The sequence below is a fragment of the Chaetomium tenue genome (assembly GCF_020726465.1).
Source record: "Chaetomium tenue strain MPI-SDFR-AT-0079 chromosome Unknown F5144scaffold_2, whole genome shotgun sequence".
NCBI classification, from domain to species: Eukaryota; Fungi; Ascomycota; class Sordariomycetes; order Sordariales; family Chaetomiaceae; genus Chaetomium; species Chaetomium tenue.
Genome location: NW_027117330.1, coordinates 2,967,483 through 3,803,126, shown reverse-complemented (window position 1 = coordinate 3,803,126; position 835,644 = coordinate 2,967,483). Strand labels below are relative to the sequence as shown.

General features: G+C 55.9%; 299 protein-coding genes and 9 non-coding genes across 308 annotated transcripts; 156 read left to right on the top strand and 152 right to left on the bottom strand.

The window, feature by feature from the left end:
• The first annotated feature begins 2,390 nt into the window (after positions 1 to 2,390).
• F5144DRAFT_132163 (uncharacterized protein) lies at positions 2,391 to 3,249 on the top strand. The gene has a single exon (XM_066782307.1). It carries the CDS (start codon positions 2,488 to 2,490, stop codon positions 2,983 to 2,985), a length of 498 nt encoding a protein of 165 aa, XP_066646963.1. The 5' UTR covers positions 2,391 to 2,487; the 3' UTR covers positions 2,986 to 3,249.
• On the top strand, positions 3,250 to 8,343 carry F5144DRAFT_132162 (uncharacterized protein). Its single transcript, XM_066782306.1, has one exon. The coding sequence runs from the start codon at positions 3,514 to 3,516 to the stop codon at positions 8,152 to 8,154; it is 4,641 nt and encodes a 1,546-aa protein (XP_066646962.1). The 5' UTR covers positions 3,250 to 3,513; the 3' UTR covers positions 8,155 to 8,343.
• A 650-nt stretch (positions 8,344 to 8,993) lies between these two features.
• Positions 8,994 to 11,641, bottom strand: F5144DRAFT_132160 (homoaconitase). The gene is made up of 2 exons (XM_066782305.1): positions 11,511 to 11,641; positions 8,994 to 11,458 (listed from the first exon to the last, which is right to left on the bottom strand). The coding sequence occupies exon 2, from the start codon at positions 11,284 to 11,286 to the stop codon at positions 9,127 to 9,129; it is 2,160 nt and encodes a 719-aa protein (XP_066646961.1). The 5' UTR covers positions 11,287 to 11,458; positions 11,511 to 11,641; the 3' UTR covers positions 8,994 to 9,126.
• Positions 11,642 to 12,375: 734 nt separating this feature from the next.
• On the top strand, positions 12,376 to 15,061 carry F5144DRAFT_506641 (Metallo-dependent phosphatase-like protein). The gene is made up of 4 exons (XM_066786475.1): positions 12,376 to 12,843; positions 12,922 to 13,818; positions 13,875 to 14,401; positions 14,459 to 15,061. The coding sequence occupies exons 1-4, from the start codon at positions 12,829 to 12,831 to the stop codon at positions 14,721 to 14,723; spliced, it is 1,704 nt and encodes a 567-aa protein (XP_066646960.1). The 5' UTR covers positions 12,376 to 12,828; the 3' UTR covers positions 14,724 to 15,061.
• Positions 15,062 to 15,188: 127 nt separating this feature from the next.
• F5144DRAFT_131729 (uncharacterized protein) lies at positions 15,189 to 17,591 on the bottom strand. Its single transcript, XM_066782302.1, has 3 exons — positions 17,162 to 17,591; positions 15,974 to 17,064; positions 15,189 to 15,774 (listed from the first exon to the last, which is right to left on the bottom strand). Exons 1-3 carry the CDS (start codon positions 17,346 to 17,348, stop codon positions 15,352 to 15,354), a joined length of 1,701 nt encoding a protein of 566 aa, XP_066646959.1. The 5' UTR covers positions 17,349 to 17,591; the 3' UTR covers positions 15,189 to 15,351.
• A 921-nt stretch (positions 17,592 to 18,512) lies between these two features.
• On the bottom strand, positions 18,513 to 20,438 carry F5144DRAFT_131733 (uncharacterized protein). Its single transcript, XM_066782303.1, has 7 exons — positions 20,126 to 20,438; positions 20,051 to 20,076; positions 19,963 to 19,999; positions 19,837 to 19,907; positions 19,760 to 19,782; positions 19,434 to 19,697; positions 18,513 to 19,325 (listed from the first exon to the last, which is right to left on the bottom strand). The coding sequence occupies exons 1-7, from the start codon at positions 20,274 to 20,276 to the stop codon at positions 18,614 to 18,616; spliced, it is 1,284 nt and encodes a 427-aa protein (XP_066646958.1). The 5' UTR covers positions 20,277 to 20,438; the 3' UTR covers positions 18,513 to 18,613.
• Positions 20,439 to 22,416: 1,978 nt separating this feature from the next.
• F5144DRAFT_545454 (uncharacterized protein) lies at positions 22,417 to 24,445 on the top strand (the record flags this gene model as incomplete). The annotated part of the gene is made up of 3 exons (XM_066787365.1): positions 22,417 to 22,685; positions 22,808 to 24,230; positions 24,440 to 24,445. The coding sequence occupies 3 exons, from the start codon at positions 22,417 to 22,419 to the stop codon at positions 24,443 to 24,445; spliced, it is 1,698 nt and encodes a 565-aa protein (XP_066646957.1).
• A 2,463-nt stretch (positions 24,446 to 26,908) lies between these two features.
• F5144DRAFT_563436 (glutathione S-transferase) lies at positions 26,909 to 28,282 on the top strand. The gene is made up of 7 exons (XM_066788377.1): positions 26,909 to 27,172; positions 27,229 to 27,264; positions 27,339 to 27,527; positions 27,596 to 27,633; positions 27,692 to 27,711; positions 27,769 to 27,936; positions 27,989 to 28,282. The coding sequence occupies exons 1-7, from the start codon at positions 27,011 to 27,013 to the stop codon at positions 28,201 to 28,203; spliced, it is 828 nt and encodes a 275-aa protein (XP_066646956.1). The 5' UTR covers positions 26,909 to 27,010; the 3' UTR covers positions 28,204 to 28,282.
• A 202-nt stretch (positions 28,283 to 28,484) lies between these two features.
• Positions 28,485 to 31,159, top strand: F5144DRAFT_563432 (uncharacterized protein). The gene is made up of 6 exons (XM_066788376.1): positions 28,485 to 28,764; positions 28,816 to 29,026; positions 29,082 to 29,299; positions 29,494 to 29,717; positions 29,776 to 30,102; positions 30,162 to 31,159. Exons 1-6 carry the CDS (start codon positions 28,575 to 28,577, stop codon positions 30,801 to 30,803), a joined length of 1,812 nt encoding a protein of 603 aa, XP_066646955.1. The 5' UTR covers positions 28,485 to 28,574; the 3' UTR covers positions 30,804 to 31,159.
• Positions 31,160 to 31,635: 476 nt separating this feature from the next.
• On the top strand, positions 31,636 to 35,291 carry F5144DRAFT_131608 (putative zinc metalloprotease). Its single transcript, XM_066782301.1, has 4 exons — positions 31,636 to 32,119; positions 32,168 to 32,422; positions 32,476 to 33,393; positions 33,447 to 35,291. The coding sequence occupies exons 1-4, from the start codon at positions 31,827 to 31,829 to the stop codon at positions 35,134 to 35,136; spliced, it is 3,156 nt and encodes a 1,051-aa protein (XP_066646954.1). The 5' UTR covers positions 31,636 to 31,826; the 3' UTR covers positions 35,137 to 35,291.
• Positions 35,292 to 36,463: 1,172 nt separating this feature from the next.
• F5144DRAFT_600034 (uncharacterized protein) lies at positions 36,464 to 37,163 on the top strand (the record flags this gene model as incomplete). Its single annotated transcript, XM_066791046.1, has 4 exons — positions 36,464 to 36,748; positions 36,812 to 36,911; positions 36,968 to 37,019; positions 37,082 to 37,163. 4 exons carry the CDS (start codon positions 36,464 to 36,466, stop codon positions 37,161 to 37,163), a joined length of 519 nt encoding a protein of 172 aa, XP_066646953.1.
• Positions 37,164 to 37,332: 169 nt separating this feature from the next.
• F5144DRAFT_563426 (mediator complex, subunit Med11) lies at positions 37,333 to 38,423 on the bottom strand. Its single transcript, XM_066788375.1, has one exon. The coding sequence runs from the start codon at positions 38,305 to 38,307 to the stop codon at positions 37,576 to 37,578; it is 732 nt and encodes a 243-aa protein (XP_066646952.1). The 5' UTR covers positions 38,308 to 38,423; the 3' UTR covers positions 37,333 to 37,575.
• Positions 38,424 to 38,577: 154 nt separating this feature from the next.
• Positions 38,578 to 42,070, top strand: F5144DRAFT_563423 (TAF5-like protein). The gene is made up of 4 exons (XM_066788374.1): positions 38,578 to 39,016; positions 39,532 to 39,714; positions 39,778 to 40,583; positions 40,646 to 42,070. The coding sequence occupies exons 1-4, from the start codon at positions 38,864 to 38,866 to the stop codon at positions 41,811 to 41,813; spliced, it is 2,310 nt and encodes a 769-aa protein (XP_066646951.1). The 5' UTR covers positions 38,578 to 38,863; the 3' UTR covers positions 41,814 to 42,070.
• Positions 42,071 to 42,101: 31 nt separating this feature from the next.
• Positions 42,102 to 44,597, top strand: F5144DRAFT_131517 (Vps5 C terminal like-domain-containing protein). The gene is made up of 4 exons (XM_066782300.1): positions 42,102 to 43,091; positions 43,191 to 43,571; positions 43,622 to 44,224; positions 44,281 to 44,597. The coding sequence occupies exons 1-4, from the start codon at positions 42,354 to 42,356 to the stop codon at positions 44,431 to 44,433; spliced, it is 1,875 nt and encodes a 624-aa protein (XP_066646950.1). The 5' UTR covers positions 42,102 to 42,353; the 3' UTR covers positions 44,434 to 44,597.
• A 164-nt stretch (positions 44,598 to 44,761) lies between these two features.
• F5144DRAFT_545447 (mitochondrial 54S ribosomal protein bL31m) lies at positions 44,762 to 45,493 on the bottom strand (the record flags this gene model as incomplete). Its single annotated transcript, XM_066787364.1, has 1 exon — positions 44,762 to 45,493. One exon carries the CDS (start codon positions 45,491 to 45,493, stop codon positions 44,762 to 44,764), a length of 732 nt encoding a protein of 243 aa, XP_066646949.1.
• A 320-nt stretch (positions 45,494 to 45,813) lies between these two features.
• F5144DRAFT_627419 (flavin reductase like domain-containing protein) lies at positions 45,814 to 47,168 on the top strand. The gene is made up of 2 exons (XM_066792290.1): positions 45,814 to 46,131; positions 46,216 to 47,168. The coding sequence occupies exons 1-2, from the start codon at positions 45,960 to 45,962 to the stop codon at positions 47,055 to 47,057; spliced, it is 1,014 nt and encodes a 337-aa protein (XP_066646948.1). The 5' UTR covers positions 45,814 to 45,959; the 3' UTR covers positions 47,058 to 47,168.
• Positions 47,107 to 47,922, bottom strand: F5144DRAFT_130988 (uncharacterized protein). Its single transcript, XM_066782298.1, has 2 exons — positions 47,689 to 47,922; positions 47,107 to 47,581 (listed from the first exon to the last, which is right to left on the bottom strand). Exons 1-2 carry the CDS (start codon positions 47,759 to 47,761, stop codon positions 47,307 to 47,309), a joined length of 348 nt encoding a protein of 115 aa, XP_066646947.1. The 5' UTR covers positions 47,762 to 47,922; the 3' UTR covers positions 47,107 to 47,306.
• A 574-nt stretch (positions 47,923 to 48,496) lies between these two features.
• On the top strand, positions 48,497 to 49,604 carry F5144DRAFT_642558 (uncharacterized protein; the record flags this gene model as incomplete). The annotated part of the gene is made up of 4 exons (XM_066792801.1): positions 48,497 to 49,038; positions 49,135 to 49,309; positions 49,359 to 49,446; positions 49,511 to 49,604. Exons 1-4 carry the CDS (start codon positions 48,835 to 48,837, stop codon positions 49,602 to 49,604), a joined length of 561 nt encoding a protein of 186 aa, XP_066646946.1. The 5' UTR covers positions 48,497 to 48,834.
• A 1,553-nt stretch (positions 49,605 to 51,157) lies between these two features.
• On the top strand, positions 51,158 to 53,899 carry F5144DRAFT_506618 (heat shock protein 90). Its single transcript, XM_066786474.1, has 2 exons — positions 51,158 to 51,760; positions 51,824 to 53,899. Exons 1-2 carry the CDS (start codon positions 51,503 to 51,505, stop codon positions 53,672 to 53,674), a joined length of 2,109 nt encoding a protein of 702 aa, XP_066646945.1. The 5' UTR covers positions 51,158 to 51,502; the 3' UTR covers positions 53,675 to 53,899.
• A 1,140-nt stretch (positions 53,900 to 55,039) lies between these two features.
• Positions 55,040 to 57,310, bottom strand: F5144DRAFT_590699 (kinase-like domain-containing protein; the record flags this gene model as incomplete). The annotated part of the gene is made up of 3 exons (XM_066790180.1): positions 55,040 to 55,629; positions 55,690 to 57,000; positions 57,115 to 57,310. The coding sequence occupies 3 exons, from the start codon at positions 57,308 to 57,310 to the stop codon at positions 55,040 to 55,042; spliced, it is 2,097 nt and encodes a 698-aa protein (XP_066646944.1).
• Positions 57,311 to 59,455: 2,145 nt separating this feature from the next.
• On the top strand, positions 59,456 to 61,718 carry F5144DRAFT_130701 (MBOAT, membrane-bound O-acyltransferase family-domain-containing protein). The gene is made up of 3 exons (XM_066782297.1): positions 59,456 to 59,725; positions 59,789 to 61,316; positions 61,477 to 61,718. Exons 1-3 carry the CDS (start codon positions 59,562 to 59,564, stop codon positions 61,501 to 61,503), a joined length of 1,719 nt encoding a protein of 572 aa, XP_066646943.1. The 5' UTR covers positions 59,456 to 59,561; the 3' UTR covers positions 61,504 to 61,718.
• A 1,234-nt stretch (positions 61,719 to 62,952) lies between these two features.
• F5144DRAFT_130693 (uncharacterized protein) lies at positions 62,953 to 64,990 on the bottom strand. The gene has a single exon (XM_066782296.1). It carries the CDS (start codon positions 64,829 to 64,831, stop codon positions 63,041 to 63,043), a length of 1,791 nt encoding a protein of 596 aa, XP_066646942.1. The 5' UTR covers positions 64,832 to 64,990; the 3' UTR covers positions 62,953 to 63,040.
• A 4,772-nt stretch (positions 64,991 to 69,762) lies between these two features.
• On the bottom strand, positions 69,763 to 71,845 carry F5144DRAFT_563372 (Metallo-dependent phosphatase-like protein). The gene is made up of 3 exons (XM_066788373.1): positions 71,396 to 71,845; positions 71,254 to 71,314; positions 69,763 to 71,198 (listed from the first exon to the last, which is right to left on the bottom strand). Exons 1-3 carry the CDS (start codon positions 71,543 to 71,545, stop codon positions 70,228 to 70,230), a joined length of 1,182 nt encoding a protein of 393 aa, XP_066646941.1. The 5' UTR covers positions 71,546 to 71,845; the 3' UTR covers positions 69,763 to 70,227.
• Positions 71,846 to 72,701: 856 nt separating this feature from the next.
• F5144DRAFT_130282 (uncharacterized protein) lies at positions 72,702 to 74,927 on the top strand. Its single transcript, XM_066782295.1, has 2 exons — positions 72,702 to 72,950; positions 73,080 to 74,927. Exons 1-2 carry the CDS (start codon positions 72,870 to 72,872, stop codon positions 74,649 to 74,651), a joined length of 1,653 nt encoding a protein of 550 aa, XP_066646940.1. The 5' UTR covers positions 72,702 to 72,869; the 3' UTR covers positions 74,652 to 74,927.
• A 5,555-nt stretch (positions 74,928 to 80,482) lies between these two features.
• Positions 80,483 to 80,800, top strand: F5144DRAFT_545437 (uncharacterized protein; the record flags this gene model as incomplete). The annotated part of the gene is made up of 1 exon (XM_066787363.1): positions 80,483 to 80,800. The coding sequence occupies one exon, from the start codon at positions 80,483 to 80,485 to the stop codon at positions 80,798 to 80,800; it is 318 nt and encodes a 105-aa protein (XP_066646939.1).
• Positions 80,801 to 80,905: 105 nt separating this feature from the next.
• F5144DRAFT_130276 (uncharacterized protein) lies at positions 80,906 to 82,268 on the top strand. Its single transcript, XM_066782294.1, has one exon. It carries the CDS (start codon positions 81,011 to 81,013, stop codon positions 82,025 to 82,027), a length of 1,017 nt encoding a protein of 338 aa, XP_066646938.1. The 5' UTR covers positions 80,906 to 81,010; the 3' UTR covers positions 82,028 to 82,268.
• A 1,255-nt stretch (positions 82,269 to 83,523) lies between these two features.
• Positions 83,524 to 85,295, top strand: F5144DRAFT_563362 (uncharacterized protein; the record flags this gene model as incomplete). Its single annotated transcript, XM_066788372.1, has 1 exon — positions 83,524 to 85,295. The coding sequence occupies one exon, from the start codon at positions 83,524 to 83,526 to the stop codon at positions 83,860 to 83,862; it is 339 nt and encodes a 112-aa protein (XP_066646937.1). The 3' UTR covers positions 83,863 to 85,295.
• Positions 85,296 to 87,545, bottom strand: F5144DRAFT_563361 (eukaryotic and archaeal DNA primase, large subunit-domain-containing protein). The gene is made up of 4 exons (XM_066788371.1): positions 87,278 to 87,545; positions 86,649 to 87,199; positions 85,984 to 86,591; positions 85,296 to 85,843 (listed from the first exon to the last, which is right to left on the bottom strand). The coding sequence occupies exons 1-4, from the start codon at positions 87,447 to 87,449 to the stop codon at positions 85,666 to 85,668; spliced, it is 1,509 nt and encodes a 502-aa protein (XP_066646936.1). The 5' UTR covers positions 87,450 to 87,545; the 3' UTR covers positions 85,296 to 85,665.
• Positions 87,546 to 88,311: 766 nt separating this feature from the next.
• F5144DRAFT_600018 (uncharacterized protein) lies at positions 88,312 to 89,253 on the bottom strand (the record flags this gene model as incomplete). Its single annotated transcript, XM_066791045.1, has 1 exon — positions 88,312 to 89,253. One exon carries the CDS (start codon positions 89,251 to 89,253, stop codon positions 88,312 to 88,314), a length of 942 nt encoding a protein of 313 aa, XP_066646935.1.
• An 858-nt stretch (positions 89,254 to 90,111) lies between these two features.
• Positions 90,112 to 91,034, top strand: F5144DRAFT_600017 (Clp protease-domain-containing protein; the record flags this gene model as incomplete). The annotated part of the gene is made up of 4 exons (XM_066791044.1): positions 90,112 to 90,252; positions 90,304 to 90,322; positions 90,382 to 90,407; positions 90,462 to 91,034. 4 exons carry the CDS (start codon positions 90,112 to 90,114, stop codon positions 91,032 to 91,034), a joined length of 759 nt encoding a protein of 252 aa, XP_066646934.1.
• A 505-nt stretch (positions 91,035 to 91,539) lies between these two features.
• F5144DRAFT_563352 (dihydroxy-acid/6-phosphogluconate dehydratase) lies at positions 91,540 to 93,739 on the top strand. The gene is made up of 2 exons (XM_066788370.1): positions 91,540 to 91,812; positions 91,886 to 93,739. The coding sequence occupies exons 1-2, from the start codon at positions 91,733 to 91,735 to the stop codon at positions 93,603 to 93,605; spliced, it is 1,800 nt and encodes a 599-aa protein (XP_066646933.1). The 5' UTR covers positions 91,540 to 91,732; the 3' UTR covers positions 93,606 to 93,739.
• Positions 93,740 to 95,330, bottom strand: F5144DRAFT_506599 (uncharacterized protein). The gene is made up of 2 exons (XM_066786473.1): positions 94,997 to 95,330; positions 93,740 to 94,934 (listed from the first exon to the last, which is right to left on the bottom strand). The coding sequence occupies exons 1-2, from the start codon at positions 95,025 to 95,027 to the stop codon at positions 93,952 to 93,954; spliced, it is 1,014 nt and encodes a 337-aa protein (XP_066646932.1). The 5' UTR covers positions 95,028 to 95,330; the 3' UTR covers positions 93,740 to 93,951.
• A 1,668-nt stretch (positions 95,331 to 96,998) lies between these two features.
• Positions 96,999 to 99,011, top strand: F5144DRAFT_130086 (P-loop containing nucleoside triphosphate hydrolase protein). The gene has a single exon (XM_066782293.1). It carries the CDS (start codon positions 97,090 to 97,092, stop codon positions 98,788 to 98,790), a length of 1,701 nt encoding a protein of 566 aa, XP_066646931.1. The 5' UTR covers positions 96,999 to 97,089; the 3' UTR covers positions 98,791 to 99,011.
• Positions 99,012 to 99,654: 643 nt separating this feature from the next.
• Positions 99,655 to 101,952, top strand: F5144DRAFT_506594 (FAD binding domain-containing protein). Its single transcript, XM_066786472.1, has one exon. The coding sequence runs from the start codon at positions 99,839 to 99,841 to the stop codon at positions 101,729 to 101,731; it is 1,893 nt and encodes a 630-aa protein (XP_066646930.1). The 5' UTR covers positions 99,655 to 99,838; the 3' UTR covers positions 101,732 to 101,952.
• A 1,217-nt stretch (positions 101,953 to 103,169) lies between these two features.
• F5144DRAFT_130066 (Alpha/Beta hydrolase protein) lies at positions 103,170 to 104,447 on the top strand. The gene has a single exon (XM_066782292.1). The coding sequence runs from the start codon at positions 103,513 to 103,515 to the stop codon at positions 104,344 to 104,346; it is 834 nt and encodes a 277-aa protein (XP_066646929.1). The 5' UTR covers positions 103,170 to 103,512; the 3' UTR covers positions 104,347 to 104,447.
• A 1,435-nt stretch (positions 104,448 to 105,882) lies between these two features.
• Positions 105,883 to 107,295, top strand: F5144DRAFT_129996 (uncharacterized protein). The gene has a single exon (XM_066782290.1). The coding sequence runs from the start codon at positions 106,049 to 106,051 to the stop codon at positions 107,072 to 107,074; it is 1,026 nt and encodes a 341-aa protein (XP_066646928.1). The 5' UTR covers positions 105,883 to 106,048; the 3' UTR covers positions 107,075 to 107,295.
• A 929-nt stretch (positions 107,296 to 108,224) lies between these two features.
• On the top strand, positions 108,225 to 109,163 carry F5144DRAFT_129998 (Cerato-platanin). The gene is made up of 4 exons (XM_066782291.1): positions 108,225 to 108,389; positions 108,492 to 108,624; positions 108,683 to 108,776; positions 108,843 to 109,163. The coding sequence occupies exons 2-4, from the start codon at positions 108,564 to 108,566 to the stop codon at positions 109,102 to 109,104; spliced, it is 417 nt and encodes a 138-aa protein (XP_066646927.1). The 5' UTR covers positions 108,225 to 108,389; positions 108,492 to 108,563; the 3' UTR covers positions 109,105 to 109,163.
• A 58-nt stretch (positions 109,164 to 109,221) lies between these two features.
• On the bottom strand, positions 109,222 to 110,502 carry F5144DRAFT_627400 (Alpha/Beta hydrolase protein; the record flags this gene model as incomplete). Its single annotated transcript, XM_066792289.1, has 1 exon — positions 109,222 to 110,502. Exon 1 carries the CDS (start codon positions 110,263 to 110,265, stop codon positions 109,222 to 109,224), a length of 1,044 nt encoding a protein of 347 aa, XP_066646926.1. The 5' UTR covers positions 110,266 to 110,502.
• A 3,747-nt stretch (positions 110,503 to 114,249) lies between these two features.
• On the top strand, positions 114,250 to 116,705 carry F5144DRAFT_129972 (uncharacterized protein). Its single transcript, XM_066782289.1, has 2 exons — positions 114,250 to 115,154; positions 115,232 to 116,705. Exons 1-2 carry the CDS (start codon positions 114,355 to 114,357, stop codon positions 116,595 to 116,597), a joined length of 2,166 nt encoding a protein of 721 aa, XP_066646925.1. The 5' UTR covers positions 114,250 to 114,354; the 3' UTR covers positions 116,598 to 116,705.
• A 1,484-nt stretch (positions 116,706 to 118,189) lies between these two features.
• F5144DRAFT_563330 (uncharacterized protein) lies at positions 118,190 to 118,576 on the top strand (the record flags this gene model as incomplete). Its single annotated transcript, XM_066788369.1, has 1 exon — positions 118,190 to 118,576. A coding segment is annotated over one exon (387 nt), but the record flags the coding sequence as incomplete, so codon positions are not given.
• A 1,713-nt stretch (positions 118,577 to 120,289) lies between these two features.
• On the bottom strand, positions 120,290 to 123,159 carry F5144DRAFT_129957 (Endonuclease/exonuclease/phosphatase). Its single transcript, XM_066782288.1, has 2 exons — positions 121,809 to 123,159; positions 120,290 to 121,745 (listed from the first exon to the last, which is right to left on the bottom strand). The coding sequence occupies exons 1-2, from the start codon at positions 122,884 to 122,886 to the stop codon at positions 120,538 to 120,540; spliced, it is 2,286 nt and encodes a 761-aa protein (XP_066646923.1). The 5' UTR covers positions 122,887 to 123,159; the 3' UTR covers positions 120,290 to 120,537.
• Positions 123,160 to 124,783: 1,624 nt separating this feature from the next.
• F5144DRAFT_590683 (uncharacterized protein) lies at positions 124,784 to 125,411 on the top strand (the record flags this gene model as incomplete). The annotated part of the gene is made up of 3 exons (XM_066790179.1): positions 124,784 to 124,843; positions 124,875 to 125,303; positions 125,337 to 125,411. The coding sequence occupies 3 exons, from the start codon at positions 124,784 to 124,786 to the stop codon at positions 125,409 to 125,411; spliced, it is 564 nt and encodes a 187-aa protein (XP_066646922.1).
• Positions 125,412 to 126,920: 1,509 nt separating this feature from the next.
• On the top strand, positions 126,921 to 129,011 carry F5144DRAFT_484759 (uncharacterized protein; the record flags this gene model as incomplete). The annotated part of the gene is made up of 1 exon (XM_066785464.1): positions 126,921 to 129,011. The coding sequence occupies one exon, from the start codon at positions 126,921 to 126,923 to the stop codon at positions 129,009 to 129,011; it is 2,091 nt and encodes a 696-aa protein (XP_066646921.1).
• Positions 129,012 to 129,186: 175 nt separating this feature from the next.
• On the bottom strand, positions 129,187 to 130,075 carry F5144DRAFT_563319 (LYR family protein). The gene is made up of 4 exons (XM_066788368.1): positions 129,778 to 130,075; positions 129,549 to 129,692; positions 129,415 to 129,427; positions 129,187 to 129,311 (listed from the first exon to the last, which is right to left on the bottom strand). The coding sequence occupies exons 1-4, from the start codon at positions 129,830 to 129,832 to the stop codon at positions 129,260 to 129,262; spliced, it is 264 nt and encodes an 87-aa protein (XP_066646920.1). The 5' UTR covers positions 129,833 to 130,075; the 3' UTR covers positions 129,187 to 129,259.
• Positions 130,076 to 130,085: 10 nt separating this feature from the next.
• Positions 130,086 to 131,784, top strand: F5144DRAFT_129737 (thioesterase-like superfamily-domain-containing protein). The gene is made up of 3 exons (XM_066782287.1): positions 130,086 to 130,786; positions 130,872 to 131,042; positions 131,150 to 131,784. The coding sequence occupies exons 1-3, from the start codon at positions 130,415 to 130,417 to the stop codon at positions 131,507 to 131,509; spliced, it is 903 nt and encodes a 300-aa protein (XP_066646919.1). The 5' UTR covers positions 130,086 to 130,414; the 3' UTR covers positions 131,510 to 131,784.
• Positions 131,785 to 133,900: 2,116 nt separating this feature from the next.
• F5144DRAFT_545422 (uncharacterized protein) lies at positions 133,901 to 138,783 on the top strand (the record flags this gene model as incomplete). The annotated part of the gene is made up of 12 exons (XM_066787362.1): positions 133,901 to 133,945; positions 133,998 to 137,085; positions 137,444 to 137,483; positions 137,520 to 137,551; positions 137,640 to 137,642; positions 137,725 to 137,742; positions 137,977 to 137,984; positions 138,124 to 138,215; positions 138,329 to 138,381; positions 138,446 to 138,516; positions 138,557 to 138,593; positions 138,743 to 138,783. The coding sequence occupies 12 exons, from the start codon at positions 133,901 to 133,903 to the stop codon at positions 138,781 to 138,783; spliced, it is 3,528 nt and encodes a 1,175-aa protein (XP_066646918.1).
• A 1,355-nt stretch (positions 138,784 to 140,138) lies between these two features.
• Positions 140,139 to 140,822, top strand: F5144DRAFT_545421 (uncharacterized protein; the record flags this gene model as incomplete). Its single annotated transcript, XM_066787361.1, has 2 exons — positions 140,139 to 140,358; positions 140,425 to 140,822. 2 exons carry the CDS (start codon positions 140,139 to 140,141, stop codon positions 140,820 to 140,822), a joined length of 618 nt encoding a protein of 205 aa, XP_066646917.1.
• A 471-nt stretch (positions 140,823 to 141,293) lies between these two features.
• F5144DRAFT_481666 (ATP-NAD kinase-like domain-containing protein) lies at positions 141,294 to 142,718 on the bottom strand (the record flags this gene model as incomplete). Its single annotated transcript, XM_066785298.1, has 1 exon — positions 141,294 to 142,718. One exon carries the CDS (start codon positions 142,716 to 142,718, stop codon positions 141,294 to 141,296), a length of 1,425 nt encoding a protein of 474 aa, XP_066646916.1.
• A 1,208-nt stretch (positions 142,719 to 143,926) lies between these two features.
• F5144DRAFT_563303 (acyltransferase-domain-containing protein) lies at positions 143,927 to 145,611 on the top strand. Its single transcript, XM_066788367.1, has 3 exons — positions 143,927 to 144,273; positions 144,336 to 144,784; positions 144,848 to 145,611. The coding sequence occupies exons 1-3, from the start codon at positions 144,097 to 144,099 to the stop codon at positions 145,224 to 145,226; spliced, it is 1,005 nt and encodes a 334-aa protein (XP_066646915.1). The 5' UTR covers positions 143,927 to 144,096; the 3' UTR covers positions 145,227 to 145,611.
• A 1,543-nt stretch (positions 145,612 to 147,154) lies between these two features.
• Positions 147,155 to 149,596, top strand: F5144DRAFT_483102 (uncharacterized protein; the record flags this gene model as incomplete). Its single annotated transcript, XM_066785372.1, has 6 exons — positions 147,155 to 147,361; positions 147,582 to 147,938; positions 148,566 to 148,685; positions 148,749 to 148,818; positions 148,882 to 149,138; positions 149,270 to 149,596. The coding sequence occupies 6 exons, from the start codon at positions 147,155 to 147,157 to the stop codon at positions 149,594 to 149,596; spliced, it is 1,338 nt and encodes a 445-aa protein (XP_066646914.1).
• A 3,009-nt stretch (positions 149,597 to 152,605) lies between these two features.
• On the bottom strand, positions 152,606 to 154,012 carry F5144DRAFT_482888 (uncharacterized protein; the record flags this gene model as incomplete). Its single annotated transcript, XM_066785360.1, has 5 exons — positions 152,606 to 153,134; positions 153,217 to 153,386; positions 153,437 to 153,519; positions 153,574 to 153,804; positions 153,856 to 154,012. 5 exons carry the CDS (start codon positions 154,010 to 154,012, stop codon positions 152,606 to 152,608), a joined length of 1,170 nt encoding a protein of 389 aa, XP_066646913.1.
• A 1,819-nt stretch (positions 154,013 to 155,831) lies between these two features.
• F5144DRAFT_563288 (DHBP synthase RibB-like alpha/beta domain-containing protein) lies at positions 155,832 to 157,160 on the top strand. The gene has a single exon (XM_066788365.1). The coding sequence runs from the start codon at positions 156,163 to 156,165 to the stop codon at positions 156,889 to 156,891; it is 729 nt and encodes a 242-aa protein (XP_066646912.1). The 5' UTR covers positions 155,832 to 156,162; the 3' UTR covers positions 156,892 to 157,160.
• A 35-nt stretch (positions 157,161 to 157,195) lies between these two features.
• F5144DRAFT_451726 (uncharacterized protein) lies at positions 157,196 to 157,468 on the bottom strand (the record flags this gene model as incomplete). The annotated part of the gene is made up of 1 exon (XM_066784950.1): positions 157,196 to 157,468. A coding segment is annotated over one exon (273 nt), but the record flags the coding sequence as incomplete, so codon positions are not given.
• A 4,112-nt stretch (positions 157,469 to 161,580) lies between these two features.
• Positions 161,581 to 163,986, top strand: F5144DRAFT_484590 (uncharacterized protein; the record flags this gene model as incomplete). Its single annotated transcript, XM_066785452.1, has 6 exons — positions 161,581 to 162,378; positions 162,440 to 162,955; positions 163,029 to 163,128; positions 163,187 to 163,506; positions 163,565 to 163,778; positions 163,835 to 163,986. 6 exons carry the CDS (start codon positions 161,581 to 161,583, stop codon positions 163,984 to 163,986), a joined length of 2,100 nt encoding a protein of 699 aa, XP_066646910.1.
• A 464-nt stretch (positions 163,987 to 164,450) lies between these two features.
• F5144DRAFT_563282 (uncharacterized protein) lies at positions 164,451 to 165,561 on the top strand. Its single transcript, XM_066788364.1, has one exon. The coding sequence runs from the start codon at positions 164,718 to 164,720 to the stop codon at positions 165,345 to 165,347; it is 630 nt and encodes a 209-aa protein (XP_066646909.1). The 5' UTR covers positions 164,451 to 164,717; the 3' UTR covers positions 165,348 to 165,561.
• On the bottom strand, positions 165,562 to 166,949 carry F5144DRAFT_618907 (uncharacterized protein). The gene is made up of 2 exons (XM_066791950.1): positions 166,475 to 166,949; positions 165,562 to 166,358 (listed from the first exon to the last, which is right to left on the bottom strand). The coding sequence occupies exons 1-2, from the start codon at positions 166,517 to 166,519 to the stop codon at positions 166,050 to 166,052; spliced, it is 354 nt and encodes a 117-aa protein (XP_066646908.1). The 5' UTR covers positions 166,520 to 166,949; the 3' UTR covers positions 165,562 to 166,049.
• A 2,361-nt stretch (positions 166,950 to 169,310) lies between these two features.
• On the bottom strand, positions 169,311 to 169,934 carry F5144DRAFT_484336 (uncharacterized protein; the record flags this gene model as incomplete). Its single annotated transcript, XM_066785433.1, has 2 exons — positions 169,311 to 169,495; positions 169,589 to 169,934. The coding sequence occupies 2 exons, from the start codon at positions 169,932 to 169,934 to the stop codon at positions 169,311 to 169,313; spliced, it is 531 nt and encodes a 176-aa protein (XP_066646907.1).
• Positions 169,935 to 173,279: 3,345 nt separating this feature from the next.
• Positions 173,280 to 174,120, bottom strand: F5144DRAFT_590668 (uncharacterized protein; the record flags this gene model as incomplete). The annotated part of the gene is made up of 3 exons (XM_066790178.1): positions 173,280 to 173,535; positions 173,707 to 173,866; positions 174,090 to 174,120. The coding sequence occupies 3 exons, from the start codon at positions 174,118 to 174,120 to the stop codon at positions 173,280 to 173,282; spliced, it is 447 nt and encodes a 148-aa protein (XP_066646906.1).
• A 3,853-nt stretch (positions 174,121 to 177,973) lies between these two features.
• Positions 177,974 to 179,717, bottom strand: F5144DRAFT_599993 (uncharacterized protein; the record flags this gene model as incomplete). The annotated part of the gene is made up of 6 exons (XM_066791043.1): positions 177,974 to 178,204; positions 178,261 to 179,113; positions 179,194 to 179,310; positions 179,370 to 179,500; positions 179,568 to 179,638; positions 179,696 to 179,717. The coding sequence occupies 6 exons, from the start codon at positions 179,715 to 179,717 to the stop codon at positions 177,974 to 177,976; spliced, it is 1,425 nt and encodes a 474-aa protein (XP_066646905.1).
• Positions 179,718 to 180,098: 381 nt separating this feature from the next.
• Positions 180,099 to 182,158, bottom strand: F5144DRAFT_484130 (Alpha/Beta hydrolase protein; the record flags this gene model as incomplete). The annotated part of the gene is made up of 3 exons (XM_066785423.1): positions 180,099 to 180,953; positions 181,004 to 181,256; positions 181,308 to 182,158. The coding sequence occupies 3 exons, from the start codon at positions 182,156 to 182,158 to the stop codon at positions 180,099 to 180,101; spliced, it is 1,959 nt and encodes a 652-aa protein (XP_066646904.1).
• A 1,169-nt stretch (positions 182,159 to 183,327) lies between these two features.
• On the top strand, positions 183,328 to 186,765 carry F5144DRAFT_129084 (Retinoic acid induced 16-like protein-domain-containing protein). The gene is made up of 4 exons (XM_066782285.1): positions 183,328 to 183,464; positions 183,581 to 183,694; positions 183,748 to 184,682; positions 184,731 to 186,765. Exons 1-4 carry the CDS (start codon positions 183,456 to 183,458, stop codon positions 186,625 to 186,627), a joined length of 2,955 nt encoding a protein of 984 aa, XP_066646903.1. The 5' UTR covers positions 183,328 to 183,455; the 3' UTR covers positions 186,628 to 186,765.
• A 1,324-nt stretch (positions 186,766 to 188,089) lies between these two features.
• On the top strand, positions 188,090 to 189,195 carry F5144DRAFT_470101 (glycoside hydrolase family 10 protein; the record flags this gene model as incomplete). The annotated part of the gene is made up of 2 exons (XM_066785007.1): positions 188,090 to 188,447; positions 188,510 to 189,195. Coding segments are annotated over 2 exons (1,044 nt in total), but the record flags the coding sequence as incomplete, so codon positions are not given.
• Positions 189,196 to 189,773: 578 nt separating this feature from the next.
• Positions 189,774 to 191,674, bottom strand: F5144DRAFT_642400 (uncharacterized protein; the record flags this gene model as incomplete). The annotated part of the gene is made up of 3 exons (XM_066792800.1): positions 190,907 to 191,674; positions 190,302 to 190,836; positions 189,774 to 190,244 (listed from the first exon to the last, which is right to left on the bottom strand). Exons 1-3 carry the CDS (start codon positions 191,389 to 191,391, stop codon positions 189,774 to 189,776), a joined length of 1,491 nt encoding a protein of 496 aa, XP_066646901.1. The 5' UTR covers positions 191,392 to 191,674.
• A 2,439-nt stretch (positions 191,675 to 194,113) lies between these two features.
• On the top strand, positions 194,114 to 195,141 carry F5144DRAFT_129067 (cutinase-domain-containing protein). Its single transcript, XM_066782284.1, has 2 exons — positions 194,114 to 194,443; positions 194,517 to 195,141. The coding sequence occupies exons 1-2, from the start codon at positions 194,237 to 194,239 to the stop codon at positions 195,000 to 195,002; spliced, it is 693 nt and encodes a 230-aa protein (XP_066646900.1). The 5' UTR covers positions 194,114 to 194,236; the 3' UTR covers positions 195,003 to 195,141.
• A 298-nt stretch (positions 195,142 to 195,439) lies between these two features.
• Positions 195,440 to 195,533, top strand: F5144DRAFT_t53. Its single transcript has one exon. It is a non-coding gene; the product is annotated as a tRNA-Ile (tRNA).
• Positions 195,445 to 197,059, top strand: F5144DRAFT_506531 (uncharacterized protein). The gene has a single exon (XM_066786471.1). The coding sequence runs from the start codon at positions 195,806 to 195,808 to the stop codon at positions 197,015 to 197,017; it is 1,212 nt and encodes a 403-aa protein (XP_066646899.1). The 5' UTR covers positions 195,445 to 195,805; the 3' UTR covers positions 197,018 to 197,059.
• Positions 197,060 to 197,063: 4 nt separating this feature from the next.
• On the bottom strand, positions 197,064 to 199,157 carry F5144DRAFT_563256 (uncharacterized protein). Its single transcript, XM_066788363.1, has 4 exons — positions 198,429 to 199,157; positions 198,088 to 198,371; positions 197,899 to 198,023; positions 197,064 to 197,837 (listed from the first exon to the last, which is right to left on the bottom strand). The coding sequence occupies exons 1-4, from the start codon at positions 198,700 to 198,702 to the stop codon at positions 197,108 to 197,110; spliced, it is 1,413 nt and encodes a 470-aa protein (XP_066646898.1). The 5' UTR covers positions 198,703 to 199,157; the 3' UTR covers positions 197,064 to 197,107.
• A 91-nt stretch (positions 199,158 to 199,248) lies between these two features.
• Positions 199,249 to 201,450, top strand: F5144DRAFT_618893 (cytochrome P450). The gene is made up of 5 exons (XM_066791949.1): positions 199,249 to 199,294; positions 199,393 to 199,541; positions 199,617 to 199,767; positions 199,827 to 201,075; positions 201,130 to 201,450. The coding sequence occupies exons 3-5, from the start codon at positions 199,619 to 199,621 to the stop codon at positions 201,163 to 201,165; spliced, it is 1,434 nt and encodes a 477-aa protein (XP_066646897.1). The 5' UTR covers positions 199,249 to 199,294; positions 199,393 to 199,541; positions 199,617 to 199,618; the 3' UTR covers positions 201,166 to 201,450.
• F5144DRAFT_610138 (glycosyl hydrolase) lies at positions 201,310 to 203,058 on the bottom strand (the record flags this gene model as incomplete). The annotated part of the gene is made up of 1 exon (XM_066791652.1): positions 201,310 to 203,058. One exon carries the CDS (start codon positions 203,056 to 203,058, stop codon positions 201,310 to 201,312), a length of 1,749 nt encoding a protein of 582 aa, XP_066646896.1.
• An 854-nt stretch (positions 203,059 to 203,912) lies between these two features.
• Positions 203,913 to 204,011, top strand: F5144DRAFT_t54. Its single transcript has one exon. It is a non-coding gene; the product is annotated as a tRNA-Ser (tRNA).
• Positions 204,012 to 204,108: 97 nt separating this feature from the next.
• Positions 204,109 to 205,079, bottom strand: F5144DRAFT_563253 (uncharacterized protein). Its single transcript, XM_066788362.1, has one exon. The coding sequence runs from the start codon at positions 204,970 to 204,972 to the stop codon at positions 204,259 to 204,261; it is 714 nt and encodes a 237-aa protein (XP_066646895.1). The 5' UTR covers positions 204,973 to 205,079; the 3' UTR covers positions 204,109 to 204,258.
• A 1,160-nt stretch (positions 205,080 to 206,239) lies between these two features.
• Positions 206,240 to 207,694, bottom strand: F5144DRAFT_482831 (uncharacterized protein; the record flags this gene model as incomplete). The annotated part of the gene is made up of 3 exons (XM_066785357.1): positions 206,240 to 206,623; positions 206,676 to 207,521; positions 207,575 to 207,694. The coding sequence occupies 3 exons, from the start codon at positions 207,692 to 207,694 to the stop codon at positions 206,240 to 206,242; spliced, it is 1,350 nt and encodes a 449-aa protein (XP_066646894.1).
• Positions 207,695 to 208,346: 652 nt separating this feature from the next.
• Positions 208,347 to 210,097, bottom strand: F5144DRAFT_128996 (uncharacterized protein). The gene is made up of 2 exons (XM_066782283.1): positions 209,895 to 210,097; positions 208,347 to 209,822 (listed from the first exon to the last, which is right to left on the bottom strand). The coding sequence occupies exon 2, from the start codon at positions 209,747 to 209,749 to the stop codon at positions 208,523 to 208,525; it is 1,227 nt and encodes a 408-aa protein (XP_066646893.1). The 5' UTR covers positions 209,750 to 209,822; positions 209,895 to 210,097; the 3' UTR covers positions 208,347 to 208,522.
• Positions 210,098 to 210,758: 661 nt separating this feature from the next.
• Positions 210,759 to 210,831, top strand: F5144DRAFT_t55. Its single transcript has one exon. It is a non-coding gene; the product is annotated as a tRNA-Trp (tRNA).
• Positions 210,832 to 211,288: 457 nt separating this feature from the next.
• On the bottom strand, positions 211,289 to 212,252 carry F5144DRAFT_485341 (uncharacterized protein; the record flags this gene model as incomplete). Its single annotated transcript, XM_066785492.1, has 3 exons — positions 211,289 to 211,537; positions 211,652 to 212,026; positions 212,133 to 212,252. The coding sequence occupies 3 exons, from the start codon at positions 212,250 to 212,252 to the stop codon at positions 211,289 to 211,291; spliced, it is 744 nt and encodes a 247-aa protein (XP_066646892.1).
• Positions 212,253 to 215,091: 2,839 nt separating this feature from the next.
• F5144DRAFT_465693 (uncharacterized protein) lies at positions 215,092 to 215,594 on the top strand (the record flags this gene model as incomplete). The annotated part of the gene is made up of 2 exons (XM_066784992.1): positions 215,092 to 215,123; positions 215,213 to 215,594. Coding segments are annotated over 2 exons (414 nt in total), but the record flags the coding sequence as incomplete, so codon positions are not given.
• Positions 215,595 to 218,037: 2,443 nt separating this feature from the next.
• Positions 218,038 to 219,539, bottom strand: F5144DRAFT_563217 (uncharacterized protein). Its single transcript, XM_066788361.1, has one exon. It carries the CDS (start codon positions 219,327 to 219,329, stop codon positions 218,178 to 218,180), a length of 1,152 nt encoding a protein of 383 aa, XP_066646890.1. The 5' UTR covers positions 219,330 to 219,539; the 3' UTR covers positions 218,038 to 218,177.
• Positions 219,540 to 220,158: 619 nt separating this feature from the next.
• F5144DRAFT_599977 (uncharacterized protein) lies at positions 220,159 to 221,034 on the top strand (the record flags this gene model as incomplete). The annotated part of the gene is made up of 1 exon (XM_066791042.1): positions 220,159 to 221,034. The coding sequence occupies one exon, from the start codon at positions 220,159 to 220,161 to the stop codon at positions 221,032 to 221,034; it is 876 nt and encodes a 291-aa protein (XP_066646889.1).
• A 1,567-nt stretch (positions 221,035 to 222,601) lies between these two features.
• Positions 222,602 to 224,384, bottom strand: F5144DRAFT_506501 (uncharacterized protein). The gene is made up of 2 exons (XM_066786470.1): positions 224,003 to 224,384; positions 222,602 to 223,917 (listed from the first exon to the last, which is right to left on the bottom strand). The coding sequence occupies exons 1-2, from the start codon at positions 224,044 to 224,046 to the stop codon at positions 222,843 to 222,845; spliced, it is 1,119 nt and encodes a 372-aa protein (XP_066646888.1). The 5' UTR covers positions 224,047 to 224,384; the 3' UTR covers positions 222,602 to 222,842.
• A 1,593-nt stretch (positions 224,385 to 225,977) lies between these two features.
• Positions 225,978 to 226,676, top strand: F5144DRAFT_545393 (uncharacterized protein; the record flags this gene model as incomplete). Its single annotated transcript, XM_066787360.1, has 3 exons — positions 225,978 to 226,237; positions 226,539 to 226,569; positions 226,602 to 226,676. The coding sequence occupies 3 exons, from the start codon at positions 225,978 to 225,980 to the stop codon at positions 226,674 to 226,676; spliced, it is 366 nt and encodes a 121-aa protein (XP_066646887.1).
• Positions 226,677 to 228,522: 1,846 nt separating this feature from the next.
• On the top strand, positions 228,523 to 228,916 carry F5144DRAFT_527695 (uncharacterized protein; the record flags this gene model as incomplete). The annotated part of the gene is made up of 1 exon (XM_066786863.1): positions 228,523 to 228,916. The coding sequence occupies one exon, from the start codon at positions 228,523 to 228,525 to the stop codon at positions 228,817 to 228,819; it is 297 nt and encodes a 98-aa protein (XP_066646886.1). The 3' UTR covers positions 228,820 to 228,916.
• A 399-nt stretch (positions 228,917 to 229,315) lies between these two features.
• Positions 229,316 to 230,996, top strand: F5144DRAFT_618884 (FAD binding domain-containing protein; the record flags this gene model as incomplete). The annotated part of the gene is made up of 4 exons (XM_066791948.1): positions 229,316 to 229,339; positions 229,395 to 229,640; positions 229,754 to 230,388; positions 230,468 to 230,996. Exons 2-4 carry the CDS (start codon positions 229,401 to 229,403, stop codon positions 230,994 to 230,996), a joined length of 1,404 nt encoding a protein of 467 aa, XP_066646885.1. The 5' UTR covers positions 229,316 to 229,339; positions 229,395 to 229,400.
• Positions 230,997 to 231,287: 291 nt separating this feature from the next.
• Positions 231,288 to 232,040, top strand: F5144DRAFT_599974 (uncharacterized protein; the record flags this gene model as incomplete). Its single annotated transcript, XM_066791041.1, has 2 exons — positions 231,288 to 231,792; positions 231,850 to 232,040. 2 exons carry the CDS (start codon positions 231,288 to 231,290, stop codon positions 232,038 to 232,040), a joined length of 696 nt encoding a protein of 231 aa, XP_066646884.1.
• Positions 231,883 to 233,426, bottom strand: F5144DRAFT_128865 (uncharacterized protein). Its single transcript, XM_066782282.1, has 2 exons — positions 232,477 to 233,426; positions 231,883 to 232,415 (listed from the first exon to the last, which is right to left on the bottom strand). The coding sequence occupies exons 1-2, from the start codon at positions 233,183 to 233,185 to the stop codon at positions 232,207 to 232,209; spliced, it is 918 nt and encodes a 305-aa protein (XP_066646883.1). The 5' UTR covers positions 233,186 to 233,426; the 3' UTR covers positions 231,883 to 232,206.
• A 689-nt stretch (positions 233,427 to 234,115) lies between these two features.
• F5144DRAFT_563204 (uncharacterized protein) lies at positions 234,116 to 235,894 on the top strand. Its single transcript, XM_066788360.1, has one exon. It carries the CDS (start codon positions 234,404 to 234,406, stop codon positions 235,562 to 235,564), a length of 1,161 nt encoding a protein of 386 aa, XP_066646882.1. The 5' UTR covers positions 234,116 to 234,403; the 3' UTR covers positions 235,565 to 235,894.
• Positions 235,895 to 235,898: 4 nt separating this feature from the next.
• On the top strand, positions 235,899 to 237,102 carry F5144DRAFT_563196 (Alpha/Beta hydrolase protein). The gene is made up of 4 exons (XM_066788359.1): positions 235,899 to 236,027; positions 236,108 to 236,396; positions 236,464 to 236,526; positions 236,589 to 237,102. Exons 1-4 carry the CDS (start codon positions 235,951 to 235,953, stop codon positions 236,988 to 236,990), a joined length of 831 nt encoding a protein of 276 aa, XP_066646881.1. The 5' UTR covers positions 235,899 to 235,950; the 3' UTR covers positions 236,991 to 237,102.
• A 74-nt stretch (positions 237,103 to 237,176) lies between these two features.
• On the bottom strand, positions 237,177 to 238,576 carry F5144DRAFT_563194 (uncharacterized protein). Its single transcript, XM_066788358.1, has one exon. It carries the CDS (start codon positions 238,482 to 238,484, stop codon positions 237,231 to 237,233), a length of 1,254 nt encoding a protein of 417 aa, XP_066646880.1. The 5' UTR covers positions 238,485 to 238,576; the 3' UTR covers positions 237,177 to 237,230.
• A 1,492-nt stretch (positions 238,577 to 240,068) lies between these two features.
• On the top strand, positions 240,069 to 240,368 carry F5144DRAFT_454816 (uncharacterized protein; the record flags this gene model as incomplete). Its single annotated transcript, XM_066784960.1, has 1 exon — positions 240,069 to 240,368. A coding segment is annotated over one exon (300 nt), but the record flags the coding sequence as incomplete, so codon positions are not given.
• Positions 240,369 to 240,611: 243 nt separating this feature from the next.
• On the top strand, positions 240,612 to 240,703 carry F5144DRAFT_t56. Its single transcript has one exon. It is a non-coding gene; the product is annotated as a tRNA-Glu (tRNA).
• Positions 240,704 to 241,015: 312 nt separating this feature from the next.
• Positions 241,016 to 244,773, bottom strand: F5144DRAFT_590647 (uncharacterized protein; the record flags this gene model as incomplete). The annotated part of the gene is made up of 10 exons (XM_066790177.1): positions 241,016 to 241,072; positions 241,147 to 241,406; positions 241,478 to 241,547; positions 241,612 to 241,755; positions 241,792 to 241,981; positions 242,015 to 243,630; positions 243,667 to 243,848; positions 244,080 to 244,179; positions 244,256 to 244,568; positions 244,679 to 244,773. The coding sequence occupies 10 exons, from the start codon at positions 244,771 to 244,773 to the stop codon at positions 241,016 to 241,018; spliced, it is 3,027 nt and encodes a 1,008-aa protein (XP_066646878.1).
• A 497-nt stretch (positions 244,774 to 245,270) lies between these two features.
• Positions 245,271 to 246,186, top strand: F5144DRAFT_128798 (uncharacterized protein). The gene has a single exon (XM_066782281.1). It carries the CDS (start codon positions 245,416 to 245,418, stop codon positions 246,121 to 246,123), a length of 708 nt encoding a protein of 235 aa, XP_066646877.1. The 5' UTR covers positions 245,271 to 245,415; the 3' UTR covers positions 246,124 to 246,186.
• Positions 246,187 to 248,007: 1,821 nt separating this feature from the next.
• Positions 248,008 to 249,889, top strand: F5144DRAFT_642352 (Glucanosyltransferase-domain-containing protein; the record flags this gene model as incomplete). The annotated part of the gene is made up of 2 exons (XM_066792799.1): positions 248,008 to 248,091; positions 248,141 to 249,889. The coding sequence occupies 2 exons, from the start codon at positions 248,008 to 248,010 to the stop codon at positions 249,665 to 249,667; spliced, it is 1,611 nt and encodes a 536-aa protein (XP_066646876.1). The 3' UTR covers positions 249,668 to 249,889.
• Positions 249,890 to 249,965: 76 nt separating this feature from the next.
• Positions 249,966 to 252,625, bottom strand: F5144DRAFT_128723 (lipoxygenase). Its single transcript, XM_066782280.1, has 2 exons — positions 252,033 to 252,625; positions 249,966 to 251,969 (listed from the first exon to the last, which is right to left on the bottom strand). Exons 1-2 carry the CDS (start codon positions 252,410 to 252,412, stop codon positions 250,097 to 250,099), a joined length of 2,253 nt encoding a protein of 750 aa, XP_066646875.1. The 5' UTR covers positions 252,413 to 252,625; the 3' UTR covers positions 249,966 to 250,096.
• Positions 252,626 to 253,863, bottom strand: F5144DRAFT_128722 (uncharacterized protein). Its single transcript, XM_066782279.1, has 2 exons — positions 253,455 to 253,863; positions 252,626 to 253,391 (listed from the first exon to the last, which is right to left on the bottom strand). Exons 1-2 carry the CDS (start codon positions 253,784 to 253,786, stop codon positions 252,839 to 252,841), a joined length of 885 nt encoding a protein of 294 aa, XP_066646874.1. The 5' UTR covers positions 253,787 to 253,863; the 3' UTR covers positions 252,626 to 252,838.
• Positions 253,864 to 254,677: 814 nt separating this feature from the next.
• Positions 254,678 to 256,006, top strand: F5144DRAFT_545381 (uncharacterized protein; the record flags this gene model as incomplete). The annotated part of the gene is made up of 2 exons (XM_066787359.1): positions 254,678 to 255,001; positions 255,056 to 256,006. The coding sequence occupies 2 exons, from the start codon at positions 254,678 to 254,680 to the stop codon at positions 256,004 to 256,006; spliced, it is 1,275 nt and encodes a 424-aa protein (XP_066646873.1).
• Positions 256,007 to 256,038: 32 nt separating this feature from the next.
• F5144DRAFT_642334 (NADPH dehydrogenase) lies at positions 256,039 to 257,706 on the bottom strand (the record flags this gene model as incomplete). Its single annotated transcript, XM_066792798.1, has 5 exons — positions 256,039 to 256,112; positions 256,179 to 256,538; positions 256,663 to 256,764; positions 256,990 to 257,378; positions 257,520 to 257,706. 5 exons carry the CDS (start codon positions 257,704 to 257,706, stop codon positions 256,071 to 256,073), a joined length of 1,080 nt encoding a protein of 359 aa, XP_066646872.1. The 3' UTR covers positions 256,039 to 256,070.
• A 634-nt stretch (positions 257,707 to 258,340) lies between these two features.
• Positions 258,341 to 265,853, bottom strand: F5144DRAFT_527668 (uncharacterized protein; the record flags this gene model as incomplete). Its single annotated transcript, XM_066786862.1, has 10 exons — positions 258,341 to 259,740; positions 259,814 to 260,296; positions 260,376 to 260,567; positions 260,647 to 260,919; positions 260,998 to 261,184; positions 261,241 to 262,481; positions 262,558 to 262,853; positions 262,921 to 263,101; positions 264,717 to 264,926; positions 265,239 to 265,853. 10 exons carry the CDS (start codon positions 265,851 to 265,853, stop codon positions 258,517 to 258,519), a joined length of 4,902 nt encoding a protein of 1,633 aa, XP_066646871.1. The 3' UTR covers positions 258,341 to 258,516.
• A 3,403-nt stretch (positions 265,854 to 269,256) lies between these two features.
• On the bottom strand, positions 269,257 to 275,121 carry F5144DRAFT_482102 (uncharacterized protein; the record flags this gene model as incomplete). The annotated part of the gene is made up of 6 exons (XM_066785322.1): positions 269,257 to 269,411; positions 269,539 to 271,406; positions 271,495 to 271,639; positions 271,741 to 273,892; positions 273,947 to 274,234; positions 274,549 to 275,121. The coding sequence occupies 6 exons, from the start codon at positions 275,119 to 275,121 to the stop codon at positions 269,257 to 269,259; spliced, it is 5,181 nt and encodes a 1,726-aa protein (XP_066646870.1).
• Positions 275,122 to 276,742: 1,621 nt separating this feature from the next.
• Positions 276,743 to 279,280, bottom strand: F5144DRAFT_563160 (P-loop containing nucleoside triphosphate hydrolase protein). The gene is made up of 3 exons (XM_066788357.1): positions 278,466 to 279,280; positions 277,265 to 278,406; positions 276,743 to 277,197 (listed from the first exon to the last, which is right to left on the bottom strand). The coding sequence occupies exons 1-3, from the start codon at positions 279,096 to 279,098 to the stop codon at positions 277,071 to 277,073; spliced, it is 1,902 nt and encodes a 633-aa protein (XP_066646869.1). The 5' UTR covers positions 279,099 to 279,280; the 3' UTR covers positions 276,743 to 277,070.
• A 1,686-nt stretch (positions 279,281 to 280,966) lies between these two features.
• F5144DRAFT_642323 (uncharacterized protein) lies at positions 280,967 to 282,236 on the top strand (the record flags this gene model as incomplete). The annotated part of the gene is made up of 3 exons (XM_066792797.1): positions 280,967 to 281,266; positions 281,331 to 281,563; positions 281,626 to 282,236. 3 exons carry the CDS (start codon positions 280,967 to 280,969, stop codon positions 282,080 to 282,082), a joined length of 990 nt encoding a protein of 329 aa, XP_066646868.1. The 3' UTR covers positions 282,083 to 282,236.
• Positions 282,237 to 283,048: 812 nt separating this feature from the next.
• On the bottom strand, positions 283,049 to 284,241 carry F5144DRAFT_482076 (uncharacterized protein; the record flags this gene model as incomplete). The annotated part of the gene is made up of 2 exons (XM_066785319.1): positions 283,049 to 283,113; positions 283,179 to 284,241. The coding sequence occupies 2 exons, from the start codon at positions 284,239 to 284,241 to the stop codon at positions 283,049 to 283,051; spliced, it is 1,128 nt and encodes a 375-aa protein (XP_066646867.1).
• A 1,925-nt stretch (positions 284,242 to 286,166) lies between these two features.
• Positions 286,167 to 286,611, top strand: F5144DRAFT_484099 (uncharacterized protein; the record flags this gene model as incomplete). The annotated part of the gene is made up of 2 exons (XM_066785422.1): positions 286,167 to 286,390; positions 286,446 to 286,611. 2 exons carry the CDS (start codon positions 286,167 to 286,169, stop codon positions 286,609 to 286,611), a joined length of 390 nt encoding a protein of 129 aa, XP_066646866.1.
• Positions 286,612 to 286,773: 162 nt separating this feature from the next.
• On the bottom strand, positions 286,774 to 288,259 carry F5144DRAFT_127854 (Spherulation-specific family 4-domain-containing protein). Its single transcript, XM_066782274.1, has one exon. It carries the CDS (start codon positions 287,812 to 287,814, stop codon positions 286,879 to 286,881), a length of 936 nt encoding a protein of 311 aa, XP_066646865.1. The 5' UTR covers positions 287,815 to 288,259; the 3' UTR covers positions 286,774 to 286,878.
• Positions 288,260 to 288,755: 496 nt separating this feature from the next.
• On the bottom strand, positions 288,756 to 290,636 carry F5144DRAFT_610113 (uncharacterized protein; the record flags this gene model as incomplete). The annotated part of the gene is made up of 3 exons (XM_066791651.1): positions 288,756 to 289,860; positions 289,894 to 290,543; positions 290,596 to 290,636. 3 exons carry the CDS (start codon positions 290,634 to 290,636, stop codon positions 289,232 to 289,234), a joined length of 1,320 nt encoding a protein of 439 aa, XP_066646864.1. The 3' UTR covers positions 288,756 to 289,231.
• A 1,160-nt stretch (positions 290,637 to 291,796) lies between these two features.
• On the bottom strand, positions 291,797 to 292,983 carry F5144DRAFT_128058 (Manganese/iron superoxide dismutase). The gene is made up of 2 exons (XM_066782277.1): positions 292,223 to 292,983; positions 291,797 to 292,170 (listed from the first exon to the last, which is right to left on the bottom strand). The coding sequence occupies exons 1-2, from the start codon at positions 292,847 to 292,849 to the stop codon at positions 292,063 to 292,065; spliced, it is 735 nt and encodes a 244-aa protein (XP_066646863.1). The 5' UTR covers positions 292,850 to 292,983; the 3' UTR covers positions 291,797 to 292,062.
• Positions 292,984 to 293,636: 653 nt separating this feature from the next.
• On the top strand, positions 293,637 to 294,245 carry F5144DRAFT_618869 (uncharacterized protein; the record flags this gene model as incomplete). Its single annotated transcript, XM_066791947.1, has 2 exons — positions 293,637 to 293,860; positions 293,951 to 294,245. 2 exons carry the CDS (start codon positions 293,637 to 293,639, stop codon positions 294,243 to 294,245), a joined length of 519 nt encoding a protein of 172 aa, XP_066646862.1.
• Positions 294,246 to 294,459: 214 nt separating this feature from the next.
• F5144DRAFT_128487 (meiotically up-regulated gene 113-domain-containing protein) lies at positions 294,460 to 296,149 on the bottom strand. The gene has a single exon (XM_066782278.1). It carries the CDS (start codon positions 295,830 to 295,832, stop codon positions 294,627 to 294,629), a length of 1,206 nt encoding a protein of 401 aa, XP_066646861.1. The 5' UTR covers positions 295,833 to 296,149; the 3' UTR covers positions 294,460 to 294,626.
• F5144DRAFT_127899 (uncharacterized protein) lies at positions 295,920 to 296,657 on the bottom strand. Its single transcript, XM_066782275.1, has one exon. It carries the CDS (start codon positions 296,396 to 296,398, stop codon positions 296,006 to 296,008), a length of 393 nt encoding a protein of 130 aa, XP_066646860.1. The 5' UTR covers positions 296,399 to 296,657; the 3' UTR covers positions 295,920 to 296,005.
• Positions 296,466 to 297,339, bottom strand: F5144DRAFT_483142 (uncharacterized protein; the record flags this gene model as incomplete). The annotated part of the gene is made up of 2 exons (XM_066785376.1): positions 296,466 to 297,059; positions 297,130 to 297,339. The coding sequence occupies 2 exons, from the start codon at positions 297,337 to 297,339 to the stop codon at positions 296,466 to 296,468; spliced, it is 804 nt and encodes a 267-aa protein (XP_066646859.1).
• Positions 297,340 to 298,132: 793 nt separating this feature from the next.
• On the top strand, positions 298,133 to 298,836 carry F5144DRAFT_545369 (uncharacterized protein; the record flags this gene model as incomplete). Its single annotated transcript, XM_066787358.1, has 4 exons — positions 298,133 to 298,150; positions 298,188 to 298,280; position 298,577; positions 298,643 to 298,836. 4 exons carry the CDS (start codon positions 298,133 to 298,135, stop codon positions 298,834 to 298,836), a joined length of 306 nt encoding a protein of 101 aa, XP_066646858.1.
• Positions 298,837 to 299,733: 897 nt separating this feature from the next.
• Positions 299,734 to 300,695, bottom strand: F5144DRAFT_599947 (uncharacterized protein; the record flags this gene model as incomplete). Its single annotated transcript, XM_066791040.1, has 2 exons — positions 299,734 to 300,074; positions 300,167 to 300,695. The coding sequence occupies 2 exons, from the start codon at positions 300,693 to 300,695 to the stop codon at positions 299,734 to 299,736; spliced, it is 870 nt and encodes a 289-aa protein (XP_066646857.1).
• A 555-nt stretch (positions 300,696 to 301,250) lies between these two features.
• Positions 301,251 to 302,773, bottom strand: F5144DRAFT_127713 (uncharacterized protein). The gene is made up of 2 exons (XM_066782273.1): positions 301,960 to 302,773; positions 301,251 to 301,905 (listed from the first exon to the last, which is right to left on the bottom strand). Exons 1-2 carry the CDS (start codon positions 302,649 to 302,651, stop codon positions 301,380 to 301,382), a joined length of 1,218 nt encoding a protein of 405 aa, XP_066646856.1. The 5' UTR covers positions 302,652 to 302,773; the 3' UTR covers positions 301,251 to 301,379.
• Positions 302,774 to 303,997: 1,224 nt separating this feature from the next.
• F5144DRAFT_481947 (cytochrome P450) lies at positions 303,998 to 305,889 on the top strand (the record flags this gene model as incomplete). Its single annotated transcript, XM_066785312.1, has 5 exons — positions 303,998 to 304,154; positions 304,216 to 304,301; positions 304,464 to 304,719; positions 304,844 to 305,280; positions 305,524 to 305,889. 5 exons carry the CDS (start codon positions 303,998 to 304,000, stop codon positions 305,887 to 305,889), a joined length of 1,302 nt encoding a protein of 433 aa, XP_066646855.1.
• Positions 305,890 to 309,816: 3,927 nt separating this feature from the next.
• F5144DRAFT_545365 (uncharacterized protein) lies at positions 309,817 to 310,299 on the top strand (the record flags this gene model as incomplete). The annotated part of the gene is made up of 3 exons (XM_066787357.1): positions 309,817 to 309,919; positions 309,990 to 310,133; positions 310,199 to 310,299. The coding sequence occupies 3 exons, from the start codon at positions 309,817 to 309,819 to the stop codon at positions 310,297 to 310,299; spliced, it is 348 nt and encodes a 115-aa protein (XP_066646854.1).
• A 347-nt stretch (positions 310,300 to 310,646) lies between these two features.
• On the bottom strand, positions 310,647 to 311,205 carry F5144DRAFT_127536 (uncharacterized protein). The gene has a single exon (XM_066782272.1). The coding sequence runs from the start codon at positions 311,045 to 311,047 to the stop codon at positions 310,742 to 310,744; it is 306 nt and encodes a 101-aa protein (XP_066646853.1). The 5' UTR covers positions 311,048 to 311,205; the 3' UTR covers positions 310,647 to 310,741.
• A 5,069-nt stretch (positions 311,206 to 316,274) lies between these two features.
• F5144DRAFT_599943 (uncharacterized protein) lies at positions 316,275 to 316,717 on the top strand (the record flags this gene model as incomplete). The annotated part of the gene is made up of 2 exons (XM_066791039.1): positions 316,275 to 316,401; positions 316,641 to 316,717. 2 exons carry the CDS (start codon positions 316,275 to 316,277, stop codon positions 316,715 to 316,717), a joined length of 204 nt encoding a protein of 67 aa, XP_066646852.1.
• A 3,041-nt stretch (positions 316,718 to 319,758) lies between these two features.
• Positions 319,759 to 321,532, bottom strand: F5144DRAFT_590630 (histone acetyltransferase ELP3-like protein; the record flags this gene model as incomplete). The annotated part of the gene is made up of 2 exons (XM_066790176.1): positions 319,759 to 321,185; positions 321,241 to 321,532. 2 exons carry the CDS (start codon positions 321,530 to 321,532, stop codon positions 319,759 to 319,761), a joined length of 1,719 nt encoding a protein of 572 aa, XP_066646851.1.
• A 618-nt stretch (positions 321,533 to 322,150) lies between these two features.
• Positions 322,151 to 323,494, top strand: F5144DRAFT_484026 (succinyl-CoA synthetase-like protein; the record flags this gene model as incomplete). Its single annotated transcript, XM_066785416.1, has 5 exons — positions 322,151 to 322,317; positions 322,454 to 322,482; positions 322,564 to 322,690; positions 322,753 to 322,841; positions 322,905 to 323,494. The coding sequence occupies 5 exons, from the start codon at positions 322,151 to 322,153 to the stop codon at positions 323,492 to 323,494; spliced, it is 1,002 nt and encodes a 333-aa protein (XP_066646850.1).
• Positions 323,495 to 324,115: 621 nt separating this feature from the next.
• F5144DRAFT_563095 (ubiquitin-conjugating enzyme/RWD-like protein) lies at positions 324,116 to 325,775 on the bottom strand. Its single transcript, XM_066788356.1, has 3 exons — positions 325,060 to 325,775; positions 324,677 to 324,948; positions 324,116 to 324,565 (listed from the first exon to the last, which is right to left on the bottom strand). The coding sequence occupies exons 1-3, from the start codon at positions 325,318 to 325,320 to the stop codon at positions 324,391 to 324,393; spliced, it is 708 nt and encodes a 235-aa protein (XP_066646849.1). The 5' UTR covers positions 325,321 to 325,775; the 3' UTR covers positions 324,116 to 324,390.
• On the top strand, positions 325,776 to 327,842 carry F5144DRAFT_563090 (P-loop containing nucleoside triphosphate hydrolase protein). The gene is made up of 4 exons (XM_066788355.1): positions 325,776 to 326,177; positions 326,233 to 326,304; positions 326,394 to 327,203; positions 327,253 to 327,842. The coding sequence occupies exons 1-4, from the start codon at positions 326,175 to 326,177 to the stop codon at positions 327,757 to 327,759; spliced, it is 1,392 nt and encodes a 463-aa protein (XP_066646848.1). The 5' UTR covers positions 325,776 to 326,174; the 3' UTR covers positions 327,760 to 327,842.
• A 190-nt stretch (positions 327,843 to 328,032) lies between these two features.
• Positions 328,033 to 328,136, bottom strand: F5144DRAFT_t46. The gene has a single exon. It is a non-coding gene; the product is annotated as a tRNA-Met (tRNA).
• A 3,159-nt stretch (positions 328,137 to 331,295) lies between these two features.
• On the bottom strand, positions 331,296 to 332,991 carry F5144DRAFT_563084 (60S ribosomal protein uL13). The gene is made up of 6 exons (XM_066788354.1): positions 332,889 to 332,991; positions 332,778 to 332,817; positions 332,457 to 332,592; positions 332,241 to 332,294; positions 331,924 to 332,182; positions 331,296 to 331,843 (listed from the first exon to the last, which is right to left on the bottom strand). Exons 2-6 carry the CDS (start codon positions 332,796 to 332,798, stop codon positions 331,705 to 331,707), a joined length of 609 nt encoding a protein of 202 aa, XP_066646847.1. The 5' UTR covers positions 332,799 to 332,817; positions 332,889 to 332,991; the 3' UTR covers positions 331,296 to 331,704.
• Positions 332,992 to 333,401: 410 nt separating this feature from the next.
• Positions 333,402 to 334,841, bottom strand: F5144DRAFT_126967 (BAG domain-containing protein). Its single transcript, XM_066782270.1, has one exon. The coding sequence runs from the start codon at positions 334,650 to 334,652 to the stop codon at positions 333,573 to 333,575; it is 1,080 nt and encodes a 359-aa protein (XP_066646846.1). The 5' UTR covers positions 334,653 to 334,841; the 3' UTR covers positions 333,402 to 333,572.
• Positions 334,842 to 336,577: 1,736 nt separating this feature from the next.
• On the top strand, positions 336,578 to 336,976 carry F5144DRAFT_590623 (thioredoxin-like protein; the record flags this gene model as incomplete). The annotated part of the gene is made up of 2 exons (XM_066790175.1): positions 336,578 to 336,629; positions 336,702 to 336,976. The coding sequence occupies 2 exons, from the start codon at positions 336,578 to 336,580 to the stop codon at positions 336,974 to 336,976; spliced, it is 327 nt and encodes a 108-aa protein (XP_066646845.1).
• A 235-nt stretch (positions 336,977 to 337,211) lies between these two features.
• F5144DRAFT_590621 (chalcone-flavanone isomerase-domain-containing protein) lies at positions 337,212 to 339,501 on the bottom strand (the record flags this gene model as incomplete). The annotated part of the gene is made up of 2 exons (XM_066790174.1): positions 337,212 to 338,407; positions 339,483 to 339,501. 2 exons carry the CDS (start codon positions 339,499 to 339,501, stop codon positions 337,212 to 337,214), a joined length of 1,215 nt encoding a protein of 404 aa, XP_066646844.1.
• A 516-nt stretch (positions 339,502 to 340,017) lies between these two features.
• Positions 340,018 to 342,927, top strand: F5144DRAFT_126998 (uncharacterized protein). The gene is made up of 4 exons (XM_066782271.1): positions 340,018 to 341,026; positions 341,087 to 341,815; positions 341,873 to 341,984; positions 342,045 to 342,927. Exons 1-4 carry the CDS (start codon positions 340,205 to 340,207, stop codon positions 342,662 to 342,664), a joined length of 2,283 nt encoding a protein of 760 aa, XP_066646843.1. The 5' UTR covers positions 340,018 to 340,204; the 3' UTR covers positions 342,665 to 342,927.
• A 635-nt stretch (positions 342,928 to 343,562) lies between these two features.
• On the top strand, positions 343,563 to 347,224 carry F5144DRAFT_642285 (glycoside hydrolase superfamily). The gene is made up of 3 exons (XM_066792796.1): positions 343,563 to 344,559; positions 344,697 to 345,606; positions 345,676 to 347,224. The coding sequence occupies exons 1-3, from the start codon at positions 343,720 to 343,722 to the stop codon at positions 346,941 to 346,943; spliced, it is 3,018 nt and encodes a 1,005-aa protein (XP_066646842.1). The 5' UTR covers positions 343,563 to 343,719; the 3' UTR covers positions 346,944 to 347,224.
• Positions 346,988 to 348,679, bottom strand: F5144DRAFT_126907 (CMGC protein kinase). Its single transcript, XM_066782269.1, has 5 exons — positions 348,626 to 348,679; positions 348,249 to 348,570; positions 347,870 to 348,195; positions 347,512 to 347,813; positions 346,988 to 347,451 (listed from the first exon to the last, which is right to left on the bottom strand). Exons 2-5 carry the CDS (start codon positions 348,494 to 348,496, stop codon positions 347,032 to 347,034), a joined length of 1,296 nt encoding a protein of 431 aa, XP_066646841.1. The 5' UTR covers positions 348,497 to 348,570; positions 348,626 to 348,679; the 3' UTR covers positions 346,988 to 347,031.
• Positions 348,680 to 348,926: 247 nt separating this feature from the next.
• F5144DRAFT_t45 lies at positions 348,927 to 349,014 on the bottom strand. The gene has a single exon. It is a non-coding gene; the product is annotated as a tRNA-Ala (tRNA).
• Positions 349,015 to 350,055: 1,041 nt separating this feature from the next.
• Positions 350,056 to 351,817, top strand: F5144DRAFT_527613 (general substrate transporter; the record flags this gene model as incomplete). The annotated part of the gene is made up of 2 exons (XM_066786861.1): positions 350,056 to 351,534; positions 351,761 to 351,817. 2 exons carry the CDS (start codon positions 350,056 to 350,058, stop codon positions 351,815 to 351,817), a joined length of 1,536 nt encoding a protein of 511 aa, XP_066646840.1.
• Positions 351,790 to 353,229, bottom strand: F5144DRAFT_126838 (uncharacterized protein). The gene is made up of 3 exons (XM_066782268.1): positions 352,651 to 353,229; positions 352,253 to 352,584; positions 351,790 to 352,189 (listed from the first exon to the last, which is right to left on the bottom strand). Exons 1-3 carry the CDS (start codon positions 353,011 to 353,013, stop codon positions 352,084 to 352,086), a joined length of 801 nt encoding a protein of 266 aa, XP_066646839.1. The 5' UTR covers positions 353,014 to 353,229; the 3' UTR covers positions 351,790 to 352,083.
• A 911-nt stretch (positions 353,230 to 354,140) lies between these two features.
• Positions 354,141 to 356,367, top strand: F5144DRAFT_126799 (Sodium:dicarboxylate symporter). The gene is made up of 6 exons (XM_066782267.1): positions 354,141 to 354,800; positions 354,892 to 354,954; positions 355,032 to 355,767; positions 355,835 to 356,009; positions 356,075 to 356,108; positions 356,183 to 356,367. The coding sequence occupies exons 1-6, from the start codon at positions 354,509 to 354,511 to the stop codon at positions 356,332 to 356,334; spliced, it is 1,452 nt and encodes a 483-aa protein (XP_066646838.1). The 5' UTR covers positions 354,141 to 354,508; the 3' UTR covers positions 356,335 to 356,367.
• A 121-nt stretch (positions 356,368 to 356,488) lies between these two features.
• On the bottom strand, positions 356,489 to 357,719 carry F5144DRAFT_545349 (uncharacterized protein; the record flags this gene model as incomplete). Its single annotated transcript, XM_066787356.1, has 2 exons — positions 356,489 to 357,278; positions 357,355 to 357,719. The coding sequence occupies 2 exons, from the start codon at positions 357,717 to 357,719 to the stop codon at positions 356,489 to 356,491; spliced, it is 1,155 nt and encodes a 384-aa protein (XP_066646837.1).
• Positions 357,720 to 358,130: 411 nt separating this feature from the next.
• F5144DRAFT_563049 (uncharacterized protein) lies at positions 358,131 to 359,538 on the bottom strand. The gene is given in 3 exon segments (XM_066788353.1): positions 358,131 to 358,149; positions 358,160 to 358,930; positions 358,990 to 359,538. The coding sequence occupies 2 exon segments, from the start codon at positions 359,130 to 359,132 to the stop codon at positions 358,252 to 358,254; spliced, it is 822 nt and encodes a 273-aa protein (XP_066646836.1). The 5' UTR covers positions 359,133 to 359,538; the 3' UTR covers positions 358,131 to 358,149; positions 358,160 to 358,251.
• Positions 359,539 to 360,200: 662 nt separating this feature from the next.
• F5144DRAFT_590612 (uncharacterized protein) lies at positions 360,201 to 361,477 on the top strand (the record flags this gene model as incomplete). The annotated part of the gene is made up of 2 exons (XM_066790173.1): positions 360,201 to 360,450; positions 360,570 to 361,477. The coding sequence occupies 2 exons, from the start codon at positions 360,201 to 360,203 to the stop codon at positions 361,475 to 361,477; spliced, it is 1,158 nt and encodes a 385-aa protein (XP_066646835.1).
• A 35-nt stretch (positions 361,478 to 361,512) lies between these two features.
• F5144DRAFT_126778 (putative cyclase-domain-containing protein) lies at positions 361,513 to 362,902 on the bottom strand. Its single transcript, XM_066782266.1, has 3 exons — positions 362,495 to 362,902; positions 361,793 to 362,439; positions 361,513 to 361,723 (listed from the first exon to the last, which is right to left on the bottom strand). Exons 1-3 carry the CDS (start codon positions 362,680 to 362,682, stop codon positions 361,548 to 361,550), a joined length of 1,011 nt encoding a protein of 336 aa, XP_066646834.1. The 5' UTR covers positions 362,683 to 362,902; the 3' UTR covers positions 361,513 to 361,547.
• Positions 362,903 to 364,005: 1,103 nt separating this feature from the next.
• F5144DRAFT_482007 (uncharacterized protein) lies at positions 364,006 to 366,115 on the top strand (the record flags this gene model as incomplete). The annotated part of the gene is made up of 3 exons (XM_066785313.1): positions 364,006 to 364,967; positions 365,032 to 365,346; positions 365,413 to 366,115. 3 exons carry the CDS (start codon positions 364,006 to 364,008, stop codon positions 366,113 to 366,115), a joined length of 1,980 nt encoding a protein of 659 aa, XP_066646833.1.
• A 2,013-nt stretch (positions 366,116 to 368,128) lies between these two features.
• Positions 368,129 to 369,195, top strand: F5144DRAFT_126666 (uncharacterized protein). Its single transcript, XM_066782265.1, has one exon. It carries the CDS (start codon positions 368,355 to 368,357, stop codon positions 369,045 to 369,047), a length of 693 nt encoding a protein of 230 aa, XP_066646832.1. The 5' UTR covers positions 368,129 to 368,354; the 3' UTR covers positions 369,048 to 369,195.
• A 65-nt stretch (positions 369,196 to 369,260) lies between these two features.
• Positions 369,261 to 372,013, top strand: F5144DRAFT_590608 (Swi5-domain-containing protein; the record flags this gene model as incomplete). Its single annotated transcript, XM_066790172.1, has 7 exons — positions 369,261 to 369,895; positions 370,136 to 370,429; positions 370,544 to 370,881; positions 370,976 to 371,045; positions 371,108 to 371,519; positions 371,692 to 371,777; positions 371,848 to 372,013. 7 exons carry the CDS (start codon positions 369,261 to 369,263, stop codon positions 372,011 to 372,013), a joined length of 2,001 nt encoding a protein of 666 aa, XP_066646831.1.
• Positions 372,014 to 372,106: 93 nt separating this feature from the next.
• Positions 372,107 to 373,372, bottom strand: F5144DRAFT_527600 (Ribonuclease/ribotoxin). The gene is made up of 3 exons (XM_066786860.1): positions 372,933 to 373,372; positions 372,676 to 372,862; positions 372,107 to 372,534 (listed from the first exon to the last, which is right to left on the bottom strand). Exons 1-3 carry the CDS (start codon positions 372,939 to 372,941, stop codon positions 372,320 to 372,322), a joined length of 411 nt encoding a protein of 136 aa, XP_066646830.1. The 5' UTR covers positions 372,942 to 373,372; the 3' UTR covers positions 372,107 to 372,319.
• An 821-nt stretch (positions 373,373 to 374,193) lies between these two features.
• On the bottom strand, positions 374,194 to 375,126 carry F5144DRAFT_590606 (uncharacterized protein; the record flags this gene model as incomplete). Its single annotated transcript, XM_066790171.1, has 1 exon — positions 374,194 to 375,126. The coding sequence occupies one exon, from the start codon at positions 375,124 to 375,126 to the stop codon at positions 374,194 to 374,196; it is 933 nt and encodes a 310-aa protein (XP_066646829.1).
• A 655-nt stretch (positions 375,127 to 375,781) lies between these two features.
• F5144DRAFT_126603 (glycoside hydrolase) lies at positions 375,782 to 377,259 on the bottom strand. The gene is made up of 2 exons (XM_066782264.1): positions 376,271 to 377,259; positions 375,782 to 376,190 (listed from the first exon to the last, which is right to left on the bottom strand). The coding sequence occupies exons 1-2, from the start codon at positions 376,836 to 376,838 to the stop codon at positions 376,042 to 376,044; spliced, it is 717 nt and encodes a 238-aa protein (XP_066646828.1). The 5' UTR covers positions 376,839 to 377,259; the 3' UTR covers positions 375,782 to 376,041.
• Positions 377,260 to 377,415: 156 nt separating this feature from the next.
• F5144DRAFT_481706 (uncharacterized protein) lies at positions 377,416 to 380,448 on the bottom strand (the record flags this gene model as incomplete). The annotated part of the gene is made up of 3 exons (XM_066785302.1): positions 377,416 to 377,557; positions 377,658 to 377,844; positions 377,976 to 380,448. 3 exons carry the CDS (start codon positions 380,446 to 380,448, stop codon positions 377,416 to 377,418), a joined length of 2,802 nt encoding a protein of 933 aa, XP_066646827.1.
• Positions 380,449 to 381,111: 663 nt separating this feature from the next.
• On the bottom strand, positions 381,112 to 382,171 carry F5144DRAFT_545339 (uncharacterized protein; the record flags this gene model as incomplete). Its single annotated transcript, XM_066787355.1, has 2 exons — positions 381,112 to 381,546; positions 381,623 to 382,171. 2 exons carry the CDS (start codon positions 382,169 to 382,171, stop codon positions 381,112 to 381,114), a joined length of 984 nt encoding a protein of 327 aa, XP_066646826.1.
• Positions 382,172 to 383,541: 1,370 nt separating this feature from the next.
• On the top strand, positions 383,542 to 384,020 carry F5144DRAFT_599916 (uncharacterized protein; the record flags this gene model as incomplete). Its single annotated transcript, XM_066791038.1, has 2 exons — positions 383,542 to 383,620; positions 383,701 to 384,020. The coding sequence occupies 2 exons, from the start codon at positions 383,542 to 383,544 to the stop codon at positions 384,018 to 384,020; spliced, it is 399 nt and encodes a 132-aa protein (XP_066646825.1).
• A 1,043-nt stretch (positions 384,021 to 385,063) lies between these two features.
• On the top strand, positions 385,064 to 388,954 carry F5144DRAFT_610086 (Endonuclease/exonuclease/phosphatase). The gene is made up of 2 exons (XM_066791649.1): positions 385,064 to 388,419; positions 388,850 to 388,954. Exons 1-2 carry the CDS (start codon positions 385,426 to 385,428, stop codon positions 388,925 to 388,927), a joined length of 3,072 nt encoding a protein of 1,023 aa, XP_066646824.1. The 5' UTR covers positions 385,064 to 385,425; the 3' UTR covers positions 388,928 to 388,954.
• Positions 388,955 to 389,753: 799 nt separating this feature from the next.
• Positions 389,754 to 391,748, top strand: F5144DRAFT_527584 (beta-lactamase/transpeptidase-like protein; the record flags this gene model as incomplete). The annotated part of the gene is made up of 4 exons (XM_066786859.1): positions 389,754 to 390,280; positions 390,369 to 390,731; positions 390,786 to 390,964; positions 391,030 to 391,748. 4 exons carry the CDS (start codon positions 389,754 to 389,756, stop codon positions 391,746 to 391,748), a joined length of 1,788 nt encoding a protein of 595 aa, XP_066646823.1.
• A 1,501-nt stretch (positions 391,749 to 393,249) lies between these two features.
• Positions 393,250 to 394,650, top strand: F5144DRAFT_126570 (FAS1 domain-containing protein). Its single transcript, XM_066782263.1, has 3 exons — positions 393,250 to 393,774; positions 393,831 to 394,258; positions 394,339 to 394,650. Exons 1-3 carry the CDS (start codon positions 393,319 to 393,321, stop codon positions 394,628 to 394,630), a joined length of 1,176 nt encoding a protein of 391 aa, XP_066646822.1. The 5' UTR covers positions 393,250 to 393,318; the 3' UTR covers positions 394,631 to 394,650.
• Positions 394,651 to 394,840: 190 nt separating this feature from the next.
• F5144DRAFT_618840 (uncharacterized protein) lies at positions 394,841 to 395,296 on the top strand. The gene is made up of 3 exons (XM_066791946.1): positions 394,841 to 394,908; positions 394,955 to 395,004; positions 395,079 to 395,296. Exons 1-3 carry the CDS (start codon positions 394,851 to 394,853, stop codon positions 395,253 to 395,255), a joined length of 285 nt encoding a protein of 94 aa, XP_066646821.1. The 5' UTR covers positions 394,841 to 394,850; the 3' UTR covers positions 395,256 to 395,296.
• A 6,586-nt stretch (positions 395,297 to 401,882) lies between these two features.
• Positions 401,883 to 403,104, bottom strand: F5144DRAFT_563006 (uncharacterized protein). Its single transcript, XM_066788352.1, has 2 exons — positions 402,666 to 403,104; positions 401,883 to 402,617 (listed from the first exon to the last, which is right to left on the bottom strand). Exons 1-2 carry the CDS (start codon positions 402,733 to 402,735, stop codon positions 402,178 to 402,180), a joined length of 510 nt encoding a protein of 169 aa, XP_066646820.1. The 5' UTR covers positions 402,736 to 403,104; the 3' UTR covers positions 401,883 to 402,177.
• A 950-nt stretch (positions 403,105 to 404,054) lies between these two features.
• On the bottom strand, positions 404,055 to 408,426 carry F5144DRAFT_563005 (uncharacterized protein). Its single transcript, XM_066788351.1, has 7 exons — positions 408,115 to 408,426; positions 407,795 to 408,062; positions 407,502 to 407,744; positions 407,341 to 407,447; positions 406,890 to 407,233; positions 406,209 to 406,836; positions 404,055 to 406,156 (listed from the first exon to the last, which is right to left on the bottom strand). The coding sequence occupies exons 1-7, from the start codon at positions 408,330 to 408,332 to the stop codon at positions 404,524 to 404,526; spliced, it is 3,441 nt and encodes a 1,146-aa protein (XP_066646819.1). The 5' UTR covers positions 408,333 to 408,426; the 3' UTR covers positions 404,055 to 404,523.
• A 1,542-nt stretch (positions 408,427 to 409,968) lies between these two features.
• On the top strand, positions 409,969 to 410,595 carry F5144DRAFT_463765 (uncharacterized protein; the record flags this gene model as incomplete). Its single annotated transcript, XM_066784988.1, has 2 exons — positions 409,969 to 410,247; positions 410,383 to 410,595. Coding segments are annotated over 2 exons (492 nt in total), but the record flags the coding sequence as incomplete, so codon positions are not given.
• A 620-nt stretch (positions 410,596 to 411,215) lies between these two features.
• F5144DRAFT_642232 (uncharacterized protein) lies at positions 411,216 to 413,073 on the bottom strand (the record flags this gene model as incomplete). The annotated part of the gene is made up of 2 exons (XM_066792795.1): positions 412,530 to 413,073; positions 411,216 to 412,466 (listed from the first exon to the last, which is right to left on the bottom strand). Exons 1-2 carry the CDS (start codon positions 412,725 to 412,727, stop codon positions 411,216 to 411,218), a joined length of 1,449 nt encoding a protein of 482 aa, XP_066646817.1. The 5' UTR covers positions 412,728 to 413,073.
• Positions 413,074 to 413,707: 634 nt separating this feature from the next.
• F5144DRAFT_590595 (uncharacterized protein) lies at positions 413,708 to 415,886 on the top strand (the record flags this gene model as incomplete). The annotated part of the gene is made up of 7 exons (XM_066790170.1): positions 413,708 to 413,711; positions 414,365 to 414,537; positions 414,602 to 414,836; positions 414,907 to 415,059; positions 415,108 to 415,225; positions 415,289 to 415,384; positions 415,448 to 415,886. The coding sequence occupies 7 exons, from the start codon at positions 413,708 to 413,710 to the stop codon at positions 415,884 to 415,886; spliced, it is 1,218 nt and encodes a 405-aa protein (XP_066646816.1).
• A 2,055-nt stretch (positions 415,887 to 417,941) lies between these two features.
• F5144DRAFT_126417 (glycoside hydrolase) lies at positions 417,942 to 418,882 on the top strand. The gene has a single exon (XM_066782262.1). The coding sequence runs from the start codon at positions 418,121 to 418,123 to the stop codon at positions 418,850 to 418,852; it is 732 nt and encodes a 243-aa protein (XP_066646815.1). The 5' UTR covers positions 417,942 to 418,120; the 3' UTR covers positions 418,853 to 418,882.
• A 414-nt stretch (positions 418,883 to 419,296) lies between these two features.
• On the bottom strand, positions 419,297 to 420,741 carry F5144DRAFT_126415 (nucleotide-diphospho-sugar transferase). Its single transcript, XM_066782261.1, has 3 exons — positions 420,346 to 420,741; positions 420,117 to 420,272; positions 419,297 to 420,046 (listed from the first exon to the last, which is right to left on the bottom strand). Exons 1-3 carry the CDS (start codon positions 420,661 to 420,663, stop codon positions 419,519 to 419,521), a joined length of 1,002 nt encoding a protein of 333 aa, XP_066646814.1. The 5' UTR covers positions 420,664 to 420,741; the 3' UTR covers positions 419,297 to 419,518.
• A 694-nt stretch (positions 420,742 to 421,435) lies between these two features.
• Positions 421,436 to 424,506, bottom strand: F5144DRAFT_590592 (regulator of volume decrease after cellular swelling-domain-containing protein; the record flags this gene model as incomplete). Its single annotated transcript, XM_066790169.1, has 5 exons — positions 421,436 to 422,242; positions 422,307 to 422,785; positions 422,917 to 422,996; positions 423,512 to 424,168; positions 424,229 to 424,506. The coding sequence occupies 5 exons, from the start codon at positions 424,504 to 424,506 to the stop codon at positions 421,436 to 421,438; spliced, it is 2,301 nt and encodes a 766-aa protein (XP_066646813.1).
• Positions 424,507 to 424,720: 214 nt separating this feature from the next.
• On the top strand, positions 424,721 to 425,905 carry F5144DRAFT_527566 (uncharacterized protein). The gene is made up of 2 exons (XM_066786858.1): positions 424,721 to 424,909; positions 424,965 to 425,905. Exons 1-2 carry the CDS (start codon positions 424,897 to 424,899, stop codon positions 425,705 to 425,707), a joined length of 756 nt encoding a protein of 251 aa, XP_066646812.1. The 5' UTR covers positions 424,721 to 424,896; the 3' UTR covers positions 425,708 to 425,905.
• A 158-nt stretch (positions 425,906 to 426,063) lies between these two features.
• On the top strand, positions 426,064 to 427,719 carry F5144DRAFT_562977 (splicing factor, Prp19-binding domain-containing protein). Its single transcript, XM_066788350.1, has one exon. The coding sequence runs from the start codon at positions 426,131 to 426,133 to the stop codon at positions 427,688 to 427,690; it is 1,560 nt and encodes a 519-aa protein (XP_066646811.1). The 5' UTR covers positions 426,064 to 426,130; the 3' UTR covers positions 427,691 to 427,719.
• F5144DRAFT_562976 (DNA polymerase alpha subunit B N-terminal-domain-containing protein) lies at positions 427,720 to 430,012 on the bottom strand. Its single transcript, XM_066788349.1, has 3 exons — positions 429,416 to 430,012; positions 428,016 to 429,354; positions 427,720 to 427,962 (listed from the first exon to the last, which is right to left on the bottom strand). The coding sequence occupies exons 1-3, from the start codon at positions 429,877 to 429,879 to the stop codon at positions 427,792 to 427,794; spliced, it is 1,974 nt and encodes a 657-aa protein (XP_066646810.1). The 5' UTR covers positions 429,880 to 430,012; the 3' UTR covers positions 427,720 to 427,791.
• A 106-nt stretch (positions 430,013 to 430,118) lies between these two features.
• F5144DRAFT_618831 (CRAL-TRIO domain-containing protein) lies at positions 430,119 to 433,623 on the top strand. The gene is made up of 4 exons (XM_066791945.1): positions 430,119 to 430,357; positions 430,420 to 431,450; positions 432,345 to 432,718; positions 432,969 to 433,623. Exons 2-4 carry the CDS (start codon positions 430,496 to 430,498, stop codon positions 433,422 to 433,424), a joined length of 1,785 nt encoding a protein of 594 aa, XP_066646809.1. The 5' UTR covers positions 430,119 to 430,357; positions 430,420 to 430,495; the 3' UTR covers positions 433,425 to 433,623.
• F5144DRAFT_126351 (uncharacterized protein) lies at positions 433,592 to 433,901 on the top strand. The gene has a single exon (XM_066782260.1). It carries the CDS (start codon positions 433,640 to 433,642, stop codon positions 433,856 to 433,858), a length of 219 nt encoding a protein of 72 aa, XP_066646808.1. The 5' UTR covers positions 433,592 to 433,639; the 3' UTR covers positions 433,859 to 433,901.
• Positions 433,624 to 440,345, bottom strand: F5144DRAFT_610071 (uncharacterized protein). Its single transcript, XM_066791648.1, has 5 exons — positions 440,016 to 440,345; positions 439,780 to 439,956; positions 439,528 to 439,588; positions 439,348 to 439,370; positions 433,624 to 438,821 (listed from the first exon to the last, which is right to left on the bottom strand). The coding sequence occupies exons 1-5, from the start codon at positions 440,283 to 440,285 to the stop codon at positions 433,923 to 433,925; spliced, it is 5,430 nt and encodes a 1,809-aa protein (XP_066646807.1). The 5' UTR covers positions 440,286 to 440,345; the 3' UTR covers positions 433,624 to 433,922.
• A 584-nt stretch (positions 440,346 to 440,929) lies between these two features.
• On the bottom strand, positions 440,930 to 441,703 carry F5144DRAFT_610070 (uncharacterized protein). The gene is made up of 2 exons (XM_066791647.1): positions 441,293 to 441,703; positions 440,930 to 441,233 (listed from the first exon to the last, which is right to left on the bottom strand). Exons 1-2 carry the CDS (start codon positions 441,566 to 441,568, stop codon positions 441,030 to 441,032), a joined length of 480 nt encoding a protein of 159 aa, XP_066646806.1. The 5' UTR covers positions 441,569 to 441,703; the 3' UTR covers positions 440,930 to 441,029.
• Positions 441,704 to 443,377: 1,674 nt separating this feature from the next.
• F5144DRAFT_484728 (uncharacterized protein) lies at positions 443,378 to 445,374 on the bottom strand (the record flags this gene model as incomplete). The annotated part of the gene is made up of 3 exons (XM_066785463.1): positions 443,378 to 444,645; positions 444,700 to 444,905; positions 444,965 to 445,374. 3 exons carry the CDS (start codon positions 445,372 to 445,374, stop codon positions 443,378 to 443,380), a joined length of 1,884 nt encoding a protein of 627 aa, XP_066646805.1.
• A 4,736-nt stretch (positions 445,375 to 450,110) lies between these two features.
• Positions 450,111 to 450,951, bottom strand: F5144DRAFT_562951 (Alpha/gamma-adaptin-binding protein p34). Its single transcript, XM_066788348.1, has one exon. The coding sequence runs from the start codon at positions 450,828 to 450,830 to the stop codon at positions 450,417 to 450,419; it is 414 nt and encodes a 137-aa protein (XP_066646804.1). The 5' UTR covers positions 450,831 to 450,951; the 3' UTR covers positions 450,111 to 450,416.
• Positions 450,952 to 452,437: 1,486 nt separating this feature from the next.
• Positions 452,438 to 454,985, bottom strand: F5144DRAFT_590583 (uncharacterized protein; the record flags this gene model as incomplete). Its single annotated transcript, XM_066790168.1, has 4 exons — positions 452,438 to 452,453; positions 452,690 to 453,810; positions 453,890 to 454,342; positions 454,773 to 454,985. The coding sequence occupies 4 exons, from the start codon at positions 454,983 to 454,985 to the stop codon at positions 452,438 to 452,440; spliced, it is 1,803 nt and encodes a 600-aa protein (XP_066646803.1).
• A 1,506-nt stretch (positions 454,986 to 456,491) lies between these two features.
• F5144DRAFT_481896 (IPP transferase-domain-containing protein) lies at positions 456,492 to 457,998 on the bottom strand (the record flags this gene model as incomplete). The annotated part of the gene is made up of 2 exons (XM_066785310.1): positions 456,492 to 457,823; positions 457,876 to 457,998. The coding sequence occupies 2 exons, from the start codon at positions 457,996 to 457,998 to the stop codon at positions 456,492 to 456,494; spliced, it is 1,455 nt and encodes a 484-aa protein (XP_066646802.1).
• A 230-nt stretch (positions 457,999 to 458,228) lies between these two features.
• On the top strand, positions 458,229 to 460,486 carry F5144DRAFT_618825 (protein transport protein SEC61 alpha subunit). Its single transcript, XM_066791944.1, has 3 exons — positions 458,229 to 458,419; positions 458,561 to 459,905; positions 459,958 to 460,486. The coding sequence occupies exons 1-3, from the start codon at positions 458,410 to 458,412 to the stop codon at positions 460,031 to 460,033; spliced, it is 1,431 nt and encodes a 476-aa protein (XP_066646801.1). The 5' UTR covers positions 458,229 to 458,409; the 3' UTR covers positions 460,034 to 460,486.
• Positions 460,487 to 460,519: 33 nt separating this feature from the next.
• F5144DRAFT_627292 (uncharacterized protein) lies at positions 460,520 to 461,561 on the top strand (the record flags this gene model as incomplete). The annotated part of the gene is made up of 4 exons (XM_066792288.1): positions 460,520 to 461,102; positions 461,176 to 461,327; positions 461,417 to 461,451; positions 461,538 to 461,561. The coding sequence occupies exons 1-4, from the start codon at positions 460,597 to 460,599 to the stop codon at positions 461,559 to 461,561; spliced, it is 717 nt and encodes a 238-aa protein (XP_066646800.1). The 5' UTR covers positions 460,520 to 460,596.
• Positions 461,562 to 463,072: 1,511 nt separating this feature from the next.
• Positions 463,073 to 468,996, top strand: F5144DRAFT_506344 (uncharacterized protein). Its single transcript, XM_066786469.1, has 2 exons — positions 463,073 to 463,510; positions 463,630 to 468,996. Exons 1-2 carry the CDS (start codon positions 463,419 to 463,421, stop codon positions 468,758 to 468,760), a joined length of 5,223 nt encoding a protein of 1,740 aa, XP_066646799.1. The 5' UTR covers positions 463,073 to 463,418; the 3' UTR covers positions 468,761 to 468,996.
• Positions 468,997 to 471,395: 2,399 nt separating this feature from the next.
• Positions 471,396 to 472,001, top strand: F5144DRAFT_125959 (uncharacterized protein). Its single transcript, XM_066782259.1, has 2 exons — positions 471,396 to 471,455; positions 471,511 to 472,001. The coding sequence occupies exon 2, from the start codon at positions 471,548 to 471,550 to the stop codon at positions 471,908 to 471,910; it is 363 nt and encodes a 120-aa protein (XP_066646798.1). The 5' UTR covers positions 471,396 to 471,455; positions 471,511 to 471,547; the 3' UTR covers positions 471,911 to 472,001.
• Positions 472,002 to 472,855: 854 nt separating this feature from the next.
• On the bottom strand, positions 472,856 to 475,641 carry F5144DRAFT_618823 (uncharacterized protein; the record flags this gene model as incomplete). The annotated part of the gene is made up of 3 exons (XM_066791943.1): positions 475,146 to 475,641; positions 473,416 to 475,052; positions 472,856 to 472,908 (listed from the first exon to the last, which is right to left on the bottom strand). The coding sequence occupies exons 1-3, from the start codon at positions 475,496 to 475,498 to the stop codon at positions 472,856 to 472,858; spliced, it is 2,043 nt and encodes a 680-aa protein (XP_066646797.1). The 5' UTR covers positions 475,499 to 475,641.
• Positions 475,642 to 475,785: 144 nt separating this feature from the next.
• On the bottom strand, positions 475,786 to 477,078 carry F5144DRAFT_618821 (uncharacterized protein). The gene is made up of 6 exons (XM_066791942.1): positions 477,036 to 477,078; positions 476,906 to 476,976; positions 476,637 to 476,848; positions 476,494 to 476,575; positions 476,141 to 476,429; positions 475,786 to 476,085 (listed from the first exon to the last, which is right to left on the bottom strand). Exons 1-6 carry the CDS (start codon positions 477,067 to 477,069, stop codon positions 475,823 to 475,825), a joined length of 951 nt encoding a protein of 316 aa, XP_066646796.1. The 5' UTR covers positions 477,070 to 477,078; the 3' UTR covers positions 475,786 to 475,822.
• Positions 477,079 to 477,367: 289 nt separating this feature from the next.
• Positions 477,368 to 478,304, bottom strand: F5144DRAFT_562927 (uncharacterized protein). The gene has a single exon (XM_066788347.1). The coding sequence runs from the start codon at positions 477,833 to 477,835 to the stop codon at positions 477,608 to 477,610; it is 228 nt and encodes a 75-aa protein (XP_066646795.1). The 5' UTR covers positions 477,836 to 478,304; the 3' UTR covers positions 477,368 to 477,607.
• Positions 478,305 to 478,313: 9 nt separating this feature from the next.
• Positions 478,314 to 479,553, bottom strand: F5144DRAFT_125934 (uncharacterized protein). The gene is made up of 2 exons (XM_066782258.1): positions 479,519 to 479,553; positions 478,314 to 479,408 (listed from the first exon to the last, which is right to left on the bottom strand). The coding sequence occupies exon 2, from the start codon at positions 479,254 to 479,256 to the stop codon at positions 478,765 to 478,767; it is 492 nt and encodes a 163-aa protein (XP_066646794.1). The 5' UTR covers positions 479,257 to 479,408; positions 479,519 to 479,553; the 3' UTR covers positions 478,314 to 478,764.
• A 4,184-nt stretch (positions 479,554 to 483,737) lies between these two features.
• Positions 483,738 to 484,529, top strand: F5144DRAFT_642161 (uncharacterized protein; the record flags this gene model as incomplete). Its single annotated transcript, XM_066792794.1, has 2 exons — positions 483,738 to 483,882; positions 483,936 to 484,529. 2 exons carry the CDS (start codon positions 483,738 to 483,740, stop codon positions 484,253 to 484,255), a joined length of 465 nt encoding a protein of 154 aa, XP_066646793.1. The 3' UTR covers positions 484,256 to 484,529.
• Positions 484,530 to 484,971: 442 nt separating this feature from the next.
• On the top strand, positions 484,972 to 485,355 carry F5144DRAFT_483321 (Apc13p protein-domain-containing protein; the record flags this gene model as incomplete). The annotated part of the gene is made up of 1 exon (XM_066785384.1): positions 484,972 to 485,355. A coding segment is annotated over one exon (384 nt), but the record flags the coding sequence as incomplete, so codon positions are not given.
• A 146-nt stretch (positions 485,356 to 485,501) lies between these two features.
• Positions 485,502 to 486,727, bottom strand: F5144DRAFT_562921 (NO signaling/Golgi transport ligand-binding domain-containing protein). The gene is made up of 2 exons (XM_066788346.1): positions 486,180 to 486,727; positions 485,502 to 486,106 (listed from the first exon to the last, which is right to left on the bottom strand). The coding sequence occupies exons 1-2, from the start codon at positions 486,383 to 486,385 to the stop codon at positions 485,656 to 485,658; spliced, it is 657 nt and encodes a 218-aa protein (XP_066646791.1). The 5' UTR covers positions 486,386 to 486,727; the 3' UTR covers positions 485,502 to 485,655.
• F5144DRAFT_506330 (SGS domain-containing protein) lies at positions 486,728 to 488,613 on the top strand. The gene is made up of 2 exons (XM_066786468.1): positions 486,728 to 487,715; positions 487,778 to 488,613. Exons 1-2 carry the CDS (start codon positions 486,873 to 486,875, stop codon positions 488,393 to 488,395), a joined length of 1,461 nt encoding a protein of 486 aa, XP_066646790.1. The 5' UTR covers positions 486,728 to 486,872; the 3' UTR covers positions 488,396 to 488,613.
• Positions 488,338 to 490,506, bottom strand: F5144DRAFT_125785 (uncharacterized protein). Its single transcript, XM_066782257.1, has 2 exons — positions 490,232 to 490,506; positions 488,338 to 490,158 (listed from the first exon to the last, which is right to left on the bottom strand). The coding sequence occupies exons 1-2, from the start codon at positions 490,339 to 490,341 to the stop codon at positions 488,655 to 488,657; spliced, it is 1,614 nt and encodes a 537-aa protein (XP_066646789.1). The 5' UTR covers positions 490,342 to 490,506; the 3' UTR covers positions 488,338 to 488,654.
• A 480-nt stretch (positions 490,507 to 490,986) lies between these two features.
• Positions 490,987 to 493,670, top strand: F5144DRAFT_125773 (uncharacterized protein). The gene is made up of 2 exons (XM_066782256.1): positions 490,987 to 491,044; positions 491,438 to 493,670. The coding sequence occupies exon 2, from the start codon at positions 491,460 to 491,462 to the stop codon at positions 493,575 to 493,577; it is 2,118 nt and encodes a 705-aa protein (XP_066646788.1). The 5' UTR covers positions 490,987 to 491,044; positions 491,438 to 491,459; the 3' UTR covers positions 493,578 to 493,670.
• Positions 493,671 to 494,208: 538 nt separating this feature from the next.
• On the top strand, positions 494,209 to 495,476 carry F5144DRAFT_562913 (uncharacterized protein). The gene has a single exon (XM_066788345.1). It carries the CDS (start codon positions 494,487 to 494,489, stop codon positions 495,246 to 495,248), a length of 762 nt encoding a protein of 253 aa, XP_066646787.1. The 5' UTR covers positions 494,209 to 494,486; the 3' UTR covers positions 495,249 to 495,476.
• Positions 495,477 to 495,766: 290 nt separating this feature from the next.
• F5144DRAFT_125641 (uncharacterized protein) lies at positions 495,767 to 496,467 on the bottom strand. The gene is made up of 2 exons (XM_066782253.1): positions 496,310 to 496,467; positions 495,767 to 496,250 (listed from the first exon to the last, which is right to left on the bottom strand). Exon 2 carries the CDS (start codon positions 496,214 to 496,216, stop codon positions 495,821 to 495,823), a length of 396 nt encoding a protein of 131 aa, XP_066646786.1. The 5' UTR covers positions 496,217 to 496,250; positions 496,310 to 496,467; the 3' UTR covers positions 495,767 to 495,820.
• A 1,067-nt stretch (positions 496,468 to 497,534) lies between these two features.
• Positions 497,535 to 498,605, top strand: F5144DRAFT_125647 (ankyrin repeat-containing domain protein). The gene is made up of 2 exons (XM_066782254.1): positions 497,535 to 497,603; positions 497,673 to 498,605. Exon 2 carries the CDS (start codon positions 497,700 to 497,702, stop codon positions 498,465 to 498,467), a length of 768 nt encoding a protein of 255 aa, XP_066646785.1. The 5' UTR covers positions 497,535 to 497,603; positions 497,673 to 497,699; the 3' UTR covers positions 498,468 to 498,605.
• Positions 498,606 to 498,742: 137 nt separating this feature from the next.
• On the bottom strand, positions 498,743 to 499,746 carry F5144DRAFT_618813 (uncharacterized protein; the record flags this gene model as incomplete). Its single annotated transcript, XM_066791941.1, has 2 exons — positions 499,414 to 499,746; positions 498,743 to 499,331 (listed from the first exon to the last, which is right to left on the bottom strand). The coding sequence occupies exons 1-2, from the start codon at positions 499,437 to 499,439 to the stop codon at positions 498,743 to 498,745; spliced, it is 615 nt and encodes a 204-aa protein (XP_066646784.1). The 5' UTR covers positions 499,440 to 499,746.
• A 135-nt stretch (positions 499,747 to 499,881) lies between these two features.
• Positions 499,882 to 503,748, top strand: F5144DRAFT_125726 (uncharacterized protein). The gene is made up of 7 exons (XM_066782255.1): positions 499,882 to 500,002; positions 500,069 to 500,361; positions 500,422 to 500,484; positions 500,552 to 500,791; positions 500,860 to 501,025; positions 501,083 to 503,536; positions 503,601 to 503,748. The coding sequence occupies exons 1-7, from the start codon at positions 499,993 to 499,995 to the stop codon at positions 503,666 to 503,668; spliced, it is 3,294 nt and encodes a 1,097-aa protein (XP_066646783.1). The 5' UTR covers positions 499,882 to 499,992; the 3' UTR covers positions 503,669 to 503,748.
• A 79-nt stretch (positions 503,749 to 503,827) lies between these two features.
• F5144DRAFT_590568 (uncharacterized protein) lies at positions 503,828 to 505,645 on the bottom strand (the record flags this gene model as incomplete). Its single annotated transcript, XM_066790167.1, has 3 exons — positions 503,828 to 504,688; positions 505,166 to 505,204; positions 505,640 to 505,645. 3 exons carry the CDS (start codon positions 505,643 to 505,645, stop codon positions 503,828 to 503,830), a joined length of 906 nt encoding a protein of 301 aa, XP_066646782.1.
• An 869-nt stretch (positions 505,646 to 506,514) lies between these two features.
• Positions 506,515 to 507,828, top strand: F5144DRAFT_590567 (uncharacterized protein; the record flags this gene model as incomplete). The annotated part of the gene is made up of 4 exons (XM_066790166.1): positions 506,515 to 506,622; positions 507,044 to 507,271; positions 507,367 to 507,445; positions 507,773 to 507,828. 4 exons carry the CDS (start codon positions 506,515 to 506,517, stop codon positions 507,826 to 507,828), a joined length of 471 nt encoding a protein of 156 aa, XP_066646781.1.
• Positions 507,829 to 508,163: 335 nt separating this feature from the next.
• Positions 508,164 to 508,788, bottom strand: F5144DRAFT_545297 (uncharacterized protein; the record flags this gene model as incomplete). The annotated part of the gene is made up of 2 exons (XM_066787354.1): positions 508,164 to 508,268; positions 508,336 to 508,788. The coding sequence occupies 2 exons, from the start codon at positions 508,786 to 508,788 to the stop codon at positions 508,164 to 508,166; spliced, it is 558 nt and encodes a 185-aa protein (XP_066646780.1).
• A 657-nt stretch (positions 508,789 to 509,445) lies between these two features.
• On the top strand, positions 509,446 to 510,731 carry F5144DRAFT_484444 (pectin lyase fold/virulence factor; the record flags this gene model as incomplete). Its single annotated transcript, XM_066785444.1, has 3 exons — positions 509,446 to 509,738; positions 509,799 to 509,891; positions 509,945 to 510,731. 3 exons carry the CDS (start codon positions 509,446 to 509,448, stop codon positions 510,729 to 510,731), a joined length of 1,173 nt encoding a protein of 390 aa, XP_066646779.1.
• A 1,209-nt stretch (positions 510,732 to 511,940) lies between these two features.
• On the bottom strand, positions 511,941 to 515,812 carry F5144DRAFT_482650 (uncharacterized protein; the record flags this gene model as incomplete). The annotated part of the gene is made up of 2 exons (XM_066785348.1): positions 511,941 to 514,486; positions 514,600 to 515,812. The coding sequence occupies 2 exons, from the start codon at positions 515,810 to 515,812 to the stop codon at positions 511,941 to 511,943; spliced, it is 3,759 nt and encodes a 1,252-aa protein (XP_066646778.1).
• A 2,595-nt stretch (positions 515,813 to 518,407) lies between these two features.
• On the top strand, positions 518,408 to 521,435 carry F5144DRAFT_125430 (fungal-specific transcription factor domain-containing protein). The gene is made up of 3 exons (XM_066782250.1): positions 518,408 to 518,682; positions 518,748 to 518,785; positions 518,909 to 521,435. Exons 1-3 carry the CDS (start codon positions 518,520 to 518,522, stop codon positions 521,303 to 521,305), a joined length of 2,598 nt encoding a protein of 865 aa, XP_066646777.1. The 5' UTR covers positions 518,408 to 518,519; the 3' UTR covers positions 521,306 to 521,435.
• Positions 521,436 to 521,462: 27 nt separating this feature from the next.
• Positions 521,463 to 523,518, bottom strand: F5144DRAFT_125440 (uncharacterized protein). Its single transcript, XM_066782251.1, has 2 exons — positions 523,151 to 523,518; positions 521,463 to 523,062 (listed from the first exon to the last, which is right to left on the bottom strand). Exons 1-2 carry the CDS (start codon positions 523,235 to 523,237, stop codon positions 521,620 to 521,622), a joined length of 1,530 nt encoding a protein of 509 aa, XP_066646776.1. The 5' UTR covers positions 523,238 to 523,518; the 3' UTR covers positions 521,463 to 521,619.
• Positions 523,519 to 524,024: 506 nt separating this feature from the next.
• F5144DRAFT_125584 (uncharacterized protein) lies at positions 524,025 to 526,373 on the bottom strand. Its single transcript, XM_066782252.1, has 3 exons — positions 526,087 to 526,373; positions 525,734 to 526,031; positions 524,025 to 525,675 (listed from the first exon to the last, which is right to left on the bottom strand). The coding sequence occupies exons 1-3, from the start codon at positions 526,215 to 526,217 to the stop codon at positions 524,092 to 524,094; spliced, it is 2,013 nt and encodes a 670-aa protein (XP_066646775.1). The 5' UTR covers positions 526,218 to 526,373; the 3' UTR covers positions 524,025 to 524,091.
• Positions 526,374 to 527,335: 962 nt separating this feature from the next.
• F5144DRAFT_642131 (uncharacterized protein) lies at positions 527,336 to 530,513 on the top strand. Its single transcript, XM_066792793.1, has 6 exons — positions 527,336 to 528,672; positions 528,744 to 528,929; positions 529,006 to 529,065; positions 529,129 to 529,176; positions 529,269 to 529,424; positions 529,491 to 530,513. The coding sequence occupies exons 1-6, from the start codon at positions 527,364 to 527,366 to the stop codon at positions 530,474 to 530,476; spliced, it is 2,745 nt and encodes a 914-aa protein (XP_066646774.1). The 5' UTR covers positions 527,336 to 527,363; the 3' UTR covers positions 530,477 to 530,513.
• Positions 530,514 to 530,722: 209 nt separating this feature from the next.
• On the bottom strand, positions 530,723 to 533,587 carry F5144DRAFT_627269 (uncharacterized protein; the record flags this gene model as incomplete). Its single annotated transcript, XM_066792287.1, has 3 exons — positions 533,266 to 533,587; positions 533,043 to 533,163; positions 530,723 to 531,762 (listed from the first exon to the last, which is right to left on the bottom strand). The coding sequence occupies exons 1-3, from the start codon at positions 533,530 to 533,532 to the stop codon at positions 530,723 to 530,725; spliced, it is 1,428 nt and encodes a 475-aa protein (XP_066646773.1). The 5' UTR covers positions 533,533 to 533,587.
• Positions 533,588 to 534,005: 418 nt separating this feature from the next.
• On the bottom strand, positions 534,006 to 535,967 carry F5144DRAFT_125396 (general substrate transporter). Its single transcript, XM_066782249.1, has 5 exons — positions 535,154 to 535,967; positions 534,823 to 535,085; positions 534,629 to 534,754; positions 534,440 to 534,558; positions 534,006 to 534,378 (listed from the first exon to the last, which is right to left on the bottom strand). The coding sequence occupies exons 1-5, from the start codon at positions 535,776 to 535,778 to the stop codon at positions 534,042 to 534,044; spliced, it is 1,470 nt and encodes a 489-aa protein (XP_066646772.1). The 5' UTR covers positions 535,779 to 535,967; the 3' UTR covers positions 534,006 to 534,041.
• A 2,123-nt stretch (positions 535,968 to 538,090) lies between these two features.
• On the top strand, positions 538,091 to 538,807 carry F5144DRAFT_125384 (uncharacterized protein). Its single transcript, XM_066782248.1, has 2 exons — positions 538,091 to 538,430; positions 538,526 to 538,807. The coding sequence occupies exon 2, from the start codon at positions 538,584 to 538,586 to the stop codon at positions 538,779 to 538,781; it is 198 nt and encodes a 65-aa protein (XP_066646771.1). The 5' UTR covers positions 538,091 to 538,430; positions 538,526 to 538,583; the 3' UTR covers positions 538,782 to 538,807.
• A 685-nt stretch (positions 538,808 to 539,492) lies between these two features.
• F5144DRAFT_t44 lies at positions 539,493 to 539,587 on the bottom strand. The gene has a single exon. It is a non-coding gene; the product is annotated as a tRNA-Ile (tRNA).
• A 2,476-nt stretch (positions 539,588 to 542,063) lies between these two features.
• F5144DRAFT_562857 (uncharacterized protein) lies at positions 542,064 to 543,318 on the bottom strand. The gene is made up of 3 exons (XM_066788344.1): positions 542,878 to 543,318; positions 542,716 to 542,826; positions 542,064 to 542,657 (listed from the first exon to the last, which is right to left on the bottom strand). Exons 1-3 carry the CDS (start codon positions 543,169 to 543,171, stop codon positions 542,265 to 542,267), a joined length of 798 nt encoding a protein of 265 aa, XP_066646770.1. The 5' UTR covers positions 543,172 to 543,318; the 3' UTR covers positions 542,064 to 542,264.
• A 2,381-nt stretch (positions 543,319 to 545,699) lies between these two features.
• On the bottom strand, positions 545,700 to 547,694 carry F5144DRAFT_506286 (uncharacterized protein). The gene is made up of 2 exons (XM_066786467.1): positions 547,169 to 547,694; positions 545,700 to 547,102 (listed from the first exon to the last, which is right to left on the bottom strand). Exons 1-2 carry the CDS (start codon positions 547,562 to 547,564, stop codon positions 545,894 to 545,896), a joined length of 1,605 nt encoding a protein of 534 aa, XP_066646769.1. The 5' UTR covers positions 547,565 to 547,694; the 3' UTR covers positions 545,700 to 545,893.
• A 1,558-nt stretch (positions 547,695 to 549,252) lies between these two features.
• F5144DRAFT_642120 (uncharacterized protein) lies at positions 549,253 to 550,587 on the top strand (the record flags this gene model as incomplete). The annotated part of the gene is made up of 3 exons (XM_066792792.1): positions 549,253 to 549,311; positions 549,376 to 550,404; positions 550,464 to 550,587. The coding sequence occupies 3 exons, from the start codon at positions 549,253 to 549,255 to the stop codon at positions 550,585 to 550,587; spliced, it is 1,212 nt and encodes a 403-aa protein (XP_066646768.1).
• A 1,440-nt stretch (positions 550,588 to 552,027) lies between these two features.
• F5144DRAFT_562851 (Chloroperoxidase) lies at positions 552,028 to 553,401 on the top strand. Its single transcript, XM_066788343.1, has 4 exons — positions 552,028 to 552,395; positions 552,455 to 552,695; positions 552,761 to 553,032; positions 553,087 to 553,401. The coding sequence occupies exons 1-4, from the start codon at positions 552,308 to 552,310 to the stop codon at positions 553,266 to 553,268; spliced, it is 783 nt and encodes a 260-aa protein (XP_066646767.1). The 5' UTR covers positions 552,028 to 552,307; the 3' UTR covers positions 553,269 to 553,401.
• A 184-nt stretch (positions 553,402 to 553,585) lies between these two features.
• Positions 553,586 to 555,076, bottom strand: F5144DRAFT_642115 (uncharacterized protein; the record flags this gene model as incomplete). Its single annotated transcript, XM_066792791.1, has 6 exons — positions 553,586 to 554,039; positions 554,144 to 554,316; positions 554,384 to 554,443; positions 554,538 to 554,779; positions 554,849 to 554,889; positions 554,949 to 555,076. The coding sequence occupies 6 exons, from the start codon at positions 555,074 to 555,076 to the stop codon at positions 553,586 to 553,588; spliced, it is 1,098 nt and encodes a 365-aa protein (XP_066646766.1).
• Positions 555,077 to 561,264: 6,188 nt separating this feature from the next.
• Positions 561,265 to 561,655, top strand: F5144DRAFT_618802 (Conidiation protein 6-domain-containing protein; the record flags this gene model as incomplete). Its single annotated transcript, XM_066791940.1, has 2 exons — positions 561,265 to 561,482; positions 561,553 to 561,655. 2 exons carry the CDS (start codon positions 561,265 to 561,267, stop codon positions 561,653 to 561,655), a joined length of 321 nt encoding a protein of 106 aa, XP_066646765.1.
• Positions 561,656 to 562,458: 803 nt separating this feature from the next.
• F5144DRAFT_545281 (uncharacterized protein) lies at positions 562,459 to 564,342 on the bottom strand (the record flags this gene model as incomplete). The annotated part of the gene is made up of 4 exons (XM_066787353.1): positions 562,459 to 562,479; positions 563,131 to 564,112; positions 564,203 to 564,243; positions 564,337 to 564,342. The coding sequence occupies 4 exons, from the start codon at positions 564,340 to 564,342 to the stop codon at positions 562,459 to 562,461; spliced, it is 1,050 nt and encodes a 349-aa protein (XP_066646764.1).
• An 8-nt stretch (positions 564,343 to 564,350) lies between these two features.
• Positions 564,351 to 566,529, top strand: F5144DRAFT_506277 (uncharacterized protein). The gene has a single exon (XM_066786466.1). The coding sequence runs from the start codon at positions 564,471 to 564,473 to the stop codon at positions 566,340 to 566,342; it is 1,872 nt and encodes a 623-aa protein (XP_066646763.1). The 5' UTR covers positions 564,351 to 564,470; the 3' UTR covers positions 566,343 to 566,529.
• Positions 566,530 to 568,034: 1,505 nt separating this feature from the next.
• F5144DRAFT_590553 (uncharacterized protein) lies at positions 568,035 to 570,918 on the bottom strand (the record flags this gene model as incomplete). Its single annotated transcript, XM_066790165.1, has 7 exons — positions 568,035 to 568,155; positions 568,576 to 568,882; positions 569,049 to 569,124; positions 569,583 to 569,702; positions 569,743 to 569,831; positions 570,015 to 570,857; positions 570,888 to 570,918. 7 exons carry the CDS (start codon positions 570,916 to 570,918, stop codon positions 568,035 to 568,037), a joined length of 1,587 nt encoding a protein of 528 aa, XP_066646762.1.
• Positions 570,919 to 572,650: 1,732 nt separating this feature from the next.
• Positions 572,651 to 574,417, top strand: F5144DRAFT_618799 (SGNH hydrolase-type esterase domain-containing protein). Its single transcript, XM_066791939.1, has 2 exons — positions 572,651 to 572,774; positions 572,836 to 574,417. The coding sequence occupies exon 2, from the start codon at positions 573,140 to 573,142 to the stop codon at positions 574,400 to 574,402; it is 1,263 nt and encodes a 420-aa protein (XP_066646761.1). The 5' UTR covers positions 572,651 to 572,774; positions 572,836 to 573,139; the 3' UTR covers positions 574,403 to 574,417.
• An 834-nt stretch (positions 574,418 to 575,251) lies between these two features.
• F5144DRAFT_590551 (uncharacterized protein) lies at positions 575,252 to 576,417 on the top strand (the record flags this gene model as incomplete). The annotated part of the gene is made up of 4 exons (XM_066790164.1): positions 575,252 to 575,344; positions 575,815 to 575,868; positions 575,914 to 576,103; positions 576,284 to 576,417. The coding sequence occupies 4 exons, from the start codon at positions 575,252 to 575,254 to the stop codon at positions 576,415 to 576,417; spliced, it is 471 nt and encodes a 156-aa protein (XP_066646760.1).
• A 1,204-nt stretch (positions 576,418 to 577,621) lies between these two features.
• F5144DRAFT_125204 (uncharacterized protein) lies at positions 577,622 to 579,492 on the top strand. Its single transcript, XM_066782247.1, has 5 exons — positions 577,622 to 578,032; positions 578,094 to 578,130; positions 578,188 to 578,255; positions 578,310 to 578,683; positions 578,765 to 579,492. Exons 1-5 carry the CDS (start codon positions 577,856 to 577,858, stop codon positions 579,414 to 579,416), a joined length of 1,308 nt encoding a protein of 435 aa, XP_066646759.1. The 5' UTR covers positions 577,622 to 577,855; the 3' UTR covers positions 579,417 to 579,492.
• A 223-nt stretch (positions 579,493 to 579,715) lies between these two features.
• Positions 579,716 to 581,815, bottom strand: F5144DRAFT_484532 (uncharacterized protein; the record flags this gene model as incomplete). Its single annotated transcript, XM_066785449.1, has 1 exon — positions 579,716 to 581,815. The coding sequence occupies one exon, from the start codon at positions 581,813 to 581,815 to the stop codon at positions 579,716 to 579,718; it is 2,100 nt and encodes a 699-aa protein (XP_066646758.1).
• Positions 581,816 to 583,211: 1,396 nt separating this feature from the next.
• Positions 583,212 to 589,148, top strand: F5144DRAFT_618796 (OPT oligopeptide transporter protein-domain-containing protein). Its single transcript, XM_066791938.1, has 7 exons — positions 583,212 to 583,667; positions 583,798 to 583,926; positions 583,988 to 584,069; positions 584,133 to 586,273; positions 586,410 to 586,503; positions 587,161 to 588,367; positions 588,431 to 589,148. Exons 1-7 carry the CDS (start codon positions 583,578 to 583,580, stop codon positions 589,107 to 589,109), a joined length of 4,422 nt encoding a protein of 1,473 aa, XP_066646757.1. The 5' UTR covers positions 583,212 to 583,577; the 3' UTR covers positions 589,110 to 589,148.
• Positions 589,149 to 589,890: 742 nt separating this feature from the next.
• Positions 589,891 to 591,016, top strand: F5144DRAFT_506265 (acyl-CoA N-acyltransferase). Its single transcript, XM_066786465.1, has 2 exons — positions 589,891 to 590,425; positions 590,483 to 591,016. The coding sequence occupies exons 1-2, from the start codon at positions 590,146 to 590,148 to the stop codon at positions 590,821 to 590,823; spliced, it is 621 nt and encodes a 206-aa protein (XP_066646756.1). The 5' UTR covers positions 589,891 to 590,145; the 3' UTR covers positions 590,824 to 591,016.
• Positions 591,017 to 591,983: 967 nt separating this feature from the next.
• Positions 591,984 to 592,941, top strand: F5144DRAFT_482178 (uncharacterized protein; the record flags this gene model as incomplete). Its single annotated transcript, XM_066785326.1, has 2 exons — positions 591,984 to 592,108; positions 592,179 to 592,941. The coding sequence occupies 2 exons, from the start codon at positions 591,984 to 591,986 to the stop codon at positions 592,939 to 592,941; spliced, it is 888 nt and encodes a 295-aa protein (XP_066646755.1).
• Positions 592,942 to 593,058: 117 nt separating this feature from the next.
• Positions 593,059 to 595,447, bottom strand: F5144DRAFT_125126 (uncharacterized protein). Its single transcript, XM_066782246.1, has 4 exons — positions 594,845 to 595,447; positions 594,374 to 594,779; positions 593,417 to 594,313; positions 593,059 to 593,349 (listed from the first exon to the last, which is right to left on the bottom strand). The coding sequence occupies exons 1-4, from the start codon at positions 595,186 to 595,188 to the stop codon at positions 593,176 to 593,178; spliced, it is 1,821 nt and encodes a 606-aa protein (XP_066646754.1). The 5' UTR covers positions 595,189 to 595,447; the 3' UTR covers positions 593,059 to 593,175.
• A 1,716-nt stretch (positions 595,448 to 597,163) lies between these two features.
• Positions 597,164 to 599,588, bottom strand: F5144DRAFT_125099 (uncharacterized protein). Its single transcript, XM_066782245.1, has 5 exons — positions 598,748 to 599,588; positions 598,561 to 598,666; positions 597,698 to 598,503; positions 597,411 to 597,636; positions 597,164 to 597,345 (listed from the first exon to the last, which is right to left on the bottom strand). Exons 1-5 carry the CDS (start codon positions 599,504 to 599,506, stop codon positions 597,233 to 597,235), a joined length of 2,010 nt encoding a protein of 669 aa, XP_066646753.1. The 5' UTR covers positions 599,507 to 599,588; the 3' UTR covers positions 597,164 to 597,232.
• A 5,446-nt stretch (positions 599,589 to 605,034) lies between these two features.
• F5144DRAFT_125067 (uncharacterized protein) lies at positions 605,035 to 605,429 on the bottom strand. Its single transcript, XM_066782243.1, has one exon. The coding sequence runs from the start codon at positions 605,341 to 605,343 to the stop codon at positions 605,083 to 605,085; it is 261 nt and encodes an 86-aa protein (XP_066646752.1). The 5' UTR covers positions 605,344 to 605,429; the 3' UTR covers positions 605,035 to 605,082.
• Positions 605,430 to 605,438: 9 nt separating this feature from the next.
• Positions 605,439 to 606,007, top strand: F5144DRAFT_125073 (uncharacterized protein). The gene is made up of 2 exons (XM_066782244.1): positions 605,439 to 605,849; positions 605,901 to 606,007. The coding sequence occupies exon 1, from the start codon at positions 605,534 to 605,536 to the stop codon at positions 605,846 to 605,848; it is 315 nt and encodes a 104-aa protein (XP_066646751.1). The 5' UTR covers positions 605,439 to 605,533; the 3' UTR covers position 605,849; positions 605,901 to 606,007.
• A 1,376-nt stretch (positions 606,008 to 607,383) lies between these two features.
• Positions 607,384 to 609,082, bottom strand: F5144DRAFT_642058 (erythromycin esterase-domain-containing protein; the record flags this gene model as incomplete). The annotated part of the gene is made up of 3 exons (XM_066792790.1): positions 607,384 to 608,164; positions 608,224 to 608,668; positions 608,765 to 609,082. 3 exons carry the CDS (start codon positions 609,080 to 609,082, stop codon positions 607,530 to 607,532), a joined length of 1,398 nt encoding a protein of 465 aa, XP_066646750.1. The 3' UTR covers positions 607,384 to 607,529.
• A 2,527-nt stretch (positions 609,083 to 611,609) lies between these two features.
• F5144DRAFT_483121 (phosphatidylethanolamine-binding protein) lies at positions 611,610 to 612,814 on the top strand (the record flags this gene model as incomplete). The annotated part of the gene is made up of 4 exons (XM_066785375.1): positions 611,610 to 611,755; positions 611,810 to 611,838; positions 611,934 to 612,327; positions 612,685 to 612,814. The coding sequence occupies 4 exons, from the start codon at positions 611,610 to 611,612 to the stop codon at positions 612,812 to 612,814; spliced, it is 699 nt and encodes a 232-aa protein (XP_066646749.1).
• A 715-nt stretch (positions 612,815 to 613,529) lies between these two features.
• On the top strand, positions 613,530 to 616,707 carry F5144DRAFT_642046 (uncharacterized protein; the record flags this gene model as incomplete). The annotated part of the gene is made up of 7 exons (XM_066792789.1): positions 613,530 to 613,721; positions 613,827 to 614,634; positions 614,695 to 614,818; positions 614,849 to 614,936; positions 615,000 to 615,045; positions 615,106 to 615,532; positions 615,614 to 616,707. 7 exons carry the CDS (start codon positions 613,530 to 613,532, stop codon positions 616,365 to 616,367), a joined length of 2,439 nt encoding a protein of 812 aa, XP_066646748.1. The 3' UTR covers positions 616,368 to 616,707.
• On the bottom strand, positions 616,549 to 621,019 carry F5144DRAFT_124949 (ankyrin repeat-containing domain protein). The gene is made up of 3 exons (XM_066782242.1): positions 619,404 to 621,019; positions 618,252 to 619,348; positions 616,549 to 618,198 (listed from the first exon to the last, which is right to left on the bottom strand). Exons 1-3 carry the CDS (start codon positions 620,894 to 620,896, stop codon positions 616,730 to 616,732), a joined length of 4,059 nt encoding a protein of 1,352 aa, XP_066646747.1. The 5' UTR covers positions 620,897 to 621,019; the 3' UTR covers positions 616,549 to 616,729.
• A 1,056-nt stretch (positions 621,020 to 622,075) lies between these two features.
• Positions 622,076 to 623,920, bottom strand: F5144DRAFT_599837 (major facilitator superfamily domain-containing protein; the record flags this gene model as incomplete). Its single annotated transcript, XM_066791037.1, has 5 exons — positions 622,076 to 622,261; positions 622,348 to 622,490; positions 622,545 to 622,866; positions 622,921 to 623,438; positions 623,491 to 623,920. 5 exons carry the CDS (start codon positions 623,918 to 623,920, stop codon positions 622,076 to 622,078), a joined length of 1,599 nt encoding a protein of 532 aa, XP_066646746.1.
• Positions 623,921 to 624,979: 1,059 nt separating this feature from the next.
• F5144DRAFT_545266 (ASST-domain-containing protein) lies at positions 624,980 to 626,768 on the top strand (the record flags this gene model as incomplete). Its single annotated transcript, XM_066787351.1, has 2 exons — positions 624,980 to 625,547; positions 625,642 to 626,768. The coding sequence occupies 2 exons, from the start codon at positions 624,980 to 624,982 to the stop codon at positions 626,766 to 626,768; spliced, it is 1,695 nt and encodes a 564-aa protein (XP_066646745.1).
• A 531-nt stretch (positions 626,769 to 627,299) lies between these two features.
• Positions 627,300 to 628,379, bottom strand: F5144DRAFT_527439 (uncharacterized protein; the record flags this gene model as incomplete). Its single annotated transcript, XM_066786857.1, has 2 exons — positions 627,300 to 627,580; positions 627,653 to 628,379. The coding sequence occupies 2 exons, from the start codon at positions 628,377 to 628,379 to the stop codon at positions 627,300 to 627,302; spliced, it is 1,008 nt and encodes a 335-aa protein (XP_066646744.1).
• A 1,194-nt stretch (positions 628,380 to 629,573) lies between these two features.
• On the top strand, positions 629,574 to 631,023 carry F5144DRAFT_527438 (Gtr1/RagA G protein conserved region-domain-containing protein). The gene is made up of 2 exons (XM_066786856.1): positions 629,574 to 629,889; positions 629,955 to 631,023. The coding sequence occupies exons 1-2, from the start codon at positions 629,690 to 629,692 to the stop codon at positions 630,997 to 630,999; spliced, it is 1,245 nt and encodes a 414-aa protein (XP_066646743.1). The 5' UTR covers positions 629,574 to 629,689; the 3' UTR covers positions 631,000 to 631,023.
• Positions 631,024 to 631,492: 469 nt separating this feature from the next.
• F5144DRAFT_467870 (uncharacterized protein) lies at positions 631,493 to 632,728 on the bottom strand (the record flags this gene model as incomplete). Its single annotated transcript, XM_066785000.1, has 3 exons — positions 631,493 to 632,111; positions 632,174 to 632,601; positions 632,666 to 632,728. Coding segments are annotated over 3 exons (1,110 nt in total), but the record flags the coding sequence as incomplete, so codon positions are not given.
• Positions 632,729 to 633,303: 575 nt separating this feature from the next.
• Positions 633,304 to 635,764, top strand: F5144DRAFT_482468 (60Kd inner membrane protein-domain-containing protein; the record flags this gene model as incomplete). Its single annotated transcript, XM_066785337.1, has 5 exons — positions 633,304 to 633,576; positions 633,888 to 633,974; positions 634,295 to 634,337; positions 634,469 to 635,205; positions 635,270 to 635,764. 5 exons carry the CDS (start codon positions 633,304 to 633,306, stop codon positions 635,762 to 635,764), a joined length of 1,635 nt encoding a protein of 544 aa, XP_066646741.1.
• Positions 635,765 to 636,263: 499 nt separating this feature from the next.
• On the top strand, positions 636,264 to 637,202 carry F5144DRAFT_124752 (carbonic anhydrase). Its single transcript, XM_066782241.1, has 3 exons — positions 636,264 to 636,585; positions 636,726 to 636,877; positions 636,988 to 637,202. Exons 1-3 carry the CDS (start codon positions 636,406 to 636,408, stop codon positions 637,166 to 637,168), a joined length of 513 nt encoding a protein of 170 aa, XP_066646740.1. The 5' UTR covers positions 636,264 to 636,405; the 3' UTR covers positions 637,169 to 637,202.
• Positions 637,203 to 639,798: 2,596 nt separating this feature from the next.
• F5144DRAFT_641991 (uncharacterized protein) lies at positions 639,799 to 641,410 on the bottom strand (the record flags this gene model as incomplete). Its single annotated transcript, XM_066792788.1, has 3 exons — positions 641,009 to 641,410; positions 640,284 to 640,941; positions 639,799 to 639,956 (listed from the first exon to the last, which is right to left on the bottom strand). Exons 1-3 carry the CDS (start codon positions 641,237 to 641,239, stop codon positions 639,799 to 639,801), a joined length of 1,047 nt encoding a protein of 348 aa, XP_066646739.1. The 5' UTR covers positions 641,240 to 641,410.
• Positions 641,411 to 641,799: 389 nt separating this feature from the next.
• F5144DRAFT_124711 (S-adenosylmethionine decarboxylase) lies at positions 641,800 to 643,810 on the bottom strand. The gene has a single exon (XM_066782239.1). It carries the CDS (start codon positions 643,383 to 643,385, stop codon positions 641,841 to 641,843), a length of 1,545 nt encoding a protein of 514 aa, XP_066646738.1. The 5' UTR covers positions 643,386 to 643,810; the 3' UTR covers positions 641,800 to 641,840.
• F5144DRAFT_124722 (uncharacterized protein) lies at positions 643,637 to 644,663 on the bottom strand. Its single transcript, XM_066782240.1, has 2 exons — positions 643,823 to 644,663; positions 643,637 to 643,769 (listed from the first exon to the last, which is right to left on the bottom strand). Exon 1 carries the CDS (start codon positions 644,554 to 644,556, stop codon positions 643,942 to 643,944), a length of 615 nt encoding a protein of 204 aa, XP_066646737.1. The 5' UTR covers positions 644,557 to 644,663; the 3' UTR covers positions 643,637 to 643,769; positions 643,823 to 643,941.
• A 334-nt stretch (positions 644,664 to 644,997) lies between these two features.
• On the bottom strand, positions 644,998 to 645,411 carry F5144DRAFT_454434 (ankyrin repeat-containing domain protein; the record flags this gene model as incomplete). The annotated part of the gene is made up of 1 exon (XM_066784958.1): positions 644,998 to 645,411. A coding segment is annotated over one exon (414 nt), but the record flags the coding sequence as incomplete, so codon positions are not given.
• A 383-nt stretch (positions 645,412 to 645,794) lies between these two features.
• F5144DRAFT_641977 (uncharacterized protein) lies at positions 645,795 to 649,036 on the bottom strand (the record flags this gene model as incomplete). Its single annotated transcript, XM_066792787.1, has 8 exons — positions 645,795 to 646,196; positions 646,453 to 646,895; positions 646,950 to 647,210; positions 647,272 to 647,377; positions 647,429 to 648,004; positions 648,060 to 648,371; positions 648,477 to 648,708; positions 648,767 to 649,036. Coding segments are annotated over 8 exons (2,602 nt in total), but the record flags the coding sequence as incomplete, so codon positions are not given.
• A 783-nt stretch (positions 649,037 to 649,819) lies between these two features.
• On the top strand, positions 649,820 to 650,680 carry F5144DRAFT_484811 (kinase-like domain-containing protein; the record flags this gene model as incomplete). Its single annotated transcript, XM_066785467.1, has 1 exon — positions 649,820 to 650,680. The coding sequence occupies one exon, from the start codon at positions 649,820 to 649,822 to the stop codon at positions 650,678 to 650,680; it is 861 nt and encodes a 286-aa protein (XP_066646734.1).
• A 116-nt stretch (positions 650,681 to 650,796) lies between these two features.
• On the bottom strand, positions 650,797 to 652,534 carry F5144DRAFT_527419 (cytosolic Fe-S cluster assembly factor CFD1). Its single transcript, XM_066786855.1, has 2 exons — positions 652,123 to 652,534; positions 650,797 to 652,057 (listed from the first exon to the last, which is right to left on the bottom strand). Exons 1-2 carry the CDS (start codon positions 652,153 to 652,155, stop codon positions 651,179 to 651,181), a joined length of 912 nt encoding a protein of 303 aa, XP_066646733.1. The 5' UTR covers positions 652,156 to 652,534; the 3' UTR covers positions 650,797 to 651,178.
• Positions 652,535 to 655,051: 2,517 nt separating this feature from the next.
• F5144DRAFT_590528 (uncharacterized protein) lies at positions 655,052 to 657,343 on the top strand (the record flags this gene model as incomplete). Its single annotated transcript, XM_066790163.1, has 4 exons — positions 655,052 to 655,283; positions 655,348 to 655,399; positions 655,467 to 655,527; positions 655,667 to 657,343. The coding sequence occupies 4 exons, from the start codon at positions 655,052 to 655,054 to the stop codon at positions 657,341 to 657,343; spliced, it is 2,022 nt and encodes a 673-aa protein (XP_066646732.1).
• Positions 657,344 to 657,970: 627 nt separating this feature from the next.
• Positions 657,971 to 660,058, top strand: F5144DRAFT_124655 (cytochrome P450). Its single transcript, XM_066782238.1, has 2 exons — positions 657,971 to 658,481; positions 658,533 to 660,058. Exons 1-2 carry the CDS (start codon positions 658,174 to 658,176, stop codon positions 659,755 to 659,757), a joined length of 1,533 nt encoding a protein of 510 aa, XP_066646731.1. The 5' UTR covers positions 657,971 to 658,173; the 3' UTR covers positions 659,758 to 660,058.
• A 402-nt stretch (positions 660,059 to 660,460) lies between these two features.
• Positions 660,461 to 662,089, top strand: F5144DRAFT_527412 (uncharacterized protein; the record flags this gene model as incomplete). The annotated part of the gene is made up of 1 exon (XM_066786854.1): positions 660,461 to 662,089. The coding sequence occupies one exon, from the start codon at positions 660,461 to 660,463 to the stop codon at positions 662,087 to 662,089; it is 1,629 nt and encodes a 542-aa protein (XP_066646730.1).
• Positions 662,090 to 662,223: 134 nt separating this feature from the next.
• F5144DRAFT_124634 (uncharacterized protein) lies at positions 662,224 to 663,007 on the bottom strand. The gene is made up of 2 exons (XM_066782237.1): positions 662,598 to 663,007; positions 662,224 to 662,540 (listed from the first exon to the last, which is right to left on the bottom strand). Exons 1-2 carry the CDS (start codon positions 662,837 to 662,839, stop codon positions 662,252 to 662,254), a joined length of 531 nt encoding a protein of 176 aa, XP_066646729.1. The 5' UTR covers positions 662,840 to 663,007; the 3' UTR covers positions 662,224 to 662,251.
• On the bottom strand, positions 662,905 to 663,940 carry F5144DRAFT_484841 (uncharacterized protein; the record flags this gene model as incomplete). Its single annotated transcript, XM_066785470.1, has 2 exons — positions 662,905 to 663,067; positions 663,192 to 663,940. The coding sequence occupies 2 exons, from the start codon at positions 663,938 to 663,940 to the stop codon at positions 662,905 to 662,907; spliced, it is 912 nt and encodes a 303-aa protein (XP_066646728.1).
• A 2,752-nt stretch (positions 663,941 to 666,692) lies between these two features.
• F5144DRAFT_641951 (uncharacterized protein) lies at positions 666,693 to 667,189 on the top strand. Its single transcript, XM_066792786.1, has 2 exons — positions 666,693 to 666,865; positions 666,939 to 667,189. The coding sequence occupies exons 1-2, from the start codon at positions 666,755 to 666,757 to the stop codon at positions 667,119 to 667,121; spliced, it is 294 nt and encodes a 97-aa protein (XP_066646727.1). The 5' UTR covers positions 666,693 to 666,754; the 3' UTR covers positions 667,122 to 667,189.
• Positions 667,190 to 667,439: 250 nt separating this feature from the next.
• On the bottom strand, positions 667,440 to 667,528 carry F5144DRAFT_t43. The gene has a single exon. It is a non-coding gene; the product is annotated as a tRNA-Tyr (tRNA).
• Positions 667,529 to 668,072: 544 nt separating this feature from the next.
• On the bottom strand, positions 668,073 to 669,854 carry F5144DRAFT_124620 (uncharacterized protein). Its single transcript, XM_066782236.1, has 3 exons — positions 669,351 to 669,854; positions 668,190 to 669,285; positions 668,073 to 668,128 (listed from the first exon to the last, which is right to left on the bottom strand). Exons 1-2 carry the CDS (start codon positions 669,552 to 669,554, stop codon positions 668,377 to 668,379), a joined length of 1,113 nt encoding a protein of 370 aa, XP_066646726.1. The 5' UTR covers positions 669,555 to 669,854; the 3' UTR covers positions 668,073 to 668,128; positions 668,190 to 668,376.
• A 266-nt stretch (positions 669,855 to 670,120) lies between these two features.
• On the top strand, positions 670,121 to 671,411 carry F5144DRAFT_562746 (transcriptional regulator PAI 2-type). Its single transcript, XM_066788342.1, has one exon. The coding sequence runs from the start codon at positions 670,448 to 670,450 to the stop codon at positions 671,210 to 671,212; it is 765 nt and encodes a 254-aa protein (XP_066646725.1). The 5' UTR covers positions 670,121 to 670,447; the 3' UTR covers positions 671,213 to 671,411.
• F5144DRAFT_484561 (uncharacterized protein) lies at positions 671,300 to 672,328 on the bottom strand (the record flags this gene model as incomplete). The annotated part of the gene is made up of 2 exons (XM_066785450.1): positions 671,300 to 671,828; positions 671,913 to 672,328. The coding sequence occupies 2 exons, from the start codon at positions 672,326 to 672,328 to the stop codon at positions 671,300 to 671,302; spliced, it is 945 nt and encodes a 314-aa protein (XP_066646724.1).
• A 1,620-nt stretch (positions 672,329 to 673,948) lies between these two features.
• F5144DRAFT_641945 (uncharacterized protein) lies at positions 673,949 to 674,582 on the bottom strand (the record flags this gene model as incomplete). The annotated part of the gene is made up of 2 exons (XM_066792785.1): positions 673,949 to 674,481; positions 674,504 to 674,582. The coding sequence occupies 2 exons, from the start codon at positions 674,580 to 674,582 to the stop codon at positions 673,955 to 673,957; spliced, it is 606 nt and encodes a 201-aa protein (XP_066646723.1). The 3' UTR covers positions 673,949 to 673,954.
• Positions 674,583 to 676,302: 1,720 nt separating this feature from the next.
• On the bottom strand, positions 676,303 to 677,453 carry F5144DRAFT_506199 (uncharacterized protein). Its single transcript, XM_066786464.1, has 2 exons — positions 677,206 to 677,453; positions 676,303 to 677,127 (listed from the first exon to the last, which is right to left on the bottom strand). Exon 2 carries the CDS (start codon positions 677,117 to 677,119, stop codon positions 676,373 to 676,375), a length of 747 nt encoding a protein of 248 aa, XP_066646722.1. The 5' UTR covers positions 677,120 to 677,127; positions 677,206 to 677,453; the 3' UTR covers positions 676,303 to 676,372.
• Positions 677,454 to 677,860: 407 nt separating this feature from the next.
• On the top strand, positions 677,861 to 679,268 carry F5144DRAFT_527393 (uncharacterized protein; the record flags this gene model as incomplete). Its single annotated transcript, XM_066786853.1, has 5 exons — positions 677,861 to 678,152; positions 678,234 to 678,389; positions 678,452 to 678,740; positions 678,824 to 678,951; positions 679,031 to 679,268. 5 exons carry the CDS (start codon positions 677,861 to 677,863, stop codon positions 679,126 to 679,128), a joined length of 963 nt encoding a protein of 320 aa, XP_066646721.1. The 3' UTR covers positions 679,129 to 679,268.
• Positions 679,269 to 680,794: 1,526 nt separating this feature from the next.
• F5144DRAFT_618771 (S-adenosyl-L-methionine-dependent methyltransferase) lies at positions 680,795 to 682,201 on the top strand. Its single transcript, XM_066791937.1, has 3 exons — positions 680,795 to 680,993; positions 681,049 to 681,366; positions 681,467 to 682,201. Exons 2-3 carry the CDS (start codon positions 681,114 to 681,116, stop codon positions 682,120 to 682,122), a joined length of 909 nt encoding a protein of 302 aa, XP_066646720.1. The 5' UTR covers positions 680,795 to 680,993; positions 681,049 to 681,113; the 3' UTR covers positions 682,123 to 682,201.
• F5144DRAFT_562737 (major facilitator superfamily domain-containing protein) lies at positions 682,202 to 684,345 on the bottom strand. The gene is made up of 5 exons (XM_066788341.1): positions 683,797 to 684,345; positions 683,607 to 683,720; positions 683,386 to 683,518; positions 682,904 to 683,333; positions 682,202 to 682,840 (listed from the first exon to the last, which is right to left on the bottom strand). The coding sequence occupies exons 1-5, from the start codon at positions 684,242 to 684,244 to the stop codon at positions 682,292 to 682,294; spliced, it is 1,674 nt and encodes a 557-aa protein (XP_066646719.1). The 5' UTR covers positions 684,245 to 684,345; the 3' UTR covers positions 682,202 to 682,291.
• A 1,548-nt stretch (positions 684,346 to 685,893) lies between these two features.
• On the top strand, positions 685,894 to 689,870 carry F5144DRAFT_590513 (P-loop containing nucleoside triphosphate hydrolase protein; the record flags this gene model as incomplete). The annotated part of the gene is made up of 10 exons (XM_066790162.1): positions 685,894 to 686,104; positions 686,163 to 686,396; positions 686,452 to 687,126; positions 687,299 to 687,415; positions 687,466 to 687,648; positions 687,696 to 687,720; positions 688,293 to 688,372; positions 688,445 to 689,057; positions 689,117 to 689,578; positions 689,648 to 689,870. 10 exons carry the CDS (start codon positions 685,894 to 685,896, stop codon positions 689,868 to 689,870), a joined length of 2,823 nt encoding a protein of 940 aa, XP_066646718.1.
• Positions 689,871 to 690,333: 463 nt separating this feature from the next.
• On the bottom strand, positions 690,334 to 691,330 carry F5144DRAFT_124404 (P-loop containing nucleoside triphosphate hydrolase protein). Its single transcript, XM_066782235.1, has one exon. The coding sequence runs from the start codon at positions 691,199 to 691,201 to the stop codon at positions 690,380 to 690,382; it is 822 nt and encodes a 273-aa protein (XP_066646717.1). The 5' UTR covers positions 691,202 to 691,330; the 3' UTR covers positions 690,334 to 690,379.
• Positions 691,331 to 692,296: 966 nt separating this feature from the next.
• F5144DRAFT_124388 (glycoside hydrolase family 64 protein) lies at positions 692,297 to 694,654 on the top strand. Its single transcript, XM_066782234.1, has 2 exons — positions 692,297 to 693,808; positions 694,170 to 694,654. Exons 1-2 carry the CDS (start codon positions 692,643 to 692,645, stop codon positions 694,345 to 694,347), a joined length of 1,344 nt encoding a protein of 447 aa, XP_066646716.1. The 5' UTR covers positions 692,297 to 692,642; the 3' UTR covers positions 694,348 to 694,654.
• A 635-nt stretch (positions 694,655 to 695,289) lies between these two features.
• Positions 695,290 to 696,085, top strand: F5144DRAFT_562729 (uncharacterized protein). Its single transcript, XM_066788340.1, has 2 exons — positions 695,290 to 695,435; positions 695,501 to 696,085. Exon 2 carries the CDS (start codon positions 695,517 to 695,519, stop codon positions 695,820 to 695,822), a length of 306 nt encoding a protein of 101 aa, XP_066646715.1. The 5' UTR covers positions 695,290 to 695,435; positions 695,501 to 695,516; the 3' UTR covers positions 695,823 to 696,085.
• On the bottom strand, positions 696,075 to 697,321 carry F5144DRAFT_527379 (uncharacterized protein; the record flags this gene model as incomplete). The annotated part of the gene is made up of 2 exons (XM_066786852.1): positions 696,805 to 697,321; positions 696,075 to 696,480 (listed from the first exon to the last, which is right to left on the bottom strand). Exons 1-2 carry the CDS (start codon positions 697,056 to 697,058, stop codon positions 696,075 to 696,077), a joined length of 660 nt encoding a protein of 219 aa, XP_066646714.1. The 5' UTR covers positions 697,059 to 697,321.
• A 493-nt stretch (positions 697,322 to 697,814) lies between these two features.
• F5144DRAFT_482748 (uncharacterized protein) lies at positions 697,815 to 698,234 on the bottom strand (the record flags this gene model as incomplete). The annotated part of the gene is made up of 2 exons (XM_066785354.1): positions 697,815 to 698,126; positions 698,193 to 698,234. The coding sequence occupies 2 exons, from the start codon at positions 698,232 to 698,234 to the stop codon at positions 697,815 to 697,817; spliced, it is 354 nt and encodes a 117-aa protein (XP_066646713.1).
• Positions 698,235 to 698,907: 673 nt separating this feature from the next.
• Positions 698,908 to 700,454, bottom strand: F5144DRAFT_599807 (uncharacterized protein; the record flags this gene model as incomplete). Its single annotated transcript, XM_066791036.1, has 2 exons — positions 698,908 to 699,014; positions 699,068 to 700,454. 2 exons carry the CDS (start codon positions 700,452 to 700,454, stop codon positions 698,908 to 698,910), a joined length of 1,494 nt encoding a protein of 497 aa, XP_066646712.1.
• A 410-nt stretch (positions 700,455 to 700,864) lies between these two features.
• Positions 700,865 to 701,778, bottom strand: F5144DRAFT_124261 (formyl transferase). Its single transcript, XM_066782233.1, has 2 exons — positions 701,269 to 701,778; positions 700,865 to 701,216 (listed from the first exon to the last, which is right to left on the bottom strand). The coding sequence occupies exons 1-2, from the start codon at positions 701,675 to 701,677 to the stop codon at positions 700,945 to 700,947; spliced, it is 681 nt and encodes a 226-aa protein (XP_066646711.1). The 5' UTR covers positions 701,678 to 701,778; the 3' UTR covers positions 700,865 to 700,944.
• A 402-nt stretch (positions 701,779 to 702,180) lies between these two features.
• F5144DRAFT_124252 (uncharacterized protein) lies at positions 702,181 to 703,165 on the top strand. Its single transcript, XM_066782232.1, has 2 exons — positions 702,181 to 702,453; positions 702,513 to 703,165. The coding sequence occupies exons 1-2, from the start codon at positions 702,283 to 702,285 to the stop codon at positions 702,945 to 702,947; spliced, it is 606 nt and encodes a 201-aa protein (XP_066646710.1). The 5' UTR covers positions 702,181 to 702,282; the 3' UTR covers positions 702,948 to 703,165.
• A 218-nt stretch (positions 703,166 to 703,383) lies between these two features.
• F5144DRAFT_599805 (uncharacterized protein) lies at positions 703,384 to 704,723 on the top strand (the record flags this gene model as incomplete). Its single annotated transcript, XM_066791035.1, has 3 exons — positions 703,384 to 703,666; positions 703,721 to 703,886; positions 703,943 to 704,723. The coding sequence occupies 3 exons, from the start codon at positions 703,384 to 703,386 to the stop codon at positions 704,721 to 704,723; spliced, it is 1,230 nt and encodes a 409-aa protein (XP_066646709.1).
• Positions 704,724 to 705,466: 743 nt separating this feature from the next.
• On the bottom strand, positions 705,467 to 706,846 carry F5144DRAFT_590503 (uncharacterized protein; the record flags this gene model as incomplete). Its single annotated transcript, XM_066790161.1, has 2 exons — positions 705,467 to 706,314; positions 706,381 to 706,846. 2 exons carry the CDS (start codon positions 706,844 to 706,846, stop codon positions 705,467 to 705,469), a joined length of 1,314 nt encoding a protein of 437 aa, XP_066646708.1.
• A 636-nt stretch (positions 706,847 to 707,482) lies between these two features.
• Positions 707,483 to 707,908, bottom strand: F5144DRAFT_599803 (uncharacterized protein; the record flags this gene model as incomplete). Its single annotated transcript, XM_066791034.1, has 2 exons — positions 707,483 to 707,810; positions 707,877 to 707,908. The coding sequence occupies 2 exons, from the start codon at positions 707,906 to 707,908 to the stop codon at positions 707,483 to 707,485; spliced, it is 360 nt and encodes a 119-aa protein (XP_066646707.1).
• A 1,460-nt stretch (positions 707,909 to 709,368) lies between these two features.
• On the top strand, positions 709,369 to 710,250 carry F5144DRAFT_124211 (uncharacterized protein). Its single transcript, XM_066782231.1, has 2 exons — positions 709,369 to 709,750; positions 709,876 to 710,250. Exons 1-2 carry the CDS (start codon positions 709,415 to 709,417, stop codon positions 710,050 to 710,052), a joined length of 513 nt encoding a protein of 170 aa, XP_066646706.1. The 5' UTR covers positions 709,369 to 709,414; the 3' UTR covers positions 710,053 to 710,250.
• A 1,682-nt stretch (positions 710,251 to 711,932) lies between these two features.
• On the top strand, positions 711,933 to 712,757 carry F5144DRAFT_545235 (uncharacterized protein; the record flags this gene model as incomplete). Its single annotated transcript, XM_066787350.1, has 2 exons — positions 711,933 to 712,357; positions 712,493 to 712,757. The coding sequence occupies 2 exons, from the start codon at positions 711,933 to 711,935 to the stop codon at positions 712,755 to 712,757; spliced, it is 690 nt and encodes a 229-aa protein (XP_066646705.1).
• A 134-nt stretch (positions 712,758 to 712,891) lies between these two features.
• On the bottom strand, positions 712,892 to 713,709 carry F5144DRAFT_562712 (uncharacterized protein). Its single transcript, XM_066788339.1, has 2 exons — positions 713,173 to 713,709; positions 712,892 to 713,119 (listed from the first exon to the last, which is right to left on the bottom strand). Exons 1-2 carry the CDS (start codon positions 713,285 to 713,287, stop codon positions 712,977 to 712,979), a joined length of 258 nt encoding a protein of 85 aa, XP_066646704.1. The 5' UTR covers positions 713,288 to 713,709; the 3' UTR covers positions 712,892 to 712,976.
• A 9,251-nt stretch (positions 713,710 to 722,960) lies between these two features.
• Positions 722,961 to 723,063, top strand: F5144DRAFT_t57. The gene has a single exon. It is a non-coding gene; the product is annotated as a tRNA-Met (tRNA).
• Positions 723,064 to 723,258: 195 nt separating this feature from the next.
• F5144DRAFT_124100 (ammonium transporter AmtB-like domain-containing protein) lies at positions 723,259 to 725,198 on the bottom strand. The gene is made up of 4 exons (XM_066782230.1): positions 724,965 to 725,198; positions 724,577 to 724,896; positions 723,821 to 724,498; positions 723,259 to 723,767 (listed from the first exon to the last, which is right to left on the bottom strand). The coding sequence occupies exons 1-4, from the start codon at positions 725,058 to 725,060 to the stop codon at positions 723,431 to 723,433; spliced, it is 1,431 nt and encodes a 476-aa protein (XP_066646703.1). The 5' UTR covers positions 725,061 to 725,198; the 3' UTR covers positions 723,259 to 723,430.
• A 3,132-nt stretch (positions 725,199 to 728,330) lies between these two features.
• Positions 728,331 to 732,411, top strand: F5144DRAFT_545233 (uncharacterized protein; the record flags this gene model as incomplete). Its single annotated transcript, XM_066787349.1, has 6 exons — positions 728,331 to 728,490; positions 728,563 to 728,685; positions 728,768 to 729,184; positions 729,421 to 730,647; positions 730,730 to 731,504; positions 731,547 to 732,411. 6 exons carry the CDS (start codon positions 728,331 to 728,333, stop codon positions 732,409 to 732,411), a joined length of 3,567 nt encoding a protein of 1,188 aa, XP_066646702.1.
• A 389-nt stretch (positions 732,412 to 732,800) lies between these two features.
• F5144DRAFT_506155 (cyclin-like protein) lies at positions 732,801 to 734,657 on the bottom strand. Its single transcript, XM_066786463.1, has 4 exons — positions 734,072 to 734,657; positions 733,855 to 734,008; positions 733,435 to 733,797; positions 732,801 to 733,355 (listed from the first exon to the last, which is right to left on the bottom strand). Exons 1-4 carry the CDS (start codon positions 734,518 to 734,520, stop codon positions 733,062 to 733,064), a joined length of 1,260 nt encoding a protein of 419 aa, XP_066646701.1. The 5' UTR covers positions 734,521 to 734,657; the 3' UTR covers positions 732,801 to 733,061.
• Positions 734,658 to 734,834: 177 nt separating this feature from the next.
• On the bottom strand, positions 734,835 to 736,739 carry F5144DRAFT_124024 (uncharacterized protein). The gene is made up of 4 exons (XM_066782229.1): positions 736,423 to 736,739; positions 736,076 to 736,362; positions 734,988 to 736,019; positions 734,835 to 734,875 (listed from the first exon to the last, which is right to left on the bottom strand). The coding sequence occupies exons 1-3, from the start codon at positions 736,547 to 736,549 to the stop codon at positions 735,093 to 735,095; spliced, it is 1,341 nt and encodes a 446-aa protein (XP_066646700.1). The 5' UTR covers positions 736,550 to 736,739; the 3' UTR covers positions 734,835 to 734,875; positions 734,988 to 735,092.
• A 545-nt stretch (positions 736,740 to 737,284) lies between these two features.
• On the bottom strand, positions 737,285 to 738,484 carry F5144DRAFT_562669 (uncharacterized protein). The gene has a single exon (XM_066788338.1). It carries the CDS (start codon positions 737,990 to 737,992, stop codon positions 737,360 to 737,362), a length of 633 nt encoding a protein of 210 aa, XP_066646699.1. The 5' UTR covers positions 737,993 to 738,484; the 3' UTR covers positions 737,285 to 737,359.
• Positions 738,485 to 738,497: 13 nt separating this feature from the next.
• On the bottom strand, positions 738,498 to 739,751 carry F5144DRAFT_562667 (BAR domain-containing protein). The gene is made up of 3 exons (XM_066788337.1): positions 739,676 to 739,751; positions 739,411 to 739,617; positions 738,498 to 739,341 (listed from the first exon to the last, which is right to left on the bottom strand). The coding sequence occupies exons 1-3, from the start codon at positions 739,734 to 739,736 to the stop codon at positions 738,947 to 738,949; spliced, it is 663 nt and encodes a 220-aa protein (XP_066646698.1). The 5' UTR covers positions 739,737 to 739,751; the 3' UTR covers positions 738,498 to 738,946.
• Positions 739,410 to 740,325, bottom strand: F5144DRAFT_562665 (uncharacterized protein). Its single transcript, XM_066788336.1, has 4 exons — positions 740,041 to 740,325; positions 739,926 to 739,976; positions 739,676 to 739,853; positions 739,410 to 739,617 (listed from the first exon to the last, which is right to left on the bottom strand). The coding sequence occupies exons 1-3, from the start codon at positions 740,051 to 740,053 to the stop codon at positions 739,762 to 739,764; spliced, it is 156 nt and encodes a 51-aa protein (XP_066646697.1). The 5' UTR covers positions 740,054 to 740,325; the 3' UTR covers positions 739,410 to 739,617; positions 739,676 to 739,761.
• Positions 740,326 to 740,378: 53 nt separating this feature from the next.
• Positions 740,379 to 741,663, top strand: F5144DRAFT_123971 (uncharacterized protein). The gene is made up of 2 exons (XM_066782228.1): positions 740,379 to 741,081; positions 741,151 to 741,663. The coding sequence occupies exons 1-2, from the start codon at positions 740,496 to 740,498 to the stop codon at positions 741,603 to 741,605; spliced, it is 1,041 nt and encodes a 346-aa protein (XP_066646696.1). The 5' UTR covers positions 740,379 to 740,495; the 3' UTR covers positions 741,606 to 741,663.
• Positions 741,664 to 741,735: 72 nt separating this feature from the next.
• On the top strand, positions 741,736 to 743,080 carry F5144DRAFT_562661 (peptidyl-tRNA hydrolase). Its single transcript, XM_066788335.1, has one exon. The coding sequence runs from the start codon at positions 742,071 to 742,073 to the stop codon at positions 742,785 to 742,787; it is 717 nt and encodes a 238-aa protein (XP_066646695.1). The 5' UTR covers positions 741,736 to 742,070; the 3' UTR covers positions 742,788 to 743,080.
• Positions 743,081 to 743,656: 576 nt separating this feature from the next.
• F5144DRAFT_483882 (uncharacterized protein) lies at positions 743,657 to 743,956 on the bottom strand (the record flags this gene model as incomplete). The annotated part of the gene is made up of 1 exon (XM_066785409.1): positions 743,657 to 743,956. One exon carries the CDS (start codon positions 743,954 to 743,956, stop codon positions 743,657 to 743,659), a length of 300 nt encoding a protein of 99 aa, XP_066646694.1.
• Positions 743,957 to 745,784: 1,828 nt separating this feature from the next.
• Positions 745,785 to 746,615, bottom strand: F5144DRAFT_562658 (uncharacterized protein). Its single transcript, XM_066788334.1, has 2 exons — positions 746,563 to 746,615; positions 745,785 to 746,500 (listed from the first exon to the last, which is right to left on the bottom strand). Exon 2 carries the CDS (start codon positions 746,427 to 746,429, stop codon positions 746,172 to 746,174), a length of 258 nt encoding a protein of 85 aa, XP_066646693.1. The 5' UTR covers positions 746,430 to 746,500; positions 746,563 to 746,615; the 3' UTR covers positions 745,785 to 746,171.
• Positions 746,616 to 755,693: 9,078 nt separating this feature from the next.
• On the bottom strand, positions 755,694 to 756,569 carry F5144DRAFT_123937 (uncharacterized protein). The gene has a single exon (XM_066782227.1). It carries the CDS (start codon positions 756,369 to 756,371, stop codon positions 755,799 to 755,801), a length of 573 nt encoding a protein of 190 aa, XP_066646692.1. The 5' UTR covers positions 756,372 to 756,569; the 3' UTR covers positions 755,694 to 755,798.
• Positions 756,570 to 757,865: 1,296 nt separating this feature from the next.
• On the top strand, positions 757,866 to 758,759 carry F5144DRAFT_590491 (uncharacterized protein; the record flags this gene model as incomplete). Its single annotated transcript, XM_066790160.1, has 1 exon — positions 757,866 to 758,759. One exon carries the CDS (start codon positions 757,866 to 757,868, stop codon positions 758,757 to 758,759), a length of 894 nt encoding a protein of 297 aa, XP_066646691.1.
• Positions 758,760 to 759,103: 344 nt separating this feature from the next.
• F5144DRAFT_482616 (uncharacterized protein) lies at positions 759,104 to 759,746 on the bottom strand (the record flags this gene model as incomplete). Its single annotated transcript, XM_066785346.1, has 2 exons — positions 759,104 to 759,269; positions 759,325 to 759,746. 2 exons carry the CDS (start codon positions 759,744 to 759,746, stop codon positions 759,104 to 759,106), a joined length of 588 nt encoding a protein of 195 aa, XP_066646690.1.
• A 1,486-nt stretch (positions 759,747 to 761,232) lies between these two features.
• F5144DRAFT_618747 (uncharacterized protein) lies at positions 761,233 to 762,925 on the bottom strand. The gene is made up of 4 exons (XM_066791936.1): positions 762,464 to 762,925; positions 761,744 to 762,396; positions 761,484 to 761,653; positions 761,233 to 761,425 (listed from the first exon to the last, which is right to left on the bottom strand). The coding sequence occupies exons 1-4, from the start codon at positions 762,614 to 762,616 to the stop codon at positions 761,388 to 761,390; spliced, it is 1,014 nt and encodes a 337-aa protein (XP_066646689.1). The 5' UTR covers positions 762,617 to 762,925; the 3' UTR covers positions 761,233 to 761,387.
• Positions 762,926 to 763,917: 992 nt separating this feature from the next.
• Positions 763,918 to 765,184, bottom strand: F5144DRAFT_484641 (uncharacterized protein; the record flags this gene model as incomplete). The annotated part of the gene is made up of 2 exons (XM_066785457.1): positions 763,918 to 764,081; positions 764,140 to 765,184. The coding sequence occupies 2 exons, from the start codon at positions 765,182 to 765,184 to the stop codon at positions 763,918 to 763,920; spliced, it is 1,209 nt and encodes a 402-aa protein (XP_066646688.1).
• Positions 765,185 to 765,703: 519 nt separating this feature from the next.
• F5144DRAFT_123770 (uncharacterized protein) lies at positions 765,704 to 767,037 on the bottom strand. The gene has a single exon (XM_066782226.1). It carries the CDS (start codon positions 766,893 to 766,895, stop codon positions 766,029 to 766,031), a length of 867 nt encoding a protein of 288 aa, XP_066646687.1. The 5' UTR covers positions 766,896 to 767,037; the 3' UTR covers positions 765,704 to 766,028.
• Position 767,038: 1 nt separating this feature from the next.
• Positions 767,039 to 769,077, bottom strand: F5144DRAFT_123769 (glycoside hydrolase). The gene has a single exon (XM_066782225.1). The coding sequence runs from the start codon at positions 768,987 to 768,989 to the stop codon at positions 767,193 to 767,195; it is 1,797 nt and encodes a 598-aa protein (XP_066646686.1). The 5' UTR covers positions 768,990 to 769,077; the 3' UTR covers positions 767,039 to 767,192.
• Positions 769,078 to 769,667: 590 nt separating this feature from the next.
• F5144DRAFT_123758 (chromate transporter-domain-containing protein) lies at positions 769,668 to 771,504 on the top strand. Its single transcript, XM_066782224.1, has 2 exons — positions 769,668 to 769,950; positions 770,027 to 771,504. Exons 1-2 carry the CDS (start codon positions 769,819 to 769,821, stop codon positions 771,443 to 771,445), a joined length of 1,551 nt encoding a protein of 516 aa, XP_066646685.1. The 5' UTR covers positions 769,668 to 769,818; the 3' UTR covers positions 771,446 to 771,504.
• A 434-nt stretch (positions 771,505 to 771,938) lies between these two features.
• Positions 771,939 to 774,051, top strand: F5144DRAFT_609982 (uncharacterized protein; the record flags this gene model as incomplete). Its single annotated transcript, XM_066791646.1, has 5 exons — positions 771,939 to 772,590; positions 772,673 to 772,794; positions 772,869 to 773,529; positions 773,602 to 773,940; positions 774,019 to 774,051. Exons 1-5 carry the CDS (start codon positions 772,258 to 772,260, stop codon positions 774,049 to 774,051), a joined length of 1,488 nt encoding a protein of 495 aa, XP_066646684.1. The 5' UTR covers positions 771,939 to 772,257.
• A 948-nt stretch (positions 774,052 to 774,999) lies between these two features.
• F5144DRAFT_618741 (fibronectin) lies at positions 775,000 to 776,554 on the bottom strand (the record flags this gene model as incomplete). Its single annotated transcript, XM_066791935.1, has 5 exons — positions 775,000 to 775,493; positions 775,564 to 775,711; positions 775,775 to 776,137; positions 776,189 to 776,333; positions 776,403 to 776,554. The coding sequence occupies 5 exons, from the start codon at positions 776,552 to 776,554 to the stop codon at positions 775,000 to 775,002; spliced, it is 1,302 nt and encodes a 433-aa protein (XP_066646683.1).
• Positions 776,555 to 777,478: 924 nt separating this feature from the next.
• Positions 777,479 to 778,228, bottom strand: F5144DRAFT_562631 (uncharacterized protein). The gene is made up of 2 exons (XM_066788333.1): positions 777,769 to 778,228; positions 777,479 to 777,693 (listed from the first exon to the last, which is right to left on the bottom strand). Exons 1-2 carry the CDS (start codon positions 778,108 to 778,110, stop codon positions 777,685 to 777,687), a joined length of 351 nt encoding a protein of 116 aa, XP_066646682.1. The 5' UTR covers positions 778,111 to 778,228; the 3' UTR covers positions 777,479 to 777,684.
• Positions 778,229 to 779,943: 1,715 nt separating this feature from the next.
• Positions 779,944 to 783,230, top strand: F5144DRAFT_641863 (uncharacterized protein; the record flags this gene model as incomplete). The annotated part of the gene is made up of 2 exons (XM_066792784.1): positions 779,944 to 780,192; positions 780,496 to 783,230. 2 exons carry the CDS (start codon positions 779,944 to 779,946, stop codon positions 782,872 to 782,874), a joined length of 2,628 nt encoding a protein of 875 aa, XP_066646681.1. The 3' UTR covers positions 782,875 to 783,230.
• Positions 783,231 to 783,427: 197 nt separating this feature from the next.
• F5144DRAFT_527311 (uncharacterized protein) lies at positions 783,428 to 784,651 on the top strand. The gene is made up of 3 exons (XM_066786851.1): positions 783,428 to 783,672; positions 783,732 to 784,099; positions 784,171 to 784,651. The coding sequence occupies exons 1-3, from the start codon at positions 783,586 to 783,588 to the stop codon at positions 784,460 to 784,462; spliced, it is 747 nt and encodes a 248-aa protein (XP_066646680.1). The 5' UTR covers positions 783,428 to 783,585; the 3' UTR covers positions 784,463 to 784,651.
• Positions 784,652 to 792,912: 8,261 nt separating this feature from the next.
• Positions 792,913 to 793,122, top strand: F5144DRAFT_467556 (uncharacterized protein; the record flags this gene model as incomplete). Its single annotated transcript, XM_066784999.1, has 1 exon — positions 792,913 to 793,122. A coding segment is annotated over one exon (210 nt), but the record flags the coding sequence as incomplete, so codon positions are not given.
• Positions 793,123 to 794,559: 1,437 nt separating this feature from the next.
• On the top strand, positions 794,560 to 795,703 carry F5144DRAFT_590478 (uncharacterized protein; the record flags this gene model as incomplete). Its single annotated transcript, XM_066790159.1, has 3 exons — positions 794,560 to 794,771; positions 794,838 to 795,091; positions 795,141 to 795,703. The coding sequence occupies 3 exons, from the start codon at positions 794,560 to 794,562 to the stop codon at positions 795,701 to 795,703; spliced, it is 1,029 nt and encodes a 342-aa protein (XP_066646678.1).
• A 555-nt stretch (positions 795,704 to 796,258) lies between these two features.
• Positions 796,259 to 798,795, bottom strand: F5144DRAFT_618736 (uncharacterized protein; the record flags this gene model as incomplete). The annotated part of the gene is made up of 5 exons (XM_066791934.1): positions 796,259 to 796,747; positions 796,807 to 796,884; positions 796,955 to 796,999; positions 797,054 to 797,804; positions 798,764 to 798,795. 5 exons carry the CDS (start codon positions 798,793 to 798,795, stop codon positions 796,565 to 796,567), a joined length of 1,089 nt encoding a protein of 362 aa, XP_066646677.1. The 3' UTR covers positions 796,259 to 796,564.
• Positions 798,796 to 799,239: 444 nt separating this feature from the next.
• On the top strand, positions 799,240 to 802,881 carry F5144DRAFT_527301 (P-loop containing nucleoside triphosphate hydrolase protein; the record flags this gene model as incomplete). The annotated part of the gene is made up of 4 exons (XM_066786850.1): positions 799,240 to 799,473; positions 799,557 to 799,609; positions 799,682 to 800,045; positions 800,145 to 802,881. 4 exons carry the CDS (start codon positions 799,240 to 799,242, stop codon positions 802,659 to 802,661), a joined length of 3,168 nt encoding a protein of 1,055 aa, XP_066646676.1. The 3' UTR covers positions 802,662 to 802,881.
• Positions 802,882 to 803,880: 999 nt separating this feature from the next.
• Positions 803,881 to 804,546, top strand: F5144DRAFT_483065 (cyclin-like protein; the record flags this gene model as incomplete). Its single annotated transcript, XM_066785369.1, has 1 exon — positions 803,881 to 804,546. One exon carries the CDS (start codon positions 803,881 to 803,883, stop codon positions 804,544 to 804,546), a length of 666 nt encoding a protein of 221 aa, XP_066646675.1.
• A 95-nt stretch (positions 804,547 to 804,641) lies between these two features.
• On the top strand, positions 804,642 to 807,834 carry F5144DRAFT_527298 (uncharacterized protein; the record flags this gene model as incomplete). The annotated part of the gene is made up of 5 exons (XM_066786849.1): positions 804,642 to 805,567; positions 805,644 to 805,979; positions 806,037 to 806,078; positions 806,159 to 807,164; positions 807,236 to 807,834. Exons 1-5 carry the CDS (start codon positions 805,001 to 805,003, stop codon positions 807,832 to 807,834), a joined length of 2,550 nt encoding a protein of 849 aa, XP_066646674.1. The 5' UTR covers positions 804,642 to 805,000.
• Positions 807,835 to 808,035: 201 nt separating this feature from the next.
• Positions 808,036 to 808,461, top strand: F5144DRAFT_562593 (uncharacterized protein; the record flags this gene model as incomplete). Its single annotated transcript, XM_066788332.1, has 3 exons — positions 808,036 to 808,217; positions 808,248 to 808,355; positions 808,407 to 808,461. Coding segments are annotated over 3 exons (345 nt in total), but the record flags the coding sequence as incomplete, so codon positions are not given.
• Positions 808,462 to 809,261: 800 nt separating this feature from the next.
• On the bottom strand, positions 809,262 to 810,565 carry F5144DRAFT_562590 (high mobility group box-domain-containing protein). Its single transcript, XM_066788331.1, has 4 exons — positions 810,204 to 810,565; positions 810,005 to 810,150; positions 809,789 to 809,947; positions 809,262 to 809,738 (listed from the first exon to the last, which is right to left on the bottom strand). Exons 1-4 carry the CDS (start codon positions 810,362 to 810,364, stop codon positions 809,524 to 809,526), a joined length of 681 nt encoding a protein of 226 aa, XP_066646672.1. The 5' UTR covers positions 810,365 to 810,565; the 3' UTR covers positions 809,262 to 809,523.
• Positions 810,566 to 813,091: 2,526 nt separating this feature from the next.
• Positions 813,092 to 813,445, top strand: F5144DRAFT_482746 (uncharacterized protein; the record flags this gene model as incomplete). The annotated part of the gene is made up of 1 exon (XM_066785353.1): positions 813,092 to 813,445. The coding sequence occupies one exon, from the start codon at positions 813,092 to 813,094 to the stop codon at positions 813,443 to 813,445; it is 354 nt and encodes a 117-aa protein (XP_066646671.1).
• Positions 813,446 to 818,887: 5,442 nt separating this feature from the next.
• Positions 818,888 to 819,494, top strand: F5144DRAFT_562577 (uncharacterized protein). The gene has a single exon (XM_066788330.1). It carries the CDS (start codon positions 819,099 to 819,101, stop codon positions 819,447 to 819,449), a length of 351 nt encoding a protein of 116 aa, XP_066646670.1. The 5' UTR covers positions 818,888 to 819,098; the 3' UTR covers positions 819,450 to 819,494.
• Positions 819,495 to 819,500: 6 nt separating this feature from the next.
• F5144DRAFT_465336 (uncharacterized protein) lies at positions 819,501 to 819,941 on the top strand (the record flags this gene model as incomplete). Its single annotated transcript, XM_066784991.1, has 1 exon — positions 819,501 to 819,941. A coding segment is annotated over one exon (441 nt), but the record flags the coding sequence as incomplete, so codon positions are not given.
• A 3,986-nt stretch (positions 819,942 to 823,927) lies between these two features.
• Positions 823,928 to 824,359, bottom strand: F5144DRAFT_641835 (uncharacterized protein; the record flags this gene model as incomplete). Its single annotated transcript, XM_066792783.1, has 1 exon — positions 823,928 to 824,359. A coding segment is annotated over one exon (432 nt), but the record flags the coding sequence as incomplete, so codon positions are not given.
• Positions 824,360 to 824,390: 31 nt separating this feature from the next.
• Positions 824,391 to 827,187, bottom strand: F5144DRAFT_641834 (uncharacterized protein; the record flags this gene model as incomplete). Its single annotated transcript, XM_066792782.1, has 3 exons — positions 824,391 to 824,417; positions 824,474 to 825,844; positions 827,164 to 827,187. The coding sequence occupies 3 exons, from the start codon at positions 827,185 to 827,187 to the stop codon at positions 824,391 to 824,393; spliced, it is 1,422 nt and encodes a 473-aa protein (XP_066646667.1).
• A 4,545-nt stretch (positions 827,188 to 831,732) lies between these two features.
• F5144DRAFT_641832 (uncharacterized protein) lies at positions 831,733 to 833,259 on the top strand (the record flags this gene model as incomplete). Its single annotated transcript, XM_066792781.1, has 2 exons — positions 831,733 to 832,718; positions 833,148 to 833,259. Coding segments are annotated over 2 exons (1,098 nt in total), but the record flags the coding sequence as incomplete, so codon positions are not given.
• Positions 833,260 to 833,600: 341 nt separating this feature from the next.
• On the top strand, positions 833,601 to 834,892 carry F5144DRAFT_545208 (uncharacterized protein; the record flags this gene model as incomplete). The annotated part of the gene is made up of 6 exons (XM_066787348.1): positions 833,601 to 833,622; positions 833,670 to 833,695; positions 833,739 to 833,862; positions 834,040 to 834,132; positions 834,494 to 834,639; positions 834,788 to 834,892. The coding sequence occupies 6 exons, from the start codon at positions 833,601 to 833,603 to the stop codon at positions 834,890 to 834,892; spliced, it is 516 nt and encodes a 171-aa protein (XP_066646665.1).
• Between the last annotated feature and the right edge of the window lie 752 nt (positions 834,893 to 835,644).

Genomic DNA, 835,644 nt, shown 5'->3' with positions numbered 1-835,644 from the left:
CAGCGCTGCCAGGGTTTGCGACCGAACCCGGAGACCTGGGCTGTGGCGGAGCCTGCAGAGATTCGCGAACTCCTGTTGGTGTTGGACGTTCCAATTCCAACGGCCTTGGTTCCTCGGTAACGCACTCGCCACAATTGAACGACCCAACAAGCCGGTCGGTCCTGCAGGAATCCAGTCCATCGGAGTCGCTCACCGTCGGCCGACCCGGCAGCACGTCGCTCGATCCAACCTATTTTGCAACGTGCTGATTGAATCCGCCTTGCCCTGTGCTCAGTAGGCTCACAACGACGCCCTCGTGCCCTCGTGGTCCCGACAACGCAACGCCAACTCATCCCCTTTCAGCTCCCGAGCACGCCGAGGTTTTGGTGATCCTTTCAGACCGCGTTGCGTTGCACAGCTTTTGTCAGATATCCAAGTTTTCTCTCTGCAGAGACGCGGACCTGCAGGTAGACCGAACTTGTCGCCGATCAACCACATTGGCGCCAGCAACCCCGCTCGCAGTGCGGCTCATCCATCTTGCTCCATCTTGCTCCATCTAGCTCCATCTAGCTCCACGGTTGTCGATCACCCTCGTCAGCCAGATCCAGAGCAGGGCGGTACACCCTCCGTTCGCACACAGCGCGCAATCCTGCAGATGGTTCGCATGCCAGAGTGAGACATGCATGCATGCAGCAAGATCAAAACGACCACGAGATGGTGTCCAATATCCCGGGAAAGGCGATTTCTAGTAGGCTCAGGTGGAAGAACACGATTTTGATCTTATGCAGACTGCCGAATCCAGCTTGAAAAGGAGTCTGCGTTGAGATAAATCAGGGGTTTCTCTAATCGCTTGCGATGAGAAACGCCGTTGGTTGGCCAGAAATGCTAATATTTTGACCAATCAAAAAATACAAACGACTTCTGGCCAGCCGCCGCGGGGCAACCATGCTTCGGCCGACAAATCAACCAGCAGCAGAGGCGGCTGTTCAACCTGAGCACCTTGTTGGTCGGTTGGGTGGGTTTACGACTCTGAGAGAGAAGAAGGGGGTTATCATGTTGTGTTTCCCCAAAGAAGAATCCCGCTCAGAATCCGCCGAGGACGGAGCTGGAACCCCCGGAAGTCTCCAACTCCCGTTGTCGTCTTTGCTCGACCAAAAAGGTGATGAGAGTTCAATTGTGATTTAGGAGAGGCACGGCTCCAGACTCGAGCTCACTCATACAGGAACGATGAACTGGTCGGCCGAGTACGCCGTTGATGGCGTGTCTTTTTTGGAGTTTCGACGTCTCGGCCTCGTGGATCCCCACACTTGATAGAGGGACTTTCCCAAAGCGACCTTAGCTTCCGGGGGATCGCCGCCATGGGTCAATCGTGACGAGTCGATACGCTGCAGCGAGACTTGCCCACCATGCCCGCCTGAGACAAATGGAGGATTCAAGCAAAAGTCCCGAACCCTGTCATTGGATCATGTCAACCTTCATGAAGATGATCTGTCGTACGCCGAAAGGCCCGACCTGGAGAGGTCGATGAGGAGGTCAAAACTACCTAACTAAACTAGAGCAAACGGCCTTTGGGCTCCGGGCCCGCAATCAGAGTACCCGAGACACACCCCACTGCCGCCGTTCGACTTGCCCGTTGGCGCCGCCCCTACCCGGCACGAGTGGCGAGAAGGCATTCCGTTTCCAACCGCTTTTCCAAGCCGGCCCCTGGTTCATCATATAGCGGGAGCCATTAAGGGCATCGCTTCCGCCGTTTGTTGGTCTCTCTCACCTTGTTGGTCTCTCTCACCTTGAGCCATATTGGAGATCCACGAGCCACCGACGGACACCGGAAATCAGAGCGAGATAGTGGATGATGTCTTCATCCTGAAGGCACCAAATTCAGAAAGTGTCCCGCTGGGCGTCGAGGGTCTGCTGCCCAATGACACCTCAAAAAGTGCTTTTTGGGCCCTCATAGGGCATGTCCCTCCTGCAGCATCCAGGGCTGTCTTGCGCGCATGGCGGCGCAGCGCCAGTAATGTCTTGTGGAGCAGCCGCCCTGGCAGGGAAGCGACAGGGCCTGAGGGCTTGATGAACGCCGACCGGCAGGAGGAAAGTGGGGAGCTGTCTTCCGCCCTGTTCCCGGGCCCCACCGCGCGTGTACCGATTGCTCCACTTCCATTCGCACCGCTCTGGTCGCTCTGGCTTGTCCTGCTTCGCTCCTGCCGCGGGCTGCCTCGAATCCATCCTCGCAGCTTCCTGCATTCCATGCTTGCACTGCATTGCATGGCTCGCCTCGCCTGCGACTGGCTTTCCACCGCTGTCTCGCCTTCCCGCATAGCGTTTCCCGTGGATGAGTCAGTGGTTGGCGTGCCTGTCCGAATCCCCCACCTGCATCTTCCCGCCCAATCGACCTGCGTCTCCCTCCCCTGTTCTTTTGCACCAGGGCCCACATGACTTTGCCAACGTCTTCTCTTTCTGGCCAGCGCGGCCTCGGGCGAGATGACTACGCCACCCACTTAGGCCAACCGAATGATGTTGGGATCGAGTTACAAGGTGTACATGCAATTTTTCAATTGGGCTTCTTCGTTGGCAGGGGGGTGTTCGTCCCCTTGTCGTGTCCCTCCTCGGTTGTTGGGAGACAGGGAAAAAACGTCGAGGTATCTTCTCGCCGCCTCATTAATATATTGTTACTTCTCCCAAGTCTTTCACATGAACGGGTGCCCTCTCTCCCTATTCCCTCCCACGTTCTCTCCGCTTCTTAATACCAATATCAGGAGGCAAATTCCCCTGCGCCTCACTTTGCCTGCCAACCGTTCCACGACCTCCACATTCTGCTTACTTTTCAACCATATCTCACTGCTGGGCGGTACATCGCAGGGGAGGCCAGATCCGAGCAAAGACCCACGACGGCGCCAGCGCTTCCTGCCGCCGCCCCCCACCTTGTTTCCCGCGGGTGTGATCTTTGCACCACACACCCTCCCGTTCGCAACCCCTCCACCCCTCCCGGCGGGCCTCTTGGCCTTTTAGGGTTTCGATTGATAACTGAACTGGGGTCCTGGAGACTCGTCACTTTTTGTGTTTTTTCCCTCCTGTTTTGGATTCTTGATCTTTTCTCCCCCCCCTCCCTCGGATACTTCCTTCTCCCCGGCTCACCGGGGTCTTCTTGTTTTCCCCTGGGGTCTGAAGGGAAACAATAATCATCCACTCCCACGGCTGGACCATTAGGCCGCAGGACAGGCCAAACTAATAACTCTGACCTTCAACTTCGCCTCTCGACCTGGGTCACGTTTGCGGCCCATACACAACCACCGAGGCACGCCGTAACGGGTTTCCGTCTGCCAACCACCCGGCCATAGAATAGACCACAGTCTCGCGCAGTGTGGCTCGAGGTTGCCCTCCTCATTCGCCACTAACCTAGCCTCTTCCACTAACGTCTACTCCAGTAACCGAAATCGCCTGTGTTAATTCATACATTGCCTCCGATGGTCATGGGTCATTGAAGCTGGGTGATTATGGTCGAGACGTCCAGGGTCCTTCAAGAGAATACAAATAGCAATGGCTTCCAGGAGGCCAGGAGGACAGTCGTTTGGCTGGTCGGGTATCAGCAGGCCCAGGGATACACGGGCCGGAGCGGAACCTCCGCAAGAAGAAACGAAATTGAGACCCGGGTGGAAGACCAAGAGGGCGGCCGAACCGAGTCACCAACCTTCGAGGACGATTCCGCAACCGAACCCGTCCAGCCGACTGCCACAGACTCACCATCGCCGGCCTTCTGATGGCCAACCAGAACAAGCACGCTCAGCAGCGCAACCATCCCGGGTTCGGAGCTCTGTCGGGAGTGTCAGCAGTGTGGTGGTGGGGAATTCACATGGGTCATCTTCGATGGCCCCGGCTCCGAGCAGGCTTCCGGCCCCAAGCCTGAAGCCCCGGAACATTCTCCGCCGCAAACGTTCAGGATTATCGCAGGACACGGCCAACACCCATAGCGAATCGCGGAATGACTCGACTGGAACCACCTCCTCCGACTCATACCCCCGTTGTCAAACACCTCTGGACCCCTTCCACCTCGACCGCGAGCTGACCCAGAGCCCTATGGAAATCCGGCTTGCTCAGCAGATCGAGATCCCGATGACCAAGGCGCAAACAGTGACAATATATCCCGAACTGGATAGGTATCGAGATGTGCAGTTACCACCTCGATCTGAGAGCCCGGGTTCGAACCTACCATACCGCCTTGCGACCCACGACCTTCCACCCCCCACGCCCCTTTTCTCCGGAACGAGCAGCCAGGTTAGTGCCTTCAGCGGCAGTCCATCCACGAGATGGTCGGAGTCGCCGGGGCCGGGGCCATATAGCCGTGACACCACGCCCACCTCCATGTCGTCACAGTCCCCGGGCTTGGTCGCCCCAATTCGGATACCTCCGCCTGGAACAAGGCGACCTCCCGTCACCCGAAGAAGAGCTGAGAGCATATCAAATGATGCCGGCCCTGCAGCCACCGACCCCCAGGGTTTGGCAATTGTTAGGGAGTTGTCGACCTCGTCATCTTCCAATTCCACTGTCCGCGCTGGCGTCAACGCGAAAGACAAGAAGAAAAGCAAGGGATCATCGCATCGTGCGCCAAGCCCACCACCAAGGAAGTCGTCACACAATCCCAAGGAAAGCCGAGATGAAGTGGTTGCGCCAAAAGCCTCCCGTAAGGCTCCCCCAACACAGGCCGCATCGCCGCCCACCGTGAAACCCACCTCGTTCTCCCGTCCTCGGCTTGTGCAACCTACGCCGCCCACCGGTTCGTCTAAACTCGCGCCGCCTCGGCGGCCCAGCCGCGATGGGACTGCCGACCTACAATCTCAGAGTGGGCAAACCATCCCTGTCATTCACAGCAATCTGTCCTCGACCTCCCTCTCTGAAAGACGGCAGAGTGGCCATCTGGTCCCAGGCCCGGCCAACCGGCCGATCGTCTCAACGGCTGCCCCGGAACGACCAAGCTACCTATCTCGACGGCCCCCAACTAGGGAGCCTACGCCGACCCCCAACCCTGCTGCCTCTCGTGATGTTGTAGGGACATCCAAACAAGAACCGGCGAGGCCGACACGAACGCCAAGCCCTAGCGTGTCGTCGACCTTTAAGACCCGGTTTCCCATCTTTGGCCGACGCACGAAAACAGTTCCCGACCCAAGCCAACAAGATAAAAAGGACAAACCTGCGAGAAAAGGGCCAGCAGCTGGAACGGGCCACGAGGGTTACGGAAAGCTGGGCTCAGTGCGCCGGAGAAGCAACAGCCTCACGAACACGGCACGGGCTATCCCGGGGACTATGTCCTCGCAGGAGAGCCTGAGCAGCCTATCCCGCGACTCGTTCCTACTGGAAAGGATGGCTCCGGTCGTCATTGCTGGTGGCGAAATAATCGAGAACAAAAACGCCAGCTCGGAACTAACCCGCGTTGAAAGCAACCAGAGCTCAACATTCAGACGGCCCAGCATCGAATCCCGAAACAGCTCCCAAGTTTCGCTCTCTTCGTCTCGCGAAGTCCCCCGCAAAACCCTGTGGCCGTCTCCTTTCCCGCGCAACGCTTCGCAGACACCTTCGCTGAACAGGAGGCGCCCGTCTGAGAGCAGTGATTCCGAGGCCGTCACCATGAAGCCGACCCTAGCCCTCAGGAGATCCATGCAGCGGCTTAAGGCTGGCGAACAGGAACCCGCAAAATTACCCAAGCCAATCATCACCCGACCCCAGGCTGTGTCGCCCGCGATGGGTAGCCTGGACGCTAGCATCATGTCCGATGACTCTGTCTTCGACCCTTCAGCTGAACCGGCCGTAGCAACCAAGGAGCCGGCTAACCCGGCGGCCACCTCGGGACCGAAGAAGCTGATAAGGCGAGCTCGCTCCCCGCGCAAGTGGAACTTCTTCGGTCGCTCGCACAGCCAGGCACCCGTGGAGAAAACAACGGATACAGCCAAGACGGTGGCTGCCACGGTCCAAGTAGTCCAGAGCAAGCCGGTGGCGTTTTACACTATGATTGACTCATCAGAGCAAGATGATTCTGACCCGGTTGACCTGGAAGAAGTGCTCCGCGAAGCTAGGGGTATCCCTACTACGACCCCTGAATTTCCCAAAATGGAAGACCCATCAAGCAGAAGACCGTCCATTACAAGTCAGTCACCACCAAGCGAGCCAACACCCCAGCAACCCGAGGTCCAACGCCCCTTGAATACGAAGAGAGCTTTCACAAGCCAGACTGCCTTGCCCGTCTCTCCTCGGTCAAAAGTCGAGCCGACGCCAGCTCAGCCGCCTGCACCCCATGCCCCGATTCGGCCGAGCAGACTCCCTCAAGTCGGCCGCATTCCCAAGGTGATAAGTGCGAGGGCCGAGCAAACCTCACCGAAAAGCTTCTCGAGGCCTTTTCACCGGCTGAGCGTCCAGGTGCCTCCCGTCGTCCTTAAACCCCAGGACCAGGATTCGGTCGCGAAGGGGCCGAGCCCGCCCAAGCCTTCCACTCCAGAGGCTTCTCACGATGACCCAATGGCGGAAAACAACTCCAATATCTCGGCTCTAATTTATGGTGTGCCAAGGTTGCTCCCACCAGCCTCCAGCCAGCCTGGGCAAGAATTCCTCTCGTTCTCGCCCCGCAAGGACTCACAATGCACTATGACAACATCGTCCAGCAGCTCCGGTGGACTCATGACCTTTGCCGATGCTACCGCTGTAGTGCCGTCACCCTGTGCCCCGCTTGCCGAAGACGAAATTTGGGACGAGTACAACGACCTGCTTGGGGAGGAAACAATCAAGCTGTCAAACCTACAAGGGCAATCCTGGCCAAAGCCGTTGCGGCTCGATGGGTCTACGCACAAGAAATGGATCGAGCCGGCGTTGGAATCACCTACGCTTAGCCCGCCGCCCCTACCGAGCTTGGTCCAGGCGTTGCGAGCGGGGATGGAACACACGTCGTTGAGCGTCCGAGGCTCGGATGTTGCTTTGGAAGTCAAGCGGATGCTCGACTACGAACCCACGCCGGTAAACTCGATTGTCGTCCCCGATACGCCATACAGCCAAGATGACGAGGTTAACCGCGCGACTCCGGGAAATCCGAAGGAAGATGCGCCATCCGCGCAACGGGATAGCTGTTCTTCTGCCCTCCAAGTGCGACGGTCGAACGCCAGCAGCAGTACTCAGTGCTCAGAAGACAACTCTCCCCTATCGCAGGTCAATCTACGAGTCGGCTCCATGACTGTCAGCAAATGGCTTACCTTTGGCCATGTTCTCTTCAGCCCCGTTCGGGACGAGCTGGTTGCCGAGGTCGGCTCGCTCAAGCGCCCCTCGATCCTCGTTGTTGACGGCCTCGGTAACGACGACTGGTCGTTCTACGCGGCCGAGACATACCCGGCCGCTACGTTTTTTAACCTCTCGCCCCGTGCTCCTCTCCCGACCGAGTACCAAAACGAATCTTCCTTCCCGCTCAGCCCTCCTAACCATCACCAGGTTCAGTACTCGTCCAACACGGCAAAGTTTCCCTTCGGCGCGCAGAGCTTCACCGCGGTCGTCGTCCGTTTCCCCTCGGCCGCTCCCGAAGGACACTACCGCAACCTCATTTCCGAGGCTCGTCGGGTGCTGAAGCCTGGTGGCTACATCGAACTGTCAATCCTCGATGTCGACCTGAACAACATGGGCAACCGCTGCCGCCGCACAGTCCGCCGCCTCAAGGAACGCATCCACGCCCAAGCCCCCGACACCAGCCTCGCGTCGGCCTCGGACCTGATCCTCCGTCTGATTGGCCGACGAGGATTCACCGACGTCAAGACCTGCCGCGTCGGCGTCCCCATTGCTAGCAATGTCGCCCGATCTCCACGCAGCAGCGGCAACGAAACCGGAGGCAGCGGCGGGAAGAGGCGCTCGACGGGCGGCGCTGCGCCCGGGACCAAGCACAAAAAAGACGAGCGCAGCCTGCCGGAGATGATTGCCGACGAGGGCCCCGTCGCGGACGAGAGCATCGCGCAGTCCGTGGCGAGGGTTGGGCGGTGGTGGTACAGTCGGTGCTACGAGAGCGCGGCGGGGCCGGGGATTGGCCCGTCGTCGAAGGGCAGCATCTGGCGCGACAAGGCGCTGCTCGCCGAGTGTCAGGAGTGGGGGACCAGCCTGAAGCTGATGGTCTGCCACGCGAGGGTGCCCGATGGGAGGGCGAGGGTGGCGAGTATTTGAGGGCTCGCTTCGGTTTGGTGGTGGTGTTCTTTTTTTGCTCTCGACATTGTTTGATGGAATGGACGGAAGAAGGAGTTGTGCAAACAACACGACATACGAGGATGACATACAACAACATACAACAACATGGCGCATACAAAAGACCAAGAGGGCGCGAGCCCGAGGGTATCATCCACCCATACATACACCACTCTTCACGACCATCGCATTCACCACCAAGGCGCGAGCCGGTATTGGTGCGAGGGCGGCTTCAGGCAGCCGTCTTAACTATTTCTCCTTCTTATTCTTCTACCAACCCTCAATCGACAGGAACGAAAGCGGGACGGATTCTAATTCTTTTTTTCGGCATACATATTTCTTCTTCGGTTCTTTTCGATGGTCATCCTGGGGAGGACACACACTTAATAATAACGCCACCTACCACGACAGGGACCCGCTGGCTGGCTGCAATGGTTTGGATTTTGGACAGTTTTTTTTTCCCGGTTTGGGAATTGGGGTTTTTTTTGGATATCCCTTCTTCCGCGAGGAGATGCTTGGGACGAGATGATGTGGCGTTGGCTTCTTTGGTCCATACTTTTTTGGTTCTTTTTTTTGGTTTACTTGTTCTTGTTGGCGAGCGAGCGAGCGAGCATCCGTGAGATACCCCCCCACCGGTCATTTTCCAGCTGGGCTTTATGAGATGGGATGGGAGGATGGAAACGTACATAGTATGAGTGAATGATGAATATGAGATGTTGAAGTTTTATCAATGGGCGAGGCTTGGAACGTGATGATTTCGGTGAAGATAAAATGATATAAGGGTTTGTCTTTGTTGACATGTTGATTCTATATGCTTCTATTCAACGTTTCGGGGAGCATTCCGCCGACCTGTATATACATGAGATGAGCAAAGTTTTATCTGGACCTGCTCAAGTAGATATTCCACACATCATTCCTTTCCCCCAGGGTATCCGTATCCAACGACCAACCAAATCACGCCGCCTTAGCCAACTCAGCCTTAACCCAAGCCTCCAACCCCCCAGCCGCAATAATCTCCTGCACATTCGCCGGCAGCTCCCCCACCTTCTCCGTCCACGTCTCCCCGCCCGCACCCTCCGTCACCTCGACCCGACTCCGCCGCACATCCCACGTCAGCGTCCACCCCGTCCGCCGCGTGAGAACACGCCCTTCGGCACCACCGCCCCCAGCCGCCGCCGGGAAGCGCGCGCGCAGCCGCTCGACCAGGCGCGGGATCTCGAGCCCCATCAGGGCGTTGTTGATGCTATTGCGCGAGAAGACATTGCCAAAACTGGCGGCGACGACGAGGGGGATGTCGCGGGCGAGGATGGCGGTGGCGCTCTGCTCGCGCGACGAGCCGCAGCCGAAGTTGAAGCCCGACACGATGATGTCGTTGGGTTTGGCGATGCTGTTGAAGGTAGGGTCGTAGTTGGAGAAGCAGGCGCGGGCCATGTCGGCGCGTGAGACGTTGTCTTGGTAGGTCAGTTTGCCGGGGTAGATGGCGTCCGTGTCGAGGTTGTCGGCGTCGCAGAAGATGATCTCGCCGCTGATGCGGGAGGGGAAGCCGGGGAGGATTTCGGTGGTGTTGTTGTTGTTGTTGTTGTCCTCGGCGGGTGTTACGGCGGATTCGACTCGGTCGATGAAGGAGTCGAGTTGCTGGACGAGGCCGGAGAGCTCGGTCTCGGTGGTGGGCGGGAGGCCCATGCCGTATCCTGCGTCAACGCCGGTCCAGTCCTCGGGGACCTGGTAGATGCCCGGGCCTGTGATGATGCCGCTGAGGGCGCTGGCGGCCACAACCTCGGGACTTGCGAGGTAGGCTTTTGCGTCGCGCGATCCCATGCGCCCCTTGAAGTTGCGGTTGCTGGCGCTGATGCCGACCTCGCCGGGCTCAAGCAGCCCCGTGCCGAGGCCGATACATGGCCCGCAGCCGGCCATCAGGGGCTGGGCCCCAGCCTCGACCAAGATCTGCCAGTCGCCCGTGGCCTCGGCGGCCTCCTGTTCTGCCGCTGAAGCCGCGGCGACGTAGAGCTTGACGGTGTCGGCGATCTTGGGGACAACGCCCCCGTTGGCGTCGGCGGCGTCTCTGAAAACCTTGGCGGCAGCCCTGATGTCGGAGGCTCGGCTGTTGGTGCAGGACACAATATACGCGCGATCGACCTTGATCTTCTGCGGCGCCAATTCGTGGAGAGGCGTTGCCACTTTAACCGTATCTGGGCCAGAAACGTATGGTGAGAGGGTAGAGAGGTTCAGGTAGAGCTGCTTGGCGTATACCGCGTCCGGGTTTGCGGTGACTGGGTTAGCGAAGAGCTTGTCGACCGTCTCATGCGTGATGCGCTCCCGTGTAGTTCGGTCTTCAAACATGGCCGCTTCGGTCGCCTTGTACCGTAACCAGCGCTCCAGGGTTTGGTCGATAGGGAACAGGCCAGCAAGGGCGCCCCATTCGCAGGACATGTTGGCAATTGTTACGCGAGTGTCGACCGGTAGGGTCTTCATCGTCTCTTCGGGTCCTGTGAACTCAACCACGTGGTTTAGAACGTCGCTCTTAAAGATGCCGCACAGAGCCACGATAACATCTTTGCCAGTCACACCCTCTGGCAACGTTCCCGTAAGCGTGACACGCGCAATCGGCGGGGCGTTCCACCATGTCCGACCTGTAGCCCAAATACTGCAGGCGTCGGTGCGTACAACGGGGGTTCCAAGGCAACCGACGCCGCCATAATGGGTGCTGTGGCTGTCCGAGGCAACCGCCATAGTTCCTGGCCAAGCGTGACCCTCCTCGACCATAACCTGGTGACCAATTCCGTGACCGGCAGGGTAGAATGCTGCCCCTTGAGCCTTAGCGAAGTCTTGGATATGCGCGTACTTCTTCAGGTTGACCTCGCTCTTGTTGGAGACATCATGATCCAATGCCATGACCAGCTGGCTGGGGCGGTGGACTTTAGTTGCCCCTATCGACATGAAGTTCGTCATGGCTGGGAACGAGTTGTCGTGGGTAAGAATCGTAGCTGGCTCAATACTGATGTAGTCGCCGCTCCGGACGAGCTTTGCCTGGGGGTAGGCCAACAGCATAGCGTTGAACGATCTTCTCGGTGAGGGTTTGGGGTGTCCGTTTTTCGTGGGAGGTCGTCGTAGCATAGCCACGATGTTGCGCGCGAAGGCACTGGGACTGAGGAAAGGCAGCCGTAGGCGTATGAAGGCACCGGAACGTCGGGGCTGGCCTCAATGACTGGATCGTTCGTATGCTGGCCTGAGTGGCAGGATACCAACTGGTGGAGGGGCGCATAGCCCGCCTGCTCATGGGGCAGAGCTTGGTAGGGTTAGCTAAAATGTTAGGAAGAAAAGAGTACTGTTGGACTTACCCCTCTTGCTCTGTACGCCATGTTGTCCCGGGAAGGCGTTCGCAAGACCTCAATGCGTACCGAGGTGCCTTGGTGTTGACGGACAAAAGTTTCGAAACAGAGTCATAAATGTTACAAAATCTCGGCATCGATTGGCTCAGGCACCGCCCGCAGGGTTGGACGGACGGGCCTGGGTAATTTTTCCTGTCACATTAGAACCCTGACGGTACGGTTCCTGGGCCTTTGTTAACTCGATTCGCCGCCGAATTAAGGGCAATATGATTGGCCTAGTGAGCGGTGGTCAGGAAGCGGGTGTATTTGAGACTTGACTTTTGTGGAGCACCGTATTATACATAGGATTCGGATGGAAGAAACAAGGTTCTGAAAAAGAGAACGGAGAGAATAGGCAAGAGGAAAAAAGAAGGAAATAAAAAAATGAAGGTGGTGCAGTTTTACTTAATGTGTAAGGTAAGTAATCAGTACGAAGCATTCATGATCCATGTTACCCCTTCTACAGTGGGGCACATATTTCCATCCTCTGGCAGGTGCTCCCGAGAGATATCCGAGTGCGAGTAAACGGGACTCAACGAGGCCAAAAATCAAAACGGGGCCAAGTGCATCAACTGATGTGCATTCATGTGAGGATAATCCGGAGCTGACCTCCCATATGAGTTGGCTGGACGGGTGGCGGGATTAAACATCAAATGCCAGATACTTTACAAATTACGAGATACGGATATGTCGGGTGTATTTGCCCCATGGAAGGCATGCACGCCGCCCGGAGGTGTGCTTTGTTCCAACGGCTTGGGTCTTGCTTGGCGGGGTCGCTTCCCCGGATTGGCGGCCGCCTGGCGGGCCAGACCTCTCCGATCTCCGAGGAGCAACAGCAAGACTTTCTAGTGCTCCGAACCCCTGTCCCCGAGCATCTCTCTGCACAGGACCATCGCAGAGCATCCTTCTCCATCGCACGCACACATGCCGTGTTAAACAGGCGGAACGACACCCCTTTTCACCAAGCAAGGAAAGCGCAGGGTTGCTTTCTGCTAGGTACCGATTCCACCTGCCGTGTCCGAGACATGGTCGATCATGGGCTTTGAGCTTCGATTTCGTCCACTCCCTCCTATAATTCATCAGAGCCGGGTTGAACACGCCTTTGTTTTCTTGAACGACTACTAGCTTTTTTTGGTTTTGGAGTAGAGCTAGTCACCCCACTAGACCGGACGACGCGACACCAACAAACACATACACCCGAATTGCACGACTTCGGTTAGACGAGGGCGAGCGGTAGATAAATGCCTGGCGACTCTCGCGCCCCATTACCCCCCGCTCCGAGTCCACCATGACGCGGCGCATTGTACGATCTCCTTCCCCCTTCCCCCTGGTGATAGAAGTATGAGACTAACCAGCATCCCTCCTTTCTCCCGACGTACAGGTCCGCACCATCGTGCAAACCACCACCGCTGCCGTCTTCACCTTCATCGTCATCTTTTTCCTCGACCGCAATTATCGTGTCCTCCCTCACTCCATACACGGATACCTACCCTCCCACCACACCGGCACCGTCGTCACCGACATCACCCTGAAGAAATGCTCGTCCCTCAACGTCTTCTCGTCGTGCAAGCTCGACGCCACCGTCTGGCACCGCATCGATAAGGACTTATACCTGGGGCACGGCATGTTCTCATCCGCCTACCTACACATTCAGCGCAAGCGCGAGGAGGAGCTGACGCCCGAGGACAAGGTGGTCATCGACGTCAGCGTCGGCCGCCTAAATCCCGATGTCATGGCAGCCAAGAGCAGCGGAAACAAAGTCGCGAGGGGGGCGCCTGAGAACGGCGACCATGCCAGCGGGGAGGAAAAATGGGAGTTACGCGACGGCGGCCTGTGGATCAAGCGAAGCAACAAGCGCGGCGTGAGCGATTCCAAGAGCGCCGTTACGGGGGTCGACGTGCTGTTTGGGGATGATGCGGTTGAAGCGCGGCCTGGGTGGGAGATCACAACAGGGACGGCGATGCTTCTGGATGGGGGGTCGGGAAGTTTGCCGGCCCACGTCACGATTCGGCGCGGCGCTGAACATGAGCCTTATCAACCGGCGCCGAAGATTATGGACAACGGCCGGTTCAAGATCATGCAACTGGCGGATTTGCATCTGAGTACGGGAGTAGGGAAATGCAGGGATGCAGTGCCGGAGGACTGGAATGGGGGGAAGTGCGAGGCCGATCCCAGGACGCTGGAATTCGTGGAAAAGATTTTGGAAGAGGAGAAACCAAATATGGTCGTGCTCAGCGGGGACCAGGTAAACGGCGAAACTGCGCCAGATGCGCAAACGGTGAGTCGGAGATATACTCGGCCCCGTGCACCAGGCACCGTGCTAATCATAACTAGGCTATCTTCAAATACGCCCAAATTCTCATCAAGCACAAGATTCCTTACGCTTGCATTTTCGGCAACCACGATGACGAGGGCTCCATGTCGCGCTCACTGCAGATGGAACTCATCGAAAAGCTCCCCTACTCTCTCTCCAAGGCGGGCCCCGCGGACATCGATGGGGTAGGCAACTACTACGTCGAGGTTCTGGCGCGCGGCGGCTCAGGCCACTCGGCTATCACTGTGTACCTGCTCGACTCACACTCGTACTCACCCAATGAGCGCAAATTTAAGGGATACGACTGGATCAAGCAGAACCAGATCGACTGGTTCCGCAAAACCGCCCAGGGCCTCAAAAGGAGCCACAAGGAGTACACACACCACCACATGGACGTAGCGTTCATCCACATCCCCATCCCGGAGTACACGTATCCAAACCTAACGCTGGTGGGTGAGTGGAAGGAGCCGAGCACGGCGCCAGCTTATAACTCAGGGTTCTATGATGCACTCGTCGGCGAGGGGATCTCCATGGTTAGCTGTGGACAGTACGTACCCTTTGTATATCACCCCAGCTTCGCAGGTGTACTAACTTAACTCCGCAGTGATCACGTAAACGAACACTGCGGCCTCTCTTATACGGAAGACGCAAAACCGGCCCTCTGGATGTGCCACGGTGGCGGCGTCGGGTTTGGCGGCTACGCGGGTTACGGCGGCTTCTACCGCAAAATCCGCATCTTCGACTTCAACATGAACGAGGCCCGCATCACCACCTGGAAGCGCGTAGAGCACGGGCCCGACGTGAACAAGAGGCTCGAGGAGCTGATTCTGGTGGACGGGGGGCGGGTAGTGGCGCCGATGCAGGAGTAGCTCACTCCACGTTCTCACCCGCCCCAAGGGGGGTAAGGTTCGGCATAGTGTAAAAAGAGGGAGGGGATGGGTGGCGACATATACCACGTCTTAGTGTTTTGTATTTTGGGAAAAGCAACAATATCCTCAACTGAGTTGATCGGGGACAGGACATGGCATGGCAGGCGTTTTGGGTTATGCCTTGAGGTTCGGTGGCTCGGTTTCTTATTTTTGGTTGCGCGTTGAGTAAGTGGTTAGGATATCCGATACGGCGCAAGTTAAAGCAGATTTTGTGGTTGTGGTTAGAAAGGTTCATAGCAGAGATGAAACTATCATGGGAGTACCGGCTCTCGAAACCAGTTTTTGGTTCATTGCTAAACCGTTGAATGTCGGCATCTGGTTGAGTTGAAGTCGCCAGCGGGTATTTACCGAGTTCAGCCTGCCCCCTGAAAAAAACCACACCCCGTTTCTATATAAGGGGGCCCTGTTTTGGAGGAGACGGCACCTTCGGTACAGCGCTACACGCCCACCTCGCTGCGAAAGGTCCTCGGAGGGGACTTGAGGACGGAGAACGAGTTACCATACATTGGGTCGGACGGTCATCCTCATCATTATAGTTCTATTAGAACTACATAGTCCCAAACAGCTGTCACTCGATCTCGCCGCCGTCGCTGCCCCTGCTACCCTCGCCGCCGCCCTTGCCGCCCTCGCCGCCGCCCTCGCCGTCCTCGTCATAAGCACTCCTCCCCAATGCGCTTACAACCAGCTTGCTCGCATCGAAGCCTTCCATCTGCCAGAGCAAGAGTGCCAATACTAGTTGGGATACTAGCCGCAGCTCTTTCTTATCCGTTATGTAGAACGGGCCGAACTCCTCAATCTTTAGTAGCTGGATTACATCGAGAGGAGTCGTTTGTGGAATGACTCTGGTGGAGTCTGGCGACGAGCTAAACAAATAGTCGAGGTAGGCGTTAGTGTAGGTGCTGAGGCTGAAGTAGATCTCGGTTGCGTTCTGAGAGATGAGAAGCGTGTGGTAGTGCTGTTGGGAGGAACTGACTGAGCTTGTGTTGCGGGGCTGTAGTCGATTTAAGTACCTGAATCAGCTGCCTCGTAATAAAAAGAGAAAGAGAAAGAGAAAGAGAGAGAGGGAAAGGGAAAGGGAAAGGGAAAGGGAAAGGGAAAGGGAAAGGGAAAGGGAAAGGGAAAGGGAAAGGGAAAGGGAAAGGGAAAGGGAAAGGGAAAGGGAAAGGGAAAGGGAAAAGAAGCTAGCCCACCAGTTCCCTACTATGCCGTTCCCAGATGATGGCACAATGTTCCATGGTCTCTTGTGCCCGGATCTCAACGTCATCCTGGCCTCGATAGCTACGCTTCACCTCGAAAGCGACAAACAGCTCACCATCCACCTGGGGCTTGCAGCAGGGTATCCCTCCGTCGACTCGGGCGAGAAACGAGGCAACTGGCTGCAAGGGCCGTCCTCCGGCGCCCACCTCTTCGCTCGGCGGCCCCTCTGGGAGGTTTTTCCCCTCCTGCTCGTGGTGTGCGGCCGTGGAAGTTAGTAGTGAATCTGGCGCTGGACCCGGCACCGGACCTGGTACGGGACCGAACCGAAAGTTCTGCTCAAACGCGTCGGCTATGCACACCGGCTTGCGCCCAAATGGTTGGATTTGGACGGCGATGGCAGCCAGGAAATTGACAAGGTAAACAACCACCACTGTTTCAGGCGGTGCCCGAGGCGACGGGAGGGGTGGGCCCGCAGCCTCTCTCTCGCTCCCACCGCCTATCGTGCTTTGGCTTCCCTCGAGTAAGTCCTGTGAGGCACGGGGGTTGGGATGGCCGGTGGTTGAGGCCAACCTCTTAACGCCCTCCTGAGGCTCTTTTCCCGTTTGCAAACTGAGATTCGCAACCGCTCTGCCCAAATTCAGCATGTCACTTAGCGGAGAGGGGGGGCTACCACCGCCGGGGAGCCTGGCATCCCGAAACCGTTTTGTCAGTGGAGCGTCCATCACTGGCTGTGTCTCTTCGAGTGGAGGTGTAGCGGCCACCTGTTTCATCAGTCGGTTGTATAAACTAACGAGAGAAGCGAATACACCGAGAGCGTCCCCTAGGCTGCCGGCGATCCTCTTGGGGGTACGGGGAGCCTCGTCCGGCGACAGCGGGCAAATAAGATCGAAGAGCGTCTCCAACTTGTCCATGCCTAGCAGCTTATGCTCGAGGATATGCTGTGCCTGCTGAAAATGAAGTGGTGTAAAGAATTGCTGGGTTTGTGATATGGCTTCCGCTGCATCCACAGGTGGCCGTCTTGGAGACCAGACAGGCCTCATAGTGAGGAGCGAATCAGCGGGGACGGTAGACGCAGAGAAGCCCCCTACGGAGGAGGGGTGTGAGTCTAGAACCTAGTTTGACTAACTAGGTAGTCACGAAGCAACCAAGGGGGAGAGAAAGAGGAGGGAGCAAGACTATACCACGGCGACAGAGGTCGGCGAGGGTGCGTGCGGCCAACCCGTGGAGGGTTGCACTCTCAAGCCACTCCTCGGGCGACTGGGGCATCCTCCGCAATCCTGCGCCCGCCTTGCCCTTGATCCTCCCGGTTGTTGCTGAAATGCTGGGCTCAGGAGGCTTATGGTTGGCTAGGTGATCCGCCGGCCCCATGGTTCCAGTTGTTATAGACCAGTTGTTATGGAATTGAAGTTGCAGTTGCGGGCGAAGTCAGTTGCGGGCGGAGTGGGTTGGATGACCGCGCAAGAAGGCTACCAAGGCTGCAAGGCAAATCACTATAATAATTATAATAATACCCTTCCACCTAACCTCGCTGGCACCCATTTCGGCGGCCTGAATAGTTATCGCGAGGAATTGCTCGTTGATCTTAAATTCGACTGGGATACGGACATCCAGTGCTGCATTTTGCATAATAGCATGTGTGGCTTTGTTGCGAATAGGTACCTACCTAGGTAGGTAATTTGCTGCTTACTCGCCAATACTGTCCCTCCTAATGTATAATTCTGTCCATCCCAACATATAATACTGTCCATCCCAAGGTATGGAGTCTGTCTCATGATAACGTCCGTCTTAAACCCTGTTATCAGTCTGAGGAAGCAGGGTTGGTGGGCTGGGAACTGATGGCCAAGCGATTTTCCCTGAGCGCCTAGCCTACCCTATAAAGCCTGGCAACGGTCAAAGGTTCACGGCAAGATCTAGGCCGTATTTATCCTTGACCTTCATTACCCCAACCTGACGAAGGTGTGGTTCAGCCTCCTGGTTGCGAACGGCCCTCCGGACCACTTCATTCACAACCATATACCCTACCATGACGACAATCTCGACTAGCAACATGCTGGACAAGTCCGCCTTTACCCATCCGACCCTGTTGGCTTAGCTGGCTTGCCAAAAGCTTATTGCCGCCCCTCAGCCGCTGGGCCGGATGCTGGACCACTGGCAGAGTTCCTCGCTCTAGGTGCTCTTCTACCTATACAAAGAGATAGCCCTTAAATGATATAGTAGGTACAGGATAATAAATGTAAATAGACATACATCCTATGGTAAGAAGTTCCCCTCACTAGCCGGCGAGCCAGGCTAAAATTATGTAGGTGATGATAATAGGTATCCAATATGGGGGTAGCCACGACCCTCTGAGCAAATCCTTGATGTTCCATTGTATGTATTTTTGTTGTTTTACTCTCCTGTGGGGTACCAGAACCTACTTTTATAGGCGACATTTGTGTACACACCTGTCACATACGACCATATCCACAAGAGAACTCGGGATCCCGTCCGCTCTCCCCTCGATAAACTTGTGAGAGCCGGATCAGTACTCAGGTCGGTGACGACTGGGGAATCCCCGGTGTTGTATGTTTTTGTCTGTTTTGTTTTGACCCCGAACTCCAAGTGGGCCCCCCCTGACCATTATTTACCCCCCTTCAACTCCTCGTGATAACAATATCAACCTTTTTCGTAATGCCCCCCGGCGTCGCGCACCGATCATGACGGCTCGCCTCCACATCCATATCCCCGGTATTCCCACCACCAACCCTACAAATCTCTAACAGCACGGAATCCTTACTCCCGTTCTTCCCCCCATTACCACCACCACCACCCCCAGCAGCAGCAATACCCCCACCAGCCCGCTCCTCGTCAAAACTCCCCATCTCAGTCGCGTTACTCGCCAACGTCTCCATCCCATCCTTCGCCCGCGACCGCCACCCCCCATACCACGAGGCCACCTTCCCCCCCTCTCTTCCCCCACTTACCAACGTTGCCGTCCCACCCCCACTACTACCACCACCACCTCGACCCCGACCCCGACCCCGACGACGCGCAGCAGCCGCACTCCCACCACCACCACCCCCAGTAGCGCCGCCGCTGCCCCCCCGCGAGGTACGCTCACTGTAATATTTCACCAGCGGCGCGAGGGTGGGCACGTTGGCGACGATGAGGCCGAGGTTGTTCTCGACGGCGGACCACAGGATCAGCGGGGCGGAGTCGGTGTAGTCGGCGAGGCGGGCGACGGTCTGGATGCGCACGACCTGGATGACGGTGATGAAGATGCCGAGGCCGAAGAGGCCGAGGAGGATGAGCTTTTTGCGGGTTTGGATGTGTGATTTGAGGAGGAGCGGGAAGGGGAGGAGCATGCTGTTTTTTTTTTTTGGGTTGCGTTAGACAAGGGGAAAAGGGGGTGGGTTTGTTGGGTGGGTTGGTTGGATGCACGGTTGGTGTGTAGGAAAGGGGGAGGGGACGTACACTGTCACATCAAAGACCATTGTTATCGAGGCCATGGAGGTATAAAAGGGCACGCCAGGGAGACATGAGCCGTAAGTGATTGCCGGATCCCACTGTTTCCGGGCGGGCTGACAGAGGTTAAGTTGGACGAGGAGGAAGGATAGGTGGAACAGCACACAGGCTGTGATAACGGTGAGCAGCGTGAGGCGGTAGGCGCCGATGGGGACGAAGCGGCGGTAGGAGAAGAGGAGGGCGAGTTTGAAGCCGAGGATGCTGGTGATGTAACTGCATGGGGGTGTTAACCACCACGGCCATCTAGAAGATATGGGACCGCTTGAGATACTTACAAAGGGGCACCGATGTACTGGAGCTGTAGTGTGGTCAGTACATCGAGTTGCATATATATCATCACACTCTCACTCACAAGACCAAAGTTGTAGATATCTTCAGGTGGTAAATCTTTAATATTCAGCAAGCCAAGGCCCCATTTCGTCTCTATCACAGGCAGTCAGTCTTATGGCGCATATCCCAGCATGGATCTGCTACTAACGGACGATGCTGATAATGGCAAACCCTGCCGCACATATCTATTTTTGTCAGGACTCGGGGATTGCCCATTCATGTTGGATAGAACCTACCCATGTCACCAAAATAACCCAATCATCTGTTCACCTTGTAAGCCTCAATTTCGCCGGAAAGAAGGGGGGGTTTACCAATCCCAAATGCCTTGATCAAGCGCGCTCGGACATAGGTCCGAAGGCAGACAGTGACGAGCGAGAGGAAGGTGAGGGCAGTGGCAACACCCGTGATCATGGGCCCGATTGTGGGGGCATCGGGATCTTTGGTGTTGTATGTCCAGCCCATATTGACGATCTATCTGGTGGTAGATGGGATGGGAATTTTCGGGAGTATCATAGATGGACTCGGAAAATCCGATGATAAACAATTGTTGGCTTCAAAGCTGCCCCGGACTCAGGGTTTGGCGGGTCATTTGATCTTATGCTGAGTGGCTGGCCAAGGGCAGAGAGGCCCTCTTGAAGAGACTTTTACAGCCCACGGGGGGACTTGAACCACTGATCCATGGATGGCAAAAGTGATTCTACGATACGATTTCGATTGCGGCCGAAGGGGTGAAATATGGAAAAAGAACCGGAGGGGGCCACGGTCACCATGGGAAGTTGGGACGTGAATGATAATACATCGACAGGTATATCACATGTGTTTGTGGAAAGGAGGCGGTTCCATTGAGCTGGGATCCCCGATGCAACAATGGGCAGACCGGCCACACGGAAGGTTGATATCCAACAACCGTGACACGGTGGCGCTATACCACTCCCGGCATGTCGTATCCAGAACGCCCGTGCGGGTTGTATATGCCGATGAAGGTGAACGAAGAAGCTAGGAAATCCCTGTGGCGGCCGCAGGAAGGGTACGGCGATCAGACGAAGATGCCCTCTGAACCCCGAATTCGAGTCAGGGAAATTTAGGTGGGATACAGTCCACGATATTCCGCAGCGTCGGAGCTCCCACCTGACCGGCGAGCCGGAGTGGAGTGACAATAGACATGTACCCGAAGGCGCAAGGATGGGAAAGGGATGGTCCCTGTGTACCCTTCGAGAGATCTGCAATTGCCGAGCACGAATCCAATTGTCACATGGTTAACCTAGCAGAGGAGAGATGTCGACATGCCTTTACCTTCCCCCTCGAGCAACCTCGAGCAACCGCATTCTCCCATTGCCCTGACAGGCCATTGATAGCTAACTGGTGACCGCAGGAGGTCGTTTGTAGGGGTCTGTTTAGTTAGACGTCGTTGTTGGGCAACACCCAACTCCTAGCAAACCAAGGTTCGGGTCCCGTTCTCTACTTCGTGTTCAGGGGTTGTTATGGTGATTTTTTTTTGTTGCTCAACCCTTGAATCGTTGCAGTTTGCTGGTACCAGACAGACCCCGCGCTGCATGGACGTGTCGTCTCGGGACCCATGCAGCCAGGAACAGGAGAAGGATGAAAGTGACATACCTAACGGGAGACAAGGGACCCAGGCAACCAGACGGGAAAGATCGAAGATCCAAAGGCAAGCCGTCAAGGTCCCGAGTGGGTCTTTCCGTTTTCGGTATTTGTGAAGGAAGACGTAACGTCCTTCCTAGTCGAGAACACAAGCCTGCCGATCGAGGAAAGGGCGAGCAGGTTCTTTCCCGGTTCGAACCGATGCCCTTCAAAACACGCCGGCCGCCGCCCTGCGTTCGACTTACTGTGTAAAAGCTCCGTGTTCAGCAATGGCATCCAATCGCCTTTTTACATCGTCGATATCGAAATCAAAAAAGGTTCCCAGGACCTGATGCCAAGAGCAACTGCCGCTTTAATCTGTCGGTTCGGCCCCACTGCCCCACAGCCCCGAGACTCGGAGCCGGAAGTTGAGCGGAATGGGGCTCCCTTAAATTTGATCCGGCACTGAACTCGACTCCCACATCTTCATTCATCTCGTACTAGTTAGGTGGCTAGGTCTCGTTTGGCCGCACAATGACACCATGGGGTTGGAGACTGCGATGGACGTGGCTGTTAGCCCCCATGCGCGTATATCCTCCGATGCCACGTATCGCTGCTTACCGGCCGATCCAAACCCAGGAAAGAGCGAATAGGTGAAACCGGTGCTCACTTATTGCCATGGCCTTCCCGGTTTTTGAACAACGGAATCCCGGTACTAGCTGCAGGTGGTGGGGAAGTTCAGTGGAGAGATACTTCCTTTTCGTCCTGTTATTCCGAACCCCGAAAACCTCCTCCCCCATTTCCGCTGCCCCGGGAACTCGTCAGGGTTCTCCTTCGATGGCCATTCGCAAGGGGAATAGCGCCGTTGATGTGCGAGGCTGAGGCCGGCGGAGGGTCAGTTGCCTGGGGGTTTCCTCTTCGTGTAACGATGATGTTTCTTTAGGAGATTCTCCTCCAACACCTTCCCCATGTTCGTTATTGTTTTGATAATCTCACCCTTCGTCACTCTTTTGTAGAAACTATGAAGGCGCCCCTTTTCGCCGCGGGTCTGCTCGCGGCCAACGCGCTCGCCATCGACGTGGATGTCTCGGTATCAGTCAATCTTTCCAACTGCAAGTGCTTCCCGGGAGACGCGTGCTGGCCATCAGCCCACGACTGGGCCAATCTGAACCAGACGGTCAGTGGCCGACTGGTTGCCACGGTTCCTTTGGGCCAGGCTTGCCACGATCCCGACTACGACCCCGTGAGATGCCAGGCTCTGCGTGATGGCTGGCAGAACCCGGCGACTCAGTAAGATATGCCTCTTCTGCTCCTTTGCGAGCTTCTTTTCGAAGCGCGGGGTTGTGTGATGACCAGGATCGACAGGGTTGGAGGATTGTATGTGACGATCACTAACCGGGCCCTCGGCATAGCATGGACGACTCGGCTTCAGTCATGGCCCCCTTCTTTGCCAACCAGAGCTGTGACCCTTTCACCTCACAGTCGAAGCCCTGCACCCTAGGCAACTACGTGGTCTACGCTGTCGAAGCAGAGTCGGCCGCCGACATAGTTGCTACGGTAAAGTTTGCTAAAAAGAACAACATTCGTTTTGTCATCCGCAACACTGGCCATGACTACCTTGGCCGTTCCACGGGTGCCGGGGCACTATCGGTGTGGACTCACAAGCTCAAGGGCATCGAGTTCAAGGAGTGGGACGACGAGAAATACAGTGGTAGTGCCGTGAAGCTCGGCGCCGGCGTCCAGGGCTTCGAAGCTATGTCGGCGGCTCTCGCAAAGAACCAAGTTGTCCTTGGCGGCGAATGCCCAACCGTCGGTATTGCCGGTGGCTACACCCAGGGCGGAGGCCATTCCGCTCTGAGTACTTCCTTTGGCCTGTCCGCCGACAACACGCTCGAGTTCGAAGTGGTTACAGCTGCCGGCGAGATCGTCACGGCCTCACAAACGCAAAACACCGATCTGTACTGGGCGCTCTCCGGGGGCGGCGGGGGCAACTATGGCGTCGTGGTCAGCATGACGGTCAAGACCTTTCCTGACGCGCAAGTCGGCGGCGCCACCCTCTCGTTCTATGCGAACGAGAACCCGACTGAAACCTTCTACGACGCCATCGATGCCTTCCACGCTGCCCTCACCGCCATGATCGAAGCAGAAGCCATGGTGGTGTACTACTTCACAGCGGACTTTTTCACGATCGCCCCTTTGACAGCGTACAACAAGACCTCCGCCGAGGTCGAGGCCATCATGGCCCCCTTCCTCACCACCCTCACCTCGATGGGCGTCAAGTACACCTCCGCCTCCAGCTCGAGCGCCACCTACTACTCCCACTACGACAAATACTTCGGCCCGCTCCCCGTCGGCAACATCCAAGTCGGCATCGCGCAGTACGGCGGGCGGCTCGTCCCACTCTCCACCTTCCAGACCAACGCCACCGCCATGTCCGCCGTAACGCGCTACATCGCCTCCCAAAACGTCACCTGGATCGGCGTCGGCACCGACGTCTCGCAGTTCGGCCGCGGCGCATCCCAAAACGCCGTGCTGCCCGCCTGGCGCGCCGGCCCGCTCGTGCACGCCACCCTTACCACGGAGTGGTCGTTCGACCCGGCCGCGTGGGACCGCATGCTGGCCAACCAGCGCCTCATGACCGAGGAGATCATGCCCGCGCTCGAGGAGGTCACGCCCGGGTCGGGCGCGTATATGAATGAGGCGGATTTTCGCCAGCCGGGGTTTCAGGAGGTGTTTTTTGGGGAGAATTATGCGCGGTTGGAGAGGGTTAAGGGGGTGTATGATCCGGAGGGGTTCTTTTACGCTGCGAAGGCGGTGGGGAGTGAGAGGTGGGAGGTGAGGGGGGATGGGAGGATGTGTGAAGTTTCTTGAGGGGGGGAGGGGGGGGTTGGATGTGGAGGGGTGGTGGTGATGGCTGGATGAGGGATGATGACAGCGAGTTGCTTGCTTTGATGGTGGTTGGTTGGCAGCACATAATCTTCTGTTTACATTCGTTTCTCAACAGGTTTTAATATAATTGCTGAAAATTTATTCTTTAATTATAGATCTAAAATCAGAAAACCGAAAGCACGAAAGAAGCAACAAAACGCCTGAAACTACCACCAGTCGATCGAGCTCAGAAAGCTCTAACCGCCGACGGTAGTTTCCCCGTTGCGGGATCTGTCGCGCCTCGTCGCGATGGCTCGCAAAGGAAAGGGCAAGACCGCGCCCGGGGCTGGGAAAAATGCTGCACGGGGGGAGCCTGCCCCACCTACTGGAGGAGCCGAACCAATCACAACGAAGGACAGCGACGAAGTGATGGAAGATGACATCTACAATGGCCCCAACCCTCTACACGACGAATCAGACGAGGTACTTGCAGGGACAATAGTCCACTTGGCCAAGGAACCAAACGAGGCGGTCTCCCAAGTAGTGGCGGATGAGATCATGACACGGCTGCGGAGGCTGCGTAGACTGGAAAGCGGAAAGGCATCAGAGACGGGAAACGAGGGAATCGACGTTGCGAGGATTCAAGGAACCGTCGTGGACGCCGTGGTGGACGGTATCGGACAAGGGACAGGGAGGGCCATAGAGGAAGTGAGAAAACAGATGCAGGAAGTCCGGAAGGAGATGCAGGAGGTCCAGAAGGAATTGCAAGAGGCCCGGAGGGAACTGCAGGATCAGAGAAAGAAGCAAGCTCCTGCACCAGCAACAACGGTAGCCCGGTCGTGGGCTGCAGTGGTGGCTGGGGAAGGAGAGCTCCCGAAGAAGATCATACCGGGGCGGCTCAACAAGGAAATACTGGTGAGGGGATCTATAGAGCCGTCGCTGACCCGGAGGTCTCCACAAGAGATCGTCCAGGCGGTCAACGGGGTTTCCGAGAGGAAGGGAGCAGTGGCAGCACGCAAGCTCCCTAGCGGGGATGTTATCGTCACTTTTCAGGATGCTGAAGCGAAGGAATGGCACGCGAAGAACGGAGGATGGATCGGAACGGCGTTTGGAGAGGTGGCGAAAGAGGCAAAGCGGACATTTGCGGTTTTGGTAAAAGGGATGTTGAAGAGAGACTTGAGGGACGTCACAGAAGCGGCATTCGGCAAGCAGCTGGGGCTGCAGTCGGTGGAACGAGTCAAGTTCCGAATTCCAACGATCGAGGGAGTCACGAGAGCGACGGCACTGGTTACCATGACCAGTCAGGAAGAATCCAAAAGGGCCTGCGAGGAGGGAGTGGTTTGGCGGGCCCAGATGCTCAACTGCGAGCCGTACTGGTCTGCACTGCAGGCTACCCAGTGCTATAGGTGCTGGAAATGGGGTCACACCCAACGGTTCTGCAAGAAGTCTGCGCTGTGCCCGCGCTGCGGCACAGCGGCCCATGGGGGAGGCGGGAGGGCGGGGGAAGCCCAATGCCCAACCCACGGCAACGAGATTCCATACTTTTGTCCGTGCTGCTCAGGGAAGCACCCGGCCTGGGTACGGTGGTGCCCGGAAGCAGTAAAAGCCCGGGGTGCGGCGAGGGAGGCATACCATTTCCGGCCTCGAACCTTTGAGCTTGCTTTGCAGCAACAAACACAACAGCAGCAAGAGAGACTACTACCGAGGATGCGGAGCGTCACATTCCGGGGTGCGTCCACCCTGGAGGAGGCCGACGATGGCTTCCAAGAAGGGGGAAAAAGGAAGAGACCACGGGGCCGCCCCCCCGGCTTTCTCATAGCCCAGGAGGAGGCTGCAAGGAGTTCGAGGCAAGGAAAGCTGACCTTTGCGAGGAAGGTTGATACGGATCTGACCGGAGACCGAGGAGACGGTGTTGGGGGCCTAGGGGTTACGACTCCAGAGGCCGCGGATACCTTGGAGGCGGACGGTCAGGATGTCGGAATGCAGGGAGCTGGGTAGGCTCCCTTCAACCGTAGTACGACGGATTCTGAAGAGACGGGCCAAGGTAACATCGGTACAGGTTTTTAGTCCGACTGGGAAACCAGGACGGTTTTCCTGTACAACTAGCTAGATAGTTGGACCGGCGAGCCCAAGGGCATAGCGGTGTAGGAATAATAATATAATTGCTGACGTTCATGTTTTCCGTTTTCCCTTACTTTTTTAGTAACAACACCGAGGTACCTGTGGTGGGTACGGACGCCCAGGGCAATTAAGCCTATTCGAAGTACAGAGTGATTGGTGTAAGTGTATACCTTTTGATTGTTATATGCTGCTTACTGATCTTGAGTCTCAAGTGCAGCAAGGGACATTCAAGCCAGACGTTTGATCTCTAAGAGGATGGCAAGGGGTTGGAGTTGCACTCGCATCATCCCCATGCTAGGTGTCGATAGCTGTTCTTAATCCGTCCACAAACAACCTGGGGATGTCAACAAGCTTTCCGAATTGATACTAGTAAGGTACTATCCAATGCAGCACACCATCGGCGGGACTACTAAATTCGTCCCAGAGTGCCGGGGAATCTCGCGGGTGGTCTTGGTCTTGGTTTTGGTGTGTTTCCCCTCCACATTGCGGAGTAATCGACAGAAAAGGGATTCTGATTTCTAAGCCCCGCATCGATGATGTATGCTCGTGCTCCGTCCCTGCCGTACGCACCAACTCATTTATAATACGAGGAGAGCGCTCACAAGTATTTAAACCATTGGCCTCCAATGCAACGAGTGACCCTGTTAGCATCACACTTGACATCAAGCAACGACAACACATCCAGCAAAATGGCCGAGACCAAGTCCGATATCCACCTCTACACGGCCCAGACGCCGAACGGCATCAAGGTGTCGATGCTCCTTGAAGAGCTCGGCTTGCCGTACAAGGTATTTCACCAAGCAACGCCATTACGTAGGTGGGCCTCTAACACTGACTTGACAAGGTGACCGCCATTGAGATCAGCAAGAACACCCAGAAGGTAGGTTCACCGCCCCTCACCAGCCGGACGGGACTCGGCCACCTTACCACAGACCCGTTGACTCTCCCGTGAAGGAGCCCTGGTTTCTTGAGATTAACCCCAACGGGCGCATCCCCGCGCTGACCGACACCTTCACCGATGGCTCGCCCATCCGCCTGTTCGAGAGCGGTTCGATCATGCAGTACCTCGTCGACCGCTACGACACCGAGCACAAGGTGTCATACCCGCACGGCACGCGCGAGTACTACGAGGTGAACAGCTGGGTATGTATCCCCTCATCTCTAGGCGGCATGAGTAGGAGAGACGGCTAATGCTGGTGGGCGGGGAACAGCTGTTCTGGCAGATGGGCGGTCTTGGGCCGATGCAAGGGTGAGTGTGCCTGGAGGGTAGAGTGAGGGTCATGATTGGGACTGACTCAAGGGATCAGTCAAGCAAACCACTTTGCCAGTAAGTCGACAGCAGGTAGTATGCTTTAAGGTCCTAAACCTGACTAACAGCGACTAGGATATGCTCCTGAAAAGATCCAGTACGGCATCGACCGATACCAGAATGAGACGCGGCGCCTGTACCGTGTCATGGATGATCACCTGAGCAAGTCCAAGTCGGGCTACCTCGTTGGTGACAAGTGCACTATTGCCGACCTTGCCTGCTGGGGTTGGGTCGCCGCTGGCTGTGAGTGTCCTCCACCTATTCTTGAGAGGCGATGGAGGCTAACTGTGTAAAGCTTGGGCGGGTATTAAGTTGGACGACTTCCCTTCCTTGAACGCCTGGGTTGACAAGATTGTGTCCCGACCTGGATCGGAAAAGGGTAGACATGTCCCGAGCCCACACAAGGCCCTGGAGAACCGGCACAAGACTGAGGAGGAACTGGACAAGGCTGCTGAGCAAACAAGGGCCTGGGTGCAGCAGAGCATGCAGGAGGATGCAAAGAAGAAGTGAACGATAACGTAAAACATGTGGGATTACCGCGTAAATAACGTTCCTGATGAATTTAAAAAAGAAATCACAGATTACTTTATCCCTCGTTCAATCTTCGCCCATGATTGTTGTTTTGAGGAACGGTACAGTGCCAGGGTGTGAAATGTGAACGGTGTGAGCCTTGGCACAGTGATCCACCACATTCAGCATGATCCATGTAAGGGTCCATTTAGTTATCACGTGAGCGCGCCCTCGAGCCTCAATAGGGTTAGTGGCAATGCTTCTTGTTCTTCGCCTCGTCACCTCGGTTTCTTTGCAAGTCTTACAGTTATCGTTTTGCGATATCCACCAACACCCATTTTCCCGTTCAAAGACCAGAGCCAACCAAAAAAATGGCGTGGAGAAATCAAGGCATCACTGGATCCAACAACATCCCGCTGGGAAAGCGCCGATTTGGTGGTGACGACGGCGAAGACATTGGCGTCGCGAACGGCGCCTCGAATGGCATTTCTAATGGCACCGCATCGCCAAATGGATTTTCGAGCAGCGATCGCGATGTCAAACGCGGTCGCAGCCCTGAACGTGTGTTCAGTTAACCACTCCATTCTCTATCATGATGCTAACTGTCCATAGGATCCGAGCAAGATGGACCGAGACGTCGCAAGAAGCGCAACCGCTGGGGCGAAGCAACCGAGAACAAGGCTGCCGGTCTTATGGGCCTACCAACGGCCATCGTGGCCGACATGACCAGCGAGCAGCTCGAGGCTTACACTCTTCATTTGCGCATTGAGGAAATTACTCAGAAGCTGAAGATTGACGATGTCGTCCCCGCCGACGGAGACAGGTATGCCCATCCCCCCGCCCCCATCGCTATCGCGATTGCTGACGCGCCCGGCTAGGTCACCCTCGCCGCCCCCTCAATATGACAACCATGGTCGTCGTGTCAACACCCGCGAATACCGTTACCGGAAGCGCCTCGAGGACGAGCGTCACAAGCTGATCGAGAAGGCTATGAAGACTATCCCGAACTACCACCCGCCCCAAGACTATCGCCGGCCCACCAAGACCCAGGAGAAGGTCTATGTGCCGGTCAACGATTATCCAGAGATCAATTTCAGTATGATTGCTAACCCTCTAACCTTTCTAACCACTCTGAATTTCCCCACCCCCCGTAGTACTTTGCCGGGCACTCACTCGTGGCAGCATCCCGCCGTGATGCTGTGCCTTGCGGGCTGACCTTGCTGGGCTCTAACTCACTCACCGTTCCATTCTTTGGCCCAGTTCACTAACACCTAGCTTTCCCTACTCAAGTTGGCTTACTCATCGGACCCCGTGGCAACACGCTCAAGAAAATGGAATCAGAATCCGGCGCCAAGATTGCCATCCGTGGAAAGGGCTCCGTGAAGGAGGGCAAAGGACGCTCGGATGCTGCCCATTCTAGCAACCAGGAGGAGGACCTCCACTGCCTCATCATGGCCGACACTGAGGACAAGGTCAACAAGGCCAAGAAGCTGATCCACAATGTCATTGAGACGGTTCGTGTTCCTTCCCCCTGCCATTCACTCGCGCCACCCATATTAACAATGTTCCCAGGCCGCGTCTATTCCCGAGGGCCAGAATGAATTGAAGCGTAACCAGCTTCGCGAACTTGCTGCCCTCAACGGAACGCTCCGCGATGACGAGAACCAGGCCTGCCAGAACTGCGGTCAGATTGGCCATCGCAAGTATGACTGCCCCGAGAAGCAGAACTACACGGCCAGTATCATCTGCCGTGTCTGTGGTAACGCTGGGCACATGGCTCGTGATTGCCCCGACAGACAACGGGGTGCGAGCTGGCGCAACGACGGCCCTATGGGCCGGCCCGGCGCTCCTCGTTTGGGCGGTGGTGGCGGCGGCGATGCGGTGGACCGCGAGTACGAGGTATGTTTTATTCTACTTCTGGGCCACTCGACAAACTCATGTACTAATTCCCTTCACAGCAACTCATGCAAGAACTCGGCGGGACGGGCGCTGCTCCCGCGCGCATCGAAGCAGGGCCTGGATCTCAAGGTCCTCCCCCCGCTGGTGGCGCTGGTGGTGCCGATGCTCGGCCCTGGGCACGTGGCCCGACCGGCGGTCCTGCTCCCTGGCGTTCTCGGAACAACGACCGCGACAACGAAGGCGGACCCCCTGCCGGACCCCCTGCCGGCCCCTCGGGCGGACCTGCGCCCTGGGCTCGGGACCGCGGCGACCGCGATAGGGATCGTGGTTATCGCGGCTCCGATGGTCGTGATGGCGGCGATAGCTACTATCCAGCCCAGGCCTCGTACGGTGGTGGCGCCCCTTCAGCCCCGGGTACTGCTCCCTGGAACCAGCCAGCAGCGGCCGCAGCTGGGTATGGTGGATACCCGGGCTACGGCGGCTACGGCGCTCCTGGTGCGCCCCCAGGAATGGGTGGTGCTCCTCCTGGCCTGCCTCCCCCGCCTCCTCCTGGCGGTGCGCCGCCTGGTCTCCCAGGCGGACTCAATGCCCTCATCAGCCAGTACGCCAATGCCGCCCCGCCCCCGCCTCCACCGCCGTCGGGAGATGCTCCGCCGCCTCCTCCGCCCATGGACCTGCCGCCTCCTCCCCCCGGTGCTTAGGGTAGACGCTTAGCGAACTAACTTTGCTACAATGCATTCTGCATTGGGCAGTGGGATGCTACTGACCGATAGGATGTTTGTTGTTTTATTTTGCGATGGCGCGCCTCTCCCATAGCCTAACACATCAACCAGATTGATAATAGCTTGAGGTCTGCTGGCTCGGCAGCGGCGCGAGCGCCAGTGGGCACTAACGGTACAAGTTTATAGAGAGAATACCTATTTTAACCCGTTTGCATCGTGTGTAATCTGTGCAATGTAAACTTGAGAGTGTTAAGTAGCTCAAAGAGGCAGTAAATATGCGTCGAGTGCCATCAAGATAATCTACTGCTTGTTGTAAATGGGCAGGTCAAATGAAGTTCTGATGCATTGTTTCATTCGATGGTTCGGTCTTGAAAGCACCGAGCTAGGGTTCCAATATCAGCCAGGGTCCTGTGACATCACATCACATGGGAGCTTGGGCCACGCATTTGCTGCGGCCTGCCCCAAATGCTTCCTCAGCTGCTCCCCGCAGCTTTCCCACAGCGGCTCACTCACCGGCCCTTCCCCGTTCACAACTCTAGGTGGCGTCTCTTTTCAGGCCGGAATAATCGAATGGGGCATATGCTGTATTATGTTTAGTTTACAGCATTGCTATCAGTGACGGAGAGACACAGAGACACACAGATACACGCACACCTCAGAGCTTGCTCACTCACCAACCTCCCGTCAATTGCCGACATAAACAAGCCGTAACCTACCCCAACAAACGCCGAACCCTCTGAGACATCACAGTTCGACTCGCCCTTTTTCCTTGCCTGATATTCCTCTTCAGAGTTGTCTACGCAATACCGCTACAATTTTTCCCGGATTTGCACTTGTTTCGTTCTTAATCTCCGCCAATTTCATTTCATGTCATCTCAAAACCATCCGCTTTGTTCATGAGCAGGTGTAAATTCCCGGTGCCTCCCGTGCTCACCTAGGTGGCTTCGCATCAACAACTCACGGGGGGTTTGCAGCTGGGCGGCATCCCCTGAATCGGCCAATATGGTCAAAAACCCTTTCTCGTTCCGGTCAGCCCCGGTCACCTTCTGGACGACCGTCACATACCTTGCCCTCCTCATACCTATCATCATCATCAATGAGGAAACGCCACCAGCGCCGAGCGAGGAGTCACCGATCCGCGGCACCAATCTCACCGAGGCGTGGCTCGATCTCGGCACACTTACCAAAGGTTATCATCCATACAACAGTCACTACAATGACGACCTTCGTGGATTCCTCCTCAAGCGGATACGCTCGATCCTCGATGGCAACGAGGTGGCCTGGGCAATGGATGGGTGGGTAGTAGAGTCTATCGATCTAAACCTTAGCTGACCATGCAACAGGTCTGGTTCAGACAACTCGGAGGCCGCTGTCACCGTGTTCGACGACCTGAGCTCCAACTGTACTTTTCTTATGTCGTCGGGTGTCGCCCCGGCCCCCAACACACCCCAGGTTGCCGCATACTTCGAGGGCACCAACATCCTTGTTTACATCAGGGGTAAATCCGATGACCAAGGCAGGTGGTGGGACACGGCAGGCGTTCACGATTCTAAACGAAACGAGAAAGGCTTGACGCTGGTCAACGCTCACTACGACTCGTGAGTCTCGGTCCTGTTACAATTAGCTTTGGGGTGACTGACAGCGGTATCAGGGTCTCGACCGGATACGGTGCCACAGACAATGGTATGGGCGTCGTGAGTTGCCTGCAACTGATCCAGTACTTCACACGCCCCGAGAACCAGCCAGAGAGGGGTATCGTTGTCATGCTCAACAACGGCGAGGAAGACTATCTCTACGGCGCTCGAGCCCTTGGGCAGCATCCCCTGAACCCATACATCCACACCTTTTTAAACCTTGAGGGAGCTGGCGCCGGTGGCCGAGCCATCCTTTTCCGCACCACCGACCGTGAGGTAACCGCCGCCTACGCCGGGTCCCCCGACCCCTTCGGTACCGTCATCGGCTCCGACGCGTTCGGCCTCGGTTTTATTAGGAGCGGCACTGACTACTCGGTTCTCTACGACGTCTTCGGCCAGCGCGGTCTCGATTTGGCCTTCTTCAAACCACGCGCGAGGTACCACACCGACCAAGATGACGCTCGACACGCATCCAAGGGCAGTCTATGGCACATGTTGTCGGCCTCCATTCACACGGCGACTCGGCTGTCGAGCGATACTGGCAATACTTTCATCGGCCCCCGCTCCGATGGTGCGCCCGGAAAAGTCCACAACGGCAGTCCGAGCGACGGGGTGTGGTTTGATCTTTTCGGCAAGGGATTCGTGCTCTTCGGTCTCAGGGGAATGTTTGCTTGGTCGTTGACTGTGCTTATCGCCACGCCGCTTATCTTGATGCTGCTCAGCTACCTGCTGCACAGGGCGGATAAGTATTACCTGTTTAGCTCGAGCGTCAAGCCTAGTGACCAGCCCGACGATGAAGCATTGCCGGTCGGCGGATGGAAGGGCTTCTTCCGGTTCCCGTTTGCGCTTGTGGTCGCCGGCTCTTTGACCATTGGAGCGGCGTTCCTGATGCGGAAGGTTAATCCCTTCATCATCTACAGCAGTCGGTATTCAGTGTAAGCTTACCCTTTTCCCTCGATGCGGAGAGCATTAACTGACAAGCGCACAGTTTGGCCATGATGGTCTCATTGTTTTACTTCTCCTTCTGGGCCATTATGCGCGGTGCCAACTTCGCGAGGCCCAGCGCTCTTCACCGAGTTTATGTCCAGATCTGGCTCTTTATCCTCGGATGGGCCATGCTCGTCGCGGTCACTGTTGCCGAGGACCGCCTCAGGATCGGTGCAGGGTACATGTTTGTCTTCCTCGAGTCCAGCGTGTTCCTCTCACTCTTCATCGCGCTTTGCGAGCTTTTCGCGTTGCCAAAGAAGACCGCATGGGCCCAGAAAACGCGAGACGAGCAGGAGGAGAGAGATTCCCACCGGGGCCGTCTTCACAGCCCCCTCTCGTCGTCTCAACTCCCGCCCCCAGTCCCCAACCAGGAATCAACACCCCCCGGGACGAGACACTCAAACCACACCGCATCCACCCCAACAATCCGAAACGACGACGACGACGACGCCGCCGCCCCAACCGAACGCACCCCGCTCGTCGGCGGCAACGCCGACCCAACCCGCACCACCTTCGCCACCACCTACCGGCGCTCCATCTCCGCCCTCGTCACGCGCGCCCGCCGCTACAGCGACAGCGACGGCGGCGGTCTCAGCGGCCCGCACCACGACCCCTTCCAGCGCGAGCAGGCCTGGTCGGGCCGCTTGCCCTCCTGGACCTGGATCCTACAGTTCCTGCTGCTCGGCCCCTTCACCATCACCCTCGCCGCGCAGACCGCCCTCATGCTCGTCGACGCCGTCCACCAGACGGGCGCCGACGGGAGTAGTTTGCTGATGCCGTATCTGATTGCCGCGCTGGGTGTGGTGGTGTTGGTCTTGCCGCTGGCGCCGTTCGTGCATCGCGTCTCGCATCATGTGCCGGTTTTGTTGGTGGCGGTGTTTGCGGCGACGTTGGTGTATAATCTGGTGGCGTTTCCGTTTTCGGCGGCCGCGAGGTATAAGGTGTATTTTGTGCAGACGCTGGATTTGGAGACGGATGCGAATCGGGTGTGTTATCATGGCGTGGAGGAGTATGTTAGGGCGGTGGTTGAGTCGCTGCCCTCCGCTTCGGGGAGGGAGGTCGATTGTGCCGGGGGGTCGAAGAGGGCGGGGTTGGTCAGCTGCTGCTTTGATGGTGTGGCTACGCCGCCGCGGCTTACGGCTGGTGCTTCTGGTGGCGGTGGTGGTGGTGAGCAGGAGGAGGGGTATGGGCATCTGGTGACGGTCAATGCCTCGCGTACGGGGGAGCATGCCGCGAGGATTGAGATCGACGCGAACAACACCAAGGCCTGTTTCCTGGAGTTTGACGAGCCGGTGTCGGGCCTGAGCGTGTATGGCAGCTCGGGGTGGGACGAGCGCTTCGGGCAGTACCCGGAGGCGGGCGTCAAGAATGTCCGGCTGTGGCATCGCCGGTGGGATGAGAAGTGGGTGGTGGATGTGCAGTGGAAGGATGCCGAGGGAGAGGCGGTTGCTTTGGTCAACGGCGCCTCTTCTTCTTCCTTTTCTGACGGGGATTGGGAGGTGCTGGGCGACGAGGATTTGAGGAAGCGTGGGGAGGGACTGAAGGGTACGGTCGTTTGTATGTGGAGCGATGCGAATGTCCCGGGGACGATACCGGCGCTGGATGAGGCGCTTCAGTTTGTGCCAGCGTGGGTGGCGGTTACGAAGTTGTCCGAGGGGTTGGTGGAAGGGAGAAGGCGGTTTGAGGTGTGAGTGGCATGGTACAGGAGCTGTGGAGGGTTGTGTATCTTGGGGAGAGTAATACTGGGTTCCTTTGTTCTGGTTTGGAAGCATGGTGTTGCTAGTGGGTAGTTGGGGGATTTTATTAGTAGCTTAGAAGCATTTGTGCGTAATTGTTCTGGGTAAGCGTCGAGTGCCTTGGAGAGTTTAGTGGGGGGGTAACACCATGTTGAGTATCAAGGTCTGCGATATACCGCTGTATACTCCTCCTCCCCTAAACATGATACTTGCCCATTTTTCAGATCTCGCACATAGGAGTTTCCCGGTTGGGGTGGTGTAAGTGATGCTTCGTGCGAAAGCTATCATTTGGGTAAATCGACTTTCTTTCACTTTCAACTTAGTTTGCCCCCGGACTGCCCTGGTTCACTTCAAGAGCAGGCATTTTGGAGGGGCTTGCGTCAGAATGTCTCGCTTGCATTGTCCTCCTGCTCTGCGGTTACACGAACCGCCCTTTGATCTGCCGATGGTGCAGTTACCCGTCTTGCGTGACAGGATCTAACACAGAGGTTCGAGTTAGGGGTGTGTTGGACAAGTAGCTTTAAGAGTCCAGATGCACTCATTAACCGGAATGTCTGTTACTGGCCGTGTGCCTTGTTGATCTTGCCTGGCTGGTATGGATGGTTGTGTCGGAGATGGGCGGATAATTCGGGATTGATATTGAGCAGCCACCCACTCCTACACACCTTTTAGAAACCCGTCCGGGGTAGGTGAGGGACGGATCATGGTCATCATGGTTGCTCACCACTGCCTATCTGAAACCCAGAGATCATGTTTCTCTTGATGTGGTACCTAGTACCGAATGAGCTATCATGTTGTACATATAAATGCTTGTGACAAGATCGAAATTGACTCGCAAGGTAAGGTAAAGGGGTAAGTAAGTCCAGTGGCTGTTTGGGCCCCGATGGGGCTCTAGATGACCAAAGAATCCGGTTAATGAGAGAGGTTGTTCCCGTTCTCTTGCTGTTTATCGGCTTCTTGACAAGGCACAGAAGCAGCAAAAGCAGGGAACGCGTAAGCTGAAGCATTCACGCGTTTGATGAATAGAAGCTTGGAGTTGGAAGAGCAGCGCGTAGCTAATCTACCTAGTTATCGCTCCTTCCGTCCCATTCTAACAGTGGAAATTTTCACTCTTGTTAGCGAAGCCATTTCCCTCGCTCTCCTCAACCCTTCCGACCTTCTTTCTCCTTCCTTTCCCTTTTACTTCACACCCATTCTCACCGTCAACCGTCTTCCTTTACAAAGCTACCTTGAAATTGAAACTCCTAGTCTTCAAAAGCTCCACACCCTCCTTGTTTATAAGATGGCTGTCATGATGAAATTCATCTCCTCCCTTCTGTTGGCGACCTTCGCTACAGTGTCGCTGGCCGCGCCTCCCCAGGCCATGCACCATCCGACTCCCGCTGCCATTTCGGCAACCCGGACTCGCGATGCCATGGCCTCGGTCTGTACCAATGGCGTGCCGGCTTCCAAGCAGTACCCCAGCTACCCGATCTATGACTACACTCTGGTGACTCCGGGCGACAACTTGACTTCGTACAAGATCAACCAGGACTGGTACAGCGAGCACTTCGTCTCTGGCCCGCACGTAAGTATTATACTTTCACTATCTTGACGAGAAATAGTAGAATATCCACTAATCGGGCGATAGATCATGAGCTTCACTCACCAGAGCGATCCTTATGGTCCCTTCAAGTGCCAGTATAGCTGCAATGCCGATGTCAAGTGCGCTGCCTACTTTGTCTGGTATGGTGAGTACAATTTCCGAAGCCTCTCCCAATTCGAGCTTAGGTTAACCGGGGTGTAGGGAATGCCGGCACCAACAACGAGCACCTGAGCTGTGTTTTGTTTGATGCTGTGTAAGTACCCAGATCTCATCTCTTTCATGGTCTTGCATTTCCTAATCGTTGACCACCCACAGCATTCCCACCTCGGCCTTCGTCAAGACTCAGGGTGTTACTGCGTCAGGCGCCTATGACAAGCTCTGCAGCGACTCGTACTAGAGAATGCTGTAGAAGGCGTCGCATGGCCTGTTCTGGCTTGACCTAGAGGGTTTCGGAGTGGTATTTGAGGCGGGAAAGGGATTCGCGATGGGAGCCTAGGCATAATTGAGGAGGATCCACCTTCCATTGTAACTGAGGTAGACCGAATGACCAATCTCACCTGTATACACCGCTTCACGCCCTTTGTATTGGAGTGTTTGTGTCAGATCAAGGGGAAAAATAGACGCTGTTGACAATGATGCATACCGACTACTTTCCAGGGTATATCCATCGCTTCCGGGACCAACCCAGCCATGTCGTCAACGCCAGCCGTAGTACCTCAAACCCATCCAACAAAACGCCAATCCATAAACGCCAAAGACCAACTTCCCTCCCGTCCACCCCACGATCAAAGAAACAAACAAGCCAAAATCTACTCCTCCATCCGGTCCCCACCCCCACCCTCCTCCCTCTCCCCCACAACCTTCCCAAGCTCCTCCCTCGCCCGCTGCCACAACTCCCTCTCCATATCCCTCTCCACCGTGCTACTAGCCATATTCAACTTCCCCACATCCAGCGAGCCATACCGACCCATACCATCCGGCTCCAGCCGCTTCGGCCCCGCAGCCAGCGCCTTACCGGCACCGCCAGCCTCGCCCCCACCAAGCTGCTGCTGCTGCTGTTGTTGTTGCTGTTGCTGCTGGCCGAGGCCTACATCGGTTCCTTGTTGGCTGTCGGCGCCGGCCGCCGCGTTGTTACGCAGCGTGATGATGCCGGCTTCTTCGAGCGCGAGGATTTGCCGGGTTAGGTGTTTGTCGATGCGGTCGACCGTGTTGAAGAAGGTGGATTGGGCGGTGTTGAAGGCGGTGATGGGGTCGGTGGCGGCGGTGGTGGCGTCTGGGGATGGGTTGAGGTTGGAGGGGTGGTTGTTGTTGTCGCTTGGGATGTGGCCGTTTGTTGTGGTGGTTGTGGTGGTATTTTGGGGGATGATGGTACCGGGGGGTGTGGCGAGGGCGCGCATGGAGGATGAGAGGTGTACGAGGAGGGAGGCGATGTCTTGGTCGATTTCCCCGAGTTGTTGGATGCGCTCGCCTGAGGTGAATGGTTTGTGGATGTCGATTGGTCCTCCGCCATTAACGCTAGGTGGTTGTGTTGGGTTGTTCATGGCGAGGGTTATTGAAATTGATAAGGGAAATTGTTGGTTGGATGTTCTTGGTGGTTTTCCTTGTTGATAATCCTATCTTCTGCGGTATAGTTGTGGTTGTGTTGGGGAGTGTTGCCTTGATGGTGATAAAACCAATGCCTCGAGATCAAATCGGGATGTGCCAAGCTCCCCTCCACAAATTGGGCTGCGGGACGCACAGACCACTGTGCAGCAACTGCTGTGTATGAGCCTGGCAGGGTCCGTTCTTGGCTTGGGTCTTCACAACCGCATCCCACCTGCATTTCTAGGGTCAGGTATGTACCAGCGAACAACGAAAACCGACATCGTCATCAATATTCCATCAACTTTAGGACGCCATATACATCTACGCAAACTACGACTTCATTCATACCTCAGAACTTATATTTCGTGAGAGCAGAGCTCAGGGGGACAACGCGCAGCAGGCCCTTGGTTGCTCCTTCACAGCGCCACACCACGCGTTGATAGAGGTGAGAGCTCACCAAGACCGCGACTGCCGCTCTACCTTGTCGAAATAAACGCACTTCGGCCAACCGAAATGTCAAACCAAACACCCCAGGGCGGCATGCCTGGATCAACTGGAGGTCCTTATGGTGTCCAGCCTCAGTCGGCAGGAGGTCCTGGCACCAGTAATGCGGCAGCGACGACGAACACAAACAACGCGCCCTCTACCCAGAATCTAAACCAAATTGTGAGTACCTGGAAGAAACCTCATCTGCTGTTGTCTGTTTTCCCTTCCTGGATTTCTCCATCTCTTGATTCTCGTCCTTAAAAACAATCCATCAAACGTCCTGCAAAGCCAAACCAAAACCATGGGCAGCCTCAACCACAGCACCACCTCCATACAATACAAAAAGTCCCCTCAACTCAGGCCTCACAATGGACTGCCTAAACTGCCTAAACTCACAAAAGTTTTGTCCGATAAAAACGATCGGCGATTGGTGAGCCGTTTCACCCTGCCGGCCGGATTCCCCCCGTTGTGTTGTTATTGTTCTTTCTACTCAATACACACACACGGGCACAAAGCCTTCGCCCGACATACATGTTCTCCAATTCCAATCCCCCCCTCATTCATCCTACATCACTATTCCGACCAGCACCGCCAGATACCCCAACATGCCTCCCAAGTCGAGACCTCACCCGCCCGCTGCTCTTCAGCAGGGCCCCGCCAGATCCACGAACCATAACTCACTAATGTCCAACCAGGTCACCGATTACTTGAAAAAGAAAGGATTCACCAAAACCGAAGCTGTCTTTCGGCAAGAAACATCCTATCTGGGCCCTGATGGGAGACCAGCCCAGCGAAACGATGACCCCGGCCCGAAGAAGTATCTAAAATCCTTTGCATTGCTGAGGAACTGGATCGAGAACAATCTCGATATTTACAAGGTAAGCATTCCGACCGTCATAGCTTTATTCTTTTTCCCTGGCGATTGATTGAAAATTCTCTAGTTTGAACTCAGAAAGCTCCTCTGGCCCGTTTTCGTTTACTCCTACCTGGAACTCGTCGGCCAGGGCTACGCCGATGATGCAAAGCATTTGCTGGATACGCTGCGGCCGCAGTTTGATGCGGTTCACCAGGATGCCCTGGCATTGCTGGCCACGGTCACGCTGCCCCAGCACGTCGAGGAGAACCAAACCACCCGGCTTTACCGGGAGAACAAGTACCGAATCCCGCTGAACCAGTCGCTTTCTGGCAATCTCTTCCACTTCCTCGAGCGGGAGTCGGACGAAGGCGGTGCCACCATTACCTACATCCTCCAGACCTACTGCAGCGTTGAGACGAGCGCGCGGGGCCCAATCGAGCCTTACAGCTTTGAGGCCATCTATCGTCGCGCCCAGAATCTCGATCTGGACGAGGTGGACGCACAAGAGGGAATTCCGGGCGTTTTCACGGGAGTGTCGAACCGTGACGTTCTTGATACGAGTGCTAAGCTCAAGCTTGGACCGATGCCGATGGAGCTCGATTTGAGAGACGATGTTAGGGCCGAACTCGAGGACGAAGACCAGCGGAATCCACCGGCTGACGGCCGGCCATCCTTGGTCGAAGAGTTTGACAAGCGCATCAAGCGTGAGGAAAGTGCCGACGCGCCTTCGCGAGCGGACCTACCACTTCCTCCTTCACGGGCTCGGGACGTAGTGATGGAGATGCAAAAGGTGCGCGAGAATCGCGATAGGTTCCAGATTGAGGGTCGCACAGGCGGTGTTGGCGTTCCGGTATCTTCTTGCATGTTCACTTTCCACAATACGCTCGGAAGGTTTGTTGCGTCTTCTTCTTTTTTTGCACCCGTTAAGCTAGTTGGGACTGACAGTTTGTTAGCGTGTCATGCATGGATTTCTCCAACGATCACCAGCTCGTGGCTGCCGGTACCATGGATTCTTATATCCGCGTGTGGTCTCTCGATGGCAAGCCGCTCCCGACCAGTGTCGAGAACGAGAAGGACCTCAAGGTCAACAACCGGAAGCTCATCGGGCACTCAGGCCCGGTGTACGGGGTGGCATTCTCGGACTCCATCGCCAACTTAAGCCGCAACATCTATGGCGAAGGTGAAGACAAGAAACCCGACACTGGCACGAAGCTGCTGCTGTCTTGTTCCGCCGACGGCCAAATCCGCCTTTGGTCTTTGGATGTGTGGGCCTGCTTATGCATCTACAAGTCGCACTACGGACCAGTTTTTCGTGTTCTCTGGAGTCCCCATGGACACTACTTCGCTACGGCGGGATGGGACAAGACCGTCCGTGTCTTTTCCCAAGACCATGCCTCGGCGCAACGCCTCATGGTCGGTCATGACACCAGCATCTCGGCCTTGGCTTGGCACCCGAACGGCACCTACATATTCTCCGCTTCGGACGAGATGGACAAGTCGATCCGCATGTGGTCCATCACCACGGGGAACTGCGTACGCGTATTCACCGGTCATGCCCACTACATCAGCGCTCTCGAGTGTGCCCACAACGGCAAGATATTGGCGAGCGCCGACGCAGGAGGAAACATCATCCTCTGGGACATCGACAAAGGCACGCGCATCAAACGATGCCGTGGACACGGTAAAGGCGGAATCCCGTCTCTCAGCTTCAGCGCCGAATCGAACGTCCTCGTATCCGGCGGCCTGGATGGTACCGTCCGTGTCTGGGATGTCGAGCTACCGGCAGATCCCAGCAAGGCCAATCCTCTCACAGCCGGTGTTATCCAGCCGGCCCCGCAAGTGGACGGGGCAGTGGCTGGCGACAGCATCGCCGTCGGCGGCCCTTCGGATAGCCGCAGTATCACGGTAGGCGGCCAGACAGCGCCTGCACCTGGCGCGAGCGCATCTGGGGGCGGCGTCGGAGCTGGCGGCGGCGGTGGCGGGAAAAAGAAAGGGAAGGAGGTCCAGATCACACCGGACCAGATCAGCGCCTTCGCGACTAAGAAGACGCCGGTTATGAAGGTCCAGTTCACACGCATGAACTTGATCGTGGCGGGCGGCTGCTATGATTCTGAGCGGTAGGACCACCAGTATTAGGCAGTTATGATTCCCGACTGGGTGGACGCGGAATGGTTGCTATTCAAGGATCGGACGGTTGATTGTAAGCTTTTAGCTGGGCGGCCGGGTGAGTCTGGAGTTTGGGATATGTATAGTACAAGGGTGCAACAAGGCTGAGATATCCACGGTTACATAATTTGACATTTTTGCTATGACTGTTGTAAATATTCGATGATGGGGTCTATCTACATTACCTTGGGCAAAAAAGGCAGATGACAGCCAAAGAGCTCTTCAGAGGCCGAGGGGCATCTTGCATCCCGCGAATAACCCCACATCGATCGGCTGCCAAGAAAGGCTTAGCTTAACGTCCGCTTCATACGTAACGCAGCAACAGCAGAGAGCTACTCCCTCCATCCACAAACACCATCCACCCAGTATCCCGCAACCTACGCCAGGCCCCATAACCTGGTCGGGAATTGCTGCACAACGCGTCTAGCTTCGGGCCCCTCCAACGCGACAACTGAACAATCAATTCACATCCATCTAAACCACTCGCCGCCCACAATGGAAGACCCCTGGGCCGACTCGGCCGCCACATCGGACCCTCTCGGTTCCTCCACCCAGCCGAGCGCCGACGACAACAGCAGCGGTACCGCCCCGGCTGGCTCCTCCAACGCCCCCTCCTCAACCACCGCGCCATCCTCCTCCTCCGCCGCCCGCCCCTCGCGCACCACCCCGCGCCGCTTCGTCGCCCAGCCCACCCGCCTGCAAGCCGTCGAAGACGACCCCCTCGGCCCCCTCGGCGCAGCGGCAGCAGCAGCAGCATCCACAGCCGCAGCAGCAGGCAGCTCACCCCTCCCCACCACCGCCGCCGACGATGCCACCGCCGCCCTCCACTCCCCGCTCGGCGCCCTCCCCACACCAGGCCAGGAAGGCGGGCCCCCCGTCCCGCCGCTCAAGGAGAACAACCTCCCGCTGCGCACCACCATGGGCCCGCCCACCCCGGGCTCGGCCGGCGGCAGCGGGAGCAAGATGCTGCTACAGCGTGGTGGGCCGCCGGATCCGCATCGTATTGATGATGATGAGGATGAGGGTGGGGGCAGTGGATTGGGCGGTGGGCGGTTGGGTGGGAGACAGCCGCCGCCGGTGCAGGCTGCTCATCCGAGCCCGGTGCATTCGGCGACAAGACCGAGTGTCAGTGTGGAGCAGGCGGCGCGGCCGAGTTTCCATATTGCGGTGGGCGATCCGCATAAGGTGGGGGATTTGACGAGTAGTCATATTGTTTATTCGGTGCGGACTACGGTATGTGTTTTTTCTGTTTCTCTTTTCTGGGGCCTGGGGTGGTCTGGGGTGGCGGTGGAGAGACGGGCTGATGGGCTAACGTGCTAACTTCGTGGGCAGACAACGTCCAAGGCGTATAAGCAGAGCGAGTTCGAGGTCAAGAGACGGTACCGGGATTTCCTGTGGCTGTACAACACCCTGCACGCGAACAACCCGGGCGTGGTGGTGCCGCCGCCCCCCGAGAAGCAGGCCGTCGGCCGGTTCGAGAGCAATTTCGTCGAGGCGCGGCGCGCGGCGCTCGAGAAGATGCTCAACAAGACCGCCGCGCACCCGACGCTGCAGCTGGACGGGGACCTGAAGCTGTTCTTGGAGAGCGAGGCGTTCAACGTGGATGTCAAGCACAAGGAGCGGAAGGAGCCCAGTCTTGGGGAGAGCAAGAGCGTGCTTGGGTCGCTGGGATTCGGTGTGGGCAGTGGGAATAAGTTCGTCGAGCAAGATGATGTGAGTATGCCAGACTGATGGTTTTGGGAGTGGTGGCTGACAACCGGCAGTGGTTCCACGACCGCAAAGTTTACCTTGACGCCCTAGAAAACCAGCTCAAAGCGCTTCTCAAAGCCATGGACGGCATGGTTGCCCAACGCAAGGCCATGGCCGAGGCCGCCGGCGATTTCTCGGCTTCCCTCCACGCCCTATCCACCGTCGAGCTCTCGCCCACCCTCTCCGGGCCCCTCGATGCACTCTCCGAGCTGCAGCTCACGATCCGCGATGTCTACGACCGCCAGGCGCAACAAGACGTGCTCACGTTCGGCATTATCCTCGAGGAGTACATCCGCCTGATCGGCAGCGTGAAGCAGGCGTTCACGCAGCGCCAAAAAGCCTTCCACAGCTGGCACGCAACCGAGTCGGAGCTCTCCAAGCGCAAGGCCGCACAGGACAAGCTGCTGCGCCAGGGTAAGAGCCAGCAGGACCGGCTCAACCAGGTCAACGCCGAGGTCGCCGACGCCGAGCACAAGGTGCACAAGGCGCGGCTCTTGTTTGAAGATATGGGCCGGCTGATGCGGTCTGAGCTGGACCGCTTTGAGCGGGAGAAGGTGGAGGATTTCAAGTCGGGCGTGGAGACTTTCCTTGAGAGCGCCGTCGAGGCGCAGAAGGAGGTAGGTCAATTTCTAAGCCGAATCGTTGGAAGTATTTTTGGCTGACGTTTTTCTAGTTGATCGAGAAATGGGAGACGTTCCTCATGCAGCTCGACGCCGAAGATGACGAGACAGTCTTCTACCGGCCCCCTGTTATCCAGTCGAACAAGCCGGCCGGTGACACAGCTGTGGATCGGGCGAGAGCGAGGATTCACGAAGATTCGGATTAGGGGTAATTAGTTTGGGAAATACCCTCAATTTTGTCACGGAGTAGATGGCACGGTCGCCCGAAGCAGCCGTGCCAATTGATCAAGGGATGTAGGGAGGCGCGAGGTGTTGAATGGAACCGTGCGGTATTCAGTTAGACAACTTAGATGCCTGGATGGCGTTGTTGTCATTGTATTATACACAGCCGTATCCGCATGCTGCGGTAGCCTTCTCCGGTTTATCAATCCATCCACCCATCTATGAAGGGACATCGGCTCCCCAAAATACACAGATTGTTTTCTATGTTACAACGTACACTACTCCCACAGAACCCCCGACCTTTTTAAGCCCTTATTTCTTCTTCTTCTCCTTCCTCGCCTGGTCCTTGGCACTCAATCCGCCCTTGATGTTCTTGTCCTCGGTTGCATACGTGCTGATGAGGTCGACAAGCGAGTCGAACGGATCCTCCGCCGGCGCCGCGGCCTCTGCCGGTGCCTGTGCCGCTGCTGCTGGCTTGGCGTCCTTCGCATCCACCTTCTTCTTGTCGCCCTTCTCCTCCGCACCCTTCTTCCCTACCGCCGCGGCGCCCTTCTCCCCACTTTCCTTCGAGCCATCAGCAGCAACCGGCGCGGCGGCAGCCGGAGCAGCAGCACCAGCAGCAGCCGCAGCTGGAGCAGCAGGCCCGTCCAGATCCCACGAGCTGCCGTAGCGCTCGCGGAAGGCGGCGAGCTTGCCGGCCTCGTCGACCTCGACGTTGCGCAGCGACTTCTCGGTCGGCTGCCACAGGATGTGGTTGCGGCTGTCCTTGGCCGACTTGTACAGCGCCAGCGGCGACGTCGTCCGCACCGTGAACGTCGACCCGTCGCTCAGCTGCACCAGCTGCGTGAACTGGTACGGCCGCCGCGACCGCGGCACGAACGTCGCGTGCCGCACCTGCCCGGCCGCGGAGGTTGTTGTGCTGGTTTGTGATGTGGGGAGCCTGATGCCCGCTGCTGTGGGGGTGTGTGGGAGGGCCGGTGTTGTCGAGGGGAGGTAGCCAGCCAGGGATGGCCGCCGGAGGAGTGTTGAGGGGAGCTTCCCCATTTTGGAGGAGGTGGTCGGGAGGGGTGATGTCGGTGGGTTGGTGTGGGTGGTTCGGGCGCCAGGTGGGGATGTTAAAGGTCGAGGACGGGTGAAAGGGGGAGTTGGAGGTTCAATTGGTAGGCCTCCGTTCCTTGTCCACGTCGTCGGGGTTGTGGTGTTGCCCGGGTTCGTCTTGTCGTCGGCTCACGTTCGGTGCTGGGGCTGCAATTGGGACTTCGCCGGGAATGAAATTTTGATACGGTGGGCGGTACAGCCAGCTGTGCAAGTGATATTGCGGTTCACAGCTAGGGTTCTTATCGGGTCGCTTATCGCCGGCAAGGTTCCGGCCGGGTTCGCCCTCGCCCCGGTTCAAGCTTCGTCAAAATTTCGGCCGCCCGAAGCCGATCACCACCGGGTTGTCAGCATAACAACTCCGAAGCAATCCAAGTGGTTTCAAACGAAAGCTGTTGGCGTTGATGGGGTTGAAATGAACAGTCCCCGCGTCCTGGTGGGCTTGGCCGCCGAACGCGCCCCCCTAGCCCCTCTCGTTCCCCGGCGCAATCATGCTTCCTCGGCCTGGGCAAACCCGATGCAGCGGCCCCGAACCGCCGCCGCCCAGCCGCCATTAGCCTTCGGGAGGGTATACTGCTACCCCGAACGTACGCCAAAGAACATATCCCCACCCCCAACCACCCTCACCATCTACCTCGCATAGCGCTGACAGCTTCCCCTTTCCCTTCTAGACCCTCCCCGCTCCCCACGAACCCGACGATGCTTCCACAGCACTCCCCAAACCCACCGCGACCGGCACCCACGAACCTTCCACCTCACCGACCCCCAACCCCCCTCCATCCACTCACACTCCTCCTCGCCCGCCTCGCCCCCCCTCCCCGAACAATTCCGCAGCGTCATGCGCCTGCTCACGCACCCCGTCGTCGTCTGCACCTCCACCCACCCACCACCACCCACACCCACACCCAACCCCCCCAACTCACCCAACCCCCCACCCCCACCACAAGGCACCCCCCGCGGCATGACCATGTCCTCCTTCACGTCCCTCGCGCTCGCCCCCACCCCCGTCGTCAGCTTCAACATCGCGACGCCCAGCCGCACGCTCGACGCGGTGGCGGCCAGCGGGCGGTTCAACATCCACGTGCTGGCAGACGACGCGGCGGGGGCGCGCGTGGCGGATTGGTTTACGGGGGGCAATGCGGAGGGGAGGGGCGCGTTTGAGAGGTTGGTTGGGAAGAAGGGGGAGGAGGGGGAGGGGGAGGGGGGTATGGTTGTTGTTGGTGGTGGGGCTGGTGGTGGTGGGAGTAGTGGTGGGAGTAGTGAGGAGGCGCCGGTGCTGAAAGGGGAGGGGGTGTTGTATGTGCTGAGGTGTAGGTTGCTCGATGACGAGCCTACGAAGGGGTTGGTGAAGGTGAGGGATCATGTCATTGTGCTTGGGGAGGTGCTGGAGATTGTGGAGGGGCCGGGGGTGCAGAGGGAGAGGGAGGAGAGGTTTGGGTTGTTGTATGCCGATAGACGATACAGGCAACTTGGGGGCTGCATCACCCCCGAAAAGGAACTTATAAAGTCATAGATGGGGGATAGAGGACATGTACAATTGGGTGTATTCTACTCTAGATTCATTGGCGCCGGCGTTGGTTAGGACATTGCACTAAGAAGCGAAACATGTACGAGGGGAAATCAAGCGATTTTCAGAAATATTTCGGTTCGGATTGTCGCAACTCAACGAGCCAGTGTCATTGCTTCTATCTAGGCTTAAATGCCCAAAGCCGACTCCTGCCCGGAGGCATCTCATCCATAATATCAAAACTTCGTCCACCATTTACTTGATCTGAACGAGCTCCGTCTCGAAAACCAGGGTCGAGTTGGCCTTGATGACATTGCCGACAGCCTGGCTGCCATAGGCGAGGTGAGGGGCAATGGTCAGCTTGCGCTTCTCACCGACCTTCATGCCCAGAAGACCCTCGTCCCAGCCCTTGATAACCTGACCGGCGCCGACCTTGAAAGCGAGCGGATCACCACGGCCAGGGTCACGGCTGGAATCGAACTTCGTGCCGTCGAGGAGCGTGCCGGTGTAGTGAACTTCAATCTGGTCGCCTAGGTCGAGAGTCAGCTACTGTGTAAGGCTTGCGCAAATGCGCAGGCACCTGGAGCTCCTCGTAGGGGCGCTGGAGACGCGGGGTAGGTAGATCGGGAAAACTTACCGCGCTTGGTCTCAGGGCCCGTGCCCTGGGCCTGGACCTCCACCGTAAGACCCTCAATATCCGGAACGGTCATTTTGGTTGATGATTGAATTTGGACTGGGTTCCAATTGATTGATTTTTGGAAAGAGGTGAAGAGTTTGTTGTTTGTTGAGGGAGAAAGAATGGGAGAAGGGAACCGAGTTAGGTATTCAAGGTCAATGGGGGGAATGGGGGAGGACTTGAGGCGGGGTTGCGGGGTAGCTTGCAGGTTGGTTTTGTGACGCAATCGGAAGGAGGTGCGGATCGACGGCACCTTCTATTTATTTCAACCAACTAACGCACAGGATGGGGGATTCAGGTACGCCATCTCAGCCCATCTACCCGCAAACACTGCATGTTTCACCGCTCCGAACTGCATGGGACTTCCATCTGCCTTGTTTATTGAGGGGCAGTGCATCGAACCTGATGTTGTGCCAAGCGCTCGGGTGCCACGCAAGCCACGATGGATTTCACGATTCCCGCTCGCTGCTCACAGGGTTAGGGTTTCAACTGATTCCTTACTTCCCCTACCACCCTCTGGCCAAAAAAGCCGAACTCAAAGGGGGAGGAAGAAATTAAGAAAAAGAGAAAGAGAAACAGAAACAGAAAGAGAAAGAAAAGGATAAAGAAAAGGGGCAAGAAGACAAAAAAGAAAAAGAAGGAGGAAAAAATAGGGTAAAATAAAAAGTCAACTTTGGGATTCCGAATTGGTTTCTTTCAGTTCCTCTACCTCGTCAAAGTTTCAGCTACATACCTGCTAAGGTACCTAACACTTTGGAATTCGGCTTTTGTTAAGTGCCTGCTTGTAAACCACTCAACAGCATCCGTCAGACTTGCAAGCTCGCGGGGAGCGCATGGAAACACCGTATAGGGATCGGGCACTATAATTACTTCGACCACTTAAATTGCAAATCGCGGCGGAATTACTGGATTCATCAGCATTATGGAGCTGCCGCTTACTCACGCCAACCCATGTTCAGGAGCACAAGGTATAAAATCATCACGATGCGAGTTTTATTAGGTATATAAAAATGAGTAGCTGTGGACAGAAACAGAAATGTTGTCGAGGAAGAACCAAGCGAATATACCTATGTTGCGACTCAAGAGACGCCGGATACCAATAGTTCGATGCCAGCTCCCTCCCTGACCCCGCCACCCACGGCAAAGAAAAGCCAATCCAAGGTGGCAGACTCACGAGATGTCGATGGCGCATTCGAGGGCTCATTTGCTGGGACTGGGCGGGACATTGTCGTAGTTCGCCCTCAGCCGTGGTATTATCGACGAGAGTACTATCTCGATGGTTGGGCGGATCCCGTCATCCGACGAACTGCTGTAAGTGTGACTCCTTTTAGAGCTCGTCTGTCACTGACAAGCACCTAGTTTGTTGAGTGTGTTGCTACCACATGTTCAATCTACATTTCCTCGCAGTTTGGCATGACACTGGTTAACACCGGTGTCACCCAAGTCACTGCGTATGTGGGCATTTACAACGCCGTTTTCCTCACCCTCTTCGTATACGCAACAGCTACTGCCACGGGCGGCCACATAAACCCCATGATCACGTTTGCTACTATGCTCTGCGGCTTGGCGCCCATACCAAGAGGTAATAGCAACCAAACTTGCCGACATAAAGCCGATAACTGACAAGCAAGGCGTGGTGTTGATGACGGCCCAAATCCTCGGCAGTGTCCTTGCCGGAGGTGTCCTGCTGGGTTCCTGGGGCCGAGACATGGCTATTTCGTGAGTAGTTTTGTCAGTGAATCTCTACTGTGGTGAAGCTGACCGTTGGTGTCCATGTCGGCAGCCGCATGGGAGGCGGTAACTTTTTTGATCCAACGACGATCACGCCCGGCCAGGTCTTGCTAATTGAGGTCATGTCCTCGATGACGATTCTGTAGGCCCCCCCTTTGTCGTCTTTTCGAAAACCCCTCGGACTGAAGGCTCATGCTCAACGATTCCTTTCATAGCTACTTGGCAATCGGAACGGGGTTGGATCCACGGCAGCAAGTCTTATACGGGCGCCAGCTCGGGCCGCTGCTTGTAGGCCTCAGCTTAGGGCTCGTATCCTGCTCAACGACAGGTATTGCCCCAGGGTACACAGGCGCTTCGATGAACCCTGCGCGAGCACTCGCGCTCGCCATTGCAGGACGGAACTGGCATCGTGAGTATTTCTTCTTTTCTTGTATCGCTGTGAAGAAGCTGACTGGGGTAATTTAACCAAACACGTCTAGACCATTGGATATGGTGGGTAGGGCCGGTAAGGGCCAAACTCCTCGTCATCAAGCTCCGTGCGCGGTACTGACGCAACAACTACGCAGGCTCTCGCTTCGATCTTGATTGGGCTGATGTACCGTTTTGCCCCCCCGTCTTATGCCGAAAGGGTCAAACACAAGGCAAAGGAGGTCGAGTCGTCCGGACAGCAAGAAGCACACACAAGTGTTTGAGATGTCGGGGCACAACATTGTCAACGGCGCAGGGGGAGCAAGGAGTGGGGGCAGGCTGGGAGGGAAGCACATTCTGGCCAAAAAAGCCGAACTCGAAAGTCGAAAAAAGAGAACAAAGAGAAGAGAAAGGATAAAGGAAATCAAGAAAAAGAAGAGGTAAAGAAGACCGAGCAAAATGAATCAAATAACAGAAACCAAGTCAAATAAAAAGTAGACTTTTGGCTTTCGAATGGCTTTCTTTTCGTTCCTCTAGTCGAAGGTTTCGGCGGCACCTGCACTTGGAGTTCGGCTTTTTTGGCTAGACAGTGCCGGGCTGTGGGAATCAAAGAATTCACGCCGACTGCCCATGGTTACCTACCTATCGCCGTATTCACAGTTGTTTGCAATTCACGACTGCCCGCGGTCACTGTTTGGGTTGCAGGTGGTTGACCGCCTGTTAGAGGGGCAACTGCGGGGCAGTTGGGCAACCACCAGCCTCGTTTCAGCCTCGTAGGCGGGGTTGTGGTCGAGACTCTTCTGGATGATTCCGAATTTCTATGCCTTGTCACAGGCAGTGCTTGCCAAACAAAACAATGGAAACATCACCTGCTTCTTGATGTTTGTAGGGGCTTAGTGCCACATTCCCGATTCCGGACGTGCACTTCTTTCATGATCTCGAATCTACCCTGAACGTTTGATAGAATCCAATCCCAAGCTTGTGATTCCATTGCAGCCTTCAGTGGGCCGCTGCCTGAGCGGACCTTGCATGCACACGCACAGCCAATCAGTGGTATCCATTGGTTGCTGTGGAGGCGGGGAGAGGCGAATCAAAAGAAGGCCGCAGAATTTGGGCGATAGAATCCCGTAGAAACTCCCTGAGCACAGCCCAGGAACAGCCCGCAATACATTTTAGCTGCCACGGCTCCTCCTCCCCCAACTCTTCCTCCTCCATCTTCTCCATCGCTCCTCTTCTTCTCGTTTTTCCTCTACAAACCCACAGAAAGGTCTTCGAGGTGTAGACCGTTGATCATCTCCCACGTCTTCATCTTTGGTAAGTGCATCTGGGTTCCTCGCCATCGCTCTCGCCTTCAGCCTTGCCAACGGCCTTCCACTGCCCCCCCAACGCTTTCCCCAATTATTGCACTTTTCCTCCCTTGCCTTTCACAAGATCGTGGCCTTGAAGTCGCATTTTCTTGGATCTCAATCTTCCAAGATTCGTTTTCTGCTGCACTTCTCGCTGCGGCGACGAACAAAACCACCCCGCACTTGACACGAACGGAGCTTGCCCCGCGGCCGACCGACTTTTTTTTTTTCTGCGGTGGTACTGACTTTCAACCACCAGATACCCCACAGATCATACAAATACCCTCAAGATGGCCGAGACTTTCGAGTTCCAGGCTGAGATTTCTCAGCTTCTCTCGCTCATAATCAACACCGTCTACTCCAACAAGGAGATCTTCCTGCGAGAGATTGTCTCGAACGCCTCTGATGCGCTCGACAAGATCCGCTACGAGGCTTTGTCCGACCCCAGCAAGCTGGACTCGGGCAAGGACCTCCGCATCGACATCATCCCAGACAAGGAGAACAAGACCTTGACCATCCAGGATTCTGGTATTGGCATGACCAAGGCTGTAAGTAACCCTGCCTTTTGACTCTTACCCTCGTGCGGGGGCATTCGCTAATGATCATCGCAGGACCTTGTCAACAACCTTGGTACCATCGCTCGCTCTGGCACCAAGCAGTTCATGGAGGCCCTCACCGCCGGTGCCGATATCTCCATGATTGGCCAGTTCGGTGTCGGTTTCTACTCTGCCTACCTCGTCGCCGACAGGGTCACCGTCATCTCCAAGAACAACGATGACGAGCAGTACATCTGGGAGTCAAGCGCCGGTGGCACCTTCAACATCACCCCGGACACCGAGGGTGAGCAGATCGGCCGCGGCACCAAAATCATCCTTCACCTGAAGGATGAGCAGATGGACTACCTCAACGAGAGCCGTGTCAAGGAGGTCATCAAGAAGCACTCCGAGTTCATCTCGTACCCCATCTACCTCCACGTCCAGAAGGAGACCGAGAAGGAGGTCCCCGATGAGGAGGCCGAGGAAGTTGAGGAGGGCGATGACAAGAAGCCCAAGATCGAGGAGGTCGATGACGAGGAAGAGGACAAGGAGAAGAAGCCCAAGACCAAGAAGATCAAGGAGACCACCATCGAGGAGGAGGAGTTGAACAAGCAGAAGCCCATCTGGACCCGCAACCCGCAAGACATCACCCAGGAGGAGTACGCTGCCTTCTACAAGTCGCTCTCCAACGACTGGGAGGACCACCTCGGCGTCAAGCACTTCTCCGTCGAGGGCCAGCTCGAGTTCCGCGCCATCCTCTTCGTTCCCAAGCGCGCTCCCTTTGACCTCTTCGAGACCAAGAAGACCAAGAACAACATCAAGCTCTACGTCCGCCGTGTGTTCATCACCGACGATGCCACCGACCTCGTCCCCGAGTGGCTGAGCTTCGTCAAGGGTGTCGTCGACTCCGAGGATCTGCCCCTCAACCTGTCTCGTGAGACACTCCAGCAGAACAAGATCATGAAGGTGATCAAGAAGAACATCGTCAAGAAGTCCCTGGAGCTCTTCCAAGAGATCGCCGAGGACAAGGAGCAGTTCGACAAGTTCTACAGCGCCTTCTCCAAGAACCTCAAGCTCGGCATCCACGAGGATTCGCAGAACCGCTCTATCCTCGCCAAGCTGCTGCGCTTCAACTCCACCAAGTCTGGCGATGAGCAGACCTCGCTCACCGACTACGTCACCCGCATGCCCGAGCACCAGAAGAACATGTACTACATCACTGGCGAGTCGCTCAAGGCCGTCACCAAGTCGCCCTTCCTCGACTCTCTCAAGGAGAAGGGCTTCGAGGTGCTCTTCCTGGTTGACCCCATTGATGAGTACGCCATGACTCAGCTGAAGGAGTTCGAGGGCAAGAAGCTCGTCGATATCACCAAGGACTTCGAGCTCGAGGAGACCGACGAGGAGAAGCAGCAGCGCGAGGCTGAGGAGAAGGAGTACGAGGACCTCGCCAAGGCCCTCAAGAACGTCCTCGGCGAGAAGGTCGAGAAGGTCGTCGTCTCCCACAAGCTGGTCGGCTCTCCTTGCGCCATCCGCACTGGCCAGTTCGGCTGGTCTGCCAACATGGAGCGCATCATGAAGGCCCAGGCCCTTCGTGACACCTCCATGAGCAGCTACATGTCCTCGAAGAAGACCTTCGAGATCTCGCCCAAGAGCCCCATCATCAAGGAGCTCAAGAAGAAGGTCGAGGCCGACGGCGAGAGCGACAAGACCGTCAAGTCGATTGTCCAGCTCCTCTTCGAGACCTCGCTGCTGGTCTCAGGCTTCACCATTGAGGAGCCTGCGGGCTTCGCCGAGCGCATTCACAAGCTCGTCTCTCTCGGCCTGAACCTGGACGAGGAGCCCGAGGCTGCCGAGGAGGCCCCGGCTGCTGATGCCGGCGTCCCTGCCGCGGAGACCGGCGACAGCGCCATGGAGGAGGTCGACTAAACGATAACATGACTGGGAAATGAAAAAACGGCCTTGGGAATTCGGAGTTGGACGGTTCATTTTTCTCGGTTTATTGGCACCTTAGTTACCCATCTGCATTAGTTGCCGACCTTGCCTAATTCCTTACAGTCTCATTGCTCTGTAACCTTAGTCGAGGACGGGGATGGTCACGATCTGACGTAGACATGAATACAGCAATTAGATGGAATAAGGCCTTGATTTGCTCTTGCGTAGTGTCTGTTTGTTCAATGTGAAACTGCCAACCAAGTCATCCGTTGCCACGTTCTCATGTCCGGCCTACCTACAAACTGGAGGCTTCCGTGATATCAGAGACGAGAAGACACATGATATTGTTTGATTCAGTTTGTGTTTCCTTTGTCGATTGGCTCCGGGCTGGGTATGTGTAGCTAAACTTGAAGTTCCACACTCTACTAAACAAACTGAGATTGGGCAAAGTAACTAGCCCAGAACTCACTACACTTCCTCGGGCACTTCACTCCTCCTCAGTCTAATATTAGCCTGGGGATGCTGGTAAGATGCATACTCTTCCCACCTCCGGCAACCTCGTACCAGGGCTTCGAGGTGGGAGTAGGTTTCATGAATAGAAGAGGACGAAGGTGCAAGAAGGCTGTGGCATGACCTTAGCGGATAACATAGAGGGCCCTTGGGGAAGAAACTGCGAAACCACTAACACACGGCAACGCCGAAGGTTGAGACACGATGTGGATATTTTGGTATTTATTTTTTACTTTTTTAATTCTAACGTAATGATGGGATGCCCCTCTACGTACAGGTGGCTATCCAAAACAATTCTACAGTGCATGGCTGGCTGACTGACTGACTGATAAATAACGATGATATGATGCGACAACCCAGCCGTTCCCGCCTTCCAAAATAAATACAATGCATATATAAACCCCCGCTGGCCCCGAGTCCTCGTACTTTGAAAACGCCGTATCCTCGTCTTGCATCGTCATCATCATCATCGTCTTCTCCTCTTGTTGTATCGTCATAAGTTAGGTAGTGAGAAGAGGAAAGGGAGAAGAAAAAAAAAGGATATGCTAATTTACATCGCACAGCAGAATGAAGTCAACCAGCCACGAACCCCCGCGACCTCTCTCTCTCCCCGTCTCTCGTGGTCAACTGCCCCCGGCCTTGCAGCGCGGAAAGAAAATTAATAATGGGTCCCCCGGGCCCAAGTCCAACCTTCGCTCTCAAAGATGCATCAAAAATTACCTCCTCTCACCGCCTCTTCCCATTCTCCGCCTCCCACAAGCGGGTTTGACCGCTCGCACTTAATTATACCAACCCCCTCCCTTTTCCCGGCTGGTTTGCAAGATAGGTGGCAGGTAGAGAGGTACAGGGTCATACCTCCTCGCCCTCCTCCTCCTCCCTAAACCTGATGCCGCCGTCGACCGCAACACCGCCAGCGACCCACTTGTTCTGAGCCACCGTGCTCAGCGGCCACCTACTCCTGGCGCGCTTGAGCAGGCCCTCAACAACCTCCATGGCGCCGAGCATACCCTTCTCCTCAAACTTCTTGGGCTCGGCCTCGTGGTCGCCCTCGCCGTCCTCACCCTCCCCGGCACCGTACTCGAACCAGCGCCACTCGACGCGGGCGATGCGGTGGCTGGTGCGACTGCGCATGCGGATCTGCATGGCGTGATCGACGCCCTGCGGGCCGGCGGGCGGCGGGTCGAACGGCAGGCGGGCCTCGAGCAGGGCGTAGAGGAGCACGCCGAGCGACCAGGCGTCGGTCGCGCGCCCGTCGTAGGGCTGGCCCATGATGACCTCGGGGGCGGCGTAGTCGTCGGATCCGCAGCGCGTCTCGAGCTTCTCGTCTGGCGCGATGCGGCGCGAGAGGCCGAGGTCGGTGAGGGTGGCGACCGAGTAGGGGTAGGTTGTCCAGTCGGTTTCCGGGGAGAGTTCCGAGGGAGGGAGGTTGACGAGGACGTCTGCAGGGAGATGTTAGGTGGGGAGTGGTACGGGAGAGTGGGAAGGGGAGAACAACTCACTCTCGAGTTTGATATCCCGATGGACGATGCTTTGGGCATGGAGGTAGGCGACGGCGCCGACGAGCTCGGAGAAAATGCGGCGGATGAGGGATGGCGTGAGAAGGGTGCGATGACGAGTCGCGACGTCAAAGAGATCTCCGCCGGGGTGGTAACTGAGAACGAGGATGGCGCGGGATGGCTCGATGTTCCATGCCTTGAGGTTTACGAGCGATGGGTGCCGTACTGACTTCATGATCTCGAGCTCTCGCTTCAGGCTCATCTCGATGCGATCCTCGGATGCCCCTCCCCGGGGCCCGTGCTCGCAGACCTTGACGGCCACTAGGGATCGGCGTTCGTGGGCCGGAGCTTGATCCGAGTTCTGGACGGTGGTACCTGGACTGCAATCTTCATCGTCGGAGGAAGATGAAGATATTTGGCTGGTGGCCAAGTAGACTTGGCTAAAAGTGCCTTGGCCGAGCACCCTGACGGCCCGCCAACGGCGACGCTTCCGGTCGTATCGGCCATGCGCCTCGAAATATTCAGCACTTGACCGTTTGCTGCCACTAGTCGCCGAGGCGGCGGGCAGGGCCAAGTCCGTCGTGCTTAGTGATGACTCGCTTGGGGGTGGTGTCGGCGGCTTCTCGATGGGGGTTAGACCCCTTGCTTCGGAAAGATGGGGTTCCCGCCGCAAGTGCCCCTCGCCGGTGCTCTTCAAGTCCTGGCTGACACGGGTCCCAGACACAGTCGACATGCGCTTAGGTATCAACATGGGGTCCGGGATATACTCGCTAACGCTCCGATTCCTGGTGTGGTGTAACGGGGGCCGCGCGAGTCTGCCGTTCTGGTGTTGGCTGGCCCCATCGGCAGGCGCAGGGCCGGACGTAAGACCTGCGTAGCCTTTCTTCGCATACCCCGAGACATGGTTTTGATCGTTCGAGTCGAGTGGGCCCGAAGCTGGTGGGGACATGGCAGCCTCGCGCGACATCCTCCGACCCAACTGTTTCCAGGGGCCTGGCGAGTCGCCTGCCAAAAGAGGCGATGGAAAAGGAGTGAGATCGCCCATGGCAGCAATTATCGGACTCGCAACGGTTGAGCTGGCGGCCGAAGCGGAGCCGAAAGGGCCGTAGATGCCGGCTTTGAGACTCGGGGTCCTCGAAACTGGCCGGAGCGACTGAGTAGATGATTGATTCCGCAGCGAGACGGCTGGGCGCCTCGTGGACTTAACAGGCGTTGCGTAGCCGTAAGCTGGGTGCGTAAGGTCGGTCTGCAGGTTCAAAGTGGTCTCCCTGGCGTGGGGCAGGTGGTCGGGAGAGTGGGTGAGGCGATTTGAGTCTTCAAGGGCCGCAGTTGAGGGAGACCGAGGCCGGTTCGAGGGGGCCAATACGGGGGGTGACGGAGCGATGGTGTAGGTGCGAAAGGGGATGGTGTCTCCAGATGTTGTGGTACCCGGGGTATCGGACACGTCAGAAACTGGAGAAGCGACAAAATCAACATCAATTGTCGAGTCTTCTTGGGTGCTGCTGCGGTTGTCCAGGGCCGCGACAGCGACTACCGCAGCCGATGTGTCCACGAGATGTGCATTGTGACCACTTGGTTTGTCGCTTCTGTCGGATGATAGCGATTGGAGAGACGTCGAGGTCATGGCTGTGCGCACTTGCGGTTGAGAGGACCTAAGCCTGGGTAGAGCGGGCGACAAGGTGGGAGCGGGCGAGTGTTGAGACCTCGCCGGGTCGGCGTAACACGAGCGGGTGCTGGAGCGCTGGAGGTTATTCCAGCAGGTTGTGCGCGGAGCAGAGCCCACCCCAACTCAGTGTTCTGGCTCTCTGGGCGCCCTCTGACTCTGAGACTTGGCGGCACTTGTGGTGGGCGGCAAGTGGGGCTGGGCCAAACCAGGGGCGGGCTTTCCAGCTTTCCACAGTTGCACACTTGCAGGGGCTGGTAATTGCACACCAATTGTCCACCAACAAACAACCTGGAAGAAGGCCCGGGGGGCTGGAGATAACAGGAGGAAACAATCGTCGCCTACCTGAACGAAGCGGGATTGCACGATGATACACTTTGTTTCGAACGTTGAGGTTTGCCAATGAAGGATAAAGAAGAGTCGACAAGTACGAATAGGTAGTTTCAAGCCAAAAAGGTGATGGCGCAGGTGATGCCTAAGAATACACAAGTAACGTTAACTAACCAGGAACGTGGGTCGTGGGTGGTTAGGTTGTCTGTCTGTTGGTTGCTGTCCGTGGGCGGTTATCGGCCGGAGTGCGGTACTTGTATTTATTGCAGTTGCTCAAATCTCGAGCACAGACGTCGAGATAAAGAGAGACCCTTAGCCGCCGAGATAAAGCGAGATAAAGAGTAACACCACGCCGAGTCCGAGTTTAGAGCACGAAGAAGACAAGCCGCAGTTTGCGCGCTTCGTCAACCGCACTCAAAAGACTCAAAAAAGTGCCAAGACGATCGGGAACAATGGAAGCTTCGGTTGCGTGGGTCTCAGGCCTCGTCTAGCCCGCTTCGAGCCCGCCTGGTTTTGGCTCGAGTTTGTCGAGGACGTTTGCTGATGTTCAAAGCCGCTCGGCCTTCTTTGCTGTAGGTGACATTGCGTGGCCTTTTTGAGTCACGTACTGAGGCGCTGCTTACACGTAGTTATCCCGTGCAGGTTCCGCCTCGCTTGCGGCCGGTTATCAGTGTATCAACTCAACCAAGTCTGTCCAACGTCAAACTGCCCAAGATTGGTGATTACTGTGTAAACTGGCCCCGCGTAGAGCTACAAAGGGATGGACGGCAAATTCACCTCGAATGTTACATCAGATCAGACGAGGATCATCGAGGACAAGCAACCCCTCGCTGGGCTCTACAACACCACGATGGCCGATCCTCGACACCAATTGGTCGCACTCTTTAGAACACAACCAAGCTGCGTCTGGCCTGTCTTCCAGACTTTTTGCTGCGGGCAAGTTGTGCGGCACGGACTCGGCGTGCAGGGAGGACGATGTTTGCCGCAAAAATATCTCAGCCATGCGGTGGCAACTGCATTAAATGCAAGAGCCGCGAATGCCGAGTCCTAGTGCTATGCTGTGCAGTGAGTGCACCGAATAAGCTGCGAGGCAGCACTGGGGTCAGCTTCGTGGTAGCTGTGAGGTTAGTTTTAGCTTTAGGGGATGTTATCCGGCCACATTCCTTGCATGGAAGAGCACCCGGCAGGGGTTTGATTGCAAGTACCCGGACGCGACAATCGCTGCACTTGTCGAAGACAGAGTTGAAATGAATTTATAGTCAGGTGCCCCGCCGAATTCTTCCTGGGGAAACTCCCTATCTGAACCCCTGTCGTACCTGGGGACAAGTTGAAAAGACAGGCTAATCACGTGGCGGTGACGTAGTTGGCTGACGTTCCCAAGCCAGGAAGAGCAGCAGGACAAGCTGACAACTTGCCGAAATGCGCCGTTGGTCAGATGGAAATGGAAATGGAAATGCGCAGAAGATGGATGGATCCGTCAGAGGCAATGCGCCGCGCCCCTGATGGATGGAGGGCTAACAACCGAACATTGAGTTTGGTGAATCAATGAATGCATCAGTTGATCTCATCATTTTTATCATTAATTTTATCCCATCAATTGATGCCTGCCGACTCGAAGAAGCCGATCCATTCCCGATTCGACTCCGATACCCGTCTTCTCCAATACCCATCTCCAATATCCATCTCCAGGTGCAACACAGCAACGGCCTTTGCGACCTGCTGGATCAGGAGATCGTGGAACTAGACCAGCCATAATCATTTTGCCAGGAATTGGCCGTTGGCACTACCATTGGAGTTGTTCAACCCCCGACAAAAAGGAGTGAAAAGGCCCCGTGCCCGGTGGAATTTCCGACTGCGCTCCTCCTGATCCATCTCCCGCACCATGGCTTCTACCTCGGCTGATGTCTTAGATGCCACCGGCGAGTACCTCGTGCGGCCCCGGCCTCGGAAGCCTCTCCATTCCCAGCTGTCGCAGATTAGCAACGTATCCGAGACAAACGGCACACTCGAGCCCCCTAGCAATGGCCACGGTACTGGTTCAACAAGGTAGGTTTGAACGAGTTATCGAACGTTTTGCAACCGAAGTCTCACTGTTCCTCCCGCTCACAGTGGCCGTTCCACGCCGGTACCCCTCGATGCGCCACCTTCGGTCAAGTCCCTCTCGACAGCTCGCAAGCAGGTCCGCGCAGAGCAGCGTCGCCGTCTCTTCCCAACGATCGAGTTCGCAAGCCGCGTGTCGCACTTTGATCCGAACAGCGACTACCGCGATTTCCGAGGCTTCTTCAATCTCTTCTGGATTGGCCTTGCCATTATGGCCATAACATCGATGCTGCGGAATATAAAAGATACTGGATACCCCTTGCGCGTCGAGATATGGAGTCTGTTTACCGTCAAGCTCTGGCACCTAGCCATTGCCGACTTTCTGATGGTGGCCACCACTGCCGTTTCTCTCCCATTACAACACCTTGTCCGCGCTGCACCGAACGGTGGTCGATTGACGTGGGCCAAAGGCGGTATGGCCATCATGAGCGTATACCAGGTCTTGTGGTTGGCCTTTTGGATTGCCGTGCCGTTCTTGCTGGGCTGGACGTGGACTTCCCAGGTCTTCTTTTTGCTCCATACCATGGTGCTCTTGATGAAGATGCATTCCTACGTCTTCTACAACGGCCATCTAAGCGAGACCGAGAAGCGTTTGCGCTCCCTTGACGACCCCTCCACCGCATCGCGGGGACCGGTATATCTTTACCCGACCCCTGACAACCCCATGGGCACCATGGCCAGCCCTAAGAGATCCGGGGCGGGAGGCGAGGTCGAAGGCGATGGCGAGGGTAAAGAGGATGCGCCTGGCGACAGCGATGAGATTGCCCAGCTCCGTGAGGACTTGGCCCGCGAGTTGACGAGCCCCATCGGCACAATCACGTATCCGGCCAACCTGACGTGGCCCAACTATGTCGATTACATCTGCTGTCCAACCCTGTGCTACGAGATCGAGTACCCGCGGAACGACAAGATCGATTGGCAGAATCTGTTCTCCAAGATCGCTGCCATATTCGGCTGCATCTTCCTCCTGACCATCATCTCGGAGGAGTTCATCCTCCCGGCCCTGGTCGACGCCTCGCAGAGGCTCGACCCGGCGCTGCGGACGGCTGACTCGGCCCTGACTGCCCTCGAAGTGCTCCTCATCCTAGCCGAGACCATCTCCTGGCTGCTCTTCCCCTTCATGCTGACCTTCCTGCTCGTCTTCCTCGTCATCTTCGAGTACGTGCTCGGGGCCTGCGCCGAGATCACTCGCTTCGCCGACCGGCACTTCTACAGCGACTGGTGGAACAGCACCGACTGGATGGAGTTCTCGCGCGAGTGGAACGTGCCCGTCTACAGCTTCCTCCGGCGCCACGTCTACAGCGCCAGCCGCCCCCACATCGGCAAGGCCAACGCGACCGTCATCACCTTCCTCATCAGCGCTCTCGGCCACGAGATCGTCATGGCCTGCATCACCAAGAAGCTGCGCGGCTACGGCTTCATCTGCCAGATGCTGCAGCTCCCCATCGTCATGCTGCAGCGGACCAAGTGGGTCAGGGGCCGCAAGACCTTCAACAACGTGTGCTTCTGGTGCAGCATGATCCTGGGCCTGAGCCTGGTAAGTCCCCGTCCCTGTCCCGGTTCCCCGTCCCCATCCCCGTCCCGCCCTTTAACGTGTCCCTCTTCCGCCCGCATTAAACAAACAAACAACAAAATCACAACCACGTGACCATTGTTGGCTGACCGAACGTAACAATAATTTCCAATTCCCTCTGCAGATCTGTTCACTCTACGTCTTGGTATGATGAAGGCAGAACAAAAAAAGAGCCAGCCAGTGGGATTCGCGGGGGGTTGAGGTGGAGGAGTGGAGGGTCCGGCATACGGGCACGTGGTACACCTGCGCCCCAATCCCCCCCTCCCAGCACACGCCTTCCCTCCACTCCACACACGAGTCGCATGCGCATTGCCCCCAACCGACCTGCTGCGAGCTTTTGCTGCATGGGCCGAGAGATCCGACAGGGTAGGGCATTTGGGCGGACGAGGCGCACGCGAAAGGGCAGGGCAAGGCGGACAGGTCTTCCCCCTGGTCTGGTCTGGTCGGGCGCCCTGTTTTTTTTTTGTTCTGTATTTTGCAATTGCCCCCTTGCCGGACTCGGAGGTAGGCCCTGACGTGGCTTCGTGAGCAACATCCGTGGCGCGATGATGCAGCGAGGCGGCAGTTGGTTCGACGACGGATGTGCGGGAACTGGATACAAGGCTACATTTGGCAGAAATATATTGGAATGGACGGGTACAGCGGCGCGGGAGACAGACCTGTAGATGCACATATTCGGCGCTTATCCATGATACCAGTGGTGCTACATGAGATTATGACAAATAGAAATCAAACCTCATATTTGATGTGTACGAAGTAAGGAAGGGAGGGCATTGCGAGCTGGCTAGTTTCAGATTCATGTGATGGCTAAGTTTGAAGTGATTGCTTCCACCGGCACGAGACAGTCCTCGGGAAATCATGACTGTGAACGAGAACACCGACGACCGAGTTTGCATCACTTTGTCTTTGTATTTATTTGTATTGTGCGTAGCGGGGCATTCATCACCCAGTCGTAGCTAACTAAATACACCCAAAAAGGGGGTAAGGAGGAAAAGGGAACCAAGACAGACGACGAAATAAGGATCCAGAAAGATGCTCTCATCCAGTCATTCCAAATTCCCTTCCTCCCATTCCATGCCAGGTGCCCCCGAGGTAGGCATTCATTCCGTGCCGAAGATGGCAAGCGAGGAAAAAACTTCAACTCTTTCGAGGTTTGAGTCTTGTCCATAGCTCCCATCCCAGCTCCCAAGTGCCCTCGTACCATCCTCAACCCTTTCCCATCTGAACCCGTCCGTCCGTCCATCCATCCATCCATCCATGCTAGCCCGCCCGCTCAAAATGCCATGACAGCCCCCAAAAGCCAATTCCTCATGATGATGAGAAGACCCATAGCCAAAAGGAGAGATAAAAACACGACTGGTTCGTTACTGTTTTTTTTTCTCATGACGCTCCTCCATCGTTCATGTCAATGCTGCGTAATGAACCAAAAAGAAAACCAAAAAGAAAAACCAAAAAAAAATGAGCAAAGGGCCCAAATACTCCGAATCTCCCCATCCGAGATCCCTGAACGCCTACGACAAGTAGAGAGAAAAGGAGAAAGAAACATAAAACTCATCATCATGACCTCATCTTTGACACTTACCATCATCCGCTCATTAAAGATTATAACAGAAATCAACAAGCAGATGGGAGAAAATACACCGAGAACGAAAGGAGCGCCTCTCGCCTCTTGATCGGCTGCCAGGTGCTCAGGCCTTGGCGGTATATGCGTCCCCGCCGTGCGAGCCGTAGTACGCTGGCTGATCGTAGTGAGCGAACATGACATCGTCCGGCCCGTAGCTTTTGGTTTGTTTGACTCGGAACTGGGCACCGGAGTAAGTCGCCGACGACGGCGAGTGCGCGAGGTGCTCGGTATACCCGTCAGCCGCATACCGCCTTGTCGAGGATGGCGATTCGCCATATGAATACTGCGGCTCCATCTTAGACGTCTTGACGCCATCGACCTTGTACCGGGTGGACTGGCCCGACGGCGAGCGTGTGCGGCGGCTCCGGCGGCGGCGGTCGCGGTCGTCTTCAGACTCGATATCGTCATAGTATACAGGGGTAGAGTTGCTGCTGGGGGCCCATGTCTGAGTGCGGGACAAGGACGGTATCGCTCCGTAAACAGCGTGCGGCGCCGTCTGCGACCGACTGACGCGCGGGGGGGATTCCGGAGCCGTGGGAGGAGTGCTGTACGACTTGGAGAGAGAGGGGATCGGCCGGCTCTTGGGGGTCCCCACGTCGCTCGCTTCGTATTTAAGCTTCTCCCTCGACCTCGCAGGGTCGTTAGAGGCACGGCGGCCTGCTGCGCGGGCTGCCGACTGCCGAATGCTGTCGTCCTCAAAGTCACCACCAACAGGCGGAGGAGGAGGCGGAGTTGGCGCGTGTGGCGCAATATACGAAGTCTCTGGCGGGGTTTGCGACTTCCAGAAGGCGCTTGAGGCATGAGTAGTAACACCCGAGTTTGCCAAGTAACTCGCAGCATGCTCATAAAGGTTGACATGCTTCTGCTCGCTGTTCACGTGCGGCGATTTGGCCCGTCGCGAGCTCGACTTGTCTCGTTCCCGCTCGCGATCCCTATCACGCTCGCGCTCACGCTCGCGCTCGCGTGTCTCGTCGTGCTTCCTGCTCGAGGACCGTTTCTTTTCCGGTTTGGACGTGGACGTGACATACTTGGTGTCCTCGAGGATCATCTCCTCGATGTTGAGATCGATGTCGGCAGTGTAGGCATCGTAGTGTTCTACGTAGGGCTTGTTGTGACGGCGGGCCTTGTCTTCGGCCTCCCGTTTCCTGTCCTTCTCCCGTTCCTTCTCCCGCTCCCGCTCCAGCCGCTTCTTCTCGGCTTTGCGCTCACGTTCCTCTTCCTTCTTCCTCTCCCTTTCCCTCTCCCTGTCACGTTCGCGTTCCTTCTCTTGTAACCTGAACGCCTCCTCATCTCTTCTACGTCTCCGCTCGTCTCTGTCTCGCTCGCGCCTCTCGTCATCTCGCTTCGCGGGTTTCTCGTAACTCGCGGTCCTGCGAGCCTGCTTATCAACCTCTTCGTACATAGGGTAGCCGCGGGAGGACGGCATCTCCTCGTGCGAGCGGGTGTGCGCCGTCGCCGTGTATGTGTACACTTTCCCACCCGACGGGGAGCTCTTGTACCGCGAGGCCGGCTCGGCAGTGCGCACCTCGTAGGCGGCATATTTCGTAGACGAACGCGGAACCGAGGTGTTGGGCGAGTTCTTTACATCCTGCTGAACCTTGGCAGCGCGCTGCAGCTCGGCGAGCCGCAGCTTCTGCTCATACTTTGCCTTCTCAGCATCGTCATTGAGCAGTTCCCACGCCTGCTGGACTTTCTGGAACTCATCGGCCTTCAGTGCCTTCAGCGTTGGATCCTGGATCTTGTCCGGGTGGCACTTGAGCACCAGCTTCTTGTACGCAGTCCGAATTTCCGACTTGTCTGCATTCCTCTCGATACCGAGAGCTTTCCAAGGATCGGGGGGGAGAGACGAGGTCATCTTGGGATAGTGTCGAGATGCGAGAAAAGCGGATCCCCGTCAAATACCAGCGCTGGGCGTCTGATAGAGAGCGGGAAAAGGAGAGAGAGCCGGTGAGGCAATTAGACGAATGTTGTGTAAGAGTCGTATGCGAAGGCAGTAGCAGTCGATAGTCGACTTTTGGGGGTGGCTATTGCATCGGATGTGCGACGAGATGGCCTTGGCTCCGGCTGAAGGAGCGTGGGTGGTGGTGGTGTTGCGGGGAGGCGTGTGCGGCGGTAGAATGAGAGGAAGGCTGGCTGCTCGCGGGGGTCCAAGGGTCGGCGGCCGGCGGCACAATTAGATGTACAAGAAATGCAGTGCTGAGATGGTTTTGGGGGGTGCGTGTTGCAAGGTCGTAGGACAGCAAGCGGGGGGGTGAATGGGGACTAAAAAGGGAGCGGTGGGAAGAAGGGGGCGTATTGTATATGGGATGAACAGGTCGGCTGGTGGAGTACGCCCCAGCACCAAGCAACCGTCGTTGCCGTCGTGGATGGATCGTGGCTCGGCTGTTATTCCCTCGGTATGGGGACTCGATGACAAGTGCAAAACAAATGGGCAAAAGTCGGCCTGTTTGTTGGCCCGCTGGCAAAAGATGGTCAGGACCAGCCCAAAATCCGGCCTGTTATTCGAGCTCAGGTGGTGGCTGTCGTGGTGTAAGGTGATGGGAGAGAGGGAAACAGGCGATGAGATCACCCGGTTCAAGAGGGTCGGGACCTGGCACGCCTGGGAAAGGCGGGATGGATGGATGGCTTGTCGGGCAGCGGGCGGCCAGGGCGGGTGAGGGGGGGACCTTCCACGCATCGGCCAGGGCGGTGGGGCACTTTTTGGGGGGGAGACCTTTCGGCGGGTGATGGCTGATCCCCGGGCCCCGTTCCTGCCAAAAGGAGGTCGATGGAATCGATTGGGGGGCAACAGAGGCCGCTGCCAGTGAGAGCCCAGCAGATGTCTTCCCTGTGGGCACAAGATGGGGCCAAGGGGGTCCGCTGCGGGTGGTTGTGGGGAGAAGGTGGGCCAGCAAGGGTTGCGTTGAGCATCTTCGATTGGCTTCTTGTACCTTGCTTTTCCCATTTGGGATGGCTTACGGCATCTCCTCTGTGCGGACAAGCCAAGAGGTTCCCTCTCGGTCGTCCCTTCAGTTCTGTCGGCTTCTGTGCCCTCAGCTTTCGTTCTTGCCGCTAGCGATGCAGCTGTTCCGGGCGTCTGCACACATGTCCCTTCAGAGCGCGCGAGCAAAAACAGCCAAAATGCACCAGCCTCAACGGCGGCGCTGCTAACGTTAAGCTGACGCGACAGGTGCCGCATCATGGATGACAGACCCGCAGCCACCGGCAGGGTCTTCGATGACAAGACCCAAGACCTCCATTCATGCCGCGCTGGGATAGGGTATGAAAACAACAACACTGTCTGGGCGAGGCCAAAACGACCCCTGCACAAGCGGCCTCCCACCCGGGCTTCGGCAAACAGCAACGCTGCGAATGAATCACAAGCCACAGCCAAGCTCCACAGAAGAGCAAAGTCGCCTTCCGTGGCAACGTGGAAGCTGAGCGCTGGGATGACATGAAAACCTTTCCAAGGTCTACGAACCCGGTATAGGTAGTTACGTGGACTTTGACTAAGCTCCTGGCTCCCAAGACTCTCGAATCGGACGGCTGGCGTCTGAAGTTTCAGCCGTGCCACAACGGCAGGCGCGAGGTTCCGAGGCTCAAACCCAAGCACGGGTGGCTTGGGCTTTAACTTTGCCGGGGCTGTGGCGGTAGACGAGGCCTGAGGAACGGGCTGCCTGTGGATTTTTCTATCTTGGTGGTGGCAACGCTCAGAACGACCGACGACCTCCAGATCTGCATCCTACCACAACCGATCATGCCTAGGTTCCTCGGCTCGGAGAGAGCGTTGACGAGAGGCCTGGGCACCATCAAGACGGAATTCGAGCAATTATCGACGCCGGACCGATAGCGGACGGTGCGCATCGGGAAGCAGAGGCAGCGGTGGGTGTTTCATGCAGCGCAAGAGAATCGGCGGTGAAGATGCAGCAGAGGTCTTCACCCGGCAACGAGGTTCTGGGATCATGGGCGATGGGTCATCCCCATCAATCAAGGGCGGGTCGAATGTTCGACTGCATTCCAAGTGCAGTCCGTCCCAGACTGCTGGATGACCGGGGAAGGCGGCCGTAGTTCCTTCTTCTTCCCGTCAGCCTCAACAGCCGCCAACTACATAAGTAGCCCTACAGATCACCAACTAACTACCTAGCCAACACGGCCTGTCTTGTTTGTTGTGCTGTGTTGGCGGGCGGCCCCTCTTTGCCTACCTTACGCTCCTTTTGGCAACCCTTTTGGCAACCCTTTCTGGCATGCCGCTCTGAACCTATCTGTCAGGCGCTTGTATCACGAGTTCGTCTCGTCTCCTCATACTGGCTGGGCAACCCCGCCTATCTCGTCTCAACCCATGCGCCGCTACGCCTTTTGAAGCACGTCCCCAAAGCGCACTTCATCGAGCAATGGAAATGCAAGATTGGGCGCCATGTCTCGACCAGCTGCAAGACCCCATCGTGCGGCAGTTCGCAGCCAGGCCATCTCCCGTCGAACTCCCGCTTTCCATCCCATCTGAAGTGTCAGCTAGCGTTGCACTGCTGGAGAGGGACCAAGCCGCTCCCGAATCCCGATTCGATTGTGAAAGGGATGGCCGGGGCGACGCTGCGCCAGTGTGGTGCAGCCAGCGGACACACGCAGCCATGCGAGGCGACTTGGCTATCGTTTTGTGGCTCTCGCCAACCATTCCCCTTCGGTTGTGATGTCCTGCAGGAGACGAGCCATCACCCACCCCTTCAAGAAAGCCCCGCGCCTATTTCATCACTTTGAGGCTTCCTCATGACTTTCAAGGCTCCTCGGAGCCGTGGCACACAAAGGGAATTGACGAACCATGTTCGAACACCCACCAATTGGCCCAGATTTCATCGTCAAATCGGCGCCAGCCGCGGACTCCCAACTGTCTCTTCTCGACCGTAGATCGGCTTGCAAAAGTCAAGGCCCACTGCGAGGTGGGATTCGTAGCGGGTGTTAGGTAAAAGTCTTTCTGCAAGACGGGGCTCAATCCGCTGCCGTTGCCCTAGTGAGAGTTCCAACAGAAGGCTTTGTAACGCTGCCCCCCTCACAAACATGGCGCGGGGCGAGACACCAACTAACACCAACACCACCACCACCACCCACCCCCAAGACCGCCCCAGCCAACCGCCTCTGGCCCATCCGGTCGACCTCGAAGCAGGTACGGTGGCACTGCCGTGCCTCCTGCTCACCTCACAAGGCAGAGGGCCATGCAGCACCGACACCTCGGGACGGCAATGATTGGGGCGCCGTGAACCCGACGGTGAGCCTCGAGGGGAGCACTGCACACCCTCACAACGAACCATGCGGGCCACCCTTTGGGGCCCGACCACACAGCAGCAGCCGACAAGTCGATGACGCGAGTCATTGGCGGGTTGCTTCCATCTGGCCTCCCTTCCCCCCCTTCCTCGGATTGGCCAGGGTGAACCTGCCAGCGTATCAGCGTTGCGTGGTGCGCCGAGCGAAACGGTCTGTGAATGGACGATGCATGTGCTGGTGATGGTCCTATCAGCGGCCAACGCGGGGCAGATTTGTGGTGTGGGGGCGCTGCCTTCGTCTGCCAATCACCCGCGCCCGAGGCCGAATATGGCGAATATGCAGGGCGTTCAGCGGCACTCGATGGGCCTGTCTCACCGGCCGCCGCGGGGGAAAGCGGGCCATGGGGCACACAAGCCCGATCGGAACGCTGGGCTTGCGCTTTTCCCCACGGATCAACCCGCTGTCAAAAACTAACACGGGAAGGTGGTGCCTGAGGGGGATGAGGGGCCGCTGACTGTGCCTTGTGCTGGTGTGGTGTGTAGGTAAGCAACGGTTCGGACGGCTCGGACGGCAGCCGTTGGTCAGGCATGGTCAGCTGTTGAGACTTGAAGGAGACACGCACTGTCTCTGTTTCTTGTTTTCTATCTTTTTCGACCGATGGCATGATGGTCATTCCTGTCCACGTTTCGAGATCAGCGTGAATTGCCGGTTCCACGCTACCTCTCAGACCCCCATCCTCAAACTGAGACTACTGTCTTTCGCAAGACTTCCTTTCCCGTAACAGGATCGTATTTCCGATGGTCGACTGGAGCTTTCTGCACCGCTCAGGAGACCCACGTTGCGTTTTAGCGAGTCGGAGGTTAGAAGCTGCGACTTTACCCCGCCAGAAACGCACGTTACCCCTCCTTGCCCGCTTCCTTCACCAAACCTCGAGAGACACCATCCATGGATTCATCGATGTGCAGAAGTTTCGTGGGAGCGGCAGAATGACTGGTACCGGATTATTTTCTGCCGCGCGGATCGATCACAGAACCCACTCTCCTGCCTTCTGATGGGGGCGGAAATCCTCGTCCGATGAACCCAAGACTTTGTGACACACAAACCCACCTTGGTAAGACGATGCGGTCAAGGAAAAAAAAACGAGAAGCAAACTCTTGTGTAGTCCGCGTTCTGCGATTCGTCCGTTGGCCGATGCCCACCGAGTAACACATGTCACACGCAGTTGGCCGCTCTGTGTGCCCTCGTGTGCATGGCGGTGAGCCGCCCGGAGTTGGCTCCAATTCGTGGTCTGGCCCCTGATCGAAAAACTTCCGCGTCTTCTATTTGTCCTTCGGTGCTTGCGCCATCCTATGGAGAAAAGGGGACGGGGGTACTCGGCAGCCCCGGCTGCTTGCGTCGTTGCCGCCGGGCTGAAAGGCTAAGCGTGGTGTCTGGCCTCGGTTTCTCAGCTCGAAACGAGGGTGGTAGTACGAGGTGACCGCGCAATACGGCGAACGGCTGTGTCATGGAACTAGTGCAGTCACCGGTTGATTCATTCACTATACCAAACGCCCTCGCGTAGTGCACTGGGATAATCATCCGCATGAAGGGTTGTATTATATCAACGTACACCACCACATCGAGGCTGAGTTCTGAGGTGAGATGACGCAAGTATTGGATGGATCCTTCGTGTAAGTCCAAGAGGAAGCCTACGGGTTACGTAGATTGTTACCGTATGCCCTTGTTCAAGCTCGACCTATGGTTAAGTTACGGGGATCAACTTCGGCAATGCTCGACAGGGGATCAGTGAGTCGTTTAGCACGTCTCGCTGTTTCGCCAACTTGGTGATACCTGTGCTCCCCTTTTCAACGGTATACTATTACGAGCAAGAACGAGGAGACCAGCCACCTGAAGCCCGGGCCTCTTCTCATCGATAAGGGCTATCTGTGTAGCGATGCGTTGAGATATGTGGAAGTTATCATGAAGCAGCGAGAGTCTGCCTGACACGGACATGCACCGGTGCGTCTAAGTTGATACACCTCAGCTCCACACCGGCAAGTCAAGGTCAACCACGATCGGCTTGTTGAACCGCTTCCCCCCTGTATGCGGCCAGCCCGTAGCAACAATAGCGCAGTTGACAACGCACGTTTCTCGTCTGCCCGTGCGGTCCGTCGCGGCGGCGGCGGCAGCAGGCTGCCCCATGCTTTCGGAGATGGCGCCCCCATGCTCAACCGCCAGAGCTGAATCAGGGTTCCCGACCCGCGCTTCCGGGTCCCCCGGCCCCACCCTATCCTGGGCCCCGGGCCCGGCATGGGACGAGGCGCACGGGAACCGTTGGGCTAGGGGGTCCGGTAAGTGCTCGGGCATGTCCCCGACTGGTTGTGCGGCGTTTGTGAAATCGAGAGGGCGCTTCCCCCCGCGCGCGGTGAGGTCGACCAGGCTGATCTTGGCGGATGATGGATCCGGATTGGGATCTTCCCATGCTTCCACGGAGGCCTCGGCGGCAGCCTCGTCTTCGGTGGTGAGGCGGTCCGTGTCCCATCTCACCCGCTCCGCTCCTCTGCCCTGGTGGACGTGGCCGCACACGTGGAGACGGGGTCGTACTTTGGCGAGCGTCTTCTGCAGCTCTCCGCAGCCGCACGCGTCATCGCAATGTGAGTAGGGCGGCGTGTGGGTGACGAGGATGTCGGTGGTTGGGGGGATGGCTGCCCATAGCTCTGCTGCCGTGTTGGCCGAGTCTGCCGATTCTGGTTCTTGACTTGTTGAATGGGGGTACATGAAGGCCCATGTGCCATATTGGGGGCTGTAAGGAGACCCGAAAATGGTGAACTCGGTGCCGGGACCGCCAGGCTTCGTTAGTCTAACGGTAGCGCTCTCGTTCTGGAGATATGTGATGGTGCGGCTTGAAGTAAACAGGGATAAACACTTTGCCGGATCTTGAGGGGTTTGGTTGTGGAAACTTGATCCGTGCTTCAAGTAGAAATCATGGTCAAGTGTGATATCATGGTTCCCTACGCCGTATCAGTCCTTGCCTTGTAGACACTATGCAAGTAAACTGGTTCCGACCTGCAATGACAATCTTGGCTTCAAAGTCGGCCTTTTCGAGCCATTGAACAGCCTTGGAGAGCTACACGGATGTGTTAACCATCCCATCTCATTCTAGAATGGAAAGGCTTCGAGGCACGGCGATATCGCAGATGGTGCCTACCTCCGAGTAGCTCCCCTGGTTCGTGAGGTCGCCAGCGTGTATTAGGACATCGCCTTTTGGCAGCTTGACAGTGGAATTATGGGTGTCGCTGATACACACGATCCTGGTCCGGCGTGTGGGACGAGGAGTCAATGATGAAGAAGTCGACATAATTTTTTTTCTTCAATCTCGGCTTAGATTTTCCGATATTAGGTTTTTGGGACTAGGGTTCCTCTGCCCGACCAAACCCTCATGAGTTGTTACCCAACACACAAAATCGACTCCGTTGTCAGGACAATTGACTCTAAGAGATGAGGTGAATGTGAATAATATTGTGTGATAAAGGTGATGAAGGTCGATCTCGTTGAATTTCATGCCCCGTTATGGCAAGGGAGGTACGGGAATTTACCGACGATACGGGCATCGCCAGTGGCGGCGAGTCCCGCTCCATGGTGTTGGCGGAATGGCGGTTGATGGCTGGCAAATGGCGAACCGAATAGGGAAGCAAGACCCTGTAAATCCGCGTGACCCACATCATTGGCGAATAAAGTTACGAAGGCAGATTAATGGAGCTGGTACCCCTGTCAGATCCAGTCGACGGGCGCCCCCTTGAAGCGAATTCTCGAAGCTCTTCACGTTGGGGAAAACAGAAGGGCCATTCACAGGCCGCCACTCTCGAATCTCGCTGGAGTTTCTGGCTGGCCTTGGATCGCCTGCAGCAATCGACACCAGACTAAACAAAAGAGAGAAAGGCTAGTCGAGTGATGCGCTATCTAAGCCATCAGACGCCCCTCATCTGTTAGCTGGCAGGCGTCAGTGCTGCTGCAGCGATCGAGCCTCACTTTCGGGCTCGCATCATCCTGCCTACCCGACAAGTCGACTGCACCTCCTGACGACAATATCCCCGTGATCTTTGCCAGAAGGCTGCAGCAAACCGCGACGCCGGACAAACAAAGGGTGGCAGATAAGAAGGAAAGCTTGGAACCCGCCAATGCAAGGAACGAGAGTTGCTTTTTTAGGAGGCAGGATCTGGCACCTTTGATCCACGAAACACCAGAATACCCACGATTGGCAACACACCGCCACCACCAACCGACCCGATCCCCGACCGACGCTGCTCAACCCAGCAGTAGTACATACAATTCGCGGGGCTGGCATCGTAGCAAAACAAATCGGTCACATTTCCGGCGCATGCGTATTCTGGAAATTGTTCTGCCGAACCTCTGAGAATCTGTTGGCCAATTTTGGCCCGCTGGAGGCTGGGCCGGGCGCGAGACCAACCATCGTCCCACCCTCGCCGACAGCCTCAAGCATTCGACCCTTTCAACACTCCATTCTCTGTACCAAAAAGGACGACGCCTCTGACGGGGTGGATTGAGATTTACAATCTTGCCTCGTCATCGCCAGATTTGAATACCCCGAGCCACCATTCGACGCAACTTTGCCGACATCGCTCGGCGTTGAATAGCAAGCGGGGTGGCTCGTTAATGAAAGGATGGCGACCGTTTCTCAGACTGCGACGGCTCTGACGTCGTCCCCTTATTTATGGGAAGACACTCTACCGGCCGAGACCGAGGTAAGATGCCATGCTGGCTCTGTTTGCTACGCCCCTCCAGATCCCAACAAAGGCGATTGACTATCCTTTCTCCCCACACGCCCGTGCCCCGCCCATGTACTCAAGGCTAACGCGTCTCTGTCTGTGCAGAATTTCCAGAATGAAAAAAACCAACTGAATGAGCACAGCCTCCCTACGTCTGGCCGCCTGCCGCTGGCATCTCAAAATGGGAACTCGACTCTGCGCACTGCTACGAACCCGGAATCCTTGCCGCAAGCCTACAGCGGTGAGGGCCAAGGCGTAGTTCATTTAAACGCCCAGGGCGTCAATGGAACCCACCCTCCACTCCTCGATCACAAAGACATGATGACCCCACGGAGCATCAAAGAAGATGGCACTCCCGAGAGCTCAATGGAGCAGCAGGACGCCGCGAACGGGGTACAGCCTAAGGATGCACCCAGGAAAGTGTCGGGTAAGCGCTCGCCGGATTCAGACAGCGATGAGAACTCGAAATGGATTCACCGAGACAAGCTCGCCAAGATAGAGAGCGCGGAGCTACAGGCCGCAGGGATCTTTGTCCCCCGTCAAAGAGACAGGGCAAGGTCAAAGAGCCAAAACAGGCCGAGGCGTGATCAGAGCCAGGATAAGATGAATGGGTCGGGTAGGTCGATCGGAGGCTCAGAGTACACAGTCTCAAGGTCGAGGAAAAACTCGGCGGCAACGACGACAGACGTAAGGCTCTTTGAACAACCGGCTACCCCTAGCTGGGATTTGCGGCGACCTGAAGAGATTCTTGAAGAAGGGGACGGGCACGGGATGGCGAATGGTAACGGGAAGGGCTCGTCCCGAATACCCGTGGCAAAGACCAGTCCTGTGCCTCTACCGAACGAGCACCTCGCACGAGACACGCGACTAGCGCGGAAACGGGATGGCAGCCCCGGCGCAGAGGAAACTATAACGTACCCTAAACCCCGTACGAGGAGTGGTAGCACAGGCAACGCGCTGGGGCTTGCGAAGCCCGCAGGCATGGCTTCGACGCCACAACCAAACAAACGGCCTGATTCCTCCCCGAAAAAGCCCGGCGCAGGCACAACGGCGAGAAAGCCAAAGCCGGCCAACGGGGCTGCGGGACGACCAAAGACGCGAGGCGGCCCGAGCAAGGACTCGACCAGCAGCGGCACCGGGACTCGGCCATCCACCCGATCCGGCGAACGCGAGTTCTCTAGCAACAACTCCAAACCGATGGAGGGTGAGCCTCCATGGATGGTTTCGGCCTATCGGCCCGACCCACGGCTACCTCCCGACCAACAACTACTACCGACGGTGGCGAAGCGGTTGCAACAGGAGAAGTGGGAGCGGGAGGGTAAATTCGGGAGCATTTACGACAAAGAGTTTAGGCCGCTCACTGACGAGGGCTTCCTCAAGCCCCCCGAACCCGGCGCCCAGGATAAGGAGGAGGCCGAGAAGCAAGTCGAGGAAGAACAAAAAGAAGAGCAGGGAGACTGGCCACTCAAAGCAGAACCCAAGAGCCCGACACTTCCCGGGAGGACGAATTCTTACTCCACCATGCCCAGGATTTCCGACGCACCGGCCGCCAACTCTATATCGAGTCCCAGGACGCCCGCGCATCAAGCTCAGCCGTCACAAACACCAGGGGTGCCAGAACCCACCGATGAGCCCGAGGATAAGAAAGCAGGCTGTGGTTGCTGCATCGTGATGTGAGCCAGCCTCGTTGCCCTGGCCACAATACGAGGCGTTGGTCGTCACTCCCGGCGTCCAAAACCCCATAGTACTGCAACCAAGCTTTGCGCCAGTCAGAGGATAGACTTGTCCCCCGTACCACCATTTCCTACAACACTTCCGGAAAGACCAGCCGGCTTATGACGAGACGACTTTTTCGGTTCCAGGCGCCGTTCCCATCCCCCCGCCCGACCATCACACATGGCCTACACTTTACCTTTCCCCCAGGCCTCGTCTTGCTTCCTTTTGTTCTCCTATTTCATACCCGCTTTGGCCCATTGCTGTACCTATCTAGTTCGTTGAGTCCAACATAACATCCCAGCGGAGCCCGATACGCGCAGCAAGGAGCCGAAGCACCACCGCCAGTACATACACTCGTGGCCAGGAGCCACGGGGACCTTTTAATACAGAGGGGAGGATTCCTTATTTAGCCTGCGCTGTTTCTCAGTTTCTTTCGTTTATTTTTGGCGTGTCCAGTTCAGATCTGTCCGACTTGGGACTATCGCAACTGGAGATACCTACCTGCTCGCACCGTCATAACCACACATCAAAACGAGGGTGACCCCATTTTCCTTTATTTTCATTGTCTGGGTGACTGAAGTGATCTTGGCTTATTGACAGAGGGAAGGGGGAGAGTGCCATGCCCAACCATGTTGACCGGCGTCGTTGTTTTTCCCTTGGGCTGTACATATTAGACCGTCGAGGGGGGTTCGTTCTGAGTGGCTCCCTGCTTTTTTTGTTGGCAAGCAGGGGAAGGGGACGGGGCGCTTCCAGCCGGTTCGTTGGGGAGTTGCGGTTTTCGAGGGTAGCATAGCTGGGCAGCAAGATAGAGAAGCTCGAGATATCTTGATGTCAAACACGTCTACGATCGTGGGTGAGTGCTGATGCCGGTGGTGTTGTGACGAACCTGGTGTGATTCTGTGCGCCCCTGAAGCAAAGCGAGTGCAAGTTGAGCCGACCAGTCAACGCCGCCCAACAAAGCAGCACTTCCTGATCAACCTTCCCATTCCCTCCCCATCTCACTCTGCTGTTCTCGCTAGCACGCAATGCAAGGCCACGTGCTCGACAGCAACCTGCAATGCAAGCAAACAAACAACCCAAACGGGCGAGAACGCCGTCCGCATGCAAGAGCCCAACCCTCAGGCTACCCATCGAGGTGCTCGCGGGGTACGTACCGGCCTAGGTTGGCAACAACCAACAACCGCCGGAGAAGGCCGCCAACATGCCACATCCCGCTCTCTCTTACACACACAACCCCCGCCGTCCTCCGCTCCTTTGCCCATCTCTTGCCATTTTGTGTCCCTTCACCGAACGGTCTGCCTACGCGTCAGGCAAGGATGGAGCAACTTCGGCGTCTTTCTTTTCCCCCGCTCGGTCAAACGATCTCGGGCGTCTTCCCCCACTCGGTCAAACCGGACGGACGGTCTAGACAGCATGGTGACGTGGGTTGGGGAGGTAGGTGGTGGAGTGAAACACTTTTTTTTTCGCGTTTGTTTGCCATCAGATACCTAGATCACTGGACGCCTACGCGGAGTGGAGATGGGACGGGGAAAACCGTTTGGAGGTGAAAGATGGAAACGGGGGATGGATAGAGATGGAACGTGCTGGAAGCGGCGGCGAGCCTCGTCTCGCGAGGCTAAGGTTATTGTGGCGGGGAGGCAACATGCCATGCCCATCCTCAGCAGTTACGATCATGACTCGGAGGTGATGGTGGGGTTGGGACCCCCGAAGTGTATCGGGCGGTTTCGGCGCGGGCTAGATGCCTTTCTTGAGCCGAAGTTGGGAGAGTGTTCGGAGGGGGGCTCAATGCGGCGGCGGAACCCGCTCATGGTCTGATGTCGATGGGAAAAGGGTCAGATTAGAGAAGGTGCATCTCTGGCGAGAACACACCACGAAAGCCCCCACGGTGATCATCGCGGGCTCCCGCTGATAGCGGCCGTTACAGATGACTCTCGACACTGGGATCGTCCGGAGTCCTCCACAACCAGAGCATATCTGATGCACATGCTCTGAAGCCTTGAGGGAGATTACCTTCATTCTACTCTTGTTTCAGCCAACAACCCGGATGCCTGGCGTTTTCTCCTGCGCCAAGGACAAACTCCAGCGATCATCCCATCTCGTGCTCCGGCGGGTGGTGTAATAACCGTAACGCATCGCGGAAGGTTTGAACAAAGCCAGCTACATCTGTTTCGAATACACGAGCTCCGGGTATGTTTACCTTTTCTGGGGAGATAACACCTCGAAGGCCGGTTACGGTCGGTCCTAGAACTCGCAGTATGCTTTGTCGACCGATTGCGGGGCGTGGTGAGTACGCGTCAAAGATGACTCTGTCCTCGGGCCACGTACCTCGAGCGGGATAGTTCACTCTCTTTTGGGTCGAATTGATGACTCAGCAGAGGTTGTGTTACCTTATTGTTGTTGAAGACCTTGACTGAGAATCAAGTAAACGGTAAGAACCGCATATACGCTTACTGTTCAATATTCCATTTCCCAATCCCGTTTCATATTCATACTAAGACGGAAATATCAAGCTTCACATCACTCCCACTAGGCAACGGAATAGGGAAGTGAGCTTTCATCATAATGTCCGACCCACAGTCGAGGAGAGACAACTTTGCGACGAGAATTCACTACCTACTGACCGGTGTTGAGCATAATGAGGACCAGCCAATAAATACCAAAAAGAGAGAGAGTCCAGTGTTGATTATTCCAATTACTTCCACTTACATCATTGTTGTTTGGGAAGCTGTTTGGTTTTCAAAAATGTGGACACAGGTGTGGTTCGAACCTGAGAACGAGCAAAAAACAGGTAGCGTCTCTTTGAGTAGGTCTTCTCAGTTCTAACCAAATGGCCAAATGGCCAAATGCCTGCTTTGTCCGAAGACGAAATACCATCCACTTTCATAGGCTTATATTTGACGGGCTATGTCTGTGCTCTTCGCTAGCCCCATTTCACCAACATCGGGCACCTCACAGCTTGCATCATATTTGCGATGTCCCTCAATCACCATCACATAGCTGCGGAGGAAAATCGATGGTTTCCTTCGGATTGAAGTTACGACACACCGACAAGGTCAAGAGGGACTAGGCAACAACCCTAATGTTAACTATCTTTTGACTTTCAAGTACCTATTATTCATGTTAGTTTTCAGACAAGCGTGGACAAGACGGTAACGGTGGCAAGTAGAAAAAAGGTGGCAGAAAGATAGGCTTAGTTTAGGTAGTCTATATATCTATTGTGCTCCGCTGGCGTGCTTTGAGCAACTAATGGCTACTCGTTACCCTCCTGCCCCCATAGCGCTGCTCGAGCAACCCCCGAGGATGTAGCGCATTAGCGCTCTCCTAGTACATTTTGGAGAAGCGTAACTACCTAGTATTGTACCGCTGTAGTGAGCTAAGGAGTGCGCTACGAGTAGAAAGAAGAACGAGAAAGCATAGATGGAGAGGAAGCAAGGCTACGATGGTATAAGTGAGCGAGGCCAGCACCTAGTAGCCTCGAGGCTCGAATGTAGTTGGCCCGCACCCCTGTCTAGGGGACGGGAGCCTGATGCCGAAAATGTATCATCGCCAATGTGTGAGATGTGTCTTGGAGGACCTCGATGGGCGTGAACGACGTAGAATGAGCAGCGTTTTCCGGCCTCCGTCGGCGCCGCTTGTCGTTACGGAGGCGGCCCCGGTTTGGGAACGTCCAGGACAGGATCTCGTTTGGCAAAATATCGGGCGAGCGTCGGGTCAAGCTTGCTGGTGAGCGACCGCAGCTGTACTTCGTTCGGTACAGCGCCAGAGACTTTTGCTTTTTGTTCGTTGCACCTTCTCAACAAGTGTCAGATCTGCAACAGTTTTGACGATGGTTGGCCGGAAGCGAAAATCCGATCGATCGGTCTCGAACCTCGCACTCGCATGCCAAGCACGGGAGATGGCTGAGACGGCGGGTCCTCCGGAATAGGGCTGGATAGGCCCATGTCGCCCGGTCAGCGCCTGATCAACTAGTTTTTTCCTGCATCAGGCCGGGAGATTGGGCGATCGGGCAAAAAGCGTTTGTGAACCGTAAAAGATGCATTTCCAGGTTCGCGGCTTGTTTGGCATGTTTGGCATGTTTGGCTTTTCTCGGTATCCACCAAAGTTGTTTCCTCGAGATTGAGCACATTGGTAGGTGGGTCAGAGGTGAAACGTTCCTGCGCCCCACAGGATATTAAGGTCGGATGACGGGTCCCGCTAAGGAAAGAGCCCGCATGAACGAGATGACTTCTTTCTTTCTTGAGTCCAATGAGCTGATTTGTTAAGTTGTTCATCATCGGGAAACTAAAAGAAAAAAAAAGGGGGGGGGGAGGGGGGCGGTGGATGGGAAACAGCTTCTTGGGGCAAACGGAAGTTTCTAGCATCGGGAATTGGATGGAGGGCGCCCATCATGGCCCAAGTTCCTGACGACTGGGAATCGCCGATCAAAAAGCAGCTGCAAGCTGAGAAAAGTGGGGTGGCAACATCCAGTTGAAGTTTCATTGTCGGAGCTTCATTCCCCGTCCTCGGTCAATTCCCAGAAGGAGCGCCAGGAAAACGCTTTGCTTCCCCGTCCCACGCCTTGTCGTACATGCGAGTTTTGACCGACCGAATGGCGGACAAGGCTTTAACTAACTATGGTTTGGCGACGCTGGACGTGAATTCTGCAGTGTCCCGTGATGATATTTACGCGGAGATGCTGGTTCCAGTTCTCTTGGCGCAAGTTCTCTTGGCGCAAGCTCTCGTGGCTTTGGTCCAGACTTGGCCGCACTGACACTTAGGTAATCGGTCTACTGGAGCCTGGACTTGCTAAAACGCGAGCCCGAATCGAGGGAGTCGGGCGAAATCGCGTTCTGGATTGCGGACACAAATTTGAGCATCGAAGCTTACAAAACCAAAATCTAGACCGACAGACTGGTCTCCGCGCTGATGATCTGGTGATTGTGCGATAAGCAGCTTCTCGAGCTAGCCGCAGGATCAGCAAAGGTCGGCGGCCATCACTTGGCCCTGTATTTATGTCGATGACAGCGCCACTCGTCCGATCCCCAGCCGTGCGGGAATAACTAAGGTATCAGAACACTCTCGCGCTCAGGCCGTGCGCTTTGGACGCGCGAGGCGATGGAGTAACTAGCGATGGTGCCTGTCTGAGCCCGATTACACCACCACCCGGCAGTCAACCACTGCAAACGGCACGACTTGTGAGTCAGCCCTCATCACGTTCGCCGGGGCTTCTCGAACGAGCGTAAGACCGAGGAGATCGAATGACAATCTTCGATTTCCAGTCGCAAACCCCGATCACCGGGCTGCGTTTGTGGAGAGGGTGTCGAAACGGCAGGCGATTCTGTCCAATCGCAGTTGTCTCGGCATGCTCGCCGTTTGGATAACTTTCCAGCATGCGCGGCCCCGGCTGTACGCATGCAGCGTAATTTTCGGAGGAGTTGGTTACAAGGTGAAATCACACCGGCATGGACATCCTTGGCTCCTCGCTCCCTGACAACCTGGACACCCCTGGCTTCCCAAACGGACCCACATTGGCCAGACCCCAGCCCTTTTCAGTTGGTGGGACCGAAACCAAGCCCCAGGCCTTGGTCTGGCCCAGCCCACCTCCCGCAAATCCCACTGCTCCCCCGAATAAAGCAGCGACACACCCCCCTCCAACTTTTGCACCCTGACATCTAGAACACGCCCAGACTTCCAACAACCAGACTTGCAACAACCAACGCTTCCCTATCTATCTATTCCAATGGTTCTCTCCTGGCTTCGGCCTCAAATCGATAGATAAACCAACGCTCCCCGAGGCGACCATTTCGCCCACAATGCCCGCCACTGCAACACGCCCACCACAAGTCCCATATACCGGCGGTGCCTCATCCTCGTCTTCATCATCTTCATCGTACTCGGCATCCGACTCGGATCTCCCGTCTTCGGACACCATGAGCTCGACAGTCGCCGTCCGGACCAGCATGGAGTCAGCATCCCGAACCCCGGTTCAGGTCGCCGTCATTCGCTGCCTAAGGTGCGCCCGCGCTGAAGAGCTGACCTCGACCGACGACCCGAGCCTGTCCGGCATGGTCCAGATTGGCACCAACATCTACTATTGCAACCGCTGCGCCAAGATGGTTGGCTACACTTGAAGGGTGTCCCCCAAGGGGGGATGCTTAGAAATGAACGGGACGGACGGACGGTGAACCATGGATTTCCTGGGGCAGAATGGAAGAAGTCTTCCCCTAGGACGAACATTATGGCCAACCGCCCAACGCCCGAATGTTGCAGCCACCGGTTTTACCGTTTGAGGGTTTTGCGTTACAAAACCAGGACGGTTCCATCCATCCCACAAACATGGGATGAGATGTGGTCAGAACTGGGACCCTTTGGATCGTGCGGCCGAAGCCGAACCCCAGCGACACCTGTATCTCCGGATCGCCGGACCCGCCGATTTTCTCGGCCGACCGAGGCTGAGCCGCGAGCCGCAGCCGTTTGCTTGTCGCGGGCCTTGTCCAGCTCGTCCGGCTTTTCCGGCTATGCAGGCTTGGCTCAACACCGCTGACGAAACATCCCGCCAACGCAGGAGGTGGAACTCTCCCAACCGACCTCCGCTTGCGACTGGGCCGGCCCTTCGCATCCGCGATCTTGGGTCCGATAACAGACTCGGCCTTTTGCTCGCCAACCTTCTTGGCAATCATCAGGCTCGGTTTTTTTTCGAGGAAAGCAAGAGCGTCGGCAAGAGCGTCGGCAAGAGCGCCGGCCGCATCGCAAAAGCTTCACTTCCCTTTCCTGTCATTCCACAACACAACGCGACACGACATCAAATCGACTCACCCACAGCCCTCAATCTCTCTTGTCGCAGCGCGGTATCATCATCGTGCGTCAGGGCGCTGCAGGTTCTGGACCCTAGACACGCCATTGGGCGGCACCGCTCGCCTCAGCTTGCAACATACCCTTTTCCGCCAATCGTGGGGTTCACGATACCACCCCCTGGGCTTTGCCAAGCCGCTGACGTCGACGTGCTTCAACTCATCCGCACCTGGCTCATCTTGGTTAATAAAATCGAGAGGGGTCGACGCATGCGACAACACCATGCAACAATACACTGCATGGGCGGCTGGACCCAGGCCCGGAAGGGGACGCCGGCGTCTTGTTTTGAGGCCTTTTTACTCTTCGTGGACACTTGTCGCTTTCACACACACATGCATCTCGAAGGTGTTTTGTTTACCCGGCCTGGCGAAGGTCACTTTCTCCCCTCTTTTTTTTTTTTTTTTTTTTTCATTTCTACTCGAGCGCTAGGGTATTTGTGGGTTGGCCTGTTACTTTGGGGTTGTGATCTTTCAGCGACGGCGTTTTGGGAAAGGAGGTTGGGGTAAAGAGGGGCATCACCAAAAAAACGGGAGGGACGGAATATACGGAATGAACACCGCACCACATGCGGGAGCCACGGGATACCAACACTATCGGGTTACGTTTTGGGTTGAGTTGTGGACATGCGGGATTAGATGCACTATACCACCTTGTCGTTTGGGTCATTCTTTAGCTTAGCATCCTCACTGATAAGTGATGGAAACACACAAATCGAGAAATGGGTTCACCACCTTGAAAACTGCTCCGTTCCATCACTGTTTGTGCCATGTTCGCTGTCCTGAATGATCTGCTTCCATCGACCCAGCGATCCGTCTCTTAGCAACCATTTCGTGCTTGATTGAACGAAAATCTGGGGTCTGCAGCGAGCGTACATGCAACCTACACACAGTCAGACTGCGCTAATAAACCACACCCAATCGCCTCGTTTCGTTTCAGCGTCTCATGTGCCGTGCTGCCAACTGAACCCGAAGCGGAAAGAGGCCAGAGGGCCAGCAGCTTGCAGCAGCAGCAGCTTACAACCCCAGCGAGGGAGGGCGCGCCGCCGCCGCCGCCGCTGCTGCTGCTGCAGTGCCAGCTCACCACCCACCCATCCACCTCCAACGCCGCGGCGGCCGTCGTTGGCCCCGAAACTAGGTGGGATGGAACCAATCGCACCCTCCCCGGCCTCTTTTCAGGGCTTCCCCTCTCCCTTGGGGATGTTTTACTACCTACCATCTCCGGACCGCCACCCATCCCATCCCTCCCCCTCTCCGCTGGTAGTTTTCGCCGGTCTCTTTTGTCCCAGGTCCCACTGCACACCCACCCTGCTTTCTATGCATAAGGATGGCGGGGGAGGCTGCTGTGTGCAGTGGCCGGTTTCGATCCCTACTCCTACTGCAGGCGGGGAAGGGGGCTGCTTCTCGCCTGGCGAAATTTTGGCTGAGCTGACCCTGCGAGGCGCAATGCAGCGCATTCGTGTCTGCATGTCTGTGATACCCGGCGTGAGTGCTTTCTGTGTTGGGGAGATGTTCGACTTAACATGCCATGCGTGCGGCTGGGCTGGGGAAGGATCGCCGCGCCGTGGCGTTCCGCGCGCCCCTGATCTGGGGTTTTATGGTGTGGCATGTAGGGTATGTATGTATGCACATGCCAGCGAGGGAGGTGGTGGTAGTACAGTGATCGAGATGGGTGTTGTGTTTCTTGTTAGGCTTCAACAAGACTAGGCTGGGACTGTTCCTACGCCTTCGTGATTTTGAGCCAGTTACTCCCTAAGGTTAAGACCTCAACACTAGGAGTTGGCGAGCTATTCCTGATGTTGAGGAAGACCTCTGTACCTAACTTGTATGTATACAATATCCATCCCACGGGTCAACCGTTACAATGTTGTACTTGTAATGGACACTTGGCCAAACGGACAACCACCAGCCATCAGTGACCGTAGCGTAGCCTGAGTCCGCTGTGCAGCAAGGGATGACCTACAAAATGGACCTGTAACCTATCAAGGGAACGGCACTTTGTGACTATGGGATGTGTCGTCTTGGCTCGGGCCCGCTCACAGGTCTCTTACAGCGCCTGGAGGGTCCTCGCTTTCGGAATGCTACTGACTCTGGGCCCCGTGCCTCTCCGTGCCTCCCCACCGAAACACCGCGTCCATTCCAGGTCCTTGGCAGGCGCCCCGCCGCTTCCACGGTCGGCATCGGTCGGCATCCGTGATTCACAACTGGTCGCCGATGACGTTCAACAAGGGAGAAAGCATTCCCTCTCCCCTCTAGCCCGTTCTAGACCAGGGACGGCCTCTTTGGCGATGATCGACACACAGCTCCTTGGTTCATGCCTGCTGGCCGACGGCGTGCTTGGCTAGGGCCGGAACGGTTACACTAGCGAGACAAGGCCACCATGGACAACACTAGTTCACTTAGTTCACTTCCCCATCCCGGGCATGGATGAACTCAGGTTCGTCAGGTCACAGACAAGGCCGGAAAAAAGGGACACGGCACCATGGGGACCCATCAGCCAGAATCCCACCCTTCGACCCTTCGACCCTTCTTCCGTGACCCGCCAGATGACCTCATGTCGCATTCTGCCCTGCGTCCGTCGTTGCTTCGATGTTAGCGCTCCGGTAGTTAAAAGCACCCTGAGACGGCGCCCACTTGGATACGTGATATGACGCGCGTGGGACCGCGTACTCCATTCACCGCAGTTCTCGATCGCCCCGATCATCCCGATTCAGAAGGCTAGACATCATTACCGACGTCAACCCGAGACCCTGCCGTGTAAGACATCATGGCCAGACATTGCAAGGCGTCAGAAACACCCCCAGGTCTTGGTTGGTCCACAGCCTAACACAATTCGATCGTCACACGAGCACAGCATTGACAACAAGGTCTCGCTGGCAACTGGCAAAGGGATGAACGTCAGGTTGGGATAACCACGGCCGTCCCCTCTTCATCGGACCGGATGGTCAACAATGACTTCCCGAGGACGGGACGGGGTGATGAACACAATGACAGACTCGGCCCGATTGTCCTCGGGAAGCCTTTGAGAATAAAAGTGTGAATACCTTCAAAAAGTCATAAAAATGAAGCCAGACCAGACAACATAAAAAGTGCACAAAGCAGGGCCAAGAGCAGGCAAGAAACCCCATCGGACGTTTTGATCCGGCCTCACATCAACGAAACAGACAAAACCAACAAAACCCAACCAGAAACCTGGCAGAACTGCATGCAGTCGTTCAAGATCCTCGTTTCGGACGGCGCCGAGCGGACCGCTACTGGAGCCACCCACAAAAACACCAGGATTTGGGTAGGCTGATGGAGCCCGAAAAACCGTTATGAGTTAACATTTCCTGCTTTTGTCTTCCTTGTGTTAAGTGAGGCTGCTAGGCAAGGGTAGCGTTTCCACTCTAACGGTCTAAAACCGGTATAGCGCTCTTGCCAACCCCCGAGGGGATCATTCTCCCTGTTCTCCCAGCGTCGCACCCGATCCGTTTTTTCGATGGCCGTCTGTTGCAGCGCGCTTTGAATCGACGCAAGGGGTGAGGGATCGAAAAACCGATCACACTTCTCGATTTGTCGCTGCGACTGGGAGTGAATTGTTACCGTAATTCGTTACATCACGTATTTGCTGGTCAATCGAAGATTGCGACGGCGGACGCAACGGAGCAGCGAACGGTAAACCGTTTTCTTTTTGGGTTGAGAGGCTTCGCTGCTTGCTGTTCGTTGTGGATGCACACCGTTGAAGTTGTTTTCACTCGCTCGGCGCACCAATTCGGGCTCGGTGTGCCAAGGTGAGGCTGCCACGACCTCCGTAGGACCGATTGGAATCTGATAAGTATCATTTGCAAACGCGTGAGGTAACGCCTGACCCTTCCCTCGTGCTTACGCCCTGCGCATTCACATGCTAGGCTGTTTGTTGCATGTGAAAGCCCAACACCGGCAGCCTGGGACGGGCGCCAAAGCCAACCAAATCCGACACCACAACACCACCATCCCGAATCCCTTCACCTGCCATCCCACGCCCTTGAGACACAACAATATATAAAGCGGTGGGGGTCAGGCGTCGGCGCAGCTGACCCTCCCACCTGAGCCCACCCGGTCTGGACTCTGTCACTTTTCACTTCGGAGCCATCCTATTTCGTCTCATCCCGCCGTCTCATCACATCACATCACCCTTCCATCTTGACATCCGCCTTCTCCTGTTTCGGCTTCCCGTCCATGTTCTTCAGCAGGTAGCTCCTCTTGAAGTACTCGTTCGGGTGCACGATGGTCTCGAGCTGCGCCGCCGTCATGATGCCCTCCTCCTTGGCCCGTTTGATTTCCCTCTTGTGGATATGTTCAAACACACTGCAACCCCCCCCCCCCCCGGACTTGCGTTAGCTTACGTACTTTCCCCCTAAGAATAAAAATAGAAAAGGGACGAAACGCGTGTGCATGACGCCGCGCAACGTGACGTGACATGGGATACAGATAAAAAAAAAACATACCGGTTACATGCCATGTGAAACTTCTGGCTCTCCTTGTCCTCTTTCACACCCTTCAGGACCGTGTTGTCGGCCACGCCCGACGCGCGGAGCAGCGAGGTCAGGTTGTCCAGGCTGAAGTGGCGGTACGGGCAGCCGTGGGCCTCGCCGGGGCCCGGTGCGTGCTCGGTCAGGATCTTCTGGCAGCTGTAGGGGCTGTAGCCGCCGCCGCGGCGGTTCGAGTCGCCGCCCACGTCGCCGTAGACGTGCCGCACGTTGTACCGGTAGTTCTTATTGAAGGTGTCGTCCGTGATCTTGCTGAACCCGGACCGCCAGAAGATGAGGCACTCCTCCAGGTTGAGCCCGATGCCCTTGAGGAAGAGCGTGTACTGCAGCCGCCCGAAGTGCTTGAGGTGCGCGTCGCGCCGGAGCGACCGGTGCAGGTGGTTCATGCACATGGGGAAGTGCTGCGAGAGGTTGTCCATGTTGCGCGCTGTGATCTCGGCGCCCTCGATCGCCGCCCCGGAGCCTGTGTAGCTCGCGTCCGGCGTGGTGAAGTTCTTGGAGAGATGGTCGAGGATGGGGGCGAGGCGGTCGTCTTCGTCTAATCGGGGGAGCGCGCGCGCTGTGAGCTGTGGGATTTGTCAGTCAAAGTCCAACCCCCCAAAGTATCTCAGGTGTATGCCCACCTCCAACGCCTGCCCCAACCGCTTGCTGAACGCATTCAACACCATACTCTGCTGCTCCCTCCCAGGCACGTACGCCATGCCCGCCTTGACAAACACCTTGCGGCCCTCCACCAAATCAGGCACGCGCGTCCAATCCACCTTACACCAGTCCTCATCCAGCACCTGCTGCGCGCGCTTGCCGTACCCAAACCCGACAGTCGTCGCCAGGCGCGGCGCCAGCTCGCGCTTCTCCTCGTCCGACACGGGCTCCCAGTCGAGGTTGAGCTTGCTAACGAAGGCGGCGCGCTCGCGCGAGTCGTCCGTCTGGAAGCGCAGGCGGAACAGCATGGTCTCGACGCGGGCGAAGCGCCGCCGCAGGTCCTCGGTCGACGCGAAGGCCAGCCGCAGGATGAAGTGGCTGTAGTGGTCCTGCTGCCGCTGCAGGTGCAGCACCGAGCTGTTGGAGCTGCTGGCGTCGAGCGGGAGGTACTTTTCCAGCAGCGGCTTCATGTGCAGGGCCGTCTCGGCGAGGGTCTTGTTGCGGAAGGAGCACGCTTCGAGTTCGGCGAGAACTGGAGTATCATTCATGGCTGGTTAGTATTGGGAGCTCGGGAGAGGGGTTTGTACTCCGCTTATGTTTGTACACTAACCTCGTAGCCTGTTGATGGCCCATTGTTCAAACTGTTCGAGGGTGATGTCGGCGGTGGGTGGTGTTGCGTAGAAGTTCAGGCGGTGCGGGTACTGCGTCTCCTTGTACAAAGGACCCGCGAACTGTTTCTTTCGGTGGTCGAGGACTCGCTTTTTGACATCGATACGATTCATCGTGAAAATTATGTGGCTTGTCCGGCAGGATTCCTGAGTCTTGCTTGGGTCGTCGTTGGGGATGGACACGGGCAAAAGGGTCCCGCAGTTGGGAGACGCGCCTTGACGCGCTTTCTTTTGACACAATTAAAGATGCCCAATCGTCGTGTCGCGCAAGCCGGATAAGCAACCCTAACCCTGTTACGTTACCAACTTCCCCCACCCATCGAGCCATCAGCCTTCAGGAGAAGTCGTGCGTACCACCTGTATGCTCAAGATCAAGATGAGAGGTGTATTATTGGTATTTCACCTTTCTTCTTCCCAAGCGGGCTGTACCGTCCTAATATCATACAAGCACCAGTTTTGACCAGCATGCCAACGCCTCATTCTACCGAAACGTCGCTATTACCATGACCTGTACATGCCTCGAACATCCTCGCTGTGGTCTAGAGTCGCAGAGATAATGGAATATCGCTGATGTACAAATATCCGAGGTCTCCACGGGGCACCGCTGGAGTTAGCACTCTCAGTTTCTGATGCCAACCCAGGCGGGGTCCCGCCCTGGGTATAAGATACAAGTCTGTTTGTCACCGATGCGTCTAGCCCGGACCGTGAAGCCAAAGGTGTTATTCTGGCGAGCTGAACGAGCGTCGAAATGGCGTTGCTCTCACACATCCGGGTTGGTCCCGGGCACGGAACTGAACAATTTCAGGTCGAGTGGCCGTAACTGGGTTTTGGATCCCCTGGACCGGATTTGGATTTTCTCGGAGGGTGGTCGAACTGAAAGCCCATTTCGTTGATTGCGGTATTGCTGGAAATGGCTGGACCGGTGTGGTTTCTTCCAAGGAACGGTCACCTCCCGAACATGACAGTCGCGTGTTTATCATGCTGAGTCGCCGTCTGGATTTGTGGCGCCTTGTTGTTTTTCCCACGCCATATACCCCTGGAGCTTCCATAGCATCATCTGTAGGGGACTGGTCGGCATCCTCCCAAGAAGATACAGAGACCCGTCCCGGAGCAGTTCGGCCTGCTGCCTCAACTGACCGAGGTGCTTCTCCCCCAGCAGCTCACGCATATTGTGAACCGCGAGCTTTGCCCCAAATCGCACAGGCCCCATATCCATTGTCGACAACCTCGGCGGAACATACTCGGAAATCGACTCCGAGGACGCACTATTATCCGGGGGTCCCAGATATAGCAGACATCCCCGATGGTCGAGTTCCTTGACATCGTCCCATTTCTCGCACTTGATGAGGTAATTCCGGTCGAGGCCCGTAACCATCTTTGAAAAGTAACCCAGGCGTTCAACAACGCGCCTGCGCATGATTTCCAGCAAGACCGCGTCCATATCACTGCGCCAGTGGGCACGATTCAGGAGGGATCCGGAGTTGGATTGCCCATATCGGCTCATGCGGAGGAGTCTTTTCTGACCCCTGAAGTACGGCGACTTGTCTCGCTGCAATTCCTGGAGCAGCTGTTGACGACAAAGAGTGTACGCGGCGGGGCCCACCTTGTTGGAATCATTCAAGTACGTGGCTGACTTGCCAGCCTTTGGCCCTGCCTTGGCCGACTCCGGTTGGTCGCGCGCCGGTTCGAGTGAGGGGGCCCCAGCCTGTTCGGACACGGGGTGGACTTCAGGCTCGGCCGTTGTGGCATTGGTTGGTTCTGGCATCGACTGGGCTGTTTCTGAAGGTTCAGGTTCGGCGGTAGTGACAGCGGTTGGTTCTGGCGTGGACGGGGCTGCTTCTGAAGGCCCAGGTTCAGCTGTTGTAGCCGCTGGCTCTGACGCGGATTGGGCAGCTTCTGTTGCTTTGGAATCCGGCATGATGGAGGAGGCCGGTACCTTCGTCTCCAGGCCGTGAGGCACAAACCAGGGGTCACTTGTCTCCGGGTGTGCGATGAGATTGAAGCGCTGGAGGAAGAAGCTGGGAAGGGCGGCACCGGTAATGGGGCATTTCCGTATTGGTGTGGCCAGAGCTTGGGCTAGGAACAAGTTAAAAGAGAATAGGTATATAGACTCGAGAACGCCGGGAGAATTACCGTAGGGATTGCGGGCCAAGTGCCGTTGCCATTTAGTTGGGCTGTGTTCAATGTGTCGCGGTTTAGGCTTGGTGAAGCGCTGCCTGGCTCCGTGGAATGTTGGGTCCATCAACGGGGATAACGGTAGTTGGCCGAAGGGCGTCTTGAGCGTTTTGTCTTCTGGATTTATTGGCACATCCGAATAGGTATCATTTGAGATAGAGGGTGCATCTTGTGAGGCCTCTGGTGGTTGCGCATCATCGCTATTGTTGTTTCTGTTGACATTGCTGCTGTGAAAACCTCGAGCGCCGAGGGCCCGATATGTCCCATGATATACCAAGCATATTGATGGGCGATACCAATTTCTGTGTACAGCTTTCATGACGAAGCCGGGATCGAGATTTCAAGACCATCGACAATTTGAGTTTGAAGCTGATCGAGATTAACCCTGATTCGATATTCTGAGACAAGGGGAATATAAAATGCCCAGACATCTTAGTGGAAATAGTGGACCACCCCCGAGGTGGGATTTTTGGATATCTTGGCAACGCCGAACCAGTTCCACCCGGCCATTGATTTCGCCGGCCGTCACGGTGCCTGCCGTGCCGCCTTTCCCTCATCCCACCGCGTCGGCCGGATACTCTGAACCACCCAACTCACCAATATGAACACCCAAAGAACAGCATTCCGCCTTCTTAAGGGGATAGGCACGCGGCAATGCCGGAGATTCTCCCAATTTGGCGCGCCCGCGGTGGGAATGCCACCAACAGGCCGCATCCCCATGCCCTACATCACCGAGGTCACAGTAAGCTGTCTCTGGCCCTACCTCCGTGTTGTCGTATTGCTAATAGACTAGTCCGGTGGCTGGCGGACTTGTGAGTTCTAGTCCCGCAACGTCCTCGAGCTTCCAATTGTCGCTAATTACACCCCGAAGCCGACATCTTCTCCAAGTTGCTGCAAGTCAGTGTACACCCCAGTCGACACCATCGGCGCAACACCGACTGACCTAATCAGGAACGCATAGTATGCCTTAACGGGGTCATTGACGACACCGTATCGGCAGCGATTGTAGCCCAATTACTGTGGCTCGAGTCGGACAACCCTGATAAGCCCATCACAATGTACATCAACTCGCCCGGCGGCGAAGTGAGCTCGGGACTCGCCATTTACGACACCATGACCTACATCAAGTCGCCCGTCTCGACCGTGTGCGTGGGCGGCGCAGCATCCATGGGCGCCATCCTTATGATCGGCGGCGAGCCCGGGAAGCGATACGCCCTGCCGCACAGCTCCATCATGGTGCATCAGCCCCTGGGCGGGACCCGCGGGCAGGCCGCCGACATTTTAATCTACGCCACTCAGATCCAGAGGGTACGGGAGCAGCTCAACAGGATCGTGCAGAAACATATCAACAAGTCGCTCGGGTACGAGAAGTACGATATGCAGGCCGTCAACGACATGATGGAGCGGGACAAGTACTTGACTGCCGAGGAAGCCAAGGAGATGGGGATCATCGACGAGATTCTGCATAAGAGAGAGAAAGGGGACGACAAGCCCGGTGTCGGCGACGGGAAGGTGAAACCATGATGCAAGCAGTCAATGACAGGGCGCGGCATGGAGGGGTGCCCAAGGCCACTTCGCGTTCCGAGATAACAGCGAAGAGCGGCATGCATGGAGGGCACCAGGATCCCACTCCATTTTAGCCATTGCCCTGGTCTTCGCGCTGATCAAGGTACCTACCTATCTGCCTACCCCAAGAGTAGATGGACGAGACCCCTCATGTTGCTGAAGGTGATGAATGGGCTGGACCAGACAGTGAGTTTGGCAGAAAGAAAGTGGACAGTGGAACGCCTAGTACCTTGTACGGCGGGAAACAGAGTCCTTTGGCTTGACTTTCCGATGGGGTTGAAGAGCTGCCCGATGTGCTGAAGTATACTTTCCTCGTTCCTCTCTTATGTCGAGTCACACAGAAAGGTCAAAGCTCCTTGACACTTTTCTCACAAGCCAATGGGGAAGCTTGTATTTCGACGTAGCTGTTGCGGGGATCTAGCGGGGACCCCTGTCTCTGTCCCTGTGACTTGGGAACACAACTATTATTTTAGCTCCGACTTCGCCCAAAAGTTCGACTCAGATTCCATTCCCAAGACAACTCACTCTTCAGATATTCCTCGAAGGCCAATTGACTGGTCTTTGTGGCTTTTGGTCCATTCAGATACGCCCTAGTTCCTTTCTATCTTGACCAATTGGTATTTTTGTCTCTTCGTTGCTTCTCTCTAACGAGCGTCATGCTCTCTCCGTCTCTACTGCGCACTGGCGCTCCCAGGGCCCTGGCCATGAGCCGGGCCTTGCCTATTAGGAACCAGTTGTATGTCAAGGCCGCCCTGCAATGTCACTTCTCATAGGAGCACAAGCTCACCCATACCCCTACTCTACTCTAGCCGTCTCCTATCCACAACACCCCGCCGATATGCCGACGAGCAGCTCAACCGGATTTCCTCCAAGATCACACAACCGAAGTCGCAGGGTGCCTCCCAGGCCATGCTCTACGGTACCGGCTTGAGCGAGGCAGACATGTCCAAGGCCCAGATCGGCATCTCGTCCGTCTGGTACGAGGGCAACCCCTGCAACATGCACCTGATGGAACTCTCCGGTCATGTCCGCAACAGCATCGAAAAGGCCGGGCTTGTGCCCATGCGCTTCAACACCATCGGTGTTTCTGACGGCATCAGCATGGGCACCACGGGCATGCGCTACAGCTTGCAGAGCAGAGAGATCATCGCCGACAGCATCGAGACGGTCATGCAGGGCCAGTGGTACGACGCCAACGTCTCGCTGCCCGGCTGCGACAAGAACATGCCTGGTGTCCTGATTGCCATGGGTCGTGTCAACAGGCCCAGCATTATGGTGTATGGTGGCACCATTAAGCCGGGCTGCACCATGAAGGGCGAGCCCATCGACATCGTCAGCGCCTTCCAGGCGTACGGCCAGTACATCTCGGGCGAGATTGATGAGAAGCAGCGCTTCGACATCATCCGCAACGCCTGCCCCGGTGGCGGCGCCTGCGGTGGCATGTACACGGCCAACACCATGGCCTCGGCGATCGAGACGCTCGGCATGACCCTCCCCGGCAGCAGCAGTTTCCCGGCCGAGGACCCGCGCAAGAAGGCTGAGTGCGAGGATGTGGGCGAGGCCATCAAGAACCTCCTCCGCGAAAACATCCGGCCTAGCGACATCCTGACCCGACAGGCGTTTGAGGACGCCATGGTCGTTGTCGGCGTGCTGGGCGGCAGCACCAACGCCGTGCTGCACCTCATCGCCATCGCCGACTCGGTCGGCATCAAGCTCACCATCGACGACTTCCAGGCCGTCTCGGACCGCATCCCCCTGCTCGCCGACCTGAAGCCCTCGGGCAAGTACGTCATGGAGGACCTGTTCAAGATCGGCGGCACCCCGGCGCTGCTCAAGTTCCTCCTCAAGGAGGGCCTCCTCGACGGCTCGAGAATCACCGTGACCGGCAAGACCTTGAAGGAGAACGTCGCCGACCTGCCCGGTTTCCCCGCCGATCAACCCATCATCCGGCCCCTGAGCAACCCGCTCAAGCCGACGGGCCATATCCAGATCCTGCGCGGGTCGCTCGCCCCCGGCGGGTCGGTGGGCAAGATCACGGGCAAGGAGGGCCTCCGGTTCGAGGGCACGGCCAAGGTGTACGACTACGAGGACGCCTTCATCGAGGCGCTGGAGCGGGGCGAGATCAAGAAGGGCGAGAAGACGGTGGTGGTGATCCGGTACGAGGGCCCCAAGGGCGGGCCCGGCATGCCCGAGATGCTCAAGCCCAGCTCGGCCATCATGGGCGCCGGGCTCGGCCAGGACGTCGCCCTCATCACCGACGGCCGCTTCTCCGGCGGCAGCCACGGCTTCCTCATCGGCCACATCGTGCCCGAGGCCATGGAGGGCGGGCCCATCGGCCTGGTCCGCGACGGCGACAAGATTGTCATCGACGCCGACAAGCGCGTGCTCGACCTCGAGGTGCCCGCCGACGAGATGGAGCGCCGCAAGGCCGAGTGGAAGGCCCCCGAGCCCAGGGCCAAGCGCGGTACCCTGAAGAAGTACGCCGCGCTGGTCAGCGATGCCAGCCAGGGGTGCGTCACCGACAAATAGGGGTATGATGAGTAAAGGGGATTGGTTGAAGATGTGTTTCGAATTTGTGGCTGTACATATGTTTTGGGCTGGAAAAGGCGCTTGCAATGTTTCCGCTTGGCCGGTGCTAAAAGGGGATACCGGGTCAGCGGTTTATGATTTAATCGTCATGTTATTGATTTTCGTGTTGAAACAATCGTCTCCCTACAGGCGTACTTGCTGTGCTTCACGAACCACAGCCGCCTTGAAAGTTTAACAGATGCACCAACCAGTCTGAGCATGTCGCATTTTACCGTCCATGGGACACAACATACAAGTCATCCCTTGCCCCCAACCAATGTTTTTCTCTCCCCATTACCACATCACATCACCTCTTCGCCCAAGACGCCAAAAACCTCTTCTTATCCTTCAGCGTCAACCCAACCCTCTTCACCCTCCCCAACCTTGCCAACGCCTCCCCAACCCCATCCAACAACTGCTGCTCCTCCACCGTCGGCTGGTCCTCCGCCCGCCCCTCCCAACCACCCCCACCACCTACCACACCCCCCACCGCCCCCTCCGGCACCCCATTCGGCGCCGCCGTGGTATTATACACCGCCTGCGCAATGCGCACGCGCACACAATGCGTCGGCCGGCCCAACAACTTCCACACGAACCCCGCCCACCCGGCCCAGCCGAGCACGGGGGTGGTGACGTCGGGGGGCGCGTAGCGCAGACTCAGCGGGAAGATGGCGCAGTCGGCCGGGGCGGTCAGCAGGCTGGGGGCCAGCGGCAGGATGCCCTTGCCGTTGGTGGTGCCGCACTCCGGGAAGACGGCGATGACGCGGTCCGGGTGGCGGGTGGTGAGGGCGTGCAGGGTGGTTAGGGTGGAAGGGGGGTGTTGGGTTTCCCATTCTTGGAGGGTGAGGAGTTGGGCGCTGGGGGAGAGGGCGGAGGCGATGGCGGTGAGGAGGGAGATGGGCCGGACTTTGCGGGAGGATGGGTGCGAGGCGACGAAGATGGGGTCGAAGACGGCGGCGAGGTAGAGGGCGTCGATCGGGGAGGTGCAGTTGGCGGCGATGATGGAGCGCGCGTGGGGCACGCGGGAGCGTGGTTGTTGGCTGAGCGAGCCGCGCTTGACGCCGTCGAGTTGGAGGTCGACCCACCACACGCCTGGGATGGCGAGGAGTGACCAGAGGAGGAGCTTGCGCGCGAATGTGGGGAGAAGGGGGAGGTGGTGCAGGACGAGGAAGTACGCCGTTGCGTAGGTGAGGAAGAAGGGGAGGCGGGTGAGGAAGAGGATCGCGTGGAAGATGGTGGCCGGGATCGAGGACGGTGTCGTCACCGGGAGGAAGGGGGAGATGCCGGAGCCTGTTGGGTAAGTGTTGGTTGATGATATGGATAAATAGGGGGGGTGGGATATGGATAAGTACCTCTGTCGCGAAACTGGGAGAACTTCTCCATGATGGGCGTTGTCTACCTAGGTAGCTTCCTCGCTTGGTGTTGACCGTCGATGTCCAAATGCACTCAAAGAAAATATGGCGTGCAGGCCGTTGCGTTGATTTTATGGTCGCATGCGTCTTCGGAGGTGCTGCAATAGCTGTTCAGATAAAAGCTACCCCGATGTTTCGGATGGCCGGACAAAGATGGGTTGCCCACTTCAGCGTTTGGCTTGACAGAGACAGCTGTCCCTGGGAATGAATTCCTTCGATTGGAGTCTGTGGGGTCCATTGCGTGCCTGCTAACATGTGAAGGGATCTGAAAGAGCCAACCCTAACCCCAAACGTAACGCGAACTTCTCGATATGCATGTCGTAATTGGACCCCCCTGCTCTGGTTTGGTTGCCGGGGTGATGTTGATAAACCGAACTTTAAGCAAGCAATCTACGCCACACCCATTGCGGAGAGAGGAGCAAATAACTGCGACAAGAACCCCCCCCCCCCATTATTCACGACGTCACCAACAACCACATCTGCGCAGGGGGCTTTGCTCCTCTCCTACTTGCTCGTGCACTTTGTCGTCCCTCGAATGCGCACGCTCAGCATGGAACCCTCCGAGAACGCGAACGCGGTATGTGCACCTCTCGACAATCTTGAAGCGCTGTCGCCCAATTCGACCTTACTTGCTAACCACAACACATCAGACCCTCCGGTCGGGGCTGAGGCCTCCTCAAGTCCGCGCCGGGATAGCTGGCCCAGCAGCAACCGCAACATGTCTCCAGGAGATTACCGATTCTCAACACAATTCGCGGGTGCAACAGACCGGAATCCCCCAAAAACGTACACACAAAGGAAGCGGTACGCATTATGTCCTCGCCCGGGCCTCCAATGCTCTGTTGATAACTAACCTGGAAGGACCCGAGCAGTATCATACCCAGAACAGAAGCGCAAAACATTAGCAGAGCAGGCGGGCGAACCTTCGAGGCCTAGAATTCCTCCCCCGGCTGCCGGTCTATCGCGGGCTACGAGCGTTAAGGGCGCCTCGATTACCAGCCTTGCCACCAATCCCACCGCCCAAACATCACGATATGGACATGGACGCACTGGCAGCTTCGCAAAAAGCGTCGGTCCCACAACATCTCGTCCCCCGGTGTCGATGAGAGCTCCGACCTCGCTAGGCTTCAATCAATCCTCGATGACCCGACCACGTGGGAACACGAACACGCGGACACGGCCAGCGACTGCTATGACGAACAGAGAACTTGAGGATGAACCTGAACCGGCCAACCAGAAGAAGGGTATGCAGATCCCCGTTTTTTCAAATCTCCGTCTGCGGGATTCTATGTTGCGACAGACCCTTTCTCAGCAGTCAGCGCCTTTGCAAACGCAGCAACAACGTAGGGATATCTCGTTGCTCGGCAGGCAACTCAAGGCTTTGTCGCTTAATGATAAGCCCAACGAGAACTCAAAAGGGGGCCAAGTGGTCTCTAACCAATCCCAGCAGCCTCCGTCCCGGCCATCCCAGTCAGAGGTCCAGACGGAGATCATAACTCCTACCGCGGTTCAACAAGACGACGCAGCCAGAGGAAACCCACTCGGGCCTGCCGACTCTCAAAATGCGCCTGTGCCAGTGCCAGCAACACCACCAGAATCCAAAAAGTTCAACGCGGCGATGGACACAGTGCGCAAGGGCCTACAGAGTCCTTGCAAAGCGTCCCTTTCGCCGTTCAAGTCGTCTTTTTCTCCGACAAAGTCGTTTCTCACTAAAGACTCGAATGTAACATCTTTTGCAGGTTGGGACGTCGACGGCCGACTAAACGAGTTCGAATCGCAATTCAAGGTAATGAAGGAGACCTTCGAGGGCACCATGACCGACAGGAAGGTCTTGGAGGAAGCGATCGACATGGCCAAGAATCGAGGTATATACCCTCAAGCCGCGAGTTCTTAGCTTAGATACTAACCACAGGGGGGTAGCGAGCGATCTCGAGAGGGAGCAACAACGGCTGGTAGACCAAAACACACATCTCCAGGGCCAGCTTGACCTTCAACGACAGGAGAACCACTCACTACAGCAGGAGAAGCAATCGATGGTCCTCGAGATGGAGGCCGAACAACGAAGACAAAAGTTCGAGATCGAGGACAGACAACGGGGGCACAAGCACGAAGTCGACGAAATCAGGCGTGAGTTCAAGGGCGAATTCGACCAATTGAAGAGGGAGCATGCGCACGCCTTGGAAGCTATGGAAAGGCGCTACCGGGCGGAGCTAGCCGAGGAGCAGGCGCAGAAGTCCAGGGAGCTGCAAGATCTACGCTCAAAGTTGGGTGCAGAACAGCAAGACATGAATTTGGATATCCTCAAGAAGGAGCGGGAAGTCCAGGAGATGCGGTCACAGGCCGAGATGCTCAGATCCGACCTCGACCGCGAGCAAACAATCAAGGCCACTCTCCAGCAGCAGATCGCCGAAATGACGGCCACAAACATGACGCTTGAGGACCGGATGCGCGGGCTGCGGGCCAAAATCGACTTCCTTGAATCCGACAGCAAGCAACAATCCGATTCGTACGCGAACATGGAAGCGCGCCTCCAGGAAGCCCTGCGTGTTGCCGAGGAAGCACGGCAAAAGCTGATCAAGGAAGAAACCGAGCGCCGTGTGCTCTTCAACAAGTACCAGGAGCTGAAAGGCAACATCCGCGTCATGTGCAGAGTGCGACCCGTCCTCGACTCGGCAGAAGGCGAGGTCGCCAGGATAGCCTTCCCCGACGTCAAGACCTCGTCACAAATCGACGTCACCGGCCCAGAGGAGAAGAGCAGTTTGGGAGCCATCAGCCGCAAGGTGCTTCCCTTCGAGTTCGACCGCGTTTTCGACCCGCCGGTGCAGAACGAGGAGGTGTTTGGCGAGATCTCGCAGCTCGTGCAGAGCGCCCTCGACGGCTACAACGTGTGCATCTTCTGCTACGGCCAAACCGGCTCCGGCAAGACGTACACCATGTCCTCGGCAGACGGCATGATCCCACGGGCCACGCACATGATCTACGACACCATCACCAAGCTGCAGGAGAAGTCGTGGACGTACACGATGGAAGGCAGCTTCGTCGAAGTCTACAACGAGGAGCTGCACGACCTGCTCACGCCCGGGCGCGAGGCCGACGGCCGCAAGCGGCTCGAGATCCGGCACGACGACGCGCGCAAGCAAACAACCGTGATCAACTGCAAGACCGTGGCGCTCGACACCCCCGACAAGGTCGAGACCATGCTCAAGCAAGCCCAAAACAACCGCAGCGTGGCGGCGACCAAGGCCAACGAGCGGTCGTCGCGGTCGCACTCGGTCTTCATCCTCAAGCTGGTGGGCGAGAACAGCGCGACCAACGAGCGCTGCGAGGGCACGCTCAACCTCGTGGACCTGGCCGGCTCCGAGCGCCTCAAGCACTCGCAGGCCGAGGGCGACCGCATGAAGGAGACCCAGAACATCAACAAGAGCCTGGCGTGTCTGGGCGACGTCATTGAGGCCCTGGGCCGCGGGTCGGGTCATATCCCCTACCGCAACTCGAAGCTCACGCACCTGTTGCAGTACTCGCTGGGCGGGAACTCGAAGACGCTTATGTTTGTTATGGTTAGTCCGCTGGAGGCGCATCTGAAGGAGACGATTACGAGTTTGCGGTTTGCGACGAAGGTGAGTTTTTTTTTCTTATGGAAGGAAGGGTTGTTTACCCGTGGATTGGGGCTAACATTGTTGTGTGCTAGGTGCATAATACCCATATTGGCACGGCCAAGTCAACCAAGAAGTTGACGGCTGGGTCGCCCGAGTCGGGGCGCTGAGTGTTGAGTCGAGTGTGTGTGTGTGTGTGTGTGTGGTGTGGTGGTTGTGTTGCGAGGCGGTGTTGTGAGAGTGTGTGCGGTTGTTGATGGGAGGCGTCGGGCGGCAGTTTCAGTGTTTATGATACCATGACTCACTCTATAGTATTTACCCCGTGGATCGCGCAGCGGGTAGCGATGTCGAGTATTGTTTTTGTTTTGGGAGGGGGGGTTTGGTTCGGTTTTCAGGGGCTGACTGGTCACCGCTGTGTTTGGGTTGGGGTTAGGTGGGGTTGTATCTTGGGAACGGTGGCTAGCTGTCCTTTTTTCTTTCGTTTATTATTTTTCATTAACTTCCCTGAATGTGGATATCACGTTGATACTTGGCGATATGGCTGCGAGTCGTTTGGTTTGGCGTTGGTGATACTTTGCTGTGTATGATCTCGTCATTTTCTCTTCGTTCATGGCATCAGGATCTATCTCGTATCTTCCTGGCAAGCACAGCCGCCTCTCTGGTCAATAGCCGTTGGATGGTCAAGGAAGCGGCCATGTTAAAAGGAAAGCCAAGCCCCGATCTTTCGCGGTTGCTGGGAAATCTTATCAAAAACCTCCGATGCGGTCGGTAAAAATTGAAAGACATTGCCGCCCTCGTAAAAACGTCAGCGCATCCTGCATCCTCCCAACATTAACACGACCTACCTCGGACGTCGGCGCAGCGCGCAAACCGGGATCCTCGACGGCGGCCCGCTTCTTTTGTCGGCCTGCTGAGTGGCTTGGCGCTTGGCTCGCGCTCCGGTAGCTCAGCCAACCAGCGGGGTCGGCAAGTGGCGGCTCCGACTTGACATGCCACAATGGAACCCACTGTTGCATTCAAGTCCCCCGTCTTACACAACCAAGACAACTGCCGGAACGAACAGTCAAGATGCTCCGACCATCATCGTGGATTTGGGATTATAAAGGATCTAGGTCCGCGCGATACTTTTCTCATCTTGTTCATTGATCTCTCTCAGCATCATCTACCTACCTGAAGAAAGAAAACTACTATGACGTACGACTGTGACGTCCTCATCGTCGGCGCAGGCCCGGTCGGCACCGCTCTTGCGCTGGAGCTCGCCTTACACCGTGTGTCCTGTCGCATCATCGACCGGGAGCCGATCCGGAACGACAAAAGCCGGGCATTGGTCATGCAGCCCCGGACGCTAGAACTCCTGAACCGCCATGGAGCCGCCGACGCCATGGTGAAGCGAGGCCGCATCCTCCGCGGCATGCAAGTGTACATCAAGAAGAAGATTGCCTCCAACGTCACTCTTGATGACCTCGGCACCACCGACACCGAGTTCACTTTACCCCTGAACGTCTCTCAGGTCGAAACAGAGAGATTCCTGGAGACATGTCTCGACGAGTACAACATCAAGGTCGAGCGCCCCGTTGCCGCCACCGGTATCATCCAAGACGATTCGGGAGTTACCGTCACCCTCGAGCGGCCCGATGGGAAGGTCGAGACAATCCGCTCCAAGTACGTTGTCGGCTGCGATGGCGCCCATAGCACCGTGCGCCACGCCTCCGACAAGATGACTTTCCCCGGCGGCGCCTACCCCCAAGACTACGTCCTCTGCGACACGCGCCTGCGTGATTCCTGCATCCCGCTCGATCGCCTATCCCTCGCCCTCAACAACAAGGGCATCGTCGCCGTCTTCCCCATGGCTAACGACGTCATCCGCGTGGTCGCCTCGCGCAGCTCCATCCGCATGCAGAACCAGGAAGAGCAAGCCACGCCGACCCTCGCCGAGCTCCAAGCCTACTTCACCACCATGACCCCCGCCGGGTCCGGCACGCTCGACGAGCCCACCTGGCTCACGCGCTTCCGCCTCCACCACCGCTGCGTCAGCCAGTACCGCGACGGGCGCCTCTTCGTCGCCGGCGACGCCGCCCACATCCACTCCCCCGCGGGCGGCCAGGGCATGAACGCCGGCATCCAGGACGCCATCAACCTGGGGTGGAAGCTGGCGCACGCCCTCGCCCTCCAAACTCGGGCCGGAGCCCGCGGCGACGAAACCACCACCCTGGCCGCGTCCGCCACCGCCGCCGCCGCCGCCGACGCCCTCCTCGACAGCTACGACCTCGAGCGGCGGCCCGTCGGCCTAGCCCTGCTGCGTGGCACCGACCGCCTCTTCACCTTCATGGCCACCCCGGGCCCCTTCCTCGTGCACGTCCGCGACTTTGTCCTGCGGCATGTCGCCCCGCGCGTGTCGCGCAGCGCTGCGAGGCGGAGGCAGATGTTCCTGTTCATGTCGCAGTTTGGGGTCAACTATCGCGGGTGTACGAGCTTGGTGGGGGAGGCGGGTCGTGGTGGTGGGTGGTTTGGGGGTTGGTTTGGGGGGGCGGGGATTAGGGGCGGGGATCGCTTGCCGGATGGGGTGGTGCGGGTTGTTGGCGATGGGGAGAAGGCGAGTCTGCAGAGGGTGTGTGTTGGCGCGCCGCATCATCTGTTGCTGTTCTCGGGGGATGCGGCCAGGGGGGGGCGAGGGGAGGCGGATTTGGCTAGGGCGGCCGAGAGTGTGGTGCGGGCTTGCTGGGCGGAGGTCAGGGTGCACTACATCGCGGGGGATGAGAGGGCCGCACAGGGTGAGGACTGGTATACGGACCCCCGCGGCGAGCTGCACCGCTTGTTTGGGTTTGGGAAGAAGGCTGGCTACGTGCTGGTGCGGCCGGATGGATATGTGGCGCATATCGGGCCGCTGGCCAAGTTGCCGCAGTTGCTGTCGTTTTTGGAGGGGTATCTGGTCTCGTCTGTCGTCACCCCCCGCCGGGCACGCTTCGGGTTTGTGTATCCCCTTGCGTGGGCGGTTGCGGGTGCTTGTCTGGCCGTTAATCGGAAGTGGGTGACAGAGGTTGCCCAGAGGCTTTGGCATCTTGCCTCTGGTCGGACTTGGTGATGGACTTGTCTATTTTCTCGTCCTTGCTTTTGTTTTTCTCTGCTCATTGTATACCCTGTAAGCTAGTTGTTTGAATCCATCTTGGGCGGCGGATAGCGTTTGCTTTTATATTCCATGTACAATTACAAATCGGGACTTCTTGGAACTACCATAGCCATTTGGATATTCTTAACGTTCCTCACTCACACGCTAATTAACAAGGGGTCAGGTTTTGGTGATGGCTGCAAAGTCCCTTTCATCCCATGTGGCCCCTACACCCGGCTACCGCACTCCTCTGTCACCCACTCCCCCAGGTGCCCGATGCCGCTATGGGTGCCGCAGCGGTTGACTTGGGTCAGTGTGGTCCACATCCGGGTCCGAGATGTGCTAAGACAAATCCCGTCGGCGTTTTCGTAGCCGCCTACCCCTCAGTTTCGTGGTAACTACCTAGGGTTAGACGGTGAGCCTCTTGTATTTGTATTATTTCTTTAATAGTCGCCCTAGAGCTATGAGTTTCTCCTTCCAAAAATGAGGCCACAACAACTTTCAATCCACTATCACGGCATCGTGATAATATCAATTTGACTCGTCTCGCTCATCCCCTCACAGTAACCAGATACAACCCCAACTGCATTTCTGTGAAATCGGTATTGCCAAATTTGTTGCTCTTTTTCTTTTCCTCTTTCAATGGCGAATTATGAAGGTGCCGAGACTCAGTTCCCCGACGTCTCCTTCCCCAACTCCAACGCACTCAACATGGCACCCATACTCCTTACCACCGGCTCCAGAGTAGTTGGCTGAAAACCCGGCAACGAGTAAAACTCCATTTCCATGAAATTTCTACCTTACCAAAGGGCACTGGAGGAAGCGTGCAAAACTCTCAAAGACGTCCGTTTTCAACAACTCTCGGATGCTGTGAAACGTGAGAACAGTGGGACAAAACCCAGCAGACCGGTTCAAGTTCGCGTTACGGGCACCTTAGGTAGTGTCGATACTCGGGAGGATGAAAAGACCCGCTGTGTGTAACACTCGTCTAATTTTACCCCTTTTCTTACATCTCTATCATTGTTCATCCACCAGATACTGCTGATTCCGCCCTTTGATTTATTTTCCATGCCGGTGAAACCGCCGTTTTTAGAATGTTTGTGATTAATTGAAACAACGTCGTTATACCGCAGCTAGGTTTTGCATTCCATGTCGAGGCTGTGGTTGCGGTGGTCCTGGTTGGATGTTCCGGCCATGATTTGGTGGGGATGAGGGTGCTCTTAATATCCGCTCTTATCTGCAGCTCGATTCGGCTGCCAATGTGACAATGCCATACTGCGGTGGTAATCCCGACGAATGCCCTCCGAACCGGTCGGCATAATCGCCATCCGCGCCACGAAGCCAATTCAAACAACAACCCGGTCCTCGCCGGCCAGTGAGCTCGCCATCGCCGATCGCAGACGTTCCTCACCTCACCAACACAAATATTTTGATCATTGTTTTCCTTCCCCGATTAGCGCCATCATTTGCGAGGTCATTGGCTTTTTACGCCGATCCCTGCCCAACCTTTTGCGACATCGAGAACCACAAAAAACCTTATCACCACCATTCGAGCTGAAACACGTCCCAAACCAACATCGGTTCTTCACCCTCACTATGTAACCCCCATCCACCCCCAGATCGCGCTCACACCAAAGCTCTCCCTCTAACCACAATCACAGCCCGCCAGCCGACCACCATCACCCACCCCAACCCAACTCCCAACCCAACCCACCAGCCACCCACAACCCACGGCACCAACCCAACCCCCCGCCACCATGGGCAGCCACAGCATGTTCGACGAACAGCCCAGCCTGATCCAGATCTTCGACCCGGACACGGCGCCCACCCCCACGCCGCCCACCCCGCTCGTCCTCATCCACGACGGCGGCGGCACCATCTTCTCATACCACTGCCTGGGCGAGCTCGGCCGCACCGTGCACGGCATCGCCAACCCCCACTACGAGTCCGCCCAGCCCTGGACCGGCGGCATCCCCGAGATGGCCCGCCACTACCTGGCTTTTGTTGAATCCGTCATCCCGCCGGGCGGGGAGGTGATCCTGGGGGGCTGGTCGCTGGGCGGGCTGCTCGCGCTGGAGATGGCGGCGCAAGCGGCGGCTGACGAGAGGGGGCAGCGGATCCGGGTGGTGGGGATTCTGATGGTGGATTCGGTGTGTCCGCTCGCGGAGGGGGCGGTGCGCCCGGCGGTGGTGGTGCCGCACGCGGTGCAGTGGCATGAGCATACGCGCCCGGAGACGCGCGAGAAGGTGACGTGGTGTTTTGCGGAGGCGGTGCGCATGGTGGGGGAGTGGACGCTGCCGGCGTGGGAGGGCAAGGCGGGGGGTGGGCCGAGCCCGCCGCCGGTGGTGATGCTGCGCGCGCGGGAGAGGGTGCCCGTGGGGGAGGGGGTGGCCAGGGTGGATTTGCATAGGTCGGATCGGCTGCTGGGGTGGGGGGGTTATAGGAAGGATCTGATCAGGGAGATCATTGATATCCCGGGGCATCATTATAATGTTTTTGATACAGAGGATAACTTGGATGCGGCTACGGAGGCTATCATGACGGCTTGCTCGGTGATTGAGAGGTTAGATGGCAGCCGGGCGTTTTGCTGAGTTTGGGTTGGGTGGAGGGCCCGGGGGTGAGCGAGTATGTGGTTTTCAGGGCTGGAGCGTGGTTGTCTTTGGAGCACGACGTGGACAGGCTGGGACTGAGCGGGAAACAAGCGATGTTGGATTTCAGTATAGACCGTCTTTGATAGACCGAATGGATACCTACATAAACTGTCTTTCTTGTACAGCGCTTCTACACCGGACTCTAGTGGTATCGCTGCCGTCTTGTCACTGGCGTCTGGTTCAAGGTCTGGTCACTTGTGTGTTGTGCGTAGTTCATCACTGGCACATAGCCCCCTCTGTGCGCAACATTTGAATAATAGCGAGATGATTATGGGAACCACAGTCTGCTTCTACAGACTATGTACATACCAGAGTTTCTAACAACCATGTTTGATTTTCACCCGGTTAGATCAAATCTTACTCGTTACCTCTTCGAGTCCGCCTCCATCTTCCACTTTACTAGTAGGGCTAGATGTATCTCGTCATCCATGTCGGCGGTATAGATGAGATATCCGTGGTAAATTGCCATACTATTCACCAAATCAAAAAAATTTAGTTGTTGTTATTTGGTCTGAGTGATCAGATCATCATCAGCGAGGTAATTTCTCTCAACCTCTCAAGTTAGTTTAAACATCCTTTTTTGCTTTATTACCCGGGAGGGATAACTGCACGGTGAGTCGCAACGTCGAATAACAAGCTTGAGAGCAGTTCACCAGGCAGTTAGGTACTTGAGCCTGACGAGCCTGAGCCTCAGGCCCTGAGGACAGGGAGTGCCAAGAGAGGATCGAACATTTCTGTGACTCCACAACGGTGGCGGCATCGACCGAGCTGGAGTGGGACTCGGGAAATCGGCAGTTGGGGAAATCCAAGTGTTGATTGGTGGAGATTTGAGGACCGACTCGGAGCGGAACGGCGACTGGATGTTGCGTTGCGAGGCCACACTGATGACCTAATGAAGTCCGAGCTCCATCTCACGTGTGTGCAAAAGCTAAAGTGGGGCTATGCAGATTGCAGACGTGCACAGACCAACAACACACACCTATATATTCTTCGCCTGGCCGCCAAATTCTGAAACTCTTTTCTTTTCTTCTTTAGCTCTCTTTGCCTTTTGGCTTAGATCAAGTGTAGTATCTGTTCTTTTCAGTTTAATCTCTGAAACTGCTCTACGGAGTAGATTTATTTGATTAAATTAATTTTTGTCCCTCGGGACTCAGTCCACTCGGCTTGCCGAGCCTGAATCCCACCGTGTCTCCAGTATTACACTGTCTCTGGACGACGCAAACCTCTTTTTCATTGCATTCTCGGGCTCTGCTCGGGATGTGGGGAAGAAGATTGTTGAGCATGACTCTTACGGTTGCGCATGGCGGCATGCCACTGGCGCTGATGTTAGGCTGACTGAAAAGGGTTTGGAACAAGGCGCAAGGACAGAAAACGCCTCGGCTCGAACCCTAAATTTGACTGTTCCAACACAACCCAGCCATGCATTCAAAGCATACGTTTTGTTCAGCTGCCTCGCGATTTTGTTCGGTATGAACAATCCCATCTTCGACGCCGGGTGAGCGACCTGCTTGTGACGTCGGTGGAGCGCGGGCAGCCTCGACCATCTATTTCTCGACGCGATTCGCGATCTTCGACCGGCCATTTCGAGATGCATTTTACGAATCACCTACACGTTCATTGATACCCCCCATCTATTCTTACCATGGCGGGCCTCGCGGCTTCACGACACGCCACATTCTCGCGACGGCCGACACGAAATGGCGATTACGCAGCTGCCGCCAACCTCACGGTAACCCCGGCCCCAACGGGGGACAACGCCAACAGCCCCATCCCCCGCTCCCCATCCCCATTGCCATCATCAACAACACCCCCACGACCCCACCACGCGACAACCACGCCCGCTGCCACCGCCACCGCCGACGCCAAACGCGAGGTCGCGCGCCGCGAGCTGGCCCGCTACACCAAGATCGTGCGGCGGCTGCAGTGGAAGCTCCCCTTCCTGGCACAAGGCTACCGGCTCGCCGTGGACCGGGTGGGCGCCGACCCGCTGGCGGTGTCGGAGGCGGAGCTGATGTTCAAGCTCGACTTCTTCGAGTACTACATGCTGGTGGAGCGGGCGCTGGTGCATTTGTTGGGGGTGTTTGGCGTGGAGGTGCCAAGGTTTGGGGTGGGGGTTGGTTTTGCGGGGGTGGGGGATGTGATGGAGATGGATGTGGATAAGAGTAGGAGTAGTGGTAATAACAACGGCGGGAGGGGGCTTGGGGCGAGCGTGTGGCGCGAGGGCAGGCATCGGTATCATGCCAATGTGCTGGCGATGTTGGACCGGGAGGAGAACCCGCTGCACGACGCGCTCGGGACTGGGGAGGTGAGGGCGCAGTTGGGGAGGGCCAAGGATTTGCGGAATAGGTGGAAGACGGCGGCGGATGAGCCCGAGCATGACCAGGGCCCCCGGGGCAGGTCCCCCGCAAAGGGCGGGGCGAGCCCGGAGAGGGAGTGGCGGTCTAGGAAGGTCGCTGCGCCGCTGGACTCGTACCGGCTCGAGCACATGCTGGAGGTCATCTTCCAAGGGTTTGACAAGGGGTTTAGGATTGCTGAGGAGTATGTGAGGGGCGACCAAGATGCGAATATGCCCGACAAAGATGCGAGGGCGACGGATTGGACTGTCATTGGGGATGAGGAGGATCAGTGGGAGTTTATGGTGGAGGCTATGGACTGGGAGGCGGTTTGAATCGCCGGCCTCCTTTTGGTGACTGAAAGTGTTCTTTTGGCTACGGCTAAGCTATGTAGATGACATATTTAGATCGAGCATATTTCGGGCAGGATAGTCTATACCCAACCGCATCATCAGATTCACCCGTTTTCCCACAAAGACTGCTTGGGCTTGGCCCGATATCTGGTGTTGATGCTGCGGCTCTATGGCCTGAATATCGAGCCCTGGTCACAAATATGCCACAAATAACCGCTCCCTTGACACCCGGACTTAAGTTAGGCAGCGGCCCGACCATGTTTCCCAAGCTGACAGAAGGAAGCCGCCGCCGCCCAAACACGCGCCGATCATACCAGTTACAACGGCCGCGAGATCCTTCGCCGAACAACTTGTCAGCTCGTGTCTGCATGTCTCGACGATTTCGTGGCTCAAGTCGGCGCGCGTGGTGCTCACCAACTCATCGTCATCCCGTTTTCTGTTTTTTACTGGTGACCAACAGGGGCTGGGCATCCTCCGTACAGTTCATAGTTAGTTGACCAAAAGGGGAATTATTTCCCAGCAATGACATGTCGGGCCTCCCGTAAGTAACGTTGCTGCGAAGAGCCCGCTCCTTCACGTAGTTCTCCGTTGTTTTGTTTACACGGTGTAAATGGAGAATCCGATGCCTGGCAACTGGCTTCACTGTGAACCGGTCTAAATTAGTTGACGCAACGGTTGAGCACGGCATCGACCGGAAATGTGCCGCCTCTACCCTATAGCGACGGAGCCGAGCCGACCGGGAGGTGCTGTTCGGCATTCCGACGGAAGCACCGGCCCCGCCCCGCCGGTGCCCAAGCCCAATGTTTTGCAGTGGACGTAAATAACACTGGCAGTGCTGCGGTTGTCTCACTCTCAGTGACAACGGGGGCCTATAGGTGCCATCACAGCGAGGCATCGGCTAGCCGGTAGATGATCGGCGCTCTGCCGACCTCGTATTGCAACGGTTAATTCTCCGCTGTGCCACTTTTTGATGGAGCACAAGGGAAAACTGGAGACCCCGCTGCAGTGTTGGCAGTGCCCCGAGTGCGCATGTGCTTGTTGGAATACGAAGACGGCAGGCATAGCTGCAGCTGCATCGGCTTCTTGCTGTGCGCATGCATTTGCGAGGAAGTCACGATGGCGCCGGAAACAGAATAAGGCGATGGATGCAGCTTGGCAGCCTAACAGCCTACCGTTCGGGGGTGTGAACAGGGTTCAATGCCGGTTCTCGACTTAGACCATGACGACACGGGAAGGAGCTTGTCGTATCGACGGCAACCACGGTGTAGCGGGGGGGAAGGCATGAAGGGCATGAAGGGTAGCAACACCAAATCCATGATTTTCCTATAAATGAAGAGCTTAGAACCTCGTTCAAACTGCTCTTTTCTCACCATCATCAGCTCACATCTTGGATTACCAGACTACTATCACTCACCAAACATCTTCAAACATCTTCAACAGCCTACCCACCAGACTCAACATCACCATCACCATGCAGTTCTCCAAGATCCTCAGCATTTTCTCGCTCGCCGCTGCCACGTCGGCCATTACCGGTTAGTTAACACCCGTCCTGTTCGCTCATAGTCACGCAAACAGCTAACACCGGCGTAGTGAGCTACGATGAGGGCTACGACAGGGCTGATCGTTCCCTTACGGAGGTTGCTTGCTCGGACGGTGTTAACGGCCTGATGTGGAAGTACAACTGGTAAGTCAGGACCGGCTATTTCTTAAATGGATCGCCAAAGAGACCACAAGGCTGACATCATTATAGGAAAGTTCAGGGTGACGTCAAGGGCTTCCCCAACATCGGCGGCTCTGATTCCATTCCCGGCTGGAACTCCCCCAACTGCGGCTCGTGCTGGTCGGTGAGCTACAACGGCAACACGATTTACGTTGTGGCCGTTGACCACGCCGGCGCTGGCCTCAACCTTGGCCTCAATGCCTTCAACAAGTTGACGAACAACCACGGCGTCGAGTTGGGCCGCATTGACGCTGCGGTGCAGCAGGTGGCTCTCAGCAACTGCGGTCTCTAGGGGGTTTGAGAAATGTACGAAGCATCAAGGGTTTGCATCATTGGGTGGGTTTGGATTCATTGCATTAGTATCATAGACGTTTAGCCATGATCTCGGATTTATAACGCAGTAATGAGATTAAGATTCTTCATTTCCATGTCCCCAATGAGTCCGAACTGCTAAGAATGAGGCCATATCGGCGAGCATCGCCGCCGAGTACCAGTGACCGAGGCCTTCATACGCCTTCCATTCAGTATCCATATCAACAGCAGCCAAGCACTCGGCCGCCGCCCTCCCACGGTCAACCGGGACCTTGTCATCCTCAATCCCGTGGCCCAGAAACACCGGCGTATCGAACGACGGCGGACGGCCAACCGGCGGCTTCCCCTCCAACTCCAACATCTCCCTCAGCACCCTGACCACCTTTCCTTCCACAGAAACCTCCTCCCCCTCCCCCTCGTCCTTCTCATCCCTCTCAAATGGATCAAACCCCCCATCCCCACCTCCATCCTCCCCCTCCCCCTCCCCCAAAACCCCCCTAACCCCCGCCTCAAAAACCAACCACCCACACATCCCCCAAAACCCGCCCAACGCCGGCCCCTCCCACAACAGCAGCGCCACCAACCCCGCCGCGCACCCCTGGCTCAGCCCCCCCAGCACCACGTTGTGCGGCCCGCCCACTGCCGCCGCCTCGGTGCGGATGAGGTCGTGGAGGTGCTGTACGGTGTCGTGCAGGCCGGGGGCGCAGCGCCATTCTTCGGTGGTGGTGTTGATGCTGGTGGTGGTGGTGGTGGTGCTGGTGGTGGAGGAGGGGGGAGGGTTGAGGTGCCAGCTGTCGAACCATTGGTGGATGATGCTGCGGGCGTAGATGGTGGCGCGGTGGCGCGGGGCGAGGGGGAGGAGGAATTTGGCGTGGGGGTGGAGGGTGCGGAGGGTGGTTAGGGAGGGGGAGGGGGAGGGGGATGGGGATGGGTCGGTGGGCTGGGATATTGATGGGGATGGGGTTGGTGTGTCTGATGGTGAAGTGGGTGGATATGGAAAGGGGGTTGAGATGAAGTCCTGGCCGAAGGTGTCCCAGCTTAGGCCGCGGCCGTGGAGGAGGATAAAGGTTTGTCGGTGGGGAAGTGAGAGGGGCGGTATGGAGCGGGCGGGCGGGAAGAAACCTGGTGGATCGGGGGCCATCTTGTCGGTTTCGAGGTAAGTTGTTGATGGGATGCCGTGGTTATGGTTTTGTGGCTGTTAATGGGGTTGGTTGTCAATGCCCTTGATGATGTTGGGAGTCGTCAAATAATAGAGAGTGAAGCCCACAAAAAGTCAAGATGTTTTAGTGCTGTGATGTAGGCCAACCCCCAGGGAATCTAAGACTCCAAATATCCCACGAGCCTCATAAACCCATGACGTGACTTCGGTCTTTTGGTGACAAGATAGTAATGAGTCGAAGCCAAGAAGTGTTCCTGCTGCACGATCGCCTATGGCTGCCAAGCACTCACCATCCAATCGCATGTTTACTGGCTCAGCCCACAGCGAGACATCAAGGCTCCCCATTCCTCGTCCTCAACTTCGCCATCCAACGTCGCTGAGGACGGATTTTCCATCGATCACACCCGGCAAGGTTTCGACTTGGTAAGATATGGGGGCCAACTTAAATATGCCTCCGTACCTAGGCAAACTGTCTCGAGCTAGCTTCAGTATGGCAACTTCCGCACCGAGCCCCTCGCATCATATGCCAGCAGCTTCGTTTCACAATTACCTTCCATCTTTACGAACTTATATATGACTTGTTATGCGGATCCTTTAGCGTCTCCCCCAGCATGTCTCCTCGACGGGCTCATGAGCTGCCACAAGAGTCTGCCTGTGGCCGCCGACCCGTGCTATTTCTCTCCCGAGCGGGTGGATGTTGCCCACCTAGCTCGCTCTAAGACCAGAAGTTGCACGCTAAGGGGATTCGCCATTGCACGAGCTGTGGTAACTAGGCTAGGACCCTACCTACCTACCCGTCTGCTCCTGCCCCTTACCCCTGAGCCACCCCATCCCGTTCTTGGCCGCCCAAACAAACCCGCACACCCAAGGACGAGAAGCAAAACAGGCTACCTAAGCAGCCACCACGAATAGGCCCGACCTCTGTGCAGCGGCACCGACGACGCATATTGTACGTAGCATGTCACCACACTACACCAACGCCGCCTCCATCCTCCAAGACCGTGGTTCAAGACAAACCGCTCGATTCCTCGAAACGACCCTGGCTAGCACCACGTGCAGACGGGCACTTCACCCTCCTGCTAAGCCTAGAGGGAATGGGGATGTGGGAACCGTGATCGCCGACTAAGATAGGTGAGGTGAAGTATTTGCCCAAGAGGAAGGGAGAGGTTCAAGAGTTTGTTTGGGTGGGATGGGTTTGGTTCGGCGTTTTCGGTGCATCTTATTCACTGTATAGGGAGATCCATGGGTGTCGGAGTTCAAGCGGAGTTCGTAGCGAGTTCGGTCTTTCGTGGTTACTGGTGACGACGATCTCTTCAGATCGGACATCTCAATGGCTACGACGTTGAGGTATTGGGGTACAGCAAGCTGAGGCTCTAATGCAGCACAACCAGCATGCCATGCATGACGGGCCGACTGCGCAAGCGACACATCTAAACAACAACATCGGGTGTGACCGGCCGCCCACTTCCCTACCCGCACGTGGAAGCGGCCTCTCGTCTCAGATCCATCTCTTTAGCATTCCTGGCCAATGACCATGTCTGAGATTCGCGAAGGGTGGTGTTCATGTAAGGATCTCGACCAGTGTTGACTAGTGCGACGCAGGCACGCCAGGGGCAAAGGACCGACTGATGATGCGCGTCAACTACTAATAGCGCACGGGCGCGGGAGTAGTGTATAGAATGGGAACAGTTGTTGTCGTTCGCCGAAGTCGCCGCCCGGCTTGGTTCCCCTTTCCGGACAGGAGCGACACCGCCCTGCAACCGAGACTTGCTCCGGGCTCCGGACGCCGGCATTCCCCGCGCATGTGTTGAGATCAGGACCTTATGCTGCCGACCGTTGGGGGCTCCGGGCGGTCCTACATGAGGATCGCGGAGAAATAACCTGGAGAAAACAAGCCGCCTAGCACGAAGATCGGTCCGAAGGACCTGGTTTAGTAGAACCTACAGGTTAGCGTGGTGTAAGAACTGGTGGCAGCTCGTTCGGGCAAGCTTGGACATAGTTGTTGTCGTGATAATAGAGTAGCGAAGCAACCCCGCTCTCATCCACTTCGGCCCTACGTGATGTGCAAACGGTTGAAAAGCTTGCTTGACGATGCTGGGTTGGGGGTTGAGGCACAGGATAACCACCCCACAATCTGGCCGAAGTCGAAATCTGGGGTAGACTGCTGGGAGAGGGTGTGCCTGGACAGGGCCGCGATGCAGCACTCAACGGCGCTTTTAAAACTGTGAGCGCTAATGCATCAAGGGATCGAAAGGTTGCGGGGTTCCGTTTCGAGGTTGGCATTCATGTGAAAGCACGAATACTTCGGAGTCGAGGCCGAATGGCCAATTCGAGTCGCAATCACAAGGCTGGAATCTAGGCTCAGCCCTGTTGCTGGATTAGCGAGGGCGACAGCGAGTTTTAGGCCGCCGAGCGAGGAATGCGTAACACGGCATGATTTTGAAACTCGGAAGTTTAATGTTGCAGTTCAGCTTGCATCTTCAAATGGAGGCCAAGGAATGAGGCTTCGATCTTACTTTTTCGGGTGCGTTTTGATGCGGGGCGGTTTTTAAAAGGGCAACGGACTGAAATCGAAGCCTTGTCGGCCCTATTGTGGGGCCACGGGCGAGAGAGCGCTGTCATCCTCCGCATTCCACGCCCACACATCGAGCAACCCCAGCTTTCCCGCACTCCGATGCGACCTGCTTCCCGTTTCGCCGTCTTGTGTGCCGGAGGAAACGGCTGAGTTAATATTTATCTTTGTCCTCGCACCGTGCATCATCCAGATCCGATGGACATGTCTCAGAGTTTACCGCAGGGCTGGGTTGTCGCCGCTCGCCCTGTCCTGACCCCTCATTCTGGGTCCTTTGTGTCCATTTGAACTCGATGACACGGAGTGGACACCGGGGATCCCGTTCGTGTCCGCGTCCAGAGGCAAAAGAGAAGTGCTTCGGCAAATGCGGAGTGGGCCAACACCACCGCCTCGGCAGCTGCGCGCCAAGCAGACAGACGGTGCCAAAAAGGGCGCAGAGAGAAGAAACGGAGACGTCACATTCTGTTTGCGACGCGAGCGACTCTCGACCGCAGGCCGAACCTGCGCAAGCTGCGGCTTGTGATTCCCAGAAGCCGCGCCTTCCCGTTTTCGGGACGAGGAATCCGTGTGATGAGACCCTTGCGGCGCCCAATCCCCAGCGATTGAATCACACTCCAGACGACTACAATTTCCCTGGAAGCTACGAAGTAACTGCCTACCACCCATCTCGCAGTCTGGTTGGCGATGGTCTGATGCGGGCTCGGAACACTGGTATTTGTAGCTACCTATGTATGTATGTATTAAGCAAACTTTGGGCGCCTGGAAGTGGTGAAAGCCAGACACACTGGGACGAGAACGAGCGCTTCTTTCCAAGCAAGCAGACCCATCTCCCAAATTTGCGAAGTTTGTTTCGAAACTGGGACGTTCATGCGCCAGCGAGCCAGTGAGCCAGTGAGCGCGAGCGGAAAATAAGAGAATGGGGACTCCGTTTTGGGTGAACGGCGCGCCATTATTGGTTCTACATATAACTATGCGCACAGGCAAGAAGTCCAGCCGTCCCTGCCGTCAAATGAGAGAGGACCCTTGGCTAGCCCCTTGCGGCTTTCGCCCTGGCTCAGTGTGTTCCCCAGAGCTTCTTTCATTTCCGTCCCTTCCAGGTTCCTCTCCTTCTTCACACCCATCCCGTCGCCGTGCCTGCTCTCCGACAAGCACATATCATCAAAACCCAGCCCACCTCACGACATTCTCGACGACAAATGCTGCGCCCGAAACACGAATTTTGGTTTTAGTCCTGGACTCACTGAGGGGCTGCCGTCTTCAGAGCGCGGTCCCTTCCTGGGGATCTTAGCGACCACTCTACCGGGCCGATTCAACCCCAGACCGCCTGCAATTGACTCTGGAGTCCCCACGATTGCGCACCGTCACCCCAGACCAACCGTTCCCGACGCTCTGGATCTCGTTTGAATAAGGCTGTGGATGCGGCACTGTCACACGCGTTCCCCGCCCTTCGCGTTCAGCAATTCAAGGACACCGACGGTAACACGGCACAGTTGAAAACCATGACGACGGCGGCAGTGAAGCGGGCGTGCGACGCCTGCCACCGTCGCAAGGTGAAATGCGACGGAATCACGCCTTGTCGCAATTGCTCGGCCTCCCAGCTGGCCTGCACCTACAATGCGGTCCCGCAAAAGAAGGGACCGAAGGGGTCCCGAGCCAAGGTCATCAACGAACTGAAGGAGACGCAACGCCAAACCAGCCTCTCGGCCAAGTTGCAGGGCGGCATGAACGGCGGCATGTCGAGCGCGACTCTCGCTCCGACGCCGGGGCTTTTGACCAAGGAGATGCTCAAGACGTGCATCGAGTTTTTCTTTGCCCACATGTATCCGACTCTCCCGATTCTCGAACGCCAGCGCCTTGAACACGACGCCATGTACATGGACCAGAATCTCGATACCTATTGCCTTCTGACGTCCTTCTGCTCGTTCGTCTGCCTCCAACCGGGCATGGTGATGCCCGGCACCATGCCCGGTGCGGGAATGAACGACCCCTTTGGCTCCGACATGATGATGTCCGGCAACAACATCGTCACCAGCACGCATCTCATGGACGAAGCGATCCGAGTTCGTAAGGGTTACGACTACGTGGCTTCCCCGACCGTCAACAACCTCTGCACAAGCTACTTTTTGTTCGCGGTACACCACGGGTTGGCTCTGCACGACAAGGCGTGGTTCCATTTGCGCGAAGCCACAACCCTGACGCACATGGCCAAATTGAACGAGGAACAAACCTATCTGCAGTACGACGGCAACGACGCATCACGACGCAGGCGCTTGTACTGGCTCCTTTTCGTTACCGAACGGTTCGTGACAGTCCTTTGCGGTCGATTCATTTTTTGCTCTATTTCCCGAACTTGCAAGCTGACAAAGAAACCCACAGTGCCTATGCTCTGCAGTATCGTCGCCCGTTGACACTCCAAGCCAGCATCAACCCCTCAACCCCCCAGGAACACCCCGCCGATCCCTTTGTGAACCACGGCACGAGATCTTTACGCATGATTAACCTCTTCCGAGGTTTCGACGAAAGCTTGACCCCGCTTTGGACCAAGTCAAGAGCCGAGTGTCCTGATTCATACCTCGCAAACCTCGACAAGCAGCTTCAGGAGGTCATGTCTCCGTACGCCAATGACACGCAAGCTCAGCTCGGCGAAATGCTCGACAACCAGCAATGGCTGAAGCATAAAGCTTGGGGCCTAAGCGCAGCGACCGGCAACGGAAACAACTCCGAGCCTTCGTATATTGATAACATCCAAGACCTTCTCCCGATGGTGTCACACTTCCATGGCAACTTGGGTTTACAGGGCCTCAACCTATGTGAGCATTTGTTCAATGTCACTTGCACCGTGACCGACATCCTCGCCATCCTTCCAGTACCCCGCACACCCTTCAGGACTCAGCTTGGGCCCCAGGACGAGCTCCGCAAGATTTTGAACATCGTAACGGTTATCCGCAACGGCGACCATCGATTCCTCCCGCTATTGCTGAGCAAGGTCGCCTTGGCTCTTCCGAAGCTTGCCAGCCCAATGCTTGAAAACGAGCCGGAGAGTGCCATCCCCTGCAATATGGATATGGATATCTTTGACGGGTTCGGCAGCAGCAGCATGTGCCCGCCGCCGGTTTATTCGTCGGCAGACTACGACAATAAGTATGCCGTCTCACGCTTTGATGAGATGAGCTCGGATTCCAACAGTCCCAACGGGCCCTCTTCGAGCAGTAACGACATGAATTCGCCATTCGCCAGTTCCCCAGCGATCATGTCCCCTGGTGTGGAGATGCCTCGTAACCTGCAAACCGAGTTCACTCCCATACCAGAAATGACGGTTATGAGTCCGATAACCCACGCCCCGCCCTCGTTGGGCACGCCGGGAGGTATGAATCACCAACCGCATCACCATCCACACACACCGTTGTCGCCGTATCCAAACTCGAACCCTCATATGCAGGGTTTGAATGCCAATAACATCAACCCGCCGCCGAATATAAGCCTCGCCTCTCAAATGCACCCCGGCCAGGGCCTCGGCGGTGGGATAAACAACGGCCTAGGGCAAGGAGTCAACAACAGTAACTTGATGGGGAGAGCGCCTCCGCAACGAGCGAACAGTTATGCCGTGAACTTGACCCAAATAACGGTCGGGGACTTCCATGCACTTCAAAGGTCTAATACGGACATGAACCATCCCATGGGCTCGCTTGCGATGAGCCCATTAGAACCCGGCATGGACTTCAACTCCTTGTCAAGGCAGTGACGCTGAGCTACCCAATGTTCGCTTATCTATTTCTTTTGTCGGCTTCAAAAGGTCCGTCAGCAAGCATTCAGCATCTATTTTTGGAGTATGCCTGGGTTTTTTCCGGAAGCCTTTCCTATCTATCCCCTTGTCATTTGACCTTTTTCCTTTTTTTTCCCTTTTTTTGGATTTGGGGAGGAGGTTCTATCTGGATTCCGAAGTACGAATGACGAATCATCAGGGGAACAGTACCAGAACGGGCAGAATTCTCGCGGCACAACACCACCTTTCTTTTGTCTCAGACCCAGCAGTTGGTGCGTTACTCTCAGTATTTTGGATGGGGGCCATTTTGTATAAAGATTCTTTAGGATATGGAAAGCGGGACGGGTGTTTGGGGGTTCTAATCACTGGAGGGCCAGCGTTTTGGGAGGTTGAGTCGGCGAGGCATGCATGAGCAAACATGACAGCCATTGGAACAAGTTTGTGACAGTTTCCTAGCTTCCCAACTTACCGCCGACGTGCAAGTCGTGCTAGCTGGTTAGTGTAACAATAGAAATGTGATATAGTATGGCCGTCCCCGCTTTCTCGTCCCTTTTTTGGTGGCAGACTTGGTAGTGACCGAGCTACACCGTGACCTTCGACCCGCCTCTCGAGTTTCTTCCGTCCTCCCCGGTCGGACATCGGGTGTCAAGTGCGTCACACGGGACAGGTGACGTGTTGCGGCGGCAAGGAGGGCCAGACTGCATGTCCAATGCGCGCAACGGGCCCCTCGGTTCCGGCTGCATTGACGCCGGAATTAGAGTCAACGGAGCACAAGGATGGCACACATACGTACACAGCACATCACGACCTTTCACTCCTGGGTAACAAATGGAAGCGGATGTACAGGAGGAAATGTCGGGAGAGAAGGGCGGATAATACGTTGAACGAAGCAACTAACAGACACGTGGGTGATCGGGCTTTTCCCAACACAACGTCCATCCATCTTCCAGTTATGCCGAACAGTCTCAATTTCGTGAGTGGCGTCCGTTGTTGTATAGTTCGGATAAAGAACTAACAATTAGTCGTCCGACGTCACCCCTCGTATGATTGCCTGATTCTAGATCGAGGCGGAGGCTCCAAAGTTGTTGGGGTTTACATCCCCTTATGGATGGCATGGCCAACATGTATCTACACAGGGCAACACAATCCTCAACGCCATCCTTCGATAACGGGTCTGCGCTGGTGTGAGCCACCACAACACGCGTCTACGTCATATCGGCGTTGTAGGTGGCAGCCTGGCAAAGCTAAAAGGCTGCGGACCTCACGCTCACCTGTCATGACACAACAGCTGTTTGCGAAGTTCGGACGTCTTGCTCAGACGAAGCTAGACGATGGTCGAGACTTTTGCAAAACGTCATGAGTAGACCTTAGAATGGGGCGCTTTGACGGCCAAAGGCTCTGACGGGGAGTCATGATAGCTCATAAAAAGATGGATGTAAAGGTTGGGAAAAGATGTTGCGCTTTTCTTTTTCATCACACCAGAACGGTAGCGTTGTGACTCTCGCTGTCTCGTCATCGACACACTCCAGGAGTCGATTCCTTACATTTTGTGTCACCCACCCTTGGCGGACATGAACCACACGACGCCGATTCCCGTAGCCCTTTGCTGCAAAGACGCCCGGCTCGCCCAATCCGTCTGCGAGAGGCTCCTACCCGATCTTGATGGTACATCACCATACTTATCCTCCTTATCCTCCTCCCCCCTCGCCCCCCCCTCCCTTCTCTTTTACCTCTACTCCTCACTTCGTTGTTCCCCTACCCATCGACTAACACATCCCCGCAAAGTCATCCACGTCTGCCTGGACCTACCCACGGCCCTCGCCGAGCTCCCGTTGCTCTTTTCGCCCATGACCGGCGAGACCACCAACCCCACAGCCACCCCGCCAACCCAATCGTCACCACCACCACCGCGGCTGCCAGCCTCAGGCCTCGGCAGCAACAGCACCCACCGGCCCCCCAGTTCCGCCACCCCCCGCCCCGCCAAACGCCCCCAAGCCGTCCTCTTCAGCAACAAGTTCACGCGGGACGAGGCCCACGCCGTCGCCGACGCCGTCCTCGCCGCCACCACCGGCACCACCATCCCCGGCACCATCACCGCCACCACCGTCATCACCATCATCAGAACCACCACCCCCTCCACCCCCTCCCCCCGCCTCCCACAATTAACCTCCCCCCCCTCCCTCCCCCTAATAACCCCCACCACCACCACCACCACCTCCGGCACCACCCCCACCACCACTAACACCTCCGCCCCCTCCTACACCACGCACCTCCCCTCCCCACCCTGCTCCCCCTCCTTTCAACACCACACCTATCACCCGCACCACAACCCCCATTTCCCCTTCCCCTCCCCCTTCCCCTCCTCCTCTGTCACCGTAGCCATCACCAGCGGCCCGCCCGGCGGCGTGCTGTTTGTGCGGGCCAGCCGGCGCGATGTGTTCGTGGCGGGGGGGTTTGTGGGGGGGAGGGCGGGTGGGGAGGCGGGGGCGGTGGGGAGGGTTTTTCGGAGGAGGGTGGGGGCGGAGCTGGGGTTATGGGGTGGTGGGGGGGAGGGTTCATGGAAGGGGGGGGAGGGGGAATGGGGTGAGGGTGAATGGGGTGGTGGGGAAGGGGGGAAGGGGGCGGTGGTGGTGGAGATGGGGGGAGAGATGGAGGGGGAGATGGAGGGGGCGAGGGTTGTGGGGGGGTTAGTGGTGGGGGTGGGAGTGCTGGGGACGGTGAGAGTGAAAATGCTAGGTGCGGTGGTGTTGTTAGCGTTGGTAGTGTTGGCGGAGTTGTTAGGGATGAGAGTCAGAGTGGAGGTCTGAGCGCCAGTGATCGAAGCGAAAGTGGTGATGTCAGAGTCATGAGTGACGTGGAGGATAGCACTAGTGAGGTCAGCGCAAGTCATGCGGTTGGGACTGCGGCTGGCCCGGGTGCCAGTGCAATGAGGATTGGGATGGACGATAGCAGGCGTAGTAGCAGCAGCATCATCAGTACCGTTTCTTTACCGAGGGTAGCCGCCGGCCCTTCGCTGGATTCTGTAGCTAGATCGAGGTCATCGAGGTTTGGGCTCCCAACAAGGTGGTCGTGGTCAGGGGCCGAGATTGGATCTAGATCTAGATCTAGGAGGGCTTCATTGCTCTTTGACGGTGGCGAGGCGGATGATCGGGGGTATGCCCGATCTAGTTGGTATAAGCGGAGTTCGGCAGTAGTTTTGGGATGGCGGCGGGAATACATGGTACTTTTCGAGGAGGGCGTTGGAGGCGAAGACCACGAGACGGAAAAAAGCGCGTGGTGGGAGGCGATTATGGTGGGTGTTGGGAGCATCTCAAACTTGTATGTTCCCGTCGGAGATATCTGCGAGCTAGAGCCAGGCTTAGCACCCCAACCAGGCCTTGGGGCGATCCTCGAGGAGGAAGGGATAGAATTGCTGGAAAGGTGAAAGTTATTGTTTTGGCCCACTTAGCAGTCATCTCGTCTGTTCTTCAGTCTGTGAGCACCCACGTAAAGGAAGTAGGTGGCAAGGAGCACATACCATGACAAGCGTCAATAGATACCCACAAGAGATGGCGGCAAAACAGATACACGTAGGAACGACAAAAACAACGGCAATATATTCCTACATGACCCCTCAGAACCCACGTCCATATTGCACCTTTCCCTTTCCCTCCCCCATCCGAGCTGCCAAGCTTCGAGACAAGCCGACCGGCCGAACTGCCTCTCCCACATCTTCCCTTTAACTGACTGGCCCACCAGTCATCCAGCCCGGCGAACCCAAACCAACCCATGTACTGTGGACGCGCCCCCTTCATTGCCCGCATACCATTCCCGCCAGCCAACCAAACGCTCAAGCCAAACCAAACCGACCAGACCCAGGACACGGAAGGACGAGGAGATTGACGTCGAGGAGAACGGCGACGCACCGGCGGGACTACGGTCAGCCCCTCCGATCGCCGCTCCCCGAGCCAAAGTCGGGCTCCTGAACCATCTTCTTGTCCTTCCTCGCCTTGATGACTAGCTCGGCCATGATCTGGATATGGTCCGCAGGGAAGTGGTAGTTCGGGAACCCAGGGACGCGCTTGAGGTGGTCGCGGTCTGGCGGGCCGAGCAAGCTGACGACCTCGAGCGTGTTAGTCGAGTACCAGATGTAGTCGATCACCTCGGCGAAGCCGGGGACGTAGTTGGTGAAGGGCAGGTCCTCGGGAGTGCCCTTTAGGTGGACGTATGCGGAGCGCATGCTGAAGGGGTGCTCGATGCCGTCGCGCGTGAAGCTGCCGTACTGGTGGTCGCCAAAGTCGCTGTGGTTCGGGGCGACGCGGCCCATGGAGAGAAGCTCGTACACGCTGCTGTCGTACGTGGAGTTATAGTCACCGCAGACGACCAGCGGAATGTCGGTGTTGTTGCGGTATTCTTGTGACGGTCCGGGTTCGGGCACGTCGGCGCGCTGCTCTCCCTCTTCGAGCGGCAGCTGGATCATCTTCTTATCCTTGAGAGCGGGCCACCTCGAGTATTTCTCGGCGAGTCGCGTAATGTTTTCCATCATGATGGCTGTCTGCACAAGCTTCACATCAGGAAGCGTCGGTTCCCAGGCCAGGTGGGTGTTGGCGACGATCATCCGCGCACCGGTCTGCCTGCTCTCGAACAAGCAGATCAGGCCGATGTTGTCCTTGGGCATTACCCGGTTGAAGATATCGTGCTGGTTCTTCATGTCCGGACGATTGATGGCGATGTTGGCGTAGTCGAGGAGCTGCTTGTCGAGCAGAATCCACTTGCTGGACTTGTAGAAGACGGCGCAACCGTCGACGGCTTGGGCGTCCTTCTCGGCCATCGTCTTGGCCTTGGGCCTCGGCCAGTGCACCCCCTTATAGCCGTCCTGCGCCAGTTCCGGACTGAAGAAGTCGCGGAAGACATCGGTCGCGATTTCCTGCAGGCACAAGATATCCGCATCCCTCTCGTGGAGCTCCTGTAGAATCCTCTCGCTGCGGTAAACCCAATGGAGCGCCGGAGGCGGGGTGTAGCCGTATAGCGTAGAGGTGGCGAATTTGTCGCACAGGATATTCCAGGAGAGGACCTTGACCCGCTCGAGGGTCGACGACACGTCTTCTTGGATAACGATCGGCTTTCTGTCGATGGGGGGGATCGGAACTGTGCAGGTACAGAAGGTCAGTGACGAGGCCCGGGGTATCTTATCGGGAGGGGTTGGCTAACCTGGGGCGTCCGTAAGGAGCTTATGAACGAGCTTCTTTGTGTCACCCGCCATGATCTCCTGCTTAAGGGACGGATCGAGGGGATTCCCTTCGATACCGAGCATATCCAAGAGGTACAGGGACCCAAACTCATAGGGTAGGTTGCGGATTTGGTTATTGAACAGGTAGAGCGACTTGAGGTTGGTGCACATGCCGATCTCAGGAGGCAGCTCCGAGATGAGATTGTTAGACGCGTCCAGGTGCCGCAGGTGGCGCAAACGGCCGATCTCGGCGGGGAGATAGGTGAGTCGGTTGGACGCGATGTAGAGTTCCTGCAAGAACTCGTAGGCAAACAGGGGCGGCGCCAGGACGCGCAATCCCTGGCCGCTCATGTCGAGGTTGTACCAGTCCTGCCTCTTGTTCGTCTTTTCCAAGCTCCACGGCCTTCTCCTGTCGTCCTCGCCGTCGACCGAGGGCCCGGATTCACCGCTGCCTAGAGCGGCGCCGCCGATACCGCGATTCTCGGCCGCCTTGAGGCGCGCATAGAAATGCGGTTGGTGTTGCTCAGTCATAGTGGCATGCGCCCGTTCCGCTTCCTTGTGCAACCGCAGCTGCTCCGCCCAGTGTTCGGTAAATTGTTGTGTTTGCCCTCCCCGGGAAGCCGACGTGTGGCCGTTCTGCAGGTTGTTGGAGAAGGGACTGGCGTTCGGTAAGACGCCGCTCGAGAAGGCCGAATGGCCCATGATGGAGGCGCCGCCATGGTCCTGCTGTATGCCCTGGTGGTGCTGCGCATGGGCCTGGTGGGGGTGAGCCGACTGCTGCGGGAAGTTGTACAGCATGGGCATGGCCTGCTGCCGGCCCGGCGCCCCATTAATGCGGGAGTTGTGCCCTTGTTGGTGGTTCTGGCCGTACATGCCGCGCGGATTCTGGCTCGCGGAGCCGTGGGGGGGTGTTTTGGAATGTGAGGCTGGCGGGGCGGTGGCGAGATGGGTCAGTAGAGAATTTAGAAAGACCTCGTTGGCGATTTGGTCGCGAGAGGCGCCGTTGGGAGAAAGCGGGTTCGAAAAGGCGTGTGACAGAGGGCGGTGACCATCTGCCATCTACGATCCAGGGTGTAGCGGGTCTGAGGGCGGGGAGGTGGGGAGGCGGGGAGATGGGCTCGAAAAAGGTCGAGGATATGGGGGACGCGGTGGGTTGATAGCTCGAAGCAACAGAGTTCGCATGGGGCACAGCAAAGGGTTTGTCGTGCATAGATGCATGTGCTGGTCGCGCTGCTGTTGCACCCGGTGTTGTGATGTTTGCAGCTGGCTCAGAAGGCCATGCGCCGGCACGCGAGAGATGCCGATAGTAGACAACCACCTTGAAGTGTGGAGGGGGCCGGTCGAAGATAGATCGTCGTCGTTCGGCTCTTGGGGGGGTTTGTGATGTGGTCGCACACACTTGTTGGGAGAGGAGGAGGAAAAGATGCTCGCTGTCCGAGTGGGTTTTTTGTATTTTTTTCGTTTTCTTTGTTTTCGGTACTTCGGGCTACAAGTCTAGGAAATGAATGGGGCAGGGCCGTGAGTCAGCGGATTGACCATGGAGTTCAGAAGATATTCAGTGGTGAGGGTGTTGGACGTGCTCGTGATGTGGTGGTGGGAGTAGGGGGAGTGGTGAGACTGAATGTGGGCCCTGGGCACGATCGACGGATGGAGACAAAAGGGCGACGGGCAGCAGCAGCAGCTGAATCGCCGAGACGACTAAGTCGTGCTCTGCTCCCCCAGGTCCCAACGAAATTTACACCGCTGGGTTTCTCACCTATGGAAAACAACGTGTAGCAACCTTTGATGGCAATGATGGCAATGGTTTAGAGCTGGAGAATGTATACTCTAGAGGAACGATATGGCGTGGTGGTGGATAACCAGTGTAACTAGTGGCCGGGTGGGTGCTCGCTCAATGCGTCAACCACCTCCGTTGGTTGTGGCCTCCTTTCGTGCCAGCCCAGCTCCCCAGTTGCAGCCACGGGCCATGGAGCCAGGCTGGCTGGCCTGACGCGGGTTCCACGTGATGCGTGTATCACCATCTTCAGCCTCGCGCCTTGGCAGGTGCCCCTCTGTGGGATCTGTGCCTGAGTCTCTGAACATACCTAAATTGACCTGGGAAACAAAAAGGAAAACGGTGAAGGCATCAGACCAAGCAAGGACAGATAGTTAGCCACAGGAGTCACATTATTCAATAAGCGTATGCCCCATCGGATAAGTTATCCTGGGAAGTCGCCAACTTGAGATGAATATCAGAAATGGGAAAATAACTGGGTCGAGAACATGATTTCATTTTGAGACGGCCGTTTGGGACGATGCGATTTTGGCGTGCGGCAGGCGCAGGGTTGGGCGCCTAGGAGCAGCGCTAGTTGAGGTTACGTAGCTGAAAAAAGAAAAAAGAAAAAAAGATTCTGTAGGCGTCAATTTGTAGTGCGTTTTTAAGCGATTCAGAGGCTCCCGGATAGTAAATTTAACTACATTGACTGTTGATTAAATTCGATTGAATTGATGGATCTAACAGAGGAAAAGGAAGGAGTTGGTGCCAGGGTTGGGGTTATATATGTGGGAGAAATTATTAAGGTTGGGGTTATGTACGTGAAAAATCATGTATCATATCCCATTGTTGAAAATGACACACCCAAGCGACCGTCTGTTCATCTCTAAACGAGCGACTGTGTCCGTACCTGTACCGTATCTCCCCACCCCATACCCCACGTCTCATTGTCAAGGGATGTTTGCCTGTTTACCCCTCCCCTGTGTGCAACGCCTTGGAAGTGTCACATTCTTCTGATATTGACCATGGCTATAACTCCTTGGATAATACTCCCACGAGAATCATGTGCTCTCGTTCAGGCCTTCGCCGACCACTCTAGACTTCGGTTGGTCGAGCTATTTCTGGGGTTATCGTTGCCATGCATAAACTTGCATAGTGGCAAGGGACTTGTCAAGTCTCCCCACGTCTGCCCAGAATGGAGAGATGGCATTTCCTGGAGCCATGGCATCCGACACCAGCGAACTCCATCATTCACCGAGGGCCGTCGTTCCAGAACGATGCAAGCCACCGGTAGTTCTTTGGGCTGTTCGGAAACATTTCCGACTTGGCTCCAAACTTGGAAATAACCGTTCGCATCTGCAGCTCTCGCACCTTCTCGTGCATACCTCGCACACCAGTCACGGTGAAGGATCATCAACCGCAGGATGGCGGCCGCCGAGCCTCGAAAAGAGTATGGTTCGCAGCGTTTTGGGCACGATGCCCGCCGGTGCAGCGACCGGTCAGAAGCTCGGCGGTCCAAAAGGCCAGCTTGATGCCTGCCAGAGCCATGGCCTCGCCCCTCAGGAGCATGTGCTTGGCTAATAAAGCCAATGGGGGCCACCGGATGGCGTTCTATCCAGCGTCCGTGGCCTCCTGGCACCGGCGCCGAACAGGGGAGAGACAGGCAATGGTCTTCCGAAACAGCCAATCCACGGGGAGCAATGGCAGTGCGGGGAAGGTGGAAGTGCCCTCACCACCATGTGCTCCACACCACTAGGTTGCGGGCGCTGCAAGGGATGGCCCAAGTGAAGCTGGAACGGCCAGAATCGGGGAAAGTCTGGGGGAAGGCTAAGAGACCATCATGGGGCCATCTCGAGCAAAATGCTCGCATGGCAAGGAATAAGATGAATGGAAAGGCCGTGCCATCGGCGACTTTCATCGATCGAACTTTCTGGCGTCCGTGTCGTGTTCCTAAATGTTGGCTTGCCCATCTTTGGTGTCTCGCCCTCTCGCGCCCCCGAATCAGTTTTCCTGGATCTGTCCTACGTGCCTAGGTACCAACGAGACTGTCTAGACCAGCCAGGTTGTCAGGCGCTGCGGTCTTTTTCGCCTCCTTTCATTTCGACTTCCGACAATCTCCAAAAATAAACTGCAAGTACAGCCAACCGCCCGTGGGATATCGCGAGTTTTACTTGCTTCGGACCGTCACGGCCGCTCGAGCCCCACTCAGAAAACAGAAAAGAGCTGAGGGTGCCCCCGAGACCCTCCCGCTGTCGCTCCTTTAGAGCCTCGGCCGGGTCGCGGAGCCAGACAGCCGACCGTGGCCGCGAAAGCGTGGAGTGTTAAAAAGTCTGGACTTGCCAGTTCGCGCTATGCGTCACGACCTCCAGCAACTTGGAAACTTGCTGTTTTGCAGCCGTCGAGGAGGTCGCTGAATTGGCCATGACGAAGCTTCTGGAGAAGGGTGAAAAAGCCAAAAGAGTCGAAAGAAGCACTTACACACGGGACAGCAACTCCTAATCAGACAACCGACAGCCCAGGCCTCCCCCCCACCAACGGATTCGCTCCAGCGGGTGACCCCCAACTGCGAGATACCACCCGTTGCACCTCTTTGGCCGCCCATTGCTTTTGTCAGTTCCAGTTCCACCCAGTTGGGACGACCTATCACCTCAGCCCTTATCACAGGGAGTGCTGTCACAGACAAGAGCTGCAGCCGGGGCTGAGCGAGTGGGAACGACGGCACGCACACGGGCGAATTGACGAATTGGCGAGTTGGCGAGCTGGCAAAGTTGCTAATCTCGACCGATTGATCGCAGGGGCAGCAGGAGAGGGCGGCCAGCAATTCCGCCAAAAAAGCGAGCTCTCACCGGTTGAAATCCAGGCGAGCAGGCAAGCCAGGGCAGGCGCCGGAGGTGACAGGGACACGAAACCGGCCCAAACGCGGAAAGCTTCTAGACAGGGGCGGTGTCCAAGTCGGCATCCCCGGTACCCCGTTGATCGGCTCGGGGGGTTTCTCAGGAATCCAAGGCACGGTGACTGGGAATCCTGGGGCATTCGGGCGGGTTTTAGCTTTGAATGCGGAAGGTCTGACGTCGAAGGGGATAAAACCAATTTCCGCGCCTTTTTGCCGGCAGCGCGCAGGGCCCCAAACGAGGCGGCCGGAGGGTGCTGCAAGGAGCGGCTTGGTGCGTGGTTTTGGGTTTTTGGGGCGGTTGAGCGGCAGCATCCCACTGGAGCTGCAGCACCCAACGCACCGGAACACGCGCCGCGGACAGCCCGGGCGGGGCACCTTTGACCCCCGTTCCCGGCCGCAGCAACCCCTGGCGGGTGGCATTGAGGAAAAAAACCGCTTGGGGTCAAAATGGAGTTTCTCTCGGGATACGCAGCCGCCAAGGCCCCTTACCTCACTTATGAAGTCGAGGGCTCGCCGCATTCGCGCTCGAAGCCGACCCGTTCCAATTCGACATCTGCGCCGGCGACCAAGAAGCGCTCGCGCATTCCGGGCCACGCCAGGACCAACAGTGCGAGCACTAGCAGCAGCGGCGGCGGGCGCACTGAGCACCAGGCACCACCGCCGCACGGCAGCAGCGCTGGGTGGCTGCAGCAACAGTCGTCGGCCGGTGCCGACGGCGACTCATCAGGGGCAGCAGCAGCAACAGCAGCAGTGACGTCGACAAGCTTGGGAGACCGTGCGGACTCCATCGCCGAGCACCACCAACACCACCCCGCGGCCCGCCGTAATTCGACCCGCGAACGAGAACGGATGCATTCGTCATTCAAGTACTTTCAGGACAAGCAGCTGCCGGCGACGCCCCGACTCAACACAGCCGAAACAATCTCCAAACACTTTGGCGCCGGCAGCAACTCCGAACCACCCTCGGCCCGCACCCCGGCTTCTGCAACCGCCGCCACGGCCGGCCATACCTTCGGCAATCCCGGCGCGGTTGTCGCCGCCGTTGCCTTTCCCGACCGCCGCGCGCAGCACGGCGCCATGCTCTCGTCGTACGCAGAGTCCGGCCCGGGCAGGATGCCCGGGAACGGCGGCGCTCGGGCCGAGAGCATATCCAGCGTTTCCGGCGCCACCACGACAAGCAATCGCACCATGTACTCGAGCGAGCATATCGACTCGGCGTACCTGCAGCGACCGTTTGTCGTCCGCAGCGGGCGGACCTACCTCGCCGACCCCTCTCTACCATACCCCCTTCCCGTCGATCTTGAAGAACTGCACCGCCAGAGCCTCAAGACGATGCTCCTGATGCAATTGTTCGGCCGCCCGATCTGCGCCCCGGCCTTTGCCAACAAACCGCCACCGCGGATACTGGAGATCGGCTGTGGGACGGGTTTCTGGAGCACCATGTGCTACAAGCACTACGAAGCGCGCGGGCAGCACAAGGACATCGCTTTTACGGGCCTCGACATCGTCGCGCTGCCACCCAACGCAGCCTCCAGCGACGCCGCCGCCGACACGCGACCAGACAAGTCCATGAACTGGCGCTTCGTGCAGCACGACCTACGCAAGCTGCCGCTCCCCTTCCCCAACAACAGCTTCGACTTCCTCATGGTCAAGGACATCACGCTCGTCACGCCGACGCACATGCAGCAAGCCTACATGGAAGAATACATCCGCATCCTCACGCCAGGCGGCACGATCGAGGTCTGGGAAACCGACCACCTGGTGCGCATGCTCCGCCCGCACGTCCCCGACATCGCCACCACCTCGGGCCCAACCGAAGGCGACGACTTCGACCTCACCGCCCCCTCCCCCACAACCACCACCGCCTCCTCCGACCCCTACAACAACCACGACACCACCACCCCCACCAGCAACGGCGACTCCGACCCCAACAACCCCCCCAGTAACAACACCATCGGCGGCGCCTACGTAATCACCACCAACACGCCGCTCTCCACGCCCCTCAACAACTTCCTCGTCGAATACAACGGGTGGGCGTCGCGCGCCCTCGAAGTGCGCGCGCTGTGCGCGGTGCCGTGCACCGTGGTCGGCCCGCTGCTGCTGCAGGAGGCCGAGGTGCTGGCGGGGCTGGGGTCGCGGCGGCTGGCCGTGCCGCTGTCGGAGATTCGGTGGGAGAGGGAGGGGGTGGGTGGTGTGGTGACCAAGGATGGGAAGAGTTATATTGAGACGGGGGCGAGGAGGGGTGGTAATGGTGGTGGGGGGAATGGTGGGGGTGGGGGTGGGGGGAGTGTGAAGGATGGTGCTGGTAATGGGGGGAGGGGGTTGGAGCCGGCGGCTGCGGCGTTGAGGAAGACGGCGCTGGTGACGGTGGTGCAGATGATTCAGGCGATGGAGCCGATGCTGCGGGAGGCGAGTGGGAAGAGTCAGGATGAGTGGGATGCGTGGATGGGGAAGATGATGAATGATTTGGTGAGAGAGAATGGCACGAGTTGGGGGGAGTGTTTGGAAATTGGGGCGTGGTGGGCGAGGAAGCGGTGATACAGATTGTGTGGTGGTCCCCGTGTACTTTTTTGTTGTGTGTAGGAAAGAAAGGCTGGGTTTTGTTACTGTTTGTACCTAGGGATGTGGCTGGGGGTCTGGTGGCTGGTTCATTGGGCTCCTTGCTGCTTCGTGGGAGCAAGGGACGGGTCATGAGTTCGATGTATACATGGATCTGTGAATGTTATACTACCGCTTGTACTTGCTTGCTGTCTATTTACGGTTTGGTCGTGGGTGCGCTCAATATCCTATGCTCCGTCGTATCTCTTTCGCAGTGTGCGGTAGCGTTTGAGGTAGTACCTGGGCATGGTTGATCAGCGAGAAACGGATGAGACGGTAGGGAACGCTCAATTATGCATGGGGGTGTGTTTCTTGGGATCGCGAGAGAGCTTCAGTAACTTACAGTGCTTCGATCTCTGTCATGAGGGCTCGTGCTGTTAGCTTCGTTCCAATTCCAATTCCCATCAAAATACTTCATCCCATCCCGCTGGTTGCCAGAAAGTATGAGGAAGAACCCCATCGCAATGGCCACATTACCTTTCCTTACAAAGTCGGCTCTGGCGATGCCCTCCCGGATAGCCCCCTCATCGGTGAGGTTCGCGTTGGCCATGAAGGCTCGGTGCAGTCGCGGGCGAAAGAAATCGTAGCCCTGGGGGTAGTCACGGCCGAGATAGAGGAGTTCTGTCGGCAACGAGCGTGTAAGTATTGATGACCCCTTGATATCCTGGGTGGATGCTGAGAGCATGGAGGGAGAGGAATGACTTGCGCTTGTAAATGGCAATGACCTGCCGTCTCAGCTCGGGATTTGGGGCTGGAGGCATTGTGTTGGGTGGGGTGTCGATGCTATATCCTGTTCATGGCTTGCAGTCGTGGCAACGTTTGATATATTGTATCGGTTCAACGCACGGATGTTGACATTTGGTGTTGAGTCTCGAGGCTTCTTTAGAGTTGCAGCAGTTGCATGAGTGACGACATGCTCAATTGAGTCTTGGCGCAACACAACGCTGCAGAATTGCAGCTATGGCCATGCTCGAGCATACCTATAATCTCACTCCATGTATGTATGTACAATAAAGAATTTGCAATTTACATTATCTGGTCTTCGCAATTAACTTGAATTTATTTCCCGCCTTCGCAGCCTGCAGTGTGAAGTTCGATGGTACGAAGTAACGCCGGTTGACATGACCCGGAGGTTAAGCCCCACCTCCACTCGTCCTCGCTCTCCGCCCTGCCGAGGGCCCGAAGCCGATGATGACCGACGACGGATAGCCGGACGACACATTGCGTGCTTGCCTCAAGCCTGTAGTTACGCACGTTGAGACAGGCACCTAAAGTCGTGTTACCGTTCATTCTGTCCCATGTAACGACAATCGGATCAATTGACCCACCAGCTCCTCCAAATCATGGCCGCGCGCTCAACCACCACAAGGCTCGCGGGGAGCGCATGTCGCCGTGCACAACAACCCCTCTGCATGCGCCGGCCCTTCTCCGCCGCCACCACCTCGCCTGCCAGTGCCCGCAAAACCACCCCCCAACCCCGGGAAACAACCTCACTCTCGCTCCCTCCACCACGATGGACCAGCGAGCTGCCCGCGCGCATCGGCAAGTGCCTCGCCTTCGGCTGCAACGCCCAGCAAGTCTCGCAGGCGGCCGCCGTCCTGCGCGTCATAGCGGCCGAGTGGAGGGACTTACTAGCCGGCGCTGAGGGGTTCCTGACGGGCGGCCGGCGCGGGTTGGAGGCCAGAGAGATCGCATGGGGCGAGATGGACACCTACGTGGGTACATACCTACCTATCCCACCCCCCTCGTCGTGTTCTCTTTTGTTGGGGGGCAGCGGGCTAACATGTCTTGCCCGACCAGGCGCACGTTAACAATGTTAACTACTACCGCTTTGCCGAGTCGGCGCGCATGAACTGGATCACCAACTTCGCCGTGCACGTCGACCCGGCGCACCACAAGCAGTGGCGCGAGCTGATGGCACCCATCTCGACGGGGCTGATCATGCGCAGCCTGAAGGCGGATTTCAAGTTTGTACGTCTCACCCGTCGGCTCTTCTTCTATCTGGCAGATAGTTATCAGGCCTATCTATACCCAATGGCTGGCTGAGGGGGCTAGGTGGCTAACCCCGGACTTAACAGCCGATGGTGTACCCCGACAGGATCTCCGTCTACCACAAGCTGCGGACCCGGCCCGAGGGGGAGCCGGCGCCGAGCTCCTTCTACCTCGACTGCGTGGTGCTGTCGCACCGCCACAGGCGCGTCGCGTGCCGGCTGGAGGAGGACATCGTCGTCTACGACTACAAAAAGGCCGGCAAGATGAGCATGCCCGGGTTTATGCTGGAGAGGTTTCAGGAGACTTGGGAGCTTCAGGAGCAGGCCATGCTGCAGGCGAGGTCGCGGATATTTGGGCTGTACACGGCCGTGGATCGGCTGGAGAGCGAGACTTGGAATAGACCAGACGCGGTCGAGGATATGGGGGGTCCAAAGGGGAGTCAATGATGGATGGGTCCAATGGGTTGAGGCGGGTGGTTGTGTGTGTATAGACGGCGTAGACTCTTAGAATAGAGCAAGCCTGCCTTTACTCGTTTGGATTTGTGTCGTGTCTGGAGAGACAAAACCGCCATGGAATTTCTAACTACCGGGAATGGTGTCGTCTCCGACCCGCTGGTGGTGATGGTGAGACCCGGGAGTGGCTCGTCCAGCCGGAAAGCACAATGATTCGCACGGTTGGACGCCTTGATGGCTCGTGCTAGGGAGGGGGTTGATAAGCCCCTCTTATGCTGGGATTGATATAGGTCAAGGGTGCTTGATAGCTTCTAAGCGGCGGTAAAGCACGCGATCACCCACGTGGCTCAACAGGGAAACGTCATTGTCCGAGGAGATGTGATATAGTGAGGAATTCGGTACCGGCGACGCCCACCCCAAGCAGTCCCATGATAACTTCAATTTGGTGACTGTCGGAGAACGAGCGGAGTGAGCTCGGCGTCTTGTTGGAGTGAACGAGAAAATCTGGACGCACAAGCACTGTGAAGATCAAGCCGTCCTCTCGATGCTACCCTGCACTCCACAATCCAAACGGCCAAAACCAATCACAGTGGGACGAAAGAAGAGAAACTCGGGCGGGTTGCATGCGAAAGCTTGGCTCAGAGACGATCGCCAAGCTCCGCCCCGTGGTCTGACTGCGGGATTTGCGGAGCAACAACCGCTGCACTGGTCTGATGTTTGTCGCTGGGCGAAAGGGAACCACGCGTGAGCACGCGAGTCGCCTGGGTCTGCGAAGCTGGCGCCACGGGCTTCCATCGTTTGTTTCCTCTCGTCCAAGGACATGTCGCACTTGGACCGAGAAGGAAGGTGGTCATCCTTAATGCCGGGGTCAGTGGGCCAAGAGATCAGTCTGGCCAATCCGGGCGGCCGGGCGTGGTTCAAATGCCGAAAGAGATCGACGACTGCGTCTGCGTGCTTGAGTTTCGAGATGAGGTCCTCCTCACTGAGGGGTTTGTGAGGGTTGCCTGGGCATGTGGTGCGATGCTCATGTCGATGTGGTCACAACAGAAAGCCCTCCTACATAGGTTGCAAGACGAGCCAAGAAACGCACAGCGCATCTCTCGTGGTTGCCATGGACGAGGATCAAACCTTGGCCTGAGTGGTTCTGGGCTTGAAGTCTCTGTTGAAGGGTCTTCGTCGATGTGGAGTCGCTTTTTTGCCTTGTGGGCTTGCGCTCAAGGTCTACTATGGAAGGATTCCGCTTCCAACGCCGCCTGAAAATGTCATGTACAAGTCTGCTAAAACCAGGAGATACCGGCGGCTGCGCGGGGAGCCTGAAGGCTATTTGAATTATCGGCCGATATCAAGCAGTGATCGGCGTGGTGAAGTCGCTCCCCCGCATCCCGCCATATGGATTCGGGGTTGGTTCGCTGCGTCTCATTCGGCACTCCTTCCGATAACATGCTGCTTGCCTTTGATACTGTGTACTGTGTAGTTGGTGTAAGAGATTGATTTGACGGCTGCGTGAATCGGGAGGGAATCGAGCAGAGGTCTGTGGGGGTCGCATACTTTTCTCACCCGGTTTGGGGTCGTTTCTTGGGTAATGGTTACCACCTTCGAACAATTCGACTCCCCAGGAACCTTGCGATTGGTGCATGTCCAGCCGCCCGGCGAGAATGCCGATGGCCGTTTAGAAAATTGAAGCGAACTTGAAATCCACCAAAACCGTCTTTTTCACGATCCACAAGCAACTTCAAAATCAAGGTGGCCCCACCACTGCCCGGCAAAGTCCATTCAAGGCTTACTTCCATGGAAGCATGGATTGCCCGTAGGATCAACGGCCCAACAAGCCGGGGAGGTCCTTACTGTGTGAGACTCGAGACTCGAGACTCGAGCACTCGAGCACTCGAGGCGTCGAGGTCTCGGGAGGCGTTGCAAAAGACATCCGATTTCACTGCCCCGGTCGATCAACGTTGGAGCCTCACTGGGCTGCTCGGATTGGGTTTGCTTGGTTTGACCCGATGTTCCTGACTCACTTTTTTATGTCGAAATGGGACGCTGCATTTTGTACTGCCATGTACCTTGCATCGGCGCTGAACGGCTTGCCACAGGCCCACAGTGCTGGAGCGACCTTGTAGAGACTCATTTCATTTCCTCGACCCGCACACGCCGCAGCACCCGTCCCAGCCAAGGTGCGCTGGAATGGAACCGACACTGTGCTCGAATCGTCCCGTCAGCCGCCAACCCAAAAATCCGCTTTTCTCCTTTTAAACACAACCAACCGACTGCATCGCCTCGATTCGGACCCCCCAGCATTTAGCACGGCATTTCCTTGGGTCCCGCCGCCACGACTACTGTGTCAAGGCGAAACCTCCCCGCTACAAAGTATATACCCTCGAATCCCACATGTGCGATCCCAGGCCGACTGTGATCGTGTACGACTTCTTGGCCGTCACCCGAGGAGGAAAGGAGAGGACGTGATCGCTTGGAATTTTGGGGAAAGTTAGCCTCTGTGCACTCCCTCCCTCTCCCCCACCACGCCCGCCGCCTCGACCCCCCAACCCCCCTCGTTGGCCTGGCCCAGAACTCGCTTCTGGGTCACTGGATGCGCATGCCTCGCGCGTCAAATTCAGCAAAGCGACACCAGGCAGCGAGCAATCAGCGCGACACCCGCCACGAGAATGGCCTGGTAGGCCCCGGCAAGCGCGTCATCAAGCGAAAGAGCCAAACCCAGCTTGATGACGGCTCCAAGCTCGCCGTCGACAGCGCATCGGTGCCGCCCGTCCCCCCTCTTCCCACTACTCTGAATGGTTTCGCCACACATTTCGACGACATGCCCCCCGAGCACCGAGCCACCGAGCTGCTGCGCCGCGGCTCTCTGGGCACCTATTCCGAGTCCTCGTCCACCGATTCGCTCCCCGCCCCTTCCGCGCATGATGTCTCCGAAGCAACCCATCGGCGGATCGATGTCAACGATGCGAAGAATACCAATGTGCACCGCGATCCGGGCCCCCTGGATCTTGCCATCACCGTGCTCCGGTCCTGCCCCCTCGCCGACACCATTGCCATCTTGATCATCCTCATGCAGGCGTCGCCCGCTGTCTTGGCCACCATTTACATGCTCTTCACTGTTCTCACTTTTGTCCCTCCGGTGACCACCAGCTCGGGTCTCAGTTTCACCGAGATCTTTGACGGCAGTCAGGGCATCCCCTCCCTGTGGACGTTGATCTGGATGGATGTTATCATGTTGCTCATATGGTTGTTTCTCTGGGCGCCGGTCCAGCAGTTCATACTGGATCTCGCCCAAGTCGTCATCTCGTATACGTTAGGAGGTGGAGGAACATCTCGGCAGGGAACGACCCCCGGTATCGTGCTCTGTGTTGGCCTTGTCGGCGTGACGCATTGGATTCAAAAGTGGAATGGGCTGTCTCGGTTTACAACAATATTTGGTTCGAGCCGTCTTCTAACTTCCGACGCCGAGCCGAGTTTACGGATGTTCGATAAGAAGGGCCCCTACGGATGGGTGAGGAGCGTCTTGGCGATCCACATCCTCACGCAGGGCATTGTTCGATGCATCCGGGAATGGTATTTGCGCAGGGAACGACGGGACTTGCAGTCACAGGGCCTTTTAGACCCCGAGTCTGGCAAGACGGTGTCGTTTCCAGGAGAAGGATGTTCCGATGTCGCCCTCATGGCGGCCGACAGCGATGCTCACCTACAGACAAGCGCAGCCCATCTCACCAGCAAGAAAAGGAGGAAACAGAGCGCCCAGGTCAGGATCAAGCAGCCGCTCTGGGCAGCACTTGCTAGCACCAAGATTGTCATGGTTAAGGAGTATGAGTTGTCGCACGCAGCAAGCGAGTCGGCCGGCTCCAATGCCACGGACATTCACAATCTTGGAAACGCTCCCTTTCACACCCAACCCGAACAAGTCTGGATCTGCTACGTCGGTTGTGACGAAGTTTGTTTTAACACCAGCCACTTTCCGGATGTTGAGGATGACGACGTGCCGCTCGAAGAGAGCAAGCAGGGGATCGACGCTTCCAAGCCATTCTACGTCCGGGTCAACAAGGCGATTTGGCAGCCGACTCGAATTATCCCGATTGAGAACCCAGAGGAGGAAAATTACGAGGGCACGCGCTGGACCGGCGACATTTATGGTCTGACCCCTCTATCCAACTACGAATGCGAGTTCATCAGCACACGGACGGGTGAGGTGCTGTTTTCGACAAGCATTCGAACCGTTGCAGCGAAGAGCAAGGACACTGAAACTGCGCCCACAACCAAGCCGCGGTCACATTCGCGCCATGACTCCCCCGCCACAACGCTTCGAGCCTCGATCGCGGCAGCCGAGGTGAAGCTGGCCGACGAAAAGGCCCGCCTCAAGGCTGTCCGGAAGGACAATAACCGGAAGCTCAATGCTACCCGGAAAGAGATCGAGAAGCTCACATCAGCTGTTCAAACAGCCGGTGGTGACGACGAGAAATTGCGACAGAAGATCGCCCAGAACAAAATCCAGGAGAAACGTGCCGAGGAATCTACCTGCGAGCTGGAGGCCCAGCTCAGGGAGCTTGAGGCAGTACCAGAGAAGCTTGTCAAGGAGCACCGCGCGAAGCATGACGAGTGGGCGTCGGAGAAGGCCAAGTTTGACAAGGCCCGGGCATCGTTCAAGACTTTCAAGTCATCGATCGACAAGCAGATCAAGGCTCTGGATGAGGAGAAGGCCACCCTGCAGGCGAAGAGGAACAAGATCGCTGCTCGTATCGCCAAGGTTGACGACGAGCACGCGCGCATAACGGATGCGAATGCCCGGGGGTTAAACGAGGCCGAGCGGCGTCGTCAAGAGCGCGCCAACCTCGCCGCGGAACTGGCGCGAGCCGAGCAGAATCTCCGAGACAGAGTCCAGGCCCTGCGCCTCAATAACGCCACCAAGCAAGCCCAAGTCCACGCCATGGCAGCCCACATGCAGGAGTACCTAGCCAGCTTCCAAAAGGAGCCCTCGTACGACATGGCCCCGCAGCCGAACCACTTCACGTCCGCCGGGCCGTGGGCAACCATCCCGGCCCCCCAGTTCAACCCGCAGCCCGCATGGCCACCGGTATCGATGCCCATGTCCACCCACGCCACGCCGCTCATGGCCCACGCCCAGCTCTCCACCTTCTCGACTCCGATGCAAGCCGCCCTCAGCACCCCGCCGCGGCCTCACCGCATGCGCGGCCGCTCTTCTTCCATGCTCAGCGACGTCTCGGGCTTCACCCAGTCCACCGACGAAGACGACCACGACAGCGGCAACAGCCTCAACAACGCGAGCACCGTCGTCGGCGCCCCCATCGGCGCCGCCCACCATTACCCCCGCCGCGGCGGACTCCTCGGCGGCAGCAGCAGCAACAACAACAACCCGTACGGCATGCCGACCGGCACGGCCACCACCACCACAACGCTACGGGGCCCGCCCCCCGGCTTCCACGTCAAGAGCGGGTCGGCGTTTGGGTCAGGATCGGGGTCGGGGTCGTTGGGCTCCGGCTCTGGCGGCTCGGGCTTTGGGTCTGGCGGCTCGGGCCGCAGTAGCGTGCGCTCAGGCAGTGGTAGTGGTGCGTCGTTGGGTGCGGCGGAGGCCGTTAGTCCGATTTGAGGTGCCCGTGGCGTGGTCGTGGCGTGGCCGTGGCCGTGGCCGTGGTGTTGGGGAGGAGGTTGTGATAGGTCTCTTCTCTGCGTCGGGCTAGCTGTCTGTCTGTCTGCTGTGGATGGGTTGGGGTTGGATTGGCTTTCTCTGTGTTTCTGGTGTCGTGAGCAGCGCTGGGTGGCTTGCTTGTGTTGGGGCGGCGTGTTTTTTTTTTGTTGATTCGTTCGCCCCTGCCGAGTAGGTGGTCCGTAGATGATGCATTGGATGTACCTAAGCGTTGGTCAATGCTAAAAGTTGCTCTTTTTTGCCTTACTTTACCTTGCAAGGGGCTGATGCCTTCTTGCTTTCCGTCGGTCAGCCCATTTTGTGTGTGAATGTTGCTTTGTTGCGCCCTTCTGGCAGGCAGCAAGGCTGTTTGTTTGTGGTTGTGTTGAGTGAGGGAAGGAAGCTTTACCCCGCCCTGTTGCTGCTTGTGCCTTTTTGAAACATGGTTGCTTCCTGTGCTGTTGTGGCCCTCCGAAGACTGTATGTAGAAGGCTGATTCACTGTGTGTTGCTTTGACTGAGTTGTGACGGAATCTGTGAGAGGTTGGACGAGTAATGCACAGTAGACATCCTGGTCAGGGGTAAGAAGAATGGTCGGGTTGTGACCCTGAACACATGTTTAAGTTGTCTCACCCTCGCCTTTTTTTCTTCATTGGGTTGCGTGTGGTTCGCTGTGCCACAGGGTCTTGTATGCAGTCGGGTCATGAGTCGCAGCCATGGTTTATAGGCTTGTCTTCTCAAGTGCAGTGGCCAAGGCGCCATGTTGTTTATGACGCTGGATGGCTGAGCAGAGTCGGGTCTCTAGCTTGCCACAGGCAAGGGAGTAAGTATTTAGTAGGGTGTTAAGAAAGGGATACAATGGATATTATACACCCCGGATCCTCTTCAGAATAGTTACTTGTGTAGTCGAGTCACATGATGGGTTTCCTGGAAGACCCCTTGCTTTAAACCTTGAACAACAGACTCAAAAGTGCCTCAACGCTCGCCCGGAAGTCCCAATAAATGCTATGAGTTATGAGTACAGACCCTTAGTGTCGTTCAGCGAGCAGGCCCAGTATGTGACCCGGCCAGGGAACCCCATCCTGCTTTGGCATGCGGGCTCATCAGCCCCGGCTCCCTCTTTGACACCGTCATGACAACACCCAGGTTGTCAATACATTGAACCAGCCCGGCAAGGCAATTCCAACAAAACCAGGAGTGCCGGTGGCTTAGTGGCAAGTGTCAACGTTGCCATGAAAGTCCTTGTCCCCCAGCTACTACGCAGAGGCTAACTGTTCAATCCAGCAATCAACGTGGTGGTGGTAGTTTCGTGTGATTTCGTGCATTTCTTGTGTGAGCCCGGCCGCATGAGGTGGGTGCGTGTTTCAGGACAAAATAACAAAATAACAAAAATAGAGGAGGGAAAAGCAGAGGAGAAACACAGCACAAGATTGTAAGTGTACATATCCTCTTCCTGGCACTGGCACTGGCACTCCAATTTTTTGAATCACTTTTCTCTCTCCTGTTTCTTGGTTGCTGTATCGTGCTCCAATCTCAAAGGAGTTATTGGACTTTGACATGAATTCTATAATGTTAAATAAGGTGTGTTCTCAAGCGTCGTCACTGTCTTGTCCTTCATGTAAGGTACCGAGCAGCACTTCGCATCAATGCCATTAATAAAGCTGAGCGCCAAACCAGGGCAAGCAACCAACAGCGAAACCGAAGACACAAGCAAACATCGGAGCCCCAACACAATCATATGTCTCTTGGCATCGCCTTGGTGGTCGGCCTCGGCATCGGGCAGCTGCAGCTGGGCGATGTCCAAGGACAGGAAAGGCAGGAAGTGGATGCGGGGAGACAGATGGGGCAGGGGTGCAGGGGCTGGCTTCCCCGCAGAATTGGCCTAAGCCCCTGTCTCTCATCGGGACGCTAGCTGGATTTGGGGTTCACGGCCCGCTTTGCATGTCAGGGGAAGGAGGGAGGGAGGGGGGTGGTTGCCACTTCATTCGACCTTCTTCGTCTCCTTGAGTAGCCGTGTTTCTGATGAGAGGATGTTCTGTTGACGAATTGATGCGCGGGTATGGAAAAGGGGTTGTCAGTATGGTATTGATTGGTGACGGTTGAGTTCAGCAGGGCATCCTTGGGTACTTTTTATGTGAATATTCCAACCAAGTCATCGAACAGGGACACCGGCAGGCCGGCAGGCCGGTCACAAACATTGCCTCATGTGCTTCTATGGAGGGGGTTGGCCGGAACTCGGCCTTGTTGGTGGACAATATCGGAGCATAAACAATCTTAGCGACCAACCCAACAGACCAACACAAACTAGGGTCATCCTGTCCAACACGGGCAGTTCCCACCACGCCACTGTTGCAGACGGAAGAATTAATCTCAAAATAGGACTTCCTCTGTGTCAGCTTGAGGAACCGGAGGTACGCTTTCGAGCTACACAATCAGCTGAAAGGTCGGGGAGGACAACTGTTTCGGGCAGTCATTAAAAAACCAGACAGCCACACCGCGTATTGGGGCCGAGGTTCCCCTTCCCACGATCATATGCAACGTCCCACTTCCCCGGATTCGATCCTTCGACTTGGCTGACGGTCCCTGTGGCGCTCAATCTGGGGGAAGTTGCATTCAGGAACAGGGAACCCTCTCGCCTCCCATCGGGTTTATCCCGACCAGCCAATGAAGGACTTTCATGCGGCCATCTCCCAACATCGTCACGGAATGTTGGACACAGTGTCTCCACCCATCCCCAGCGCCGAGCTGGATCATGTTCGTCTGGTCTGTCATGACACGGGAAAGCGGATTCTTGGCTGTGATGTAAGGCAAGACCTTGCCGTATAAAAGACCGTCCGCCGTCCCTAGGCTCGCCTTGTCCTCCCTCTTCTCTCCCCATCACACTCGTTACGTGACCAGACCAGGTTATAACCAGACGCTCGTTGTCTCAACCTCTTTGCCTTTTGCACATAATACCACATCCCTCCAAACCGCCACGATGAAGTACAGCACCGTCGCCCTTGCCCTGGCCGCCGCCTCGGCCTCGGCCCAGGACATCTCCATCTTCCCCGAGTGCTCCCTGCCCTGCATCATCGACGGCATCGGCACGACCTCGTGCGAGGCCACCGACTTTGCCTGCGTGTGCAAGAACATGGAGGCCATCAAGCAGGCCGCCACCCCCTGCGTGGTGGACAAGTGCGGCATTGATACCGCCTTGAGTGCGTCCACCTTTCCCCCTTCCCTCTCCACCACCACCCCACTAACACCTCCCCCCCCCCAAACAGACAAGGTCCTCCCCGCCACCGAGAAATTCTGCGCCGACGTCGGCAACGGCGACGGCGGCGACAGCAGCAGCGAGGCCCCTCCCCCTCCCACCACCACCCTCGCCACGGTCACCACCTCGACCCCCTCCGAGACCGAGACCCCCGGCGGCGGTGACGACGACGACGACGATGGTGAGGACGACGGTGATGACGACGACGATGAGCCGACCGAGACGGCTTCCTCCGGCGGCTCCATGGTCACGCCCGGCCCCACCGGCAGCGCGATTCCCTCGCCGACTGGTGGTGATGATGATACCCCGCCGCCGGCGACGTCGTCGATCCAGACGGCGGGCGCGGCCGTGGTGGGTGCGGTGGGCAGCTTTGGCATGATGTTGTTGGGTGCTGTTGCGGCGCTGTGAGTGGGTGAGTTGGGCTAGCTAGCTCAGCTCCCTGGGATGAGGATGGGGCTGAGGTGATGACATGCCATCTTTGGGTGGTGGTATGTAGTAGGAATTAATGAGCTGTGATGAATGGAATAATGGCTTTTTTGAAATGCTGAATTTGTGTCCTTTGAATCGTGGTGCTGTTTGGTGATTTCTCTCTGGGAGGTGAAGTCGGCACTGGGCCTCAATCATTCTGTAATAAGACCGCGTGCTGTTCCATACTGTGAGGGCCTCTGGGGCTGCGTGGGTTTGGTTCAGATCGACTTATACTGGCGGGCTAGAGAGCGTTGGCTATAGTTTAGGACAAGGTCCAAATCGGAGTCGGCAAAGTCATCTCAACACCCACCGAACCAGCAGACACGCCGGCCTCCATATGCAAAATTTATTTCAGGGTATCAAGTTCTCTACCATTCCAGCCCATGCCATACAAAAAAAGCCCATCCCCTCCTACGGCTCCTCAGGCGGCTCCCCAAAGGGATAGTTAAACTTCAGCAGCCCATTCAACCCGCCCACCCACGAATCATCATCCTCCGCAATACCATCCCCCTCAGCCCCCCTCGTCGACGACGCACGAATCAGACACGGCACGCCGCCGCGCCAGCCCTCGCGGCCCTTCTCGAGGCGCTCCCCCTCCACACGCACCTCCATGCCGATGGTGACGCCGACGCGCCGCTTGCCGTCGATGCTGACGGGCAGCTCGCGGCCGCGGTTGCGCCGGCTCAGCTTCAGCACCACCTTGGTGTGCAGCGGCAGGACCAGCGGCCGGAAGCTGAGGCTGCGCGGGCTGATCGGGGTGATGAGTAGGGATTTGACGAGCGGGTGCACGATGGAGCCGCCCGCGCTGAGCGAGTAGGCTGTGGAGCCGGTGGGGGTGCTGATGAGGATGCCGTCGGCTACCGCCTCGGTGAGGAAGTGCCCGTTGACGTAGATGTCGATGATGGCTAGGTGCGGGTGCGAGCCGCGGTCGATGGATACCTCGTTGATGGCGTGGAGGTGGGGTGGGTTTGTGGTGGTGTCGGTGCCGGTGCTGCCACCGCTGCCGGTGCTGGTGCCGAGGTCGGGCTCGGCGACCGTGGTGGGCAGGAGCTGTTCGTTGATGTTACGGCCTTCGCTGTCGTAGATGCCGACCCGGAGGCGGTTCCGGAGAAGGACCTTGGAGGTGCGGCTCAGGCCCATGCATTGTCCGTTGCCGCGGACGTTGTCCCAGCCGGGGAGGGGGACGAAGCCAGACGTGGCTCCAGGTTGCGTGCCTGGTACGGCTGCGCTGGTGTGCTGGTCCCCGAGATCTTCGATCGCGACGGAGCAGCCACTCATGTAGCATTCCCTCCAAGCACGCTTGTATTCGCTGAACTTCCACTCGCCTAGGAAGCCGAGGGTGCCCATGCTGAAGGATAGTATCGGCGGCACGCTATTGTGCATGGAGAACAGGCTCGCCGCGCGCAGGATTGTTCCGTCGCCACCCATAGTCGTGACGAGATCGATCTTTTTCGCAAACAGCGCCGGGGCATCGTTCGGATCGGTTGTGTAGATGGGAAACGGCAGTGTTTCGTGGATGTCGTTGGCGATGTGGCTCTCGAAAATGAGGTTGAGCCCCGGGTAGTTGTTGTATATGTGCTTCGCAAACTCGATAGCTCTGGTCGTGACTCGGGGTGCATGCAGCTTGGGCATCAGCAGGATGTTCTGGGGCGGTTGTGGCCAGTGTAGCGAAAGCAGCGACGAGGCTTTCGTCTGTTGGTAATGGGGAACGGTCCGGTCGGGGAGTGAGGCGACATCGAGAATCTTCCTATGAGCGGCCGAGATGGAGAACAGCCGGTATCCTCCAGCTGTGCTTCTTCCTCCAAGCCTCCAACAACTGCCTCTGAGGGCGACCATGGTGGGGTATTTCAAGGCCATGGCGGTGACAAAACGGGAGCGGCAGTTTCGAGCCAGAAATGAACCTGGCATCCCGACATGGCGCTGGTGACGGTTGTTCTCTCTGGTTGCGATGTCGGCGTGGTGTTGAAGCTCTGGGTCAGGTTCCGTCTGGTATTTTGGCGGCGATATCTCCGAAGCTCGCGGGTTCAAGATGGGGTCGTTTGGTGGATCTGATTTCCAGTGACGAGCAACGGAGTTGTGCCCTTGTGATCTGAGCCGACAGTACCCACGTAGGCCGCTCTAGACCCAATCACGGCGCACGGAAAGCAACCAACTCCGACTGGGCCCTGCAAGGTGCGGGAATGGAGCAAGTCAAGCTCATGACAGGCTGCCAGCAGTGGTCGGCATGATGGTGGTGGGGCTTGCTGCAGGGGACATCCGCACACTCAGCAGCTTGACAGCAGCAATCAGCAATGGAGCACATGCATTGTTCTCCATCACGCAAGTTGGTCAATCCCGTCACCGACCGACTTGGAAAATGCCCACCTGATCAACCTCACATTGTTCCTCGAGTCTTTGGTTCCCTCATGGGCTAAGTGACATTGACGATGCCGTCATCAGCAGCTGCGCCACACGAGGTTTAAAACCGTTGGGCTTTTTTTGCTGCAAGGCTGTGGTTGTGTACTCGTTGGTGAAATCTGTGACGAGCTGCCCGAGTCTTTGCCTCTTTGTCTCTTCGTAATTCGTACATGGTACAACACGGTAGTTTCCATCTCACCGGAAGTGTCGGTCATCGACCCTGCAGCAGTGGTGCACCAGCTCAGCTTGCGCCGTCGGTGCCTGTCCTTGTGGCTGGGTACCTCCCTTGACCTGCCTTGGGTTCCATGTGGTCAACCGCTGCATTTAACTCGACCTACCACAAAACCCGGCCCACCATCCGCCCGTCTGATCTGACCGCTCTCCTCCTCGATCGACCTTGAGTTTCGCAATCTCGTTTTTGCCCCTCCGCTGGCTGACCGACGCCTCCCTTGCTTCGCTTCCCCGGATCTCGACCCGAAAGCTTGGCACTCATCGCTGCAGACGAGGTCTGCGTCATTGCGCGCCGAGTCAAAATGACGGCCCAAGCCAAATCGTTGGCTACGGCGGTTCCGACTACAGACCACCCGTCGGGTCGAGAAAAATATGGCCAGGTAGTGCAAGTCCTCCGGACTGTCTCGCTTGCGCTCTACTTCCTGGCTGGCGCCACTGCGTATGCACCTCCTACCGACCCGCCCCTCCCCCGATGCTGCTTGTGGCCTGTAGCTGACCTGGATGATGATGGAACCACAGTATCCACGCAACCCAGCTTATCGGCGCGCCCCTTTACTGGATCAACCGCGAGCTCTACTATGCCTACATGTCCCTCACCAAGCAGTCCTTCGGGCTGCTCATCACCACCATGACCCACTGGTGGGGCCCGACCACGATACGCATCAGCGGCGATGCCTCGGTGGCCGATCAGATTCGCAAGACGGAGGATGGCTTGGTGGAGTTTTCGTTCCCCGAGCGCATGGTTATGATCGCCAACCACCAGGTGCGCAACACGGCTATGGGTTTGGGTGCACAGCTTGCGGGGGGCTAACATGACATGTGCAGATCTACACCGACTGGTTGTATCTGTGGTGGGTCGGCTACGCGAATGCCCCCAAAATGCACGGCTCTCTCTTTATCATCCTAAAGGAATCCCTGAAGTACATCCCCATTGTTGGGCCTGGCATGATGTTTTACAGCTTCATTTTCATGTCGCGGAAGATGGCCATCGATCAGCCCCGGATGGCCCACCGTCTACAAAAGCTCAAGACATTGCACACGGCGCCCGACGGGAAGAAATATCTTGATCCGATGTGGCTGTTGTTGTTCCCCGAGGGCACCAATGCGTCGCAGAACGGGAAGAACAAGTCCGCAAAGTGGGCGACCAAGATTGGCGTGAAGGACCCGGAGCACATGCTGCTCCCCAGGAGCACCGGCACCTACTTTTGCCTCAACGAACTCAAGGGCACCGTTGACTACGTTTACGACTGCACCGTAGCCTACGAGGGGGTCCCGTACGCACCCTTCCATCCCCTGTTGACTTATGAGCGTACCAGCTAACAATCCCTCCTCCCCAGCCGTGGTAAGTTCGGTGAGAGGATCTTCACCCTTGCAGGAACCTACGTCAAAGGACAGACACCCAAATCGGTCAACTTCTACTGGCGCCGCTTCCGTATCGACGACATCCCGCTCGACACCCCGGAGGAATTCGACATCTGGCTGCGTGAGCGGTGGTACGAGAAGGACGCTCTCATGGAGCAATATGTGTCGACCGGCCGCTTCCCCTCGAACCCTGCCGAGGCCGTCACAAAGGGCCAAGAGCCCTTCCTCGAGACCGAGGTGCGGACAAAGTACCCCTGGGAGTTCCTTCAGATTTTCAGCGTGCTCGGCGCGTTTGGTTTGATGATCAACTTCTTCCTCAAGACCTGGAACCGTTTTGTTTCGGTGCTATTCTGATATCCTGAGCTTCGGCGTTTTGGCACGAGATACCCCTCCACTCTCACCTGGATTATGCTTATACGGACGCGATGCGATTTATGAGGAGGGGAAGGGGCGGGCATTGGCGTTTGCACTTTGGTTTGCTGAGATCGAGATTGGTTTTGCGCAGGGACTCTTGGAAACGGGATTCCTGCGGTTGACCCAAGAAATACAGCTGGGTTTGCATTCGATACCTTGGGTTGGCGTTCTAACGGGCGGAGGAAATGGATCATACGGGGAAGAACGAGTTTGCCGGTGGTATATCCTTTTTAGAAACACTACCTACATGGTATATGGAGTATGGATTTTAACGCACCTCTCAATCCTGAGGATCAGGAAACGGTTCGGCCTCTTTTCCTCCGTGACTGACCTCGGCGTATTTAGTGATAAGTCTGCTCAAGTTCGAAGCGTCGCTTAATGTCGGCCGGCACCGCTCTCGAGAGTCGGAACGGTACCGGAGCCATGGGTGGAGATATCCCGGTTCGGCATCGTGACAACCGCTCCGATACCAGACACCGCTCGGCACGGGAGAGAATGGACGTCGACATTCTTCAACGGCCATATGACCTCGTGCATCTGTCGGGAACCAATCGGGTTCATGCTCCCTCCCCCGGGGGTAGCGGACCCACGGGGCGACTCCAGTTCATGCACAATGTTGGCCTAGATTTGGAAGGACATCCCTCACTTCTCGTGTTCTGCATGGAAGCTGCGGCTCTTGTTACCCTGCCTTGTTGGGCAAAGGGCGTCTGGGCCCGGCCGAGGGAGCTGTTGGAGGCGTTCTCCTTGGCCAGGCACCTCGTCGGCACTCGTTGGTTACACCGCTTCCATTGTCGAAACCTGCAGCATGGCCCGGGTATGGTTACCGGGACTAGAGAGTGCCAGTCTGGCCAGCCTATAGGTGATATTGGTTTGTCAACCCTCGACCGCTGGCTCATGCTGCTGTCGTGATGCGACGAGAAGGCAAACTTGCGACTTGGGAATGTTCCAGACCGCCAAAGGGGGATGAATGCTTAGAGCGTCTTGGCTCCGGACTTCGACTTACACACAAACCGTATTCCCGGAAACCGTCTCCACTTGAGGTCGGCATTCACGCCGAGCATCATGAGCATGTTGAGCAATGAAGTCAGTATCATGCTTCGTTCTCATACATTCTGAGCATGCTGGTTGCTGCCCTCAAACCTCCGTTTGGATGTGCATCGAGCATCACAGCCGGCACGGGAAACAGGACCGCTTAAGCGACTGAGAACCCACTCTCGCCGATGCCCTCCAGACCGGACGATCTCTAACCAGGGCTAGACCTTGACCCACGTTCGCCGATGAAACCGGAGGGCCATCGGACCCCTCGGGCCCGGCGCTACGGACCGTCATCGGAGGGCAATGACACATGGACTTTTCGAGACGGGAAGGCATTCAGTCAATGGCAGTCCAGCCAGAAAGGGGATGCCGACCAAGAATCGTGCAAACTGCACTGTATGCCCTCAATGGGGCCGATTGTGTGCTTGACTAACAGGGAAGAGGACTGGACGGCGGCTGCCATGCCCTGCACAGGATGCCATTGTGCTAGCCGCAGACATGGCTTTCGCAGGAGCGCAGAATGAAATGGTGATCTAGAATCCTTCAAACTGCGCTCTCACCAGAAGTTGGCCAAGCCTAACAATCCCCTACTTGTCGTCATATCGGAGGCCAGTGTCGGATCCTTGCCAGAGGAGGGTGAACGGATTCCCAATTCCGAGGACGGTATAAAAGGGAGCTGCCATGCTCGAATTGTATCTGTACCAAAAGCTTGTTATCCATAGCCCAGCGCCCCTGAATCGCCGATACAAACACCTTTGCCGTGCCAGTCACCACTGGTGTTGACTCCGCCCTTTCCCATCGGTCATCATTTGTTGCCCTCTCCTATCACAACCATGGAGAAGGCGATTCACGATGAAGGGGCCGAAAAGAAAGGCCCCATCGTCACGATCTCGAGTAGTAGTAGCAGCACGAAAAGCGAGACTGCGCCATCCTTGACAGACAATCACCGACGCTCGTTCTCGCCGGCCTCACCACAAATAGACTACACCGTCGTCTCGTTCGAACCCAACGACCGTACCAACCCCCACAACTGGTCAACAGTAAGCTCCTTTCGTCTTCTCCCTCGACAATACCCACTCACCTGCCTTGTCCTTCCCCCTTCCCCTCCCCTACCCCTTTCCAACCCCCAATTGCACCCCTCAACCAACCCCGACCGACCTTTCTATCACTCCCTAACCCCTTTATCCCCCCAAACCTCACCCCCAACCCACCACACCACACCCAAGCTAACACCCTCCCCCCTTTCCCCAACGCCAACAGCTCACCAAAACCCTCATCTTCCTCTCCGCCTTCCTCTCCACCACCACCACCTCCTTCTCCTCGACCCTCCCCTCCAACTTCGCCCCCTCCCTCCCCACCATCTTCGCCATCCCCCACCCCTCCGGCCCGCAACGCGTGCTCCCCGCCTCCCTCTACCTCGCCGGCTTCGTGTTCGGCCCCCTCGTCTGGGCCCCGCTCAGCGAGTCCCCGCTGGTGGGGCGGTGGCGCGTGTTGGTGACGGGGGCGGGGTTGTTCGTGGTGATGAGTTTGGGCCAGGCGGCGGTGAGGGAGGGGGATTGGGTGGGGTTTTTGGTGTTGAGGTTTTTGGGGGGGGTGGTGGCGTCGCCGCCGGTGAGTGTGTTTGGGGGGGTGATTGCGGATTTGTTTGAGGGGGAGGTGGTGAGGGGGAATGTGATGATGTGGTGGTGAGTTTGGGGCTTCTTTCTTTCCCTTGTTTGCTTTCTGGTTGTGAGTGGAGGGGAGGGGAGGTGGTGTGTTGGAACTTGATACTTGGGGAGGCTTAAGCTTGTTCCTAGGGATGAGAGGCCTTGGTTGGTGACGGATGGAGCCGAACAGCTCAGTGAGACTAACACCATCATCAGGTCCGCAACAACATTCGTTGGCCCACTGGGTGCCCCGATATTGGCCGGCTACGTGAGCACCGCGCTAGGATGGAGGGCCGTCTTGTGGTAAGCATGCTTTTGTTTGCTTTCTCTTTCCCCTTCTCGGCGTCGAACTGCTGCTAAGTTGTGTCTCAGGATTGCGCTGGCTCTGGCCGTGGCCTCGTTCATCGGCGTTCTCCTCATGCCCGAGACACTGGCGTCTACTATCCTCAGGAGAAAAGCGGCACGGCTGAATAAGGAGCTCCCAGAGACGGGGAAGCTCTTTGTAGCACCGTCAGATCTGAAGCAGGAGAGCGCTTGGTCAGAATACGTGAGTGAGACTCGTAACAAGACGGGCGACCCCTGGATGAGGTGATTGAAGAACCCGACTGACATTAGCACAGAAAACGACCTTATCGAGGCCATGGCGTCTGCTCTTCGGGGAGCTGGTGGTCTCACTCTCATGCGCGTACCTGGGCTTTGTCTACGCCGTCTTCTACATGTAAGTTCATCGTGGACCCCCTACCGCTCCGCCCCGTCACTAACACGCCCAAGGCTCCTGCAGATCTTCCCGCGCATCTTCCAAGGCGTATACGGCTTCACCCCCGGCATCTCCGGCATCATGTTCACCATCAGTAAGCCCACCACCCCCAAGCCTCAACCCCCTTCCTTACAATACTGACACCCGCCCGCAACAGTGGGCCTCGGTACGGCCATCGGCAGCTGCCTCTTCGTATGGTACGACGGCGTGGCGCCACGGCTGAGCGCAAAGCACCCGACCAAGCGCGAGGAGTACCTGCGGCTGCCGCTCGTGTGCGCCGGCGGGCCGGTCTACGTCGCCGCCATGCTGTGGCTGGGCTGGACCGCGCGCGCCGACGTCCACTGGATGGTGCCGCTGTCCGCTATGATCCCTTATGGTTTGGCTTATCACTTGATCTATGTGGGTATTGTTAACGTGAGTCAACCCCTTTTTGTTTTGACCACTTAACCTCTTTGACCCCCATCCCTTTCCCCTAACCCCCACCCACTCACCCCCTTAACCCACATCCTTCCACCACCCCCCAATAACCATCCATCCACCACCAGTACGTCGCCGACGCCTACGGCATCTACTCAGCCTCCGCCCTCGCCGCCATGAGCATGACGCGCAGCGTGCTCGGCACCCTGCTCCCACTCGCCGTCGAGGACATGGCCGACGGCTTGGGGATTGCGTGGTCGTGCACGCTGCTGGCCGGGGTCAGTGCCGGGCTGGCGCTGGTGCCGTTTGGGTTTGTGGCGTTTGGGGGACGGATTCGGAGGGGGAGTCGGTTTAGTGCGGCGTTAAGGAAGGGGGGGGTTGAGGAGGGGGGTGAGGGTGCTGGGGTTGGGGTTGGGGTTGGGTTGGGGAGGGTGACGAGTTTGTCGGCGGTGTGAGGCATGGGGTGGTGGGCGTTTCCGGGAGGTGTGAGGGGAGGGAGTGGTGTTTCGGGGCAAGACTGATACGTGAAAAGCTGGTATGCGTGTTACGTGGGGGGGCATGGAGCTCCGTTTTGAAAAGATAGACGGTCTGGAAATAGAAAAAAGGATATTTACGGTTCAAAAGTTACCTCATCACCCGGAATACGTCACGGAACAGGATCGGGCATAGCCGAGACTGACGCAGGATATCTCCGGGAACGGGGCCAAGTTAGGACCCTTCGGTCTTCTGACTTGTCTTGCACCCTCAGGGACAGCTTGTCTGTATGTAGGAAGTCAAACTAGGTAAAGCAAACACGCACGTGTGCGGGGGTGGGAGAGTGGGTGCCCCACGACGGCAGTAACTTTGAGTAAATATTGAATAATGGTGACAGGAGCGGAGTCCGGTGCGCCGGCTAGGAAAAGGGGTTGCTTGGAGGGGGGATGCGTGTAAGAAACCCACGGCGGCCCATCCATCCACCCCCACCCAGCCATATTGGAATCGATATTGAATTGCGTGTCAATGTACACTAGCTTCCGCGCCGTAGCCGCGGCCCTGAAGAGTGAAATTGAATGTTGCACTGGCTGCGTCGTCGTCGACTCGTTGGGGGCATGGGATCTCGCTCATCTCGGTAAGAAGCTGCACCATGTATCACTTTCGATGTCGGAGATTTTGCATGTGCGGGGTTTCCTGCATTCAGTTGTGTAACGTGGCATTCGCTACTGGTCCTTTTCAAGTCCTCGAGTCGCATGGGAGGATCTGTTGGGTGATGCAGCTTCCAAACCGTTAGTCAGGGCTTGTAAAATATGCTCGATCGCCAACTGCATGCAACTAGCTTTCAGGTATCACCACGTCACGCGTATGTGGCCGTTTAAAGTATAGTAAGTTAGTGGTGGCTGGATTCGTACCTACGAACTCCTTTCCTTTTGTCTCAGAGTTCCACCAGACGGTGTTAAGGCCCTTGAGCACTTTGCATGTCATTGTCAGATATGCCCTTGCGATTGAAGGTACAAGTGGGGTCTGCTTGAACCAACTCGTAAATCTTGGGGATGGCCCGGGGAACAAACAATAAGTGAGGGGAGTGACGGGGACGGGTACGTGCCGGGAAGGGTGTGGTAGTAACCGTATCAGCCTTTGTGTCCGTCGATATTATTCGCGATATCGGCAGTTAACGAGATGTTGGGTTCGATCTATCAAAGGCCAAGGCGTGATAGGAGGCACTCCTACCCCGGAATACGCCGCTGGTGGAAACAAACCTGGGGGTGCGGTTAAGGGAGGACCAGGGGTAGGTGAGGAAACACTCGATATCAACGAATAGGGGCTTCGAACACATTTGTTGTACCGGTATAGGACTGCGGAAACAAACACCAAGCGGCCTTTATTTGGGAAGAAGGATTGGTTCAACCAAAACCCTGTACGGAAGGGTTCATGCTCGCTTCCAGGCCTCGCTCGGCCCGAAACCCTTCGGTGCTTACGCGCGGGCCGCGATTGCATTAGACCAGAGTCGGTACCAGGTATGTCACAGTATCTCAATGTCCAGGCTGGGGGGGGGGGGGGGGGGGGTTCAGGAACGGGCGATATCCCGCGGCGGTGGACAAGGTCAGCAGTGAGAGATGAAGGTATTCAACGGTATGGTAGTGACATGGAAAGGGACTCTCTACCTTGTTGTTCTACATAGTCAAAGTGATTCGGTAACTTCGTTCAAGGCGATATCATCCACCCATCGCGACGGGAGGACGGGTTAAAGACTCCCCGCCGGCTCCTTGGATGTTAAATTAGAAGGGCGGCGTCCGACCAGTGCTGCCACCGGAGGATGCCCAAATCAAGTAGTGCCCGGCGGTGTAACCAGGATTCCTGCAAAGGATTTGACGCGGAGCATCCTGTTGGTTAGCGAAGTATTCGAGGAGGGTGTCCTGACGCGGATTAAAAGGTCTGGGTGCCGCGGCGAGCCTGTTCAGATGACTCCTGACCTTTGGGGGGCTGTACCTCATAGGAGGAAACTAGGCGTTTGTCATCCACACGGTATTCTGATTAATCAGAGCGACAGCGGTTGATCTGTTGTTTGTTTGATGTCGACAGGGAATCGTCAGTGGTGGTTGGGCCTCGTCACCCAAAGATGCCCGACATAAACCCCTTAACCCCGGCGAGGGGGGTACTTTGGTACAGACAGCGGTTCCTCCGTGATAGTCCGGTTGTGGCAGTGGGGTTGAAAAGATGTGACCCTCACTTATCTTCAAAGCCGAGCCCAGGCTGGATGGATCATTGGTTGATAAGTGAGCGTTAACGGCGGCAACTCTTGAATATAGCTCATGCCTGCCTTAGTCAATATGGCGCTCAACTTGCCAAGTATTGGTTGGCGGGAATGGAAAGGTGGCGAGGAAGAGGTGGCCCGGCAAGGGCACCTACTGGAAGATCTACGGCTTCGCTATCCACTTGCGGGAAGCCAGGATATAGACAGGGGGCCGGCTGTCATGTCGTAAACCCGGGGGCATGTCGCGAGAGCCGAAGCCGGGGCAATGTGGCCACCGGTTCGTCTGGTCCTTACTGGAGAGTGGGGTGGGTGGGAGCTCACTAACACCGGACCGATGATGCAAGCTAAGATGCGGGCATATCATTATGGGTACCCAAAGCTAACTGGTACGTCGTAATCATGATTTCTGCGCTTAGGCCGGGCGGAGGATCTCCATTCCCCTGCCTCCCTCGCACCCACTCCCTCCGAGAACGGGCCGCAGCCCAAACACATTGCGTGGTGGCAAGGATTTGTAGCCAGGTGCAAAGAAAGGACATAATAGTCGTAAGAATTGGACAGAAATGCAGTGAGATCGTCATCTGGTGCCAAGTCTTTGACTGGTGCGGCCGTGTCGTTGAAAAAAAAGGGATGAAGACAAAAGTCTGAGGACAAAAGAACGCAACCTCTGCTGGCAATTTCGGACGTTGTGAACTGGATGCAAAAGTACGTAGAGATACGGCAATATCCGCGGCATGTGTCAAGAACTCACATTGTTGACATCACCGCCGTCGTCGAGAACGAAAGCCGCCGAGCCGGCTGTGTATTTGGGTGGCTTGTACACAGGGGTCGGCTTCACCGGATACTGTTTCTCAAGCTCGGGAAAGCCGTTGCCGTCAGGGCCAAATGCGGCCTCCCAAGGCACCCGCATCGACTGCGGGATTGTCCAAGCTAGCTTTGAATTCCGCAGCCACAAGCGGACAAAATGACGGCCAGGTCCGTCGCTAGGGTCGACATATGAGTCGCGGGCGTGGAGAAGGCTCAGGTTGTTGATGAAGACCATGTCGCCCTGCTTCAGGTCCAGACAATATTGATGTTTAGATGCCAGGGCGGAAAGAATCTCGAGAGAATTGAGTTGTAGAGGGCTCAGAGCCGGAACACAGGATTCGGAGCCCGTCTTGGCGGTTGCAGGATGGAGTCCCAGCCGGCCTGGGTCGACGCTGATCAGGATCTTGTCCTCGGAAACATGTAGCAGGGGCGCAACGATATATCGCGGTGGGTTTCCCGATCTGTGTTTCAATGGTTAGAAATGTCTCGGACATTGAACAAGATGTGTGACAGAAGTCAAAATCAAAACTGGCTCAGACTTACACTTGAATCGGCCAGCTCGGGTGACGTAGCGTCTCCAAGGCTTCCGGATACGACGCGGCGAGCTCTTTGTAAATGGTCCACGACGATGCCACGAAGGTATTCCCGCCAGTCTCAGCCAGCGAGCGGGAGTGCAGCGCGAGGATATCGGCTCCCATGTCACAGTGCCAAGCCTGTTGCCGCGTCTAGTCAGCGAAATGAGGCTCTAGGATGTTTCCAAAACCGAACTTGCCAGGCTGGTAGTTGTGTGAATGCCATGGCGCATCTCGGGGGGCGTGGTCCAGATCTTGGACTCGGTGACATGAGCTATTGTAATCCAGTCAGTATCGGAGTTAGATACCAAGGGAGACAACAGCCTACTCAGCATGGTGCCTTTCTTGTCTTGGATGCCCCTTTGCTCGCCAATGTAATTGGAAGTTGCCAAAAAAATGATCATGTTATCTTCGGCATTGTACTCCCGTGGGTCGATCCCCCTCACGATGGAGAAACCCCGACCTTGATGGATATCGATGCAAGCACGGGTAAGCTGCGCTTGGATTGTCGGAAGGGGGAAGCTCTCCTGCGTCACGGCATCTGGGCTGAGCCCAAGCTCTATTCGCAGTCAGTTGTTGTCCGGAGCCCCAAGAGTAGGCTGTTACCGACCTCTGAACTTTTTCAAGGCATTTCTCACTTCGGCGGCCCCTCGGTCGCCAACTTGCGTGACGTGCTGAGCTGGGCCGGCGGAATCTTGGGTGTTGACCAAGTCATCGGGCGTCCAAGACATTGGGTGAGAGTCCATGATCGAAAGCCCTTCAGCCATTCTACTAAGGCCGCACGAACTGGTATCAAATTTGGGTAAAAGGATGATATTGTAGGGATTCGTAGGACAGCGATGGCTGGATGACACTCGAAGTGTTCTGGGATGGGGGGACCGCGACTGGTGTGGGACACTGATAACTGCTCCATATTGTCGGGAGACGACGAGATCAAGTATTTTGCACCTCCCACCGCGGTGGGGTCATCGCGGAAGCGACGATGTGAGAGCGTGCGGTTGGTCGGCCTGGCATGTCGTTCTCTTCTCCTCTTCGGATGGGTTGTAGCCCAGAGGGAGGGGGCGAAGGATGGAGTGGTGGGTTGCCCAGCAGCGTCGAAAACGGCGATTCGTTCTGATCGTTCTCCGTCGAGGGGATGGTAGTGCCGGTTGAGGGGTTGGGGGGTTCGTGTGAATCCCGTTATCGCGCGGGGGACTCCGGTATCGTCGTTGTCATCGCCACGGTTATTGGGGCTCGGCAGGATGGCAGGAGAGCAGATGGTCAAGAGGGAGTTTGGGTGGGAGGACAGTTGAAGCAGCCAGGAGTCCGAGAACGAAGGGCCACCTGACACACTGAGCGAGCGAAGGGGCCCCAGGGGGGTTGACAATAACTAACCACAGCAGTGCAGCGGCACTCCAGTACCCGCCGCCAAGGGGGGTTAGGTACACCCCTGGCGAACCCGGGGAGAACAACGAGCTCATGGTTCCTGTGACTCGCTTCGGACCAATGGGTCCCGCAGGACGCTGGAAGCACTCCTCGAGAACACCGCGAGTCTCTCGGACGAATAGACAGTGTCGGTTTTCGTCGGGGTAATTGTTCCCATCGTCGGGGGAGAATCGGGGGATGCCATGCGGATAGAGTCAAGCGATTTCAGGTTTGAGCCCATGCCAGGATACGGATTGCATGCTTACCTCGTCGTGCTCATAACCATCCAATAGCGGCGCCCTAAGAGACCGGCGAACCCAGAACCCAGATTCAGTTGAGCCAGTTAGTTTCCAACCTCCTTTACTAGCGCATCGAGCAGAGCCGCGGGGGTTGAAGCGTGGCGGATCCCCAAGACCCAAGCGCGAAACACATAATCAGATGATGCCGCTGCTCTTTTACTCGTCGCGCTCAAGTGAGGGCCCCAATTCCGACTCACGGCCTTGCCTGAAGGAGGCCAGCTCCCGGGGAGATCTTGCCGGATCGGAACGGTCCGCCCGCGGGGCCCACGTCTTAAACTCGCGATGGATCCTGCATTCATCCAGCATCACACACATGCATCGCGACCGTCGCCGTCTTCATCTTCGTCCATGATGTTTGTATGTAGGACGTGATGGGGTAGTTTTGTGGCCAGCTGATTGACCATTGTCGTGGTTATGGTCATGATTCATGAAACTCATGCTGCACGAGTCCGAGCCTCGTTAGTTATCTCATCGCCCAGATTCCTGCCGATCTTCAGTTTGCAGTTCCACTGATTATGAACCGGCGTGACCGGGGATGCTCCCGAGACCTGACGTGATGGGGAAACATGGATCTTCGGAACTTTTACTCCACACTGGCTGTTGGCCTTCTTCCGAGTGGCTTTGTGTAACCTAACACAGAACCATCTTAGCGACATTCCATGGGCTTGGCAGGAATGCGAAAATGCAAAAATGAAGAAACAAAATGAACTTACGAAAGAAACAAGAAATACTTGTACAACAAAGTCGTGACGGGGCCCATATCAAGAAAAGCCACGACAACAGTTCGTGTTGGCGTGAGGGGATTGCATTCCAATATTTGCGACTGGGTTTTGCCAGTGCAAGAAACGCGGAAACGCGTGGCCCTGGGCTCCGTACCTAATCTTCTGCTTGATGGTCCAGGCCATGTTGGCAGGAACGACTCGACAATTGGCTGGGCGCTTGGGTTCCGTTGGGCTGCAATACACATTACATACCAAATACAATACGAAACCCAGGGTACGTAATCGGTAACCAAAGCTTCTCTCAACTACAGCCACTCAATGTTGTTGATCGGAGTTCCGAAAGTAACAAAATACCTTGATCCCGACCTTCTTTCGGAACGCCGACTCCAGCAACACCACTCAGGTATTGTATTTAACACATGTAGACCAACCACTTTCGTTTCCAACTGTAACCATTATTTTCATTTTTGAATTCAAATCCTCACCAAATAAATGGCCCCTCGCACAATTCCAGAACCAGACAGTGTGTCAAATGTCTCCCGTGACGCCCAACAAGCGTATGAAACTCTCAAATCCGGCGGAGTCGTCGTCGTCCCAACCGACGTGGGCTACGCGCTCTTGACGAGCACCCAAGCCGGAGTTCAGAGAATCTTCACCGCCAAAGGCCGTCGACAAGGCCACAACCTCGGCATCATTGGAACCTACCAACAGCACCGAGAAATCCACGTGTTGCCCGAATCTAAGTTTGAGTTCACTCGCGTCCTAACCGAGGACATGGGCATGATAATCAGCATCATCGCCAAATACGACCCCACTAACCCGCGCCTGGCAGCCCTGGGCCAAGCCACACTCTCCCAGGTCACCAGGGGCGACACAATCAGCGTCGCCATCCCAGAAGGGCCGTTCTTACGCGAGCTCGGCCGGCTTTGTGATGCGGACCCGCAGGGCACGCTGATGTTCGGTTCCTCAGCGAACCTCACAGGGCAAGGGCAGCGGTTCCGCGTTGAGGATATTGAACCTGCCGTGCTGGAGCATGCCGACTTGGTGGTGGATTACGGCCTGCAGAAATGGCACACGTATGGCTTGGGCGCCGTCAATTTTGATGTTGAAAACATGAAAGTCTTGAGAGCGGGGGCTGGATACGAGGTTTTCAAGGACAGAGTCAAGAGGTGGTTCCCTAAACTGTTGGAGGAAGCAGGGGTAAACCTAGACGAGGTCTGAAGCATGTCACTAAGTTGTCGAAATTGGCCCTCCCTATCGAACTGAGAATCAACCAGGCTGGCCACGTAAAGAGAGCAAGAAAAGTCTTAAACTAGAGAATTGGATAAGCAAATGCGTTGGTTGCAGAGGGCAAAGAGCTATAGAATAATTAATGTAACTAAGTTCAGAGATAGAAGTTGTCAAGTGGCAACCCATCTAGGATTTCGAACTTCTGCCTTACAACTTACAGGCTTGTCTGCGAGCCAAAGCTGCAAGAGATTAAAAAGAGCATAGTTGCCTGCCATACTGGAGGCACGTGTTAGTCAAGATCCCGAGCCAGCCGTACTAGAATAAACGGAAGGCGGGCTAAGACAAGAAATATAAAACCCGGGGTGCTCGAGGCCCGTTCGATGCCGAGTGCCCGGAGCATACGTGTCGCAGCCAAGGGGAGCACTCCTCCGAATGAGCTCCTGAAGAAGGTGTTGCCAGCAAAGACACTTGCCACATACCTCAGATATGCCTCGCCGAGGTAGTTGAGGACCGACTGGAAGGTGAGGTAGAACCCCGGTGCGAAGAAGGCGGTTCCAAAAATTGGCACACAGCCCAGTGCCGCGGGTCGGCCAGCACTAGCCAGTTTATTGAATGTCTGCGTCGTTGGATACCATCAATAAATTCGAAGGAATTGCGAGCAGCATTTTCTTTCCAGCCGAGAATGAAACCTGTGGGTAAGTGTCTTTTGTGTCGGGGCCAGTTTAGGGGGCGGCCAGAAAGACTTCCACGAAACAAGACATCCATAGTGTTGTTGATATGCGAATTTCAACGGAGCGGTCGATGGCATCAAAGATAGTCAAGTTCTGCCATGTTAATGACAATCCCATCGGAATTTTATATCAACCTACCTGTGCCATGGTAAAACAACGACGGGATTCGGGACTCCGAGTCGGCAAATGGGTACCTTTGTACTTAAGGGGTTTCATTTGTGAGCCCGAAGAACGAACCTCGTCACGCAGTGGACACGAGGCCCGCGTGAATAGAAAGTGAGCTCCTTTCCGGCATTTCGATTTCAGAGGCGATTGCTTTCCATCACCTTCGGAGTCCGAGCCCACAGCAGTGGAGCCAGTATCGTTCGAATCATGAACAGTACGAACTCTGCCTCGAGATGCTCCAGCTTCTCTGACAACGCCGAATGTCATTTCTCGGCAAAGCTTGTCACCGCTCCAAGGCATCGCGACACCTATATCTCTTCCAACAACTTGATGAACTACATGGATACTGCTTCTGAGAGTTCGGTGGTGGATAGGTACCTAGTCAATCGATAGCCACACGTTGGACTGGCAACTCCTCGGACCCCCACGGTACATGTACAATTTCCGACGTCCGAAAATCGTGGGGACAACCCTTTAGACTTCTCAAATTTGAACCTCTTACCCCTTGCCGACGCAGAACAGATTCATCTCCGATGGATGCGGCCGTTCTTCGCCGTCGGGGACTAGCGTGTTAAATCTCACCTTCTGCCCGTTGAACGTGTACAACGCCGAGAACGGCGCTCCCAACTTCCTCGCCGAGGAACTGAGAGATATGTTTGGGCCAGCTACGAAATCACTTTGGGGAGCAAAGGCTCGGCTTGACTGGGAGAGGATCGGTCGGTGGGTGGAAACTGCTGACGAGTTTGGTATGATGCTGTGTGCGCTTTGCATTCACCGCCACGGGTACCAGGCTTGCATTAATAGCGGAAATGGAAGGCGAATTATTATATCCGTCAAATCGTTATCACGGTGATGATAGGTGACCCAAGGTTGCTCTTCATAATCGAGTATGGCTAGCCCGGCGTTGTGTCATGTGTTGAATTTGGTGAACTAAGACAGAGACATTCAGGGGTAAACCGTAACGACCTACTGATATTTACAATACATGGAGACATAACCGTGTATGGTTGCGGTTGAGAGCCGTTATACCAATCCTGACAACGGTATTTCGCCATTGAGCTTTTGATCTGTTGCTGACTCTGCCTTTACAAGTATACATCCACGACAAGTTCATTTGTCAGTTTGGCTTCTTAACAACTCTAACCCTCCCACCCTTGAGCATTATGTATCCAAGTCAATGTTCTGGGACTCTCTAACAAGCTTGTCTTCCTCAATTTTCTCGAGCTCCAAGAAGGCCACTTTAACTTACACGCTTGACAAGGATAGCATACAGCCCGCGAAAGTGACGAAACGAGGCGAGGTTGCATATAGAATTGACCATGTGCATACTTAGTACCTAGGTAGTTTGCACGTGGGCAGCACGCCGAATAACGTGCGGCATCCCTGTATATTTAGGGGCCATGGACATGTGTAGACAGCGCGCCATGTTGGGATCGGCTAGAGATGGTATATGATTTAGATATCTTCCAAAATGTTTCATGTTGCGCTCTAAGCCAGTTTTCGAGATGTTTAGCACGGGAGAGCATGCATATCTCCGTCCTCCATCTTGTTAAGCCATATGAGCTTCCATATCGATCATTGCGATTTTGGCTGCGCCGGGGGCTGGTTTTGCCAATGCACTTCAACTTCCAGGTTGTCAAATGGCCTGTCAGCGCTCGACTCTCCCGAGAGCTAGAGTTGCGCCGAGCTGGTATTTTTTGTATTGTTCCTTTTTCTGGAGGCGATTTGTCCAAATGGCAATTGCTGGTCGTGAGTATTAGGTAGTCTGGTAGTGTAACTTGGCTCTGCTTATTGACCCCTGGCCCCACCCAACCCTCTAGGTGCTTGGTAGGTATGCATACCATCTTCCTTCATTCATCAGTGAAGGTGGGTTGCGTCGGAGGCGGGGAGGCAGGATGAGATGGGATTTGCTATCGGAATCGGATTATCGCTGACTGAGAAGTGAATTTACCCCGCATGCCCGATTAGTCGGCAACTCGAAGTGGGACCACAAACGCGCTTGGTTCGCATGTGCTTTGCGCCCGTTCATGGAACTCGTGGGAATAAGGAATAAGGCAATGTTAAAATCACACCACGGGAAACGGAGTCTGGAGCTGTAAAATGACCTTAAACTGAGCGGGTACGCGTTCCCTACCGTTTTACTCTTCACGAGTGTCTTAATACAGCTCATTTGTCATCCTCAGCAAAAAAACGAAGGTTAACTCCCTAAATACTTAGGTCCGGATTCACTCTTTTACCCTGCCTCCGACACCGACAGCTTGTGGTTTTTATTGTTGTTGCTGTCTATTTTTCTCTTGTTTTTATGACCGCCTCCAAGTTCTGAGCAAGCGAAGAATTCTGAGGAGCACAACACCCCTCAAAGTGTGATTTTCTCTCAGCTCAGCGGGCAGGAGCGGCCCATGCGCCCTTGTCAGCCCAGAAGCAGCAGCCTGCATGTTCACCGGTCGATCGCATCTTCTGGCACTTCCGACCCAGCGCACCTTCTCGACTTACCGATAGACATCCCATCCAATTCTTAAATTTCATTAGGAAGGCAGGTGCGGGCGTGCATCAGCCACGGTACCACAAATCCAACGTTTGTTTTTCATCGCCCATGGCCCCGATTCGCGAGTCTTTTATAATCTTGCATGCCGGAAGGATTCGAAGGCGGGGGAGTGCCGAGGTGCCGTGTCTTGGATTCGGAAACGGTGCCACCTTGTGTGCTGTCGGGTTGAGTGATAGCCTTGTGCAGGGTTCAGATCGCAAGTTCCTTGCGTGAACGTTTCACGTCACCGCTCCGGCCCTGGGGAGACGTTGAGGGTTTATCGCTTGGCAGCTTTTCGACTCCTCTCCATCCTCTCTCGTTGGGTACCAACCTGGCGGGTGGTATCTGTCTGGCCCGTCCTTCCCCAAAACCCCGGTCTCACCTCTCGAAGCCTGCGCCAACTCCCCCAGTCCACCAGCGCTTGCAGGTTTGTGACCCCTTGCGCCTGCGCAGTGGCCCGTCAAACACGCCGTTGGGCCACGGCATGATTCGCGCAGACTTTCCCGAGAGAGAGAGAGAGCCCTTGGCCGGCTCGGGGCCGTTCGCCTCATTTGGATGTTGAGCTCACCACCCTGTTCCGGTTGTACCACCCACACCGGCTGCGAAGCAATTCCAGGCCCATCCACCGCGACCTTCGACGACCTGGATACTGTTACCCACCTCCAATCGGAGAGAGGAACCGCCTCGATCCAGAGCCACGGCACCGGGAACGACACATCCTGCGGTGCCTTGCCCGTGCCATGCCTGGCGCCTTTTGGGGTTGGACAACCCGGAGGCCCCGGAGGTGACGCTTGGTTGGCGGTTGTTGGACACGCGCCGTCCATGGAAGCAATGAGTGTTGCAACGCCATCGATGTCTCCACATGCAGCTGTAAATGCACCTCCAGTTCCTTCATTTTTGCTTTTACTCTTTGAACCATCCCTGAGCCCTCATTAACCTTGCGTTTTCTCAACCTAGGCCGCTATCCCTGTGGTACCAAACAACGCCTCGCATGCGGATTCCCGGCCATCCAAGAAACGTCGCACCAAAGCCCCCCAAGCGCACGTCAGCCCCAGCCAGGTCCAGGCCGAAGCATTGATTTGGCCCAACGAGCCATTGTATGGGCGGGTGACGCATGGGGCGGGGACGGGCAACGCCCACGGTATCGTCAGGTTAGCGGTGCCAAGCCTCCCCCCATACTCCCCCGACAACGAGTATCCATTCCGCCACTTTGAACCGGCCTTCGACCAAACCCCCCACCCATCACGAGGAGGGAACTGGATGCCAAACGAGCATCGATTTGATGCAGCCCCACCGCCACCATTGGGCCCAGTTACCTCGGCGCCCCCCGGTCGCATGCTGTGGGACTTTCCTCCCTCACCGGTCGATCAGGCCGCCGCTGGGCCCCTACCCTATCATTGGCCCCTGACTGCGCCAACCATCCAACCGCCAGGACCATATGATCAGCTCCCTTCTCTTCCAACCCCGCCAATCCTCACTGGAACAGATCCTCATTCGTTTGCTGCCTTTCCCTCGGACAGCGGGTGTCCTCCTCTCGCAGCAGAACAGCTAGCAGGTCCGCCCAGAACGCTAGGTGATCAGGGTCCCTATCTGCGTTTGTTACAGGGGCCAGTAGACGCGATACTTCTTCCGAATAGCGCCGAACCTGACCAGGTTGGCGGCTACGGTCCCCCCACTGTGTTTGCCTTGTACCAAGAACCTGCCACCCTCCACCTTGCACCGAATGGCAGCCCACCTGCACGGCTCAACATCGGGAGTTTGAGGCTGTCTCCGCTGTATGGCCAAACTGTCGAGCGGTTGGAAGATGGAAATTGGATCAAAGAAGAACCCCCGACCCCGGCCAACGGGGATTGGGGTGTACCCACTCCCGCGGGAGTCCCGATGAACGTTCATCATGCCAACGTAGGAGAAGGGCCACCGAGACCCGGAAACGAGGTAGATGATGAAGAGGCGAGCAACCGGAAGGAGCGGCGTCGGCTCAATGAAGGGTTGCGCACTGAGACGTCAAATACCCGACAAATCGGCGCCTGCATACGGTGTCATAATCAGCGGATCCGGGTGAGTGATACTCCCCTATGACCTTTGCATAGTTATGCTTCCTAAAACTAACATGTCGCAGTGCAAACCTAACAAGCTAGACCCCACAAACCCGGACGCGCCGTGTGAGAGCTGCCTCTTGGTGCGAAAAACCTCCAAGAAGACCATCCATTACATCTCTTGCCTGCGGTTCAAGGTCACCTCGATGGTTGTGTACCGTGCGGGTGGTTTGGGCTACACCAAGCGGTTCGACCATACCAGAATCGTGAATATCGACGGCTACAGCGACGGCATTACTTACGACATTAAGATAACACAAGGCCTTTGCAAGGCCCCCATTCTGCTCCAAGTTCGACGGTTTCGTCCGAACCAAACCGACAAGACGCACTGGAGTTATCGGGTTGATGATACTACCTGCGCCCATAGGTACCAAGACACTGGTGCGTTTTGCCTGGTCGACATTAAGGAAACAGCCAAGAAGTTCAACGACTACATCGATTGCAATGCTGCCGATGGCCTGGCGGAGGCGGTAAGGGACTCAGATGACATGGTCAAGGAGGTCTTTGCGATGATCGAAAAACAATGTCGCTCGCTCCCGGTATGGACCTCCAGCCCCTTCCCCTCCTACCCAACCCCCGAGGCTCGCTTGAATACTGACTACCTCTCCCAAGGTTGTCATCGAAGCCCAAGGTCAAGGAGCAAAAGGGGCGAAGAGACAACCGGACCAGAAAGAATTTCTGCTCAAAATGGTCCGTCTTTGGTTTGCGATACGTAAGTATCCCAGCTTTTCAGTCAATGTATTGTTTGCATCACTCACAGTGCCGTCTAGGGCATGGGACAGGTTCGGCATGGCTCTGTGGCGACGAGCGGTTAGGGCTGAGCCCGATATCTGAGCCCAACCACCCTTTTCGGGGTCGGGTTCTCGTATCACGCATGATCGTCGCTCAATTCGACAGCATACGATATGAGTGTATTTACAAAAAGCTCGCGCCGGATGTGCTCCGAACAATCGACGCCTTCCTCACATCGTCCAACAAAGAAGCCTGGTTCACTGTCTTTCTAGCCACATTTTTGCTTCTCCATCTTGCCGCCTGCACGTCCCAAGACCGGTATCGCCATGCCAAACAGAACGCGGGGGACAAGCGGCTCGTACGTGTTTATACTGATCCCCATTCCCCCCGCGGCTACCTAGTTAACAGGTTTCTAGGATACACGATACGGAAACCTCCATGACCCCCTCACTGGTTTTGTCGAGGAGGTTCATCATAGTGCCGTCATGCTCTTGGCTCATTGGCAATACTTCAAGCGCTGCGATCTCATGAACTTCAATTGGAACAATGTTGGAGAGTCAGCATTGATGTGTCTTGAGCCGGACCAGATCGACTGTATCAAGAGCGTTGTGGGGCATCTTAAAGAAAGGTGTAAGTTGAGTCTTCGTTTCCTCCAAGAGCCAAATGGACGCTGACGTCTACATAAGTGCCTTTCATTCCCACCACACCGGATGCAGGCTGCTGGGAACATGAGCTTTTCTGGATTTCCAAGATGTTTATATCCAGCCCGTCCCCGAAAACAGATTGGACGCCACCAGAGACGTTTACAAAAGCCAAACCTGGCGTTGGCAGGGAATAGCTTGGTCGGATAGAGTGGGATGCGCCTCAGAGAGAAGAATTTACATTCGGTAATACGGGCATAGGGTCGCGGTCTGGGTATGGGGTGGAATTTTGCCAAAGGTGGGCGTTTGCGGGTTGGCTTGGATGGCTCGCTCTGATCCATGGTTTACATACCCGAAGCCGCTGGTTTTGGGTTACAAAAAAGGTTGTCCTAGATATCATATTATACCCCAGAGTGTATCCTCCGTTTCTGCCGTCGAATAGCGTCACTCGATGTTTTTGCGGTAGTATGCATAGCCCGAGCTACCTGTGGGCGGGCGATCAAAGCGAAGGAGGGCGTTTTGTTGACGATGGACAGGGGTAAAGTGGGCCCCACGGCCCCGTCAACTGGCTGGCTTAGTCATTTACTTTTGGTCGATAAGATAAGAATTTACTGGGGTGCTGGGGTTGCACGGTTGACAGTTCAACTCACAGCTGTCCTTTTCTGGCAACGTGAGCGCCTCCATTGTTCAGCATCAACCCAATGCAGAGGAAACAACCACTCCTCCACACGCCACATCAGGAATACCTCGGGCTTTATTACACCAGAAGCCGCTGATAGTTGCTTGTGCTCCTCTACTGCCGCAGAAATTCCACTGATCGTTGGATTGTCACGATTTCTTGAACCCCCGGCCAACACCATTACCACCACCCAGCCATAACCACCAGCACCACCACATCCCAATCGCTCTCACACAACCCACCGCCACAATGTCCGACCTCGACTCCTTCGACTTCATCCCCCTCCACATCGACCCCAAATCCAAAGCCATCAGCGCGGCCGCCCAAACCCCAGCAACCCGCGCCCTCGAGGCCGAGCTCGCAGCCCTCAACACCCTGCACCGCTCGCTACACGGCCTCGACCCCCCGCACCTGGTCCCCCCGCCCCCCGTGCCCGTCAACCCCAAACGCAGCGCCAACATCGGCAAGCTGCGCGAGTCGGGCAACGCCGAGTACCGCAAGCAGCGCTACGGCGAAGCCGCCAAGTTCTACACGCTGGGGCTGCAGATGGCGCTCACGCGCGCCGCCTGGGAGCCCAGCCAGCTGGTGCGCGAGGAGCTGCACGCGCTGTACAGCAACCGCGCGCAGGCGCACATGCACCTGGGCTTGTGGGCCGAGGCGGCGTCGGATGCGGAGGCGAGTGTCGAGGCGAAGAGGCAGGGGAATGCGAAGGCGTGGTTTAGGAGGGGGCGGTCGTTGGTGGAGATGGGGCGGTTGGCAGAGGCGAGGGAGTGGGTTGCGAGGGGGCTGGAGTTTGAGGGCGAGGAGAAGGAGCTGATTGAGTTGTTGAAGGAGGTGGATGCGAAGATGGAGCAGGAGAAGGTTAAGAGGGATGCTTGAGGCGGCCGATCAAGGAGGGGCCGCTCTTTGGGAGAGAGGTGGGCGAGATAGGAGGTGTGATATAGCGACGACGGCGTAGAGGAGTCGTGTGGGGGAGAGGGGAGCATGTTTATTATTTCGAGTTATGGTGGTCATTCAACCTTTAGGCCAGGCGTTAAGGGATCTTTCTGCACCAGGAATGAAAGGATCGTTCAAGGAAAGATGTAAATGGAATTGTTTTGAACGGTGAGCAGAATATTGACCCAACTCATGACCACCTGCTCCCGTCGTGCAACGACCTCATAAACTCCGGCCCCCGCTGGGCGTTGCATCCTTTCTTTCACTCAATCTTGTACTTCCGTAATTCCGCTGCCTCGTTAGATCCTCCTATGGACGCCCATTTCCACGCCCCGGTTATCTTCTCCCAGAAACAAGAACGATGCCAATATGATGATGCCCAAATACGAACACGAAAAAAAAATCGAGGCAGAAAACCCAATCATGCAGCTAATGAACTAGCCTTCCCACTATCCTCTCTTTCCCTCGTGCTTCAATCCGTCGTACAACTCGTGGCCCAGAGATCCTCCAACGGGTAGATTGCTCGTCAAGAGAAAAACGGTGTGTGCTTCCAAGACCGATGCCGCCTGTCGTAAACCATGGCACCGAATGCCACGCCTGTGTTCGTCGGCCGGATTGCTCTCCCCCATCACTGTCGTGTTTGCTTCACATCTTCTCCTTCTCCGAAGTGACCTCCAAAACCGACGGCTTCCGCGGTCGCATCACGGCGTCCTGGCTGGTCATGCGGCGGTCGAGGGCGCGCTCTAGCTTAGCGCCGAGGGCGAGCTTGGCGAGCTTGGTTGTCTTTTCCTCGTTGAGGAACACGCGCTGTTCCGAGAGGTGCGGGTTCTTGAGCCGCTCGAGCCCGTCGACGATGGGGCGGATTTCGGCGGTGACGCTGTCGGTGCTGAGCACCGTGGGGGAGACGGATGGGGCGGTCATGCTGTAGGTGGAGAAGCGGACTGAGGTGCGGGTCTGGGCAGCGAGGATTGGTTTGGCCGTGGTTAGTGACGATTGGGTTTATTTCAGATTTGTTTTGGGGGTGTGTGAGTTGGAGGTGAACGGGGCGGGCATCGAGGGAAAAGACGAACCGAAGGGGCCATGATCGGGCGCGAAGACTCCAGCGAGGCAGGCATTCTGGCGGTGGTACGAGCGTGTGTTCGGACTTTCCGTACTGGCTTTGTTGACGAGGAGCGTGGCTTGATGACGCTGTCCGATTTGAAACGCCGGAGCAAGGCAAAGCCTGTTGAGAGCAACCTTGGCCCAGGGGTGGAAATTCGCTGGCTCCGCTCACAGTGGCGGAAACCCTGCCAAATCGTCGCTTGCCGCTTATCGCTTTCGCCTGTCAGCCTGTCGGCGCTGTTGTTTGGTCAATCGTTGTGGAATGCCACACGGTCGATTCGGGTATGGGATGAACGAGCAAAAGGGGGGCGATGAATCAAAGGGGAAGATGCCGGGCGGGAGGGAAGCAGGAAGGTGGCACCACTCAGAATGACCCGGGAAGACTGGCGCACCGCCGCACACCAGGACGCCCATGTGGGAGGGCTGCAGCTGCCGCGGCAGCGCGGCCAGGCCGCAAAAAGCGTCAACCCCCAACTAAAAGTGGGACTCAGGGGTTCGTCAGAGCAGATCATCGCCCAAGTGCGCCAGTGCCTAATCACACCAGTCATTCCTAGTTACCCATCACAAACGTTATCAACGAGAATTTACCTGGTCACATTTCAACAATATATCTTCTAATTCTTTTTACAGTAAGAGGGTATATTAATACGCTCATTGGGCCTCATCCCATGTTGTTTTACGTTCCACAAAGTACACAGGTACTTCCTGGGGCTAACAGCGGAGCAGAATGGTGTACGCCCGTTGAGGGGGCAGAGATTGGCGGTTCGGCCAGGGTTTCCTAGGCGCTGCTGCTTCCTTCTCGGCAAAATGTTCCTTGAAGATATGAAGCCAGTTATCCTTTTGGTCAGGCGTGCGGGGAGCCTTTCTCCGACAGTATGTTGCTCCATTGGCCGTCAGGCCCTCCACCCTGGGGTCCGTGGGCTTAGGGGAGACTGGGGATGCTTCGAGTAGTGCCACCTGTGGATATGGATACGAAGTGTACCATGTTGAACGGTATTACAAAGTAATCATGTGGTCTTCCCATATAAAACCCCCGCCGGATTGTGTTTTGCCTCATGGCTCAGCGGGATCCGACGGACTGGACAGCGGAAGATGACCTCTGCAGTCATGTAGGGATTTGAACCTTGCTGGCGGTTCCGAGCATGTGAGCAAGCAACACTGCCGAAGATCTGGTGCGACGCCCCGCTGCGGCGAGCCAAAGAACGCACGTGGCATTTTTATCAGGTCACCATCCAGCGGGGACAAACCCGGCTTGGCGATAAAAGTGTCGGGACAACGCCAAGACCGAGGAAAGGCATCTCCAGCTTGCGATCTGACGCCTCTTCTCATTCTGCAATTTCCGAGCCAGACGGCTGAGGGAATAATCTTCACACACGGTCTGTTCTCCCTGTACGACGTCCATCTGCCAAGCCAGCCCACAGACGTCTTGCGGCCTGGCCATCCGTATGGCTACCTCTGGTCATTCATTGCGTATTACCTCGGTGAGTAACTACGCTCCACGGTAGGTACCTAGGAAGTGTGCCATACTCCACGTATGACTCGTTCTATATAGCCACTCGGCGAATTCGGGTGCCGACGCTTGTTAGTAACCAATGCAGAGTAGCTGGCTTCACGTTCATGATTCAGGTCGTCTGACTCGTCCCTCATCTTGGAAGCTTACGATGCATTGGCTGGACTACAGATTATGGCAAAGGCCGGAATAATATTTCTTAAAACATGACCGCGTTGAGAGGCTTGTCCTGGGCCCGCCAGAGCGGGCAAGTCCAGGGCTGGCATGCGCCCGCCCGAGGTTGGTCCGGCAGGTCTCGAACTGAAACTCGAAGAACACAAACACCAACGATTCACAGTCCAAGGGCTCGAGATACCCGTGAGTTTGGATGGGTGGCTGTGGATCGCCAAGGCCGAATTGATTTGTGATACGACTGAATTGCAAGGATAAGGCCACCACATCTGCGCATGAACCGGTTCTCTGGCTGCCTCCGGATTCTGGATTACCTATCGTAAGGTTCATATTCGGAAGGGGATCAGAACACGGGACTTGAAAGTGCAAGCCGCCTGTGCCGGCTCATTGCGAATGGATCGGGTAGCCGCTGGACCTCTCTGCCTTGCCCGGTTGTCCCTTATAAGAGGCCAGAGACCATGACCTTGTTCCTTCTCCGATTTGCAATGCATCTACCAAAGCACCGCCCGCACCTTCCTCAAGATTTAGCATACTACCGCAGGAGTCACTCACATAATAGAGGGGCACCGATCTAAGCACCTTATCTGCCACCTCTGATTCTTTCATTGTCCCCATTTTCAATATCCCTTCCCTCCCTTTCAAAGACGACGATGGGGAATTCCACACAAGCCCCAAATCGGGTCGACCAACTTTCATGCTTCGAGTTTATCCCGAGTATTAGGATTATTTCTACAATCCCCAATACACCTGCAACAATACTTCCACCACCATAACCCCCTCTAAAGGCATTTGGGCGCCGATGTCTCTCCGTTCCAACCAAAAATACAGAGACGTCCCAGCCCCCAATCCCCAAAACTCGATCAAACCGCCGCGGACTCTTGCGAGTCTTCCCAATCTTTTGACCATTGCGCCGCCCCGGAAAGGAAATAACTAACAAGACTTAAACCAGGCAAGCCTCCGATTTCCAAGTTCATTCCGCCGTCGCTCGTTGCCCTCCCCCTTCGCTCGTTGAGTCCCCCCTCGTTCGTTGCGTCCCCCTTCTCTCAAACACTTAAACCCCGCTGCAGATAGGCCTCCCCGACCAACCCTCTGTTGTCCAGGTGGCTGACTGTGGTAGGCCATTTTCACCTTCTCCTGTGCGACAATTTGGACGATCTGTCTCCGTCATTCCCGCTATAGTTCAGCTCGATATTATACGAAGCAACTGAATCAGAGCTCGGGGAGCTGGATGACGTGTTTTGTCGGTGTCTCCTGGATTCTTTTCCTTTTCGGCCCTCTTTGCGGTTGACGTCACCAGAGCTAACCTGAGCTGAGAATGTGTTAGAACCGCCCAATACACACGCTAAGGGGAGGAAAGGCGACGACCCAGTCATGCGCGTGCGGTCATGGGAGTTTTTCTTACGATCTTTGGTACAGCTGCGACAACACCCGTGGTCGCACCTCTCCATCCACTCCCACTCATTTGTGATAGAGTTCTTCTCCCATTTCGGCTCGGGCGACGCGTTCAGGCACCATCCGCTACTGTTCCGCCCTCCGCATTTGCAACAAGTCCACCCGCCTCCCCCCGCACTACGAAAGTCGCAGTTTGCCAGTGGACACGCTGCTGTCGACGATTGGGATGCGGCAAACGTCATATTCGGGCATGGTGTCTCATACCCCGTTTCCAAGTCGATGAGTGCCGACGGGCAGTAGTGCCACGTCACCGATTGGTGGCCACACGAATGGTAGTGAGGATGCCCGTGACACATAGCTGGTTTTGAAGGTTGGAAAATCGAGGGTGCTTAGATGCTGAAGAGCCAAAGAGGCCGTGCTGATCAAATGGCTTCCCGCAAAGTGTGGGTGTCTGCTGAAAGTTGCCGGACTGTGTTGGCTGGACTGACATGAGGATCTCAGATAACGGCTTGTACGTCCAACTCAAAGCAAGCGACGTCGGATGATTATTTATACGTCAATCATTCGTCATCTCAGCAGCTAGACCCTTCCGGACCGCCCCGGTTGTTGTCACCGAGGCCGAGCGAGGCTAGTCGAGCCACCGCCCTTCAGCTACCCCTCCTGGACAGGGTGGCTTGACACGCGAGTTCTCAATGGAGATGGGAAGCTCCTTCTGGATTTCACATAAAGCGGCCGATCTGCACTGACGGGCACCTCGCTTCCCTGGTGATGGACACAACTAATATCCTTGATAGGCTGCCGAATGCCCGAGGAAACGCGGAGCGAGCCTCAAGAAATCACCATCATTGCGCCGTCTCTTAGTTATGGCGCAACCGCCTTGTTGGTAAGATATTTTGCGGTCCATCTTTCCCCTCAGTCATTTCACACTGTTATGGGTGTCGTTGGCGTGTGCGATGCTTTTGTGATCCGAAAATCGATCGGCCGGCCGATCACATCGAGGTGGCTTCTCGACAAATCAGATCCCTGGAGAAATACCCCGAGACTGGTTCGCCAGGACCCTGGTTGTCCGATTCCTCGGTAGTGATCAGATTGGGTTTCCACATCCAGGTTGATCGACGCGCCATTGGCACCACTTGCTGCTGCAGCAAACCATTCTTGACCACCCGCTTCCTCGCATTCCAGCCTTCGTTCACCCAAAAGCAACACCCCTTCCGACGAGAGGATTTCGGGAGATGCCCTTTGCGGGTGATCGGCACCGGGGTAACAATGCCCGGTTTTTATTCCCAGCAATTTCCCTTGTTACGCTACTCTTGCAGGGTTCCGGGGTCAACCACCAAACATGAGGATCGGACTCCAGCAGGATCTCCGCCCACAGGTATGCAACACAAGATCTGGCGAGCCAAAGCCACAAGATTACCGGGCATGTCTACCATGGGACTGGGACGGCCGCGATGCCGCTAATCTGAGCTCCGGCGATTCGCGGCCTCGATCGAGAGCTCGGTTCAGCAGTTCATTGCCGGTTTCGTCGCTGGTCGCCCGACGACCCAGCTGGACTCAACCTGCGCTGGGCACCTGGGCTCAGCTGGGACAACCCACTACCCTAGTCCATGGTGTTGGGGACAGCCTCAGCGCCAATAAAGTCAAGCATTAATTATCAAGACGTGGGGGCGTTTACCGAGTCGGGCTCGACCGCAAGTCAACATCACGCAGCCTCGCAACTCAACAACACCGCGTTGCGGCACCAGGTGTGTTTCATCTGTTCACACCGCCCCCCCGGCCCCCACCGCATTGTTGCAAGTGAGAGCGCACCCGGGAACGACGGCTAGGCCCAGCCCACTACCGCTTTTCCTCATTGATACTCTTGAATTCGAGACAGTGACGCCACCGCAGCCTCACTCACCGCTACCATGTCCGCGTGCATGGGGATGACCCCCGACGGCCTCAATCTATTCTTGCTTTGATATCCCTCATAGTTAATTGGACGGGCGGCATCGGGAACGCCTGATCTTCGTCAACCGAAGCGATGGCGTGGCTAACACTAGCGTAAGAGCGCTGGCGGAAGATTAGCCCCGAGGCGAGTGAAAACGTGGGCTTCGTGTGTTTGCGTGCGTGGTTTGCCGTTGACATGACCAAGAGAGAGCCTTTGCTTGGTCAGCTGCCCCAAAGACACCAGGGCCGATACACCCATCCACCGAAACCAGCATGATTGGCATGCACCGCGACGAGAGGTACATATGTCGCCGGGTTTCGGACCCGTGTGACCCATGTCCACCCGAGGAGTTGTGTAATCGGCACCCAAATTTGCTGAGAGCCTGACGTCGAGTCGACACTTGACGTTCGAACCCCTTGTAGGAATACCGGATCCCCTCGCAACTTCCACCTGACCAACGAAATGGTTGACGGAAGTGAATTGGCCGCTTGCCTGCAGCACTATCCGTGGGGCCCCATTGGTGTGACCAAAGGAGGAACCGGGGTGGCAGTTGATACTCTGAAAATCTAGTGTAGGATAGGGATGGTGGGCTTGTGGCTTTCCTGCATGTCATCATCCCGCCTCCTGAGCTTCAAGCTTCAGATCCTGGTGGCGATCTCGGCCGTGATGGCATGATCGCAGCGGTATTGACACGCCGGGCTTGTTGATATACCCTGCAGTGTGGAGGGCGGAAAGCTCGGAGCGAAGCTAAGGTCACCCCAGGGAGCCATATCTTCGGGCCGTGGAGCGGGAGCTAAGGTAGCGGGGACGCTGGCTCGCAGTTCCGCGGCCCCAGCGCAGGGCCTCCTTGTCGGGGGGGTGGACCAGGAGTGAGTGGGCAACAATTGGCTGGGGGTACGGGGCGAGCCATGAACGCCCGTCACAGGTGGCTTGGTCTTGTGGTTGGCGAGTCCAGGAAACATCAAGAGCGGCTTCTCCCGAGGTGTTTGAATTTCTCCTGTCGGCCGCCACCACCACCCCCCGAGCGTTGATTACTGAACCTTGATTCGCCAACGTTACACGACGGCTGGGTTTGCGTTGAGAAGCCAGCTGAACGGCTCATAGGACGCAGAGGACGGTCAGAACACAACCGTCCATCATGAAGAACTTGGAAGCAGCTGAACCAAGGATTTAACCCCTGTGAGGCCTTCCACTCGGGCCCACGATAGGCCGCTGCAGGTGATGGAGATGCCCAAAATAAAAAAGATCATTGTTTAGCGGATCTCCAGCCAGGTGTCTCAGACAACGGGTCAACGCCTCGACGACTCACGGATGACTGGTCGCACTACTCTGAGACTTTCGCCGGTCTCGAACGTTAGTCGTACCCGAGCAATGGCTTGGGATTCTAGAGAAAAAGAAGACAAAAATACAGACAAGAAGATAAGCAGGCAAAATCAAGGAAGGTCTGCTCCGAGCCCGATAACTGTCGGCACAATCTCTGGCCCCTGCTAGCAAGCTCTAGCGAGAGGCCCATGCCCCTTCCCGGCTTCGATGACCGCACAGGGAACTCTCCTCTCCCGACCGGCAGCAATGCGGTTCGTAGGTACCTCGGAATGAGCCTAAAACTTTAAGGACCCTTTCCTGCCCCTCCCCCAGAGAAAAAAAGAACAACAACAAAAACCCCAGAAGAAAAGCCTGCCCCCCTTTCCACAACAACCCCCCCACCCCCTTTTCTTCTCCCCTCACACACACACACCCACACCCACACCACCCACCCACACACATCCAGTTATCACCTCCGGCTCCTCCGGGCGGAAGCAGAGGAAGAAGAAGAACCCGCCGCCGCCCCACCCCCCGGGTCGGCCCTGCACCCCTCGCAGCAGGTGTGGTAGCAGAAGGTGTCCGGGCTGGTCCGCAGCCGGTGCTGGCACCAGCGGTGCTCGTTGGCCCGCCCCCCGCACTGGCAGCACGCCCAGCGCCCGCCGAGCTGCGACAGCCGGCACCCGCCGGACTCGCAGTCGGGGGAGATTAGGCAGCCGCCGGTTGCGCTGTGGTGGAAGGTGGGTGTTAGTTGGGTGGGTTTGGGTTTGGGGTTTTCTTGTTTGGTTCTTGCTTTGCTTTCTTGCCTGCCTGCCTGCCTTGTCTAGAGGGAGGGAAGGGGTGGCGGTGGATGGAAGGGGGGTTGCACTGCTGGGGGGACCAGGCTGCGAGTTACGTACCATGGATCATTGTAGTCCACTTGGTTCATCGGCGAAGCGTTGTCGCCACAGAAGGCGCGGTCACACGGCTGCCTCTCGCCCGTGATTGGGTCGGCCATGGCCCATTGGCAATACTCGTAGTTGATGATGATCTCGATTGGCCGCGTGCAGGGTGGGAGGTCTGGAGCCAAGCGGTTGTGTCAGTCAGCGTGTGCGTGTGTGCGTGCGGTTACAACCTGGAAAGGAAAGTGGTTTCGGCTTTGGCTTGGTTGGTTGGGCGTGGTCGGCGCGGCGGCGTCTGCGAAGAGGCCGTGATGCGCCGGTGGCAAAGACATCTGCCAGAAGTTCCCGAGCCAGCCGGGGGGGAGGGGGCCAATGGAGTTAGGGGGCTGGGGTTGACGTACGGTGGTGGTGGGAGTAGCTCCAGAAACACATCTTGGTGAGTTTTCGTCCTTTTCCGTTCTCACACTTTTCTTCTTTACTTTTCCCTTTCTTTTTCTTGCGTCGACCTTATCTCGGCCTCGGAGCTTGAAGTCGTGGTACGTATGGCCGTTCTTTTGTCAGTCCTTGGTGTTCCTTAGTGTTATTTCCTTCGTTTTGGCGGGCACAACCGTCAACGCAGTCACACGGCGGCCAGTGGCACGTTGTTGGGTCGAGAGGGTGCCAAGTGATGGGTTGTTGTGTCGTGATGCCCAGGGTCGAAGCTGGCGATGGGTGGAGGGCGATGATACCAACGGGAAGTGTTCCCTTCGCGGCGTGTCGGTCAGGGTGAGGAGGCTCAACTAATATACCGAGTGGTGATATCGTTGTTTGGAATGATGGACTAGCGGTTGTGTATGGCTTCTGTTTCGCAGTGTAAGGGGGTACAGTACGGTTGACTTCAAAGGCTCAAGCCCAGTTTCAAGCTGGTCGTCCCGGGCGACCGTACTGGTTCACGGGCTCAGCGATACCCTGGAGATTCGGATGGGACGTTCAAGTGACGGCGAGGCGTTCGAGTGACGGACCTTGGACGGATGGTCGAGGCTAAACTCAAGCGGAGGGGGGAAGAAGATCTGTAAGGCGAGACCACCAAGTGGTTGCTGAAGGACGATAAAGCTGGACTGTGGTAGGGTATTGTTGGCGCCGACTGCGGAAAAGGTTGATAGGTGAGGTTGAATAGAGGAGGAGTCCAGCACGGCTCGAGCCAACGGCAACGTCCTCGATGATGTCTACACGGCGGGATGCTGGTGTTGCCCGGGTATTTCAAACAAGGAACTCGGCGACACGGTCCCTTATATATCAACCCGGCCGGTCGAGGGGAGACGAGGACCGCAAGGCTGTTGGTGTTGACGAAGCCTGGTACGGACCGCCAGCTGCGGCATCGATGAAAACGGTGTGACCGTGTGTCTGACTTCCCAGCCGTCCGCAGCACACCGGGCCTCTTCAACCCCTCCTCCTCTTGCTAGGCGATTGGGCTTCGTCGTCATGAAGCCTCCCCCCGGTGGCTAAGCTCTGACTCCGAAACCTTGGCAATATTTTGTTCTGGGGCTCTGTGCCATGAGGCGGGGGGGCCCGAGTCGTCATCAAAGACGAATGGGGAAACCATAGGCGCCCGGGGGCCCCAATCTGTCTCGTCACTTGGTTGGCGCCCATTATTGATAGCCATTGTCCAACATAACGGTGAAAGCACGTGGCCCCGGGGTAGTCCGTGAGCTTACCTGCCCGCAGGGTATGGTAGAAACGTGGTACAGTGCGGGTGTGGGCTCGAGACAGGAGTGACACAAAGCTGAGACATGGTCTTCTCTCACCCCCACGGTGGCACGGATGGAGCACTCTTAGCAACTTTGGGCTCCGAAAGAGGTCGGACAAGGCGTTTTCATTGGCAGTAGCTGACATCTAAGACAAGGTTGGGCTTGTTATATCACCTTATTTGGGTATTTTGGCGTCGGTTGCCTCGGTTCAGCCCCATCATCCAGCACCGAGGGCTCGGGTCCGCCGGAAGTCGAAGCCTTGTACCAACGCGGGACCCCGGAACTTGCCATGAAGAACATTCTATTAATATTCCAAGCCGAATCTGTCGGAGCTGAAGTCGCCTACAGTACCCGGGCTTGCTGTATCTCATCACATCCCAGCCCCCCCTCGAGGTTCGGGCACTTTCTTGATTACCGCCCACTCCTCTCACTGAGACACGGAGAGGCGCGATGGGGAACAAATTCAAACCCGGTGTGAAGCACAAATCTCCACTGCCACTATTTACAGCAACATTGACAAGAATTGATGAGAAAGCAAAAGGTGATTGATAAGATCCCGCCCGCCACAGCTGCCGATTGGACAGTTTGACTTTTCGAGGTCGGACTCCTCACACACCTTGGATACGCTTCTGAGGGGGTAAACCATTGACGTCTCATGTACAGGGGGGCACCAAGCAGGGGGGGGATGACAGTTCTAGAACGGACCCCATAAACCTTCTACCAACACCCATGACTTCCAAGTTTCGTCCTTGATTTGACGGACACTTGCTGGGGATGAAGTCGAGGTTGGAGTCTTGGGGATGATGGGGAGCGGGGTTGAAGCGGCTCTTACACCGCACAGCCACCCCCCCCTGGATCCCTGTAACCTGTTCCATCTTTTTGACGTCTCAACGGTTTTGGAGGCGAGATCAGAAGATCTGCACCGACGGCGATCACCCAGACCAGATCGACTGCGCAGACGCGGGCCATATCACGGCATCGGACTGTATGGATGGTAATCATGATCAATGGCATGTTGCTGCCGTCGATCACGAAGGCGTGGAAGCTTCTATAAAAAGCAATGCATCCCCTCGAGATACAAGAAGGGCTGTTGCCAAGCCGGGAGCTACTCCGAGCTGAGACGGTTTTCTTGCGTCAACCTTCATTCACTTTCCATATGCTTTGGAATTCGAGATGCTGATGAAGCACGGATTCCCCCCTCTCCAGTCTGGGGCGATGACGGCGGGGCTGTTCTCGATCTGCCTAGGGTGTGACTGAAACCCTAGCGATGGAGTCTTGATACACCAAGCGGGAACCCCGTCCCGATCCCCGGTCGTATTTCTCCGCGCTGGCCTGTCGATCAAAGATAAGGTATTCGCGAAAAGGCCATTAGAGAATTCAATTTGTGTTCATCAAAGTATGCCCCGCCATCAACCAGGAATTTTCAGACAGTTTCCCCGCCATGTGAAGGCTTGACGTGCTTGACATGCTTGGCCCTAAGACACCAAGAAACCAAGACTGAAACGTGTCAAAGTTTCAAACAAAACGCCATTCTCATAGGGCAACACTAGCCCTCCTTGTCGAAAACTCAGATCTAGATGCCTCGGCACTTCTTTCCAGCCACACGCGCCGAGCCTTGTTGACCGATGACCGGACGAGCAACCAGTTCGGACGCTTTGGTGACAATTCCTCCCATCAGCAATCTATGGAGGTAGTCAGTGAACTGACTACTGTAGCTTCCTTCCCTATCACTTCCTATGATAACAGCTCCTCTCTCATAAGCCAGCTGGAACAGTGAAACTAATCATGTCTCCTACCAAACATTACCCCCAACATCGTCCGAGAACGCCGACGGGTGGTCTTTGCATCTGTAAACCGTTAATTCACCGTTTTGTCTGATGCCGCCCAAACCTATGAATAGAATAGAGTAAACGCCAAACATGGGCTAAATGTGCAGTTGAAACACCAGGCGGCTAGCTGGTCAGAGGTTGAAACAGGATGGGAAAACAACAGTCAGGAACAGCAACCCACCCATGGGTGTTTTGTTTCTGTTTTTAGAAAAGAAGCCCCGGGGAAGAAAGAGGCTATCAGATCGTTTGGCTGGAGTTAGGTTGCTCGTTATTATGGAAAGGGACTAAAGAAACATACTTGATACAAAACGGTACCGATTCCGAGACACTCATGACGACGGCTCCTGCTTGTGCTCCCACCGCTTTGCTTTCCCCGTGGACGTGTGTGTGTGTGACAGTACAGGGTGCAATTGCGACGTAGCTTTTGCGACAACGTGGAAAGCAAACAAGTCCTCGAATCCTTTCGGTGACAGTTCCAGCTCGATATCCGAGGTACCACAAAGAGTCACGAATCCTCCGCCCGAGACTCCCGACGCGTGTCTACGACCGAGGACACAGCATGTAACACCACCACAGCCCTGCCAGTGACACCCTCCGCCTGCATGCAAGGATCTTCATATATCCACGTGAGAACCAGATCTGTCTGTCTATATGCAACTAATCATCATAGCCCCCTCGACACTTGGTGGTGGGCCCAGCCAAACAACCGAACAACCGAACAGCCAGCCTTCAGGTCCCCTTGGAGAAGGACACGACCGCCCACTTCCCGTTCCACGCCCACTTGCGCGCGCCCGAGTCACCGCCCCCATCCTCCATCGCCTTGAGCTTCTCGTCCTTGCCCGGCTGCAGTCCCACCACGACATCGGCCTTGCAGGTGCGCAGCGCCAGCACGTTGAGCCCCGAGCCGGGCCCGAGCGGGCCAATGGCCTCGGTGAAGGGGGTCGTCGGGTCCCAGGCAACCTGTCCAGGTCAGTCATCAGCCCAGTATTCACCGCAATGAAAGGAGGGTTACTCACATCGCCCACCAGCTTCCGATAGTTCAAATCGCCCTTAAACACGACCAACTCGCCCTCCCTCAAATCCTCCACCAACCCCCCCGCCTCACCCGGCAGACGCCAAAAGCTCCCCGGCCCCGTCCACACACGGTTCGGCCTCAGCACGAGCTGGCCCTCCGCATGGAAGCGGCTCCACTCCGCGAACAAAAACCCCAACTCCTCGACCTGCGCCTCGCTCAACCGCGGCGGCTCGACGCCCTGCAGGGTATCCTCCTCGGTGGGAGTTTCGTAGAAGGTGCGGGGGTCGGCCAGCGCGGTCAGCAGCGAGGCAAAATCGGCCGGCAGCACGTCCGACACGAACCAGGGGATCGACTTGGGATGCAGCACCACGGTGGTGGCCAGCCCGGCGGACAGCAGATACCCGGCGAGGATCAGATCGACGTACAGCTCGAAGCCGGCGTTGTCCAGCACGATATCCACGCGGCGCTGCTGGCCCCCCGCGGGCTTATCCTTCTTGACGGCTTGCAGGTGAGCATAGACCTGGGGCAGGTCGTTGACGAGGATGTTCTTCTCGGCGGCGCGGCGGGCCTCGGACCCCTGCAGCTTCTGGATGTCCTCGTAGGTCAGGCTGGTGAGCAGCGAGAGGTCGGTGGCGTTGCCCCACAGGCAGACCTCGCACATCTCGGCGAAGAGGAGGGCGTCGGCTTCCGGGTCGTGCGGGGCCTGGGCGCGTAGTTGTGTGACTAGGTCCTTGTAGCGCGCGGCGAGTTCGAGGACCGCGGGGCGGGAGGACCGGAAGGTCTTGATCTTTTGGCGGGCGAAGACGTCGTAGGATTTCCAGTGCGTGGAGAGGGCGAAGGAGGTGGATATGCGCCTGGGTTGGGGGGAGGAGGGGTGGTTAGTAAAGGGAGAGGGTGGGATAGTAGGGGGTGTGATGGAAGGGGGTGATGGTACCGGAAGAGATAGCACTCGGTGAAGAGCCAGGGGGCGTTGTGCCAGGTGATTTTGCCGAGCTGCTCGAGCTCCTTGTTGTATCCGGCCACGTCGGGGTGGCCATCATCGCGGATGGGCCTGTAGTGCCGTATCTTTAGCCGCTGTTCTTCGTCTCGAGAAACTGTAGGCATACCCACGTCAAGGCTCGGTCGTGTTGCACCTCGTACTTGAGCTCGGCGAGCTCGGCGACGATCTTCTTGCCCTCCTCTTGCTTCTCACCGGCGTCGCAGGAACCCACGGTGCGGTAGGCATCGTCAATTGCTTGGGTCTAGAGGTGTAGCATCATTAGCCGATATCCTCGAGGTTCGGATAGAAGCTGGCAAGCGGTAACCGACGATGATGATGGGCCATCGCTGCCGGGCCGTCTGCCAGGCGAACGATGTTGGGTCGGCCGTCGAGTACGGCGCTGCAAGGATAGGAGCTAGTCAGTCTTGCGCTGAATGGGTAGAGAGAACTCCCGTACCGAGCTTGGGGTCGAGATCCATCTTGGCGGTTGGTTGGCAAGTGGTCGAGTTGTTGCTTGGGGGGATGGAATGGGAATGTTTATTGGCGGGGTAGCTTTGGAGGGGTCAATTCGGGGGCGCGATAGCGATATCGGGCTCGGCGGACAGGGGAGTTGGAGCTTCCTTGCCTTCTCTGAGCACCATACGCTGGGAGTGATGTTCACAGATAATTTATGTTTGGCAAGAGAAGTTGAGTTATATATTTGTCGTCATCATCATCATTTACATTCTTGAGTTGTGTCTAGTCGTTAATCATCACGCCGGATATCACACCCCTGATAACCCCGGCCCGCCCCCTAAAAAACACAAAACCCAAACCAGAACGCCATGGTATCTCTCCCAAACAAACGAAAATGAACAACTTCAATACCCCATCCCCGTAACAGCTCCCACAGCCAACACCTCAATCCGCCCCGCATACAGCTTCATCATATGCGCGACAGGATCCCCCCAAACAACATTGCGCAACTGCTCATCCGTCACAATTTGCGCGACGACACCCTCGTGCAGCCGCTCCTCGACCGTCGTCTTACCCCTCCGCAGCCGCGCCTTGGGATCCCCCGACCGCAGCACCACCACGCGGCCCGCACAACTCAGCGTGCTAGGCGGGACGTTCCACGCCGGGCCGGAGGATTTGGATGATGACGAGGACCGTGAGGTTGTTGTGAGTGCCGATGATACGGTGGTGGAGGATGATTTGCTGGAAGCTTTCTCGCTGCTGCGCCGGGATTTTTTGCTGTTGCTGTTGCTTCGCGAGGATATAGACTTTCGCGAGTCTGTGGTGGCCCGCGGTGTGGGCGCGGCGAAGAGCTCGAGAAGGCTCTTGACGTACGCCTTGTCGGCGCGCGTTACGGGGTCGCCTTCGTTGACGAAGCTGAGGAAGACGCTTTTCCTGAGGTGGGGGCGGCGGAGGTAATCGCTGGGTTTTGCTAGCGGGACTAGGCTAATGGGTGGTGTGCCAAAAGTGATGCAGTGGATGCGCTTGAAGCAACCGGCGACGATGTTGAGGTCCGTTTCGGCTTCCTTGGAGGTCGCGAGCATGTGGCTGTAGAGGAGAGCTGCAACTGCACCGCCAGCGCTGTGGCCTGTGATGAGGAGAGAGTAAGATGCTCGCCACGGGTCCTCCTCGAGAAGTTGGCGGAGGCGGCGGGCGACTGGGGCCACCATCTTGCGGGCCACAGAGAGGAAACCAGAGTGGCAGAGGTTGCCCGGGTCATCCTGATTTGAGTTAGTATTATGATGTCCTCGGGGAGAAGACAATAACATACCAGGAAGCCTGCCGGTGATGTTGGCGTCATATCTAGGTTCACCGCCCAGTCCATAAAGGTTGCCGTACCGCGAATGGCAAATACAATCGTGTTCATGGAATCCATGGGTATCGATTTGATAACCATGGCCTTGGTACCCGTTCGCCAGTCGGCGTCAACGTGGGCATCTCGCTCCGCGCGTGCAGTTGGCGGTTCATACACCCTCTCCGAGTATTGTGCCGCTAGACAAAGAAGGGGGTACGTTGGGATGTATCTGAGACCTTGTTAGTGAAGGCGTTAGACGGCTCGGCGTTGGAACCCATACAGTTTGAGCGGCGGTAGGTTCATCGGTAGCCTCGAATTCGAGTAGTGGTCCACCTTCGCGAAGAAGCTCCCGGAGACAACTGCAGCGGCAGCAGTTGTTTGGCCCTTTGGATGCGCTTTGCCATGGCTCTTCCTACTAGACTTGGAAGCCACTTTCTCAACGGCTGGTAACTCGGGTGATGGTGGGTGCCCGGAGGTTTGCGCAGATTGCCACGCAAATATGTCGTGTTCTTTCCCATTGTAGCCGCCACAATCGATTTTGGTCAAGACGTTGTCGAACCGGTGAGATATCTCATCCACCATGGCGTTGCTCTGGCTGACTAGCTCTCCCCCGCAGCTCTGCCATGACGGCGGTAGCATTCCATCTAGCAATTGCTGGGTACCCTGATGGACGCGATTCGAAACCTTCTCTACCACGTTGTTGCTTTGGCTGACTAGCTGGTTCCCACAGTTGTGCCACGCCGCGAGGCTATCGTCTAGTAGCTGCTCGGTGCCCTGATATACCTCCTTGGCCAAGTCCGCTGCGGATCCGAGATTCAGTTTGCCAAAGGATGCGCTGGGTGCGTATGATGGTGGCGGGGCCTCCCTAGGCGGCGGCGCACCGAGATAATAGTGGTTTTGGTTCACCACTATGGGCGGATATGAGCCATGGTGGTGATACTGAGGTGGGGATTGCGCTTCACCATTCCACCCAGGCGGTGGAGGAAGCAGACCTGCTGGCTGGAAAGGGGTTGGCGGGACTTGGATTGGCGATGGCGGCGACGGTCGGCTCTGCAAAGATGACCTTCGACCCTTGGACTGCGAGGGCGGTGAGTCTTTCTTCACCTTCTTGGATCTGAGGAAGAACCCCATGTTGGCGGAGGGTTCAGCATCGATGAGTCACCCTAGAAGTTGCTTCACTTGCAGAAATAATGGGACCGAGTGAGGGTACCCGACGCGGTAGTAGCAGAAAAACAAGATGAGAGGCAAAAGTCACTCGAGCTCTGGTCGGTGATGTTCGAGGGAGAGATCGAAAAGGCCAAGAGACAGCGGCCCGATCAGTCTAAGAGGTCTGGTGACACCACGCAGTTCAACCCGAGGCAAACGGCGGTCCTCCAGGTCCTCGAGGTCGGGGCGGGAGTGCCTTGCTGCTTCTGCAGCCAAGAATGACTCGACAATCCCAGTCCCGGCAGACTGTGTGCTCCCATTCGCTGTTGTGGCATTGCTTCGCCTCGAATCGCGATCCGCGGTGGCGGGTTGGCAGACCCTACCGACCCATCTCCGGCCAACTACCGGGCTCAGAATTATGGTCTGCATGCGAAAACCCCAGGAAAGGTTCCATTGTTCTCTCGTAGCCGCCAAGCTAGTGTCGCGCGGGTGGGGGGGGGTACTTGGGATTTGATGGCGACACTTCACTCAGCATGTGGCCCAACGCCAGTTAGCGTGTTCCTGGTGCAGAGATGCAGATGCCCGCCTGCGGCCTGCGGGCCGTGGGCCAGTAAACATGCGGGCCAGCCGTTAAAGAATGGTACTTGTCAGAAACACTGGCTGTCGTTTGACCCCTGAACTGCGAGATAGCCTCGACTTTTTGATAAAGCTGCGGGGGATGCGTTGGCTTTTCCCCATCCCCCAGATTACGTAGGTTGTAATCGGATGCACCAGGAAGCCACCCATACCGCCCGGCACGTTACAATGGGGTTGTGAGGAAGTGCATGATTAGGTTTCGGTGGTGCCCAACCTGGTGTCTCTGAAAATGGTCTGATTCGAAAGAAAGGGATGATGTTCGTGGGTGGAAGAAGGGCATTGGTGTTCCTGGATGGGGAGTCAGGGAGTGCCCGTTGGAGATGGAATGCGATCCGGGGATTATCGTGGGGGAGGGAAAAGCTGCAGGTGGGCCCAACCTCCACTGCTTGGTAAATGGCTGGCACCATTGGCTGTAATGCAGTGAAATGTCTGTGCTCTCAACCCCAGCAGCTGCTGCCGGCCGAGGAAGCGACAGAGGGGCCTGGACCTGCAGCTGCAGGGCAGCCCGATGCTTCAACGGCCAAACAATTTCGCGGCACTTGGAACACGACAGTTCATGCATCACCGAGCAGGAGCTCCGGACTAGCCCGCCGAGGTAACCGTCTACACCATTTGGATTCTCTCCCGAGATGAGTGCAGGGACGCTATGGATTTTGTAAGTGATTGTCCTGTCAAATCTAGGATCAGATGGATGGACGGATGGATGAATGGATGTTGCGAGGTGCTCCAAACAGTGACCGGATCCGCTAATTTAACACCCCCAACTTCCAGTGGTCGCGCCTCCTAGCACACACGCCGCTGTCGTCGGCTAGTTCCCGCAAGGACTTTGCAAAGGACCCTGCCCGTCGCCTACATCGGTTCGAGAAGGAGTACAGCCAGTTGTTGGTGAGCATGGTCAGGATCATGGAAAACGGCGACCCCCAAGCTGACGTTTCCAGCACGCATGGCGCAACTCGTCCAACCTTGCCCACGATGATGAAGCCGCTGAACATATCGAGATCCGCCTCCAGGAACTGACGAACCTACTTAACGACGAGTCCCGCCGACCGCTACCCCATCCCTGCATCTCCTTCGCCGCCGCTAAGCAGGTCTACATCCCCGTGGCCAAGATCGCAACGAGCTCCTTCAACGAGTGGATCATCAAGGAAGCCGTACTCTTCTTTGCGAGCCTGATCGAGAGCGAGGAGGAGGCCTTCGTCGAGAATGAAACCTTCGCCGCGAGTTTGACGAATCTGCTGGTCCGGATAACTGGCGCTAACAGCATCCGTCTCGGAGCCGATACCGAAGCCCGCGTCGTCGAGTTGGCTTTCAACATCACTACCAAGATCCGCCTCGACCCAGAGATCCTGACCGCCTGGTTCAGGTCTCAACAACATGGCCCGTCAGACACAAGGCAGCTGGACCACCGCGAGAAGTTTGCAGGGAAAACACAGAAGCAGGACTTCCCCCTGTTCTACTTGTTGATGGACTACATTCACCACGAGGGCAAGATTGGCGACTTTGCAAGGACTGGCCTGCTCTACATCATCGAAGCTGCTTCAAGCTCGGTTCCTCTGGAACAATGGATCGTGGAAAGCGATCTATCGACTCTGATGGCAACAGGCCTGGGTGCTTTGTATAGTCAACTGAGCCGCAAGCTTGTGATCGACCACCTTCCCAATGAACTCCCCCCTATCCTCGCCTTCTCCGACTACCAACATCCCAAGTCCAACTACGAAGTTGTCAGCTCTTGTTCTTTCCAGTTCCAGTCCCATCTGGACACATTTCTGTCCCACCTTCTTTTTTGGCAGGATGTCTTGAACCACTGCAGGTCCGTCGAGGTCAAGTCAACTCTTCTGGAGCACTTCCAGGTCATCTTCTTGCAACAGCTATTGTAGGTTTCCTTGTCTGACCTGCCGATCTACTGCTCACCTCTTCTCAGATACCCCTCTCTCCTCGAGTCTTCCGATGTCGACGGCGGCTCCTCCGTTGCTGTCTTGACTTACCTCCGCCGTATCCTGGAATCGTTGGATCACCCTGACATGGTCAACCTTATCCTCCACTATCTGCTCGGCCTGCCTGACCTTGTGGGCTCCGTCAGCTCTAATACCGTAGATGTCGTGAGCGCCGCTCGTAAGCGCAAGTCGATGGACCTAGCCACCATGATGGCCTCCAAGGGAGAGGCCGCCGCAGACCCGTTGCTGTTCAATCTTGTCGATCTTATCCTGGCTTGCCTTCGGTCGCAGAACAACCAGACAGTTTACGTCACTCTTCAACTGGTGTCGGTGATTCTTAAGAGGCATCACCGATACGCAGTGATCACTTTGCTCTACACCGAAGGCGTCCTGGGCGAGTCTCATCACAGGACATCAGGTGCCCACCAACAAGAGGTCGAGTACTTGATGTCCTTGGCAGGAAGTATCGGAGGAGAGGATAACTTTGACGAGATCTACGATAATATCCTGAAAGACACCCTGTTACGGTTGGAAAACCACCCCTGTTCCATCAAGTTGGTTACGCCGAAAACGTCAACGCACAACCACAAGCTCCCCGCGGTCCCCGATTCTCTCCCCGGTGCGCCGAGGGATGTCCGGTCACACACCCTTCATCCGAGTGACCCCCTGCTCAACATCGTCTTGGATCGACTGGACACCTTTTTCCTCAATTCGGTCGACACGAATCTTGCCTTGACGGAAGCCATCTTCGACCTCGCCGTGTGCGGTTTCATGCACCTCGAAGGTTGGTTCATGCGGAATCCGCTGAACTACGTTTACGAAGAGGAGGACGACAGCCCGCCATTACCCGAGCCCCCGCTGGACCCCGAATCCCAAGAGTACATTGAGTACAAGCAAATGCAATCGATGCAGGAAGCTCGCCGCCGCCCGAGGTGGATTCAGTCGGCCCTACCTCGCCTGCTGAAGATACTGCAGACGCTTTGCGACCAGGTCGCCGGCTACCGGGAAACCGTCCCGCGCTTTGACGATCTGCTACAGCAACGCCGCGAGGCCTTCCAAATAGCAGATTCTGCTAGCCAACCCCTTCCCCTTCATCCTCCCCGGGCCAGAACCCCGGTCTCTTCAACGGCCGGCACCGCCACCCCCAGTACAGAACGGACAGTTATTTACAACGACGAAGGGCGTGAGACGTCCCGTGAGCGGCCCTCCGGCCTCGAAGGTTTTGCCCAGCGCCTCCTCTCCGAGCTAAGCACGCCTACCCGTTCCGGCAGTCCGCAGAGCCGAAAGGAGGGAAAACGGGCAGTATCGGACCGCTCCACACCCATTTCCTTCCCCTCCACTGACACGCCTTTGCACCTACCGCCGCCGCCGCAAATCGGTCGATCTTTCTCGCCCCGAAGCCCTTCCCCTGCAAACGGTCCTTGGGATAACGGCAAACCCGACGCCTTCGCAAGTCAAGCGAAAGCATTCCAGGCCGTCGACCAGAGCATCCTTGCCCGGCGCGTCGGCGTCCCCGACGTCAAGTCCTCCGAGAAGTCAATCGAGCCGATCGGTTTAAGCTTTGACAGACAGCGCACAGCCGGCGGCGTATCCTCGGCAGACGAGAAATACGCTGCCGACGAGGAGGAGGCCAAGGCGGAGGAGGGCGGCGGCGAGGACGCGCTTCTTGCGCCGTCAGAAGACGGGGAGCAGACGGATGACGACGATCGTGATGGGGGTGCTGCGGGGGCCGGGGAGGGCGAGCCGGGGACGCCGACGATCGACCGGTCGGTGTCGGTGTCGCATGTGCTGACGAATGTTATTGTGCTGCAGGCGTTCTTGTTTGAGCTGGCCAGTGTGGTGCAGGTGCGTGCTGGTTTGTTTGATGAGGTGCGGTTTGCTTAGGAGGCGGACGAGGAGGGAAGTGATGCGTTTGAGGATGGTACGTGCGAAGATGCATCAATGGGGAATGTGGTATCGCCGTTTGTTGAGGATGGGGGAGATAGGGACTGGTTAGGCCCTGCGTTTGATGCGAGGGACGTTCTAAGGGGGCTGCTTGGGCTCTACTCGTGAGCACTGAGCCAGGATGCAGAGAAGAGAGAGGTAGGCTTGGGATTTTGGGATGCATTGCTTGGTGTTAGTGGACTGCTCGTATTGTTGTTGACGCGGAGTTAGTGTTACATGACATGGTGCTTGCATACTATTGAGTTGAAGTTCCCCGATTCCCTTTTTGCGAGGGGTTCACGTATCTCGGTCATCTCATCACGTTGCCAGGCTATGCACATGTATGGAAGGACCTCAACAGGATCAAAACAGCTTGGGGAAATGGGCATTGGCCGCGCATCGCAGCCAGCCGTCAAGTTCACACGCAGGGAAGACCTCTATGAACGTCGCCGTCTAACGCTCTTTTTGTAAGGCTGCGGCGCCGACTGACGGTTGACCCAAATAAACTTGGGGCTCATTTTGAAGCTTCGAGAAGATTTCGCGCGTCTTCTAGAAAACACTCTGGCTGCATTTGACGCACACCCTTGCCCCTGAGCTTCGGAACTGGAACCGAACCCGGTTTCACCAACGACCATCACCATTCACGCAACACCACGAGGTCGCATATTCATCAAATACCCGCATAATGTCGCAGGGCTCGGCAGGTGTATCTGAAGGCTAACTAAAGAATGCCAAACTTCAAGCCAATAGCGCATGATGGTGCATTGACCAAAGCCATATTTACAGCGAGGGAGCGTGGTGGTTGCGTGGTTCAGGGGTAACAATCCCGCGCTGAAACGCGCAAGATCGACGACAGCAGATCGTCTCGCCTGGACACCGACCTGTCGAACGAGCTGAAATAGCATGGGAGTGCAGGCCCGCGTGGATGAGGCTTCACGGAGAAACGGATGTGATCAGCTCATACGCGGCCTTGTCTCCTTACGACTAGGGGTATTTTGGTGATCCGGGGATAGATATAAGCTCTGTTCCCCTTTTAGGAAGGAATACAAAGAGTATTAGTTCAACGATTGGCCATCCAACCATCCAACCATCCAACCATCCAACCATCCAAACCATCCAACCATCCAACCATCCAACCATCCAACCATCCAACCATCCAACCATCCAACCATCCAACCATCCAACCATCCAACCATCCAACCATCCAACCATCCAACCATCCAACCATCCAACCATCCAACCATCCAACCATCCAACCATCCAACCATCCAACCATCCAACCATCCAACCATCCAACCATCCAACCATCCAACCATCCAACCATCCAACCATCCAACCATCCAACCATCCAACCATCCAACCATCCAACAGCACCACGACTTCTGAGAGCATCGCCAAGAACCAAACCACAGGAAATCTCACAATGGCGAGACTCACAGCAGCCTTGCTGCTGACATCCAGCCTAGCATCCAGCGCAACAGCACAGAACCAGACTCAAGGCGAGGGCCTGCATTCACTTATGGTGGCAGCGGGCAAACTCTACTTCGGTACAGCCATGGAGACCAACAACTTCAACGACGCCGCCTACCAGGCCATCGCTAGCAACAAGAACGAGTTCGGCATGTTCACGCCCGAAAACTCCCAAAAATGGGAAGTGACAGAACCCACACAAAACAAATTCTCCTTCACCCAAGCGGACAGCGTCGCAAAGAAAGTCCAGTCCAACGGCCAACGCTTCCGCTGCCACACCCTAACCTGGCACTCCCAACTCCCCCCTTTCGGTAAGCCATCCCCCAACCCCCCCAACCCACACCCTCACCACACCTAACCACCACCAACCCAGTCTCCAACGGCACCTGGACCCCCGCCACCCTGACCGCCGTCCTCACCGCCCACATCACCACCGTGATGCAGCACTACGCCGGCCAATGCTACGCCTGGGACGTAGTCAACGAAGCCCTCTCGGAAGACGGCACGCTGCGCCCCTCCATCTTCCTGACCACGCTCGGCGCCGCCTACATCCCGCTCTCCTTCACCATCGCCGCCCGCGCCGACCCCACCGCCAAGCTCTACTACAACGACTTCAACCTGGAAACCACCCCCGCCAAAGCCGCCGGCGCCCTCGCCCTCCTGCGCACCATCCAAGCCGCGCGCGCCCCCATCCACGGCGTCGGCTTCCAAGCCCACCTGACCGTCGGCCAGACCCCCTCCCGCGCCAACCTCACCGCCCTGCTGGGCCGCTTCGCGGCGCTGGGCGTCGAGGTCGCGTACACGGAGCTGGACATCGCGCATGCCGAGGGCACGCTGCCGGCGGATGGGGCGGCGCGGGAGAGGCAGGCAAGGGATTATGTCGCCGTTGTGGGGTCGTGTTTGGATGTGAAGGCGTGTGTGGGGGTGACGGTGTGGCAGTTTAGTGACCGGTATAGTTGGGTGCCGGGGACGTTTCCGGGGAAGGGGGAGGCGTGTTTGTGGACGGAGGGGATGGAGAGGAAGGTGGCGTATGCGAGGGTCGTGGAGTTGTTGAGGGGGGCGGCACAGGGGGGAAATGGGTCGAGGGGTGTTGATGGGGGTGCTGGTGTGGGTGCGGGTGGGAGTGGGAGGGGGATGGGGTCGAATCGGACGAGTGGTGCGGGTGAGGCGGGACGGCCGGTGTTTGCGGCGCCGCCGGGGTTTAATGGTGCGGTGAGGGTTTGGGGTGGGTTGGTTGGGTTGGTGGTGCCGGCTGTGGCGGCGCTGGTTCTTTTGTAAGTGGTGTCTGTCTTGGGCTAGCGCTGGCGTCCTGAAAAGGGGGTGTTGATCTGGCGTTATGGTATGACGTGGAATGGGTACCGAGCGAATTAACTGGGTTTATCCAAATCAGAGTGGCAGTTTGCGTACAGGCGAAGCAGTATACATCGTGGCAAGGTACGGGAGGATAGGGGTTGGCTCAGCCAGGGGTAAGTTGGAATATGTCTTGTGGTGATGTGTACAGGTCTGACGACCAATTCCCTCATTTACAGCTTTGTATCCTATGCCATGCAACCTTCTAGTCCCTTCATCTTCTATAATGCCCCCTTTCCCAATGTTTCCATGCAACAGCTCGCACCGCTTTCTGAACCAACCGTACCCTACACGGCAGGCATGACACCCTGCGGGAAGTGGAACACATCCTCCGGATCAACGTCCTTCTTGATGGCCTGCAACTTGGGCAGGTTGTCACCCCAGTAGTTGACCTGCGCGTCCTTCTGGTCGAGCCTCGAGTTCGGGTAGTTGATATACATGCCCCAGTCGCTCCGCTCCATGCCCTGGGTGATGTTGCCGGCAAAGTTCTCCATGACGGTGTGGCCCTCGGCCGGGTACTCGCCCTTGTCGACACGGTCGTACAGGAGGTACATCAAGAGGTAGTCACGGTGGGCATACGACGTCGAGTCGGCCGCGGGCGCCGACACGGCCGAGTTCTCGCCGCCGTGAAGGTCGATCTGCACGTACCAGTCCCGCGTGTTGTTCTTGGCCTGGTTGAACCAGTACCCGACAAACTTCTGCAGCTGCTCGTCGTTGAGCTCCTTGGTGTACAGGCTGGTCGAGTAGAAGGTTTCGTGCTGGGCGGGCAGGTCAGTACACTCTCAGTTAGGGGGGTCGATCAACCAGAAACTCACCTCCTCATAACCATGCCCCTGATCAATATTCGAACCCCCACCAAAATGCTTAATCTGCTCCATCCAATCCCCCGTCGTCGCCAACGCCAACGTAGCATTCGTCTTCGCCACCAACTGCGCCAACGCCGCCTTCAGCCCCTCCTTATCCCCATAATACAACCCCTCCAAATTCACAAACCGCCTCGCAATAAACAACCGCATATTCAGCTCCTTCGGCATGGTCTTCGCAAACTCCTGCACCGCGGTAACCCCCACCAGCGCCCGCGCCTCGGTGGGCCACTGCACGGGCGCCACGAAGTAGGTCAGCTCGCCGGGGGCCTCGAACGTCTTGAGGCGGAACTCGGTCACGATGCCCATGGACGCGCCCGCCCCGCGCAGCGCCCAGAACAGTTCCGGGTGCTGCGTCTCCGAGCACTCCACCACGCTGGCGTTGGCCAGCACCACGGTGGCGCCGATCACGTAGTCGAGCGCGAGCCCGTGCGTGTGCGAGCTCATCCCGTACCCGCCGTGCAGGAGGTGGCCGCCGACGCCGACGCTGGGGGCGTGTTAGTGGATGGTTTCTTGTATTGCGGGGGGTTGGTTTGGCTGTTGGTTGGGTCACTTACCCCGGGCATGTCCCGTGGCTGATGGCCCTCTTTCCCTGGGTGTAGAGCTCCGTGGCGAGATGGCCCAGACGGGTGCCGCCCTCGGCCGTGGCGATGCCCGTGACATTGTCCAGAACAACCTTGTTCATGCGGCTCATCTCAATGACCAGATGGCCGTCCTCACCACCCAGACCGAAGGAAGCGTAGCTGTGCCCGCCGCACTTGGCCGTCGGCTTGATGCCGAACTTGTTGGCGCACACGACGGCATCCTGCACGTGTTGGGCCGTCGAGGCGGCGACGACGGCCGCCGGGGTGTAGTTGAGCCGGAGGTTGAAGCTCGCGACGTCGATCTTGTATTCGGGCGTCCCGGACTCGCCGATGGGCACGCCGGCCTTGGTGAGACAGTCGGTGAGGGTGCCTGTCTCGTTGGAGAAGCGGGCGAAGGAGGCGGCGTGCGAGGTCACCGCCAGGCCCAGAAGGGCGAGGAGGGGTGCGAGGGTCTGCATGGGACGGGATGGGGCCGGACGTGTGACGGGGTCTGGTGTGACGAGAGACGTGCGGCAAGCGGGCTGCTATTATTGGGGATCTCCGTGTCTCAGGCCGCGGTCTGGGGTATGACCGTGGGGAAGAAGTCTGGGGAAATGCAAGCCGATATATAATTTATAATTCCACGGCCGCGGGATGGGCCGACGAGTCGGTGTCTCGGGCACTTCCTCGCCCTCGTTGTTCAGGAGGCGGTAGAGACAGACGGAGACGATGGTGCCATTTCTGGATCCAAGTCGTACGGTGTTCTCACCTCCCTTATTATACCATCATCTCGCAGTCTCCTCGCTCCGTCGCCCAGAGTCCGTCGTCCCAGCGGACCCATAGAATCGGATCACCTACCCTTTTGCCGGCTCTGCTTTAATTTACAACCAGCATGTGTTCGGAGCAACAATGCCCTGGGACGGCTGATCCCGGGAATCCTCTTCCTGCCGCGCCTCGCCGGAGGCTGAGAACCGTTGGGGGTACGGGCGGCAAAGGCCAGATTAATCCGGACCTGCAGCATGGTTTAGTCGCGCTTAAAGAGAGGATCTTCAGAAGCGCAGGTTGCCGAGCTCGTTAGGGGGTTCGGGCTGACCACCGTTGAGGCGTGCAGCAGGAGGGCGATCTTGTAGACGGCTTGTCGGGAAGGCATCCGAAGACAAGAGACGATCCGCGCTGTCAGGTGGGTACCGACACTCTACATATTGCCGGGCTCGTTGGTTGAAGCCGTCAATGTCATTCGCTTGAATCTTGAATTCTCTCCTATGAAGCTCTTGGCGATCTTGACATGGCGCTTGCCTGACCGGGGAAACAAGCTATCCAATGCAACAGAATGTTCGACGACTATTCCTTACTGGCGGGCAGTGGTGTGTGTGCGACATGTTGGGACGACTCGATCAGAACGTCAATGATCGGCGCCCTTCCCTCGGGCGCGGGATGATATGAAGGCCCCTGAAAACATATATTGCGCGGCTTGATATTATCCGGCAGTCAGCCTCCGAACAGCATGGATTGCACCGAGATCTCAGGGGGAGGCCTGTCATATTTGGGGGCGATTGTGGGGTCAAAGGAACGGATCCGGGTGCAGCAACCAGGAGAATGTGATGTGATTGCCAATCATGATGCCTGAAACAGCCCAGCTGCAGAGGGAACTGGTTGCGAGACTGGCACCATGTTATGTTGGTGAAGAAAAAAACGTCCAGACGACATGACAGTAGAATGGTCCACCAATCATGTAGCTAGTCGCGACAGATAAGCTTAAAACCCACTGCTCATGGACGACTGTGTGGGGGTCTTGTGCAAAAGGAGGCTTGAATCAGGCTGGCGGGTCAAAATATGGCGGCCGAATTTAGCCAGGGGCCAAAGGAAGAAGGTCCGATATTGAGAAAATGACAGTTGTTTTCCGGCTCTTCCTTCCGGATCATTGCTGGGCTGCGAGCTGCATTCCTGAGCCGAACAGAAAGTCAGCAGTTTTGATCCGTGGCCTGACAACAGGTAAAGTAGGACAGGGATGTTGCTGTTCACATGCTTTCATGGCACACCTCCGATATATCCTGCCCTGGGCAGTAACCGTATGCCATGAAGGACCGTGCTTCCACTTCTCTGAATATATAAACTGGGCTCGCGTCTCCCGTCATTGACAGGCACTCAATCTCGAAGTCAAGTTACCTATCTGCTATCAACAGCAATAAACCTCGGCGCAGAGGGGAAAGCGGTACCTGATCCTTATTCATCAGTCGTAACATCAACAGAGGGGTGTGATGTAGCAGACGAATGGAGTTGGGCCTCGTCGCTATAGCTAGAACGTCGATAACGAGAGGCGTCTTGCCACAGAAAAGCAGGGATGCTGAAAGCTGTGAGTGATAGGCGATGCTGGTCGATGGCTATTGCAAGCACAAACAGGAACCGGGAAACGTCAAACGTGTCGGAACGGACATTTGATATATCATGTTCTCCAACAATGACTAAGGGGTTGGTTTTGGGGTCGATGAGGTCAATGGAGACCCGGTGAGCGGGGCGAAGGGCACAAAGAGGGCGAAAGCACCGAGGCTTGCCGAGGTTCGGTCATAGGGAGCGTCTCGCAACAATAACTGTTTTAGTTGGCAATGTTTCCGTGGACGTGTGATATGATCCGAGGTCATGAGAGAAGAGGTATGCCATGGACGTTGTTGTGTACTCTCCTGTCTAATAACTAAGGTGTCCCTCAACCCAATGTTAAGTTATTCCCGCCAATCGCAAGCTACACTCGTTATGGCAAGCCTGCCCCAAGCCTTGTTCCTGAGTCGTGTTTCACTAAGCGGTGGAGCCCGGCATTTGACACCGGAGCAACCGGGGCACATGGGATGTGGGACTTCTCCGGATGTCCCGAAGCAGCATTGGCGCCGGCACCGCAGATCCTCATCCAATCGGCGGGATTCGATGCTAGGATTCCCCATCCGAGGAATTCTTGGACCTACTACGTTGGGAATCACAGTATCATTGGCAACTCCTCTGGGCCAGGAATCAGAATACCTCTCCACCTCCACCAGTCGCAACACTAGAGATGGTGAGGTTCTTGGCCGGGGATCGACGCATGGCTAGTACAATCGTAGAATGGGTTGGCGCCCGGCATTGGGACTTACCCCACGATCCGCCGTTTTGACAGTCAGATGAGGGAAGCATCGAGGTCGCCAAGGGGTTTTGAAGGGTCAAGTTCGGCGCATAAATAGGGGTCTGGAGGCACCATCGTTATCGTTCTTCAACTTGCTGTGCTAGTCCTCCACTCACTTGTTCTCTTCGACGCAGCCGCGCCCATCCCTCGTTTGACAACGTTCGCCCACCGCAACCATGAAGTTCGTCCAGCTCCTCAGTGCCGCTGGCCTCGCCGCCGCTCTGCCGGCCGCCACACCTGCCAACGACATGGCCGATGTTATGGCCCGTCAGTGGGGCGGTTCTATCGGCAGCACCAAGGACGACCTGCAGAACGGCAGCTCGGCGTCTTGCCCGAGTGTCATCTTCATCTTTGCCCGGGCTTCGACCGAGCGTGGCAACATGGTACGTTTCCCCCTTAAGTTACCCCCTTCTCATCTTTCTTGGGTAGCAACTTACACGGGTACACTCCAAACAGGGCTCAAGCACGGGACCTGCGGTCGCCAACGAGCTCGCCAAGACGTACAAGGACATGTGGGTGCAGGGCGTGGGCGGCCCCTACGACGCCACATTAGGCGACAACGCTCTCCCCGCGGGCACGTCCAAGGCAGCTATCGACGAGGCCGTGAAGATGTTCACCATGGCCCACGACAAGTGCCCCGACGCGGCCGTTGTTGCCGGGGGTTACAGCCAGGGCACGGCCGTCATGTCCAACTCGCTCGGCCAGCTGCCGGCCGAGGTGCAGGACCAGGTCAAGGGCGTCGTGCTCTTCGGCTACACCAAGAACGCCCAGAACGGCGGCAAGATCCCCGACTTCCCCGACAACAAGCTCAAGGTCTTTTGCAACACGGGCGACAGGGTCTGCACCGGCTCCCTCGTCATCACCGCTGCCCACTTTGCCTACGGCGGGGTGGCCGCGAACGAGGCGCCGGCGTTCCTCAAGGAGAAGATTGGCAGCGTGTAAAGGGGAAAGGAATGGCGATGATTGGTTTGTTTCGATATAAGCTAGTCCATTTTGTAAAAAGGCAGCAGCCAAACATACTTACCTGTCCAATAGGCCCTCGGTTATCTTAGTACAATGTAACATAACAATGGTATAGCCGTTAAAGTCAATTGACGTCTATCCTAGGTAACTTTCACCTGTTCTCGTCTAGAGTCTTAGATCTAATTCACTACCTGTAGGTATACAGTGCCACCAAAGCAAACCCTTAACTGTGTAATTAGAAACGTAGTAACCTACTAGTAGTAACCTAATACCGAGTGTAATGAAAAGAAACGGATAGAAAGAAGAAGCTAGAAAGATAATGAAAAAAGGGGGGGTTTGGTGGTTGCCCCTTTTCGAGATGCCGGTTCCGAGTACTACTAGTCTTCCACGAAAACCCACCAACATCCAATCAAACAGCCCGATTAGCTCAGCTGGTTAGAGCGTCGTACTAATACCGGGAAACCCGTATAAGGTATGCGAAGGTCAACAGTTCAATCCTGTTATTGGGCATTTGCTTTTGCACTTTTGTAGTCTTTTTGTTTGGTGCATATTTGTACAACTCAGCAAACAACATGGTTGTGTCTGAACTCTGAACGGCGACCTTCTTTTGCACTTGATAAATTGTGCTGGCTGTTGCCTAATTATTACCATCGACCCGGCCCGCAACTTGGAATATTATTTCGCCCACAAACCACTTGATAATCGACTCATCGAGCCTTGACCGCTTCCCACATTTAACAACAACATACAACACCAACAAAAACTACCAGACAACACCAACAATGAAATTCGTCAAAATCAACACCCTCCTCGTCAAAGCCGCCGAGCGCCACCACGACACTCCCCAACAAGCCTTCAACACCTCCTTCCACCCCGCCGCATCCGCACCCGACCTCCCGCGACCCGACGAAGCACCCTACTCCTTCAAGCGCTGGCTCCCCCTGATCCTACAAACCCGCCAACGCCCCCTCCCCGTTCCCGCCCCCAAAACCCCCCACCCCTTCCACCACTGGCTCCCACGCCTCACCCAACCACCCACCACCACCACCACCACCCCCCTCACCACAACCCCCACCACCCCAACCACAATCCCCCCCCTCCAAACCATCACCCTCACCCCCCCGCAAACCCGGCTCCTCCTCGCCGCCACCAACGCCTCCCTCCCCCGCGGCGAGCTCAACCGGCTCTTCCGCGAGGACCTCGCCGAAACCATCCTCCCCGCACTACGCGCCCAGCTGGTGTTCCCGCCCGAGGGGCTGTTCCTGCGGCTGGCGGCGTGCTCGCCCAAGGATGGGGGGAACGGGCCGTTAAGGACGGTGGAGGAGGTGGTGGGGCGGTTGGTGGTTTCGGTGAGGGCGAGGAATGCGGTGGTGGGGTGTTTGGAGCGTGCTGAGGGGGGGGGTGATGGGGATGGGGGGGTGGAGTTGTTCTTTTTAAGGTTTGATGGGAGGATGGCGAGTGAGAGGGAGTATAGGGTGTTTTGTTGTCCTGGGGATGGGAGGGTGGTCGGGGTGAGTCAGTATAGGTGGTATAGTCCGTGGCGGTTTCAGCGGGTGGATGTGGAGGAGAAGGAGAGGTTGGTGCGGGGGCTGGTGAGGGCGGCGGAGGAGGTGAGGGGGTTGATTTTGGGGGTGGTGGAGAGCAGGGGGGATCGGCTGGATCGGTTGATGATGGAGCAGGGGTTTTCGTTTGACTTGTTCTATGACGAGGAGTCGGAGAGCTGTGAGCTGGTGGAGCTGAATACGTTTGGGGTGAGGAGCGGGTGCGGGTCGTGCCTGTTCCAGTGGGTGGAGGATCGCGGGGTGTTGTACGGCGAGGAGGAGCCCGAGTTTCGGGTTTCGGTGGACATGTTTGGGCGTGGCGTGCCGGGTCCGGAGATGGTGAGGGTGTCGAGGCTACGGGAGGAAGGGGAGAGCGGTGCGCTCGAGTCAACCAAGTTTTGTGGCGATAACTGGCGGGCTTCTGTTCGGGAGTTTGACTGGAAATTTCCCTAGATTATCCCTCGTGGTAGCTTACGGAAAACATCACATTCACCCAGCTGCTGGTACGGGTTTCTCAGATTTACGGTATTATGAACTTCTTTATCATATGAACGCCGCGCTGGGGATATTTGGTGATCTATGGACCGCCAGAACTGACGGCTGTGGGTACTCCGTCCCGTCGAAAATAGCATCCCAATGCGGGCGAAAGATGCTTTCCCCCTGCCGTGTCTCCAGCCACAACATGCTCTTGATGTGAATTGAGGCGTCGTCCCAGGCCCCCAGCTGTAATGGTACGGCTATGGCCCTTGCTGTGTCCCTGAACCAGGCGTAATGAGGAGTTCCGGTGGATGCCACCATCCCAACTGCGAGAAACCAAACATCGATTGGGTCTTGGGTGTCCTGTTCGCGCCGTTGTAGGTGCCCGGCGAACCGGCCAAGAATGTGGCTGAATATTACGACGTGTGTAAAGTAGGTGGGGCCCTGCATGATGAACATGTAGAGGATGATTGCGTAGCGCACGCATTCGGTCAATGGCTCTGTTTCGTTTGCCATATCTTGAGCCGAAGGTAGCAGCCGATGTATGACGAAACCCGCCAGGTCATGGAGCCGGGTGGATGTAAATGGTGTCTGCTGTGCCCTCTGGAAGACACTGCGCAGACGGATGAAAACCTCTTTGACTTCCTCATCGATGTCAAGGAGGGTGAGTTCGGAAGGAGCCTCTAGGATGGCATTCAAACTTAACTGCCACTCCGGTGTAGGGGGTATGCCGTTTCCAGTGCCCATATCATCTTGCGTCTCAAACTGGGGATGGCCCATGATGAGCATCGATACCCTGACGTGTGTAAGTGTTGCCATATTGTTAGTGGAGCAAGGTTACTTGGCTTGGTACTCACCAGCTGACCATCCTTGCCGTGAGCGGGCTAGTTTGCCTCACCGAGTTGATGCCGCCCCTTAACCCGACTAGCCTTTTTACCCCGTCGACATGCATTTTGGCGACTTGTATGTTGCCTTTGCCAAACTAGGGGCGGGGGGGGGGGAGTCAGTGATTATTAGCCGGAATCTTTAGTGAGAGGTTCACTCACCTCAATAGTTGCTAGAGTGATGACCGAGTTCATGGTCCCGTCCTGCACAGCCAGAGACTCGTTCTCAACCTTCCGCCGAAGTAACGCGACGGAATCGGCCATGAGGATCTCGGAGTTATGGAACCCCTTTTGAGCGAGGAGTTCCTCATCTAGACATGCTGTTTGAAGAGAGACATGGAACAAAGCTGGATCACCGAGGGCGAGTGGCCACCAAGACACGAGGAAGGGATTTGTGGTTGCGTTGAGATCGAGAGGGTAATATTGGAAAGCAATCTTGTGGAGGACTACGCTTGATGAGTGACGGGCCGGGAGTAGTGATGGAACTTGGAAGAAGCACATACAGCTGTGGATGAGACGCTGGACGTGTGCCCGGGGCAACCTCGTTGACGGATATGATTCAAAGGGGTCGACGGGTGGAAACTTGTTGTAACCAACCAAGGGTCCGGATGAGCCGGATTCGTCTGAAGGCGGTAATAGGGCCGCGGTTAGGGGCTCGTTCGCGTACACGCACTGCACTCTGCGCTTGGTGCAGCGAGAGCAACGGGGTGTACCGAGATCGCAGCTGTGCTTGGACTTGGCACAAGCAGCACAAGACCGCCGGAGAGTGCGACGCATTTCGGGAGGGAGGGGAGATGGTGTTGGAGATGGCGCCGGGTTGGTTCAGTGGTCCCTGATGAAAGTTGGCACCAAGGAGTGCAAGGACTTCCAGACTAACTATTCGTAGTGCAGGTAACAGTGGGTTGAGTGTGTGAGTGAACAAGCTGTAACCGGGGTGTCGTTACCAGAAAAGGTCGAAAGGATGGAGACGTTTCCACTGTTGTCCTAGTCACACGAGACGAGGGCTTGGAGATGATCTGCGGCTTGGTGTCGTTTCAAACTGGCCACCGCTCGATCAATGGCAACCCAGCGATAAAACGACGCAAATTTGCAAATTTCGTGGACGTTTCTGAACATTTGCTTCAGTTTGTCAATGAACGGAAGCGGGTCAGGAACGAAGGTGTGGATGAGCAGACCACGAAGAGGCGAGAACCATTCCAACCTGGCCATAATAGGACTAGTCTCCGGTTTCTTGGCCTTGGCATTGAATTACACGCAGTATTCGGAGTCTAGTCCTACTTCGGCAGTTTAAATTGGAGCTTCTCCAGCGACCCGGAGGGCCAACCCCGATACCCCTATCTCGGGGCCGAAAAGTGTGTAAGTCAAAAAGGTATGAAGCGTCCTGTTTTCCACAATTTGGCGGTGGGAAGTTTGTCTCTTCAACCCCAACTTCAAGATGGCCGCTGATCTCGTCAATGCGTCCAGCAGTCTCCCCGAGCGGCTCCTGAGCTCTTCAGGGTTGGCTTCTGGGAGTTCATCATGGCAGTTGCGAGATGGTGTTGTGGGCGTAACTGCAGGATGGTCTGCATGGCAGTACGTTATCACGGCTTTACTCGGATTGGTGGTTTATGATCAAGGTATGTGACCAAGCGCTGGAGCTCCCTTAGCTCACCCATGGAATCTAACTTCACTAAGCTAACACCTCGTTCAAGTCATGTACTTGTATCGGAAAGGCTCTATAACAGGTCCTCGGTTCAAGGTCCCCTTTACCGGACCTTTCATTCAGGCTTTGCATCCGAAATTCGAATCATATCTTGCACAATGGGCAAGCGGGCCACTCAGTTGCGTCTCTGTCTTTCACAAGTATGTAACATGTCCCAACCTTTCCCTGATGCATACCAATCTAACGCCTGTTGCAACAGATTCGTTGTCCTCGCCTCCGACCGCGACCTCGCGCACAAGGTGTTCAAATCCCCGACCTACACCGAACCGTGCATTGTGCCACTCGCAAAAGACATCCTTGGCCATAAAGCATGGGTGTTCCTCCAGGGCAAGACCCATGCCGAGTACCGGCGGGGACTAACTCCCCTTTTCACCAACAAAGCCATGGCCACCTACCTGCCCGCCCAGGAGAAGGTCTTCGCCGACTACTTCGACAAGTTCGTCGCCACCAGCCAGGCCAACGCCAACCAGCCGCTCCCCTTCATGACCCTCTTCCGCGAGATCAACTGCGCCCTCTCCTGCCGCACCTTCTTCGGCGACTACATCTCGCCGGCAGCAGTCAAAAAGATCGCCGACGACTACTACCAGGCCACGGCCGCCCTCGAGCTCGTCAACGTGCCCTTCTCCATCTACATCCCCTTCACCAAGCCCTGGCGCGGCAAGCGCACCGCCGACGCCGTGCACGCCGAGTTCGCCAAGTGCGCCGCCGCCTGCAAGCGCAACATGGCCACCGGCGCCGCCCCGACGTGCATTGTCGACCATTGGGTCCGCCACATGTTCGAGTCCAACCGCTACCGCGAGCGTGTTGCTGCGGGGGAGACGGACGTGGAGAAGCCGTCGAACCTGATCCGCGAGTTCACGGATGTGGAGATCTCGGAGACGCTGTTCACCTTTTTGTTTGCTTCGCAGGACGCTTCCAGCAGCGCTACCACGTGGTTGTTTCAGATCCTTGCCCAACGTCATGATGTGCTGGATAAACTGCGCGAGGAGAACCTTGCTGCGAGGGGCGGGGACAGGAATAGGCCGTTTGACCTGCCGATGCTGGAGTCTCTGACCTACACCGCGGCCGTGGTCAAGGAGCTGCTGCGGTACAGGCCGCCCGTCATCTTCGTTCCGTACCTGGCGACCAAGGCCTTCCCCATCACCCCTGACTACACGGTTCCCAAGGGTGCCATGGTCATCCCGTCGTGTTATCCCGCGCTGCACGACCCGAAGGTGTATCCCAACCCGGACACGTTTGATCCGGACAGGTGGATCACTGGCGATGCTGAATCCAAGACCAAGAACTGGTTGGTGTTTGGCGCTGGGGCGCATGATTGCCTTGCGAGGAGATATGTACCCCTTACCATGGCGGCCATGATCGGGAAGGCGGCTCTGGAGTTGAACTGGAAGCATGTGGCTACGGACAAGTCGGAGGAGATTCGTGTCTTTGCGACACTGTTTCCGATGGTGAGTGTTTCTTCCAAGAATTGTGATGAATGGTTGTGCTAACGTTTGTTGCAGGATGGTGCGCAGTTGGTGTTCGAGAAGCGCCCGTGATAGGAAGAACCCCTGATGGCCAGGTGAAGGAAGGGTTAGGACAAAACACAATGGGGCACTCATACGCAATACAGGCGTGAAACTAATACTATCAGTACCTTAATTTGTATAAGCCGTTTGCCGGTCCGTTAATACCAATTACCATCACAGAATCAGGCTATTTCTCTTCTTCCCCTTTCCCTCCTTGCCTTTGCCCTTTCCTTTGCCCTTGCCTTCACGAGGAGCCAACTCGGTCTCTGTGATGTACTGCCCGTCTCCCGTGTACCTCCACTTCGTGAAGTACGCATTGGGCGTATCAGTAGGGCAATCAACACCCACCCCAGCACCATTGCAGGTAGCATACACTCCGATCAAGGTCCCGACGAACGATCCCGAACCACCACTCAACAACTTCGCCGAGGCTTTGCCCAGCTCAACCGTCTCCTTGGGGTCAGACGCCAGAGAAGCCGAGAAGCTGTACTCGGTAGGCTCGGCCATCTTGATCCCCAGCTGGACCTTCTCGCCCGCCCACGCCTTCGGCACCGCACTCTCCTTCACCTCGCCGGACACATTGAACCTAAAGCTCAGCTGCCCGTCCACCTGCACCAAACCCAACTGCAGGTTCGCATTCTGCGTCAAGAAAGCCGTCACGCCCGCCTCCTGGCCATCAGCCAGCGGCTCGAAGTCTAGATCCACGCTGAACGTAAACAGACTATCCGTCTGGCGGCGCCCAATAAACGAAATCGCCCTCGCCGCAGGCTCAGAACCACCCGGCAACCCAGCAAGCGAATTCCTATTCAGCACCACCTGCAACCCCTTCCCCTCCTCCGCCACAGAGAACGCACCCTCCCTCGGCACGCGCCAGTACACCAAATTCCTCGGCAGCGCGGCCCCTGCCTCCTTAAAGTCATACACATCCGGATCTGAATTAAACGGCCCCGTGCCCGGCACATCGCGCGACGTCGGCGGCAGCGCCCACCCCTCCATCTTGCCCCTGACCGGCTGCAGCACCGGCCAGTCGCCGTCTTGCCACGTCACAGGGAACAGCACCGTCTCGCGGCCCATCGGGTACGACTCGTACGCGGGACCCGACCGCGTCGCCAGCGCCGTGCCCCACCAGTTGCCGGCGGCGTCCTGGAAGAGGTCGCCGTGGCCGACGGTTTGGAAGTACTCGTCCGTGCCGCGGTTGGTGAGGATCGGGTTGTTGGGGGACGGGGTGTAGGGCCCCGTGAGGGCTTTGGAGCGCGCGATGGTGATGGCGTGGTCGGTGGCGGTGCCGCCCTCCGCGATCATGAGGTAGTAGTAGCCGTCGGGGCGTTTGTAGATGTGTGGGCCTTCGGGCCAGACGCCGCCCGTGCCGTTCCAGAGGGGGATCATGGGGCCCATTTCGCCAGTGTCGAGGTTCATTTCCTGGAGCTGGCAGCCCTGGGTGGCGACGTAGGCTTTGCCGTCGTCGTCCCAGAAGAGGTCCGGGTCGATCTTGGGGGCGGGGAAGGTGACGGCGTCGCTCCAGGAGGCGTCGTCGAAGGGGTCGGTGGTGCGGAAGAGCACGCCGGCTTCTTTGCCGCCGACGCCGAGGTATTCGCAGATGACGTAGAAGGTGCCGTCGCGGATGCGGATGGTGGCTGCGTACATGCCGTTTTGCTGGCCGAGGGTGGCCCAGCTGTAGCCGGGGAGCTGGGACTCGCGGTTCCAGACATGGCTGATGTGCTTCCAGTTGATGAGGTCTTTGGAGGCGTAGATGGGGAGGCCCGGGAAGGAGATGAAGGTGGAGGTGACGCAGTAGAAGGTGTCGTCGACGTGAATGCAGGATGGGTCCGAGTGCCAGCCGGGGAGGATCGGGTTGTAGTAGGTCGAGTTCGCCGCCGCTGCTGACCCGGCCAGGGCCAGAGTCAAGCCGGACAGGAGTCTCATGGTGGAGTGGGATAGACAATGGAGTGACTACTGACTAACAACCCACGAGTTCTGGATGAGAGAACCGTGACGCACTTAGAGCCAGGGAACGGGATCCGGGTGAGAATATATATCCCTTCCTACCCTTCCTACCTTGCCATAGCCTCCTGCTTGAATATGCATGCCTGCATCATCACCGCTATGCCAAGACGGCTGATCGTTGTTTACGCTGGCGGTCTTTTAGTTGATTCGGGCGCATCGATACCAACCGGCCGGTAAATTAGATGGCTAAATCGTTATTGTGGCCCCCAGTCGCAGTACCTGACATGGCTGAGATATCGACCGACCCGGTTCCCGGATTTAACACTTCCGTCAATGGGCGCGAGGGGAAACCTGGAGGAGCGAGTAGCGTTGGCAGGGTCGTATGGAGTGGGACTAGCTAATGGGGGAAGTAACTCATTTAGGTAACTTGGTCGAGATCAGGAATAGAGTCGGTGGGTTCCTTGCATCCTTTACAAGGAAAGCCGTTGAAGTTCGACATAAATGCCTTTCCATCCTTGAGACGAAGGAACATTTACGTTTATCCAGCTTCCGGGCCTAGTTTAGAGGCAGGGATGAGAGGCTTAGATCTCGACCAAAGATCAACGTTTAGTCAGGCATTCTATACATATCACTAAGTATGATGCAGTATTGAGAGTATTAGCAGACATGCCCCTATAGTTGGATTTTTAGTCTTGACTCAATGCCTGGTTGTTGTAGTTTAAGCCCTTCAACTGTTTTGGGTGGATCAGTTAGCCGGATGCCTCGCTGGCTGCCGATGGAACATCAGGCATGGCCATACGTCAAGCAGCTATACTCCACTATATCTCAGAACGGTCACTTTGGCGGAGTGGTTAACGCGCTGCCCTGCTAATCAACAGTTAGCATGTTAGGCAGTTCCTTCGGGAGCGTAGGTTCGAATCCTACAGGTGACGTGCTATTTTGCTGCAGGGGGTGGTTCACCTTTTTGCCTTATGGCTATGTTTACTTACTTCTATTGAGATCTCTAACACGATCAAATAACGGATTCGCTGGGGGTATTACAGTTATGTTAGCTAGAATGGAATTGAAATTTATGAACTGCTACTTTGCGAGCGGCGACAGAGTGCGAGAGTGCGTACATCTAAGGGCTTTGGTTTCAAACGCATCAGTCAGACCGTAGCGTTTGGAAGTATACGTCTCTCACTTTCCGCCGCTCTTCTTAGCTTCCTCCCTTGCAACCCTGCGCCAGTGCTTGGGATAGCCCCTTTCGATCCTCCACTCCTCCACCTCCTTTTCCACCGCATGTAACAACCCCTCCCTCCAAGTACCGATCATGTCCTGCCTCCAAGTCATGTCACCCCCAAAAGACCACGAGATGACGCTCTCAGCTCTCGCACCATCGGGTGAGTGCAGCAACCCGATCGCCACATCAACGATGTCGGGCCGCTCATCCACAGCATAGAACAAGGTTGCAGAGCACCGGCCGCAAAAGTACCGCTGAACGTCGGGCGAACTGGCGTAAAACGTGATGGTACCGAGCCTGGGATCGCGCCCCTCGCCCTTTTTTGCCTCAGCAGCCGCTTTCAGCTGCAGAGTGTCAGCAGGAAAGCCCTCCTGGTTGGCCCCCGCAAACGAGATATGTTTGAGCTTCGCAAAGGTCCAGTTGTACACCTCAGACCCGGCCGCGGTCCGGCACGAGTCGCAGGCATCCAGGGAGCCGAGCCCCTTGTGCGTGGTAGGGTCAACAAACCACGGCAGCTCCCCACCCCGCCTCTGCGTCTCCTCGAACTCCCTCTGCGCCTCACCCGCGCGCAGCACCAAATCGATCCCACCACAATGGCACCGAATCGGCACATCCCCCTCCGCCCCGGCCTGCTGCTTCAACCCAACCTCATACCCCTTCACCCCCTCCATCCCATCCACCGCCGGCCACCTCACCCCAGCCGGAACCTCCTCACTAACATCCCTTCCCCCCAACCAAACCCTCGCCGGCGACACCTCCCCATCCCCACCGACACGATCCAACCCCCCCCTCAACCACGGCAACGCGCCCCCATCCTTCGTATCCCCCACAAAAATATGATCCACACACCTCACCACGGGCCCCATCCCCCCCTCCCACCCCTCCACCCCCAACACCCCCGTAAACACCATATACTCCACCCCCTCCCCTGTTTCCAACCACCCCCCGTACCCCCCAGGCTCAGGATGCTGCTCACAAAACAACTCACTCCCACACCGCCCACAGAACAAGATATTCATCCTCTCCGTCTGCGCATACCGCCGCAGCAGCGTGCCCTCCCTAGTGGCAGCTTCGAGGATGGGCTGGGCGGGCCCCGGCCAGGGGGCGTCGGAGGCGCGCAGGGCGCCGGTCAGGTGGCGGCAGGAGGTGCAGTGGCAGGAGGAGGTGGGGAGGGGGAGGGAGGTGGGGGGGAGGGGGGTGCTGAAGGTGAGGGTTTGGCAGAGGCAGCGGGCGTGGAGGGTTATTGTTGGGGGGGTGGTGGTTGACATTTTGATGGGTGGGCGATTGGATTTGTGGAAAGTTGGGTTTTGTTTTGTTGATGAGTCTTTGGTGGATTGTTGCGGTTTGTTGTGGGGATGGTGGCGTGTCGTGGAGTTGTTGTTAAATACTTGGCTGTTTTGCCCGGAATGAAGGCGGAGATACGGACTGGTGTTGTTGTCGGCCCGGTTGTATCGGTGCGGTTGATGACGGTTGGGGAAATGAGGGGTTGCGGGGGATGAGCATCATGGATCATGGATCCGTCACATCGTGCCGGTCTGACTCTTGATCCTGGCCACGCCCTTGACGGTATTAGGAAGGTGGTTGTTGATCAAGGGCTGGAGAAGCCCTGTGTTACCTAAAGGGCGTCCCATCAACGTCTTTGCAAAACTGCATCATCAGGGGGGGGTGGGATCCATGAGGGCCTGCGGACGAAGCAGTATCCTTCGATTGACATCTCGGCGCCGCCATAACGCGAAAGGTTTGACCGGAGATAAACCCAGAATAGCACTACTATTGCTGAAACTTCAATAACTATTATCTCAAACTTTCGAAAAAGGAATGACCACACCGCTCTCCAAATCGGCAGCCCAAACTCCCAACCCAACCCGACCAAGCCCACCATTAGTAATGCAGAGGACGACAAAACAGAACAAAACACGCTCTTCCACCCCCACTCATCTACGCGACGCGATCACTATTCCTCCCCACCGTGCTCGGGCTGCTCGGCCCATCTTCCTCCTCCAACCCATCATCCGTCAACAGCTTCCGCCTCGCAGCGCGCTCCTCATCCTCATCCTCACTAACAAGCCCGTCCAGCTCGAACTCGTTGGCGTCGCGCAGGCGCGCGTCCTCGCCGCCGGCACCGCGAGTCGTTTGCCCTGTCTTGGGGACGGGGTTGGCGCGGTCGTAAACGTGGATGAGCGTCATGGTGAACAGGAAGAGCAGCGACGCCAGGCTGTACAGGATCATGACGTAGGCGACGTGGTCGATGCCCGAGCCGGCCAGGAGCAGCATCTGTTCTTCGGTGGCGCCCATGAAGAGGAAGCCGGCCGCGTAGAGGAGCTGCCGTTCGTGTTAGTCTCTTCTGTGAGGGTAGCAAAGGTGGGGCACTTACGAAGACGGGGATGAACTGGAAGCTGTTGTACTCTCGGCCGCTTTCCGAGACACTGGCCTTATCCCTGAGGATAAACGAAACCTCGATGATGCGGGTGAGGCCGGCCGCCATGAGGGTGTAGCCAAACATCTGGTGGGTCATGGCGCTGATCATCAGTTCCTGCGGGTGCGCCGACATGCCCCAGCCGGTGATAAGGATGACGAAGCCGGGGATGAAGTTGCGCTTCGGCGCGCCGTCCCTGTCCCTGCTGAGCCACACGCCCACCAGGCCCGCGCTCCACCAGATGATGCCCATGGTTGTGTGCTGCCAGTCGTTCCGGACCCACTCGGTGCCCCAGCGGTGCTCGGTAAAGGTGTTGACGCAGCCCCACGCCGCGATGACGGCGCTGTCGAAGAACTCCTGGCTGCGCCCGGTGCGGCGGAGCCAGATCTGGCCGACCAGGAGGAGGATGGTGAGGAGGACGCCGTACGCGATGAAAGCGCCGCCCATGATGAAGTGGGCCAGGCATTGTCCCAAATGGTCGCCCTGGCAGAAGCCCAGCGCCGTGATGCCACCAAAGATCATTTGCACCCATGCGTAAATCGGAAATGCCTTCCCGTTGATGCTGTGTACCAGGCGGAAAAAGGGTCGGATGCGGCCGTGGATCCCTTTCTCGAGGTGCAGCTTCAGGTAGACGCCAAAGACAACCTGGGCCACCATGAGGAAGAAAAGGGGCGTGGCGGCTTTTGCGTGGACGTTGTCCGGCTGGAACTGGCGGCCGCGGTGTAGGTGACCAAGGGCGTAGCCCAGCAGTGCGAGCGCGGTGCTGAATATTTGCAACGGAACGTGCCATCGGCTCTTGATTATCTAGAAACAGACCCGTCAGTCCTGTACCACTTTTGAGCCGGCGGCCTACTCACCCCTAGGACCATCCCGAGCGGGAAGAGGATGCCAAAGGCAAGCATCTGAACGAAGATGTGTATCCATAGTATCGTGTCCTGCGCCTTGTCAGCCAACTGCTGGCCATCTCCGTTTAACATGACGCCAGCATACCATCGGCTCGAGAGAAATAGCCTCCCCTTCGGGAATTTTGTCCGCATTGTGCCCTCCGTGCCCGAGCACCGTCGGTAGGAATGTCGCCGCCAAAAGTATCGTCGCAGCCGGCTGTGAGATTCGAAGCCGGAGTGGTCGCACTGAGGGGTCACTACCCCGACCCGCGTGGAGGTGCATGGCGACGTCGGGCGGACAAGCAGCGTACTTGTCTTTCGAGGGGCAGATTCGCAAGATCGGGCGATACTACGGTCGCCTCGTGTGACGGGAACGCAGCACAATTGAATGCCTGCTGTGTAGGTTGGTGAGACCGGTCGTGGGTTGGTTGGGAAGAATCGGAACAGAACGAGCGAATGTTCGCGGAGAGCTGAGATTCGGCCTCGTCGGAATGATGGCTCGATCCTTTGTCGTGAGAGGCCAATATCTCCTGAACTGACCCGCCCGGTACGTACCGATCCATGCATCATGCGAAAGAGTTCGTTTTGATTGGGCTGGACCTGGCGAAGGTGGGGTTCAAATCTCTCCCTCTTCTCGGGTTTCCACAGGCAGAGCTTGGCCTGGAAGAGACAACCAAAATGAGTTCATGCTTCTTCGTATCAACGGAGGAGAGTATGAGAGGAAGTAATCCGTGAATAGCAGAAACACTTTGACAAGATTCGATCGAGCCTAACATTTTCTGGTTCCCAACGGATCGGGCGGCATTTGGTGACTTGAGCACTCTCTTCATTACACTTGCGATCTCCTTTTTTCTCGCCTCCAGGACCTTCATCATTTCAGCGATTCAACCTCCCTGCACACAACTAGTTATTTATGCCAACTCATGACGCAACCTTCCCCTCCGCCGCCCGCTGCATATCTTCCTCCCATTCCCTCTTGACCTTTTCCGCAAACGCATCATCACTCAACACCTTCCACCCCACCGCCGCCATGCCCCGCCCGCACTCCAGCGCCCGCTCAAACGACTCCGGCGTCCCAGCAGCAGCCGCAAACCCCTTGGTGTGGTTCGCCTCGCCCTCCTTGGTGTCGATGCCAAACACCCCATGAAACCCCGGGCACTCGTAGCACACATCACCCATATCCGTACTCCCCGCCAGGATATCCGCAGGCTCGTCCATGCTCACCGTCCCCTCAGGCATCGCCTCAATATACGCCTCGCACAACGGCTTGCTCGGGCGCACATCAGCGTACGAATTCAGCGGCTCCAAACGCATCGCACACCCCGTCGCGATCGCGGCCCCCTCAAAGCACTTCTCCAACCTCCCCCACAACGCCTCCGCCCCGCGCTTCGTCGCACTACGGCAGTAGTACTCCACCGTACAATCAGCGGGAGTAACATTGGGGCGGTCCCCCGCGGCGCGGAACACCCCATGCACGCGCTCGTAGGGGCGGATCTGCTGGCGCAGCATGCTGATGGCGTTGTAGGACAGGCAGACAGCATCCAGCGCGTTGACGCCGTCCCAGGGGGCGATGGCCGCGTGCGACTCGCGCCCCGTGTAGTGCACGCGCGTCTTGATGTTGGCCAGCATGCGCACAAAGGCCACGCCGCGGGTCCGGGGGGGCAGGTTGTGGCCCGGGCCCGGGTGCACCATCAGGCAGGCGCCGGCGCCGGCGAACGCGCCGTTGGTGATCATTTTGAGTTTGCCGCCGCCGCCTTCTTCGGCGGGGGTGCCGAGCAGGCGGACGCGGCCGGGTTGGTGGGGGGAGGTTTTGAGCGCGGCGGCGGCGCCGAGGAACGCGGCGAAGGAGGAGGATGCGATCAGGTTGTGCCCGCAGGCGTGCCCGATCCCCGGGAGCGCGTCGTACTCGGCGTTGTAAATGACCAGCCGGCCGCCGGAGCCGTACTCGGCGGAGAATGCCGTCTCGAGGCCGAAGGCGTGCGGGGTGACCTCGAACCCGAGGGATTGGAGGACGGAGACAAAAGCATCGTGGGCTTTGTATTCCTCGTAGGCCAGTTCGGGGTTGGCGTGGATCTGCTCGTTGATGGACGAGATCTCGGCGTTGCGGCGCTTGATCTCGTCGTTGATGACGCTGGTCAGATTGGCCATGATGGAGGTGAGATGTTGACTTGAGCTGCTGGTTGTGTGCAAGATCTTGTGTGCAGATTGAGGCCGGTCTTGGCTTCAGTCTTCACCAATGCCGCAAAGTTATTGAAGGTCCTTAATCACTTGTCAACTCAACCAAAATCCCTACGTTGCATTCAACCGGGTACTTGTGTCTCAACCACGTTGGGTACGGATCCGGACAACATTGGGTACGAATTGAGACAGTAGGTGGGTGGGAAGCTGCATGCAGCATGCTCGTCTGAGTCCGGCGCACTACCCCGCCGCGCGCCGGCCACCGACCCCGCCTCCGGCCGAGATCATGACGCTTGGGTGCAGTAGCTTGGCCGCCAACTAAGGGGCTTCAAAACAGTTCCTCAATTGAGTCCAGGCAATAATACTGCTCTGTCCGCATGTGTCGACAAGTCAACGGCGACACCGAATTTTGCCATCCACCGTACATCCAACTGTTCAGCACAAAGGCAGATTCGACAAGTCGAGCGAAAATTCCATTCCGCAGCATTTTCGGGTTTGGAACCCCCAACTAAACACCAAGAAGAAAACATGTAGTAGACATCCGGGCCACAGCCCCGAGTCATTGCAGCGAGTTCAGCTGAGCCGCATCCAAAATATGCAGACCTTGCCCGGAATAAGCGAGCGGGAAAGTCTTCATTTTATTGATTTGGGGGTTTCTAAAGCACTCCCAAGGGGTACATTAGATGGGGGAGTAAAGGGGCGAACCTGGAAGCCACGCCTTAGGAATCTCGTAGATCGAACGATAAGTCCCTCACAATATGCACATATCCACAACGGGATCTATCCCCGCTCCGACATCTCCTCCGCAAGCCGAACGCAACAGCTAGAAATAGTAAGACCATTAATTAAATACCAATAGTGGAATAGGTCGTATTGAAGTCGTCGAAGTAACTGCTTTGATTTACACCGAGCACATTGTTATCCATGGGCAATACGATATAGGCTTGCGCCTTGCTCGTTTCAAAGTATCCAATAACAGGGCCCTATGGCGTAATTGGTAGCGCGTTCGACTCCAGATCGAAAGGTTATCCGTTCAAGTCGGGTTGGGGTCACATGTTCTGTTTCTTTTTTTGATTATTTTTAATAACATTCTTGCAACTCCACTACGAAAAGGGGGATGCTACCTTAGATGAAGTAAAGATATTATTCAAGCTTTACTTGATGAGCAAGAATGGTTTATTTTAGTTGTTCAAGTATTAAAGGATGCCTATATTAGAGTAGGTTTTCTTTCCGCTGTGATGGGCCTTGTCCGAGAAAGAGACCACAGCTCACTTACCGAGTTTACAAATCAAGCCATATAAGCGCTTGGGTCATGCAAATCTATTTCTACCGTATTAACCCCAGCCAACCTTTTCAATAGAGGCATGCCGCTTTCTAACCTCTGTGGACTTCGCCATTCTATCCTCTGCCCTCCCTCACTCTCACTCAAACGACCGGGATTACGAGCGAGTGCTTCTCCCGGGCCGTCGGGGTGGAGACGTCGGCTCCCGCAGGCCTAGTCTTCCGTTTTCACCCATCACTTGTGTTAAGGCTCGAGGACGATGCGCCTGCTGTTGCCGTGGTGGAGGGCGAGGGCGAGGGGGCGAGGGGCCACTTGGACGGGAGCGCATCGCCTCCGCCGGCGTGCGGGAGTGATAGCGGGAACGATGGAGCCTCGGGGCGGATCGTGCCTCCCGTGTTCATCGCCCCGACTCCCGCCTCTTTGCCCTTCCGGGGCTGTCTCGCGCTAGACTTGGAGCCCCGACCGCCCCGGACGGTCTCCTAGGTGTCCGCGTTGTCGAGGGCCGAACCCGCGCCAGAGTGCGGTGCTGATGATGCGTGCTCGCTGTCGCTCTGCTTCTCGTCCCGCTTCGCGCCCCGCTTGTGGCTTACACCCCTGGATTTTGGCCGGGCCGGTCCACCTGGATTGGCCACCGGCGGCGGGGCAGGGGCGGGGAGGGCGGGATATTCGGCGTCATACCGAACGCGGAGGTCCCGGAACTCCCGGCGACCAATGACGAAAGCCGTCTTGAGTGCTCCGTAGGCTAGGCGGCCGAGGCAGAATGCGGCTATGCCAAAGCCCCAGGTGCACGAGGCCATGCAGAAGGTGACGACGAGGACCGGGACCAGGACGCAGAAGGCCAGGCCCACCCAGAAAAGAGTGAAGAAGAGGAAGCCCGCGACGAGGGCGAAGAGGACGAACAGGCCGAAAGTCAGGAAACAGACAACCGGCATTGATGCAAAGAATGCTTGGGCGAGGTAGAAGGTCTGTTGCAGCGAGGTTAGGGCTGCACCTGGTCCGCTCATGCATTGGGGCAGGGGTCATGTCATGCATGGTATGTATGTATGGACTATGGAGCAGTCTAGAACTTACGAAGCGCAAGGGCTGCTCGGCATAAAAGGTTTTGGTTCTGATCCACACGTCCCGCCGAACATTGGGAGGGGCGAGACGGTCGACCTGGCGATGTGCGAACTCGAGCACATCGTTTGCCATTTTGCCTAGAACCATGATGACGGTGGGCTTGATGCGATTGCGTGGTACGGTGTTGCAGTGTTGGGATTCCCGGATGCTGCTCTTGATGGAGTCTGTCAAGGTTAGAATGCACAATGAAACGAAGGGAATGGAGCAAGTTAACGCAAGCTGACCGCTGAAGGGGAGATTTGGGGGCATTGGTGGGAATGGGGATTGGGGAACGAGCACATCAGCACCTCGTGGCTGCCGCCAACGCGTTGAGGCAAGGAACATCATTGCTTGGGTTGCTTGGGAAGGGGCGTGGCTGTAACATTGCTTGGCGCTTTTTCCGGGACCCCGAGCCTCGGGTGCTCAGCCAGGAGAGTGGCAGGGTCGAAACCCGCCACGCCGGCCTGCAACTTACATTTAGGTACCTTAAGGTAGGTACCTACCAAACCTCATCGCCCCAGGCCCCTAACATGGTGGACCTCCTAATCATCTTCAATGCCCGAAGAATGGCCTATCTTCGCCTGGAAGGGATCTCGGGTATGTTACGGCCTCATGGTGACAAAGAGCTCTCTCATGAGTCTCATCATCTAGGGATGACAGGTGATGGTCGTCTGCTCGCGATTCGCCCAGAAAACGAAATGCTTTCACAATAGGTAATTTCCATCTCTCCCACCACTGGGAGTGGTTTTATAGGTAAGGCACCGTAGGTAGGTAGCCAAGCTAGGTACCTATGCCTTACGCAGTCTTTATACCCATCAGCTCGTCTCCTCTTGAAAACAAACTCACCCTGAAATGCATGCCGAGCTCACATGCCACAGCGGTCAGCGGACCCTTGCCGCCTTAGTTTCCGTGTAGGGATGGAGGGAATCCCCGGGCTTCGTTTGGCATACTGAACAATGCAAATAACTTGAGCATGTCAATATTTCTTAACAAGAGATTCCAAATGGGCACCTGGAAAAAGGCACATGAAGCATCTCGCAATGTGACCAGCCCGAAAACACGATGCAGCCACCTCTTCTCAGCCCTGGAGCCGCGTGATCGACTCATTTTCCAGTCCTCTTCGCATTGCGAGATCCAGCACCCTGGAGGTTGAAGTATACCGTAAAGTATATATATAGCCCTACAAGAACCCTGGGAAATATATTCCCTTTTCAGCAGAAACCTGAAGTTACTCCGAGCAATATCCAGGATACTAACACCGACTCATACCAATCACTTCAATACCATTGTCTCTAAGAGCCACGGCACTTGCGATACCTTCGTGCAGATTCAAGGCATCCTCAATACCCCTAGGGATATAACTAGTCCGCTAGCAGCCAGTTTGGCCATGTGTCTTCTGCATGGAACTATCGACTACTCCTGCCCACACCGGGAACTCGTCAACAAAGTCAAATGCGCCAAAGAGTTTAGGTGGGTGCACGTGGGAGCAGGCTCCCCCTGCACCCAGCTCCAAAATGCGGACGGCTATACATCTACGAGGACCTGGGTTCGCTGCGGTGCATGCCATGACACCTGGATCACTCAATGGCGCGATTATTGGGTGGGCACATGGACGGTTCACTTGGACAACGCGGAATCCAATGTGCTAGTGCACGACCGGATATCGAAATTAAAGGCGTCGTTCGATAAGCGGGTCACGGCTACCTTCAACAGATGGTTTAGCTCTGCTGCCAACGTTGGCTCCCCAGAGCTTTATGTGCAATTTGAAGTAGAGGTAGATCGTCTGTTAGCCGAGGCTCAAAGGACAGTGGGCGGAATATTTTGAACCCCTTGTCTACGCTCGAGGGACAGGGCCTTTGGGTGTCGATAAGTAAGCCGACCATTACCGCCATTCCAGCCGCTGGACCGGTGAGCGATAGGAAGTCGCACAAGAGCAGATTTACCGAAATAACGGTGAGCTTGGCCGTTGAGTGAGGGGGCAAGAGAGGGGGGGGGGGATAGATTCGCAGGCGTGGGTGGTTGGTACCGCTAAGTACCAGACCTTACAGGTAGTCATCCCTGGACTTTTATGGGCGGGATTATTGCTAGGCAGTGAGCAGGCTCTTAGGGAAGCAATAAACGTTATTATTCATACAAATAATCAGGGAATGGAGGAATGGCGCTGTTTAAGAGTGTCTCGGATGGATGCAAATGGATATATTACATGCAGGTAACGGCCACCTCGTAGTATGACTGTGGCTAGATATGTTTAGCAATGTATATAAGTGTCTAATCACAATAGATCCGCCGTGTTAGAGTGTCTCTCCCATGTTAGACGTTTTGAATGAGGTCATTAGCGTTTCACGCCTGTTTATTCTTGGTTGTTGGTATGATCTATGCGTCGTGGTAACTTGCCATGATCCGTTTTCAATGCCGTAGACTGTTGTATAATAATAGACGTTGACTTGAACTGAATGAACGATGGAAGGATAATTACCTACGTCTAAATGGCCCTTCTGTGCGAATGTCGCGTGAAGCATGCATCAATTCATTATTTAAAGCTGCCTGGAAACTATCGGCCGTCCTCATGCTCTGGTGCTCGATGTCTCTTTCTCCCTTACTAAGAGCCACCCTACATCCTGCGTGACACAAGGCCTTGAACCAGTTCCTAAACAGGATCGTTGACTCATTTACACCTGCAGGCTTGAATGGACGCAGGGAATGTTCATCAGGCTTGGAGGGGGTGACGTCCCATAAATCTATGCGTTTCATGCGACATTCACGCAAGCATGCTGGGATTGGGGCCGGATTTTGGCGCTGCGCCAAACAAAACGGCAATTCTTCTTCACTGCAAGGTGGGCTGGTCTTGATTTTCATCACACATCGCACCATCGAACCTGTATCAGTCTGATCCAGCATGGCAACTCCAAGTGAGACACCAGGGCTCTGCCCGGATTGGGTGCTGGCGAGCGGCTCCAACGTGCAGTAGGTTCCGATTCGCAGCGGAGACCGGACGGGAATCGTGGGGTGAACTTGCTCGGACACGAGGAGGCTGATGCTCCCCTTTCTTCCAGTGTTGCGCGTGACCGTGCTTGGTTTTCCACGTACACGGCGACCTCATATGTCATGACGAGCCCGCTGGAAGCTCTCGGCATTGGCGACGTTCATCTCCCAGTCAAACCATTCCCAAAGCGCTCTGGCCCCAGAGCTTACGGTTCTCTTCATCTGCGGAACGTCCTCCACATGCCTACCTCCGTCTGCAACATTGTCGGCAATCCGGGTACTGGCGATTATTCCGACATTGTGCTCGCGGGCCTTGGAGGCGGCGGGAAAGATGCGGTGATTACCGCACAGGATGGTCGACGGCTCGGATACTTTGTCAGTCGCCACCTCTGGGTTCTTAAGCTCAGTGGGCCTCCTATCGGCCCTATTGTTGGCCCTTTCATGTTCGAGCCAGGGACGCGCTAGGTATGTGATCAACGCACCTGGCCTGACTCGGAGCGCCAGAGATGGGCCGCAGTACGGGCTGGTCGCTTGGGTTTGGATCACGGTACCAACCGGGAGGTGTCGGATGGCGGCAAGGTAGACGAAAATGGGGACACAAATATGTAGACACAAGGCGTCTGATGTTCGGATTCCGCACTGGACCGTCGAACCGGCTTCTCGGCCGGTCTACCTATAACATTCCTCGCAAGATGTTACTCTTGATTGCAACGGGAAGATCGCGGGACGGGTGCTGTCCGGCAGTCTTGGATGCTGTGCAGTGCAACTGGTGTGAGCAGGTGATGACCGTAATACGCTATAGTATCTTACATCGGTTGGCAGCGAGCCACCTCTCGTGGGAGGGAAGGCGATGGGGGTTGTGGTCGGGAATATTGAAGGTGGGTGGAAGGGGTAACCAGCTACGAACCTCTACTGTCCCAAGACTGAGCTCCATCGACAAAACCCAGACCTGCAACGGCTGCACGACGCACCGGCCCGGACCACGGCATTGTCCAGCCCCCCAACTTGTGGTGCAGCACTCCCCTTTGACTGAAGACGTTCGTTGCATGGGGTTGGGTTTTGCAGCTCTCGGCGGTGGCCACGGGGTGGTTGAAGCTCATCCGGCAGTGTCAGCTTCGTCGTTGCTGTGACCACCCTCCCACTCCCGATAGCTCAACCGACGGACACCCTAAGACTGAGCTTCTGAGATGACCAAGGCCAGATCAAGGAGGTACAGTAAATTATGCTCCAGTGGGTGAGGTGGTGCTGCGTGGGTTCGTTCCAAGAGAGCGGCTCCCGGGGTCACTCCAAGAGTCCAAGCCGCCGCGCCGGAAAGGGCAAGGGGCTTGTGACGTTCTCGGCCTCCTTCCACCAGTGGATGTTCATGTCCGCTGGCCAAGCGCGCCACCGGCTGTGGTCCGCACTAGGACATTCACGCCACCTTGCCACCACCTAGAGTTGGGTCTGAACATCTCGAGACGGCACAGTTTGCAGGACCGGAATTACCAGTTTCTGGGCATTGGCCAACAAGCGTGGACCGGCTACAGAAAAGCTCGGAGGTAACCGTGGCAGTCCATAGGTTGGTAAAGGATCCATCCCCCTTGTTCTCGACACTCCTTGCATGTCAACGCTACGCGGGGACCGCAACGGACCAGCCATTCTGATTGGGTCTATCACCAATGACTGACAATGATGCCCCGCAACAGCACAGCCATTCCCTCTCATTCCCAGCGGGGCTGGGACTTTCTGGTCCTTACACGCGTGCCAATGCGAAGCAAGTGCTCCCGCACATCACCCATCACCATGCCTCCCTCCCATCACCGCCCGTCCATCTGTCCGCCTTCACACGCTGCGCGGCGCCTGCCCTGCCCCTTCCTTCCCGGAGGAACGTCAACCTAACCCCAACCCCCCCCCACCCGCCTAACGCCTCGCCGCAGCGAAGAAGTCAATCGGTCGAGTGGGCTTCTCCGTATCCTTATTGAGGATCCTGGGCGGCGGGGCGACGTCCTTCTTGACGAAGGGCAGCCTCTTGTAGGCGGCTAGCTTCCGAGTCGCGGCCGCGTTGGCTGTTGGGCCTGGAGCCGTCTTGTTATTTGGGGCCAGCGGGCTGGGGGCCGTCCTGTTATTCGCGGCCGGCTGGCCCAGAGTCGGCTGCCGAACCGGAGTCCTGCTGTTTGTAGACGCTGCCGGTCTGGTCGACATGTTGAATGAGAGATAAGTAGCTGATTGGGTTGGGAAGCCGGTGTGGCGGGAGAGAGCTTGGCAGATCTGAGGTGATGAAGTAGGACTGGTTGGTTGGCTGGAGGGTGCGGGATGGGGAGCTGTGGGGGTGGAGTGGAGGGTAATGCGAGGGCAGGGCCCGGTCTTATATATCGTGAAGAGGAAGTGACTCGACTGCGGGTATGATGATGCTCATTGACACGGCCCTCGGTGACTGGCGTGCTCAGAGCGGGTTGAGACGGGGAGAGGCACGGCACTTTGGATGAGGACGACCACGCCGCCTTAGGTGAAACGATCACGCCGCATCAGATGAGACGACCGCAATTTAGCTCATGATGGAAGTTTCAAGGTTGAAAGATATGAATAGATTCGACCGGGTTGACAAATCCCGAGCGGTCGCTACGCCGCTTTGGACGGGCCCGACCACGGCAAAGCGAATACAAGAGCAAATCAGCTCGTGATGGAAGTTTCAAACAATGAAAGATATGAAACAGATTCAACCAAGTTGACAAATTCGGGCAGTCCCTACTGTAGATAGCTGCTGAAACGTTTCGTCTGTCTTCAGTTTCTGTGCCCGTCTGCCGCCGAGTTACAGAGCCTGAAGTCCCTCATGTTCACACACATGCTGTGGCTTATTGCCAGTGAAATGTAGAATCCGCCAAGTGTTGAGGGCAAAATGGAACCGCCCCAAGCTGTGCAAACTAGGTGGCGCTGCAGCGCATGTGAAGAGACTGAGAAAATCATGTCTAGTTGACGCTATTGCTACCTGAGATCTCGCGCTCTTATTATACACCAGCCACAATTTGCAGGTCGCCACCTAGCTCATGTCGGCTTCGCTTACTCGAGCTTGTCCGGGACGGGGGCATAGCTACGCACAGTATCCTTGCCTCCAAAGCGTTTCCTCAACCACTCCTGGCGCAACCTGGGTTTTCTTTGCCACTCGTCCGGGATCCAACCCCAGAACTCCTGCAGCGGGTCGTCCCAGTGAAGCCACATGGGATTTGGGGGGAGTGTCATGCCATCACAAGGTCCACGCCCGCGAATGGTCTTCGCGTAGACGACCGATGAGTTGTAGTCAATCAGAACGAGCCGGGGCATCGTTTTTGGCTGCGCTTCCTCCGTAACACCAGAAGGGAACTTGAGAACAACGTTGCGTGCAGCCAGATCGCGCTGGTCGATCCCGCTGAGCCGCAGCTTCGCGTCGCCATCCAAGACTCTTGCGAGCACCTCCAGGCGGTATGCGTCGTCAAATCTAGCGGCGGAATAGAGCTCCCGGAGGCTCGGCCCCTGGATATACTCGATAAGGATGAGGCGCACGGGGCGGGATTGTATCGTGCTGCCAATCCTGATACCGATGGTAAAAGTCCAGGAGCCAAAATACCTGGGAGCAAAGGCGCCAGTTTGCTTGACGTTTTGCAGATGCTGGTACGCGGCGGCCTCGCGGCTGTAGTCCTGGTCGGCAAGCCAGGTCACATCGCAGGGCACGCTCTCGGCGATCTTGCTGGCAAAGGAGTAGTACAGCGGATCGTAGATTTTGGCCACTGCCTGGAAGGGGGCCGGAACGGCGGGCGCCTGCCCGAGGGCCTGTCCGGGGGAGGGCTTTGGAGGCATTGGCGCGATGGTGCAGACGGCCAGCTGGGCGCCTCGCCCATCGACGACAGCGAGGGGGCGGGTCACCAACAAGGTGCAGGTGCGCGGGGTGGTCGCGGCGGTCGCGGAGGTCCCAGCGATCGGGGTTGCCGGTTGCAGCGGTGGGTTGGCCATGACGAGCTCGGTCTGCTTGAGGGACCGCAGGGCCTGGTCGGTCACGGCAACCCGTGTTCCGGGGCCGTAGTCTCGCCCGCCAAAAGGGGCGGGCGGGATGTGGCTCGTGATGTTGACAGTGAAGTCCTTCTGGTAGGGGCAGGGCAGTGGTTTGTTCGGGTCCGCAGGGGGCCTCCATGTCTGCAGGGGGGGCTGCGAGACGATGGTTGTGGGCCGTGGGGGCATGGTGGGCGGGGAGTGGCACGGACAAGGGCGACGGGCCTGGGAGACTTGGTGTGAGCGAGGGTGTTTGGTTGTTTGCAGACTGGAGCAGGCTGCGGGTGGACTCGAAGAGAAGGTGGTGCCGATGGGCGGCGAGCCGGCTCGTTAAGATGTAATTGGACTCGGGAATGTTTGATAATTGATGGTGCAAGGTGCTCGTTGCGGTTGGTTGATTTGGTTCCGCGCAGCCTGTCTGTTGGCACGCACGAAGGCGGAATTCATCCAATCAAAGCGCTGCGTGCCTCTCTTATTTTTAGTCTCGACGGATAAGTAACTAACTACTGTGTAACCTTGATCTGTCCTCAGAGTCACAGCCTTCACGACTCAGATTGGGCCAATGGGGCCTGGTTTCACCGTTTCAGCCGCCTGCGCCAGTCCGCTTCCCCTTTCTTCGAGTCCCAAGACAGAGAGACGTCACCCGTGGCCTCGTCGCGACTCGAGACAGAGACCTCAGACATGGCGGCACACTGCCAACATCCCAAAATAGCCCGAGGGCCCCGAGATGGCGATGCATGTGTAGGTGGAATCTTGACTCAGTTCAGGTGCGTGATCGATCTGATGGTCGAACCAAGTCTCCCACCGGACCAGGTTGCCAGCCCGTGACAGCGTGACTTGGTATTACCTGCTTCACGCTCAACTTGCCACATATAAAATGGCAGCTTCCGCCTGCCCTCCAACTCCAAGACCGACTCTGCATCGCCTTCAAATCAGTCCCCAAAGCCGTTTCAGTTCATACCTACCTAGGTACCTACCTTAACCCACTCTCAAGAGCATCCGAAAGGCCAAAGCCAAGATGGCCGCGCCCGCCCTCCGAACCATCCGCCAGTCCTTTGACGATGCGCTCCCTAACTATCCCAATCCCAACCTGGGCGTTGCTGCCCATGCCAGCATTTCGGGTGATTCAACACTCAACACCGATCCTCCCCACTTCTCCATCGCCGCCCAACAGAACTGGTTCAACCTCGGCAGGATCGTCCTTGGCCACGCCAACATCGCCGGGCCCAACCACGCAGTGAACCGCGAATGTATCTATTTCAACGAGGTGGGCACCTACCACAACAGCGAAGGCGACGTCGTCCGTTCTGCCGCCGAGTATCTGCTTCACCCCGTTAACCAGGTCATCGGTGGCCTCGGTGCGCCCATCCGATGCCAGTCCGAGGCCACCACAAACCGGATCCGCAGCGACATCACCTACTACCGTGGGCCCCTTGCGCCCGTTGCCCCCACTCCCGGGAACCCCGGGCACGGGGGGAACCCAGAATACAAGGCCATTGCCGTCGTCGAATTCAAGAAGCGCGGCGTCATCAAGCCGAACGAGTTCACCACCGCCAACCGATTCGCAAATCCAGCCACTCCACCCACCCAACAGCAGCTTGATGACGCCGCCATGGCCGCCCAAAACAGACCCAACCGGAGCTATTTTGCGGGCGACGCTCTCATCCTGATCAAGCAAGCCGCCTCGTACGCCATCGCCCACCGCACCCCTTACGTGGCCCTGTTTGATTGGGACTTCCTCGTCCTCGTCCACTTCACCCAATTAAATCTTAACAATAAATACGCCGGCGACTTCTGCGAGGTGCAAGTCATCCCATACGCCCAGTCGCAAACGATGCGGGCTGCCCTGCTAGGATTCATGGCCCATGCCCACACCCATGCTCCCGTCGTCTAGAGGTCCATCTTTGTGTAAATAGCAGCGGGAACTGCTATTGAGGTCTGGTGTTTACGTTGTTGCAAGAGGTGGAAGGGGGGATGCCCACCTAGGTAGATAAAGATAAGTGGTTGAAAAATTCGACTTAAAGGTAATGAAAGTCGAAGAAAGAAAGGCGATAGAGGTAGAACAAAGAAAGATGACGGCGAGCTACATTCCATTAGCCCGTCCCCTAATTGCATACTCGATCTCTTCTATCACAAAGGGCATCGAGGACTATCTCCTGTAAAAGTCTTCGCTCCTCTAAAGCCTAGCTTTGATGTAAGAGCGTATATCCTCGTTGATAGAACTACTACCTATCTACTAGGATCCTATTATCGTTGTAAATCTATTTGCTGAGACCGGATTCGAGCTCCTCTTCTTATCTACTTATAGCAACGAGGTGAAGATATATAGAGAGGGAATTTTGGGACTGTAGACACTGGTCCCCGCGGACTGTACTACGTGACCTTTTCTTTTGAGGCGTACACTTCCAGTTCGGACTGTGGCCCAGACCTTCCGGATTGTACCAGGGGCCACAGCCCGAAGTATGCCGCACCTGGAGGTCATCCAACAAACCTCAAAGCCTATAAGCAGATCTTAGATGTACGTTACAAAACACCTCGCAGTGACCGGGAGGCTACAATGTAACGGTACGTTGCCGGCTTGAACCCTCCGATCCGCTCGATCTGCAACCCACTCCTTCCCTTAAGCAAACAACCGTTGCTACCTACCTACCTTCCAAAGCGGTTATTCAATGGCTTAGAGTAAGGAAGGCACGGCTTCAACAAAATAAGCCTGATAGGCTTGTGGGCTGGAGAGGGGAGGTTCGTTGCCACGAACTGATCTTCCGGCTTGTGGAGATCTGCTTTGAACCGCTAAGAACCACCACCACTGAGTCACTTAACCAGCATGTGTGAAACAATTAAGATAAAATATTCCTGCGAGCATCACGAGGAAATCGATAATCCATGTGAGAGAGCCAAAGCAGCAGAAAGCAACAACAAAAGCACACCATGCACGGAACGTTACGATCCAAACCATTACACGCCTAGCGAAATGCTGTGCAATGCTTGCCACTCCGCATGGTTTGCCAACAGTTATAACGAAGGTTGGGAGAAGAAATGGAAGCCCTGGCTCGATGGCTCGGAGTGGAATGCGAACTTGCACAATCAGATCAAGCTGTTGAAGAAATCATATAAAAGCAGGATCAACGGCGACCTTGCGCGGTGGGAGGCTGAGAACGTTGGTTTCGCAATATACGCCAACTATTCAGCAAAGCTAGACGAGCATTGGACCGCGGTGCAACCGACACTCAACATGTTCTGGGACGCGGCGGACCCGAGTCACCCTGCACCCTTTGAAAGTGCCAGTGGTTGATTGCTCAGATACTGGTGGCCGTAGATCCGGTTCCCATCGAACATATTCATGAGTCTTGCAGGGAGGATAGCAACGTGGACAGCAGGAGCAACAGCAAGCGGTTGTGGCAAGAGAGCACGCTTCGTGGATACGGTGGCTGTCCACACAACACACATGTGGGCTACACAATTTCGGACGGCGGAGATCGAGAATTCATTTTCTGGGGTTCAGGCGGGCTGGGATCACCAACCTTGGGGCCTTTCGGCTGGCCGATTACCGAGAGCAGCTCTGGGCGGATTTGAGAGATTACCTAAGATACAATACAATTCTTAAATGCCAATTTTCCATGCCTTTGAGGCTGCTCTGCGGCCGTGATATGATGAAAACTCTGGGTAAAGAATCTGCGTAAGTGCTGTCTAAAGTCAGAAGTTTCAAGGAGCAACCTCCCTCCCGGTTTTCGCACTCTCTTTCAGTGCCTCAATGATTCTCAGCACTTGGGCTGCCTGCGTTGCCGGTACAGGCACATCCTCCTCCTTCCCGCTCTCCACTGCCTTCGCGAACAACTCATAAAACTTGAGGTAAGTATCCGGCTCAACAGTCGGGTAGGCGCGGTCCACAACCACCCCATCCCCCCCAAGGACAGAGAGGCGCCCAAACTCGGCCTCGGTCTCCCTGCCAAACCCGGCATCCGTTGCCTTCCCACCGCCCCTGAGCTGTCCCTCCTGCGGATCCAACCCCGTCTTGTGATAGCTCCCCTTGCTCCCCCTAACCCAGAACCTCACCTGCTCCGACTCCACACTCACCACCCCAATCCTCACATACACCACCAGCCCCGTCTCCTCATAACTCAACATAGCCGTAACACTATCCGGCTCATCCCCCTCCCCCTCCACCCCCTTCACCAACCTCCCCTCCCGCTGCCTCACAAACCGCCCATACACCGCACTGGGCATCCCAAACAACACAAACACCTGATCCAGCAAATGCGTCCCCAAATCAAACACCACCCCCCCCCCCTCCGCCATCCCCATCCCCGCCTTCCACCCCCCGGCCACCGGCGGCTGAATCCGCAACCGATCAAAATGCGTCTCGAACTCCACCACCCGCCCCAACACCCCGTCCTCCACCAACCTCCTCACCGTCAAAAAATCCGAATCCCACCGCCTATTCTGATACACACATAACACCCTCCCCTTCTCGCGCGCCAGCGCCGCCAGCTCGTCGGCCTCGCGCGCGGTCGGCACGAAGGGCTTCTCGACGAGCACGTGCTTGCCGGCGTCGAGGGCGGCGCGCGCGAAGGGGGAGTGCGTGTTGGGCGGGGTGCAGAGGATCACGATGTCGAGGGCGGGGTCGGCGAGCAGGGCGTCGAGGGTGGTGACGTGGGTGATGGTGGGGTGGTCGGCGGGGGCGGAGTTGGTGGGGGTGGGCGTGCGTTGCAGGATGGAGTGCAGGCGGAGGGTGGGGGTGAGCGCGATGAAGGGGATGTGGAAGACTTTGGCGGAGAGGCTGTACGGGGTTGGTTAGATTGGGGATGGGTGGTGGGTGGTGGGTTGTGGGTTGTGGGGTGTTTGGGGGGGAGTAAGAGACTTACCCGTAGCCTACGATGCCGACGTTGAACTGCTTCGGGGAGGACATGTTGTTGGTGTTGGATGGTGTTGCTGGTGATTAGGGATTGCCGTGATTGCGAGTGTGACGACGAGACGATCATATAGCGGATGAGGGATATATCATAGGTTCAGCGCATTATTAATACAATGAAGTGAAGTCATTGCCTGAGTCAGGGTCTTTCGTGTCGTTGCGGGGTAATAGTTGAAAGTTCCAGTCTCGTATGGCTGTGGGCCATTTGGACATCGGGCCGACCACACTGGAGTTGCTTGGCATGACGTTTCCTCTGGGAGTCATCAAGCGATCAACATGGGTATAGGTGAAGACAGCAATCGTGCTTGGTAATACCCTCGTGTATTTAATCTTAATTCACAGGCAATTGTTTACTTCTCAAGTTTACGGTACAAAATCTAGGCTTGTAGCTGTCCTTCTCAAACTCAGGGGTTGGAAAGGGGGTGGCCTGTTTCCAGGGTTAGGGTTAGACTGCGCTTGTGTTGACAACCCCCTGAACTTACCCCTGAGCCCAGAAACAAAACAGCGTCGAAAGCAACTTTCGCTGTTTGTGAGCTTTGAGTCCAACTTTGTTTGATGATACTCGAATGTCTGAAAAGGTGAAGTATGGGTGACTTTGTTGTTGGAATACATAGCCATACGAAACCATAAAAGCCACATTGACAAACCCAACCACCTTGGCTGACTTACAACTGCGTTAATTCATGTTGTCAACCAGGGTTCCGAGGTTATTGGAATATCACCCATTAGTATTTTGGTAGGCTTATTATTGTCCAATTCCTTGTTATTAACAATGAACTCTGCAAGTCCTCCACCTTCTGCCGAACCTGAAGAGTAATCTGTTTCGCTTAGTCGTCACCAGCCAGGGCCGGGGCTCAGCCCTCTTTCATTTTCCATCCAACCCTGTTGGCCTTGTTGTTTGTTTATGAGGACAATTTTCACATCCCACTGCCATTATGGGCTCTTAACCTTGAGGCACAGTGGCTTCCTGCACCGAAACACTCGTTTCCACCCAAGAACACAACCCATTATTGTATCAATGTCCATGGTCCCTGTCGTAATTAGTTCAAGTCCTCTGAGACACAAGACCAACCACCAGACTTCCAATACCATTGTTGCCTTGTCTCGACCAGACTCTTACCAGTTTCAGATTCCGCTTGCTGCCAGGTGAGGACCTATGGCCATGACACTCCATAATATTCAGAGTGACTATGAATCCCTTGACGTGTGAAACATGTCATATGCGTGTATGCTTTTGGTGCTTCCTGAGACTTTGAATTGTTGGTATTTCAGCATCAAGACATGACCTCCTGATAAAGATAATTCACTTCCCCACGCCCAATTTCTTGTTGGAAGCCCCTCCTTGTGCAACTTTCTCTTACCACATGCTTCCAAACCAAACGACATCAGAGCATGAACGACTTTTCGGAATCGAGCCGCGTTATTCGCCGCCTGTTAAGAGCGGGTCTGTGGTTACCAGGCCGGCCAGCCATTTTCCCACAACAGCCCGCTTTCGATTTTGGTTCTCACTTCCCTTTCTCCCCTCCTCCCACAAACCAAATTCTTCCCCTTCTACTTCCTTTCTGTGCTCGCTCCCTCTGCAAATCTCATCAACATTACCATGATCATCAGAGCCATCTGAAACGAAGGTTCGCTCTACTATTAGCTCAGTCTTGCCATCGACAACTCCCACTCCAACTTTGTTGGCCGACCGATCGGCTCTCCCTCCAGGCACCGGTGGGCTGAAGCTCCGGGCAGCAGTATCGCATGTTGTGGCAACAGTAAGTTCTGATGTACTCTTCCTCCCTCTTCCCCTGGCCGCCTCATCCACACCCCATCATTTCCACCTCACTTGTGCTAGCAATGCTTTGGGTGGCATTGGCTTGCTCGATGAACCTACTGTCACCTCATCACACCTTTCCCGCCCATGGCCGTATTGGTGGCCAGCGATGGCAACAACTCCGGCTTCCAACCTGGGCCTGGGCATTGCTCTAGTATCTTGGTTTCGTTTTGGTGATCTCGTCGCTGACTTGGCAACCGTCTTCTTGCAGAATCAAATGGCGGGACAGTCTGCGGACTGGATTCCCAGCGAGCGGTATTGTTTTGGACCACCTTTGGCGTGGTGGTTGTCACCGAAACTGCAGCGAGAGACACTCGACTTTCCCAGTTATGCCGGTGCCAATCCGGCCTGCGCATTGTTGACCTTGAGGTAAGCTCTTCAACTCTGGCATCTCGATCAAGTCTCATGCTAATCTCCTTACCTCATTCAGGTGCCAGACAGAATGTGCCCGATTCATTTCCGTGTTGGTGGGGTCCGTCAATCTGGTACATGAAGCAGGCAAGTCATTTTTACGACACTCCAGTCCTAAGACACCATGATGACACACACCTCAAACTTTCTGAGCGGCTGAGGCCAGATGACAAATCTCTTTCTGAGTCCAAAACCGACGCTTCATCATTTCCTGTACTTCGGTCAGGGACTTCGCTGACTTGATGCTTCACACAGACAGATCTGCCTACCTTCCACCACTTCATGTCCCAGTAAGTTGCCCCCCTCCCCTTCCCCAACAAAGATCCCGCCGGCGATGATGAGTCTACTCTCCTTCCGAGTAACCGTGGGGAAATTCCGCCTTGGTCTGAGCCACTGAATCCTCTTCGTGTTAAACATACTCACTTCAAATTATTGCTTGCTAACGTTTCTTTTGATCAAAGTCAATAAATCGACACCTCATGCCATCCCGATGGACTTCAAATCGGACTTCGAACCAACGACCAGTTTTACTATCAACAACGGGCTCGGAAATGCACAATCCCCAGAAACGAGGCAAGTCCAAGCACTCTCTTCCAGTAACTTGGGGATGATGATCAATCCTTTTGTCCTTCTTTTGAGAACACACATGAGAACAACTCTAAATATCTGACCCCCACCTAAAATCGCCTTAACAACCTTCAACGTCGAGAACCATCTTCTGATCTTTTTCTCCTTCAGGGATACAACGGACACAAGCTGGCGTTCTTTTCTGGCCAACGGTTTCCTGTCAACCCGTCCTTGGTTGCCGGAGAGAAGTCTCCGAGGCATGGTATCAAGTAAGTGTTCCGGCTGAAGCCCTCATTCCCTCTTTGGTAATGATGATTCACACTCTCGTCTTTTTGAGCCTCAAAGGCATGATAATAATCTCCGTGTCTGAGCCATCCTTCCCGCCCCCGTCTTTGAGCTTATGGCCCTCGATCCGAGCTGACTCGCCACGAGCTAGGAGGGTTTCCACCCTCTCAGATTTCAGCGTCCCCGGGAGCATGAAAGCTAGCGCAGGTTTCTTATCGAGGAGTTCAGTGGGTACCGCTACTCACCCTGTTCCCACTGGCGCTCTTCAGTGACGAGCACCGTGGGCTGTCCACACCAGGCAAGTCTCACCATGGCAGCAACCCCCACAGCGATGATGACCAAATCGATGTCTGTGATCTGAAACTACAATTGATGACAACTCCATTTATCTGAGCTGCTCCCCTTATACATGCGTCTTTATGCGACTTTGCGGTCTTGGTCAATTTGGCTAACCTTTCCGCTCTCTAGGCGTTGTTTTGGCCGCAAATTTCCCCATGACCTGTCCGCGAGTTCGACCATCGCGGCAACCATGACACCATGGCATGGCAACAACGACAAGTGAAGATATTCGACACTTATCTCCTAAAGGGCCGCCCAACGCAGCGCCAGATCCTTTTGGCGGCTTGTTGAAAATCTCGGTGCAAGGCATGTTCCCCGTTCCCAAGGCCGAAAGCCCCTGATACCCCCTTTTTGGCACATGATGAAGACTTTGCCTTTGCTCTTCGACGCGAAGAATGAAGATTACCTTGTCGGTCTGACTGCCGATCACACCTGTTCTTTCCCGTCTTTTCTTTTGGCAGAAGTAGCGGCTGACCTGAGTGATGTTCAGACTTTCCACTCGAGCTGGTGTTCGGCTGGCCCGTCTTGGCCAGCGGTGCCTCTCCATGATGTGACATCAGGGGTGGCGGACCAAGGCGAGCACCTTTCTTCGGCGAGAGTCGGCGATGCAGCATGTCGACGCCACCACCCTCATAGCGAGCAGTAAGTTGTGATTCCCAACCCCTCGCTTACATGAAGTCTCCGTGATGAAGAGAACCCTCTTTCCAATGGCGTAAGAAGCCATATGATGACACACAAGGTTATCTGACCGAGGCTTCCTTGCTTTTGATCTACTTCACAATCCGATTACTTGACGTCGCTGACATGGGCATTGCCCAAGCAGGGATATTTATGGGTTATTTCTCGACAAGATGCTTCCAGCGGTATACAGGATATTAGCAGGCATTCACATCCACCATCCAACAGCTCCAGCCAAGACAGGAAGCAAGCAGCGAATGACGTCCGACAAGAACAGTTGCTGGCTTGGGCGGGACGAGAGAGAAAAATGATTCATACAATATCGTTTGGGTTAGCCGCCTTGGGACACGAGTGAACGGAGATCAGTATCTGCCATGCAGGCCTTGGTACTTGAGGCACCTCAGCCGACTGCTCAGGAGAACCATCTGTTCTATTCCGTCATCCAGAACACGAAGGGCAGGCCCGAGATCGACTGGGACGGCGTCGCGGCCGCCTCCGAGTCCAAGAATGCGGAGACCGCCAAGGTTGGTAGACTTTCTTTCGGTTTCAGTCCCAGGGATTGGGTCGTTACATCAATCCGAGTCAATCCGACCACTTCCGCAGACCGCCATATGAAAAGTCTTGGGTCATGGGAATTTGTGGCTGAGCCTGGCGGGTTCAATGCTATTTAGGTACCTACGAATACCATTAAGGGGATCAACGCCAGTGTCGGATTCAATCCGACGGCGACGTCAGCAGCCCAAGTTAGGCCAATCAACCGCCCAAAACCACCTTTCAGTCATCTTATTCATCTCGGCGCCATCAAGGTGAATACTGTTGGCGAAGCTGCGCATGGGCGAGATCGGCACGATTCATAGCCCGAGATGTGATCCGTTGCGTGGCTGGAGCTTGGCGGTAGAACTTCTATAATAATGCCCATGGATGGGTTGTTTTGTTCATAAATAGACTGGCTCACGCTAGAAACAAGTCATTCAACAACCTGATTCGAACTTCGAGGCCCGTATCTGTTTGCTTCGTGAGACGCAGTTCAGGTCAATACTTACTCAACACTCAACACTCAACACTCAACACTCAACACTCAACAGGATGGTGAAGTTAGGGTCTCCATTACTGGGCGCGCTCATGGCGGCGGCTAGCCTCTATGACACTGCCGTCGCAAAATCATGTGGCCCATCGCCGGCCGCTAAATGCGTCAGTTTTATCTCTCTCATACTCGGGCTGGTTAAGCTTGCTGAACCCTTAGCAGTGTGGAATGCTCAGCGGAGCCGGGTTGGGAGACAAAGTCCTCCTGCCCAACCAGACCGAATACACGGCCCGGCTTGGTTCGTACTGGTCTGTGAGCGCCGCTTTGAGTCCATGGTGCATGGTGCTCCCGTCCACGGCCGAAAATGTCTCCACAATCATCAAAACCCTGGTGTCGGGAAACTGTACTTTTGGCGTCAAAGGGGGCGGTCATGGGTCCTTCGCTCTTTCGAACTCGGTTGAAGACGGGGTCACCATCGACTTCGGCATGTCTTCCCATACTCTAATCCCCACAAAGACAGGACCTAACGGTTGACCTCAACAGCAAACATGAATGGAACCACATACGACCCACAAACCGAGATTGCGTCCATCTTGCCTGGCGGCCCGTGGCAAGAGGTATACGAAACACTGGCGCCGCACGGGGTTACAGTTACCGGTGGACGAGCGGGGTCGGTTGGAGTTGGCGGCTTCTTGACTGGCGGCGGGAATTCGTTCCATGCAGCATCCCACGGCATGGCCTGCGACACGGTCGTCAACTTCGAGGTTGTCCTCGCAGACGGGTCCATCGTCAACGCCAACGCCGAGCAGCACGCAGATCTCTGGGTGGCACTGAAAGGGGGATCCGCCAACCTGGGCCTCGTTACCCGATTCGACTTGAACGTCATCAAGTTCCCCGATGCAACAAAGCCGGATATCTGGGGAAAATTCATTGCTTTCGATCTCGCAGACGGCGACAGCGTCATCGACGCCATGGTCAATTTCACCGAGCATGCCCACCTGGACCAGAACACCTCTTCCATCATGTTCTTCGGCCACGTCCCGGCAGTCGGAGGCATGGTTCTCCAGCTCGGCCTCGAGAACACCAAGGGCATCGCCGACCCTCCCGCCGCGGCCGGCTACCTCACCGCCGGCAAGATCCTATCCACCACCTCCTCCGTCGTCCCCATGCCCGACCTCGTCCGATCAGAAAACCCAGCCCAACCAGCAGGCGTCCGGTAAGCCCTCCCCCCAAAAACCACCCAACCCCAACCCCAGCCCCCACCCACCCACTAACACCCCCCTCCTCCTAATTAGCAACATCTGGTTCACGCTCACGACCGCCAACGACCCCCGCATCCTCAAATACGCCGCCGCCCGCCACACCGCCGCCGTCGCCAAACTCTCCGCCGCCCTCCCCCCCGGCAACTTCACTACCATGTGTGCCTTCCAACCGCTCAACCACATCATCGCGCAGCATGGCGTCGCCAATGGTGGGAATGTTATGGGGCTGGACTACTGGATGCAGGACGGGGACGGCGCCGCCCGGGACGGGATGCTGTTGTTGTTTGAGGTGGGGGTGTATGGGGGGGTGGAGGATGAGGGGAAGGCGGATGTGGTTGTGAAGGCGTGGGCGGAGGAGGTGGAGAGGTATGCGGAGGAGCTTGGGGTGGGCTGGGGCTGGAGGTATCTGAACTATGCGGGGAGGGAGCAGGATCCGTTGGGGACGGTTGGGCCCGTGGCGTTGGGGAGGTTGTGTAGGGCGGCGAGGAGGTATGATCCGGAGGGTGTGTTTCAGAGGTTGCGCGGGTCGGGGTTTAAGATCCCGGAGGGGGCGTGTGTTTGATGGTGAGGACTGGGGGGTGGGGGGGGCTAGGATGTGCTGGTTGGGTACATGTAGGGAGGTAGGTAGTCTCTGATACCTAGTTACACGACGGTAGCACAGCCACCCAGCTTTCGGGTTCTTGCAGCCGAACAACACAGAGCTCGATCTTCACATTGCTGCCCGACTGACGGTCCTGAGTCATGGCCGGCCTCCGATTCTGGCTTATGCGCTCGTTTTCCCTTTCCCTTTCAGCGTCAGAAGTGACTCCGGCCCATGAACAATACATACCGTACTGCCAGAGCTCCTTGGTCAATGGCAGAACCGTTTCCCCTCGACGAATACAGGTGGACCGGCCACCCAAGAAAACTTTGGAGGGTCACACACGGCAACTCCCAATCTCGATGGGACCATGGAGATCTCCTCGCAGCAGACGACTCGCGCGTGTTCCATGACGAGGCTGAACTGAAGGAAGCAGTCGAAGATCATATCAACTGGTATAGCTCCCAACCAAGCTGTTTCCTGTCGGTCTTCAACGACGAGAACCACGCCGTGAACTGGGCCGCACAACGCGGGCGGAGGGATCCCCCCGCTTACATCCACGAGATCGACACGGCACGGCTGCCAATAGACACCGAGATCCTGGACATGGAGCTGCTGATGGACAAGTTGGGGATCGAGAACCCGTACTCGGCCCATGAGCTGCTGTTCCTGCACCGCATCCCATCCCAGTGCATTGTGCGTAGTAGAGCAGTGTCGGGGACCCAACATGAAACAAGTTCCTCTGAAGATACGTGGTGGCAAACCACCATCGAGCAAGGTATGCGCATCGTGCTACAACAAAGCAACGTTCCTTAAGCTGATGCTTTGGATTTAGAGGAGACAACTGGTTTCGACTTTTCAGAATTCCCGCTTTACGATTCCGATGAAGACTATTATGATTCAGAGGGTTTGGAGTACGGCTATGGATGGGGGGGTTATGACGACCGTTATGATTCCGATGAGTCGGCTGAAGAACGGAATCGAAACGACGATCTGCTCAAGATGATCGATGGCTTGTGGGACTGATGGTCGGGTAGGGGTTCATGTCTCAAGTCTGGAGATCATGGGTAAAATTTTCCGTTTCATTATTCATGGTTGTCACATTAGGATACTGCTGCGGGGAGATCCGTGGGGGCCGAGGAACAGAGAAAAGGTAGGTGTATTGAGTCCGATCCCTGTCCAGTCCAGACTTCTACCGCCCTCCGAGCGCATGGCCGCCGACGTAGCGTGGGAACCCCGAGTAGCCCACCCACAGCTCGCCAGTAAGAGGCGAGGTACCAACGATCTCCTTCTCGCGGCTCTTGAGCTCATCGACGTCCCAGGCGGCAAATACAACCTTACCGTTGAGGAACTTGGCCTCGGGCGATACGACCCAGACTAGGAAATCGGCGGGAAGGGAGACTGGAGAGAAGCATAGGTAAGCGCTGTATCCAATCAATAACATTAATAGGGTGAGCCTTACTATCGTCGAAGCTGAAAGGCAGCTTGGTGGTCTTGGACAGCTGGGCAGACATGGCTGTATCAAGGAAGCCCGGGTGGACGTGGTGGATGCGAACGTGGGGGTTCTCGGCGCCGAAGGCCTGCAGCAGCTTGACGGCGGCCATCTTGGAGCTGACATAGGCGCCCATGCCGGGGAAGGGAGGGAAGAAGATGCCGGCCGTGGTGAGGTTGACGAGAGTCGCCTCCTTACCCTCCCCATTGCCCAGCACCAGCGCCTGCGCCAGGGACAGCGTGCCTACCACGGTCGTCTTGTAGCCGTCGAGGAACGTGGCCGGGTCGGCTTCGACGAGCGGCACCACGGGCGCCAGCACGCCCGCCGCGTGGATCACCACGTCGACGGCACCGTGGGCGGCCGCAACGTCGGCGAAGACTTGGCGGAGTTTGCTGCTTTCGATCAGGTCCACGGCGTGTGACTCGACCGTGAGAGAGTCGTGGCTGGAATGGACCAACGCCATCGTCTCGGCCAGCACGTCCTCGCGTCGACCGAGCAACACGAGTGCCTTGGGGCCCGAAGCCGCAAACGAGAGCGCTGCCGCCCGCCCGATGCCGCCCGTCGCACCCGTGATCACCACCACCTTGCCGGCGGAGGAAAGTGCGGGGAGGGTCGGGTTGATCGCCGGATAGGTGGCCGAGTGTGTCACCTTGGTGTATGAAGGCTGTGGTGCTGCCATGGCTGATGCTGCCTTTTAATTCTTTCCGTGTTGGCCCTCAAGAGACTGGAATGTAGGGAGAGGCAGACAGGCGGAGATGTGCGGGGAAAACGAGAAAGAAAGAAAGGAGGCACACATAAATTGGCCACTTCCAACCTTCTTTATAGGTTCGAAACTGTGCCTCCCTCCTCCCGTCGAACTAGCTAGGTACCTAGGTAATTTTAAAGCCGTCCTTAATCCGGGTAGCATAAGCGAATTCCGCTCCAACGCGATGGATTCGAGGTCTATACCTCAATTTCATTGGACATCACTAAATGATTGACTCCATCTCCCGTACAAACCAACAGCACGGAACTTGTGTGTGACTTTTGAAGTGGGCGTACCTTATATGCGTTCACGGCCTTGTGCCCACCCTTTCTCTCGTGTATCCAGCTCAACTGCGGCTGCAAACTCCACAGGGCCAACAAGCAGCTCTAAGACCAGGGCCTTGCTAGTATTTTTGTGGCCCAAGTCAAACCGAGATCTCGATCAATTGACGAGTACGGCATGCCCAACGACCCCCCCCCCCCCCTGCTTGTTTCTTGCTAGATACCTACTTAGGTACCTACTTAAAGATTTAACCTCTGGCGCCGACTCAGTGGTCCCTAGTCTTCTTGGCCAAACCTCAAGGACAAACCAAAGGGCTAGGTCATAATTGTTGAGTGTGTGTGAGTGTACTGGCCGTCCTCCTGGTGTTTGTATGAGTCCTTCTACCGGCGACACAGCTACATACGTACCGGTGCCGATTGGACCATATAAGCCGTTACATAGATGTCGTGAATGTGGATTTCCATTTTGTTGTCGTATGTTTTCCTGGTTTTCTTTTTTCTTTTCTTTTTTTTCGCCTGCCAGTTGATAAGCCCGGGCTCTCCATAGCAACACAACAATCAAAACCCTCATATCCATATCTGACGGATCTACGAACAACTATCTGTTTCTCCGACTTGGCACTTGGCCCTCGGGCAAATGGTAGAGACCTCGGTGTCGGGTTACCAGCCCCCTGGGTCAACTCCAGTATAGTGCGTCGCTGAATCGGGCAGGTCGGCGTGATGTTGCATCGAGCATTACGACCCAGGCCGACGCTCTCCTCCGTCTTATTTTACCTCCACCACCGCAGTAAAACCTGCCCAAACCCACTCCCCTCCTCCCCGTTCCTTCATCTCTAAGCTCTCCCAAAACTCACCAAACCATCCCACTCCGATGAAGCTCACCCACCTCCTCCCCGCCGCCCTCACCGGCGCCGGCCTCATCCAAGCCACCGTGATCCCCGTCCCAGCCTCACCCTACAAAGTCCAATGGACATCCACCGAGCTCGTCGACCCCGCACGGCCGGACCCCTTCAACGCCACGCACCCACGCCGCATCATGATCTCGCGCTTCACACCCGTGCGCCCCCGCGACTGCCAGCGCACCTGCCGCGTGCCCTACATGAACGCCTTCATGTCCGACGTCGAGGACGCCATCATCGACGCCTTTGCCGGCACCGACATCGGCTGGCCGCACGGCGTGCTGGGCCGCATGGAGCTGGAGGTATGCTGCGCAGTCCGCACCACCACCAACACCAACAAACCCCACCCCCCCAACCCCCTCCCTGGTAAATTCCCCACCATCCTCTACGGCACCGGCCGCAACACCTCGCGGCTGCTCTACTCCGCCGCGGCGCAGCACCTCGCCAGCGTGGGCTACGAGGTCGTCGTGATGGACCACCCGTACGAAACCGACGCGGTGCAGTTCCCCGACGGCAGCGTGATCTACGGCGGGCTGGTGCCGCGCGACCCCGACGCCGTCGAGGCGCTGGCGGCCGCGCTGGATGTGCGCTCCAAGGACGCGGGCATGGTGCTGGATTATTTGGGGGTGCCGCGCGATAGGAAGGGGGTGGTGGGGTTTGTGGGGGATTCGTTTGGGGGGCCGGCGGCGGCGGATGTGATGTTGAAGGATGGGCGGGTGGGGGCCGGGGTGAATATGGATGGGATGATGTTTGGGCCGGCGGTGGAGGAGGGGGTGCAGGGGCCGTTTTTGACGTTTGGGTCGCCGGGGCATAATTCGTCGAGTGAGGAGACGTGGGAGAGGTTTTTTAATGCGACGAGGACGAGGTATCCGCGGACGTGGCTCAAGGAGTTGAGTGTGAAGGACTCGGCGCATGGCTTGTTGATTGACTTTGGGTTGGTGGCGGATGTGGCGGATCTCAGGGGGGAGGACAAGGAGGTGGTTGGGAACTTGGTGGGGGTCATGACGGGGGCTAGGACTATGGAGATCTTGCGGGCGTACTTGTCGGACTTTTTTGAGTTCACACTCGGAGACAAGGGTCAGGGGTTGCTTGCCGGGCCGAGCAAGAAATATCCCGAGGTGTTGTTTCTGTAGCAATGCATGGTTCCGCCTCAGAAGATAACATGTCTCTAACAACGATATTTGGACATAACCTGAAGTAGCCCGACTCCTGGCTTGGTTTAGCTTGGTTTGATAGCAAAGATTTACTCCTAGCTGAATGGTATAATGCCATGGAAAATTGGGCGGCGGTCGCGGCGGCGGTCCAGTCACCCACAGTGGGCAATGATGTTTCGGAAAGAAATTGTTAGGTACCGCACATGTACCTAACTTGACAGTAGTCTCATTGCTGCCCAACCGGGTCTGACCTCTCAAGTAAGAAACAGCTTTTAAAGCTGCGAACCTGTCCCTCTGCTTGGGGAGCGCCCCTCTTCAAACCTGTAAGTCGCTTTGTTGTGCTCATCTTCGGCGGCCACATTAAGATGGCACCAAAGGGCGGTGGAATTCTTTACACCATCTATGACCCCGAGGTATCCCACTCAAGGGTTGCAAAGTTAGAGTAAGCACGTTTTGTGTTCTCGTTTACCTACTTAGTCAACCGTAATCAAGTCACCCGAGGCGCTACTGACTCCTAGGCAGTCTGGTTTTAGTACACGGATTGAACGGCGACCACATCGAGTCCTGGACGCACCAGGAGAGCGGAATTTGCTGGCCCAGGGACCTACTGCCCGAGCAACTACCCGGCATTCGCGTATTATCTTTCAGCTACAGTGCCGACATCTACGCCAACACATCTGTTGCCGGCATACGGGACAATGCCCAAAACTTGCTGTCCAGTCTCCGCGACTTGAGGGAGGAGGGAGCTGAAGAAGAGAGCAGGCCCATTGTTTTTGCCGCTCACAGTCTTGGTGGCATAATTGTAAAACAGGTGAGTGTTTAAGTGGCCTTTTTCTTGTTGGAATTGGGCTGTAACCGATCAAAAACGCACCTGACAGGCCTTACGCATGGCTCACAACGATGGACTCTTCAAATCCTTGGGCATCTTGACGCGAGGTCTAGTACGGCTCTCCGATTCCGGCTGTCATGTCACGTATTCGCCGACACTGATTCTTGGATGTAGATCTTCTTTGGAACACCGCACGCCGGGTCAGATCATAAGCGCTGGTTGGGCATGGCAAAGAAGTTTGCACCGCTTGCTCCAGGACCCCGGTTCTTCGGCTGGAGCAGACCGTCGCCATTGGTAGAGTCGCTGACGAGAAACTCCCGCGAGCTCCAAGCCTTGTGCGATGACTTCCGGCACTTGGCTAGCGAGTACGACATCGTAAGCTTCTACGAGATAGCATTCTTCCCCGGTTCTAAAAATATCATCGTCAGCCAAACAAGCGCTGTCATGGGGCTGCCGCGCGAGGAGCCGATTCCACTCGACCAACATCACATGGACATGGTCCGCTTTGAAAGCGAGAGTGACTCTGGTTTTATCATCACTTGCGGACGTCTTGGGCGTATCATGGGGAAAGGCTGATTGGAATGATGAGTTTGATACAGGCTAGGTACCTACATGTATGAATGCTACCTAGGTAGGGATTGATTGTGACGAGTACTAAATTTTAATTACAAAAGAAAACTAAGCGATAGTGAGAACTACATAGAAAATAAATGTTAACGACAGTACCCAGTGCTCCCAAATCCTCCATGACTTGCTCAAATGCACCGTTCCGCCACCAGTTGAAACCCCAAAACTCGACCAACCCCAAATGCCAGCCTAATGGCAGCCCAGTGCTTCCAGACGGGCGTTACTCTTCTTGAGGAGGTCGATCACGTATGTCTGCCTCTTCCGCGACGAGAGTTGATACTCTTCGTACTGCTTCTGTAGCGCCTTGAAATTGTGTTCCAAAGCGGCAACCGCGCTGAGAGCTTTCAGATGCTGTTCCTTCTCCTTGTTCAACCGCTTCTCCGTGTCCTCCTTCTCCACATTCACGGCCTTGAGCTCTACCACAACCTTCTCCCAGTCTATCCTGACACTGGTAAGTTTGACCTCAAGTTCCTGCCTCTCCACCTTCACAGTCGTAAGTTCGGTGGTAAAGTTGTCCTTGTCTCCCTGAGCAGTTGTGAGCTGTATCCTGAGCTCCTCATTTTGTGTCTCAACAGTTGTGAGATCGGCCGCAAGTTTGTCCTTCGCCGCCTTTACGGTCGTAAGTTCGGCGGCAAGGTTCTCCTTGTCTGTCTTGACAGTTGTGAGTTCGGTGGTAAGGTTCTCCTTATCTGTCTTGACGGTCGTGAGAGAGGCCGTAAGTTTCTCCCTCTCCTCCTTCACAGTCGTAAGTTCGGCGGCAAGGTTCTCCTTGTCTGCCTGGACAGTTGTGAGTTTGGCGGTAAGGTTCTCCTTGTCTGTCTTGAAAGCCGAGAGTTGTGCGGCAAGGTTCTCCTTGTCTGCCTTGCCAGTCGTGAGCTCCGTCTTGAGCACGTCATTTTCTTTTTCCATGCCCGCAAGGTCGAGCTCGAGTCCCTCTATCATCGCCTCCATCTCCTGAATATCGGTCTCCAATCCTTCCCCCTCCTTCTGCATCTTTGCCAGCTTGGCTCTCGCGGCTTCCAGATCCGAATTGAGTCGTTTCTTCAACTCATCGGCATCCTTCTTGTCGGCCTCGGCGCCGTCGAGTCGCTGATCGAGCTCTTTGACAAGTTCGTCGATTTCGTCGCTACGGTCGACCAACATATTGGGGGGAAAGTCAAGGCCGCTATAGGGGACGTTCGTGATGGCGTTGAACTTGTCTTCGTTGTGCTTGACTTGCTGCTCTAGTTGCTTCTTTTCCCGGGCAGCCGCCTCGCCTCTGGCGGCGGCGTCTGCGAGACCTATCTGCAGTTCGGCAAGTAGCTCGTCGAGGTCCTCATCCTCGGCAGAGACAGAACGAGGCGGGGTGTTGACGGCAGCGAGTGGCGACTGGACGGGCTCAAAGGTGCTGGCATGTCCCCATCCGGCACCCTGGTAGGGGCCCATGACCGCGGCGGATGACATGATGAAGAAGGAGTTGATGGTGTGAGTGTGTGGTAACGTCTGCCAAAAATGTAAGAATGGCTGGGAAGAGCGCTGATATTGGGATATTGTGTTGGGGGTTGGAATGATGCTGCTGATGGAGGCAAAAGAGAGAAGGCAGATGAGGTTATATACACAGGTAGGTATGTACATGTACATACTTGTAGATAGGTACATTTACATGCACTCATCAGCCGAGCACTTGAGCCGCACGCACACTCGAAGCCCGCGGACTCCTGCAAGACACAAACCCAATTCCATTTCCCCTCATTGCTTGCTAATCACTGACGATGATTCCATTTGGGCTTCTGCGTCTGCGACCCTACGATCAAGAGGCTGCCATCCTTTCGCCCGCAACCTGTTGGAATCTTGGAATCTGTGCCATGCTGTCTCCCAGCAACCAAGCCTGGCGCGAGTGTCGTACCAAGAAATGAGTCACTTGAAGCCCAGTCCAAGGAGTTGTGATCTTTCCACCCATTCAAATTCATTGAAATTTCTTCAAATCCAACTTTACTGTTGCTCGTGATGTAGTTGGGCTCTCCGCTGTCGTGTTCCCTTCGCCCAACCTTAGATCATCCCGCGAGACAGCGGAAGGAAACCAAAACTACGACGTCGGTGAGCCAGCTCACACTTCCGCACTGTGCTTTCAGCTCAGCCACAGTCGGTGAGTCCCATTGATGATTGCAATAAGACGGGCGATTGGGCATTGGGTTGCATTGAGGCTTCCTTTCCTGGCCCTGTCAAAAGCTGGCCGCCAAACCCACGAATTGACGGGCAGAAGCCCCCATGGCCGGAAACCAATAAAAATAGTACACATGGAAAATCAGATGGATTCAAGTTTGTTTCAAAAACTTGGTGTTGCAGAGCTATCTCTCTGGGCTGGCGATCTGTGAGTCCAATGAGTCTAATCCCCTGGGCCCAACATGAACCTTGCCTCAACCCGCAGGATTGGTGCCAACTTGCTTGATGCAAGAGCCGTACGTGCCTGCCCCTCCCAATCGTATCAAAGGTGCGGGATGGAGAACCCTGGGCTCAAAGGGACAATGTGCGGCTCAAAGGTACATTGTGCGGCTCAAAGGTACATTGTGCGGCTTAAAACTCTTCGAGAGCCCCGTTTTCATGTTTTGCAGGACAGCCACTGCCGCCCAACCGTGCCCAACGTGGATCGGCTTGGGCAGCCGAGAGACCGACGGTATACGCTGAGCACGTAGCAGGCATCTTGTGGTCTCTGTTTCCAAGACTGTCGGTCCTTGCATTCAGAATGTTGTCATCCCCCTCGGGTTTTTTTTCCTGCCTGCCTCACCTCCTCACAAGTTGATAATGCCCACACTCTGCCATTAACACCTTCACGTGCCCCATCCGCCTTCACCTCTTGGTCCAATATGCCGTCACTTCGCTCCCTGTTGGGCCGCGGGTGCCCATCACTAAAACCCCAGCCCCTACCAAGAAAGACCGGGTTGAATGTCCTCCACGAGCCAGGAACACCAGGCTCCGGGGTGAGTATGGAGTAGGCCCAAAGCGACCCCCGCCCTCCACGAGGGCTTGTCGTCCAGCTCATAACCAACAATTCTCAGCATTGTTTTTGTGCACGGCCTGAACGGGCACTATATCCACACCTGGGAGGAGTCCTCGGTATGTTGGCCCAGGGACCTGCTCCCTAGCCGGATAAAGAATGTCCGCGTCCTCTCCTTCAGCTACGACGCCGACATCTACAACAGCGCGTCCGTGGGGAGAATCCGAGATCATGGGTTGAACCTGCTCACCCACTTGATTGCCAAGCGTCCTCAGACGGGCCGAGAGAAGTTCACGAGGCCCATCGTCTTCGTGGCTCACAGCCTTGGAGGACTGCTTGTGAAAGAGGTATGCAACCTCGGTTTAACATTTCATTTACACCACGTATCTGACGCCAAACAGGCACTTCGAGAAGCCAGACAGCATTCGGAGGATATGGGCCGCCAGGCCATTCTTACCGCTACCCGTGGATTTGTAAGACAATAGCCCCCCCCCCCGGCCCCCCTTTCCCCTGACTCCACAACGAAAATTCTGCACAAAGAAAAGCCCACTCCCGCGACCCCGTTTCCAACAAATCGGGACCACACACGATTCAAATCGGGTATGGTGTAGCGGTAACATCGTTGACTCTCACTTCTCAGGAGTGACTGCTCTCTCAACAGCCCCGGGTTCGACTCCCGGTATCCGAGTCTCTATCTTTTTCTTTCCAGGGCCACCTGGTTTCCTTTTTTGTTCAAATGCAGCAGCATTGGAGGAGAACGAGAACCATCCATCCACCCTCCGCATCGCAAGACAAGACCAAAAGCTAACCACCCCCAAACCAGGTCTTCTTCAGCACCCCCCACGGCGGCAGCACCAAAGACGCCTGGCTCCAAATCGCGGACCGCTTCGCCCCTCTCAGCAGCACCACCAGCGGCACCACCACCACCCTCCACCGCCTCGGCCTCAGCCGCGGGCGCATCTCCCCCCTCGTCGAAGCCCTCAAGCAAAACGCCTCATCACTATACGACCTGGTGCAGGACTTCCGGCACCTGGCCGAGCACTATGCGCTGATCAGCCTGTACGAGACAGAGGCCTACGACAGTAAGAGTAGCAGGCCGGCGGTGATTGTCGACAAGCTGTCCGCGCTGACGTACCTGCCGCATGAGGAGGCGCTGGGGATCCCGGCGTCGCATACTGAGATGTGTCGCTTTGCGAGTGCGGACGATCCGTGGTTTGGTAGGGTGGTGAAGAGGATTGAGAGGGCGGCGCGGGGAAGGGGGGGTGCGGTGGCTGTGCCTGGGGTGGGGCGCGGCGGGTTTGGCTTTGGGGGGGTGAGGGTGGTGGAGGAGTTGGTGGAGGCGCCGGTGGTGTTGGCTGTTGGTGGTGGTGATAAGGGGTTGCGGGCGCCGGCTGTTGGGGTGAGGGAGATTACTGATGGGTCGGAGACGGATTTCAGTTTGTCGGCGGGATTTTATGATCACTGGGGACAACATGTATCGAAGGAGGCGCTGGCGTATCGGAATGTGAAGGTGGTGGGTTGATTAATAGAGGCTAGAGCTTTAATAAAATGAGATATCCCGACTTGATCTGTTCTCGTCCATCACTGAGCTGCTACATTCGTGCCTGTCTCTGCCTGTCCCCCATCCCTCTGAATAGGCTGTGACCCAACGACGCCGCCGACTGCACCGCCAATAGTGATAAGGACGAGTGCGCACAGGGCGAACCAAACCCGCTTTTGGCGCCACCATGACTCTTCTTTCTCGTTCGGCGATGCAGAGGGTGGGTTGTCTAACACGGGTGGTGGCTGGTTGAGCAGCGGTGCCTCCTCGCTGGGCTTCATTTTCAAGGGGAACAGATCCCAGGGAAAGCTCTCTTCAGGATACCCGACCCCTTCGTCCGCCTTGGTCCAATACCACAACACCTCGGTCCAGTTTCTCATGTATCCTTTCTCAGGGTCCAGGAGCTTCCGGAACGGCGAGCCTTTCCTATAGCTCGTATGGCGCGGATTAAATGCAAACCCAGACCTCTCAAGGTGCTCGATCCAGCGAAGCGATGCGTACCGCATGAACTTGTTCCCCTTCACCCGGTCGTGAACTTTATCTTCCCATTGGTCTCTACCCTGCTCAGTTACCCGGGGGCCGGGATTTCCGAAGCGTCGAAGCAGTAAATAATCCACACAAAGCCGGCTAATAACCTTATCCGCCTTTTTCTGGGAACAGCGGTAGTCGCGATGGATGGATGTGTCAGTGCTGCTCGTGAGATACTCCCGAAAGGAATCATGAATGAGACACAGCCTTCCAGGCCAGACCTTGACCAGGTCACCACAGTTTCGGACAGCCCGCACCAGGGTGCGGTAATCAATCCTCCTCACATCCTCTTCCTGAATGCGCTTCTTAGGACGTCCATCTCGGGGACCATCTCGTCCGAACCCGGTCGCCTCAAGCATGCTACACCCTGCTCGTAGTTCTTCCATATTCATGGTACCAATGTGGTGCATCATCCAGAAAAGCACGTTGAGAGATCGCGTCGCCAGCCCACCGGTCGAAGAAATCCGTTGAAGGATGGTGCCATAGAGCGCATCAAGCATGCCGCCATCGGAGCTACTGTTGAAAGACTCGAGGAACGCGACCAAGGATGCCTTGTCAGAAAGGTCGGCCGTCTCGATCTCACCCACGAGAACAGTAGCCCAGAGGTGTGTCTTCTCCCCACAGGACGATATTGTTTTCCACAGCAGCTTCCCCAGTTCACTGTCCCCCATCCGCCCGGCCTCTCCATCACGCTGTTGACCTTGTTCTCCGTGAGATTGCCCCTCCCCAGAGTGACGGCGCAAGATCGCATTGACGCGGTCTCTTAAGGCGCACTCGACGTCGGGCTCGAAGCTGTCCGTGGTGAGCTGATACGACGGAAACTGATTGAGATGGCGAAGGTCCTCCGAGTCGTTGGAGAACACGAGGACCTGAAACTCGGCCCTGCCACCACTGCTAGCTGCTTTTGCGGCCGCCTGCGCTACCCAATCCAGGAGGGTGGGCAGGGCGCTTGGGTCGCTACACTTGTCCATCCCGTCGGCGATGAAGACGAGAAAGTCTACCTCCTTGGACACCGCTGCAATCACTTCCTGCCAGAGGTCGACGATGCGATCTTCATCCCAGTCGCAAACGTGAAGGCCGCGGTTATCGGCGGCCTCCCTGTCGTATATGCCTGTCAGGTGGCGGATTAGTATGGGATAGGCATCGAGGACCTCGCGGAGCCAGCATATGGCCACCGAGGTAGCGATTCTGTACTGAGTGATGATGTCGTTGACCGAGCAGTGGGCTACGATGGCCGTAGGCCGTGGTTTAGGAGAACCAGGGTCTCTGGTTTGTTCCCATTTCTTGACCATGTCTTCTTCCCAATTCTCGGCCATGTATTTGGCGAGATGAGCCTTCCCACAACCTCTAGGCCCTTTAACCCATAGGGTTCTCAAGTTACCATGGCCGTCCTGAGGCCCAACATGCCATTTGTCGAAACACTTTTGGGCTACGGACTCACAAGTGCCCTTAGCAGGCTCGATAGGCCGCTTGCCAGGTTGCATCTTGACCACGCCCAGCCACTCCAGGGTTAGACGTTTCTTGTCTGCAAAAGCTGTTTCCCGGCCCTGTCAGGAACGGGTCGTTATGCGAACTCATGAGACAGACTCACTGGTTGCCTTTGCCGAACCGGTGATGATTTTCTTAGTCTCCTGTGCCAGCAAGTTCCCCGTATTATCGGGAGGGTCCTTGGTTCCGCCGAGCTTGCACATGCGAATGTGATCCGCCGTATCCACCATTATTACGGTTTCTGTTGTCCAGCCCAACGTTCCCGAGGTCTTGTCCACTACCTGCCATATTACACCCAAGTTAGTCAGCTACTGGCGGTTACGGCGAGGGCAACCACAAACACGCACCAGTTCGCGCATCCCGGGGACGAAGGCGCCTTCGAGCAAGCTGATGAAGCTGAGATCGTTGACATACTGGAAGCGGCCCGGGAGATCGCCGATCCGGTTATCCGTCTCATCCATCTCGTTGAGCAGTTGACTGTTGAGCAGCTGACTCGGCGCGCTGTTACAGAGCCCGGCCAGTGGGTGTCGGTTGGCCATGGCGACTTTCATGACGACTTTCTTGAACACGCTTGCGTTGAGGCCCCCGTGGGGCGTTCCGAAGAAGAACTGTGCCAAAGAGAAACAAGCCGTGGTAAGCGTCTGACAATACTGGCTGACTGGGTGCCCTCCGGCCGTCACTTACAACACCGCAAGTAGAATAATAAATGTCTCGATGTTCGCCCCCGGATCTACCTTTTTCTATCACAAGGGCTTCTTTGATGATGTTTCCTCCTAGGTTATGCCCGGCCAATATGAGAGGGCGATATTTGAAACGGGGCAAGTCCCGCTCGTCAGTGAGAAGACTAAGGAAGTCAACCGCGATGCTATGGACCGTCGCTCTGTTGCACGCGCTTTTGGGGGTACCAGCATAGCCATATGCAAAGACCCTGAGGTTACGAATGGATGACGGCAGGACATCCCTGGCCCAAATGATCCGGTCCTCAGTTTCCCATGTGCTCTCTCGGCCACCACCCAGCCCGTGTACCAGGACGATGCTGGTGATAGAAATGTTAGGTTAGGTACCCAGGAACAAAATAATGTACCTTGTGTACGCCAAAGCACTTACTCGAGACACTCCTCTTCGGGCTTCCCCTCGTTGGATTTATCCAACAGCAGCTTCAGCCCCCAACCGAACCTCTCGGCAATCGTGTCTTGAGCCATGTTTCCGCACCTCGAACGGCGGCGGCGCAGGGCCGGATGATGAGGGCTCAGCCGCTCAAATCAAAAAAAATTGTTGCTGGACCCCGGCATATGTGTGCTGGCGTGGCGGATGGGGCTAGCCAGATTCAGGCCGTTTTCGCCCAAATTGGCCCAGCAGAGCCGCAGCCTCGCCTGAAAAAGCAAGTGAGACACGGCCCCAGTGGGTTGCGAATTGACTGGCAAAGGCAGGGGTGGTCCCCAAGATCAACAACCACCCGAGATAACGCGTCCGTCTTAAAACCCCAGCCCCGAGGGAGAACCGCCCAGGTCGAGTCAGCGTGCCTTTTCTCTCACAGACGCGGCTGTCGCTGAGTGGGAAGATGGATACCAGGTGAGTTTGACAATGGCGCGACGGAGACTCGTCGGAGAGCCAAGCTCTGACCATCTGTTTGCTTCTGCTAACGAGACCGGAGCAGAGCCTGACCTGTTTGTGGCCATCACCGCCTCTTTGCGCCCCCCCGCAGCATCACCCAAAGGCCACTGCCCTAGAAAGACCTACCGCCGCCTTAGCGCTTCTGAAGTCGCCTCCGAACCGCAGTGCCGACAGTCGTGATTGTCGGCGATATAGCGACGAAACGCGCAAGTCACCACGTCTCCGAAGTCATGGAGGGCTCGCGCGGAGCAGATGGCCACAGCGTCGGCATTGCACTGGGAGACAATCAAATGCCTGGTACCGAATCGGTTGAAAAATCTCGGAAACAGCTTGAGGAAGAGCTCGACAAAGAGATCAAAGAAGAGCTCGACAAAGAGCTCGAGGAATTGTCTCGCAGAGTCGGGAAGTCGACCATACCAGAGCTATACGATGAGGTTAAAAAGCTAGCGACCAAGGTTGGGAGATTGGAGGCACTAGCAACCAACGTTGAGAAGCTGGACATTGAGAAGCTAGAGACACTGCCCACCAAGGTTGAGAAGCTGGAGGGGCTAGGGAAGCTGGATGTTGAGAAGCTGGAGGCGCTAGAGAAGCTTGATGTTGAGAAGCTGAAGGCGCTAGAGAAGTTGGATGTTGAGAAGCTGGAGGCGCTAGAGAAGCTGGATGTTGAGAAGCTGAAGGTGCTAGAGAAGCTGGATGTTAAGAAACTGAAGGCGCTAGAGAAACTGGATGTTGAGAAGCTGGAGGCGACTGTCCGGGAACTGGAAGAAAAACTCGCGAAGGCTGAGACCAAGACAGGGGAAGCCTGGGCCACGAATAACAAGAAGTTGGACGACCTGCTCCGGGAGGTGATGCTGGCACGGCAGCGGAGAGACATGCCCGGTGTCTCTAGCAAGGAGAAACCGGCTAGCTTTTTCAAGAGGTTTTTCTGTGGGAGTTAGGCATTTTGAAGGGGGTTGATAGTGTGTGTAAACACAATTTGACAAGAGGAGGGATTGGGGATTTCCCGAACCGACGCCTTTGGCATCGGTACTGCGCATTTGCACATGTACTTGTATGGAAAACTTTAGTGGTTCTGCTTGACAGAAAAAGGCCCGTACAGGTAGTTGACAGTTGAACGGGCGGTGAGCCAATTCCTTTGGTAAGGGACATTCATGTGTTGTGGACAAATGTGGAGGGGCGACGTTGCGACCAGGGAGGTTCCATTGAGTGCTGACCAAGAACCCCGAGGGTTACAGCACTTCATTAAAACCCCCGACCGTTCGATACAGTCGGTGTGGATGTTCCCCTTGCTGGCGCATTGGAGATCGAGGTCAGATCGCCAAGGATTCTGGATGCACCAAAAGAGTAAGAGCGAAATGTGACATGGACCTCGAATTAACGTAAATATTCGGAAATTTGGGGGCGAGTCGGTCTCGCATGGAAGCTTAGGTGAGGAGCGAGAGGAGAGAGGAGGTGAGGAGCCATTTGGAGCAGCGGGGCAGTGCACACAATCATCCACATGAATCTCTTTGAGACCTCGAGCCAATTTGCCAATCTTCATCGCCGCCATCCAGCCTTTCCAGCCATCCACCCATCGCAGCGAATTTGGCAAACCCACCGTGTTCTTGTCGTTTTCTGGTGTTGATGAACAAAATGGTGGGGCACCTGTTGGGGCTGTGCATGCCGAGCTACAGGGGTTAGCGCCGAGCCAACCGTGTCTTCTGGGCAAAGTCTTGTTTCAAGAACCAAGCATTTTTCCAAGAGCACCAAGCATTTCCAAGGAAGCCATGCCGATCCCGAACCTGCATGTCACCAGCATGTCATTGTATCGCGCGCCAAGGGGGAACAAACCTCAATCGACAAGAACAGTGAAACCGGTCACTTGGGAATGCCGGTGTGCAGCTGTAGGCGTCTCGCCCAGCCCGGGGAACCCTGCCAAGCTCATCAAACCTCGGCCAGCCGAGTGCGCCATCGGATGGGTGGTGGCATGGTGGCAGCTCGCGAAACATAGCACCACCACCAAATCCTTTCGTGTTAATACGACAATTTCCCAACCCGCAAACTAGTTAATGCTCGTGTCATTTGAGGTCACCACCCACACATCCAATCCAGGCGCATAATGGACGTAAAGAACCAAACAATTACATGCTCTCTGGTCCCATGCTTCAGCGTTCCGTTTCTTTGTGATTGTTACCTCGGATGCTCCAGACGGTTCCCCTGAGCAGCACGCACACCGAGATGACGATGGAACGACTGCTCGCTAGCGCTCCCCGAATGGAACCCTGTTTGCTGCAGCATTTGGAACTGTGCCTGCAGATGGGTGGATGCTCGCGATCTGCAGGTATCTCCGTAGCCCCGACGAAAGGGGTGCGTCAGCTATCTCCTGCCGACCAGTGACCTTTCCAAATCCAGACTGTCAACGGCGAGAACCCTGCCCACAGTTCCACATCAAGTTTCGGCTGGATCCAGCACCCACGCACAACCGTTCGGTGTTGGTGGTATTTGTGGGGACACCCAAGGGGTACCTTCCTCGCTTTTTAGCAACCCCGTCCCCTGATTCCGCCGTGCCCGTGCCGCTGTCTCTCCAAACATTCCAGCCTTTTTCACCCTTCTTGTAATCTTGGCGGAAGGGAGCTGCATTCTCGACCTTCGCTACACACTCTTCTCATTCTGACACTCGTTGATAAACAAGCCTTGATCTTTCTTTTTGACTGTTTTTGACTCGCGCGTTTTCCATTACGTCAACTCCAAAATAGAACCACATCAACAGTCACTACGCTGCTCTTCGACTCGATAACCATCAACCAGCAAGAAAAAGAACATCGCCCGAGGACGCCGCCAAGATGCGCGCCACGACCGCGTCCATTCTTTCCGCCTCGCTCCTCCTGGGGCAGGCATCCGCCGCTCTTCCGCCCATTATCATGAAGGTCAATTGCGCCGGCCCAGCCCTTGCTAATCACGCTGACTGGTTCACAGGGCAGCAAGTTCTTCTACGAAAATGGCACACAATTCTTCATGAAGGGCATCGCGTATCAGCAAGATGTGGCCGCTGGGGGTGCCTCAACCGGCAGCACCAAGTATTCCGACCCTTTAGTCAACGAGGCGGCTTGCAAGCGCGACGTGCCTCTTCTCAAGGCGCTCCACACCAACACCATCCGGACCTACGCCATCGACCCCAAGGGCGACCACGACACATGCATGAAGCTGCTGGATGATGCCGGCATCTACGTCATCAGTGATCTTGGCGAACCCTCGCTGTCCGTCAACCGCGACACCCCGGCCTGGAACGTCGAGTTGTTCGAGCGCTACACGGGCGTGGTCGACAACCTCAGCAAGTACAGCAACGTGATCGGCTTTTTCGCCGGTAACGAGGTGTCCAACAACAACACCAACACCCCCGCCTCGGCCTACGTCAAGGCGGCCGTCCGCGACACCAAGTCGTACATCAAGAAGAATGTCGACCGCTGGATGGGCGTCGGCTACGCCGCCAACGATGACCCCTTCATCCGCTCCCAGATCGCCGAGTACTTCAACTGCGGCGAGGAGAGCGACGCCATCGACTTCTGGGGCTACAACATCTACTCGTGGTGCGGCAAGAGCAGCATGTCTGACTCTGGCTACGACACCCAAGTCGAGTTCTTCCGCAACTTCTCCGTCCCCGTCTTCTTCGCCGAGTACGGCTGCAACATCCCGAACGGCGCCGACGGCCGCATCTGGCAGGAGACCACGGCCCTGTACTCGAAGGAGATGACCGACGTTATGTCCGGCGGCATCGTCTACATGTACTTCCAGGAGGCTAACGACTACGGCCTCGTCGAGCTCTCGGGCTCATCCGTCTCCACCATGAAGAACTACGACACTCTCAAGAACGTCATCGCCAAGGTCGACCCCTCGGGCACCTCGATGGATGAGTACAAGCCGACCAACACGGCCGCCGCCTGCCCCGCCATCGGCAAGGACTGGAAGGTCAAGGGCGGCACGCTGCCCCCGACGCCGGACTCCTCCCTCTGCGACTGCATGTACAAGTCCCTGACCTGCGTGCCGGCCGACGACCTCAAGCCCAAGGCGTACGGCGCCATCTTCGACTTCATCTGCGACGCCAGCAAGGAGAGCTGCGCCGGCATCAACGGCAACACCACCTCGGGCGTGTACGGCGCCTACTCCATGTGCGGCGCCCGCGAGAAGCTGGGCTACGTCCTCGACCAGTACTACCAGAACCAGAACAGCGCCGCCGACGCCTGCGACTTCAAGGGCCAGGCCACCCTGCAGAAGGCCGCCGACGAGAGCACCTGCAGCGACGCCCTCGCCAGCGCCAGCTCTGCCAACGCCGTCGCCGCCACCGCTACTAGCGCCACTGATACCGGCTCCAGCGACGCCGAGGAGAGCAGCAACGCCGCTATGGCTGGTGGGCCGCTCAGGGGCGGCTTCGCCATTGGTGAGCTGGCTGTTGGCCTGTACGTTGTCGTGGCCATGGGTGTGGGTGCGTCGATGGTGCTGTTGTAGAGGGGGATTTGGATAACGGATAACGGAGGGTGTGATACGGGGTTCGCTTTTTGTTTGGTGCTAACTAGTTGGGGGGTGTTTTAAACTATGCTTTCGGGCTGCTTTGTTTGGGTTATATTGGTTGTACTTGAGTAATGCCGACTTTTTTGCGCAAGAGATGAAGCTTAATGCTGTGTGATGCCTACGGGGTACTCCTACCTGTGAGGGTGAGTTAAGACTGTGGTGACCATTGAGGTTCATGGACGGCCATTTGGGTGTTCCAGGTCACTTCGGGTCCGGCTTCCGTGATCAGTGAAAACGTCATTCAACACTGTAAATTTCACTAACTAAAGTATCCTAAATATCCCCCCATGTCATTCATTCTCAAGACCCCTTCACCAAACAACCCCCCCCTCCCTCTGTCTCTCCCTGGACAAGAATCGACACCCCCTAAATAAGAATCGACACAGCCGTCAACCCCGGATCCAACACCATATACGGAACACTCCCCGCATCCATGCCCACACTATTCCGATAAAACCACGTCTGCAGCCTCTTCAGATCGGCATACAGCTTCGCGCTCGCCTCCTTGACCCTTACATCCCTCTCATCCGTCTTATGCCGATACACGCGCCACTGGCTGGCCGCGTAGTTGAGCAGGCTGCGGTCGGGCTCGACCTTGAAGCTCAGCAGCCAGGGGACCTGGGCGGCGAGCAGCCACTGCCGCTGGCGGTTGATGGGCAGGGCCGCGACGAGGTCGCTTTCGGTGTACCCGCGGAGCTGGTCGAGGGTGGTGGGGGGTGCGCTGCAGAGGGCGGGGGGCTTGGCGGCGACGAAGGCTTGGTAGAAGTTTTGGAGGTAGTTGATGGCGGTGTGGAAGGGGGAGGCGATGAAGATGCACATGGTGGCGGCGTCGATGAGGCCGTCGAGGGTGGTGATGGTGGGGAAGGTGGGCATGTGGCCGGCGGTTTGGATCTCGGTGGCCCAGCGCTGGATGGCCTCGTCGGCGGCGACGTTGCCGTCGGTGGGGAAGGCGATGCGCAGCATGGATTTGGTGTAGGCGCGGAGGGCGGTCCAGAGGGCGAGGACGTTCTTGGCGTAGGGGTAGTTGCGGTAGCGCGGGTGGGCGAGGCCGTTGAGCGTGCTTGGGAAGCCGCGCCGCTTGAGGTCGTTGGGGACGTAGCTGGCCACGAAGTCGTACGTGTCGTAGGCGTCGCAGAGGAAGTGGTAGGTCTGGTCTGGGCTGAGGCCTACGATGTCTACGGCGATCTGGGGGACCAGCGTGGAGCGTCCGGCCGCGTTGAGCGACAGGGTCTTGTACCAGTGGGGGTAGAGCAGGCGGTACACGGGGTGGTCCATGGGAATGGTGCGGTTAGTTGCGACGATGATGGCTTCCTCGACGAAGTGCGAGCACGTTAGATGCACAGCCAGCTCATGGCGCATCCAGTCGGTCACCTGTGCGCATGTCTTCGCGTACCGCCACGGCCAGTCCTGCTTTTCGCTTCCGGTAGAGTCGCTAGGGCACATTCGTTTGTTGAAGATGGTGACGGAGTTGTCCAACGATCCCCTGTAATCGATGCAGATAGCAATCGGGTGTAATTTCCCATCCTCGTGCAGCTGGAAAAGGGTGACCGCGCCTACAGTCCAGCACTCGTCACTGCCCGGTTGCTTGTGGTGGAGGATCGTCGCAGGGTCCGACACACCGGCGGCCCTCCGGAAATAACTGCCATCCTGTACATAAAGAGACTTCGGATTTGCTCTGGCGAGAGCACCAACCCATGCACGGTAGTTTCCAGCTTGAGCCGCCGCGGTGAAGTCAGCGATCCAGGCCGGGGTGGCGCACGTGATGGTAGTCGGGTTGGTGCCCGTGAGTTGTTGATCTGCGAACCGGCGGTCGCCGAACCAGTCATCCAGCAGGCCAATGTTGCCGCCGTGTTCAATGTCGGTCCCAAATTTGCGATGGTATTTGTTGTAGTCGACAACATCCTGGATGGTGATCCCCTTGTCCGGATCGCCGCCGAAGGCCGCAGCCTGGGCCTTGTCAAGAAGGAATTCCCTCGTCCGGCCCTTGATACCGTCCTCCTCGGGTATGATCTTCTGCAGGAGGACACTCGTCTCGAGCAAGCCCCCAACGTTGAAGATCCTGAACACGCTGACAGATTGGTCCTCGGGTACGTGCTGGATGTGTGGCGGGTACTGAGCCGGGGTTCCATCGCCGTTTGTTGGATATGCCGAGAACTGATAGAGGCCCTTTTGCTCCTCAAGCGTGCGGTGCCGCGGCAGCGTCGCTTCGATCCCGAGAACGTCGAACAGCGAGGCGAATCTGGTACGGGGAGTGAGCATATTTCTGGGATCTACCGATAACCGATGGATCAAGCACGCTTACCTTTGCTCTATCCGGGAGTAGGCCTGAGTCAGGGCTACCTGTGTACCTACGTAGGTCCCCTCCACGATATTCCCCTCGGGCTCTCGCACGTTAGACGGGTCATTGGGGTCGACGGATGGGTACAGCTTCTGTTTCATCATCTCATTGTCGAAAACGCCGGGGTCAAATGACGGTAGCGGAACATCTTCGACGGCATCAGGCAGGGTCTGGGCCAAATACTTTGTTTCCGGTAGATGTTTGAGTATGGTCCGCTGGTTAGGACGGCCGGCAGCTAACTTTGCGGGAGGGGTAGGGAGGTTCTTGTTGACGGGCTTCTGGAAGAAGCCCTGGACGAAAGCAACTGCCCGAGTGGGCCACCACGGGCCTCTGTCACTAGGCATGGCGAAGTATCGGCGATGAGCTCCTGTGGTTTAGAGACAAATATGCAGGTGCCAGATAACCACTGTCGGAAATGAACTGCAAGCTCGGGGACGCTTGAGGGAAATGTGCAAGTGCATCAATGCCACGAAGCATTGCAATTCTGCCCACATACCGTGGATCAATGTGACATGTGACGTGATGAGGGGGTGTCGTCGTCATTGAGTCAACGGGAGCTGACGCTAGCCGTCATCCCATCTTGACAAGCAGTCTAGCTGAGTCGCTGGGGGCCCCCGGGGGTCCGAGCTAGGAATCCGGCTCAGCATGTGCTCCAGCGGTCCTTCGGTAGCACCCGAATACTGGCCCTACCGGTCGGAGAAGGATGAGTATCAAGAACATCAAGGATGAGGATCAAGAACATCTGGGCATCCATGTTCCGGAACGTTAACTCAATGTCCCCGGGGTAGGTAGAATATCTGGGCGGTGGCTGGCCCCGGTGGCACCAGCCCTGAGTCATGGTTAACCCAGGAGATGCGGTACTGGCCCCCAGTATTGCGGGCCATGAGGGATTCCCACTCGTTTGCGCCAAAGGCAGAGAGATACGATCTTGGCATCGCGACTTCGCACACTCTGAGGCTTCTCAGACGCTGGATGGGGCCCAAGTAAAGGTCCCGTAGTTCAAACGGTTGTGAGTTCGGGTCAACTTGGGGACACGAAGGCATCAAGAGGGCGATTCGTAAGCGGGAGAGGGCGGGCATCTCGGCCAGAGCATCCCAGAAAGCCTCGTAGGCATCGCGACCGCACAAGTGCGGTACCATGTTAGCTTGGTTTCGATCAAAAGGAGCCACCTCCCATTTGATCTCGAGAGATTGGATGAGAGGCCAGTGCTTGGGCATCTTGGCTTGGAGGCTGCGGATGTCATCGACGGGCAGCCTCCGACTACCGCTATTGATGACGAGAAAGACGTTGGAGTGGTACAAAATAGGGATGCCGTCCATGAGCCTATACTGCTTTAGTTTATGACATTAAGCACGTCGCCGTCTATGGTGGCAGATTCGGACTTACGCTCGGTAGCATGTAAAGAGCATGGAGATATCGAGGACTCGGCGACGGGCAGCAGTGAGACAGTTGTGCTGGCGAGCAATTACAGAGGCAAAAGACGTCTGCATGGTATCTTCGCAAATACCATGTCGCCATCTCCGCCTATTGCCCACTTTATCGGCGCGCAGGGGATGCGGCATGAACTCGAGGTGGACGCGGCGGCCCCCAAAAAGTTCAGTGAAGATCATGGCGCGTAGCTCAATGGGCAGCCTCGAAAACAGTGGCGATGCCAGCTGCTGGTCAGGCGCAACGCATGGTTTGCGATGCCCAGAATTAGGATTCATGATAATTTCCATCGCAATTTGGCTCCCATGAAACCTAAGCTGAGATGTTGGAAAGAACGGCTGGGGTGTGATGTGTGTTGGTGTTGTTGTGTGTGGGCGGGAGAGGCAAGCTGCCAGCAAGCGCGAATCGTGGGGAAGTGGGGCCCCCGATGGTGGGGCAAGGCCTAGCTGTTTCAGGAGATTCTTTGCAGCACCTGCTCGCCCAAGCAGGCCCGGAACCCGGAACCTCAGCTCAGGTCTCTTTCAAGCTGTATTTTCCTGACCATCTCGACAACTACCTCCCGGGTGCCTACCTTGTTTTATTTTGAAATGCATCCATGATATGCCCCGAGATGGATTGTCGCTTCGACTGCAGCTCAGTTCTCCTGTCTAATAGTACCATCAGCGATTTAACTTGACTCCTGTCATCATCTTGGCGGCCAATCCCGAAACATCCAGGAAGCACTTCTACATAACATCAACAACAACAACAACACGGCTGCACTTCACCGTACAACGGTTGATGACGGCCGTGGTCCTACTGGCAAATGCATGATGTCCATGCTTTTAGGCCTCAACCACCAGGCTTGTTGTTCTTCAACGCACATCGTTACCTAATAGCTACCTCAAGTCCCCAAATGAACTTGGATTGCTTGCTTTACTCCTCCATTGCCCAGAGCGAGGTCCACCTGCTTCCTAGCTTCCAAGACTATCCTATCCACCTACCCCATGTAGAACGTTACCCCCGGATAACCCGGGCGAACTTCCCCGCCTACATCGTAGGACCGAGGTTCGGACTTTCCAAAGGCCCACTTCTTAATAGCATCTCGCCACGGGTTAAGGATCCCTTAGCATGTTCCTTTACCAAAAGAGGGCCGTCTCAACCTTAAACTGACTGATACACAAAACGTGGAAGACGCGGTCATGAGATCACTAACATTCTCGCTCTTTGGAGCGTTGCTTGCCTATGTGCTCTACACCGTTGGCCCACTTGTCCACCGAACAGCCGTCGTTCTCGGGGCACTACGCAACTATCCCAATGATGCCACCGTCAAGGGCGAGGTGATTGCGATCCCGGACACCGTCCACTGCGAGGACCTCCATTATCATGCCCCGAGTGGGACACTCTTCACCGCCTGTGAGGACAATGCCGAGACGAGGTTCAAGTGGTTTCCCCCGCTAGCCAACTTTGAAAGCCTGGAATTGGCTAGCAAGAGCCAGGGCTCTCTTCATGTCATCGACCCCAAGGTATGCCGGTCCCATCTCATAACCTAGGTAGCCGACACTGACGCACGCGTCCAGTCCATGAAATCCCGGAGGCTCACATTTGAGAACTTTGACGGGCCCTTCATTACCCACGGCATCGACGTGATTCCAGACCAGAAACGGCCTGACGGAGAGGCCGTGTATATTTTTGCCATCAACCATGTTCCCGAGACCCAACCTTCGGGAGAAAAGGGGCCGCACGCAAGTTCCCAGCTCGAGCTCTTTCACCACGTCATCGGGTCATCGTCCGCAAAGCACATCCGTTCTATTTGGCATCCCTTGGTCATTACGCCCAACGATATCTTTGCCCAGAGCGTAGACTCGATTTACGTTACAAACGACCACCGTCACCGATACCCGGGCTTCAAGCGCGCGCTTGAGGACATCTACTCTGGCGCCAAATGGACCGAAGTTGTGCATGTTCAGCTCGACTCCTTGACCGTGACGGAGGCGGCCGCGGGCGTCACTGCTAATGTTCCCTTGTCCAATCTGCACAATGCGAATGGTCTCGGGCACGGCCGGTCAAACCGCGAGATCCTCGTCTCAAGCTGCACCAGTGGGATACTCCATATTGGGCAGCTCCCCGCCGACGGAGCGGGCAACATCACAGTTGTCGAGTCTGTCACGGTTGACCATGTCGCCGACAACCCTTCTTATTTTGCTGACCCCTACGCCACCCCTGGCGACGACAAGAGCGGGTTCCTTGAGACGGGCCTAGCACGAGCCATCGAGCTCGGCGACACCCACCGCGACCCGGCCGCCAAAGACCCCGTCATGGTCACCTACCTCAAGCCAATTTCACCTGGCCATTGGGAGAAACGGGTTCTATTCCACGATGATGGTACTACTCTCAGATCCGGCAGTGCTGGCGTGCTCGTGGCCATTGATCCAGCAGCGGGGGGAAGTACAGGCGGAACAAGACAGGCATGGCTCTTCGTGACAGGCTTTATGTCCAAGAGCATCATTGCAACCAAGGTTGACTTGTAATGTACATTAATCGAATCAACTGGGGACTCTTTGTTATTATAGCCACTACCATAACCCCTCCTCCTCACGCCTTTGCCATCTCGTGGATCTTGTTCACGTAAAATTGCTACCCCTAACGTCAGTATTGACTTTTTTGTGGTATCGGCCTGGAAGTATGGAACTCGCCACGTACACTATCCATTCCCGCGCCGATAACCGGGAGCCCGAGGAACTTGGCGAACCACGGTGTTTTGTGCTTTCTTCGGTACACTCTGGCGTCCTGGTCCTTGACCTCGGAGTTGAGCACGAGGTTATTGGGAAGCAGAGGGTTGAGGACGGCCGGCCTCGCAAGACCGATCAGATCGCAGTCGCCGTCGACGACTGCCCTTTCCATCCCGCCCCGGCTGCTGAAGCCGCCCGTGACCATGAGCGGGACGTCGGGAAACTCCTTGCGGATAAGCCGGGCAAACTCAAGGAAGAAAGCCTCGCGGGCCTTGGTGCGGTCCGACTTTTCTTCCTGGGCGCCATCCGGGCCATCGTTGCCCCATATCATCTAGGTCGCCAGTCAGTCAGCCATCGGACCATCCACCACAACAACCACATGTACACCCAAACACCTAAAAAAACAACCAACACGACCCCAACAACAACCCCAAGTAAACAACACCACAACTCACCTTCGGATCCTCATAACTCCCCCCACTAACCTCCACAAAATCCACCCCCTCCTCCACCACCGCCCTCACCTGCTCCACCCACTCCCCGACCTCCCCCTCCCTCTGACAATCCACACTATTCAACTTGACCCCCACACAAAACCCCTCAAAACCCCTCGTCGCCTCCCTCACCGCCCTCACCACCTCCACCAACACCCTCCCCCTATTTCCCCCCCCATACCCATCCCCCTCCCCCCTCTTATTAACCGTGGGACTCAAAAACTGCGCCAACAAATACCCATGCGCCGCATGCACCTGAACACCATCCAACCCCGCCTCCGCGCACACCCGCGCCGCCCTTGCAAACTGGCCCACTACCCCCTCAATCTCCGCGACACTCATCGCCTTGGGCGTGCCGAAGGCCAACACGCGCAGGGCGCGCGCGAGCAGACCGGGCCCGAGGGAGAGCGGCACGGCGGAGGGGGCCAGGGCGGGGGTGAGGAGGCTGCGCGTGCCGGCGCCGCGGGGGGATTGCCGGCCGGGGTGGTTGAGTTGGATGATGGTGGGGGTGTGGCCGGGTTGGTTGCGTTTGGGGGGGGATGCAGATTGGGGGTTGGTGGTCTGGCTGGCGCGGGCGAGGGCGGAGTAGGCGGTGATGAGGGTGTCTGAGGGGAGGGAGGGGGAGAGGGCGGGGTCGGCGGGCGCGCCGAGGTGGGCGTCGTCGATGTGGACGTGGCCTGGGGAGGGGGGGTTAGTGTTGGCGTGTTTGATGGGGGAGGTGAGGTTGCTGAGGTGAGGGACGTGGGGGGTTGTGTGGTTTGGTTCAAGGGAAGTTGTGTGTCTCCTGCCACTCTATCTCCGTGTACGTATGTATATACCTGTAATGATAAGCCCCCAGCCGCCTTGCGCCCAGTGCTTGTAGAGCGTCAACATCCGCTCGTCTGGGAGCTGGTTGGGCCCCGCCATTTGCTCAGCCATGGCGGCCTTGACCAGCCTGTTCGGGAGCGTGAGCCCGCATTTGAGGGTCAGGGGCTGGGCGATCTGCAGATCGGATGGTCCACCCATTGTGAGGGTTGTGGCTGATAAGTGAAATAAATATGATGTGAGGCTTCAAAAAAAGGGGTCGTCAAAAGGGGCGTCTCAAAAAGGGGCGTCTCAAAAAGGGCTTTAAAAGCGCAGTACCAGCGATCTGTGGCGACGAGACACTGAGGAAAACTGTGACTTCATTCAACACAGCATCACCTGGGGGCGGCGATCAATATTTTATACATTGTTAATTTGTTGACCTCGCGCCTTGCAGACCCCAAATCCCGAAACGCAAGATACCGCGGCAAGGTGACCCCTGGATGCTGGCCAAGAAAATCCCCCCGACTATATGCTCCGCCGGCGGGACTTCACTCCGGCGCAAGAATATGTTCCCGCTAGAAACGTAGCGTCACAATTTGGCCAAGCCCGGAACGTTTTGACGGACGGATTGATTAATCAACAATGTTGTGGGGTGGGCGATGCTAGAAGCCAACGGACGAGTTTTGGAGTAGTGTTTTGCCGACAAATTGTTGTTACTTTTCGTAACCGAGACATCTGACAAGAAAATCAGCGTTATATGCTGAGGTCGTCAGCTACGTACATGGATTAGTTTCACCACAAGGCAAGACACAGGGAACGAAGAAATTAGCACTGCGTATTGGGAACAAGACGCATGACGGTACAAGCGGAGACCAAGAACGCTGGCATTGTAGCAACATCGCCGAACCAATGTGCAGACAGTGCAGGTGGCTAAACAATCCAAATGGGAGCACTTTCTTCTCAGATGCGTTACCACAACACAGTTCCCGCACCATCAGTACCTTATCCAGCACCACTCCCCCCTCTCCCTCAGTTCTTCGTCATCTCAAATGTCGACGGCGCAAAGTGAGCCCCCGGCCTCATCTCATTCACCATAATCACAGTCGTCCCCTCCTTAGCACCCATAGTCCCGTTGATGCGAATCTCAATCTTCTCGCCGGGGGCCAACGCCGCGCCCTGCTGCCCCGCCTTGTCCCTAATACGAACCACAAATTCGGTCGAGGTCATGCCGGTGCCGTGAGGCTTCTGCAGCGCGATATCCCACGCGCCCGCGTCGCCGGGGAGGGTCGGGCAGCTCCACGTCCCGTCGGTCGCCGCCGCCTTCTGGTCACCCTCGCGGGAAAAGCCCGGGTTGGCGAACAGGGTGTTGTCGTCGGAGCCGCTGAAGAAGTTCAGCGTGACGCTGTTGACGGTGTCAGTGGACGGGGGCATGTCCTTCGTCGCCGGGGCCGCGTCCGAGAAGGTGATCTTGTTGGCGGTGTCGTTCTTAAGCGTCAGGGTGAGGGACCAAGGCGAGTTCTTGGTTCCCGAGGTGGGTGACACGGACGTAGTGAGCAGAGGCGGGGGCGAATCTTCAATCTGGGACAGCCAGCCACCGGGGGCACGCATTCGGTCGACAAACTTCTCACCCGGTGTTTTTTGGTGCTCCGTAGTGCCGAAGACGGTGATAAGGATGCCGACTATGATGACCGCGATGAGGAGAATCTGCCCAATGACTGGGATGATGCTAACCGCCGGCAAGATGAGCCCAAGGATCTCAACCACCACGATAGCGACCTCGAGAATGATGTTGATGATACCGAGCGCCAGCTGGCCCTTACTCATGGTCTTCCCATGAACGGCAATGTCCCATATCAGGAACCCGATGAAGGCGATGGCGATAACGGTGGCAGCGATGCGTATGAACTTGGGCGACACGCTCAGCTTGCCCTTTAGGCGCGACATGAGCCCCGTCTTGGCCGTAGTCTTCTCCAGCTCGAGCGATTCCTTGCCAAGCTTTTCCATGAACTTGACCTTCTCCTTGACGAGTGCCTTGCGCCGCCAGCCGAATGGCGTCTTGCGGACCTTGTCGTTCATAAGAGCCGTCTCGGCGTGTATCTCGGCAGCCGTTCGCGGGCCCGTTTTAACAAGGTGCGGCCCGACAATGTCCATAATATTCTTTGCCACATGGCCACCCACGACGGCAATTTCGGAGGGGCTGAGCGAGACTTTGCCGAAAACGAGAGACGTGATGTTGGCGGCGAGCGCGAGGAGCTGTCCGTCATGCCACATATCAGCTACTCGGCGCATCTTTATTACTTTCGCCGTGTGTTTCTTCTTGACGTACCTTGATCACAGTCGCGAGTTTGCCGCCCGTCTTGGTGATATCGTTGTTCCTGAGCCACGACTCCCCCTTAACCACTCCGGTGCTCCGGTACCACAGTCCCTTTGCAAAGATACTCGCTGCGCCGAACGCCTTGGGCATCTGTGAGGCAAGCCGGAGTTGCCCTATAATCACAGCCGCCGCCTGCTCCCTGTTGTTGCGGTCAAACTCGATCTGTTGCGATGCGCAAAAGTCCGTAAAGTCCTTCATAAAGGCCTTCCTGACGTCTTTTGAGATGGTGTTGTTATTATCATCCAGCAGCGCATCGGTCAGAGACTTTATAGCGTCATTGAGCCACGGCGTCTCGATCGAACCACTCCAGGTAGTGCCCTGGATGACAGTCGTGCTGCCAATGTCGTGCACGATGTCATCAAACATCGTCTTAGCGTACATCGTGTCCGGGTCGAGAACGTATAGAATGTTGCAGTACTTCTGGAGCGGTTGTTTCTGTCGAGCCCAAGTCAGTCCAAGGCTCGCAAAGGAGATGGGGAAATGGAAAAATGGAGAAAAGGGGAAAGCATGTTACGTTGCCGGCAACTAGTTCCTCCTGAGCGTAAATCTTGTTTTCCTGGACCTCTTCATAGTATTTTTTGGCCCACCCGGGCCCATCATCAGAAATGAACTGGCCGAGAACCGGATACAGGTCCAGCATGGCCTGTCGGACGGCGAGCCTATTGAGCTCTTGGTACTCTACCGAGTTGGGGAGACACTTGGGGCCCTGATGAAGAGAATAGGCCAATCAGTCGACCTGTCAAGGTTCGATAATGTTCGCCGTGTTCAGTGCAAGCGAGACTCACATTGCCGGTCCAAAAGTATACAATCTTGTTGCGCTCCTTGTTTGTGAACTTGGACACCCAGCTTTTGGTGTTGAAACTGTGTGCAACTGTGTACGCAGTGAAAGCGGGAGAGTAGGTGTCCCTAATCCAAGTCCGGAGGTTGCTCTCCAGGTTCCTACCGAGGCGGTCTGGGAGGCTGTACGGCCGCTCCTTGCCCATGATTTCGTTGAGGTCACTTTTATCCATATGGAAGTACATCATATTTTCGAGAACGGTCTTGGCCTTCTTGTCAATCTGGTTAAGGTACGGTCATCTGGTTAGCCTGTCGACCGTGTTTTGATACCAGACGGGGGTGCTTTGGCAAATCCTCACGTCTTCATTTTTGTAATCGATTGAGTCGATTGTCGTAACGTGATAAGCCCCACGGGGTCCCATCCGGGTAGGGGTCGCAGGCTCCGGCTGCTTCACCACGTTGCCTGGATTTGTGGCTTGGTCAGGCAGCTTCGGGTGAAGGGGTTCTCTCGTGGCATTTTCACCAGGGTTGGACAGGAAAAGGTGCCTGGGTCGAGGTCAGCTTTCTATTGGAACGTTGTGGCGTCCTTCAGCAGCACATACTTTTGTCCTTCGCCCGTGAACGAGTCAGAGTTGTACTCGGTGATGGTGCCCGTGGCCGTCTTCCCATCTGGTCCAAGCGTGATATCAATCGTGGCGAAGGGCACAGCGAGCTTGACGTCAGTGTCGAGGCTCTGCTTGAATGTCCATTCCAGCGAGTACTCCTTGTCGCTGTCATCCTCATCTCCGGCTGGCTTGTCGCGGTACTCTCTTAGTAACTCCTGGCCATTCGGCGTCATGGTAATGATGACCCTGATGCGGCCGTCCTCCTCGTTGGTCAGTGTGCTGCTATAAAATTTCGCCAGCTTGCCGAGCGAGCTGTCAACGTGCTTTTTCGTGATGATGTCGTGCAGCTTGTCTAGGTCGGGCAGAACAGCCTCTCGCACCGCTAGGCCGTCGGCCTTCTTACGGCCGACGGGCAGGGTGAGAGGACCAAATGGCACCGCGTCGCCGGGGATGAGCTGGTTCTTCTTGTATCGATTCGCATCGTAGATCATGTTGAATTTCAATGGTGGCAACAGCGGCGTCCTCTGATCAGGTGGAAGGAACAATGGATCTTTGTCAGCGCCATCTTCCGCGGCAGGTGACTCTACCGGCTCCTTCTCTGCCATCCTTTCCACGGTCCCTTCTGTTGCCATCATCGCATACGCAGGAGGGTTTTCCTCAGCAAATGCTTGGTCGTAAGATGGGGGCCCGTCCAGCTCCCCGCCCATGGCGAGGTAGTGTATGCACCCAACGGGAAGAAGCTTCTGGCCCTCGGCGTCTTCGCTGTAGCACAGCTCGCCCTGCGCTGACAGCAGCAGGGGGTCAACGGTCAGCAGTCCATGCTCAAACAGGACGTCCCCGCCCCGGTTCGTCATCTCCCTAGACCACCTGATCTCATTCTTCATGTTGGAGATGGTAGACCGCAAGCAAGCCTCTCCTTCGACATGGACGATGCCGTCAACGACAGAGACAAGAGGCAGTGAGCGGGGAAGGCCCGAGTAGTCAACTCCTGGAATCCACTCGGGCGGGTACTGCAGCGTCAAGTTGCCAGGCCCGGTGAGCTTGTTTCTGGACGTCTTGTACAGCCGCATGCTGTTCTTGTCGCTCTCCAGCTTTACTTCGGCCTTCAACAGGTCGCTGATAGCGCCGATGCCAAAGCGCTCAAAGAGCGGCCGGAGCTCGTCGAAAGCCATCATCATTCTGGTTTGGTCCTCAACGGGGACGGTCCTCAGCATTTTGCAAATGCTCTTCATGGTGATCTGTCAAGTCTCGTCAGCAAACCCTGCTCTGGTGGTTCCATGATTCGTTCTCCTTGCGAGCGCCAATAGCACGGACCTCTGGGTAGTTGACAGCCACAAGGTAGTTGTTGGCATGGTAGCTGCGACGTCCCTCTCGGAGATGGACGCCGTAGACGTGCGTTAGGCTGTCCATGATATCGGTCGAAATGCTCCTAATTCCTACGGGCTCATAAGAGCTGTTCTCCGCATTGAGCCGGAGTAAGACGTGGCCGTTCTCCAGCCGGCCAACATCCGCCCACGGGTTCTCTTTCATGGCGAGAGTCGGGTTCAATGCCCGGAGTCCCGTGGTCGTGTGGAAGATGTGGCCGGCCGTGAAGAACGGGGCTTCATCATCTAGTGGTGTGAATTAGCTTTGCATAGCGCAGGCAGCATCCGTTGCGTTTGTGTTTCATCAACTTACTGAAGCCGTGGATATGGGGCGCGTCCACGGGTACCTCGACCCTTTCATCGGACACGATCCCCCACTCGCCAGAACCACCGCCCCTGGTCAACACCATGTCGTGCTCAGCCAAGTCCTCAATGTTAGTCACGCCGGATCGTGTGATGATCTGGGTACCGGGTATGAAGCAAGATCCAAACGGCTTTTCCATTTCCATTTTCCAGTTCTTCGGCGCGTCCTTGACGATCAGCCTGGGGTAACGTATATTATAAGCGAATGACCCATATAAGCGAGTGACCCACTTTCTACGCGACGCGATACCTTTGCACCCAACATCAATTTCCTCAACCATCTGAGATGCCACCTACTTTAAGAGAAGACCGGATAGTCTTGGCCCTCGAAGCTCTTCAGAACGACAAGAATCTGACCGAACGAGCCGCAGCTAAGATATATGGCGTCGACCGTAGAACCCTAGGTCGTCGTCGCGCCGGCAAGCCTGCACGACGCGATATGCCAGTCAACTCGCGTAAGCTCACAGATCTCGAAGAGCGTACGATAGTTCAGTATATACTTGAACTGGATGCGCGCGCATTTCCCCCTAGACTGCGTGGTGTGGAAGATATGGCCAACCACCTGCTCCGCGAACGCGATGCGCCCCCTGTCGGCAAGCTCTGGGCCCACAACTTCGTCAAACGCCAGCCACAGCTCCGTACACGTCGTACACGTAGATACGATTACCAGAGGGCCAAGTGCGAAGATCCAAAGGTTATTGGCGATTGGTTTACGCTTGTGCGGAATGTGAAGGCCAAGTACGGTATCCTAGACGACGATGTCTATAACTTCGACGAGACTGGGTTTATGATGGGTATGATCTTCCCAGGTATGGTAGGTACGACCTCAGATGGCCGTGGCAAGGCAAAGCTAGCCCAGCCTGGTAATCGCGAATGGGCGACTGTGATCCAGGGGGTTAACGCCCTTGGCTGGGCCATCCCTCCATTCATCATCCTGGCCGCGCAATACCACCTCGCCAACTGGTACCGCGAGTGCAATCTACCACTCGACTGGCGCATTGCGACTACCGACAATGGCTGGACTACCAATGCAGTTGGCCTTGAGTGGATCAAGCACTTCGACTACCATACGGCGCCCCGGACAAAGGGTATATACCGGTTGTTGATTCTCGACGGCCACGAAAGCCACCACTCCACCGAGTTCGAGCTCTACTGCCGGGACAACAAGATCATCACACTCTGCATTCCTGCACACTCCTCCCACAAGTGCCAGCCACTTGATGTTGGCTGCTTCGGGCCACTGAAACAGGCATACGGTCGCCTGATCGAGGAGCTGATGCGCGCACACTTCAACCATATCACCAAGCTCGAGTTCCTTTGTGCCTTTCGCGAAGCCTTCTTTGCTTCCATGACAGAGAGGAATATCCAGGGCGGCTTTGCAGGAGCTGGCATCGTACCATTCGATCCAGAGAGGGTGCTTTCTAAGCTGGATGTCAAGCTTCATACACCAACACCCCCAAACTCCCGGCCTGGTACTGCACAACCTTGGGTCTCTAAGACCCCGTATAATGCCCAGGAAACCCACTCGCAGTCAGACTTCATCAAGACCCGGATTGCCAGCCATCAAAATAGCTCCCCAGCTTCGGCGTTAGTTGCAGTTGACCAGCTTGCCAAAGGTGCAACGGCTGTAATGCACCAAGTGGCTCTTCTTCAATCGGAGGTCTCTTCGCTCCGTAAGGCCAACGAAGCACTAAGCAAGCGCCGGAAAGCCAAAAGAACACGTATACAGCTTGGAGGGGCACTTACTGTACAAGATGCACAGGATCTACTGGACCAGAGGGATGTGGGTAAGGGGGCACTGCAGGAAACACAGCCGGATAGTAGTGGTACAGGGGGGGCTCGTACGAAGGTTCGGCGCTGTGGTACATGTGGCAAGCCTGGCCATAATGCGCGCACTTGCCAGGAGGCTGTAGAAGTCGCTGATACAGCTATTTCCGATGTAATTGTAGTTAGTTCCTAGGGCTGTTGTATTGTAATTGTAGATAGTTGTTGCAAGGTAGTGGAGACTGGGTCACTCGCTTATATGGGTCATTCGCTTATAATATACGTTAGGCGGAGCGAACTAAACTCGACTAGTTAGTCCCGTAGTCTTGTCTCATCACCAACTGGCAACGATGGAGGAATCACGGGATCGAACGTACCCTGCTGGATCCAGTCCTTGACCCTCTGGCCTCTGGTTGTTGTAATGGTCCCAAACGTCGGCCCATTGTACGGTGAGGGGGGTGCAGGCTCGTAATGCGCCGATTGGGCAATGGCGTAGCTGCGCACTCCTGCTTCGTATTTGGCTGCCACGTCGTCCCAGAGAGTCACCATAGTCTCACCGTAGGCTTTCCAGTCGCCGAGATTGAGATTCTGAGCGCGATGGTTCTCTATCTCCGTCTTCACATCCTCGGGCACGTCCATCCCAGCCAGGGGCTTAAGAATCTCCCCGGACGAAGGCGGTCTGAGGAACTCCTCGTCATGGCTGTCTCGCCAACCATACGAGATGGTGAGCGCCTGTGACATAATGGATACGATGGACAACAACTTGTCATTGTTGGCGGAGCCGACTTTCGTGAAGCCGGCTAGGATGTTGACCCTGGTAATCTTCCCAAAGGCTTGAACCCAGATCTTGCTGTGCTCGTGCAGGCGTGGCGTAGCCTCGTGGGCGAGGTAGTTTGCCACGAAGAGCAGATTCGCGCTGTAGTTATAATTGGACACTGTGACGTCTTGCTCTATCTGATCTAGGATGAAGTCTTCCGTGAGGAACATGTCGAGGAACTTCTTGACGAAGTCTGGGTTCGCTTGGAGGTCTGCAAGACTGGAGATGTCCAACGAGGCAAGGTGCTCGTCGATCATGTCTGCGTAACAGTATCCCATCAACCGGGTGAGGGCATCGACCATTGTAAGCTGGGCGATTGTCTGTACATGTCTCTAGTCAGTTCCTGTTCGCAGTTCTGTTTGCCTGGCTTTTATATTCACTTGCCTCGTCCGCACAAAACCGAAACCCGTGCGGGTCTTCATTCGAATTCAGCTTTGATAGCCCACGGGCGGCCGTGGGCTGGGCCAGTGTCGAAATGAGAGCCCTGGCCTCGGGGCTAGTAATGTGGCTTCCACGCGACATGCTCTCAAGAGGCAGCCCCTTTCCCAGAATCTCTCCTATGAAGGAGAGGCCTTGAGCCACCCGGGCGCGTTCCAGCAACTGATCCATCCATGCTGAAGTGATGAAGGGAGGGGCGGATTTGAGTGCAAAGCACAAATCCCCGGGGGTTGTCATGGTGAATTAAAATCTAAACGTCGGCAAGAGCAAATAAGCTTGGAGACGGAGAGATGAGAGGAAACTGGAGAAACGAGCAAATGGTCGGCGTTGTGGCATCCATTCCCCTGCTCTTTATAATGATGCCATCATGCCCAAACCACTACCGATGGAACCACCTACGCCTGAGGTTATTGGAGTCGGCCTCTCCAATCCTTAGCCCTCCGCTTCATTCTGCGTCGTGAAGCCACTTTGGGTTAAAAGAGGGTACCTAGGTGGGGGTGTCCGCAGTGCCGGGAGGGGCAGTGATGCAAACAGAATGGATTGATTTTGTGGTGATGGGACCCGCAGGCTGCTAGGTTCAGGTAAAAGATGCCCCGGAACGAACCCCGGAAGGAGAATTAGAGGAGTTCTGGGTCTGTTGCCCAAAATTTGGTATCTATCCACACCTAGGGTACCTTAGGTAGTTCCTTCCACAAGTGCAACCTAACAGCCTACCTTGAGAACCGCGGCAAGCGCTGGCCGATCAGAGAACCACGATAAGCATCCCCAGGTTCCACTACTGTGCAGCTCAGCTGGCGATCCAGACTCTTTTACGAGGTACCGTCATTCTATCCCTCATGTCTCTCGATGAAAGGTGCCCTGGCAGCCTCTGGCCAAAAGAAAGCCGATGTCGAAAGGGGAGCAAGATCTACACTTGGAAGTTGGGGTTCGGCTTTCTTTTTGCCCATAAAATGCCTAGCAAGACGATTCCTCACAATCATTTGTGCTATGCATGTCTCACTCTTTGGGACATGCATACCTGCAACTGGGCTGCATTTTGACATCGGCCCAAGCAGCGCGCCGCGCCGACCGAAGGACCGGCAAATAGGTGCATGTTGTGAAGAGGGGTTTCATGCAATGCACCTCGACGATGATGGCGAGCCAAGCAGCCTATGCGCCAAGAGCTCAACCGGGACTGGACGCTCTCACTCCTGCCACAAGTGACAAGCGGCTCTGTCTCTCTGTTCCCGAACAAACCCTGCTTGTCCGGGATACCCCCCCATCCCCCCGCAAGATATACGCAAGCGCGAAAGGTAAGATGTACTGTGATGAAGAGATCGGCGGTAGCCTATTCGGCGCCTGCAGCATAGCTTTCTTGATGAGGCAAAGGTAATTCCCAGAGGCTTGTCGTGCATCAGCTGAATATGACTCCTCCCAACCCCATCTCCTCTATTGCTGGCGACAGCAGGTTTGTTGATACGGGCCCCGCCGAAACAGGATATGCGCCATTTCCATGCCTTGAAAAATCACCTCTCTCAAAACTTTGGCAAGTCCTTGAGCCGATCCGTCCTCCAACCCCCGCACGGTGACCTCCAGTCAGCATCGCCCGCATTGTTTCTGGGCCGGACAAGCAACATGCAAAGGCTGACAAGCAGAGTGAAGGGCCGCGGCTCGCGGGGGTAGATGCCCAATCTGCCCAACTCGACCCCCAACTTCCATTGCTTTGCCCATCTACTGAACTGACAACCAATCGACTGTGTGAACCGATGAAGGCCTGGAGTCGTTGATGCAACGGTAATTGGTGTTTACAACAGCCGACGGCCAGATCGACCGGGGGTTTTACTCCGGAGATGAGGGAGGTTGATATAGGTACAGTAACAGAAGTGGCGAAAGAGCGAGTGAGCCAAACCAATAACGCAGAGGGCCGTCTCTGGAACTCCACCGCGATCCTCCTGTCGTTCCCCTGGTCTCTCAAGTCCCGATCCCGTCTGCTACTTGCGTTTCCGTCTTCAACCTACCTAATCCCCAGTCACTTCCATTGTAAGCGCAATACGGCCGTAGGGGGATGATCCCGGGCACACCCGAGGGCCGATAGGGAGCGCGTCCACCCCACCTCGGTTACTCTACGGCTTAGAGGGAGGACAGCTTTGACAAATAAGTCGTTCAAGTTTGTAAACCGAAGAGAAAGGGCTGACTGACGGAAGATGATAGTATCCGGCGCATGGGAAGAAATTAGGAAAAGAGAAAGAACTAAAGAAAACCAAGAGAAGAGAAGAGTGGAAGGAGAGAAGTAGAATTAATTAAGAAAAGAAAACGAACTAAACAACCGAAATAAGTAAACTTCAGGCCTCCTCGTAGCTTTCTTTGAGTTAGTTCCTCTCATCGAGGGGTGTTCCTAATAGGCCCCAAATAATACTCCAGCTTTCTAAATAGTCCATTATTTTCCATGCCATATCTGCCAAAAGTTATTTTGTAAAAAAAGTAGCAGGGCAGTGAAACGGCTCAAGGACTTCTCCTAGCAGCAGGCTATATAACGATCAATTTGCATTTGGTTTAAGAGGCATGTGAGAGGATGCTGGAGAGGTTTGTGGATCGCCTTAATGATTCAATGCCTGGGTGTCTGGTGGCCTGGTGCGGGTAATATTGTTTAATGGCTTCGTTTTCTTGTATCTAGGTAGCAAATGCATTTGTTTCAATGGGGTCGTGGTTGTCAGAATGGTGGCGGTGGTGCGGGTGGATGCCGAGGTCTGGAGATAACAACACTTTGGACACGAACTTTACATGCTCAAATGATGTCTATACCAGCTCCTATTATAAGCTAAGCTAATAAAAAACGGCCCACACTCTGACACAAGGAAAAGGAAGTTCTCGCAAGTCGCCGCGCTGTGCATTGCCGTGCTGTATGTATGCCCCATCCCCGCCCCTTGGTTCTCCTCCCAAACATGCCACACGCCATTCCAAATGATCCTCCATCCTTCCATCCACCTGTCTCTTTGTTGCTAAGAAAAGTTGAGAGCCCCCGTGGTCTCATTTTAGCGTTCCCGTGCCTTGTCTGTTTCTGGCTGGGTTTGGCAAACACCGTATCGCCAAGCAGAACCCGAACAAGCGCACACTGGTGTCCTTTCTCCGTACTCGTACAATGCAGCCCGGCCCGACGGCCATATTTTCTTCACAAGCTGCGGGTAAAATGTGTTGCGTCTCTGGCGTTGAAGGCCAGGATGGACGGGAGGTTGGTTCTGAAACACGAGTCATCATCCCCACCCACCACTGAGCCCGGCGGCAAGGGGACTAGATCTCGCCATCCGCGATCGCCAGCCGCTGCTTGGTAGTCTTGGCTTTCTTGCTGCCCATCTTCTTGCGCTTGCCACCACGCCCGTCGTCACCGCCGCCGCCCGTGGGTGTCGCCGTGCCGGAGCCCTTGTTGTCATCAAAGTTGCCTTCACCTGTGTGCATCAAAATGCTGCGTCAGTTTACGTCGTTTCTTGGCTACGCCAGAGCTAGAACCGGAAACAGATAAAGAAAACGCGTTGGACGGATTAAGAGAGTCGCAAACAGAAAAACCGGGCTCACCCTCATGGTACATCTCGTCCAGGCTGACGGATGCTGCCGCAGCCGTGGCCGCAGCTTCGCCACCACGTTTGCGCTTGCCACCGCTGCGCTTCTTTTGTATCTTGTCGTACTCGCCGCTCTCGAGCAGCTCCTTCTCGCGCCGTTCGATGAGCTCGGCCTGCTCGTCGTCCGCGAGCCACATGGCAATGTCGCGGTTGCGGTTCTCGGGCGCCCTACGGCCCGAGAAGTCGACGCCTCCACCAGCCGCCGAGGACCCGCCGGTGATGACGACGCGCTGAACTTCTTCCTTCTGCATCGCCCGCTTGCGGATCCGCTCCTCGATCGTGCCGCGCGTGATGAGCCGATAGACGGTGACTTGTTTGGTCTGACCAAGACGATGCGCGCGGTCCATGGCTTGCGAGTCGATTGTCGGGTTCCAATCCGAGTCGTAGAAGATGACGGTATCGGCCGTCGTGAGGTTGATGCCGAGACCGCCTGCGCGAGTCGAGAGCAAGAAGATAAAAATCTCGGGCCGGGTTTGGAAGTCGGCGACCGTGTCGCGTCTGTCTTCGAGTTTGGTGGAACCATCCAGCCGGCAGTACTTGTAGTTGCGGTATGTCAGGTACTCCTCCATCATGTCGATCATGCGGGTCATCTGGAAATACAATAGGACACGATGCCCGCCTTCCTTCAACTGTCGCAGGAGTTCGTCCAGCTTGGCAAGCTTGCCGGAGTCGGTGACAAAGCGGCGCATAGACGGCACCGTAATGCTGGTGAACTTCTGCTTCTCGTTGTCCGGTGCCGGCAGCAGAGCAGGCGTCGGGTAAAACTCGACGGGCACCTTTTGCGTGACAAAGGCCTTCGCCTCTGGAGGTGTGGGTCCATACAGCGCCTTGCGCATCTGAGGATTGAACAAGATATTCTCATGCTCGATAACGGAACCGCGACTGTTGCAAGAAACTTCAATCGGTGGAGCCGTTGCGCGCGAGCGCGCAGCTTGTTCAAGGCGACTGAGCCCAAGATCATCGTACGTTGAACGGGCCACGTTCATGAGGCTGCCAAGCACACCTTCCTCGGTAATCTCAGCCAACGGCCTGCGATCTTCGCGCTTGCAGATCTGGAACAGGGCATGCGAGGGAGTCCAGTTCCGGTCCTCGGGCTCGCTGTAGACAACCTTCATGGCCCCCAGTCGGTCCTTCTTGGTGGCGATGTCCGTTGCTCTGGCGAAAACATCCTGGTGACTGGCTTTGTAGACTTCCTGCGGGCTGGTGTTGGCAAAGCGGAGCCACGTGAAGTTGTCGGTTCCGCCCAGGCTGTCCTGGATGTTCTCGGGCGTCCAGATATTCATCATCTGTTCCAGATACCTGCTGCGGAAGCCAGCAGTAAGATTGTCGGGCCCGGCCTTGTTTAGACGTCCACCGTCTCGCCACACGAGACGGGGTAACTCGTACTCGATCAGACTCCGCGTCGAATAACCCACACTAACATTTGTGCCCTCCCGAACAAACGAGGCCGTCTCTGCAAAGTAACCGCAGGAAAAGGGCGAGGAAGTATCGGCACGCTCGAACAGGTCCGGATGGTTGCAGACCTTGCGGAACTGCATGACGAGATTCATGAGACTAGCGGAATCGTCGTCGCCAAGGGTTGCCTTCTCGATCAGGTCCATGATGCTGATCTGGTTGCGCAGGTTCGAGTACATCGCCCGCTGGCGGTAGGTGAGATCGCAGAACACATCCAGCTCGATTTTGTCACCCAGTTCCTTTTGGACATGCTTCTTGACGCGACGAAGCATGAATGGCTTCAGGATCATGTGCAGACGCTTGAGCTGGTCCTCGTTCAGTTTGGTGTTGCTCTGCGCATGCGACTCGATATCCTTGGAGAACCACTCGCTGAACTCGTCATGGGAGTCGAAGAGGGACGGCATAATGAAATGCAGCAACGCCCATAGTTCCTGCATGTTGTTTTGAATGGGCGTACCCGTCAGAAGCAACCTGTTGCGGCAATGGAAGCCCAGCAGGCATTTCCACCGGGAACTTTGGGAGCTCTTGATGGCCTGCGCCTCGTCCAAAATCATGTACTGCCACTTCATCTTTTGGAAGTATGCGACATCGGAGACGACAAGCTGATACGAGGTGATCATGACATGGAAGGGTGCATCCTTCTTGTACGTCGTGTGCTTGCGGTCCCAAAATTTCCGCAGCACCTTGCGATCTGCTGCAGTACCCCAGTAAGGGAGCACCTTGAACTCGGGAACAAACCTTGTGATTTCCTGTTGCCAGTTGTGCAAGGTCGATGCAGGGGCAACGACGAGGAAGGGGCCCCAAATGTCGTACTTCTCTGCCAGGTAGGCCATGACCGAAATGGATTGGACTGTCTTGCCGAGACCCATCTCGTCGGCGAGGATGCCGTTGATGCCTTGTTCGTACAGGTTGACCAGCCAGTTGAGGCCTTTGAGCTGGTATTCTTTAAGTTGACAGTTGAGGAGCTTCGGCTGCTCGATTTCGACGTCGCCCATGCCAGTGGGGTTCTGGAAATTCATCTCGCCATCTTCGTCGATGTTGTTATCGTCCTTGTTGAAGTCGCGTGCCTTCTTTTGTGCCTCGGCGATGGCATTCTGGGCATTGGCCATGGCGGCAGCACGGAGGGTCGACTCGTCCTCGGCATCGAAATCCAGGTTCTCGAAATTTGTGACCTTGCTGCCAACGGGCCCTGTGGGCTCCTCGACATCCAACTCCTGATCCGGGATTTTGTCCTTATCGTCCTTGGCGACATCGGGATGGTCGGTGCTGCGTTCGACCTCGTTGGTCTTGATCTTCTTGCCGATAAAGTGAGAGTACAGCTCGGTCTGTGAAATCAGGAAGTTGAGCTTCCTCTTCTGGCGGGCGGCTTCGCGGTCGGCTTCCTCTTTACGAGCGTTCTCGAGCTCCTGCTTCTCGGCAGCCTTGCGCAGGTCACGCTCCTCGCGCTCATTCCGTTTCCAGAAGCCCATCATGTCACGCATGACACGCTTGGCGCGGGCTTGCAAATCCTTGGTGCCCTTGTTGGTTCGGAGTTGCCATCGCTTCGCTTCCTTGGACGCAAGAATAGCCGTTTTCTTAAGGTTGGATGCCTTGGTCGAATACGAATCCGTCGCCAGCCTAAAGACCTTGTTCACATCCTTTCGAGCCAGGTCACGCCAGATCTGGTCGTAGATCTGGTTGAACCCCTTGGACTGGAATCTCGTCTCGAGCGGGTCCTTGGGCTCCTCCGTGGCCTTCTCCTTATCTTTGGAATCCTTGGGCTCCTTGTTTTCCTTGTCGGCATCGTCCTTCCCGCCCTTCGACTTGCTGAACTTGATGCGGATCTTGGCAGTTTCTTCCCTGCTCGGGAGCTCCTCGCCGGCATCCAAGGCGGCTTGTGCAGCCTCGGCCGATTCCTTCTCCGCTTGCTTCTGTTCCTTTGACTTCTTGAGCCTGCCTCCAGAGCGACCTTTGCCCTTCGTCTTACCCGGCTCCATGTTTTCGGCCGAGAAGGTGGCCATGGTGCCGCCCTCGAGATTCGGTTCAATCGGGCCCATATTGCGAGCGGGGCCCTTCAGCCCCTTCTGCAGGATGTACTTGGTCTGCTGCACTTTCTTGTTTGCACGCTCGGCCTCCCGCATATACTTCTGCCTCTCGGCCTCGTCCTGGGCAGCAGAAGCTCTCGCTAGGGCCGCGGCCCGTTGGTCCATCGTTGTCGCCATGGATTTTTCACGCCGCCTCTTACGCTGCATATCTTTCTTCCGCTCCTTCTCGGCGAAGAGCTCTTGCTCTCTGACCTCGTTCAACGCTTCATCGTAATTGATCTCGTAGTACCGGCCTTTGCCGAAGTCGGCATGTGACTGGAGTTTGTCGGCCTCGAGCTGAGCGTAGTCATTCCGCCGGGCTTGTCGGTGAGTCATATCTCGCCGATTCATTTCTTGTCGGCGGCGCTGGGCACGCTCCTTCCAGGCGTGCAGCTCGTCCTCGAAATCGGTTGCATCCACGTCTTCAAAGTCAAGCTGTTCCATGAGCTCTCGAATCTTCTTTTCCTTCTCAGCAGAAAAGACCTTGTGCTTCGGGAGGCCATTTGCCGATCTCTTGGCCGGGACTCGTGTTGAAGAAGGGGTGTCGGCCTTCGGTTGGGCAGGCCTACGGGGTATCTTGGGGGTCGACTCGATGCTCCTAATGTCCGAGATGCGTGATGTCTTCATGCTCTTTCGGTGGTGCTTCTTCTCCTTGTCCGTCCTCTCCAACTTGTCGACGGTGATGACAGTGTCGTCGGCAGGGACCGGTGAGGTCGGCCGGGGTTTAGAGACAGGCTCGGAACTCGAAAGGATGTTGGAGAAAGACATGACGCCCGCAGCCCGACTAGGGGTCTGTGCCAGACCGTCAGTAAATGGGATATGCACAGTAGGTTCATCGAGACTTACACCCGAAGCAGGGGTTTTAGAGGCAGGTGCCGGAGACTCGGTCCGTGCCAGGGCGGGTAGGACCGATGTCCCGTTGGTGGTCGCGCCGGGCATCGCGATTTGCCTTAAGCTGGGTGAGGCAATGGCAGGCGGTCTGATCGATGGACTGGTGGGCCCTACCGCCGGTGAATGGCGAGGGTGTGCGGTGGGACTGCGCGGACGATAAGGTGCTGTCGTCGTTGGGGATGCGTAGGTCCCGTTATTGTAGTATTCTGTGGAAGATTGCGAGTAATTGTAAGGGTCGCGGGCCTAACGTAGAAGGGAAAAGGTTTCGCGTCAGTGAGTTCGTCGGAAAAGGAAAGGCCGGTTTGGCACGTGGAAAGAAGATAAAGTCACGCTTCGCTGCGCGCTAGAAAAAAAAAAAGCCGCCGTGCTGTGGTGATGGCGTGTCGATGATTGAAGAGCGGCCACAACCGAAGTGAAGGAGGAAACTGATGATCGGTGGTAGGTGGGTTGATGGGTTGATGGGGCAAGGGATGGGTCGGGGACAAAGGAAGGTGGGCAAGGCTTGGTGCCTGGCAATGGATGGCGTTGGAGGGTTGCCCAAAATTGAGATTGCTTACCTTTGGCGGAGAGGCGTGCGCACTGGAGCGCCAGGAGCCGGTTTCTGAAACCCTGCGTTCACGGTCTCGATTGCCGTCGGTTGTCGGGTCGTAAAAACTGCTGGTTCTCGATTTCTCGCGTATCTGATCGCGATCGCGTATTTCTGTTGGGTAGTATACCGTCGGCGCGTGCAATGGTGACCGCGGCGGATGCTGCAAGCCTGATGTCGCCGCCGAGACAATGTTTGGTGGAGCTTGCAATGGTGGCGGCAATGATGACGAAGCCGCGGATCCAAATGGGTTGTTTAGAATGGAACGTGACCCGGATGACTGACCCGTGGCCGCCGATGGTGAGGCGGCATAGGTGTTCGGATGGTGGTAATCGGATTGTTGGGTCGGGGATCGTAAGTTGAATGACGAGTGCGGTCGAGGCGGCGCAGGTGCCCCAGGCGTTCCCGGCTGTGTTGTCGAGCTCACCGGGTTCAAGATGTCGCGCAGACCCCCGCGAGGACCTCGATCTTCGCCCACGGCCCCATTGCTCCCATCCTCATCAAAATGAGGCGGTCGCTGCAGCACCGTGGAAAAATGATCCATTGCTAACCGGCCACTTCGGCAACCCTGTTCCGCAACAAGTTACTCGGTGGTTTTTACAAATTATGTGAGCCCATCGAGCTCTCGGCCGTCGCGGATCACGTCGGAATCACGGCGCTATTCGACACCTTGAATCTAGTTGCAATGCAAATGCTGTCGACGGCGACGTGGCCAGGTTAATCTATGCAGTACCAAACTCCAGGCACCTGTGAGCTCGATCTGGCGCGGGTCGAGGGGTGCCGGGAGCGCGCTGTCACCGGAGAGCAACACGCCGATTTCGGTGGTGGTCGAGTAGACGTCAGGGTCGATGAATGTATCGCGAATAAAATCGGACGAAATCGATCGAAATCGAACAGTCGGCAGTAAGCGCGATGCCGCCTCGGGTTTACGTGGTCTTCTTTCGGGCAGGGGGTTGGAACTGCTGGCATAAGAGAAACACGAATCACTAAAATGGACAATTAAGGAATTCGGACTCGGGCGCCGGATGTTGGAGGGCGGCGCTGCCGACGATGTTGTGATGGAACGCAGCGGCGGTGATGACGGTGATGCGAGAAAGAACGTGCGACGGGGTCGGTTTTGGTGGTTGGGAATCCATGGGCCAGGCTGGATCGCGCTCCTCGATTTGGCCACATCCGCCTCGCTGCGTTGGTGTGCCGCGCAGAGTCTTTCCCCCAAAATGCCCCTTTGACACCCGCTTCCACGCACCTCTCGCGAAGGTGATCCATCCAGTGGCCCACCTGGCCTACCGATTGAGCAAAGTGAGTGCCACTCCACCAAACGTCAGCCCCCTGTTATGTATACCCCTGGCTACTGTTAGCCCTCGGCTTTTCAAATCGCCCTTCTTGTTGCCAGAGCCAATGCTTGGAATTTCACAAAACATCGTGAATGAGTTCCTGTATGGTTGATATCTTGTAATTCATTGCCCCTTAGGCAACTAATGATACCACGAACGTCTTTTACTCCCCAACACTAGCTTGCAAAGATCTCGCCAACATCCGCAAGTAACCTAACACCCTAGCAACACCCCCTCCCTGCTGGTCAGGTACAGTCCATCTCAGCCCTGGTGCCAATTACCCGCCGGGGCTGGCCGCTGGTGCGTGCGTCAAACCATGCTTCCACAAAGCCCTGCTTCTCCCGCGCCCCGTCGGTCCGGGGCCTCGAACCAACCAGAATGGAAAGCAGCCCAAACCAAGACCCTCGCCTCGCGGCCGTCAGAGCTGGATGATGGATTTATTGGTGGATGACCACCGCTGACGACAAACGGGGATTCTCGCGCAAGAGGCTCAAGATGTCACTTGAACTGATTGCATCCGAAAGACGGCGTACACTTCTCCGCCCTTCTGTCGGCATCGCGCCAAATGCGGATGCACAAGTAATTAACCAACAATGGACGCATTTGAGGGTGTGGGATGGGGCAGGCCTGGACCCAGCTTTTGAGGTTGGGGAAAGAGGCACGGAGGCGGGTCGGCGGGGTTCTAAACGGCGGTCCAGCAACTCCACCGTTTTCGGGTATCACTACTTCGTACCTGACGGTTCCCTGCTTTGGCCCTGGCGAAATGGGACGGTGATATCATCAAGTAACAAAGCATGGCTTCTATCACGGCGTCGTGGAAAGAACACAAATAATCCATTCTGAATTCCGTCATTACTCGGCTTTCTAGCTCTCGAGATATGCAACTCACGAATGGCGGAATCTGTGGGTAACGCGGAGCAAAGGGTCACAATCTATCCCATCCCAAAAGCATCATGGCCGCGCAAAGGACCGCCGCCATACCGATCCAACACTCTCTTTGCCCCTCGGCCCTTCCCGTGCTATCTTGGGTGCCGCCGGGGCGACCCCCTTTTCCGCCAGGCCGCCTTGCAGCGTGGCCTGCTGTGTAGGGCATCTGCTGCGATGCGGCCTGCCGTTGTTCTACTCCTCTCGTACATGCGAGCCGTCTTGCTCAACCACTTCAAACGGCGCCAGCGGAAATCATCTTCTTCCGCAGGTAGTTCTTGTAGTCGGAGATGCTGCCATCCCATTGCTTGATAGTCCTGTTCTCGCACACCAAAATCTGCTTGGCGATCTTGTCCAATAACCTACAAACGTGTCAGAATCGTCACCTAGAATGCATCTAAACCGGAGATGGGGGCGCGGGGAGCTTACCTGAAGTCGTGACTGACGACAATGACACCACCGCTAAACGCGTTGATCGCATCCGCCAAACTGTCGATTGTGGGGATATCCAAACCGTTGGTGGGCTCGTCGAGCAACAACATGTTCGGTCCCTCGATGGCGAGCATGGCAAAGACGATACGGCTCTTCTGCCCGTCGGACAAGGTGCCGATCAACGAGGTCTGGGCCTCTCCCGTCAGGCCGTAGCGGCCGAGCTGCTGCCTCCAGTACTGGTAGTCCTGCGACTTGTCCTTGTGCTTGTCTCGCACGAAATCCAGCGCCGACTTGGTGAGGTCGAGCTGCTCGGCGGAATGCTGTGAGTAGAGGCCCAGCTTCAAATGGGTGTGCCTGGTCACGGAACCGCCGGTGGGAGACAGCTTGCCGGTCATGAGGCGCAAAAGTGTGGACTTTCCGACACCGTTCGGGCCAACAAGGGCAGTCCGCGAATCCATGTCGAAACCAAGGTCAATGTTACGGTACAAGTCGTCTTTGGGGTCGCCCGAGTAGGAAAAGGTCACGGCATCGAAGGAAAGAACCGGCGGGGGAAGCTTTTCGACATCAGCGAAGCGGAAAGTGAAGACCCTGTCGGCAACGACAGGCTGGATGAAGCCATCCGCCTCCATCTTGTCGAGAATCTTTTGACGTGACTTGGCTTGTCTGACTAGGTTGGCGTAGGTACCGGCGCTGGCGATAAACTTCTTGATATGGGCAATTTCGTCTTGCTGCTTGTGGTAGGCCTTCATCTGGTTCGTCTCCTGCTCGGTCCTGGTCTTGGTGTAAGTGTCGTAGTTTCCGCCGTAGTAAATGAGCTTCTTGTCCCTCATGTCGATCATGTTTGAGCACACGCCGTTTAGGAAATCCATCGAGTGGGAGACAAGAACAAGGGTACGGTCCCATTTCTTGAGGTACTCCTCCAGCCACACGCAAGCCTCGAGATCCAAATGGGCGGTGGGGTCGTCAAGGAGCAGGAGGGTGGGCTTGACGAAGAGCGCCTTTCCGAGAGCGACACGCATCCTCCACCCACCAGACATATCCTTGGTCTTCTTGTGGATGGTTTGCTTGTTGAAACCCAGACCCGTCAGAATGAGCGAGGCGCGAGTTGCGAAAGTCGAGGGGTCCATCGTTTCCATGTGCTAAAGGTTTGGTCAGTGTTGACTGTCACGGAGTAAGACCGAGAGCGGTGTCTACATACGTCGTAAAGATCCATCAGGACGGGGGACTCGGGGCCCTCCTCCTCAAGCAGCTTCTCAGCCAGCTTATCAAGGCGCTCCATCTCGCGCTCGGCTTCCGTGACGACCCACTCCAGGGCGCCCATCTCACTCGGGGGGGCACCCTCGTTCAGGAGATAGATGTCTACGTGGTCGGGGATCGGATACTCGCGGGCGGCGATGGCCTTCAGCAGCGTACTCTTGCCGCAGCCGTTCTCGCCCAACAAACCGTATCGGCGGCCCAATGTGAGTTCGAGAGTGGAATCTGTGATCAGCACCCGACCATGGAACACCAAGCTCACACTGGTAATCTTCACGTCTTTGCTGGCGGCTGTTGAGGATAGAACACCGGTGGTGACGCGGTCCGAAAGACCATGCTTGTCCAGCTGCTCGGCCAGGCGCTTAACCTCGCCCATCTTGTCTGAAGAAGTAGCGGGCTCATCAGGCTCGACGGGGTTTCCGAAAGCGTCAATCTCGGTTGGAGGCGTCTCGTCGCCGTTCACAGATGCGGCGGCGCTGGCAGTCTTAGAGTTCGCCTTGGACCGCGAGGCGACAGTCTTCTTCCCCTCAGCAGCGCGCTTGGCGAGGCGCTTTTCCTTGGATGCTGACGGCGCCATGATGAAGGTAAGGAATAAAGAAGAAGAAGAGAATTAAAAGTCTCGAGGTTTAATTTCCGGAAACTGGGAGCAAGAGTTCTGCCCTCGTTTTGTTGTCCCCGATCGAGATGATGAAAGAGGCGAAAGTTAGCGGCGGCGCCTGTGGTGGGTTGTGGTATCAGAACATGGAAGGTGGGGGAGTTGGGTTTGGTGGGGCAGCATATTTTCGAAAAATTCTGATAACAGATAGCGGCCTTAGTTTCCAGCAGGCACCAAGGCATCCATCAATATTCCCATGATTATTTTGTGGTGTACGGGATTTATTATGGATCCAGCATCTGACAAGCCAAAATACCTTCAAATTAAAACCTTAAATGGCCCACTGACATCTAACACAAAAATACTGACATCTGCAACTTTGTGGGAGCCATACCCGGTCGGTTTGTCGGGCTCGAGTCGAGGGTTAGTCGATACGACGACTGACGTCACTGCCCTTCTCGCCAGCTTCGCCAGTTCATCACGTGATGGCGCAGTTTTGGAATTGGATTGTTTCATGGAGAATTTGTGAGTTTGGATCTTGGCAGAAATGCGGTGCAAGTTTCAGCCACACTTGGAGCTTTCGAAGAATCCGCCAGCGCCGCAATGAGATTCATTCCCTGTACGAATACCCCGAATAAGACCAATACCAATAACTAATGCAACAGCCTGTGGAAACATCCACACGCCGTATGCTTCGTGCTGGTCTAAAATAGTAGTAAATCCTCCTCAAGCTACGCCAGCACCCCGATCGCGGATGTGACCAATTCGCGATCTGCGACCAGTCCTCATTAACAACGCGTCAATAACTCGTTGCGAACTTGGAACTTAACTTGGAAGCATCTTGACTTCCCGACGCATCCTTTTGACACGCATCTCGCAATTACCAATTTAGATGCAAGCTGCAGCCTTAGGGTTAAGCGTCGGCAATGTTTCACCCTACGCGGCGTCTTTTTGGGGCTCATCTCCAATCCCAGACAGGCAGAGAGAAGACGGAGCGGGCTCAGCATTTTGAGCCGCAGAGACCGGGACCGAGTGACATCCACCGGGGTGAAGGAGGATGCCTCGAGGATGCGCACCGGGAGATCGGCACCGAAGGTCTTGACGGCCCGGGGTACCAAGGGATGTGAATTACGGAGGCCGCGGGAATTGGCCACCTCGGGCGGCGGAATTCATCCCGTACTTTGGGGGTCGAGATGGCGCCTTTCTACACTACCTATGTAAGTTCCCTGCAGGTTACGAGTGGCAAAAGTTCTCAAAAGCAAGACCATGAGAGGCACGCGGCTCTTTCGGCTCTTAAGATTGCTTAGGACACGGGGGAGCGCGAGGGAATGTGTGGGACGGGCATCCGCAGCCCATGACAGGGGGTCGTTATTCGGGTGCCTAAAGCCTATTCCACACACCAGGACAAGCGCACCAACATCCCAGCGGATTCCCAACGGGTTTAGCAGATTCGGGTCTCCTTAAAGAGTCCAACAAACGCAGCCTTGGTATTCTGGGTTCCATTGAAGCTATTGCTATATACGACCAAACCAACAATCTCGTTGGCAAGTTGATTCCGGGCCTGGAACGTGATGGACACATGCGGCATTCCCCCGAGTTGACACGACCGGCCCACGGGAAAGGGTTCCATTCCAACCAACCAAGGCACCCCATCCATCACCCAACGGACACCTGCAGCTGGGAGACGAAGTCTGGCGAGGCCGCATATCCGCCAAGTTCCAACAACAGGGCTTTCCTAAATCATCCTTCAGCCTTACACTCCGGGAAACTCGACATGCTGCGCGACAGCACCCGAAAAAGAGTCGATTCTGCTCTCCGAACACCATCATAGGTCGTGGACCATCCGCTCAATGTGGAGGATCAACTTGCGGTCACAGCCGTCTCGGCCAGCTCCCCCTTACGATCCCGCCGTCGAAGCTTGGCTGGATTCACTCCCGCCGCCAACAGCGAAGCCCTCGTCGAAAGAGCTCCAGCAGTGGAGGCTCACCGATTATCATGGCCTGGGCTGGAGCGTATTCGTTACTTGCAACGTCCTTCGGACCGCATCCTTGCTCGTTGCTCTCTCCGTGATAGGCATCATCGCTTCCGTCGCCGCCGGGCGGCAAGGTCCCTTCGGCGCCGTCGAACGCTTGGTCCCAGTTCTAGTAGTGGTCAGTTGGCTCGCGGCCTACCGTGCCTGCTGAAGGCCCCTTATGCTAACATAACCCTAAACAGTGCCCCGTGGTTGCTCTTTGGAACACGGCCGAGCTGGTTGTGGCAAGTCTCCGCCGGGATGGCGGGATTCCGCCCAAACTCCACATTGGGGTCGACGGCGTCCTCTTCCTAGGTATAGCCACCGCGACAGGCACACTGCTAGTGGATGTGATCTGCGGCATCACTGACTTTGGGGCCATCTTCGACACGGCGGGAGAAGAGATCGCCAGCATCTGCCTCTTGATTGTCATGATGTGAGTTATTTCCAAGACGAGAGGCTTCAGATTTGGACGCAGCAACTAATACGACGCGGCAGGGTGATCCACTCGTTTCTCCTATTCTTCTTCATTTGCCACTACGTCGAGAGCATCCGGAATAGGGCGACAACCCCAGCGACGACTGGCCCAGGCGTGGTGCCACAGTACGCCCAAAACTCCGGGCCATGGCCTTCCGCTGAATATACAGCAAGCAACACAGTGCCGCACGCTACGCCCGAAGCCCTGAAGGCCCTACCAATGACCTCGACTTTGGAGCTGCGAGACTCCTACCAGAAGCCCCATTACAAAACACAAGTATTTGACGTCCCCTCACAACCGGGACCAGCAACTGGGCTGCCCCCAGCCGCAGTCATGGAGGGGACTGCGCTAGCACAGGCGATGTCGGGGTTGTGGGACGTGGAAGCGAAATCACCTCATCAAACTAGGTGGTCCGGCAGCGACGAGAAGACTCTCAGCGGCAACGCAGTCCAAAGCGTGGGCCGATATTGGATGTAAAGCAGTGGGTAGGGTCACAGGCGTTTGGGTGCAGTGTTACAAGACATTAGAGGGCACTGGTGGTACTGGAAATCAGGGAAACGATGGCGCTGACTATCATGGGCACCCAAGCTGCGGCATGCGGACGGGAACTGTACTGTGGGCTTCTGCATGCATGGAATGACTGAATCAACGGGTTTGGTTACGGCGTTCTCGATAGGATACCCAAATGGCGATTGATTTTTCCTCAACGCATGAGACAGCAAGAGACCAGATTCTGTCACGCTGCACCTAACCGAAAGCCATCGGACTGCCCGATTGGGAAATAATGGTTCCCAATGATGATCACGGCATGCTGCAGTTGAGAGCTGAACCTTGGAGTTTTGTTCTTTTGGTGGAGCTGTCGCGGCCAATCTTGGGCCAGAGAATTCGGGTGCCTAAACTTGGCTGTCACCACCGCTGCTCTCCCGCTCTCCTGGATCGCGGCTGCTCCACTAGCCACGTTGAGAAGCGAAAGGTCCGCCATCCCATTGGGTCGATCGTAAAGCAGGTTGTATCCCTTCGATGCCTCGTTGCGGTGTCGGCAGTTGGGCGGTGGATATCACCTAAACAGTCGACGTCGAGATGGGCTTGATGGGCCGGGATGGGGTGCCCCTGTCCGGTCCGGGCCGGCCCCAGGTTGAAAACCACACCGGCTCCCCTTGTCGTTGGATGAATCATTCAATGAAGATGCAGGGTGCTTGCTTGCCACGGAAGTAAGACGGCCTCAACAAGCTGAATCCGGCTCACTTAGGTACGTTTGGTTGCTCCATGGCCTTTGATGCGGACAAACCTGGCGGCTCGCGACGGAATGCTTCCGCCCAGAAGACTCAGCGTTGTGAGGTGGTAGGGTAGCTGTGGCGGCCACAGGACAGCGCAACACGGTCGCATATCGAGGCTCTTGGCCGCCAGGAGGGCGTCTGGGTGGTCGCGTATCCGGCCTTCCCCTCACTGGCGGCCGGCAATCTCCTCGATCCAGCCTTTCACCCTCTCCGCCACCGTTTCACTATGATCTGTAGTTATCCATCCATGATTAGCCACACATCGACCACACAAAACAGACAGTAAGTAAACTCACGAAGACAAAACGCATGCGGAATACCCGACCCATCCACGACCACCCTCGTCCTCCCCTTCTCATGCCTCCGCCTCCTCTCAATAAACTCATCACGACACCGATCCGCCACCCAATGATCCCTCTCCGCAAACCACAAATAAAACTTCTCCCACCCCTCCCCCCCTCCCCCCTTCACATCCCCCTCCCCATCATCAACCTCCCAAACCCCCCTCCCCCACCTCTCCCCCCCAATCACCCCCATCTCATCCACCCCCAAAAACAACCCCTGCCAAATCCCATCCCGCTGCCCCAGAAACCTCAACGTCGCCTCCGCCGCGTGCGCCGGAAACCCCAGCACGCGGCGCACCAGCCCGCCTAGCGCCCACGCCGGCCACAGCGCCACAAACCCCTTGGCTATGTGGGGCGCGGTGCGCTCGAGGAGGGGCAGGCTGCGGAGCAGGCTGAGCTGCCGCCCGCTGGGGGATTGCGCGATGTGCGTGATGGTGGGGAAGAGGAGGATGCTGGAGCGGAGGGGGAGGGTGGGGAGGTTGGGGTGGGGGTTGGGGTTGGGGGGGTCTGTTGTGGTGTTGGTGGTGGTGCTAGTAATGGTAGAGGCGGTGTGGTGGCGGTGGAAGGTTTCGAGGGCGATGTAAGCGCCGACAGAGTGGCCGATGAGGATGACTGAGTCAAAGGTTCGTCCGTTCTGGAGGGTGGAGGTGTGGACGGTGTGGATGTGTGAGCAGACGCCGTTGATTTGGTCCTCGAGGGAGAAGGGCTCGGTCAGGGTGCCGGAGCTGGTGGTTGTTCCGAACGGCGGCTCGTGGTCCTCGTCATCGAAACCTAGGAGGTTGCGTCCGTAGATGTGATAAGCGTAATGGTAGTCCTGTCGGACTTCTATCTCGTCGAGCAGCTGCCGCAGGGTCTTGAGGAACGGCTCATAGTAAGCGACGAGCCCGGGGTTGCCGGGGATCATGTAAATTAGGCATTGCTGGCGGTTAAGGTCGTCTTGATTCAAGGAGGGGAATTCTAAAAAGGGTACTTTATCTTGCCGAACTGTGGCGGCGCTCGTCCCGGTGCTACCCATAGTGGTGATGTTTGTAATTTGGTGATGTTTGTAGCTCGGTATTTCAGAAAGCGAAGCTGTCGGTGAGAACCGGGTTACCGGGTTCATCCGAGTTCAGATATCGCTGAAAAACAGGGCGGCCAGTGAGAATGCTGCTTCGGTTCAGCGGGGCGCCACCTGTGGACGGGCCGAAAATAGATTCTGACAACCGCCCTCGTCGCCTGGCTGCTTTGGCTGGACGCTCTTCATGATCCTTCTCAAGTTTCGCTTTCCAGGTTTCAATTTCCAGGTTTCAATTTCCAGGTTTCAATTTCCAGGTTTCACTTTCAACCTCAACGCTGACGGCCAAGAGAGAATAACCACCCACCAACACAACCACAAGTGACACAATTCATCCCAGTGAAGAAGCCCCGACCATCTTCATACAAAAATGAGGAAAGGACAGACGTCCAGAGTCAAACAAAACTACCGGCTGCATTGAGGACTCTAGGAGCCACCCTGAACCCTCTCCTTGTGAACTAAAGATGTTGGACCTTTAAACGCTAAAACATCAATTCCTATCTCTGTGAGCTAATACAAATATCGAGCCAATGTCTTCAGTTGTTCCCGTGACCCCGGGAAACAGATGGTCGGCCGAGGGGCCGTATTTTCTTCATGGAAAGGATCGCCGATGGGAACTTTCCATGGGTTCCAACCTAGGATTTTCCACATTCCGGACGCTGTTGCTCCGAGTGTGCAGGCCACTGCAACCTCTGCTTCGAAACAGCCGGGCTAACTTTGCGCCGAATACCCTCCCGCAAGAACCATGGCTTGTGTGGGAGTAAGACAAGTCCAAAACTAGAACTGTCATCTAACAGAGTATATTAGTTAAAGATCTAGATCCATGAAACATATACACCTTTCTTTTACGCAGCCTACACGAGGTTTACCGACAAGCTAAAGTAGGCAATAGGCTAACCAAGTCAGTCAACTGCCTGGGAGTCTGGGAAAGGCTGCCGACAGTTTATCATCTGCGATGCCACCATCGTGATCGATTTGTGGTCAGCCATTCTGCTGGTTTGGTGCGAGATATGGCACGGGGCTGGCGGGTTCCAAAATCAGATTGCCATCACACCGACCAAGGCCAGGGGCCGAGTTTCCGCGGAATTAATCAGCGCAATCAGTTGTGTCGGATTGATATCGTTACATCGGCATCTGCAGCACTCTTTGAGCAATATAACATCCCAAAGGCCGGCACCCCAACCAGACGTACGGCACCTGGTATGTCGTTTTCTCTGGTGACCTCCGTCCGGGCATCTGGGTTCACATATTCAGAAAGAGTCTTGACAGTCGCCGCGAGAGACTTTTAAACATTAGCAAGGCCTCGGCCCCCTTTTCAGGATTTGTGCCGCGTCTCTTAGGCTCAACCAGCAGCATATTGCCAGCCAATCGTCTACAGTCGCTATAGTCCTTCTACCAACAACGAGGGTCCGCAAAGTTGATTTACCCGGACGTGGTTTATTAAACTATCAAGATAGCAGATAAATGCTCTATAATTAGGCTCACTATCGCGGGCTTTGCTTGGGGGCCGCTTGTGCCTGCGACGGATATCAAGCATATCCCAAACGGCCCTTGTCACCGAATTGCACACTCACCGAGCCACCCAGGAAACTGGAACCCGGTTTGCCTCCCCGATCCAAGCTTCCAGGTGACAGCTCTAATGACGACCTTAATATCAGCGGCTACCCCTCTCTCAAACACGTTGTAACCCTGGGTTGCTTCCAATTGCCTCCAGCACGGTTCTCATCAATGATCCTCCGGCCCATAACCCCCAGAAGCTCCAGATTCCTGGGCTGACTACACCGCTCTCCGCTCCAGACTCCGCTTATAACAAGTCACACACCTGGCACCCCAATCGGGATCTGATCAACAGGTACTAGATCTTCACACGCAAACCTGTAACCGCCATGAAGTCCATCTTTTCCATTCTGGTCCTTGGCCTCAGTGCCTCCGGCGTTCTCGCCGCCAACTTTGCCGGATCTTGCGAGACCAATTCGATCAAGGTTAGCGGTAGGACGTTGACGGCCAACTGCAGGAACATCTTTGGGCAGTACAAGTGCTCCAAGCTCGATCTGAACCGGTGCCTCAAGAACAGCTACGGCACTCTGCAGGCCGATCCAGCTGGAAATGGGTATGCTCAGTGTGCTATGACTTGATCCCAGATCAGACTGACAAGGGATCGACAGTGCCCATCTGGGAGACCAATGCATCCAGTGCACCAATGGCAAGCCTGACAACGGCCTGATCGTCGACGCTGGACCGTCGCTGATGTATTGCAAGTGCAATCCTGGCACCGGCGCTGCCCAGGCCAACTGGCCCACTGCCATTTTCGACCTCAGTCAGTGTCCCTGAATCCTTGAACTGTAACCCTAAACTAATCAGACCACTCACTCTACGTTTAGACACCATTGTCGACAACCGCAACGGCGCGCTGGAGTGCTACGGCATCAAGTCTACAGGTTGCTGAGCGTGTTGGGAGCCACATGTGGCGATGCCAACTTCTATTCAAGTACCACACTTATATCTAGCGGTACCCACATGCCCATATCATACTGTTTATCTACCACGAGTCCATGACTATCCCACCACACTTTCCGTCCGTCCCATATCTCCTCCAACCTATGCCGCGTTCGCTGCGTTCAGAACCCCCGCGAAACTCTCAAACGTCGCCGGGCCATCCTCAAACGCATGATATCCCCTCGTGTTAAAAAACGTCGCCCCAATGCCCCTCTGCACCACCGCCCCAACCAACTGCTCCAGCACCGCCGCCGTAGCACTCAAATTCGCCGACGGCCCATTGAAATCATGAAACCCATGCACCAGCACCGCCGTATTCGCCGCGTTCGCCGCACCCACACTCGGCAACAGCACATTATCAATCGAGCTGCCCACCCCATCATGATCATACCTCTCATACAACCCCGCCTTCGGACACTGATCATAATCCTCCCCCGCCAGCTCCGGCACCGTAAAGCACGTCTCCAACGCCACAATCAGATCCGGCCCCAGATCATAAAACGGCTGCAACGTCCCCGTCCCCCCCGGATTATACACCACCACCGGCCGTGGCCCAAACCTCTCCACCAACTCCACATCCGTCCGAATCAGCTCCGTCAAATTCCGCATATACGCCACGCAGTCATTCCCACTCCCATTCGGCGCCTCATCAATAAAAACCCCCTTAATCGCCACCCCGCGATCCACCCAGGTCGCCCACTTGCGAATATCCGCCGTGATGTCCGCCCAGGGCACGTTGCAGCGCGTGGCGCCAAAGTCGGTCGACGTGTGCACGTAGCCGAGGAGCTGCGCGTTGGCGTGGGCGGCGAGCGCTTTCGTGCCCGCTTCGTATTGCGGGTCGTCGATGCCTTGGTTGGGACCGCCGGGGCCGTTGTTGGGGTTGATGATGATTTTGGCGGTGAGGGAGGGGTGGGCGGTGAGGGCTCTTTCGATGGGGTCCCAGATGGCGCCGTTGTTGGCGGGGTATTGGTAGAGGGGGAGGAGGATTTCGGTGGCGGTCGCTGTGGCGGCGAGGGTGGTGAGGAGGGTGGGTTTCATGGTGGGTGGTTTTGGGTGGTGTAACTTGGGTTGTGCTGTGTTGTTGGAGACAACCTGAAGCTGCTTGGAATGTGAACCGCGAGGGTGGTGGCTAGGTACTCTTCGAATCTTATATGTGTAGTCGTCACCCACACTGGATATTCTGTGTAACTACCCCTGAGGCTGGCTATGGGGTGCTTAAACCAATATATGAGGGGGGTGGCTGGCTGACAGACGCAGGATCCCGGGACCCGAGTAAAGAGGTCTCGTCCTCTTATTTGCTGCAATAGTCCCAGGGACAAATCAGTTTCCACGCCGCGCTTGGCGACGGAGGGCAGCGCTGAATGGGAAGTTTCAGGCGCTCCTTTTTCTCCTTTGAAGCGGTAACCAATGGATTCCATGTCTGTTGTCACGCTGACGGAGTAAAATAACCTTAACCCCTGCGCCGGCTCCTCTTCCTGGCTGCGCCGCACGCCATGGTCTCATCCTTCAATGCGATCCGCTGCCGGATGCTCCGAGAAATCCGGCCGATAGGCTTAGATTTGATATTCTCATAAGACCGAGAATCCTACCCAACGTACGGGTAGTCCGATCTGGTAGTGATTGTTATGCCGAGGAATCTCGAAACTCACGGTGGCGTGGTCATACACGTCACTCAAAGCTGCTTGTAAAGTTTTAATTGCTGGGAGTATTCAAGCAAAGGCTTAGAAAAAGAAGAAACAATGTAGAAGGAGGAAAAGTCAAAAAGCTCACCACCAAGCCCCATTCGCCGGTCGAATGGAGGTCGGTGGTTACGAAAACTCTGTTTTTTCAGAGTTTTGCGCCGCGAGGGGGAGTCGAACCGGTCCTCTTTCGATTGGTGTCCAACCGGTCCTCCTCCCAATACCGCTGAGCTAAACCGGTGTTCAACTTCAATTGGGAGGAGGCGGTGACAGTGTGAGCTGCGGACCTAATACATATAGTGCTGGAAGGTGCGCGGTGGCTTGTGCGAGCCGAGGCTGGCATGAGATCGGATGGAAGGGTAGTAAGGGACATGAAGTGGTGCTCCTCGATGGGCCACTACCGCTGGGGCCAACCACTGGTGTGAACCACATCTCTTGACCGTCTATGTTGCCGTTGATACCTCCAAAGAGCTTTGACCCGACCAGAGTGGACATCGTCTACCGGGAAACATCTCATATTTGTCCCTGCATCAACTACCTACCTACCTACAACAAACAAACCAAATAAATACACTCCAGAAGCGAATCACACCCCAAATTTCTCAGCCCCGACCTCCAAACCCCCAACCACTCCCCAACCTTCCTCCCCAAACACCATTTTGACCTCCACCTCCCCCTACACAAAACACGCGCCCACAACCCGCCCCTCGGACTAATCTCCATCCCCCATTTCACCAGACAGCCCCACTCCTCCGTACACACCCACCCCTCAACTCTCAATAACCATACCCATACCCATACCCATACCCAGGCTGCGTAAAATCCGTCGTCGTCGACCCATCCGCCGGCCTCGAGGACGTGACAGTCAACAGCGTCGTCGGAGTGGACAACAGGGACGAAGCACCACCACCACCACCGCCGTCGACATCAGTGCGGGTGAGGGTGAGAGTGAAAGTGGGAGTGGGAGTGGTGGTGGCGGTGGCGGTGGCAGTGCCCTCGATGGGGTCGACCAAGTCCACGGTGCTGGCGGATGAGGACGGGGAAGGGGATGGGGACGGGTAGCTGTAGCTGCCGTAGTTGCCGCCGGCGTCGTCGTCGTTGGTGGTGGTGGTGGTGGTGGTGGTGGTGGTGGGTGTGAGGGAGATGAGGGAGGTTGTTGGCCAGGGCGGGGTGAGGGTCGTGTTGGACCAGGTTGGGATGGGGGAGGATGTGGGGTCGGTGAAGAGGGGGTCGTTGGTTTCGGCGGTGAGAATGGTGTGGGAGGTGGTGTTGGTCGGCGTGTTGGAGATGGTGCTGGTCGGCAAGTTGGAGATGGTGCTGATGTTCCAGCTGGGCGGGGCGGAAGGCCAGGTGTTGGTCGCGGTTTCGTTCGTGGGTATGCCGGATGGTTCCGTGGAAGGGTTAGCTGTGGACATGAGGACGCAGGTGGCCAACTTACCCCGAGTGGTGGTCTGGTATGTCAGGCTGAGGTGGTAGGACGGCGGAACTTCCGAGGACTCGTGGCCGGGGAGGCCAGTGCCAGTGCTGAAACCGGAGCTGGGTGCGGAGTAGCCCGAGGTCATCGTCGCGTTGGCAGTGATCATCGCAGAGGAGGTCACTGTGAGAGTAATGACGCTTGTCCAGTCCTCTTCCGCGGTCGAGCTCCGGGTTGAGTTTGCCCAGCGGACGGACGATGTGCCGATGGGGTCGGCGGTCTCGATGGTGGTGCCAGCTGTCCCTGTCAGAGTTGGAAGTGAGGTGGCTGTCGTGTGGTTCCAGCCCATAGAGCTGGAGAAGTTGCTCGGCACGGCGGTGGAAGTCGATAAATCATGGGTGCAGGGCACATCCGAGGTGAATGTGGCGTTGATCCAGGGGCCATGGCTGCTGTAGCTGCTGAGAGGCAGGCCAGAGGCGTCTGAGGTCGAAGAGCAGCTAGTGTAGACAGTCACTGTCGTCGGGGTGTAGACAGCATCACAAGTGTTTCCATCGACAGTCACCGTGGAGATCTGGGTTGTCGTTACAGTGGCCGTGACGGTAGGCTGCAAGAGAATCGGGTCGCCATACCCATAGTCACTATTAACGTGACCCAGGGCAGGCGCGAAAGTGCGGCTAGAGGATCATTAGGCGCTGAACTGGTGCCCGCAGGGCATTGTGGCCATACCTGAAGCTCAGAAGAGCCATTAGATGATGGACCTTGGTCATGGTGATGCTGATTCTTGGTACGCAAGGGACTGTGTCGGTTCCGTAAAGGAAGCGTATGGGGCGACGACAGCCAGAGGATGACTTCAACCATCTTATTAACCTTGGTTGACTCGTTGCTGCCTCGCCGTGCTGGGCTTCCTTCGTTCGCAACCGCGACCCCTGGATCCCGTCGGCTCCACAGCGAGTGTGTTTGCACTCAACCACCCAGGAATACCTCCTCCCATCAATCTCATTTGATCCACTGCTAACGAGGGTATGCCGGGTTGGGTTCCCGTGAGCCAGGCTGGGTGGCGGAGAACATCTTGTTGCTTGCTCGGATTGGATAACGGAAAGAAACAAACAAGACTCGGGGGCTGTTCCGTCGACATCACCAATGCCAGCTAAGCGTTTGGTACTTTGCTGGCGGATGTTTCTGCACTAATCCGGTTTCCCCTCCCCGCGGCTGTGTGTTGCCGACGGCACCAGACCTGGCCCTCGATGGTCCCGTCGGGGTTATGCCAGATGCATCAAACACATGTCCCAAAAGGCGGCCGTATTTGCCAGAGCGCACCGAAGATTACGGTCCTCCCATCTGGGAAGGTTGTACAGAGCCATGGGACACGGCGGCTAGCGGCTGTAGTTGAGCAACTTCGGAGATTTAGCTGTCGTTGCGTTTCTCGTGCTGTGCCAAGTGTGAGCATGGAAGAGCTGCCGCGGGCAAACAGTCCCTGCGGATGTTATGTGGAGGCCCATCCCACCAAGCCGAGCTGTATTTGGCTTCGACCAAAGAGAATGCGCTGGCGAAGACACCTGACAATGTTGGCGGCCCGTGTGAGTATTAGCAGTTTTCGATTCACAGGCTCCGCGACAGCAAACAACGCCGATACCCTCGACATGCCGATGACCCGAGCATAATAAAACGGCCTCAGACACGCTGGGATCGGCAAGTCGCACGTTTACGAGTTGATTCCGTTCTGCTCAGTTCCTGCAGCGGCTGAGCTGCAGGCTGCCGGTGGTACCGGTCGAGATCTGGCAAACGCAGCGTATGCGTCACACCGAGAGAGCAACACCGAACACCGATGGTCGGTTTCATGGTGCGCAACACAGTGCTTGCTCGGCCGGTGGACTGGTGACCTCGTGGCTGTGAGACCGATCTCGCATGTTGCTCGCTTTGCAGTATGGGGAGAGCCCGTGTTGGTCCGGGAGCGTGCAGAAGAGGCGCCCGATGGAAGCAGATCATGTGTGCCAGGTAAAATGACTTGCACAAGATTCGAGGAGGATTGTCTTTGACGGAGTTGAATGAGCCGAAACTGGCTGTTGCTGTTTGCCGTGTCGCCCGCGGCGTGGGCCGACAAGTTTAACCGCAGATGTCACAGAAATCCACAGCCACCCGTGTTGATCATCAGCGCAAAGCAATAATATTTCGCTATCATCCAACCGTGTAAGCCTAAAGTTCAGTTTTCTCATCAGAATTTCCCGAGAAGCGTTCCTGGGCGGTTTGCCAGTTGATAACGTTCCAGATATTCTCAACATACGCCGTCTTCCCGTTCAGATACTAAAGTCCAGTCAGCAAATGTCGACATGATCAAACAGCAGGGGGGACCAACCTGAAGGTAATATGCATGCTCCCACATGTCGACCCCAAAGATGGCCACATCCCCGCCGACGACAGGGTCCTGGTCCTTGGTCGTGACGATGCGCAAGCCGGCCCCGTTCCCGGCCTCCTTAACCAACCAGCCCCAGCCACTCCCTTGAAGCCCCAGCAGAGCCGTGGAGAAGGCCTTCTTGAAAGCGTCAAAGCTCCCCCACGTCTTCGCAATCTCGGCCACTAAGCTGCTCGCCCGGTCCAGGCTCGCCTCGTCGCTCCCCGCCGGGGCCAAGTTCTTCCAGAACAGCGAGTGGTTGATGTGGCCGCCGCCGTTGAACTTGATGATCTGCTGCAGTGCGATCTGACCGGCCACATCTTTGGATGCGACGGCGGCAACGTGCGACTCAAGGGCCTTGTTGAGGTTGGTCACGTAAGCCTGGTGGTGCTTGCTGTGGTGCAGCTCCATGATCTGGGCTGAGATGTGAGGCTCAAGAGCATCGTAGGAGTAGGGCAAGGCCGGGAGAGTGTAGGCGGTGAGGCCCATCTTGGCAAGATTGAGAGTGGTATTGCTACTGTCCGTGATGGTGTCGCCCGAATGCGGTGATTGCAGGGCGAGATACTGGAGGAGGTTGCCAAAGTTGACCATTTTGACTCTTTGCAGCCTGGTGGGCCGTCTGGTGCAGGTTTTAGTGTTCGGACGGGATGGGAATGGCGAAATGGCGAAACGTGCTCATCAAGGTGCGCAGTAAGTTACGTGAGTGAGCAAGTTGTCTGAGTTGCACTTGCCGTGGAGTCCGTCGCGTCAGGTCAGGGCTGCATTTGCACGCGTCAGGTGTGTGTTGAAATGCCCCGCAATTTACCCGCGCAAATGTGCTCAGTCAGGCCTGGTGAGGGGCGAGTGGCCAGGGCTAAAACTAAAAATCGAGTGCCAAGAGGAATAAACGACAAAAACGGCAGTTTTGGCATGTTTCAGCGGGCTTGATTGGTTTGTGGTGGTCCCTTGTTGGGGCGATCTGGGCATCTTTAGCAGGTCTGGATGCAGGCTCAAACGAGACGACGGGCCGCTGATCAGGCACCTTGAGGACTACCTTGTTGGCCACCAACTCGCAAGGTAGGCCACGACTCAGGCTCATGTTCCGAGACAGAAAGTGGAATGGAGCGTGGAATGGAGCAAGTCATCTTAAGGGGTTAAACAAGATACATCAAATAAAGCCCAGAATGTCCTGCCCGCCATCTCAAATCCGAATATTCACTTTCTCCCACTCGATCACAACGTCGACTTGACTTGCCAGCCCATATCATCCATACATTTCCCTGGGGCTTTTTCGACTTATCCTCCATCACCCACAACTTACCGACGTACCTAGATACCTAGATACACACATCCAACCCACCCAAACCAGTACTACCCACCTCCCCACCAACCACTCAAGATGTGCGGCCCCGAAACCCCCTCCTCCACTCCCCGCATCGGCGCCCGCGTCGACCTCTCCTCCCCCAGCGGCCGCGGCAGCCTCGGCAACCTGCTCTTCCTGAACCCGACCTCGCCCTCCAGCGCGCACGCCACCCACGTCCGCTTCTTCCAGCCTGCCACCGCCAAGCCCACCACCAGCTGCAAATCCCCCTTCGACGACGACAGCCTGCTAGTATCCATCCAGTACGCCCACCCCCCCGTTTTCCCCCTCTCCCATCCCCCTTCCCCCCGCATCACCACCCACCCAACTAACACACCCCGTGCACCCACCAGCCTAACAGGCGATCTCACCAAACCCCTCGCCGACGCCGGCCTAATGCAGCAGTTCACCCTCCGCAGCCCCCCCTCCTCCACCCCTTCCAGCCCCATCAACAGCCCACACGACGACGGCGTCCCAAACGGGTATTTTGAGGAAACGGCACTGGGCGCCGCACTCTCGCTGCAGGTGGGCAGCGACGGCATCATTGGGCGAAGGGTGTCGATGCGGCGGGGGGAGGAGCTGCTGGCGGATGGGATTGTGGGGTTTAACTCGTTGCCGGTGGTTTTGGGTGGTGGTGGTGGGTTGTGATGTAAGATGGGTGGAAGGTAGGTGTGGGGAATGGGTGAGGTGTTGAGGTGTGCATAGATGGGTTGGTGTTTGGCGTTGCGTTTGATGGGGGGGATGGTTGGGTTGGGCTGGGGGCATGGCCGGCGTTACCTACTTTGCTGGTTTTTTTTTTGTTAGTAGAACATTCTTACTCTTACTAGCTACATCAGGTACCCTGGGTTGGGCACGCATATGGAGTTCAAGCCTGGGAGTGCGAGATTGTCAGCGACATGGCGTCACGTCTCGCGAGATCAACGCTGTGATATTGCCGTCATTAAATGCCTACGATGCACCCCTTCAAATACCCCCCCAAAATGCACAAACAAACACCAAAGCAATGCCAAACACCACAACCCCCCTCCCCTAAAGCAACCCCTCATCCCAATCCGACCACCGCCTCACCACCTCATCCACATCCGCCACCGCGCTCCGCGACGCCTCCACCTCAAACCACTCGCGGTGCTCACGCCCACACGCCTCGCACTTCTCCCTATCCGCCACGCGCAGGCCGCGGCCCGTCAGCTCGATGTGCACCAGGCGCTCGACCTTGTGGCTGTGCGGGACCTTGCGCGGCGCCCCGCCGCTGCTGCCGGGGCTGCTGGAGGGCACGTAGGGGTAGTAGCGGATCAGCGAGAGGTTGTAGCCGCACTGCCGCTGCCACTCGTTCAGCCGCCGCTGCACGTTGGTCGCCCGCCCGATCTTGAGGAGCACCTTCTTCTTGGGCTTGTTGGTCTTGTGGTGGCTGCCCTGTTGGCCCTGGCCGTTGTCGTTGTCGCTGTCGTCGCCGATGGCTAGTCGGGCGAAGGTAGAGAGGACGTCGCTCGGTCGGCGGCCGCGGTCGGAGGTGGAGGGCGGCGACAGTAGAGAGCGGGCTGCCTCGGCGGGCGGCGTGGCTGGCTCGGATTCGGGCGTCAGCCAGAAGATGTAGATGTATCCTGCTTCGTCTTGCTGCGAGACGGTCTTCTCTAGTTCGGCGACGAGCTGGGCGGTCGTCTCCTCCGGAAGGTCGTCGGGGATGAGCGACGAGGCTTTGCGTCGGCCCGAGCTCTTCTTCTTGCCCCCCGGCCGGTGGGACGTGGACGCTGGCTGTACCGGGTAGGGCTTCGGGCGCGGGGGGAGCTCGACCTCGTCGAAGGAGGGGAGGCTGAAGCAGCAGCAGAATGTGGTTTTCGATTTCGGCCGGGCGGAGTTGCCTGAGGGGTTCCCACTTCCCCATCCATACTGCGGTTTCTGGGACTGTGTGCGCACGAGCCCGAGGCGTTCGGCAAGCGTGTCTATGCTAGTTCGCCCCTCCAGGATGGACGTATGAGACAACTTCGGCCCCGGGGTCGACTGCGCCGAGGCGCTCGCCTGGTCCTTGTGCTGCCAGCAGTACAGGCTCTCGTCTGCTAGATTATCGGTGCGTTTTTTCGCGGGCCTCAAGCGCGAACTGGCCGGTGGCTCGTCATCTGCAGACAGTGCACGACGGCATGGGCGGCCGCCGCCAGTGATGCCTCTGCATGTCGTTGACGGGTCTAGCGAATCTGCGCGGCCCAGTCGCGCCTCGGGCGTGTTGGCGTAGAAGGGCATCGTAACTAGTTACCCAGGGCTCGAGTTGTCGGTGCAATGGCAAAATAGAAAGAAGGGGAAAAGCCCTAATAACCCTCACCCGAACCGCGAATAATCCATGGGGAAGAAAAGGGGCCCAGTGCTCCAGCGCACGAGAACTGGCGCGCGCAAGCGTGACCAGCTGTGGGCCGCCATCATGGCTGCATGGGTTTCGAGTTGTGGATGACTCGGCCACGATTCCGGGGGCTGAACTGGGGTGTGTTGTGTTGGCGGCGCGAGGCTGGCTTGGCTTGACAGCATTTTGAACACCGGAACGTGGGGCTGTTCAGGCACAGCCACGGTTTTGGCAGGTTGTTGCAGGGTGTGTCAGCCACGAATCCCCGCTTTTCCAGATTTGCAGCCCCGCACCCGGCAGCAATTGGGTCTCGGTGTCTCGGTCCCAACTCTGCCACTGACGAATCCCCAAACACGCTGGCAGTGAAGTCGCTGGGCTTCTGACTGGCCCTGCACACGTAGACACCTCTCAGCCCAATACACCCGCTGGCCACGCGACCAACGCAATACGCTGCAGCCCGCCGCCTCGCCATCGTTCATCGGGTGCAACGTCCATGCGAGGGCGTTCGTTGTTGCCGATTTTCCGATGCCGCCTGCGCCCTACACCTGCCGATTCCTATCCAGCCGAGGGTCTAGGGAATCCCTTAGACGAAATCTTGTCGAGTAGATCGCTTCCGAATATTTCGGGGTCATCCTCGCAACCTTCCCCCGGACAACCCGTGCCCACTCCCTCCTTGCATCAGGGGCTAATGAGAGCGAGGCCATGAGGCCAGGAAGACCTGGCCGGGACTCGCAGATCAACTCGTTTTTGCGCTTGATATATTCGATCGGCACTCGATCCAAATCGAGGTTTGCGTAGCCCCATTTTTCGTCCAAGTCCATGCCGTCGACGAGGTCCTCCAGGCCCGCGTAGTTTTGCGTGTCGAGCAAACTCTGGGCCAAGTGCTCGAGTTTAGGGTACGGGATCCCGTTGTAGCTGCGCTCGCGCTCAGCGGCATCGCAGTCAATGAACGGCTCAGAGGCCGGCACGAGGAAGAAGGTGAAGGCGACATGCTTCAGCTTGAACAGCGGGCATGTGTGGATGAGAGACTTAGGCTGCGGCATAACGGGTTGCAGTGTCTCATAGTCGTGATTCTGGGCGAAGACGAGCCGGGCATGGTCAACGAGCTCGTCTGGGACGGTGACTTCCCAGTCCTGGAGGCCAAAATTCGTCAGTGTCACTTCCAGTACAGTCAGTTATACCTACTGATATGGACCGACTTACTTGAGCAACTCTGCCAGCGCCATAGTACACTAATGCCTTGGAACCGGTAACACAACTGGGGATGCTCCCGTGCTCGAGTATTTGAATGACTCGGAGTACTTCCGGGACACCCAGGCCGCAGTTTCGGTCGCCCGAGCGGCCGAGACACACCGCTGTGTGTTGGTTCAGGGGCTGCTCTGAGTTTGCATTTTTGAGGTCTGTGGATGTCATGTGGGAGGGGTGGGGGTTAGTGGTGGTAACCTTGGTTAGATGTCAATAACGGGTTGAGCACTTGGATAAGGAGGGCATGTGCCTTTGACTACGAGAGGCCCAGCTGCTACATTTAGGGACTGGTGCACGAGCGTAGGTTTTAGGTCGTTGTGGTAGGTGTATTTGCCCCCGTCTGACCCCGTTTTGCCCCGAGGAGGGTTGGCCGCCAAAAGGACTCGGCCTGATTGGCAGGTTTCCGACTGCTGAGTGGGACAAGCCCGCGTCTGTCTGTCGACGCACGGCTGGAAAAAGGTGATAGGCAGGTATATAGGTACCTAATCAGCTCCTAGAGACTTTATCAGCAGCCACTATGGGAAATAACGACCGTTCTTCGATAATATTACCAAGTAGGATCTCACCTCAACCGGCCTAACCAAGCTCAGTTATATCCCAGCCATCGCTGCGGAGATTCTGGAGGGTAGCCTGGATGTGGCCGTTCACGTTTGTGGGAGGGGTCAAACACATTGTATACCTACCTACATCCTAGGTCCGAGCTTCAAGTTAGAGAATTAAGTTCACTGTCGGACACGAGAAGGTATCATTTGTATAGCGTTCAATTTAGCCTGCCTTTATGATGGAAAGACAGAAAAAGCAGTGTTGCAGAGAAGTGAAGCGAGTAAATGAGTACCGTTTTCCGGTCCCAACTTGGAATGAAAATGATGGAATGTTTGGGTACTCCCATACGTGCATATCCCAGCAGCTTCTCACGGCGGGAAAGGTACGAGTTCTAGCCTGCTAGGATGGTTAGGTAGGAATGGCTGGTGGCTCAATGGTTAGTGTTTAGCTGTCGGTCCCAACTCATAATGTAGGTACCCAGGATGGCCACACAAGTGGTGTGGGAAGAAAGACATGGGACGAGAATACCTTCGCTGCCCGTGCACACAGAAAAGAGATATCAAGAGGTAGGTCGTTTTGACATCCCTTGCACGTGATATTTGTTGACATTGTTGTGTTGTGTATATTATGAGGTTGTCTCTGACACGCCAACCCACCATCCACGAACAACAACAAACTCCATACCTGGAATATCCGCCAGGACAACTGACAACCTAAATCATTTCACCATGGCCAACCTTCACAACCACAATTCCTCAAACAATCCATACTCTCAACTTGACCGTCCCCAACGACAAAATGGCTATTGAGCGCCTTTTTACATTTTTATAACATCGCCATTGACTGCCATCCTGTCACTAAGGGTAAGAGCATTCGGATCCCCTATTCTTGAGATAGCGTTCATTCTTACCATGCTCGATTTAATCAGTGGCATCAGAGGATGCATTCAACATTGTTGTGCACTCCATTGTCAAGGCCAAGACGGTCGAAGAGTCAATCGCGGCCGCCAAGTTAGCATCGGCCATCACCGAACAACAGATGCGCGCCCGGGCCGCGTACATGCGGTCCCTTCGTGTACCGGTCATCACGGCCGGCCTTGTCGTTGCTGGCGTTGCCGTCTAGGTTACAGGCGGCGCAGACATGGTAAAGGCGGCATGCGGTGGTATGTATTCACCCGTCATTACAATTTCTTCTTGCATCTTGTTGGATCGTCTTGCTGACCGCTCTCTCACGCAGTGCCGGATCGCTGGGAGCGCAAGCTTTAAGCAAGACGAGAAAATGCAATGCACACCCGATAGCCCACCCACGACAGCAATGTTACCGGCAGCCGCCACGGGCTTTAGACGGCTCCTAGAGTGATCCCAAACGGAAAGGGTATACCGGGCCGGCCATCATGGGCAAGGAGAACAGGGTGCAGAGCACAATTAGGGGTTGGATGGCTTGCTTCACTTGGGGTGCAAACATATGACGACACCTGCCTTGAGCGGTATTCATCATATAGACTGAAAAAGAAAACTACGTACCCATCAATTTCTGCTTGGCCTCAAGTAAATTAACAACCAGGCTCTTCACAGACACAACCCAGGTTTCACTCCAACATCCACTCCACTCTCGTGCTAGTTCCCAACACGTCAGGTTCAAGCTCTCGTCGGACATTAAACCGCCCACAATGGCACCCCCATCAGCGCCTGACCGGGTAGCAGCAGCACGTCAGTAACGGCAGCGTAGTGTAGGTCGGCGGTGGGTGTGAGCGAAGTGAACAAGGGGACCGGACAAGTGAGACGAAGCAGTGTGTTCTGGGGGATGCAACCCCCCCGGGACGCAGCCTAACCTCGTTAACCTGGTCTGAATTCCAATTTCCCGCAGTAGCCTTGAATTCAACACGCCCTCGGAGATTGAACAGCTGCCTTGTAAATCCCACCACACAGCGATGTAAATACGACAAGCCAATGGAGGATCAGCATCCTTTTAGCTTCCTCTCTCTTTCAGACTCGCTGCTCGGGCCCTGGTCACACATAACTATTCCATCTCCCCTTCTGGTCCCAACCTCATCATCGCCATCAATTCCTTGATCATCAGCTCCTGTGAACCGGAATGCCTCTCCAGATACTTTGCCACAAAGTTGTTCCGCTCGTCTTCGTCGAACGTATCCGCCGCCTCGGTAACCTCGCCCGTGAAGTTCATGCAAAGCCACTCCAGATCGCCAAAGTCCCGCTCCGCTTCCCGCTGGTACAGCGCATGCAACTTGGCCCGACACAGGTGCTGCACAGAGAGAACACTGTACGAACGCATCCCCGCTGCCGTCTGCGCCGTTTTGGTGGTCGTCGCACCAACAAGGGATCTCGGAGCACCGAGATGCCCTAGCAAGAGGTCAGCCACTCCCCCTCAACACACACACACAAACAAATCCCAAAAACCAACACGAAAAGAGACACACAACCCCGGAACTCACCCGCCAAAACAACATCCACCTCCACCACCACCCTCTCTCCCCCAACCCCTTCTCCCCCATCACCCTCCCCCTCCCCCTCAAGCAGGACATAAAACCTCCCACACCCACTCCCCGCCACGGACAACAACGGCGGCGTATACACCCCCACAACACCACCACCACCACCACCACCACCACCAACCCCGCCACCACCCAACCCCCCAACAACCTCCCTCGCCCGCACCCCCTCCCCCACCGCCACATCCACATCCCTCGTCGTACGATTGCGGTAGCCATGCAGCAGCAGCGCCAGGCCGCCCATCAGGGCCCAGGGGATGCCGGCGGCGTCGAGCCGGGCGCCGACGTGGTCGAGGGCGCGGACGAGGTGCGTTTGGGAGACCAGGAGGCTGGCGCGTTCGAGGTGCGGGAGGGTGGCGAGGGTCCAGGGACAGGGCGCGGGGGGTGGTGGGAGGAGGGGTGGGGGTCCTGGGGGGGGAGATGGGGAGGAGGGAGTGGGAGATTGGGGGGAGGGAGATTGGGGGGAGGTCATTTTTGGTTGGTTGCTCTGTCTTGGGCGGTCGGTATGGTTTAATGGTGGGGGATATTGGGTGGTGGTGGCCTGGGCTGTGTTTGGGTAACGGTTGGGCTGGGTGGGCGGATTGGCGTAGGCAACAGATAGAGGATGAGTTTGGGGGCCAAAATCGGGGGCCTGTATGAAACCTTCCAGGCGGGGATCTTCCACTGCTGCGTGGGTTGGAGGACGCATAGCGAGTTACGAATATAACCGACTGTTCTTGCCCGTGAATGGAAAGATAACCTCGGGGGTCATACTCAGGTTGACTTGACAGCCCCTATTTGTTGCTACGGCAACCGTATTGTTTAATAACTCCTGTCGACGAACTGGCTCGAGGTTGCGTGGATGGTTAGAGCCCGTCGCTGAACATATGTGCAATGGGCGGCGCAATGACCTGTCTTGAAAGGGAAACAATATCTAGAAACATAACCTAGTTTATCCAAAATATTTTGCTTTCTAATCGCTGATCCAGCGTACCTACTGAAATTTGAGGAAAGGCAAGTTGACAGAGCCAGTAAGGTCGACACAAAGATTGGGTATCTGATCGTGAACTCCAGCAAGTTGAAACATGAAAACCATCGTAAAAACATTCGCTCGCAAAACATAATATCCGCACCGCCTTCGAAGAGAGAAAGCAGCAAAGGACCCCGTGTCGGCTCACTACCAGATAGCCACCTCGTCGTCAACGTGTGCCGGGGTTGAGGAGCCCCTCGTCTTCTTATCCTTCTTCCCCACCACAACCTGCTCTACCGAATCAGGGCCCGCAGATCCAGTAGCAACCGCGGTAGTCGTGCTTGGCGGTCCCTCGAACGGCGCGTCAGGGTCGTCCCTATACCGGTCACGCTCGTTCTGTTCATCGTCGATGAAGAGGCTGGCATCTGCATTCCTACCCCTCATCCAGTTCGGAGCCTTCCACTCGCGAGGTCCCTTGAAGCCGGATAGTTTAGGCACGCTGATGGCTGGGAGCGACGGGCGGGAAATGGACGGTGCCGTGATCCGCGGGAGCGACACCTTGGGCCGGGAGACAGTCTCGTACCACGGAATAGGGGGCAACGCGTCGGGCCGCAGCCGGTGTCCGCAGTGTGGGCAATCCGCAGGCACGACGCGCCACGCTGTGTACTCAACGAGGCCCGGGATGGCCAGGCCAGCGACAAGCTCGCGTGCGGCGAGGTACGAGTGGATCAGACTATACCAAGATTAGCAAAGCACCGCCCCCCAACCCCGCCATCCCCAAACTCACAAGTTGGCCAACAACGGCATGGTACTGTAAGCCGCGAGCATGGCCAGCTCAGGGCGCCTATCCCCAACGTGTCCGGTCCGGATCCAGGTAAACACCAAGACCACCATCAACGCAGCCGCAAGCACGACATCCACGACAAACACCAAGATCCGATGCGTCAACACCGACCCCCGACGGCCCCCACCCCCACCATCCTCATAATCCTCCTCTTCCCCTACTCCAAGCCCACTCTCCTCTCCCCCTTCCTCCTCCCACTCATCCCCACCCCTCCCCCTCGCAGCAGCAGCAGCAGCAGAAGAAGCAGCAACCAACCCTTCCAACCCGGCTTCACCCCCCAACCGCCTCGACGCCCCCTTCCCCTTCCCCCCCTCACCACCAACACCACCAACCCCCCCACCATCTTCACCCCCACCCCCATCAGAACCCGACCTCGACCTCCTCCGAGCACTCAGCACCAAACCCAACGACACCGCGGATGAGAAAAACAGCGGGACCAGCCCCAGGGCGGGGACGATGTCGCGGGAGAGGGCGCCGTGTGTGATACATAGTGGGAGGGCGGGGACGAAGGTGAGGAGGGCGGTGGTGCGCAGGAGGGGGGCGGGGAGGGTTGTTGGTGTTGGGGTTGGTGTGGTGGTGGTGTGGGGGTCATGGTTGGGGTTGGGGTTGAGGCGTGGCATGGTGGATGATGCCATTGTTGTTGGTGTTGTTGGGTCCGTTGAGGGGTTGGGTGTTGGGAATAGGGAGGTTATCGTTGTGGGGGATGGGTTGCGGTGTTGATGGCTTGGCGCGTGGGTGGGTGAAATAGCGGTGGGACGCGACACACACAAGGTAAGAATGGTTGAACAATGGTTCGGGATGAGTTGGACGTCGACAATGGGATGGGATGATGCTGACTGCCCGGCGACTGGTGTAATGCCCGCGCGTTCAACGACGCGGGATGGTCCCAGTGAGGTGCGTGCCGGAGGGGAAGAAGACTGAAACGCCGAGGGGCCTATTCTGGGTTGTTTGGGATGGTGGGGTTCTCTCGGACACTTGGCCAATCAAAGAAATGAACGAACGGCGAGTCAGTCACGTGCATATCACGCGCAGGCGTCTTGGGTTATCGAGTCAAATGCCATCCTAGCCCGATTTTGGTCCACAAATGTGAGCCACGCTCCCACGGGAGTGAGGAAGCAAGACGAGAGCGCGCCGACATTCCTCGCTTGACTCCGCGGCCCGCAACACTAAGGACACCCACTTTTCTCGGATCCCGGTCGAAGTGATGCGCTAACGAACACAGCAGGGTATTTCATCAAAAAAGAGCGGGGGGGACGGGCTGGGACGCTGGGTGATTACTCAAACCATCGCCATTGGCAGGATTACATCACTCCATAGGAATGGTGGGACATCTATCACGTTAGTAAGTATCTTTGGCAAAGAAACGCTCGTGGTTGGGATCATCAGTGAGATGTCTCGATGTGTTGTGAGTTGTCCGAATCGAAATCGGCAGGCATCCTCGAACCGGGGCAATGTGCGGTGTCACAGTGTCTCACTGCAACCTTGGCAACCCTGGCGTGTCGGAATGGAATTTATGGGGACGGCTGCAGGTGTGTTGGGTTTTGGACTGATCCGGATATCTTATGGATACCACCGTAACCGTATGCGGACTGGCCACGAACCGGTGCCGGTACTTTTGCTCCTGTTGGCGCGGGGATGTCATGGGAAAGACTTGATATGAACATGTCACATCTCATGTGTCTGGCGTGATTGGCTACCCAACGCCGAGCCGCCTGCAGGATAGTTAGCGGACACCATGAGGGTGTGACCCCTGCAACAGGCCAACAACCGAAAACTCGAGACAAGGGATTGACTATTCCGGAGACGGGCAGCACAGCCATTGCTTCCCCGCTTCAAATACTCCCTGGTGACATCGAGCCTCGTTCCCGGGCTCTCACCTTGCAGCGTCGCACCAAGGCCTTATGACGGCCCACCACCGAGACACGGTGACATCAACAAACACCAACGAGAGACTCACGGTCACTGTGACCCACGGGCAAAGATGAGCGACCACCTTCTAGTCCTCATCCCGGGGCAGATACTCGAAGCAAGTGGGCTCACTAAATACCTGCTGGCGACTCTGGGAGCCCTTTTTGCCTACCTCCTAGCCTCCTACCTCGCTTCTCCCCTGAGGCAATATCCAGGTCCATTCCTGGCTAGTAAGTAACTGCAAGCTCCCAAACTCCAGAAAGACCCTATGATCTGACCGATGGTGCGTAGAATTTACCAATCTTTGGCGAACGTACCACATCGCCCAGGGCAGCTTCCACCACGTCCTGGTCCGTCTTCATGAGAAATACGGACCAGTTGTACGCATCGGACCAAACGTCCTCGATGTGGACGACCCCTCGCTGATTAAAACCGTTTTCAGCACCAAGGGGGCTTGGAAAAAGGTTCCACGCGCATCCCTTATCACCACACGTACCATTATGTAGCTCCTTTGCTGACAAAACATCATTGATAACAAGACCACCTACTACAGCTCCGGCAGCTCCCTTATCGACGGCCACATTGTGCACACCCTGTTTAGCCAGGACGACGAGGAGAAGCACGCGGCCGAGAAAAAGCCCATCGCCAAGTACTACTCTCCCGCCAGCGTGGCCACTCTTGAGCCCCTCATAGACAAGACGATCGCGCAGCTCTGTAGCGAGCTAGACAAGAGATTCGCTGCCACTAGCGGAGCTACCGGAAGGGCCTTTGACCTGGGCAGATGGATTTTGTACTGTTAGTAGGCCCTTTTCATTCTTCCCCCTCGGTAACCCCCCCCTTGCCACAGAAAAAGGGAGGAAACCAGAAGATAGGTATCTAACGAGGCCTGCGCCCCCATCAGATACCTGGGACGTTGTAGGTTCCGTAACCTTCTCCCAGCCACTCGGCTACCTCTCCGCCGGCGCCGACTTTGACGGCACCCTCCGTGCGGCCGAGAAGATCCAGGACTACTTCGCCTGGGTGGGATGCGTACCCTTCCTCGACCGCGTGCTGGAAAAGAACCGCATCGTCCAGCTATTCAAGCGCCCCGGAGAGATAAACGCTCTCGCGGGAAGCTGCGTGGGCCGGCTCATCGCGCGGTACCAGGGCGCCGACGCGTCACAATCCGAGAAAACCCCCACCGCTGCGCCGCCCCAGCCCGACTACCTCGACCGCTTCATCGAAGCCAAGTCCGCCAACCCCACCATCAGCGACGGCCAGATCGTCGGCTGGCTCATGATCAACATGCTCGCCGGCGCCGACACCACCGCCATCTCCATCCGCTCCGCCATTTACCACGCTCTACGCACCCCCGGCGTCTGGGCGCGCCTCCGCACCGAACTCACCTCCGCCGGGCTGCACCCCTCCCCCACCACCAAAAACCAACCCCCCACCATCGTCTCTTACAAACAAGCCCGCCGCCTGCCCTACCTCGACGCCGTCGTCCGCGAAGCCATCCGCTACCTGCCCGGCGTCGCGCTCGGCCTCGAGCGCTACGTGCCCGCCGGCGGCCAGCGCCTGGGCGTAGACCCTGCCAACAACGCCGCCCCCGTGCCGCAGGGCACGGTCCTCGCCTTCAACCCCTACATCATCAACCGCAACGCCGGGGTGTGGGGCGCGGACGCGCACGCCTTCCGGCCGGAGCGGTGGCTGCGCGGGGCGGGGGAGGGGGAGGGGCAGTTTGCGGCGCGGTTGCGGGCGATGAATGATGCGGATTTGAGTTTTGGGGCGGGGTCGAGGATGTGTATTGGGAAGCATCTGGGGCTGATGCAGGTGTATAAGGTGGTGGCGACGGTGGTGCTGGGGTATGAGGTGGAGCTGGTGCGGCCGGAGGGGGAGTTAAGGGTGGTGAATAGTTGGTTTCCGAGGCAGGAGGGGCTGGAGGTGAGGATGGTGCGGAGGGGGGCTGATGGCGGTGACGAGTAGGCTGTTTGTAAGGATGGGTTGTTGAAGATGCTGAAATGGGAGCTGGTTGTGGACCTACCTTGGCAACACCCCTCGCTTCTTGATAGGTATTTGTTGTGGTAAAGAAAGTGTGCCAGATTTTGTACTCCGGGATATACGCCTGCGAGGGCCCATCCGTAAAACCTGCTTTGAAGGGGGAGTTCAGGAACTATTCCCACTCGCTGTTCGCTTAGCCAACTCAGAAGAAGGTATCATGCCACTTGGGTTCCACACATAAACTACTAGCAGCTAATGAACCATGGGGATATCGAAGCTGCCAGGCCAGGGCCACCTTGAGCAAGGAGAAGGGCTGGAAATGACGAGGGGATGTGACGGGGCAACTCTATGTACGAATACCCACATGGTGACCCCTGAATAGGTGGTCTGCACGAACGTATGTTCCCAGAATTCAGGAAAATGTGTTTGCATCTCCTCGCACCCAAACTCGGACTGTCTTCTTATGGACAACATAGATCGGGGGAGCGGTTTGAGTCGACCTCAACCCAGGTTCAACACAGACAGCAGCGCACCTCTCCACCCTTAGAAATAGGACCGGGATTCGGGAGCTTCCCCTTTCCGTACTTGCTTTCTTCGGGCAACGAGAGCCACGGGACATGGTGCACCGCATCACGCAACGTCCCGCTCAGCCACGGTGCCGACCACTGGCCAATAAGATGGGCTACCAACTCCTCGCGAGATGCAGCCACCTCTTGCTTTTCAGCGGCAGGGGTGGGCCGGCCATGGGCCTCCTGTGTGGAACGTCCAGCGGCAGCCGTTTTGCGGAACGGCAGGGTATCTGGAGAGGAGAGAACTTGAAAAGGAAATTGAGGAGAGAGCAGACACGGTGCGAAAGACGTTGGGAGAATGGGAGGGTTGGTACGGAGGGGCGGGGACGTCGCAGATGTGACATATGCCTTGCTTCGACGCAAAGATCCCGGTTTGGCAGCTGGTATGCTCGATAGTCAGAGATCTTAGGTGTTGTCTGGCCGCCGAGTGATTAATGCCGTTTGATCGCCTCAGACTTTCGCAGAAAACTGGATGGCGACGGGGAGAGAGGCGTCATCTAATTACCGAAGCCGAGATTGCTGACGCCGGTACATGTAGTTCAAGCTGCATGTTCAAGTAAGGCGGTGGCATGCTAACTCTTGCTGCTGAGCCAACCTAGAAAAGTGCGGCGCCTATACAGGTATACAGTGATCGGCTAGCCGTCAGCTTTGACCGTCTCGCAACTGGGCTTGATCAGTGGCCAGGAGAGCGAGTGGAGTAAAAGGCCAGGCTGGTGAGAGTGTGAAACAGACGACCAAGGCCCTGATTGGTGCTCCAAGGAGGCATGCTTAATCAAGCGGGTAGCCGCGAGTTTGCTTTTCGAGTTCGAGTGTCAACAAGATGGGGAGCGTCCGTCCCAGCTGCAGGTATATGCCATGCGCAGGTCGAGAATGGGAGTTCGAAGGTCATCCCAACCAGCAAAAGTCCAAGACAGATGCTCCCGACTGCCTGCTGGACGATGGCAACCGCCTTCCACGGTGCCATGTTGTGTAGCAAAGCCCAAATACCAGCGAGGTCATTGACTTCAAGAGCAATGTGATTGTAAAATCATGCGTTGACTGGCAGTGATTTAACAATCCCGGCTTGACGAACTCCTTCCACGCCCAGTGTAACAGTCTTTGTGGGTAGATCTCGTTTATGTTATTCCGACGGCACACACGCCGTTAGGCATGTGTGCGACAAGCGTGAATGAAGTTGAGGTATTAATGGTATCCTGCCCCAAGGAGGTTACCTAGGTAGCCAGGCGGAGCGCGGACCCGCAGATAGAGATGGGTTGAGAGGCATTCGGTGCCACATAGGCAACCAGGATATAAAGCACGGTGGGCAAAAAGCGGCTCAAGGACGAGTGAATGCCCGTCGGGCGTTGCTAATTTGAAGGTCGCGTTGTCGGGGCTTTAGGGCGTGTTCGGAAGCGCTCGTCAACGATATACCCGGCGGGAAGCGAATCCAGTGCTGCGCCCCTGTGGTCTCGGCAGAAAGGGGGCGGCAGGCGCTCTGGAATCCTCACTTAATGTTCTGTCCAAGAAACCCAAAGTTAGCAAACTGTTATGAGGACTCGGGAACAGGCCACGAGGGAGAACGATGACGAGACACGAACCGAAGTACCAGCATCCACGGTCCACTCTCATCCGATGATAAACAAAAGCCCGACGCGTCTGTAAGCTCGGGCGTCGTAAGTCCGCTCCCACTGCTACACGACATCCACAATCAACGCGGCTCAACGAGCATTGGGACTCCGGGCAATGGGGTGTCGGAGGGGCCTCGAGATTCAAGGAAGAATTGGGGCGTCGCGGTGCCTGGAGAATAGCAAAGTCACAAGGGCGTGGGAGAAGGGGATGCAAGTCATCGGCTATCGGGAGCTCACCGCATTCATCAGTGGCGGCCTCGGAGAATGACGGGTGAAGAGACTTCAGGGCTTCAAGGTTCAGGGCTTCAGACTTCAGCGCCAGAACACTGAACAACCGTTTTTCCTTGTTTCTTCCTGTGTCACGCCCACCCCGGCTTCTTCTTCTCCTCGGTGTGCGGCCCCCGGGTTTTGGTGTGTTGCCATTGGCTCTGGACGCTCCCCTTGAGTCCACCACGCTGCGAGGCTGCGGCCAACAGAAGATACATGATACATTGAGTCTCCCCTATTCCCCATTCAGGCCCAACCAAATCAAACTCTGCAGGTTAACTGAGACACGAGGGCATTGCAACACATCCAATGTTACCCAAACAAGGCGGCATCTTGATCTGGACCACTTCGCGCCCCCATAGCTATGGCCCGCATCCCCGCCCCCCCCCCCCCCCCCCCCGTACCGGGGCGGCTTCAGCCGCTCCCGGTTCTCCCGCTCTTTTCATTTCGGTAAACTTTTCTCTTTTGGCCGCTTTTTCTTCCCTTCACCTGCCAAAGTTTTCCTCTTTCGGCAGAGCCGGCCGCTTTCGGGTCCTTAGCCTCCCCGGGTCGTAGCCCATACAGGTAGCGTACAGCGGCGAATAGCTAAACTTAGCTCCGCCCAGTCAGCCTGGCTTGGGCGTTTTAGCATGATCGGCACGGAAGTCAGGGGCCAAGGAGGTGCGGCTCGGCCACCACCACTTCCCCGCGGTTGGAAAACTTTGTTTGGGGTTGACGAGACACAGATGACGCCCGGAAAAGACACTAAGCTTCCGCCGCTGTGGATCGGAGCCGTCCCCCGGAAGTGGTCCGGAATGATGGGCAGCTATCAAGGTTGCCCACTTGGCTGTTTCGCCGGTCTCGTTGGTTTGCCACATCCAATTCCTTCTCCATCCCATGCCCATGTCAGCGGGCTCGGCATTTATTCCCCGGTATCTCGATGATACCGCGACGCTAGTGTTGTTCCTACACCTCGCTTGTTTCCCGTGGAAATGTGGCTTGCCAGCTTGAAATGTGACCTGTCAGTTTTTCCACTGCCGAGTCAGAAGCTTCAGATCCGCCGCTGCAAGCCCCCCGGGGAAGCAAGCTTTCGGATGCTTTCCAGATCATTGGAGGTCCCTTTCTTTTTTCTCCGACCATGAATCATTTTCTTGTTCCCAGGGCCCCTGGTTTGCCACTCGCTTGACATGGGGGACTATACGTTAACCGTTATGCCAAAAATTGAAGTCTTGTTGGCATTACTGAAACTATTCGCGCCTCCATGGCTCGCTGTCGGTTATGTGTTACCATAATACGCAGTTAGGTACCTACTGTAGTTACCCGGTAATGTGGCTGTACAGCACATGAACCCGACTGTCGTGACAATAACCATGGCAACAAAAGCAACAGATGCTGCATCAGAGAATCTGCAGTCAAGTCCGGAATGAGGCAGCTGATCTTCGGCGACAAGAGTCGAACCGTCATCTATAAAGAGGTGAGAGGACTGAATGATGGTTCTTGCCGATTTCCCCTTCATTCGCAACTCCGGCGGCGGCGAACTAGCAAGGACAGCAACCTTGGAGATCACCATCACCATCCGTGTCAGCAAGATGTGTAGGTCCCCTCCTTTGTCTTTGGTGATTGAAGCCACAAGGCCCTTACTCATCTGTTATGGTTCTCACAGGCAGGGAGGGTAACGCGAAAATCGAGGACGCAATTCGCACCATGGACAGCGTTTCTTTTCTCGGGATCGGTTCATGGACACAAGGCGTGCAAATCTTCGCCACCGATGGCTGCGAGATAATGCTCCCGACTCCTGCGTTGTCAGGTAAGTTCTGAGACAAGAAAGTCCTGCTTATACCCTCTCCCACATCATCTGACAATCATTATCAGCCTGGACGGCCTTAGGCCGTGAGAACACCTGGTATTGGTTTTCAGCTTATTCCGATCCGTGGTCCCCATTAAGGGTGCATCACCTGTCGAACCACGACTGAATCGGCAGCCGAGAAAACCCTGGCTTGAGCGGAGAGGACTCGGATACCGACTCGTCGTGGAGCTGCAGGTATCTAGACCCATCTTCCCGTGAATGAGAGGGAGTGGGATCGTTTTTGTTGGACACGTGGATTCTGAAAAATGGCTGGGGCTTGAGTTTCGCGCGGGGGTAGCAAAAGTACCTGGGTAAATAAACTTGTTTCTGCGGAAGACCGCCGCCGCCACCACAAGGTCCGACTGGCGGAATGGCTTCATCGCCACCTAGAACAAGACTTTTGTCCTCGTATTCAAGTCTCCTCTCTGCACGATGCAAAGAACGGAAATGGTGGGCAATAGTGTTGTGATTTGACCAGGAGTAGCCATGTTCACTACATGTATTAGCGCGTCATGCCAGCGCATCCGACGGTGAGAACGACAGAAGTGGCAGGCCGACTGAGCGATCATTCATGGCGAGCGAGCCAACCAAATGGGCGCTGCGCTGCCCCAGAACAATGCGGCGCGCCCTAATTTCGACACGTCGGGATGGCACGGGGGATGGGGGGCGCTGGCTGGCCCCTTAACGACTCTTGCGGCTCTTCCGAAAGGCTGGGCACAAGATGGTCCGAAAGGGGCTGAAAGACCATCGGCCCGGTATCGCAGAGTACCCGGGTGACCACCGAGGGCGCATGAAAACCTGGAAGGCTCCAGTGCTCCCCGCCTGAATGCCTGAATGGTTGGGGAGAGAACAAGAAGGAGGGGAACCTGGGCCATTCCAGATTTCCAATTCCCTCTTCTGGTTTGGGCCCCGACAGAAAAGTCTGATCGGTGAAATCGAGTGGATGAGCCTGTCCCAGGAGTCAAGCCCTGAGTGCTGGATCCGTTATGTTCCTGTTGTGGAATCGAGCGGTGATTCGGGTCAGGGCCAAACTGCCGCCAACGACTTCGTTTGATGAGTCTGATCCTCTCTGCGCGCCAGGGTTTGTGATTGCCTTGGTCAGACAAGTCGGAGGAGGCGTCGTATTTCTCGTTGCCGAGCTCACAAACTTGCTCCAGCGTGCTCCTGCAGTGGTCGGGTCATTCCGATGGCCTAACCTCGCCAGACCTCGCCAGCGAACACGATGGGGGACTCTTTGGCCTTCAATTGCACCAGTGTCCCCGAAGGCGCAGTTGCGCTAGGCTCTAGCCTCAGCGTAGCCCTTTTGTCGCTGAGTCGTGAGCTGTGGTATCGGGAGGCGTGAGTAGCAAAGGTAAAGGAGTTGTTTGGATCATATGGCGGATTAATTAGGTACCTTATCCATGGTGTCTGCTTGGGACTGCAATCGAGGAGGGCCCGCACATGCTGCATGCATGTGCATGCAAAGTAGAAGTGAGGTGCCTTGTTGCTCCGGTCCGCATTATCTGCTCCGTCTGGAAGACGAGTTTGACGCGCTGCGAGCAAAAAAAAACACCTTTGCCAGCAATCGGAAAAGCGTACGGCCAAGTTGAAACGGAGATAAAAAATGAAGCAAAACATACAACACCAGGGATTCGCTGGTCGTCACCGACCCAACTACTGGTCTGGCTCTCACGAGTTTAACGAGGGGAGAGCGGACGGGATCCCGTGCTTTCTCGTGGATATGGTCGTATGTGACGGTTGAGTGAGATTGTGTCGTTGATGAAGGTGCGCTCTGGTAGTCTACAGAAAGGTGCAAAAATACATACAACACCGAGGATTCCCCAGTCGTCACCGACCTGAGTACTAGTTCGGCTCTCACAAGTTTATCGAGGGGAGAGCGGACGGGATCCCGAGTTCTCTTGTGGATATGGTCGTATGTAAAAGGCAGATGGGTAAGCGTTGTTAATAAAATCGAGGTCCAGTACTCCACTCTGAATTCATCGTGGATGTAGCATAAAAGAAATGAAAAAGAAGAAGAAAAAAAAGTTACGCTGGTGAACGGGAGCCTCTCGCTAGAAATCGCTGCGCTCTACCGATCTGGAAAACAACGCTGTTGCCCGAAGGCGAAAGTGAGTATCCAAATTCCTTCTTATAAACCCCTTGCGCACAGAGCGAGCACGGGCTGATCGTGCAGGAGCCAAGACAGGCGATCTTGCCCCACAGATTTCAAGGACTCGCGAATAACCAAATTTGAGGCCCAACAATGAGCCAGAACACAGAGTCTGAAGGGCAAGGATTTCATAGGCAATTATATAGAACAACCGAGCGGTTTTCACGTTACGAGCACACCCGGAGCACGCCATTGACTTCTGCGCAAGCGTGCATGGGCGCATCGGCCAGCACTCCCCCTCTCCGACCCCAAGTTTGAGGCTGCTCAGGTGCATCTGCATATGGATGAGACTTCTCGCCTTCCCTTCCACGCATTACACTTAACGCCGTGAAGCGATCTTGCTGGACCAACGTTGAGGATTCATCTTCGCTATGTTACCCTGACTGGTCGGCTTCCTAGGGGAAACTGTACGAATATCCACACGAGCCCTGGATGATCTGCACGAACACATCTTGCTGTGTCGAGGAAAGTGTGGATGCATCTGTACGCAGCTAGACCCAAACTTACTCCTCATGGACAAGAACGGCTGAGATTCAAGCCCACCTCGCTTCAATGCAGTGCACTGTCTTCATCAGGAATGGTGCCCGGGCCTGAAGCCCGTTCGGCAGCTTCCCCGAACCCTCTTGTTGCTTCTTCTGGGGCCTAGGGGTGGCCGCCGGTGGCGGTTCGCTTCGATTGCGACAAGTCACTCCAGTCATTAGTCTCCCCCAATGCAAGCGTTCGATACCGCCAAGATGGCAAGAGACACGGAATATTGCGCAACGTCCCGCTCGCAGCTCCAGTCAGCCCCGATGCTGGATGCCCGCCGTCGACCAATGGGATAGGCAGCTAAACCCTTGCGAGATGCATCCACCCATTCCCCATCCTGCGGCAAGGGTGGGCGATGGAACTCCGCAAGTATGGGGCTGACGGTAGTTGCCGTTATGGAGGAACGACATGTCGTCAAGACATGGGAATCTGGTGATGCAGAAGGAAGAGCAGCGGCGCTCAAGGAATTGCCTGGGGGAATGCGAGGCATAGAGTGCGCTAGGAGCCACTCGGTGTTGCTAGTTGACCACTTCGAAGTCGTCGACGCACATTTACGTCCCCAACTCGCGGCTTATTAGCTGCTTGAGTGCTCGGCGTCGTTGATAGGCTTTGAGGTCTGGTCGCTGGTCAATTGGTTGGTGCCATTGAAATTGCATCACAGTTCCCGTAAATTAGGCCCGTCAAGGCACGAGAGTAACCAGTATCCGCTTACTTACGCAGGGATTTCCCCAACCCCGGCAGCTGCGTGCGTGCATGATGTGATCGAATGCCGATACACTCAGACGCGTTTGTGATCGAATTTGGCGGCCTCGCCCTGAATCCGATTGGCAAGCCCAACCTGAAGGAAAGGACGCAATTAAACGACGGCGAGCCTGCTGAAGATGCTAAGCCGAAAGCTGAGCTGTCTCGTTTCTCTGACCGTTGATCGATGCTGGAAGAAGGCGTGACTATGCTGCATCCTTTCTTAAACAAGCCGCAAACGAGTAGCTGTGAGTTTCCTCTTCGAATATCGACAGGGAAAGGGGTCGGCGCAGCAGGCTTCGTATGCCATACGACATGCGCAGCCACCCGGGGATAGGGGGGAATGCGCCCGTCATGCCAGCGAGGAACAAATCGGCAACCAGATTGGAAATGTCGGCTCAACTCAACGTTAGGCGTCTTGATGTGTGTTTGGCATCTACCCTGTCATGTTCTGACAAGAGGAAGAAAAGGTCGGCATCGCATATGTATACCATGGACGAAGGTATCGCAGCCTATCCTTCCAGTCAGGTATGTTGTCGATACGCAAGCACCGACGGGATTGGAGAGCGGAGGTAGACCGATGGACGAGTCGACGAGCGCCGTTGGAGCTAGTTGACACTCATGTTGCCAACACCTCGATTAAGCGGCGAGGTCTAACGAGCAAGAGTGAAGTCGTTCGGGGCGTGCGTATCTAGTGCGAAGCCAATTTGCTGCTGTCGGCACGAGTTCTTTGAGGAGGGGTTATGCGAGGGGCCCGCACTTAGCCCTCGCTCTCTATTGCGAAACGCAAAGTTAGCCAACAGTTAACAGTTGCCCTGCGGTGTTGGAAAGGAATGAAAATACAAAAGAATAACCAACTTTCCAACATGAGTGATCCATCATCAGTGAATAAACAGGAGGCTGTCTCAATCGTAACCCAGGCGTGGCGAGTCACGGAAACCGTCCATCAACAAATGGGTATCGCGTTTTGGGGAACGCGACGCAACGCGAATAAAAGCCGGCAGTTGCCGTTTCCAAAGAGTTGGCAGACTCGTGGGCCCGTCACGGGCAAGAGAATGGATCCAAGCAAAATAAAAGAGACAGGAGTCAGTCGGCTCGCCGCAGGTAGCTGTTGCATCACAACGAGTGATGGTCGCCAGGAGCTCGACATCTCAAACGGGGCGCGAGTGGGAGGAGGGATGGCTTCAAAGGGCAGGCAACCAGACATGAAGGCTTGGCTTCGGCCGCTTGGCGCCAAACGTTTGAGTCGGCAGTCGCGTTTCCTTCTTGCTCGGTGTGTGCGGTTTGTTGTCTTGCTATTGGCCGACAGCTGGCTCGGGCCGTACGGCTGCAGAAGGGAACATTCGACGACAAGAATCATGAGCTCTTGGGCATGCACGGCCGGGCAAGAGGGCCGAGACATGCCAACCAACCCACAGTCCCACATCCCAGCCACACCCCTCTGCATTGCATTTGCATGAGACTTTTTTATTATCCAGTGAGGACCTGGGTTCCTTTCTTTTGCTCCTCGCTTTGAATCTGTTCAATTAAATCCGCAGGGTTTACCCCTTTCGACAGACACCCGGGAGCCAAGCCGAGTGTCGGCTCTCTGAGATCGGCCCGCCAAGTGGCTGTAAAAAAATCTTCCGACCACCGAACACAGAGCTGAACTGAGAACCATGGTCGAACCAGTCGGGACCTTGTCTTCCTGACAACGATCGACATGGGGCTGGCAGGGGGCAGTGAACTCCAGCCGACATCTTCCGCGAAGTGCCAAAATAAGTAAAAGAATAGATAAAAGAAGGCGCCCATCTACTTGGGGGGGTACCTTGGAAGTTGGAGGCGTCACTTCCAACCCAAGCCCCTGGGGCTTGGCCTGGCCGTTAGGGATGCGGCATGCCTAGGCATGGCTTCGCCCGCCTAACCTTCTTCAACCAAAAGCCCCGAACCCACGGCACCGGATTCGATTGTGCCGGTTCAATATGCAAATCGGCTGCGAGCCGGTGCTTCCGGTCGATAGTTGCCCCTTTGGGGCCTGGCCTCATGAACCCCAGAAGCTCAAAGCATCGAGATGAATACTAGGTACATATCTAGATTTATGGGATACCCCTGCCGACTCAGAGTTCTTGGTTGGCTCTAAAAACCTTTCGCCTGAGGTTGAGGCCTACCACCATTCATGACCTGTGTGCTTTCCCACCCCACGGGTGACTTTCAGACCACCACGGTTCCTCCCGGCTTCTCCTCGCCGTTGACCCCGGGCGGGAAGTGCGTAAGATATTCCCGATCTAAGTTAGCGTCAAGAAAAGACCCTGGGCGACTCTCAGCTATAGGTATCGCCCGCATAATGGATGGCCCGATGGTACACACATCGCGGTGACAGCACATCGGCGATGGGAAAAGCAAAACATGACTGGGAGTGCATCTGCACGAGATACCGCAAGAGGGCAGTAACCCAGTTGGAGAGCTTTTGGGCGATTGTGCTTCGTCTATAAGAGGGGAGGGTAAGACAGGTAGCCGGTATCGAAATCTCGTTCATCCACAATCTCGAACCTCAACAATTGAGCCCAAGCAGCTGAGATCACCAAGTTACAACCACCCGCTGCACTGTTGACACAACGTGTAGGCCCTCCCACGCCGCTCAAGCATCATTGATATCACCGGGCTCGTACTCGTGTATTGTGCTTGCAGCCGGCGGAACTACCCCGATGAACGACAACGAGGACGCAAGCCCCATGATGGACGACGTGCTTCTCGGGATCGATAAGCGGGTGGGGTCACTACTCGTCTATGCAATCGATGGCCCGGAGATAACGCTGCCAGATCCGGTGTCAGGTAAGTCCCTCCGAGACAGCACATTACTTACCCCCGTCCCGGCTTCCCCTGCGTTAGATGTTTTCAGATTTAACCACCACTCTCAGCTTCGGAAACCCTGAGCCTTGAGAATGTCTCGAGTTATCAGTTTTCAGCTCACTGCCTTCCGTGGTCACAAGGGCTGGTTCAAGGTCTACCGGAATCGTATGGTTGGTGGTGGGTCGACAATGGAAGAAGCGGCTGTGCTCTCGGTGACACAGAAGATCTTGTGATCAACAAAGACGAAACCGCCTCCTCGTGGAGCCGTGGTCACCTGCACCTCTCTGCCTTCGAATAAGCAAAGCAGGATCCTGAGATAATACTGCCCATTTGACGGGTGGTGGGATCGTGAAAAAGAATGCTGGGATCTCCGATGTACGAGCAGTGGAAAAATAAATGGATGCCGAGATCCGACCGGCACCAATGGCTACCTACCTATTCGCCCCTTCAGAGGCCTGAAACAGGCTTTTGCCCTCGTATAATAAAGCTTGCTTCTTTTGTGTGCTGGAGATAGCGCTGACTGTGGGGAAGACCGTTGTGTTTTGATCGACGAACGAAAAGAGTTGGTCCTCGCGCATCGCATCCTGCATTTCGGTGGAAAAGATGGGGGAGGGAGGGGAGTGGGGGTCCCACGGCGGAGGGCAACCAGCCCGTCGCTACCCAGCTGCTGAGAAACCCCGTGCGCCCCGGGTACCTAATCTTGACATGCCTGGAGGGCGGTAAAGAGCGTTGCTCTTGTGGCTATTTCGAAGGGCCAGTGGAATCTTGAGGTGATCCAAAAACTAACAAGGGATGCCTTGGGTAGGGGATTGCAGCGGCCGGTCGTTGCTTTTCCGCCTTGATCACAGGCTTCCATCCCGGTGACCCGGTTTCACCGTTCACCGTGTTTGCAAGCTGTAAATTCACAGAAATGGAGAAATAGCGCGTGTCACTCTGCCCCGCAAGGCTCTGCGCAAAGAAAGTGCACATGAAATTGATGAGAAGTCGGAAGGCCTCCAGGCTCCAGGCTCCAGGCTCCAATGTTTTCCAGTCTGCCCGCAGCCCGGTCGCCTGAAGCCGTTGGTGGGCGAACCACCCACCATGCTCACCAGGCGCCTTGCGACAGGGTCAAACGGGGAACGCCAATTGAAGAATTACATTTCCCTCACTCGGCTTAGCCTTCTGTTCAGTGGAATCGAGTGGAATCGAACGGAATTGGATGGATGAGTGTCTCACAGGCGCTTTCTGTTTGGGCTCTTTCTTAATTCTCACCGGGCACAGAGTGACCCCAAAATGGAATGTTCCGACGAGCGAGCAGCACATCCAAACCCAAGTTCGACGGTGCCCGGGCGTTTGCCCTCGAGCGGGCTCGACGGTGATTTCCAGCCTCCTCAGTGGCAACCCGTCCCCCGGAAACAACCGAAGCGCCTAAATCTCCAGGCCCTACTGCCCCGGCGTGCAGTTAGATGCGGCAGTCGAAACAGGGCACCCGTGCCTCGTCCGTTCGAAACGCACCTATTGAACCATTCGTCCCTGTCATGGCAGCGAACCGGCATTTGAGATCATGCGCAGCGGCATCTGACGTCTCCATCCAAAGCGCTGAGTCTCTTGTTTCTTATGCCCATCCTCCTGCCCCCGAGGATCTTCTGGAACCTGTTCGGTTGCTTAAGTGACCTCGTCTTCATCAACCGTAACAGGCCAACGCAGAACAGAAGCACAGCCGTCCATACTAACGTCACCTAAACCGCAGGTCTTGCAGCAAGACTCTTCAACCCGCCTACTCCCACGCCGGGGAACATAGTTACCGACAATCTTCATCACTCCCACCGACCCAACCGTTGAAGACAACAAAGTTATCCCCACTCTCTCCCACGCCAAAAAAAAAAAAAAAAACGTTCCCGGGACCGTCGGCTGTCAGAGGGGAAGGCCCTTTAGCAGACTGAGAAGAGAAAGGGAAAAGAGATCAAGATGGACAGCTTCTAGTCCCGGGTCGTGCCGGCTCTAGCTTTAGGGCCGCTGTTATCTCTGTCGCCCCAAGACCCAGCGACGGTGTTGTGCCGCCGTGCGCTGCAGTCGAAGCTGGCATCGAGTCTATGTGCAAGCCAACATAGACTCGGCAGCCGTGCAACTCAGCATCAGGCCTTCCGCCCTGCCGGTGCTGCGGCCCTCCGGTGTCGGCTCACTCGACCCTCTCTCTAGAAGGTGCCGAAAAGAATGCCGCCTCGTAACGCAGCAGACACGGAAGTCCGGGTCATTGACGACGAATCACGCAAGTGTGTACAAACAATGTCGAAACACAGTCAATCGGGCTTGATAAGGTGACTAAGTGGCCGGTTATTCAATCCCTCGTGCCCTTTGGGTTGTTCACCTTCCATGGCGAGATATTAAGCTTGAAACTAGTTGCCATCGCCGGTATCGAGGAGCGACCGGACGGATTGATTGAACTGCCGCGGCGGCGCCCTCCTGCTGGAAGATATCCATCCTCCCTCAGGATAGACGCCTGCCCGCCCCTTCGACAGTCCTCATGGCCCTTCTCAAGTAAAAAAAAAAAACCGTGTGCTATTAGTTGAGCTAACTTACAACAGGTCGAGCAAAGACGACTCCATGTGACGTTCTCAGTCCAAATACTCACGTGCTCACTACGACCCGATAGAACCGATTCGACGGAATTCGCGGCTGGGGTCCGCTCCAGATATGCAAGTTGCAGCCACTCAGAAGCTGTCCGCACCAGATAGGTAGCTGAGCAAGTAGGGGGTAGCTAGCTACCTGCCGTCCGATCTTGTGCTGCGGGGCTAGAGGGTGGGATGCTCATGATTCGTCGTGGCCGTTTTCGAAGGACATCGGCCCAGAGACTGACCCTCCGACCTAGGTAGGAAAGTCTTTGTGGTTTTTTGCCATCGTTTACTCGGTACCTCCCTCTCCTTATTTCTCGTGTTGGGCATGGCGGATAAGCTGACTGGGGTGACGAAACACCCTGGTCAATGGTTTCATTACTTACCCCGGCAGGATCGTTAGAGTTATGCAGAACGGCACTAGGATGTGGTCACTACGGCCAAAAGGCGAGCATAGATACCTAGCTATGCTTGTTTTACCTAGGTTAATTCTCTTCAGGGGTGCAATATTGTCCCTCACCGTGGCCCCTCCTAGGCTCAAGAATGATGAGAATGCAACGGAGGCTAGAAATCCATATTCCATGCACATTTTGAACTATCCAGTCATGGCAGATGATGCTTATCCCCGCGAACGCCTCCCAAGTTATGCATGCTCGTGTCGTGTCACCCAACGCCAAGTTGTCCGTGAAACAGCCAGCCCGAAAAAAACATTTTTCTGACCAGCTTCCATGCCGCCTGCCGTTGCCATCTATTCCTCCGGCCCCGGCCTCCCATCGAGCCACTTGCTCATGTAAGGACCATCCAGCCAGTACCCTAACTTGGCATAGTAACTCCGGACGCCCACCCCCGAGATAACACTAATCTTCTCACTCCCATGCTCCTCCCGCGCGATCCGCTCCGCCTCCTCCATCAACAACGTCCCAAAGCCCTGGTGCTGGAACTTTCTCGGGTCGCGCGCATGCACGGGCACCGCCATGCCATACACGTGCAGCTCGCGCACCAGGCTGGTCGGCTGCCCGACCAGCTCCTCGCGGAACGTGTACTTCTCGCTGCACTTGCGCAGCCGAAGCAGCGCAACCAGGATATCCTGCTTGGGGTCCTCGTAGGCGAGGAAGGTCTCCCAGCCGCCGTTGGCCGTGTAATCCCTGCGGACGAGCTCGATCTGGTTGGGGCGGATCTTGTGCTTGACCTCGTTGACGCCGACCTCGCGCGTGCGCACATCGCGACAGGTGGTGCCGAAGTCCATCATGCGCGCCAGCGCCAGCTCCCGCAGGTTGCCATTCTCCACGCCCGACGAGACGAGCGGCATGGGGATGTCGCGCTGGACCCGGTAGATGCGCGTCCAGGGCGGCACGAGCGCGAGGATGCGCGCCACCAGGTCGATGAGCCCGTTGGGTGTGTAGTTCTGGTACCGGCCTGTGCGCCAGAGCTCGTAGAGTCCCGTGCCGCGGATCACTAGCGTCGGGTAGATCTTGAGGCCGTCGGTGCGGAAGGCGGGGGACTCGAAATACTCTTTGAACTGGTCTAGGTCGCGCTCCATGCCGACGTTGGGAAGATCGGGCATCATGTGGCTGACGACCTTGAAGCCGGCGTCCTTGGAGAGGCAGAAAGTCTCGGCCACGGCCGCTACGGTGTGGCCACGGTTGGTGTCGCGGGCGACGTCTTCGTACAACGACTGGACACCCACTTCGAGGCGGGTGCAGCCATACCGAAGCATACTGGAGAGGTGTGGTTGCAGGCAGTAATCCGGCCGCGTCTCGATGGTGATACCCACGCACTTGATGCTGCTCTGCTCGCCAGCCCGGACGGCCTCGTCCACGTTCAGGGTCCCGTATCCGCTCAGCGCGTTGTGAAGCTGTGATATGAACTCGTCCCTATATGATTCCGGCAGTGACAGAAATGTACCGCCCATGATAATGAATTCCACTTTATCCACCGAGTGGCCAAGCGCCTTGAGCTGGTCGACTCGCCCGCGAGCCTGTTCGAACGGGTCGTACCGAGCCCGGATGGCTCTCATGGAAGTTGGTTCATAGCCCGTGTATGATTGCGTGCTATATTCGAAGTCTGAGTCCGGTCCGCCGGGGCAGTAGACGCAAATGTTGCCTGTGTACGCAATGTGAGGGCAACGGTGTGGCTTGCACATCACAGCCACGACAGCGATACCGGAAGATGTGCCTAGCAGGTGTTAGTGGTCGGAAGCTTTCTTATCTTCGAGGACGAGACAACTCACGGATCGGCTTCGCGATGAGCCTCGGGAGGATGTACTTCTTGTAATGCTCGGGTACCGCCGCGATAATGGCAGTGAGAGGAGGTACATTGTTGATCTTGTGCTTTTTGGCTAGTTTGGATCGGAGGGTGTTGAGATTGATGTCTTTTCGAGGCCGGCTCGGATCCCTGGCCGCTTCGTGGTCTTCGATTAGGGCGCTAGCAATATCCGCACAGCATCGGAGGAAGCGCTCGTTTTCTGACGGCAGGTTTGCGTCCTTCTTTCGAATTGTCGCCGTTACCGTCGTCGTCGCCATCGCGGCTGGAGGCGAGGTGGAGGCCCTGTCGAATGCCTTGTGTGATTTGTTGCTATGCTAATTGAAGGGCGCGGATGCTTTTGGCCGTGTCGCTTCCCGGTGCCGTCCTGATGCGTGATGGTTTGGTGTGACGATTCAAGATCTGTCTGGTAATTTTGGCGGGGTAAAACCGTTGTAACGTGAAATTGTAATACCATTTAGCTCGGCTTAACACACGGCTGCTGTCTTGGTATCCACAAAAAATAATCTGCACACTTTACCACTTACATACAGCACGTGGGGTCAGACCCCGGAAGCTCCCGATCTTGTGCCGCTAGCCAAGGCCGGCGGGTTTCATCGGAAAAATACTACCGCCGCAATTGCCGAGACTTTGCGCCTGGACCAATGACCGCAGCCTGGCCCTTGCTTGTCAGATGGAGAGGAGCCCTGTTGGTTGGAGCTGGAGACAATTTTGGCCATGGTCGCGGTTTGGAGAGAAATGACGAAGGCCGTTGCATCCCGTTAGTTAAACGACCCTCAACCAAGCCATCACTATCCTGCATTGGCCGCCCTCTCCGCTCACCTTGCCCCGACGACATCCTTCCGACTTCTCCCTTGCTCACTTCAAAACACAGCACAATGCAGGCGTTCTCGAGGCAATCGCGGCCCGCGGGCGCTCTCCTGCGACAGCTTGCCCAGAGGAACTACAGCTCCTCCGTCTCCCCCTATGCCGCAACCATTCAGAACCTTCGCATCAACGGCGACACCAAGGTCCTCTACCAGGGTTTCACCGGCAAGCAGGGAACGTGAGTACCCAATATTCATCTGTTTCTTTCGCACTGCAACCTCGTTGTGCGACTTATCGCGGCTCGCGGTTTACCCCCCCGGCGCAGAGTTAGGGGTCGTAAAAAGAGTCAAGACTAACGGCGAGTGTTATTACAGATTCCACGCGCAACAGGCGATCGATTATGGTAATTTTACCTAGAACCGAACGAGGACTATCCAGACAGCGCCGGGGCGAACATGGGATCTAATACGCGCGATTTGTTCAGGCACCAAGGTTGTTGGCGGGACCAACCCCAAGAAGGCCGGTCAAACGCATCTCGGCCTCCCCGTCTTCGCCAACGTCAGCGACGCCGTGAAGGAGACGGGCGCGAATGCGACAGCCATATTCGTGCCGTAAGGAGACCTTAAAACAACTCACCCGAGGCAAGCCGCGCTAACAAGCTGCGGATCAACAGGCCCCCACTTGCGGCTGCTGGTATCGAGGAGGCTATCGCCGCCGAGGTCCCGCTCGTTGTGTGCATTACGGAGGGCATTCCCCAGCATGGTCAGTCGCGAGCAGGAGAATGAATCGGCGCAGATGTGGACAAGGGTTTTGACATGGTTTCAGACATGGTGCGCATCACCTCGATGCTCAAGTCGCAGAGCAAGACCCGCCTTGTGGGACCCAACTGCCCTGGTATCATCGCCCCCGGCCAGTGCAAGATCGGCATCATGCCCGGCTTCATCCACAAGCGCGGCCGCATCGGCATCGTCAGCCGCTCCGGCACCCTGACCTACGAGGCCGTCAACCAGACGACCCACGCCGGCCTGGGCCAGTCGCTCGTCGTCGGCATCGGCGGCGACCCCTTCAGCGGCACCAACTTCATCGACTGCCTCAAGGTCTTCCTCGAGGACCCGGAGACGGACGGCATCATCATGATCGGCGAGATCGGCGGCTCCGCCGAGGAGGACGCCGCTGACTTCATCCGCGAGAACAACACTGTCAACGGCGGCAAGCCCGTCGTGTCCTTCATCGCCGGCATCTCGGCGCCCCCCGGCCGCCGCATGGGCCACGCCGGCGCCATCGTCTCCGGTGGCAAGGGCGGTGCCGACTCCAAGATCAAGGCCCTCGAGGCCGCCGGCGTCATCGTCGAGCGGTCGCCCGCCGGTCTGGGCAAGGCCCTCCGCGACGAGTTCGTCAGGCGCGATCTGCTCTAGGCGCGAGCACTGTAGTATCATGGTAATGCTATCCCGGTGCTGGCCTTGTACATGTTGGTCCTTTCCTCTTTTTTTGGTCGCTGCGAGTGAATGCGGAAGTGACTAGAGATGAGGCGGCGGTTGTGAGAGTAAGGAGACTACGCTCGGGGAGCGGGGTGAACCTAAGGCATTAGCAAACTTATAGACTAGGGGGGACTTGGTGGTTTGGCATAATACGTTTGTGCATTATGAGCCTCTTGTTGTTTTATCTTGCAGTTCACCACCCTTCTTCACGGCCCATCTGCATGTTGGTGCATGCAAAATCGTTGTCCTCCTCGAGGTTGCGTCCGAAAGCGTGGTGCATGAGTTACCGGATAGCATCGCCGATGGGGGTGGTCGGCCAAGCAAATGTGGTTATCTTGCGGGTTCAGCTGAGCATGTTTGCATGCGGGAGACTCGATGTCGGCTCCCGTTTCGACGTAAGCAACACAGAGCCGGAAAAGCGGTTGCCGTGCGAAAGAGGCAGTGCCGTCCTACCCAAAATAAGAACCACGCTCGGCGGCGTTTAGAAGGGCTGATCTCACGCCGTTTACTGTGCAGATTCAGCCTGTCCGCCCCTGGACGACGTGGTAATTGAGAGACATGTTGGAGGCAAGGTGTTCCATTTGGATTTCGTCTAAACACTAAAAGAGAAAACAATCACAAAGTCCCATAAAGTTATCCGCCGATGCGCCATCCATAAACTCCTTTCCTTATGCGTGTAGGGACAAGTAGGATCGGCCTCTGCCCGCCGGCGACGCCTAACACCGCTCGTCTCCCCCCCGTGCCCGCCGCAACCGTGTGAAGTGGCGCTTTGGAGTGTAGCTAGATACGCCGCGCTCAATCCACTGATTATATGGGACGTCGGTTTGGCTATACTACTGCTCGCCGAGGAGCCGCGCGGTGATGTCGCCCATGTACGCTTCCTCCAGTTCGTAGTCCTCGCCCCCGTTGCGGTCGATACCCACGAAGATGAAAGCGTCGACTACGGCATCAACCTCGAAGCCCATGTTGACAAACCGATCCACCAAGTCCTTATTATAGCCTTTGTATCTGCAAGAAAGACGAAAACAATCCTCCGTTGTTAGCATGATCCCAGTCCCATGGCTGCTAATGATGTCCTCAACCCCAGTTAGACCTCGCCATATCTAAAGAACAACGTACCGCGATGGATCGTCCTTGACAACAGGTGTGGTTGACTTTTCGTAGTTGTGCGTCAGCGTTTCCCTCCGTGGGGCGCCGGCATGCTTCACCGCCCAGTCGTGAGCTTTGGCGGCAAACTCGTTCGGTTGCTCCATCATCATCTTCGCGACTTCGGCGTCTTGCGGGTCTTTGGGGTTCGGCGATTCGAGGAGCATGCGTAGCGAGATGAGCGCCATCTTGATGGTGCCGACAGGGGACCACCCCGAACCGAGTGTGTCGAGGCAAATGGCTCCCTAGTAACGCTGCGAGTTAACCTCTGTCGTCTTGCCCTTGATGCCCGAGCCCCGTCTGCCTTGCCCCGCTCTCCGTTTGCTTCCTGCCTTCTCTGCGACGCTCGGACCTACCGTCACACTGCTGACGTTTGGGTGCCAGATCTTGGTGTCGAATTTCATGATGGGCGACTTGAAGGGGTACATGTCGGGGACGACAATATCGATTTGGTAGGTGCCTCCGGCATAGGGTGTGTCGGGTGGCCCTGGGAAAGTTCCCTTGAGATGCGTCAAGTTGGAGGGGTCAACGGGGTTTGCCAGGACCCCCGAGTTATCCTTGTCATTGTGAATGTCGGCTAGTTCCTTCGCAATACGTCGCTCGCGGGTGGTGGCCATGACGGTCGACGATGTCCAAGGAAAAGAGTCGGAGCGCTGATGGTTGTGGTTCGGCTACACGTGGTTGAGGCTGCGGTTTCGCGGCAGAAGACGATAGAGTGGGTGTGGGGGAGATCGCAAGGGGGCGAGTACTTAGGTACTTCTTGGAGGGGTAGCGCTGAAATGTGGTTCGTTCTCGCCAAATTTAGGACAGCGATAGAAACTCGTCTATCGTCGATGGGAATGAAGGTGGTTTGGTAGAAATAGTATCGCTACGAAATTGAAACAGCCTTGTCAGGTGTCTAAAGCTTTCTCGGATGGTCTTTCCCACTAACAAGCACTCCGTCATTGCGGGTCGCGGCCAGAACTCAGCCGACGAAGGGCAAGGCGCTTCGCCTCCAGCTCTGGAATGGGTGTTTAAACACGGGCAGCCTTGGTATTTTGCCCAAGCAAGTCTTCCAGGCCTACAACTGCATCGCTGATAATAACCAGTGCGTAACCTAAGAAGGATCTCTCAGACTGGTGGACAACACAGATTGCATCCCCATTCTCTCTCCTGTGCCATTTACGGATTACACAAAGCTGGTGGGCTGATTTGATGTCATTGGTGGTGCAACATCTTTGGACCCACTCCCTGGTTGGCGCGTTCCTCTGCCGCCTGGCGGCTCCCAACAAAGCTCGCCTCAAGCTCGCACCGACCATCGACATCGCACCTCGACCAACAAACCTAGACCCGCCGCCAGATCACTCATCGTCCGCATCACCACACTACGCACTGGGAACCTTCAGCAACGCACCTTGTGTGTCAATAAATCCCGTAGCACCAAAGCCGATCGTTTACTCCGTCGCTTCGACCAAGGTCGCACACCAGCACCATGGTACAGTTAGCTCAGTCGAACATGACCGCTAAGTGGGCTCTGACGGTTCTTCTAGGGTCAAAATCAATCCGGCATGGGCGGCGGTATGGGCGGTGGGAAGGATGGGCGAGATGATAAGGACAAGAAGGTTCGGCTTCCTAGGGGTCGCGGCGGTCATCTACCATCGCCAACCAAGGCGTCGCCGAGTACATCACTGACCAGCCTTGCCACGAACAGAAGGACAAGCCCAAGTATGAGCCACCCCCGAGGCCGACCGCGCGCATCGGCCGCAAGAAGAAGAGGGCCGGTGGCACTAGCGCGGCCGCAAAGATGCCTCCCGTTTTCCCCACGAGCCGATGCAAGCTCCGACTGCTGCGCATGCAGCGCATCCACGATCACCTGCTGTTGGAAGAGGAGTTTGTCGAGAACCAAGAACGCCTTCGGAAAGCAAAGGCTGTCAAGGACAACTCGGCACCCACTTTAGAGCTAGAATCCACAGACCGGGTCGCCGACGAACGCAGCCGTGTTGACGACATGCGGGGCAGCCCCATGGGAGTTGGCACGCTCGAGGAAATGATCGACGATGACCACGCCATCGTTTCCAGCACAACTGGGCCGGAGTACTACGTCAGTATCATGAGCTTTGTCGACAAGGATCTGCTGGAGCCCGGCGCCAGCGTACTGCTGCACCACAAAACCGTCAGCATCGTCGGCGTCCTCACAGACGATACAGACCCGCTTGTGAGCGTCATGAAGCTAGACAAGGCGCCCACGGAGTCGTATGCGGATATCGGTGGCTTGGAGCAACAGATCCAAGAGGTGCGAGAGTCGGTCGAGCTGCCCCTGTTGCATCCCGAACTATACGAGGAGATGGGCATTAAGCCACCCAAGGGTGTCATTCTCTACGGTGCACCTGGTACCGGAAAGACGCTTCTGGCCAAGGCTGTGGCCAACCAAACCTCTGCCACGTTCCTGCGCATTGTCGGAAGCGAGCTAATCCAAAAGTACCTCGGTGATGGTCCCCGGTTGGTTCGGCAATTGTTCCAGGTAGGCTTCACCGGACTAATCACCTCGAGCTTCCACTGACGTACTTCAGGTTGCCGCTGAGAACGCCCCCTCGATCGTGTTTATCGATGAGATCGACGCCATTGGCACAAAACGTTACGACTCCACCTCGGGTGGCGAGCGCGAAGTGCAGCGGACCATGCTGGAACTGCTCAACCAGCTCGACGGCTTCGACGACCGCGGTGACGTGAAAGTTATCATGGCCACCAACAAAATCGAGACACTTGATCCGGCCCTCATCCGACCTGGCCGTATCGACCGCAAGATCTTGTTCGAGAACCCCGACCAAAACACCAAGCGCAAGATCTTCACGCTGCACACGAGCAAGATGTCCCTTAACGAGGACGTCGATCTGGAGGAGTTTATCGCCCAGAAGGATGACCTTTCGGGCGCTGACATCAAGGCCATCTGCTCCGAGGCCGGTCTCATGGCTCTCCGGGAGCGCCGCATGCGCGTGCAGATGGCCGACTTCCGCGCCGCCCGTGAGCGGGTGCTACGTACAAAGCAGGAGGGTGAACCGGAGGGCTTGTATCTGTAATTCCGTATATAAGGAGAAGCTGGCCGCTTAGCGGAGAGCTAGCCGAATGCAAAGAGACAAGCGATGCTGGTGCATAACATTTGTGTTTTCGGCCCCTTGAATGATGAGGCTGTGACCGTCGCAAGTGACCGAAGTGATAATGTAACCAACAACCAGCGCCCCACCGCCCTTCGTGTCCCACCCTCTGTCCCCCCTTTCGTCTCCCGACGCAAAATAAATGTTCTTTGTCAGTTAGAGAGATGTTGTAAAAAAGTTGGTTGAAGCAAAAGGAAGTGGGAACTGTGAGGCTCGAACTCACGACCTCAGGATATTTTCGATTTGACACCGAATCATACAGTAGTATGAGACCTGCGCTCTTCCAACTGAGCCAAGCTCCCGTTGTGATTCGTTGTTCCAATGGGTTCGAATCTTTCCCTGATATCAGCAAGTTTGCTCTGTTCACAGTCGTCCCGGCAACGACATTGTTTGGATCACCCCTATACTTCCTCCTCACTCTTGCTTTTGGTAATTTCCATAGTCTATAGGCCCGTTCTCGCAAATAAAGTATTTTCCTTCCTAAATTCTCTTAGCATTACAGCGATGCCGGCTTGGCCTGTTGAGCGTTTGTTGGAATTTCTCTTCTCACATATGACATCCACTAAACTGAGTCTGAGACTAGATTCCGGAACTAGAGGACTATTAAGGCGCAAATACAAGACGATAGCAATTTCTTTTAGGAAGCATAGAGCAGAATTAACTATCAAGTCTTAAAATGGCTACTATGAGAGTCGGGTTAGTAGAGTTAAAAATTTAAAGCCGGTCTCGTTCTTTGCAGTGCAGCTTTTGTTCGACATCGGCTCATACTAGCGGGCGAGGTAGGGGATAATCCTCAATCAACTTTTTTATTAGGCTTGAATTCACACTCTAAACATCTAGGTAGATAATTATAAAGCACTAAGGAAACCTTGGTTTAATACCTTGGACTGATAACGTTCTCCAGCCTCTGCTTCTCAACGACTAGAGTTAATTAGTGAGAGCAGTCAGCCAGCATGTGTGCCGCATACAATAGCTTCAAGGACTCGGCAAAGTTGAGATGCTAAGTAGTTGTCACAACCACTGTGCCGGATGAAGTGGGGCGCGGGACGCCCCGAGCCAATCGTTAGTATAACCAATTAGCAGTTGCTCAGTGTGCTCGACGACTGAGCAAGGTGAGCAGCGTGCTCAGTGTGCTCGACGACTGAGCAGACTGAGCACCCAGGAATTAGATAGGTATATAGTCACCCGTTCTGGAGAGCTCTGGGAGTTCTCCAGTTAGCAATCACAACTACAGTTCGCTACAAGCTCACAAGCCTACTGTTGAGACAAGTCTATTGTTGTGCACCCTTTGGCTGCACCGAACCTAAGCATCCTCGAGAGATTACCTTCAACGAAGCTGAACCCTAACAGGATAGGGTCCTGAAGTAGGTTCGTCACAGTAGTTCAACGCGAGCGTAATCTACGCTTAAGTATTGATACACTCTATCGGATAAGTTAGGAAACTAGGCAAGGTATAGTTAAATTGAAAGTCTAGATACCCTCCTAGATACTTAATAATATGCGTATGTTTAGTTTTCCAAGTTAGGTTAGGTCTACAAAAGACAACCTCTATTGATACTAAAGCTAGCCCCCCTATATTACCTATCTAAACATGAAGTCAGCTGGCTAAGGAGAACTAGAGGGCTGCTCTATGGCGCGTGCGTACGGGTGGTGGTGTGCGTTATCATTAGGAGAAAGATCGGTACTTAACTTGAAGGTACAAGTTACGCATAGGGAGATGATTGAGGATAGACTATGGGAAAGTACCAATGACGACATCAAAAGGGGGCAATGCTTGCCCCATGGGAGTGACCTGCCGCCCAAATTGAAGAAAAAGATCATCTTCACACATAGCAGAGAGCGGAAAGCTAAGTACGGCAGGGATCCCGTCAGAATGTCTATCTAATCATCTCGGAACCTCATTATGTATGTACTTGAGTTCCAACCCAGCTCAAACGTCGCCGATTTTTGAAAATACATACCACCACGTACCGAGCGTTGTAGAGTTTATACAAGCACATTTGTTTTACAGCGATTAGGAGAGATAAGACATCAAGCCTTTTACCCGCGACTTTTCGTCGAGGTCAGTGAAGGGCTTCTAGATATAGCCAGGGAGGTGAGATCAAAGAACGAGGGATTGAACATAAAGCTTGAGTGCTCAGGTTGTTGGTGTAGATATACCAGGCCCCTCATCACCCTCTGGACGGGCAGCTATCCATGATTGAACTCGAGGGCCTCACAACTGTCCCGCAGTATTCCAGATTGTTATCATTTAAACGAATCTTATGTATTCTTCGTATGATGGCATCTGGAACGCTGAGAATCCGGGTCGAAGCAGTGCAACGATGGAACAATGATACAATTTGAAGCAGTGGAATTGGTCTGCCGTACACTTTCACGGTAATTTATATTCATTCGGAGCTGATCGGTTGGGTCGTGATCTCCCAGGTTACGGAGAGCGTTCCGGAGGTTCTCAAGAAAAGTGGCACTAAAGAATAATGACGAGGGGATACCTTGATCATGGAAACCCCTAATCACGAATTAAGCCCCGACTAGCGACTGGGGTGGATGGCGTCCCGCGCCCTGAAAGCTGTTCACCCCATGTCCGAGCCGGCCCCTTCGGTAAAGGTCATGAGCTTGAAACCCATCAGCTTATCAATGAAACGTAGCAAGTGGTGGTCGAGCTTCTTTCGACTGGCACCTAAAGTTAGTGAATGCGATCCCTTCTATTCAGTGTATGCAAGTTCCTGGGACCAGGGGGAGTACTGGAACTAAGGGGGGTACCATCTGAACCCAGCTTCCACAACTTGAGTACCCCTGGGTATCGTTTTTCTCGTAACCAGTCCCAAGGCGGCGGCTCGGGGAACATGGAAAGGCGCATAGGTGTATGATGATGCATCCTGGGATGAGATGGTACACTCGGGCGGCTTAGTTCTTTGCGGTTGACTTTTTGGCTCCGAATGAAGAGGTAGAAGAACTGTGATATACGAACTGGATAGGTAGGTAGCCAGCTTGTTGGACGAGTATCTGAGAGAACACCAGTACCCAAAGTGACGCAACATGAAATCACCATGATGGAAGCCTTCCAGTCCAACAGCAGGGTAAGGCTACAGAGAACAACGCCGTGGCATCTGAGCTTAAGGAACCCGGAAGGGCAGAACCGTGGCATGGGCACAGAACCTTGATAAGGTGAAGAATGTAGAAAGTGACATCGGGGTTGCTGGGGCTGTTTGCAGAGTGACCGAGACATGCTGTTGGGCTAAGGCTTCCAGTTTTGGGTGGGCAGTTCCTATTCTCAGCACGACTTACACCCTCCAGGGGCGGTACGTCATCGTACCCACCACCTCTGTAGCTCCCGGACTCGTCTCGATGATCTCGGAACCACATCAAGGGATATCACATCCGCTGCCTGAATCTGTGCCTTGTGTGCTGTAAGCAGCTCGAACGGTTTCCGAGATTTGGCCACAAAAGACAGTCAAGACATTGCCAAATGGTTCACCAGCCCACCCGGGCTCGTCCCTTTGCATTCACAACTAACTGGCGCTGGTACAGATTATGGTCATTTATTCAGCATGAGCGAGGCACTGGCCGAGGCGTTCGGCGGTCATATCGAGAGGCCTGACTTAACAGCGCCTCTGCCCAACAACATCACGAAGCCTTGCCGCCAGCACCGGGTATTTCGTTTTGTGCTGTCTTCGTCCCATGCAACCTCGGTCTCCATTGGTTGATCTCATGTATTTATGAGGTCCCAAGCCTGGGACGCACAGCGAGTCAGATAGCCATTGCCTATCCCCACCATCCACGCAAATGAAGTTGATGCCCCGAACCACCGCGCCAATCTAGAGTGAAATCGCATAAAGGACAAGGAGGTGTGCGAGTCGGCCACTATCTCTAGTAGCCAAAGGCCTGGAGGGCCTCGGTCGTCTTCGTGTCGACCTTCGCGGTCTTCTTCGCCTCGGAGAGCTGCCTCGCGGCGAGCTTCTTGCGCTCGTAGTAGGCGGCGCCCTTGGCCTTGCGCCTCTCCTCGAGCCTATCACAGAGTCAGTATTCCAGCGTTTCCCCTCGACCCGCAAGAGCCGGGCCCGTTCGGAGATCCCATGAGGAACATACCTCTCGACAACGTCCTGGTACTTCCAGCCGACCTCGTGGCTGAGACGACCGACGGTGCAGTACTTGCGGCCGGGCTGCAGTCTCAGGACACGGAGGGCCTGGGGAACAACCATCTTCTTCTTCTTGTCGTACGGGGGGGGGACACCCTCGAAGACCTTGAGGCGCTCAAGGGCGGCGGCACCGCGGGCGGTCTTGTGGGGAATCATGCCGCGGACGGCCTTGTAGAAGATGCGGGAAGGGGCGCGGAAGTGGAAGGGACCTGTGCGCGGTTAGATTCGCCTGGTCGCGGAGCCTCTGGCCGTGCATGTTCGACTTACCACCGCGAGTGGGGTTGTACCGGGTCGCCTTGCGGAGGTAGGCGTGGTACTTGACTGTTCCCAACAGTTAGCATCCTGTCCTCAATCCCGCCATGATATTCCCCCATCATCCGAGCGGCCAAATCCCAAGTGCTCCCTGTTCCCGTCCCAATGCCCCGCCTTCACTCTGACCACCGAAATCCCGCCCAATGCCGAACAATGAAAGGTGGTACGTACGCTTCGCGCGGAAAAATTCGCCGGAGATGTTGAGGTCCTCGCAGCGAACGACGACAATCTTCTGGCCGCTGAGGAGCTGCTTGGCGACGATGCTGGCCAGGCGGCCAAGCAAGTGGCCCTTGCCATCGATCACGACCTGTTGCGCATCGCTGTTAGCATTCTTGAACTCCTGAATCCCAATGTCCCACCCCGATTGTGCCGCCCTCCAGCCGTCCGCCGTTCCCGCCGCTGTCTCCCGTGATTGCATCGCGAACTTGGAGCGGCCGGCATCTCGCGCGGCTTTCGAGGTGCAGGTGTTGAGGGAAGCTGAGGCGTACGTACCACAGACTCGAACGAAGACATTTTGGCGTGATGACCTAGGCTAAAAGAAAGAAAGAAAAGGTTGATCAGTCACAGTCCGGCTGATCGAGTAGCAGCTGGCTGCTTCCTTACCCTTGTGATGGTTGATGGTCGTTCTTCGACTTTTTTGTGTGTGCTGAAAATTGGCCTTGTGCAGCCAACCCGGCGAAAATGCGCTAGGCCGAATTCGGAGCGAGTGGAGGTCGGCAAGCGAGCGCTGATTGTGGCCTGAGGCAGCGTGCGATAGGGTTAGACCTACCGCGCCCGCATGGTGGGGCTTCGACTCTTTCTTCCCCAGATCCACCAGCTGGTTTGGCGACAGATGGGCAGCTGCCAGCCATCACGACCCATTTGAGCCTTAAGCTTAGGTTTTTTGCAGTCACCCCTTATGCGAAACTTGAAGTCTAATCGTGGCTCATGGACGTGAGCTGGCATACGCTTCAGGAAGCAAGTTTATTATTCCATTATGAGGAGAGATATTGATCACTAAGGGGAGGTCGAGAGCCAGTTGACCTCCCGAAGTAAAGAACAGAACAGAATGATGACTAACAGAAACAAAGTTTGGGCTCTCATGCTTGAAGTAGAATCGGAAATAACCATCTGCATCTCGCTATGCTGTCTGTATTAAAAAAAAGTGGAAGAAACTAACTACAAGGGAACAGGCAGGAAAGGGAGGATGGAAAAGGCGCAGAAGGAGCGAAGACGTTCAGGCTGGGTTTGTCCCAGAAACGCGTCTGGAATTAGGACTGGAGTGCCACATGTCGGGAGCACAAGTCACTATGATGCTGCATTCTTCGCAGCATCCATCTTGTTCAGGACGCCCTGCACCTCGACCACTAGCGCTTTCCTCATAGCCCGCGCGCCCTGTTCTGTGGATGTATCGACGGCGTCAAGCTTTAACAGGGTCTGCTGCATGACGGTTTCGGAGATCTTGCGATGCTCATCGACGCGCTTCTTCGGGTCGCTAGGAGTTCTGGCGATGTACTCAAGGCAGAGGGGGAGCCATTTGCCGTTGAAGTCTGCGGAGATCCCGTTTAGCTTTTCGATAGGGCCTCCGGGCTTGCCAACGGGAGTGGCGGCAGGAGCACTGGCGGTAGACACCCCGGATCCAGGGGATTGAGTCCGAACTCTCGATGCAGCTCGTTTCCTGTTGTCGTCCACCGGGACATCAAGACCAACCTGCGACCCACTGCCACGCGGACTGCGGTCGTCCCACCTACCCGACCTGCCGACTCTCGGAGAGCTCGCCTGGGTCTCATAGCGTTCCCGCTCGTCTCGGCCCAGTCCCGCGACTTCCTCGCTGGTCTCACTGCCGCTCCCACGACTCGACTCTCCGGGAACCATGAGGATCTCGCTGTTATTCTTGACACCATACTCACGTACCGGCGCGTCAGCCTTCTTCAAGCGGCGGCCTTTGTAGTAGAGTTTGATCCGTCTCGCCTGGCGATCTGACAGGTCCATGACTATTCTGACACGCTCGCGGAGATCGCTGACTAAAAGCTTCCCGTCGCCGATGGAATACGCTGGAAAGTGCTCGGGGTAGTTGACGGCCTTGTGCTTGATCAGCAGGACGTCGTCCTCGGGTCGTTGTCGGCCGTACGTTGGGGGCGGCGCCGAATGGGGATGCGAGTCGATGTGAGAGTGAGGAGGGGCGTAATGGGAATGCGGAGGTGCGAAGTGAGAATGCGGTTCGACCACATGAGAGTGAGGGGCATATGGCCGGGGCATGTCGATGCCATGGTCTTCCAGGTCTGCCGACGTGATGTAGCTGTAGTCATCCGAGGTCACGTCGGGCACGCCCTCCTGAGAGCTGAAGGGCGAGACGGCCCAGCGATTTGAGAAGCCATAGCGCGCCATGATCCCGGATTTCTTGTTGGTTTGTCCGTTGCGTGACGCGACGGCCGGTATCGCACCGAGCAACAGGATGACACCGGCGGTGGTGTAGAGTACTGTGGGCGAAAAGCCGGTTGTTGATTGGAGATACTCGGTTGCACCAACCAGGCGGTCCGCGGTGGTATCCAAGTAAGGCTGGAGTGAGGCAGGGAGACTCCGTAGTGCTGAAGTAAGGTTGCCAGCAATGTTGGCGAACGAGGCACCTGGTGATGCCCAAATTTCCGAACCTGAAGCCACCTTGGCGACTTTAGTGCGGTCTTACGACAGGATGCCGTCGACCTGATGAGCGAGAGAGAGGGACCGGTAGCCGGATTATATCAGCCGGCTCGTCGCCTGGTACGATGAACGCGGAGACGCGGGGAATCGCGAAACTTGCTGGGCTGATGCATCAGTCGGAGGGAGAGGACTGGTCCGTCAATGACCACGTTTGGGCTAAAGCCGTCGCCCTTGAAAGGGGAGCACAAGAGTTGTGTTGTCCTCACACCAGAATTCCGGAAAAGGAAACAAAACAACGCCGTTTGGTCGATCACAGCCTTGGGGGCAATGTGCGGGTGACGTTGAGGTTGCTGGCCGTTTGAATGTCTCTGCTGTTCCCGACCGGTCGATTACTTTTGGGTGGCGGTCATGACTGACGGCAGGGCTGCAAGGGTGCCAGTTTTTCAATGTCCTGGAACGACCCCGTGGCCCGAGACCCCGCCTTAACCCGGTAAATGTGGATCAAACCCCTCCCATCTGGTTGGGATCCGCTTGTTCACCATCCAGCTGCGATTTGTCCACAGTCGAATTTCTGACCAACCGTAACCCAGGTTTATTGACCCTGAGTCGTCTCGATGCAAACATGCTGCACAACCACAGATCGCTGATAACCCGATGCGCATCCCGCGGAATTCAAAAATGGGAATGAACTGGTTGGGGGATCAGCGGTTGACCGGATAGGCTGCCCTGTTGAGAGGTTCAATACGGGCTGGACACGCCTGATGTTGCAGTGTGTGCCTGGCCCCAATCTCAGATCCCCATCAGGATGGCGGTATCTGATGTTGAACAGAATCAAGATGCGTATCATCCCATCTAAGCCGCGCAGCCGCTTCGTTCTAGACGACTGGTTAGAAATCCACCACGAGACAGGCGCGCACGATCGTCCCAGGCCCAAGAAGTTTGCCTCTTGACATTGCGTGCTCTGCAGTTGAATGGGGGCAAATTACAGAATGGAATTCGAGACAATGAGGTCATCCACTGCTGACTGGACCTCGGCCGCCTTGAGACGGGGATGGCCTTTGCGAATAGCTTCGCTTTTAGCTCCACGGCCCTTGGTGCATTGCTACCTAACTCTACAGGATTTACTGGGCACGCCTTGCTTCCATCCTTCTGATCGAGTTCAGTCTCACTTTTTCATGATACATTCCACCAGGAGTGCAGGAGCAGCCATGGAAGACCACGGGCTTTGCAATGCACGGACCATTTGCGTCATCGGCTTTGGAACCAGTGTTCCGTGCAGGGAAAGGCGGATCTCAAATCCAGGGGCTTGGCAAAAGACAAATCTGTTTCCCGAGATTCGGCTCCAAAGAGAGCGCAGAGAAGCATTTTGGCTCACTCATCGCGACGGTTTATATTTATAATCCCCCTGGCATTTGGTCCCTGCTGATTCCAGTGTAATCCCGCCATCGGCTAACTGCGGTTGACAAATCCGTCGCATCGGCATCTTTTTTGGTACCTGCCTGGGTGGTAATTCGTACCTTGCTGGCTGTCCTGCAACCACGACCCGGGCCATTAAAAGGAGTCCGCTTTGCCCCTCACATCCGTCGCATTCTTCTTTCGCAGGTCACCACCCCGCATCGACTTCCATGTCCTTCATATTCCGCAGACTATTCGGTTCAGCCCCATCAATCAACATGGAAGCCGCACAGAAGAAAGCCCAGGCTTTGATCGACGAAAATGCCGTCAGTACGTTAACCCCCGAGACAGCTTCCTTCTCACGCAGACCTCGGACTCTCGCTAACCACTGCCACCCCGCAGTGATCTTTAGCAAGTCGTACTGCCCTTACTGCCGCGACGCCAAGGGTGTCTTCAGCAGCCGGGACGTCAACTACAAGGCGGTCGAGCTCAACGAGATGGACGACGGCGACGATATCCAGAACGCTCTGCAGAATATGACCAAGCAGCGCACCGTCCCCAACATCTTCATCGGTGGCATTCACATTGGAGGGAGCTCGGATCTAAATAAGGTCGTCGCTAACGGCAAGGATGACAAGTCATTCGAGGTGCTGTTGAAGGAGGCTGGTGCTCTGTGATTGTGGCCGTTCCGAAGGGTTCATGCATGAGGAAAGATACCCATTGTTCTATAGACGGGCGGCGCTGTCTAACATTCGTGATGTATACAAGCGTTTAGTTGGAATGCAGCGTGCGGAGTAGTATTTAAGAGTACATGAGTTGATGTGTGTTAGCATAACTGCGCAAGCTCTCGCTGCTCTGGAGGTATTTCTATTCGTACAAAACCAAGATACACGCGCTTCAACCCCCCCCCCCCTACACCCTCGAACTCACAACCGGCACAACTTGCGCTGCAACAGTGCCGATGGGTCGCTCCACGAATTCCATGATCCCCTCCACAATGCTCTTCCTCGCGGGCTCACTGGCGACCTTCTTACCCGCCAGGTAATTCAGCCACAACGCTCTCGACACGCGCTCGTCCTCCACGACGCCAATTAGCTGCCGCCCCGCGGCGCGCCCCTCCTTCTTGTTCGCGCCCGCATCATACGAGATACTCATCCTCCCCGTCTCGTCCCGCACGAGCAGGAGCTCCTTGCGCTTGGGCACGCTGCCGCGGTTGAAGACAGCCCTAAACTGGCGCATGGCCTCGCCAAACGCATCATCGGCCGCGGTCTCGGGCGTGGCACGCGCCTGGACGGCACGCACGAGCCCGTCGCGAAGGTGGTGGAAGTCGGTGTCGCGCACGGGCACGACGCGGAAGGCGGACCGGGCGGGAATCCCCGCCGCGAGCAGCTCGTCCCACGTGCGCTCGCCCTCGGCCGGGTCCAGCAGCGCGCCGCGCAGCTCCTCGCGCTCGCCCGCCACCAGCGTCGTCGCGATCGGGTTGATCTTCTTGGTGAGTGCGCTCTGCAGGGCGGCGATGTCGGCGGTTGCGACGTAGTAGCCGACCACGTAGACTTGCAGGTTGATGAAGGTCACTGTGCGCAGGCCGAGCCCCACGAGGGTGTACTCGGTTGTGTTGCCGGAGGGGGTGGTGAGGGCTGGCGTGAGCGTGTCGGTTTGGGTGGTTGGGGAGGGGGTGGTGATCGGGGCTGTGAAGGCTGGGAGGTCGAGGGTGCGGGGAAAGGTCGGGACCGTGCTGTTCCCGGTTGCTACGATCTCGCGGCCCTCTTCGTCGTGGACTACTACTTTACGGTCCGCGGCGCCGGGTGATGCGAGCGGATTGGAGGAGGGAAGGTTGGCGTCGAGCTTCACGGGCTTGGACAGCTCGACCTTGAGCTTCCATGCTGTGTATATGAAAGAGAAGACGCCGGCGACGACGCCACACCAGAGAAAGGTGCGCCGGTTGCGGTGCCACTCCTCCGACTGTTTCGAAATGCGTCTGATATCGAGGTTGTCTTCGACAGCCCGGCCAGATCTCCTGGTGCTCCGCGGGGAGAAGAGTAAACGGCGGGGAACATGGACTCGCAATGGCGTTGGAGCCCCGGGAGCCACGGTGATTCGTCGTAGTGCTGATTGTCGGAACATGGTGATGCTCCCAAACTGGTGCAATTTGGGCGTTTTGTTTCTCTTCTTTTTCAACTTTGACCGTCACTCATAGTTCGAGAGGTGATGGTTGTCGGCGACGGCCCCGCTCTCCGGCAAAGAACTGAGCTGGGGTCGGGTCTCTTGTTTGTGGACCGTCCCGGCCGCTCCGCCAAAATTGACATCATGTTTTGACTCGGCCCTGCCAAGAACCATCGTTCATCACCCAACCCTCGCTTGCTGCAAACCCAGTAAATCACGTCCTGCATGTGATCGGCTGCAGGCGGGGTTTTGCGCTGCAACTTCAGTTCCATTCAACAACGGAGGACCTACCTACCTTCAGGCGACCTACCGATCATGGGTGTTTTTGTTCGACACAACCTTTGCCTGTTCGTAGCAAAGTTGATGGATCGGGATGAGGGCGAAGGTTTAGAGCAACTGTCACCAAAGCTGTACCGGTTTCGAACTTGTATGTCCTTCCTGGAGAGTGCATGTCCTTCCTGGAGAGTGCATGTCCTTCCTGGAGAGTGTTTCCAACCCAATGAGGTCATTCGCTAACCGGGAGTGTCAGGTGCACGGCGGACGGGCCCGGATCGACAAATATAACTCGAAGCTGACCAGTTGTAGTATCCGGATGCTGTGTCGGGCGCCGTCCCTGAAATTTACTCCGGTAACTTGACTCAGATGGACTGTGAAGACGTTGTTTTTCTGGCTTCCGTTCCCGGGACGCGTATTCACATTCGTAAACCCATTACGACGACGTCGCAAAGCCATCACTGCTGCTGGGTATTGAGTGGTTTGGCACGGGACTTTTGCCCCCCGAACGCCGACCTCGTTGACGATGGCATCCCGGAAGATTCTGACTGCTAAGTACTTGCGATTTTAATAATAATAATTAAGCTGAGCTTCGTGGTGATGCATGGTGAGAGGCATTTTCGATCCTCTCCAGGAATGATCGATGCACCCCAACTTGGAACCGCTGCACTCCCCATAAACTCGCATATTTTCATATTTCGACTAAATCCCCAGTTCCGATATGACGAGCGAACTAAGCGCCTCGACTTGACCGCAAACAAAGCATAGCGGGGGGCGCAAGTAATCCTTGAGCTCTTGAGCCTGACCTCAAGCCGGTGTAGCGCTGCGTGGGATTGTTTTGGGACCCACCCAATCCCGCCGCCGCCTCGTTCCCAGAGCTGCCAACCGTCGTCCTGGTGTGTAACTATTTAGTTGGGCGCATGACAAGGACACGGGCAAGGCAGCGAGCGACCTTCAACTCGAAAAACCTACCTACGTACCTAAGGCAGGTAGATAATCTTCTATCGTGCACCCACCAACCTTCGAGCAACCAACGTTTGAGCACCCAACCTTCCTGGTCGAAAAACCCTACGTTCCAAAGTCCTACGTTCTAAAACCCGACGTTCGAAAAAACGCTCCTGCCCGATCTTACCTTGCCCGGGCCATGCTTGCTGTTTCATGATTGCCATTCAAGCAACCGAGCTGAAGACTTGTGGCGCTGTGCCGACAGTGCCGCCCAAACCTGCCAAGCCTATAACTATTTCGGGCTTAGGCCATTCTCAATCAGCCTGGGCCCCGCTGGTTGACTCGTCGTTAACTGAAGCCCTGCATCCCGCCAACAGCCCACCCTTGCTCTCGACAACCACAACCACCGCCATCGACCGCCATCGATCGCAACTTTCAATCAACCTCCGCTGATTTCCCAAAACATTCACAACAACCTGCGCATTGCGCCACGAAACCTTTACAAACCCTTTCCAACTACCACGATGAGACAAGCGGCATCTCTCGATGCCATCGCCGATGACGGCGGGCCACAAGCCTACTTCCTCAGTAACCCACCATGGGCCCGCGTGACCGACCGCCCGTCTCAGGAAGACTCCCGCACGACCTCGTCGACCAGTTCACCCGTTCCTCCCGACAATGAGGAATCCGATTTCTTCCTCGCTACCAACGACTCACAGTCCTCGCTCGGCGTGCCCAACATCCAAAACATGCAGGTCTACGACGACGAATGCCTCCAGCCCATCCAGCGGCTGCCGAACGAGATCCTGATCGCCATCTTCGCTAAGCTTAGCACTTCGGGAGACCTTTTTAATGCCATCTTGACTTGTAGAAAGTGGGCTCGAAATGCCGTCGAAATCCTTTGGCACCGCCCTTCATGTTCAACATGGCCGAAGCACGAAACTATTTGCCAAACGTTGACCCTCCAAACACCTTCCTTCGCGTACCGCGATTTCATCCGGCGTCTTAACCTAGCCGCCCTAGCCGACAGCATCAATGACGGCAGTGTCATGGCCTTGGCTGAATGCACACGGATAGAGCGCCTTACTCTCACCGGCTGCAGCAACTTGACAGATTCTGGGCTCATCGCCCTCGTCTCGAACAATAGCCACCTTTATTCTCTCGACATCTCCCTGCTCCCCGCGACTGCTACGGCGGGGGGCTTTCGCGACAATATAACCGCTGCCTCGATCGACGCGATAACCGAGCACTGCCCTCGCCTACAGGGCCTCAACATATCAGGCTGCCAAAAGATCTCGAATGACAGCCTCGTCCGACTCGCACAACGTTGTCGGTACATCAAGAGGGTAGGTCGCACCCTTGATTGCCAGGGGCCGGTAAACATGTCGGCTGACACACCAGTATAGCTCAAGTTCAACGAATGCTCTCAAATCCAGGACGAGGCGGTTCTTGCCTTCGCCGAAAATTGTCCCAACATTCTCGAAATCGATCTCCAGCAGTGTCGACTCATCGGCAATGAACCAGTGACTGCGCTCTTCTCTAAAGGCAACGCGCTACGTGAGCTTCGCCTTGGTGGTTGCGAGTTGGTAGACGACTCTGCTTTCCTAGCACTCCCGCCCAATAGAACTTATGAGCATCTCCGTATCCTCGACCTGAGCAACTCCCCTGCAGTCACCGACCGCTCCATCGAGAAGATCATCGAGGTTGCGCCGCGACTTCGAAACCTTGTACTCCAAAAATGTCGCAACTTGACGGATGCTGCCGTCTATGCTATTTCGCACCTAGGGAAGAACCTACACTTTCTTCACATGGGCCACTGCAGTCAAATCACCGACGATGGCGTGAAGCGCCTCGTCGCCAATTGCAACCGGATTCGTTATATCGATCTTGGGTGTTGCCAGAACCTGACAGATGACTCGATTACCAGACTTGCCACTCTTCCGAAGCTCAAGAGGATTGGCCTCGTCAAGTGTACTAGTATCACGGATGCCAGCGTCATTGCCCTGGCGAATGCGAACCGCCGACCAAGAATGCGCAGGGATGCGCATGGCAACCACATCCCGGGCGAGTACAGCAGCAGCCAGAGCTGCTTGGAAAGAGTCCACCTGAGCTATTGCGTTCATTTGACGCAAGCGGTACGTTCCTCCGTGTTGGTAGCCTGCCACTAGGTATCCACTAACGTCTTCTTCCAGAGCATCATCCGGCTCCTCAATTCATGCCCTCGCCTGACTCACCTCAGTCTGACCGGAGTCCAGGAATTTCTGCGGGAGGATCTGGAACACTACTCCCGCCCCGCCCCGCCTGGTAAGCATTTCCCGTTTCCTCGTCCCAATACCGAGGGCGTTGCTAATAACCCTCGTTTAGAATTTACCGAGCACCAGCGCTCAGTCTTCTGTGTGTTTTCCGGACAGGGCGTTGTTGGCTTACGCAGGCACTTCAACCGCCTGATCCAGGCCGAGGAGACGCGGCGCTCAGCACGGCCCGCCCCCGCGGATGCTCCCATTTTCCCACCGCCACAAGGGACCTCTCCGCTTATTGAGCCTTCGGTCGACGGGGACCAGGACGGCGTGGAAGACGACGATGTTCCAGAAGACGATATGGTCATTGACACGCAGCCACTTCTCAACCAACACAACATCGGTCTTGCCGCCAACCCTACAGCTGCAGGAACGATACCGGCACCCCCACCCCCACCGGCGGCGCCGCCATCCGCCCAACCCCAGGAGACGGAAGAAGAAGAAGATCCTTTTTATGTCGCCGGGTATGAGGTCATACGTGACGAACAGGACACCGGAGCCTCCGGAAGCGGTACGGCCGGACAGAGCTCGACGGCCGGACAGAGTTCGACAGCCGCCGGTTTACTGAACAACTCCAACGATCGCCCCAGACTTATCTATGCATATGCCGACATATCAACCGACCTTGAGCAGTACCTACGTGATCACCCTGGTGGGGTGCATCCTTATGGGAACCGGGAACGCTAACGACTCTACGTCCTCGGTTCAGGTGATCTCTAAGATGTTCCACCGGGTTATTGTGTGTCTCTTGCTGCATGGATTGAAGAGGAAACGAAGATTATGGATACCCCAAGGCAACCTCATCTTCCGTGTTTTGAAGCAGAAGGATGCGTTGCTATTTTCTGTATGGCTTTTTACACAATGTTTCTCTTCAATGTAGTGCCAACCGTATCGGGCTTTTCTCGGCCTGCTTTTGGCACAGCGAGTTGTATGTTTGTCATTGGCCGCAAGGCATCAACTTAGGTATCACTCGTCCCTGATTTTCTTTATTTCTTTTTTTTCTTACCTTTTCTTTCTCTCTCTTTTCTTACCCTTTATTTCTCTCTCTTTTCTAGCCTTCTGTTCCCCCTATGGCGTTACAAGCGATCACATCTGCATTTCAGGGACGGGGAAACGGGCTTTTATGGGATGGGCCCTGAGCGAGACCTTCTCGGGCTTCATGACGAGATGTGCGATGGATCATTCGGAATAGCATCGAAGATAATGACCTGGGATGTTTCGCTCGCCCAGGAAGGGGAACTCGTTGCCCTATGTAATGTATTACGCATGTGATGGACAGAATTCAGGGACTTTTACCCCCCGACACTATTCCCATCCTGATATCCGCCCCCTCTCACATTGGCCAAGATCCACATTCCCCAAGCCATGCCGGCTCGGTTGGTTAGTCCGCCCTATCCGTACTCCTTGATGATCAACAGTCCCGAATGTTACGGTTCCCCCTCTAGTTTCCTCTCGTCGAATCTTATTGGTGCGCCTTGTTAATTATCCGTCGCCCCTGGATGTGCCGGCCAGTCGACTCTAACAAACAAATTGCTTACATGCCCCAAGTTAGCCCGCTCTTATGGCAGGGCAAAGAAATGGTGCATGATACTTTATCTTCCCGTCCGCTGCCCACATCTAAGTATTACTTTTCAGTCGGTTCACGCACCCAGCCTTGGCCCCCTCTCTTCACATGTGGTAAACGTCAATAGTTGCCTCCGGTGCACGTCTTCACAAGAAGCGCTTCGTATACCTCGAGTACCATGATCTTCTGGTGCCCCATAACGGGCCACTTTCGTCACTTCGGACGGTTATTTGGACCCCTTTCTTATCTCTTGTTTCTTTCCCTCCTCTTCCAATGCGGCCTCTCCGCCAACGCTTCCTCGCTATGGCCGATACTCGACAATGGACTCCAGAAGGAAATTCAATGGGACCATCACAGCATCATTATTAATGGCGAACGCCTGTTTCTATTTGGGGGAGAGATGCACCCCTTCCGGCTGCCAGTCCCCGAGCTGTGGGAAGATATTCTCCAAAAGATTAAAGCCTCGGGCATGCGGATGGTCTCGATCTACACGCACTGGGGATTTCACGCCCCAACCCCGGATACGGTAGACTTCAGCACCGGGCCCCGTAACATAACTCGGTTCCTCCAGATGGCGAAAGACATCGGCTTGTATGTGACGGTCCGGCCGGGGCCTCATATCAATGGAGAACTGAATGGTGGGGGCATGGCTTTGTGGGCAACAACGGACGAGTACGGTGCACTGCGACTCAACGGTACAGCCTACACGGAGGCTTGGACGCCGTATCAGGATGGCATCTCCCAACTCACGCGGCCATATCAGTTGACTGAAGACGGGACCGTTCTCATGTATCAGATCGAGAACGAGTACGCGAAACAGTGGAGAGACGAAAAGGCCCGGGTTCCCAACCTAGAAGCCGTGTCCTACATGGAAAAGCTCAAGGAAAACGCTAGGACGAACGGCATTGTCGTGCCGCTCATACACAACGTGCCGAACCGCAGTGGCCCCTCGTGGTCGAAGGACTATGATACCGTTGGTGCCGGTGGAAACGTGGATATCTACGGCTTGGACAGCTATGTAAGTGCGAGGGGAGACAACCGTTCTGTTTCAAGGCACTGACATCTCCCCCTCCCACTTAGCCACAATGCTGGTCCTGTGTCCTTGAGCAATGCGGCCCCATCACGCCCTGGGCCGTGTCCAACTACTCAGACCAGTTCCAATACGCTTCACCCAAGCAGCCGTCCCTCATGCCCGAGTTCCAAGGCGGGGCCACGACGCCATGGAACGGTCCGCTTGGTGGGTGCCCGGAGAGAACGGGCGTGGACTTTGTCAATTTCTACTACCGGGACAACATCGCACAGCGTGTTACCATGCTGACCCTGTACATGATATACGGCGGCACCAACTGGGGCTGGCTCGCGGCGCAGTTCCTCGGCAGCAGCTATGATTATGGCGCTGCTATAGCTGAGGACCGGAGCATCGGTGACAAGTACTATGAGATCAAGAACTTGGGCTTGTTCACGAGGGTTGCCGACGAACTTGCGCACACGGAGCGTGTGGGTACGGGTCTCGATTACACCAACAACACGGACCTCTTTACAACCGAGTTGCGGAACCCCGACACAGGAGCCGGCTTCTACGTTATTCGGCATGCTGACACGGCTTCGACGTCAGAGGAGTGGTTCGCCCTGAAGGTCAACACCAGTATTGGAGAGTTCTTTGTGCCCAAGATTTCCAGCGCCGTGATTCTCAGCGGGCACGAGGGCAAGATCCTGGTGGCTAATTTCCACTTTGGAGATCACACGCTGTACTACTCGACCGCCGAGGTCCTAACGTACTCCATCATCGATGGGAGACCGGTATTAGTGCTGTGGACGCCCAGGGGTAGGTCGGGAGAGTTCTATCTGAAAGGTGCGAAGGAGGGAGCCATTTTATCAGGGCCACCCGTCACTATTGTTGCGGTCGAACACGGAATCATCATTGGATACTACGACCAAAAAGAAGATATGACGGTTCTCGACTTTGACAACGGCGTCAGGGTGGTACTCGTGGACCGGAAGACGGCTTACAAGGTCTGGGCTCCGGCGCTGACGAACGATCCCAAGGTCCCCGTGGATCAAACCGGTACGTCCCCATTCGTGCTCCCTACCCCTAAATTGAACTTGAACAATGCTAAAATTCTTGCCCCCGTAGCCCTAGTCATCGGCCCGTACCTCGTCCGCTCCGCCCTCCTCACCGACAACACCACCATCTCCCTCACGGGTGACACCAACCGCACCACCCCCCTCGAAGTCTTCACCTCCTCCAGCATAACCCGCATCCTCTGGAACGGCATCGCCCTCCCCACCACCCAAACCAACCACTCCACCCTCCTTACCACCATCCCCGCCCCCCCATCCACGGACTCCTTCCAACCGCCTAAAATCACCTCCTGGAAATCCCACGACGCCCTCCCCGAGCGCCACCCCTCCTACCCCGACACCGGCCCCGCCTGGTCCCCCCTCAACACCACCACCACCACCACCAACACCACCACCTTCCCCCTCTCCGCCGACCCCCACGGCTTCCACACCGGCACCCTCCTCTGGCGCGGCCGCTTCCCCACCACCCCCAATATTACTGCACCAACAGGCATCCGCCTCGCTATCCAAGGCGGCGCCGCCCACGGCTGGTCCGCCTACCTCAACGGCGTGTACCTCGGTTCTTGGCCCGGGCGCAGCGATACGACGGTTAGCAACCTGACGCTGGCCTTTCCTGAGGGGGCGTTGGTGCAGGAGGAGAATGTGGTGCTGGTGGTGCAGGATGATACGGGGCATGAGCAGGGGGAGGAGGCGGGGAGTTTGCGGGGGTTGGTGGGGGGGTGGTTGGTGTTTGATGGTGACGGGGAGGGGGATGTGGGGGAGTGGCGGGTTGCGGGGACGGCGGGGGGGAAGCGGGGGGGGTTGGATGTAATGCGCACGATATATAATGAGGGGGGGTTGGTGGCGGAGAGGTTGGGGTGGCATTTGCCGGGGTTTGATGATAGTGATGGGGAGTGGGAGGAGGGAGAGGGGCCTGGGGAGGGGTTTGAGGGGGCGGGGGTGCGGTTTTATAGGGGGAAGCTGCCGCTGGATGTGCCGGAGGGAGTGGATGTGTCGTTGGCGTTTCGCTTTACGCCGGCAGAGGAGGATGTCCAACGGGAGACGCTGGCTTACAGGGTGCTGCTGTTTGTGAATGGCTGGCAGTATGGGCGGTATTATCCGTCGATTTCCCCTGAGAATACGTTCCCCGTGCCGGTTGGGGTGCTAAATTACAACGGGGAGAATGTCGTGGGTTTGGCGGTGTGGGCGTTGCAGGAGGAGGGGGCGCGGGTGGACGTCGAGGTTGTGGTGCGGTACGTGTTGGGCTCGTCGTTGGATGTCAAGTTTGACAGCAGCTATTTGCGGCCTGGGTGGGAGGCGGGTAGGCTGGAATATGCTTGAGAAGAGAAGAGGGTATTTTTATGATGGGAGGAACAACACGGGTACCTCATCGCTAACGAGGTAGTGGAGGTGTATCAAGACCTGTGTGCTAGTATCTATTCAACCATGGGTCCTCCAACAGCTCCCCCGCCGTCATCCTATCCTCCGGGCGCCATTGCAGCATCTTCCGCATAAAAGTCAAAAACTCCTTCTTATTATCCCCTTCCAAGTTTTCTTCGGATTCCTCTAGGCTTCTTCTGCCTTCGGTAATAGGAATGTCGGCCTTCCATTTCCCTAAACCAGCGCCGCAAAACAGGTAAATAACAGGGACGCGGAAAGGTACGGCAAGCGGGTGGGACTTACCGTCTTCCGTGAAGAACTCCGGGCTTCGTGACCCTCGCTGAACTAGATCGAGGGGAGGTGGGCCGAGCAACTCGATAACCTCGGCGAGATGCGCCCGTGTGGTGTAATATTTCTTCTCCCGATCGTACCCGTAGAACATATGTTTGTCTTGAAACACGTCCCAAATCTAGCATTGCGGTTAGAGATGTCTGGGTACCGAAAGAAGCTACTGAACACGAAAGCATACCATGGCTCCGACATTCCAGATGTCGATGGGGTAACTCCAGTCCATTTCCAGCATGACCTCGGGTGACCTGTAAACATTCGGCTGACAGTCGTATTTCCTTTTCTCATCGCCATAGACAGCCGATCCAAAATCACTCAGAACGACGCCGCCGAACACCTTTGGCAAGTCGAAACCGCGTGATTCATACACGGGCACACCATTGACGAACTTCCTCCTCGATGGGGTTTCTAGCTCGGCGGTGGTAAAAGCTTCAAGAATCTGCTCATCGGCGATCTCATGCAGAATGTTATCGGCTTTGATGTCTATTTTATTATCATTTCAGCCGAGATAGCTCCACAAGGCATGTATCTGGCCTCACCCGTGTGGACCACCCTGCATTCAGTGTGTAGGTAGTCAAGGGCGAATAGGAGCTGTTGAAGTGAGGTCTTGAGTAGAATCTCGGTGTATCTTCCGGCTGAGTTGCGACGGAGAAGGTCCTTCCAGCTATCCCACATGGGCATCTGGACAAGACATTGGTGGTCACTCCCTTGGCGCGAGAGCGTGAACAGGTCCAGTGCAGTTCGAACGTGATGACGGCCGGGATGATGGGAAGTGGCTGCTTTACGTATCTTCTCATAGATCTCAAACTCGTCTGCGCTGCGCCCATCTCGAGTGAAGACTTTTAACGCAACGTGCTTGTGCTTTCTGGGTCTATTATTTAGTTCTCGTTTTCTTTACCGGACAGAAGGCCTACGTACTCGAGATTGCGAGCAAGCCACACAGTCGAAGTGGTTCCGAAGCCGAGTTTCCCGAGCACTTGGTACTTAGAAGCGTACACATCCCCAATTTGTACGGGATAATACTGGCCTGCTGCAAACTCAGTGAACCGTTCTTCTTCCAGTATCTCGGAGTCATCCACGACTTGAAAGCCGGCCGTCGGAAACTTCAAGGGCGTCAATGGGGCTCTGCGCAGGAGTTGTTTGGTCCATTTGATGAGTGATGACATGGTTGCGGCTCGGCCAGGGGCATGAAAGATGATCCAGATGGGAGGCCTGAAGCTTGGAAGAACCAACGGCCGTGCTATGACAGGGGGTAAGGAATCGTTGCTACCTGGACGGGTCACGTGTTTGCTTGCCTTGCCCGTTCCATCCTTTTTGTTCCTAACTTGGTTTTGCTTTATAAAACCTTTGGGGGTGTGGTAATTTTGACCCTCAAAATGGTTGGTGATGTTCCATGTCCATTATTCCATATCGTCAAAAGGAGAAAGAGGTTCGCTCCCAGAGCCGCGACTACTCTAGATCATTGTTTTAGGGAGAATATATACCTCTGGGATTTGATACACTAACATCACATACCTGTACATATTATGAATCTCTACTATGGTAAGCACCTATTCACCGACAGATCAAACAAAAAGGAAACCCACAACTCTGTGCTGGATATACCCGGGATCGAACCGGGGACCTTTCACAAGGGCATATTCCAATATGCGAAGCGAAAATTATACCACTAGACCATATACCCAATTAATGGTTGTTGAGGGTCTGGGAAGAGAATGCTACAGAGTTGCGTAGGCCCGCAAAACCTGGGAGGTTGTGACCGCGGCACCAATTCAACAACCTGGATCCTTACTTGGTTAGCCTCAGTGCTTTATCTAGATAACTGATTCCTTTGAGTGCTATCGGACCTCGGACCCCAGCCCCCCCCCCTAGTTTGTACTTGGTGTTAAGGTTTAGGTTCAACCTACCCTGAGAATCCAGCGACTTTAGTCCTTCCCTATCTACCTACGTAGTATCATAGATTCGTTGAAGTCCCACAAAGGGCATTTCCCGTTAGCTACATGTACGGGAACCCTCCAGGAACATATGAGAATTTCCACCCTGAATGTTCAGCATATGACTTTAGCCCTCAACCCTCGTATCAATATCTCGTCGAGGGCAAATAGGAGGCCGTGAGAACAAGCCTGAGTACAGCAATATTATCACCGCGGTGTCATTACAAACCACCCCTATCCCTTGACCCTATTTGTGTTCTGTAATTTGGCTGGACTAAACACAAAGTATTCCTTGTTGTTAAGATTGGCGTGGCCTTGCACGACCTGCCGAGGACCTTTGACAATGCCGCATTCAGCCAACCACGCCCTAAAGGCTAATCATACATATAAGTAACCCTGAGTCCTCCGAGCGGTACCGTGGCCCAACGTTGCATACGGGTATTATAACCGATGCGAGGGCGTACGTCCCGCACAATAACATCCCGGCATTACCAGCCATTGCCGCAATCTCGCCAATTAAGTGGCCAGGGGCGTGGTGAGGGGAATTCGGCATATAGGGGTTGGCATTTGGCTAACGTGGACCCCAACCAATTCTGGATGGCTGGTTTTGATGCTGAATTCTGGACCATTTGTCTAAATACGATTGCAATCTAGGTACCTCTTTTCTTCTTCTTCTTCAACATGGCCTTCTCAGGCCCGCCTCCCCTCCCATTCCCATAACGAACCACACCATCCACCACCACCACCACCACCACCATCACCGCACCCACAACCACTCCATCCTTTTTACTATGACAACCCCCACCCCACCCACCCCTCCCCCCGCGCGCAGCCGCCTCCTCGCCGAAAAGCGCGTCGTCCTCATCAGCTTCCTCATCGCGCTCGGCCAATTCCAGTACGGCTACGACTCGGCCGCCATCGCCGGCTTCCAGAGCATGCCGGGCTTCCTCGAGGTGTACGGGTACGTGGACGCCAGCAACCCGCTCGGGCTCAACATCAGCACCGACGTGCAGCGGCTGATCCAGTCGCTGATGAACGTGGGCGGGTTCGTGGCGGCGGTGGCGATTTATTTTGCGCATGCGCGCGTGTCGCGTCGGGTGGGGTTGTGGGTTGGGTGTGGGTTTGCGGTTTTGTCGGTTTCGTTGCAGTTGGGGTTGCATAGTTTGGGGGGGTTGTATGCGGGCAGGTTGTTGTTGGGGGTGTCGAATGGGTTTTTGGTGCCGTATTGTGTGACATATATGACGGAGGCGGCGCCGTCGATGTTGAGGGGGCCGATTGTGGGGATGAGCACGTTTCAGACGTCGTTGGGGGCGTTGTTTGGGATTTTGGTCGATAATTATTGCCAGCCGTATGGGGGCACGGCTTCGTGGAAGATCCCGCTGGGGGTCATGTACATTGTGCCGGCGTTTCTGACGGTGTTGTTGCTGTTTCTGCCGGACACGCCGCGGTTTTATGTGACTCAGGGGCGGGAGGACAAGGCGATGCGGGCGATCCGACGGCTGCGCGGGATCAAGGATGAGGTGCTGCTCCGGGCCGAGGTGGAGGACATCAAGAGCGCGTTCTTGATGGAGCAAGAGATACACGCCGGGGTGCATCTGACCGATATGTTCAGGGGCTCGGACCTTCGACGGACACTGCTCAGCTACGGGGCGAATATTGCCGGTATTGCCACTGGCGTCACGTTCATGGCTGGGTTCTCGGTGTACCTGTTCGTGCAGGCCAGGGTCGGTTCACCCTTTGCTTGGGTCATGATATCCTTGGCGATCGCGTTGACGGGCAACATGTTGGCGTTCCCGGCGATGCGTTACTTTGGGCGCCGCGAGCTCCTCGTCGTCACCTCGGTGATCTCGTCAGCCATGATGTTTGGCATGGCCATTGTCTACACCGCCTCGGGTGGGCACTCGTCTGCCGCAAGCAAAGCGCTCGTCGCCTTGAGCATCGTCTACACCTGGGTGTATGGTGTCGGCCAGGGACCGGTTTTATGGGCGCTTGGGACCGAGATTCCCTCCCAACGGTTGCGTTCGCAGACTGTGGGTACCGCATCGGGGCTGAACTTCATTGTCGGCTGGTTGGTCTCCTTCTTTACCCCCTACTTCATCAACCCGGACCATTTGGGATGGGGGCCAAAGTATGGGTACATCTGGGGCGGGAGCAACTTAGTTGTGGCCGTGTGGGCGTTTTTCTTTGTTCCCGAAACGAAGGGGAGGAGCTTGGAGCAGCTGGACGAGTTATTCGAGAAAAGAGTGGCTGCGCGGAAGTTTTCGTCCTTCGTTCCGGAGCGGCAGCTTGTTGATGATCACGTTGGAGAAGCGATTCACAGGAGAAACCGGGACATGGAAGATCAAGAAGCCGTTGCTGTTGAGACAGAAGATTTGGAGAAAAAGTGATTGATGGGGGGATGAGGCCACTAGCCATGTACTTCTTTTGTCTAGATTGTTTTGATATCACTTTTGATCGGTTATCAACTTATGGAACATGGGATGGACAAAACGTTAGCATAGAGGACGTGCCGGTGCTACCTTGCAAGTTTGCCCCTGGAGTAATGTTTCCTGACGATCAGGTGGCAACCTAAAGGTGCTTGCGAAACTTCCCTTATGTTTGAAGCAGAGTTAAGTAACATCATGGGAAGGCCCCGAAGAGTCGCCAAGGCAGCCACTCACACTGCGTTGATACTGCCGCTCTTTTCTGGTTATCCTCGTCTATAGTCCTATTAGGGGGAAGCAATGGCAGAACCAAACTCGGCTACGGTAGATGATCCACTAGGGATGAATGGTATCAATGTTGGAGTATCCTAATAACCCAATTTCTCACGACCTTTCCTAGTCCTTCCAAAGCTCATAGTCACTAAAGTATTGCTCGTGAATCCTCCTCGCATAATCCACAATGACGGGAAAGCTGCGGACTATCTGTTCTGTAGCCGGTGCCCTAGGACGGTCGTTAACACTGGCTATCACTCCAACGTTGACATCTCAGGAAGGGGAAACCTACTGTGCGCAATCCAGAGCCGCAGCAATAAAACCAAAGACGGTCGCGTCAGCCTCGGTGGGATTGGCGCCACCGAGAATCCAAAAAGGACCGGCCTTTTCGGCCTCGTAGGCCTTATTGCGCGAATCAACCAACAGGGCGTTCACGTTCCCCCAAACCTCCAGCTTCGTGTTCTTGGCCTCGTCATCTGTAAACTGGAGCACGCCCTGGCCGAGGAGCCTAGCTTTTGTGGAACGGTAGGCCAACAGACCGATGAAGAACCTCACAAAGAAGGGCATGGCGCTGAGGGCGTTGTCCCGCATCACGTAATAGTTGTCAATCCACCGCTCACGGACCTGCCGAGGTTAGCCGGTCGGCCCCTTTCCCCTTTTCTAGGTACCACCCGCGTCGGCCGTCCTCACCTGATAAAAGTACAACTTATCCTCCAACAACGCCCTCACCGCCAAATCCCTCGCCCTCTCCACCGGCGTCAAACCCGCATTCAAATCCTGGAGATACCCATCCCCAACCAGCCTGCGCGTGATGAGCGTCGAGTCGGCCAGCTGCTCCGGGGCCGTGCCCGGGGCTCCCTCGACATCGAGGTAGGGGATCTTGCCGCGGGGCGCCTTAAACACCGACCCCGTGGCGACCTTGTAGGTGACGCCGCCGAGGCGCAGGCGGGTCTCAAGCTTGTTTACGAAGGGCGAGGCGACGTGCCGTCCGCGTGCGGGGAAGCCGCTGTAGAGGGTGAGGGATGGGACTTGGATTTCTGGTTGGGATGTCATGTTTCTTTTGGGTTGGGGATTTAATACGTAGGTGACTGTGGATGGGTAGGAATATTAGGTGGAAGTTAAATTTCAGTGTGTGGAAACTGGGAAGGATGCGTTGTGTACAGATTAAATTGAAGAACAAAGAGAATAAAAAGAATGATGCTACATGGGGATGAATGCTGTTTGAGATGTTCAATAAATGGAAACGCTCAAGGCAGAAGTCATCGCTGGCTCCGGAGCCGTCAAGTATTTCCGAACACTTCCGAGTCTCCGAGGCTGACTCGATCGGCGTCGATGAGCCCGGAAGCGGCGCCGTTGGGGGCCGATTTAGGTTTTCAGCCCCCAATTCAACGTTTCTCATGAGAGCTGTTCCAGGCAGCAGCTGAGGGGGCTGACTGCAGCGGTCTCAGGTCGCGTGCCCAAGAGCGAGAAGGAAGGTGGGGCCAAGATGCCGCCTTTCCCTTTTGGATTTTTAACTTTTTACGGCGAACCGCGAACCGCGACCCCAACCCAACAATCTCGAGCTAAAAGAATTAGCTTACGGAGGAGTTCCTTGGAATTGCGCCGACATAGCCTAGCAAGGGGCATGCTATCTTGTCTGGCCATGTTCCCCGCAAGCGAAGCCGAATCCTTCACCGACAGGCGATAAGGCTCAATGGCCAAGCTCTGCGAGGGGCCATCAGGTGGTGCCAACTTCGGTATCAAGCCTTGCTTATCTTGGTCAAGACTGCCGACGAGGTCGGATCTGCGACCGAGAAACGTGCGAGGAGGCTCAAAGAGCCACAAAAGCACGTAAGGGGTACCGTACCTTCTCCACTACCTTAAACGTTACCGGGCTTTAGCTCATCAAGCTTGTCAGGTTCCCCACATTGTCTCTCGGTTTCCAAGACAGGATTCTCGGGCCAAGAGATGGGATTGTTCTCCTCGGTGACTGCTTCCAGCTCTTCGCCGGCTAGAGACAGGGATTACACCCGATCCAGCAGCGCGAGCAACGTCGGCTCATAGATGAGAATCTGGGGCGGGTAAGCCGTCCCTTGGCTCGCGCCGAGCCGCCAAGTCTCGGTTGTCTTCCTGAGTTCTGGAGATTTTCCTTGGACCTTCCTAACGTTGTCACTTGGCACTGGGCAGCGGCGAGAAAATCCTCAAGGATTGGTCCTCGCGAGGGTTTCCCCGCCAAAACCATGGCACCCATGGCAGACCAACAGCCCCTTTGTGTAACCGGATGTGGCAGGTCGAAGGACGCCCGAGGACGCCTACCCCCGGTCTTGGTGGTGTGTATCTCTGACCAGTGGTGGCAAGGTCGCAACATGGCTACCAACGGGGCCTCTGGGGCGCAATCAAGGTCGGGCCGAAGCAGAATAATATTAAGGTGAACCCACCCTCCTCACTTGGTGCGGTGCGAGCCTCATCGGACCTCTCCTCTCCCACTCGGTCGCGCTCTATCCAGGCCCGTCGACGACGCATCACCACGCACGTCTGGAGTCGCGAGAGTCCCATCACCACCGGCACAATGTCAGCAGAAAAGACGGAAGCGATGCAGGACGACGTGCGCCGCACGCCCACGTCGACGAGCTCCCCGCCCCAGACGGCCGAGTTCGAAACGGCCGAGCTCGAAACGAAGAAGAAGCCATGGTGGAACTCGGTCCGTGAGGCGGGCTCGGCCACACAAATCGTCATTGCCGCCGCCCTAGGCATCGGTATCGGGCTCGCCGTGAGCTCGACTGTTGACGATATTCCGGCGGCGGCGACCACCATTGTGGCTATTCCGGGCAGGCTCTGGTTGCGGGCGTTGAAGGCTGTCGGTATGTGGCCTACCACTAGGGGTTATGACAACGGCACCGTTGCGTAACGTGGTGGGGCAAAGGGGTTGAGCTGACAGCCGGTGCCTTTTAGTCTTGCCGTTGATTGTCACAGCTATGATTTTGGCTGTCCAGCGTCTTCGCGTGATGACCGGTGGTAAGTGCCTGCAACAATCTACAATATCAAATTAAATATGTACGAACAATGGCTGACATGGCGGGCTAACTAACCAGGCGGAAAAATCCTTGCCCGCTGGACTGTTGGCTACTATGTCCTGACCACGCTCTTGGCCATCGTTATCAGCACCATCCTAACGGACCTCGTCTGGGGCCGACTGATGCAAGTGGTTAGCGGCGACAGCCTCGCAGTGTCCGAGGAAGACGCCAAGACAATTGCGGACCGCGAAAAGCTTGAAATCGCAGACGTAGTGTCTCAGATGTTTGACTCGTTCATCCCGGCCAACGTCGTCAACGCTCTGGCCACCGACAGCCTGCTTGCCGTCCTTATCACCGCTATCGTTGTCGGCTACCTGCTCAACCCGGCGTCGGCCATCGTTCGCGTTCTGGAGGAGGTGGAGGTCATGATCACCAAGATCATCACCGTCCTCATCAAGCTCGCCCCCATCGGTGTCTTCTTCCTGATCCTGCCGAACCTCTTCAAGCTCGATATCGCCGAAATCGGCCTCAACCTCGGCATCCTGATCGGTGGCGGCGTCGCCAACATGGCGCTTCACCTGTTCATCGTGCTCCCCATAATCTTCTTCGCCATCACAAGGACCAATCCGTACAAGTACTGGTTCAAGTGTTCGCAGGCGTGGATCACGGCGTGGGGTTCGGCATCGTCCGCGGCCACACTCCCCATGACGATGAAGTGTGTCACCGCTCAGGGTGTGCCCCTCACCATCACCAAGTTCAGCGTCCCGCTCGGCTGCCTGGTCAACATGGATGGCACGGCCATCTACTTCCCACTGTATGTCCAAGCCTTCCTCACATTGCGTTTGGGGATTACGATGAGGAGACTAATCGGCGCGGTTTAGATGCGTCGTGTTTCTTGCAGTAACGCAGGGAATCAAGCTCACGCCGGTTGACTATGTCATTATCTGCCTGCTTTCCACGCTCGCCAGTATCGGCACCACTCCGATCCCCAGCTCTTCCCTGGTCTTGACCGTCATGATTGCCCAGAGCGTCAATGTGCCCATCACGGGCATGTACGTACGTATTATCCTGCCGTTGTGTGGCCTCCATGCAGTACAGTACCTGGCTAACACACAATACAGGCCATTATCATTAGCATCGATTGGTTCTTGGACCGTATGTGCCCCTTATCTCTTTGCCCACACCACCCCCTGGCCCCTATTTAACATGCAACTAACACCCCTCGATAGGCTTCCGGACGGCCGTCAATGTATCGGGCGATATGTATGCTGCCAGAATTCTCCAAAAGCTTACTGGGATCCAGGACGACCCCAGTGAGATGTCGAGCGAGGATGAGGAGCACGTCGTGGGCCGGGTCGAGGAGAACTCCCAGCGAGTTTGAGATACTCGAACATGAGGGGTGGGATACCTCGGGCGCGTGGTTAGGTAGCGTTAAAGCAATGGAATTTTATGATGTCATGCCAGGCAAACCGGCCGAGACCGAAAGAGACTTGGCATTTCCACGCAATGCGCGTTCACGCCAACTGTGAGGTTCCTCATCCATGATACGGGGTTGTGGGGGTGTGGTTGTGACTCCAACGACCGTTTCCTGTTGGCAACTCGACCGGTGGCCCCGCGAACCCGCCATGGTTCGGCATCTCGACGACGGCTGATTCGCTTCCGACCTCGACGCGGCTCGGCTGGCTCCAGACCTCGGCAGGAGTCTGCTGGTTCGGGGAGAGCATCGTGCCCGCGTACTTGTGGTCGTACTGCGGGTGGTAGCCATACTGTTGCTGGTGGTCGGACTGCGGCTGGTGCCCCCCGGGCGCTCCTTGGGCATCCATCTCCGCTGCTGCCTCCGCCTGCTTTCTTTTCCTGTTCCTGATAAACCACAGCACTGCTAGCACGCCCAGCAAAATGCCCCCCAGCGCCGCACCGACAGCGATCCCGACGATTGCCCCTGTCGAAAGCCCACCTCCATCTGCGGCCGCCCCAGAAGAACCGGGTGAAGCCGCGCCTGAGCCGGTCGACTGCGAAGCCACCGACGTTGTATCATCCGACGCTGAGGATCGCCCTGTCGTGGACGGAGGTGCGGTGGAGGATGCGAGATCGGAGGCGCGATAGTTCAGCTGGAACATCGGGGCGAACAGGGTGAATGGTGCCGAGGTTTCGACCGTACCGGTCGACGTGTCGTCGGTCACGGTCGCCGTGATGTCGATGAAGGCCGGGTTGGTGACCTGGGCGAGGTTGACCAGCACCGTGCCGGAACAGGAGCCGGTCTGGGCCACCAGGTCGGGTGCCGTGGCGATGCAGGTGTTGCCGTTGTGGTTCGTGCACTCGAAGCCCCTGCGACAGACCGGTCAGCGCCAACGGGGACTTGTCAGTAGAATATGGTAGGTAAGTAAGGTGGGTGTGTACGGACGTGGGACAACACCCGATGGCGGTCTCGCCCGCGATCAGGGGGAACTCGATCGCCCAGTCCGATCGGCCGCTATATTCGGCCGTGCAGGCCGCCGTGTAGCCCGTCGGGCAGGCCAAACCGGGGGAGTAGAACCCCCATCCGTTGAAAGCGGGTACTGGCGTCCCGGCGCGTTGGATCGCAGGAGGCCAACAGGTGGTGTGGTCCTGTGGTATCCCTCTCTCGTCGCTTATCACGCATTGCTGACCCCTGTAACCCTCCACGCACGTTATACAGTCGATGACATGGATGGTGCAGCTGTCGGGCATCGACCATGTTGTGGTTAACGGCCCGAGCAATGTGCCTTGCACGCCCCTGAACTCGGCCATTGCGTTGAAGGGAAAGTCAAAAGCGCGACGAGATGCGAAAACGGTTGGGAATTTGACGCCTCTTTTTTCCATCCTGGAAAACCGGGGGGAGTTGGCTTATTTATTCGTCAGCCCCATTTCAGCTTTGCATTCGAGCCCTCCATGTCAGCCATTCAGCTCGTCTCCCATGTGCCCCTCCCCTGCTTTTGTCAAGTTCATTGGCACAAGGCTTCGGGAACAAGGGGGCTTGCCAATATCCCCGGTTCAACGGTAAAGCTGAGCATTTTAGACGGTCACTGCGCCTCTGAGGTTAGGGGTCTTCATCCTTTCACATGGACTACGCAGTACGCACCCCTGAGCAAAATACAGGTCTCACGCCACATGCATAAGTACTTCACAGCCGAACCAAGCCCGAATTTGCAAAAAAAAAAAAAGAAGAAAAAAAGAAGAAAAAAAAAGGAAAAAAAAAGAAAAAAAAAGAAAAAGGCAAAAAAGACGAGGTGCAATATAATCCTTCATTATCATTATTGCTTAAGGTTACTTAGAGTTCAGGTTACCTAGGATTTGGATGGTGGTTGTGACTCCAACGGTCGCTTCCCGATGACAACTCAGCCGGCTGAGTCCAGAGCTCGGTCCGGTACGGTTGGTTTGAGCCAGGCATCTCCGCTGGGTACTTGTAATCGTACTGCGGTTGCTCGGGTGGTTGGCTTTCTGCCAACTCTGGCGCCCCGGCCCTCCTCTTCTTCCTGATAAACAAAATCGCCAACACGCCTAGCAAAATACCCCCAAGCGCGGCACCGACGGCGATCCCAACGATCGCCCCCGTCGAAAGCCCGTCTTGCTCCGGGGCACCCCCGGGATGGCTGGAAAAGGAGGAATCGTCTGGGACGAACGGGTCCGAGGATATCGGCGGTGAATTTGAACTTTCCGAGGGCTGGGCTTGGGCCGTGGGAGGCGTTGTCGTTTGTGCGAGGTCCGATGCCTGGTAGTTCAACTGAAACATGGGTGCCAGCAGAGCCATCTGCTTTGAGGCTTGTGTTGCCAGAGGGCCTCGCCCGCCGGTGGAAGTTGCTTCTGTTATGGTCGTCATGATATCGATAAACACCGGGTAGGTGACCGGGGCGACGTTGACCAACTCTCTCCCAGAACACCGACCGGTGGTGACGGTCAGCTGGGTGTTCGCGGCGGCGGCGACGCATGTCTGGCCGTTGAGATTTGTACACCTGAAGCCCCTATGATAGTGAACAGTCAGTCCCAATAAAAAGTGTTTAGTTGGCGGGAGACAACATACTCAGGGCAACATCCAACTGCTGTCTCGCCAGGGATCAGAGTGAACTCCACTTCCCAGTCCGACCGCTTCCCATATTCCGCCGTGCAGGCCGCTGTATAGCCCGTCGGACACGCTAGGCCAGGGGAGTAAAAGCCCCATCCCATGAAAGGGAACTTTGGTGTCCCGGCCTCTGTTAATGCAGGAGGCCAGCAGCCGGTATAGTCAAATGGAGCCCCTGTCCCTTCCTCGTCATCTTCTCGCACCTCACATCACTGACCACTGAAACCACCATCACAAGTTGCGCAGGGGACGATATGGACGCTGCAGCTACTGGGCATGGACCACGCCGTGGTCAACGGCCCCAGCAATGTGCCGGGTCTGCCAGTGATGACCATTGGATAGGTTGGGTTGGGTTGGGTGAAACCGTGAAAGAGAATATGGTAGGGATGGGCGGGCGATACTGATAGAATGCAGCAGCAATACTGAGATTCAGAAGGGTTTACGGGTCTCACTTTGGCAGGCCGCGGGTCATTACTGCACGAATCGATACTTTACCGCACCGCCCCCACGGCGTTGCATGTTTAGACCGTTGCAATGGCAGGGAGAGCGCGCTTAATTTCCGAGATTGGTAGGGTGCGGGCGGCCTGTCACAGTGTGCTTACCGTACGACGGAAAGAGATTACCTTAGTTAAGAGAATAACATAGGTACATAACATGCACAAGTCGATCCATAAATCCCTTACTTTTGTGCTATTACATATAGGCTCTCCCTCAATATGTATACTGCGTAGAGCACAACAGACACGGCGGTAATCTATCAGGGATATTCTTCTCTTTAGGTACATTCCCCGCCACGCTGAGAGAGATATTCACATCTGCGTCCGATACCAAGTGTACATACACAGTGCTGTGGCTTGAAACAGCGAACACGGCCCCCAAATGTCGCTTGGCGGATCGTCTCGCCTCTGTTCTTGCCAATCGGATTTGCTTGCTCAGACACACCCTTGCTGAATATACCCAACCACTTGGGCGGGCGGTTAGGGAGGTTACACGACGAATGCAGTTGGTTGATAAAAAGAAATGACGAGGCCATGATTCCTCGCCCCTGTTGATGCGTCGGAACGCGGAAGCAACCGCAGCCCATTTCTGCCTCGCCAACCCTCACTCAACCTTTTCCGTTTCTCGAGACGAGCTGCTCCTCACCGCCGCGTTTCCTCCCCCGATCGTTATCCATGTTGACAGCAGCAAAAGCCCTCGTTCCAACATCTTGGGGCCGGGTGCCCCTCCGATATGTGATCGTCGGCGCGACCTTTCTCTCGCTGATTCTACTTCTCGCAACGAACCACACGCGATCCTACCTCCCATCATGGCCATCACAAGGGTCAACGCCAGCATCCTCAGCGGGCGACACAATCCCTAACACCGTCCACCTGGTGCACATCCTCCCGGAGGACGCGACCGACTTCACCTTTCAGTTCAGCCGTAAGTACCAAGCACCACGCGAAGCATCCAACCAACCCCCTCCACATCCACAGAACGCCATCACCCACCCATCCAAACCTCGATCCCTCCCACTAACCCATGCCCCCCCAACCCACCAGACTTCCTCTGCATCTTCGCCGCGAACCACCACCTCCGCCCGCACACCATCTACCTGCACACCAACACCGACACCCACAGCGGTGCCTACCTGCGCGCAGCCAACGGCACCACAGGAAAATGGAACCGCCTCATCTTCACCCACTTCCCGCACCTCCAAATCCGCCAAGTCACCGTCCCCACCCACGCCAGCAACGGCAAGGCCCTGCAGAACATGGAGCACCGCTCCGACTTTGTCCGCGTGCGCGCCGTGCACGACCTCGGCGGCGTATACCTGGACTGGGACGCGCACGCGCTAAGGGATCTGGCGCCGCTGCGGCGGGCCGGGTTTAAGGCCGTGGGGGGAAGGCAGTTGGGCGGGCAGGTGAATAGCGGGACGTTTATGTCGGCGGCCAAGGGGCGGTTGATTCGGTTGTGGATGGAGCGGATGGGGCAGGTGTACACGGGCGGATGGACGGATCATAGTAATGCGGAGTTGACGCGGATTGCGGAGCGGTTGGTGGCGGATCCCGCGGGGAGGGAGGTGCTGATTATGGAGAGGGAGGCGTTCGCGCCGGGGAGTTGGCAGACGGGGGATACGGATATGCTGTTTCAGGTGCATGAGGAGGAGGTGTCGGCGTTGGAGGGGAAGAAGCAGGGGGATGGGCTGGCGGAGTATCGGGAGGGGTTTGCGGAGCGCTGGGATCACCCGGAGAGGTTCCCTGAGTGGGTGAGGGACTGGTCCGCTACGTATCTGCTGCATGCGTTCTCGCCGCATCGTTGGGGGCATGAGGTGCCGGGGTTTAAGCAGATCACGCCAAGGTATGTGCTGGAGAGGAGGAGTAACTTCGCCAGGGCTGTGTATCCCATGGCTAAGATGATGTATGATCTGGGGTTGATCGAGATAGACGATCCATGGTCGGGGACATAAATAAGGTTTGGTATTTAAAATCAAATTTCCTTCTGAGTTACCCTATTGCATTACTTCCTACCGCCGTGGCTTAGAACAAAGCGATGGCGTTGGGCGGCGAGGCGACCAGGCCGGGATGGTTCAGGGGCGCCGAAGTCAACAAGAAACTGTATCTCCCCGTCTTTTTGGCATATTCGCCCAACGCCTTGAGATCCCACAGCTCGCCGATGGACATGCCAAACTGGTTGAGGAACCAGGGGTGGAGGACTACGCCAGTGGTTAGCACTATTCACCGTTACTGCTTTCTAGTCTGGCTAAGAGTTAGGAGAAACTCACCCAGATCCGACACACCACCCGGTGTTCCGTCAGGTTTCAGCGCCGGGATGGCCTCGAAACCGTGGGCATCGCCCGCCACGGCCGCAAACCGGTGATTCCACACCCAGCGCGCCGTATCCGCATGCCCGTGGACACCCGACAGCGTACCGGCCTGGAACTTGGCAAAGTCGGCGGGCGTCGGGGCCTCGAGCATCTCGGTGTACCCGGTCCGAATAATGAGAATGTCGCCGTGCTTGAACTCGACCCCCTGGTGCTTGGCCACCTTCTCAATATCCTCGACCGTGATACGGTACCCGTCCAGCGGGTGGTACGGTGTTCCCGTCGTCTCCTCGTGGTACCGCTTCCAGTCAATGAGGACACCGCGTCCGGCGAGGGCCCCGCGCGAGTGCCAGTGCTCAATGGTCGGGAGGGAATTCTCGGCGGTCGACTGAACCGACAGGCCTTCCGGCGTCGGCTTGAGGCCGTTGTAGGTGGTGCCGTCGGTGGTGACGTGGCAGAGACTGTCCCACTGGCTGCTGAACTGCGTGTTGAACTCGAGCTCGTCGTCCCAGCCCTCGCAGTCCATCCCCAGATCCCTCAGGCGGTGCGGACGATGAACAGGCGGCTTGCGGCCCGGTAGCGGGAATTTGATACCGTTCAACGGCCAGCTGCGCCTCGTTAGCTCTATTGTGATCGTCTGTCGGCGTGGCAGAATCAACCTACTTGAGGGAGATGGAAACGCCATCCTTGACCTCCGCCGCAGCTTCGGCAACAATCTTGGGCGTGAGAAAGTTCAGAGTGCCAAATACATCTTTCTTGCCGTCTTTGTCAAAGATGCCCCAGGCGCACCCCTGAGGTTGTCCTTCGACCTTGGGGAGATCGTCAAAATCGGGAACTGAACTCGGGTCCATGATGAAGAGAAATGTCTATAAGTGCCTGAATGGTGTTCGGAACCTGAATCGCCAGGACACAAGTTTGCTCGAGATCTTATAAACCTAGGCTGCCCCGCAGGAATGGGGCGGTGAGTTCTATCGGCGGCTTTGGCCATTGCGACATGTGAATAGGGGTTGCAACCTCAATGCGGAGGACCCTCCATGGTCCGTCACTTGGCATATCAGCCCCCTCTTTTCACCCGCAGGGACGGGACTGTGACGACACTTCGACGCCTGATGAATTGTCCGAGGGCCCAGTCAACAACCCCGCTCGGACAATGACCCCAGTTAACTCCAATACGCGGAGTCCTCTCAGTTCCACGCCGTCAGACGCCAAGTAGACCTACTTGGTCGAGTGCCGCCCACCCGCCGTCCTCGCAGCCGCATTAAAGTTGCCCGAATGCGGAGTCAAAGCCGACATGTCCACTAATATCCAATGCCCTGAGGCCAAGCGGCCGCGGGAGCTGCGTCTGTGGGGAACTTCTGGGATTAAGCTAGCCAGCGTGCCAGTGGGGGTGACAGAGAGGAAGAAGGTCTGCAGATCGAGGAGGATTCCCCTTTTAAGATATCCTAGTATTAATCATCTTGGGATTGCCGGCCGGCAAAATGACTCTACGAGTCTCGATTTCCCAACCTGCCAGCCTGCAGCATGAGATATCCTGATCCGACAGGGATACCACGCATAAATTTGGTGGCACGTTCGCATTCCTCTTGGTTCCTGTATCAAGCAAAGGCGGGGAATCAAACCTCATCGATCCACTTGCTTTTGCCCCTCGGTTACATCCTCCAGAGACATATCAATATCCCTTCCCCGCACGCCACGTTGCCGCAGCTGTTCGTCCTATGAGCTCGAGCGATCAGATAGGTCCTCCGCGTGCGTTGCTACTTCCAGGTTGGGCCTGCAACGCTGAGCAGGCACGTACGATGTGGCCCTGTAGGAACGGGAGCGGCTGATTCACCACCCCGAGTTTCCGTGGTCGTGTTCGGCGCATGTACTTCGTATGCAACATACACAATAAACGAATGCGAATACGACGGTAGCATTCGTTTTCGCTCCCGACCTTTCGTCCATCTTTGGGCTCGCTAGGTCCAGTCCCTTCCCTGTACTTTCGGGCTTTGATGCATCCCGAACCACCCAGAACCACGTCCCGAGACCGAATATCAAACAAGCCCTGCTACCCTGTGCCTGTCCAGCCCTCCCACACCGCCGCCGTAAGGAGAGCCATATAAACCACTCCTTAGGCCCGCCCCCAAGTATCGTGCAATAATCCATAACCCCCCATCCCAAACACCACACCCAACATGGCAGCACCAGCCGAAACCGCCAGCGGCACCCCCGCCGCCCCCAGCGCCGAAGACCTCAAAGTGTACGAGCTGACCCAAAAATACACCGCCGAAGCGGCCAAACGCTTCCGCCCCGAAGGCCTCGACCAATTCGTCCGGCTCCGCGAATCGGGCAGCGCTCGGTTCCGCGCGCTCGCCGAGGACCCCTGGGTCGACCACGCGGCGCTTAACACCAAACCCCTCGTCCCGGACGGCGCCCAGCACAAGTTCATCATCCTGGGCGCCGGGTACGGCGGGCTGATCTACGCGGTGCGGCTGATCGAGGCCGGGCTCGCCAGCGGGCCGGATGACATCCGCTTCGTGGACGCGGCGGGCGGGTTTGGTGGTACCTGGTGGTGGAACCGCTACCCGGGTTTGCATTGTGATATTGAGAGCTATAGTTACATGCCGCTGCTGGAGGAGACGGGGTATGTCCCGAGCAAGAAGTACGCTACGGGCGCGGAGTTGCTGGAGTATGCGGAGCTGCTGGCGAAGAAGTGGGAGTTGCATGATAAGGCGCTGTTTCGGGCGACGGTGAAGGCGACGAGGTGGGATGAGAAGGCCCAGTTGTGGGATGTGGAGGTTACGGAGGGGAGGGGCCCGGGTGAGGCGAGCAGGGAGCTGACGCTCAAGGGCCAGTATGTGCTGGTGGTGTCGGGCATTCTCACGACGCCGCATGTTCCCAAGATCCCGGAGCTGGAGAACTTTGCTGGGCCTATCTTCCATACGGCGCGTTGGGATTACAACGTCTCGGGTGGGACCCCGAAGGACGCGACGCTCACGGGCCTCGAGGGCAAGCGCGTGGGTATTCTTGGTACCGGCGCCACGGCGATTCAGGCCGTTCCCAGGCTGGCCAAGTATGCGAAGGAGTTGTATGTGTTCCAGCGCACGCCGTCGGTCGTCTCGTGGCGTGGCCAGCGTGAGACGGACCCTGAGGAGTGGTGAGTTGATTCCCTGGAAGATGCCACATGTTGGATGGTGACATGACTGATTCTGGGCGCACAGGAAAACAAAGATTGTCAGGGGTAAGGGTTGGCAGCGGGAGCGGAGGTTGAATCAGGATTTGTACCTGATGGACAGCGTTGAGGAGGGCCAGGAAAACATGGTGGGAGATGGATGGACCGAGTTCCGCAGTTTCTCTGCCGTCGTCGGCTCTTCAAAATACCCCATCGTTGAGCCCACGCCGGAGAAGATTATGGAGCATGTCGGGCGTCTGTACAAGCTCGACGCGCCCCAATCGGAGAAGATGAGGGCGCGCGTGGAGAGCATCGTCAACGATCCCGAGACGGCCGCCAAGCTCAAGGCATGGTACCCAGTTTGGTGAGTGTTTTCGTTTTTTTGATGACTGAAGGGTTCGATAGAAGACAGCGCTAATCTGAATTCCAGGTGCAAGCGACCGACCTTCAGCGACGAATACCTCCAAACCTTCAACCAGCCAAACGTACATCTTGTCGACACTGACGGTAAGGGCGTCGACGCCGCGACCACCAGTGGATTGGTGGTTGCTGGGAAGGAGTACCCTCTCGACATCCTCATCCTGAGCACGGGCTACGTGACGCCGAGCATTGGCGGCGGCAGCCCGGCTGTGCGCACCGGCATCGACATCTACGGCCGCGGCGGCAGATCTCTGGACGAGAAATGGAACACCCAAGGGGCCTCCACGCTCCACGGCGTAGCCACGCACGGGTTCCCCAACCTCTTCTTCGCGCCCCTTTCCCAGTCCAGCCAGTCGTCCAACAACGCCTTCACCCTCGACATCGGTGGCGAACACATTGTCCACATCATCGAGAAGGCCGAGGCCAAGGTCGGCGGCAATGCCATTGCCGAGGTGACGAGCGAGGCCGAGGAGGCGTGGGCCCTCGAGATCATGAAGCGTGCGGGGTGGTTCGCGACCGTCATGGGCTGCACCCCCGGTTACATCACGTCTGAGGGCGAGGCTCTGCGGCAGTCTAGTGATCCGATGGAGATGGCCAAGAAGGCTAGAGGTGGCAACTGGAGCCAGGGTATCCATACTTTTCTGGCCCTGTTGGAGGAGTACCGTGCCGATGGCCAGATCAAGGGAATTGATGTTGTGTCGAGGACTGCTTAAAATTCAAGGCTATTTATTACATTGCCTAAGCGGCGTCTTGCGTAAGTTGCGTTTTGTGGCTGCAGGATTTTGTATTGTCTGTTGTGGTCTCATAAATTCAGCAGAATGAAAATGGATAAATACAGATGGGGCAGCGCAATAGTTTTCGCCTGTTCCTTTTTCTTTTTTTTTTTTTTATGTGGGAGAACACATTCATTGTTGTGGGTTGATTTTGGTCAGGTTAGTCAAGATATCAGAGGATCCGAGTTTCGTCTGGTCATATAGCGGACTACCCGAGGTGGCTGGTCCTCTGGACGAGAGACTGGTTGACTGGTCGAGAGGCCACCCTTCTTTTCGACGGCAAGACGGCGGCACCGACGGCAATTCGGGCAGGGGTCCCCCAAGGCTCACCCCTTTCCCCTGTTCTCTTCATCCTCTATATTTCCTCATTATACAAGCAGCTAAAAGACGAGCACCCTCACTTGGCTATAACGGGGTTTGCGGATGACACCAACCTCCTGGTGTTTGGTCGAAACCCCGAGGCCAATGTCCGGCAACTGGAGGCGGCGTGGGAAACATGCATGCGATGGGCGGACAGTCGGGGGATGAAGTTCGCCCCGGAAAAGAGCGAACTGATCCATTTCAACAAGGGACGACGGCAGTGGACAAACCAGCTGGAACTCACTAACCCAGGGGGAGGCACCAGCCCCGTCAGACCGAAGGAGTCTGCCAGGTTCCTGGGAGTCTGGCTGGACCGGAAGCTCAACTGGAAAGCCCACCTTGCGGCGGTGGAGAAGAAGCTGAGGACCCAGAGCTATGCCCTGTCGAGGCTAGCGGCATCGACGTGGGGACTGGGTCTAGCCAAAGCGCGAGAAGTGTACACAAAGTGCATCCGGTCAGCGCTGGCCTATGGCGCATCGTCGTTCCACATTCCCACGGATGTGGGAGGCGAACCGGTGAAGAAAGGCATCACCAAGGCCCTCGGGAAGGCCCAGAACAAGAGCCTGAGGATTGTGGCGGGAGCCTTTAAGTCTACCCCCATCCGTAACCTCGAGACAGAGACGTGGGTACCACCGTTGGACTTATACCTAAACAAACGGCTTGCAGATTTCGAAAACCGACTCCAACAACCCGATCTGGACGACGGCCAAGGCGGCAAAAAGACGGCGGGGAGCGTTATCCTTACCGCCTGCCGCAAGATACAGCAGAGACTCAGCTCGAGGAGGGGCAACAGGGGCCGACCGCGAACCTTGAGACCTCAAGGGCCCACGGCGGTAGAGAGAGCCGCGGGCACGATCATGCGCTGGACGGGGGGAACCATAGACACGGACAAGGCAGTAGAAGAGGCCTGGAGAGCGAGGTGGTTAAAGGAACGGGACGGCAGAGCAATCACCAGGCCGGCGGACGACTTTGACCATCAGCGGGAGACGCTATTCCGGAACGAAACCCTAAGGAGGCATGACGGTCTCAGCAAGGCGAAAAGCTCACTGCTCATTCAAATCCGGACGGGAGCAATAGGCTTACGGGACTACTTGTTTACACGGGAAGTCCCGGAGGTTCTGACGCCTGCCTGCGAGTGTGGCGAGGGACGAGAGACTGCCGAACACCTGGTAGTGTGGTGTTTGGCCCCACCGTTGACGCGAAGATGGGAGAGAACTGGAATTCGGACACGACGGGACTTTTACTCAGTTCTACACGGTATCAATCCCACGACTGCACGGCTTGCGAGGAGGATCCTCGACTGGCTGATGGACTCGGGGAGGCTGCCGATGTACAGCTTGGCCAGGAGGCTCGAGCTGGAAACGGCGGCCTGAAGCGCCCCCGTTCGGAGGCCAGGAGGCCTCCTCTCTTTGTATACGTAGACTCACCAGAACGCATCGTTCCTTGATTGTTGGTAGGGGTTTTTCACCCGGCCCGGGAGGGCACGGTTTTCCTGTACACTAAATAGCAGAGGGTCCGGCACGCCCTAGGGCATAGCGGAGTATGAATAATATACATATAGCGGACTTTGAGTGTATGACGCAGAAAGTGGCCTGTCATTGTACGCTATGATGCAAAGCACGGTCGGGGGCGGTACGAGACTGTCTGGCGAAGTATATAAAACGGTTCTCCCATCAAAGTTCCCGAAGCGATTTTGGAACCATCTCCAATTACTGTCTTTCCTTTTCCTTTTTTTCGTTCTTTTTTCTTTCTAAATCACCCCTTCGTTTATTTCACACTTCGCTTTTAAACTTTTAAAAGATATCTGTTCACCTGAAACATGAATCTCGATGAACGCATCGACCTGGTGCGCAGTGTGGAGGTAGATGTCTGGGTAAGAAGAGTCAACGATGCCCGGAGGGACGGTCGCATGGCCTCGTGGATATCCTCTCTCCATCCCCGGAGACTTGGCTGCGAACTGGTCACTGGCTCGATGAACGGAACCTTCAACCTTTGCCAGAAAGTCATCTTCGATGACAAAACCACGGCGATTCTGCGCATGCCCATTGGCGGCCGTAACCACCCCGATTACGCTGACGAGAAGGCCGTGGTGGAAGCCGCGACGCTGTCGCTCCTTCGAAGGCAAACTAGCATCCCAGTGCCAGCCGTGTACGTCTGGGGGACCGCAGACCACAACATACTTGGGCTCGGCCCCTTCATCTTGATGCAGGTAGTCGACGGGGTGTCCGGCAGCGATCTTCACTGGAACCACGGTCCCGAAACAAGACTTCTTCGCGAGGATATTAGCGAGGCCAACCTCGAGCTCTTGTTTCGACAAATCGCCCGGTACCAGCTCGAGCTTTTCAGTCTCAATTTTGACACCCTGGGCAGCCTACCATTGTCAATCGGCGGTGTCGACGTCCCAACACGACCCTTGACATGGAAAGCACACGCAAGTCTCCATGGCAGGGGGATCGACACGATTGGTCTGCCGTCTCCCCCTTCCTTCCTCCCAGAGACCATTTTATACTAACCGGAGTTCACAGGAGATCGAAATCGAGGCTGGTCGTCGTCAGCCGATTATTTCAAGCACATCTTTGAACAAGACTACAAGCACTTGTTTGAGCAACTCAATTCTGTACCCGATTCCCGTGATGCGAGGCGGATATTCCGATCGTTCAAAGCACTAGAAACTGTGATCCCCCGATACCTGGTGAACGAGCGGTGGGACCGGGGCCCGTTCAAGATGACTTGCGATGGTTTCAGGTTGGATAATCTGATGTTCAAGAGCGAAGACGACTTGACCGTGGTCGGTGTCGTGGATCTGGAATGGTCGTACATTGGACCGCCACAGCTCGCGGCCTCGGCGCCGTGGTGGTTGCTTCGGGATTGCCCTGTCCACGTCTTGTGGGACTATGTCAACGGGGAGCCGCCCGCTTTCACTGGACGGTACTTCAAGAACCTTGAACTTTACAAGCGCCTTCTCCGAGAAGAAGAGGCTATAAGACAAGGGCCGGAAGACAAGGCCTTCTCCGAGCTTGTCCAATGGTCCGAGGATTCAGGGGCCATGTGGCTCCATATGCTCTTCACCTTCGGAGTCGGGGGCCCCGATGCCTTCCCGCTTGCAGAACTGCGTCGCCACGTGGGTGTTGAAGAATGGAAGGCATTGGAAGAACAGGTTGACGACGACGCGATGGAAGTGTTTGCCGAGGAGAAATCGATGGACCTGAAGCAGTACCATGCGGATCTAGAAGCGATTAGAAGGGACAAGGCTCAGGTGGACAGCGGTGAGTTGAACGCGTCGGTGTTCCTTGACCGGTATCGTCGGCTGTCAAGGTCGAGGTTAGATTGCCGTTGGCCTGCGGGCGGGAGTATGGACAGGTGTGTTAGCATGGAAACCAGTGAGGGACAAACCAGCGAGACAGTGCTAGAATAATAATTAATACTGGCCTTATCCTCTGGCATCATTGATTCGAAGTGGGGCTAACTTTGTGGAACGGGCACCTTCGCGCCCAAACAACCTCGCCCACACAACCTGAACACCCGAACACCTAAACGCCCAAACACAGCTTCCAGCCTGCTCGCGCGCGCCAACGGAGAACGGACCCGAACAAATTGAAGCATAGCCCAGCAGGCTCCATCCCCCAAAATGAGCCGACAGACACCCCGCAAGTCGCGGCACCGCCACCACGCAAGCAACAGCGGTCCCCGCCAAGTGGCCGCCTCCGACTACGAGTCCGATGCCGCCCAGTACATGGAGAACCGCGAGACGATGCCGCTGTCCAACGCGCAGCCGGCCCGCGACAACACCGAGCTTAGCCTGCGCGTCCTGCGCCGCTACCAACCGAGCATACGGTCCATCATGGCCATCGCCGCCAACGCCGTCGCCTACAACTTCCTCGAGGCTACACAGGGGTGGGAGAAGCACGGCGCCGAGGGCACCATGTTCATCTGCGAGCAGGAGCCCGTCATGGCACCCACCGGCCAGACGCTGCCGCGGGTGTGCGTGTTCGTGTTCAACCGCCGGAGCATGGAGAACCTCGTCATCGACCTCTTGCGCGTGACGGATTGCGAGGTGGTCGGGGAGCTCATCGTCTTTCGGCTGGAGGACGGCGCTGTCAGCGGCAACAGCCAGGGAGCGGACGGCACCGCAAAGAAGATCCTCGGGCTTTGGATCCACGCCGACGAGAGCAATACACGGGAGGTGCACGCGAGCTTGATCCTGGGCGCCTGGAAGCAGGGCCGCCAAGCTTTGGACGCGTACATTCAGGCGGTGACAGTAGAGGCAATGGAGAACAACGGCAACTTGGCGCGAGAGTCGTATGCAGTTGCCGTCGCGGGGGATTCGGCCACTGGGAAACGGCTGAGTATGACGGAGCTCTTTGGGAAGAACAACGGGGCATGAGTAGGGATTTTACTGTCGGCAAAGCACTTAACCTGTGTTTTGGAGGCTGCACGCAGCGGCAGTTCCCCACCACATGCGATCGCTCGACCCCGCGCTTTGCCAGGCTTCGCCCAGCATGCGTGCACAGTGTTTTATTCCCGACCTACCCACTGTGCATCCTACCGTTTTGGTGGCTTTCAACCTCTGAGTGCTTGCTTCCCCACTGAACCTTCCATCAAAATGGCGACCGACAGCAACGACGTCAGAATTGGCGCCTCGTCATCGTACGATAGCGATGATGCAATTGGCATTGCGATACGCACTCAAACATCCCTTGCCACGTCATTCCAACAATGGCTAACCCCCAAAAAGCACGACGACGGGGATCGCCACGAAGTTATCGCCAGGGTTCAATCACGATTAGACAGCTACAAGCAGTGGCTTCAAGAAGTCAATACCGTGCCAATCAACGTCCTGGGGGATGTCGAGCCATGGGACATGAGTGCTCGTGTGCAGCCTGGGGACGAGGATGGGTCAGTCATCCTCGTTACGGGCCCGGGTTCGGGTGAACCCATCGAGATCGCAGCCAAGAACGAGCGGGAACTCAGATACCTCATGAGTGTATGAACTTAGATTACAGCGCTGAATATCTGACCAGGTAGCTAATTCACTTGGGCAACGTAGGAGAATTACCTCGGATACATGACCAAGATTGTGCGTACCTTACCTGCGTTGAAGTAGTGCCCCGGGCTACGTTGGCAACCACTTGTTTAACTTGTTCCCCTGACCTTAGTGCAACGCCTTCGCCAAATCCCAAGACACCTTGCGATTACTGCTCCGCACGTCAAGTGAGCTTCAAGACGCAGAGTCTGAACTGAGGTACATGTGACTGACTCTTCCCCGTAATTTTGCGTAGTGCCAATACGGTCCTGTTAACACTTCTTGTCAGTCAACCACCCGACGCCACAGTCAAGACCTACATCCGCCGTCTGCAAGAGTACAACGACATCAAGGACATTGGCCAGCAGCTCATCGGCTTCATTGCCGAGAATCGGGGCGTGTCTGTTCGGACCATCTACGAACAGGGGGAGTTTGGTGTCAGTTACCCACAATAGCCTTCTCGAATTCAATTCAGTCCATGAACTGTTCTGTTACTTCTCGTGACCATCTTTCACGTTTCTATTTGATGATCCCTATAATCAGCAGCTACAAAACATGGGCAGGTGACAGGCACGTGTGGGTTCACTGGCAGGCGTTGTCTTTACTCTTATTTCATTTCCGGCCAAGCGCCCAACTTAGGTCGCAATTGACATGCTACTACGGTAAACAGAAGAAGTCACCAACCCATATATACCATACCACCAACCCGACTCATCCCACAACCCCTCAAGACATCCATCAACCAACCACGTGCAACGCCCTCAACCAGCGCGGCAAGCCAAAAAGTTGTTGCCGCTCGCGCCCGTGTGGGTGATGAGCAGGTCGAAGTTACCGTTGCCGTCGAACACGACGCGGTCGGCCCCCGGCGACCCGCCGTTGTACACGCTGTGGCTGGCCATGATGGGGAACTCGTACCAGGGGCCCGGCGTCGGGAAGTCGAAGCCCTCGTAGTTGTTGTACCGGTGGGGGTAGTTGTCTGGTGGGTGGGGGGAGGGGGGTGGTGAGTATATGTGGCTGGGTAGGTAGCGTTGGATTTTGGAGAGGGGAGTGGGGGTGTAGAAGGGGAGGGAGATGGGGAAAGGGGGTATTGGTGTGAAAGATCGTGGATGCGACTCACTGACGTCGCCGCCGCTCTGCTGCAGAGAGTAGCCCTTGTTAAGGGCGGCGGTGATGTGCGTGGTCTGGTAGCACACGCTGCCGCAGGTGTAGGCGCACGCGCGGGCCTCGAGGCCCTCGACCTCGGCGCGGAGAGGCGCGGCCGAGACCGAGAGGACGCTCACGAGGGCGAGGAGGGCGGGGATGATCTAGCTCCGGCGTTAGTGATTTTGGTTGCGCACTCGGGCGTTAACGATGGAGGGTTCTTATGTTTCTTACCCGGACCATTTTGTCTGTAGGGAGACTTGAGTGTAGGGTTGATGCTGGGAGAGTGGTTGCGTGTGCTGGGAGTTGGCTATGTGCGAAGTGCACCTCACTTATATGCTACTCGAGTTCTGGAGGAGCCCGCGGGTGTGTGTCCAGAAACGGAAGGTTCGATAACTCGATGGTTAGTTGATGCAGATCTCTTCTATTATTCGCTTGAACCCCATTAAACAATGTAACCACCCCACGGTATCAGCATATCTATTTCTCTTACTTGGAGACCTTCTATTTCTGAAGACTGAGGCACGTTTAGGACTCTTCGACCCGCTAACCCTTAAATCTCACCGAGACAATGGAGTAACCCCTGGTATCCCGCTTGAATGGCATGCAGATTCGGTGGCTGTTGCTGTCCCGTCTGGGGTTGTTTCAACCATGCGTGCTCCTGCCCGCACGAGTGAGATCTCCAACACTGATTGGGCCGAGGTTTGCCAAAGTCCCGCGCGGAGCTTCCGCAGATCGGCATCAGGGCGCGGCACCCTCGGCGAATCATTGTCCGCAAACTGCCGAAGAGAGGAGCTGCCCCTGACATCGGGACTTTCCGAAGCGGGAAGCTGCTACTACAAAGTACTGCAGTAAGGGACTGTGTAATGCTGCTGCCTGTCACGTTGCCGCTTGTTTGGCTCGAGTTGGTTGTTATCAGTCGTCTTGTCGCCTAACGCAGACTCAAGCTACTTCTACCCCCACGCCTAAGCAGCGCCACCGCTGGAGTCCCATATTTAGGTAGCATTTCAAGCTGCTAGCCTTGATAACTCCCCGAGTGCACGGTAACGCTATCATATGGGATAAAGCACAAAAGATTGCGCCGGCTATCCAAAGCTCAAACATGCCCGCCCCCCGACACTTCGGGGTTTGATGTTATAACTGCCATTCATCTAGCCACAAGTAACTCGGGCGAAGCTATAGTGTCTTTTATCGTTATCGCTATGGAAACTTTTGGCTTCGACGCTAGAAGCGCTCGCTGGAAATACGGGCAACTCGAAACGTTTGAGCAAGAGGATCGTCAACTTTGATTCAGCCGATGGGAATATTGATCTCAACAGGAACATTGACAGAACACATCTCATTGAGCGAAAAGTGAAGTTTGAAACATAATATGAATTTAGACGAGAACAAAACTTAAGGGAACAAGTACCTATCATCACTGCCAATCCCCATCATCCAGATACGCCTTTTTACCAATCCGGTCGCTTCTTTGAAAACTTTCCTTCCTCCGCTTTTAAGAATATCTGTTGAACACCGCTGGTCCGAGAGTCTGGATGACCACCAGCGGCGTGACAACCATGGGCGGTAACTGGGCCAAAGGATTGGCCTCGGTCTGTTGGGGGTTGTTGGGAACTTGAAGCTTGATCCATTCAGATAAGGCTGCCTGCCAGTGAGCTGACTGCATGTTAATGGGGTATTGAGTTCCAAGTGGTGGATTAAAGAACTGGTTCCCGTTCATGCCGAGAAAGAAGGGCTGAGAAGGATTGAATTGCCCCTGGCTCTCCATATAATCGGCAAATTGCTGACTATCAAATTCCTGGTTATCACCCAAGTCGTGAGAGACCGGGCTCTGGGCTGTCGGCTGGGGATCATCCTGACATGTCTCATTTATGTCTGGGACCAATGGCTGGTGTGGGTTGTCAGACTGATGAGGGACCGAATCGGAATCCCTTTGAACTGAGTCTTGACCTAGAAGGAAAAAACAGTCATCCACGGTATCGGCAAGCATGGCCTCATAGTCATCAGCTATGATTTCAGGAGTTAGGGCAAAATATGCGCCGGGATCGTAATCGCTAGCTTCAACCTTGGGCGTTAAGGCAAGGGATTCGGGGTAGTTATCGCCTGAACTTTCAGTGCCATGCTGTTCGTCCGTCTTGTCCGTCTGCTCGACCACGTCTAATTCCTTTCCTGTGTCCGCAATGATGTCAACTTCCTCGCCCACTGTTAGATCGGCCGGCACGAAGTCAAAACTATTCTCAAAACCATAGTCATTGTCGTTAAATGTATCAGACATAAAACGCCAGACTTCTTCTTCGTTCATCCTGTCCAGCTGTTCGCTTAGTTCGGCCGAGGATTTCCACCTGAAAAGCATATCAATCGCCTCTTCTGTTGTTTCCGCCGACATCTCCAACTCCATCGACGCCAGGTTAAGGATGTCCTGAGCCATGTTTCTAGCAGCCAAGAAATGTAGACAATTGCAGTCACAATAGCGATGGATACAGGTATCGATTTGCCGCCGGATGGAGATGAGGATGTGTGGCCGTGAGATCAAATTTGAACTGGGAGTCTTTGAACAAATAATACGTTTATATGGAGATATCGATTTCAAAGAAAGTTTGGACCGGTAAAGGGGTGTCAATAAACGTACTGAGTGTGGCCAGTACATGGGATGCAGTTATTTCTTTGTGCCGTCCTGGGAACCAGAACGGTATTGTTTGGCCGAAAATGTGATCATTGTCATGGTTGATAGGTTCCTGGGTGGACCGTTGGACACTGATCAGCACCTAGCTGCCCATTTTTCAGCAATAGGGGAGTTAGTGAGGCCAAAGTAGGAACACGGTGCGGGAATAGCGGAAGCTCAAGCTAAAGTCCCATAAAGGTAGGCGTTGATCTCGCATGGCACCAGGACTTGAGACCCGGGATATCTTTACACCCGCATAATTACCTGCTTTAGAGTACTAGGACTACCGATTGTCCATTATTCTACGATCAGATTGCTCCGAAACTATGGGGAGGAGCGGGGATACATGGATTAGTAGGGATTCGCATCGTCGAGGCAAAGTCAAAATCACCGTAGCAACGGGGAGAGCACACAGTATACGGTGAGAGTTATACAAATCATGTACAGTCATGCGGGGGCCACTCCGATGTTCAGAAGCTGAACAGACCGGAAGTGATCCCCGGTGTTAACGCTAGGTATGTACAAGAAGCCACAGGGTGCCAGGAGGTGCGAGGGCGACCAAAGGGGCTGACCATGGCCGACCACCTCCATGGATGCAATGCCACCGCCACCACATCATGCAATCAATACCGCCACCGTTTCCCACATCCCATCATTCCATTACCACATCATCGAAAGCGCTTAGCAGGTGAAGACGCTGGGGCCGGGGATCTGGTAGTTCTCGACCGGGGGCCAGTAGATGCTGATCTTGACTCCGGGGTCGGTGCCCTTGTAAGCGCCAGGGAAGCTGACGGTGTTCGAGGGCGTCTTGCTGCCGGAGCCGCCAACGACTATTGAAAAGAGTGTTAGCAAACTGCTTACTTCACACTCTTCCTCCCCCTAAGGGAGATGGGGCTTTGTAACAACTTACCATTAATCTGAGCGCACTCCATGTAGAACTGCGCACCCGGGTAGTTCCCGGCGCCGTGCAGGGCGATCATCTCAGCACGGAGGAGGTATTGGCCCGGGGCAATGCACTCGGGGATCTTGATGCTGTGGCGGCCCTGGCCGTTGATGACCTTCTCGGTACCCCAGACGCCGTTGCTGTAGCCGTCCTGCTGGATCTTGAACCAGCCGCCGCCGACGCCCGAGTCGGAGGTGGCATCGCCGACCTTCTTGAGGTAGGCCAGGGTCGGGCCCTTGTGGCTGCTGTCCATGACATCGTTGGGGGCCGTGCCGGTGGTGCTCAGCATGTAGCGCCAGACGGCGGTCACGCTCTGGCCCGCCTGGACGGTGATGACCTTGGAGGTGGACGAGGTCGGGTTGGGGTTGCCGTTGCAGGCCATCGAGTTGGACGTGACGTCCTCGATGGGGCCGTTGTACGAGGGCACGCGGACACCCTGGCCGACGCCCTGGTTGACGCCGCCGACCTCGAGCGACGAGAAGATGGTGTGGGCGCTGGCGGCGCCAGCCAGCATCAGGGGGGCGAGGACCTTCATGGTTGTGGTGGAGATGGGAGGAGGAGGATAGGGATAATGCACTCGAAGTTGCTCGCCACGAGTCAAGGGGAGAGACGTTATATAGGTAGCACTGGGCTCCAAGACCCCAGCTTAGACGCCGCTTTCAAATTTCGTGAGCCATGTTGCTTTCCTGCCGGCACCTGGCTCCCTCCTCGCCCCCGGATTACGCTCCCGCGTGAACTGCTCGAAGTCTGGAGTGCATGTGGGGAGCCGTGCTTGGCTGGCGGCTCTCCGGGGACGAATGAATGTAACACTTCGGGCGCTATACCGAGTCGGTGCAGGGAGTTGCCGATCCGAGGCTCCCTCCAGGGGGTTGGCGGAGGGCAACGGTCCGGTTAATATATTACAGGGGGTCCGGCAGCCTTACCGTTAATTCCTAGAGCGGGCGAGCCAAGCCTCTGGGCTCGGATCTGCAGGGTTGTCAGGGGGTTCCCGTCGTCTCTTTGGCCCAGGCGCAACCAGTTACCCGGTTTCACGACTCTGTTGCCCCACGCTTCCCGCGCCGTCGAGCAAACACCAAGAGCCCAAGACGGAGAATCCGCCCCCGGGCAGTTGCTCACGAGCGCCCTCCCTCGGCATATGAGGTGCTTTGGCCGGCGCCATGTTCGGTATGCTCCTTTGGGCTGCCGCCACTCCCTCTCGGTACCGCTCTCGAGGTTCCATTGGCCATCTCGGAGGAGATGCGGGATGATGGATGTCTCTATGTTTTATGAGCTGACGGCACCCAAGACACGTCCCTTATCTCCCACCTGCTTTTGTTGGGAATGAATGAGGGAGTAAAAGAAAATGCCGCGAAACACCTGCTGCGGCTTGAGATGAAGACGAGTTCTCGCGTTTTCCCAGCGTAGTATTCCGATAGGGATGGCGGGAGAGTTGAAGGCGTGCTGTTGAAGTCTGATGATGGTGTTGCTCGGCCACGTTCTTGACCCCTGAAAGCTTCGGATCTCACGAGAGAGAACAGTTGGGTTGAGACCGCGGAACGTACCTACAAATGCAATAATGATGTTGTTCATCCACCATGTTTGTCTAATCTCTAATGTTTTCCAGCGAAACCTCAGATTAAGGTTATGAATTTCCGGTAGAACGGATGCCTGGCATTCTCGCCGTACATGCTACCATGAATATAGGCCTCCCCGACAACTCGATAACGGTCACCCTCTTCGTGTCGTAAGATGAAGGGGACATCAGCACCTTCCAGAATCCAGACCTCGTCTTTGCACCCTGGTTTATTACCGATTGATTTAGGCCCAAGGCCAAGACGCCCGCGCCATGTCCTGAAGAATGACCTCCCTTCGGTAGCTATCCGCATCCTTTCCTCGAAGCATGCCGCGCTCTTTCGTTCTTCGGATGTCAATCGGGAGCGGGCGTTGGCTCTATAAGCCCCGCAAAGATTCTCTGGGACAATCTCTGCATCCAATTCGTCGACCCTATCGTGTACACATTCCATCAGCCGGTTGGCAGTGGGAAAGTGGCGGATGCCAACTGTAGGTTCCGGGATGCCAAGGTGGAGGTCGAGCTGGTACTGTTCGCGTTCGTCTTGCCTTCTGTGACGGAGTTTGCTGATGGTGAGATCATAATACGAAAAGTTGGCCTCGACCATCCCCGAATCTGCCGCGATCTGGTTGCCATCGTACATGGCCGACCACAGGGCAACTTTCGATGAAAGGTACTCCAACCCAAGACCTCGCACCCATTGCTGCTTGGTTTCAGCAAGTGCGTGAACGGCGACGCGTGCCTCCAAGATGTCCCGAAGCACCCAGCTGGCGAACCCATTGCCCAGATACTCAGCGAACTCAGCCGGAGAGTACCCTTCCGCTCTGACGTTGTCCGCCAGTAGAGTTCGCCATAATGCCTCGACACGACTCACAGCCCGTGGACGGAGCTGCTCGGAGGACTTCCCTTCGTTTGTCTTTACGAGACTCCAAGTGAGGGGTTCGTCGGGATACCGCACTGGTGAACCAAGGGCCACCTTCAGGATCTGAGGCACGGGATCGAGGTCCATATTGGTGGCGGCACACACTGTATCGACGCGGATGGCCATGACGGGTAACGTCCCGTCAGGACGGACCACATAGTTCCATAGAGTCTCTCCACAGGGGCGGAAATGGCATTCCTTAGAATTTCCCCTGTCAAACGGCACTCTACCGAGCCGGGCGCTGAAATCCGGGACCCAGCTTAGGAGATCTGGGATCTTGGTATTCTGAGCATCTTGGACTTGGGAAAGAAGGCGGAGAAGGTGCCTTTCCTCTAGCATGGCCAGGGCGGCCGTTCTATACACATCCTGTACGGTTGCACCATAGTCTGGTACGATACCTAGGTCGTTGTCAACAATACTGAGGAAGGCAAATATTTTATCCCTGGGATCAACAGCGTCGAGATCACGGAGCGCTGAGAGGACAGACGTGAGCCGAAGCCGGTCGGATCGTCGTATGTAGTGGAAGCCACGTATGAAGGTGAAAATGTCGTTCGGTTCAACCACAAGCGCCGTCGTCTTCGAAACAGATGAGTGCTGTCCGCCTTTCAAGTTGACCGCGGCAATGACCTTCGTAAGGTGCCTGAGCGGGTCTGAAACGGTCTCGTCGGCGAGGAATGTGCGGCCAAAGGCACAAAACTCTGAGCTCAAACCTCGGTTGTCTAGAAATGACAGCACCCGAACAACGAGAGCCATATCCAGCATATTCTCACCACAGATCAGGTACGTCTTCTGTGCGAGGATGACCGCAACCGCAGCCCAAGCTTGACGGAACCAAGTTCGTTGGAAAAAGGCGAAGAGGCCAAACCAATGCGCCGCCGTCATCTCTATGATGCTCGAAAGCGTAAACATCTCCGATAATGGGCGGTCTAAGGCAATCCCTAGACGATCTCCCCCCCGGAGCGCTTGAGAATGCATGTAGTCGAGGATAATGTTCACCGCCTCGACGGCCAGGTCCCCTAACCTGTCACTCGGCCCAACCCAACCAAACACCTGCCGCGCCGACTTGAATACCGCTCTCGCTCGCTTCACATGCGCGGCCTTCTCGTCCAGGTCGTTTTGATTGACACAAATGGTATCAATCCAGATGGGCAAGCGCAGCGCATCCCTCGCCTCGAGCAACTCCGTGGCTTCCAACGCCTCCTCCGACATCCGCTCCCTCAGATCTCCAAGCGACGCCAGAAACCGCACCAGGTTCTCACCGACCCGCACCGCGCAGCCATTGACCTCGATAACAAACGGGGTGCTGTCATCATCATCGACGCGCTCGAACGGCATGTTCTGGGCATGCTCGGGCGTCTGCTCGTAGTACTCGCGGCGGGCCTCGTCGACCACGGCAAAGACCTCCGGCACCGCCGGGTCAGAAGGGGTTGGGTTGGAGACGGAGCGCTCAAAGGGGGCCTTGAAATTGTCTACCTCTAGGTGGTCCAAAACGAAGGGGTCGGAGAGGCTGCGCTCGTGCACCGTGATGGGGTTGCGGGTTGTGTAAGACAGCACCGTGTATGCGGGGTTGTGGTCCAGGTCGACGACGTGCATGGTGCAGCGGATTCCGTTTGCGGTCGCCTCGAGGAGGTCAAGGACCCGGATCGAGGTGGCGCTGGGGAGCGCATCGTACATGAGGTCGGGTAGTAAGGTGGGCGCTGGGTGCTCATCCTCGGGTTGTGTTGGTGATGACATAGCGTGAATGTTGGGATCGTAGGTGAAGAGGAGTCCGTGGTGGTTTACCGATGGAGTGGGATTCTCTCGTTTCTGGATTCTGTGAATGTAGTTGAATAAGCAAAGTTGCGGAATTCGTTATTGTTGAGTTTTGCAGCTGTCTGCTTCAGGAAGCGTGATGGACAGTAACGACTAGGCAGCAATGCATGAGGGGGACATGGGGCTACTATGCCAAGGAGGGCGATCCGTTGGGAGTGCTGGTTGGATGAACATCACATGGCAAGCGCTGCAAGGCTAAAAGACTTAACGGTTGTTGGTCGAGGATATAAGACGGGTGGGTGTTTTCCATAGAAACAACTTTCCGAACTTGGGAGCAGGGAGCACGGGATGGGCTAGACAGAACAACAGAACACAGGAAGGAGAAATGCTTGGGCTGGGAGGGCCCCTGAATGGTATGAATGCATTTCATAAACCTCCTGCCTTACTAACACCGTCCACCGACCTGTAGAGTCCCAACTCTCATCTACATCCTATCCAACCCCGCCTATTGCCCGCAACAGACAGCTAAACAACAGCAATCACTCGCCAAGGCGATACCCAACTTTTCCATCTCGTGTACCGGTATTAGGCGGTGGGGTTCATCTTGTTGATGAGCTTGGGGTTGCCCCAGAGCTCAACAGCGGCGGCGAACAAGTGATCGCTGAAGTTGTTGATGCCGTCAGCCTCCCACTGTTCGGGGCCATTCGGACCGCCATAGTTCTTGATGAACTGTTCCAGCTCGTTGACGCACTTCTCCAAATCGGCGTCGGTTCCGGCGCCGGCCTTCGTCTTCCCCCATTGAATGACGAGCTTCTCCTTCTTCTTCTCCTTGCTGATGTTGGGGACCATCTCAATGCAGCGCTTGTACGGCATCCAGGACACCATGCCGTGGTAGAGGGGCTGGCCCTGAGCGCTGATGCTGCGGAACAAGGTGGGGATGCCGAACTTCACGCCGGCTTCCACGCCCGCCAGGCACAGGTACATGGCCTGGGCTGGGCTCTCCAGAGCGTAGGCCGCTGCCTGTATCGTTTCAGTTAGCACAGTTCGTTATAGAATATCTCCTGAGGGAAAGGAATGCGGCTCCAGAATAACGTACCACCTTGCCGTCAGGGTTACCATCTCTCTCGAACTTCGACTTGGACTTGGGCTCGGACTTGAACTTCCAGCTGGCCTCAGTCTTCTCGAACTTCTTCCACTGACCCTCGGGGAGAACGAAGGCGCCGCCGGGGGTGGTAGAGCTGGAATCGATGACAACCTCCGTCTTCAGGCAGCGCGCAACGCGGTGGCCCGCCAAATCGTAGGTGGCAAAGTTATACACCGGCTTCTTCTTTGAGTCGACCTTTTGAGACAATATGGCAGTGGCCTTGACAGCGAAAGATGTGCAGCGGCCAGTCTTGCTGGCCCAGACGGGCCGCATTTGCTCAAGGCTGTGCTTGCCGACGATTTGGTTCTTCGTGACATCCTTGACGGTTTCGACGGGGTTTGCCACGAAGTTCGGAACATTCTGTCCGCCTGCTTGAAGAATGTATTCTACCATCTTCAGCGCCGTGTACGGCCCTTCGGAAAAGATGCCTTGCCACGTTGCCACGGCCTCGGGCGGCGGCGGGGGAGGGGGAGTAGAACCGCCGCTGTTAGACTTAGACATGGTGTAGTTTTAGAAGACGGGGAACGCAGAAAAGGGAGAGGGGGAAAGTAAGGGATATATGGGGAACGAGGAGATGTGGATGAGATGGAGCTGCCGTGACGGATGAGATCAGACTTCAATGTCGAGAACCTAACCAGAGGTGAGAGTGAGTAGCCAGATGTTGGATGGAGGGAGAGTTGGCAGTCGATGGTAGGATATCATCTTTATATCCTTCTGGCGGCCGACGGCACCATCAAGGCCAGGGCCTCCTTTACCGTCCCTTGATCTGGAGTCACTGACGGGCTAGTTTCCACGTCAGCACAACGGACGAGACTTGATGCCGCCGCTGAGACCAACCGTAAGGCCATCCGGCGGTGCCGCGCTATACTTGGTTCTTGCTCCCAAATCTGAGTGTCCAACGGCGTGGGAAGCTTCCAGCTGGGTGCTGACAACGGCCGCAGGATTCTCGAACTCAGAGTTTGGGGGCTGGAAAGGTGTGCTGACCTTCCATGAGTCCTAGGGCCTCATTGAAACTCTCCGCAAACCTTCTGTGGTTAGCCCCCGAGTTTCAAAGGGTTCGTGGGGCATGGCCATCATGACAATGCGGCGAGGGAAGGCCAAGGTCAACTACGGTCAGCTAGTGGGGATCCAGCTTCCTTTCGCTTGTGATCGATGATAACCGTAAATCCTCCGAGAAAGTGCGGGTCAAATCGCCCCTCTGGTCCCATCTATGTTCCATAAGGTTTGTGAGCTTCATCTCACCATCAAAGGATGTCGGGTGAAACAGTAGTGCCCGTTCTCTGCTTGGCAGAACTGCCCAGTAGTGAGCCCTTACTGTAACCGGTCTTAACCCCACAAGATAGTAAGCCCTTGAGCCCTATGAGATCTGGTTATCGTGAACTGCGCCGCCTTGGCCTCGCGGGGCTCCCACAGGAAAATTACGCAGTTGGTCGCGCGTAATTGTTCCCCATCTGTCTCAGGGGGTTAGGTTGTGCGCCCGCCGACCATCTACGCACGCCGCAATCCGCCACTTTGGCAATGTCAGATCCCGCCGCGCCGCATCTGAGTCGACACAAACGAGTTTCGTCTGGGATGACCGCAGGATTTCCCTCACCCGGTCGCGTAAGCTATGACCCCGACGGCAAAATGCCGCTCATCATCGCTAAGAATGACCAAAGCAGAGGCGGATAGTAAAAAGTGGCGGCCAGGCCCTGAGGCTGTACCTGCCGTTGTTTCCCATCTGTATAATAAAGGCCTCGTCTCCCGCCTCTCAAAGACAGCTTAATAGCGCAAGCAGTCGAAACACAGAGACATACCGGTCTCCTCTTCCGTTATTACCAGAACTCAATCGCAAAACAACACTCATCCCCCTCATCCGCGAAACAATCACCATGTCGTCCCAGACGCAGAAGAACGTGTTGCTGATGCTCCGCCAGGCGCGGGCAAAGCCCCGGAACACAAACATCACGAGTAAGCCTTTCCAGCCCCAGCCCATAAGATTTGAGCCGTGAGCCCCCTCTGTCCGAGAAACAGACTGACAAAAGTATCAGAGGTCTGCGGCCCACCGGCGCCGGTTTCCTCGCAGGCCGCCCTGCCAATGCTGTATGAGTTGGAGCATGGTCCGGCTCCGACAGCCGCGCCCGCCGCGACGACCCTGCCCGTTAGGCCTGCTGCCACCAAAGCTACTGCCACTGCCACAAAGGCCACTGCCACAAAGGCCAACGCCACAAAGGCCAACGCCAGTACCACGAACACTAGTACCACGCGGACTACTACCACCACCAATGCCACGAAGGCTACTGTCACGAAGAGTGCCACGAAGACCACTGCTGGTGCTGGTAATGGTACCAACACCACCGCCTCGAGGTGATGGGATGAAGATTGCGGGAGGCAAGCAAAGTAGGCGAGCTCAACGAGACGGCTCCTTCCCCGTTTTAGATGGGGCGCTTGTACTGGGCGCAGAAGAAGAATGGGTACTGGGCCTAGGCGGAAGCTGTCAGCATGGGGGCCAGGCTGATTGCGAAGGGTAGAATCTTGGCTGGACCAGGAGGAGGTAGCTAGATGAATAGACTCACGCAGGGGGTTCAAGCGCTCTGATCATCTCCTGCCAACGTCGCTGCGTCTGTTGATGGACCTGCATTTCCCTGTCGCCGTGTCAGTCCAGGGCCCGTCATTCATGAGCATCCGAGCCATGGAGGTGGCCGTACTCTAGCCGCTGCCTAATCCGGGCGCGCTCTTCTTCGGTGGTTGAGGGGTCCGCCAGGTCCTCGCGCATCCCCTCCGCCTCCATGTCCAGTAATGCTTCCATGGCGACAGCTGGGGAGACACCATTATGGGCGGGGGCCGCTAGTGCCAAGCATCAGTGTCCGGATTCGAACATTTTGAACGGAGATTGACTAACAAGAGGCGTGGTTGCTCGTTGCCCTGGCCGCCTCGAACATCGCATGTATCTGTTCTGAAGTGACGTGGCTGCCGGTAGGTGGCTGCGGGTTGTTGCTTGCACCGCTGTTGTCCTTGTCTGATGGCGCTTTACTACTCTCAGCCATGATACCACAACCCTGGGACTTTATGTAACGATGAGATGATGAATGCCGTGGAGATTTTCGGGGTTGTTGCGTTATTAGAAGCGCGGGTGCCTGATTAAAGGTTCTCAATGTTGATAAAAGAGAGAATAAAATCCGAGACTCGAGAAAACGGTTTGATGGGGGAGAAGGGTTCTTAATCAAGGCCGACATTTGGTTGCCTGGAGTGGCCTCAGCGGCGACGGCGAGCTGAATCGGGGCAGAAGGTCTGGAAAGCGGCCAGGAGGCGACGATTCCCCACACTCCCCACCATCAATCCCCGCGCACAAGGGCCCGACCAGGGGTCCAGTGCCCACCATGCCCCAAATCTGCCAAAAGCCCCTGGGCTTGAGGGATGTCGGTCGCTTCCAACTTCCATCACAACTCTGAGAGCCGCGCACAACCGTTGCCACAAGTTCACAACAACACGTTGCCCATTCCAACGGCAGCCATGATGTCTGTTGTTATTTATTTGCTACCTTTTTTATAACACCGCCTTCCACAAATCTAACGAGCGTTTCTCTGTACCCGGCGTTGTTTTACCGTTCGCTGTGCTCCTTCCTGCCCCTCCACCAATGACCTCCGAGGGTCGGGTTGTCGAGTCCGCAAGGCGCACGAATACATACAAAAGTTGCCCGCCGTACTCATTGTTACGCCTGCCACCCGAATACACGACAACCCCTCCGGGTCGGCCCGCCCACCTTAGATGCCGTGATGGGTTCCTCAGGGACGCCCCCCGGTTCCGCGACCGCCGAGGCCATCGATCTATCATCCACGAACCCGTACTCCCTCCACAGCGCAGTTCACGGTCGCCGCTCCGAATATGTGCGCCCCCATCGTATGCGCATAAAAGTTGGAACTTGGAATGTCGCCGCGTGCCCGGGCACGGATAAAGACCTTGCACAGTGGTTCATCGACGAGGAAGGGCTGGACCCCGCTCTTGGGTCCTCGAAGCCGCCCGATAATGGAACAGAGCAATGGGGAGGGAGCCAGGACGGGTCCCATGACATTGGGGAACCCATAGAGCTATCGAACAAGGGAAGGATCGGGCTTTACGTTCTCGGGCTTCAAGAGGTTAATGTCCTAACGGCCCCGAGCCAGTACATGTCCTGGATCTACACCGCCGACGACACGACGATGGTAAAGTGGAAGGCGGCTATCGAGGCTGCTCTGCCAACCGACTACCAACTTGTTGCTGCCGAGCAGTTGGCGGGTTTGCTGTTGCTGGCTTACGCTTCGCCGGAGATTGCCCCGACAATAAGCAATGTTAGCACCAGCGCCGTCGGCACTGGCGCCCTCGGATATTTGGGGAACAAGGGGGCAGTTTGCACCCGCATTGTGGTCGGAGAGGCCACGCAGTTATTGTTTGTTAATTCCCACTTGGCGAGCGGGGTCGAGGACTATTATCTGGAACGTCGAGTCAGCCAGGCGCAACAGATCATATCTCAAGCACGATTCGAGCCCATTACCGTTTCCGGTGTTTCTGAAGACGAGAAAGGCAAGATTGGTGACGAGGACTTTGCGTTTTGGTTTGGCGACCTCAATTTTCGCTTGGATCGCTTGCCTGGCGACGACATCCGGCGACTGTTGATGCTGCACACCCGAGGCGAATACGATCTATCCAAGCGGGAGTTGCGCCGCGAGAGCTCGCTCGAAGGAGAGCCCATCGTGGTCGATCGCCTATCCGATAGTAGCGATGAGGTTGCAGACAGGGATCCCGGCGACCAACCTCAGGAAGCAACTGAGGCCAACGCGGCCGCCTCCAAAGGGTCGGATGACGACTCGATCAACCTGCCGGATCCAGAGGAGTTCCCTGAAGACCCGCATGGGGATCCCGCATCGCTTCAAGCCACGCTTGATTCTCTCCTTCCACACGACCAACTCAAGCGACTCATCAAACAACGCAAGGTTTTCCACGAGGGTTGGCGAGAGGGCACAATCACCTTTTTACCGACTTACAAGTATGACGTGGGAACTGTCACGCTCTTCGACTCCAGCGAGAAGCGCCGGCCGCCTAGTTGGTGCGACCGCGTTTTGTATCGCACACGTGAAGACATGCAGAGGTACGAGAACAAAGTCAACGAAGAGGAGGACACACGCAAGAAAGATGAGGAGATGAAGGCGCGAGGCATGGAAGAGGGCGTTGACGACGACGTCCTATTCTCGTACGATCCCGACAACGATGGTGAGGAACAGCCAACTTCAAAGATCCTAGAGTACGACGAATACGACGAAGCCGAGGACGGAGGCGGCGACGAAAATCCCAGTCAACCTGGCCACGACAGGTTACGACTTGACCTTTACACCTCCCACCAGCGGATTACGTCGTCGGACCACAAACCCGTTACGTCCATTTTCACGCTTGACTACGATGCTGTGGTCCCCGAATTAAAGGGCAAGGTGCATGCCGAGGTTGCGCGAGAGCTGGACAGGGCGGAAAACGAGGGGCGGCCGGTAATCACTGTCGTAGTTGACCGCCACGATCCTCGAGATCACCCACGGCTTGACGACTTGGATTCCCCGACGCACATTGACTTCGGGGAGATTCGAATCCTTAAAAAACAGACCGCTACATTGACGCTGGCGAATACCGGCGGCGTCCCTGCAACGTTATCCTTCATCGAGAACCAGGCAACAAATGATTCAGAGGGCGACGATTCAGCCCAAATACAATGGTTGATGACCTCTTTTGTGCACCCGGAGGCCGCAGACGATGAAACCGAGTCTGTCGACGTTGGGAAAGAGGTCACGCTACAACCTGGCGAGACACTCAATGCGGTGCTCGATGCCCTCGTTATCGAGGTTGCGCACGCCCAAAGGCTTAACGCAGGACAATCGATCTTGGAGGAGGTTCTTGTGCTCAGAGTAACAGACGGCCGAGACCACTTTATCCCTGTTCGTGCGTCTTGGTCGCCCACCTGCATTGGCCGGTCCGTTGAGGAGCTCATCCGGGTCCCCGATTGTGGTATCCGAGCGTTTGCCCAGTCCCTCTCGAAACAAAAAGGCAGCACCGGCCCGATCCCGCATGATCTCCCTGCCCACCGCCCAGCTCCCAGAGAGCTTTTCCAACTCACCGAAGCCATCGAAACTGTAACCCAACGAGTGTTAGCCGACTCCCAGATGCTCGAAGACTGCACCATCCCCTCCGACCCCGGCTGGCCCTTCGACGAAGCCTCCTGCAAATCCACCGACATCGACACTCGAACAACCCACATCCTCTCGCTCCTCTCCGCCCTCGACCAAAACACCCCCCTCCCCTCCACCTTCCCCCCAGAAACACCCTCCCTCCACCGCCTCGAAGCCCTCTCCCAAACCCTCCTCCTCTTCCTAGGCGGCTTAACCGACGGTATCGTGCCGGCCCCCCTCTGGGCGCGCATCGAAGCCGCCGCGCCCTCCATCCCCTCCCTCGCCAACCCCACCACCACCACTAACACCAACCCCACCGCCGCCGGAACAGACGACGCCGCCCTCGACTCCGACCGCTCCACCCTCCTCGACATCCTCCAGTCCGCCCCCAACCACAACATCTGCTTCGTCTTCCTGACCACCACCCTCGCCCGCGTCGTGTCTGAGCTGGCGCCCCTGTCCAAAACGGACTTGGAGGCTATCCGGAACGATGCCGCCGCGTTGTCGTCGTCTGGCGCGGCGGCGCGGGGCGCTGGGATTGGTGGCGTGTTGGGTGGGGTGGGAAGGAAGTCGCTGAGTTTGGTGAGGAGGGGGACGATTGGTGGTGGGGGGTTGGTGGGGGAGGCGGTGGCGAGGTTGGAGAGGAGGAGGGTGAGGGAGAGGAGGGTGGCGGAGGTTTTTGGGGGTGTGGTTTGTCGTGGGTTGGGGGGTGGAGAGGGGGTGAAGGAGAGGAGGGTTGGGGAGGCGAGGAGGCGCGCGGTGATGGAGTTGTTTTTGAGGCGGAGGGGGGAGTGAATGGGTGGAGGGGATTGGGTGGGCGGTGTTTTCAGGGAATGGTTTAGATTATCGGCTGGAACTGGAATCATGGTGTTTGGCTTTGGCGGATGGCCTCGGCTTTGGGGATAGACATATCAGACTGGTTTGCATTTCGACAATGGCGTTGATACTCGATTCCTCCGGGGCGGCTGCTCATGGCGCTGAATCAGCGGTGGTATTCTTGGACTTTGTAAAGGAAGTCGTCGCCATGTTCGTTTCCTTTCTCATGGCCCAATGCAATGGCCCCCTATACTCCGATGTAATGCAGCCCTGATGCCTGAGTATATTTCACTTCTCCTGATCCACGCCACCGCCTCGATCCACTGGGCAGTGGGAATGAGCCCTCGGCTACTGACTTTTCGTCTGCTCAACACCTACCAACCAGGAACACGGCAACGTAACTGAAGTCGGATTCCATGTCGATCCCTTATATCTGGGGTATTATGGGTTCATTTACGCTTGCATCGGCCCCGTCTATTTTTGCCTCGTTCGCTCAGCCTAAAGTCTGTCTCCCTGTCTCCGACCCAAAGTCCTTCGCAGACTGCCCAAAAGGACCCGGTCTTGCCGATCTCGAACCGGCAGCCTGGTTCTCTTTAAGAAAGGCTCGCCGTTAAAACTTGATATCCCTTCTTGGCATAGCATAATTGCTCCAATATTCCTGATATGAAACACTCTGCCTAAGAGTCTCAAATGTGACGCTAGAAAGGGGCTGGTCGGGCCTCGACTTTCCGCAATTGTTTCGAAGACGCATAGAAGCCTTAAACATAGCTTGTAGAACCCAAAAGTATTGCCGTCTTTGCTAGCCGTCGGCCAGATCCGAAGGTCCCTTGCATGGCCCCATTGCGCGGCAAGCCACCCGAACCACATCCCGAGTTAAAGTAGAAGACACCTGACAGTGTTCCTTGTCAATGGGCTATGACAGAGTGCTACCGGGGTTAATTATACTACTACTCTTTTGCGGGGCTTCCGGGTTTATGAAGACTGATCTGCTCGGATAATTAATACGTAAATAACTGCGCTGGGGTGTTCAACAATCGCGCCGTGTGAAGACGGTTCCCGGTTCCAACTCCATTCTCACGCAATTCAAGACGAGAATCACGATGCATTTCGCTACCGCCGCTCTCGTGACGTTGGTTTCACATCTGCCCCTTTCGGCAGCCAAGCAGAATTGCCCTCTCTATGGCCCCTTGCTTCCCCGGCCGACAAACCTTGCAAAGAGTCCAGTGATCGCCAGCGTGGCCAAGACTCTGGACGACGTCTTTTTCAAGAACATCGACAATGATACCAGCACTGGCTCGCAATACTTCTCCTATGCCGTGGAGGTGTTCACCGGCAGTGAGGACTTGCCGTTATGGTCTCGTTATTGGACAGCACCAAACTTGAACACGTTCAACTCGAGTGGCGTTACCAAAGTGGACGGCAACACCGTCTTCCGGATCGGCAGCGTCACAAAGATTTTCACGGTGCTTACTTTTTTGGCGACGGTGGGAGACGGGATCTGGAACGACCCGATCACAAAGCATCTGCCCGAGATAGCGGAAATCGCCAACAATGCCTCCAGCTCGCCCATATTTACTCCTGATTGGGAGTCTATCACAATCGGCTCACTCGCAAGCCAGATGTCCGGGTTGATCCGAGACTGTACGCTCTCCAATGAATTAACATCTGTAATTACATGCTAACCGGAATCCAGATGCCTTACTCGGCGAACTCAGCTACCAAATCAACATGACCACCCTGCACAGTCTGGGCTTCCCTCCTCTGCCTAACGGTACTTTCCCACCCTGCGGTACCAACCCGACCTGTGATCGGGAACAGCTATTTGAGGGGTTGGCAAAACTGCCGCCGTCATTTGCGCCCTACACAACACCGGCCTATTCTGATCTTGGCTTCGTGTTGTTGTCATTCGTGGCGGAACGTATTACGGGCAAGACGTTCAAGTCTCTGGTCACGGATGCGGTGTTGACGCCATTGGGCCTTGAGCACACGTTTTATGACGAGCCGGTAGAGTCCGTCAGCATCATTCCAGGGACGAAGCGGAAGACGACATGGGGAGCGGAGCTGGGCGAGGAAAAGGCGTAAGGGTGCAACCCAATTCTTGCTTTCTAATTTGAGCTCACTGGTATTGCTAGGACTGGCAACATGTACACCTCAACCGGTGATATGTCATCCCTTGGTCGTGCCATATTGCGGTCGTCCCTGATCAAACCGGCTATGACCAGACGGTGGCTTAAGCCGACATCGTTTAGCTCGGATCCAAAAGCGGCCGTTGGCATGCCATGGGGCATCCGGCGGATCGAGCTACAGAAAAGTCCGTCTCCAAGCCCTCGGAAAAGCCCCGTCCGTCACAACTGACAAAATAAAATAAAACCGCAGACCAAACCTACCAGTTCGTGCACACCTACAACAAAATCGGCAGCATCGGCTCCTACAGCTCCCTCTTCGCACTCATCCCCGAACTCGACATCGGCATCAGCGTGCTCGCAGCGGGGGACGCACCCGCGGGAATCACCAACGCCATCGCCGAGGCCCTCACCAACACCTACATCCCCACCCTCTCTTACATCGCGCGGGCCCAAGCGAGCCTCACTTTCTCCGGCCACTACCGGCACGCCAGCCTCGCCGCCCCGAACTCCACCGCACTGCGCTCCGCCCCTTACAGCAACACCACCACGCCCCCCCTCAACTCCTCCCTCACCATCACCGTCGACGCCACCGCCCCCGGCCTCAACGTCACGCACTGGCTCTCCAACGGCACGGACATGGCGCTCCTCAGCGTCGCCCTAACCAGCAACATCTCGTCCTCCCTCTTCCCCTACCTCAAGCCCTCCGTCCGCCTCTACCCCACGGGGTTGGAGGAGGCGCGCCCGGACGGGGGGCGGCGCGTGGCGTTCAAGGCAACGTTTGAGGAGGTCAGTGGGGAGGATAGTGAGGGGGGCGTGTTTGTGACGGATTGTGCGACGTGGGTGGGGGTGACGGCGGTGGTGTATGGGTCGGTGCCGGTGGATTTGTTTGTGTTTGAGGTGGATGGGGAGGGGAGGGTGGAGGCGGTGGTTAATGAGGGGTTGAGGGTGCGGTTGGAGAAGGTTAGTTAGGTAGTTGGTTGGTTAGGTGGTGGTGGTGTGGGGTGGGGGTGCGTGGTTGTCAGGTGGGCTGTGTGGGGGTCGGTGGGGGTTTGTTTTGGTTGGAAAGGGGAGAGTTGGAGAGGGGTCAATGTAACAAGTTTGAGCACGAATGATTTACTGAAGATAACATAAGTTGTGGAAATAGGCAGTAGTTATTCCCTTATAATTCCCGCCTACTTCCATGATGGGTAGGGACCAGCCAATACAAGTCTAAGAGACTTTACCGGTGATCGTAAAGACTACCTAAGATCATTCAGTTTAAAATCAGATAAACTAAGGAAGGGGACGGAACCTCTATCTGCTCCACGAGGTTGTCCTCAACATCTCACAAAATCACATTTATTTATTTATCTTCAGTTATCATCTTCAATTCCATCATACACTTCATTACAGGATAATCCGATACCATTAAAATTCTACTTCCCCCTTTATTTTTCACATCCTCGACCGCCTTTCAGTCAACACAACAAACCCGCCCCTGAATCAATTCTCAATACAACTCCTACCATCACCATCATCGCTATGGCTCCCAAACCCAAAGCCCGCCTCATCCCCTCCAAAAAGTCTACCACCACCAGCTCCTCATCCCTACCCTACGCCTTCCAACCTACCCCCGCCGCCCTCCAACCCTTCTGCGCCACGCTCCTGCCCGGCCATATCTATATCACGCACGTGGACCCGCGGCCCTCCGCCGCTAAGCGCAAGCTCTTCCTGATCCCTATCGGTATCAACCTAACCGTGGTCGCGCTCTTCGTGTGGCGTGTAGGAAGTCACATTAGGGGTCCGTTGGTTTGAGTTGAAGTCTACATATTGAAAGTTTCTGGTTCAGTAGATACTCCCAGTTGTCTTTTGTTATTTCATGAGTAAGTCACATGTCGGTGTCTGCCCATAGCGGTTCCTACTGTCTCGAACGGCCTCAAACCTCGATGGTGATCTTGCTAGGATTACTACATGTACATGAGTTATGTGATGGAGAACGCTTGCAGTTTCAATGAGGGAAGTCTCGCCACCCTTCATGACGGAACTTCTTGTGCCCCGACTTCCCGAGGCCGGGACCCGGCCCCGTGACCCGACTCCCCGTGAGCCGAGCCCCCGTGACTGTTTTCCTGCTTTCCTCTTCTGGACAGGGGCAACTTGCTGGTTGATTGTTGACTGATTACCGTCCAGTGGCTGTGTTTACCTCCTTTCCTCTTCTGGACAGTGGCGACTTGCTGGCTGATTGTATCTGTTTACTGATTGCCGTCCACTGACTCTGTTTTCCTCCTTTCCTCTTTTGGACAGTGGCAACTTGCTCGCTGATTGTTTACTGGTTATTCACTGATTGCCTACTGATTGTCTACTGATTGCCATCCAGTGACTACGTTTTCCCCTTTGGGGAATTTCCTTTTTTGGCTGTGGCGACTTCTTTACTGATTGCATTGTGCTTTTATTCTTGTCTTCTCTCCCCCCAAACCTCCAGCCGCCTTCCCATCAAGAACCAAGAAGTCCGATCAAGTGATGATATACTTTTTTTCACTTTCTTTTATCGGACACCTTCACGATGCGGTTCTTTCTCTTCCTCTTCTCGTTGGTGGCAGCGACTCTCTCCTTCGCCCAGTCGCTGCCAGAGGTCATCGCCGCCCAGAGCGGCAACCTCTCCACCTTGGCCGCGTGGCTCGCCTCAGAGCCACTGGTCAACCAGATCCTGGGCAGTGCGAGGGGTATCACCCTCCTCGCCCCAAGCAACAACGCGCTGGCCCAACTCTACGGCAGCGCGTTGGCCACGGATCTGGCGGTGGATCCAAACCTCCTCGCCGCCTTCTTGAGCTACCACGTGCTCGAAGGCGTGTACCCCCTGGCCGACTTTGCCAACGTCACGGCGAAGTCGGCCCCGACATTCCTCAACCTGGCTGGCTACTCGAACGTCACTGGCGGACAAGTAGTCCAGTCACGGTTCCAGAACGGGGGCGTGGCCTTCCTCTCGGGGAAGGGCGTTCTGTCCACCGTCACGGCCTGTGTATGTCCCATCTCTCCCTTCATCCCCATTGCTGCTCTCAACTGACATTGACCTAGGACTTGAACCATACGGGTGGAACAATGCACATCATCGACACCCCGTTGATGATGCCCACCCGGATGACGGATACGCTGGTCGCCGACGGGTTTACCGGAGCTGTGGGTGCACTCCGGCAAGCCGCCATTGAGGAGCCGCTCAACAACGCGGCCGACATGACACTGTTTGTACCCAACAACGATGCCTTCAACGCCATCGGCAGTGTCATCAGCACCATGACGATCGACCAGCTCACGACGGTGCTCAACTACCACGTCGTGCAAGGCCAGGTCTTGTACAGCCAACATATGGCTGCAGGCACCCAGCGGACCGCCCAGGGCGCCAACCTCAACTTCCGGGCTGTGAACGGTTCACTCTTCGTCAACAGCGCACGAGTCATCGCCACCGACCTGATCATCGCCAACGGCGTGGTTCATGTCTTGGATGGGTAAGTAACCTTGAGGCGTCCTCGCGCCCAAACCCAACCCGGGCAACTTGCACGATTAGGTGCTAACGAGCTGAAAATAGAGTGCTCAACCCCGCCAACACCACGGCTACACCCAATCCGAGCGCTGCCACACAGGTACCGGCGTTCATCGGGGCTAAGACCACGACCGGCGGTGTACCATTCACGTCTGTTGTCGCAACCCAAACTGTCACGGCGCCTACCCATTCCCCGACCGCGGGTGGCCCCTACACAGCGCCTGCCCCAACTGCTCGCCCCACGGGGCCGCCTACAGATGGGGCCGCGCCAAGGGCCAATCTTGCTCTGGGCATGGTGGTAGTTGCTGGTTGTGCTGCAATGGTTGGAAGTTTATGAGGGTTGAATCTTCACAAAGATAATTGGGAGCTTGGTTAGATGTTGGATACATAGATGGCTGGTCCGGAATTGTTAAGATACCCATTAGTGCTACTCAAGTATAAGAGTTCTAGTACTATTTATTCTACTAAAGTACACTGTTAAAAGTATGAATAACTAGGTACCTCTCTAAACATCCATCATGTTCTCGTATAATTATGTATTATTCATTGTCACGGTTATGGCCGCATGCAGCCGGCCGGCGGGGTACGCTGGCAGTACCCCGGTCCAATCACTGCGTACGAACGCGCAGCCAATGAAGGAACAGCCCTGTTGCTCATAAAGGGCCGTGCCAAGGGAATGAGCAGGTGCTCATTCTGCTCGTTAAGGGAACTGTGAGCACCCTGAGCATCCTGTGCTCAGGATGCTCAGAGCTGAGGCCCTGAGCACTCTGAGCACCCTTAGATAGCTAGTATATAGCCACTCGTTCTGGAGAGCTCTGGGAGTTCTCCAGTTAGCAATCACAACTACAGTTCGTCACAAGCTCGCAAGCCTACTGTTGAGACAAGTCTATTGTTGTGCACCCATTGGCTGCACCGAACCTAAGCATCCTAGAGAGATTACCTTCACCGAAGCTGAACCCTAACAGGATAGGATCCTGGAGTAGGTTCGTTACATTCATACTCCGCTATGCCCTAGGGCGTGCCGGACCCTCTGCTATTTAGTGTACAGGAAAACCGTGCCCTCCCGGGCCGGGTGAAAAACCCCTACCAACAATCAAGGAACGATGCGTTCTGGTGAGTCTACGTATACAAAGAGAGGAGGCCTCCTGGCCTCCGAACGGGGGCGCTTCAGGCCGCCGTTTCCAGCTCGAGCCTCCTGGCCAAGCTGTACATCGGCAGCCTCCCCGAGTCCATCAGCCAGTCGAGGATCCTCCTCGCAAGCCGTGCAGTCGTGGGATTGATACCGTGTAGAACTGAGTAAAAGTCCCGTCGTGTCCGAATTCCAGTTCTCTCCCATCTTCGCGTCAACGGTGGGGCCAAACACCACACTACCAGGTGTTCGGCAGTCTCTCGTCCCTCGCCACACTCGCAGGCAGGCGTCAGAACCTCCGGGACTTCCCGTGTAAACAAGTAGTCCCGTAAGCCTATTGCTCCCGTCCGGATTTGAATGAGCAGTGAGCTTTTCGCCTTGCTGAGACCGTCATGCCTCCTTAGGGTTTCGTTCCGGAATAGCGTCTCCCGCTGATGGTCAAAGTCGTCCGCCGGCCTGGTGATTGCTCTGCCGTCCCGTTCCTTTAACCACCTCGCTCTCCAGGCCTCTTCTACTGCCTTGTCCGTGTCTATGGTTCCCCCCGTCCAGCGCATGATCGTGCCCGCGGCTCTCTCTACCGCCGTGGGCCCTTGAGGTCTCAAGGTTTGCGGTCGGCCCCTGTTGCCCCTCCTCGAGCTGAGTCTCTGCTGTATCTTGCGGCAGGCGGTAAGGATAACGCTCCCCGCCGTCTTTTTGCCGCCTTGGCCGTCGTCCAGATCGGGTTGTTGGAGTCGGTTTTCGAAATCTGCAAGCCGTTTGTTTAGGTATAAGTCCAACGGTGGTACCCACGTCTCTGTCTCGAGGTTACGGATGGGGGTAGACTTAAAGGCTCCCGCCACAATCCTCAGGCTCTTGTTCTGGGCCTTCCCGAGGGCCTTGGTGATGCCTTTCTTCACCGGTTCGCCTCCCACATCCGTGGGAATGTGGAACGACGATGCGCCATAGGCCAGCGCTGACCGGATGCACTTTGTGTACACTTCTCGCGCTTTGGCTAGACCCAGTCCCCACGTCGATGCCGCTAGCCTCGACAGGGCATAGCTCTGGGTCCTCAGCTTCTTCTCCACCGCCGCCAGGTGGGCTTTCCAGTTGAGCTTCCGGTCCAGCCAGACTCCCAGGAACCTGGCAGACTCCTTCGGTCTGACGGGGCTGGTGCCTCCCCCTGGGTTAGTGAGTTCCAGCTGGTTTGTCCACTGCCGTCGTCCCTTGTTGAAATGGATCAGTTCGCTCTTTTCCGGGGCGAACTTCATCCCCCGACTGTCCGCCCATCGCATGCATGTTTCCCACGCCGCCTCCAGTTGCCGGACATTGGCCTCGGGGTTTCGACCAAACACCAGGAGGTTGGTGTCATCCGCAAACCCCGTTATAGCCAAGTGAGGGTGCTCGTCTTTTAGCTGCTTGTATAATGAGGAAATATAGAGGATGAAGAGAACAGGGGAAAGGGGTGAGCCTTGGGGGACCCCTGCCCGAATTGCCGTCGGTGCCGCCGTCTTGCCGTCGAAAAGAAGGGTGGCCTCTCGACCAGTCAACCAGTCTCTCGTCCAGAGGACCAGCCACCTCGGGTAGCCCATTTCTCGCAAAGTTGCTAGCAGTCGGGTGTGGTTGACCGTGTCAAAGGCTCCTGAGATGTCCAGTTGCAATAGGGACGCCGCACCCTTCTGTCTCCACGCCTCCTGGACCTGGGCTACTACTAGCCGGACAGCCAGCTCTGTGAAGCGGTGTGCTCTGTTCCCCATTTGTTCATCTGGTAAGAGGCCGTTGACTTCTGCAGTTTGAGTGACCTTCCTGGCGACCACTGACTCTATTACCTTCCCTAGGGTTGGCAGCAGAGCAATGGGCCTGTATCCCCCCGGGGTCTGATACACCGGCGGAGCCTTTCCTGGTTTCGGTAGTACTACAGTCTTCGCCCTCTTGAAACGGTTCGGGAACCATCCTAGCTCCAGACACCTTGTCGCCAGAAGGGCCAGCACTTCAGCTAACGGTGCTCCGCACGCCTTCAGAAGGCCCATCGGGAGCAAATCCTCGCCTGGCGCCTTCCAGGGGCTTGCTCTTCCTATCGTTTCCGTGATCTCGGTCGGCGTCACTGCTTGTACAACGTCGAAGCCCGGGTTCCAGCTGCCCAAAAAGGTTTGATCTTCCACATCCGTTAGGTTGGCCGGTGGATCCGGGAAGAACCTCTCGGCCAGTGCGCTAGCCTTCTGGTCGTGCGTTTCGGCCGTTACCTGCCCGGACGAGTCCTTAAATTCCGGCAGCCTCGGTGGTTCTGGCGGCAAAAAGCTCCGTAGCCTGGCCCATCTTTCCAAGCTCCACATCTGATCGGGCTTCTTTGCCTCGTTTGCTTCCTGCAGGTTGTTCCTCCAAGCCCTCGTCCGTGCTTCGCGCGTTGTTCTGGCAAGGTCCTTGAGCCTTTCGCCGAGCTCCTCCCAGCAGTACTCTGCCCGCGTCTCCTTCGCCAGCCTCTCGGCTTTCCTGGCCTTCCGGGCGGCCTGCTGCACTTCCACTGTCCACCAAGGAGAGCTGTAGCCACAGCTCGCCTTCCTCCTTGGAGTGCTTTCCCCCGCGACCCAGGTGAGCCACTCGACCAGGCTGCCGAAAGCTTTATCAAGACCCTCGACTGTTCGGGTCCTGGCCAGCAGCCCGTCCGGTCCCGGGTCTGTAAGTCCCATGGCCTTGCATAGCAGCTCTGATTCAGCCTTCACCCTCTCCCTGTCCATCTTCTTCCAGGCCCAGCCATCCGGTTGGGTTGGTCTCGGCCCATGCCCTTCCCCGACCTCGAGCACTTGTGGGTAGTGGTCTGACTTTCCACGGCATTCTTCCCCGTAGTATACTGTTTGGAGGTTTTCCGAAGTCCAGAACTGGTCGATGGTTGACGGGCGGCCTCGCTGCCGCCCCTGGGGAGCTCGCGTTGTCGCCCCCCTTGGAGTTCTGATGGTGAGGTCCCACAAGGAACCCAGCTGCAGTAGGTCTTCCGATTTCCTATCGTAGCGTCCGAACTTGTCCCACAGTGGGTTCTTTAGGTTGAAGTCTCCTGCTAGAACCACCGGGTGGCTTGGCCTTGGCCGCCCTTGCAGGGCTCTCGGTACGTTCTCGCCGCCGGGAGGGTTGTATATGGACCAAAGCTCGAATCCGGGGTCTTCCCTTCCGAGGTCCGCCTCTGGAAACCACACGCGGCACCAATTCTCCGTGGCTTCGGAGTCCCACTGCCTGATTTCAAATCTTTTGCTTACGTATATCGCTGCCCGCCCCTCGAGCTTGTGTACCAGGTGGTATCTGCTGCTCCGGGGGCAGTATGTAGACTTCGTCTCCTTGTTAATCCACGGTTCCTGCACCGCCAAGAGGTCGTATTTGGCCTCCTCCAGCAAGACTTCCAGTGTTTGCTTGTTTCCTTCGGTGTTCCAGAGTAGGATTTTAATTTTCATTGCCTGCGACGGTGATCGAGTCCATCGTAGTGTCCCCCTCGGGGTCGCGTTGGTTCGGAGTAGCAGTGACCGCAGGGTTGGCGGCGACGGCAGGCGTTGGTCCGGTAGCCGGTTCGGGCGCCCGGGGCGGCGGAGCGGCGGTGTAGACACCGTTGACTACCGGGTTTGCGAACTGCACTCTCGGAGCCTCGAAGTTGATCCTGGTCTGCTGGGGGTCTAAGAGAGCCTGACGTTGGGCCGCAGCCGCATTCGTCGGTCTTCCTCTCAACCTCTTCCTGCCTACCACCTGATAGCTGTTGTCGTCCCTCTCCTCGCCCTCGAAGTTAAACGCGGGAGCGCTCGTAGGGGCCGTGCTGGCAGAGTTCGCCGCTGCGGTCTCATAAGTCCGTGGCCGGAACTGGTAGGCCTCCTTGGCCTTGGCGAGGGTCCTCGACTTCTCCGGGCACTCTCCTGACCACGCCGGATGCCTTCCTCCGCAGGCCGGGCATCGGAGCGGAATTTCGTTTTTGTGAGTAGGGCACTGGTTCTCGCCGTCCCTGCCGCCCTCTCCATGGGCTTTCGTCCCGCAGCGCGGGCACAATGGGGTAGCCTTGCAATGATGTTGTGTGTGTCCGCACTTCCAGCACTTGTAGCACTGTGTTGGGCTGAGGGCAGCCCAGTAAGGCTCGCAGTCCAGTAGTTGAGCCTTCCAGATCACTCCCTCGTCGCACGCCTTGCGTGCTTCCTCCTAGGAGGTTAAAGCAACCAGCACTGTTGCCCGGGTCGCCTCCCTGTGTCTCGGCACTCTGACCTTCACTTTATCGACTGTGTGGAGGCCTGTTTGTTTCCCGAATTCCTCCTCGGTGACCCCCTGGAGGTCCTTCTTCCACACGCCCTTTAGCAGGACTGCAAAGGTTCTCTTGCTCTCCTCGGCCTGCTCTCCGAAAGCCTCCTTGATCCAGTTGGTGTTCATCGAGTGCCAATCTCTCGCGCCTGCGTTCTGGAATGTGACGATTGTATCGCCGCTGGGGAGCCTTCGGGCCGCAACTGCTCCCTTCTTGATAAACACCCGGTTGATGGCCTGTATGGTTTCTTGCGGGGTGCGTTTGGCGAGATCGGCTGGCATTCCTCTGCCTCTGACTAGAATCTCCTTGTTTATGCGGGTCGGCACTATCTTTGTCGGCGTGTTAGGCTGCGGCTGAGAGGGGGCAGCTCCATGAGCGGCCACTGCGGCCCAGGATCCTCTGTCCTGGGCTCCGGTTCCGTTGACGGCTGCCTTCATTTCCTCGGCCACCACCTTGCGGAGGTTGGCAAGCGAGATGTTTCCAGTCTGTGACTGAGACGCGTTGTGCACCTTCCGGACGGCTGCTAGCAGGTCCTGTCCCATGCCTCTGGCTGTCCCTTTCTTCTCGGGGTCTGCTAGTCCCACCAGCTCGTCAACCATCTTCTTGATAACCTCTATGTCGGAGGGTGGGGGTGAGAGGGGCGGGGTGGGGGGCAAGTGTCGGGACTGCTCTAGCCCACTTCTTCCCCTTTGGACTGGGGCAGTAGGGCCGGCCATCCCGCCTCCACTCAGGGGTTCAGGGCGTGGTCGTCTGGGTAACTGTGGGTGGGTCGGGTAGCTCGTGGGTCCGTGCGTGGGCAATAGAGATTTCCAGGGCGACTGCGTGTCCCGGATCGCCCTTCTTTCCACGCCCACTGCGGCCGCGCTGCGGATTACGCGTCGGTGCACGTGGTGTGGCTAGATAGGGCTTTGCGAGAGCTTTCGATCAACGCAAGCTTTGGGACTTTTGGGGCCGAAATTCAAGGACGTTCAGCTTGACCTAAATATTGTATGTCCCTGGGTTATGTTATAGGAACCTTGTTCCGAGAACAAACTGCACACCCCCTATACAGTGTGACGGGAGACGCTCGAGCACTGACGGAGAGTCAATCGATCGGCCGACGATTGGCGCGGTGGGTTGAGGAAGTATCAAGGGAGGTCTGATTGACGATGCCCTTGATGGCAGAATGGCCAGTAAGTAGTTACCACCACAGGCAGGTTATTGAGATGAGTGGACCATCGTCCTCAATCTCTTGATTGCCTAGAAGAGCAAGCGAAGCTCTGCCTTCCCGAGGCAGCTAGGAACACCACGGGCGCCATCCCATCGTAGCCGTTGGCGAGGTGGAAAGCAGACTGTCCCAGGATGGCGGCGCGAAGGTGGTTCAGTCTCATTATCCTGGCAGCGTCCTCGTTCAGGCGAAGGCTTGTCACTAGTTCCGTCGAATGACATTACGCGAGCCCGGCCGCGACTGAAGTGTGCGACTGACAAGACCTTATGCACATCATCCCGGTGAAACAGAAACATATCCTCGACCTTGGGAACAGTGCACGCTGTAACGTCGAGTCCCTGGGTGTCGAGCAGGGCGAAAAACGCCTTGTGGTTGCGGTAACGGCGGTTGAGCCAAGCAATTAGCAGTGTCATCGTCTCCGCGTCGCAGTGCTGATCGGCTTCGATGTCGAGCTGGTATTTGGCCTTGGCCCTAATGCGATTGAAGTTCACTCTGTCGATCTAGATACATTTCTTGTCAGCTGCGTTGCTGAACGCGATTCTGAGTCCTTGGGCTACTCACGCCAACCAGAGGCGCCGCCATGATGCATGCACGTTGGTTGGAGGCTGAGCTGTGTCGTTTTATCCGTCTATCTGCAGGTAGTTAGCTTGTTGGGAGAGGTATACTCTGGAGAGAGAAATCGTGGATTGAGCGACGGAAAATTGCCTTGAGGTGGTGGCGGTGAAAGCATGGTGAACAGAAGGCTTTTTCTACGACCGGAAAACGAAAAGTTTGGCGGTTGCTTCTACGTAACAAGCCGGGCAACGTTACGTGGTGCGAGTGCGTAGGCGCGTACGCAACACATTCATCAACGTACGTGTCGAGAAACCCAGCATCACGGTCATCGGGTTCAAGGAGCACTTGGTAGTGGACACCCCACCCGGCTAATGATTGGCCGGCCGGTCTGGTCCGGTCCGAAAAAACTTGCGGCGCTCACTGCCATTCCTGGCGTGGTGGCCGAGGACGGATGCGATGAGCAACCAACACTGTATGTATCTAATTTTAGTCGTCTCTATGGATTTCTCTTTTCTTAAGACCAGACTTCTCTATGCAAAATACCATATCTGATATCTGATAATGGCTCACCATCGCATTCTAGCCAATCATCTTCATCATTAAAGCGCGCGTCTATTGGGACCAACGTGAAGCGATCAATTTGGCGCGGGCTAGTGCATGGGATGGTATTGTGATAATCACACGCGTTGGTCGGATCCGCGGTTCCGAGAGCCACAACTCTCAATGAGAATTCTGCATAAAATGCTTTTTACATTATTGTACCGATGCACTGTCTTGGATAAAATCAATCATGACACTCCTACATCTCCCTATTATTGCCTTCAACTGCTTATTCTGACGTTTCTGGACCCGGTACTGTTGTTTAACACGATAGAACATCCGCTCATGCTGCTTTAGTCGAAGCGAACTCTCTTCTGCCAGGCTCTCGAGCTCAGAGTTCGCGAGTCTGAGTGCCTGGATTTCGTCGATGGGACTGCTTTGTATGGCTTTTTCCTCCGTTGACGGCCGCTTCACGGCGTGGAAGGAGCTCCCCACCTCTCGATACAATTCCATAAGGGGGCCGGTTGAGAGCTTGCTGAGGTGTTTCTCAAAAAGATGCCCTTTCTCAGGAAGCCACTGCCATCGATATTGATCATCGTCGCCTGGGGTCAACCGGACGTGTAGAGGGTCTACATCTAACCCTATCGTGTCATCTGGACCTCATTAGCTGCTTTGCCAGACAGACGCTTTGGCTATCGTACGTATATGTTGAGATAATCTGGTCCTGCATTTTGTTCTCCATGTCGTACGTTCGACGTTGGACTTTTTCATTTTGTTGCAAATGTATGAGAAATGCAGTTGTGGAGTACAAACCGCGAGACAGTTCTACATAATGCACATAACATTGTAGCAGTCTGTTTATAGGAAAGTGTTTATAGAAAAGTGCTTCCTGGTCAACGGTATTGTCCTTGACCTGAATCTCTCTTTTGGGTTCAGCGGATTTATGATGGTCAGTTTTACTATGGCAGAGGACAGGGGACGATAGTGGGAAAACAGGAGTGAGAAGGCGAAAAGGGGGCGAAGTCCACAACCTCAAAGGATGTCACATGACACGACAAGATGGAAACACTAAGGGCAGGGTCCGAGAAAGAGAGAGCCGAATAACGACTTCGACCTAGGCGAAGTCCCGGGGAACGATGGGGATGCGTAGGAGGCGTAGGCGTTTCACTGTCACGAATATGCCAACAGGTGGGACCACGGGGCGCAGGACGCCCGGACCAATCGGTTGGAAAACCAATCAGGGAGCTAGGGAAGTGATCAGGGTGATCAGTGAGCTCAGTATGCCAAGTCCAGGCTGGACAGACTGAGCACACTGATCACTAAGACCTCACGCCAATCAAAACACGAAGGAGGGCTCAGTAGGAGTAAAGAGACCAGTGAGCTCGGTGCCCACTGATCTCCTCAGACGGACTGAGCACACTGATCACCCTAGAATCAGACATGTATATAGTCACCCGTCCTGGAGAGCTCTGGGAGTTCTCCAGTTAGCAATCACAACTACAGTTCGCTACAAGCTCGCAAGCCTACTGTTGAGACAAGTCTATCGTTGTGCACCCTTTGGCTGCACCGAACCTAAGCATCCTTGCAAGATTACCTTCACCGAAGCTGAACCCTAACAGGATAGGATCCTGGAGTAGGTTCGTCACATTCACAAGGGCAAAACTGCTTGTGGCAAAGGACGGGCGCCCGCTATCGACGAGAGCTTTGATATAGTGGACGACCTTCGTCAGGTCGGAGGGACGGTCTTGTGTGCCTCGTAGTGCAAGGGCTTTCTGTCGGTGTTCCGATCGTGCCTGGCTGCTCGGCTCCCTTGGGCTCGAGGTCTTCGCCCCTGCGGCGTAACGGTTGGAAATATGGGATTCGTTAGCAATCCTCCCGCTTGAATGCGGGTCCGAATCGCTGCTTTCTCAACTGGTCTGGCGGGCCGGTATGTTGCCGTGCGGCATGCGGCTCAACCAATCGGAAATCCCGGGTCTTGCAGAATCGTGATATCTCGCTGCCTCTCAATGGCAGGGGTTTTGCTCGGTCGTTTCCTTATTGGCAACGAGGCGATTGACCAGAGAAAGCTCATCGAGGTTTTAGATAGATGTTCTAGATATTAATGTAACTAACTGTTTGTGCCGTATGTATACCCAGCCGTGACCGAGATCTGAAACAACTCTGCTACGCCATGTTGACCTTCCTGGGTCTACTCCTCTAACGAGTTGACTAACTACTTATAATAGTGACACGTTTTAAAGGTTAATAACAATAAAAGTCATTGCAGTATTGTCAGACAAAATCAGAGAGCAAGTGAGCAGGAATCACAACCAGGCCGAGCAGGCCTACCGCCCACACTATAGCAACCCAGCCATGTTGGCCCGCTTCCAAGCATTCACCGCCCTCCAGCCCTACCCCATTAATCGTATTGCCTGGGTTAAATCATTGGCCTAATCCGGATCTGCCTTGAGTAGTTCGCCAATACTCCGGAGGGTTGCATAATGCCCGGCATACAGACCGGGCGGCAAGTGGCTCTGCTAGACCCGACGTGGTTACTGACCTTACCCATTATTCCCTAGTCTAATGAAGTGCAACTATGATACAGGAAGCCTCAAACTCGGGGCTTTTTGAGTCCCTATCTCCGCTGGAAGTACCCTGAGTCCGGTCATTGTTAGTCTTAGCTTCAGGGACCATAGTACCCCTGAGGCCAATCTTCTTCATCCGTTTGAGTGGCCGAACATCCTCCAGGCCGCTCACTGCATTGGCCTTGCGTCTTTTGCGAGCTTGTCGAGTTGCAGGAGCGGAGGCGGCGGCCGCCGCCGATTCACTGGTTGGTGATACTAGAGAAACAAGCACGCTGCCGCTGCGGCGCAGGTGTGGCGTACCCCCGCCGTGCATCCGCCCTTTTGGGGAAGCGTCGACGCCGCGATCTTGGTCATCTTGACAGCGTTCGTCTGCCCCCGAGAACCTGGTCGTTCCAGCCGGAACCGCAGAGGCATGAGGGTACACATTGTGCTGCACAGACAGGCACTCAAAGAGACTGTCATTCTCCGAGAACAAGTCTAGATTGCGACTGTCCTTGTCGAGAATCCGCTCCTCGGTGCTCCCGTTGTCAACACTCAAGGTTGATGTGGCGTCATCGGACGGCGAGGGAAAACAGAAAAAGTCCTCCATAAATGCGTCTGAGGTTAGTGAGGTCGCTGGGCTGTAGCTCCGCAAATCCGTTTCCGGCTTTGGACTTTCGTGTTTCTTGTAGCCACAAGTTTTCAACCACTCTGCCCATTCACCGACGATCCTGATGCGCGTAGATCGCTTTTCCGAGACAAGCGTCCTGGTAATGTCCATGCACTTAGTTCCGCCGAGATCCGCGGCCTGAAGAGATGCAGAATACGCCTGGTTGCCTTCAAGCGTGGCATGATCCGACCACAGCAGGTCATTCGGGGGCGGCGGCGGCGTCAAGGCTAAAGTGGATGGGGACAGGGGCGGATTCCCCAGTTTGTGCTCAGTCCTACCGCCGTCCGGAGACGACGGGAACGGCGTGCTTGTGGCGGCAGGGCCTTCGTCTCCCCGGATCGGCCACTGGAGGAGCTGGGGGTCTAAGTATGCCGGATCACTCAGGATGACGGCAGCGACACCGGAGTCATCAGATGGCGGCCAGGTAGAAGCCAATGACGGCAACTCAAGGTGTTCTGACCCGCGCACCGTCGAAACTTTGCTGCCGCCGCTTTCGCCGCCAGCCCATTGCTCGCTGGTGCACGTGTTCAGGGGTGCAATGCTCTCTGACAACTTGCCGGTCTGGGTGCGTGGGGTAGAGTAGCCGTGGGCGTCGTGCAGGTGATCAAAAGAGACGCTCTGGACATTGCATTGGTGGCATTCCGCAGGCAGTCCGTGAGCTTCCAGCATGTGACGGATGGCATCCGCGTCACGTTCCCAGTACTGCATTCTCTGCGATGGAGTGAACTTCTCGGACTGTCGGCAGAAGAGACAAAACGCGGGTAGGATGATCGTGTGGCGGTATGTGACTACGCCGTACTGTCTCAAGGGCGGTCGCTGTAGTTCAACCCGGCAGTGTTCGTCCCACTCGCTGCCGTTTTGGAACCACTCCGAACAGAAGAAGCAGTATATGAGGTCGCGAGACCTTGCGGCACGGCTCTTCGCCTCAGCTCGTCTTTTGCAGTCGTGGATATGACGCCATCGCCGCTGTTCTTTGAGTCTGTTAATTGTCAGCATGTGCGTACCTCGGAAAACTGCGCTCCTCGCCTTACCTCTCTAAGCTCTTGTTGCATTCAGGACAGCACCCGTCTCTTGGTCTCTCGCCGGGCCGGTACAGGACCGTCCAGTCTTCCTTTAGAAGAAAGAGCACATCCTCCATGGCAGCCTGCAGGTCTGCAAACGCTATGGCTGAGTCGTCGGCCATCAGAATGGCGAGCCGGCCCTTTTGGGGTATCAACTCGTTCAAGGGGTGCGGGTCTCGCTCCGGGCATTGCGCAAGGCGGCCACGGCTAAGGACCTTCTCCTTCCTCCTCTGGACTAGCCAGTCCCATCGATAGGACTCGAGCTTCTCTCGGCGGAGTTTCTTGAGGAGATTCTTCTTTTCGGTGAGAATTGCCACACGTTCAACACCGGTAGCTACCGACATGGCCTGCTCGAGCGCGAGAACCTCGGGATTCCGTTTCAGGGCCGTATCCAATGCCGTAGGAAGCTCCGTGGGCACGCCCCGTTCACGGAATTGACCTATGCCTCGGAAAAATTCTGGGACGCTGTGGTCTGGGTCTTCGTCAAGGAAGGCGGCGCCTCCGTCGCAGGAAGAGATGTTCCCGGCGTAGAACTCGTCGAAAATCCCGGGATGGAAATGCAGGATGTGCTGCGATCTTTCAGCCACTGTGTATCGCTCTGCCAGCCAGTCAGCCTCCGTAAAACTCGACCTTCGGGACCAGGTGAATTACTATTGAGTTTTCCAGCGGTCTCGCGACGGATCTGATGAACACTCGGCGTGATACCAACATAGTCTGAGCCTCGGATGACTGCGTCAAAGATCGTTCTGAATCGTTTTTCCGTCATAGGCTCGCGAGAAACCTTGCCGTTCTCAATACGGCGCGCGATCGGTAGGGTTGATGCTGAGTCGTTCCACAACAAGTGCGTCTCATTATCCCCATCTGGGATCCGTTGCTGCCACAGGTCATCCGGAGAGGAGATCCCAAACAGCGCGCCGTCGGCGATAGCCATCATCACAAGGAGAAATCCGTCGTTGTAACGCAGCTTGTTACGCTGCCTTCCGGTCATACTATGACTGCAAGCGGTTCAGCGTGAGATAATCAGTAAACAAAGGAGAAAAAAACAAGGCGGGAAAGAGGGGCTAGAGCGGAGAGATAGACTGGACAAGTGACCAATTCTTACGCGATGTCATCTGGATGAAGCGCATTCTTGACATAACGTTGGTCAAGCTTCCACATCAGAGCCCACTCGCCTTCCTTATTCGTACGTCGGAGCACGAGGGTGGTATCCTTAAGCGCTTCAGCAAACAGTCCCCACGGTCAGGGCTGCAACATACCACTTACCTTATACTTTAGGCCCCCACCCTCGAAGAAGGCGCCACTCCTGCCGCCGCTCCAGCAGAAGGATTCGAGGATGAAGTGGAACTGGGCGCGCTCCCTCTCGTGGATAAATATAAGATCCCGGCGGGTCCAGAGGGTAAGCAGTACTCTGTCCAGATCTGCTACCCCGAAATTGTACTTCGGCCGCTCCGCCGCCGAAACTGTCCCTTGAGGGTTACGTGTCCCCTGTGTGATGCGTTTGATGTGCTGAGATATGGTAAGTTACAACCTTAGTAGCCAAGGGAAAAGCAGTTTACCTTGTTTACCAGCGATACCAACTCAGCCGGCATCTGTATCCCCGTCCTCCTGCTAAAACCCCCATTGAACCTCTTCGCACTCATCCGTAGCGACTTCATTGTCGCGTACGGGTTCTTGGAGCCTCTGATTCTACCTTTGGAGCGCTTGTGGTAGAAGTCCCAGAAGTCCCTGAGTTCCTCTATAGTCGGAATTTCGGCTCCAGGTCCGAGAATGGAGACTTCGAGGGACTCTATGTCGTCTGTGCAACCCCGTGCGACCCATGACCAGCTGGTTGACGTCAGACTTCGCGAGGTTGAAACTATCACATGAAAACACTCACTCCACAAAGTTCTTGAGGACGCCGTCCTGCGCCTGTACAACTTGCGGGCTGTAGTCGTGATTAGCTCCCTCTTCGTGACACCTCCGGCTCGCTCCTCTTTCGTATCCATTTTTCTTCGCAGCGAGAATGTTCTTTCGGGCTTGTTCTTCTCTTGACCGAAGACCGCGCTCTGTGGCCACTGCAGGCGGCGGCGGAGGAGAGGGCGTTGTCGAATGCATCCTGGAGACGGAAGTTGGCAGGGCACAGCAAGGGCCCGGCGGTCGTGCCCGCCAGGCCGGACAGGACGCATTTTAATACAGCACGCTCAAGCGGCGCCATGCCTGCAGGGGTCTGTTTTTTTTTGGTTTTTTTTTTTTGGTTTTTTGATTTCGTGAACTGGGAATTCACGAAATAAAACCACTTTTGGTTGCTTGGGGGGAGGGAGAGGAAAAGGAGAGTGGTGGCGAGAGGCGGTTGGACGGGTTGCCTTGGCGCCTGCAGCTCAGGCTGCTCACCCAGGCTCGCGCGACTGGATTTGAGGGTGAGCTGCATTTGCTCACCCGGGCCACTTAAAGCGGCCGGAGCCTGGGCGGAGCCAACCGCGCAAGAGTAGACTATAATTTGGGGATCAAGCTACTCTTGCGTGCATGGCTCAGGTGAGTAGGGTAGAGCCGGGTGAGCCTCGCCGCTTTACACAGTAAGCCCGCGCGAGCGGGGTGAGCAGGCTCGGCAGGGTGAACCTGTAGCTGAATGCGGCGCAGCCAGGGCCGCTTTGGTGGTGGGCCTGCATGCAATGCAACCTCTTTCGAGAAAGGTACCTACCTACCTAAAGACAAACTCCAAGTGTGGGCAGCGACGAAACCTTTGACTCGAGGAACGAAAAAGAAAACTATTCGGAAGACCGAAGTCTACTTTCTACTTTACTCGGTTTCTTTTATTTGATTAGTTTTGTTCGGTTTCCTTTACCTCTTTCTTTTCTCCTTTTCTTTTTACTTCTTTCTCTTTTCTTTTCTTAATTTCTTTCTTCATTTCGAGTTCGGCTTTTTTTGTTCCAACCTCGAAGGACCTTGTATATCGGTTGACACTTTACTCTTTATAGCTGAAGATATATGGTGTATTTGTCACGGTTATGGCCGCATGCAGGGTCCCGATGGAGGGCGCGTAGGAAGCGTCCCCAGCCAATCATTAAAGATGGGTCCCGGACCAATCAGCAGAGGAACGAGGGGAACGGCTACCGTTCCTGAGGTTCCTCTATAAGGAACAAGAACGACCACCGTTCCTCACGTTCCCAAGGGAAGAGGTACGAAGGTACCTAGGGGCCTAGATAGTATATAGTCACTCGTTCTGGAGAGCTCTGGGAGTTCTCCTGTTAGCAATCACAACTACAGTTCGCTACAAGCTCGCAAGCCTACTGTTGAGACAAGTCTATTGTTGTGCACCTTTTGGCTGCACCGAACCTAAGCATCCTTTGCAAGATTACCTTCACTGAACCCTAACAGGATAGGATCCTAGGCAGGTTCGTCACAGTATTACGCATAGTCAGTTAGGTAACTTTGAACCGCAGAAGTCGGGACCGTAGAACCGAGTCCTGTTCTGGAACATATATGGAACTAATAGCATGTCGTCATTTGGAGGAAACCGGCCATTCACCGGCACCCCGTATGTGCGTTTGTAGTCCCAGTTTATACGCTATAAAAAGGTAACAAATTTCCCACGAACCAACTTTAAATTTCTCTGCTAAGCTCCCTCTCCAAACCCAACATCCATCAACCTTCAACCCAACACCCAACTGTCTCAAAGACAATGCCCACCACCAACCAAAACCGACCCTTCCCGCGGGCAGACGCTTTGATCGACTACTCGCTAGAGCCGGGCAAGCCTCTCCGGGTCCTGGTGCAGACCAAAACGCACCTCGTGCCGGGGGACAAGTCGACGTACTCTCCGACACGGATGACCGAAATGGAAAACCGGATCTGCCGGCACGTCTGGCAGCGCGACCAGCAACAGGACAGCGAGCGCATGTTTAGCTACAACACTTATCTGATGATTGACAACTTAGACTGCTGGTTCCTCGTCGACCACCACGGCTTCGACCCGCGCCCGGATGTGGACCCGCCCGTGCTATGGTATAAGTGGACCGGGACGGAATTGTACGTCGAATTTCCTTGCCGCAACACTATTAATCTTTAACTTGGCTAACTAACGACGGGTGCTTCTCTGCGTACTGTTGATATAAAAACCCCGCTCCCTCGCAAACTATGCCGCGCGCTGCGATATTATCCGTTCCAGAAAGTCGTGCCATTGCACCTTCGGGACCCGAAACCGGAGAGAACGCCCCTATCGCCGGCCCAGGAGATACTCCGTCAGCGCGGCAGCCTTTGGAGGACATTGGCTATGGGATTAGGCGTGCTAGACAGACATATACAGTTTGTGAAGGAGCATCCGGACCATGCGGAATGGGTTAAGACACATCTTCCGGCGGAGCTTTGGGGGGAAGTGGAGACCTTGTTGGCGAGCTCAGTGAATCAGTAAAGGAGTCCGTATGGCGGGGTTTCTTGGGCTACTGTCATGAGCATATACTTTATTGAGGTCAATGGCTTACATGTAGACTACCTACATTACATGTAGGTACCTTATTAGTGGAGTTATTGAACACAAAAAGAGAAAGAAGCAAAGGAAACCGAGTTAAAAAAGCAAAGAAAAAGAAGGCGAAGAAAAAAGGGAAAAGAGAGAGAGAGAGAGAGAGAGAGAGAGAGAGAGAGAGAGAGAGAGAACAGCAAAAAGAGTGAACACATTTTCTGTAAACTTCCGGATAGCTCTCATTTCACCTACTACAAGTCAAAGCCACGTGCCCGCCAAAAACAGCAGTTCAAACCGCGGAACATAGAGTCTGGGTGGGAAATCAGTATGACCTCTGGTTCACCGTAGAACGACAAGAGCATTCAGAGTCACGAGTGAGACAAGGGGGTTCGGCGTCTCGTATTAAGGGGCTAGGACCGATGTTCGAAGTAGGGGGGAACCGGCGCGGTAGACCCCTGCTCAATTCCGATGGTAATTAGTTTTGTATTATATATAAAAATGAAACAAACAGCAAAGGCACTCCGGCCCGTGTGAGCCCTAACTTAGAGCCCCTCAACAACGCGAGGCAGGAGCACCTTGTTGTACTCCCACAAGACAGTGGCAAAGCCAGCCGAGAAGGCAGCGCCCGTGTAGTAGGTGCTGCGGCGGCCCTGAAGGGAGTTGAGCTTCTGCAGGAAGCCGGCGCGGAGCTCGTCGGCCGAGACGTGGGCGTGCATGTGGCCGTGGTTGGCAAAGATGTTGAAGCTGACGCTGCCCTCGGACGCGGGGAGCGTGCCGGCCGCAATCATGTTGTCGATGGACTTGGCGATGAGCGCCTTCATGCTCTCCGGGGTGTCCTGAGAGGTGCCGACCGCCGTGAACTGGAACAGGTCCTCGGTGCCGCCGAGGTAGTCGATGCGGCCGACCTGCGGGGCGACGGGGAAGAGCGTGTAGTTGTACGACGCCGGCTCCGGCGACCGGTCGCTGTAGGCGTTGAGGGTCTGTAGCGAGGGGTGGCGGAGGATGCCGGCGTAGACGGTCGGGTACTTGAACTTGCCGAGGATGGCCTTCTCGGAAGCGTCGAGGTCGAAGGGGGCCATGTTCTCAGGGGTGGGCTCGATGGCGAGCAGGAGGCGCTTGGCCTGGATGTAGGTGGTCTTGCCCTTGGGACCCTTCACCTCCAGGATGACGTCCTTCCGGGGGTTCGCGTCGTTGTACCGCTTGGCTGAGACGACGGTGCTCGAGTACAGGACGTCATTGCCCAGGAACTTGGCGACGCTCTCGAACAGGTCGTACAGGCGGCCCGAAGGCGGGACGGCAGCGGCGCCGATGCCCAACAAGGCGCGGACCATGGGGATGCCGGAGGCCTGGATAACCCAGATGGTGGGCACGTTCATGGTGTCGCCGAGGCCTTGGGCGGTGGAGTCCCAGATTTGAGGGACAGCGGCAGCGAGGTCGTACTTCTCGACAAAGTCGATGAAGGGCATAAGTAGGTCCTCGGGGATGTTGGCGGGGTCGGGGAAGTTGAAGAAGCCCGGCAGCAGCATGTCCTCGTACTTCTCAATCACGTCGAGGTACCTCTGCAGGGCGCCATACATATCCGCGGCCTCGGGCGCCTTGTAGTCGGGCACAGGCTTGCCCGTCTTGTAGTCGATAAACTTAGCCGCATTCGGGGTGAACGACATCGACCCACTCGTCGACACGTTCATGCGCTTGGGGAAGTCGAAGGCATCCTTGTACTCCATCCAGGCCTGAACGCCAACGTTGATGGCCTTGCCCGTGGCAGGGTCACTGTAGAAGTCGGTGTGGCCACCCTAGGAATAAGAGTAAGTATCACGGCAGAAGGGACGGGAAGAAGCGGGATAAGGGCCACTCACAAGCTGATCAGCCTTTTCAACGACAACAACGCTGTGACCATGGTCGCGTAGCCACACAGCGGCGTGGGCACCAGAGGCGCCGCCACCAACGACGACAACATCGCGCTGGATGCACTCGCCACGGCACTGAATCGAAGCGGCTGCCACCGTTGCTGCAAGGCAGCTGAGGCTCACACCGACACGCATGATGAGCTGCATCTTAGTCCGAAAAATGCCACGAGGCACTGCTGCAGTGTGGTTCCTAAAATGTAACGGCAACGGATGCAGCGCACGGTGGAGGAGGAACTTGGTGCATTTTAAGGGCGGACGCGGCAAACGACATCCTCCCCTTTCCCATCACGGCTAGGTTGTCCGGCGAGAAACGTGGGCAGGGTGCACCGTAGCAGTCAGGACTGCCGACGGCGGCGCAGTGGCATTCCCGGTCTCCGTGGGAGAAAGTGTCGTACCATAAACAATAGTCCCAAGGGGCTAATCAGGGGCGAGGGGCTTCCTCGAGATGGGACCAACACATCAGGGCGGATATGGCGAATCTGAGGGACCAAGCTGGCCGGAGAAGGGGCTACAAGTTCGAGCCGGAAATTACAGCAATGCAGTCGGCATCCACAATGTCGGCCTAAATGCTGGTTGCAGGAGACAATGCTACTCCATGGAAAACTGCCCCCACCCAACTCACTGACCCAGTAACACTCGGTCTCCACGTCTTTCTCAACGCTAGTGGAACGAAGGATGCGAAAGAGATAGTGGCTCCTCCTGGGCAAACCCCACAAGCCCCTCCCTCCTAGGCTCCACGATCTTCGATCGTTCTCAAGGCCCGGATCGACGGCAACGGTGGGCGCCGCTGATCTGATCTGCTGAGTGGGTTTCTCCGCTGCTGATCGAAACCAGAGAACGTAGTTCGAAGTCTGGAAGAAGATATAAAGAACACCACCAGCCATGTTACTAAACATGAAACTTTATTTTTTCGCTGTGGTGCTGCATAGACCAAACCCATGTTAATATGTTCCGATCTGAGACCCCTGTTGCAGGCAAGTTTCTCGTCTCTGGCTCACATGCGGCGACCAGGTTGCGTGAAACTCCGAGCGGACGGATCTCACTGGCCTAGCCGGTCTTCCCAAAAACCGGGACATACCCCTGATAGTAGAAGGGGCTCGGCGAGTCCAGTCGGGTAATTCGATTCGATGAGTAGCCCCAAACAGAAACTTCGCATTCGCCACATGCACTAGCAGCTCCTGCAGCGTCCAAACCAGTCCACTGTTTTTCCAGGTGGTTACCCTGGTTTCGGTGCGAAACCCGAGAGGAGGCAAAGCAGCCCGATGTAATCATGCGAGAGCTCTCGCTTCCGGCAGCCAGGCCGGCACAACGTGCAAACCAGGATAGGTGCCGAAGCGAGTGCTCCCAAGCAAGCAGGCGATGTGCCCGTTGCGGACGTCGAGGCTCGCGAATGTCCTATCGAATGTAGCCCGATGCGTGCCGCCGAGGTCGTCAACGATGCCCCCTGTAGAGGTCTGGGCGCTACTGCGCTAGGATTCGAGATCTATCCTGTATCGAGCAAGTGGGCACCGAACGAGGTGTCCGTCGGAAAATCCCCCAGCGCTTTGTCTCACATGCCAGCAGGTTCTTCGTGCTTGTCGGACTGGAGCACCGCCCTTTAAATAAATCCCGTCGGACCCACCGCTGGGCACCATGGCTCCGGACGATAGTTTGCTGTCGGTGTTGGGAAAACTGGGCACCATGTTCAAGCAGCGGTCGTGGTGATTCTCCTGCCCGCCGTGTCCGCCTTTCTTGACCGTGAGACTCCGAATCCAACACCATGAACCCCTCTCTCGCACCGCCAGATCCCTCCACTTTCCCGCCAGAGTATGTCAACGCGAGCAATGCGGGTCGGATCGTGGGGATCGTGGGCTTTTTCCACTTCGTCGCCCTCACCTTTGTCTCCTTGAGGCTCTACGTCCGAGTGTTTATGGTCAGGGCGTTTGGAGTTGACGATGCGCTGATTCTTATGGCTTGCGTAAGAACTGTCGCCCGGTTACCGATCGAGGAGCATGATTTACTAATTCAACAAAACAAACCAGGCTCTCGCGCTCATGTCATGGATCTGTTTGGTCCTTCAAATACCTTACGGCCTTGGCCGCCACGGGCTGGTGGTGCCCGTCGAGGATAGGATAAAGTTCGAGGAGATTACCTTCTGGAAGACGGTCTTCTCGGACGGCTTTGCCATGGGTTTGCTGAGGATATCCATGGCCATCAGTCTGCTACGGCTCAAAAAGGACCTCCAATGGTATCGGTGGTCTCTCTTTGCCGTCATGGGTAGGTCACCTACGTCCCTTGTTTCAGTTTGCATCCCCTCGCTGGATACATGTACTGATTGCCCTTGAAGGTTTCGTCGTGGCGTATTCGATCCAAGCCATTGCATGGCTGTTTGTTTACTGTACCCCCTTCTCAGGCTGGTGGGAATTTCAATGGATGAACCCCTTTGACCCGAGGTGTCACGACTTCAACCTGTTTGTCAATCTGGTGTACTGGAACATCTGTGAGTCTATATGCCCCTTGCCCAACAAGCAATTCTAACACCAGCCAGCTTGCAACATCTTCACCGACGTGGTCCTGGGCGCTCTCCCCGTCCCCATCATCTGGAGCCTCAAGATGAAGCTTCGCGTCCGGCTCTATGTGATTGGCATTCTCAACCTGGGATATCTGTAAGCTGACACAAACTCGACCCCCCAAATTATTATCCGCTGACCATGGGCGACGTCCTGCAGCTCTGTCCTAATGGGCGTTCTTAAAGCAATCTACATGCTCACGACCGGCGGCGACCCCGACGCCATCTTTGATTATTGGGTCCATTTTTGGCAAAAGTAAGTCGAACCACACAACGCCAACCATCGAGGCTCCCATACTCACCTACCTTGCCTTCACAGCCTCCAACTCAACATCGGCATCATCGCCGCGTGCGCCTCCTTCCTCAAGCCCCTCGTCGGCCGCCTCCTCAAGATCAACAGCTCGGTCGGCTACTCGTACCCGAGCACGCCATACGGGCGCAGCGGCGGCGGACGCAGCGGGCGCACGCCCATGGGGGTCGAGACGATCGGCAGCAAGTACCCCAACCGGCGGCGGGCCGCGGACCAGAGCCACGCGGACGAGTTCGAGCTGCACACCAAGAGCGGCTCGCCGACGGGGGAGAGCCGCGTGGTGACGAGCGTCGAGGGCGCCCCCTCGCGCAGGCACTCGCCGGACTACTCGGCGGAGCGGGTTGCGCCGGATAATAATAGTGAGGAGATCATTCTGCAGAAGCAGGATACGGGTCATGGGATTATGATGACGAGAGATGTTAGTGTACGGTATAGTAATAAGGGATGATAAAAATGAATATGACGCAGAGTATTTCACTATAGCCAAGTACAGTTGTCCATTGTTCCTGAATCGCTCATCCTTTTCTTTTAAAAAAGAAAATACATACCTAACCAACTACAAGTGCTGATCATCCAAGTTTAGGCTCAGGGGCCTCTCACCAGATATCGATATGAGCCCCTAAACACTACTTTACGCGGGGAAAGACGGCAAGTCTTCGACAAAACAAGTGCGTGGCAGCGACTCAGATAGATGGACGAATGATGCCCCGAGATTACGAAAACGCCATGAGTTTCCCTCCCTGCGGATGACCTTGGCGGCTTGGCTGCTGATCTCTTGGCGGCCTCATCGCCGCAAAGATAACGACGACGACGACGAGCCGTTGGCTGCTTCCTGACGCGACAACATCTTCAGCCCAGCGACACCTTCCTTACAAACCAACGCCAGACCCCCCCTAACATCCCGTAGCCCTCCAACCCCAACCAACACGAACATGGGCCAACGCGCCAAAGGAGCCACGGACTCCTCCTCAACCGTCCACAACCAAGAACTAGACACCACCATCGAGCTCCTCCCCCCATACGAACCCTACCACCCCCACAACTACACCTCCACCACCTCCACCGCCCCCCTCCTCCCCCCCAACCCCTCCCCCTCCACACCCTCCAACACCCCCCCCAACAACCCCCCCGACGCCAGCATCGCGCACGACAAAGCACGCATCGACGCCGCCGTCGCCGAGGCCTCCCGCCTCGCCGCCACGCGGGTCAGCCGCCAGCTGCTGGTGTGTGGCGCGCTGCTGGTCTCCGAGGCTGTTGCGGTCGGGCTGGTGGCGTCGGCGATGGGGGACTGGAAGAGGGTGAAAGCGTTGCCGGAGGAGGTGCGCGCGCCGGTGTAAGTTGCTGTTTTTTTTTTTTTTTGGGTTGGTTGGTTGAGGTTGGGGTTGGGGCTTTGCTAATTTGATGGGTTGGGTTGGGTAGGACGGTGGTGATGATTCTGGTGATTGCCGAGGCGATGTGGATTGGGCTGTGGCTTCCGATTGTGCTGCGCTGCTTCCTTGTTTGGCGGCATCGGATTCTTGCTGTCACGGTTGGGATTCTGGGGGTTGCGGCGGGTGGGGTGTCGATTTACATGTTGGCTGTCATCGGACCCTATCTCGGTAATGGGACGTGTGATACGGATAAACACCCGGATGCATGCGCCAGGGGGCTGGCTAAGGGGGTTGCGGGGGGATGTGTTAGGGTTTTTGTTACGTGAGTTCTGGAGTCAGAAAGGGGGTACCGTGATCTGTGTTACTGACTTATCCATTGAATAGTGCTCCTCTGTGCATTGCCCTCGCAGTTATTGGTTTCATGGCTGGGAGGAGGCATCCTCCACCTAGGGGGCCATGGACGAGATTCGTTTACGGTATAGGGGCACTTATGCGGCCGGTTCCTTCTTGAGATCTTACCACACTCAGGAGCGGGCATTTTGTGTTACCAGGGCCGTCCACTTACAAGACCAGCTCGGACTCGGAGGTGTACCGGACCTTAACCCGGGTCTGTGTAATGTTCCTGATCCGAACAATTTGAGTGGCGGTATAATTGACGGGCTGGTATTCCTGCGGGGCATCAGACTTTTAGACCCCATTCTCCATTCTCTGCGGTGGTGTGGCCGCCGAAACCCGGGCGCTGTCAGCTGTTTTACCCTTGTTTGGTGGGGCCGGGTCGCGCCGTTTCCACCCAGATCTCGGGTCTGCGACCGGGTCTCCGGCCCCACAAAACGGAGCTCATGCCGATCACCCGGGGAATCATCTCATCTCTCCCTTTTTGAAACACCCATCCCATTGGACTTGTTGAAACATCTGAAGCTGCCCACTCGTTGCGGCGCAGGTCTAGAGGATTAAGACCACCAGACACGCCAATTAAACCCTCTGATCCAAGCCCACGAGGGATGGTCGCCATCCATCAGATGCAGAGTATTGTACTGAACTGGAATGTGCCCGTTGCACAGGGCGGGGGGCTGACCCCGTTGCCCCTAGGGAGCTAGTATGATGATAGTCCGAGCCCATCTCTCCGAACCGCGAAACCCAGTATCATCCCTGGGACGAAGTATAAGATGGACCACCGTCCCCGGGCTCCATAACTGCTCAGCATCACTTACAACCACAACTCCAGTCCTTAGACAAACAACAATACACACACTCCCTCAGACACTCCTTCAAACACTCCTTATCATCTTTCCTTCATTACCACCCACCCACCATGCTCGTCCTCACCCTGACCACCGCGCTCCTCGCGCTCGCGCACCACGCCTCCGGCCACGCCACCGTCTTCCGCGTCTCCGTCAACGGCCAAGACCAAGGCGACGGCGTGAACAAATACATCCGCACCCCCGCCAACAACAAACCCATCCGCGACCTCTCCAGCCCCTTCCTCGTCTGCAACACCGCCGGCGGCACCGAAGTCGGCTCATCCGTCAAAGCCGCCTCCGGCGATAAGCTCACCTTCCACTGGTGGCACTACAACCCGGACGACCCGGCCGACTACCCCTTGGACCCCTCGCACAAGGGCGCGATTCTCACCTGGATCGCCAACTACACGTCGTCGGACGGCACGGGCGCGCTCTGGACCAAGCTGGCGGAGGAGGGGTTCGACGGCGGCAAGTGGGCGACCATCAAGATGATTGAGAACAAGGGCGCGGTGGATGTGCAGCTGCCCAAGGCGCTGGCCAAGGGGAAGTACCTGATTCGGCAGGAGATCATTGCGCTGCATATGGCGGATGGGCGGGGGGATGACCCTGCCCGGCCGGATCGTGGTGCGGAGTTCTATCCGAATTGCGTGCAGTTTGAGGTGACGGGGGATGGGACTGCTGTGCCGGATCAGGAGTTCGACTTCAACAAGGACTACAAGTACGATGATAAGGGGTTGTTCTTTAACATCTATATCCCCTTTGACAAGTACACCCCGCCGGGGCCGAGGCCGTGGACAAAGTGAGGTTGCGGTGGACAGTTGCGGGGGTTCGAGGTTTGGGGTTTAGGGCTTGGTGTTTGGGGGGTTACCCTGTTTTGTTTCTGTTGTTTTCGTTTGATAGAATTGATACCGTTGTTATTCCAGCGTCCCTGGCCCAGAGCTCCACGTCTATGATCATCTTCATTACAAGTTGTAACCACGCCCGTGCTCTCATCCCAAGTGAGCTGTCCGTGTTTGCAGGGCGCATGCCCTAGGTACATACAGATGTATGTGACTCGCTATTCGAAATAATATGAAAGAAAGGGGTATCCTGAACGAGATAATAGCAGTAACATGAACTGTTCGTATCGACCGGAGTGAGGTCGGTTAGACGTTAGGGGAGTGAGTGCGGTGTGTTTGGCTTCGGTGCTGATCATGGCGCCGTCGATAGACAGCCGTGCCCAAGATTGCTTTTGCCCTCGACGACCGGTTGAAACGCCCAACGGGCAGCATGCTCAAATCTTGGGAAGCATAACATGCGGCAGGGCCGGCTCTTGAGCCTTCACTGGCGGAAACCGCCCCCGTTTCGAGCGTGACCGTCAACCCAGACGGGCACAACTGGCCAGGTGGTTATCCAGTACCCGCGTCTTCGGCCAGCTAGACCGGGTGACTCCGCGGCACCCGGGAACGCATCATAGCCAACACCAATCGTCAAACCACATTGCCGGGACGGTTCTTCAGCCGGCTGTAGCCACCCCTACGGTACTTGCGGAAGCACCGCAGACCCACCCAGGAGACGACCCCGATGATGGCAAACAACACAGTAAAGAACAGCAGCAGGTGGTCGCCGATGCCCGCAAACAGCGTGTTATCCCAGTTGTTCCACGTGCCGCCGCCGTCCTCCTGGTGCGAGAAGAAGACCCACGGATCAGCGCCGGGGGCCATGTCCATCATGATGCGGTACAGGCGGTGCTCCGACTTTTGCCCGTCGGTAGGCTTGGGGAGCAGCGCGTGGTACTCCTCCCACATGGCCGTCAGGAACCACTGGCCGCTCGCGTACATGATGGTTACGTAGGGCAATGGCCACTTCCAGTCGTAGGTGAGCAGCGACAGTGTCATGCGGTGCCAGAAGGGGTGGTTCGGTCGCGCGCCGAGGATGTTGTTGCTGAGGGCGCCGCGGCCGCCGTCGGTCACCCAGGCGGGGTAGTAGAGGAGCGGGGTGAGGTCGGTTTTGCAGCCCTGAAACAAGACTTCTGTCAGCATTTGGATGGTATTGGTACCACGGTAGCCCAGCAGGAAGGGCACCTACGTTGTCGAGATCCATGTAGATGCCACCGTAGAGCAGCATGATGAAGTACCGAACCGCATCAACGCGCTGAACCGGGTAGCGATAGCCATCGTAGGTGCGCAAGAACCAAGGGTATTCCGCCTCAATAAAGTCTCGCGATGCTTTCTCGGTCCAAAGCTGGAATGGTCCGATGTCAGCGTCGATCTAGGCTACAGCGATAGGCATTGTTGGAGGGACAAGTTGGGCGCACCTTGAACTCAAAGTCTGGGTTCAAATTTATGCAATTCTGCCGTATTTCGGCCCAGTCCGCCGGCAGGGTATCATTCCCAGGCACGCGCCAGTTGTGGAAGACATGGTGGACGAGTTTCGGGATCTGTTGGACGCGGGCGGGTGCTTCAGGACCAGCCTTGTCGACCGACGCGGTTGCTACTTCGGGCTGCGTAAGTCGGATTCCGGCATGCTCGAAGAAAAGGGACTTGAAAAATAGCAGTCTCGAAATGGCGTATCCAAATAGTGTCACGAGGACAATTGCCCAGAAGACGAGGGATACTCTAACTGGGATTCGCATCGTGGATTTGCGCTGGCGGCAGCGGTAGGAGACGTGACGAAAGGAAAGAAGTTGGGACCCCCAAATTCGAGGTTAGGTTGACAGGGGATGCAGGGGATGCAGGGGCTGTGGCAAGGCTGACCAGTGGGTCCACTCCACCACACAAGCCGTTGGGACTTCAGAACGAAGGACTTCGTGACGGCATCCATTAATTTATTCCATCTTTTGACTTTCGCTCTGGAATCCCGCTATCGACGCTATTATTGTATTACGATGTAGCCTCTGTATCCCCTCCCTCAATGTAAATTTGATGCTCTAATCCACCACTAATTAAGGGAGGCCGGATGCGCGCCGACCAGCACCCGTGCCACCTCGGCATCTACGGTCGCCGAGGGGGCCAACACGCCAACCTAGGCACGTAATGCGCCGGTTGAGCCTTGAGCCTTCCATAACATACTGTCCAACCCCAGTAGGGTTTCCCCTGCGGCCCTAGGGTCGGGTGTAGGCGGCACGCGGCATCGCACACGCTCCAAACACCCGCGCTAGGTCCCCTTCCGGATTTATGGGAGGCCACTTTCTGCCTGTGTCGACGAAAGAACCCAGATTGTAAAGCCCTTGTGTGGCCCGGCCGTTGGCTCAGACAAGACCGGCCACACGACGGCCGGCCCTGCTGTTTGGCCAACGGCATCCCCCCGCTTCCCCGTTCTCATCCCAGATAGCCATGCGCCGTAGCGCTATAGTAGTGTCAGAACTCCGTAGATATCGCAATCTCCCCAACCATCCAACTCTCGAATCAGTACTGGATGCAAGTGGTCTCCAGTGATCTCGCCCGCGGAGCATTGACGGCAGAAACATGCCCAGCCGCTGCCCGGCCAAGAATCATCCAATGGCTGATATAGCAAGTCTCCGTCTGGGGGTCCCACGACCAAGCCAGAGAACTCCGAGACCTGCGGTTGAGCTGCTTCTCGCACGCCTCGGCAGTCTTGACCTTCGAAATCGCAAGTGTGGACTCATCCGGCTCCCCCACATAATCCCAATTATGGTGGAACGCACCGTCTGTCTGCCTCCACGGCGGCGTCTTGCCGTAGATTTCCCACAGGTCGTTCCACATGACCGGCTTGCTAACATTCCGGAAGTACTCGCCAACCTCCCGCATAGCCGAAGGCGTCGGTAGCTTGTGGAAGGAGATGAGCGGCGAGCAGAGGCGGTCGGCGCGGATCTTGCTGAGCAGCGGCGGCTCGCCGTTGAACAGGTGGCTGTACGCCTCGTCGAGGTGGATGCCCAGCTTCAGCAGCGCCTTGGCCAGCAGCCGGTCGCCCCAGGTCTCGTCGAGCGAGTCGACGTAGACGGACGCGAGCGCGCGCTGGTTCTCGATCAGCATCCGCATGGCCGCGTGCGAGAGGATGACGGCAGATCCTCCGTGCGCGAAGCGAGCCTTGAAATCGCCCACGGCGTTGCCGAGGTAATGGGGTTGTTGGGGGTCAAGGTGCTCGAGGAGTGGTTTGAGGGAGGGCTGGATGATGAAGGTGTCGTCGTCGACGAGCAGGTACCACCGCTTGTGCGGGTATTTTTGGTAGGTCATTTCCAAGCCAGAGATGAACTATAAAAATGAGTTAGCTCTTAGTACGTGACTAGGCTACGGAACCCGGAAACGCAAAATATACCTTCATCGCATCCAGTTCCCATCCAAAAGCCCTGCAGTGATTTTGTGCCAGTGCCTCATTATTACTAAAGATGGCCTCGGTCAACTGGTTGTATTTTACAACCCTCGGGTGATCCCCATAGCGGCGCAGGTGAAGCCTCAAGGAGTGGCCCACAGCGTCATGAACATGCAACCCCTTATCGTGATATTTGTCGTTAAAGTCAATGTGGCCCTCCGAGTCGGCGATGACGAGAATGTCTCTAAACTCATTCGTGTCGCTCAGAGCGTCAAGCCAGGCCGGCACCCGCTCCCGCGTGCCATACCCCGTCTTGACGATCACCACCAAATCCTGGCCCAGGTCGACAGGGTGCTCAGGGTGCGCATACACCCACCGCTCGCTGGAGCGCGAGAAAAAGGCCGCCTTGAGCCTCTTGGCATTCCACCGGAAGGCCAGCCGCACGGCGTTGTCATATGGCAGGACCAGCCACAAGAAGAAGATGGCTAGGGCAAAACCAAGGGACGGCCGTATCCCGATCCGAGGACGGGATCGAGGACGCGTCTTCGGCCCCAGACCCACGCGGTTCCACGACGTCATGCTCGCGAGAGTCGCTAACCGAGTCAGTTAGACAGACCATTTCCGGATGAGGGAAGCAAGTCGCGGGTACAAGCAGCGATCAGACGGGACGAACCGGTGATGGGTAGGGCGATACCCCTGAGATTTGGGAAAATCGCAAGTTTATGGTCCGACCCCTGTGGATTTCTGTGTTATTGTTTTGTTACGCCCTCAAGTTGCAGCAGCGGAAGCCGAGAGTTTGCCGTGAAACAAACACTGCAAAAACCAGGAACATAACAATACTACTCAGGATGGAAACCTAGGAAAGGAGAATGGCAGGTTTAAAACCACATGCTTCGCCATGCGCGCAGAGGCTGAGGTACGAATTGTCAGCGAAGGTTTTTGTTGGTTTCAGCGACCCCGGCCCGTTATGCTAGCCCAATGCCGTTGCAGAGTGGTGGTTCGGCCAGCATGTGATGACAGGGTTAGGGTTAGGCAACAAGGGTCAGCCATCAACACCATGATCTTTATGGACATTCAGAGCTTGGGTGGTTCGTACGGGAACAACTCGTCCCTCCTTTTGATAAACCGATCAATCGATATCCATCCCACGAAATAACCCCAGACCAGATCTCCAAGCAGTTCATCAGCCCCAGCACCAACAAAACATCTACTCCCTCCTCGTCCTCTTCACCTCCCCCTCCGCCACCCCCTCAGCACCATCCCCCACAACACCCTCCTCCTCCTCCTCTCTCCCATGCACCGCCCCCGCCCCCTCCCCAAGCTCACCACTCACCCCCTCCTCCCCCCCAATCCAATTCCCCTCCTCATCAAAATACTCATGAACATTCTCCGCCGTAATCCACCCCCCACTCCCCGGCATCGCCGGCGGCAGCCCGCCATCCCTCGCGCCCGCAAACACACCACTGAACCCCTCGACCGCCTCATAGTCCCCCTCGAACAGGATCTGCGCGCCCCCGTCCTCGTCGGAATCCTCATCATCCCCGTCCTGCACCGGGTCTGGGTTGAGGTTGGAGCACTCCGAAATGGCTTCGAAGAGTAGGGTGGCTTCGGGCTTGGGCGCGGTTGTGGTGGTGGTGCTCGCGTCAGGGGCGGGGGTGGTGGTATCTCTGGGTTGCGGGATGAGGGTCAGCTCGATGGTGTCGAAATCGTCGTCGCCCGCGCCGCCCTCGGCGAGTTCGAGCTGCAGGTATACGGCCGGATGGGCGGTTTGGTTGCTGTCCTGTAGGGTCTTGACCGCGTGGATGCTGATTTGTTGGTAGGGGATGGAGACGCCGGATTCGGCGGAGGGGCAGAAGATGGAGAGGTTCCTGGGTGGGCGCGGTTAGTTGAGGGGAGGGGGGGAGGAGGGGCGGGGTGGCGGCGCATACTGTGAGTTCACGAAGATGTCGACCTTTTGCTCGACGCTCTCTTCGGTCTGGCCATTCAGGGCGCTGTTCTCGGGGGGTGTTGGCTCAGAGGAGAGGTCGGCTGGGAAGAAGGGCAGCTTGCCCCGCTGCGACTTGGGGATCCAGGCCTTTGCGCCGGTCGCATGGTAATGGAGCACCGGCTTGCCATCGTAGAAGCTGTTGGGGGTTTGCTCCTGGTGCTCGGATAGCGCAGTGTAATCGTTCAGGAGGAACGGAGACCTGACCGTTTGGAGGCTCATTTTGGCGATTTAGGGACAATGGATGCACTTGACGAGACAATGTTGACTCGGCGGGTCGTCGAGGGGTGTTGGTTGAGCTTCGAGAACTTCGGTGGGGTCAAGCTCTTATCGGCTTATCGCAAGGAGGGCGAGTTGCCTGCCGGCGAACGGAGCGGCGGTTTCTATCCTTGCACGACGTTTTCTATCCTTGCACGACGTTTTCTATCCTTGCACGACGTAATCGATTTCGAGAAGCTCCCCGCAACTCTCCCCATATCATCTGACAGCCAGGACTCGACCCATTTCCCATAACCAACACATTCACATCTCGCACACAACGTACCACATTCCCTTCTCGGAATTACAACACAGAACATTTACATCTTCCATCACAACACTCCGGCATTCACAATGCACGACAATCGTAAGCCGCTTAACCCTCTCCTCGCCACAACCAACCCATCAACTAACCAACCCAGGCACGCACCCCCTCCTCCAACAACTCCCCTTAACCGTCTCCCCCTTCGTCAACCTCCCTACCGCCACCACCCTCCCCTACCGCTACAAACCGATGCCCTCGACCCTCCCACCCTCCACAACAGGCATCACCGCAACAAGCACCACCAACCCCTCCGACACCGACCCCTCCACCCCCAACAACCCCACCCCCAATAATACCAATCCCCCCAAACCACGCTACGTCGTCTCCCCCTCAGGCTTCGCCGCGCACCCGGACGAGATCCTGGCGTCGTGCCGCGCCCTGCACGCCCACGTCACCGAACTGCTCGCCTCGGCCGAGGCCGACCTCGCGCGCTTCGACGAGCGTGTCCGTGCGCGCGAGCTCGCTGAGAAGAGGCGCGTGGCGCCCGGTTGGTTGGATAGTGAGGCAAGGCTGTTGGAGCCGGAGCGCGCGGCTGGGGCTGCGGGGGCTACGGGTGGGGTTATGGGTGGGAGTGGGAGTGGGAGTGGGGGGGTTGTTGGGGCTGGGATGATGGGGATGAGTGAGGTGGGGGATGGGCAGTTGGGTGGTGGTGGGGGTGGTATTGGTGGTGGGCAGGGGGAAATGTTGCTGCAGCAGCCGGTGAGGAGGTATGGGGAGGGATATGGGAGTGGATATGGTGATGGGCATGGGCATGGCCGCGGAGGGGCGAGTGAGATGGCCGTGCCAGATGAGGGGGAGGAGTTGGACAGGGCATTTGGGATGCTGCAAATGGGGAAGTGAGGACCAAACAGGGGGCCCATTACATAAAGGGCCCATTTTTGGATACATTGGATGGATGGACACCAAACAAGACTGTCGAGAATGGGTGTCCCATCTTCACATCCACCATTACCTACACACTCCAGATGTGTCTAGTAATTCGGTGACCAAATGTTAGTGGACATAGAAATGCAATGCCACAACCATTCAGAATTATAAGCTAGCCCATTTTCATGCAATCAGTATCTCCTCTTAACTAAATCCCTACAAAGGGACATTCTTCAGGCGGACCGGCTCAGGTACCCGGTGGCTTGTGGTCCGTGCTTTGCGCCTCGAAAACGCGTCCAGCGGCCAATTCCTGAAATTCAACCCCGAAACTCGCTTCAACTGTCGCAAACCAACCAACACTACCAACCACCATCACCTCCACTTCCACCCGCCAAAATGCCGCCCCAAAAACGCATGACGGCCAACCCGGTCAAGCCAGCGCGTCATCGTGCTGGCAAAGTCGCCGCAGCCGAATCATCATCCGAATCCGACGCCAGCGGCTCCGAGCAAGAAAATGAAACCAAAAAGGCACCGCCCCGGAGGACAGCACCGCCACCCAAGTTTGCCAGCGCCGCTGGTGCGGGTCGCGTCATCAGCCGTGGCGACGGCGCCAAGATCAACCTCAAGGGCGTCGGGTTAGCAGATGCCGAAGAGGAAGAGGCGCGAAGGAAAGCCGCCAAGGTGGCCAGACTGGAGGCGGAAAAGAAAGCGAAAGAGGAGGGTTTCGTGACCGAAGAAGAGGAGGAAGAAGGCAGCGATGAAGAAGGCAGCGAAGGGGAAAGCTCAGAAGAAGAAGAGAGCAGCTCCGAAGAGGAAGCCCCACGCCGGCTGATGATGCGCCCCAAGTTCATCCCCAAAAGCCAACGACAAAACAACGGCACCGCACCCACACCCTCAACCACCACAACCACAACCACCTCCCAACCCCCCGCCCCCTCACACGACAACGACGACGAAGCCGCCGCCGCCGCCGCCGCCGCCGCAGCAGCAGAAGAAGCCCGCCGCAAAGCCGCCGACGAGCTCGTCGAAGAACAAATCAAAAAAGACCTAGCCGCGCGCGCCGCGGGCCGCAAGCACTGGGAAGACGACGCGAGCGGATCCGACAACGGCGTCGACGACACGGACGACGTGGACCCGGAGGCCGAGTACGCGGCGTGGAAGCTGCGCGAGCTGAAGCGGCTGCGGCGCGAGCGCGAGGCCATCGAGGCGAAGGAGCGCGAGCTCGCCGAGATCGAGCGCCGCCGCAACCTGACCGAGGAGGAGCGCCAGGCGGAGGACGATGCCCATCTGGCGCAGCAGCGCGAGGAGAAGGAGGGCCGCGGGAAGATGGCGTTTATGCAGAAGTATTTTCATAAGGGCGCGTTCTATCAGGATGAGAGTAAGGCGGCGGGGCTGGATAAGCGCGATATTGCGGGTGCGACGTTCGTGGATGATGTTAATCGGGAGCTGTTGCCTAAGGCGCTGCAGATGAGGGACATGACCAAGATTGGTAAGAAGGGCGCGACCAAGTATAGGGATCTCAAGAGCGAGGATACCGGGCAGTGGGGAAGGCTGGACGATGGCCGGGGGGGGCGAGGTTTTGACCGCAATGTTGATGAGAGGTTCCAACCGGATGACCACCGCCGGGATTGGGAGAGGAGCGGCGATGGTGCCAAGGGTGCGAATGCCATCCCTCTCGGCGAGCGGTCACAGAGGCCGCGTGAAAGCCGTGATCGGGACAGGGGGTACGACCGAGACAGGGGCGGATACAGTGGGGGCAGAGAACAGCGCGGAGACGACCGCAGGGACTCATACCGACGGCGTGATGACGACCGGGACAGGAGACGTTCGAGGTCACCCTCCAGGTCTCGGTCGCCCCGGCAAGACCGCGGTGATCGGCGGAAACGGTCGCCTTCCCGAGAACAGGATCGGGACCGGTATGAAAGCGACAAACGGCGGAGGGTGGACACCCGATAGGCGGTCCATGAATTCCAAACCGCTCCAGTATGTAACTTGTAATATAACATGCTTGATACCCACACAATCCTCATGAGTTCCCCAGCCCACGCTCGCAGCCATCAAATCTTCGTTATTTCCACCCTCGCCCTCTCGAATATCATATGCGCAACCATGCCTCCGCTTACCGTATTATCCTGGGACGGCGGGTAGAGAGTCATCTTCGCGTAGGTCCCAGCACCTTTCCGCTTGGACAAGCTGCCAGGGTTGATGACGAGCACGCTGTCCACAACCTACACCCGATGTCAGCAAACGCCACAACCAACAAAGCAGAGACAAAACATACCTTTGCAAACGGCGGCATCGCACTCGGCACAAGCAACACATCCGGCCTCACCTCCACCATCTCCCCCAACTTCAAATAACTCACATCCAGCATCGCCCCCGGCGGCACGCCCCCACCCGGCCCATCCACCGCGCCCGTCTTCGGCAACCTCTTCCTATCCACCGCCGGAAACAGCGGGAAAAAATGCCTCTGCTCCACCAAATACCGACTCAGCCTTGACAGCGGATCGCCCCCCGAGCCCGCCCCGCCCACCAGCTCCTCATGCCGCAACTGCCACAGCACGTCCTGGCTGCTGACGCCCAGCACCATCTCATTCATGCTCAGCATCATCGGGTTCCCGATGATGCGCACCGCCTTGTGCAGGCCCAGCTCCCGGCGGGGGAAGGCGTCCTGCGGCCAGGAGACATGCTTGGCGAGCACGTCGCGCACGGAGGGGACGAGGAGGATGGTGGCGGAGGGGTTGGAGGCCGCGAGGCGGTTGAGGGCGGGGGTGACCAGGTATTTGAAGACGGTGGACATGCTGGCGGTGTCGGCGTCGTAGGAGGCTTCGGGGGGGAGGTCGAAGTCGCCTGTTGCGAGGAGGGGGTGCTCCGCGTCGAGGAAGGGGCCGGTGAGGACGACGGCGTCGGCGTAGATGTCGGCGGCTTCGCTGCAGAGGGTGTGGAGGGGTTCGAAGTCGAGGTTGTCGTCGGCGGTGTAGGGGCCCGAGGCGAAGAGGATGGTGAGGGGGGGGGAGGAGGTGTCGTCGGAGTCCATGGCGTCCGGGCCGCCGCGCAGTCGGGCGAGGTGTGCCGAGAGGGTGTCCGGGTCGGAGGCGGCGTTGGGGAGGAGCGGGATGTCGAGGACTTGGTGGACGGTGAAGTCCCGGCCGGAGGTGTTGATGCCGCGGAGGGCGACGATCTGGCCGGGGAAGAATTGGTAGCCTTGGAGTTTGCTGAGGTTGAGGGGCACGCGCAGGCCGTTGCCCAACCGTCTTGAGGACTCTAGTACTAGCGAGGCAGCGTTGAGTTTACCTTCGGGCGAGTCTGATGCGATGCGCCCGACGGCGACGATCTCGGCGGTTCCTTGGCTCGCGGGACTCCCAAACGCCGAGTCTTCGAGCTTGTGGTGTTCCATCACTAGGTTGATGAAGTCGTCTATCCGGTCGTCCAAGATTTCGGATGCCTCTGACAGTTTCATCACCAGCCCTTTATAGCCAAGTTTCTTTTGGTCTGATGTGGCCGTAAGTTTGATACGGGGTTCGGGGAAAGGGGAGATCGGGGGTTCGGCGGGCTCGAGTTTCTCGTTGAGGATCTCCAGTACTTCGCCGGCGTTTGGCCTGTCGTTGAAGGATGACGGACTGTGTAGGCACGGGATATTAGCCAGGCACGGTAGCCCTCTCGAAGAAAAGAGCTACATACGGGATTGCGCCCAGGGCGTTTAGTTGGTCTTCCATTTTCAGGGGGGAGCTGGTTGGCTCGGCCTTCACCCGCGAAACTGCAGGTGTCCTCCTGGCAATGGTCTTGGTCCTCCCGGCACCCGGTGTTGCAAGCCCATCCAGCATCCCAAACACATCACCGCCCCCCTTGGCTACCCGCGGGGTGGCACCCCCTCGCTTCTCCGTCTTGATGTGCACTTGCGACCGGTTGCTCCGCACAAGTTCGTCCTGTAGGTTCTGCTTGAATGCGCGGAGATTGTCGATGGATGCCTTGAAATCGTCCATCCCCATCTTCATGCCGTAAGACTCCCATTTGAAGAACAAGTCCTGCACCGACAACTGGTGCATGCCCATGATGGATTTGAGTTCTGCCACCACATCGGCCTCGAGATCCTTGGTCCCCGAGCTGAACCGCTCGTTCAACTCTACAATGGTTTCGTCAGCCATTGTGTAATCGTGGTACCTTTGTTTGTGAAGTTGTCGTGCTGAAACTCGCCGGCTCTCGAATACCTAAATATCCGATCTCTTGGAGGGGTTCGTTCTCGATATTTGGTTAGTGGGACGCGGTTGTGACGTGACGCGCCAGGAGCACTTAACGCGAAAATGCCAGGCTGCCCAAATCGGTTAGGTTGGCCATGTGCTGGCCCCTGCAGGGGCCTGTGGAGCTGACAGGGAAATTGACAGGGGCTGGTTGATACCTTCCACCTTGCCCAACACCGGTTTACAGATTACACTTGCTGTTTCCTGCTTCAAGCTCTCGCAAAGTTGGGGCCTTTGGCGGTTGAGCTCGGATAGTAATCTTTTCACTCGGCTTTATTTTTCTGGTTTTACCTCGAATTTTTCACATTCAAATTTATTTCGTAGAAAGAAGCAAGCCCGAACAAGTCGTATCTTTGGGTGTTTAGCGGTGTGTAAATTTCATAAAGTGCATACCTTTCCTCCCGACCTAACCTCTGTTCCCATGACATGGTGCTGATCATTTTCCAGCATTCTACACTCTCCAAGCCCAACACTAAGCCCAACAACTAGTTCGCTTATTTTCGCTACGCTCCGGAATACAATCATGTCGACGACTGTTGCAGGCCCCGGCGCCGACCCGGTGCATGAGAAGGAGACAGCAGCGGGTCCCCTTAAGCTCCCGCTGCTTGCTCCCACCCCCGAGAGCGCCCCCAAGGAACGGGTAGCCCTCACGGCTGAGCAGCAAACCAAGTACGACTGGCTACTCCAGCAAGCAAAAGCCTGGACTGAGGTCCCATCCACCAAGGACAAGGCCGGCCCGCTGACCGACAGCGAGAAGTTTTGGCTGACCAGGGAATGCCTCTTGCGCTACCTGCGGGCAACCAAGTGGAACGAGAAGGATGCCGAGAAGCGCCTGCTCGAGACGCTGACCTGGCGGAGGGAGTATGGCGTCGAGGAGCTGACGGCTGAGCACATCTCACCCGAGAACGAAACCGGCAAGCAGATCATCCTCGGCTACGACAAGGAAGCCAGAGTCTGCCACTATCTGAACCCCGGTCGCCAGAATACGGAACCGTCTCCGCGCCAGGTGCAGCATCTGGTCTTCATGGTGGAGCGGGTCATCGATATCATGCCTCCGGGCCAAGAGACCCTTGCCCTCCTCATCAACTTCAAGCAGAGCAAGTCGCGGTCCAACACGGCGCCCGGTATTGGCCAGGCCCGCGAGGTGCTGAACATTCTGCAACATCACTACCCCGAGCGCCTTGGAAAGGCCCTCATCATCAACATGCCCTGGATTGTCACCGGCTTCTTCAGGCTCATCACGCCCTTCATCGACCCCAACACGCGCGAGAAGCTCAAGTTCAACGAGGACATGAGCCAGTACGTGCCCACCGAGCAGATGTGGTCCGAGTTCAGCAGCGGCAAGCTCGACTTCGACTACGACCACTCGGTCTACTGGCCGGCCCTGCAGAAGCTTTGCGCCGAGAGACGGGAGGCTCGGCGGCAGCGGTGGGTTTCTGGCGGCCAGCAGCTGGGCGAGTCGGAGGACTATCTGTCGGGTGCCGCCGAGGTTGGCGTTGCAGGGTCGAAGTCTGACGGGGCGGCGAGTAAGAAAGAGGGCGAACTCAGTTAAGCTGGCATCGGCTGCCCAACCGACTCCGGTTGCTACAAAGCAAAAGACACCCGAAGTCTCCGTGGAGCCTGCCGCGGCCCAAAACGCCGTTGTCTGGAAGAAACTGGGCCATGGGCCTACCTCGGCCACATTTGCCCCTCTTGTTAGTTTCAGCCGCAATTGGCATGCAAGTCTACGGGAATGGCCGGATCCATATGATACCACCTCATAATCCATCTTTCTAATAACTACCTACCCCCCATCATTCTGTACCCGTGACTGAGCCTAACCTCCAAGTGGCCTTTGCTCCGCTCGGCTTAATTCGCGACCGTTAGCTGCAGGAGCTGAACAGCGACACGATGGTAAATCGTAGCCCAACGGTTGGTTCACTGGTCTCAAGCCACATGCTTGGCCCCCTGAACACGGGACAACTGACGCGGCCACCACGACTTTGGGGTCGTGCAAACACAAAGAGAGACGTGGTAACATTGGCAAATCGTGACTCCATGCGGTAGTCGGTTGGGATAAACATGTTTGTAACGCCTCGAGGTTGACTGAGAATCGTCTCACAATACTCGGCGCATCCATCCAGTTAACGGATACTGACTGAGCCTTCCGTCTCATTGAATGACCACCGGCTCAGCCTCATCCGTACCTATCATTCACAGCACCAAACCAACACCCAAAACGATGTCGTCCTCATCACCACCCCCACCCCCCCAAACATCACCAACAACAACCAAAGCCTGGACCTTCCACCGCCCCGGCCCCTACCGCCAAACCCTCTCCCTCACCACCACCCACCCCCTCCCCACGTTCCCACCCCCAGCCGCAATAACAGACAACGAAGAATACCTCCTCCTGCGCGTCTCCCACGCGGCCCTCAACCCCGCCGACCTGGTCACCCTCTCCATCCTGCCCTTCCTCCTGCGCTCCCACCGGCACACCAACCCGGCCGCCGTCCCCGCCCTCGACTTCACCGCCACGGTCCTCGACGTGTGGCAGCCCTCAGGCGCAGCCGCAGAACCGGCGCGCTTCACCCCCGGCGACGTGGCCATCTGCTTCCCCACCTTCGCTTACACCCTCCGCACCGGCGTGGGCGGCTTGCAAGGGGTGGTGGCCCTGCCGGCGCGGTATGCGGTGCGGTTGCCGGCGGGACGGACGGCGCGGGAGGCGGCGGGGTTGTTGCTGACGGGGTGCACGGCGGATGTGCAGGTCGGGGAGTGTGGGGTGGGGGAGGGGCAGAGGGTGTTGGTGGTTGGGGCGAGTGGCGGGGTCGGGAGTATGGTGGTGCAGATGGTGAGGGGGAGGGTTGGGGGGAAGGGGTGGGTGGTGGGGGTTTGTTCGGGGCGGAATCGGGGGTTGGTGGAGGGGTTGGGGGCGGATGAGGTGAGTGCTTGTGTCTACTTACTTATGCTGAATGGTTGGGTGGTTAATGGGGTGAGTTGGGCTGACGGTGATGTAGGTGGTTGACTACACGCAGTACAAGGACCTGCCGGGGGAGTTGGCACGGCGGTTTGGCGACCGGCCGTTTGACAACATCATTGATACGTACGGCAACCAGGAGGTGTACAAGCAGTGTGCGCGGTACCTCAAGCCCGAGGGCATGTACAACGCGGCGTCGATACACTACTCGGAGTATACTTTCCGGGCCTTGCTGAAGAGCGTGTTGACTCTGGCTGCCAACACCATCTGGCCGCGTTCGACTTGGCTTGGTGGCACCGGCCGGACCTGGCGAGCCGCGAGTATGATGGATCCGGGATTGGAGATGATGGAGCGGGTGGTGAAGCAGTTTGGTGAGGGTAAGCTGCGCGTTGTTGTCGACAGTGAGTGGCCGTTTGAGAAGGTCCATGAGGCTCTCGATGTCGTGAGGAGCGGCCATGCCGCTGGTAAGGTTATCATCAAGGTTAATGAGGATTGAGGAGGTGGGTTTCACTTGGGCGCCTGTATCATATGTTTATACCCAACTCTAACGCATCGTTCACTCTCACCTTACCAAGCATCAAAGCATCTCAGTGCCGAGCCGTCAAGGCACTTATTCTTGGTGACTTCAACGGCAACTACACTCCTCCCACTGACAAACCTCATTTTTTGTTGGTCCAGTCACTAGTCACTTTATAGTCTCAAAAAAAAGCCATGCTATATTTGCTCTCGACTTGGGTATCTCCCCTCTTTTTGACAAGGCCTCAGCCGACAATGAATGTGATGCAGTTAGTCCAAAATATCCCAAAAAATGCCGAGATATCCAATGCGAAAATGCAAGACCAAATGCCCAAGACGCCCAACAACCCATGCCGCCTGATAAATGCCCAGATATACACAGCGGTATATATACGTCTGTATCGTCCCTTGTAAAAGCACGATAACCAACCCCCATCCAATGTATCTCATCCCGTCATAAAACAAATGCCGCCTCAACTCAACCCCGCTGCGCATCCCCCTTACCCTCCGCACCCACGCTCCCACCCTTCGCGCCCGCACTCTCCATGGGGTTCTCGCGCTCCTCGGCGGGCGGCGTGAACTGGCGGCGCACAAACTCCCCCGTGAGGCGCGCACCCCCCGGTGTGCCCGCCGCCCCGCCATGCCCGTACTGCGCGGCCTGCCCCTCCCACCGCTGCCAGCCAGGCACCGTCTCCAGCTCAGGCGCCTGCGACGGCGCCGACGCCGACGCCGACATGGACGTGACCGTCTTGAGCGAAGCCCCATCACCGCCCACCCTCACCGCCGGCGCCGCACCAGCACCAGCACCACTACCACCCCCACCGTCCGGATCAACCCCCGCGCCGCCATAAGCGAGCCCCGCCTCCCCACCATCCGCATGCTCCCTGAACACCCCCTCCACCCCCTGCACATGCTCCACCTCCTGCATCAAATCGCGATCCGTCGGCCACAGCGCCTTTCTCACCGCCGACACCCCCAATTCAAACACCACCAGCGCCGACAGCACAATGAAATGCACCAGCCACCACATGCCATCACGCCCAAACCCCTCCAGAAACGCATCCCGCACGACATACGGCCCGATGGCGCCACGGAACAGGGCACTCAGCAGGATATTCCACAGCCACCACCCCAAAATGGACAAGCCCATCCCCCCCAAGATGACCAGCGTACGGTCATGGACCTCGAGGAACATGAGCTTGAGGTTGATGAAGACGACGGCGAGGGAGAAGGCGAGGGTGCCGACGGGGTAGAGGTCCGTGGGGGCGGTGCCGTGGGTGGCGAGGGCGTAGACGTAGTAGACGGCGTAGTAGATGATGGCGGACTCGGCGACGGCCATGAACATCCAGCCGAGGTACTGGGGGAAGTTGAAGCCGCGGTTGCGCTGGCCGAAGGTGTACAGCTCCGGCACGGCCAGCAGCGTGGCGGCCGACAGGTCGCGCTCGAAGATGCCCGGGATGATGACGGACAGGGACGTGAAGATGGTGTTGAAGACGGTGAGCGAGGTGGATTCGAAGAGGGAGGTGCCGGTGTAGCCGTTGTAGCGCTGGTAGTGGGCCTGTAGGAGGTAGAAGACGACTTCTTTCCAGAAGGTGCCCAGGATGTACTTGCCGCTGCGCGCGTAGTTCCAGCGGCCGTGGACGAACAGAAGGCGCTGGAGGAAGCGGAACTGGGCGACGGAGTAGTCCGAGATACGCGCGGCTTGCAGGCCCTCGCGGCCGGAGATGCCGATGCCGACGTGCGAGGCCTGTATCATGGCGATGTCGTTGGCGCCGTCGCCGACGGCGAGCGTGACGGCCGAGGGGGACTGCTGCCGGATGCAACGGACGAGGCTGGCCTTTTGCGAGGGCGATGCCCGGCAGCAGATGACCGAGTCGACTCTAGCGACCAAGTCGAAAAACAGCACGCGGAGCGCGGGGTCGTCCTCTACCACCGACAGCGTGTGTCCGTCGATGACGGCGAGCGAGTGTGGGACCATGCCGCGGCACACGTCGGTGAGCGTCATGGCGAGCCGTTCCTGGAGATCGCCCTGCGTCACATCCATAATATAGACTTCGGAGAAGGGCTTGCAGATCCGGGCTGAGTGGGCAATGTTGATGGCCGTCTCCCGCTTGTCGCCGGTCAGCATCCAAACTTTGATGTTGGCGCGCCGGAGCTTGTCGATCGTCTCGGGCACTCCCTGCTGCAGCTTGTCTTCGATGGCCGTAGCCCCGGCGAGCTCGTAGTCCTGTTCGATGAGCTCGGCCGCACTCTCAATGCGCTCCTGGCGCTTTACGAGACTGGTAGTGGCCTGGAGGTACACGTCCTTCCACCTTCGATAATCGTCCTCCTCCAAATAGCGGTACGCGAAGATGAGCGTCCGGAGTCCTTCGGTGGCAAAGTCGTCGACGTGCTGGAAACAACGCTCAAACACGGCGCCCTCGTTAAGCGCCAACGACTCGTCCACCATTCCGTCGTAAGGGTCGGCAAGACGGGCGAGCTCTAGCGACCGGGCACCTGCCATGGAGCGGCGGGGGCTCTGGTAAAGATCGGGTTCGCCTGGTAACTCGTCCACGCCCCCAGCCTCGCGGCGAGAGAGCCAGTGATCGACTTCGTCGGTGATAGCCATAGATCGCCGCCAGCTATCCCTCCGGTCTAGCGTCCGTCTGATATTCATGCTGTCCCGCTTGTAGCTTTGCATGCTTTGTCGGCGGAGGGCCATCTCCTGCTCGACACTCCTGCGCATGCTCGCCCGTCGCTCGACGGCGGAGGCAGTCTGGATGGCGAGTTGCTTTTGCCTCAGACGCGGCAAAATGACACTGTCGGCGCCTTTGGTGAAGATGCACAGCCTGCCGTCAGGCATACGGATGATAATAGACATGCGCTTACGCTTGCTGCTAAACTCGATAACGTCCATGATCTCATACTTCTCAGTGATGGTTGCGCCAGCAGAGTTGCGCATTTGCAGGGTCATGGACTGCGATGCCCTGTCGACAAGCAGGAATCCCAGTTCCTTCGCGGCCTCTACCAGAGCCAGCTCGTCGGGAGACGCAGCCTGGAAGCTGATTTCGCCGTCTTCTCCCGTCTCGGGGAGACAAGTATGGCACAGCGCTAAGCAAAGGATGAACTGCCGGGTTTTGCGCGAGAACTGAGAATGGGGCTTGTTGGTGAGATAACGAAGCAGATCCTCGGTATTGAGTTCGGGTTGGTTTTGAGCCGGATGGACGGACGATTTCCATCTCGAAGCAGTACTCGTCCGCGGAAGACGGCCGCTCTGGGAGCGACGACCCTCAACGGGAGACGAGTCCATCATTTCCGTCTCAGCTGGACGCACCGATACCCTAGGGCTCGAAACCGGGCCCTTTCCGGTCTGTTCAACTGCCTCCTTGTGCGGCACGGCCCGGCCAAATTTCTCGTCCTCTGCGCGCAGATCCGCGTCATGGAGCCATGCAGTTCCAGCCACGCTCATTTTGCGAAATTTCATCAAGTTCTCAGTTAAGGTGCCAGTCTTGTCGGAGAAGACATAGCTGACCTGACCCAGGTTCTCTAGAATCGTGGTCGTGTTGGCCACCATGGGCGTATCCGTAACCGGGTCGTACATTTCGATATCGCTGAGTAGGAACAGCTGGCCGAGCTTCACAATCTCGAGACTGACGTAGAGGGAGAGCGGAATGAGCGTATTGTAGGCAATGACGAAGGCGATAAATATTTGCCCTAGCGGTACACTCCCACGGTTGAGGTACCACGCGCGGGACTGGTACTCGCGACGCCACACGATGTAGCCGACGGTGCAGCCGACGCTGAGGATGATGACGAAGAATACCAGCATGAGGACTATGCGATTGACAGCATATTGCAACTCGGGGGCCTTGGCTCGGACGTTCTTGTTGGCGTTCATGCGAATCTTGCATTCCTCGCCGCTGTTGATGACCAGCCCAATGGCATAGGTCGTGTTCCGTAACGTCGAGCCCCTGTAAACGACTTCATTCAATGTCAGGGGCATGGTTTCGCCGTTGATGGTGACTCTGCCCTCGAAATTGTAGAGGTCGAGATTCGGGTCTTCCGACACAACCTCGGCCTCGCTCTCCCCCATCCCGGCGATGGATGAACAGTGTTTGGCGAGTAGCGGGCAGGCCTGTTTGCTTTTTAGGTTCGTCTCGCCATCCAGCGCCATCGTCTCGATGAATGCGACGCCATTCGGGCCGGTTGCGTGAAGCAGGACGATGTCGGCGGGCACGTTTTCGTCGCGGTGTAATCGAATGATATCCCCCACTCTCAAATCCTGCCACTCCACCTTCGCCCACTGCCCGAGCTCTGCACCCTCAGCACACGCGGATTCTAACTCGGTCGCTGGCTTCTCCCTCTTGAAAAACCCCTGAGGTGCGCGGCGCTCTATCCTCGACTGGCTCTTGACGGTGCCTTCCGGATCCAGCACAGAAACCGAACTCCTATTCTCCAGCTTGTCGAGTCTGTATCTGCGGTAGTCGTCATATCCTTCCTTTGCCATGCTAAGCGCCACAAATGCGATCAGGGGCCCGATTGTCGTATACGTGCCCGTCGTGCTGAGGCCGGGTATCATCTGCAGAATACCAATGATGAGGAAATAGAAATTGGCGAGTTTGCTGAACTGAAAGAACAGCTGCTTGGGCAGAAAGTTCCAGACAGTATATCGGCTCGACCGGATGAGATTGGGCACGTAGGAGTGGCCCGTCCGCTCGTCCTTCAGCGGCTTCCGTCTCGCCAGCCCCGGTCTCAGCGGGATATGACGCCCATCCTGGCTCGGTGGGATCGGTTTTTGCCTTAACAAGCCCTCCACAACGTACCGATTGTACGCCTTCTCTGCAGCCGCCTGGGCCTTGGCCCACGGGCGGCTAGCAGGCCCCCTCTTGCGATCCCTTTTCCACCCGCTCCAGCCGAGCTGCGGGAGCGTGACAGTGTTCTTTTCGACATCGGCGGAGATTTCGATGTTGTCTCGCAATTCGTCGAATGTCTGGCGGGGGCGGGTCAACGAAATTCTCGGCTCTTCCAGACGAAGGCGAGCAGGGACGGCAGGGGCGGTCGAAGGGCCATCGTGCCTCGGTGGGGGCGGAAGCGTGTGCGACTGAATGGTGTAGAGCTCGGGAGTTCTTATTTGCAGCGGTGAGTGAGGTTGCCGAGCGCGGGGCGACCTGCTGCCGTCAAAACTATGGGCACGGGCGCCGGCGCGGGCAGGATGGAGTCTCAGTGCTGGGCGCGAGCGTGCTCCTCGAGTCTCACCAGCCTGCGAATTCCCTTGGGCGACGCCAGCGCTCGAAGGCAAGCTGGAACTCGAGCTCTGGTGGCGCAATTCAATGTTCTCGAGCCGGTTCCGTAGCTCTTCTGCGGCATTTCCCTGGCTGTTCTCTGCCATGCCGCGAAACTAACCAGGTGGCCGGCACCGGACCAAGTCACCTCACCCAGTCAGTCCTCCGGACCAAAAAAAACAAAGTACCTTAGTCGAGGGAAAAGCGAGAGAAGTGGTTCTGGTATTCGGGCTGCATTTCGAGGTCGGACAAAAAAACAACTACACAACGAAACGAAAATAACAATAATTTGGGGGAAAGTTGAAACGAGCGACTCTGGCTTGTCTGTCGCCAAGTTGGCAGGATATGGATCAAAGTGGGTGGCTTCCAGTGGCAGTGGGTGGCAGGAGTGGGTACATACATGTACAATCCACGCGCGTATGCAATCTGTCGACTCTCGGAGCCGGAACGAAGCGGCTGTCGAACGGCTGAAGTCCTGGTGTGGGCCTGCAACCTATCAGGGCCTGTCCCAAGCTGGAACATTGTGGCTGTGGAGACGGAGAGACCGCCCAATGCCCCTCCGTCTCCGATCCTGGCAGTGCCCAGGCGCCAGGGCAGGCCTGGATTCCCAACAACCTTACGCCCCTCAACCCCGCTACCTACCCGCTTCAGCGACTCCGACGTGTCTGGATTGAAAGTCTGCGAAATCCTGGTTTGCATGTACACGAACGACAATGCAGAATATAAAAGTACGCTCATCATCCCATGGTACTTGTCACATCGACTTCCATGAATGGACGTCTGTATTGATGATGTGAAGTTCACGAGTCACGAGTGCCTTACATTCCAGATACGATCTATGCCACATGATGACATCTAAAAAATCTACCCAGCGGAGGGGAGCCTGGGGAGGAAAAATAGCTACAAACGATCAACATTTCCACTGTGTAACATCCATAGGTGTATACCTAGGTACATACCTAGACAGGTGTTAATTGCCGAGACACAGGCCGGATAATATGTACAAAACCTGATGTCACCCCCAACCTAACCCAGTACGTTACTTGTCTATAAAACTATAGTCTCGATCGTTACATTCCGGATGCACTTCAGATTCGTGTACTCAGCCTCCAGGCCACCCAGAACAATGTCCAAACCGGCGCTGTGATCATCACCACACAAGTACCATATGAGCTCATCCTCACCTCCGTACGTGACCTTCTGATTCTCGACTCTAAATGGCCCCGTGATAGGCGGCTGTTGGTCGGGAAGCTGTATATGCATCAGTATCACGTCATATGTGGTGTCGTGTAGAAATGGGGGAAATGTACGGGCACCCTGATTCCCTTTCGCTCTAAGCGCCACATGTCCTTGATGAGGTTGATGAACGCGATGTCGGTGGACGCCTCCAGATTACCATCGGCATCCAAGGAGAAGTGCGCCGCCTCCTCAACGGGGGGGTCGTAGAACCCGACCCGGTAGTCTTGGAAGCCGGCGAACGCCCGCCTGTCGACCGTGTTCTGCTGAGATCCTAGGTAGTAACCAGAAGCTGCCTGCGAGAGGAGCGTTGTGGCCGCTAGGAGAACAGATTGGAGCTTCATGGTCAAGGATTCGAGGAGTGAGAGCAAGGTCGGTGAGTTTGATTTTCCGTTTTGGCGAGTGCTGGCTGGTTGAGAATGGAGAAGAAGGTCGAGAAACGACAGACGGGCAAGTAGCCGACGTATATAGAGTTTTGACATCATCACCTGTCAAGGCTTGATTCTAAGATCGTCAGAGCGCCAGAACAACGAAGTGACTATCCTGGGCTATCTTGCAGCATGTTTCTCCGTCGTCTTTCCCTGGAGGAGATGATCGGCCCTGATCGGCTCACCGTCACACCCAAAAATCGCTCTAAATCTACGATAATCCCGTTAACCGGGTCCCGAGCCAGCTGGAGTTGGAACACGTTGGTGTTTTTGTTCCAGTTATGTTTCAGGTAACTAGCTGACAACACTCCAACATGTGTCTCCCAATGATCGGGGGACTTCTGCAGACCCGATGTCATCCGCCCATCTTTCCTCTCTCCTCATGCCTGATGAGTCTCAGACTTCTACCTACCAACCTCAAAACACCAAGACACGGCGTGGATGTAACTAACACTCAGAGACAACCACCAGATTTCCTGCCCAATCACGTTGTTGAATGCGGCAAAGTGATGGAGCGAATATAACCCGAACCTAGGTAGTCTTCTAGACTGAACGGAACACGCCCATTGCCTCGAAATGACATAGGTGTTAATTACTTAAATACACGCAGGATGGTGTATGCACGAAGTACAGACTGTACATTAGATCAAACGTGACATATTACACGCCCTGCTCCAGCTCCACAGCCTCGATCGTGACATCCGAAATGCAACCCTCGTCCTCCCGCCCGGGGTGAGCCAATAAGATGTCCACACCAGATGAATTACCACACAAGAACCATACTAAGTCTATTTCGCCTTTGTATAGAAGCTTCCCATCTTCTATCGCAAATGGCTGGTCAAAGGCCGGCGGTCCTTCGTGTTCCTGGATATATATCAGTATAACATCATACGTGGTGCCATGTAGAAATGGGAGAAGCGTACCTGGTAGAACTCCGGGGTCCCCTGCTGAAAACACCAGAACCCCGGGCCTTGGTCAACAAAAGAGGCCTGTTCCTGCTGCCCCACCAGCTTCCCATTTACATCCACCTCGAATTCCAGATCCGTGGGATCGCTATCATTGTAGAACCCAATCCTCGGGAACCGCATACTGGCGTATTTTCCCGGGGTGACCACATTCTGGGGCGATGACAGGAAGAAACCAGAAGCTGCCTGCGCAAGGAGCGCTGTGGCTGGGAGGAAAACGGATGAAAGCCGCATGGTAAAGGATGTGAGGAGCAAGGCCGGCGGGTTTGATAAGTTTTTGGTTTTGGCTGGTACGGGCTGAGAGGGAGGAAGAGAATCGACAAACAAGAAGCGGGACAATCGGCCGACTTATATAGTTAGGTATTCAGATCACCAGGAAAATAAATTGAACATCTTGAGCTATGGACCCTGCAACAAGCATCTCCGCTACCTCTAGCCCCGTAAGATGATCAGCCCTGACTCGAGATCGGCTCACCGTCACGTCCAAACATGGCTCGAAATCTGCGATGATCCCGCCAATCTGGATCCGAGCCAGCTGGAATTAGAGCATACTAGCGCTTTGTTCTAACTGCTTTTTGGCTAGCTAAGACAACGCCTTAATACGTGTCTCCCAACAGTTGAGTGACGACTGCAGTGACGAGAGACCTGATGCCGCCCACCCTTTTGTCAGCTCTCCCCACCATCCCGCTGAGTCGCAGCCTTTCACCCACTAACCTCAAAGCACCAAGGCAAAATGTGAATCCAACACCCAGCGACAATCACGCAACCTCCCTTACTTGCCTACCCAGTTGGTTTGTTGTTGTATGCGGCGCATGTAACTAGCGAATACAACCCGAACCCATCCATCCACGCCGTTCGGTTGTTAGCGCCCGCTGCTTAACTGTTGTGGTCGGCTTGGCAGCTTGGGTTGGGTTGTCAAGACCCGGCCGCCCATCAATCAGCCGCACTGTCGGAGCATGCTTGGCTGCTGGCTATCCCTGTGGTTTGGCCGATCCCGGAACAGTAGGTGGCGCGACGATATGCTTCAGGTGATGCCGCGATTCCATTAACTAGGCCCTATGCTGAGCCATAACCACCGTGGCGGCAACAACCTCGCACCCAACTCCAAGTTCCGTCTGGAGAAGGCCTCGACTCGCATCCTCACTCGCTTCACACCTCGACAGACCACCCTGCCTCCTCACCACGCAATAGAAAGGGCCACCATCACCGTTCACAGTTCTCATTCATTGCTCCCTAAAACAATGGCAAGCCAGATATCAAACTCCAAATTCCACCAAGCCAACCATCCCTAGTTATTGCGAAACGCAAATGATGCTCCCAAAACCCCCACAAAGATAAATTAGAAACACATTACCCAAAAAAAGAAAAGCCTCCTGGGCTTTCCTTCGCCTTTCATCCTTCCTCCCGCAGCCAACGAAACATCCCATCTCCTTTCTCTAGAGATCCTCTCCGGGTGGGGTTTGGGAGACCAGGTCGCCAACGACTAGGGAAATAGATATTAAAAGGCTTCTTCCCCGTGAGCGTCGAGTAAGGTGCGCCCTTGGGAATAGCGGCAGGCGGAGAAGATCCGCATGCAAAAACGGAAAAAAAGCAACGCAAGCAAGCAATTGCGAGAGATAGGGTGAAAACAAAAACCGAGAAACGGGAAATCCCGAGTCACTGTGCCAAGTGGGAGCACAAATGGCGGGATATCGTCATGGTATATTCGTGGCTGATGGATGAAATGCGATACGAAGTCGGACTGAAGAGGTATTTGTTTGTTTGCTGGTGAATCGGAGATGGGTTGGATACTGTCGCAGCCTTTGGTTGGTCGACATGGGCAAGAGGAAGAGAAAAGACGGCAACCCGAACAGGCTTCCTGGTATATACACTAACCCTTTAAACGCCGCAAGGAAAATTCGAGCCAAGAAAAACAACTCTCGATGGGGGTATATTGCACGTCATGACGCCGTCCATGCTTTTGTCGAGAGCCAAGTCGGGAGGCATCGCCCGAGTCAGATTTGCAGAACACGAGGCGAGAAGCGGGTGATCGCTCCCGGCCAGTTACTGGGCTTGGACGCTCTCGGGCGAGAGCGAGGCTTGCTCCGCATCGAAGCGTTTCAGGTCCATGAACTGGTTGAGCTCCATGTCGGCTTGGTTTGGCTCCACAAACGGCGAGTGTGGGTGCATCGGAAGCGTCATGGTCGGCTTTCCGGTCTGGTACATGTCGTTCAAGTTGGCACCGTCGTCCGAAATACCGGAACCCTCACAAATCGGAGGCATCGACATGGGTGGTGATTCTCCCACAATCGCCGGGTCAGGGTGGTTGAACGAGAGCGGTGAGATCGACGGTGGAGGGACGCCCAGGTTTGCCGGGTTGACCAGAGGAGAAAATGTGCCGCTGTATGGGGTGAAGCTGGGCGCCGAAATTCCACCGTTGTCGGGTGCCTGACTAGCAAAGAAGTTGGGACTCGAATAGTCTGACGGCGAGGGAGCCGTTGTCGCGGAGAGCGGGTATGCTCGCATGTCCAACGCACCGAAGCCAGCCCGGGTATCGATCCGCAGGTTCGGTCCGACAGGGCCCAGCATGTTGGGCTGCTGGGGCACCGGGCTGAAGATCTGGGGGTTGTGGGTCGGCGCCTGGTTTTCGGGCTGCGTAATGTGGAAGCTCGGGGGGTGCTGTAGCATCTGCATCGTCTGGAAATCGATGGGACCCGGCACACTGCGGCTGCGCTGCCTCTTGTGGCCTGGTCCACGCATCATCATGGTCTGGTGGTGATGAGGCGCAATACCCCACTGCGATTCTTGAAACATGCCAACGTGTGGCTGTGCGAAGTTGGGTTGCGACGACGGTCGTGCCGGCGAAACCGGGGCCGACATGGACATAGGGTGAAGCTGGTCGAAGACGGGCGCAGGGGCACTGTGACGGTGAATGAACGCTTCCAAACTGACCAACTTCGCCAGCTGGCCGCTCAGCACCTTAGGGTTTCCACCAAGGTGATGCGTCAGCACCCGGGAAGCCTGAAGATCCTCGGTGAAATCGTTGACCTGGATGAAGGTCGCAGTCGTCGACGAGTCCATGAAGAAATTGGGGGAGTTCAGGAGCTCAATCGTGATGCCGCCAAGCTGATCCCCGCCCTCAACGTTGTTCAGATAGATGTTCTTGATGTAGGAAAACGGGTATTCGATCTTGTAGCCGGCCTGGTCGTTGTTGATGTAGTAGGTCATGGTGCACTTGTCAGGCGAGTAGAAGATGATCAAATCCATCGCGTTCTGACCAACCCGCATCCACCTCCCGATGGTTAGGGAGCGACAGCTCAGGTGGTGAATCACTGTACAAGTTAGTGCAAGCCCTTGGGTGTGCGCGTTCATCGGCTGTCACTTACAAACTTTGCCAGGCCCAGACTGCTCACCACCCATCATACCTTGGTGGCCGTAGGGCATGAGGCCGGTACGACCGAAGAAGCCCGGGATGCTCTTGCCCGACTCCATAGCCTGCATCGCAAGATACTGGCGCATCGACTCGGGGATGGAGTCCATGTCTTCGCCGCTTTCGAGGCTCTTCTTGGCCAACATCTTGATCTTGGCGCGCCTGCGCGGGGTCAGCAAAAAGCCCTCTCTCATGAGGGAGGGGCTGGGCTCTGGACTTACCGGTTCTGGAACCAGATCTGAACAGACCTCTCGGTCATGTTGATCTCTTCGGCTATCCTGTCGCGAACAGTGGCGGTGGGCGTCGGGTTCTTGTTGAATTCCATCTCAAGCGTCGTCAACTGGTCCTGCGTCGCCCGTTGTCTCTTTTGGTTCTTCTGCTGCTGCGTGAGGGTGCTCTTGCGGGCCGGCCGCCTGGACCCGGAGCCTTGCGATTTGGATCCATGGGCCGGAGACTTCATGATTTTGCTCGGAGTACCGGACTTGGGCGTCGGCAGAGGAGACTTGCAGGGAGACGGCGAAGCTGACATGGACGATGCTGAGGCGGCGAATCCGTCCTCTTCCTGGATGTCCTCATGGAACTCATCCCTGAACTCCTGCTTGAACTCGTGCTTGACCACGTCGGTCGCCATTGTGGGCTGGTGTGCTGTCTGGCGCCTGGGTTCGGTTTGTCGTTCCAAATACTGGTATCCTTCCCTTCACGTAAAAACTACTCCTACCACTACCGCGTCGGGTTTGCGGTGTGCTAAGTTTGTCGACGCCAACGCCGCAAGGGTTCGGGAGTGTCGGGATTCGACGAACTCGGAGGAGTATGAGAAAGAATGATCGAATAAGATATGGGAAAAGGTGCTGTGTTTCAAATGAGTGTCGTCCTGTGCGAATGATCGGACAGGAGGTTTGAGTTGGTTGGTGTGATGGGTAAGGGGGGGTTGACAGTCGGCGCTGCCTGGGAAAATGTAGCGCAAGGCAAAAATGAGGTGAACTGGAAACCGGAAAGAATGAACGGGTTCCGATAAATTGGTTGAATGGATATTCCAAGGGAGTGACTGTGGTGAGAAAAGCGAAGGTAGAAAGTGGGGGGAAGGAAGGGGAAAGGCGGTCGACAGGAGACGACGACGTGAGGCGATCGAAGATGGACAAAAAGAGAGACTAGGGGGGAAAACGAGAACGGGGACATGGGGGGTTCAAGAGGGAAAAGCAAAACGAGCAAGGAGCAGCGGACCCGAGTGGGCGCTCCCACACTGGGCGGGTCCATGGGGTCCCTGCCGTCAAGCGCTTTTGGTACCCTCAGGCACCACAGTCCAACGGGCAGAACAGCGAATTAGCAGGCGCCGTGGAACAGCGATACGGTGCGATTAACTGTGCGGAAAGGGGAACGCCTGGGGTATTCGTCTGATGTGCCCAATCACCGCAGCGCTGCCCTGCAGCTGACATGCAGCCCAAACGGGATGGATTGCGAACCTGCTGCCCCTCGTGCCACCCATCGCAGCCTTGCAGAGCACACGGGCGCGCTCTTTTTAGACAGTACGAATACACCAGTACATACAAAAATTTGGAGGGTACGGAACTGCGGCCGTTGGAGAGCGGGTCCCTGGATAGGGACCAGCAGAAGCGGTCGCTGGGGGCGGCGACATGGGCATGTGTCTCCTGGCCAAACGGCTTGTGTCACCTTCGGTCGGTATGTCCCTGACTGGGGTTTGACAACAGCGTTTGCCGAAGCTGGAAGAAGGGGCAGGGAGGGGGGGGGGGGGGGGGGGGGTCCGCACTGAAAACCATGAAACTGACCGTCAATTCTCAGAAACAGTCCAGCTCTGGAGTTTCGGGCAACGGGACGATGCTGCATGAATCTGATGAACACGCGCCGCGCCCGGTGGAGGGGACACGCAGCGGCAATCATGGCCGTGCACCGCGGTAATTCCCGCCCGTTCTTTCTAACCATCCGATCTTGTGAACCATGTGGGAAGGAACCTCTCCTCGCAAAATAGGTCGCTGCCTTGAATAGAAAGAAGGAAGAAAAAAAATCGTAAATTTTTATTCACAGAATTTAGTTACCAGGTACATCGAAAACTCGACTCAACACATACCACATCCGGACCTCGAGATCCTTGAACTCCGTTGGAACGTCGTCGGCCTTGATTGATGCGCAGCACATGCGGATAGTCTGGTGGTCTCCCACTCCCCCGATCCACTCCAAGTTGTACCCCCAGTTGCCGACATGGTCAATCCGATCGCCGAGAAGGGCACGCATGCACAGCCTCCTGATGGGCGCTCAAATGCCGCTTCTCGGCAAGCACGAGTCGGGTTGTGCAGCCTTTCCAGCACGCGCCGCGACATCGATGTGGACCGAACACCCGCTTGCCCCTGGCTTGGCAGGGCCAGGATGGTGCCCTGAGGCGCCTCGGCGCCCGCTGCTGCCATCCTCTCCGCGACAAGGAATACCACGGGACAGCGAAGCCGGCCCTCGTCATCGATTATTGCCGTCCAAACAGTGACCAGGCCGTCGGGTTCTGGCGAAGTTGGATTCGGTCTAGTCTGCCCTTCTCCCTTTTTTTTCCAAGGCAATGGCGCTTTCTGCTTTTGCTCTGGCTGATTCTATTTAACTGACCAACTATCGAGCCAGCACCCGTTTCTTCCACGGTGTCGACGGGGGCGAAAAGGGGGAGCGCTAAATCCAAAGCAGTGCGACAGTCTCTGTCAAGCTCGACAACAACAGCCTAGCCCCCGGATCGGCCACGACGGCAGACAGTTGCCTTCCCACACAAATACGTGCACCGCACAAATGCGGTAACTATGCGACGCCTTTTGGCCTCGCCGGTGCCAGCGTACGAATGGTATACATAGAACCGGCCGAGGAACCGCCCCTTGAACAGACAAACATTACCAAGGCATTGCCACCTCCTATGGCACAAGACATCTGATGTTTCCCGTGGTGTGGTGCCAAGGTGCATCCCACCTTGTGCGGCGGACAAGAACATACCGTGCCACTGGCGTCCTACAGTACACAGTGTTCTCCCCCTTGTGGTGGCCTTCGGTCCGCGGGGCCTTGCGGCCGTGGAGCGCTGAAGGGCCGGTCGAGGCTTTCCGTGGTGCTGCAGGCCGGACACTCCAGTCGCGAACCAACCATGTCCCTTGCGTCGGGCTGATGCTACCCAACCTGTCGCCCAGTCACGAACGGAGTGCGCGACGTCCACGGGTCCCATTCAGCCGTGTGCCTAACCCCTGCGCTTTGCCTCGCACAGGCAGGTACTGGATGTTCTGGCGGAAGCAACACCAAAGAAGGTCGGCTGAGGTCCGATAACTCGTTAACTAGTCAACGGCAAAGCACCATGTCGGATATCAAAACTACAGCTCCGGTTCTTTCGGTCGAGACTGATGGCAGATCCCGCCTGGTGTGCCCACCGTGTCGGAGGCACTGTCTCACAACCCCACCCACCCTAGAGAGGGCCCGCTTTACCCCTGAGAGGACAGTGGGTCCAGATGCAGGAACACCTGGGAACAAGCTTCAGCAATTGGCCCTCCGGCACCCCCTCCAGCAATCCGAACCAGGGTTCTGATGTCTGGCCCCCAGTTCTCCTTTTTGGGACAGACCACGATTTTTTTTTTGCACACCACACCACCGAAACCCATTTTTAGTCCACCTCGAAAAAGTTGGCCCGTCACGCACGATGGGCACAGTCACTTCCGGCCTCGTGAAGAAAAGAAAAGTTGGCTGGCCGGGCAGATCAACCCCCACGCCGGGTGATCCGTCCCATGTCTCCCACGCGATCAGGAGGAAACGCCGAGTCTTGTGCTCCAGTTCTGTTCAATGTCAAGTGGTTATTTGACTACCTACCTATGTAGTTACACAACGCAGGGCCGCCCTGGCAATTCTCAGCCTTTTCGGCATTACCCCCAATGAGCCGATTCCGGGTGCTCGACTCACAACATTGTGGAATTTGAAGCGTGCGGGTTTCAACGTGTGAGAGCGCCTCGGACCCATTGGGCAATGCGAGACTGCGGTGCGGGTTCATGCATCGATGCCAAAATATGCAACGATTGGCTCCAGCCAGACGCTGTTCATGCAGAGTCAGCAACAACACGCCCACACACCAGGGCTAAACCTTCCAAGGCTACGAGATTCGAGGGCTTGCTCACGAGAGCGGGCCATGTGGCCGCCAAATCCCTTCACCAAAGGTCATGTCTAGGTGTGGATTGGCCGTTCACGTCGCAAGTGGCTTGCGGACCGCGAACTCACCCGGTGCCAGCCCGCCCATCCCGGTAAAAGTCGGCCTCAGCTGTGGCGCTCTCGTCAGCCCGACAAAGACAACGCTTCTTCCCGCACCCACATTCCATGGCTACTCCTGAAGAGCAAACATCAATACTCAGGCTGGGATCATAATTCCATGTTTGGCCAAGCCGCAGTAACAACCACGGGTCACGGGCCCTCGGGCCGTTCTAGAATTCGAGAAACAACCGCGTCTCGCGAACCCTCCTTTGCAGTGTGTATATCTCGAACTTCGATGGCGCTTCGATCGAACTTTTTCCCGTCTTCGGCCCCCTGTCGATAGGCGCATCACTAAGAATCCTCCCCCGGATCTGACGATCACCTCTGGGGACGCAGCCACGTCACTTTATGCGGCTCCTGGCTCCCGCGTCAAGGCCGAGACGTTACAGCAGGGGAGCCACCGGCGACTCTGTTTGTGACAGTCCCCACTGCTTGGTCGTCAGAAGTGTTGCACAACTCCCCGCTGTCTTTGCTCCCGTTTTGGCTGCTCGGCCGACATTCCCTGTCGATCTGTAACAGTCAACCATCTGAACATTTATGCCTGCTCGGGGGGGTTCCGTCTGAACTAAAAGTCAACAACGTCAACTAGCCGATCATTTGCTTGGCTCCTTCTCCCGGCTCAACATCATTGCATCCTGGATGCACCCTCCCATTCCATTGCCTCCCCTATCCTCCCCCAATTTGAGTGACTTGAGTGGTTAAGTTCCAGATCCGCCTGGTCAACGGACTGATCACCCGTGTTTATTTATGCCTGGATGGTTATTTTTAGATTGCGACCCGTCCCGGCCGGTCGAAGCGCTCGATCGAAGCCAGGGTGCGCGGTACACCAAGCGCCGTCAGGTCACTGTCACAGAATCGGGTAGATCCACTTGCAGGTCGTGTCGGCGTGTTGGAGTGAACCTGGCGAGGGCTTCCAAAAGCTACTGATGTCTCGTTTTATCCGGGACCAACCCAGCAGCGCGGTGTTTCAAGTACCGAGACCGAGATGGAACCACTTGCTTAGCTCTCGTGGGCAAGATCTGGCTTGAGAACCTCGGGAGTTCGCGTTGTTGCATCATAGTTATCTTGGTAATTTCCTTGGTATAGGAAACTTTAACTGCTGGTTTGCTTGAAGTAGAGATTGATGTATTTCGGGCACACGGTTTATAGGCGTACCTGTCACCCCTTATGTCTCTGCCCCTGCCAGGATGTTCGTAAACGTCATGTTTGTGAATCTTCTATTTGTTCTTGTTACTGACCGCATCAAGCCACTGTCCCTCGGCCCATGCGACGGAAGCATCGGCCAAGGACTGTTGTGCTTAGGATAATGCCCTGGGGCTAAAAGAAAAAGAGTTATCCACAGCTGTAGCTTTGGTTGGTTCTTTAGTTTGGTTGTCTAAGGCAAATCGTAGGCAACCGCTAGACTTTTGATCATAGCTCTTTCATGACCTCGCCAACCGCCCGCGCTGCCATCCTCTTTCGTTGCTCCTCTGGCAACCCGGCGCTCGCGTCTCTCACAGCCTGTAATTTCATCATCATCCGTTCCAGCTGCTGAACATCTTCCTCTCCAACCTCCCCATCTTCGCCACCGCCCCCTTCAGCGCCCTCACCCCCATCTCCGGCCCCAGACCATATGGCTTTCCTCAGCCCGAGAAAGTCCTCCCGATCAAACCCAAAGTCGAGCTTCTCCGGGTCAAAATCATCATCGTCGTCCCCGCCCCGCTGCCCCTTGGCTTCCACACCGGCCAAGTCATCGTCTCCATCCTCTCCATCCCCTTCACCCCCCATTCCCCCGCCCGACCAGTCATTCGCCTCCAACGCCTCCATCACCCTCGCCAACCCCATCCTCTCCCCAAACTCATTCCTCTTCCCCTTCTCACCCACCTCACCCTCCCCGCCACGCACGCCAGCCTCAGCAACATGAACAAACTCCAACCCCCACTCGGCACACAAATCCTCCCACTCATCCAACCCCTCCCCATCCCCATCCCCAACCCCCTTCCCAACTCCCACCGCCAGCCCCACCCCATCCCACTCCCACCCCCCCAGCCCCTCCCTCACAACCCGCCCAACCTCCCCCACCAACTCCCTCGCCCGCGCCCTCTCCGAACCATCACCACCACCACCACCACCACCACCACTCCCCGCCCCCAAAGAAGAAGCACCGGAAGAAGAAGAAAAAGAAGGCAACGCAAAAACAACCACCACCCCGCCCAGCACCCCCAGCACCTCGCGCGCCTCGGGCGTGAGGAAGGACGCGGCCCACTCGGTGGGAGAGGAGATCAGGTCGAGCCAGATGGGTACGGAGGCGGTGTAGTAGGCGGTCTTGAGGGGGAGGGGGTGCGTGGTGCCGGCGAGGGTGGTGGGTTCTGGGTTTGTGGCTGTGGGGGGTTGTGCTGGTGGGTTTGTTGGGTTGGTTGGGTCTGTGGTGGTGGTGGTGGTGGTGGTGGTGGTGGTGGTTGTTTTTTGGTCCTGTTCTTCCTCCTCGTCAGGGGATGGTATGGGTTGCGGTTCGGGATGGGTGCCGGTTAGGTCTGTTTTAGCGGGGATGAGTTAGTGGGGGTGAGAGTGAGATAGAGGAAAGTCATGAGATATAAGATGGACTGATAAGAAAAAGTTTGGATAAAATTGGCGCACCTTTGATGACATTACTTAAATGCTGCACCGAATCACTTAGTGAGACAGCAAGAATCCGGCGGGGATTTGAGACTTCCATTTTTCTTCTGTTTGAGTTTTGCTGTCTTGAGTTGATGATGGTGGGGTGAATGAAGTTCTGAGGGGTCGTCAGGCTGGGAGAGTAATTCGTGCATAGAATACATGATTTACGATACCATACGCAACATGTGTAATCCTGGAGAACCCTAACCCGGACATGTCTTGCCTGTGCAGCATCTGGGCTCCATCCGACTCAAGCACTCTCTCCAGACATGTAAAAAAGCTTATCTCCACCCAGTTCCTTATTGTTTCTATCCTACGCGTGACTTCCAATAAAAACAAAAAGAAAACCATTAGGTAGCCCCGCAGCTCCGATTCAATATCGGCGATACAATGTGCTGGATTTCAGCCCGGATTCCCCAGAGAAGAGTGAACCTGTAGATATTGGACGCCGAAAACAAACCGCAAACCAACCCGAAAACTTATCCTATACTCGACGCCCCCGGACTCGGCCACCTATGGACCCCTCCCTCCTAGCCCAGACCCAGCGTCATACCAACTTTCTTCCCCACCGCACATTCTCCGCTGAATGGGAAACGCTTTCTCACGACAGCAAGACGAGCAAACCAAAGCGGATACCATCGGAACCCCGCCCCACGCCACCGGGATCGACACCGGAAAGATTGTCTCACCCGCCCTCCCGCTCGGCGACTTTCAACTCCACGAGAACACAGCGTCGGCCCAACTTCGAGGCGCACCAACACCGCACAGCCTGGCAACCTGGAAACCCTCCCCCATTACAGGAAAACCACCCTGCACCAAAACAGGGCTCAGGCAAGACAAAAAAAAGACGCCCCACCAGCAGGCGAGCAGCCCTCATTGTCATTCTCAGACACAGGGCACAGGGACTCAGACGGGGGGCCTATCACCACTCCGGCAAAGGCGCCATGGCAAACGGCCCCAGCCCCGACACCCCCATCCCAGTACTATCCAGATTGGCCGGCTGCGAGCCAAACCACTCCATCTGCCCAATCCAATCCTCCAGCGACGCATGCGGGTCCATGGCAAAATCGAGGGACTCGGCGGGGGCAAACTCGGGGGCGTCGAACGGGATGGTGGTGGGCGTGGCGATCTCGGCGGGCTCGGCCTTGCACTCGAGGTCGGGCAGGCAGAGGCGCAGCTTGTCGACGTAGAAGGGGGTCGGGACGGGCTGCTGCTGGCCGGTCTTGGCGAGCAGCAGCTGCTCGCGCATCTTCCAGGCCTGCAGCACGTAGACGGCCAGGGTCAGGTAGTTCTTGTTGGTCATGTCGAAGAGCTCCGGGTGGAACGAGTAGACGACGCCGACCTGCCGCCACGCCCGCTCCACCAGCGACCCGCCCACCAGCGTGCCCTCGGTGCGCCGGCACAGCTGCCCGGCCATGTACATGAAGATGTCGAGCTGGAAGTGCAGCAGCGAGAACCAGGCGAAGCCGTGGTTGGTGGTGGAGTTGTAGTTGGCCTCGTTGTGCTCGAGCGTGCTGATGGCGATCTTGAAGGTGTTGTCCGACGCCGACTTCACCTCGCCCCCCCAGTCGAGCTGCTCCTTGGGGGGCGTCATGAGTTCGTCGAGTTTCTGAAAGAGGTGCTGTTTCATGGCGAGTGCCATCTCGTGCACAGGCCCCGCCGACGAGTCGCAGTGTTTGTCGAGAATCGCCCCAAGGTCTTCGCGGAGTCGCGCTACCCCCCGTCGGTACGTGGCCAGCTGCTCTGCTGTGGGTGCCGCCTTGGAGCCCGTCAACGCCGACTCGTCCTCGGGTATCATGACCACTCCTTCAAAACCGGGCATCTCCATAAGAAACCTGGCAAATCTGTAGGTTATTAGGCAGAAGATCATCTCGGTAGGGCCCTCGCGGTCCTGGAACGGCTCCTCGGAGGTCGGGAAGATATCGGCGTCGTTAACGTTCGAAGGCGACTGCGTGTCGCTGTTCCTCGGCAGTAAGTTGTGACTGAGCCCGGAGAACATGGCGTATTTGGCGTCCGTCATGATGATCTGCCACCAGACGCGTCGTCGCATTTCGGACTCGAAGGGGGAGAGGCCTAGGGTTGTGCCGTCGCGATGTAGGCCCATCTTTTGGGCGATGCGAATGGCAACGCCACCCAGGATCCAGACGGCATGCCGGTCGTACCGGCCCTGGAGGGATATCTGTGCACCAGCGTTAGCGGGGAGCGGCTGACGCGGGCTCTCGGAGGGTTCGCACCAGATAGATGACGAGAGCCTGGAGGATGATCATGTCGTGAGACCTGAGAAAGCCCACCCTGACCAGGGTTAACCGGACCCCCGACGAGTATCTCTGGAGAGCTTCCTCTCTGGCTATCCCGAGGAGGCTTTTGCACTCGTCAGGTGTCATGGCCACGACCGCCATGACAAAGATGGAGAACAGGAGCGCCTCGACGTTCCTGGGCAGTGATTTCGAGTCGGTGATGACGGCCGCCATGTAAGGCTGCACCGACGGAACGTGGATGATCTTGGTTAATGGGTTCACCCTGTCTAAATACACTTGCCACAAGGGAAGTATCTGGGCCGGGGCAGGCCAGAGGTCGGCGAGGTTGACTTCCGGGCTGTCGCCGCCGAGCAGCATCTCGGCATTATCGTCGGGGGTCATGCTTTCCGGGCTTGTCTCGTAGGAATCCTCGTCGTCCATCATTTTTCTCATGGTTCGAACCTGTCAGATGGGCCTACTGTGTAAGTATGCATCAGATGCAAACGGACCGAGGCACGTGGACGAACTTCCTCGTAGATAACCCCCAACAACGGGCTGTCCACGAAGCGGACGTTTCCGTCTTCGTTGACAAGCTTCCCCGTCGGTTGCCATTCTGAAGTATCGGTCATGGAGGTGGGCTGGGCGCGTATTAATGACTGCTGTTCGGCCAGCATTTTAGCGTAGTCCTTGATCATGACCTCGCAGCGAGCTAGCCGGTCAGTCAGGTCCTGGTGAGGCCGTCTGCGCTTGCGCGGTTCCGCGGGGGTGCTTGGCGTGCATTTTATGTTCGCCTTCAAGAAAAGTCAGTGAGGAACCAACATGATCAATACCCTCCCTCCCTATACATCAATACTCCTGGGACGGGCGACGATGTGCTTGGCGCATTTCGTACCTTGGTGCAGTTAGCGCATGGGAAGTGTCTGTCGCATTTGATCTTGCGATGCTGGCAAAGTTCGCAGGCGAGGATACGGCGCGGTGGTTTGCCATGATTCGGACCGCCCGGATTTGACGCCGTGTTGGTCGTGTGACTGTTGTGGTTGCTAGGAACGGGAGTCGAGGCTTGTGAGGTGGTGGCCTCTGAAGCCGGGGTCATTGAAGCATCCATGGCCCGCTGATATGTGGCGGTCGCCGCGGGGACCGAACGTTGGCGGGGTGCCTAGCGCCTTTATAAAGCTACCAGCGAAGGAATACGCGGAAACAGGTCGAATCCTCAGGTGCATGTAACTGCAGACACCTGGGCATGCACCCATCCAGTTGGCATGGGACCTGAAAAGTCAGTGACCTTACTTCGTATGCACAGGTAGGTAGGTAGGTAGATAGGGTAAGGCGCCCTGTGCAGTAGGTAGCAAAAGTCTTGTTCATAACTGCGGACTGCCGGCTACGTAATGTTCCGGGGCTGGCTGTCTCTTTTTGTTTCGAAACCCGCAGCAGCATCGGACGTCGGCGCACATAATCTCCCTTCTTGGTCCAGGTTCTTGCTCCCAAGTCCGCAGTCCCCGGCTATTGGTTGGTCGAAAAGTCTCCAGGCTGACAAGGGTGGGTCAGCTCCACTGATCAAAGCGCAGCGGACCCAGGCGAGCCCAGGAGAGAGTCTCCCCATGGCACTGGGAAGGTGATTCTGGCTGTCCACGTTCCACAGCAGACGGCACATGCTTGTGAATGGTGTTCTTCGTACGAGCCTGCATCCAAGCTGCTTCATGCCAGGCATCCAGTTTTAAGGAGGTGAGGGTTCATGGATACATGGTTATCTATTGGTAGCGAGCAAAGCCGGGGAAATAGGTAGCCATGGGGGGGGGCTTCATGTCTACCTCGTAGTAACTCTAGATTACTGTGTGATTGATAACGTTGCCCTGATGTGATGATGCGAGGGGAGCCAGGCAGCTCAGGCAGGGTGCCCAGGCCCGCGCCTGGTAGGGATGCAAACGGGCCATGTTGCTCAGGTGGTGGTCTCCATTTGTTTTGGTGCTGATTCACCACCTATCTCGGACAGATGCCAGCTTGGACTGCCGTTTGCGCTCCGCAATGACGGGTTGATGAAAGCGGACACTGCTGTGATCTGACTAATTGCGGTCCTGGTTCCGGGCAATTGCTCATCGCCGAATGGGGGAGATGTAATCTGTCAGCCCGTTTTTGGTCTTGTTCTAGGAATATGCCGGTTTTAGATGTCAAATGGTAACTAACGCGCCTCGTGCAAAATATTCGGATAGGTCGGGTTGAGTTCAAACGAAACCGAGGACCATAGAGTTGGGCCCCAGATGTTCCAACCCCTCGGTTCAGGCCTGGAATTCGGATGGAGAGAAGCCGTATGGTCAGTTTACGCACAGACGGCTCTCGCTGCATCGCTGCCTTCTCAGGCAGTCGATATCGAACTGGCCAATAGGTATGTCAAGTGGCCAAGAACGGGACAACCCGCCCAGGTTTGACTGCCGATCTTGGACTCAAGAGACACAACATAATGGGCACCTCCTTAGGCACCTACAAAATTAATTTGTGTTGTGGTTTGGGAACATCATGACCGCTAGTTTCAAGCCGAGGCGGACGTGAGCTGGCTGCGGACGAGGGCACCGAGAGGTCTGGGGTTGACAAGATTGAGAAAAGAAGCGTCGCTGGGTTAAAGATGATCTATTGTCGGCGCAGTATCTTGTGGTTCAGGTACGGTTGCTATCAACGCTCTTGACGGCACGGCATGGGCCGGGATGAGCTGCCGCTTCTTGGCGCCACGCACCACTTTCAGATGCTTCCTGCTCGTGATATGTGCCTGCCACAACTCTTCAGTCAACAATGTCTTTTTGCAGATCTCGCACGTCTTGCGGCAGGGCGTGTCTTGGCGGTTGCTCCTTTCAACGGTCCCGGCCAAGACCTCCTTCGCCATCTCGGACACCTCGGTTGGCAAGGGCAGCGGTTCATGGGCGAGGAACTGCCTCGTCAGCTCGACCCCTTTGTCCAGCACCTCTGCGTTCCAGCGTTGGACGTCCGAGCTGTCGAGGAGATAGAGCCGATCCAACAGCTTCTCCTCCTGAAGGGACGAAACAGTCTTCATGGTCATCCAGCGCACTTGGTACTTGGCGTACTGGCGTGTCGCGGACTTGGTGTCTTCAATGCCCGCCAGCTTGAGCTTATCCAGCTCGGGGCCGTCAGGGGCTTCCTTCTTCGCTGTGAGGTAGGGCTCAAACTGGCGAAAGCCAATCGACTGCCAAATCCCCTTTGAGCGGTCGACCGTTTCACCGGCCGCAAATTTCTGGTGGAGGTGATCATAGACCTCGGCGGTCTCGCCAAGCAGGCCATTCTGCACCATCCTGTCTACGCGCTTGTCGAGCCGCTCGTTGAGCACTTCCCGCTGGGCATAAAGCCAGAACAGAAGTATCTCGCCGAGATCGTGGTCCCGCGCGCGGCTCTGCGATGCCCACTTGGACTCTTTCTTGCTCTGCTGCTCAGCGTAAATATCAGATGCGCGACGGCCAGTGGCAAAGTAGATTTCCAATGACGTCCGGATCTTGCGTGCATCGTTCGGGTGCCATTTCTCCGCCATCACGGGATCGACTTCGCGCAACTTCGCCAGCATTGCCTCTGGCGAGTCTGCTAGGATCGGGTGCTTTGCAGCCAGCTCATCGCGGTTCGATGCGCCACCGTCCAGTGCTGGTTGGTCGTCCACGACCCTTCCCTCGAAGAGCAGCCCATCTAGGTAGTAGGATGTACCGCCTACCACAATCGGAAGCTTTCCTCGGCCGCGAATCTCGGATATTATTCTTGTGGCCTCTTTTTTGAACCTTGTTACCACCCAAGGATCCTCGCTGAGTTCGATGTTGCCAAGAAGGTGATGGGGGATTCCACGCTGCTCCTGGGTTGTGAGCTTGTTGGTTATGATCGGTAGCCCCTTGTAGAGTTGCATAGCATCTGCATTTATAATTTCGCCATTGTATCTCGTCGCTAGTTCAACCGCAAGCTGCTCGTTGTCAGCTACGTTTTACGCCCGCGCAAATGGAAAAGCGACATACGTCCGACTTGCCAGTCCCGGTCGAACCATAGATGATGATGAGGGGCGTCATTCTTCTGACTGCAGCTCTGCCCGAATGTAGCGCGGAACTGAAAAAGGGGACAAGGCCAGATAGGAAGCCCATCGGCATCGCCTAGCGCTGGGTTGCAGCGGCATCTCGCAAGGCTTCTAGACAGTTCTTTCGATTTTTGGAGCAGGTGAAGCAACCCCACAGTCCGATTGTTGGGGAAGACCTTGGCGTTCAATGGCTCTCCAGCCGCAGTCGCTGGCGCACGGAGCAGCCGCTGCTTGTTTTGGATTGGGTGCACCTGTCACGTGTGGACCCATTTCGAAATTGGACACATCACAGAATAACTCTGAAGCCAGATCTTTAAGGAGCGCTTTCTCCAGTGACCTGCCTCCTCTTCCCCCTTTCTGAACCCCATTGCGCCGACGACAACTCGCTCCCTTTGCAGAGTCGTTGTCGCTGACTTCGCCATTTCTCTTTTTTCTTCTGGATGATTTAATATTTGGTTTTCCCTTCCAATTGCCCAACATGAGTTCCTGTAAGTTGCAGCGCGGCGCGTCCCGAGCTCGTGTGGCTGCTGGAGCTTGCGCGACTCGTGCAGCTCTTGCAGCTCCGGCGAGCATGGTGTTTGTCCATTGATGGTCGCGACAATGTGCTAACCATTTTCCTCGTCCTGCAGTACGGTTCCTCGACCTCGTCAAGCCCTTCGTGCCGTTCCTCCCTGAGGTTCAGCAGCCCGAGACCAAGATCCCCTTCAACCAAAAGTTGATGTGGACGGGCTTGACCCTCCTGATCTTCCTGGTCATGAGCCAAATGCCACTCTACGGCATCGTCTCGTCGGACACATCGGATCCGCTATACTGGTTGCGTATGATGATGGCGAGTAACCGAGGTACCTTGATGGAACTCGGTATCACGCCCATCATCTCGTCTGGCATGGTCTTCCAGCTTCTCGCTGGTACCCACATGATCGACGTCAACCTCGACCTTAAGTCCGACCGCGAACTGTACCAGACCGCCCAGAAGCTCTTCGCCCTCATCCTCTCCGTCGGCACCGCAACCGTCTACGTCTTTACCGGTCTCTATGGCCCCCCGAGCGAGCTCGGTGCCGGCATTGTCTTCCTGCTCATTCTGCAGTTGGTCATTGCTGGCATGATCGTCATTCTTCTCGATGAGCTTCTCCAGAAGGGCTATGGCCTTGGCAGTGGTATTTCCCTGTTCATTGCTACCAACATCTGCGAGTCCATCATGTGGAAGGCCTTCTCCCCGACTTCGATCAACACCGGCCGTGGCCCCGAGTACGAGGGTGCCGTCATCGCCCTTTTCCACCTGCTCATGACCTGGCCCAACAAGCAGCGGGCGCTCCAGGAGGCTTTCTACCGCCAGAACCTGCCCAACATCATGAACCTGCTCGCGACCCTCATTGTGTTCGCAGCCGTCATCTACCTGCAGGGCTTCCGCGTCGAGATCCCGGTCAAGTCGTCGCGCCAGCGTGGTGCTCGTGGCTCGTACCCCATCCGCCTGTTCTACACCTCGAACATGCCCATCATGCTGCAGTCGGCTCTGTCGTCCAACATCTTCCTGATCAGCCAAATGCTGTACTCGCGCTTCTCCGAGAACCTCTTGGTCCGCCTCTTCGGCGTCTGGGAGGCCAAGGATGGCTCCTCGCAGTTGTCGGCCGTTTCCGGTCTCGTCTACTACATGTCGCCTCCCCTCAACTTCAAGGATGCGCTGCTGGATCCTATCCACACCGCCGTCTACATCGCCTACATGCTGACCGCTTGTGCCATCTTCTCCAAGACCTGGATTGAGGTGTCTGGCTCGAGCCCCCGCGATGTTGCTAAGCAGCTCAAGGATCAGGGCCTCGTCATGGCTGGCCACCGCGAGCAGAGCATGTACAAGGAACTCAAGCGCATCATCCCCACCGCCGCCGCCTTCGGTGGTGCCTGCATTGGTGCTCTGTCTGTCGCCAGCGACCTGATGGGTGCGCTCGGCTCCGGCACTGGAACCCTTCTTGCCGTCACGTAAGTTGAACCTCGCAACCAACAACTCACAGCACGAGCTAATCTGAACTAGAATCATTTACGGCTACTTCGAAATTGCTGCTAAGGAAGGAGATCTTGCAGGCATGAAAGGCATGATCATGGGCTGAGAACAGTTAGACATATTTCTCGGCAGCTTGCTGCGCCCCTCTGCCCATTCACCGGTTACGCTTCGTATCCGGAATTTTGTCATGTCGATTTAGTCTGTAATTGTTTGGGGAGTCAAGCGCTGGCTGTCCTGTATACTAGCAATGAAGCAAGGTCATAAAGGGAGGCTTCCTAAAAGCCAGCGGGTTATTTTTGCATCCAAACGGGCAGTCAATTCGGGAGTCTTCGATAGTGAATTAGAGGACTTAGGCGCTCAGGTTGCTCATCGAGTTGTTTCAACCGTTTTTCTTTCCTCTGGTCGTGCACGAAACGGCGAAAACAATCCAGTCACGGACGGGTCTTGCCGGCAGCTGTTGTTGTTCCGATGGTGGCAGTTTCCCAGTTTATACAGTTCCACGGCTTTACGAGCACGTGAAGGTCAATAAACAGATGGTGAATAAGTTTGGTTTGCGCGGCACCCGGGGTCCCAATCTTCAATAAATCACACAAAACCATCGGGGAAGTAACGAGAAGCCCACACAGACAGACATAGACACGCACACACGAACACCCTTGCCGACTTACAATGGCTGCGCCCGTAGCCCCCAGTCCGTCGACTGATTCTGATATGGTATCGGATTCCATGGATACCGTTTCGCTCCCGCTTCGACGCCGCACCAACCTACCAGCTCTCGACAACGACCCGACGCAACAGATAATCAATGCTATCACCCAGGTAGGGGCACAACTCATCGCCCGCATCGATCGACTAGAGACACGGCTCGTCAACCGCATCGACCAGCTGGGAGAGAGCGTCGATCGGTTAGAAGGGAGTGTTGGCCGGTTAGAAGAGAGTGTCGGCCGGCTAGAAGGGAGTGTCGGCCGGCTAGAAGGGAGTGTCGGCCGGCTAGAAGGGAGTGTCGGCCGGCTAGAAGGGAGTGTCGACCGGCTTGTCAACCGGCTAGAAGAGAGTGTCGACCGGCTAGGAGAGGGCGTCCACCAGCTGGAACAGAGTTTCAACAATCCTACCAACCATATCGCCTTGCTAGAAGGGAGTGTCAACACCCTTGCGGATATCAAGCAAACAGCAAGGTCTGCCCAACCCCATCCCTCACTTATAAGTTATTCTCAACCTATGGTGCACTGTGGGCTGACCGAGTTACAGCGACACCAACGCCCACGTATGTGTGCAAAATGCCGAGGCAGCCGGCCTCGTTAGGGGTGTGTACAGCTACTTGGTACCACTTCGTTCGCTGCGAGATGGCAATGTTATCGCCAATTTCCCCACCACTTTCAAAAATATTGACAACCTCCAGGGTACGTGTATACATGCTTGTATAGGACGCATGGTTTGTCACTATGTGGTATACAAAGCAGATAGCTAACACGAGGTTACTACCGAATAGATCCTGACGCCTACGCTGTCTTCTACGAGCTAGTTGTAAGACCGGGGTGTGTCGAGTACGAGTGGAGGGTGATCCGGCTTTGTTGCGGAATCATTAATGAACTACTTTATATGGGTGCCAGAGGGGCAAGGCGATGCCCACTTGATGGATGGTTTCCTAAACGAGTTGATAGATGAGGAAGGTCTGAATATCGCAAAAATGACGTCGCAATTGCACCTTGTTATTGTCATAAGGTGATTAGGCAGAGACTTTCGTTGTTCCGATTCTTCATTGCCTGTGATCTCCCTATAAGTGGACCCTGGCCTCCCTTTGGCCAAAAAAAGCCAAACTGAGAAGAGAAAGAAGTATAAAAGAAAGAAAACGATAAAAGAAAAGTAAAGGAAACCGAGAAAAATACATTTAAATAAAATAAATGGAGTAAAGTAAAATTGGACTTTGGTCTTCGAAATGGCTTTTTTTTCGTTCCAAAGGTCTCGTCGGCGCCTACAAGTCCACTTGGTGTTCGGCTTTTTGTGTCCACCGGGCGCTCGCGAAGCACGTCAGGGACAAAACAAAACTGCGTCGACCGGAGGACGAAACGAAAGGCATCCATCCACAAGCCCCATGGGAATTGAACTGTATTTATTTTGTTCAATCTTTATTTACTCCATTTACTTTTTTTCTGAATTTCGACTATTTTAATTATTTTGTTGTTCGGTTTCTTCTAACTTGTTTCTATTTTCATCATTTCTTGTCTTGCTTTCGGGCTGGGCTTTTTTTAGCCAGAAGGTGAAGGGGCATGCAATTTACGACGTTTTTCTCGTACTCGGAGGAGATGCTTTGTTTTAATAAAGTGACAGTGTGTCAGTGGCCCTCTGGCCGGAGGGCTAATAGGTGCTGACGGGATACCGCAATCGTAAGACTGTGAGAGCATTTACGAAGGTTACCGCCAGAGCCATCTCTTCTTCCCCGTGATACGACGACAGACACGATACGATCAAGCCGTCTTCGGCGTTTGGGTGTGTTTGCGAGTGCGCCCGGAAGCTGCACTTCGCGTCAGTGGGCGCATTAGCTCCCGTCGGTTGTGAAAGTGAGTGGGACTGACTTGGCGGTGAAGACGACACCGTTCTCAAATGTTTGCCATCACTGCATACATTACAAACACCATACGGGTAGCCAGGGAAACGAGCTGGCATGCCTTCATTGAATCGTATGCAGGTGGCGTCTTGCGAAACTTTCCTGCTGGGTGTCTGTCTGACATCATTGAGCAGCTGGGCCAGATCTCGAGCTTTCGGCCCCTCAGAACCTCTCGAGGCAGGAGCTCCTTCCCAAAGCGGCAAAAACGGTCACGTCAGTTCTTGAAAGCTGAGGGAATGCTGGGACAGTGATGACTCTGTTCCACAATTTAAGTCAGACCTTTCTCGTTCCGCAAACTAGCCTGGATTTGGAGATGATTGTGCCATTGTTTTCTGACTTCTTAACTGCTGTGTTCATTGTCGTGCTCATCGTTCTCGGGCCGAGCAGGGCCCCATCTCATGGTCCGAACGCGGGCCTGTCTCCATCTTCTAAGCACCCGACCCCACTTCGCTGACCGGCGTGCCGGTCTCGCCGTTTCCCGGGCCAAGCGTGATAAGCGCAACCCCCAGACAGACCCGCACCAAGAACCTGCATGCTGTGTCGGGAAGGCAGAAAATCTTAAGAAAGACGACCCCAGGGAGCCCACTTCGGCGAAGGGAATGCGGCAGGTGCAGCAGATGCAGCAACTAGTGTATGCAGCAGCAGGGTTTCCCGTTTCTGGACCGCTGCAAAGCTTCCCAGGCACCGAAACGGTCTTCCGCGATCAACAGGAACCATTCATCATTCGTTCCGCTTTCTCTCTCTCTGCTTCATTTTCCAAATATTTTCATCGGCACCGTGCCGCACACCGAACCCGATCCCCCAAACCACCCGTGGCCCATCCTTCCGCTGGTCTTTGCCCCCCCTGCTTGGAGACCTGCAGTCGAGATTTGCGTGCCGACTTGCCATGCGCCTCGACGACGCGGGTGAGACGGGCTTTGCGTCGTGTCCCTGGCCAATATGGCGGACCGATGACTTCACCCGCTGTTTTCAGCGAGAGTAAGTAGCAAACCCCCAAACCCACCCCGAAGCCACTCTGCCGTGCCGTCGGTGTGCTTTTTTGTGACGCCATGGCGTTCTGCAAAACCGTTAAACTAATCCGTAAAACTGAAACACAGCTATCTCAAGGTCTTGTTGCCATTGGTCGTTATCAGCCTATCGTTTCTCCAACTCGCCGCCCAGAACATCATCAAGTTAAAAGCTTCTCGAGGATACGAGCGGATTGGCGAGGGCCCGACGACGTTATCCCCACCCACACATACGGAATTGCCACGAGAAGAACAACCGATCAGCGAGAGCGATGAGGAGGAAGACTTGGCCATCAACGGCGGCCGCCTGGCGCTGGCAAAGACGACAACGAAGGGCTCGATCGTGCAGGCCGACACCCCGCCCGGCCAGGCACTTTCTGTCTTCGTCGAGGAGCTCGCTGTTGCGGGGCTGGTCGCCGTGAATGGCGTTGCGCTGGCTACCGGAGCATATGGGAATGAGTGGGGAGGCATTGCTGCCACCGCCGGCTTGACCGTCTGGGTCTACGTCCTGATGCTCACGTCGCTCCGGCTCTTCCTGGGGAACACGCAGTGGCGTGTCCCGTATATCTGGAACCACACCGCTGCCATTTACAGCTGCCAGTGGTTGTTCACTGTGGCCATATTCCGCTCCGTTTTGATCCGCTCCAGTTCCCAATTGGCGCAGACGTTGGTCATTGTTGAGTTCGCGCTGACATCGCTGCTCTTTGGTATGGCTCTCACCACCCGAAAGGGGAACAAGACCATCCTCTTGGAGTGGGAGGACGGCATCGAGCCCGGCCGGGAGAATTTGGCGTCGCTGTTCTCGCACTACACCTTTTCCTGGGTCGACACGATCGTCTATTCCGGTTGGAAGGAGCCTTTAAATATCAAGAGGGTCTGGAACTTGCTTCCCAAGGACAAAGCTGCTGCCGTCCTGTCCAATTACCGTCTCTTCAAGAAGACCACTTCGCTGGCCGTCCATCTTTTAAAGTATTTTAAAGGGATCCTGCTTGCGCAAGCTGCCTGGGCTGTCATGGGTGGCGCGCTCACCTTTGCCCCTACTCTACTCCTGAGAGCCATTTTACAATACGTCGAGGACCCCTCGATCGCCCCCCGAAACGTGCTATGGCTGTACGTTATCCTCCTTCCTTTAACTGATATCCTCCGCTCCGTCTGTGACGGCCAGGCCTTGTGGATAGGCCGCAAGATTTGCATCAACATTCGTGCTATCCTTGTCGGCGAGATCTATGCCAAAGCGCTTCGCAGGAAAGCGGCGGCTGGTAAAGATACCAACCTCGGTGGCGACAAGAAGGATTCGGTTGAGAACAAGGAAAAAGGAGGCATCGTCGCGCGGGCCAAGCGGCTTCTGGGGCTCGGAAAGGCATCAAAGGATAGCGGGTCAGCTGCGAACAATGCTACGGATGCGAGCCCGGACAAGGACAAGGCGGATGATTCGGACGAGCAGGCCAACCTGGGCACTATCATCAACCTGATGTCCGTCGACAGCTTCAAGGTGTCCGAGATTACCTCATACATGCACTTCCTCGTTGCGGCAGCCCCGACCCAGCTCATCGTTTCTGTCGTCTTGCTTTACCAGGTCATGGGCTTGAGCGCCATCCCTGGTTTTGTGGTCATGGCGCTGCTGCTCCCTGTCAACATTGCCTTTGGGAGAGGTTTCAACTCGAGCCAGAAGAGGATTATGGCTGCTACGGACAAGCGTATTCACACGACCAACGAAATTCTGCAAAACATCAGGATCATCAAGTACTTTGCTTGGGAACACCGATTCGCCGACATCGTCGACGAGAAACGCCGCGCCGAGCTGAAGGCGTTGCGGTGGCGATTCATGATCTGGGCCGCGGCTGTTGCGGTATGGAACACGGTACCGATTCTGATCACCTTCTTCTCCTTCCTCATCTACACCGTTGTTGAGAAGAAGCCGCTGTATCCGTCAGTTGCCTTCACTGCCATTTCTTTGTTCATGCTGCTTCGCTATCCGCTCGACCAGCTTGGCGACATGATTGCCCATGTTCAAGAGTCCCGAGTGTCGATTGACCGTATTGAGGAGTTCCTCTCCGAGGAGGAAACCGAGAAGTTCGCGCAGTTGGGTGTCGACAATGTTGACGAGACTGGCAAACGGGTGATTGGGTTCAGGAAGGCCACCTTCGTCTGGGGCAGCAAGACGACTGTCGCCGATGACGGGTCCATGGCTTTCCGCCTCCTCGACCTCGACCTCGACTTCAAGCTCGGAAAACTGAATGTCATCACTGGTCCTACTGGCTGCGGAAAAACCTCGATGCTCATGGCGCTCCTCGGTGAGATGACCATCATGAAGGGCCGCGTTTTCCTCCCTGGTGGCCGCAGCCGTGAGGACGTGCGCCCCGATCCGGAAACGGGGCTTGCTGAGACATGCGCTTATGTCGCCCAGCAGGCCTGGCTTGTCAACGCCAGCATCAAGGACAATATTCTATTTTCGGCACCGCTCGATGAGCAGAGATACCGGGACGTCATCGTGGCGTGCGCGTTGGAACGGGATCTGGAAATATTGGACAACGGGGACGAGACTTTGGTCGGTGAAAAGGGCATCACCCTCTCGGGCGGCCAGAAACAGCGCATCTCGCTTGCGAGAGCTGTTTACTCCAACTCAAAGCATCTGCTCTTGGACGACTGCCTCAGCGCCGTTGACTCCCATACCGCGCTGTGGATCTTCAACAACTGCATAATGGGCCCCTTGATGCGCCATCGGACATGCATTCTCGTCTCCCACAACATCCCTCTGTGCGTGCCGCCCGCCGACTACGTTGTCACCATGGCCAACGGTCGCGTCACCGGTCAAGGCACACCGCAAGAACTCATTGCGGCTGGCACGCTGCCGGAAGACGCTGCCGTGCAGAAGTCTGCGGCGGGCTCCGCTCATATCTCCCGTGTACCCTCCCGCGTTTCCTCGAGTGTTGGGGAGGAGAGCGGTGCGACTCTAGTAAACGAGGCGGACGGTGATCAACAAAAGACAAGGAACGAGACTGCCAAGAAGAAGGAAAACAAGAAGCAAGACGCCATGGAGGAGACCAAGGCAACGGGTGCCGTCAAGTGGCCCGTGATGAAGCTCTACCTGCGGTCTATGGGAAGCTGGTGGTTCTGGGTCATTGCTTGTGTCGTCTTCGGGACGCAGCAGTTTTCCGGCGTTGCTACCAGTCTGTGGATTAAGGAGTGGTCCAACCAATATGCCGCCGAGGAGACGGCCAAGATTCGCTTCAACATGAACTCGCACAGCTACTCGGTTCAGACCCTGTCGCCGACCTACTTTGCATCCATTGCGAACTATGTTAAGGGCAACTCGACAACGGTCTCCACTTCGGCCATCCCCGAAGTGGACGTAACTTATTACCTGACCGTCCTGGCGGCCATTGGCATAGCGGGAACGGCTGCCGCTCTCTTCAGAGACATGTGGATCTTCCTTGGTTCTCTCACTGCCTCGTGGAAGATCCATAGCCGTCTGATGAGCACAGTGACTGGCGCGAAGTTCAAGTTTTTTGATGTGACGCCGCTCGGGCAGATGATGAACCGGTTTAGCAAGGACTTGGAGGCCGTCGACCAGGAGGTTGCGCCCATCGCTATCGGTGTCATGACGTGCGCGTTGGGCGTTGTTGTGACCGTCGTTTTGATCGCCTACATCACTCCGATGTTCCTGATCGCCGGCATCTTCATCGCCCTCGCTTACGTGTTCCTCGGGCAATTCTACCTCCACGCGTCGCGTGACCTGAAGCGGCTGGAGTCGGTCGAGCGGAGCCCGCTCTTCCAGCAGTTCGGCGAGACCCTCAGTGGTGTCACAACGATCCGCGCGTATGGCGACGAGAGGCGCTTCATCCGGGACAACCTGGCCCGGATCAACACGCAGCTGCGGCCCTTCATCTACCTCTGGGCTGCTAACAGATGGCTCTCGTTCAGGACCGACTGCTTGGGCGACGTCGTGGCTTTCTTCGCTGGCGTGTTTGTCATTGTCGGCCTCGGCAAGATTGACGCCGGCTCGGCTGGCATCTCGCTCAGCTACGCGATCGGATTTGCCGACAATATCCTGTGGCTGGTCCGCCTATATGCCATAAACGAGCAAAATATGAATTCGGTTGAGCGGATCAAGGAGTACCTCGACGTGGAACAGGAGGCGGCGGCCATCGTGGAAGAGAATCGGCCGGCCGCAGACTGGCCATCCAAGGGAACGGTCGAGTTCATCAACTATAGTACGCGATACCGCCAGGAATTGGACCCCGTGTTGCGCAACCTCAGCTTCAAGATTGAGGCCCGCGAGAAGATCGGCATCGTCGGGCGGACCGGCGCCGGCAAGAGCTCGCTCACGTTGGCCATCTTCCGGGCGCTAGAGGCTGACGAGGGCAAGATTCTCATCGACGATGTCGATATCGGCTTGATGGGTCTCCGCGACCTCCGCGAGGCCATCACGATCGTGCCGCAAGAGCCAACCCTCTTCATGGGCACCATCCGCAGTAATCTCGACCCCTTTACTATGCACACAGACGAGCAAATCTTCAACGCGCTCCGCCGCGTACACCTCATCCAACCCGACGAACTCGCCGCCTCCACCACTCTCACGCTACCGGAAGCCACAACCGCCACCACCACCATCAACAACACGAGCCAACCCGAAAGCCCAACCGAACCGTCCAGCCCGGCCTCGATCGTCAACAAGAACATCTTCCTGGACCTCTCCTCGCCCGTCACCGAGTCCGGCAACAACCTCTCGCAGGGCCAGCGGCAACTCCTCTGCCTGGCGCGCGCGCTGCTCAAGAACCCCACGGTGCTGGTGATGGACGAGGCCACGGCGTCGATCGACTACGCCACGGACTCGGCCATCCAGGAGACGATCCGCGAGCTGACCAGCACCATCATCACCATCGCCCACCGCCTGCAGACCATTGTCGACTACGACAAGGTGCTGGTGCTCGACAAGGGCGAGATCGTCGAGTACGGCCACCCGTGGGAGCTCATGCGCCGCAAAGGGGCCGGCGCCGTGTTCAAGGGCATGTGCGAGATGAGCGGCGATTATGGCGTGTTGGCGGCCGCGGCGAAGAAGGCGTGGAAGGGGAAGCAGTTGGTGGATGTGGATGATGAGGAGGGGGAGGAGGAGGAAGGGGGGGATGGGGGGAGTGCGAGCGCTAGTGGGAGTGCGGCGGCGGCGGCGGCGGCGGCGGAGACTACGGCTACGGCTGCCGAGGGGACGCAGGAGTCATAGGGGTGCTTTTGTGGAGATGTAGCAAACTGGGTGTGTGCCCTGGAGGGGGTGGAAGTAGTGAGTTGAGGAGGGTAGGGGGATCATGGGTATCGAGTTGGTGTACATACGTACTGGACATTGTGGCTATTCGGAGTATCTAGTAGCCGATCTCCCCGAGATAGGAGATCCGGGCAGAGAGCGCATAGGCTCATCGTGTTTGTTTTCCGGTTGGGTAAAAAGAAATACGTTTGCATTCTGTTACACCAAGAAAACCGTCGGTGAACGTGCTGTGCTGTAAAGGGGTTAAGAAACTGGTCCCCCACACCATGTGCCCTTGGGAAACCCGAGGGTCCCCTCCGCTTACCGGAGTACCCAACATGCGCTGATGTTATGGTAGCTAGTTCCCGGGGGCAATCGGCAATCGGCATTCGGCGTAGTCTCATCTCAAACTGCTTGTTATCAGGGTTCGTGTGTGATTGCTTCCAGGGGTGGTCAGGGGTCACACAGAGATGGTATTGCCATCTGAAGGCGACGATGGGGGTTGTATGACACCGTAATGACTGGCCGACCACGTGGCTGCCTCCTGGATATCTTTTATAAAAGCTCATTGTGCCACGGTTGAAGGGGCCGTTGAGTTGTTGATGGTTTTCCAGGACTGTCACAATCCATAATAGACAGGCCAGCGAGATTTCTTTACCAACCAGGTCTTGGAGGGTGCTATAGGTGGGTTAGGATATCACAAACAGGCAGCTTTTAGGGGGATTGGAAAAGTATGCTAACGTGTATGTGCAGCACAACAAGACGTTTTGGGTGATCAACGAGTAGAAGAGTATTGGGGGATTCATCGACAGTGGTATAGACTCGCCCTTCGTTCAGTCTTCCCAGCAAGGATCACCAAACGCATCATTTTGTTGATCGTGGAACACTACGATACGACCCCAAGATCACAGTCAGATGGGGCGGGTTTGCTCTCATTCTTCAACTCCCGTCATGGCCCCTCAGCAAACGTTTTATAAGTCAGACCACGGCAAAGGGAACGACTCCCCGTACGTAGCTATTCCTCCACCTCACCTTCTTTCTATCATCACCAAATCGCTAACTTACCCAGCCCGCCACCTCCCGCGGACTCCCCGGACCCGAATCCCGACCCGCCTCCGTCTCCGTCTCCACCTCCTCCTCCCCCTCCAACGACGACCCCCGATCCACAGCCCGTATCAAACGCCAACCCACCTCCGGTCCCCGATCCCACACCATCGCCCGCTCCCACTTCCACAGTTTACCTCTCCGTCACAATCACATCAACAACCACCAGAACAAAACCACTCACGCCTCCAGCCACAACCCTCCAAACCCTTACAATACCAACCACCACCCCAATCAGAACAGAACCAACAACAGAACCAACCCCCTCACTCACCTCACCGACCTCACCAACCTCACCAGCCGACCCCGCCGACCCCAATATCACCAACAACCAAGGCCTCAACCTCGTCAAGATCGGCGTGCCCTCGGTGGTGGGCGGACTGGTGCTGTTCGGGGCGGTGTTTGCAGCGGTGTGGTGGGTGGGTGTGGTGCGGGTGCGGCGGCGGAGGGAGGAGCGGAGGCGGATTAAGGGGAAGGGAAGGGATGTTGGGAGATTTGGGGGGGAGGGTGCTGGTTTTGGGGTTGAGGGGGGTGGGGGTGGAGGGGAGGATGGGGGTGTTGAGAAGGGGGTTTGGGAGGGGGGTGGGAATGGACGGGAGTGGGGGGCTGATGGGGGGGAAGATGGGAAGGGGGGGTATGGGCGTGGGCGGGGAGAGGTGGTTCCTATCGTTATGGTGAGAGATGCAGCGTATAGCAGTGACGGTGCAGTTCTAGGGAGGGGAGATATCAACCAAGGCCGTGGCCCGGCGGTGCCAGGTAAAAGTCCAACTGGGTTGGAGAGGGGGTACTGGGGAGACAGGCACTGGATGGGCGGGTAGCCTTGACGGTGATGCCTGGGTTGACGCTGGGAAGGTCCGTGGGCGTGCGTTATCTAGTTTGATATGGGGAAGAGGCCACAGATTAGGCCACCCCCAGAGTTTCTTCCTGCTTCCATATTATCAGCGAATCCCAGTTCATGGCCGAGCGCTGCGTTTTGGCACATCGCGTGACCTCTCCCGGACCTCCTCTACTCCAACACGACGGTGGCAAGCTCACTTTGTGACTCATATTTTCCGTCCGTGCCTGGAATCTGGCGCATAAAGCGATGTCCAGAGTATCCTCCCACTCTTCTTGCTTCTTCTCACTTTCATCCCTTTTCTCCCTTTGCTTACTCGGACACTTCGCGAGGCTTTCTCTCAAATAGCCCGATCAGCCCGATACCGCGCAGATTACAAGGTACAGCCCGGACCGCTTAGTCCATTTCGACACAGCCCGGCGCAGCCTCGTACAACCTGACCCGAGACGCGCGCATCCGTTGGGCGGAGGCAGAGCTTTACTGTATGTGGCTGTGCTCCCCTCTCCCCTTTGCTACCACAAAGCGGCTGTTGAGTATTTTGATGTTGTTCATGAATCAATCCTGTCTTAGGCGGCATCATCTGCGCGGTCGATACCGAAGTATTAAGAATCTGATATTCAACGAGCCCATTTACGCCGTGTTCTTTGTTCGAATTTCAGCAATATCGTTGGTGTTGCGCCCGGTGATCTTGATAAAGGGGTTTCTAGTACCGGAGATATTGAGTGCCGCGTCCAGCAAGTCAGTTTAGAGAGGGTATTTATAAGTTGCTAGAAGTGCTAACTGTTTTATTTAGTATCTAGTATCAACACATATCGACCAGCCATCTCGCCATGCCTGTCGTCCCCACCACCCGCACCGCCCCGGCCCAGACTCCCCCGGCGGGCGACGTCCTGATCATGAAGCAACAAAAAGCGATCATGATCTTTTTCTTGATCGCCTGTGTGCTCATCATCGGGTTCGTCATCCTGGGGAGCCGCCAACCCGCCAGCCCACCGTCGACACCGCAGTCTGGTCCCGAGCACGGCGACGGGGTCAAGGCCAAGGAGGATGAGCCGACGGAAACGACCTCGTTGCTCTCGTCCGAGTCCAGCCTCACCGACTCCGAGTACGGAAGCTCCGACAGCTCCAGTTCTTGGGGTTCGAAGGTGTCGGATGGTGGAAAGTGGTATTGGTATTGGCAGCAGGGAAAATGATGGGCAGCATCATGTGTGCATGGGTACGGGTTAGCGGTAGTGATTCTTTTTAAATAACAAAAACATCAATAAAATACTCCAGTCCACCACTGAACCTCATCTATATGAGTAACAAGAACCGTCTATGTATTGAATACACTCATCTCATCCTCATCTCTCACACAATCCTCATATAGGTACACATGCCCCGGCCCCCTGCAAGCCCCATCCCAACTCACGTTGCAACAACACCCACCCATCACCTCCTCATCCTCCCGGTGTCTGGATCAAATAGACCCCTCACCACCACGGGCTTCTTGAATCCCGTCAGCCACACCCCGAGGAGCTGCGTCCCCACTAGAGTGCCAATCATGAGCCCCGAGATGATGTAGAGGTAGATGGGGATGTCGGGCATCGCCATCTCGTGCCCGTCGTCTGTGGCGCCCATCTTTGCGTTTGTGTGCTTGTGAGAAAGAATGGTAGTGCGGCTGAGACTATAGGGGCAATGCTAGATGCTTGGGGCACTGCTTGGGGCACTGCTGAATGCCTGGTCCCTTGCTATCATTTGATTAATGTCGGTTGTGAGTATCCAAATGTGGCTCGTACACACCGATGAGAAGCGACTGGCCGACTTCAATGACGTCGAAATACGCAGTGAGGTCAGCTTCTTTGAGGTTGCCGTTTTCTGTCTGTGCCAGATCACCACACTTGCCGGACGCTCCAAAAGACCAAACCAGTAAGCTCAAGTGCGGCTGAGGCTCAGCTCTGCTTTCGGTTCCAGCCCGCTTGTTGAGCAGATCGGGTTGGATGTTTGGAATTTTCCCTAATTATGTTATGGTTGGCTGGTAGTCTCCTCCTGTTGCACCGCAAGTGTTGGTAAAAGCGATGGTGAGAGAGATGGTGCCCATCTTGGATCACTGGAAGGGGTTCGGAACTTGAAGGATCTCAGTTGGAAGCCTCGGACTGTCAGGGGTACGAGTTCACTAAACCCAGATTTGTCAAGTTTGTTCTCTGTCCGACTTGGCAGCGGGACCCCGTGCCGTCAGCGAAGAAGCGACATTGGTTGTGTTTCAGGTGAGGCTTGGATTCTGCCATGTCAGCATGTGCGCTGTAACAGAAAGAGGGTTGGCGGTGCAAATGACGAATTGGGCTACCTCAAAGACATATGCCACGAAAAAACAGTAGTCGTAGAACTGTCTAGTGCTGAGGTAGGGTATTCAGCATTCAAGCTGGGGCTACAGTCTGTAACTTTGTAAGTGACAGTAGGATTCTTACATGCCACCTCGCTTGCTTGTGCATGTATGGCAAATTATCTACCTACCTACTAAGTACCTCTATGAATCACCTGCCCCTTTCGAAGCGGCACGCCTTAGAACTTCAAGAACCCCCATTCCCAACCCATTCTGCCCACTGCTCTTCACCGAATACACCCTCCCCTCCGCTCAGCCCATCCAAGACACCCTCAAACCCCCCATCCACACCACCCAACGCCGCCCACTCCCCATCATCACCACCCACCACCTCACCCAACCCAACCACCCCCTCATCCTCCACCCGCTCAACCACCACCACCCCAAAATGCGGAATCACCAACCTCACCATCCGCTCCCCTTCCCCCACCCCAAGACCAGCACGCCCACCACCACCTGTAGCCCCTCCAGCAGCCGCCGGCCACGACCGAACCCTATAAACCCCCCCTCCCCCCGCCGCATCCTCCTCCATCCCCAACAACCGTCCCAACACATCCACCATCCCCTCCACCGCCACCACATCCCCATCCCCATCACCACCACCCCCATACCCAACCCCAACAAGCCTTCGAAAACACCCCAACGCGCGCTCAACCAACCCCCGGTCACTCATCCGATGATGCGCCAGCAGCTGATAGTTCACCCCTCCCCCTCCCGCATCATCACTAGCATGCTCACGGTCGCACCGCCGCCGCCGCTGCTGCCAGCCCTCGATGTGCGCAACACACAGCGTGGCGCTGGCAATGAAGGCGAAGAAATCCATGCCGCGGCAGTAGGGTGCTGTGGGGCTCAGGGCGCGGAAGGCGAGGAAGCGGGTGAGCATCTCGCGGGTGGCGGAGGTGGTGGTGAGGTGGCTGTAGGTGTGGTCGTGTTGCTGCAGGGTAGTGGTAGTTGTGGTGGTGGTGGTGGTTGTGATGGGGGGATGGAGGAGGTAGGGGAGGTGGAGGCGGGCGACGAGGTGGAAGTGGACGAATTGGTCCATGAGGATGGTGCCGGTGGTGATGGCGGTGGTGGGGGTGGAGGGGTTGGTGAGGGAGGAGGAGAGGAAGTCGGGGGTGAGCCACCACTGTGGTGGCATCGCTGCTGCTGCTGTCTGTAGGAGTGCGTCGATCTCGCGGGTGGTGGTGTAGTTGTTGATGTCGGCGGGCGTGCGTTGCAGGATTCGGCCCGCCGCGAGGCAGTCGAGCCGCCGCATCTTATCCAGGGAGGTGCAATGCTCGAGCGCCACCGGGCTTGCGAAGACATCGTCGAGCGAACTCTGGGGTAGGTCTAGCATCAGTGAGGTGTAGCGGTCCGCTTGGAGTAGGCGGAGCCATAGGTTTTGTGGGTCAATGAAAGCTCTAGACTCGGGACCAGATATCTCGGGCGACCGAGTGTCTACGTCGGTTCCTCGGTGTAGGCCCATCATCTGTGCCATGGCTATTGCCCGGCGAATGGCAACCCATGCACGGCGGAGGTTACCGGTAAGATCGTGATATAGACTCTCCATCATGATACACTCTATCCCCTCGATCGAGTTGGCGAGCTCATCATTGCCAGTTACAAGCCTAGCTGCCTCGATAGCCCGAGCCATGAGATTGCAGCAACTGGCGGCATTCCCAGGGGATGTCCCGGCCATTGTTCCCTGTAAGAATATCCCGAGAAGTAGGAGTTTCCGAGCAACAAGGACGGGGTGGGATCCGGGCGGCGGTATCCGTAGTATATCTCGCACTGATGCGGAACCAGCATACGGCATGCCCGATGCTTTGAGGACAAGAGACTCGGAGGACTCGGTCTGATCACGTAGAAGGTAATCAAGCTCGCGTTGACTGGGCCATGCTTCTGCGAGTCTCTGAGAGAGATCCCCGAGCTTGGTGCTAGCCGCCACTCGTCTATCAGACGCCCATGTAATGGATGTGGTTGGTGTGAGTGGCCTTGAGAGCGGCATTGGGCTGGTTAGGCCTTCTCTCCTGAAGATGCCCGTATGAGACGTGGGCCCAAAATCAAATAACTCATCTCCCAGAAACAGTTCAGGGGGCCCGTTGACAGTATCTCGGGTCATCTGCTCAACTAGCGTTTTGACCAATGCTTCCATCCGACCCAGCCTGTCATGGAGTTCGACTTGGTTGCTGTTGATGCTAGGGATTGCAGGTTGTGGAACATCAGGCAACTCCTGGCTCACACATGCCATCCCGCGGCGCTTACAGGGGTTGCAGATAGTATCCTCGGGCGCTGCAAACACGCACCGGACCTTTCGCCGTTTACACTCCCAGCAGCTCCTGGTTCCTTTCCGGACCTTCTTCCTTGGCCGTTCGGCTTCATGTTCTGCCAAAAGGGAGTCGGGTAGTTCATCGTGGGTATGAGAGGTTATTCCCGCCATCTGCGGCTCAGATGCACATTATTTGGGCAATGATGGTGAAAGTCGCAGACAAATCACACATGTATGTGGGTCGGCGACAAAGGGGTTGCAGCACGGTAAAGCTCACCGCTAGACATGGATTCGGGAATGGCGTGAGGAAGAGGGTTGGAAGGATTCCGCCGAGCCTCGGCGGACGAAGTCACGAACCCCGTGTTAGTCAGCATCTAGCCTGGCTCCAGCTGCTTGGACAGTGGCATGCTGATATGTTGAATTTAGGCCTATCAAAAACATGCCCCTGATAAGTTCAACAGCGCCACACCCTTACTCGAGGATCCTTCACGCCCCCTACGGCTTACCACGCCAAAACTCAGCCAGAAATTCCTCCGCTTTGGTGAACCTGTAGTCCGGCAACAGCTGATTCCACTCATCTGAAACACTCAAGGCGCCGGCCGAGATGCCAAGCAGTATCCCGGCCGTCATATACTCCGTAAACTCGGTGACTTGCTCCGGCGTAAAAGACGGATGGTCAGGCGTGGGGAGCCAAGTCGACTTCACCCTTCCAGCTTTGAGGTCATCTGCCTTCATTCTCTCGACGTTGAATGTTCCCCCTAGCAATTTCAAGTTAGAAATCGACAATAAACAAGGTAGTCTCAATAAACTAACCGCGAATTCTCTCGCCCATCTTGATGACCTCCTCCATCGTCAGGTCGTCCCCCCTGATGCCCCCAACAACCGGCCACTCGCCTTCGTACTCGACGGCTTTGACTACAACCTTGGCAATGTCCGTGACCGTGGTAAGGGTAATACAGAAGTCGTCGCTGTCCACCATGAGAAGTCGGCAATTGACAAAGTCGAAAGGCGTCTGCATCGGGTGGATGTGCTTGGTCGATTTGTACGGGTGGGTGAGGTAGTTGGTGAATAGTCCGGGCATGAAGAGGGAGTACTCGAGGACCTATTCTCGGTAAAGCATCAGCACTTTTGAACGGAGCTTGGTTGCCATCATTGAGAAAACCTGCCTTCTTGTTCTTGTTCAACTCCTTGAGGTACTCGCGGATCACACCTTTGCCATCGTTCCATGGCATGTGGTCGAATTTGGACCTACGAGTTCCGACCCGAGTTAGCAAGCGTTGCAAGAGGCTGTGGTAATAATACAACATACGAGGCCCATTCACTCGGCGCAAAGCGTTTCACACCAGCCCGAACGGCCGCGTCGATCAGGCCTTTCTGTGCCACACTGCCGGGATCCATATGCGCCGTGATGAACGAAAGAACCGTGTGGGCTCCCCTCATGATCTCGTCAAGCTGTTTTGCATCCTCGTAGTTGGTCTTAACCCAGGTCACACCAGGTGCAAGCTTCTCTGCGGGAGCATCCTACAGGCCAGTTTAAGTCAGTGACTTCCGTATGGAACATGTTGGGAGAACCCGAACCTTTCGAGACAAGAGCAAAATTTCATGCTTTTTCGTTGCGGCAAGCACGTCGATGATCTCTTGGCCAAGGTCTACAAAAATGACATGTTAGTGCCCCGTGACCGAGATTGTTAACAGGGAAACAACTCACTGCCAGAGCCGCCGGCAACCACAAGCTTGACCATTTTGTCTAGATACGAGGGGCAATGAATACGGAGTGGGCGTTCGGATTGTTGGTGGAGGGAAAACGTTCAAAATCAACGGCCCTGCATCGTTACTTATACCCGAGCGAAGGGTGCTCTATGCATTATTTCAACCGAACCTCGGCGGAATAAACAGACATGTCAATCCTTCGCCAAACTCCAAACCCTGAGGCTAAGAGTCTACCATGCTGCTTCGACCGAGCCTCGGCGGAGCAAGCAACTCAAGGCCTTCGACCTGGACCCAAAGGATATGAGGTTTCGTTAACTTAATAGTCTATCTCAAATTTTTTTGCTAAACAAAGGTGTTATGGGCGCATGTTTGCGGTCTAATATACGATGCTTCCTCTATATCACTCTGCTAGTTTGTCACTCCTCCTGTCGGTTGGCACAAGGTCCCAAGAGAGATCATCATGTCCCCTCTGCTCTCCGCCGGCATCGCCTTTGCTGTGAAAGACGGAGGTAAAGGTAGCCAACGCCTCGCCCACAGCCGGAACATTGCCACAGTAGCTCATCTGAACGCTCACAAATTGAACCCCTTGAGTTTCCCTGTTGTCCATTTGGACACCATGTGCCTGTGGAAGTCGTTCAGCCCGCCCGACCAGCCGTGAACTCCTCTCGAGACACGTATCTCCGCGGTCTGTGTGTACCTTACTTTGTATCCCCGTCTCGGTTCACAAGACCGTAAACTAAGTACCTCCGAACTGAGTGCCCGGTTAACGAACAAAAGAAGAAAAGGTTGCTCCGGCATTGAGAGTACTCAGTATCCCATCAACAGAAATGGGATGGTGTCATGGGCGGTGGCGATGTGGTCCGTTGTTGTATTCGGATACGGCCGAAAGAACCCACCAAGCCCGGACTGGTCCATCTCACACCGACGTTCGTGAACATGTCTTAAAACTGTGACACATTCCAGGCACCGCACCAATGGACACCAACTCAGTGGACCACCACAACTCAGTACCCGAGACAAACACGCACATAGCAACCAAAAAAGACAACATCCAAATGGTACGACGGACGGCAACCCTGCCACCGCCCCAAAACAAGTCTGAATTTCATCGTCTGGCACTACGTCGTACCGGGCAACCTAACACAGCACAGCGCCACCGCCTTGCGCTGGCAGGCCCGCCGCGCGATGAGTAAACTTCAACAAGAAAGTTGCACAAAAAAGCCCCTAGTGTCTCTCCCCCCCGTACTATACTCTCGACAATACCCCATAATCGCCCATCCCTGGCATGTGATTATTATGTATCTATGCACCTGAATCCCGCCTCTTCTGCCTGCTGCTGCCCGACGGCCTCCAACGAAACCAAAAGTTTGCCGTGGTGTCGTGACGTGAACCCCCCCAGAACTCCATGCAAATGCTTCGCAACCCAATGAAAAGAGAAAGGCAATAGAACGCCGAAACTGCGCGCCGTAGAAAAACCAAGGCCAGAAGGCTATGCGAGAAAAAAAGTTGGCCGATGACGGTGGCACCCTGGGGGTGATGTTGTCCCGTGGATGCAAAGACCTGCGATAGAATCGCCCAAGAATTGTTGTTGATGTGGAACGCCGTGCTGAAGAAGTCCGCCGAGGACAAAGGAAACCGGTTGGTGGGGTAGTCGTGCCAACAGGATGACTCGCGGTAGGCAAAGGGAGGGAAATCCAACTCTCGGGCCCTAGGTCGAGACGAAACGCTCAGCTATTCTGCGTCTCGCTGCGCCAAATGCCCGCGCCGAGCGGCTTGCTGACGCCAAAGCCGACGGCGACGGCGATGCCGACGATGAGGATGATGATGAGGATCTTGACGGTGATGCGGTTGCGCTTGCTCATGCTTGCGAGGCAGTTGCAGCTGTGCTTGTTCTTCCTGGCTGCCTTGGCCTTCTTTTTCCAATGGTCTTGCCCAGGCCAGGCATGGCAATCCGTCCCCCCCTTGGTGCATTCGGCCGACTTCCTGCTAGAGTCCTGTGTGATGACGTGCATCGCCTCGATATCGGTGTCGAAGGGGTTCGCGCGTGCGGTGGCGGGGGTCGATAGATCGGACGGTCGCGGGTATGCCGAGTCCTTTTCTTCCAGTGTAGGGAATGGTTGGAGCGTTTCTTGCGAGGGTTTGTGTTTGAGGGTGGTGGTTGTGGTCTCGACGGTGAGGCCCGGCTTGTTAGCCGGGTCGAGGGCGTCGCCTGAAGACATGGTGGCGAGATTGTGTGGTGTGATAATGTCGTCGGTAGGTAATTATATCATCAACAGATGACTATATGTGCGATTTTCGTCTTGGTGCGAGAGCGAATAATTGAACTCGGTATTGCGTATTTAAAATGGCAGAGCTTCTGTCACAATCGAAGCTGGGAGTTGTTAGTCTTGGGTAAGATAAAGTCGGACAGAACAACATGCATGTTCGGTCACGTTGGGCAGGGACAATGGCGTCCGTAGCAGGAGGATGGGACGAACTGACCATCAATGATAGCAAAACTTGTTCGCTGTGCGCCTCAAACAGCGGAAGCGACGCGCGGACAACAGCTGCGTACAACGGACGAAGAGAAACAGGCGGGTCCGTGACCCCTTCCCAGCAGGAGACGGGCGCACTCGATACGAAAGGAATGACGGGCAAATCGATTATCGGCGGGGGTTCGAGACGATTCGGTACACCGCAAGCGCAAAGAGGTTATCGTTAACGATCGGCACCTTCTGTATCGTTCCACCACGAAGAGGGAGCGGTGAGTCGAGGCGAGTTGGACCACGAAAAGGGAGGGAGGGCCTGGCAGATGAATTGGCAAGAGAAATGGGAAATGGGAACACCACTGACCCTGGTACGTACCTTGAAATCAAGGTTGTGGGGACCCAGAGGCGCAGCCAATCCGGCCCACGATTCGGTTGGGAGCTGCATCAATTGTGGTCCACATCACTCCCATGCTCGCCCCTGACCTGCAACCTTGTCGGCTAGCGTGGGCCCCACTTACTGTTCCTGGCCATAGAGCAGAACCTTGATTGGCTTCCTCCGAGCTTGCCCAGCTGCGCGAATGGGACTCTCCTTTTCGCACCGAAAACCAAAAGAGCCAAGGAAGATCGTCGGCGCATCAAAAGAGCCCAGCACACGGCCACGGCTGCATCCACGGTTTTGAGTCCAAGACAGACCTCACTCTCTCTGTCGCCAATCAAGCATAGGAAATCTCGACGCGCCGATGATGCGAATATCAACAGGATCAACAGACTAGGCCGCGAAGAGGGGTCACAGATGAGTACAACTACGCTGTCGGCCCGTTGTTCGTCGGAACCCAACACAGCACCCAACGCAGGCCAGACGGGCCCCTTCTCCGGTGGCCTCTTCGGCAATCATACCGAATGAATCGGCCTCTTCTTCCGCGGGCTCGTTTCGAATTGATACGCGCATTTCAATAGCGGCCAGTTTTAACTCAGCCTCACAACGGGCCGTACCTATCTCTGGACTTTCTGCCCCGGCGCCAGGTCCCAGGTTTCTCACCGGGTGAGCGGCTGCATCCCACCCTCCACGCCGCGTGGTTGCACATCCGGCGCGCTGGTGCGCTTCTGCAGGTCCATTGAAGCGCACGCGATTGGAACGCTGAGGCGACTTCAGAGTTGTGGGCTCGTCGGATCAATTCCCGGCCCCCCATACATACCCTGACCGTCACAGACTCACAGCACACATCAAGGGGGACTGCGCTTGTTTATTTTTGTTCGACGCCAAAATCCCCGATTCTTTCGGTGTCGTGCGCCGAGCATCCAATGCTGATCGTCTGAGATGCTGACAACCAGCTTTTTCCTCGGCACCCCGTTGCCTGGGCCCCTGTTCGTTCAACGTCCCGTCCCGACAACCAACGGTCCAACACAAATCGACAAGATGGAAATGAACCGTCGCAAGCCAACCCGCCCGCCATAGCATAGTATTTATCGCCTCACCCATTACTCCCGTATCATGGCTGTCGCGGCTTTTATCCGCCACTAATTACTATCAATCGATATTCCCTCGAGCCTTCTCCTCCCGACTCGCCACCATGCACGCAGCACGCGGCGCGCATCAATATTTGTGTAGTGTAAAAAGCCAGCTCCAACACCGAACCACGTTGCATCCCGCCGTCCGCACCATTGGCCTATTCGGTTTAACTCCCCAACCCTGCGGGGTCGTTTTCTCTCAGAAGTCTAGAACCCCCTGCCAGCAATGGCGGGGAAAGGAGCGCAAGCGCACCGAATCTGTCCCGTCCCCTTTCGCAGCTCCGCTCGGCTGGGTTGCGCCGCCCTCAGCTGGGGCAATCCTGCACCGCACCAACTGGTGCCGGAGTGCATTCCGAAAAAGCCTACCCCTCTAGTTAGGCGGAGTCGTCCAACGCATGTCCATCTACTGTGTATCTGGGCGCAGGGCCTGCCTGTGTCTCAAAGCATGTGCGCCGGGTGCTGTCCTGCCTCCGTCTCCGCGTCCTCCACAGTTTGTTCTGCGCGATATTTCGTGTCTCAGACTGCCAAGTCCGTCCATCGGCTGTTTCTTTGTCGGCGTTGGCCCTCTTCGGCCAGCGGTGTCAGGGGCTGAAGTCTCAATTCAGTTCTTGGCTACGTGAGTGCTGTCAGGGGGGATTCATTGGTGGACGACTGGACCCCACAACCCACAACCTCCCTTGCTAGGACTTTGAGAGAACCCCTCTTCGTTGACTCGTCGTTGTTGAACATGATCAACTTGAAGACCCAAATAATGGTGCGAAGCGCCGCTGGTCCGGTATTTTGCCTTCTTTGAGATGGGTTTGGCTGAGTACTGCAGTCATTATTGGCGCCGGATTGGTTAAGATTGTGCTTCGCCAACCAGCTGATCGATATGGCATTATCGAAGATCACGATGTTGTGCACCGTTTCGGTCAATTGATAATTGTCTCGAGCCCCGCAGGGCAGATCAAAGGCGGGGTAGTATTGTGTCACCGACAGAACACCGTGTGCGTCTTAATCTCCCATCCCCAACCGCCACGCCGGCATATGCTCTCCAAGATGTCCCACCCCGCAAGCCCCGGCACAACGGACGGACTGGTTCCATGGCACCGGCGCGCCATTACCAATAACCAGAGGGGTTCGGGGCCGAGGCGCTTCGGGGTGGCGCGCTAGCGGCGTGATACCAAGGGCGACTAACTGGGTATGTAGTTACTGTGAAGTAAGCAGCCGAACAACGTGAGAACGCAAGACATCATGGAGCCAGAAGCTCTGTCTTAGCGGGGAGGGATTCAGACTAGCAAGCACATGAACAGCCCAGGTGTTTCAGACCCCGCCCGTCCGGATTTATCAGGCAACGGGGTTATCGGTTTTAGGGTGTTGGTGTGACGAGGATCATCCGAAAGATGGCGGAAGGGTTGTGATATCGCACCGTCATGCGGGTTGGAATCGGTTGAGAAGTCGAGGAAGGCGTACTGATGTGCGCTGTAGGTGAGTGACGATATGGTGATTGCCTCGCATTGGGCTGAATGCAAGGGATGTCACTGCGGCGGATCCACGGAAGTGCACAGTAAGAGAATGTGTCTTGGACTTCAAGTGCGAGTCCTGGAAGTCCAAGTGGCGATCTGTGAATGTCTTCGTAGTCGCGTCTGCCCTGGGATCGAATCACAATGTCCGGGGCATAACGGCAGCCATCACACTACCTACGAGAGTTTCAATTAGGTAAGATAATTCAGCACGATAAAGCAGCTTACCCATCAGGGACCCAGTGACCTCAACTCGACCGACTGGCATTGTTCAAGTTGCTGCCTGTTACCCGTTATGTACGTCTGATGCCATTCAACGCTGTGAATTTCCAATTGCTCGACCCGCATTGGGGCCCATCCTGTAAGCTGCCATCCGTCTGATGGCGGTAGATACCGTAATGTTGAATTCGGAGCAGGGAACGAAGTTGAAGGAAGCTCGTGATGTTTTCTGGGTTGAGAATGAGAAGGAAAACCGTTCAGACCGAGAAGGAAAATTGTAAATTGGACCAGCCCTGCTTGTGGCACTTTCGAACTATTCCCGCCTCTGTTTGCTTGCAAGGTCGAACCATAGAATTGGTTAGCAAGTGGCGAGCTACTAGAAGTTTAAAGTCCATTCGGTTGGGATTGGTTTAACCGGTTGTATGTAAGAAGGTGCAATTTGCTGTTGCCACTTTCTGGCCGTCACATTGAAACAAGATATTTCGGGCTCTGCTTTGGTTTCACACCGTGGAAGCAGGATGGTTGAGAACGCTGGTCCGTTTCAAGAGATGATGTGTTGAGTTCCAAGTTCTCTTCCTGACTCGGGGACGATGTGCCAGGTTTCGCGTTGCCGCCACAACTGCCTGGTGACAATGAAAGCGTTGAATAATAAATACAGTGTAGAGACAGAGTTAGGTCTTGCAGCAATTCAGTCGAAAATCCACAACCAGCTATTGGATGATGGGGTATTCACAACTTCGAACAACATAGGTATGTTCGCCCTCCTGAGTGCCACAGATTCACTTGATGCAGATTCACCAGCACTGGGCCTCTTGCCACGATTCACTTGTGGCCAACTCTTCCCCAGCTAGAAGTCCTATAAATTATGGCATACCTTTCCATCATGAGCACTTCTTTCAATTTACACAACTTACTTCGACTCCCTACCAGACACTACCTGTGCAACAATACGACAGCAAACAAACAACCACTGAAAACATTATCACATTGCCTTATTCCAGAATGATTTTCATCGTTCTGTTTCTCGGTTTGTTTCTCCAAGGAGTCTTTTGCGGACCCCTGTCAGAGCAATTTAACACGGGCTGCTTCGTTATGCAGATGGCCCCTGTTGTAGACGATTGCCGCCAAGTCATCAATGCCTTCAATCGTGAGTATCCCCAGTACCTCTTCGACTGACATCGTATCTAACAATTTGAACAGGCTGTGACCCCACAGGCTACATTACCGTTCAGGGAAATCATGCCTTCAGGATCACTCATGGCAACTGCATGGGCACACTGAGCAACAAGTCTGGTTCTCCGACCGCAGTCAACCAGGATACGCTGGCGGTTATGATGAATAATTACATCATCAACCCCTGCGTTCTCTACAGGCAATGGGGGTTCTATGAAACCGACAAGTATGTCATGGAGCTGGAGTTTTCGGGAGCTGATGGCGATGCCAAGGACGGAGGCACGGCGACAGTCGTCGAGGAGAACATGGAGCTGTCTGGTGACCGAGCCAAGGCCAGCCACGATTGAAGCATACCACAACCGCGCTGATTAAGAGTCCATGGAAGAACGGAGGTTACGCTTAGCTAGAGAGAGAGGACACACTACTTAGGTACCTCTTGCCTGTACCCAGCATTAGGGTGGCTGCTACAGGGCTAGGCAGTTGGGCACCTCAATGGCTCAGGATGTTCTAGACAGAAGCCACACATACTATGGACCCCATAACCCCATCGGTAACCGCAAAAGTGAAGTTTTGTAATGTAGGTGGTGCTGGGTGGAAATGATGAGCAGGAGAGGAGAGAGGGTGGTGGAAGTAGCACTGGGTTAGGGTTAAATTAGAACTTCCTCCAGCAAGAACAATCCTTGTCACATGCCTCTTGTGCTTGCAGAGCCACAAGCGCCACAAATACCCAACCCAGCGCGCCAAGATGGAGGTCGCCAATGGCTCGCGATCCAGTGAGTCGAGCCGTTCCTTGACGCCTCCACAGTCTCGGATTCCACTGAGCTCCAGCGAAAGCTTAACTGCGACCTCATCAACCGACGACCAGCTCTTTCAAAACATCACCCTCCCAGACTCGTTCTCTCGAGCTGCCATTCCCGCTACGATGGTCAGTGCTTAGCCCCTCCAAAACACCCCACTAATCCATCAATCCCCCACCCAACCAACCAAACAAACCCCCCAATCTCATCCATCTCACCACCCAAACCCCCCCACCTCACACCTCCCACCCACCACTAACCCCCGCCCCCAGAACAAAGACGCCTGCTTTACCTACACGCACATGCACCGCTCCCAACACGCGGAGCTCTTCGAGGAGTTCTGCAAGGACCGGCTGCCCAAGGACGACGTGCTTGTCCCCCCCGACCTGCAGCCCGTCAACCCGGAGGAGGAGGACGACGTGGTGCCGGACCAGCACGCCGCGTACGGCGTGCAAAAGGCCACGCAGCGCGCCCGCGAGCCCGCGTGGCGGGACTTGGGGCTGAGTGAGCTGATGGCGCGCGGGCCGGTGGTGGGGGTGCTGCCGAAGAGGAGGGTTGGGGCCGGGGGGAAGAGGAAGGGGGGTGCTGGGGGTGGTGGTGCGGGTGCGGGTGGGGGTGGGGGGGGACAGTATCAGGGTTTGCCGCGGTGAGATGTTTGTGCCGGGTTATTCGTTGGTTTTGCGTTGGGAGCATTGCTGGGCGTTTAGTTGGCAGTGTTGGCATGCCGACGGCATATTGGGTGGTCATGGACAAGCGCATTGTTAAGGCGTTAACGTAGAGTACTCATTTCTCAGACACTGATTTCTAGCCGACTTCCCTTAGAAGTGATACCCAATGGCCCACGCCGAACACAGAACCCGGACGGACTGTCCCCGAACCCCAAACGCCAACCCAATGCCAGAACCCGCCCCATATATCCTCTACTTGTATTCTCCCATCCCCATCCCCATTCAAGACTTGCCAAGCAACGCCTCCCGCTCCAAAATCTCCGGCTGGAACTTGACCAAAAACACCGTCTTCCCCGGCCACATCTCGCCCTCCTCTTTACCCCCCACACTATGCGCGGTCACGCGCGCGGGAAACATGGCGCCGTCGCACACGCCCTCGATGATGCCCGCGACGAAGGCGGCGCAGTTGAGCTGGCTCATCTCGCGCGGCACGCTGATGTAGGCGTTGACGACGGGCTCGTTGTCGACAATCATGTACTCGTCGGGGGTGTCCGGGTTGGAGCTCTTCTCGAGCCGGTCCGCCTGCCGCCCGAACAGGTGCGTCCACAGGTTGATCTTGATGAAGTGCAGCAGCGCGATGATGGTCAGCGGCCGTGTCTGCGTACGGGGCGGCTCGCGCATCAGCAGCAGGTCGAGGAGTTTTAGCCCGATCGGGTGGCCTTGTACGTTGAGGCTGGTGTGAGGTTCGTTGTTAGTTGGGATGATGACGCAGGGGAAGGGCGGGGCGTGGGGGCGTCGGAGCGTACCGCTTCTCGAGCTCTTGGATGCCTGTTACCCGCCGCTGTGCGTAGGTCACCATCTCGGAAAAGAGGTAGGCAAAACTGGACTGGCTGAGCTCGGCCGTCTTGGTGCGGTTGAGTGGCCGGTGGTAGATGGTCTTGCCATTGGACGGGTAGCGCAGGCCTGTCTGCTCCTTGCTGCTCGCCGTCTTGCCGGGGCCTAGGTGCGCCATTGTGGTTGCTATGGGGATTCGGCGGATTGGGCTTCTGTTGTTAATTCTACGGTACAAGGCGCGGCTCAAACGCGGTTCAAACGCGGTTCAAATTCGGGTCGGGCAGGGTCCGACGCTGACGTCTTGGGCAGAATGTCAATTCTTTGGTGTTGCAGCGGCGCTTCAACTCATGCCGAATCAAAGATCTGGTCTAACTGCATCTGGAAACGGGCCTATGCCTGTCAGAGAAAGCGGTGACTTGCTTTTGGGTTCAAGCTCAGGGATCCTGGACTCCAACAGCGGCAGAATCAGCTAACTACCCCGCCACGTTCGCCACCGGCCGCGCCATGTGAGCTGCAGCTCGGGTTGCTTCTGTTGATTTCCGCCATCATCTTTTCCTACCCAACAACCGTTTGCACTTCTTGACACTCCTTCATCAACTTCTTAAAAACCTTCAAATCTTCGGATTCACTCATCAAAATCACTACATTATCCGATTTAAATCATCATGTCTGCAACAACGCTCGGACACAAGGGCGTCGAAGCTGTCCAGAACAGAGACTATGCGGCCGCGATACCACTCCTCGACAAAGCTCTCGCCTCGTCGACTTCTCCAGCCTGGCTGCTTGCCCGCGCTCAAGCACACCAGCAGCTGAAAAACTACGATGCGGCCCTCCATGACACTGAGCTGGCCTATCACACCGCGGCCGAGCGCGGTTCGGGGAACTCTCGCAAGCAAATGATCGAATCACAATACCGTCGTTCGGTTCTCTATTACAAGCTTGGCCGCCATGCAGACGCCGACTGCTGCGCTAAGTGGTGCATGCTCTTGGCTGAGGGGCGCCCGGCGCGCGAGGACGACGGCGTTGAGAAAGCGGTCGACGGTAATGGCAACTATACTGTAACCTACGAGGTCGGTGTTGCTGATAAGGCCGGCCAACCAGGCCAGAGCGGCGATTCTAAGGGAAACATCCTCGCTGGTATTATGGGAGGCAACGGGGGCATAGGGTCCTCGGCAAAGACAGGTTTTGAGGACGATTGGAAGCGCGCATATACCTGGAGGAGTCAGGTGCTCGGTGCTTTGGACAAATTGCCAGAGGATCACCCGGGCCGGAAGATCACCATCACCAAGATTCCGGTCAAACCTCAGGCGAAATCCGCCAAGCCGGAGCCCAAACCGGAGCCGAAGCCGGAGGCGATCAAACCCCCTGCGCCTACTCCAGGCAGTGTCTCCGACGAACAGCTCAAGCTCAAGGTCGACTTCTATCAGAGCAACGACAAGGTTTCCGTGACGCTGTACGTGAAGGATGTCAAGAAAGAGGAACTTCAGGTGGAGTTATCAGAGACCCAGGTTAGTTCAGAGGTTCCCTTAGCAGCTTGTTGTCCGTCGGAATGGGGTCTAACCAGCTACAGGTACGGCTTTCACCACTTCCCCGCGCCGCGGCTCCCTATGTCAAGGCAGGTGACCGTGAAGCGACATCTACCCTTACTTTGGACGGGAAGATCGATCCTTCGAAATCTCGATACACCGCCTTCCCGCGGAAAGTCGAACTTACTCTTGCCAAGGCCGCCCCGGGCATCAAATGGGGTTCGTGGGGCAAAGAGGCCATTGGCCCAGACGCATGGAACAACGATGCCAACGGTGCTTCGGGTGTGACCAGCGATTCAGCCTCTGTACCCGTCGTCGAGGCCCAACAGAAAGACCAGTCCCCAGCAATCCCGGAGCCGGCTCCGAAGATCACTACCTCGGCTGCCCCCGCCTACCCGACGAGCAGCCGCTCTGGCCCCAAGAACTGGGACAAGCTGGCCAATTCCGAGGCAGAAGGAGAGGACGACGACGCCAGTAAGGGGGATCCCAACTACTTCTTCAAGCAGCTTTACAAGGGCGCCACTCCTGAGCAGCAGCGGGCCATGCAGAAGAGCTTCATCGAGAGCAACGGCACCGCCCTCAGCACTGATTGGAATGACGTCAAGGCCCGCACCGTGGAGACGTTGCCGCCTGACGGCGTCGAGGCGAAGAAGTGGGACTGAGGTTGCGCAGGAACTGGGTGTCTTTTTCGGGTTGCTTTTGTCTATTTCTTAATTTCCTTGTTTCATATGTCGGTAATTTTTCACCTTTGGAGGCGTTGTTGGAAAAGGCTGTTGCTGCGCTGGCATGCGCTCGGGGGCGGTGTCCCAAGGGGCGTCACCAGGAGCAAAGCAGGTAGAGCCTTGCAGGCGTTCAGGTAGTTTAATCAACGAGTATTATTATGGACGTCTAAGGGTATACTTCTAAGTTGCCGCATCTAGTCTAGTCCACGCGGTCTTTATTACGAGAATTAGGACGGCTGTCTTCCGCCGAGGGCGCCGACGCCAGCGGCTGGCTGCCCTCGACCTCCACAACGCTCATGTCCATGCGCACCAGGAACTGCTTGCCTCTCCAATTCACCGTAGCGCCCAGCAGGACCGCCCACGTCCAGATGGGCAGCGCCAGCACCTCCCTCCCCAGCCAAGCCGCCAGCCACTCCAAAAACGGCCGCTGCTTGATGGCCCCCTGCCTGCCCGCCCCACGCGCAAAGGCGGGCGTGTCCTCATCCACCTCCACACTCTCCAGCCGCCGCATCCTGCTCGTAAACCACCGATCCAGCACCATCCACGCCGTGACCGTCGCCGCCCACACCGCCGCCATGGCGGCCCACGTGGCCGGGAGGCCCAGCGCGCCGCGCGTCCAGGGCAGCGTGGTCAGCGCAAAGGACAGGTGCACGCTGCACAGCAGCGGCTCGATGCCCGGCTCGACGAGCGTCGCCAGCAGCACCGTCCACTTGCGCACGCGCAGCCACCGCACCCGCCGCGCCACGTACGCCGCCACCGACATGCCGGACATGGGCTGGATGGCGACCTCGCCGAATACGAGCGCGTGGTTGCCGATTCTCGGGGTTGTTGTTGTGGTGGTGTCTGTGGGGGATGATCGCCAAGTCAGGTCGCCGATTAGGTGGTCCTCGCAGATGTAGGAGGAGAAGAAGTCGAGCCCGCGCCCGCGGGTGGCGTCGGAGGCGGGGAGGATGGGGTTCTGCGCTGGGTCGGTCATGGTGTCGAGGTGGGCTTTGCGGAACATGCTGCTCTTGCCGACGATGCAGGGCGCGATGCCGACCGTGTTGATGGCGCTGTAGAACTTGGCGTGCGTGGTCGACATGAACATTTCTTCGAGCCGGCCGCCGTGGTCGAGCAGGCTTTTGGGCGCACGCGGCTGTTTTGTGTCGTGGGAAAGGAGGCCAAGCTCTTCGGCGGCTTTTGGTTCTTCGATGTCGACGACAAGTGGCAGCTGGTGCACTAGCTTGTAAGGGGTTGTTCTCGCGCCGTCGGGATGGAACCCGCAGAGCTTGTCCACCATCCTCCCCGCAGATCCAGTCCCGACCCAGACATTGCAATCGACAATCCATACGATTTCCCCTTTCGCCTCCCGATATGCGCGGCTCATGTTGCGGATCTTGGGGTTCGGGCCAAGGTTGTTGACATGGCCGCCGGTCCCATGCAGCAAGGGGTCATCCTCCTCGACCAGCACCCTTGCGTCGAAACCGGGGAAGTCTGCGACGACCTTTTGCAGGAGCGGGTAGGCCGGATCATCGGTGGATGAGACGCAGAGGTGGATGGTCAACTTCGACTTAGGGTAGGCGAGCCGGAAGGTCGAGGCCAGGCACTCGTAGAGACCGACTTCGACGCCCTTTACGGGCCGGATTATCGTGATGTGCGGGATCTCGTCATGTTTTAAGGAGGGAGACACTGGCTTCGGACGCGTCGGAGTGTGGTTACGGAGGCTGGAGCGGGAAAGCGGGCAAAGTCAGTAACAGGACAACACGTCTGTACAGACGGAATAGGGGAGGATCGTACAGTTGGGTGATCCCGATGGTTTGGACGAGGAAGACAGCACAGCTCCAGACCAGGCTTACCAAGGCCGCGCCTTGGACTGCTATCGACATCGGATCATTGCCAACCGTCATCGCTGTGTGAGCGAGAAAAGAGGATGGTGGACCAGAGAAATCTGGCGCGACGGCAAGTTCGGCGATTTCAGAGAAAAGGGACTCGCGAGTGACCGCAAATCCATGTGGGTCGCTGACAAGTAGTCCGACCAGTCCAAAGAGATAAACATCACTAAGTTAAAACGAACACAGGGGTTTTGAGATCACAATATTACGGACAAGGGCATATATTGCCTAAAACACAGCTTGATTGACTAGTTCCCTATTGGCGACCATGGAAGGTTCAGCTTTTGTCGGACATGCACAAAAATAAGACGAGCATCGCCTGCTGCTGGGAGGTTTGAAACTGGAGATGCACAATTCGCTGGAGGCCAACCAAATTCGACGGCGGGTGCGAAAAAAGGGCCCCACTCGCCTGTCCCATCCACTCTGCTGGATTTCCAGGCCTGCTCCACTGGTGCCTCAATCAACAGGCAGCATTCGGTTTCTTCGGCCTCTGCAAAATCTGCAGCCGACGCGAAAAAACTGCACCACTATTTTTCACCAAGCTTCTGGCAAGCTTGAGCACCATGCCAAAACAACATAAACTCGAAGCTTCCCAGATGTGAGAAGAAGCTTCAGGACAACAGCTCAACCTGCCTCGCATCCCCAGCGACCTTGATCAGTACGCCGGAGGGTTCGATTACTATTGCTGCCCTTGATTGGGTTCAGTTTTGGTCATTGGGTAAGTCGGTCGGCCCCTTCGGCTTTTCTTTCTTTTTTTATGGCTTTCGTTCGGAGTCATGCGCGGCAAGCTTGTTGGCCCAATTCTGCCCTCGCGCGAGGATGTCTTGGGTCGTGAGAAGCGCAAGACTAGCGACATCGCTACTCGTCTCTTCCACACACCTACCCGTCGATACGATGGAGGGGTGGAGGAGGGGCTCGAGCAGCTCGATGTTCCTCCCCCAATTGCGATGATGACACCTAAATACCTGTGCTTAGAGCAATGTGCTTCAGTGTACGCTCGATGAAAGCCCTCTATTTATAGACTACAACGGTATCTGAGCAATAACTTCGCCGTGCTTGCACTTGTTTGGTTTTCCCTTGGCTGGTTGGAGACTAACAAACGCACTGCTAGGCCGACATGAATCATCACAGCTATGGCTGAAACCTCGACAATCACCACACCTGCTGCCGGCAATGATGCCAAGGTCGTTGGAACGGGCTCGCTGGGCAGCGCCCCGAGTGCTCTAACACCCGCAGAGCAGGCATCACCTCCTCGGCCACCCTTGAACCAGATCTACGCTCTGCCGGCCCCGATCCGGACCTTCCCTCTCCCCACCTTTTATCCGAATAATCCAATCTCGCTTTTGCACCTTGTCTATGCGTGGTTGAGCCAAGTCTTGCGACCTCCATCCCAAGAGCCGTCTGTGGTGCATATAGGAGTCTGGAATCCCGAGACGCGCTCGGTACACATTTTAGACGAATCTTCCATCCGTGCTCTCTGGGAGCAAGGCTTCTATGGGAAAGGAAGCCTCAGTCGAAGCGAGCCGAACTGGTTGAAGCGAGAGCTGGCACGACGGGGCTCGCCGGAAGGCAAGACCGTCAGTGAGGCACGCACCGAGCTGCGGCGAGAAGAGCGTCGCCTTGCCAAGTGGGAGAGAGCGAAAGTTGAGCTGGAGGCGCTCGAGAAGCAGAGGCTCGCCGAGACCGTCGCCAAAGCTGCTGCCAGCGGAACAACCGGCCCTGACGGGGCGCTAGACGAACCTGTTAAGGCGGCAGAGCCCTCGGCACTTCCTGGTCCTGTCCCCCCCGTCGCGGCAGAATTAAAAGAAGCCGAAGAAGCTGAGGAAGAAGAGAAAACCGAAGAAGATGAAGAAACCGAGGAAGATGAGGATGACGAGGAAGAATCTACGCGGCAGACGACGCCCACTTTCGGGGCTTCCCATCCTCAAAACCCTGACGGCCGCCAAACGTGTCAGGTACCCAAGCCCCCCGTTGGCCCAGCAGAGTTGCCCGCCCTCCCAAACTCGTTACCAAAGCTGAACGACCTGCTGAACGGCCCATGGCTTGGTCGACCTTTCGAGGACAACCATGAGGTGAAAGCGCCAGTTGGCCCAGCGGAACTACTCCTACTTCCGAACTCGCACGCGGACGTCGTCTCAAGGCCCGTCAGCGGGCTCGCCATCTTTGAGATTGGGCAAACCGCTCCTAGTCAACCGACTTTGCAGGCAACGCACGACATTAATGGCCATGCGGAAGACTCCGATACCCAGCCCAAGGTAAATGGCCACGTCAACGGGCAGGCGACCAAGGCAAGTGCCTTGACTGTCAGCAAAGAACTCGATGGTGTGTCGAGTAATGGTGTGTGCCCGAATGGGACTGGTAAAACGCCCGTCACGCCTCCATCGTTGCCCGCGGATGGTCCTGTTTTGTGCCCCTCGGCTGCGGATTTGGAAGGCGACCTAAAACGTCGGAAGAGCGTCCGCTTCTCGCCCACGGTTGAATCAACCACCTTTTTGCATTCCGATCCACCGAGCCCTGGTCGCTCGGCCGGCGCCCAGTCGAGAAGCGCTGCCCCTGCCCCCGCGCCCCCAAACGGTGGGACGGTCCCCGAGGAAACCCTCCCTAAGGAAAGCCCCGTTTCCGCTCTTCCTGAGAAGATCTCGACTCCGGGCCCAGATTCTGCGGCGGAGATTGAGAACAAGGAGCATTTCCAACTCGCTCCCGAGGAAGCCTTTTTCTTGGCGTTCTCTATCGGCGCCTTGAAGGTCGTAGATCCTGTGACCAGGTCTCCAATTTCTACTGAGAATCTCCTGTCTCTCTTCCGCTCACACTCCTACTTCACTCCTCGCACAGCCCCTTCCAGTCTCAGGCCAGACGACCCCTTCCTCGTTAACTACGCTGTGTACCATCATTTCCGGTCGTTGGGCTGGGTTCCGCGCCACGGTATCAAGTTTGGGGTAGACTGGATCATCTACCAGCGCGGGCCGGTCTTCGACCACAGCGAGTTTGGTATCATGGTCATGCCTGCTTTTTCGGATGCTGCCTGGGAAGGACATGAGCATGAAGAGCCGAAGCGGTCGTGGTCGTGGCTGATGGGAGTGAACCGAGTGCTTTCGCACGTTCTCAAAAGCCTGGTGCTTGTTTACGTGGATATTCCTCCACCTACGGTGTTTGATGGAGAGATGGAGCGCGGCGGCATCGCGGCGGCGTTGAAAAAGTACACTATTCGAGAGGTTATGGTTCGGCGCTTCTCAGCAAACCGTAACCGGTGATGTACGAGAGCATGATGCATGGAAGGCGTTGGGGATTATGTTACTGTACGAAGAATACCGCATGGGCAACGGGGCCGGCGTTTATATGCCCGAAGAATTGATTAACACTTCACACAAACCTCGAGTTGTGACTGCGACCTAGCCAAATATGAAAGGCTGAGATTATTCTACATCGGGACACCATTTCTAGCTCGTGGGGGCTAAACTTTCTGTGATGTGGTTGTGATTGAACCCTGGGTAGGAATGGCCCCCAACAAAAGGCCCGGGGACAGTGACTCCTTTCGGGTACTCGCCCAATCCTCGGCAAACAGGCTCGTATTCAGGGGTCATGCATGTGCATACCATACCAGCTGAGGTGATTGCGGGCTCTTGTTCCATTGTACCATTCGTTCAGATTACCTCTACCCCTACGGTTGCTCCTGTGTGGTAGCAACCGTGAATCACCTGTAACTACTTAAGGGAGAACCACGGTTGACTGGGACCCAGAGGAAGGAAATGGCAACTGTTGAGGGGTCAAGAATTTAAGTGCATTATGGGAAAGTCGAAAGCATGTTAGCGTCTCTAAAATTTCCTCCTTCAAGCTTTCGATGATTGGTCGTAACGACCCGAATATCAGGCCAAAGCCTAATTTATCCAGGGGCACGGGAGACACAAGATCCTACGAGTGGGTTTTTGGTCTTGGCAAACGGCTCAAGTGACAGTCTTGGCCGGTTTAAAATGAAGGAACCAAAAAAAGGCTCGGTCATGTAACGTGGGATGGGAAGGTGCCTAGATATAGTGTAGTGTATATATCCCCGGCTGTTGGTCCTCAATTCCAGTTCGGACGCCGTCTTGTCTCCCCCTCCCTCTCCATTTTTACACCACCAACCAAGGCCAAAGAAGAAAAAAAAAAAGAGAAAAGCCGCCGCCATGGTCCGCTCCGTGCTCTCCCTCGCCCTCGCGGCCCTCACCCTCCTCCCCTCCCCCACGGCCGCCCAGGACGGTATCAAAGACGGCCCCAACGTCCTCGACGAGTGCGTCGCCTGCCCGTACCTGTACAAGACCTTCTACACGTGCGCCCGCAGCAACCCCGGACCGACCCGCACCAACGTCAGCGACTGCGTCTGCCCACCCCGCCCTTCCGCCGGCTCCGACAACGGCTGGTACCCCTACATCGAAGCGTGCGCCACCTGCCTGCCCCGGAAGGAGTCGGGCGACTTCTGGACCAACGTCGCCACCGTGTTCTGGCAGACGACGAATGGCTGCCGCGGGTCCCGCAACGTCACGACCGACGCGGACGGTGTGCTGTGTATAGGGTCTGCCAACATGGACGCTTGCGTGGCGCTGCGGGACGCGTCCGAGGGCCCGTCATGGGCGTCCTACCGGCTGTTCGAGTACGAGAAGAACAACAGCAACAAGACCAAGGTGCTGAATCTGGCGGCGTTCAAGCCCAACACGACGTCGAGCGAGGCGGCGGCGGCGGCGTCGACTACCGCTGCGCGCGGAACTGCCACGGGACTGGAGAGTGTGTCGGCGAGCACGACGGAGCCGGCGGGGACTGCTACTGGGCCGGCGAGCGCCGCGACGACGACGACCGACTCGTCTTTGGCGGCGGCGCGGTTGGGCCAGGGATCGCCGGCGGGGTATGCTTTGGGCGGGCTGGTTGTTGCTGGGATTGTTGGGCTGCTCTGAGGAGAGGGAGGACAGAGAGAAGAGGCTGGTGGACGTTTGACGATCGCGAGCATGTAATGTTAATGTTAATGGACAAATAGTGGCCGGTTTTAGAAGTGTGGGACTATGTCATTCTTTCGCATGCATTGCGCCGATTACATTCCGTGTCTGAAGATGGCCTCCTCTGCGTCTTCCACGTGCTTGGTGATATAACCGGCATTAAACGTGTTTGCATATTTTCGATTCGAGTACTTGATTGGATTTTCCCATAACCTACCACCCCTCGCTTCAGCGTAGAAGGTGTGCACATGGTGCTGCATAGGGCGGGAATGAAGTGTTGCACCAGGTGCCTCCCGTGCGTGCGCAGTACTGGTGTAAGTCGTCGAGATCCGTCTGAGATAACACAAGATCTGTACCGGTATACCACCACTCAGGGTAACAAACAAGTGGATGCCCGGCCAAAACACTACAGCTAGGGACCTTTCGTTAAGACGCTACCCGTTGGCGATGAACTCAACGTCCGACCGCTCACATCAGCACATCACGTTCAGTTTGCACAGTCACATAAGTATTTCATTCCACCTAAGCGCGAACTAATAAGGTTGGATGTCTTCCTCCTTCTTACACCAATCGTAGGGATCGCCCTCAATCAACAAGAGAGCGGGATGCAACGTGTTGGTGTTAGCCGTCACCAAGGCCTCCTTGGTTACCCTGAGCTCCTCTCTCAGTACGGTTATCTCTAACTTCAGGTCCCTGACAGTCTGCTTGAGCTTGTTAACCTCGTGGACCAGCTCGCACACCCGGTCTTTCGCCTTCTTGAGATAGGGCTGTAGCTCTCTGTGGAGCTCGAGGGCCACGTCTCGCGTTGTCTTGTATGCATTGCTAAGGTTCTCGGTGTGGAGGCCCACATCGATCTTGGGCGTCTTCTTGTAGACGGGCGGTTTGTTGTCCGGGTAAGGATGCTTGGCGGCGACGACTTTGGTTGCCATTGTTGATGTGCCAAGCCAGTTGAACGTGGCGGCGCTGCGGCATCGTTAACATTTCTCTTTCGTTTTTCGGCCCTCTCCATGAGCACTTCCTACCTCTTCGCGACTCCCAGGAGGTGGTGGAGCAACAAGGGGGATTCCGGCTGGCGAGGGGTGCTATCGTCGGGGCCTGGGGCTAATCTCAGACACGAGGAACAACACCGGGACTTTCCCCTAGGACTAGACTGGCTTGAAAATTGGTAGCCAGCGGAAGAGACGTATTAAATGCAGCGTTCTGGCGCCACCAAAAGTGCTATAGTGACATTAGCAAGCCCTATCCCGGTGTATCCCGGCTCTCGTCGCATCACATCACGCATAAGAGTGCCGAGCCCCATAGTTCGCGTCTTGACCATGTGAGCCTCTGCAGCCTGCCCGTCGGACGCACCTATCCCGTTCTTATCACACGCCTTGGGTCACCGTCCACGGCCGCCCCGGCCTCCCTTGGGGACGGCCATTCAGCACTCTCAACCGTGATGTGATGCAGGACGTGACGACGTCTGCCTGCCCGACTGGTTGTCGCCCGACGGCTCTATTGACTCATGTCAGTGTTGAAGCTAAGAGCCCAGGCCGGAAACGTGTCAATCTCCCAAGACCGGTGGTTTTCGGCATCCTTGTCCAGATTGCAATCAATGTTTCTCATTGGTGTCTTTAATCCCATGCATTCAGAGCCTCGTGAAGAAGGGAACATTGGTGCCCTGGTTGCATTGACCCTTGCTTCGGGATACCTTTTTGGAAGCGGGTTCGACCAGCGACCCCCATACTTTGGGCAGCTTTGCCTCCGTTTTTGAGACAAACAAATCAATTGAACACCAGGGTAGTCGTCAGGCCTCAAGGAGATGCAGCTGTCTTGCGAATCAAATGCAGGCAGACGGATGCAATGGTAAGTTAGAGAATCAGCTGAATCACCCCGCCAAAAATGCCGCAATCAAGGCCCAACCAGAGACCTTTATCCACTATGAGGCTCTCGGAATGTCGTCTTATCTGGCTCGATAGCTGTGGTTCTTCTTGGCATTTTCACACGGTAAGGGGCTCTCGAAAATACGGGAGTGAAGGAATGTTGGTTGTAAAAGTACCACCTACCTGGGTAGGTACCTGTGTACTTACCACCAGACCTTTGCCATCCTTGCGGCTCTGCGTCCCCCACAAGGTGATTGCGAGTTGTGCCAGGCCGAAGTCTCAAACATAAGCCACATCCTTCTCCTCGTAAGCGTCTGCTGTCCATTTAGGGCATGTGTTGAGCCGAGTACCTATCCATACCATACCACTCTGAGGCCAACCACAACTGCAACAAAAGACACAAGTTACCTACCCAACTTTGCAAAGCTTGTGTTTCATTCGTTACGTTATCGAGGTAGGTTTACTGCTACCGTGATTTGTATTCTGAGTCTACTCGCCTCTAACACACATCTGTCAATCCCAGTAAACGGATTTGAAAGCGGACTTCAAGATGAACAGGACACAACTCAGCGACGACTTGCTCTCAGCAGCCACCAACGGTTACGCTGAGGTTGTTGAACTCATTCTTGATGAATCTGAGGCGATCACTGTGGTGAATGAGACCGACAAGGATGGAAACTCACCTCTGATCCTGGCGGCAACCGGCGGCCACGTGGACGTCGTGGATCTGCTTCTTGAGAAGGAAGCCGACGTGAACTTCTTAGGTCACGAGAAAATTTCGCCTATTCGTGCGGCTTTGGCTGGCGGACACCCCGAGGTAGCCGAACTGCTTCTCAGACAGCCCGGATTCAGAATCGAAGCCTGCGAATGGACGCCTTTAAACTCAGCCGCCTCGCAAGGTTTCTTGAGGGTGGTGAAGGGTCTTCTTACCCAAGGAGCCGATCTAGACAAGCTAGACGATGACAACTCCACCCCGCTGCATCTCGCCTCTGCCAACGGCCATGCAATGGTGGTCAAAAGGCTGCTCCGGAAGTCCAAGCGCCAGGGCGTGGATAACCCGTCTCTGGAGAAGCGCTCCGGGAGTGGTTTGACGCCTCTGATTGCAGCTGCGACCGAGGGCCACTCACGGGTGGTGCAGCTTCTCCTTGACGAGGGCGCCAACCTTGATGCTGTTGGGAAAAACAACGAGACAGCGCTCAAGGGCGCCATCAAAAATGGCCACGCCGCTGTCATCAAGTTGCTATATGACAAGATGAAGGAGGAACGCTCGGAGCAAAGCCAGCCGGCCAGCGACGATGAAAAGGATCTGTTTGGGTAAAGACATCAAACTGATCCTAAGGGAGCATCATGTCCCTGAAGGAAACACCCCCCGGGAAGAATGCGGCTTGAACTCTGCCGAGAAAGTATCTGATGTGAATGGGGGAATGCTAGCAAGCGGGCCAGAGGCAGGGGAAGACGAGAATGAGGAAACCATTGAATGAGTGATTGAGTACCTACTTGGAAGACGAACGGGAAAATACCTAAGAATGAGAGTGTAGAGGGAAAGATTCTTGCTTGGGAGCGACTTTCCTAATTTTGCATTTGTTTCCTAGTTCACATTGATCTAGACCTGCTTCTGTTAGCCACTCGCCTATCGCCCTCCTTTAGTCGCCGAATCTGTTTTCCCAAGGCGTCCTCCAGCGCTGTTTTGGGCTTCAGCGAGGGCATTTGTGAGTCTTCGGCCAAGACACTGTTCCTCAGGTGCTCCTTGAGCCACCAGATTTCTCCGGCTAGGTCCCTGCATTTATATTCCAGCTCCCAATTTTTTGACATGGCATTGTACAGCCTCTCCGCCATGTCCCAATGCCTTTTATGCAGTTCCTTGATCGTCTGGGTCAACTTTGGGACGAGATCTTCCTTATCTGCCTCGAGCGCGGTCCTCAGCGTATGGAGTGGCTTCCCCCAGTCCTCTAGCGTTATGCTGTTATCCAGTCGCTCTCTCAGTCTCACATTTTCATCTCGCAGGTCCATGCACTCGTAGAGTCGTTCCCAGCTTTCAGATGCAAGAATGGCAAGACGGTTTATGAGTTCTTGCACGAGCTTCAAAATGCGGCGGGCCCCGCTTTGGAGCGAGATGCAGGTTTCATGATTTTCATGATTGCAAGATTCTGATTCGAAAGGAGAGTGCATCTCTGCAAGAGATCTATCAGATATAACTGTTATTTGAGCTCTGTGTTCTGGCGCGTCCCGAGTCCGTTATGGAGTGAGGACTGATTACAACTTACTGTAGCAAAAGATCTTCTGCGTCCATGATGCGTGAGGGGGAAACCGTGAAAATGTTTGCGGGTAGGGTGAGAGCAATTGGCTCGCCACATGCATAATTAGTTGATTACTTGCCTAGGCACAGCAGTGGGCACTGCAAGGGCCCCGGCCGTGCTGTTCTGCGTCACTCGGCGGCTGGGAGGCCGAGTCACAATGATAAGCGCGTTGGAGAAAGAAAAAGGCTGAGTGGTTGGGCAGGACCCGGGTGTTCCTATCAAACGAATACTGCATGTGCCCACCAAAACGTTCCTGCCCAAGGGTAGGTGGTCAGGTGGCATTGCGGACGCGAGGTCGCTTGTGTTCGCCCCCGCATGATGCATCAGCAAATCTTCCGCCAACACTTGACTTCAATTTTGAATGGTGTTCCACAGCACAGCAAAGCAGGTCTCACCCATTTTTCGCCCCCCTTTTTAAAACATTCAACGCCGTGACACAAAGGGGCCCCTGGCACGATATGGATACCGAAAACAAGACCTTTTTGGAAGAGCTGCCCGCCGAAAGCCCAGATCTGGATGCAAAGCTCCAGGGCTTGAACACGGACTATGATGCGGAGTATGTTTAGAAACACTGAGTAGTACTGACACCTATGCCGTCATTGACGCAATAGTTATAGCGTAGTCTTGGTCGCTGGTCTTGGGGGTGACCCAGTTGACACCTGGCGGGCGAACGATAAACAGAACACATTATGGCCGACTTCCCTCCTTCCATTCAACATTGGCGACATCCGTGTGCGCGTCTGGACCCTCAGATACAATTGCACCCTGCAGGGTTCAGCGAGCGCAGCTCGTATTCGGGATCATGCAAACGTGCTTCTGGTACACCTCAACGACCAAAGAGAAGACGACGACGAGGCAAAGTCGAGGCCCATTGTCTTCGTCGGACACAGCTTGGGGGGAATCATCATCAAGCAGGTAACCAGCTTCCTGGCCAGCCCTTGTTCTACGGGTTCATAGTACTGATAACATCAATAGACCATCATGTTTGCTTATAAGAATCCAAGATACAAGTATTTGTGGGAAGCCACTCGTGGGATAGTGCGTCTTCACCTCGGCGGCTTTGGTCAAAGTCTCGGCAATGAACAACAAGTTGATTGGCATCTAGATGTTCTTTTCGACGCCTCACTATGGCATGTCTCCTGACCTGTGGTCCGACTTTGTCCGCTACGTGCTCCAGCTTGACGAGCCCTTCGAAGGTGCCGTACCTACCGATGGTATGCTTGCCGCTATTAGAGACAGCAAAGACGAGCTGTCAAACATCTCCGAAGACTTCGAGAGCCGGTTACAAGACATGAGCTTTATTACGTTTCTCGAGACGATGCCGGTTCCACAAATGAATTGCGTTGTATGTCCAAACCAGTGGCGAAAGAAATGTGTAGCGCAGTATCATAACAACTTACACTGAGAGCCCAGTTCGTAGACAAGATTCACGGCCGAATGCGTGCTCCCACGGAGGATCACAGCTTCATAGAGGGCGACCATGCCAGCATATGCAGATTTGAGTTCCAACACGAAGACCCCTTCCTGCCTGTAGCGGGAGGCATAAAAAAATTGATAAGGGCCAAACCCAAGGAGATAGGTAGGTACCTAGGTAACTCGTTTTGTTTATGGGGTATCCATGTTGATTTCCTACCAGACCGGCTCAGCCACGAAGAGAAGAAGGCGTATTATTCGCTCGCAAAGGATGAAACCCACAGCTTCTTTCTCAGCCGTAAATCTACCCCGGGAACATGTGGCTGGACGGACGCACAGCCGCACATTCAAGCCTTCTTAGATGGCGTCCGAGGTCACCAAGACCTGTGGATTTGCGGTCCGCCAGCTTGTGGCAAGACCTTTCTGGCGAAACACATCATAAATAAGTTGAACCCCCTGGATAGAAAGCTGTCGGGCCAGGGGCAGGGGAGACCCTCAACTGTCATCCACTACTTTGTCAGTGGCTCCCTGCCTGATCGGGGCCACCTCCAAGGACTTCTGCGCGCGACAGCGCATCAGGCCCTGCGGCTTAAACCATCGCTGATGAGCCGAATTCTCTCATCCAGTCTCCAAAATTGGAATTCTGAGAGACCAATGACAAGGGAAAGTCTGGAACGAGACCTCTGGACCGGAGATATGCTGAAGTTTATCTGGCCCGCTATCATGGCCGAGGTGACTGAGAACCACGCAATCGTGGTCGTGATCGATGGCTTTGATGAGCTCGATGTGGAGTCCCGCGATTCATTTCTCGCTTGTGTACAGCGGCTTCGTGGCCAAGCTGAGAACCCGGGGAATTTGCGGCTACTTTTTCTCTCGCGCGAGCTCGACGGGCTTGATGTTGCGCCGGCCCACCAAGTGGCCTTTCAGCGATACAACATCGGGCTCGCCGAAAGTGGGAGTGATATTAGCAGAACTGTCGACGAGGCGGTCGATCGTTTGTGGAAATCAAGGAGATTTGCCCCCAGCGAGTTTCGCGAGAAGGTAGGCAACCAAATCCACCTCCGATCGGATGGGACATACCTGTGGGCGGCACTGCTTTCTCGGGACCTAGACCGCAACCGGACCATTACCTCTCCATCTGATGTGAAAGCCATAATACAAGAGCTGCCATCTAAAGCACATAGCATCCAGGGGCTGTACGACTACATTCTCGACAGACTTGCCACCATACCACACGTCTCAGGTATCGTCCGACAAGCCCTCCTCTGGGCATCAGTCCAGAGAGAAGGGCTCAAACCAGCAGAGTTTAACATTGCGCAAGCTATTGGGCGAGCAATGGAGGATCATAAAGGGACACAAATCACGCAGGAGATGCTGAACCAATACCTGGACGAGAAGGTTGCCATAACCCTAGACTTTCACTGTGGCCACATTGTCAAGTTCCAAGATGGCCGCCTCGAGCTTGTTCACAGCAGTCTTAGAGAGTACATCATGAAAAATGGCATCCGGATAAGGGGTCCTGGCCCTCAGCAGTTGACACCTGGCGTCACCATGGCAGAGCGTTTGCACGCCGAACTCGCTCGCACGTGCGTCACGTATCTGACACTGCCACCGTTCCAGAACTCAGGCCCGCGTCCGCAGGCCTCGACGCCGCACGCCTGGGAGGCCAAAGTTCGTACGAGACTGGACCAGCAAAAGTTTTCGCGGTACGCCTCGCTCTATTGGGACCAGCATATTCGCGACGCTGGCATGTCATGGCGCTCTGAGAAGGCGGCTCAAGCTGCGCAACGGCAGCTCAAGGACGACAGGACAGAATATGCGAAATGTTGGACCGAGGTTTGGTGGCTATTTCGGTTGTGGCCCGCAATACGGTTCCCCTCAACCTCAGTATCCCCAGTCGCTGATATCCTCCCTGTGGATTCTTTCGAGGACAGCATGGCTACCGCTACGGAATTTTCAGGGCTGAAGCTATTGGAGGGATCTGACGGTGGCCGTATAGACAGCAGGGCCACCACTACAGGACTTTTAGCCCCGAGGGAATTGGAGGGCTCTGGAGGTGACCGTATAGACAGTACGGCTACCGCTACGGAATCTTCAGCCCTAAAGCCATTGGAGGGTTCTGACGGTGACCATATCGACAACGTGGCTATCGCTGCGGAATCTGTAGCCCTCAAGGCATTGGAGGGGTCTGATGGTGACCGTACAGACAGCGCGTCTACCACTACAGGATTTTCAGCCCCAAAGGCATTGGAGGGATCTGACGGTGAACGTATGGATAGCGCGGCTACCGCTGCGGAATCTTCAGCCCCCCAAGCATTAGAAGAACACGACGGTGAACGTATTACCATCGCAACGTCGGAGGACGGCTCATTCATATCTGCAGAAGGCAGGGAGTCCGAGGAGCAGGCATTGCCCCCGCCCGATCAGCCTCAGACTACCAGCCGGGGGACGCGCCGGAGTAGAGTCCGCCGCCTTCTGGGAAGCGCGGGGCTCGCGGCCGGGGTCCAGCCGGGACAGAACACTGAACCGACTGACTTGGGCTTGCGTTCGCCGCCGGGCGGAGGTGAGACATCTCCCGAAAACCAGAAGAAGGAGACTCCGCCTGCTGCGCCTGCTCCGCCTTCAAAACGGAGGCTTGGGTGGATGAGGAGGGTGAAAATGGCGGGAGCGATAATAGGTACGTATAAATATGTTGACACCCTGCCCAGTCAGCCGGCGTGTATACTCATCAAGATTCACAGTTGGAGGATTCTATGAACCCCGGGACGATGAAAACCACACTCCCCACGCATCTCGGGGCGAAAAATAAGAATTGTGATGACAGTCAGGATTTCTTGTCAAGCACATGTGAGCTTCACATTTCCACGGTAACGGTTAACTTCCACCCATCTTGTTTAATCATGAGGACTGGAATCTTTAACCTAAACGAATTACACAATATTCCTACTGCATCCCCTCAATGCTGCGGTCACCCCTTGTACCAAATCCTGCCTCCCATCCTCCGAGAGAAGTGGGACCAACGCGACTGCTTAACCACCTTCTCCGATTCGCACTCAACGGAAACCACGCGAGGAACTGGGATATCCTTCTGCAGTAGCTTAACCGCATCCTCCGATTCCCACTCAATGGGAAGCACACGAGGAACTGCCATGTCCAGACGCAGTGTTTGTGGTGTGGGGGCCGGGAGAGCTAACGGAATCGTCACCGGCTGGGCTTTGGTGTCGAGGTTGCGGCTTTCAGGGGCCGGGAGAAGAGGCCGTTCGTGACTCGACAGAATGGAGGGCAACTCATTCATGTCGCTCCGGGTGTTTCTGGTAGGGTTGACGGACCCCTGGTGCATGGGAGGAGTGTCGATATAGATCGGCCGGCCCAGGATGTTGCCGACCTGAGTCTTCGGAGTTTGGTCCATTTGAATTGGCCATTCTGAAACTCGGGGCTCAGGCACCTTCTTGATGGCCTTTCGAATGAAAGAACAGACAATTTCGAAACCCGGATCGTCTTTATCACTGAACTGACACATGGAGAGGTGGTCGGCGTCGATGGGCATTTCCTCCTGTTGGAGGCCAAACATGCGTGTGCTCATCATGGGGACAACCAGCTGGCCTGTGCTCTTCATCTTTTTCGTCTCATACACCGTCTTGATGGCGTAATTTGGCGCGACGTGGACGAAATCCTCGCTGATGTCGACCAGGCCCCGCGAGTTCTGCGTCATCGCCTCGACCAGAGTCGACGGCTCGCCCTTGGCTTTACTTGACACCTTCCCCAAGGCCTTCGCAATGGAAAGCCACTGGTTTTTGTCGGCACCAAAGTGTGGAGTGCCAAAGAAAATCTGTGGTGGGGAAAATGTTAGCGACGCGGCAAGACGGAAAGGAGAGTTGGCTTGAAACCTACAAGAGTGTCTGTCACCGAAGCGATAGTTTCATACTCGTCCATGTTGTTGGCGTAACACATGGCTTGCTTGACAATGAGTCCGCCTAGACAATGGGCGAGAAAAATGACGGGGCGTCTCTCATCCAGATCTTCTCGCCGCAGGTTGAGGTGGGTAAGGAGTGCTTTGGCGTTCCCCCTGATACCGGCGACGGAGTCATTCTCGTAGATGTCGCCACTATACCCAAAAGATAGAACTCTGATGTTCGGTTGTACCTCTGGTAATAAGTCCTGGGGCCAGCAGACTGCCACTTTGGGATCTTTGGCATCGGTGTAAGTCCAGCTCCCGACGGGGTCGCCGTTCAGGCCATGGACGAGGACAAGACTATCACAGTTCCGTTAGCAACGCAGCTGTTGGAAGGTAGAGAGGGCCACATGCTCTGCATGACTGTTGCCAGGGTCGTGTAGAACCTTCAAACTCATGTGTTTTCTTTGGGAAGACATGATGGCGGTTGTCGAGCGCGGGTTTGACTGTTGTCAGGACGATGGAGTCGGGCTCGGGGGTTCCGAACCGGGAGAGCTTTGATTGCTTTGAGTGGAGAGAATGTTGGAAAGGTACGACGCTCAACCTGACTACCCGGCATTCAAATATATACTGGAAACGCAAAGAATAAGAGACAATACAGAAGAAGTACGGTTGCTGTTCTGCTCCTAGCACGCCGCTGGCGGTAACTGGAAATGTCCAGAACTAAACCCAGCGGCCCCAACACATCAAGTGAAAAGCCCAACCGACGCACACCCCACGTGCCCGTGACGGACGGCTATTTGTCAAGGCCCTAAGGTGCAGAACACTTGATCACCCCCACAAGAGGCTCAAAATTCCATCTCTTCGTGTCCGAAAGCGACAGGCTACAGCCATCGTGTGTGCGCCAGATCAGACCGAGTACATGCATGATGAATCAAGGAGATAAGGCTATCCATAGAGAGAGAGACGGGTGGCAGACAGGTTGTTTGATTCGCACTCACTCCCCCACCCCACTCAGACCCAACTTGAGCCCGACCGTGATGCCGTGCCTGATACCGAGGTACTTGGTTGGGTACATGTACGTGTACCCTTTGGCAAGGCTTCGGCACTTGGACGGTTGGGCTGGAAACTGCATCAAACTTTACTGACTCTGTACCCTACCTACCTACCCAGCCCTCTTCAGTACCTGTAGTTTTCTGTGAAGCCAGCCGAATATTCAAAACATCACAACTCGTTTGTCGCCGTTCATCCCTTCCGATCACGTACCAATCTTTACAGTTACCATGGGCTGGAGAGACAGTTGGTTTCCTTGGCGTCGGAGGGCGCCGTCGGCTCCTGCGGCAGGCGACGACCAAAACCGCCAGGAGAGCCAGGGAGATGTGAATCACGAGGTACTACGCAGCGAAGGCCAACCGCAGCAGGATTCAATGCATACTATGAAGCACTCTTCTCACATTGACGACGTACCCCCGGAAGATGTGAATCACGAGGAGCCCCACGGCAAAAGCCAACATGGGGAGGCTATACTACACACTATCAAGCTTCCCTCAGACATTCACGCAGCACCCCTAGAGTTTGTGTTCCACCACTCAATACATAAACCATCGTTGACTTCAGGCCACTAACCACGGACCTGCGAGAGCAGTATTGTGGCCATCCACGGATTGAATGGCCACTGGGAAAAGTCTTGGACGAATCCGCAGGACAAAACCTTCTTGTGGCTGAGGGACCTCATACCGACCAAGTTTCCGGGAGCCCGCATCATGAGCTTCGAGTACGACGCTCAAGCCATCGCTAGTATTTCTCCCGCCGGGGTGCGAGACCACGCCGCCAATTTAGTTAAGCTTCTCGTGGACGAGAGGGAAGACTTGGTAAGGAGTCCAGCCCGCGCATGACTGAAGCCGTGCTTCGGGTTTGCTGCGTTGCGGTGGGGGTAGGACCAGATGTGCTGACGTCTCCATTCCATGTACACAGGAGGACAAAAACCGCCCTATTCTTTTTGTCGTACACAGTCTCGGAGGCATCGTCGTCAAACAGGCAAGACCGCTTCCACGTCCCCCCCACACAACCCATAAAACTGGAGCGTTCGTTGCTAACGCCTAGGCTGTTTTGTCTCCCACCACAGGCGTTGAGGAAAGCGGCCAACGATGGAAAGAAGAAGGGTCCAACCCAGGCACACGCTTTAGACATTTCCAACTCGACCAAAGGAATAGTCAGTCCCTCTCCCCATAACCAAGTAACCATTGATCGTGCCGGAAACTGGCTACCTACTAACGTAACATGAACATACAGGTCTTCTTCGGCACCCCGCACCGCGGCTCCGAAGCCGCAAAATGGGCAGGTGTCGTCGCCGATGTTGCCTCAGCTGTCCTCAACCGACCCAAGGCCCAGCTGCTCGAAGAGCTGGAAACAAACTCGGACGACCTCACGAAAATCTCGGAGGATTTCAGCCCGCTCGCGTCGCGCTATGCTATCGCGAGCTTTTATGAGTCGAATGTGCATCGCGGCTTGGGAACAGTTGTGAGTGCCCCCTTTTAAATTTGTTTGGGTATGTGGGTAGGTGTTGGAAAAGCGTTTTGTTGACCACGGGCTTTATTATGTTGGGGGTTTAATAGGTCGTTAGTAAGGCCTCTGCGATTATGGCTCTGCCGCACGAGGAGACTTTCATGCTCGGTGGCGACCACTCGTCCATGTGTAAGCTGGGGAGGGACGACCGAAGGTGGAATACGGTATGGAGGGCGATGCGGCGGTGCGCTAAAGGGGTTGATGGGTGAGGTGGATTTGGACGTGGATGGGTGGCGGTGGGGTGGGTGGCTGGGACCAAAGGGAGGCAGAAGGAGAGGGATATCACTCGTTTGACCAAGATCTCATATGTTTGACGCGACAACATTTTATCACGGAAGGCCAGACCCTGTACCTTAACTCTGTTCTCCCGGAGAGCTTACAGTTACAGACCATATCTTGACTTGAGATTCCTCCACCAATCCTTCATCATCCAGAAGTCAAACTCGGTAATAACAGTCGAAGACCCGGCATTCATGATGAAGTTGGTAACCCCTGTGGGAGTCCAATCGTAGAAGTCTGCAGTCGGATGATCAGTCATTGGACCCTTTGTAGTGGAATCTTGGGAAGGGCTGAGGAGAGTTGTGACTCTAGGCTTGGGGATGAGATGAGACTGAGATTGAACGAACCATCAAGAGCAAATGTATGACCAATCTCGTGAAGGAGGATATGAATGGAATCCGCGTTGAGATTGTCCATGAAATAAGAACGGCCGATTCTCTGACCCCAATCTCCGCCTGCACCCCCCTAGAAGCCTTCTGTGAGCCAAAGCGATTGGTCTATTGTTTTTTGGGTCGATTATTAGCATGTGCACGCGCGTATCTTCATAAGAGGGATTGACGTTTGGTAATTAGGTATTCACCATAATGTCTAGCAGCACCGCCGGGGCAAGATTCATAGTTCCCATCTTGATGGAAGAAACGTCCACAACGGGGATCACATTCTGGGGCTCCAGCTGAGTCCTTCGTGGTATACACATCAATCCCACTCGTTGCACCTTGCAGCAAGCTTGTGCTGCTGACTGCCCACCCGACCACTTTGACCGGTACCGACGAGTACGGGAACCCATCGAAGCCTGTGAGGCTGTCCATCCACGTGTTGACGGACTGCTGCAAGGCCTTCTCAACAGCCGCACGTTGGGCAGCAGTGACGGACTGTGAGCTTTCCCAGCGGACACAGAAGTTGAGATAGCCTTTGTTGGCCATGATCTGGTCGTAGCCATAGTTCCTGAAGCCGAGTGGGTCGTTGTATGTCGACATTTGGTGGTCCCATACCTGTTGGAGAGGCGTCACAAGGTTCGGGGGTGGGTTCCATGTGCTTTGACGCTTGGATAGGGGATTCGTTGCCTCAAGGTCTCCAGCGTCGGCATGCTCATCAAAACGGCACACGTTGGTCGCGACCGGAACTGGGACTGGATTGGCGGATACATGAAGTACCGCTGTCACCAAAGCGAGGGCGAATGCCGAGCTCTTCATAGTGGTGGGTATGGTGAAGGGTTGACTGGTTAAGTTTGGAAAAGTGGCACGCTCCAAGGCTTTAATATTAGTCGCTCTGGTATTCAGAAACCATTATCCCACGCTACCTAAACCGGAGGCACGATTAAGAAGGTAGATGTTGACGCGAACATAGTACATATCAGGGGTTCTTTCTACAAGAGCTCACAAGTTAGTGGAGGGTACACACCCCCCGGCCAATGTGCCCTTGGTTGATTCGTGGACACCGACGATGGTTGTTTTTAAGAAGAAATTTGACCGGTTTCAGTACCCTACAAAGCAAAAGACGGGCATCAATCGCTCCACACTGGGGTGGGGAGTGTATCGCTTGGCCGGAGCACGTACTTCCGGGGGGATCAAATCCACCACTAGGAGGAGATCTTGACCTCAGGTTCGGGAGACCAACCTAATCGGGAGGATAACTGTTCCGCCGCTGAGTCTAGGGCATGTGAAGGACCACGGACGGAACCGATTATCATCCCGGGACTTCGGTATATAGAACCGCGAAATAGGGGTCAACCAGATCAAGGAGGTTATAAATCGCGAATGTCCAAGTTGCGCCGAATAATCAACGGCGACTCCAGGTTAGTTCTAACTCCTGTGCTATAATTATTACTTCATTGTCTCACTCTTAAGAACATGCGAGTTTCTCAAACTCTGGGCCTCGCTCTCAATCTTCTGAGCGGCGCCACGGCCAAAGACATTTACGTTTCCCCGACAGGCAATGGCTCGGGGACGCTCGAAAGCCCTTATGGATCTATCCAGACGGCCGTCAACGCCGCTGCTGCGGGCGACACTATTTTCCTTCGGGGAGGCACATATGCGCCGTCTGCCAATATCCAGGTCGGGAAGAGTGGAACCAGAACGAAACCCATCTCAGTTCGGCCCTACCAGAACGAGAAGGTGATTATCGATGGGGATAACATGCCTGGGTAAGTCAACGAGCGCCATAAGCAGAGATAGTTCATCACATTTTGACACACACCACCTAGGACTCCAAAGGCGCTTGACGAAGCACTGCCAAATGCTGAACGGGGAATCTTCCATATCCAAAAGGCCGAGTACTGGGCGTTCTACAATCTCGAGTATGCTAAAACCCGGCCCCTGACAGTTTCAACGACTCACACAATGATTCCAGGTTGATCAACGGGCCCTACGGAATCTACGCCCGTGATGCCTCGCACAACTACTACGAGGGGCTTTCGACGCACGACAACTACGAAACAGGCTTCCAACTCGAAGGCGCCTCCTCAAACAACACCGTCCTAAACCTCGACTCCTACCGAAACCGGGACCCGCGCAAGAACGGCGAGAGCGCCGACGGTTTCGCCTGCAAGAGCGGCTCGGGCGAGGGAAACGTGCTCCGCAACGCCCGGCTCTGGGACAACGTGGATGACGGCCTCGACCTGTTCATGTTCGGCTCGCCCGTGGTCATGGAGGAGGTCTACGCCTGGGGCAACGGCTACAACCGGTGGGGGTTCACCCCCTTCGAGGGCGACGGCAACGGTTTCAAGCTGGGCATCACCGACAACCCGCCGGCCAACCACGTCGTGCGCAACTGCATGGCCTTCGCCAACATGAAGAAGGGCTTCATCGACAACGGCAACCCGGGAGCGCTGACCATGGAGCGCAACACGGCGTGGAACAACGGCGACCTGGGTTTCCACATGCGCAGCTCGTCGTCTGCCCTGCGGAACAACATTGCGGTAGCCAATGTCGGTAGCGCGCAGGTTAGTCTCGTCAGCTCCGTTTCTGCGTCGGGCAACTCGTGGCAGTCTGGTTCCTGGTCCAACAGCTCGTTTGCGAGCCGGGATCCCGCCACGCTCAAGGGTGCTCGTGGTTCGAATGGCAAGGTTAAGCCGAGTGACTTTCTGCTGCCGACGTCTGGCGCTGCCATTGGGGCGTCTACGCAGCAGGAGGTCTGAGGGGGTTACATATAGGGGAGGGGGTTCAAAGTGATAAGGCCGGCTGATGTTGAGGAGTTGAAGAACGGATGGGGCGCTGGGTTGTTGTGCGGTGTCCTTAGGGGGGTAGGTATGCGGTGGATGGTCAGGCTCAAGGGCCATGGCTTGACCACGCACGCATTCATTGTCTAGGAGGTGATACCAACCTGGAAATTCCTCTGCCTGAAGGCATCTAATACGGGCGGAGCTCTGAGCCTACAAAGTATGTGGCTTCGAGGACCCAATGTAGATTTACCCGAAACGGCTGGAGGTAGATGGATGGCTACTAGAGTTACTTATGTAGTAGCCGGAAAGAAAGGAAAAAGTGATCTCACAGCGACAACGTTAGGGAGTTGTAACAGGCATGTTTGCCGCATGTGATTCCGCCCGCTGGGGCACCAGAGCCGGGCCCCCAAGCACCATCGAGGTTAGGTACCTGGGTATTTCTCCCCTTGCCTTGATAAACCACAACAAAACACAACCCTAGCACATACGACCATACCTGCCAGAAAACACGGGATCCCGTCCGCTCTCCCCTAGTTAAACTCGCAAGGGCCGGATCAGTAGTTGGGTCGGTGACGACCAGCGAATCCCCGGTGTTGTATGTGTTTTGCTTTTGCCTTTTTCGGATGAAAATTGTTTTGAGGGCCTTGGGATCCAGCCTTCAAAGCAATACGATTAAGATACTTAAATGCTTGAGTTAGGCCTTACTATTCAATACGGATTGACAGGGATATTGAAAATATTTCACCAACCCTGAGCACTGACCGACAATACCAGCGATAGCGATATCGAGATGATGCCGGTGGAGTTGGTGGAGCTGGTGCCAGGGCAGCACAGCGTGCGCGAGTCCAAGACGTCGCCGATGGCGGCGTTCCTGGCGGCGGACCCCACGCGCGGCCCGGCGCTACGATCGATATTTGAGGCCGGGATATCCGCTGGGGTGGTTGGTGAAGAGTGTGGCGTAGGGGGATATGTGTGATGCGAAATGATAGTGGCTGCTTGGGCGTATGAGGGACAGGCGGGACGAGGAAGGTCGTTTGTATTATCATCCGTATTCGTGTACCATCATGCCCGAGGGGGCGTTTCTTTTCTAGCTGGTGTTTCGACTGTACTTTACTGATAAATCGGTAGAACAACTTGATGCGATGTTAGTACCTTGCTTCACCATCTCTGGTTTGACAAGTGCTGTCAGTGCCACTTGCTGAGGAAGCGTCGTACAGAACGACCCAAGGACCTCTTTTCCGTGGTCGGCGGTCCGTCGTTCGTCGTGAACGCAGTAGGTGGCAGCGGCCATGCTGGGGAAGCAGCCTCCTTAGGCACTGGTTTCGGTTTCTTTTGACGGTCCTTCATCTCAGCCAAGGGCTGCAAACCGGGCGGTAGATTCGCCGTGTCAAGACCGGCGCGCTGAAAGTATCGAAGCGCAGACTCCCAATTCGCTCTCGACGCGACTTTCCTCCGCCCGCCATGGTCGATGAGGATGATGGCGACTTGGCGAATGACGAGGAGATAGGTCTTTTCAAACTCCTTGGACTGGTCGTCCTGGCAGTCTTGGCACCGCCGGACCCGGTCCAGCATGAGAACGTCGAGCGGCGTTCGCCCAAGACTGTCGAGCTCGTTGGGATTGATGCCATGCCCCAGAAGCCAGGTGGTCGTCGTGGGAAGCCCCAGGTGGATGGGCCGGCACGTGTCGGTTCTTGACTTGTTATTCCTGTTGCCCCAGACCGGAGAGTTTGCACCCCCCGGGTCGTGGTCGAGCAGCAGGGCCGTGAGTCGGTCTAGGCCGTCGATGCACTGCGTTTCCCACGGCTCGTACCAGGAGTGAACTTTCAAGGGATCGAGAGTGTCTGCGAATAAATCCGACTCCTGTGATGCGTTGTATCCGTTGTCGAGGATGAAATTCGCCGTCAGCAGCCGTTGGTGCGTATGTGTCTCCCGTGACCCGAGGGCGAGCGCAGTCAGGAGGAGAAGCTTGTTGCACGCGGGCGACGTAAAGTAACTTTCTTGGTCTCGCAGGGAATCCCGCAGATACAAGCGAAGTCGGAAATACGTCGCAAAGGCCACGTGTGATCGTATCAAGTCCCTTCTGAACTTGTCGTACAGGTAGAGGCCCGAAAACTTCAGGATGTCCATCAGGCCCACTCCGAGACCAATGATGACGTGGTCCGGCACGCTGTCGAGAAACGCTTGGCAGCTCGTCCCGGTAGTCTCCTCGGCTTCGGCTCCGTGGTCCATGGACGGCCGGAGCGCGTCGAGCATGTCCATGTGGTGCACTCGTATGAGCTCCTCGGTCAGCCTGAAGCTTACCAGAGACTTGAAGTGAAATGTATGGCCGTTCTCATACGTCGCCTTGGCCATGGACCCGAGCACCTGGTCCTTGAAGTCGAGCTTGACGACGAATTCGTAGACGGTTTGGTGCATCAGCTGCACCGTGGGGCTGGATGGGTCTGCCGTGAACAGACCAAACGACATGGACACCAGGCCCCCGCCCCATTGTAACACGCTTCGTTGAGGCTCGTTTGTGCTTGACTTGTGACCGCGCGTGTTTAGCTTCTTCAGTGTTTCCAGTGCGGCAGGGTATGTTGGCGAGTCCGAAATGAGCGTCGTCTTCCAGAGATAGTGCAGGCTGAGCTCCTTTGGGTTTCGGGCCCGGACGACCAGCTCGAGCAAGGCATAGGTTTGCCACCGGAGGCTTTGCGGGATTCGCTGGATGATAAAGTGGTAATAGTCGGAGAGTTCCGTAGGCACAGAATGCAGCAGCCTCAACAGGTCTTTGAGAGAGGGGACCTTGTCTCCCTCAAACGCTGCCATGAGTTCCTTCAAAATCAAACTGGCCCATAAAAAGACACCGGATGCGCGTAATACAATTTCGTCCGCTATGCGCGAGACGGGGCCATGCCGAGAATGATCTAGCGATTCGATCAGGTGCGTGGTGCAGAAGTACCGAATATCCGATTTCGTGAAATCCTCGACCGACAGGCTCATTTCGCCGCCAAAATGGGATACGAACTCCTCCCAAGGACGGCTCGAGAAGCACAGCTTGGTCGTCGTGAGCGACGAGTCGGGTCTCTTGGCGAGAAAATTGAGAAAGCGGCACACGTAGGCAGGCGGGCCGTCAAACTCATCCAGGGCATCAAGAAAAAAGATGATACGAATCTTGACTTGGCTTTGATCCAATATCGACCGAAGCGCCTCTTTCAAGCGGTCGATCGGCCACGACATCTGCTCCATGCGACGAATGTACCGGTGGGCCTCGTGCAGTTGATCCGAGTCCTGGGGAAGCAAGGCCGGTTCTCCACGGCGGGACTCGCGCGACGACGAGGTGTCTTGGATCCGGAATGCGGGTGTTTCAAAGAGAGAATCTAAAAATGCCAGGGTTCTCTTGTTGTTCGAGAGGCTCTTGATGATCTGCCGAAGCACGCTTCTCATCAGGCCTTCCAGCGTCTTTTGGATTACCGTTCCGCGATAGTTGAAGAAGAAGCCGGCTGAAATCTGACAGGTTGAGTCCTCGAAATCGTGCGAGTACTGCCAGGTCCGCTTGTCGGTGTATATGAGCTTCATGAGGGTTGATTTTCCCGAGCCGGGCTTGCCGTTGATCCAGAAGATGCCGTCGTCTTGTCGGAGCCACGAGGTGAAGGGCTCGTGTTCGTAGATCCACTCGCATGTGTGTCCGAAGCGGTTGGCGATCAAGGCCTGGCGCAGGTCCAGGTCGGGGGAGTCCAAGGCGAGGAGAAAGCCTGTGGAATGGTTAATATCGTAGACTGGTTCTTTGATATCGGTGGTGATAACTTGCTGTTGACCCGATGTCCGCGGCGTTCTCGCCGAGCGTCCTCGTCATCTCGCTCCGTACCGCTATCGGGATCGTCCGAGCGGAACTTTGCAGAAGTCATCAGCTTGGCCAGCGAGTCCGATTGGGCCCCGAGGTCGTCAGGCTCTGTCGCCGCGTCGGAGAGGCCGCACACTCGCCGCAAAAGGTGAATTATCGGGCCGGTATTCGGGTCGGCGCGGCTGAACTTGACCATTTCAGAGTGGTTCCTGGCAATGGGGTGCACCGACGGCGCGGACTCCTTGATTCTGTGCGCGGTAGCAGAGTCCGGGTCCACCAAAATGGCGGACGGTCCGGTCATTTTACGCGTCTTCGCGTCAAAGATGGGTGATTTGTCCGTTTCGAAAACCCAGTAAAAGGTCATTTCCCCCAGGTTGGAAATGCCGGCGAAGGAGCGCTCCAGGCGGCTGAGGTATCCATATGTGGCCGACTCTCGGGAGAGGTCTTGCACCAGATGCTCGATGGAATGGCCTTGGACGAGGGTGAGCAGATGGCTCTGTTCCATACCGAGGTTGGGGACCCCAAACATGATGGCGCCCTTGCACCTCGTCAGGATTTTGCGCTCGAGCGAGTTGTCCTGCGAGTTGGCCAGCCTGCACAGGGCGTCCTTGAGCACGATGCCGCCGAGACTGTGGGCGAGGAACACCAGCGGCCTCGCGTGGTCAAGGGCGCCGCCGTTGGCCCTGATCTGTGAGATGAAGCCGAGGGCGAGGTGTGATATGCCTTGGAACGAGTGGGAGCCTGCGAGTTTGGTATCGTAGCCGTACAGGATGGTCCTCAAGCCGGGGACGTACATAGGGGCCACGTCTCGTATCCACATGAAGGTCTTGTCGTCGCCGCGGGGCTGCCAAGAGCCAAAGGGGTGACTCGCCAGGCCCGAGATGGCGATGCAGTCCGCAATGTGTTTTTCGGGCTCGACGTCGTTGAGGGGAGTGAGCCCCCAGAAATGGCTGTCCAGCACGGGATACTCGTCGGCGTCGAGGACCCACTCGACTTGGCCTTCGTCTGGGCGGCCCAGCATCGCAGGGGGCTTGAGGAACATCAGGGTGGCCACTTTGGAGGGTGGCATTTCCCAGGGGGTGAGGCTGGTGGCCAGCGAAAAGACCTTGACGCTCTCGGCGGGTATCTCCATGGCCTTGGCGACCAAGGCTCGGACGGCGCCATGGCTGCGGGTGCGATTCGGAATTTTGGAGAGCCGGAAGACGGTCCGCCTCCAGTCGGCCGTTGTGGTTCCCATGGTTGTTGTGGGCAGTGTGTCGTTTCGTCAGCTCATCGGGGGATATCCGTCACAGTAATTGCGGAGCGAAGTGAGGTAGAGGTCAGATGCGGAGTTCCAGGGCATCCTTTGCGTCTACCTACTCAGCCGCACTGGGCGGCGTCACAATTGAGCGCAACGCGGCGTTGCATTGTAGGTACCAATCAGGATTGGCCCTAAGCGCGCGGACATTGGTCTTTGAATTCATCAACCTAAACATTTCAAAGTCAACATCCCCTTACTATCACGGGTTGAATCGCCGAGGTAGGAGTTAGTCTGTATACTATATGGTTGTATAAGGTAGCGCCCGGAGTTAATACTGTATACCGCGCACGAGCCCTGATCTCCTACAACCCTCACGCTTATATGGAACGGGTTATATCCGTAATACTACCTACCCTCCGCCAAAACTAGCCCCCGGCCGTCAAATGCGTGCACCTTCTCTGTGGCGATGGGCTGGTGAAGAGTCTGTTGCTGCGTTGCCTGGATATAGGGAAGAGTGGGTTGGATCTGGGGTATTCTACGAGTCCCAAACCGACAGCTAGACTAGAAATTTGCATTGTCTTGCAGTTTGCTGCAGTCCTGTACTCCCAGTCGGCAAGGGGGGGGCTACGCCGCCAGAGGAAAAGAGGCGCCCGTTTTTGGGTCCCAAGACTCCCTGTTTTTTTACCCCTCTTCTCCTAACTAGGGGCCGGAGCAGTAGTTGGGTCGGTGACGACCAGCGAATTCCCGGTGTTGTATGTTTTTGACCTTTTTGGCTCCGGGGTTCAGTGGACTCGGCGGACACGGTGCTGTTTTGCTAGGTACTCTGTAGACTTTCCTGAGTGATAACACTTGTTTGGCGTCTTCTAAGGTACTCTGGCGTGGTAGAGGCATGTTGTAGATCGAACCAAAAGACACAGAATCCAAAGGCATCGGACCCGGGACTTTTGAAGGCGGGAAGTGGGAGGGATCCTTGGTCTAGGCGGAGATACATGTACTGGCTTATCGGGGACCTCAAAACGGTAACCGTCTCTCGTTGGGAGACCTTTCGAAATGGCATGCTCATATACCCCACTACCACCACCTCCGACATGTCTGTCACCTACATATAAACAAAATTCTTGGTGCCGTGGATCCCGATGTTGCTTTTCCACAGTTTAGCCTTGGTAGTCAAATGGTGACGTCAACAATTCTGGAGGAGAGAGTCAAAATGGGCCTCGGGGCAAGCCGTCCCGTCTCAATTGGCTTTCTAAATAAACTAAGTAACGACTAGGTAGGATAGGCCGGGTCGGCCCGACGTTAGTTTATGTGTATGTAGTAAAGTCATCGTGGTGCCACCCAAACAGAGCTACTTGAAAGAAGCATCCCGCTAAATCGAAAGCAAAGAAGGGCCCTCATACCGGGGCTTCTCAGTACAGGTACTGAAAAGCTCAAGATTTCCTCCGTGTTAGTACCTAGGGAGCCAGGCCATAGCCTGTTCTGCAACTGAACTTATTGAGGTATCAGTGTGTTTCAATGGATACGAGTGAGTCCAGGAGGCACTATGTTGCGACCAAAAAATCTCTTCAAGCCCTCTCGCTTGTACCCAATGGGATATCCTGACCACCCGCATCACAGGCTTCGGTGAAGTCTCATGCCAACATGTTGAACTGGAGACGGCTTAGGGTTAGGGTCAAAGTCAACAAACTTCATCATCCCCCGCTTCGGCAAAGCAGCGGAAGTCGAGATCAAATCCGAATGCTGTAGAAGGAACCAGATAGGTAATCGCATCCCACTTTGCAGGGTTGGAGTGGGAGATGATACTCGCCCGGGTACGGCGGCTGCAATTGACGTTTTCTTTTTATCAGCCCTGCGAAGAAGGGAAACGACAACACCTCCGCGGGATTTGTCTTGGCTTCCGTTTGACCCGCCGTGCTTGCTGCCCACCGCTGCCTTCGAGATTTTCTCTTGTCCTTCGCTTTTCTGGTTCCGCCAATGGCTCCCACGCTGTCCCTTACCTGAACCGAACATTTGCACGTCGAGACCCTGGGTTTGAGAACCCCCACGCGGCACAGGGGCTCCTGCCAAAAGCTCTCTCCGCGTCGAGGCTTACCCCGCGCCAACACCCAAACGGCCAACCACCTCATACTCCAAATTTGGGGGTTCCCCTTCTTTCCCAACACCTCTTCTCCCTGGTTGCTTGGTGTTTCCCTTTGACCACTTGGTGCTTTGCTTTCACGACCAGGACCCGTGCGCCTCACTGCCCGTTGCTTCCCAGACCCTCTTATTATTATTATGCCGACCGACGAAAAGGACAGGGGTATTATTCCATCCGTAACAATTTGCCGGTTTCGAGGGGACAGCCGCACCTCCCCCTTGCCCACACGTGGAGGGCAACGAGCTCTTCAGCGGTGGGGTGTGGAGATGAGCGTGGGGGCATCCCGCTGCTTGGGCGCATCTGGGCAATCTGGGGAAGCTTCCCCTCTGAGCTTTTTGCGCGCATGGGTTCAGCTTACGGAATTATTGAACTCGACACCGAACATCGCCCAATCTGCAACGACCTGCTCCTCGGGCCCAGATTTCCCAATGTCCTTCTTTTGCTGCGGAAGGGTGCGCGCCGCTGCCTAACTTTCCAGATTCTTCTTGCACCCGCACGGGATTGTGCCCGAATGAGTTCCGCATCCCCCGAAGCCGGCGTGGCACTCTCACACTTCGAAACACAGAAGCCATGGAATCCCAAGACGCGGCGCAAGCCCAGAACCGCGCTGCTGGGCCCGGCCCTTACAAGCGCGCGAGCCGAAAGGGAGCGCCGCGCCGCTTTTCCTGCGACTACCCAGACTGCGACAAGATTTATTCGAGGGCCGAGCATCTCCAACGACACCAGTTGAACCGTGCGAACCCCCCTCCCGCGACGGAGTATGCTGCTCTGGAGTCTGGACTGACGAACGGGATCTAGATGCCCCCAAGGAGATCTATCGTTGCGACATTGCCGGAGTATGCGCGCACTTTTTCCCACCCCATTCCAACTCCAAGCACGCGCCTGCCCAGGCGCCTCCCCTCCTTTCCCAGTCTTCCACAATATGAAGAGGCCCAAGATCCGCTGACGCCGCCGAGCAGTGTGAGCAGAAGTTTGTGCGCGCAGACCTCCTAGCCCGCCATAGGAAACGGCACTCCTCATCCTACATCCCTCGGAACCGCATGCCAAGTTTCAGCGCAACTACGGACTCGTCCCCCCCAGCCACCGCTGTGTTGTCGCCGACTACCACAACCGAATCTCGCCCGGTCCTACCCCGGGTGCCCCACGACGCCGCCATCTTGCTCGGCCCCGACTCGAATTCACAGCCCTCTCCGTCCCTCCCGAACCCGGACCCGCGCAGGATGCACCAACACCCCGGCTGGCATCCCCAACTGCCCGATATGGGGGCCTGCAACATCATCCGCCCGAAGCCGGGCTACTACCCCCAGCAGGAGCAACGAGTTCCCGAACAATCCACCCCTATGCCCTACCACACAGCCGAGTTCCAGCCAGACGACATATCGCGAGAGAACTTTGCAGTGTGGCTATTCAACCCTCACGCTCCCTATGGCGAGTTCAACGTCTCGTCCCACGTGCCCTTCGTCGACGGCGGCCTGGAGTCGACGCTCAACAACAACATCCACTATGACTACGAGTCCCTCACCAGCGGTCGGTCTCAACTGGAGACCCCAACCCGCTTTGTCGAGACCGATGAGCTCATTTCCGAGTTTCGTCGCCAGGAAATACTCCGATGGTTCCAGGTGTTCCGCCAAAAGCAGCCCAAAGCGGAGCCCCTAGTCGCCAACCTTGCTCATGACGGCAGCGGGGACATTCCCGCCCTGGGGCTCGAAATGATGCGTGACTGTTTGCAGGAGTACTGGGACCGCGTGTCACCGCGGCTCCCTATTGTCCACCAACCTACTTTCTCGTGCAATCGGTGCTCCATCTTCCTCCTCATGGTCATGGTTGCTCTGGGCGCCGTTTCACTCCGCACTAGGGACTCGACCGGGAACCTAGCCGACTACGGTGGCTTTGCGGACATGGTGATACTTGGTGTGAGGTCCGAGATTCTTACCGCCGAGGATGCCCAACCTCCGGTTTCGCTTTGGGTATCCCAGGCCCTCCTACTGCTCGAGTTTTACGAAAAAATGTACTCCTCCCGTCGCCTTCACGAACGCGCCCATATTTATCACGTTGTCGCGCTCAACCTTCTCCGGCGTGGGAGCCCTCTTATTGGCCGCTCTGGAAGCGAATCACCCCCTGAAGTGCCGTCAGCCGAGCAACCACAGGGTGTCTCCCTTGATTCCCACACCTGGTGGTGCCGATGGGCCGAGACCGAAGCCATGCACCGGGTCGTCTTCGCAGCATTCATGACGGACACCATCCACGCCGCTATGTTCGGGCACGCAGCCGACATGGCGCCCCACGAGATCAGACTTCCCCTACCTTGTGATGATAATATGTGGACGGCATCAAATCCGGACACAGTACGCCAGCTTGATCAAAACTTGCGCATGTACGGCATCAGGCCCATATCCTTCCTTGATGGCTTGAAGCGTGCGTTGCACGGCAAGGAGGTTAAGACCCATTCCTTCGGCCGCATGATTATCATGTCTGGGCTCCTGAGTGTCGGATGGCATCTCAGCCACAGAGAGACTCATGAGAAGTGGCTGGACTTGACCGCACCGGCCACCGAAACCCACGAGGCATGGAAGAAAACCCTACTGCGCGCCTTCGACGACTGGAAGCGCAGCTTTGATGTTGCCCAAGGCGCGGCGGGGAACTCTACCCTCGCCGACGCGCCAGGCTCGAATGGCCCTGTCCATAGCGCCGCCATCCTCTACCACTTGGCGCAGATCAGCTTGCACGTCGATATCATCGACTGCCAAGTATACAGTGGTGCCAAGCGGTTGCTCGGGAGAAAGGTCTCTGTTCGAGACTACACCAACGTGGTTGCTAGGATGCGAGCATGGGCCGCTCTGTCGTCAACTCGCCATGCCATTTTGCACGCCTTCAAACTCCTTCACCGCGTCCTGGTCGACCCCCGACGCAATACAAACACTGCTGACCGCGAGCGGTTGGATATTGGACCTGGCGTCGTGAGCCTGCCACCGATCGAGGTTCAGACGTACTCGTGTCGCAACGAGCCAGATCCCCACCGACCCTGGGTGATGTACTATGCAGCCCTGAGCATTTGGTCCTTCGTGAGGGCGATTAGCCGCCAGGATTCGCTTCAAGAACCGACCGGCCATGCGAGCAACCCGTTCCGTCCGGGAAAACCATCCCCTATCAACTACCGGCGTGTGGCCGCCTACCTGGGTAATATTGCGACTCTCCCCGAGCTTACTGAGAGCGCCGCGACGGGTCTAGGGGAGGGCTTGCCCGATTTGCTCGACACCTTGAGCTCGGTGCTTGCTGAGGCGCATTCCGAAATACTACAAGAAGCGCATCAACGGTTGGAGGTGTGTAAGGAAATGCTCACCAACTCTAGTGGGTGACATTATCATGAGATGTTGCCAATTTGTCGCTGGCCACACGGGAACCGGGATAGTGATGGTCCTATCCCATGATCGAGCCCCTTGTCCCTTATACCCTAGGGGGCTCCCCCGAGTGAGGGATCACACGGAGTGGGAAGGAAATGGTGTCTGAACATCGCGCGTCCTAAGGGCCAACTGTGTGGCCACAGTCGTGCCTAGTCTTGCCAAGAATGTGAGGACGACGGAATCCTGTCAAATTGCCGCTCCCCTGCTAACTCGACCCCAGGTTCGATAGAAACCATCACAACGTTGTCCACACCCACCCAGTCCTCATCTCAGACCTTGAAATATCCCTTCCACAGATCTCGGAGCTCTCCCCTTGGATCATACTTTTTTGCCACGTGCCTCAGTTTCGCATGACTTTGCTTTCCATACCCTGCAAATACGTCCTGCGTCTTTCCTGCGTAGTTCATGTAGATGTACCCGTTCTTAGAGCTCTCCCCGCGCGAGTCTGCGAGCGCGTTGATCTTGTCTATCAGCTCCTTGGACCCAGTCTCCACCGCCTCGTCCATCCCCGTGCTCGTCCACGACAACGTCAGCTGTACGATCATAAGTGGCCCATCTTCGGGCTTCAAACCCAGCGCGTTGCCGCCGTTGACCTGCATTGCCTCCAGGATGTTGGACGAGATAGGGTGATAGATGAGAAATGGCGAGACGGTGGAATTGTCCGCTGCGGCCGCGGCGATAAGACGGGCCACATATTCCTCCCACAACGGCACGATGTCCAGCAGTAAATCGGGCGTCGCGGTCGCAGCAACGCTGGTAACCCACCACGTCTGGCGAAGCCCCGGTGCCTGTTCAATATCTCGCGAGAGCCGCGAGACATTGCTGAGCCGGGTGTTGATAGACAGCGTCGGCAGCGCCGCGTCATGAAACCCAGCAAACACTTCCGGCGGTGATGCGAGATCCGAATGCGTGGCGTGAAACTCATCACTCAGCACCACGTACCCCCCCAGCTCAGCCGCGTACGTCATAACAAAGTAGGTATGCGCCGCGTGATCCTCCGCCAACCCCTTAACCAGCAACTCATGCATTAGCGGAATCAGCGTCCTGTTCGTCGCCGCCCCCGGATACACCCGCGAACTCGCCCACAACTCCCCCTGCTCGAACGCCACCAGATCAAACCGCGTCACCACCCCAAAGCTCGACCCGCCCCCGCCGCGCAACGCCCAGTACAAATCCGCATTCTCCTCCACTGACGCCTCCACCACCTCCCCCGACGCCAGCACCACCTCATACCGCCGCACATTATCACACGCCCACCCCCTCCCCCCCGAAAAATACGATATCCCCCCGCCCAGCGCCAGCCCGCTCACCCCGACCGTCGAGCTCCGCCCCGCCACCACCGCCAACCCCAGCGGATCCAACACCTCCGACACGTTAATCCACCGGTTCCCCGCGCCCACGGACACCGTCCCCCGATCGCCCGAGACCACAACACTGTTCAGCCCCACCAAATCAATCGTCACCCCACCGTCGTCGGCGTTAGACCCGCCCTCGAAAGCGGTGTGCCCGCCCCCCTTGACGGAGAACGGCGCGCGGTGGGTGGTGAGGAAGCGGATGGTCTGGGCGACTTCGGCGGTGCTGGTCGGGGAGACGAAGCAGGCCGGGTGGAGGGCGGTTTGGCGGGCGGACCAGTAGGTGTTGTGGGTGGGGTAGAGGGGGGAGGAGGGGAGGGTTAGGGGGAGGTGCGGGTGGTGGTGGGCGAGGGTTTGGCACTGCGGCGGGGAGGGGGGGTTAGTGGTTGGAGATGGGGGATGGGGGATGGGGGTAGGATGGGGATGGGGAAGGGGAGGGGGAACTTACGATGTTTGAATGGTTGTGGTCATGGTTGGTGGTTGTGGCGGCGGCTGGGAGCGCCAGGGCGAGGAGGATAGGCCATGGTCGTAACATGTTGATTGAATATCGAATGATGATCTGTATCTGTACGCGCCTGGTACTCGCATATCCTGTGCTGGTGGGAATTCGATGTTCTTAAGCATCCAATATCCACGACAACGCAGCTGCGGGTCCAGTCTTCAGACCCCCTGCTGTCGTACGACCCGGATCGGCAAGGAGCCGAGCGTGCCACGCCGCTGCAACTGCAATTGAAAAGCACTGTCCCATGCAAGAGATCCGCTCGGATTCCAGGCATCGTCTCCCGTAACTGTCACTGACTTGCCAGGGAGAGGACACACCAATCACACCGACGGCGTATCCCCCCGAGAGCCCAAGACTCGCCTCGCACTCCCAACTCAGACGGGAATTGGCAGATCCCGGCGTTAGTGCTGACCGGACTGGCTGCCGAAGACAAATCGTCTGCCATTTTGGGCCGTCTCAACGTTATTTGCTGTCGTATCTCTCGGGAATGATGGAGCCGGGCCGAAATAGATTTGGGCGAGCTGCGGGAGGTCAGGTTGTGTAACACCACTCAGCCAACTGGAAGTTGGTACATGAGCCTCGGACTCGGCTTTGCATGAGTAGAGGGATGAACAATTGTCCTTCGGCCGGGTGGTGCGGGCGGCATGGGGTTGGATTTCTCTCTCTCGCTAGACTACAGCCCACAGTCTCACCCGTAGGACGACACATTAATGTGCCAGATAATCTATATCCACGAATGCGGACGGAGGCGTAAAAAGATAAATACATGGTCCGTACGTACTAACCGGCAGGTACCACTTTCGCAGGATGTTTTCGGATGAGGTTCAGACTGGGGGCCGTCATCAACACCCACCTAGATAAAGCGTGCAAAAAGAGTATTCCACTAGTTATTGTAGGTTGAGACAAACGTTTAGATCCCCCTCCCCAAACCCCTGAGCACCCATCAACATACTCCCCGACAGATACAACTCCTCCTGGCCTGGGAACCAATCCCTCGTAAACTGGCTCGTCATAGGGTTCGTAACTAATAATTTGAACACTAGCCCCGTCTGGCTTTGCTCGACGGCCTGGACCAAACTGTTCAAGTAAAGCATCACGGTATGCAACCCCTCCAGAAACGCCGGCTCCTGCTCGAACCACGCCACCCAGTCCACCACACACACCACCACGCCCACCCCAATCTGCTTCACCAAACCATCAAACACCAAACACAGCGCATCCAGGTCCCCGCACCGGAACGCCTCCGCCTCGGCCACCCCAATATACGACAAATCCACTTCCCCCTCCCCCCTCCTCGTCGCAAGCAGTAGCACAACCTGCACGATCAGAAAACGCATCATCCCCACGGGGCCATTAAATCCTTCTTCACTGCCACCGTCACCACCACCAACCCCGTGAAACCGACAATAAAACCCCACCGGATACACCCCGCCACCGCCCTCATCCGCCAACCTCGCCAACCCCCTCAGCAACAACGCACAGAAATAGCTCGTAACCGGCACCAAGGCCGTCGATGTGGAGGTGGTGTCCATGTCATGGATGGTGAGGACACACGACGAGAGGGAACGCAGCCAGGTTTGGAACTGGTGGGAGGCGGCGGCGAAGTGTAAGGGGGATTGTTGTTGGGGAGGGAGGGTGGCGCGGCCGAGGAGGAGGGTGAGGGTTTGGTCTTGGGTGAGGGGGTTGGTGGTGGTGGTTATAGTGTTGGTGATTGTGGTGGTAGGGTTGGGGGGGAAGTTGAGGAGGGGGAGGAGGGAGGGGATGGTGAGTGCTGGTTGGAGCGGGGTGGGAGGGAGGTAGAGGTTGAGGAAGGTTGTGTTGGGGTGGGGGATGGTTTGGAGGGCTTGGAGGTGGAAGTTGCGCTGGCGTTCTTCAAGGCGGTGAATTTGCCCTGGGGGGCGTTGGTTAGCATCGCCGCGAGACCTGTTAGGGGAAAGGTGGGAGGGCTTACACTCGATGTCCTTGGACATGCCATGGAACTGCTCCTCCAACGAGCTGAGAGCCTCAAACCTTAGTGCGGTGAGGTGCTCGCTCACTTGTTCGACCCTTTTGCCCACCGTGAGGACGTTGTGATGAACGGCCTGTACCACCCTGTGCAGGCAGCGCGAAACACAGTCCCCAAACGACGATCCCTTGTCCTGGAGATTTGCGCTGAGTTTTTCTTCGAGTTTCTTCCCGTAATCGCTTTGTTCAAAGAGGGCTTTGAGAGATTCGCCAACTGGATGGAGGGTTAACTTCTGGCACTGGGATAGATAGACTGATGACAACAACATACGGGATGACTGGTGCAGCCATTCTGTCAACGCCTCTATAGCCTCGAGGATGGCGATGTACAAGTCTTCGGTCTTTTCCCGAACATCCTCATCCCAAGCGTACATCTTGAGAAACGCCTTAGTCCCCTGAACGTGCTCAGAAAGGGAGTCGAGGGTCCGGATGATCAGCTCTTGGATGTCTCTTTTGCGTCTTGCGGCCTGTATATCGCCCCCCTTTTAGTACTATCCCAAATGGGTGTCGAATCACTGAGCTCACATTGTAGATCAAACACAACCCCCCGCAGAGAGCGCCTGTGAAGTCTCCATCTGGAAGCAGCACAATGAGAAACTCTATCCGGCAGGCCACTGATCCGAATAGCCGCTGGGTGCTGCGGAACGGATGTCTCCAGCTGCGACCTCGCTTGGTGTAGTCATCGAAGGCCTGTGTCGCCTCCTCAAGGACTTGAGGCCATGTGGTGTTTTCATCAAAGGTGACTTTTCCCGCGCCCGCGTCGTTGTACTTGGAGAGAAAGCGTTTCATGAAGTGGCGGAAATGGTCCTTCCGCTGCTCAAGCCTACATCAAGTCAGAACCCTATCGCACTCCTACTAGTTATGGTGTCAAGGAGTACCTTTCAGACGCTGGCGGAGCCATGTACTTGCCCATGGCCTGCTTGAACGCCCATGCCGGGTCATGCTCCGGAGCGTTGAAGGTGATCCATGGTCCCACAACACTTGCGTCCTCCTTGGTTCTCTGCGCCATCGGTAAAAGTAATTCTGGCGATCACTGATGTTTCGATCGTTGTCCGTTTGTGGGGTTATAATTGCGAGTCTTGTCCAGCCCTTCAGTCTTGAGGTAGGCATGGAGAGATATAAGAGTTCATGGACGACGTCGTTCGGTTAAAGCCCCGTGTTCGGTGAATGAAGACAGATGACTGAGATGAGTCCACGTTGGTGATGCCTTGTACATCCTTGAACGGCTTATCGATATGAGGAGCTCGCCTGCGCCTGGTAGGCAATCTGTCCGAGGCGGGACCCAGCATCGTGTATCATGCTGTGTTCTCCTTGCCCTTGTCGAAAGGGACAGCACAATCAAAATCCACGGCCGAGGCCACCAATAGGACTCGAGGTCTGCCTGCTGGGTCGTACACTTCCTCATCCTCGCATTTGTGTTGCGTCACTCTCGGCCGCCTTTTTGCTACCAATCCCCGAATGCCATGGGCTAGAATGACTCAAGTTCGGCTGCTGTCAACTTGCTTATCCCGAGCTCTCAATAGGTATCCAAGCTGGTCCAACGCACACAATCTACGACAATCTATTGAACAACATCCTTTTCCATTTGGCATGATTACGCTTCTAACTCGAGTACTTGGTGCTAGCTTTGCTATTTCCATTGCACCACTAACCGCCTCGGATCCATCTTGACAACGCCCCCTGGTGCGGCTTCAACATACTCAAAAACAAACATCCAATGTCAGACGTCAGTTCGGGGCTGGGGGGGCCCCACGATCAGCATGAGGCTGGAAAACCCCTTTCTAAAGGCCCTTCTTTGGATAGAATCGACTTTCGACAATGGGACAACGAGATAAGGAAAGGTGTGACCAAATTGATGACCGTCAGAAGTTCCGCTGCCGAGGTTAGAAACTGGAGCGAGTGGCTTGAGGGTGTTGGACCGTCCATCTTTGACCAGGCAGCCGAAAGTGAAAACACAGATTCAGGGGGCAACCACAAAACGGTCAAGTGGTCTCTGATAGCCCACCTGGACTCCGACACAAACAAGGAGCCGTCACCACAACACAATGGAAATCCTTCGCCCGAAGTCATGGCAAGCAACGACTTTCATGGTGCTGGTAGGCTGGCTTCGTTCTCGATACCAACGCTTGCCGTGATACCATGGAAGAAGGCGAAGATGCCAGAGAGCCCAAAGCCGCTGCACTTTGCAGTTGAGGTGGCTTATGACCTGCCTTCGCTGAACTCGCTAGTTGAGGAACATATCGAAAAGGCGTATGCAGACGCCAGCTCGCCTCTGTGTCCTATAAATGATGAGTGGCCGGAACGGGTCTTCCTCAATTCCAGACGCCTACGGGACTTCATCGAAGCGGCGTTTTGCAAAGGACAACCGACATGGAATGGGCACGGTCCTTTCCACATTCTGAGGCCGTACAAGATGTTGTCATTTCTTGAAACTGGAATCCGGAAACGCATCGCCGACTTGCATCAGGCTCGTCGAGTCATATGGGATGCACATGAGGATGAGTACATGGCGCTCTACCAGCGCAACCCGGTCGAGGACGGAGAGGGAGTGGATTACCAGCAAGAATCTAAGATGACATTGGAACAGTTGACGGCCCACATCTTGGATCTGAGATGCCTAGAGCGGGTCATGGACGTCTTCTCACGGCCCGAGTTCTGTGACCCGAAGCACATGCCCTCCCACGTTCCGTTTAACAATCTGTGGTTCCTATTTCCTGTTGGTTCTCTGATATACGTTAGAGACCCCAACATACCGCAGAACATCTGGAGGGTTATTCAGCGAACCGGTGGTCGAAAGTACAGGATGCGGCCTGACCACGTCCCTCTCGGCGAGTACGAGCATTTGTTTTCGGACTTTGTGATCGACAGTTACCATCTGGACTACGATGGCATTCGCTACAGGCCCACCTTCCACCAATTCAAAATCAGCAGTTTCGACGGCGCCCAGCTCATGTCCTCGCTCCCGGTTCTTCCGTTTCGCTATGTTGAGTATGTGGACGAAAGAGTAAACCGAGACGACTTGCTTGAACGAGCCAGACAGTTCAAGTCCATGACCCGGATCCGCCATCAATCCTACAGTGGCCGCAGCTACGACAGAACCCCGAGTGGTAAGCGGCTGTCTGATCTCGAAGTCGGGTCCCGAAAGAATGTCACTCGGTACTCGGAACGGATCGATAGTGAAGTCGTTGTCGATTTCGAGCGTGCTCTCCAGGACATCCCATCTTGGATTCCGGGTGGGGAGGACTTCAAACCTTACCAGATGGACACGAAAGAGCACGATTTGATCTACGTTGACCAGGACGAAATGTGGGACAGCCGTTTCACTGAGGATTTCATGGAAGCCGAAACGAAGAAATGGAAGAAATGGGAGGAGGAAGCGTTACTATCCGGTCCCACCGAAGAGGAAGACCTCCTGCTACTGCCTGACCGTGTATTTGCCTTTGTCTTGCGGACCAGGAGTTGGGGTGAGCCAGCCCCCCCCCCCCCTTGAGCAATCGAAATGGGCGTTGCTAACGAGGGTTCCTCCGTTTTACAGCCTGCCTGGAAATTGGCAAAGACATGCACGGCAACCAGAGCTTGACTGATGTTCAGTTGCGTGATGAACCATGGGAAAACTTGGAACTCCCAGTCGGGCACAAGGAGATCGTGCATGCCTTGGTAGACTCGCACTTTTCCAAAGACAAGAGCAAAAACATCCAGTTTGACCTGGTCAGCGGCAAAGGTTAGTAGTAGTTGTTCCTTTTTGGTGTGGGTTTTGGTCGAAGATAGTATCAGCTATGGTATTAACAAGGAAACAGGGAACGGTGTCATTATTCTCCTACACGGCGTGCCGGGGGTTGGCAAAACATCAACAGCAGGTAAGGATGGCGCCCAAAAGCTAGGGACCTACACAGGAAAGACTTCTGACCTTGACCCAACAGAATGTGCCGCACAGAGTTACGGCAGGCCGCTTCTGCCCATTACATGTGGTATGTAAATGTACTTCCCTGACAAATGTTATCTTCGCCCATTAGTAAGATCCCCAGTTCGGGATCAGCCTTGCTAACAGGGCTCCATTAAGGTGACCTAGGACTGACGCCTGCCGAGGTGGAATCTGGGCTGCAGGATATATTCAGGCTTGCGCAGGCGTGGGACTGCGTCATGTTGCTTGATGAAGCCGACATTTTCCTTGCACAACGAACACCGACGGATATCGAGAGAAACGCCTTGGTCTCTGGTACGTATAAGCATGCCGATATCCCTTTCTTAGCTCTTTGACATGCTGACATAAATTCGTTTTCAGTCTTCCTCCGGACTCTGGAGTACTATGAAGGCATCTTGTTCTTGACCACCAACCGGGTAGGGGTTTTCGACGAGGCCTTCAAATCACGCATCCACCTGTCTTTGTACTACCCTCCGCTCACCAAGGACCAAACAATCAGCATCTGGCGCTCCCACATTGCTACCGCTAAGAAGGAGAGCCGCATTGAAGTCAACGACGTTGATCTCGTGCTATACGCACAAGAAATATTCCAACGACAGAGTGATCCCCAGTTCGGTCCTGTTTGGAATGGCCGCCAGATCCGGAATGCCTTCCAGATAGCTGTCGCGCTGGCGGGCTTTCACAGCAAGGGTAACAGGTGTATCAAGCTGGAACCTAAACACTTCAGCCAGGTCTTTAACGTTTCGGACCAGTTTAGCAGTTACGTTTGGCTGGTCAAGCAGCGCAACTCGGACGCGCAGTGGAACGCCATGCAGATGCTCCGACGGGACGACTGGGCTTATGCAGGACCTCCGGGGGTAAATCCAGCGACTAATAATCAGCAAGGGGCCCATGTGCCTCCTCGCTTTAGCAATTTCCCACAGTCCAGCTTTGGGCAGCAAGCTGGTCCTTCGAGATCGACGGCCCCTTTCAGCAGTGGGATGGGCACGGGAGGCATGGTCACGACCGGCGGCGGTGCTGTCAACCAGTTTGGCAACATCCAAACAACCTCCAGCCAACAATGGCATACCGGTAACATCCACTACCCTCTGCCGGTCGGTCAAAGCAACGCGAACCTCCGGCTCCAACCAACGCCCTCAACAGGCATGGAAAACAGCCAACAAAGACTTCACTGCCAAGAACAGTCCCAGTCATACGCGCAACCAAACCCCAGCCATCAGCAGGGCCTAGTGCAACTGAACCAGCTGGTTTCCCAACAGCGGCAGCAAAATGAACAACAGCAGCGGCCCGACGCTCTCAGCTTCACAAACCCGACCATGCTCAACCTGAGCCACGAAGTTCCATAGCGAGGACAGCAACAGGGAGTTGATGGTTCTCACCGATGATTTGTTATTGTTCAATTCGGCATCAACTTTAGGTCATCTCGACAGAAAAAAAAAAAAAGGGACAGAATGTAACGCGTAACGTTAATTAGACTTCTTAATTTGAAACTACACAGCAAAGACAAAAGAGACAGTTTTCCGGTGGTTCGAACTTTGAAACAATATCTGCGTGAGAGGTAAGCAAAGTTTAACTTGAGGACTGGTTTACCCCTAAAAGCGTAACCAATTGCTGTAGTACCCCTGATCTCCTTTCAAGTCCTTGTTATTCAACCGAGCCGACTCTTTTGCCCGATACTCCTGCTCATGGCGAGCATCCATTTGCCTGTAGTCCTGCAGGTCCTTCAAGCTGGCATCCCCCTTTAGATACAGGCCCAACAGCCTCAACCAGGCGCAGGCTTGTAGGCTAGCCGGGTAGCATAGAAACAAATGAACCATGTCCAACCACACACGGCCGTGGTCTGCATGGGGGATCCTAGAGCGGCACACACGGCTCAGCACATACTTCCACTGCTCGTCGTCCGGGTTGCACCCGTGGGTGATGCGGGCGTACTGGAACCACTCGGGCCAGTACCCGGCACTCTCCCAATCAATAATGGCCGTAACTTTAGCACGGTCCGGATCCACCATGATATTGCCCACGTACAAATCACAATGCGTCAGAGCCAGTTTCCCCTGACAAGGCGGCATAGTGGCCCGCACAGCGTTGATAATGTCGCTGTGAAGACCCGTGCGTTTGAGGGCGGGGCGGAACTCATGATCAAAAATATCGTCGTCGGTGCGCCAGCGGCCTTTGAGGAAGCCGCGGGCCTCGTCGGCGTCCGGAACGAAGCAGTTGATGGGCAGCCTCTGGCCGGACACGCTCTCCATGCGGCGGCCCCGGAAGCGGGACGCCAGCTTGGACATGTAGTCGGCCACCTGCTGCGCCAGGTAGATTTTGTCCGCCGCCGACAGCCGCGGCCAGCACTCGCCCAGCGTCACGCCCGGCGCCCGCTCCTCGATCAGGAAGTGCTGGTCCCGTTCGCGCGACAGCCACTCGCCAAAAACACGCGGGCAGGGGACGGAGGTGTTGGCCGTGATGAAGCGGTGGGTGGGTGCCTCCGAGTTGATGTTGTACTGTGTCCGTTTCAGGATGTAGACGTCGTTCATGGTCCAGACGACGCGGTTGCCGCATCGGTAGATGATTTTGGCTTTTTGGAGTTCCCTAAACCACGACGGAGGGTAGGTGGGTAGCCTGTGAATACTTGACGACGCTGTGGATACATTCTTTTTGGTTTTAGGTGATGAAAAGAATATCCTGAACATTTTTGTATATATATTTCCTTTAACCCCGCGATCAACTATAGACTTGCCCGTCGATGGTGTATGTACAGTTACTTGCACTACTTTACATGCAAGTGCGGGCCCAGATATTTCAGGTTCGAACGGAGAAATCAACGCTTTATTCGAGACATCGGGTCGGATACATGACGAAACTACTTATGATAAATACTAGTGCTTATATATTTCTCCTGGCACTCTACCTATCTTTGTGCATTTCATAACCGCATTGCATTGTACGAATACACCCTGTACGAAAACAAAGTATTGGTGGCCAAAGCCGGTCTCTATACGGGAGAACAAGTCAGCCTTTCCAGCGATCGAACGGTGGGGCCCAAGGCCCTGGTAATAAGGATCAAGTTTACGTACTTGTCTACTGTCTTTTTTATGGTGTAGTCGTGGGGCTACTGGGACCCTCCGGCACCGCTCGGGGTGAGATGGGGGGGGAATGATGAGCGTATGTTGACTTTCGACCAGAGCTCCAGGAGAAACCCGAGAAGTCCGGCTTGTTGGTGCATGCTTTCAGTTCAGCCTGGCGGTGATAGGCTGGTTGTGTGGGGTTGAAGAGACAGAGGGCTTTCGACCCATTTGCGAGCTTGAGATGTCTGCCATGGACAGCCTGACGGCGGTGGCGAATGGCAGAAATGTGTGAGCTGTTATCCATTTTGCAGCTTTGTGGTGTAGCAGAACTCGGGTAGTTGAAATCGTGCTGTGAAAATGAGTGTTGTGTGCTGGGGAAGTTGCTTCAAAGCATGAGCATGGGGCGATGAGGGATCTTATGGCAGGCTGAAGTGACATGTACGGCACTCAAGACACGGCTTTGGGGCTGCCATGTTGGATTCCAGCACCCGTTCACTACTCCCTGTAACAATGGCTTCTTTGTCTTTGTTGCGGCTAACTTTGGTTGTATTACCCACTCGTGACAGAGACCAATCAGCTAGGCGTGTCAGAGTCTCCGGTGTCTTTGTTCCTTTATTTCCCCTGGCATTGTACATCGAAGAATCTGTTTCATACACGGACCCCCGTTACCAATTTTCTCTCCACTCGCCCATACTCGCAACAGAACCGTCCCAGTCACAACCAACGGACTGCACAAACTTTCGGCGCCGTCCACAGTCTACTCCTTTATCTCCTTCTTGTGAAACATATCTTTCGCGCAGCGTTGAAGCCTCAGCCAGCCACAACCCCCCATCATCCACGGCTGGGCACATACCTTGAAGCTCGGGCATCCAGTCCGTCCTGTTCTTGCAAAAGAACTCTCCCTTAGGCGGCACCTTTTCAGGCTCGTCAAGCGAACCCCACACGACATAGCGGAACTTATCAGCCGCCTCTTCCTAACACACAACGCATCATTAGCACCCGACGACCACTCCCTCGACCCCCGTCCCCAGCCCCCCACAACAACCCCCAAAACGAAACAAACAAAGAAAACGCACCCCAAACTCGCACACATACGCCCCACACACCCCACAAAACTCCCTCGTCACCCCATTCTCCTGCTTATACCTCTTCGGCGGCTCACTGCCCGGCTTGTACTGGAAGGCCTCGACCGGCACCTTGGCGGTCAGGCCGTAGTTGGCCCCGAAGGCGCGCCGGCAGCTGTGGCAGTGGCAGAGCGTGGTGCGGGCCGCGTCGGCGGAGGGGAGGGAGAGTGTGTAGCGGAGGCGGTTGCAGATGCAGCGGCCGGGGAGGTGGAGGGTCATGTTGATGCTGATGGGTTGTTTTTATATGGTTGTGGGTTGATCAGGTAGGTTCAGGAATGGGCTGGTGATTGGTGGCGCGTGTTGGGGGCGATGGGGTTCATGGAGTCTTTGAAAGGGTAGGTGGTGACGTCAATGATTCCAAGTTTGTAGGTCATCGCCCATCGCCCCGTCTCAGCCGTCATTCCATGGTTGTGAGATGCCGTTGCAACTCATGATATCTCTTTGGTGTGCAAATGATGTCTCTTACCTTCCCCTTTGTCTCCCACAAGAACATCACCCCAAAACAATAAGCACCTGGAAAGGAGAGATACACATCTCAACGGAATGCCCACGCAGCTATTGTTGCTACGAAGAATAGATGGGTGGTAATTTACAACTTTCAATGTGTCGAAGAGGGCATATTAATGCCACGCCATAGGCACAAACACAGTTGGTAGAGTCTGATTGTCCATCAGGCTGAACGGCCCTTGGTTCGCCTCTGAATTCCACACTAGCAACTCTACTAAAGATTACACCAAATACCTGAATCCCTTGTTAAACTTCTCGGGATCCCTCTCGCCGTCCACCGGCGCCTGCGGCACCGCCTCGGGGCGCTCGCTCTCTTCCAGCTGCTTGTTCATGCGCACCAGCACCATCTTGAACATGAAGCAGCCCACAATGGTGACGCCGAACATGGCCGTGACGATGCCGTAGCTCTTGCGGAAGCCGTTTTCCTTGAGATCCCACACGTAGGACCCCGCCACGTTGCCCAACTGGCTGAAGGCGTTGATCATGGCGATGGCGACGGCGCGCTTCGCGGGGGGGCGGGGGAAGGAGGAGGAGATCCAGGAGTAGAAGACGATGAAACTAAGGGAGGAGGTTAGGGTCTGGCCGTGGGGAGTGAGGGGTCGGGACCGTTAGAACTCACCCGGCGTAGCTGCTCGCTTGGAGGAAGAGGGCCACGTAACGGGCTGCCACGTTGGATGTGGCCATGCTGATGATGAACCCAATGAGACCAAGGCAAATGGGGCCGACAATGTGCCAGAACTGTGAGGACAGGTTAATTTCACGTCATGTTGGTCGGCGAGGGTTGGGTAAGAAGACGGGGTAAACAAACCTTGTCTTGGGTGCGATCCGAGTGCCACGCGTTGATCACCGAAACCAAGCAGGCAAAAGCCCAAGGCGGTGCGCTCATGAGAAGCGTAGGAATGGGGTCGAAGCCCAGGGTGCCGGTGAGAGTGGGCTGTTGTTGCGCAAAAAAGTACTCGTAAGTTCATCTGGGGGTAATGTAAGGGGCAAGGAGGCGCTTACGAAGAAGGCGTTGAAGGACAAGCCAACAACATACGCAGTAAGCGTAAACATCATCAAGTACACCTTGGGGTCCTTCAGGGCCATGGTCAGACCGGTGAAGACGCCTTGGCCAGGCTCGTCACTGTCGGCTACGCCGACGTCCTCAGTCATGCGCAGCTGCGCCACATAGCGCTCCTCCTCGGAGAATCCGCGCGTGTTGTGCGGCAGGTCGGGCAGGATGAAGACGGCAAGGACAGCAACAAACATGGTAGCAGCACCCTCGACTATTGAAAACAAGTGTTAGCGACTCTGGGAATTCATGTCAAGAAAGCACAAACATCGGCTGCCTTACTGTAGAACAGCCATCGCCAGGCGGCATGGCCCAAGACGCCCTGCATGTTGGACAGCACACCAGCTCCCACCAGAGCCGAGAATGCGTTCGAGATAAGGTTACCGCAGAACAGCAACGCGTTCCTCGTCGTCAATTCGCGGCGCGTGTACCACTTCGACAGGATGAGAAGGGCGCCAGGAAGGAATGTGGCCTCGACGAAGCCAAGAAAGAACCGGATGGCGACCATGCCACCAAAATTGGTCACAATACCCGAAAGGGTGGAAACCAACCCCCATAGCAACATCGAGCACCCGATGTAGAGCGAAGGCCGCGAAACGAGGTTGATCATCATGTTGGAGGGGACCTGCATGAGAATGTAGCCGACGTAGAGAATGCTGAGGCAGGTGGCGTATTGGTTGTAGTCGAGGTTCAAGTCCGCTTGCAGTCCCTTGAGGCGGGCGGCCGCGATATTGTTGCGATCCAGATAGTTCAAGATGTACAGCAAGATGAACAAACTGCAGCGCGCGTCCAGCTTGCGCTTCAGACTCTTCTCGACCTGGATGCGGCGTTGAGGATCCATGGTGGTCGTCGGGACGCCGCCCGTCACCTCGTTCTGATGGGCCTCTGTCTTCTCGGCCGAATCCATGGTGGTGGTGATGTGGGGCGTAGGTTGACTTGGGGAACACGGGAAGTCACAGCAAAAGGCGGCGGGAGAGGCCTAATATATTATTATTTGACCCTGCGAGTCAAGTTGCCCCATGGGGATGTCATCAAGGTGGTATTGGTGGATGCGAGGTACTTTAACGTTGCTCACTCAGGGGTGGTGGACCCAGTTGACTTTGATGTGATCCGTCACGGCGTCGGCGTCTTCTGAGGCTGGTCAAGCGTGTCAAGCTTGTCAAGCTTCGTAGCGCTGGAAGACTGCCGCTGCAGGGTAGGGCCGAGAGAGCCGGCATTATCGGGCCAAACGCTTGTTTCTCCCCGCCGAGCCCAACCCGCCTTTCGCCCCCCTGTCATCACATGCTTAAAAGGGTAAAGGATCATCCCATGGGGCGACCCCGGCTACCCAGCGATTCGGCCCCATCATGATCTCGTCCCATTTACGAAGTGCCATTGGAACGAGAAAAAAAGAAGGGGCCCCGAAGGGGAAAAGGCAGGTGATGCGTGGGGTTTGAGACAGAACGGGGATTCCGGAGATATCAACAAGGGGAGGAGTGGAACTGATTGCCTGCCGACTCTTCTCGCCGTGAAAACTCTGAATGATTCTTCCCTGGTGTGCCCTGGTGAGACCATGAAAATGGAGAAATGCTACTAAAAGTTGTGGGGTGCGGTGAGAGTGATCGGTCCTTTTCCATGCCCACTGATCCTGGCGGGACCTCGGGACCGACTTGCTTCCCCGCCCTCGCAACTCCGCCCTCCGCTTCCCCGGTATGCAGGTGGAGAGCTGCTACACGAGGGTTGGGTTTGACCCCCACAGGCGAGAGAGGACAACGTCATTCTCGCAATAAGGAGCCAATGATACCAGAGTTTTTCCGAGGTCCGGTCTTGAAAACAGATTCAGGGGCGCGCGCTGTAGATGCTTTGAGCCCCAAGGATCGTACTTTAAGCACTAACAACCCGAAGAAAGATTGAGGAACAAAAACTAAAAAACGAAAAGAAGAAGAAAAGGGACAGAAGAGAAGAACAAATAAAAAAATAAAAAAATAAAAAGGAAAGAAAACGTGTAACATCGCTATAAGTCCTTAACATGTCCTTCTTGGTGATTTTCCTTTGGTGCTTTTTGCAGTTAACGTTTAGGACGGGCTCACCAACATCCTTTAGAGCAGTCGAGCTCCTTCTGGGCATATTATTATCTCGGCCCGAGAATCCAACGGCCATCGGTTGGCTCATTGAAGTTACATGTACGTATCAATGGCGTACGTCCCACTTGATTGAACAACATATCAAGAAAAAGATTGACATTTCACCTCCCGCCCTTTTCTCGTCTCACCTTCCGTTCCTCAATGACGGGCAATCGGTCTGTTGGGTGTTGACGTATCGTTAGTTCAGATTGTTGGTCATGTCTCCCTTTCTGATGGCCAGCCCACAAGTTTCAGAGTCATGTTAGAGCTTCATCAAGTCTCACAACCTGGCCGTGGGATGCCAACCGGTTGATGCCATTCCTACTGATAGCCCGGGGGTAATTAAGGAGTAGGATCGGAGGAAGGCAGAGGTAGTTGGGTCGTAGTAACCCCTGAATCATTCAGCCGTGGCCAGGGGCCCGGCGTCGAGGAGGGTGACAGGGTTGAGTCCCCATGTCGAGGTCGACCGTAAGCACAAACTACCTATATTCGAGGTACTATCAACAGGACGGTCGAAGCATGGGGGTGTTGTTGGTGGGTGGCTGTGCCGCAGCCAATACAGAGCAAGGCGATGCATTCTTTCTACCAAATTGTATGAGCGGTACGATAATGATCCTTTATCATTGGCTTCTAAGTACCGAGAACATGTGCCTCTTGGATTATAAGCTTAAAATTGCCGAAACGGTCTACCCCGGACTTGGGAATGGGTTTCAGCCCTGCGAGGCCGTTCCCTCAATCGGCATTATTTCCCGATTGGTCTGTCCAGCCACGACATTGTGATATCAATTGGCCAGCGCTACCCGAGAGGAAGGTTTCAAATCCCTTAGACTTGTGTTACCTTGGCCCCCAGCGACCAGCATCGTTCACGGGGAGGATTGACGCGGCGGTGCTGTTGAAACTGGGCGGCGTAACCATCACCCAATAACCACAGGCCATTCACCGTGGGGGCGGAATCGTGAACACGACTACAGGGGATTCACGAATCCCGCCAGCGGCGGCGCCATTTACTCAGGAGCACACCCGTGCAAAGTGGCGTCAAGGGCGGGATCAAGCACACCCGGAAGACCTCGTTTCAACCCACGATCCGTGGCGGCACACTTCACACACGATCCATGGACTAGGGCCATGGCCGCCGCCATCGCCATGTCTGCGTCGGGCTTCATGTTGCAGGACGCAAGTGCTAGTTGCTATTTTAGAATGGGCGGTGGTCTGTTGACCCGGCGCCGTGTAGAGGGGCTGCGACCATGGCCCCGTGAGGAACTGCGAGGAATTTAGGGCTAGGGAAAGGAGGCTTGCGTTGTGTCTGCAGGGCGACGAGCGCAACTATAAAGGACCGAGGGTTTTCCCAGACTGGAGGGAGAAAGAAGAACATCATCACATCAACAACACTTCCAGCTCATCAAGCTTCAACCGCAACATCTGATCAACAGACAGCCGGTTTACCAGACCACCACAACGTACGTATCCAGGTTGAGCGACGCGGAGATCCAGACTCTACCAGCCCACCCCTCCGAACAACAACCCCTCACTAACAACCCCCCTCCCCTCTTAGCAGCCGACAACCAAACCCACTTCACTTCACCTCACTCCCACCCCCACAAGCAATCATCATGTGCTGGTACCGCCACTACAACTACGCCTGCGGCCACCCGGCCCCCGACGGGTTCTCGCGCGCCTGCGAGGCCTACCCGACCTGCAACCGCCGCACCTTTGAGGGCGGCACCTTCGTGCTGCGCACCGACTGCCCGGCGTGCATCTACGACAGCGCGCCGAAGAAGAGGTCGGGGAAGAAGAGCTCGCACCGCTAAGTGTGGCAATACATGTGTGCACGAGGAGAGGGTTGGTCAGGAGGTGGGGAGAGGGGGAGGGGTGTCAAGCTGGTTACTTGACTGACCTGGGGATGGATGGATGGGGCCGGGCTGGTATTCGGCAGGGGGTCGGTCGTTCTGAAGCTGGGATTTGGAAGACATGGTTGTTGCTGGTCGAAGCTGGACTTTGGCTGTACTAGATCTTGGCTGTTACTATAGCTCCGTGGGCAGTCGTCATGGGGCAAGACCCGTGCTACCTTGAACATGGTTCGTTTGGCCCAGTCATGAATCTGTTTTCCGTTCTTCGAAAATGCTTCTCACTTCCTCTTTCCCTCACCGAGATTCTGAAGATGGAGATCGCTAATGTACCTGGTACTCCCCATTTCGCGCTCCACAGATGAAACTAGCACCTGATCCCGGCCTGAAATCGTCGCAAGGTGTAACCCTGTTGGCCACATAATTAGCTCGTTCAAGTCCTCATCTGAACACTACGATGGAGTTGCCATGTGAACACCGGTAAGTTCCATCTGTTGTGAGTTGGCACCACCCTTGCTATTGCGAACACTAGGGGGGATACGATTTCAACTTGAAAACGACGAAGCAACTAAGACTATTTCTGGTTTTCTTCTTCTTTGGGCTGTTTCCTAATGATGCTTTGAAATTGACACGGCGAGGCAAAAAAGTAAGTGAATACCTGAGTGCAAAAGGAAATGCCCAGTAACAGGATTGAACTGTTGACCTTCGCATCACTTGATATAGCAGGAACTATATTAGTACGACGCTCTAACCAGCTGAGCTAACCGGGCTGTTGTGATTCGATGCTGGGTGGGCAAGCTCCCCGCCTTTTGAACTGTTCTCGGACTGTTCACCCGCCTCCTTACTATTCACAGGAGTGACCGTGCCCGCTGCGCGCGGGCACGCCAAAGGAGCCTGGAGGAACTTGCCGGTTGCAGGTAGGCCCCATAGCGGAGTTAACGATGTAATTGTATATTTTTTTTCCATTTCATCATGGTTATTTACGAATGCTGGGAAAGTAAAGAAAGGTGGTTTCTCCAGTCAGACTAGCGTCTAATCGTACAGTCGCGCCCTCTTTTTTCCTGCTGTAGACCTCTTGCTTCTGATCGGCTCGGGAGAGGTTTGCTTTTTTCTCTTTTTTGTTGGGGTGGTGTCAACCGGAGCGCGTTGATCTTCCAACAACTGCTCTGTGTCTGAACCGTCGTTGGTGTGATAGGTATCTTCTTTGTGGTTAGCCTAGTTGGTGAGCTGGAAGGAAGTCATACCTGAGCTTGAAATTGCAAGCACTGGCTCGGCGTTGGTTGTGGTCGAGTTCGGTGGTGTTTCAAGGACATGTTCCGTATGAAAGACGGCCTCCACACGCTGCTCCTGACGGGTGCCAGCGGCAACGCGGCCGCGCTGATTGGCGGGGTGACGCTGCACTCGGCGACGAACATTGGATTCGAGGGCAAGAACGAGGTGGCAAGGAATATATCGGAAGAAGAAAAGCTGCGTTGGAAAAACATGGTCATGTTGATCGTCGACGAGATTAGCCAGGTGGGCGGGCTCACGCTCGCGGCGGTAGACAGCCGTCTGCGGCAGTACAGGGACGACCAGCATCGCCCGTTTGGTGGGATCCCAATGGTCCTGTTCTTCGGCGACTTCTTCCAGTTCGACCCCGTTCTGCAGACCAGCCTCCTCTTGCCAATGCCTAGGGACCGCGGCGGACAGAGACCAGAGAGCGCTGCAAGGCACCTAGCTGCACATAAGCTGTTCCTCCAGTTCACCACCGTTGTCATCCTCCGCGAACAGGTCCGCGCAGCCGGCTGTCCAAAGCTGCGGGGCTTCCTTCGGCGCCTGCGCAATGGCGAGCAGACCGAGCTAGACTTCCAGCGGCTATGCCACCGCGTCTATACACCGTCGTGCAAGTCCTCCTTCGTAGATGGTTTGAGAGCCATTACGCCTCTGAACCAAGACCGGTGGGACCTGAACATGGCCGCCGTTGTCCAGTGGGCTCGTGCCCACGGCAGACACATCTCCATCTTTGTGGCCAAGCATGACACCGATTCGGGGAAGCGACTAAGTGTGGAAGAGCTGTGCCGCGTGCTTCGCTACGGAGACGATTCCCAGCTGCCAACCCCGGGCCTGTTCTTCTACGCTCAAGGGATGCCGGTGGTGGTGACTCGGAACCAGTTTGTCGGGCTAAAGGTGGTCAACGGCGCACCTTTCAAGGCCGTCGACATCTTTCCCGACCTTGCTGCCGGCACCATTGCCCTCGCCAGTGACGTGACTCTTCATCTTGGACCGCCGGTGGCCGTCCTCCTTCAGTCAGACGATAGCGCGGACCTCGCCATCCCCGGGCTCCCTAACGGCACCATCTTGATCAAGAGCAAGACGGTCGCCATCCCGAGCCAAATGCGGGGGAAGGAAGGCAGATGGAGGGGCAAGCCGGGTTTTCGGCGGGTTACCCATAGAACAGGACCTCTTTGTACGCCGGCCTTCGCCATGACAGATCAGAAGAGCCAGGGAAAACAATTCTCGGACGTCCTCGTCAACCTCAAAGGCGTCCACTTTGGCGGCACGGCGACTCGACCTAGCTTCATGAGCCTGTATGTGCAGCTGTCGAGGGCGCAGAGCTGGGACGGGCTGCATCTGTTCCGGAAGCCGGCGCGCGGTGACTTTATCGAGCCGAAGAACGTGCTTGATAAAGACATGAAGGCGGCAATCCTCAAGCTGGAACGACAGGGCGAGGAAACCAGACGGCGGTTCGAGCAGGACCACAGGCACGAACCGTGGTTCCAGGAATGGGACGCCATGGCCGAATTAGCGCAGGCCACTGAAGCAGCTGACGAAGATGCGGGTACGTCGCTCTAGTAGTAATAGTCAACCCATAATAGATGTCGACCCTAAAACCTCATTTTCGCCACTTTTTGACAGAAACTTGATATCTTGGTTCGTGATTGTCGAGGATTGCGCGACGGAGGCACACAAAGGCACGAGTGAAGCAGCGAGTCACAGGGGCCCTGATGCCAATGTGGGGGTAAGCGGCTTTTTTCTGGCGATCTGATTGGCCAGATCAAAGCAACAACGGTCCGTGCACCTCCACCGCCAAGTCCAACCGCGAGATGCTAATTCGATGAAGCAGAATGCAGATGACGCCAGACGTCGAGATGCTCGAGAGAGAAGTCGAAAAGGAGAAAAAGCCAAAATTCTACAGTGAGAAGTCGACAGTACAGGTTAGAAATGACACCGTTTTTCAGGCTTGTTTTAGTGGAGAAAAAACTGGTCCGTGCTTAGAGCAGGCCATGGCATTTTCGCCCTAAGGAACCTGGAGTTCCTCCAGGCAAACCCCCTTTTTTCGCTTGCCAAGATAACTTACTATCTGTTTTTGGGACACTCAGTACCTGGGTAACCTCATCTTTCTCGATTACAGACCGCCTTCCCTAAACTCCTATCAACAGTAGAACTCCGCAGCTCGGACATTACACACTAGACATTTGCATTTCCCGCGGGCTTATTCGCCTCCACATCACCTCCCCTCTCCCTCGAGCCCCTCCATCTCCACCGCCGCCGTGGCTTCGGACCCGGCCCTGCCAGGAAACTAGACCAAGGCCCTGATTGCCCGTGCTTCTCCCAATCTGCGTCCGTTATTTCGGTCGGTCTCTCCGAAGTGGGTTTATCCTTCCCTAGAGCTAGACGGGCGGGAACCAAAGATCGGAAGAGCGCGGCAATGTATGGAATGGCCTTTCGACGGTCCACAAACAAAATGGAGCCGATGACGACCATGTAGGTGACCAATGATACCACGACCATGGTTATGGTGTAAGGTCTTTTGAGGCTGGCGAGGTCGGTGTCGTGCATGAGGTCCATGCTGAATATGGCCTGGAATCGAGGAGGGTTAGCGACCATCTATCCGATATTCTGGATTTGTTGAGCTTACCGTGACAAAGCCTAGGGGCAGGTAGAAAATAGTGATTGTTGTGAAAATGATGATGGACCGGTTCATTGATGTCGCTTTGTGCGCTTCCAGCAGACTGCTTGCGTTGAAAAGCTACAAGTATGAAGTCAGTTCAGGTAAAGGGGGCAGGGAAATCGTACTTACCCCATCACGCAAACCCCTGATCTCATCCGTTTTTGCATCGATGCGTCTGCAAAGTTCGCTTTCCAGCTCGTGGAAATGAAACATCATCGCGTCCCAGTTCTGGTGCACTAGCCCGGCATATCGTAAGAACGGGTGATGGTCTGCCCCCTGAATGGGGTTGCAGATGGTGATGTTACATTCGTGGCGGAGTTTCTCCAGATCGTACTTCGTCTCCCGTATCCACAACGGCATGATCCGGAGGAGGTGGAGGAGTTGGAAGTAGAGTTTGGAATGGGCGAGCGAGTCGCTGAGCATGAGGTTATCAGCAGATTTCGGGTTGAGCACATCCGTGGGCTGTAAATAGTTGCAGGATTAGCGGTGAGGGAAGTCAACGAAAGGCAGCTGGTGAAATGCTTGTGGAACATCGAAGTACACCTACCTGAACCTTGACACAATCGTCAATCTCGTCCAGAAGACACATCCAGCCTTTGTACCAAGCATGCTCGAGCATGCTGTCCAAGGCGAGCTGTAGGACGCTGATGCTACTCTCACCGATGACGTGTATCCGACGAGACGTGGAGTCAAACAGCTTTGGGCCTAGGTTGGAGCGGTCCACTGCGAAATCTTGGAGGATGACTGTGCTGAAGATGGGAGGAATGCTCAAGGAGCTCACAAAACGGAGCGAGATTCGCCCTTCTCTTACCGACACCGCCGGCCGGCTGCCGGGTTTCGGTAACAACCCCCATTCTCGCTCAAGGGAAAAGCCCACAAACCCTGGCAACGGCTCGATCGGGCAGAGCCAACGCATGGAAAAGTGAATCATGACCATCCGAGGTGCCCCGGTGAGTCGGAGGACGCAAGGGTGTAATAGCCATTCGCGGGCAAGGCGCCAGGAACTGAGATACGAAACTAGGAATCTGTAATGATAACGGCGGTCGGCGTCCAAGGCCTGGAATTGTTGTCGCACTTGCAAAGAGAGAATGAATGCGGCCGACTTCAGATCCATAACTTCCCGGCCTACAGTGATCAACCTATTGCCCGAGGGATGGGTGTTAGCAAGCCTGAGTTGCGGCCAGGTGCCAGGGGTTCTAGGTTTCACTGACCAGATCTGCCCGATTTGCATTTCTCCGGGATCCCGGGGTAGGTTATTGGAGATGGGGTTCACTCGGAGATATTGAACCGACTGTACTCCTTCGTCAAGGCGATATGACATCTGCGGTGCCTGGAGCTGAAACCCTGCCCTGGTGGGACGTACATACAGCTGGTGAACAAACGTGCTGTGAAGACTGGATCCGCGGAAGCCCCAGAATGGGCAGCCGTCTTGGCCGGACTCGAGTGGCTCAGGAAACGTGCTCCAGGTTGCCCGTATAATGCTCGAAGGCCATTCCCTTTGGATAAAGTTCCAGCAGATCTCCGACAAGCTTGGAGTTGTTTTCTCGTTCGGTGAATTGTCACGGATATGCCAACAGGTGGAACCTCGGGGCGCGGGACGCCCCGAGCCAATCATTGAAGGAACCAATCGGAACAATGGATAGAAACGCCGGGCTGCAGAATGCTAAGATGCTATGATGCTAAAACCGGGCATAGCACAATAGCAACATAGCACCCGTCAACCTGTTGCAAAGGTACGAGGATACCTAGGAATCGGGCATGTATATAGTCACTAGTCCTGGAGAGCTCTGAGAGTTCTCCAGTTAGCAATCACAACTACAGTTCGCTACAAGCTCGCAAGCCTACTGTTGAGACAAGTCTATTGTTGTGCACCCTTTGGCTGCACCGAACCTAAGCATCCTTTGCAGAGATTACCTTCACTGAAGCTGAACCCTAACAGGATAGGATCCTGGAGCAGGTTCGTCACATGAATGTAGAGTGAATCTGAACGGTGCGGATGGGGCCAAGTCTGTGAACATAACCAGGATGGCATTCCGAAACGTCCAATGCGTCCCATGGGTAGTTCGTGGGTACTCAACCATGGAAAAGGCGGAGACTGGCTCGCCCCCGATCTTGCAATCGCATGGACTGATTGCACTCTTGAGCTCTTGGAGGATCAACAGCAAAAGATGTGGGGTGGGGAAGCATTCTAGCATAGCCAACTCTTCTTCTGTAGGGTGACCTAGTTGATTGGCATGAGTGAGCGAAGCCACACCGGCCTCGCTGTTGGTTGAAATTTCTTGAGCAGTCTGCTGTTGTTCATGCGGGATGATCTGTGTCCCGGACTGGTGGAAAAGTTGTCCGGGTCTGTGGGCGTTGAAAATGCTGACGTTTTGAACGATCGTTTCGACTCCAACCACGAGCTTTTGCAAGAGAGCAATCATGTTGTTATCAAGGGTGTCATTGTTATCACGTTTGTTGGTCTCCATGGCAGCACCACTGACTTGGGCAGGCTGGATACTCATTAGAAAGACAGAAAGGGTTTTCTTCAAAAAAGGGAGTGTGGGTGGTGAATTTCGTCGGGTTGACGGCTGGGACTCATCCCCCAAACCCGAGAACACGTCGACTGATATAACAGTTTGCGTTGAGGGACTGGGGCGTGGTACACAAGCTGTAGAACTCGATACTGCCGGTATTATTGTCGCCTTGTCATGTCGGGAAACCTTGCATACGGCAAATACCCAACGGAATCGCTAGTATCGCGGCTTGTGTCTTGTTATTCTGCCTTGTCTACCCCTGTGACGGCTGAATACGGCATGCGAACCACAGGCTTCCCTCGAGGTGGAGTGGTTACGAGGAGCGAATGAGATACAGCAGGATGCGGAAGCCATGGGCTCGGCCGCACTGACTACCTCGGTGGACTTTGTATCACGCTCACACGGCAGGGTACGTCTTGGGTGCAACGAATGTACTACGTGATGCGGCTATCTTCTGGGCAAGGCCGTTCGAAAATCAAAGCATTAACACCGAGCTTACCAGTCGGGGATGAATGGATGGCCACCATGGCCCGTCCTTGGTTGGGAGATCTAAGCACCTGTCTCACTCCTTCAGAGGGCCTCCTCTAAAGTAATCGATGGCGTGAAGCCCTCATGGAAGCCCCTTAGTATTATGCGCCCCAGACCTTGCAACTGTCTGCCAAGGGCTTGATCACATTCTCGCAATACCTCTTCTGAAACTCGCCATCATCCCATCCCCACTTCCTCCCAGCACAGATGGCGAGGCACTTTTCTATTGCATCCAGATAATCTGGCAGAATCCGGTGCGTGGTTTCTTGCAGCCATACTGTGGCGGCAATCTTGCGGTGGTCAGGAGTCATGATCTCCCTGTTCGCGCTGGCTGCCCAGGCTTCCAGGGGCTTGTGATTCCAGATCTCAAGGAGGAGGATGGCGACTTCGAGGAGCGCGGATAAGGGGTCTGGATCCGATAACGCTGGAGGTTGCAGGCCTGGGGGCTGGAGTTCTGCTTCGACGAATGCGCCCGTTGATGCTGGCACAAGTTTGATGCTCTTGCTGCTCCAAGGCGCGGTGAGCCAATTCGTTTGGCGAAACTGAAGGACCGAAGAGGCAACGTTGAGAGCAAGAATGGTTTGTTGTTTAGGCGTGAGACGAACAGTTTCGTCCTGGAGGCCACGAGCGAGGATCTGGTCTAATGATTCTGGTATTGACGGCCTTTGCATTGCGATTATGGCGCTGTCGACGTGGAACAAGGAAAGCCTCCTCTTGCCCACGACAACCTGGAGACCGAGGTGGCTGCCCTTTTGCACCGCGCCTCTTGTGATCTGACACAAATCTCGTATTTCCGTGCCGGGTTGCGAGATCGTGGGCTTGGTAGCTATGAGCTTGAAGCGCACCGTGGGTTGATCGGAATATTCTTCCTTTTGCACCATGCTGACGGAAGCCTGCTGAAGAAAAGTTCGTTCTCCTGCTGCTGTTAATTGAAGCATCAAGCCAAAGGTGGTGCACCCCTCTTCTTCCTGTGTCAACAACCGGCTGTCCAGCCGTGTCATGGCCGTCCTTTTCGTCCGTCCCCGACATGTGCAAGTTCGGGATAGTGTAGGATAGAGGGACAATGCCATGCTCTGCACCTGACCTAACCGGCGCACGATTTTGAGGGCTTGCCGCGAAGCCTCCCGAGGAGCGTATTTGGCCTGCTCTGTGATCACGTAGCTCAGAGATAAACGCTCTTCCTTCAACTCTTCTAGTAATTCTTTTAGGCTGCCTCTATCGAGGGTGAAGGAGATGCGCTCCTGGAAAGCGAAACCGCCACTGGCTCCCGGGTTGGCTAGGAGCAGTGCTTTCAGGTCGTCCTTCTCAGCCTAGCGTCCAGTTACCCGGGTCAGTGTCTCGTCTTAAAATAGGGCAAGTATCTAGAACTATCTCACATCAGGCAGTCGTTGAATGTGTCGGATCTTCCGAACGATCCTCTTGAGGCAACTCTCATAAGCCTTGAGGGTGTCGAGAAACAGTCCGTAGAAAGTGGCAAGAAAACTTCGTATTTTGTTCTCGGTTCCTTTCTTGGAGAGGAGTTCGACACATTCCATTTCCGTGTAATCAACTCTACCATCTGGATCATCCACATTTGCTACTACCAGCAGCTTTCGAGTGTCAAACGAGAAGAGCATATGTTGCCGCTTGAGCCTGCTGATGAGAATATTGAGGTCGCCACGCCACTTAAGGAAAGCCCTGGCAGCTCCCTTTCCACTTCGGTAGTTCTCGAGGGCGGAGATAACGAGCGGGATTGCCCCGAGGACAACTCCCGCAATTTCGAAGCCCGACATATTGGCCCCTGGTATGATCAATGATTCGATTACATGTGGTGAATGACGGCTGGCAAAGGGATCCTGGATGGGCGACAACCAACGTAGACCACCGCCGAAGTTGAGTTCATGGAAACACACAGAAGCGGGGTTGGGCTTTGCTTCGGGGCAATCTGGTGCCACTTGGAGAAGGAAAGGATGGAAAGTCACTTTCTAATACGTTCGGATGTTTCCGCCGCAAGCTGCAGCCCCAACTCCGCATCGGCCTGGCGTCTTCCCATCTCGCAGCAAGTCGAGGTTGTCGATTTCATGACGGCGGTATCCAAGTCCCCTGTTTAGGTAGTCCACGATCCGGTCGACGTCTCCCTCCGGTCCCTTCATACACGGAATTTGAAGGGAGGCCACCAGTTATGGCAAGGCTCACATCGCTTCTATCTAGGAAGGCAAACGTTGATCATGGGGCGAAACCGACGGCGGGAGGTTTGCGAGGTTTTTACCATGGTGCCGTACGGTTCTTACATGTCCGCCCGTATATCCTTTTCGTTTTTCTTTCTTTTTTTTCGTTGTGCTACCCCTGACTGACCCTTTCTAACCTGGATACATGTAGTTTACGGCCCTCGCAGCAATTATCTTCGAATCCGAGGACCCAAACAAGTGGCGTAACATTGCAGTCTGGGCGAGAAAACGCGGTCGATGTTTTGGGACTGTCAAGTTCTGAATCAGATATCAACGACGCGAGTGGTTCCAATGCACCTGAACCCGCAGCAGAAGGAGATTCAGTAGTGCAGCTTCATTCTATCGGGACACGAATTCTTCAAAGTTTCCACGAGATTACGTCACTCCAAGATACTCGTTGGCCGGATTCCCAACATCAACTCACCCTTGAAGGACAAATGTTTTTGTTGTGGGCTCGGAATCTAGGGCTCCACCGACAGGGCCACGCATCGTTAGACTATAGAGTACGGGATGCAACCGCCGTTAAGGGGAACGCCAAACATGCCACTCGACAGGGCGCCGCTCCAGAAGTACAAATGCCCAGGATGCGGTCGACAACCCTCAACGTAGCACGGTCCAAGAGAGGCAGCAGCAATCACCTGCCAGACAAAGTCGGAGCTCATTCCAAGCGAGTCGACGCAGCACTACCAGGGAAACACACCCAACTGCTGTACGATCATCTATCTCACAAGGAGGCTGCCAAACTTGCCCAGCTCAGAACAGGCATGGCAAGGCTCAACGGTTACCTCCACCGAATCGGAGTAGCACCGTCAGACCAGTGCGCATGTGGACAAGCAAAAGAGACAGTGGACCACTTCCTATTCCGATGCACAAAATGGACAGCATACCGAAGAAAGATGCTCGAATGTACAGACACTCAGAGAAGCAATATTTCCTTCTATCTAGGAGGGAAATCGCCGTCGGACAAGAACGACTGGACTCCTGACATGGCAGCCGTTCGCGCAACCATACGGTTCGCAATGGCGACGGGCCGACTCGACACGAACGAACCACAGGCCGACTAAATCACCTAACCCACCACACCCGACAACACCGACCCCCTCACCTCGTGACACAAATAGCAGGCACCGCTTCAGCCGCCGAAGATAGGACGTTGAACACTTGGAGAATCGCCTTCAAGCCAGCCTACTAACAGCCCTACTAAACCCACGAGAATCCGCAGAAAAATGGTAACTGTCGAAATATGAACTAGAATGAACTTTACGGGCTTCAAAGAGATTAGGACATATCTTGGGAAATGTATCGTCAGATTGTAATAGTTGCCCTTTCGGTTGACCCGCCGGGCGTTAATAAACTACCTACCTACCTACCTATAGAGTACGGGATGCAACCGCCGTTAAGGGGTATCTCGCCGACGTCCTCACGGAGCTGCAAGATAACCTCGACAATATCCCAGCCGTAATGAAAGGAGAGCGCCCGCCATTTGAAGAGGGGGAAGCTGGCCAGAGCAAGGTTTCGGATTCCTCCAGTGATGATTCAGATGACGATGGCCAAACCAGTCGCAAAATGTACCAGTCAGATAGCTCTTGGTCTTCTGACTTGCTTCATGAAGTCAGCTCCCGTCAACGCAACACGACGGAGACAATCGACTCCTTGTACAGTCTTGCCACAAGGCTTCGAAACCCCCGGAACAGACCTCAGCGGACAATCCGGGAACTTTTCAAACATATCCCGGCTTTCCGCCGCACCGAGTACATCAGGGAACGAGAGGCGCTGGAGACTATGGTTGTGTCATACATCCATAGCGAAGCTCTCGCCCAGTCGATAGCAAGGGCTGCCAGCGAGCAGGCAGACTATAAGCGGGACGATGAGCTATTGGCCTCTCAAGCTGTACTCATCGACAAATACGCATCGCCGTCCCACTTCCTCATCAGACGAACTGGTGCTGCCAATGCACGAAGGAAACAACAGTTTATCTACTGGAAAGAACACGCTACTAGAATTGGCTACGACGCGGCGGCCGCGCAAAGTCTCAAGGACCAAAAAGGCAAGCAAATAGACACCTTGGCAAATGACAATACCCCTTTTGGAGCACCACAGCTGCCGTACGAAGTCGGCGTGGATGACCCTGCAGCCCCATCTTCGATGCAGGATAGGTCACTGGCAACGAGTGCAACAAGAGTTGAAGCGGACGTCTTTATGCTGGAGGATCTCAAGTCAACCATTTCCCATCAGAGCCGAATCACAGCAGTATCCGCCGCCCCGACCTGGGCAGGGCACAAGCTCGACTGGCCAATCCCACCAGAAAAACTGTCGAACGAAGATCCTCCCCCTAAATACTTCACCTGTCCTTATTGCCACATCATTTGCTCTCGCCAGTACCTCGAAAGCAAGAACACATGGAGGTATGCCTCACAGAGAGCCACAAATATGAGGTGTAAGAGTGACGCTAACCGCATGACAGATCCCATCTGATCCACGATCTCCAACCCTATCACTGCACCTACGAGAACTGTCCGGACCCCAGCCGTCTCTATTGCTCTCAGCAAGAGTGGATCGATCACGAGAACCAGCACGTCAGAGTATGACACTGCTATGAACATGATGACGAGTTTGAAACGCAACGCGACTACGTAGAACACCTCGAGGCCGAGCACCCAAACGAGGAACTCAAGCATTGTTCACCTGAACTAATCTCCACAACTGTTGGACCTTCAAACAAACCGCGCGAGTGTCCCTTCTGCCCCACTGAGTTTGATACAAGCACGGAGATGTACAGGCATCTCAAATATTATTATTATTATTATTCATACTCCGCTATGCCCTAGGGCGTGCCGGACCCTCTGCTATTTAGTGTACAGGAAAACCGTGCCCTCCCGGGCCGGGTGAAAAACCCCTACCAACAATCAAGGAACGATGCGTTCTGGTGAGTCTACGTATACAAAGAGAGGAGGCCTCCTGGCCTCCGAATACCACCTCCAAAGACTAGCGCTCCTCGTGCTACCTCGTGATGAAGAAGATGGCGGCGATGACGCATCTGGAAATCCATCGGATAGTCACCAAATTATGAAGGGGCGTGGTAGACAGGTTTCGCTAAACGAGGATTTTGATGGCAGATCAGAGTTCTCGTCGTTTTCGTCGCGCCAGACCGAGATGGATAAAACACACAGAATGGGCGAGCCCTCAGGGGAAATAGCTGCCACGTTGGAGTGGAAGAGGTTCTTGGAGAGCAGTCAACCCGTTGAGGATAAGCAATCCACTCGACTTGACGAGTGGATGAAAGAGGCCTCCAGTTTACCGCCGCCGTCAGATGTCGATAGCACACTAAGCGAGCCGACTTCAATCCCCAACCTCTTTTCTAGGGAGGTACTCTCCGCGAGTTGTTTTCTGTTGAGTATCTTGTCTAATTTGATTATAGACTCCTGCGGCGCGGGAAACGAGACCATGCCGTGTAGCCACCCTATCTCGAATCTTGTGACTCGGTGCCATCTCTTTCGTGTACAATATGGTCCAGTCATGCTCGTATCTCTCTCTACACTTACCACTGGTCCTACCACTCAACCACCGGCAAGGCGGTGCGCCTCATTACCCCGACCATATCATAGCCCAACAAGAGGGAGATACCCAGCCCACGATACAGTCGGCAGCGGTCAGGTCTCATATCACGACGCGGCCACGCGGATGGCTGGTTTCCCTGCCCCTTTTTCTTTACAGATCGCCTATCCGGATCGACATACCAAAGATGGCATCATGATAATGTGGTTGAAACGCATGGTTTTCGTTATACTTCCCTTTTCCAACTGATGACAACACGATGAGTTGATCTCATTGGGTAGAGGCTTCATCGAGCTCGCTTTTTATGCGACGTTTACGTGCTGCTCCTGCCCCTGGCGAATGACGTCCCGTGTTGACAACATACCCATGCACCCCCGGAGATTTGCCAATCTGTTGACAATGCCACCCCATGTTTTCCTACCACGGTGACGCGGCTCCAAAGTTGCGCCTCTGCGCCTCGCCAACCGGGGAATCCGAGCCCGTGGCCTCTCAAATCTCTTGTTTCCAACATCATCGTGTCGGGGGAGGCTGTGCAAGGAGCTGTCCCAAGTGAGTGATGAGGTGGAGGTCGTCGCAAAGGATTGGGAGGGCGCAATTCGGGTCATCGTCGCTCGGCTTCGTGGCAGCCAGGACGCTGAAGCTGTAGTATATAAATGCCAATGCACCGGAGTTCTGGGTTCCCACGGTAGCTATTCCACTTGTCCTCTCCATCTACTAAACCCTACATCACTCTGAGCAACAGAACGTGTCAACATGAAGACCTTGTTTCTCCTAACCTTCGCGGCCTTTACCCCGGTGTTTGCGGGTTTCGGCACCTGGGCACCCCCGGGACCATATGATGGTAACGACGGACAGATGGAGCATCACAAACCCGTTGCTAACCAGTACCTCTACGCGTAGTGCGAGCTCCGTGCCCTATGCTCAACACTCTTGCGAATCACGGCTTTCTCCCCCACGACGGCCAGGACATCACCAGGGAGCAGACCGAAGACGCGCTGTTCGATGCCCTCCACATCGACAAGATGCTGGGCAGCTCCCTCTTTGACTTCGCCATGACCACCAACCCAATCGCCAACTCGACAACATTCTCCCTGAACGACCTCGGCAACCATAACGTGCTCGAGCACGACGGAAGCCTCAGGTATGATTGCGGCGCTAACTTCTTTACGCTTATGCTCCGGCCCCCGTACTAATGCTAGTATGTAGCCGGTCCGATGCTTACTTCGGCAACGCTCTCACGTTCAACCAAACCGTTTTCGACGAGACCAAGTCATACTGGACGGACGAGATCATCACCATCGAGATGGCCTCGAATGCTAGGCTGGCCCGCATCAAGACCTCCAATGCGACGAACCCGACGTATTCCATGTCGGAGCTGGGATATGGCTTTACCAAGGGAGAGTCGGCCGCCTACGTCGTTATTTTCGGCGACAAGATCTCCGCCACGGTTCCGAGGGCTTGGGTGGAGTGGTTGTTCGGTGAGTTTCGCCCAGTCACCTAGCGAGAAAATCGAAACTAACGGGGCCTGAAAGAGCACGAACAGCTGCCTCAACACCTTGGTTGGAAGAGGCCGACCGAGTTGTTTCGGGACGGTGACCTGGACAAATACATGGACGCGATGCAGAACACCACAGTCAGTGATACCCCTGGATGCCCGGCAGGCAAACAGCAGCAACGCAAGGCCCGTCGCACACCTTCCCACTTTGGTTGGTAATCGACGGAAGTGTCCAGGTAGTCGACAAGGTGTCAGTAAATACCGGTATGATGTATCAAAGCATGAAACCCCAGAAGACCGTGGATCTTAGGCTATCGTACTAGGGATTCGACCCCCTGCCAATAAACTTGCCTCTTTAAAAATTCCAACATATTGTCACGTTCATTGTAAAGAAGATTACACAGCATGGGCAATTTTACCATTCATAGAACCGCGAGTGTAAAGTCCGCAGAAAAAAGTCTCGGACTGGACGAACAAGGAGGGAGGCCCCGGGCTGTCTCACAGAAATAGCACTCAAAACACAACCTTCCACCCCCTCAATCCTGCCCATTCAGGCTCCAAGCCCACCGACACGGCTCCTCCCGAAACGTCTCCGCCGACGAATCATGCTCATAGTACTTCGCCCAATCCGCCTTCATATGCTCCGGAATACTCCACCCCTCCGCCTCATCACGGAAGATAAGCCGCGTGAGATGGCGCCGCACCTGCCCGTCCTCGCCGTCCACAAATGGGCTACGAGCATGCAGCAACGCTAGATTGTTGAAGAAGTTGATATCGCCGACCTGCTGATCGACGGATATGGCGTTCTCAAAGGCCAGCTTGTCCACGACGCTCAGCGCTTCCTGTTGTTGGAAGGTGAGGAGTTTGAGGCGGGGGTCCCGGGGTTCTTCCTTGGTGCCGCGGAGGGGGCGCTTTTGGTAGTCGACGACGAGTTTGCCGTCGTGGAAGTTGAAAAGGGGGACGTTTTTGGATTTGAGGTCGTCGTCGCCGCTGGGGTGATGGGTGGGTTAGGTAGCATCCGTTTGTGGTGTGTGTGTGTGTTGCGTGGCGCGATGAGCTCAACAGGAAGAACAAATGGAAAGGGAACGTCGTACAGGCGGCTGATCTGGGACAACCAGGGCTCTGCGAGGACTCGCACGACATCTTTGCGGTGGGTGGCAAGTTCGTTGTAGATGGTCCACGTGCTGGAGAGGTAGAGATCACCGCCTGATGTGGCAACCTGCCTGCAGTACAGCGAGACGTTATCGCCGTTGTCGCTGTGGAATCCCTGTTGGAAAATAAAACTCGGTACGAGAATTCTTGATCATGTAAATGGAAAGTCTCATGCCACCCACAACCCCAATACTCTGGTTTCCTGGGGCGAGGAAGGGATCCTCCCTGATGTTGGAGACGTCCTGCTTGATATCGCAGACATGGACTACAAGTCACCACGAGCTCTCCATGTCAGTGCCCGGAGGCGTACCACATCAGGACGGCCACTCAACATACGGATCGCATCAGCTTGCGGCCGGGAAAAATGCTGCTGCAGCGCCCGCTTGTTGCCAAATAGGAGGCAATTCCCGCATGAACGATGACGTTCTCCCGCGCGTCCCGTTTCCCTGGGGTTAGCCCCCGGATGGTGAAGAAGCCAGGGCCTTCGTGCAAGCAAGACTTGTAAGCGGCGAATCGTTCGACAAGCCCGGGAAGAGGGAAGGTTTCAGGAGACAGCTGGTACAGTTCGGGTTCGGATTCTGATACGGGGCGTCTTGGTTAGCCGACAGGCTGGCCAGCAGCGAATGTTGGGGCGGAAAGTGACCGACTTTTGAACCCGGCAATGGCAGTGCTAATCTCAGCCACGTCGCTTGGTGTGAGCTGTAAGATGGTCTCCCCCTCCTCGCGAGAATCTTGTCAGTCTTCCACGCAAGGGGCGACACCAGGGTGGCGGGGAACCCGTTGGGAAGTTCGGCGCGAGACTTGTGCGATTCATGGCAGCCTGGAAGGCCGAGAAGCGCTTGGGGGTCGACAGAAAGTCCGAAAACATCAGCCATGGTGTAGTTCTTTACCTCTATGGCGCAGTATGGAGTTTCTGTCAGAGTGGGCTCGAGGGTTGTGAAGGAGGAGAAAAGGGGGAGCATAGCGAAAACCGACCAATCTTCTGGACCGGAAGCAGGGTTGCTCTGAGGTATTTAGTGGTCTGGTGAACCCCCCCCCCCCCCCCCCCCCCTATGTCCCCCCCCACGCGGAACAACGGACGTCGTTGGCGCCTTGGTTCGCACTATTCTCGGTGCTTTCCATCTATCCAAGAACTTTGCCGAGTTAACAATGATCCTGTTACACAAGACCTGATGCTAGGTGTCGAGTTCGGTTGCGGTCTTACTGGTCAGGTATCCCATTACACAAGACCCGACGCTGGGTGTCGGGTTCGGTTGCGGTCTCACCGGTCAGGTTGCCAAAGACCCTCTGTAGCACATGATGCCTTGCATTGGAGAAGGGTGAGACAAGACTGATGGTCACTGGCTGGCTTGCTGCACTTGACCACCATCGCTAACACAGGCGAACCATTCGACTCGCCATGATGTTACGGCTCTGCGGGGGCGGGAACAGTCTCCCGGCAGCGAGGTGCAGGATCTTCAACCTACAGGGGCCTGGCTTCGACCATAAGCCCTAGCAGCCACGGCGCAACCGCCGTGACAATAACTTCTCGATGGTAACGTGTCCATCCCTGCAGAGGCCTCGGCGACCCTCGGCCGAGCCCCTAAACGGCCGTTCCCCAGCCAACGGCGCCATCACGAGCTACCCCATCTGTCGCAGGCACAGCCATGGCTGCGTCATTTATGTAGGGCCACCTGCAGAGACTTATTTTCTGCAGCTGTGGGCTTCTGAGTTGCCTTCATCGCGCAACCACAAACATCACACACCCACCACAAAGTTGATCATCCCATCCCAAGTCAGCCGATTCGCCCCAACCCCGGCGACATGCAGCGTCCGACCTTCTCCAAAGCCACACTTCAGTCTCTGTTGAATCTTCGGGCAAAGACTCCCAGCAGCAAACTTGTCGTCAAACTCACAGAGAACGCTAGACTGAGATACAACGCTGCATGGTTCACTGCAACGCTAACCTACCTTCTAGAACCGAGGCTATCGACTCTGCTCCTGCAGGCTGGAGCAGGTTCTAACCGAAGAAATGAGATGGGTGGGTGCACATGTGAGAGCGGTAAAAACGGGGCTCAAGTTAAGACGAACACCTATAGTGTGTGGTAGAGGGAAGGTTCAATTCCCGAGTAACCATATGTTGGGGTATACCTACTTCAAAGGCACTGACAAGGGCCTGCATGTGGTCCGACAGACGTTTTCACGCTCTGTTTGGTCGTTCAACCCAAGTCCTGACGACAGCGCCAAGGGCATTGTTTGTTTATATGAAGGCATCGGTGAAAATAATGAGATAAGGTTGTCATCCACTCGATTTGCAGCTCGCTCCTTCCCTTAAGCCGAAACCCAACCGCTCCTACCTTCCAAAGGCGGTCACTCTACAGCGTAGAGGAAGGAACCGCTTCAACAAAATGAGCGATCAAGGTCGTGAACCGAATAGAGAGGGCTCGTTACCTAGGTACTGTACCTAAGCTAATATTTTCTGGCTCGTGGATATCCGCTTTGCACCGCTAAGCCTCTTCGCCAGGCTCTGGCAGTTCCGAGGTCACTTGTGGCCACGCCAGCCGTGAAACCAGAGAAACCCGCTCCAGAAAACCACACTGGGTAACCCGTTTCATCTAACTGCCCAGGTGGTGAATCGAGCCTCAGCGCTCATGGAATTAACCGACCGGCGTTTTAAGCAGTGAGCTCGCACCCAGAGCATCGGTCCAAAGGTTCAAGGCAGTTTATGATTCCTCTTTTGCCAATCCACAATAGAAGACCCGATAATTCACATCATGGCAATTCGTCTCGCCAAGCCCGCCGACCTTGCAGCGACCTCTCGCATTGCCTTCCGGGGCTTCAGCTTATCGCCATGGAATCCGTTTTATCGGCCCCGCGCCAAGCAGTTTCCTGAGGACGTCCAGAACTCCTACCTTCGCGAACAGCAGGAAGCCCTAGGCAACGACAGGAAGATCTTCAGTGTCATCGAAGTTCCAGTGGGAGAAAAATATTCCCAGCAGCAGATTGTCGGTTTTGCCATTTGGAATCTCACGGCAAGCCAGCCAAGCAAGGGGGCTCCTGTCAAGGTTGACGATTTTGTACAATTCGAAGGTTAGCTGGGAACCTCCTTTACCCCTTCTCCCCCCCCCCCCCCCCTTTTTTTTTTTCTTTTCCTTTCTGTTTTCTTTTGATTTCTGTTTATTGCTTCTCTCACTCAACTTTTCCTTTTTTATATATATATTATTCATACTCCGCTATGCCCTAGGGCGTGCCGGACCCTCTGCTATTTAGTGTACAGGAAAACCGTGCCCTCCCGGGCCGGGTGAAAAACCCCTACCAACAATCAAGGAACGATGCGTTCTGGTGAGTCTACGTATACAAAGAGAGGAGGCCTCCTGGCCTCCGAACGGGGGCGCTTCAGGCCGCCGTTTCCAGCTCGAGCCTCCTGGCCAAGCTGTACATCGGCAGCCTCCCCGAGTCCATCAGCCAGTCGAGGATCCTCCTCGACTGGCCGTGCAGTCGTGGGATTGATACCGTGTAGAACTGAGTAAAAGTCCCGTCGTGTCCGAATTCCAGTTCTCCCCCATCTTCGAGTCAACGGTGGGGCTAAACACCACACTACCAGGTGTTCGGCAGTCTCTCGTCCCTCGCCACACTCGCAGGCAGGCGTCAGAACCTCCGGGACTTTCCGTGTAAAAAAGTAATCCCGTAAGCCTATTGCTCCCGTCCGGATTTGAATGAGCAGTGAGCTTTTCGCCTTGCTGAGACCGTCATGCCTCCTTAGGGTTTCGTTCCGGAATAGCGTCTCCCGCTGATGGTCAAAGTCGTCCGCCGGCCTGGTGATTGCTCTGCCGTCCCGTTCCTTTAACCACCTCGCTCTCCAGGCCTCTTCCACTGCCTTGTCCGTGTCTATGGTTCCCCCCGTCCAGCGCATGATCGTGCCCGCGGCTCTCTCTACCGCCGTGGGCCCTTGAGGTCTCAAGGTTCGCGGTCGGCCCCTGTTGCCCCTCCTCGAGCTGAGTCTCTGCTGTATCTTGCGGCAGGCGGTAAGGATAACGCTCCCCGCCGTCTTTTTGCCGCCTCGGCCGTCGTCCAGATCGGGTTGTTGGAGTCGGTTTTCGAAATCTGCAAGCCGTTTGTTTAGGTATAAGTCCAACGGTGGTACCCACGTCTCTGTCTCGAGGTTACGGATGGGGGTAGACTTAAAGGCTCCCGCCACAATCCTCAGGCTCTTGTTCTGGGCCTTCCCGAGGGCCTTGGTGATGCCTTTCTTCACCGGTTCGCCTCCCACATCCGTGGGAATGTGGAACGACGATGCGCCATAGGCCAGCGCTGACCGGATGCACTTTGTGTACACCTCTCGCGCTTTGGCTAGCCCCAGTCCCCACGTCGATGCCGCTAGCCTCGACAGGGCATAGCTCTGGGTCCTCAGCTTCTTCTCCACCGCCGCCAGGTGGGCTTTCCAGTTGAGCTTCCGGTCCAGCCAGACTCCCAGGAACCTGGCAGACTCCTTCGGTCTGACGGGACTGGTGCCTCCCCCTGGGTTAGTGAGTTCCAGCTAGTGGTACATATAATGTTCCCTGAAAGAGGGGTGGGCCCAAGGCTTCGGTAAAGAGGGCTGGTCGCTCATCATTTTGCTGGTATCAAAGTCGCAGCAAGTAAGTACCTAATTACCCCTGAACCCCACATCACATGCGTGACTTCAGCTCCTACTTGTTCACGCCATCTTCATTAGCTTCCCGAAATCAAGAGCCTGCCTTTGAAATAGGTACCAGGTACCTATCTATTTCTGAGTGGCCGTGTTCAACTAGGTAGGGAACTGAACCTGGGAAGGGAAGCTGTTCTCTGAGTACCGCTCAAAATGGGGGCCCGCCACCTATACTCTGATATATACGTCTTCCGATTACATGCACGGTAGTGTACAATTCGAGATAAGGAGCGAAGACAGCTCATCCTCGTTCCACGCTTTGACGGTTCCAATGCCATGCACAATTGACTCATGTGGGGAAGAGTTATTAGTTCTATTCATTAGGGGCATCAATTTTTGGATCTCATCTGCTAGGTTATTTCTTTTTAATTCACAGCACTCATTGCGTCATATCGTACGATGTCCGAGTATATGTGTACGGAGCTTGGGTGAGGTGGTGGTGTGATGAATGCTTTTTGACCTTTCGACCTCCACCGGCGTACCTAGGCTCCAGGTACCCAGGTATGTACCGAAGGTACATGAAATTACCCTAGATGGTATGTACCTGCCTACTTCATTACGTCACAGCCCACCTTCCTTCAATTGTTCATTCGATGAGGGCAGACATCAGCCGCTTGGCAACATCAAACCACGCGCTTGTCACGGATAGTCTCCTAACCATTCGCTTACCACGTGCTTCTCGAAAACCCATGACGCCTTTAGTGGAAACACCACGACAGCAGGCCAGGCGCCAAAGTCCGAGAGCACTCCGCATCTCCAAGCCTCTCGAGCCTCTCCCACACGCTATTTCACGAGATACTGTTGGAAGACCAACAGCCACGATTTCAAAGTTATTGCACATATGATGAGAGCTTACAACAATAATTTGAGGTGCTCATAAGCCATTCAGAAGTGATTAATTGATCTCTGGTTCTATCTTTTTCTCCTCTCAGAGCTCTTGAGAGCAGGTGGCTTTATCCTAAATCTCTCCTTTGTCTCCTTAAGTTAACCCGTGGTTATCCGGATCTTTGTGGTGCCAGATGCCATGAATCCGTTTCCGGTACCTGTCCGTTTCCGGGTGTCATGACCGTTTCCGGTGCCATGACTTTCCAACAGATACATCCGGCCACATCTTGACAACCGCCAATTGCCTGCAAATCTGGTAGGATTACGCGACTCGTAGGGTCCCATGTATATCCTGTATCCCAGACTGGCCCTTTTGACAGCAGGGAACCCGTTGGCCATCAATATCGTCGGGGCCTGGGAGGTGTGGTTTGAGGTACGGAGAAAAAAGAATATGACGGTAGGCAGTGAGGTTCTGAACGAAGGCAGCTGAGGAAGATGATCTTCTCGCGAGAGACGAATTTGGGGTTTGGCGCAGCTTCCTCTCTCATTCATAAGTACCTACCTAGGCGTGCTTTCTATTGGCGTGGATGCTCAGTTCAGCTGTCTTGATGGCTCGAACTCTGCGTATTTCTTCCTGAAGGGGCGCTTGCCATCGCATTGCAGAACACGCATATTGCAGATCACCGCTTCTACTTTTGGGATGCTTCGGCGGAAGCAAGATCGCCTCTAATGCGCGTGGGGATGTTTGACATAAAACAATCCGAAAAGATTGAACTGTGCAGACATTGCCCTAATGTTCCTGTCGGACTTATCCAGGTAATTTTGAGTAATTAAAACACATTAGGGATCGCGGTAGATACATACGCTCGCCCAAAAAATACTTTTATTCCGATACGCTTTAATAACTTCCTACATGTATTATACCAAGAAGCACCAAGCTCCTGCGATGATGATAGGCGGCGTTCTCCCCAAGAACCCTTAACGCAACTTGTATTAGGCCAGGAATGGAAATCACAGCTTTTACTTCTTCAAAAAGCATTTGTAGCCGGTCTTCTTTCCTCTACCCCTGGAATCATCTGTTGCTAACTCAGCTCAAGCGAAACGACTTTGCGCTTCGATGGTGGATTCCGGTTCAAGTTACGACTGACTTGTTCAGATCCGATGACCCGGGTTTCCTGGATGGTGTCCACCGCGGTGGCGGTTCCCACCCCGGAACGTATTACTTAGCTCGAGCTTAGGTAGGGAGGTAGGTCGCCTCCGTAGTGCAGGGTGCAGGTAGAGACGGGAGATCGATGAGGGAATTGCGCCTTCAATACGTCATAAGATTCGTGGGCCGTAGTATGACTCGCCTCCATATATCGATTTGGCTTCCCATTTGACTCGCCCCTCTTTGTTTGCCTTTTGCTTCACTCCCCAACCTAACTGCTATTTCTCCCCACCAACAACATTCTTAATATGGCAGATGCAAGGAATCGTGAGCGAGGCCTCAAGGCCGCTCTTCATAACCCCAGGGTGTCTGAAGAAGCCAAGCAACATGACCGCGACCTCCTAGCGAGCGAATTTGGCGAAACCATGGAGGAGCCGGAGGCGGCACAACCGAAACGGCGTTCCTCATCTAACAAAAAGAGTTCGTCAACGGGCCCGCACTCTCACTCGACTGGGAGCCAGGCTCCACAAGCCCACTCGTCGGGTGTCGAAAAAGGGCAGCCCGGTGGAAGAAAGGCAAGAAGGGCGTCGGTTGGAGAATCCGGGGGTGTACAGATGACCGAGGAGAAGGATAGGGGCAATGTGTAAGTCGTCTCGTTGAGTTGGTCTTATCAAAAGATGACCCAGCTATCACTGACATAATGCTACTCGAAGAATTCGTGGGCTCAAGGCTGCGTTGAAGAATCCCCATGTCTCGGAACAGGCCAAAGAGGCGGACCGCAAGAAGTTGAGGGACCTGGGAGAAACGGTTGAGTGATTGTATGTATTGTATGTCACGGCAGAAAGGCACATCAGGGTTGTTTCCTTGTTTTCAGTAACTGGCGATGAAAAATTGGAGCTACAAGTTGATTTTTATCTATTCATTTACACATTTTTATGGCTGCATCTGTTTGCGCTGAACTCGCACCACCCGATCACATCCGGTGACCGAGCCCCGGCTCCGGAATTTAGCTCCAGCGGTTGAGCTGAAGAATGACGAGTTTAAGCTGGTAAATTAAACCTGTGAACGTGGGGATGCTTCGGCTATGGGATCCAGAGTGGCGGTAGAATTGGATCATCGCCAGAAGTGCATACCCCCTTTTCCCCAAAGGTTACGCCATTTTCAGACGACGAAGGATGTTGTCATAATCCAGAAAGCGGGTCCACATTGAGGTTAAATAAAACGGGCCTGTGCAACAACAGCAGAGATCGGACGACGTTCCATCGGATGATGGCCAGGATGAGGTCAGCACGAACTAGAAACTGTAAAATAACGTACGCATCACTACGCCGCGAGGCTAGGTGATGAACGCCAGCGCACCTGACATACAACAAAGACTTGAACGATCACAGGATTCTTCTCCTCGAGTTTCTCGACTATTGGTTGGCAACGACTTAAACTAAGACACTTAGCAGACAGGTCCGGAACGTGAAGCAGAAAGGATATCAAGAATATATTGTCTCAGCTAGCATACCATAGCGACACCCGCGAGTACAATGTTAGACTCGTTGGCAAGATCCATGATAATCCTCCCCAGTCATAAGTTATCAGTACAAATCCAGAATCACACCCCGTATGGTCTAGGCCAGAGCTATCTCACGCTAGACCGCCGTGAGATATATTCTGTCCCTCTTCCCGTCGATATAGAACTGGTTGTGCCCCTTCGAGTAGGACACCGCGTGGTGGATATCGGGCTTCCGCGAATCAACGTGTGACGAACCTGTCCAGGATCCTGTCCTGTTAGGGTTCAGCTTCGGTGAAGGTAATCTCTGCAAAGGATGCTTAGGTTCGGTGCAGCCGAAGGGTGCACAACAAATGGACTTGTCTCAACAGTAGGCTTGCGAGCTTGTAGCGAACTGTAGTTGTGATTGCTAACTGGAGAACTCCCAGAGCTCTCCAGGACGGGTGACTATATACATGTCTGATTCCAGGGTGACCAGTGTGCTCAGTCCGTCTGAGGTGATCAGTGGGCACCGAGCTCACTGGTCTCTTTGTTCCTACTGAGCCCTCCTTCGTGCTTTGATTGGCGTGAGGTCTTAGTGATCAGTGTGCTCAGTCTGTCCAGCCTGGACTTGGCATGCTGAGCTCACTGATCACCCTGATCACTTCCCTAGCTCCCTGATTGGTTTTCCAACCGATTGGTCCGGGCGTCCTGCGCCCCGTGGTCCCACCTGTTGGCATATTCGTGACACAACGCCTTTGATAAAGGGCTTGCCGCTGCTAATGCCATGCACAGTGAAGGATCCGTTTACCTTGGAACTGTCGAGCCTCACCCGGCGCGGCGGCTGCGGGGTCCCCTGGGCGGAGGATGGATTGTTCGCCGCCGCCGGGGGCTTGCTTGGTCCGCCGCCCGTCAGGGGCTTGCTTGGGCCGGCGCCCGACGAACCGCTCTTGGGGACGGGAGGCGGACCCTGGCCAGTGCTGCCGCGGCTGGAGGGGCGGGACTCTGTCGCGTTGTGGTAAGCTCCCGCGTTGCGATCATGGGTGGCGGGCCCGGTGGCGCCATCCCGACTGGACGGGCGGGAGGCAGATGCGTTGTGGTGAGTTCCTGGGTGTTGGTTATGGGCAGTGGTCCGCGGAATGGATGTGTAGCCGGAGGCGGCGGCGGCACCATCTCGGCTCGAGGGGCGAGTGGTGTACGCGCCGCCGCTGCCGCCGCTGCTAGCAGTGGAGGGCCTGTAAGGGGTATTGGGGTCATAGCCATGGTATTGGCCGACGTTGTCGTAGGCGGGATAGGCAGCACCCGCGTGGTCATAGTGGTGGCCGCCTTCATACGCGGGTCCATCGTGGTGGGCTTTATGATAGGCCTGCGGAATCGGGGCGGCGGCCATCTTGCCTGAATAAAGCTTTTTCTCCAGCTCGTACAGCTTCCCTGAGATCTTGGGGTTCGGATCCTTACTCGGCACTTTTGGGGGCTCGTCAAAGACGTTCCCGTCCGAACCGACACAAAAGTATGGAAGTTGCTTGACGACCACACCATGGATGTTGACAGCAACACGCTTGACGGCTTTCCCTTCTTTGGTGTTCACAATACCGTAGTACACCGGATGGCCTTCTTCGTCGAACCTTTCCGCGCCGATCGCGTCGAGAGCCGCAACGACATCGTTCGAGGACAGCTTTCCCTTGGAAGGCCCGCCTTGCTTCGCCGCGCTCGCAGACGGCTTGCCGGCGCCGATGTTGAGCTGTGATATGTGGTCGGTGATGTTGTGGGAGGGGTTTGACGTGTAGCTGCTGCTGTAGTCCAAAGCAGTTGTGCTGTGGGTATGTGACCCCCACCGGAAAAGTAGGCAGCATTCGAACCCCCCTGAGGCGGCCGGAACTCACGTCCGGTGCCGCTGGATCCAGTGCCACCGTGACTGGTGCCGCTCCAGGCCCCAGTAAGGGTGAATTGTGTTTCAACCCTAACCCCGCCCGAATTCGAACGCTTGTCCAAACTACAACAGCCCCAGGCATCCCACATTCATGATTCCACCGCCAAAATCCCATCCACATCCCCAAAGTTCGACCCCCATCCAATCCCCTCGGCTTATTCCTGTCCTCGGCCCATATCCTCGACCCGACCTCATCGGCCGTGTCGAGCACTGGTCCGAAAATGGCGGCGCAGTTGCATGGCTCATCTCGCCCCGTCTGTTTCCTTCTACGCCTTCCCCCGTCCGTTCGACGCCGCATTTACCAACACCTTGGTGTAGCGCGTTGGGATGGTTTGCCCATGTCGTTCCACCTGGACGGCCCCGTAAACCGACCCAACCAACTCGCTTTTCGAGGCTTGTTGGGGTCCTGCCGCGTTATCTACAGCGAAGCATCGGCGCTCTTGTTTTCCTCCAACCGATTCGTCATCCACTATAGCCCCCTGCGCGGACATGGGAACGACGTCGAACCGTCCCTTCTGCCGCTGCGGAACCTTACTGCTTCGTCGCTTTCGGCATTGGCCAATCTCAAAATCGTGCTGAGCCAAACCTCCTGCCATCACCGGCGCGAGGAAGAGGAGTTCGGACAATGCTGCGACGACATAAGGTATAACGGTAGCCGCGATGCGGGTTACTGTCGGAATCATCACGCAAACCACCACGACAGGCCACTTCGAAGCTCAGACTCCATGACTGGGCCGATGCTGGACGAGTGGATCGAAACAGCAAATTACCTATCCTCAAGGATCAGCCCTGGAACCCTTCGGCTCTCCCTGGTATGCGACCTTGACCAGGAAGAGGCTGATACGGATACGATAACAAGGATTGTCGCACCACTTTCTTTGCTTCCGGAGCTAAAAGACTGTGACGTTCGGCTTTGCAAAAGTCCCGATGCCGAACTCACCAAAATCGCAAGAAACGCGGCCCTACAAGCGTGCCGCAGGCCAGAACCCTCTCCGAGTTCAACCGGCCCTCGCCTCCTGGACCTTCCCCGGGAGCTACGGCTCCAAGTCCTAGAATACACCGACCTGGTCGCCCCCTGGAAGGAAGTTATGTGGACAAGGCTACAACGCGGCTATCAACACCCCGCCGAAGGATGTTACCCACAGGACAGTTGCCCATGCCCCTCGGACTATCCCTGGCATTACGGATGTCAGTTCCGGGGATGCTACCACCAAGTACGTATACTGATAGATACGGACGACGAGCTTGAGATCTATAATGGTTCCATTGGTTGTTTCTGTCGTGTTCGCCACGCCGCCTTCTCCTCCGCGTTCGCCTGCCGATGCTGGGCGCCGCCTACACCCTTGTTTCTCATCTGTCGCGCTCTTTCCGAGGACGCGAAATTCGTCTTCTTTTCTTTTAACCGGTTTCTCGTCAGCGATAGCCTATCATTCAACCCTTGCACCACTTTCAGCGTTGATGGCCGTTACCCGGAGATGGCTGACTATCGCGAGGCACAACCTCCGCGTTGTTACCCAGCCGAGCGTTTTGCGGCAAGCGAATTCTTACGGGCCGTGGTTCCCGCCGACTGCTTACCCTACCTCCGTTTTCTCGAATTAATCTTTCCGCCATACAATCACAACTGTTGGCCCTCCGACGAGCATCCGGCCCTGCAGGACTGGAGGGAAACCATCAACTGGGTCAAGACCAAGATCCGAACCCCTGCCATGACATTACGGTTGACCATGGCCGGCTCGCTATCTCATAGGCCCCCACAGCCTGACAGTCGCCGAGAAGTCTCCCAGGGGGAAGGGGACAACGTGCTCGCCGGATACGACCGTATCCTGGAACCGCTAGCCTGCCTTGGGGGCGAAGATGGTCTCGCACAGTTCTATGCTGATTTTGCATGGCCTTGGAAATGGACCAGCTGGGCATCCGAGACGCGGCGGGCTATGAACCGTGACACTGCTCGGGAATGGACGAAGTCAAGGGAAAACGTGTTGAACGAACGTGCTGAGCGTTTGATTTTAGGTGGCCGCTATGAGTGGCTCTCTACGAACGAGGGGAGACTAGAGGAAAGGCCTTGGAAGGAACAGCACTACATATCTGATTAGTGCTACCTAGGTACCTAGCTTAAATCTTCACGACGGTCTCGGTTGCCACGTGCCATAGAGGGGCATGGCCCAGTTGTAATACCTTATGTAGATCGGACGACGTCAGTCTAAGCTTTATCGGGCGATCAACCGAATGAGACCATACAAAAGTTAGGCCAGGGAATACGTCAGCACTCTACAACATTAAGACACTGGGTCGATAGACCTGGATCCCTAGCCATTGAGGAATATGTACCTTGCAAGGCCCACGAAGACCGCATTAAATTACCGTGCCGTTATCCAACAAACACAATGCAACACGTCGACGTCTTCCACATCTGGACCGAGAACAACCTCCCACCGCCCACCACCACCGCCACAAACACAAATACCACTCCCCCACCACAATCCCACAATCCCAACCCCGCAGATCCAGCCCCTGCCACCGACGACGAAGCAGCAGCGCCAACAGCCTCCGCGCGTCCCCCCACTACCATCACCACATCACCAACACAAACCCAGACACCACAGCTACAACAAACACCCCCAGAACCACCTCCCACCCCAACCCAGCAAAACCCCCACGCAGCTCTCAGGCGTGGGAAGAGAAGGAGAAGCGGGCTCATCCCTCCTGTCCCGCTGGAGGCGGAGCTTGCCCGCGCGGAGCAGCTCGGTGCCTAGGGTGCCATTGAGGGGTGCCCGGTCACGCAGTCCGCCGGCTTTGTCGTTACCTGTGATTAGGCCGATGTGATGTGACGTGGGTGGGTGGGGGGTGGGTTGGTTGCTGTGGTGTATGGTTGGTGGGGGTAGCTGATGGGGGGTCTTCTGGGTGTTGGGGCGGGGGGGGGGGGGGTTTGCGGTTGAGGAAGTTGAGTTGAGTGGCGGGGTGATGATGGGGGGGGGGGGGGTGAGGTGGGTTTCGATGACAACCAGGGTTAGAAGAGCATTCGGGATGGAAAGACGAGCCCGGTGGAGTGGGCTGTGTCAGTTAACATGTAGTGAAATCTGTATTGTCTGTATGGTATGCAGCCTGTGTTTAGCGTGTGAGCTTCTTGTTGAGTCATGGTTTTTGTATGATCACTGAGATAAAAGTATGGATAATGGTTAGGAGATTGCACGACTCTCTTGTCGTGCTGTACGTCATTGTGTTACATGGTAGTCAAATATGCTGGGTCAAGATTTGTCTTAGAAAACTACCTACCTAGGTAGGTACCTAGTAGGCTTTTTGGTACAGAGAGTGGGTCCTCAACAATTCCTGAAGTCATGATGTTACTGTGACGAACCTACTCCAGGATCCTATCCTGTTAGGGTTCAGCTTCGGTGAAGGTAATCTCTGCAAAGGATGCTTAGGTTCGGTGCAGCCAAAAGGTGCACAACAATAGACTTGTCTCAACAGTAGGCTTGCGAGCTTGTAGCGAACTGTAGTTGTGATTGCTAACTGGAGAACTCCCAGAGCCCTCCAGAATGAGTGACTATATACTATCTACTATCACCGCCCTCTCGGTGACAATCTTCAGTTGTCACTGACAACTGGTGATAATCGTCCGTTATCACTGAAACCCGGTGATAACTGTTCCCATTGGTTCTTAAGCGATTGGCTGCCGGCGTCCTGCGCCTTCGGCTGCGACCGCCCCGGGCCGCCTCTTGGGTCATTCTGTGACAGTTACGGAGAACACCGAGTGATACCATAAACTATCCCGTCACCGCTACGGCTCAAACGTACCTCATCGCGTACCCGTACACAACGGCCGGGGCATACCAGATGGTCCACATCCTCGCGGCGGTCTTGACGTCGGCATCGAGCCCACTGTCGCCAATCTTCCAGGCTCCGATACTGACCCATACCAAAGGGACGAGCAAGTAGACGATACGGAAGGTGGGCATTTTGTCAACATGCAATCTCCACCCGATATCTATGCCGGCTACCGGGAGCCAGAAAAGCAGGGGAGCAATTGTTGCTTTTACTGCTGTTTGCGCACCGCTGTCATCAAGTTTCCATGCCACGACAGCAAGCACAGCTACAGCCACAACCCCAGCCGCAGCTGCGTGAACCAGACGCATTGCGTGGAGCCGCGGGCCGGCCCACACTATCTTGCGAGGATAGGCATGAAGAGCGCGCACGCAAGCTGTTAACAGCCATGGCAAAACGGAGGATATGCCTACCTGCACGCCAACAGGCAAGGCACTCGCACGAAGTCCCCAGATAACAACGGTAAGCCCTGTTGTTGCGCCAGTCGCGATGAGATTAAGACACTCCTTGAGCGCCCGGTCAGCCACTTTTGGATCATGGGATCTTTTGGTTTTGCGGATTTGGTAGCAGAGATACTTGGCGACGCCGACCAGGTGGAATGGAACAAGAAAGATTAGCGGCCCCACGGCCGCCTTCGCCCAGGTCGGAATGAAGACGCTGTCGGCTAGCCTCCATTCCGCGGTGCAGAGCCCTCCGACAGTAAAGACGACCAATAATTGAAGAACAACTTCGCGGGCACTGACGTAGCTCCAACAAGCAAAAAGGAGCAAAATCGCGGAAGGAAGCCATATCACAAAGACACTGATGATGCCTTTTGCGGGGCTCGGTAAGGAACTCAAGGAGAGCTCCCACGTCGCGACGGAGAGACCTGCTACAGCCGGTATAGATGCCAGCCTGATTTTGGATCGCCTCGGTAGTGACTTCATGGTGTTGTAGATGTCCCCCCAGTAGAGTACTAGGTACGTGGCAATGCTTACAGCTGCGGACGCCAGCACCCAGTGCCACCAGAGGAGCTGGCCCTCGAATTCCTGTGATGAGATCAGTTAATAGGCACTTAGGACATGGTTAGGGACAGAACTCACGTTGATGTTCATCCCAAATGCACCAGCCACTAAGCTAAGGGGAATAAAGAAGAAGGCAAGCTGGGTGAGTTTGGTGACCTGTTCGGCCTGCCTGATGGCCCTGCTGCTCTCCACGATGGCGATGCTTGACATGAGGGACTGAAACGTGGATTCCACGCGCTGCGACAGGCGGCCTACCTTAATCTTGACTCGGGAGAGGCTTTGGGCCCGATCGACAGTTGCCGCAGATGCCCCGGTTTCTGGATTCGGCATCAGGGAAAGCCGTTGGAGTAGCTCGCTTTGATGGTAACATATATTCCGCCACGTGCCGAGGAACGCCCTCCAAGCCGGCATCGCGTGCTGGAGAACGTAGTCGTCGTGGAGGCTCAACTCGATCGAATCGAGAACCAATCCGACGCTCCGGAGGAGATCTGAAAGGTCTTGGCATACCATGTGCGCGATGACGGACTGCACAAAGTTTTGGGGGCAGTCATGTGGTATGGACTCGACTTGTGCCAGCGCTTTAACAAACTGAGAGAGCCGAGTCCCCGGCGTGGGTTCCTCCTCGTTCTCGACGGGTCTTAAATCCGGGGTGCGAGTTTCGCATAACCATATTATCGATGGTCTCCTGTGAAGCAACCTTCCTCTCCTTATCCGCCTTTTTGCCTCGTTGTCGTTGTTGTTGTCCGTCATCCACGACTGTTGCCAGAAAGCACGATATAAAACGTGGATCCTCCGGCAGCGCAGTCTCAAACCCAAAACCATCACTCTTCGTGCGACGGATCTTGTACTGGGGTATCATATCAGCGAGCAACACACCTGCAGCATTTCAGCAAAACCGTTGGTACGTTACGGTATAGGGGAAGTAGGCACCAGACTCACCGGTCTGGATGCCGTCCACCGCAGCCCAATATAGAGATATGCACTCCTGCGCGGCATTGATCGCCACCCCTCCCTCTTGGGACGTTGAGAGCAGGTGATAAGGCCTGTGGGTACAAGCCGGCCAGGGGGAATAACGGTCAAACGTGCGGTTCAGCGGGGTAGAATCGTCATCGGTGCTCCAAGGTCTCCCGTCGGCAATCTTTCGCTCCACGACAAAACTGGGGAGATCCTGCACCCTCCGCCTCCACCAAGAAATAACGCTGACAAGACCCGGCATCTTCCCACCAGCATCCTCCTCCTCCTGGTGTAGTCCATCATTATGCGCATGTATGTGCGCCCTAATAAATCTCTCAAGATCCGCTTTGGGAAACCCTATTTTCCCGGCCTCTCCTCCTTCTTCCCTGTCTTTGACCATCCAGGGCTTAAGTGCGCGCACAATCGTATCATCGCCCACCACGATAAGGATACGAGCAAGAAGTCCCGAGACTTCAGGCTTTGACAGGGATATGGCCGAGGGAAGCACGGCGGCAGGCCCCAGGAAGTTTCGGTGCGTTAGATATGTTATTTTCGCTGGCTCCCCTCCTCTTCCTTCTTCTTCTGCTCCATCGGGGGTTCCTTCCTCTCGTGTCACCACTGATGGCATTCCTCCTACTCCTCCTTCGTTACGGTCTTCTTTTTCTTTCTCTCGAGGTTTCGGGGGTGGAGACTCAAGAGACTTCGGATGGTACTCCGGAAGCTTGGGGCCCGGCAATGACATCGCCGACGGGTTGGCGTAAAAGCGCGCCGTCGTTGTTCCCTCGGCATCACTGATGGACTGAATGAGGAGAACCTCGGCTACTCGTACTGCAGAAGTCGAAGAAGTAATAGCGGGACGTCCATAATCCGTGAGCTCGAGCTGTTCCATGACCGATACCGATAGATACCTGAGAATTTTAAAATCAAGTGATTAGGTATTCACGGTATATGTTATGAAATGTTGGGAAAAAATGCGAATTCGCGCGTGTCTCCCAGAGGCTGCTAGTCTTGGCTTCCCGGTCGAATACGGCAAAACAGCCTTTAGCGAAAACTTCACAGACAAGGTAGATGACGAGGGGACAAGAACGATAAAAGTGATACGCGGGTGATGAGTTGGTCGAAAGTAGTGCCTAGAAGACTAAACGAGAGGACGATTTGCATTACTACCCCTTCTAAAAATACGGCATGCCGAGATGCTCCAGTCTTCTTCGTACACATTGAGCGCGACTTCTCATCGAGTTTTTTTGCATGGCATGATTGGCTTGTGATGTCTGCAACTTGCGCTGGCCATGCATAAGGTAAGGTAAGGTACTTATGCATATGTGATCAGCGGGGGCTGGGCTTTTGGACGGTGATGCCAATTTTCCTCTGGTTCTAGTCGCCGATGCCAGTATCCCGACCAACTCTGGCATCTGATCCCGAGCCGTGCCTGGCACCGACCAAAGCAACCCTCGAGCAGCCATGTTTGGATCAATCAGCGCTAAAACCGCGGGATTTGTGACCCCCTTCTGGCCTTGTTCCGCCAATGCCCGCAACCAGAGGAACGGGAGGCTCCGCCGGAGCTGAAGCCTGACCTAGAAGCTGTCGGCCTCATGCGGAAAAAGCCGTTTCAGCAATGGAGCATTGACTATGACCAGCTGAATGACAAGGATGACGGCGTGAAGCCCGTGAGAGGTGACGAGTATGTTGTGGGTAAGGAAACTCGACAACGACTCCCCAGAACTCTTGACAAGATACCGGCGACAAGGAAAGTAGAGAACCAAAGGTGAGGAAGGCCGTCGAAGATGGCATGGCTCGCATCGAAGCGCCCTGTGCTATTGACGACGCCAAGGAGACCACAAGAAAGTCTTCGATGCCGTGCTGAGTGCCTAAGACCTTACGAGGATAAAAGGCTCCGAAGAAGCACGAGGATTTGTTGATTGACTTGTGCACGAAAATAATCGCCTTTTAGTTCCGAAGTGGGGACTGTGTGCTACTTCGAAAACTAAGGTAGCTGAGGGCCAGATGCCATTCGTGGAGGAAAGAATTCGCTAGCGTGGGAAGGGATGGCGGGAAAATGGCGCGCAGACGACGGCACGGCGTTGACGGCTTAGTAAATCTCGTCTTGGCTCCTTTAGCCCCTCCAGTCGCCCCCAATCAGGCTGTGTAGGTATGTATATACGGAACAGTCCGTCCCGGTACCACGCCCGACAACGCCCTGCCTTTGCTTGGATTCGATGGATCGCTGGAGAGAAATACAAAGGCGCGGCATTGTCATGAGAGGCACGGCGTCATAACTCAAGCACACAACGACTTCACCGCGGGTCCGTGTCCACATTCAGGTATCAGGGCGCCTGTATGTTTTGAGTCCGGAGGCAACAGCTCCGGAACCCGCCGTCGCTCGCCGGTAAAACAAGTCTGGCCCTTACAAGGCACTGCCGCTGTGGGGGCAAAACGGACGACCTCGAGCTCCGCCTACCAGGTTTCCCGCGCAGCAACGTCCGTAGGACAGTAGGCTACGGTACTGGGATAGTCTACGGGACAGATGCCGGGACCTCCGAGATCCTGCATCGGACCGTTGTGACCGCTGGGCGGCATCTAAGCGAAGCGAGCTTGCCCCACCCCAAACTCCTAGTCGTCCTACTGCTACTTCATATTTCGTTCTGTCCCGTGCATCCGACGGTCGACACACAGTTTTAATCACCACGATAGCCTGTGCTTGCAATCCGCCGTAGTGGATGTGCCTTGACTGCTCTTGTTTTCTCGGTAAGGGTTCCATCCTTCTAACGGTTGTCGATCACGCCTTTCGTAAACTGACCAACCTTAGTGGCTGTCGTGTTCACGCTGGCCTATTTCCGTCGCCTCTGATTTCCCTTGGTCCGGGGCTGGCTCGTGGTTTACCGCAACCCGTGGTGTTGTTGACCTTGAGAATCGTCGACAGTGGAGAGTTCTCGGATTCACTTCGCGAGATTCCGTATTGGACTATTGGTCTACTATCTTGCCTAGGTATTCAGGGGTTATTATCGACCCAAGGGCGAGCTCTATAAAGAACCCGGTTCTCCCAGCAGAGTTCTCTCTTGCCTTCTTGCTTCCATCGACAACCGCCAAGCATTGATTCGAATCCCACCAAGATGAAGTCATTTGTCGTCGCTGGGGTCCTTGCTTGGGGTGCCGCCGCTCAGAGCGGTGCCTGGGGGCAATGTGGTGGAATTGGCTACACCGGTGCTACCAGCTGCGTGTCTGCGTATAGCTGTGTATACGTTAATGATTGGTACAGCCAGTGCCAGCCCGGCGCTGCTGCGACCACTCTGAGGACGTCGACCACCCCTTCGCCGCCTGCTTCGAGCACGTCTACCACCCCGCCCACCTCGACAGGCACTGCCGGCGTTCGCTATGTCGGCCGCGTCAACCCAGACACCAAGGAGCTGAGCTGGCCGGGCTCCGGCGTCTCCTTCACATTCACCGGAACCTCGGCCTCCATTGGCATCGCCTCCGTCAGCGGCACCAACAGCGTGGACCTCGTCGTCGACGGCGGCGCTCCCATCGTCATCACCAACTTCGGCTCCAGCATCACCACACCCGCCGGTCTCTCCCAGGGCACGCACACTGTCACCCTCCGCAAGCGGTCCGAGCCCCAATACGGCACCATCTTCCTCGGCACCATCACCACCAACGGCGCTTTCGTAGCCAGCACCATCCCCACCCGCCAAATCGAAATAATCGGCGACTCCATCTCCGTCGGCTACGGCCTCGACGGCACCAACCCCTGCGCCAACAGCGCCGCCGTCGAAAACAACCCCAAAACCTACGGCGCCCTGGCCGCCACCTCCCTCAACGCCGACTACAACGTGATCGCCTGGAGCGGCAAGGGCCTGGTGCGCAACATCGCCATCGGCACCCCCGACACCAGCCCGCTCATCCCCCAACTCTACGCTCGCTACGGCGCCGCCGACCCCGACAACAGCTACCCCTACCCGGCTTCCTGGTCCCCCGACGCCATCGTCATCAACCTCGGCACCAACGACTTCAGCTACATCTCGTGGGACGCGTCCGGCAACCCCTTCAACGCGCGCGAGGCCCTCGACATCCCGACGTACACCGCGGGGCTGGTGGACTTCGTGCAGGACCTGCAGACGCACTACCCGGACGCGCACTTCTTTTTGGTGGGGTCGCCTATGTTGAGTGATTACTACCCGACCGCGGAGGACGCGCAGAAGACGACCCAGATGGGCGCGTTGAAGAGTGCGGTGGAGACGTTGGGTGAGAAGGCGCACTTTGTGGACTGGCCGACGCAGGGGAGTGAGGTTGGGTGTGATTATCATCCGAATGCGGATACGCATGCGGCGGAGGGGGAGGTGCTTGCGGAGGCGATTAAGGCTGTGTTGGGGTGGTGAGCTTGAGAGGGGGGGTTGTGGGAGGGGTGAGGCGGCTGGTCGGTTTGGAGTCGCTTCGGGCCTGTCTGTGCGAGGTCAGGAGACCACTCAGTCGTTAGGGTGGGAGAGTCGTAAGATGTACTGTACCGGGGAAAGTACGTCAATGCCAACAATGGGTCGAGGCACCTTTGAATAGGTACCTAGCTTAGTGCCGCAAGGACTGGTTGTGTTGGGGGCTGACAATTCAAACCTTTGTAGCCGTACATTTACCTGTGTACCTAGATATTCGATGTTCAACAATGCTTGCCGTGCCGAGAACTGCCTTGGTCCCCGTGTTCTCGCTGCAAACCAGCTGCGCCAATGTCCCCATCCCACTTACTGTCAGCAACCTGCCACGCCGATATGTCCAGCCGTCCGTATTTCTCCTGGTTTGATTGCAACCACGCCTATCGCGACTGGGAAGCGCCCTCAGTCGGCGAATGCTAAGCCTATAAGCCAGAAAAGGATGCCGCACGGGCCTTGGGAGACCAGGATCCGTTTGGGAGCTCTTAATAGACGTGCATAGCCGCCCTGTAGGGTGAAGCCCGCCGGATAGGAGAGAAGCCCAGCCAAGCGGTTCAGTGTAACCATACATTATGCCTTCGCCAACCACCAGTGAAAGAGCGCTGGTCCACCTTTCAACAACTAACACCCATCATTCCGCCACGTCGGCTCCTCCCGAGCCCCCCGCGCGGGGTATACGAGTGCGGGACGGGACGGGGCAGATGGCATGCGTGGTGTTGGGACTGCTGCCGTAGAAGACACCCGCCGCTTCACCAATTGACGCCAAGTACACACTACAGACTCGTCCTATGACCATTATTGTCGAACATGGCCGGCTTCCTCGACGGTCCTCCACTACCCCCTGACCCGCCTACACAGGTCGGACGGCTCCAGATCCCCTCCCCAGGACAGCCGGCATCCGTGTCTCGCCGCTGGCCCTCGGCGTCGGAAGCACCAGCCAAGCGCGAAACGCCAACTCGGATCAGATGGATAAGGAGCGAGCATTTACGCTTTTCAATGCGTATGTGGAGGTTCGCCCATCGGCCCCGGCCTCCGAGACTCTTTGCCGTTTGCATCTACTAACACAGCCCGCCCGGCGGTGACTTCATCGATACGGCGAGTACCTACCAAGACGTGGAGTCCGAAGTGTGACTGGGCGAGTAGATGGCCAACCGCAAGGCAACCGTGCGCCTCGTCGTAGCCACCAAGTCCACGTACGACCGGGGCCTATACGACGCCGCCAACCCTCGGGTGCCAAAAGACCAAACGGCGAACCACGACGGCAACTCGCACCGCAGCTTGCACATGAGCTTGCACCGACGGCCGCGGTGGCTGCAGACTGCCTGGATCGACATCCTGTACATACCTGCACTACACGGCGTCCATTGAAGGGTCGTCGACTCAAGCTGCTCTACCCGGGGATCTCCAACACCCCGGCGTGGATCGTGAGCGCCGCCAACACATACGCGAAAGGGTAAGGGAATACGCAGTTTAGCGTCTGCTCGGGCCAATGGAGCGTCCTAGTGCGCGATCTGGAGCGCGAGATTATACCCATGGCTCGGGGATTTGGCATGGCGATCACTCCCGGGGAGGTCCTGGGGGTAGGCAAGTTCCAGATCGCCGAGGAAGTCGAAGAGAGGGAAAAGGTTGGTGAGACATTACGGCCTTTCGGCGGCGGTCGTGAAGTTAGAGATGAGCGAGGCCTTGGCGAAAGTTGCTGCCGTGCACGGGACCAAGTCGGTCGTGGCCATCGCAATCGCGGAAAGCAGCGCTCCTTGGCATGCATCGCGGACAGAAGATCCAGCAGTTGAAGGACAACATCGCAGCGTTGGACATCTGGCTCACCGAGGATCAAGTAAGTCGCGCTTCTCAAGGTCAAGAAATTTGGCCTCGGCTATCCGAGCGGCAACATCGGAGACGATCTCAACCAGGGCGTCGTGAGCGTCATGTCATCGAATTCCGACAGTTCCGTAGGCGACTGCCAAATAGCTTGAAATAACTAGCGTTTTGCTCTTCCAAGTTTCTCTGTTGCGAGAAAAGGGAAAAGCCTCCGCATGCGGAAACTCAGGCTGCCATCATGTCTGTTTTTTCCAGTTCTGGGAAAGAGCGATACAACCGTCGAGTCAAGTTTTGCAGGGCCTCCCGCACGATTCATGTTTCCGATCTCGTTTCCTTTTTGACCCTTAGCGGCAGAGCGGGTTTCAGCGGGCCTCTGGTCCTTCCACCTGCCACCCACCTGGCACCTCCCCAGTCGAGCCAGTTAACGCTTTGGCTTTGTCGATCACCCTTGGATCACCAAAATTCCGACTTGGCATTTGTGGTTCCTGGGATCTCCCAACATGACGATTTGCATCTCGTCTCCGCCTCGGTTAATGTCCACGTTGCCATGAACGATTGTCGCAATTGTCCAGCATGCCCTGCTGATCGATTTGCAGGCTCGCGTGTGAATCTGGGAATCTGAGACAATCACCAGGAACCCCATCGACATCCACAACAGGATGCCCTCGTACGGGGTGCGTCAGATAACCCCTCCTTGCCCTCCAAACCTCGAGACCGTGAGTGTGGCGATCCCCCCAGACGCCCAGACGTTTTAACCTGCCAAGCATGCAAGCCCATCCGTTGCAACACACCGGTTCCCGGTCGGGCGGTCGGACCGCTGACATGGACGAGTCCTGGGCGTCCGGTTTGACACTTTGTTATTGGGTACCAAGCCACCTCGGGAACCTCGTTTTTGTTGATGATCGCTCTACCCTCGCTTGCCTCGGTCATCCCCGGCCTCAGCACTCGTCGCCAGCCGCTTGGACGACAATGATGGGAAGCGTGATTGGGCTCAGCCCAAGCCCGCGCTCAAGGCTAGACACGAGCAAATTTGCACAATGCTGCAAACTGTTCCGACGTATCACAGAAACGCATCCTCTAACAGGCTCCGCAATGGGGACTCGTGCAGGGAATATCCTCACTTAGCCACTCCAATCGCCGGCTCTAGCGAGTCTAGGTGCTCGGACACCCGAGTCAGATGTCAGACTGTCAGGGCCAAATCGTTGACAGCAAAACCTTGATCCCTTCTGTCAAAGCCCATCCCTAGCCCATCCCTGTAATCGGGTCATCACCCCCAGCCAGTTCGCTGCTCGTCGCGTGGTGGCTCGAGGATGGCTGCACTTGTCTCAGGGGTCGTTTGCTGATCGCCGGCTCCGCACTGCAAACACGGCGTTGCTCACTCGCCATCTGCCTCGGGAAACGAGACTTGCAGTGTCGTCAACTCTCCACACTGCTGGGACCGGTTCGTCGATCCCCGATCGACAGTTACACTCTAAAGGGCAGCTCAACCCCATGTGGCCCCGCGAGCGTGCATATAGCTCCCAGTCATCCGCATCATAATTTTCACGGATTTTACGGAGCCTTCAACCCATCGCCGTCAACCTTGCCAACGAGATGGCAGGCCCGAGCCCAGATCCCGCCCTGGATGGCGAGTCCAGAGTCGGCGAAATCATCGCTATCCTCTCCGTGGCGAGCATCCTTTCCACCCTGGCCGTCACTTTGAGGTGTTATTCTCGTGCCGTCATCCTCCGGTCTTTTGGGTTGGACGATGCCATCATCGTGCCAGCACAGGTACGGGACGCTGAACTCCAAACGAGTTGCAGGACAGTCATATCTAACGGAGATTTCCCAGATCTTAACCCTGGCTTCAGCGGTGGCGATCGGGCTCGGTAAGCCCCCAATGACTGTGGGGTGGTGTTACAAAGGCGTCAACTGACCACAGACAGAGTCAAAATATGGCCTTGGCCGCCATATCTGGATGATGCCTGATGAGCATTTCGTTCCATACATGAAAGTACGAGCTCCCTGGCCTAACTAACCCTGGGACTGCGGAATTAACAACGGATAGTCCTTCTACAGCTCCATCGCCGTGTACAACGTCGCGGTCTGCTTGACCAAGATCTCCATCCTGCTCCAATACAAGCGCATCTTTTCGAACACGATCCTCAAAAAGATCATCCTTGTCGGCTTGTGTTTTCTGACATGCTGGGCCATTACGCTCTCCTTCCTCCTGCCCATGGTTTGCATGCCCGTTGCTGCCTTTTGGGACCCGAACGTCAAGGGGTTCTGCCTCGACAATGCCACCATCTGGTACGTCATGGCAGGCGTCAACGTCGTAACGGACTTTGCCGTCTTCACGATGCCCATCCCGGTCATTAGCTCGCTCCAGCTGCCGAAAAAGCAAAAGGCGATGCTGCTAATCGTCTTCACCCTGGGAATCTTGTAAGTCCCAACGTCCCGTCCCGCAACCCCCCCCCCCCACCCCCACGCGCCACACCTTTACTAACAACCCCCTCCCCCTAGCCCTTGCGCCGTCTCCATCTACCGCATCAAAACCCTCAGCGCCGCCGCCAAATCCACCGACCCCACCTGGGACAACGTCGACGCCGCCACCTTCTCCTTCCTCGAGCTCTCCGTCGGCGTCATCGCCGTCTGCCTGCCCACCATCCGGCCCGTCCTCGTCCAGACCATGCCCCGTATCTTCAGCTCCCTGCTGCGGTCCGCCGGCCACTCCGTCGGCACGGGCGGCCCCAAGAGCGGGCCCCGCGCCAGCCGCACCCCGTTCGGCGGCGCGGGCAGCGCGGCCGGCGGCACTGGCGCGGGGTCCTCGGCGGCGCGCGCGTCCATGTTCAAGGGCTCGACCCTGCGCGATACGGATAGCACCGAGGAGCTGCGGTTGGGGGATGAGGAGGCGGCGCTGCCGCGCAGTGCGCTGGGGAGCGATATTGAGTTTGCGGAGTTGGATAAGGGGGTGCTGACGCAGAATCCGGGTGGGAAGAGGTATAGCGTCAGTGTGGTGGCGGGCTGGGAGCCGTCCAGCTTTAATGAGGTGTCTGTGTCGGGCGGGGAGGGCATCAAGACGACGACGGTGGTGACACAGAAGGTGTCGTTTGCGGGGATGCTGGAGGAGGAGGAGGAGGGCGCCAGGAGGCTGGCTGATAAGGGCATGCTGTGAGGATATGATCAGGGATACGATTACTGTGTGAGGTTTACGAAGGCGCTTAATACTTCAGAGATACCCAGGGTTAACATAGACATTTTAATACTGCCGCGTACAGAGAGAAACCACTACCCAGCTATCCTGAACTGAAACCAACGAGCGTTGTCTACATTGACCAAAAAGGAAAATCCAAAACAAGACAACAAGACCATCTCCCGCCCAAACCCATCTTCAAATCGTACAAGGAGACACCTGCCTCCCGTGCCAACCCACCCATCCCGCCCAAACATAACCAACCCCCACTCCCCAATTCCTTAAAAGCTCCCCGCCTTCCTCCTCCCACTCCCGCTCCCACTCCCACCACTCCTACCCCCATCCCCACCCCGACCCCCACTCCCCGCTCTACCACTCTTCCCACCCTCACCACCCTCACCCCCATCACCCTCACCACCTCCCTCCCCACCCCCCTCCCCACTCCTCCGCCTCTTCCTCGACCCCATCCCACCATGCTCATCCTCCAGAGCCTTGCGCTTCGAGCCGGCTGACGCGCGGTCCCTTGACCCCACCGCTGTCGTCGGTGTCGGGGCCGATCGCGGCTTTGTCGCTCGCGCGGATGGTGTGGTTGCGGTTGTGGTTGTGGCCGGGTTGGAGCGCGCGCTGCGGCGTTTGGATGAGGGCGGAGATGAGGGGGGCTTGGTTGTTGATGGGGATTTGGGCTTTGTTGGTGGGGGTGCGGTTGCGGCTGTGGGTGATGTGGTGGTGTTGGCGGTGGTGGGACCGGACTTGCGCGAGGTTCTGCTGCGCTTGGTGGAGACGGGGGTGTTGTCGATGAGGCCCGGGGCGCTGCCGATCTTGCGCTTCCTGCGGGAGGTGCCGCTGGTTGCGTCCTCCTGGTGCTGCAGGTCGGCGGCGGTGGGCACGGGTTCCTGGCTGATGGCGCCGCGTCTGCCTCCGACAGGCTTCTTGCCGACCTTGGCGGCGTCGGCTGCCCATGCATCCCGCTGCCTGGCCCTGATGGCCTGGCGCGCAGCTCTCTTGGCCAACTCCTGCCTCCGGAGGGCCTGGCGGGCGGCTTTCGCTTCGGATTCTTGCTGTTGCCGCTGCAGGTAGGCGGCCAGGCGGTTGGCGGTGACGAGGGCGGCTGCTTGGGCTTCAGCGTGGGTTGCGTTGACCAGTTCACGGCCCAAGGGGACACCGCGCACTCCGAAGGGCGGGGGTGAAGTACTTTTGGCCTGCCGCGTCGCCCTGGTGGCGGAGTCTGGTGGTGCTGTCTTGCGGGGGGACCCTTTCGTGGCCGTTTCGGCTGGAGATTCCTTTGTCGGCGTCTTGGGGGAAGGCTTCTTCGGCGACCCCTTGGGGACAGAACCTGTTGTGGCCGCCTTCTTGTTCGCCGACTGCTTGGCGGCGGACTGTTTTGCTGCCGCCCTCTTCGGCCTCGGCTGTCGATAATCTCTCACTCGGGGTGCGGTGGGTGACTCTCCAGGGATATAGTCGAGCCCCATAAGCCGGTGCAAACAGGCGATGAGTTCTCTGCGCATCGGTCTCGACTTTGTCTTTGTCCAACCTTCAATCTTGTCCCAGCCAAGTGACTCGTATCGGAGGAATGCCATTGCATTCACTACGGCATGCAGTCCACAGCTCCAAGCGTCCTCTTGGCTAGGAACTCGCACTAAGACATGCTCCGCCCCTGTATGAATGTCCTTGTCTGACGCCTCCAGCCATTCCTGGAATCCTTCAAGGGCCAGGTCGCTGCGATCACGCCGTCCAGCGGGCATAGAATCAAGGTAGAAGGTGTTGCCGTTTGAGGTTTGGTAGATGAGTACGGCCCAATGATTCACATGATGCACCATGTGCACAGTGAACTTGGCCTTGTCGAATTTGTCGTGAAGTTCGATGTACTCCTCCACATCTTCGTCGAGGAAGTGGCCCAGAGGTGGTGACTCTTCATCTCCAGCCAGGCGGAGGTGATAGGCGTCGGGGATAATCCACCAGTCCTCCGAGTTGCGATTGCCCAGGCGTGCCCTGTCTTGATCCTGACACCAGGTAATAAGGCGCTCGGCGAGGTGGTGGATGTGTTCGTCATCTAGCCACTCCTGTTCCCGGACTTTCCAGAGACCATTATGGCAATGCTGCCAACCCTTCAGCATCTCATCCTCGAACTCAACATTGAGATCGAGCTCTTGGTGAGTTATGCGCGTGTATGTTTGTTTGAGGAACTCGCGGCTCGCGGAATCCATCTTCGTGATCTCGAAGTCATACTGCCCGTCCGTTGCGTCGTACAGGTCGTCATCAGTAAGGAGTCCAAACATGAACTTTGGGTGGTCCGGTAGGTCCAGCACCTTTGTTGCCGGTGGAGTTGGCCAGTCTCCAAACTCAGCAACCATATCCAGCTGGTATTGGCGCGGGGGAGCCATGGTGGGCTTCTCGTGACAATTAGGTCAAGTTGAGACTCAGTCGGCTGGATATCTTAACTATTGTGTACAGTTGTAAGCTGGTAGCTCGCGTTGGTAAGGTACTAGCTCTCTTTTTCCTCAAGTTTTGCTCTTAAAACTCGCGACCAGATAAAGCACGCACAAATATCGGTGCAGTTGCCTTTGTCGTTGCTCCCAGATTCCCCGCATCCGGCATCTCCAACTCACCCTCATTGAAAGAAATAAAGCAGTGAACATTGAAGCCAAGCATCATAGTTTGGTGGCTTCATGGTCTTCTACAATCTCATTGAGCTTGAATGCTTCTACCGGGTTGTGGTGATAAGTACATGCAGCTGAGTGTAAAAGGAGATGGGAATCCGTGATACAAGTGTTTACCTCTTTACGAGGAGGAGCCTCGGATGATGGCTTGACGAGCGAGGTCAACCATAGTCCATTCGGTTCATTCCTTAGTCCTTACCATCCTCATGCCCATGTTTTCACCCAGTCCCTCTCCAGCTCGCCGTTTCCTAGTCAAGGCCTATCGAGTCCATGGATGGATGCCCTGGATGATGACACAGCCTAAGGTAATACCGCAATTCGTACTTCGTATCCAAATAACGAGTGTTGCACCTTGATCATTGATAGCCCAAAATGGCTCCCGCGCGCTTCGGTCTGGAGTGCCGCATTGGGTTAGCGTGAAATCAAGTGGCGAAGACCTGGTCTCAAACTCAGACTTCAAGATACCACGGCCGAGATCGACATCAAGGTGTCGTGTGCATCGATATACAATCCAGGTGCAACAGCCAACAGTGCATGAGAGGTTTCACCAATGATTTATCGGATTCCCTTGAATGGGCTGCCCCCGTCGTGTTGCCACCCTTCATGATTGAAGAGGGTACACAATGAGGAATTTTCGGTTCAATTTTAGATACCTGAACTTGGCCACTTCATCAACGCAAGCGAAATGTTACTTCAAGGTGTAAGGTACTTAGGACTCACTGGAGCCAAGTCGTGTGTATCCTGAGTGAGTTGACAAGGGAAAGCTTGTTACTTGGTTGTGGAGTCACATAATGCCAGATAGCGAAGCGAGTTGACATTGAATGGGTTGCATGTAGTTAGCTGCATTTTTATCCTCGTTTCCTCAAGGGTTCCTGTGGTTGTCACTGGCTGATCGTCACGTAGAAGATACTGGGTTTATTTTTATGTGGAGCCAAGATGAAAGCATGGAAGCAACCGGAACGCACTAGTACTCTTGGTACTGTACTCAACGCTGACCGTTATTTTGATGATCGCAGCCTTAGTAAGGGAAAGGGGCATTGCCGAGACTCGAAAAATACAAGTGGCAAGGGCAGGGTAGGACGCACGCGCTTGCCAAACTTTCATCGAAACTCAAGAGGAAGGAGCGCCGATGTCGTGCGAGTCGGTGCGACAGGCCTTTTTCGCCTAGAGACAGGGAAATCGCGATGGATTGCAATAAGTGCCCGACCCTCACATTCGCTGCGCCGTCGTCGTCGTACGGCATGTAACAAATGCCATCGAGACGAAGGTCGGACGAGCGAAGGTTAATGGGTGGAAGTTGCAACTTGCAACACACTTAAACACGGAGACCCTGCAACGCCGTACACAACCTGCCAGCGGTAGCTCTTTTGTTCTCTTGATCGTTTTATCCCCAAATCGCCCATCCTGACCCCCAGCCAGCACCACGGTTCTTCTGGAAGTTCTGGTATATCTTGCCAATTGCCATCTCTCATTCCATGTGTCGACCATGACAGACCCAACCGAGAAGATCGAAATAAAGGACCCGGTGACTTGTCAGACCAGCGACGTTGATGTGGGGCAGGTCGATAATCTCGAGGTATGTTGACACGCTTGAATCAATTCGTTGTTCCCGTCACCTCTGGTCTGGTTGTTGCGGGGGGCGTGTGCCTTTACCGGGCTACAGTCTCTGGGGATTTACATGTAGCTAACGAAGAACATGACGGAAGCCGTTGAGCTCGGGTGAGAACCTGCCGGCAGAGCTACGCGAGACTAGCGAGTTGCTCAACGCCACTTCGAGGGATTTCATCGAGGCGAAGGAAACTGCCGGAAGATTCACTCTCGACGACACGAAGCGCGTAGGTGGCTGAATTCCCAAAGACTCGAACTGAGTGCTCACGGACCCTCGCTATCACTTAGCTGATGGTACAAGTCCATAAACAATATTCTCGCGACCCCAATTTCCCCGTTCGAATCATTGAGAAAATCGACGAGTTTCTCCGTACGTGCCCAACCCGTTCGATGCTTTTTGTGGAGGAAGGTTTTTGACAGGGGGTGGGAGAAGACAATGAAGATGTCTTCAACAGCCCTGAGAAGCACGAGCGTCTCATTGAAGACATGAAGACCCAGGCCGCCCTCATCACGAATAACTCACCTTACGCCGAAGTGCGGTCCGTCGTCGACAACCATGACGACCCGTCCTTGCCGGTATCGACCATCCGAGCCTGGGTAATTGGAACATTCTTTGCTTGTTGCATTTCCTTCGTCAACTCCTTTTTTGATGTGCGTCTCCCGAGCATCATTGTCATATCGACCGTTCCTCAGCTTCTAGCCTACCCGATGGGCAAATTGTTCGAGCGCATGCTTCCGGATGCTGGCTTCACTTTGTTTGGTGTCCGCCACAGTCTCAACCCGGGCTCGTTCAACAAGAAGGAGCACATGCTTATCACCATCATGTCGAATGTGGCTAAGAGCGTCCCATACACCAACTACATTGCTTGGATCCAGGTACTACCGCAGTTCTTCAACCAGACATGGGCTGTCAGCGTGGGCTACCAAGTACTGATTGCCCTCTCGACCAACTTCATCGGCTATGGTTTGGCCGGGATTTGTCGCCGGTTCCTTGTCTATCCAGCATATTGCGTCTGGCCAACTTCCCTGGTCACCATTGCCCTCAACTCGGCCTTTCACGACGCATCAAACGAGACGGCAAGAGTAGCGGGCCCTTTCAAGTCCATCTGGAAACTATCACGTCTAAAGTACTTTTGCTGTGCCTTCGGGCTGATGTTTGTGTACTTCTGGTTCCCCAATTACATCTTTGGCGCATTGAGCTTTTTTAGCTGGATGTCCTGGATCGCCCCAACCAACATCAACCTCGCCAACATCACGGGGAGTTCCACCGGACTCGGGCTGAACCCATTTTCGAGTTTCGACTGGAACGTGTGGACATTCAACGTCGACCCGCTAATGGTGCCCTTCTTTTCGACCTTCAACCTCTTCCTCGGCATGTTCTTCTCCATGTTCATCATCATCGGCGTCTACTACACCAACGCCTTCAACACAGCCTACCTTCCCATCAACTCGAACCGGCCGTTCGACCACTTCGGTCAACTTTACAACGTCAGCTCCATCATTGATGAGAGGGGCATTTTTGACGGCAAAAAGTACGAAGCCTACTCGCCGCCGTTCCTCGCCGCCGGCAACATCGTGGTGTACATGTTTTTCTTCGCCGTGTACTCGGCCACCGTCACCTACGGCATCCTTTACCACCGCCACGAGATCATGCTCGGGTTCCGCGACGTCGGCAGAACCCTGAAACAGTGGCGTGCACGACTCAGACGCCAACCGGGCGGCTCAGCGGACGACGCAACCAACGCTACCGAGGACGCCAACCTGCTCGACGTGCACAACCGTCTCATGCGTGCGTACCCGGAGGTGCCAGAGCTGTGGTATATGGTCTGTCTGGCTATCGCCATCGCGCTGGGCATGGTGGGCATCGCCGTGTGGCCGACCAACACGACGCCCTTTGTGGTGCTGTACGGGGTCGCGCTGTGTCTCGTCTTTGTCGTGCCCATCGGCATCATCACCGCCATGACGGGCGTGCAGGTCACGCTGAACGTGCTGGCGGAGTTTATTGGCGGCGTCTCGGTCGAGGGCAACGCCATCGCCATGTGTTTCTTTAAGTCTTACGGCTACGTCACATGTGCCCATGCAATTTCGTTCAGCGCAGATTTGAAGCTGGCGCATTATCTCAAGATCCCGCCGCGTTTTACGTTCTGGGCGCAGATGGTCCCGACGCTGGTGTCGACGTTGATCAGCATCGGCGTGCTGCAGTACCAGGTCCACATCGAGAACATCTGCACCCGCCATGCCCCGTTTCGGTTCACCTGCCCGGGCCCAAATACCTTCTTTACCGCTGCCGTATTTTGGGGCACCGTTGGCCCCCGCAAGATATGGGGCGCCGGTGGGCAGTATGCCGTCACGCTACTCGGTTTCCCGTTCGGGATCGCCCTGGTCGCCTTCTTTTACATGCTGGGCAGGAAGTGGCCCAAAAGCCCAATCATTCGCAACGCACATCCCGTCGTCATGATCAGCGGAGCGCTTGCATGGGCGCCGTACAACCTGACTTATCTCTGGCCGGCCGTCCCCGTCGCAGCCTTTTCGTGGCTGTATCTGAAGAAACGGTATTTGGGGTTGTGGTCCAAGGTACGTGAGACCCACATTGCGGTGATTCCTCAGGGGCAATGAGAAACTAACCTGTGCAAAGTACAACTTTGTCACATCGGCCGCATTCTCTTGCGCCATTGCCCTTAGCGGCATCGTGATTTTCTTTGCGCTGCAGATCTTCGAGATTGAGTTGAAGTGGTGGGGGAACACCATTGTCAATGAGGGATGTGATGGCAGCGGCGATTGTGTTTTAAAAGTGCTTCCGGACGGTGAGTACTTTGGGCCGAGAATCGGAGAATTCCATTGAAGCGAGTTGTTGAGTCTCTTGCGACGAGAAGAGCATCTATTACAGTGCGAGTAGTTCTGACTTGCCGTGCAAGCATCGGATATTGGGCGGTAAGAAGCCGATCTTGAGTTTGAACCAGTATCAGCTAGCTAGAGGAGCGGTTAGTTGGTCATTACGTGACCTCAAAATAAAAAATCACAATTTCTTTATGTCGACAACCCGGGCCGAGTGTGCCGTTCTCTTCGAGTCTTTGAAAAGTTGAACTCAGTTATTTATGGCCCAGCGAATCGAAGGAAGTCGCTCCTGGACGGCTCGACCTGCGAGCCAAGCCTCGCCCCACTTCCGATTAGCGTCTGGCCGGGGCCCCTGGTTGGCGGTCAGCGACGCAAAGCTGAAATTTCAAAGGAAGTTTCAGTTCACTTGCCTCTTTCGCCAACCACAGACATCCGGACGGAATTACAAAGCTGCGCCTGCTGTTCCCGTCAGCATCTCAAACAAACGCAAAAAGCTGCGTGTCTTTGTTAGGCACCAATGCTTTCCCTGGCGCGCCTTTTCAGGACCGCCACAAACTTTCCGTTTCGCCTGCACAACCATCGCAACCATCCCAAAGCACTCAAAACAATTCTCACTCGCACGCTAGCAACAATGGCTAGCGAGGATACTCGTGTTGCTTATGCGCAACTCGAGGGCAGGCTGCAACCGCAGCTACTCAAGGCACTCGAGAACCATGGCTTCAGATACATGACACCCGTCCAAAAACAGGTTTTGCAGCTGCCCTACTTCACTCAGGACTGCCTCGTGCAGGCCAAGACTGGCACCGGCAAGACCCTCGCCTTCCTCCTGCCCGCGCTGCAGAATCTCCTCTCTGTCAAGGACCTGGACAGGTCATCTGTTGGTCTCCTGGTGCTGGCTCCGACCCGTGAGCTGGCCCAGCAGATCAACGATGAATGTGACAAGCTGACGAGCGCCTGCAACCCGCCCCTGGAATGCCACATCGCCGTGGGCGGGAGCAAACGCAAGACGCACATGGACAAGTTCTTGAAGGGCAAACCCACCATCCTAGTCGCCACCCCTGGCCGCCTCATCGACTACCTCAGCGAGGCGGCCGCGCGCCAAAGGCTGACCAAGATCCGCTGCGTTGTGCTCGACGAGGCCGACCGCATGCTTGACGCCGGCTTCGCGCCCGCGCTTCGCCAGATCCTCCAGCAGATCCCCTCCAAGGCCCAGGCCAACTGGCAGGGCATGTGCTTCAGCGCCACCGTGCCCCCAGAGATCCAGAAGATGCTGCCCATGGTGCTGGCCAAGAACCACGTGCGCCTCTCCACTATTGATGAGAACGAGGCGCCCACAGTGGAGACCGTCCCGCAGACCGTCTACCCCGTCGAGTCCGTCGACGACATCCTGCCCACTGTGCACTCGGTGCTCGCCTGCGCGCGCGCCGACAACCCGTCCCTGAAGGCCATCATCTTCTGCCCGACGGCGCGCCACGCCGCCCTGCTGTACCACGTGTTCGGCCACACGGGGGGCGCCGCGCCGCCGAAGCTGCCCGTGTTCCAGATGCAGTCGCGCATGTCGCAGCCGCAGCGGACGCGCACCGTCGAGGAGTTCAAGGAGACGGACCGCGGCCTGCTGTTCGCGTCCGACGTCGTCGGCCGCGGCATGGACTTCCCGGATATCAACCTGGTCGTGCAGATCGGCGTGCCCAGCGAGAAGGAGCAGTATGTCCACCGCGTCGGCCGCACCGGCCGCGCGGGCAAGGTCGGCGAGGCTGTTATGATCACCGCGCCCGAGGAGATGTGGTTCGTCCGGAACAACCCGGCCTTCCCCATCAAGAACAACGGTCCTTTGTAAGCCCCCCTCCCAAACCCACACCTCCACACACAGACCAGACACTAACCCCCTTTCCTCAGCGCGCACCCCAAAGCATCCACCTACCCCTCCGCCGAAATCATCCGCGCCGCCCTGGAGAAGGTGCCCCTCCAGGCCAAAGAACAGGCCTACGTCGGCAACCTGGGCTTCATCAAGTCGCTCATGCGCCGCTACTCGCTCGAGGCCGACGGCGTCGTCGAGCTGGCCAACCGCTTCGCCACCGCCTTCGGCTGCGAGGAGATCCCCTTCCTCACGCCCCAGACCGTCGGCAAGATGGGTCTGAGGGGCGTGCCGGGGTTGTTTGTGGAGGGGAAGGGGGAGATACGGGGGGGGCCGCCGGGGTCGGGCCGGGTTACGGGGGGGAGGGGTGGTGCTGGTGGGAGGGGGGGTGGTAGGGGTGGCGGATCGAGGGGGGGAATGAGGAATGGGGGTGCGGGAGATCGATTTGGGGGGACTAAGTTTGGTGGGGGGGAGAGGGATGGCGGGGATCGGGTTGGTGGTGACAAGTTTGGTGGTGATGCGAATGGCGGCGCTGGGCTTGGTGGTGGGTTTGGTGGTGGTGAGAGGCCTGCTCGTGGCGGCGGCCGGGGCGGTCGTGGCGGCAGGGGTGGCCGAGGCGGTGGCGGCAACCCTGATGGGCGCAGACGACAATCGCAGTGGGGCGGTGAGGATGCGGGAAACAATGGTGAGGAACCTAGCCGGAAGCGGGCGAGGCGGTGATCGTCGAGCGGGTGTATGTGTGTGGTTGGGCTAATGTGTGTGGTTGGGCTAATGTGTGTGGTGTTAGGTGATCATGGATTCCGTCGGGGCAGGGGACCTCGCTTCTAGGTTGTTCGCATCTCTGTTCATGGCTGGGTAAGATGTATGATACCTCTTGATGACGGATACGCACGGCTTCGGCGGGAGTTGGTGATAATCGGTTCGGCATAGAGGAGTGGGTTTGGGTTTTGGCATGTCATAGATCAAGATTTTCTTTCCCGGGACTAGTTTGGTAACTGCTTCGTGTGCGTGTGCGGTCTTGCTTCGCTCTGGCTGACAGCGGTGTATGTTACCGTCTCCCGGCTGCCGAGGGCCCCGAGTTTTCCTCGCATTTTGCCCGGTGCTGCCAAGTCGGAGATCCGAGTTGGACGGCGCAACTTGCGTACCATGGAGACTTTTTGTTTTGCCTAGATCCGAGTAGAGCCTGAAGGAGCGGTTCGGCTTGCAGCCCTTCCGCGGCTATGGCACTGATTTGTACGGTAGGTGCCGTGGCCGGGCTCCGCGGCGCCCGGGACTTGCACCACTCCATTCCCTGGAGACGCGCGCTTCATGGGGTTAACGTGACCTCAAGATGGATCTGGGCCCCGGTATCGGTTTTGGTAACTTGGCTTGGAAGTTTCCGAGCCTCGGGGTGACGTTGTGCCTTCTCGGGTTCGGCGTCCGCGGGTCGAGGTCTTGGGATGCCAAGATCTGGGGCTCAGCATGGAGCCACCGCTTACATTAGCGGGTTACGCGTAGCCTTGGGTGATGTTATATTATCATGTTGAAGGTAGACGGTATATAAAAGGAGCTTGTATGTCTCGAAATGAAATTTCCGGGCGCAGAAATCACCTCAGCAAACCTCCAACGTTCTCCAACTGCCCACACATCGTCTTTCTCCCCATCAAGCCTACCCTCACAACTATTAGTTCCAATATCAACCTATCACCACTCAATTTCATCCTAACAACCCTCGCACAAACTAAACACCACCAACATACTCTAAATCACCAAGAAAATGGCACCCCAACCCACCCTCCGCCCCAGCACCCCCGCCGACATCACCCCCTGCGCCGCCATCGCGTACGCCGCCTTCCAACCCTCCGCGCTCATTCGGCAGATGGCCCCCATCTCGGACGAGGTCGAGCTCGGCTTCTGGACCGCCATTGTCGCCGCCGCCTTCAAGGATGCCAACACGCATCTCGTAGTGGCTGATGACGCGGCCTCGGGCGAGGTGTTGGGGTTCGCGAAGTGGGTGTTTGTGGGGGAGGGGGACGCGCTGCCGGGGATTGCGCGGAGTGCTGTTTCGGGGCTTGGGGGTGCTGGTGATGAGGGGGAGGGAGAAGGGGGGGAAGATGTGTTGGGGGGGTTGGTGGGGGATAAGGAGTTGGCAAAGGCGTATTTTGGCGCGCAGGCTCAGCAGCATGAGCGGTTTATGGGTGGGCGGGCACATTGGTATTTGGAGTTAATCTCTACGAAGCCGGAGATCAAGGGGCTGGGGACTGGGAGGAAGTTGGTGCAGTGGGGGGTGGAGAAGGTGGACGGGGATGGGGTCGAGGCATACTTGGAGGCTTCGCCTCAGGGGAGAGGATTGTTTGAGAGGTTTGGGTTTGAGATTGTGGAGAAGCTTGTTTATTTGGACGAGGGTTATGTTGAGTGTTCGATGGTGAGAGCTGCGAAGGGAAAAGGGGAATGAAAGGGAGAATGACTTGGGAGTGGATGGCCAGTTGGGTCAGTGTGAGGATTTTACACCGATGAATAACGTACCACCTACGTAGGTAGCTTAGTGTATCTGGATTATGCTCGCACCGGCTATGAAACCTTGGCTTTCGCCGAGTCGCCTTTTGCTCTTCAACAAGGCAGATTTCTCAGTAAGTTCTGAGATTGGTCGTTTCCCTCCCTTAGTACCGGCCCGACCTCCCTCTTGGTTGAATTGTAAACCCGGGCCGTTGGGCATCCCCCACCCATGCGTCATGCACGAACCAGCATGGGTAGATTCTGATCCCGCGTCTTAACCCGTAATCCATGACTGCATGCGGGGGTGATTCCCCGGGCTGAGTTTGATCTGCCCTGCACAGCGTATTGGACGCAAGGAGGGCTGGTTTTTTCTTGATAGAACTCACGCCCACCCAATGGGCCGCGAACCGCGGCTCTTCCGGGGCAACCTGCAGCAGAGCCTTGAGTTGTGCATTCTGCACGCGAATGGTGGTGTGTCAACCTAACCACTCACAATTCGAAGCTGTTGTTTGTTGGTGGCAGTGTCCCGTTAATTTGTGGCGCACGCTGAGGGGTCATGGCACCAAACAGTACATATTCGAATGCCCAGTTCATCTCCGCCGCCTTGATATCTGAGTCAAGAAGACTGGACCATTTGAAGCCAACTCCAACAAGTACCCGTATATTACGCCGCTGCTTTGGAAACCACAGAAGCTTTCGACATCTTGAGCAGCAATTATGGCCGAGTTTCTAGCGATTGCGGGTGGCATGGCAGCTGTCGTGCAGCTTGCTGGAACAGGAAGACGGTTCTTCAAAACACTGCACCGGTTCGCTATGAACGCCGGTACGGCTGGCGCCGAGGTGGAACGCTTTGCGAACCAAGTTCGAACGTTTTCAGACGCGGTTGAGCTCGCTGAACAAACCTTGTCCACTTACTGTCGTGAGCATCCAAAATCTCCCCTTGTGGCTCACATTGGGAGCTGCAACATACTCGCCAACATCGATAGTGAGGCAAGAACTGTCAGGCTGCATCTTCGAGTTATCCGGGCTCGAGTTGCCAAAATGGAAAGCAGATCAATACTGTGGGCCAGTATCAAATGGACTATCAATAAGTCGTCGATATTAGAGTTGTACCCGGAGATGGAGAGTGTCAAAGCCAGCCTGAATCTGTTGATGACCACGACCCAATTCGAGGCCATGGTTATGGGTGAAACTAGGATGCATGGCGGGAGTGAAGAGTCAAACAAGGAGCTACAAAAGCAAATGTGGGTTCAATCCTTTCACATAAGGAGGGCCAGGGCCCATGAGCGCTGACAATCTCTGAACCAAATGCAGACGCAGACTACGACGTGTGATAAAACACCATCTCAATACGGTGCAAGATTTACGAACACAACTCAACCATATCCGTCATCCTGAGCGCAAGGCGTTATTCGACTCCCTGGACCACGAGTTGATGGGGGAGGATGCTTTGACCGAGCTGGGTTGGAGTATATATGAACGTGGAACGATTCCCGTTTCTCCTAAAATCTCACCCTCGAGCTCCGTCCAGAACCATCCCAGCCAGCGACTCCCGTCGGCACGACGTCGCCTTGCCACCACACCACATCCCGTCCATTCCCCACGCCAAGCTGCTCCTGAACCGCCAGATCCCCCAACCAGTACCAGCCCAGTGCTCAGTTCTGACAACATTCAAGAGCCACCGTCACTCAACCACAAGACGTTACGATATGAAGAAAAGGATGTGGTCGCAGTCACGAGCGGTTACGTGAAGAACATAAACGGCTTCTTTCCCTGGCGTCAAACCACGGCCTCCGTGGTTGAGTCCCTGGACGGAAACTTCATCTCCATCAACAAAGCCAGGGAATTAAACCTGGACATTGAATCGCCGAATTTGACCGCGAACGTTATGTTTGACTTTGGGACCGGGAAGCTAGAGAAGAGTTTCGGGAAGACAACTTTCAAGTGGAGGTCCCGAAATTACGTCGACGCACGCTATCCGCCGCTAATTATTACTTGCGATGTGTGCGAGAACTCCAGGATTGGGTTAGTACTGGGGAAGACGTTTCTCGACGTAAGAGGACGCTTTTGGCCTTAGAAGGGTTGCCAGACACTCCTGATAAAACTTCTTGGTGGAGGTCGAGATAGTTTCCCTTCTAATTAAGGCTTTAACAAGGTTGTGAGAGATGGTTGTGGCGCAGAATAGGTTAGCCCATTGTCAACCATCCTACTTCCCGCTGATCCAAAATACCTACCCAACTGTCTCAAAGTCATGCCCCAGCATATTAACGCATGTTCTCGATCAACATTGCTATTCTCTCCCACCCCGCGCTTAAAGCTTCCGACAGAGGCGAGTGCCCGTCTCAATTTGCTCCCAGTCCTCGGTGCCCGGCGTCGAAACGGCATAAAAGACCCCGTTAGGGTCATACTTTTTCCTGAGCTCCAACAACCTAGGATAGTTGTCACCCCAGAAAGCCTCCTGCCAGTTCGGCTCGTATGGGTCTGCCTATTCCCACACAGTTAGCACCCTTTCCTAACCAGAGGCCAGCCCCCCAAACCAACACCACACTCACCTCATTGACATAAGCACACCCATTCGGCGCGGCCTCCCTCAGCGCCCTATCCACCACATTCGTCAGCCTCTCCTGCGCAGCAGCCTTCTCCGCCAGCGGCGCGTTCCCGGCCACGGGCACCAGCGTGATAATCTTATCCACGACATCCCGAAACCGCGGATTCACAGCGCTCTTCCCCCACTCCCCCTCGGGCACCCCCCGCCCAGCACTCCACATATGCCCGATCATGAACGACCCCGCGGCCAACACACTCTTAAACGCCTCCACCACCCCGTCATGATTCTCCTCCACATCCCTTCTGCCCAGCGCCCACCCGCCCGTGAGCGCCGAGTTGCCCGCGCCCTCGCCCTCGAACATGGCCTGGTACAGGCCATAAAACGTAGCGTACTGCGCGGCGCCCGAGGTGGTGTAATTAACGCCGAGCGCGTCGAGGTCGTCGAACAGGGGCTGGAGGACGGCTTGTAGCTGGGCGAGCGTCTTGCCGACGCCGACGAAGGGGTGCACGTGCAGGTTCTGGCCGGCGGTGCCGAGTTCGTAGTACACGTACAGGTCGTGGTCGATGAAGTGCGTGCTGTAGCGGTGGAAGGTGCGGATGGCCTGCCAGAAGAGGGTCGGGTTGTTGGCGGTGGCGGTGGGGGGGATGTCGAGGTTGAGGCCCGCGCTGGGTGGGTCGGGGAAGGTTTTGTAGGTGGCTTCGAGGATGACGGCGAAGGTGGCGGGGCCGCCGCCGCGCAGGGCCCAGAAGAGGTCGGGGTTGGTTTTGGCGCTGGCGGTTTTGAGGGTGCCGTCGGCGGTGATCACTTTGAACTCCAGGGCTGTGTCGGCGAGGAAGCCGTGGAGGTTGGTTAGGGGCCCGTGGCCGCCGCCTTGGACGAGGCCGCCCGCAACGCCAACTGTCTGAGTTTGGGGTTAGTTGTGGATCTAGTGGTAGGCTGAGCGTCGGTGGGCTCCACTCACAGCGCACTCTCCGGCCACCATGATCTTGGGAGGGTTCAAGGCATTGGCCCGCTTGAGGACCTCGAAGGCTTGAACACCAGCGCCAACGGTCACGGCAGAACCGTTGTAGCCGCAGGTTCCACGCCATGAATCCGAAAACTTGATATTTTGGAAACTATGGGTGTTAATGACGAGGGAACCCCAACCAACACTGCGGCCAAGGAAGTCATGGCCGGTGTTGCGGATGATTAAGCGCAGGTTGTTCTCCTGAGCAAAGTTGATTCCGGCCTGAATATGAGCGGACGTTTTGGCCATGATGACGAGCACCGGGTAGTACCCCAGAGTGCAGGTGTCGGTTGGAGTTGTTGTCGGGCGGCATGTGTCATTAGTGAAGTAGGTCCAGAGACCAGCGGCGGGCAGCTCAATCCTTGGAACGATTAGCATGATAGTTAATGATAATATTACGAAAAAGTGTTGTTAAGGTGGCCTTACTGAAATTGCTCGTCGGGCCAGTTGGAGGTCACCTTCTCGCATTCCGCTTCATCGTACGTCTTGAGTTCACCCAAAGGTCCCTTAAATGTGTTGTAGCACGGAGCTCCAGGGGGGGTGTTGACCTGGAGGTTCCCGTCCACCGTGCTGTTGAGCTTTTGCCATTGACCCTCATTGGGCCAGCAGTTATCGCCGGGATAACATTTGCACTCGTAATTCGTGCCGCCTTCCCGCCGCAACACCCATCCTGAAGATTTAGAACCTGGGGATGGCTCGGGCTGCTGGGCGATTGCATCCTGAGCCAGAAGAAGCGCGCCGTACAACACGCTGAAGATGCAACTCTTCATGGTGTCGTTGTCTCTTTTTGTATGGGGTACCAAGACAAGGACTACGAGACGGCCTGGGAAACAACCACGGTGGCACCAAGGCGCTGCTGAGAACGGGAGAGAGGGAAGGTGGACTTTATACCAGCAACATTATAGGGTAGCGTGTCGAATAGGGCCGCCAACTGTGGTCCTGTCTTCTGCAAGGTTCGCCAAGCCACAATGGTGCGTATGCAAGCTGACAATGATCTCCATTGGTTCCAGCTCCTGCAGATGGACGGCTCGAGTTTGTGGGTATTCTCCCCCGAGCCATTCCAAGACCACCAGTCAAACAAACACGGTTGGGGGGAGTACGGGGCAGATCCCAGGCTTGTTCATACAGGCCAACCACTTTTGGGCAAAGGACCAGGCATTGACATTAAACGGTTAACCGCTTCCTGCTTTTCAAATTAGCCGTTACCCCGGGAGGTGGGGACGGACTGCCGGGTTGGGGGCCTTGAGCATTTGAGGTTTGGGGGCCATTCAGATTGCTGTCAGGGATGTCACTCAAACAGAAGCTGCCATCTGCACCAACATGGCTGGGCTAGGAATGGAGCTGTAGCCTGCCAAGTAGATTGCCTCAATGTAACGCCCAACAGCTGTCTTGAACCAACCATATAGAAACTAATCTTTAACCCTAGTCCTGTCATCGAGCTAACAAACTACTTCATTCTTTGCCTCCTCTTCTAATTCCACAGTACTTCGTCCCCTATTTTGCCCCAATGGACGGATGCTGCCCTAGGACACTTAATTAGTCTTAGGACATCCCGGGGTTCTAAGACGTCCACCGATCCTAGGACGCTGTCAGTCCTGGGACAGCATTGGTCTGAGGATAGCGTTAGTCTTAGCACATTCTGTTCCTAGAACGCAGTTGATCCCGAGACATTTTGTTCCTAGCGCGCAGTCGGTCTTGGGACATCTTTTTCCAATTAGTCAGTCCTGGGACATCTTGTTCTATGGCACATTTGGTCCTAGGACTAACTCGTTGGTTATCAAGCCTGTAGGAAGCTCTTGGTATTAGCGATGTCCATCCCCCAATTAAACTGTTCCCGAAGCACTCTGACCCTGGAGCTCACGGTGGGCTTTATCTGCGGAATGTCCTCCACCTGTATCTGCAACATTATCGGGAACCCGGGTGCTGGCGATTATTCCGGCATTGTACTTAGGGGCCTTGGAGACGACTGCAAAGATGCGGCGACCACCGCACAGGATGGTCGACGGCTCACCTACTTTGTCAATCGCCGCCTCTAGGTCCTTAAGCTCAGTGGGCTTCCTATCGGCCCTATTGTTGGCTATTTCATGTTCGAGCCAGGGACGCACTATGTGATTAATGCAACATGGCCTGAATCAGAGCGCTAGAGATGGGCCGCAGCACAGGCTGGTCGCTTACCTAGGTTTGGGTCAAGGTACTAACCAGGAGGTGACGGATGGCGGTAGGGGGAGGAAACTGCTGGATGCGGCGGGAGACCCACGTGGAATAACATAACTACTCTAACTTTATCTCTTTTCTTTATAAGTCACTTTCCTTATAACTCTTATAAGTACTACTATTTACTCTCCCGTTTTCACTTTACTTGAAATACTCACCTCTACATTTTCTCTAACTTTACTCTTATAACATGCCACGCCGAGGGCGGGCAGGGCGTCCAATGACAGTAGCATTCAGCTAAGCTACAATCTGGGCTCTCGTCCGTCGGGTACGGGCAGGTTCTATTGTCAAGATGTACGGAATAGCTCGAGAAGCTGCGAGATCTAGGAGAAATGCAAACAAGCCTCTTCGAGAGTCTCCGCACTTGGGGTCGGCAGTTGATATGTGGATAATCTGATCCATCCTTTACCTGGGAAGATCCACGGTACATCGGGATGCCAGATCCGTCAACACACAGGCTGGGCTTGTGAGCGGTGAGCGGGGAGGGACTCCTAGTAGCCCTCTCGCCTACGACGAGTTACCTAGAGTTTTGTGGTCAATGTGGTGTGTCCATTCTGTACTGTTCTCGTTGTCGTTGCTGCCGTGTAACAAAATACCTAGCTACGCTCCCTCCGATGAAGGGCCAACATCAAGGAACAACTGCGAAAGCCAGAACATGTCACCTTCAAATTCCCCCTGTTCTGTCCGTGCGAAGTTCTCTTGGAATTCCGGCGCTGGAAGTGCCCGACAACGGTTAGTTAGCGCGGGGAGGGCCAGCCTGATATGAAGGGCAACTTACTTCTGCGTCTCACATTCACAGAAATGTACTTCACATACTTGACAGCATCGCTATCGATGTTGCCAAGCTTCCCTTGCTTCTCTTGATCCCAATCTAGTGTGAAAGGGACTGGGCCTTTCAAGCAGTATCGGAAGTGAGATATGATATTGTTCGCCGAAAAGCGGTATCGCTGCATAAATCGGTAGGAGATGGAGCGGTAGGCTTTGCCGATGGCGTTATCTTTGCCCTGTTTGAGAACGGCTCGTCAGAAGGCAATGCTATGCTGACCGACTTTGAGATGGACTCACCGTATGGAAGTGCATTTTCCACCACCTCTCCTGCGAGCGGTACACGTACTGAAGATTGGAGAGTAGCACAAAGCTGGTGAGGTACAACTCGAACCAGTTGTGCCGGTTGCGGGATTCGATCACCTTCTTGTATCTTTTCAAAAGTACAGCGTTCATCTTGGCCATCTCCACAATCATCAAGACATCCAGCTGGTGGTCAAGAACAGGGGGAATAGGACACTGCCCGTTATGGATCGAGTTCAAGTCCTGCACAACCTCGATACCGAAATCGTTGTCCTCCACCACGGAGAAGAACTCTTGGGCCATGCGGACGCCAACCCAGATTTTTAGGGCTATTTTGACGATGCTGTCCTGTACGGTGTTAGATCTGGGTGTACTAGAACAGAATGGATGAGGATTTGGCACTCTGACCGGATACTTGGCCGCGTATCGAAGAGCTTCGTCAAAGGTGGCGCCGATGATGAAGTCCCCTGGCTGGGATACCATGTCTCTGGCGTAGTACTCGAAATTGTCGTCGACCCAACGAAGAAGGGCCGCGGTGACCTCCTCGTTGTCAGCCGCGGCATAAGCGGGGAGTTCCAGGATCACCTCGTTCAGGCCACTACGCCACCTCTCCGTCGTGATATCTGTGGGCCCAGGAGTGAACTCTTGCACTTGAATTGTGAGGTTCGGGCAGTCATCTCCCCTTGGCCATCGCGTACTTGCGTGCCTGGGCCGGATTAAGGTCATCACCCGTGGGGGTTTCCCTGACGCCCATATTGGATAGGGTCTGACGAAGGCGTCCTCCTGGTTGAACTTGGAGTTCCCTGTAGTGATTGTCAGTGTCAGCTCCGCTACGTCGACCGAGGGACGCGGGAACTTGCCTTTTCGAAACGCATCTTCAATTTTGAGCCTCTCACAAACGCTGCGGTAGAGCCGAGTCTTTCCCTGAACGCGGACACATTGTCCGCATGGAGTATTGCCGTCACACTATTTACCTTGAACATCAAAATTTGTTGCTACGACTCAAACCTGGTGAGGAACAGTAAAGTACGACTAGTAAGCACTTACGGATAACTTCTGCAAATGACAACGGAGGCAGGCCTTCTTGCGTCGGACCTCCTGCACCTTTGTCCTCTCGAAGGCCGAGAGAACGCCTCGGACTTTCTTAGTCAGTCTTTCCGCTACGGGCTGTTGCATATCTATTTGGAAGCATGATGTGGAGCCTGCGACTTTCTCCCAGATGTTTGCTGGAGACGGCGAACGCTGTCGGTGTCGGGTCAGCTCAGTGACTCTTGCTATCCCACTCGCGCCGGCAACGCCAAGGTTCAATCTTGGTTCGTGGAGTTGGCGGGCGCCCGGAGGACTAGGTCCTGAAGAAGAAGAACGAGGTCCGGATGGACTGGAATCAGACTCCGGTACGCGGGCTGGAAAATCAGAAACTTTAGCCTTCGCCAGGTCGCAGAGTTTAAGCGAGTTGGTGAAAAAACCTTCGTTGGGGGTGCTGTCGGATGTGGCTCCTTCAGAAGTGGATGAACCGCCCGCTTGCGGTTCGCCCTCACAATGCGAGAGATCAAAGCCCTCAGGAAGGGCAAACGACTCCGCGTCATCGTCGAAGGGGAACAGAAATTCGGGGCCCAGAAAACTCGGGTCCGTCCCAAATAGCCACAAAACATCCTGTTCGAAGTCCAGGAAGTCCTTGAAACCATCTGGCCCCAGCGATAGGGACGGCATGTCGGTGGTTAAGATGATGTCCCACTCTCCTTCTGAGCCCGGTGGCGAGGACTCAGCGGGCGTGACCGCGGAAGGGCTGCTCGAGCCAGAAGACATTTTGCCTTGGCAAGACAGTGCCCGTGATCACAATGGCTGCCTTTAAAGAGTAAAAGGGTGGGTAAGACAGAGCGGTCGCAGGGGTGCAATTAATACCAGGCGTTTCCTATTCGCAAGGCGCTGGCACTCCGGAGGTCAATTGTGGCCACACCAGCCGCCGTGAAACTACCTAGAGAAACTCCACGTCGCCTGTCCCGCATTGTCCGACCATCCGGCAAGTTCGGTGCAGCACACAGCTCTGTTGGCCTGACGCCCAGCTGCACTGATGCTGGGGCCAAACGGAAACTGCGAACTGCGGTACCCCCACATCTCCGCTCCTCTCGCTGGACCCGGTTCCGACACGGCCTGGAATATGCCCGAAAAGGTCCCAACTGGTTCATTGAATTCCCGAGTAACCATACATTCCATAGTTTCTGGAGAGATCTTCCCCTCCATCGCCTCCCTGCCACTAGCAGTTCGAATCATCTCCTTCATCCAATTTCTGGACCCAGAAATCCACGGTGGCTTCCTTCCCAGGGCGCGGATCTGTCAACCTGACTTGCACCTTGGTTTTGAATCCCAATGATAGGTACAGATAAGTCCCTAATTTGGCTGCAACGATGCCAATCGGCACTTTGTCTCGAGCCGCAATGTCCATTCCGTGCTTGCAGAGAAGGCTCCCATACCCCTTGCGGAAGTGATCAGGGTCAACGGCCATGTTGTCGAGCTCCATGTGGTTCTTGAAGCATTTCTCCACCGCGCTCTCGGTCGCCCCCCAGAGAAGCGCCGCGCGGTACTTGTCGACACTTCGGTCTAAAAAAGAAAAAGAAAAAAATAACAGGTCAGCGTTTCCTATCTTCTATTTTTGTTTGATGGACTTTTCTTTTATCATGGGTTTCAACAACACCATCCGTAACCTCGAGACAGAGACGTGGGTACCACCGTTGGACTTATACCTAAACAAACGGCTTGCAGATTTCGAAAACCGACTCCAACAACCCGATCTGGACGACGGCCAAGGCGGCAAAAAGACGGCGGGGAGCGTTATCCTTACCGCCTGCCGCAAGATACAGCAGAGACTCAGCTCGAGGAGGGGCAACAGGGGCCGACCGCGAACCTTGAGGCCTCAAGGGCCCACGGCGGTAGAGAGAGCCGCGGGCACGATCATGCGCTGGACGGGGGGAACCATAGACACGGACAAGGCAGTAGAAGAGGCCTGGAGAGCGAGGTGGTTAAAGGAACGGGACGGCAGAGCAATCACCAGGCCGGCGGACGACTTTGACCATCAGCGGGAGACGCTATTCCGGAACGAAACCCTAAGGAGGCATGACGGTCTCAGCAAGGCGAAAAGCTCACTGCTCATTCAAGTCCGGACGGGAGCAATAGGCTTACGGGACTACTTGTTTACACGGGAAGTCCCGGAGGTTCTGACGCCTGCCTGCGAGTGTGGCGAGGGACGAGAGACTGCCGAACACCTGGTAGTGTGGTGTTTGGCCCCACCGTTGACTCGAAGATGGGAGAGAACTGGAATTCGGACACGACGGGACTTTTACTCAGTTCTACACGGTATCAATCCCACGACTGCACGGCTGGCGAGGAGGATCCTCGACTGGCTGATGGACTCGGGGAGGCTGCCGATGTACAGCTTGGCCAGGAGGCTCGAGCTGGAAACGGCGGCCTGAAGCGCCCCCGTTCGGAGGCCAGGAGGCCTCCTCTCTTTGTATACGTAGACTCACCAGAACGCATCGTTCCTTGATTGTTGGTAGGGGTTTTTCACCCGGCCCGGGAGGGCACGGTTTTCCTGTACACTAAATAGCAGAGGGTCCGGCACGCCCTAGGGCATAGCGGAGTATGAATAATATATATAGATATATAATATATATAAATAGCAGAGGGTCCGGCACGCCCCAGGGCATAGCGGAGTATGAATAATAATGGCAATTGATAGGGGGGCAGGGCGGAATTGATAGGGGGGCAGGGCGTTACGCGGGCAGGGCAATCTCAAAGCTCCTATTGGCCCAAAATTTCTGACAGCTGTCAGCATTTTCCCCTAAAAGCGGTGAAGGCCAATTCGCTAACACTAACACAATTTCCTACTACCTTCCATATTGGCTTCAAAGCGATGGGTGTCAAGTATTCGCAACGGTTGACCTAGCTAGCAAATATTATACACGGCCTCTACGTCGAGTAAGTCTCGTCTCACGCAAGACCTCTTGGTCATTACTGTTCAGCAAGAGCTCCCATTGAGATCTCCGTCTCCGTACGCTCGGTTGAATCTTAGGACCACTGGCGAGTACGCCTGCTGTCTTTCCTGCACCGAGTGCTGCATTTCGGCCGCCAATTGCATTCCCATGAGTCGGGACAGGAATACCGCCTTCCCTCTGGACCGCCGCCTGTGCTTCTTGCCGAGCAAGTGTTGACTTATTCTTGCTCCCGCGCGGCCGGCCTCTGCCGCGCCGTGGTTGGCTCCCATCTGGCAGACTTGCCCCTAGACGCTCGTCCTCCTGTCCGTTCTGGTTCTGGGCGCTCAACCGGTCGATGGATAGGTGGAGAGGAACCGGCCGCGCAATGTTCTTCGGCCTACCACGAAGTGATGTGGCAATCTTAGGATCAAGGATGCAGCGATAAGGGTCGGCAGATGTCGATTGCCGTAAGTGCCATCTCGGGTGGACGTCCCATTTCGCCAGTGGGACATTACCTTCCAACTTCGATAGGATTGTATGGCGACACGGAATGCCTAACTCTATAGATGGCGTACAGTCGTCGCTGCAGAGTCCGATGCCTTGTGGCCGGGGGTTCTTCGGACTTGGGATTGCCGTCAGAGCTCTGCGGTACTCCGGTGTAATGAGGTGAAGGGCCTTTTGAGAGATGACTCGGGGAAGCTCGCCTAGATACTCGGCACCACGTCCGGTATACTCGCGCAAAGTCAAGACCTCGTCCCGTGCACATGCATCGATGAAATCCCTCTCCTGGTCGTGTAGCATGTCGGTAATGGCCTCAACAAGACGGTATAGGTGACTCATGCCGTTCAGGAGGTAAGACTTGACGTTGTTGTTGCTCGCTTCCGTCCCAGAGGTGACCCGGCAGCCGAAGTTGCGATACTTGCGGATAAAGCAACGGGCCCATTGCTCCCTTACGGGCATATACGTCCTGTAAAGGTACAACAAGATCGCCTTCTGGTCGCCAAACTCTTGACAAAGGTGTGCCCATGATCTATCATGCTCCGCCTCGGTCTCCGCAAACATAACCAGCTTCCACAGCATCACGACGCCCTGGTAAGTGTGTGGAACGGGCTTGGAAGACTGGCTAGGCCCAGAGTCGCGAACTATCGCCCTATCCTTTGCTGCTAGGGCTGCCTGGTCCTGGGCGTCTTCGGTGGCACTCTCCTGGTCACTGCCATCGTCTGTCTCTCCTCGTATCCACTTCTGTTTTGCCTTGAGTAAGACATTGGAGATGATGTGGTGGATGCAGATTTGTTGTTGGCTCTTGGGGAACTGGTCGTCCAAAGCCTTTTTCATGTGGTTATCGAAATCTGTGAGGATGGTATCGGGTAGCCTGATGCTGTGTTGGATGGCTAATTGCCGGATGCCGTCAGCGAGAAACTGGAAGCCTTCTAACCGCTCATTATCGATAAGGCCAAATGCAGCATTGAAGACAGTCCCTAGGCAAGTCTGGCCAGTGGCTTGGAAAAGAGGGAGTTTGAAGCGGTTCGTGTTGTACGTGTTGTCGAAACTGAGGACTTCTGGGAACCGCTGCCACATGCGGATACAGTACGGGAATGTCCACACTAGACCGACAAGACAACTTGGCTCCGCCTCCGACCATTTCACCCTATAAGGGATACCCTTCTCGTCGAAAAGCTTGATCAGCGCAGCCGTGGGGTTGTAGTTGTCTAGCTTCTGGCGGTTGATGAGGGCTCTGGCGTTGTAGATGTCCCTGCGAGTCAGGACAGAGTCTGCATGTTGGTTTTTGACGATGTTTCTAACGTCTCGTGCTCGGATACCAACTCGGCGACTTGTCGCCTCAATAGTCTCCTTGACGGGATCAGTGAGCTTCCGATGGATGGGATGGGCAGAAGGGTCGGTACTGGGTGGGTGATTATGCTCAGCATGAATGGCATCTGTAGGCCAACGCAAGACCCATCGATAATCATTCTCCGGTAAGGATACGGCGAACACCTTCCATTTGCAACCGCATTTCCGGGATTGTCGTTGTCGAAGTCCAGCGCCTCTGCCTTTTCGAGGTTCCCCGTATCTGTCACACTCGAGGGTATAACGTGATAGCCGACCCTTAATAAAGTAGCCTTGCCGTTTGACAATGCCAAATCCGTTGGCTTTTGCGAAAGTATTTACCCAATCAAAAAGGGCCTCAAATGTCAATTGGAGATTGCCTGGGACTGGGGGGTTTTGTATCGTCTCCGGCCGGCTAGGACTTGAGCTCGTATCTCGACTTTCGCCTTGCTCTTCCTGTTCGCGCTGGGGCTGGCCACTTGGTGATAGACTCGATCGGGAGCGGGAGGAATGGCTGCCGGTTGGAGATTGACTCCATACGACTCGTTCTTGAACGGTCCGCTCTCGTATAATGGTGGAACCATCTCGCGAAATAACCTTCTCTCGAGACATGGTGGTCTTCTCTCGCGTGACGGTTGAGTTAGGAGACGACCGATGGGACGAGCATCCAGGCGAAGTTAGATGTGACTCCGTATCCTCTTCCCTGTAGACCTCGAGAGCGCTACGGAATCCGGTATCAAGGCCCCTCAACTGCATTCTTCGTTCCTTCTCTTGCGCCTTTGCATCTCGCCGCGCTTGCATTCGTTCGCTGAAAACCAGGCCTGGCAAAGCTTGCCTGACCCGGTGCATCGGCCTCCGGGGGGTCGGGAAATCGAGGGAGAGAAATATCTCGGAGTCGTTGCGCAGCCCCCACCAGGGCTCGTCCAGCCCTTTGGATCCATGGGGCCGAGGTACTGTCGTAAAGTACGCTGGGGGGTCGGTTGCGAAGAGATTATATAGGGCATCGTCGTCGCCATAGCCATACCATTCCCCAGGGTCCGGTCCTGAGCCGCTGCTTGAAGATCCACGCCTGCGCTGCTCGCACGTATCGGAACTATCGCGTCGGAGTCGCTTCGTGGGTCGGGATTGCGCTTCACCTGGATCAGCGCTATCGTATCCAGACCGGGATAGCCTTCGGGAGCTTTTTGGACGGCGGGCCATTGCGCAATGGATAGGCATATGGAAACTCAAGGACGATGTTTTGACGTCAATTGGAGTTGACAGACTATTGGCAGCTGGTAAATCTGGAAGGGGACGCGGCAGAATTTTGATGGAGTATGCCCTGCTTAACAGAAAAGTTTTGGGCCAATAGGAGCTTTGAGATTGCCCTGCCCGCGTAACGCCCTGCCCCCCTATCAATTCCGCCCTGCCCCCCTATCAATTGCCATAATAATATATGTACCACTCCCGTTTCTCCCCGTCCCTCCCATTCTGCTGTCGTCGATCTGCTGAGTAGGTAGATGGACGAAGCTTTAAGATACGTGCGCATAAATCCGGTTCCATCGCATCCGCAGGGGGAGCCTAACGTCCCAGGCGAGGGGCAAAGCGTTATGTCAAATGACGTGCGATGGAGAGGTTTGAGGGCCTTCTGCCGCAATATCCGCTAAAAAGCAGCGGTTGGACGGTTCGTATCGCGGGAACGTGTCCAGGAGATGGCTGTCGAACGTCGATAGGGCCAGCCGGCAGGGCAGATGCGGGGCCAGCTGAAGCTCTAGTGTCGGTACCCAACCTGGAGCCCAAAGGGACTAGAAGGAGGCGGAAAATAATCAATCTAGCCGCCAAACGCGCCCTCAAGTGAGCGATAATCATGGCCGTACGGTGCCTGGCAAGGGCAGCTTTGGGTATAAAGGGACTATAATCCCACGAGAGTGTTTGGGAAGAACCCAGTCGAGGACTTTCACCCCAAAACCATAAACGTTGACCCCTTCATAAGTCTCATCAAACTCAGCGATAATATTAGCACCCCTACCTGTTGAGTTGATCACATACAAACGCTAGAATGAGTACCACCAGGGGAGCCTTCATCCGCAACAGTCCCAACAGCATCACGGCGATATTTGTCATCGACGATATTCAAAGGACCTTCGCAGCCACTGTCTCGCCGTCCGTCCCGCCGTTCACCGCGAACTCCGCAACACTTACCTATGATGATCCCGACCTGCTGACATCCACGCGTTCGTATTCCGGCCACATTGGACCCAACACGTATGAGTTGAATATCGCCAATGGGCCTAAGATAACCGGCGACCTCATCATCCCTGGCGTTTCCCCTGCCAGCATTGTTGATGGCAGTGGCACATGGGAGGAAAGCTGAGGTGCGTGATTCCATCCCGATCATTAAACCCAGTCTCTAAGTTTCGATGCAGGTGTTCCGGGACGGAGCTGGGTATTGCTCGGGACGTAGGATATTATGGGGAAGCGCAATGAAACCAGGGTATTGGTCACAGTCAGGTTTCGCTCAACACCGTGCCTACGCAACCGACATGCAGTCCAGCCAAAGACGAGGCCAACTCCACCACACGCTCTTTCTAGATACGAACTCGGAGATTGTTTTTTAGTTCATGTTGGCCTGAATGTGAGCTAGCCATCGGTGCGTGTTACATCAACAAACCAGGAGATCGCGTCGATGGCCGGTGTTTGCTCAAAAGCGCGCCACACAAAAAGTATTACCAGCGTCAACGTACTAAGCGAGCGTAGCAAGACCTTACCGGCGACACTGGCGTAGCGAGTAAGCATAGGCTCCCTGTCTCGACAGCACCACCAAACCGCCTTGCTCTACTTCCTTAGCCATGCGTATCCATTCCTTATAGTTTGAAACCGGGTTAGATCCAAGCAAGCCGGGCGTGAGCTAGCCGAGTTGAAACAAGAGAGAGGAGGGATGTGGAAGAGGCTGGGAATCCGCTTTGGTTATACTGACGGCCGACTACGGCATCAGACCGACTAAGTTGCAGGTCTATCAAGAGAACGAGACAAGACGGCCAGTAATAGCTACATCAATACACTACACGGCGTCAATAACCTCGTCGTGGCCAGCCGTAACCCTATACCGAGAACCAAGGAAAAGAGCATCAAATGCCGGCAGGTAATTCTGACCCTCGAAATTGCCTCCGGTCCTGGCCCGACTCCTTCGTCAAAATCGGATGGCGCGCCCCCAACGAAGCACATCATGCACCGCAGCACCTGGGTTAAGATGGTCTTCGAAGCCGCCTACCCCCTTGAGCATTCCGACCACTGAGACATCATCGAGGTTGACTTTGTCCGCTTTGTATACTTTAGCGTTGGCGAAGCGATATCAGCAAGGTTCTCCGGCGCCATTCATATAGAAGTTTCAGAACCGGTGGCCCACTTTGATGCCAGCGTTCAACAGCTCAAGGCCAGCAAGTTGGTCCACCTTGCAGACACTTCACTCTTCTAGGACGCTGGTTTTGCCCGCGAAGAAATCGCGCACATTTCAGAAAGTCCCTGCTTCAAATCGATTGTCACCACGGCCTTGGGGTCTGATGTCTTGGGGTGGCTGTTTGAGACCGGCAAGACATTTTAGCCACGTTTGTGCAGCAACTAGCGGTGCCCATGGCAGAAATGCATATCTCCTTGGCTAGGATCCGTACGAGATGGGAATAGATGTATGGAGCTAGGACGAGTTGTGGTTAAGGAACACGTTGGGGGTTAGATGAATACCGACTTGGCAGAGTATTTTGACGCGAATATACGAGGGAGCATGACAGGGGAAGCGGGTTAATATAATGAGAGTCGGAAGCATTATAGCCTCACTGGTAGGGTAGGCAGTATATCTGGGCACAGCAAATAGTGCCGAACAATGTAGGGACAAAGGACGTTCACAATTAGGTATTCTTGTTTCCCATGTCTGATTACGATTACCCCTGAAACCAGCCCGGCTGGCATCTTTCAGCCCTGACAGTCTATACCATAACTTCATACAACAATTACAGTATCATCAGGCAATCTCAGCCAGATCCACCCCCTTTGGGTCCTAATTACAACCCAAATGGCCAAGTCTCGCCATATTCCAAAGCCACGTGGGGCTGATGGACCTCGAGGGCGCCAACATGGCGGGTTTCGTCGAACCAAATGAAACCGTCAAACTGCTCCGGTAGGACCGCGGAGGAATAGTGTGATTGGAGTTCCGTATGTGGCACGTAGACAACACCGATGAAGCGCTCTAGCCGCTTCTTGCTGAGCGCCTTCCGCAGCTTGCCGTCGCAGTGCCCTTCCCGGAGGTCAAGCGCAAAGCTTTTGACTTCCGTGGCGTGCATCAACTCCTCGTAACTGTTGGAAAGGCCCGGCCGAACTTGCATCACCTCCATATCGGCGCCCCAGCGACGAGCGGCCGCAACTGTGCCCGTATTACCGCAGCAGCCGATGCTGAGGGCCTGCTCGCCAAACGTCTCCTTGCATAACTGCCCGATATTGAACTCCTCGCGAGACCAGCTCATGCTCGTGGCACTGGCGTCGCCGATGTGGCTGTTGTGCGCCCACACGACTGCCTTGGCCGGCCCCTTCTTGCCCCGATGCTTCAGCACACGGGCGAGCGTGTCGAACATGTGCCTGTCCCGCGTGTTCCAGGACACGTCACGTCCATAGTGCATGGATTTGTAGTACTGTTCGGCGTCTACACTCTGTCAGCAGCCCCTCTCGCAAAAGGAACCCTCTCAAGCAAGGCAAACTCACCCCTCACCAGCCTAGCATTCTGCTCAGCACTATGAAACTCCTCCCCATCCACATCCAACGCCGCATACTCCAACTTCTTCTCCAACAAATCCTTCAACACCCTCACCACATCCTTCTCGCACCCCTTTAACCCCTCCCCCAGCACCTTCATCCCATACCCATGCGGGTCCTCCGCCCACGCCATCATCCTACTATACCGCTTCGCGGCGACCTTCGCCATCTCCGGATCGACCCTCTCCAAATACTCCACCACAGCCTCCATGGACGCCCTCAACGAGTACAAATCCAGGCCATAAAACCCCACCTCCTTCTCCCCTCCCCCCCCCTCGTCCCCATCCCTAACCCCCCTATTCCACCCCCTCAACCACTCCACAAACCCCTGCACCTCCCGATTCCGCCACATCCACGTCGGGAACCGCGCGAACGCCGGCTCCCTTCCACCTACCTTATCCCCTACTATAGGCGCCCCATCAACCATTCCCCCCGCCCCCGCCCCTGCCCCCACCCCTGCCCCTCCCCCAACCCCATGCCGCGGCCGCACGTAGCGATCGACGGCCTCGGCATCGGGCCAGTCAGCCTCCGCGGCCACGACGGTGAAGCCGTGGTGCGTGATCAGGTGCTTGGTGAGCTCGGCGCGGACGGCGTAGTACTCGGAGGTGCCGTGGGAGGCGTCGCCGATGAGGATGACTATGGGGTCCGGGGTGGGCATGCTGGGGGTGGGGGCGAGGAGGGTGTCGAGGAAGGTGGTGAGGGCGGTGGTGGAGTCGGTGAGCGGGGGGAGGGGGATCAGGTGCGTGCGGAGGAGGGCGAGGGCGGGGTCGAATTCGATGGGGTCGGTGGTGCTGGTGGTGGTGGGCATTTTGGTGTGGGGGGTGGGGGGAGGTTTGGAAGGGGTTTGTTTGAGGGTGGTGGTGGTTGTGTGGATGGTTTGTTGTTGTTGTTTGTGGTGTTGATGCGGTTGGCGTAGGTGTAGGTTGGCTGATTGTGAATTCGGTGAGAGAACGCCGCGGGCTAAGGCGGAAGACATAGGGGCGAGTCGTGATGCTCGGCCTGAGGTGACGACAAGGTTCATGACGGCTTCTTCTGGATACTCGCCAGTCCGTGCGCGTTCAATGTGTCCAAACGGCCAACGGTAATAATAAACGATGACGAAAAGCGGTTGTCCGTGACTCGGGATAGGATGATTTGACGTCAGGGCGGCGAAACTGATAGGCGGATGACCAGCCAAGCATCTCGATGCGTTTCATAGGCCACATTGACAGCGGCAGATTTGTACTGTCATTATATACTAATAGAAGTAATTAATTGTCTTTATGTTAGTTTCTGGTGTCAAGGGGTCCAGAACTTAACCGTCCGGGATATGAATGGCAACAACGCCTTGAATGTCAACGACTAATGCTCGAAATACTGACTCGTGAGCGCCCTGTGGGTGTTACGCCGATGACCCTACTTATGACGCGTTTCCTATCCCATCCCACCCCCGTGCTGGTAACCCAACCAGCAGCGGAACTTGTACTAGCATGCCCAATTCCCAATCCAAACGACCACGGAACGGGGCGGGACGGACGAATCTCCGCCCTGAGTCCCCATGCTTAGCGCCCTTTTGGTAGTACGCATTGTTGCACCTTGTTGAGACACTGGCCTGGCCTGTGTCGTTGCGGGAACCGCAGCGTTGCAGACGTTGGCGTACAGGTAACTGTTCGCGGTGGTGGAGTTACAGGTGCAATGGGTCTTATACCTGTGGCCGATCCTGCACACCTTGCTTTAATACCCAACAAATAGGTACTCTCTGCTATCCTAACACCAACCAACGTGCCTGCTGATTCAAACGTAAAGTGTCCTAGGGACAACTGGGCGTCGACCACTAGCCAAACCTATACCATTCAGTCGAATTGCGACACCTGCAACGGCACCAGAAGGTTGTTTAACTTAGGAGGCTGAGTTGAGGCTGTTTGAGTCCTGTCAGAACCTACATGTAGACAGGTCTGAAACTACTACCAACAACCATGGCGTCCAGCATACAATCGCATCGCCGTTGAATGCAATGACCACGGGTATCTCACCAGCTGGTTTAGCCCACCGTCCGGTCACTCTGGTGTGACTCACGTACGGTCGTTCGGCAGCAGGAAAGCTTGGATCTCGTGGATCAAAGAAATGGGTGGGGTTGGGCGCAGGACAACGATGAGTCCGAAGAAACACGCACGCTAGAGGCAACAGGTCAATGAGCCTAGCTACCTAGTGTTACGTCTTAGTGTTGATTGACAACAGCTTCCTCGGACCTAGTCGAGATGTTGGTAGCAGCACCGGCAAAACAGCTGAGGGTGCTACGATCCCGTCCACTGCGATGCAGGGCCTATGGTCTCTCTTCCTCTCCACGCATACAGCTAACCTAGACCTGAGGCACCTGCCCAACATAGAGAGAAATACGGAACCGGCCAAGATACCAGGAGGCGTCGGCAATGGGATTCGATGCCGATATATTTGCCGCCGAGACAACACGGCCCGAGTCCCGGCCGAGCCGCCGACACAGGGCCGAGTACGTAATAATATAGGTTACGTTGCTTGGTATTTGTATGGGGTATGATGGAACATTTGGAAAGCTAATGGCGATAGTTGGCGGGAGGGAAGGCAACGGCAAACCGGAAGCTACCCGGTTGGCCAACTCCTAGGTCATGTTGAAAGAAGGTTCAAGTTTCCGTGCCGCCGTTGCCGGTCAGTGCCTGTCAGACCCGCTCGCTTCTCGCCGTTGTTTCAAAGATAGTGGGACGCAGGCCAGTACATTCGGCGTTTACACTAAGTACCTTTACGCGTGTGTTATTTAGATCACTGACCTGAGTTGCCATCGACGGCTGCCAATACATGAACACACGTGGATGGATGGATATCGGGAACATGGAAAGTAGGTCCTTTCCCACAGGCGTTTTTTTTCTCGGCACGATCCTGCACCAGCTCATGCCCTGCAATGCAACGCTACCTCGGTCCCGAGCGAGAAACTCAAATGCGAACCCCGGTTGGTTTCCCCTTGTCACAACCGAAGGTCAAGACTCCTCCATCCTTCGTCTAGGGGATTGGAGTTTCTGTGAACATCCCTAATTCGATATCAATATCATACACCGAGGAGAAAAACTGGCGGCCTACCCTATGTAAAAGTGGCCAAGTCGGGGCCCTAACTTAATTTGATTGGCTTCCACGACGGTAGTCATGCCCGGGAAGAGGTACTTAGGGGCGAGGGGCATGTCATTTGACGGTTGATGTCAATCATGACATCATGAAATGGAGCTGGCTGTTTGTACAGGAGCAGAGGATGGGATCCCAACGGCAGCATCACAGTAGAATCGTTTATCCACAAACTCCAAAACACCCCGAAACTCACGGCGTGCCAGACAATGACCCGATATTCATTTTTGCTTGTGACGCTGGGCTGGCTCTCCATCGGTGACACCCAGGGACATCCCCAGCAACATGTTCTCAGCGACGATGTAGTAGCGGGGCCTAAGCCCCTACCGCAGGCCGCCGAGTTGGTTCGTGATAGGTGCGTTCGAAGGGGTTGCTCTCGCGCCAGCTCATGTGATTAACACACCCACAGGCTGAAGGCGGCTGAAATCATCCCCACCGGTATGTCAGACTGACTGAACCAAGAGAACAATTCACTCCTAGCCGGCATAGAGACGCCCATCAAGTACTAACAGACCATAACCACCCCCTCCCAGTCATCGACGACTTCCTCCCCTCCCTCGGCCTCCACGCCACCTGGCCATCCGGCTCACGCGCCCAACTCGGCAACGCCCTCTCCCCCCACAACCTCGACTCGGAGCCCTCCATCGCACTCCACGACATGCGCGTCGCCACGCCCCCCTCCCCGCAAAACAAGAACAAGAAGAAGAAACGCGCCCTCACCTACGCCATCACCCTCACTGACCCGGACGCCCCCACCCGCGAAGACCCCTCCTGGTCCGAGTTCTGCCACTGGATCGCGGCGGGCGTGCTGGAGCCGGCGCTGTGCGACCCGCGCGACCCGGGCCCCTGCGCCCCCGTGCTGTCCCACCTGCGCGAGATTGTGCCGTATAAAGCGCCGGAGCCGCCGGAGGGAGCCGGGTTTCACAGGTATGTGTTGTTGGCGTTCGTGCCGCGGAATGGGACGACGGATGAGTTGCAGCTGTCGAGGCCGGGGGGGAGGAGGCGGTGGGGGTATGGTGAGAGTGAGACTGATGGGGAGGATGGGGATGCGGGGAAGGGCGGGACCAAGGGGGTTAGGCAGTGGGCGAGGGAGAATGGGCTTGCGCCTGTCGGTAAGTCGTTACGCTAGGGGGTGGACTATTTGTTTGTTTGTTCGGTTTTGGGACGTGGTGCTGATGATCGGGTCTAGGGGCCAACTTTATTTACGCCAAGCACCAGAAGCAGTGAGTGGCTGTCTGTTGGTATTGTGCCTTTGCATGCCTTGGCTTTTTGGGGAGAGGGGAGCCGGGAGCAGGGAGCTGTCGATCGTGTCTGCAAGATCGCAGGCCACATGTTTGCTACCCAACCGAGCCAACCCTTGGACGAACGAGACGTCTGTGTCCTCCCTTGCCTTCTTGGCCGAGTTCGCACATAATAAATCCGATGGGCTGCAGATTACGAATACAGGTGTCCGCATCCTATCAAACATGCATTTCACCCAGTATCCGCTTTTGGTCCATCGGTTAACCTTCCTTGACCCCGGAACCAACCCTCGTCGACCCGATTCGGACACACCAGCGTCGAATTCAGCCCAGTCCAGCTGAAGAGAGCAAGTGAGCGGCAGCTTGACGTTAAAAATCGTGTTATTGGTCGACATCGGCATCTGGACGCAGCCATGAGAGGTCCGCCGAACAATCCCGGTGAAGAACTGACCAGTCTCGAGCCAGTCCGTCTTGGTTCGAGAATGCAGTTTCTTGTTGCTTTTTCTGCAGCTCAGCCCAGCAAGCTCGACGCCTGAGCCCCCTTGTGCACCCCCCTGAACACCCCCCTGAGGGCCTCCCGAACCCCCCCACGCCAGGCCGGCACCCAAACTCTTGGGATCAACCCTGTGCCACCCCCGCTAATTAAGAGGGGCTGGAGCTCCCATCGCTTTTGCCATGTGTGACCCGAATTCCCAAGACCCTTCGTGCAAAACCAGCTGCTTGCGCTCGTGCGCTCGTGCGCCCGTCCACTCATTTCTCGAGAACCAGTCTGCGGGGACGCGCCAGGGGTGGAGAGCAGAACAACCCGACGAAACGAAACAGAGTTATTAGTCCACAAGGTATCATTCAACTGCCAACGGGGGAAACCTAACCAGGTATCTATTTACCATGAGCCCACCGTCATACCGATCCATTCAACCAGCACCGGCCAGGGGGGCGAGGTCGGGCAGCGGCGCCCCCTCTGGCTCCTCTAGCTCCTCCGGCTCCACCGGTTCGGGCTGGTTGAGCGCGAAGGGGCTCACAAAGAGACTGAAGGCAGTCACACAAGCTTGCCATACATGTCGTCGCAACAAGGCCAAGGTAAGAGCACATAGCTTCGGACGGTTGGACCCGGACTACCGGAGCCCGCCACCCCACGCGCCCGCCCCCAAGCCAACAGGCAGTTAACATGACCACCCCCACCAGTGTGACGGCGTGCGACCGAGGTGTGGCGCTTGCACTGCGAGAGCCTCCCCTTGTGGATACGATGGCGAGGCCGGACAATCGCGACAAGCCGCCCTCAGGGCGCGCCTCGAGGAGCTGGAGAAGATGGTGAAGGACCTGCAGTCCATGTCCGACGCCGACGCCGAACAGTATCTCCGCCGCATCAGGTCCTCGGCAAATGAGCCGTACATTACCCCGCTGCTCAGCACTGAAACCGACAGTCGATCCGCCAGACAAACCACCGTTGCAACTTCCTACACGTCTTCCGAATCTTCTTTTCCCGGCCGCTCCCCGGAATCGTCGACCTCTCCGGAGGCCTCTGGAAGCAGCGTGGTTGCCGTCACCACTCTGTCGGACGATGCGTCCTCTCCACGCGCAACCCAGCCGCCAGCCGATGACCTCGCCGCCCTCTTACACTTTGACATCCCTCTCCCCAGCGCTAAAACAACATGGGCCGGCGTCCAGAGTTTCTTCAGCTCCACCGGGAGGCTCTTCCACATCTACACTCAGCAGCAGATGCAGGACTACTACAGGACCGTATTTGGCGTCGACGGCAAGGCCGATACCTCTCAGAAGCTGGCCATATGCTGCCTGTATGCATTCGCCGCCGTCGGTATCCAGTACAACGCCGGCGATTTTAAGGAGGGCCTGGAGAAGACGTTCCATGACGTCAGCCGCCGCTTCTTCTCCGAAGTGATGGAGGACAGGCCACTGGACACCATCAAGGTCTGCACGCTGTTTGCCATGTACAACATTCTGGACAAGGCGACAGTGGCGCTGGCGTATGTGGGTGAGTTGTCCCTTGTCTGTGGAGTACCCATGTGACAGCAGGGCTGACGGTGCCCCGTAGAGGTCGGTCTCAGTATGTCCAAGAGACAAAGCTCGAGTACCGGAGCATGCCATCCCTCCATGGTCTCGTCCGAAGAGTGGATAGACTTCCGGAGGACGTGGCGAGCCTTGCTATTCTTTGCTAGGTGCGTCCCTGCAACAGTCTAGTGTTGTAGCTTGCTGTTGACGTTGACTAGCTGGCTGTCCTCGACACTTGGATACATCTCCGGCTCAGACGACTCCGAGTTTGCGAAACTCCTCCCGGTATGCCATCGAGATGACTGCTGCCCGTAACCACTCTTTGCTGACCACCATCACCCCACCCAGATAGCTGAGCAGGACCACGACAGCTACAGCGCGGAACTAGGCGAGCGTACGTGACCCATCCGATCGCCGTGCAAGCCCACCACCTAACCATGTGTGTGCCTCGCAGTCGTCCAAGCCGAGATGACCAAGATATCCCTGCTGCAAGCCGGCATCCTGCGCAACCACCTCGCGGTTCAAGAACTCACCAAACTCGGCATGGACGGCGCCATCCGCGAGCTGCAGGACTGGCACGGGCAGCTGCCCGAAGCAATGCAGCTGCAGAGCCTGTACCGGACCGACTGGCCGCCGCTGGTGCGCTGGTCCATCTACCACCTGCACCTGCTCTACCACGGCGCCTTCATGCTGGTGTACCGCCGCATCGCCGCCCACTGCGTCCGCCTGCAGCGCATGGGCGGCGACCTCGCCACCGCCGGCCAGGAACCCACCCTCCGCAGCCTCGTCGAGCAGGGCATCACCTCGGCCCGCGACACCGCCCGGATTGTGAGCCTGCTCCTCGGCGAGCAGGGCGTCTTTAAGCGCTGCTGGATCGTCATGTAAGCTCCCCCTCCCCTTTCCTCCCCCACCCCCATCCACTCCCACCCTCCCCCATCTCTAACCCCTTTCCCCTTTTCCAGCTTCGCCGCCCACACCGCGTGCGTCGTAATCCTGCACTCCGTCGCCCAAAAACAGCTGCACCACTTCCCGCCCTCCGCCTGGGCCGACGACATGAAGCGCGCCGCGCAATGCATCGACGTGCTCGGCTACTGCGGCGCCGCCGACCCCGTGGCGCTGCGCTTCCGGGTGCGCCTGTCCGGCATCTACGACAGCCTGGTGTCCGCGGCCGAAGCCAACACCACCGCGGCGACGGCGCATGATGTGCGCATGCAGCGGGTCGCGGATTGGGTGCCGCCGCATCCGGATCATCATGGGGATGGGACTGGGGATGGGGGGGAGGGGGAGCCGCATCCGGTGGAGTATCTGTTTAGTGTGGGGGCGCAGGCGCAGGCGAGTCCGGCGTTGGCGAATTTGGCGTTTTCGTTGTTGTTTGCGCTGTGTAGGCCGTGGACGGATCCGGCGAGTTTGGCGGGGGTTCAGGGGACGGGGGGTGGTGGTGGTGGGAAGGTGGGGAGTGGTGGGTTTGGAGGGGGGCAGGTGGCGGCGCCGCCGTTGGAGAAGCTGGAGTGGGATTTTGAGAAGGTGACGCCGTTCCGGTGGGATACGGATGGGATGGGGATGTTGGGGGAGGGGGAGGTGGCTGGGGCCGGGGGGTGTTTCTTGGATAGTGAGGGGCCGAGTGGCTGGAAGGAAGCGGAGGACTTGGAGGAGGGCGGGCAGCCCGAGGTGAAGGGCGAGTGGTCGGGTTCGGACGAGATGGTGCTGTGTTCATGATATTTTCTTAGTGGTGGCCGTTGGAGTTGGGTCGGTTACGTCTGCGACATGTCAGCGGTGGTGTTCTCTTGCCTTCTTTTCACCTGGGTTATTGGGGCCTATTCTAAAGGGTTTGCCAACAAATGAGTCCAAGGTATAGCTATTGGATACTATTCTGGCCGGGAGAATCTGGGACTGGTTGTACACAAGAAACAAATTGCATTCGAAGAGAACCAAAACCCATGCCGTCCTCGGCAGCTCTGTCCGTCAAACGCCTTAACCAACTGAGTGCCCAGTGGTCTCCCCTCCCGTTCTGCACCCGAACGCCTATCCCATAAATACAACTAAATAACCATGATCAAATTATACCCATTCCAGTAAAGTTACGCCAACAACCGCCCCTGCCCTTCCGCCGGTGCCAACCCCAGCTTCATGTTCTTCTCACTCTCCTGCCACCGCCTCAACTCCTCCAGGTTCACCTGCCCGATGATATTCCCCCTCTGCGTCTTCAGCTCCGTCATCTTCATCTCGTGCTTCTCGCGCGCCCCACTCAGCTTAGCATCCCGCTCGAGCTGTTTCCGTTTGTGCATCGCCTCGTACTCCTGGATCATCTTCTGGTTCTCGTACGTCAGCTGCTGCATGTTCTTGGCCTCGCACCCCTGGAATTTCTGCTGCTGCACATCGCGCAGGTGCGCCAGGCTCCGGGCGTGGCGGAGGTCTTTGGCCTCGTTTTCGAGCGCTATTTTGTCGCGCCGCTGGTCGAGGTGTTGATGGTGGGAGTGGTATCGGTGGGAGAGGTCCGCCTCGCGCTTCTGGGCGAGCATGGAGAGGTCGTCCGTGTGCTTCTGCCAGCGGATGCTCGAATGCACATTGGCGGCGCCGAGTTTAATTTGGGAGTCGTTGTGGTGTTTCTCGGCGCGCATTTGGATTGTTTGGTGATGTTCTAGCCCGCGGTGGCGCTGGCGTTGGACAGAAATATCTTCATGCTGCTGGATTTTGCGGTGGTGCTTGTCTTCGTCGAGCTGCGCGAGGGCGATCGCCTTTTCGCGTTCCCGTCGGATCGTGTTGGCGTGGTCTTCCTCTATTAGACGCTTTTGGCGCTCGCGGGCACGCCGGTCACGCTCGTATTCCCGGATTTCCTCAGGAAGCCCGACCGCGTCGTGGGGCTGGGCTTCTTCGATCGTGGCATAGAATCGATCCTCGGACCCGTGCGCCATGAGAAGTTGCAAGAGGGCCTCGGACGGTGTACCCAGAAGAATCCCCTTCGCGACATACATCGTGGGTGAGTAGTGCAGGGTGCCGTGTTGATACGTGTTTTCGTGGCTGTTCAGTGTTTTGTAGAGCATTCGCTCCAGAAGAAGTCGGGTGATGGCTTCATTGTGCTCGTTGTCCAGGGCAAGGAAAATGACCGTTTTGCCGCGGACTTTGAGCAGCGGGCTGGCCTCCACAGTAGAAAGAAGGTCAAGCGCTTCCTCGGCCGCGGCGATGTCGGTTGGAGGAGTAGCCTTCAAGGCAATTTCTCCAAGGGCCGTCCGACCGCCATGCTTGGTTGACCTGAAGTTTGCGTCATGACCAGACTCTAAGAGAAGCTGCATTACGGGAACATGGAACCCGCGGGCGGCCTCGTGGAAGCTTCCGTCGTTCACGACCGGCTTACTCTCCAGCAGAAGCTCCACAAGGTCGGTATTCCCAGACCGCGAGGCGTAGAAAAGACCCGAGTGCCCAAGAGCATCCTTGGCCGAGACCCTTGCGCCCGATTCTATGAGTATTCGCACAATGTCAACGCGCCCAGACTTCGCGGCGACCAAAAGTGGCGTGGTTCGTGACCGTGGCGTGGTGTACGAAATATCGGCTACAGCCGTTTGTTAGCATGTACAAGTTGCGCGGGACCATAGATATGCTTACCACCGTGATGGATCAACGACTTGAGGACGTTCAAGCTGACGAGGCCTTCTTCTTGAAGCAAGACCCACATGAGAACCGAGGCGGGCTCTAACTCAGAGCTGACCACCCTGTCCTCCCTGTCGCGCGCATGATGGGAGAATACATGCATGGGAACGGCTGTCTCCAGTCGGCAGCCAGCTAAAACTAAACTATCCAGTACAGCTACGGAGTCGCCATATGACTTGAGGCACTGAAAAATCGGGGGTGGCATCCCCGGGATCGACTTGTTGAAGTCCGGGGTTGTCGTGCGTGCATCCGCAAAGATGCTGATTAGTTCCAACAGTCGTGACTCCTCGTGATGCGCCATAACGGCTGCTGTAAGAGCGAGGGTTGCTGAAGAAGAGGTAGCGCCATTGGTTAGTAATAGCGTCAAGAGAGCCGGGTCACCGCGGCTGGCTGCAATGCTGATAGCCTTGCCGTTCTCGTAATTGACATCGATGTTGGCGGCGAACATCCTGCGCAAGAACGTGTCTGCCAGCTCGGCTTTGGATTCCTGGCACGCGAGATGGTCGACGATCTCCACCATGGCTTTGCCCGCGATGGGCCCCGAAGCGCCGTGTTGAAGGAGAATGTCGATCACTTCCACATGCTCGAAGGAAATCCAGTGTTTCCCACGATTGACGATGGCTGCCAGTGCTTGGCCGTAGATGGTGCTATGGTGGCCCAAGTATGCTGACAAAAGGCTGAGCAAGTCGTGGTCGAGGGTAGAGGCGGCGTACTTGATGCACAACCCATCCTCGAGCGCCGCTTCCGCGCCTGAGTCAAGCAGCAACCTCACCATGTCTAGGTCCGTGTCGTCTTCGAGCACAACGTGCTTGAGGGCTGTGTTGAGGTGATCAAGTTGCAGTCGACTGAGTAGATCACCGAAAAGGAGGCGGCGATCTTCCCTCGGAGCCTTCAGCGACTCTAGGACAGCGGTAAAGAGAGCCTTGTAATTAAGCCCCTGGCCGAGCAGCAGATGGAATGTTTCTTGCCGGAAATTCCGGATGGCGTAAATGAAGACCTCGCCGTTGTTGTAATTCACGGACGCACGGGTTAGTAGCAACTCAACGATCTGCCTGTTTACTTGTCAGCTCATGGGAGAGGATGTGATGAGAAGACTTTTAGACGTACGCTTGGTCTGGTTCCGTTTTCAGGATTGTTACAAGCGCCTTGCCAGCTGCATCCTCGTTGATCTGGCGGCGAACAAGCATTTCGACCAGCAACTTCTTTTTGTGCGCATCTCGGACATCCATCGCCCATCCCAACGCAGTACCCAGTGAGTCGGGCGAGGGCTCTTTAGCCAAGATCTCGTCAGAGACTTCGACAGACCCCGATCGGACCGCGATCTGCAAAGCCTCCCCCTTCCCGAAGTTGACGTCTGCCTTTCCTTCGTGGAGCAGGAGGTAGAAAAGCCGCATATCCCGCTCAATGCCCATCTTGTCCCGGCGTTTCATGTTGGCCACCAGGCAGTGAACAGTCTTAACCAGTGCTTCTCCGGCACAGGGGCCTTGTGCGCCCGACTGAACAAGGAGGCGAGTTGCTTCGTATCTGAACTGTGGGCCGCCGACGCCGACGGTTTGCGAGATTGCAATGGTGAGGCTTGTTTGTGATGGTTTGAACTCGAGTAACTTGGCGACAACGTCGAGTTGCTCGGCGCGGATCGCCTCGATCAAAGCAGCGGCTTCGTACTGACTCGGAGACTTCTTGTACCGCAGGATAATACCAATGAGGTCGATACGCCGTCGCCTTACAAGGTCGATGAGACCTTCAGTTACCAAACGGACCGTCTCAGGCCCGGTGGCCCCTGCAGCCAAGCATAACTCGAGCATTTCCTGGTTCAAGCCAGTATCGTACTCTCCGAGCAATGGACGGAGCTTGCCCACGGCAGCATCGAGGGACCGAGAGGAGGGCTGAACCGCACCGGATAAAAGGAGGGCGACGAGATCGGGGCGGGATATTTCGACGGCCCTTGTTAGTGCAACGGCGTCGCCGTAGTTGACATCGGCCCAGTGCTCCAGAAGCAGACGCACAACCTCGACCGAGCGGTTTTCGACGGCGATCCGGAGGCCAGTCGAACGGCAGGCCAGGCAGGGGAGATGGTGGCCGGAGAGAAGAACCTTGAGGAGGTCCTGGCGATCATGGAACACTACCTCCTGAAAGTCGTCGTGGAGATGGACCGGGCTCGCACCATGCTCTAACAATGCAGCCACAACCGCTAAATTTCCCCGGGTTATCGCTTCATGAAGGACGCTGTCAAGATTGGCTTGGTCGGCGTGGGCAGCAATCGCATGGACGGTCTCGGGTCGACATCGAATGACAGCTCGGAGGAGGATGTTGTTTCTCTCCCCGGGCATGTTGCGCTGGGTAATTTTGGTCCAGGTCGTCGAGTGTCTGCGGCGGACAAAATTGACGTCGGCGCCGAGGGCCAGGAGTGCCTTCACGACACCGAGAGATCCATCGGATTCGACGACCTCGGAGAGGACTTTGTTAACCTCGCGGGCCGTGTATACGGTGCCGGCCTGGGACGACAGGCGGTTCCGGACCCATGAGAGCGGTTGCCCATCGCGGTCGAAAGCCCGCTGGGCTTGGAGGAGCTGGGTCGCTTGCTTGATCTCGGGCTCCATGTCATCGCCTGGATGATGAATGCTGGGAGACTCAAGTGAAGCTAAGAGCGAATGTTGGTGTCTGTCATCGTTGGGTGGAAGACCAGTCGCTGAATGGGGTTAGGGACAGTGTCCCCTTTCAAGCGACGCCATGGAGGTGGGCGTTTTGTCCTACATACAGATCGCTGCTGCATCTCAGAACCAACAGCATGCCAGGGCCTTTCACTGCCCGGGGGCGGCCGACTTGAAACCGCATGGCTGCAGCGGTCAGCGAGCAGGAAAGCAACTGGATGCACATTGTCCTCGCATGATTCGCGATTCTGGCCCGGGAGTGCGGAACAGCCTTGATAGCAAATTGAGCTGCGCCGCTCCCGCGCTTGACTGGCGATTGTTCACGGTTCCATTGGGTGCCAGTGGGGCCATGGAGTCTCCAAGCAGATCCCATGTGTCGTCGCCGGAGCGATGCTGGCCATTCATTTGGTTGGTTCCGGGCTGCCGAGTCTGCATCAGTAGCCGCTGAAACAATCGCGACCCCTGGCACTACCGCGAATCTCCAGGGGCAATTAAGCGCTGTGACCCGCAGGTTCTTGTGCATGCGGCCCCCGATGCGACCATGGACCAAACCTCGACCGCGGCATGATGGCGAGGCGACCAAACGTTGATCGAAGGAAGAGAAGAAGTCGGTAATTGCCTTATGCGGCCAACACCAGGGTGCCACGACATGCATTCAGGCTACTGCCCAATTCCGATTCCACAAGCGGTCACTTCAACTGGCCCCCCATGCATAGTGATTGTTAGGTTGGCTTGATAGCCGGGGCCTTGTTGGAGAGAAAGTTGGGACGATTATCCCAATTGGGAGGGGTTTTGGAGTTTGCCCACTCTGTTTGGTCAGGCAAGCGCCTTCTTTCCAGCTCGGGCCAGCAGTTGAGGCCCAAGGCCGTTCCTGCCAGATGCGGCCCGAACCACCGACCAGGCTTCAGCTTAACATCAATGGATCCATTGCAAACTGGCAAGCACGACCACAAGAACTTAACGAATGGGAAGCAAAGCCCTTCAATTTTCAGCTTGGTGCCTAGCGCACGGCCGCTTGTGTTTTTGTCACCCACCTGCTGGGGTTTACCTGTGTTATCCTTGATCTCCCACCAGACATCATCCACACTCCGCCGAATACCCGGAATCGTCTCACCGCCGATACGGAGTTCATTTGGTGCTGCGGAGCCCTCGTGCCCGGGCAAGCAGAGCAGTGCAGACGGCAGCCGCCGCGACAGCCGTCGACACGGCAAAAGAGTAGCGGAGCCCGTCATAGTAAACAAGTCGTGCCTTGAGTTGCACATCCGGAGGAAGCGTCTTGATGGCGGATACCGAGTGTCGGATCTCGTCGATAACCTGTGTCGTGCCCTGGTGTAAGTATCTCGCTTATCCCCGGTTCCCGACAGACAAAGGAAAAAAGACAGCAAGGAAAAGGGGCGTACTCTCCATTTATCTGGTATCTCGCCCAAAGCATCCGGAAGCCGGACGCTGAGCGTGGTTTGCACAATGGCAGATGTGATGGCAACGCCGTACACAGTTCCTAGGGAGCGGATCAAGTAGACCGTTGACGCGGTCACAGCATGATCTGAAGTTGGTCAGCAACCGCGACATCTCCAGTCGGAATGTTCCTGTCGCTCACCTGCGTGATCAAAAGTGGCAAGCGAAGTGAAGAGAATGCCCGGATACACAATCCCCTGGCCCAGGTTCGCAGGAAAAATGTACACGTAGTACTTCCACACCGAGTCCTCGAAGCCAAGCGAGGTGACCAGGGCATTCCCGACAACCATGAGAATGGCGCCGACGCGAACCAGGGTCACCAACTTTCCCCATTTCGACATGACGATGCCGGCAATGAGACCACCGATAGGCGTCGCGAGTGAGGGAATCGCGAGGCGCCCACCGGCAGTCGTGGCAGAGTCCAGGAGGACCACCTGGAAGAAAAGGGGAAGGTTGAACAGATACTACCGACATGGTCAACTCCTCTTCCAGGGTCTTGGGCACACGCAACCACTCACCGCATATGCAGACGTGCCAACACAGATGTTGGAAAACTGGATCAAAGCAGGCAGCTTGCCATAAAGCAGGCGGAGAGGAATGATGGGAATGGCGCGAGTCTTCGCTTCCACACGCAAGAAGAGCCCGAGAAGCACGAAACTCCCCACGAGCGAACCGATCACCCACGGGCTGCTCCATGGAAGCTCATTGCCACCGAGGCTCAGACCAACGAGTTGCAGGGAGATGGCAACGACCAGCAACAACGAGCCCGTGAAGTCCACCCTGGACCAGGTCTCTCGGAAGCTCTGGCCTAAGTGAAAGCCCCCCTCTGGATTCTTGATGACCAATGCGCCAACAAAGAGCGCAAAAATTGAGATTGGGACCTGAAGGTTGAAACACCACCGCCAGCCGATGCTGTCGGCGATGGATCCGCCGAAGGAGGCACCACAGATAGCGCCGAAGCCAAACATGCCATTCTGCAAGGCCTGATACATGCCACGCTTACGGAACGGGATCATATCCGAGTTTACAATGGTTGCTTGGAGAACGTCAGTTGCGTTTCCACGTTGGTGGGCTCAGAATACACATACCCATTGTCATCAAACCGCCACCCCCGAACCCGGTCAATGCACGCATGCAATTGAGCAGCACAATGTCACCAGCAATACCACAGCCCAGGCACCCAAGCGCAAAGGTGATGGTCGAGATGAAGAAACACACCCTGCGCCCAAAAATATCCGACACGCGCCCATACAGAGGCTGGAATGCCGTGCTCGTCACCAAGTACGAGGTCGTCAGCCACGACGCCGTGTTGGCTGCGTCGAACTCGGAGCTGATGACCGCATATGTCGCAGCCGTGATGGTCCCGTCGAAGCCGTACAGAAAGACGTTGGACATGATGGCCACTTGGATCCACAGGAACCCCCGCGGCGGTTTCCAAGAGTCCTCCTCAGGTGCTCGGAGAAGCGGTTGGTCTTCTCGGGCCGGATGGACCCGATTTTCGGTGTCCGGAGACGTCATGATGATGTTTATTGCGCTCGTAAAAAGAAGGCTGGTACTCTGGAACGTCTTGAATGACACGGCGAGTAACAGACAAAGACAATGGCTCAGAAGATGCCGGGTTTTGTTGAGGCGGTGTTGGTCATCTCAAATTTTGTGGATGGTTTCATTGGCGGTCGCCGATCGGCACCGGTCAATACCCAATTCATGCATATTTCGGATATGTCCATATTAATACCCCTGAGTCACGCCGCGGCCGACCGGCGATTTGCGGGGCCGGGGAATTGCGGGCCTCCTGCCGTCCCCCTCGCTCCGGTCCCGGCACCACCCCGCACCGCACCCTGTTCTCAACCAACTTCCAGAACGTGGTCGAGGGCCAACAAGGGCCTGACACGACCGTTTTGTCGCCATCCATAGCTCGGATGGTGAATCCAGGCCGGCACTCTGTTATGTGCGTTTCCATTGGTCAATTCGGGGTTCTCGAACAGACGAACACTCCAGTGCCACGGGTCAACGTCGAGCTCCCAAGTGGTTTCACCAAGCAGGATGTCCAAAAGTCCCCCACGGCTGGCCACGGTGTGAGTCAATTTCACTGGTACAAGGTACTACCACGGCACTTTGTTGGTCGAACTTGCCGGTGCCAGAAAAATTGGGGGCATTAAAGGGTTGGTTGGACGACAAACCTTGTCCATTCGTCAATGACGTCTTCTACTCGCATGATTATGTGCAGCAACAGGAAGGATAACGGTCCTCGCTCTCAACTCAAACCCATGAGATTCCCTAATGACGTGATCTACCCGTTAACTTCGCCATTTGTGAGGCCAGTGGGCATCAAAGTTAAAACCACGCGGCATCCGCCATATTAGATATCTCGTTGCTTTGCTTCAATACGCTTGAAACGAGTGACCGTCAAGCGTATACCAAATTTGCCACCTCAATACCAGGGAAAACGTGGAGGACTTTAAAAAAATTCTTTTCTTTAGGAGCGTATACTAGCCAAAGGTGAATGTACCTATCGTTCAGCAAGATGGGGGTGTCGGTAGCTGACGCACCTAGTTCAACTTTCGAAGTGGCACCGCCATGAAGACCACGGCCTCCCTCGCTGCCGCGTTTTTGCTGGCTGGGCCGGTGGCTGCCGACTGGCAATTCCGCTCCCGCACTGATCTCGCGCCGCCCCGGCTGAACATCAGCATCCCGGCCACCAAGGACGCCGCAGAGGGATACCTCTTTGTGGCCCCTTTCGCCGGGTTCCCCGACACGCCCAGCGAGCAGCATGGCCCTCGCCAGGCTGGCCCGTACATCTTCCGCGATGACGGGGACCTGATCTGGTCCGGGTACGGCATCTACAGCATCTGGGCGACGAACTTCCAGGCCGCCCGCTGGAAGGGCAAGGACGTCTTGTTCAGCTTCGAGGGTGACCACAACGCCGGCTATGGCCACGGCCACGGCCACATCACTATCATGGACCAGCACTACGAGACCATCCGTGAGCTGCGCGCCGGAAACCACAAGCTGGTTGACAAGCACGAGTTCCACGTTATCAACGAGGAAACCGGCCTCATCCAGATCTACCAGCCCGTCCCCCGCGACTTGAGCAAGTGGGGAGGCAGCCCCGAGCAGCAGTGGATCGTCGACGCCATCATCCAAGGTCAGTCCCTCCCTATCTACACGGCCATGCAGCCACCTCAAACCATCCCACCACCCCTACCCCACAACAACCAAACTAACCCCCCTCCCCACAGAACTCGACATCGCCACCGGCCGCCTCCTCTTCGAATGGCACAGCCTCGACCACGTGACCCCCGCCGAAGCCGTGCTCCCGCTCAACCCGGGCCAAGCCGGCTCCGGGTACAACTCGTCCGACGCGTGGGACTACTTCCACGTCAACAGCGTCGACAAGGACCGCGCGGGCAACTACATCGTGTCGGCGCGCGACGCCTGCGCCGTGCACAAGATCAACGGCACCACGGGCGAGATCATCTGGCGGCTGAATGGCAAGGCGTCGGATTTTAAGATGGGTGAGGGGAGTGAGTTCTGCTTTCAGCATCATGCGAGGTGGTTAAAGGAGGATGAGGGTGATGGGGTGGAGGTTATTAGCTTGTATGACAACTCCGCGCATGGCACGGAGCATGGCGGGGGAAGGGAGGTGCATACCGCGGAGAATAGTAGTGGGAAGATTCTGCGGCTGGACTCGAATGCTTGGACGGCGGAACTGGTGCATGGCTACTACCCGCCGAAGGGGTATAAGTTGTTGTCGAAGAGCCAGGGGTCGACGCAGGTGCTCCCTGGGGGCAACGTGATTGTCAACTGGGGGTCCGAGGGCGCTGTCACGGAGTATACTGAGGATGGCGAGGTGGTGTTCCATGCCGAGATGGATACTGGAGCGCTCAACGACGGTGTCGAGAACTACAGGGCCTTCAAGTTCAACTGGACCGGGCTGCCGAGCGAGGAGCCGGCGGTGGTGGCCTTGGAGGGAGAGGAGGGGACGTCGGTCTACGTGAGCTGGAACGGCGACACCGAGACGGCGACGTGGCGGTTCTTTGAGGTGGTTGATGGGCTCTGCTCGCGGTCCTTCCTCGGCGAGGCGCGGCGCAAGAGCTTTGAGACCAAGCTTGATCTCCCCAAGGGCAAGAAGGTTGGCCGTGTTGCTGCCGAGGCGGTCGACAAGAGGGGCAGAGTCCTGCGGACGACGCGCGAAGTTGGCGTCGAGCCTGAGATCCTCCCCGCTGGATCCCGCAAGACGAAGTCTAGTGGCTCTGGACCGTCCGTTGTCAAGACGCAGACGGGTTTGGACCTCAACTCTTCTGCCGACAGCCGCTGGGAGGAGTATGCTATTCTCAAGTTCTTCCGCCTCTCGAAGGACCTTTGAGTAACGGCGGCACCTCCTGGATATCTCAAAGCCATCGACAGCAACTGCTACGACCATGTCACATTTCAGTGGTACAGCAGCCTCTGCTCATTGCATTCCATTTCTTGGCCGACGTCCCTCTTTGCACTCCGACCCTGGCCTTTCCTTCCGACACGCTCTCCGACAAGCTCTCCGACAATCATTTGATCATTCACGCGGGCAGGCAACGATGGTAGGATAGTCAATATTATAGCAATCACATTCTTTTGACATAAGATATTTTCTGGATGTGAGCCACATCGTTAAAGTAATTCGAAGTGACATACATCATTCCTCACACAAACCATAATAATCTGTGGTGACAACATCCGCCGAGTAGAAACGAAGTGAACATACATGGGTCTCATTCCTTCAAGGATCAAAACTGCATTTGTTTGAAGCAAAACGCATCTCATTCTTTACACACCATACTAGATACAGAACCAAGTACTTGGTACCTATGAAACCACTTCTAACCCCTCCCGAAAGCCGAACCTGCCATTATGATTCCGCTCAGGCCAGCAGATATGCAACTATCATCATCCAAACGGAGACAATCAGATAGACAGGGCCCAAAGCCTCGGGGGTGTCAGACTGGAACCAGTCGGGCCAGTCATTGCCGGGCGTGTATCCTGGAGTAGGGCCGTCAGTACCTGGCAGCTGAGTAGGGTCCGGCGCAGATTCGCACTCACCAACCGTAACCACGGGCCTGGCTGAAGTCGTCGAACCACAAGGAGGGAGAACTTGGGTGGAAGGAGGGGTGGGGGGTGTTGGGATGGAGGCGGAGTTCTCACCTGAGTTTTCACCGGAGTTCTGCCCGGAATTCTGCCCAGCGCCTTGTCCCGAGCCAGATCCAGCCCCTGAACCAGAACCGGAACCGCTGCCACCATCACCCGAGGAAGAACCACCACCACAGCTCCCCGTCGGCGGCGTCGCACCCGCACCCGCATCCACATCCGGGCCCGGATCCGGAAACTTGACATCCGCCGAGTCCACCGTCTGACACCCATTCCCAATATTCGCCGCAAACAACCCCGGACGACTCGCAAACGCCACCTTCGCGCTGCTCCCCCCTGCACCCCCACCACCCACAATATCCACCACCGCACAATTCATATACATCTCCCGATTCCCAATATGATTAAACCACGTCCACGCAAACACCGCCCCCTCCGTCCTCGGCGTATCCCCCGGCACCACAAACCGGAACGAGCTCTCCCCCTGGCCCGGACAGCCCCCCTCATAGCTATGCACCACGCGAAACGAGGCCCCGCCATCCACCGAAATCGCTGCCTGGCACGACCCGCCGCCGTGCGCCGCGCCGCCGGTGATGGTGAAGTTGTAGGTCTGGCCGGGGGTCCAGGACGCCACGGCCTGGCCTTGTGGGGTGTGCAGGAGGGGCAGGTAGCCCTTGCAGGGGAAGTCGGAGCCGTCGGCTTTTAAGGGGGAGGTCATGCTGTAGTCGGCGCCGCTGGAGCCGGTGTTGGGGTTGGCTTGGGATTTGAGGGGGGGTGGGTAGCTCATTTGCATGTGGGCGGTTGTGGTGCCCGCTGCGGCGAGGGTGAGGGTGAGGAGGTGGAGGAGGTTCGTCATGTTGGGTGGTTGGTGGGTTGGTGTTGTTAGGTTTGTTCTTTCTGAGTTGGGGATGGATGTGAGGGATGATATTAGGTAGGGGAGCGAAGAATGGAGGGAGTTGGGCTGGGAGATGTGGTTGTGGGTGTTAAATATGGTGGTCATATTCGTCTGATGTGGAACAATAGGATTCAACAAAGTTGCCATTATTGACAACTCATTGTCGCCATGTAGAATGGTAGGGCCATTGAGAAACGGGTAAGGGTTTGTGTTTTGCTGTGTTACCTTCTCTAGAACAAAGAGCCCAAAGGGCACCCTTCTCCTTTGCATCGTTGGTATGATGAGACGGAACGAGATGGAAACTTTTGGCAGGAAAGCACTGCCAGCAAAAGGGCGAAGAGAAAGACACGATGTATCCCACATGAAGCGCGCGTTGGTTCATGCAGGTCCACAGCTATTTTCCAGGACGTTATCAAACTTGTGACACTCAGGGTGATGCAAGATACAAATTACCTGCCTAACAGTGCATGATTTTGGCGACATTCTTTCTCCTTCTCTTTGACTCATTCTCATTCATTATTATCTAACCTTTGATGATTCATGCGGTGTAACTGGCACTCAAACAAGGTAAAACTGCAGTTTTTACTGAGAAACTGAGTTGAAGGGATAACATCTTGACAGGTTCTGTCCGTCAAGCTCAAATAATTGAACCCAGTCATGGATATCAAGCAATCTCAATATCTGCGAAGTAGATCTGAGCAATTTACATCACTCGAAGCCTACTTTTTCGGAATACAGATATCTCCTTCTCTTTTCTCCCCCCTGTTTCCCCCAAATAGGGAGGTAGATTCAACTTCTCGCACTTTGGAGGCAACGCGATTCCAGATTTGGGGATTGAGTAGGTAGGTCAAGAAAACGTGGTCGAACATGTGTCTGTGACCGTCGCTTATAACAACCCCAACCCTGACATACCACTGACATCCCATCCCCCTTCCATCAAACACGGATCCAGAACAGTTGCTGTTGGGGATCAATCTGGAATAAACGCGACAAGGCCATGGAGAAATACATTCTTACTTTCGTCAAGCTCTTTTACCTAGAGCAACGTTTTAAAATGGTGGTGGTTTCGGTGGTCACGTGGGCGGGTCATGTCTCCCGCCGTTCCACAAGCCAGCCCCACTGTATGCCCACTGTGTGCCTGCCAACCTCCAAATCCGTTATCTCAACACCAACACCAAAGCCGTCTGAGCAGTCACCCCGCCACGTTATCTGTACTTGCCTGAGAATTTTTTGAATCAGTAACCTCTTTCTCCGATGAGCTAACAGGCATCATGTCGGAATATGACACGAATATGGGCGCCTCCCCGGCGACGGCGGCTGGCGGTGACCCGATGAGTGCGTCGGCTGCCCATGCCCAACTCAAAAAGGTTAAGAAGCAAAAGGTGTTGCTCATGGGAAAGAGCGGTTCGGGGAAATCCAGTATGCGTAGTATCATATTTAGTAATTACCTCGCCCGAGACACCCGGCGACTGTGAGCCCTCCTCTTCCCTTTTCCCTCACTCATGAGACATGGGGCTAACCAGATTCTCACACCAGGGGCGCCACCATCGACATCGACTTGTCCCACGTCAAGTTCCTGGGCAACCTGACGCTGAACCTCTGGGACTGCGGCGGCCAGGAGGCGTTTATGGAGAACTACCTCTCGCAGCAGCGCGCCCACGTCTTCAGCAACGTCGGCGTGCTCATCTACGTCTTCGACATTGAGAGCCGCGACGTCGAGCGCGACCTGGCCACCTACGTCAACATCATCAGCGCCCTTGTGCAGTACTCGCGCGAAGCTAAGGTCTTTGTGCTCATCCACAAGATGGACCTGATCCAGCCCATGACGCGCGAGGACGTCTTCGACCAGCGCGCCACCCTCGTCCGGCGCAAGACCGCCGAGGCCGTCGCCATCATGCACAAGCAAAAGCCCGAACAGGGCGCTAGCAGCGGCAGCAACAACCAAGCCCTCCAACCCTCCTCCTCCCCCACCCAACCCACCAGCACCCCCACCCCCACCACCTCCGAACCACCCATCAACCTCCAACTCTTCGCGACCTCCATCTGGGACCAATCCCTCTACAAAGCCTGGGCCTCCATCATCCACGACCTGGTCCCCAACCTCTCCGTAATCGAAACGCAACTCGCCAGCCTGGGGCTCGCCATCGACGCGGACGAGATCCTGCTCTTCGAACGGACCTCCTTCCTCGTCGTCTCCCGCTGGACCTCACGGGAAGGGGAGCGCAACCCGTACGGGGACCGGTTCGAGCGCATGAGCAACATCCTCAAGAGCTGGAAGCACACGTGTTCCAAGTACACGGGCACGCCGCGCAACGCGGAGCAGTTCTCCGACTTTGAGTACAAGATGGGGGCTACGTTTAGCATGTTTGCGACCAAGTTTACGACCAATACGTATATTCTGGTGTGCATGCCGCCGGGGGAGGCCAGGTTCAATAGTGCGAAGCTGAATGTGGCGGCGGCGAGGTCGTGGTTTAAGTTTCTGGATGGGCCGGTGGTGCCGACGCAGCAGGCTGGGGGGGCGAGGGGGATGGGCGCTTCGTCGGGGTATGGGGGGGACGGGGTGGGGGCGCCGGAGAGCTGAGGGGTCGGCTTGGGTCAGAGAGCTTGGCTGGGCAAAGGTGGCTGGGATGGGACGCAGATGGAGGGTTTGTTTCGCAGCAGGCTGTGAGATACCGCGGTATTTGGCGTTTACGGTGTTAAAAATGGTTGGAGTATGGGCTAGCAGTGAGGAGGCAGGGTACATTTTCTTTCGGGGCAGTCGGCATCATTAGGCTTCTGGTAGATGATCGTGTTGTAGGCCATTCACGTTACAGTACAGCCCAGCAAGTAGCAAAACCCGGGTGCGGGATCGTTCCCTCTAGTATCCCTCTTGGTGAACCGTCTAACGCCAGTCGCCCCAAGGTCCCAATCCCGTCACAAATGACCCATGTCAGCTTATAGCCTCATGATTACTTCCACTTAACAACCGCGGTACCGCCCCTCTTGAACTCAGCCATCTCACCCAGAACCAGGCCCTTCTCCTCATGCTCCTTGTTGGGGAAAGTCGTTGACAGCACCCACGGCCGGTTGCCAATGGAAGGCGAAGAGCGCTGAATAAAGGCGTAGACGTCACCAACCGTCTGAACCGTGTTGAAGCGCGCGGGGAGCCGAGTCCCATCAGGAAGCTGGATGCGAAGCATCAGGGTGGGCTGTGACTCGTCCACCCCAGTGGACGGGCCCTGGCTGGCCGTCGTGGCCGCCGGGGCGGAGGTCACAGGTTGCGGGGTCTCGGGCTCGCCCGGAACAGGGCTTCCCAAACGCCGTCCCTCGCCTCCGAATGGGCGGTACACCTTCGGCAGCGGCCTGTATTCTTCGTTATGTTGCTCAAGCTTAACATCGACCCGCTGGTCCATTTGGATGTTCATCAGATGGACCGGTGCCCGTCCTTCCCGAATCATCTGCAAATCGGCCCGGTTTTGGGGGTCGTCGAAGCGTCGCAGCTCCCCGTCGTCGATGCTGAACCCGTCGGTCCAGATGTGCAGGACGCGCTCCTGTACTGGGCCTTCGTTGGTTGCGGTCGGAATGGCGTTGCCGCGAGGGTCGGGGATCGTGCGGCTCTCGACACCGTCGCCGCCCAAAGTTTGGCCTGCGCCACGGAAACGGGCCCGCGAGGGCCCGGCGGCCTCCTCAGCTTCCCGGTTCTCCCGAGCGCTCCTGTTGAAGGACGAAATTAGCTGATGTGCATGAGGGGCAATTGTGGGTCGCCTAATGCTTACGATCGAGCTTTGTTCATGATGTCACCGAGGATCCTGCGCGAGTCAGACTGGCGCTGGCTAGGATCTTGGACGGCCAGACCAGACTTCTCTCCGCCTGCAAAGAGGTCCCTTGGGCCACGTCGCTCATCCTCTTCATCGTCGTAGTCTTCGTCTTCCTCCTCATCGTCGTGGTCATGGCCCCCACCGAGAGAGCTCAAGGTGGCCAGGCCCGTTCGCTTTTGTGGTTTCTTTGCGGTCGATGAGGAAGGTGCCGTGGCATATTGCGGCGCTGGGCGACCATCCAGTGTCCGGGGACCGGTGTACTCGGGTTCGGTTGCCGTAGCTGAAGCAGCAGGCGCAGAGGCTTGTGCACTTTCTTCCATGTCCGCGTAGTATGACGTAACGGCGGAGTCAATATCCCAGTTGCTGGCACTGAGATACTCGGCGGCCTACTCTGGTCAGACACTGGAACACACCGGGGGCAGCATGGAATGGATGGGGGGGGTTCGCTACCTGCTCCGTGGAGGAACTCGTCAGCTCGCAAAAGTTGCTGATCAATGTGTCATGGTCTGCCATCTTGAGAGTCGAGTAAATTGCCTAGTCGCGGTTAAGTTGGTGGGAATTGTAAAAAAAGAAGGGGGGGTGTTGGAGGAGGGTTTGTTGAAAGTTGGTTGGTGGTAGTTTGCACATCAGGCAGCTCAAGGCGACGAGTGCCGCAGCAAGGCACCTTCGACCTGCGAATGCTGAGTGCCCCGCGTCATTATGCCCCGCCAACGACATTGAATTACATAAGTACAAAATCGACACAGTCCCTTTAGTTACCATTCCTTTCGACGTCAAACTTCCCCAGTTCATCCTGTTTGTTAAATCTCAAATACAAAGATATAATTATCAGGCAACTGTCTCGGGTCATCTTTCCACGTGTTCTGGAGTTCAAATTTGCTCGAAGCTGCTCGGCTTGCCGCACGAAGTCGGATCAATTTGACCCGGCCACCGGTGCTGCAGTTTCCAGCTGTCGGGGCCAAGACCGTTGCCAACCTATCCCTGCCACCTTGTTCAGGCCGCTGCATCTTTGGAGCTCCGGGCGCCGGCGTAAGGCATCCTGTTTACCAGACAAATACCTACACCACAACAACACCTTCGCCTCTACCATGGCATCCGAAGAGCCGCCGAATCCTATGGCCGAATCCGGGGTCACGATCCCTTCTGATAGCGAACAGTATTCCCGGCACGGAGACCAGTCAATCTCACCCCCGTCGTTTTCATCACCAGCCGTGATCCTCTACCAGCCGCCCACTATCTGGTCTATCATTCGCGGCGCAGCTATCAACCTGTTCCTTCCCTTCGTCAACGGCATGATGCTTGGCTTTGGCGAGTTGTTCGCACACGAGGCGGCCTTCAGGTTAGGATGGAGCAATACGAGGGTATGTCACGGCTTTCCCCCTCTCTGGCCGCCAACCTTCCAAGCGCACGGTTAACCCGGTTCTAGATCTTTCCCTTGTCGAGACGAGAAGCGCATCCGATCGGTCCCGGGATCGAAGCCGTAGAGAAACCGACACGGCGGAACGAGCTCGATGACTTGACGAGCTTGGAATGATGGCAATACTTCGTACATGCTTGGGTCGGAATTACCGCTGATATCCGCAATACCTTGGAAATATCCAGACATATTTTGAGGGAAGGAGGCAAGATTTGTTTGTAGGGCGTCCCTGGAGGAGGAGACAGCCCGTCCTAGCGGGGCAACGGAAAGAATAGAACAAAACGAGGTGCTGAGGTCGATCGCTCTCTTTGTCCGTACATATGCCAACGCAACTCGGCCCGCGTAGCACCTGATCTAGGCCCCAAGGGCCCCTAACGGGCTTCTAGCTGTTCCATACTCGAAACAAAGATGGTTCATCCAGCGTGCTGAAATCCTCGAACCCAGAAGCTTCCGGGCTCCTTCGAATGTGCCCCACTTGAATACCCGACCATGTGCCAAGGGCTTCGGCCTCTGCCCGCCATCGGACCCACTCAAAACTTTTGGGGGAGTGGTCGGGGCGCGAAACTGTAAATTTTGGCCAGTGTCGGCAGCTTTCAAGGTTGCGACGCAGCCATTGAACTGTGTACCAACACGGAACAGCCAGACAAGATGCTTCCCAGTAGGAACCTCCTCCGGCCAAGCCCCGCACTGGGGCTTGTAAGAGCAGTAAGTCATGGACTTTATCATCCCGAATCCACCGAAAGCTTCCCACTCACGCACGTCACTCCAGGCACTGCCAAAACCTTCGACCCGGCTTCTTTCCCGGCGGTTCGGCACAGCGCTGCGAAACAACGGAGTGACTCTGCATGGGGCATCGACGGCTAGGAGGATAGGAGGCCCGTTGGCTTTTACTCTGGCTTCACAGCGACCCACATTCGCGAATCAGCAATCCCGCAATGCCTCGACTCAACCAACGATCCCTCCGACCTCTGCATCCGATGCCTCGAGTCTCGCCGACATCACAGGGACGCCGGTGAACCTAACCGGCAGCGACCTTCTCAACATCCCGGAACAGATCGGTTTCCTAAAGACACTCGGCCTCGAGTTCGGCTGGGGGCCGACCTCGCTGATGCAAACGGTATTGGAATCGGTCTACGTCTACACTAGTCTCCCGTGGTGGGCATCGATTGCTGTTGTGGCTGTTGGCCTCAGGTTGGCACTTCTGAAGCCCGCACTTGACGCATCCGAGAACACAGTCAAGTACCAAAGGTTGTTGAAAAATCCGGAGTACGCGGCCGCGATGGAGGACATGAAGAGCCTGATGATCACCGGCAACCATATGGCCGGCGCCCAGGCACGAGCCAAGGTTTCCCTCATGAACAAGGAAGCTGGTTATTCGCTATGGAAAAATTTCACCCCCATGCTCCAGCTTCCCTTGGGCTACGGCATGTTCCGCCTGATCAAGGGGATGTCCGCACTCCCTGTGCCCTCGTTCGAGACCGGTGGGATCCTTTGGTTTACCGATCTAACCGTCGCCGATCCGCTCTTCATTATGCCCATCATCACAGGCCTCGTCGTGATGGTGGGCATGAGGGTATGTTACTATCCAACCGCTTAGCTGTGGGACCGATCCCTGGATGCTGACCCCGCGCGCAAAGATACCTCTCCCCTACATGGCCCCCCAGCAACAGCAGACGATGAAGACCGTGGCTCTTGTCGTAATGCCGCTTTCCACGGCCGTTAGTTTGTTCTTCCCGTCGGGCTTAGCCCTCTACTTCCTGCTCTCGTCTCTCTTGCACACATCTCAGACATACATGATGCATCAGCATTGGTTCCGGCGGATGATCGGGTTGCCGCCACTCAACCATCCAGCGGGGGCGGGCGGAATGACCTGGCAGGCGCCGCGCATCGTCGACATGACCGCCCCCAGGGTCACACCAATTCGACCCAGCGCCCCACCGGCTTCTGAGAGCGTATACGCGAGCCTCCAGTCCTCCATTGCGAGCGCCAGAGAGAAGCTGAACCAGCGTTCTGACAATGATGCGGCGAAGCGTGCCCAGAAGGCGGCTCAGCAGTACGAGGAGAAGCGGGCTCTCGAAGAGAAGGAGAAGATCATTGGGCGCCTTCAGAAGCGTAAAGGGAGGCAGCACTGACGAACATGATGAATGATACTACCCCATCGGGTCGGGATGCCACGACACGGGAAAGGCACCCACCCATATCTGACTCAGCAGCGGAAGGGTTGCCCTCCTCCATCTGTACATTAAACCCCACGACCCCCGCCCCCGCGTTACCCGCATTCAGCATCTAGCGACGATTCAGCCTTCATCTGCAAGGCGCAGATCACTGGGATGGTGAGATGCGGTGGCTTTGTGAGGCAATGCCATCCCTCGACAGATCGGGGCTCGAATGAGGGGGTCGCGAAGCACGCCATGCCGACTGGTGATCGCTCCGCCAAGCCGCCTTTGTCTGACAGGATCGGATTGGACAGCCTTGAGATAGCAAGCTGACGGCGGCGGCGGGTTTGGTTTGGCTATATAATCTTCGCCGTGTATTTGTCCTGTACTTTCTCAAACCAAGACTTATTCATTCCCATCTTCCACCTCACCTTGGCAATCTGTATTGTTTCACCCTCAACCCCTGAAACCACCCTTGAGTCGTTTGTGGCTCACCCTTTAACTTGCAACTCCCCCTCCTCTCATTATCTCAAGTAACAACCCAACAACCCCAACAACCCCAACTACCCCTCCAACCCTCCAATTCACCAACTCAACCCCAACCCCCAACCACAAACATGTCCACCATCCAAGAAACCCTCCAAACCGCCTCGGCCGCCTACGCAGCCTCCTTCACCCAGGGCCATCTCGCCCTACCCCCCGCCAAGCAGTACCTCGTCCTCACCTGCATGGACGCCCGCATCGACCCGGCCCGTGCCTTTGGCATCGACCTGGGTGATGCACATGTCATTCGGAATGTGAGTTGAATCTCTTAGCCTATCTCAGTTGTGGAGAGGGGGGTTGGATGGGGATGCTGGGAGAGGGGAGGGGGGTTGTGTGATTCTATGAGGGGTTGTTGTTGTTGGGATTGGTGTGCTGACAATGGATGGTGGTTTAGGCTGGCGCGTCGGCGGTGGATGGCCTTCGGTCGGTGGTCATTAGCCAGCAGCTGCTGGGGACCAAGGAGATTATCTTGGTGAAGCATACCGGGTGCGGGATGCTGACGTTTACGAATGAGGTGGCGTATGGGCTTGTGGAGGAGCGGTTGGGGTGAGTTTTTGCGTTCCCCTTTCTCTCCTTGCTTGGGGTACCCGGTTTCTGGGTGGGTGGTATAAGTTTATGAGTGGTGTGACTAACTGCTTTTCTTCGACGGTTTACAGCCCTGCGGCGGTGGAGGAACTTCAGGAGAAGAACCTTGATTTCCTGACTTTCCCGGAACTGGAGGCAGCTGTTGTTAAGGATGTGGAGTTTTTGAAGGCGTCGAAGGTGGTGCCGGATTCCGTGACGATTAGCGGGTGGGTGTATGAGGTTGAGACGGGTAAGACGAGGCGGGTGGTTTGAAGCGGGTATTTGGACTTGACGACGAGCTTTGGTGTCTTCTTATGAGGAATGTTTCCCCCGACGATACCCTATACCTTGGAGATGTTTCTTTGTTGAAGTGGGTCATGAACGTTTCCTATTTGTTCAAGCCAGTTCTCAGTAATATAGCAATATCTCCCCAAACACGTCATTTTGTGATTTTAGCCCCAAGTCGTCTAATTGTACTAACATGGCGCCCACCTTTGCGTTCGGGAAGCCCAGGCTTCTCAACATGCAGGTCAAGGGTGGAAGCAAGGCGGTGGTCACTGGTGGAGGCGTCCCTGCCGTTTGGATGCGTTTGACGAACCAGTTGTTCCTGCCAACAATACCGGGAAATCTTTTCAGGGTAGGGCCAGACTTGCTATCTAGGTATTAGGTACCTGGGACATTAGGTTCCATGTTGTTCATGGGCTTCCCGCGTATTTCCTCGGCCGGCTCGGAAGCACGCTTTCAGAACTCTGCCGTCCAGTTTTACCGTTTTGTTCAATAATCTAGTTTCAGTTTTACCCAACTTAGACCTAGGCTCTGGTATTGATACCATGGCGACCCCCGAAAAGCACACCATCTCGCCAGCAGCCCCGGCATCATTGACAAGTTTGCCTACCGAAATCCTGGAGATAATCGGATCTCACCTCACCAAACGCACAAAACACAACGAACCGCCTCCCTTGTTGGACCTCCACGCTCTCGCCGCCACTTGTCGTCGAACCTATTGGGAATTTAATGAGACACTGTACTCTATCGATGCCGTCGATCCCGGCGGATCGGTTGCTTTGCTGTGGGGCGCAGCTACCGGTCAGATTAAAACCATGGAGAGAGCTGTGCGATGCGGTGCTGACATCAACCGGGAAGATGTTGTTGGGGATTTGGAGCATGATCCTCGAATAATGCCTCCCGGCGGCCGAATCAAGGGATCCGCGCTTCGCGGGAATCGCAGACGATCGCCGAGACGCCGGGGTACAGCGCTGCATTTCGCTGTCAAGATGGGCCAGGACGAGGCTGTGAAGTGGCTCTTGGATCGTGGGGCGAGGCACGACATCGCGTCAAGGGGCTTGTGCCACTGCCGCTAGAACGGCAGAAGGCCATGGCAAACGTGGCGGCCCGTGATTGATTATCCCCAATGGTACCCATTACATATGGCCATCTGCTATGACCGTTTCTCGACATTCAAAATTCTCGTGTCGAGAGGGGCATCGTTGGACAAAATCTGTCGCGGACGTTCGTACAGATACAAAGTGTACCCAACAGCGCTGCAAAACGCCGCCTACGCTGGAAATTGGGATATTTTCAGCTACGTCCTCGATCAGCCGGGTGCCGATCGTCGGTTGCATGCCAACTGCTGGGACTGGAGCCTTAGCAACTTGTCCCATTTCGAACCGAATCTTCTTAATCTCGTATACATGGGATCGGGCCTGGGAAACAGGGACAGCCGCGCACAGATCATACGGGAGCTCGTCCGGAGAGGAATACGGTCAGGGACAGGCGAGGAACCCAACACATCGTTATTGTTCCGTGCTTGCAAGGGCGGGGCATTTGGGATAGCCTTTGACCTGATCACTGCCGGTGCGATCCTTCAGTACGTCTATGAGAGTTCGCACACATTGTTCTATCACGTCCTCAAAACGCCCAAGGACCTGGGTTACCCGAGGCTGGACGCGGACGACGCCTACGTCGGTAACTACTACGAAAGAAGGCCCGGGCATCACCAACGCGAGCGGCTTGATCTTGTTAGGCTGTTCGTTGAAAGGGGCTACGTCAACATCAACCACATGTGGGGCGAGGGAGAAGCATCAGAAACCGTTGCCATGCTTGCTGCGACTCCGGCAAGAACGGAGAACGGGTCTGTTGAAACCCTCGAGTTAGTCAGGGAGTTGGGGGCGAATTTGCAACAGGTGAACTTGATGGGGATGAATGCTCTCCATTACTTGGTGAAACGATTAACCTCTCCGGGGCCCGATGGCACGCCGCGTACCGAGGCTTTCAACTCCTCGTCAACCATAAAATACTTGCTCCAGGACGCGGGACTGGCACTCGCCTCTATGGATGCGGAGGGCAGGACGGCACTTGACTATCTCCACGACGAGGTTCGCGCGATAACCAGGAGAGAGTTGAGGAGTCCAACCCGATCGGAACGTAAACTTTATTCCTGGGATCTGTTGACGGTGCAATTGGCAGAGACTATGTTGGATCATTCCCTTCTGTCGCCCGCGTCACAGTGGTTTATCGCGGAAACCGTCCGGCTGCAGGTGGCAAGGAGTCGTTTACAGGCGCAAAAGCAGCTGGTTCATGCCGTTAACACATAGATATTTTTATAACGGGTGGGGCCGAGGATAGAGACATCAGTTGGCCGGGGCAATGGCGTGTTAGATGTACAACAGCGTGGGGTTACGGATTGGCAGGCATGGGTTGTATAGTTGGCCTTTGTATTTGATGTGACGTACAACCGGTAGACCAGTCTCGGAGTTTACCATGATGAGCGCTACCAAACATCCACCAACCCGAGGTAGCACGAGCGACACTAGGATTATGAAAAGAACCAGTTGCTGGACTCAATTACAATAGCTCAGCTCATGAAAGCCCTACGTCTGTCTCTAGAAACCGACGAAAGAACACTAAGCATCTATCGCGACGACTTCGCCAGACTGCCGTTGAGGAATCCAAGCCCCAGGCATGTAATACGTCGGTGGTGGTGGGGGAGGTGGAGGGGGAGGGGGCGCCGTAGGTACCGTGCTCTGCTGCTCACCGCCACCACCACCACCACCACCACGAGCTGCAGAACGCTGCACACCAACCCCGCCCCGAAACCTAAACACCGGCACCGCCGGACCCATCACCCTTCTCCCATCCCCTACCACCACACCCGTCCCCGCCGCCCGCTGCTGCTGCCCCTGCCCATACCCGGCCCCTCCAACAACGGGAGCAGGCCCCGGCGTACCCGGCCTCCTCCCCATCACCCCCCTTTCAACCTCCTCCCCAACCCCCCCACCCCCCACAACCTCACCCCCCTCCAACCCATCCCGATCCCCATCCCTCGGCATCTCATCCCCATCCCCCTCCCCGCCCTTCACACCCACACGCACACCCACCCCTCCCTTACCATCCCCAGCGTCCCACAACCCATCACTCATCTCCCCCGAGCTGTGCGTCCGCGGCGGGGACAGCGGCACCGGCGTGGGCGCCTCAAGGACATAGCGCCGGGTGCGTGTCATGTTGCGGGCGCGGGTGCGGCGGCTGGAGGTGGCACTCTTGGGGTTGGGAAGGAGGGGGAGGCGGGTTGGCGATGTGGATGGGGATGATGAGGGGGACGATGGGGAGGGGTCGTCGGTGGTGGTGGTGGTGGTTGAGCCTGGGCCGGGTTTGGGGTGGATGGTGAAGGCTTCTGTGGTGGTGGTGCTGCTGTTGCTGGGGGGTGGAGAGTGGGAGGGAAAGATTGTCGGTGACAGCCAGGGGAGGGTGAAGGGGCGGTGGGCGAGGTGGAGGACGGTGAGGATGATGGCGCTGAAGAGCAGGCCCGTGGCGCAGGCGAATATGTCGGTTTTGAGGTGTGCCGTGGGAGTGCCGCCGTTGCCGCGATAGATGCCGACGGAGACGGGGATGCAAGCGCTCGCCCAGAGGGTGACCGTTACGTGGATTGTGAGGTTTGCCCAGGCGTGGAGCTGGTGGTGGAAGGAGGGGATGGGATGGTCGAGGTAGAGGCTTTCTCCCTTGTGGCAGGCGGCGATGTGGAGCGGGATGTAGAAGAGGGACTGCATGGACTAGTTGCAAGAGTTAGCAGACGCTCATGTCCCCGTGTTCAGGATGTTCGATGAACAGAAAACCCACCGCAAACATGACGAAGCTTTGCGCGATTCCCTGTCCAGGCCTTCTCAACATCTCACCGTTGCTGAACCCCACAGCGGATAGAGAAACGCCGATGATAGAGGCAACCGCAAGAGAAACCAGTGCCGCCAGAACCAGCTGGGGCAGCCATTGTGTTATATGTGGTCCACTGGAGCTCTGGCTCTCTGTTTTGCTTTCGGGTTGGCTTTCGGTGTACGTCGCTGAGGAGGGCATATCCGCTCAAAGCCTAAAACCACAAGACAAGAGTATTGCCGCGTTGGAAAGTAGAACGCGGCGTAAATAAAATGGGAAAGTAAATAATGCTGGGTACTCAATCAGGAAGCTAAGTCAAACACAAGAAGTAAACGAGCCATTGTCATCGACGTCAGGCGTGGTGAAAGGGGAGGGTGGGAGGGCAGCATCCAACCTGTACAGCCATGTCGCGCAAGTAAGAAATAAAAGCAATCCCCAGCCACTGTGATAAAGTGCATTCTTTAGCAAGGCGGGAAGCCTGGGGCTATCCAAGGGGTTGGGGTTCTGAAACTCTAAGCAATGTGCAGACCGAGACATCGATGGAATGCAAACTGGGGGAGAGACCGGACCGCCACGCGGAAACATCCTGATAACGATAGCTCCATTCCATGACTCTAAATCGGAAGACAGAAACCTGCTAGAGCTAGACAAACCAAGATTGCAAGAGGCAAAATGTGATGGAATAGGCAAAAAAGGAGGGGAATACATATCGTGTAAATAGGTTTCTAATAGGAGCATAACAGCCGACGAAACATTACAGCTCGCAACTTGCCGCCAACCCCAGACGCAGGCAAGGAAATCTCTAATAGTCCTCGCCGACCCTGGCGCTCTTGTCACCAGCCCATCCCTCGCGCTCAAAGTAACGAAAAACCAGATGATAGTCGTCAAACTCGTGGATGATGCGATCCATCCTGCGGTATCCCTTGATGCCGTCCATTCGCTTGTCAACACCAGCCCTGGTGGCCTGTTGAGGGACAGCCTCGTCATCCGCCGTCTTATTCTTCGTCTCAAAGAACGTCACGGTGAAGCGGCCGGGCTTGAAGATGTCCACAACATGCTGGATGGTGTCCGAGGTCCGGCGCCCATTCTGGCCGCTCGGGACGTTGGTCTCGAATGACGCGTAAGAGCAAATCGGCTCCGGCGTCACATGGACTGTCCAGTAGTGCGCTGGCTTGTTGTCGTTCGCCTCTGCGCCGGCGTCGGGGGCAGGAACAACTCCGTTGGCCGAATAACCGCAAGGCGAGAACAGGTAAGCATCGATGCGCGCATCCGGGTAGTGCGAAGTAGGATACACCTGGGCGAGGCCGCAAGTGTCGGAAACAACGGTACCAAGAGCATGGCCCTCGGTGGTCATCGCCTCACCGGCAGTCACATCGACCTCGGCACTTTGGCCTCCCGCGAGGTCAGACTCTCCGCAATTCTCAAACACATCGACAGTCGAATCGATATCTCCCAGGCTACCGAGGGCGGCGCGACGAGCCTCCTGAGCCTGGGCAGGCACCTGCTTGCTGGCGACCGCACTCGCCTGCTCCAGGTAGAACTGTTTCGCAAGCTCAGGATCAAGATCCATCATCAGGACCTCCAGGGTCTCGTCGGCGGGGGCATCACCGGCTCCGGACACATGCGGGACAATGCCGGTCGGGATCTTGCGGGTGCGAGTCGGGCTGCTGGCGTTGCTCGAGCGGGGGGTTAAAGGCGGCGTCAGGGCGGAACTGGTCGGGGTCGTCATGTACAGATACCAATGGTCGGCGTTCATCCTTCCAACCATGTAGGCGCTGCCGTTCTCGAACGTATCATCCAGGAACTTGACCTCCTGCTTCCAGCTCGTGTGGGGCCCCTGCTGGCGGTCGGGGAAGAGGAAGTTCTTGCGGCTGTAAAAGACGCGGTGCGGAGTGGCGGCGACATTGATGTCCTCGGTCGAAGCCGCATTGTGGAAAGGGAAACCAGCATCCACAGCAGCAATGCGCAAGAGGCGGCGCAGTCCTAACAGCAACGTAGTCGTGCCGCACGTCTTGAGAATGAGTTTGTGCGGGAAGACGAACATGCTGGACTCGGAGAGGAGGTACGCGTCAACGTGGTCCGACTTGACAATTGAGAGGACCTTGCAGTTGACCATGTCAAGCATGCCCTCCCAAGTCGACGGGCTCACGGCCTTCAACCCATTGTCCCTAGCGGTGGGGGGGAGCGCGGTCGGGCTCGGGGCGAACCAAACCTCGAGGAGCTTCTCGGGGCCCTCGAAGGCATTGGTCGAGTCGAGATCGGCGGCGATATCGTGGTTGATTGTCAACTGGAGGCTCCCAGGAGCTGGGGAGAACGTATAGTTGTCGGGGATCTCAAGGTTGACCATCGTTGATCGCAGAACGATGCTGACCGTGCCGTCTGTGACGAGAGCGTCCGCGGGACACTAGCTGCCGCTCAAACGAACCTTGCGGCGTCCGTTTGAGAGAGTAGGCCCACAGGAAGTGGTGTCCTCAGGGATGCTGGCGGAGCCAGCTACAATATGCAAATATGAGAGTCGAACGTCGCCAGGGGACGTTAAGGGGGTCGGCCACGGACGGTGTAGTGGAAAAACTTGGCGAACGGTATGTTGGGCTTGCGTCTCGAGTGGGCCGTTTGGGCCGATACCTTGGTGGTGTTCGGAAGGAGTGTGGTGTCGAGGTAGAACGGGGCCAGTGGTCGTTGGCTAAGGGCTATTCGGTGACGCTGATTGTTTGGCGGGTGCTATCTAGGCCTAGGAAGAGGGGAGTCAGTAACAAGAGCATGGAACGTGTCCCGGAGACGCACTTTGCTGGCTTGGAGAGGAATCGCAGGAGATCAATCGCGGTCATTGGCTGGTAAGAGAACTTGTTGGAGCAAGGCCCTGGTTGAATGCACAAGAAACAGCGCGATCGAACAAGCGGTTCTCAGGAGGTGCTCAGCATGGCAGAGTCGGGTCTTCTCCCGGTGCGGGCTTTTGGAAAGCCGGTTGGGTCGCGGGCAGGGCTGTGCGACACGAATGATCCTTGGAAACGCACCTCGCTAGGGGGTTTTAATTGGAGTCTATTCGTTGCCCGCGGAGGTGACAACGTTATCCAATACGAAGTAAATGCTATGTTCCTCGACAGATACAGTTGGTGAACAAAACAACACAATCTTGAGCTTTTGTGATAATATCCTTTTTTTTTCTCGAGCTGTTGGATCAAATCTGGGAGGTTTGGCGGGGCAGGAAAAACCCTCGCCAAGGAATAGCGGGGTTTTCCGATTCGTCCCACCTCGTCCCACATCCAAGGTTCCAGGGGATCTGTGATACGCGCAACTTGACATCCTGGCCGATCTTTCATGACGGAGAGCTCCCGCCTAGTATGCTTCAGGGCTGGGTAATAGCAACAGCAAACGGCGGGATGTATATCGTCGCGGTTGGTTTTGTGCTCTCGTAATTCCTGTTCACATTTTAGGTACCGAAACAGAGCGACAGGGCCCAGGATGGATGATGGATGCAGCGCTAACAGCCCCACAATCCCTGTTCTCAGACTTCCCATGAATACCAGCAACGACCATCACCAGGGACGGAACGGGGGCGTCTGACAGCGTGGGCATTCATGGAGATTACTTCACAGCGTCCGACCTGCCATCACAACTTACTATGTACGACTTCAAGATGAATGCTTCATTACATTTCCAGTTATGTCGAACCCGGGATTGGCAGGATACGCCACAAACTCGTCGTAATTGGAGCTCTATTAATCTCGGGACCTTAATTTGATGTTTCTGAGCCCGACATAGCAGATGCTGGAGAATCTTCAGCTAACCTGTACAAACTATAATCCTCAATCGTCACTGAGCCTCAACCTCGCTCATTCTCCCTTGAACTCAACAACCTCCCCTGCTTGGATCTTACGGACAATGTCATCCCACGGGATTCCAAAATCCATTTCAACCCGCTTCATCCCAGCAAGATTCTTGATCTTCTTGGCCCCAGGGCCCCCAGCTTGATTTGGATCCGCTCCGTGTTGCAGGAGCAGCTTCACCAGCCCCGTCCGTCCCCTCTTCACGGCATCATAGATTGGTTTGGTCCCCCGCCCAACGTTTGGATCGGCTCCATGTTGAAGGAGAAGTTTCGCGCACTCCATCCTAACCGATGAGAAATTGGAACCGGATGCTACTACCGATTGCAGAGCAGTCAACCGCTGCCCGTGCATGGCGTTTGGGTCGGCCTTGTATTCGAACAGTAGTTCCGCAATTTCTAGTACATGTTCGACTTCTCCGACACATTCGTCAAGCGGCGAATTGTGGGAGGAGCCCTGACATTTATTCGGATCACCACCATTTTCGAGGCTAATCCTAACCACGGCTGGTGACCGAGACCGGACAGCGTAATGAGTCGCCAGGGGATATGCTTCCGGCCATGGAATATATGACTTTATCTCAGCGAATCGACGCCTTGCATGCCCCACGGTCGCATTGGATAAGTGTCTTGCGCAGAAGATGGCACTGGTGTCGCCGTTGCGGTCATCCCACGTACGGGGGATCATCACGCCACACTCCTCCACCAAGAACCCCATGAGTACACCGTTCCAACGTCTTAAAGCTCGCACCACAGCGGAGGGAGCCTTTCTCAAGATATTGTCGCCGTCTTGTGGGAGCCTACAAACTGATATGATGCTGGCGCCACACAACAGTAGTAGCTTGATGTTTGGCAAATTTTCGCCTTCAATAGCTGCGTGGAGCGCCAGATCCTTGTAACAGGTGAATGTCAAATTAGCGTCACAAGGCAATGGGCGTTTGAAGCTCTCCTGATCAAGCAACCATGCAAGAACGTCTGGAGGTGAATTCCAGCCAGCCTGTACAATGGTCTTTTCAGGAGACCTTGCAAGAACGGGCCCCGTTGCAAAATCTCGTACCGCATCAAACTCTCCGTTCACCAAAGCCTCATGGAGGAACTCCAGCCGGACTTGTTCCGGTAAAACCGCCAAATTGGTGGCGCCACTACTGAAGTCCGGCATATTCTGCATTTCGTGAGCGTTTTTGATGTGACGCGAGAGCTCATCGCTCGATCGAAACCCCGTGTTTGCGAATAGGCAATTTGGGAAGTGACACGGATGACTCGGGGAGTGGATCTCGAGATGGTTGAGGAGAGATGTCGAGGTTTCAAACCCACTGGTATATGCGCTGCAAAATGCTTTACTGCAATGGTAGAGTCGTGGTCCATACAGTCGTTTCACTGCCGAACACAACCCACACCCCGGATCAGGATCCGGGCCGTCACACACCAATTGCCCCAAGTGTCGACGAAACGCTGCCAGTGCGGATAGGACGACAAGTGGGTCGTTTTTGGAACTGTCGGTGGCCTCTGAGAGAGAACATTAATATTTTCACCATGGATACCTAAGCATATAAGGTGGGTAATCAAGGTAGGGCCGCTAGATTGCACATACCAGCCATGTCCACCATGCCTATTTTAACACTTGTCAAAAATGACAATGTACTGGCGAGACGGCGTTGGAGAAGCGGATCCGCCTGGAAAACCTTGAATTCGTTGATGAATGGCTCCGGGGGTGCTAGGTAGTTGAAAATCCGATTCTGCCGACACTCGAACAGTTCCAGTTGGTTGAGAGCAATAGATATCGGTTCCGTAGAGTCGTCGTGGGTTTTGTTCGCCATCCACCCCTTGATATGGTCCATGTATTGTAATGCGGCATATTCAAGGAGAACAAAATCTCCGTTGAGAATCTGGCCGTAGATATCTCCGGCTTCCGAAGTCGTTGACAGCAGGCTGTCGAGGGACGTGAAAGAAAGGTATGTCCCGCATGTCAGGGCAGCATCCAGATGGGCATCTGCCATTTTCAAAAACTTGTTGCTTTGCTCGTGAAGCAGGTATCTTCCTAGAGTTAGCCCGCCATCCATACTCTCCTTTCGGAAAATGGCGCCTCACTCTTTAGCTGAGAAGTGGGTAAACCGCACTACTCCATCCAACACTTCAATGATGGGACCGCAATCGTGCCGAATGTCCCGGTAATCCTTTCGGCCTCGGGTGAAGTCGTGGGCTCCAACGTCAACCGCAAGGGCCTGAAGCAACTCCTCTTCCCGAAGCGGCCGCGTGGCGCAAGCAATCCACATTAGCATTCGTCGGATGACGCCCCAGAGGTTGTTTGATCCCCCTTTTTTCTCAATCCTTGAGATAACCCAGCCGTATCTGCCGTCCATACCGTCAGTCACCTCGTAGCGTTCGTGTGGTGCAAGAACTAGGTACTCACGCTTTATCCAATCCACCGGGAAGGTTCTCAACCTCGGCTTGAATCTCCTCTGCTGTTCCAAGATCTTTTACAACGTGGAGTACAAGTTGGGCGTATAAGAACATGCCTTTAACAGAGTAAATAGCAACTCAGGGGTATTCGGGGTCGTCAAACTTACTGTCAGACTTATCAACGATCGATTCCAGCGCGGCCCGAACCCTGGAACGGACTTGCTCATTCGCACCGTCGAATCGGAGAAGAAGGTTTTCCGTCTCGGAGTGGACAAAGGTCTGAATGTCCTGATAATTGTACTTGTCGATGCGAAATGCAGTGGCCTGGCCCTTCACCACTAGGCCGATGTCTCGCGCCTCCCTGCTGCTAATGAGAACCTTGGTCTCAGCACAGCGCTCTTTGATATACAACACTGCAATAAGCAAGTCTCTGCAACAACTTTCCTCGATCTCATCGAGGCCATCTAGAACAATGTATGACGGCCCAATGCCGACAAGAACCCTGCACAGGATCTCCATTACGAAGTCCTGGTGGCGCAATAGTTTCCTGCGGTCCGGGCTGGAGTGGTCAGGGAGAAGCACCTGCAAGGACGGGACCTGCTCAAGAGCCTGAAATAGCATGGAGTGGAGAACGGCGAGTGTTTTGCCGGCCGACTGGTTATCGTGGGCGAAAAACGTAAACAACACACATTGTCCCGTCCGCTGCAGGAATTGGATTATGATCCCAGCAAGGAATGTTTTTCCTGTTTTGGTTCAGCACCGAGCCATTCCATTCAATTTTAGGGCTTGGAAACGTACCAGCGCCGGGTATTCCCCAAAGCCAGAAACATCGAACTGTTCGATCCAATGGATCCAGCCACTTCATAAACATCTCTTCCCTGTCAAGCCAACTACCCGATCCTAGGGTCGCCTTTCGGAGAATATGGTCCAGCTTCTCGTAGCAGGTGTCAGGGTTTATCTGGTCACGAATTGCGCGGAGTTCTTGGTAGTCGCGGAACTTCTGTGCACGATCGTACTCGGCCAAGGACAGATTTCTGTCTTGTTGAGCCCGGACAATGTCTTCCAGAGTAACAGCCTCCGTCATTAAGGCCTTGTGGCTTTGCATGAGTTCTCGAATCTTGTCAACCTTGGCTCGAACGCCTGGCCAGAGCGGCTTCCAGATGATCCTCAATCCTGGGCTGTTCTTTAGCATTTTGCGATTGCAGTCAATGGTACTGGGAGGAGACTGACTGTTGTTTGTGACAAAGTTCAACAGAACCGAGTACAGTTCGAGGATATCCTCAAAGAAGAGCAGGAGTATCTGCCGAATAACATCGTTTTGGGGAAAGATTTCCTTGTACTTTTTGAAACTCGGCAAGGCCAGTTGCATCTCGCCCAGTGCGTTGACGATGTTCTGGAAAACCGTCGTTAGGGAACTGGCTGCCTCCAGTATGATTTTGAGGGGTCCCTGATACGGGTTAGGCGCAACACAACCACAACCTGGAAGAGCGGACAACCGCACTTACCCATATCAGACACAGGACATCGGGCTTGAATTGAACAAACGTATCAACGACGCTGCTATAATCCTGGAGCACAGTAATGAGGGGAGTGATTCTCGCCAGCCAGTGAAAAGTCTGTGTGTCGGCCCGTTGCTGTTGAATGGCGATCGCTGCATCAACCACGTCGTCGGCACTGGCAAGTTGGGAGAAGTCAAACCCTGGTTGATTCCCTAGACCCTTGAGAAACTCATTTTTTGCCGCGAGAAAGGCTTCTTCCACTCGAAGTGATGAATTCGTGGGGGTGGCCATGGCTGCATCGACATCGGACGTGGCTGAACGGAATGTCCGAAGCTGGTGAAAGAAGAAACGGCTGCAGAGATGGGAGTTTGTGATGAGCTCTGCTGGATGTCTGACGAGCTATTCAATGGTGCCTTGATGTCTCGGGTCTGGATTTGGGAAACTGCCTTGTCTGGTCTGTGGCCTGCATATGTGGGTGGCAGCCGCCAGCCGTCGTGCCCACCCACCCAGGTAATCTCACCTGCCGCATGAGTAGAGGCACACAGCAGATGCGGAAAGTTCTTGTGGGAGGGGTATGAATTTTGCTAGAGGAACCAAGATTCTGTTCGGAAAATGGTGGGGACGGACTAGAAGAAGGTAAAGGCCGGCGATGGCCGGCGAACTGTATGGGTACGAGGTTGGTTGCTGGTCGAAGGGACGGCAATCGACTTTCGAGTCATAATAATTAAGGGGCGAGATCTAACTGTGCGGTTTTCTTTGTCGCAAGTTGGCAGAAACAGCGTGGTTGGACCCCATTGTTACCAATTATGAGTGTCGAGAACAGTTTACCGTTCTTTGGGGTTTTTCATTCTTTTGGGCTGCTGGTTCCAGTGGCACAGCCCATAGTTGGTAACCAGATTTGATTCTACTCACTCTCGGGGGTTTGCTGTCTAGCGCAGGGGGATATTGCTGCGTATATAAAGATGAGCACAGAACAGCAAGGGGCATCCACCGGACACCCTGGCATACCAATTCGAGTTGTTTCAAGTTTCAAGCTGTTCTTCGGACAGGACAGGCACCATGGCCGTACGCCCAACTCTCCCGTACTATGTCCCCCGAGAGCAACTCCCGGCACCGTTCCCGTCCGTGGCTGAGATTCTCGCCTCGACAAACTACCTGGTACGGTACGAGGCGGCTCCAATCGTCCGGGTTGGTGAGCATTATGTTGTGAAGTACGGGAAGAAGGTCAGCCTCCAGGAGGGCGAGAACATGCTCTTCGTCCGACGGTTCTCTCATATACCCGTTCCGACAGTCTACGCATTGTTTTATGACAAGAAGACTGACAAGAACTTCATTGTTCAGGAGTATATCCCTGGGAAGCTCCTCCATGTGCTATGGGAAACCCTTTCCCACGACGAGAAGAAGAATATCTCTCTACAACTCCGGAAACACATGGACGAGTTACGCCGCATCCCGTCTCCGGGCTATTACGGGGGCATCTGGGGACAACCGGCGCTTGATTACAACTTCAGGGGCGTGGAGCCGCAGTTTACGGCGGCACAGAAAACTGAAGAGTTTTGGGCCTTCGGCTTGTGGCGCGGCCTAGGACTAAAATTGAAGGACTGGTCAGAGCCCCGGGTCACGCGGATGTTGTACCCCCTCTGGAGTTGGTACCAGAGCGTTTTCCGGGGCCACGCTTCGGTGTTCACGCACGGAAACCTTTTCCCAGGGAGCATCATGATCGACAACAAGACCGGGAATGTAGTGATCATCGGCTGGGAGCTGTCGGGGTGGTACCCTTCGTTCTGGGAGTATTCCTCGGCCATGTTGCTGTCTCAGTACCACCACGACTGGCCTTGGTGGATCCCGCAGATCCTCGACGAGTATCACGCCGAGTTTTCTTGCATGTGGGAGCATCAGCGATTGACATTGCAATTCTGAGGAGATTGGAGGTTTGGCGTCGCGGCAAGGTGGAAAGTGGGTGTAGTTGTTTCTTTCTTTTTTTCTTTTCTCTGGTCCTCGTCATTCGTTTCAAAGGGTACAGAACTCCCAAACTTCACTCATTGAACCATGTTTGATAGATTGAATTGAATCACTAAAAGCGAACGCACTAATTCCTCACTGCCTGACCTTGATTTGTTTTATCTCATCCTTACCTTAGGCAACTTGAATTATTCTCATAAACGCACTTTCATCTTTCCATTTCTTCCCAGAGACCTGCGGAAACAAATCCATCACATCCTTACGTCTCACTAACACGTGGAGTGTGTCTGCTGCGGGTGTGGGTAAAATATTCTTTAGTTGTCTTGTATATCAGGTCCGCTCGCTGAAATTGCCATCAAGCTCGACCACTAAGCTGTCGGTCATGTCACGATGTGCTCGCACGACACCCCTCATCACGAAGAAGCGCAAAGTGATGCTCCATGTGCATTGCGGCCGCTACCTTGTAATATCGGCAATGATATCGGTCGTGATAGGACCGAAGATGGGGGCAAGAGAGCAGCTCTTGTACTTATGGACCAGGAGCCGGGAATCCCGCGTCTCGTCATCGTTAGCCGTGGCTTGGGTGGCTGAAGACATATCCTGCCCATTGACCGCGGTGCCTTCTGGATACCTCGGACTTTTCCCAGTCTCAATGAGCACCAAAAACTGAGGATCGATGGGGATGCGCCCCAGAAATCGGACGTTGAAGTCCTTCGCCATAACCTCCCCGCCACCGCTCATGAAAATGTTCGTACACTCGCTGCAGTTCGGGCACACAAACCCGCTCATGTTCTCGATGACACCGAGCACGCGGATGCCTGTCTTGGTGCAGAAATTGAGCTCCTTCCTGACGTCAGCCGTGGCCACGGCCTGGGGCGTCGTCACGACCACCGCGCCGGCGAGCTGTTCCGGGTGTGCTTTCTGGAGGAGCGTCTCGGCTAACGATATGTGTTCGTCGCTCGTCCCAGGCGGCGTGTCGATCAAGAGATAGTCGAGTTCGTCCCAGAACACGTCCGACAGGAACTGCCGCACCATCGCTGTCTTTTTGGGCCCGCGCCACACGACGGCGTCGCCTCGTCGGGGGAGGAGGAACCCAAGGCTCATGACTCGAAGTGAGCCGATGCCCGTGGAAGGGTCGGCTTCGTGTACGGTGATGGGCAGCCATCCGCCTGGGGCTTGTGTAACTTTCGCGTCTTCGATCCCAAACATGCGCGGTATTGAGGGTCCGGTAAGGTCGACATCGAGGACACCAACGGAGTGACCTGCTTGAGAAAGCGATAATGCCAGTTGCGTTGTTACCGAGGACTTGCCGACGCCTCCTTTGCCCGAAAGCACCTGGGTGGGTTGGTTAGGATATCACTGATAAGAGCTGGGCGAGGGTGGGGCAAAGGAGTACTCACCAGAACGATGTGCTTGATTTTGGAGAGCGACATGGTGACGTGTAGCTTCTCGAATAGCGAGTCGGTGGGTTGATGGTCGGAGTATTCGGAAACAATATCCCTTCCCTCAAGGTGGTTGCGGGCTTCCCATCTCAAATGCTGGCATCCCGCGGGATGACAATCTCGTTCTTTTTTGTTAGAAGCTGAGCAATTGGCCCCTCCATCGGCCTGTATCGGCGTGCTTTATCAGCAGGTGGACCTGCAGCCACATTCCGCAATGATGCAAGCTAAAAAGCGCCACAGCAATAAACGTCAACGACATGCTTGAAGAACGTTCCAACTTTGTATATAACAACAAAACAAATCTGATAAACCCCTGGGACAGGGAATGTCGGCATACCCTCAAACCTTATCCAAACTAGTTCGCTGCAAAGTAATGTGGAACCCTCCGGAGCCGTAAACGTCCAAGATCCCAAAATTCCCATCCCAGCTCCCGTCTGCCAAGGCTGGATACCTTCCGCTGACTTGCAGGTCTGCCGGTCGTCCAGGGGCTTCGTCCCATTTTAAATTCTTCACTGTCCAAATAACGTGATCCACCCCCAAGCGACGCACACCCCTAAGCGACGCACTTTTCCACAACCACACGACAAGAAACATTAATTACACCACCACAACGCCGGTAATACACCGAAACTATACAGAGTTATATACATCAGACATTACGACATCTCCCTGACACGTGCGCGCATTGTGCCCGGGCTTTCCACACTTGCCACAACGCCGTGGAGCCGTCTCTGTTCGAGTCCGCTGACCACCATTTTCCCGGGTTTCACGCTCTACCTGTTCCTGCACCTCTCTCTGGGCTAATAGATCATGTGCATCTCCTACAGTAAGTGATCCTCCAAGACGCACACGTGTTCTTTTGGCCCTTCGCCGCTTGCTCAGTGCCTCATTTGCCTTCTGTAAGGTACGTATCTCACCCGTCATTAGGGCAACCGAGTGCGCCAACGCCTGCGTCCCCTTCGCAAGCTGGTCGACAGCAGTGAGAATTTGCGTCGGCGAGCTTCCCTGGTGACGGGCAATCCGACTTTTGATGTACTCGGATTGCGAGACAGCCTCTGTTGGGTTCCGTGGCGTCTGGGAGGACCAAGGATCGGCAGCGGCGGAGGGGGGACCAATTGATGTTGGCATCCGTAACTTGACATCCAGCTTGGATATCACTGAATCGGGGTCAAAAGGTACTAGACCTGCACCTCTGAAACTTCCTTTGTTGTTGCTCTCGGTCATGGCGGCAAAGTGGGCGGCTTTGAAGGCGAGGAAGAACTCGACCTTGGTGATGTGGTTGATATGCGCTCTGACGAAGTGCTCGATTTGCCGACCGTACGCCGTTTTCAGGACACTAAAACACCCAACATCGAGTGGCTGGGTTATATGGGATGAGTGAGCCGGCAGGCTGATGGTGACAATGTTGTTCTGCTTGCAAAAGGCTTCGAATTTGGCCGACAGGTGACTCTCATGCCCATCAAGCACAATCAACCGATACACACCCTTCGTACGAGACTTTGTGTGCTTATCAAAGTGTTTGATCCATTCTAGGCCGGTCTCGTTGTCGGTCCACCCATTGGAAGTTGGTTTGATAGCCCAGTCGAGCGGAAGGTTGCTCTCTGTGTACCAGTTTGCGAGGTGGTACATGCCTTACACGATCAGAAACGGCGGGAGGCACCACCCTTCGCCATTGATGCACTCAATCGCCGTTGCCCATTCCCTATTGCCAGGCTGAACTGCCTTGCCCCTTCCACGTCGATCAGCGCGTGTCACTACCATAGACGCGCAGATAACGCCCATCATAAAGCCGGTCTCGTCGAAGTTGTAGAGGTCGCAGTCGTGGATGCCGTACTTCGCTCTCATGTTGTGCACAAGCTTGAACCACGCGCCAATAAGCTCTGGATCTTCGCAGAGGGCTCTCTGGAAGTCGTATGCGCGATTGAAACGCGTCTTGAGTTCTGGTTGTCGCTTGACGAACTTTTCGGCCCAGTGCTTACCGACACGTCCGCCGTCGCGTTGCGCGAGTAGCAAATTGGCCATATCTTCAACACCAGCGTATTGGGGCGGAAATCCTCGCGCATCTAGGTCCAATATATATCGAACAACTGCCTCCTCTTCAATGGCTGTCAATCGATGAGCTGCAGGTCGCGACTCGGACTTTGGCGTTCGTCCGTTCATTCTGTGGCGGAGCGTAGCTTCGGGCACGTTGTAGATTGCTGCAGCTTTCCGGCGACTAAGTTTCTGGTCTCGTCGAATAGCTTCAATTGCCAGGATAACCTGGCTTTCTTTACAGCGAGTTGCCATTGCTGGTCGCGGAGAAATGCTGTGTAGCAGATGGAAATGTGTGACGCGTGGAAAAGTGCGTCGCTTGGGGGTGTGCGTCGCTTGGGGGTGGATCACGTTAGCTCAGAAGTCAGCCTCATAAATCATGCCCCTTGCAAACGAAGCCTGTCGCATTTATTGTCTTTGGGTGCAAGCCCCAGTTGGTCTCTCCTGACTTTATTTTGATATTGAAGCAGCGGTAATGCCTACCTTGTGGAACCCACGCGATTCTTGATCTGGCGCCGAGTTATAAGTCTTTGTTGACGTTGGTGGGGCTTACAGCAAGTCGTTCTCGGTTTATGTTCTTATTTTGACAGTGTGCCGTCTTGGCCCGCTCGCATTTGATCGAATCCGCCGAACGCCTCCCCCATCGATGCAGTAGAGCGGCAGACCGCGCGTCTAAAGCCAACGTCATCTCTCCTATTTCTCTACGGCACCGAAACGACATCAAACCGCTTGCCTCGCTAGACGAACACAACCCCAATTAGCCGCTCCTGCACCGGCCGACCTCTGCCCCCGAACGATGCCGAGCGGCTTCAGAGACGAGCTCTCGCCCGCAACATGACAATCGTCGCGACACACAATGGACGATCCATGGGGCTCACCATGGGCCGCAACAGATCCAGACAGAGACTTGAAGCCGGGCTCGCCCGCCAAGTCCGACATTGCCCCTCCACCGCGCGCCTTCCTCTCCGCGTCGAGCTCTCCTCGCATCCCCGCCGTTTCAGAACAATCTCCATGGGGAGGTGACGACAATGGATCTGGGGAATGGACAGCGGCGGCAGAGACGCCAGCGCACTCGATATGGGCCGGAGGTTGGGGGGCCTCGAATCCGAACCTCCTGGCCACCCCACGAGACGACCTGCTCAACAAAGGTAGTCCGATCGCATTGCCGGGGAACATCGCGACTCCAAAGCCAGCCAATGGCTCTGTGTTCCGACAACCCTCGCCGGACCCTTGGGGCAGTGGGTTCTCTTCTCGAAGACCTTCGTTTGAAGCTGCCTCCACCCCGCGTTTGGTTATCGAAGCCGCCTCCCCTATCGACGCGCCTATTACTTCGTTTGGGGCGCTGGGGATCGAACGACAGGATGTTGTATGGGATAAGTCGGACACCGCAAGCATTGGCAACCCGGAAATCACAATAGAATCTGATTCTGCTGTGGCTGGGTCGGGGGAAGCAAACGGAGTTGAAGAGCAGACCACACCTGTGGCGGCCCCCGGTAGTAATGTGCGGTTGAGCGTTGAGTCGGCCACGCCGAATCGCGGGTATCAATCCCCCACGCCGTCCAATGACAATACCGATCACGAAGAAGACCGACAGGACTCGCCGATTACATCCATTGACGAGGAGCCAAGGGGTCTGTCAGCGGGTTCGCGAAAAGCATCTGGAAAAGTGCAAGAGCTTGTCGTCAAGTTTGATGGCATTGCGAGGGCAGCGAGCGAAGAACGTGACATTGTTATCGCGCCCGCCAACACCAACAACTCCTCCGCCGCAGAGAAAGGAGATGGCTTAGGTGACGCCGCCGATTTCGCCGATTTCGAGGATGCCAACGCAGACGGACCGTCTCCCCCGTCGCCCTCCAAACCGAATGTTGGACCGACCTTTGAAGAACCAACTTCAGCTGACGCACTTGAGCCGCCGTCGCCCTCTGTGTCCGATAACCTTTCCTCGGGCCCATCAGCAATTGCCCAATTTGGACCGATCCATTTCGGTGTGGATCCTGGCTTGGTCGCCAAGTTGTTCAATACCCCCGTGGGAGCCACCTCCGATCACGATGTGGATTACGAGGTGCCAGACCATGTTATTGAGGACAGCTTCACCAAAATTTCGGAGCGGAAAACCTGGTATCGCATTTCCCGGTTAGGGTCCTCACGGAGGCATAATGCTGGAGACGATGACAGCTACAGGAGAGTCGCCTGGGGAGCATCTGTGGTTCACGATGACACCATCAAGATCGTCCGCCGGTGGATGGAAGAAGATTCCATCGCTGGACGTGTGGCTCTCGGGGGTGGAATCTCCAAAACCCAGAAGAACATGTTTGGTTGGGATTCATCTGTCGAGCCGGTCGCCCTGGATGATGTGTTTAGAAAGAAGAGCCCACACTCTCGGGCTTTCTCGGTCCAGCAACCCCCCCGAGCAACCGGTCTTTCTCTGCACCTCGCGGATGGGCCCTCAAAAAGGCCGCTACAACGACCGGCACACCACGCTTCAAATAGTGCCGGACCAGGTGTACCTTCATTCGGTTGGAACACCGCCTCACCAACAACCACTTCCCACACACGCTCCACCAGCGCGATACCTGTCCCAGCCACTACGAATCTCGCAGGCCCAGCAACCCAAATCCACACCACCGCTCAAGGAACCAAGGCCCCCGATGTCACCGCCGCTGCCGATAACGACGACGACGATGACGATGAATGGGGCGAGATGGTGTCTTCACCTGTAGTTGCCTCTCAACCCCAACCTATATCAGTCAGCTCAGCAACCAATACACCTCCCGTTGGACCCACCCCGACTGCATCCGTACCCCAGCATAACAACATTGTTAATCACACGCCCGCTGCCAAGGACACTGCACAAAACCCCTTGGACGAAGCTGGCGTCTCGGCCTTCGAGTCGGCTCTCGCCAAGTCGGGGCCCCAAGTTCAAGCATTAGACAGCATACCGGAACTCGTGGACCATTCAGCTCCTGGCCCTAGTTCGGATAATTCCGCGTCTGCTCGCCTGATCGCGACGACTACAAACAACCCCCCAATATCCTCCACATCCATCACGACACAGCTAGCCCCAGCTGGCGATCCGCAACATGAGCATGAAAAAACGGCACAATGGATCATTGCCAACCTCCCTGATCTCTCGTACATGCTACGTTAAGTAGTCGTGTGGCATCTCACAAACAGTGCGACAGGAGCCCTATCACATCCGTTTGAAGCCGGCGGCGGATACTGTATCTATTCTTTTGTGTATGCTACCCATATTACCATGTGTTCATCTTATCAAATATCATTTCAAGCGGTTGAGAATATATCAGCACGCGACATTTTACTAGCCTAAGTCTGGGGCCCCATGTTTGACATGCTTGATGCGGGCAAATTCGTGGCAAACATGGGTCAATCTTCAACCCTAAACCGACAACACGTTTCCCCAGCCGAGGACACACTCCGGTTCGCTCGCTCGCTTTATTTTCGAGCACTCCTAGATATCCACACACGGCCCGAAGGGGTGCCACACTCGGGATACCGCCCCTCTTGGTCCTCGTTCGGAGTCGCGAGAAGCGCGAACAGCTCCGACAAATAAAACGCTAGGCTCGGCCGTCGCCGTCTCCGCCCCTCTGCCGCCCCAAGCTGCCGGTGACCGTAGGCCCCGCATCCCCGCAATTTTGGCGTGGCGCCCCGTCAGCCAAGAGATCAGAGTCGACCCCAGGCCCCGCGGAATCCGGGGCTTAGGCGTATCAGAGACCGCAGATTGCGAAGCCGAAACTGCTGCCGGAAACGTGGACGATCACCGCGTTTTCCTGACGCTCACCGCGAGACTCTGGTTCGGCCTTGGTAAAGCCAACAACAACTGTCCATACCCACGGATAGGAGGCGGGTATCACATGCGTGACCAAAACCCGAAGTGGCGGTTGGATCAAGTTCATATAAACCCCTGAGATCTCGGATTATTCTTTCTGTCTTGGTTTGCTTATTGCTGCGATACCCAATATGGCCCTCATCAACTTCATCCTCTCGCCGTGGGCGCCAGCTGCCCTGCTGGTTGCCGCTGTGGTGTATTATGTTTATCCGTACCTTGTTACTTACCGGGACCTCAAGCACATCCCGGCGCCGTTCCCTGCCCAGTTCTCGAACTGGTGGTTACTTTTAGTTGCCCGCCGAGGTGACCGGTACGACACGGTCGACAAACTCCACAAGAAGTTGGGTCCGGTTGTGCGTATCCAGCCGAACCATGTCAGCCTCTGCAATGACGAGGCTATCCAAATCGTCTACGGCCACGGCAATGGCTTCCTGAAAGCGTGGGTTTGATCTGCCAGGCGAAGGGCGGCACAGGTACTAACACGCCCCAGGGACTTCTACGATGCCTTTGTTAGCATTCAGCGAGGCCTCTTCAACACGCGGGACCGCGCCGAGCACACGCGCAAGCGCAAGATCGTGTCCCACACCTTCTCCGTCAAATCGGTCGCCCAGTTCGAGCCCTACATCCACAGCAACCTCGAGCTTTTCGTCCGCCAGCTAGACAACCTCATCTTGCGCTCCAACAACCCCGATGGCGCTGCCCACCTCGACTGCCTCAACTGGTTCAACTACCTCGCCTTCGATGTTATCGGTGATCTCGCCTTCGGTGCGCCGTTCGGCATGCTGTCCTCTGGCGCCGACATGGCCGAGGTCCGGGCCTCCCCGGAGAGCCCTCCGATCTACTTGTCCGCCATCGAGATCCTCAACCGCCGCGGCGAAGTCTCCGCCGCGCTCGGCAGCCTTCCCGCCCTCAAGCCCTTCGCCAAGTACTTCCCCGACCCCTTCTTCACCCAGGGCCTCCAAGCGGTCGAGAACCTCGCCGGCATGGCCATCGCGCGCGTCAAGTCCCGCCTCGAGAACCCCCCTCCCGCCGAACGCAAGGACCTCCTGCAGCGCCTGATCGACGGCCGCGACGAAAAGGGCGAGCCCCTCGGACGACAAGAACTCACCGCCGAAGCCCTCACCCAGCTCATCGCCGGCAGCGACACGACCTCCAACTCGTCCTGCGCGCTGCTCTTCCACGCGGTGCGCACACCGGGCGTCATCCAAAAACTGCAAGCCGAGCTCGACGCGGCGCTGCCCGCCGACCTCGACGTGCCGACCTTCGACATGGTGCGCGACCTGCCCTACCTCTCTGCCGTCGTCAACGAGACGCTGCGCTTCCACTCGACGTCGGGCATCGGCCTGCCGCGGCAGATCCCGCACGACGCGCAGGGCCTCCACTACGAGGGCCACTACTTCCCGCCGGGCACCGTCCTCAGCGTGCCGACCTACTCGATCCACCACTCCAAGGAGATCTGGGGTCCCGACGCGGATGAGTTCAAGCCCGAGCGCTGGGAGAAGTTGACGCCCAGGCAGAAGAACGCGTTTATTCCGTTTAGCTATGGCTCGCGGGCCTGCGTGGGACGGAATGTGGCCGAGATGGAGATGAAGCTGATTGTGGCGACGTGGTCGCGCCGGTATCATGTGACGCTGAGGCAGGATTATATGGATACCAAGGAGGGGTTCTTGCGGAAGCCGTTGGGGTTGGAGATTGCGCTGAAGAGGCGGCTGTGAGGGGGGTGATGTCCACGGTGGGTTCAAGTTCCTTCCTGAATACCTACCCTGGTAAAACCCGGTCTTGTTGTCACCACCACGGTTCAGGCTCCACCGTTTTGTACCGCCCGCTGTAAGCCAGTTGGGCATTGTATATATTTTTACTTTATGTTTGTATATGACTCTTATGTATGAATATCCTCTGCGATTTTCAGTCGTTTCAGTTTCTTATCATGTACGAATCAACTGTTGTTACCTCGGTAACCAAATCACCTGTTGTCATGTTCACGGATTAGGAGAATGACAAGTGTTTCCAGCAGTCAAGGAGACGTCAAGGAATATATGCCCTTGTTGCGATCTTGAGTCGGGAACGTCAAGCGGTGAGTGCTACCACATGATTGAGGCAGTTGTAAGCAATGAACATCCTGGCCGCCCCTGAGTTTTTGACTGCTTGATATGCTCTGAGTGAGAGCAAACTAAATGCGACGCGAAGCTACCGTGACGTCAAACTTTGCCTAACTGCTGCCCTTCTGGAAGGAGCTTTGTCCAGCTCTAACCTTTGGCAATGGTAGTGTAGAACAAACGCGATCTTTCTCCCTTTGTGACAACTTGAAATGTCGCCGATACTTGTCATCTCTCGCGCTGAACGCGACTCCTACATCACTGACACGCGACTACTCTCACCACTCCAGCAGTTTCATCGCTCCTCTACAGGATTGGCGCAATGAATCAACTAGTTAAGGCGAGAAGTTGCCTTAGCCGATTTGGTGTTCGTGCCTACACCTCTTGCAGGCCTCGACCCTGTATTCTCAACTTCAGCACAACTAACAGGCTATCAAGGCCGATCGATCGTGCGACCGCCGCTCGGGATCTTGTTGCCTTACTGACTCACGAGGAGCAAAAGCCAGCCTCATCCAAGTCGTCTGGCGGTACTTCTCCTGTTTCCGGCCGCCGCGAAGTCCTCTCCGCCATCGAGTCGCTGCTCCGTACCCTAAACCCGGGGCAGCCATTGTACGCTGCGTTCCATGACGGCTTGGTACACGATCCGCTCGGCGGCGGTTCCTACGCCTTCCGGGACGATCTTATCAAACCTCTCCTCGAAGGCCTCGTGCACGATGAAGCCCTCAATCTTGACGCGTATTCGGAAGCACGGCTAGCTGACAACATTCCGAGCCGCCCAATCGTCATCCATGCAGGAGCACAACCCAACAACTCACCACACTGCGGCACTCTAATTGTCTTCTGTTACGCCTTCGCGGTGGCTCGAGCGATGCGGGACCGAATGCGGGCAATGGCCGCTCACAGTCAGGCTGTATTCCAACCTCCTCCTGTCTCAGTCAACATAACCTTCGTCGACACGGCACCAGTCAAGGGAGAAGGACTCGAGATTGACGGCATACACTACCAAAAGTCATATCGAGACACACCCAGCGCCTCAGCCACCTGGACAGGCGACTACCACGAAGTGCTCAGCCTTCTCTCCCGCTGGTCCGATATCCCCGTCACCACAACCGTCCAATCCGACTTCTTCTCGAACCCCTTCATGCCCCAGCTCCTCAACTACTTCATCACCAACCACCGCACCCTCGGCCGCCAGCTCTCCCCCAAGTACGGCACCCTCGCCCTGCGCGCCGCCTGCCCCATCCCCGGGTGCGGCCTCGCCGAAAAACACGGCCGCCTCAACCAATACACCACGAACACCACCACCACCCCCAACACCCCCGCGGCAATCACGTTCAACTGCCCGCACCACGGCCCTCACACCCTCACCCTCCCCACCACCCCCAACCTTTCCAGTGCCCTCGCGCTCTCCCGCCTCGAAGCCAACGCCCCCACCCGCAACCTCCTCCGCAGCATGAGCCACCTGCTCGACACCGCCACCCACCACGTGCGTGTAACAGGCGCCGACTACGCGGGCGGGTACCAGGAGGCGATGCTATACCGGCCGTTGGCGGAGTGGAGTCAGTGGAGGGCGGTGACTGGGGAAGGTGTGACTGGGGGAGGGGTGACTGGTGTGAATGGGGGAGGGGTGAATGGGCGTACGCCGCATATCTTGTACGCGCCGCTGGTGGTGGATTGGAGTGGGGCTAAGTTGTCCAAGTCGTTGTATGTGCGGGAGGGGGGGTATGAGGGGATGAGGGTGTTGGGGACGGAGGGGTTGGGGAGTTATCGCGTGTTGAAGAGGGGGGTGGTGGGGAATGGTGGTGATGGGGTGGTGGCCGGGGATGAGGAGGGGTTGAGGAGGATTTGGGAGGAGGTGGGGAGGTGGGTGGCGGATCCGAGGAAGTTGTTTCGGTGTTATTCGGTGGAATATTTGAGGCGGGTGGTTGTTGAGGGGGAGAAGTGGGAGTGAGATGGTGGGTTTTGTTACGGTTTAGTTGTTTAGTTGGGCTGGGGAGAAACTGGTTGGCGTTGGTGTTGGTTGATGATGTGATGGGTATCTTTTGTACGGAATACTAAAGTTTGGCCAAACTTGCGCTTGACTCTTTGATGCCTGGAACCCAGAGGCGGCCGCTCAGAACAGCTTCTTCACCTTCTCGTCCCGCCCTTCTTCGGTCCCCCATCGATCCTCCCACAAGCCGCCCCTGAGGTAACGCCAGCCCATCGGTGCACCGCCTATGTCCCAGCTGTTTTTCATCTCTGCCAACGTGACAGGCTTGACAAGCTCGTATAACTCTAGGACAGGGTATCCATATTTGGACTCCTTTAGCCCAGCATTGAAGTCCTCGTTGCCAATGCCGAAGGGCTCTGTGGGTACTTCACCCGGGGTGTGTCGAACATCAGGTGGTATCACGGCGATGTGTCTACTAGATTATTAGCAAGATCATGGCGGGGAAAAGGGACGAGAAACTTGAGAATACGTGATAGCTGCCCTGCCATTGTTATCGCTACCTCTAGTCTCATAGAACCACAATCGCTCCACGCCGTTTCCTAGCCGATAGTTGCGGTATTCGTGGTTCTTTTTTTGGCGGGCAATGTTGGCGAGATGCTCTGGCTTAATAGCAAGGAGCACGTCGCTCACAACGCGGTCCTCCTTTCCCTTCGGTTTAGCCGGCGCCGTTCTCTTCCTGATGCGGTGTGTCTGCTGCCATTCGAGTGACATGTCTGTTGCTCCTCCGTTGCCTATCTGGCAACTTTAATTGAGTGTAAGACTAAGTGCAGGTTTAGTTAGTGTTGCAGCGTTGCAGCGGACAACGCCAACGGAGAACTGTCGCGCTTGGTCGGTGGGTTGATTGGTTTGCAACGCTGAACGCGCTGAGTTGTGGGGGTCTGAGAGCCCTGCTGGTGCCGCACTGGGTGACTGACCTGCCCGGTGCACCTACGCACCTGCCTCACTGAACATGCTTCTTCCCGAGCAGATTATTACAATTCACAAATTATTTCCCTCCATTTCAGTCATCCAGCGACCTCTTGCCTCGTCCCTTTTCCTCCAAATAAATTATGCCGACTTCAACTCCTTCATTTCCGTCACAGCGCTGACCCCCTTCATCACAAGCCAACCCGACACAGCCACATGAAACCAACCGCCGAATCTGCTCTCCAGCAACAACGGCGCCTCGTCTTCTTTCCTCCACATCCAAGTCTCGTTAACAAACACAACACCCCCATCACTCTGCACCTCCACTCCCGCAACAATCACCCCATTAACCCTCGCCCCTTTGTAAGTAGGCGGCGCATCCAATGCCATCTCCACCCGTTCGTGCCCTTGCAGCCCCCCATTACCTCGATGCACGACGCTCCAGAACCCATTCACCCGCTCGCCGTTGCAGAACCCAAGGTTCCGAATGTACGGCGTGTCGAACGTCTTCCTCACCGCCTCGTCTCCGGCAGCCGCACGGAGCAAGAAGGCCTGCGGCGTCCAACTGAAGGCCGTCATGGTCGCTCGGACGTAGTCGGTCACCACGGCCGATACGTTATCCGGCAGGCTGGATTGTGGTAAGGGCTTGGAGGTGATCCGTTCGTACGCAAGGATCCATTCCGACTCGTCGGCTCTGACCTCTTCTGGCAATGTGGTAGGTCTGGAAACTTCGGCCGGGATAGTGGAGATGCGTGTCCTCTTGTTGCGGAAGCCCGTTGCGGTTTTGAGTTGTTTGGAGACAGCGCGGTCGAGGTAGATCAGGTATGTGACAGGGAGAGCTAGTGGTAAGACGGCTAGGCAGACAGCCAGCTTGGGGGAAGGTAAGTTGACCAATTTGCTGAACATCTTGTTGTGTAACATGGACATCAGTCCGAGCTGCTGGTAGGTATATCCTCGATATCAAAGCCGGGAAGTCAAGTTCAAATGCTCACGAGCAAAATGGACGGGCCAGTGAGACAACTTGCCACCGCACTGTGTCAGCCGGCCTAACTCATACCCTTGGGCCAAAAACTGTCAAATACGAAACACGAGACTCGGCAACTCCACCGTTCGTATTGTCACCATTTCGAGGATAGGACAATCTACCAGGTCTCTGTGGCGGTAGTTGGCCATTGAAAAGCCTGAGGTACGTAGCAAGTCACAAGAGACCTGCAGTCAGGTTAGCTTGCCCATCAACTCTGTTATCACTGTTACTACTGCTACTTGTTGCGCTTGGATAAGAAGTGCACATGCCCGGTAGGTATGTTACTAGGTAGGTGTTTAGTAATTGACCGTACTGATGGTCCTGGTTGTTGGGATGGGCTCGACAAAAGCTGAATACCTATGATAACGTACCTAGCTTGCCTATGTTGCTTGTTACTGTGGTCTTCTCATGCATGCCAACAACCAAGCATCATCCTCTTAGAGTCACACCTTTAGACAACACCTTTTTGACTTCTCATCCCAACCATCAGACATCAAGCGAAGAGTCCCAAGTCACACCTGGAGCAAGTGCGGGAGAAGAACAAAACCAGACGGCAAGGTTTTAATGCACAGACGTCACACCACCCCTTGTGGCCAACTTGTCATCGTCACAAGCTTGTTTGTCATATGCTTTTCGCTAGCATAGCTCGGCTAACACAATACCACACAGATGTCAAACCTGACGCGCTACCCATAGGCAAACGTCCCTGCGGACCAAATCGGCCTGTATGGTCCACAACAGCCCTGGTACGCTACAAGCGGACCAACCCTCGGACAAACCCAGAGTTCGACCCGAGGACGTTCCCTTTTATTCCCAACGACCAAGGCCACGCACAACCCAACGAAACACCCCCCCCCCCTTTTAACACAACCACAGCCTCTTCCAACCAACCCCTCTTCCCCCCTCCACGACCCCTCCAACCGCATCTACGCCCACCAAAGACGACGGGGACGGAGCGCGCCACGGTATTGGTGTTTGGCCCACGGGCAGGCGCTAACGCTGCGCGATGTGCTGTTTGCGTGGTAGCCTGCTCATGAGCTGGAGATGAGGCTTGGGGTGGGAGGTTTCAGGGGGGAAGGGGAGAGCGGCAGGTCGGCGGCGTCGCCGCAGCTGATGATGTGGGGGGGGGGCGGGCGGGGGTATCGTTGGCGGTGATGGGTTGGGGGAAGAGTACCTAAGAAGGGAGCAGTAAATAGCGAGGGGGGGTGGTGCGTTGTTGAGGCGCAGGGGGAACAATGGAGAGGGGCGTAAGCGGGCGTGATCTGACGCCGACATGTGGTTAATGCGTGGGATAATCACTCGTGGTGGTCGGTTAGATCTGGATATGGCCCAGGATCCAGATCGCTGTAGGATATAAAGATGCTTCCGAGCGCGATGGAATGCTACGGTCTACCAAAACACTGGTTTATATTCGTGTTGGAATAGGTGCTGAACTGGTGAGGGTTACACAGCCCCTGGCTTTTGGGGCTCGGGGATGTTACAAGATTACCAACCGTACCGTGTGTTCAGTCAACTTGATGTTTCCTCACATGCTTTCAATTGATTGCATTCCTCGGCAAGTTCAATGCAGAGTGTCGATAGTACCTCTCATACTGCATGGGGCTTGCCACTAGACTAATCCAACATCAACAAGCAATACTCACCCTGGTGTTGATAGGTCCGAGACCCAAGCGCTTGGCTCCGAGGAGGTGTTGCAATACTATCACGCGATGTTGTCATTGGTCTACGTTGAGAGTTACCTGCATCCCTGTCTCCGAGATGCCCCGGTTGTTGTATTAGACAACCAAAGGTGGTATTCCAGCTCGTTCGCGTGACCGAACGCTTGGTCCCATTCATCATTCCTGTTCTGAATCGTGACGGTAGGGAAGTCCGAGGCGGCTTCAGACATTGGAGGGAGAACTGTGTAAAATCCTCCGGTTGGCCCGGGGGATACAGGAAGCATGAATCGAGCTTGACGAATGTCACCTACCCCAGGAAGGTGGCGGGGTTAGATGCGTTGGGTGGCGGTTGTATGATTCAATATCAAGAGTGAGCTTCACATGGGAAAGACAGTTGCATACCTCGGCGGAAAAAACACGGTTTAATCAGATGCCATTTGTCGGTAAGGCGCTGTCCCCAACTTTGGATGTAACCCCCAGCCGATGCCATGGAGCGCCGAGCCCCCCTACCCCGGCTCTCCCCGCGAAATGCAAAGTCAATGGGTGCCGATGGAGAACAGATCGACGAGAATCTGGGGTAAAAACCTGTCTTTTTCGGGCATCCACCCCATACAGATCTCATGCCGTGCATGGGGGAATCTGTGATGTGCCCAACCTAACCAACAGGCCCCGGGTCCCCACCCCCCCATTCTCAATTCCTAGGAGTCTCACGCTAACGTAAGGTTGCGTTCGCCTTCGTGGGTCTTATAGCGTACTGCTCTATTGGCTACTAACATCGTGAGAACGTAAAATGGAGAGATCGGAATGAGGGGTTGCGCCGGAAAGGGGGTGTAGAGATCGTGGAGGAACAGAACAAGAATAGATATCTTCTTGGCGAGAAGTCCGGAAAACGGTATGTTTGGAAGCTTGGAATAGTATAAATACTTGCCTCTCTCCTTCGTCCAAACCTCTGTTCTCTCTTCAACACACAACCACAGACACACACACACGAGACTCATCTCTACCAACATAAACACATCCCCCAAACCAACAAGCACAATGCAGTTCTCTACTCTTGTCATTGCTACCCTGGCCGCCGTGGCCTCCGCCAGCCCTGCTGTCAGACGCCAGGCTGAGTGCCCCGAAATCGACAACATTCCTGTTTGCGGTGTAAGTTTTTCCCACCGGTTTTCACCGAGAGGAGGACCCTCAAGATAAGAACTACGCTGACACCATGGATCAGTATTCCTGCATTCTCGCAGCCGTCACCGAGATTGGCTGTGGAACCGAGGACTACGCTTGCATGTGCGGCAAGTTTTCCGACCTGCAGCTGGCCGCTGCCAACTGCGTCATCACCAACTGCGGTCTCGATGGTGCTCCGGCGGTGCTCGACGCAGCCCAGGCTGTCTGCGATGCTTGCGCTTAGTCAGGGGGCTAGTAGGGCCGTCCTGAAGGCATCTTGATGGGGGTGGATAAGGATTGTATATAGGTAGTTGAAAGGACTTTCGGCCACAGTTGCTGGGCTGGACATAACGCAAATACAACTGGAATGCAGTCGCGAACAATTGTATTTTGTTCAAGACCCTCTTTGCTGAAGCCCCCTTTTCACTCCCTTCGCGCTCAATCTAGCAAATTCACCTACTGGTAAACATGAACCTGGCGTATGGACACCGTACATTCATCCCTGAGTGTGGTTCTTCCGACGGCACGGCGGTGGCTGAGCGTCGTACAAGAAAAAAACAAGTCCCCTCGACCGGAATCGAGCCGGTGACCTTTCGGTAATCAATAAATTCCTTTACAGCCGAACGTGATAGCCAACTACACCACAAGGGGTTATTTCATGATCGGCAAGTGGAGCAAATCCTACTTGTCAACTCCACCCACCTCTTCCCAAGACTTTTTGCAACCGGCAAGGAGCTGGCCGACCCCGATATTCTCCTGACCGTTGAAGATAACCAGTGGGTCGGACCGCGGCGTTGTTGTACTGGAATGGATAACATCTGAGTCGGGAGACGTGCCTTGTGTCGCCCCAAAGCACAATCTTTTTCACACCCCCTTTTCCCGCCCCCTTTCCAAACCCCCCTTTCCACATTCGTCTCTAGGAAAGTTTGGCGGAACCTAGAGTGGTTCCCCATGGGAGCAACAGGTCATCCTAGCCGGAATACTCCGCGATAGCTGATAAATTGTACCCCCATATGTCTGACAAACCCTGCCGAAGAAGGTCCTTGTCGGCCCGACTCCGACGTACGACAGCAACTTGGGCGGCAGTGGTCTTCACTGCTGTCAAGTGCTCTCGTCCCATCACTTTCCATCCCCGGCCCGTGAATTCCCGTTGTCTTTGTATTAGAGGCTGTCCATGGGTCGAAGTGGGCGTGTTGGGGAAAGATCGGGCTCGTGACGGTTTGCCGGGGGAGGAACACGAATTCGTTCGAGCTGAGAGAAGAATGGGTCGTTAGCCAATATTCTCATGCAGACTGACGCATCAAGCTCTTACCTGGTCCTACGTGGTAGGGCTCATAAAGTTGTAGTGTTCCGGGAAACTACCATCTATGGCCTCAAGCTGGGCTAAGTGATGACGGGAGATCCTCTGGATGTACTCCCGAACGGCCTCGCTGGCCCCTCGGCGGCGTGGTCCGGGGTTGGACTGAGTAGGTAAACGCTTGGTAGAAACCAAAGCCATGTCAAGTCGCCCAAAGAGCGGTACGTGAAGTGGACCCCGTTACCGAGCTAGTCAACGACTTGTCCCCACAACCCTCAGCATCCCTATTCCTGCTCGTCTCAGCCGTCGCCGTGTGCGACAGGGCAGGGCTTAGCTGCGCCTCCCCGTCATCCAACCGCCTCCGCGCCAGCCGCCTAGACGCCCCCGATCCCCCCATGTCAGGAGGGATATGCATAAAGGATATGTTGGGGTCCTGCTCAACCAGAGGGATCCCGAACTTGTTGAGCAGGTTCTCGATGGGCTTCTTGAGCGAGGGGCTGCAGGCGGCCAGGATGGAGACGAACTGTTCGGTGATGGTCCAGGTGGCGATCGAGACGGCCGTTGCCCAGGGGTCCTGCGCCGTGGTCCATCCGGCAATGACGACGACTTTCATGATAGAGGCGAAGGTGGCGAACAGGCCGACGCCGGTGAGGCCGCAGATCAGGATGCGCTCGCGCAACGGGCGGTGCAGGTTCCAGAAGATGAACATGGGCGTGACAGACAACAGAAGGTCGGTTACGATATTTAGCGCCGACATGAGGTTGGAGACGACGAGGTCAGTCTCGTTGCTGGGGCACCGCCTGTCTTTGACAGTCATGTCCCAGGAGGCGTGGAAGGGCTGGCATTTGGCGAAGTTGTAGATGGTATTGGCGGTTCCAAAAGTGAGCTGGACAACCAGCAAAGCATACAACATGCCCTTGTACGACCGTTTCAGTGGAAGCCGGAGGAGGGTGAGGATGATGGATGTCTTGATTAGTGTCATGGCAATCGACCATACTGGTATGGCGAAGTAGGCTAGCTTGACGGCAAGCATAGTTTGTTCGAGGGAGATCAGTTGCGGCTTGACATATTGCTCCTCCTCAAGCAAGGCCCAGTCGGTGATGGCGAATAACTGGTGGATAATGTCAGCGTCAAGGAAGGTGGAAGGGAGGCTGTGCTGGGAGCGGTGAGCATTACCAGGCCAGCAACGATGAAGCCGTCGTCCACGCCGAACCGCCATACCGGCCAAATTCTGATGTACATGCGGGCGAAGAAGGGAATGAGGCACAAGACAAGCAGAGGGATGGTGGTCCCGATGTGGACCCGGGACAGGAGCGCGATGCGCTCATTGATGGGAAACATCGGAGACGGGCCGGGTGGGGGCCCAGGTGGTGGCTCCATGGTGGAAAGGTGGAAGCGAAGTTATCGGCGGGTTGTCCACTGCCCTTCCGGTGGTGACCGAAGCGGAGTCGAAGGATTCACGTCAACATGAAACCAAAATAGGAGAACAGGCGGGGAAACACAAACAAACAGGAAATGGGAAGCAGTGGAACAGAGGGAACTTGGAAGAGGGAGAAATGTGCAACTCGACGCGGGTGCTTCCGAGGATTTCCACCTTCACGGTTCAGCCCATCATCTCCCACGCGGACACCCGGCAACTGGTATGCCAATGAACTGGGGAATGTCTCATGGTGTTTTCCGTTTCAAGGCAAGCTCCGTGATTTGCACGGACGGTTCCACGAAAATCTCAGGGGCCTACCGCCTTGGCGCAGTCACCCCCCGGCACTGACAAGCGAACAATGCTCGCCTCGCTCTCCTTATTCGACGGTCCGAGGTTAGCGCCCCGGGGAGCTGCTCGGCATTGACACCCGGGGCTGCTATTCCCGGTCCTTTCCCTGGCCATGCAGCCAGCCCGAGACATTGACAGACAGAAGGCCTCGGCTCTGTGAAGTCAGAAAAAGACAACTCTGGAAACCATGAGTGAATGAGCAAAGCTGGCTTTGCTATCGAAAATGGGAAGATACCTCTATAAATGTACAAGAGTCCTAACTTGGACGGCTTGAGAGAAGCCGACCAAGGGAGTGGCAGTTGGGAGAAGTCCTAGAGTCATCAGCAGCTTCTTTGTGGCAACTCATTTCCTGAAGGAAACACGACGCTGTGGCCGTGAGTCAGCGAAACTCAGTATCCGTAGAACTTCCCCATCCAACCCTTGTCCCCTCGAATATAAAAGCTGGATTTGGTGATGTTATACGCTTCTACTGTTTTACAACTTAGCTCTACGCCCTGCCACCACCATGTATTTTCGAAGCGCCCACGTTGAGACTGACATCTCGGAACTCCGTCGGTTTATCCGCGAGAACCCGTTAGGGATCCTGATCACGACATTGCCCTCGCCCAACTACCCAACACTACAATGCACCCACATTCCATGGGTGCTTGACGTGCTCGACGAAGACAGCAACACGGAGCTCGGGACGCTACGGGGCCATCTAGCGAAGCAGAACCCTCACTGCAAGGCCATGCAGGAGGCCGTCGAGCGTGAGTCAAACACGTCTACGAATGGCACACTCCAACAGGAGGTGCTAGTGGTCTTTACCGGGCCCGTCCAGTTTTATGTCACGACCAAATTCTACACCGAAACCAAGCCAACAACCGGCAAGGTAGCGCCGACATGGAACTACTCTGCCGTACAGGTTTACGGGCGGGCGACCATCTTCTTCGACACCAAGGCCGACTCGACGGCCGCATTCCTGAACAAGCAGCTTGTCGACTTGTCCGAGCATACCGAGCGCAACATCATGGGGTATACCGGCGTCGACGGTCGCCCGGCACCGTGGGAGGTTACGGACGCTCCCAGCTCTTTTATCAACATTCTCAAAAAGGCCATCACCGGCGTCGAGATCACCATCGACCGGCTTGAAGGAAAGCACAAGATGAGCCAGGAGTTGAGCGCGGGGGACCGCGAGGGTGTTATTCAGGGGTTCGAGGCCCTCGGGACAGGCGACGGCCGCCGAATGGCTGAGGTTGTACGGGAGAAAAGCGCGACGAAAGACGCTTAGTGAGTGGGGGAGAAGCGTCTTACTCAAAAGGATCAAGAAGGGGGGGATTGCGGGAATTCGCCCCAAGTGTTCCAAATTGTAATCTGTCTACTGGCCTTTCCCCTTTCGATATCCCCAGATCCAGTGCGAGCTCGGGTTCCTCGACAGATGCTGCATGGAGTGCCAATCCGCACTATGACTGCCAGCTGCAAATTTTGCCTCGATTGCCTCTACTGCCAGCTTCGCATAGCGCCTTGCTTCCTCTTCCATCCCGAATGCGGCAAAGTTCAGGGCCGCTTGCGTGTAGGCTCTGTCCATATAAATATCAAGCCGCTCTCGCGTATGCAAGTCGATCAGCTCCAGGCCAGTCTCGGGCATCACCAGCGTCTTTCGGTAATTGTCCAGGTCCGCTTCTAGACCTGTGATTGCTCGCAACCGAGCATCAGACTTGGCAGCCTCTTTGCCGCTCATGCTACAATGCGCACAAGAGCAGTTAAAGCCCCAATGTCTGAGCTCCGAAAGCCTCTGGGCCCTCGTCGAGAGCAAGCCAATATAGCTGTCGCTCAGCTCCTCGCCCACATCGATGTCCCGAACCGATGATACGGTCATTATCGCGCCATCGATGGTGTAACTGAGACTACAACCAGTGACCAACGGTGGTTAGTTCTCAGAGGCGGCGCTATAAACCATGTAGTGACTATCGTTGCCAGTTGGAACGTACCTCGGCCTACAATCGTGGTTCAGCATGGCCACTTCCGGATAACATGCTATGTAATCGTCACCGCCATCACCACCAGTCTCCTCCCCGCTTGCCCTTAGACGAAAACAGTTTTTGTCAATTTTGTCGCCCAGACCACGGCCCACCATTCCCAAGAGCTGCCCACGTGTTTGGAGGCCGAGCTTCTCCAACACGGTGGTGTAGATTTGGTCTCGCAGATGCAGATCTGTCCGGGCTTGAACTGCCACCTGAACCAAAAGTGAAGGCCGCCGGACCATGACCCTCACCCCCCTTTTGATGGGGCGGGTGGCAATGAGTCCAATGCCCTTGCCGGCTACCTCGGCCACGCTGAACAAGTCTTCTTCTCCATCAGCGCTGGGCATCGAGGCCATTTGCCGTGCCTGCGAAAACTCGGCCATGATTGTTTTAGCCCGATACCCATTTGTGACGAGTGCACTGCCGCCATCAGCTGTCCAGTAGACGCAAAAGCCTGCCAGACAATGCTCAGGGCCTTCCCATTTTGTATGTTGCCCCGATCGCCGAGGCCCGTGAAAACTGTTGGCGGTCGCATTGAGGTGGCGTCCGTCGCAAACAGCTTGTTCAAAGATAGACAGCGAGGGCTTGGACTGACAGATGTCATACAAACCCTCACCGGCCCCACAGGACACCACAATCTGGATGAGGGTCAGGGCACCGAAGACGGCAACAGTGCCAAGCATTGCAGATGGGTTGGTTGTGATCTTTCTGAGAGCCTGCTTGGATAAGTGATAGAAGTGAAGCAAGTGGGGATGAGAAATTCGGTACGGCCACCGACTTCTTGAAGGTACCTAATTTCTGGACTTGAAGGAAGAGAAGTGATACAGACACCGAGATCCACCGCATTACCGCCCTGTCTTAGAGTAGCCTCCCACGGCACATTGCCTGAGTTCGAACAACGTGTCCAGGGGGTGTCAAGTTCCGCGAGACGGGGGTAACGCTACCAACAAAAGGCCCTAAATTATCCCTACTTCCGACACATTGGTCCCTTTATCCAGAAGGTCTGTGGTGGTGGTACCTCTACATTATGTACAAGATACGGTGCTTTAGGTGGCTAGGTAGGACAGTACCCGTATCCCCTTGTACTAACCGAGGTAGGTAGGTAGCCAAGGTACTTAGGGTGCTGATATCGAGGTATCTAGGGCGTTGAACAAGGGTACCTGGTACCTTAGGTATACGGAAAAAACAGAAACTTCCCCTACTTCTGCACGGTGGATATGAAGCCCGGGATGATCCCCGAGCCTGCTTGAGATGACGACTCTGTCTGTCGCTACGAGTGGAGGTGTGAGAAAGTGGGCAAACGGGCCCGGCTTAGCCGGGCCGGCTGGAGATAGGCGGTCAGCCCCATCCGCCTGCAGATGAGTCCCTCCATACACAACAACGGACATCCCATCATTGACAAAGGGAGGTACTGTACTCGCAAGTACCTGTACTTACCTAAGGTACCCCCAGCTCAGAGGAAGCAATTGGGAATGACGCGATCACCTCCGTCCATGCAGCCACAACAACAAGCGGGAAGAGGCCAGCCACGCAAATGGAAAATCTCCGCATCTGTTGAATTGGAGGGTCAAAGCGATGGGCCGATGGCGGGAACTCCCCGATGAGGCTCCTTGCACTCCCCAACCCACACTCTCCAGGACCAATATAAGGTACCTGCCAGATATCGCAAATGTAGGGAATCATATAGCGGAGGTTCCAGCCCTGCACCGGTTTTGGGATGCTAGGTAGGTAGCTAACAAGTGTTTGTAAATGAGAGACCAGAGATCGGAATATGCCAATGCATTCAGATTTGAGGAATGCTTAAACAGGTCATATACTACCTAACGAGCGGTACGGCTAGGTCAGACAATCTGACTAGTCGCTTCAATAACTTCCAAGCCAAAACTCATAACATTGTGCTGTGTTCCTGATGGATGGAGGGAATGACAGACGTGGAACACAGGAGCTAGGAGAAGCCCGTCCATGCAATGGCCGTGATTATACCCCCAGGTCGGGACAGTTTTGTCCTTTCAGGCCTTGTCGCCCGCAGCACGCTTGTCCGGAATAGCAATATCCTGCTTCCATGCCTCGTCGCCGGCAGCACGCTTGTCCGGAACGACAACGTTCTCCTTCCAGGCCTCGCTCTCAGGAATGACAACATTCTCCTTCCAGGCCTCGTCAATCGCACCACGCTTGTTGGGAATGACAACGTTCTCCTTCCAGGCCTCGCTCTCGGGAATCACAACATTCTCCTTCCAAGCCTCATCGCCCGCGGCGCGTTTGTTGGGAATGACAACATTTTCCTTCCAGGCTTCGCTCTCAGGAATGACAACATTCTCCTTCCAGGCCTCATCGCCCGCAGCACGCTTGTCCGGAATAGCAATATCCTGCTTCCATGCCTCGTCGCCGGCAACACGCTTGTTGGGAATGACAACGTTCTCCTTCCAGGCTTCGCTGTCAGGAATGATAACATTCTCCCTCCAGGCCTCATCGCCCGCGGCGCGTTTGGTGGGAATGATCACATCCTCCTTCCAGGCCTCAGCACCAGAAACCCTTCCTGTTGAGAAGTTTCAGCTAACTCACATTCACAAGTTCAAAATGCGAGACCTTACCGGTGTGAGGTGGCAGGGCGACAGCCCCAATGGCCAGCATGGCCATCGTGACAGTGATGCTGATGGTCTTCATTTTGAGTGAGGTTTTGGGTGTGGAAGATAACAAGGAAGAACACGTCTGATTTTGGGAGCTAAGTGTAGCCGATTCACTGAGATGATGAACGAAAAGGGGAGTTGTGCGGTCGCTGGGGATTGACAAAAGACTGTCCGAAGTACTGGATGGCTTAGCCTTTTATGCTCACGGCGCACCCATGAACTTGATTTCATTGCGTGCTCACTTTGCTCTTATCACCGCCTCCCCATATTTTTCCAACTTGCCCCCCATCGCCTCTGCCGCACAGATCTGCGCCTTCATATGCCGCTCAAAATGCAGCTGCCTCTTTCAGTTGTTCTGCGCACCATCCCATCCCTCTCGATGCAGGCGGCTGTACCGGAGAAGGCCGGAATGGGGGACTGTGGTAGGATCAGTTGGACGCGAGTGTGCTCCTGGGCGTGTCGTTACCTACGGATAAAGTGCCCGCGGATCGTCTGGCTGCATGTGTGCTGTAAGACGGGTCGTGAGCTGTGCGTTGGCCCTATACAGGAGGCAGTTCGTCGGTCTCAGGCGAGGCAGGACTTGTGGGTTAGATTGGTGGGCCAAGGGACTCGGTTTAGGAAAGCTCATTGGTTACGTATGAGGGCAATGGGACGGGAAATATGCTCCTCTGGCATATTGCCAACCTGAATATCTCTTGAATCAAATCACCTTGAGAAAGAACGATGTACAAATCAGTGTGGGGATCGCACCAGGAGTTGCTCTTGCGTCGTACATCATTGGCAATGATACGAGGTTGAGCATTTGGTCACCGCACCACATTGTCCAAAGCATGGTTGCGGCGGCATTGAATAGATTGTTTATGCCCGGCAACATAGGAGAAGATGCCATATATGGAAGGTACCTACTGATGAAAAGGATGCAAACGAGGGTGATCAATGCCCGCCAATGCAGGTTGTCCCCATGGACGGCCATCCGCTTGGAGCGTGGTGGAAGTGATGTCGTATCCAAACCGCGGGATGGCAAGAAGTAAGTACATGGCCATGACATAGGCAGCGCAAAAACATCACACCGGATATGATTTGTAATGGCAACATAGTAGGGAAGGCAACACCAGGAACATGTGCACCAATACTATCAAGCCATTGGAACCAACGGCATGCGCAGATGGCATCATTTTCACATCAATACGGAACATATGCAATGCGAGCCTGCGCAGCCCATCCTTGTCCGCAGGCCAACGCTCCACGAGATGCTAATGGGGGCCAAATTCAATGGTTACACAGGCCTTTGGTACATCATAGATGTTCTGGCGATGTTGAGCAATCCGCGGCAGCTACAAAGCTGCGACGGCTGGAGCTGATGGTGGTGGGTGGTTACAATGATCTACCGATGCTCCCTGCCGCTTTCTGGCCCGGCCTATGACGAATGACACCCATCAGGAATAATGCAGTCACATTCCGGGGCTTACCTGGCCCCCAACAGCGAAGCCTGAGTCGGGCCGCGGCCAACCTCTCGTGTTAACGTTCCGTTAGACCACTGGGTGTAGGGAAAACAGGCATTCCCACACTGCGTCTCAGCATGCCGAAGCCACCAGGAACTCTGGCACGCCGCGAGTGGGATACCCGAGGCACTTCACAAGTAATAATGTAGTCTTGAAGCCAAGGGGACAGATTCATGGGACAAAATGGTCAAGCCAACGACAATGGGCGGCATATTTTCTGTATGCCGTGTTTTCTAGCGAAGCTTCCACCCTCAAACCATGCGCCGCGGCTGCCACATTGCTTCTCCTTACTACCTAATTAGACATCCTTGCTGGAGTTCATTGTGACCGGGACCTCAATGAGAAAGAAGTGGTCAGGGACTGGGTTCCGAATCAAGCGAGTGCAATGCTTGACGTGGTGCAGGCTGTCAAAACGCTCCTCCATCACTATGTTCGTAGTGCGCATCCGAACGTACTTTTGCCAATAAAACAGACAATGGACAATGTGCCAGTCGCGAGAAGCCCAAAATGAGCCACCAGTCTCACCCAAGGCGGCTACCTGCTCCAAATCCAGCGCGACTTTGCCCTCCTTGTCAGCAAAATATTCCCAGGAACCTTCCGGTCCTGGTCCGGCATTGTCAAACTCGGCCGTCAGCTCCCCGTCCCGACAATATGGTGGAAGCCAAGCCGTGGAGAGGGTATCGTAGATGCAGCCTCTCGACCGCGCCTCCCGGATTGTGCTGCCGCAGTCACATAGGTTGAGTCCAGGTGGAAGTGTTGCGGGGCGATACACGTCGATTTTGTAGCTGATTTGGTCCAAGTGTGGCGGCGGTGAGAACGGCGAAACATGTGGTGTCTCTTCAGATGACTGCATCTTATGGAGCACCTTGGAAGCTTCAAGGCCTAACGAAATCAGGCCCCAGACGGCAAAGACGCGCGTGAAGAGTTTGAAAATCGTAAACATATATCGCATTGCCCATGGGAAAGGACGATCGCTTGCGGCAACTTTCAGCTCGTAACCCTGGAACCCGCCGAGAAGCGGTGCGTCGGACGAGGAGGATGCCATGGCGTTCACTGTTGTAATCTTGTGGTTAGACCCAACACCGTACACAATAAGGGACAGAGAGTAAAAAGGTTCAAAATGGAGCACACCTGGCGCTGTCAAAATACGAAGTAACGGATTTTCGCTCAAAAGAAATGCAAGGAGGAGGAACAAAACAAGGCTGGAGGGGGAGGAACAAGACAAGCGGGCTGGGGGTATGACGCCTCCACAGAATTTCTAAGGTAAGGTAGGTATCAAATAGCCCCCAAATTCTACTACCTTCCCAAGGGGCAAATTCTGGCTAATTTGGAGGACTCCCTTGACGCTGCGGCGCCCTTGGTGTGTCTAGGGCCCGGGCAGATCAAGAGTTACTAGCCTGGGGATACACCCCCTGGTCGCTGTGTTACCCTTCATGCAACCGACCTGCATCTGCGCCTGACAGCATGATGTGATAGAGGCAGCTTCAGCGAGGACCGGCATATGCAAATGCTGATCTACGTTGGCACGAAAACGCATAGGATTGGATAATTCTTGCTATTTCTAATCACGCTCACTTAATGGAGCAAGCAAGGTGCCTTGCGTTGAGCTCAATGATGTGACAAGTTGAGGATCTGCACCAGACAGGAGGTCTGTTTCTCAAGGCGGGATCGAAACTTTTCCATCCCCCCGCCTGTCCGCTCTTCAAAGTGGTCCTCCCTTCTCTGCTTTCCCGTACACTCTCCTTCATCTTGCAATATTTCTCATCATCTCTCACGCTTGGCGACCATGGCATCAAAGGAGAGTGCAACCACTGATGCGCCCGACGCAGAAATCACGGGGAGAACATCTCTATCTTCTGTTGGCCTAGATGGATGTGGCACCCGTGAAAGCCAGAGCTTCCTCAGGCCATCCGAAGAGCGCCGGCAGTCTCGTCAGTGGCAAACGCCACATCAATTGTCCAACCGTTTCGCCTTTCATTTCATCCTCCTCGTTGCTAACCTTGTGCTCTTCGGATTTGCTGTATATGTCAATAGCCGGTCGCCTAACAAAGGGTCCCTTGGCTCTCACTCTGTTGCTTGTACGATCTCATCCGTATACCTAACATCACTTGTGATTTGACTCGATTGAGGGAGAACGCCGTTAACCTTTGTTTCACTAGCTATATTCCGAGATGCGATCCAGTTTGAGGACCGTTACTTCAATGTGCGGTCGATCTACACCTCGAATGGTTCTGTGAACACAAGAAAGTCCGACGTCGCTTTCTCAGGGCCGCCTCGTCTTGAGCTGGAGGAGGCCTGGGCTAAGATCCTAGCGTGTGAGTTCATCTTTTCGGCACTTGATGCGTCACTTTAGGTACCTACTTATCATTGCACGCAGACCAAAATTTCCGGGTGCAGGAGCATGAGCTCGGCGAGTACAAAGGTCAAAAGAGCCTTATCCAGCTCAGCGACGGCAGCGGGTTCTATATGACGGTTGCCGTGCAACATGCACTCCACTGCGTCCAGAGGCTTCATCATCATCTCTACAAAGACCACTATTATTCCGGCTTCTCCGACAACGATACCTTTGCGTTGAAACAGCATACTGAACACTGCTTGGACTGGCTTCGACAGTACGTTCAATGCAACGCCGACACTACACTGATACCCATCCGATGGGCGTCAAGGTGAGCCTTCAACTCGGTTATTACGTCATTCCCTCTTCCATGTCCTGTGCTTAGGTTGCCCTTTGCTAACTTCTGAGCCATAGCTTTCCCGGACCTGTCTCTAAAGACTGGGGACACCACCGCTGTGTCGCCTGGGAGCCAGTTGTGGAAGTCCTGGCATCTCGTGCTTTTGATCCCTTTCAGCCTGGCCTACTTGTTCATCCGTACTTTGGTTAGTAAAGCCGTTTAATGCTTTCGTCGCAGCACCGCCCTCGGTTTACTGTCCACTGACTGAGACTTTGGGGCATCAGGGGATCCTTACGCAGGTCCTTCCGGTGCGCAAACCGGAGCTGCCATTTCTCAGCACGGAGATGGTTTAATTGGCGGCGACCATGGACCTGACTTCTAGGATCATAAGCACGCAACTAGGGTCGTGGTTTGCGATTTAGAGAGGGGGTTGGGCCGGGACAACACGCCGGTGAGGCCTGCCGATACCGACGGATGAGACTCTCGAGACAAACAAGTAGTCTGGGCAATATACTGGATATCTCCTAGCAATTATCATCATGTAATGAAATCATGAATGGCTGAATGCCAAGCAGGAATCGTCCAGAAAGGCTGTGGTCTGCTCTCTGCTGTACTTTTCTGGGTGCCCGGTCAGTGTCACACCACATGATACCAGGCATCTTTCCCCAGGACTTGATCGAGAACGTTCGTCAGAAACAGTTGGCTCGAGTTGGCAGGCTCAGGAGTTAGGTACCCAGCCACGGGTATGCATGGGTCGTTAATCCTTTTTTGGGTGTATGTACCTTGGGTAAAATATCCCCCACGCGCCGCCTTATATTGCCATCCAACCATCAGCCTTCCAGCCGCCCTCCGCGGTCACCCACCATGTCAGACGGCCCCGCCTGGAAGCAGCCCCCGGACCATGGAAATCAAACGGCCTACATATGTGCATCGCGTCTTACGGTCTTGCAGCTAACGACCCGTCCCGGAGTTAAGGCGATGGTGCCGAGTCCAGCGTGTAACTGGTGCCTACGGAATTCGCAGTAAAGCAGGCCAGCTTTTCTCTCCGGCTCGAAACACTGACAGTGACAGTCTCTTTTGATCGCCGGGAAAAAAAAGAAGGCGGGATTGAAACACGTACCGCCAGCCACCAAAACACCAACTATAACCCGCGACGTGCTTCCCGCATCTGACTGCGCCTCCTCTCTAGGTAGAGTTGTATTCTTGATTTCTCCTCTCTGCCCGCAGAACAAGAAGGCTGCCTAGATCATGGATGCCTCATGTCGGTACTGGGTACCTACCACCCGGAGAATTTGGCGTGGGGCCGGGCAGCTAACTCCACTCTGACTCTGCAGGCTACGACGGCATGGTCTAGTATGACAAGAGCAAGCTGGAGGTCCTAGGAACGGCGGAGGCGGCTCAACAGTCCGGGAGGGGGCCCAGGGCGTGCCGGGCTTGGAGCTTACGACAAACACACCCTCTATGATGATTTCCGGATGCGACAGCCGACGTTGTAGCAGCCGCGCCGCACGCACAGCAGGTGATATACATGCAGCAATCGATTAAGCCCAACATTGTTGATGAGATATGAGCCATTCAGGCACCTGCCCGATCGAGAGAGACGCATAACAAGGCGGCCTCGTCAACCAAGAGCTTTTGGGGGCCAAATGGCGTGCGAACGGGCAACTTGACTCGCATCGGGATTCGGGAATGACGGGCGGCCGCTTATCAATTGCTTTTGATTGATTCCGGCAGAGCCCACTGCCCAACCGGCTCGTATCCTGTTGGATCTCCAGGAAGTTGCCTTCAACGGGTCATGCGAAATTGGGCAACCATAGGTCGAGATGTCGAGAGAGATGACGAGCTGTTAACTGCAGATCGAGGCGCGTTAAAGCGCTGGTCGTCTATTGGCTACGTGCCGAAGGAAGTGGCAACGCGGAATTTGAGCCGGACCAGTGACGCCGCACGCGGGCCGTGGAACTTGGCGGTCTTGGAAATGCTTGAATTATCCTCATGCCACCCCCACGTACCTACCCGAGCTGCCTAAGTGGTACCTTACCCGCCGCCACCCCACCTGCCCCTCTTTTCTTTTGGAATCACGGACAACACAACAAATTCGGACCCCCCTCTGGTACGTAAATGTACCCGTGGACCTAGCCACACGGATGCTACTTCGTACTGTGTAAGCGCTTCTCCGCAAGCATGAAGCACCTCCATATGTGGTTGTAGTCACCCAAGGCGGTTGGGAGTCTGGGACTTCCAAAATAGGTACAATCCGACCGATGACCCCCGTCTTCGAAACACTGAAACTGGAACTCTCAAGCTCCCGTCTCGCGGCCTCGCCACTTGTTCGTATCGATTCTTTCACTCAGATTGCATCACATTGCCATGGCTCAGGCTCAGGTTGACTCGCTCATGTCGCCCCAAGAGGTGGCAACATGTCTTCTCGACCAGCGCAACCCGGCTCACAACATTGCTGCCCTGGAGCATCGCCAGCGGCTCATCAGGACCTGGGGGATCCCCCTGGGTTCCAAGATCCTTGAGATTGGCCCTGGCCAAGGCGATTTTACCGTTGCTCTGGCCGATGCTGTAGGGCCAGCGGGGCGTATTGTTGCCATTGACAATGCCCCTCCAGGCTATGGTAAGTTGGATAGCTGATGGACAAAGCTGCTCCGTCTCTGCCGCGCCGACGCTCATACAGAAGTGGCTCCGTTGCTGATACTCATGTGCTACCTATCCAGGCACTCCGCCGGTGGAAGAGGCACAAGCCTTCATACTTGCCTCACGGCTAGGCCCAAGAATCGAATTCGTCCGCGGCGACCCCATCGAATATCTCTCTTCGCGCACGGAAACCACAGCACCAACCAGCCCGAAGAAGTTCGACTTCATTGTCTTTTGCCACTGCATCTGGTATTTCTCCAAACCAGACTACCTGGCCCAGCTACTGCGTGTTGCCCGCCCCTGGGTGAGCACCGCGCTGGTGGCCGAGTGGAGCCTCTCCACGTCGCTCCCGGAGGCCTTCCCTCACGTCCTCTCTGCCCTTCTCAACAATACCCTCGAGAGCGTACAGAGCGACAGCTCGCTGCGTAACATTAGAACGGCGAAGACTCCGCCCCAGATCATTCGTGCTGCCGAGGGTGCTGGGTGGGCGTTGAGAATGGAGCAGGTTATCCCTCCAGCGCCTGGGCAGCTGGATGGGCGCAGGGAGGCCTGGATGGTGATGGGGTCGGAGTATTTCAAGTCCGAGCTGGAGGCGGTACAGGTGGATGAGGGTGTCAGGCAAATGTTGTATGCTATGCGGGATGCTGTCGCCGCTAGCGTGGCACGGCTCGACAGGGGCGTCGACGCGGTGAGGGCTATGGATGTTTGGCTCGCGCGATTTGAACTGAGTGAATAGTAGGAGAGGCGTCCATGCCATGAGTACATCATCAATGCTAGCGCTTCAATTTCTGACCATGTTGATGCACTGCGGCAGAACAGAGCGAGATCATTTGCAATTCTTCGGGTTTCGCTAGCGTAGCCCAATAAATAACCAAGCACGTGCTAAGGCATAGCTCCGTCATTTCTTAGGAGAGATCAGGGCTTTCCGGACGGATATCGTCTTCAATAGCCGTCGCTCCAGCTTCCGCGGCGTCGGCAGGCACGGTGATTACCGAGATAATCACAAGTACGAGCATGAAGCATGCTGCTGCGATGAGGAATGGCATCCCAACCCATGCCTCCGAGTCTCCTAAGCTCATACCCCAACGGAAGGCTGCCGCAAACAGAGGCTCACCGGCTATTACGCCGATGTATGTCAAGACAGAAATAACAGTGTAAAGCGTCCCGAGATGTCTTTGATCCACCATGCCAGTGACTAAACTTCGCGTTGGGACCGCAAAAGCGTACCCACAGGAGTAGACGACCTGCCCGAGGACTAGGAGCATCCAGGAGCGGGCCCTGGCGACCGTTGCAGAGCCGATGACGAGGAAAACGCCACTGAGCTGCGCGATGCGTTTATCCTTGATAGTTTCGTGTACGCCCGGTCGTCGCATCAAGAAGGTGGACAAGGCCGGTATGAGGACTGTGAGGACCATAAAGTTGACACCAGAGCCTATCGAGCTAATGAAAGCGGCCTATTATGGTTGTTCATTAGCCTTTTTCATTTTGAATCATCATACCTGCACCCGGAAACTCACCTCTCCGACGGTCCATCCCAAGCGTTTGGCAGCATACTGCAGTATCAACAGTGCGTCTGCTTGCTCTCCTAGGTGAAAGAAGAGAAAGCACAAAAGACAAAGGACGAGTTTGGCGTTTTTTGCCATCCACCGAAACGGCAACATGGACGCTCTGAGACGCTCCCGTACATCGTCATGGATGGCTTTCCTGGCGCCGTGAGCTCTCGCCTCGATGACGACTCCGGCTTCCCCACTAGGTGCTCGTTTCGAAGAGAGCGGTGATAAGGTCTCGGGAACACAACACAGCGCGACAATGAAGCCAGTCGCCATGAAGGCCTGTCCAATCGCCATGGGTATCCAGGGACTTGTCGATATTAGGACACCGCCAACGGGCACAAAAACGAAACGGGACAATAAAGTTGCCGCCTGGACTTGTGCAAATGCGTTGGTTCTGAATCTGTGTCAGTCATGAGGGCCAATTTGTCCAGTGGTGATTTACATGCCTTTGCTCAGCCGGGCAGATGTCAGCGACAAGAACAAACGAAACGGATGAGAAGGTCGCGGCGCCCCCGCCGATCAGCTGCCACAATCCGCCAAACCACACAGCTCGCACCGGGAGGGAGTCGGAGAACCAATCTAGTTTAGGAAGGTTAGAATTTGGAGGTCCAAAAGTCGAAGCTAAACGCAGAGGAATAAGGGTTACATAGAGATAGGGGCAACTCACAGACGACTCGGATCCAGACATCGTTCAGGAAGCAGCCCACGATGGCGAGCAAAAAGATCTTCTTGCGCCCGATACGGTCAGCAAGCGTGCCGTAGGGAACGGCTAGAATCATGCCTAGAGTAAAATGAATGGGTGATCCATTGCCAGTCAGCAAAGATATGTGGATTCGTACACGTCGCGTAGCCCCTACCAGGGAGAGCCTCAAAGACATCCTTCCATGCATTTATATGCGCAACTTCGCTTTGGACGGGTTCTATTTTGCACTCGCCAGAGTCTCCACGATGCGCCGGCAACCATGGCGGAGTGCTGCTGGCATAATATTTCGCACACACAATATCCTGAAGAATCGCGGTCTGGGGGGCGAGGGTAATATGGCTTCCCATGTTGAGGATAAGCAGCGCGGCCGCGGTGGACAGGATGGTGCGCAAAGCGCTGGGGCGGCCAGTTTTGTTGTCATTCTTGGTGACTGTGATTTGAGAAACGGTGAGATCACTGAGATGGGGGCCCAGAAGCCTGGTTTCTTCGTCTGCTTGATTGTCATCCATTGTGTTTGAAGCGCCTCGCTCGTGGGAAACCGGAGACCGGGGGGAGGCTGGGATATGAAGTGTGAATATAAAGCCAAAAAAAAGCCAAAACATGTGTTACAGGTGTCGACGGCAGATTTACGCGGCCTGGGACTGCGCGTGGTCAGTGGTCCGCAAACAGAGCTGGATTCTGCTACTGTTCTGCCGCCCGCTGGTTCCTATTGGGTGGCGTACGAGGCGGGCTGGTTGTTTCTTGTGTGGCACCTTCCGAATCTAGGAAACAACAGGGAGAAATCTGGACCAACATGCCAACATTGCCCACCCGGATTCCTGGGATCCCCCGATACCTGGTAAAGCGGGGTTTAACGACAGTGGTTAACCACCCTGCTCCGAAAAGCCTCCCAACGACTCCAGACCTTCCTAACTCAAGTGCCCGCTGCTCAACATCACGAGCCAAACTTAGGTCGAACTATTGCTGATGTTCTTGCGAGCACCACCCAACCGCCAACGACAAGTGCTGCAGCATCACAGGCGGCTGCAACGGACCGCAACCGACTGCAAGCGACTGTAGTCCGACGAGTTTGGGGGGGATGGCAACTTCTCCCTTACTGGGCAGCTGCCCACTCGATGCGGACGACCAGTTCGGCCCCCGAGTAAACGCCATTTGCCGCGCTTTTGACTTCACGCTACAGTTTGAAGATGGCTTTTTTATCGCTCTCCCCGCTGCCGTCTTTCTTCTTTTTGTGCTGCCGCGGCTCCTAGTGCTGTGGAAGACGCCAACCAAGATGGCTTCTCGTCGGCTACTAGCGTGCAAGTTGGTAACGGATCCCAATCTTTCAAGATTACATGAACAAGTGTCGCCCCTTTCAGTCAACCTCGCTAATATTTCCGTAGGTTTTGCTTAGCTTCCTGTTCGGTTTACACCTTCTCTTCCTCCTCCTTGGGCCTCGCACAAAGCTCTCCCTCGCCGCGGCATGCCTAAGCACAGCGGCAATCCTGGCAGCCATCGTCCTGTCCTTTATTGAAGATCGACGCTCCGTCCGACCCTCGGATTTGTTGGTTCTTTACTTTTCCGCATCTACCATTCTCTCCATACCACGACTACGCTCGCTTTGGCTCATCACCCTTCCCTCCGCTGCAGCCGGCAGGGTGATATGGACCATCATCTTCATCGTCACCGTGGTCGCCGTTTTTATCGAGTCTCTGGGAAAGACAATGTTTCTCCGGCCGGCCTTTCAACACAATGTCACAAAAGAGCAAGCTGCTGGTTTCTGGAGTCGAAGCTTCTTCGTCTGGTTACTCCCGTTCTTCCAAATCGGGTACTTTCAAGTACTCAGTCTCGGAGATGTCCCAAAAATCGACAATGATCTTGCCGAGGAAGCCGCCTGGACACGCTTGAATGCATGCTGGCTTCGTACTGCAGGCCGCCACCGCCTAATTCGCGCCGCCTTCGCCGCGAACGTGTTGCCTTTCTGTTCTGCGGTTCTTCCACGCCTTGCTCTGTCTGCGTTCGTCCTTTGTCAACCATTTCTCATCGGGACCGCCGTCTCCAGCCTCGCAACTCCAGCTCAGAAGGGTCAAGAGGAGTATGGTCACGCTCTGGTTGGCGCTTTCGTCTTTACGTACCTTGGCATCGCCGTAAGTCGCCTTCCTCGGTACGATAATGGTCGCTGTGGCTGATTGAGTCAACGCAGGTTTCACGAGCCATATATTGGCGCCAGACCAACCGCATGATAACAAGGATACGTTCAGGTCTCATCGCCATGGTATATCGGCACACCACTGCCCTACGGGCCGTGGACGTTCAGGACTCGGCGGCAATTACCTTGATGGGTACGGATGTGGAGCGCATTGTACAAGCATTGAGATTCATCCATGAAGTCTGGGCATCGATTCCTGAAATAGCCGTCGCCATCTGGCTTCTGGCTCGTCAAATGTCCTATGCTGCGTTTATGCCACTCGTCGTTGCCTTAGGTCAGTCCGAAGAGTCGTTCTTGCAAATCTCGGTCAACCCCGCTAATACCATTTTCAGCATCTGTAGCTGGGGCATCATTCGTCGGGGCGCGGTCTGGCCCTGCCCAAAAGGCGTGGAACGAGCGCGTTGAGAAGAGAATCGCAGTTACGACCAAGATGATCAGCAGCATGAAAGTTGTCAAGATGTTGGGCTGGTCAGATGTGCTGGGTGACATCGTTCGTGGCTTGAGGGAAGTTGAAATACGCACCTCGGAGAGGTTCCGTTATCTCCGAATCTGGCAGATTCTGTTTGGTAAGCCACGGTACACGTACGTAGCAGTCCTTTCTCAAGCTGATAATATCTTCAGGAAATGCGCCTACCACGCTTGCCCCCCTCGCAACCTTTGGCGTATATGCCATCATTGCGACTGTCAAAGGAGACGAGAGCCTGTTATCAGCGCAGGCCTTCACCTCGCTTGCTCTCATCAGCCTCGTCACAAGCCCCCTGATCACCTTCTGCCAAGCCTTGCCATCTTGTATTCAGGCTGCGGCATGCTTTTCGCGTATCGAATCATACTGTTCCCGGCAGGCGTTGTCTCCACGCATGGAACCCTCTGGGGCAGCCACTGAAAGCAGCATTCCGCTAAGAGAACGACCGTCCACACGCTTCGCCTCGGGAAGACCAGGTGATGTTGTGGCCTCGTTTTTGTCAGCCGATATATCTTGGTTGGCAGATGCTACCGAACCTGTGCTGCGCAACCTCAATCTGAACGTCAAGTCCGGATTCACAGCCATTGTCGGCCCGGTCGGTTCGGGAAAATCCACACTGCTCGAGACTTTGATAGGAGAAACCATCATCACCCGAGGACGTGTCGAGTCCAACATATCCAAGGTTGCCTTTTGCTCGCAGCTTCCCTGGATTACTGACGATACCATTAGACATATTATTGTCGGCACCGCCAACCCCGAGTTTGACCCCAAGTGGTATGAGTTCTCTGTTGCGTCATGTGGACTCCAACAAGATCTGGCGGGGCTACCTGCTGGTGATCAGACCGTCGCAGGGAGCAATGGTCTGGCCTTGAGTGGAGGACAGCGGCAAAGAGTGGTTTGTTACACCAACATTCTTCAGGAGGATGTCATATGTTGTTAAGACTAACGTCCCGGTAAAGGCACTTGCTCGCGCTGTTTACGCACGGCTTCCCGTCATCATTCTAGACGACGTGACAAGCGGTCTCGATCCCACAATGGTCAACTTCATTCTCACCCAGCTCTTCGGTCCCCAAGGCCACTTTCGCAAATCCGGTACCTCTGTTATACTTGCCACACACAATAGTAAGTGGGGACTACTTTGGCAAGCCAGGCCTGCGGCTAAGTGAATATAGGGAGCGTTCTTCCGTATATGGATGAGATCATTGTCATGGACAACGGCGTGGTGGTCAATTCGGGCTCGTACAGCGAAATCCGATTGACAATGCCCGAGCTGGCAGGGTCTGAAGATGTCACGGATGAAAGCAGCAACAGGGACTCGGCGGGACAGGACGGTATCCAGAATAAATCGACTGCGAGTGCACCAACCGTCACCCAACAAACACCAGCAGCGAACCCACAAGAGCTGGATCTGCAGCGGCGCCAAGGAAGTTGGTCTGTTTACGCGTATTACTGCCGGAGTGCTGGAACCATGCTCACGGTCTTTTGGGTTGTTTTCACCCTCGCCGGGGCTGTGTCCTCAAATTACATGAGTATAATCTCTACACCCCAGGAACATATTGCCGCATGAACCACTAACTTTATGATTAGCAATCTGGATTGAAAGATGGTCGGACGCAAATAGCACCGCCCCTAACCAGCAACTCGGCTTGTATCTCGGCATCTACGCGATGTTGAGCGGGATAGCTACGCTTTGCACGGCAGGCGAATGCTGGTTTGTGAAACCATGGTAGCATCCGAGGACGTTGACTCAACTGACGATTATTTGAAAGGATATTCATTATCAGCATCATCACGAAAACTGCACTACACCTGCACCTTGAGCTCTTGCATGCCGTTCTAGCGTACGTTGAAAACATTTAGCTTTCCCAGAACCGTGCTAACGACGATTTTGCTCAGAGCGCCCTTCGCATTCTTCCAAAGCACCGACACCGGTTCCATCGCAAACAGGTATTGCACTACCCTGTCCGTTAGCTCATGGCTGGTTTCCCGTCTCTGACAGACATCATGTACATAGGTTCAGTCAAGACATGGACCTCATCGACATGACGCTCCCCTCGAATGCCATTCAGTTTACATCAGGTAAGTACATTCTTGATTCGGTCTGGTAGTGTCACTCCATGTCGTCCCGCTTATTGAAACGTTGATGTGTAGCTGCATCGTACTGCCTCGCGCAGCTGGTCATCCTCTGCGTTCTTGGTAAATACCTGGCAGCCGTGGTTCCTATCCTGGCCGCAGTCCTCTTCGTTGTCCAAAAGATCTATCTTCGCTCCTCTCGGCAACTCCGCCTGCTCGACATCGAGGCCAAAGCGCCCCTGTATCAGATTTTTATTGAGACGATTCGAGGCATTCCAACCATCCGGTCGTTTCACTGCCAAAACCTTTTTCACAGCAAGCACCAGGCGATACTCAACGACGCTCAGAAGCCCTTCTACATGCTGATGTGCATCCAGCAGTGGCTCGCCCTGGTGTTGGACTTGATTGTGGGCGCTATCGCGGTCACGATTGTTGTCATTGCAACGTCATTATCCAACAGCATAAGTGCCGGTGCCATCGGCGTGGGCCTTGTCCTGATATTACAATTCAATGAGATGCTTACGCAAACGCTCCAATCCTGGACAAGACTGGAAACATCGATCGGAGCTGTCGCGCGGGTCCAGAAGTTCGTTGCAGAGACGCCTTCCGAACCTACTGGGACGGCGGTCCTGCCCGCTGGCTGGCCTGCGCGAGGGGCGATTAGTTTCGGCAAGGTCGTTGCCGGCTACCCGTATGCAATACATTGCCTTGCCACATGGTGTAGCCGTAGGGCGCTGACATGTCTTCCAGATCCAACGACAAGCTTATTCTGTCCGACATCAACCTGCACGTCGCTCCCGGCGAGAAGCTCGTGGTTTGCGGAGCCTCGGGCAGCGGGAAGACGTCGCTCATCATGACTCTGTTGCGCATGACGAACCTGCACCAGGGCGCGATAACAATCGACGACATGGACATTTCGCAGCTGGCCGGGAGCGACGTCTGTGCCAAGATTAACGTTGTTCCTCAAGAAGCGTTTTTCCTGCCTGGAACCATCCGGTTCAACCTCGACCCCCAGGGGCGTGCGGCCGACAACGCTATTGAGGCTGCCATTCGCAGGGTTGGGCTCTGGGGGCGGATTGAGAGGGCGGGAGCGGGATTGGGCATGGAACTGGTGGCGTCCGAGTGGTCCCAGGGTGAGATGCAGCTCTTGTGTCTGGCGCGGGCGCTGCTTGTACCCAGCAAGATCCTGATCCTGGACGAGGCAACAAGCAGGTATGTACAAAGTCACCTCGGGCAACCGTATGCTGGTGGAGAGGAAGCTGACAATATGTGTTTGTACAGTGTCGACTCAAAAACGGAGGCGATTATGCAGGAGGTGATCGACAGCGAGTGGCGCCAGCACACAGTCATCTCGGTGCTCCATCGGTTCGCGCACATCAATCGGTTTGACCGGGTAGCGGTTCTACGCTCCGGTCAGCTCGTCGAATGTGACACGCCGCAAGCGCTGTTGAGTCGCCAGTCTGAGTTCTTGGAGCTGTACCGGGCGTACAACAGCGGATTCTAGCGAGATATAGCCTGCTCTGGAAATACAGGACCCCCTCCGTAATCTTTGTCTCATTTCCATGGCACATTTTTACAGTCTCTTTTATTTAACATCTAACCCGAAGTCGACGGTGCAATAGTATAGCACCCAATCCACTTCCCTGCCAGAGCTGGTCAAGGCCATGGTGGCCGAGAATACCGCACTGAAGGACGAGAACACCAAACCCCAGGCCGAGGACATCAAGCTCAGGGACGAGAATGCCAAACTCAGGGGGGCATGGCGGGGCTCGACGCCAAGATCGAGGAGTTGGACAAGCAACTGAAGAAACGATGTCGGGCCGAGAGCTCGGAGGACAGCAAGTGGCAACGAGCGCCCACGGAAGCAAACCGGCAACTTGCCAGGAGAGCTCAAGGAAAGAGGAGATATCTGATTGTGTAACAACTGGTACTCAAATACGAAAACACCAAGACCGACCTAATTTTATCCAACCGACGCCTAGCATGCCATGCACCAAACCTTCCCAACTCTACTTACAAATGAAGCAGACCACCACGCTTCGCCATGTATACTAGCCCCATAGTGCCTGCGGCGACGACCCATCGCCCATATATCCTCTTGAAATTTGACCAGTGCTGCATCCTCCACTCCCTCTCCATATTCTTAAACGCCACCGCCTCATTCAGGCGCGGGAACGGCTCGTCAGGCACCGGCTTACCCAAGAACTCACACAGCGGCCCCCACCCATCCGCCAGCCGAAACTCCAGGATCTTCTCCTTCGGCACCATCTTCCTCACCATCTCATAATGCTGCACATAGCGCTGCCTCGCATTCGCCTTAGCCTCCTCGCCCGTCCGCGCCCCATAATACCCCTGAAGCAGCTTCTTACTCGCCGGCCCCGCGCAGGACCCAATCATTGGCTCGACGACCTCGATAAAAAACGTCGGCACCGCCCCAAAGAACATATCCAGCGCGGCCGCCGTGCTGCGGTACCACGACTCCATCTCGCGCTCGACGAGCACGACCTTGGCCTCCGGGTAGGCGTCGATCAGCTGCGCGGCGAACAGCGGCGCCAGGTCGGTGACGGCCTCGCAGGGCCCGAAGGCCGCGTCCCAGTCGGCGCGCGTGAAGGGTTTTCCCGTGTAGGTGGGGAGCGTGGGGAAGGTGGCGTCGGCGGCGCGGGAGAAGACGGCGAAGTCGGACGGGTAGGTGAAGATGGCGTCGATGCCGTGGTGCACGTCTTGCAGGCCGAGGATGCGGTAGGCCGCGGCCATGGAGGCGGTGCCGGTTTTGGGCATGCCCAGGGAGAGGACTTGCATGGGCCGGAGGGGGCGGGACTCGCTGACGGGTGGCATGGTGAGGGTTGATGTGGGAGTTATGTCAGCGCCCTTTTTTTCAGTTGGATGATGGATCTAGGGCGGGAGGAGATGAGTCGGGAGAGTTTGAGCCGGTGGGAGGTCAAAGGTGATCTACACTACGATGTGTCCACCGATGCGGGAATTATGCCCTTATGTACTCGGAGCACTGGAAGCTACGGCTGCGTCGATGTGAGCTGAAGGCATGGGGCGGAATCGGGGTACTCCCCCCCGAAATGCCATCTAACTGGGGTCCCAATGAGGCAAATCCCACTGCCCGGAGGATCGGGCTCGCTGATTCACGCAGGGGACCGGTGTCAAATCGGTCCCATGGACCAGGTTCGGAGAGCCTGGGGAGCTCGCTGCCTTGCATCCTGGGATCACGCTGTCAGAGCACAGACAGATGCCGCCTGGTACCGTGGGCCGGTGTCAGGGAAGAAGTTGAGAGCACAGATCTGATTGGTTTCTCCCCCCAGGAAGCGGAATGCCTTCGGTTATCTCATATTGCAGTCACAGACCAGGTGACCGTGCGCGGTAATTTTCTGGAACGCGGCGGGCTTCCAAAATTCCAATTCACGCAATCGTTGACCGGGAAAGTAAGCCACCTTCTACGCTAACAAGGGGACTTCGGTGACGCCGCTACAGACATACAGGCGGTCAACATCTTCGGCTGCCAGAATTTAATGGGGACGAGAACAGTCTTGAAAAGGGACATCTTCACATCTTCACATGTTCCTCGGGCATTCTTTATGCAGGGAATGCTCAAGATCACCAGAAAATTCCAGAATACTTTGACAGGCTGACAGGATCGACATGACCCTGTTGGTGGGGTTGCATCAAATGGCGAAGCTCGATGCTGTTTGGTTGATGAAGCGAGATCTGGGACAGTACCACAGCAGTTCCGATCAGTCGGACCGGTGGGTCCGGCGGGTGGAGTGGTGAGCACGGGCTGGGCACAGTTAACCACCCGCACCATCGGGCCGTGAGGTGGTGTGCTCAGGCAGATAATCAGCCTAAAAATAGTTAGTCTGGAAGGAAGAAAAATTTGAATATATAAATGTACGAATACGCCAGAAATGAAATTTGGATCGTCGTCGCCAAGCTGAAGCGGCGTCAAACCGAACCCGAGTGATTTTTGGTCCGCTGGGTTTGGGCTTCTCTGTGCTGTGTGTGTCCTGGCCATCCCAGCACAAGGCCTTCATTGGACGCCAAGTGTTGACGTGTCTCAGCTCCAACACTGGCGAGTGCTCACGTGCTGTCTGAGACAATGACGTTTCTGAGCCATAATCGGTGCGCGGTTTCTTGAAACCCCACGATGGAAGGGTGGCTCGTGCGAGCTGCATTCCCCAATTTTATGTGTGACTGTCTCGGCATCGGCCCGAGCTTACCCTACGTGCCTACTCACCCCCATTAGCGATATTCCCAACTTGCTACGAATACAATGCCCGATTCACTCACAGTCCAATTAGCCAACCAAACGAGCTCCCACAATGTGCACGCCTTCATCACCGGGCTGGCCATCCAGCACAACATGGCCCGAGTCTTCCTCAAACCCGACGGCAGAGACCTCTACTATCCCGAGTCACCACCGCCAGGCACCATCCTGCAGCCACTCACCCAAGACTGCGCTATCCCGCTTGGCCCCCCGGGAAACACCGTCACTGTGATTATTCCGCAGATCGCTGGCGGCCGCATCTGGTTTAGCGCCGAGAAGCAACTGACCTTCCTACGGAATCCAGGAGGGCCTGGCGGTGGTGCCGCCCTCGTCGAGCCATCGGTCCTCAACCCGAGCGACCCCAACGCCAACGTCGACTTTTCCTTCTGCGAGTTCACCCTCAACAGCGATCAGCTATTCGCCAACATCAGCTACGTCGACTTCGTGCCTCGCTTGCCCATTGCCCTGACCTTGCACACCAAGGACGGTGCCGTGCAGCATGTGAGCGGGATGGCCCCTGACGGCTTGGAGAGGGTGTGTGCCGGGTTGAGGGAGCAGACCGCCAGGGATGGCTGGCCATGGGACAAGCTTGTCGTGCAACCCAACGGACACGACAGGCCGCTGCGGGTGTTGAGCCCGACACACGGCAATGCGGTAGGGGCGAGTTTCGACGGGTACTTTGAGCCGTTGGTCGAAGCAGCGTGGAAGAAGTACTGCACCTCCGAAGAGCAACCACCACCCCCACCACAACAACTACAACCACAATCACAACAGCAAACACAACAAGAACCAGAGCCATCCAAAAAACACCGCCTCCGCCTCTCCCTCCTCCGCCGCAAGCCCAAGCCCGACCCCAACCCCAACCCAGCATCACCACCCGCAACACCCCCCCAACCTCAACCCCAACCCACCACCACCCCCACCACCCTCCGCATCAACACCCAAGCCGCCCCCGGCATCCTCACCAGCCACATCCCCCCCTCTCCTTCCCCCCTCCTCCTCCACATCGGCCCCGAAGCCTTCCCCCGCCCCAGCACCGCCGACATCCTCGGCTGCAACAGCGGGCCCTTCACCACGGGCCCCTCGCCCACGCGCAACGCCATCATCCCGCGCCTGGCCGCCGCCTTCCAGCGCGGGTGCATCGTCGCCACGGCCGAGCACCCGTCGGGACCGGACACGTTTTATGTCGGGGAGGGGCCGCTGAATCATTATGCGAGGGTGGTGCATGAGGGGAATGAGGATGGGAAGGGGTATGCGTTCGCGTATGATGATGTGCAGGTGGATGGGGGGGAGGATCAGAGTGGGAAGGTGGAGGGGGGGGAGGTGCGGGTGTTGGTGGTGGCGGTGGGGGGTGGGGGGGTGAGGATGGCTTGATTGGGGGTGTGAAGGGGTGGGTTGGGTGGGTGTGGAAGGGGTTTGGGTTTGGGTTGTTTGTTTGGGGGAGGGGGAAGGGATAAAAGGGAAGGGGATAGGGGGGTAGGGGTGAGGTTGAGCGGCTCCGTATTAGATCGATCCAGCCCGGTGAGAGCTTTGGGAACCGGGTGAAATCATGGTAACGCTTCCGATCTTGGTAGCTCGCGTGAGGTCATGCAGGGGCGAGCAGCCATCACGAGGCTTTGTGTTCCGCAGCCGAGGTTCGTTCAAAAGGGGGAGGGGGCTTTGGTCGAGCGAATGTCCAAGTTCGAGTAACACAGGTGAAGAACTTGGGTAGCTTTTCTGCACGTTAAGGACAGCGATATTGCATTAAGTGGTATATTATAGGCTTATTCGCAAACCGGAGGAATCTTGGGCTCCGTGACGGCTGGGTAGCGGCTGGGCAACACTTGAATCTTTGCATGGCAGAGATGGCATTGATGGTTCTCAGCCGCGGGCCCAAAATAGTACACACCGCCTCGCGGCAGCATGGACGAGAGTGTCTAACCTTACGATGGCTCGCAGTCTCTCTCAAAACAAGGGGGGGGGTTAGCAGCGAAGTGTCAGCAACGGCCGACAATAATATCAAACACTCGTCACGATGAACCATTTCCAAGTGCTTCGGCCGTCTCCGTTGAAGATCATTGTGATGCAAGATACCTGTTTTGCCCAATCACCTACTGCGGTAACCATTCGCACCAGAGAGCGGCGGAATATGACACCGATACGCCCAGATTGGGGTCCAACCGTCAATATTGATCGCCAAGCTCCCTTGGCTGCAGCCCATTCATAGGACGGGAGCAACTCTAGGCCTTTCAGGATTCAGCTCGGTAGTGATGCTTACTGGAACACTGTTTGTGCCAACCCTTCCCCGGATTTTCATACTAGCGGCGCTGGCTCCGCCACAACGGTTTTGAGGCCTCTGCTGACCGATCGTCCACTTCGCGCCGCACCATCTCCCCGGTGGCGCTGGCCGCTACCATGGTTGGGTGAATGGGTTACAGTGCCTGATCCAAACCAGGACCATGACACGGCCGCGGCGCAATTTAGGCCAACAACAACGCCTGTTGATGCCGTGAGGATAGTCTACATGTAATTTCCAATGTTTGGCCGGCTATGGTTGAGGTGTAAGTTTCTTACAGTCTCGTTGAAAGACTATCCGAGCTGATGATCTCTCCCTGTATTCCTGCGCAAAAGTCTGTTGACAGGCGAACACGCTGGGCAAGAAGCTGGACAAGAAATGAATACTTAAAGGGACAGTTGCCCCCGACTTGAAGCAGAATATTCACCAGCATCAACACCCACAACTCCAGCCTCCACAGCAACAACTCCAGCCTCCACAACAACAAACACCTTCGCACACCAAACCCCACAAAACCAGCAACAGTGAGTTGCCCCACGAGTCCAACCCTCACTCCACAACCGAACCTTCACTAACCCACCCGCCTCAGAACCAAAACCGCCACCATGAAGGTCAGCAGCATCTTCCTCGTCGCCCTTCCCCTCGTCTCCGCCTGGAAGCTCGAGCTCTGGGCCACCGGCGGGCGCCATGTCACCATGAGCGGCACCAAGGACAGCGGCTGCAAGGACATCTCCTTCACGCCCGTGCTTAACGTCAACAAGGCCAAGCTCAACCCCGCGACCTCTCTCTACCCCGACCCCAAGACGTTCGAGCTCTACGTCAACAAGGGCTGCCGCGGCCTGAGCTACCGCAACGGCAAGGGCACCCACAAGATGAGCGCCCGCAAGATTCGCAGCTACAAGGTCTACTAAATCAGACACTTCGGACTTGTCTGGCTGTATATAACCGGATGTGATGGAGTTGGGCGGAGGGTGGAGGGGTGTATATGGGACGGGAAAGGGGTTTAGGTGGGATTGGACTGGGTTGGACTTGGCTTTGGACTTGGTTTTGAGTTTCGTTCGGATTCACTTCTTGATTTGGTATTTGGCTTGCGATTTTGGTTGCACGCTCTTTCACCGTTTTGTGGCTTCAATGTACATGGTTCGCGAATATACTCTCCGATATCACTCCGCCACCGCCGCCAGCAGCTGTTCCTTGTTGTCCTCAACATACTTCCGCAGATCCGTCAGTTTCAGTCCCCGCTGGTAGTTCAGCGTCCTCTCCATCTCCCACGACACCCCAACCCCCGCCCCAAACACATTCTGATACTTCAACATCACGTCCTCCGGCTCCTGCTCCAGCCTCTTCCTCAAAAACTCCCGATCCCACAACTCCCGCTTGAACCCCCCTCCAAACCCCGCCTCCACCACATCCGCCACCTCCCCATACGACAGCGTATCCCCCGACACATACACCACCCTATCCTCCGTCCCCTCCGGCTCAAACACCACCTCCGCCACCGCCCTCCCAATCCCCTCCACATCCGTCACCGTCACCGTATTCCCCCACGCCCCCAACCCCCTGACCACCCTCCCCCGCAAATCCACCACCCCAAACCCCTTCAAAAACAAAAAACTCATAAACAGCCCCGTCGACACCACCGTCCACCCCGTCCCCTCCTGCCCCGCCAACAGCCCCCTCACAGCCAACATCTCCCCAAACAACTCCCCATGCCCACTCCCCTCCACCCCCACTCCCGCCTCCCCCTCCCCAAACACCTTATAATCCACCCCAAACTGCCACGGAAAAAACCGCCCCACCCCCGCCTGCACCGCCGCCTCGGCAACACGCAATAACGTCCCCGGCGGCGAACCGTACCCGCCCGCTTGGATCACCACGTCATACTTCTTGAACACCGCCGCGAGTTCGGGGATGGGGGTGTGGGTGAAGTCGCCGGCTTCGAGGGTGATGCCGCGGGTGGTGAGGGCGGTGAGGGAGGTGATGGTGGTGGGGTCGGTGGAGGTGAGGGTGGAGGGGCGGCGGAGGAGGGCGAGTTTGGGGGGGTGGGGGTGGGTGGTGTAGGACGGGTGGGTGGTGAGGGCGGTGAGGATGGCGGTGCCGAGTTCGCCGGCGCCGATTATCAGGATGGAGGTGGGGGGTGGGGGCATGGTTGGGGGCCAAGTGGTGGTGGTGTTGGTGGTGGGTGATAGGGTGGGTTGGGTTGTGAATTGCTGGGATGGACTGAACTTGGCTTGTGGGAGAGCGTTGTGTTTGGGGTGACGGCTTGGTCACTGATGGGTGTGTGATGATATGCTTGGGAAAAGTGCAGTGGGAGTGAATGACTCCGTAGCTTTATCCTTCCCCTCAGACGGAGATAGCGGAGAATGGGAGAACCGGCACGGCCCCCACGGGGTGCGTATGGATCGTCGAGGGTTGAGTTCTCGGCGTGCTGACAAATTCGTCAACACGCATGTACTGCCGTAATAAACCGAACAAACCTGGACACCTCTTCTGCCTATGATGTTATTGTGGGGTAATGGGCTCAAGCATCGCTTATTAGTTAGTCATCTACTATCTCCGTGTCTTGGTGGTGGTCCTGGTTTCTTCCATTATGGGCTTGTTCACCATCTTGGGAGTTATTTGCTCGGCCAGCTTCCAGTCATTAGTTGATGCTCAGCCTGGTCACTAGAGTGGTGTTCCGAGGAGTTCACATGGGTGACACGCCGGGGCCAATATCAGGGCCTATTACTTCGTACTGGAAAAGGCTCCTCACTTATGAAGGCCAGTCGGGGAACGAGACAGTCCAGGCTTGATTGTTTCTGTGCTTGAACATCGCAATGATCATATTACTCGTGACTTTTTGCAGCGCCACCCCATCGCCTCTTACGTGCCGAGTTCGTGATATCGTTCCAGCCTCCTTCCCGTCACCCCAGAAGCCCAACCGCCATCCAAGCCGCCGCAACCGCCGGCACAACCCCGCCCCTAGAAGCCCCCCACACGGCTGCCGCGCCCGTACTTTCAGTCGACGCGGGCCCTGCCTGTGTCGCCGACGTTGCTGCCTCCGTCGAAGTTGCCGTTGCCATCGTCGAGGTTCCCGTGGGGCTGGTGCCGGGACAGTAGTCGGTCGCACCGGGCTTGACGTATTTCTTGAACCTGTCCGGGGCCGTCAGCCCGTTGAGGCAGTCGTGATACTGGCAGTCACCCGAGATGGTGTCGAAGAAGGCCGACTGGCACGTCTTGTCGTTGTCGCAGTATGCGACACACTCCTCGTACTTGGTGAAACGGGGATATCCGGCGGATACGGCGCCGGCGAGGGCGAGGGCGGCCAGGAAGATTGTCTTCATTGTGGTTGTGGTTTCGTGAAGTGATAGTGGGAAGGAATCTGGTGAGAACTTGAAGAAGAGTCTTTGTGTTCGTCTCCAAGAAGGGCTGCGGCCCTTTTGAAGTCATCGTGCCATGTCGCGCTGGTGGCGGAACTAGGCAGTTCCTGGTTCTAGATCAATTTCGCTAAGCTTTTCCGCCTCCCGCTAAGCTTTTTTCCCCTTGCGCTAAGCTTTTTCCCTCCACGTTAACCCTCGGAGCTGAATCATGGGTTCCATGAATATCGTCGAATGGACTCGGCTAGAAGCTGACACCCATAAAGCGTGGAACTTGTGCAAATTAGCAGGCCAGGCAGCGCGCATTTCCACGGACAGTTACGACCTTGCCCATCTGCGCAAAGAACCAAACCCATGAGCGCTTGGACGTACGAGGAGCTCGGCCATGCCGCCGGAACGTGGTGACGCACTTAACGGGTTAGAGTTGCGAACAAGGTGTAATAGCTTTGAGACAACCAACTCGCCTCTGCTCTGCGTGAACCAACCTGCCGCCCGGCGTTAACAGTACCCCGACCATAAATAGTCTGTCTGGTCAGGCACGGTATTGATTGAAACGGTGCGCTCCTCGCTGCGACTACGGGCATAGCAGTGATTGGAAACGTCCAAAAATTGGGTCAGACAATGGTCTACTTGTCAACATTTAGTTGTCTGCATCACCGTCACCGTCACCCTCATCCCCTCCTTCTTCATCGCTCGACACTTCATTATCATCATCGTCTTCCTCTTCGTCTTCGTCTTCGTCATCTTCTGCGGACTGTCAGGAACGAAACATGGAAACATACTGCAGGGTGCACACGTACCGTCCATTTGATCCGGGTCAGGTTCTTGTGGCCATACGGGGGCCATAACTGCAATCGCCTGCGCGACAGCCTTGTCCAAAGTGACCAGGCTGGTGGAACAAGTCCAATCTCGGGTTTCCGGCCCGTCCCCCGTGGGCTTAAAGGGCACGTTACCTCTGAACCCGCTGTTCCTATGGGCGATTTGGCTGAGGCTCAGCGTCCGCAGATTCAAGCCGCGCACCTTGGATAACACGGACAGACAACGGTCCCAGGGGTTGATCTTGGTCGTCGTGTGGTCGCTATTTTCGTTGATCAGGCACACCCTGCGGAGATAGAGCGAGGTCAAGGTAGGCGCGAACTTGACGATCAGGTTGAGTACAGTTTCTGGTTTGAGCTCGGTATCTCCCAGGTCGAGACGCTCGAGGGGAGGCTGGATGGGGGCCATGTCGAACGAGGCGTTGGGCTTCTGGGTGTCTTTGAGGGCCAACCAAGAGAGGACCTCCTCCTGCTGATCCCAGCTCGAATCCTTGAAATTCACACGCAACCAGGTCAGGTTGATGGTGAGTGACAAGAACTTTTGGAACATGAAGGGCCTCATCCTTGAGTTGTTTGCCAAGCCCAAAATGAGATGCAGCGACTTCAAGTTGGCGAGGACCGGCGATATCGCTGCCTCCATGCGCGGCGGGATGTAAAAAGCATGGTCATGAAGTGCGAATGAGATGAAACCTGACCTTGCCGAAGCTCTGGCGAGAACCTCGAGGCTGTTTGGGCGGGCTTGTGCAGCGGCTAGTGCGGCAATAACAGCGCTGAAAACCTGGCTAAGGTAGGCGTCCTGGTTATGCCGGGGGCTGGTGGCAACGGCGTTACCGGTCGACTCTGCCAACGTTTTGGCGCCCCAGCTCCTCCACTCGGTTCCCCTCCCGTCACGGCTGCGGCTTGGAGAATTGAAGTCGCGGATGTCGACTGTCTCCAGGTTGGTGAGGTTAGCGAACGCCTCGGCGAGCATATCTCGGAGCCCCCCTGCGGCTATCAGCTGCATGTGATCTGCATTGGCAAGTTCGAGGCGGACTCTCGATTTATCATCCCTACTTGGGCTATTATAGTAGACCGGGACTAAGCGATCTGTAGCGATGATGACGTGCTTGAGGAAGGGTGACAGATTTGGATGCTTGGAAATGTCGATCAGGGCCTGTAGGCTCTCGGTGAGAACCATGAACTGTTTCTTGCGGAAGAACTCATGTGAGAAAAAGTTGAAGAGCCCTTGTTCCAGGGCCTTGCAGCTCAATCGCACATTTCCAAGGTCGGTGGTTGAGATGTGGTGGGTGATTCGGATTAGGACCTCCAATGGGATTTGAGCCAGGCCAGAACCGAGCTGAGGATCCACGGCAGCCACGGTTGTGCCGGACATGCTTGCGGCGAATGTGTTTTGTTTTCTCCGGGAAATGCGGAGGTAATTACTTGTGGATGTCCAGCTTGAAATTTGGGTTCAGGTTCTGGCTTGGGTTTTAATCATCGACGAGGAAAGCGCGTTGACGACGTTTGGCCGCGTTGCTGCCTGCAAGCCACTGATAAGGTAGGTTTAGGCAGATGGTGGGTCCCCTCATTCATGGCGAACCAATGGCGCCGTTACTGACTCTCGATCTCTCAAAACCGTCACTCAAAACCGACGCCGACAGACAACATGGCAGATTTCAGCTGCCGAGTCATGCATAATCACGAAGTTCCGAAAAGTTCCTAACCGTACATACACAGTAGAAGACTGGAAACTCCAGCTCTACTAGCGACATGGAGCTACATAGCTCGGCATGTCCACGGCGGCAGTCCGCCTGGCTAGTGGCGCTTTGGAGATGCATGAGGATATACGATACGCGAACAAAACTCCGAAATTCGAAGGTTGTCTATTGGGTCTTGTTCTTTTGGGCCACAATTTCCCGGGCTACCTTTGCGGCGGCCTCGACAATCAGCTCGTGCTCTTGTGAGTGTATCCTTTCTTCGAGTTGATGCAATTCCTCTCCTGCACGGCACTCGATCTCTTTCACCAGAATCGGCTCGCCCCGGTCGACCTTGTCAATGACATAGTGAACCATGATGCCTGTCTTGTTATTCTCGAGCTTGCCCTCCTTGAAGTCGTTGAAGGCCCGCTCAATCGCCCCAGCACCGTCGTATTTTCCTTCCGGTCGATCAGTCACGAGGCCGAACGGTAACAAAAAAAGAGCCCTTACCTGGTAGTGCGGGGTGGAGGTTGATGATCTTGATGCCCGCAGCATCGATGGGGTCGAGGAACTGCTTGCCAAACACATACATCCAGCCAGCTAGGACCACAAGGTCTGGCTTAAAGTCACCTTGCAACAGCTTCTCCGCCAACGCCGCATCATATTTCTCCCTAGATTCTTGGATCTTCTGTTGGTCCTTTTCGGCCTTGGCTTGAAAGCCGTGCGAGATCAGGTTGAAATACTCCCATGGGATGCCAGCAAGATCTGCTCTTGTGGTCGCATAGGCTTTCCCACGGTTCACAATCAGGCGGACAATTTTGGAATCTGGGATCCGGCCAGTAGTGACGGCATCGATGAGGGCCTGGAAGTTCGAGCCGTTCCCGCTGGCCATAACGACAATGCGACAAGGGTCTGCCATGGTGTTGCTGAGTGGGATGTCTCGTGAGGTGAAAACTTGTTGAGACCCCCGTGGTAGTCGCTCTGAACAGATTTTTGGGAAGAGTCGTCCAGGTTTTCAATGCAGAAAGTCGATGTCACCGTCTGTGTCGTCAACGCCAAGAAGATGGTAGTTTGGTGTATGGTGACTGAGGGCTTACCCCGGCTCCTGCTTCGTCATGATGCGCCAATTCGGTGTTGCACCGTGAAAATGTTTTGTGGTGGAGAGCAGAAAACGGGGGTTAGGGGTGGCCGAGCATCGAGGTGTCCGACACCGGCCGGTGGGCAGACACGGGTCGGTGTTTTCTATGGGGCAATATACATGCATCGTGTTGCGCTTTTTTGTGACTCTTCAGTAGAACATTACAATCTTCTCCGCTTATGGGAGTGTCGGATGCCATTTTACGGAAGCTGTTAAATGACTTTCGTTTTCGTTCAAGTTTTGGTGGCTGGAGAGGTCACTGCTGCGCGAGTAACAAGTGTGGCACAGCTCGATAGTTAATTTTTGTCTCCCGAATTTTCCAGTGTTCTTAAAGCCGACCGAAGAAAGCCGTTGGGCGGGAAGTTGTGATTGGTTGCCAAGGCGGCATGTTTCAGAACTGTCGTGGCGCGGCTCCGTCAGCCAGAGCTGAGAAGACTCACGTTCCCCTAACCGCCATCTCAGAACCTCAAAAAATTATTCTACGAAGGAGATTGTGCTACGAAATATTCCTAACTATCGGGGGATCGATACGAAGCAGGGGGCGGACTGCCAATGAGGTCAGAATTGCATGTCGGTTCTTTGCGACCAGGTTTTTGTTGACCACCCAATTTTTTAGGCAACACTCAAAGTTCTGCATGTCCATCTCAAAGTTTCAGACGAATGTCGTCGCGGGGCAAGTGGATGCTGGGTCCCACCAGGGCTGAGCAAGCCGCACCCATCATTGGCTGTCAGTGGCAATTCCCCACGATTTGAGATGGAAGCCATTGGTCAGCATGCCCCCACTCCTATTTTTACAAGGAAAAGAGAGAGGACCACGAACAACCCCCGAGCCCCAATGCACGCGAAATGGCCCAGGGCCGCCAGGATTGCAACCGTCACATCAGCAGTGGGCACGGCACACTCTTTTCGGAGTTGCCTGGCGAGCTGGCTTCGCGCTTTCGTCGCGTGTTGCCCATCCGAAGAAAATGGGATGAAGAAATTCTGGGCCGCGAGCAAAGAAAGCTTTGAAGGGTTCATCTTTTTTCAGATGTTGAATCGGATCAAGCATTAAACCACTGTTATGGGGGGCCCGTGGAGTGAGACAGGCAGGCCATGATCGAGCATCCGGCCGGGGATGGCTGAAGGAAGGGGTCCTGATTCGACAGGCGAGCGAGCGAGAAGGATGGCATCAAACCCCTGCAGTCAACCCCTGCTCCCGTCAGCATTTGGGCGTGCCTAGCCACGAACGGGACGGGATCCCGAGCGGGTGGTCCTGTCCAAGGCGGTTTTCCTCATCTTGCCCGTTACATGGTGCAATGTGAGAAAAAGCGCGGCAATCCTCCTCTTCGTTGCCGCTGCTTTCACGTTCACGTCAACTTCGACAATCACCGCTCTCACCCCCTCGCCGGTTCCGACCCGCCTAAGCTCAGCATCGCCGCGCCAACTCGCAGCGGCTTGTCCTTCATCAGGCGGGAACATCCTCGAAAGGAGACCGATACTCGCCAGCCATGCGGTCGCAGCTTTGGCTCCTGGCCGCATCAGGCCATCTCGCATGCGCGGACTGGACATTCGGGCAGGATCTTGACTATCGTGGAGGAGAAGTAGCCCACTTATTGCCGCGGGAGACGAGGGCATCGGACCACGACGGCGCAAATGGGTGGACACCAAGGCCAACCGAAGGCCCGTCATTCGAGCTGGCGCGGAGGAGACATGATTGGGCTAGACTGAAGCGGCAGTCAGACAACACTTGGGTCGACGAAACAACATGTGGATGGCGTGCTAATAGCGAATGTGAGTCTTCTTGATCCTGCCCTGTCAAGGGACCCGCTAATGAACATTCTGCAGCCGTGCCATTTACCTGCCCAGCATCGCATACTTGCGCAACAAACACGGACCACGTCGTTGGCTGCACATCCTCTGATGGGGACAACCCATTCTTCACCGTGTGCCTCGATTATCAAGCCGTCCAAAACGGAGCATGCGAATCCGTTGGCCCAAGAACCGGTTGCTGGTGAGAAGCAAATCAGAAATTGTCTGTGATCTTTGGTTTCGACTAACACGTATTAGCATGACTGAGAGCATCGGCCAGTGCATTACGTACCTCTGGCCTGGTGCCACAGTGAAGTCCATGTACCGATGCTACACCGAGCGGGCCGTTATCACCATGTTGAGCTCGCCCCCGGGCGCCGAAAGTACTAGCGTCAGCACCACTAGCACCACCAGCACATCGGAATCGTCAACTAGCGAGACCGCCTCGGGGACGACCGACCCAGCGCCGGGAGAAACGGAAACCGAACCCCCGACTTCCGAGTCAGGAGGCAGCAACACCGGCGCAATCGTCGGCGGAGTGGTGGGCGGCGTCGCCGGCCTTGCACTGATCGCTGGTGCCATTGCTTTCGTGATGATCCGCTCGCGCAAAAAGAAGAACAATGTCGTCGGCGGCAACACGGCCTATAGCGCCGTCGCGCCGGGCGACGCCGGCTTCCCGAGCAGCCCCATGCCTCCGGTTTCCGGGTATCCGCCCTCCCATCTGTCCCCCCAGATGAACCAAGGCAGCCAGTACTACAACCCGAGCACGATCGGCTCCACGACGTATCCCGAGACCCCGTACCTGGGCAGCACGACGCCGCAACCCCCCGGCGCCTACGATATGCGGCACTCGTACTACGACCCCTCCAAGCCAGCGGATCAGCAGCAACCCGGCGCGTATGCCCCTTACCCCGGTGCGCCGTACCCTGGGCCCTATCATCCGCCCGCGCCGATCTCCGAGTTGGACAACACAAACGTGGCGCCGGGGCAACAAAACAACCCCGTCGAGATGGGAGACAACGGGCCCACGAACCGGTAGACGATGCCGAGGCGAGTTCGGGGTATGGGGGCTGTAACGAACGGATAATGGGTTTAGAGGAGTCCTGGGGTGGCGGCGGGGTGTTACGGGCATTAATAATGTCTTTTTGTTTGTTCTCCTATTCTTTTATTTTCTCTGAGCGAGCGGATTCCCATTTCATGTATACCTACTTGGTCCTTCGGACGAAATATCAAGGCGTCAACGGCGTACAATACATTACTACGATAAAGAAGAGACATGTGTTCCGACACTTGAAGCAACTCCGGATTGGCGACCCAACCTCCCCACCATCTGATGTTCGATTCTATCTACATACGGCTAGACACGCAAGACTAATACAAAGGAAACTCAAGCACCAGCGGCACAGCCAGCGTGGCGGTATTTCTACATACATGAATATTTCCAAAACGGCTCCTTCTGCCCCTGATCTCCCACCTGCGTCAATATCGGCCATCCCCCAACCAAAAGAGACCGAAAGAAACCATGGCCTTGGCATTTCCTTTTGTGTTTCATAGCATTTACCCTCAAATCCTACCCAGTCTTCGCCCAATCCTCAACCACCCTCCTTCGTGCTTCGCACCCGACGCTCGATGGGCGGCCCATGGTCCCGTTACCCGTCGGTCCCGACCCAGAACACCGGGGATAGCAACCCCCCACCCCTCGTGCATTTCGTCCTATCCTCACCCCAAAGTCCCCCGCCCCCAACCGAACCCCCACCCCCGAACCAAACAGCATCACCCCCCTCAGCCCTTCAAACTGGCCAAATTCACCGCCGTCACCGCCTCCCCCCCCCTCAGCACCGCCAAAATATTCCGCATACTCAACTCCTCAAACCCCACATGCGTCTCCACCGTGCCCCCCGCATTATGGCAAGTTAACATCACCCTACCCGCCCCCACACCCACACCTCCCTCCCCACCGCCCACCACCTCACCCCCCTCCCCACCAAACCCCGACAGCTGCGTCGCCAGCCTCACCAGCCGGGGATGCACGCGCGGCTCCTCGGCATGGACATCCAGCGCGGCCGCCGACAGGTGGCCTGACTCGAGGGCGTCGGCGAGAGCGGCCTCGTCGACGAGCGAGCCGCGCGCGACGTTGACGAAGCGCGCGCCGGGGCGGAACTGAGCCAGCGTGGCGGCCGTGATGAGCGGGCGTCCGTCGGGGGAGGCGGGCGTGGCGAGGACGATGCAGTCGGAGGTTTGGAGGAGGGTGGAGAGGGTCGGGTGGAAGGTGGCGTGGAGGGAGGTTTCGAGGGTGGTGGGCTTGCGGACCACGTCGTGGTAGGCGATGCGCATGCCGAAGGAGGGGTTGCCGAGCTTGGCGGCGATCTGTTGCCCGATGTTGCCCAGTCCGATGAGGCCGAGGACGTGGCCACGCGGGTTGTGGCTTGCGGCGGTTGCGCGGGCGTGGCAGGTCTGAAAGGCCTCGCGCGCGCGGGCGTCGTCGGTGGGGGATGGGTTGGTGGAGAGAGAGGAAAAGGTTGCCGCGGTCATGCACCAGGGGAGGTGCCGGAAGGTGGAGATGATCATGGCTACGGCGAAGTCGGCGACCGCTTCGGCGGCGGCGAGGCCCGAGTTGCAATAGATGATTCCTTGTCCGCGTCAGTAGGTGTCCGCTCGTGACAAGCCGTGTGTTGGGGTGGGCGAGAATGACCTACCCTTCTCTCCCAGAAGCTCGGTATCAACCCAGTCGAAGCCCGCGCCGGCACTGGCGAATACCTTCACCGTATCTGGGAGCAAGCTGATAAGCTCGGCATCCCACCGGCCCATCTCGCCGCCTGTGCCCCAGAACGGCCGGAAGATGGCGCTGAAGTCCCCCCAGCGGTGCTCTTTTAAGGCGCGTATGAACTCGCTGCGCTCTCGTTCGTCCGCGCTAGGGCGGATTACTTCAAACTCGGCACTGAATTCTGCGTATGTCCCTGGGTTGTATTTGATCGGGTCACCGATATGAAGGACCACGGGCCGCTTCGGGGTGGCGCGTCCCGGCGGAAACATTCTGGTCATGGCAGACATGGTCGCGTTCGGTGACAAGTTGGGGACGGGCGGCGCGGGAGACATCGAGCGTGGTGTTGATGCCGGCACCGGGGTGCTCGGGGGCATCGGGGTGTTTACCGGCTCGGCCATTGCCACGGCGCAAGGTAGCAAGATCTCGTCCGAGTTGGTCGGGCAGGGTCGGGGGCTAAGGAAGTGAGGTGTCTCGTAGCTTAACCGTCTCGTCGATGCTTGGGCGAGGGAACTCGTAGGATTGTCTCAAGAGAGGGATAAAGGGGACTTGTAAAGGTTTGTTGCTATCGCGGGCTGGGAAATATCAATGCGACGCGGGGCAGGGGGGAAAGGACTGTCGCAATGCGAAAGGCAAGCCCCGCTGCGTCTGCCGCGATAAGCTGCGAGAATAGCGACGGAGTGCGCCAACCCCCCGGGAGCGCCGATCGCGGCGAGGCTTATTATAATGTGATCGAACCATGGCCGTGGTCTCGAAAAGAGCGGTCACAGGGGCACAAGGGCGGAGAGACAAGAAGCCATCGGCTCCAACCCGTCACACAGGACGAGAACCTGGGAAAATGGACTTCAAACATTCGTCTGAGCTGTTGGTGCGGGGCACGCGGGGGGAGGAGAATGTGGAGCTGAGTTGTGTGTTTCTTCTCCAAACCTTCCTGGGCTTCCCCGCGCTCTCCGCGGTGGCTTTGGTGGGGTTTCAGCGCCACCGGTCCTGGCCGGCTGGGAGCCTTGCCTGAGGAATCCCTCCTTAGTCCCCCCCACTTACGCCTCCTCCCTCAGCACATTCGCACACCAAAGCGACCCACTCATGAAAAATACATTTCCAACAAAATCCAACCACATCAGCTTGTTAACCATGCCCTTTGCCGGACCAATACCGAACCAAAAGTTCCAACCCAGGTAGGGGATCATGGCTAGGCCGAACGCGGTGAAGCTGAAGGCGGTCATTTCGGAAGTACCCAACAGCAAGCCACATGTCATAGCTTGGGCACCAAAGCATCTCGCAAAGAGGTGAGTAGTGGCATTCGCCATGGTGACGTATTTAGGCGTGAAGCCGAGCGCGATAACCGACTGGGGGTGGAGCAAACACCTTCGTTTATTGAATCCGGGTAAGCATGAAGTTGATGGTTAAACACTCAAAGACAAAAGTTTATACCAAGCACCCAGGCCAATATACGCCGTTGCCATCGTGGTCTGGAGGCGGCGAACCGTCTGGAGTCTCTGCGGAGTTGCCATTGCCGGTAGCCTTGGGGTGTCGGCAATCTAGGGAATGAGTTCTTCAGTTCGTCATAGAACGGGCGTCATGATTTGCGTGATGTACTTTTTCGTTAACCGCGGGTTGCGGGCATTCAGACTTCGGGGCCAGTCCGAAAGAAGGTTGGTCAGCTTTATCATCCTAAGAATTCCGACCTCGACCCTGAATTACCCGGCTCCGCTCAGACAAGTTTTTGGTATTACAAAACGCCACAAAAGCCAGCTGAACATGATGATCAGCAACTCAGAACCACGGTGGTGTTGGTGCCTCCGACTAGGTAGAAGGGCCTCGGGTAGGGGGCTTGACCAACTTCAGTCAGAAACCAACGGTCGTAGGGGGTGGAGCACTACGGACCAAGAAAAGAATCGATCCCCTTCATTTTGTTAGAACATACTCGTCGACTTGATGGGAGACGGAGCTGCCGAGTTATTGTTGGGCACTAAATGGACAAGATAGAACTTACAGTTGCTTCCCTTGCGAACCTGAACCTTTCACTAGACATTAAACTGAACCAGAAACCAAGTTCCCAAATTTACGCACCCTCAAGACTACATTGAGAATCTTAACTCTGGACAATACCCACTTGCTCTTTCTATAAGAGTACCTACCTATACCTAGGTACCTACCTAGGCAAGTGTGGGCGGAACTCGATGGCCTGGTTCAAAGGGCCGATCTGCCAGGAGAAGGCCGGTTCCTCGGTTGGACATGCTCACCTACCTGAACAACTGCAACTTTCAAGCTACTCAAGACTTTCGAGTTATCGTGAGATACAAATCTATGAAGAAAGAGAAATCTGAGACTGAGGATGCCAGTCCCATTTTCACTTACGCCATGATACTACGGTTGGTATTAGCGTAGGTACGTAGATAACCAAACCAGGACTGAACCAGAAGCATTGCAAAACGTGCTTCCTGCCTCCTGCTCCCTGTGTGTTAGTGCCCTGGACGCCATAGAGGCCACAAGTTGAAGGGCACCCTTGGTTCCGTGAGCGGATCGTACCTCGGTAGGTGACAAGCTTCCCACCTTGAAGCCCACCTGATGTGGCTTCTGTGCTGGTTCGGTCATTGCAACCTCTCTCGTTTGTCAGCGGAACACGATGCTTTCACGGAGTGTAAGCTTGGCCGCCGAATTGGTCAGTTTTCGAGCAAAAGGGGTAACACCTCCGCAGCCACCAAATCGCGCTCCGCGGGTACACCGGATGCAACGATCGTCTGCAGCGGCGTATGGCACACATCATTGATAAACGTGTGGCCTGTGGTCTTCCGGTATTACATGCATACCCGTAAGTGCTTGTTGTTAACAATATCGAATTCATATGTCTTGCACCATCATATATCTTGGACGATCCCACCCTCCCCCCCCCCTGATCTCTCTTCAACCAAACCACCATCGTACGAGATTCCAAACCTCACACGCTCCCTCTCCACCCACCACCCATCATGCGCCCCTCCAACCCCCTTCTCCTCCCCCTCCTCGCCACCCTCACCACCGCCCTCCCCACCACCTCCCTCCAGCCGACAGCCCGCTCCACCGCAAGCTTCACCGGGCGCGGCCGGATCCGGGCGCTCTGGAACCAGGGCGACTACGCGGACCTCGGCTGCCTGACCGCGGGCGGGCTGTGGACGACCAACAACGCGCTGTGCGGCACCTTCACGGGCACAGCGATTACCACCAGCAGCCTGCCGACCTTCAAGCTGAGCTCGTCCGCGGGGCCGTGCTATATCTATGGGGCGCAGTTTAAGTGCGAGCAGGGGGTCGCGGGGTATGAGTTTGGGGTGCGTTATTCCTTTTTTTTTTCTTTCTTTGTTGTGAGGTTGGCTGGGCTGGCTAGGTCGGGTTGGGTCGGGTACCTACCGTTCCTCGATATCAAATGCTAATGATGGCTGGGAACACAACACAGATCTGGCCGTGGCCCAACTCGATCCCGGGCAAGGACTGTCTGCGGTATGGACAGTACGGGCTGATGGCCAGCTCGGGGGTAGGCGGACCTCCAGCGCCGGGCGCCGCGATAGATGTGCATTTCGTGTCGTACATTGAGCAGGGCAAGTATGTGTGGTTGACCTGGGCGCCAGTGTAGGCGGTGTAGACGGTGTACGCGCTTTGGGTGGGATGAGGCTACAGATTGGGAAAATGGGCGGCGTGAGAACTCTGGGTTGATGACACACATAGGGTTGGTGAGTAAGAGGTTGGTAAAACGGTGAGATTGTGGCTTGCAGCAATGCCGAATGACAGCATACGAGAAATTTGTTGCCCGTCGGATGGAGGGTGCGGGTTCGACGATGATTGGGTTTGGTCTGTATCTACGCGTTATGTACAGAACTTATTGGCGTGACCACCAAATTTGGATGGACAAGGCCGTCCTTTTCAGCCATTTTGAACGCAATGAGGAACATAATGATGTTTGGATGCTGGAGAAGGCTGGAGACTGTGGGCTACGAGGGGACGATGGAGGACTCGAAATCTCTCTGGTCGAGAAGTCAACCAGACTCGAGAGACCCCTTTAATGAACCCCTTCTGAACGTCTACCACACAAATCAACGCCATGTGTGCGTATATGGCTTCCACCCTTCTCTGGAAAAGTCACTTCTCCACGCCCAACCCCTTTAATTACACGAATACAAATGACGAGCACTTCAGCATCATTGCCTTTCGGTTTTAACCAACACTCCAGAATCACGATTCATCAGAAACTGAACCCTCAGACAATCGCGAATGTTGCAATTGGAACTCAGGAGGGAAGCGAGGCTTTTGGGGGGTGGCTGCGTGGCAGATACGGCGCAAATCTTTTGAAAGAAGGAACACGTCCCGGTGTGTGTCCTAGCGCAGGTCCAGCCCAATGAAGCCATCACCACCTTCTCGACGAGCACAGCAGTTGGATGCCCTCCTCGGCTCGTCCTCGGTTGATCCGTGGCACCGTGGCACGGGCAGGATGTGTGATTGCGATCCACATTAAAAACACGTGCAAGCGATGACATTAATGAATTGTTGTTGTGGTGCACAGACCCCCAAAGCCTGCCTATAAATTCTCGGCCAGGTCGCCCAAGCTTGCTCTCTTCTCTTTTTCTTCTTCATACTTACCTTGGTTGATTGCGGGGAGATCAAGAAAACCCTGCCATATGACGGAGAGCCTGCATTGCACATCGTGGTGCTAGCCGTCATGAATTGTCCTTCGGGGCCGTTCCGGCCGTAATTTTTGCTGTCAAACAAATCTCTTTTTCACTGTGCACGTCGCATGAGCGGCGTCATGGGGAAGAAGCCCATTTGTTTGACCACGTTGATGCGACGCGTCGGTCCCAACTGGCCACATCCCCTCGGCCTTGAGTCCCATGAATCGTGACATGTTGAATCAGTGTATCACTGTATCGGGCTAAAGCTGTCGAGGCGTGAGTCCATGTTCCTGTTGGGTTTTTTAAAATCGCGATCCGATTACGCGCCACGGTGGCTAACTTGCCTCAGACTACCAGACGTCAGCCAACACCAAGCGCAAAACACGAGGGGATGTTAAGTCCGTCGACGATATTTCCGAGTCCTTGCTGCATGAACGGACTTCGCATCGGGAATATCTTTGATATAGCACGGCATTACTCCACACCGCAGACAAAGCATGTCCGTCTTGGGATATGGTCGGTCGCTCAAACACGCGAAGCGCGAGAGAAATGCGGCCCCCAAGGGCACGGCGTGCTGGTCACCGTCCAGCGATGCTATCCCAGCTGTGAGCCTCGGACAGAGGGGTGCTTAACTCCGGGGATCACCATTCCGATGGCGGCCAGTGACAATCATTGGACAAGAGCGGTTGGGTGACGGTATATCCGGGACGAAAGTGCATCCGGCGGTATGTTATAAATTGCATCATGCCAAACCCCTCTCATTCCCCTAGCACACACCAGAGCTCCTCCCTTCAGTTCACCACCACAACAGCAACCACCCCAAGAACAACACCAACTCCAAGTCTCCAACATGGCCACCACCACCACACCCCAACTCTCAACCTGCTGTCTGCAGGCCTCCCTCTGGGAAGGCACCCCAACGGGCAGCGAAACCACCCTCGACGGCGTCCCCAACCCAACCTACATCGCCTACCCCCCCTCCACCACCACCACCACCCCCCAAACCACCCCCCCAACCACCGCCAACGCCATCCTCTACATCCACGACCTCCTCGGCTGGACGTTCCCCAACGCGCGCCTGGCCGCCGACGCCCTCGCGCGCGCCACCAACGCCACCGTCTACCTGCCCGACTTCCTCGGCGGCGAGGTGATCGACTTCGACGCCGCGCTGGCGGGCCGCTTCCACGAGCTGGACCTGCCGGGTCTGAAAGCGCGCAACGCGCGCGCGGTGCGCGAGCCCGAGGTGCTGGCGTACGCGCGGGTGTTGAGGGAGAGGTATGCTGGGGGGAGGGTGGGGGTCGTGGGGTATTGTTATGGGGGGTGGGCGGCGTTGAGGGTGGGGGGGGAGGAGTTTAAGGGGGAGGGTGGGGGACGGGGGTTGGTGGATTGTGTGGCGGTCGGTCATCCGAGTATGTTGGTGCCGGGGGATGTGGAGGGGTTGAGGGTGCCGGTGCAGTTTTTGGCGCCGGAGTTGGATGAGGTGTTTACGCCGGAGTTGAAGTTGCTGGCGTTTACGGCGCTGCAGAAGAGTGGCGTGCCGTTTGATTATCAGCATTTTCCGGGTGTGACGCATGGGTGTTTGCAGAGGGGGAATGCGGATGCGAAGGGGGAGAGGGCTGCTATGGTTAGGGGCCATCATGCGCTGGTGGCTTGGTTCAAGCAGTGGCTTCAGTAGGTGTCATTGGTCGGTGTAATGAGGTCACTAAGATGGCAGGTCGGAGGAAGTCTAGTGTTGATCATGATAAGTCCCTAAGTTGCGAAGAGCGAGCATGTAAGAACCCTTAAGTCGCTGAATAAGAATCAGGTTACGTGTGACTGTAATTGAAAAGCTCATATTGCGCTACAAAATACCACTCAACACAACGTCCCTTGCTCCAGTTCCTTGTCCCGGTTCTCAACCCGCAGCAGCACGGCTACCGTAGAGTGTCTCCGCGGCATTCTTACTGACGGGGTTGTTACGGCGGTCCTCGAGGGTATCATCACCTCCAAGATCCTTCAAGGCCTGCTTGCTGCTCTGTTTGGATTCTTCGCTGGTATCTGCATGCTGTCAATACCGAGCCCCTGAACAAGAAAGAGAAGAAGCGTCTTACTGGGGTTGGACAAGTTGGCCTTGTGGCCCCGGATCTTGCTGGCCGTGTCCTCCTTCCCCTGAGTGAGCTCCTGCATGTCATTCGACATGGCTGACTTTGCGCCTGCAGAATCCATGATGCTGGTATTCAAAAACGAAGTGCAATGGTTTGAGTTACTGGATGGGTATGCACAGTTGAGATTGTACTGTTCGCAAAGCAGTGGTTGCGCTTTGCGAAAATAAAGAGATGCGATGCTAGTGTCATTCGAAAATATCAGACCAACAATTAAATACTGATATCAGGTTCAGGTCCCGATATGACGTTGTGTCCGACCGAGGGTTGGTTGGAGACCTTGTGCCTGGAGGAACTCCAGGTTCCTTAGGGCGAAAATGCCATGGCCTGCTCTAAGCACGGACCAGTTTTTTCTCCACTAAAACAAGCCTGAAAAACGGTGTCATTTCTAACCTGTACTGTCGACTTCTCACTGTAGAATTTTGGCTTTTTCTCCTTTTCGACTTCTCTCTCGAGCATCTCGACGTCTGGCGTCATCTGCATTCTGCTTCATCGAATTAGCATCTCGCGGTTGGACTTGGCGGTGGAGGTGCACGGACCGTTGTTGCTTTGATCTGGCCAATCAGATCGCCAGAAAAAAGCCGCTTACCCCCACATTGGCATCAGGGCCCCTGTGACTCGCTGCTTCACTCGTGCCTTTGTGTGCCTCCGTCGCGCAATCCTCGACAATCACGAACCAAGATATCAAGTTTCTGTCAAAAAGTGGCGAAAATGAGGTTTTAGGGTCGACATCTATTATGGGTTGACTATTACTACTAGAGCGACGTACCCGCATCTTCGTCAGCTGCTTCAGTGGCCTGCGCTAATTCGGCCATGGCGTCCCATTCCTGGAACCACGGTTCGTGCCTGTGGTCCTGCTCGAACCGCCGTCTGGTTTCCTCGCCCTGTCGTTCCAGCTTGAGGATTGCCGCCTTCATGTCTTTATCAAGCACGTTCTTCGGCTCGATAAAGTCACCGCGCGCCGGCTTCCGGAACAGATGCAGCCCGTCCCAGCTCTGCGCCCTCGACAGCTGCACATACAGGCTCATGAAGCTAGGTCGAGTCGCCGTGCCGCCAAAGTGGACGCCTTTGAGGTTGACGAGGACGTCCGAGAATTGTTTTCCCTGGCTCTTCTGATCTGTCATGGCGAAGGCCGGCGTACAAAGAGGTCCTGTTCTATGGGTAACCCGCCGAAAACCCGGCTTGCCCCTCCATCTGCCTTCCTTCCCCCGCATTTGGCTCGGGATGGCGACCGTCTTGCTCTTGATCAAGATGGTGCCGTTAGGGAGCCCGGGGATGGCGAGGTCCGCGCTATCGTCTGACTGAAGGAGGACGGCCACCGGCGGTCCAAGATGAAGAGTCACGTCACTGGCGAGGGCAATGGTGCCGGCAGCAAGGTCGGGAAAGATGTCGACGGCCTTGAAAGGTGCGCCGTTGACCACCTTTAGCCCGACAAACTGGTTCCGAGTCACCACCACCGGCATCCCTTGAGCGTAGAAGAACAGGCCCGGGGTTGGCAGCTGGGAATCGTCTCCGTAGCGAAGCACGCGGCACAGCTCTTCCACACTTAGTCGCTTCCCCGAATCGGTGTCATGCTTGGCCACAAAGATGGAGATGTGTCTGCCGTGGGCACGAGCCCACTGGACAACGGCGGCCATGTTCAGGTCCCACCGGTCTTGGTTCAGAGGCGTAATGGCTCTCAAACCATCTACGAAGGAGGACTTGCACGACGGTGTATAGACGCGGTGGCATAGCCGCTGGAAGTCTAGCTCGGTCTGCTCGCCATTGCGCAGGCGCCGAAGGAAGCCCCGCAGCTTTGGACAGCCGGCTGCGCGGACCTGTTCGCGGAGGATGACAACGGTGGTGAACTGGAGGAACAGCTTATGTGCAGCTAGGTGCCTTGCAGCGCTCTCTGGTCTCTGTCCGCCGCGGTCCCTAGGCATTGGCAAGAGGAGGCTGGTCTGCAGGACGGGGTCGAACTGGAAGAAGTCGCCGAAGAACAGGACCATTGGGATCCCACCAAACGGGCGATGCTGGTCGTCCCTGTACTGCCGCAGACGGCTGTCTACCGCCGCGAGCGTGAGCCCGCCCACCTGGCTGATCTCATCGACGATCAACATGACCATATTTTTCCAACGCAGCTTTTCTTCTTCCGATATGTTCCTTGCAACCTCGTTCTTGCCCTCGAATCCAATGTTGGTCGCCGAGTGCAGCGTCACCCCGCCGATCAGCGCGGCCGCGTTGCCGCTGGCGCCCGTCAGGAGCAGTGTATGGAGACCGTCCTTCAGCCGGAACATGTCGTGGATTGCGTGGATGACGCGAGACTTCCCCGTGCCGCCCTCGCCGCCAACGTACTGGAAGTGCTGCCGGCCCCCCTCTTCCTGCAGCCGCGTGCCGCGGTCGTCAAGGAACGCTGCTGGTAGTAATACCGCCAGCGACTGGAGCTTGTTCAGGGTCCAGTGCCTCGTAAGACCCAAGGCGACATCGACATACGTTGCGTAACGACCGAGCTCGAGCTGCATCTGTCCGCCCGGACCGACTTCGTCCGCTAGTCGCTCGCCTCTGTGAGTGTGCCGCTGTGAGCTCCGATGAGACCCATCGTCATGCGCAGAAGACGGATTCGTTTGCCTGCCCCGGATAGTTGCTGTTACGCTACTGTCCTTTTTCTTTTGGACCTTCAATATCGCGTCAATCTCCTCGCGGCTGGGAAGTCCAATGCCACGGAAAGGCGAATCTTGGAAGTCCTGCAGCATGGTATGGAAATGGCGACCGCGCTCGGCGGCAGTGCTGTCGTCCTGGCTTGGGTCAACTGCTCTCGCTTCTTCGTCCAAGCGCCTCAGGGCCGAAGTCGCCGCCACATCCCTGATCTCGCTACCTCGGACCGCGGACAAGACATCCAGGAAGGCTTCGTAATGCTCCTGAGGATTGATGCTCTCGACGTTCACCCCGACGCCGTCATCGTCCCCCACCCGGTCGCCAAAGTCAAACTCGTCCATGACGTCCTCGGATTCCTGTTCCAGGCCTTGGAGCTTTCGATCAGCACGGGCATCGTCCGCCGAGACGCGAAGCAAAGCGATATTTCGAACATGCGAACGTATTCGAGCGCCCAGCTGCCCCTCAAGCGACCGCCAAAGTCCTGGTATATCGTCCGCTAGCTCGCCCTGAAATTTTTCCCATGGAACAAAAAGGGCAAGATGCAACACTGCGTTTCTATACGTAGAGGGTGTAAACTCTCTTGCTCCACATACCAGCGCCGTGATACCTACCTCTTCACCAAATTCTCATCCTGTTCGTCGAACTCATCCGTTAGACGACCGTCAAGGATGGGTACTGCCGTCTTATGGGGCATTCGGAGACATTGGACCCAGCCTTCACAGATTGTCGCCGCCGGCGGGAAACGAATTGACATTGAGCTTGGGCCTCTGCGATGGTGGCGTTCCTTTTTCAGAACCACAAAGGACACGTAGTCGTAGAAACAAAGATGTGCGAGGATTGGGCCGCGGTGCTTGTACGCTTCCAGGTAAGGAAGCTTGAAGCCGTTTGCTTGGAAGTAAACATTGTCTGGGTGCGGCTCTTGGCCAAGCATCGACAACGCTTCTCGCAGACCGGCCCATTGTCTAGCGCAGGCCCAGTACAAGGAATTGAGATGTATCCAGGTCCAGTCAGACACGTTGGTGAAGTCTGTCTCAAAGCCGAGCAGATAACCAAGGACCTCGGGCTGTGAGAGCTCTCTGCTCGTGTGGATTCGATTTGCGACTCGTAAGAAGAACGATCTAGTGGCCTCTTTCATCGCCGACCACGCACCGGGGTCGTCTGGCTCTCCTTGCTGCTGCCGCGCCGTATCCAGCAACTCCTCCGCATAGGCTAGCCGCTTCCACATCGGAGCGTTGAGCTTCGTGGCGTAGTTACAGATGTAGTAGACGAGCGCCAGCCCCTTCTTCCGCGTAAGGATTGGTGATATGTCAATGTTGTGCCGAAGACCCACGGCCATACTCTGGTTGTACTGATTGACCATCTGATGGTCCCTCTTAACCTCGAGCAGGCCGTCCTCCGTAAAGCTGGTCTCTGGCACTAGTTTCCACGGAGCCCGGAACCGACACAATTGCGCTTTGCGCTTCTCCGCGCCCGACCTGAGAACTTCCTTGAACGAGTATTTCACACATGTAGCGGTGTGGTGATGGACCTGACAGCGAGACGCCACGAAGTTGGCTTCACGCTCAAACTCCCTTGAGAACCACTCCGCATCGTGCATCAACTGGGGCTGTACTATAGTGGTCTTCCTACCACTCTCGGTTGCCTCTTTTGCCAGGGTCTCGTCCAGGGTCGCGGTGAATACGTCATCCACGAAGCCCTTCACTTTGGACCGGTATTCCCCCTCGTCGGGATTGGCCATATCGCGGACGAGATTCGCCAGATCCAGGTTCTCGTCCAGCCACAGCAGGCCATGCAGGTGAAGGGCCCCGCGGTCGTTCGTCTCTATCGTGGCGTAATAGTGACTCACGTTCCCATAGATGGATGGCCGTCCGACACGGACGTAGTGCTCAAAGAAGAAGGAGATCTTACGGAAAAAGAACAACGTCGAGCTGAGAGGATCGTGAACTGACAGCGTCCTCTCCTGCAGCGTCGTGGACAGTGCGCTGAGAAAGGCTCTAGCGGCCTCGCCATCTCGCCCCCTGTGCGCCGCGAGCTTCAGCTTTACGGGGTTGCTGATGTCGTTTGGATTCAGCGTAAACCAGATCGCTGTGAGGCCAAAGGCCACGATCATGGACCGGATTTTCTTGCGCATCGCCATTCGGCTCTCGTTGGATAGTGGGTGCCGCCCACCGTACAGAGAGAGCTCCTTCATGAGCGCCAGAACGTCCTCATCTGTCGTCTTTCCCGTCTCGGACATCTCCTTTTGCGCGCTTCGCAACCGCTCCGGCGTCAGCCTCCGATGGATGCCCTCTATGCGTCGAAATGCGGATCGCTGGAAGCGCCCGTTGGCAATCCACCGGTTCCGGGACCTTGCAAGAACATTGAATATGAGAAAACCAAACACGGGGTGCTGGGCAAAATGCCCACCGTGGCGCTGCAGGAAAACTTTGGCCCATGTTTCCAACGTCATATCCCGCAACAGCGGATTCGCTGAGCCTCCCTCTTCGTTACGGTCCGCTACCCGTGGTCCCCCACGCCCAAATGGGAAGCAACAAGGGAACGTCTTGGGAAAATAATCGGGTGAGAAGGCGTCAGCGAACTCACTACCGCGCGACACCCGAACGAACGGCCGTTCCGAGGAACCATGAACCTGCATGGACGGTGCGTCGCCGGCCCTAGCCTCATGGCGGTCGTCAGACTCGCGCTCTGCTTGTAGCGCCAGACTGATGAATTCTAGCTTTTCCTGCTCTGCGAAAGCGGCCTGGTCGTCAATCGAAAACATGGCCGAAGTGCGTAGCTCAAACACCCGCTCCTCCATTTCTTCAGCCATCACCTCCTCCGAACTGGCGGTGGGTGCGCTGGGCGTTGGCTCGGCCGGAACAGGACTGCGCTTAGATCTATCTGCTAATTCCGTCGCAATATCCTCAACGGTCGGTGGCTCGACCGGGAGATCCTGTCCTCGATCGGTCGGCGGCACGATCTGCGCTGTCCGGATGCTCTCCTCTGCAGTCTCTTGCTCTCTCACCATCCGTTGGTACGCCAAAGACGGCACCTGACTGCCGCCCTCAAAGAACCAACTATCCATCTCTTTCTCGTTAATCACAATGTCCGCGTAAAGAGGATTATTCAGCCGCAACCACTGCAATGCCGTGCGAAGAGCACTCGGTCGGACGGTCAGCAGCTTGCTCACATCCAGTGGCTTTGGCCGCTCTAGACCGGTCCAAATTACATGCACCTGGTCCAAGGCTGATACGAGTGGATGCGGTAAGATGTTGACCGCCAAAGACTCCACGTCGTTGGGGAAGACCGAGATATGGCCCACGACGTGTTTCCGATACGTCGAGCCTGTCTTCTGGCCACGTTGCACGTTGAACTTGGTAATGAACCCGTAAGCCGCATTGAGTGAGATGAGCTTTTCCTCCAAAGGACTGAGGTCTCGCAATTCCGTTGGGTATCGATGCTCGCAGCCGGTACCCATCGTGCTACCCATACATGACTCCGGGACCCGACGTCGGTCGAAAGCGGCTCGACAGGTAAAGCAGACCGGCACGACATTCTCGCCATCTTCCTCCGGAAAACACCTCTTACACGCCAGAAGACTCGTCATGACTGGCTGGATCTCCACAGGGATCGCCTCTTTCCAGTTGACATGGTCAAGGTCCCGTGGCTTCTTCTTCATATAGCAGACGGAGCACGTTGCTATTTCCATGGTGCTCTCGTCATGAAACGCTTTCAAGAACGACTGCACGGTGTCGACTTTACGTTCTGATGGAATAGGGTTGCACCAGTCACGGCGAACTGAGGCTGCCTGTTTCTCTTGGAAGGACTGCTCCGCTGCCTGGACCAGTCGGTCTAGTGCTTCCCTTTGCTGCGCAATCATCTCCGCAGATTCCAGGCCAGTATCCTCTGCCTGCCCAGCCCTTCTGTCCGTGGATGACCCCTCTTGCCGTGGCCGACGTCGTCTCCTGATCATACGTTGTCAGTAACTCCAGCAGACTTAACGTATAAAAGAACACTGTCCCGTACTCTGGGGTTAACGAATCTGCTTCCTGCCTCGCCCTTCGAGCCCTTTGGCGAACCTGGCCCGAATGCTCTTCGAGCTCTTTTTGGCGTCGCGCCTCCTCCTCGCCAGCACGCCGGCGTCTCTCCAGCCACTGTCTCATTTCTTCGGCTACCGGATGCCGTGCTCGTTCCTCTTCCAGCCGTCGTCTTTTCTCCTCTTCCCGGAGACGCCGATGTTCTTCTTGACGCAGACACCTCTCCTCGTGTTGACGGCGGCGGTATTCTTCCTGCTGCCGCATCGTCTCCGTCTGCTGACGGTGGCGCTCCTCCTCGTCCATCGATCTGATCGTCTCTCGCCGCTGCCGGGTGATCTCTAGCTCGCGTTGCCTCGTCGCCTCCCGCTTGCGTTGCCTCGTCGCCTCCCGCTTGCGCTGCCTCGTCACCTCCCGCTCATGCCGCCTTTGCTCGGCCAACCGCAGTCGCGAGGCTTGCCGTATGGCCCAGCTCTCCTCGTCTTGTGGTTCTGTCACCATCACCGGGTGTTGGAACTGACCCACTGCTGGCGGCTGGAACGGCTCGACACGAAGGTCTGAGGGAATCCTTTCATGTCCCACGCAACCTGTTTTCTGTGGTTCCCTCCGTGAAGGAGAAGATAGGGGAGAACGACCGTCATACGAATGAGCCATCCCAGAAACAAACAAGGAATTCCGTTGAAATATATCGTTATATAGCACCAAACACTCTGCGAAACTCTGTGTCGACGGCTCTAATCGTGAGCCACTTCTCTCGACAATAGAAAAATCGCTATCTAAAAACGTGCCCGAGTAGACTTGGAGCCTTACAACAGGGGACCACGGCGGACAACCCTCCTCCAGCTGTACCTCGACCAGAACCAGATCCAACCTTCCAAATCACTTCCAGACCCAACGTCATTCTCTGTCGCTCATCATGAAAAAGAAACATACGACAGAGCGTTCCATGCTCACACTCAATATCAAACCAATAAGGTTACTCAAAGAGACGTCTCAAGTCTATTGCTTCTTTGACGCACAAAACACACGGAACCTATCAGCTCTGTGAGATTACGCCATAGAGGTTAATCTTTACGGGATCTGATTACTGAAGCCCCTAGATGACGATATAGCTTACTGGAGACTCAAGAATGCGACGTCATACATCGGCGATGAGGTCAAACCGGTGCTAGAAGCCACCTTTTTTACACCGCGGTGCTCCATTTTCCCAATCCAAGGAACTCAATGCGTTCTTCCCATCCCGATTTTCTGACCTAAACTATCATCTCCTGATACTGTTCATAATTCCATTGCAGTCAAGATGGCTTCTTCTTCCGCCTCTGTCGTTTACCCAATACCCCCACTACCAAACAAGCGAGACCAAGGCGCGACTGGCGGAGACCTCATCGTCACCTACCACTCCGACTTGGCCCAATGCGAGATCCTGCCAACCGGCTCCCGCTACACAAGCGCGGGAAACTTCAAAGCCGGGACCTTCCTCCCATTCATCCAACCCACCTTCATCCACGACCTCTATCCGCGGCTCCTTAGCACCGAGGATGAAGAGAGCTCGGGGCTGCCAGTGATACTCTCCATGTTTAACACAGAACCGAAAGCAACAACGCTGGAAGAGGATTGGGAGAAAAAATGGTTCACCATAGTCGCCCGACTTTTCCCGAACAAACTTACCTTCGAAGGCGTAGCAGTCAATGGATGGGAGACAGACGATCCCCAATCCGTGAAGGTTACCCTCGCAATGCCGCGTGATGGTGGTTTAACACCGTATGCCCTTTTACTATGCCATAACTATGATTCGCAATGGACGCTGACGCATCCAAGAAGTATCCCCCGGCGACTCGGTAACCCCGATGAAACGGTTCCCTGGCCAGGCACATCGGCACGTGTGTTCTTTACCGGCCCCGTCGATCTGGATACATTCCATCTCATGGACACAGCCTGGCCAGAGCCACTCACTAAGACTGCAGTGTTTGTCAAGCTAGCGTCGTATTTGCAGCCGGAGAACGACCGCCCCCCTCACAAAGGTATCCACGTCTGCCACGTCCTCCTCATCTTTCCCGTTGAACAACAACCGTGGAAATCGTTAGCCAGCTGGATGCGAACAGCTGTCAACCCATTTCCAAGAGGATCCTGGATTGCATGCAGCGGTCGCCTCCTGGGAGTTCTCGATCGAAACCTCATCCAAGGCCCTCAACTCGTCGACACAAGCGTTCGCATCCCAGTAATTCTTCCAGACGACTGGGAGTCTATTCGACAAAGCAGTTTAACCGCTCACAACACGACGCCCATACGACCTAGCACAATGCCTACAACACCACGCTCAACCGGTCCACGAGGAATCACAAGCTGGAACCCATTCTCTTCACCCGTTGGCGGCCAAAGCTCATTGGCAAATAAAGAAAAAAACCCGGCACAGCCCCGGAAGCATCTTGTTCATGAGGCAACCGAGCCACCGGCCACCCTTGAAGCACCGCCGAACTCGACCACAACCGACGCCGAGCCAGTGCTTACAATTTCAAGCCCAGGTATGACCCCCTTCAAGCTCGCTAACTGGGCTAACCACCAACAAGATACCAATCACACCGACGACGGTTCAGACCTAGAGCAGTTGTTGGAAGATCAACTCGCTCCGGAGGACACCACTCCAACAAGAAAAAGAAAGAAGCAAACTTCTCCGGAGCCGATCCGAAGCAAAAGGTCTACAGCGGGAAAAAAGAGGGCGCGACTATACGATTAGACGCTAGTCTGGCTGAAGAAACCACATTTCCTTACTTTCCCTGCATTTGTAAATAACCATCATGAAATGAAGAAAAAAAAAATGGAAAAAAAAAATGACATGGTTGACTCTCGCAACTCTAGATGGGGAGAAGCAACTTTAATGGCAGCGATAGCTGCGTACCGCCAACTGCCAACCATAACATCACAGACTTCCAAAAAGCACTCTATAGTAGCAACTAAAAAGTTCCTCCAGGCTCCTTTGGCGTGCCGCGCGCAGCCGGCACGGTCATTCCTGTGGTGGACGTCATGGTGCTTGGCGGGAGTGGCAGTGCCTTGATAAAGACGTGGTGGGAAATTCAACCGCATCACATGCCAGGGAGCTTGGCTCAGTTGGAAGAGCGCAGGTCTCATACTCTTGTGTGATTCGGTGACAAATCGAAATATCCTGAGGTCGTGAGTTCGAGCCTCACAGTTCCCAGTTCCTTTTGCCTCTGACTCCATCTGAATGGAGAGGGGCCTATCATTTTTCTACTCTGGCAGTTGTTCAACGTGAAAGCCAAGAAAGGCCAAGGCCAGGGAGTGAGGTCACCTAAGAGTGGCTGAGTATTTCAAGTCTCACGTACATACCCCAACCTCGATCTCGTGTTCCCTGATACCCGTCGAACAAACCCCACGAAATCCAAAGCAATGAACCACTATCATGACACGTTGAAGGCCAACAGCTCATTATTAACTGGCGTAGGTGAAATAACGAAAAGGTATCATGTAAGAAGGCAAAACACCCCATAATATCCAAACACACCCGTCACGACTCACCACCCTGAATCCCCCTGACCGTCAACCTCTCACGCCGTCTTCTCCGGCACATCCCCCTTGATGCTATGGCTGGGGCTCCCCGTCATGCCCGTCATAGCGCCGTCGATATGCCGCGTGATCTCAACATAATCGTACGCAAACTCGCCGAGCTCGCCATCGTCGAGGCCAATCTCTTCTTCGGCGGCACTGGCACGCAGCGACAATCCGGGGACGAGGTTCATGAGGAACAGGATGACACAGGTCATGACGAACGAGTACGAGAAGCCCGCGACGCTGTCGGCCAGCTGGTAGCCGAGCTGGACGTAGTTCTGGTTGACCCAGCCACCGTCGATCTTGGTGCTGCCGTCGAGGCGGGCGATGTAATCACTGGATACGGGTTAGTTCGGGTATGTTTGGTGGGAGGGGTCGGCTTGACTCACGCAGCAAAGAGGCCAGTTAGCAGGTTGCCGACGATACCGCCCACGCCGTGCTCGGCAAAGATATCGAGGGCGTCGTCAATGCCGAGCACGAATTTCAGCTTAGTGGCAAAGTTGCACACCACACCGCCGACCACACCAAACACGACGGCGGACCAGGGCGGCACGTACCCCGCGGCGGGGGTGATGGCGACGAGGCCCGAGATGACGCCGCTGCAGAAGCCGACGGTGCTCCACTTCTTCTCGAGGCGGTAGTCGAGCAGGCACCAGGTGAAGCCGCCGACGCAGGCGGCGATGTGGGTGACGACGCAGGCCATGACGGCGCGCATGTTGGCGCCGAGGGCGCTGCCGCCGTTGAAGCCGAACCAGCCGACCCAGAGGAAGACGGTGCCGAGCACGACGTGGGTCACGTTGTGCGGGCGATAGGGCAGGCCGTGCACGCGCGTGTAGCCGGTGCGCTTGCCGAGCATGAGCGAGTAGGCGAGCGCGGCCGCCCCTGAGCTGATGTGCACGGGCGTGCCCCCCGCGAAGTCGAGCCCGCCCATCTGGAAGGACCAGCCGTTGGCGTTCCAGGTCCAGTACGCAATCGGGTCGTACACGATGGTGGCCCAGATGAAGATGAAGACGACGCAGGGCAGCATGCGGCCACGGTCGGCGGCGGCGCCGATGGCGAGGGCGGGGCTAGGCAAGCATAGAGTTAGTATGACAATTGCTTCCTGGGGGTGTGCAGGAGGGCTATCGGTGAGGGGGTTTACGAACGTGATGGCGGCGAACATGCCCTGGTACAGGCAAAACAGTATGTCAGGGAGCTTGGTGCTGCCGACGCTGGGTTGGGCGAGCACCTTCATTAACCCGAAGTTGGTGAGGTCGCCAATAAAGGCGCTGCCCGTATGGGAGAAGGTGAGTGAGTAGCCCCAGAAGAACCACTGGAAGCCGGCGATGGCTATGGATATCAGGGATAGCCAGATCAGAGCGAGGGCTGACTTCCGGCGCGCCAGGCCGCTGTAGAAGAAACCGACACCGGGGACCATGAGTAGCACAAGGGCTGAGGATGTCATGATCCACGCGAAGTCACCGGCCTACGGGGGATGTCAGTGACGGGGGCTACGACTACGTTGAGGTTCTTTCTCCAACGCCTGGGCCTTACCGAGTAATACAAGTTCAGGTCCTCGGTCATGGAGTCGCCGCCAGGGTCGGCAACGCCGGCGACTCCGGTGTACGTGGTTAACGGGCCGGTCGACATGGTGAAAACGGTCGGATCGTCGAAGTAAAAGCAGCGCAACACTGGTGTTACCGTGTTTGGTCCGATGAAGAGAGAGACCAGGCCAGGAGTTAGCTACCCCAGCTCGCGAGGGAGCAGCAGGGTCAAATAAGCTCCCCCCAGCTCCGTTGCCGCACCCCGAGTTCGTCCCATTCTTCAGCTCCTTCTGTCAACCTTGCTGCAAACTGATAAGACCATCGATTATTATCGGCCCCTTGATTCCGTTCTGGGCCATCCTTTCTTGGCCAGGGGCCCAACATCAATAGGTTGGGTGGGGCCACTGATAAGGCAAGCCGCCCAGCCCTACTGCCGCTTTGTCGTGGCTGGAGGAAGGATTGGAATTTGGTGGGGGCCAGCGATTTTGCCGTGGGACGATGGGAGGGAAGAGAAAACGGACCGGATTTGCTGAATTTGAAGGTCCAGAATATTTGGTCGCCATTACTATAGTAAAAACGCGTGTCCAGGGCAGGTTGTGAAATGGTGGTATTTCTGGAAACCATGGAAGGTCTGCTGAGCTGCATGGTGTTGTGTGGAGATTCCCATGTGGGCACGTTCTGCAGGGCTCTGCAGGGTGCTGCTGGTGAAGCCGTTTTGGGGGTTCTCCAGGTGCTGAACTGCTAGCCCAGCCAATCACTCCGGTTTCGCGGCCATGATAAGGCAACGATAAGGTACTCTGAGCTTGGAACAACGTGGTAGAAGAAGTAACTATTTCGTACCAGAAACATTCTTCACATCTTTATTTTACATACCTAACTGCAGCAAAGGATGTTTCAAGATTGCAACTTCTGCTGTCCCCCACATCCATCTGTCCCGAGCCCTTGGAAAGCCATCGGCTACAATTTACTCAGCTGCAGGCTTGCAGCCGTCAAGTCTGCATTATCTCTTAGCGCAAGTCTTGGTCTTGGCAATCAGTCGCCCGGCTCCGGGTTCGGTTTTATGATGGGGTGGGAGAGTGGATGGGGGTTATTATGAAGGAAGCTAGTAGGTCAGGTATCCTTCAAAAGTTGGCCTTTCATTTTGGCCTCGCAACCTGCCTGGCCTGCCTTAGGTATCCGCACCGAACTCCGGGTGCCGGAGCCCTGCATTTCATGGCTTACCTGTACTGTGGTACTCACCTTAAAACACCCACCGACGGCATCCCGTCATATTTTCTTCTGGTCCACCTCATCCGAAAGACTCGAGGTGGCAAGACAGCATGAGCTGTTTCGCGTTCGGGATGACATCACAGGAAATTGCGTACTTACTTCGTGCTGACGTCGTGTTGCTGGAGCCGAATCGCCAAGTCGCCTTGCCGTTGAAGGGTGGAGACTGTGGGGTTGAAGTACGAATGTGGAAGTCATGAAACTGAGTGTAAGCTGGACTACCGGCGTATATCAACAAAAAACATCAAATATTTGTGTTATGGCTGCTCGGCAAATACAACTTAATGTATGTGGTCCTGTGGCTTGTCTCAATCTCACCATGGAATGATATCATGGAACAAGAATAGAACAACACTTGAATAGTTATCGATGAAGCTTTGCGATGAGATCATAAGCATCTGTGACGAACCTGTCCGGGATCCTATCCTGTTAGGGTTCAGCTTCGTCGAAGGTAATCTCTCGAGGATGCTTAGGTTCGGTGCAGCCAAAGGGTGCACAACAATAGACTTGTCTCAACAGTAGGCTTGCGAGCTTGTAGCGAACTGTAGTTGTGATTGCTAACTGGAGAACTCCCAGAGCTCTCCAGGACGAGTGACTATATACATACTGTTATCACCGTCCACCCAAGGTGTTCACTGGTGACATTCCCATGTCGCTGGTGAACCGTCATTATCACCAGTGAGGTCCTTACTTCACTAGTGATAATCCCTTCTTGGCAGTGATTCCCCTTCGATTGGGTCCTTAAGCGATTGGCTGTCGGCGCGTCCCGCGCCTCCGCCTGCAGCCTCCCTGGCCGCCCTTATGGTCATTCATGACAGCATCCATGTTATCATCCTATCCCTCACGCCATACCGCGGTAATAGATCTTTAGCGACCTAGGTGCCGTTAAAAGTAGCATGGGTATTGATAGTTGATGATTCTCGAGCTGTTGCCTCACCTGCGCCAGGTGGCTTGAAAGTGGTCAGCCACCCAGGCAACTAACCCCGCTCTCGGTCTCGTGCCTCAGGCATTTTCTGCTGGAAATTGAACCAAGCAAATTGAAGCAAACCAGGTTGAATTCATTGGATGCAGCAAGTATGGAGTGCGCTGTGCATTTCCAGGTTCCAGAATCCCAATCGCCCTGCATTCCCATTCGACATCCAGCCTCCAGCACAGATGAGGTTGCCCAATAAATTCAACAGCCACACACGGCCAGGAACAGACGGAGTTTTCCAATGAACAGCCGCCATGTCGGGCCACGGAACCCCTCGACAGGCTGAGGCGGCCATGCAGGCAAACAAGCTCCATTGCTCCGCACTTCCGCCTGGGCAGTTGCGACCGGTCCGTCACGTTTGCCTGTTCCGCTCAACAACCCCCGGTTGAAAGCGCTTACCTACCTGAGCCTGAGCACCTCATGGCTGGTCACGCTGGTGTGTGTATCGTGACCACCTAAGCTGGCGGTCCTGACCGCAACCCCCGAAACCTTAAAGCGACTGCCCAAGCAATTGCCCAAGCAACTGCGCAACCACGGGCACCTTCCGACCAGCGTCTGAGGCGGCGAGTCGGCGAGTCGGCCATCTTGCTAAGCTGTTTGTCCATCAGAAAAATACCTACCTGATGGATTCACCCAGCCTTTGAGTGCTTATCCACATACCTAATCATCCCCCGTATTCTTACATCTGTGTTTGGCGTCATTGCATGGTCCTTGAGACCATTTTCGTCCGTTCTTTCTTCCCCACCAGGGCCACCACCTTAGATCCCCTCACTTGTCGACCCGATCTGACCCCCAACTTTCCTACCTATCCGACCTCCTTCAACAGGGCCTGAGAGTGCTGAACAGTGAATTTGGCCCTCGTGGGCTCAAGCCGGCCAGGACACAACTGCAACCCGGAAAACCAGAGGCTGCGCGGTGGGATAATTGGGAATCGAACTCCGTCGCATATCCCTACAACGACCGGTCGATCAATGGCCTGATCTGTTACGATCTGTTCACCTATTCACTTGTCCTACGACATTTTTGCCTTTGTTGCCTGTGAATTCCGGAATCCGCACCTTGACGTCCCCACTCTGCCTCTGCACACTCTCTGGTGCAGCAAAGCGGCCCAGCCAGAGGCCGAAACCTTTTTCGACAATGCCCTCATGGAACCTTCTGCGAGCCAAATTGCAAAAAGCATCCGACAAGTTGCAACAGTGGCCTGCCATGGTGAAGCGAGGCCATAACTCGCCTGACGAGACGTCACAAGGCTCTCGAGGGCCGAAGCAAAAGCGCCTGATGACGACAACAAATGGAGGTAAGGGGGCGAGACTTCCAAAGTCCTGCACACGATCGAAGCTATCGGGCTGGCTGACAGATCTCTCTCCAGCCCAACATGGGTCGGCGGGGGTCTCGACTCTTCCCGCCATTTCTTCTTCAGCACCTCATTCGACCCCAGCCAACACCGTCGCCGGAATCAGTGAAAACCAAGGCTCCCTAAGCAATCCCATCGGTGCGTGATATTTCATCCACCCTTCATCGCCCCGACATTTCCACCCTGTCCCATGAGTTGCTAATCTCCCTCCTTCACCAAGACCTCACAAAATCCCCAAGTCCGCCGCCCTGTCTGCCAGACGGATCGATCGACTCGCCGATACAGATAGGCCACACCTCCAGCACCATCCCTAGCGCTGGCCGTAAACCCTTTCGCCAACGTGCTGTCGCCACATTCAACCGCGTGAGAATGAACGCGGCACAGGCCATGCAGATTGAGAATGACCGGCGGACGGCCGAGATTTTGCAACAACAGCTCTATGACGAGAATGAAGTCTCTCCGGGCCAAGATCAGTCTGTCCAGCCCCCTCGAGCTCTCAGGACATTCGTTCACGCCGATCCGCTGGTTGACTTTCGAAACCGACTTCGGCTCTGCCGATGTACTCGGTGTCGGACGGCGATCACCATCAAGGGTGCCACTCTCATCCAACGGACCGGAGAGATGCTGAAACAAAGTCGTAAGTTTTGGTTTGATTGAGTCGCCGACAGGGGCTAACCGTTGCAGGATACCTCCACTCATGCGTTTCCTGCCCCAAGTGTAAAGGGCTCGTTTGCATTCACTGCGGCGGGTACCACACCGGTGCGTCGCCCAGGCTCAAGCACGTCGTTACGGCAAAGGGGTTCAAGGCTGCTTGGTGTTGCGACCAAGCCCGTTTATTTCTAATATTCTCTCTTCTTTGCGGTCTTGAACCAGCGGCGCCGCCGTCGGGCAGTAAATTGGCCAAGCCCCCAGACCAGGGAGCACGGCTACGGGGTTCTACTAGTAGTCACTCGCTCCTTTCTAAAGGCACGGGTTATGGCGACAACGACTGGGATTGGAAACAGCAGATGAGCCTTGCTAAACCCCAGTCTTGGAAAACTACCAATGACGAAACAGGCGACTTGACACTCTATTTCCAGGCCCTCTCGTTACTTTTGCCCTCTACCAGCAAGGCAACGACGGCTTTCGATCGAGAGCCCCAACCGCTAATCCCGGAAATGATTCAGAGAAGCCCAATCATGGCACGTGCCTCTGAATTGCTTAGGCATGGCGCGATAGAAGAGATCAACCAGCGCTGTCGGCCGATCGTGGTGGTTCTCGACTTTATGGAAGCGCTCGCCGGCCACGAGAGTACCTGTTCACTGCTGTTTCACCCGAGGATCCTTTACCCAGCAGCCGAACAGCTTCCTCAAATTGTCCTTACCGCTTCCAGGACGCAAAAGCTGCAGAATACCGGGGCCAGCAAACACGAAACCTCGGAGTCTCTGGCGGCCGTTGCCGAGCAGCTGGCGATCCCAGCCCGCAAGTTTGTGGAAGCATCTCGCCGAGTCGGAAGTCTCGATGCAGAATACGAGAAGGGGGAGTCGCTTGTAGTTCTAAAGAGGATCTGCAGCATCGCCGACAGCCTTGAGGATCTCCGTGCCCAACTTTCGATTAGCGCCCCCCAGGAACCTTCCTCGCCGCCGCCTTGCCGCCCAACAGCCAATGTTATGACGCGCAGTGCACGCGCTAATGCCGCCAAAGAAGCCAAGAGCAAGGCCCTCAAGGTGGCCCCAAACACGTCATCCGAGTGGCACCGCGAAAACTGTCTCAAGGGGGTTTCGGACGACATAATGCTACATAGCTTCCACTTTGCGGCCGCCGCAAAGAAGGCAGGGGCATCAAAGCCAGCGGCAGGCCGGATGAGAAAGCTCCTGGCGCAGGTGTTATCCTTGAGTACCGACTTGCCTGATGGCATCTACGTCCGGCACGGTGAAAGCCGCATGGACGTGATGAAGGTCTTGATCGTTGGCCCACCTGACACGCCTTACGAGCACGGCCTGTTTGAGTTTGACCTGTTCTGTGGCCCCGAGTTTCCGAAACGCCCACCCGAAATGTTCTTCCGGACAACGGGCGGCGGCACGGCGCGGTTCAACCCCAACCTGTACGTGAATGGGAAGAGTAAGTTATGCCCCGACGAAAACCATCCATTCACCTTCGAGAACCGTGCTAATACCCGAGCTAGTTTGTTTCTCGTTGCTAGGAACCTGGCGGGGCCAGCCGTGGGACCCGAACCTGTCGACTCTGCTGCAGCTTCTGGTGTCAATCCAGGCCATGATCTTCAATGACCTGCCCTATTACAATGAGCCGGGCTACGAGCTGCGTAGTGACCACGCTGCTGCCCAAGCGTACAACAGGACGGTCGAGCGTTTAACAGTCCAGTACGCCATGATCCCTTGGCTCGCCGACCGCTTGGTGGTTTCAAACAAACAAACCCGAACAACGGACGCATCGCCGGCAAACAAGCAGGTACAACCAGGCCAGCAGATACCGAAGCAAACCACGCTGGGCCCACCGCCGGCGGGGGTGACCGTCGCATCACCCCCGCCTTGGGCCGACATAGACGATGTGCTTATAGGGATCGAGAGCGATGAGTTCATGGTGAAGCCACCAAAGTCGGCAACTTATGGCAACCCCACGGGCGCAACGGTAAACCAATCTCAGCCAAATCAGCCGCCGCCCTTGGCCGCAGTCACACACTCCGCCGCCGGTACAAACATAGAGGAATACGACGTGCCTGCGTCTGGGGACGCGGAGTATGATGTACCGGCCCCCGTGGTACATCCAGCAACCCCGGGTTCTCAGCCCCCTCCCGGAGGTGATGACCCTATCTTTGGCGCCGTTGCCCGCGAGCACTTCAGAGCCAAGGCTAGCTCAATCGTTACAACGGTGCAAAAGTGGGAAAAGCTGTCTACGACCGGCGCGGGGATGTTGGTCCCCATGACCCAGGGCCTCGAGAACCTGCTCCATCGGCATGGGTTTAATGATTAGAAGAAGAACCCCGATGTTCAGATCCGAAGGCTTGCCCGTGCGGAGCTCCTACAAAAGTACAAGCAGTGGAAACGTGCGGGCAATGCTCGCTTGCCAATCCACGCGGATCACGCCCACGAAACTCCCGCCGGTTGCTCGCAACTGATACATCGCATCGAGGCTTGGCTGGAGACGATTCCCGAGACAGACACACGGTCAGCATTTGAGCAGTTCCAAGAGAAGTGGAAGGCATATACTGCGAAACTCTGGTCCCCCGAAACTCCGCACCGCGAACCCCCCCCCTCAGCCGGAGGCCAGGTGCACCACGGCCCATGGTTTCATCTCTCCCACAATCCATTCGCCGTCCCCCCCAAAAACCCACCCACTAAGCAGTTCGAGCTTCTTCCCGCGCCCCTGATTGCCCCGACGCCACAACCGCCACATGGGTATCAGTCATTCCAGGCTGCCCAAGCAAAAAATGCCCAGCCATATTGGCCAAATTTGCAGTTCCCACCACCGCAGCTACCCCCACAGCCGAAGTTTGAGCCCTTGGTTTTTGGCCCCACCGGGCTAGAGGACACCACCACCGCGCCAAAGGACCTCGGGGTAGAGGACATGTGGCTAGAGGATACCGGGGCAGAGGACACCGGGGCAAAGGACATCTGGCCTGGGGTAGGAAAAAAGTGGCCAGAGGACTTTTGGATCGAGGATACCGGGCCAGAGGACACCGGGGCAAAGTATCCGTGGCTAGACGATACCGCGGCAGAGGACGCCGGGGCAGAGAACGCTGGGGCGGAGACCACCGAACCAGAGGACATCTGGCCCGGGCTAGAAAAGATGTGGTCAGAGCACTTCTGGCTGGAGGACGTCTGGCCAGAGAACACCGGACCAGAGAACACCGGACCAGAGGAGTGAGTTGACCTGCTGCTGATTCTTAGGGCTTGCTTCATGTGTGTGGCCTTTTCCTACTCCCCTTATCACATTAATATTATCAGTACTCTGCATTATGTTTTACATTGTTACGCCGCCCTCTCATACCCTCTCTTGCAGCAGAGGGCAGCCTAGGGGCGGATTGCTGAGGCCGGGAATTGGGGTTCACACAGACTGGCGTTCTCTTTTGGTGGAATCACATTTCTGGAGTTTGTTTTTCTTTCAGCGGAGTTGCAGATGGATGGGTGTTTAACGGAAAATTTGGCGTTCGCGGTGAGGAGGGAAGGACAGGTGGAACATATCATGACGGCAGGATAATTACCTTAGCGGAATACACTGACTTGATAAACCTTTTTGCGGATATGCTTTGGCACGTGGAAAACGAGAATGTCACCCGGTGAACACGAACGAATGGGACGGCCTTGCCGGGATATTACTTCTGCTTCTTTTCTCTCTCTCCTCCCCGGAGCCTCTTTGCGTCTTTACCCCCTTAAAAGTTCTCCAGTAGTCTTTTGTATCCCCCAAAACACCACCCTCCCTAACGCCATGCCATGCCTTATGCCTTATCAAAACACCAATACAAACCAAACCAACCCCCGGGCCGCCCCAGAGAAGCGGCCCCCCACCCATGCCGCTCACAACGGCCCCCCAAACGGATCATCCAGCCCCTTGCCCTTCTGCCCCTCGCCCAGCACGCGCCTCCTCTTAGGATCCCGCGGCAGCGCGTCCCCAAACACGGCGGCGTCGCTGTTATTGTCGTTGTTAGCCTTGTCGGCGCGGTCGTCGGGGTCGCCGTCCTCCGAGTCGGATTTCTTGGCTGCCTGCTCGCGCCGTGCGCGCTGAAGCTCAACGAGGTTCCATCGTTCGGGGTCGCGGCATTTGTTGAGTTTTTTGCGGAGGGGCGTGATTTGGGCTTTTATTACGGCGCGCTGTTGGGAGGGGGGTGGTGAGTATTTGTATGGCGGGGGAGGGAAAAGGGGGAGAGAAAAGGGGGGAGGGGGGATGTACATTTGTCCAGTGTTCCCTCCGCTCGGGCAGCTCTCGTGAAAGCAAGTCGCGGCATGCCTCGATCGTGCCGAGAACCTTGTCGCGGGCTACGGACCCGATTATTTGCGCCTTGTCTTCGCTGCGGGGCGCGGATTCCTTCAAGGGACCGCCGTCGGCGGCTGGTGTGTCGGCGCCGGAGTCGGTGGGCGGGGCGATGTGGTGGAAGGTTTGGGTTATTAGGCGCTCGGCGAGACCGCGGTCGGCGAGGGAGAGAGCGGCCATCATGATCTGGCTCGGTGTGTAGTGGAAGTAGGCGTCGGTGATGAGCGGGCTGAAGCGCAGGATTTCGCGTGCGCGGGTTTCTGCGGCGCCGAGACGAGCACGCTGTGCAGAAGGGTTGAGTTAGCGGACAAATTGAGGAGAAGTAAGAGGTGGGCGTACATCAATGTCAGGGAGCGAGGCGAGTTCCATCAGGGCACCGCGAAGGGCGCGGAACGGGTGCTTCACGTCGATGGCGAACCGAAGGCCCTGACAGAGCAAGAACTCGCCAGCCAGGATCTCCTCTGGGTTATCTCTCCCAAATGTCTTCACAAAGCTAAGCAGAACCATGTCATGATTAGCTGCATGTTCCAAACTTCAGTCGGGCGGAGAAGCGTACTCAGTAATGCTGACAAAGGACCCCTCAGCCTTGCACCCAAAAAACAGGGCGACAATTAGCATCTCCTGCGGCGGATATGTCATAATGCTGTTTGTAACATAGAATCTCCTGAAGAAGGCCGCAGCTGTGGCCTTGATCTCATCCGTCATCTCGGCGTGGTCTCCAGCTCTCAGCAGCTCCGACGTAAAGAAGGTGACGAGCTGGGCCTCTTCGGGCGCTGTGAGGAACACGGGAAGCGCGGGGGTAGAGGCCCCATCGGGGTCAGGCGTATTCGCGTTCGACGTAGGGGCTGAGGTGTTGTTGGAATTGGGGAGGGAAGCGAGCCGTTCGGCGATTCTGGTTCGAGCGGCGGTATTCGTCTTCTCTCGCATCGCGGACAACTGGGTCGGTGAGAAAGACCACAGCTGAAACTGCGACGTTTGTCGGTATCGGGCGTCTTCGGTAGCCATGGTGGAGGGGTTGTTGTTTGCAACAGCGTCTCGTAGAGCGTTCAATGTCGAGGTCGGAGTCCTTTGATCGCGAGCTGTCGGAGCATGCTGGGTGGAATTGAGGTTCAGAACCCCACACCACAGCGTTGCATGTTTAGCGCCTCTTGGCCGCAGGGATCCACAAATGGCCGTTCTGTCAATCCCACTTTGCAGGCCACGCGCACCGCGTTCCCACGCTCGTGGGGGGAACAACTTCACCCAAATCGATTACCGCGCCGGAGTCTCGAGCAAAATGCGTGTGCAAAACGCTGAAACTATACAATTTATCATAACGTCTGCCATACGGTTTGTATGGTTAACTGTGTCTATATAGGACCCACCGAGTTCATTCCAGAACTGCGCGGAGCCAGCCCACGAAAGCATCACAAGAACACCCAAAGAACACCAAGCGCCGCCCTCCAAAACCCAGTCATACCAATATCCAGGACATATCATCACCTCATTGCCGGCCCGTCGCCAGTCTATCACCATACCCAACCGCCAAAGAGCCCATGATTACCGCTCTTCCCGGACCCACCATGCCACATTAGTTACTAGTACGCAACCTCGCGCCTCGCCGGCACCGGCGGCGCGGGCTTCTTGGCCCTGCTTGGCGGCGGCGGCGGCGGCGCCTTCTTCAGCCCGCCCAGCCCATTGAAACCACCATTACCCATGCCGGCGTTGTTGCTCGGGGTGCGGCTCAGGCTCCCGACGCTGGTCGTGGAGCTGGTGCTGCGGTTCCCCCAGCTGGGGCTGCCGGCGTCGCTCGCGCCACTATCGTCGTCGCGGTCGGCAAAGACGTCGTTGTGGTTGTTATTGTTGATTGGCGCGGTCACGATCCGGCTGACGGGGCGCAGCTGGCCGCGAAGCGCGCCCACGTTCATCGCGGTGTTGTGGGCCGCGGTGGGGGTGGAAGAGACGCTGGCGCCGCGCTCGCGGGTGAGGGTCGCGCCACCCTGGAAGCTGGCGCTGGTGTGGCTTGACTTGCCGATTGTTGGGCGGACGGGGCCGTCGGCTTGTTGGGTGAAGGACTGCATGCGCGAGTGCGCAGGCCGGACGGGCATGCGGACCGGGGGCGCGGTACTGGGTTCGGCTTCGAAGGTGCTTGTGCGGGACAGGCGGTCGGTGTAGCTCTGCGTTGTGTTGGCGCGGCTGCGCACGGTCGGGCGCCGCTCGATGGGGCTGTAGCTTGGGGAGACGTTGCTGGGCCAGTTCTGGCGGACGCGACGGAGCTCCTCGGCTGCCCGCTCGTGGTATTCCAGTTCGGCATCCAGGAATTGGGTCAAGTCCCGGGTGCTTTCCGCCTCCATATCTTGGATGTCTTGCATGCGGCGCAGCACATCCTCGGAGGACTCTTCGTATTTGGCCTTTGCGCCGCGGAGCTCTTCTTCGAGACGGAAATCGTCACGCTTGGCTTTGTGGACCCTGCCCATGCTGGTGTCGTAGTTCAGACGGCGGGTTTCGAGCTTCTTGCGGGCGGTCTGAAGACGTCAGTTAGGGGGCTATTCAAGGCGGGTGAGGTGGGGAAGTCACTGACCTGGTACTCCCTCATCATCGCCAAAGACCTCTCGAGAGACTCCAACCATGACGCTGTCGCCTCGCCGACGAAGGTCTCTTGGATTGCCGACACCCTCTCGTTGGCGCGGCCCATTGTTACCAAGCAGTTGCCGAACTCAGAGTCTGGGTGGAACTCCTCGCCGTGGCCGACCATGGTACGACCCAGGTATCCGACCGGGAGAGCTTTCTCCTTGTCCTCAGAAGGCTCAAGGTGCCGGCCCATCCACTTGACGTACTGGTTCATTGACCTCTGGAGACGTTCCATGCCTAGTAAGTAGTCAGCAAACCGCCTTGGCCAAGCTGTGTTAGGTGGGACAAGCGACCTACCCTCAAAGCGCAACGCCATCTCGGTCTCGAGCATCTTGAAGTCGTCTGACATGGTCGTCTTGGCTTCGCCGCCCATCTTCTCGCCAGCCCATTGGAAGGCGCGGTCGAACTTCTTGGTGATATTCATGGTTGCGGCTGGGTGTCCTCAGGCGTGTAAACGATAGTGTTGGGGGGAGAGAGACGGAAAGAAGAACTCGAGGTCCCCGGCAGTAAATGTAAGTGGTGTCTTTTCGGCTCGGGGCGAAAACTGCCAACACACAACTTGTTCACCAACCTCTCGGTTTTGGCGTGTGGCTGGTCGGCGTCCAATGCTTGCAACGAGTGACGTTTCCCAATGCGACAAGGGGGCCGCAGCGTCTGGGCGAAGGGTGTTGGATATCTGGAAATGTGGTGCAGCCCAACTTTGGTGTTGGACAAACGGATGACGGACGAGAATAAAACGAAAGACTGAGAACCCGTCCGAAGGCAGATCAAGCTTGATAAATAATGAGTGTGTAGTGGTTGTTTCCTACTCGAAGGGGTGGCAATAAGATTGACTGGACCTGGACCGCCAGCGCTGGATTGCGAAACTCGCCAAACAGTTGAATCGGGACCCCTGTCCTAGCTGCTGGGGTCCAGGGGCCAGGGAACCAGGCGGGTGCTCCAGACCAGTGATGTTGCAGCGCTTGTCTGCACCTGCAGGGCCTGGACAATGCCCTCCTTCGTTCCTGACCGCCAAGGGACGGGACGGGACAAGTAACCGACGGAGTTCATCGATGGGCGTGCTTTCCTGGCCTCCAACAAAACCTGAAAATGGAAGTGGCAGGAAATATGGGAAAATACGAGTCCGGGTCAATGGATCGCCACCACAGTTCCTTGCTTCGCTTGAGCAATTCCCTTTCTTTCACGATGGGCAGAGCAACGCATTGCATACGAGGTTTCTCTCCATGCTCATTCCCTAACTATGGTGGGTAAATTTAGGTATGTCCTCCGCGTAGACGCGCGTCTGGAATCTGTTGGGAAAGAAGGATGGCCACTTCTCCTGACCATGGCCTCCACCCGCCTGATCGAACGGCCTGATGGGACGGTCGTATGGCAGACAGCGGCCCATTCCCAGACCTCCTGTCTCTGGGCTCGGGTTTTTGAGTCGTGTCGGATTGCGGGTTTCTCGCAGCCAGTGCAGGGTTCCCCAAAATCTCCCGGTTCGTCTCAGCGAACCGTTTATGAGGCGCAGCAGTGCCACCCCTCCACCAGCGAGACGCGCACACTGCGCATCACGATCCGGTCCCGCGGGATCGACTGCAATCGGCGGGCAGTGGCGCTCAAGGAGCATCTTTTGGCAAGACTTCCCGTCGCGCCCCTGGCGCATGCATTTCTGGGGTGCAGCATCTTCAACGAGGCAAGTCGGCCCGGGCAGCCTGAAGTTAATCGAAATTGCTTGCTGCGGCCTTCGAGGAGGGTCAATCTCGATAAATTGAGTAACCAACCGTGGCGATGATACTGTGTGCTTCTGGTCGCACTTTGGCCCCGGTGTGAGTGAGCGAGGCCTGGCCAACGAGACAATCGCCCATGAAAGTGAACTGTTGTACATTCAGTTTAGACGCCGGAGAAGTCCGCCAGTCGCCAAATTCAGGGGTTGGCCGCCAATCGAGCCCCCGTTGCTTCAGCGCCCCCGAAACGTCCATGTTAACCCCACGAAGCATCCCTGTCATCAAGCCGTTTCAGCCTCAACCGTCGATGCTCCAGTCGTTCGATCGACGATCGGCCACGCCTCGTCGACGTGCAGATCCAATTGATGACACCGAAGAGCATTCCAGGTCCGACCAGGCTCGATGAGGGACAAGAAAGACAGCAACACATTGACGCCTTGACAGAGGGACGGCGTGGACTGCCACTCCCAGCGGTTAGCAATAGCTCAAAATAGTCTTGAGAAACGTCGAATAAGTTGTCCCAGAAGTTCCATTTCCATAAGGTCTTGGCATAAACATGCCCTCCCATCTCGCTTCCGACGATCCCACGCAAGATGTGCAAACAGCAACGAGGCAGTGCCGGAGACACAGACGATCTCCCGCGGGCAGCCGAGTCGTCCTTGTTTTGGGTTTCGGCCCTTGCTCGTTCTTGGTGAAGCGCCAAACGTAGCAGTGATGCGCTGATGCGCTGGGTTGCCAGGCTTCTAGAATATAAGTGCTTCAGATGGAACACCCCTTGTCCTTCTCGACTTGCTCAAGAACGCACCCTTGTTAGGTAACATGCCCAGAATGGTATCCACGAAAGCTCGATAGCAAGTTGCTTTGGCACCCATGGTGAAACAATTCTCGAATCAATATATCTCATCAAGACTCAGGAACAGCACCGCGCCTTGAATGACGGGTATCTTTCAGTTACACGCCCGTGTTTACCGGTATACCCTGTATAACTAACCAATGCCAGAACCGGACGCCGCAAAACCAGCTGTGACCCTCCCGCTCTCCAACCCACAGGCAAACAGCCGGGGCCCCATCCCATCCCTCCACCTTCTCTGCCCCAAAACAAAACCAGGATCAGATCAGACGGTCCCGCTGATGCTCAGCTCCCGGATCTCCTGCAACACCTGCTCCACGCGGGTATCCAGCTGGCCCTGGGCGTACTGCTCGCGGGTGTCGGCGTCGAGGTACTGCTGGACCTGGGCCATGCGGCTGTAGGCCTCGGCGCAGAAGCGCAGCTGGATCTTGACGAGGGCCTCGAACGAGGGGTCGAGGTAGGGCACGCGCAGGTCGATCAGCTGCGGCAGCTCCGAGCACAGCTGCTCGTTGAGCTGCTCGTACGCCGCCTTGGCCATGTCCATCTCCTTCTCCGCCCGCGGCAGCTTCGTCACGTCCTTGTCCGGCTTCTCGACTAGCTTCTTGACCTTGGCCCGCAGCGCGTCGTAGTCGAGGAGTTTGTGCCCGCGTTTCTTGATGCCTGGATGGGAGTGTCAGCGGATAAGCGGGGGGTGGGGGCCGAGGGTGCGGGAGGATGTTCGTGGCGTACATTCGTTTACGTCGGGGAAGTATGCGCAAAACCGCGAGATGGGTTCTAATACTGTTGTGCGGTATGGCCCGTCCAACGCCTTGATCGTCTCCGCGTCGAGGTCCTCCACGGCTTGTTTGTAACTTCTGCTAACGCCGTCCTTGGCACCCGAGTCCCCGTAAAACGCGTCGATCGTTTCGGCAATTCGCATTTGTGAGGCCGTCATTGCTATGCCGGATGGTGTCAGCTATGCGTTCGCGCCCGCCATGACAGTGAGTTGCCGTACCTCGTAATGAATCTAAGTACCCCTTGGCCTCCTTTTGTAACCGCAACGAGGCCGCCTCCATTGTTCTGAATCGCCTGCCGAGTGTCTCAGTATTCGTGTCTCCGGGCCCATTGTCCGCGTACCGTTCCATACCTCTCCTCAACTTCATAATCCCGGTCGTTTGTCTTCTCGACATGGCCTGTCGGAACCTGTCAGCAACGCGCGGGGGGGTTCGAATGGGCGTGGAATCGGCGGGGTCGGATCTGCGTACCGGTCTTCATCATCACCTGCGTCGTCGCGCGGTTGACATTCTTCTTGAAGCCTAAAACAATGGTCAGCATGCGAGACGACCAAAGAACCACACAGTCGCGGGACTCGGTACGCACCCGCCCAAGACATATTTGCGGTTGTGTTGCCGGCTTTTTTGCAATGATGAATTCAGGGTATCGGCCTCGGTAGTCGCTAATGGCGGTACAAAACGGCGAGAAATCGTAACAGGGCGAGTGGTGGACTGGGTATCGTGGGTATTGACAATCTCAGGAGGAATGCGCCTCGGCGTGGTTGTCGAAAGCATGGATCCTTGCGGTGCCTGGGAGGAACAGAGACAGTGACGAAGTTGTCTGTGGCGGTGCCGCCGCTTGCAGCCCCCGAGCCCCGCGCAAATGTTCCTGGCCTGGGCACCAACGACGTCAGCGCTGGCAAGCCACAAGCCCTCAGAGAGTGGGTCACAAGTGGGCCCCTCTTCCTGCCGCCCAAGTGACAAAAAAGGTCGCGCTCATAATCAAGAAATCCCACGCGCCCAGGAAACCCGAACTTGCCAACAACCGAATATTTCCACAACATGGGCAACGGCATCGACGCCCAGAAAAGAGCTCAGGTTCTAGGAACCATTTCCTTCCTTGAAAAGGAGAAGATTCCTTACTTCAAGTCGCGTGTTTTTGAGCACTTCGGAGTGAACAGACGACACGGCTGGGAGATCGTCCGCCAACTGCGCAAGCGACCTGGCCTTCAAGATGACCCTGATCTTTCCGACCCCGAAGAAACACGCGTCGAAACACGCGGTCGTAAAAGGATTCTTACAGCTGACGACATCTCTACGATGGAAAGGCTAATCTGGCAATACGGCTTCGAGGGTCGAGTCGTTTCCTGGGAAGCGCTAGCACGCGAGGCAGGCGTCACAGCGGAAGCGAGTAGGCGAACAGTTCGACGGACACTTGATACGCTTGGGCACCGTAAATGCGTCGCGTGCCGGACCGGGTGGGTCTCGCCAGCAATCGCTAAAAAGCGCCTCGAGGCCGCGGCAGTAGCGCTTCGAGAACGCCCGACGCCTCAGCATTGGCGTGATATCCGGTGGTCTGAGGCGGTACATTTTGCTATTGGATCCGAGGGTCAGGTTATGGTCATTCGGAAGCCTGGTCAACGGCATTGCCCAGATTGTGTTCCAGAAGCCCAGGAACCGGAACCGAAGCACGTGAAACGACTCCACGTCTGGGCAGCGATCGGGTGGAATTTCAAGTCGGAACTCTGCTTCTTCGAGGTTCCAGGGAACAGGGGCGGGAAGATGACGATGCAAATATATCGCGATGAGATTCTCAAGAAAGCCGTTGGTCCTTGGCTTGCCTGTGGGGACCGGTTTGTTCTCGCGGAAGAGGACGATCCCGCGCATGGCACAGGCAAGCACAACATCGTCCGCGACTGGAAGCAAGACCACCGGTTAAACTACTTTTTCAACACGCCTGGATCCCCAGACCTCTCTCCGATGGACAACACGTGGAACGCTATAACCCAGTATTTAGTTAAGTTCACCGTGAAGACCGAAGAGGAGCTTCGGAACCTCATGATCGAAGCATGGAAGGCGCGATCCCAAGATTGGATCAACAGCACGGTCGACTCAATGGCACAACGGATGCAGGATGTTGTTCAGGGCGAGGGTAGAATGACGGGTTATTAAGGAACGCATTTTTGTATGTATAACGCTCTGGAATTGAAGTGGCCATTTTGTCTCGTGATTTCTTCTGAGTGCGGCTCTTTTTGTCATGTGGCCGACCAGCTCGCTCATCCCTGCAGCGACTTGTGTCTGCATTGAAAATCATCGCCGCCTGGTTGAGGACAACTTCGGACAAGCCGAGTGACTCACGCGCCGGCTGAGGCGTGTCTCGACGGCACATAACAATCGACGTTTCTTTGGTTAGCTTTGGGGTTTCCCTACTTCCTTCCCTCCCACATTTTCTCTCTCTCCAGAACAAAAGCCGCGACCAGGAAGTGCAACGAAATTGCATCGACTCGATCCATTTGCCCCGCCATCGTAGCCACAGCTCATCGACGAGAGCAAGACATCCCAATCCCCGACACGAGACCTCGAGATTGCACAATCTCCCTCCGAAATACGAGAAAACACCCCGCAAACCGTTCATTTATGTCTGTCGGAACAAGTCCACAGCCGGCCGCAAAGAAAGAGCCAGGAAAAAGGAAGCGGAGATCCCGCACTCCCACAGACACCCCCAAACAAGCACCAACACCCCTAATCACCGAACCCACCATGACAATACAACGACTCGTCGTCATCAGCCTCGGCAACCCGGGCGAGATGCGCAACACATACCACTCTGCCGGGCACATCGTGCTCGAGGCACTACAACGCGCCCTGGGCCCATCCCAACCCTCCTTCTCATCCCAACGCATCGGCAAGCTCAACACGCTCGCCTCTATCGGATCACAATATTCCCTCCTCCAGTCCCCCGCCATCATGAACGTGACCGGGCCGTGGGCGGCGGCCGCCTACCGCCAGCAGCTGGTCGACAGCCGGCTGGGCGCGGCCGAGGTCGGGGTCGTGCTGGTGCATGATGACCTGGAGGAGGAGTTGGGCGTGATTAAGGTGAGGGAGTGGAAGCGCAGTCCGAGGGGGCATAATGGTGTTAAGAGCGTGCATGCCGCGCTGGGGGCTAATCCTGCGGTGGGCAAGTGGGCGCGCGTGTCGGTGGGGATTGGGCGGCCGGATGCGAGGGATAAGACGGCGGTGTCGAATTTTGTGCTGAGTAAGGTTCCGAGGGCGACGAGGAGCGTGCTGGAGGATAATGGGAGTCGGGGGTTGTATCAGGCGCTTGCGGAGCTGAATACGAAATGGGGCGGTTGAGCGGTAAGGGAATGAAGGTCGCGGTTGAGAACTTGTACTAATAGTGAATGATTTGTGATACCCCGTCTAGATTTCCGGTGTTTATTAGGAAAGGCTTGGTCCGTCTCCTTCGTGTGGACGACAGATCAAGGTTTGGGTCAGCTGGGCGTGAGTGTATGAATCGGTTAGATCCCCAGGGTCTTGAAAGAAAGCACCAGTATCCCCTGATATTTATGTGTGCCTTTCCTTGGGTCGCGCTGCTCTCGCCTACCAGCACAACAAATGGCAAGATCTGACAGCGTGAAGTGAGTTAACGGGGGTTTCTTCATACCGCCCTGGCGGTATGCTCCGCTGCTTCGATGGTGATCTTCCTCTTTTCGTGGCCACATGGGTAACTGCATCACCGCTCATCAGCTATACTATCGGCGGAGCATTCCTTTGGAGTGATTGGGGTTACTCCTAACCCCAATCATTAGCAGCATCTCCGAGTAGTAGTTATAAAGATACAGGTATATCTCGGTTCGTGGTATCTTTGACCACGGATCCGTGGAACCGTAAGCCTTGGGGTACCAGGCTCGGAGGCAACAAATGAAACCACGCGGGGGGTATGTTTCCAAGTCGAGCGTGAAGGATAAGGGATTACAACCATTTTGGGTCTTTGAAAACAACCTGCCAGAAACAATACTGAAGGACCAATCCCAAGCAAACGATCATCACTATAACACGTACACCGTCACCCTATATACACCACCACGGACAATCCACCCTTCCGCTAGTGACCTCACCACCGTGCCCCCAGATAACACTAGCTATCTCAGAAACCCCTGAACCCGCCACTCCCTCCATCTCACCATCAACACCACCACCACGACACCAACCCCTGAACCCCCCTACAACTTCGACCCCCTCTTCCTCACCCCCCCAACCGGCCCCGCCCCGCTCCCCAGCCCAACCACCACACCCCTCTCCTCCCCCTTCTTGCCCGAATCCCCCTCAAGGGATACCCGGGGTATGTCGAGGCCATTGCGACCGATGATGTCACCACTGCCGTTGCCAGGGCTCTCGACAGGATCCTCGCCGTCACTGGTCTCGGCTTTGAGATCGATGGGGTCGCCGAGCTGGGACGGGTTGGCGGGCTTGTTGCCGCGGGCCTTTTCGGCGGCGAGTTGGCGGAGGGGTTTGTGCGGCATGTTTGGTGTTGTTGATGTTGTTGTGGATGGGGTGTGGGTCGGATGTGTTGAGCTCAGGGGCTGGAACTCTTAGAGTGTGAACTCTATTAAGCGCGTTAATGGCGGATGTACATGTCTGAGTTTACGACAGGTTATCGCGTATCCGTGAACATTACTTGCGCCCGTTATTTGGATTGTCTGGTGGTTGTGGGGGTCTGATGTCAGGGGATGACGTCGTTGGCAACCATGATCTTGATAGCCTACAAGTGCAAATGGTTAGATTAGGAAGCTTTGGTGGCTACCTAGCTGGGATCTACCTGGTGGTTACATGATCTTAGCAACTCCAATAACAGTTATTACACCGTTTTGACAGGTTGCCAACCCAAGTATTGCGCTAACGGTATCATGATATACTGAATCGTAACCCCAGAGGGTCCGGCACGCCCTAGGGCATAGCGGAGTATGAATAATATATATACCCCTCTTGTCCATGTCATTCATCACCTTCCTAGAATGTTGATGCTGGAGATTTCATGCCCTGGTCTAATCAGGCCTGCCCATCATCGTTCAAGGCTTACGGGAGACGGGGCGGATACCTTCAGACATGACTTCTTGTTGTGTTCCCCAAGTCGAGCCCTTGCGATCAAATATCATAAACAACACAGTTTTATTGTGTCCTGGCGCCTAGCACTCTTTCCGCCTTCTGTAGTGTATCATTTCCATGCTTTCAAGTCTCGGTGTTTCAACCAGCTGTGTCGTTGACACGGAGCTCTCACGAGCCCCGCCCACCCCTAAGCGATGGTATCCAACCCAACGCGTCTAACTCTTCCTGATTCCCGACGCTTACCTCTCGAGGCTCTTCTCTCGCCGGTGGGGTGACGTTGAACCTGGCCCTGACTTCCCCAAGACAGCAAAACCCAGCGGTAGGATACAGCTGGCCTTTGACGCCCTTGCAAGCAACTCCTGGGAAAGGCCGATGGCCCTTGGAGTTAGCAAAACTTCTCTCTACGCCTTATCTCGTATATTTCACAATGAGTGGCTGACTCATCAAGGTACTGACCGTTCACGGTGTAGTAGACAGTTCCATTTCGGAAATCCACCCCACACCCTACGGTATCCCCTGTGCCATACGCTGGACCAAATGGAGCTCCCCACCCCGTCCCGGTGAAGTTGCGTCCATCATCGCCGTGATAGCCCCAGTTCGAGTCCCATCCTGGGAGGGTCTGAAAGCCGAACCGTGACATGGACTCGAACCTGGTCACCCCAATACCCGTCACTCTGCGAAAGCACGAAAGCCGTTAGTGGTTGCGGGTCACAAATCCAGCGTCTTCCGCCGTCAAAGTGCAGGGCCCATCTTACCTTCCATCATGGCATGTTCCCACGATTTCTACCTCGAAGTAGTATTCATCCACATGGGGTGGGATAGGGTGGTTCGAGATGACGCTCCGTCGCGAACCGGTCAGGCGCTCGGCCGGCCCAGAGGCATTTTTGTCGGCAAAGAAAGCAATAAGACCGTTATCGCTGATGGTAACTACGTTTGGGTTACTAGAAGCCGCCCATTCGGAGGGCTCGGGGTAATGGGACAGAGCAAGTTGACGGTCAGTAATAGGGAAAGGTGAGGTCAACGACAGCAGGTGGAAGAGCTGCCGAAAGCCTTCGCTCCTTGCAATATCAATAGGCAACCAACCGTAGCGGTCTCTGGTGCTCCTCGCCCCGTGCTGCCACAACAGATGAGCAGCATCCTCGTCCCCGATCAGCGCTGCAATATGCAGGAGAGTTCTGCCGCGTCGATCCTGAAGGTTGATATTAGCCTGAAGATTCGTCAGGATGAGTTTGGCAAGTGCTTTGTCTCTCTGGCTCAGTGTAAGGAAGAAGCGAGACCAATTTGCGTGAAGCAAATCTGCCGGATCAAGTCCAAGCTCGAGAGCCCGTTGTCGTGCTTGCACTCCCCGTATTGGGCTATGCGATTCTTAGCCACATGGCAAGCATCGTTCTTTGGGCTTTGAGACAGGATGCGTGAAAGTAGATGTAATCTGAGTCGAGATTCTTGTTTCTTTGGGTCGTCGACGTTATACCCCAGCTTTCGGGATGGGTCCATGTAGCGCCGAATATCCACGATGTGCGTGTCATCCTGTCGCTCCAGAGGTTTCCAGTCCACAACCCTATCGTCTTGAAGGGATCTGGCTGAGGAGTTGGGACCCGAAACGGCTTCTCGTGAACCTGTTCTTTCTAGTGGCTATGGGTCGGACAGCAGAGGTCGGGGAAATCCGCTGATGAGGCAACTGGAGGAGACCGCGTTTCCGAACTGTAGTCGCATCTCAATGGGCGCGGCTTTGTGCTTGAGCTCAAAAGATACGAGCTCAGAGTACGGTTTGTTTCTAACCATGCTCTTCACCATCTTTGAGAGGTCAACAACCGCAACGTCCGCTCTGATTCCCCTATTATCCCGAATGCCGACGCGAACGCAAAGTGGGTGCTGGTTCTTCACTCTCATTTGATCGCAGAGGTGCCTCCCCAGGCCCGCTATCCCGCCCGACCCTTGCGATAATCTGCAATGGATTTGGCCTATATCCAAGTTATTGGACGTCCTCTGATCGAGGGAGGAGACAAAGCGCTTTCAGCCGTACCTGTAACCTTGAACTCGTTCTCGTACTCGTCGTCGATCGATTCAAGCTCAAAATAAAACGAGGATGCAATAAGGAGAGACGCAACTTTGGCGACCGTGCAATCGCCATTCAAAGATGTGGAAACCTGTTCGTTGAGGTCCTTGGCTCTGGCGATTTCGTCAAGGGCGGGGAGTCGACCCTGTAGTGTAGGGCTGATGCGAAACATAGGTATCGCGGGACCGGAGCTTCCTGCGGCGGATTTGACCAACGTTTCATACTTGAGCCAAGCATTGTCACAGTCGAGCGTGGTATCCATGTTTACCCTGAGGAGGGCGACGAGGTTCTGGAAATATGTTACGATACCCGTTTTCGACGTCATTAATTTGCGAACAGGCGGGTGATCTGGGGAGTGGCCTGTGCCCAGCGAAAGCATTACATCAGGGTAGGGCAGGTCAGGCCAGAGTGCTGCCCTCTCTTGTTCTGCAATCTCAATAGGGTTGTTGTGAAGCACTGCGCCGTCGAGATACGTTTTCCCCGAAGGCCCGTGGTGGAACTTCTGGAAGTATTGAGGGGCCGCCGATGTGGCTCTCGCCCTACAAGACCAAAAAGTCAACCTCTAGCGGGCCCGATATTACAGAGTTTGAGAGGGAGGGAAGATTGCATCGACTTACGCTTCCCAAATTTTGAGCTCCTCGGCGGCTGTTTCGGGTCGTTGAAAGTAAGATGCCGCTATTATTGGGGTAGATTAGCGCTAGTTATAGAACGACCTACCTACTGAAGGATAATTGATGCCGACTTGCCTGACGTACTAGCCGTATATGGCCTGTTGTAGTTTGACAATACGGCCGTCTTGTTCTCGTCAAGTGAGAAAGAGGTCACGGCGACCTTCACTGCTGGTAAAGAGTCAGGGCGGCCTTCAATGCTGGTAAAGAGGCCAGGGCGACCTTCAATGCTGGTGTGGAAGGGCTGGGTTGGCAACCGCCCCCGAAAAGAGGTCTGTCGCTCGAAAATGCTTCCCGTAAAGCCGACTCGAGGGTTGTGGTTTGGTATTTTGAGTGGTGGAAGCTCTCAACCAAGATGCCACCCCTTCTTCTGGTGAAAACCTCGGTACATAGGTCCCGAAATCGGCCAATGCAGGTATCCACTGACCAGCCCATGACGCCGAGACCGAGCGCTACGATACCTCCAGTGCTGTGGCCAATACGTAAGAGGTAGTCAGCGGTCTGGAATGGTCTTAGGCGGGTCGTGATAGCACGAGAGACTGATACGAACCTTGTCCCGACCATGAGGTCAAAGAACGCTTGGATTGGAAGGTTCCCGCCCAGAGCAATCTCAATCTGCCGAAGAGTTTCGAGTTCCACTAATCCCCGGATTCCGCCTCTGCCATGATTATTAGTGAGAATCAACAGTATTCTAAAGATTTCGTACCCATCCAGGGGTAACACCCGGATCCCAGCGGACTTAGGCTTGAGTCGGACAACCTGGGGTACAGCGTCCTCTGACCATGTGCACCCAATGGGACAGCACGACAACTCGGGTTCCATTCGCGTCCTTTCGTTTTGTCTTCCATACAACATGACGCACGGGGTGCAGAGTACGTGCTCGCAAGGCATGGGATGTTCCCCTGGCTCAACGAAACAGCAGAAACAAGCGCTGCGACTCGTGAGGCGACTTGTTCCTCGTGGCCGTTGTGGGGGGGATCGACCTGTCGGAAAAACGATTGGATGATTCCTTGATGTACTTGAGCCACCGCGTGCAGTTTGGTTGCATCTTCCGAGTTGACTATTGCTTCAGCATTCTCAGATATATTAACCAAGTTCCAGTAGATGCCGTTTAAGAACTTCTGGCGGTATGTGTCGAAGTGCACACTGGATTTGTAGCCGCCGGCCAAAAAATCTTCCCGTTTGTAGACTGGTGACCTTTTGTATGCCCAACGCGGGTGTTGGCGCAGCGGGTGGATGGCTTCGAGATCAGGTCCCAGGTCTCGCATGGCCACAGTTGGCTGCAGAAAGTTTCGAGAACTTTGTCTAACTGTGTGACGTATCTCAGCATAATTTCGGCCGAGGTTTCTAGACCAAATCATCAGTACTTTCAACATTGATCCATCTGGGATCTGCATGTAGTTTGTAGGTGTTGGGGGACGGGAGGCATCTGAACCCACCCTTATCACCCTGTCGGGTTGCGTCAAGGTTGAGGCAGGAGGCGACAACCCAATTTATTCCAAATAACAACTGGAACACGGAGATTTCCATTTTATCCTTCCACAAACTCACAACGTCCCGTAAAAGTCTGAGGAGGTTGTTGCTAAAGTGTGTGGAAAGACGTGGCATCTGATGGGATGTCTTGATGAAGTCGAATGGGGAGTCCAGTTTCGATGAGAAGATCGAAAAGGCCTCGTGTATGAATGTCTGCAGGCCCTCAGCCTCGAGAAGCAGACCAGCGCGGCTTCTCGCGGTTTGAGCGGCAGTGCAACTTTTCCCGATCGACGACTGCAGCTCCTTGACTCTGTCATGGACGAGTTGGGGTCTGTCTTTGCCAGGGACGCTCATGATCTTTGGATGAAGGAGGTCAGCCGGGAATCCGTAGTCAGCCAACTTTATTGCGCACGATATCGTACCTCAACGGAACTGTAGTAACAGTGGACAAGGTCAGAGAGCTTCTCTATGGTTTTGCCTCGTCTTCTCCAATGGGTAGCCCACTTGGAAAGTGTTTTATTCCTCTCGATGGTGCTTGAGATGTCTTCAAGTATGGAAGTTGCGTCCGACTTAAAGTATTCATGTTTGTTCAGCACGATGATGACGTGGGGAAGTAGAGGCTGGTTTGCTGAGGTTTCTATCGCGTTCGAAGCCCAGGTTATCAGTTTCTCAAAGACCTGCTCGGCTACCCTGATAAGCGTTAGCGGGAGCAACGATCAGGCCTTCCGTGGGTTTCGGAAGATGGCTAGAAAATGACATACCGTGGGTTGTGCAGGACAAATACGATGACATCCGAGAATGCATAGATCAACCGTGGGTAAAGGTGGGTAACAGCGAAGCCTCGGGTCATCCCTGTATCTCCGACTGACCACTGGAGTTTGTACTCAGAGCTGGATCCGAAGGCCTTAAAGTAACCGTCGTCTTCCATCTCATTTATCTTTTCCTCTTCCATCCCATTTATCTTTTCCCACCCCCTCCTCTTTGACCTGAATTTCGCACCAGCGGGATCGAGTTCGCCACCATCCAAGCCTTCGCAGTCAACCATCATGATTGGGCCACCGGTTTGGGCGGTGCAAGGATCGAGGTATAGATGTAACGGGCTGTGCCTGAGGTGGGCCTCGGTAACCCTCGGCCAGCTCACGTACAAGCACGGTCCACCGAACCCCTGGATGAAGCTATTCCCAGTTGCCCCACAGCGCACCGAACATTCTAGCAATGCGCTCGGGCCATCGCGCTCGCGATCATAAAGCAGCCCCACGAGCTGCCAGACTCTCTCATCTTTCCGTTTCTTCTTCAAGCTTAGTGTACTCGTAGAGTCGTCACCAGTTAGTTGCAATATACTCCTGGGACCGTTACATTACACTAAGCTTCCTTCTTCTGTTGATTTCAGAGAAGGTCTGCGTCGTCAACGAGGCGGCGAGACACCCACGGTTCAACGATACATTAGCGAAAGCCCTTGCATCGAGCGAGGCACCACGGTTCCGCAAGACACCGGCGAGATCGACCGGTTGAGCGAAGAGCAAGATACCGGCACCAACCGGTTGAGCTAACGAAGCAACTCCTGTCCTCCTCACGTGGACAGCCGAGAACGAAGAGGCTCGCGTTGTCAACGAGGCAACGGAGTAACACCCGGGCTGTGAGCTTCGGCGGCACAGGAGGGTACCGAATCCCACATTTCCAACCGTTACGTCACAAGGGCGAAAATCTCGTGCCCAAGGGAGCCGAGTAGCCGGACACGACCGGAACACGACGAGAAGTCCTCCATTGAGCGAGGCACACGACGGAAGAGACCTAGAGGTATAGCATCCCTAGCTCAACAAACATCCCGGACAGGATGTCCGGAAACGACGACGCAATGACGGACGGACAGGAGACTTCCCAGCTGGCTCGGCTGGTGCAGCTCCTCACCACGCAGCTGGAGACGATCCAAACCGGGCAGTCGGAACAGACCCGGCGGTTCGCTGAGATGGAAGTGCGCCAAGCCCAAGAACGAGAGGAAAACCAGGCGCACATCAAAGCCTTACAAGCGAGTCTTGCCTCTCTCCGCACAACTCCAGGCGGAAACACCCCGCGATCACCTTTGCCAGCCGACCTAGCTCCCCAAGCGCCTCTACCCCCACCTGCAATGCCCGCGTCAACTGGCCAGACAAAAAAAAGACCGACGTTGCCAGACCCTCCTCGTTTCGATGGGACCCGGAGGAAATTCCGTACATGGAAGCAAGAGATGGAAAGTAAGCTGGAGGCTGACGGTCCAGCAATTGGGACTGAAAGGGATCAGTTCTCCTACATCTTTGCCCGCCTCACAGACGGACCCCAGGCAATGGCTGCAGCCTTTTATGAACATTGCAAACAGAACGGAACCACCAAGCCGCTGGAGTTCTTGCGCTACCTAGCTACCTGCTACTCGGACCCAAACCTCTCCCAGAAGGCCCTTGACAGACTGGGTTCGATGACACAAGGAGACAGGGAGTCGTTTGCCTCATTCTTGCCCAAATTCGAAAAGGAGCTAGCTGATGCGGGTGGGGCTGGCTGGACATCAGCGGTCAAGATCAGTTATCTCAAGAAGTCACTTAACAAGGAGATGCGGAAGGAGCTCAAGGGCCAGCTCAATATGCCCGAGGAGTACCACAAATATGTACGCGCTCTTCACGACCTGGGCGCTAACCTTGACGAGTTCCGCGTTTTTTCCCAGCGGCACAGCTCCTGGCAGACCGCCCAGAGAGAGGCCCAAGCCAGAGCCAAAACCCCCCCTCCCCGCGCCGTGTCCCCGGACGCAATGGACTGGGAGCCTACGAAGATCAGCAAGGCAGTCCAGCGCCAGAACAAGGAATTAGCAGGCAAACGAGCGAAGTGGGTCGATGAGAGGGAGATGGCCCTGCGTCGCAAGGAAAAACGGTGTCTACGTTGTGGCAGGGACGGCTGCTGGATCTCGGAATGCCCCCTTCTCGCCCCAAAGAGACACAGCGACCCCCGCCAGAAGCTACCCGAGCACTACCATGACTTCCTGCCACTGTTCAATAGGGAGCAAGCCGACCAGCTACCTCCCCACCGACCAGGTATAGGCCATGAAATTCCACTGGAGAAGGACACGAACGGCCAAGATAAAGCTCCTCCCTGGGGACCGCTGTACGGCATGACGAGAGAAGAGCTGATCGTCTTACGGAAGACCCTGACGGAGCTCCTCGACAAGAACTTCATCAGAGCAAGCAGCTCCCCAGCATCCGCGCCAGTGCTGTTCGTCAGGAAGCCGGGTGGTGGTCTTCGTTTCTGCGTCGACTATCGAGGTCTGAATGCCATCACCCGCAAGGATAGGTACCCGTTACCTTTGATTGGCGAGACATTGCGATCTTTGTCGAAAGCAAAATGGTTCACGAAGCTGGATGTGATTGCTGCCTTCCACAAAATCCGCATCAAAGAAGGAGAAGAGTGGAAAACAGCGTTTCGTACTAGATATGGGCTCTACGAATGGATGGTCACCCCCTTCGGCTTGACCGGCGCGCCAGCCACCTTTCAGCGGTACATCAACAACACGCTTCGCGAGTTCCTCGACGAATTTTGCTCGGCCTATATTGACGACGTGCTCATCTACTCGGACGGCTCCCTAGCCGACCATCGGAACAAGGTGCGAAAGGTCTTGCAGAGACTTCAGGAGGCCGGACTGCAAATCGACATCGACAAATGCGAGTTTGAAGCGAAGAGCGTCAAGTACCTCGGCTTTATTGTTGACGCCGGGAAGGGGATCCGAGTTGACCCAGAGAAGATCAGGGCAGTGGAACAGTGGGAGCGCCCAAAGTCCGTCAAAGGAGTCAGAGGGTTCATCGGGTTTGCCAACTACTATCGGGAGTTTGTGCCCAACTTCTCGACTGTCGCAATGCCCCTTACTGCATTGACTAAGAAAGGAGCCCCCTTCCTCTGGTCAGACCAATGCGAGGAGGCTTTCAAGCGGCTGAAGACGCTCCTTATTAGCGCGCCGGTCCTGGCTCAGTGGGACCCCGATCGGAAAACAATCGTTGAGACAGACTCATCTGGCTATGCAATCGGCGGAGCCCTCTCTCAATACGACGACGAAGGAGTCCTGCGACCAGTGGCATTCTTCTCGAAAAAGAACAACGCGGCAGAATCGAACTACCCAATCCACGACAAGGAGCTACTAGCCATTGTACGATGCTTGGGACAGTGGGATGCGGAGCTACGAAGCGTGCCGTCTTTCGAGATCTGGACCGACCATAAGAACCTGGAGTACTTCCAGAAAAAGCGGCAGCTTAGCGAGAGACAAGTTCGTTGGGCAGAGTTGCTCGCACGGCATAACTTCACTCTGAAGTACCGGCCTGGCAAAGATGCAGTGGTCCCGGACGCGCTCTCGAGGAGGGAACAGGATATGCCCCAGCACGCCGAAGATGAACGATTGATGGGCCGCTGCTTCCAGCTGTTGAAGGCGGCGAGAGGCAGAGCACTCCGTGTTAACCGTGGCGCGGCCGTGGTAGTTCGAACCGGTTTTGTCAAAAACGGCGATTAGGACGGAGAAACAGACGATGTGGCAGACAAGTCAGATCCACCGGAGAACCCGTTCGCCGACGGCCCGTTGAAGGACCTCTGGAATCAGGGGCTAGAGGCAAACAACCGCTATTGGCTCATTCGGAAGATGGTTCTCGATGGCGAACGTCAGTTTCCAAGCCAGTGGGGGTTGCCCATCTCAATATCTGAATGCTCTATCGACGAGGGGAAGCGGCTTTGTTGGCGGGACCGCATTTGGATTCCCTACTTGGAGCCCCTGCGCACTCGGATAATTCAGGAAACCCACGACTCGACGCTCGCCGGCCACCCAGGGAGAGATCTCACCAAGTCCTTTATCAACCGGAAGTACACGTGGCCGGGGCTCAGTCAAGATGTCCGGAGGTTCATCCGAAACTGTAACGTTTGCGGGCGAACGGCTGTCTGGCGTGAAAAGAAGCGAGGACTACTCAAACCACTGCCCGTCCCCGGGCGGGTGTGGTCGGGACTCTCGGTGGGCTTCGTTGCCGGCTTGCCTCCCTCCGGCCCGGGCCGGGCGACGAACATCATGGTGATTACGGAAAGGCTGTTCAAAAATGTGATTTTCGAGCGGATGGCATCAATCACCACAGAGGCCGTGGCAGAACGCTTAGTAGACTCCCTGATACGCCATCATGGTTTCCCGCGTGCGATCGTTTCAGACCGAGGGCCGCAGTTTGTGAGCTTGATGTGGAAACGGATCTGCGAGCTACTCAAAATTACTCGGAGATTGTCGACGGCGTACCATCCAGAGACAGACGGAGCGACAGAACGGATGAATCAGGAAATCGAACATTACCTCCGTTGCTACACCACGTATTGGCAAGACGACTGGGCCGACATGCTTCCAACTGGGATGTTGGCCATCAACAACCGTGACGCAACGTCAACAGGGATCAGCCCATTCTTCGCATCACATGGGTACCACGTCGACCTCGTGGATCTCACCGATGACAAGGAACAAGAGGAACCCCTTCGTACAGAGGGGCAGTCGCCGGTAGCCAAAGGAGAAGCGTTCGTCGCGCGACTGAGAGAGGCCACGGCGTATGCCCAAGCAGCTATGGCATCCGCACAAGAGCGGCAGGAGGAGTACGCCAACCAGGCACGACAGGTCGCAGAGCAGTTCCAGGTGGGAGACAAAGTCTGGTTGAGGCTGAGGAATGTCAAGACCACGAGGCCTTCGAAGAAGCTCGACTGGCTCAACGCGAAGTACGAGATTACCGAGGTGATCAGCTCGCATGCCTACCGGCTGAATACGCCCCCCGGAATACACCCTGTCTTTCACGTCTCTATGTTGAAAAGAGCCGCCGACGACCCATTACCGTCGCAGGTTCAGGACGACACGCAGCCCCCAGCCATCATCGCTGAAGACACTGGGGAACAGGAGTGGCTCATCGAGGAGATCCTCGAAGCAAGACAAAGAGGGAGGGGCCACCAAGTGCTGGTTAAGTGGGCAGGTTATGTCCAACCAACCTGGGAGCCATTGAGCGCCTTCCTAGACACGGCAGCGCTGGACAAGTATGAGGCAGAGCACGGGAAGATCACGCAGGACCTTGATGAGGATCAAGATAGAAAATACCCGATCGAAGAAATCCTCGAGGTTAGGAGGAGAGGGAGGGGTAAACAACTCCTAGTCAAATGGACAGGCTATTCACAGCCTACATGGGAACCCCTAGCGAACTTCTTGGAAACGGATGCTCTAGCCAGGTTCGAGGCTGCTCATGGGAAGGTTAGGGACTGACAAAACCTCGAGGAGGAGGGGAGGAGGGGGGTAATGTAACGGGCTGTGCCCGAGGTGGGCCTCGGTAACCCTCGGCCAGCTCACGTACAAGCACGGTCCACCGAACCCCTGGATGAAGCTATTCCCAGTTGCCCCACAGCGCACCGAACATTCTAGCAATGCGCTCGGGCCATCGCGCTCGCGATCATAAAGCAGCCCCACGAGCTGCCAGACTCTCTCATCTTTCCTTTTCTTCTTCAAGCTTAGTGTACTCGTAGAGTCGTCACCAGTTAGTTGCAATATACTCCTGGGACCGTTACATAGATGCACACCCTCAGATGTTGGATGATTGCTACCCCCACGGCCGATAATGGGGGACGAGTGTTTCTGTCCAGGAGTAATATCAAGGTCGATCAGGAGCTTGATCAGGGAGCTTTTGCCCGCTCCTGTCTCCCCAACGAAAGATACAAGGCTAGGTGTCATGCGCTTTTGGTCTTCGGTTGACCCCCAGCTGTTCAGAATTTCGGAGAGGCGCCCGTAATCGCAGAGCACAAGGTGGCTGTTTTTGCCGCGACCCCGTCTCTCGATTCCTGATATATCCTAATCTTAGCATTTGCGCAGTTACAAAACACTGGGTGTTGGAACCGCTCACCGAACCAAGCCGTCATCGCATCATTGTGATGGAGCTTCTCGCGCATTATCTCATCCGCTGGCGGTGTCAGTATGTTCTTGACCTTCTCCGTTACCTCCACATAGGTCTTCTCGTGTGCGACATGTCCTGGTTTGTTCTTTTTATGCAGCAGTTGCTTTTTCTAACATTCGTTGCAGAACGCGAGGTTGCAAGCACGGCAAAGCCAAAGAATAGGGCGTTCCAGCTCACAATCCTCGCATTTCTGCGTGCGGGAAGGGCCCAAGCCGATTGATGTATCAACGCCCGAAGCCTGAACACCCGAAGCCTGTTCCTTGGGGGGGAGAGGCAGCGGCGGAGCCGGGACAGTGTTACGTTTAGCTTGCCCCAGTGACGCACATGGCTCGCCTTGGGGAGGAGGAGGCTCCCAAGTTCCCCGCGCGGAAGTGAGACTTGGAACTCGAAAATGCTCCGACTGTTGATTGGCAGGTGGTTGGAGCGAAAGATCCACCCCAACATCGTGTTCTCCTCGACTGGCCAGCGAAATGTGGTCTTCGGGCGACCCTGGCCAGGCTTCCACCCCGCGGTCCTCCATTCCCGAACGGAACCGGATTCTGGTGTCATGGTGTCCGGTAGATCCTCCGCCAGCTAGCGGAAGTATCTCCGATGACTCCATGTCGCTTGATCTCACGGGTATGAGCTGGGGAGCGTAGGATGCTTCTTTCTGGCGATGGAGACGGTGAAATAGTCGTTTCATGGCGGATAAGTAACCCCGGGACTCGAGTTCTGCGACACCGAATGTAATTACCTGGTAGGTAGGTCCCTAAGGAAACGAAATCGGGCAGTGCCCGCTACTGTCTACACAGAAGGGATGGGAAAGGAAAAGGAACCGGGGAATTTCTGCAGAGACGACATGTAGGTGAAGACTCGGAAACCCGTGTCGCCAGGGCCTTCTTCGGGCAGTAACATCAGCCCAACCTTACTTGGAGTTGAGGCGACCAGTCGTGTTGATGGGCTACCTCTAGCTGCCGCTCTCATTGGTGCAGGCCGACCCGCGACACCACATGCGGATTTGCCAGTTCAACTAGGTAGGTACTACCTACCTGTCAGAACATACAATATCAAGGCGTTGCAACCCTTTTTTTATTCCAGGGAATCCAGAGTACAGCATTTTTGATGATTAATCCCACCGTGACGCGCCAGATTTCGTCCAGGACTTAGGACCGGGAAGTACCCACCCACGGGTACCCGTGGGCGGCCCAGCGCGGCTAGCATAGGTACATGTAGGTATCCCGCCGCGTCCGAGACTGACCAACCTGGAACTGCAGGGACTGTCTTTCCACGATTTGTGCCGCGTTGGCCGCAAGGGGTCATCCCCAGTCGGGTAAAAAGGACAGTGCCCAATGGGAGTGACGAGATGGTAAAGTGCAGAGAGCGGACACAGGGGGCAAAGTCCCATTGAGCAACGAGAATAAAGACAAGTCGCTACGGCCCAAGGCACAAAAGAAGCCTGTGATAGCGGGGACCCAATATGGGTTCGTGACCGAAAACTGGGCCATATTCTGTTGATAAAGGGAGCCGTAGAAGATGGAGAAATGGGAGTTGGGTCCTAGAGAACTCTCTGCTGGCAGATTAAATGGGTACGTAGTTGCTAGCTGACATAGAGGCTGCAGCGATAGTTCTGTAGCTAGGTAGGTACCTTATAATGGCTTTTCCATGCCTTGGTCGGTTGGCCCCAGTTCCTCTCATCTGATCTAGGACCGAAAGCTTCCTCTGTGATTTCAGCTTTGGGTCACATGTTAGCTACCTCCCCCTTAATGGTTCTACTATCGAAGCCAAGAAAACCAGCTAGAAATGTCATACTCACGGATTTAAAGGATTGCGGCCAATGGTAGCAGTTTCATGACCCCGGGCCGCACCGGCACACAACCAGAACCGGGCGGGGAAGACACGAGTGAGTGCCTTTTAACCAGGGAACAATATCCAGAAGTTCCATTCCTACTGCCCAGGTGAGTTAGAAACCGGCCTCCCATATTTTACGGCAAATTAAGTGGGTGTACCATCTGCAGAATCACCTGGGTTGCAACCTTGTATTCCACGAATGCCGGGGCTCAACCATAACATGGAAGTTAGCACTCCTTTCCATATACCGAGATAGAAACACATAAATCACAGCCTCCCCCGCTTGAGCCTAGTTTCCATCACCCGGAACAGCCACCCCCAAACCTTTCCTCAGCTCTAATCCACCAAGATGAATCTCCCCGCCCTCTTCCGCGCCCTGCTCCTGCACACCCTCCTCACCACCACCCTCGCCGCCTCCCCCATCCGCAGCATCTTCCTCTTCAAAGACGTTCTCAAATCCAACACCACGGCCCTCACCACCTCAGGCTTCAACACCCTCATCATCTTCGGCGTCGGCGTCCTCCCCAACGGCGACATCATGTACTACTCCAACACCCCCGGCAGCAGCGACACCCTCCTCGCCTCAGCCGGCGCCTACGTCGGCGGCGACGCCCTCGCCGCAAAAGTCCAGTCCTTCAAAACCGGCCCCGACACGCTCGTCACCCGCGTCGAGATCTGCATGAACGCGCAAAACATCCGCCAGCTCATGGCTAATCCGGGAGCCGGTGCCAACACCCCGCTGTACCGCAATTTCGCGGCGCTGCGCGCGGCGTGGGGGCTGGATGCGGTCAACAATGATGATGAGAGTATCTACGACTCGGCCATTACCGTGGCGTTCGCCAAGATGCTCGGGGCGATCGGGTATCGGTACACCATCGCGCCGTATGATGCGGGGCGGCTGGGGTTTTGGGCGGGGGTGGTTTCGGGGGTGAATAGGGAGAGTACGGGGTTGTTGGATCGGGTGTATCTGCAGTTGTATGATGGCGGTGCGAGGAATGTGCCGGCGAGCTGGCAGACGGCGCTGGGGATGAAGGTGGTGCCGGTTTTGTGGGTGGTTAATGACTCGAAGCCGCAGTTTGGACAGAGTCCGGCGCAGGTGAGGAGTAGGTTGGCGCAGTGGAGTCGGGAGGCCCAGGTTGCGGGGGGTGGGCTGTGGAATGATTATGATATTGAGAAGATGGGTTTGGCGTCGGCGTCGTATGCGGAGTATGGGTATGTTTTGAAGGAGGTGTTTTATGACTAGGCAGGCCAGGAATGTTAGGTAAGGTAGTCTTGAGATTAAGTCTAATAGTTAAACCTTCAAGGTTTGCACTTGGCCATCGTTGTTAACAGATTGGGCTGTTGGTTCGACAAGGTGGTTAGGTTGAGGCCATAAACATCAAGTATCACAATTGGGTCACTTCTGGCCAAGGTGCTGCAATATGTGCATGCACATTGCAAGTCTAAAATCTATCCAGTCCAGATCCAACCATTAACCGCTAAGGCGGGCTATTATCCAAGCATGCCTGTGCCCCAAACCCATATTTGAGACTTGCCAGTCATTCATCAGTCATATACTCGTAAAACAGAACCCACTCCGTCACCCCCCTACGCCACAGCGCTCAACTCGTTGGGCTTGATGGTGCTCTCGACCGGCGCACAGGTGATGGTCCGGCTAGAGTAGATCTGGCCCAACTCCCAGTCCGGGTTCTCCCAGGTCTCGTCCTTGCAGTCCAGCGGCAAGTCAATGCTGCCACGGCCAGTGAAGGTGGTCCTATGCCCAAGTTAGCACGCTGAATTGTTAAAGTACTAAGATGGTCGGAACTTACGGGTACTGCGGGTCGTTATCGTCGCAGGTCCAGGTCTGGTTAACCCGGAGCTGGTTCGTCGGGCGGGCAAAGTCAAACTTGGTCTCGCCGATCCGCTCGGTGTCGTTGCACTTGTACGGGACGGTGCCGTAGAAGAAGTCGCTGAGCTGGTTGCTCGCTCCCTCGCAGTGGGCCGTGGTCTGGTCGCCGGGGTTGTACAAGTCGAATGACGCATAGCCCCATGAGTTTTGATGGGCGGGCGTCGTGAAGATGTAGGAAGCGTGGAAGTCAAAGTTCTTGAGCGTCCATGCGAACTTCTTGAACGACGTGTCTGAGCAGCCGGCCGGTGACTTGGCGCCTTCGGCAGGGCTGGGGCTCGGGACGGGGGAGGCGGAGGCGAGCCCGAGGAGGGAGAGAACAACGAAGGGAGTGCGGAAGTACATCTTGACGACTTGTGATCTTGGGTGGCTGTTGCTGTTTGGCGGTTGACTGTGGGAGGGAGACAGGAGAGAAAGGGATGTGAGAGTTGGTGGTAGATTGGATCGAGAGACGAGATGAGATGGCGTCAAGATATGATAATGGATGAGTGTAGATCTTGACCGTTTGGGATGTCAACTTGAACCAGGCTCTTGGATCTGCTTGTTGGTCCACTTCTTTATTGCTTTGGATTATTTCGACCCAGCAAAGGCGGGCAGCCGCTGAGTTATTTATACATATGTGCACTCAGATGCCGCATGCGTCAGATCGCCATCCCGCTCCAGCCGGACTACCTTCCTTGCAGCATCCAAGTGAGATGCGAGGTACGGTGGGATGTGGTGCTGCGCCAACCACGCGATGGAGGTGGCACGGTGGCACCGAGTGGACAGTGGAGGGAGCCATTCGAAGCGCCAGCCACTGTCCCAAATGGATTGAGAACTGCAGATCCCCTCGTGATGGCGGCGTGCCTGTGAGACTGGGCCACAAAATCACAAACACCAGCGGGAAAATTGGGTCCGAGGATCAACGGCGCGGACGGGACAGTGGCGGGGTCGAGTTGGTGGGACAAGATTTGGAAGCGGTCTTGCCCGACCGGACACGGAAGGTTTCTCCTTGAGAGCTCATAGGCGGCCGCCGTGTGCTACATGGGCTAATGCTGCTGCAATGGCACCGTCGAGCCGAATTTTCTCTTCTCGAAGCTCGTATTGCGCTGGCCGACATCGCGTAGATGCAGCAAGCCCGGCCTCGCCTCCGCAACGTTGGATTGGGAAAGGACCTGGAAGTAGCTGTTTTTGCGGGAAGGAAATCGCCGGTGATTGGTGTGGCATGAGCACTATGCAGGTGCGGCGGGGCAACCTGCCGAGCAGAGCTGCAGAGTGCCATTTGCCGGTGGCTGACAGTCGCCTGCCGCCTGGGTCACAGTGGGGTCTTGCCCTGCTCTTGCCCTGATTGGAAGCGAGTCACTGATTTTATTGGCTGAATTCAGCGCGGGTTGCCATCCGAGGTCCCCAACGGTTTTGCCGGCCTCCGGTTCTTGACCGCCTGGGCCGCTGACATCCGAAGCGACGTCATGGTGTTTTCGGTGCGCAAGAGCTCTGCAATGCTTCAGTCGGATGTGCACATGCCGGCCATCTCCGCTACCATTGTAAAGCCATGTCGAGCCATTACGAGATTTGAACCGGATACTGGAGGCCGCACACCTTTTCGTGGGACCGCTCAGAAAGAAGGCGCCTTGCTGCACAGAGACTGTTTTTTTTCTCCGGTGTAGGAGGCAACCCAGAGGTGCTGCACCAAACAGGCAACGGAATCTCCGCAACCTCGGCCAGATCAAAGTCAATGCAATGAAACAGGCAACACAAACACAACGGACATTGGTTCTGTTATCAGAAAGTATAATAAGACTTGTAGAACATTTTCACAATTTGCTCGGAAAAGCGTGCTAAACAGGGAAGGTTCCATTCTGAACTCTCTTCTTGTCTCCATGTCTGTTTCTGTTGCCTTTAGAATGATTCGAGGCATTTGACACATTCGACACCTTCCCCGACCAACGCCTTCGTTACCTCTACGTACATATCGTACCGTACGCTCCAGTTTCCAAGATGACAAGCCTACACGCCCGTCGGCGCACCCGGCAGCGCCTTGAGCCCTGTATGACGGTGTCAGTAGCGGTCCACCACGCCTCGGAGTTCATCTGAATCACTTACAACCACTGAAGTCCTCGTCCACAGTATTCGGGACGGAGCACTTGTTCATCTCCGAGACGCTCTGAGTCTTGAGCGTCGGGCAGTTGACGTAGCACGGCGAGTCCATGGCTCGCTGCAACGAGTCGCCTTTCCAGCCGAAAACGTAGTCCCCATGGGACCCGAATCCAGTGCTTTTGAGTGTCAGGATATTGCTCTTCTCCCTCTTTTTCTCCTTATCCGCCTCCCGTTTGATATCTGAAGGCCCCGGGGGAAAGACTTACACATCATTCATCGACCACACAAACGGCTGCGAACCATCCTCAGGCCACAGCTCCTTGTCGTTGTACTTGGACGTGTCCCAAATAGTCTCATACATCAACTGCGGCACGCGCACGGGGTGCGACTCGGGGCAGGGGCCCCCGCTCTCAAAGGTACCCAGCTCCGGGTACGACATGTGGCTCATGTGGTCCGGGCTGTCGAGGTTCTTGCCGTCCCAGCAGGTCGGGAAGCGCACGTTGGCCATGATGCCCGCGGGGCACGGCTCCTTGGGGAAGTCCATCGACTCCGGGAAGCGCGTCCCAGGGTCCTGCAGGCACGTGTACGTGATCTGCCGGAACCGGTTCGCCTGCTCCTTGCTGCGGTACGACGCCTCGCCCACCAGCATGCGGAAGCCCGTCTTGAAGGCCGTGACTTTGGAGGTTTGCTCGTAGTTGGCCAGCCCGTCCTGCATGTAGTACACCGTCATGCCCCCCGTCTGGCCCTCGAACCCGACGTTGGGGACCTGCGGCACCCGCTGGTACGTGCCGTTGCGCGCCTTGAAGAAGAGCACCGCCGTCCAGTAGTTGGAGAAGTCCTCGCTGAACTGGCAGGTCGTGCATGTGGCCTTTTCCGCGATGTCGCCGCTCTCTGGGTCCATGGTCACGTTGAAGGCATCCTGGTCCGGATGAGTTAGTCTCATTCTTGGCCCTTTTCCTTGTCTTGGGATGATATTATGAACTTACACCACCGATGATTTGGTGCAGATGTGGTGAGGGGTTGGAGCCCGGGGTGACTAGAGGATCGAGACGCTCGACGACGAGCTGCGAACATCCGAAGCGAAGCAAAGCTGACGCCGGCGCGACGAGCGCCAGCGCGGCCAACGAGTTCATATGCATATTGGCGTTTCTGGAGAGTGCTCCTTTTCGATCTTCTTTTCTTTTCTTTTCAATCAAGCCTGTGTTAGTGTTGCTGCTTCTCTACTTAGCGGACCTCGCTGGGCTGGTAGGCTATCTGATAACGACGGCAAAGACAATATCGTACATCTCTGGGAACGGGAAGCGCAGGCTTATATGCACTGCTTGCTGCCAGCATGCGTTGTTAATTATTCTTCACCGGCTGCGATCCGGCCGCCTCCCCTGAGCCGCCTTGAAGTTACACGTGGGTGGGGGGACGGGAGTAATCATAATCTATTGCTTTGATCGACATGCTTCTAGTGTGGAGCTTGACCCGGGTCAGTCTGTCTGAAGGGAAACTGCGTGGCGTTGAGGTGGTCGTGGTACAGTTCTGACCACCGGGCCTAATCTCATGGGAATTGCCGACCCTTATTGGGGTTTCTATGCAATCTATTTACTTTACGATTGTTGCATCTCCCGAACTTCCCGCCGAACGAAACCCCGCACGCAGTATGAGGCTGCTTGTTCTCGGATGATCCGGTGGTGATGATTGGTTCTGAAGACCCGGCTGGGCCAATATACACTGCTATTTTCCCGGTTTGGCGGCGTTGATTGTCATTGCCATGCGCCGGCTTGGGGGTCAACGCTTCTAGAAGGCTGATCGTGGTTCTTCTTCTCAGATCCGCATTTCAGCCTGTTCGTCTCTCCCTGCAAGAATGGCTTGGAAGCTGCATGGAAGCTGCGGAAGCTTCTTTGGCATAGGATGGAAGTTGATCGCAGTTGATCTCCACTTACGCAAATTCCTCCGGGGTCTAACGCCGTAATATGAGTCCGTGATAGTATAATTTACATGTGGTGAGTGGGAACTGCGACGCTACCTATTTAGCTAAGGTACCTACGGTATTAAAGTAAACGATAACAAGGTACTACCTTGGCCCCTAGCACTGCCCACAATGTCTTGAGATACTGGCGAACGTTTTCGGGGTTTCGAGCCTCGGGCGTCAGATCCACAAAGTCAACCTTACTGACAATGGATACCTACCTACCTAGCTTGCCTTGCATGTTGTATGCGAATGGAGAGTTCTTGCGGTGTCCTGTGCGGTGACCCCTGAATATCAATTTAAGTTGACTCTTCTTTACCTTAGGTACTGTAGTTAAGGCACTTGAAGAATAAACTGGCCGGCAAGGCTTTTCAACGCCATAGGTTCCGCATCATTTATCAAGAACACGTTTGCTTCCAACCATCCATTCATGATTCATTACTATGCCAATGTATATGCTGCAGTAGATACATGTACTTGCCCCTACTCCGCATCCAGAGGCGCCTTGGGCGGCGTGTTGTTGACCTGCACTCCGCCACGCTTCTTTTCATGACTATCAGGCATGGGTAGAGCCCATCCGCCCTCGCCTTCCGGCGTGGCCAGCCACAGCCTCAGTAAGTGACGCCGTGGTGCCGGAGGAGCAAAATCTGTACGCCTGTCAGTACGACCCTCAAACAAAACCCAAAGCCGAAGCGAAGTACTTACCCTTATACGCAGTCCTCGCATGCAACAAATGCGCGTTGCTCACAAACTGAACATCCCCCACCTCCAGAACCATATGCAGTGCCTCACGCTGGCACACCTGCTCCAGCACCTCCAACGCCCTCTTCTGCTCCTCACTCAACGGCGGCACCACGCCCGTCTCCTCAAACCTCTTCAAACTCCTCACATAATACGGATCCCACTTACAATACACCCTCCCGGCCCCCCCATTCTCCAAATACACCACCGGCTGCCTAATCCACTCCTCCTCCCCCTCACTCACCTCCCCCTTCCGATCAAAATACCACACCGGCCTCGTCAACAACTCCGCCACCTCCGGAAACTCCTTCTGCAACACATTCCACACCCTATGAACACTCACCACATCACTCTCCCCGCCCTCCTGCGCGCGATGCACGCACAACAACCCCACCAGATCCGCATCATCCGCATGGAAGAACTGCCTTGCCGCCGTGCGGTAGATGCGCACCGCGTGGATCTGCTCCGGGTCGTCGCCGACGTCTTTCACGTGGCCGAGCACGTGGCCGCGGCCGTTTTGCGAGACGGGGTAGCCGAGGTGGGTGCCCAGCCCGAGGTAGGCGACGGCGGTTTTGTGCGGGCCCCAGGTCTGGGCGGGGAAGTTCTTGAGCAGGGTGAAGCCTTGGCCGTTGAGGAGGGTGTTGCGGAGGGTGGTGAGGGTGGCGGAGAGGGTGGGCAGGGGGAAGGTGGACTTGGAGATGCCTTCGAGGGGGTGGTTGGAGGCGAGGAAGGTGTCGGCGGCGAGGGAGAGCTCGGTGATTTCGGAGGGGGTGAGCGGGTGGATCCAGCGGGAGGGGTTGGAGGTGAAGTCGGAGCGTTGCCAGACGGTGGGGCCGGTGATTTGTTTGGGGAAGGCGGAATAGGGCTTTAGGAGGTCGTAGAGGGGGGGGTGTTGGCCGGAGGTGCGGATGCCGTCGGGGAAGATGTGCCGCGGGGCGTCATCGTTGCGTTTGGGGGCGGGTTGGGGGAGGTTCGGTTGGGCCTCGTCGGCGAGAAGGCCGGGTGCCATTTTCTTTACTGTTGGTGTTGGTCTGGAAGAATACCGAAGGAGAGGGGATGGACTGGGTCGGGAGTTGTGAGAATAAGAGGCTCGAACAAATTGGACTAGTAGATAGGATAGTGGCCGGTAGGCTCCTCTATGAAGAGACAATCAAACTGATGCGGATGAACAACAAAGTGAAGTCAGGTAATTAGGGGCCGAAACCGCAGGTATAAGTACTACCCCGGATCCGAACACGGCACCGTCGGTTGTCGCCGGTCGGAAGATGGCGTGATCCCTTGATGGATCCATCCATGAGTAAGATGGGGATCCCTTTACGTTTTTAGCGGCTTGGTTACTGCGAGGTGCGTACAACCGGGTGTTGTGGCATGGCGATATCGAATTAGGGGATGACGTGCTTATTACCTGCCATGTTGTGAAAGCATGGCCCCGCAATTTCCACCTCGATCCTACAGAGGCTAGAATCGGTATGGCAGGAAGCAGATGGCTCTTGGGACGCGGGAATCTTTGTCCGGTGCGAGGGGTTGAGTGTGATGTGTTATGTAATAGTGCACTGCTTGACGTTGGAGTGCATTGTGGTGACCTCGGCCCGTAACACGGCTTCACGGCCCGCCGGTGGGCGGATGTAGAGGACAGCCCATTTTCTCTTGACATAAGAACCCTCCAAATTAGGAAATAGAGGGGTTAAGAAGCGCCAAGATACTATTGCGGGAGAAGTCGACGGCGAGGGGATGGAAGGTAGTCAGGATGCCTGCCATCTGTAATGTTCACTCTGCTGTCGCTACATCGGAGCGAGGGGGCAGGAGAAGTGTACCTACCTTGCTGGAGTGGTCTTAAATGAAGGGGTTCTGATTCATAAGCCTATCTTTACTGCTTCTGCCTCAATTTCTTCCTCTATGTCTGCAATGTTATCCTCCATGGCCTCTCTCCACCTCTGAAAGTCCTCGTAATCCCGCACAAAGTCGCTGTCTGCAAGCCACCAATCCATCAAAACAGTGCCAATTCTCTGGTCCAGGTCGCAAAAGAAGTCGACCTCAACGGCCTCGCAATGCTCATGCGCATAACGGAGCTCAACCACGTCACGGCCATAGTCAAACCACGTTCGCACAGAATCAGAATACCACTGGTGAGCTATCCAGTCAAGAGGCGCTCGAGCCCCAAACGGTTTTGCGAAAAATCCCAAGTTCATGCCGATGTCGACAGGACCATAACTTGAACTTTGCTCGAATCCCCTCGCCGTAGAGACACGCAACTCTTGAGTTGACAAATCTTCCAAGTCGATTTGAAGCCCGCGATCCATCAGAGTCTTCAAGGAGACTTTGTGCAGCACATAGCCCTGGGGTATACCCCACTCGAAGACGAACTCGTAATGGAAGTGTTCTGGCTTCAGGCCGAGGGATTGAGCCAATTCTCGCGCAGAATGGAGTCGGACGGCGGGTGCCTGTCTTTCGGCCGGAGACTCGATGAACACCACCCAGATATCCGCCGGTGATTCACCGTTGACATAGTGTTTTTGAAACGCACGGTGGACTGTATCCACGAGACGGTTGCTGACCGACACGAGAGCTGTGGGTATTCGGTTGTTCCGGTTGGCATGCCTTTGAAACTCGGCGAGTAGCTGGACCCCTGAGAGCGGGGGTCCCGTTGGGCCTCGGCCTGAGTTAAGCTGGCCGGCGTTGCTTTTGGAGTACGCTCGGGTGTAGATCGTGCCGTTAACCATGGTGTCGGGAAGTCAGGCAGATAAATATCAAGTGCAGCTGGGAGAGTCGAAGCCTAATGAAGGTTGAATGGATGACTTTTGTTTCGCCGGAGGCAGCCCAATGAAGGCCCAATGAGGGGGTGGCAAGCTGTTGTGGGTGATCACATTTCGGCGGCCAGAACAGCAAGTTGGACATTTAACCTGTAAAGAGCTCCTAATATCCATAGCCATCCCGCAGACACTATCATAATACAAACAAGAGTGAAACCTAACCTTGTATCCAAAAATTCCCAGATAATCATCCAGTCGCGAGATACTTTACAGGAGCAGCCTCTTCAGCGGATGCGCTTCCGTGTTGAAGACATATTCGTCCAAGCTGATCAAATCGGGCTCGCTAAACATCAAGTAGAAATACTTGAGCGTCTCGCCCAGCCAAAAGCTCTCCATCGAATCTGTCTGACTGGGCTTCCACTCAGTGACGGTAATATCGTCAAGAGCCGAGTTGGCCAGCGGGGTCTTGGTGTTCTCCTCGATGGCCTCGAACATCTTCCATGCCGACTCGAGCAGGTCCTTGCGACCGGTCACACGATAGAGTATGAAGACGCTCTCAATAGCTTCGGGCCGCAGGATGTACCGGGAATCGCCAATGGAAACAAAGCCCTTCGGGATCCGCTTGTGAGCAATGATTTCATCACCATGCTTTGGGTCCATGTCGCCATCGAGACCGGCCTTGGTCAGCACTGCCCGCCGCCACTTATCCTCATCCCACGGGCAGCGGTCGGCTGACTCGCAAGGCAGCATGTCGAACCACTCGGGCATGATGCCTAGCGGCATGGCCTGGTAGGTCCAGATACAGCCGTCGGTCAACTTCTCCCCCTTCTCCACGTGGGTTTGGTTGTTGATCAGTTTCCCGCCGAGGGCGAACATGCCCCCGGCAAAGCACACGAGGTGCTGCCCCTCGGGCCGTAGCTCCCGTACAAGTTTGTCGTTGTCGGCGCGCGACCTGACCAAACCGGAGACGAGCACGTCATTTTCGTCTGGCAGCATCGGCCGGAACAGGTTGTGCTGGATGGCGGTATCCATCGACTGCTCGTACATCTCCCGGTAGATCGGCAACAGCCCACCAGCGAGGGCATATGTTTTGGGCAGGTATTCGTACAGAGAATCGGCCATAGCCCCGAGGGTATAGTCCTGGTATCGGGTAAAGTCGCCCTTGCGGGCGTCGCCCACCACCGGCCACATACCCGGGAGGCGCGTGGTCTGCTGCTGCGCCTGGAGGAGTTCGATAATGCGCTGTACGGCATCGTACCACTTGGGATCGCCCGTCAGGATTGACAGGCGGATGAATTCGAGGGAAAAGGAACCAATCTCGGCGAGAAGGACGTGATCGTGGGCGACTTGAGCTTGGCCCCAGCCTGCTGCCCACGCGTTCCATCTCGTCATGGGCATCCGGTTGGGGGTGTCGAAGGCGACGTAGAGAAGCTCGCCGACTTCCCTGGCTTTGGTGAGCAGGCGCTCATCGCCGCTGAGGTCGTAGGCGGCGAGGAAGCCGCCTAGGTAGCGGATGTTGGTCTCGAAGACGTTGATGTCGTGGTTTGGGACCTTGTTAAAATTGATCTTCGATGCCGCAGCAACGGCGTGCTCGAACTCTTCTTTCAACCCCATGATCCACAGGGTGTCGAGACTGTCGACCAAAGTAGCCCCCCATCCGCCAAAGGGGTTGTGTCTGCCCCCGCTAACAGGGGTTAGCTCGTCGCTCATCCACGCAAGTTTGCGATACGACTTCCAGCATCGTTGGAAAGAGGCCAGAACGGCATCTCGGCGCCTGAGACGCACGTCGCGGTCCGCGTCGGACTCTGGGCTAAAGTCGTTCTGCACCTTGGGCAGGGCTAGCGGTTGCCCGGTTGGGAGGGCTCGCATATCCTTAACCGGGTACTTGGGCTTCATCTTGGCCCATTTTGACTTTATTTTTGGGGCGACGCCAGCGCCGGTACTCCAAGAATTGGTCAGCAACCTGGAGTCATTTGCATTGAGACGCTGGAAGGTATAAAGGGAAAAGAGAATGACGGCAGCGAGGACGAATGCCCATGTTTTCCGTCGTCCTAGCGCTGGCATCTTCAAGGATGATGTTTATCGAAGCGGATTGCACAAGCTACAGCCTCCGGTGCTACCGTTGCGGCTGTTGCGAGATGCATGATGCAGCCTTGGGTTCGGGTTTCAGCTTTGCAAAGTGCCGACTGTGCCGTGTTTGTATCGGGTGGTGGCGGGTTGAAGATTACGCCCTCGGCGTAAAGCGGGGGTTAAATTTCGCGGGTGGTAAGAGAGATGTGTAATTAAACATTGAAAGATATTGAAAAGGTGTGTAAGATTACGCCAATTCCTCCCTCCATTCATTTTCTTGGCCCAAGTTGCTGACTCGGAGATCTGGGCCACAATTTTTTTTACCTCTCACTTTCCACGATGATTTTGTGAGAACTTGAAACGATGGAAACAGCCTGATTAAGTATCCGGTAATTATTAAAAACAGACAACAACCAGAGAAACCACCAGGCCGAATTGGTCGGCTTGTACCCAATTTATACGCCCAGCCCAGCCAATATCCAGTCTCAACTCCATATGTGGTGTTGCGGAACCTTCTCATCTATTGGGGACTCTTTGGATCGATTCTCACCTGCAGTGTCCAGTCTCCACGCATGTAAGGGCCTGAATTAAACACCCCAGTGTATGAAGTAACTAGCAATGGCCGGCTGTAACCTTTAACCCGTACAAACACGGCTGACAGGTCGGCATTGTCCCAAACAGGTTAGCATTCGATGGCATCATTGTTCCAAGCAGACAGGGGAAATCTGGGCAACCTTCAGACATCATCTGCTAGCACCATGGCTCTCTTCATTGACTCATTATTATTCCCACGTTGGAAAATCGTGGTTCTCGAGCTACCACCATGAACGGCCCTATCGCGAACACGCTGCCTCGTTACGTTAGGAGCTTGGGACGGCGTGCCTGGAAGGTTGTGCAGGTAAATTGGCATTTGGGAGTGACTGCCTTTGGCGGTCCACCCGTTCATTTTCGAATCGTAAGTTCACCGGCTGCTCTGTCCTCATTTCTCATCTTGCAGAGATTAGAAGGCCTGCTCCTGACCTCCTGACCAGTTCAACGAAAAGTTTGTCAAAAAGACGGAATGGATCGACGAGCAGGTCTTCCAGGAGCTGTTCAGCATCTCCCAATCGCTGTCCGGGCCCGCTAGCACTAAGATGCTGTACTGCATCAACTTGATCCGCGGCGGCGTCATGTCAGCCGTCTTGAGTTTCCTTCTCTGGAGTCTTCCCGGCGCCATCGGCATGTACGCCTTGTCCATCGGAGTGGCCAGCATCGACGAGACCCTTCCTGGTCCAGTTTACGCCCTACTATCCGGCCTCAACTCAGCCACCGTGGGTGTGATTGCATTAGCCGCCGTCGAGCTATCCCAGAAGGCTATTACGGACAAGCTGACCCGGCTCGTGGTCTTCTTCACCGCCGCCGCCGGTATGATGTACAACGCACTCTGGTACTTCCCCGTGCTGATGGTCATCTCGGGACTTGCCACTGCCATCTTCGATTTCCGCTGGCTTCACCGTCCACTCGCAAAGATAGCCAAAACCGCAAAAAAGCTCCGGCCCGGACGCCAACCCCAACCCACCGAGACCTCTCTCGAATCGAACCCCCCACCCACCCCTGAACCCGACAACAACAACAACAACAACCTCAGCATCAACACCCCCCCGCCCATCCGCCAACGCACCCCCCTCTCCGACCTCCCCACCACCGAAAACCCAGGCTACACCCCCTCCCCAACCACCACCACCTCCTCCCCCCGCATCATCCCCCCCTCCCACACGCTCATCCTCCCCCCCTCCCTAACCTGGCGCACCGGCACCCTCACCATCGCCCTCTTCCTGCTCACCTTCGTCACCGCCCTCACCCTGCGCAGCACCCTGCCCCCACCGCCCCCCCTCCTCTACCGCCTCTTCGCCAACATGTACCTCGCCGGCACCATCATCTTCGGCGGCGGGCCCGTGGTCATCCCCCTTTTGCGGGAGTATGTAGTCGCGGAGGGGTGGGTGACGCCAAGGGATTTTCTGATAGGGTTGGCGGTGATTCAAGCGTTTCCGGGGCCGAATTTTAATTTTGCGGTTTTTTTGGGGAGTTTGACCGCCCTGGGTGGGGGGTATGGTTCGTTGGGGGGGGCGGTGGTGGCGTGGGTGGGGATTTTTACGCCCGGGCTGGTGTTGGTGCATGGGACGATGGGGGTGTGGAGTGCGGTGAGGAGTCGGAGGTGGGTGAGGAGCGTGTTGAGGGGGGTGAATGCTGGGGCGGTTGGGTTGATGTATACGGCGGTGTATCGGATTTTTGGGGTGGGTTATATTGATGAGGGGTTTCAGGCCGGGAGGAGTCTGGGGGATGATCCGTGGTGGGTGGTTATCACGGCTACGAGTTATGTTGGGGGGAGGTATTTTGGGGTGAATGCTCCGTTGGCTATCATGTTGGGTGCGGTGATGGGCTTGGTGAGATATGGTGTGGTGTCGGCTTGATGACTGGATGCTGTGGATGATGAGGGTCGACTGAAGCGTGTCTCGCCAAATCGCAATGCGAAGAGTGATTCCCTGGCGGGCGTGTGAGGAAGAAGTATATGGTTAGCTTAGGACCCATCATGGAAAGCGTATAGGTTGATGAAAGGGTAAAGCCTGGCTTGTGATGTCTTTGGGCGAACATTCATCCCCTCCCCTGCGTTTCAGATACGCGTGTCGGATGCCTTTCCCTCGTTGCCTCTTAAGAATTTCTCCAGCCGCGGGCAGTTTCTCACAAGACCGAGATTCAACCCTGGTCCACATCTCTCTGCCGGGGGATTTTCCGTTATGTGTATGTAGGCAGCCGATATGGTTATACCGATACGGGAGTGCCGGATTCTGGAAAACCATTGGTTGAATCGCTAACGCGTCGAAGCGTTGTTTATGTACTTGCCCTCAAAATGGTGGCTTCCTGTGCGCGCTATTGTGCCCCTCACCTTTCCCTCTCCAGTCTCTTCCACAGTTCCACTCGGCCACCGAGTACCAACACTGTTAAATCCCGTCTTTCACCATTGTATCCACGATGTCGTCGAACCACAGCCAGCACCCACTGACGAATAAAAGCCTGTCCGAGTTGTTGGAGAAGCTATTGACCGTCTTCGGGGTCGAGTCGATCTCAGAGGGAAGGGGGCTTCCTAGTCAACCTCTCCAGCATGAGATTGGGGGCGGCCCAGGTCACCTCCTCCAGCCTATGGTTGGCAATGACTTCCACATTCGAACATGGCGCGCATCTTCACCTTCCTGGAAAGCCTTGATACAGCTTGAGGTCAACCAAGATGACGGGACGTCAAACACAATATGTCTTCCCCCTTTGCGACGTTGCCCGCCTGCATCCTCAGTCAGAGGCGGCAGTCGCCACTGAATCAGCGCGACAGATGGCCAAGCTTCTCCGCTCCGCCTGGCCAGACGCCAATATTGGTCCGTCAAAACGTCGCCAACTCGGTCCACCCTTTGAAGAAAATCCTTACCAGCCGGATCGTTGCGTGCCGGATCGTCAACTTCTCCAATGGCTTGCTTCGAAAGATCTGAACCCTATCGGTGAAGGGATCTCCTTGGCTCACCTCAGGGATAATAGAGAATGGCTGTATCATCCCGTTCGACGGGTAGCGGTACGTTATTCCTCTTTGGCTGTTCGCATGATCGATACAAGAAACCGGAGCCAATGCCCTAACCCGTTTTTCCCACCTGCAGAGAAGCCTCACTTTTAAGCCAGAGGCAGAGGCAGACGCAGACGCGACACCCACTCCGGTACACGATCGCCGACACGACCAGAGACATGAGATCATGTCCTACGAATCCGATGCTCAAATGTGGTAAGCTATTCTCTCAGAGATACTATAACGGCACCGCCACCTTGCTAACACTGGCTTTCTTTGCCCACGTGTAGGTCTTTTACCGGCCCGTGTAACTGGGTCATTTCGTTACCTGTACTTGCCACGCTCCTCACCCTTATGACGCATCCGGGAAAGCAATCCAGTCCCCTGTCCGACAACCCCAATCGTGACTTGACATGGACCCTGGACTCGCTCCATGGATTCTGCAGGAAAGAAGGCCCCGAAGAAGGCAATCGCCACCTGTCGTGGTCATTGGGCACGTTTCCGGACCAATGGATCTTCCTCAACTTCATCTTCTACTACTTCACCCCGCGCGGCACGGACGCGAACGCGGACGAGTGGATTGGGTCCGGTATTCGCTGCGACCGTCGTGCCATCACAGTTCCCCTCGGGGGCCCTGGCGGCGAGGAGACATTCAGAGAACGGCGAGTCTGGTTCAGTATGCGTACTGCCACGGAATATAAAACCGGAAATGGCTCACGAAGCGCGGCTCAGTTGACGGGCCCGGCCACTGTTGGGTTTGTCCTGGCCGACAGCTTCCATCATAGGGTGAAGATGACGAAGGATGACTGGTTGATCCGTCTTCTGAAGCCTGATGTCGACCGCTGTCAGGGCGTAAAAGCTTTTCAAATGATGCTTTGGGAGGGAGTCGACCAATGGAGCAGCGGGTGGCACGCCACTCTTGACTATATTGACGGACTTTACCAAATACAGGTAGTCCTCCCCCCTATCTCCCGACAGCACTCCGTTACCCGTTGCAAAAGGCTAACGCTTCGGTGACACCAGGTCAGCGACATTGATAACAGCAACCCAGAGAAACTCCACGATCTCATGTTTGACCCTAGCGGCCAGCTGGCCAAGGCATACTTCGTGGCGGCCCACCTACTCAAGATCTTCCGCCAGCACATTGACGTACTACCCTGTTCACTGTACGGGATGTTGTCAAGGTGGCAGAGGACATATCCGGCCACAAAATCAGAGTTCTGCCCACGGTTCCATAAAGACACCCCATTGGCGCTGCTTGCAAACTGGGCCCGGCTGTATGAGTACACTGACGCTCGGCGTAAAAGTCTTGTCGACAGAATTGAGAAGGCATCGGTCGAGTTTTTGAACCGGAGAAACAATGTGAGCATTACCAGTCCATCAATCAGCAGACGGTAGGGAGATCAAGGAGGATATTCCGCTGTGCTAACAATCTCGCAGCTGATGATTGCCAGGAATACCATTTGCAAATGATGTGTGGAACCGCTCTGGGGGAGCCTTGTGGATGTCCAATGGGAGTACATCTTCCATCCTGCCTGCGACAAAGGTGAAAGATGAACCTAGTGTCGCAAGAATGAGGTTTCCAACAAATAGTGCCGTCGATACGAAAGCTGTAGGAGTTTTATCCGTTCTGTCTAGGTAGCTTCACCCCTGTGGGAACATAATGTTGAGTTAACAATGGAATCCCAACTACAAAGGGGCCTGTTTCGCTCTCAAATATCTTCACTGACGTTCAATCCATCCACGCTTTTCGTTCTGACCCGTAGGCCTGGTTGATTATGTGGTCTCCCACTAATCTCAAGAACCCCTTTGTCTAATATGTGCCTGGCGGGACGGCAGAGCAATCACCAGGCCGGCGGACGACTTTGACCATCAGCGGGAGACGCTATTCCGGAACGAAACCCTAAGGAGGCATGACGGTCTCAGCAAGGCGAAAAGCTCACTGCTCATTCAAATCCGGACGGGAGCAATAGGCTTACGGGACTACTTGTTTACACGGGAAGTCCCGGAGGTTCTGACGCCTGCCTGCGAGTGTGGCGAGGGACGAGAGACTGCCGAACACCTGGTAGTGTGGTGTTTGGCCCCACCGTTGACTCGAAGATGGGAGAGAACTGGAATTCGGACACGACGGGACTTTTACTCAGTTCTACACGGTATCAATCCCACGACTGCACGGCTTGCGAGGAGGATCCTCGACTGGCTGATGGACTCGGGGAGGCTGCCGATGTACAGCTTGGCCAGGAGGCTCGAGCTGGAACCGGCGGCCTGAAGCGCCCCCGTTCGGAGGCCAGGAGGCCTCCTCTCTTTGTATACGTAGACTCACCAGAACGCATCGTTCCTTGATTGTTGGTAGGGGTTTTTCACCCGGCCCGGGAGGGCACGGTTTTCCTGTACACTAAATAGCAGAGGGTCCGGCACGCCCTAGGGCATAGCGGAGTATGAATAATAATAATAATATGTGCCTGGCACGAGCGAGTTGATATACAGTTCCAGGTTAGTGTACCCACTGCTCGAGATGCGCATAGCATCACTAGCGTCGTTGGGGTCCAGGCCATTTGATCGTTCCCAAGCATCTGGGATGCCGTCGCCATCCGCGTCAGCCGGCGCCGTCCCCCCACGAATGGTGCCCGGGCCGCCCATGCTCGACTCGTCACTAATGAGAGCGCCGGACTTCCCCCAGCTCTTCAGTTGGTTGATGAGCGCCGTATCGACCCCGTCACGGACCGGCTTTGAGCAGCCGACACGAGCTGCAACATGGTCTACGGCTGCAGCGGGGGACAGCAAGTTGGCAGGACCAGGATAGTTGAACTTGCTGCTCTGGATAGCCATGTTCGAGTAGCAGGTGGTCGAGGCGCAGAGAGCGGCGCCGTTAAGAGCACCGTCTCTGTTGGAATCGTAGAAGTTGTTCGACACGTCTGGGTTGTGATTAGTCGGGATAACAGGCCGGTGCAGGGGGTTTCAAGGACAAAGTGAAAGACGTCTTACAGCCACGGAAGTTTGCATTTCCACGCGTAAACGCGGTCACGCTCGTGCTTGGACCCGAAATAAAGTAGTTGTTGATAATGTTGGCGTAGCTTGCAGCAGAACTATCACCGGCAATGTAGCCGCCACCGCCGCCCCAGTTGTAGATCACCTACAAGAACATATGTCAGAGTTCAAGGGTACAGATCATGATGGTGTGTTGTTATGATCTTACATTATTCTGGAAGTCATTGACGCCCTTGACCTTCGGGTTGCGGGTTTTGTTATCGATGTACAGATTGCGGAAGAGACTGATGCCGCCGTCGGTCTCCATGAGGCCACCACAAGAATGGGTCTCGAGCCCCTGAGCGATGATGGTATCCTGGACAGTAATGTTTGCGGCAGTGCCGCTAATGGAAAAGGTCTCGTCTCGGCCCCATGAAACGCTAACATGGTCGAATATCATGTCGTGACCCTCGGCGATGGTGATGCCATCCTTGCCAGACTGGCCTCCTTTGCCCATCCGGATGCGGATATATCGAGTGATGGAATTGTGGGCGTTGGACCAGGAGAAACCGTCGCCATAGACGGTGATTCCCTAACAAGTTTGTGAGCACGTAGGGTTGGAAACTATCGTGGAGTAACCTACATCTCCCGGAGCGGTTTGGCCAGCAATGTATGTGTTCTTTGAAACGACGATACGGGAGCTGATATTGATCACTCCACCAACGGTAAAGACGACGATCCGGTTGGCCTGCGACACAGCATCTCGTAGGGATCCAGAACCAGCGTCACTGTCGGTCTTGTCAGTTCCCGGGATGCAATATCTGGAGCTCGGTACATCTTGTGGCAATCGGCCTTACTTGAGGTTGGTTACCTTGTAAACTTGACCTGTACGACCTCCAATAGCGTAGCGACCAAAGCCCTCGGCACCTGGGAACGCAAGAAGCTGGGCAGCGGCTTCACCACACAGGAGAGCGGCAGCGGCAAGGAGATTTAGAGCGAAAGGCCCCATCGTAGGAGACTAATCATACAAGAGATGGTGACACAAGCTGTGAAACCACCTTGAGAAGAACATACTTCTATCACCGAGCTTTTGTAAGGCCTTATTCAGTATTGGAAAATGAGCCAGGGGCCCAAGTGTACGCTGGTTCCGGGGTTGGAGAGAATCACGGAGTATCATGTTGCGAATTCATTCCCCAACCGGAAATCGTCAAGGGCGGATTCTCCACAAACCAGGGTGTTTTGAGGAGCCAGGATGTGAATGCGGATGGGCGTTGTGCAAATCTCCCACCAACGATTGGTGGGATTCAACAAGTCTTGGTGTACCTTCGGTCCAAGTTACATGTAACTAATTAGGGTTCCATTCCGATAAATCCCCTGAATGTTGGAGGTGGAGACTCGAAAAACGCATTTAGGTAGCGGGTGATCATCTTATCTCGCGACAGAGGCTCCCGACTGGAGGAGTCCTGTGTTGTTTAGTTTTTCCCAGATTCGTGCTTTATACAATGCTGTTGTCAACTTGTCACTTCAATGTCAGCCCCAGATAGGTACCTAACTGGTATTTTTCCATGCCTCCAGCCATTGTTTTGGCCAGATAGCAACCCCCTAAGGGTCTGATAACCCGTTTTAGACTTAGTGACGAAGTGACCCGTTGCTTAACGTCACTGTCACAATTAGATTGAGGCAGATACGCCGTTTGGACAGTCATCAAACGTCAGTCATGGGGCCACTTCGGAACGAAACTCCATGTTTGGCAGACGGGCCACCGCTTGTAAGAAGCATGAGCCCAGTTAGACGCCGCTCAGGTTGAGCTGGGGATCGACAGGTGGATTGTGGTATTAGGATGCCTTACCTAGGTACATAGGTATTTGTTACACCTGGCCGCGGGGGCCTGGGGAAGAGCATGACAGTATAGGTAAGGAACGATTTCTGACTAGTAATTGTGACGTTGTTTTTGCGACAAAGGGACGCACTAATGACGGTAGACACACGATCTCCCAATATCCCCAACCTGCCACGGCGAGCGGAATCCCAAACAACACAAAGTCGACCAAAGCGAGTCCAAGATCCCTCTGCCCCATACCATCGGACCATCAAACCAAGCTAAGCCAAATACCCCCAATACCTTGCTCGACTAGACCTTTAAGCACCCTAAATCAAGCACCAAAAGTCAGCATCCACCCCAGCACATCAACCCCAACACCGAAGCTCAAACAAAACACTCACATAATCGCAAGTGCGCTGGCACTGCTTGCCATTGACCTTCTCAACACAGACCCCCCAGCGGCAGATGCCGTTTCCTTTGCAGGGGTTGGTGTCGCTGCAGTAGGCCTTGGCGGAACAGTAGTCGGCGTTCTTGTACCGGACGCAGTGGTAATCTTCGGCCGGCCACTCGCCAAAGTTGTGGCAGTAGTAGCCGTTGGCGCCCTGGGTGTGGCCCCAGTCGGTGTAGGGGTTGCATTTGGTGTTGTCGCCCCGTGCGGCGACGATGCCGTCGGCGAGGGGGGGCGGGGCAGGGCTGCCGAGGACGGCGGGGAGGGCGAGGGCGAGGAGGGTGAAGGCCTTCATTGTGATAGTGGTGAGTGGTGGGAAAGTGTGAGGGTGGATGGATGTCAAGTGCGGAGCTGAAGTTGTGGTTGGGAGTGATGATGGGATGATCTGAGGCGCTTGAAGTGAAGGACTCGACCGGTCTTAAATGCCAAAATATGCGCAAAGTTGTGAATGAGCATCGGTTGACATTATTCAGTCTTGGTCTTAGACTCTCCCCTGAGCGATCCAGTCACACAACAGACAAGCTAGTTCCGATCGCTAGTGCGCCCAGTGGCGGGTTAGGACCGACGGCTGACAGCCATCAGGATAACCAACTCCAATTTTCTGGAGAGAGGGGTAGGATAATAGACCAACACGTGTAGCCGTCACAATTCTTGCCAGCGGTAGGATACGGTCTTGGGTTCAATGACCTGCCCCAGCCTTCTTTGTCTCGGACACTGAGTTAGTGCGCAGCGAGTTTGGGCTGAAGCCTCCTCGTATTAACAACGCCACTGACCGCCATGGCCAATCTACGTAGACCTAGACAGATGAAGAGCGCTTTGGGACCGTGTAGCGCGGCACGCAGTTTCATCCCTTGCGGCAGTTCTCTCGCATGATGATTCTAGACTCTCAACCTAACGAAACAACACCAAGGGTAGCTTCGGGCTCCGATTCCATTCAAGAATATTTTCCTCGCGCCGAAGGGCTAAATCCGACAAACTGCATTAGCTCGCTCGATGCTCCCATTCGCGTGGCCCACTAATGCTCGTCCACGGTATTCACCGCAAAGGAGCAGTGGACAACTCTACGAAATAAACCACATGCTTGTGTGTGTGTGGCGCCCTGTTGCGTCTGTCAATAAACTGAATTGGGGATGGGTACTCGCTTGGACGCCTCCCTTGGTGCTGGCTGGCGCGACTATTTTCGAGCCCCTGCGAAGACTCCTTGTCCACGCCGTCCTCTTGATCAATATTAGTACGTAATTATAGCACCAACTCGTCTTGTTTTGTCAGAAAAGCCGGGCAGGTTGCGAGTTGGGATATCGATTTCGGCAACCTCTGCTTCACTGGTAAAAAGGGAAGTTAGTGTTGATTGGCGACGTTGTCCACTGCGAGTGAGTTCATTCATGGGTGTCCCTTAATAATGATCCCGTTTGCGCAGCAACTCAAGAAGATGCTACCAACCATTGGGCAAGGTACATGTCAATACGTTGAAGATGCAGCGAGCTGTTGGTGTACCCCTGGGCAACACCAAAGCAGACTTCTCATCCCCGAAGCTTGCAGCTAGGCTGTTCCAAGACTTCTGCCACAAAAGGGTACCTAACATAGGTAGTAAGCGGCCATGCATGCCACATCAGCTGTCCTTCTCGGTCAGGAAAGCGGAATGGACGAGAAGAGGTTTCAGCTACTATAGGCCGGAGCGTATACGGGGTCCCGGCTTTCGTGTCCCAGCTGTTGTCTAAGAATAACTCCTTCAGACAATGACACTTATTACACTGGCACCCACAAACGTGTGTTGTGATCAACTCGGGTGACAACATGAAGACAGTAATTGGCTCAGTTTCGATGACATCGAGAACTTTCCCAGTCGCCTCCATCGTTCTCAGGACTTCTTGTCCGTCCCCCCACAGGCGTGATAGTAACTGTAAATCTCATCCAGGGGTTGATCTGGAGCCGCTTGTGTTGCCGCGAGGCAGCTGGTGAGCCATTCACGCGAGAGTTTTGGCCCCCGAGGCAGGCGGCTGCGGCGGCCTCCTCAGCGAATAAATGGATCGATGCCAAGAAATGACTCTTCCCACTTCCCCGCTCATGAGAAAGAAGTGCGTTCCGGAGCCGTGAGTAAAGGTTACTTTATTGACACCTGGAAGCCAACATGGAGGTTGCCGGGTTGGCTCTCGGAGTCGTAGGGGTTGCCGGCATCCTCAGCACCCTCAAAGATGTGGCCGAGCTTTACTCTCTTTTTGTTGACTCGAGGAGCATCGGTCGGGACTATGAGATGCTTGATACGAAGCTGGATATCGAAAGGACCATGTTGCTCCACTGGGCCGACCGAGTTGGCCTCCTTCGGAACGACTACGATCCCCGGTTGGACATCCCTAATACCCAGGAGACGGTCGTCAGGGTCCTAGCATGCATCCGCACGCTTTTAACCGACACCTCCCAACTGAAGACAAGATATGGTGTTCAGACATTTGACGCCCCGGATGCGGAAACAGGGAGTGAAAAGACGTTGCCTGCTCTTGAAGATGCCACAAGGGCGGCCAGCAGCGCTCCGATGGAACGGCTGACCCGGGAGCTCGACAAATTGCGTTTGCGAAAGCAGACCCCTGAGCACAAACGCGCTGTGAAGAGGTTTCGTTGGGCCATCAGGGACAAGCAGAAATTTGCCGATCTCCTCGATGATCTTTCGCATTTCACCACCAAGCTCAACGACCTCCTTCCGGCCACCTCGGGCCCCTCTGTTTCCCAGAGCGAACCGTCACCCACCCAAGAGCTGGCTGCCCAGTCCAACATCAGCACGCGCGGTATTCCCCACACGGCTCAGGATGTGGTGGATCAAAAATACCAGGATAAGATCCTAGAAACGCTGTGGTTCCGGACCATGGAAGCGAGAGAGGAAGAGATCAAGCCCGCCCATGCCAAGACTCTGAACTGGGCACTTGAACCACCAGACGGAAAGGTGCAGTGGGATGATCTCTCCGAGTGGCTAAGATCAGGGGAGGACATCTACTGGGTGTCCGGGAAAGCCGGCAGCGGCAAGTCAACGCTGATGAAACGGCTCTACCACCACCCGCGCACCAAAGAGCTCCTCACCGAGTGGGCAAACGGTGGCCGCGTCACCCTAGCCAGCTTTTTCTTCTGGAACCTCGGCACCCCCGAACAAAAAAACCAAGAAGGTCTCTCACGATCCCTCCTCCACCAAATCCTCTCCCGACACCCCTCCCTCATCCGCGAAGCCCTCCCCGGCATGTGGAAAGAACTACACATCACCAAAGCCACCCCAAGCCTCCCCACCCTCACCGAAACCCACCACGCCTTCCGCACCATCGCCACCAAAACCCACACCCTCAACAGCAACAACAACAACAACCACAAATTCTGCCTCCTCATCGACGGCCTCGACGAATTCACCGGCGACCACCGCCACGCTATCACCTTCCTGCAAGAGCTAACCACCAACCCAGGCTTCAAAGCCATCATCTCCAGCCGGCCCATCCCCGCCTGCGTCGCCGCCTTCGAAGACCTCCCCACCCTCCCCCTCCACCGCCTCACTCACCACGACATCGCCACCTACGTCGACGCCACCCTTACCGCCCACAGGGCTGTTCAGAAACTGCTCAAAACCCGCCGGCACGCGGTCAAGGCGCGCTTGCTTACGCAGGCCATCATCGAGAAATCCACGGGCGTATTCCTGTGGGTGGTGCTCGCCTGCCGTGCGGTGCTGGAGGGTTTGGTTGATGGCGATGGTATTGATGCGGTGCTGCCGCGCGTGAATGAATTACCGCCCGAGCTGGAGGATATGTTCAAGTTGATGCTGGCGCGGGTCAATGAGCGGTACCGTGAGCAGGGCGCGTTTACGCTGCGGGTGTGCCATGCCATTTCCGGCCCGGATGGACCGGCGTGGAAGTATTTTGGAAACCGGTTGGGGGCGCTGCCGGTGGCGTTGTTGTGTCGGGAGGGGGCGGAGCCGGGGGTGGCGTTGGAGGAAGAGGATAAAGAGGAGATAAGGGAGGAGTTGGGAGGGTGGTTGGCTAGTCGGTGTGGGGGGTTGTTGGTTATGGGTGGGGAGGGCCATGGGGGGGTTGCGTGGGTGCATCGGTCGGTTGTTGAGTTTTTGAATGGGGATGGGGTGTGGGGTTTGGAATATCTCCGCGTTGATGAGGGCCGGCCGCGGATTCAGGCCGCGTTGTCGGTCTATGCTCTACATTCACTCATGCAGGACAATCACGACACCCGGATAATTTACAATATGTGGTATTGCGGGGCTCTTGTCGTTGGTGCCCGAGCTGACGCGGAGGACCCAGAAGGGAGGGATCACAGCCTCTGGCAAATCGGCCCCTATTTGCGCTGGCTGCGTCAAGTCGAACCGATGCCGCCTGGGACGGAGAGCCAGTGGCCACTAAAGAGGCTGCTAGTTCGTCATACAGATGCCAACCAGGGCGTTGCCCATGCCGCTCTGGTCCTCGCGGCTGAATCGGGCGCGATAAACTACATGAAGGCACATCCTGACTTTGGGGAGTTCTGCAAGCCGGGCGTCCATATGTCGTGCGGCTGCTTCCCGCTCTTCTACCACGCCGCGGCACACCCGCTGGGCTTCTCGATCATGTCAGCCCACCCGCCGGGGCCGCCGTCGGCGCTCAGGACAACCATTTCGTTCTTTCTCTCTCTGGGGGCTGACCCGAACATGCCGGTGGCGTACCGCCTGTCGGAGCCGGCTGGGCAAACGACGTACCTCGACACACCGTGGAGAGGCTGGATCGGTTGGGCCCGCAGTGTTTGGGCGGGCCCCGGCGATCGCGCGGCTGTTGCGGATATCATGGCCATGTTTCTGGCTGCCGGCGCTGATCCCACGGAAGAGGTTCCCGCCTGGATTTTGCCCTATCTTGCAGACCCAAAATATCGGGATACCTTGGCGGTGTCGGACGCACAGCTGGCCAGTGCGGTTAGCGCATTGCGAGGAGAGATGTTACAAGTGGTCCAGAAAGGCAAACAAGAGTGCAAGGAAGAGGACGGGCGGCCGTGGTTGCACTCCACGGCTCGAGGTACCGTTTATTGGGGTGGCGAGCCTGATATCGAAACGTGATTTTATCTTGTCTCATGACTGTAATTCCAAGATCAGGGGCATTAAATTAGATAGGTGGGCATTACTCATATATGTACATGTATGGCTGGGGCCAACGGGCATTGATGTGGATGACTGGGAGACGGCCTGAGCCAGGCTTCAACGGTCTCTGTCTTGTCCCCAAGCAACCACCTCGAAAGGAATTAAGGGCCTCTATTACGTACCAAGCTGACGCAGTATAGTTCAACCGCGTCTATGTAGGATGCTGAGCCGGAGGGCTACTCCTTTCCGTTTCCTAAAGGCCAAGGGCCCTCTTTTGAAACGTCGGGGACTTTACGATGCCATGTCCGCGGCCCTGTGCGACGCGCGGAATGATTATTGACAATACGCCGTGGTGTTGGGAGACGACCATGTTGAGCTACCTGATCTGTTGAGGGTGTGGACCGAGGCTTTCATGTTCGTTGAGGACATGAGTTGTGTCGTCATTTGTCAGCGTCAGCCGTCACGTTTTGTTGGGCGATAGTTGGGGGTCAAGGCGTCGTTTCATTGATGACAGGGAGAGGTCAGGGGGTCATCCGAAATATCTCAACTCTAAGTATATTATTGTATCCGAGCATTCACCACCAGACATTAAATAGTCGGGACGTTCAGAGCATAGGTAGTTCATCCGTTTCAACCAATTTCAAGCCGCCTCTCAGATCGTGCACATAACCAATAATTGCCACACACAGAATGACTCCCCTCATCGTCTTGATCACCGGCGGGAACCGCGGCCTAGGCCAAGGCCTCGTCAAGCTTTTCCTCGCACAACCCAACTACGTAAATACCCACCGTCGTTGACAAAGGACCGAATTAAATAGGCACTAACGCACGTTCAGACCGTCATCGCCGCAGTCCGGGACCCCAACCACCCAACCGCCCAAGCGCTAGCCGACCTCCCACAGGGCGCCGGTAGCACGCTGATCACGGTCCGCTACAACGCCAGCAGCGAGCAGAGCGCCACGGACGCCATTTCCGAGCTCCAGACAAAGCACGGCGTCGACCACCTCGACATTGTCGTCGCCAACGCCGGCATCTCGAAGCAGTGGCCGTTGGTCAAGGATGTCAAGCGGGCTGATATCCAGGAGCATGTCGAGGTGAATGTCCTGGGTGTGGTGTCGCTGTACCAGGCGACGAGGGAGTTGCTGCAGCGGTCTACGGTTGGGCCACGGTTTGCGGCGCTTGGGTCGATGGCGGGTGCTTTGAGGTGAGTTGAAAAACGAATGCTACGAGGCACAATTTCGAAAGTGACGCTGTAACTGACTCGGTGGATTGCAGGGAGCAACCTCCGGTGCCCAGTGGCTCCTACGGGCCATCCAAGGCCATGCTGAACTGGTACGGCATTCGCATCAACGCCGAGGAGGAGTGGCTTACGGCGTTTATTCTGGATCCCGGGTGGGTTCAGACGGAAATGGGCAACAAGGCGGCGCAGGTCTGGGGCGTGGCCGAGGCGGCGCCTGATAATATCAGTGACTCGACCGAGGGCATGTTCAAGGTTCTGACGACGGCCAAGAAGGGAACGCACGGTGGGAAACTTGTAGTGTACACTGGCGAGATTAAGGAATGGTGAGCTGAAGCCGTGTCGGCCTCTCAAGACTGACAACAATGGAGCGTTTGCCAGCATGATGCAGCTTTGATACAATTTTTGACAGCATCTTCGGGCGAGTTGCCGGCAACATGGATAAACCGCCATAGTTTAGAGTAAGAGATTCAATTTCTATCTAGAAGGATCTTACTCAAAGTATTCATATAATTATACGAGAATTAACTGTAAATAAAAAGTAATACTAATAGCACGGGCTGCAAGGGACCCTAGGAACGTCCTTGAATTTCGGCCCCAAAAGTCCCAAAGCTTGCGTTGATCGAAAGCTCTCGCAAAGCCCTATCTAGCCACACCACGTGCACCGACGCGCAATCCGCAGCGCGGCCGCAGTGGGCGTGGAAAGAAGGGCGATCCGGGACACGCAGTCGCCCTGGAAATCTCTATCGCCCACGCACGGACCCACGAGCTACCCGACCCACCCACAGTTACCCAGACGACCACGCCCCCCTGAACCCCTGAGTGGAGGCGGGATGGCCGGCCCTACTGCCCCAGTCCAAAGGGGAAGAAGTGGGCTAGAGCAGTCCCGACACTTGCCCCCCACCCCGCCCCTCTCACCCCCACCCTCCGACATAGAGGTTATCAAGAAGATGGTTGACGAGCTGGTGGGACTAGCAGACCCCGAGAAGAAAGGGACAGCCAGAGGCATGGGACAGGACCTGCTAGCAGCCGTCCGGAAGGTGCACAACGCGTCTCAGTCACAGACTGGAAACATCTCGCTTGCCAACCTCCGCAAGGTGGTGGCCGAGGAAATGAAGGCAGCCGTCAACGGAACCGGAGCCCAGGACAGAGGATCCTGGGCCGCAGTGGCCGCTCATGGAGCTGCCCCCTCTCAGCCGCAGCCTAACACGCCGACAAAGATAGTGCCGACCCGCATAAACAAGGAGATTCTAGTCAGAGGCAGAGGAATGCCAGCCGATCTCGCCAAACGCACCCCGCAAGAAACCATACAGGCCATCAACCGGGTGTTTATCAAGAAGGGAGCAGTTGCGGCCCGAAGGCTCCCCAGCGGCGATACAATCGTCACATTCCAGAACGCAGGCGCGAGAGATTGGCACTCGATGAACACCAACTGGATCAAGGAGGCTTTCGGAGAGCAGGCCGAGGAGAGCAAGAGAACCTTTGCAGTCCTGCTAAAGGGCGTGTGGAAGAAGGACCTCCAGGGGGTCACCGAGGAGGAATTCGGGAAACAAACAGGCCTCCACACAGTCGATAAAGTGAAGGTCAGAGTGCCGAGACACAGGGAGGCGACCCGGGCAACAGTGCTGGTTGCTTTAACCTCCCAGGAGGAAGCACGCAAGGCGTGCGACGAGGGAGTGATCTGGAAGGCTCAACTACTGGACTGCGAGCCTTACTGGGCTGCCCTCAGCCCAACACAGTGCTACAAGTGCTGGAAGTGCGGACACACACAACATCATTGCAAGGCTACCCCATTGTGCCCGCGCTGCGGGACGAAAGCCCATGGAGAGGGCGGCAGGGACGGCGAGAACCAGTGCCCTACTCACAAAAACGAAATTCCGCTCCGATGCCCGGCCTGCGGAGGAAGGCATCCGGCGTGGTCAGGAGAGTGCCCGGAGAAGTCGAGGACCCTCGCCAAGGCCAAGGAGGCCTACCAGTTCCGGCCACGGACTTATGAGACCGCAGCGGCGAACTCTGCCAGCACGGCCCCTACGAGCGCTCCCGCGTTTAACTTCGAGGGCGAGGAGAGGGACGACAACAGCTATCAGGTGGTAGGCAGGAAGAGGTTGAGAGGAAGACCGACGAATGCGGCTGCGGCCCAACGTCAGGCTCTCTTAGACCCCCAGCAGACCAGGATCAACTTCGAGGCTCCGAGAGTGCAGTTCGCAAACCCGGTAGTCAACGGTGTCTACACCGCCGCTCCGCCGCCCCGGGCGCCCGAACCGGCTACCGGACCAACGCCTGCCGTCGCCGCCAACCCTGCGGTCACTGCTACTCCGAACCAACGCGACCCCGAGGGGGACACTACGATGGACTCGATCACCGTCGCAGGCAATGAAAATTAAAATCCTACTCTGGAACACCGAAGGAAACAAGCAAACACTGGAAGTCTTGCTGGAGGAGGCCAAATACGACCTCTTGGCGGTGCAGGAACCGTGGATTAACAAGGAGACGAAGTCTACATACTGCCCCCGGAGCAGCAGATACCACCTGGTACACAAGCTCGAGGGGCGGGCAGCGATATACGTGAGCAAGAGGTTTGGGATCAAGCAGTGGGACTCCGAAGCCACCGAGAACTGGTGCCGTGTGTGGTTTTCAGAGGCAGACCTTGGAAGGGAGGGCCCCGGATTCGAGCTTTGGTCCATATACAACCCCCCCGGCGGCGAGAACGTACCAAGAGCCTTTCAGGGACGACCGAGGCCAAGCCACCCAGTAGTTCTGGCAGGTGACTTCAACTTGAAGCACCCACTGTGGGACGATTTCGGGCGCTACGACAGGGAGTCTGAAGACCTACTGCAGCTGGGTCTCCTGTGGGACCTCACCATCAGGACCCCAAGGGGAGCAACAACACGAGCCCCTCAGGGGCGACAGCGGGGCCGTCCGTCAACTATAGACCACTTCTGGACCTCGGGAAACCTCCAGACAACATACTACGGGGAGGAGTGTCGCGGAAAGTCAGACCACTACCCACAGGTGCTCGAGATCGAGGGGAGGCTGGGGCCGAAGCCAACCCAGCCGGACGGCTGGGCCTGGAACAAGATGGACAGAGAGAGGGTGAAGGCTGAATCAGCGTTGCTATGCAAGGCCATGGGGCTCACGGACCCGGGACCGGACGGACTACCGGCCAGAACCCGGACAGTCGAGGGTCTTGACAAAGCTTTCGATAGCCTGGTTGAGTGGCTCACCTGGGTCGCGGGGGAAAGCACTCCACGGAAGAAGGCGAGCTGCGGCTACAGCTCTCCCTGGTGGACTGTGGAGGTGCAGCAGGCCGCCCGGGAGGCCAGGAGAGCCGAGAGGTTGGCGAAGGAGATTAGGGCAGAGTACTGTTGGGAGGAGCTCAGCGAAAGGCTCAAGGACCTTGCCAGAACAACGCGCGAAGCACGGACGAGGGCTTGGAGAAACAGCCTACAGGAAGCAAGCGAGGCAAAGAAGCCCGATCAGATGTGGAGCTTGGAAAGATGGGCTAGGCTGCGGAGCTTTTTGCCGCCAGAACCACCGAGGCTGCCGGAATTTAAGGACTCTTCCGGACAGGTAACGGCCAAAACGCACGACCAGAAGGCCAGCGCGCTGGCCGAGAGGTTCTTCCCGGACCCACCGGCCAACCTGACGGACGTGGAAGACCAAGCCTTTTTGGGCAGCTGGAACCCGGGCTTCGACGTTGTACAAGCAGTGACGCCGACCGAGATCACGGAAGCGATAGGAAGAGCAAGCCCCTGGAAGGCGCCAGGCGAGGATTTGCTCCCGATGGGCCTTCTGAAGGCGTGCGGAGCACCGTTAGCTGAGTGCTCGCCCCTCTGGCGACAAGGTGTCTGGAGCTAGGATGGTTCCCGAACCGTTTCAAGAGGGCGAAGACTGTAGTACTACCGAAACCAGGAAAGGCTCCGCCGGTGTATCAGACCCCGGGGGGATACAGGCCCATTGCTCTGCTGCCAACCCTAGGGAAGGTAATAGAGTCAGTGGTCGCCAGGAAGGTCACTCAAACTGCAGAAGTCAACGGCCTCTTACCAGATGAACAAATGGGGAGCAGAGCACACCGCTCCACAGAGCTGGCTGTCCGGCTAGTAGTAGCCCAGGTCCAGGAGGCGTGGAGACAGAAGGGTGCGGCGTCCCTATTGCAACTGGACATCTCAGGAGCCTTTGACACGGTCAACCACACCCGACTGCTAGCAACTTTGCGAGAAATGGGCTACCCGAGGTGGCTGGTCCTCTGGACGAGAGACTGGTTGACTGGTCGAGAGGCCACCCTTCTTTTCGACGGCAAGACGGCGGCACCGACGGCAATTCGGGCAGGGGTCCCCCAAGGCTCACCCCTTTCCCCTGTTCTCTTCATCCTCTATATTTCCTCATTATACAAGCAGCTAAAAGACGAGCACCCTCACTTGGCTATAACGGGGTTTGCGGATGACACCAACCTCCTGGTGTTTGGTCGAAACCCCGAGGCCAATGTCCGGCAACTGGAGGCGGCGTGGGAAACATGCATGCGATGGGCGGACAGTCGGGGGATGAAGTTCGCCCCGGAAAAGAGCGAACTGATCCATTTCAACAAGGGACGACGGCAGTGGACAAACCAGCTGGAACTCACTAACCCAGGGGGAGGCACCAGCCCCGTCAGACCGAAGGAGTCTGCCAGGTTCCTGGGAGTCTGGCTGGACCGGAAGCTCAACTGGAAAGCCCACCTTGCGGCGGTGGAGAAGAAGCTGAGGACCCAAAGCTATGCCCTGTCGAGGCTAGCGGCATCGACGTGGGGACTGGGTCTAGCCAAAGCGCGAGAAGTGTACACAAAGTGCATCCGGTCAGCGCTGGCCTATGGCGCATCGTCGTTCCACATTCCCACGGATGTGGGAGGCGAACCGGTGAAGAAAGGCATCACCAAGGCCCTCGGGAAGGCCCAGAACAAGAGCCTGAGGATTGTGGCGGGAGCCTTTAAGTCTACCCCCATCCGTAACCTCGAGACAGAGACGTGGGTACCACCGTTGGACTTATACCTAAACAAACGGCTTGCAGATTTCGAAAACCGACTCCAACAACCCGATCTGGACGACGGCCAAGGCGGCAAAAAGACGGCGGGGAGCGTTATCCTTACCGCCGGCCGCAAGATACAGCAGAGACTCAGCTCGAGGAGGGGCAACAGGGGCCGACCGCGAACCTTGAGGCCTCAAGGGCCCACGGCGGTAGAGAGAGCCGCGGGCACGATCATGCGCTGGACGGGGGGAACCATAGACACGGACAAGGCAGTAGAAGAGGCCTGGAGAGCGAGGTGGTTAAAGGAACGGGACGGCAGAGCAATCACCAGGCCGGCGGACGACTTTGACCATCAGCGGGAGACGCTATTCCGGAACGAAACCCTAAGGAGGCATGACGGTCTCAGCAAGGCGAAAAGCTCACTGCTCATTCAAATCCGGACGGGAGCAATAGGCTTACGGGACTACTTGTTTACACGGGAAGTCCCGGAGGTTCTGACGCCTGCCTGCGAGTGTGGCGAGGGACGAGAGACTGCCGAACACCTGGTAGTGTGGTGTTTGGCCCCACCGTTGACTCGAAGATGGGAGAGAACTGGAATTCGGACACGACGGGACTTTTACTCAGTTCTACACGGTATCAATCCCACGACTGCACGGCTGGCGAGGAGGATCCTCGACTGGCTGATGGACTCGGGGAGGCTGCCGATGTACAGCTTGGCCAGGAGGCTCGAGCTGGAAACGGCGGCCTGAAGCGCCCCCGTTCGGAGGCCAGGAGGCCTCCTCTCTTTGTATACGTAGACTCACCAGAACGCATCGTTCCTTGATTGTTGGTAGGGGTTTTTCACCCGGCCCGGGAGGGCACGGTTTTCCTGTACACTAAATAGCAGAGGGTCCGGCACGCCCTAGGGTATAGCGGAGTATGAATAATAATAATAATATCAAGGGCGCAAGCATTGTGTGCGGTAAATTGATGAGGCCCCGGCCCCCTGCAAGCTCCCGCCTAGTTTTGAGTTTCCTCAGTGTCCCCCCCACTCCAACTTCCTACCGGATAGCCAGGAGAATCATTACCGTGAGAAGAAACAACCCCGGTTGTTGAGCGGGACGAAATCATTGGGTGCAGGAAGTTCCATCCTACCCGTGCCGGCATGTACACCTGCTGGGTGACGAGGAAGAATGCACGGCCGGGCAACTTTGGGAACCCGATAGACTATGTGCTGCACAGCTCCGGGTTCAAGGATTGGTTCATTGACTCCAACTACGCCTGGCCCTCATGATACACCTCGCGTCATTAATACTGCACTTGGTGAGCCTTCGTCATGACTGCCACATCGCTATTCCGAGTGCAAGAGCGTCATCCCAACATCCATCAGAAAGTCTCACCTTTCGGTCCCTCCAGCAGATATTGTTCTGTGGGCTCGAAATAAAAGAAAAGCAAAAGTCGTAAGTCGTAAGTCGCATTAGTTCGTCATGTGCAATATGGCCGTTGTAGAACTCCGCCGTTTTTTTTTTGCTGAACGAAGACGGCCCAGCTAGCTCAGGACGACTGAAAAGAAAAGCCGAAAGGTGTTGATGAATAGTAGGAATTGTCTAGCCCTAGATGGGAATGAGATTACGGGGAGCCTGGTACCGGCCGAGCATATCGTCGCTGAGAACACATGAGATGTCCCGGCAAACATCCCTAGCATACAGCCGGGTGAGCGTGAGGCCGGTCGCCATCTTGCCTGCCACGAAAGTCGAAGATCGCTTGTATTTTGGCGTCGCATACTTCTCGTACACGGCGCTGTGGTGCTTGCGTGGGTATTGGCAGGACTCAAAAGGCGTCTTGATGGGCGGTCTCAACTGGGTCAGCGTGTAGCCAGAGCAATGGAGATAGGCGAAAGTCTGGTAATCGTTAGGATATCCGGCCAATTTCACATCGATCGCATGATGGCGTGCCTGGGATCTAGGGATGACGCGTCAGAGGGTAAAATCAGGAGGAAGTGCCGCTCCTTGAAGGGGTACTCCTGTCGGTCGTGCAGATAGGAAACTGCCGAATCTGGTTTTGGTGTACTGGTTTCTTTTGGCCAGAGGGTGGGTGGAATCCAATGACGTTTCGGGAGCAGTGTGATACACAGTATTGCTGCACTGTGTTGCATTGACTGGGATCCCCCGCCTCCCTCAGAATGGTGCACAACCCAACCACAACAACTTACCCCCCGCCTCCCCAACCGGTTCGCAATGTTTCCGAACGACCCCGATATACCTGCGAATCCCGCATTACAAAAGCTCCCACCAGTGGCAACTAATCCCAGCGCCAAAGCACCCTCGGACTGTATCCAAACCAATCTGACAACCCGGGAGCGCACCCCGGTGGCTCAGTCGGCAAGCCAGGACGACAATCCAACACGGCCGCCCCCGATGCCCGGTCGAAACGAACACGGCACCCATACCCTAGAGGCTGGGTTGCCGCGTTCTGAAACAGAGCCCACCACGTCTGCCGACGATGGCGCGCTCCGGCGAGCCACGCCGACCAAGCTCAGCGGCATCCGTGACTCTGTGAGATGGCTGGATGACAAGACCGGCCTACGTACCACTGACACCGACTCCACAATTCGCGCTCTCAATCAGACAACTCTGTCAACACTGTCTACTATCGATGAGCTGAAATACACGTTGTCGACAGGCCTGCAAAAGTTGTCCCAAGACATCGCCAGTGTTAACAACCGCATCTCCGCGATGGACATGAGAAGCGCGGAACACCATGCGCAGCTCCAAACACGTGTTGGCGACGGTACGAGGCAAATCCAAGAACATCTAATGCGAAACAACATGAATAGAATCAGCCAGATTGATGCCGTTCGCCAATGCATTAATAATATTGGCCACAACTTGCACAACGGTTGCGGTCACCGTCATCTGGATTCTAAACAGGAACAACAAGAGGAGGTGACAACCCGCCTACGCAATGTTCGCGGTAATCTCCATGCCCAAAATACCACCTCAGTTTCGAAAGAAGGTGTGCGAATTGGCTCTAGGAATGGTTTCAACCAGTGCGCTCCGCCCCCCGAAGGCCGCGCGGGCGGTGCAAGTGGCGGCCCTGACCCATCAGATGATAACGACGACGATGGCGATCGACCTTGCCACCGTAGCTCACCCGGTACCTACGAGATCAAGTCCTTCCTGGCGTCGGGGGATGTCGACGAAGATGACCAGATGTCGAAATTTGTGCAGAAGAAGCTTCGCTGGGCCCGCTCGATGGGCATCATCGACGGCAGCATGGAGCCCAAGATGCGCCAGTATCCACTGCCTCTCAAGCGATTTCCTACTCTGAGCGAGGATATGCAAGGAATCGAGAAGTCTCGATCGATCTTGCTCGCCGCTACTCACCACCAAGATCAAGGGCTACGTAAGAAGCCTTACGAAGATAAGCGGTCTTACACGGTTGACAAGACATCTCATAAGTCCCCACGTTCTTTCCCTGGCAGCAGGTCCCACGATCGTTACTATAACAAGTACGATAGCTGTGACCGTGAGCAGTATAGAAAACATATCGACCTTCAAGGGGGTAACCGACGCAGGGATGACAGCGACCGAGACCGTGACCGGGATCGCAAGCTTGACGATCAAGATCGGCATCGCGATCGTGACCGTTATAAGCTTTGCGAGGACGCTAAGAATGTCGATTTTCGCCCGGCTATTGCTTCGGCCGAAGAAGCCGCCCCTGAAAACGACTCAGTGGTTCAAGCGAACCGCGTGGCAGTTAGCATTGCCGCCATAGCCAGAGACATCCCTACGTCTGGGTACAAAGTCAAGGACGCACCTGCAGGGCGTACGACTCAACCCGACGGCAGCGCTCTCGGCGGCTACACCCACCTGCGCATCGCAGCTCGCATCCAACCTGAGGGACCGAACGTGGAGATCTGTTTGGATCCGGTCGCCAGTCACTCTCTCATCGCTCGGCCTTTTCTCGAGCAGCTCAACTACCGTGTCGAACACCGCAAGGGCAAGATGAAAGGAGTCGGTGAGGGAAAGCGCAACCTAAGCTACTGGGCGACATTCGACATTTATCTTCCCGGAGTCGAGAACGGTGGACCCACTTTAAACAAGTTCACACATTCGGCATGGGTCGCTGAATCGTTGGGCCCCAATCTCCTGTTGGGCAACGGATTTCTGGACGCCTACGGCGCGAAGATCGACTACGAGACTAAGTTGGCTCACTTACAGTTGTTTGACTTCGTCCTCCCTTTCTCTATTTACGCGCATTTAACGCCCTGAACGAAATCCTGTTACCGGACTAGAAAGCAATGGTCCCAGTTCTAAACGTTGCACTGCTGTAACTAACACTTTGGGAGGATTAGTACGGAGGAGAGTAGTATGAGGAGAAAACAATGAAAAGACCACGTTAATACACAGCAAAAGCCCATCCGGGACGGTCAATATTTGTATCAGATTACACTTCTCCCTCTGCAGGGGCTTGGTGAAGCCGTCTGCCGATATGCCAATCCCCTGAACGTGCTACGATGACCCATTTATACCGTATATCGATGTTGCGTGTCCGCGCCTTGTTGAGCGGGTTCATAACGTCTGGTTGAGATTGTCTGTCTGTTAAGAGAATGACTAGCTTCGGCTGTCCAGCCCCGCAGCCGTGAAGGACTTTCGCCACCCACTTCGCGGACAGGGCGGTGAGTGTGAGGTCGGCAAACTCTACCTCCGTGATATTTAAGGTGACGAAGATTTACTTCTTCGTCTTCCAGGTAACTGGTGCCCCAGCCACAAAGACGAAATGGCCGCCGGTTTAGTGTTTAGTAAATGAACGGTCTGCTAGTGACGCATGCACGAATGTCTTCATATTAAGGTCGTGCTTCGAGAGGTCGTCGCCCCAAAATTCCAGGCCACAGTTGGGTATGGCGTTGAGGTTATTAATGTAAGTGTAACCAGATATGTAATCATCTAATCATCTGCAAATACTAACGTAAACCACTACCCAGGGAGCCTCCTAGTGGTGAGCTTGTCGTAGTAACCGTCTTCGTTGCCAGTGCTGTACTTTGCTTTGTTCCGCCGCGGTCGGCTTTGTATCTGGCGGGCTGGGGAATGGCTGAGGCCAGGAGAACCCTACTGTGATGGTGATTGCTTCAAGGCCTAGGAAGTCATTCAAACCTCAAACCTGCCACTCAATAAAGAAATCTAACATCTCGAGTCAAATTCTTGCGAACGCAATCAGTCACCGGTGGTGTAAGCCGGTTGGCTCGTTGTCGTATGTTTCGCGGCACGAGAACAGCCATTGTGGCTGCGAGTGAATAAACAAAGAATACCGAGGAGCCCGCATATGCCCCGCTCTCTTTTCCTCTCTTTCACATCCGTCACCCTCATTTTCTCCCTCCTTTCCTCTCATCCCAGACTTTCAAGTTGTCATCAATCCAGCATCGATCGACCCAACTTCCAGTAGAAATGGCGACCAACATGGTGACCGCCGACATGACGCCTTACTTTTCGCTCGAGGCCCCCGACCCCGCGATTGCCAAAGTTTTAGGCCAGAAGTATTGGAATCACTTGGCCATTCAGCTGGGACATTGGAACCCCATGAAGGTTATCATCATGGATGATGAGATGTTCCGCCTCATTCACATTTCGGTCAAGATCGAGCTCGCTCGTGAGATGAGGTAAGTTTGAGTTCTTCGCGCCGGGACTTTGCCTACCACGATCTGAGCTCACAATTTATATTGTAGCAAATTTTTGGGCGAGGACGTGATGTTTGCGCGAGACGCCGATAATCCCAAGGTCTGGATTCTTGGCCCCAAGAAACTCATCCGCCCAAACATCACCATCGCCGGCACTGTCCCAATTTGGGACCCGAAGAAGAAGCATATGCCGCCTCCGGAAATCAAGATTCCCCGTCCCCCAAATGCGTATATTCTCTATCGCAAGGACAAGCACGGCGCCGTCAAGGCCGAGAACCCTGACCTCCACAACAATGACATTTGTAAGTCAGGTGTGCGATGTTTTATGATCCGTGAGCTCACACTTTACAGCGGTCATCACGGGCACCATGTGGAAGAGCGAGACCCCTGAGGTTCGGGATAAATACCACCAGAAATCACAGGAGATCAAGGCTCGGATGCTGGCGCTTCACCCCAACTACCGATATGCGCCTCGCAAACCGTCTGAGATTCGCCGGCGTGCAACTCGCCGGGCGTCCGACGTTACTGAAATCCCCCCGATTCAACCTTACTATTCCCAGTCTGCCTCTCCCCGTGTTCAGGGTTTCGAGCACAGCGCGCACTACAGCGCTCAAGCCAACAACGACAAGGCGGGTATCAGACCCAATAGCGATATCACCCGTCGAATTCCCAGTGCTCAGCGCTTCTTGCCCCCGGTTGTGCAACCCGGCTGGACGCCCTACCATCTGCTGCCTGGCGCCAACGAGTCCATTGAGACCACTCTCGCCCAGGAGGCACCGGCTGAGGAGATCGTGGCCCTAGTTGATAATGCCCTCGACATGAATGGTGGTCAAATCCATGCACCCACTCTCGAGGAGCTCATTGATAATTGGGACGTCGAGGCGGATATTGCTCGGATTTTGAACGAGATTTAATTTTGCGATTTTGCAATGGTCGGAATCCAAACCAGCGTCGCCCACGGACTTGAATCGGTCGACCTGCGACATCCAGAGTTGCCGATTCCACGGCCGAGCAGCAATGAACACGTATTCAGAAGCACCACTGAACCCGGAAAGCCAAAAAAAAAAAAAAAAAAAAAAAAAAAAAGGTGAAAACAAAACCACAAAAACAGGTCAGGACCCATCTCCCCATCTAACGGTGGACAGCAAGCCGATTCCCTGGTTCCCCGATGCTGACATTCGCTTCTCGGCAGATTTCAATGCAACACCCGTCTTATCCATGGCCCATCTCCGACTCCATCGAACTAAGACTGCCCTCTACGTCTTCCCTTCAGCTGATTTGCACGTCTGGATTCTTTGGGTGACGCGGGTTCAGAAATGAGGTCATTAGATATGAGCAGGAGCGCAACAGTTGGGAGTCTGCTGCGTATTTTGAGAAATGTTTTGAGGTGCTATAGCAGTTTCATTAGAGAGCGGGATTATGATCACCGGAAGATGGATGATGGCGGCCTGGAACTGCTCGTGAAGTGGAAAGATGAGGGGGCCATATGAGAACCGACGGTGGCGCTTGAGAAGTCATAAGCAACCCTAAATTGCGTCTTTGTTCGCGAACTTTCGCGCGAAGGGGGTTGATCGGCCACCTCGACTACAGTCTGGTTGCGTTGACTTCCAAGCAGCCCGGTTTTCGATTACAACCTCCACAAGGATTACTACAGTCACATCCGGTTTTGTGCGAGCTACCGTGATGTAGTTAACGTGCTTAGGCTCATAACTGCCCCAAAACCCCGAAGGGCTTTTCTGTACTCGATCTCAAACGAAACGCAGAGGCTCTAAAGCCTACCAATCCCACTCGCCGTCAAACTCGAGACAGTATTTGCGGCCCTCCGCTTCTAGGAAAATGGGGACATCGGGGATATCCTCTCCCAACAAAGCAATCCCTGCTAAGTCTGGGGCATTGATCTCAGCATTCAACGCCTCGAGTCTTGAGAGACCCAAGAGGTCATATTCCGGGCAAGGAATCTAGTTGATCACAATCAGCTTCACACTCAAGCCCGTGGATGCCTAAAGATGTGACGTACCTCACTCATATCCTCCAGACACAAGATCGTTGCCTCCTCGGTTCTCTTCCAGCCCCTGAAATAATGGGACAAGCGGCACTGGACTCTTCTAGTCCTGGCCTGTTTTCGTGTCAGTACTTGCGTTTCCGCTAAGATAGAATGTACCCACGGCTCTGACTGCCTCTGGGAGACGTGGTCCAGGGAATCGGAGAAACTGTTGGATGATGTCAGTATACTGAATAGCTTTCTTCGATTATTAGTAACTCACTCTCTCAAACATTCCGCGATAATTATTATAATCGCGGCGGATCTCGGGTTGTACCCAGGTAATGGTAGTCGGAAACATGAGCCTGAAGTACGGTTGCGGCTTGCGCTCCCTGAACAACTCTGGTCTCACTATCGGGCCTGGCTGGAGATTTCCAAAGAACTTGTGCCATAGATTGCCTGGAACATGCCTCAACGGATGAACCAAGTTCTCTGTGTGCCAGTACTGAATCAACCTCTCCGTCTCCTCATTATCATCCTCTGGGTCGGGGACGTCGCTCTGCTCAACATGGCCGTACTTGTGGAGAATAAAGTCGCCATAAACCTTGACGTCCTCGTTGTAGATGAGGCCACAGTCCCTGCCCGGGTAGGTTTCGGCTGTCTTGTGAAGCAGAAGAGTGGCGAGAAGCTCCTTCACTAGGGCTTGGGATTCCTTGACTTGTTTTTCCAGAGATTCGTCCCCTCCCGAAGCAAGTCGAGTCCTTCTCTGTTGAAAATTGAGAAACTCGAGTATGGCGTTTGACGCCGCGAGAAAGTGACAGACGGTCTTGACCACAGCAGGCTGATCGACGATCACCAGCGAAGGAGATTGTGCGACCCTTTCGGTGGTTACCAAAAATAGGCTGGCCGTTTGCAAGATGTCATCGAAGGAGTTCTCAAAGGTATCGATTTCCGTTGCAATAGCGGAGCGAATGTATTGAGCTTGTAAACGCAGAACAACCTGAGAATGAGAAGTTGACTGTGTCAGCATAGCCCTTTAAGTCTTCCGAAATAAACACTGACTTGACCAAGTGCGTGGCTATCCATTTGTACACTGCGGGATTGGAAAGGTCGGTTGATGAGAAATAGAGAAGTGAGGGAGGGCAGCACCGAGAGAATTCAAAGCTTCGAGGGAGCACGTCCCGGTGGTACCGTAGAGCTAACTGATTTACTTGGTATTGTACTTTTCGGCCTTGATATTGTGCGAAAATTTGTCTGTCCTCCTAAGATAACAATGACGGGTCGGTGAAAGATTGCTTGAAGTGGTGGGCTGACAGGGACGCGAGACTAACTATTAGTCGCCTGCCCGTTCGATGTGCCCCTCCCACGTGCTACGTACATCCTCCCTCAGCCTCCATGAGCTACAGTTTGAAAGACAAGTGATAACGGCCCAGGTACGCATATTTACGAAACCTGTGGTGATGACCCTTGGATGTCTTCTCTTGGCTCTTTGGGGCAGAGGTGTCTCAGCAGGACACCACTCACCAGGTGCACCTGGGGTCCTCATGTGTTTGAAAGAGGCGTTGGCATGGTGGCTTTGTCGCAATTAATATTCTGGCCATGTTGATATAAGGTGAAGTGCATGATGGGGCTCCACGATGGACATCGGCACTCTTTTAACTTCCTCTTCTTTCACAAAGCTTCCCAACAAACCTGAATTGGAAACTTAGTTCAACTTCAATCCAGAAATCAACTCCCTCCACATCAAGCCAGCGCGCCAACGTTCATTGTCTTCTCCTCGTTCTTCATAGATCAAAACATAACACCAAGCAGGCCTCCACCATCATATCTGGTCCTCATCACCGAATCCCCGGCCCCAACATGCCCCGATCGCGCGGCCTAGTGCAGTGGACGGACTGGCGCTCGACCTGTCGCCGACACGTCATTAAACCACCGAATAGATGCTCACCTGTCCAAGCGCCCGCGGGATTAGGAAGGTTTTTTGCTAAGAAACGATACAGCTTTGGGGACGCGTTGGTCGGCCATGGTTCTTGATGATGTTCTTGATCTCAAGGAGATCCCAATGACATCGCTTGGGTGAGCCCGCTCAACAACTAGAGGTGTTGCTTCTCACAACAATGATGCTTCTGGCTATCCGGTAGGAAGTTGGAGTGGGATGGACACTGAGGAACTAGGCGGGAGGTTACACGGGGACGGGGCCTCATCAATTTACCGCAGACGATGCTTGCGCGATATTATGAGAAAGTTATTCCGGGTTGTGATTTGGAACAGGTAATGATTTTCGAAGATGACAAGTCCTTTCCCATACCTTCCTGTTTTCTGCGATACGTGTGTGGCGTGGTGCATGAGTAGGAACCCTTCGGAACATAGATGTTCTTCGGACTTCGCACGCGTCCTCGATACCCTGCCAAACAATTCCTCAACTCGTAACTCCCTCGTCATTCTCCCTCGCCTACACCGCACCGCTGCATGGTCGGCCTTCCGTGTGTTTCTCGTCCTGTCCAATCCTATATACTCGATCTTAAGATCGAGCGAACCATCGAAACTACCACACAAATCCAGTGCGCTGTCGGTTCGCGCGGCCAGCAGCTAGTCCCGATCCTCTGCAGGTCGGGAGAATTCGACTCTACCACGTCGGAACACACCCGCGAACCGCGTGCGCGTCTGCCGCCTCGATTTCCCAATTCCGACGAGCGAGACCAGGTACGGCAACCCTTCCACTTATTTCTTTTTTTTTTTTTTTTTTTCTTTCCCTCTGTTAAGGCGCCAGACCTAACCTGCCGCAGGAACCATCACCGAGCCGCATCCAAAAGATCGCTGCAGCCGAGATGGACGTTAGGTAAGCTTCTCCCCCGATCTGCCGACCCCGTTCTCGTGGGTCGCCCGGCGCTGACCATGAACCCGCGTGCAGCTATACCGACCCTTCCTCCCAGCGCCGCGACGGTGCACAACTTCAACCACCTATATCCGCTGTCGTGGAGACCACCACGTCTAGCACGCGCGGTTCTAAGCGGGCTGGCGAGAATCACAGTCAAGACAGCACGCCCAAGCGGCAGAGGCCGGGCGTTCCTGAGCCTGGCCCGGGTCCCACCCCACATACCCCATCGGACACGACTCGCTCGCCCGCCTCCCCGCTCCCTGGGTCTGCCTGCGCCCAGATGCTAATTTGTAAATCGACCCCTCGGTCCTACCCTCCCTCCCTCGACACCATCTTGGTCCGGGTATCTGCGTTCGGCCCTCCCCGAGAGTGTCCGGAAGATGCCCTATCCGCCATCGTGCGCGGCGATGACATCACCCGCCCGCTCGACGATCCCGCGCGCTACCCTCTCGAAGGCTTCGTGGCTTGGTTCGGCCTCTCCGACCTACGGATCTAGTATATCTCCCCGGCGGACGCCGACCGGCGCACCTCTTTTGCCCTCATCCCCGACGAGCGCGAATGGCGGCTGTTCCTTACTCAGCTCAAGACCTCGGGCGTCCCTCTCGACCCCAACCGCTACTACAACCCTACCTTGCCCGTGAGCATCCGTATCTGGGCGCTGCCCTCGGGTCAGACTCCTCAGGACGTTATCGCACCGGTGTTACCTAGTGTAGAGGTCGTAGATCTCCTCACGGACGACGAACTTGACCCCTATCTACGTGATAGAGATGCTACGAACGTCCTTTCGGGTAGCGAGCCCGACCTCGCTGAGCCCGACCTCGTTGAGCCCGAGGACGGAGAGGCGTTCGAGCCAGGACCCATCGACCCCAGCATCGTTGAGGCGGTCCGCCGCGACATGTGCAAATTCTTCGGCATCGATCCCAGCGACGTCCTAAAGCCTGGCTTCACACATACCCCTCCGGGCATGAAGAAAGGCCTCCGGTTCCACCAGCTCTGGGCCTTTTTCTGGGTGTTCGCTAGCAAGGCGGCCCGTGGTATCGCTACTGCCCTCCTCGCTGACGAAATGGGACTCGGCAAGACGGTCATGTCCCTGGCCGTCGCCGTCCTTAGCCACCGCCTGCGCGCGCAGGCCGATCACGTCTCCCGACACCCTGACCAGCACCTCACAGCCGATGACGAGCGCACCAAGTGCCCGTCGGGAACCTACACTCACGGGTTCCAATGCCCCTGCGAGGCCGGCAGCTGGTCCGCCAGGATCGCTGCCGACCTCTCGCACGGGCCTACAGTAGTGTTTGGTTCTAAGCTGATCCTGAGATCGTGGGCCTATGAGTTCTCCAAGTTCGTGGACGCCAGCCCCGACGACGGCATGATCCTCCTCACGCTGCCCGACGATCCCGCGCCTGTGCGCAGTCTCATCGCCGACATCGACATCGCCAAGCTACCCCGCGGGCCTCCCACGAGCAGCAAGAAGCCGGGCCTGCAAGACGAAGGCGCCAGGCTCAAACCCAAGCCCGGCCAGTCTCGGTACATCCTGCTGATTCCCAACACGTCGGCCGTAAAGAGTATCGATTCGACCTTCGCCGTCACCGCCGACCGCCGCCGGCCGCCCACTGTAGTCCAGTTCGCCGTCCAGCCGGGCAGGATCATCGTGGACGAGGCCCACTGCATCAAGGGCGAGACCACCATGCTCTGGGATCGCATCCGGCGTTGGCAGTGGCGCGCTCGGAGTCCCACTTACCTCCTTGCCCTGACGGGCACACCTATGACCCGGGACCCGGCGGACTTCGAGAGGCTGGTGGAGCACCTGAACCACCCAGGCGCCGGCTGGAGCAGCCCTCTCCGACCGCCCGCCACGTCCACGCTTCAGGCGCTCAAGCGGCTGACCTCGCATTACAACAAGACGCTCGCCCGCGGCCTCGGCGCCGCCGCCGCCGGCTCGGAATCGGAATCGGATCAGCAGCAGCAGCAGGCCTTCCTCTCCGACCTCAGCGCCCTCGTGCTCACCTTCACCCTCCGCCGCCGCCGAGACGACATCTTTGCCGGCGCGCCGCTGTCAACCGTGCCCATGGTCCCTTTCAACGTCGTGGATTGTCCGCCGCCGCCCCAGTTTGCCGCTTGCATCGAGAACATCTTCTCGTCCACAAAGGATGAGGTGCAAGCGTTGCTGGACGAGCGCCACGCCAGGTGGGAGGAGCTGCCAGAACATCGTCGAGGTACCGAGCCCACCTTCGAGCTCCTCGTCCGCCAGATCAGTGCCGGCGCCCCCAACACTAGCAGCAGCTTCCGCCTGCTCAGGCTGTGCGCCACGTTCCCAGCCCTGGCTCGCCTCCACTGCCAAGCGCCCTACTGCGATTGGAGCCTCACCGGCGAGGACTTCCGGGGCGTCTTCACTAAGGGCACCATCATGGAGGCCCGGGCCAAATCTAAGGCATGGCCCTTCTGGCGCGACATCTGCAACGGCAGCACCAAGATGGAGCAGCTCGATATACAGATCCGCAAAATGCTGGCCGACCGAGAGCCAGCGCACGGTACGAACGACGTTGTGTCCGACAAGAAGATGCTAGTCTACTCTGACTCGCCCTTCGTCGCCCACCTGGCGTTTTTATGGATCGCCAACACCTTCGACATCCCCGTCCAGATGGTCGATCGCGGCATGAGCGCGGCCAACCGCGTGGCTGCCATAGAGCCCTTCGTCACCGTCTCTCTCGACCGGCTACGGCGCGAATGCTACCACCCCACGGAGCCCCCCTCTGCCCAAGTCCTAGTCACCACCGTCGGCATCATCGCCGAGGGTCTCAACCTGGCCCGGGCGAATTACCTCGTCCTGCTTGGCCCCCTTGGCACCGTCGCTAAGCAACTACAGATTGGCTGTCGTATCAACCGCGAGGGTGGGTTTTTCACCCCGCACCTGACCCTGCTTCTCGACCCGGACAATAAGGCCGAGATGGTCGTTCGCCGGCGGCAGCTGAACCGCGCCACCATCGAGACGGAGGTGTGGGCCAATACGAAGTAACGGCGACCGACTCGCCTACATTTCTTTCTTTCTTTTTGTTCTTTTTCGGCGCGTGGGCATTGGCACAGGGAGGATATATCGGTATTGTTTGAGTCCGGTTGCTCGGGTTCACTTGCTCGGGATCGGAACTGGCTGTGGTGCGGTCGAGGCACATCGCCTTTAAGGAGGGATGTGGGAGGCGCCGTCCTCATCTGCTTTTTCTATTCCGTCTCGCCTATTCATGCCTCGGGGGTGGCAAATTGAATCCACAAGAAACGAAATTTCCGCCATAAGTGTAGAAATTCGTCGGATAGGCCATCGAGATCATCAAACCCGTTGTCGCTTGCGATCACTAAACCTGTAAGAAATAGACAAGATTACGAGGAATGTTGTATTGGTATAGCTCTCCTCTCCATCGCCCCTTTTTGCTAGAGCAGCCGGAATATTAAAATAATCCACGCCACGGTTCTTCGCTGTCTACTGATAATCCCAATGTTTACGGTCTCCTAGTAGCCGCGTCACCCTCCGTGGTGTCCTTCCTGCTCTGGGTGTGATTGCAGGTGGATCGCCGTCTTCCCGAACCGGCGATCCCGGCCATCGGGCAATGGCGGGTAAACAGTCTTAGTGATAGTCATCCCAGGTTTGCGAGTGACTGTCACCTCAGGGGGTTGGGGAAGGTGCTGTCCGAGGAATTCGACCTCCTTCCCCGGGTCATGGGTCTTCGACAGAACCTCTGTATGCATATCCTGTAGCGCCTGTCTCTGTTCTTCACCAAGGATGTTAGTTATGATGTCAGAAAGTAATGCTCCCATGAAAGGGGTATGCGCAACATTAATTTCAGGAAGAATTGCAGTTTGACTAATTTGGCGTACCCTTCGACTGTGCAGCCTGCGCGCTAGCCTGCGCTCCGTCACCATTTCGAAAACTCCTCTCCTGCTGAGGCGGCTGGTGTGGCGGATTTCGATGATCGATCGGTCGTCGCAAATGCTAGGTTCTGCACGGTAGGTCAGAAAAAACCGAGAAAAAGAACTTCTTGACGAAACAACGGAGGAAGGTAGAATAGTAGTCATGGCGCAGCTCGGTATAGGAGAGTGAAAGTTTTGCTAGGAAAACAGAGGGTAGAGGGTAGAAGTTCGATGTTTCCTGCGCGTGCTAGGATGGTGCGGCCTGCCGAATCGGGCTAACTAGTTATTCCGTCCTCGCGCCGTATGTCGCGGCTGGCGTCGAAGAGGAGCTGAAGATGGCGAAGGCGTACGTCACAGCCCATCAGATAGAGGAGGAAAGTAAGGAAGAAGAATGGGATGTCAGGATGGTTGCCGAGTACGGCGACGAGATTTTCGCATACATGCGAGACCTCGAGGCACGGATGCTTCCGAACGCCCACTACATGGACGACCAAACCGAGATCCAGTGGCCGATGCGCTCTGTCCTCATGGACTGGCTGGTTCAGGTTCGCCATATGTTCTGCCTCCTTCCCGAGACGCCTTTTCTCGCCGTCAACTACATCGATCGCTTCCTCTCAGTCAAGGCCGTTCCTCTCGGAAAGCTCCAGCTGGTCGGCGCCACCGCTCTTTTTGTGGCAGCTAAATACGAAGATATCCACTGTCCGTCAGTCCAGGACATCGTCTATACGGTGGGTTCGGGCTGTAGCGTACATGGGATTCTCCAGGCTGAGCGTTTCATGCTTAGCATGTTGCACTTCGAGCTAGGGTGGCCCAGCCCCATGAGCTTCCTCCACTGTATCGGCAAGGCGGCTTATTATAACCTGGAGACACAGACGCTGGCCAAATACTTCCTGGAGATTACCATCCTGGATGAGTGTTTTGTGAGCAGCCCTTCCAGCTTCCTAGCGGCCGGGGGCGCACTTGTGCAACGTAGGTTTGCTTCTACCAGCCCTTGTCGCTAATGATGTCTAACCCCGGCAAGGTACGCTATCCGGGATCCCGGCTGCTTTTTATCGCACATATCCGGCTTGGGCCCATGGTCGGCACCGGCCTGCTGTCTTGCTGTTCGTCAAAGATTAGAGTTGACTTGAAGGTGGCATCTAACATCACACAAGGCCTGCCTCCTGCCACCCAATCTAAGTGGGCTGCGGCCCTCAAGCTCCTAGTCTTGCACATGCCCCTTATCATAGCGCGCTAAGAGCAGTACCCTCCTCCCAGCTGGCTGATTATCGGGATATCAAGAAAGAAACAGGCAGCCAATAGGAGGTTTATCCCTTTTCTCATCCGGTTTTCTTCGCCTCCCAATTCCTCTTCTGGTTTCCTTTTTTCAAGCTCGCAACCCAACTCCGCCATCCGCGGTATTTCTTCTTGCCTCTCTTCTCTTCTCTTTCAAACAGCTTCATCACACAAGCAACAATGGCTGTCTCTCATTCGGACAGCGACAGCTCCTCCAGCAGTGACAACGAGAGCGTCGTCAGCTCCGGAGGCGCGCCTCTCTACGCCTGGTCTCCGGAGAGACGCGCCTCGCGCACAGAGGAAAACAAGGATTTTTCTTCCCACGCCCAGCCCACTGTCCCGCGACTAGAGGATTCCATTGGTAAGAACCTCACGGTCGAGTCAGCTGTCGATAAAGAGCGAGACCCCAGAACGCCGTCAGACCAGGCGATTCAGACCGCAGCACTGATCAAGCCGCGTCGGTCATTCTCCAAGTCGACTCTGCGGGCTGCGGCCAAAGCATTCGCGCACCCGACTGCCACCTCGGCCGATGGTGCCGCGCCCTCTCTGAGCCCGTCCGCCTATCCAGGCCCCGCCATTTCTTCGCAGCGTCAAGGCAGCCTTCCCATGCTTGCTCCTTCTTCTACATCGGCTTCCCAGCAGCAAAGTCGCTCGCTCATCCCGGGCTCTACTACCCATTCGTTCATCAGCGCTATGCAGGCCATGAGCCTCAACACGGAAGAGGAGAATCTCCATCCCTTCCAAAAGGTAAAGTCATCCAAGCCTATCTCAATTCCCCCGTTCCTTCTCTTCTTTCATCCATGCTAACAACCATCGACATCAGGCTCATCGTGGCCAGACTTGCAAACTGCAGGCGCGCATCTGGGGCCTTCGCCAGGGCATGTATAGCCAGAATGCGATCCCGCCCGAGTTCCTCAAGTCATTCGACTATGACGTGCAAGAGCTCATGAGCAACACGGTCAAGATGAATCAGGCCGTCGACCGCCTGACTGCCGAGCTCAAGAAGGCGCTTATTGAGCAGGAACGCGTCCGCACCCTCGAGTCTACCATCCGCAGCCTCGAGGCCGATCTTAGCGACTGGAAGTCACGCTCGCAGAGCGCCGAGAAAACCCTGTCCTGCATTTCCGGGCGCAGCGACGAGGACGTGAGGACTATTCAAGTATGTCACTCATCTCATGTTCTTTGAGGTGGAGAAGTAGCTAATAGCGCATCACAGTTTCTCAAGGAGCAACTCCGCCAGAATGAGATGACTTGGACGGTAAGTATTTTCCTTCCATCTCACTCGATTGTTTGTTTTCTCTTTTCAGTAAAACATTATTTACTAACAACAACCACCAGATCCTCCAGGAACAAGTCAACGGCAAACGGAATCTGTGGCTCAACGTCCACAGCGAGCCTCAGGACCGAGCTGCCGCTCTAGACACACTCGCCCGTTCTTCGACCCCCCTCAGCGGTCAAACCTTTGCTTTGCCCCCGACCGAGCAATCTTATGCCTCGAGTATCAGCCCCCCCCCTCCTAGTCTCCACTCGAGCAGCCCTCATATTGCCAATGGCCACCCCAGCATGGACCGCTCGGGCAGCGGTGCCCTTGGTAATGTAAACACCAGCCGGCTCTACTATAGCGGTGTCCCTCAGGCCCATGGCGGCCCCTTTGTCGGATATTCTCTCTTCCGGCCTATCCCCCAATCGCACTCCGGGCCCGTTGTCTACCACGGCGGCCACTCTCTTCACCAGCGCCGCCCGTCCAACACCACGGCCGCCAGCGGCCGTTCGGGCGTCGGCTACGCCGCGGTCAGCCGCCGGTCGAGCGTCCCCCCCGTCCGCCCGGCTTCCGGCCCTAGACAAAACCGGAGGGCGCCCACTACCATGATCACCGAGACGGGAAGCCCCAAGGAGCGGAAGCGGGCCACGCCGGGCTCGCTCGTCAGGGCCGACCTCGAAGGGTCCGACCCGCTGATGTCCTGGGCCGAGGAGTTCCAGTCGCTCTTCGCGCTGATCTACGGGTTCTGCGAGTTCTACTTTGATGACTTGCCGCCCGTGAACGAGAGCTGGAAGCGGGAGCTCCAGTCCGAGGCCAACGGCCACCTCTGGGACTACATCTGCAAGATCTGCCACAGCAACCATGAGCAGACCCGCGGCGAGAATGCCATGCGCCTGCTGGACAACCGCGGCGAGAACGCCATGCGCCTGCTGAACAACCGCGACTCCCGCCCCTACCTCATGCAGCGCCTCATCCTGCAACACATCATGGTCTTCATTTGCAGCTCCGAGGGCTGGAAGGACTACTCGGAGGATGTCGACGAGGAGATGGAGAAGCTGGAGATGCGTTTGAAGAAGATGGATCGTGAGTGCCCCCCCCCCCCCCTCTCATCCACCAACACCCCCAACTAACTAACCACCCCCCTTTCTCTCCAGCCTCCAAAGCCTACGACCGCCAAACCCTCATCGACCGTCGCACCCAGCTCATCAGCGAAATGACCTCCGGCAGCAACGCCGCCGCCTTCAGGAGCCTCAAGCTGACGCAACACCACCAATACCTCAAGACCATGATCGGGCCCTTCCTTACCCGACTGCGCAAGACCACCCCGGCGCCGCCCCCCACCTCCCACGACAGCACCTCCGACGGCCCCGCCCCGGCCCCGGTGCCCCCCACACAAACCAACATCGCTAACGAGGCCTTCTACGACCTCTTCGGCATCACAACCAGCGCCTGGGAGCTGTCGACCAAGCTCTTCCAGTCGCGGCTGACGTTCCAGTACGTATGGGACAACGACGGCACCCGCTTCACGACCGAGACTCACGAGCCGCTGGACTATGTCCCCATCGGCGGGACTGGTGGTGGTGGTGGTGGTGCCGGCGGGGTGGGCAGGGTGACCGTGGGCGTGGCCCTGCAAAACGAGCACGCCCGCGTGCGGTTCTGCGCGACGCCCGCGGTCACGGTCAGGAATGACCAGGGGATGACCATCGGGATCAGGAATATCCTGAAGGCGGGCGTGTTGGTGATGCGCTACTAGATGGGTAGCGGAGGGGGTTGGCGGGGGCGTGCCCGGAGGGGGGATGAGTGGTCGCGGGCGGGTTGTGAAAACCGCCCGCGGGGGGGAAAGAGAAATTTCGGTTTTGTTTGGAGGCTGGGACATAGATCCCGGCCGAGGATTTAATTCGGCGGGGGGAGGACTCGCTCATTTGGGTTTGGGTTTGGCCCTCTTGAGACCCAGCTCCTAGACGGCAGCTGGGTCGGAGGGCCAGGGATTCAGGATCACACCCTTCTTGGGTCACTGTTCTTTGGGATTCTCGTTTGTTTTCCGTCTGGGGAATCATCGCATTTGGTGTTCAGGCCGACGATGGCTCTTGGAACGGATGGGTGCATGGTTCATGGGACGAGATGGCAGAGATGGCAGTACACAACTGGAACCCATCGCTTGCCTAGTGGTGCCTACCGGTGGAGAGAGCCTCTTTCCACCAGGCAGGCCTGCTCCGGGTCCCCAGGTACGGGAAAAGCGACTGGCTTTGGGAGTTGCTACAGGACCTTGCTTGCGTTTCTTCCTCTAAATAAAACCCCCCTTTTTCGCGATTTGCACAAATGTAGAGTACACATAAGGGGTCGGAGGTGGGAATGGTTGGGAAGGGGAGCGGGAGCGTAAGGATTCGGAAGGGCAAGAAGAAGGAGAGGGGGTGGGGGTGGTCTAGCTGGTGGCAGCAATGTATTTATTGGGCATTTTCTTTTACACCACTTGAGTTCCACGCGCAATACGGCGGGCACGCCACAGGGGCAGCGCGGGGTGTTGCGCGGGTGGAATCCGTCGCGGTAGTGGCGGTAGGTGATGACGCGCCGGTTGCCTGCGACCGGGTGTGGGTCGATGGCCTGGGCTGGGTTGATGCTGTGCTTCCACTCTTCTTGCATGTCGGCGTGTATCACCAGGAGCGAGTTGCGCGGGAGGTGGATCGCGATTTGCCCAGCGCGGTCGGGGTTGTTGTCGTTGGTGCTGCCGTGGTTGTTGATCCTGGGGTTTGCGTCGTTGGTGATGGGTTAGATTTTCCACATTTTCTTTGCGTCGCAACCCTCTCCCAGAAGACGCGAGGGTAACCATTCGATTCGGCCCCGCTATCAAAGACGAGAAAAAGATGGCCAAGAAGACGCGCTTGACACGCCAGAGCCGACGCCCGCGCCCAGGCGAAAGGCGGTAGCTGCGTTGTCATTGGCTTGGTCGCGGGGCATCACCTGGTCGGCAGGAGAGTCACTCGCATGGCGGCTTCGTCGATAGGGCCCCGAACGTTGAACATCGACGGCAACTCTTCGTTGTTCGCAGTCAGGCAAGTCGGCAATTACAGTCATACAATTAGTCCAGAAGGTCGGTATGGTCAAGACTTATTTGTGTACCCAGTTCTATGTATCCTCCGCTAAGCGCCTTACGGGATGCAAATGTATCTTCAGCCGCCTTCAATCGTCCTCAATCGTCCGCAAAACCATCTCAATGACAAACAATGGCAAGTAGATGTCGGATATGCGATCCATCCCGACCTCTGCCCCCTTCCAAGAGGTTTTACCTGTCTTTGTGAATTTCTTTTCCTTTTTTTCTTGGCTTTCCAAGTTCAGTGGTGCTTCTGAATAGTTGTCCGTTGCTGCTTGGCCGTGTGATCGGCAACTCTGGATGTCATGGGTCTACCGATTCAGGCCCGTGGTGGTGAGCGTTGCTGAGCAGAAATCAAAACCCAGCGGCAATCAGTCTCTCAGCGACTGTCATCGGGTCACGAGTCAAGTTGCGCTTGGACAAGGGAAGCTGGGGGTTGCGACGGCCAGCCACATAACGGTAGCCCGGATACATCTCCTTGTGAACGCGATCCTCCTCATCGGCTAGGATCTTGAAGTGTGCCTTGATCTCGGGCTTCTCGGCTTGCCAGATCTGCGCAACAACCTGGGCTGCTGGGTGTCAGCACTGCACAGCGACAAAAAGGGAACAAAAGACTTACAGATGCAGGCAGCCGTCACGCCAGGGTTGCAAGCGTGGATCTTGGCGGACATCCACTGCCGGTAGATGATGAATTGATTGCGAGGACGACGGATGCGCAGCTTAGAGATCTTCTGATGCTTTACGCCCTGGTGGCCGGTCAGCAGCTGGACGATGGGGCCTGCTTGAATGATTAGGTCTCCGATGACATGGATTGAGGCACCCGAGATTCATTTACCGGGTTCAGAGATGCTAATCTCGGTGGACTTGATGACTTGATAAGCAGTCTTGTCCAGAGCCTCAGCGTAGGGGGCGCTGGTAATCCAGTACTGAGTGGAATTCTTGGGCCGAACAATGACGGCGTGTTTGCCATCATTGAAATTTCTGAAGAAAGTTAGCTGGCTAATTGACCGGCAAGCTGGATGGATTAGACTGACTTGAAGTTCTCGAGCGCGACGCTCAGGATCTTGATGGCACCAGCTTCATCATCGTTATTAGCGGTGCACTGCACGGTCATTTCGTTTCCGTTGAAAGCGAACGCCAGAGGAGAGGCATCCTCCATAGCAGTCAAGTTGGTACCTGTGATGCAAGAGGCCATTGCTGCTGTGAGTAGAGAAAATCGAGTTGATTGTCGCTGGAGCTTTGCGAAAGTAATTAGAGGTCGCTAGAAATCTGCTGGTTTTGTCCCAGAATGGTGGAGAAAAGAAGCTGAAGAAGTAAAGGTTTGGAATCCGGCCCGGGGGACAGCCTTTTTCAAAAGGCAGTTGTGGGCTAAAATAAAACTTGGGAACCAGAAAAACTACTCAGACTTTCCGTCTCTGCCAAAGAGGAGAGGCTGGTATTTTTATCGCAGAACAATGGTAAGAAAAAGCACAGACAACCCGGAATAACTTTCGCATAATATCAAGGGCGCCTACGGAGCTTTTTGCCGCCGGAACCACCGAGACTACCGGAATTCAAGGACTCGTCCGGGCAGGTAACGGCCGAAACGCACGACCAGAAGGCTAGCGCACTGGCCGAGAGGTTCTTCCCGGATCCACCGGCCAACCTAACGGACGTGGAAGATCAAACCTTTTTGGGCAGCTGGAACCCGGGCTTCGACGTTGTACAAGCAGTGACGCCGACCGAGATCACGGAAGCGATAGGAAGAGCAAGCCCCTGGAAGGCGCCAGGCGAGGATTTGCTCCCGATGGGCCTTCTGAAGGCGTGCGGAGCACCGTTAGCTGAGTGCTCGCCCCTCTGGCGACAAGGTGTCTGGAGCTAGGATGGTTCCCGAACCGTTTCAAGAGGGCGAAGACTGTAGTACTACCGAAACCAGGAAAGGCTCCGCCGGTGTATCAGACCCCGGGGGGATACAGGCCCATTGCTCTGCTGCCAACCCTAGGGAAGGTAATAGAGTCAGTGGTCGCCAGGAAGGTCACTCAAACTGCAGAAGTCAACGGCCTCTTACCAGATGAACAAATGGGGAGCAGAGCACACCGCTCCACAGAGCTGGCTGTCCGGCTAGTAGTAGCCCAGGTCCAGGAGGCGTGGAGACAGAAGGGTGCGGCGTCCCTATTGCAACTGGACATCTCAGGAGCCTTTGACACGGTCAACCACACCCGACTGCTAGCAACTTTGCGAGAAATGGGCTACCCGAGGTGGCTGGTCCTCTGGACGAGAGACTGGTTGACTGGTCGAGAGGCCACCCTTCTTTTCGACGGCAAGACGGCGGCACCGACGGCAATTCGGGCAGGGGTCCCCCAAGGCTCACCCCTTTCCCCTGTTCTCTTCATCCTCTATATTTCCTCATTATACAAGCAGCTAAAAGACGAGCACCCTCACTTGGCTATAACGGGGTTTGCGGATGACACCAACCTCCTGGTGTTTGGTCGAAACCCCGAGGCCAATGTCCGGCAACTGGAGGCGGCGTGGGAAACATGCATGCGATGGGCGGACAGTCGGGGGATGAAGTTCGCCCCGGAAAAGAGCGAACTGATCCATTTCAACAAGGGACGACGGCAGTGGACAAACCAGCTGGAACTCACTAACCCAGGGGGAGGCACCAGCCCCGTCAGACCGAAGGAGTCTGCCAGGTTCCTGGGAGTCTGGCTGGACCGGAAGCTCAACTGGAAAGCCCACCTTGCGGCGGTGGAGAAGAAGCTGAGGACCCAAAGCTATGCCCTGTCGAGGCTAGCGGCATCGACGTGGGGACTGGGTCTAGCCAAAGCGCGAGAAGTGTACACAAAGTGCATCCGGTCAGCGCTGGCCTATGGCGCATCGTCGTTCCACATTCCCACGGATGTGGGAGGCGAACCGGTGAAGAAAGGCATCACCAAGGCCCTCGGGAAGGCCCAGAACAAGAGCCTGAGGATTGTGGCGGGAGCCTTTAAGTCTACCCCCATCCGTAACCTCGAGACAGAGACGTGGGTACCACCGTTGGACTTATACCTAAACAAACGGCTTGCAGATTTCGAAAACCGACTCCAACAACCCGATCTGGACGACGGCCAAGGCGGCAAAAAGACGGCGGGGAGCGTTATCCTTACCGCCGGCCGCAAGATACAGCAGAGACTCAGCTCGAGGAGGGGCAACAGGGGCCGACCGCGAACCTTGAGGCCTCAAGGGCCCACGGCGGTAGAGAGAGCCGCGGGCACGATCATGCGCTGGACGGGGGGAACCATAGACACGGACAAGGCAGTAGAAGAGGCCTGGAGAGCGAGGTGGTTAAAGGAACGGGACGGCAGAGCAATCACCAGGCCGGCGGACGACTTTGACCATCAGCGGGAGACGCTATTCCGGAACGAAACCCTAAGGAGGCATGACGGTCTCAGCAAGGCGAAAAGCTCACTGCTCATTCAAATCCGGACGGGAGCAATAGGCTTACGGGACTACTTGTTTACACGGGAAGTCCCGGAGGTTCTGACGCCTGCCTGCGAGTGTGGCGAGGGACGAGAGACTGCCGAACACCTGGTAGTGTGGTGTTTGGCCCCACCGTTGACTCGAAGATGGGAGAGAACTGGAATTCGGACACGACGGGACTTTTACTCAGTTCTACACGGTATCAATCCCACGACTGCACGGCTTGCGAGGAGGATCCTCGACTGGCTGATGGACTCGGGGAGGCTGCCGATGTACAGCTTGGCCAGGAGGCTCGAGCTGGAACCGGCGGCCTGAAGCGCCCCCGTTCGGAGGCCAGGAGGCCTCCTCTCTTTGTATACGTAGACTCACCAGAACGCATCGTTCCTTGATTGTTGGTAGGGGTTTTTCACCCGGCCCGGGAGGGCACGGTTTTCCTGTACACTAAATAGCAGAGGGTCCGGCACGCCCTAGGGCATAGCGGAGTATGAATAATATAGGCCACTTTGCAGCATCACTAATGGCGTTCATTTGGCCAAAAGTATTCTTTGACTTCGCTACGAAAAGAATGGATGTGCTAGTTTCGCCAATACCCATCTTGCAGTTAATCAATCTCTTTTTAGCAACTGTAATACTAGCCTGGGAGTGGCCATTGAATGTTATAGCTTGGTCTCATTCAGAGCAGAGTATAATCAGCCGTTTACTAATTCTTCCTCTCACTTCAATGATATCTTTGCTCATATACCAAGCGACCGACGTGGCTCTCTATTACTTAGTTGGCTTCACGATTTATCTGTGGGCTTACAGATGTGGTGAGAAGATCCCTCTCGAATGGTGGTAGACAGGTGGAGCCGAAAAGGGAATTAGAATACTTGCTCGTCTTGCTGAGCGCCGACAAGCTGGCATCATCCAATAGCTCGACGATGTCCAGGACCAGCTCCAGCGGCAGGGATGCCAGGGTACCCGTTATTGGAGAAGTACGCAGGTGAGGTTTGGCCGACGAGTTGTTGAAGAGCGTTTGGGGGTTTTGCCGTGTGGTTATGATGGAGTTGCTGCTAGTGTCGGAAGTTGAGAGCCAGTGAAAGCGGCAGCGCCCAATACGGCATACAAGGGTCAGCCCGTTACAGACAAATCGGATCTCAGAAAGCCATCCCAGTCAGGAATATAGCTATCGAGATTGAAGAAATAGTATTTCTCTTATCTATTAAAGGCCTAACGTTTTATCCACCATTCACTCTTCATCTGCGTATAACCTCTCTTCATCATGGATTGCCCGAATTGCTTTGCCCCACCCTCGCCATCGAGGAACCCCCGTCACCGTCGCGTCAGTACGGTTAGAGCTCCCAGGTATATTACACGAGCGGTCACCACTTACACGCACGAACGATTTAAGGTGGCCAAGGGCGGCGGAGAAAGTGGCGCCGGCGCCGCTGCTTATGATGCCCTAAGGCGTCCACCTACACCTTATCCTCACCGAGAAGGCTTCAGTGGGCTGCCAAGGCCCCGCCGGGCGAACATTCGAACTCATAAGCAGTATGTCCGGCGGTATACGATTGACGGCACGACAGAACTGCAGCATTGGCGTTCAAAACACACTCCTACCGTAAGAGATTACGAACCTTGCAATCTCGAAATCAGGGTCCCGCCGCAGCAACGCCAGTCCGATCCCTCTGAGGACCGCTGGAGCACAGAGCTACGAGAAAAAATCGCTGCCCAGAACGACAGAATCAGGGTAGTCCCCGTGCATCAATCAGTCGCCCCTCCGGAAACAGCCGGGGATGATAGATTCGGAAAGAGGTCACTTCCCATATTGAAACGGCGCCCAGCAGACTTGTCGATAGCCTTCTCTGATCTCCAGCTTAGCCCTAGTCAGCGCATCAATGGCACAACGCTCTAGATACGAGTCTATGCTTCGTCAATCATATGAGGGACCATGGTGGTGGAATCTTGCCGCCACAATGTCATCATGGATCCTGCTGGCCGGGTTCCTGGTACTTCCAGGCGCGTTCACTTCACTTGCAAAGCTCCAGCTGAACACCGAAACGAGCATTGTAGTGTACAAATTATTATTATTCCTACACCGCTATGCCCTTGGGCTCGCCGGTCCAACTATCTAGCTAGTTGTACAGGAAAACCGTCCTGGTTTCCCAGTCGGACTAAAAACCTGTACCGATGTTACCTTGGCCCGTCTCTTCAGAATCCGTCGTACTACGGTTGAAGGGAGCCTACCCAGCTCCCTGCATTCCGACATCCTGACCGTCCGCCTCCAAGGTATCCGCGGCCTCTGGAGTCGTAACCCCTAGGCCCCCAACACCGTCTCCTCGGTCTCCGGTCAGATCCGTATCAACCTTCCTCGCAAAGGTCAGCTTTCCTTGCCTCGAACTCCTTGCAGCCTCCTCCTGGGCTATGAGAAAGCCGGGGGGGCGGCCCCGTGGTCTCTTCCTTTTTCCCCCTTCTTGGAAGCCATCGTCGGCCTCCTCCAGGGTGGACGCACCCCGGAATGTGACGCTCCGCATCCTCGGTAGTAGTCTCTCTTGCTGCTGTTGTGTTTGTTGCTGCAAAGCAAGCTCAAAGGTTCGAGGCCGGAAATGGTATGCCTCCCTCGCCACACCCCGGGCTTTTACTGCTTCCGGGCACCACCGTACCCAGGCCGGGTGCTTCCCTGAGCAGCACGGACAAAAGTATGGAATCTCGTTGCCGTGGGTTGGGCATTGGGCTTCCCCCGCCCTCCCGCCTCCCCCATGGGCCGCTGTGCCGCAGCGCGGGCACAGCGCAGACTTCTTGCAGAACCGTTGGGTGTGACCCCATTTCCAGCACCTATAGCACTGGGTAGCCTGCAGTGCAGACCAGTACGGCTCGCAGTTGAGCATCTGGGCCCGCCAAACCACTCCCTCCTCGCAGGCCCTTTTGGATTCTTCCTGACTGGTCATGGTAACCAGTGCCGTCGCTCTCGTGACTCCCTCGATCGTTGGAATTCGGAACTTGACTCGTTCCACCGACTGCAGCCCCAGCTGCTTGCCGAATGCCGCTTCTGTGACGTCCCTCAAGTCTCTCTTCAACATCCCTTTTACCAAAACCGCAAATGTCCGCTTTGCCTCTTTCGCCACCTCTCCAAACGCCGTTCCGATCCATCCTCCGTTCTTCGCGTGCCATTCCTTGGCTTCAGCATCCTGAAAAGTGACGATAACATCCCCGCTAGGGAGCTTGCGTGCTGCCACTGCTCCCTTCTTCTCGGAAACCCCGTTGACCGCCTGGACGATCTCTTGTGGAGACCTCCGGGTCAGCGACGGCTCTATAGATCCCCTCACCAGTATTTCCTTGTTGAGCCGCCCCGGTATGATCTTCTTCGGGAGCTCTCCTTCCCCAGCCACCACTGCAGCCCACGACCGGGCTACCGTTGTTGCTGGTGCAGGAGCTTGCTTCTTTCTCTGATCCTGCAGTTCCCTCCGGGCCTCTTGCAATTCCTTCTGGACCTCCTGCATCTCCTTCCGGACTTCCTGCATCTGTTTTCTCACTTCCTCTATGGCCCTCCCTGTCCCTTGTCCGATACCGTCCACCACGGCGTCCACGACGGTTCCTTGAATCCTCGCAACGTCGATTCCCTCGTTTCCCGTCTCTGATGCCTTTCCGCTTTCCAGTCTACGCAGCCTCCGCAGCCGTGTCATGATCTCATCCGCCACTACTTGGGAGACCGCCTCGTTTGGTTCCTTGGCCAAGTGGACTATTGTCCCTGCAAGTACCTCGTCTGATTCGTCGTGTAGAGGGTTGGGGCCATTGTAGATGTCATCTTCCATCACTTCGTCGCTGTCCTTCGTTGTGATTGGTTCGGCTCCTCCAGTAGGTGGGGCAGGCTCCCCCCGTGCAGCATTTTTCCCAGCCCCGGGCGCGGTCTTGCCCTTTCCTTTGCGAGCCATCGCGACGAGGCGCGACAGATCCCGCAACGGGGAAACTACCGTCGGCGGTTAGAGCTTTCTGAGCTCGATCGACTGGTGGTAGTTTCAGGCGTTTTGTTGCTTCTTTCGTGCTTTCGGTTTTCTGATTTCCAAGAGCTAAATTATGAAAAGTGTTTATGAGGTTCTAGTGTACAAATTGACGCAGCAGCATACGTTGCTTGGGTTCGCTATATCTTTCTGCGTTCTTGGCTTTCTCGGAACTGGAGTGCTCTGGCTGAGATATCGGAGTAATTATGTGTGGCTCCTGGGCCGCTTGTTTATGTAAGTGTGACATCTCAAACTGTAAACAGCTTATAACGTACTCCACCCCCAAGTCGCGCACTTTTGACCGTGCTACGACCTCCCAACCCCAACTTGGAATAACTTAATAGCAAAAAATGGCATCGCAATCCAAAGAGAGTAGAATCAATCTTGCTATTCAGGCAATACAACGAGATAAGACTTTCAGTCGGCGACGCGCTGCCCAAAACTACAATGTACCCGAAGCGACCTTGCGCGACAGGATGAACGGGAAGACGCCGAAGCCCGAATCACGACCTGCAGCTCACCGATTGACAGCAATTGAAGAGGAGGCGGTTGTTCGGTATATATTGGACCTAGATACGCGAGGATTTGCACCCCGACGTGCTGGTGTTGAAGATATGGCTAATTTGCTGCTCGCGCAACGCGACGGGGGACGGGTCGGCAAGCACTGGGCCGAGAAATTCGTCAAGCGACAACCAGAACTCAAGACGCGTTTCAATCGTGTATACGACTTTCAGAGAGCCCTCTGCGAAGACCCAGAACTTATTGGCGCGTGGTTTAAGCTTGTACACAACATGAGGGCGAAGTACGGCATCCACGACTGTGACTTCTACAACTTCGACGAGACCGGCTTCATGATGGGCGTCATCTGCGCAGCTATGGTAGTGACGCGCGCCGATCGACGTGGAAGAGGCAAGGCAGTTTAGCCTGGCAATCGGGAATGGGCGACGGCGATTGAGTGCATCAACGGCGAAGGGTGGTGCCTCCCACCGTTTCTCATTGTTCAAGGCACTTACCACCTCGCCAACTGGTATACCGAGGGCGAGCTCCCACTCGACTGGGCTATCAAGCCAACTTCCAATGGGTGGACCGACAATGAGACCGGCCTAGAATGGATCAAACATTTCGATAAGCACACAAAGTCTCGTACGAAGGGGGTGTATCGGATGATTGTGCTTGATGGGCATGAGAGTCACCTGTCGGCCGAATTCGAAGCCTTTTGCAAGCAGAACAACATTGTCACCATCGGCCTGCCGGCTCACTCATCCCATATAACCCAGCCACTCGATGTTGGGTGTTTTAGTGTCCTGAAAACGGCGTACGGTCGGCAAATCGAGCACTTCGTCAGAGCGCATATCAACCACATCACCAAGGTCGAGTTCTTCCTCGCCTTCAAAGCCGCCCACTTTTCCGCCATGACCGAGAGCAACAACAAAGGGGGTTTCAGAGGTGCAGGTCTAGTACCTTTTGACCCCGATTCAGTGATATCCAAGCTGGATGTCAAGTTACGGATGCCAACACCAACTGGTCCCCCCTCCGCCGCTGCCGATCCTTGGTCCTCCCAGACGCCACGGAACCCAACAGAGGCTGTCTCGCAATCCGAGTACATCAAAAGTCGGATTGCCCGTCACCAGGGAAGCTCGCCGACGCAAATTCTCACTGCTGTCGACCAGCTTGCGAAGGGGACGCAGGCGTTGGCGCACTCGGTTGCCCTAATGACGGGTGAGATACGTACCTTACAGAAGGCAAATGAGGCACTGAGCAAGCGGCGAAGGGCCAAAAAAACACGTGTGCGTCTTGGAGGATCACTTACTGTAGGAGATGCACATGATCTATTAAGCCAGAGAGAGGTGCAGGAACAGGTAGAGCGTGAAACGCGGGAAAATGGTGGTCGGCGGGCTCGAACAGGGACGGCTCCACGGCGTTGTGGTAAGTGCGGAAAGCCCGGGCACAATGCGCGCACGTGTCAGGGAGACGGAGGAACATCTGATGTACATGATTTAAAATAGTTTCAGTGTATTGCGGTTGTTGTGGTGGTGTAATTGATGTTTCCTATCGGTTCACGGTCAAAAGTGCGCGACTTGGGGGTGTGCGCGACTTGGGGGTGGAGTACGTTACTTGCATTATTTAAAGAAACGTGTGATTTCGGAGCCAAACTCGAGCACCAGAGTTGTGATCTTGCACATTATGGATGCTCACTCATACTTTGCTATCGTGCTCTGGGCGTTTCTATTGTTATTGATCTTCCTATACCTCTTTATTCTTCGTAGAGGGTTGCCTTTCCTAGTATATATATATATTATATACCTATCTCAATTACAGCTCGGTCTTATAAATTATACACTACCCGAAATTAGCGCGGTTGTTCTGTATACTTTAGGAATTGCGGCCGCCTTGCGTTTTGAAGGCCTCTCGTCCTCCCGGTTCTACGCTATCATCAATTTGACACTACTGTATCTTGGGGGCAAAACATGTCTTCTTGCAGATCTCGTAGGTATCTCCCTCCGTGTGTACTACATGGCGCATCGGTGGGCGGCTGTTGTGGTCACGACGCTATCAATCATGCACGGGGTTAAAACGATGCAATCTGGGCAATTCGGCAGACACCAGGCAATTTCCGGATGGCTTCTTGCCGGCCTGGTGGGTCTCTGTCTCGTCCTATCCGTTATCCACTCGACCGTTGGCTCGAGGTACCTCACATTTTTCCGAAGCATCCACCTTGTATTGTCCATCTGTATCCTAGTTACTCTAGGCTGGCATCTGTGGACAGCTTCGTTGCCTTTGTCGTTTTCTTGGCTGATGCTGATTGGTACGATAAGTTTGTGGATCGTTTCTATGGCATTACGACTGTTCAAGTGGTATGGCTAGCGTGGCGCCCAGGCAAAGGTTCTGAGCCCTGGTGAGGCGAAGATCACACGATTGGCAGTCGATACCCGTTCCAGAATCCCAGCCCTTCCAGGGTCGTATTTCTACATCAATGTACCCAGGCAGCACAGCAGCGTATGCGTCCCAATCACCTGGTGGACGGACGAGGAAAATGGATTTGTCAGCCACATCGAAGTCTTGATCAACCGGAATGTCCCGGGGGGGTTTAAGGCCAGTCTGGGAGGTCCGTACGGGGGCGACTTGCGTATGGGCTCCTTTGAAACCATTGTGCTTGCGGGCCAAGGGATGGGTATTGCCGGAATCCTCCCCTTTGTTCTGTCTCTCGTTTCTCGGAAGAAGCATGACAAAGAAAACAAGAGGCGGGGAGTGGCTGCGCTCCACTGCGACATGACCCGCAGTATTGATCTCATCTGGAATCTTGATAGAAACTGCCAGTACGAGTGCGTAGCAGGTTATTTTGAGTCCCTTGCCAATATGGTAAGAGAACACATCCACGTACTATGCCATCTGTCTCACTTGTACTATGACCCCACCAAATCCGCGAATATAGTTAACCCTAGCCCTGTGACATCTGGAATTTTTGTCAATGCCATGAAAGCCTTGCCAGGTGCCAATACACGGAAGCCCTGTAATTGCAGCCGCATTTCAGTGCGCATTCAGCCCCCAACCCCCACCACATTCGCGGCATCCAGCCAAGCCACCGCATCACCACCACCAACCGCAACAAAACAACCAAGATGTCGTCTGAGTAGGCTGCAACTACCCTCATTCGAATCGCTTGCTAATTCTGCGTAGATTAACGTTGTCCGCGTCCGAATCGGACACCTCTAGCACTTAGCGCGGCTTCTCAGATCTCGATTCCGATGTCGATGCTGTCAATGGCGATGCACTTCCGTTCTCGAACCCTCCACCGCACCACAAGCTCAATTCTCACGGCTATGACTCGCTGGAGGGCCTACTCGCCGACCTCCACGAGTATTGCGCCCAGGCCAAATTCTCCGTTATTAAGCTACGTTCGGTCAACAAGGTCAAGGACTTTGGCTACACCCGGGTTGACTTCGGCTGCCACCGAGGCAAAGTACGCGCCACAGCCGCCCACTCACGCCTCACAAGTACTGCGAAGGTTGGTTGCAAGTGGGAGGCATCAGCCAAGGCATTGCTTGTTGATGGGGAGCGCCTTTGGCGTTTCTCGGTCAAGACTGGGTGTGAGCATCACGAGGGCCACGAGCCGGAGGACTACCAGGGAAGCAACAAGTTCACCGCCGAACACATCGCCGTCATCAAAGAGTTCCTCGATCGACCATCCGTCAAGACTCGCGATCTCGCTTCAGACCTGAGGAAGCGGTTCCCAGGCATCGTTTTCACTCAGCGTCAGCTGCGGAACCGTCGCCATCGCCTGAACAAGAAGCTGCTGAGGGGATACAAGCCGTTCCAGGCGGTGATGAAGATGCTCGACGAGAGGAATATACCGTACCAGACCAAGTTCCAGGATGACGACGCCGATCTCCTGAAGCCGGAGGGATTGTTCTGGACGACTCCCTGGTGTTCAGAACAATGGGCCCAGTATCCTTGGGTCCAGCTCTATGACAACACGTATCGCACGAACAACAAGAACCTCGCTTTCTTCCAGATCGTCGGTCTCAACCATCTCGGCATGGCCTTCTCCTGTGGGTTTGGCTTCATCAACAACGAGAGAAGAGAAGGATTTGACTGGTTGATGGAGAAGGTCGACTGGGCGCGAAAGGAAGCCGGCGGGCCGGCCCCAGGCGTCACCATCACCGACTACGACACTGCCATGCGAGGAGCAATTGCCGCAACATACCCCAACGCGCAGCCTCAGATCTGCATCTTCCACATCAACAAGAACGTCACCCTACACATCAAAAAGAAGTGGAACAAGGCCGCAGCACTCGCAATCGCTGCCGAGCAGGGAATCCAGGTGCCCTTCAGCCAAGAGGATGACGAGACCAATCTGGATCGCGTGTACCAAGAGAGCGTTGTCGATCGTGATCGTCGGGGAGTTGATGGTCAACCAGGCAGGGCCCTAGACTCCGTGGAGTACTCAATGGCCGGCATCTACAAGCTCTGGGAGGCGGTGGTTTACGCTCCGACTCTGGATGGCTTCACGGCGGCTTGGGAGAAGCTCAAGGCTTACTTCCATCAACAGACTGACATCCTACAGTACCTTGAGGATACCTGGATGCCGGTGGTTGAGCAATGGGCCGGATGTTATATTAACAAGTACCTCAATTTCGGCCAGAGGACTACATCTCTAGTCGAGTCTGTCAACAGATACCTAAAGTCCTTCATCATCACAGGAAGAAGCAGCGTTCGCGAGGCTGTCCTCCGGTCCCTCGAGATGGTCGCCGCGATGGAGGAGAACATCAAGCAGGGCATCAAAGCAGAGAGAAACAGACTCCAGTATGACTATCTCGGTACAGATTGGCTTGGTTCGGCACCATACAACGTATCTCAGAAGGCCCTGGGGATGGTTACGAAGCAATACAGGATGATGCTGGGCGCTGTACCGTCAAGGACGAGGCCCTCGCCGACGCCGTTGAGCGACTGCACTGGGAGCTTCATGAAGCAATACGGCATCCCCTGTAGTCACGACCTCTTCGAGAGACACCAGTTGAAGAAGCTATCTCTCGTCAAGGAGGACTTCCATCCTTTCTAGTGGCTGAAGAGGAGTCTCCTTGACGAGGACAAGTATCTACGGTATCAGGAGTTTGACCGCGTCACCAGCCTCAAGGGCAGACCTCGTGAATCTGGCGCCTTCGCAAGCAAGCCCAACGCTCCTGTATTGACCGCACCTCCGCTCCAGGCCGTGGAGGAGGACGAGGTTATACCAGCGACTCAATCTACACCTGTACCGGCCAGTCAACCGGCACCACCACCTACACCTACTCCGACTGTCGATACCATCGTCGTCGCCTCGCCGCCTCGTGCTCGCAAAGCTGCGAAGAGTGTGAAGTCCTCTGGCCGCCAGTCAGGTCTCAACCCCAGCATACGCCGAACCCCCTCCTCCTGGGGAGGGGTGACTCTCGATGGGGCTCAGGATACGCCTGGGGGTAGTAGCAACGCCGCTCCTCCGTCCAGTACAGCCTCCAGAGGTCGTGATACTACCCGTGGGGGTAGAGGAAAGACTACAGCAACATCAACGAAGCGGAAGGCTTCAAAGGAGGGAGGCACGGCGAAGAGGGCTACTCGCACATCGCGGAAGGCGACTGGCCAGTCAGGGGCTTCAGGGGCTGCAAGCGCGGCTTAGTCAGCGATAAATAGTACTGTAGTTTAATTGTTTTTATTGCGAAAACGGGTTATTTGGCTTATTTGCGCTGGTGTGCGTGGATTCTGTTACGTGGGCTTGGTATTGTTGATGTCCTGGCACCTGGCAGCATTGACAAAAATTCCAGATGTCACAGGGCTAGGGTTAACTATATTCGCGGATTTGGTGGGGTCATAGTACAAGTGAGACAGATGGCATAGTACGTGGATGTGTTCTCTATGGTAAAATCCATTACGCCCAATACCACGCCATCGGCGGGCTCGGGGAACAGCGGTGGAAGGGCATCAGCATGCCCGGATCCAATAAATTCAAAGCTAGTGGTCTCACTCCTGTCTGTTTGGGTGATATATCCAGAACGACCGGCCGCGGACTCTAAGAAGCCAGAGTTACCCAAGGTAGAAAACTGGCACGCAGTCTACAACCGAGGTCATACTCTTTCCGAGCGCATCCAGATGGTTGCTCAGGGGAAGCCGGGTAAAACCCTGGTTGCTGGTAAACCTAGAATGGAACTTATACAGAGATCTTTGCTAATAACACTGTAGCATGCGGTCCTAGACAATTTATGAATGAGGCTAGAAAGTTAGCCCTCCGACATAGTAGCAGCAACAATATTATTTGGTTTCGCGAGCTAAGTTACCGGCCTGAGATGCAGAAGGATCCATCCTACCCCATGGATTAGGTAGGACTAGGGCATAAGGTCGGCGGCCTAGAGTGGACTAGCTGAGATTAATTATAACTAGCTACGGAAGTATCTCTGACTATTAGCTTTGTTATAACGTTAGGTACATATCGTTAGTTAAGAATGGAATGCGTTTCTTGCGTTTTTTGTGCTCGGGAAGCGCGATATGCTGCCATTTAGTAGGAACACGTGGACGCACCTAGATAAAATATGAACGGCGCATAAGTTAGCATTGTAGTAGGGGTCATATTGTTTAATGTCGTTAATTCATGCGATGAAGACGGTGCCTCTAGGTCTTGCAGTACAGAGCCGCAACCAGCTACCGTGAGCGTCTGTTTCGGACCATGTTAGGCTGCCCAGGGACTGCAAGCACAACCAATTCATTTCACTAAGTTATTAAGTAACCTACACCCTATTTGAGAACCAAGTTTTCAGCTGTGTCTCTAAGCGACGTATCGTGTTGACTACAAGCGACTGGTGGTCAACAATTCCACCCCTTCTAGTAGGAGAATCGTTTATGAGAGCCTCTAGCCGATAAGGGCAGTTGCTTATGCTCATAGTATTTGCGGTCAAGCCGCTTATTTTGATGTCGACGATGTCCGACGGCGACGCAACAGAAAGGTAAATGCGCCTCATGAATGGCTCTCCTCGGGTTGCATCGCGCCAGTTCCCTTCTGAACAAAGTACGGACGTCTGCCCATCGTAGTGAATCCGAGCGTTTCTTGACCGGGCTCTCATCAGCAAACCAACGAGAGTCTGGCCTGCAGGCAGACGGCATCTAATGGAAATTGGAAAAAGGATATGTGAACCAATGCAATCCTCGGCCTCGATGTAGAAGAGAGCTGCTATTAGCTTGTCTGTTACCGGCTCGACTGGTTCTCGCGTCAACACATCGCTATTAAAATCCGCAACCACATCGCGTCGAGCCTCAGGCCAAAAACACTCGGATTGGCATTCGTCAGGAACCGGCTTCAGCTTGTGCTCCCTAGGTCGACGGACGTCAGCACTGTCTCTTACAATGACGTTGAGTGCTAACCTGACACACTCCCGCCGCCAGCGCTTGTCTATCAGGAACAGCCGAACACCGTTGGTCACGACTTCCTCCCAGCGGAAGCGTAGACGCCGGCCAAAGTTGAGACCGCCCCGTCTGCTCGTCTTCGCGCACTCCAGGTTCGGAATGTGGTGAATACAGTCCCCGACCGTGGCACGCTTGCAAAACAGCATGACTGCGAAAAACATACCAATGCCACTCGCGATCACCATATCGAAGTGATGACTGAGTGGGCTCTGTATAGCGGAGCATAGAGACCTCAGAGACCGGGCGATCGCCGGCGCTGCTTCAACCGGCCCTGCAAGGCGTAGAATACGTGCGCCTGCAGTCGATGGCTTCACGTGGAGCGGTGTGTCGTTTGCCGCCCCGCAAAACACGCACTTGGGCAGGCGGAAAGACTGGCCGTCCGCGTCCTGGCTGAGTATTTCAACGCAAAAATCGCACAGACGATGGCCGCAGGGGAGCCCGTTTGACGCTGCGCGGACAAGACATGAGAGGCACGTTTCTCGGCAGTTCATCAGGAGCGAGCTCATCCCCTTAAGGATCTGCTGGTGATGAGCGACGGGGTCAAGATCACCGGCCACAGCAGCACCAGCAAACTTAGCAAAGTACGCATATACCTGAGCGATAATTGTGGGGAGTTTCGCCTGCATCGCAAGGCGCTGCAGGGGTTGCAGGTAGAACTCCTCAAAGATCTCCTTAGGGGGAAACGCCGCTTCGACAGAGCCGGGGCGGTACCTATGTACTGTCAGCGCCGAGGCAATGAGTTTGCTGACAACGCTTAGTTCGTTCAAGGTTCCCACACGCCCCTTCAAGGCCTCGACCAGCGGGAACTCTGTTGGCGCTGGGTCTCTGCGATTGGCACGGACCGCACTGATAAGGCTAAATGGCTGCTTTTGACAGCGACAGAATTGCCGAAGCGCAACTCGTAGGAGTTCTATCAGTTGGTGGGCGCCTATCGGGGGGTGCAACGCCATTGATGGCACCGTCCGATATAGTTCTCCGATGGATTGTGGCTCGCTGATGTGCTCGATTCCTCCAAAAAATTCCCTCCAGAGACTGTCCGCTGCCTTGAAGCTCAGTTCGCGAAATGGGTTGAAGTTCGTCAAGATCTCCGCCGTGAGTTCCCACTCTAGTCTTTTGGACGCATGTGTGCGCTGGGCTGTGACGATCTTCACCCGCGGCCGGATTCGACTAGGTATGCGAGGAGAGCTAATGACCCACATCGCAAGCTCGTGAAAGACCGCCGCTAGTCCTCCAAAGTCCTCTTCGATGATGATAATAACGGCGCTGAAGAGCGACAGCAGTTGCGAGTACAGCCGAAGAGCTATATCTCTAGCAGAAGTATGGCCCGGGTTCACCTGATGATGAGAGATTAGGCCACGTGCGTGATGATTGCCGGGCTCCCATTTGCCATGGTTGGGAGAAGATGAAGACCGCATTCGACGACGAGACAGCGAGGAGCTTCAATGCGCCTTAAGTGGATTTGATTGCCGGGGTAGGTAAGGTACGTGCAATGGGAGTGCCTCCTCCCGCGCATTAGGAGGATTAGCGGCAAGCATTTCTCGCTCTCTGCGATTACGGCTCGGTAAGGCGTGTGATACTCCAATAAGACCGGTTCGCCCGACGAGCTCCGGCGAAGATCGAGCCATAGGGAGTTGGCCATTGGAAATGTCTGTGCTCCGGTTGCAGTAGAACAGAAGAAAATCGACATTTGAACCTAATGTCGGCCCTAAAGGTTTCCGATACTAGGCGCCGAAAGGTGGTCGGCGCCTATCCAAGTGCTAAAAATAGCGTGTGGGACTAAACAGGAATAAGTATAAGTTACTATGTACGTAATAGTTGGTCAGATCGATTCTTGACCTTTTCATTCTATAAAACCTTGTAATGGACTCGTTGTCAATCCCGCCCGCAGCGTTATCCGCGCTAGTATTCGTGAACATGGCCTTGAGCATCGCCGCACTTGTTACTGCGGTTGGTGCATTTATATACATGTGGGGTTCACGCACCAAGGAAGCTGGCGGGGGTCACGCTACTGCTAAACCCACGCTTGTCCGCTCATACACGCCCTATCGGCCTCCCCAGAGCCCTGAAGGCTTGAGCTTGATCTTCAACCCTCAGCGGAATGTATCTTTGGCGACAAACACAGAGACAACTACACAACAATGGCCCTCACAACCATGCTGGCAAAGACCGGACGAACTGCACATACATGCCTGAATTAAACTATATTGGGATTAAGGCGTTGAAGGTACTGTAGCTAGGTACTAACTAGTTAGTAAGGGAAATGCGAAAGCAGCTACAAATGGCGAGGAGCAGTACATACTTACTCCCTATATTCTAGTACTTTGCCTGCCACCACTAGTGGTTGCCCCTGTTTCCTGAATTCACTTTGCTTGCCACCACTAGTGGTTGCCCCTGTTTCCTGAATTCACTTTGTATGTATTTCTTGAATTTAGTCTGCTTGCCCCTGTTTCCTCACTTATCTACTAGTGGTTGCCCTTCTTCCTGAATTCTCTCAAGAGCGACATGTAAGGGAAGGATGAGTATATAATATCCTAGTCTTATCGCGTCAATTGCTACATCCACATCGTGGTCCCAAGTCTCTAGCTATTCTACATTCTGAGCCTGAAACAGCCATGAGCAACCTTTCAGAGAACGAGATGTCCAACAATCTTACCTCGGACGAAGAGCAGTGCTCCATTGCTGAACGCCAAAACCACGACGTGGGAGAGGTTACATCTCCTAGCGGCCCTAACTGTAACGGTCCCAGGAGTATATTGCAACTAACTAGTGACGACTCTACGAGTACACTAAGCTTGAAGAAGAAAAGGAAAGATGAGAGAGTCTGGCAGCTCGTGGGGCTGCTTTATGATCGCGAGCGCGATGGCCCGAGCGCATTGCTAGAATGTTCGGTGCGCTGTGGGGCAACTGGGAATAGCTTCATCCAGGGGTTCGGTGGACCGTGCTTGTACGTGAGCTGGCCGAGGGTTACCGAGGCCCACCTCGGGCACAGCCCGTTACACTAACCCTGAAAACTTGAAACGCCCTTCAATCCCCCAAGATGCCACGCCAACCAACACAGACTTATATATGCTCCTCAGTCATCTCCGGCGTGAGCTTTCTCGCATTTACGATATGGTCGCCAGGTTGAACCACGATGATGCTACGAGGCAAACTGAAGATGACTCGTCTGATAGCGAGTATGATAGTTATAGTGAGGATTACTATAGTCAGGATAGCTATTCAGATAGCGAGCATGATGAGGACAAGGAGGGCGAGGATAATGAGAGTAGCGATGCTTATAGCGAGGACGAGCGTAGATACGCAGCAGCTAAGCCGAAGTTACGAGGCAGGTTTCCTATAGCCCTTTGACTTTCAGAGACGGGCCGAACAAAGGCTGAGGCACTATAGCACAATTAGAGTAGTAGAACCTTGCTTGTTATAACTACCCCTTTGTGTTTTAACTTATTGAATTAGAGGTAGTTAGTTATATAGATTATAATTAACTTAACTAGTTAGTCATTTGTTATATTATTTCAGACTCTCAATTAGGTAATAGTAAACTATAGACGCAATAAACGTGTAAGAAAGACAAAGAGCTACAACGCTCACTGTAACATGAGCTGCTGTAGTGTGACGAACCTACTTCAGGATCCTATCCTGTTAGGGTTCAGCTTCGTTGAAGGTAATCTCTCGAGGATGCTTAGGTTCGGTGCAGCCAAGGGGTGCACAACAATAGACTTGTCTCAACAGTAGGCTTGTGAGCTTGTAGCGAACTGTAGTTGTGATTGCTAACTGGAGAACTCCCAGAGCTCTCCAGAACGGGTGACTATATACCTATCTAATTCCTGGGTGCTCAGTCTGCTCAGTCGTCGAGCACACTGAGCACGCTGCTCACCTTGCTCAGTTGCTGAGCGTACTGAGCAACTGCTAATTGGTTATACTAACGATTGGCTCGGGGCGTCCCGCGCCCCACTTCATCCGGCACAGTGGTTGTGACATGTAGACCAGTCACCATTCTGAGATGCATAGACCCCAACTGGGAGCCAATAGGTACACGGGTACCCGTGGATTTAAAGGTACACGGGTCCCGTGGCGATGACTAAGCCTGCTTCTGCGCAGGCTCGACAACCCACGCCTATCCCTAACCCTCAATAGAAAACCCCCTGAACAACGACTCCATCCTCCCCAAACCCACGACTCCATCACGCCTACCCCTTTGCACTTACTATCCCCACCTGGTCAGAGCTATTTTCTCCTTTTCCTCTCCTTTGCTTCAAGTTTGTTTGCACTTCTAGAGTCATTATCAGATAGTTGCAATACACTCCTCAGACCTTTAAACAACGCAACGTATTTTTATTCAAGTCACGATGAGTCTTCTTTCGGCTAAAGCAGCTACTTCGTTCTCTGACGATAGTCTCCCTCCGGAACGCGATTACGAATCGAGGGATGCCCTGTTCGCGTCAATCAATTCCTGGGCTGCGACTAAGGGCTACGCATTCATTACTGGGAGATCAACCAAGGAGAAGACTGGCAGACAGACGATTACATACATATGTGATCGATCCTGTCGTCCTCCTTCTGTGTCGAGAGAACGCCAACGGAGGACAACTTCCCGAGGAACAGGCTGCCAGTTTTCAGTCCTGGCCAAAGAATCTCTGGATAAGAGTACCTGGACCTTAAGGCATCGCCCCGACAAGCGGTTTTCCATACACAATCATGAACCAAGCCAGCATCCATCTGCTCATCCGACACACCGGCAACTATCCAAGGATGATGCTACCCAGCTCGCAAACCTTGTCAACTCTGGGATAGCCCCCAAGGATATCAGGACATACATACGGCAGAACGGCAATTCTATGGCAACCCAGCAGGACGTCTACAATCGCATTGCAGCGACAAAACGAGACATTTGCGAAGGCCAGAGTACTATCCATGCACTCGCCAATCAGCTAGACAGAGAAGAATTCTGGAGTCGAATGCAGTTTTCTCCAGATGGCCGGGTCACAGCTGTTCTATTCGCCCACCCAGACTCACTGGCGTACCTTCAAGCCTATCCGGATACCCTCTTGCTAGACTGCACATACAAGACCAACAAATACGGCATGCCGCTCCTTGACATGATCGGCGTCGATGCTTGCCAGCGATCCTTCTGCATTGCATTCGCATTCCTTCGTGGCGAGACCGAAGAGGATTACCTTTGGGCTCTGGACCGGCTGAGGTCGCTTTACGAGGTCTGCAATGCTCGACTTCCCTCTGTTGTCTTGACAGACAGGTGTATCGCATGTATGAACGCTGTTTCTACCTGCTTTCCATCTGCCGCTTCACTGCTGTGCTTATGGCATGCGAATAAAGCAGTTCTTCGTCACTGCCAGCCAGCCTTCACCAGCCAACACGAAGGATTTGAACCTTGGAAGGAATTCTACATGTTCTGGCATTCGATCATGAGATCGCCAGATGAGGAGGCATTCTACAAGCGTCTAGAAGAGTTTGAGAAGCAGTATCTTCCACACCATGTCGAAGAGGTCAAGTATATCAAGAACACTTGGCTCGATTTGTACAAGGAAAAGCTTGTTAAGGCTTGGGTTGACCAACACCCTCATTTCGGCAACGTGGTAACCTCACGTGTTGAAGGTATCCATGCACTGCTCAAAGGGTATCTCAAGCGATCTACATTGGATCTTTTTGAGGCCTGGAGGGCGATGAAGCATGCCTTACTCAACCAACTTGGGGAGCTGAAGTCCAACCAGGCCAAGCAGCAAATTCGGTTTCCAATTGAGCTCTCTGGATCACTATACAGTGGAGTACGTGGTTGGGTATCACACGAGGCCCTAAGGAAGGTCGACGAGCAGCGGAAACTCCTCACCCGGAAAGGCCCATCTCTGTCGCGAACCTGTTCAGGCTCTTTCTCTCTATCTATGGGACTACCCTGTGTCCATACATTGGAGGTTTTGCTTGACCAGAACTTGGTCCTTCGACTTGAGCATTTCTCCTCACGCTGGCATCTCAAACGCGATGGCGCTCCTCAGTTGCTACTCGAGCCTCGTCAGCGCATCGATCCTATTGCTGCCAATTCGACTATACCACAATCAAGCACCAGGCGAGAGCCTAGCGGGTTTGAGACAGTCGAGGCTGTAACACAGCCAAAGGCATTACCCACCTGCAGCAGATGCCATACATTAGGTCATATAATGACCTCAAAGGCATGTCCCCAGAGGCATGCAGAGCTATTGCAGCGGGCTTCAGCTCTACAACCGACCTCGCAAGCAACAACACCCACAATGCCATCAATCGAGGTTGTCACCGAAGATACACCACCGCCGCCTACACCACCGCCGCCTACACCACCGCCGCCTACACCACCGCCGCCTACACCACCGCCGCATCACACAGTACCAGCCTTGTCAAGTCCATCGCCAGCTTCCCTCAACTACTGGGACCCACAGGCAATCTATCAGAGATATGTCAAGGCAAGGGATACTTGGCACAGAGCCCAACCACGTGGAAGCATCAGAACCAACCAGCAATACCGGAAGGCAATGCGTTTGCCTCTACGATATAGCAAGGCAAGCTACGAGTGGTGCCTTGACTATAAGCAGATGACAAAGCACTGTACGACTTCAACAGGCTCAAGGGACTGGACGAAGGAGGAGATGATGGCCTACCTGGATTGGAGTAGAGCAGAAGAAGATAGGATTGAAGGTTTGGTAGCTCAAGAGAGGGAACACGAACCATTTGATATAGGGAGAAGAGGTGTTGGTGATCTCTGGAGGAGGATTGAGAGAGATATTGAGGAACAGCAGGCTTTGTATTCATAATAGGCTAGGCAAGTATAGGGCCTCGGCAAGCTCGTAGTCAAGAATCTCGTAAGACTTCTACCGGCTTCAATGTCGATTTATAGGCCAAAGACAATACATTATTGATTAGGATCTTTCGCGCCTTTCGGGAACTCGTCATGCCCGAAAAGGAGACGTAGAAGCAGGCTTAGTCATCGCCACGGGACCCGTGTACCTTTAAATCCACGGGTACCCGTGTACCTATTGGCTTCCACCCCAACTAGCACTGTGACTAATCCGCTAGCGGAATTCAGTAGTCCTGGTCTAGAGTTGTTCAATTAGTTATATGAAATTGGAATGAGGAAAAAGCGATATGAGAAATGCGTTTCAGGATTTAGAAATGTCTAAAGGTCCTTATAGCCACGCTCTTGCACCATGCATTGTTGCGCTGACATTCAGACATGGCGTCAGAGGAGTTCCTCTTCGGTCGCTGCCAATTGCGACTGAGAGACATTGAGATTGACCCGGACTATTGCCGTGATCGGATCGACGCCGCTGTCCAACGCCTGCAGCCGGTCTTTGAGGATCCGAATAAATTCAAGCCGCATATACCAAGCCACCAGTTACCTCTACTGATTGATCTAGAGGGGTTTAAGCAATTGCTGGAAGACTCTAAAGTCTCGCAGGATGAGTTTAGAGAGTCGCAATCGGGAACCCCATATTCCCAGCTTACTTCTCTCAACGGTAAACTTCGCTGCATTCACGGAAGGCAGAGGTACGAAGCGGCCATTAGTAGCAAGGAACTTGGACCAGATATGTGGTGGACCGTCAAGCTTTATTGCTTACCTGAAGGCATCGACCCACGCATCCTCCTGTGCGAAGAGGTCGAGCATGACCACTACCAGACGGAATACAATGATGGGCATGTCTTCTGTGCTGTACTCTACTGGGAAAAGCAGGGTGATAAGAACAGAGTTGGCGATTGGATGATGAAGCTTTCACCAGCGAAGCAGAAGGGATTAAATGTCCTGATTAGATGTAAGCCGATAAAATACCGACTCTCAAGACTTCGAGCATTCCCCGGCCTTCTCGATGCATTAGAGCTAGGCAATGGAGATAGAGTCGTTCGCCGGCTTTCGCTACCGGAAACCATCCGCTACCTCGATCACATCTATACAGTCTGGGACAAAATCACACTTGGGCGGCCCCGGGTACAGCGCGCCGTGGACGCACTGACTGTCCGACGCCTCCAGATGCTAGGACCTTCAGCAAGCAGCAGAGATAGAGGTGTAATACAGGATCTGATGCAATCTAGAGGAATTTTTCCTAAATTGAAGGACGCACGTTCCCGAACGGAAATTGAGCAATGTATACTTCGACTCGATGTGCTCATTCCGAGTATGAAGAGCTTCCACGAAAACAGCAAATACTTACATATTGCGAATAGCATTATGAAGTGTCATCTTATCCCGACGCTTAGGAAGGGTCAGTCAATATCTGAGTCACTCAGTGACCTGTGGGAGGAGCCTGACCACTGCTTAATTGAGTACGCCGAGGGTAAGTTTCGCAGAGCTGCTCGGCGACCAAGTCGGAATGTTTCATACCTGATGATTGTTATTGCTGCGCTACGGAATTTTCCCCGTCTTTGTGACGACGACTATATGGGACCTCGTTGTGAACCAGGCGCGAGTCATATTCGACCAAGTGTAGATCCAATTGTGGTCAACAACTTCCGTGCCCTAGCTCAGAAAGTGGGCTATTCCATCGCCGTTGTACCACTGGTTCTTTCGGAAGTGTCAGATATAAGAAGCTCTGTCATTGAGCCAAGAGAGGTATCAGTGGAGAGAAGATGGAACCGGCCATTCTCGGACTCAGCGCAATTTAGCGCCTCTGAACTCTTTCTTCCAAAGCTTGCAGAACACCAGATAATGGGAACGTATCCCGGAACGCTGTTCGTCCAGAGAGATTTTATCCAATCCTGCTTTGGCGCAATTCCTGATTGCGAGAGACTTGCCCTGATATGTACAGTATTGCCGGAACCACACGCCCAGTTCATCCATCAATCCGACAATGATATGTCGAACTCTCCACAAACGGAGCACACTCCTAGATCACATACATACAGCGACATAGCTAGTCAACCCCAGCTACCGTCACCAGCCGCGGGGGGACTGGGCTCTGTTAGTGGCACGGCTAGCCACCTCCCACAATCCTCACCCAGCTCAGACGACCAGCGCGATTTCTATGCTAGCGACCCAAGGCGCTTCGGGTGGTTTCCCACTAGCTTTCAATGGTCAACAGAACGTGAAACGCCAGGATCTCCCTCCATCGGTGGAACATGGCCAAGCTCGCCTCGTTTCGTAAGCTTCTCAAGCGCAAACTCAAACAGGCTACAATTGAACTCCAGCATGTCAAATACGGCAGGCTCCACAGGTATATCAATACGTTCTGTGGGCGGCTTAACTGTAAGCTCTAGGGCGAGTCATTCGACACATTCAGGCATGTCAACGCGTTCCGCGGGCAGGTCAGCCGTGAGCTCCAGGATGTCGAATGCGGCACGTTCCGCAAGCTACTCAACACGTTCCGTGGCTGGCCCATCCGTGAGATCAAGAATAATGAACACAGATTCCGCAGACCTGTCACTACGTTCCATAGGCCGCCCGAGCCAGACCTCAAACCTCACAGGCATTGACCATAGGTTATCGAACTCACCGCGCTCCGTTGGTCTCTCGAGTGCGGGTACGGTTTCAAGCAGTATGAACTCTACGTTGTCCAAGTTAGCAATCTAGACCTGAGTGTATACTTTGCTCTGAGCGCCCAGATGAACAACATGAGGAAGGTTCAGAGACTGTGGCAGGACCTGGGACAAGGTTGCAGCCGCCCACATCTGCGGCGCCGACTTGACCCAGTGTCTTTCTTCCCGCACGTCAACTCGTCAGCCAGCCTTTGCCAGACAGCCAAATCACCAGCTTTTCTAGCCCAAAGATTCACTACGATCGTATAGCGGGCGGCTAGTCCCATTTTCCTCGCGTTGCTGCCAATACATTCCTGCAGCTGGCGGTAAAGACTGAGGGCGGTCGTTGCTTAAACTGGACGCACGCACAATCTGGAGCAACGCCGGCATCGCTATCCTGTCAGTTCTTTCACCGCAAAATCTCACTATTACCGTTAAGGGGGTGGCTATAGAGAGCTCGTAGGTCCTTGACTGGATTGAAACGGATTCGGATTTAGATGCCCCGGACAACACCGACCAGAAGAACCACAGGTCGCTAGATGAGGATCTCGCGCCGCTCACCTCGGATCAGATTGACGAGAAGATCGCATCTCTCAAAGTCGAACAGAAAGAAGTCAAAGCGAGCAAGAAGCAGATTAAAGCAGTGCGTCATTAGCGGGAACGTGATTTCTTTTTCTAATTATAGAGCGGAATATTCGGGGTATAGACGGAGGTGCTGTTCTTACTAGACGCTGCTTCTTTGGCCTGCGTGTTGATCCTCCGCCCCAACAGCGTGCTCTTGATGCGTGAAGTTGCTGCCCGATGTGCTCACCGTTGGAGACCATCGAAAAGCCACGCTGTGGCACGGCGCCTCAACCCTGTTCAACGAGCAGGCCAATCGAAGCTGCTCAGAGTGACCCACTCAGGCCATGGAACTTCCAGCGCCTGAGTGGGTCCTATTCACCGCGCTTCCCTCCGACAAAGTGGTTCCTAACTGAGCGACCTGTCATATAGTCGGCTTTACCAGTGCGTCCCAGAGGCAGATTTGGTTGGGGCCGTCGTAGATCGACTCGCCATCGATCTCCCGTCCCAGTACCTTAGACAGTTGAAGGCGCCCACCAGACGCGATAAATCGCGCCCGCCCCGGTCGATTCGGTCAGGTTTCTGCTGCCAGGGACGGATGAAGGGGAATCCGTTTACCTGTCCTCTGGCGGTGTGTGGTAAAAAGGGGATGCGAGGTGGAGTGTGTGTGAGCAAGGCGGCGCGCCTCTTCTATTTTCTCCAAGTGCTTATTTGTCCCTGGGGGGCGGAGGAGGCCTGCTAGAGAAGAAATATCATGTTTGGGGGGATGGTTCCCGTGGTGTGGGCAGGGAGAACTGTTGAGATGCGGGACACATTCAGACCAACGATTCGCGTCCCATCATTCCATTCCGAACAAAAGTTTATGGCAACGCAGCAAAGGAACCTAAATAAAACCGACAGCCCCTCGTCGCGATATTTATCTGAGAGACTTGACCAGCCCTTTTTCGATATGAAGCCATTTGACATCTGGCCGGTTTTGGGCTTGACACTCGAAGTATTAATAATGAAGTGTGCACACAGTCGGGATCATGCCAAAGTTTGGCACAACGCCTACGCGAAGCTAAATACATGACTATAATTGTTAAAG

Excerpts from the sequence above, each read along its gene's own strand:
- F5144DRAFT_132163 (XM_066782307.1), top strand. The coding sequence starts at position 2,488 with ATGATGTTGGGATCGAGTTACAAGGTGTACATGCAATTTTTCAATTGG.
- F5144DRAFT_132162 (XM_066782306.1), top strand. The coding sequence starts at position 3,514 with ATGGCTTCCAGGAGGCCAGGAGGACAGTCGTTTGGCTGGTCGGGTATC.
- F5144DRAFT_132160 (XM_066782305.1), bottom strand. The coding sequence starts at position 11,286 with ATGCTACGACGACCTCCCACGAAAAACGGACACCCCAAACCCTCACCG.
- F5144DRAFT_506641 (XM_066786475.1), top strand. Across the intron at positions 13,819-13,874 it reads CTGCGCCAGATGCGCAAACG|GCTATCTTCAAATACGCCCA; the intron begins GTGAGTCGGAGA and ends AATCATAACTAG. Across the intron at positions 14,402-14,458 it reads TCCATGGTTAGCTGTGGACA|TGATCACGTAAACGAACACT; the intron begins GTACGTACCCTT and ends TTAACTCCGCAG.
- F5144DRAFT_131729 (XM_066782302.1), bottom strand. The coding sequence starts at position 17,348 with ATGGGGCCGGCGGATCACCTAGCCAACCATAAGCCTCCTGAGCCCAGC. Across the intron at positions 17,065-17,161 it reads CGCCGACCTCTGTCGCCGTG|GGGGCTTCTCTGCGTCTACC; the intron begins GTATAGTCTTGC and ends CCTCCTCCGTAG. Across the intron at positions 15,775-15,973 it reads AACGGCATAGTAGGGAACTG|CCCCGCAACACAAGCTCAGT; the intron begins GTGGGCTAGCTT and ends AATCGACTACAG.
- F5144DRAFT_131733 (XM_066782303.1), bottom strand. The coding sequence starts at position 20,276 with ATGGGCTGGACATACAACACCAAAGATCCCGATGCCCCCACAATCGGG. Across the intron at positions 20,000-20,050 it reads GGGTTATTTTGGTGACATGG|ATATGTGCGGCAGGGTTTGC; the intron begins GTAGGTTCTATC and ends TGACAAAAATAG. Across the intron at positions 19,908-19,962 it reads TGCCATTATCAGCATCGTCC|AGACGAAATGGGGCCTTGGC; the intron begins GTTAGTAGCAGA and ends TGCCTGTGATAG.
- F5144DRAFT_563436 (XM_066788377.1), top strand. The coding sequence starts at position 27,011 with ATGCAACGAGTGACCCTGTTAGCATCACACTTGACATCAAGCAACGAC. Across the intron at positions 27,265-27,338 it reads TCAGCAAGAACACCCAGAAG|GAGCCCTGGTTTCTTGAGAT; the intron begins GTAGGTTCACCG and ends TCTCCCGTGAAG. Across the intron at positions 27,937-27,988 it reads GGGTTGGGTCGCCGCTGGCT|CTTGGGCGGGTATTAAGTTG; the intron begins GTGAGTGTCCTC and ends AACTGTGTAAAG.
- F5144DRAFT_563432 (XM_066788376.1), top strand. The coding sequence starts at position 28,575 with ATGGCGTGGAGAAATCAAGGCATCACTGGATCCAACAACATCCCGCTG. Across the intron at positions 28,765-28,815 it reads ACGCGGTCGCAGCCCTGAAC|GATCCGAGCAAGATGGACCG; the intron begins GTGTGTTCAGTT and ends AACTGTCCATAG. Across the intron at positions 29,027-29,081 it reads GTCCCCGCCGACGGAGACAG|GTCACCCTCGCCGCCCCCTC; the intron begins GTATGCCCATCC and ends GCGCCCGGCTAG.
- F5144DRAFT_131608 (XM_066782301.1), top strand. The coding sequence starts at position 31,827 with ATGGTCAAAAACCCTTTCTCGTTCCGGTCAGCCCCGGTCACCTTCTGG. Across the intron at positions 32,120-32,167 it reads GTGGCCTGGGCAATGGATGG|GTCTGGTTCAGACAACTCGG; the intron begins GTGGGTAGTAGA and ends ACCATGCAACAG. Across the intron at positions 32,423-32,475 it reads GTCAACGCTCACTACGACTC|GGTCTCGACCGGATACGGTG; the intron begins GTGAGTCTCGGT and ends CAGCGGTATCAG.
- F5144DRAFT_563426 (XM_066788375.1), bottom strand. The coding sequence starts at position 38,307 with ATGAACAACCCAACACAACCACCTAGCGTTAATGGCGGAGGACCAATC.
- F5144DRAFT_563423 (XM_066788374.1), top strand. The coding sequence starts at position 38,864 with ATGTCAAACCAAACACCCCAGGGCGGCATGCCTGGATCAACTGGAGGT. Across the intron at positions 39,715-39,777 it reads ACAATCTCGATATTTACAAG|TTTGAACTCAGAAAGCTCCT; the intron begins GTAAGCATTCCG and ends AAAATTCTCTAG. Across the intron at positions 40,584-40,645 it reads TTCCACAATACGCTCGGAAG|CGTGTCATGCATGGATTTCT; the intron begins GTTTGTTGCGTC and ends ACAGTTTGTTAG.
- F5144DRAFT_131517 (XM_066782300.1), top strand. The coding sequence starts at position 42,354 with ATGGAAGACCCCTGGGCCGACTCGGCCGCCACATCGGACCCTCTCGGT. Across the intron at positions 43,092-43,190 it reads TTTATTCGGTGCGGACTACG|ACAACGTCCAAGGCGTATAA; the intron begins GTATGTGTTTTT and ends CTTCGTGGGCAG. Across the intron at positions 44,225-44,280 it reads CCGTCGAGGCGCAGAAGGAG|TTGATCGAGAAATGGGAGAC; the intron begins GTAGGTCAATTT and ends ACGTTTTTCTAG.
- F5144DRAFT_627419 (XM_066792290.1), top strand. The coding sequence starts at position 45,960 with ATGAACAGTCCCCGCGTCCTGGTGGGCTTGGCCGCCGAACGCGCCCCC. Across the intron at positions 46,132-46,215 it reads GGTATACTGCTACCCCGAAC|ACCCTCCCCGCTCCCCACGA; the intron begins GTACGCCAAAGA and ends TTTCCCTTCTAG.
- F5144DRAFT_130988 (XM_066782298.1), bottom strand. The coding sequence starts at position 47,761 with ATGACCGTTCCGGATATTGAGGGTCTTACGGTGGAGGTCCAGGCCCAG. Across the intron at positions 47,582-47,688 it reads GGGCCCTGAGACCAAGCGCG|GCGACCAGATTGAAGTTCAC; the intron begins GTAAGTTTTCCC and ends CTCTCGACCTAG.
- F5144DRAFT_506618 (XM_066786474.1), top strand. The coding sequence starts at position 51,503 with ATGGCCGAGACTTTCGAGTTCCAGGCTGAGATTTCTCAGCTTCTCTCG. Across the intron at positions 51,761-51,823 it reads GTATTGGCATGACCAAGGCT|GACCTTGTCAACAACCTTGG; the intron begins GTAAGTAACCCT and ends TGATCATCGCAG.
- F5144DRAFT_130701 (XM_066782297.1), top strand. The coding sequence starts at position 59,562 with ATGGCTTCTACCTCGGCTGATGTCTTAGATGCCACCGGCGAGTACCTC. Across the intron at positions 59,726-59,788 it reads CACGGTACTGGTTCAACAAG|TGGCCGTTCCACGCCGGTAC; the intron begins GTAGGTTTGAAC and ends TCCCGCTCACAG. Across the intron at positions 61,317-61,476 it reads TGATCCTGGGCCTGAGCCTG|ATCTGTTCACTCTACGTCTT; the intron begins GTAAGTCCCCGT and ends TTCCCTCTGCAG.
- F5144DRAFT_130693 (XM_066782296.1), bottom strand. The coding sequence starts at position 64,831 with ATGACCTCGTCTCTCCCCCCCGATCCTTGGAAAGCTCTCGGTATCGAG.
- F5144DRAFT_563372 (XM_066788373.1), bottom strand. The coding sequence starts at position 71,545 with ATGTCGACTTCTTCATCATTGACTCCTCGTCCCACACGCCGGACCAGG. Across the intron at positions 71,315-71,395 it reads ACCAGGGGAGCTACTCGGAG|CTCTCCAAGGCTGTTCAATG; the intron begins GTAGGCACCATC and ends ACATCCGTGTAG. Across the intron at positions 71,199-71,253 it reads AGCCAAGATTGTCATTGCAG|GGAACCATGATATCACACTT; the intron begins GTCGGAACCAGT and ends GATACGGCGTAG.
- F5144DRAFT_130282 (XM_066782295.1), top strand. The coding sequence starts at position 72,870 with ATGGCGACCGTTTCTCAGACTGCGACGGCTCTGACGTCGTCCCCTTAT. Across the intron at positions 72,951-73,079 it reads CTCTACCGGCCGAGACCGAG|AATTTCCAGAATGAAAAAAA; the intron begins GTAAGATGCCAT and ends CTGTCTGTGCAG.
- F5144DRAFT_130276 (XM_066782294.1), top strand. The coding sequence starts at position 81,011 with ATGAGATGTGGTCAGAACTGGGACCCTTTGGATCGTGCGGCCGAAGCC.
- F5144DRAFT_563361 (XM_066788371.1), bottom strand. The coding sequence starts at position 87,449 with ATGAATCGTATCGATGTCAAAAAGCGAGTCCTCGACCACCGAAAGAAA. Across the intron at positions 87,200-87,277 it reads GGCCATCAACAGGCTACGAG|TTCTCGCCGAACTCGAAGCG; the intron begins GTTAGTGTACAA and ends ATGATACTCCAG. Across the intron at positions 85,844-85,983 it reads TTTCACATGGCATGTAACCG|TGTGTTTGAACATATCCACA; the intron begins GTATGTTTTTTT and ends GGGGGGTTGCAG.
- F5144DRAFT_563352 (XM_066788370.1), top strand. The coding sequence starts at position 91,733 with ATGCTCTCTCCGTCTCTACTGCGCACTGGCGCTCCCAGGGCCCTGGCC. Across the intron at positions 91,813-91,885 it reads TTGCCTATTAGGAACCAGTT|CCGTCTCCTATCCACAACAC; the intron begins GTATGTCAAGGC and ends ACTCTACTCTAG.
- F5144DRAFT_506599 (XM_066786473.1), bottom strand. The coding sequence starts at position 95,027 with ATGGAGAAGTTCTCCCAGTTTCGCGACAGAG. Across the intron at positions 94,935-94,996 it reads CTCCCAGTTTCGCGACAGAG|GCTCCGGCATCTCCCCCTTC; the intron begins GTACTTATCCAT and ends CTTACCCAACAG.
- F5144DRAFT_130086 (XM_066782293.1), top strand. The coding sequence starts at position 97,090 with ATGGTCCTCGAGATGGAGGCCGAACAACGAAGACAAAAGTTCGAGATC.
- F5144DRAFT_506594 (XM_066786472.1), top strand. The coding sequence starts at position 99,839 with ATGACGTACGACTGTGACGTCCTCATCGTCGGCGCAGGCCCGGTCGGC.
- F5144DRAFT_130066 (XM_066782292.1), top strand. The coding sequence starts at position 103,513 with ATGGGCAGCCACAGCATGTTCGACGAACAGCCCAGCCTGATCCAGATC.
- F5144DRAFT_129996 (XM_066782290.1), top strand. The coding sequence starts at position 106,049 with ATGGCGGGCCTCGCGGCTTCACGACACGCCACATTCTCGCGACGGCCG.
- F5144DRAFT_129998 (XM_066782291.1), top strand. The coding sequence starts at position 108,564 with ATGCAGTTCTCCAAGATCCTCAGCATTTTCTCGCTCGCCGCTGCCACG. Across the intron at positions 108,625-108,682 it reads TGCCACGTCGGCCATTACCG|TGAGCTACGATGAGGGCTAC; the intron begins GTTAGTTAACAC and ends ACACCGGCGTAG. Across the intron at positions 108,777-108,842 it reads CTGATGTGGAAGTACAACTG|GAAAGTTCAGGGTGACGTCA; the intron begins GTAAGTCAGGAC and ends ACATCATTATAG.
- F5144DRAFT_129972 (XM_066782289.1), top strand. The coding sequence starts at position 114,355 with ATGACGACGGCGGCAGTGAAGCGGGCGTGCGACGCCTGCCACCGTCGC. Across the intron at positions 115,155-115,231 it reads CTCCTTTTCGTTACCGAACG|TGCCTATGCTCTGCAGTATC; the intron begins GTTCGTGACAGT and ends AGAAACCCACAG.
- F5144DRAFT_129957 (XM_066782288.1), bottom strand. The coding sequence starts at position 122,886 with ATGGCAGATGGTCACCGCCCTCTGTCACACGCCTTTTCGAACCCGCTT. Across the intron at positions 121,746-121,808 it reads GCTCCTTACGGACGCCCCAG|TTCCGATCCCCCCCATCGAC; the intron begins GTTAGCCAACCC and ends GTACCTGCACAG.
- F5144DRAFT_563319 (XM_066788368.1), bottom strand. The coding sequence starts at position 129,832 with ATGCCTCCAGCCCCAAATCCCGAGCTGAGACGGCAGGTCATTGCCATT. Across the intron at positions 129,693-129,777 it reads GGTCATTGCCATTTACAAGC|AACTCCTCTATCTCGGCCGT; the intron begins GCAAGTCATTCC and ends CGTTGCCGACAG.
- F5144DRAFT_129737 (XM_066782287.1), top strand. The coding sequence starts at position 130,415 with ATGGCCGCGCGCTCAACCACCACAAGGCTCGCGGGGAGCGCATGTCGC. Across the intron at positions 130,787-130,871 it reads GGGGCGAGATGGACACCTAC|GCGCACGTTAACAATGTTAA; the intron begins GTGGGTACATAC and ends TTGCCCGACCAG. Across the intron at positions 131,043-131,149 it reads TGAAGGCGGATTTCAAGTTT|CCGATGGTGTACCCCGACAG; the intron begins GTACGTCTCACC and ends CGGACTTAACAG.
- F5144DRAFT_563303 (XM_066788367.1), top strand. The coding sequence starts at position 144,097 with ATGTCCCTCACCAAGCAGTCCTTCGGGCTGCTCATCACCACCATGACC. Across the intron at positions 144,274-144,335 it reads TTATGATCGCCAACCACCAG|ATCTACACCGACTGGTTGTA; the intron begins GTGCGCAACACG and ends TGACATGTGCAG. Across the intron at positions 144,785-144,847 it reads GTAGCCTACGAGGGGGTCCC|CCGTGGTAAGTTCGGTGAGA; the intron begins GTACGCACCCTT and ends CCTCCTCCCCAG.
- F5144DRAFT_563288 (XM_066788365.1), top strand. The coding sequence starts at position 156,163 with ATGGCCCCTCGCACAATTCCAGAACCAGACAGTGTGTCAAATGTCTCC.
- F5144DRAFT_563282 (XM_066788364.1), top strand. The coding sequence starts at position 164,718 with ATGTCCGACCTCGACTCCTTCGACTTCATCCCCCTCCACATCGACCCC.
- F5144DRAFT_618907 (XM_066791950.1), bottom strand. The coding sequence starts at position 166,519 with ATGCCTGCCTCGCTGGAGTCTTCGCGCCCGATCATGGCCCCTTCG. Across the intron at positions 166,359-166,474 it reads GCCCGATCATGGCCCCTTCG|ACCCGCACCTCAGTCCGCTT; the intron begins GTTCGTCTTTTC and ends CTCGCTGCCCAG.
- F5144DRAFT_129084 (XM_066782285.1), top strand. Across the intron at positions 183,695-183,747 it reads AGGAGTACAGCCAGTTGTTG|CACGCATGGCGCAACTCGTC; the intron begins GTGAGCATGGTC and ends TGACGTTTCCAG. Across the intron at positions 184,683-184,730 it reads ATCTTCTTGCAACAGCTATT|ATACCCCTCTCTCCTCGAGT; the intron begins GTAGGTTTCCTT and ends ACCTCTTCTCAG.
- F5144DRAFT_129067 (XM_066782284.1), top strand. The coding sequence starts at position 194,237 with ATGAAGTTCGTCCAGCTCCTCAGTGCCGCTGGCCTCGCCGCCGCTCTG. Across the intron at positions 194,444-194,516 it reads CGACCGAGCGTGGCAACATG|GGCTCAAGCACGGGACCTGC; the intron begins GTACGTTTCCCC and ends CACTCCAAACAG.
- F5144DRAFT_506531 (XM_066786471.1), top strand. The coding sequence starts at position 195,806 with ATGAAATTCGTCAAAATCAACACCCTCCTCGTCAAAGCCGCCGAGCGC.
- F5144DRAFT_563256 (XM_066788363.1), bottom strand. The coding sequence starts at position 198,702 with ATGCGTCGCACTCTCCGGCGGTCTTGTGCTGCTTGTGCCAAGTCCAAG. Across the intron at positions 198,024-198,087 it reads TCACTCTAGCAACTATTGAG|TTTGGCAAAGGCAACATACA; the intron begins GTGAGTGAACCT and ends CCCCGCCCCTAG. Across the intron at positions 197,838-197,898 it reads ACGGCAAGGATGGTCAGCTG|GGTATCGATGCTCATCATGG; the intron begins GTGAGTACCAAG and ends TACACACGTCAG.
- F5144DRAFT_618893 (XM_066791949.1), top strand. The coding sequence starts at position 199,619 with ATGTACTTGTATCGGAAAGGCTCTATAACAGGTCCTCGGTTCAAGGTC. Across the intron at positions 199,768-199,826 it reads TGCGTCTCTGTCTTTCACAA|ATTCGTTGTCCTCGCCTCCG; the intron begins GTATGTAACATG and ends CTGTTGCAACAG. Across the intron at positions 201,076-201,129 it reads TTGCGACACTGTTTCCGATG|GATGGTGCGCAGTTGGTGTT; the intron begins GTGAGTGTTTCT and ends CGTTTGTTGCAG.
- F5144DRAFT_563253 (XM_066788362.1), bottom strand. The coding sequence starts at position 204,972 with ATGGAGGGGGTGAAGGGGTATGAGGTTGGGTTGAAGCAGCAGGCCGGG.
- F5144DRAFT_128996 (XM_066782283.1), bottom strand. The coding sequence starts at position 209,749 with ATGGCCAATCTGACCAGCGTCATCAACGACGAGATCAAGCGCCGCAAC.
- F5144DRAFT_563217 (XM_066788361.1), bottom strand. The coding sequence starts at position 219,329 with ATGCCCCCACGGCCCACAACCATCGTCTCGCAGCCCCCCCTGCAGACA.
- F5144DRAFT_506501 (XM_066786470.1), bottom strand. The coding sequence starts at position 224,046 with ATGTCCTCCCCGAAGCAGTTCAACGTCGGCATCGTAGGCTACGG. Across the intron at positions 223,918-224,002 it reads GTCGGCATCGTAGGCTACGG|CCTCTCCGCCAAAGTCTTCC; the intron begins GTAAGTCTCTTA and ends AACCCCGTACAG.
- F5144DRAFT_128865 (XM_066782282.1), bottom strand. The coding sequence starts at position 233,185 with ATGGCAGCACCACAGCCTTCATACACCAAGGTGACACACTCGGCCACC. Across the intron at positions 232,416-232,476 it reads GCCTTTCAGCTTCGACGATA|TCTCCCTTCCCGCCGATTTC; the intron begins GTAAGGCTCACC and ends GCTTCTCTCCAG.
- F5144DRAFT_563204 (XM_066788360.1), top strand. The coding sequence starts at position 234,404 with ATGAAGCTCACCCACCTCCTCCCCGCCGCCCTCACCGGCGCCGGCCTC.
- F5144DRAFT_563196 (XM_066788359.1), top strand. The coding sequence starts at position 235,951 with ATGGCACCAAAGGGCGGTGGAATTCTTTACACCATCTATGACCCCGAG. Across the intron at positions 236,028-236,107 it reads TCAAGGGTTGCAAAGTTAGA|TCTGGTTTTAGTACACGGAT; the intron begins GTAAGCACGTTT and ends ACTCCTAGGCAG. Across the intron at positions 236,527-236,588 it reads GCATCTTGACGCGAGGTCTA|ATCTTCTTTGGAACACCGCA; the intron begins GTACGGCTCTCC and ends TCTTGGATGTAG.
- F5144DRAFT_563194 (XM_066788358.1), bottom strand. The coding sequence starts at position 238,484 with ATGTCATCCGCCGCGGTCATGGGCCCCTACCAGGGTGCCGGATGGGGA.
- F5144DRAFT_128798 (XM_066782281.1), top strand. The coding sequence starts at position 245,416 with ATGGAGGGCTCGCGCGGAGCAGATGGCCACAGCGTCGGCATTGCACTG.
- F5144DRAFT_128723 (XM_066782280.1), bottom strand. The coding sequence starts at position 252,412 with ATGCCTAGTGACAGAGGCCCGTGGTGGCCCACTCGGGCAGTTGCTTTC. Across the intron at positions 251,970-252,032 it reads TACTCCCGGATAGAGCAAAG|ATTCGCCTCGCTGTTCGACG; the intron begins GTAAGCGTGCTT and ends TCCCCGTACCAG.
- F5144DRAFT_128722 (XM_066782279.1), bottom strand. The coding sequence starts at position 253,786 with ATGGAAATTATCATGAATCCTAATTCTGGGCATCGCAAACCATGCGTT. Across the intron at positions 253,392-253,454 it reads CTCTTTACATGCTACCGAGC|GCTCATGGACGGCATCCCTA; the intron begins GTAAGTCCGAAT and ends AAAGCAGTATAG.
- F5144DRAFT_563160 (XM_066788357.1), bottom strand. The coding sequence starts at position 279,098 with ATGGCGCCGTCAGCATCCAAGGAAAAGCGCCTCGCCAAGCGCGCTGCT. Across the intron at positions 278,407-278,465 it reads TCCTGATGGATCTTTACGAC|CACATGGAAACGATGGACCC; the intron begins GTATGTAGACAC and ends CCAAACCTTTAG. Across the intron at positions 277,198-277,264 it reads GTCGTCAGTCACGACTTCAG|GTTATTGGACAAGATCGCCA; the intron begins GTAAGCTCCCCG and ends ACACGTTTGTAG.
- F5144DRAFT_127854 (XM_066782274.1), bottom strand. The coding sequence starts at position 287,814 with ATGAAACCCACCCTCCTCACCACCCTCGCCGCCACAGCGACCGCCACC.
- F5144DRAFT_128058 (XM_066782277.1), bottom strand. The coding sequence starts at position 292,849 with ATGGTCAACTTTGGCAACCTCCTCCAGTATCTCGCCCTGCAATCACCG. Across the intron at positions 292,171-292,222 it reads AGCATGCATATTACCTTCAG|TATCTGAACGGGAAGACGGC; the intron begins GTTGGTCCCCCC and ends ACTGGACTTTAG.
- F5144DRAFT_128487 (XM_066782278.1), bottom strand. The coding sequence starts at position 295,832 with ATGCCCTTCTACGCCAACACGCCCGAGGCGCGACTGGGCCGCGCAGAT.
- F5144DRAFT_127899 (XM_066782275.1), bottom strand. The coding sequence starts at position 296,398 with ATGGCGAGGCGGCGGGCTGCAGCGTATTGCGTTGGTCGCGTGGCCAGC.
- F5144DRAFT_127713 (XM_066782273.1), bottom strand. The coding sequence starts at position 302,651 with ATGGCATCATCCACCATGCCACGCCTCAACCCCAACCCCAACCATGAC. Across the intron at positions 301,906-301,959 it reads ATGCCGTTGTTGGCCAACTT|TCTGATCCACTCGTACCTCG; the intron begins GTGAGTTTGGGG and ends ATCTTGGTATAG.
- F5144DRAFT_127536 (XM_066782272.1), bottom strand. The coding sequence starts at position 311,047 with ATGGCCCAGGTTCCCCTCCTTCTTGTTCTCTCCCCAACCATTCAGGCA.
- F5144DRAFT_563095 (XM_066788356.1), bottom strand. The coding sequence starts at position 325,320 with ATGGCCACCACCCGCGAGCGACGTATTGCGAAGGAACTAGCCGACATT. Across the intron at positions 324,949-325,059 it reads CAAACGTCAGCAGTGTGACG|GGAGCCATTTGCCTCGACAC; the intron begins GTAGGTCCGAGC and ends CAGCGTTACTAG. Across the intron at positions 324,566-324,676 it reads GTCAAGGACGATCCATCGCG|ATACAAAGGCTATAATAAGG; the intron begins GTACGTTGTTCT and ends TCTTTCTTGCAG.
- F5144DRAFT_563090 (XM_066788355.1), top strand. Across the intron at positions 326,305-326,393 it reads GAGATGATAAGGACAAGAAG|AAGGACAAGCCCAAGTATGA; the intron begins GTTCGGCTTCCT and ends TGCCACGAACAG. Across the intron at positions 327,204-327,252 it reads TGGTTCGGCAATTGTTCCAG|GTTGCCGCTGAGAACGCCCC; the intron begins GTAGGCTTCACC and ends GACGTACTTCAG.
- F5144DRAFT_563084 (XM_066788354.1), bottom strand. The coding sequence starts at position 332,798 with ATGTCTTCGTTCGAGTCTGTG. Across the intron at positions 332,593-332,777 it reads TGTCTTCGTTCGAGTCTGTG|GTCGTGATCGATGGCAAGGG; the intron begins GTACGTACGCCT and ends GATGCGCAACAG. Across the intron at positions 332,295-332,456 it reads CGAATTTTTCCGCGCGAAGC|TCAAGTACCACGCCTACCTC; the intron begins GTACGTACCACC and ends TGTTGGGAACAG.
- F5144DRAFT_126967 (XM_066782270.1), bottom strand. The coding sequence starts at position 334,652 with ATGGCGCGCTATGGCTTCTCAAATCGCTGGGCCGTCTCGCCCTTCAGC.
- F5144DRAFT_126998 (XM_066782271.1), top strand. The coding sequence starts at position 340,205 with ATGAGACAAGCGGCATCTCTCGATGCCATCGCCGATGACGGCGGGCCA. Across the intron at positions 341,027-341,086 it reads GTTGTCGGTACATCAAGAGG|CTCAAGTTCAACGAATGCTC; the intron begins GTAGGTCGCACC and ends ACACCAGTATAG. Across the intron at positions 341,985-342,044 it reads CTCCCGCCCCGCCCCGCCTG|AATTTACCGAGCACCAGCGC; the intron begins GTAAGCATTTCC and ends ACCCTCGTTTAG.
- F5144DRAFT_642285 (XM_066792796.1), top strand. The coding sequence starts at position 343,720 with ATGATCTTCTGGTGCCCCATAACGGGCCACTTTCGTCACTTCGGACGG. Across the intron at positions 344,560-344,696 it reads TCTACGGCTTGGACAGCTAT|TTCCAATACGCTTCACCCAA; the intron begins GTAAGTGCGAGG and ends TACTCAGACCAG. Across the intron at positions 345,607-345,675 it reads GGTCCCCGTGGATCAAACCG|CCCTAGTCATCGGCCCGTAC; the intron begins GTACGTCCCCAT and ends TTGCCCCCGTAG.
- F5144DRAFT_126907 (XM_066782269.1), bottom strand. The coding sequence starts at position 348,496 with ATGTCATCACTCATCAAATGGACCAAACAACTCCTGCGCAGAGCCCCA. Across the intron at positions 348,196-348,248 it reads TGGCTTGCTCGCAATCTCGA|AAAGCACAAGCACGTTGCGT; the intron begins GTACGTAGGCCT and ends TAATAGACCCAG. Across the intron at positions 347,452-347,511 it reads TCTGGAATGTCGGAGCCATG|ATTTGGGACGTGTTTCAAGA; the intron begins GTATGCTTTCGT and ends CCGCAATGCTAG.
- F5144DRAFT_126838 (XM_066782268.1), bottom strand. The coding sequence starts at position 353,013 with ATGACATCCCAACCAGAAATCCAAGTCCCATCCCTCACCCTCTACAGC. Across the intron at positions 352,585-352,650 it reads ATAAGTTGTACTTTTATCAG|GTCCGTGAGCGGTGGATTGA; the intron begins GTGAGGACGGCC and ends TAACCTCGGCAG. Across the intron at positions 352,190-352,252 it reads GCGGCTCTGGATTGCGCACA|GGCACCGGCTACAGAACAGA; the intron begins GTAGGTTTCCCC and ends CGACCGTCCTAG.
- F5144DRAFT_126799 (XM_066782267.1), top strand. The coding sequence starts at position 354,509 with ATGTCAGCAGAAAAGACGGAAGCGATGCAGGACGACGTGCGCCGCACG. Across the intron at positions 354,801-354,891 it reads GCGGGCGTTGAAGGCTGTCG|TCTTGCCGTTGATTGTCACA; the intron begins GTATGTGGCCTA and ends GGTGCCTTTTAG. Across the intron at positions 356,109-356,182 it reads CATCGATTGGTTCTTGGACC|GCTTCCGGACGGCCGTCAAT; the intron begins GTATGTGCCCCT and ends ACCCCTCGATAG.
- F5144DRAFT_563049 (XM_066788353.1), bottom strand. The coding sequence starts at position 359,132 with ATGGGATGGGGCTTTTACTCCCCTGGCCTAGCGTGTCCGACGGGCTAT. Across the intron at positions 358,931-358,989 it reads GCAGTTGGATGTTGCCCTGA|GGGCTTCAGGTGTACAAATC; the intron begins GTATGTTGTCTC and ends TCACTATCATAG.
- F5144DRAFT_126778 (XM_066782266.1), bottom strand. The coding sequence starts at position 362,682 with ATGGACCCGAGTTCAGTTCCCGATTTTGACGATCTCCCCAAGGTCGAA. Across the intron at positions 362,440-362,494 it reads GGCGTTTCCATCTCCCTCAA|CTGGCCGTTGAACGGTATCA; the intron begins GTAGGTTGATTC and ends AACGAGGCGCAG. Across the intron at positions 361,724-361,792 it reads GGGTGGTGTGTCGGATCTGG|TCCTCCACCCCTGGTTCCTC; the intron begins GTGAGTTTCTCC and ends CCACTGGCGTAG.
- F5144DRAFT_126666 (XM_066782265.1), top strand. The coding sequence starts at position 368,355 with ATGAATCTCGATGAACGCATCGACCTGGTGCGCAGTGTGGAGGTAGAT.
- F5144DRAFT_527600 (XM_066786860.1), bottom strand. Across the intron at positions 372,535-372,675 it reads GCAGAGCGGCGGCGACGTCA|ACAACTACCCCCACCGGTAC; the intron begins GTGAGTCGCATC and ends CCCACCCACCAG.
- F5144DRAFT_126603 (XM_066782264.1), bottom strand. The coding sequence starts at position 376,838 with ATGAAGGTCCTCGCCCCCCTGATGCTGGCTGGCGCCGCCAGCGCCCAC. Across the intron at positions 376,191-376,270 it reads GGAGTGCGCTCAGATTAATG|TCGTTGGCGGCTCCGGCAGC; the intron begins GTAAGTTGTTAC and ends TCTTTTCAATAG.
- F5144DRAFT_610086 (XM_066791649.1), top strand. The coding sequence starts at position 385,426 with ATGGGTTCCTCAGGGACGCCCCCCGGTTCCGCGACCGCCGAGGCCATC. Across the intron at positions 388,420-388,849 it reads GAAGGAAGTCGCTGAGTTTG|GAAGTCGTCGCCATGTTCGT; the intron begins GTGAGGAGGGGG and ends GACTTTGTAAAG.
- F5144DRAFT_126570 (XM_066782263.1), top strand. The coding sequence starts at position 393,319 with ATGCGGTTCTTTCTCTTCCTCTTCTCGTTGGTGGCAGCGACTCTCTCC. Across the intron at positions 393,775-393,830 it reads TGTCCACCGTCACGGCCTGT|GACTTGAACCATACGGGTGG; the intron begins GTATGTCCCATC and ends ACATTGACCTAG. Across the intron at positions 394,259-394,338 it reads GTGGTTCATGTCTTGGATGG|AGTGCTCAACCCCGCCAACA; the intron begins GTAAGTAACCTT and ends AGCTGAAAATAG.
- F5144DRAFT_618840 (XM_066791946.1), top strand. The coding sequence starts at position 394,851 with ATGGCCGCATGCAGCCGGCCGGCGGGGTACGCTGGCAGTACCCCGGTC. Across the intron at positions 394,909-394,954 it reads TACCCCGGTCCAATCACTGC|GGCCGTGCCAAGGGAATGAG; the intron begins GTACGAACGCGC and ends TTGCTCATAAAG. Across the intron at positions 395,005-395,078 it reads TTCTGCTCGTTAAGGGAACT|CTAGTATATAGCCACTCGTT; the intron begins GTGAGCACCCTG and ends ACCCTTAGATAG.
- F5144DRAFT_563006 (XM_066788352.1), bottom strand. The coding sequence starts at position 402,735 with ATGAAAAAGTCCAACGTCGAACGTACGACATGGAGAACAAAATGCAGG. Across the intron at positions 402,618-402,665 it reads CAGATTATCTCAACATATAC|ATGACACGATAGGGTTAGAT; the intron begins GTACGATAGCCA and ends AATGAGGTCCAG.
- F5144DRAFT_563005 (XM_066788351.1), bottom strand. The coding sequence starts at position 408,332 with ATGCATTCGACAACGCCCTCTCCTCCGCCGCCGCCTGCAGTGGCCACA. Across the intron at positions 407,745-407,794 it reads TGGTATCGCTGGTAAACAAG|CACATCAAACGCATCACACA; the intron begins GTAAACTGCTTT and ends ACCATATCTCAG. Across the intron at positions 406,157-406,208 it reads TGCAACAAGAGCTTAGAGAG|ACTCAAAGAACAGCGGCGAT; the intron begins GTAAGGCGAGGA and ends GACAATTAACAG.
- F5144DRAFT_126417 (XM_066782262.1), top strand. The coding sequence starts at position 418,121 with ATGCTCGTCCTCACCCTGACCACCGCGCTCCTCGCGCTCGCGCACCAC.
- F5144DRAFT_126415 (XM_066782261.1), bottom strand. The coding sequence starts at position 420,663 with ATGCGAATCCCAGTTAGAGTATCCCTCGTCTTCTGGGCAATTGTCCTC. Across the intron at positions 420,273-420,345 it reads ACCCAGACTTTGAGTTCAAG|CTTTGGACCGAGAAAGCATC; the intron begins GTGCGCCCAACT and ends GGACCATTCCAG. Across the intron at positions 420,047-420,116 it reads TCTACATGGATCTCGACAAC|GGCTGCAAAACCGACCTCAC; the intron begins GTAGGTGCCCTT and ends GTCTTGTTTCAG.
- F5144DRAFT_562977 (XM_066788350.1), top strand. The coding sequence starts at position 426,131 with ATGCCGCCCCAAAAACGCATGACGGCCAACCCGGTCAAGCCAGCGCGT.
- F5144DRAFT_562976 (XM_066788349.1), bottom strand. The coding sequence starts at position 429,879 with ATGGCTGACGAAACCATTGTAGAGTTGAACGAGCGGTTCAGCTCGGGG. Across the intron at positions 429,355-429,415 it reads AACGCCCTGGGCGCAATCCC|TCCGTCATCCTTCAACGACA; the intron begins GTATGTAGCTCT and ends GTGCCTACACAG. Across the intron at positions 427,963-428,015 it reads CGATGCCGCCGTTTGCAAAG|GTTGTGGACAGCGTGCTCGT; the intron begins GTATGTTTTGTC and ends CATCGGGTGTAG.
- F5144DRAFT_618831 (XM_066791945.1), top strand. The coding sequence starts at position 430,496 with ATGTCGACGACTGTTGCAGGCCCCGGCGCCGACCCGGTGCATGAGAAG. Across the intron at positions 431,451-432,344 it reads GTCGGAGGACTATCTGTCGG|ACAACGAAGAATACCTCCTC; the intron begins GTGCCGCCGAGG and ends CCGCAATAACAG. Across the intron at positions 432,719-432,968 it reads GGTGCACGGCGGATGTGCAG|GTGGTTGACTACACGCAGTA; the intron begins GTCGGGGAGTGT and ends ACGGTGATGTAG.
- F5144DRAFT_126351 (XM_066782260.1), top strand. The coding sequence starts at position 433,640 with ATGCTATATTTGCTCTCGACTTGGGTATCTCCCCTCTTTTTGACAAGG.
- F5144DRAFT_610071 (XM_066791648.1), bottom strand. The coding sequence starts at position 440,285 with ATGAAGCTCCAATCTGTTCTCCTAGCGGCCACAACGCTCCTCTCGCAG. Across the intron at positions 439,589-439,779 it reads ATCTGAAGTGCATCCGGAAT|GCTCCCCTCCGCTGGGTAGA; the intron begins GTAACGATCGAG and ends TTTCCTCCCCAG. Across the intron at positions 438,822-439,347 it reads CGTCGGAGTCGCTGAAGCGG|TTTCGCGGCATGGCAGAGAA; the intron begins GTAGGTAGCGGG and ends CCACCTGGTTAG.
- F5144DRAFT_610070 (XM_066791647.1), bottom strand. The coding sequence starts at position 441,568 with ATGCGGCTTTCATCCGTTTTCCTCCCAGCCACAGCGCTCCTTGCGCAG. Across the intron at positions 441,234-441,292 it reads GGACCCCGGAGTTCTACCAG|GAACACGAAGGACCGCCGGC; the intron begins GTACGCTTCTCC and ends ATATATATCCAG.
- F5144DRAFT_562951 (XM_066788348.1), bottom strand. The coding sequence starts at position 450,830 with ATGGGGTTGGCGAGGGTGATGGAGGCGTTGGAGGCGAATGACTGGTCG.
- F5144DRAFT_618825 (XM_066791944.1), top strand. Across the intron at positions 459,906-459,957 it reads GGAACCCTTCTTGCCGTCAC|AATCATTTACGGCTACTTCG; the intron begins GTAAGTTGAACC and ends AATCTGAACTAG.
- F5144DRAFT_506344 (XM_066786469.1), top strand. The coding sequence starts at position 463,419 with ATGCGCCTCGACGACGCGGGTGAGACGGGCTTTGCGTCGTGTCCCTGG. Across the intron at positions 463,511-463,629 it reads ACCCGCTGTTTTCAGCGAGA|CTATCTCAAGGTCTTGTTGC; the intron begins GTAAGTAGCAAA and ends ACTGAAACACAG.
- F5144DRAFT_125959 (XM_066782259.1), top strand. The coding sequence starts at position 471,548 with ATGCCTGTCGTCCCCACCACCCGCACCGCCCCGGCCCAGACTCCCCCG.
- F5144DRAFT_618821 (XM_066791942.1), bottom strand. The coding sequence starts at position 477,069 with ATGGTCAAGCTTGTGGTTGCCGGCGGCTCTGGCA. Across the intron at positions 476,576-476,636 it reads GCGCCGAGTGAATGGGCCTC|GTCCAAATTCGACCACATGC; the intron begins GTATGTTGTATT and ends CGGAACTCGTAG. Across the intron at positions 476,086-476,140 it reads GATGGGCGAGAGAATTCGCG|GGGGAACATTCAACGTCGAG; the intron begins GTTAGTTTATTG and ends TGAAATTGCTAG.
- F5144DRAFT_562927 (XM_066788347.1), bottom strand. The coding sequence starts at position 477,835 with ATGCCGGAGCAACCTTTTCTTCTTTTGTTCGTTAACCGGGCACTCAGT.
- F5144DRAFT_125934 (XM_066782258.1), bottom strand. The coding sequence starts at position 479,256 with ATGTCTTCAGGCGACGCCCTCGACCCGGCTAACAAGCCGGGCCTCACC.
- F5144DRAFT_562921 (XM_066788346.1), bottom strand. The coding sequence starts at position 486,385 with ATGGCGCACCTAGGCCCCGGCAAGACGGCGAGCAGCAAGGAGCAGACA. Across the intron at positions 486,107-486,179 it reads ATCCAAGAGCTCGAGAAGCG|CCTCAACGTACAAGGCCACC; the intron begins GTACGCTCCGAC and ends ACCTCACACCAG.
- F5144DRAFT_506330 (XM_066786468.1), top strand. The coding sequence starts at position 486,873 with ATGTCTGCAACAACGCTCGGACACAAGGGCGTCGAAGCTGTCCAGAAC. Across the intron at positions 487,716-487,777 it reads TGGAGTTATCAGAGACCCAG|GTACGGCTTTCACCACTTCC; the intron begins GTTAGTTCAGAG and ends AACCAGCTACAG.
- F5144DRAFT_125785 (XM_066782257.1), bottom strand. The coding sequence starts at position 490,341 with ATGACGGTTGGCAATGATCCGATGTCGATAGCAGTCCAAGGCGCGGCC. Across the intron at positions 490,159-490,231 it reads ACCATCGGGATCACCCAACT|CCTCCGTAACCACACTCCGA; the intron begins GTACGATCCTCC and ends TTCCCGCTCCAG.
- F5144DRAFT_125773 (XM_066782256.1), top strand. The coding sequence starts at position 491,460 with ATGGCTGAAACCTCGACAATCACCACACCTGCTGCCGGCAATGATGCC.
- F5144DRAFT_562913 (XM_066788345.1), top strand. The coding sequence starts at position 494,487 with ATGGTCCGCTCCGTGCTCTCCCTCGCCCTCGCGGCCCTCACCCTCCTC.
- F5144DRAFT_125641 (XM_066782253.1), bottom strand. The coding sequence starts at position 496,216 with ATGGCAACCAAAGTCGTCGCCGCCAAGCATCCTTACCCGGACAACAAA.
- F5144DRAFT_125647 (XM_066782254.1), top strand. The coding sequence starts at position 497,700 with ATGAACAGGACACAACTCAGCGACGACTTGCTCTCAGCAGCCACCAAC.
- F5144DRAFT_125726 (XM_066782255.1), top strand. Across the intron at positions 500,362-500,421 it reads GGGGAATCATCATCAAGCAG|ACCATCATGTTTGCTTATAA; the intron begins GTAACCAGCTTC and ends TAACATCAATAG. Across the intron at positions 503,537-503,600 it reads AATGGCGGGAGCGATAATAG|TTGGAGGATTCTATGAACCC; the intron begins GTACGTATAAAT and ends CAAGATTCACAG.
- F5144DRAFT_125430 (XM_066782250.1), top strand. The coding sequence starts at position 518,520 with ATGGAATCCCAAGACGCGGCGCAAGCCCAGAACCGCGCTGCTGGGCCC. Across the intron at positions 518,683-518,747 it reads CCAACGACACCAGTTGAACC|ATGCCCCCAAGGAGATCTAT; the intron begins GTGCGAACCCCC and ends AACGGGATCTAG. Across the intron at positions 518,786-518,908 it reads ATCGTTGCGACATTGCCGGA|TGTGAGCAGAAGTTTGTGCG; the intron begins GTATGCGCGCAC and ends GCCGCCGAGCAG.
- F5144DRAFT_125440 (XM_066782251.1), bottom strand. The coding sequence starts at position 523,237 with ATGTTACGACCATGGCCTATCCTCCTCGCCCTGGCGCTCCCAGCCGCC. Across the intron at positions 523,063-523,150 it reads ACCACAACCATTCAAACATC|TGCCAAACCCTCGCCCACCA; the intron begins GTAAGTTCCCCC and ends TCCCCGCCGCAG.
- F5144DRAFT_125584 (XM_066782252.1), bottom strand. The coding sequence starts at position 526,217 with ATGGCGCAGAGAACCAAGGAGGACGCAAGTGTTGTGGGACCATGGATC. Across the intron at positions 526,032-526,086 it reads GCTCCGCCAGCGTCTGAAAG|GCTTGAGCAGCGGAAGGACC; the intron begins GTACTCCTTGAC and ends GACTTGATGTAG. Across the intron at positions 525,676-525,733 it reads GGTTGTGTTTGATCTACAAT|GCCGCAAGACGCAAAAGAGA; the intron begins GTGAGCTCAGTG and ends GGCGATATACAG.
- F5144DRAFT_642131 (XM_066792793.1), top strand. The coding sequence starts at position 527,364 with ATGCCAGAGAGCCCAAAGCCGCTGCACTTTGCAGTTGAGGTGGCTTAT. Across the intron at positions 529,177-529,268 it reads GCTTCTGCCCATTACATGTG|GTGACCTAGGACTGACGCCT; the intron begins GTATGTAAATGT and ends GGCTCCATTAAG. Across the intron at positions 529,425-529,490 it reads GAGAAACGCCTTGGTCTCTG|TCTTCCTCCGGACTCTGGAG; the intron begins GTACGTATAAGC and ends ATTCGTTTTCAG.
- F5144DRAFT_125396 (XM_066782249.1), bottom strand. The coding sequence starts at position 535,778 with ATGGATTCGGCCGAGAAGACAGAGGCCCATCAGAACGAGGTGACGGGC. Across the intron at positions 535,086-535,153 it reads CTGGCGATGGCTGTTCTACA|TCGAGGGTGCTGCTACCATG; the intron begins GTAAGGCAGCCG and ends TGTTTTCAATAG. Across the intron at positions 534,559-534,628 it reads CGGATCGCACCCAAGACAAG|TTCTGGCACATTGTCGGCCC; the intron begins GTTTGTTTACCC and ends CTGTCCTCACAG.
- F5144DRAFT_125384 (XM_066782248.1), top strand. The coding sequence starts at position 538,584 with ATGTGCTGGTACCGCCACTACAACTACGCCTGCGGCCACCCGGCCCCC.
- F5144DRAFT_562857 (XM_066788344.1), bottom strand. The coding sequence starts at position 543,171 with ATGCTCAGCGACTCGCTCGCCCATTCCAAACTCTACTTCCAACTCCTC. Across the intron at positions 542,827-542,877 it reads TCAGGGGTTTGCGTGATGGG|CTTTTCAACGCAAGCAGTCT; the intron begins GTAAGTACGATT and ends TCATACTTGTAG. Across the intron at positions 542,658-542,715 it reads TGCCCCTAGGCTTTGTCACG|GCCATATTCAGCATGGACCT; the intron begins GTAAGCTCAACA and ends CCTCGATTCCAG.
- F5144DRAFT_506286 (XM_066786467.1), bottom strand. The coding sequence starts at position 547,564 with ATGTCGGGCTTCGAAATTGCGGGAGTTGTCCTCGGGGCAATCCCGCTC. Across the intron at positions 547,103-547,168 it reads ACATTCAACGACTGCCTGAT|GCTGAGAAGGACGACCTGAA; the intron begins GTGAGATAGTTC and ends ACTGGACGCTAG.
- F5144DRAFT_562851 (XM_066788343.1), top strand. The coding sequence starts at position 552,308 with ATGAAGACCTTGTTTCTCCTAACCTTCGCGGCCTTTACCCCGGTGTTT. Across the intron at positions 552,396-552,454 it reads ACCCCCGGGACCATATGATG|TGCGAGCTCCGTGCCCTATG; the intron begins GTAACGACGGAC and ends CTCTACGCGTAG. Across the intron at positions 552,696-552,760 it reads GAGCACGACGGAAGCCTCAG|CCGGTCCGATGCTTACTTCG; the intron begins GTATGATTGCGG and ends GCTAGTATGTAG.
- F5144DRAFT_506277 (XM_066786466.1), top strand. The coding sequence starts at position 564,471 with ATGGCGGCGCAGTTGCATGGCTCATCTCGCCCCGTCTGTTTCCTTCTA.
- F5144DRAFT_618799 (XM_066791939.1), top strand. The coding sequence starts at position 573,140 with ATGAAGTCATTTGTCGTCGCTGGGGTCCTTGCTTGGGGTGCCGCCGCT.
- F5144DRAFT_125204 (XM_066782247.1), top strand. The coding sequence starts at position 577,856 with ATGGCAGGCCCGAGCCCAGATCCCGCCCTGGATGGCGAGTCCAGAGTC. Across the intron at positions 578,131-578,187 it reads AGCGGTGGCGATCGGGCTCG|AGTCAAAATATGGCCTTGGC; the intron begins GTAAGCCCCCAA and ends GACCACAGACAG. Across the intron at positions 578,684-578,764 it reads GTCTTCACCCTGGGAATCTT|CCCTTGCGCCGTCTCCATCT; the intron begins GTAAGTCCCAAC and ends CCCTCCCCCTAG.
- F5144DRAFT_618796 (XM_066791938.1), top strand. The coding sequence starts at position 583,578 with ATGACAGACCCAACCGAGAAGATCGAAATAAAGGACCCGGTGACTTGT. Across the intron at positions 584,070-584,132 it reads GAAAATCGACGAGTTTCTCC|ACAATGAAGATGTCTTCAAC; the intron begins GTACGTGCCCAA and ends GGGTGGGAGAAG. Across the intron at positions 586,274-586,409 it reads ATTTGGGGTTGTGGTCCAAG|ATCTTCGAGATTGAGTTGAA; the intron begins GTACGTGAGACC and ends TTTGCGCTGCAG.
- F5144DRAFT_506265 (XM_066786465.1), top strand. The coding sequence starts at position 590,146 with ATGGCACCCCAACCCACCCTCCGCCCCAGCACCCCCGCCGACATCACC. Across the intron at positions 590,426-590,482 it reads GCTGCCGGGGATTGCGCGGA|ATGTGTTGGGGGGGTTGGTG; the intron begins GTGCTGTTTCGG and ends AAGGGGGGGAAG.
- F5144DRAFT_125126 (XM_066782246.1), bottom strand. The coding sequence starts at position 595,188 with ATGAAGAGTTGCATCTTCAGCGTGTTGTACGGCGCGCTTCTTCTGGCT. Across the intron at positions 594,314-594,373 it reads TGGTGGCCGGAGAGTGCGCT|ACAGTTGGCGTTGCGGGCGG; the intron begins GTGAGTGGAGCC and ends CCCCAAACTCAG. Across the intron at positions 593,350-593,416 it reads GGTGTGCTTATGTCAATGAG|GCAGACCCATACGAGCCGAA; the intron begins GTGAGTGTGGTG and ends GTGTGGGAATAG.
- F5144DRAFT_125099 (XM_066782245.1), bottom strand. The coding sequence starts at position 599,506 with ATGTCTTCTGGCTCGAGCAGCCCTTCCGCGGTCACGCCCGCTGAGTCC. Across the intron at positions 598,667-598,747 it reads GTCATTTGCAGAAGTTATCC|TGTGACGGCAATACTCCATG; the intron begins GTAAGTGCTTAC and ends CAAGGTAAATAG. Across the intron at positions 597,637-597,697 it reads GGAAAATGCACTTCCATACG|GGCAAAGATAACGCCATCGG; the intron begins GTGAGTCCATCT and ends GTTCTCAAACAG.
- F5144DRAFT_125067 (XM_066782243.1), bottom strand. The coding sequence starts at position 605,343 with ATGATTATCGCTCACTTGAGGGCGCGTTTGGCGGCTAGATTGATTATT.
- F5144DRAFT_125073 (XM_066782244.1), top strand. The coding sequence starts at position 605,534 with ATGAGTACCACCAGGGGAGCCTTCATCCGCAACAGTCCCAACAGCATC.
- F5144DRAFT_124949 (XM_066782242.1), bottom strand. The coding sequence starts at position 620,896 with ATGGAGCCCGAGATCAAGCAAGCGACCCAGCTCCTCCAAGCCCAGCGG. Across the intron at positions 619,349-619,403 it reads AAAACGGAACCAGACCAAGC|GCAGATCGTTGAGTTGCTAC; the intron begins GTACGTCTAAAA and ends ACAAGTAAACAG. Across the intron at positions 618,199-618,251 it reads GTCGTTGATCCATCACGGTG|CCGATATTTCGTACACCACG; the intron begins GTAAGCATATCT and ends AAACGGCTGTAG.
- F5144DRAFT_527438 (XM_066786856.1), top strand. The coding sequence starts at position 629,690 with ATGTCGGAATATGACACGAATATGGGCGCCTCCCCGGCGACGGCGGCT. Across the intron at positions 629,890-629,954 it reads GCCCGAGACACCCGGCGACT|GGGCGCCACCATCGACATCG; the intron begins GTGAGCCCTCCT and ends TTCTCACACCAG.
- F5144DRAFT_124752 (XM_066782241.1), top strand. The coding sequence starts at position 636,406 with ATGTCCACCATCCAAGAAACCCTCCAAACCGCCTCGGCCGCCTACGCA. Across the intron at positions 636,586-636,725 it reads ATGCACATGTCATTCGGAAT|GCTGGCGCGTCGGCGGTGGA; the intron begins GTGAGTTGAATC and ends ATGGTGGTTTAG. Across the intron at positions 636,878-636,987 it reads CTTGTGGAGGAGCGGTTGGG|CCCTGCGGCGGTGGAGGAAC; the intron begins GTGAGTTTTTGC and ends GACGGTTTACAG.
- F5144DRAFT_124711 (XM_066782239.1), bottom strand. The coding sequence starts at position 643,385 with ATGGTCAACCTTGAGATCCCCGACAACTATACGTTCTCCCCAGCTCCT.
- F5144DRAFT_124722 (XM_066782240.1), bottom strand. The coding sequence starts at position 644,556 with ATGGGAAGTCTGAGAACAGGGATTGTGGGGCTGTTAGCGCTGCATCCA.
- F5144DRAFT_527419 (XM_066786855.1), bottom strand. The coding sequence starts at position 652,155 with ATGTCGCTCTCCAAAATCAAGCACATCGTTCTG. Across the intron at positions 652,058-652,122 it reads AAATCAAGCACATCGTTCTG|GTGCTTTCGGGCAAAGGAGG; the intron begins GTGAGTACTCCT and ends CAACCCACCCAG.
- F5144DRAFT_124655 (XM_066782238.1), top strand. The coding sequence starts at position 658,174 with ATGGCCCTCATCAACTTCATCCTCTCGCCGTGGGCGCCAGCTGCCCTG. Across the intron at positions 658,482-658,532 it reads GGCAATGGCTTCCTGAAAGC|GGACTTCTACGATGCCTTTG; the intron begins GTGGGTTTGATC and ends AACACGCCCCAG.
- F5144DRAFT_124634 (XM_066782237.1), bottom strand. The coding sequence starts at position 662,839 with ATGTCACTCGAATGGCAGCAGACACACCGCATCAGGAAGAGAACGGCG. Across the intron at positions 662,541-662,597 it reads AATGGCAGGGCAGCTATCAC|ACACATCGCCGTGATACCAC; the intron begins GTATTCTCAAGT and ends ATAATCTAGTAG.
- F5144DRAFT_641951 (XM_066792786.1), top strand. The coding sequence starts at position 666,755 with ATGCAGTTCTCTACTCTTGTCATTGCTACCCTGGCCGCCGTGGCCTCC. Across the intron at positions 666,866-666,938 it reads ACAACATTCCTGTTTGCGGT|TATTCCTGCATTCTCGCAGC; the intron begins GTAAGTTTTTCC and ends ACCATGGATCAG.
- F5144DRAFT_124620 (XM_066782236.1), bottom strand. The coding sequence starts at position 669,554 with ATGGAGCCACCACCTGGGCCCCCACCCGGCCCGTCTCCGATGTTTCCC. Across the intron at positions 669,286-669,350 it reads GCTTCATCGTTGCTGGCCTG|TTATTCGCCATCACCGACTG; the intron begins GTAATGCTCACC and ends ATTATCCACCAG.
- F5144DRAFT_562746 (XM_066788342.1), top strand. The coding sequence starts at position 670,448 with ATGTATTTTCGAAGCGCCCACGTTGAGACTGACATCTCGGAACTCCGT.
- F5144DRAFT_506199 (XM_066786464.1), bottom strand. The coding sequence starts at position 677,119 with ATGGCATCCTCCTCGTCCGACGCACCGCTTCTCGGCGGGTTCCAGGGT.
- F5144DRAFT_618771 (XM_066791937.1), top strand. The coding sequence starts at position 681,114 with ATGGCTCAGGCTCAGGTTGACTCGCTCATGTCGCCCCAAGAGGTGGCA. Across the intron at positions 681,367-681,466 it reads CAATGCCCCTCCAGGCTATG|GCACTCCGCCGGTGGAAGAG; the intron begins GTAAGTTGGATA and ends CTACCTATCCAG.
- F5144DRAFT_562737 (XM_066788341.1), bottom strand. The coding sequence starts at position 684,244 with ATGTTTTGGCTTTTTTTTGGCTTTATATTCACACTTCATATCCCAGCC. Across the intron at positions 683,721-683,796 it reads TGTCTTTGAGGCTCTCCCTG|GCATGATTCTAGCCGTTCCC; the intron begins GTAGGGGCTACG and ends ATTTTACTCTAG. Across the intron at positions 683,334-683,385 it reads ATCTGCCCGGCTGAGCAAAG|AACCAACGCATTTGCACAAG; the intron begins GCATGTAAATCA and ends ACACAGATTCAG.
- F5144DRAFT_124404 (XM_066782235.1), bottom strand. The coding sequence starts at position 691,201 with ATGCCACCCGTCAGCGAGTCCCGCCCCCTCCGGCCCATGCAAGTCCTC.
- F5144DRAFT_124388 (XM_066782234.1), top strand. The coding sequence starts at position 692,643 with ATGCCCGATTCACTCACAGTCCAATTAGCCAACCAAACGAGCTCCCAC. Across the intron at positions 693,809-694,169 it reads GCCGAGCACCCGTCGGGACC|GGAACCGGGTGAAATCATGG; the intron begins GGACACGTTTTA and ends GTGAGAGCTTTG.
- F5144DRAFT_562729 (XM_066788340.1), top strand. The coding sequence starts at position 695,517 with ATGAAGGTCAGCAGCATCTTCCTCGTCGCCCTTCCCCTCGTCTCCGCC.
- F5144DRAFT_124261 (XM_066782233.1), bottom strand. The coding sequence starts at position 701,677 with ATGGCAGACCCTTGTCGCATTGTCGTTATGGCCAGCGGGAACGGCTCG. Across the intron at positions 701,217-701,268 it reads CCTCCACCCCGCACTACCAG|GAAAATACGACGGTGCTGGG; the intron begins GTAAGGGCTCTT and ends ATCGACCGGAAG.
- F5144DRAFT_124252 (XM_066782232.1), top strand. The coding sequence starts at position 702,283 with ATGTTTCAGAACTGTCGTGGCGCGGCTCCGTCAGCCAGAGCTGAGAAG. Across the intron at positions 702,454-702,512 it reads GGGGGCGGACTGCCAATGAG|GCAACACTCAAAGTTCTGCA; the intron begins GTCAGAATTGCA and ends CCAATTTTTTAG.
- F5144DRAFT_124211 (XM_066782231.1), top strand. The coding sequence starts at position 709,415 with ATGCGCCCCTCCAACCCCCTTCTCCTCCCCCTCCTCGCCACCCTCACC. Across the intron at positions 709,751-709,875 it reads TCGCGGGGTATGAGTTTGGG|ATCTGGCCGTGGCCCAACTC; the intron begins GTGCGTTATTCC and ends AACACAACACAG.
- F5144DRAFT_562712 (XM_066788339.1), bottom strand. The coding sequence starts at position 713,287 with ATGGATTCTGCAGGCGCAAAGTCAGCCATGTCGAATGACATGCAGGAG. Across the intron at positions 713,120-713,172 it reads GGCCAACTTGTCCAACCCCA|ATACCAGCGAAGAATCCAAA; the intron begins GTAAGACGCTTC and ends GACAGCATGCAG.
- F5144DRAFT_124100 (XM_066782230.1), bottom strand. The coding sequence starts at position 725,060 with ATGTCGACCGGCCCGTTAACCACGTACACCGGAGTCGCCGGCGTTGCC. Across the intron at positions 724,499-724,576 it reads GGCATGTTCGCCGCCATCAC|CCCCGCCCTCGCCATCGGCG; the intron begins GTTCGTAAACCC and ends ATGCTTGCCTAG. Across the intron at positions 723,768-723,820 it reads CTAACTGGCCTCTTTGCTGC|TGATTACATCGCCCGCCTCG; the intron begins GTGAGTCAAGCC and ends ACCCGTATCCAG.
- F5144DRAFT_506155 (XM_066786463.1), bottom strand. The coding sequence starts at position 734,520 with ATGGCTACCGAAGACGCCCGATACCGACAAACGTCGCAGTTTCAGCTG. Across the intron at positions 734,009-734,071 it reads TCCTTTGTCAGCATTACTGA|CTTTGTGAAGACATTTGGGA; the intron begins GTACGCTTCTCC and ends GGTTCTGCTTAG. Across the intron at positions 733,798-733,854 it reads CCTCGCTCCCTGACATTGAT|CGTGCTCGTCTCGGCGCCGC; the intron begins GTACGCCCACCT and ends CCTTCTGCACAG.
- F5144DRAFT_124024 (XM_066782229.1), bottom strand. The coding sequence starts at position 736,549 with ATGAATATCACCAAGAAGTTCGACCGCGCCTTCCAATGGGCTGGCGAG. Across the intron at positions 736,363-736,422 it reads GATGGCGTTGCGCTTTGAGG|GCATGGAACGTCTCCAGAGG; the intron begins GTAGGTCGCTTG and ends ACTACTTACTAG. Across the intron at positions 736,020-736,075 it reads CGATGATGAGGGAGTACCAG|ACCGCCCGCAAGAAGCTCGA; the intron begins GTCAGTGACTTC and ends TGACGTCTTCAG.
- F5144DRAFT_562669 (XM_066788338.1), bottom strand. The coding sequence starts at position 737,992 with ATGTACAACAGTTCACTTTCATGGGCGATTGTCTCGTTGGCCAGGCCT.
- F5144DRAFT_562667 (XM_066788337.1), bottom strand. The coding sequence starts at position 739,736 with ATGGAGGCGGCCTCGTTGCGGTTACAAAAGGAGGCCAAGGGGTACTTA. Across the intron at positions 739,618-739,675 it reads GTACTTAGATTCATTACGAG|CAATGACGGCCTCACAAATG; the intron begins GTACGGCAACTC and ends CATCCGGCATAG. Across the intron at positions 739,342-739,410 it reads CTTCCCCGACGTAAACGAAT|GCATCAAGAAACGCGGGCAC; the intron begins GTACGCCACGAA and ends ACTCCCATCCAG.
- F5144DRAFT_562665 (XM_066788336.1), bottom strand. Across the intron at positions 739,854-739,925 it reads GCAGGTGATGATGAAGACCG|GCCATGTCGAGAAGACAAAC; the intron begins GTACGCAGATCC and ends AGGTTCCGACAG.
- F5144DRAFT_123971 (XM_066782228.1), top strand. The coding sequence starts at position 740,496 with ATGGGCAACGGCATCGACGCCCAGAAAAGAGCTCAGGTTCTAGGAACC. Across the intron at positions 741,082-741,150 it reads GAAGCCTGGTCAACGGCATT|CGATCGGGTGGAATTTCAAG; the intron begins GCCCAGATTGTG and ends ACGTCTGGGCAG.
- F5144DRAFT_562661 (XM_066788335.1), top strand. The coding sequence starts at position 742,071 with ATGTCTGTCGGAACAAGTCCACAGCCGGCCGCAAAGAAAGAGCCAGGA.
- F5144DRAFT_562658 (XM_066788334.1), bottom strand. The coding sequence starts at position 746,429 with ATGAGAGTGAAGAACCAGCACCCACTTTGCGTTCGCGTCGGCATTCGG.
- F5144DRAFT_123937 (XM_066782227.1), bottom strand. The coding sequence starts at position 756,371 with ATGAAACGACTATTTCACCGTCTCCATCGCCAGAAAGAAGCATCCTAC.
- F5144DRAFT_618747 (XM_066791936.1), bottom strand. The coding sequence starts at position 762,616 with ATGCATATGAACTCGTTGGCCGCGCTGGCGCTCGTCGCGCCGGCGTCA. Across the intron at positions 762,397-762,463 it reads TGCACCAAATCATCGGTGGT|GATGCCTTCAACGTGACCAT; the intron begins GTAAGTTCATAA and ends CATCCGGACCAG. Across the intron at positions 761,426-761,483 it reads GGACGAGGACTTCAGTGGTT|GGCTCAAGGCGCTGCCGGGT; the intron begins GTAAGTGATTCA and ends ACCGTCATACAG.
- F5144DRAFT_123770 (XM_066782226.1), bottom strand. The coding sequence starts at position 766,895 with ATGGTTAACGGCACGATCTACACCCGAGCGTACTCCAAAAGCAACGCC.
- F5144DRAFT_123769 (XM_066782225.1), bottom strand. The coding sequence starts at position 768,989 with ATGCCAGCGCTAGGACGACGGAAAACATGGGCATTCGTCCTCGCTGCC.
- F5144DRAFT_123758 (XM_066782224.1), top strand. The coding sequence starts at position 769,819 with ATGAACGGCCCTATCGCGAACACGCTGCCTCGTTACGTTAGGAGCTTG. Across the intron at positions 769,951-770,026 it reads CACCCGTTCATTTTCGAATC|TTCAACGAAAAGTTTGTCAA; the intron begins GTAAGTTCACCG and ends CCTCCTGACCAG.
- F5144DRAFT_562631 (XM_066788333.1), bottom strand. The coding sequence starts at position 778,110 with ATGAAGGCCTTCACCCTCCTCGCCCTCGCCCTCCCCGCCGTCCTCGGC.
- F5144DRAFT_527311 (XM_066786851.1), top strand. The coding sequence starts at position 783,586 with ATGACTCCCCTCATCGTCTTGATCACCGGCGGGAACCGCGGCCTAGGC. Across the intron at positions 783,673-783,731 it reads TCCTCGCACAACCCAACTAC|ACCGTCATCGCCGCAGTCCG; the intron begins GTAAATACCCAC and ends ACGCACGTTCAG. Across the intron at positions 784,100-784,170 it reads TCGATGGCGGGTGCTTTGAG|GGAGCAACCTCCGGTGCCCA; the intron begins GTGAGTTGAAAA and ends GGTGGATTGCAG.
- F5144DRAFT_562590 (XM_066788331.1), bottom strand. The coding sequence starts at position 810,364 with ATGGCCTCTTGCATCACAGGTACCAACTTGACTGCTATGGAGGATGCC. Across the intron at positions 810,151-810,203 it reads GTCGCGCTCGAGAACTTCAA|AAATTTCAATGATGGCAAAC; the intron begins GTCAGTCTAATC and ends AACTTTCTTCAG. Across the intron at positions 809,948-810,004 it reads GATTAGCATCTCTGAACCCG|GCCCCATCGTCCAGCTGCTG; the intron begins GTAAATGAATCT and ends TCATTCAAGCAG.
- F5144DRAFT_562577 (XM_066788330.1), top strand. The coding sequence starts at position 819,099 with ATGGCGCATCGGTGGGCGGCTGTTGTGGTCACGACGCTATCAATCATG.